Here is a 1,153,433-nt window from a genome sequence, read left to right on the forward strand (position 1 = left end):
AGTCCCTATCACTGGCATTTGCGAACCTTAACTAGTCACAATTTTATAATAAAGAGTATTATTCTGTAAACTGTTAGTGTGAGTCCTTCGCGGGGGACTAACAGTTGCTGGTAGCAGGTAACAAGTTTAAACAAAGTGGGAAGACCCACCATGGGACCCCCTGATGCTGTTGGCATGTTTCCCTGAACAAGGCAGTTGAATTGCCCTCCGATACAGTGGGACTGTTCAGTGAAGGATCCCTGTAATGGGACATTCTGGTTGGGCACAAGGGTCTCACTTTTTCTGGGGCACTAGTAGACAGCTCAAACACCTGGGGTTGGGAGGATTCACCCCCCCACCCCCCACCCCCCTTCCTTTTCATGTGACAAAGAGATTAGAAACATGGAGCCATCTCCACAGCCAAACTGCCGAACCACAAACGTCACAGCTGGGAAGCCTCACCAAACTCCTGGGGCAAAGACTCTTGAACCCCAACGCAGAGCTGTGCAATTGTAGCTGCACTGTCCTCAGGCTGTAGTCTGGTTCGTGCTCCAGTCCACATGTTTTAACCATTGCTGATACGGGCAAGCCATGGTTCCTATGGGGCGGGAGGGGCAGAAATCTCACCATTTTTACTGTCTCAGTTTATTGGTGGTCATTTTCCCAATTGTCTCAACTATGGTCTACTCATTGAAGGTTGAAGATTATGTGCAGTTGTATTTTAAACAGCCACATTGATGAACATACGTGATTTTGGTGCAGCTGAAGTCCTACCTTGAATGACTACAGCAACTATTTAGCTTCTTGCATATGTCAGAGTGTAACCGACAGAGTGTGTAAAAAGACTAGTTAAGTATTGCAAAAAGCTCATTAGGAATAAATACAATGCTGAATGATTCATTTTTCTAGCCTAATTTTAAGAAACACTGCATTTTTACATTCAGAAGAGTTATATATACTTAGCGGGATACAAGACTCTTACAGGTAAACCCTTGTCCTCCACTTTTGTACGTACAGAAAAACATATCACAGACACTGGAACAAAGTTTATATTCTTTATTTTCCAAAATGTATAACAATCAGCATATGATTTTGCAATATTTCAGGCTAATGAGTAAAATCATGCAATTCAAGTAATTTTTTTAAAGTTTCCAGGTAAATTTAAAGAGAGAAAGCTTGCCACTTTGAGTGGACCTGTTTCTCCTGTTCTTTGAGGCAGTGACTGAGATTAGGAAACAACAATAAATGACTGATTTTATATCACTTATTTAATGATATTGTTTATATTTCCAAAGCTTTCAGATATATAATTGAAACATTATGAAAATGAGATCCAGAACATATTCTTGTCATCTCTCAACTCAGATGGGAAGAAAGAATCAAGGTTAAATGTAATGAAAAATAATAGTTTTGCCAAATGAAGCTGAAAAAAATAAAACATTATAGTATATTAAAACTTTGTCCTGATTATTGGAATTAGATAAAGTCTTGAATTAAATTAACTAATTTTCAGAAAATTATAATCTCATTTTAAGACAGCTTTCACAGTAAAAACCTAGGGCAATAACATACATAATATTATATACAAAATCACAAATTGGGAAGGAAAAAAAGTCAGTGGAAATATAAAAACACCCCCGAAAGAAAATGGAAGATTGCCATTTTACGATAAAATATTCTCTGTTGGCAGCTCTGTATCCAGAGCAGATATCATAGGTGACTGTGAAGGCATTCACCATGAAGCCTTTTATTTGCAGTGTGATCCCATGTGGGAAGAGCTACTTCTAGGGCAGGACCTGTTTCTACCTCTTTCCAGAAACCATTGCCTGTTGCAATGACAGTGTTTGCAGCCAGGTCCTGTGCAGTATGAGAGCATGCTAAGACCAAGAACCCAGTTCATATAAGGCCATTACCAGTAATCAGAAAACACCAACCTGACCCAGCAGTGTAACAGCAAATCTTTCTGAATTGCATCAACCTGTCAAAGACTCAGTTGTCCAAAACTCATGTGAGTCAACTATTTGATTAAAGTAAAAATGGGTCGGCAGGGAGAGCAGATGGGAGAAAGGGCTGATGTTATCTTGAACTATGCTAAAAATGAAAAAGCAGTATATAGTTACTGGTGTGATCAGACTCTACAAGTAGTCAGGTTGTACAAAGAGCATCATGCTGCTTCACCAGGTAAATATATAACTGAAAGGTACTGCTGCACATTTCACAGATTAAACACAAAAATATAGTAAGGAAATGCAAACAAATAGCAGCTGGCAAAAATGCATGATTATTTACATTGCCAGAGTACAGACAACTGAGATGCCTGTTTTCAGTCATGTGCCTTCACATGGATCAAAATGCTACCCCATCTCTTTCTTAAGGTAATAAATGCATTATTTCTACAGAAACGCACAAAAGAAGGTTGAGGATTGGTATATCTACTTCCATTTCTCCTCTATAAATTATTATCAGTAGTGTGCTGTGAGGAAGTCCTTTCATTTCATCTAGTAAATTCAGCTACCCAGATTATTTCATTTTTTTCTTTTTTTTCTTTTCTTTCTTTTTTTTTGTTTTGTTTTGTTTTTGTTGTTGTTTGCTGATCTGAGATTACATTAAATTGACATGTTTACATATTGGAAATTTGCATTGTTTTAGTTTCATGAGTGCCATCTCACATCATAGCTTTTCATCTGATTTATGCTAATAGCAAATGGTTGGCTAGTATATTCTCCATTTGCATGGTCTTCACTCCCAGTCAATCTGATTTACCCACAGAAGAAAAGCAGAAGTACTAAAATTATTTCATTTGTTTCTTGGGACCTTCATGTTGGCAAAATACTAGTTTTCCACACCTTTGCCATGTTGTTTCGCTTTCTCTGCTCACTTTGGGCTTTAGAAAGCGAAGAGTTCATATTTCAGCAACAGGCAGGCAAGGAGGTTATGCTTTTACTGCTTCAAGTTAAATAGAAATATTCATCATTAACATGATTTGCAGAGTCAACTTACTGATAGCATATAGAGCTGCTCCAAGTAAGTGTGAGCTTCAGGCTGCACTGGTCAATGAGACATAAAAATAGCACCAGTCACAGAGCACATTTTCATGACTTAGTGAGGCTTTTTCCTGTCAGCAATGTGATTGAACGTTAAGTAGAAATGATTTAGGATTGCAGGTAGTCTTGCAATCTTGCTGATACAAGGGCTATATTCAACCTTTCACTCTTTAGATAAGATTAAATGGAAAACAGACTCACTTCAATTCTGAGCAGGTAGGTAAAGAAAAACAAGAAGAGCAAAAGAGGCAGGAAAACACACACACCTCACACACACATCAATACTTTGTTAACAATGCAGCCTTTCCATGACAAATGGGGCACTTCTGTATTTCTGTCTTGTCAAATACAGTTCATTACTGCTTGTTTTGCCTCTGCCCCATAGAAACTTTTTCCAGGTACATGTGGCCAGGTGTATCACATTCTTGCAATGACATGTACTACTGTAACTACTGTGGACCTCAGCAGAAAAGATAAAGTGCAAAACGTGAGCGATCACAGGACTCAGTCTCTCTAGTGTCCTGGTTTCCTTGCCTTTCTCTTGGAAGTCTTTGAGTGAGTCTTTTCTTCCTTGTTTGAAGGGGCATTAGTGGGAAATTGCAGTCCAAATCCATTAAGTCCATTTAAGAAGACACATTGAAAGTAGCGGACAGGAGCTAGGAAAACAAGGAAGAGATGGTTAATGTTTATAGTTTCCAAACTGGGACCATGAGTCTATTCCATCTTCTTTCAGAAAACATCTGTATAATTTCATTCCCATATAAGTAAATCATAACAACACAAATCTCTATCGTGTGATCACAAGCCAGGTTCCACATATCAGCAAGATTTTAGCTAAAGCACTCAGTGAGACATCTTTGTAACACAAGATGAGAAATAATTATTCACAATTTCACATTTAAACCCATTATTCCTCTCAGTGTTATAGTCCTACTTCTCCCTGAGTATGTGCATTTTGGGATAGCTGAACAGAAACCCTTAAAATTCGCACATATATTTTTCCTATTGTATATTTCACAGCCACTTTCATATATATTGAAGGGCTCCAGAAGAACTTACATTTAATAGTAACAATGACATATTTTATTAGGCTTCAAATGAATTTTCTTTTATTCTGAATAAAGGGATCATAAATGACAGTATCTCCTTCCTAGTCCTTCACAATCATGGAGGTTTTATCCCTTTTGATTTTTGAGCACTAGCCTGTGTAGTCACACTTCTCACCATTATTTTAAAAGCTTTCAAGAACACATACTGTAGCACAGATGGAATTGACCTAATTTGTTCCAAAAGCTGAGATTTTCACTCTGAAATTGATGTTGACAAGATTATACAAGATAACTATTACTCAGTTATGTGTTTGGGAAAATGACTGGAGGGATGTTGTCATCTGAAACAAGTTAGTTTTCATGCAATTCATGCAATTGATTTTCTTATGACTTTTTCTTTCCTCTGCAATTCATTCCATATATTAAAAAAAAAAAAAGAAAAAAAAGAAAAAAAAGAGCTGTTCCCTGTGACAGTTCTAAACTGAAATGGACACAAGGGCTCCCTGTGTTGTAGACTGAGGTGCACAATTTATTTATTGACTGCCAGGTCACAGTAAATGGTGGACCAGAGAGTGGTGTTTTAGAAATGCCAGTATATTCAGTTCAGTTATATTATCCTCTGTGGTCTTCTTGCCTGACTCATGCAAAGGTTAAGTCTTTGTTATCTAAAAAGCACACTTGAAAATGGAGTTGGACATCAGATCCTTATGAAAATGACTTACTGCTTTTCCACTAAGTCTAAGAATGGAAAAAATATTTTCCCCAAATTTTCAGTATTACTGATGTTCCTCTGTGAGATGAATGCAATTTCTTCAGAAAACAGACAAAGCAATTCCCATGACCAGAACTTACAGCCAGAATGTGACAGACCAAGGTTTCCCGGCGAGGCCTGACAAGCCATGGACTAGGTTCAAGGTGTGGATGTGCCGTGTACTCCACCATCGGTCATTTTACAGAGGCATTTGGAAAAGACCAGATAGTTTCAACAAACAAACTTATTAGATCCTTGAACTAAGGTAACTTTTGTAAGTAAAACTAACTAAAAGCAGTATATTGCCACAAAACCTGGTGTGATTAAAACCAATGTCCTCCTACCAAAGTACTCTGTCAGAGATTTCTCAATCAGACCTTTTTTAAAAAAAACCCTATCAAATACACAAGTACCTAAAATTTAATCCCATTGGGTGCCAGTTTGATAAAGAAAAATGCCTTACAGGAAGAATTAAAAACTCATATTTCACTGTTTTAATGGAAATTATTTCTGCATATTCTTCTTATGGATATAGAAATGAAAATTAGAATGTCAATAACTTTTTCTTCTTTATGAAGGCAAGCAGGGCATCATGTACTTTCTAGCCCTAATAAATACCAATAACTAATTTACTGAAGGTTAAAAAATTATTGTATTTTACATGCAATCAGAATGCAAAAATTTTGCTCTTGTTCTTCACCCACATTTACATAAAGTCCTGATACATACTAGGTTATATAACTACACACTTAAAAGCATTTTAAATATGGATATATATTGTAATTATAGCATGCCTGAAACCACAGTGTTTTCCAGAGGTATTATCTGATCATCATTCTAAAATCACTACTAGTACTGGCCATTGCAACTATTTAATTTGAAAATCTGACTTACAGTCTATTGTTAAAAGCCACTAAATGCATGAAGGGAAAGGGAAAGGGAAAACTTTCAGATTTTTGCAAATTGGCCAACAGCCACAAACTAATTTCAAGGGCCTTAATACTAAATTTGAAAAATAGGCACAGAAAATAATGATTAAAAAGAAATCCAAAATTAATGTGTATTTAAAATGTGTAATGCAAAAGATCATCCTTGATTGTGTTATTTCTGAGATACCTGTAGTGTTTGTGAAGTGAGCCCTGTTTGGTTAACATGTACTTTTGTTGAGTGCAACATTTTGAAGTGACATTCTAATAGTTATATAGCCTGTTACTTATTATCTGTCATACCAGATGATATAATATACATATCAGAAATATATATACTTATACATAACAGAAAATATCAGTTAAGTGTAAGATAAAGAAGAAACTCAGGAGAGATAGGGCTGGTAGTGATGACTTTTGTTCTGCTTACTTTCATAAGACTCTAATTCCAATAACTTAATTTGTTATCATGTTAACTACTTGCGGTGAAACTTTCAATGCTGAAATCAGCTGCAGGCTGAGCCTGTTTTTTGGCAACAAACCCTAAAAGAACAATGTAGGGATATTTTTTGTGGGAAAAAAAAAATCCAGCTAAGAAAAAGAAAAAGTTTTTTTTTTTTTTTTTTTTTTTTTGTGTAAAAAAATCTTTCCTTTTAAAAGTGTCAGTATCCTAGGAGGCTAGAGGGGCAATGTGGAAGGCACAAGACATCTGACTTGTGTGTCAAGGATGATGAGACTGAGATGGGACGCTGTGGTGGAGACTGCCTGCTAAAGCCAAAAATGTGGTCTGCCATGGTAGGAGGTTGATCTAGCAAAGTACCCAGGGCAGGTGATTCTTAGAGCAACTGGAAGACAAAAATAAGTGGTATACAATTTGACCAAAGAGCTTGAGGAGAAAAATAGACATAGCTGTGTCAAGAGATTGTGACCAAGGAACTGGAAAGTGGTAGGGGAACCTTATGTTAAGAAGCGAGCCCTTGCTGGAGATTCTGACAGAAAAAAACCAGAGTAAGAGTTATTTTGTGGACAAAGTGAGAGTGGAAAAGCCTGAAGAGTGGAAGTAAGATAGGATAAACACTGCAAATGGGATGGGAATAAGAACAAGGGGACTAGAAAAGGCAGGATATGTACAAGAATTTTTAAGATAAGGTGGAAAAAAACTATCATACCTCTTCCATGAGAAATGTGTAAGGGCTATGAGGCTAAACAACTATGAATGTTCCAGCATACTGTATTCCATGGACAATTGCTCTGCTGTCAGCCAGCAGCCAACACCACTGGTAAACCACTTTGTCCCTCTTCAGTGCTCATATATTTTGAGGATGACAATGTAATGCTGTTGGGAAATTTTCCTTTTGTGCAAATGACAGGAGCTCTTGCTAAGGGGCCGGGGTCTGCATGGGCTGTAATGTCAGGGTCTGAGCTGGTACGTATCAGTGTGCAGAGCCAAAGGCCCTTTCCATGCTGCCAGTCACAGAGGCCTCCTCTATGGTATGAGTGAAGCACCACGACGAATTCACCTGTAGGAAGTGTCTCCTAGCCTCTCAGGCATAGGCAAGGCTACAGCCAATGAGAAATTTAGCTATAGCAGCTCTTCACTGGAGAAAAGTTTTCTGACAAAAGGGAAAAACGTAGATTCTGCTTTTAAAAAATAATCAAAATACACAAAATAATTAATTAAAACTCTTTGTTGACTGTTTCATCTTGCAGAAGGATATAGTAAAAAAAGCAAATTTTTTTTCATCAATACTAAACAGTCTATAGTGGAGGATTTAAAATATCCAATTATCCAAAAGCAACTTTATAAATAACAAGTGATACCTGAAACAAAAATTTGGAAACTCTACCTTTTGATTTTCAAAACTTTTCAATGAAACTTTTCTGATTTTTTTTTTTTTTTTTAAATCTACAAATATTTCTGAAAAAAAAAAATAATTTCTAACCGGAATGTCATTGGAATGAATCTGAAATATTTCACTCTCAAAGGAAAAGCCCCAATTACAAAAAAATGTTTGGGGTTAAATCAAGCACAATGCTTTGTGGATTTATTCTAATATTAAAGCATTGTTTATATATGAGTAAATTAAGAGATTCACTTGTTGAAAGATTGAACTATTTTGATACATCATATTGTATGTGAGATCTAGTAGTTACTTTTATCAGAGTACAACATTTAGTAAGCAAGATGTTATTTTTCCAAATGTAGGTACAGAAAGGGTGCGTGATCAGGTTTTGGATGACAGCCAAACTATTTTAAAAGGCTTTTTTTTTTTTCCATAGTCTCTTTGTAGATCGCTTCTTATTAATTCTCCCAGTACAAAGCTACTCATTTACAACAGAAAATTTCATCAGCATGCCTTGCTGGGACAGATCTTTTGTATTTTAGCTAATCAAGCAACTAGAACTCTGAAAACTGAAGTAAACATACATTGCAAGTGTCTGTTGTATTTATTTATTTAATATTTTCTGGTATCTCATCTGTTGTCCTTCTTTATGGCTGATGACATTCATACTTTTTGTAAACTGATTGGTCTGCCTTAGCATATTCTAACTTCTTAAGCAAAATGAAGTCAGCTGCCCATATGGTAAGTCTATGGAGGAGGAAATGGTTTCAGAATTATGTTTCTCCCTGTGTGCTTTTTCATTATTTCCTTTTCATGTTGTCCTTCTCAGGTTACTTTAGCAAATCTCAGCTGCAAAACATGTAGGTAAGAACTTAATTCAAAAAATACCAACAGCTTTGGAGCTGTGTCTATAGCAGATTTGGCAACACTGTTATGATACAAGCCATAGTTGGGAGAACAATTTGAATTTTGGCATGCAATCCCATTCTGCCTTGGTAATTCCTGCATTCAATGTGAATATGGTAGGTATCTTTTAAACTGAAGAGGGTTCTCACTTTGAATGCATTGTCTCATACCTTCAGGGCAAATGTTACTGGGAAAAGATGAATAGTAGAAGCAAAACATGTGGTTTAACACCAGACATTTTGTCCTGATGCTTTTCTTTAGGATGCAGTTTATGAGAATTTATATAATTACTTAAATTTCCCTTATGAGTATTACTGAAGAAACAGAAAAACTCAATGCTGGAAAACTGTAGAAATGTTTTTATGTTTTTTGTTTGGGTGTTTTGTTTTGTTTTTTAACAAATTATAACTAATGCTGTTATATAAGGACATCTGATACCTAAGACAAATTAATTTCTGAAAGGCTGGAGAAGGGGGTATTTCCTTCTTTGTTTTTCACTTTGTGAAAGGAACAGGCACTTTTTTTTCCTCACAAAAAGAGAAAAATCTTTTAAGATATTTTTTATCTTTTAAAATGACTTTTGCCTGGATGGAAATTAGTTTGAAGTGAAAACAGCCAAGACGAGTTCCAGAAAGCAGAGAAACAAACCAACCCCCCCTGGAATCAAGGTTTATGTGAAACTATTTAGAGCTGGTCAAGAGGAAATGCTAAGTGCTTTCCATAGATAGCCAGTAAATAATACAAGTATTCCATGGAGTTTATGTGTGCTCTTGATTTCCAAATGACATGCATCTCACACAGAGGGCTGGTTTCAAGAAATGTGAGGAATATTGCAAGAGGACGCTCCTGGTACTTTCAGTTCTTCAGCAGAAAGGATGAAACCAGCCTATTCAGGTCCCTCTGGAAGGCAACACGGCCCTCTGCACATCAGCCATTCTTCCCACTGTTATGTCCTCTGCGGTGCTGGGGGTACACTTTGCTCCACCATTCAGATCATTAATGAAGATGATAAATGGAATCAGTATTGACCCGTGAATTACCCGGTTAGTTACTGGCTTCCAACTGGACTTCCTGCCTCTGATCGCCACCTTCTAGGCCTGGCAGTTTAGCCAGTTTTCAGTTCACCTCACTGCTCATCTAGACCATACTTAAACTTTTTGTCTATGAGTTTCCTGTGTGAGACAGTGCCAAAAGCTTTCCTGATGTCAAGGTACACAATATCCACTGCCCTCCCCTGGTCTACAAAGTCAGTCATTTCATCATAGAAGTTTATCAGGTTGGTCAAGTGTGACTTTCCCTTTGTGAATCCATGCTGACTATTCCTGATCACCTTCTTGTCTTTCATGTGTCTGGCAATGGTTTCCAGGTTTAGCTGCTTTATTATTATTATGATCCCAGGTTTTGGGGTGAGCCTGACCAGCCTGTAGCTTCCTGGGCCCTTGCCCTTTTTGAAGACAGGAGGAACATTTGCTTATGACAGTCCTCAGGCACCTTTCCCAATTGCCATGATTGTTCAAAGATTATTTTGTTTTGAGAATCTATTTTAACATTGAAACAGCTAGAATGCAAATTACATACTATTCTTCGTTAATTGCTCTCATTAAGCCTATTGAATGGAAAAGGTAATAGGTAAAAGGCAACTAGCTGACATGAGTTCTAGTAAGGGATGAGGCATTAGAGAACAAATACAATCCCAAAGCTGTAAGAGTGTTGAAATAGTTAAACAGTGTTCTTAGATACTGTTCCATTTCCACATATTCACATAAGGCAAATAAATATACCAGCAGAACTGACTTGGCTGAGAACCAGCTGACAGGCTCACAGGACTCCAAATACATCCCAGAATCATATCTAAGTTTCAAAGCATGCACATCTGTCATACCCCGTACAGATACTGTTATGGTGTCATCCACAAGTCCTTTACCATCCCAAACAGATTACTCATTGTCTCATGCCTGGCTAAGGCAGTGAAGAGTTAAATCCACTTGTACATGGCATAAATCATCAGTTTATGTGAATCCGTGTAGAATATTGGAATCAATGTATGAGAAGCTTCACACTCAGGTTTCAATACTGCTTAATAGGTGGTTACAGGTTTTTTTCCTTATGGTGGCTTATATTGGTTAACAGTCTTTATTTACTGTCTGAGCAGTAAGATTCACACTCAGCCATTTACATTTCCAAAGCATGAGAATGCAGGCACTGATGAAGTAACGATAAGATCCCAAATCCTTTTTCTGCTGAGAGAAGGATTAAGGAATTGCTAGTAAAGAGTGTATTTTTAAATCTGAATAGATCACCAGAACTTTCCATACAAAAGGAATAAAGCGGTCCTCAACCAGAGGTCCCTTTCTCTGACAAACCTTGATGAGGAAAGATTTTCATGAGAAGCCCATTCACCAGGACTATTAAGCATCTGTCAGCTAACTAAAAGAACCCTGCAGTGCAAGAGACATTATAAAAGCTCAATGCTAGGTAAGTACTGATTTGTTTACTTTCATTCTGCATATTTATGTCTTTGTAGATCCTTATATCCTGAGAAGTTTATTGTGGAATTCTTTCTGTGCTGATTTAGCTGAAGTAGTTCTTTAAGAAAATTGATGAATATGAGGGCATTCCATTGTTAGAGACATGATGTATCTTAAAAGTCAAGGTGCTAGGAAACTGTAAAAGAATTTGACTTCCAATAGATTGATCTACAGTTTCCAAGGGATGAGAGCTCTAGCTTCACTTAAGCAGCATGTCTGATTTAGAAATTGGTAATTCAGGGGCTAAAGAAGGAAAACCAGTTTTCATTTCCGTTAGCTACACACTGTCTAGTTGGGAACATATTTAAACTCTAAGGATGACCAAGGAACTTGTACTAATTTTCATGAAAACTTCTCCTGAGTTAATATAATTTGATACCATTTTTAGTTTGATAGTTGGACTTGATGATCTTAAAGGTCTTCTCCAATCTACACGATTCTGTGATTCTGAAGAGTACTCCTTTAGCATAGCTTTCTATCATTCAAAGTGCCAAACTATCACTCAAGTGCCTATTCAAGTAATTACTGGGAGTTTTGTGTAAGAAATTATGGTGACCCAAAGAAGCAAACGAATGTACTTTTTAAAGATAGTGTCCTTAAAATTAATCTTATAAGGAAAAGGGGCAGAAAATTCAGAAAGGAATAAAATTTACTAGTCATAAAGAATATAAAGGTGTTCCTCTTCACATGTTACAACAGTTAAAGTCCCCTTTCTAGGGTCAGATAGCTGTTTTTAATGCAAGTCATCAGAAAAAAGATGTTAATTAAAAAGCAATAGCTTTTAGCAATAACAGTTTGGTTATTAGGGAAAAATTACAGAGCATGTGTGAGAAAACAATTTTTATTACTACTGGTTTTTAGTTTGAATCAAATTTCTTCACTTAAAGACTTCCCTAATAGAATTAAAGGATTCAGCAAAGCACAAAAATTCAGGCAGTCATAGCATTGGAAACAACTAATCAGTAAACAATTATAAGTAAGAGGAAAGTATTAACAATTGCACTCATTTCTTTGTGATTGCTTCTCAGGAATGTACATACTGTGTTTTGGTTCAGCAATCAAAACAGAACCACACAAGAACAAAGAAGACTTGTTTCAGTGACTGGGGAGCTGAAGTTTTTTTTCACTTACTAAAGGGCAAGGATGAGAAGCAGGTGTTTTCTCCCTTGCTCTGCTTCTTCTGTCAAACAATTTGGGTTCTTTCCCTTAACATTTCATGAAAATTACAGTATGATAAACTGACCAGAGAAAGCGCAGGGGCAGATGGTGAATAGAAGTGGTGTGGAATCCTTGCTAAGTATCACAAACTTTTGCCTTCACACTTTCTAAAACAAGTACATAAGTCTTTGTGCTTACCGGCACAGCACAACTGACATTTAATTTAGATCCCATTTCTCTGAATAGCAAAGTTGAATGCAGGAGACCAAATACTGTTTTCTTAAATTCACACCATGGTTCATGTTTAGATACTAGCTATTCAAAACAACATGGTTTGCTTCAAAAATTAGATTATTTCTGTTAAATCAATTTCAATTCCTTTCTTATTATTGAGCATGCTGTGCACCCACACTACTGCTGCTCTCAGGAAGTGCAATGCTTAATGGGAAGGAAGAGGCGAAAGAGAAGAGAGAAAACTTATACTTCTATTACACATAAGAAATATTACTACAGCTTTAAATCAATTCTGTGTATTTAAAAACATCCCCTTAAAATGACATTTTCTAGCACTGTATAGACAATGTGTACACAGGGAAAAATGTTGCCACTTGAGGATACTTCTTTTGCATCTTATTTGGAAAGAAAATGAAGAAATGGCTAGAAAGTAGCTCTCAAAACTACTTTCAAAGTAGTCTGTGATACAATGCAATTGATTGCTTGTCTTTGCAAAGACCATTCAAGTTTTTATATCCATTTAAATAGGGGGTCTGTCAGATAAAAAATATTTAATAAAAAAGTACTAAAAATGTGTGAGTAGCAGAGCTAAATAATAACAATAACATTGTTATTACAGCCATTAGAACTCTGAATGCATGTTCTCCTTACTGGCTCTTTTTCAAATGTTGTTACCACTGCAAGGTCCGGAGAAGGTAAAATAGATAAACTTTAAAAGAATAAATACACCTCCTCCCAAAAATAGTGCTCAAGAGTAAGCAAAAAACATCCAGAAGTTTTTTCCATTTCTGATGAGTGTCTAAGGTCCCATCTCACTCAGGAAATTTGCTAAATGCACAAAAGAAACCAGCCTTTATTTGTGTTTCAATCAGTGGAACAAAAATAGTAAGTACAAATTTAGTAGTATGTGTCTCTACGAACACTTTCTTGGTATAAAACGTGTGGTAAATGTATAAAATCAATAGCACTAGAAGATCACTCTGGTCATATTTAACACCATTAGAGGGGAAAAATATCACTACAGTAAAATATATCTATGAGATCAGAAGACCAGAACTGGTTAAAACCAGTTATGATTTGTTACTTATCAAAGCCAGTGCTCTTTTTGAAACATAGCAACAAAGCTCAATGAATGGGATCCTTATCCTAACAAAAACTGATTTTTGCAATAAAAGGTGAAGTTTATTATTTATATCTTTTACCTTTAATGTTATAGATAACACCTAACAACCACTAAAGGTAGAAAAAAAAATCTGAATTTTGCTAACTGGCTCTTGCATTGTCTAGTAAGAAGGCTTAATGGATAAATAATCTGTATGTTTAGAGAAAAATATTTTATTCTGTGTGATGGTCACTGCACACAAACCACGTAAATGTCTGAATATCCCTGAAGTGGCTTTACCCCAAAATTAGTTTAGAAATTCTTTTTGTTAGGTAGTTAAACCATGCAAGATGTAACAGTGCAACACATATGTGGTAATACAGACACTTCCAACAAAGCATAGCAATGATCAGAGTGCACACTCTTTACAATTTTGATAGCACTGTGCTTTCGAAGGACTCTGGTACTGGCGTTATGTGCTTTATTACTGAAACACAGGAGAAAATGAATGAATCATTCAAGAAGTGATACTTAAGAGGGATCAACAATTTAATGCAGACCTGATCCAAGGTCTATTAAATTTGTCGGATTTTTTCAGTCTGCAGTGGTAATTATATGAGATGACAGTGGTATTTGGTGAGCAACAATATAGAATTGGATTTTATTGCTACTGCTCAATAAACAATGACAGTGTCTTGCGAGGATTCATTATGTCCTGGTCATGTACCTTAGGGATGTTGACATGACATGGTCTCTGTTGATTTATTCCTATGGCCAGCATGTTAGATTAATGTAATTACAACGTATTGCATTAAAATCATTGTTTCAAATGAACTGTCAGACCCTTAAAGATTGGCTTAAACTTTACATACAAACACATATATGCATAAAAAATATATAAAACCAAAGAAGAAGGTAAAAACAATCAGGGATCTTATTATCTTAACAAGATTGGATAGCAAATAACTGGAAGTTGATACCAGATCCTTATTCACCTGTTGTCCTAGTTTCAGCTGGGAGAGAGTTAACTTTCTCAATAGTAGCTGGTACAGTGTTGTATTTTGGATTTAGTATAATAATAATGTTGATAACACACTGATGGTTTAGTGATTGCTAAGTAGCACTTACTCTAAATAAAAGACTTTTCAGTTTCCCGTGCTCTCCAGTGAGCAGGTGCAGTAGAAGCTGGGAGGGAGCAGAGCCAGGACAGCTGACCACAAACTAATTACAGGGATATTCCATACCACAGAAGGTCATGCTCAGTATAGAAATGGGGGAGAGTTGTCTGGGAGCCACTGATCACTGCTTGAGGACTGCCTAGGCATCAGTCACTGAATGGTGAGTGGGTGGTATTATGCATCACTTTTTTTTTTTTTCCCTTGTGTTTAATTCCTCTCTCTTTCTTTTTCCTTTCCATTACAATTGTTTTTGTTGTTATTGTTATTATTATAATTATTTTAATTATATTTAACTTTTTTTTAGTTATTAAATTGTTCTTCTTTCAACCCACAAGTTTTACCTTTTTCCATTTCTTTTCCCCATCCCACCGGGGGCACGGTGTGGGGAGTGAGTATGGTACATAGCTGCTAGCTGGAGTTAAACCACAACAGCTGTGAAGGCAGGGGATGGAGAGGGGAGGGGAGAGGAATGGTGTGTGATAAGGCAGTGAAGCAACTAATGAAAGTGAAGCTGGTGTTTGAATGACACAAGTGCGTTCTTCATTTCAGCTATCATTCTAACAGAACTCTTCATTAGATAAAGGGTTTTTCTGGATGTGTGTTACATTATATCCTAGTGGGAGTCTGTTACAGACCACCCAACCAGGATGAAGAGACAGATGAAACATTCTATAACAACTGGAAGTCTCAAGATCACTGGCTCTTGTTCTCTTGGGGGACTTCAGCCTACCAGATGTCTGCTGGAAATACTACAGAGTGGGTAGGAAACAGTCTAGGAGATTCCTGGAGTGTGTGGAAGATGACTTCTTGACACAGCTGGTCAGTGAGCCAGACAGAGGAGATGTCCCACTGCACCTGCTGTTTACAAACAGGGAAGGACTGGTGGGTGGTGTGGTCAGAAGACATCCTGGGCATAGCAATCATAAGATGATAGAGTTTTTGATTCTCAGAGAAGTAGGGAAGGGGGTCAGCAGAGCTGCTACCTTGGACTTCCATAGTGCAGACTTTGGCCTGTTTAAAAGCCTGGTTGAGAGAGTCCCTTGGGAGATAGTTCTGAAGGGCCAAGGGGTGTAGGAAGGCTGAACATTCTTCAAGAAGGTAGTCTTAAAGGTGCAGGACCAGGCTGTTCCCATATGCCAAAAAACAAGCCATCAGGGAAGAAGACCGGCCGGGCTGAACAGAGAGCTTTGGCTGGAGCTCAGGAGAAAACAGGACAGTTTACCACCTTTGGAAGAAGGGGCAGGCTACTCAGGAGGACCATAAGAATGTGACTAGGTTATGCAGGTAGAAAATTGGAAAGGCAAGTGTCCAGCTAGAACTCAGGCTGGCCACTGCCATAAAAGATAACAAAAAATATTTTTACAAATACATTAGAAACGAAAGGAGAGCCAAGAATAATCTTCATCCTTTATTGGATGTGGAGGGGAACATTGCCACAAAGGATGAGGAAAAGGCTGAGGTACTTAATGCTTTCTCTGCTGCAGTCTTTAACAGTAAGACCAGCTTCCCTCTGGGTACTTAGCCCCCTGAGCTGGAAGACAGGGACAAGGAGCAGAATGAATTCACCACAGTCCAAGAGGAAACGGTTAGTGACCTGCTGCTTTACTTAGACATGTACAAGTCTATGGGGCCAGGTAGGATCCACCTGAGGGTACTGGAGGAGCTGGTGGAAGAGCTTGCCAAGCCACTCTGCATCATTTATCAACAGTCCTGGCAAACTGGAGAGGTCCCAGAAGACTGGAGGCTAGCCAATGTGACCCCCATATACAAGAAGGACAGGGAGGAGGAAACTACTGGCCTGTCAGCATGACCTTGGTGCCAGGGAAGGCCATGGAGCAGCTCATCCTGAGCACTATCACACGGCACAAGCAGAAGAACCAGGGGATCAGGTCCAGCCAGCATGGGTTTATGAAAAGCATGTCCTGTATGACTAACCTGATCTTCTATGACAAGGTGACCTGACAACATGGATGAGGGAAAGGCTGTGGATGTTGCCTACCTGGACCTTAGTAAAGCCTTTGACACTGTCTGCTACAGCGTTCTCCTGAAAAAACTGGCTATTCACAGCTTGGATGGGTGTACTCTGTGCTGGGTTAAAAGCTATCTGGATGGCCAAGCACAGAGTGGTAGTAAATGGAGATGGCAGCTGGTCCAAGTGGAGTTGCCCAGGGCTTGGTATTTGGGCCAGTTCTGTTTAGTATTTTTATTGACAATCTGGACAAGGGGATCGAGTGCACCTTCAGCAAGTTTGCAGATGACACCAAGCTGGTGGGTAGGGGGAGTGTTGATGTTCTTGAGGGCAGGAAGGCTCTGCAGAGGGATCTGGGCAGGCTGGATCGATGGGCCAAGGCCAGTTGTGTGAGGTTCAACAAGGAGAAGTGCTGGGTCCTGCACTTGGGTCACAACAACCCAACGCAACACTACAGGCTTGGGGAAGAGTGGCTGGAAAGCTGCCTGGTGGGAAAGGCCCTGGGGCTGCTGGTTGATGGCTGGCTGAACGTGAGCCCACAGTGTACCCAAGTGTCCAAGCAGGCCAACAGCATCCTGGCTTGTATCCAGAACAGTGTGGCCAGCAGAACTCAGAAGTGGTCGTCCTCCTGTACTCAGCCTGGTGAGGCCACACCTCAAATACTGTGGTCAGTCTTGGGCCCCTCACTGCAAGAAAGACATTGAGATGCCAGAGCATGTTCAGAGAACATGGTCAACATGCTTCACACAGCAACGAAGCTGGTGAAGGGTCTGGAGCACAAGTCTTATGAAGAGCAGCTGAGGGAACTGGGGCTGTTTCATCTAGAGAGGAGGAGGCTCAGGGGAGACCTTATTGCTTTCTACAATGACCTGAAAGGAGGTTGTAGACAGGTAGGGGTAGGTGTCTTCTCCCAGTTAACAAGTGGCAGGACAAGAGGAAATGCCCTCAGTTTGCACCAGGGGAGGTTTAGATTGGATATTAGGAAAAACTTTTTCACTGAAAGGATTGTCAAGCACTAGAACAGGCTGCTCAGGGAGGTGGTGGAATCACCATCCCTGGAGGTATTTAAAAAATATGTAGATGTGGTGCTTAGCAATATGGTTTAGTGGTGGCCTTGGCAGTCCTGGTTTAATGGTTGGACTTGATTATCTCAAAGGTCTCTTCCAACCTAAATGATTCTGTGATTCTATGATTATGTGTACACATTTATCTTCCTCAGTGAGAACTTTTCTGCTTGGGAGCAGCAGCACTTCTTCATAGCAATAAAAATTCAGGAACGACAGAGTGCTTGAACTATGCTACTGACAAACCCTGATAAGCTCAAATTCATCCTGCTTAACACCAGACACTAGAGGTACTACCTTCTGGATTTAGCTCTAGCCACATGACATAATGCTGAGGCAATTCAGATGCTGAAGGGATGAGTAACCCACTGGAGAAGTTCCTTTCTCATTGACTATGGAACTTGTGCAAATATGCTTTTATTTAAGCGCTTATGATAAGGATGATTGGATCTGTGCCTGTGTGCTACTTACGATGAAAGATGAAGCTAAATTAGAATGTGTTCCTCACCTTGAATTTGCACAGTTCTAGGAACAAGGGAAAACATAAAGAAACCATAGAAGTTCAGTAGACTGGCTTCTTTAAAATGTTTCACAGCATCTGCTGTCAGTTCTGGTCTCACTAACAGAATTGCATCACATAATTATGATTTGTCCACTGGATTTGACTATATCCATAATAACCTGGAAACATGAACTTACTCCAACATCAAGATGACTGTTTTTCAGCTGATAAATCTAAAAAACCAAAATCTATGTTGATAAAACAGTAAGACAGAGTCTCGGTCCTCTAAGCAATGTGCCTATTAGAAGAGAAGGGATGACATTAGAGGAATTGCTTCCTAAAGTTAAGAGGAATTTGAAGAAATGCCCATTTATCTGAAACAAAGATAAATAATCTTTGACTCAGAAAACTGTTGAAGAATTTCATTTTGTATAAAACTTTGCTTCCATGAGGTATGTCATGGAAACATATACTATGTACTTTTTTACCCTTTTCTTGCAGTGTCATTTAAGAAGATTATAGCAGTCAAACTAAAGGGTAAAACCAACTTAATAATAAGTGTTAAGATACTAGATATTGATATTTATAGCAAAATCATTCAGAGGCTGATGCTGAATTTTGATTTTGGTTTGTTTTTTTCATTTGATTTGGCACAGATTTTATATAAATTTATAAATGCTTGGAGCCACTTAGTTTAATTTTAGCAAAAGGTTTTGACCTAGTTAAGAGGAAGGGAATGAAATCATTGTCCGACAGGCATAAATAACATTACTAATTGGATTCATTTTGCAAAGTTAATCAAATCAGGTTCTCATTATTGGATCTAACCCAGTATGTTAAATAATATATTTTTTCATATTCTTTTTTTCCATAGGCTATGACCCTTGTATGTTGTTTAGTTAGACCAATTTATCCCTACATTTACAGAAAATATAGATGTTTCTTTAATAATTCACTAGGCAAATAATTTTTAGGCTTAACATGAGAATTAATCAATTCATGAATTAATTGCAACCCCCTCAACTTTTGATAATCTTGTCCTTTGCTGATTTTTGCTCATCCTCCAACTGATTTTTTTTGCCAAAGATCCTTCTTTTGAGTTTTTCTTTACTGTATTCCCTGGGATAATTTTGCTCATTCCTTTTGATGTAAACAACCATTCCAAGCTCCGAAGGCATGTTAACAAGTGTAAAGGGAGATGTCTAGTAATGTTTGTGGACCAAGATTTAGAGTGGACTTGAGACACCTTGAACAAGATTTAGTTTGAATCACAGCACCTATATGTGAAGTCACATTCACAAATCAGATCTTCAGTGACAACAGGAAATATCCCTCCATTATGAATTGCAAAGCTTTCCAGATACTAAACTTAGTGCTGTATGTCTGGATGAGCCACAGAAGCTAGCTAGCTACATACATTAGTAGATGTGCCTGATGGTATAAGAATTAGACCAGAATTATTTCTAAGTTTTACCCAGTAACCATTTTGAAGTATTTTATGTAAAGAAGTCTCTGAAGTAGAAACTGACCTTTATATCAAATAGATAAATCTTGCCTATTAACCTCCAGTACCAATGACTCATGTATTAATTGATCTGGAACTATGCAAATTCAATAGAAACAGGCAGTTGTTCCAGCCACACTATTTGGTAACTCAGCCACCCTAGTGCCCTCCTGGGAAGTGGAAGGTATAAAGCTGACTCTTTCCAGGTGAAGAGGGCTCTGAAAGAGTGTGAGCTAAATCTCTTGGAGAGTACACAGTAACTACACAGGTATAAAGAAAATAACACCTTCACCACTTTTTTAAAAGCAAAGTAATTATAACTGCATTTTGTCAAGAGCCTGATGTTACCGATGGGTTAGTCGTGCTCAAAGTATATCTGGCAGGTAGGAATTGTTAATGAAGTTTTTGGATCCTAATGAAGTTTTTGTAGGAACTGAGCACTAGGCTAGCAGTTTTGCCTATTTCAAAAACATGGGTGTAGGGGCCAAAACATTCTCTGTTTGCATGGGAAGGTGCCTTATGGATGCAGAAAACTTAAGCTTTATGGAATCTCTTTAACAGACTGTTTGGGACATTAAAATCTTGAAAAATAATGTTTTGGGTCTTACCTTGTATTTTTAGCAGTGGTATTTTTTGTTAATTGGCAAGGACTGCTCATTATCTTCAGGATTCATCTCTTACAGATTTTAAGTGAAAGTCTAGCAGTGGGGTCTGTAAAGCATTCATGGTTGTGACACAGCTAAGGTTTGCACAATTATTAAGAAAAGGTTCTCAGTAATTTGAAGACTGAGCTAGTAAAGATCAAGTACTATTAACATGTAGCTAATATTTAGATGCTACATGGAAATTGAACTGAATCAACCCTTCTTTTGTCACTGTGTTGGTAACTGAAAACTTACGATTGTTTACAGGGGAGGTGGACTTTAAACTGAGTTCAAGTAACTCTTGACATAATGCAAAGTTGATTGAGAATCAGTCTCAGTGATTCCAAATTGTAAATTAATCTTGACAACAAATAAACTCAAGGTGAGATAAAGGAATTACCATATATAGCCGAAGATATATGTTTGGGATTAGTTTACATCTAGGGATAGAAGACACAACAGGAACCCAAAGTGCTTCTACATTCTCCCCATGAAATTCTTCCCAAAGAAAAAACTTAACCTTTGGGCATTTAAATGGAATATCTGTAATTCATAAATTAGATTACAATGCTACTATGCTGAGAGACTATCTATAAGCTTATAATTAACATAAACCTGATATTTTGGTCTCATTCCTGGTGTGTGTTTACAGATTTTAAGTTTCAAAACTTACTGCAATCTATAAGTTTTCCAGTGACATATAATCAGCTTCAGACCAGATGATAAAGCTTCCATTTTACCTAGCTATGTCAATGTGGCTGATATTGCCTCCTTATATGGCTTTTCTATGTAGGAACAATCAGGAAGATTAATTCAAGATAACTTTAAGGATGGATTAATTAGGCCGTATAAAAATGTTGTGTGGGCACTCATTCAGAATTCAAGCAGTCTTGTGAAATTTTCATCAATTCAATTTCAAAATAGATTAAACTAAATTAAATCAAGGTCACCTTAGTTCTTAGCAAGCGACCACTCAAGCATTTAGCACTATTTAACTGAGCTCTTTAGACATACACCTCTTGTTAATGCACAGTATTCCTCCATGTCTCTGCTCAGACAAACCTACCAAGTTTTAGTCTCCAAATATTTCTTTAAAAGTCAATTTCAGAACAGTGGAATGACTAACACCAACAACCAAGTTGTTAAAAAGCCTGCATATGCACCCTTGGTCCTCACAATTCTACAAACATAAAGTGTTGAGACATTCATGTGTATCCACAGAATGGAGGCTGTTCTACATGGACTTTTGCAAGCAGCCTTAGTGCGCAGGTCATCCTGCTCTGGTGCTGAGTACCTGTACTGCAGAGTGATGAGCGCCCTTGGAAAATCTTACTGAACGAAAATATCCTGCATAGACACAGGTCTTGTAAATAAGCGAGCACAGATCTTATACAAAAGATGCTGAAACTTCTGAGAATGCCAGTTCTTTCTGTTATTTTACAGCCAATGGCACACCTTCTTATGTCCAGAAAATACAACATTGATATTAGTGATTTATTGCTGAATTCTGGTGAGGAAAAAATGATGAAACTCTTAACACAAATTATTTCAAGGATGCTATTACTGTTTTCATTATTACTTGCAGAGACACAGCTGTTACAGTTAATGGTCCCTTACTTGATCTATCTTTCTATTTTGAGAAAGGGCATCCCATCTTTTCTCCTCAATATTTTTGTTCACCTTCTTTGATCTAGCTGCATTCAAATGGCCAGCTTCAGGAGTATGAGTTTATGCAGCTGAAGTTCTGGCAGAAACTGCTGACAGAATAGCAGAACCACCATACATTTAAGATAAACAGACTGGGGGGAAAGGAGAGTAGAAAATACAGTATCTGCAGTTCATCACTTATCTATAGATGAGAACTACCTGTCCTGCAGTGATGAAGTTCTTGCCTTGCCTTTTGAATATTCTGCATTATTTTTAAAGTAGTTCAATGCTTCTATTTTATAGAATAGTAGTGATTGTGCTTAATGAAATTGACAAAACCTGCAACTTAGAATAATGGAAAATACCATATTTTTCTCCAAAGTCTTCAAATGCTTCAGAAGCAAGGAAAAAATAATATTCCATGGAAAAGATCTTACACATTGCACTTTGGACAAATTTATGTTCCCTTAACAATGAGAATACATCTTAGAATCATACAATCTTAGAATCATAGAATGGTTTGGGCCGGAAGGGACCATAAAGTTCATCTAGGTCCAACCCCCTGCCATGGACAGGGACACCTTCCACCAGACCAGGTTGCTCAAAGCCCCATCGAAGCCAGTTTTGAACACTTCCAGGGATGGGGCATCCACAGCTTCTCTGGGCAGCCTGTGCCAGTGCCTCACCACCCTCCCAGGAAAGAATTTCTGCTTAATATCTAGTCTAAATCTACCCTCTTTTAGTTTTAAGCTGTTCCCCCTTGTTCTATCACTACATGCCCTTGTAAAAAGTCCCTCCAGCATCATTGATGGTGTCTCAAATGGCTGTCATATCAAATGTCACATTAAACAGAACTTTCTTCATTTGCAGATTTGGAAATCATCTTTGCATTGGAAAATATATTACAGGAAGGCAGAAAGTGTGAAACAAAAAAACAGCCTTACAGTAATAAACCAGTCACCACATGCTAATACAGACATGATGATTTCATCCACTGGAGCTGCTGTTTTTCATGTGGTGATCACTATGTGCCATTGAATATCTTTTGCTGATAATATGATGAAATGATTCCTCTTTATGCTAGAAGATAGCTGAGAAACTGTATTACTCTCTATAGCTGCAGAAGCAGAAGAAAAATCGAGTTGAGAAATGCTTCCTCCTCCCTCCTCTCCCCCCTCCCCCACCAAAAAAAAGTGCTAGCATAGTATGTTCATATAAACAGTGTTCTGACCTTGCTTAATGATAATTTTAGTTTTCCCAGAGGTACAGCTTCTTTGATTGGACAGTAAGTATAGGTGTTGTCATGTCCAAGAAAGTTTTAAACCTCTAATAATTTATGAGGGTAAATGCAGGAGTTATGTAAGTCTATTTATGACATATCTATTTACATGGAAGTTAGAATTACTGGTTTGATTTTTCAACTTTGAGAATAATTCACACATTTCTCTAATTTAACAAAGAAATTTATATGGTATTAATATAAATCTCATTATTTCTCACTCTTCGTGCTCTTTCATCACAGCCTGTCTTTATTTCTGTCACATTTGCACATCTGTGGTCTTAGATAACAGCATATTAAAACCATCAACCTCTTCAACTAGCTGTATGACAAATGCAACACATTGTTTCTCTAGCTTTCAGCCATGAGGACAGTTACAAGGTAATTACAATAAACATAATCAACTTTTGATTAATTTTGATTTTCACAGTCTTGTATAAGTAGACAGGTGTTCATACAAAGGGTATGGTAGATAGTCCTCACCACAGAACTGAATTTGTACACTCTTCAAATTTTACTCTTCAAAAAGAGTACAAAAACCTGCTTCTGTGTACTTGCAAATATATTTGTTGTAAGAAGAAAAAGAAATGGAGTTCCAAGAATTCCCATTTGTTTTTTTTTTTTTGCTGTGTGGGTAAATTTCAGTCTGGGTACAGGTGTCAGTTTTGACATTTAGGACAGGAGAAAGAAATGAAAGGGATTTTGGGTAATTGCTAACAGCTCTACAGGGGAGTGAAATTTAGTGTCTACTGCACTTATCACCATTGTTTACAAAAGATATAGTACTGCCTAAAAATCTGTTTAAATGTGGAGCATTCTAAAAAATTGAAGAGATATACAGCTTTTAAAATTGCTTATTTTTCTCTATCTGATTAAGTTTTAATATCAGGGAAATGCTGAAGGACTGATAAAAATCTAAGAACACATGATTCTACACTTTTCAGCTTTTGAAAGCTGAAAGAAAATTTAGTATTTAAATTTTTAGATTAGCTTAGAATGTGCAAATCCTTTTATATTCCCGTTTATCAGCAAAAAGTGTTAGTATTCAGTGCACTGGGGAAAACACACTGGCTTCATTGCAAACAGAACAAGCAAAAGCTATCAAGTTCCAACTCAAGTGTACATGACGTAGGATTTGGTTTCAATTTTTAAATTCTCAGTTTGGGCAAATACCAAAGAAAAAAATTCATAAAGAGAGACCACTTTGATGTTCTTATGGAAGCCTTTCATCCATTTTCTGAAAAATAATGACTTTTCAGTGGACAAAGAATAAATTGAAAATACTTATGTAGTAAGTATTTTTTGCAAAGCCAGTTATGAAGAACTATATGCACAGAGCTGCTTATGGTTTGGGAAACATCCATTGTGCAATGATAATGTACAATTAAATTAAGCAATCATAACAGTTACTGTAAAGTGAAAGCCACAATAACACAGTTTTTGGATGATGTAAACTTTGCGGGAGTGTGGTGTGCAGGAGAAAGTCCAGTGGCAGACAAGTTTTAGTCCATTCCAGTTTTACACTGAATTTAGCATTTTTCTCCATAAGATAATTATTTTCTCTCCTGATAAAAACTTTGGTTTAACTTACTGGTTATTTATTGATTGGCACTACTTCGGATGCTTATCTTAGAAGTTAATTTGCATTTCTCTTCCTTGATATCAGATTGTTTTGTCCTTGTTTTATTCTTAGCTACTTTTTTAATATATTCTAATATTTAAGTTTATACATACGGACAAATAGGTATTTAAAAATAAATAGATACATATAACTGCACATACATTACACATTTTATATCACGTGTGTAAGACCCTAAAGCATTCTACTTATAGTAAGTGGTAAAAAAATCATATGCAATGAAATAGCCTGGATGGTTAGAGGTGAAATTATTTCCTCAGTAGTTTAAGACAACAAAGTTGCACTGGGAGGATCCATAGTAATACTTGGTTCATATTTTCTGTGCAAACCAGTTAAACCTCACAGATGAGGTTAAGGACTTTGATTCTTGTCTGTCATGACTCAGTGCAGTTCCACTGAAGTCTCAGGGATTAATTTATACTAGTAAAGAATCTGGAATATATTTTTATTTTTACTGTAAACTAGGAAAAACATGGAGCTAACCAATAAGACAATGCAGGGAGATTTCTTTCTGAGATGCCCTACCCTTATTCATCTTTTTTTCAAGGAGGATTGGGCCAGGGGGCACGCTGTGATGGGAGACAATATTTATTAATGTGAGAGAAAATAAATTGAATGTGCTTCTCTTTATGAGGTTTTGTTATAGAATAGATTTTCTGTGAGGAGCATATGTTTTGTTTAAATAATGCACTTCCAAATTAATTACAGGACAATTGGTTCATCAAATAATTAGCTGACTATATGTTTAAAAGTTTAGGAAGTGGTAAAGCAATACCATTTAAGCAATCATTCTCCACAGGAACAACATTTATGGATTTAGTTTACCTGGCTTGCCTCACATCTCATCCTCTAGACTTGAATGAGAGATGTGAAAAGAGAGCAAGTGTGATCTTTGAAAAAAAACAACAAACCCACAACCAAAACCTGAAAAACAAAAAGGAAAAACATGGAAGGAAAAAGGAATTTCCTTTACAGTAAAGTAATATCATGTACCTGATGTCAGATTGTGATGTTGTGGAACTTCTTTAACTGGTGGGACAAAAAGAAAAAAACCATAGATGTTAAATTAACCTACAGTTTCAGGCCAAAATATTGAAATAAATAAACCCCACGCTAATTTCTTGGAATGAACTCACAGACAGAAATCTCTATAAACCAGTTTTTTTCTTTAAGCATGACTTTCTTAGTAAAATATTTAAACATAGAAATATTATGTCTGGTAATACCACTGAAGCAAATGGCTTCTAGATACTGGTTTAGCAAACTTGTACCTGTACACCTAACTGTTATTCTTTGAAGGTGCAGGACCTCAATATACAATGTTTATATGTTAGTCACTTTAACCAGTATAGAGAAGACATTTATGTCTTAGACCACTAAATAAATTAGTGTCACTTATAAATAAATTAATGTCACTTATTACTATTAATTATCTTTGGAGGTGTATCAGAAACCATTTCTCTGTCTGCATAATCAAGGCAGTGCGGCGTCCAACAGGTTAGGATATAGGTGACCATGAAGTCTATCTTATGTGTGAAAACCACTTCTTGTTATCGATGTAGTTATTCTACAATATAAAGCTGGTGGTCTGAAGCATCACACAGGCTATAGAGATGAGCTTTGCACTACCGCCCTAGGGAGCATAACCGTTAGATATGTGGGGATGCCTCATCCTGCTAGTCTGTGGGTTTAGTGCTGCAGGGCTCTGTAGACAGGCTAATGCTGTACCGGCCAGGAAGGGTCACACACCGGGCACCACCGCAGCCAGATTTGATGTGCTGGAGTAATCCTTGATACTCAAATGCAAAGGAGACATTGTGCATTAAATTACTGGGGATTTCTGTACAATTTCATCATTTTTGCTTACTTGCACGTATCTAGAAATACTAACAAAGCTTCTTTTTCCAATCCCATGGAAAAAACCCCTAATGTTTGCATTTTCATTGCTGTTTGCAGAGTTTTAAATCCCTTTATTACCTTTGGTTTTTTCATCTTTCAGGTGTTTTTTCTCAACTTGTTTTTCTAGGAAGGAAAAAGTAGCACAGGTCAAGGTTTGTAAATCGACTGCTGAATAGATTATTACCTAGACTTTTCAAGTAAAATTCTTTGAAAATTAACACAGATCTTTTATGGGTTGTTTCAAAGAGCAATACATGCAGATTGTAATCTTATAGTATCTTAATTGTGATCTTCTACATATATATCCACACAGAGAATAAATTCCTACCTTCTTTTTCCTTAGCTGTCTTTGTTTTTTTCATGGCTAGAAAGATTTGCAAGGAAACAACATTAAGTGACAGGCATCAGAAACATGGAGCTCTTACAGTAAGTGCATTACAAAAAGCTGATCTCCCTAGTAATTTTCCTGGAATAATAACTGTGGTAAATGTGTCTCGTGGCATGTATACAATGTATCTAATATTCCCACCATGGCTGCTACCCTTAGTGGCAGTAGCAGTTCTGGGCTTTCTGAACAGCCATTCTGAGTATTGCTGGTTGCAGAGTAGTTTGGAAACTCATGATACAGGCTTTAGGCACTAGAATTCTGTAATTCCTTAAGTACTGTCAGAATTACCTAATTCGGGTGGCCAAAATGCATCAGGAAGTACCCCTCTGCCTATTGCCTGCTTTCTACGTTCTTTCCCAGAGCAATCTCAATTGCCTGAAACAAACAAGAAAACCGCCCCAGGATATGGAGCTAGATGGACCTTTAGAACCAGCAGATGTGACCATTCTGAAGTTCTGCAGCAGTAGATTCTGGTTTATTTTGTGTAGTTTATTTTTCTCTAATTTTACATTCACTTAGAATATGTGCTTTTTTCCTTTCAGCATCCTTTTCCCCAGCCCGCAAATACAGAGGTTTGGTCTGTGACTCCATTCAACAAGGCAGATTGAAATTAAGTAAGGTGTATTGCTTCCGGCATCTGAGCCCATTTCAGTATTCCCTGTTGGTTACAGCAGAAAACTGGCAGGCTGCCTTCTATTTGTTCATTTGCACTTCAAATTATCCAACCAGTTGTGATAAAGCTTTGTTCGAAGTCTTCTGGTGCATGTGGTACCTGATTAACACTAGCTTGTTCAGTGGTGATCACCTGTGTCTGGCTCAGCAAAACATGCTGCCAAAGATGAACGGTGGAAATAACATCATCAGCTGTTCAGAACTGTCTTTGGTAGAGAACTGTGTCGCTACAAAGCTGTCAGTTTGCCAATGCTAGTTTACATTAGCATTGTTCATTGTTGATGAACAATATGTATTAATCAACACTGGTATGTTTTCATTAATTCTTTCCATAAGACATATCAGAGAGATGTAATACTTACCTGCTGTTGGGATTTCACCTGTTGGCTCTCCAGGAAAACGATAAATGAAGAGGAAGGGGGGGGAGGAAAAGAGCATGAGGTTCAGTACCATGTTTTTTCAAGGCAAGTAACCATTTAAATAGATCTCTTTCATCTGCAACTTCACTGCAGGATATTAAATTGCAAAGAAATATGCCTTAACAATGGGTGCGTACATGGAATTTCACACTGGAAGGTGAAAGTCTCACTCTTTGAAGTGCTATAATCCAGCATGCAATGTTTCTTGCAAATGCAAACACTGTGCCAATCAAAGCTTTCCAGCAAGCAAATATTTAAATAGAGTTATTTTTAAATGTGCATTCAAGGTTATAGCTGACTATGCTATTTTGAAAAAAATGTATTCAGTTTAATTTCTGCCTCTCTTTCCTTATCATCCACACATCCCAACCAAAGACTGACACTGACCTTGAGTAGCAGGCATTCACCCCTGTATACCTGTTTCTTGTGCATTATCAGTTTGCCTTGCCTTTAAAGAGTAAAAGCTCTTGAGAGCTGGAAAAAAAATTGACTACATCTTTGCACAGCACCTAAAACAAAAGAAGCATATATTCCTGTGCTATAATAGTACCTGTAATAGTTAATGAAAATTCATCAATTCAATGGGATAGAAATTCCCTGGTGTAAACCATCATGACTCTTTTCAAATCAAAGGAATGAATTAAATTTTGTTTTGGAATCCAAGAGTTTTTTACCCATTGCTACTGCATTAGTCCCAGTTTTATTTCAGAACACAATTTTAAGTAAACAGAATAACCTCACTAGCCAAGCAAAGCCTTTATTCCTTGAACCCAGAAGGGGATAAAAAAGGAATAAGCTCACAAAACATTTCAGGGACTCCTTTGATTGAATTATCTCTGTATTTTCCTCACGCTGAGTTTTGGCTTCAGATGAACATGAGGGTCTTCAGCTCACACCAAGGTGAAAATGTTTCAGTCTATGCTTTTTCAACAGGAAGACCGAGCAATTAAGCATGATTTTCACTAACACATCCCAGTAAACTTTCATCCAGGTCTTTGTTTATAGGGAGACTCACAAAAGTTAGGGCTCAATACTTAGGCATCACAGGCATTCAGCAAAGACCAGTTTTGCTGCTATTAAATGATGACATGTTCAAGCCATTTAATATTTGCATTTCTGCTTGACATCATGCTCATAGCTGCTGAAAGCTGATGCATTACTGCATCCTGACCCATTGATTAATACCTTTTCTCATTTTCAAAAGGAAAAAAAAAAAAAAGCAAAAAGAGTTTTGTCTGAGACACTACCTCTAGGAATGGGGTTCAGGGTCATGCTCTCACTCCTTAACTGAGAGGTTGTCTGACTGAGGGTTCTGGACTGGTCCAGTTATATGCATATATCCTAATTTAGGATTAATGATTGCACCTTAGACAAGAAGGTGCTGAAAGACTGTTAACCTGAAGGGTAGTTAGTTTGACCCTCTGGTATGTAATATAAAGGCCTTTTTGTCCTCTCAATGCATCAACAAACTTTCACTTACTCTGAGGGCTTGGGCAACATTTTACCCTTATCATGCAACTTTCATTATAGAACTAGATGGGAAGAGAGTTTGGCCAATGCTTTTCTTAAAGTATCAGCCTACATGTTCTTCCTCTTGATTGCAAAATGTGGTTTGGTATTACTTCTTGTATGAGGAACACCTGCCACCACTTTGGTCCGCTGTTAAAAGTAACCTCTCACAATTTGAGAGTCTTTAGTCAGTATGCAGGGAGTAAATTCCGAGTTTCATTACACGTCCAAATTTGAAACAGCATCAATTGCTGTCAAAGACCCTCTTGCATGTTGAAACAGAAATAGTGAAAAATGGGACAGTTTACTAATTGCTTTTATAACTGGGTGAGCAGTTATGTGATGTTTAGAAGCCTGCTACGTTAAACCACGACAGCAGGTTACTATAAAAGTGTATTTGTTGTCAATTTCAGAACTTTTCAAACTCAGCCTTGTATTTCTGTTATAACCTGTCATTCACTTCATGACACAATCTCTCTACTGGTTTAAACCCTGTTTACTTTTACAGTAAGACTGCACAGGGTACGATGTATGAAGAAATTTGGCCTAGGATAAATGTACGGATTTATTTTACATTTCTGCTAGACCTGAACTCCAAAATCAGTGAATGTTTTGTGTCCATGGCTACATCTCATACCGAATTACATGATATCTATGTTCATATTTTAGCAAGTATACTGAACACCTGGCTGAGAATTACATGAAGCAAAGCTACGTAGAGCTCTAGAAATAAAGAAAGCAGTGATCCAACTAAGTATTCTTCTTTGAGCGGAAAAAGTAATTTAAAATAGATAGCTCTGGCGTTTGAAATCATGAACTAGATCTGTTCAAGGATGGTTAGGTCAAAATAAGCAGTGTAAACAGAATTACTTTTGTATATGATCATAGGTCTGCTTACTATTTTAACCTTTTATTTTTTTTTCTTCTCTTTTTCTAAAGGCATTGTTAACCTTTGTAATAATTTCAAGCAGCGGGTTATAAGCTCAAGAATGTGGTACAAACATCCGTCTGCAAAGGTCAAAGGAAGGCTCTTCTTTATATTAACAATATGCCAGGGTAATATTGCTTTTGACAAAAAAAGCATTACAGGCAGTGATTTGGGGTTAAAATGATCCTTATTGCAGAAAGCATGAGGAATTAGTTACTTAAATCTTTGATAGTTCTCTAATAGTAGACAGTGCCATCAGTGGGTCTCTCAGATAAAGCAGTGCAGAACACATAAAAAGTCAGTGAACAGATCCAGTGAATACAAGACCGAACAAATCTGAACAATGGAATCAAACAGAGGGACATTTACTTAAAATACTGGCAAAAATGGAAACAGACCCACCAATAGCTTCAGAGGCAGTAATAGTTTTGCAATGATAACTTGAAAACTGAACACAGCAATTCAGCATTGCAGGAGATCCTTCAGTCTTAGCACATTTCAGATGCTTTGTGTTCCCCTTTTCCCTTTGGAGCTGGGGTTCAGAATAGCACTGTGTCCTCTGGCAGGTGTTTAAGAGCAGGTATTCATCTTGTCTAACTTCAAGCACCTAACATAAGAGACTAATTACAAAGCTTAATGGATCAGTTTGCCTTGCCTGTTGTCTGTTTCTGACCTGGAGCAGGAAGAGGTCTATGTCTCATGGGGCTTAGCCTTGGTTTTGGATACTCTTTGTAAATTACTTTGCATCAGAGTAACACATGGTTTAGTCTTGATGTGCCAGGTACAGTACAAAAAAGAAAACAGAGATCCTGTGCTAGGGAGGCTACAACGAATTTATCTGTGAAGGTCCATACTTCAACATTTTCACAATTCGAAGCAGGCAGTGTAAACGCTGCCCTTCTGGTTGTTGTCTGAATGTGATTTGCAGTGTGTAATGTGTAATGACTCGCCACAATGAAGAAATCCCAGTCTCTCTTACTGACAGAAGTCTTACTGTCCTTAACAAGGACATTATCCAATGACTTCAGTGGAAGTCTTTGTTATGCAAGAAATTCCCTTTGAATCCTCCTTAAAACTAATCTAAACTGGAAATATTCCTTTCTCTTCTTTAATTTAATTTAGTTTTGTATTAAAGTAGGAAAAAGAAGTGTATTGAAACAAAATCAAGCACATGGTTAGTGAATTAATCAAATAAGTAATTTCCAAATGGTAGAAGTAATGAAAATGTTGTCTAATTCAGTTATGCTACATGCTATTTTGTTATTTTTAATAAATAATATTTTTGCATAAAGATAAATCATGTGTCTACACTCATCTAAAATCACCAGAGCATCAATTATGCTACTAACATAATTTACTTTTATAAAAAGTAAAAAATGCAAAGAGTTTGAATGCTGCAGCTTCACAATATTAAATTATAAATGTACTTAGTTTTGGTGTGTTCAGCTGTTACTAAGCAGACGGAGTACAAGATTCCCTTTAGTATAAGCAAGAAAATAGCATTATCTAACAAGACAAAATTGCACAAATGCAAACTGAGACAACATGCATCTGAAAAGAAGGTTTATATTCCATAGGAAACAAGACATGACATGTACTTGCAGTGTTTTTCAGTTTGACTGGGAGGTAAAAAGAGGAAAGAAAAATGGTCAGAACAGTGAGGTGCAGCTTAAATACTGTTATGGTGGAGAATGGCTTTATTTGTTCTATGTATTTACTGCATATCAAAACATATTTTTTACTAATATCAGAGTAAATAATAACAATCTAATGATGGATAATAATAGTAGGGCTATTCTCATCCACACATGATTGCTGTGCTAGAGTTAAGGATGTATACCTATGAATAAGAATTTTAATTCTTCACTTATTTCCTTTCAAGGAGAAGCATGGAGGAGGCATTTTTCAAACCCATGATGATTGCTTCACAGGAAAACTGCACAGTGCTGCTTCCTATACCTGCAGTAATTTTGCTCTATCTTGTACAAGTGAGGCTGCATAGAAGCTATGATATGCAGAGACATTTATCATAGATGATGGATAGTGCCAGTGTCATGATCTGAATAGTATTTGTATAATACCTCTTATGGATAAAATTAAACTATTGATGGTCTTGAGAAGTTGATTCATACAGGAAGACTCTGAAGTTCAGATGGTAGATACCCACAAATAATTAGCAAAATGAAGCCAGTTAAAGCAAGCAGTTTCAGAAAATGGTTCACATTCTTTGCTGGCATATCTTCTTTGACATTGGTGGAATTACAGAAGCAGAAATTTGACCTTTGATATACATATAATCTTAAAATGACATCTGGCATTGCAAATACATACCGTGCTACCTTAGCTATGGTGTGACACACCAAGGCCATTCTATACTGTAAAATAGATCACAGGACCATGATTTTGACATATTTTGCAATTTTTTTAAATGACAGTTCCAAAAGTAATGAATGTATAAAATGCAGGAGTGCTTACCTGGTTTTGTAGGTGGAACATTTTTTTCATGTCTGACTGCTTCATGCTCTAGATAAAAAGAAACAGCATAATAAAATTGCTGTAATGCTCTAAGTTACATTGTTTATGTCCTTTTTTTTTTTCTTTTTTTTTAAACTAAGGATTGCATGTTTATTTTTCAGGAATAAACATTCATTTTATTTCCCTTCATGCTGTTATTTTGGAAAAAAGACACAGGACTAGTTATTAACAGATTATCCCCTGAGGGATCTGCCACCAAATAGCCAAATTCAGTAGTACTGCACATAGCTCCACACATATAGCTACTATTAATGTTACTAAGAGTTATGCATGTACCTTGAGGAAGGAGTCAGTTAATAGGGGCTCCCTTCAATTTCTGAAATGTAATTTGTACCTAGACTCTATTCTTGCTATTTGAAAGGAGAGTACAGAGCAAACTCAAAAACCGTTCACTCGACTTTTATGTTGCTGATTCAGACATACATGAGCTGAATTCCCAAACATCCTATTCCATATGAATAAATTATATTTAACTGTGGAAAGTGAGAGAGAACTAGCACTGCTTGGTAGGCGATGTATCTTCCCCCCACCCCGGCTGTTCTATTTCATAATTATTACTGGGAAAAAAAGGAGAATTTATGTTAGCTTACTGGAAATGGAAAGGCTGAAGAAGCTTTGTTTTAAAAACAAGTTCTAGCACTACATAATTTACACAAAAGTCACACCTACTTAAAAGTAATTGAAGGAAACCTACTCCACAGATTTCATAGCACAGTAGCGGCTATGCCAAATGGATGCAAATAGGGGCCACAAAATATTTTAGAGCTGAGGAATCAATGGACAACTATGTTGGCCTTGTTTTCAGGTGGTTTCCAACAGTTAAAAACCTGCATCAGTTGCTTTTTGAGCAACAAGGACACAAAGGTGGGCTGTAAAGTGGAAAATGCTGAAAATGAGAGTAGACCCTGAAAAAAGGGCAATGTGCCTCAGCCCTTCTGCTACTGAGATGAATAACTGAACTCCTAGAAACTGTGATCTCAGTTGAGATACATGCCTGGCAATGCCAAGATGAAGACATTATAGGGAATTTCAAATAGGAAACAGTTTCATGAGGGTATGAATTAAAACTTATATCCATGAAGAATGATATTTTTCTCGGATCTAGGCTTTTTTCAAGCTTGGCAATATTTGGGGACTTAATTGAATTCTTATTTTTTTTACTTTTGCGGTTTATCTTGCATGCTGAAGGTAGAAAAGATACAGAAAATTAACAAACAGGCTGCACGGGAAGTTAATGTATGGACTCTATTCACTTGTTTTTGACTGAGATAAAATCTAGACGTAGTTGTACTAAAATACATGGATAAGAAGAAAACGTGATGATGTCTTTTTCTCTTTTTAATTCAGCAGGACTATTTATCCACCCCAACTAATTGTTAACAGTGGTTTCTAAGAAGCTTGTCACTCCTGTATTAATTTTTTGTTTTAAGATTTGTGATATGAGAAACATAGAATGAACTGACTTCTGGACTGAAGCAACTGGTTATGCCACACGGACTTTTAAATAGCAATGACAAGACAATGTGTTACATGAAAGTAAAGGAAGGCATGGTGATAAAGACACTATAATTTTAAGCAAAACTAGAAATTGCTAGGGGAGAGTTTCCATATGTTAAAGTCAAAAAAGCCACACATATCCAGCTATTTTACAGGTTTTTTTCTGATCAAGGTAGGTACCACGTACTTGCTGGCTTTGCCTGGACTACAGAAGACAAAAGAAGGTAAATTGTGATATTTAGATATAAAGAGAAAAGAGATTCTACTTTTTTTCCTTTTGACATTCAAATATTTTTATGGCAGTCAGTTCTCACTTGTTCTTAGCTTCCCCCACTGAATGCAGCACAGCATTCAGGTTCCTAAAATGAAGGTTGGTTCTAACATTTTTCTAACTGCATTTTCAGTTTTATTCCAATAGGAAAAAGACTTGGCAAGGGCATGACTCTAACAAATCCTTCAAAAAGTAGTAGTCATGATACTTCTGGCAGTTTTGTTTCCAACCAGTGCTAAACCACAGTTTGAGCCTTCCAATTTTGCTCAGAAACTTAAAATGAAACATAACTGACCCTAAAAACAAAACTGTGAATTTTGGTGTGAAAATCCTGTAAACTGAAAGATATAATTTCTTCCTTCTCCAGACTTGTGTTTGCATATCAGTAAGTCATTAAACATTCAGGTTAGAAATATATTGAAGTATTGTGCAGTAATTTCTCCAATTGTATTAACAGATATATAATTTATATGATTTTGAACAAGCTAAAGCAGTTTATGATCCAATAAAAACTATTAAAACAGTGTTTTTATTGGATAGAGTACTGTAAAACATCACTTCATAGTAAAATGTTAGATTATCGTGAAAATTCTTATAGAAAGCAATATAAACCCAGAAGTTACATGAATGTTCACACTTAGAGACAGAACCATACTATTCTCTATAACATCTATTCTACTACTTCAGAGAAGGTATGTATAAAATAAGAATAGAAATGAGGTAGCAACCAGCACCATTCAGCTTAAAACAGAACAGCATTTTATTTTGTTGAAAATATTAATCATTACCATCATTACCATCATCATCAAATCAAATGAAAATCCGTAGTTGACATGATTGTCCAAGATTTGGCAATCTTTCATTTTATGTTTGGATCAAGGCTAGCCCTGGTAGAAATCAAGAGGTTGATACCTAGAAAAATCCTTCAAAACAGCTTTGTGTGGACTATCAGTGATGATGAGAATGTTTTAATTCTTTGGGTGACCCTTCAGGGCTTCTATAGCAGTCAATTTTACTTGAATTTTTCCTGTCAGCGTTATTGCTACAAAACCTACAAGATCTAAATCATAGAAAAGACCCAAAGACTTAGAGGTTAGTTCCAAAAATATTTTCCCCAAAAGAAAGCCAGTTTAAAACCAGTCCAAGTTCCTAATCCAACTGATGATTCATCCTCCTGCATCACTCCTTACTTGGACACTGGTGTCTTTGCTGTAAATTCAGTCACTTGAAATATCTGAGGTTGAAAAAAACAAACAGCAAATGCCTACAAGGATACATACAAGGGATAATTTGAGAGATTTGATTTACAGCTACACCTCATTTCATTAGTCCAGCTCTGACAGAAAGGCTGCAACAAGCAGATGAAGAGCTGCAATCCGTCGACCTGTCTTTGTCACTGGAAAGACTGTTCTTAGAATGGTGTCTGCAATTGTCACTCTGCTGGATTTGCTCTAAGAAAGTGTTACCAGTCACATAATTTAAAAAAAAAAATTTGCAATGTGAATGTACCACATTAGATGAGTACTGGATAGTGTTTAAAAACCCCTCTTCCCCCCTCCATCCCCAAAATCAGGAGAGAATGACTTGGTCCTACCTGACTTCTCAGTGGGAGCTGTCTTTTGTTGTTTAATTTTCTCCTCTGTATTGTGAAAGCAGCATTAAAATTAAAAATTCACCCTGTTAGCATAGGTACATATAACTAGAAAAATATTTCCACACATGATATTATACATATGGTTCATGATGACAAAATAAATGCACATCTTTAGCATCACTATCCCATTACACCAGTGTAAAACAGCACACATGCATTATGACTTGTGACTGCATGGCAAGATCATACTCCATGGAAAAAATCAACTAGGCCTAACATATCAGCCACTGGAAAACAGACAGGTAGCTGGTGGTGTCTTTCAGGCAGGCACTCAGATGGAAAATATATTCTAATAATACAACTATTCTAACTTTGTGAACATCACCTTCCTAAATGTCTAATTCAAAGGTTTGGTATCACACAACGCTGAGAACATCTGCTTAGATACTGCCTAACTGCAAATATGAATGGATGTATCCACACGTGTCTACACGCTGAAGATGAGAAAGGTACAAAAACCCCCAAGCACATGCTAACTTGCAGAGGTATATCCACATGGGACAGTTCCAGTCTGAATGCCCATTCATACCACCTGCTACTGGACAAGCTTACACCCACCTGCGTATCTGCCATAAAATCTTAGAGCTGCCCTGGGTTTCTGCTAATCTCATGAGAAAAGCTGTCCAAGTTCACATGCTCTTGAGCTGCCTGTGGCTTTGCTCAGCACAGTTCTCAGGTGACATGGACCCATTTCAACATCAGCCACCAGACCTGAGCTGCCTGCCCCTCCTCCAAGTAAGCTGCTGGTTGAAACTTCAGGCAGAGGCACAGGCAGGACTGCACGTACCGATCAGGTGGTGTTTGACTTAACTGCCCAATGGCCCTGTCAGGTGGGAATTGGGATGTTTCTTTTCAGACCTTTACTTTGCCCAATTTGGTTGACTTGACCTTTCCCCTTCCCGATCCTTTCATACCTCTACTCCAATTTTCACTCTTTTCCCACAGCTGAATTCAAATCTCTGTCCTAATCCTTGCCTTTCAACATTCACATACACCACTACATTTTTTTGACAATATGTTTAAGGCACGTTCAGAATGTATTTCTCCTTCTTTTTGCTGACGGACACAGTTGGCAGCCATGTGCCTCTGGCCCCTTACTTTTCCCCCAAGACCACTGTGAGGCATAAGATTGAAGCTGAGAATGGCTGGGTGGAGGTCAGGTCTGGCAGGGATGTCTTGTCCCCTGAAGCCATTCAACTCGTCTGAGTACTAGTTATCTAGAAACCCTCCTGGGTGGTCTGTGCGTGCTCAAAGCTGCTTGGTTCCTGAATATCAGCAATGACTCCAGCCTGACTGTCAAACTTGTTCTTAAACGAGATGGTGGAGTGGAGGGAGTTACTGGGAAGGGGATGGGTGGCTAGAGCCACCTGTGAATTATCAGATCCCTTGTTTACCCACCACTATGCCTATGTACCCTCAAACAGTCAGCCTCAGGAACTGCAGCTCTTTTGTGAGGACTATTTCTCTGGAACCCAAACGTTCAAGTTTGAATGCTCAATCCTGATCTGCACTCTGACTAAATACGTAGACAACACAGTATTTAGAAGAGCAGACTGTTAAGTGGTCTCAACCTACTTGACATTTGCTTTGAATTTAGCATGTTAATTGCCAGAGGATTTTTTTTTTTCCTGAGGGCAGAGAGAAGGTTTATCTTCTCTGTACTGATTTCTTTTTAACTTGGCTCTCAGAGATTCCCAGAGGTGTACACTTGCCAAAGAGGCCTAAAAAGACATATATCAGTATGTCAATAGATGGAAAGACAGCCTCATTGCTGCACAGTCCATATTCCTCATCCATAACACAGCAGCATCCAGCAAAGCTACAGTGCAAGTACGGTCATGAAATGTACAGCAGTTGTGGTTTGGGTTTTGTCTAGCTTTTTTGGGTTTGTTTCTAAAAGAAAATCAGTACTGGTGGGAGAAAATACAGGGAAGGGTAAAGCTCCATGGTTACTGATCTTTCCTATTCTTTGGAAATAAAACATAGCCCTGCATTGCTATGCTTTTCAGTTGTCATCTGGTAGGTGGTGATTTAATTTCTCTTCACTTGTATTACGTTTAGGGCTTTTCCCCCCCCTTAATCAGCTATTGTTATTGTCAGCTTCTTATGAAAGCAGTGTATTAAAAAGATCTCATCTCCATTTCATGGCTGTCTGAAGTTAGAAATGTTTTCAGCAGTTTGAAGATGCAACTTGTTGAGATAAAGTATCCTCTTTCTGCTGTTAGGTAAACTTCAGCATATAACAGTGAATGTCACTAATTTAGATTGGGATATTAAGTTTTCCATGTACCGATACACACACACCCCCACCCCCACCCCCAGCATGCTGGCTTTAAACATAGCACCTATACCATCAAATGTCAAGCAAAGTTTGAAAGGTTTGGAGCTTCTCTTTCTTTAGATATTATCCCTGCTCTTTTGAACACTAAGATATCCTTGCTTTTTCTAATTCTGTTGAGATTTTAGAGCAATATTTGCTCTGTAACTCCAGGAGTTGATGAAATAAGTCTGTGAGTGGGTGGCATGTCTGATCCATCTAAAGTATGGGAGAGATTACTTATCAAAATGAATTTGCTCTTGAAAACAGAGTGTCTTGGACAGGCCTGTGGATTTACATTCATCTGGGAATAAATACAGTAATTCTGTGCTATTCATTCACCTACCTATTCTGCAACTTAAGCACAGAGCAAGTACTGATCTGCTGATTCCAAAGGAGGACACCCTGATGCATTTACTGGCAGATCTCCAGGAGGTGACTGTATGGCTTTTTCCTATTATTTTCTAGCCATTGGTTGTTAGAAGAAGGAAAACTGAAGGAGTAGATTATCAAAATTTAAGGACAACACTCTCTACAAGGGAACATGCTTTAAGACATCAGAAAGCTTCACAAAATCCCCAGATCCAGTATAAAGAAAAGCAATGAAAAAAATATCTGATGAAGATAATACATAGTATTTTGGCAAGAAGAGAAGTAACATTTCCAATTTTCATGCATTTTTTGTTGACTATATCATGAGTAGTCAGGAAAAAAATTAAATTTTAATATCCTCATAAAGGTACAAAAAGTCCAAAATACTTCTTTGTGAATATTTCAGAAAAATTCAGATTTTGTTCTGATTTTGAATAAGCCCACAACTGAAAGTTCTGAAATCTTTCATTGCAGAGAATTTCTTTCCTCTGCAGAGCTCTAGTTTTGCAGCACTACAAGCATTAATATTCATTTTTTTCCTGATGTATCTAATTTAAATGGAAAAATATAAAGCTCTGAGCATTTCTTTATGTATTGCAGGCATTTTCAGAAGAATACTTCAGGGATGAATTCTCTTACTTTACTTGCTTTCACACACATACAAAACCGACTCTCTAATTTAAACATTTCCCTACAGAATAAATATATGTTCTGAAATTCTCTAGTTTCTCAGTCACATGATACTTCTAAGTCTGATGACAAGAGGCATAGGAATAATAGTTTGAAGTTGTCTGAATGAACGTGAAAAGGGAGGCCACTGCTCTGTACAGTCTGAGGCTTTTATAGTTTAGTCTGCTAACTCAAGAGCACTCATTGGCACATGGCAGACAGAAGTTGGGGAAAAAATACTAGTGATTGCAAGTTAGTACTTCCGGTCATCAACAGAAACTCAAAACAGCCACTACTCTCCAAAGGAACCATTAATCACTGCGAATAGATTTTTTATTCTAAAGGAAATTTAGCCCAACTTTTTTTTTTTTTTTTCTTCCCTTCAAGAATTTAAATTCCAAGGGCTTTAGTCTGGAATATACTGGAGTATAGTAGAGTAAGCTCCTAATCAGTCCAATGTACTGGTTTGTGACATGATGCTCTGATGTTTGCAAATGCCTCATCAAGGAAATTTATTTTTATGCTGCTATCTGGATGAAATCAGGCTGATTGTGCAGCATGACTGATTTCATTTTGCAGGAAAGGTGAGTGGTTGTGCCACCTGCCCAGGCAACCCACTGTTTGGCTACCACTGACCCCTCCCAGGATACACAGAGCTGGTTAAGGTGGCTTCCTTCCTAGGACATTCATGGCTTGGCTGAGCCCACCTGCATCCATCTGCTGGCTGAAGCACTCTGCTAGCTGTTAATACACAAAAAGTGATCAGCAAAGTAAAAATAAACACCCGCCCCCCCCCCCCCCAAAAAAAAAACAAACCCACAACAACCCAATAAACACTTTGGCCTCTGCCTCTTTGAAGGCTAGAGTGAGAAACATAGCTTTTTTATTCTGTTATTCTCTGTTGACTCAAACCCAGTAATGCAGCTTCACTAAGTCAGCTACTCAAGGCTTGCAGGAAACCTCAAAATGTGTATGGAAATACTTAACTTACAAGCAGAATATTGTATTATAAAAACAAATGAGAAAAATAGTAAATGCATAGGAGAAATTGTTTTCTTTCAAAAAAGAATTTGGGGAAAAAAAAGCATAATGGAAAAATGTGGCCTGCCTATCGTTGAACACATGTGGGTTTAAGTAGTTAATCCAATCACTTATTCATGAGCACTTCATTTTTACATGAAGCTCAAACAGCAGCACTGCCAGTAAAGGTTGGTGGGATGCTGATACGTGCTTTTCAGTGTCCACCCCATCTGGTAAGACCACTCAGGAGAGATGTAAGCAGAGCACCAGTAGCTGAGTTTTCCGTGAGGTTGTCCTCTCAGTCTTGTTTCTTCACACCAGACCCAGCTGCGGATCCCTGAATGCCTTCCTCCTCAAAAAGCATGAGCTGCAGAGCCCTGGTTTGAAAGAGGGACCCCTGCCCTGCTCACCTCAGCCTGTTGTCACTCATTAGTTACAGTTTACCCGAATGCACAGTCAGCCTGGGATTATTATTAGTTTTTTTAAATTGTTCATCTCCCGTTCTGAGATTCAGAAACTGGAGGCTCCCTCTGTGCAGGCTATCATGTACCTGGTGAGACTGCAGCTCTTCCTTTTTGGGGACCAGACTCAGTTCATGTAACGACTGGTTTACTGAAAAGGCTGAGATGGAGTAATTCCCAGCATTTTTCTTTGATGTACTGAAGGGCAGTAAAGAACTCCTTCCCCAAACTCTGGAATATGGGTTTCGCTAATGCTTTATAAGCCATACTGCACCAGTGAGAGTCATAGAAACTAAAAAAAAAACTGTGAAAGCTGAACCCTTTTAGGTAAATTTCACCCCCATTTTTCTTCCTCTCCCAGACTCTGGGAAAGTCAATGACACAAAGCAAAAAACCAGTACCTAGATCAAGAAAGTCTCCCAGTTTTGCAAACCACACATATCCTTATTGAGTGGAGCCTGGAGTAATTGGAAATGAAATTACCAAACCTACCTGGCTTAGTCTGAGAAAGCACTTTTTCATGTTTAATGCGTTCATGCTCTGCAAGTAAGAAGAACCCCTACATTAAAAGGCTTTTTTAATTTTTAGAAGATTTTAAAAATATAAGGTTCTCATTATGATTTGTCTTTCATATTCACACTAGAATTGAGAATTTTTTGAAAATATTTTTTGAGAAAAGCATTTAATTATTTTTCCCTAAAATATAAAAATAATGCCTAAGATTTTTTTTTAAATATTGTTTAAGGAAGCACAAAATTAAATTCTTTGGTTTTTAGAAATATCATAGAATCTCTAAAATTGTGAAATGCTTTCACTACTAATTTTGATTGTTATCATCTATCTTCTATATAGAAAATTTCTCCTTGATGTTTAATATAGAAAACATAAAAGTATTTTATTACAACAGAAGTGAGGTTGCCTCATATAGGATGGCAAATAAAAGTCAGTGTACTGCATAAAGAAAAAATAACTTTCCATATTTCTCTGTTAGCCTGGATCCCATAGATATATTGTGAAGTAGTAACAATAATAAATAATATACTGTATTAAATTATAAGCTGTATGCAATTTTCTGCTATTTAAAAACAGTGTGATATCCAAACCTCAACATTATGAGACAGAAAAAAGGAAGCTATGGCCTTTCAGAGGAATGTTAAAAATATGTTTCATTATGATTTATAACAGCTATGTCTAAATTGTGTAGCAGGTGAGGGCTGCAACATACCAAGTGATAAATCTCTCTATTGCTTGGATCAGAGACATAGCCAGAGAAATGCACAGACCCTTCCTCGTCTGTGCGTCCCTTGATTTTTTTCCCAGTGTGAAGCTGCTACAGAGGCACAGGGCACAGGTGGGTCTTATCTCAGCCATAATTGGAAAATGTTTTCCACTCAGACTGGGACCTGTGAATCACATCTGGTTCTGCATTTACAGAGTCACTGAAAACTGGTCTCATAAGTCAAAATTGTGTTGATGAATCCTATCTAAAGCTGCCAAAACTGACAACATAAAGAAATATCTTCCTCCTACAAGCTAAAGTAACAATATTCTTCATCAATTTGATACTTACTGTGTTCATGAGGTTTCTCTGAGGTAGCTAGAAGTAAACAAAAAAGGCGTATTTTAATATTTTTCTGACTGTAACACAGGATTTAATGCATTTATTCATGATATTTTTAGACATGTAAAATAAACATTCAGTAAAATCTATATTAATATATGCAACAGTTAGAATTGTCTTATGTTATCCACCCCAAACATCTAACTGGGACACTTAGTTAAGCAACACAGGTAATGTAAATTCCTCATTTAGCCAATATTTGATACAATACCCCTGGAAGGCTCTGTGCCTCCTCAGTAGGCTGAGTTGCCCTCACTAAGTGGTGACCATATATCAAACATAGGGCAACTACCTTGCTGAGGTGCTCAGTTCAGGGCCCACTAAGAGACGGGACAAGTTCAGACCATAAGTTATCCAATACTGGACAAAAGCAGACAAATAAGTTTAGGTCGAGTAAGGAAATGACACCTAGGGCAGTCTAAATGCAAGACCTAATGAGGTCAATGAATTTCAGATGGATTCAATGATTCTCCAAGGAGCAGACTTATTTGAAAATGTAATTAACATAATTAGGGCACGTGTAAGCAAAAGGACTCAGCACTTCAGTGCCACAGCTCCTAAACTTCATGCCATTTAATTTTCCACTGTTTTCCAGAAAAAAACCAGACAAATCTGAAAACAGAGCTAATACTTTCCATGGACCTTAGAACATTTCTCAGATAAAGCAAGACCTCAGGGAGCTGTACCCAATGCCATTATTGGTTCTACAGAAGGAAGTGAAATGTCAAGACCTAGCCCACCAGCTGGATTTTTCTCCTTGACTTTTGCAAGGCAGCTGTTGTTTTTAAGATAACGAAGGCTCTACCACCTGCATGTAGCAGTCTGCTGTGTGTGAAAGAGTGTAGTCCCACGGAGACATGTAGCAGTGCAGGGGATGAGCTACTTTTGCAGGCCCAGCAACGCAAGCAATAATTCTGTTGCTGTGAGCTCCCAGGCTGTGATTCACTGAGCTCCCAAGTTCCCACTCCGGGCAAAAAGTAACTGCTGTGCAAATGGGTTTTTGTTTTGCTTGTCTTCCCTGCAGTATAAAACTGCTCCCATTTTATATCCAGCTTCTATTTAATCCAAGTTGTTGCTGTGCATTTATGGAGACAGCAAGTGGAGATGACATGCAGAGCAAAGCAAAAATAATGGAGCACTTTTGGGGGTAATAGAGAATAAGGATACAAATTAAGTGTATATACTGCTCCTAAGTGAGGAACCAGAAATAAGAAACAGCAGAAAAACATGGAACATATGACAAAGCCACATTTTTTATCTCTATGTGCATAAGAAAACTGGTAAATTTAAGCTCAACTGTTTTGCCTAAACACCCCAAAACCCACAGAAAATAGTACCTTAGACTCTGCAAGCTTAAGTAAATTCTAGTGTAATTGTGTATCCACAAAATATGTCTGAAATTTTTAGAGGGAATTGATTTTGTATTGTGTCCAAAGACGCAGTGAGATATGCTCATCTAGCTATGAATTACAATTAGCAAATCAATTTTTAAAAAAATAATATACCTGAACTTCAGAGGCTGGAATAATGGCTAACATATATCACAGAATATTGCGTCACATCACACTTTCAGTGACCTCTAAAAAATGATCAGAGCTAGGCCACATATGAACGTTATTAAAGACTCTTTACTGACACTGCTTAATGAATTCTACAATCTTTTGTTATAGCATCCTTATCTCAAATCTGCAATTTGTTTTAAAACACTAAAATCAAAACAAAACCATTGTGCCTTAATTTCTAGTGAAGCCAGTGCAGTTATTTCCCTTTTTCTGCTGATGAATGAGTCACGGAGAATGTTTAAAGCAATAGGAACTCAGCCCAGGTCCGGTCCCTCAGGTTTAGGAAGGTATCTGTGTTGCCCTTGTCCATGTTTTCTGTGGAGGTATTATTTAGCCAAACTCGTACAGTGTTGGTATCCAGTCAGAGCTTTAACATTGAGATTGTTGCTATCAAAGTTTTGCCTAAAAGCCCAGCCTTCTTTTTCTGCTGTAACAGAGATATTTCTACCACATATTTTGATGAAATAATGAAGACCATTCTAAAGCTAAAGGCTTTCACAGGATGTGTTGGCTACTCTAAAACATATCCATCAAAAAAAATACTGAATTTTTGAGATTGTCTTTAGGCCATAAACATTTATGTTTTGCCAAATCTGCTAACTATAATTTCAGTCCATTCAATATCAATTCTATCCTTCTTATGTGTTATATTATCTCATCAAAGATGTAATTCAAATGATGTGTACAGTGAGCAGAAAGTCAAAAACTGAAATCCCAAGACCCTTAGTTTCATTTTTACAGCATCATGTGTCTATAACACAAATACCTTGATTTTTAGTCAGCGAAACAGGAAGAAGTTAAAAGCTAATTGTCAATTACCTAGTCAGAATTTCCAGAATATTTAATGATATATTGTATGGTATTTAAGCTTAAGGGTGAGAAGTGAAAGACTGTGCTCTGCTGCCGTCACTCATTTCATGTAGTATCTTGCACTGAAAGTAAAGCAGGTCTGTTTAAATTTTGTGTTTAAAAAAATATTTCTTTATACAGTGCCTAAATAATCTGTGAAACTCCATGCTGCAAAACGTGCAGATGTTGAAAATTTTCATGATTTAAAAAAATGATTGGGCAAATTAGAGAAAAATTTACCAAGTGCTCTTAAACATGAAGATACGGTTTCTGGCCTAGGAAGTTCCTGAGCTGAGATCGCGGGAGGTCACAAGGCAACCTCTGTGTGCCTGTTCTATTCCTGTACTCTTTCCTGGGTGTTTGCTGGCTTGACCATTGGTGTAGAGGGTGTTGGGTAGGTGAATTCTTGATCTCACTTCCAACAGCTGTTCAGATGTTATTAACTAACAGGAAAACCTGTTGGGTAAATAACTGCTTATTGTTCACAATGTTGGAAAAATGCCAGTCTTAAGTAAGTGCTTCTTTTTCATTTGTTTTGCACTTAAACTATATTGGGGGAGGATAAGGGTCAGATATAGATCTAATGAAAACAGATGGATCTTTGATGAAATACTTAAAGCTATATAAGATCTGAACTGGATCAATGGAATTATCTGGTTCTACCCTCTGCAAAAACATTTTTGAAATGTCTTTTGTTGTCATTCTAAATTAAACTTGGTAACCAGGCTTGGTAGTTAACTTGCTGTTTTTCACACTCACTTCAATTTTTTTACACTCTTGCCTGCTTTTCTGGATGCCAGAATGGTATTAATTATATACGGCATATTTTTGTAAATTAGCTTCTTATATGGGTTCAGAAAAGAAGTTATCTGTTTTATGAACCATAAATTGGTGAGGCTAAAAGCAGAACGTGCTTTTTTGTTGTAAGATGTTGATATAAGTTGTAAGATGTCTATTTTCCATCTGGATAACAGTCATTTGCTGTTCAGACAGCAAACACATTTGTGAGCATGCACACTCATAAGAAAAGACTATGTTGTGCAGGAAATGAAAGCAATGTCAGAACTATTGGTGTTAGTGAAGAGTACCAAAATAATAATACATGCTGTAGCTGAGAAAATTATACCTAATTGGATAGTTACATGTGTATCACAAATAAGAAAGTTACTTTCCATTAGGCTAAGTAAAAGCCTGGTTCATCTTTCATTAAGGAGAGCACAAATACTTTTTAATAGATTTTCGAAGGGACATTAGACAAACACATCCATGACATTACTCTGTAACAACATCACAGGCCAAAAGAGGAATCAAGATCAACAGGAGTCTTTTAATGGAATTTTCAAGATTTGTGCCTTAACCTTCCAGTTTCTACATCATGATGAAGGATAAATCTTTGATTTCCTTATGCATGCTAACTAAGTCTATTCTCCCTGAAAATGAACTCCAGGCAGACTAACTATTTGGCCCTTCGTCATAAATGGACATTCCTCCTTCAAAATTCAATGGGAATACTGTAGTCTGCATGAATTTAAGATGACACATCATTCTACCTAATCACCAATGTGCTGTTAATTAAGGTTGAATAAAATGGTTTTGTTCTAGTCATTGTAAGGTTTTTCAGACTGTGGAGCAACTGTGTTATTAAAAATTCAACCAGGAAAGAATGTATTCCTTATTTTAGGCCAGTTCAGAACGTCTTATGTGATAATAAATTTGGGGGGGGGGGGGGGGGGGGAAGGATTATTAGGATTTACAATTCTGTTAAAGAGCAGCTCTCCACCTTTCTGAAGTTATTGTCTGTACTCTTTGCCACTCAAAGGAGAAGTCAAATGTTCCCACAAGCTTTCTAGATCAGCAGACCTGATCCTTCATATCTGCCCATGTCATACTCAAGTCCTGCTGGCTGGCTGAGCAGCTGGCAGACTGGCTGTGCAGAAAAAGAGCCTAATGACCATGTGTCTAAAAAAATGACTCCTCACAAAACAGATTTGCTGCAGCAAGCTTTCTGTAAAAAGAATGGCTTGTGCTCGCCCTGACCCTGCTCTACATTAGAAAATTGCCTTGACAGTGTATGGCCAATAGTTACCCTATGGATATATCGAAGCAAAGAAAGCAAGAATGTAGTGGTGGCATAAATAGGGGAAGCTGGTGTATGATTACATTGAAGTGTGTGTTGTGCAGATCCTTACAGGATCTCTTCATTGCTTACAGCATTCATTTTACATTTCTGGTTTACTTTAAATCTGGCATTTTCCAGGATATTTGGCCAGGTTTCTACACATTAAGAAAGTGTTATCCAACATTAACATGACAGGTATGAAATACTAAGTGATTTATCTAAGGCTATCTGGAAGGTTTGCAGGGAAGCAGACAGAGAACTTGAACTTACAGCTAGTACTCTCGCTCCTATTCATTTGTGGGGAGTGCTTGTCTGGGTCTGTGCAGCACCATAGACTTCCTCGGAACACTGTTTCAGCAGGACTCGTGTGACTAATGAAGATGATACGGTAAATGGTTAAGGCAAACCCTCCTAAAATGCTGTGGTTTGCCATTATAATTAATAACTAACCACTGATATTAGACCCTGTAGGGTATTCATTTGCAACTTTCTATTGCTGCTTTCCACCAAAAAAAAGTGTCAGGCTGCTCTCAGAGTTCCTTCTGCCTTATTTCTATTACCAGAGCAGCCTGGTCCAAGGTATCTGCCTTCATACAGTTAGCATGTTTGTGTCCTCTCTTTGGTTTGCCTTATACTTTGGGACTGCATAGTGAAGAAGTAGCTGATTCTTGGTTTGGGGAGATTTTGCTGTTGTTGTCTAGAAAAATTTGTTTTTTAAGACTTATTTTTAACTGGCAATTCAAGAGTACTTTATGTAACTGGGAAAAACAAAAAGCAGGTCGGAAAGAGGAGGGAAGGGAGAAACTTTAGCATGGCATAAATGTAGTAGAAATAGCAAAGAAGTACAGACATTTCCAACATTTTAAAATGATTTTTAATGAGAGGAATTGCTTCAACTTGAATCTGAGATGCATGCCTGTAGGGAGCATTAGTAATGATCCCAATCTTTCTCTGTTTCCCAGTTTGTGAGTTAAACAATAGAAATGCACTGGGAGATGTAAGTCTTGTTGAAACAGCAATCTTGCATGATAGCACTGAAAGCTAATGTCTTTAAAGTACTATAAGTCTTAAAATCCCAGGAGGACAAATCTTCCATCGACGGAGCTGGAAAGCATAAAATTTCAGTCAAGTGTAGATGAGGTACATATACTGCATTAATGCATTTCATCTTTAGGCCCGTGTGGCGAAAGACCTGATGAGCTTCTCTCAATATCATCCTCAGCTTCTGATGTTTTCATGTGCTCTTCCCTGAAATTGCGGGATGGGAACATACAGATGAGGGACAATATGCTTAACAAGCTTTCACTTTTAGAAATATCAAGTTTACGTTTGCATATAGCTAAGGCAAAACATAGCCAAGCTCAGCCCGTGCTTTATTGCAACACAAATTACTGACTCATAAAGGGTAACTGAGTGAAATCGGGCAGCCTGAGGTATGTAAGACGTTAGAGTGATGACATATTTTTCTGAATATTGACTTTAGTTCATGCAAAAATAGTGTTGTTCATTCTAGATAAAAAATTGGAGCCAAAAGGAGCACCTTTTGCAGATGTTAATATTCACTAATAGATTAATCTTCAGTTTACTTCATAATGCCTGTTATTTGTGAAAGGTGTCAAACTAACCCCCGGGATCCAGCTTCCATGAAAATACTTCAGATATGAACTTGGTTGAGGTCCTTAGCTATGACTGGATTTCTAAAAGAGTAATCATGGTTGAATATATATTTGCATATTTTATTAAATAAATGTAAAATAATAATCATTAAGACAAGAATAAGATGGCCTCACAAAAATCTAGAAAAGAAGAATTTTGGAGGAAAGATTAGTTGATATTAGGAGTGGAAAACAATAAAAAATAATTAGCTTTTGAAAAAAATGGACTTTTCCCAACATGCCACCCAAATTAAATGGTGATTAAAGCAGAGGGCTAATGACTAGCTTCCAGAGGCAGAACATCCTGAGCCATCTTCGTTCCTCATGAAATGCTGCTGATCACTGTTTTTGCTTTAATTACAACTTTGTAAGAGCACATTTCTGAAAATGATGTCTGCACAGATAAAAAAGGAAATGTAGATTACCACTAGAAGAACTGTTCATTCTGGAATTGCATCTGAATAGAATACCTCTGAGCATTCATTTGCAGACATCTTTGTGAAGAGCATTAAAGTAATAGTTTATCCCCTGTGGAAATTTTTAGCTGATTAACCATGTGTTAAATGGGTATCCAGATGTTTAAGCATATTATGCTGATTGGCAGGTGAAAGTGTTGCTGACATAATGCCAATATACATGTATTACACCTAACTTATAGCAACAATATAGGCCACCAATTACATAGATCAGTTTCCTCAGAAATCACAGCTGTTTCATAATCATTAAAATACTAGTTTAACTGTCTCCATTTTTTGGTAGCAGGGGCTGAATAAATTACTGTTGTATTTTGAAGCAAGTAAGAATGATTAACAAAAGGGGTAATCATAACTGCAGTCAAAATGCTATGCTAGGTCTACCAATATGAATTGTTTTGCAGGTTTGTTGTTACATGAGATATACAAAAAAGTCTAATCTCAATTTTACCTTGAATGGACTACAAAGGTATAACCAATGACAAGGTTTAGATTAAATTGTAGGTATTTTTTAAATAAACATTGATGCAAGTTAGCATCATTAGTTTTATGTGCCTTGATTATGAGTACACTGAAAATGAGGTGCTAGGGAGCTAAACATGGTTTGCAGCTTAATATTAAGAATTTTAGGTTAAATATTTGCATTAGCCCCTCCATGTAAGTACACTGAGAGTGGATATTCAATCAGCCATTAAGATCTACAAATGACTTGCTGTTTTTTCTCATGTTTCTTCTCTTTTAATGTCAGATTCTTAAGAGAGGGAAGGTTGTTAAAATAATGAACAGTAAACTATCCCGATGTTCATTGCAGTTTGTTTTCTATTTTTGTTACTAAACCTAAACTATGTTCCTTGTTATAGTCAAGTCAGAAATACAGGTATCTCCAGGGGAAAACTCTTTTCATTCTGACAGATATATGACAGATGAAACACTCTCTGCAGATGCTTATTTCTCTCCATTAACTCTAAAGTGAGACTACGGTGAATAGCTTCAACATAGATGACTAACTTTAGACATCCAAATTTATATGAGTTAAAGTTTCTTAATGATTAAATTCATCTGAGGATCTAAAAAAGTCCTTTAATTTTATTAATTCAGTGAAAAGTCTTGAGCCCACTGCACTCATCATTCCTCTGCCTACTTTCTGCTTATATTGAGTGGGTGCTTGGGAGAGATGTTTTCTGCTCAGTTCATATCCTAACTGAAATATCTGCAACACGGAAAGTACATGAGCCTTGTCCTTCAAGATCTGGCCATCACTTAACAGAGGTTGTACAGATCATTACATCTCACATAACCCTGCAAAATGGACATAAATTATTTATGCTCCCCAAGACAGTTGAGACAAGGTAAACAGAGGTCAAGCAAACTTCAGATAACTCATGTAGACTTTTCAAAGCATTGTCCATATGTCATGCAAATTCTCCATTAATTAATATTCTTTGAATATGGCAGGCTTTTGTTGCTTCAGCATTGGAAGTCAGAGCTCACCAATCTATGGCTAGTCATCTATTAAATGAAAAATGTCTTTAGGCAGGAATGGATTTACACTGAAGAATACCTTGTCTGTAGTTTAAGACTCCTGTAAAGTGTTCTTAGTAAAACCACGTAATTTAGTTCTTAATCTGATTCAGAAAGGCAGTTAACCACGGGCTCGAAGATCCTCAGGGCTCCATCGTGTGGCTAATTCAATGACTGTTACCTCTTGAGAGATGCCTGCCTTCATTCAACTACCGTGAAAATAGCATAGTAGGATGTGACTTTTTATTATTTTCTCACATGCAATACTGAAATTTTTAAACTATTTCAATAAAATGCTTTAGAAAGTATTTCTCCTTCCCCCCTCCTCTGTTTTGGAACACACATTCTGCTAGGAGGCTATGTAATACACTTTGCAGTTATAGAGTTAGGTAGTCTGTTTTCTTATCCTTTGACCCATGTTAAAAAACTGCATAATGAAGGTGTGACCAGTGGCATTTGCAGCCGAGCAGAAACCCCATGCTGCCATGACCATTTGTTTTATGTACAAGAAGGCTGCCTTCCAGTTTTTCTGGTCAACTTCAAAGATAAGGAGTTCTGAAATGCATTTTTTGGTTTGGAAAACTTCTTGATTTTTACATGCATTGGAAAGAGACACTGCTGTGCCTTGGCCAGTTTATACCACGCTCTGTATGTAAAGCAGCAGGTTCCAAGCAATGGATAGGGTACCATTACCAGGAGTAATTGAAAGAAATTGTTCTTTACTGGATTGGGAAAATTATGTAGTTTGGAGGCGGAATGTACGTCTTGCCCATTTCCTTCATTTGTTTGATATTGACTGCACTAAGACTATATGCAGTTTTTTATACCATGATGCATTTATTGAGAAAAGGTCAAAATGTGATTGTTCATACTCTCCTGTCAATTTATTATTGATGAAACTTGTCAGATGAATGTGGGTTTTGGCTTTCTAAAAACGATTAAATGAATTTAAGAGCAAGCTGCCAGAGCGATAATGCTGAAAATCAGAACAGGAGTCATGTAATCGACAGGCAACTAAGCTTTTACATCTCACTAGCTTACAAGTACTCAAAACACCTAACTGTAGGCAGTCTACATAGGAGATGAGACTCCCAGAAGACAACTACCCTGAATTAGGAGTGCACTGTAACTTGCTCTCAGAAGCAAGACTGCTCCCTCTCTCTCTCGTTCATCAGCTGTAAGGAGCCTGGAGAAACCAGCTTCCTGGCAACTCAGGTTCATGATTCACGTTAAACAGTTAGACTGTTCTTACACACCTGCATGTGGATGCCTAACCCACAGGGATTATGCAATGGTTAAATCCTGATTGAGTTGACTAGAATCACAGAAGTAATGATTCTTCAGGCAAGTTTTCCTGAGACTGACCCAGAGAGAGAACTTACTAAGCTTGTTGAGGTTGGTTGCTTGGCATCCCCACCTTGGTCCATGCCCTCTTTAGTGAGAAATAAGGTATGGGAGCTATGAACTGAAAGGAGAAATTCCATTTTATCTAGAACCAGGAAACTTTGAATTGGCTTTAATCTGGCTCTATTTCATACAAAAAAAACCCCAAAACAAAACAAAACAAAAAAAACAACCAAAAAACCCAACCCCAAAAAAACCCCAAACCCAACAAAAAAAACCCAATACTGTTTTGATTAAAAAAAATAGCAGAATTTCTTTCCTTTAAAAAGGGCACTTAAAACTGAAATATTTTGGTGTTAGAGCTTTGTTTGTTGTTTCCTGGACGTGCACTGAAACTGATGGGCTTTGTCTCATATCATCAGTAACTGGGTCTATTGTAATTCTCTTGAATCCCTGCTTGCAGTGCATTCTGAGCAAGAGTTAAAAATTTTCATGTACTGGCAGCCAGATTTGTTCTTGGGGATTTTAGAAAGTGCCTTCCCCATGCAAAGGGTTGCTACTTCTTGCCCTTTAGGAACTGACAATTTTTTACACATTCCTGTGACAGCTCCTCTATCCCACACACATTGAAAGAAGGCATAACATGATGCTGGAAGCTGAAGCTATTTTCTAGGACTTTGGTCACGAAGTCTTAAAGAGCTAACCTTTCAAACAGAAATGGTTAAAGCATAAGTTTCAAGCATAGATTGTGCCTTAAGGTTCCTGTTAGTATCATTCATTTTTTGAGAAATCAGTGAAATATATAAGCTTTGGCCATCTTAATGGTGTTCTTTTCTGTCTCTTTCAAACTCCATGTCTGATTTATACTATGCACAGAATGTACTGTCAATAGAAAGTGTCATTCCATCTTCTCTTCTCTTTTTATGATGGCTTGTCACTCTGTATTGCTCATTATTCTTGTTTTTCTAGATGAGGGGTGTGTATTTGAGTAAGACAGAAAAATTGGAGAACGCTTTGTATACAGTACAATGCTTATGTGCTGCATGATTTGCATGAGAAATAGTAAAGAAGTACTTGAACTGTGCATGCTACTACCACAATATATTTTGGATGATGAGCCAGTCAATTTAGAGTACTGCCTGGCTACTTCTATTATTTTTGCAGCTGGGTAAAACCCATTGTATCCTTAAGCAAAACCAGCAGACATTGCCCCTTTTTATTGCCAGTCAGAGGAATACACATGCAACTTGAAGCATTTTTTTATGATAACAGAATAAGCAGAAATAAATAAAACCTGATCATATTAGGAGTTAGCTAGTAACGTGCATATTTTCCTTGTGGGGTCTGCAGCAAGTGTGAAGTTAGATGAGAAAGCTAAAGCATGGCATGTTTGTTTTTTGGAAGAAGCTTTGTTACTTCTCTCCAGTAGTCCAGGTCAGTGCATATCTACTGAAGACAGAAACATTGCTGAAGCAATTTTCCTTAGTTACTGGAAAATTGAATTGGACTAGCCTGTTTTTCAGGAGAATAGCTACCTTCCTTGCTGACAATGTTGATTATGATCTCAGAAACCAGGAGATTTAGTCCAAAAATAAATAAAATTATGATATCAGAAGAATGACCAAAGCTGACTTTGTGCTTGCACCTCCATGTTTCTGTGAAATAGGTTGGTGGTAACCAGCAGAATGAGGTACACCGTGTCCTGAGCCAGGTGTGTGAAAGTATCTTACCTATACTTGTTGATAAAATCCTTTCAACAAATTAAGAAATCAGAGAATATAATTTTTTAGCAGAAAAAAATATAAAAAAGAAAATGAAATGGAAGAATTGAGCCAACTTCAAAGAATGTTAACCAACAATGCATTTCAAAATCAGTTTTGTTGGGGAAGATTATGCTTAAGGAGGAAAAGTCCTAACCCAAGAAAAATTAACTAAGGGCAAGCAGTACATATGTCAAACAAATTCCCTTAATCTTCTGTAAATGAGTGGACCCATAACCTGTGGCAAGGCTGACAGAAGTAGCACCCTTAACAGTTACCTCACTCCTTTCCTTCCATTAAGGATGTTAACAGTCCATGTGATCAATTCAAGGCTGTGAACACAGCAAGCATCTTGATGTCTGAAACCCAATGGCTGTAAGTGTAGCTGCCAGTTTTCTGATCCTCCCTGCTTCGTGTGCTACCTTTCGTGCCTCAGTTGTTGCAAATTAATCTTTGGACAGAATATCCTGCTTGATACCTATTAAGCATGGTTGGTTTTGATAACCAAAATTAATTTTATTATTCTGTTAATTTTCATGAGGTGAAAGTTTGGCTCCAGTGAAGTGAATGGGAATTTTGCCACTAACATCAACATAGCCAAGATTTCATTCATGAGCTGTTAAAACAGTTGAGACTATCATTTTTTTTTCAGTTCAGTTAACAACTCTGCATAGGAATAATAAGAATAAAAAAAAATATCAGGATTGAAATGTCTTCATGTACAGTCAGCAAAGTTGGCTCCATTGTCCAACTACGTGAACCACAGATTGTCCAAACTATTGTGAGATGGCAAAAGACATTTGCCCACAAAAAAAAATTAACCTCTATCTGTAAACTTCAGAAATAAAAAGCCTCCTTTTTTTTTTCCTCACTTACTCAATAGTAAATATCAAATAACCTCCTGAAACTGGAAAAGTTATGGAAATGTTCCCAGTTTGGTGAGCAAGATATGGCTTATAAAGCAAATTATCAATGAAGTTGAATAGATTAAAGAAAAATATCACCTTAGTGCTTATATTTCATTATTTTTGCTGTTGAAATAAAATCAACAAATTACAAAAAAATATTTCAACTCAGCAAATCTCATTCTGGGAAAGAACACTGTAAATAGGTATTTTGGGTCTGCTAAATACGGTGTCTTTATTTTTAAACATTTTAAATAATGTTTTAGGTTCTGATTCAGGGCAAATTTTTCCACTAATCTGTTAAAATACCAAAGAATGACTTCAGCAAAGGTTACATGCATGCTCCATACACATCTGAAAAGAGGAAATTAAATGTGCCTGGGAAAGCGCCTTCTGCAAAGAACAAACAGCAGGTCAGCATGCACAGTGCGCTCCAACTTTTGTTCTCTTTGACAAATCCTATCATGGCAACAAAGGCCTTTCATTTTCTTCCCGGTCAGAATGATGAAGTGTCTGATACTGGGCTGTGTCGGCCTGTGGTAAAAAGGAGCTAACAATGCTGGAAATGACAACTGTGTTATCACAGTAGGAGTAGATAAAGCCAGCTGATGGTAGCACATGAGGTGGTGTATGTCATCACAATTGTATCACTGAATGAAAGAAACATATCTCACAGCGGTCGCAGCCTGAAAGACACTTCAGTCAAGGGAAAATAATAGATTTACCTTTCTTCTCCCCCTCCTTTTTCATTGCAACTGAAATGGAAACAAAAATATGTATTTTAACAACTGCAGTTAATAACACGTAATATCAGTAAAAATAATTCAAACACCTATAGATGAGCCTTTTGTGTACATATCTCAAACTATACATATTTCATGCATGCAATATAGAAATAGATTTCTTTGCCAGATGAAGAAATTGATGATCAGAAAGATGAAGTGCTTCCTCACAGACACCCAGCTCTGCTATTGATGAGAGAAAATTGCAGTTTTCTAGATTCTCACACTTAACTTCAGTCACAAAGTCATCATTCCTCCCAGACTCTAATACTGGGAGATAAAGGCACAGACCGAATATTTAAAAAATCTACAATGAAGAAGGAGAACAGGCTGGAGTGGGAAGGCATGAAAGTGTAGTGGAGGTCTAGAGGAAGGTTATGAAGCATCATCTGTTTAAGAGAAATATGTGCTTTTGTGCTGTTAAAGCTTGTAGTGGTAAAAAAATGCATAAAATAAGAAGTAAAAAACCACCTGAAGTCATGTTCAGGTTTCTAAACCTTTGCCTAACATGGGGAATTACAAGACCTGATCATGTAGCCATCCCACCTCCAGCTACAGTGAGTTTTATGGGAAGGAAGATTGGAAAACACTGGAAGGAAACTGCTGCTTTAAACTTTAAACCCAGTTTAAAACAAGCTGGAATCAGCTCCCCAGAGCAAGCTGGGGACCATTGCTGTATGACCAGTATTCAAACTCTGGAGAAAGAATAAAAGTCCCCCAAAAGCTCAGCCTGGGATTCCAATAAAACATTGCATGTATCTGTAATGGGTACTGTCGAAACATACCAACATTTTACTCAAAGTACTAAAAAAATTGTCTAAAATGGGAGAGCTACCTGCATTTACAGATGACTGCTGCAATCCTGATGAATCTGAGCCAAACTCATACTTACGTTCATTTGAAATCCATGCACTAGCCATTCCCCAGCTTACGTTTATAAGACTGAACCTTCTAAAAATGTAGTAATGATGGCACTTTATTTTGAAACATGCCTGTTAGAAGTGGCAGTGGTTAACCTCTGCCTTAGGTTCGCACTTGTGGGCAAAAGAAGACAGAGGAATTAAAATTCAGAGCTCTTATTCCCCAGAAAAGAGTGCTCAGCACCAGGCTGCTGGTATGAACAGACCGGACGCGGCACTGGAACTGGAAAAGAAACAAGCAGAAGTGGAGCTCTGGAGAATGTGCTCTGGCCCAGGACAGAAATTAAGGGTCGTGAGGTCAAAGGAGGGAGCAGGCACAGTCTCAAGTGTTTGCATTTTGCTGACCTCTGCCTCTTCAGTGTTCTTAAAATGAAAAAGTAATTTTATTTCAAACTGTTAGTACATTTGGATAAAGCAGATCAAAAAGGAAAAGTTAAACCTGAAATTAGTGAAATGTTATCTATCAATGGCCTGTGGCAAAAAAAAAAAAATAAAATTCTGTTTTCAAAGATTTTGAAGTTTTCTACCACTTAGTCTCCTTTGAGAATGAAATACAGTTTTGCATCTCAGGAATGTGCCCAGCAGTAGCAAAAAGGTTTCATGTCTAGAATTAGTGAAAAACAGGCAGAAGGTTTCCAGAATCTGGTCCTCTTTGCAATCACTTTGCCTTCCTAGATGAGGTGCATATCAGAGCTGTGAAGTGCACCTTTCACAAAACTGTCATTACAGCAGATATGCTGTTCCCCGCCCCCCTCCCCCCCCCCCCCCCAGAAGCTGCTATAGAAGCCTCACTGACTTTTGAAAGGCATACTTACATTGCCACTCAAAGTGTTTTGGAGGGACTTTCAAATCAGTAGAAACCCCCAAAATATTAAGACCTGGGTAGGGCTTATAAGCAAACGTGCAGTGCACCTCTGGGCTTCTGACTTCTGTCCTGCCAGTTTATGGGATGTGGCTTACCACGTCTGGTCCCAAGGCAAGCAAAGGCAGGGCAAGGTCCATCTGTGCCTGCCACTGCACTTACGGCTAGCTAATTTCTGTCATTATGCTATTATATCCTGTTGTGACATCTGTTTAAATTTTCAATTTGGCCACAGTTTTGCTGATGGAATGTACTGTAAATACTCAACAAAAGAGGTGGAAGAGACCTCATTCTGGCTACTGTTGCCAATAGCATTGCTCTGATCAAATCCTGTTATTCATACTTAAAATGACAAGGAATAAATGAAAAAGAGCATAGACACATCCTTTACATTGCCCTTTCAGAAGCTGAACAATGTGTTTGTATGTGAAATGCAGCAAAAAGATGGATAGATTACCCAAGGAATTTGGTTTACAATTGATAAAAAGCCAGATTACTTGCTGAGAACGAATGTGAGCAATATATTGTAGCTGGGCAGGGAAAGACATGAAATAAAGTAGAATGATGAGCTAGAAAATGTGATGGTCAGATATGAGAGATGCCTTTGGTTGTGTTCTTTTTTACCTTGAATATTTGGAGAAAGAACAAATATTTAAGCCTACATTTTCTGCGCTGTACTGATGAAAGGTATCATCTAGTTCTTGAATTAGGAATTTGTACCTACAAACCTGTTCAAAGAGGACTATATAAACAGCCTTAAATCACAATCTTCCTTTTCTAGACCTGTCCAAATCCAACCATACATTTCCAGTTAATGATCAAAAGCAAAATAAATTTATAGGATACACATCCCATTTTCAGGGATCATGAATCCAGATTGACAGCTCCTCTGGATATTGGAAGTAAGCACCATCATCTTTTATGTGTTGGTAATGGGGAAATAAATCATTATGAAGCATGGCAGACCTTGTTCAAAAATTTTTCAGTGGGGTGGGAAAATAAAGGAAAATTTCCAATGGCGTAAAGGTCACAAAAGTATCTCAATGTCATAAGAATATTTCATTGAGAAAAAAAGAATAATTCAAGTTCAGGATGGTTCTATTGTTTTTCACTTTCATCAGAAAAACTTGAATCTGGATCACCAGCAGTCCTTTAATCCCATAGACAGTGATGGTTCTGAGGGACATTTTTCTGAGCTGGTCAGCAAACAGAAACATTTCTGATATCTTGAAAACTTGTTGAAAATGTCTTGGAAACACCAAAACCTTGAAAACACTGTTTCTTACTCAACAATAGTCTGTTCCATGTAGGTTAATGACCCAGCAGTAGCCAGGAGCAGATATTTAGTCTGAATACTGTCAAAGAAGTGATTTCTTCCACAAACACTCCTGTTATTTTCATACAACAAGCAATTGGTTTTCATCCCGACACATGAAATTTAACTTCCTCTCTAAATTTGCAATATTTAATTATGAAAATTTGGGCAATGAAAACTGCATTTTGATACAGATATACAGTTCCTCTGTGATGTTTTTGAAGAGCCCTTGACTTTGATTTGTGATTTTCAATCTTACCATGATCATACTAATTAATCTCAAAAGTAATCTGAATCTTTCCTTTCTCCTTCTATGAGACCTTTGCTGTTCTTTCTTAGCCCACTTCAGTGCAACATTACCATGTGAGAGTTTTGTATATAGCACTACAAACGAGATGCATCTTTGATTTATGCAATGGCTTTAAAACACGGTATGTATTTTTCCTAATGCATCTGCATATGGAAGAAATTTTTTCACCTGACTTGTCTGCAGTAATACTTAGGTGCTTTCTTGACTTTACATAGTTAATTTAGAGATAATTTATTTTTTAATATTTTCCCTCCAGTATATATTACATTCTATTAATTGACACTAAATTTTCTTTGACATCATGCTATCCATTCACTTTGTAAATTCAGTGTATCACAGCCCCTTCTGATCCTGAATTCTTTAACTAATTTTATGTCATCTGAAAATTTCATTACATTACTATTTCTATCTTTTCCTGTTAATTAAGGAACATAACATGAGTCCAGACATGGAATTGTAAGTAATTATTCTGTAAACGGGTTGCAAGATGGAAATGAATCAATTGCTCTCTGCTTCCTAATCAAATATTTATTTCCTTCACTACTCTTAGGCAGCAGCTATTTAGTTTCTGCAGTAATTCCTATACTGGAACTTTCCAAAGGCCTATTTAAACCATTCCATAAATGCTGTGGTTATTACTTTATTAAGATATTCAAAACATTTATTACTAAGACATAATTTCCTTTTGCAGAAACCATGCAGGCTAGATCTCTGTGATGTGATTTAAAAGTATTTGCTTTTGTTCTGATTTTAATTATGATATCACTAATTTTCTGACTGATTTTTAAATATCTGGATAACCCTAGCATAATTTAAAATATTATATATTTACCCTGACACACTTTGAGACAGACAGTAGTGATTTGGCTGAAGTTGGTAGAAGTTTTGTTTTAGTTCTTTCTTACATTTGTTTTGGTTATAGATATGTAAGTTATAGTAAAATAAGACCAATCACAGGCTCATCCCATGTCAGGCATTCTGTGATAATTATTCATAGTATATGGTTATCCTGAAGTAGAAAACCACCTCGTGTAGGCAGCTACAGCAAAGCCCACCTCACCATAAATTGTCCATCTGTTCATAGCTCGAGAAGAAGGTACTGTTTTAGAATATTTAAGAACCTTATAAAGTGATATTACTCTCTCGGGTCTTCTTAACAGATATTTTATCTCTCTCTTCCAGTCTTTTTGAATTCAGAATTTCTCTTATCCATGTCAAGAGAAATTTTCATCATGTTAAGAAACTATAGTTAAAAGAACCAGTATAGTGAGCAACAGAGAGGAGAATTTAGCCTTTAAATTGCTTGGAGCATCTGTGTTTAAAATGATTCTCATTCAGGAGCAGGAAACACCTTTCCTGCCCCTCTCCTCCTCTGTTGAGGTTTTAATGAACAGGTTTGGAGAAATAACTTCTTATTCAATTATCTTTATGCATTTTACTATTAATGGGCAAGGAAGATGTTGAGGTTGAACTTCCTTGCATAACCTGACTATTCCTTTTGTCCTAATTTGTAAGACATAGCTGTCAGATCTAATAAGAAAAATGTAATTCGCTAGATAACTTCCCCAAAAATTTACAGTTTTTCTCTTTATTGCCAGCAATGCCTTAAAGAGAATATACACACACATTGTCTAAAATGAAAGCAACACAGGTGTGCAAGGTCTGTTTCAGATTATCAGGATTCACACTGTAATTCACACTGGAGTATCAGGCCCCCAGTAAAATCCCTGTGTAGAGGCGGTGAGTGAGTGGTTACGTTCCTGGGTTAAGTTGCCTTTGACTGTGTGTGGAGACTGGTCCAGCCTCTCATTGACAACTAAGGAAAAGGCAATCCTGACTAACAGCAGAAGCCTGACTTCTATCCCTGTCTGAATCTTTGAAACTTGATGCCTAAAACATATGAAGATGAACTCAAGCACACTCTCAAAGACAGGCTCAAATTTCTGTTTGAAAATATTACAAAAGGCCAAAGAGCAGGGCAGAGCTACCCAGGGATTTGATCTCTCTCCTGCATCAGAGAGTGCAAATCTCTTTTTGCCAATATAATTTTTCAGGGAGATTGCCCAAAGTACAAAGAGTTTTTGGAGAGGGACAGTTTTTTCCTGCATCCGTATAGAAAAGAGTTCAATTGAGCCATAAAATGGCAAAAATCCAGAGGGAGCCTGGTTCTGTCAGCTGTTGAGAAGCACATCATCCCAGTCAGAGAGAATGCTGGGTTTTGATCTCAAATATTATGTGAAACAATACTATTATGCAACAAGAATTTTGTTTTATTGCATAGACGTGTATAAATAAAAAGTTAAAGTTATGCATTCAGAAGACTTTTCAGAGTGCTATTACAGAGACCTGGGTGTCCCAGCATGTAGCAGTCCCTACCTCCAGGAAATACCTTAAGTATCAGTAGACAGACTTTCATTTACAAATCTGTTTTAACTACTGAATGTATATTTCTAGTTATATGTGCAGATGCTACTTAATCAGCTTGAATATATTCCTTAAAAAAAAAAAGTAATAATCAAGTATGAAACCTTAAGGACAATGTTACACTTCATATTTTGCCAGAAAACATACCTCATCTTTAATTTATATATACTGTTTTTTGGAATTAAAATTTTATCTCCTTCTTTTTATAAAATTATATTCATTCACATTATGTAGGGTATTTCTGTTCTTTTTCTCTTATTTTCTAATTTCTTCTAGTGTCTATTGAAGACTTTCTACAGAGAAGTGCTGACTCACAATGGGAATTTTATACCTCCCACTACGACTCAGTCTTGGTATTTATATATCTGTCATTATCTTGGTGTTGATTTTTAAAGCTCTGATCTTTTCTTGAAATGTTTATTATCAGCAATGTTCAGCAATAATGTTCTGTAATGGATGGACCATTTCAACAGGCTGATATTGCAGTTTTTATACACCTGATATATTTACCTTATGTTTAGGTCTTCTTTTATTCAGAGTTTTCTATTGCAATTCTATATTGAGCTTGTGTGAATTTGACTCACATTTCAAAAATGCATTTATCTTAACAAAGGGGTTACACTGTGGCCGCTTCTATTAATACAATTTACAGATTTGACAGATCTCTGCAAAGCAGCAAGTGCTAATCAAACCACTGCTGTTTCTCATGGTGTTTTTGGTTGGCAAGTTTAAACTGAAATGCCCACTGAAGAAGCTCCCTGTGTATTCTCAGTCAGATAAAAAAAATACCAGTGTTTGCAAAGGTGACCTCCTGCTTACACTTCTTTACAGGGCAATGACCACAAGATTTCTGGGACACTTTTCCCTACAGAGGCTTTTCACAAAGCCTGATATATGTGACATGTCACTTATCACTGTGAAGAAAGAGAGGTCTGGTGAAGCACAGCATCCCACATGGATGCTTAAAGCCACTTTATGCATTGGGGTTACACTCTTCTGACAGAATGTCAATGTCTTGTCATACATATTCAGTGTCAGTTAGTTGTATTTGCTTTTGGAAGTGCTGCATTCTTATGAATCCCAGCAGCTGAGAAAGGGCTTATGAAGACCTGCCACAGGGAACAGAAAAGATAGAAACAACTTTTAAAAACCTGCAGCCACTAAGCTGAACTGCCTTCAGAGTGAGCGTGTATAGATTTGCTGCGTCATGAAGTTTGGTGACTGGAAAATGACTGAGATCTATTGTAGACACTAAAGTGCTATCACTATGCATGTACATACACCCTGAGATCTTCCCACTCAAGTTGCACTTTCCTGTTGCAGTCTTGCTCCAAGGTCCTTGAAGGATCTGCAGTTGTGCTTAGAACAGCTACTTTACTGACCTGAGATACACAGAACTTAAAAAGAGGGCAGTTGGCCTGACCATGTGTTTGGCAGCAGCTCATCCAAGTTCTTACAGAGCTAGCTGGACTCAAAAAGAAACGCTGTCACTGCTGTGAGGTATCACTTGCTCTCAGTGAGCTGTGCAAGGCATCAAGTACATCCACAGGTGACATGCAAGGCTGTATGCAAGCCGGTAGGAAAAACTAAAATGAGTAGTGCTCATTTCACTGGTAAAGGCTGTACAGTCTCCGCACCATTAGTTCCCAATAAATTACAGCATTGCTCATCCAAATATCCTACTGTTACTATAAAAAAACCAATTGATTCGAGTTCAAACTTCATCCAAGCCATTGCTCTTTATCAGAAAAATCACAGTTGTTTTTTATGTGACCTTGTACTGCAGTGGACTTAAACTCAGCATAAACGTTCAGATCTTGGTTCTGGTCTCTTGACAAGTAGCAAACTGTAAGACTGTAAGATGACACAACAGCACAGAATCTTTTACATCTCTTGCAGTGTTTTAATCTATAGGTTAAAAAGTTAGCCCATCTGGAAAAATCATGTGTGATATAAAAGTTCACTGGGAACATAGCTCATATTTTCTACTGCTGTATCATAAGGAAAATCTTGCATGTGTCCTATAAACTACTATGGGAAGAAGACTTAATTTTATAAAAATCCCCAAGATAGTGAGGTTAATCACTTCTGGGTACTGAGGTTCATTCTCAAATATACTGAGCACAAAACACATCATGTGCAGTCAGTGGAATTCTACAATGTTTAAATAAACATGTCCTTTCTTGAAAGAACTCAGTTTGGAACTTGTTATTCAACAGATGTTTCACTGGCTGATCCAACTGAGTTAATTAAGTCCTTTTTAAATACTTGTTTTTTGTATGGTTGAGTGAGTGTTTGACACTTCACTGAAGCTAATTTATTAGCAGTGCAGCTAAAAAACTCTTACAGACATGTCTTACTTTTTCTAATATTTGATCTTTTCTAATAATTAGTATTTTACTTTTATTATCACTCCAATTTAAAAATATTTATGGTGATCTGAAGACAAAAATTAGATAAGGACTGCAATGGGAAGCTCAATAGTCAAATACTTAAGGGTCTAATAAATGTTTAACTCATCATTAACCTACCTATGTTTTACAGGTATGTTTACAAGAACCTACCAGGGAGACCATAGACCTTGCTTGCCTGAAGCTCAAAATAAAAAAAACCAGGTTGTATTAAACAAATAATCAATGTACAAAAAAGACCCCTGCACTTCGGTACTCCCTGTTGAATAAAATAAAAAGTACAATAATGCATCCCGATTTTGCTAATGTCATTCACCTTGGACTGAAAATCCACGTTCATCTACTTTGACTGTTTCAAAGAGTTCCAGACTATTTAAGCCGTAGTTCTTTTCATTGCACTTAAGCCTTCATTTTGCTTCAGAATGATACAACTGTGCAAAGTAATAGATTTCTACTGTACTGCTATATACTACCTATATACACTGTGTAAAACAGCTGCACTTACAAACCTGCAAATGTTATCTTTCATAGCTTTGTCAGAGAAAATATTGCTTCATTATTTCTAGTGATCCTTAGGGAAAATGTAAAGATAGAAAGTAATATTATTCAATTACCTGAAGTACTTTTCAAAACTGAGTGGAAGTTTTAAAAATCGACTGCTGTATTCCCATGGCTCAAATGACTGTTAGTATCTAGCAAGTTGTTATGTATTCTTATCCGTGTCAAATTATTTGCACATTTAACCTGACAGACTGCTTTCTAATGAGCTAGTGGTATTTAATCAATATGCAAGTCGTGTCAAAGTAAAACTAAGTTTTGTTTGAATTTAGTTGATAGGAATAAATAAACATGAAAGTAGTTGGTTATATTATAATAACAGTTTTATCACTGCCTAAAAGTGCCTAATATTTGAGAGGTACTATAAATTGTATTTGATTTTTATTTGATGGCTAATGCTGATATTTCAATATAAGAAGAGAGAGAGAAAAGCAGAATCAAGTAACGTGTTATGGAAGAAAAGTAAAAACCAATCTGAAATGACAAATATAAATTGAAAAAATGAGACAAAATTAAGAAAGAAGAAAATAAGTCCTCGTAACTTTAGAGTCTATAAAGTATCACTGCTACAACTTGCTTGTATAACCCTATATATACCTCTTATTTATCAGCCAGGTTAAATGAATGTCCAGCAGAAAAAGATGCCATTCAAGGATATTTATGGATGGCTAAGTGAAGAAACTAGGATTTAATTTAGGAATACTTGCACAATGGATATATTCTCTCAACTGAATCTTATGTTAAGTCTCAGCTCAGCTTGGGGTTGTTACCTTTTTCTTTAGTCATAGTTGAAGCCTTCATTTCTTTTCCTTTTGAATGGTCTGGAAAAGATAACAAACACAATAATTGAAGGAGAAAGTTAGTAATATAAGTATACACTGTGCCCATCAGTACTGTAACAAACATGCATAACACCATATCAAACAAATATGCAAAAGAGGTAAGTGTTAAGAATTAGAATTTTTGTTCACTTCAATAAAAGGCTCAACTTAAGATTTGAAAGCAAACAAAAACTAATTCCCACTAAATTAGCTGGTAAAGTTTCTGCGGTTCAAACCATGCACTCATTCCTGTGCAGCTTATCATTTCAGCCTGCCATGTGAATTCAGTAACAGCTCTGCTACTAATTCACTCAGAATAGACGAGCATTCCTGCTGCAGCATTGGCTGTGAAGATCAGGCAGTGGTTAAAGAATACCACAGTAAGGGTTAAGATCTTATTATCTCTGAATTGTATCAGACACTGCTCTTTCAATACATCAGATCTATTAAGTGAGAGGAAGCTACGTTTAGCTGCATGTCACCAAAAGCTTGTAATTCAAAATATATCAAAACTGCACTGAGATACCAGCAGACCCTTTCATGAGGTTGACTGGTTATTTCCCAACCACATAATGATAAGACATTACCCTTTTCCTTTAAAGCTGCTGGAGGCTTCACATCTTTTCTTTTAATAGTGTCTAAAAAGAAACATTTAATATTTTTCGCAAGTCAGTTTAGAGAAATAAGATGACACTTGAAAAGAAAGCAAGTCAAACAATTTGTTATGAAGAGAGCAAAAAAGACATGATAATTAAATGGATTTAACAGCACAGAAATAAAGAACAGGACAAAACAACGAGGTCATTCATTCATCTTTTAAACTTGAATATACAAAATAATAAGTTTTCAGTATGTCATTAGTTTTTTCACATTTTGAGGAAACAGTTAAACTGTCTTTCAAGTAGGCAATGAAGAATAATAACTTACAACGAGGAAATAAATTCTATAGAGCGGTTGACATCAATGGACTTTTCTTTTGCAAAACCCAAATAAAAAATTAATCCACACTGACAGAATTAAAATATTAGGAATACTGGTCTTGAAAGCCAGAGGCTGCTGATAAAGGTAAGTGGGAGTTTTCTTTATTCAGGAGTGACAAAAGGACCGGTTACTCATTCAGGACTCCATTATCCTTTTAATATCAAAGAGGCCATATGGGTATTGCCTGTTAACAGGATTTCACTTCCTGCATATATATAGCCTTTTAAAATCACAGGCAGGCTGAGTATAAAATAAGAGCAGTGCTCATCCTTTGAATGTGTGCTTATATATCTTATGTCACAATGAATAGTCCAAGAATGTAATTGTATCTTTAATTTTTCTGCTGTATATGATAAAGTATTAAAGGAGATGACAAAAACCACTGATATTCTAGTTCTCTCTTTCTTTATCTGACAAGGCAGAACAAAGGACAAAAAAAAAATCCAGTTGGCTAAGCACAAATGAAGGAAAACTAGGATCTTGTTGTGGTGCCCAGGTGAGACGCATGGACTGACAACAGCAACAGAGGAGAATCCTGAGCCCCAAGTTATACCCTGGCTTCATTCCATGGAGTTTTCACAAGGAATAACGCATTCCTCCCAGAACTACCTCACTTTGCTGTATGACTACTCAGTACTCTACACTATGCCAGCCATGATCTGGACTGCATTGAATATCACCTTCTTCCAAAAAAAGTGGGAATTTGTCACAATTTGGACATCAGATGTGCCTTTATAGCTCAGGAAGCATGCATAGTTCTGCTAGCCTTTGCTTTTCCCCTTAAGTTTTTGAGCTGTTTCAGTACTCTTCAGAAAGTCATCAGTGGCTGTGAATCCTTTAATTCTTTGTATCAGTGTTCTGTACATGTCACATTGCAACAAATAGGGTTTTCTCCAAATAGACACTATCAAACAGTCCATGATCTCTGTGTGCACAGCTATCAGGCCAAGCTCCTGCAACTGAAAAGATTGGAGACATATATGTCTATGTTGACAGTAAATTAGGAAAAAATCCTGACTTCTTTCAGTCATCCTCAAACAGCTGGATCTGTCAGTAGTCTCAGACAGTCTCATTCTTAGTCAACCACATTCTTGAACCATAGCCACATGAACCAGTTTTAGTCTAGGTTCCCTGCAAGAAAGTCGCCACTGTAGGATTTAGACAACTTGTTTTTGGCAGACTAACATCCAAAAGTGGTATAAAAATCCATTTTGGTGTTTCCCCCAGGATGCAATTTCAAATATCTGAATTTAAAAGAAGCCTAGGTAGTTACTAGTGACCCTACAGGGGATCTGTAAAGCACAAATCTTGTTAAAAACAGTATCATGGGTGAAATGATCTAAACATGAACCAGGATGGGTCTGGTTTTCCATCTTGGTATATTCCTACTGAAGATCTGTTTCTAGCATTGAATAGATGTTCTGATATTCAGCTTTGAACTTCTTAATTTCTGCACTTACCTTTTTCCTTTGACCCCTCTGGATTCTTGGGATTTTTTCCTTTCAGGGAATCTGTAGGGAGATAATTATGGTTTTGAAACTTAGAAGATAGGACTGCCCTTCTATATTTAAAAGAAAAAAAAAACCCCAACAAATACTTAAAGAGTAAGACTAAAATTATGAACATAAATGGATGCAACCTTGACCTGTCTTTACATTCTGTCTAGTGACCACCTTGTATTTTTTGAGGTGCAATGTTAGTAGCAAATTCAAGAGCAGAAGTTACTATAGATCACTCTGTCTTTAGAGATCTCACAGAAGGAAGAAATTGGAAAGGAGAGGGGGAAATGCAAGTAATGACATAGGATTAGAAATTCTTAGGGCTGTATCCAAAACTTCATGCAGACAGAAAGGATTATTCTGTTTTCTCTGATGGTCTGAAGCCAAATTTTTTCCTCAGCCTCTCAGGAAGCATGCATTCAGAGTCAGCAAGCACAAGAAAAACACACAGTATGTTGTAAATAACTATTTTTTTAAAAAAACCAATAGCCTCTTGACCTCTTAAGTGTATGTACCAGGGAAGATTAGGAGGATAGTTTTTTCCAAACTGAGGAAGTAATTTCATAGCCTTATGAAAGTATGTGGTTTGAGTGACATAATATCATAGTTTTCAGGGTGCTGAGTAAACCCAATTGCACTACATCTGACAGGATATAGCACCTAAGGATCTAGAAAAAACATGCACTTTATTCCAAATGAAAGTTAACCAAATCTTCAGTAAAACAGATAAAGCTAAGAGAAGATCCTTTCCAAAATAAGTTTAACTCTGATCATCCTCCTGGCTGCCATGGTACCAGGAAGCAATCCCACTTATCCATCTGGCTTTAAGTGCGAGTTGTAACAGAAAAAGTACACTTCCAGAGTGGCTGAAGCTGTTAGGGAAATCACACCATTCAGGGACAGGTACTTAAATTAGGAGCTTGGTCTTCACAATAGCAGGTGGACTTCTTCAGGGGATTGAGAGAAAATTTGCAGTGTGAAGACTGAAACCTTTTGAAGGAGCTTTTATGTTGACTGTATAGGAAGCCTTGAAACAACAGCTACCCAACCTGACCATTTTACTCTGTGTAAATTTATGATCTCAAAGACCAGCAGTCATTGTTACAGCCACAGGCACAAGCCATTGCCTTTGCCCTTGTAGACTTGCTGGCATGTGCCCATGAGGGGCTTTTTTTTGTCACCTCTGTAGCAGGTGTCCCTGAGATCTCCTGTGATTTGTAGCTCCTAAAGCAGCTTCAGTAGTTTTGACCGTTAAAACTTTTGGATAGCGCTATCAGTGCAGGACACTTTCTGTGGTATACTGACTTCCCTACCGAGCCAAGGCTACTGAGATCACCAGTCCTGTTCCCCTTCCAGGGAGCAGGCTTTCATCTTCAGGTGTTTAAACAGGGACTCACTAAAGACTTTTCAAATTTCTGCTCTCAATGGACCACTTTCCTTCTGGTCCCAGAAGAGGTAAAACATAAAGTTGGCTTAAAGCCAACATTCACTTTGCTGCTTTCTTCCTGCATCCTACTCCAGGGGTGAAGATGAGTCAGGTTAGGAAGATGGTATGGAAAGATGGAGCATCAGCAGTGTGTGAACTCTTCAGGATAAAGATGTAGTTCTTATGCAAATGACAACAACAAATCAGTACATAGAAATAGGAGGAAGTATTAACAGAACACACACTGCATTTCTGTAGGTGAGTCTCACAACATAACTTTCTACTTTTAAAGAAAAAAAGGAGTATTATAAGTTAAGGTAAAAAATGCTACAGGCAAGATGTTACTTCCTTTTATTCTACCTCAAATGAAGCACAAGCACTGCATGGCAAGTGCAAATCAGCACATTTGTTTCTTAAATGACAATGTGCTATTATGTATATGGCAAGAAAGAAATACACACTACTGACTTATTTCCCCTACCAATCTGTGTATAAAAATAAATAGGGTTATTATCCACACATAACTGACATAAGGAAAGATGCAAAGATATCCCAAAACATGACAGAAGCAAACAAGAGGGAAAAAAGGAATATTTGTTTGGAAAACAAATCATGGAACACCGGGTAAGAGTGGATTTAGATTACCTATAGAGCACAAATACTGTCACTTAATAACTCAGCATAGTGCACTTGTAGCAAATTTCTTAGAAAAATTAAGTGAGGAGTTATATATGATGTATCATGAGCTTTTAGTGTCACTGTAAAAGACTCTGGATGAATGAGCTTCTGCTCTGATTAGCTGGGTAAGACATTTACCAAAAAAACACATGGCAAATTATACCTGAGGGTTTAATTGACCTCACATTATTTGAATATACTTATGTTAACAGAAAATCAGCTTTTATATTCATTATTGTAAGTGGGTTTCTTCAGGAAAAAGCTGAAAAGCTAGTTATAAATTCAGAAGGATTCTTGAGATGTCCTTTATCACAAGACAATGGAAATTATATTCTTCCAGCGTTCTTCTTAATTACTGCCAATAAAATTAAACTCTAAGATTGAGGGCATTTATTCAGGTCATAAAATAGATAAGGTAACATTGTGAGGTTGTGATCTATAGAGTATCCCAGCAGCAATTCCCATGTTTCAGGGTTTTATTTTTCCTGTCCCTGCTTTAAGTAAAAACACTTGTTTTTACTTAAGGACATCATCCTTGTTCATTCAGACTTAGCCTATCCTTCAAAAAGAATGAGGTCTCTTTTATTGCATAAGGTTCCAGGCAAACATTAATCATCACAAGTATTTAACACCTCATCTAAAAACGCTCTTTTATTTGGTTTTACATGAATAGTAACAAACTCCCAAGCTACCTAATTAGCATGCATATGCAGTCTTAAATATCCTTACTTTCCTGTGTCCTTCAATATATTTTTATTTGCCAGAAACATCCACTTCAGGAAACAGTTTGTAAGACACCAAGTTGCAAACACTGAAAAGAAGCCCCCAGTAACTTGGTCAAACTTTACAGAGGCCCACTGAAGAGGCTTGAAGAGGTCATGGAGAGGGGAAAGACTGGCATGCAAGAAAGGCTTTGATTAATTTGTGCGTTACAGTTTGGGCAAATATGGTGACTGAAGTAGGGGATTTATAGTGCTAAATATATGTTTATGCAGCAGAGTAATTCAGAATGCAATAGGGAAAGCACATAGCCCAGAAAGGCACCAAGATTTCTAAGGGTTTCTCCCACACAGCATTATAAATTCTTCCTATGGAGTCTTTCTTTGCTGCCAATATATTTTGGACCGAGCTATTCAGCTTGCTAATCGGTACCTGCATTTTTAGACACAGACACTTGAATTGTGCAAGTTTGATGCCTCTTATGGGAAAGCCTCTTATGGCTGCGTCAGCCAGTGCTCTCGGGATCTGAGGGGCCAGGCTCATCTGGGCTGGACATCTGTCTGCTGCAGGGGCTCAGGAGCCTGAGGTACATTTACAGCTGTATTCAGCATCGAGTAGTAGGTTGAGATCTTGCTTTTAGCAGCAGTAATGCATTGGGCATACATGACAGTATTACATGGGGTAAAGAAAGTGTTGTGAAGCTCTAAATGGTAAGACTTTTGAGTAATATCCTGGAATTTTAACAGATGTTTTTGCTTTGTTTTCCTAAAATGTAGGAAAGCGGATATAACAGAGCCTGTACTTGATGTTTAAATTCAATTCCTGCCTACCTCTTTCTGAAGGCTGGGTGGAGGAGGTCTAACCTGCTCTTTCATGTTAGAAGGACTTGCTAATAACTTAGTAAGTTGCTGATCTATTGAGCATGAGCCCAGGAGATCAAAAGCGGTGCTGTGGGAGCACCCATCGAAGGATGCGCTACAGAAGCTTGTTCAGGGATGGCAAACCCCTTTCCACTGGTTCTAAAGAAACTCTTGCCAAAGAAGAAAAATGTTTTGGGTCTTTTCTCCCTTCTTCTTTGCCCCCGCCCCTTCTCACTGCCATCAATAATCCTTTGAAAGGAGCAGGCTGAGCATACCTGCTCCATTTAAAGGAAGAGGGGGCAGAGCTGTTACTCAAGTGGCTCCTTTAATTTTTCAGCACAACTCCATTAGGGAACAACAGATTATAGACAATCTGTGAAGAGGGCCATGGGACCCCAGGACAGTTTGGATATACACTTCTGATTCAGATAAGTAAGCTTATGCAAATGGGGCATGTGTACATTGGGAGTAAACTACACAGGATTTGCAGATTATTATATGCAGATTATTATAATTTAATTTTAATTTGTGTATAAAGAAGTGATTAATTAGTGATTACCCAGTTAAACAAGAGCGAATGAACAGCTTCCAGGGTTTTGAAAATGTGTCTAGCAATAAGATTATTCCTTCTTCTCTTTTAGATTTTTGTTGCATCTTTCCATAGTGCTTGAACTAAACTCTTCATGCAGTTCTTCATTTGAAATAGCATATAGTGACTATAGTTTAGAATAAATATTAAAATGTCTGTGTATATGGTAGATTTTTTTATTCTGAAGAACCCAAAGAACATGTCAAATAAGACTTATCCATAAACCACTCCTCCTTTCAAATACAGCTATCTCTAGAAAGGAGGAAACCAGTAAGATGGGTAAAAAGCACCCAGCAAAATAATGGGTGAAAGGAAATTCAGATGAGCTAATCATCTACTCTGATCAAGTTTAAGAGAAACATGGGAACTGTTTGATAAAATATAAGAAATAAAAGAAAGATTCAGACCAATTCTCATGTTGCAGGTAGGTGGCTGAGTGGATGAAGCCATGGGTTTTTAACTATAGCTTTTACAGAGTCCAGAAAGCACATTACCCACTCATATGCTCATAAATTCTACTCTTTTCCTATTATATCCACAGATTTACACAAGCATTCAGTTCAAACTTTGTTAAGTGGCTCCTATTAAACAATTTGTATTGTTCGGAAGAGTAATTTGTTAGGAAAATTCTTAACTATTACTCATAGTGGTTTTATGATATTTATTTAATTGATTTTGAGACTTCTGAATGTTAACTGGATCACAATATTTTATGTATGTCCTTTCCCCCCTTTTTTTCATGCTATAAATCTTGTAGAATATTCTAACCAATTAAATGTTGATTGGTTAAAATCTACAATGGGAAAGATTTATAATAGATTATTTTAAAATGAAAACCCTCATTCTACTTTGTGTGGTTTTCAAGACATTTTATGTTTTGTTGTGTATTCTTACCTTTATCTTTTAAAGCTGTAGGATTCTTTTCTTCCTTCTCTTTAGCAGGTTCTGTAAAAATAATTTATTAATCTTCAAGCTAGAGTAGTAAAAGGTTAACATCTAATACCTCTGGGCTAATGATTGATTGAAAAATCGGTGGTTTCTAGCTAAGCCCCTGATACCAATTAAATGTGCAGCACAATGGTTTTTCATCAGTTTTAGCATGCTCACACAGTGAAACCATGAACTTTTCTTTAAGTGTGATGAAAGAACAAAGATCACTCACAACTTATTTCACTTTGCAGCTTGTAATAACAAACATTAACTACTGTTCCTAAATTCTGCATCTGGACTTCTAAATTTTCATACAGATGCTTCATATTACCAAGGCTCTATTTGCACTTCTGATCCAGGTAATTCCAATTAAGTTTTATGATAAATTTACTGAAATAATATTATGCTTATAAATTCCTGACTAAACTGTACCATAAAACCAAAATGGCCAATGCAATGAAAGATCTTTTCCTTGATGCGCATAATCTTGGGGTTTTATACAATTTTGTCCTGCCATGTTACCTTTATCTTTTGTAGCAGCTGGAGATTTCAACTCTTTCTGTTTTCCAGGATCTGTAAAAGAAGTATTCACATTGATAAAGTGACAATCAGAAGCCATAACTGAGTGAAACTATGAGGTTTAATCATAAGAGAGAATGAGGCATCTAGATCGTATGAGAGACTGTGACTGTATATTGGAAGAAACAGTGAAAACTGGAGTGATTGGGAGAGTTGTATGTAACACAACAGTTTCTGTTCGAAGAGTTCAGTCCACAAAATGTGTTTTATCAATTTAACTATGAAACCTATAAAATTTGCAAGCTTCAGCTTAATATGAGAGAAGGATAGTTTTTCAACTTTTTTAACCAGAAAGGATAAAAGTGACCCTTTGCCAATTTTGCCTCACCAGACCTGGCTGCGGCCTACTTCCCTCATCTCGGATTGTCCATTATTGCTTAGTCAGTCCAAGGGCCTTCTTATTGAAGCTATTCTTTTCTAGGGGTCAGATGTGTATTAAATTGAGGGAGCAACTCAATAGTGACAAATAGGAGGATGAAGAAGAGTTCTTTTTATTCTGCCTACAGCCAAGTAGTGAAGAGGGCTAGGCCACACCATCCTTGACAGATACTCTATGAGGAAGAGCGGTCCCCTGTGAAAGGCACAAGAAAGTATTTGAACCAGACAGAAAACAAGAATTCTGTTTCAGGCAAAATGTGAGATCATCATTCCAGGTTGATGAAATTGAATTCTTCAAATCTTTTGCTACTAAAATTAAAAAAATAGATAAACCTGTCTCAAAACAGCCTAGTCACAAAGAACAGAGACATGGATTTTGAATTCTTGCATGTTAAGTGAGTGTTTTAACCATCTGAATACTGGTTACATTAATTTATACATGTCATCTGACAAATACTAATTAACAGGTGTTTTCTGCAAAAAATTAATACAATGTTCTCCATCAGATATGAAGCAAATATTCTTTACATTGAGAAATCCTAGCAATTCAGTGCCAGAAGATCTTAAAAAGCTCTTTCAGAAGACCCTCTTGGTTTCCACATATAGGATAAGAGGTCAAGACTCCTAATGAGGAGGAGGTTGTGTTTAGCATAGATATGAAAATTGCATTAGCTACAGTGGGTAGCTGGAGTGATAATTGTTTACTGCCTTAAGCACACGCAATGCACAAATTGTTGCTTTTGTTATAAAAGCATGGAAAATATTCAGTAGTAATTTATCATGGTATCAATAAAGCTTGTTCAGGATTTAGTATTTGACTCTGTAAGTCAAACTGAGTTCATGGTGAATCTGAATTGAAGGAATCAAGAAATAATAAAATTTTATTCATGGTAGAAGTAACCATCAAGTGGAAAACCTTAATTTACTGTTGACATTGAAACTCCTGCTCTGTTGGGGCTGACGTCAAAGGATGAATGTATCATTATTTTTCTTCTTCTACATTGTGCTTCTAAAAAGGCAATACTTCCAGATGATATAATTTTTGAAGTAGAAGACTTGGCAAAGGAGTTTGTTGAACAAGGTCAAGAGTGTAATTTTATTGTAATAAAACTGCCTCTTTCCATCCTCACCACATCCCAGATATCTGCTTCAGAAGCTACTTCTGCTCTCCTGCTTCTGCCTTCAGGTTTTGTACTCACCAGTTTATGATTCAGTCACTAACTTTCCAAATGAGAAAAAAACCCAGTGTACTGCAGATGTCTGTGAAGCATATACAGTGGAATTAAGTATCTCTAATAGTCCTAATAAAAAGTCAACACCAATTTTTAAATACTAAGTTAATGACAGAGATCTGTGCTAACACAAAACTCAGTGAGAAGACTGAAAAACTCGTCTTTCTGTGCTCATGAATTACAAAAATTTCTCAAGAGAATTTCCATGTTCAGTGCAATGGTCTCTACAACCAAAAAAGAGAATGGAAGACATACAACTTTTTTTTTTTTTTTTTTTTTGTGTGATTCACAATTCAAATAAAGATTTTTGATTAATACAAGAATACAAGTAACACAGCTAAATACTACACTTTTACGCCTTTACCAAAATAAATAATTTAATGCACAATAGAAACCCTTTACTTTCAGGTTCCTGCCTGTAGGAACATAAATGGAGTTGTGTTGTGCACCTCCATTATTAAGAACATAGTTACCCAATGTTACTCCAATGATGCATTTGGAAAAAAAAAAATTAAATAGTTCTGAACTGAAAGCTTAAGTCATTAGTGACAAAGCTTGAAGTCCTACCTGGCTCCCAAACACAGAAACCTTTAGCAAGGTGTTTCAGAGATAGTTGTCACCTCCAGGAGAAAAAATGGCTTTTAAGATGGTATGGCATGTGACACACATGCTGCTGCTGAATTTAAAAAACAACCCAGGACTGACCTGGAAGGGGAAAATTAAAGTCCAAATAAACACCAGCCGTATTCTGTAGGACTGAACTTGCTGAGGTCTGTTAGACAGTCTGCTGTAACCGCAAAATGACTTGTAGCACAGGTCTCATGACAAGAGCCTAGTGTTACTTGCTCTGTACTGATTTGCAGTGTTAAGCTCATACTGACATCAGAATACATAACTGAGACCTGTAGCAGGTGTGGAGAGAAGAATTTTGTGTGTAAAATAATAAATATAAGCTTTATAAATAGCTTTTTTGTGATGACATTACACAAGTGTCTTCCTTTTTTCAAGGAAGAATACACAGTACTGGGGTGAAACTGGCTTAAACAGACTAGAATATCTCAACATATCCATTACTACTATTAACTTCTTTGTTCTATTAGTTCTAGTCTGTCTAAGCAACCATAACCTGTAATTCTGACTAGCAGCAGGAGCTTTTATAAAGTTTGGGGTTTATTTTCATTGACATTGCTTTATCAGTTATGGGGAGAAGCAATATGTAAAACTGTACTTACTTCCTTGTTTCATCTTTGGTTTATCTGAGGAAAAACAAGAGAAGGAAAGCAAAAGTGAAAAGAGGAAAGAGAAAGGAAATATTAGAATATATGTTCATATAGGAAATTATTTTTAATACAATCAGCTAATGCAAATATATCTAAATATATATTGTCTTTAAGTGCTTAAATATATCTTGAAAGTGATTTCCTCTCCATTGTTGCATGATTTCTGTGTATATGAAAAAAGTTTATCGTTCCCACCTAATACCTTGGAGACATGCAACAAGACCATTAAAAAACCCAGTCTCATATGACCTCCTTATCTGATGGTAATTAACTCCTTTTGTAGTACTATTGGATATCACAAGAAATTTTTTTTTTCCTCATTTAAATAATAATTCTCCATTGCCTTAATAATAGGGAGTAACTCCTTGGCAACCATCTGACATATGTTCGTGTCTTTTTTTTTTTTTTTTAATAGGACAAAGAGTTAAATTACTGTCTTCTTCTAGATATTTCTGGCAGTTCTTTGCCTTCTTGCTCTCCTTTTAACAGTTTAAAAGGTTACTTGCGACTTTGCTTTACTACTAATAAAAGATAAGTGAACTGACATGTTGCTACAACCTTTTAGCCCATTTCCAGACCATAGGGATTTGAGGTCAAAGCTGCAATAGCATGTTTGATCACTAAAACCTTTAGGTTTGAAACAATGAAGCTATGTCTTGTTTGCTATAGAAATAAAGCCACCAACACTCCAGATTTTCTGCAAATTTCCTTATATTTAGTTTTTTTCTTAAATTGCAAATCCTAATTTTGACAAGGTCTGAATCCCTCTACTTTTTGACATGTATTCCGATGTACAACAGCTAGCAGAGCAAATGATTTCATCTCTCAGTCTAAAAGGCTCAAACATCCTTCTCAGTTCAAAAACTACTTCCAGGTCATTTCATACTCACACTCATTCAGAGAGTTGTCACCTCTCCTCAGATTTTCCAGATACCTGGAATCGGTGAATTAGGTACAGGTTTCACTCAAAACATAACTCAGAGCTGCTTTCATCACCTTGTATTTTACTCTTCCATGAGAAATATAAACACAGGCTAATACTGAACAAACTTCCTGAAATTTTTTTTTGGCTCATTTGTCTTTGAGTAATCAATGTGTTGGGAGTAACTCTATACATATAGCGTACAGAAATGAGAAGCAGAGGCAATTGCTGTCTGAAAGTGTTTATGTTTGCTTCTGTGCAGCAGAGGAATGGAGGTGCTGCCGGTGCCTGGAAGGAGCTGCAGAAATAGTCGCAACAGACATTACACATTGCTCTATTCCTTTAACTTGCAGAAACTAGATGGCTGCTGGCATGGGGAGATAGTGCATGCTGCTGCTGACTGCTGTCTTGGGAAACACTTTGTCCCTGTTTCGAGCCCCCTGGGTATCACAACCAATAGTTTAGAAATCCCTGCTCAATGCCAGCCATGTGAAACTATGGTGTGTACTGCTCAGTCTGTGCTCTTTAGGGCACAGTTAAAATATTTTGCAGATGAAGGCTCATCTAATGGTGGCACATTGTGGAAGGGACAAATCTTACAGCAAACAGAACTTCATTGCTGCATGAGATAGCCAAACAGAAAGGAAGCAGGGCAGATGGCTGGGAAAACACTTGTGTGGCAATGGGAAATGGTGTTGAGATACCCAGACTAACAATGACTGAAATCTAGGCCAAGGCCCACCTAATTATAACATTTTCCATGACAACTAACAAGCAGCTGACAGCTGCTGCAGGGTGCCTGTGCTGGCTTGGGTAATGCTGAGTAAAGCAGGAGCTGAGAAACTGGAGAAAAGAAAGAGATAATATCCCAACTGACCAAAGCTACATTAATAAATGTCTTACACCTTATTCTAAAGTTTACTGGCAAGTTTGGAAAAACTCCAGTGTAATAGGACTGAAAATGCCAAATTCATCATCCCAGCTCTAATTGTCAATCTGAGCATGAGTAAACATAAAAATCACCTTGGTAGAGAGTTAGTAACAAAACACAAGAGATTAAGATATGTATTGTACAAAGGAAGTCAGGGCTGAGAAGCTTTAGGAATTTATGCCAGCATTTTACTACTTTGCTCCTTACAGCACTAGCCTAAAAAAGCATGGATCACTTTTAACAAATGTGCAAGAAGCAAGTATGCAGGATATAATGCGGAAAGTAAAAGTAATAATAAATACAAGTGTATCCAATGGGAAAAGGCACATCTTTGTCTAGATGCTTTAAGGCTCCAATCCTTTTCATGTTCACCATCATCACTCAATGCCTTGAGTTCTGTTTTAGCCTGGGTGTACACTGTCCCTTGATATTCTTGCTTGGGAAACTGAATGTAGACTTTGTCACCTTCTGAACTATGTGCCCAACACATGCAGTTCTCGTATCCTTTCTTCTGGTGTTCCCACTTCCAGACATTCCTATTCATGCCTCATTCATACCAATTCTAAGCTTTTTGCAAAAAACATCTTCATGTTCTGATCTCAAGAGCTTTTGAGTTTCTCTGCAGTAGACCTTCGTGGCTCTTCATGGGGCTAATGTTTCATTTGGGATAAGAAAGGCAGCTCAGCTACCTTGAGGGAGCCTCCACTCCTTTACCTCGTTGCAAGTCACTCTCTAAGACTGAATAGTAAAGGCTGATCCCTGCCCAGGCTACAGGGGCAGGAAGCCTCTTGCAAGATTTGTGGGATCCAAAGTCCCAGCACAGGACCTTTAAGCTGAAGTGGGCAGCTTATTCACCTGAAGCTTTTTGTGGGGTTGCAGTTTTGTGGAAGTGGAACAAAGCTAGATTCCCAGTGGAAATTCCCTGTTGCTCTGATAAAAACAGCAGAGCCTTGACAAACACTAGCAGTGCAATGGATTTAAATGTTGTTGTCATCCAGCTGTCTGGATCTGAGGTTTTTGTTTTTATGCCATTGTCTTTTAAAAGAGAGAATGCCAACATTGTTTTTTTACCTTGCTCTGCTGCCTTTTCTTGTTGCCTTGCTCTTGTTGCTTTTTCTTCCTTCTTTTCAAGTACAGCTGCAAAAGAAAGATAAGGTTTAAGTAAGATTTCTAGTCAGAAGTGTTGCTTCAACAGAAAAAGCTTTTCTTGAATCCCTACAGATGACTTTGAGGCAAGTGATTTGCAACCATGAGATGCCTACCCTGCACACACACACCTCACACACCCCCTAATACATGACTACATAGTAAGTATTTCTTACCTATCTTAAAAAGAAAAGAGGAAAAGCAAACAGGAACTATTTTCTTTCTGAAAATAAATGGCAGCATTGTCTTCTAGATCTCAGGTGGAACAGAGACTAAACTGCAGTGCATATCACATAACTTAGGAGAGAGCAAAGCAAGCAGGTCTCTACTTCGCCCAGTCATGTGAGGGTTCCCCACACAAGTGTTGTTTTTTGTTTGCACCAGAAGAAACCTCCACTGCATCCCTGACACAGCAAAATACTTCCCCATATTCTTAATTTTAAGCATGTAGCTAGTCTCAGTAAGGATAGTGGGCCACAGCCAGACTGTATGCTATAGACACCTGACTTGGTCCTTGTGAACACTGTGATTTCTGCATGCAAGAGAGAAGAGTGAACCAGACCGTCTATGCAGCAGGGCTACTAGACCTTTACGGATGCCACGCAAAACAGTTGTAACAACCCAGGTCAGGATATCTGGACATTATTGCGAGCTTCATTTTGCACAGTTCCTAAATTCATTTGCACAGCTTGAGAGAAAAGAGACAGAGATTATTTGTTCATGGCTCCACACCAAGGATTAAATGATCTAAGAGGAGGATGCACAGGAAGGAATCCATCAGACTGGTCTCTTTGGAAACGTATATAAATATGGGGATTTTTTTATATTTTCTGACAATTTACATGACAGGTTTGGCAATGTACAAGATTTCCTGTAGATTACTGAATATACTTAGAACAACATATATATTTTTTCATCTAATTGAATTATTCAGTGTTAAGTCTTGCAAATATGTAAGCATATTTGTTTAGCTGTAAATAGCACTGCCAACACTTTGCTTTTGTAAAACCAAGCTTTTGTAGCCATAATTTATAACTTTTATGCTGAATAAGAAGTGTTGCTTTAACTTAAAAAGGTATCATCTTACAGTGTTTGAGACAAAAAATATGACATTAAGAAACTAAGGTTCACTGTCATTGCCTTGTTTAAAAGTAGTGCAAAGACTAAACAATCAGCATAAATGGTAGGATGTAAAGCAGGTGGTGAAAATTAATTTACATCTGATAAGTATAGAAATGTCTTTGCAGCTGCAGTGTTATCAGCACATAACATACCCTCAGCTTCCTTTTTCAACTGTCAAGCACAGAAATGTTTTCAACACAATGTTTTATTACAGCAAATCACAGTTGTAAATTAAAAGCCTGGCTTCTAGAGCCAAGGTAAATACTGAAGATCATATTCTGTTATCATTATTTATGCTGAGAAATTCAGGGAATTCAAAGGACCTCCAAAGTGCCTCCAGGTGTGCTTGCTGCTCTTGGAGGGCTGTCCTGGTGGTCCCTCTGGGGCTAGGCTTGCAGTGCAGGGAGCAGGGAAGCCTCCTGAATGCATGATGGCCCAAGAAGGCCACCTAAGTCAGAAAGCTATAGCCTGTCTGCAACGTTTGTGAGTGGGCTGGAGGCCAAAAGAAGGATCTTCTGTTCCCAGCGGGAAACCTTTCCTGACATTCAGTGAAATGTCAGGTATGGACAGGTGAACTGCTTCACGCTGAGTGTGGTAGTCCAGCTCATTCGCATCAATCTCCCCCTTGCTGCTTGCCCTTTTTTATCCCAGGATGCTGTGGGGTGAGCATGTGTTTGTGAGCAAGCTCCATGAAAACAGTAAAATATTGCACCTCCGTACTTCAGTTACCTCAGGTAACTTTATTAAAGATAATCAGTTTGCCTGAAAATCAAGTTTAGGCTGAAACAATGACTGACTGGATCCACAGAAAAATCATATGTGAGTACTCCATTTCTATCCAAGTATCTAATTTTGTATTGATGTTATTGGGCAGAAAGAAAGCTAAAGAGGAGCAAAGTCCCTTAATATTTATCACAAATCTTTGTTATTAACATCCATGTTAATTAGGCCTAGATCAGCAGGGCTACTTAAATCAGCAATAAACTAGACACCTATATGCCTGGATGAATCTGGGCATTGAGCCCTGCCACTGAGCAAACCAATACCACAGTGCCTCTAAAAATCTTACTGAAGTGGTCAACATCTTGAATAATAAGCTTATTTTAATACGGAAAAAAGGATATGAAAAGGGGCACCAGAAACCAGTCCCATATGCATTCCAAAATGTATTTTTAACATTTAAAGCTGCAAAAGCAACTATGATAAGAGTAAAATGAACTGTTGAGAACTGTTGTTTTCTCTAAAGCATGTTTATCATTTTTAGCTAGAACAAGAAATTTTGGTTTATTTAATTTCTGAAAACAAGAATACTGATGGAATAAAAGATAAAAATATTTTCTGGATACCGAACCACAGGCTAGAAGAGCAACACAGCTTTTTGAGAAGATTGGGTATTCAGTCATCAAATTCATGTGGTGACAGTAGGCGATGAGTGCAGTTATGATGAAGGAACAAGCCATCCTTGAGGAGCATTGAGGTTGCTATTTAAAAATAACAACTAGTACTATTAATAGTATTGTGGTTATCAGTGCATTCACTAATGCTACGATGCTTCTGTGAGTGAGTGTTTGTAAAGAAGAACTTGCTGAGACAGATCAGAGCTTTAGCAACTTTTGGGAACTGTTAAGTAGCATCATCTGGACGTGGCAGGGTAGTATCTGGAAGGACAAACAGGACATTACATTATTCCCTTTGCTTTTTGAGAAGGGCAGTGCGAGCTACTTTGGTAAGGCTGAGAGGTCTTTTATCGTCAAGGTAACAGGTGTCACTTTAACAGTCTATAAATAAGAAACCTACATGCACAGACTCTCTGTTTGGAATAAGACTCCAAGAAATGTTTTGGTTTATTTCTATTAGAACAGGGATAATTTTTCTGAGTAGCTAAAGATTTCACCCCTTCCACTGAGCATTTTCAAAGTTCTTGCCACTTCTGAATGGCAGCCTGAAAAATGATCTGTTTCTAAAAATTGGTCCCATTGCAGGTATTTCCAATTTGAAAAGCTGATCCTTTAGCCATATGACTTAAATAACATGGATGTATCATAATGTCTTATAATTTTCTCCTCAGCAGAACATCAAGTATTAAAAAAACCAAAACCAACAACATCCACCCAGAAAACAAAACCAAAACCACCAAAAAACCCTGCCTGAAATAACACAAAATCAAACGAATGCACATAAACGTAACAGCTGAAATTTGTCAGGCATCTATATTTTCAGTAAATTATAATTTAAAAAATAGATTAAGTAAATGGAGTATGGACTGCCATTTATATTTTGTCATTTGACAACAAAATTCTTGACAACTTGGCATAATATAGATCAAATGGATGATTTTATGAATTTTTTTTCTCTGGTTCCATCATAAGCTCTTTGGAATCAAATGAGAGCAAGCTATGCAGATACTGTTTTGTGCTGAAAGTAGCCACGAGAGCAATTCATCGGTCAAATATTTCTGCAGTCTCAATAGTTGTAGGCTACAATCAAATTTGTCAGAATATTTTTATCCCAAAAGAGTCAGAAATATGCATTACAAAATATCAGTGATTTTAAAGCTGTCTTGAGATGTTTGCTCAGTGTGAAGGAAAGCTGAAAGAAATCACGCTGATGGGAGACAACAAACACTCACTGAACCCTGAGGTCAGGGGCAAGAGCTCTGGATTGTGACATCACTAATATAAAGAAATCATGAACCTAGAGAACTGTCTATTAGGGTTTAGGAACTGTTCTGTTACATAGACAAACCAAAGAATTCCCTGCCATAGTGGCATCCCAGAATCTGTCGTGAGAAAATGCAACAAAACTTCATATGACCTTGATAGTTTGTCAGAAGTACAAGCTAGCGGGAATGGCTCAGATCTCCTTCTATGCTAGCTGAGTAAATTTTTTAATTACCAAAGAAGAGAATTCCATCAAAAGCCTCACTTGTTTTCAGAACATGACTGTTTGCCTTGAATATATTTAAAAGTTTTAAAATTAGCCAATGGCTACTGAATGTTGGAAACCACACAGCACCCAGAGAGCTGATAAGCCTAAATGGATTAATAGCAGAAAAATGGAAAACAAGTAAATAAAGAGCAGCAATAAAGAACAAACAAATGCAGACAGAAAAGCAATGATTTTGTTCAGACTTAGTAAAAGGTACAGCTATTAAACACCACTACAATTTGTCCGTCACCTTAAAAAAATAGAATTAGAAGAAAATAATAGCATCCCTTTGTGATTATTACTAAGAGGCAAAAGGAATAGCTGTAATATTTTGATGTAAATATAATTTTCCTTCTGGAGTACAGACTATGTTTGAGTTTTAAAATTATCAACATAAAGTTACATTTAGATCACTTGTTAATTTCTGAAAATTTACTTGATAACAATTACTCTAGCAATAACATCAGCTCTTTCTGCTTAATGGAGATTGGTGACTGATTAAAACAAAGTTGCTATTTAAACACAGGTTTAACATTAGGCTGACCCTATGGTAAAACTAAAATGGCTGAGACCAGCATTTTCAGCTGTGAGACTCTTTTGATAACAGAAATAACAAAATTATTCTTGCTTTATATAAGAGTAACCTACAATTTCTATTTATCCTTAATGGCCTGTGAACTTCCTATAAATTGATTTCAAGTGCCCTTTAATTCAATAGCTCATAAGGAAGAGTTTGCTTCCATCCTGCAAAGTGCTGGAGGTATGATGAAGACCTATTACATATATAAATGTTTGCTTCTTATCTAAATAAATATGAAATACGGTATTCACTAGAAAAAAATGAAGTTATTCACAGCAATAAAGCTTAGAAGTAAAATCTCTGTAGTCTCAAAATCCCAGCTAATTCTGTTTGTAAATTTGACAAGTGACCCAAACAAAATAACTTTTAATAAAAGCATAAATCAGTGGGATTAAGAATTTCAAAAAGTATACGGTAACATTTCCCAGCAGTGGCCAAAGAAAACTTAAAGTTTGCAGAAAGTGACTTATCTCTGCAAGAAACAACTGCTTCAGTCCTTTTCAGACCCTGATGGACACAGGCTTGGCAGAAGTGTATTCACAGATGTTGAAATGTTGACTTCATATGCATACTACAGCATCATAGAAGAAATTATAATACATCAAAGAGATTTCCACAGAGGCTTCAAGCAATACGGGAAAGCTTTATTCAATCACCCATAGCAGCAAGACTACCTTTATTTTCAGTTTTGGCAGTCTACAATTTGCTAAAAATGCAAAAGCTTAACTCAACATACATTTTTTCCCCTTTTAGTTTCTGTGTTTTGTCTGGTGGGAGTATAAAAAGAACAAATGCCTAAATTACTCTGGCTTCTGTTTTGCTCAATACAATTAGCTGCAGAGCAATGACAGTGTTATGAATTTAGCCCATGGAGCAGGGAACTTAAAAGCATCCAATAAAGGGAATAATGTATCAGCTTTAATTTCCTTACATTAATCTCCAGAGCTGTGATTCTGCAACCTGTCCTCATGCTCCAGAAAAGCACTCTGCTGCCTTGCAATTCAGCCTGACTACTTGTGTCAATATTTACTGGTCAATGTGAATGAGGCTTCAGAGATGAACTCTAAGGTAAAGGAAGATGCTTGAATGGTAACAGGGTATTTAAACCCGGATATTCTCACTTCCCTGCCTTTGTCTTGTGGTGAACAGCTTGGAGACCACAACCAACAAGCCTGAGCAGTTGATACATGCAGTCACATTTGTTTGAAAAGGAATGTTTATAAAGCAAGGTGATCATTGATATGAATAAATAAGGACTCAGAGTGAAGTGCACTTTGTAACTTGCCTTTCCATTTTCCATTTGTGTCTAAGGCACAACTGACATCTATAGTGTTCTTGAAGGCAATTCAGAGCTAGCATCTTGCATTGTATATATTTAAAAAGTCAGACACTGACATGAACAATCAAATATTTGCCCAGTTCAAACTTGAGCTCTTAATATTTCCCACCAGTCCCAGTTCCCTGTGCCTTCTGGAAAGGAGTAAGCTTTGGAGCAAGCACTGATGCTCCCACACTTCCCCCTTTCTGCCAACAGCAGTTCTTGTGTTAAAGGAAGGCAAAACCTGTTCCACTGTACTTCCCTGTAAAATTTGCTGGACTCAGTAAAGAACACAACTGTTCAGTCATTGGGTTTGTGCTGCAGTGAGGCTGGCAAAAAAAACCCTATCACTCTGTGTCAGGTCTCTATAAAGGATTGGTTATTTCTCCTTTCTGCCTTTCACAAAAAGCTTAAGGGCTGAGTTAGGGTTAGAAACTGAATTTGATGCAGTTGGAGAATTACAGTTTGTTAGTGTGTGGAGAACTTAGACTAAGACACCTGTTTTCTAGAAATGCTTTGAGGTGCTGCAAGGAAGGAGTCATTATAATTTAATAGCTCCACTTTTTTTTCTTTTTTTCTTTTTTTTTTTTTTTTACGTGTTAGACCTGTTAGCAGTTTTGTCACAAGAAGCTTTTTCATTAACAGTAGAATTAACAGCATTCTCCCACTTCAATGTTAAAACCAGTTACCCACCTTTTGATTTCTGAGTTTCCACAGAAGCTGTAAAATAAAAGAAAACATTCCAGGAAACAAATTTTGCAAATGCGTAAAGAAGTTAAGATTGATTCTAACACCTCTTCCTTGGTCAATATGCTACCTATCTACGCAAAGCAGGCGTTCATTTTTTTATGCAGAGAACTGACAAACACATATGTTGCTTGTTTGGACAGTCTCATCACAGATGACTAATTAACCTGCAGATTAAAAGCAATGGAAAACAAGGTCAAGAGGTAACTCATATGGAGCTTCAATAGCTCCACTGTTTTCAGTAATGAGTATGAGTAACGAAGAAGAGAGGAGGAGTAAAACCAGGTTTCAGAATAGGCGCATATCAAACATAGGTGGAGTATATGTGATAGAAATCTCCTTGCGACAACTACAGAAATTTGGGGAAGTATAGGATTTATTTTTGATTTGAGTTTAATGAAAACTCAAAGCACAGAGCTCTTCTAGTGTTGATACAGAGGAAGATCCAGCTTCAATTCTCCCTTGAACATATACTTTTTTTCAGTTTGTTTATTATTCTTCATAATTGCATTAACTAAATCCAAATGAATTGCACTACCACATTTCTCTTTCTTCATTATTCACACCTTCATTCTGAAGCACTGTGACAGGTTTCATGCTATAGAAAAGGACAGATTCATTTTTCTATAAATTGACTGTCTACCGTAGGTAGTTTTTGCTCAGAATTTAAATCTGAGAAAATAGAGTCATCTGACGAATGAGTCATCAAGCTTGGCTGGAAATCTTTATGCTCTCCCAAACTTGGAAAATTGGAGAAATAGATTCCAGTCAGGGATAAGAAGAGCTCCCAGCTACGACAATAAAATGCATGGGTGCTTGGAATAAAACCAAACCAAACTGCACAGCCTACAGTTTTCCTTCCCTCCACACTCTGAAGCTCCTGTTTTGTGTTTTGTTCTCCATTCATTTACTGTAACCTCCAAGCAGTCCCCCCTTCCTTGAAAAGATAAAGCTTTTAAAAGCTGAAATAAAAACATTCTCACCCTCATTGTTCTTAGCAACTTTTGATCAGATCTCAGTTTCAGAAGACCAAATGGCTGTGTGCCTGCCCCACAGCCACTGATTTGCTCAAGTAACTTTAATTAAACCAGCAAACCTTTATCTCTGCCCTCACTTTTTTTGTTCCTTTACCTAATCCTGTCTCAATTTAAAATCAAACCAGATAAATGGGACTCTAAAACTTACTGTCTTTCACAGGTCTTACCATGTACTTTTCCTTCTTTCTTTGCTGTTTTGGCTGTAAAAACAAAAATCAAATATTGATTTTGTGACATGAATTAATTTAAAGCATTAGGAAAGTTGAAAAGTAAGACAAAAAGGGGAAGAATATTCACCAGTTTCTGTTCTTTTTTCTTTCTTGTGTGGTTCTGAAAAGAGAAAAAAATCAAGTATACTTCTTTCTTCTTGCAATGTTGTTTTTTTTTTGTTGTTGTTGTTGTTGTTGTTGCTTTGGAAAATCATTTTTGTGTGTTTCTAGCAGTGGTTGGATGTGACATATTCCTTTGGACTCACTTCAGGCGAGCCCTTCGCTACTTCCCTGCAGGTCAAAATAAAACCTTTATAGTTGTCCTCAGTGGTTTTCACACAGCTCAAAGAGGGTCAGATTAGCTGTTATTAATGGACATCAAAGGATTTAACTCTAATAAAAAGGTGCTAAAAGGAAAGTCTAGAAACAGCGTGCATCAAAATATCTGCAGTTTTACTTCAGGGTAGTCTAAATGGAGGCCTCTCAACCACCTGTATGTGCCTTAGGACACCTGTGGTATGGTCCTTGCCTTTCTTCAGTGGAAAGACTGGAAAAGCAGCTGAGCATGTATTCCAGCCACAGGAGAAGGGGAGGGGGTCCTGGCCTCTTTTACAGAAATACACAGAGAGGGGGGAATCCGTAGCTCACAGGAGCTAATCACCAAAACAGGATCTGGAACCTGAAGCTGAAAAACTTCATCCACCTAAACTCTGTACCCTTTGGTAAACTATGACTGGGATTTACGAATTTGTAATGGTACTTTCTCTAACAGCTCTTTCTATCTTGCCAAGATCTGCTCTCAAGCCCCCTCAGGGAAGGAGTAGGTGGCCTACCAGGGGGAAGAGGCAGAGACTGAATGTGGCTTGGAAACTAAGTGTGATCTGCCAGCAAGGGCTGACGTTCACAGCAGCAAAAAATAGATAAGTTTTTGCTGTCTGCAGATGATGTCTGCAGATGCTTTTAAACCGCATGAGGAAAGGCTCTGCTGTGCAGGTTTGGATCCACACAGGAACATTACTTCAAGAGTATTTGGGTTGACTGATGACAACATAAAGGCAGTTTCTATTAAATACATGCTTGTGGCTTACCAGTATCTGATGATTATATTTTCTCCATGTTTGGTTTATAGAATATATATTTTTATTAATGCTGTGGTATAGGGTTGAGGAATATTAATGTTTAAACAGTTTTCACTCTAAAATCAAGATGTAAAGTTCCATGTTCAAAGTGAATCTGAACGTTGTAACCTCACTAAAAGCAAGCCTATCCTTACATTTGAGCTATCCTGGAACTGAATAAGCAAAAAGGAACAAGAACTTTCAATATAAAATTAAATATGTTGATTAATAACATCAGTATGGGTATTATTCACATGAAATATTAACTCATAATCAATATTAATACTGAATGCACAGTGGACACTAAAAAAGGTATACTCCATGCAGAGCTATGAAAAAATAATGTATATTAAAAAAGGCAGGCTGATTTGAAATATGAAAAAAAAACCCACAACTGCTAAGTTTTAAACAAAAGATGTCATTGCTCCATACTCCCACGGCCACTAAATCTGTATCAAGCAATACATGTAGTTCTATCTGAAATAAAAGAATAATTTTTCTCTGAGTTTTTTTAATCTATCCGAGGACCCAGCTTATATATAATTTAAAGGAAAATGTAGTTTCTAAAATGTAGTCTTACTCTGAGTTCTTAAAAAAAATACTAAAAATTAGATTTTGATTTTTCTGGTTTTACCAAATGTATTGATGGAATTTCATCACAATTTCATAAGCAAAATCTTTTAGCAAATCCGGACACATTAAAGCATCAAGACTAGCTGACTGAAATCAGGGACCTAGCTTTAATAGAGTTATATAAAGCACACTTTAATGTATTTATCATAGAACATATACACATTTAAAACATTATATGTGCTTTATAGTCACATTGTATATGAAAGGTGACATTCTGTGGAAATGGTCATGGAGCAGGTCAAAGCAATGAGCCAGGGATATGAGTTTCCTAGCAATATGGAAAAGTGATGGAGCTAGAGACTGAGCTGGCATTAAAGAGTTTATGGCCTGAATAAAACCTGTATTTTCTTAATGGCATCCTACCTTGGATGGCATCCCTAGCACAAGTCAAGGAGGAGAAATACAGCAAGAAGTGAAATGAGAAATTTGGGACTCAGTAGTTTGGCTGTCTGTATGAGCTTAATCATAACAGCTGCAGCTTTGGTTCTGTGCAGCCCAAGTGCTCTTCAGAGTATCCAATTTCATATAGATATTTTAGGACTCATTCTGTGAAATGAATATTTTGATTGGTTTCGTGGGGTTTTCTGTTTTGCTATTGCTCAGGACAGCTTCCTGGAAACTGAAGAAAATGTAATTATGACTTTAGTGGTTCTGAGGCAATTATTTTTCCCTCTCATTCTATGATCTGTCAGCTCTCATGAGATCAGGGAACAGCATGACATTAACAACACTCAGCAAGTGTTTTTGCAAAGTATAAAATTTTCCATTTGTTTAACTTTATTTCCTGTTTTTCAAAACTGTAAACATTAAGGAAGTTCTATAGGGGTTCTTTTGTAACAGCTTTACTTCCAGAGCATATGAAATAAGATCCTTTCCTGTGAGATAAATTTAAAAAATGAATAACATAGGATATGACATCAAGGAATTCTGGGGAAATCTGGCAGGGTATGAAATTCCAGGTGATTCCTGCTCTGATATTTTAATGGAATGAACTGAAATTTTGTTACATGAGACATAAACTTCAGGAAAGGTCAGACCTAGATCTTTCCTTTTTGCTACAAGTTATCATTGCTTGAGCTCAATGTCTTTATTTTTTTTGTTTGTTTTTACTAGAAGTACTTAGCATGACACTGAAAGGATATTGTCAACCATAGACATGTTAGGCATTTGCCATGACATTTGTTATTCTTTATATATTTAAACATTTTTGGGTTTATTGTGTTTTTATTTTATTTTTATTTTATACAATTGTGTTTTTATTCAGACAAATTTTGCTGGCAATATATTATTTTTCCACCATGCATAGCACTGAGATTTGATTTAGTTTGACATTTCACCATCTTTATAAGCTCTGATGCTGCAAACAAATGGCTTTTCTTTTCTATGAAAATTGACAAAGTTATGTATAACATGCCCATAAAACCATAGAAATGTATTTTTTGTTTCATTACTAGTCACTTACTTCTAGACACTCCTGGGGTAGGTGGAAGACAAAAGAGAACTGGAACTTGCCTCTGCAGCTCTTCCCTAAGCCACAGTCTTCCCTAAAGCACAAGTGCTAAGAAGCATCTAGGCTGGCACATTTGCTGTGGTGCATTTTAATCTTTACTACCAGGATGGACAGTCACAAACTGTGACCCTCCACCATCTGTCAGGAAAGAACAATCGATATCCTCTCCTAATTTGTACAGCTATGTGTGCACGTGTATGTGTGTTATCTCCTAATCCAGATAAAGCATTTATGCCTAAGAAGTGTTCAGAAAAATAAAAATTGTATATGGAATCACACAGATTGGGAAAACTTTAAATAAATGGTATTTGAAGTGGATCTGCTGTTCTGCAGTATACATATGTCAAATAACCAACACCATTCTGTTTGCACTCAGCAGCTGCATAAAAATGGTATTTTCTGTATTGTTTAATTTTTAACACAAGTATTTCAGTGAAGCGTGCTGTTGTCATACACCATGCAGTGTCTTGAATACTTAAATCCTTAAAGAGCAGAAAGTTAACCTGGTCTTACAATCTTCTAATCTTCGTTTTATAGGCTATATGCCTGTCATTTCCTTTCTCAGACCTTCATATCATGTTAGTGAATTAAACTGAATGAGACAGGGTGGTAAAGCCCTCCAAGATATCCTTTAATTAAGAATATTGTGAACACAAGCAGCTAGATACAGAAAGGATCCTGTTAGTGCCTTGTGTTGAAAAGAAAAGTTGCAATATGAGCTCGGTCACATAGTTAGACCTGAGATAATCCACATGAGAAAGTTTTGCATCAAACTAGATTTTTCCAGTTCTCCTGCTCCTAAGAAGTACTTGTTCTGTTATATTTGACTGCCATTCTACTTACTGGATCAAAGAAAGTCACTGTCATCATACATTTTGATGTATAAAGATAATGAACTGCACAAATACAGTTCTTTCCAGAATAAGAACACACCAAGGAAACCCCTTACTTGGTGAGATCATGCCACACGTATACCTGCTCCCCTATAAATGAACATCTTTTGAGAAGGGTATCAAACAGTTGTTCTGATGGATTTTTGTGAAGAAAAGGAAAGCAGGTGATGGTTCTCTGCATCGATAACTTTGTTTTGGAAATCTGCTACCATGTTGGGAAATATTTGGGAAAAGCATTGTACAAAGAAAAGAAAGAAAAGAGGCCTGGATGAAATGCAAATGCATTCAGTCCAATCTATTGAGTCTGTAGATTTTCTTCACAGGCAGAAAACAATGGCATCAAAACTAAGGATGAGAGTTTTCACCATTGAGAAATATCTCAGGATCCCTGAATAAGGTAGAAGCCACCAAAATGGTTTAAAGACTTTTCTGCAGAGGATTAGGGTTATACTGTCCCCTTTAGTGATTTCACATAACAAAACAAACAAACAAACAAATAAATACTTGAGAGGCAGGAGATAGAGGTGCTGCCTCATATCCAAGCACCTGCTTAAACTAATTACCTTAGCTTCACTTTAAGTCAGCTCATTCCTTGTTTAATACAGCTCTTGAATCATTTTGGATGTATGACTGATGCTCAGAGAGGAAGCTGGTATTAGGATAGACACCGTTAAATTGTCCAGGGTCCCTAAATTTGAGGTGATGTGGTTGGGCCTCAAAGGCAAGCTAGATACTTGTGTTTTCAAAATCCTCCCATATAAGCATATATCAGTTTTGCTATCAAAGTCATTATGGGGAGGAGGCTAAAGTAGTCATACCTTGGGAAATACCTCTTTATCTTTTAAAGGAGACAACAGGATCTGCCTTTTCCTTAGAAGGTGTACACACTAAAAAAAACCATCTTGATGTTAAAATAACTGTAATAGTACGTGATCTTCTGTGTTACGTGGACATACTTGAATAAAGATTGCTGGAAACCTTCATTCAAGCCTAGTACACCTTTTCTTACTCATCAGCAAGCTAAATGGGGGGAGTAAAAAAGAAAAAAGAAAAGATGCGATCAAAATTGTCCCTAGGATGTTGATTTTAGAAGGTGAGGTCATTCTTAGATTTCAGATCCTTCTTTGAAGTTGATAGGATCTGTCCTTCCATACTTGAGTAGGCAGAAAGTCTATCATCTCTTTTTAGAATAACTCAGAGGGAAAGCAAGCACCTTCTTTTCACAAGGCTCCAGTACAATTGTAGTGAAGCCTAAAGAAAAAGCTGTCTCTCAGAAAACAGATAGATACTTTTTCCTCTCCAGAGCCTGAAATGCTCTGTTAGTTTTGCAAAAATTGGGATAATCAAGAGAAAAGGAACCAGCATAAGGAGGAAATGGAAAGAATGCAGATGTCTGATGTCTGCCCAGCCAGCCTTGCAAAGCTCCTCTGAGTTAGAGGAAAAACATTCTCCAAGGACTCAAATCACATGCAAATACATCAGTTGCTCAAGTCAACACTTTTGAAGCACATACTTATGTAAATGTAGAATATATTTGATCACTCCTAGGAAAACGCATTCATCACTTTTGCCATGTGAGAAGGGGAAGGTTTGGGTCTTCTGGTTTCCCATCAGAAGAAGCAGACCCGGTGCACAGTGTGGGTGTATTCATAGACACACAGATCCCTAATTTCCCATTGGAATAATTTTTTTTTTATTTAGAATCCTCAAAAAGAAAATTAGTTTAATCTTACAGTTCTGACTAGGGCACTGCCTGTGTTCAAAACTGGTGTACCGCCCTTGAAAAGGACACTTTCCAAAATCCTTATATGCTATGAACAGAGCCCTTGTGGAAAGATTCATTCTTAATGCCTATCATTAGCACTAATTTATTTTAAGAACAAATTAACTTCACTAATCATAGGATTTCTGACACAGGCATTCAGGTTAAGGCTTAGGTGGCAAAAAATGTAATTTATAAACATGTTATAGTTCTTTAATGCAGAGAACTAGAACCTGCTAGTTGATCCTTAGCTGTGATAAAGCTTAACCTGTATTTCTTTTTAAATATAGGTTTGAGGAGTACCTCCAGCCTTTTGAGAACTAAGATGAGTAAGCTGCTCAGGTGCAAGTATTTCCAGTCAATCCATATGAGTAGAAGGACACTCTATTGGATTTAGAAAAATCCTGGGTGAAATCACATCCATTTGAATCAACAGCAGCTCTATGGAGATATTTCCTACATCACTCCTAGTGGAACTTCTCAAAGGAGGGCAACAAGCAACATGACAAATTACTGAGCACAAGATCAGGTGCAGCAATTGTATGCATACTCATAGACAACAGCAAAGTGAAAGTAATTCAGTTTTCTTGATAGTGTCTCACTTTGAGGTAGGATGAGTCATATTATATTGTAATTGATTTATGGCAAATGCATGCCCACTGAGAGTGGTCATAGCTTGGATGCCATTACTACTTGCTCACACTTTAACTTGTTCATACTCCACCTTCTTTTGACAAGGGAAGGACTTCTGCTTCAAGCTTGGAACCCATTGAGAATATTAGTCTGGAACAGATGTTTCGGAAGAGAAAAAATACCTTTGAAGTAAATACCAGTTCTAGCTTTTGCCTATCGTAAGGCAAACGTGATGTGCAGATTAAATTAGCTAATTCAGAAACAAAAGCGTTAGACCCTAAAAATTAATGCAATGAGATGCTAAAGGAAAGAATTTAATTCAGTGTTAATGAAAGAACAGGAGCTCTAACTGTAGCACCTGACTTAGAGGTGGGTACTGATGTCAGTTAGCCCAAAGGGGTAGAGTAGAATGAGACAATGAGCAAAAGCTTTGGTATACTTGCTGTCAGAGAACAAATCAAAGGAACATGTGGTTAAGTATTTTGAAAGGCTTCTTTGACTGCCTTAACCAGGACAAGAAACTTCAGGAGGTATTTGCAGAGGCAGCATTGTGAAGGAGGACATTGACAAAAGGCTTGGACAGTCACTAAAATGTTGAGAGGAGTCTCCTGTAAGCATGAAATAAACCCAGCAACCCCTATTTCTGAAATATGTAAGGCTCCAAACTTGTGCACTCCAAGCAGGTGTTATAGAAGAAAAAAACCCCATCAAATTATCTGCGGCACTCTGCAGACTGAAGTGGTGCTGTGCATTGCTATGATTTGTTTTATACTTATGACACTTGATTGTAATTTCTTAATACAGAAACTTTCAAATCTGTAGTTGATGTAGATCTGTACGATGATGTGAGACAACTTATATTTAAGAAACATCATAGTGAAGCATACTGTATTTCCACTTGCTCTTTCTCTAAAACATACCACTGCCATATTCAAGGACATCATAAATAGTAGAAGTAATATAACCATATATGGTATAGAAAAGTCTAGTCCTCACCATTGCTTCCCTGAAAATCAAGTGTGATTTTCATAATGGACTCAATGATCAGAATGAGCCCCTTCTATTCCCTTTCTAGCAAAGCAAAGGTGGTACAACTTCCAAGAGACTAATGCCTGGGAAGGTAATCATACACATAGTGCATGTGATAGTCTGGATTCAACAAAGCTTAAAAGCTTTGCTGCTTCAAGATAGAGTTAAAGATATGTTAAGTGCTTTGCTGAAACTGGGCCCAATTCTTGCCAAAAGTGCACTTGAATCATGAAACAACTTCAGGGGTATGAAAGATTGCCAGCCTCAAAACAGAACACCTTAAAATTCCTCTTCTTTAAAAAGTGAATACTTAAATAATCCTTTTAGCTCTAATTCGTATTTAAATAGCATTTAATTTTGACCCCCTTTTGTTCTCATTATTGTTACTTTCATGTATTAAATAATTTCTTTTTTTATTGTTAACTTGCTCCCCCTGCCTTGCTCTTAAAGTAGTGCCATTTCTGTGTTAGTACAATAGTACTTTGCTGCATTGCATAGGCTGGACTGCAGCATTTAATAATATCTGGTGATAAAAAAAGGAACAAGGCTGTGTTCTTAGTACAAGTGTCTTCACAGTTCACTATGATGTGAAAGGAAGGATAGGAAATTATTTTAACTCTATATTGTCCTGAAGCAGATAATACTCGAAGGAATCTATAAATGTAACAGTAGCATGCCAGGCTACGAGACTGGGCATTTCATCATCCTAGCAAAAGTAGCAAAAATATCCTGAATTCTAGACCATTCACTCAAAAATATTTTAAAAATCGGTGAATAAAAACTGGATTTCAGACTAGAAAGCTGAGTGTAAAATAAGCTATTTCATGCTCCATTTAAATAAATCCTGTATGTAAAAAATTCAAGGTTGTAAAGAAAAGTCTTCTAACATTGAAAAATTCTCCCTCTTTGAGGGTGTATATTGTGACATAACTCAATAATTCTTTTTACCTCTCCCATTCAGAGTTAGGTAATGATCCAGGTTACAAAATCCTGCCGACAGTTTAAGACCTCTTAGCCTGTAATATTTTCTCAGATTTGATCTGGGATGAAAATGTCAGTGGGTTGGAATGATTTGTGGAATTAGTCTCCATCCACATAATAGATTCCTGCAGATATTAAGAAGTGGCTGAGTGATGGACTACGCAACAGCAGCCAGGTTTTAGCTGCTGAGGGTACAGTGCATTCCTGGCAGACAGGAGCAGAGTCAGCTGTGAGGCTTCACTAAGCCCAGAGGAAGCTGTCTGGGACAAACAGGTGAGGACCAGGACCGGTTTCTCCGATCCCTCTGTAGGTTGCTGAGGACCGAGATCACATAATTTCCACCTACTGTGCAAAACCAGACAACTCTGTAACTCTCCCTTTAAAACCAGAAAGAAACTGAATAAATCAGAGAAGATATGATGTTTAATTTCCCAAAGAGTTAAGGTGGGAGAGATGAAGAATTATGCTAGCCTGGACCAAAAAAAAAAAAAAAGCCTTTATGAATCAAAAGGACTACAGAGCAATCCTGGATCTAAACCCAAGGACCCTGAGCAGCAGGATTAATACAGGTAGGGTTGCATTATTTTGGTTACTGCTGCATAAACATCTGCTACCTGAGTGAAGATTTATTTCATCCTGAAATAAACTGCAAAGCCTATCCTTACGCATGCAGTAAGTTACCCCTATCATTTGTCCTTGAAGAGTTAAACTGTAAAAAACCCAGAAAACAAACCCTGAGAATGGCTGTGCTTATGTTATGGAAAAGTGTGAGAGGATTAACTTCAGGGACTAAAAAGCTGAACAGACTGTTCCAGTTACCAGAAGAATTTTCTTGCTAACACCTGTACTGCAGAAATACATGCAGAAATGCTAACCAGAGGCAGTGGCTGCTTATAAAGAGAAATATGAGGGCACATAAAGGCACTCAGACATAAGATCTTGAGACTGCAGGATGGCAAACTCTACTAGGGCCACGTCCACATATGGTGAGAGAGAAAGAGAAAGAAACACTGTTTCTCTCCTTTTTCTCTTTCCAAAAGTACTTACACAGTGGTGTGTAACATACAACTTACACTGGGGTTTTTATGTCTCTTCTCTTGGGCAATACGCCTACAGATGAATACAATAAGTAGGTGGATGGATGATGTAGGGGGTGTGCTGTTGTGAGTAAAATACATCCCTGATGTGTGACTCAAGAGAGCTACCTGACTGAGAAACCTGAAAAAGAATTTATGATAATTTTGCCTGTTCCACCACATTGGTAAATTATTCAGTAATGTGCTGAATTTTATTAATCTTTTGTAACATTTACATGGTTTTAGCATTCTTTATGTGTACTTGTGTCCTATAGGTGATTGTTAAAAGACAACCAACGAACCCAGCTCCTTAATAAACGTTTCCTCCGTTTCAAAGCATACCTGCTGTCCCATAACGTTTGTGTTATTTCTTCCTTTTTTTAAGTAGAATAGCACTATAAATGTGTTATTTGTATTATATTAATTAATTAGTTAATATGTATTATACCATATGGCAAATACAAAGATTCTTCCCTCCTGCTATTTTTGTTGCTCTTGTTCACCTTTAACCAAGAATTAAAATTATTTGTCTGTTAAGTAAACGCTGCCCTTTACCACCGGAACCAGCAGTTCTTCCTGCGTTAGGCAGAGTGATCTGAACCTCTTCAACTGATCCTCTGATCAGATTTTTCAGTATAGTCTGTGTTCTAATAATCTGTACTTATCTTGTGAACTAATTTCCTATGTAAGGTCCTTTTTTTTCCTTTCTGCTTCTTACCACCAGTGGAAAAATCAGAGGCATAATAAGATAACAATAAATCTGGCACAACTGACAGAGCCAGTTTGAGAAATTGGATGAAGCTGACATCTGAGCACTTAAAATTGGTTATTTGTCTGTCATACTTATTTTATTCTTTCTGGGTCCAAACAAAATTTCATTGATTTTCAAGGGGGAAAAAGTGCTGAAAAAGTGTTTCTGTTATGAATCCAAAGGGAACAATGAATAAGATTGTTTTTGCATATGTGTGGAGAGGAATACGGGAAAAATTAGGCATTAAAAATCAGTAATTAGGCAGTTAGGTGACAGTACAAAATCTGTTAAACATATTGTAAAATTAAATTAAAAATTGCAATACTATTCCAGGGAAATCCTAAAATGCAATTAGGATTTAATTTTTTCAGTGTTGAAAACAGATCTTATTTTTAAATCAGGCAAATCAAGGGAAAGCACTATCACTGGTGCTTAAAAAAGGTGCGGGTGTGTTACCTATAAGGTGAGGTTGTCCCACGAGAGGGACCCACAGCCAAGCTGTTCCCATCCCTGACCCTATCTGAGGGAGCGCGTGGGCTCAGCGGCACGGAGTTGCAAGGGTTCCTTGAGCGATTTGAGCCTGTTCCCTGCCCTGCACCACCATGTGTTTGCTTTCCTCACGGTACCAAAACAGACCCAGCAAACTTACCAAGCTGAGGTGTGATGTGCCTGTGCCTCACCGCTGGCACCTGGGCTGCTGCCCTGGCAGTTAGTGATAGCTGTGGGGTGCGATACGTGGTGTGGTGTGGGAGCTCCTCCCAGGTGAGGGGCTCTGCAGGGACAGAGGTGAGGGGCAGGTTTCCCTTCCAGCCCACTGTCCTGCCAGAGGGTGGTAGGATGAGGCAGGTGCCTAGCACCTCTCCCGCTGCTCTGAGAAACCCTCTGGAGAACATGCTGGCCCCAACACACATGGAGCACGTGAGGAAATTCTGTGAAAGGAGCCTGCACCCCTCCTCAGGGAAGAATGATAGATATTTTGTAAGGCTAGGTCACTCTCAGACCTGTCCTGCTGGGACAGCTGGGCAATTGACATACCGTGGTGAAAAAAGAGCAAATAGCAAATGGTGGCAGGGTTTGGGATGGGGGCATCACAAGATGGTGTAACTAAGGAAGACCAGTGTCATGAAATATCTTCAGCTCTGGTTTCTCCCTTCAGAATATCATCACTTGCATATTTATATGAAACTATTCTACTTTAAAGCCAAGTACTATGCTCTACAGCCCAGTTTCAGAGATTTTGGTTTTGTTTGGTTTTTTTTTCCTTTTTTCTTTTTTTTTTTTTTTTCCCAGTTAGAGAAAACACTACATTTGAAAATATCCATTTTGAAAATCAAGTAACAGATATTCATCGAGGCTCTTTTCCTAGAGCAGCCATCAGTTTCCAGACACAGAAACTCCTATGCTTCCAAATTCCACATTCACTTTCTTTGCTTTCTCTGTATAAATATATAGAGTTAAAAATAGTGCACAGTGTATTAGGCAGGGTTTTCTTCACCAGTGACATTAAGACCAGGAACATATGTCATGTAGAAACACTGGAAGATGACCAGCTGTGCTCTCAGCCTGTTCAGTCTGTTAACAGGACTAAGCCTTCAGCTTTAGGCATTCTAGGGTATAGGTTGTGATGTAATAAAGTATGTGGAAAAAAATGAAATATGAAATCGGATAATGTATTTAATTTACTGTGCTAATAGGTAACAGTCTAGTTAATGATGTTGCCAAACAAGCATATTTAATATTTTGCTATGGTGAGTTATTCTGGGAGTAAATTAATTATGAGACAAAGGTGCCATTTGGGGAGGGGAAACAAAAATGTAGAAGTTGAAGCCTACTGCTCTTTACTACTTTCAAGGCAAATGGGATATTTAGAAATATGTCAGAACAGACAAACTAATTTTATTTTTCCATAAGAACCTATGTCAGTTTTCCCCCTTTTCTTTATCTTAAGCAGATTACTGTCACCACCATTCTTGCCAACAAGCAGAGGCATTGGAATATTTTTTCAAAACTGAACACAAATATTGGATGCACTCAGGTGGAATGAATTAATTATGAGCATATGGTTCTAACATAATGGTTTCTGCAGTGTACTGTTGAGACATCTAAGGGTCTAGCTGTGCAACACATTTTGGCAACAAAGCTGGTTTAAGAAATTACCAGTTACACGAATATAAATGTTTGTGGAGCCAGACTTACTGAAATGATTCAGACTGAACACCCGGCCACACACACGTTTCTAGGACAGTTTTTAGCTCTAAGTCATGGCAGTGGTGGAGTCTACACTGTTCTCCCAGTTGTGTTAACACAACTGAACATGGTGTCAAACACATACAGCAGACAAGGACTAAGAGCATCAGTGGGGAAATGGTGCTTTTTAGGCCAGCTTCATCATACAGCTGTACAATATGCCCCATGATAGCCTGTATCGGCTGCAATTCCAGACTGCAAGTCCTTTTGTTGTAGAGGCAACTGAAGATGTTCCTTGCACTGATCCTTGACCAACTCCTAATCTCCTCTGCTGATGCAGGTTACTATTCTCTTATTTGGTGTACATCTCTGAAACAGACCACCAAAAAGGTCTGAATTGGAGAAATACAGCCAGAATACATTAAAGAAAAAAAATAATCTCAGATCCACATTGACCCTTATAGACACATACAGTGGCATCAGCTGGAGGCAAGAAGCATCAGAGGGAATGGGCTGGCCACTCCTGCAGTGCCAGCACTGGGCACAGGTCAGCAGCACAGAGCCTAGTACAGCATTTGACACCCTGCTTTAGAGCAGAGTAGTATTATAGTTTTATATTGATCACATTTGCACATGGGATTTCCCCCCTTTTTTTGTGTGTGTGTATTAGTTAATTTAAAATGTAGTAAACCTACAAATAACCTATGTAGATTGTTATTCATTATATTAGGTTTTATTAAAATGTGACGTGGCATTTTTGGAGATTACTGTGAAGCAGAAGAGATCAGAAATCAATAAAAAGTAGTAGATTTCTGCAACCCAATCTAAATTGTATATATTTGTGCCATTTTCTTGTTTTAAAAAAAGTTTGCTTGTCTTGTCAGTGCATATTTCTGATTGTGAGATCTGCCCTGAGAAATCAAATCCCCTTCCCAAAGGGCTCAAATACAGCTTCACATGGAAACTCATTCCTGTAAATATTGCTTTTAAAATCAGTCTTTACATTCAGATTCATTTTTTGATCTCAAGTTCTGCAGAATGGCCCAATATGGCGCCTCATAGCTACCATGGGAGGACAAGAAGCAACCACAATGTCAGAGATCAATACAAAGCGCTTTTGTTCTCAGCAAAGATTTCAAGTACAAATTATGACAATTTAAACAGGAACCCAGAACAGTGGCGTTTGTATAAACCAGCAGATGGTGCTATGATGCAAGAAACTGGTTCAAGAATACAAGAAACACTGAATGTTAGCATTTTACTCCTTTACCTGGTGCTGCTGGTTTTTTGCTGGCTGCTTTGGCTGCAGGAGCTTTTGCTGGGTCTTAAAAAAAGAGAACAAATTAAACCAATTATTATAAAGCATTATACTTTACAAAAACAGAAATGAGGAAAGGCTTCCAATGAGGTACAGCCTGTAGCAATTTTTTCACTGAAGAGTTAGACAAAGAGATTACCCAAAGAGAAAACAGCTGAATTGCCTTCAGTAAACTCAAAGGCACCAACAAATATAGCCAGCCAAAGGGTTAGTAAACTCATGCTGTTAGGCACTGAATCACTTATTTTAGCTTTTTCTCTCTAGTAATTCAATATCTATTGGCAAAGCAGAGCAAAACAGGTATCTAGGGGTTTGGGCATGGCCTTGCCGCTCAGGCAACAGCTACTGCCTGGAAGCCTCCACATTAGATCTTGCAGCTCTGAGAGCAGAGGTCCTGAACCAGCCTATGGCAGCTGGCAAGGATTCTCTGTTGTGAATGCATCAGTGATGCTTCTGATGGTTCCACAGCTATTCAGAATGGCATCCTTTCCCCCGTCTGAATCTCTCCCTGACGAGAAAAGGTGAAATTAGGCTACTTCTCAAAGTATGGAAATGGAGGAGCATTAGAAGAACAACTTCATGTTTGATCCTGCACTTGAAACAGCACCTGCTGGTTTCTCCCAGCAGAGAAGCAAGCCCTCTCAGGCCACTTAACTGTAGTTCTTCTGCTCTTGGTCATTTGATGAAACATTTGCCCTACGCTTTCTTTACTGAGGTAGGATATTTCCTTGCAGAATGAAGGTCCAAATGATGAAGGGTATGTGCACCCCCAAGCAGACTTGGAGAATCTCAGCTCTGGATAGAAGAACTAGCTAACTGAATTTCTTTACTCTTTACTACTTTTTAGTTAATTGCTTTTATCTTGGGAACTGCTAAGACAGACTGTACTTAAGCTGCAATAATTTAACAAATATCTTTGAGCTAAATTTTGCAGACTTTCATAATGGATTTTTTTTTATATCAACTTGAAGATCCTCTAACTTAAAATTTACATTTCCATATTTTGAGAGGAAGTAATTAATCATTTTAATCACAATCTGAATTACAGAATGCCAAAAAAATGTTAGTTAATCCTTCACATCTGTCACTGTGTTATTACAAAGAAAAAGGATATGGCTAAATCAGGAATGTAATTTTGAGTTCTTTCCCTCCAGTCTTTTGAGAAGTTCATAAAAGATGCATCAGATTGTCTTGTGAAACAAAATGAAAACAAAATATAGTTTGCATGTGTGGGATTGTTTTGCTTCCATCCATTTAAAAGCCTGCAGCAGATAATTATATCCTAACTTAGTTATTATCACAACATTGTAATTACTTGGGGTGCTCACCCCTCCTTCTGGGAAATATGTAGAAGACTTTGAAGAAGAATTTACTTAGTGTCACTTTCCTGGTGCCTGTTCTTGCAGAAGTAACAAGAGATCCAACAAACATATTCTACAAGTGACGAGATGGACAATACAAAACTGCAGGACTCCTGCATTTATTCCCTTCTGAGCTTTCAGCTAGAGACTGCTGGCCACTGAGACTTTTTTTTTTTCTCTGTGAAATCAAAGTAAACTAGGATACTTTTTATTCTACCAAGATTTTAATTTTCATTTGAAATATTTAACTTTTGAGGAACTAAAATAATTTTGAGAGAAAACATTAAATGAAGAATATGTTCAACCAAAAACTTCTGTAATTTATTTATTTTTAAACTTTTCAGTAGTATTGAAAGAAAAGTGCCAAATGTCTAAAACTTTCTTTTGTAAGCATATGCTTTTTAGTTTGCAATTCACAAATTATCTCAGTGTTAATGACTCTGCATCTTTATATGACCAAGTTTCAGCTGAAAGTTTCACCCTGCAACTTTCATTCATGTGATGGAACTGGAAAGTTTTGCTGTGACAGCTGCTGGCGAGTTCTCCCATGAGAAGAATCATGTGCCCAGATCAATAGATCCTTTAAGTCTGGCTTGCAAACAAGCATTTATTTCACTAACAGAACATTACTTTTAGAGTAAGTCCATTCAATCTTTTTTCAATGTTTCTGCAAAATTTGAGTACAAAACCAATATATAAGCTTTTCTTGATTACCAAAAGAAATCTTTTAATAAATTCCTGCAAAACTGAGGATGGCAGGGGATTACTCTGCCATACAGGTAAGGAAAGATCATACGTGGAGATGGGAGTCAGTGTATTCTTTAATCATGATTTTTTTAAAAATGAGATTTCAAAGCCCCATAGTTTTCCCAATTTTTCTTATATACTGTACTTTCAGAAGAGAAATCTGAGCAGATGGTTTTACCAGTGAAACTGTCTTACGATCCTTACTGTGTTGAGGCATTGATGCTTGCAGATTTGTAGAAAAGAAAGGCATTAAGAGTTCCCTTGTTAACAATCCCACATTCTCAGAGCATTTTTTGGTTATTTATGCAGAAAAGCCCAGCCTCTAGCTCTCTTTTGTGTCATAAGTCTCTGTCTGAATCTGAAATAACGAGATAGTCAGGGGCCTTTTTTTGCATTTGTGAAGATAAATTTGGTGGTCCTCAGCCTGTTGGACTCCCAGTCTTCTCAGCCCATTTACCAGCATTGCTGTCACTGAGAGCATATTCAGCTGAGATCTCATTTGACATTTCCTTCCCCATGAAACCTTTGTGTTTGAAGACAGTGCTAGAATTGAGGGGAAGGCAAAGCTGTCAGTCACAAAGAAGAGTGTGGAATTAGAGGTAGGATAAGAATGGATTTAAAAAGTTGGAGGCAGCTGAAATCTAAACATGTAATTTTTCAATTATAATTGGTGTAGCTACTTTTTCTTTGTATTTTCAACAATTCAATAACTATTATTTTAGGTTATTGAAACGTGCTGTTTGACACTACATGACATATGAAAGAGATCATAACCTATGGCACAGTAGTTTCTTACTTTTGAGTTCTTTGGACACAGCAGCTTCTTTTTTATCTGTAAGATAAAATAAACCACATATGCATGAAAACACAGGAAGGAAGGATATAGGAGATTGAAAACTGCTATTTGTGCTTTAGAGGTGAAACAGCTTCTTTGCTGCAAAGTGCATATGATTGATGCAGTGAATCAGTTAACTTCTGTTGTTTCATGGTACAGTTGCACAAATTTAACCTTAAATGTAAATGCAGCAAAACCTTTGTGAACAAGAACTTTTTTGATTCATTTCAGTATAGTAATCTGTGATATTTGACATGTAATTGAGTTACCATGGCTTATGTATATTAGCTGAGCCACAGTTGCTCACCATGTGCACATTGCCAGGTCGCAGAAATGCAAGGGAAGATGCACTACAAGCTTAAGTATAAAGACATGCAATGAAAGGCTCTATCTTCCTACAGTTGTTGACAACCATGCAACTGAGGTCTAGTTTGGAAGGCTTCACGTAATGGCTAGCCAAAACTCCAGCTGCCACGTATTTGCCACATGCCAAAACAAAGTCAAGATTTACAGCTAAAAAGAAGACACAGACAATCCGAGCCATCCCCCCAGTCCAGCCTGGAGGAAAGATCCTTGCTTCTCCAAACTTTTCCTAACTTTCAATCAAAGTTGAAGCTAATTCATTTCTTTCATGTTTGTGAAAAAGAACACACATATGACTCTTAACAAAATGGAGCCAAAGTGGAATAGCTTATGAACCTGAAGAAACTCAGTCGGTCCTACATATGGACCGTGTAGGAGTAGGCAAAATCTGCCCCTGGTTGATTTTTCAATAAACTTAAAATAACTTGGCTATATCAAAATACAGCATGGCCAGGCAGCCTACCAGAGAGACTTAACTAAGCTGGTCAGTCTCATCTTCAGTTAAGGTGGCATTTTTATGCCACTTTTTTGTAGGACTTTTTTCTGATGGATGAGAGAAGATTTGGAATCTTTACTAAGCAGATGTAAGTGGGCAGAAATACTCAGTGATAGCTTCTCTCTCTGTTATTAATTCTTGGTGCTATTCTACCTTAGGGCTTTTAGCTGGGTACAAAAGTAATCCATTTTTATAACCATACTTGGGGCCTTATGTACATTTTTCACTAGTCTCACCTGAAAATGAAGAAATGGATCACGGAAGTCCTGTGAGACAGTAAGCAAAGGTACGCATAAAGTAGTGGTGCAAGTTACTCCCCTGGGTGCCCATGAGGAAATGAACATCCTTTCTAATAATCTACAGTGTGCCTAGAATATAGGCAGGATAATGCTTATGTCCACAACCTGTATGAATGATAAATTAATTTGCTCTTAAACACTAATATAAGAAATACTTCAGGGCAGAAGCTGCCAGGATAAGTGGCTTGCAAAACCAAGACTGTCCCATTAATGATAATAATACAAAGTTGTTCAGTTTCTGTTGCTTTCTAAATTGCTGTGAAGAAGTTGATATGAGATAAGGTAATGCAAATGACTGCCAAGTGGTGTAATAAAAAGTCCTGAAAAATTCAGAGGAAAATACATTTCTATTTGGGTGATACGCTGCTCTGAACTAAAATGTTTCTAGGTTAATCCTCTCCTTCCACTAACTCTCTGTGAAAGCATGTTTTGCAGGCATTACTTCAAAGTACGATAATTACCACATTTAGATGAAATTAATCATGAGGCAGCTTTCAGCCACGTTATCTGGCTAAGGAGCCTACTGAAGCCTTCAAGAAGTGCCTATTAGTTGCCAGATATGGAAATTTTAAAAGGTGTATATTGCAGCAATATGAATCATTTATCACAATAATCTTCTGTTGCTGGAGGTTATAAAAAAAAATAAATTGACAGCATTACTTACAATAACACACTGGATATAAATAAAGCCCTCAAGTTCTTTCTTTCCCTTTTTTCATATAAGTCACCATTTATTAGGACAACATACTTTAATGTATTTTAGAGCCATAATTTATGTTAAAAGAATCCCTGTGTTTTTACATCACCTGAAATACATAGCATAGTAAATTTTGAGTAAACATCTGGACAATTTTTCCAGTAAGAAAATCTTCTAATGTTTTTTTGGGGCACAGTTTTGTTTTGTTTTTTTTAAGAGCAGAAAAATTGCCAATAGCTGATTCCAATAGCACATGTTGATATGAAAATGTAGACAATTTTATGCTCAGGCTACTCTTTTCAAGCCAAGGTACTTAAGTTTGATTTCTAAAGCCATAGTTATGCAACTGAGCTGGAATGATTTATAGGAAATTGTCCAGAGGAGGTTTTGTAGGACATTGAACCCTGGAGGTTCCTTTGAAGGTGTATAATATTTACATCTAGGCACCTCACACTTGAATGAAATAAAGGATCTAATTGCAAAGAACTGAACAGTTGGCAGATCTCACAGAAGGGAAAACTGATTAGGACTTCTGAAGTCCCTAAATGCAGTTACCTGCTATAAGGCACAAATGGCACATAGCTACGGAACTCAGAGGAAAATACAACAAATGAGTGGAATATTGAGTTATATTAGTATAATTTAAGTCAATGAGCATTTTGCCTCATTAATTTTTGTTTTGCATAGGTCTAGAGTTTAACTCTTAAATTACTGGAGTGTGGTTGGGGCACACAGCTTATATTACATCAGGTTTTTAGAGTCATGATATCTCTTTCTAAAAGCAACAACAAGCTCTCTGGCCTCTCAGTGGGTCTAGTTTTTCTGGTTAGTTAAGAAGAGGAATTTCTAGAAGAAATTAACTTTTTTAAAAGCATCAATGTAATGCAAAATATGAACATTATACTAAACACATCTTTGCCAATCAGTCTAGGAAATATAACCGCCAGAGCCTTAGGCTATTTTCTCTTTAAAACTTTACATCTGAAGTCTGGCAACAGGACAGGCAAGTGTATGACTCGAGAATAACGCCTACACTTCTTGGAAGCCATGTAATTTCATTAGGACCCATATAACACATAAATATCAGTCTGGGCACCCCAGCAGCCTTGACCAGTAGTACAGGCAAAAGCGCTGTGACTGTTCTTGGTATTGGTGACAGGACTATTTGATATCCAGCAACAGGGAATGCATTTTATTTTCAAGAAAAGCCCCACTTCTAACACAATATAAAGCAATTAAAAAAAACCCTTTAGTAGACCTACTATAGGAGATAAAACTTCAAAGTCTGATGCTTTAGGTAATTTGGTGCCCAATCTGAAGCAGTCAATTTTTCAGAAGTTGTTGAGGACACATTTGGTATTTAGGTATTCTTAAAAGGCTTAGGTGAACCACTCAAATACTGAGTAATACAAGGTTTTTGGATACCTCTGACAACCCTAGCCATAGGCTTTTTTTGGAAAAAAAGCCCTGCAGCAGGTTTAAAGAGGCTAAGCACTGTAGTTAACAAAACCATGTCTCATCTGTGGAAGACTGTGAAGAACACTTTTCTTTTTACAGTTATTCTCAGGAGATGTTTGAAGATGGCTGTATTCTGGTCTGTATTCTCAGAAAGCAAGCGTGGTTGTACAAGCTCCCCGCTTCCCAGGTGAATGAACAAGTTTTTCTTTTACTGACTCTTGAAAAAGATTAAAGTACAGTAAATTTTTTTCAAATTATTTTATTAAAACTCACCAAATATTTAAACAAACATGATCTGACTTTGTTCTTATCTGTACAGGCTAAAAGGATCAATTTTGAATTCAAACTAGGAATGAGCATTTGGCAGCCAGCACAGATGTATCTCAGTAGAAAAGCAAAGCAGTACTTTATTCTTTTGCCTCTTTTTAGCACATAGCTCGATCTTTTCCTCAGGCCTCGATCAGCATTCTTTTGAAGTAAACTAGCAGTACACAGTAACTGCAAATGACATCTAAACTACACATGGGGCAAGAAAAAAAAAATCCCTCTAAGCTTGTATAGTACCTTTCATGCCAGTGAGTCCCTAGGAGGTTGGTAATAAGCCATTAGGCAAGGATGCCCCAGTGCTCTAGTACAGACTGTGGTTGGTTGAGTTTAAACAAACTTCTAACATGGAATATTTCAAACACTGCTCTGAAGTGAATTCGAGATCTAGGGTTCACAAAACTTTTACACCTTTTTAAGCAATGGATTTATAATACAGTGTACATTGTATGTTTGAGAACAACAGATCTTCAGCAGCACCATACAACCTGTAATTTTTATATATAAAAAGGAGTTCAGGGAAATAAATGGATTTTGAATTGTACTGTCTTGAAAGGTTTCTCTGTGCTTTTTCTCCCTAGAAATCTCTCACTCAAATATATATACGTACTTTAAAAATATCTTAAATTAAAAGTGTTATTCAGATAAATGAATATTTCAGAGACATTATATTGATAGATCTGCTAATGATGCTCTGTTGAGAATAGTTGCCTAAACCTGCTTTTACTACTGGAAGCATTATTTTATATGTTGTATCTAAACCAGCCTTTTTCTTTGGAAGCTTACCAAAGAACACCGTGGTAATAGTAAATGTACAAACAGAAACTAATTTCAGCATTAGTTGGCAACCATAGTGTCCAAATCGAACAGTAGCTAATAACCTAATCAAACATGGTGTAACCCAATAGCTGAGGTTAAGGATGCTAAAGATACAAGGATTCCTCTGTACTGGCTGATCTGGACTAAGCACCAACACTCTGGCAAATTACTAGATGCTTCTGAAAGACACAATTCACTGAATCAAATACTAAAGAGAAATTTAGAATGTTAAGCAGTTACTAAAGGAGGAATTCTTATCCTGAACTTCAGCTAGCACTGACCTTCTCTATCTCATCTACCTTCTCTATCTTTAGCTGAGGATTGCATACTAAAATGGACTTATCAAACTCCACTGATTGGATAATGATCTACATAGACCCACAGAAAATAAGTTGTGTCATGAAGCTGCCTTATGCAGCATGACCATAGCTCCACTAGCTGACTCAAAGAAGAATGTTTCTAATAAAACTTACACAAATCTTGCATCACCGCTTGGCACCTACCATTTATTTTGACTTAAGTATTCAATTCATTTTGTAATTAAAAGTGGGAGAAGAAAAAGAGAAAAGATCAGAAAAATGAACAGAGACTTAAAAAATCAGAGAGGATTGTGTTGAAAATTGAAATTGTATTTGCCATTGTTGTGAAGTCAAAATTGTGCTGGATCTCCAGAAAAAAAACCCCAACAAAACAACACAAAAACCAAAACACAAAAAACAACACAAAAATTTCTGGCTGTTAATTGCTGACCAAAGCAAAATCAAGAACATGCTCTGGGAGCTTGGTTCTGGCTTTGCAAATGCGATGCAACAGCAGAGCTTTTAAGACAACGCACCATACAAGTATGACAGCTAATGGTCCCTTTGCTGTCCTGATCAAGAGTTCACAAGAGTGGAGATAAAAAAGGTAGCAGGTGGCATCTGATGGCTGAGAACTTCCATTTTTTGAATGAAAAACATAATTAAAGTTGCCTAGAGACCAGTCTCAGTACAGTCTGCTCCCAAGCTAGCAGATGTACCAGAGTTTAAAAACATTTTTTTAAGTAGCAAGATTTGCACTTAACGTGATTTACAGTAGTGAAAGAGCAAGTGTCCTGGTTTCAGCTAGAATAGAGTTAATTTTATTCCTAGTAGCTGGTACAGTGATGTGGTTTTGGATGTAGTATGAGAATAATGTTAATAACACACTGATGTTTTGTTGTTGGTAAGTAGTGCTTGCTCTAAGTGAAGGACTTTTCAGCTTCTAATCCTCTGCCAACAAGAAGGTGCACAGGAAGCCAGGAGGGAGCAGAGCCAGGACAGCTGACTCAAACTAACCAAAGGGATATTCCATACCATAGAACATCATGCACAGTATGTAAACTGGGGGAAGCTGGCTGGGAGTGGCCAGTCACTGCTTGGGGACTGGCTGGGCATCGGTCAGCAGGTGGCAAACAATTGTATTATGCATCATTTACTTGTCTTTCTTGGGTTTTATTTTTTTCTCTCTTGTTGTTGCCTTCCTTTTCATTACTACCACTACTAGTAATTTCTGTTATTCATTATTATTTATTCCTTATTTAATAATAATGATAATAACAAAAATAACAATAACAATAATTTATGTCAATTATTAAACTATTCTTATCTCAACCCGTAAGTTTTACTTTTTTCCGATTCTCCTCCACATCCCACCAGGTGAGGGTGCAGTGAGCCAACAGCTGTGCGGTACTTAGTTGCTTGCTGAGGTTAAACCACCACAGCAAGACACCCCAGACAGCTAAGTATTATAAGAAATGAAGTGCTATTGAACACATAATAATAAACAGGCATTTTCAAACCTCTTATTGGAATATACTGTGATGTAGCATTTCTTTATTCATTTATTTGGAGTCCTTAAAACTTATTTGCACAAACCAGTATTGATTTCAACTAATATTCCAACATTCCAAGAAGTGTTCAATTCTGAACTGTCTTTAAAAATTTGTCACTCAGTTGCTTTTTAATTTATATTCTTTTTGATAATGTTACATTAATTGTATGGCATTAATTAAGTAATTGTCATCTCACCACACCTCAAAGCCTTTGAGAGTGTTTTTTTTATTTTGATTTCAATCACTTCTGAAACAGCAGATGCCCATGTATAGGGGCATTTTATGAAAGCGCCTACATTTTCTACCATAATGTCTCTATTTTACAATTAAGATTTTTAAAAAAAGAAATCATATTACAGGGAATGTAAACTGTATTGTTTCTTCTCTTCAGTGAGCTTAACATTCATGAAGACTCTATCAAAACTGCTCATACCAATGTAAGATTCATTTTTTAACCTACTCTCCTAAAACCCTAAAATTTGACATTGACATAAAAGAGTTATTCAGAAATACCAACATTTCATCCACATGGAATATTCTGTGTTTAGACTAACACTTGATTTTTTTCTCCATCTTAATCACTGAGCATGATATTGCCATATGCTTTGTGACAACTGCCGGAAAAACTCCTCTTGCCTGTCCAAAATACCATTTCTCGGTGAGCATAAGAAAGGCATGTCACTGTACCAGCGAGGCTGAAGAGGTGCACAAGTAAAAGCATGGTACTACACCACTGCTGCTTCATTGCTGTCCCTGACCTATTGGGTAACAAAATAAATTCCCTGATCAGAGTTTAACTAGCTTCCTTTGAGAATCACTTGGGAATAACAGGGAAATTTGTTGGCAGAGGCCAGTAAACCTTGAATACCAGATTGCAGGCTTTGCACTTAAATCTCTCCAGCCTGTAGGACACAAAGTGAGGGGAAACTGCAGATGATATTGCTATTACTGTGTGAAAACGGGAGGAAGTGGAGCTTCTGGAAAGCAAAATCAAGGTCCCTCAAGCAACATGAGAGTGGACTGTAAGAAAGAATTCACAAAATTTACTGATAACCAATGTGGGATATAAAGGAGTTTGAAGAATTTAGGTCTATGAAAAACCAGCTATCATTCTTCTGTTGTTGATTACAATAGAAAATTGGTGATGGTACTCTAAAACTTCAATAAACCATTTTCCATTGAAGCAGCAAAATTATTCAAGCCCTTCCTTCCACTCTCTGTGAAGGATGCCCTTTCTCTTTACCATCATCTCTATTTCCTCCCCACTCACAGTAGCAGGCTTTTTGATAATTTCTTAATTTCTTTGGTGTCTCCAAGTCCCTTCTGATCACCAGCCCTTGTGTGTGTTGCTTCCCTACTGCACTGTCTTCTTGCACCGCTATGTCTGTCACTATTTTCAAAGGAGCTTTATGTTCTGTGCAGCCACCAAGTGCCTGCACACCCTGAGCAACACAGCATTAAAGGCAAGTAGTAGACTAAATCCTACAGAGCTTTCCAGAAAGTTGCATGGCGATAAGCATGGCTGAAATACTAAATGTTACCACAAACAGATTTCCCAGGATGATTAAAAAAGTTCAGTCAGTAGACTAAAAAATAAAGCAAGTAGAGAGGGATACGAGCAAACAAATGATTCAGCTACACTTGTAGTGAGAAACAGCCTGCACTTTGGGAATGGCCAATTTCAATTGTACCAGTGATTCATGGTTCCAGTAATTAGTGATTTCTCCTTTTTTTACTTTGTAATTGCTGAAATAGATTCATCTCCCCCACCACAGAGCAGGTGGGAACATATTCCATTGCCTTCTGCATTCGTCAGGAGTGGTTCAAAAAATAAAAAAAATTTGGAGCACGATGTGATATCAGTCATTCACACACAGGAAGCTGTAAGTGCAGTTAATTACACAAACCTCAGTCACTTAGGGAAAAGGTATTTTTTTTGTGTAGCAAATGCAGGTAACAATATTAATTCCTGAAATTTAAGTATCAGATCTTTTCCTGGAATAAACTGTCTTCTGAATTAGTGTAAATATTATAACAGCTGAAAATTTTCTTCAACATTTTTTACTTGTTCTTGAAACAGCATGGCGGGTACAGTGTCTACGTTTTTTTTAAGAAAGCTCAGCACCAATACTTTCTGAATGATTCACAAGAGAATAGACTTTGTTAATTGTAAGCATGCTACGCATCCTTGTGATATCTCTTTCTGTAGTTCTCGACACGTTTAAATTTCTTTCTTTCTGTTGGATAGATGGATATACAGATGGCATCAGTAGACATTATCACTATGATGAAGATATTTTTCATACTTCTGAATGTAGATGCAGTCAGCATTCTCACTCTGTGAAAAGGGGGATCTTGAATAATGTAATGTCCATCCATTCATGTTTATAGGTGACATACTACTCTAATTACACTCTTGTAAGTGAAGCAAAATCTGTGAGAAAGCACCTCATGCAGAACCTACTGCAACCAAGCTAAAAATCAATGTTCTTATAAACCCAGCTATGTATGGCTCTTCTGCTTAAGAACGTCTGCCCATTCTGTTATCCTAATCATTGAATAATACTTCATCTGACTTAATCTCTGAGACTTACATACAGCAAAGCCACAAAGTTAGCTCTGCTTCTTGAAAAACAGATCAAGAGAACAAGCAGAGCTATTGGGAACATTTGCTGAAAGGTCAAACAATTGTAACTAAGAGTGAAGTATAAAGGATGCCCTATTATAAGTCAGGAATTCCTCTGGTATATGAACCTTTCCAGGGGAGAGGCATCCAAGAGACTGAAGTATATTTTCAAACAAGTGACATTAAAGTCTTTATCAAATCTGTGCTCATTAAAAATTAGTAAAATATTTCAAAACTTCTTTTCAAGGTCAAGGGAAAATTTACTTTTTCTTTGTAAGTGTAAAGCAAAAGAAAAGAAAGAAAATCAGCCTCATCCCAAACTCTGAAGATTCCTACTGACTTTATTTAGCTGTGAGTCAAGCCTTCAAATTGTCCATTGAGCGACAGCAGAAAAGAGATAGCGTTGCGTATGTATGTCATTGCAACCTGGCTGATGTGTCTGTGCATGGATGTTTCACACAGAATAATTATCCTAAATATCAGGCCTGCTGACTCAGATGTACATCTTACTTTGAGGGCATAGAGCTGTTTTCCTTCATTAAAAAGATTAACTTTGCATTGTTCGAGGCATAGGCATATTCTAATCCTGTTATTTCTGTATGTGACTGGAAAAATAAAACATTACATTAATCCCTAGACCAACATAAACAGGGTTGATGCAATAAATTAGATCCTTTAATTAAAGCTATGCCACCCAGCTGCTTACACGGCACAGGTACTTTATTCTACATATCTGAAACTCCAAAGACAAACTGATTATTTGGTTACTTGTACGGACTTTAGATTGACTATGTATCACCTTCAAGCTTGATTATTTCTAGTATCACGTTTCTCAAGAAGTTCTTCACAAGACTGACAATGCAGTGTCAGAAGAGATTGCCTGTTAGACACTAAAATGACTCCTGTGCTTTGCTGAAGGAAGATGCTCTTGCCAACTCATCAAAAATTGAGTTTATAGTACAAACCCAAGCCTCCTCCCTTTTCTCTGTATCTTTTAAAGGGCTGACATTTCTAACTCTTTGCCAGCCAGGTCTTACCACCATCATTCACCATTTGCTTTTACTACATTACTCCCTGCTTTGTGCAGTCAAAGATGGAAAACAAAGTACACAAAGAAACGGGTCTGGGCTGAGCAATACTCATCATAGCCTTGAAGTACTCAACCCAACAACAGTTAGCAAAGAGGCTGCTGAAAGGTGCTTAAAGCTGATTCATCTGCTGCTAACATTTCATGGACAGAGCAGGCACCACAGACAGTGAATATTCACCTTCATTTCTAGAGCTTTCTTCACACAACATGTGGAGATGGGCAAGTATGGGAAGGGAGACAGAGTTTCCTCTAAAGCTGATTCATGCTAAAGGAAAGAGGAGATCCATCTTCCACCTCAGAAGTGCCACATCAGTCACAATGGAGAGTCAGTCTTATGTCAAACCAGTTATTACTGTGAGGTGAGGGAGAGAAAAGAGGAAGGCAGGAAAACCTTGTTTCTAACTCTTTACTTCTTTGCATTTCATCTCATTGCTAGCTCTTGGACACTGAACTCTAACAATGTCTTGGAAGGGCCTAAGTGTTTGTTTTGGTCTCGGTATAAATAATATTACCATTCCCAGCTGAAAAATTCTTTCATCAAGCAGTAAGGGACAATATTTTGGAAAACATCGCAGTGGCCATGCAACCTCTGAGCTTTTTTCAAAAGTGGTAGAGGTGTCTAGGAGCTCAGTTCTCTCAGAAAATTAATGAGAGCTATGTGCCTGGCCTACTTTGACATGCTTGTAAATCCCACCAGGTGCTATGCTACATCTTTAGGCACCTAGATATCTTTGAAATCAAGCTGTCAGTCACTGCTGATGATGGAGCATAGAACTCAAAGTCCACTGAGTGCTTTGAAACTTTCAGTGTAGGACACATTTGAGCTGCCTTTTGTCTTGTTTCAAGAGCAGACTCCCTTAACAGCCAGTTACATAGAAACCATGGGAATTGTTTTTCTGCCATGTTTGCATCTCTGCTCTGCTGGATTTTTTGCCTTGTCCCTCACTGTGACCCTGGTTTAATTCTTCTGTTTTTATCTGTTTGGGGAAATACAATTGGCTTTTTACTAAATAGACATATCTGTCTCTTGATGATTTCTGGAAACCTCAATTAGAAAAGCAGACTTTCCTATTTTCCATGGAAGACTGAATACTTAGAGGATGACTACCAGTCGTGTTCAGCTTACAAAGGCTTATAAAAATAATGCAGAAAGGAATTGCCATTTGTTCAAGGAACCTGCAAGACAGTTGTCTCCAGCTGCATTCTTACACTGGCTCTCCACTGCATTCTTTTACCTTGTCATGTGTATCAGAGGATATACCTCCATAACGTTCAAGGCTAGAACACGCCATTGGGTTATCTACTCTGACACTCTGTTGCTAGAGACTCCTATATTTCAACTAGGCACCTTTTCAGCTGATGTGTATCTTCCATTAGGTAAACAATCATCTTCTGCAGACATCAGGGAAAGCAATATCCACTCTATGCTGTGGTAGTTTATCACTCTTAGTGTTAAGAACATGTGCCTCATTTTCAGTTTGGATTCAGTTAGCTTCAGCTCCCAGTCATTCATTCTTGTTAAACGCTTCCTACTAGGTTGAAGGGAGCTATAGTAGCCTGATTCTGACTTTTTTTTTCTTTTTCTGTGAAGGTACTTAGTATCCACAATAACAAAGTCACCTCTTTCTGAAGAGATGAATAGAATAATTTATGCTTTTCTGTGAAGAATATCCTTAATTTGTAAGTAACTCGAGTGACTTTTTCCTGTTCTTTCTCCAATTTGGACACCCTATTGACATGTAAGTTCCAGTCTCTCCAGTGCCTTGTACACAGGTGATATGTGGTCATGGTCTGTGTTCCCTATTGCAAGGTTTATAATTTCATGACGTATGAAAAAATATTAGCCTCAACTTGCCATTCACCTTGTCAGTTTTAAAGCTACTTTCTTGATGTAAATGTAAGTGGCAACGTAACACATGAGGCAGCAGGGAATTGGGCCCTGAGGTTAGAAAGACTATATTTGGGTGTCACAAGAGAATATAACTCTGAGTAATGGGATAAAATTAAGCAAGGGAAAATTTAGGCAGACTGGAATGAAATACTTCTTAACTGTGAGATCTATTAGGTTGTAGAATAATCTTCTGTGGGAATTGATGGAGGTCTGGTTACTTGAGACATTTAAAACTAAACTGGGTAAAGCACTTGAAGATATCCTGTAAGGAATTATCCTGCATTGCCAGAAGGAAGGATTAGATGACCTACTAGGTCATTTCCATCTCCACTTTCTGTGATATTGTTGTACAAAGCCCCACAAACAGGGAATTGTTATTTAAGTCAAGAGATGCCACCAAACCCTGTCTGTGTCAGAGAAAGAAGAGTGAATAATATCACCTGCTGGTAGGTGTTCAGGAATCATACAGCATTTCTGTGGGTTAGTAAATACAGCAGTGCTGAGGGCTGGGTGCATATCTTGTGTCTGAAAGCAGAAGCCTCTACTAATGCAAAAATGTCAAGAAACAGCAGGTGAGTTATGAATAGGATTCCAGGAGAGGAGGAGTAGGAAAGAGAAAATCAGGATGAGCTTGACATGCATAATAGTGTCATGAGCAAGTTATTAGTCAGCAATGAATCAGCCTGTAGTGCAGATGAAACCTAAAGCTCCAGTCAGCCAGCTGGGAAAACTAGATGTTTTTTATAGGCTTTGGTGGATGTGCATTGATTCGTTTAATGATATTACCAGTTGAAATTATAGTTAAGGTGAGACCAGAGCCAGGGTCTTTGCTAAGGGTTGTACAAACACACAGCAAGCCAAGCCATGACTCTTGCAGAAATGTACAAGCATATGAACAGTCTATCAGAGAAAGCTATCAAAAGAATGTTGACAAGCAATACTCTAGAGAAGGATCACACAGTTCTAAGGTCCATAACTTGATCTTCCTTTTTTTTTGGTGTGTGCTTTAACAAGATTTATTCCTGAATTTGATCTCAGCTCATAACACACTGGGGTCCCTTAATTATGGCTCTTGTACATTCATTTTTCTGCATGAAGAATCATCAGGCAACTCATTGCTTATTATTTCTGTTACTTTTGCATTTGACTCTCTTCCTAATCTCTCTAATCCTAGCTGCAAATAAACATGAATTACAAGGTCCTGCACTGGGTCTGGGGGGGATGGAGTTAATTTTCTTCAGAGCAGCCTGTATGGTGTTGTGTTTTGGATTGGTAGTTTGGACATCGTTCACACACTCTTATTTTGGCTATTGCTGGACAGTGCTTGCGCAGCATCAAGGCTTTCTCTTTCTCCCATTCTACCTGCCATCACCAAGCTGGGAAAAGGTTGGGATAGGACACAGCTGGGACAGCTGACCCAAATTCACCAAAGGGATATTCCCTACCACATAATGTCACTCACAGCAATAAAAACTGAGGGTAGAGGAAGATCAGGGGTAAGGGTGGCAGCTGCTTAGACTAGCTGGGCATTGGTCTGGTTGTGGGAGGTAGTGAGCTGTTGCATTGCTTGTTTTTTTCCTCCTTTTTCCACTTACTAAGCTGTCTTTGTCTCAACCCAGGAGTTTGCTCACTTTTGCTGTTCCTATTCTCTCCCCTGCCTGTTGGTTGTTGGGGGGTGAGTGAACAGTTGTTTGGGTGTTTAGCTACTGGCCAGGGTCAACCCACTACAGTGTCTTTTTTTCATTAAAAAAAAAAATAATCGAAGAAACAGTCAGTCAGGGTTCTACTGCTCAAAACTCCTGCTTTCTACATGTTGTAGCAGCTACTCTGAAAACAGGTCTGGACAATCCAAAAGGCAGAATATCACTTATACTGCACTCTAGTCCCTCACCACTGCAGTTTATAACTTTTCGTCATAGTTCATCTAATAAGCCACAAGGAAATTAATGAATAAATGTGTTTTGTTCTCTGTATGTGATCAGCCACTTTCAAAATACCTTAGACTTTCTTGGTCTGGCTTCACAACTCTATTTTGCCCTTGTAAACAGCCTAAATTGAGACAGCTTCTACAACCCATTGGCCTTTGCAGATCTGATACTGGGGTTCTTCTGAAAGCACCCATGACCCTCCCGTCTGCTGACATCTATCGTGTGACATCTATCACATTAGGGAACATGAGACACATGGCAGTGCCCAAGCTGGGCTGCTGAAAGCTGTCAGCACTTCAGTTATTTCCTAGCTGGAAATACACTCCTGGGAGTGGGCAGGGCAGAACGAGGAGTTTCAAACACTGCTCTTGAGAGACAACAGAAATTTCTTCCTACAAATGTGTGCAAGCACAACCCATTTGCTCATCTGAAAAAATCTGGGATCAACATTTGGATCCCAGATGAAGCATTCAATCCATTGCAGATGGATCAGCCCAAAACATTTCAGGCAGTGTGGTGTGCATCTACTTCTCTAGATCAGTTAATATGCCAAGCATGTTTTTTTCCTAAGTATAAACTTATGTCATAAGGTATATTTTAGTTCATTTTCACTTTATTGGAAGTGCTGAAAATACTGTCGTTCCAAAATGTTTCTTCTGAGAACGGTGTTACATTTGGATGACATTCTAACATCTTTCTAGCCATGAAAGCAGTAGGATAAGGAGCACAGGGAAATAAGTTCATAATTTCATCAGCAAACTCTTTAAATAGCCACATTTGAAAGCAAGTAACAAGCCCCAGCATATAGAATGAAATAAAAAGATAATTTGCCACCAGGTGTCAGTAGTTGTTCTCTTACTATAATGGAAGGATCGCTATCAAGACTGCAAGGGTAATAATGGTTGAGCCAAGGAAGTCACAAAATTAAATGTATTTTTTGTTGTTCAGACTAGGAATTTAAAAATGATCAGAGTAATTTTTCTTCCTGTCTGTATAGAGCAAAATAACAGAGAACACATTGTTGGTGTATAAAGTGGTCTTTCCCCTCCATTTCTATTAAATCATTGCTTTTTTTACAAATTGCCAAGACTGGCCTTTAAAGCAAATAAAGTACATTTGATTAAAATGCATCTGTGGTTAACACATGCAAAAAATCACTGGGACGTGGTAGGTCTGCTCTTGCCTGATCACCTCCACTCTGCTCTGCACACCTAGTACTATAATATCACTACTCCGAAGTGTGATTAAACAGAGACTTTCCCCCCAGATACATGGTCTCACCAGATGCAGGGCAGCAAGAATAACCTGGGTAACCTGGTTCTGTGACAGTCATAAGGTAATGTTTTCAATTTTTACATCGAAAAGTAACTTTTAGATTATTTTTTCATGACTGCAGAGTGAGTTTGCTTGATTGTTACAGTGACATCATTAAAATGTACCTCAGTGTTTGTAACTTTAAACCCCCAGAGACTTTTCCTGTTCAGGATCCAAAGATGTACTTTGGTAGCTGAAAAGACATCATGACTCCCCTCCTCTGCAAACGCTGCCTGGTGCAAAACATGACACTTTATCATAAATCATAGATATATCTTTATCATAGTCATATCTTTATCAGTGATCTGGTTGAGGGGACTGGGTGCACCCTCAGTAAGATTGCAGGTGACACCAAGCTGGGGCGGGGGGGGGGGGCGCGGAAGTGTTGATCTGCTTGAGGGCAGGAAGGCTCTGCAGAGGGATCTGGACAGGCTGGACCGATGGGCTGAGGCCAGTTGTATGAGGTTCAACAAGGAGAAGAGCCGGGTCCTGCACTTGGGTCACAATAACCCCAAGGACCGCTACAGGCTTGGGGAAGAGTGGCTGGAAAGCTGCCTGGGGGAAAAGGACCTGGGCGTGTTGGTCTACAGCCAGCTGAGTATGAGCCAGCAGTGTGCTCAGGTGGACAACATCACCAAAAGCACCCTGGTTTGTGTCAGAAACAGTGTGGCCAGAAGTACTAGGCAAGTGATCGTCCCCCTGTACTCAGCGCTGGTGAGGTCGCACCTCAGATACTGTGTTCAGTTCTGGGCCCCTCATTGCAAGAGGAATGTAGATGTGCTAAAGCGTGTCCAGAGAAGGGCAATGAAGCTGCAAGAAGTGTCTAGAGCACAAGTCTTACAAGGAGTAGCTGAGGGAACTGGGGTTGTTTAGCCTGAGGAGGAGGAGGCTCAGGGGAGGCCTCATCATTCTCTACAACTACCTGAAAGGAGGTTGTAATCAGGTGGGTGTCAGTCTCTTCTCCCAGTTAACAAGTGCCAGGGCAAGAGGAAATGGTCTCGGGTTGTACCAGGGGAGGTTTAGATTGGATATTAGCAAAAATTTCTTTACTGAAAGGGTTATCAAGCACTGGAAGAGGGTGGCCAGGGAAGTGGTTGATTCACCATTCCTGGAAGTATTTAAAAGATGTGTAGATGTGGTGCTTAGGGACATGGTTTAGTGGGACTTGGCAGTATCAGGTTTGTGGTTGGACTTGACGATCTCGGTCTTTTCCAACCTAGATGATTCTATGATTCATGCATCCACAACACTGGGTGTGCAATCACTGCAAACCTAGCTTCCTGATTTAGGTAGGAACTGCAAGGTAAGGACTTGGATGCTCTGCTGGGAGCATGCATGTACCAACACAACAAAATACCAGTCGGATATTGCTCCCTGATCTGGGGTGAGTAGATCTGCACACCAAGACCTTGACTCATTTTACCTCTGCTAAGCAGAACTACTCAGGGAGGTACCTGGATTTGACACCCTTAAAACATTTGTCACTGAGGGTCAGAGCCTAGGCATCCTTGAACACTTGTTCAGTTGATGAGACCTTATGTTTTTAAGCAATTTGCATTGGTTGCTGCCCCTGTTTTTTCATTAGGGAAATAATGAAAATGTATAAAAGTTTGGGATCTTTAATCCAGCCATCATTAGTTTGGCATTCAGAAGATATATGTTATAAGCCCCATGGACAACTGGCCTGGGTGACATGTCTATACCTGAATTTCCCTGTGTGGAAATTGAAGGGAAAGGCATTGACTTTCCTTCTAAAGTGGTTCTAAGATTTACTACCAAAAAATGCTTCACAAGACCTAGGTATTTTTATTACTGTTATTATTTGAAATTATGCAGCAATAACAGGAAGGCAAGATCATCAATGACAGCTGAGCAGAGCTTTAGTTAGGAAATGGTGTGATGATCCAGGCTGACATTTTCATTGCTTTAAGCTCATTTATTACCTATGTTATTTGTTGTGAGAACCAAAACAAAGTGGGAAAGGAGTTTGCAGCAATCAAACCTAAGGAAAAAGCCTGCATGTGAATACCATGAATTTTTAGGAAAGCTGATAGGAGGAGACAAGCTCCAGACTGTTGAGACTCCGAGAAAGAGACCATCAGGAAACACTCTGCAAGCAAACTACGAGTACCTGAAAACACCAGTCTCTGCATATTCCCTTTCATGTAGGGCTGAGCACCAAAGATTTAACAGAGAGGGTCCCCTTTCTCAGTCAGATTGCAGGCTGGAGCCCTCCAAGCTGACGCATCCCAACCACCATGAGAATTCACAGGGATTTGGAGATGCAGCTCCTTTGTTAGCCAGAGTAGCGCTGGATAGATTTTTGTAAATTGTTTTGAAGTATGACTGTGCCAGACCCTTGTGTCTGACAATTATGTTTGTTTAAGCAAGACCTCTGAGTTTGTAACAATGGAATTATCTATTTTTCAGGACAATTAACACAATGTTTTTGTATGAGCTGAAGGTCAGAGGATTAATGTGGTTTTATCTACAATGCATTTTTAAAAGCTAATTAAGAATCATTTAGTTCACTCTGTACTAAAGACTGAGAACATTTCACATTAGGTGACTCTTGCTCCTCTGCAGCAGCGGACACACACACACACACACACACACACACAGGAAGAGAGACCGGAGAAAGAGTGAGCTGGCATGCAAATAAACGAATACATCACAGGGCTGCAGTTAATGCAGGACAATAAAAATCTCCATTCTGGTAACATTAGAGATAAAATTGTCTCCTGGACAAAAGAGCTAATATAAAATATTAATCAGCAAAAATATTCAGTATTTGTAATCACAAGCATTCCTTGTTAGAGGAAGAGAGATGGAGAGGAATAGAAGGAAGTGCTGCTCTCAGATTGTTTTAGAGATGTTTTTATCACCTTGCACTCCTGGAGCATCTCCTCCTCCCTCCCTTTCTCTTGTGCCTGACAGCTTGTACACACCACTGTTCCTCTGTGGGGACAGGCTGATTAACGGGCCTCCTGTCAGAGGTGAGTCTTCTGGAAGGAGGTACGTGAGGGTGAGGAGCAGAGGTGTGGATCAGAAGGAGCTGCCTGCTGACACAGGGATGGGTGCAGGTGGTGGGGAGGAGGCAACATGCCCCACATGCACCTTGGCTTCAGGGACTGCAAAGGTTGGGGGAAGCAAAATGAGACACAAAATCAGAGGCATCCAGTGGTAATGAGAGGATTTGAAAAGCAGGGTGAGGAGTTTATTTTTAATGGAGTGGCCTCTGCCAAGCCTTTTGATGGGAAAAGGTAAGAAAATTGGAAGCTGTTCTTACACTCTTGCTTTCGGATGCTTATCTGTACTGCTGATTCAAGCACTCTAAGCTTCATTTGCTGTGTCTGCCCAGCGCATGTAAATACTATCAGACATTGAGGTGCCTCATTTCAAAACTAGGCTATGCACTACTATTCTGTTGATCAAATGTGGCAATTATTTCAGGCTTAAAACCTTTTAGGGATAACAATAGGTGCTGCCAATCAAAGCTAGAAAGTACACATGCATTCAAAGAGCAAGCTGAATGAGGAATAACAGCAACATGTGTAGCTAGAATATATTATGGATTACCATCCTCTTACACAAAGGCTAGTAAACTCTTCAAAATGCAGCAACCTACGGAGCTAATAAAAAGGACAGAAATGTGTGGATGTCTCGGTTTGTCTAATTTGTGTCTTTCTAGCATTGGTAAGATGACTCACTGGATTTAGCAACAGCTTGTAAAGATGAACATATTAATAACTTTATGCTGCAGCTCTGCCATAAAGTGTAATCTTTTACAATTCTGTATTCTCAAGTGAAATACACGCTTAGAACTGAATAAAATTAGAAAAGATATTTGGATTGTCAGTTTATTTTCTTTTTAAGTCTGTGTTTATACATTTAAATATGCAACATAACTTGGAAAAGAATATTCTCTTTCATCCCCATCGCTTTCCCAATATGCCACTCCCCACTACAAAAGACTGGAGCGTATTTAAATACAGGGCTATCAGATAGTACTGCAAGGTATTCCGTGTCATTCTGTATATTTTTATATCGTAGCAAACATAAACGTTTTGCTTCCCATCCATAAACACTTGAATATGAAAGCTTATGACCATGTATGACTCAACGGAAAAGAAGCCAGTTGCATATTGAAATTTGCACATGTAACCCACAATGTTAGTAAACAACGGGATATATATCCTTTCAGCTTTTGATAAAATTCCACGGAGTTGAATAATTGGTTAAGAGAGCACAAGGATTACCTTGAGGACATAGTAACTACGGCCCTGAATCTTTCAATCCTGTTTTAAACCTTTCTCCATGGTTTTGGGCAGTACTCTTGTCTACAGAAAGGTTCATCTGACTACTTGATGGCTTGTGGAAGGTTATATAGAAGTGACTGATGAAGCAGTAAGTAAACCAGTGTTTCTAGATATTAAGATGAAGACCAAACCACTAGACTGATAATTTTGTTTCTCCTCAATTTTAATGAGACTTGATTTTAATTGGACAGTTTCACAAACTGTCACTGACTGGTGATATGTTTGCACTTGTGCATTAAACATATTTTAAAAAATTATTTTTTGGGCGTGGTTAAAGCCTCAGAAATAGAAATATATTCTATTTTCTATCATATTAGGTGGTTTGATGTGTTGATGTTTTCTATTTATTACTTAAACTGAACAGAATTTGTGAAATAATGCAAAAATCTATGCACTCCATTCAGTCTTCTATGCCATGCATCCTTTTAAACTACTTAGGCTCTTGATTGATTTAGTGTATAAGGGAAAACAGTGTTTCTAATGTTTTTGTAAAAATCCCTAACTCACAGAACTGAAAATCACTTGTATTACATATACATATGTATACGTGTATACATAATATGTTAAAGTACTACATATAAAAAATATAATGGAAACATTACACATATACATATACTCACACATACTCTGTGATACATACATACATACATACATACATACATACATACATACATACATACATATATATATATGTCCAACTTGGATTCTTAAATGATGAGGAATTACATACAACCCATATCTCAAATGCTTACAGCCTGAAAGTGCTTATACTAAACAGTCGTGTATCTACTGCAGAGAAAGACAGACTTCAATTTCTTACCTGCTTTTTTAATTTCAGGGACAGCTGTCTTCTCATGAGCTTTCTCTCTTTTTCCTTCTTTTTCTAAGATTTAATTAAAGAAAGTAATTTTGATATGCTAGAACTCTGAATCATAGACTCAAATATACAGTCAGCCAGTCCTGGTGGGCACATGCTGAAAAAAATGTGACTTATTTGGGAATTTAGTTCAGATTATTCCCTTATAGCACTTGCACCCAACTAGCCACAGAGCAATCAGCTGAAAATGAAAATTAATCAGTATGCATCAACTATGGATGATTTGGACTTTTAATAATTCATCAAAGGCTAGGCAAGAACCATCAGTGCATGAATGTGGTACCTTTTAGCTTAAGCTCCAGTAGCACTGAGATCATTAAAAACTAATGAATGACATAAATATTTTCCTATAAAAGCAAGACCTTAGTGGATTTTAGATGCTTCCTGGGAATGAATGATCCGAAATGTTATTCATATGGATATCAAGGCAGTTTGGTCACTGCAAGTTTTGGTTGTACTTTTATAAAATAAATAATCTACCCACCTTCAGGAAGTGATGTACCATGAACCCAGCGATACTTCCCATGAGTATTGGTGTATGTAAGTTGTTTAATAAGCTCATAGATGGCCACCAAACAGGACTTTTTATTTTTTGGAAAATAAGTATAGAAAATAGATGGCCACCAAACAGGAATTTTTATTTGTTGGAAAATAAGTATAGAAAATATGAGACATTGAACACATCAGATAACAGATACTGAAGAAGCGGTAACATGCAAAGAGTGACTAAGCAACTAAGAGAAGGACAATACAGAGCCAGAAACATAGGGTTAACATAAGAAAAAACAATGGGATTTGAGCCAGAAGTGAAAGTAAAAGATGAATGAGGCCAATAACAAATATTCCCAAACCATACCTTTCCTCCTAGTTTCAGTCGTAGCCCTCTTTACATCAGCCTTTTTCTTTTCCTCTTTTATTTCTAAGAAAAGAAATAGAAGTTCAGCTGACTGTTACTACAGATTATATACATATATACACACACAGAGACATGTATGTATCTATATATATTTGGGATGGGAATCCTTGACTAACTGCAATAGGTTCTAGATTTGATAAGCTGATCACCTATTTAGAGTTTATCAGCAGGTCAGAAATACAGCTTAATACTCAGAGAGTGAATGTGGTGCTAAGGACAGAACTGGAACCAGTATGTACACCAGATAATTGCTTAAGCAGGTACTAATTCAAGAAAGTATGCCCATTAACCTGGTGTGACTAAGAGTTTATTATGGTGATTCAGTAGCCATGCACCTTTTCTGTTGCTTTTGTAAAACCTGACTGAATGGCAGCAAAACTTGCAAGTGGCACTTGGGAATAAGTGCAGAAAGCCATGAAAAGCCTGCATATATAATATATCTTTATAACAATTTTTATGAATTGAACCTTTGAAACTGTCATTACAGGACTTCTGTTATTCATGGAGAATTACATTTAAAGCATCATCTACAAAAGAACATGAGTTGTTCTTCTAAAAGCATCTACCCCTATTTTGTTAATTAATTGGACAACAGTAGAAATAAGGATAACGTTTTTGCTTTTTTTACAAAAAGCTACAACAATTTAATTACTTATTGCATGAATGTTATTAATTAGAAAATTGAGTGTTCAGTAGAGGAAATGAGGAAGCTATAATTCTTATTTTTCCTTTGGGAAATGAATCCTCATTTTGATGGGGAAGAAGACAAGAGTGCAAGAATAGCTAATCTAAATGTTTTTTTTTTGACTGGCTATCCACAAAAAGCCAAATGTGTTACCTTCAGTTTGTGCTGCATGGCTTGGGTGCTGATGTAGTTAGTGAAATTATGGTTTTCTTTTTGTGATGTTTTACTGTTATGAATGTGGATAAGAAATCAAGTTTTATTACTGTACAAAACAACATAAACACAGGACCATAAGCCTTTAAGTGATAGTCTTTTCTTTACTTGAAGATAGTTAAGGTTTAAGAATATTTACTGAAGCCAGCAGATCCAAGAAACAAATATGCTATTATCCCTTGCATAAATTAACATGAAGATAAAGGAAAAATGAAGAAACTTAGTTTTTAGTTCTCTAGCTACCACAGTAGACTTTTCTTCTGCATGAAAACATCTATACAAACAGGGACTGAAAAAGAATATTTGAAATACTGCACAACATTCTTCCTAAACCAAAACAAAACATGTGTATGTTTGATAGAAAAAATGCTATTTTCATAGAGTACATGGATTCTGCAGTTTGTCCATGGTGGTTTCATAAATAAATTTATTTTGCCTATCATGGGGGCAATATATTTACCAATATTCAGGGTCTTGCCAAACCATGCTTCTGATATTCTGACAACAGTGTTTAACATTAAGCATCATCTTGATATGTTCCATTTCTTTCTTGTTTTAAACAGATTTGTTCAATGCATTTCCCTTGTAATTCTCTTGACAAAATGAAGCAGAAAATCCTTGCATGTGTTTCACAGAATGTTTCTCCTAGTGTTTTGTGTGCTTAATTCTCCCTGCTGAAACCCAGTGCATACTGGACTTCAAGCCACAAATTCCTTTCTGTTGTGAGGGTGCTTCATGATACTCAGGTTTCTTAAGCATCAGTGGCGCTCATCTTCCACAAGCTTGTTTGGATCTTCAGTTTCTTGATATTTTAATATTCTTGTTATTGTCTATCTCTAGGGTTCCCAGGGGTCTCTCTCTCTTTCTCTCTGACTTGACATGCTGTTCCAGAGGCTGATGCTGGGACTGTGGCTGCCTCCTTGAAATGGAAGACTCCTCAACCTCAGATTACACAAAAGCTCTTCCACAGCTCCATTTTCTTATGCCACTTACGAGTTTTTCTAGAATGTGGTTTAAGTGTTTGCTTACTGTGCCTGATTTAACCAAAACTGTCAAACATACCAAGTCTGTCAGTTACTGTTGGGAAAAAGCTTCCTTCTAACTGTCTTCCTTCCACTAGCCTTTACTCCTAGGAACTAGAGACTGAAGTGCTGCTGGTATTTCTGTGATCTCCATTGTTTTTTCAAGTGCCTCAGTTTTGGTTAGTTAGTTAGTTCCAATTATATTAATTTTTTTTTTCTTCCTTATAATTCTGATGCTAGGTGATGCACAGGAATAACTTGTAAGCCTGAGGTCCTTACAACCAGCAAGAGTCTCTTTAATTTGGGACCATTTCTGCCTTTGAATTTGTAGCATTTTACATGCTTCTGGGGCCCAGCTGAGCCACATGAAATCTACTCCAAGTTTCATAGCAAGGCTCAGGACCTTATGTGTGTTGAGAGCCTTGAGCTGAGACACAGAGCTTTGAGAAGTAGAGCTTTGTATGGAGGATGTGTAGGAAGCAGCAGGAATTTTTACTGCAAATAACCTAAAGCACAAGGGCACTGCATTTCTGGGTGCAGAGTGTTTGTTGCTATGTCATTGCACCAATTAATTCCACTGACATGATTTTCTTTCATCAGGCTCTCAAGTTGCAATATTCAGGGTGGCCAGGGAGCCTAGAGACATCTATATGCCCTATGAATTTTCTAGATGATCACATAGTAGAGGTAGCAAAGGACTGTGGCCCCTATTTCCCATTAGCACTGCCCAGTGCAAGATATGCACTCTTGTCAGGTCAGAAAAACCGTCACAGGGTTTCCATTCATATCTCAGCTGCATCTAGCCCTATTGATGGCTCTTACAGCTACTACTGACAAAAGTTTATGTAAGTGAGAACGATGGGCTTTGTAAATGGATAGTATGGAAAAAGCTATTTTTGATTTAAGGAAGCAGTCCCAATTTCTTGAATTAATTTATTTCCCCTCAATTTGAGTAGTTCACATTTAGGTTGTTGCATATTAGGTGTATATTTAACAGCAGCAAAAACTGTCATTTCTGAAGCAGTAAATGCAGTGGGTTTTCTCCAGATATGTACACAGCTAAATTGAGAGGCAGAGCAAATAATTCAATAGGACCTGACACAGGTCTTTTGCACTGTAAAATATGAACACCATCTGTTAATTGAAAGTACTTATTTTTTTAGCTAGGAACAGTAACAGGACTACAAATGTCCATGGATCAGCTGCATAAAAAGGGATCATAATATGCATGAAGAGTGGGTTACACAAGGAAACACAAGGTGGTTTTGACGATTCAGGGTTTATTACAATATGGAATTCAAGTGCAATTGACTATTGAAAAATCTATTGTTATTGTTACTGTTTCTTGACCTCACCTTCAAAAGTCTGCAATGCCTTTACAAGAATGAAATAGGGATGTATGCAGATGACAGAGTACAAGGTGACAGAATCAATCAGCAAGACAAGCAATGGGCTTTGCATTTAGTCAATTTTTTTCTGTAGGCTCTATGCAGAAGTGGAGCTTTATGTAGTACAAGGAAGAATCCCGTGAGCAAAAGCGTGAATTAAAGCAGTATATTGAATGGGAAATTCAGATATTTTTTTTCCTGGAAGAAAAAGAAAGAAGCAGCATAGAATAGTTTTCTTGAGAAGTGACTGGAGCCAAGAGAACAGCCTTAAAGCAAACAAACATCTGGGATGGAATTATTTATTTCTGAATAAGAGGTGAGGGACTGAGGACACTGGTAGAAATCCAGGTACAATTCAACAGAGACCAAGAAAGAGGTGTTTCAATCTGAATTGCCTTTACCAGCTTTGACAATGCCTTTGCATTGTTCTCACGGGACATCAGCTAACTCTTGGACAACAGAGGGGAGATAGCAAAAACATGTTAACAATGCAGCACTTGAAAACAGGCCTGGTAAGACCAGTGCGCTGCTGTGCCAGCACTGAGTGGAATCTAAATTTAGGTACGCATGTGAGTTTCTGGGCATAGTGTCATGGGAATGCTGCTTGGGAACTGGAAGAAGGTGCTCTAAGAGTTTCTTCTCCGTACTGCTCCAGATGCTCCATGTGCTTATGGAAACATTGACTCTGGAAGGACTTGTCAGCTCATCCCATCCCTTCTGAGAAACTGAGGTAAGGAGGGCAGTGAGATACAGTCACCAGTACATTCTTGTGGAAAGATATGTGTATAACAAACACAAAGTAGTGGGACTGAATGCCTGAAGTTTGGAGATGTTTTGGTTCAGATAAGCTTTCTAAAGTTCAGATAGTTATATGAGGCTTATCTGCATTTATCTAAAACCCTGTTGTCAGTTAATCTCAGAAGGAAAGCTCTTGGAGAGACTTTGGATATTGTCTGGCTTTGTGAAACACTACAACAGCTTTTCTGCTTTTCTTGCCTACTGATTTTGGTCTTGGCAGAAATGAAGGGCAGCAGAAATATGGGTACACTTACTTACAAAAAACAGAACAGAACAAACATTAACTTTTCCTGAGAAACTATAAGGAAGACTGCATGCAATGGCTTCATTCCAAGTAAAATTTCATTCCATTTTTCTGCAAGTATGTCTGTACACCTTAAGCTGTCACTGGCATAATTTTAAAAGAGCATTCCAAAAACCCTCGAGTTGTATTTTAAAATTTGTATTTCCTTATTAATTTTGAAGAGATTATGGATGTTCCTCCTCTGTTTCAATTGCTGCCTGCAATCCTTTCCCTGCTGAATGCAATGGAAGTTTTGCTGTTGATTTCAATGGTACTTGGATATATTTTTAAATATTAAAATAACACATTATCTTTCAGGTTTTGGTGACTTTTCTTTCCTTTTTGCACTTTGCTTAGGTGAAGACTGACAATAACTGATCAGTTGCACTTTTGATTCTAAATAATTTCAAACACATTCACACAGTAAGGTTCTTTTAGAATTACAAACATTTTGTAGGAATTAAAATGAAAGACAAGGAAATATTTCTGCTTAGTTTAGGATGTCATGGCAATTTATACTTTTAAAATAAAATCTAAATTTAAAGAAAAAAATTGACCTCAGCTGTCTCTTTGAAAAAAATCCCTTTCTGGAGAAAGTGTGTCCTAGTTGGTCCAGTCATTTTCTCTATGAGAAATAATTTGGTCTTGTCTCAACCAACCTACTGAAAAGTCAAGAAAGATCATAGGAACCTAAATAGTATTAATCTAAAGTTCTTAGAATTGCTTCTTTTCACACACAGACACATATATGCGTGTGTGTGTGCGCACACACACACTCATGTGCTCTCTCTAACTTACCCATGAGTGCTTAGGCCAAAATTAAGTGCATTTTTTCAAAATTCTATTTAAACTGCACCATTTCTTTTCAGCAGAGTAATGTAACACACTTTGCTCTCATATTGAGCAAGTAAAAGTCTAATGGAGCACACAGATCATTGCAGATATAGTACATCCTGAAGTCCTAGGCAATCTCTCCAGCCTGATTTTGTTTTTTAAAAATGCTTCATGTTTTAAAACCCCATTCTGAAACACTATTTGGCAGCTTTGAAGATTGTTTATGGAGATAAATTTGATGTCTGCAGGAAGCATGTAACAGCAATATCATGCTTGAAATTCCTAGTGCTTTCATGTGACCCACATAAGTGTTCCTCATTTCTTCCTGTAGTGACTGTAGCTCCTTTTTCATGGCTCTGTTGAATTAACCACCAAAACTGTTTGTTAATAGCATATGACCATATGTTGCTCTTACTAAACAACACAGTGGGGAGCAAAGGTGTCCAAATACCAGTCTAATGAAGCCAGAGTATGCACGCCAAGGGAAAAAGAGGGCATGCTAACTTCCATGACAAGACCAGCAATAGAAATTCCTCTGGACAATGGTCAATGGCAAATATGATGCAAATTTCTTTATGATGAAGAATTAAATTTCCAGGGGAACACTGACTTCTCATGGTATAACCTTCCCTAACAAAGGCCAAACAAACACAGCTAAGGCAGCAGGGTTAGCCTTCTCCCTCCTTGTGACTGACATTCTACTAGGCAACATGAATCAACAGCAGCATCAGTTGTGTTACTAGTGCTGGGAAGGGTTTTGATGATGCTTTTTATGGGGCATGCTTTTGAGTAAGAATGTGTGAGGTTTAGGAAAATGAGATGACCAGGCCATGCAGGACCTCTTCTGCAAGAATTTCCCTTTTCTTTCCAAAGAAACATGGAATTTCTGCCTTTGGAAGCCCAGAGAATCATAATCCAAGTAAGTGTTTTCCGTTTGAAGATGCCACATATGCAAAAGATTATTTGTTTTCTATAACAGTTAACATTTTAAAAAATTGTAATAATCTTCAGAGTTGTTTGGTTTTGGTTTATTGGGTAGATTTTGATGAATATTTGTTTTTCAGTGCATAATCTAATATTGAAAATTGCATATTATTTTTATTAATAATGAAAAAACATAGTAATATGTCTAATAAAAATTATATATTTTTATACATAACTTTTCTACATTCTAGTAAGTTTATTTTCCCAATGCCTGTTTAATTTTTTCTGTCTTATGCTAGAATAAAAGTAGCACAGAAGAGCCTCATGTCATTAAGTAAAATGTCAAGGGCTTTCTGAAACAGTGAAGATTTAGGCTTTTTTCATCATAGATAAATCGTTAGAGTTTACTGCTGAAATTTCTAATCTAGATCATTAAATAACTCACTTTGAAACCTTGTGCATATTACTTCAAAGATTTTACCATCTTCAGTATAGAGTCATGGAGATGTAGGGCCCATATTTCTCAAAAAAACTTTTTTTATATATATATATACAGTACCCTATTAAAGCTACCTAAACTGTTTCGTTTAATAAACTAGATTAAAACCTAGCCCGTTTTATTATAATATTTCTAACAGAAATAATTTCTCTTTTCATTCTTCCTTGGATTAAAATTTATCAGAAAATGGATCTTCATCTCCAAATCATGTCAGTATTATTAAAAATGTTCTAAATTTGGAGAAAAAAATCAAACTTCTGTATTTTTGAAAGGTTTTTGTTTTGTCTTGATTCACTGTCTTCCACTAGAAGGATTTTTTTAAAGGGTAATTGAGTTTATAGTACAAAAGAAAAAAAAATGTTTTTGTAGAAAAATCTGTGTACAAAAGAGAAAACCATTGATAGACTGTACAGAAACAGATTGATTTGTACAAGATTTATATACTTCTGCACATCAAGGGAGCTTTGTCAAAATTTATATTGGATTTAGTAATTTAGATACTCTTGGTTAAATCTCCTGATGTTATATTAATTGAGGTATAGACGAAATTCTTCTTAAGATACTCGGATAGAGTACATTCTATATAGCAACAAAGGTAAATGCAGATTTCTATTTCGATGCCAATTTAGCCTCCACAGGAATTTTGGAGAAAGGTAAATATATTTCACAGCAATTCACTACTGCATTCTGCAAAACCTGTATTAGAGGATTCAAACATGGACTAGAGGAAATAGTTTTTTTCCCTCAGAGATCCTCCAAAGACATCACAGAGATTTTAAATTTTTCTTTTTTACCTCATTTCATATCACAAATACTAGCAGATGGCAAAGAACAGCCAGTGTACTTCAGTCAAAGGGGAGGGATATTTCAGACCACATCATGATACATTAACAGAGGTCATGTTGATGACTCTTCCATGATAAATGCTCTCCCACTCAGAGATATACACAGATTTCTAGGACAATATAACCTGGAAAATCATACTCAGATGCAATGCTGTTCAAACCTTTTTGTGATACAATGCTGTTCAAAGTGGTACAAAGCATAGTGTCTGTTTGAGACCATATATAAGATGCATTTAGATGCCTTCCACCGAGAGAAGGATTTTGATACAGGCTTCTCACAAAGGTTCTGTGAACTTGTGAGAACGCAAAGACATACCATTCTGGAACAATTAATATGAAGCCTTACTAATAACTAACTAAGCCTCTGAGCTTAGTTTTGGCATTTCTTGTCTAACTGCAGCATCTTCCTGAGAGATTACCCTGCAATGTCAGAGATCATAACATGGGAGGACTATCAGAAAGGGGCATCCTTCTCAAGCGAATGAGGAGATGGAGGAAGCTAAAAGCTATGTGAGCTGAGGAAAAAGTTAAGACCTGAAAGAGACCTTCACAGAGAATCGATGTACACTGCAGAGAAGTTTTAGGATGTCAGTGGATAAGAAAATACAAGCAAGCTAGAGTTAAAAGAGGTGGAGAAGACTATAGTCAAGGAAGAAGCATATTAAAGTCAAAGTTTAGATAGTCATGGAGAACAGATCTGTTCCTGTTACAGCCAGCACCAGCATTCTCCCTAGATGGCAGCATCAGTGTCAGCCAAGCTGAGAGCGCTGCTTCCAAGTCCTTGTGAAAGCTCCAGAAAAAGGTAAGATAAGAATTTTAAACGAGTTGTTTTACTTCATAGTTTGCCAAACAAGGTTTCCAAGCTTGAAACACAAGTAGAAGTTATGCATTAATGTATTTCTCTTCACAAATTCCCTTTCCCTCTTTATCTTGTTTACTGTAACAGGATCTTTTGTTTTGTTTTGTTATTCTCTTCTGTTGGTGACATGAAACTTCAAACTCTTCATTGAGTGTAAGAAGTCAAGACAGCAGTGCTTTTTGAAAAGAGCCAAACCCCCTCGAAACAAGAAAGCAGTGATTTGTTCTTTTCCTTTATGACCAGATGAGTACAAAGCATTTTGCTTTCTGACCAGGAAAATCTGAAAAAGTCCAATCCACATACACATACTTCGATGCAATTTGTTGCATATTGCTAGAAGGTAGTGTACAAATTGGGATTGTCTTACATATTGACACCTTTTTCAAAAGATTTACTGTGGAGGTAAAGGAAAGGAAAATGGCAATAAAAGAAGAGAAAGGTTGAGATCTAATGCATAATCAAAATATGCAGTTTTTCTAAGACCTCACAGATTCAGCAGAGCATAGTTTCTACTGGGCATTGGATACCATCCAGGATATTTTTTTTCTATTTGAAAGTATCAAAACATCTAAAAATGTTAGAGACATCAGCCATGTGCTGCCACTATTTTAACCTCATCAGAAATCAAGAATTGTCCAAGATTACCTAAGAAGGCAGTGACAAAACAAGGTAATAGTGAAAACATCTCAATTCAGAAAAAAAGTAAAATCTTTTCAGCCTTTACCATTTGTATGGTTTTGTATCTTGTCTCTGAACATAACTGGGCCTGAACTGAGTTGGAAAGCCTAGGGTCCAAATAGATTGGTTTCGTAAATTTTCTGTGTGACAACCATTTGGTTACTTCCTATGGTTTTACTTTTTTTCAAAGCTGGTTATTTCTGTCAAAGGCTGGGCCAGTCCTTTTATGTTATATAAAGTACATTTATCAATTAACAAATGTTTGTTCTTGTTCTCTATTCTGAGAACTTATTATACTATCTTCAATTATATTTATGATAAGAATATTTTGTTTCATTCTGTCCCCTTCACCTGATCAGTGATATTTAGTGATGTACTAGTTATAAAGGTATGTAAGTATTAAGAAGTCACAGACATGTCTCTTCACCTATTTCCGAGATTTAAATTTCTCTGCCTACTTCTCTTTTCCCCTTCTGATATTGTGCCAAATATTCCCATATATTACTTAATTATTTTCCCCAGGGCTGAAACAAATTTTCAGTGTTCCTAAAGGCACTGCGGCATGTTTTCTCATCTATGGAAACCACACAATAGTGCAATAGAACAGCTTTTTGCAGCAGTATTTTGCAAGTAATTCTTCCTTCTTCATTTCCTCCAAAACTCTTGCATAAACAGTACTGTATCCTAGTGACTAGCCATAAGCCTTAAAGGGAATTTGGTTGTATGATTCTGAGCAGATAATCTGCCCCCCATTTTTTCTGCCAAATGGGTGTCTAATTTACAGTCACAATTGCCTCAATTGCATGCATAAATGAGCTAATGAAACACACAAATGTGTAACTGGTCATAAATTGCCATTTCCATGTGCAATTGCAGTAATTGCATGCTCCTCATGATTTTGAAAATCAAGAACTTAATTTGATGCTAGGTCATGTTGTATAACAGTTATATTTAAAGATCAAGTTTATCACTCGGCAAATGCAGTAGTCTTTTTCTATTATGGTTAATTGGTGGATAACAGTGTTTAATATTGCAGGGGCTTCTCTTTGCTGATAAGCAGGCTTCAAACATTTCCTTCAAATAAGCAGGACTGCAAATCTATTTATATACCATATTGTGTCACAATAACCACAGTTTTATACTTCTTTAAACAGTGTGTTTATAAAGCAATATTCATTTGAGATAAAAAAAGATTTTGTGGAAAGAGATAATAAATCATATAACTATTTTTATCCAAATGTTCTGGTTCAAAATCATCACATTACAGAAATATCTAATTAATTTAACTCTTTGTTTTAGTCATAGATTCTGCCAAAATCTAACTCTTATTTTCTCTTTCCAGATGCAGGCAAATCTTGCATCTCTTGTTACCTATTCTGCTGCTTTTCTCTTCTTTTTTTCTCTCAGATTGCAATTGCTTTCTGGAGAACATAAGAACTATAAGAGAGATTAGCAAGTGCCATGGTGTGACTGAATGACTCCCAAATATTATATGAAAACTGCTATATAAATACATGAATAAATACTCATGTGTTTTGTAGTATTAAATTGTATGACGTAGAGATCAAGAATGTATATTGCAGTAGTATTTCTAAGTCATTGGGCATAGGCCATTTTAAAATTAAAATGCCTATTTCAACCATTTTACTGATATGATTAGATTGTAAACAATACAATTCAATTGCATGGGTCATTTTTTAATCTTCTTAAGATAAGTTCTAACTCTGTATTTTTATTTCAGTGGTTTTAACAATAGGCATAGGGTTGATAAATGCAGAGCCAGAAATATTGTTCGTTATTGCAGATAATACACAGAAACATTACTGAATAACAATATCTGAAAGAGTAATCCAAAGTATATTAAGAGGATAATGTTGATTATGTTTACAGTTAGATGGCAGCTTATGGTTGAACACCATCCAAAGCATTTTACAGATTAGGCCTCGATCCTGTAATCTATTTCACTCAGGAAATCTCCTGAGCCATCTGTGGCACTACTACAAGGAATATTAAGGTCTCGTCATGCAAATATGATTGTGCCATTCACATCCCAGGCCTAATCATTTGATCAGTTCTGTAATATAGATTATATTTATAAACAAAATCAGAACAGTGGCTCAAGTTAATGCGTAGAAGCCAGTAAAGGAGGAAAAACCTCAAACTTGCCTTCAATAGCTTCAGGCTTCTTTCTTGGACTGTGTTCTAGAAGAAGACGAGGTGGTACCATCTCCTTATGTCCTGCACATGAGTACACAGGTTAAGAAGCACAGAAAATGTATTTGCTAGCAGGCTGAGCAGATTCACTGGGAGGCTGAGCTCCCTTCAGAATTGTTCATGTTTAAAAGATTACACTGTGCATAAAAGCTATTTTCTTCCAGACACCATAAGAAAGAAATGTATTTCTCAAGAAAGAATTTATTTTTAAGAAGCATATTTTAAATCCATGTAGTCCAAGTGATTCAAGCATATACTGAAATGCTTACAGTTCTATTTTTCTTCATTAGACTAAAAAACTCTAAAGGGTAATACTTTGATAATAAGGTTACATATTCATGATGCCTCTTCTACAATAAAAGCTTATTTTCTTCTGTCAAACAAATAATCTTCCACTGTTCCCTCAAGTCCACTTATTATGAACTTCTTAAAACACCAGTAAAAATTATTATGTTTCTCATCCTTAAGGATTATTCTTAATTAGCCAATACCAACCAGGTCGTGTACTGTAAACACTGATGAGGTTCTGATTCCAGCTGCTGACTGAAACACCTCTACCCTCTCAGTGTTGAACTGTACTCATAGTATTGAACTGGGAATTTCTGTACTGTCTTAGCCTATGTGCAGATACCATGCTCTATCCAATATATTTTTCCCTTCATTTCCCCAAAGATTCACAAACAGATCTATTGTGCTCATATTATTTATGCTTCTTTACTGCTTTATAACACCTGTTTGCAGTCTCCTTATTTCCTTTTAATTTCTTTCTCTGGCATTTATGCTCAGTAGCTATCATGTCATTGTCACTTGGAAAGCACAGTTTATTGTGACCTGTGAAATAAAATTAAGTAGTTAAATATAATACTGATTCAGTCACATGCACCAGCATACATTCACTGCACCAATCTACATGCAATCAAGCTGTTAAATCTCAGCTCCAGCTCCACATCAGAAAATCAAAGCCATGCCTCATGCTTGGTGATAGACTCAGAAGAGAAATTAAGATCTTAATGAGCCTTGGAAACTGCAGTATCACACTTATCCCTCTCATCTTACAAAGGTATGTATACTCATGGGGAATGCATGAGAAAAACATCATCTTGAAGACAGCAGTGGGATTTGAGCACCATGGTCTTAATGTTATTGCATCTCATCAGCATATGTACAGTTGCAGGCAAATAATTTGCAAACATGTAGTTTAGTTCATCTGATAATTTATATAAAATATCACACACAGAGCTGCTCAGACTTGACTCACATGCCTGAACCACTGACAAAATGTTGACACATTGACAAAATCAATGCACTGAAGGCACTGTGCAACTAACGGTAGAAATCTTGTGTTTTACACATATTTCCTGTCTTGGCAATAATCACAACTGGATAATAACCAATCTCATGACAGAATGACTCCAGCCTTAAAATGAACAGTAGGCAAACTTCAGGAATCCAGATGTCTCACCGTGATTTTCCAAACACTTTATGTCTTAAAAAAAAATCACCTTTGGAATTGCAAACTGAGCTAAAGAGATGCTGGATAACATTTGTTGCCAACCAGAATAGAAATGTTACATCCATAACCTCTGTCAACATACAGAAACTTCGTTAATTGAATTCCTAGTTCAGAATGAAAACAAAAACAGTATAAAAAATAATGAAGAATGGGTAAATAATCTTATTCTTTCTGCCAGTTTTGATTAAAATCCTAGACTAGGGTTTAGTTCTTTTTTTTCCCTTTGTTTTTGCCTAAATTATCCCTGGATGGAAAAAGTGATAAATTTTATAACTTGGACTAATTGTTTTGTGTGAAAGATGATAAAGGGCAGTGGCTGAGAATGTTGAGTACATCAGTAATGAAGAAGGATAGTCAATAATTTGGACTGCAGAGTGGTATCTACTGTGTGGGGCAATGATCTAACACCTCTAGGTCAAAGCATAGGCTGGCCCCATTATCTTCCTGTTCTTTGCTGTAGCAGCAGTTTTCTAATGATTGCACCAGTGTTAGTATAATGCCAGTACAATCCCACTTATTGCTAATGACTTGTCAAGTTCTATTTTATAGTTTTACAAGTTTTAAGCAAATCATTTATTTAATGCAAATTGACCACATGATCCAATATGAGAGTGTTTTAAACACCAAAAGCTTAAGCTTCGTAGATCAAAAACTTTCCCTTAGGCCAGAATGTTTGTTCTAAGCAGGTTCCCATCCACTCTGATAAAAGGCTTCTTTAATGTTCCCATGTGTTATTAAATGTCTCTCTATTCACTTTGATGGGAATGCAAAGGACAGTAGCTGAATAAATATTTTATCCATTCTTTTGATGAAATATGTGAAAGGGGATATCCTAAGTCAAATTTCTTTTCTCTTCCTTTTTCTCTCCTCTGTAAGTTACAAAGCAGAAGTGGTTTTCTGCAGTACAGAGAACTCATAAATAGAAATGAGGAACTGGCCTCAGCAGATCAGACCATTAGGATTAATGGTGTCTACTATCTTGATTCCAGCAGTGGCCAGTTGGACACATATCCATGATGTAAATGAGAAGAAGGCAAGATGTTTTAAATGATCCCAGTGGACAATCAGTTTAGCCCACGAATCATGCGAAGTCATTATCCATATTGGCACTACTATTATTGGACATACAGTTTTCTTGCTGCTTTAAAAATGCAGCCACAGAAGAGCACTGAAATGTAGTGTCTGTGTATTTATTTGCTTTTCATTTCAAAAGTAGACTTTATTTTTCTACTATGAGATAAGCTGAAAAAGTTAATTTGACTTGATTTTGGGGTTCTTTTTTGTGGGTTTTTTTGTTTGTTTGGTTGTTTTTTTAATTAGGGTTTGCGTGTTCCAAAAGATGTAGTTGCAAACACGAAAATGTGTATACATTTCTATGCCTAATCTTTCCATGCAGTTGTGCTACAGAGACCTACTTCATATATGATACAGTAAACAGCTATCTGACAACACGTTACAGCTGATGGAAACTGAAATGATGAAATGTTTTGACTTTAAGCTCATGGGAATATGCTCATCAGGAGAGAATGTGTCATGTTAAGGCATGAGTACCTTCTCCACTGCCTGAAAGGAAAGAAATATGCTGCAAAGATGAGTAGAAGGTTTAAGACACTAGATGGTAACATGAATACTTCATTGAAAATAAGCTACAGTCCTCAAGCTCTGTGAAATTTCTGTCATCAGTGTTTATTAAATCACTTGAGATGTCATGAAGAAATTCATTCTGACTTGCTTTATGAATATTTTAGATTTTATATTACATGATAAGGAATACAAGACAATCTTTAATTACCTTACTTTTCTCAGTCTAGGAAGTCTCTTTCTACATGTGTCAAAAATGTCATGTCTAAGCATTGAGGATAAATTGATTTCTTGTGATAACAGCAAATCATGTGGGCTTTCTTTCTTCCCTGATGTGCCCAGTTCAATTTGTCTGCAATGACCCTAACTGACATAGATAAAGTCTCTAAATTTATCTTTCTAAATCAGTTAATGGGATAAAAGAAAATACTTCTGAAATTATTCTAAAATTATATTTATTATTACACGACTAAAGGCATTGTAGACAGCTGAATATTCCAGTTGGATATGGGGAGAAATAATGCCACCACAGAAAACAATGTGTGGAAACACCATTCCTGTGAGTGTGTACTTCCTCATATCCATATCCCAGTTAACAGTGGGAATCCTACAGTCCAACAGCACCAACATTTTTTTTACGGTGTCTCTCAAATAGCACAGCAAAATGTCTTCAGAAAAATCTCATTCTGCCCAGATGTGACATCTTTCCTTAATAACAGCGATTATTGAAATAAAGAAAGTGTGCTCTTCGTGGAGTCATTCGTTATGAAGCATAAAATCAAATAAAAACTTACATGAAGCTTGGAACAAGACATGGATCAACAGAAGGAGGTAAGGCTGCCAAATATGCTTTTAGAAGATTGAAATCTTAATGGAGTCCCACCATCTGTCCAGGCTTCCAGTTTTGACATGTAAGTTACTTGAAGTTAAAGATGAGCCTCTCCCTTATCAGTTGTTACTCTTCAGATATTAGACTGTTCCTGTTCTAAGCGTTTCTCTGCTTAGAATGTGTGCATGAAAAACTAAGAGCAAACTATTTTTCATGGACAATTGCTGAGCATCAAGAGGTGAAATTGTGTAACTATTTTGAACAATGTAAATGCTCATTTTTGGGAAAGGAATGAATTGAAATACAGGTGTCCCAAACAGCCAATCTTTCTAAGGAACACATCATAGCACAATGGTTTTAGGTAGGCTAGTAATAAACTAAATGGTGCCTGGGGATGTTACTGGGCTCTGGAATTCAGACATACATATCCTGCAACATTTTTTTGAATAGCCTCTGACAATTTTGACCTTGTACAAAGTAGTAATGTCTCAAAAAATTAATTGGCTTAGTTCAGGAGTTAGGCAGCCCATATTGACATTGAGGAACTATAACGGATGTGGTTCACTGTGACAAAAGGAATCACATTCAAAAATGGTTGAGTTGATCTTGATGTACTAATCCAAATGTAGCCCACACATCTTAAAAGTGATAACAAAAACGTGTTACATGGAAATAAATATTTTAAACAGGGTCTTACTGACCTATTTTGAAAACAATTTTTGGCAGTGGCCATTGGAATTAATGGATAATAAAATGAGTCTTTTAAGGATGTCTGTTCTAGTAGCCAACATGTATTTCCATTTTTAAATTACGTTCAGATTCTGGTTCCCTATTAAATGGATAAATGCTCAGCATACAGTGAAACTCTCATTTTGCATGAGGTTGATATTACCTAAGGAAAAACACTGCTATAGTATATGCAGTGATTCCCAGTAGCAATACAATCCTTTAAATTTTCATATTCTGTCACACTGGCTATCAACTAGTCACTATTACGATGCATAAGAAAAGAAGAAAAGGAGACATTACTTGGATAATGCCCAATCTATTTATATGTTCCACTTGGGCTTAAAATAGACTAAAAAATCACAAATAATACTGGTTTTCTATATAGTGCTTAACTTATGTATACAGCATGTTATTGAGAGATTCTCCTCCCTCAACGCACAGACAACAAAACAAACCAACAAATAACCCAGCCACCTTGGGAGGCCATCCATCTATCAAGCTAAAAACAAGTAGGTTAATAGTGAAGGTGTAGGAAGGATGGATTCAGACTGATAATCTAAACACTCTTTTGAATGGAGTAGGGGAAATGGTTAACTTTTCCTTCTCAAGACACTGAGGAAAAGTAGCAGTAACTTGATAGTCTTCTATTTTTAATACATATAGATTTCAGTGCATCCTTTCTTTTTGATGATGCATTCTTACATGTATTTATATATTTATACCTATATAATATACACTATACATATGTGCATGCAGGAACATATATCTACATATGCGTGCACATATATACACAAATACACATAGATATTTATGTAATGAAGTTTCTGAACAGAAAGTGCTTTTTCTAGCCCTGCTTTATTTGGTAACTGAACAGGTGCGAGATTCTATTGCAACAGATTCCTGGAGGTTGTGTGAACATCAGTTTGTTGGTACGTTTGCACTCAACCACCAAACCCAATTAAAGTCACAGCTGGGAATTTGTTTGATATTGTTTTCTTCTCCTGTGGGTTTGTATCTCACACAATGCAAGTGTGCATAAGAAGTGTACAAATTAGGCAGACAAGAAAGGCAGGAGAACATCTACGAGTAGGATTTTTTTTTTTGTTTTAACCTACAGCTGATGCTATTGGTCCCAACCAGAAATATATGCAATGTATCTTATCTACATGACAGAGCTGCACAGTGAAATCCATTTAAAACAATGTATCTGTCAATAATTATTTTCCAGACATTTTTACCATATTGAGGCTCCAAACCCCCTCTTTAGCTCAACCCATATCTTGTGAAAGCTGTTTTGATTTTTGTGTTCAGAAGATTGAAGTCATTAAGGCGTTAAAAGTTAAGATTTAACAGTTTTGTCATTTCACATTAAGTAAGAAGTCACACAGCCTTTCCTGACATTAAAAGAAAACCAAATTGGAAACAATTGAAAATTTAATTGAGTTGTCTCCACTTCCTCCCATTATTTATCACATGTGTTCAGCAGGTAAAAACATTCCTGCATGTTATGTTTAGAAGTATTGAAAGACATCTCAAAGAAGCAGGTCCTAGGACAGTGAAAATGATGGCTTATTGCATGGAATTTATTGGTTATTATAGTTATTGTTACATACTGGAGTGCAAAAGGCCTGTAAAAGCAGATTATAAAATGAAGACATATTCAGCCTTCCTTTGTCTCCCCAAATAACCTTTAATAAATCGGTATCATATACAATAGTCCCTAGCATAATTAACATGAATATCAGGAGTCAGTATAGATGTATACTTTTCACAATATGAGGTATCCATAGGAAAATAATTCAAACAGAGAAAAGAAAACACTGCAATTAAGTACTTGCTGCTAACAATTAAACAGAATGGAAGGGACTGATAAGCTTTATGATGAAAGGTAATAGATGCTGCCTATGCCATGGGAACACTCCTCAGTAATTTTTGAGTTATTTGTATCTCATTTATCTGTACTTTGCATCACTTCAACTGTCATTAGTTCAACTAAATCTCAGAAATGTTCAGTGCTGTAAGTCAGAAAAGCTATCTAGATACTGCTTCAACAATGCTAAAACTCTATGTTGTTTTCCAGAAAGGGTGCATATGCCAGGTCTTGCTAAGCAAAAATGGCTTAACATTGATAAAAGCAAATTACAGGCACTATAATCTCTCACAATTAGAGATATTTGTAGATAGTGAATATGTTTAATACAGAAATCACTAGAAGTCCAGCTGAATCCAAATAGCTGTGACTACAAGCCATGAAGATTTTCACCTCCTAATCTTCTTGCCAGAATGAAACAAGAAGTTAATGTTACCTGTCTTGCATATACTTGACAATCAACCATTTTTATGAAGTTAGAATTTCAGTAATGCAGTTTGAAGTTAGAGGGAAAAGAACTGAGAGATTTTATTAGATCAAATATCAGGAATAGGGCCCAAAAGTACGGAGGTGTTGGCTACTAACCCCTGTTCCTCACTCCCACTGAAATCAATAACAGCTATGTATTAGGTTGGCATTAAGTCTTTAATACCTTTGAAGGTTAGGTTCTGTGTAATTAAGAAATTCCGATAGTCTTCTCTTTCTTCTAAAAGTGTCATGGCTGTAATATTTTTGGGAATTGCAAAATTATGACACAGTGATAGTAAAAAAATACTGATATTTGAGGCTAAAATTTACACCTCTTAAAACATATGGTGATGTTAGGTTTGATGCAAAACTCCTCACCATCTGTGGTTTCTACAGCAAGACAGAATATATGGCCTGAACTGTTTCAGTTTGAAACAATTTCAGCTAAAGCTCCTGGTTTTGCATAAAGGGTAAGAAGAATTATGAGAAATATTGATACAAAAAACCTAATATTGAAGGTAAGAATTACATTAAACCAACCACATTTTGGTAACTTCTGATTCTTTCTTCCCTTTCCCTTTCCCAGGAAATATCCCCTTTCTTATAAAGAAGTTATTTTTAGGACAGAGCCTTGTGATTCACTGTCATGAGTTCCAACGCTTGTGCTCAAGGCCTCCTCTATGATTTTTGGGAAACTGACTTAACTTACCATGCTTTTCTATTCCACTATAAATAGATAGAACAGTAATTTTCTGAAAAATAAATAAATAATTAAATGTTGCAAGCATATAGCAACTAAAAATCCAAAGCTTAAATTCTATGAAAGTGGAATCTGTACAGACCGGGCCTTTGTTCTGATGCTAAAATTATTTAGGTTTCTTTTGTTTGGCACATTGGGACAGGGAATGCCCTCCTCCCTATTTATTCAAGAAAATATTTCTCCCTACATTTCTTCCTTTTCCCCTTCCCTCACTCCCCAAACACTATAGCAATACTGTTATTGCCATTCCTACTTTTCAGAGTGGCACTGCTGGTTTCTTGGCTGAGCCAACAGCTTCTCCTCATAATACTATTTGTAAATACATGTCATTTCAAGTCTTCATTTGAGTGAAATCCTTGCTTGCACTTTCCTGAATGTATATAGGCTCTTTCACAACCAGACATTTAAAAGTTAACTTTTAGACTGTTAAATCTAGGTAAGTCACCCGAGGGATCCATTTATAGTCAATGGAGAGAAATTGGAACCTTCAAAGGGTGATTTATCTTTTCTATCTTAGGCATCTTTTTTGGGATGAAATTGTCCTCTGGAGACCTCCATTTCATACCATTGGCTATAAAGACAGCTAAAGGTTACAGTTTGGAAATTAACTTTTGGGTATCTAAGTGAGGCAAACATCTCATTTTGCAGTTCTACATCAAAATGATACTACATGCCACCAAAATATTCCAGGACTAAAATCAAAACCCATGCATTATTTTTCACACTGTAACTGCTGCCTAGTAACACAGTGCTCCCCAAACCCCAAGCAATTATATGAATGAATATCACACACAGAGAAAGGATTTTGCTGTCAAGCTTAACTAAAAAAGAAAAAAAAAGATAAAAGCGTTGTTTAAGTTTAATGTGTGTGGGCATTCAATGCCTTTTAAACACTACGTGCTATTTACTCTGTCAGATAATACTGATTGTATTGAAGGGCAAAGTGAAAGAAGAGGAAGGAAAGTGAAGTATCAGAGGGAAGAAGAGTGTTTCCTGATGAAGAAAAAATAAATTAGTTTTGACTCATTCTATGTATATGTCAGCAAGTTACCATGTCTTTTTTGACAAAGCAGATATATGCAGAAAGAAAACTGACAGCAAAAGTGCCTGACCAGAGAATGGAGAAAGGCATGGACCTGCCACAGCTGACTGTCACAGTGGCTGTGGACTAGATGCAGAAAAAAGTGGATGTAAGCAAGGCAGGGAGAGCTCATGCTCCCTAGGTCACAGCTGAACATTCCTCTGCCCTCTGCATTGTGTGCTTTCACAGCAGAAGTGAAGAATTACTGCTAAGCTGGAAATGCTTCATGATGGAATATATCTTGTCAAAGCATTTGTAGATCTTGTCTACGCTCTAATTATCTGTGTGATATGGTGACCAGGTACTGTTTCTGTCATTAAATCTCAGCTTCATAATTTTTTCCAGCGGTAACAACAGATAATCTGTATTTGGATGAGGAGAATAAATTCTCTAGTCCCACAATGGAACTATAGGTTTTGCCTTGTTAATGAAAAATTTGGAAGAAAACGGGAAGCCCTTCAGTACATGTTTTTCCTCCTTCATTATGTTTCAGTATATTCAGCATCAGGAGGTGTTAAAAGGCACATTTGCATAGATCACAGCTATTTTTCTTTCTATTAAAGTTGAGAGAGATTCATTGTATGGTAGTTAACTTCCCTAAGACTGTTTCAGGAGTATATTCTAAAGGCAATGTATTCATTAGCTCACTTACATATATTCATTTAGAAATACATATATTTTAGATATACAACCTGTGCTTATGCACCTAACTGAAGGAAAAGACTGGGGATCGTCATGTCTCGTCAAAGACAGATGTTTGCTTGCAACCCATGTAAGGTTCCTAGTTTCCTGAAATGATTGGCATGTAAAATGCAGTTGGCTGGCTGGTTTAAGCAACTCCATGGTGGCCTTTATGTTTTCCCAGCTTTTGTGTAAGGAGATTAGTCAGTTGATTAAGGTCTCCAAGACTATTAGGTTGATAAGGGCTTAAAATAAAGATTCTGTACTGCTCAGTGTTACACCACCAAAATCTTTCTGTGGTCAAGCTTGCTTTCCAACAGTAGAAAATGACAAAACCAAGAGGTACATACATGTGAACCCATGCAGAAAATCCTACTCTTTTTGATGATACTATTTGCTAACAGGACTTTGCTGAGCAGGTTTTCAAACCTGTGAAACAAATAAGTCAAGCCTTTTAATGAGTCCCACTTTCAGCTAGTTTAGGAACACAGAGTATTTGAAAGGGAAGGACTGAAGGGGACAAATTTTAAATGACCAACACAGAATATCTTTCTAAGTGTTGGAAATGGCTGAAACATGTTGTCTAAACCAATAGTCCTTACTACAAGAATAATCTGTCATGGCAAGTTTTGAACTCTACCAGCTGAACTTTGGCAGAGCTATATGTAGCTGACTCCAGTGATAGTCTTTTCTACCAACACTGCTTATAGTCTGCTCTTAGTTCTATTGACAATTGTATGCCATCCCTTTAAATAAGTAATCCTATGTGTGTTCGAAATAGAAATACTGTCAGCAAAATCTGCAACATACATAATCATTGTCTAGGTTCTTTTGCAATATACTGATGTTTAAAAGGTAATAAATCTAGGCTTTGAAAAGAGGCTCTTTCTTTTGAGAATTGTTTTTCCCTGTACTTGAAGCCATCCAAGCTCTAAGAAAGAAACATATGCTTTTATAGGCTGACATTTGAAACTTGTTTTTTAGGTTTCTGAGTTGTTTCCTTCCTAACTATGCCTCAAAAATATGGATAAAACTACTTTTGGCTTAAATAATTTTCTGCAAATATTTTTCATATTGAATTCACTTCTGACAGTGATATGGTATGAAGAAGGGTTGTGTAGCTCTATAATGCTTCAATTTTTTAACCTACTTGAAATAATATCAGTATTTGTTGCAATAATTCTAACTGGAAATCACTTCTGACAATAAGCCATTAAATGTAATAACTATTTTACAAGGTCACTGCTTAAACTTATTTAAGCCTTTTGAATATGAAACTCAGTTTGTTTATTATTAGCTCTTTTTTTTCCATTTAACTTTTGCCTTTATTTTCTAAATAGCTTACTTTTCAAAACTAAAGCAGTTGAGTCTTTTGATGATCCTCCACAACACACCTAGCATTTTTCAGACATTGTTAATGAATCTTTTGAAATAACCCTTCATTTTGAAACTTGATTATTGAACTATATGATATGGTCATAATACGAAATAGCAGTAATAAAATATAATACAAGTGTGAGAACACTTTTGTTAGTCTAGTCTCTCTGCATTTACAGATTAGATATTAGTTTATTTCAATTATAATCAAGGATTTAGATTCATTTAACCAGAACAGGTTTTTGCTTTCTTTGGTATCACATAAGTCTGACTCTTCAGAGTGGCTTGTAGTGAACTATCGAAGAAAGAGATCCATTCTCCTCTACAGAAGCAGAATACCACACATTCCCTGGGTCCTGAGAGAGTGAAAGTAGTTTTAATTTTTTTTTGGCAAAGTAACAATAAAGTGCCGTAAGAGTGTTGACAGATGCAGCTTTGTGTGCCAGCATCTGGCTCTGATTCATGGTGGGATGATATAAACAGGGAATAATGGTTAGTTGTTTTGCCTCTGTGGGATGGTGTCAGGATTGTGTGCTGATAACATCCCCATTAAGAGATCAATGCCATTTCAGAGTTTGACCAAACAGACCCAGCTTGTGGAGTCATAGACAAGAACCTAATTAAAATAACATCAGTGGATGTCTTCTTATGGTTTATATAGCTGAATAGAAATGTAAAGAAACAACATTTAAACTCCAAATGACAGCCAAAACTATTGCAACAATTGCACATTAATAAATTAGTTAGAAATTTTTCTATAATTAAAACGTATTTTTCAGTTTCTCATACATATATTTAAAATTGCTTTTCATTACTTCTTTCCTATCAGACTGTTTGAAAAGCATTTGGAACTCTCCCAGGAGATTACTAGAGGAATAAAAGCTTCTGTCATTCAATCATTTCCATTTATGTCATCAGCAGAAACAAATGCGTAGACAAGTGTTTCATCATATGAAAAAGTCTTTTTATGAACCGATGAACAATTAACTGCCAACTCCAAAGACGAATCCAGACGAGCCTCTGCAAATTTTGGGGTACAATACTGCCCTCAGAGGGAGAAGACTTGTTAGGTACATTTTCTGTTTAAAAACTAAACCTAGAAAAGTTTCACAGCTCCCAAACTCTCCATTTAGTATTTCACTATAACAAATATCTAGTTTGCTTGTTTTCTGTTATAGGGGAGAGGGCTATTGAGCAGGTAGGATCAGAAAGCAAGTCTCCATAGAAAAAAGTAATATTCTCTAGTGTTCTTTCTCAAATGGGAAAGCTTGTAACTTGGTCCACAGTTTTTCATGCTGAATTTCTCCAAACATTTTATATATATTTATATATATATAATGTTATTTCTTTATTCATTATGACTGATTTTTTTTTTTTTTTATTGCACCGCATCAAATATATCCCCAGAGAAACTACACTGGTATCAAAGTTGTCCCCATATTGTAACAAAGTAAGTTACACCCTGTCATTGGCATATCCAAGACACATCCTAGTCTTTAATCAAGTAGGAGTGACACTTAAAAATAGTTCAAGAGCCTAAAGCATTTTGTTATCTGAACAGCAGAGGGCAAGTATTTAAGTCCAGTGCTGCAGCCCACCCACAGCAAATACAGGCATATTTAATTTCTTAATGCTTATTTATCTAATATGCTAATATCACTTAATGCTCTCAGGCTTTTTGCACTAATATACTCCATGATCTTGCAGTATTGATGCACTTTTATACCAGTATCTCTATAAATCTCTTTGGATGTTAAATGGCAAGTATCATACTGACAATGTCTTGGAATTCTCTTACCACACTGAGTAATAATAATCCCTGTTCTTTGACGGAATACTTCTTGACAATGGAACAGAAGAGACAAGCCTTGGAAGAACATTGTAGAGATGAAGGACATTCAGTCTGCCACTTCTTTGCAGGCCCAAGTAGACTGTAGGCTTCCCTGTGTACTCTCACCGCAATTTGCCTGAATTTCTTGTCTATGTTTGTCACAGTTTGTTTTCTTTTTTCATGAGCATATGTGCAAAGGGTGAGGCATCAATGATGTCTTAATGAGAAAGTGGGATGACTGTTTTACCGTATAGGTTACACTCTTGCCATGTAAATGTGCCAGAAATCCTGATGGATTTCTCCAAGGCAAATATTTTTTTCAACAGTATAAGATTATAAAAATAACCTACATCACTTTGTAGACACTTGGACCCTGGCATGGAAATATACAATAAACATATGAGGGTAAATTGATGAAAGGAAATGGTATGGCCACATTTGTTTGCAGTCTAGATATTATTTGAAACAGTCATGTAGGGGTATAAGCTTCACAGGGTAATTGGGTGCTTCAGTGCAAAGTTTTTACAGCGGCTAAATTGACAGTAATATCACATCTGGGCTTCCACTGTCTTTGTTGTCAGGTAACTGTAAAGATCATCCAGTAGAAAGTCCAGTGTACTGTGAAATATGAGACATTATCTAAAAATAGAACACACTAAAACTATGCATGTAAAATAATCTTCCGATCGATGAAAATAAAAGCAAAACCTGACCATGAATATGCAGTATGCCTGTGAGAAACAAGGGTGCCATGTTATGACCAAATGCCCAAGAGATGCTTATCATTCTTAATTCAGCATTATGTAGCAACCACAACCACATGCTGAGGTGGGCGTACAAAAAGACAGGCATGCAAGAATTCACTTTAGGTAGCTGCAAATAAAAAAAGGCATTCTGTTTGAAGAATTCCTTGATCTGCCAAAGTAGTTTGGGAAACGTAAAGCAAGCTGGCAAACACTGCAGGGAAATCAGGGGAGGAGTGTTAAAACAGGAGTATGCACAGGGGGAATAAAGCACAGTAGATCCAGTTATCTTAGAGAAACATGTGCTACAGGCTTCAAAGAGTGACCGAACAGTGTCCCTGAAATCCAACCACATGGGTGAGGATTTCAAACTCTCTAAGGGCAAAAAAATAGTTATGAAAATCAGGTTAAAGGTTTTTACTAAAATAGAACCTTTTCTCCTACCAATAAAATATATAAAAAAATTATGAGTAATAACACTAGAAATATTACTCAGAAAAAAAATCAGGAATATCAAATAAGTTATCAAATACACGGCACAGACTATATCCATGAAACTAGACAAATGAAAGTTAGTTGCCTTCTGTATCAGAAAGGCTATCTTGGAACTCAGAAATAGCAGTGCCAGTAGAAGAATCGAGGTGCCAGTCAGAATCAATGTGTCTCAGCATCTCTTAAAAAGAGAACTGTCCTCTTCTGGTCTTAAAGTTCTAGAAGTAAAAGTTGGAAAATAAAGCCTGGAAGAAATGCATATTAATTCTTCTTTTACAGGGGGCCAAAAGGAGTACAAAGCAATTTGGGCAAGAGTGATTTGTTAATGCTGAGCTGTACTGCCCATACTTGGCTGAGAAACTATAGGCTGGAGATAAATAAGTTCAGAAAATCTATCCTTTGGAGGAAAAGTAGTTCAGCAGTCCCTCTTGAGAAACTGTTGCTTATCACATGCATGTTAGACAGAAAGTAAAAAATATTCTCAACCTCCATACTTCATCAGATAAGGTCAGAAAGCCATTTTTTATACTGTATACAGTAGATCTCAAGAGGGTTATCTATAAATGTCTCAGTAGAATTCAGGGTAGGTCTCTGTTGCAGTCATGATACTAATGAGATGGATTTCTGGTTTAGCAAAACCTACTTGAGTTTATGGCTAGAACTCCACTGGCATCTGTAGTAGAGAGCTGAGAACCTCAGATACCTTTCTTTTATAAAAAGTATTAGAAGTCTTAGAAGGAATGGATATTGATATAATTAATGTGATTTACAGGAGAATTTGCATTAAATCAGTCAGTATCAGGGACAAATGCTGGCCAGAGAAACAAGAAAACCAGTTAATGCTTCATGAAGCAGCTTAGCAAGAATTCTCCCTTCTCTGGCTTTCTATGAATTCTCTGTATAGTTTACATACCCAGTGACACAACAAAACCTTTAGTGAATGAGGTTGAATATTTCAGCCTCATTTGTTAAAACCAACACAAAGGCATTAAGTGAACTCCAATAGACTGTTCAGGTGTCTGTCAAAATGTATTAGTACATATTTTGAAAAGTTTATCTAATTAATAAAACCCAAGGATGAGAGTTTAACTTTTATATTATTTGATCACTATAAAATGCCGTCTTAAATAGTCTACTTTGTTATAAATTCTTGCATAAAATGTATATAAACCTAAAAAAATCCAATGTTACAGTAATTAATATGAATTTTTAAATAATACAAATATTCCAAAAAATACAATCAAAGATTAAATACTTAATGGTATTGTTATTACTAAGATATTGTGCCTAAGGAATCTAATGAACGGGACAGTGCTCTTATAAACTCAAGAAAACAGAAATTAATATATGGTGTAAACAACCCTATAGAAAGCAAATACACCCATATAAAGGAATTTTCTATGAGAAAAATGTGGGGTTTCTCCTTCATAAATGGCAATATTGGGACTCATAGAAATGATTCCTGGTTTGAAAATATTGTGGTGTCAGGGTGACTGTAATTAATTTCCTTAGCTGAATTGCACTCAGATCTCTTTGGACAATGTAATTTACCATAAAATATATAAACTGATAAAAGGATAAAATATAGCGGATTTTAAAGCTAATTTGTTATTAAGGTTATTAAAGGGACTTGGTGTGCTGGTGTCTCCCCCACATTTATCTATTCAAGAAAATGAATTACAGTAATATTTCAGTTCACAAAAGGCATTGTGAAATGAACAAGTTGCCTGAGAAAGGCAGGAACAAGCACTAACTGAGCAGTGTTTCTGGCACTCTGCTCAACGATGGCTACAAAGAGCACTGAGCTGGGCATACCTAGCGTTTACCTTCCTTCTCAGAGACACGGGCTGGATGTTTCAGCATTGCCTTCCACAGCTTGTGGGTTGACTAAGGCATGTTTTGAAGGCAATGTTGTATTTTACCTCCCACAAAAAGGTATCAGGCTCCATAACAACAATCATTCACCACATTTAACTTCAGGTGTTGACAAATGACTTAGCAGGTCAAAAAGCAGTTGCTTTACAGGTGAAGCCACAGGTGGGCTTTAGGAGACTAACTTAAGGGGCTGTCCGCTTCCTTTTCACCTACAAATCAGATGATTTAAGCTGCTTTATGATATATTTCCAAGTTCTGCGGTCTCAGGTTCTCACCCTAGCTGTTCACCTGGAAGGCCAGCTGACCACTAAAAATTTTTCAGCTGTTTAACCTGTGATTTGTTAGCACAACTGTGTTGTAGCACACTGAAATGACACAAGGCAAACATTGGGAGGCAGAAGCAGACATGTCTTTTGTATTCTGAAATTTGAGTCACTACAGACTCCCTTTCCATCTCCCTGCTCCCCTTCATGGCCTTCCCAGTTTCCTCGTAGCTGGAAAGGTCAAAACAGAAAAGCAATTCTCTCCAAAACTTCCTTCCCACAGCATATCTGCTCTGCCTTACAAGTGTCAAACAGCCCAGGGAGCCATCTGGAAAAAAGGGCTCTGACATGCGTCAAAGCTGTTTGCAAATGTCAGGAGAACTATAAGAGAGATCTTGACGATCTCCATGGAAGTTTTTGCGTTGTGATTTATTAATGGTACAGCTCTGTAAAGCCAGAAACTGGGTGAATCACATCTGGTGCAGGGGGTTATTTTTTAAATCAAAGTGTAACTAAAGGTCTCTGGAAGGATTTGCTAACCTTTCGCCCACGCTGAGCCTAGACCACTCCCTCTGTTTATAACTGGCTGTCTTTAAAAGTCCTAGAGGTGATACCATACTTTGCTCTTTCTTAGTGGAATCTCCTGTCTCTCTGTGTCACTCTTCAAGAGTAAGCCACATAAACCCTCTTCCTCTAAAATCCCAGGCTCATTTTCCCCTCCACAAAAATCTGTGCCCTCCTCCCCATTTTGAGTCTCTGTTTCTCAGCTACATCCTTAGGACTTCCCAGCTACTGACTGGCCCTGACATGTCACGAGAGGACCTAAGCCACAAGGCAGAGATAAGAAAACACATTCAATTCATAGGAGTACCGGTGGAAAGCTTCTTGAGCACGTAACTGACTAAAAGATTCTAAGGCTTAGTGCATCCTTAAATATTCTACCCTTGACTCTTTTCGTAAATATAATTGCTTATTCCTAGGATTATGTCCTCTCTATAGTATTTCCTCTCTATAGTATGTCCTCTTGCACCAGATTTCAGAAGTTCAAAAGGAAGAGTTCTATTAAAAAAGGTCAGGGTAGATTGACTTAATATTATGAGATGATGCTTAGTCATCATCAGTAGCTCTAGCTACTCTTTTTGGCTAAGAATTAAGTGTCTGTGTTAGAACAGATGAGCATGGAGATGTGGGAAGACAGAAGGTAAAGCACAGAAGTGATGGATCAGCTAAGATAGCTTATATACTAAAAGCAACAGAGGCAGTTCTAGTTTTGAAGCATTCTGGCATTAAGGCTTGTTATTTGTGGGGAAAAAACCCAATAGGCTATTCACAATACGATCCTTTCTCTTGCATCTCAGCCGAAAAAAGCATAGACAATTTTAGCAATTTCTATAGCCTTACATTGACCCTACTTTTAACATAACCTTAATTTTATTTCATGCATTGTAGACAGAAAATTAAAAGCTTTAATAATACAGCCATTAGCTTTTATGCTTTATTAAAACTATTTGCACACTCTTAGTTGCACTTGTGAGACTTTTCAACAATACAAAACACACTTTCAATACACGAAGAAGCAGAAACTCTCAGGGGAACAGAAGAATATTAGAACAGAGTTCAATGATGTAGGAAAGTACCTGGATAAAAATCCCCTTGCGCAAACATGTCAATCACATAGCGACAGAATGCATATTGATCTAACAGAGCAAAAAGGGGAAAAAAAAAAGAGTAATGAAGAAAGCAAATTTAAAATGTTTCTACTTAACAGTGAAGATAAAGCTTAGCAGTGCAAAGACACATTTCAGGGACAGTCTTATTTATGTTTGGGAATTTTTTCCTGGCCTTCAGGTAATTCACATGTTCTTAAAGAGACAGCTTATGGTCCAGATCTAATTCAAGCCTTCCAGCCAAGAACGTCAGAGCTACCAGCACTCCAGAGGTACCAACCCACCCCTTGGGTGGGCAGGGCGCAGCATGCCCTGGGGCAGCAGTGTGCAGCCTTGGCTTTGGCACATGTCCTGACCCCAGCCAGGAGTACTGTGCAAACTGCGGCTTGGCCACAGGTTGCAAAGACTTTTTCTCATCCTTGGAGATCCATTTCAAATAGTCGCAGTGAGGTGATAGAAAAATTCAATAAAGATTTATATCACAGCATTTTGTTAATATTGTTTTAACGGTTTAATCAATATGCACATTTAGTGAATGGGAATATAAAGACAATTCTGTGTACTTACACTTCTGTAGCAATGAGATTTTCCATATAATTTTATCATTTCACCATAGAATTGTTTTCCAGACACTAATCTTTACATATATATATATAATATATTAAATCTGTGTGTGTATATATATTAAAACTATTATATTCAGAAATTAAGGCTTCTGAATCTAAATGAAACTGATTTCAGAAACGTTGATTGTCTATTGATTTCTCTTATACCTAAGCAGAGTTGAAGACCTTAAAAAAAATTCTAACATTAAGAATGGTGAAGAAAAGTTACTAGTTGCAACTGAGTGCAAAAGAATTGCAATATTATTGCTGGATTCTCCAGCTGGCCAGAAAAAAAGCACATTGACCCACTGTACTCTGAGGGCCATTAGCTTTGAAAGTTAACGTTGATGACTAAGTGCCAGCTCTGTTTAGCTGTTAGCTCCCAACTGTTCTTGAGTCAAGCATATTCATCTGTCCATCCTAGACTGTTCTAACACAGTTCCAAGACTACAGAAGTTACACCTCTTCCCATCTCCACCTCCTTTTTCATTTCTTTCCTACTCACCTACAAAGCCACTTACTTTCTTTTTGACAACTTCAAAACAAAGTTATGCAGACTTTGGAATACTTAAGATTGTTAAAATGGCATCACATATTTAAATGCAAAATGCTGTTTCCAAGTATATAACTCTCATTGTATTGTTTGTTTTCTTACATATTGCATGGACCATCAGTATTAGTCGGTGCTGAGGCATTTATGTGATTGCTGCTCTGTTATGGTGACTGCCATAGAAGTTCTGGGTGGACAACGGCAGCTTTCAAGTCGTGTTTTCCTATGCAGTTATAGAAATTAGGAAAGGATTTACAAGCTCAGCAAATATCTAGTTGTTTTTACTACTTGATAAGATAGTGTCATGGTTTAACCCTGGCTGGCAACCAATTTGAAACCAGGAGAGTCCATGCATCTAGTTGCTGTTACAGGGGTGGTGAGGGTAGTACTAGTCAGCATTGTAGAACCTGGGGTAAACCTTTCAGGATAGACACAGGGCTGTGGCTATGAACACTGCTTTTAAAACCTTTAATGACTATTCATGATAGTATCTACTTTCATATTTAGGAATTCAAATTTATCATTATGACTGGCTCCAGCTTTGGATTCCATTCTTCAGGAATCTAAAGACTTTCACTGCAATCTGCCCTAAGTCTATGTGCTAATTTTCTGAAAAAAAGTAGCAGCATATCTGTGAAAAAACAAGTATGTACAAATCTGTATTCTCAGTAAGCCCATCTAAAGCCACTGAGGTCAGCAAAGTGTTTGCACTAACTTCAATGCAGTTGCAAAAAGGGCCTGAGTCAGTATTAAAAAATAAAATGGACCGATGTCAATTCTTCAGCCCAGAAAGTGAATGTCAGGACACAGCTTTTGCCCACAAGGCCAAGTTTTCCTTACCCTTCTTCTGCCAAAACAAGCTGCCTTCATCCATGCTGCCCTCTGGAAAGAACCCCTGGACCATTTTGGGGCACTGTACAAAAGACTGCTAGATGGCTAGGGCCAAAACTATGTCAGGAGACATAAGCTGTATGGACAGTCACAGGACACAGTGCAAACCTGTGCTGGTTCTACTTAGGTTATGACAGACATAGCCTAAGGCTTAGCAGCTCACACGATCTCATTGATATTAAAATAATTCATTCTTCAAACACAGTAGTATAGACCAGGATTAAAATTGAAAATTGACTGTGTGTCTTTGAGTTGTTGATTGTTGTGGTTCTTTTTGTTTGTTTATGTGGTATAATATTTTGTATTTTTGTTTGTTTGAGGATATTTTTTTTAAAGTACTTTGAATGAACTTAATAAAAAAAAGCCTTAATCTTCATTTTACCTGAGAACAAAACCTTTGTATTAATTTTCTCCTCAGAGGATTTCTTTAGTAACTCAACCCCTGAAAACAGGGATTTATATATACAAAAATTGAAGGCAGAATGTTAAAATCCGAATTAAAAAAATAACATTTTACTGTATATGAAATAGTAAGGTGCACTGTAACATCCCATTGAAGTCCATGGGAATTCTGCCAATCATCAAAGATTGGTACCTAGGAATTTTAAATTAATATGATTTTCCAAATGTCTCTTCATGGCTAAAAATTCATTTTAATTTAAACTCTATTGTTAAAAATAGAATTTTACACTATAGTTTTCACCTTCTAACTCTGTAATAGTGGCACAAACATTTATCTGAGTAGTAATAAATCCTGTCAAAGTCTGGGACTAAATTCTTACTGAGAAAAACAGTCATAGATATTTCTATCATTGGACCTCATGTGATTTACCCTGGGAGATGACCTATCTTTCTTGATTTTAATTTGAGTAAGGAGTAATGCAACAGCAGGGAAATCATAACAACTCTGCTGTGATTACTGTTATATTTTCCACATTGTGGCTGAAAAGCTGTCAGAATTACTCCCTTGAGCAAGGAAAAGTAAGGACTGCAGGATCAGGAAATCTTGGTAAAACTGCAATGACTTCAAAATTATGTTCACCTTGGGTCACAGTGGGACTGAAATATAGCACTGAATTTTCTGAGAGTATCCAGCTGGGCAGCAGCAGCTTACGGTGGAAAAAGGAAGGATGAAAGTAGAAAAGGCAGTTTTCACTGGACATGTGTAACCCTATCTGCAGTGATAAGGGCAGTTGAAGAGGCTCCTTCCTTCCTCCACTCCAGCTGCTCATTCCCACTTTCACCTGCCAGGGTTCAGTGCACAGTCACTGGAGTCATACACTAAAGCAAACTTACAAAGTGATTTGTTAATGTTTGATGTTGAGATGGATCATTTTGCTAATATTTATCAGCTAAAGGGGGAAAAATCCCACAAAAACCAAACCAAGAAAGAAATACCCAACACCACTCTCTTGTTCTTTACAATCTTTGGCCCCTACTTACTTAAAATACTTTGCTATCAGGGAGTAAAGTGCCTCATCTGCACACCATTGCATTTTGAGAGCCTTATCCTGAACAGTATGGAGTGGATCCCACTGTGCACTGAAACTCTGTCAGAGCAAACAAAAACTGAAAAAAATCTGCACCTCCTAAGAGGAGCTCAAAAATTTGTTGAACTTTCCCCTTGGTCACAGAAATCAGCATGAAAAACACTACTTTGATTTTATGCTTCAAAGGCTCCAGTATTTCAAGTAAAAACCAGTATTAACTAGAATACAAATAAATGTTAAAAAAATACTAGTTCAGCACACTATGCATGTCAGAAAGGGGTCTATATCTCAGAATCTCCCAGATTTCCAGAAACATATAATTTAGGCAACTCCTAAGGAGTCCAAAGCTAATGGTTATGAAATTCTGAGAGAATCTGCTCAGGCAGATTCAGGTATGCAGGCAGGGATGGCTGCTTTGATGCTCAGGCATAACAATTTGTCGGTGGTTATCAGCTGAAAGGATCAAATAGGGGCACCACGCAACACTGAACTGCCTCTATTAATGTCAGAATCATCCTGTGCCTGCAGTGTGGCAGTTTGTACAGAGATCCAGGTCCTGTTGCCTTCACTCATACAAAATTGTACCTAACACCATGGAAGAGCCACAGGGAAATGAGGGAACTGGTCAGAGCAATTTGGGAGTGGAAGAACCTAGGCTGGCTCTGTCAAAGAGGAGCATATAGCTAATACCTCTGTTTGGTGTTGATGCATGTTGATTCTTTGTTTTATTATTTAATTTCTTTCTTCCACCAGGGCAAATGCCATTATGGCATTTCATTCCTTCTTAGGAGAAATTTGGAGGGTGTTCCAATCAAATTACGTCAGGTGGGCTTATCACTGTGTCATGCAATACCTGACAACATGACAATGCCTCATATAATCTCATGCAAGACAAATTACTACATTCCCTTTCCTCTGCTCCTACTTTCCTTATTGTTATAGAGGACATATGCAGATGTGGAAATAAAACAAAATTCCCAACAAGTCATTGGACAGTGTATTTTCCAAAATACAGTGCACTACATCAGATGCTACTGTGCAAATCTATGAAGACTCAGGCATATCTGAAGAGAAATTGGTCCTTGGTAAAAAAGGATTTAAACCAAAATGAATCTTTAGCCATGACAGTTAGAATATTCTATAGATTAAACGTCTTTTATTCTTGATAGTCTCTTCCTAGCAGTGTGAGATTCATCTGGGATTTATTTGTACTGCACTTTTGCTTTTCATGGGTGAACTTTGGTCCTTGCCATCTTTAACTCCATTCTCTCTGCTTTTTCCCTGCTACGTTTTTAAGATCTTCATCTGTTTCCTCCTGGATTTGTTTACCTTTCTTTTCCGATTTAGTTACAGTCTGAAGAGCTTTTTCCTCCTTAACTTTCGGTTTGGCCTTTATTAGCCCAACTTCTGTTGTTTTAGTCTCCATCTGCTTGACCTTCTCAGCTGTCTTTGTGTCTCCTTTTCCATCCTTCACTTCCTTTTTAACTTTTGCTTCCACTTTAGTGCTCTTTACTTTCTTCTCCTCTGCAGGTAATAAAGAAAAAGCTTTCAGTGTCATTCTTCCCCTGCCCAGCAATACTTAATACCATTTATTTTACTTTGTGCTAATACTAATGAGTATTTCTTCGTTATTAACTCTTTGCTCAGATCTGATGAAAACTGTAATCCCCCAAAACCAGACTGATTTAGACAGAATTATGAGATGCAAGCATGTTTTGTCTTCAGTCCTGCACCAAATGTTTGACGGATATTTAATATAGTGGGCTATGGCAAATAATACTAAATATTTCTAATGACAATATGATAGCTTTTATGGTATAAACTAGGGAGACAAATGTTGGTCATTAAGCAAACAAATATGGAACATACTTCCAGGATAAATCTGAGTAACTTTAGACTTCAGAGGTGAGAACTAAACTGTCGCAAGCTATAAAAGTAGTTGATTTAAAGTGTGGCTATTTATGAAGGTTGCTTTTATTTGCTGATTCTAGGTCTCTGTCCAAGAAGTCTTGAGTTCTTGAGTCTCTCTCTACACCAGTTCCCCAGGTTGAAAGACTGGTCTGAGACAGGCCAACTCATGATGTGCCCTGCGGCAGAGTGAAAAGGTTTCCAAGGAGAATTACCAAATTGTACATACCAGTGGCTGAAGCTACACAGAGTTTGGTGAGACCAGGAGTATTCCTTCTGCTCATATGTATGAGCAGCTTTTTCTCATCTGAGACACAGATGCTGGTGATATGGGCGTTTCTCATTCACTTCACTGGAAAGTCCAACAGTAGTTTAAAATGCCACTGAATATGGTTTAAAGTAAATCTGTTTAGTGTGATGTTCATACTACTGTGTTCTTCATAGCTCTGTTTCCATCCTTGAGGCAAAACTTGTATGCTACAAAATCTATGTTTTCTGTAAAACTCTAGACTTGTATTTCCATTAACCCACTGGGTGACTAGACTGATTTTATCAATACGTAAACTGAATAGTTCTACCTATTCTAAAACAGAATACAGATATTTATATAAGGGCATTCCTACTTCCCAACAAAGCCACAACATGACCAAGTATAGGGGGCTAGTGAAGAAAGAATTTCCTTAACCAGTTGTAGTGAAAGCATGTATGTCAGATCATTTACAGATCAGCCTATTTCTTTTTCAGGGAAATGGTGGTTCATACCTTTAATTCTCATCTTTGAATTTTCAACAGGATTTAAAAGGGATCATGCATAGATCTAAACCCTGAAAGTTCTAAAGACAATTTAATTCAAATTATATTTTAATTTCATTATAGTGTCATGTATCTGATTTTTCATACACATTATATTACCTGCTCCAATAAAATAAAGTTTATGAATTTTAATGTGAATTCTGGTAAAAAATGTAGTATAAATAAATAAATAAATAAATACCTTTGGGAGGAGGTTTCTTTTCAGCTTTTTCATGTCTTTCAGGTTTGTCCTTTTGAATTACTAGAAATGAGTACAATTGTATATTAGGGGAAAAAAAGAGAAACTCACAAAGAATGAAAAAATATTGTTAAAAACATAACAACATCCCTGGAGGTTTCACATTTCTTCATGATTCATGTTTTTCAGTTTGCAAAATTCTTGCTTCTTTTCTTAGGTTCACACACTGGGGTAAAAAGCTTCAAAACTGCTGCTGAGACTCACCTAACCAGAAGACAAGCCAGTCACACAGATCTGAAGCTTTGTAGGGAATGTTTATACTGTGTATTTCAGATGACATAAAATTGCTCAGCTCAAGCTCCGAGAGACACGAGCTTGATCTTCCTGTGCTCCAGCCAACAGGAAGCCATGCAGCTACATTTGTCTTACAAAAAAGCGTTTTTCTTAGCTTGGGCTCACTGTCACACAAACACAGCCACAAGCCTGGTACTCACTTCAGAGCCTAGCTCAAGTGAGTGCATGTCTGCACAGTATACACTGTGTAAACACATGCTGCCTTGTCCCAGAAAGGCTGTCAGAATTTTATGCAGAGACTTCTATCTTGCCTGTCTTGGTTGCTGTCCAGACACATTGCTGGAACAAAACAGCTTTGAGAGTTAATTACACTTCTTTCAAGTGATAACTACATAATAGTAACATTTCTCTAACTGCATTCCAGGCTGGAATTGCTGCCTGTATGAGCCATGATTGAAATTTAGACTTGTTTTGCTTTTTTTAAGATAGCCGTTTCTTAGATGATACGTTTAAATAGCATTAATATCACTGAAGTTTTCTGGAGCCTTTAACAGGGAGAGAAGAAGAAACCTAAGACTTTTTATTCAGCATAGAGAAAACCTGCTGACTGTGAGGGGAAGTAGCTGCCTGATTTTCAGCACAACTGGACCTGAGCATCTTCATTTCCTAGGGACTGCAAGTGGTTGACACAGCACTGCTGGCAGCCGATCCATTTTAGATCAAACCCCAGACAGGGGGGAGGTGAGCCTGGCAATGGAGAGCTCAGCAGCACACTGCTGGCAGATAGATACGTGCCTTTGGGAGCGCTGAGGGCAAGACGTGCCCTGTAGTGCACTGAGTCCACCCACAGGGACTTGCATGGCATGGGAACTATTTAAGAGAGGGTGGTATGTCTATATGTCACACTGCAGCAGCAAATCTCCCTAGCTACGCAGTGGTCAAATTTTTCATAGAATTTTCCAGCCAGTGAGTGGAGTCATGGCTGCTATTAAATACATTAAAGCTCTAAGTGATTATTTGGTTAGCTACCAGAAGATAAATGTGTAAACAGGCTGGCTTCTCATTAGGAATTTTTCAGTGATACTTGGAAGTTATTTGCTTTTCAAATTACACAGACTTTGCGGCCATTTATTTTCTCTGGATTACTTCAGTGTGATTTCAGTTTAATAAAAAAAAAATCCTACACTTTCAAGTTATACAATGACAGTAGAAAAAAATGACATAATATCACTTTAAAAGAGAGACTCAACAATGGTTACCTTTCAAAATATTTTAAGGCTTTAAGTTTTCATTCCACTTTTTCTCTTTCTTCACTCCTACTTTCTGCTTTACGTTTTTTCTTAGAGTAAAACTGAGCTCAATAAAGACTGATTTGTACGTTTGAATCTATATTGTCTAAACAGATTCAAATTAAACCTGGTTAATTCATGTGTTCCATCATCATGGGATTAATCCGAATGTGATAACAGACTGATACTAAGATAAATTAAAAAATATCTTTTTTTCAAGATTTAACTGAATAAAAGTAAAAAGAGGCAAAGACTGAAGCCTAACTTCATTATAGAAATAATGCATGTAAAAAAACCCCAAACACAACAAAACCAAACCAAAAAAAATCCTCAGAGAAAAAACATTCAAATGCCAAGCAATAATAAATGTCAGTCTTAAAAAAGTACATAACAAGTCAAGCTAACTGGATTTTTAAATCCCCCTGTCCAAATCATGGCTAAAGATGGGATTATCAGTCAAAAGAATACTGAAAATCACCTCTCCTACATGATATTTCTTCAGAATATACATGCCAATTAGTAGATATGCAAACCTTAACCAAAGCCACTTCTGCCATGAGGACAGTACAAATCATGTATCGAGATGAAAATGTTATTGCAAAAAAAAAAAAAAATAAAAAGGCAAGAAAATGAAAATCTATTTTTGGATGTGATAGAAGAGCCAGATTGAGACAGTAAACACTCTTGCATTAGGTCTGCATCAGACTGAAAACTAATACACAAGAGAAAGTCTTCTTTGCAGACAAATTACTGAATCCCATTGTGGAGGAAAAGACATCATGGAATGCAAATATAATAGTCATAGGCTTATTTCTTTAACTGCATGAGAATGATTCATAATGACCTCTGTGCATCAGAACAAGAGAACCGAGCAAGAAATATATGCTGAGCAAGACCTCAGTCAGGGGCTGATAAAGATCTTCTCAAGCAAAAGTGAGAGCACCCAAAAAATGTACAGAGTGGATTTTAAAAGTTTTATACTTAAATACTCCTCTACACAATCTTCCAAACTATATATGCACTGAAAATGTAAAAGTGTACAACATCTAATAATAAATCTGTATTACCTTTAGATGGTGTTTTCTTTTCATGTTTTTGTGGCTTTTCAGGTTTCTCTTTGTGAATAGCTAGAAATAAAAACCAACAGTAATGGTTATTAAAAAAAGAAATGTTTCATTTTATGTAACAAAAAGGAGAAAAAAAATCAAGAAACACAACTAGGCACCATGACTACCCATGCAAAGAACCAGAAAGATTAATTAATCTGCTGCTTTCTGCTGTTGATGCCAAAACATATGATTCGAACTTTCAAAAACTCCTTTAACATCCTTGAGGTCTTTGCCATCAGCTGGGGAAGGATTTGCCTTTCTGGCACAACTGTAATCCCATGAAAGAAGTTTGTCAAGAAGAGTCATGCTTATTTATGTTGTTTACTTGTCCATTTTGTTTTTTTTGTTTATACTGTCGTTTACTGGTTTATTATGGTTTATGTTTATTACTTTGGTTCATTTCTGAAGGATTTTCTGAACTCCACATAACAACTAACTGTTTCCAGCTATGAATGATTAAACACTATAATTAATTACAAATCTAATTGCAATGGCATTATAAGTAATGCTCTTTGGGGCTTCATGTTTGCTTTTAATTTCCACTTTACAAATTGAAATAAAGTACACTGTAGTGACTACATTTCTGGCTCAGGCTGCAGAATTCACCTGAGTTGTGCAAGAGTCACTGAGTGATGGGTAGTCTGGAATATCTTCCTGTGTGGGCTCTGATATACTAGTTTTTTGTGATTAATGTTTACACAGTAGCTTGTCCATGGGTGTACAGAACTGATTTTTACATGTGTTCGTACCTCCTGAGATACCCTACAGGGACTAGCTGCCTATTTGACTCCAGCATATGACTTTATACTAAGAACACAAAAAAGTATGCATGAGCATTGCTATGGAGTCTCCTGCCTTGTGTTGGTGTTTCAAAAGAAAGTAAGAATTGTGGAAGATTAAGTAGTGCTACATACCTATTTATGGCAAGTAATTAAAGAATCAGTCCTACTATGCAATACCTATGCAACATCCCTACTCAGTATTGTATTTAAAACATTTTTTTTTTACATGGCCTGCCTTATTACAAGGTTGTCAGATGTTTTTCCTGGATGACCATATTCTCTTAGCAACCATACTTAACTGTGAGTGTCAGAAATACTGGGAGATTATGCTAGTCCAGAGTATAAAATAAATTATCCCCCTTCCTCAGGAAAAAAAACCCAAGCATGCAGAAGGAATACAAAATGCTACTCAGTCTGTATGTCTGCAAACCTTTATATGATCTCATGATTTTAATTTGTAAAGTTCTATAACATTTTTTCTAATCAAGGGGATACATAAATGGAAGTTGAGTAGACAGTTCTGGGGTACCTCAACATGTAAAATAAATTCTGACATTAAATCATTACCTGCATGCCTTTCCTTTTTTTCAGGTTTTTCTTGTCTTTCCAGTTTGTCTTTATGTGTCACTAAGAAAGAAGAAATGTGTTCATATGTATTAAAAAACGAACAAACAAACTGTGGAAAAACTTTAAGAATAAAAAATAATTCTACCATGATAAACCTTAGGAGGCTAAACGGCCAGCTGCGTTACTCCTGAGCTATCCCGTGCATATGTGCACAGCACACACCATACATACTACACGAGTGTGAGCAGACTACTCTGGCTAACAAGTCACACCTTACCATCCAAGCCATAGTAACATGCCTTAGCTGTTTACTACAGTAACATCACCACTTAAAATTGTCTGTCCATTCCTGAAGAGACGTTTTCAGAAAACTGTCAAGGACTAAGGCAGAGCTCTCACAGTGACTGCTGCTGCCTGCACTAGAAAAAGGACATCACCTGGGCCACCCCATATTCTATCAGGCAGAGGCTCATAAAAGCCCTGGAATCAATCCTGGAGCATAAGAGCATCACATACAGAAATGACACGCCTGTCACTTGCCAGCTGGCTTGAAATGGGTAACCAGTAATGGATACGGATAGCTGGTAATGGATACAGATAGACTGTAATGGACACTAGCTGAGATCAGTCCCTGGCAATGATGATCTCAGGGCCATAATTAGATTCCTAGTATGTGCAAAGTAAAAACTAATATTATGTCAGTGGAAACTGTATTATGCTATCCACTAATGCACATAACTTTTTTCATTCGCTTTTCTTAGGATTTTACATGACAGTTTTCCAGACAATGGGAAATAAGCATGTAGATTTTAGACCATTTCAGAAAAATCAGTTGTGAAAATGCAAGCTAGCTTCAACCCTAACTCCTGTGGAGATTTTGTCCAAGTTTAGTAAAACTACCTTTGACAAACATGAGAAAATAAGGAGAAGTTATTCTACAGTACCATAAATTCCATATCTAACTGGAAGCAAAAGAAGAAAGGTAGAGAACGTTCAGGCTCTCACATTTTTTTAGCACTATAGTGGTGAAATACATGCAAATGAACTCCTGACATAACTGAGTTATTTTTAAGTGACCGAGACACTGCTAGGCATCCCCCGTTTCATTAGGTAACTTTCCTAAAATTCATCACAGAAGTTGATTAGAAATTAGACTAGGATGTTCCTTCATCTCTCTGTTATCTAAATCTTGAAAAGAGAATGTATTTAAAGTAGAAAATAAGTGGCTAAAATACAGGGACGTGGTGAAACTTTGGAGTCTCCCAGTCATGCTATAGTGAAATGGGCCTCAGGAAGAAATGATTCCATAGTCATAGGTTTAAAATATAATGCACAGCCTGAAAAAAATGTTTATTAATATTGTGAATACAAACAATCTCTATACACAGTAGTGTTTTAGTAGCAATTGTAGCAATAATTCGCTAAACTAAACTAAGCAATACATTTAGGTAGACTTAGTAGGAGTTACGGCAAGTTAAGGCAGTATAATCATTACTCTTCATTGACTATCTGAGATTGGTTGGGATCATTTTTTCATGTTCTAAAAAACTTTTTAAACCATTAAATATTAGAATCATAGAATCACAGAATCATTTATGTTAGAAAAGAACTCTGAGATCAAGTCCAAACGATGTTCTATCAAACCAAATCAGAGTTTCTCAAGCTTTCCACAACATAACAGGAGAAGCCTTAATGACACATTCATGTTTTAAGATGGGACATTAGTCTTTGCTCTGTCATTTTTCCAGGTTTCAGAAGAAAGTTTCTCCTGTTACCACCATTCCATTTTCTAGTAATAAATATCCATTCTAACAGAAACCTGAACTTAATGTGCCTGCCATTAACCTCTAGAGTCAGTCTTGTTAACTCTGTATTTTGAATTATTTATATAAAATGGTAAAGCTCCAATCAGAGACCATTAGAAAGGCCTAGTCAAGCAGAGATTTCAGGCAGGTGCATGTTCACCTGGGTTGTGAGACTTGTGTTCTTGGTCTGAAATAAATCAGCTGTGGCTGGATATTGGGTCTTCTGCTTTTTGGGTGATTTATTATTTCCATTGACCTATTTACCCTTCCAGAATGGGTTTCTTCCTCAAGCCTGAGACTTCATTAATCACATTTTTATGTAAATGACATGTTCTCAGAAAGCTTAAAGTGTTCTGACAAGTAGGTATGTTCCAACAGAATTCCATTTTGCCAAAAAATCCCTCACAAGAGGCACACTAGATGGTGGCTCTTGGAGCCCAGCGTTAACCCATGAGTTGTGGGTGGAAAGGAAGCAGTATCCTGATTCTGACTCCTTCAACCAGTCAATCTGTAAGTTTTTGTTGGCATACACCACCAGCAACTTATTAAATCCTCTCTCACACCCTCTCCCTACTGTATCTGAAAGGAGTCTGGGGAAAACTGTTTTCTAAGGCAGGACTCTGAAGCAGAATGCCTCCAGGGACTGTGCTTGTATGTTATAATATACTCATAACATTTTGCTCCGAAATATTCCCAAAGAAAAATATTATGCTTGGATTTATTCAAGAAGAATACCCCCCACCACCACCTATTTATGCTCTGGGAATCATTTATGCAAGTTAATAGTACAGTAAAAACTTATTAATTAATATCTGAATATAATTTTAGCCTTTCTGCAGAGTGATGAATTCAAAGTGCTTTTAAAATACTCATTCTCCTTCCAGCTGGGTTTCACAACTCCTCCATCCTTAAACATAATTGGGATTTGCAGGAAGGGTCTAAGAGTCAATAGGTTAGACTGTTTTGAACCACGAGTAAAAAGACAAAGAATATAAAATGCTGAATACATACCTTTAAGGGGTTCCTTCCTCTCAGTTTTTTCTTGTTTTTCAGGTTTCTCTCTATGTATTACTAGAAATAATTAAACAAACAAACAATAAATCTGTAATCTGGAGGTATTATGTACACTTATTATTTCACCAAAGTGATCGAGGGAAAATATTTGTAAATTCACATAATGGATTTTATCTCTGAGACACAGGTACTAGATGATGTACAGACCTTCTAATGTCGATATTTAATTCCAGACCCAAGCGAAATATTTTTCCTTGAATAAACCGTCAGTTATTAGACCATATTTTTGCAAAATAAATGATTATTCAGCAACCTTAATCTAATCTGTGGGATGTGTTTTGGTCCCATTATGCAAGCACCCTGACTAAGATTTCTGACAGAGGAAATTATTTTCAGACCTTGACAGCATTGCTTTCTATTCTTAACAAAAAATGGCTAGCATATTACTTTCCATGTTCTTTTTTCTTTATTTTTAGCTGTTACTTCAGCCACAGGATGGATTAACAAGAGAACCTCTCCTTTAATCAGAGTGTAACTTCAGGAAGAGCAGCTGTTCAAAACACAACCGATGGCACATCCAGCTTAGAAGCAGGAAAATATGAATCCTTATGTACTCTATTGCCACCATAACCTTCAGACTGTGTTTTTCTGCATGGTTGTATTCCACATCCTAATGATTTAAATAGACAAAAATGTTCCTTGTCAACCTGTACTACTAAAAGACTAGAGTTTTTCAACTTCAGGGAAAAAAATATTTTGTTTGCAATACCCCCATTTCTGTCAACGAGGAAACCGCAGAAAATACAGCTCTAACTAGAAGACAACTGTGAGCTTTATACACAAGCATAGTAATATTTTTGTATACATTCATTTTACCAGCTTTGGAGTAAATGTCATTTCACAGAGGTGCAAGCATTTTTTTTTTTTTCTTTGTTAAATATTTCCTTATTAAAAAATAGGCCCATGTCTTAAAGAAAAATCATTCCAATCATTCAGTAATTTCATTATGTCTTGCATGTGTTTGCATTATCCAAATACATTTCCAGTCATAACAGGTAAATTATTTTTGATAACAATTAGCAATACAGTGGAAAGAGACTGAAGGGAGATTTTTCAAAGCCTTTAAGGAATGTGGACAGCCAATTTACACTAAAAAAACAGGCTGTGAAGAACGAAGCAGCACCAGAAATGTATTATTGAATGAATTACAGACTGTGACTCACTCAGTTGCTTTAGGGCATCTATAGCATACCAAGGAAAAGCAGTCTCCTCTCTCCCTATACCTGTAGAACTTAGATTAACTATTTTTGCAGAAACTGTAGCATGCTTTTACATCTTGCATTTCTATTAGCAGTTGCTGGCTCTGTGCAAAACACTTTGAGCCAGCATGTTGTCAGTTTTGGATGGGGCAATAGCACAGTTTTGCACACAACAGCTCTGTAATGGTCAACAGCAGTGAAACACGAGCTTCTGCACATTGAACAAACCCCCTTGTCATCTTTATGCCAAAAAATATAGCTGAACTATGAGGATCAGACTGGCAATCAGAAGGCTTGTTTTTAGCCACAGAACATTGTACTTGTTTAAGGGAAACAGTTGTGTTTCTTAAAATTATTTTATTCTAGTTTCTCCATAGCATTTCCCTATTTCATGCTTCAGAAAAAACCCAAGATGAACCTTGAATGATACTAACTGTACTGAGTGTGAGCAGAGCTTAAAGTGGAGAGAAAAATCTAAGACAAATCTAATCACAGCGCCAAAATTGTATAAAGCACTAAAATGCAAGGAAATATTTGTGTGGACTCCAAGCTACAAACATAGAGAAAAGATCAGTTGGCTCCTTCTTGAGAAATAAAAGTAACTTGATGTATCTGGGCAGGGGGCCTGGAATGTGGATAAGCAGAGATCAGGCTGGCATAAGCATAAGCTATTTTTCTTTTCTTAGGGATAGGCTGAAGGCGACCTCTGGTTAGTTCAAGAACCCTGTCCTGTGTATTGATATCCCCACAGCCTCAGTGCTTGCTAAACTCAGATTGTAACATTTAATATTACCTCTTACGGAACCTTACCCGGGAAGGTCAGATGTTGCCAAAAATTAAAGGGTTTATGTTTCAGGGCTGTGGGCTGTGGTGACTGACCATTTTTGACATTTCAATCACAGTGCAGCAGGACCACCAAAGTCCACTGAAGCTTTTGATGTGACAAACTTAAATATTATTTTTCTTTTGCATATTAACTGTTCTATGTTCAGCTTCCTATGCAGTCCTAAAAGCCCTGTCATAGAAAATACTTCACTGGCTACAGATCTTTTCCAGATTTAGTCACTTGGATATCTATTTCTTTGTAAAGAGCTTAATAAGTGCCCTTTTTCAAGCCCACAGTGCTTAGGTGAAAGCCTTAGGTTTTAGAAATAAGCCAGGCTGACCATACTGCCATGTTTCTGTGAAACAAATTAAAGTTAATAAGATTTTATTTCACACATAAAAAAACAAAGAGAAAGCACATAAAAATGTTTTTAAAGTCGCTAAATAAAGCACTCTTCAGCTGAAAAATGCTGGAACTAAAACTGCTCATTCAGTTTTAATTCAACCATTTTATTTGCTCTATGACACACTTTGTAATTAAAAGATCACCTGTTTTCTGTTTTTAGCAACACGCTGGATTCATCCAGAAAAAATAAGAAGAATAACATAAAACTAGTTTTATGACAATTGTGTAAGCTAAAATTTTGCCAAAACTTAAAGAAATTTTCTTGGACTTCCTTGCAAATGCCAGAAAAGCATAAGCTCAGAATGAACTGTTATTAGCACTGGAAAAAATACAACACCCCAACCTAATTTTCACTAACCTAGATTTTGGAAATTGCTGAAACATTTTTATATGACTTTGAATGAAAATTCAGCCTGAGGCAAAAAGATGAGCATGAAAAATTTCATCCTCAGTGACTAGAGTGCGGTAAATTTATAAATAATCTGAAATAGGAGCTTATAATAGAAAATTTTAAGGTAATTTAACAATGTATTCTGAACTTAATCATATAAGGATATTGCTATCTACTTCACATAAAATCGAAAACAAGAAACATAGCATATATGAGAGAGATTTTTCCAAATTTCAATATCTAATGGTATATTTGATTTGTATCAAGTGGAAGGCATAGTGAAGGGGGATGTCATTTAGTTTTCTTCATAAAAGTGTTTGAGACAGACACAATCCCCACCCCAAAAAAGCAAGTGCAAAAAGATGTAATAAGGAGGCACTAATTCCATACCCAAGGGAAGTAAAAATAGTTTCCAGACGAGTAAGTTTGCTGCTTAGTATAAAGCTAGGTGATGAGTGCAGCAAGCATGAAGCAGAGATTGTTTGCTCCAGCTAACTGACTAAGTGCTTGTCTACAGAGCAACACTCAGGAAAGTTAAGATAAATGAACTAATACAATGAAGTTAGAGTGCATTAGTCAGAGAACATTAAATCTTTCTGTGTAGATGATTTTATTCAGAAGTAAAATAACCTTGAATGGCTATAACTTAATTCTTCTTGAAGGAACACTAAAGAAAAAAAAAAAAAAAAAGGGAGGGTGGAAGGCTTGATCTGGAGAGTAGTACAGGTTTCCAGGTGCAAAACAATAACTTAAGGAAATGCCAGCAATTAATGAACTCTGGAGGCACCTGCACTCATTATAAACCACCTCAATTACCTGTGCAGGGGAAGAGGCTTGACTGAGTTTGCCCAGTCTTTCCCAGCTGGCACCAGCCATGCACATGCTGCTCGCTGCAGCACCTAACCCTGTGCTGGATGTAACCCTTCCAACACTGAATGGAAATGCCTACATAGCAGCGAGACAATGTTTCATGAGTTACATGTTGTACAATTTTAAATTAGATTTAGTTGCAGTAGCCAGACAGTGTCTCATCCACCTGAACTGAGATTTAGGTTTGACAGCTGCTGGTGGCAGTCAGACTGCCCACAGTACTGGTTTCACCCTGGGCTGCTGTAAGCCCATACAGCAAAGTAGATACTTGACAGCTGTATTGGAGACTCCTAGTTTAAAGTTAACTCAGGTATATCTGTAACCATACCTCCAGAAATCAGGGTAGACAGCCCCTGTGTCGAACATAAATATGCCATTTAACTTGCTAATTTTTTCAGCCTGTGTGGGTTTCCAGTATACCCTGGATTTGTATGGTCCAGCACTATTTGCCTATTTAGCTGTCTCAAATACCTTGTCTTCCAGCTACAGCGAATTAAATTATGGGGGGACATTACATTTGTCTTTATAATCTCATGATTTATCCATATGCTAAAATAGAGATGGCTTTATTCTGTGGTGTTTAATATTTGCATTATCAGTACGGCCCTATTAACAAGTCAATAGGGGTAAGAGGGACTGATATGAGCTATGAATAGTGAATGAAATAGTTTTGAAGGGCCTGGAACCTATTGGGCAAAATGGGCTGAATTCAGAGGCACTTTCTGCAAAAGACCAGAGAGGCTAGTGTTAATTCAGAGGCACACAAGTAGCTGTCAAAATCACTGTGATTTAACGCATGACCTAGCATTTTGTCATCTCATTGTCTTCTGTCCCTCACTCCAACGATCCAGCGACAACGTATTAGTGAAGAGCACTTGGGAAAAGCCATATGGTAGATCAACCTTTTCCCATTCCTTCACAATGCCTGTTGTAATACAAGACATTTCCCAAAAAGGCAAGGCAATCCATTTCACTGCTAATATGAGTTTGCCATAAAAATCAGAAATTATTAGCCCAATTGAATTATCATTGGACCTTCCATTAGACAGAAATTGTATACTTGTATATACTTCTATCGATATATTTTATTATTGTTCTTCCCTGTTGCCATAGTATTGCATAGTTACCTCTTATTCATTGATGCTAATAGTAATAATAATTAGAACACCTACTTCATAAACAGCCTTCAGCAGCAGCTCAGTCTTGCAAGGTCTGTGTATGTCACAAAATGACCAACTCATAGGACAGCTGTCCCGGGCTGAGACAGCCCCATCCCTCAGCCTCTCCCACTGGGACAACTGCCTCAGCTGTGACCATTGCAGCGGCCCCACACTGAACTTGCCACAGTTTATGGATGTCTTTCCTTAACTGGGAGGCCCAGAACTGGAGGCATAGACGTGGTCTAATGAGAGCTGAGTACAGGGTGATAATCCCTTACCTCCACTGACTAGCCAGGCTCCAGCTCACACAGTCCAGTGTGTCATCGACCCTTGTGAAAGCACTGATGCATCAAATATCAAATTGGAAAAACATATCAAATTGGAAAAAAACTATTTTGTTGTGTATTTGTGCTTGTGTGTACACATAATCATGAAATAATTTAATTTCAGTGCTCTTAAGCATTAGCAAATGCTTTGTTGAATCATTTCTCAGAGTATTTCTTTTTTTCAGATTAATTTGAGTAAGTACAACAATTGAAATTATGTTTATTACTTGTATTTTGTAAAAATATTTAATTAAAGGCAAATTTTGGGACACAGGTTTGCCTGGCTCTTAATAATGTAAGAATCTTTCTTGTAATTTCAGCCACTTCCGTCTGGGATTTCCATTCGTTATAGCTATTTCCCATATTTCGGTACAATCTTTTCAAAATGAGGCTTATGGATGGAACTCCCATGTAAATCTTGGGACTTGGATTCAGGGGGTTTGACTATTCAAAAATATAATTTAAATTATTTTTAAAGCTCTAGTGTCCCCATATTTTGGGGTGGAGGACTGAAATTTGTTTGGAATGTTTCCTTCTATTAAAAGCATTCATTTTACCTCTAGATTTTTTTCTATTGCAAACAATAAAAGATTGTATTTGCACATGCTTCCTGGAGGTGCTTTAGAAGATAACAGTAAAGGTCCCTAAAGATTCATGCCTTTACCACACTATAGCTTGAGGGCAGACAGAATATTTTCTTGTAATTTTTCCTCCTATGTACAAGATGCATTTTTGGATCTAAATATGAAAACAAAAAATAGAAAAAAAATATTTGTCCCGTGCTTCAGTAAATGGTTGTGTAATTAAAGACTGCATTATCAGGCATATGCATAAAGGGACTTAACTAATGACACCTGAATGCTTTTTTTCTGTCATCTTATGACTTCTTAGTAATCATTTCTGTAACATTAAAGTTCTATGTACTTCTGTATAGACGAAATGTTACACAAGAGGCTGTTTTGGTCAAGGCTGCAACTTCATTTGTGTTTTTATAACACTGTGCTTGAAAAGACCTTAACTGGAATCCCTTGCTAATGGATCCAAGTTCATTATTGCCTGGCTCACCCACTGATACCCTAAAAAATTCATCTTCATACAACATGATTTATTAAGTATTTGGGAACCAGTTCTTAGGCACTCCAGATGACCCTGATTAGCGCAGAACTGGAAAGCTAGCACTAGACCTGTAAAATACTATAAGAACATATAGAGAATATATACAGAAAAGAATATAATTGTGTGAGGGAGGGTGTATATATATCCACACTATTTTAAATAAGTTTCCTCCTTGCTTCCTCTTGCCATTACTAAGCACAGCACTGGTGCATCAGAGAGACACTCATCAGATTTTATGTGGTCTAACCTTTACAGAGGAGGCTTTCTTAGGCAAAAATTCTGTGCATTTCTAAGGAAACTTCTTTGTTTACATCACCTCCGAAAACCAGTCCAGACCAGTTCCTGTGTGGATTTTTGGAAAGTGCCAGTTAGAGGAGATTAAACCATCTAAAAAAGAGTAGGTTCTTAAAACGGAGGCTTTTCTTATCTCTGATACACACCTGGCTCACTGTTAACTAAGACTTCCTAACTTGGATGGCACCCACTAGCCTATAAATTTGCTTTTTTCCTTGCCCAACACTTCATGCCTTCTGCACCAGAGGAAGTTCATCAGCACTCTACTTTCTTGCACCTTTGCTACAGAAAGATTTCTGGATAAGTTTGGGCAGGACAAGCTTATTATGAATGTGCATTTACAATATAGCCACACAAGCACTATTTGTTAATGTTAAGACATAAAAGAATTTCTCATCATTTGTAGTCTATGTCAACTGATCTTTGAATGCTTCTATAACACAACAGTGATAACATACATAGTTAGCAAATACATTGTATGTCACATACATATATGTAGGTAAACAGACAAAAAGATGTTACCCTTCAATAGTGTTTGTTTTTCACATCTTTCCAGTTTCTGTTTATGAATTTCTTAAAATAATGCAATGTAGTTATCAATATTAAAATAATTTTCACACACAAAAATACCAGACGCAATAAAAAATATATTTTTTGTTATAATACAAAATAACAATACAAATACAAAACCCCAATAAAAAATAACTAAGTTATTCTTATAGCTTAGTTAATAAGCACTTACATATTAAGTGCTTCAAATATACCAGAGCCGTTGTTTTACCATCTGCATGTTCAGAATTATATACAATAAAGTTTGATTTTACATATATACACAGAAAACATATACATAGATGAAACCCATAACAGAAGTGACTTCAATAATTATTCTGGTTTTAATTTAGCAATACAGCTACTTTTAAAATCAGGAGTAGATTTTGCCGATCTTTAACACCTATACAGTAACATGTGTTGGTTATGAATCAGAAAAAACACGTTCTTAATAAACATTTTTCTGTATGTATCTTGAGTTGTTTACGAGGATTAGTATTTTATGTTTTCCAAATTACCTTTGGAAAGAAAAAATGTTCTTTTTACTACATTTTCTAAAATTTTTAAAGCTCACATACTGAATTGGTAGCTCTAACACATAATAAAAGGGAGTCAATGCTGTATACAAATTACAGACATAAAAGTTCCCAGGCCTCATTGTCTTGGAGAATGACTCATTTTAATCATGCTGTATACCAAAGCACTGAGAAGTGCTTGTTAGAAGAGGAAGTGGTACAGTGTTTATTTGCCCTTGCTATGCCATCTCTTTTGAACAAAATTCCTCACCTGTGACATTGTTATTAAATTACTGTTACATAGTTCTGCAACCAATTTTTTCCAACTGTCCTTATAGTTCCAAAAGCTGGATAATATTGAAAATGCAGTATGTTGAATGTGAGAAAAAGTAAACCAGAATTAAATCAAGCTTGCATAGCACTGTTTGCATATAGCACTAGACATTTAAGAGCCATTTATTATAGGTGTGCATTAAAGTCATTAAGACTGCAGAGTGCCAGGTTTATGGTATTGTGCATATGTTTACTGCAGTAGGAAACTGGTATCAAATACTGGATTCAATTAATCTTTGCCAAAAGCATATGTAAATCTCACTAGATGCTATGGAAGATGCCTTTTTGTATTTTAGGGTTAGATTTGGTCTGCAGGGTCTAAACAACAAGAACACTGACCCCAAAATTATCCCAACAGAGAAAAAGTTATTGCATATTACATTGCACCTCTAAGAAGATACTTTAAAGCCCATTGAAGACAATTGAAATCTTCCCCTTCTACCCTTAGTTATTTGCTCAGGCTGTAACAGGATGCATATTGCCAAAGTGGCAAGGTATTTTCCCTTCCAAGGACTCTGGTCTTTGCACAGGTCCTTGAAAATAAGTACAGAATATTTTTATTGGATAGTATTTGCTGTCGGAAATGATTGTGTCTGGTTTGCAAGAACACAACTATTCTATGGCTTAAACCTACATTGTCTTCAATAGAGAATGTTATTTCACTGAGATAAAGGGTAACGAAGGCTAAAATACGTATCACTGCTAGCCACTAATGTGTGGCAGCATAACTAAGCTAATTATACAATGTCATTAAACTAAAAGGACTTTTTATTCAGTTTTCATCTTGTTCTTTCCAGCATGGGTGGATAGTTTAGTTTGTTTATTGTTCTATAAACGTCAAAGGTTGTGATTAGGAACAAATCATGCCATATTGAGTTACTGCATTTCAGCTGAGTCTGGATTATTTTTCTATCTGCAACTATGTAAAGATCTTTTTTCTATCAACTGAGAGAATCTAGTTGATGGATTTTCAAACTTTCCCCACTTATTCTGCTTAAAAGGATGCATAAACTAGTTTAGGTAGCATAAGTGGTAGGAATAGTGCAAGACAAGAACAGTCAGAGGATTGCACATCTGAGCAGTTCTCCATGCTGCTGCTCCAGACTCTCTCCAAACCCTGACTTCGTGCATTTAAAGAAAGCTGAGTCACTTCCTCTGCATTGCAACATACAGCAGGGACACATCTCGCCCAGCTTGAGAGGTCATCCTACACACAGAAATTAATATGGCCCACTAAGTGATAAATCACATTCTTCAGGCAGAGTCATCTATATGGGCATAATATTCCTTGTTCGCCTTAAGATGCCTCAGCATTGCTGGGTTCCCACCATTTGTTATGTGTCTCACTACAGAAAATAGGCCTCTTTTTCTTGAAAAAATAAATACAAATCTCTGTCATTAAAAAAAAAAGAAAGAAAAAGGGCTTTTAAAATTACTCTGGTTTTAGGGTTTTTCTTGTTGTATGTATGGAACAATGACTGCAGAGCTGGCCATCTAAATCAGCCTCACGTAAAAATCAGCAGTGAAGCTTGACACAAATACTTCAGTAAGGTAAACACAAAGGTACTTTCTAGATAGCTGCACTGAGAATCTCATCTGACTGCTGGTACAATTATGACACCCCACATCACAAAAAACCTACACAAATTCCTTGAAGTGAAATACACCTTCATAATACATAACTGTGTGTGTATATATGTTTTTATATATCGCAGTGTGCCATCATTAAGATCTCTTCACAAGATCCTCCTTATAGTTTGAACCATTATAAAAAATTGCAGCCTGAAACAGATCGATTCTGATACATTACAACCTACATTTTCCCAGCACAAATAAATCTAGTCTCAATATATGCTGATCTTGATCAATTTACAAGACAGAAAATGGTGACTCTTTGTTAACTGCAAAATATTTAAAATAAGGAAACACATTAGTTTATTGGAGTTTTTTTCTGTTCTGAGAATTTTGATACTCTTTGCTTCATCTTTTATGACAAATAGCTTTAATTTTCTAGTAATCACATCATATCTTATTGCTGAGTTGACAAAGCAGTTATAATATCGTAGAAGACTTACATGGCCAGTTTAAAGCATGCAATTTATCTCTATCAATGTGACACATTGTTAATAAATCCTAAATATTATGAATTCATGTTTAGAAAAATGACAGAATCAAGCAGCAGCAAGGATAATCTTTGTCACCACGGCAACCATCCTGATTCTTTATGAGATGACAGCACAGTTTATTAAATTATTGTAAGGGAGTATGTATTTTAAAAGCTGTCTTTCATTGTTTTCTTCGGTAATCAAGCAGACATGAAAAATTATCTTTCCTCTTGCATTTTGAATGGATAAGTACTTTAGTTCCTTAAATGTGGGTGCTGCTTGTCACTGACTGCTCTGGACCTCAGGTCTTGTGCAGATATGCAGAACATGCAGGGTGATTCTTTTAAATAACTGCAAGAAAGGAAGCTAGTAGTCTCCTCACTGACCATTTCAAGATGCTGAAAGGAGATATATTCAACTATATTGTCAGCAGGCTGATATATCAGGTACTGTTGACCCAAAGCAAGCCCTCACATTCAGTTGATGATCAGTATCACTTTGGCTGTACATGCAGTCTGGGGACGAGCTTCCCCCCTGCCCCTCACCCAGCCAATTTTCATTAATAGGGGTTACCAGTGTTTAACGACAGCCCAGCACTTGCTGTGCACTACAAAATCTCAGTTCTAGGAAGATCAGGGTGGGAGAAAGAGAAAAAAATAAAGTCCCTTGAATCCATGGCAGCTAGTGGTACAGCACTGTGCAGGTTTGCATCAGTGCAAACCCTGATGGTATGGCACGAGCAGATTCTCCTGGTTCCTGAAACAGAGTTCCCTTCTTTGTCTGCTCCCATGTTTCTGATTTCGATTTTTTGTTATCTCCTTTTTTTAACATAATAAAATATGTAACATTATTCTCAGCTATTTTAATCGCATTGTATTATGACAGCACCTACGGGCCTCAGCCCACATGAATGGCTTTAGGTACCACATGGAGTTATAACACAATATAATATCCCATCTCTGTAACACAGGAGTTCAAACTCTAAGAGGGCTACATTTCCTCTGTTAGCGGGAAAGCATAGCCATGCATCTTGCTTCAGTAGAGAATGAAGTGGTGAGTAGCAATCTGACATTGCTAAAACAGCTCATAGACCTCAACCTCTGCTGAGTTTCTATCTTATGGATGAAATACACCTTAATAAAACCAACAAACCAAACAAAAAATGTCAATTATATGAGAGACAAATTGAGGAAAAAAAGGGATTATTGTCCCCATCTGAAACACAAGAATGCTTTACTCAAGATAGCCCAGAAAGTAACATAAGAATGGGGAACTGGAACTCTGATCCCTGACATTCAATATTATCCCCATATTCTTAAAGCCATCCTGTTTCTACTTATAACTTTTTACTTACTTACTTACTATAACTACTTACTACTATAGTAAGGATGGAACTTTAGGCTTCATGTATTTACTGTTTTAAAGGTATAATTGAACAGATGGAATTTTACTTGAAATGTTAATAGATTGTTCTTTCTAAGCAAATTTTACCAGTTGGTCATCTTTTCCATGATCTCTCACAGGTAACACAACAGGTAACAGCGATATACACCTTCAGTGCTTTGACATTCTTTCCCTTTATAAATATCTAAGTGTGAAAAGGAAAATGAGTCCCATTCAGAGTCCTAGTGAACCAGAGGTTAATAATTTGCTTTTGAGAAGGTAAAACCCTTACAGGTATTGCCAGCAATTTAATAGGGCTGTATTCTTGCTAGTTTATCAAGACTAATTGGTAGCAGGCAGCTGATTATCCTGAAGAGTTGGTGGAAATAGATACTGAGGGCAAGGCAAGAGTGAGCTTTAGAAGATGAGAGGGTTATAATTTCTAATGTGTTTCTAGATGCTGTCTGTATGAAGAATTGCAGTCAACCCTCTTGCTGCTGGTATCCTCAGGAGAAATTTGCAATTGTGCAGCTGATGTCTATTTTTAATCTAGATAGGACCAGCTGGTGAGGGTGACAGTTCTCCTTGTGGGGCTAGGAGGAGAATAAAGGAAGTTGTGCATTAGAGTAACTTCCAGCTAACTAGTAATACATCATCTAGCTGTAGTTTAGAGGAAAAAAAACCCACAAATTTTGCAACAGGAAAAAGATGGGGGGGGGGGGGGGGGGGAAGAGCAGGAAATATTTAATTGGGGAGTGAACCTGGTGCATTATAACAAAAGGCTTTAAGTACCAGCATTCAGCATTGGAAAGTTTTAGTGACACATAGGACTAATTTAGATGACTTCACAACTAGCTTGCTAGTAGTATAGTCTTATCCCCAGTGCTTTCTTAGATCTTGTCCTGTTCTGAGAATTCAGGTTAAGGTACAGAAAAACTTTTCCTGAAGTCATATGTCACAAGATCTGTCCTGAAAATGTGACAGGAGGTGAATTGCCTCTTACCGATGAAAATGCTGAATGGTTTATGTGCTCATCCACTGCATAACATGCCAAGCCACAGTGCCTCTTAAGTATGATTTCAAAATTGTTTATCCATTTCTTTGGAAAACACAGGTACATTTTAGAATGAGAATGAAGATTTCTTTTTTCTGTTATTTTTTTATTTCATATTTTGAAGAATTATACAACATCTCTTTCATCTGCTGTGTAAGACTACTTTTGGCAGAGGTCACAGAAGACCATTTCTCCTTCTTGGTGCAAACCCTCTGCTCTGGTGTATATTTACTAAAAAAGAACATGTTGTTCTAAACTGTAAACGTTGCAATGAAGCAATGTTGATTGGTTCTAAACCTGTTCAGCAAATCTCAGCTACTTCCCCTGAGTTGACTTTATTCCTTCCACTTGATGCTTTGTTTGGCATCACTAAGCATGCAGAAATAGAGAACATGACCCTCTCTATGTTTCTGGACAATTTGTATCTTGAGTAGCATACAGCAAACAAGAAGGCTTTATGTTCCCCCAAGAATACAGGGGTTTAACATGGCCTTCCAGATGTATGTTAAGCCTTCTTTGTAAAGCCAGAACAGGACAAAAATAAATAGATTAGATTCCAGTTCAACAGATATTGAATTGTTTCCACACTATTGCAGTTTCACTGGTCTATAATAGAAATTCACCGTATATGACCTGCTGACACCTGCATCATCATGCTGAGGAGTACTTTGATTCCAGAGTGATGTTTTGTCTTATTTTTATTTTTACAAGGCTATGCAGCAAAGGAGATACATTGTGAGGAAGGCATTTTCAGAACACGGTGCATGTTATTTTCATAACAGCAAAACATCCCAGATCATGTAAAGATTTTACTATAAGCCACTCTTTCATAATCTCCAACATATTAAACTGAACTTATTCCATTCCTCCTTTCCTCATTAAAGACAATTAAATATGTACATACTTTTCCATATTACTATGTTTGAAATAGCATTCCTTTTGCTATCGCATAAGATAGCTTTAGCAATTAATGGTGAATAGGAGTGTATCATTATATTACTGTGTAGTTATTAAAACAGTGTTATCACAAAATCACTTATTAGTGTCATTGACCTTTCCTCCTTGTTTTTATATATTTGGGTGTTTTCATATATCTACCAGGGCTGCTTAAAACTTAATCCCACAAACTCTTTCAATACAAAATTGTCATTTAGCAAAATAAGAAAACATCTATTTTTCCTGAAAAGCTAAATGAGAGGGGAAGTTTGATATAAGTCCCCAAGGCTGGAGTATTAGGTGTAAATGTGGGAGCTGTTACATAGCTCTCATTTGTTTCTTTGAGACAAATCCAAAAAGTGTACTACATCCTCCACTAAAAAAAAAAAAAAAAAAAAAAAAAAAAAGCTAAAGAAATGGTTGTAGCTAAATCCAGCTTGAAAGCCTCAATTTACCAAGGCAAATGGAACCTGACATAGAGCACAACCCTCTCCTCTCCTCCCTTCCCTTCCCTTCCCCTCCCCTCCCCTCCCTTCCCCTCCCCTCCCCTCCCCTCCCCTCCCCTCCCCTCCCCTCTCCTCTCCTCTCCTCTCCTCTCCTCTCCTCTCCTCTCCTCTCCTCTCCTCTCCTCTCCTCTCCTCTCCTCTCCTCTCCTCTCCTCTCCTCTCCTCTCCTCTCCTCTCCTCTCCTCTCCTCTCCTCTCCTCTCCTCTCCTCTCCTCTCCTCTCCTCTCCTCTCCTCTCCTCTCCTCTCCTCTCCTCTCCTCTCCTCTCCTCTCCTCTCCTCTCCTCTCCTCTCCTCTTTCTAAAGCCTAAGATTTTATGGTTTAGGTTTTCTTTTCCCTCTGGTAAGGTTTCCATTTGCAGCAGAAGCCAATATCTTGACAGAAAGGTTTTTAAGGGGAAGAGGGTGCTTGCAATTAACTTTGACTAATTATCCTGTAAAGCAGCACTGACATCCTTCAGGAAGACCATATGCAGACTGGTTTACATGGAGGAATTATAATGACTGGGCTTTTGAAAGAATTAAAAATGAAAGATATTAAAAGGTCTTCAACCCTAAACAACTTTTACATAAAAGTAATTTTTATTCTTAGTATAGAAATATGCTGACTGTTTTTTTTTCATTCCCAGACTGCAGTTCTGTACCTTTGTTCTGAAATGCAAAAGGAACATTAATTGCACTTTGATTAAAAAAAAATCAAACCAACCAAAACCAAAAAAAAACCCCACAAAACCCCCTAACTCAAAACAATCAGAGGTAGAGCCATGTGATCAAAACCAATTTTTCCTTCTGTGGAAAGTAAAATTGTCTTGACATGTTTCTTTTTATGGATTCCAGCCTGCAAAGATGTTGTTGGACCAGTTTCAAATGATGTTTTTAATAATCAATTTTATCAAAGTCTGCATTTAATTGAATGTAATTTTATGCAGAAAAAATGCAGATGAAACTTGTAGACCTCTAAGTAGAGCGAAATGATATATACAAGAATACATAAAATTGTTAATCTTGATTAGCATCAAAGGAATCTTTTCCCATATAAATCTATTCAATTGTTTGGATTTTTTTTTATAAAGGAGAAAAAAATAGAAAAAAGAAATCACAAGACTAACCACAGTTGTTCTACTCAGCTTTAAAAAAACTCAGTTCTGCAGATTCTACCTTAATGTATTAGTCTGCAAATATATATTCCTAGAAATCCAGTCACTTCTACGTCAAATTGATTTTTCTTAGGGGTCTGGCATGCAAAAGAGAGATACTGTTTCTGGGGGTCATGAGCATGGAGTTCCTTTCTGCTACGTCCTCTCCCTGGCCGGCAGTAGCTTTGATGGGATCTGAGCTCTCTCAGAAACATGCAGGACCCCTAGTTTTAGTGTTGTGGGTTTAATGGGGTTTCAGAAGAGCAGCCCACTCCCCAGGTCAGGCATTTACTCTGCCTCAGGCACAGCAGGTTCCTAGCCAGGGGGGGCATCTGCCCAGCACTCCCCTCTTCCTTTAGAGTTAGAACCTCCCCAGTGCTCCATTGCAGGGGCACAAATGAAAATTTCCAGGAAGGCAATATGGACAGCTTCATTTAAAGTTTCCCCTGATTTAAAAGAATACCTTAAACAGCTGTAAACCTCTGTGCTGCTGTACTTCTGCTGAGGATTCCTACCAGCCTTGTGGCTCAAAAAGTTCTCTCTGTATCTTTTAAAAAATAGCTGGCAAGTTTGGATTAAAATGTTTGAACTCAAGCTGAAACCCAATCACTAGTCTTCAATATACTATAATTGAACATCTCTGTTGCCTAGTAGTATACAGTTTTGTTTCATCTGTTTCATCTGTTTCATATAGAAAATATTTTCTTTCCATTATAAAATGCTATTTTATAGTGGATATGCTATCACTGCATTGATCAGACTAAGTAAAACAAGATGAGATTGTTAAAAGAACATTAATAACAGAAATGGATACCACAAAAATGCAAAATGCAAAAAATACATATCTGGAAAAGCAGTTTAACATCTGAGAATTGAACCAATCAATGTTTTTCATCTTTAACACAGGGTGTATTTTACACAAAGATATGCAAAATGCTTTGTAGTAAAGTGTAGCCTAGGGAGACAGTGAAAGCCTTTTAGAGAGATCCGTAATAGCAACTCATACACAGAAAAGTGAACATTACCATATGGAACATAAAAGAAACTGAATTTGGAAGGTATTACCAGTACAAATAGATATATACTTCAGGGATGGATGGAACTGCATAATTAATTTCTAAGACACACATATACCAACCACACCAGCAACTGAGTTTTCAGGTTGCATCTATGGTATTCTGAATTTATTTTCTCAAGACCATTTCCAATTTTTTGGTTGAACATCATTTTCTGAACATGAATATTACCTCCAGAAAACCTACTTTATTTTTCCAGGTTTGTTACTGTATAACAAAAGAACTTCTAAATGATAAAAAGATGATGTTCTAATTTCAGTATTCTGCCCAGAAATAAAGTTAGTTGTCATGTTAGCTAGCAATGTAGTTTTTTTCAGGTATTTATGTGGCATAAACTCTAGTAATAACAAATGATTATTTATATATAACTTACAGTTATTTTAAACTTTAGAAGACTTTTTAACTAAAGAACTTTAAGTCTAAGAATCTTAATAAATTACCTGCTGGCATTTTAAACATCCTAATGTACTGTGGTAGTCATCAGCTACCCTATAAGGGTGCACTTGTCTCTTAGGTTCTGTGTTGTTTCTGCCAGTCCCATGCTACATCTGAGATACCTTGTGGTATCTCAAATGGCACTAATCAGCTAAGTTAATTAATCTGAATCCTGCTCAATATGTTTCTAGTGTGGGAAAAGGTTGTTGCTTGAAGATAATTAGTTAAAAGTAAAACTTCCTAACATATACACTACTTCTTCAAGATAACATATGAGTGGGACTAATTGCTATTTAACTAATCACGTGGGAATTTGGGGAAAAAAAGTCTCTTTGTCAAAACCTTGCTAAAAAACTGACCTGGTTCCAGCAATTTACTGCCATGGTGGTTTTGCTTGCTAACATTAATGTACATACTCCGTAGCCTTGGGCTCCTAGAAAGCAGTAGGTGGATTAGAGCCATGCAAGAAATGTGTCCCTGTTCAGTTCATTGACACCATGACTCGGGAAGTCCCTGACTGGGCCAAATGTCTGGAGTGTGGAGAAATGTTTTGGGAAATTATCGCTATATTTTCAAAAGTTCTGGCACCCTTCCTCAGGCATTTGCACGGGTCATTCTTGGGCAGCAATAAGGACTTCTGTCCCACCCACTGGGTTGTCTGGACTTTTAGTCTGATCATACATAACTATTGTTACGTACTTAACAGATAAACACAGTCAGACACATATTATAAATTGCAGATCTAAAACCTTATGTTTTTCCCTACCCTGTCTGAATACCCAAAAGAGTTCTTTTTAGGCTTATATACACCATAATATCAAAACCACTTTAAATCCAAATTAGCAAATCCCCTACCAGTCTTCTCCAAGCTGGTTGTTCCTACCTCTCCCCTTTCCCAGGCAAAACTGTTGTAGTCATTTGCTTGATCACTATTATAAAGAGATGTAGGAAATTATCTGGTCTGAGAAACTTTCCTTTTGCAAGTATTTTGTTTGTTGTTAGCACAGGTTAATACCCAAGTCTGAACAAACAAATAGTTTGTGCTGTATAAATTTTCTTAACCTTGGTGTGGAGAGGGTGTCAATGGGAGTGTCTGGGGGAACTGCACCTTGGCCAGAGCTACTGAGAGTCAGTCAGTGTAACTGACTGTACCCTTAAAAGTTGCCATATCTTTTAAGAAGGCCATGACGTGTATGTCTTCAGCATATTAATAACCAGCCTAATACTCAGATGGCAATATTCTCATTTGAACCAAAGACAGAAAGATAAGGTGCTTTGCTGAAAAGTTAACATGTAATTAATAACGTTTTTTGCAACCTTTAACAGAAATTTCTGTTGTTTGTGGCTTTGTGTTTTAATCTACGATTTTTAATGTGATTTTTCTAAAAAAAATTTTTTAGCAAAGTAAGGAGAATAGGATTATTTCATATATTATATACATATCTCTAGCTCATACATAGGCTAACTCACAGAAGTTTAGATCACAGAGATAGATCTCTACTTCAAGGAAATTAAATTCTTTTGATTGTTGATACAGGATAATCCTATGCCAATAAAAACCTACTTGGTAATACAGACATGGTTAACAGTGACATGACTGTTCTTTATTTCTTACTCTGCTTTCTAAGTTAATTGTATTTATTGAAATGAAAATTACTTATGTAGCGACTGACTTGTGTGTGTGTCTGTGTGTGAGAGTGTAAGAGAGAGCAAGCAAAAGAGAAAGAAAGAGAGGATTTAATCTAAGCCCAGATATAAAACCAAGGAAGGATATCTTACAAAAAAAATTCCTAAGCTTCACTTTATAAAGTAAAAAAAAAAAACAAAACCCCAAATAATTTTGACCTTGGAATCTTTTTCAAAGGTTTCCAACAACTTACTCCTAACACCACATATCAGATTCATGTTTCCCAGCCAGCATGCATCAGTTGTTTTGAAGCAGAAGGTGTTACTTTTAACATACAAAAACCACTGCTACATGTGCACAGCTTGTCAGGTGCACCTTGGCTAGCTAAATGTGTAATCCATGTTCAGATCTTAAATTTTTAGTTACCCATATATAAACTGAAGTTCCTGAACAGTTTAGTAACAACATTTTTAACCATGGGTGACAATGCTGATGTGTCTGCACTTGCTTGTATTATTCAGATCATTATTTACAATTTTGTGAACCAGGTTTCTCAGCTCTTTTCCAGACTCACAAATGATGCCAGTAATGTCCACCAAAAAAACCGACACCAAACCCTACGAAAAAGCTTTTTTTTCTACAACAATAATTTCTAGTAAAAAGGACCAGAATATGAGAAAACATACGGATGTCAAATAATTGAATTTATCTCTAAAGTTTAAACTAACCCTGAAAAAATGAACATGATTATCAGTCATAACCATTGTTCTAGCAAGAAATGAAGCCAAACCCATATTAAATCTGCTTGAAACAGTTATTAGGCTTCTCAATACCTTTTGTGAAAATGGTGTTTTAATGTGTTGAGAACATGCATTGTTAAAGACTGCAAAGTCCTCTACAGAATAATCTTTCACTTCCTCCACTGAAGAACACTTTTTTTCTAGACAATGTCAAATTTTCACTCTTTTCCAATTATTAAAGATAAATATTAGTGATAAGACTTGGACTGGAAAAAAATAATTGCAATAAAAAAGGCACTGAAGGGGCATTTTCATCATTTCTAAAGGATTCTGAAACTGATATTAGTCCTGTTGCATGTGCAAGTCCACTGTCATTACTTATACTTTTATTATCTTTGCTTTCAATTTACATCTCTAAGAAAGTGATCTTTGCTTTCTTTTCTTTGGATTCATAATTGTCATTACACTTTTCTCTTCTTCCTTCATCACTATACAGTGTCCTCGCCACTGCCCTTGAATTTTTTCCCATATGTAGTTGTATTGTGGTACCGGCTATCTTCTTATTTTGTCAGTTACTACATTACATCTTAAAGTAACCTTTGTGCTAACGTTTTAGCATTCATAAAATCTGCTAGTCAACAAAGCAAAGGAGTGAAGGCTTATCCATACACCCAAAAAAAGTTATGGAGGCTTTTCAAAACTCTCAAGACAATTTGTGAATACCACAATAACGGTGGGTTAGATGCAATACAAATACTTAAAAATCAGGCACAGCAACCATACTGCACGTTTCCAGAGTGAAATTTGAGAGAGTTTTCTTGTAAATATGTGCAAAAAGTCAAACTGTTTGCATCCTGGAGACAGCAGTAGTGTTCTGTACAATTTCACTGGGTCATTTTTTCATGTAGGATGTTCAAATGCCACAAGCATAAAAGCCATCTAAGGAAAGATCATTCACAAAGCTGTAGATAACAATGCTGCACAGAGCGGAAGGGACTTTGATGCAGAAATTGTCTTTTATATGAAAACAGAGAATAATCCATAACTTATAACTTTGGTTCTCATTTTGTGGATCTAACTACTGATACTCTGTGTAATAATACTGATATTAATTTGTATAGCTGGTCCTGCTTTGGGTCCAGCCCTAACAGCAGCCACATGGGAAAAATCATGGATGCAATGTCTTGTTTCATTTTAGAAAGCTTTTCTTCTGGAGCTCTTATTTCAAGATGACAGACAGGACAGCACACATTAGTTAGGAAAAGCTGCTTCAAAGAGATCTGCACCGTGTGCTCAGAGGAACATGTTGTTTGCGAGAGTGCTACCTGCACAAGCTCGCCTGAGCCCTTGCCTCACCTCCCAGGGCTTTGCCTTCTGTGCTTATGAGCTTTAGCCCTGGAAGTGAATTTCAGTGTGCCTAAGCAGAGGAGCTGTTGACTAGACTTTGCTCTCAGCAAACTTCTATATAGGCTTAGACCCCGGCAATTCAGCTCCTTGCTGCTTAAACAATTTTAAGTCTACAAAGAGAGACACTAACAGCCCTGAGGAGCTCAGGGCTGCCTGTCACTGAGCAGACATGCACAATGATCTGCATTGGCATTACTAAGAGACTGGTGGCTTCAGACCACATATGTTTTATTTCTGTAGCCCAGAAAAAGAGGTGATAAAATCCGGTTGAATCAAGGCCACATCCTAGCTGCCAGGATGAAATGAAGACCTCCAGTCATCTGGAGATGATAACAAGTTATATGAGGATGTTGCTATGTGAAAGCTTATGGCTATATGCAGAAAGGGCCTTAGACCGTTTTCTTCATCAGTTCTAGTCAAGAAAGAGCTTTTTGCAGAGGAACAAGTATGGGACTCCTTAACCTCTGAAAGGTGGAGGGAAAGATCTTGAGCACACATTGCAGAAGTGCAAAAGCCCGCTCAAAATCTATTTTACTGACCAGGCAGTTGAAGCATGTTTGAATTTGGGCTTTTTCACATCTGTGTGGCTGAGTTATCCTATAAGATACCAGCTCCAGAGGAATCACCAGGTCGTTGTCCATTTCCTTCGCACCAAAGATAGAAGACTTTCTCAGACATACATCTCCAGAGGGTTGTGAGTTTTGAATAGTGAGGAAAACACTTTAAGCTGGCAGTTAGATACTCCGCTCCTTGGACTTTTAGGTCCCAACAATCACCTCCTCACTTCCAACTCAGTAATTTAAGCAGCTTCCAGCCTATTTTGATGGCCTCCCTGAATTCTATTTCTACAGCCTAGTGTCCCAATGCAAAGTGTAAGGCATGAGGATGTCACTGATTTCCAAAGAAGTAGGCATTGCAGTGCTGAGCATGACATTCATAAAGTTCTTATGGATTAAGCCTTCCCAGCAGTGAAGTATCCCCCCAGTACTCCCATCCCAGTCAGCTACACTGGCCCATGGAGACTAGCCACCTTCCACCCACGTACCTGGCATCTCTGCCAATAATGCACTACGGTTTCATACTCTTTGCACCCACTGTAAAATTAACAATGTATTACTCTTTTTGGAAGAAGAGACAGAGCAATGCTGAACCTTTTGCGATGTTTCCTGATGGAATAAAGAGATGGAATATTTTCCTACACTGTCTGTAAGTTTTCTTCAGTCCTTATGTGAAGGATCATCCCTTCAAGCCTATTAATCCCTTTGATACCCTATTAAGACTGACAAAATGTGTCATAAAATAGAAGCCTGATCCAGTTCCAATTAAATTCAGAGAAAACTGGATTGTAATCTCAGCACCAACTGGGGTGACATATTCTTCAGTATAGGTGTTTACTTATTGAGACTTTGATGGATACAAAATTTAGATCACACAGGGATGGTTACACATCTTGTTACTATCAAGCTTTGCTCAATTTGGAGAAAAAAACACACCTTAGTTTTGAAAGGTTTATAGCCTATCACCAATACATCAAGACTTCTAATACTTTTCATTTTGATTTAACAGAAGTTGAACTTAAGTTTTATGTTTTGGCATAACAGTTTTAGTGTCTGAAAAGATTTATATTATACATCCTACTTGCTTCTCTTGTCTGCTTTAAAAATTCAATGATAACTAATTTTTTTCAGAAGATTCAGAAGTAGTCTTTCTTTTAGGGTTCTGTGTTGGTACAAAGTAAAATATTTTTACAACACCTCACCATTATTTCTCACTAAATGTTCTTTTCCTATTATTATTTCTAAAGATTATTTCTATCCAGACATACACATAACTCACATTGACATTAATAGGAGTCCCACATGTAGGGAAAGGGTACAGATAATATTTCTGTAATTCTATTTGTTTTTTATGAACATTTTCCAGGTTTTCTGCATAATAATGAAACAGTCAAGGATTCTTACAGACCAGCAAACTACTGCAAGTATTATTAATTGAGTTTCTTATTTGACGAGTTTGTTAAAGTGCAGCTTACAAGGTTAGTAGACTGACATGTAGCTAATGACAGAACCTATATCACAGATATACTAGTTATTTCTTAAAATGATTGAAATGTATTTGCCCTTTATAATATGGCAACTGACCAACCTTTTTTCCGGGAAGGTTCCACTTCACCTAAACCAAGAGAAAAGGACAAATATCAGAGAAGAGGTATCATCATTAAAAAAAATAAATTTTTTTGTGTTGGCTCATTTTAGTTCAAAAAAAAAGAAAGATATACTTTATATGCTAAATGGCAAGCACTCTATTCTGAGATCTTGGATTTTTCATAAACTATCTCTCGTACCTCAGAGGTTTTGCTGGGTCTAGGGTAGATAAATTCAATGTGCAGTAGTAACCAAGGAAACATCCAAACCTAGCTTTGTCCTTCTGGATGTTAACTTGTCACTACAATTCACAATTTGCTTGATTTTATACATGTTCACATGTTCTAAGGAAAGGCCCAGTGGTTCTGGTTCAGCTCCAAATGATAAAATGCAAATGCAGATTGCCAAGATTGTAAATCTAACAATGCTTCCAGTGAAATCCAAGGCAAAAAATACTCGGTGGAACTATAAGCACTTAGCTGCAGTGTGTTATTCCACCTCCATGTTGGACACGGAATTTAAGGGAGTTATCCTGGATGACTGTGGTGAGTGCAGAGCCTCAGCTGCACTGACTGCAGTGCACGCTGGGAAGGGAGTTCACACACGCTTACTTTTTATGATACAGTGCAGTAAGTTGCCTACTGCCTTTTCACACTCCTGGGAGATATTGATGAAATTCTACTTGGGCCAAAGGCTGGTAGGACTGAGGTTTTCAAACACTTAGTGAGCATTCAGATCTTGAATTTTTGTATGTCAGGTATTTTACGAGCTTTCCTACTTGCATTAACACTTATCAAGTTGAGTATTTGAAAGCTTGCAGGTGCTTTGGAAGCTACGAAATGACAAGAATGAATGCTGTTCAAATTTTAGCAAGCTCTCCATATTTCACCTTTTCTGTTTCTCAGCCATGTGAGAGACTGGCTTTCTTCTAGTTGTAAATGATATCTCTGAATAGCATGCCCAGTTCACAGGCTTATATGTAGCAGTCTATCTATTAATATTCATATATGCTGCTAATATAAAAAGCTCATGCACACATTTAAAAGGTAGATATTTAATATCTCAAGTTTATGAACAAACAGGTAGAAGTTAGATCCAGTACATATTGCTTTTTAATTATATTCTGGTATAGCCAAATAGAACATGAAATAAACAACTGTGAAATGAAGATGTCACTCCTACACTTATCACTTGTCAAAATGACCAATAGGAAGTGACATGATGATCTACTACTGCTCTGCTCACACCAGGGAACTACTTATTCTACAACAGAACCAAACTTGAAATGTTAGCAACTTGCTTTCATTTATCAAATTATGTCAGGTGAAGAATTTTACTATGATGGCAGAACCATGACTTTTAGTAAACGGAATTATTTGCAATATGCCATCCAAAATCCCCTTAGTTCAGCCAAAATGCTACTTTTTTGTTGTTGCTGTTGTTTCAATATATTGTCCTGTCATCATGCTATCAAATAAAAAACTTCTAAGTTTCTTGATCTACCCTGTATATTTACCAGAGTTCTTTAGATTCTGGCTGATTAAAAGAAAAGAACTATTGCTGTTCTCTGAAGCAATATTCTGATGCATATTTTGGTTGTGGCTTTGAAGTCTTGTATAATTAGTGCTCTTTACTTCAAGATGTACTAATGGTAATATTTAATTCCGACAGCTTTTCTATAATGGTACATTAAACATGAGATGAAAGCTAACAAAGAGACCAATTTACTGATTGGAATAGCCAGTAGATGCTTTATTAGCAACAATGTTCACTTTTCATTTTGTTTGACCTTCTTGTCTGTGAGGTTAAAAGCTGAGTAAGCCAATGTAATGCACGTAAAACAGCAGTTAGAGCAGTTACAGAAGTCTTTACATTGCAAATACCTTCATCACTGTCATCATCATCACTCCATACGATGTCAGACAGTAAAGAAATAAAGCCATAAAGCCAATCAGTGGATTCTTCCAATGTCTCATGAATGATTCTCAGTGGTTCTGTGCTGAGCTTGTTAACAGATCTTCCTGAGTGCAGAGTTTAAAACAAAAGCAGTTTGAAATTAGAAAAAACAAACAACCCCAAACAAAAACAACACAACAAAAACCAACTCCTTCAGTGATTAAAGTTAATCTTCATTTTATACAGGGCTAATTATACTACCTCCTTTAACAGAAAAAAGACTGTGAATGTTAATTTTTATTATTAAAGTGTTTGAGGACAACTCTCCTTCCTGTGCAAGACTGGTATCAATTGAATCCTACTGTACTTAATGTTCGCAGAGTGATTAAGGACCCATTGGATAATTTGGTCTGAGACTGTGCTCACAGGTTCTGGCTCTTATTCTGAGGCTTGGTTGGGCAAAGGATAAACATAGATTTGATTCTACCTAATATTAATCCTTTTAGATATCTTCCCTTCAGCCCAGGTTTTTTTTCTTTCCTCTGGCTTAGGTCCTCTGCCTCTTAATGCAAGTTTAGAATTCACTGCCACTTGTGTCCCACTGCTCATGTCACATGTCCCCTTGAGCTCCTTCTTCTACACAAGTCCTGGCTGAGGAAATTGCTGAGCCCTGGTTTAACCACAGAGACAGGTCATACTGCTGTCATAGAGTACATGTAAAGGATGGTAAGAAGAAAGCTGTGCATACTTGGGCCAAAATAAACCTAAGTCCTAAGTCCAGAAATAAATCTAAGTCCAGAATGAAGGGAAATGCACATCCAAATTGTGGCACAGAGACAGCTACGTTCAAACATGTACACCTTTGTACCTAGTTCTTCTCTTATTTCAAGTTTCTTTCACATACACTTGTGCACATCTCCATATTTAACTAGTTCTGGTCTTACTGCTTTTACCGTAGGCAAGTAAGGTGGCAAACGAGGAAGTTGTGCGCTCTAATGTGCTCCACCTTCCTGGGACCTGTAATGGAAATGTGGCCCCTGCTCCCCACTGTATCTGCACCCAGGAAGAGCAACCATCAGTGGGTAACAGAAGTATTCCCTTAAAGGCTTTTCCAATTGTGATTTCACCAAGTTTCTCCCTACCCTGTTTATGCTGACATAGTATTTCAGAGGAAATATCCAGCCTCTGACAGGGTATTTCTTTTGACCTTTCTGTCCAGCAGACTTGTATTTTCTTGAAATCTGTGCCAAACACTGCTTAGGAACAGTGACAACTCTTTCAGGCTGTGTTACTGTCCACTGTGCTTGAAACAGCACACACCTTATCCGTGTGAAGGTTTCCCACAAATGTAGACGACTGAAGGTAAATCACAAATACGATTTGAGTCATTGGCCTAGTCTTGTTCTTAGGAGATTCAATAAAAATATATGTACTGAATTTAACAGTATGAAGATGGGAACCATATCTCTGTTTACCACTATCTTTCTGTTTGCAAATATTTTAGTAGAAAATTAAACACAAGTCTCTTCAGAACTACTTCTGGTTGCAGTGTTCTGACTCACAAGCCAAATCTCAGCAGTAATCAGCAGTAGTCTCACATGGACTTGCAGGTTACACAGACAGGCAAAGTGCAGGCTTGAAGCAACTTCTTTGACAGCAGCAGTATGAACAGTTATTTTCTAAAAGTGCTGTAATGAAATATACAAGTAACTTTATTTGAAATATAAATGTATCACTGAATAATCCCTTTTATTTTTAACTAATCAATCTGAAACAAAAAAGACTGGGCTGATTTTCTATTATTTTGATGTCCTTATTGATAATGTAGACCAGAGAAATATTTCGAAGATTGCATTATATAGAGATATGCTACTGAACAATCAGGCACATCAAATAAATTAATTATGTGCCATGATGAAATGACATCATTGCAAAGATATATGCATGATCTCTTCATTTAGTGTACTATTCTGTGCACTATTGTATTCAGAAAGATCGAGTAGTGTAACAGGGAATATTTGCTTTGCTTATCATAAGGCCCTTATTTATTTGCATTGGCCTCATGCACCAAGATGTAGAGATTTTATTTTTTCAACTGATTTGCCGCAAATGCTCAAGTGATTACCAGGAGAATGAATACCTATATTTAGGTTATTAAAAATTAAATCTGCAATCTGACCCCTGATTGCATTTGTACTTTATTCTAATCTAGAAGTGCTAAGGAGTCTGAGTGGGCTAATGGAATGGACATGGCCAGAGGGGTCTTAGCATAACTGAGGTTTTGGTTCTCAAGCAGGGACGGTTTCACTTTGTACAGCTGCCCTGACTTCCACTCCGGCTGTCCACCTACCCTTTACCCACTGGCTGCTTAGGGATGGCTCAGTTGCTTTTACAGCCACAGGCTTTTACAGCCCCAGGGACTACAGCTGTAAACTAAACAATAACTGGTATAAATTGATTTTAATATACTGGTCTATCAAATAGCAGTTCAAGAACAGCTTCACAGGTAGCAGAGCCATCCCCACCAGGCAGGCAGTGGAAATGCTCAGAGAAGAGCAAGATCAAGAGCAGAGGAAATTATTCCAACCACCCCAAGGTAAGCCATCTTTGCTGGTGACTCAGAGCCCCCAACATCGTATCTTGGTCTTTAATTCATAACATCTTCATCGCAAACTATGAAAAGGGATTAGAAATTCTAAGTGTCCAGAGGCAAAATTCTCCAGTCATGCCTACACTAACAGGCCCAAGCTGCAAATCCTGTTTAACATAGAAAATTTAGAAAAGTCAGTTTAGGGCTGTGTAGAGAACACTTCAGTGGTATTTGCAAAATTAAATTTTGTATACAAACAGATACCATGAGTTCCACTTGCGGTCTGATGCAAGTGACACAGGCCTGGAAAGTTGTCTCCTTGTGCATAGATTTTCTGTTTAACTTCAGTAGTATTTCCTGCATTTTTAAAAAGTAGTGCTAACAGTAATGATGTGACTCAAAACACTTAAGAACACCGCACCAAGTCATACTGAAGCAAAAATTACTGATCAAATCCATGCTTTTAGCTCTCCCCACAACATTGACAATAGCAGCTTCTTCCCCTAGTAGAACAACACACACAAGAAACAAAGGAAATAAAGCGATTCAGGGGGTAACAAGCAGAGAAAGATGTCATTTACCTCACACACATGCAAAGAAAGATAACCATTTCCAGAGGATTTGCATACTCTTGCTTCAAGGGTGAAGCTGAGAGAATGCAAATTTTCATAAGAAACTTTGACCTTGATATTTTGATGTAATTTAGAATACTTTTAAAAATTATTTTCAGATGTCCAGCAAGGGTACAGTATGTTGATTTTTTTTAAATAGTCTTGGATTCAACACATCAAGTCTGTATTAGGTGTCCTCTGTCCGAGTTTTCATTTCTTGGCAGACCTTAGAACACAAATTTTAAAACCAAGTTCACACTGTACTTATCTTGCTAGCATATATTATATATTATGCAACGTATATTTTTAAACTAATCTATAATTATGAACTATAATTAATATATATATATAATATATTGTGCTGGTTGTAGAAGGGGCAGGATCTTGAATTAAATTGTAAAGAGCCTTCATGAATACAGAGTGTTTCTCAGATAGATACAGGCTATGAAATTCTGACTTTCACTGAACTTGTAAACAGGGACTGAGCCAATTGTTCCTCTTAGATAATGTAGTAGAAAAATACGTCTGTCGAAGGAGGAAGGAGAGGAAAGGAAATGAATGCTTACTCATCAGATTAAGCTCAGGGATTAAACATGCAATTAATATTGAAGAATTTTTAATTACATTTAATCACATCTTAAATTCAGATTATCCTATCTAACCAAAGGTACCTGAAAACCAGGTGTTGAATACCTAGTGGTTTCTAGACTCCCTCAAAAGCCAATGCAGAAAGACATACTGTGCAAGGCAAGTCTCTTGCTTTCCTCTGACATCTTTTTAGGGTTATATTAATTAATTTCCAAATATGACCACTCCTTTCCATTGATTAGGAAGGAAAGGAAGCCTGAAAAATTAGCATGGACATGACACCTTATTTTCATATGACTGAGGTATGTAACATGAATCCTATTAGTGGTGTTGTTTCATATTTAAATCCTTATTGTCATTGTACACTTTGGCTAAGCATTTAGATTTGTAACTTTACATTCATAATTAATTCCAGGTCAATATGACTATTCACCTCAATAAATTACTTGCATTCCAAAATAGCACTTATACTACCAGCAATGCTTTGCTATAATATTCTGTTTTGTCATGGTCTGTTATTCCTTGGTAGCATATGAGAGATGTTTTTCAATTCAGTAAAACTTCAGCTCTACTCATGCTGGCACTTTCACTGCCAAAAGAAAAGAGAATTAACAGTTTTTCTTTTTTTTTTTTTTTTTTTTTAATTTTTCCCTAGTAGGAAGTTCAAAATTTTAATTCCAAAACTCTGGCAAATGCTGAATTTTTAGAGTTAAATCTGACAGAGAAAGAATACCAGTCAAATTGAAGGAATTTTTTATACTGCCTTTCAACAAAAGCTTATTGTAGGAAAACTCAGCTGAATTTGGTTGGAGAATATTTAATGCCTGTTGTAGACATCTGCAAGAAAATTTGAAAGCCTGTTTGGATTTTTTTTTACTAAACATATGAAAATTTGGTTAAAATAATCCTTTAGGAAGTAGTATCAGACGTGTTGTAGGTATTAAATACTTCTGAAAACTCTGTATTTTAAAACTGGCTTTCATGATCATTACATCAAAATAAAACTGCTATAATTCTTTAGAGCTCACCAGCATTATTGGTACAAAAACAGAAATTTGATTCAAAATGTGACAAGAATTCTGACCAATTAATTTCTTCAGTTTTGAACTCTCTTTGGCTCACAATTTTAACTCCAATTGATTTGAAAATAGAATTAATATAATAAATATTATTATATTTAAATAATATATTAATATATAAATGTATAAATATAATAAATATAAAGATAAATATTAAATAATAACACACATTTAACACAGCTCTTTGAAATCAACCAATGATGGGCTTCCAAAGTCCTTCAATCAGCACTGGATATGTTCTTGGGACAGAAGATAATTTTCATAAAGTGACAAAGTCACTTCAACTTCAGTAAAACTACAGTTTTTTTGCGAAGAGAAGAAACCTTCTATTCTTCAGGACTGATAATGAGTCCTTTAACAGTGCCTATTGGAAACAGGAATTGAATAATTGCATGGTATGATTTTTTGTAGTGCCTCAAGCAAATTTGCTTATGTTTCATGGTCTGTGTCATTTATTCCTGTGAAGTGCACAACAAAAAGTGACTAATTGATTTATCTGTGCAAATCACTTCAGTCATTATTCCAGTCTTAATAACTCTGCCAGGAATGTAGACTCCTATCAATCTTTTTTGCTTGTCAAATAGTTAAATATATACTCAAAATTCGACCTATTTTAATATTTTTTTGTTTTCTTTTTTTAATGAATTGCAGTGAATTACTTAATAGGTGTTGAATTTTCATCAATTACATATTTTGACTCCAGTGAATTGAATGCAATTAAATTACAAACTATGGTAATTATGGTGTAAAGATTGATCTATGAGATAAAATCTAATTCTTGATACTGACAAGGTACGGCTGATGAAGACAGAATTTCTGTCATGTTTGATAAAATACAAAACTGTAACACTAGTTTGTGATAATAAAACATATCCTGGTTTTAGTAAAATATTGCCTTACTAATATAGAAACCTGTATTTTCAAACAAAATTTTATATATTTTTAAAGTTTGTTAGTAGTAGTAGTAGTTTGTTTAACTCTGTGGTCTTCTGAAGAGTACTATCTAACGTATAAATTTCAATAAACACATAAAGTCTTCTGTTATTAATATTCCAGTTTATCAGCATAGGTGTCCTTAGATCTTGTCTTCCTATTTCATAATCTAACATTTTTGTCATACTTACAGCACTAAGCTTCAGGACAAATTGTGGTGTGTATCACTGGATTATAAGTATAAAAACAATAATTTAATTTTGAATTATAAGTATATTGAATTATAAGTATAAAAACAATGCTAAAAAACCCTCAGACTCAACATTACCCAGTAATTTCCATTTTATAGGTACGTAAACTGTAAACGTGAAGACTACAGTCTGCAGTACAAATCTATTTCTAGTATCAGCCTTAGATAATTATACTGAGGTCAAGTCCATAGAGAAATCCTTGCCTGAAAGTGAACAAAAGGCTTTTTACCCAAATTGAGGACAAAGTAGTTACAACTAGAATCTACTTGCCAAAATTTAAAAATAAATTCACTGAACGTCACAAAATATCAAGTAATTTCAGGTACTTTTGATACAGCCATACACATGGACATGAACGCAGTGTTAAGATGGGCTTTACATGTAATTTGTATGACTTGATTAGATACCAGCTGAAAGCTTCTGATTTGATGGGACAGACCCTAATTAGGCAGTGTTTTCTGCAACAGCCAGACATTTTACCTAAAATAATTTGAAGACTTACTTTTTTCTTATTCTAAGGATTCAGTTCTCTGACTGAGAACACAGATATTAACTTCACATTAAAAAGGCAGCGCTGTTAAATATTTGTACAATGGCATTTTTAAAGGGCATTTGCAAGGGCATAATGAGTATCTCTCAGCTTGCCACCATTTCCTGGGAACCTCCTGACAGGGTGCCTCTTGGCTGACAGATCTCTTTCAAGCACGATGTGAAACTCAGTGGGAGGCTCTTGCAACGCTCTTTGCAGTCCTAGCCAGGCAGCCAGGGTTGGGGTTAGCAGGGAAGCAGTGCTGCTGCACCCGAGCACTCCGCTTGTGCCCATGCATTGTTATAGCTGTCCCGCAGACCGCACGCGCACGCGTGTTCAGAACACTGCAGGCAGAACATCTTTACCAGGCGGTAAACAGGGATCATCGCAATGTTGTGCATAGGTGGCTATAGTGGATGGCAACAGGATGAACCCCAGAAAGGCCAATAAAAGAGAGGAAGAAACACCGTTAGCGATAATGAACATCCTCAGCTGTTGCTTGACTAAAGGAAGCAGTTAAGGAGTGAAGTGAGGAGTTACTAAATCTCTGTGGGGCTGCTGTTATGAAGCAGAAATTGGAGCTCATTAAAAAGAAAAACAATATGCTGTAGGTGTGAGATAATACAGTACGAATCAGAGCAATGTAAAAACACGGTTAAATAAGGCACAGGTATTTTCACAAGTTACAGACATATCCTATTGCTGAAAAGAATATATTACATATAGGTCATTATAGCTGAATTACTTTGATTTCTTCAACAGAAAATAACCAAAGAATTACATTACTGCAGTTGTTACTGAAGTGAATTTCCAGGTTTGTTTGTTTGTTTAAAATGAGAAATTTCACAGATCCCATTATGGGCCAGAAATTTGGTTTGTGTTTTGTATTCCATGAAGCACATTTAAGCATGCAAGACTTACTCCTCTTCTCAGACCCTTCCCTATTCATTGAGTCAGTTTCTGAAATTTCAGGTTTTCAACTTCATGACCTCATGAAGTTTGATCTATCACAATTTGTAATCTTGCATATGCTAGACCATTTGGGATGAGCACAGTACTTGTAGTACTACAGTACTTGTTAGATTGTCATTCTTTCCAGTATAAACTAATTTTCTGGGGGTCTGTAACTCAGCTGTGAAATTTTCTGCAGTGTGAAACATGGGAAATCAGATGTTATCTGGGCAGCTCTTCTTTAAACTGCAGTTGGGTTTAAATCCCTTTTATTGTTTTTATCATTATGGAAGAAAGTGAAAAAACTGTTTTGCAGGTTTTGGGTGTATTAGTGTAAGTCTGATATAATTCAATTAAGAATTTAATTAACTTTGAAATGGGGTAACTGTTTCTCATGCTCTGGATTACACCTGTAAATACAGTAAAAATTGTATTTCAAAAGAGTATAGCACTGTTTTGATAAGTTTCAAGGTGAGCATAGTGACAGCCAACATCTTTTTTTTACATCCTACTCCTTTTTTTCTGTGGGAATTTTGCCTCAGTCTTCCGAGGTATGGACAAGTTTTTACCAGGTATTTTGATTTGGTGACACCGTGAAAATCCTCTTGCACTAAAAGACAAAATGATTTGTTCTATGAAGTTTGCTGGTGCTTTGAACTAAGCCAGAAGTTCATTCCTTTTCCTGAAGAAGTTCAAAGGTGTTAACAGTTTTAATACTGTCGGATCTATTGTCTTAAAATACAAGAGTATACACAGGTACACTCTTTTTGCAGTTCTTAAAAATTTCCAGTGAATATAAGCCCAACAGAATGACTACAGTGTGATGACATCCCAGAACAAAAAAGAAAATAAACCTAGTGGAATAGCCTTATTTTGCTGACTTCCACATCTCCTAATGATGAAACAAACTCTGTGCACTTAACAGGTTACAGTTTCATCATGCAGAAGACTGGGAGAAAAAATATCCATGTGTCAGTTAGACAGTATAAGTTGTTTGGAGTCTGTTCTTTGCCTCTGTGTGCCTTTTTTCTCCAAAATACAGATATTCATATCAATATATGGTTCCTAATTTTTTTGTGTGTGTTTGGTTTTTTTTATTTTTCTCTGCTGGAGAATATGAATAGTCATCCTGACTACCCAGGGCCGGCCAAAAGCTTTCTGTGGCTACAAGATAGCAATAGGAGTGACTACAAGCTGAGGCTTGGAAACCGTGACTTCAGACTGTGTTAGTCAGAAGCTGATGCAGGAGACCCCACAACAGTTTGGGGAGACATTTTGGCATTAACTTAAAAAGAAAAAAGAAAAAAAAAAAAGAAAAAAGCCTTAAAGAAATCATCTGACTGAAATTCCTCCTGCTTCCTGTGGAGCTGAGAGCTCTGCGCCTCCATGCCCTGTTAGCTCCCCGTTCCTGTCACTGACAGGCGTTACCTCCATAGAGAGCTGCCTTTGTTGCAGGTCTCTAAAAAGCCTCTTTATGGTTGAGCAAAATTAATCATCCACAACAAAGAACCTCCTCTTTTTTTCTCTTGTGAAAGCAGTTATGATAGAATGGCAAGCTCATTGTGTTCTGTGTATGTTCTGTATTTTCACTTAGATTATTTTGTGGATAGTTTTGGGTTTCATAGACTTGGTGAGGTTTCATTAGATTTGATTTAGTCTGGCCTTTAGGTGACTATCTAAATCATTATCAATTTACTCTGAAAACTGAACACTCTGGATCTGAATTTAGGGTGGCGTTAATTAGCTGTAATTGGTCACAGAGATGGCAGGGAATTCTGAACACTTTATTAGCCCATTAGCAAACTTGGATTCCTGGGCAATCAATCTTCAGTATTAAAATAATCTTAAATTATTTAGTTACATTTACCAATTAAAATATATAATCCAGTTATGTGTACAAGAAATACATGAAATACATTCATGAATTATGAAGCCAATTAGCAAGGTATATTTTCTAACACAAAGAATGGTAGTAAAACTTTCTAAGCACACATCAAACCAAAATTAATCTTCTGCATTTCTGAAAATACCGAGAATGTATAAGAGATCTTCCAATGCAGTATGCTACTGATTGCATATTCATAGATGCTATGAGATTTGTAGTTTCTTATCTCAGGCTTTTGTAGTCCATGTCACCTTCATACCACATTAGAAATATTTCAGTCGTGTTCATAGTTGTACAATACAACATGATAGGAATGCAAGCTTTCATTTCTTTCCTCAAAGGAATGAACATAACACACTGAAGTGAAACACTGCAAATTTAATTTCCTTCTTCCGGGTATGTAGAACAGGACTGAATCTTTCAGCACTGATCTAAATCTTGTCTCATGCTTTCCTCAAAATCCACTGCCAAAGCTAACTAGCAGATGCCATCTCTGTTCTAACCTCTGAACAAACACACATAACCACCAAGGATGCACAGTTTTACACATGCAACCCATAACACAGTGTCCTTCTGCAACATTTTATGCTATAACCAGCACTTTCTCAGTACTAAAGAGTACTGTAGAATTTACAGTCATCATGTTCTGGCCGCGTAAATTTACAAAAAATATATCTTAAATCTTTCCATGAGTGGAGCTTGAATTCATGTAATCTAACTTCAGCTATCCAAGTGTTATCCTCCCTCAGTTCAAATATGTTATAGAGAAGGTCCCCCAAAAAGTAATTTACCACATCTATTTTTGGATGAAACCAAACACCTCTTTTTAATATAGTTACTTCTAGGACATATTTCATCTTACGTAAATTGTCAAAATTCCCAAACTTGATAGTTTACTTCTAAAAGAACATGAAACCATAGTAGTCAAGAAGCAAAATCTATGGGTCGGCAATCTAATCATAGAGGTAACATCAAGTTTATACAGATAAATTGAAGGAATACAGTTCCCAGCCTGGTTTCCTGTGTCAGCCTGCTCCTGTTTTATGCTGCAGTCAGTCCTGTGCAACACAATCACTGCTAGCAGCTCTGCCACAGAGACAGTAATTTCTGGCACAGAAACATAGTGGTAGTGTTTGGTGGGAGGCTGTAGGTCAGAGTCCTCTGTCATCTTGGTATCTGCCCTTCAAAAAGTTGCAGGCTGCTCCTAGGTTACCCCTCAGTTTCCTGCTCTCTAGACTAAGCAAGTTCAGCTCTTAGCTTGCCTTACTCGTATGCTATGCATACTTTCTAAACTTGAACTTCATGAAACTTGAGGTAAAGAAATGGGAAAGGAATTGAATGACTTATGAAGGACAAGTGTTATTTAAGGAAAAATACACAATATCCTGTGTTTTATAAATTTAAAAATATACATATTTATAAGAATATAATTTTTTGGCATCTTTCATATACATTTGAAAACTGGGAAATTAATTTTAATCATGCTTGCAAAACTAAACTCACAGTTCTGAAGATAACAAATCACTTTTTTTATGCATGTCTGGTTGTCTAAAGAACAGTATCAAAGCCAGAGAAAATATCACTGGATTTTAGATTTAAGGAGTCACTTAAAAATATGCTCCAAATTCTACTTTCTCTATGAAAAGATGGCATTACCTCCACTGGAGGCAAAGGGCCAAACTGTCAGAGGGTGAAAATCATGCTAGTATCAATAAAGCCAGCCAGGTGGTCCTATGTGAAATCTTCAGCTATTTCCATGGAATTTTTATAAATCAGTGAGTTTAACCTGGAAAAACCAGACTGGGTAGGAACTCAGGAGCTGAAACCCAAGGGTCATGATAAGAGCTATGTAGCCATTGTTATATTTATTTAAATACAGAGAACAGTCTAATAAATCCTAGTCTGAAAGAGCACAGCAGTTCCTTCTCTTAACCCTTTATCATTGAGACCCAATTTAGATGTTGGCTTAATCCTTAGGAACAGAAATATCTTAGGGAAGTAAAAGAAATGAACTCATGAACTCAAAATACTGAACTGTCATTTCTCAGAGATCTCCACAAAATATGAACTCACCCTGCAGATTAAATTTTATATTATTTTATTTCTACAGCCTGGTCTGAAAATGTCAGTTTCCATCAATGCTTGTGGGATTTAAGCTTATTTAACCAATACAACATGAGCATCATATTTCCATCTGCTTAGAAATTTTCCTTCAGTCTCCAGGACAAACACAGTTTCTCATTGCTCAGCATTACCGTGACTAGTATATAAAGTGTGAGCTGACAGCCAGCTCAGGAATTGCTTAGTTTTAAGAGGTTAGTGTCAGTTATGCCCTGGTTCTTGACTGTTCATTGAAAATATATTCAGAAGTTGACTGATTGATCAAGTTAGTACTGAAAATTAAAAGCAGAATATGGTGATTTCTTTCTCTGGGTTTATATCTGTGTTGTAGCATTAAGTGTGTGGTGCCCAAATTAAAATCTGATATCTGTTTTGGGAGGATCGCTCAAAAGTAACTTTATGTTACTCATGTGACTTCCTTCTGAAAACAAAACAGATGAGAAGCTCAAAATTTAGGAGAGGTTTGTGATAAGTTTTCTCCACATGTGAAGCTTCTGTGTTATCCATTGGCACAGGATTGGCTCGTTTCTTTCAAGATCTGTCTATGTCACAAAATATTTAAAGTAAATCTTGAGGTCAATATTGATAAATAGCAGGACAAGACTCTATGGATTTATCAGTGAACTAGTAAAGTCCAGGAAATTAACTTTGAAACATCAACTCAATTTGTTTTGAATGAAAGAGCTGAACTCTGAATTTCAATTCCTAGTGAATTATTGACACAGATGTGATAGCTTTAGAGCTGGAGTTCTTACTTCAGAAAGAAAAGAACCCTAAACATGCATTTTCTGTTTCACATACATGCTTCCTAGTTATTGCAGGCTGTTTACTTCACAATTTTTTTCTGCCAAAATGGCTTGCTGAAGGCTATGCACCCTTTACAAACATAGGTAATTTATTAATTTTCTTTTTCATTATGTATCATTGCCAGATACAATTCATAAAAATCAAGCAGCAGTGAGGTAATTTCTATTCCCAATTCCTCTCTTCCTATTGCTCAACTATAATCACAGTCCTTGTACCACCCACTTAATTTTCATCTTTGTCCTCATTAACCAAGATGCACCCCAGAACTTGGTCTTATTCAGTCAGTTTGCCAAGTCTTCAATTAGGCTAGAATTATTGCCGTATTGAAGGCAATGGTGTGACTTAGCTAATATTAAGAAACTGTTCCTCTGTGCTTATGTTTTTTGAAGCTGAATTTAGGGTTAGAATGTTTAGAAATGATGTTTTACATTTGTTTTTTGTCATTGAACTGTCTTAGCAGATGTCAGAATACTCAAGGAAGCTATGAAAGACTTTAAAATATGTTTCAGAAAATGTGCATTAGTAATTAATTTCATTGTTCTTGAAATCATTTTATACAGAAATTGCAAAACAGAAATCTGACCATACATGCTCATATACATATTATATCACTATAAACAAAGGCATTTTCCAGGATGAGGATGGGCTGCAAAATGGAGAGATTTAATTATAAAGATATACTAAGTGTAAACTAATATGTTCTGACATTTCTCACAATATCTCCTCTCTTGGTAAACTCAAAAGAGACACTGTGCTGTCTCCAAGAAGGTGAGACACATGCATATTTACATAATACACACTCCTTAATAAATTTTTAAATTTTAATATAAAAGGTGTCAAACAGAATATGTTGAATTTTACCTGCAAAGGCTTTGTAATCCACCAAGTCAAACATTACAATAGCTACTGCTGACCAGGTAACAATCAGAGCAACAACAAGAAGCCATGCTGCTGGTGAGCTGAACGTCGTCACGAGGTCTTCTGTAATTGATTTCTTGCCCACTTTCATGGATGATGAGGGAACAGATCCGTTCTTACCATCTATTATTGTCGTAGTTGTAGACATATGCCCTAGGCAAACAGTCAAAGCAGAGGAAATAGAATGTTACACTTGGAGCCTAAAGTTCAAGAATATGAATGTTTTGAAATTGCTCTGTAATCAGAATATTTAAACTCAATGTAAATATTGCAGCATTAAAGTCAGGCTTTTGTCCTTCCTTGGAGGATATTTTCCTGAACCGGGGTCACTTTTAGTAAAGTTAATTTGGCAACAAACATGGTGAAATAACCATGACCAGCCTTTTGATTATAATATGACATTTTTTAGTCTGCCATGAATAGCTACAGACCTAGGAGAGTGATTGATGAAAGCATAAAATATTATTACTCTCCAAAGGACTGTCTTGTTATGGGCTGTAGGCCAGATTCTCAGGTGATGTGATTAAGTGTACTGTACTTCCATTGACCGTAATGGAGCCAATGTGTCTATGCCACTCAAGGTTTGGCTGGAATTCTGCTGTCAAGGACACGTATCGATGGCAATAGGAACATATATACTCCATTTCATCTAACAGAAACACAAATTATTTACATGTCCAGTATCGTTACAAGTTGCGAAGAGGCTTGTAACTGATTTTTAAATATCTTTGTGACATTTTTCGCTTAATAAAATAATCTAAGAAACAAGAGTTACAGTGCCAAAACACACTTAATTCCAGAAAGCATAGGTTTGGTACTAGAAAGATGGTAGCAAGGTAAGCATGTACATTAGCTAAGTAAACAGCTGACACATGTTAACTGTTTAACAGACAGTTAACAGTAGTGACTTCATCTACTTCTTCCTGGGGTATTAAAAAATGTTAATTCTGGACACAAACCAAACCTATAGTAGCTGAAGCCTGACCACATTTGAAAGTTCTCAAATTACTCTTCTTCACAAAAGAAAGTGATAACCTAAACAATCTTGGTTGATATTTGGTTTCCAGTATATACAATAACAATAGTAAAAACATTCATAACTCCACAGTAAAAAAAAACATAGAAGAGCATAGTATGTCCACTTAGCTCAATTAACAATATTTGCTTGTATGATACTGTTAAAACATTCAAAGATATGTTACATATGGTCCTGGTTTGGTCGATGATACTAATTCTCCTAAATTAATGTCAGTGATGTCAGGGATCCTTGCCCACACAGAAGTCTGAAATTTCAAGGAATCAGGTGATGCCTGGTTTGCTCATGCCTTGGCTTCTCACCCTGAGATCACTTATCTTCAGTCATAGCTTATAATATCTATAAAGCTGATAATTTTCTAGGATGATGAAGGTAAGGAAAGTTACAGAGCTGCTTTATAGAAAGATAAACAGATTCAGTTTCACTTTTCACATAGAAAATGGCAAATGTGCATTTGGAAACTATCACTAGAGCTGAAGTACCAGGCTGTTGAAGACTTTCAGATATTTGCTATCACAAATATGCGGCCTGTGTTCGAGAATCACTATACTGATATTCTTAAGGAAATAAATGAAGAAAGGATTAGATCCTTAATATTACCCATAGATAAATATATTTATCCCTCTAAAAAGAGATAGCATAATGTCTTCTAATCCTTATGCTAATGAATGCTGAGTTTGTTCCTTTTTCTGTAGGAAGCGAGAGCAATACTCTAATGTGATACTGAAATGACCTTTACGTATCTCACATGTACCAGTAGAACTGGGAAGGGACAGTTTCAGTATCAGAGCTTCCCTAACTTTTAATCTGTCAGATCTGTAGAGTGTTGAAATTTGTACCCCTGAACTATTCTACCTTTCTTTTGTTTATTATGTAGTGCATTGCATTTGTGTGTACTTCCCATAGCTCTATCTTTTAAGCTTGCTTCTGCACAAGCACCCTGACACAGATCAGTGCCTTGCTTCTAGCTTGGAAAGCTGCTGTGCTACAGAGCAGAGTTGTATAAGCAGAACAAGATTGGCATATTACATGGGTTTGTTACTTATTTGAAATTTAGTCTTATTTATAGAATGTTTGTTCTGCTTAAGAATAACGTCTATCTACTAGGATAGAATTTATACACTTTTTTTTTATAAAACCATCGCTGCTTCAATTTCTCTAAATATAAATTTTAGATAAAACATTTCACAGCATGAGGAAATATCTGCCAAGTGACAAATAACAATAAAGATGAGGTTCCTAAAGTCAAATTCAAAATCAATAGCATTTTGTTATCCTACAGCATACAAAATGCAAGTAATTTGCGCATGCAACAGGTCATAAATGACACTTTATGCATTTTTTCCCCTCAGGGATATCAGTCAGAGTTTATGATGTGTAAGAGAGAATAGAAAGGTACTGTCTCATCTTGACAAATCTGATTAGTACCACAGCATATCTCCAAGGGCATACTAATGACAGATATTTGCACAGTTATAATACAAGCAATTAAAACTATGTGTGTGTATATATCAAGAGTGACATACATATTGCCATCCAAAGGATCATTCCTCTAGGTCTGTTGCTATGTAGAAATAGTTCCTTCCTATTTAGTATGCCTATCTTTTCAATTTCAGACTGCTATGTGCCGCCTTGGGTGAAGAATAGGTTCCAACAACTTGTCAATCTGAGCACTGCTGCAGAGATAAAGCTCAAGTATAGTGGAAGGTTATATATCACATACTTTTGGCTGCTGATGTAGCCAGGTCAGATTTCCCCTTCAAAACTTGGTATGTTATATAATAAAATCACCACTGTTACATTCATTTAAGTGGGAGAGAACACCTATTGATTCAAATCTGACTGGAAGTCATGCTAAGAAAAATGCTGTTATACTGCTAGAGGTTGCCCATGCAGGTCCTTGCAGTATCACTGAGATGCCTAAGAAAGGTCTCCCATGTTGGGGTAGATGCTTTATGATATCAGAGACATCCTCACAGGACTGGCAGGCATCATCTACAGAACAATAACTTCTGAACCACTAGGAAGAACCCAGACAGGATATCATAAACCACTGAAAATAGAAATTAGGTTTTTATGTCCATAGATACCAATATAAACAAAACTGGCTGGAGGAGTTTATCTGAGGATTCATGAGAAAGACATCGTTTGCTACTACATAATCTCACATGGAGTGGATTGTATATTGATACATTGTGATGTCATGAATCCAGAAAGAAGAGACAACAACATCAAGACAATTGCCCTCCCCCTTACATCTGTTCTGTTATTGCAGTACCCATGGTGTTATCCTGATGCTTTTCTCTGCTTGTTCCTTGCTTTGCAGTGCCCAGGTATTGTGTGCATTTTAGTCCACTCCTCCCAGTGTTAACCTCCTCCCCAAACCTTCAGTGATGCTATTTACACAGCTAGACCAGTAGAGAAAGAGAGGACCTACACATGAGCAGTGTTTCCATCAGTTCAGCCAGCAACAAATCTCCTTTTTCTCAGAAAAGTGCCAGACTTAAGCAGAGTTCTTGTCCAAGAGGTCAGGGGCTTCAGGTGCCCAGTGGGGGAATGAGAGAGAGGCATTTCTGGTGCTTTGAAATCACCTGATGGACCCTATTGATTTGTACTTTTACAATTGACAGGGGTCATTCAGCAACAGGTTAAAATCAGATTGCTGAACTTCTCCAGACATCCTTGTCACCCATATAATACACATTTTCTCTCCCAAGACAAATTTCACTGTCTGTATTACAGCCATCCAGAATCCAAGTCAGTTTACTTTAGATGAACACTGCAACATATCAGGACATTTATGAGCAGATCTGTTGTCCCTGCTTTGGGGGAGGCAACATACATCACAAGAGTGGAAGGTGCAGCTGAAGGCCGTTACAATTTCAGCCATCCAATTTTAATCCACCACCACGTCTGCTAGAGCCTCCTGGCACTTCGGGTTGTGATTGCTATTGATTTTCAATGAGGATAGGAACTTAAAAAAAATTATATATACATTTCTATAAAAAGATCACTGCAGGGATATATATCTCTGACTCTATATCACAATTTCTCACACACACAGAACTACCCCATCAGGTCACAAATGTCAGCTTTACATCAACAGATTGATTTGCTAAATTCCAAACAGCTAAAACTTTGAGATTCTAACTATTCCTCTGGTTTCAGAGTTGTCATTTAGGATACAATCTGAAGACCCATAAACTCTCATAAGTATAAATAAACCTTGACATTTGGTGACAACTTTGAGGAGAACACCATGTGACTTTTGGAGTCCAGAGTGAGCTTGTAGTCCTGGCAGCTTAGATAAAATACCCTTTGTATTTGTGAGTTGAGCTCTCCTTAAGGCATGATAAACATAAGAGTCCATGGTTAAGGACAGGCATTTGATTTTACAGTTCAGCAGCTATACCTTCCACTGCCCCAGAACAAAAACAGAACAAAAAAACATAAACAGAAACAAAAAATACCCCTAATCCATTCAGACTCATTAAAAATGTAAAAAAAATTTCTGTATTTATGCTATTTCAGTTATTTTATTTGTAAGTCCTCATTCTGGCAATAGCATACAAAGAAATATCAAGCAAAATATTTTGTGTGCAATGCCTTTTTAAGGATGGGTATATTAAAAACAGGGGGCTAGTCATGCTACTAAAAAAAGTGGTTCCCTTTTAAATAATAATATTGCTAGGGCAATTCAGTTGGGATGTGAGAAGGTTCAGTGCAGTCTGGTCTAAATAAGAGAGCTGGTAGATTTTGACTTGCCCGTTTGACTCCCCAGATGAACACTCCAATAAATAGGCTATAGAGTATTCTGGATTCAGGTCATTAATGGCTCCTGTTTGACCTATTCCACTTCACTTGGAATATTTAAATACTAATTAAGGGAGCAGAAAAGAGAAAGAATGACTGCATAAATCCACACTGTGCATTAAGCACTGGCTCGAGCCTTGGGCTTTAACCTGATGACCTTATCAATCCACCACCGTTGTGATTAGGCAGGCAGGAGTCAGCCTATGGTAAGGAGGGTACCACAGGGAGGAGAGGAAAAGGGATTAGAATTCTTCAGCGAAGGACTGGGCAATGGTTATACGATTATCTGCTGATTTTTTTCAAACTGAACACATTGCCCTTAGTGAGTCCACAGACTTCTGCAGCTCTCACAAAATCACCCCTTTCCCATGCAAGGAAAATTATTTCTACCTCAAGAGAAGACTACACCTGTTGTTGTTCAAGTAATACTTATGCCTGGCTGTGATGCCCTCCTGTAGAGGAATGAAGCTGGGTTAATATAGCATTGATAATATACAAATGTGGGTTGTCTTCAGGGGTGGTGGGTTGGCTGATGTAGATGGGGTGCAGGTGTGGCTGGTTAAGTGGTTGAGAGCCAATGAAGAGAGAGCAGCTGAGGAAAAGAAGGGGAGAGGATGAATAAACAGAGAGAAGGGAGGGAACATATGTCCTGGCTGAGGAGAAGGCAGCAGAGGGACTGGCATGAAAAGTTTGTTGGTATGAGGTGGTAAAAGACCTTGTTGCAGTTGGCTAGTTTGTTTGTGCTGTGACACCCTCCTGTTTTTATCTCTCCCTTATGGTTTTTGTGCTGTTTGCTTATACAAATTGAAAGGAAAAGATGGAATTTCTGCTGTGGTTAATAGCTCTTCACTGGACTCATGCTTTCTGGCTCCTTTGTACATCTATGTAGGAACAAAATGCTGAACAGAGAAGAGAGACCCTCAGAACTCACTGTGTGCACCTGAACAGAAAGCCTCCGCTGTCTTATTTGGCCAGTACCAGAGGCCAAGAGATGCAGATGCTGGACAATATGTAGCAGAGTGCAGAACAGCTCTGAGGAGGAAGAGCAAGAGGAGTACAGCTGGGCAAAACCTTTTGCTCTCCTCCAAATGCTTTTAAGGCATGGGACTACAGTGGATTTAAAACCACTTACTATGGAGGATTTGTAGCTCTGGTAAACTCAATAGGTTAGAAACCTAGTTAGATGCACAAATATAGATCATGCTTTCTATTGGATGTGCATGGTAACGTAAAGTCAAGACTATTCCTAACACTGATGGCAGATGGAAACAGGGGAAGACAGCTAAACTAGGCAAATTCAGCTTATCTTTGAAAGCTCCTTTCTTCCAACATTATCTGCAGCAGTCTCTGTGAGTAGGACAGTGATCTATTGAGCCCAGAAATGGGCAGCAGGCACCTAGTGTAGGTCATCTGAGTATGAAGCAGCTTCTGCAAACTGTTGAGCAGAAATGTGACAATTTTTAAAAAGGCCAATTTATTTAGAGCTGCAGCATAAATCTTCTCTTGAGGTGGTTGACACTCAGCTATTTCTTTTCTATCATATTACATCCCTGTACATATGAAAGAATGCAACTGGAATAACTAAAAGAGAGTAATATATAAAAGAAGTTTCACAACTGATATCAGAATTTACAGACTTCTAAATTCACAGCACAGAGTACTGAAGTGTTGCTCTACAGTTTATGTAATTAAAGTGCAAAGAGAAAAACTTTTCAACATGCATCACGTGTATATTGGCAATTCTCAAAATTGAAAGGTGGTCTTTCTGCAGACTGAAGTCTTAGAAAGCTGGGATGAGCTGTCTGTGAGGGAACATTTGCAGCTTTCTTGGTGACTGATAGCTATAAAAATGTAATATTCTTTATGAAATGTGGAAAATAGGGTTGGAGATTATGCAGGAACCAATTCTACATCACAAAAGAAAAAGAAGAGAGATTATGGAATATAGAGAGGATGGTGCATAAAAATTAACTGAATGATTGAATTTAGAAAAGACACTTATAATTACATATGGTGCTGCGTACCTTTTTAATTTCCTTCTCTGTTATTATATCTGTATTGGTTTTATTTTTGATCAATAGAGAACATCTGATAATTTAAAGAAGTAAATTGTGTTAATCTTTTTCATTCATTTTCCAAGAAATTCTTTACACCAATCTCCTGATCTCATTGATTTCAATAAGAAGTTTATAGAATGAGATACAGCCTATCAAGCCATTTCATTATCTAGTTCAAAGAAAATGTGTACTTCGTAGTGTCAGTAAATAATACTAATAGCAGTACTACTACTAATAAATACTATGAGGTGAAAACTAGGAGTTATTAATGCTGTATTCTAACTTGGTATATACATGATTGCAATAATGGCTGTTTCTCTAGGACATTGTGGTGGGTTGACCCTGGCTGGACCCAAGGTGCCCACCAGAGCCACTCTATTGCTCCCCTCCTCAGCTGGACAGAGGAGAGAAAACATAAAAAAAGGCTTGTGGGTTGAGTCAAGGATGGGGAGAGATCACTCACCAGCTACTGTCACAGGCAAAACAGACTCAGGGAAATTAGTTTCATTTGTTACCAATCAAATCAGAGCAGAATAATGAGAAATAAAACCTAATCTTAAGAGCACCCTTCATCCACCCCTCTCTTCTTCCTGGGTGTAACTTCACTCCTGAATTCTCTCCCTTCTACCCTCCAACAGCACAGCTGGAATGGAGAGGAGAACTGGGGAATGGGTGTTGCGGTCAGTTCATCACCCATTGTTCCTGCTGTTCCTTCCTCTATAGGGGAGGGCTCCTCACACTCTTCCCCTGCTCCAGTGTGGGGTCCCTCCCATTTTAGACAGTCCTCCATTAACTTCTCCAACATCCTTCCCATGGGCTACAGTTCTTCATGAACTGATCCTTTCCGTGGGGCGCAGTCCTTCAGGCACAGGCTGCTCCAGTGTGGGTGCCCCATGGGGTCTCAAATCCTGCCAGCAAACCTGCTCCAGCCTGGGCTCCTCTTTCCGTAGGTCCACAGGTCCTGCCAGGAGCCTGCTCCAGTGTGGGCTTCCCACAGGATCACAGCCTCTTTAGAGCATCCATCTGCCACTGGTGTAGGGTCCTCTATGCACTGCAGGTGGCTATCTGCTCCAGCGTTACCCTCCATGGGCTGCAGAGGCACAGCCTGTCTCACCATGGGCTTCACCAGGGGCTGCAGGGGCATCTCTGCTCTGGCACCTGGAGCACCTCCTGCCCCTGCTTCTGCACTGACCCGGGTGTCTGAAGAGCTGTTGCTGTCGCATATTCTCACTCCTGCCTTCTGCTGCAATTGCTGCTGCACAGGTGTCTGCCCCACCTCCCCTTCTTAAGCACACTATCCCAGAGGTGTCACTGACAGGCTCGGCCTTGGCCAGTGGTGGGTCCGTCTTGGAGCTGGCTGGCATTGGCTCCATTGGGCATATGGGAAGCTTCCAGCAGCTTCTCAGGGAAGCTACTCCTGTAGCCCCCCTGCTACCAAAACCTTGCCACAGAAACCCAATAGAGATACAGTACACTAGGATGTGCTATGTGAAATAAAAGTAAAGGATCTCTAAAGAAAACAGATTAATACTAATTAGAAAACCTCCATAACTATGAATAAAAAAATACTTTCCAATGGCATATGGCCACATTATGATAGGGACTAGGCAACTGCATGAAAAGAAAAAGGGTTTCTGAAAACAAATACATAATCTCTGACTCAAGAATTTCCTTTATTTCATATCCCTAAATGCTGAGCAAGTATTCTGGCAGGTCAGGGGTTAAGCATTTAATGCCTGAACTTATACTTTTTCCTCAGCTGGTGGCTGCTGCTGAAGACAAGATAATGCACCAGCTGGACCAATCATCTAACATGTTGGCTGTTCTCATGTTCTTGCTGACCTTATTTTGATCAAATAATACCAAATAAACATAAAAGTCAAAGAAAGATCCCTTTCAAATAATATTTCATTTCTGTGATTCCTTCTCCTTTGCTCTTTATTTTCAATGCTGCTTGTATGGAAACAGGATCTTTTCACTTTAAGAACTTGCTGCTTATACCTTACTTGCAGTCATAATTCTTCCGTTGTGATATAACAATGATTTCCATGTCAATCTATTATGAGGATTATGATGGTTCTAAATGGGAAGGAGCAACAAGAGAAAATAAAATTTGAAAAGACAAACCTACTATTTTTATGTAAATAAAATTTCTAATTAGGAGAAATATTAAATGTATGGAAGTATTTTTCTTCCACATGGAACAGTTTTTCAAAACCTGCTGTGAATTGCTAGTGACTCTAAACAAAAGAAATATAGAAAACTCAGAAACTAATCTCCAATGTTTTTAAATAAGTTTCTTACTATATTTTTCAATTTCTTACATAATGTATCAGAAACCTGGCATAAATCACTTTTTGAAATAATTAATCAGCTGAAGCACAGCAATTTTTCATTGTACTCCTAAATACCAAATCAAAATACTTCCAAACCCCACATTTTCCATCTAGCTACAATTGTTTGAATGCATGTATCTGATTTTATTTTTTCTGTGGAAAGCTGCAAAGATTGCTTTAAAGATACTTTTGTGTGTATAAAAGATTGGTTGTATCTCATGTAACAAATTCACATATGTGATTAACTCCTTGTCATGTAGATTTAAATGATGGATTTGGACCACTGCTGTATGCAAGGAGTCAGAATCCCCTCAGGGCAACTGGGACTTCACCCCATGGAAGCCCTCCTAATCAAGGGGGGAAATCCAAGCTGTAGAAATTAAAGGTGGTTTGTCTAGAAAAGCTCAGAGCTTGGAATGGGATAGTAGGGAAAAAGTCTTCTATGATCAGGAAATTCAACTTCCTCTAGCAACAACTGTAACTGGGAAAAAAAAATCTTCAGATTCTGAAAAGGAATAAAGATATATAAATGAAAAAAAAAAGCTCTCTCTTCTCCAGACAGTTTTCCCCTGTAGAGAAAAGTGGGAACGAAAACCTAACCAAACACCTCCCCAAAACAACCACAACGCCTTCATGCTTGTGAAACCAATAGCAACAGTTGCATTTTGGGGAATACATCACTAGATCTTTTTGAAGAAACAGTAATACTAGCTATCACTTCTTTTTCTGGAATAGGCCAAAGTATGAACTGCAGTATTAGATAAACTATATACAAAGAAGAGGAATTTTACCTATTTGCACAGATGTCTTGAAGCAATCTGGGAACTTCAAGGAGGGAAAGTGGAAACCAGTTTCAGTCAGAGCCCAATCACACTGTGTTTTAAAAGACGATCAGCAGTAAAAGAAATTAACTCTCTCTCAGGTGACACATCTAACCTTTAACTTCAGAGGCCCCAGTTAGGTCAGCAGACATCTGCAGTATTTAGTTAAAATTGAAGTATTTAATTGAAAACTCATATGAGTCCTGAATCACTGAAAAGTTGAACTTCAGTGATTTGGAGCCAATTTTCCATCTTTCTTTATATGTTTGAATTTCATAGTCTAGTAGAACATTGGTCTATACTACAAATTAGGCAGAAGAATTTTTTTCTTATATACCTTTGCAAGGAAGTGTAAAAAAAGCCTTTCCTTCATGCAAAAATTCTTGCAAAGAACGTTATGTCAACAACCTTTAACCCTCTGTCTCTGTGTGGTTGTTTCTTTAGTGTCTACGTATTTCAAAGAGCTTTCACATTATTCTGATTGTTCAAGTAAAACATACAGAGAAGGGATTAGTGGTTAGTTAGAAGTTAAAAGATCCTCTGTGTTGCTGAGCCTGCTGAAATAGTCTTATATGACTGATTGCAGTATGAACCTCCCCACAATAATTCATACCCAAAATTACTTTAGAAAGAAAAGTAAGGGAAGCTCTAAGGACCAGGTTTACAAGATAGCAGGTTTTATTGGGAAATTTATAGATCATTTTATGTACAGCTATATAATTTTGTATAGTAATTTCTTGAGAACTTAGCAGACCACAGGGGTTAACAATAATCAACACAGAATAAATTGCTTCTATAAAATAAAAATTGCAGTAGGTACAGTTGATGAGAACAAGAAAAGTGTCATTTTCTGCAGTTTAAACCAGTGACAAAGCATGGCAAAGGGACATTGAGCTTCTCCCTTTCTAAAAGGCAGAAGACTTTACCTTTCTGTCATCTGGAAGACTGACATTTAAATTTTTCTCTTTGAAATAACTCTTCAGTTTAATACATTTTTTACATTTTCTTTCAGAAATGTTGAGATTTGTTCAAAAATCAAATGTTTCATTTCCAGCTTTTCAGTATGCAGATGAGGTAATAATGTAACTGAATTGCAAACACTCAATCCTAAACTATCAGCACCCTGAAAAATCCATCATTTGTTTGGTTCCACACATGGATATTTTTATTCATGGGTAGTAATACCTTCCCTTTTTTGGAAACAAGTTGGTGCTTTAAAACAGTAAAATGTTTTACCTTCCTGTTCATCTTAGAAATCTGACATTTCAGAAAGAGATGCCAAAGGGATATTTAGACATACCTTGTGAGTGGATATAAGCAGAGAGGTACATCTTATGTTTTAAAATGTCAAAATGAAGGTTGGAGGAAAATGATTGTCATTTGTCTTTAAATAGCATGAAACCTTCTGAAGCAAGAGCACTGTATGCATTCTCCTTGTTATTTGTTTTTGGAAACTCAACTCTACACATCCCTGAAAGGGGATTAGAGAAAAACAGTGACTATTTTTTTGTTATGGAAAAAGATAAAAAAATGTAATCTGTTCCTATCTAAGATAATGATAGTCATAATAAATATTGAAAGTCACTAGGATAAAATAAATAGGTTACAAATACCTCTGTCTTCACTCTGGAAAAGTGTGCCAGTATAAAGAAACTCTGTGAAGGTAATTCGAGATCTGTGCTTTCTCTGGTGGAACCATTATCTCTCAAATAAATATATCTAGGAATGATTAACAAGATGATTTGCTTGATTTCATTTATTCTAAGTTAACCTTACAGGGAGGTAGAATCTACTCTATATGTCTTAATGGGTTGATATCTCTAGACTCTGTAAATGGAAGTAGTTCTAACAATAATTCAATACACTCTCCATAATTTATGGTGCAAGCACTGTCTCACATTGCAATGCTGCCAAGTCTTCCATATGGAGCTACTCAGTCACTACAGCACTCAAATACAGTCATCAGTACATGCACAGTTTGAATGTATATATGCATAAGTGATATTGAAGAGACTTGGTCCCAAAAAGGACATTTTTAGCCAACGAGAATACAGAACTTGCTATAGTAAGAGTTATGCAGTATATATAAATATGTGTATATATATATATATATATATACATAAGACTGCTAAGAAGTGGAGACACAAAATTCCTCATACAACAAAAGGGGAAAAATAAAATGAGGGCTCACGGCAAGTCAGTCATCTACGTCACTGATATATCTCATCTGTAAATAACAATTTACTATGACGCTGTACTACAGTCATGCTGTCTGGGAGAAAGAAAACCAAAAGAGATCTCCTGAAGAAAACTGTTTTGTGGCTTGCTAAATAGTACAACCAATTTCATGAGAGACAGTAGTTAGCTATAGTAAACAGGAACAAATGAACCAAGGTCTATTTTCTGTCAGGGAGTTATTTTCTAATAAATATGAAAGTACTCCATCTGTATACATAGCAGAAAAAGGCAAGTCCATTTCACAGGCACCTGAAATACTTAAGGAAACAAAGTTTTCTGAAGCATGCTTTGAAACTTATGGAGAGATCCAAATATACCCCCCAAATTCTTTCTGATTGTCCTGGTTTCAGCTGGGATAGAGTTAATTTTCTTCTCAGTAGCTGGTGCAGCGCTGTGCCTTGGATTTGGTGTGAGAATAATGTTGATAGAACACCGATGGTTTTAGTTGTTGTAAGGTAACTTTTATACCAAGTCAAGGACTTTTTAGTTTTTCAGGCCCTGCGAGTGAGAAGGCTGGAGGGGCACAAGAAACTGGGAGGGGGACACAGCCAGGACAGCTGACCCAAACTAGCCAAAGAGGTATTCCATACCATGGGATGTCATGTTTGGTATATAAACTGGGGAGGGTTGGCCGGGGCCTGCTAATCACTGCTTGGGGTCTGGCTGGGCATCGTTCACCAGGTGGTGAGCAATTGTATTGTGCATCCCTTGTTTTCTCTCCTCCGTTCCCTTTGGATTTTGTTGCTCTCCCCCTCTCCTTCCTCTTCATTATAACTGTTATTGTTATTATTGCTCTTTCATTTTTATTTCAATTATTAAATTGCTCTTATCTCAAACCTGGAGGTTTACATTCCTTTCGATTCTCCTCCCCATCCCTCTGGGTGAGGGGGAGTAAGCAAGCGGCTGCGTGGCACTTAACTATCAGCAGAGGTTAAACCATGACACTGATATATTATTTGTATTCTGTGTGTGTTCCCATTAGAAAAGAATTCTAGGAAGCAGTGGCAGTCATGACAGAGATGGTTCCTCTGAAGGCTTTGGACTCTTTTTCTTTTCTTCTTTTTTGGTCTCAGAGAATACTTTGGAAAATATCCCTTCAGTTTTAGGGCAGGAGAGAGCTCTTGAATTGACACAGAGGAATAGAATTCATTGATTAGGTAAAAATTAATAGTGTGTTTTATCATCTTGTTTTTGCAGCCCTGAGTCCAAAAATAGTAATCTGAAGTTGAAGTTTAACCTTGATAGACTGAATTAATATTATCATTAATCTTTGATCTTTATTTGGTGATAGGCATGATCTCTACAGGCAGCTGAGACACACAGAATATGCTGTCACAGAGAAAACAGTTGATCTTTGTTGAAGATACGTATTCACAATACATCTGTTATCTAAAATTTGTTCTGAGATTCTCAAGAGCTGAGAAATCTTTATGCTATCTTACAAAGGTTTCTTTAATAGAAGCTTACACCAGATACTCACATCTTAGATGAAAATTGTTATTCAAATGAGTATTAAGTAATCTGGAGAAAACGGGATGCTTTTGAGACTATTGAGACCCGTTCTAAGTAGCAAAATCCTTGACAAAGTAGGAAAAAGTCACTGTGCCCTCCCTTACTCACAGTCATTCCTGAACTAGCTACTGTTACTTTGCCATGTCTTAAGCAATTTTATTTCGGATTATTCCCTGGCCGAGTCCTGGAATGTGTGAAAGACTGGTCAATTCAAGTTTGATGAGAAAAGGTTGCTACATAGTATTCGTGTACAGGCACGGAGTCTTAGGTATCTTGTTTTCTTTTCTCTTTTTCTCCTTATGCAGGTATTTTTATGGCACCTTAACTACAAACTGAAAAGACGGAAAAAAAAAAAAAGAAGGAAAACCAAGCAGATTTAGGATCCCTTGAAGGTTACCTGAGGAAAAAACAAAATCACTTCAGTAATTGTGTCTAGTCACTGCATCCTTCCTCCTGCCAGCCCACATTAATCAACACCTGTCAGCAGAACAAGGTCGTGACCAGGTTTTAGAAATTGTTAGCAATACCTGACTTTTATCCAAAAGTAAATTAACAACAAATGAGACAGTGAGTCTGTCTTGTACCCATGCCTAAGTCTGGAGGACTTCTAATATTGCTCATTTTCACACTATCACATTCTGCACAAACAAACCCAGAGGAGCTGCTCAACAACACAATGGATAGCCTACAGACTGGTATAGGGACTCTTGATTCTGTGATCAGGCCCCAAACTCTCCTCATCTGTTATCTAGGACTGGAGATTAACCTATACTTTAAAACTTCCTATCACACTTCAGATCTCTGCAGAATAGGTGGGTTAAAATAATAAAGATCTCAACTGACCACACAGATAAGAGGTTCAGAGTGGCCTCTAATTTATCCTGGTGATAAATGCCAAGTGGTTACCTGGCTACATTATTTAGCTCCAGAAATTTAGTTCCAGAAAAGGGAGCCATTCTCCATAATAATTCCTAGAAATATCCGTCACTAGGCAGTGAGATATCCAGGTGGCATATAAAATAAAACTTGAAATTATGGGCAAGTTTGGATTAAAATCTATGCACAAGTAAGTACAGTTTTGTATCTCTCCACTACTACTTGTCTGAAGAAACTATGGAATACAAATTCAGCTTTTGGAGGTCAGTTATGACTTTTTCTTCCAAAAATGAGTGCATGAAAAGCAGTACTTTGATGTATGCACTTGAAAATTCTATTTATTTTATTTCCAAACCATAAGTGAAGTTCAATTTCTACATCAACTCTAACTTGAATGTCATGTAAGTTGTATGACAGCCATGAAAATATGCATGGAAGACAACAAGAAGTGCAAGGTTATTAAAGAAAATATTTTTTTGTGGGTATTATATTAGTGTTATTGTATGGGCAGGATATTTTCTTTGCTTAGTCTTTTCTGGTGTATAATAATGGTATTATAAATTTTTTGTAACTTACAGAAAAATAATTGGCAGAATTGTCAGCTGATGAATGTAGTTCAAGATTTTCCTTTCATACAAAAGATGCTAACTTGCTTTCCCACCTGACAAAGTAAACCCAAATGCCAAATGAATGTTTTTTTAAGTATATATGCCACAACATTCTGTATTACTGGTTTCCACATAAAGCCGTAATGACATAATTGTAAAAAAAAAAAAAATTTCACTAAGCACAAAATTGCCAACACTAGCACAGAACAAGTTCCTAATGTTGTAAATAATTTTTTCATTATTAATCATAAAAGTAAAAATGGCTTTTTACCTACCTCCTTGAAAATGTAAATATGTATCCATATAAAAGCTATAATACCCAAGAAGGATGTTTTTGGTATAGGATTCAGGCCTTAGAGAGGAAAAAAGAATTTTTATCCATGGTTTAATTGTTGAATGTCTCAGAGAACTGACATCTTAATCTTGAAAATGATGCATATGAAAGGTTTACTTGTAGGCTAACAGTTCTTTAAACTTATTCAGTGACAGATAAGATAAAAATCTCTGAATTCAAAGATATCTAAATCAGAAGATTATTTGTTTTTATTACCGATCTCTATATAGAGTATGTCTAAAATATCTCTTTATCCTACTTACATTAAACTTCTAAGCATATAACCCAAAACAGGAAGAATACATTAATGATAAACCTATGTATTTGTAATATACCTGAAATAAAAATAAGCTCTACTGAAACACATATATGTGGAAGTATTTTAACAATATAAGATTTCAAATTCTAGAAAACAAATTCAAACCACATGCTTGTGCAGAGCACAGAATGTTGCAAAATTGTCATTGATTTTAATTCACTCTGCATTTTTTCTAATCAGCACTAGCATAGAAATGGAACAAAACTGTTGAAACATCTCTGAGTTGCCCTTTCTATGACCCTTTCTGCCCTATGCATGGATGGGTCATCCATTTACTTACATTTTTGGAATGTGAATCTTTCTGAAGCTCATAGCCCTTCTCAGTTCCTTTGTCTGCATTAAAACAGACACTGAGGCAAGATAGCATTGCATCTTATTTGGTCATGGAAGACTAATTAACACCTAGGTAGACTTCAACAGAGGAGTCCTCAAATCTCGATGGTATATTTTGGAACAGAAGAAAACTTTTCCACTTTTTTAATGGCATAATCAGTCCAAAAAGCATTCGTAACATTGAAGTATGGTCTCAGTGCAGTTGAAAAGATTTTATTCTGAGTTTAAAAAAGCATCCATTTCAAGGTGGCCCCTCCATGTTTTTATTGCTAACTGGAACAGTGAGCGAGCTGCACCAGAGATAAATTTTTACCTCGTTGGAATAATAGTTTTCTTATTTCCTCCCATGTACTCTAAATCAAATGATCTTTAGCATCTGCTGTAAACAAGCACAAAGTCATTGCAAAACCATTCAGCTCTCATTCACAAGCTGTAACACCTCCACACATTCTCTGTAATAGCAGATCCATATAGTAGGAGCTCCAGTATTCCTAGCCCACAGTAACAGCAGGTGCTGCAAAGTTTCCACCCAGCCTGTGCCTTGCATGCATGGCAGACACTTGCAGGACTTCTATAATTTTCCTGGCATTTTGCCCCAACCTTAGTTCTTTTGTGCTTCACTCCCTGACTTTCATGGTGGTAGGAAAAGAGTAGAACAAAGTTGCATACCTATGCCTGAAGATCAACCTCAATGCCTGAAAATTATATTTATGCATATTAGTCCTGATTTCATCTCACACACTTTCATCCAACAGAAAAACCCTTTTGTTGCATATCAATGAAACAGAGACAGCAGCTGAAAAGACATTCTTCAACCTGGCATTTCTTCCCAAACTGCCTGTGTTGTGTTCACAAATCTTCTAGTGATGCTCAAACATGTCCATATAAACCTGATGTTTTCCTATTTACTAAACCTTCACATAGTCTCAGCTCACATTAAAAATGTTTCGTTCTGTTCTGGGTATTTTTATGGATCTTCAAATCTGGATTTATTTGTCCCTAGTCTTTTAACATCTATCTTCCCTCCAGCTCACACTCTGATGCAAAGCCATGCTATTTTCATTCAAAAGAAAGGAAGTGATGGAGCAACTAAGTGAAGAGCGAAGGCCGTACTGCAAGTCTGGCAGGAGACAGAGCTGAGCCCGTCTCCTGTTCTGACTTCTGGCTCATTGCTTCTCTACATTGTGTAATGTATCACAGGCTTCCTCTGAGTGTAGCTGTTTGTCTTATTTGCCCATCTTCTCAAGTCATTTATACACATTCAGGATGGGTATAAAGCTTCTTGAAATCTTTCCATCTTGGATTTTAGGAACACCAAAGCTACTGCTACTTTCTCATTTCAGAAAACTTTCAAGCAATCCTCAGAAGTTTCTTTAATATTAATACAGCCATCTAAACTCATAACTTAGTCAGTATAATGAAAAGAGAGATGTCCTCTGCAGATGTAGCAGCTGATAGTCCTTTCTAAATTTTTAAGAAAGCTTTTGAGAGCTACTTAGTTATTCTGTATATATCTTTGCAAGATTTTGCTGGCTGTTACATTCTGGTCAAAGGCCTATTCATCATCTAAACTTTCTTTATTAATTTCCTTTTCTATTATATCAATAGATTGCAGCTTCAGCTGTAATTAGATAAGTGCTAATAAATAAAAAACGCATACTTTCACATTTATTGAAAATGAACATTTACATTACAGTCAATATTTCAGCCTTACAACTTACATTGACTACATTCTTATGGTTGTGTAACTGATAATCTTTCACTCACTAACACAATTCATCCCCCAAAAGGTACAATACATTCAGAATGTTATTAAAGTATTATGCTGGAATGCAAGAATAGACACAAAATGCATCTAAAAAAATTGAATTACTAATAATATAATTCACAATATGAAATAGAAGTAGGCCATAAGACATTGTACTACACTTGATACAACTTTGCTTGGCTTTTTATTTTGGGTAGTGCTTTATTTAGACCTTAAGTCAGATGCCACATAGGAAATGGGAAAATAAACTGTATAGGATGATGTTCTTAAAGAAGTCTGTCTGCATACTGCACAACATCCCATTCACTCCTCAGTTCCTGTGCAGGCAGGAAACTTTTGACAGATAAGTGGAAAAAAGCTAAGTGTCTTCAGGGTTCTTCCACCCCTGGGAATGGTGACAAAAGATTCTCACCACCTAACCAAATAAGACTTAAATAAGCCATCAGTCTTATTTACAGCGGAGCCTGATTCCAAGTTCAGATTAACAGTCCCTTCCTGCTCATCCTGGTGATCAGAGCAGGAGTGGTATTGTTAGCTTTCAAGGGACATTAATGAGATATGTGTTGTGAGAGAGCACTGTAATGTTTTCCTTGTCACCAAATGGGCAAGCGCAGGTTAGATTTTCTTCCCTCCATTTCCAGAAACACTCAGACCTGGTGGACTATAACCTGACAGAGTACCTTCGGTAGTCATCCCTCAGAGGGTGCTATTCCCTAGCAAACCACTACACAAACAGATTTGGAAGACCAGTAAACATCAGGGGCTCATTAAAGTTAACATTCTGGTCATCAAGTGCTGAAAATGTTGATAACAAGTGTGCCTGTATAAGAAAGTATAAGAACTACTTGTTATGGACAAATAGTCAGGATTTGTATTATGTGCAGTAAGTTCTGTCCCAGCTGATACTTAACTCACATCACCTTTAGTCAGGAGCTACTTCTCTGGAGAAAGAAGTATAGATTAAAAAGACTTAGAGTGCTGAAGCACTTGCAGATTCCTATAATGGAGATTAGAGCAGGTAACTTTTACACAGAAAAAATTCAGATGATACTATTGGAAGTGCACAAGCCATGAAAATGGTATTTGTACAAGAGATGCATGGAAAATTAATAGTCTGTGTGTTGGGAAGATCACATTATTCATATCTATGTTGAAAAAAAATGTTCATGACATTCTGGTTGTAAAATCAATGAAGAATAAAATAATTTATGATTTCCTTATCTTCCCACATCATTGCCCTAGCATTTAAGCAAGTTGGAAACACAGAACAACTTCTGGTTTCTGCAACCAGGAGTAAATAAGCAATTTACTAACTGATAATAAAGAACTAAAAATATACGTCCTTTCACATAGAACATGTGCTGTTCTTTTTTCAGCTGATGAGACACTACTGTAGTTCTAGTTTTATTCAAAACCATTGAAAATATTCTCTCTAATCACTGTAGAGAAGAAAAGGTAATATTTCTCTATTTAATGTAGCAGAAAAGTTCGATCCTTCTAATTGAAAGAATGAAAGGCATAAAAGAAGAGGAAAGATTGAAAGCAAACATAACTTTTTGGCTGGTTGATTGGTTGGGTTTTTTTCATATTAGAGATTGATCTCCATGTTACATAGTGAAATACAGGCTATTCACCAGGTGTCTGAGAAAATAAGTAGTGCAACGTGGAAAGAAGATCTAGGAAATTTTCTAGGGAGATACTAATACAAGCCATTCTTTCACCATTCTTTTCTAAATTCTTAACGCAAGTACCTGATATTAATCTTAACCATTTGTTATGTCCTGTGTGCCTACATGACCAGGAATTCAGACTTTTGCATAATTTTTTACAGACATTCTACAGGACAAGGGGAAAGGTCTTACTTCCTGCTTATTCACATAGACAAAGAAAAACATGGAGAGATGGAATTGGTTGAAAATGAGATTGCTGGGTTAGAAAACAGGCACATAATAGCATTATGAGGTGTGGTTTGTTGCTAATTAAATACTCACACCTGGAAAACATCTGCCTCCTTCAGTGGGCTATAGTTGACACCAGAATTGCTCCAGTGCAACTGATGTACATCAGTTTTCAAGAAAAGATGCAATCCATATCTGTCTACCTGGACATTGTCAGGGAAAGAAGGAACATCTGGAAGTTAAAATTGTGTTCACATTTGAGAAATGCCAAGAAAATATAAACAGCTTAATGAAAGAATGAAGGGGAAAGTGGCTGAGTCTGCAGGTACAGGGAATCAATAGTTATAACTTGGTAGTGTTTGTAAATAAACATTATGTTGCATTCAACATCTCTTAGAGTGGTTCAGGGCCACAGAGAGAAAATGGGCATGGCTTAGTTGAAATTTTACATAATATTTGCAATATTTAAGGAAAGGTCACATTACAAAAGAAATCTTTAAGGCACCTATATTGCAGGGTCTGAAGCCTTATTGTTAACGCTCATTAAAGTGGAATGTTTCTTTAAAAGACCAATTTCTGCTATGGTGAAAAAGTATTTTGGAACATGAAGATTTCTGAGACTTAAGTACAAGAACTGAGAGGTACTATTGCTGCCTGTCCTACTTGGAGTAGCACTGATTTGAGGCAGCAGAATGAAGAATTTAGTAGATGGGATGATTAGGGGAAGGACCAAAGGTGGGGAAAAGGGAGGAATGCAGGTGGGTTGGAGAGGTGTGTGACTATGGGGAGCACTGCCTCAGCCACCCTCCCTGCACCTGGGGATGTGAAACCACTACAGCCACTGAGCACTGGGAGGAGAGGCATCCCACTGCCAATAGCTCTGGCGGGGGCAGTGAGGAAGCTTGTGGGTCCTGAAGCCTACCAGATCTGGCCATCTCTAGCAGAGTGGAGAGCAGTGATCTCTTTTCTTCTTGTTTGGGTTACTCGTGTAAAACAAACCTAGTGAAGAAGCAGAAGACTACACATGATTTATATACTGAAATAGCACAGGTAAGCACTAAAAATATTCTCAAGAATTTCACTGTTAACTTTTGGAGAGCTGCATAGTTTAATATTTACTTGACTAGAACATTAAAGCTTAAAATTATTACCAAGAGGACCTTATTCTCTAAAATATTAAGGAAATCAAAGAATCTTTACAAGTTGAAATTATTGTAAGATTCTAGTGTGGTGACCGTCTCGGTACATGAAGTGATTAGTCCAGTGCAGTCCTGACCTCTAGGCACCACCACAGTAAACAAACCAAACCAAAACAAAAAACCCAGAACCAGTGCCACTTTATTGTTCTGGCAGCCTCTGCAGATGCGGTATTATTTCTTGTTTTCTATGCTTAGCATGACACACTGAAGGGTGGATAGCAACCATTTTGTAATTTAGTCATTTGCATCTCTTTTGTGAAACTGCCTTTAGCACTTCACAGTGTGAAATGCATCAGCCTATACTGGGCAACAAATGAAATGATGGCAAATATATTCTTAAAAGAAACTTCCTGCTAATTATTTTTTAAGACAAAAACCTAACCCTCATCATTGTTTTGCCTGTATAGTTGAAATTATCTTAATTCATTAACTCAGGCAAAATTGCATGTTTCCCACCCACCCTGATGCACTGATATCTGCATGTGCACATTTAATTCACATTTAATTTTAATTGTGTGTGCTGAAGCCTCATCAACATCTGTAGCTAACCTTGCAAAGCAAAAAGGCTTTCCTCAAATTGCATTCTCACATATTTGTAGCTGTTTTCTCCATAATTTCCAAAGTTACTAAGTTCCCTTCTCTCCAGAATAACAGCCACCTAGTGAAGTTTCCCTGATGATCTTTCTTACATGACCTCTTTGTAAATCAGTAAAAGAAAATAACAAATCACTGAAAACCTTTGGCTCAATACCAACTTGCAGGCAAAATATAATAAAGTTGTATTACAAAACCTATGGATTTCTCACGTATGATAAATGAAGGGAATGGGCGAGGAGGTGAGTCTCTGGGCTGAGGGCCCTGCTGCACTTATTTCTGCAAGGGGAGGGAAGGCAGAGAGTAGGTTGGAAAAGAAGAATTTTGGCCTTTACCAATCTGGAAATTCATCATGTCATCTGGTTTACTAACAGCAGAGCACAGCATCACATTCTCCAGAGCCTTTCAGGTGGCTTTTATGTAATCAATACAAAATTACAATGTCTAGAACAAGAGATGCATTTTAGGATAAATGTATCTCCCATAGATTAATTCTGCTTGGGCAGCTGATAACAGGGCTATGCTTCCTGTGAAAAAAATGCTTGTATTTAGTTCTGAGTTGGCACGCCTCTTACTAAAGTGGTAACTTTATCAAATATATTTTCAAATTTAAAAAAAATGAAAAGACAAAAATAGCTTTTTGAGCCCTTCCTCTTTTGAAGGAGGAAAAACCTTGTATGCTTGGAATTACTCTCTACTACCAAAATAACATCTTTATCGACTTTACTGCTTGTGATACAAATTCAGAGCAGAATATGTGGTGGCTCTGCTTCAAGTGATAGAATGTAGTCAGCCATCTAGTAGCTGTCCCAGGCAGACAGGATCAACTTCTGTCATGGATCTTTTGCTATAACTGGTGTTATAAATATCTTCCTGGTAAAAAAAAAAACAACCCTAACCAAAATAACAGTAAATATTTAAAAGGGTGAGTTTAACTTTGGATATCTCCTTATGAAACGCTCACGTTTTTTTAACCCTATCATGAGTGGTGATACAACAAAATCTGTAGGAAGAAGGGGGTTTGAAGCTTTCCCTTAAAATAAAGAAAAGCAATTGAGTTATACTAAATTCATGTTACACTTTAATTATTGAGATTGTAAAACTATGAAATATATGTAGCCTGAACTGTATCACATACATGTGATATTGCCTTTTTGGGATGTTAAATTGTATCCTGTAACATATATGCTCATGATTCAGTTGACTTTAGCAGGAGTTACACAGAAAGACCTGAAGCCAAAATTAAGGTTCTACCTATTATAGGAGGAAAAGGTCAAAGCAAAATGAGGATCTTAACGTTTGAATGGATGTATTAAATTATGCCTCTAAAAACAGTCAAATAGTTACCAGAAAACTATATTTATGGTAATTGTGTCAATTGTGAATAACCTCTTAGCGAAGATTGAAACAAGATTTAGCCTTCCTGACATGCATAGAGAACCACAACTTAAATCTACATAATGGAATATAGGAAAAAAATTGAGTTAATTTACATACCAAAGGAGGCTACAAAGGATTAGACTCATTGTGCCTTTGACAATTTGACTCCAGGCAAAGGTACAGAGATACTTTTGAAGTTGTGAGAACATAAGCATGTACAGGGAGTAGCAGGTCTTTACTCATTACATATTTGTAAAGGATTTTTTAAAACTATTTTAGAAGATAGAAAGAGGAGACTTCTCCAGTGGAAAGGTTTTCTGTGCCTGGCATTTTATATTTTCCTTTCTTATGATAAATGCCTTTGCATAGTACCAAGCAGAACTTTTAGGCCAGAGACAAGCTCACACTGTGCTGTAGAACTAATTCTAAAAAAAGCCCAAATCAGCCACAAGACTCAAGTGAGGCTTATTCAGGAGTTAAAGCCACAGGTTTTTTTTCATTCTGATTTCTAAGGGCAAATCCAGCACTGACCACGGTTTTGAGCAACTGAATTGATTTGACTGAACATAGATAAGTTTTAGCATATGAGGGTGTTTGGGAAGAAAACCAAAAAGTCAGTATTTTCTACAACTTTTTTGTTTAGCCTCCTGTGCATCACATGATCTTTGTTAGCTCAGGTCTTTTCCTCAAAATCTAATGAGTCTGAAGAATAATGTAGCTGCTTACTGTGTGCTTTAGCATGTTCTGATTATGTTTTGCATTTATAGAAGGGACCAGCATTACACCTCCTGCATATTACCTGCAGTATTATCTATCAGATTTGGAAGAGAAAGGAAAAAGAGAAAGGTAAAAAAGAAAGCTATTACAGAGGAAAAAAAAGTATCAGAGGTTATGAAGAAAAGGACAGAACGTGGGACAGGACAAGATGCACTGGCAGTGTCGTCTGGTATCTCTGCTACCTATTGCTGTCACTACCTCCACCCTTAGTCAAATATTTGATAGCCAGGTACTTGCTTCTTAATTCCTGAAATAGACTTATTTACATAAATCAGCTGTGCTGTGTTTTATTGGGAAAAAAACTAGAAGCTAAATCTTCCTGGTCCCTTCTGACCACATATTGTTTAAACACATTTCCACTCAGGAATATAAAGTCTGAGTGGTCATGTTCCAATGCACCAGAGCAAGGTTTGTATAAAGACACAGGGCTAAGACTAAAATATGAAATAAAATAATCATAGTTTCCAATAAAAATGTTTAAAGCTGACAAGAGAACATGACAGTGGGATCATATGGATAAGAAGTATAGCTAGCTGTCCAGAGCTTCAAGTTAAGTCTTTACATGCAGTGACTTTAAAGTTCAGATCTGCTTATCTACTTTATGTTCCCTGTTACCAGTCTGATCTGCCAACGTTAAGCATTAAGGGTGCTAAGCCTGCATGTCTCTGTAAAGTTCTTTTTGACCATAACTTTGAACTGGTTCTAAATTGGTGTGAAAGCACTGCATAAAAAAACATTGTTACATTTAAAGCTACTGAAGACATTTCAATATTAATCTTTAATAATTCTCCTTTTTAAGCCCCACTCAAATGATGCTGCAGTGGGGGAAGGCAGGGACTGTAATTGTTGATGTTTTTTGAATAACAAACTGAAGTTTTCTTTAAATACGTTTAAAAATACACCTTTTAAAAATTAAATACGAAATTATGAAAACCTGTGCTAAGGACTACATTTTTACATTACTATGTACTTCTACACTTCTATCTATAGAAATCACTTACATTTAAACATGAAGCTATGATCAAGTCACTACATTTGTGAAGAAAGGTGGAGAAATCACCAAGGTATTAGAAATCACTGGCTAGGCAGAGTTAAATTAAGCTAGCCCTTTTCTGAGAGTATAGTCTGTTTGCAGCTACAAAGAATATGTTCTTGATTTCAATTTTTTTTTTTCTATTGGAACTCGATGAAATCTTATGCTATGTCAACAAGTAATTAGGATTTGTTTAAAAGAGGTAGAAAACATGTTTCCTTTCTCTAACCTTTGAAAAAACATTACATGAAAGAAAGTGAGCTCTATCACTTATATATTCTTGTAGAATGCAGTGGCCAGAAACTAAATTACAAATAGTATTATATTTGTTTAATAAATGACTTAGATTACTTGTTCTATTTAAAATTGACTTTTCCTGTATATCCAGTACATATACAGTACACAAATAAACAATTTAAAAAATGCTGGGCTTGTACCATTTTAATTGAATTCCAATTTCCATCCTAATGAAGCTTGACATAAATCACACGTGAAAATGAAAACATTATTTAGTAAAAAAGAAATGCACCATTTACCATTCTCTATCATAAAAATGCCAATGTAAAGACTAAGAATCTCAATAAATGGCTCCAGAACTATGGAATTGTTTAATAGATATTTAGATTATTTTCTAAGAGTAAAAGGCAGAGATTTAGTGAGAAAGGCTGTATTCAGTCACTATATTAGTAATCAGCCAACAGGAAGGCATATGCAAAAATTATTAAAGTTGCTGTTTGAAATCCAAATTTCTTTTTTTTCTATTTAAATCGTGATTAAAATTGGTGATGTAAAAGTTTTTATCAATCATTTTAATTTAAAGTAATCCACCCTCTACTAATTTAAATATGGTTTAAGCTGGTAAAATGAGCACAGTCCGCTAGTTCAATCTGCTTAAACAGAGCAGAAGCCAGGGAATATTAGCAACAGAATGAAGAGAAAAGCTTCTCCACTTCTGTAAACAGTTGACCTGCCTCAAAACAGGCAAGTCTGGTTTCTCTGTCCTTAGTGTGCCCTGGACTGAAGCCAGACCTATATTATGAAACGTATTTTAAACCAAACCATTTTCTGCTTTCCAGAGCAGTAAAAGCAGCATGAATCCACCTCTTACTTGGTGTTCACATTGTAGGCAATGGGTAGAAGTACTCAAAATATTTATAGACCAGAATTTTTTCAAGGATGAGGTACCTGGAGGCGTAGATTGGGACTTTTGACTAAGTGGTTGCACAGATTTTCTTTTTAAATTGTGGTGATCAGTTCCCACTGATAACTTGAAAATGCTACCAGGCTTTTAAACATATTTCGCATTATATAAGTAACCTTAAAATATGTTCCAAACACTTATGCATACAAGGCTCTTTAAAAAAAAAGTGAATAAGTGATCAGCCCTACAGTCCGGCTGTTTGCACACAAGAAAACATGAGTTAACTGCACACACACACTTTTAGCCTGTCTTGGGCTAGCAACACCGTGCATTAGCTTAAACATCTGGTTTAGCTGCAGAGCTAGCTGACTTTCTAGGGGGCTACACAGGGTGACAATATGTTACAGTTTCTCTGTAACAACTGAACATGCATAGATACTGTACCAGCTGTGAATAACTGTCCACAAATCCTTAAACCTAAAAAGTAAGCTAACAAATTTGGCCTCATGTTTGCTTGCCTCAATAGGCTATGGGAGAGCACCCAGCCTGCAGCCAGACTAACCAGCTCAGTTGTCCAGACCCAAAGACACAGCAGAATCTAAGCTTTAAGAAATTTCAGTGAGAATTTGGAGCTTCTTTTTCCCCCAAAGACTTACTATTTTACAGGCAGTCCTGGGTTTTCTGATTTTTTTTGTCTCTGAGTAATTAAACTGTTGACTTACCTGGTACTTTTGAACAAGAGCAGACTGATTCTTTCAAAAAATAATTGCCAAAATTGTTGTATTTCCCTTACTCTGCTGCAAAAGGTATACTATCTCCTTCCTCATCAACATCAGAAAGCAAAGACATCTTTTAATTTTGCACGTTTGCCAATTACAAATAAATTTTGTAGAAACCTCCTATCTCAATGCTTAAACAGCAGTCCGGCTGAGGGCTAGGAAACACCTCACACACCTTTAGCCATCACAATGAATCATCTAATCTAGTTTATTTATCTTGGCCCCTTTTGCAGTCAGTACAACTAGCACCTCTAGCAGCAACTCATGAATTACCATGGGAAGTAGCTACGTCCCCCTTGCTGTAGTGTGATGTTGCTAAACTTTATGCCAACTGGAGACTGCTGTTAGCTTCTGGCCATCACTCTCGTGCAGTCGTCATGATTTTACCCTCTGGCTCTTGTCTGTTATTTCTCATACCTTATCAGTTTCATGTCTATTAATCTTCAAACATACAGATCTTGTTAAATCTGCCTTTTGAAATGGTTTACATCTTAAAACTTTTCGTAGTTATCAAATAGCCTGCGAAAAGGACTGAAATCCAGAAGCTAATTTTGATTTTGTCACTGACGAGCTGTGTGTGGCCTCAGGGCTAGCCTGTCTCCTTGCAGCCCGCCTCAAGACAGAGGGAACGTGTCGTTGCACAGCTCTCAGCAGCAAAATAAGGACCAAACTGCAACTCATTGTCACATTTCTGTTTGACTCCTGCTTATCTCTTGCTCCCCCGGGGAAACAAGTTGTGGCAGACAAACAGCTGGCATAGAATCCTTGACTTTCTCCTCTCCTCATGTCCCCGGATTAGATCAGTGCATAGTCTCCAGGGCACTGCAGCAGGCAGAGCTGGGTCTCTGTTCATTCTTCGCTACGTGGGAGGATAAAGTGCCAGGGGACAGCCATCAGCCTTGCACTGTGACCTGCAGTAGATTGGACTAGAAAGGACCAACTATAGGGCTGCTGCTGGAGCTATTGTGCACATACAGAATAAGCTGTACGTTGGTAGAAGCCATTTCTCAGAGGTGCCAGGTGTTTTGTACTTGTATTTCAGCAGTGGCCTCTCTAACTACATCTGCCATTGATTCCAGTCCAATCCTCGTATTCATAAACACAGCAGAGTAGCATAGTTAGATAACAGTGGCTTTCCAGGCAAGCTCTTAAACAGATCACAGTAAAGTCCCTGGACATTACAGAATACGCAGTAACAGCTGAAATGTAATAACAACAACAACAATAGATCCTGAGAGTATTGCAAAGACAGAGTACCTAGTCTTTGTACTGAGATTTTTTTTTTTTATACATTCTTAAGTACTTCCACTATTTAACAGTATGTTTCTGTGATTGCAATTACATGTAATATGAGGATGCTGAAGATAATCCTTTGGAACCTTCTTCTAAATATTTGCCAGCAGGAGATCTAGGTTCTGCCAACTTTCTAAGGACATTTACAAATTGCTGTCTTTTTGTCTTCCCCTGGGTACACTTCACCAGTATTTCCACAACTAACAATTTGTACCTGTGGAAATGAACAGGCAGCGCATGTGCCTTGCAATGCAAGTAGACAAGCCAGTGTCATTGCTTGGTGGCTACATTTTTAAGCTGCTTAGTTTCATTGCCATTACTGTGATGTCAACCTGAAAGAGTACCCCATCGGTCCCAGGCACCTGTGTCTGGATTTGACATGGTATTGACATGGGTTGTCAGGAGAAGATACCTTGGAATATGTACAAACAGCATCACTCTGCCAGGGCTGGACAATCTCTACACACCAGCAGCCATACTGGCTATGGCAGCATTGAAGCCAGCATCTCTGTTGTGCTGTGCTCCCTGACGTGCCACCATGGTACCACAAAAGGCAAGGAGTTTGACAGTCTAGTTGATGTGTGGCTGATAGTGTAAAACAGAGTTAAGAATACCTGCCACAAGGAGCAAGTACTTTAATTCTAATATAGTCATGAAGACCCCAGTAAATCATGGGCTGAGACGTAATACGAAACAAACAAAAAAAAAAAATCAAAAAGGAATTGTGTGTAGCAAGAGGCATTTTAATTGCTTTCTGTTTATCCGAAATATATGTTGCTGAAGTTTAGATCTGAACTTTCAGACTGCCTTGTGAGTGCCAGCAGTAGCCCAGAGGAAAACGAACTGCAGTGAGACATTAGCCCCAGGCTGAATTTTTAGTTTGCTGCCATAAGTAAAATTTCCATCTCATGGACCCAGAATTTAAAAATCAGCCAATCGACACGAGTCTATTCCAAATATAAAAAAACTAAACAAAACAAAACTGAACTACTTATATGGCTTATTTACCTGTCATGCTGAAGGTCAGCTTATTGTAGAGCTGATGGCCCTTATCACCTGAAGTCTATTGCTTTGCACAGAAAAAACACTGAAGAAAGGCACACAATATTACAGCTAAGGAACACTTGTAAAACCACTACAAAAGCTCTATAAAAACATTTTCAGATTTCTTGTTTTATTTGTATTTTATTTTAGGGACTTTTATTTTCTTTCTTTAATAAGCTAAATGTCTGAAAAGTCATTTCCAGACTGATTGAAAAGTCTTCTATTTTTGCTGTTAATTTTGAAGTAAAAATCTCGCTAATTTGGGAGATTTTTTTGTTTGGAGAACCTTGCAAGAGGTATTTCCATACTGCTCCTGTTACATTGATGGTATTAATGCATTCATTCTGGAAGACTAATATAATTTCACACACTTCCCTGGCAGCAGCTGCAAAATAACCAATGCTTCCAACATACCTGGTCAAGAATATCCAGATAAAGTAGTGCTAGCATTTGGGTTATGGCTGTCAGGCTGAGCCGCCTGGTTTGGCAGTATTTGCTGCCAGAAGCAAATTGTACATCCTTCCAATTCCTGATTAAAAATCATATACACATTGCCTCCTTGCTGTGGCTAATCAGGCATCAGGCAAGGATTGTACTATTTGACATAGTACTAACATCAGTCCTTTTGAAAACAATGGGCTCACTCTCTAATAATGCTTAACACAGATCCTCTTACAAATATTAACAATGAAAAATGGAAGATGCAAAGTACAACTGTCATACACTGAAACTCCACATAACCTTGATGTTTACATAAAAATATCTTTCAGAAGACTATTTAAAAACACTTTGTTTTGTAGTGTCATTATTAAATTTGGATAAACAGTGGAGTGATCCACACTGGGGAAAAAAAAAAAGGTTAGAATGAAATTCAACTAAAATATTCAGTATTAAATTTAAGAAGGTTGCATTTTAAATATATCCCCTGTCTGACTGTGGTTGATAAAATATTGTTATGCATCTAAAATGTTATTTAAATATGAATGGTCAGGAAATATTAAAGTACATGAAATATTCATAGTTTAGAATATGTATTTATTGGTTAATACAATTGCCTTTCATTCTTGCAGGCCTGGCTATGGTGTACTTATTTCAGCACAACTTTCACTGACTCCTTTAGAAATTTACCTGAATAAGGATTGCAGAGTTGATAGCTTTTACCCTTCGGTAACTTTGTGTACAGGTCACAAATACTCTGTCCCCCTTATGGAAAAATCAGGGCCACCAAACTAAGCTATTCGGACTCTGGCAAACCTCCTATTATACGGCACAACCAAAGCTTTACCTGAGCAAAGGCTTGAGGCTAGAACCACCTGACATTCAAACGTTCCCCTTGTATCACTCTAATGGAGCTGCCTAAGGAGTGTCATTCTGCAAATGAAACTAATGCTATTTTTAGAGGTGTACAGAGATCTAGGTTCAGTAACTGGTAGAAACTCAGGCTACAGGAGTGAAAAAGAAAGAAAAAACAGGAAAGAAAAGTAGAAAGCAATCCAACAAACAGGGTTCATTGATCCTGGAGTGAAAGCATTATTTGCCGAAAGCAACAAATTATATTGACATGTTAGCTCAATTACACTGTCAAAGTACATATCATTTTTGGTTAATTATACTTGAAAATAGTTACCGTACCTTCTGCTGTGATCTCGGCCATGATGACGATGGTAAGAGATACTCTGTTATAAAGGTCAAGATCTACCGTGGCAGCTTAGATAATACTTTTAGGTTGCTGGCTCTTGCAGGAGCTGCAGAATGAGAAGGAGGGACGACCTCTGCTTTTTCTAATTCTGTTCCTTCTTCTTTTGCACCCCTCTGAACTTTCTGTTTCCTCTGAGACTCCTACCCTCCCAAAGCAACGTAAGACCTTCCAAAGAAAACACAAAGCTCAATCTAAAGTATCAGTCTCTAACAAAAATAGACATGCCTCACAGTGAATCTTCAGCGTGGTTTTTTTTAATATCCTAAGAACCACGCGTACTGCAAATAAAAAGTAATAAGGCCCAGTTCTAAACAGGACAGGGACACATGGAAAGGCAGCAAAAAGCAAAAGAACTGGGAAAGACCGCTTTAACGCTCCTGCAGCCTTGCTAGCATAATTGCAGTTCTTTGGGGGGTATGTCAGGAAACATGAAATATAGAGTTCAGAGTAACCTTATCCATCCCAGCTCAACTTTATTCTTAGCACACTTAGTGCTTAGCACATTCTTCCTGTCCTTATTTGGTTTGGGGAGGGTCCTAGGAAGCTTACCGCTGACTAAGGGGGAGGGTAAATTTAGGTGATTTTCTCCACTTTGATTCTTAGTCACAGTTCAGAGTCAATTAAGACACCACTTCAAACCTATGAAATCGATAACTTCTTCAGTTTAGATCTTTTGGGTACTCTTCTGACCTGCTGCGATTATCGCACACACCTGTGAAGTTAACCTAAGTATTAAAGATCATTGTTTAAAATTTCAATATTAATAGTTTATATAGTCTAAATGCATGAAGGTAATATACAGAAATATTAAGCAGATCAGATTTTTTTCTAGGGTCTGATTCATGAAAATAATTGAACAGCTCAAAAAGTCTGTGATTTTAAACAAGATTTTAGAAAACTGAAAACAAGTAGAGTTTTAAAACAATTTAGAGGAACACAGATATTAACAATTTAAATAAGAATAAGGATTTAAAAACCTGAGAAATCTTTTCATTGCATTGCCTGCAATTTCACAGCTGTGGAATTATGTATGGGGCAAGAGCCTGAAAATTAAATTAGCAAAAAAAGTACCCTTGAGCCAGCATACCTCTACATAAATGTCATCGTCACATGAAATCAGAAACCATCTTAAACAGTTCTTACTAGGAAACTTATAGTCAGCTCTTCCCCACTACACAGGCTGGCATTTGCACTTCTCAACTTCTCCCCAGGAGATACAAGCACCTGGCTCTGTGGCAAAGTGTATTGAAAGAAATCTATTTATCCAGTGCACAAGATGGAGAAGTGAAGGTTCAGTGAACAGTTTACAGTCACGGCCAGGATATTTCTCTTCCCTCTGCTCTAACACACTTCAAACCTGCCACGTGTCATGTAGCTGTTTGTAGCCAAAGCTTACAGTCAATGCTCCATCCCTTTTCTTCTTCAGCTCTACTGACCAAATCTTTTGCACTGTTTTGATCACCCGATGCTCAGTAGTCAATGCTCTTCTCATTCTCCTCCTAGCCCTCTATTTGCTCCTTTAGCCTGTCCTTCAGAAGATCCTCCTCACTAAGGCTGATGAAAAGATTTTAGACAAAACCCTATTCCTTAAAAAATACTCTTTCACAAATACTGAAATATTCTGTGGAATCACACTCACATCAACAAAACGGGTGCCCACAACAGCTCAGTAGTTAGTAAAGGGTGCTAGGCTGTGCGATACTAAGGCAAAGCCCTTGTCCTTCTGAATAACTTCTTTTCTGCTGGAGCAGTTCCATATTACATGAACAGTTAATTCTGGGTCATCTGTATTTTGACAGCTATGCTACTGCTGTTGCCTGAGATGTGAGAGGTACCATCTCAGCTGAATACCTGAAGCACAGAGCTAATCAATATTGCGAAGACAGGATTGCTTTCACTTGTATTACTATTCAAATTGAAATAAAATAGTAAAGGCTCAGTTTGGGTATATAAGAAGAGGGAACTGGGGAAAATATTCATATCTGAATTTTGTTCTAGTTTCATGTAGCAAGATAGTGAGATTGTGGACTATGCCCAGACATATCTGTTTATATAACTGTAAGTGTATGGCTGGCTGTCCCTCGCTGTTTCCATTTCAGTTCCTACCACCTGCCCTCTTGCCTCCATGCCTTACTTCATTTGCTGCTATTTATGCTCACCCTCATTTATGGGCTGATATTCTGAAATGAAAATATAAGAGTAGAGGAAGTGAGAGAATCCAGCTGGAAATCAATTTTTCACAACATCAGCCCAAGTGGCCAGAAAGAGAACTGCTTGGTGGTCTCTGCATCCCTTATATATGGAAAACATTAATCCTGGGAAGCAGGCTAAAGCTGTCATATGCACAAATATCTTACAAGTATAACTCTAGGCAATTGTATTGGAAGTTACATAGTTGCTCCCTTTAAAGGGGGCAAAGTCAAGGGACCTGCTTGCCATATTTACTGGAGATAATCACAGCTTTTGTAAAAATACACAGCACTACTGTAAACCAAGTTCTGCCTCTGTGTATCTGCATGTACATATATTTTGAAAATCAAACATTACGATCTGAAAATTACACAGAATATCATATTTCTTCTTTAGGAGTCTAAGCAAGGGAAATTCTTAAAATTCTGTTTAGGGCTGGTTAGAAGTTTTGTTAAAATCTGAAGTTTAGTACCTGGCTCAAGTTTAGGAGTATCTTCTACAATAATCTGTAAAATTCACATTGTGCAGAAGGCCAGCACAAAATCTATATGCCTCTTCATCTGACAAAGTAAACATATAGTTCCTGACCTAGCTTATACATTGAACCTACCCCAGAATGCATTTTGGTGCGAGCCTTCTCTGTCTAACCTCATAGGAAATCTTTTGTAAAAAGTCCTTTCTCTCTCCTTGCTCATATTTCAAACAATAACAACACTGGAAAATGTAAAACTACTTTGGTCCTTACAAGTGGTATCCATGCTTGGACACGCACAGTTTCTCCTCATTTGATTCCCATCAGCTCTCAGGCACAATGTGAAAATTCTCTTGGCTGGAGTTAGCAATATTTACTCCCTTCCCACACACAGGGGCTACATGGTAAATGAACTGTCCCAGGATCAGATCTCACACTCAGTAGTGACAAAGGGAGTTGTAGCAGCAGGTTAAGTGTCCCCCCTCAGACCAGATTTCAATGATATACAAGTCTGTGTTAAATCAAGTGAAATTAAGGTTTTCTTTGCTCCATAGTTGCCTGGATAAGGATAAAGTAATCTTATGAAGAGGGGAGAAGGACATACTGTGTGCTGCTACAGCTGTCTGCATGTAACCATGTGCCTTGATCTTAGATTATGTGTATTTCAGTGAGAGTCCTAACTGATGAATCAAAGAAAAGCAATTATTTGAACACTTTATTTTAGGAAAATGTCAATGGCCTACTATTTGACAAACTCTAATACAAACTCCTGCTTTTAGATGAAAAGTTGTGTTGTTCATATAATTGAAGTAAGAGTATACAAATACTTCATGAACTGATTTCTGGGTTGCATTGATGATATTATTAAAAAGGGAATAGGGAGAGAGAATAGATCACATTGAATCACTAGGTAATGAGAGGAGAGACTTTCATAATGATACAAGGAAACATTTGAGGAATTGAGTAAAACCATCAGTCAACAAGAAAATGCAGAACAATATTTGAGCCTGTCTGCTAACACATTACCAAGGAATTCTCAGAGTTCAGTCCTACAAAATCAAACTAAGCAAAAGAAAAGGGCTTTGTATCTCAGTGCATGCTCAGCAGCCAAGCAGGGTCAAGGAAAAGAAACTTAATCTTAACTCTGATATATCTGATGAATCCTGGGAGTATGTTGTTATCAGAAACAGCCAGTAATCAACTGATAAGAACTAAATATAGGATAGAAGTATAATGTTAGGGAGAGGGTGGATGGTACTGAACCCAGTGAATAGTAAAGACACACGCAGAAGCAAATACAAGATTAAAGTGATGTCTGTCACTGAGCTTTGATGTGCATATGAAGAAAAATACTAATATTTGTTTGAGGCATCAGCTTTTTTTTCTACTGAAACAGACATTTCCACTCCTTTTTTTTTTTCTTTTTTGTCTGATTTTTGTTTAGGAATACTGTTACTTATAGATGAGATTCATTCAGTCCCAGTGGTAACACTCTGTGTTCTCCAGTATGACTAGGAGCACATATTCATATCTTGATGATCTTGAAGTCCTGATCAGCCAAAGATGTAGTTAAGACCTTCTATGGATCATTACACAACTCTAAAGCAAATGTTTTTTTGTTTGTGAATGATATTTCAGGAATAACAGTTGCAAGATTTTGGAATCAACATCACCAAAGTAGGGACTTATTTTTGATATACCAAAGTACATCCAAAGAAGAGATCTAAGCTAGATCTAGGTATCGTATCTGACCTAGGTTAAATCATGGTATATGTTTAAACATTCTCATTAAATCAGTCTGCATCATTTTTCACTTAAAGTGTTGCATACATAGTACCTTTAAACAATTTCTTCCTTAATATGTAGGAGACAGTTAGATGAACTCTGTAGTAGATCTGTCCTACATTTAATGCAAACAACTGTCAGACAGTCAAGAAGCCCTGTCCCTGCAGGCAGACTGGTCTGAATGCAAATCAGCCTCTGCCTGGGGACAGCTGACAAGCACATCAGGGTCACATCACCTTGGCACTCTGAGCTCATTATGGGGCATTTACTAGGTCAGGTTTTGCAAAATGAAACTGTTCCAAAGCTACCTGATAGAAACTCAGCAGGTACAGAAGAAAATATCTGTGATACTGAGTATTCCACTTTACCATAGACAATGCTCCCGATCAGACATCATACTGCAAAACCACTTGCGTAACCTCCGTCTGGCTGTGCGACTGAATAATGACCCATATCTAACATCCCAAAAGGTCCACTGATTATAAAACTACTTCCAGAAAACAATGATGTTACAAGATATCCTACCTGGTCCTCTTGCCAACAGACTGAGTAGATGGTTGGTGGAGAGAAATCAGGCTAAAGCAGGCCTCTTTTTTAGGAAAGCAGGTTTTTTTGAGTTCTTTGTTCTAACTGTACCAAAGTAGTACTATGAGCTAGGTTCAGGGAGGGCATCTTTTGCAGCATGTTAAGGCATCCTGCATTTGCATGAGCTTTAGCAGTTTGATATTATATGCTTTTTCTTTTCTTTGATCTACTTTATTCTTGCTGTTCTTAATGAGTATTGTTTTATTAGCACCCTTGTAACTTTAGTTTCACATCGGGGAAATGTCTCAGAAGCTGTCTCAGATAAGACAGCCTCCATGATAAAGAAGGGATACCTCAAACTGAGCCTTTTTTAAGAAGCAATGAGGAAAAGTCCACTTTAATTGTCCTTTTCTTCAGGGCAAGCTGCATCCAAGGTTGATGGAGTACAGAACATAAAAAGTAGCCAACCAATTATTAGTGATGGGGGTTGGCTCTGACATAACATGAATTGTCCCCATCAGAAATACTGGTCGAGAACTGTTCTATTATCCTAATGAGCTTGGTGTGCTGGGTGGTCAAAACCATTCTTTCAAAGCAAGATGACTTCACTTCTGATAACTTTTTCCTTGACAACAGGAAATTATTTTTCAAAAATGACTGCTTTTTCAAAATTTTATTTTAAATCAAGTTTCTATGCTGAAAAAATAAGACACAGAAATATATCACACAAACATAGGCAGCAGCAGAACTAAATTGTTCCTGAACTTCAAAATTCAGATTTCCACTGATACATTTCAAGTTTGTCTTCAGACCTTACTCTTAAAAAAAGTTTCAATAGAAATCAGCATATATATATATATTTCTTTATTCAGATATGCTCATAGTTAAGCACACTGCCAAAAACAGATGAAAAGAAAGACAATTTTGGACAAAAGTCTGGAATGAAAAGACAGAAACAAATATGTTTTCATGCCTAGTACTTGGGAAAAAGTAAGGGGTGAAAGTAACACTCAAGTATCTTCACTAATGTGAACCCTTTTTGGGATACTCGAAATGTCTCAGCCTGACCTTCACAACCAAGGGGAAACCTCACCTTTTCCATTTAATGGCTTAATCTTTTGCTTGGTATGTTACCTTATACGCCACATGTTCTTAGACCCTCAGACTTGACTAGACTTCCCATGGTCACATTAGCAAAGGATTTCCCTTGTAAATAACTCCATTCAAAACCTCAGGAGGCCCATCCAGATTTTGACGCTTTTCTGAGAGCTGGCCCTCAGCATCTAGGCACAGTGAATTAAAAGCCAAGCTAAGCACTGTTTGTTTGGAAATGCAACATCAGTGTGGAAATAGGTTTGGGCAATAGAAAAATATATATCCTAGTACTTTCTTACAAGTTTAAGCAGACCTTTTTGTCCTGGACATCCCCATGCATATGACACAGATGGAACTCTAAGAGTGGTCCTGCCGACAATGTGTGTCTCCTGTTGTTTTTTTTTAACAGCAGGTTTTTCAGTTATTCCCAGGTCCCTGTTTGCCCTGGGATATTAGGACTTGCTTGAGTTAGGTACTTCCACAGATGGGGTAGATACCAGCTCCTGGCAGCGGATAAATCATTCTTTGACTCCTGAAATGCAAAAGTCTGCAGCGGGAATTAACCCTTTTTGTGCCACAAAGTCAGTCACCGACCCAGCAATGCACAAACCTATGATGCAAAATACTCAGGAAAAACTGGGGTCTGTTATTTGTTGCAAGTATGCAGAGAGACAGATAGAAAAGAAAGGAGAAAAAAACCTAAAGCAGGCAAAATATTTCAGCAATTATCAGCTATATGAAAGACATTACATGTCAGAAGCCAGATTTATAAAAAACTATTTTTGTTTCAACAACAGTTATCTTTTTTCTTTGTGTTTCCTCTTTCTCCCTCATTCTAGCCACAGTCTTGGACAGATCAAAGTTAGAATTGCAGATGAAGAACCCACTTTATTATTATTATTACCTTTTAAAAAGAAAATCTAAATGGGGAGCTTTTTATTAGGCAATTTAACTTCTTTACAGAGTGCAAGTGGAAGGTATGAATTAGTAAATTCAACCTTGTCAGGGATGACAGCTGCAACTGCACTGAACAAAGTATGTCTAAAAAATAAAGGATCTTTTAAAAGGAGAAATAAGTTTGAGCATTAATGTCTTTACCACTCATGCTAGAGGATATATACCAATTTTCCTTGAATAGTACATCACCATTTGTCACTGTCAATCACACAGGATTCCTGTCCAAGCTGCCACATATGTCCAAAGTCAGCTTCCTAATGAAAACCATAAAGAATATTTGTCCGCAAAGCATTTACTGAAAAAAATTGCTACGTCTTCCTTACTCCTCCCCAGTCTCCCCAAAAGAGCAGAACACAGACAGACCAAATGCAGAAGACTGCAATGATCCTTAAGAGACAGTTAAACCATTTCTTTTTCCATATTCACAGTTTAAATGAAAATGAAAGTATTACCCTGGAGACACAGAGTAGAAGATCCTCAGCTGCGTCCCTGGAGCTCGGAAGGCAAGACAAGGACATTGGGGACTTTTGGAAGCTCCCAGCTGCATTCCCAGGGCCTGAGGGAAGCGTGCAGCTCTGGTACAAGTGGCACAAACCACAGCTGCCAAGGAGCTGTTGGCAGCCGTTCCCTGTGGGGTGAAGGGGCTGTGCAGCCAGACCCAACAGTGCAGCACATCGAGCCGTTGTGCTACCGTAAAACAATCCAGACTGAGACACAAGTATTTTCTGCATCAGAGGGATTTGGCCTCCAATATAAAGGGTTGTGCTTGGGATCATTTTGTGGGCGTTGGAAATAATTATAACTGTACTTGCATGTTTTAAATTCATAGACACTTTCTGAAGTGGGTATTTGGCTGTAAAATCCCATTTTATACCCCTGGTGCCTTAAAGATTTTCCTCTCTGATCGCTTGTGGTTCTTCCCCTTTCCTGAGCTACCTGGACAGCTCAGGCTTTTGCTCAAATTCATGCCCAGTGAAAGGTTTTGTGAAGTAAACATAACCTGGATATTTGGATTCTCCTTCACTTAACAATGCTACCTTATGAAGAACAAGGAAAAGCCATGTTTCTTGTTACTTAGGTAACAGACAATTGAGAGGAGAGGTTGGGGTTTTTTTGTTGATTTTTTTTTTTCTTGAGAGAGGGAAGGTAGCTAGGGTTTTACTTAATCTCTGTGGAAGACAGATATAACAATATTCTCATTCCCCACATTTTTCAGAGCAGCAACAAAAAATGTTATCTGTTCTACAAATACGAAGCAGAGCTTGACAATTGGGTACAGCAGCCCTTTAGCTTAGCTGCAGTAATAACAAAGGCCAGACAGCATCGAAACAGCAAAAACGCAGGACTGGAAGTACAACCAACCAGAATATGCATTTTACAAACATCACCAATTTTGAGCTAATGTTCATGATTGTGTTTATGTGCCATATACTGCAAAGAGGTGCTTAAACAGAAATCTGGGTGCTGTGCAGTCCTGGTGAAGTTTATGCACAGAGGAAGATAGACTGAAAGCAGTGAGAGGTGTGTTCTACAAGTAGGGTTATGGTCCAATCTCCCTCCTTTGCTACCTGACTTGACAGACCTGCTCTGAAAACGGCACCATCCCATTTCCTTTACAATATTTGTAAAATGAGCCCTTCTAACTCCACTCTCCCCATCAGTACATTTCTTTTCTTAGTTAAAAACAACTCTTCATTTGTCACAGTAGTGCCCTGCCAGTGACCAGCAAATGCTACTGAGAGACTAAATCCTAATGGTCTTTTTAAACCACTCAGAGTAACGTTACCAGTTCTTCCACTCCATACTAACACAGGTGGGCTCCTTGTGTATGATCCTGCTCTTTTCCTCCTAAAAGACTGCTATCAATGCATATTAGGACGAGAACAAAAGCTCTTTTCCCTTGTCCAGGCATGCAGGGTCTGTCAACCCTTTCACTGGAGTCAAAATGAGTGGAGGATCAGGCACTTGAAGCTGGTGGTCTCGGAGTAAATTCATGTCTTGAATAGTCTGGATGTTTTTTGAGAGGAATTTTAACACACCTGTCACTCTTAAGCACAAGGCAGTTGAAAGATATTAATATTCTCTTGAATTATTTAAAAGATATGACTAATGCTTCATGTACCATGAGACTTTTATCTGTGAAAATCATGTCTGTGTCAGTCATTGCTGGGCAGTTAGGATTTCGTCACTAGCATTTATCAGCATTTATGAGCCTTGAGTGAGAAAGATGCTGCCAGGTTACCAGCTCTCCTTCACCTTGAGGTGTAAAGCCCAACCTGCAGACTCCTTCACATTGTTCCTTTTGATCAGGGATGAATCAGACAAAGGTATGGAGTCTCCTTCCTAAGCAGAATCTCATATGAAAAGATCAAAAATATTTCAGAAAGATTTCTGATAAACTATTTATTTTAACCACCAAAGACTGTGGCGTAGATTGATTAGACAGTCCTGTGTGATAGAAGTCTTCTTTCAAGAAAGTAGAAATTGATCCTACAAATTTTTTGCCTGAGTCCTGAAGAAGAGCAGTAGTATCTAATGCAATAGTTCAGGGAACTGAACTGAATACAGCCTACTAACTAAAAAGAAGTTCTCACAGTTTATGCTAATAAATCCCTTCTGTGGCAGTGGTAATGTGGCCGGATTATGTATAAAACACAGTCTTTGCCTGCACACCAGCAATGAAGCATCACTGGGAGGAAAAATGAAAGGGCATTAAAAAGTATGAAAAGAAAATTTTAGTTCCTTTATTTATGGCACAGCGTACCTGTCTTCCATGATATGTGTCTGATGCGAGATGAAGGACATTTGGCTATGGAAGGGGTTTTTTTATAATTATCTGATTCTGTTTGAAGGAGTTCACAAAGGACACTGTATCTGCATTCTGCCACTTCTAAATGGAACAGCACCAACCACAGCAAACTGTGCACCCCTTTAAAAGTGTAGTTGTATCAGTAGTTCATCAGACAGAAGTCACGCATGAAGTACAAGAACAGAAGAAAGTTCCTTTCCTGCTACAGCATGGATGGAAGGAGCTTTTGATCACCTGCTACTCATGCATTACAGCAGAGGTCCTGGCACTAAAGAACCTCTTCCTCACCCAGCTCTACCTGTTAGAGCCCAATTTTCAGTGTCAAAGATGTCAGTTAAAGAAAGTGAGAACTATAGGAAATTTCAAAACCAAAATGTGGGATATGTACTTGCATTGCTTGTATATTTTCACTGCATATGCAATCAATAATTGTAAACCTAGGTATTTCACTAAAGTATGTATATGCAATGATCATACTGAAAGACAAACATTTTATTAAGTTATTCAGAATTTTGCAGTCACTTCACCAAATGTATGTCGCATTAAATGTACAACATAGCAGAGCATTTGAGTCAGGTTATGGAAGGAATGTGTAAATGAATGAATGAATAAATAGTAGCCACATGTTTTAAAGGTCTAGTCTATTATTTGGTATTATCAGTGTAAAAGGACATGTAATATCTGTTACATTTCTTCGCAAACCTTGTGGTCTTCTTTTATTTACTTCTAAAATAATCTTGTAGTACACTTCACAGAATTGAAACTATTTCTGTAAATGAGAGTATCAAAGACATTGGCTCTCAAATTTCAGTTTAATTTTGTAAACTTTGTAGGTAGTTTGTTTTGCACTTCCTTGGACAGTTACAGATATACTGTACAAAATCCTATAGTTCATCAATATAGCTAGGAGCCTCACACAGTGGCAGCAGCTTACCTCATCACACTCATTGATAGGAAAAAAATTAACTGCAGTGTGGAAAATATATTTCCCACACATACACATCAAATAAATTTCTGGAGAATTTCTAAGGATTCAATTTTCACAATAATATTACACTAATAATTTTCACTAAGGTCTTGGCTATATCCTGATGTGCTGCATGTAGCCAATGCATAAGCCTTGTGTTACTGTGGGGATAGGAATTGTTACGTTGCTCCAAATCTGCCTAAACGTGTCTCTAGTCAGGGCTTTTCATTGGGCCTGCTGTTAAAGTCTGGGATGAGAGGATGCCTAAAAGTTTCTGCTGGCAGTTTCTGGATGTGTTCTGGGAGAGTCTGTGATGGCTGGATAGTTGTGTTGGATTCTGGTTATGTAAATCCCAAGTCAAAATGCTGGAAAATTTTGGGACGTGGGTTCAAGCAGGGGCCCAGATGTAGAAGTATACCTGGCTCCAGCTTGAACAATAGCAGTGTTGTAGTTCCTAGCTTTAGAAGGGCTTGAAAGCACAGGGTCTACTGCTGCAGCAGAGCTGGAGGAAGCACAGCGGGGATCAGGAGCTGGTATCTCACTTTCTAGATTTGTGCTAACCTTCACCAGAAAAGGTATTTGAAATCACTACCCTTTTAGGACAGTAAACATATATGGTTATATTTAATAATTTATGTACGAAAAGTCCTGATGCAAATGTGTTCCCATGCCCTGGTCTGGAGAACTTTCTTCTACCATATTTTCAGATTAGACAGCAATTTATGTCCACAAGTCTAAGCAAGAGGTCAAGTGCCTTGTCTGAATGTGTCTCACTTAGTTGATATACATTTTACATTTCCATGATTTCTCTTGTGCTATAGGCATCTAAAATAAAACTTTAAGATGTAAAACCTAAATGATTATTTTACAAACCTTTGCAAGAATCTGGAACCCTGTGTAAGAAGGTTATACCTGTGATCACCTACTGTGTCTGTTGCTCAACACCAAAATAACATATGGAGTATTCATCTGTCACTATTAAAAAGAAATAAAACAGAACTATTAAAATGTAAGCTCACCATGAGAATTTTAAATACTTTGACATATTTTTATATTAAAAAAAAACACTTAAAAGCTATTTTTCAAGTGATTAACATTGATTAATTCACCACTAAAAAGATTATTTGCATAATTTTTAGGATATATAATTAACGCAGTGATTTGTATGAACACTTTAGTCTTGAAAGAGTTTTTAAAGGTTCTTTCAAATGAAGCTGCTATTTTTGCATTCACAACCAGTAGGGCAAAATTAAATACATATGTCTTGCTCTTTATACTGTTCATATTCATGTTACACAGAGAATAAAAGAGTGTATTTTGAGGCTGTTCAGAAGGAGCTGCTGGTGATGGAAACACTGTGCCTGGGTCTTCCTGACAGCCTCAAAAATATAGTGTCATCAAGGTAGAGGAATTCCAGTGGCAATTGCACTTTTACTGGTTGCTGCAGCAGGTGACTGCAGCTCACACCTGAGCACTGCTGAGAAAAAGCCCAACATTTTGTACTGGTTAGATACAGAATGAAAGAACCAGACCTGGTTGTATGAGAAAGTATGTTTAGAAAGCATGAATGCCAAATGCAAAACCAAAAGGACATGATATACCAGTATATGCAAGGTGAGGGTGGAGCACTTACTTTTTCCTATTCTTTCTGACTTGGAAACAAATAACATACCAACTTTGAAATTTCCTGTGTTATCCACCCACCCTTTTAAGATAATCTATCATTAGAGTCTTTGCAATCCCAATGGGCCAAGGCAAGCTGGTAACATAAAAACACATCTCGTTTGCTTACTGAGTCTTTGTCTGCTGTGAAGCTCATACACTAATTGTGCAAAGACAATATATTCTCTAGAATAGCCTAAAAAAAGAGAAGCAAATTTACCACATGAATTCAGCACAGTATATAAACAAATTGGCCATATCCACGAAGGAAATACTAAAATAATGGCACAAAGAAGATTCTTGATGTGAGCAGACTGGTGTTTTTCTACTAATGCTAGAAAAATCCTTCTGTAGCCAAAATGTCAGTTCATTGGTCGGATTGCATCAATAAACCCCAGCTAATTCAAAAATCAATCCCTAATCGACATTTCTTTCCTGGCAAATTTTAAAGCCTTCACCATATTTTGAGGATCAGAAAGTCTACTATCACTACACTTGATAACTTGTCAGCAAAAGGATTTTCCTTCTTATTGCAAAAACAAGCACGCACATACTTGATCGCAAAGATTTCCTTTAAAAGTTATTTATAAAATGACAGCCCCTTTTCTCTCTCATTTCCCTCTGGAAAACCTAGCATTCACAAATTTGATCTTTTGTCTTCGAGATTTTCACACATCTCCTGAATCTTTACAATGTCAGATTGATTCTGTCATTGAGTTTGAGATGAATTTAGTCTCTTCTTGATATCCTTATTTCACTATTCTATCTCAAGGTCTTTATTAAAAATCCCTTGAACTTATCACTTATTTCTTTAGCTTTAGAAATCATCCAACTCAAAAGAAATACTGGAACAAAATATTCCCCTGGTATTTCTACACTGCTACCCCTGTCCTCTGGCAGCTTGAGTATGCAGCAAGGACATACAGACCAGAAGAGACTGGCTAGTCATTCTGCCTGATTCTATAGACCTGCTTAGTTTGGTCCTGCCACAATTTGCCCTTACTTACTTGGAAGCACCAGTACTGATGGCAGTTGATACCTGTGAAGACTGCTACCATTTTGAGCCCTGTTGCTCCAGTGAAAGCCCTCCACTACCCAAACAAATCTCTTCCTTAGCTGTATGGAAATGTGGTGTGTTCCCATATACACAGACCGGTGAATAGCAATGGATTGCTTTGTCTTGCAAGGGCCATCAGAAATAAGATGTGCAATTACCCTTGGCACAGTTGCTTAGACAGAAGATGATCAGCACAACACAAAATATCTCCATGCCCATGAATAGTTAGACTAAGCTAATTTTTTCTTGGTGGCATAAGAAATGAATTAATTTCATGCAGTTCTTTCAGTCTCTATCAGCAAAATTCCTGCTACAGACGTTCACCAGATACAGGCAGCACTAGCCACAGGCCTTTTCTCCCCTTGTGCATCTCCAGGTACTGTTTCTTACCACATAGAGCTTCCACCCATCACCTGAGGCAGGCCTTTTTCGTTACCTGCACACATGGTATCAGGGAATATAGAGCCAATTACCAACAAACAGTGTCTCTCTGGATGACCACAGCACCAGTACACTGACTGCACTGCAATGTCTTTATGGTTACAGTGTTCTCATTTAAAGCCCAGAGTTTCTTTAGTGACTGCAGAATCTCCAGTAGCAGTTGGAGATGTAAGGCTGAATATAAGCAACAGCCAAAATCAGAGGTCACAAAATACCAGTTCCCCCAATTTCCAGGTTTATTTCTTTTTGAAAAAGAAAATTATGGAGCTAGAAATCCCATCCATCCTTTGAGACCTTTGCTATCTTTTCACACCTACCTGATTGCAGCTGATTTGACAGCTTGCCTAATTTATGAGACAGTTGCATCAGTGTTTCTACTTTTTCCATTTTAACAATTCAGCGTGCTCACCTCAGTGCTCCCCGTCAGATCTCCTTAAGGATCAAAACCCAGAATGCAAGATATGGACATCTCTATATTTCAAATCTGAACCTAAAGTGGAGACTAAAAATTAAATAAAAGACAAAGTAAAAAATAAAATTAAAATTTACATCAGAAGGAAAGATTTATCATTCTGAACCAAGTGTTGGGGCACTGATGGTCAGTGGTGGGGACTAGCAAAAAATTCCATGGAAAACTTTTGCTACACACCAAGAGTTGGCTGTAAAAAGCTATGCTGGTTTTTCATTGCAAAGACTTAAATAGAGTCTAGTAACAAAACATATAATGCTGCATATCAGGACCAAAGGGACCACAAATCTATCCCTGCTATTACTATAAGGAGCTGAAATGTACCAGGTTTTAACTTCAAGATGGATGAGTAATGCTATTAATGTACCCATGTCACACTTCATTCCAACATAACAGTTGTTTGGAAAGAGACAAAAAAGCTTTAATGACAATTGTGATAAATAGAAATACTCCCCTCAAAAACAGTCCTGTGCCTTTGTCCTTTGTTAAGGCTTCTCTCAGGACTCCAGATTCTTACATGTAGCTTACCCTTGACTCAAATTATCATTACAACTCAGAGCATACTGAAGACGCCTCTGGTATTGATAAGGTTTCTTTTTTAATTTTTATTCATTATTTTGGTAGTTTTCCTATTGCTGAAATCACTGAAGATTTCAACTTGACAAGCATTTCCTTGCACCAAGATAGAACAATTTCATGAGTTGATTCACTTCTGCTGTATTTCTTGCTAAAATAAAAATATGTAAGCTGTCTCTCTTTCTCTGCTTTTAATACATGCAGACCACTTGGCTGAAACTGTCTTGAGATATCTGAGAACTGAATATAAATAATTCTATTAATTTTCACTGACTAAAGACTAAATCATAGGGTTCTTCTCCTATCCACTATCTACATTAGTCTTCGGTGGTTTCACCACCCTGCAATAGAGCCCTCATTTCTGTACCTGACTTCTTAGAGAATACGAAGGAAGCACAGAGGGAACAGACAGTGGAAGCTTTTATCCCCAGCAAAGAAGAAAATAGAGAAAATAATATACACCTGCAAAATGTACTCAGAAAAAAAACCAAACAAAAAAAAGAAAAGTAACTTTAAGATGTGTTTCATTGAAGCAATATCCAGGGTTAGATTTCTGTTTTAGGGGGGAATTTCTAAACTTGCCTAAGGACATGGATAGTGTAAAAGAAGTAAGCTGAAAGATCTGAGCAAGGAGGCATTGCAAGGTACTAGGCTAGAGCTAAAGCACTGTCCTTCCACATGCCCACATTTTCTTGAAGAGTCTGATATTCTTGTATTTGAAGGCTAGTTTTCATGATCATTCACTAGTGAAAGAAAACACATTTGTATTCATATTCAAATGGCTTACCAGAAACTGTGAATCCCAACTGTTTCTCCCTAGTAAGGGATGATGTGGCTCTGTTAACTAGTGGCTGATCAATTAATTTTAAATGGCACACACCAGTTTTCACTTTACCTTAAAAGAATTTAGTTACAGATCAAGAATAGGCTTTCTCTGACCTCATTAAAATTGTACAGCACATCATCCTGCTCCACAACTAGACTTCCGTGGGTTTAAAGAAAGACTTCAAAGAGGTTAGAAACCATTTACTCCAATGTGTCTGGACTGGCATCATACTTTCTAATTATTACAGAAAATAAAGCAACAGCACCATCACACATACTTCATGGCATTTTTTGTTGGGAAATGCCCCAAGAAAGGAGCAAATAAATACAATTTTTTTTAGAAGTTATTAAAGTCATATTGTAGTAAAGTGCAGTTTTAGAAAACAGTAGCAGTTATCAACAGGAAATGTGATAACAGGGAGCCATGGGAATTCATTTTGGAGGTAAGTTGCTCTATCTTCCATCTGCACTGCCATTAGAGAAAACCAACTTAAAAGTTTTCTACTACAGGCACCCCACACCCAGAACTTCAGTGAACACTGTCTAGGAAAGATGGGTTAGAACTTGTTAGGGTTGGTAAGGGGTGAAGGGTTTACAGTGCCTGAAATACAGTAAGAGTATCCAAATGTTGTTTCTAAAGTCAAACCTTTTGCAACCTGAATTAGACTGTAATTTCTTTTTTCCATTGGGCATTTCTTATGATACTTTTCAGCTTTTCTAGTAACAGAAGATAACAGCTTGAGTAATAAGAAATTCATTTCTCATGTGTGACAACCAGATGTTCAGTTCAAGGCAGCTAGAAGAAAGAAAAGCAATGGCAGACATGAAAAAAACATCTTCTTAGAACTTCAAGCACCCTGATTCCTCTTGTTCTGCATGAGTGTCACTATTCCATGTAGAGACTTTTATGATATATTACTTAGACAGCAAAGAATAGGAAATACCTTATGTCACATTCACTGAAATATATTAGAAATTTATTTGAGCCTGGCAACTTTGAAAGAGTAATTGCTTTTTGAGTGTGCAAGCACAACAGATATAAAATAAAGAATTTTTGTTATCTCCCCCCCCCAGTATTAAATAACCATATCAGAAGTACATTCTTTTGCTATTTATTGCACAGATCATGGTTGATCTATCATTTTTCATTAATAACTATGGCTTCAAGTCTATAAGAACCTTGTCCTTACATCCCAAAGGAACAGAATCAGTCTAAAGACAAGGTAAAACATGAAAAAGGATGAAAATTTTGCCATGGGTAAGGCAAATATCTCTACTAGGTGTTTTCAGGGTTTCAAACTCATATTTCATATGAGAATATTTCAGTATTGAACATTTCTTCCATGTTAGATCAAAGTTGTACGCATTTTCCATTTGCTGCTTAAGACAAGAGTACTTAAGATACATTAACCTTAAGTAAGTGACTGTATTTATTCACCCACACTGGATCACAGGTTATATCACTCACTATGTCTTCTCCCTGCCAACTCATTTTAAAGTGTGCTGGTATGAGTTTGTTGGTGGAGATGGGGTTTTGCCAAAATGGTCATTACTGGCCATCAGTATCTGCTCACTGTCCTGTACACAGGCTAGAGAAAACAAGGGAGGGATTTCCAACTCCCTATCACAGATGTGCAGTACAACTTGTGACTGAGCACTTCTCAAAAGATCAGCCTATATTAGACATGTTAAACCATCCTTGCTGAATGGGAAATCTATGAAAAAACAGGCTTAGGTCACCTTATTTCTCTGTTTTGAGCCAAGGGTAGGACAAAGTGTACCTTAAAGTGGTAATTCTCAAGCAGAAGGGTCGGTACTCTGGAACTATTTCCTGTATATTCATGTATTAACCATTCTCATGATCAATTAACATTAACGCAAACCTAGTAAAATACAAGATAAAATAGATATAAATCTCAAAAAAGTATACAGAAATGTCTGAATAAGAATGCAAGAAAAGAAAATGAAAAATAACTTCTAGACTTCCTTATATTTAAATATCAAAAAAGGAAAAAAAAAATTAATCAATGACACACAACAGGAAGTTTGATTATCCCATGATAATTCTCCCAGGCCCTCCCAGCAGTTTTCAATCCAAGATAGAAATAGCATCACAGTAAATGCTAGCGGCTGAGTTTAGCATTCATTTTCCATGATATCATTGTGCAGATCTTAAGGGACGAATTCCTGACAGTGTCCATCACAACCTCCTGCAAAATGAGCAGAATCTCAGACGGGGATGTGAACAATAGGTTTTAAAGAGAAAAACAGTCAGATTTGTATTTATTTTATTTTTTAACAGAACTTGAAATAGAAGGGGTTGCTATTATGGAAAATCTCACACCTTCTTTCATATGCAAAGCGTAAAAATGTAGTTCCACCTCTGAATCATATTTATGAGACTACCAGAACTCTAATAATAATCATCATACTTCCATTATTGTTTATATTTTGTACCCAGATTACAAAAGAACATTGTGTGGCAGCTGGAGAGAATATAGATTAAAGATTTATAAAACAGTAACTCACCAGGCTTTCTATATGCTTTGGGAATTCTTGAAACAAGAAATTCAGTGAGTTTTCGATCAATTTATAAAATCTTCTAGGAAGAGTTAAAGGTTTTTAATAGCTGGGAGGAAAAGGAAACATTTGCCATTAGATAAGCAGATTTCAGAGAAGGTTTTATATACAAACTTTGTTTTAGTACTTTTCACCAGTGTCTATTTCTACCCTTAAATTCAGAGCTTTCCATTTAAATAACAAGGTAAGGCAGACATAAAAATAAATGCTGGGAAGGCATCATGACAAACTGGAACTCCTTAGAGGCACAGATCACCACGTGTGACCAGCTTGATGTATCCTAATTAATATACAGTCTCAGTAGCTCTCAGAGACAATGTTTGACAGGGTCCAGTGGTACTGTTATCATTTTTCAACTTGCATGTCATGCATGGAGGTGTGAAAAGTAGCCACATTAACTTGCTTGAAGTTTCTTCTTTCACCCAAAATGCCTGCTTCTTCCTATTCTAAAATCATAATGTTGCACCAGAAGTCCACCCAGAAAAAACGTTCCTACAGAGCTGTATATAACTTACGATGACATTTTTCATATTCTGAGCCAACACATAACACTGAACATTCACGAATAACAAAAAACAAAGCATAGAAAACATGCAAATGTTGGTCATAACTTATATGTCTCTTACAGTTTGCTTTTCACTGGTGGGTCCAAAAGCTTGGTATCATGAGATAATATCACTGACTGCCAATTTCAGGCAAAAGAAACCAAACTACAGAGGGGATTATATATTTACCAAGATCATCAATTACTAAACAACAGAATTTGCAATCCAAACCAGATTTCTTTGGTCTCAAACCATCACACTGTTTCTAGTTATTTCTCTTCAATAAAAATTTAATAGCAATACTTTATCATCTATGGTTCAGATTATCCAATAAGAGCTAGGTGTATTTGATACTTCATTGTAGTGCTAAGCTTGTCACCGGATCAGATCCACTTACAAATTATTTCCATTTCTGTTTTTTCCTCAAAACACATCCTCAATTTCCTTTGCAAGTTTTAAAGAAAAACAGTTCAAAAATGTTCAGAAAATAAATTTAAATAATCACAGGAGGAACAATTTCCTGTTGCAAAGACATGCACTTACCTTCAGTTATTCTTTTTCTATTCTTATAACGTGCCAGATGCTAATTTGGCTCACAATCCCTTGCATACAGCCCTATTGCAACGTTAATCAAGTGATTAAGAGAGCTGTTAATTCATTAGTGCATCCTTTTACTGATCATTGTGACACATTAGTCATAGACAAAATGGGTACCAGAGGTTTACTTCAAAAATTGTGCATTGTGGTTTCAACTGCAACACTTTTGTTGCCTTTCAACCTGCAAAAATGTCATTGTTTTAAACAATCTGGTCCAGAAACTCCTCCATCTCTGAATAAAAGGCTTTTCATTCTAAAGCAATAACTATTCCTTTTATCTTGTTAAAAAATATTTTTCTATTTATCTTATTATATAAATTATAATTTTTTAGTTTTTTATATATAATATTAAAAAAAAAAAGAGAGAAGAAAGAAAAAGAAATGATAAAGCAATGCAGATGGGTATTTTATTTTGTTATTTTCAAAAGCCTCTACATGAGGGAAAGACTTGTTAATAATAATCAGCCAGGTACCTTCTCCATCACTTGTGGTAAAATTGACCTAACTACTTAAAAAAGCATTGTGCTACAGTTTTCAATTTCCTGCATTTGCTGGCCCATGTATGCAAATCACCCAGGGGAATAGATATGAGGAGCTGAGTATTTTTTTTAATGGATTCTAATCAGAAATGGACTCCATAGTGCAATCAAAAGTTTATAGGGACTGAAGCAATGCTATTAATAGTCAGTATTAAAGTATTTGTATTACCAACTGCCCATTTTTTTGAGCTATATGTGAAAAATATCAGAAGTTCCCACACAGATAACACAAAGACAAATTATACAAAACTTAATCCTTTAGTGAATGACATATACCTCGTATTTTAAAAATTCAGAGGTCTGTGTAATCCATCCTATCTTCCCAGACACCTTCAGCTTCATACTATACCAACATAATTCAGCATATAACGACAAAACCCATTTAGGTATCCACATGCAGTCATGATTTGCCATTTTGGAGCATACTGACTGAGAATGTGGGGCTCAGCAGCCCTGCAGTTGGCTCTGGTGTCCTTCCCAAGGGCCACCCCACAGCCACTGCCACTTGCTTCCCCAGGGTGGGTCTGTGGCTCTTCCAATGCATTCATCTACAGAAATTGGATTCGGCATGACAACAAATGAGTCACTGAAGAATTCCCTGATATTAACTCTGAAAAGATGTGTTCAAGGAAGAATTTTTAGTAGTTGAAAGAAATACCTTTTTTCTTCCTGTATGATCAGCTATATAGCTCAGAGACCAGTGGAAAAAGTAACTGACTTTTTTTGTCCAGAATTGGATATAATCTAATCTAAGGAATATGTCAACTTCCTTCAGCAGCGAAGCAGGCCTTTTAATTTTGAATCAGCAGGAGGGCCTAATTGAGCAGGTCAACCTTTCTCTTCAATTTCAACCAGAATTTGTAAGATAACGGATTTGTAAACAGTCATTCATTCCACCAAGAAAAGATGCCTTTCAGAATTGCTATTAAAGAAGCATTTGACATCTATTATTACAGCCTAATTGCTGCACACATTCACAATGCCATAAAATTGTGAAAGGGTATGCTGTTACTTTTTGCTGGCAAGTGTATTGTGATGTAAAATGTGCGGAAGTATAGGCTATGAAAGAGCTATAGTGAAATTCAATTACTGTAGCATACATATAAGCTTTGAGAAAAATGTAGCAGGAACATGCAGCTCTGTGTTAGTGACAGATAATCAAAGTACTGGCCGCTTTTCACAAGTGTTGTAAGAAGGGATTTTCTATTAAAGTTTCTTTTTTTCCCCCTTTTTAGTAGAATATGTACTGCTTCTTTAAAGATTACACAAACAACCCAACAAAAGCCAAAAGAATGAAACACGTTATCAAAAATCACATTCAGTCTCCTGTAAACCCTCCTGCCTCCAAAACAAATGCGGGATAGACCTGCATTTTATTATAGGTTTCATCAGTAGATTCAGCTCCAGAGCTGTGATTAGGGCCTGAAAATCTTAGGCTGAAACTGAAAGATGCACTTCAGCTGCAAATATGTAGCAATTATCATGAAATGAAGTTCATTCCACATTTTAGCTAATCACCATGGAAACCTATATTCATTGGCTCCTAATTGGAAAAGTTCCAGACCTGGAAAATGTTGTAGGCTTAAGACTGCATAATTTCTTACTTAAACAATTGTACTATTATTCTGTGTTCATGATAGTACACCATGGCAATTTTGGCAATAACCCTAGAGAATTTATTTTTTTTTTTAGAAGCCTGTCTTTGCAAGTATTTTTGTATTCTGGTGGGACTCCTGACCCTATGAGATTGTTTCATCAAGCCACTTCTGCCTTTTGTGACATTGATACCTGCATACTCAGACACAAATATTATGGAAGGCTGCTGTTCCAGTAACTCCAAATTAAAAGTCCTTATCATATACTTTTACTGATCTTTTGTGATAGATTTAAGGCAAAATTTTCAAATTTTCATGTCAAGTGTTAGCTATATTTAATGTAGTTTTTTAAAAAATGCTTGGATTGACTTAAGTAGAGATAGCACACTGATTTTCGTCAATGCATACCTAAATCCATCCTCCAAATTTGAAAATGTTCTAATAATCCAAAGTGATGAACACTTGTAGGATTCATTTATATTATTAGGACCCATGCAGACCTTCTCCAAATATCAGTTTTCTCATTTATTTTCCTTCACCCTTTTATCTTTACTTTCCTAAATATTTACATCAAACCCACCAATTTTATATGCATATCTTTTGTGTGTGTGTATATGTATGATCTCAGTTACCTAATTTTTATTTAAGATAGCCATGAATTCCAGTTGCATGGATCATCGCAAAAAGCAGACTTCTAACTACAAGTTCCTAGATGATTGCTATCTCTTTTGAACTATGCAATTACAGTCTCTGGCTTTCATTAGGACTGCAGCAAGTAATTTTCCCTACCTTTGAAAATGAAGGGACCAAGCAAGAGTTGTTTTTCTGAAGAGAAACATTCACTGAATTTCTAGGTTAGCTTCTTTGTGAAATTTCCATCTTTTTCTTTCCCAGCAATATGTATGTAACAACTCACATATTTCTTTTCAATTCCAGCTGTATAATTATACTTTCTTTGGGTGATATAGAGTTAATCTTCTTTGTAGTACCTTGTATGCTGATGAGTTTTGATAACACAGGGATGTTTTAGCTGTTGCTGGGCAGCGCTTACGCAGGGCCAAGGGCTTTTCTGTTCCTCACCCCACCCCACCAGTGAGGAGGCTGGGGATGGACAAGAGGTGGGGAAGGGACACAGCTGGGACAGCTGACCCCAACTGCCAAAGGGATATTCCATACTGTATGACGTGCTCAGAAATAAAAGCTGTGGGAAGAAGGAGTTCAGAGTGATGATATTTTGTCTTCCCAGACAACTGTTACACGTCATGGAGCCCTGCTTTCCTGGAGGTGCCTGCTGGAGGAAGTGGTGAATGAATTCCTCGTTTTGCTTTGCTTGTGCATGCAGCTTTTGCTTTACCTATTAAACTGACTTTATCTCAGTTCATTGATCTTCTCACTTTTACTCTTCCAGTTCCTACTGCGGGGGGTGGTGGTGGTGGGGGGTGGTGTGGGGACTGAGCAAGTGACTGAGTTGGGCTGAGCTGCCCACCAGGGCTGTCGGTTACCTGAATGATAATAAATCTTTGTGTTTGAAAGAAAACTGTTGTCTAGTTAGGAAAACACATATTAAAAAATGTTCTCCAAGGATTATTCAGTTTGCCATAACAAAGTACACCATTAGACAGGAAGGAGTAAGTACAGGCTGTAAAAAAACCTCACCTATATAAAATAAGTTCTAACTTGGAGTCACGCCGCTAGACCAAACTTAAGAGTATTGTTACATTACAAAGGTATTGGTGTCTGAGCCAGCTGTTTTAAAATCAGTTCTGGTTCATCTGCAACCACATTGTTAGATTACAATGTAAATACTTCTCAGACTGCTATCAGAAGCACTCTGCAAATGTGTTTCTTTCATCCATTACTATCTTCAAGAAGTAAAAATTAGTCTTTGTTAAGCAGTTACAAAAAAGGCACAAAATGCTTCAAATTACTGGAAATTGTTCTGTTTATTTTTCCTTTCTGTGACTAGATAGATTTACTACACCTGTTCCTCTTCCTCCCTGAAACACACAAAATACACAAAGAGCAAAGGAATATCCAGATGCTTACACCCTTATATGCGTATATGCAGTTGTCATACAGTGGTCATTACAGAGAGCATTTACATGTAAGTTCCATGGAGTCTGTTATAACATTGGGTGGCATTAGTCTGTAAACATTGACAGCACCAGTTTGTTGGCATAGCATTAAGTTGTACAGCCTAATTTTTCTCAGTGGAGTGCTACTTCTTTCTAATCCCTGTTTCCCGCTAGAAAATTAATTAAATAGTGAATCAAAAGAACATATTCCTCAAATTCACAAAGCTAAAAAGAAATGTGATTGTGTATGAAAGCCACGATCTTCAGGTGGAGTAGAGTATGTTTATTTGAGTTTCATGTATGTCTTCAGATCATTAAACTAAGAAAATCATAATTCTTTTTGACTTCCAAAGGGCTAAGATTTGATCTTGCATGTTGACAGAGCAGTGTGTGACAGTGTCATTGGTCTGGGTTTTCTTTGTGTCAAATCAGCTTTCTGGGTTCAAACCTCCCCTGACAGTGGGAGGCATGGAGAAGTAATCCAATCACTTCTATGTGTAGTGAAAGCTTTTTTGGATGAGCTACAATGAAGGTGTGGAAGCATATGAAAACACACCTTTACTCTTCCTACACTTCAGGTCTCAGTTTGGGCATAGCCTTTAGCTCTCGGTCCACACACAGTCAGTGTTGCCTGCCTCGTGTATTTCACTCTCATGAGCTGCTGAGAATATTCACCTATCTTTACTATGCAAACTGTTCGCACATGGACTGTCAGCATTATCAGGTCATTTGCAGTACATGTTTAATTCTCTCTTTTTCTTACAATGGAAATTGCTTCAAGCTCATAGAATCACAGAATCATTTAGGTTTGAAAAGACCTTTAAGATCATCAAGTCCAACTGTTAACCCAGGACTGCCAAGGCCACCACTAAACCATGTCCCTAAGCACCACATCTACACATCCTTTAAATGCTTTCAAGGATGGGGATTTCCACCACTTCCCTGGACAGCCTGTTCCAATGCTTGACCATTGTCTCAGTGAAGAAATTTTTCCTAATATCTGATCTAAACCTCCCCTGATGTAACTTGAGGCCATTTCGTCTTGTCTTATCACTTGTTACCTGGGAGAAGAGACTGACACTCACCTGCCTACAACCTCTTTTCAAGTCATTGTAGAGAGCAATAAGGACCGCCCTGAGCCTCCTCCTCTGCAGGCTAAACAACCTCAGTTCCCTCAGCTGCTGCTCAGAACACATGGGCTTTAGACCCTTCACCATCTTCATTGCCCTTCTCTGGACACGCCCCAGCACATCTACATCCCTCTTGCGGTGAGGGCTCCAGAACTGAACACAGTATCTGAGGTGCAGCCTCACCAGTGCCAAGTACAGGGGGACAATCACTGCCTTAGTCCTTCTAGCCACACTGTTTCTGACACAAGCCAGGATGCTGTTGGCCTTCTTGGCCACCTGGGCACACTGCTGGCTCATGTTAAGCCGGCTGTCAACCAAGACTCCGGGTCCTTTTCAACGAGGCGCATTTCCAGCCATTCTTCCCCAAGCCTGTAGCGTTGTATGGGGTTGGCATTTTGCCTTGTTGAACCCTGTACAGTTGGCTTCAGCCAGCCTTGGGTGATTTTGCCTACTGATGTTGCCACTGTCTCAGCATATCTGGGGCAAGTCCAGGGTTTTAGGGTCCCTGCCAAGCAGCAGAGACTCTCCAGCACAAAAAGCTGCTCCCATCCCTTCTTCCTCCACTAATGACGGCTGCCTCCTGCTGTCACTCTTGCAAAAGCAGCTTCTCTCCCTTTCTTCCCAAGCCTTTCTCTTTTCCCTAACCCTTCCTTTTTCCCAAGGGAGAATCACCAAATAATCCTGCCTGCATTTACTCCAGTGATTCTGTGGGCATGAGAAGATAAAGGAGTGGGGCACCTATTTTCCTATTAGGACAGGGAAGGATGGTGCGTTTAGGCACCAGCACAGTGTTGTTGTGTGAGAAGCTGATATTCTTTTGCCACAAACTGGCCATTGTGATACTGCTTTAGCTTATTTGCTAAATTTGAGTTTTAACCAGGGTTTTGCTGCCTCAGTAGCAGAGGTGAAAAATATTTCTAATTTGTTCTTTCAGAGAAGCAACTTTCTGTGGGCTGTTAAAATCTTAAATGGGTGTTTTATGTATCTATTATATCGACTTTAAAACCTTCCAAGCTTTAGGAACCATTCTTATTAAATGTAATGGCCCAGCATACTAATTTGTCTGGCATTGAGAAACCCTTTCAATTTGTTCTAACATTCTTTCAAGTTTCAGATCTTGGTATCTCTGAGACCTGAAGGTTGGATACATAATGTTTCTCCTGCTACATCTCCTGAGAACCTTAGGAATAACCAGCCTTAAGAAGACTAAATGTATTCATTCATGTTGTTAATGCTTCCTACCTCTGAGTAATGTTCCTTCTTTCATGCAAATGTTTGGCAGACTTTGAAGTTTTCTGTTATTCTAGCACTTAAGTGCATTCAGGGGGTGTTGATAAGCTTTTGCTGTGGTGTTCTCTCCAAGTCTTCTTATTGCCCTCAAAACAGCCACTTACTCCTGTTAATATTTACGTGATGAATGAATGCATGTTCACTGCTAGTTACATTACAAAGTGAGCATTTTTTGAGTTCATGCTTTGAATTCTTATTCTCAAAAATCCATTCCCATAAATGGAACTCCAGAAGGATGATGGTGTTAAAGTAGAGCATACCTATTTTAAATCTGATTTCTCTCCTAATTATTACATTCCCGTCAGTATCTTCATTTCCACATGCTTACCAGGTTGCCCTGTTAGGATTGAAGGCAAAGGGAAGGCTGGGATGACAAAGTGAGACCTGGGAAATAAGAGCTTTTTTCCACTTCAGCTGTGCAGAAAACGAATGCAGGATATTAACATTAGATTTCATTAAATAATAAAAATACCTAAAACAAAACAAAACAAAAGAAGTTCACTACAAGTAAAAAAAAATAGTAAATATTTATTATTAATTATGTTCATTGTTAACAGCAGGGTAATAGATATTGCTTTCTTAATTTATATAGAAGTAAATAAAGGTCTGGTTTATAAAAAGTGGCTGTGGTTGCCATCTCTTTCCCAGAAGTACAATGCTTGAAAGACTTTCCTGGGATGTATGAAGTAAAGTTTTATTTTAAATCCCAGCCTTAATCAAGCTCAGACTTGGATAACCCCGTTCAGGGATAGTATGTGAAGTTTTCAGCTTTTTGCCATATATCACACACTGTTTTGCACCAAATATTTTAATATTCATCTAACTACAGACAAAATGGCCAAATCTTGTCTTTCTCATTTAAAATCCATCAAAAATATGCAGTTTACATCATTCCCCATCTTGGGATCTTCTTCCTTTTCAGTCTAGTTGGGCAAGAACTTTTTTTGGAGCCACTGTTGTCTTGCTGGGAGCAGCTGCTGGAGGTCATCTTCAGCGGGGAATGTTTTTCATTAGAATTTAACTTTTTGAGACCAAATACATCATAACAAACAACAACAACAACAACAAAAACCCAAACCCAACCAACAAAGCAGTGAACAGTTAACAACCAAAATAATGTTTACGAAAGGAAACGGCTCCGTGCTTTCCAGAATATATCCTTCTTTATACATTCTTCTGGTTGTTAATCTTTCTGAGCATAACTGAGTTTGATTTATGTTAGGTACATGCCTTCAAATAATGACACATTCCTAAAATCAGCATTTCACTTTCTGAAAATCAGTTTTGGAGGCAAAAAGTTCATGTGTGAACAAGATAAATGTGCACCTAACTAAGCTAAAACCTTTCTCCTATGGTGGACGAAGAGATGCAGACAAGGGGATTGAAATCAATGGTTTCTTTTTAAGATAGTAATTAATTTTAAATCTTACAAGGAAGAGATAAGGGAAGACATATATTAGTTGGATTCTGAAAACAGAGAGGGCACTACAATTTGAAAACCTTAAAATACCCATTTTATAAGGTTAATTTATCTCCAGCATGTTATTAAAGTCATTTAATGGCATTCTCTTTCTAAAAAGACTGTTTAGGAGCTTGGATAGTACAATGACAGGTGCTAATAGAAGATCTAGAAAAAATGTAGTAGTACTGCATTAATTCAGATGGAATAAGTTGGCTGGGCTTTACAAAGTTGTTGTCCTAACCTTGTTACTTTTTAATACCATGAACAGCTAAGTAAAGTTTAGAATTTAGTACCATGATAATAAATGCTATCCAAAATCTTTTTAACTTCTATTGAAGACACAGAAATGACAAGAGAAAACAGTTAAACTTTATGACATACAAGGAAGTAAACAAGGCTAATTTTAAACAGCATTTCTTTCTATTACTCTGCTTTTGCTCTAAAGCTTTTGGAATAGACTTCTTATATCACAGCTTTTAGATGGTAATAGCTGTCCATTTGGGATAGAGGAGAAAAAAATAAAAGTGGTTTAGGGAGATGCTGTTGTTGCAGTCTTCAGAACAAAAGAAGATAGACAGAAAGAAGATGAAAAGAGCAGGGTGTGGGGGGTGTGGGGTGTGGGGTGTGGGGTGTGGAAAGGAAAATGCAGCTTTTAATTTTGAACTTCACTTTTGAATTATGGTCGAGAGTTTCATGACTTATTAAACATGATGAAGTCCATGCTTTCCCTGTGGCTAACCTAGAGAGGGCACATTCCTCCTTTGGGTATGCAGGAGCCAGTGGAAGACTCAAGGCCTGGGTTGGGGTTTCCCTTCCCTAATTGGTTTTTGGATTTTTTGGTTTTGTTTGTTTTGGGTTTTTTTTTCAAGGTGTTTGAAAATGGTACATTTATTTACTCATAATGAGAAGAGGATCACGCATTCTGGACTGAGGTCATGCTATTCTAACCTGCCCTTCGGAAAGGTGATGTGAACCTTCTAAAATCTGAAGGTTCCTCAAAATCGTTAGCATACTTGGATACAGAGAGAGCTGAGAGGCTGCCTTAGCTAATCCATGATGTTCAGTCACCCCATCAGAGACACACGTCCTTTTCTGCTCACGCCTGTGTTGCCTGAAGAGGTTACTTCTAAGTATTTCCTCACCAGACAGTCTCTATGTGAGACTGGGGAAACCTCTACCAGCAGCAAGTTATTTCAGAACATTCCTTTAGCAACCTTTACGAGATTAAGCTGTGGCTGGCAAAAGCAGGCTCTTTTTTGTACATAAGACCAAAAGAGAGAAAAAAAAAATCAGAAAAAGAGAAAGGAGATAAAAAGACATGAGGGAAAGCATGGTGGTATTAGGGCTTTAGCTCATACTGTGAAGCTAGCATTTGCATTTAGTTGTCTCCATCTGGCGCAGTATGTTCAGGCCATTTCTCACAATTGGCTGTGAAAGCTTTGGGTGTTACAATGGAACCCCAAAGATCTTGGGTGCAGGACCCTGGGGGGTGGATCTCAGTTCTTTCAGTAAAGAAACTGGTTATGAAATAGGAGTATCCTATTCTCTTAGATTTTTTTTATTCATCAGGTAAAGCACAGTAATTTTTGGTCCCATACCCTTGTCTGTCAGACATGATCTTAGCACAGTCCTCTGTGGCTAATTTTGTGATAATTCTTTTTTTGGAGGAAAAGAACAGCTTGGCACAGTCAGTATAATACTGGCTTAACAATCTCTGTATGAGATGAATTCAGAAAGTTGCAGAATTTGCATAGTAAACCAATTGCAATAATTACATTGACAAACCAAAATCATTAATTGAAGAACCTGTGTTTGAAGATAATGCCTTTAACTATAATAAGGTTAAATATTTCTGACAAAGCAAATCCTTCCAATGACATGCAAGTTGGGAAAAGAACAGTAATCCACATTAAAGTTCCATGGCTGTAATTTACTGTTCTTCATAAACTCAAACATGCAAGCAAGCTTTATCAGTAGTTGCATAGTACTGATCTTTTTACCCTTGAGACTGTTGCAAATGTCTATCATTAAGGCAGCTACACCTAGCCAGTCAGTTAGTGTCAATCAAAGCCTGCAAGGCATTTTACAAATTAGTCCCTATTGATACATAGTGATATATGAATTAAAAGCAAGATTTGGAGCCATTTGTCATTGTAATAGCTAAGTTTCCAATTAGTCTATTTAGCTATTCGTTGTATATGCCATGTGTATTCCATGCATTTTCTATTGCTCAATGGATTTTAATTGAATAACACAAATGCTTGAAGAAGCTGACATAAAATTAGAAATCTCGGATTATTTTTTTTTTTTATCTACTGTGCGCATGGAGGAAGGGGAGAATAAAATTTCTTATTTTATTCTGAAGTTTATTTTGCCCATATTATTTACTTCACACTTAACACACAGAGAGACTTAAGCTACAACTAAAACCTTTCTAACAATATTTTAGGGCCAGATTTGGCAATAGCAAAAGGTAATAGAGCATTCTTAGACAGAAAAAATCCAGAGTAGAGATATCTGTCTCAGTTACATAGGCTAGCTTAAACCTGATGATGATAATGGAGTTGCTTTCACATTTTACCAGTGAATCTGAGATAAGAAGCCAATCCATGTTTTTCAAACAGTTCTTTGGGGTTACCTCTGCACACCTGTAGTGAACCTAGCCAGAACTATATTCCATAGTGAGTGTGTTGATGTACCCCAAAATGCACGGTCAATTTGCACCCCAGGGTATTTGACAGGGAATGAGGGAGCAGAGGAGGAGGCAGAACGACATTCTTGCATCTGTACTGCAGCATTTCTGTATTCCCTGGCTAGGCATCAGCCAAAGCATAAAGAATCAATTCAGCAGCTGGCTGATAAGCTGCAAGAATGGAAAATTGATGCTGTGTCAGGAGCTGCTTTTCTCTAGTTAGAGTAGGAAACTACTATTATAATTACTTTGTATTGCTCTAGATTTTAAGTGGTGAAGTATCTTTCTTTATCTTAACCTCTAAAATGTAGGTCTTTCACTTACAACATTCTTTATCAGAACAGTGATCCTACCGAGATTATTCCTGAGTTATTTACATTCTACATGTTGGTTTTTGCATATCAGATCTTAAGTATTTTAGACATTGACTTGCCATTTGTTTGGCCTCTTGTACTCAAAGACTATGATAGCTCCATTTAATGACTCTTGGATGATTCTGAATTTTAAAGTAACATAATATCATAAAGAATAAGCTGTTTTTCAAGAACAAGCGTAAAGAAAACTTCAAAAACAATGAAACAAAATAAAAGGAAATTATGCACTTCACATAATGGTATCAAGTATTTATACAAATCTGCTAAAGTATGGAAGAATAATCACAAGTAAAAGAGGGAATTGTTAGAAACTGCCTCTTCTAGAAGATTTCTACTCCAAGCTTCTTGCCAGATACTCTGTTTTGAATTTTCAAAAGCAGTTAAGGGATTTAGATGTTAAAGTCCCACTGGAAGTGCCTTTGAAAGTCCTCCCTAGGAGAACAGCCTGGAAGGAATTTTGTGCAAGAAGTAATTAGGAGCTAGTGTGTACCTGCAAGCTGACTAGCTGCAGGATAACACCATCTGTATAGCAACTCCAAATCTACAGAGTTTAGGCCCATAATGTCACCTTTCTTTACTTATTAATCCGATTGTCCTCATTCACCACTGTACTTTCCCCCCTGTATACTCCATCTACAGTAAGAATACCCAGAGTCAACTGATTGCATTGTGGGTTTTGTTTTTTTTTTTTAATTCTTAAAAAAACTTCCGCTATGAGTGTTAGGCTATTTACTGAACTAATAACAGTGCTTTTTTCACTGTGACATCCTGCTACCGCTTCTTGAGAGGAGGCTGAATATTATATGAATGTGGTGGAGCGCAGCTGCTGCAGGGTAGACTGACCAGAAAAGGTAGAAATAAAGCCAGGTAGGAAGGGATCGCAGGGAATGTTAAAACCACAGAAGACTGCAGAGAAATATGTGAGACAAAAAGAGGCAAAAGAATCAATATGAGTCAAATTTATTTGATGAAGGTGGTTTAAAAAGTTTTACAGGTATGATCTACCTTCACGCTACAGAAGTCTCTACTCCTGTTAAAATAATGGCAAAATTCCTGAAACAGTTTACAGGAGGTCTTTATTTTCCAGATATAAATTAAGAATAAATGCCATTAAAATCATGAGGTGGAGAATAGAGTTGATTGTTCTCTCACAGGGTAAACTTGACAAAGAAGTAAGCAACTTACAGTGAAGGACAGAACTGGCATAAAACAGATCAATGTACTTTGGCGAGGGATTAATTCAGACTGGAAAATAGAAGCTATCTAACCATCTTGAGAACAGGGTTCCAAAAGGCTCAGCACGTGGCCTAGAAAAATAATCCATTTTATGCTGTAACATAAGAAATTTATGAGGGAAGTTGCATGATAGTTTTATATCCTGGGAAGTGATTTGAAAGTGAAAAAAACCACAAAAAAATCAACCCAACCAAAACCCCTCCTGTTAACTGTTTAGTTGGCCTGCTGTTTATCATTACATACTTAAACTTTTAGCAGCAATTATTTTTTCATATTATATTTGGTCACAGCAAAGCAGAACCTGAATCAAATACAGCTAGCATGGTAGAAAAAAATAACAAACATAAAGGTTTAAAGTGAACTATTCGGGGAAAAGATTAAATTATGATAATGTGTCCCATAGAAAAATTCAATAAATGTGCCAGGGTCAGGTAAGTTCAGAACCAGTGAGATGAGGCTATGACTACATTTATTAGATAGAAATGACCCAAGTGAATAATTTCTGTGAGTGGGGAAAATTAAGGAAAAAATGGGAAATAGCTTTCTGGCAAAATAAGAACTTGGAATTCACTCAAGACAAATATTCTCTGTTTTCTTTCTAAGCAAAATAGTAGGGTTCAACTCCTTAATTTGCAAGCACCAAATTATCCTAGATGTAGATCAAACTTCAGATTTACATAAAAATATTGGTGCAGTAGAAATGGTTGTAGCCAAGTAATGAGAACCACATACTGAGAAGCATCTCTTCTTTGAAAATAAATGTTTCAGTGTGCCTTTACAATTTATTCCAATGTTTTAGGATTCATGTAGAAGCAAGGGACTACTATCCTGTGACAATGTTCTGTTTGATTCATATTATTTCTTAATAATGTATGCTGTATCACCGACACCTATTTAAGTAATTATTTGTATAAAGCTGGGCTATCATAGATATAAACATTCCTGTCATCTTGATATGATACAGAGACCTTTACTAATGACTCACCTGACTAAAAATCTGGATTTGGCTTGCCCTCTATGACAGTAACTTACTAGAAACCGGGCTAAAATGTTATGCAAACTTTACTAGGCTTACCACCCCAGCTGAAATTATGAAAGGAGGAGTAAAAGAAATATTCTGCAACTGTCAGGGTTTGTTGACCCTGCTTCCAGACTTGATTATGTAGGCAAAGTTTCAATTTATGCAAAGTAAATGTAAGTCAATAGGAGCACTGTCCCCCGTCTCAGAATGGGAAATAATATGGGATATAATAGATGGTCAAGGACAATTTCTCCTCTGGAGTCATGAACCTGCGTCTTCACAGCGGGCGTTTGACTCAAGTTCTTCAATAGCTTTGAGATTTTCAGCACCACTGTCTCTGAGATACATTAACCTGATTAAGAGTAATAATAATGTACATTTCTCTTTAACATGACACTTTGCAAAACAACAACATGGAGAGTCACCTCTTTTCTTTTTTCCTTCTTCTTTTTTTTTTTTTTCTGTGTATCTCCAAGGCATATCTGAGGTTTCTGAAGATTAGTGAAAAAACTGTTTAGTTACACCAAGAACTGAAGGGAAAACAAGTGATTTTCTCCACATGTAGAGGTTTCCCCCAAGAGCTATTAACTTGGTAATGTAATACTAAATGAAGAATTGTTGTGACACATGTTCTTTGACTAGTACTATTTAACAAAACAATGATACTAATGTCTTGAACTGAGACATCTACTATAGAGAGTGCTTAGGAATCAAAATTAGCCTTTGATTGAAGACTTCATTTTCACTGAAGTGGACATTAATTGCACAGATTCCTCAACCAAACTTGTCATTTATTAGCTTTACTGAGGTCTTCTATGCAGCCTCGATAATAAGCTTAACCAGATCCCATCTTCAAACTTTTGCAAGACTGAACCTTGAAATACACCAGAAGACTATCACTACAAAATTATACAATGGATACCCTTGTAATGAGAAAAAAAAAAAATACAGTTTTCTCATATACAGGTATTGCAACTTTAGTCATGCTGAAGATACAGAGTTTCCTTTTCATATCAACTGCCTTAACACAGCCAAATGTATGTTCCTGAAGTTTAAGATTCTGCTGAATGTCTCAACTGGCTTCATAATACATGAGAAAAACCCATGGAATTACTTACAAATTGTGGAATTGGCTCCCAACCCAGGAAGAGATTGGTTGCTATGGCTGCTGCTTGTGAAAGCAGCTGGCTTCCTCAGCATCTGATTATTGCAATATATTAAGTGGCAAGCTCCAAGTACCAGGATTAATGTGCATATATATATATATATATATATATATATATATATATAAGTAAAATAAAACCTGCATAGACGGCATTAAGGAAAACATTATGTATTTGAATTTTCCATCTTTATATTCCTCTTTCTGTAATATTTCAGTTACCAGGCTCAGTCAGAGATACTTTATAGGGCTTGTTGGACAAATTGTCTCTTCAAGTATTGTAAATTCTGTGCTCCTATTTCTGATAAATTCAGGTTGATGCTATGACAGTTACTTTCACATGTAAGGAGAGGTAGGATAATTCATTCATATCTATTCCTTTCAACTGGTTGTTTGGGGTTTGTTTTTGGTTTGTTTTTGGTTTGTTTTTTTACCATGAAACTGGGGAAAAAACAGGAAATTGAGGGATTATCTGGATTTAGGCTTACAATATTCTTAATTTTGAAACTAATTATTAATTGCTAGCATCAATGTCTTTTGAGTAGCTTTTGCATACTTTTCTAAAACAGTGTGGTCAATTTTTCTTCAGGTAATTTTATGGATCAAAGAAACTATTGCAAAAAAATAATGAAGTAAGCATATCAAAACAAACTTTAATTCATGATTCACCTAGACCAGGCTGATTGTCCTCTTTTTTTTTTTTTTCTCCTATTCTAGAACTAAAACCCAGAAGATGATTCATTTCTTTGCTGCACAAGTCATTACCTATGCTTGCATGGTGTCAGCTTGCTGTACTGTTAACAAGAATTTTCATGTTCAGCTACAACGACTTTCAGAGAGAATCAGTTGTTTTCAAAGCTTAAGCTGCGATTGGAGAAGTTCCAAATCGTTACCTAAATTTACATTCTATTCTGCCTGGAAATGTACCTTTATAACTTGCAGACCTTGCCCTATTCCTTTCGACATCAATAGGAATTTTGCAATTGACTTCAGTGTGAAAAAAGCATCCCTGTAGTTTTTAAGGGGTAACTGGAAGTCACAGAGTCACAGAATTGCCTAGGTTGGAAGGGACCTCAAAAGACCATCTGGTGCAGCCTTCCATGGGAAAGGGAAAGGAAGCCTAGATGTGAACTATTCCATTCTCCTGTTAGCCTGCTTAGATACGACTCATTGTCTATATTTTATTTTTTATTTTATTTAAAAATTGTACATGTCACAACATCTAGAAAAGACCTGTAGTCTTGCAGAGGATGGATAGTTATGGACATAAGAATAATGTTCTCTCAAAGAAATATCTTTTATGCACAGGTACTGCTGAGACTTATTTCTTACATTTGAAGTGCAATATAGCAGCCCATAAATGTACGTAGGAGCTCTTTTGTAGGACAGGGGATGAAATCTTGCTTCCCTTAATCATCAGGTAGAATCCTTCAGGAGTAAAGGACCTGAGCATTAATTCTGCTTTGAAATGGAAAACTTGTAGGGCAGAAGATTTCACTGCTTAAAAGAACAAGGTATATTGGTATCAGTCATCTTAGAATTCAGATGGCTCCCTTGTTGCAAAGGTTGTGCTAAATATAGGAATGGTTTTGAGCTGAGGAGGAAAACCTACAAAAATCTGCAGAAAACCGTGATGTAGAAAAAGACTTCTCTCATATTTGAAATTAAACAAATGCTTAATTAAGGCCAAATCCCACTAGTTTGCAAGAATCCTTGTAAGGCAAAAAATCTCATGATTTAGGAGAATATTAGAATAATAGTTGCCAGATTGGGTTGATTTGTACTGTGAGTAAGAAAGAAAAAAAAGTGGAATGTTATTCCTTTTTTTCTGCAGTCAGTTTCATGCTATCTTTCCTTCCCAGCTTAAAAGCACTAGCTCAAAAAGCAGAGAGAGAAAGGGAAAGCAAGCATTCATCTAAAACAAATTTAATTTTTTTTTTTTTTTGGTCATAAAGACAGGTTAATATTTTTGGCAACATACATTTTTCCCTCTGCAGCTGGAATTCAACAACTCATAGCTGTCTGCCAAAGTAGACGCATAATCTAGGCTGTTGTTTTTGTGAGTGTTGTTATAAGAAACACACTCTAGATAAATACTGGGAGAATCTTAAAATTAGAGAGTTTGAATAAAAATGGCAGGATTTGCTTGTCCAAGTTGGATCAGAGGAAACAGCTGGTTGCACAGTTTAGATAAGGAGATACTTTTTCTCAGTTCTAATATATACACATTAATATTTCCTCCGTAACTACCAAAAAAATAAAGATCTAGCTGATAATTCTAATTCAGAGGATGCTGTATTGATGAAATCAAGCATTTTTCATGATATCCTATTAATGTGAATGCAACCATCATGTTATCTTATATATGGAAAGAATTAAACCACCAGAAAGTTTATTTGTTCACAGTCCCAAGGCTTTTTCAGCTAGTGTCCTGACTGTACAGCTTTCTTTTCAAGTACAGTTACAATGCTGGGATGATTCCACCCCCACCCACCCTACCCCCTTTTTTAATGTTACTACTTTCTTCTCCAATCGTTCTGTTATTCCCTCTTTTTCTCCCCTCCCCTGCCCACACATATGGACCTATTCAAGCAAAGAGCTGTCAATGTGCTCTTTTTTGACATGGGTAGAAATGGGTGCTTTGTGTTGGAGATTTGGAGACTGCCATTTACTCAGCTGTCTCCTGTGAAGGCACTAGCACTATTATTCCTGGTAAAACAAACGCATTAACTCATTAGTTTTAATAATGTTCAATAATGAAATATTTTTATGGTGTTGATGGAGACGTCCTTCAAATCAGGGTAATTTGGATGAGCTGTCATCTGCTACATATAATTAAAGCATTTCTGTATTTGGTTCTCTGCCTCTGGAGGTCATCTTTGCTCAGAGTGGAAGCAGCTTAGAGCAGGTTGTTCGGGGGAAGGTTTCACAGCCTTTGTGGGAAAACTGCTCCAGTGTTTGATTGAACTTCCTCTTCTTTCTAGTATATACTCAGAATTTCCCCTTTTATAACTTGGGTGTGTTGTCTCTTGTCCTTTCATTGTTGACCTCCAAGAACAGCCCGGCTCATTTTTTTTTTTCACACGCCCTCATGAGGTGGTTGAAGACAGCAATAAGATATCCCCTTAAAACTCAGTTCTCTCATCCCCCTCTCACATGTCCTGTGTTCCAGCCTTTAACTGCCATGGTGGTCCTCAGCTGAATTTGCTCCAATTAGTCAATGTCTTTTTTTTTTGCAGCAATGGAGCGTTGGAAAACCCAGCATGGTAGAAAGCCCCTGGCAGTGGAAGTCACAAGCTTGCTGCTTCTGGCACTTCCACAAGCTCTATACCATCCTTCTGTCTGTTCCAGCTTATGGGATGGCTTTTTATCTAGGGATATTTTAGGTGCAGAAGCACTCTGCCCTCTGCATAGCACAGTTTCCAAGTTGATATTCCTTCCCAGCTAAACCAGCCGAAGACAGCTAAGGACTGTGATACAGACAGGTCCAGACTGTTCCATATTGGTCTGGGAGGACCTGCAAAAACATGAAGTTGGTTAGAGCTTTCTAATTAAAGCTGGTTTCTTATGGAGTGGCCAAGTTTTTCCTTTGCCATCAATTCCCAGGCTTCTGAGGAAGTGGTTGCAGAAGCTGTATGGGCTGATCAGTCATGCCAAACTTCACCCACTCTCCATGAGGTCAGTTCTGGTGCATCTAGACCACAGATGGAGAATCTCGGATTTCTGCACAGCCCAATAGTAATTTTCTGTAGATATGGCATGTATCTGTCCCATGGTTTATAGAATTAGAGAATTAATCTGGGGGGGGGGGGGGGGGAAGACAACCCAAAACAATGAATTATTTCTTTGTGGCTGTTAATAGTGAAATAAGCAGGACATTAGGGGTGAATTAAACATCACCTCTGTACCAACTGATGCAAGGAAGACCATGACATCTACTTTGTTGTGCTTTTCATGTTAAAATATTCATTCTGTGTAGACACAGACCTTTTATTCTAAAAGACTTGGTCAGTATTCTCTAAAAGCTTCCCTAACTAAAAACTGCTGATATCAATTGTGGAAAAGAATATGTGGAATATCCTCTCTGAAAAAAAAAAAAAAATAGTTAAATGCACATACTCCTACATCATGAGTAAAAGTATTATAATAAGACAAAGGAGGAGAGGGAAAGGAGAAGGAGAGAAGAAGGAAAGGAGAGGGAGTAAATTTTTAAAAATTCAGGATATCAAGTTTAAAACCTTTTCATCTCTAACTGATAATCACCAGGGTTATCAGGGAAGAAGTAAAACTCTTGAGAATGGTATTTAGTAACTCTTAACTACTTAGAACTTGTCGGCCAATTTCATGGATGTATTCATCAAGCTCCTTTCTCAAGCAGTATTGTAGTGAACATATCATAGTTAACATTGTCTTAAGAAAAATAAAAGAACTATAATGAATCACAGTGAGCATCGGTTAAGGTTTTTATATTCCTGCCATGAAGACAGATGTGTTCCTTTTGTAATGCCTGATACATCTATCCCTGAAGCAATAGCCACATGAGGTCACTGTTGTTCATACACGAGTCATAAGCTTGAATCACAATATTTTCAGTTGACTGAAGCCAAAATGTGTGACTGGAAAATAAAATTGTTTGTATTATACATTAACAAACCTCTACAAAAATAATTTATTAACATGGAATATATGAAATACAAATATTAATTGCATAAAATACAAAATAGAAGCTAATAGTTCCTTTTTATTTGAAAAATGGTTAAAAATTATCCTATAGTGGCTGAAAAGAAGCAAGGGTATATCTACTATATTTACTGGAACTTTTTCTCTAGGAGTTACTCTGCTCCGTACCTAGTCATAGAACATTTGACGGGCTGTGCTGGCGTAAGAAAAAGAGTTTCAGGAAAGACTCAGAAGTTTGAAATTGTTTAATTGCTTAACTTTCATGAGAGGGATTTTTTTTCCTTTTGTTTTTACATGTGAAGTCTAGTGTCTTCAGAGATATCAAACTGTAAAAGACAAGTATTATGAGCAGTGTGATATGCTCTGACATTAGAGAAGCAAGCAATTAAAGAAGCACTGCTACAGCAAACCTGTGTACTGAGTTGTGGTGTGCAGGCATTCTGACTGCAAAGTTGCTTGCAATATTTTGTTGGTATTCATAATATATTGTACCTATTATGCTCATAAAGTTTCTCTGAATGATTCATCAATTCATGTGATTATATCAACACATATTATATAACATCTTCTCTTAAAAGATTAAAAAGTATATGTGATGAATTCAGTGGTTTGAGATTTCATAGAAGGTATATTATTTTTTACTAAATCCTTCCCATTAAAAAATAAGGTGTCTTACCCCAAATGCTATATAGTCATGAAATTAAAAACCTTATCACAATCAAAATCATCAAGAGAATACAACTGAAATAGGAATCCAAAACGTCAGCTGAATTTGTAGAAATGCATAATTAAAATCTTACTCCCCAAACTGAACCAAATTCACATTCATATGCTGAGATTGTTTCAGGAAGGCATTTTTGTAGTGGTGTATTTAGCAGCATGCATTTAGAAGCAAAACCATCACTTGTTCTACTAAAAAAAAATAACTTAAAAGTTGATTAGTTTTTGCAGCATTTTTTATCCAAGTACCATGCATATTAACTTGTACATTTGAGCATAAAAAACTCTTTATGTAATGTACAGAAAGACTGCTTTAATAGGACATCAACATAGTGAAAAACCCAGTCATCTGCTCAACAGCTCTTGCATCTATTTCTTCATCTTTAAGCAGGTGAGTAAAGAATTCCTCATATTACATAATTATTTCATAACTTTGAATTCCCATATAGGATTTAAGAGGCCATGGAGAAAACTTAAAAATTGAACATATTAAACTTTGCTGAAAGAACACAATAAGGAATCTTAAAGACAGAGCCTGTTTCAAAAATGGGTGGAAAATTGGGTCAATACAGGATGATACCCCCAATTTCTATTGACAGTATATTGCCTTAAAACTGAAAGATTACATTGTTCTCTGAACTAACCATTAGCTTCAATTTCACAGTAGATCTGACTACACATAATGCAAACTCAATGTTTATAGAAACAAAACATAGTATAATTACAAAATATAATTAACTGCACTAATTAAGCTATAAAATAGCAATAACTCTCAGTAAGCATCTCACTACAGTTCGCTGCTTAGCTGAATTTATGACTGTAAAGGAAGGCTAAAGGGACTAGATGTGGGAGTGAGCGCAAGAGTTCATCCTGCCCCAGAAGTCACCTATATTTAGAAAATTTGTCAGAATAGTTGGTGAAAAATCAGTAGCAATAGCAGGTGAAGCAGGTGGCTATTCAATAGTGGAAATGAATTTGAGTGTGCAAGACTGCAACTGCTCTTCTGGCCCTCCTGTGATCTGAAACGACAAGAAGAGGTTTACCTCCAGATTTGTTAGCTGTGTCCACAAAAGAGCAGTTCAGCCAGCACTGCTCTCAAAGAGGAGCCAAACTGTTACCCAGGGAAATGTTCTGTCGCTGGGGAAACAATAATGGCGTGTTTTCACTTGCAGAACGCAATATATAAAATTACTTGGTAGTGCCATCGTGCAGGAAGAGAGAAACCTGTTGCACCCTCAGACTCAGATCACCGTTGTTGAACAACTAAATACTTTTGTTTTGGCTCTTATGACCAAACAGATCTTGATGTATTGTACTGACAGTTGTCCTAACATATCTGACCTTTTAAACCATACCAAATGACAATTTTTTTACAAGATTAATATATATGAGGTATTTTCAGGAACAAGCCATATGGCAAACTATTTAAACTTAATGTTGTGTAGGTGTTTACCAAATAGTGAGTTCTTTCCTTCTTTTGTTATTTTTTCCAGTAAATCATTCCTGCCTAAGCAAGCAAATAAGGTAACATACCTCACGCTACCTTGTCTTTACTCTCTGTAATAAAATCCTTATCAAGAGAATTTATCATAGGGTAAGGAGCATATTTTTTGAGTGGAATCCCTTCAACATATTGGCAACATACCACTGGATTCCCCAGGAAAGGAGAAAAAAAAAATCTTTACTAGAAATACATGTTTTAGTGCCAGCTACTATTCCACCTAAAAGATCAACAACCCAGGAGACTACTTTTGATCACTGAGTGTTATTACCCAATGTGTCACTCCAGCACATGGTGATGGGGCAGGTGGAGGGCTCTTCCCATTCATTTCTTTCAAGTGAGTTGTAATTTATTCTTCACCTTTTCTTTCACTGAGAACTTCTCTCCCTTGCCTCAGTAACCTGCTTCATTCAGTGTGTCTGCCAAACCAGTGAAGAGTAGATAAAATAACATATTTTTCTGTGAGTCACATGCTGGTGATGGTCTGAGCTATTTTACTGTCTGAAGCAGCATAGCTTTTTTATCTCACAGATAGTTTTACCACTACTGGTTAAAGGTTTAAAGGAATGCATGGCCAGCCTATCTCAGGGGCAGCTGACACACAGTCAAAAAATGCATTGGGGAAATTTTAGATCAGTGAGGTTCAAATATCATTTAGGAAACAAAAAAAAAAAAAAAAAAAAGTCTTTCATCACAGCCCTGTGATCTCGAATGTAGCTTTTGTATTGTATCTCTATATCTTGTAACTTAGAAGAATCAATTTTGTAGCATCCTTCAGAGAAATTTTTGAAATTGTATCATTTTAATTGTTCTAGATTACATTTATAAGAGAAAAATTAGCACAGTTGGTGTCAAAGCACTCATAACTTTTATAAGAATCCAGATAATTTAAACAAATCTATTACAAATTTTGCCTTTTTTGACAAATTCATCATCCATCCATATAGATGTAAAGAATCCTGCTGACATAGGCAAATCAGGACTTGAAGTCATTCAGAAGTCTAACAGGATTTAATAGCAATGATAATACTGCCATAATTATCATCATAATTAAATTTGTATATAACATTCGTATGAATCAAAACAATTTGTTCCAGCTGTTGTGTGGATTTTTGGAACACTTTACTCTCTGTACAAAAGTATCTTTTTCCAAACCATGGAAGCCAAGGTTCAGAGTCACCAAAGGCACCATCTCTCCAGTCACCAGAAAGTTTGACTCTAGTCCTGGGGTACATATATCACTTGTATATACCTTCCCTTTAAGAGAGATTGTTTTTTAAACCACCTTACCAAGACACCTGGGACATGTAAATATACAATTAGTTATCATCAAGGCATTTTTGTAAGCCATTTTTGCTTGGGAAAAGTGTGTGTGCATGTGTGCACATTTTTGTATGTGTAAATGGGGTCACAGAATAATTTAGACTGGAAGAGACCTCTGGAGGCCATCTTGCCCAGCCCCCCCGCTCAAGACAGACATACATTCACTAATTAGGCTAGAAACAGCAAATTATTTTTTTATATTAGCATCAGGACAGCTACAAAAAGGGCACACTCGTGATAAAATAATCTAGTAGCTTGCAATTATGTACATTAAACAACACCATTTTACAGTTATCTTTCTAACATACATACATTTCTCTTTACATGTGTATATATGTATATACTCACACCATATATAAAGATACAAACACATAAGTTGGAAAGACATATGAAAGGATGTGTAAATATACACATATAGCAGAAATTGCATTTGTACAGAGGAATATACTTATGTGAAATGCTCTAAAATAATATTATTTTCCTCCTGAAATAAAAGCAAAGCCACAGAGACTACTAAGAGCTCTGAAAGAGGTCAGGAGACCACTTGTCTTTTACTTAGACCAACCTTTTTAAACAGAAGTATCATATAATGGAGCCTGGATGTGGATGTGACATTTTGAGAGCACATCGGTTGCCCTTCAGTGCATTCCATATGAGCTTAACAAGTCAATGCTAACCTGGATGACAACTAATTAAGACACTACTAATGAGGCTGTAAAAATCGGAGTCCTTAGAGATTTCTTATTACTGACATCTATTGCTTTTTGGTCATTATATGGGGAGAAATGTCCCTGAGTGAAAATTTGAATGTTTCAAATAGGTTTTCCAGAGCAGAGCTTTCTGTGGTAAATAGAAAACAAATGTAGTTAATCATGCAGATATCAGCAAAACATGGAACATTATGGCTTTGTGTTCATGCAGAAAGAAAATATGTCTGATGTAGATGTTTAGCTTTATAATAGCTTAATAGAACCAATATTTGGCATATTCAAATACGGAACTGCAAACAAATGTGCTGTCACTCTGAAAGCTTTCATATGGTTGCAATTTTCAAATTAGCAAACTGAAAGTTATCTAAAAGGCAACATATTGTTATACTCTAATGGGCCATTATGACATAACTTATTTACTTATTTAGTTATCTGTTCCAGCTTAAATTCAATTTCTCCAGATTTTGGGCTCAGAAACCCCACAGGGGTTTTAAAATTTGGCTTCTACAAAGCCTACTCCTTTTTCAAGAAGTAGACATTTTCTCCTGGACTATATTACAGGAGCATGAATACTACAGGGCTTGGCAATACATCTGAGTAAATGTGACCTGTATAGGCATTTTTTTCCTATACTTACCACCCCTATTACAAGAACAGCGTAATGCAAAGACTCCCTTATCATAGTATATCCTTGCATACAGTAAAGCAACAAGACTGACCTGAGCCTATTCAGAGAGAAAATATCTGTTCTCAGCACACAGGGAGAAGCTGAGTGAAGCCAGATTGGAGCCAATTGACCTGAAAAGAAAACATCCAAGCTCCTATATTAGTTCCATTGATGCTCTACTGACTAAAAGGCATTTATATTCATGATAATTTCCCTGTGATTTCTCTCCTGACATTTTATTTTACTAGTTTTAAAGCAGAGAACATGAAAAAGGTTGCCTTCTTTATCCCATATACATAACCCTAACTCTGTAATGCTGTTTTCTTAGTTTCAGCGTCTTTCCCTGACCTAAACTTTAATTGTCTGCGATGTAGAAGTCTAAATATGAAACAGTGGCTCTAAACAAACTGGCATAATAGTCAATGGAAAGCTATTGTGTGTAGTCAACATGGAGCCTACTTGAGGAGGAAATGCATCTGTACCTTCTTTTCATTGTAATTACCAGGTCTCTGATGACTAAAGAGGTACCACATGATGATTTTTCAGAGATCCTTTTTTTGTCAGATGACTCCCAGGATTGCCTCAATTTGTTGAAAAATAACCTATTGCTCAGTGTAGTTACATGTAGAAAAAAACATTGAAAACATTATCTTGTTCCTTTGACTTTCATCTGAAGGGCTGTTTCTTTAAAGCATCAGATCTTTCACTCTTCCATATCAAAATGATTTTCTGAATTCACTTTAATCTTCATTTACAAATTCAGAGTATACACAAGTGAGGAGGCGAAGTACTCATCCATGAAACTCAGAGATAACCACAGCTGGAATATTAGACTCAAGTTGAATTTAACATTTTTCTTTTCTCTACAAGCATCTAAAACATTCAATTCCATTTGGGAGTTTGGCGCAGAATCTACTGCAGTCCTTTGTAAGATTCGCATCAATGTCTACACCTACTGGATTAGGTTCCAGATACTTAGATTCTTTAAGAATTTTTTGGAGAAAAATCCTGAATGGAGTTTAATTTGATATTTATACTGGTCAGATTCTCAGTGCTGCTGAATGACCTGTATGTTCTAATTTCTTCGTGCATACTGTATATGATCTTTTACTTCCTCTTGGTGACTTTTCTTTCAAAGTTGTCTAAAAACTTTTTAAGATTATTCTCAGAGCTGCCTTCCATTTTTTTTCAATATATTCCTAATATAAGGATGCCCAGAGCTGGTCACAGTATTTCAGGTGTAGGCAGGACATGAGTAATTACGTCCCTGCTAATGCATGCTCTTGATATATGTCAAGCAAATATTTGTTTACCTTTGTAGATGCAATATGAAAATTGTATATCTGCCTTGCTACCTGCTGACATCCTTCCTCCTTAGAAGAGTAGTGAAAATCAGGCTATTACCTTCTATGGATTATATTGTTTTATACTGTTATCCAAATAAAACTGTATGTCCTCTGTAGTATATGTAAAATGTAGTGTATTGTCTCCTGTCTCATGAATATGCCATTCATTCTACTGCTTCTGAGCTTTTTAGAAAGAAAAGACTGAGTTACCACTGATTCAGTAGGAGTCATGTTACTAACTTTAGCTTTTGACAATGTAGATAACCTTTTCCATTCACAGTTACATGATTGTTCTCTTAGAAAAGCATTATATGATGGTATTTATCTTTCTTTGGTTTAGAAGTAATTATATAATATGTATTAAGAAAAAACCCACTGTGATTATGTTCAAGCTATTTTCAAATTATTTAGGTAGGGTTTGCAGTGCCCAGTGCAAAACTGTAGCTGAAATCCAGCATAGTCCTTAGGATAGATTTGGAGATTTAGACCTCCCTGCTCACAAGACTGTGTCTTTAATAATAATAGGATCAAATACACCAACAGTATTTGGAGCACGAACCAGAAGTTCAAAATATTGTCCCTCCCAGATGAAGACTCTTGTCAATGGTTTGGTACAACTGGTTTTCCCCTTTCTTTCATCTCTTTGCAGAATGGCCCATTTTTACCATGAACATAAGAAACATCTTACTGTGACTGTTTCCTTGACAACAGAGTAGTACATAGCTGTTTTTCCAAATTAGTCACACAAAATCTAGTAGCTACAAGCTATAGTATGAATTATGTGATTAACAGGGGGAAAAAATTTATTCATCCATATTATGTACAAAAGACATTCAATCACATTTCCCTCATTGGCTCACACTTTATAAGACAATGATGACCCATGAAATTCATAGAAGACTAAGTACAGAAGAACATTTTTTGTTTCTTTGTTTCCATCTTCTTATGCACGCCAACTGAAGACTGCAGGGAAGTAGCTATTAGCAAGATTTCAGATAATCTACTCTTTGTAGTATTTCCTGTTGTTTTTTATTCACGTAAAAGACCTAAGAGACTATTGCTTATGACTATATCATATGATCTGTACACAGACCACCTTTTTCAGAACTTTTACCAAGGCTCTTTATGAAGCTGTCAGTGCTCTCAGTACTCTTGGAGGTAGGACTCTGTCAATCAAAACTCTTGATTAGCAGCCTGTTGTCATCCATGTCAGCCCCCACCCCCCCAGTTACCAACACTAACACAAAACACACCTGTAAAATCTTCAGACAGGAACAGTAAAGCAAGTCTTTCCAGTATGCTGTCTCACCTACACTTGCAACTCCCTAAAACCCTCTACACAGGCTTGACTTAATGACTTCTCTGGGGTGCATCTCTGCTGCCTTCTGCTACACAGCATGCTGAGCCCTGAGGCCTGCAGCGTGCTGGCTGGTATTGCTTGGAGTGCATCAGAGAATCCATCTGGAAAGTGCAATCAAATTTCTTTTGCAGGGAAACTGAAGCCCATGCAGAAGTGTGGGAAGAAGAAAAGCTTCTGGAAGAGCTGGTGCATATCCTTCTCTAGCCCCACCAGGATAACCTGATGCATCCATGCTTGGGCTTTGCTTTCTGTAAATCAGGGCTCCAAGCCCAAGTCATGATGCAGCACTCATGACTTCTACCTCATCATTCATGACTTTCTGCAAATGGAAAACTTTAAGCTTTTTAATATGTGTATGTTAAGATTTGTAATATTTTAAGATTGACTTGAGAATTAAAATGCTGGAGAAAGCCCCAGAGGCATCCTTTGTTATGTTGGTGTTTCGTATTGTATCATGAAAGGTTTGCTGCTGTTTTCCTTTCCTACATTAAATCTTTTGATCTCACCCAACTGTAAGTAATTTATCACACAAAATGCACTGTTATTCACTATGCCAACAAATAGAATGCAAATATTTCCCAGTTTGGCACACAGAGCATGTGTCGCAGCTTGTGACCAAATAACAGCAGCACACTACATATAAATATGAAGATAAAACTCTGTGACAATATATCCGTCATCAGTTACCACCTCTCTCAAGACTGTGTAATATAAAATTGCTTAATAATCACCTGCTGCTATTTTTTTAGATGAATTTAAATGAATTTAAATGAATAAGTCACGCTTAAAAGTCATCTCAATTAAGATAAAATGTAATAAAATGTAATCCTCCACTGTTTTCTCATCATGCCTTTTCCTCAAGGAAACATCTGAGAATCTTTTGAAAAGAAGTTTGGGCCTATTTGGACATGAGTATGTTTAACTACTGTATCTCTAAGCATCCCACTGATGAGGGAACTTTACAGAACTAATCAAAAGAAGTGTTCACAGCCTACTTTTTTTCTGTGAATTTGACCCAATCTGTTGGAAGATTAAAAATCCCTGTTCAGGACTACAGTTTTTGGAAAAAAACAGGGAATCAGGTATACTCTAGGATACTTCTCTGAGATGTTGTAAATCTTCACATAGCTTGTATTAGGATATGAATAGAAGGAACACTCTTAAAGATAAATATAATGTTTATAGACATTTATATGGCAGGTCAAATGGAAAAATATTCTGTTTTATTGAGAGATAATGATTATTTCTTATCACTAAATTTTATAGTGCTGCATTATTTACAAAGCTTTGGGCAGACATTAAAATAGCCATTACCAAGGGAAGGATTCTCCTTTCATTCTGTCTCTGTTCTTTCACATAAAAGAACATATTGCAAATGTAAACACACTTTGAGCTGAATATATATGGTATTTTTAACACTCTTTCTGGCATCTTTCTGGCAGATGACTAGCTGAGATATAAAAAAAATATTTTTTGACAATTGTTTTATGCACTTTTTAGTGAAACTTTCTTCTGATATATGTGTTGTCAGAATGCACATGCACAACATATTTATGCTCTGTTGACCATCCATATTTAAAGTATACCAGCTGGATATAGGACAATGAATGCAGTCAATCTCGAATGTCTATGCATCTCAGCTCTGCACAATGAAGAAATCCAGGTAGCTTTTTAATACTTGCATACCTCAACCCCTCTGTGTCTCTGTTTTCTCGTGTACTTATTTACTCAATTCGTGTGAACACGAAATAAAAAAAGAAACATGCACAGGTTATTATTACAGGCACGATTAGGATTTTCAATATAGACAACAGCAGAGATACTTCCTTTTAAACCCAGACATCCCATGAATAACCTTCAAAGACAGTGTGTTTCTCTGACACCCAGTTTTTCACTCATTTCTCTGTGCCGCCTTAGAATCCATATGTGGTAAAGGCTAACAGGAAATGTTTGCCTAAACCACCAAGTCACTTTTCCCCTCTGCTGGTTGTTCACTTGAGCTAATCTAAAAGCCCGTGACCCAAGGCAGAGGAGATGCTGACAGCTATCTGTGTGCGGCTGCAGAGGTGTTGGCTCAGAAACCAAAGCTGCACCCATTGCAAGTGCCGACCCCCGCTCTGCTTCCCAGCACAAGAAGGCGTAACTCTTACCCAGAAGTTTCAGTTGGCTGCAGTGTTGTTAAAAATTGTGTGGGCATGCATAGAAGGAATAATCACGACAGAAAGGGGTGGGAGGCTGAGCTCCATTTACATCTGTAAAATGTTAAAAGAAGGTCTTACTCCTTTGTGAAAGCCACAGCACACAGGGGAGCGGATTATTGCTGTGCAATTGATGTATCCATAAGCTGACTGTGTGGTGTGTGGGGTGGATGTGCAGAGATATGAGGGAAAGAATGGAAGCCTGTGGTCCTATAGACTGAATACACTATTGGTTAGGTAACGGTGCTTAAAAGAGTCCCACAATGTTGACCAAGATGGTGCCTGCCATATATATGCTGCAAAAAGATCACCTTGAGTGAATCATGCAAAATAAGCACATAAAGGAGAGATAAAGCAGGCAAATTTGGAGAGAAATGAATTCAACTCATACAAGCTGGTGTTAAAAAAAAAGTAACACTGATCATATTCCTTTATGCACAATGACTTGCATTATCTCAGTCAGCTCTATCCACTCCTACAATCTTATTTGATGAAATGAAAGTTTCTTTAGTAATATACTTTGCAGAGAGCATGGAGAACAAGATTGTTTATTCTTATGTTATAACTTTATTACTCTGCATACTTGCAGGAGAAGTTGCTTACTATAAGGAGAAAAATGGAGGCTTATGGCTTGGGTATTCACTTCTGTTATTTGTTTTTTTCACTTACATTTAATTTCCCATCTGATTTTTAGATAATTAAAAAGAAAGCTGCAAATAGAATCAAGTTGAAGACTCACTTATAATAAGAAACTTTGGCAATGTCAAAACCTGCATGACTTAAGTATCTTTATTTCTGGGTTGTATTTTCAATACTTTTTGATCAAACTGATATAATGGGGAAATAGAAGTGGGAAGAATTTCCAGTATACCTGAGCCATCTTCTCTTTTACCCTGTAGCCACATGTTGAATGTACCGCTGTAGTGATTTTTTTTTCCACCTAGTGTTGTTCAAGCAGTGATAAGAATGCTCCAACCAATGTTTTGAGAGTCAAGGAACAAGTGAAAGAAAGCCCCAGGAATAGCAAAAAGATCACCTTGAGTGTTTCCTGCAGAAATTATCTGAAAATGAACCACAGAGCTCTTAAGAAAGTTTGGGGTATGGAAGGGATTTAGATAGTGAAGAAGGAACTCCAGTAAAGTGAAGAAAGCTCATTGACAGAAGCAACACCTACAGGCAGTGAGAGCAAAAAGAAAGTGAGTCAATATGTGTGAAAAGAACACTGTCAGAGGGTAAAACAGCTGAAGAAAAAGTGATAAAGAAAAAAAGAACAGGAACAGCAATAAAATGTGATTGGAGAATATAGTTTTACTATGGATGATTTATTTATGTGAAATCTTTCTAACGAGTAGTGAAAGATTACTCCAGGCTAGTTAAACCTTCTTAGACAAAATAATCCTGAGAAACAGACTGAAGAGGAGATTAATTTCGGATTTATACTGAATGCAATGGTAGAAATAGTACTGTATTCTTTTTCTCAGAAATAAATGGCCTTTTCTTTTACATTATTTATCATCGTATTCACTATCATCTACCACACTGTTTCTTGAGGGTCAGTCAACAAGAGAAAGTTTTTTCATTCTTTCCAGGGAACTGTAGGAAAATGCTGGTAAAATTCATATTTGTTGAGAAGTCTTCAAATCAAAGTTAGTCTGCCTTGTTTGGTGGTGCTTCTAGCCCAGGTGCATGGGATAGTAATACTTAGTAGCTGGCTGGAGGGATGGATGGGGAACACATGGGAGGTACATATGTATCTTTAGGTGAGGGCACGAGGAATTGAAATGTAGCTCAGGAACTTAAATACTGAACAAGACGCAACATGCATAATTTCCTAAACACAAAAATAGAGATAGGTCATTTGCATCCACAAAGAGAATAAACCAGGTCTCTCAAGAAGGATGGTTCTTCCCAGGGAGGAGTGTAAAGAAATATCCAAGACCATCAGTAAAAGGCAAAGGGAGAAGGGAACAACAACAAATCTTAAAAATTACAACAAAAAGGAACAACTACAATAAAGCCCAAGATATGCTGGCTGCAGGAATTGACAAGCATTTCTTGTTCAAATCTAACCTCAAGGCGGAACATGAAATATTGGGAAAATCATTAATTGAAAGAATACTGAGAGAGCTGACATCTGCCACAACTAAAGAAAAAAATGAAACTAAATCCCTTTGAAATACTCAGAGAATTTAAGAGCAACTGAAAAAATCTGCAATAAATCTTAACAGGATATACAAAATAGGAGCTTAAAGAACACAGTTCTTTAATGTTCTAGCCTTTTTAACGTTCATTTTTTAAATGCCCAAATGTATTAAACATTTTATGATACAGTTAAAGACCCAATCTCTGTCCTGAAGAATCCAATTTAGATTTAAAGCACAGCTTAGAACAAAAGTATTTCATTAAAAAAACTGGAATTGGTAATATCAGGCTAGACCATTCAGGTAGTTGCTTGTTAAGCTTCCATGTGTCTCAGTGGTTTATTAAATTCATGTTTCATGTTGGAAAAAACATGTCAGAGATTAATTTTAAAGAAAAGTTTAAAGAAGGAGAAGCTAATGGGATGAGTGAGAGAACAAAATAGACTTTAAATGTCTAAAAATAATTGGAGACTTTTCTAAATAATCAGCTTGGTGGAAACTTCAGGAGCCCATTACTATAAAGAAAAAAGAATAATAATTGAAAATCAAGGCTTAATCTACCTTCACAGCTCTCTGGTGGGTTGGTGATAGCAGGGAAGATGTTTACCTCACAGTTTTTATGACGAGATGTTTTTTTTACAGCTTTGTTACAGCTACCTTCCACCAAAAGATCTCATTCCTGTCCTGAGGAATTGTCTGACTTAAATTTTACCTATTTCACTCTGACAGAAAAAGAAAATAAATCTGAAAAAAAAACCCAACCCCAAACAACCACCAACCACCACTTTGGGAGTTGTTATAACTAAACTAATATACATTTACTGGTCTGGAAAGTTAATATTTTTCTAACATGTATCTTGTTTTATCACAGTAACAACTTGCTAGTATCATCTCCACATATTAAATCTATCTCAAAACTCTGTGTCAGCAATATAGTTGAAGAAAATCACCATTCACAGAAAATAAATGGAAAGGATCTTCTTCACGTAGTGCATATAAACCACAGCATAGTCTGCTATTATCTGAATGCTGAGACACAAAATGTGACACTTCTGTTTGATAAACTTTTAAGCCAGTGAGCAAAAGCTGATCCATTAAAGCCCTTCCCCTACTCTCTACGAACTCAGTTAATCACACAGCTGGAAGCTGTTCCTGTGCTCTTCATACCTGCTTCCCAGGCACTGGAGTGGAGCATCACCATAACAGTGACCTCTTTGACTACATCTTCCCCATCACAGAGTGCTGAGGGCTCCTGCCTAAGAGACAGGAGGACCCACTAATTCAGATGGAGACCTCAAGTGCTACTTTCCCCCAGCCCAGAAGGCCCCCATGGTCACTGTGCAGAAGGGAAGGCTCCTGCCTTTGCCACTCTGACCAGGGCACCTTTGGCAGCCAGTCCTGTGGTGGCAGGGCCGGGGTAAGGACTGCCAGGGGCCCCGCTCCCACCTGTGTGCTCCCTGTCCTGCTCTCCTGCAGACATTCATACCCTCCCAGCCTGCCCCAGAAGAGGGGTTTTGGAAAGCTGGATCTGTTCACAGCTCTGATTTACAGCCTGATTCCTTGTGGAATCAGTACATACACAGTAGACATACAGTGTCTATGGGAAGATGGTCAGTCATGGGTGAGGCTTTGGTGAGAGGGGAAAGCAGGAACTTCAACTGGTATCACTACCGGCCGAAACAGAGTAGGAAATCATATCCTAAAGAATGTTTTATGAATGCAAATCGTGGCGCAAGAAGATGCCTGTTTCCGTAGAAATTCCTGCTGCCTATCTTTGGCAGCACTCTGCTCTTGCCGCTGTGAATTCACTTTCAGCTTGTTGCCATGAGTTGCATTGGGAACAGCTAACAGTAAAAACACTGCATGTTTTACCAGGCAGCAAGGCACCTTTCACAAATGTTGCCTGAGGATGATAAACTAAGAAAAAAGGGGATGATGAAGGGGGGAGGGGAACAGAGCAGTCATTTAGCACAAAACCTAGACACTAAGAACAAAATTAATCAAATCTCCAAGGGATGCAAAGAAGAAAAAAAAAAAAAAAAACCAAACCAACTTAATTACCTATATTCCAAGGCTAGGAGCCCAGTTAGTAAACAAGAACTGGGATGGCTCATTTATGAGCGTGTATTTGTCCTCATTGGCATTACTGAGACTTTATCAGGTGATCTGCAATACTGGAATGTTGAAATCACTGGTTGCAATCTATTTAGGAAAGATGAAGCAAGGAGAAAGAGTGGAAAATGACACTTCATGTCAAAAATGGCACTACCTCTTTCCAAGTGCTGACAGTGTAAAAGTGATCAATACTGAAGGTTTATGGGTGAATATTTAACTGGTAAAATGCAAAGCACTAGCTGGGATTTGCTGCAAGTTACCATATCACAGGAGGAAGCCAAGTGCTCACATGAGGATCTGTCTGTAATACAGGAGGAATAAGTGGCTGTGTTATCAGAGGGACTTCAGCCTGAGTGACATATGCTGAAGAAGTTCTGATGCCAGTATCAAAACTTTTCAAGAGTTTCAAAGTTATAGGTGAAAGTTTCTATCATATTACTAGACAAAAAAATCATGGTTACAGTTATGCAAATTGATAGATTTGCTGTTTGCACAGAAAACAAAGCCCAGCCACCACTATTTATGCATTGTTTTAAATGGGTTGATTTCAGAGGGTTGATAGCAATTAAGAATCAAATTAAATGTAAGGGGGGAAAAAAAAGAGTGCCTCAATATAACGAGCATACATTGAACTGGAGAAAATAGGTAAAGGAAACAAAAGTAAAAGAACAGACAATAATTTTGTAATAGACCTCACCAGATCCAAGTAAATCACGATGAATCAATTACAGAAGTGAAAAGGCAATAAGACCTGCCATGTCTGTTAAGGTCAATAGGAAAAGAGACTATTTGGGCTCTTTAAAAAGATATTAAAAGCAGAAAAAAGAGAAGAACAATATTGGCTTTGTACTAGCAGATGGGAATCACAGAATAAAGAATAATAACGCAGGCAAAACACATGTGCTCAGTTCATAGCTCCTTTCTGAGTTTAGGAGTGGAAAAAGCAGAAATTTTATCATAAGGTAACATTGAAGTACTTTCCATTCCGGTGGTCACTTCAGAGAATTAAAAGACAGTTACTAACAGCACACATTTCCAAATAAAAAGGTCCAGATGATTTTCATTGAGGAGTTTTAGAAAAACCTGGCAATAAAATCCCCTGGACCATTAATGTTGATTTTCAATAAGAGTTGGATCACCAGAAAACCCCTGAGAAAAGGAGGAAAGCTAATGTTGTGCCAATATTTTAAGGGGGTAAATGAGATGACCTGGACAATTATATACCTGTCAGTCAAACATTGATCCAAAGCAAAATGATGAAACAGCTGATATAAGACTCAATTAATAAAGAATTAAAGGAGGATAATATAATTAATGCTGATCAACATGAGTTTATGGAAAACAGATCTTGTCAAGCTAACGCGATGGCTTTTATTGATGAGATTACAACTTTAGATGATGATGGTAACTATGCTGGTTTAAAAAGTTTAGACTTTTGTGAGCTCATTCCGATGGCCATTCAATTAAGAAATCTACAATGATGAAAAGTCAACATAGAGCATTTTAAGTTAGTAAAAATGTTAGCTAACTATCTGAAATTGTAATTTTTAATGGAAAACAACCACTGAATATGTCAGTAGCACCTTGTACTCTACCATCTTAATTACTTCTACATAAAAGGGAAAAAAAATAGCTATGAATATAGTTTGAAGATGACAACAAGCTTCAGTGCCATGTTGTGAAGAGGACTGGCTATTTTCTATGCAGCTTGGACAACTTGGCAAGTTGAACGCAAAAAAATGTATTTGTTTGAGCAGGATGGAATGCAAAGTCCCATAGCTAAGAACAGGAAAAGTAATTTGGAGAGAACCCATGAATGAGCCTGTCCCAGGAAACACAACCAGAGAAGGGGCCCAAGAGGTCATGGGAGATGCACAAGATGGACAGGACCTCCTATGAGGATGATGTAAGCAAAAATGCTGTGACTTTTTGCATTTGATAATGCCACGTTCCCTACTAATATACAGTATTCACTTCTGTGGTTTGAATTGTCTAGAAAATATTGAGCAGTTACAGAGGATTTCAAGAAATGCTGTGAGAACAATTGAAGGGCTGGAAAACCTGCCTGCTAGGATATTAGGCAGGGAGACCAAGGTCTTTAGCTTATCAAGGAAGACTGTATATTGAAATGGTAACAGTCTAGACAAGCTCATAGAAGAAAACTTAAGTTTTCTAATTTCTGAAGGGAACTCTTCAGTGTTGCAGACAGGAGTTGAGCAAGAACCAGTTCATGAAAAATAAGCTTTAGACTAGAATTAAAATGCAATTTTTAGACTTTATACCTTGTATTGAATCCCTAGGATATGTTACATAATGCTTTGTGCATTCCTCATTTTAAGAAATTTTAAATCATGTCTGGATCAGCATTCTCCCAAAGTTTAGTTTAATCAGAAATCACTCCAAAGGAAGACTTAAGGCCTCTTGCAGGAGGCCAACGTGGGTAAACAAAGGGACTCAGGACATGGAAGTGCCATAAGCAAACATAATTAGGGTTATTTTTCTCCCTGATCTGTCGCCTGAGTTGCAAGTCCACTCGTGCCCTCAGGAAAACCGCAGGCTCCCCCGGGATCAGAGCCAGCAGAGACCATGACACCAGCTGCGTTCAGCGCCTCTTTCTTACAGTGGCTCCGTGACTCAGCCTGGGTGACCAGGTGAGACCGCGTTAGGCACCAGCCACCTCCTGCAGCGCCGTACCTCAGCGCCGGCCTCTTGGGCTCTCCGGCGGCCGGGGCCGGGGCCGGCAGGGCTGTGCGGGGCAGGGCTGTGCGGGCAGGGCTGTGCGGGGCCGGGCAGGGCTGTGCCGGGCAGGGCTGTGCCGGGCAGGGGCAGGGCAGGGCAGGGCTGGGTAGGGCTGTGCGGGACAGGGCAGGGCTGTGCCGGGCTGGGCAGGGCTGTGCGGGGCTGGGCTGTGCCGGGCTGGGCAGGGCTGTGCGGGGCTGGGCTGTGCCGGGCAGGGCAGGGCTTTGCCGGGCTGAGCAGGGCTATGCCGGGCAGGGCTGTGCCGGGCAGGGGCAGGGCAGGGCAGGGCTGGGTAGGGCTGTGCGGGACAGGGCAGGGCTGTGCCGGGCTGGGCAGGGGAGCGGCCACCGCACGCATCCGCGCATCCACGAGCCCCGCCGCTGCAGTCGCCGCCGGTGCCTGAGCATGAAGGCAGCGCCCTCTTTCGACGGGTTGCGGTATCTAAAGCGTCTCCAGGTTCGACCGCGGCTGCGACCTAGCAGAGCTCCTGCAGCTGCTCGGATGGTGACGAGATCTTCCCACAACGGCGGCACGAGGGTTCGTTCTTTCCCATTTACCCGTCAGGTTTCCTCTTTGAACATGAGCCTTTTTTCCCCCTTTTCCCATAGGACTTTTCCCCTCCATTTCTAAGACTGTAAGCACGCCTCTGTCACAGCTTCATTACGGAAGAAAATATCCTTGTGCTTTTCAAACGTCAAGATTTTAGTTTCACCAGTAATCAAAATATTTGCTGAAAATGGAGCCCGTTTATTTCAGGATTAAAATACATTAAAATATTTTGATAAACAGCTTATATTAAATTAAAATGTAATATATGGAAATCAGATTTGACAACGGTTTATGGAAAAGGCAACTTTCAAGCATATTAAGAGCAGAAGACTTAAAAAAATATATTGTTAATGGAAATGCATCCATGATTCCTTGACAATGAAACAAGTAGAAAATCAAATGCTCACAAAGAGTAATTTCACGTCCACATTGGCCAATTCTAAAAGCGAAAGGAAATTCCAGTGCTAAGAAAATGATTTCTCCCTTGTGTTACCTTGCCCTAGGCAAAATGAGAACACATTTATTTTCCAGATGAGGTATATAAGAAGTAGAATGCTTAAGTGACCTGCTAAAGGTTGCACAAGTTTATGGGAGACAGATAACAAAAACAATTTAAAAATATCTACAATATGAATGTCCAAAGAACCTAACATGAAATGTTTCAAATCTCTGTGCTCAGATCCACTGAAACATGGGATCAATAATATTCATTTACCTATACAATGCTTTAACATCCACAAGACAGAAAACATTGACTAAAAATAAAGTAGTGATAGCATCATTAGACTGTTTTTTCCTCCAGAAAGGCTCATAAGAGCACAGAAAATTACAGTGTTAGTTAAGAAAAACATTGTACAAATGATGTCCACACAGAGCAGTGGTAAACCTCCAGGTTGACAATTTTGTAACCCTGCCCCTATGTGTAGCAAGACAACACGGTGAGGACCCCCTCCTCCCCTCCGATTCCTCCTTTTCCCCATTCACCCACAGACAGTGGAGCTGCCTGAGAATTGTCAGAGCTGTTGAATCCTTACTGTCTTTCCAGCCTGGGTGGAGAACAAACTCTGCAGCGAGGATACAGTGACAGCACTTGGCTGCTATTGTTCTGTGGCCCCAGAGCAGGTTTTTGCCACTTGTGGTGTGCTGCAGTTGGTAGCCCAGGAAGGTCAAAGATGCCCTTGGGCACTGCTCTGCTGAGCTCTGCTCATACTTAACTGGAGCCCTGTGCTGCATCCCACTGCAGGAGGTCAGTGGAGCACCTGGCTGCAGCACCCCTCAAAGCAGGTTCAGCATTCAGCCTCATGTATAATTTACTATTATTTTCTACTAACATTCATAATGGCAGGTATGTGATGGCTACATTGTCTACAAAGTCAGTGTATGACAGAGTGCCAGGGACACATCATTTTCTTCAGTCTAACAGCTTGCTGAGCTTCCCCATCCTATTCCCTTCACATTTTGAAAACTGTCTTGTCCTTTGCCCACGCAAGAGAAGTTAGAATGCTACTACTGCTGCTTCATCCACTCATTAACAACAATAAATTGTCCAGAAAATTCCCTTACCGGTTAGCATTGCTAGGTAGAAATGATACATCACATTATTTACAAAATTGAGTCACTTAGAATCAGTGGAGAAACTGAATACCTTAAATGAATGGCTTATCCTTATTAGTTTTACCACTCATACTTCATCTAAGGTATGGATATTATTGTGTAAGGAAGGTAAATCTTATTCTTCCTTTCATACCAGTTCTACTGACACAATTTTTCTATGCAGAGGGGGAAAGGAGCCTGGTTTTCTATCCAGTAGCCAGAGTGCATGACATGGCCTCAGTCTCTAGTGTAGGTTGGTAGGAATAATGGGTTTTCCAAATAAGAGCCAAGCACTTGTTCATCTTTGCAGCAGCTGGGATGTATCACTAGGCTTTCAATTTCTGTCCCTCGTTTCAGTCATGAAACTACGTCCCTCCTAATTCACCTCACCCTCTGGCTAGTTGTTGTCTGATGACTTTTACAAGTCTTAAATTTGTGCCTGAAAGGGATAATACTGGTCTTCTCATTCAGTTAAAACAAAGAGTTGCTTAGAAAATGTACACATTTAAACCTATCTTAATGTTTCAAATATCATTATTTTCAGTAGAAACTGCTTCTTAGTTAAATGGCTTTCAGGCATCAGACTACTATATGACAGATGATTTTGTCACTATGCAAAATGTGAAACCTGTAATCAACTTGTTATGGCATTTCACAAAAGTATGTGACAGTAAAATAAGTAAACTGTCATTTGGGCAATCAAGTCTTGAAATCCTGCAGGAGGAAAAAAAAAGTACCTGACACTCAATCTTTGTGGTAGGGATGAGGTTCAAAAAATAATTTAATACTGCTACAGTCTTACAGGATTGAATAGAATTCTTACTGCAGTGTGCTTAAGCCTGCAATAATTTTTTATTATGTTTTAATCACATATTTTCCCCCTTAATTGACTTTTTCCCCAGATAATATATACGCATGTCACACAGCAAGGTCTGCTCTGTTAACAGGGTGTTGGTTAAACTGAAACAATATTTTCCCTTTACTATTGATGACAACATAACCAATTACTAAGAACTCTCAGACTGGTTAGCTATGGGAATGGATACAGTAGGCAGGAACCTACGCTGGTTTACCAGTGCCTGCAGCAGCCTGGGTAGACAGGGTGCTGGCTGCAGGGAAAAGCAAGATCCTGCATGGCTGGAATGCTTGGGATGAAGTGCCACCAAACCCATGCTGTGCTGGCTTTAATGGACTTCACATAGACGTTTTATTAAAGGAAAGGGATATACAAGCTACAGTTCATGACTCACTTATGGCCCTTCATGCCAGTTCGTTTGGCCTGCAGCTCGTTCTCAGAAGTCCTTGTTCTCCCCTGTGGCTGCCGATTTGATGCAGTGGGCTGGTAGCTGCAGCCCTCTCTGGGCTCTCCTCTCCCCAGGTGCTCCCCCAGGCTCAGGGAAGGAACAGGCTGGGGACAGGCTTATGACCGATTAGTAAGTCCTGTCAAATCACAGGAAAGGCACGGGGGGACACACAGACCTTCGCCATTATGCCAATGAAAGCTGTGCTCCCCACAACCCCCAAAAGAGCAGAGACCATTGGTGTACCGGCACTAGCAACGAGCTTTTATAGCTGGGACTATAAAATGATTCTGTAGCCTGTTTCCAGTCATTAGTGATGGACACAAATTTCAGAACTGATCTCTTCCCAGAGATGAGTTATAGAAATAAGAATAAAATCTAACTTGATTATGAGAAGAGTGACGGGAAACAGGGAAACCTATTTTTATCCTATTTTGTTTTTTCCTTGTGGCCTCTTCACAGTTACAAACCAACCGATGAAACAACTGAAATCTGCAAGTTAATATTTTGCATGAAATAACCTTCAGTGAAGAGCACTGCACAGCCTGGCTTCACAGAAAATTGGTTTTGTTTTGACAAAGTTATGAACGTTTGGAAATTACTCACTGAGCACACACAACAGGCCTTTGTTAAGTCTAACTGGGAACCTACAAAACAATATTACTGTATGTACACAGCTGATCTCACACAGCTGAAGCGGTGGGGCCCCAAGAACAGGCTTGGACTGGTCTGGGAAAGGCCCTGAGCATTTGACCTAATGAGAACTGAATCCTGCAGCTCACCTCGAGTGCTCAGGGAGCAGTGTAATAAGGATTCGGGGGTAGTGCTTCACTCATCCTTCCCTGCCTGGTCTACATAGTCATACCATACCTTTTTTTCACCTCCCAATGTATAATTTGTAGCTTCTCTAATTGCACAGAGCAAGTGAAGGCAAGCCTGCAGTAAGTCTAACTGTGGTGAGCCTCTTGGCTACAGGGAGGGGGAATCCTGTTTGACACCTCAATGGAGGGTTTTGGCTGGAGATTCTCGCAGAGAACCTAAACTTCACTGTTGTCAACAAGCTTAGCAGAGATGGAGGAATACCTTTCTCTTTAAATCTCAGCTTTTGGAAAGGTAGGAAGACTGGAACTGCAGCAAAGGGAAACAGCGACAAAAGGAGCACCAGAGCTCAGACAAAGGTCAGGGAACGGAGCAGTACACACAACTGACTTCTTTGACTTCCATCTACCTCTGCTGAGGCCTTATTCTGCTCCTAGGAGGGGCCTTACCAAACAACTCTGGCCAAAAGCAGAGACAAGACCAAATGCGGTCCATACCCACACATCTGATATTGTATGACAGAGTGAAAAACGCTACCCAACTCCTGCTGAAAAATGGGGCACAGACAAACCAGAGAAGCCCAAAGGAAGGAGGGGCTGAATGGATAAGAATGACATCGAGAAAGGCAGCTTGTATGGAAAGGTAAGCCAGAGCCAGGGGAACTGGAGAACAGAAAAAGACACAATTACTTTGAAGCTCAGGACAAGGCAAAGAAGTAGAGATTCTTACTACAAAGCAAAGCTATAGGACAAGGTGCTGAGAAAAGAAAAGGATCGGGTAGCTCTGGGAAGCTACAGAAATCCATGGAGATCATCTTTTTGGACTCTGGTCACTACTGCCCGCATTTTCCTTGGGAAACCTCACACTGTAATAAACCACCAGATTTATTAACAAATAAAACACAGAGTGCACTGGTGCCAGCTGCCTCTCCGGAGTCTAAATGAGTACAAGTTGCCCCTTCTCCTGTTAGCTTCCCAGCTCCTAGCCTCAGGTAATCAGATAAACCCTTCTTGCAACTCTGCCAGTTTTACCAGGAGGCAATCGCTGTGGGTAAATAAAAAGTGTTTTCCATTGTTTTTTGACCACCCTGACTCTTCATTCAAGCAGTATTCACTGTACTAGAAGAGATCAGTACACAAAGGCTAACATGCCTGAGACGAGACCGAATTACACAGCAGCTGCAGAGTCTACTGCTTGTCTAGTTCAAATCTAAAGTTCAAACAACCATTATACCAGCTAATACCTGCATACCAATGTCACTTCTGTAAAATGCATGAATGGCATGCTGAAGAAGTCAAGAAAAACTGTCTGAGTCTGGAGGTACCTGAGCTATTCTCTGCCACCTGCTTGACATCTCTGATCTCTGAGCCCCAGCAGCTTCACAGCTTTATTTGTTCTCAGATACAGCTTTCCCTAGCTGTTGCCTCCTTAGCTCCTAAAGCGAGCGCGTTCACTGTGTTTGGTACTCTGTATGACCAGTGATTTGACAGGTCAGTCTGTTTCTCATAGCACAGGATCCGACAATCCGAAGGATGTCCTCACAGAGTAGAGGACAACCAGTGCCACCTTTGTGTGTGTTTTGCTCCCCTGTGGAGTGGTCATTATGTCATAAGGCGTTGTAGGAACCATAACTGTTCATTTGACAGCCTGCCAACCATTTTGACAAACCCGTTCGGAAAGTGATGACAACCTACATGGGGTTCTAAGCTTCCAGAGAGCTTCCAGTTTCGCAAGAGATTTGTGCTGCAAGCAAACATCCACACGTGCTCGGAAAACCTAGTGATGTTCCTCCAGTTTGTAACTGTTGATGTCGCTGCTAAAACTACCTCTGTTAATGAGCAGCTCAGCAAAAAAGTGACCTGGTCCGAATGCAATGTCAAGACTGCTGCTGATGACACAGCAAGTAAAAGTCAGTGGAGGCTGATTGACACACCGAGACTTGACACATCATTTCCCACCAACTTTATGTATTCTGGATCCTTTTGACAGCAGAGAAAGGCCGCACCATGCCACCAAGTGCAAAGGCTCCTCGTCAGGATGGTGAGCAGAACCCGTTCCCTGAAACCAATTAATATTTTTTTTCTAAATTTGCCCGGTCTTGACCTTCTTTTCCTGTCCTCGCCCTGCAGCTCCAAGCCTCTGCTCCGGCTCCCTCTCGGTCCTCCGAGTCAGCCTCTTCCGATCTGCCTCCGCCTCCGTCCTTTGCCTTGGCTGGGAGGGACGCCGGCGGGCGGGCTGGGAGGGGGCCGGCGGGTCCCGGCAGGTCTCGGGGAGCTCTCCCCGGTGCCGGCCGCAGCGCCCGGGTGGCTTCCCCCTGCACCACCGGCGGCGGCCCGGCAGGCGGCAGCAGCGCGCCCCACCGCGGGGCTGTGGCCGCGCCGGCCCCGCTCCGCGCCCGCGGGCCGCGCTCTGCCCCGCTGCCCTGCCGTGACTCGGGCCGCGCCGCGCTCCACCGCCCCCTGCCCTGCCGTGACTCGGGCCGCGCCGAGGGGCTGCGCTTGGGCGGCAGCGGGGCTGCGGCGGGCACCGGCTGGGCGCGGCGCGGTGCGGGGGAGCCCGCGGAGGCTGGGCGCGGCGAGGCGTCCCGCCGAGACAAAAGGCGCCCGGGACGGCGACGCCGCCCGCGCCGCGCCCTCGCAGGCAAAGCGGCAGCCGCCCGCCCCGGCGCGGGGGAGCCCCCAGGCACGGGGTTTCCACTGCCGAGGCTCCCGAGCCCAACCGGGAGGAAGAGGAGGAGGAAGGAGGGCGGGGGAGCGGCTGTGCCGTGGGCAGGAGGGAAGCCGCTCTCCGAGCGTGAACTGAGCTCAGCACCGCCGCCTGCCTCGCCTCGCCTCCCCGTCCCTCCTCCTCCCCTCCTCCCCCCGCCTCCCCCCGCCGCAGACGGCCGCGAGCCCGGATGGTTTGCGAGCGGAGTTGAGGGGGCAAACTTTGAAGCCTAGATGCCTCTGGGGCTGCGCGGCAAAGCGCGGCTGCTCCTGCAGGCACCTGCCGCCGCGCTCCCCCCGGCACCGCCGCCCTCTGCGGGGGCGGCCGGCCCCGTTACCGGCGGCCGCCGAGGCGGCGGGCGCTGCGGCCGCGGCTAGGGCGGGCGGGCAGGCGGGCGCGCCCCCATGCGGGTCCCGGGCTGGGGCGCGCCGGCGGCGGCAGGCGGGAGCCGGGCGGCGGCCGGGCGGTGCTCTCCCGCCGCCTGAGTGGGCGCGGCGCGGGACGGCGGCGCGGGGTGCCGGGAGCCATGGGCTATTGCAGCGGCCGGTGCACGCTGGTGGCGGTGTGCGGCGCGCAGCTGGTGAGTGGCGGCGGGGGCGGCCCGCGGAGGAGGGGGGGCGGCGGGAGGGAGGGGGCGGCGGGGCGGCTACCCCGGTGCCGGAGGGGGAGCCGGGGGGGCAGCGCCCGTGCTTTGCGGGAGGAGGGGGCGCGGGGGCCGGGATGGGGAACCGCGGCTGCGTTACAGGTAGTTTCGCGGCGGCTCCGCCGGGGAGGCGGCGGGGCGACTGAACTCGGGCAGTTTCCCAGGCGTTGGCTCAACTTGGCGCGGGGTTTCCGCCGCGGCCGCTGCCGGGCCGGCCCTGCGCAGCGCGGGGCCGCGGCGGGAGGGTGCGCAGCCGGCGACCAGTTTGCGTACAGGTGTGTGTGTGCGAAGTTGTTACGCCTGAGCTCTTCTGCAGATGTGTTTGTTTGGGTTCTTGTTTGTTTGTTGTTGGGTTTTTTTTTTTTTCTTTTTCCTTTTCAGACTGAGTGGCCGGTGTATGTTAACAATGTATCGTTACATTGTTACAGAACTGAAACAATTATACATATATATATACACACACTTGCCTTTTTTAGAGGAGGTATGTGGCAGCAGTTGTAAGCTCAGCTACCAGCCAAACTAGACTGAGTTTAAAAAGTAGCCGCTGAGATACAATAACAAAGAAACTGACTAAAAATAGATCTGCTGGGCAAGACGGTTACACCGTGCAGTTGTATTGTGCCACCTTTCAAGTGACTGGGTTTAAAGTTAAGAAACTGAAGACACGTCCCTTTTGGTAGTACAGACATGGATTATTTTATTGTTGTGACACGAGATACACGATGCATAGAATTTGTATGGGTTTGGATGCAGTGACACCAACTGAAGAGCTGTCAGTGGAATATGCCCCATTTCTTTTTTTCATTAGACCAAGTGTTCGTGTATTGGCAGAACAGGTGCTGGAAGCACCTTTGTTAAGCAGTTAACCTCATAGCAGGGAGGAAATAATTCATGTTGCTCCAGCCCTCCACCTCTTACTGAATAGTTTTGCTGAGAAAGTGTTAGTCGGTATCAATAGCAACCAGCGTTGTCGCCAATTCCTCTCCTGCAGACAGGTACTAAGAGAACTACAAAAGAAAAAAACCTGGTAGATTTCAGGGATCAGAATCAGTAAAACAGTACACAGGGAAAGGAAGGTGTATGAGCACATCAGATATTCAAAATGCCCGTGGTTGTTCTATCGGTTATAGCCAATCCTTAATCCTTTTGTATTCTGGAAAATATTTTTTATTTGGATGTGCTGTTCTGCACCTAAGTTATCTGATTCTTTGTAACTGGATGTATCTTATCAGATGTGATTTATTCATGCACATTGTCTAAAAAAAGAATCTTGAATAGAAGTAGTGAATCTTGAGTGGAATGGTAGGAATGTAACCTTTTCCAGCTATTTGGAAACATAAAATTAATCACCAAAGTTCTTCAGATCCATTTAAGTTTCAGAGGCATACTTTTCATTTATTTTTTCTTTGCTGGAAAGGGAACAAAAATGGTTTAAAATGTACTACTTGCAGATAAAAGGTTGATTTTTTTTTTTTTCTTAAATGCATTCAACAACCAGAAGGTTATGATGACTACGGAATGTGCTAAGATATTAAATGATTATTGTTTTGAAAGTCTGTGAAGAAAAACATTTGCTAACTCACTGTGACAAAAATACATGCAAAACTAATAGTAAAAAACATCAACAAAAATGCCCCATAGGAATGTATGAGCAGGTGGATGGGCAGGTAAGCTAATGGAGAATTGTAGCATTACTGTAAGCTTTCTGAAAGTGGTTGTAAACTATAGGGTCGCACGTATATGCACATAAGAAAATATTGTTTTCATGAGTAGCTTAAGTGAACTTTAACATATTTTCATAACCTAAAAATACACTCGGAATTTTTTACTGAGCAAGAAAGGGATGCACTAGCAGTAACACAAACCTCTGATTCACACTTGGCCTATGTTATGACGTTTAGATAGGTTCAAGGCAGGAATAATCATTTACATGAGAAAAAGGAGTCAGGAATGGAAAAAAATATGCACTCTCTTAAAATCACTTGTCATATTCCTTCATATGCCATGCCATAGACAACCAGATGGAGACAGGTCACGAGTTTTTAAATCGAGGAGACTTAACTGTCCTATGTAGGCCTATCCGTGATTGGTCAGTTACCTCTACTTTTTTGGTAAAGGCTACTTAAAGGAGTGGAGCAAATGCTGTCAAAATTCATCCTAGAGTTAGCACGTTAATGCAGATGCAAAAACAAAGAATGAAGAAGTTATTTGGGCTGAGGAGATGGGTGTGGGAAGCATTTCTACTGTGATAATCACACGTTAAAAAAAAAAAAAAAGGCAGAATACTTTTAATGTGAAGATATTTTATTACTTTGGGTAATTAAACCTGGGTTTAATTTTTAAAATGGTCATATTTGAACTAGAAAATATACTTTTGTTTAAGGAAAAAATGTTTATAAAAAGAAAAGTTTCTTCCATTTTTTTAAATGAAAATGTTTTCTTCCATCTCTGTATAGCTAGGATGTGGTGATCTAATTGGTCTTTGTAGGCACTGTACCATAAAAAATACTGAGGAATACTGCAATTCGTTAGAGAAGCTGTTACATATTGTACATAAATAAATGACGTAGATGTTGCAAATGGACAAAAAAGGTGGTCGTTTCAACACTGGTGTAGTGGTAGAGCTACATCAGCTTGAGAGACCCTGCACTAGCAGGTTTTTTTCATAAACGCATTTTAAATGCTTATAGCTGAGGAAACATACTGTACCATCAGATTATCAGAAAGCTCAAGGAATGTTTCTGTTCTCAAGGGCGTGCTGATCATTGCTGCCCTGCTTATTAACATACCTATACCTTCCTGTTTGTGCTCTCATTTGTACAATGGAAAACAACCCTTGACAGCTCATTTTCCTCTGTGTTTGTAGCCAATGAGAAGAATTAACAGCAAGTAAGAGCTAATTTTGCTGATGTTAGGAACAAGGCATTGCCTTTGTATACAAATCTAATTATCTCAAAATATAGTTTCATTTTTTTAAGATACTAATTTTGGTCACTCTTGTCCTTTGCCCTGAAGAGAACCCAGGGCATAGGGGCTCTGGTGGTTTTTGTCATATGCCAACTACTCTGGTTGCATTGAAAGAATTGTCTGCTATTGCATTTTGTCCTTCAAACATCTTTATTTTTGGGTGTCTCCTTGTCTATTAATAGCTTACAACAGTGACACTAATATCTTGTTGCTTAGTCTTTTTAGTAGCAAGAGCAGCAAAGGTGAGACTGCCAAGATTATTGTGCTTTCTAGAAGGCTTTAAGAGCCCCATGGAAACTAGTTTGAAACTTTCTACATGTTCACTGTTGCTGCTTGGGAAAACTTGGAGCAGTGGCAAAACAGTAGAAAGTACTGCATGTTTTCAGCTTAGAAACTCTCATCCCAATGCAGTGATGAGAAGGGACATCATTTCATAAGGAAACTTTAAATCTCCAGATCATTGCCTTATTGTTTCTATCCATCAGACAAAGATTGCCGTATTCCCAAGTCTAATTAGATGACCGATAATTCAGCCTTTGCACTGCCTTCTCTCAGTTTCCATCTGAAATTATTTACATCATTCTTTTTTTACATTTTGCCTGTTCTTTTTCTTTTCTTTTTTCTTTTTTTTTCTTTTTTTTAAAAGTAAATTGTAGTGCAATTCAGATATTCCAGCTAAAGTATTAAAAATATGTTAACAAGCTGCATATATCCAAAGGCTTAGTTAGTGATTCTGGGGTATCCAGTCTGATGTTCTAAAGAAGCATGTATTATAATGGGCACAAAGTCCCCAGTTTCTAAAATTTGGTGTCTTTAAAAACTGTATCAGCTGAGGTAATTTCTGAACTTATTTGTGATACCCACGTCCATAAACACATACTTGGTTACCTTGTTGCACGTGATGACACATATTTGATCGCAGCAAATAAAGTGGTGGAACCACTCAAACCCAGGAAATTAATTACATACAAACCGGGAAGTAGTATCCACTGTATGTCTTCTATGACTTCTGACATCATGAGGGGTGCCCATAATCTGTATTGCACGCATGGAATAAGACTGAAGAGTGTCCTGTTCTCTTCCAATTCTCACACGCATTATAGAGCAATGGTACATGTAACTACAGAGGACAGAGCGTGGCTCTTAGAGGAAAAAGCCTACATTAGTGATTGGTCCTGTAAAGTTTTGGGTTGCCTTTTTAAAACGTGAACAGCAAGCATCCTATGCTCATTCAAACACTTCAGGAATCATGATAATTGGAAGTTATAGTCTGTATCACAAATCTACCTACAAGATTCAGCACAATTCAATACAGTGAATATCCTTGCTTGGGGAAATCCTTGTTTTAACAGTTTGCAGGTTGAATTGATTCTGGACCTTCAGGGAGTAAGGCTTGCCAGATTAGAGCTGAGGTCTCTCTGAGAGCAAGGTGAGGGCATTCACAACAGATACTCCCTAGGATTAGCTACTCTGCAGTTACATGTAATAAAGAACGTCTTTTTGTTGATATAGGCTCTTACGTCCTGCATATCATCAGGGTACTTTCTGATGACACACTAAACCACATAACTGGTATACATAGCATGTTTAATTTTTTTCATTTTTGCTATAGGAACGTGGTAGTGAATTTTTTTGGTGTTTGCTTTTAACTGCTGGAGTTTGGGGAGGGTTGGTTTTTCTTTGTGCATGTGTGTTTTAATTGTGTTTCATTGTCACTGTTGCCAATGGTTTTCAATAGCAGCTTTATGAGAGAGATGTCTGCAGTGGAAAATTCTGATGACATATACATGTTCCTACATTTTCTGCTACCAAAAGGGAAATTAAAGACATGGGCTTTCCATGTGGACTGGCAAGTGATGTTGTTGCTGCTCTTAGCCTGTGGATATGTTGATTTATCAATTTACAAAGAGAGTAGAAAGAATTGGTTTCTGTGTTTTGGATAGTACTTAAGTACTGTCTTTGAAATTGTGACTGTGCCAACAACTTGTGTCTGTGCCTTCTTTAAAGTTCTGCTTCTTGCTTTGTTTCAATTTTGATAAGAAAGAAAGTGAAAATTTTAGTTTCACTGTATCCAAAAACATTGCTGTCTTACTAGGAATGAAAGGGAAACAGTCCTGTGAATAGCAGACTTCCAGCAGATGTATGTTTGAAAGCTCTTGTATAACACTAAGGAGTAGATTTTGAGGTGTTGCTGGGAATATATAAACCAAGGAATTGATCATGAATTCAGAGCTAACATCCTTTGCTGCTATGAAAGGAGTACGTAGCAACCTTTTTAGGTTTTGATGGAAAAGTAAACATACCTTTTCCGTTCTGTTTTTGAGATAAAATACTGAGGATTCATAACCAAACTGTTTTTTTCTGATAACTTGAGGTAAAAAATGGTGATGCATGCAAAAAATACAGGGCATGTGTAATGGTCCATTATGTCATTTAATTTTAGTGGCTTGACATTCACTATGAATGGTTCAGTATTATTTTTCATAGAATAAGAGAATAATATTGTGAATAACCAATCATGCACTTAAAGAAAAGCAGAGTATGTTGTTTTAAGTTACAGGGGTAAAAGGTTTCAGACCAGCTGAATAGCAAGTTTAATTCACTGCTTTTTGATGCTGAACTTCTGAGTTCAGTGAGCAGACTCAACATTCAGATACTGTGATGATGAGTAGGAGGGAAAGTTGAAGAGACTGACAAAAGAGGGAGTTAAATAAACTACCTGAATATAGGGACCTAGAATATCTAGTGAACTTGCACTTCTTGTATAGCCATGAGGTAAATCTTTGACACTAGATATTAATTTCATATTGTCAGATATTTGAGATAGCATCTTGAATGATGAGCAGCAGGGTGGGTTTAGTTTGATTTTTTTTTTTTCCCCCATGTCTTTACAAAAAACTCTAAGTATTTTTAAAAGACACTAAAAAATCTCTGTAATCAGACTGTAGTCAGTGGAGAGAAATCTCTCATTCTGTAGCCAACAGAAGGACAGAAGGGAACAGGTTTAATTGCAGAACGGTTTTTGAGTTGGTAGTGACTTTGATGTCTCAGGCTGAGCTGTGGGGACATATGCGATGCAAGCACAGCAGATAAGGTTTGTAAACAAGTACTTGGTGACTTGTTCCAGGAAAGAAACTAAATCCATTTGAGGTCTTCTCAATGGCCTGGTGCATGTGATGACATGGGTCTTAACCTCTAGTTTCAGTTAGCATGAAGTTTTGAGAAGCTTCCCTGGGCTTAGGGACTGGTGAGATTTGACCAGCATCTGCTCTGGAGGCTCATGTCAGTGCCCAGCGAATTACCCAGGTATCCCCATACACTTCAAACCGCCTTTTTGGTCCCATGGTTCCACTGAGCTCAAGAGATTATCCCAGGTGTACAATGCCAAAAGACACAGCTATGTCCAATGACATTTTATAAAATCAGAAAGTCAGAAATCTTAAATTCCTATAGGATTTATGGTTCTGAGTCTGAGTGACATTTAGTGGACAATAGTGAGCATATTCATATTTGGGTAGGGACAAGGGTATTGATGGTCTGACTAAATCGGAATAATATCTGTAGGCTCCTCTGTGGTCAGAAGAGGAACTCCTTCAGGGGGCAGGTCAGAAGGTGCCTAACATTGTTTTGTGCCCTAAACTGCCCTTGAAAGTTGTGTCTTAAGAAAAGCGGTCCTTCAGCTTAAGTAGGCTTTTTGGGAGGGGCAGGGAGAGAGGAAATCACAGACCCATTGTATGCGGTGTTGCCACCCACAGTACTTATTATTTAAATTTTCCTCTCTCTCTTGCATTTTCACTAGTTGTTTTACTGAGGACATTTTGATTTTCAGGATGACTATGATCTACAGATTAAGAAATGCTGTTTTGGAAAGGCATTTGTCTCATTTTTGACTCATTTGACTGAAGAAGGAAACTAAGGAGCTTGGTTTCACCAAAGCAATGTCAGCTTTTGTGCATGTGTCCCTTAAGATCTCTTAAAAAAATTAATGCTAAAATCAAATGGATAAAGCCAATTTATGCTCACTGTGGGTTTGAGGGGATTTTCTGTAGCTTCTGACAGGACTGAGGAAGACAGGGACCACTGTAAATAATGTGTGATCATAAAGAGTACACTGAAAACACAATATTTTTGAAGCATCAAATAGTTTATTGTCATCTAGACTAATCTTTATTTATTTGTTTTATTATGGTGAGTGAAAGAGAAGGGGCTGTTGAGCGCTACCTGACTTGTGAAGTAGAATGGACGCAATAGTTGAAATGACATTTTCTTGCCCCTGTGGCAAATAAACATTTCACAGTTTGTTGTTTTATACCCTCTCCCCAGATGTACGTGTACCAGCTGGATAGCATCTGAGAATTGTTTCAGCATTTTATCATTTTATAACCCTCTGATAGAAATGACATCTAGAAGAAAAATTACTGATTTCTGTGTTCACTAAAAAGTAAACATGCATAGCTAATAGTTCTATTCACCACAGATCATACTTATGCATTTTTAATAAAAACTTGATTTTAATTCATACATAACTTATGAGAAATGTTTATCAGTTTAGGGCTCTGCTGATTCCCACTTAAATGTTTACATATATCTGGATACTTTGAAAAAGTCTTTCATTTGAGGCTCAGATTTATCTTTTATACACAAACTTGCTTCTCTGCTGCCTATGTAATGATGTAATGTATATAAGAAATGTGGATTATTATACTGATTGCTAAAATCAGTAAAAGTACCATTTATATGGCATAAATGAATCTCAGATTTTCCTATGCTGTTTTGAAGTAACAGTTTTCTAGCATTGGGGTTTGGGGGCTTTTTTCTGTTGTGTTTGTTTTTTGTTTTTTTTTCTTAGTTGGGGTGTTAGGCTGCATCTCTAGTGGCAAGTCACCAGTTACCTGTAACCAGAAAGTTACCAGTTACGTGAATGGAATAGGAAAAGTCTGTTGTATCCTATATTCATACCATAACAAATTGAGGTCTGGTTTCCTCACCCTTCTTTTCTTAGGAAGGAATTCTCATTAGCAGAGTTTTGTGCAGAAGGCAGCATATGAGGTTAATTCTATTATTCCTGATGCATGTTGAAATGATGATGCCTATCATGTTTATATGTCACGTCACCTTTCAGAAGGCAAAAATGCAGGAACCACCTTCTGGAGGTGGCTGCCTCTTTCTTGTTGACTGTGTAAGGATCTTTGAGTTGCTGCCCAGTTGGGAATGAAACTCCAACCTCTCCTACATTTGCATGCATCTTTATTTATTATATAGTTGTGTCTGCTTATCTTTGGTGGTATCTTTGTATTAAAGAAAAGAAGATAGACTGTGAAGCTCATTGTTTAGAATTTAGGCAGAATATAATTGAGCAATGCGTAGCATTTCATCTGGATTAATAGAAGTTATGCTACAGGCCTAGAACAGGGGTCACAGGGCTGCCCCTGTTCACCTTGAACAGCATTTACTGTCTTTCTAAGTGATCCCACAATAGTCAGTAAGATTGGTCTACAAGAACAAGGTAGTATTAAGAGACAGAGGGTCTTGAGTCTAAGGTAGTGACTAATATTTGTGGGAGAAAGTTTAGCTGTCTTAGGAAATGATGTAATTCCTTTCCAGGTGACTCACACTATGGGTCATTATACTAATTAAAAATTCCTTTAAACTTCTTCATAGACAGACTACTAATTGGCCCTCAACAAATATATTCTTCTTGTTTGAAGATAAAAGCTTTTGTGAGGAAGGGAAGATAGATGCTGTGATGTCTCTTTAGAACAATGCATAGATGTTTGAAAAGCCATTCTTCAATAATTAAACAAAATGTGAAGTTCGCAAATTTTTGCTATGACCAACAATGGCCTAGCATTTTTCATTATCCTCTGGTCACAGTCTCTGTGGCAGGCTGTTCTATTACAGATCACAGAAACAAAAGGAGGAAAAAGCCTGTTGTGTGTCATTGCTGCCTTCACAAAGCCACAAATACATTAAACTCAAGATATTGTTCATTGTGCACTTGAGCCACCATTGACAAAGGTGCTGTGAGTACCACTGAATATCAGGCAGTCATATGTCATTACATCACTGTTCAAACTGGCAGAGCAAATGGCAGTAAAACAAATGAAAACATTAGCAGCTAAAGGAATGCAGAAGAGTAAGAGGCTTGTCTGGAGAGGGGAAAAAAAAAAAAAGGAAAGTACGAATGTTATTTTTGCCACTAGCTATAAACTTGATTTTCCCTTTTTTCCTTCTTTTTATTTAAGTTCTTAGCCACGCCCATCTCATGCCCTTGAGGCCAGTTAGATTTTATTGTCTTTGACACTAGTAGCAGTCACAGGCAGTGACAGCAGCTGGTAACAAGCCAGATGATGGCACTGGTAGTGTTAACATGAGACATGGGCTTCAGTGTATGCTGAAAACAGAGTTCATTGTCTTGGATTTTATCAGACCTCTTTCCTGAGTGTGGAGCTGACAGTAAAATTGATACTTGCAGAGGGGACACCACAACAAACTGGAGCTGAATGCAATATTCACCAATATACCTAGTAATGACTTTTTCTGGTCCTGGCAGCCTCTCAGAATATTTAGAGGGACTGCTGTCTGGTACAATCTTCTTCTTTGGGTTTTTTTTGTTGTTTTTTTTTTGTTTGTTTGTTTGGGTTTTTTTGGGTTTTTTTGTTTTGTTTTGCTTTAATGAAAGCCATCACCCAGGGGGAGGGTCATAATGGCAGGTACAGAAGAAAGTTTTTGGCCTCAGCCACTGGAAGAGGTGATGTCTGTTCTGTGTTGTGCTAAACTGCTTTTTCAGATGCATAATAAAAGTTATTTATGGACACCAGTAAAGTGGTATCTGTTGTATAATATCACAGATAGGCATAAGGACAATAACAAAAGGCAGCTGGTTTAGTAAGCTCTATTTGCTGCAGAAATGTGCTGTTCTTTGCGAATTGAAATAAAAAAACTGGGGAGAGAATGTTGTGGGTTTTTTCTGGTTCCTGGCATTTGCAATTGTTCTTGCTTTGCAGTGTGCTTATAAAGACAATTATGCGGGTCCCATGTCAGTATTATATTTGTCATGACTAGCACCTTATTAGAGGACAGCTGCTCCTCTCTGCCAGGCACATATATGAAACTACCATTGACAACAGAAGTTACGAGTGTAACCCTCCTTGGTGTTACACTGATGCGGGATGCTGGAGGTCTCATGATTTCAGTTAATTAACCAGGGTGTAAAACCAGGAATGAAGCAGTGATGGATCTGGGACTATTCACGTGCTTGTTCAGAGTGCAGTGCTTATAAGGAGGCTCTGATCTCCGAGCAGTTATTACTTGGCCCTTGTAACAGGTGAGTAAGAAAGGCACTGTCCACACGCACAACATTTGAGTCTATCAGATCATACTTAGCGCTTTCCCCAGAAGGTCAGATATTAAGGTCCCCATCAGCCTGCAGCAGCCACAGGGAATACTGGTGTGCAAGGGATATTTCCAAGTTGTAAGCATATTATGGTAACTCCTCAGTCTTTCTCTGTTTCCATCAGGATTAAAAAAAGGGGTGACCAGCAGGTTTCTCCAGAGCTCCTTAGATGCTGCAGTGGTGCTTTGTCTGCTGTCACTTCTGCTGAGAACTGGACCAATTTGGAACAAAGAAAAATATAGTAGTGGCACAGTGCCATCGTAATACTGTTAAGAGCTAATGTAAACTCAGCTGGAGAAAACCATCTGCAATGAAGAACAATGTTTGTCGGCAATGCCAAATGCAAGAAAATATTCTCAAGAACCACCTTTTGGCATTTTAGCTATTGTAATGAGTTGTGTGTATACATTCTCAAGCATTTGCTTCTCTCAGCTCAGATCTGCATAGCGGGCAGCTCAGCCTCGCTTAAGGGATGTAGACCCATGTGTCTATGTTCATGTAGGTTTTTCTTTTGTTGCTGTTTTTCCACTTGCTTTTCAAAATCTGAGTAAATTAGAAGTTCTGCAGTATTTGAGGTGACTAATTGGATTTCTGAGTGAGCACAAGCCCTGACTTTTTTGGAGGATGAAAACTATTAGTCTTAAAACTGCAGCATCCATTCCAGACAGCTTTCATACTAATTTAAGACAAGACAGTTATACAAACTACAGTGATGAATGGATTGAACAGTTAATATTTGACATTTCATTTTATGATTATACCATTTAAAAATATCTGGATTTTGACACACAGCTAGTATGTTTTTATATAAATTAGAAAATCTAGATTTATATTAAGTTCCCTGTCACCTTTGAGTTTGAGGTCTCTGGAGAATGACCATACTGAAGATTCTATCTGCTGTGATGTTCGGCAAAAGTACAGATGTGTTCGGTAAAGATGGCTTGGGGAGGTGGGGGCATCCATTTGCCCTCACAGCTGGATGGGTCAAGCGACTGAGAGAGGAATGCATAGTAGCATCCCTGTCAGTGATAAATTTATTAAAAAAAAAAAAAAAAACAACAAACCCAAACAAACAATTCTTTGAGATAGGTATTTATATCTCTGTAAAAGTGAAAACTGGTGATACCAAGTGCTAGAACAATACTTTAAAACAGCCTTCTCTGAGGCAGTTTGGAAGGTATATCTGTCATAACTGGAATATATGGGAGATGCAAACCCTGTATTTAAACTTTCCAGATTTCAGGAGAACTTGATTCTAATTTCTGTACCCCAGACCCACCTACACCATCTAGGACAATATTTTTTTCTGGTTTCATAGATGTCTCCCAGTGCTGGTAGTGCCCAGCTGTGGCTGCGACCTGGGGGAGACTGATGAGCACATACTCGGTGTCCTCTGTCTAAGCTGTGAGTGGTGGCATCCAGGGGAGCGAGCCATTCTGGCACTGTTCTTACCCTAGTGCAGTGGTGGCCACTGAGCTGGCCACGTTGTTGCAGTGTTAAATAATTCCACAGTGAATTGCATCAATTTCTCACCCACATAACCCAGCTTGAAGGTAGAAAAGGTTTGTGCTTATGCAGAGACCAGAGGCTCTGGCACTAAGTTGTCTCTAGTCTTCTTTAGTGGAGCATTGCAGCTTAGAGCTTTTATCCCATTTATTTTGAAGATGTGAAATTTGTTGAAAGGAGTATGCTGAGGCATGCTTGCTGAGGGAAGGGATGGGTAATTTTCCAGGAGCTTTTCCATGTTAAGTGTCAACTTGTGTTTCTGAGGAACTTGTCTTGATGAATAATGTAGTTCCTGCCAATTCTGTCTTCCTGATTGTGCAGAACTTTCCTAGATTGGTGAGGGTTTGTGCTGCCCCTTACGTAAGGTTCAACCCAGACACAAATGATCAGTGTGTGATGGTGGGTAACTATGCAGTTCTACTAAAAGTATCGTGCCCTACCTCATAGCTGTCCTAGAACTTGTATAAGGCCAGTATGTTAACAGAGCCACCTGAATCCCTTTAGAACATCAGATTTGATAGAGATAAAATGTGCTTAGCGAATATTTTTTTTAAAAGGTCAGGAAGTAAAGATTTATTTACTTCAATTGAAATTCAGCAAGTCTTAGGTTAAGGTGAGGGATAAAGAAAATAAATCTCTAGAATTATGTTATACTTGACAGAATATTGATCAATAATTGTCTCAGCAGGAGCTGATGGTGAGCTGAAAAGTAGTTTTACAAATTTACATAAATATTTCTGATTGGCACTTCCTTTTGTTACATTGCTTTGCCTAGATTTTCATTCCATGCTCTATCTCCACATTAATGTTTCAGGAATGTTTAACTATCCTCATTTTTTATTAGAAATAGGTTAGAAAATTCTGTCTTTCAGTTACTGTTCCTACAGTGTAAGAAAATAAATACTTGCTTGAGCATTCATAGCTTCTGATTTCATGAAGAGGAATGTCTTACACTGTGGTGGTTTTACTGGATACCCCGCACTATGATAGTGCTACCATAAAGAAATTGGCCTTTGAAAGGGAAAGCATGTTCCATAGGCATTTAATAATAACTTAGGGAAGACGTGTCTATGAAGTTCTTCTAACAAGACTACCTGTATTTTCAAAATATCGTCCAGTTATTTCCCTCTTGTGTCTTCTTTACAGTCTCCCTATGATTGCAGAAGTAATAAAAGGTTTCACTATCCAACTAGCATAATCTTAAAATAGGTGTTTCTGGTACATGTTAGCAGAGATCTGTGCCATTTTCTGTACCTCTTTTTTTTATTTGCTGCCTACTTTCCCATCCATGCAAGCACCTGAGAGGAATTCCCACAGGCACTTGAGCGCCTCTGCTACCTATCTGGCTGATGGAGGCAGGCAGATGCCTCTAGCGGGTTGAATTCACTGCTGTTTGTTAGCATTTAGCAAACTTAACTTCAGTACTCTAAAATTTGACGCCCTGGAAGAACCTGTATCTCTACTAACTTGGTAACAGAATATCAAGTCCTAAATTAGGTGCCTAGAGTACACAGAATACCTACACTCTTTCTGGCCCTGTGCACATCTGGTGTATACTTCTTTGTGCTAAGTGTAGAGTAGGTTTAAAATATGAACAAAACTTTTTTTTTTCTTTTCCCTTCCCTTGCCCCCCCCCCCCCCCCCCCCCCCCGCCTTTGCTTTCAATGCCTTTGTTTTTGTAATCACCTGTGCAATAGCACAGGCAAACTCTCATCATTAGGCAGCCCATGACTAGCCTGGACCAGTGTAGGGCTCTAGTCTCTTTTGGTGGCATGCTGACCAAGGATCTGGAGAACAAAAGACTCCTTTGCAGGGGCTGCTATCACTTGCCATGGCAGACAGACTGCATGATGGAGTGTGCTGCTCCTGCAGCAGTCCAGGTTTAAAGCAAAGTAGAATTGAAAGGTAAATACACAGTTTAGTTTTCCCCTGCCCCCTCGATACAGACATGCACATGTACATGCACACACTCTGCTGTAACCAGATTTGTGAAATTATAGCATCTCCTTATGGATCTGCACAATACATCCAGAAAAAAACAAACAAAAAGAGGCTCTTTCTTCAAGCTTGCTTATGTAATAAGATGGATATAATTGTAAACAGGAAAGCTGTAAAATGGAGTTACTAAAATTCATCCTTAGAAGGACTATTTACTTTCATAATGGTGACTGAGTCTCTGCTTTTCAAGAGCTGACAGGCACTAATGGAGTATGTGAGAGTGGTTTTCTTTCATATGCTCCTTTTGTCACTGTTCATATCTTTTCACTACTTGGGTCCTACTTATGTTACTTCCTTGAAATGCCTTGGTAGCAAGAAAAGGTAGACAGAGCCACTGCTTAGTTAGTATTTCTTGTATTAGCTTTCCTTCTGCTGCTGCTGTGAGGAATATTGCTTATATGGTTATAAGCTAAGCTATATAAACAGCAAGAGTTTCCTACTACGTAGCCGCTAATAAACATGAAATATTTCTGGGTAGAATCACTATTTCTGGTTCTTTCATATGTCACTGAGACTTCATGAATCTTCTTGGTTGTAGTTAGCGATCTGTTTGGTGACAACACAATGTCTGGTCAAACAAATTCACCTACATTTCACTGGACTAGCATCTTTATTCCCATAGGTAACTGTGGTTAGAAATGTGAGGGAATATCAGTTCTGTTGCAGCAAGACAGGAGAAAAAAAGGCAGAAAGTTTACCCCAAAATACTGTGCATCTTGGGGAAATGTATTTTTATTGAAAGAAAATCCATTGACAATAGGTGAGTGGAATGACAGTAAGGCTTATTGAATTCAAGGAGTGCAGTTAGGAAAAAAAGAACCAGCCTCTGACATAGTAATAGAGCCACCACAAGATGTGTGGATGAAGAAATGGGGAAAAGAGATGGAGGGAAAAGAAAGAAAATACTTCACAGGTGGGACTGATTTTGAATTTTGGGCATTTAATTTCACAGGGATGTCTTTCCCCTACACCGACCTCTTTTTATACCGCTCTGAAATCCAAAAGGCCAAACTGAATAACGGTTTTTCAGGGATACATGGTTCGATGAGATAAAGAGGTTGAAAGAAGCATGGCATTTTGAAACATTTATTTGATATAGGTATACATATACAGGAAACGTATGTGTGTTTATCTAACAGGAAAAAAAATTGGTATGTGTCAGTGATGTGTAAAGATGTCATATTTGACATCAAATTCATATTCAAAGCAGTGATGTGTCAGGTACTGCAGGTGTACTGCAGTGCATACATGATGACACTCAATATATCATAGAACTGGGGACTTGCAAAGGAAAACTCACGTGCTCTGCAGCTTGAGTTGGAAAACTGGGCTTCTTGGGGAAAAGATTAGTATATATAGCTTAGGCACAGGCAGAGTCTTAAACAACAAGTTGAATAAAGGGTATGTATAAGCAATGGATTACATATCCATTTTCAGCTCAGTGTTGCAACAAAGGAGACAGCAGCTTAAGCAAATATGCCTGAATGAAGTCATAGCTCTGAATGTGTGTGCTGTGAGTTTTTAAAATAGAATCCTGTTGAATTGAATAGAGTCATCTTCTCCTACGCTGCATGGGTGGTACTCAAGACTTTAGGAGAATGGATGATAAATCTGATACTAATGGAAGTATATTAGAAAGAGATATAAATTTTATCTTGATGCATGTGTCACAGGTGAATTTGTCTTTAGCAGACCTACAAGCTGAGTAAATGATAAATGTTTCATATTTATGTCATTTAATTAAATGGGAAAGGTCATTTATTCTGCCAGTTCCTATTATTATTGCTAGTGCTAGACTACTGAGAAAAAGGAAGGAGAGTAAAAGAAAAAGTAACCTGGGTAATAAGTAGAGGTGACAAGACCCAGGACCTTGCTGGGAACACAGAAATACAGAACTCCTCTTCAGAGCTGATCTAAACTCCAGAAGCAGCATCTGCTGCTGAATCTTGCTGACCAGGGATCTTGTTGGTTCTGGCCATTCTTTAGAGGCAGGACAGCGCTCCAGGGAAGGAAGAGATCTGTAGAGACAAGGTGGATGGACAAACTGTCACATGTACACAGGGATGTCTTTGTTATGCCAGTAACCGGTATTGCTGACCATCAGAGCTAATGTCTCCTTTGGTGGAGAAATACCTTGCATTTCTGTTCATTCCAGTCACCCATGGCTTGCTCACCTAAGAGAGAAAACAACTTAACCATTTGAGTGGTGTGGGTGGAAAACCCCCATACTTTTAGCTTATGTACTCTAGCAGCAAGCACATGCAGTTCAAGTTCATTTTGTAGAAAAACTTTAAAATATGCCTAGCTCAGTAATATGAAAGTTGCAACACAGTCTGTAGTTTATATTGAATATATTTAGAAAGTCTACTAAAATCCAAGCTTCAGCTCAGATTTTACGATAATCAACATAAACTGAGGACCCTGTGTAATATCAGTAAGACAAGCTTTTATTCATAAATTGTACAAACATTGATTTTTAAAGCAAAACTAAGCCCACACTAACAAGACGCTCAATAAAGGAAAGAATGCATTGCAATTGGGCAACTGTAGCATTTTTAAGACTACCCACAGTGAGAGAGACCTTTTGGCTAAGACAAGGTGGTAGTTTGCAGGTTTTTCCTACTTCTGAAACCAGTTCTTTTTGCCTTTTCACTCACTTAGACTACAAAAACATCAAATCATTTTCCTTTTCCATTTTTCTTTTCATTTTTTTTTGTCAAGTAGTACAAGCGTTGCAGTTGCTGAATGTATAAAAATTTGTGTTATTTTGATTTTTTGGTGGGGTTAATTCTTGCTGCTGTGAGCTTTAAATTTTGCTTCTTCCTAACTGGATTTTAGTATTCCTTTAAAAATACCTGTGTTTGTTTCCTGGAGTTTATCAATCACCACAAAAAATTATGTTGAAAATTTAAGTATTTACTAAATTCCTCTGAAGCTTTACTGGTACGATATTGATTTGTCTAGGCTAATTTTCCCTTAGTTTGCTCTTCTGTACTTACTTATCCAGCTTACCTTAGCTGCTAGTCAGGCCTGAAGAGTAGATACTTTTACTGCTTTAGCTATTTGGTAAGCTAAGAAATAGTCAATACAGTGAAAGCTATTTAAATTAATTCTGTGGACTTACCTTAGGCTCTAACATAGGCTAGTTGCTTGGTTTCTCTGCAGTGAACAGGGTGAGCAGGACAGGCAGAAGCACTCCTGGAGTCATGCTGAGGGTGGGAAAGTGTCTTATCCCCCTTGCTGGCTGGGTTTATGTGTCCACTCACTGTCCATGTTACGTGCCTGCATGGGGTTAGGATCCACACTTGCAACCTTTGTCAGACACTGAGATTGCTCTTCTGGTACCAAGGGAAGGCTCTGTCCTTTTTGTCATGATGTATCTGGAGAATGAGTGATGGTAGCTGTAGGGCTGCGCATTTTTCATATAGGAAGTGACTTGCTGGTTTGTGTACACAAGAACAAACATCCATTCATTGCCCTCTTGAGCAAACTGGGGCTGAAGCCTTCATTTCTTAGATGTCTTGAGAGAGTACCCTTGCCAGCAGCCCAGGAGCAATGGAAACACCTATCCATCTCTTATTCAGTTTGGGCTAAGAATAGGAAAGAGAAAGGAAAAAGAGGCCTAAGCTCCATAAAATAGAAGAGTTCCCTAAAGAAATGTACCTGGACTCAGCTCCTTGGATCACTCTACTAATTTTCTGTGATAGAGTTATAAGATGCATAAACAGTTTTAAGAGCAGATCTATACCGGGAATTTCTTTAGCATTGTGTTGAGCCAGGTAGAAATAATCTCAGTCGCTTGACCATAATCGTAACGTCAATCAGTGGAACTGGATCTAAAGCCTTAACCCTTCATGTTTTCCTTTTCAGGAGGGATCTTATTTAATTCCCTCTTTAGTAAAGAGGTTCAAGGATTATTTACACTAATCATTGCTGTTACCAAAAAAATAGATTCAGGCCCAAAGACAAAAGCCTCTTTAGGAAACAAAAGGTCTTCTTAAAAGCATAACTAAACTCTTAAGAAGGTTCCTTTTATAAAACCTACTTTTATTACACCACCAAGTTGCTTTGTCAGGAAAAGCAGAATTAAGGTAGAAGGTTCAAACATAACTTTTTTTCTTACACTCTAAGGTATGGTTGGTTATGTCATCAGTAGTTATCTAAAGAAGCCTCACAAAGGGAAATTTCTTAAGCTTGCTTTCTTCTGCTGCGTTACTGGTCATGGTCTGATTTTATTCAGCAAGACTTTAAAGCCAGTTTCAACAGTAACAAAAAATGAGTATACTTGGAGTTCTCTGTGCCTAGCAGAAATACTGAGTAAGTCTAAATCTGGGCAGTCTGGTAATTGTCATAACATTGCTCTCTTCTGTTCATTCTTTGAGCTCTGCACCCTCTCTGCAGAGCAGGGCTGTGCGTCTGTAGCCTTCCTCAGGCTGGTTTTAGAGTCCCCTTCAGACATGGGATGTCAAGCGTGAGGGCTGGGGGGCAGTGCACAGGGTGCTGGCACTCCTCACTGGATTGTGGTCTTTTGCCTTTGAGTAGCCCTCTATGGCTCTTTTATTTCTCTGAATAGCTCCTTACAGCAGTTTCCAGAACAGCTGAAGATACTCTGATGTTTAAATTAATAATTTTTTTTTTTTTTTTTAAGTCATCTTTCCTGGTTGCTCTTTTCAATGTGCCTGGACTATGTTTTGCACAGAATGGAGTTTTTACTCACCGTTGTCCTGTGGTTTACATACCTGGTATCCTACAGGCAGAACCGAGCTGTTCTTTTCCTAATCTGTCCTTCTCTTTGGCTGCATTGTCCTTTGAATCTGGGGGAAAAAAAATGACCTTGTGGTTTATTTGTTGCATATCCATCTGATTACTGTTGCTATCAACTTACTGCCATCTGCCAGACAAGAAAAATCCCCACCACCACCACAGAATAACCCCTTATGGTTAAAACATATTTCTTTGTGACCTACAGTCTTCATAAGTACAGTTCTGGTACTGTCAGATAGATGGTGTGCTTTCTGGGCTTATAAAAGACCAGTGATGTTTCTTCATGTTTCTAGCGTATTTCAGTTCAAGTAACTTGCTTTCACAACAGAACAATTCAGAGTTTGTGAAAGTAAGACTCAGGTTTTTGAAAGCTGCCCCTGTTTTCAGTCACCCAATCTGTTACATATAAAATGGACATCCACATGCCTTTCTGTCAGCTTTCAAAGTCTTAGATTATGGAAGCTCTGCTGCAATTGCCAGAGTAGCAGTCCATGAAACCTGTATATCAGCCAAGTAATTCAAAGAAATTATTGGTTGCCACCATGATGGTTTTGTTTTCATTGGCAAAAAAATTCATGTAGTAGCTTTGCCATCTTGCCTCATTTTTTTATCCAGACTTCCAGTGATAAAAAGTATGATTACTTCATTGGAAATGTGCTGCGTCCTATAATTCCTGGAATCTTCTCTGCTGTGTTTTCTTTTCTCTGTCTTACTTTTGTTTCTCTTATTCTATGCATAAAAAGTAATCAGATTATGAAGTTTGGCATTATAAAGCTTAGACTGCTCTTTATATTTGTCAATACAAAGCTTAAATCAGGTATCTTTTACAGTTTTGATTACTTTTGAACATAATGCCTTCTAGCTTTCACCTCCCTGTACAGTCACCCATATTTGCAATTGTAAATATTGTCAAAAAAGACAAAATAGAGTAGAAAACAATTTCCTGACTACTTTTTCACTTCTCCTTTTTTTCTTCCATAGAATCTCCCAATACAGTTTTAAAGCATATGTATCTGAACTGACTTCCTTTTCTATAGGAAGTAGTTAAATGTTATGTTAAAAGTAATTTATAGAAACAGATGGGCAATTATATGCATGATATCAGATGGTATCTCAGTATCTTTAAAATATATCGTTATGTGAATATTTACTCATGTACCAGTTATTCTCTCTATTAGGAACACTGATAAGTAATACGGTGTGGTGGGTTGACCCTGGCTGGATGCCAGGTGCCCACCGAAGCCACTCTATTACGCCTCTCCTCAGCTGGACAGGGGAGAAAAAGTATAATGATGAAAGGTTCATGGGTCAAGATAAGGACAGGGAGAGATCACTTACCAGTTACCATCAGGGGCAAAACAGACTCTACTTGATTGGTAATAAATTATATTATTTTTTCCCCAAGTCAGAGTAGGATAATGAGAAATAAACACAAATCTTAAGAACACCCTCCGCCCACCCTTCTCTTCTTCCTGGGTGTAACTTCACTCCCAAGTTCTCTCCCTCCTCCCCTCCAGCAGCACAGGGGGACGGGGAATGGGGGTTGCAGTCAGTTCATCACAAGTCTCCTTCCCCCTCAGGGGAGGGCCTCTCACACTCTTTCCCTGCTCCAGTGGGGGGTCCCTCCCATTGGAGACAGTCCTCCATTAACTTCTCCAACATCCTTCCCATGGGCTACAGTTCTTCATGAACTGATCCTTTCCGTGGGGCGCAGTCCTTCAGGCACAGGCTGCTCCAGTGTGGGTGCCCCATGGGGTCTCAAGTCCTGCCAGCAAACCTGCTCCAGCCTGGGCTCCTCTTTCCGTAGGTCCACAGGTCCTGCCAGGAGCCTGCTCCAGTGTGGGCTTCCCACAGGATCACAGCCTCTTTAGAGCATCCATCTGCCACTGGTGTAGGGTCCTCTATGCACTGCAGGTGGGTATCTGCTCCAGCGTTACCCTCCATGGGCTGAGGGGCACAGCCTGCCTCACCATGGGCTTCACCAGGGGCTGCAAGGGCATCTCTGCTCTGGTGCCTGGGGCACCTCCTGCCTCCTTCTGCACTGACCCGGGTGTCTGCAGAGCTGCTGCTGTCACGTGTTCTCACTCACTCCTGCTCTCTGCTGCAATTGCTGCTGCACAGGTGTCACGTGGGGTTTGTGTGTGTGCCTGTCCTCTTAAACATGCCACCCCAGAGGTGCTACTACCGTTGCTGACACCTCAGCCTTGGCAAGCGGTGGGTCTGTCTTGGAGCCGGCTGGCATTGGCTCCATCGGATGCACGGGAAGCTTCTAGCAGCTTCTAGTGGAAGCCACTCCTGTAGCCCCTCTACTACCAAAACCTGGCCATGCAAACCCAATGTATAGTAGTAGCTGTAATTGGTATGTGGGGAAAGATTAATTTAAGAAAAACTCAAAGCCTAATTTTTGTAATATTCAAAGCATATTTTCCTTCTGTTTATCTAGTACAGGCACAAGACTAGTTAAACTGGGTTTATGCATAGTTGCATTTCATGTTATGGAAAAAAATGTAGGCAGTGATTATCATTGGGTCTAAAGAAAAGAAAAATATTTGTGGTGAAAAAAACCATGGAATATCTTTGGTATTTGGTGACATCTGTCCTCTTAATTCGTATGGCAGTACTGAAGTTACACTACAGCTGCATTCTTATAGTCAGTTTATACAATATCAGATAACATAGACCCAGTCTTACAAATCTATCAGAGTGGTTATGATAGTAAGCAGGTTTGGGTAAATTATCCCAGGTTACAAACTTTCCTGCATTCCTAGTCACCCAAAGAAATATAAATACAGGCTGGAAGTCATTACCACTGGTGCTGTCTCCTTGGGTGCCATTGAGAATCTCTTCCTCAATTCTGAAAGCTCTTTCAAGAACTGGTTGGAAAGCAAAAGAATCCTGTCATGTTGCCATTCACGTTGCCTCATCTTTTGCAGTCCAGAATATGAAAGATTTATGGCAAGCAATAAAGTATTAAACTTCTGCTTTTATGTATTTGAAAATTTTCTTAAGGGTCATAGTTTGCTACCAGTGATAATGCCTGCTAAGATGGAAGTTCAGATGTTAAGAGGTATTGAAAACAGAGTTGCGAATAGTGACTTGGCTTCAAAGGGGTGATCGTTTAAGGGAAGGTCAAGTCAACAAGTCATCATGCCTGTTCATTTTAGAAATCTGTTGAAGGGTCCCAGCTTGTTATTGTTAAGCTCTATGATAGTGTAAGATGACCTTGTTTTACCACCATCTGCGTAATGTTTTTACTGACCTGTAGAGTTTAACCTTTCAGGGCCAATCCAGAAAAGTATAGATTCCTGTTGTTCACAAACACTTTGGCTCTTGTTATATGTGTATACTTTTACAGGGCATTGCATCTTCAGACTCTTTTACAATGCTGAGCTAACTCACAGCAATATTTCAAGGATGACATTCTTTCTACATCTCACTCAAACAGAAAAGCTGAGGTTGCAACATTGTCATTGATTAAGCAGTAATAAATAATTGTACCAAAGTATGGTGTCAGCTTCATATTCAGCTCAACTGATTTCACAATATAAACCTTCCTTCAGAGAAGTCTTTTTCCTCGGTGTTAATATAATTTCATTTTCCATGCAGCTTCAGAAATAAATATTGTTAGAATGGTCAAAGTGAATCACCCATGTTTTCCAATTCAAATATTTGGAAATGCTCATCATTAAGCTATGCGTGAGTTAGGTCTAGTGTATTAACTTTAAAAAATACTTTATACAGGCATGTTTCATCAAGAGCAATAGCGATCAAAACAGTAGCTATAATGGCAGTGAAACTCAGTCTGGGTTAACAGCTTTATTTTGGGCTTTATTCAGTCCATCTTTTTCAATGTATCTCTTTGAGGATAGTTTTCAGGTTTTAATTAAACATAAAAATTGCAGTTGGTAGAATGAATTGTGTTAAGTACTTCATTTTGCTTCGCCTAATACCATGTATATTTAGCTTCAAATATTTTCTATTTTTCATCGATCCCTTGATTTTTCCTAGAAAATGTAGTACATACTGTAAAAGTTATAATTGATTAATATTGTATTATTTCCAATTACAGTATATTTTAAAAACTACTTAGATATTCTTACCAAGTTATTGCATACAGTTCTTAAAATATTTACTTTTTTCAATGGTTGAAGTAGTATTCAGCAAAAATTTACATATAAATTACATCTCGGGCTTGGAAAATAGCAGAACACACAGGACAAAAGGAGGAAAAAAGTGATTCCTCAGGTTTGTTTTTCTATCAAAGGTGGCTTTCAAATTTGTCATTGGCAACTGCTCAGCTTTGCCAAAAAAATTTAGACTTTGGAACTGAAAAGTAGATGTTTATTCTACAAGCTGACTTAGTTTCTGAAGAAAGAATTTTGTAAACATGGAAAATACTGATTTTTTTTCTGACAGTTGTTTTGGATAGATTCTGATTATTTATATGGTTTGGAATCAGTCATGCCCTAATAAATGTGGGTTTTATCCTCCTGCCTATGCTGTAGAAAATCCTAGTTCTTTACCCCTAGAAAGGAGAAGCAGGATTTCAGGCCTGGTTCCTACACAGGTTTATACCCCTGGACAGATGTCTAGTTTAGCTCTCCTTCCTTCTTTTGTGGCTCCTTATTCTGTGCAGGTCCTTGCACTTCACTGCTGTGTGAGTGTTGGTGAGGGTTTGAGCGCTGTTGGTTTGCTGTAAAGGCTAATAGAGGGTTCCACTGTCTTCCTCTAAAGATGCATCCTCTAAAGATGCAAAGATTTTATTTTTTTTCCTCTAACAAGATTCTGACTTGAAAAAGTAGCCAGAGGTTTTGATACATGAGGATACAAGAATAACAGACTTCTGAAGAAACAATCCAGATTTCTGTCTGATTATTTCTGCTCTTAGATTTTTTAAACATTTTTTTCCACTTACCTTTAGTCTTTATCAGTTTTTAAGTAAGTGCTGAGAAAGTTGTGTGATCATATAATTAAAGACAATATCGTAAAGCATTTTAATGGTGTATCGTAAGGTCAGAAGATTAAATCTGCAGACCCTGCCTCTTGACATTTTTCTAAAATTTGCATGTGCCTTTTCTCCAAACTTTCTTATCAAAATTTTTGCAATTTTTCTTATTAAGAAGCACATGTAGCGTGCACATTAAAAAAAGACACGAAATTCCTCCATTTCAAACCCTATTAGCTGCTAGTTGAGTCAGCAGAGTCACTGACAACTATTGTAGGCTGCTTGTCCTCCCTCGTGTCAGTCATTACAAATGTCTAGTGTCTGCAGAGTGTTGTCTGCTGACAACAGAGGAGCACTGAGATGTGCAAGATGTACAGGTTCCTTTGGATCATGCAGACATGTCCATCCAAAGCCAAAGGATGCTTCTGGCTGAACCTGGAGCTTGACTCTAGAGTTGTAAGTCTTCAGCGTTACCTGCTCTCAGCAAGCAGCTAAGAAGGGTTTTGTCAAAGTGTCTCATCTCCAGAAATAGTTCTTCAAAATAGCAAGACCTTGCCACCAATTACACGCTATGTTCATTCTTCTGACTGTCATATGATCTGCTGTTAGCAACCCTGTAACCTCTCTTATGAACCTAGGGGTTGAGTGAAAGCTTGGGACGGGAAAGAAAGCTTCCATCTCCTGGGTAGTCTTTCTTATTAATTATGATTCCAGTTTCCCGAGTCTTCAGTATCTTCAGGGTCTGGAGTAATGCTCGGTGTATTGCCAACACTCTGGAGGACAGCTGGCCTTCAAGCCCAGCATCTCCTGTGACATCATGAGACCTACAGTATCCAAACCACGGATCCTGCCTGGTACTGTACCAAATGTCTCCCTCCTTCATCTCTCTGTGCTGCACAGTGTGTCATTTTTCCCTTCCCACTTCTGTACTAGGTTTGTCCACGTCCCATCTGTTGTATCCTTGCAACCCACCTACTCTTTGCTCACTTTCCTAATTTGGCCCTCTTAAAATAAAAAGGCAAAGAACTCTGCTCCAGTATATGGTTCACTATTAGAAGAGATGAACTATGATGTCCCTCTCTCCCAACATCAGATTACCTGAACCACATCATCTGAACCCCCTTTCATGCCTCTATATACCTGTTCTGTTTTTCTTGCTTTTCCTACTTTTCCCATTCCCTCCCACCACAATCCTTCCCATTCCCCTGGGCCTCCTCCTTTTTTCCATTCTCCCCCTTTTTTCATCTTACAACCTGTTTCCTTCCCTGTTCCTTGTTCTGCTTTGTGGGAGTCAGGCTGCCTCTTCCTTCGTTTGGTATCATTTGGCATGACTGGAAGCAAGTAAAACCATTTTATCCCATTGTCACAGAAAAAAACACAAGTGGATGGAAGTCAGGTGGTGCTCTCATCTGTCAATCTCTTCTGGATATTGCCTTTCCACCTCAGAGACATGTCTGAAGAAGTTGCTGAACTTCAGTGTATATAGGCTCATCAGATGGGCTCTATGTTGTAAATCCTGGTACTGTTTCAAGTGATGTCTGACATCCTTGCTAGGTCACCAGTGAATGGATGGAAGAAAGATGTGGCTAGTGGAGCAGAAACCACATCAGCAGTCCAACTTTTCATTGTAAATCAACACCTTTAGAATGGAAAATGCATAGTGTTATAGGAAATGAAGAAGGCTTGACAGGTGAGAGAAATGATGAATTGGAAGTAAGAGAAGTGATTTCTGATGTGTACTTGTAGTCTCTCATGTAGGCATGTGATTTTCTTCAGTATATGAGTTGTGTTCCTTTAAAATAAGAAACAAGGATGTGAACTTAAGCTGTGAAACTTTTAATTGCATGATTAACGTGTGGACAAAAATGTAAGTGCTGGCATGTATTTTCCTCTGACAAAAAACTGTTAGGCAACCTTCCTGTCCCACATTTTGAAATTAAGATTCCTTTGCCACTTTCCAAATAATTGAAATGTAAAATTGGAAAAAGCTTGTAATGTATTCTGGTAGTTTGTCTGCTGATTATCCTGACAGCATGATTAATAAAATCACTATGTGATTTTAACATGATATAGTCTTGGATAACAACTTTTGAAAGAATGCTTCATTCCCACTCAGCTTGAAAATACCTCTCTGTGACTTATTGTACACATTGTCAGAGAACTTCACATAGTTTCTTCTGTCCATTCTTGACTGCAAAAACAATTGGTTGTACTAAAGAAACAGGAAGAACAGTGGATTTTGTAGAATACTGACAGTCAGGCCAACAAGCTCTCGTGACGGACCAGAGTGACAGACGTGGCAAATATTTGTTATTCTCCCTGGCAGTTTCTGAGTCAGAGCAGGGAAGCGCTTTAATGCTGCTGAGGTGAGGGGAAGTCACAGTGCATGTATCCATGGTGGTGGTGAGGCACATGCTGTGGGGTCCTCACATGTCTGGCTCTTCACTGGTACAGACAGGATTTAGGTCAGGTGAAGAAGCAGTTACCTGGTTTCTGGGGGTGCTATTTTCAGAAGAGCCCTGACATTGCACGATGTACCTGCCCGGCAATGTAGTAGCCACACACAGAGAGTTGAGCCTCACCGTTGAAGTGGTTGGTCTGGATTCTCTGGGCACAGAAGATCTAGAGTCCAAATTTCATCAACAGGCACAAGGTCTGTAGTCATAGTCTGCTCCATGAATCATACAGGGGTTTAAGCAGTGCTGGAATTACAGAGCAATGGCCCCAGGCAATACTGCAGCTGTCACACTATCTGAATATCATGAATTTTAATCAAAAAGTTTCTCATAATGTGATTGTCCCTGATCTGGGGATCTGTTGTTGCTAGCAAGACTGTCAGGACTGCACTTTGACTCCCCATAGAAATAGTCTTTATTTACTGTATAATTAATTGGTAAGTTAAATTGCTGAATAAAACAAGGCCTGGCATTAAGGTTGATGCTGGTTTTCTGGCAGCCCCTCAGGGCAGTGCTCTCCCTCTCAGTGTTCCCAACATAATTAAATATCATTCATCCTTTGAAGGTCTTCCCAGGTAGGAAGGAAAGAACAGGGGGAGCAGGGAGGATGTAAGGAAAATAGAGCAGAATGAGGGACCTTAGCATGGGGGAAAGAGGGAAGTGGGGACAGGATGGGGACAGCATTTGGGGCAGGTGGAGGTGGTTAACACAGGTCCTTCACTCGTAGCTCAGAGCATCTGAGGATCTCAAGTGGTTCACAGACACAAGCAGCGAGTTACAGTATCAGCTGATACACGGTAACATATTCTGCACATTTAAAAACACTTGCCTCCTTGGCTTCCTGGTACCTTTTTTTTTTTTTTTTTTTTTTTTTTTTGTATATGTACTTGTAAGAGCTAGGAAAACATTTTAGAAGGTTGGGGGACCATGTTTCAGAGGTGGCCACTCTTTTCAGAAAGCAAAGTTTTAAATGTATAACCTGAAACACATCAGGACAATTTCACAGGGCTTTGCAGCCACAGCTCTGTTCACTGTACTTTGAATTTTGGATACAACGTTTGTGGAATTTAAACCCCAAGTTTACATTGGAGGGGATCTGTGAAATTGTTGTTCCCCTGCAAAAATACTGGCCCAAAGTGATTTTTCAGTCTCCACATGATGGCATTAGGAAAAACCTACTTACCAGATTCTGGGTGCAATATGTGCACTTTATTCAACTCTGAAAGAAAGTAACATAAATATTATACTGCAAGAAGAGCATATGACAATGATTTGCAACATCGGAAGTTTGTTACAGTGGAGTTTACAAGTTCTGATTATGGGACTGTAGGTTATAGAATTTAAGAAGCGTATCGTAGCTTATGAAATAAGTTAAGGACTTACAGATTTGCAGTTTTCATGGAGAATTGTTAGTGATAAATAGGATAGAAATTTACTTTTAACTGAAGGCCCATGACTGATTCAGGCTTTTTTCTTTCTCAGCAGGGATAAAAGGGAAGGCAAAGGGTGGGACAGGATGTATTGAATTAAAAAGTTAAAAATGCAGAAGTAAATGTAGACTAGGCCTTAGGGAAACAATGAGAAAGCATTCAAAGAACAAGTCTGTTGATGAGTTTCTATCTGAAAGGTAGGTACATTGTAGACAGATAGATGAGATAAGAGATCACATACTGGATTTAAACTAGTTGAGTTTCTAGCCCAGGGGGATTGCCTTTCCTTTCGGGGACTCTTTTGCTGCTGTTCTTCAAATACTACCTCTCATCAATTACACTGAGTATTAATGGCAGCGAGTGGCAATCCTGGCAAGGAACTGACAATAATTTTATGGTAACTTCTATTATCTGCAGCTTTGCTGTTGTCAGCCTTCATATCTGTTTAAAGTACCTGATTTTTGCTGCAAGCAAAGTGCTCAGAGCTAAATTGGGGCTGACTGCTGCTGCGGGAGGGCCATAGAGCAGAACGTTGCTGCTTTTGACCTGAACATTTTCCAAACACAATCTCCACAGGGAGCCACGGCCGACGGTCTGTGGTGCCCCAGGCCCAGTGGTGCCACAGCTCTGGCATATCTGCCTTCCTGCCTTGCTGAGCATGATCCAGAGCAGGAGGCAGAGGGACCCGTTATTGGATCTTGCTTCTCTTAGTTACTTTCATTTCAGTGCTCTGACAGAGCATCAGCAAAATGTTGTACAATTTATTTACAATGCTGTATGTATTCAATAGATGTGCAGAATTAAGTAGATGTACAGGGAGTCCTTAGGGAGAAAAAACAAAAAAACCCAAACACAACCCAAATCTGTGAATCAGTAGCTGGAGAAACACTGCTATTAGGCTGTCAGCTGTTCCCAGCAGAAACTTTCAGATACGTGGCACAGCGGACTTCAGCCAAGTGACCTAGAAAGGCGCATGCTTCATCTAGAAGTCAGCCTGCTTCTCAGGCAAGCGAGTATTGCAAGTTAAGGGTTATGGCTGTGTGCTGAGCTCTGATGGGCCTGCCCTGCTGCAGACAGATTTCTGCTCTACCCCGCCTCTGCTAATAAACAACACAAGCTCTTAGAGCTCACCTGCACAAGGAAGGAGTTATTTCACTGGGACAATTTTTGTATAATTCAGCCTCTTTTGTATCTTTCCATAAAACTGTTGAGGCTGGTTTACCAGCAGGTAGGCTGAGTTCCCTGTGCTGACCAGGGTTATAGCTGTCTGATTCACTGAGGTCTCTTGACTGTCTGTACCCTTCTGCTATCTTCCATACATGCCATATGCTCTTTGGCTCCTTTACTATCATATTCTGTGTTTCTATTATGTGAAGTCTTGAGATCTGACTTCGATTTTACACACTACAAGAACACTACTGTTACTATACTTTTCCTTGCATAGGAGCTGTTGTAATAATCTCTTTGTTTAAGACTTCATTTCCAAAGCAACACTGTAATATTTAATGTGTTGAAATTAGGCTAATTGGAATGTGGATACCACCAGCTCCTACCTCATGCAATCAGTTATCCTGAAGCACTGCTAGCAACAAAAATGGGGAGGAAAATATTCCAAGTATCTTTGGTAGGATATGGGTTCTCACAGCTCACCACTTCTGTTGGTTTCTAAGCACAATAGCAATTCTTAGATCCTTCAGAAATTCAGACATGGCTCACGCTTTCCAGAAATGTAAGACATTACTAGTTAAAGTACCTTGATGATGTAGGAATTGGGGCCTGCTTTGCCCCTAGCCTGCTGTCTGGTGCTCTCAGGCTCTCAGTGGGACCCACAGTCTTCTGAACACATACATTTTTTTCAAAAAAACATTATTCTGTTTAAAGATGCATGAGTGCTCTGGCACACTTTTCGACTGACCTGCTTTGAGAAGTAGGCATGGTTTATCTTGAGCACTCCAGAGGCCTCCTGGAAGGATTATAATGCAATTAATGAACTAAAAGGAATATCGTGATGAGTAAAGAACAAGATGTTGAATTTTCTTTACACGTGCATCTCCTAGCTTCATAATGTGTGTAATCAGAGTATTCATTTAATGTAATTTTTCTGTGTAGCTCATCTTCTAGATTTCTTCACCTGCCTCCAGAAAGTTCATAATTAAGAAAAATAATGAGGTACACATGTTCATCAGTACTATTGAAAGCACTCATAATTAATAACAGGAGAACGGTGTTACTGTAAGTGCAGATCAACCACTTGGTGATACATGGGGCATAAGTGTTGCCAGCAGGGTTTTGGAAATACAGTATCAATGGTATAGAGTGAATCAGAATTCCCTCTGATAGCTTTGAGAGGCATACATGGTAGCACTTGTACACTAAGAGCACCAGCTGGTGAAACCCACTTTGCTCTGTAAAGAAAGTGTGATCAGTAGTGTGATGCATACATGTAGATGTATAGGTGCGTAGAAACACAGGCGTACCTGTGGACACATGTGGAGCTGGGAAGTTCCATTATCAGACACACCAAGAGGGACAGAATAAACCTTAAACATGAATCTATCGCGTACTTCTTTTGTTGGTTTTGCAGAACCTGGCTCATAATTTCTGCTCTGACTCGTTAGTGATACCTCAGTGCTGGATCACCTATGTCAGACCTTCAACCCAAGCTCTTTGATCAGTGTATGATTTTTCCTCCCTCCCCACCCACCCTTATCCGTCTGGATATCAGCAAGGCTGTAATATTTTTTCTTTTAAATTTGACATTTGAGTACTTCCACATTGACAGTTTGTGCTACAAGAATGGATGTTTTTGCCCCCTTTTTGGCTTTATGTTTTTTTTAATTACCTCCCCTGACTAGCCTAACCAGCTTGTTCCTAGCAGATTGGTTCCTTATGTGCCAAGAAAGAGGCAATCAAAATTATGCAGAACTTCTCTGTACAAGCTAGATTAACATTACACCAAGCTCAAGCTTTCTGTTTTAGAAAAGATTCACTTCCATAACCTTTTGCTTCCATCCCTCCCTCTCTACCACCTTCCCAGTCTGTTTGTGGGCTGGGAAAAAAAAATAATAAAAATCCTGTCCTTTGTTGCCCTTTTAATTTCTGTTGTCTATGAGCGACTGAGGCAATAGTATTTATATTAAAATAAACCCCCCTGTGGCTTCTGATGATTTCAGAAATCTGTTCAATGCACAATCCTGGGAAACCATCATATCATCCTCCTGGGCATCAACCTTTTGCAGATTTGTTTACTGTTCTTTTTAGAATAAAAACTTAAATGAAGATCAGATGACTTAGAAAATTGGTGATCTCTTTATTAATACACTTATAGGCTTTGGGCTGGCCTGTACAGTTCCATAAAAATATCTATTTTACTCAGGTGTTTACCATTTTGGGGACATTTTGTGAAATTTCTAAACCAAGAAGCTGATACTGCTGATCTGTTCTTTCTTGTTCAGTTGGGTTTGTTTATTTGTTTTTCCTGGAAACTTTTAGCTATGTGGAGTGTCACCTGGCTTATTTCTTTCACATAAATGAACTGCAAAGGTTTCTGCTTTTTCAGTCTCTTTTATTCTTTAATACTTTCTTCCTTTGTTTCCTGATCCTTGTGTGCTAATGTTTGATTTTCATGTATTTTTCAGGCTCAGATCTTCTGTGCTTGTCCTTTCAAATTATTTTAAAACTGTTCTTCCACATTTTCTTTTCTGGACAGTTACTTAAACATACTTTCCAGTAGAAGTTCACCTTTTCATACCTGAAGCCAAATAGGTGATTGGTTTTTTGTTTGTTTGTTTGTTTTTCTGATCATTGGCTCTTGTGTTCTTACCAGTGTTTGTGGTGATTTTCTTATTACTGAACTAAAATAAATACTAATATAAAACCTTTGAGAAGGCTTACAATGGAAGCATTTTTGTGGTTCTCTCTTCTCACATACTACAGACAAGAAGAGATATTATGATTTGCTCTTTCTGGCAGTAACATGCAAAAAGACACTGGAACAAAGGATTACGTTCAGGGTAATATCAATGTTCTGGTTGTTTCGTAACAAGATTAAGGGAAGGGATTGGGGGAGGCCAGTCTACCTGCTTCAACTAATGACTATGTCATACCTGCCATTACTGGGAAAGAACGGAGAGTGGCGGCTGAGTGAAAGAACAGCAAACTCCAGTGACTGGTATTGTTAGGAAGCTGTTCAGTTTTTGGAGAGCTTCCCCATGAAGAAGACCAAAGACAAATGATTTTTCTTCTAATGTGAACCTTGTGGTTTAAGAAGTTGCTCTGTAACTCAGTGTTTCACTAATAGAGTGTTTCACTTTTATCTTGATTGTACGTCCCTTCAGTGCCGTGGCACAGGAGCATGCAAATTCCATGACTCGTGATCTGCAGGGGCTTCTGAGCTGCTCAGACACCATCTCCTCATTTAGACCCCTCTGTGTGACCTGGTCACCCAAAAGCATAGCTGCACAAAAAGCTGGCTTGCCCCAGGGTGCGATTCATATCTCACAATGGAGCAGAGATGTGGCAGGGACTATATGGGTTATCTCCGTCTTATAAACTATTTCCTTTGGCTCCCTGAGGTATGAGGTCTGAGTCTTCTGCCTTGCCTGGATAACTATTTTGGTATGACTCTTGAAGGCAGGTGGCTTGGTTGCCACTTCTCAGGTGTGTATCATAGCTAGTGACATGCAATCCCATCACAGTTTCATAACTGCATCTTCTCAAAGGCACGGCTTTTCCATCAAACCAACCATTTGCCAGAAATGGACCAGGTTAGCACCTTAGTTATCTACCCTTAATTAAAATAAAGTCTCCAAACCTTGAATGATTTGGAGCATTAAGAACAAATGAGCCAGACAATTAATTACCAAGAAGGGCATGCTTAGAATAAGATGGAAGACTGAGTGTGTGTGTGTGTATGTGTTGGGTTTGGCATTTTTTTTCTGTCCTAATGGAGGTGATAAAGAGATTAAGATGGAGTTTAGGAGCAGATAGGATGAGAGAGGAAAAAGGGCAAGTGTGGATTTTCTCACTGACATTTTAAAATCAAGGTCTAGGAGAAAGGTAACTCTGACAAGTTATGAAATGGCAACTTCTCAATTTAATGTGGTTGATATATTGATTAAAATATATACATTTATATGTTTTGATCTGTAATAAAGTTGGAACATGAAAATGCAAAGTTTGGGGCTTTTTCAGTGTTAGATTTTCCATTTGAGGCATTTGTATTTTAGAAAGCAACTATAAAGTGTGATTATAACATCAAGTATATTCTCATGCTAGTTTCTATACTCAACTTATTTGTACATTTCAAAGTAAATGGCTATCACAGGGAATTCTGTATCAAACTCTTATGTTTTCAGTTTAGTGAGGCTTTTGTTATGTTTTGCTTTCAACTTTTAATTGTGGCCATTTATAATTCATCCTTTGTATGATAATGTGTGAGGATAATCCACTAAGAAGAATATTCTTCCTCAATTAAATTTGTATGGATGGATGGATGGTGTTTTCTTGCTTCTCTGTAGAATCACCTATAGGATATGCATGAAAAGCAAATTAGTTTATCTAAAATACAGCTAAACCTAATTTAACTAATGTGTTTAGTAGCTGCTCCTAACATCTGTGAAAATAATTTCACTCCAGGCTATTTTAATGTCAGCTTGCTCTTTGGGGCTAATTGTAAACACGCAATAATCGTCACACATTATTTAGAATAAGAAAGCAAGGATGAGGTAAACAAGGTTAGGTTGGCCTGATATCCTGAAATTACTTACTCTTCAGTTTTGCTTTGTCACTTTCTCTGTTCTTATATTTACAGTTTTATAAATAATCTGTGTCTGTGTTTTCTTTGTCTTGGTGTTCCAGGGAGAAAAAGGAAACATAAAATCTTTACGTGAGACGAATAATTTTCTTTTTAAGAGGAAAGGAAGTCTGCTAAGGTGGATAACAGTGAAAAGCCAATTTTCTGAAAAGACCATAGTCTCTTGCAAGCAGCCCACAGGAATTCTATCTAGTTCAATTTAGTATGAAGAGCATAAATACCTGCAGCCGAAGTAGAGCAATGGCCTGTTTGTAGGTGTGTACACACTTGTCAAATAGAATGTTTGAGTCTTCACTGCACTTTGGGTCCAGCACACAGTGATGGAAACAGGCTGTGTTGGCCATCTAAAAGCATGGCTCTTCAGCTAATAAGTGTGTAAATGCGTCCATGTGCTCATTTCATGTAAGTAATCTAGACATATGACGTAACTGATGGTGGAAGAGGGTCCATAGAACTCACTGTTTATTAACATGAATTGATCAAGAGTGCCACTTTTTTGACAGTCAAACCACCTTCTGAAATAACTGTAATAAATGAAAGTATAAAACCTCTCCTAAGTGTTACTTCTAGCCTTCCTGTGCTGAGAGTGTTGAATTTTGTGCGGTTCTGATTTGAAAAGCAATTCTCTGAAAATGACATAACAAGGTTCCATTTCAAATCATAGTTTTGCCTCTTGTAAGTGCACAATTTAAAAATAAAGCAGTATTATTATTATTTTTTAATATTTTTTTTTAACCAGCTACCAGTATACCTGGGACCGAGGATCGAGATTCTCACCATGGACTGTTAATAATGCTAAAAGGTCTTAAAGATTAATCATTTGTTCAGTGCCTCCATATTTCTGTGTTTATAACAGATCGGAATTAGTAAGCAGTTCTGTTGACTCAGGAATGAAAAACTCCAGTTTATGCTGTCTGTGTTAGCTCAGGAGGTTTCATAAGACTTAAGTGTGGTTCTCATTTTGATCTTGCTTGATTACATATTGCTCTAGTGCACGTGAAATGTAATACGAAGCTGCACCCTAGTTCTGCAGTGGTCTTTCTTTAACATTTCCCCATGGAAAGCTCTAGCCTGCCTAGTGGCCAGTTAGCTGCCTGGAGTGGGGATGGGCTGGTGGCAGGTGATTCCTACCTGAAAAAGGCACCAGGTGGCATGAAGCTACTGGTAGAACAAGTGTGCTGGAGGAGTATAGTAAACTGCCTACAGAAAATGGTAGGACTGTGAAAAAGACAGAGTAAAGACAAGTGTTTTTCCAGGATTCATGGGGCTGAACTGTGGTGCAGAGTGCAGTTTGTTGCTAGAGAGATGCTAAATACTTATGCAGAATGGACCTGTTGAGTAAGAACTTCCCCACAGACAATCAGTTTCTAAAGGTATTTAGGTGCCTAAGACTGATTTCACAAAGAGTTAAATGCTTAAATAACACATCTGACACACATTGACGTCTTTGCTGTCTTGTGTGCTACTGTTACCTGCCTAGGCATCTAAATGATAGGAAGTGCTGGCCAAATAAAGATACAATGAAAGAGAATATCCTCATTCATTATAAAAATGACCTTTGGAAAATACAAGATGTATGAAAAAAAATGCTGTCAAGGTAATATGACCTACTACACCCATGCTAGACACCAATTTACACAGAAATCCTGGTTAAATTGCATTTTAATACCAATGTCATTTTATTCTTCCTTCTCCTGTGTATTTATCTAGCAGTGATGTACAACTGACAGTACCACTCAATGGTAGATAATTTTGTTGTTAAGCATCAGTGTCCTGGCTAGAATTCTACGTTTTCCATTAATCTGTGTTGTCAGGCTATTATAGATTATCCATGGTTATTACACTGTTTCTGTTAGTTAATGGCATGTGGTAGATATGACATAGTATCTGATATGATGTAGATACGTGCATTTGTGTTGTGCGTTAAACATCACTACTGTCTGACAGTTTAGTGTGCTCAGCATCTGGCATGCAAATGTTAATGGTCAATGTCTTAAATTAATGTGAAGCTATCCTAAGTAGGTATTTATTTGAATATCATTACGTTAATTGGTCTGCATAGACTTGCGGCAAAATTATTTAAGCTATTGTAATGTTGCAGAGAGCAGCAGGTTGAACACACTGCTCGTAACCTGTGACTGTAAACCTATTCCTAAGCAATTACAAAAGATATATAGTTCTGGGAGCATAAGTAGAAGTATACTATGATCCCTTAAAATACCTGAATTATAGTAATGCCAAATGACCCATAATCTGACAGTTTGAAGGAAAAAAATTGGGGAAATCTTTTTACTCATCATATGAAGATTAAGCTGAATTCTTCAATAAAATGCATTCTCCCCACTCTGATGGTAGCACTCGCAAAGGACATCTTGGATCCCAAACCACAGTTGTTCTAGTAGCGTTTCCTTGATGTTTTCTTAAGGATTTTTCTGAGATCCTGGAAATTATGAAGTGTTCACTTCAGGCAGTAAACAGGCTTTCGTTGTTATTTTAAGAATATGAAGAATGATATGGTTTAATTAGAATACAAAATCTGAAGAAGGGAACAGAAATGCTACTTTGAATTATTCTTAATTCTGAATATTCTGTCACTTTTACAGTGAACAGGATAAAAGCATGTAGAAGAAGCATTTTGTCTGATGAATTCTTTCCAAATGGTTCTTTGAAGGCATGTGAGTGGTGGCAATCAGCTCAGAACTGATGATCTGCCCTACATGGCTTTCACATATGAAAAATTCAGGTCGGTCCCATCCTTAATGGACACTGTTTTTTGCTGCATGTTTTACCCATGGACCACTATGTCAAGCTAATACAAATTCAGCTTCAGGGCAAGTTCCATCTATACGATGCAGTGTCTTAAAACTTGAGATTTAAACTTCTACATAAGGCAGGGGTTACGCAGACTTTTTTTTTGCAGCCAACTCTTGTGATTGACGAGAGTAGAGCAGCTGTAACTCTGGGCATAGGAATGTACTTCACAGACAAGGAAATGAGTCCAAGACACAGAGTCTCTAAGGATACAACCGTTGGGGTTCCCTGTTGACTTAGCTAAAAGCACTGAGCTATTCAATTCTTTACCAAATGTGGACCTAAAACCTCAGTATTTGACACACATGCATTCTGGAGTGGTAGATGCAAGTATTCATCTTACCTTTCCTGATTGCTTATGGCAGAGAATTTCAGAATGACCCTTTTCTGTGTTTGTATTTTTTAAAAAATTAAATATATTTAATTTAAAATATTAGCCTTGAATATCTAAAATGTTCAGCTGGTATCCTATTTTATCATCACTGCATATAAATACAGCCTGTAACTGTGAGCTTTTCAGCCTATATATTCTGTAGCTGGTAGTCCTTAGTGGCTATAAAGGAGTTGTAATCATGTAAAAAATGTAATTAAGGATTTTTTTTAGAAAAATACATGTACTTTTTTTTAGAACACCCATAATGGCTCCAGTGTGTAAACACGTAATTATAGAGTTTTCTTAAATGCTTACTATTTACTCAATAGGCCGTGAGGGCTACAGAAGGAGCTCTTTATTGCTTTGCAGATCATTGAACTTATAGAATGCATAATAGCTCCTTTGAAGCAAACATGCGCTGTTTTAATATGGGTGCTGTGTGGAGTCCACATGCCCATATCCCATTTAGAAGAGAGAATAGTAAAATGATCTTCTCCTAATAGAAAAAACAGTTGTTCCACACTATGGGAGACTTCAAATGTTGTTTTGAAGAACAGAAACCTTTATGGATTTAGGCAGATAGGGTTTAAGCGTTTGTTAGGTATTTCATTACTTTTATTTTTAGGCTGTATGACCCACATCAATATTTTCGCAGCTAAATAGTGACTTAACTGAATATACAGCTTCATAAAGGAAAATGTTGACATGATTTAATATTTTAGACATGAACAAACCAATTTTAATCTTTAGGAATCTGATGATGTTAGGCTTTCAAGTGCTGATATGGGAAAGTTCCCAAGCTGGTGATCAGGAAGGGCAGGAATGGTTTTGAGAGTATATCTCTTCTGCCTGTTGTTACTGGTAGTAGTCAACAGTGTATTCCCTCTGTTCAGCTTCTCAGTTTCAGTCTTGGACCTGGTGACTGTGGTAACTGACATGTAGACCACTGAGCCATTGGGGCCTGCCCATCACAGGCCTAGATAAGTCTGTTTTCAGGCCAGAGGTGAACAGGGAGAAGGCAGGAGGAATTTTCTGCATTAATGGGGGACAGAAATGCTGCAGAGATTTGCAAAAGACAGGGCATTAAGGAGAAGGACCATGTTTAAAGCACTTGCCAAAATGGAGCGTGAATCTAGCCGGCAGTCTGTGACAGAGAAGAATAACATCCTGCAGGTGGCATGGAGACAAGGGTGAGCACCTTGTTAGTTCTTCAGAATTCGTAGTATGGTTGTTTCTGTGTTCTAAGAGCTGGCAGTAAATATAAGTTAGTTTAGAGAAGCTATTTCTGCAGTAAAAAGGGAAAAAAATGCACAGTATTATGAAGACCTCAGTAGTGATCCTGAGCAATGCAGGAACAGAAGATCAAAGCTTCCATTTTCATAATTTCATTGAACTTCTCTGATATGTAATTAGCTACCTCGAGATGCCCAAGAAATTATGTCTGAAGAGTAAAAGTGATACGAATTCTGAATCTGAAAAGACTAATGGGCTAAAAAGCAGCACGTATTCTGATGACTGAGAAGAGGGTATTGTTCTTTTCTTCTTTCATAAAAGCTTATGTCTACCAAGTGCCTCAAAGAGTCTTTGATTCTTGAAGGAGGGGGTCAGCAGAACTACTGCCATAGACTTCTGGAGGTCAGACTTTGGTCTGTTTAGACTTGTTGACAGACTGTCTTGGAAGGCAGTCCTGAAGGACCAAGTGGTCTAGGAAGGCTGGACATTCTTCAAGAAGGAAATCTTAAAGGTGCAGGAGCAGGCTATTGCCATGTGCCGAAAGACGAGCCGGCCGGGAAGAAGACCAGCCTGGCTGAACAGAGAGCTTTGGCTGGAGCTCAGGAGAAAACAGGACAGTTTACCACCTTTGGAAGAAGGGGCAGGCTACTCAGGAGGACCATAAGAATGTGACGAGATTATGCAGGTAGAAAATTGGAAAGGCAAGTGTCCAGCTAGAACTCAGGCTGGCCACTGCCGTTGAAAGATAACAAAAGACCATTTTTACAAATACATTAGAAACAAAAGGAGGGCCAAGAATAATCTTCATCCTTTACTGGATGCAAAGGGGAACATTACCACAAAGGATGAGGAAAAGGTAGAGGTACTTATTGCCTTGTTTGTCTCAGTCTTTAATAGAAGACCAGTAACTCTCTGGGTACTCAGCCCCTGAGTTGGAAGACAAGGAAGAGACAAGGAATGGAATGAAGCCCCCATAATCCAGGAGGAAATGGTCAGCTGCCTGCCAGGCTACTTAGACACACATAAGTCTGTGGGGCCAGATGGGATCCACCCGAGGATAATGAGGGAGCTGCCAGAAGTGCTCACTAAGACACTTTTGATCATTTATCAGCAGTCCTGGCTAACAGGGGAGGTCCCAGTTGTTTGGAAGTTTGCAAATGTGGCACCCATCTACAAGAAGGGCAGGAAGGAGGATCCAGGAAACTACAGGCCTGTCAGCCTGACCTCGGTGTGGGGAAAGGTCATGGAGCAGATCATCCTGAAAGCCATCAAGTGGCACATGCAGGACACCCAGGTGACGAGGCCCAGCCGACAGGGGTTTATGAAAGGCAGATCCAGCTTGACGAACCTGATCTCCTTCTATGATAAGGTGACCTGACTAGTAAATGAGGGAAAGGCTGTGGATGTTGTCTACCTAGACTTTAGCAGAGCCTTTGACATGGTTTCCCACAGTGTTCTCATGGAGAAACTGGCTGCTTATGGCTTGGACAGGTATACTTTATGCCAAGTAAAAAGCTAGCTCTACAGCCGAGCCCAAAGAGTGGTGATAAATTGAGTTACATCCAGCTGGTGACTGGTCACAAGTGGTGTTCCCCAGGGCTCCATATTTGGGCCTGTTCTGTTTAACATCTTTATTGACAATTTGGATGAGGGGACTGAATGCACTCTCAGTAAATTTGCAGACAACACCAAGTTGCGGGGGAGTGTTGATCTGCTTGAGAGTAGAAAGGCTTTACAGAGGGATCTGGATGGGTTGGCTCAATGGGCCAAGGCCAGTTGTATGAGGTTCAACAAGGCTAAGTGTCAGGTCCTGCACTTGGGTCACAACAACCCCACGCAGGGCTACAGGCTAGGGGAAGGGTGGCTGGAAAGCTGTGTGGAAGAAAAGGACCTGGGGGTGCTGGTTAACGGCTGGCTGAGTATGACCCAGCAGTGTACCCAGATGGCCAAGAAGGCCAAAAGCATTCTGGCTTGTGTCCAAAACATTGTGGCCAGCAGGACAAGGGAAGTGATCGTCCCCCTGTACTCAGGACTGGTGAGGCCACACCTCAAATCCTGTGTTCAGTTCTGGGCCCCTCACTTCAAGAAAGACACTGAGGTGCTGGAGCATGCCCAAAGAAGGGCAACAAAGCTGGTGAAAGGTCTGGAGCACAAGTGTTATGAGGAGCCGCTGAGGGAACTGGGGTTGTTTAGCCTGGAGAGGAGGAGGCTCAGGGGAAACTTATGGCTTTCTGCAACTACCTGTAGGTGGGTGAGGGTAGGTCTCTTCTCACAGATAACAAGTGACAGGACAAGAGGAGGTGGACTCAAGTTGTGCCAGGGGAAGTTTAGATTGGATATTAGGGAAAACTTCTTCACTGTGACGGTGGTCAAGCATTAGAACAGGCTGCCCAGGGAAGAGGTGGAAATTACCATCCCTGGCAGTGTTTAAAAAAAATGTAGATGTGGTGCTTAGGGACATGGTTTAGTGGTGAACTGAGATGAATAGTCCATAGGACAAACCTGTTTCTTTACACTCACCACAAGCACCATAAAGTTTCTACTGTAGATATAACCAAATTATTTATACAGGTTGGAAATCAGATGATACACATTTTACCATGACTGTATTACCTATGAAAGACCTTGTGTGTCACTTTCAGTGCATTGTTTATTGAATGTGTTACTCAGAAATCTCTGTAATCTTGAGTACAGCAACTTTTTAGAAATGGATACTGTTACCGTTTGTAAGGCAAAGAAATGGTCTGTTCAGTATAAAGCTTACTATGTCAATGTAAGCAATATTTCAAAATGCCTCTCGGTAGAACACACACCTGTAGAAAGCATATGGAAAGCCTTTCATCCTAGCAACTAACATTTTGCTAATCTATTGTTTATTCCCACACTGATTGTTCCTTCAACTACATGGATAAAATCATACTCGGTTCCCCATCTCCCAGCTCTGTTAATCCCCTTTTGTTTTGTAAGCAGCTCCAATAAAAGAGATAAAGTTGTATTTCCAATATCACTTAAATCAATCAGTGTTTAGAAATGTGGTTTGGGGATTGCGTGTGAAAAAGACAAGGAAAAATAACATGTACAGGAAGATCACATTCAAAGTCCTTAGGCTGTGCTTAGTTTCAAAATATTTTTGTGCGTAGGATCTATAAACACCAAAACCATCTCTGAGTTCTTCAGCTATGAAGTTTTGTGCCATTTTACTAAGCAGTATTTTTTCAGAGAGGGAGAAGACTTTTCTTAGACATAAAATCTTTATCCTCCAGATAAAGAGTTCAACCTCTAGATGTAGACAGGTGAAGCATCCTTTGCAGTGCACTTTAATATAATAGTGTCATGGGAAAGGTACACCCGGCTGGAGCTGGAGCTCTCCTCGGCAAGGATGGTCATCCCCAGACGCAGGGAACCACAGGAAAACACTGAAGGTCTGTGTGTGGAGCTGCACATGTTGAGAGCGATTCAGTCAGCCTGACGTGGTGGGGAGACAGGCTGTCATTAAGCATGCCAAATGGTCAGTGTCATGTAAGGTGGGAGCATGTATTGAGGTTCCTTCTTCCTGTTCGTACTCCCTCCTGCCTCCACCCTGTTTTCCCTCATTCCTTCCTCTCCTACTAGAGAGGATTGGAGGATGGATTGGAGAAACTAGTTGGGGAGGGTCCGTCCGTTCACAGTGAGGTGACATTCAGCACCTCAATGCAGTCACTACGTTTTAGTCAGCTGAAGTCTGGAGAACTTTTCCTCCCTGGGCTGTGTGCAAAAAGATTCACTGTGGTGATTCTGTTTCCATTTCTGCCACATGTGCAGACTTGTGGACTTCCTTATACAAAGTTATTTGTGTTTATTCTTGTTTTACTTTAAGCAGTACTAAGCGTGACTTTGTTTTTTCTGTGATTCATGCTAGGCCTACTGATTTTGAAAATGGCAGCATGCTACTGAGGTCCAGCCATACATCAGTCATGTTTCTTTCTGTTCATGACTTACAAGCCTGTAACTTGCCCAGGGTTTCCAAGAAGCTAATTATGTCAAGTCATCTTTTCCTACTGGGGTGTAATTCTCATCAGCGCACACTGACATTTTTATGAACTTGCTGAAAACCCAAGACAAAGAAATCTGAACTGGTTCACAGAATTGTGGAATTAGACCCAGTCCCCGTCAAATAATCACAAACTATAATTAGCCTCTTCAGGTACTTTAAAAGTCTTGAGGGAAAGGACATACAGTATGGATTGGTTGAAAAAGAGAAAGAACTGGGCAGTCACATTTTGAAGGCCTTTTGGAACTGCCATTAATGATATCAAGGTGTCCCATGATCAGCTGTGAAACTAACAATGCAGTTTATTGCACTGGGGAAAAAAGTAGTGATTAAGACATTGCAGAAAGAGTTAGTGCCTTGCCTGAGTACTCTGCTATGAATGAAAAAGAGACCTGTTTGGAAAATGTTTTTTTTTATAAACTAGGCTATCTGAATGATCATCCAGACTGAGAGTTATGTGTCTCAGTTTATTTAAATGGTAGATTGGCTGCCAGTGGGTTCTTATGGCACTTTTATCATTCTGAGTTTAATTTAGTGGTCTGGATCTTCTGAGACATTTTAGCTCTGATGACAGAAAGGTCTAGGATACAGTATCATCCAAGCCAGTAGTGAACTTCCTGCGATGTGCCCAGCAGCACTGACTAGGCAATAAGTTGTGGTTTGGGAGAACCAAAATAAATTTGCACAGACATTTTCTGTCAGAATGTTTTTTCAGAGGAGACAGTGCTTCATAAGTATTCCAGTTTGGGTGAAAACCGGAAAGTGAACCGTATACAAGCACTCACACTGTCTTACCCAGATTTGTCTTCCTGGGATAGCTGGTGTTGAAACACCTCCATAGGAGATGAAACTCAGGTTAGTGTCTCTGCTATGCTTAATTTAAAGTGTGGTCCCCCAGGTCTCAAGGAGGTGTTTAGATCTCAAGACTATTTGGTGTTCAGTATTGTTGCCTTTGTTTTAGTTCCAGTGCTGAATGTAGAAAGGTTTTGAAACCTTAAATATTTTTGTGGGATTAAAGCTTTGCTTCTCTTCTCATTCTGTATTTGCCTGCTGGTATACAGCAGAGTGGTCCCAACAGCTGTACATGCAACTTGCCAGTTGAAGAGCCAGTACAGATTTCAGCAGTCCTTCCCTTCTCCTGTGCCACCTGGAGCCTAGGGACAGCACAGGATCTCCGCCAGTGTTGTTGTTTATGCTGTTGAAAAGGCACACACTTTGTAACTGTGTTCTGAGATTGCATGGGACTGGAAGGAGTTGTAAATATTACTGAGGGAAAGAAAATGCTTTAAAAAAAAAGAAGAAAAAAAAAAGTGGTGGTGTCATCATTCAATTTGACAGGGGACAGCAGTTTGGTTTTGACCAATGTACCTAGAATGATTGTCACATCCTGGCTCAGGAAGGTGACAGTTCAGTTCTACATATGTAGTATTTGGTCATGGGAATATCTGAAAAAGTTGCTTAATTTTTTGGTGCATTTTAACAAGCTTGTCAGGGAATGCTGAAGCTTGGAGTGGGGAGGGGTTGCAAGTTAGAGAACTTTTGACATAAAAACTTGTTCAATATTGCTGAGCAGCACACAGAAGTCTATCTTCAGGTTTAGACACCTAAGAAATTTGTAAATGTTCTAATGTGACATTAGTGTTTTGTTGGGTTTTTTTGTTGTGTTTTTTTTTTTTTTTAATTTTTTGAAGTGATTTGTGAAAACAGAATAGAAAATTTAAATGTAATGGGCTTGATCTTTCACTAGCAGTGTGTAGAAGTGGAACCATTAAAATTAATAAGCCACATAAATTTATGACTAATGTACATTCTGCTCTGTATTTTCTTACCAAAATTCCAGTCATTAAACTGGAATGAGTTTTGTCCTTACGCTGTTTCAAGTAGGACTTCCGTGACTCATAGGCTTTGTAGCGATTCTATGCATGACTTGGTTTCACCTCCAGCAGGGAACAGAGCCTAAATTAGATGATAGCTAGATGACCTAAACAGGAGCAGACGGAAACGCTATTCTGTAAGTTTTAAGTGTGGTTCTTAGTTTCCAGGTTGGCAGAGGTGCAGATTGTCATATGTGCAACACAGCTCGGGAAGGAATTGGGTAGCTCCTGTGAGAACATATAGTTAATCAAGCCAGAATGTATTTCTTTAAGACCCTTTATTGTTTCATCTCTTCTCTTTTCTTTATAACTTTTTCAAAATAGCTACAAAAGAATCTATGAAGTCAACAGCTTTCTTCCCCCCCCCCCCCCCATTTTTCTTGTATTCCTGTCACATCAATCACGAATCTCAGTAATCTAACTAAAATAAAAATAAGGCATCACATGGTTCCAATGGAAGATGAAAATTTCTATTCTATTCTGTGATTTTAAAGTTGATGTTCCTTTCAATTCATAGATCTCTGATCCTTTCCAATGTTTCAGAATTTGACAATAAAACATTCAGTTAACCTGACCCAGGCTCTTCTTTAGTAGGCTGCAGTTGATCCACCCTATCCAAAAGACATTAGCATGCCCAGTGTCTGGAAACACCATCTTCTGCTTTAAGGAAGGTTATTGTACCAGTCATTAGGTATTTTCTGTTGAAAGAAAAGTATTACATTTTAAAATCTTTTTGTATAAACAAGCTGCCAGTAGTCATAGAAGGGTTTTGCCCTCTGCCTCAACACTCCATCTCTGTAATTAGGATGGGGTTTGAAAACTAAATGACTGGCTTTGGCATTTGTGTCAAATCACAGGAGGAATAAGGTAAAATAATTTTATCCTGCCAAGAAAGATTGTCTCCAAAACAGTAGACAGCCAACAAAATGCTGGTTAAACTACTCATATGGGGAGTTGGGTGAAATTCTTGAGCTACATAAAATCACATTTGGTGATCGCTGAGCTTTATGCTGCTGTGGGAATTATGGCATGTATCTCAGCAAGGACAGTTGAACACTACTTTGGCAGTCTCTGGGTCAGGAGGTGAAGGGATCTGTAAGCAAAGGATCTCTTTAGAACAAAGAAAGACTTCTGAAGAAATCATGGGATTATATCTCTGAACAGCTAACAACTATTATAGAAGACACAGCTGGGACAAAGCCTTTACCTTATTACTGATACTGAGTATCCTGTAAGAAACTGCTGCTCTGTTAAAAGTGGGAGCAAATGCATTAAATTGCTGTATTACTCAGAGCTAAAATGAGCTAATGAGCTATCACCCATATTATGCAAGGAGTTTAATAAAAATCTCATAACAATTTATGTAACTTGGCAAGAGAATTTTTCCCAAATGGAAAGAAAGATTATCCTCTAATCATTATAAAAAAAATATAATATTGAAATAAATGCAGGATATGTCCAGGAACTGTGCAGTGTCTCTTAATAGACTATTGCAGGGAAAAGATTATATGGCATTTACTTAGAACAGTTGTACCTAAGTGAACATGGGCATGCCTTTCTAGCTCATAATCCAGATATTTTTGTCTGTTCTGGATAAACCTTAGCTAGTATTTGTGCATTGCTCTAAGCATGGAAGGGACTAAATGTCATTTCTGAGAAATACTACAACTAGAATGAGACATTAAATGAAAAACAGGTTATGAAGGCATTTGCAGTAGGAAAATAAGACAGTGAAATGTCTCACCTTTTGAAGACAAGAAAAGTGTATTTGACAAGTACAGTGAGTTTCTTCTCATTGCAAAAAAAAGAGTGGTCCTTCTGTTAAGATATAGTACCCCACTGCATTTGCAGAGTGATTTTATACTACAAGAGATTAAAAAGGGGTCAAATCCATGGTCCATACAGAGAACACTAAAGCAGCAATGTTATTGATTAAGACTACATTTCCTTTTCACATATTTGAAGTCATTGCTTGGAATAGATTTTTTTGAGAGCTCAGTAGATGAAATATAACCCCCCTACAACTTAACAACATAAAAACTATGACACAAATGGTAAAATAACGGAAATCTCATCTTTTTAATGTCTCTCATTGTATTGTCTAAAAAGCAGTGAAGTGAGAGATAAAGTTAAGATGTGTTTAACATGGAATGGTTCAAAGGATATTGCATGTATGTGCTAAAGAACACATGCTCTTCACAGTTTGTAATGTATGTATTTTAAGACATGCTGTAGAATCAGCTGGAAATGTTCCAACACACCTTTGCCAGACTGCAAGCTTTACTGTGTGGACTTTTCACTGGGAATTTTGTTTATAAATAAGTAATGGATTTCCAGTTGGTATTTCAGTAGTAGCTAACTAAATGGGCATAAGGTATTAAGCATACAAGTGTTAAAGGGCTTCTATGTAGTTAAGAACTGTGCCTACTAATTTCCTGTCAGGAAAAATTGGTGCAGAAATGCTCATTATTTTTTCCATTTTTGGAGTAAAACTTGTTTTTAAGGTAGCTTAGGATTTTTGTTAAATTATTCTACCAATTACATTAGCACAGGGTCTCAATTATGTTTCTTGTTTAATTACTGCTTCAAAATGGGCAAACGATGACCATAAACCCCCTTGTTCTTAACCCAGAGAGATGGTTCTGCAATCAGTGTAATATCTGAGTGAGAGAGCAATAGGTATCTTTTAAAATCTACTGTGATAAGTACTTTCTGTGGCCTTTCCATAAATGTTCCTTCTTTTAATTTCTGGCAATCTTTTCCAGCAGTGATTTAAACAGGACTTTAACTACCAAGTGGAACTGGTTAAAATGAAATCTCCCTGAGCTGTCTGTGAGTTCATATTTCCTCTGCAAAATACTGTGCTTGAATCCCTACAGATTCTTTAGCTTTCATCCTACTGTAGTGAAGCAAACAGGAACCGTATATTCTGGCTTCCAAGACAAATCAGCAGAGTATCTCTGTAGCTCCATGCAGACACCTGAGATCTTCCCACAATTTTCTAATACTTACAACAGCATATAACTGATTTTTCAGTCAGCATTACACTCAAAGTAGATAAATGCCGATTTAGAAGGGGAAGCCACTCCACAGCAGTGCACCATTATAAATGTGTAACAAAGCTCCATTTTTGCCATGCTCTGTTGGACTGTTTTCATAGCTGTCAGTGCCTCTTCCTTTTCTTCCCCATATATAACTGCAGTAACTTCATTTCGATTCATGCACAGAAATCAATCTCTACTGTTAATGTTCTTTCTACATCTGCTTCCACGTGTTTGTGGATATGTGAATTTGAGAGTTTGAGTTTGGTAAAATTTTGCTCTGTAATGTGCATTAGCAATCCATTAGCCTTAATCACTTGTTTAGCCCCAAATGGGTTTCCATTAGCACCTTTGCGTAAACTAAAAGCTCATGAAAGACAGAAAAAGAGAAATTGAGAGACATGAGTGCTTTCCTGATCTGTGTGTCTTTCTGATCAGCCAGCTGGAAAACAGGACTAAAATAAGCATGGCCATTGAAAAAAGCAGGATCACAGACTATTTATGCTGTTTTCCCTCAGGACTGTGTAGAGGTTTCATTCTTTCGTTCCAAAATGACTTCTCATAGAATCGTAGACATTTATGACATGAAAGATGTTATTTGGTAACTAGTTTGCCACTCTAGTTTAACTCTCTAGCAACACAGTTATTTTTTCACAGTCAATTGCCAAGTGAATTACGATGGTTGAAGGTGAATCAAGAATTTCCTTTAAGACAAGGATTTACCAGTCTTTTAAAGGGTTTGGATTTTTTTTCCCTTTTGATTCTCAGATATCTTTTTTTTTTTTTTTTTTTAAATTTATTTTGTCATGTTATGTTAAATGCTCCAGTCTCAAGGAGTTCACAGACAAGGAATGGAAAACATCTACCCGCAGAATGGTTTTCCCTTCTAAGGTTGATTATATCTTGGTATCTAACGTTTTCCTTTGCCTAATTTCATGTTCTTATTCCTTATTAAGCATCCTTTTTCAAGAACTAGTCAGTGTGCTTAGCCTGTGTATCCATTTTTCTCTGCAAGGTGAATGCATTTGTAATGGTGTTTAAGATTGCATCAGGAGTGTGCTTTTGAAGTTAACCTCCTGTTCATTCCCAACTTCAAGTCTATGGTTCAGAATGAGGATTGCAACTGGATCCCATTTGGATCAAACTAAACCAGGATTGCTAGGGACAAACCTCAGGTGCTCTTGTTACAAAAGAAGACTCGGGCCTTGGGGCAGGATTAGGGCTAGTTTGAAAGTAAAAACCTCTCAATTGTGTGGGCATCAGGTCCTCAGCACTAAGTGTTTTGCTCAGCAAATCTGCTCCTCTTAGTCTTCACTGCTGCTACTGTACATGGAGGCATTTAATCCTGAATCCAGTCACATTATGCCTAATGATGTCTTATGCAGAGGCATTCTTTCTTAGAGGCTACACTTCTCACAATTATATCTAGATTTCTGAATAGTCCAAGTTAAAAATATAACGTTTTCTTTTAATTTTCTTGTGTATTTCGTAGATATTCTTCTCTTCATTCTTACTACTAATATATTTTTCTGTGTATAACTCCCCATGGCATTATAGATGCGTTATTCGTAAGGAGAAAAATTGCAGGGCTGTATCGTGACATTGTCGAGGATCTACAACACTATTGCTTTCCCCTCCTTTAAGTCATTATAAACTCTTTTTTTTCCCCACTTGTCTTTCAATAATATTCTGAACATCTCTACTGTAGGCTAGAACTGAGATTCAGGAAAATTGCACTCTAGGTCAGGCTGTACCATCGACCTCGTGAATGGGCTTGGCCATATCATTTACTGCTCTGTATGGCTGTTTCTGAAACTGACAGAAAGAAATAAAATTTTGCCCAAATTTATTAAGTTTTATCATGTATAAATTAAAGTGCAGACAAAACCTCGATGTCTTAATTAATGATTTTCATCCACCTTGGTGAATATATTATTCTCTTAATGTGAAAAGATGATGTTTTATAGTATCCTAAGGTAACATAATATTAAAAACAAAACCCCAGGAAATGTAAGCAACTTACTAAATTGTTGTATTTATCTCACTAGTAAATTTTTTTTTTCCTCTTCTGTGAGGATGAATTAGAGATATTATGTAGTCAGCAGTTCTGATAAGACATCAAAAAATAATATCAAATATTAGCATCATAGTAAAGTTGTCTGAAAGAGGATTGCTACTTTGCTGAAAGAAACAGAAGTGGGTGCTTCTTGATCAGTAAGCTTTCCTTTTACCTGTTGACTCCAAGGGACAGAGAGAAGTGTGTGGGTAGAAATGGTAGAAACATGGTAGGAACATTGTCATCTATGTATTTCTGGTGGGTTGTTTTGAGTGGGTTTATTTGGGGTTTTTTAATGTTTTGTTTGCAGTTTTTTTGTAATGAATGCTTTGTGAAGGTAACGGCAAACTTTAACATAAACCCTTGCCTTTATCTCTGTGGAAGGTGGGGCTGGCTGAAAATGTTAAATAGCTTAGGCAGCGCTGAAATAAAGCAGCTGACACTTGCAGAAAAAAAAGCACTCCTTTTTTCCAGGCAAAATTAGTGGTACTGAAATAATATTTCAGTAATAAAACATTAAAGTGATACGCAGTGGGATATCATTAAAAAGTATCCTATCACTTGAGTCAGACCATGTATTGTAATGCAGTTTATATTGATTTGCTGCAAGTTTTCAGATTAAAACTAGAGTTTCCCCCAAGTGAGCACAGGTACTAAAACTCTTGGAACTATGGTGGCAAGCAGCAGGGTAGTTGGTACGTCTCTCTTACCAAAACTTGAGATCAGAATGTTATTAGCAGGAGGTTTTCAGACTTCTTTCTGAAAGCTCAATAAATTATTAACCACCTGTATTCATCCTATTTGCAGTACTGGCAATGGATAGTTTTTTTAAAAAAGAGCAGTACTGTGCTGTGCCTTTGTGTTGTAAAACAGAATATTATTCATGCTTTTTTTTTAAAAGATTAAGAGACATTATCTCAGGTAGAGGCAAGATACTGTTTCCCAAGCTCTAAATTAAAATCTTACATGTTACGCTTCCCTCCAGTTACTGAGGCTGTAAGAACATTTGTTACTGCTTTTTGAAAATGTCCTAACTTTATCACATTTACCTTTGGTAGATACTGTATCCCACATCCTTAAAGGGCTTAGAGAGCAGGAGTAGGAAAAGTCATAACAGAAAGGCATGTCAAGACTAAAGATGAGGCTACCAGAATTATCCTTTCAAATGATCTGCTGTGACATTTGAAAGTATCATATGTGATAGCAAACTTCTCACAGTAAATTTGATTGGTCTGCATCATGCAAAATAGAGGTTTCCTCCTATTTAGGTGCTGTGATGTCTTATTCATGTCCTGCCAGCTGAAGCCCACAGCAGTACAGCCTGTCCCAGTTTCCATGACGAGTCACAAAAAGTTAACTGGGAACGTGTACAGTGGCTAATGTCCTGCTATGGAGACCTGAGGGACACATGACTGAGTAAATTTACTTTTGCTGAAGGCCAGTAGCAAGCGGCCTGATTCAGCTATGTCAAAGTCTCTTTAGGTTGCCCTACTAGTAGGAAGCAACCTGACTGTCACAGCAACAACTCCTGTGTGCAAGGAGCAGGCTACAGCTAGAGCAGGGAGCATAGTACGGTGTGAGTCTACTTACAGCCTAAAGGGTGAGACTGATCAAAGGCATCAACCTGATCTGAACTTGGGGAAGGGTAGGCAGTTAAAGAGAGAATGGATCTAGGGCTGTACTGGGCACCACTTTCGCAGCCTCTGACGGGGAGAGGTCAGTTGTTGAGGAGGACCACAGGAAGCACAGCTTCAGGCAGAGCAGCCCAAACCCTCATCGACTTTTGCTGCTGAGGACGCGTTTGCAGCCTGTGTCAGAGTGCTGGAGTACAAAGTAATGGTGATTCAACACTCATCTTGTCTCCTTGGCTCTTTTCTCTGTTGCAAAAATCGCACAGCTGAGAGCTGGGACTAGGGAGTGGAATAAGATCAGAATTGCTCAGTACCTGGTGGTGATACCTTTGAGGATCACACCGCCAGTACTAAAAGCTATTGTAGATTTTCGTCACATTTCAAAGAAACTGCATTCAGTTTCTGCTTTGCCTTGATGTATCATATCAGATCTGTCAGATTCTGTTTCACATTAGATCTGGCTTTGAAAATATTATTTCACCATTTCTTTTCCTGAAAGACTTTCCAACTAAAGTGAAGGAGTGTGTTGTGATTTTATTTTTTAGCTTGATTTAGCACTCTGGAGCAAGATCTCTCTGTATTTGTATATTCTTGCTGTTACTGAATTTAGCCCTTGTAGAATAGCCTTTCAGGCTATGTGCTCCTGTTGCAGAAGAGATACGACGTGAGCACCTGCTTTCCTCCCCTAGCATTCCATACCATGCACACCTTCTGTCTCAAGAAACCTTCCTTAATCATGAAGAACAGTTCTTTCTCAGAGATGTGTTTCACCTTGGGCATTTTTGCTGTACCTGTTGCGATGGTATGAAGTTATAGAGGTAGGATTTTTCTTGTGGCATTTTCTTAATTGGGTTTTGGACTGAGTCTCCTATCTTGTGTCAAATAAACTAATGAATATGGAACATGGTGCAGGCAGTTCAATTTGTCCTACAATCTTAAGTACCAGTTTCTATCAGTTCCCGTCAGGGTCATACTTTTTATAATTTCAGAAGGATTTCTTGTACTAAAAACGTAGCTGAGTTGTACCCCTGTATTGTGCCAGAACTTCAGCTGACTGTGTGTTGCTTTGTACTAATACAGAGATTTTGCATAATTTGTGGATTTCTAAAGGGAGGGAGGGGAGATGTCTGACCAGGTGCAAGTCTGAAAGCCTTTCAATATTGTTAAATTACTGGTATTTCAGTACAGGTTACTGAATATTGATTGAAAGAAAGTTCCAAAGGACTAAAGGAAGAATGAAATATAAATTGCAGACCTTAAGATAATGGGTTTATACTTAACAAGTGCAGATTTTTGTGGCTATAATGACATCCATGAGGTTACATCTTTATAAAGCTTTTCATCTGAAAAACTTTTCCTCTTCGATTATAGTTTCCTGCAAACACAAAAAGAGAATTAATACTATTTGAAAATGAGCATTTATGACTTTGACTTGCCTTCTCATATGTGATATACTGTGTCCCCGTTTCTTTCTCATTGTTTTAATTTTCCTCAATGTTTGAAATTTGCTAGAGAAATATTCCAGCTTTTCCCCTTTTTTCAGCAGATTGGTGTCTTTACCAAATAGATTTTCAGCACAGAATCAGATCGTGCCAAAAGCAATCATTGCCTTTTTCAGTGTTTGGATCCCGGATTTCAATGAATCGCTGTTGTGTTATTTATTACTGTCTTTTAGAAGACTTAGTAATACACTTCTACCATGCTGTAGCACTTCTGCAGTAGAGCTAAATTAATGGCAAATTCATGGAAGAGAGCTAAATGGCAAGAGAAACCACTGAATTTATCAGTCTCAATTACAATTTAGGAAGGATTGTTCAACGTGGAGTTCATACATAGTAGACTTAGACGTGCCAGTAGAACAAATGGCATTAGAGGTTTTTCTTCAGTAATTCTTTGATGTTTAAAAAGGTCAACTTGATCTGCACAGTTAAAAGATATAAATTAATTTCTGTAATCAACATATTTTTTGTTTCAAGCTCTCACCCCTGATAGCATAGAGCTGCACTGAGAAAGAAGCTGATATTTTAGATTCAGGTTTTCCTGGAATATGTTTCTATCAGCTGGGGTCACATTTGTCTCCTTTTCAGACATCTAAACTGAAATGCTTTTCACCCAGTAAATGGTAAAAGCTAAAAACCTCACCCCAAGTGACTCACTCACTCTTGTTACCCAATGGAGAGAAACAGCTACCTCAGGCAAGGGCAAGTATCTCACGGCCCTACAATGAAATGAAGCACACTTCAGAGATGCCTGTTTCCATTGATTGTAGAAGGTCCTAGACTAGAGCACAGCTAGTCTTAGCTAATGTGTCAGTGCCTAACTTAGGCAGAATGATTGTACTCATCATCCTTTCTTCCAAGTTCATAATTTGTCGCTAAACCTTCTCAGAAGAGCTGAACCATGCAACCAAATTGCAGTACTGTTTGTTAAAAAATAGTAAAACCCATTCAACCAGCAATTGAAAAGCACTTCTTTAGCTGGAGGTTAGGCATGTCCCCCATTTGAACTCTTCCTGAAGAACATATGATTAAGCTCTTGGAAGCAGTCTTTGACAATGTTCTTGAATCGGAAGAGCGCTGCACCATATTACTGTAACAACATGTTACTAAAATGAGCGAACTGAAAGGAAGACCTGAAAACTTAATGTGAGTTAGCTCTTGGGTCAGTTATTTAGGTTCAAAAGAGATGTAGGGAGCCTTTGTAAACTGCAAACCCACCCAATAAAAAGGAAAGACAAAACCAGTCAGTGCAGTGACAATGGCATATCTCACTTATTAATGACCCTTTAATAAAAGATTCTGGAAGAGAGGTTATCTGTAGCTCTCTTATTCATTCAGTTTAGAGTGTTAACCGGCAAAGCATGTGAAGATGGGGACCTTTATGAATGATTCTGCACTCGACAGAAGTTTTGTTCATGTCATGGCCTCCAGAATATTTTTAATTAATAAAGTGAAGGATAAAATTTATCAGCTAAGGGTAGAGGTACTGAAGTTGCTTTCTAAAGTTGAAGTAGATATTGAGGAAGAAATTAAGCAGCTTGATGTAGACTTGTACGTAATTTAGAAAAGGTAGAAGTATAGGAAGTATGAAAGCCACAGTAACCTTCCTAATAAATTTTGACAGTTAAAACTGATAAACCCTAAGAAATCCAGGCTTATGTTTTTGTTCACTTGACTAAGCTTAGGATGTTCTTTTGCTCAGGACTCATAAAAAAATTCAGCATATTGATAAATGGGTAGTACATTTTCACAGTTGCTTTCTATAAATAAGCAAGCAAAGTAGCATTAAAATATAGTAATAGGAGCACCAAAGTTTAACAATTACTTATTTTCCCACTTTCCATACCTCTTTTCTTGCAGTAATTGTATATTACATTGCTTAATTATATACACAGTGAAATCTTTGTTTCTGTATGTTTTCAGAAGTCCTCATTGTGTTTGATATCCCACTTATACTGGAAGGTTGTCCTTATGGCATTAACCGAAGGAAGTTTTCCCACTTTCACAGCGGAGTTAGTTCTTCACCTTTTCCCATGCAGCATATACTTTTAATACTGCCAGAAAACAACTGGAAGAATGCTCTCGCCTTCAATTCCCCAAAAAGTAAGAACCTCACTAACATCCACCTGCCCAACCCCCCCAAAAAACATATCCTCCCCCCCCCCCCCCCCCCCCCCCCCATCAAACCCCAATAATTGAGCAAAACCATAGAAAGCCATAGTGTTTTACAAGATTTTCATATTTTAACTTCTGGATTGCTTGTCAAGAGACTGGCATGTTCTAAAGGAGATTTCAGTAGACAGTCACCACAACTAAAAATTTAATCAACAACCAAAGACTCAGCCTTGACAACTTCATTTGTATTAAAAGGAGTTGGTACAGAAGATCTCTGTGCAAGCTTAGGGAATTCTACAACTTCCCTTGCTGTTTGTTGTCTGCTGTACAAATACTTTGCAGTTCATCTTTGCTGTCTTGCTAGTGTTGTAATATTGGTGTCAGTAGCAAGGTCAACCAGAACTGGGAGTTCAACAGAAAAAATTGTGAAAAAAACCCTAAGAATTTCTGCATAGCAAAGCAATCCAGCAGAAGCATATTGGCAAGCTCTGCATGATATGAGTTGGGATGAAGCTTCATGCGATGCTGAAGTATTTCTTGTTTGGTGAGTGGAAGCAGTGTCAATGCTGCTGTGCTTTATCATCTCAGTTACTAAGAGTTTTGAAGTGCAACCCTAATCATAAAAGCAATGTTAACGCTTTGTGACAAATTTGAAGTTGATTAAATATTTATTTACTTTACAGAACACATGAAGAAGCTGTGTAAATGGCTATCATTTATCCCAAAGGGCTCAAAAAGGTGTCACAGGTTGTTGCAGGAAAGCTAGCAAAAGGAGAATGTTAGATTAAGAAGGCAGAAGGCAGTGTCAGCCTTCCTCCAGTATTTTCTAGTCTTCCTTACAGTTCCCTATCGCTTTTTTAACCTCTTTTCAGCTTTCCAGTGATATCTTCATATCTATGTAATTTCTAGCAATATGTCCTTATTCCTTTGCTTTTAATGTGCGCCATTGCACTACAGACAGTACAGATTGCTCAGTTTGGGGAGAGAACTTCAGGCATGAGAGCAGGCCTTCTTTAGAAAATGCATCACCTATAAAAAAGCTAAAGGATATAACAACTGCTTTATTCAGAGGGAATATAACTGGTTCATAGGCACTCTTCTGTGCCATTCAGAAAGCAGCTGTCAGACTAAATAAAATACATGATAAAACAAACTCATCTTTTTAATTGATTTTAATCTAGCTGCATCCAGCCATAAAATGCTCCCCATTGATGACATGGCAAATAGTGTGACTGTAATTAGTTAGCAATTCAATGTGCCTTCCAGAAAACAGTCTCCAAACCTTCCTGGAAATACCTTTCTTCTGTCATAATGAACAGAAGGTTTTTTTGAGATGTATGAAACCACTAGGTTTTAGAATCTCTTCAGATCTTTAATCTGACAATTTGTATGCTCTTTCTGAAATTAATATGAAAGCTTTGGTGGGTGAGGCAATGGATGCTGGTTTTAAAGGGAAATAAATAACTATGGCATATACTAGCATATAGAAACTCTTCTGAAAACATTACTGAAGGGAACATTTATACAGTTTCTATCTTTTGCCAGTCCTGGCAAATGAATGATCCTGGAGAGTGCTCTGAAGAACTGCAATAACTCGTTTCACGTTATCTTAAAGGTAGTGTTACCATGATTTAGAGATAGCTTTCTGTTAGTATTTCTAATTTTGTAGTATTTTGTGATCAAAAGGAACAATATTTTACAATTATTCACTTAAAATATCAAACCATAAGTGGTTAGAAGTCCATTAGTGTACCACATGCCATACCTAAGTGATTCTGGATCATCCTCTGGTAAGAGGGAAAGTCTTTAGTTAACTTTTCTGCTTCTGATACTGCTTTTTACCTTAAATAGATTACACAGGTTATTCTTTCAGCACTGAATCCATTACAGGCTGGTTTTAGGCATCCTCAGCCATATGAAGTCCCTGCCCTCAGCCACTGTGCAACCTTACTCTGGGTTTGTTCTGGATAATCCACAGATTGTTTGCTGTACGTATTGCTACATTCAGGAGAGCAAACAAACGCTTTCTAATATACAGCAATGAAAATAAGTCAAAAGACTAAAAGCTACAACTAAGAAGAGCACTGAGGTAAACTGAGAGTGACTGCCTCTAGTTAGCTCCCTTCTGCCTACCCACCAACCCACCACCTTTGTTTCTGTGATGCATATAGTCTTGCCATTGCTGATCACATGGTAAGCAACAGCTTTTAATTTCCAAGCTGGTGCATCTGGATTTAGATTTTTGGATGACTTTATTACCTTTGTTCCTTTTTTTTTCACCCAAGTCACTTTGGCTAATGGGAGTTATATCGAAGCACGAAGGCAAAACTGTCATTCACCTGTTCTCAGTAGGAGATAGGCTCCTCCCAAGCTCTTACTGAAAGGTTGCCAAAGGAAATTGTTTCCTTTGGAGTTTTACTGTGATTGAGGTACTACTGGCTAATTAGATGGCTCCACAAAATAACCAGAAATAATAAAAAATCAGACACCCAGTTCTTCTGAGTGTGTGTAAAGATTATGCCCAGTTTTATAGCTGGTTCCTCAGCCCCCATCAGTTTCTAACACACCTGCACCAGGATGCAGCTGATTTCCCTGGTAGGTAAGAGCCTGATACATTTTGGGTTGGTACAAGACCTTGACTTCTGGTTACCTCACTACTTTTGTATGGGTTTGAGGTACCTGCCTTGCTGTTTGGTGTGCTTCAGAGGTAGCCTGGCCCTTGAGGCCAGCTCACTGGTGACATTTTGTTGCTCACTCTTTGGTGTACTTGAAAGTCTGCTCAGTTACTAAGCCTGTCTTGTCTGCAGACCATTTCTCCCCTGCTCTCATCGGGGGAGATACCTCTTGGTTATTGCTTAATGTCAGTTGATGTGCACTGTGGCATTTGATTCTCTGCTGCAACAAGGTTTGAAATTTTTACTGGGAAACTTGAGACTTTTTTCAATCAGCTTTCCCAGCACCTCCTAAGATTTCTTGAGCTCATTGATTCTGGTACTTTTAAAATCATGTGATGTTCTGTTGAATAAACTAAAGACAGTTAGTTTAGTCTAGGTATTTCTCCATAGTCGTCATTAATTCCACTTGTGGTTGTACATGTGAGGGAAGGTAAGACTTCCTTTGGTTCATAAATGTATCTTCATGGAGGAGAAGTGAATGACCTTTATTAATGTGGTAATATTGCACATTTTTCCTTTTCAAGAAGTTTCTTTGAAAGTAGAGTTACAGGCATAATATATTACTGTGACTAGGCATAATGAAATATCACTTTACGAAAAAATTATTTTTAGTTGTCACCTAATGATCCCTACCTTTAGTTTAAGTGCTCTCTATGGAATAACATGAGATTATTTTTGCCTGAAGGTTATTTCTATTAGATATATGAAAAATACCTGTAATTTATATAAGCTACCTTCTCTCTTTATTAATGATTTTTGCATATAGAACTTTCAGCACTTTTACATACGTCTTAAATGTATTGATTCATTTGATAGCCTCCGAAAGTCAGATATAATTTCAAAAAATTTTGAAAGTCTTGGTTTACTGGAATAATTTTCTGAACTGTAGAAAGAATACATTCCTCATGCAAGAAAAAATTCTGATTATGCATCTAATGAGGATTATGTTGCTAAGTGCTTCTGTCTACTAAAAGACAAGAAATGGATAGCCACAATGTGACATCTTAACACTGATGGATGAGTGTAACCGACAGCTTTGTTTCTCTGAGTTTTGAACTGTTGCTAAAAGCAGTGAGACAATTTACATGTTCTGTATAATGCAGCATCCTTGGATGGAAAAATGAAAATATGGAAATGGAAGATATTTTGAGTCTAAAAGCATAGATTTTTCACCAGGTCAGCAAAACTGTAGTACAAAATTGACCATAGCAACTACATTACAGTTTGCATTTAAGGGCTCAAAAGAGCCAATTTTTTTTTCCTTTGGAGATGGAAATAAAATCCCTTCACTAATTCATTTGGGTGTTTCATGGTGGCATTTGTGTGTGTGTGTGTGTGTGTTTTGTTTGTTTGTTTGTTTTGGGTTTGTTTTGAGGAGGTTTTGAATTTTTTTTCTCCCTTGTAGCAATAGGAAATAGATGAAAAAGAGTACTAATTATTTTGTGAAGCAGAGCTCCTCCCCTGTCTTGCAGGGCACTTAGTTCCTATTTAATGATGCAATTTGTGTTACCTGTGTGGACTGTGAGGAAAGAAGATACACTATAAGCTATGATTTACCTGAGAACTGTTCCTATTCTGCTAATTTTGTAAGTTTGCACAGATTAAAAACTTCACTTTCTGAGGACAAGCAAGAGGACTGGAATGTTGATTTTATGGGAGTAACTGCTCTAGTTGAAGACAAATGTATTTGATTTTTAGTAGTTTCTAGTAGTGTGTATTTATTTTAGGTTTATTTGACACATTAAAAAGCACCCATCCAGGATTGGAAGTGCCTTTGACATTTATTGAAAATACAGCCGTACTCTAAGCAATTGTTGATTCTTTCCATAATTATACAGCCTAAGACTCAGCAAAGCATCTATATAACTTAAATGCTCTGATGGATAGGACAGCTCAGCTACAACATGGCAGTGAGGAAGAATGAAATGGAAAGGTCATGTTCTCTTCACTGAGTCAATCTGCCAGAGCAAAGAAACCAGAAATTGGACACATTTTATTATGTGGATGTGGGACCAGCAAAGCCAGATTTTATTTCACTCTCTCTCAGAACAGTGCCAAAGAAATGTGAAGAGACACGTGCCAGGAACTCATCAGCCTGCACTGCACTCTATGGCTGTTAGAGTATCTGGTGAAAATGAGGTCAGGGAAAGGAGATGTAAAGACCGAATGTGATCTATGAGAGCTTAGGAGCTGATCCCAATCAGGGAGTTGCAAAGAATGTCCTTACCCTTGCCTCAAGCATAGCTCGAACAAATGCAGTGTTACAGTATTCAAAGTTAAGAAAATGTGGATCACTTAAAGATTTTTTAATGTTTGATTCATTAGGAAGACTGTGCGTTCTGGTTAAATTGATGGATTCTTGAGACCAGTTACTGCTTCCACAGCCTCTGTTCAAGTAGTCCTACTTAGATGAATGGCCCATTTAGGAGAGGGTGGGAAATTCCCGATATGATTCTCTGTAGATCATGCATATTCTCAGTGACCTACATACTTTTTCTACTACTTTATGTCTTTATTATATATATATATATTTTTATATATTTATATATATATATTTATATAAATATATATATAAACACTGGGATTTAAGCCTCTTTCTGAAAAGAGAATGCTGCAAAAAGAGTAAATGTGCTGCTTCTGTTACAAGTATCTTGTTGCAGCCACCTAAGGGAACAAAGTGAACTATAGGATCTCCTTAATTATGATTTTTAAGGAGAAAAATGTAGGTAGCATTGTTTTAAGTCACAAATTAAAACAGTGACTATGAAGAGCAGAAAACTAGCAGCCACATATTCACTTCATGCTTTAGATCGCGATAAACAAATGCCTGAATTCTCAGTAGTTTCCTAGTGGTCACTAAATAAAATTTAGTGGGCAGAGAAACTGAGTAAGTTTTATTAAAAACTCTTTTGTTGGGAAAGTAATTGTCCTGCTGTGCATTGAGGACAAAAAGATTGGTGTCACCAGGACTACCTATAGGGGCTTGTAATCTGAAAAGTGAGGAATCCGTAGGTGAATCTCACTGCTAAGGTAATGGAACCTTCTGCCATGTGCTGTCCACATGGGTGTTGGATCCAGGCTCTGACCACTTTTAGTCTAGAACAGGTCGAGGCTGAAGCAGATGGGTTCTACTGAATAACCGAGCTAAGCGCATCATGTGTCACAGTGACCCCAAAAGTACAAATAAATGTGCATCCATATGGGAGGCTGACATCTGGTTGGGTTGCCCTAACCAGTCTGTATAGAAAAACAAATATCCTTGAAGAAGGAAAAAGCAAAACGGGCTCTAGGATTATGCTGTTGTTTTATTGAGAAGTGTTTAGGTCACGGGATCTTACAGCATAACCATAGTCCTCCTTAACAGAAAGGAACACCTTTGTTTTAGGTTCCTTTTTTGAAAATGCGTTTTTAATACAAAGTTGTACAGGCTTTCAAGAATATATTCACCTTTAGCCCTTTAAAGGAGGAAATAGTGCAGACTATGCTCAGTTTATAACCTCTTGTAAGCAAGCTGTGACCAAAAGAAAGAAGTGTCTGTCAGAGACCCTTAATTTTTTTTATTATTTCTTTTCCTGTTGGGATTTCCAGAGTGCAGGCTGCATTGCATTTGATCAGTTCCTATTGTATAATTCTACCTACCCTACAGGCATGCACAAACACAAAAGGATACTGAAATTCCAGCATGATACCTAGAAGTTCATTGAAATGGAGGTAATTGATACCCCTAAAATGATAGTGCTAGCAGTTCACATTGGACTGTCATGTTGACAGGAATGTTTTCTTAGGAATGAACACAGAGGCAAGAACTCAAACAATATGTAACTTGTCCAATATTACTCTATCACATTTATACTAAGCTTCTTTAAAGCTTATGCTGACATATCTACATACTGCCCTGCTTTTTAATGACATTCAAGCCTTGTATCTAACCCCACTTTCTTCCTAGGATTGTTTTGACAATTTTCTGTAAAACTCCTCAACGTTGCTGCTCATATATTCTTTTGCTTTTGTGGTGGTGTTTTTGTTTTGTTTTGTTTGTTTATTTGTTTTTTTTCTTAGAAGTTGTATGCCACTATGGGCTGAAGTAGACTGAAAGGGTGTGTCTTCATGATGGGAAAGAAAGATATAATATTAAGTATTGGAAATGAAAAAATCCATTAAACTAAAATAAATTATCTTGCCTTTCTGTCCTCTCAGAACAGAGTAGTTTGATAAGGGACAGTCATGGGTAATTTTGAGGATTGGTCATGATCTACTCATCCAAAAAAATAATATGCAAAAGCATTCAGGAAACGAGGCTGGGAGCCCTTTAAGGATTCTATCATTGCAGAAAGGTCAGAGTAAGAAAGAATTATTTGATTTCCTATAAAACAAAGGTACATTAGAAATAATACTGTCCCCGATCGGGATGAAAAGTCAAAATTTTTACTCTTTTTCACAAAATTACACTGTTTTAAATAAAATGAAATAATTCTGTAATCTTGTTTCAGTTTTGTGTACTTTTGCATTGCTTTAGATTGATAATTCCCCTACCCCCAAGATTAGAAATAAAATTCTAGCTTGTTTTCTGGAGTTTTGAACGTCAAAACTGGCTTTAAAAAATGGCTTTTTCTTTAAGAGAAAGTGTTATACAAAGATACTCTGTAGCACCCTAGCTAGATTTATAAACACTGGTGTTCTGGAATGAAGCTTTCCTGCCTTCATCTTAAATGACACATTAGACTGACTTTATCAGAAAACTCTGCCTCAGGTATGGGTACAATACTTTCATTTGTTAGAAAGGTTAAGGGAACAGCTAACAATGCAAGCAGAGAATCGGAGATGCAGAGCAGTAAATTCTGGACACCAAGAAACAAATTCAGAAAACAAATAATAGAGAGGAATTCTTGTACTAGAAATTTTATATCTCTAGGCTTTTTCAGTTTAATAAATATAGACAGGTATCACTTCAATACTGTTGATATTAATAAATGGAGGCAATTGTATTCCAGTACGTTGACAGCCTGAAAGTCATTCTCCTCCCCACCCCAAATAAGATATTGACAAGAAAGAAGTGGAAAAAAAAAAAAAAAAAAGTGGGTTTTGAAATATCTTGAAATTTTGAGGAGACTCGAGGTACTGGACTTCCATTATTAATATAATGAAGTAAGTGATTGCCTACAACATCCATTAAAACACAAACTAGAAATAACAGCTTAATCGTTATGCAGGATAAGGAGTGAATCACAGTATCACAGAACGGTCAGGGTTGGAAGGCAGCTCTGGAAATCATCTAGTCCAACCCCCTGCCAAAGCAGCTTCACCTGCAGCAGGTTGCACAGGGCCACGTCCAGGTGGGTTTTGAATGTCTCCAGAGCAGGAGGCTCCACAGCCTCTCTGGGCAGCCTGTGCCAGGGCTCTGTCACCCTCAGAGTAAAGGAGTCTTTCCTCCTGTTCAGAAGGAACTTCCTGTGCTGCAGTTTGTGCCCAGTGCCCCTTGTCCTGTCGCTGGGCACCACTGAAAAGAGCCGGGCCTCATCCTCTTGACACCCACCCTTAAGATATTTTTTAGACATTGATGAAACCTCCTCTCAGTCTTTTCTCCTCCAGGCTAAACAGGCCCAGCTCTCCCAGCCTTTCCTCTCAAGGGAGAGGTTCCCATCCCCTCACTCTCTTTGTAGCCCTCCACAGGACCCTCTCCAGCAGTTCCCTGTCTCTCTTGAGCTGGGGAGCCCAGAACTAGACACAGCACTCCAGATGTGGCCTCAGCAGGGCAGAGTGGTGGGGAGGGATCATTTCCCTTGACCTGCTTGGCCACGTTCTTCCTGATGTACCCCAGGGTCCCACTGGCCTTCTTGGCCATGAGGGCACACTGCTGGCTCATGGGCAACTTGCTGCCCACCAAAACTCCCAGGTCCTTCTCTGCAGAGCTGCCTTCTAGCAGGTGGACTCCCAGCCTGTACTAGTGCGTGAGGTTATTCCTCCCCAGGTGCAGGACCTTACAGTTGCCTTTGCTGAACTTCATGAGGCTCCTCTCTGCCCAGCTCTCCAGCCTGTCCAGGTCTCACTGGATGGCAGCCCAACCTTTTGGAGTACCAACCACTCCTCCCAGTTTTGTATTATCAGCAACCTTGCTGTTATCAGTCCCTTCATCCAGGTCATGGATGAATCAGTTGAACAGGACTGGACCCAGTACTGACATCTGGGGAACACTGTGTGCTACAGGCTTCTAACAAGACTGGACCATTGATCACAACCCTCTGAGCTCTGCCATTCAGCCAGTTCTCACCTCACTGTTCCCTCATCTAACCCATACTTCCAGAGTTTATGTATGAGGATGTTATGGGAGAGAGTGTCAAAAGCTTCACTGAGGTCAATGTAGACAATATCCATGACTCTCCCCTCATCTACCTGTAGAGGAATTATAGAGGAATGAAGCTGGGTTAATTAACACTGATAATATACAGCTGTGGGCTTGCTTCAGGGACGGTGGGTTGGCTGAAGTGGATAATGCACAGCTGTGGCTGGTTCCTGCTAAGTAGTTAAATATCTCTAAGGACCGTATGAAGATGAGCTGTGGATGAAGAGCGATCTGGAAGAAGCAGAGGGAAGAGCAGAAGTGCCCTGGATGTAGGAGAGGCCCCCAGGAGAAAGAGGGGGCTTGGATGAGGAGAGGCTGGCTGGAAGAGCAACCTGGAGAAGGAAGACTGGATGTAGCAAAGGCAAGAAGCAGGGTGGACTGGCCTGAAGACAAAGAAACAAGTAGATAAACTTTTGAAACTCTGTGGGGGATTGGTGGCTGTGTCAGGGCAGGGTGTGATAATTACTTATTGAAGTTAACCTGGTATGTGATGGTAAAAGCCTTGTTGCAGCCAGCTAGTTTTGAGAATGCTGTGACATCTACCCAGCCAGTCATTCCATCATAGAAGGCTGTCAGGTTGGTCAGGTGTGTGGATCCATACTGACTGCTGCTCATAACCTTCTTTTCCTCCACATGTTTTGAGATGAGTTCCAGGATGAGCTGTTCCACCACCTTTCCAGGGGTGAAGGTGAGGCTGACTGGCTTGTGGTTTCCTTGGTCTTCCTTGCCCTTTTTGAAGACTGGAGTGACATTGGCTTTCCTCCAGTTCTCAGGCACCTCTCCTGTCCTTCATCACCTATCAAAGATGGTGGAGAGTGGCTTGGCCATAACATCTGCCAGCTTCCTCAGCACTTGGGGGTGCATTCCATTGGAGCCCATGGATTTATTGGTGCCAAGTTTGCTTAAGTGATCTGTAATGTGGTTGTCCTCAAGAAAGGGAAGGTTTCCTTTCTCTTGCCTCTGGGGTCTGGGTACCAAAGGGCTGGCATTGGCAGTAAAGACCGAAGCAAAGAAGGCATTCAACAACTTTGCCATCTCTGTGTCCCTTGTTATCTTTGTCACTTAACTCATTCAGCAGTGGGCCCACATCTTCCCTAGTCAACCTTTTCCTGATGCTGTACTTGAAGAAGCCCTTCTTGTCATTGGCCTCCCTCACCAGATTTATTTCCTAATGGACCTTAGCCTTCCTTGTTGCTTCCCTGCATGTTCTGACCTCATCCTTATATTCCTCCCAAGCGGCCTGTCCCTTTTTCCATGTTCCATAGACTTCCTTCTTCTGTTTATGTTTTGTCAGAAACCCCTTCCTCATCCATACAAGCCTCATACCCTCTTTGCTCAATTTCCTACTCATGGGGATGCGCCTATCTTGAGCTTGGAGGAAGTGATACTTGAATATTAGCCGGTTCTTCTGGATTCCCCTACCTTCCAGGGCCCTAACCCATGAGACTTTTTTTCTAGTAGGCTTTGAAGAGGCCAAAGTTATCTCTCCTGAAGTCCAGGGTCGCAGTCCTACTTCTTGCCCTACTTTGTCCATGAAAGATCCTGAACTCCACCTTGTGGTCACCGCAGCCAAGGCTGCCCCCAGCCTTCACATCCCAAACCAGCCCTTCTTTGTTTGTAAGTAAAAGGTCCAGGAGCACACCTTGCCTCATTAGTTCCTCCATCACCTACATCAAAAAGTTATCATCAGTGCTCTGCAGGAACCTCCTGGCCTGTGTGAGCCTAGATGTGTGGTCTTTCTAGCAGATGCCAGGGAGGTTTAAGTCCCCCATGATAACCAGGGCCTGAGATCATAAGACTAACTCCAATTGCCTATAGAAGGCCTCATCTACTTCCTCTTCCTGATCAGGTGACCTGTAGCAAACACTTACAACAGTATCCCCCGTGTTGTCCTGCCCCTTAATCTTTACACATAAACTCTTGACTCATTCTGCATCCACCCCAAGGGAGAGCTCAATATATTCCAGTTGCTCTCTCACAACTCCACTACCTCTCCTTGCTGGCCTGTCTTTCCTGAAAAGTATGTAGCCATCCATGACAGCATTACCAGTTATGCAAGCTATCCCTCTGTAACTGCAATGAGATCATGGCCCTGCAACCACACAGAGATCTCTAATTCCTCTAGTTTATTCCCCAATAGCATAGTAGGAGCTAAAACAAAATGAGAGGTTGACTCAGAAGTCTCAAACTAGTGTCAATGCTTATTGCCACATGGGGCAAATTAAGACAAAACTATTTCTAAGCAGTGTTTCTGCTTGCTTTATTTTACCCTTTTCCTTCATTAGTTTGTTTTTTTTTTTCTTCCAGTGGTGTGAAGTACTCTTGTAAAGCTGTATCACTTTCCTCTTGATGTTATCTGCTGTTGCTGGAAGTTCTTATGAGTGGGAAGTATATGTGTTTTCATGGAGTCTCATTGTATAGTGTTTACGTGTAGAAGATGTATGCTATTCCCCCTCCTGCAAACTCTGCTCTTTAGATCCTTAAAATAATGTGTATAAAACAGCAGATGCAAATACTCAGGACAGGTGCCTATGTGGAAAGAGAAGACTAGAATTATGCCACTCCATTTTATAGATTTGGCAGTGGCTATATAGCTGCTACCAAATTTTTCACAGGTCTTTGTGAAAGTTGCAAAATAGGAAAGTAGCTGAGATCAAGTAGAGGAAGAAGTTCTATAATGAACACTATGAAAATGGTAAACATTTCCCTTATTGTCTGACACCTTAGTCTCAGTTGATTCTGATATAAGTACTGGGGGAAAGCTGAGGTAGCCAGAGCTTTCATGGAGATCTGGCCACATCTACTCCTTCAAATGACAAATCCAAAACCGCTAAAGGTGTTTTTGAAACAGAGAAAACCCAAGGTTTATTGGTCAAAATGGCTTAAAATAAAGGGTTTGGAAGCAGATCTCTCTTACCTCTCCCAGCCCTCTGTTTTTGTTGAATGGGTCCTGTCCTACTGTCATTCCAGTAACTTTCATCAGCTTTCTGAGCTGCAAGAAATTCTGCATTGCCTCTTCTAAACCTTTACAAAGGTATCTTTTTTTATCACCATCTCTGACATCTGGCTTTGAGCCTGTTCCCTGCTTGTCTTAAGAGTCTCTTAATCTCTGCTTTGCTGGAGGCTCCTAGTTTGCTGTGTTTCTGGATCATTCTGTCTGCTCCATCCTGCACTCAAACACATCCACTCCAAGATATGCATCCGCTCCCATACAGGAGGCTCCACACCCGTTCTTAGTAAAGCATATGCAGTATACTTGCTGCAACTAGCAAATGCATAAACCAGAATGGGTGCCTTTCATCAGCCTGCCATCAGCAATGGGTCAACATGGCAGCACTGCAGGGACGTAGCTGCACTGCCATGAATTTGAGAAGCCTGGTGGTACCAGGAGTCAGAGCGGTTATGGGAAGAAGTGTAAGTGGAGTTATAGCCTGCTGTTGAGCCCAACATTTAGGAAGAGGTGGAGAGACAGCGATAATAACAAGAAATTAGGGCGACAGATCTGATCTGTTTCCCTTCATAATATATGAATATAGTATAAATTGTTTGTGTTAAAGCGTTGTGGCTGTCATTCCCTGCAGATTTATTAAGTGTGGAAGGCCAAGCCTCCTGTTCCAAATAATGGTAAACAATGAATGGCTACTTCCAGGTAAATTCTTCCTCCCTTAGATGACAACAGAAAGGACTGGAATTAGGTGCAGAGTCTGTCACTTGGGGATATGATTTTATTAAATAAACAGAATAGTTCACCTGTCTTTCAAAATGTAGCATATAATAAAACAACTGAAAATAATAAAAATAAAATGTTTCTGAGTTTGCTTGCTGATTAGCTAGCTCATTCACATAGATAAAAGCTTGGGAGAAGAAGAAAAAACACTGAAAAAGTCAGCCATCATAGAATAAAGTATAGCATGATGAAAACGAAATTTTGAGTGAACAAATTTACAATTGACCAAAGCATAGCTGCCATCTGTCCTTCAAATAAATGATAATGCAGCTGTTCAATGATGTTACATTAGACTAATGTACCAAGGACTACAAGATTAAATGATGACATCTGAGTCATTTGGCATATATGAAACAGACATTGAAATAAGTCACTGTCCTGGAGCAAATATCTCTTTGAAAACAAATGATCCTGGCTCAGCATTTATTCTTGATCGGTTCTTTGTTCCCCACCTCTGTTCTGTAGTTGTGATACCAGTTGTGTAGCCGCACGCTATAAAAAGGCATGAGTGTGTGTGCCCCACACAGGCTGTGTAGATTAAGTGGAGGCACATGGTTTGCTAAAGGGCAAAGGGACTTGGTGACTCAGTCAAAAACAATATGAAAGTGAATGGGTCAGTTTTAGCCATTTGACAGTTCTGGCTTTGTAAGTAGGTCACAGCATTGCAATGTTAACGTATTGAAGTGAATTAATCACATGCAACAGCAAGATTGTAAAGAGAGGGTTTTAACTGTAACTTCTGGATCTGCATTGAGTTCTATAAGCAGAAAAAAGCAGGCAATTGATTTCCTTTCTTGTTTTCTTTTGTATAGGAGGGAAAATTGTTTTATCCAAAGCCCTGTTTATTTGGATGTATATATTGCAGATACAATTTTATAACGCTTAATGGTTAAGTGGAGGGTGTCTTGTTAAGCATATACCTGTATAGTTGCTTTTGCTGCTACATTGCTTTCTGGAAAGCAAATTGAAGTAATTTGAGAGAAGAAAGATGTCACAGAGAGAACCTGACCTGGACTTCACTCAAAAACACAAACCTTGTGGAGAAGATAAAATCTGTGCTTTGAAAGACCTTGCTTTAAAATGCAAAGCTTTCTCCCACATTGATGTCACCAATGAAGAACATATTTCTCAGTGGGTTCTGCTTTTAATTGTAGGGCACTACATCAAATTCCAGAAGATAAATGAACATAAGAATACATTTGTACTGGCTCTGTCAATAACCAATCCAATGTCAGCATTTTAACTCTTGGACAAAAGGAGCTTTAAGATCCAGAGAAGATGAAAAAAGGGCCTTTTCTTTGTGTCTATTTCAAATGTTAGATTTCTATCAGGTCAAGCACTATGTTATTAATTAATTTAAAAAAAAAAAAAAAAAAAGCTGACGTTTGCTTCTTTTCCAGAATGTGCACACATGCTGTTTTACTGAGACCTTTACAAGCTGCTGTTGGCTAGCCATACACTCCTGAGGCTGTTTTATTATTGTTCCCCCCCTCTGCAGAAAACAAAATACAGCAACTTATGCCATGACATTTTGTGACATTTCCAGATATGAACATCTGGGAAGTTTAGTGTGACAGTGACAGCAAAGCTGACAATGATTTTTCCACTGCCACATACAGCCTGGGCATCTGCAGTCATTGCCTTTTCATTTTCCTCTCCCTCCCTCCCTCCTTCTCCCACCCAAGTGCTTAATACAGCCCTTCTCTATTTTGGCCTTGAAGACAGAATAATCTCCCACATTCATTTCAAAGCTCTGCGTGGAGTATTTACATCAAGTGCATCACAAAGCAGTACAGAGCAAAAGGGAAGTGCATTCCAGCTAGCAAGAGGAAGTGCAGCTGCACAAGTTGGTCTAATTGCAGACATTGGGTGGATTTGATCATCAGATGTCTACTCTGCATAAAATGGAAGTTAAACAGCTAAACATTAATTACTTCTATTATTGCATTTATATATTGAGATGAAAGGGAAAAAAACCCCAACAACCCACAGATCTTGGGTAGTAAGCCAAAGGAAGAGAAGGGAAAAAACCAACAAAAATTTGCCAAACCGTCATTGCAATTGGAATGTAAAATGCCTGGCTTGTGTGATGAAATGTGCACTGGAGGAAGGTAATTTTATAAATGACTCAAACTGCAATACTTATAGGGTTAGTTAATAAAATATTGTAAACCAAATCAAAGTATACGGACACTTGAGAGATGTTATCAGGATCATCTGGTATTAAAATTATATTGATAAACATTGGTATGGGTGACTGTAGGGATAGCAACAGACAGATTTGTGTGCCAGCAAAGTACGTTCACGCTGGATTTAAGTGCTGCATCTCACAACCTGTCTAAAGGAGGAAATTTTGATGTTGTGAAATTATGGTTTGCTGTGACCTAACAGTGTGAGGCACAAAAACTTAGTCAACATGTTTTTATGTCAACTTTGTTTTCAACTCAAACTATTTATTTGCCTTTTCTGGTCTCTTAGACATCTACAGAAATTGTGTTTTGTAAGGAACACTCTCTATTGCTTTGAGAGTGAATATGGAATGGCATTAATGAAGGCAAAAATTGCATAATCTATCTAGTGTGTTCTGTTTGCAGCCACAAGACCGTGTGATAGCCTCCAAAGAATTGTAGTAAACAAGTAAACATCCCTTAAAATTACATAGTATTTTTTAAAGATAAGTTTGAAGACTAATGACTCAAATACATACTTCCCTATCTTAAAAAATATTCAAGTGGAAGATTCAGTATATACCTTAAGTTTTATGCTGTGAGAACCTCTACTTCAGCACAGGGTGAGAGCAAAATAGTCTGTACATAATTAATTTTTATTTATTTATTTATTTACTGCGGTCAAGTCTGTACCCTGTTTGGCTGTGTTTACAGAATTACAGAACGGTCAGGATTGGAAGACACCTTTGGAGATCATCTAGTCCAGGAGTCCTCAAACTACGGCCAGCAGGCTGGATACGGCCCCCCAGGGTCCTCAATCTGGCCCCCGGTACTTACAGACCCCCCCACACCGCCGGGAGTTGGGGAGAAACCAAGCAGCTGCAGATGACTGCCTGCTACTGCATCCGTGCGCCGGCCCCTTGTTAAAAAGCTTGAGGATGCCTGATCTAGTCCAACCCCCTGCCAAAGCAGCTTCACCTGCAGCAGGTTGCGCAGGGCCACGTCCAGGTGGGTTTTGAATGTCTCCAGAGCAGGAGGCTCCACAGCCTCTCTGGGCAGCCTGTGCCAGGGCTCTGTCACCCTCAGAGTAAAGGAGTCTTTCCTCCTGTTCAGAAGGAACTTCCTGTGCTGCAGTTTGTGCCCAGTGCCCCTTCTCCTGTCGCTGGGCACCACTGAAAAGAGCCGGGCCCCATTCTCTTGACACCCACCCTTAAGATATTTGTAGACATTGATGAAACCTCCTCTCAGTCTTTTCTCCTCCAGGCTAAACAGGCCCAGCTCTCCCAGCCTTTCCTCTCAAGGGAGAGGTTCCCATCCCCTCACTCTCTTTGTAGCCCTCCACAGGACCCTCTCCAGCAGTTCCCTGTCTCTCTTGAGCTGGGGAGCCCAGAACTAGACACAGCACTCCAGATGTGGCCTCAGCAGGGCAGAGTGGTGGGGAGGGATCATTTCCCTTGACCTGCTTGGCCACATTCTTCCTGATGTACCCCAGGGTCCCACTGGCCTTCTTGGCCATGAGGGCACACTGCTGGCTCATGGGCAACTTGCTGCCCACCAAAACTCCCAGGTCCTTCTCTGCAGAGCTGCCTTCCAGCACGTCAGCCTGTGTGTGTTTAGACACAACACTGTCCTTACAGCATTTTTCCTGCAATGAGTAGCCTTGAAATATTCATAGTGTTGCTTAAAGAAAAGTGCTAAGATGAAGAAAAAGGTAAGGTACAAGAGGAAAGAAGTAATGTCTGTTAGGTGAGCATTTTGTTATTATACTCTAGAAAAATTTATATGAATTTCTTCAGAATTGCTTTATTGGGAAAATAGAAACAACCATATCAAACCTAGTCCATTTTTCTGTGGATGTCCCAGAATAGACAGTATTCCCAGAAACAGTTTCAGCTTTCCCAGATGGAAAATTATTTTCTTAATCTTTAGTATCAGAGGTCCCCCAACACAGGATTTTCTCTTTCTTTGAAAAATACTGCATTTCCCCTGCTGCTCTTGTGAGAACCTTGCTAATAAACTCATTTATTAGAATATTCCCTGAAGACAAATGCTAAAGTTGTGTGGTAGCAGAGTGCAAAGGCCATAACTTGTCAATTGAAAACAGAGAATTGGCAGATTGGTCCCACAGAGCAATTCCTCACTCAGACCAGAGACGCTGGTGCTCCTGGAGGACAAGCAGAGCTGGAGGGTGTTTCTGTGTTGTTTTCTGGTGAGTGTCTGCCTGGCCAAGAGGCAGCAATGACTTCCAGTAAGTAGATGATTTTCTACCTTCCCCTGGAAATATATATAATGAGTCAGAGAGAATACCTGAGTTTTTAGACGGCCATCAGCCAGTAGCCATTTCAGTTTGAGACAATTCTGATTGAAATAAAGTAATTTCCTTACCCAGCTGAATATATTAAAACAAAGGAGATTATTATGCTGTTAACTGTAAAGCGGAGCAATGAATCGGATTCCACAAAAGGTTTCTTTTTTGCCTCTTCTCCCTTTCCATCGTCCTCCTCCCCCAACTTTCTCTTCATTTGAAACTCTCACACATCTTCCTTTTACTTGTCAGGACTTTTGCCTTATTTCTCTTTGCCCCTTTTTATCCTGCTGAAAACCTAAGCAAATTGATAAAGCAAAGCCCCATACAGTGTCAACAGCCTACAGAGAGGTTTCCTTAGAAGACAGCAGGCAGTAGACTTGTATTTTCTGCTTCACAGCATGGGGATGCAGCAAATACGACCAGCTGTTCCATGGAGAGTTTTGGCACTGTGAAACCATTTTGTACAATAATACTCTGGCCTGGCCCCAAAATTTCTTTCTCCTAAGCTCCCTTACACAGCATACTGGAGAGCTTAGCTAGCCGGGGAATGCAGCATCCCCCTTTCTGCCACCCCAGGACCTATGCATCTTCTCTGCAGTTTGAGCCACCTGTGAAGAAGAAATATTCTTTCTATTGCTTTCTGTTGCTTTTGGCCCTGGCATATCAGTATCAGCAAACACAAGGTTCTTGTGTCCCCTTCGTTGTCCTGTGGCTGGTTCACAACTTTGCATCATCCAAAACATCTACTCTGTGGTTTTGGCTTGGCTAAGTGACCCCGCATTCACCCCAGCCTTTGCTTCCTGCTCTTGTTTAGTTTAGTCCTGTTCACTGCAGCTCTTTTTCTTCCATTCCTAGGCATTTCTCCTGATTTTTTCACCTTTGTGAACTGGCAAGTACTTTACAACATATCTAGAGATGTTCCTGCTCTTACAGTGTGTATTTGCTCATCTGTGTTGATGGTTGGAATCTGTTCATAGAGGCATTTTGTTAGTTAAATTGGGTTTTTGTGTGAATGTTACTACAGAAACTCAGCTGACTTCCATGTGACTCCTGTGTTGTAGTCTCACTGTGGACTAGCCTGTGCATGTACCTCAGTGGAAGTTTAAAAAATCCTAATAAATGAATCTTGCATATGTTACAGTCCCTGAATACTACCATATCAACGTGTGGGTATTGTGGGTACCCATGGGTGAAAAGGTTGTAACGCCACTGGCACAGGCACTGTTTGAAATCACTTTAGCTGCCATGTAAGAAGTTGACATCCTAGGAAACACCAGTGTTGACAATATACCAGAACTGAATCTGAAAATGGGAAATTGAATGAAGTAGGAAATACCTCAAGCATTCTGGTGATGGGATCTCAGCTAATCTCTCTCAAATGGACCGTGGAAATTTATGGAGTTAACCAAAATATACAGTGATGTTAGAGGATATTTTAGCATCTGGTGGATCGTGAAACCAAGCAGGTTCACTTGGCTTGTGACTCTTTTGCTACACCTTCACACAGTATTTTACATGACACCAACTCTGTAGCTAGTTGCTTGTGAATCACTTGTAAGAGAGACTCTATCCATAGACTTTTTGGTTGACATTGGTTCTCAAATAATTAAACCTGCATAGAACAGCACTAAAAGTAGGAATTGCATCACGTTGCTTATAAAACTACATAGACTGTGAAGTATGTATTAAACTAGTTTTGTTAAGTAGCTTGAATGTGAGTTTTGGAAACAATTTAGCAAAATATATAATATGGAAGAGCAGAGGAATGTTACGAAAGTCAAGGGAAGTGATCAACTTTGTGGTTTTTCAGACCACAGCATGTGTCAACTGTTAGTTTTGGTTTATGTGCTAGTTCTGCCAATCCATCTATTAGGCATCTGAGCTGTCTTCCTGAGCCCCTGCCTGGGACAGCACACACACTGTTACACTCTTCGATTTTCCCCCTGACATGACACTAGCTTTCACCCTGAAGCTCAGTATTATTTTACGCCATGTGTTAATTTCTTGCATGAATGCCTTATTTACCTTCATTTAGAGTATGCTGCAGGTGGAAACAGAACAGTACTTACTGGCGATATTTTTGGTGGCAAAAACCTGAAGGACAGCTCAGGGTCTTGCATAGCTCCAGGGTATCACCACTGTGAAAGCAATTTGGAGGTGTGATTTGTCATTAAAGAGGACTGCTTTCTTAAATACTGGTGCTTCATAGGACTAGCCATGAGTATGAAGATTTGCAGTCTCTTCAAAGCAAGCAGATCTAACAATTTCTGGGCTCCATCCAAAAACCACTCAAGTCAATGGGAGCCTTTCCTGGAATTTCAGCCAGTGTTTGATCAGGGTCTCAGAAACACTTTTTTTTTGAGTGTCTGGTAAGAACAGCTGAACTCTTGGTGCTAAAATTACACATTTATGTAATAATTGAATAGAATTCTGTTACTAAACTGTTTTTAGGTATCAGTAGCTGTCCTAACTACTTTTTTTTTTTTCTTTTCTTGTAAGATACAGTATTTACTGCACATTATTCTGTTTTATAAGTATTATGGAAGTTGTATCTATATGATTTATATGTTTTCCTATAACTCAGGTGCACTGACTTCTGTAGTTATAGAGTGTATTCAACAAAGGTGGCTAGATATGCATATACATTAAGACACTTTCAACCAGTGCAACAGGCTTTGTTGAAGATTTGTTCAGTACTGTAACATATAAAGGGATCATTCCTTTTCAGAATTTCTCATTATTTCCGTTTGTTACTCAGATAGGTTTTGATTTTCAAAGTGGTCTTTTAGACACTTTCTCTGCATATATGACTTTTTGATTGTCTCAAAGGTTTTGTATCTGTTTTCCTCTGCAATCATTTTATCCTCTATGAATGATTTTCCAAACAATGGAGCTGGTATTTTCATAGTAGGGTCCACATTTCTTCAGTTAGTTTTAATAGCTATAGCTAAATTTCCTGTTGGGGAAATGTACATTTAATGTTTATATTTTTTCTTTTTGTCCTCACTGTTCTCTTCAAAGGCTAATAAAACTGCTTTTCCAGTGTTTAAAAATGTATTTAGCAAAGAGACATTTTAATGGTTATGTCTGTGTGTGTTTAAGTGTATTTGTGGTGTTGGATGGTTATCAGATATTTGCATGTATATAAATGCATGTATGCACATATATATATATACACACATATATATATATATTTAAACCATAATTGTGATAGTGCAGAAAAGGAATGTAGCTAGGTGTAAAGTGTTTGGTTTTAAGCTTCTATTTTATGTGCTTTTATTTGCTTCTTCTGGGAGTACAGAGACATGGTTTGCATTTTGCCTTGAGGATGAATGCAGGGGCTGCTTAAATTGCAGCTACAAAAATTTCTTATTACCTTTGCATTTCAAGAGAAAAAGTCCAGCAAAAGTAAAACCACAAGGAAATACCTTTAAAATTAAGCTTATACAATAATAGTACAGTAATACATCTGAGCAGTATAGAATTTGCTGCAGTAAGATACCATATGAGTCAAAAATTCAGTACACTTTCTGTGAACACTCAAGCTTCAGGGCATAAACTAACAGATTTAAGAAGCAACTTTACTTATGGAAAGGTTATTCCATAATTGCCAATTCCATGGTTTCTTGCCCTTTCCTCTGATGCTCGTCACTGTTGGAGAGAGGATATTGGACTAGATGAATTGGTCTGAATCACTGTGAAAATGGCTGTATTTGTTATTGTCAGGACATGATCATTTCTGCTGGTATCTTACCATTAAGAGCACTTCTAACATGTAGACACTAGACTGAGAAACAAGCACAGATATATAGTGTGATGGTTTTAGAATGCACAACTTTAAAACGCAAAATTGCAAACTGATCAGCCTTTCGTTATTGGAGAGAAATTAATTAATGCCATGTATGTTTTTTTTTTTTAAAAAGAAACATGATACAGTATTCTGTTCAAGCTAATGAAAACTCTGAGTTAGCAAAAAATGCACAGTACAGGATGGGTGATGTATTACAGATGAGCAGCTTCTGACCTTTTCAGGAAAAACAAACATGAATCTTCTCCCAACCTCCAGATGTTTATCACAATGATTTTTGCTCTATAGCTTGGGCTTCTAGATGATATAGTAATACAAATAATAAACTGTAATAACATCACTGGTAAATATGATTTTTTTTCCTGTTGTTTACTCTTTTCCTAGTTTCAGTAGTAGCAGCAAAACTAACAGTCCTTTCAAAGTAATGAGTGACGCATCAGAGAGAAGCAGATATGCTTCATGGAAGACTTCTCTGCGGTAGGTTACACAGAGGGCTTTGGCAATTTATTTTGTATTTCTTTTTCTGCAAAAACACTCTCCACTAGGTGTCCCAAGTACAAGGAAGGTAAGATTCATGTCTTCTAGTTTTAAACGTTGACCTTTTCTCCCCAAGTCAAGCATTCCTGTTAGAATATATTCAACGCTCATTTTGCTTACAGTTACAGGATTTATTGTATTGCAGTCTAAGTACTTTTATTAAAAGGATATCAAAAGCTAAAAAAGACTCAGAATACTTTTAGTAATCATTTTATTGATTCCTGCATCACATCCATTTAGAACTGACCTCCAGGACATCACCGGGGCCTCTGTAAACACTTAGCTGCAGGACTCCGCAGACCTGAAGCAAATAGCTTTGAAGAATTCTGGTAGGACTGTCCTTAAGACTTAGGAAAAAGAAAGATTCAATCCTTGTCTTAGAGCACAAGCTGATCCTTCTTGTACCTTTGTATCAGATAATTCTTAACATTTCCAGATATTTGTGAGAAAGAGAACCAAATTGCTCCAAATTCTATGCAAGAATGTGCATGGAACCTGTGGATTGGTGTACATGCTGCATACCTCTGTGCTGTGGAAAAAACACTTCCATTAATGAAGCCTCATTGGAACCTGCAAAAATATTTGGCAAGGACTTTGAATTGTCATTGCAGGTTCAAAAGCAGCAGTCAAAATATACATATACTATGTACTATTTGTAAGGACAGAACAGACTGATGCAAACTCCTGCTGAGAGGGAGCCAAGATGATCAGATCTGCTTGATCGTAAAAGTTACTCATTGGCAAGCTTGCAGTTTAGAATGTCAAATTATTAGGTCCTTCTGGCATGTTATGATTTTCTTAATTATAATAAGTTTACAGATTTTGTTGATGAGGTCACCACAGGAGCATAGAAAAGAATTTAAATCCCTAATTGCTGAGGGACAGTTAGCAGCAAGAGCACCTTTACTAACAGCTCTAGATGCTGCAGTTATGATGTTATAGTCAATGGAAATATGTGTTGTAATGAGCTGCTCTCTTCTTGGCTCTGGAGTTCTGAGGTCCCAGAGGCGGTGTATCATCAGAGGAGGATCTTCTATTTGGATGATGGGAATTAGTTCTGCATGAAAAAGGGCAATGCCCTTCACACTTCAGATGATTCCTTTGCTGCGTTTTTTCTTTCAATGTGTATATGACTGCAGAAAAAGAAAATGGAATTTTCTGATAGCTGGTTCATGTACAAGGTAGGAAACAGAAAAATTTCTTCTTTGAGATGGCAGAAGACCCTAGTGCCGGCTCAAGATACTACAGAATACTCTGTTTCTTACTGATTTTATCAAGTAACAACTCTGACAAGACTGTTTTGCGTTACCATTTTGCCATGCTTATGGATTTTAGTCACTTTTCCTCACATTGTAAACTACCTTTTCTCATTCTTGGTATTGAGATACTCAAAACATGCAAGGCCAGAGAACATTATAGGTTGCCTCAACTGTCCCCAGCTATTTTATCTTCCCCTTAGGATTCACTTTTGCCAGAATCTGTTGCCAGAAGAGGTGAATCTTCTGTCTTTAGCAACAGGGGAAGAAGTTCTTAGTAAGAAGGAAGAATTTCTATTCACACTGCTTCATGATTTTCTCCCACAAGGGGCTTGAGAGCCCTCCTTACCTTCATTCCCCTGATGAAATCCAGAGACCCCCAACACTTTGTTATATTCTCAGGTGATAGTCAGAACGTGACAACACCTACAGATCAACTTGCATTTTTTTTTTAATATAGCTGTCCTCTCTAACTGTGTCTACATTAGATAACAACATCATCTGAAAACATCATACAGACACATTTTAGTCATGTATCTAACAGTTCTGTCCTTATTTACTTCTGATACAAAGATCCTGGCAAAGTGAAAATAAAGTAAGATATTTTTTACTATGACCATGATGACCTGTATGGTTTAGGAGATAGAAGCTCTCATGACATCTCCTCTTTATATAATTTATTTAAGAACATGGCCATACAAGGACAGCCCTAAACTCTAAGTAGTCTAGCATGCTGTTTCCAACACCTTCCCAGCACATATCTTGGGAATAATACAATTACAGACCAACCATGTAGTGATACTTCCCTAGAATATTCTCAGCCTCCAGAATTTAGTAGTGAGAGATGGCCTTTTTATAGTTAATATGCCAAAATGGGTTTCTTGAACTGGTACAGGCTTTCCTAGGACTCCTGTAACTTTTGTAATTCACCATGGTTTTCTTAACCATTCACTGAGTCCTTGCTAAAAATGCATCCCTATAGATCTCATTTGTCTGAATTTCAAGAGTCATCATCTGATTATGGAGACCCTAATCTCAGTGTTTAGATGTTCTGGTCTTTTTAGGTAAAGCAAATTAAACCTTTCTAGAGTTCACCAGCAGACTTCTTGTTTGTTTCTTATCATAAGGCCTGTTTTTGTCTAAAGAGTTTTCAGATATTATAAAGCTATGTTATTAAGGTAACTGGACTAGAATCTCTGGGTGATACAGTTCCATCAAGCTAGTTATAGACAGTTTTTCCTACCTCTTTGAGAAACACCCCACTCACTGGCACACTTATTTAAAGTTGCATGGACTTTAAATTACAGGAGTCTTCCACAATATATACTCATTTTGTAAGACAGTATTTTGCAGTCTTTTTTTAGGGTAGCTCCAAATCCCCACAGTGTTTAGATCGAGTCACTGCATTTAAGTTATTAAGAAGCATTGCAAACTCTGAACAAGAAAGAAAAGCTACTTGCTTATACAGCACCAGAAGTTCTTAGGCATTTGTTGTTGACCCTAAATTTATAATAGTACATGCTATTGTGCAGCTGTCTCTTCTTTCCCTATATTACAAAACATGACACAGATTGTATTCTGCAGTGGAGAAAGACCTGACTGTAACTTCACCTCTCCTCTTCCTGACACAGAGATCACAATGCAACCTCTGCCAGGTACTGCAGCATATTCTCTTACTGACACTTTGAAGCCTGAGAATATGTATGGAGATACATCGTTCTCGGAGTGAAGAGCAGGCATGTCAAGAATATGTATTCAGCTTTTCTATTAGTCACTAAAGTCTATTTACTTCTCAGCTCTAGGCATTTGTGTAGTGCTTACCAGCTCAGTTACTTTTCTTATTCTTTTAAATGTGTTTACACTTTGCTTGACTTTTCTCCAAGTGTGATTGTTTTCTCAGCCCTGGGATTCATTCATAGTTTCACATACAGAGGAGTAAGCGTAACCAATGATATGTAAATTAACTGCTTCTTCTACCCCAAAGAAACCATCTTTAGATGAACTATAATCCTAAGTATTTTAATTCTGCTTAGTGCTCAGCTGCACTAGTTGGGAGAGTTAGATGGCATAATCTTCAGTACTTATCAGAAGCTCTGGGCAAGGAATGAACCTTTTATGGCTTATCAATCAGTGGCTGCCAAAGACTTTGTAAAGAAAAAGGAATTTTGATTGGTTAATGTATCTTCATCTGGAAAACTCTGGTCCTCTGAACATAATTTATCGTACTGCCTGAACAGGTGAGCAAAATACAAGCTACCTCATTAATAGAAATCCAAAACTGCACCATTTACAGCTTTTCTTGTTAAATAGGCTATATAGAACATATGTATGAAGAATGGTTCTAAAATATGTCTGTGCAAATATGTGGCTGTGAATGGCCAGATCCTGCTTTCAAAATGACTGGGGTATGTAACACTAGCTTTCCATTCATTAATAGCAAAGTTTACATGTCTCCTTAAAGCCTGTTGATCCATAAAGCTAGCTTGCCAAACCATTTTCAGCAGCCAGTGCCACACATGCCCAGATGTCAGTGCTTTGGGGGTGGGTTCACTGAGGCTGCCTTCAGCCTTGCAGCAAAGCAGGATCTGGTTTCTTCGCATCTAAACAGATCTGCCCTAACAGCTTTGCCACTATCATTTAAAACACTGGAACTAGCAAAATGACAATGTGTGGACCAGCTGCACCAAGTATCTGTGCATGAAGAAGGTACACTGCTCTTTAAAAGCACCAACATCAGCTGAAGTTAGAGCAGTTAAGTAGATTGCACCTATAACTGAAGGTATTGGACCTTTACTAAGAGGAGCTACTGGCTCTTTCTACACTGCTTGATGGGTAAGCCAAGTTCTACATGTATGAGATTATCTTTCTGCTTGCAGTTCATTTATATGAGAGAGATTTTCAACTGGTCAGATTTACATAGTGTCCAACATCTTCATGCCACTGAACTGACAAAAAGTAGTGAGGTTGCAAAAGAGTATTTGGTCCTATAGATCAAATTCAATGCATCCAATATCTGAACTTCTTAAAAACACATTTCTTAATAAAATGTATTTCTAAAGAAATGGCCATTTCAGGAGTGTTCTTCAACACAAAGTGGTTTAGAAGGTGAGCCTGGTGATTATAGCAGTCATTATCAAGGTGTAAGGAACTCTAACTTATGTGTCAATACACTAGCCACAATTGTTAAGAAATTAAACAAATGTATTAAATTTCAGAATAAAATACCTTGCAATAATCAGAGTAAAAGCTATTATTTTCAACTGATAGGTGATTTACTCTATGCAAATTAAATATCACAGTGGAAAACCATTCAGACACTTAAGCAAACTGAATGAAAAGTTATGCCTCCATAAATCATGTTACTGGTTCATTTCATCATTTCCCTATCTTATTCTGATGCATTTCAGACCTTATAGGCACATCAGAAAAAGCAAACCGGAGAGGTCATCTGGAGACTGAAAACTGTCTAAGTGTGGATACAGCCAATCAGGAACTCCAGCCCCCAAGCCCAGGACAGCTCATTCCAAGGTTTTCCTTAGGAGGGAAGGGTGGTACAGCTTGGTATCACATTCAGATATTATTCTGGAACTGACCATGCAAGAGAAGTGGGATAAAATACTTGCTTCTACAGGGATGTAAAGATAAGATCATTTGGAACACGGTCAGAAATGTATCAGCTTTCAAGAGAGCTTCGTATTTCAAAAAGAAGGGGGGGCAAAAAGCTCTGTGGAGCACTGTAACCTTGTTAAAAAGCTTTTTTTGTAGCAATGCAGTTGTGTTAAAGGCAAGGGTCTGATGTCTTAAGAAATGTAAAGCCAGATGTATGCGCATCTCCGCTTTCACGGTTCTGTTGCCTTAGATTGCAGCTATCACTTTCAGCAATTGAAAATGGATGTTGGCAATTGTAAATCCGTGTGTGACACTCTAGTAAGGAAAGACAAAGCTGTAAAAACATAGTGCCATAAATGCACTGACTTGCCTCCAGTGTCCCATTTTCAGCAACAAAAGGAAATAAGTCTTAAAACTGTACATAAAACTCTCCTGCAATATATTGCTATTATTCCTGATTCATTAAACACTTTCTTGCTATAATCAAACTTGTGGGAAAATGGCCAGAGAACAAATGTGGAAAAATAAAAGCACAATTGCTTGTGCATTATTATTGCTATTAATCAGCACTGTGGGACTTGTACAGTAGTATGATGTTTCCATAGTATATCTTACATGTTCATAAGCAGTACTTCCTCTATGGAAAGTATTACAGACAGGATAGCAATGAGAGAAACAAAAAAAACCCCAACAAACCCACCCTGAATAAATGTATATTTCAGCTGGGCCTCAGTTTAGTGCAAAAGCATGTTCAATATTTGCTGCAACAAACCCCATGTTATGCAAACAAATGGGTATGCTTACTTGGATGGTCACCCAGAAGACGTCTACACTGTAATGGGACGATAGGCCAGAATTTTTGGTAGCCTAGCAACAACACTATTCTGAACCAGAACCACCAAGGCATCGCCAGGCCTCTGTGGTACCAAGCTTAGGAACCCCTAAGCTAGTTACACTAGAAGCCCCAGCAGCAGCCGTGGACTAGGGAGTCCCCTAGTCTGGGAGCTGGCAGGTCTCTGTAATCTTAGCTCATTTGCATGAAAAGCAAAGGGGTGAAGTCAAATATTTTAAGTACTTCTGTCCTACCCAGCTTGGGAAGTTGTACTTTGGAAACTGAAGACTGTAAGTTTGCTAAAATTACAGAAACAACTCAGGTTAAATGGTACTGCTGAGTAAACACCTGTCTTGCATATGCTAGGGCTTTCCATAAACTTCAGAAGGAGACGTGGCTTTATGGCATTAGCAGGAGCAGGAACCAGGAGAAACATAGGATTGGTCAGGAGCACAAATCGTTTTCGGCAGAAGTAATTTGTGCAATGGTTGCTGTGGTATCAGGAGATTAAGGGCCTGAAGACAGCTGTTATTCTTTTGAGTCAGTAAATCCATAAATATAAATTGTAACCTCATGGCTCTTCACTTTGTCTGTATAGCAGGAAGGCCATCTGATTACAACAGGTGAAGAAAGCAAGTGATTAAAAAGCTCTCTTGTACTTTGATTTAAGATTAATTTGCCTTGATTAGTTTTTGTGTGCTTCACCCCATATTAACCGAAGTAATTTGAGGTTGAGAGTGAAGGTGTTAATTGACCTTTGTTCAGTGCCAGCAGAGGTTATAACAGAGTTAATGTGTTGTGGCTGTGTGGTAGGTGGAACTGCTTGTGTGGAGGGTCCTGGCTTGGGATATTTGGTACAGCTGTTAGGTCACATGTTTTGAGTGTCTCCTGATAGATTGCAGAAAAGCTAGTTTATTCTCCTGAGCTTGGAGAAAAAAGGTATTGTGAAGAGGTATTCAAATGCTTTCAATCCCTTAGTGATTTAGTTTCATACTCAGAGAAACTAGATCGGTTACCAGTCAGAATGAAAACAGGACCTAAAGCCTATGCCATACTTCCAAATGGACATGACTAAAAGCTCCAGCAAACTCAGGTTAGTGAGTTTTCTGTAGGAATGAGAAGGGTGAGATTCTGCATGTGTGTAAGGCTAGCTTTGAAGTGGTGATAATGTTATGATATTATAAAGGATGTCTCAGTGGCCAAAGGTTTAAAAAAGTTGCAGGTATTTATTCACCTCTGCTAAGGGCGAGTGGTTTGCTTGGATGGGCGGATTAAATTAAATTCCATTATGAGTTATTCTTCTATCCCCCTTCTGGAGCTTTCTCCTATTGTCTCAGGTCTGTCACTCAGAGTGTGTGGGAAGATGGCTGGAGTAAGACTGCTTTTTTCATATGGGTGTAGGAGGTTTACCACTGGATGTGGTTATTCTATTAGTTTTCTTTTGTGGTAGAAGGTTGAAGAATGGGAAGAAAGAGAAGCCTGTTGAACCTTAAAGTAAATAGAGGGTTAAGGACATCAGTAGGTGTTATTTTCCAGTGCCATCTTCCCTATCACTTTGTAGGGTTGATTTGCCACAGGGAGATTATGTTAAAATAAATGCTATCCTGGGGTGAGAAAACCAGGATGTGGGTGAAGATCTTGAAGAACTAGTGCTACTGAGGTTTTAGCTTGTAGTGGAAGTTGTTATTTCATTTGTATTATTTCTTACTGACAAAGACTGTAGGCTAGTACTCTGATCTCTTGAGGTATGGAGACAGCAACACGTAGCCTCACTTCTATTGGGAAACCCTGAAATAGCTGTAATGGTTCACATAGTGGTAGGTAATGGATGAATATATAGCAATAAGAAGTATCAATGAAGTATTATGTCCTAATTATGTCTCTATGCCATTAGACAATATAGACAATTATAAATAATCTGTGCAAATATCCAAGCTTAAAGATCTGTTCCTCCTAAATTGCACTGTATATATGTGTCTATGTGTGTATACGCACATGTATAGCATAAGGGTGGCTTTGCTTGCATAGACTTGAAAACTCTCCTCTGAAGCCAGGGGAAGAAGTTTCCCTGACTAATAGAATTAAATTTTTGTCATATTGTATGGTCTGTGAATTTTAAATATTTAAGCACTTTTACATGAAGATTTCTGTGTGATTTTTAACTTGGGGCTGACACATTTTGAGGGGAAGATTTGCTTTCAAATAATTTGTCGCATATCTAAAATAATACTACATAGGTGAATTAAGTGGTCAACTTTGTTCTCAAAAGCAGCTTGACTGTTATGGTCAGTTACCCATTGTGAGAAGTCAGACTAGGCTTTGGATAAGTGTAGACTAAGTATGATTGGTGACCCAAACAATTTCTGCATATAGAAAAACACGTAAGAAATATTTCAACTGTGCGTTAACATATGCCAGTTTGAGTGTGCTTTAACAATAAGGTATGCTTTGTTGATGCTTCTACTGTAAAATATTTTCTTTTAATGTGAATTTGTAAATATCCTTTTCATGATTTTTATTTTCTGCAAGTGAACTGAGAAAGGGCACAAGACTTGGGTTTAATCAGAAACAATTTTTTTTTCAAGGTTATTAGTTGGTCATATCTTCAAGGCTGAGTGAATCACAGGTTAGGTTTAAGTGGCAGGGAAGAGGAGAAACAAATATAGATGGACCTAAGATTTCACATGGGAGCAAGAAGAGATCAATACAGCATTCCAGCTAGGGAATTCTAGTCTGTGAAAGATATGAACATGATGTCAGTTATTTGATGTAAGGTGGTAAGATTTTTCATTTTTTAAGCAGTTGCCCAAAGGCTATTGTAATAAAAGCTCTTCCTTTAATAAGGAATCACTGGATGAAATTCTTTGGCCAGTGTTCTGCAGTAGGTAACTCTAGTTAATCACGCTTAAAGTGTGCAAAGCCAAAGACATTCTTTCTTCCTTGGATTCAAGCTAGTAAAAATATCCTTGCTGAGGATTTAACGAGTGCTTACTTGCTAAATCCAGAATTGTTGAAGCTATGGTAGTTTTTACATTGAGCGGAGAAATGGGACCACTTTGCATTACTGTACTCTATTGACCTAATAGCTGCATTGCCGGTGGTCTAGAAGATGATCTGAAGAAGTCTTCAGATGGAAAGCTAGTGAGATTAAGCCAAAATTTCCAGCATTATGACAAAACTAGAATGTACGGGAGGGAAAAGAAATTCTTCTGATCAAAAACAATGTAATGTATTTGACAGCAGAAAAGATCAATAGAAAATTGTTGATTCTGTATGCATAGTCCCAGTGTTACTGCTCTCCATTAAGTAAAGTGGGTAATTGCTTTGCAAAACTAGCTCATTGATAAAGGAAATATGATGAACTCTCTGAAGTACAAGATAGTGTTAGAATAAGTAGTGGTCATCCACTGAGAAGAAGCTGTGGAACAAAGGAAATGTGGTCAGGCATGGTTGGAAAGATGGTTTTGGTTAAGAAGTTTTGCTTTTTCTATCTTGCTTAGCTTTGTAAAATAAAAGCAGGTCTGCAAAACAGAAATTTACAGTTTGATCTATGGTAAAATGGAGAGTGTTGTACTTGGAGAGCTTATTTGTGTACGTGAGAACACAAAATGAAAATGCTAAAAGTCTTCAATATAAGATGGCTCGTTTGCTAGTCAGTTACTCTAATGTAGCTCAGCTAAAATCAACTAGTGTAAATCAGTCTCCTGTGTTTACTTGTCAGTTTGGGAGATGACTGCTTTTTATGTTTTCCTTTATGTATAATTGAAATGTTGCTTTTTCTTTAATATTCTGGTTACAGCTGGGTAAAGTTTTGCATGACTCTAGAGTCCGTGTTCAGTTTAAAAGAAGTATTACACCTAAGAAGCATTGAAGACTAAAAGGCTGTGTTTTGGTGAAGGAATTTACTACAGTGCCATGTAAATCTGCAAGGGTGTTTACAATACAAAAGAAAAATCTCTGGGTTTTTGTACTACTGGAGACCAAAGCTTTGGAAGACTTTGTAGCAATACACCCTCTGAGATAAAGCTGTATTTTTAATAGCTAAATTCCCAAAGCGGGAGATGCCAAACTCTCCAAATTAATAGTGTAGCTAAAGAACTGTAGGAAACGGGAAAAGGAAAGTGCTTGGAAAATGAAAATGATTAACAGAGCTACACTTCTTTGTGTATGCATAGTCTTTAATCAGCCTTAGGATACACTTTACAGTATTATTCAGCCCATAATCATATACATTAGTATTTATAATCTGAAAATAATGAAAGATTAGGTGTAACTGAGAGCCATCCATTTTAGTGGTGATTCCATTCAAATGAAGGGAAAAGCATCTACTTTTCTGTACTGGGTCGTGCTTGATAGCTGTGCAGATAGTTTCTGTAACACTGTGGGTGTTGCAGCTTTCTGTTTTCTACCTGATTGCTTAATCATGCTCTTACTCCAATTATTGTACTTCTCCATAGTGATAAAGTGATTACACACATAAAGAGGAAAACAGGTAACATATTTTTACTTATTTTTCTTTCTTTTTTTTTTAACCCTTTGCTTACAGAGTAGGACCAGCTGAAGGTTTGACTGTTGCCAGCGCTCTGGTGCCGAGTGGGCTTGATGCACTTTCTGTTGGCTGAAATGAGAAAATACTTGTTCCTTCTCAGACTAATTGGAGGTGCCAGAAATACCAAAGAACAGATACTCAAATATATTTAGGAAGCCACTTCCTAGTTGATGTAGTTACAAACACTTAAGCCCTCTGTGGAAATCTTAGCCCTGTGATTTGAGACATGTTCTTTCTCTGCTCGCAAACACTGTGTGTGTGTGATGGAATGCGAGGATAAAACATCCTCCTTGAGATGAATAGGAGTCTCTCCGATCACAACATAGTGAATTGAAGAGGCTATCCTTCAACAGATGGACATAGCATTAGGGAGATGGCAGCTGGCAGGAGAAGAGAGGAAGTAAGCAAACCTGTGGGTTCCAATGCTTAATATTTGACACTTGAATTCCAGCGTCAGCTGGAATTCTCTGCATCATCTTGCTCCAACTCCCTTCCCTAGTTAATTGCTGCAGGAGAAGGTACCCAAAAGCAGATTAGCTCTCAGGATGAAAAAAATTAGACCAGTGTTGATTATTTCATTCAAATCAATGAAAGTGCAAAACAAAACATTCTGAACATTCAGTGCTGCTGTATTTCCCAAATTATCTAAAGTTCCATCCTGTCTCTGGAGTTCCTACCTTTCCTGCCTTTTCAGAGAGAGTTGAAACCAGGAGGCAATCAAGAAGATAAATGGGAACATCAGTGCTTGTATGATTAAGGTTTTGTGGAACTAGAATTGTTTTCAGCCATAGTGTTTGCATTTGCTTGAACTATTTCTATTTACTAAACAATTAATTTTGTGCTGTTCTTGCTGTTTCTTCTTGGAGAGATGCTTGCAGAAGAATGCCTGAATGAGATCTCTTGTAATCCAGCTCTGCCAAACCCTGCCTCTATAGTCAGGATAAAGGTTGCCTACTTTAAGAGCCTAGATTAAGCACTGAAAGATCCAGAGGTCTGACTCATTATCTTCTTAGGTTCATATTAGCTGGACACTGTGCCAACGTGTCTGGTGGTCATAAAGGCAGCCAAGAGGTTGAAGGAGGTCTGAAGTGCCATAGGAAAGGTATGTAGAATAGTGCCAGTGCATGGCAAAACAGGCCAGGATCTTGACCCTGATTTGATTCACGTGGTCCTGAAAGTGTTTTTGGGGGAATGCGATTCAGGAAACTTACAGCTGCCAGGAAGTTGATCCTTGCTCTGAAACAACAAAACCACACCCTGCATTTGTATGCTAATTGTCAGATGGATGCTGGTAGTTAAATTATCTACTGAATATAGGGGCTTTACTGAATTATTTGATTAAAACCCAGAATAACTGGCCATCTTCTAGTTCTGTCAGTGTTTACTGAGATGCTAGCTCTAACGCTGAGACAGAAGGGAATTCACTACCAGGACAGTAACAGAGGAGGCTGTGCTTTGTCTTGATTCAGCCAAGCTTATTGTATGACTTCCAGCCTGTGAAAGTTGTCTTATCCATACACTGATCTCTTGTGTATTTAAATGCTTTACAGGTTTTCTAGAAAATTTTTGTCCTGGTTCCTACTTGGTAATTAAAGCCACAAAGTTCCCTTTATGTCTTTTGCTGGTGTTACACTATAGTCAGCCCATTGCCTGGCTATACAGGAATTCTCTGTCACAGTTTAGAGGAAGTTATTGCCATTAGTGGGCACCAACCACACCAGATAAACAGTTTGAAGAAACTGTGGAAAAGCTCTGAAGTTTCCTCAACAGGCCTAACATCTGCTTTAATTTCTCATATTTGCTGCTTGTAAGCCTCTTGCTGGCTGAGAAAGAGGGTATTGTCTCTTGTCAGCAGCGGGACAGTTTGCCAGCCCTTTAACTCAATAGGAGAATTTTGAGCTTTTGCAAAATTTGCACTTGAGCAGATGGTCAGCACGCAGGAGGCCAAAATGACACAAAGGGAGCCCTTAGTTTGTAGAGCACAGTCTGGTTCTGTCTAGATTATCAGCTTTGCGTTCCCTGCAAACAGGGCAGGTACAGAGAAAAGAGTACAGGACTGAGGCTGAAAGAAAATCCTCTGATGAGTAAGAGTACAAAATGTGGGTCGAGACTTTAGAGCCTCCTCCCTAGTTCAAGCTGGATCCAGAATGTGAAAATTGGGAGACTGATACACAAGAAGCTTTGCAGTCCTGTCTTACTCAGCACATGCCTTACAGTTAGCAGACATGCAGAGAGTTTTTGAATTGTTCCCATCAAAAATGTTGAGGCACATCATTGTGACCTTGCAAGACATAGAGTTCCTTTCTAGTACAGCTTCACTTAGGATTTTCGGAGCAGAAAGAGCTTAATGTACTAGCAGTGCAGGATCTGGCTCAAACTTCACAAAGTGACCCTGAAGAAGTGATTAATGCAAGAGGATAGCCTATCCTCTGCAGAACTAGAAACAGAAAAAACTGAAGTCAAATGGAAGGAAAAGGGGGGAAAAAATATTAAGAAACACATAAAGGCTTAAGATATAATCTACTCCTCTTCCCTCCTCAAAGACATCTTCCTTTGTTGGAGGCTGAGGCATTGGCACTTGATCCACAAGACTTTAAAGAAGAAACTCAGGACAGATTGTTCCCAAAGGATTTCTTTGATACTGTGGTCAAATAGTCATAAAAATTCCAGAGCTGCAGCTGGCAAAGGGGGGTGGGGGGGAAAAGGTAAACTGGAAAAAGGAGACATACTAATAGTAAAAAGGAATCTGATTCTTTCCCCTTAGGACAAACAGTGTAGATAAATTCAGAGGTCCTTGAAGAAAAACTCTGGAAAATCAACAATGTCATATTAAAAAACCAACACCCAACCGCCCACTGATTTTACTAAAGCACTGTTCTTCTGGTGTAATGTATTTTAAAAAATAAAGCCTTAATTGACACCATATTAGATCTTTTCCTCGTAGTAACTCCCTGCTTGTCATAGTTCCTGAAGAATATCATCAGCAGTGACCTTGGCAGTGGGATATTAACCCTGCTGTCAGTGGTGTGGTTCCTGTAGCTCTAGAAAATTAAGGTCTGTGGGGGAAAATATATCTGTCAAAGGGAAAACAAAGTTCAATATAAGAGTACAAGAATATCTAAAACATGATTTTTTCTTTCTTTCAGCTTAATCGTACAATGAATGATTATTGATATACCAGGCCAATATTAACCCCTAGGGGACAGACTGGGAAATTCAGTCATCTTTTTTCCCCCTTTCTGTTTCATGGACAGTCTCCCCAGGAGGAGAAACTGTCCTGCTTTAAGTCAACTTGGAGTGTCATTTGCACTCAGTAAAAGGAAAGTATGCCCAAAATGGAATGAGATGGCCTATACAGAAATTTATGAGATTTCTTATATCTTAGAAGACACGCAAAGGACACTTCTATCAGTGAAATTACTGCTTTCAATGTGATCACTGTTTTACCTCATGTCTTTCAAGATATTAGGAACACTTGTGTATTTCTGGAAAATGTGACTATTTAACGAAGAGGAAATACTAGGGCCAGGTGGAGGCTTTCTGGGATGCAGCTGCTATTCTGGTATCAGTCCTAACATGAATCGTAATGCAGTGTTGGCATCTTGAGGTGTTCAAGAACTTATTTGGGACAAATGCACTTGTGCAGGCAGACCCACTGCGGTAATCCGTAATCAACTGACTCAGCTTTTGAATGTAGCAGATATGGAAAAAGGTCTGACAAATGCTTCTGAAATAAATGCCATGTTGAACAGTGAAAGAAGGCTAGAAAATTAAATTCTTTGCTGTAGGCCTTCAACAGATATCAAAAGAGGTTGGAGATGTGAGGCAAAAAGTAAGTGTGAGAGGAGAGCTAACGAAGGGTGGTGTTTCAGAGATTGTTGCCAAACTGCTGTGTATATACACAGCTGGTATTTGGTTGGTACTTGGGCCAAGCTAGGTGCATGAGCACTGTCCACTTCTCCCCCCCACCCCCCCACCCCTATTTTCTGATCACTTTGTCAGAGTTTTTTGGGGGGACTCAGTCATTCCTTCATTTTCTCAGGAAAACTACCCTTGCATTGGCTAATCTTGATAGCATGCACTTTCAAGTTAAGGACTTGAGCTCAGATATTTTCCCTGCTGCCCAGATGCATGGTATGGAGTTTACCAGCTAATGCAAGGTGGTATGGATTTTTGCCTTACTAGTTCCTGGATAGTGCCTGCAGTTCAAGGGGGGACATTCTGTAAAACTGACTTATGTGGTGTACTGGTCTCATGTGCCTGCACTCCTCATTGTCAGGTATCGCTATACACAATGTTTTCCTGCTTGTCATACTAAAACAACTTTATCACTTGTAAAGATTTAGGAATAAAAATGGCATGCTTAGGTGATCTTGTTAAACAGATTTGTTAATGGAACAGAAGATTTTAAGGGGGCAAAAAAGGCAAAATACACTACTAAGATTGTGTTCAATGATAAAACCTTCCTTAGTGACCCCAGTGTCATGGATAGTTTAAGAAGCTGAGTTATTCACTGCTACAACTTTTCTCAAAGATTATGTCCTTTGAAGACTCGTTGCAACTGTAGTTTCTCTATTCATGCTGGGAATGCTATTTGGACCACCCAAGGCAATGAATCTGAGTAGAAGTTTCCTTAACGTAAACTAGAATAACCTCCTTTGTCTCCCTGTGTGTTTGCCCCTGGTTGTTTAGAGTTGGGTTGTAGTGAAGTTGCGCTAAGTTGTTATATAGTCATGACGATAGCCAAAGGGCATGAAACTACATCCTTCCTCAAGGCCAATAGAGATGTGCTAGTTAAGAAACTTGCATGCTTTAATAATAGCAAGTCAATGTGGATGTTCAAAAGTTTTGTTTATGAGGTTTCAAATATTAAGACATTCTACCCACTTTTTTCTGTCAGATGAGATTTTTATGTACGCAGTCGTTGACTGCTTCTAGATCCTTCTGAACTGCACAGAACCCATTACAATTCTCAAGTGACAAATCCTGACTGTGGGGGAACACTGAACATGCAATAATAGGATTTTTGAGATGTTATTTTGCCATATCGTTCATATTTTCATCTTCTACACAAGTTAAGGGTTTTTTCTTCAGTTTTAGGAATTACTTTCCATTCAAACCCCAAAGACCTGTTATACTTCATGTAGAATATGCACTTTTCTATGCACAGAAGCTTGTGGTTTGATTCTCTTGATTATTACCTCATAGAGCTTGATAAATTCAATATATCTTCCTTTAATTACAAGTTCATGAGTCTCTTGCTGATTTGACTTTTATAACGGTTTCACCATGGTGGAACAGAAGAGAGATGAAAAATGAGAGAGACTTTGTTAAAGGAACTGAATTAGATTAGAACTTGGTACTGAGCTGCAAGTTTGTGTATTGTGATTAGGCACCAGATTAAGAAGTAGTTATGCAGTGACACAGCATTATTCCTGTTGTTTTCATGTAGTGCGAACTACAGGTAAGTAATGCTAGCTTAGGAAGAAATTTATAATTTTCCTACGTCACATTGGCATGCACTGAAAAATACTCTTCTGTTATGCCTATGCTCTTTCTGAAGCTGGAAGAATGCCTGCAGGCAGCCTTGCTTTGAGGAGTAATAATATTTGTATATCTGAAGTTATAAAATGATGAGTATTGTTATTAAACTTTCAACATATGCTGCTCAAGATCAGTTTCACACATTGGTGTGAGATGTAGTTGTGCATTTAAAAACATGAAACTCTGAAGATGCAGTGGTACTACCTTTGTATTAACTATCTAAAAGCCTGGATGTCCTCATTCTGGTTATCACAGAATGGTCAGGGTTGGAAGGCACCTCTGGAGATCATCTAGTCCAACTCCTGCCAAAGCAGCTTCACCTGCAGCAGGTTGCGCAGGGCCACGTCCAGGTGGGTTTTTAACACCTCCAGAGCAGGAGGCTCCACAGCCTCTCTGGGCAGCCTGTGCCAGGGCTCTGTCACCCTCAGAGTAAAGGAGTCTTTCCTCCTATTCAGGTGGAGCTTCCTGTGCTGCAGTTTGTGCCCAATGCCCCTTCTCCTGTCGCTGGGCACCACTGAAAATAGCCCGGTCTCATCCTCTTGACACCCACCCTTAAGATATTTGTAGACATTGATGAAACCTCCTCTCAGTCTTTTCTCCTCCAGGCTAAACAGGCCCAGCTCTCCCAGCCTTTCCTTGCTCCAGTCCCCTCATCATCTCTGTAGCCCTCCACAGGACCCTCTCCAGCAGTTCCCTGTCTCTCTTGAGCTGGGGAGCCCAGAACTGGAGACAGCACTCCAGATGTGGCCTCAGCAGGGCCGAGTGGTGGGGGAGGGTCACCTCCCTCGACCTGCTGGCCACGTTCCTCCTGATGCCCCCAGGGTCCCGCTGACTTTCTTGGCCACACAGGCATGCTGCTGGCTCACAGGCAACTTATTACTTCTGTTGAGGCTTCAGATTCTGGTAAAGAACAAGTCATTGGGCAGCACTTCAAACCCCTGAATTATCACATGGTTTCTGTGCAGTTTTAAAACAAGGGTAAATGCCTGTAGGTGGGTTCTATAAAAGCAAGGCCCCTGCTTACTGCCCATGACATTTTTCTCCTTCTCTGTCTAAATTGGTTAGGTATAACCTAAATGAAAAGCAAGGTTTTTTTGACTGTTGGAGACCTTAGTTATATATATTTTGGGACCTGAGCAAGAGTTCAAGGTAAGATTTACTTATCTTGGGAAACAGCTGTCAGTAATTCTAAAGCTGGTCATTAGGGATATTTACAGTAGTGTTTTAGTTAGGTGAACAGAGTGCTTTTTGAAGTTAACTTTTTTATTATATCCACTTATGTTCTTTTGTTAATATGGTACAAACTGGTTTCCGTTTGGATGAAGCAGATCTAGGAGATGGGGACTGCCACAATAACTAATGTACTACAGCAGCTAATGGGCATCCAGTCCATGGGACCACACTGTAGCTACTTTGAAATAGGTCCATGTATCATCCTTTGTTTTACTATATAAGTTTGCCTTTATTGGACTGCAGTATTTGTTAAATATAGTTGTAGTAAATGAAGCTGTTGCTGTCACTGGAATTCAGGACTCCAGCCCTTGGAAAACCCTAAACTGGGGCAATTTACCTAGATCCTAAGGAGAATTTTACTACCACTTTCTCTTATGACAGCATCTCTCAAATCAGATCTGGCAGTGAAATTTCTGGATCATGCGTAGAGGCACCCATGTTCGTGCCCAGTAGACTCAAAATAGGATTAATCTCTACTAATTCTAGATATCTACAATGTGAAGGTTTGTCTGCAACAGCTAATCTATTGAAAGTTTGGGCAGTGAAAATAAATCAAATCATTGGGATGCAATTTGGTCTATTTTAGATGTTTACTCTAGAATGAAATTAATTGTTCCCAAATAGTACCTGTTTCTCTCCCTGACTACAAAACAAAAACACACCCCAAACCAAAGCCAAAACCTGAAGTGATCAGCTTAGTTGGCTACAATGACCTATGAAATAGGTTTCTTAAATTAACTGTTTCTGAGATGAAGTCAGTTATGTTCCATAATGATGCACAGTAAAAGTTAGCTGCTTCTAAGTTTGTTTTGGGGGATATAAACTTTTGATTTGGACACTAGAAGGACAGACATTCAAGATCCACCACAGGTGGAATTCAAAATCTGTGCCCTGAAGTACTTGCAATGAAAGGCAGCAGTCTTATAAATGCAGACCCAGCTTGGTATTTATTTTGTTGGGATTAAATAGATGTTTCACTCTGGTCAGCAAAACATCTCTTAAGAGCTCACTTACCCACTTTGAGCTGAATCTCCATAAATGTTATGTTTCTGTTACAGAATGTACTGTTGCGTTGTTCTGAGAAACATGTGGTAACAAACTTTTGCTGGCCTCTGGATATTATGGCCGCGTGTTTCTCAACAGGGTTTGTATGTTGGAAATACTCATTTAAAACTGATTATCAAATCACTTCTCCATTGCAGAACATTGGGTGCAAGTACGTTACTGCAGAAGAAAATAAGTCAAGATTTACAAAGATACTGGAATACTTTTACAACATATTGTACTACATCCTCAGCAACAGCAATACTGCATTTCTTGGCATCTGAAGTCTTTGGGTCTATACAATATATTCTACATTCTAGAAGTTACAGGAAACAAAGTCATTGCATCACTTAGAATTCTTCCTAAGAGTAATTGTGAAAGCTTAGTAAAGTGCTATGGCAATTAAAATAGCCTTTAGGTTCACTAGTTGTAGTTAAGGTTGTGTGAACTATGGTTTCATTCCAAACTTCTGGTTTGTTGCTCATAAACTTCTGTAACATTTAGCTCTTTGTGCTTGCTTTTTCCAGTTATCTTTCCTGCCTGAAGGTGGTTCTGGTGGTGTTTTATTGCGGACTTTTAGCAACAATAACAGTTTTGCCATTTTTAAGTGTATGAAAGCTAAGGAAAAAGCCTTTCCCCTTCAGTGACTCTTTGGATCTGTGCTTAAATCGCTCTACTAACCAACAAGGTGGGAGATTGAAATCTGCTTTTCCACAGCAGGGGCTATTTCAGCTTTCTGTGTTCTGCTGAAAACTGGTTTTAGTTTGAGCAAATAAGGAGGAAACTGCAAAAATACACACATGCAGCTTTTTTGTATTTTAAATAACCTTTTAAATGTGATTTTTATCACAAAATATGCTCAAATAACTGTGGGTATTAACTAAGGACTTTACAGTGGAAAAGCTGTCAGTTTTATATCCCAAATAGCATGCTCAAATACTGAGAAATAGATTTTTGCTTACAGCATTTCCATAATTCTTATTTTATTAGTTTCAAATAATCAATACATTTTCAATATTTAGATGTTCCACATTAACCCTGAATGTAGTCAGGCAAATAAACTTTGTACAAGTAGAAAAACTAATATTCATTACATCATACCTAATTTTCATGTAAGTTTGCACATCTGTAGTCCTTTCTGAGCCAGAAAACAAAGCTCTCTAAAATTTTGTAGGCTTCAAATGCAATCTTTTGTTAGAATTTTCACTGTAAAAATACTGCAGCCTTGCATTGGTTGTACAGTATCTCTAAATCTTCCTGAATGGTATATAAAGCTGATGGAAACAAGGTTGTAGAAATTCACTTCATGTGACTGATACGAATTCAATCCCTGTGGAAATGATCTTAAACTTCTAGATCTTTGGTATCAAGGGAATTGTAGTGGAAATGTTAGTCAATTGTTGGAACACGTATAGTGATTTTAGAAGATACACACCAATGTTCTGAAAGCTGATATTTTTTTTATTTTGTGGAGTGCATCAGTGAAAGATTTATTATTTACGTACTTAAAAATCCATGTTAGATATTCAAAATAAGCCTCGTACAGGCACAGTTAATGTACTGTATTTGGGATTCCTGGTCTGTAATCAATGGTCTGTTTTGGTGTTTTTGAAAGAGAGATGTGAGAACTGAATTAGTAAACGAAGCATTGTTAATCATCTCTGTCCTGGGCTTCTGATTCTGTCCTGGATTTTCGGATAACACCTATGACAGTAACATGATCATTTATTTTTAAAAGACAGTATCTTTCCATGTTTCACATTAATATGTGTGTTCAATTAAAACATACCTTTTTATGTGTTATCTAGGTCTTTTGATAGCAAGCTTTTTTTGAAAGGGTGGTAGGAGGAGGCAGGGTTGATGAGACTAGAACTGGCCCAAAATGTTCTGTAGAAATAAATGGGTGTGTTACTTATAAGGCAACATCAATCATTGCTGACCTACAATTGAATACTCATTGTCTCTCATTAACTTCAAGAGAAAATGGAGACATTTCCAAATACCACCAGAAATAAAGAATATTAATTGACTGATACAGTATTTTGAAGAATGGAGTGCAAAGCTGTTAGATATGTAGTGGCTGCTTTCTCCAAGAAAGACAAGTTGCTTTAATCAGAAAGGTCATGCATGTCAGCATTATTGTTTTCTGTGTTAGCTTGACTCTAGCTCAGTTCTGAGGGAATTAAGATTTCAATAAACATTACTAATAGTTAAGACGTGTCTGAGGATGTGGATGCTTCTGCATTCAACTCTACTGAAATTTCGTTTGTGATTTATTGGTGTTGATGTTAAGCTGGTTGTATTTAACCAGTATTTGTATGTGTCACTGAAGACCCTAGAGCCATGCAAGTGTTAAAACTTCTAGCACAGGAAATAGCTCAGGGATCAGTGAAGCACAGATAGTTCCAGCTTGAATGCTAAGAACACCTTCGTGATTCCCAAGGTTCAAGTGATTTAGTCATATTTCTTAGATGTTCTGGAAAGACAGGGGAAGGGTTGTCAGTTAGGCTGAGACCCAATTCACTTGGGTGTTATTTGTAGATAACAATTCTCTGCAGGTGATCAGGCCTTCCTAGAAGTTTGCTACTTATTTGGTGATCCAAGGGGTTAGAGAGGCACCTTTTTGGAGGGAATGTCCCAAAGACAGTGTAAATACAGACTTTGCTTCCCCCGCCTCCCCCATTATATTCCTTATTTTTGTGGGTGTGTAAGCTGTATTATGGCTAGTATCTATTAGTCCCTACTAAAAAAAATCAGTACAAATATGGGCAAACACCTTCAGCTCTACCTTTAATTGGTATAAACCACCCATTCCTCCAAATACATTAAGCCTTCTTGACACACTTTTGTAGTATATGGTCAAAACCTCCATCAAACAAGTTTACACCTTTCAGTGTGAGTTTTCCTTTTCACAAAGTAGTGGTTATCTGGATGAATTCCATCCTCCAGGGTTGTCAGCATGTGGTTGAGGCTTGTTACTCTCTTTGCTATCCAAGCAGTGAGATTTGTCATTAAAGTCATGCACTGGGATTGAATTTCCCTGACTTAGGTGGTTGTTGCTCCAACCTGTGATTTCTTAGGCCACCTGAAGGACTTTTCTGGAATAGAGACTGTAGTTTTTCACAGTCCTAGTATTTATCACATTGTTTCTTGATTCCTGAGCATCCTGACCAGTCACAACATCGCTGAAAGTACTGTCAAGTGATTTGTGTTCTTTAGTAGTGACTGTGAGACGCTAGTCCTATCAGTAAAATAGTCAAAATGAAAAAAAAGTTTTCTAAATAGCATTTCTTAATAGAATCTCCTAAATAACAGAAGGTGCATGCAGGGTGATCCAAGACATCATCTTTATTTTTTTGTCATATTTGGGAGTTTTCTATGATCATTTTATTATGTATGTGTATGCAAAAAATGATAAGTTTATATGTTAGGAGGTGACAAAACTGATTTTATCCCCAAACCCAGAAATGAAAAAATAAAATGGGGAACCCCTTCCCCTCCCCCTGCAATCAATCCTGAAAGTGCTTGGGGAAGTTGACCATGATGAGTATTTCACCAGTGCTGGCCAGACCATCTTCCTGCAAACTCCTCTAGCCAGAGCAGCAAGAAATCTGTGAGATTCCACAGTAATTCCCATCCTAGGAGAAACAGTAGTGTTGCTGTCTCAGTGCTGTCTACCTGCAGTGATGCTAGACTGTATAGAAAGTCCTTTATCTCAGCTTGACTGGAAAGGAAGGATAGTAGTCTTGTAGTGATATAACAGACACATACGGTTCACTGGGAGGCAAAAAAAGGACAGAAAAATGAAGCAAAAATACATTTAGCTCGTTGTTACTGCTATAAGCCTTTTTACTGGACTGAGGTCAAGATTCTGCTCTATGGCTACAGGAAAGGCTGATAAAGGATAACATGGGAAATGATTGCTTTCAGAAATTGCACGGCAAACTTGCCTTGTTGATTCTTCTTATTGCCTGGCAAAGACTGTACTTTTTTTTTTTTATATACTTGGTGATATTTTCTCCACTCTGATTCACTTGAGCAAAAACTGGATGCTTCCCTTGATTATTTTTTTCTTTCTTTTTTTAATCTTCAGGTTTATTCTGCTCCCCTACCTAAGCTGTTTTTTCAAGTGCAGTAAAAGTTGGATATTTTTAACTCAACTCTTGAAACCTAGGTTATTAAATCCAGTTTGGTGGTATGGGAAATGAGAAGCATGTCCAGATACCTGGAAAAAAAACACCTTAAAGCTTAGAACAGAGTCAGTGCAACCATGTAGGAGTGTATGTTTGCACACCAAGTACTTGTTAGAAATCATACAAATTGATACACCATTTACCTGTGGGAGCTATTATGCTTAAGTGAGGTGTGCATCTAAGAATTACTGAACTTGCATTCGGCATCCCTTTTTAAATAGAAAAGCATCAGTCAACACTTTTTGCCATAACTTCTGCCCGCGCAAAGGCTGTGGAGAATGGTTGTCAGCGACAGGACTGTGCTCAGCAAGGTAAGTGTAAGCCAGCCAGGAGTGCAACATCTTTCCCCTCAAGAACGATGGTGTCATACTGGAAGGCCAGTGCGCTCTTCCTGCTGTGATCTGTCTCTTCCACTCCCATTTAAAGGTATTCTCAGCTGTTTGGATAAACAGCCAAGATGATTCTCTTCCATCTATTTTTCATCTTCCCAAAGAAAGATGGGGAAGTACCTGTGTAACCACTATTTACAGAGTGATTAAAGTAGACTTCTCAATAAAAAAGGAAGTTCAGCACTACTTTGCCAAGACAAAACAGTTAAAGAAGCTGACAACATTAGGAATTACAGGCCAACTGAAAACAGCAGCAACAACAAAAAAGCAGGGCTGGCAGAAATTGCATAACGGTGGCAAAGACATGAAACAAACACTCCTTTTTGGATGGCCGAGAGGTAACACCATCTTTGAATGTGCTACTGTCTCAGTGCAAGGGTGGCTATAGGTTGTGACAACTTGATTACATTGAAACACCAACAGTGTTTTAGCATCTGTCAGATCGTTGCTGTGTTTGATATGACAGAGCTCTTCACCGAAAGAAAGGTAGGAAATATATACTTTAACACTGCCCAAGTCTATCCCTCCCTAATTGATTTCTGATTCTGAAATGCTCTAGATCATGAAATAAAAAGAAGAAATAAACCTCTTCCTTATGATGTCTTATCTAAGAATAGCCTGGCTCAAATGCTTAAATGAAGACTGAAGATTAGAAATAGAAAATACTTTCTTCATTTTTTTTCTTTCTTCTTTTTTCTGTTGTCTTTACTTGTGCTGTATTTTACAAGGGCCTGGTGATTAAATAGGGCATGCTATTCAATAGCACTTCAAACTCAGTCTGATTCTCACCTTTGCAAGGGAGGTGCCAAAACATCACAAATTTCTGAAGCCCCATATCATGGTAAGACAGAGCAGAGCAAAAGTAGTATTTTACAAGTTGCCTTGAGAACTTCCCTCAGGACACCCGAGGTGCTACAAGTCAAATTAGACTTGTTCCAGAAATCAAACCCCTGAACCTGATACTTGCGCTAACACCTGCTCAATCTCGTACCTGTGTAACAGAAGTGATTAGGACTGTGATTTATTTAAAATGGAATTGTCCCCTCATGTTCTTTGTCTTCAGTGCAGCTGTTATCAATAATGTATAGGTGCTTGTTCCAGTGGGCTATGATCCCTTTTTTCAAAGCTTAAACAGTTACTTTTTTAGATTTCCTAGTAAGTCTGTAATTGTCCACACTGTATGGATTTTATTTTGTTATGGTTAAAAAGTAATAATTCTTCTGTAAGCAAAAGCACTACTAATCTACATTCCCACTCAAGCAGTGTTAAAGTATGCTAAACTAGATTTGCATCCCTCTTGATACTCCTCCTATCCCACAGAGATGTCCTGAGCAGCCTTGGCACAAATGTGGTACCAAGGTTGCTGCTGGAGACCTGGGCATGCGGAGCTCAGTGCTTTGCTTGCCCTCTAGTGGCGTTGTAATGGCAGGGGACGCTCTTGGGTCACACGGCTGGCGTCCCTCGTCATGGGTGCGTTTAGTCCATGAAGATGCCAACCCAAGAGGTTTTGTTAGCAGAACATCTTTGTTCTACTTTGCCTTTGGAATCTATAAGGTAAAAGATATAGTACAAATACAAAGAGCTTTCTGGTCGTGCAAGCTTTGGCTGCAAGAATAGCTACTGCTCTTCCAAATAAAGTAAGTTACTCTGTTTACAGGAATGCTCAACGTATTAGAGGCAGAAAATTGCTATTGAAAGTGATATGAACATTGTCTCATTCTTGTGTCGTTAGAAGACTTTAATTTTATGTAACTGACATATTTTTTTTTACATTTTCACTTTAGCAATTTCTGTAGAACAATTTTAATTACAATTCATTAGCTGTCTTTAAATTAAAGACATAATGAAATGCTAATTTACTTACAACTTAGAAAATTCCCTTAGCTTAGTCACAAAAGAAATAAATATTTGTTGATTTGCCTTAACATTGTGTCCTTTTTTTCTAAATAGTGTGTTGGTATTTTGATAGCTAAAACTATCTTCTGCCACCCACACTTAAAACTTTCTGTCTGCAGTGAGGTGGTTATACCCTGTTTTCTGGAACAATGATAAAAATACCAATTCAGATTGCAATCATGCAGCTGAATATTGTTCATTGCTCTTATGCAGGAAAGTTAGCTGCAGAATAATGCTTTCCATTCATTGCTCTTTGGCACTAGATACCTTTTGCCACTGCTACATATAGTATTAACTGTTGTAATCCTTCAATTACTCCTTTATGAGCTGTGATGTTTATTGTGCAAGTCTGAAGAAGTATTTTTTTTTTTTTTTAAGTTCAGTTAGATTTATCAAACTTCCCTGTAAAATCAACTGTATGGAGTTTGTCCTGCTTCCTTTTCTCATCAGCACAGATGGAGGTCTCTGCATGTGCAAGACATACTCTTAAGTATCTCTTTATTTTTTTCAAATAAGTATTTCTCAAACAAAATAGTCAATTTCAAGATGTTTTCAGCCTGTTGTGTCTCTGCAAGTTCTTGTATTTTTACAGTTAAGTATGTGATCAGATGCTTGGTGTGTTTTTGAATCATTTTTGCAATAACAATTTAGTATATTTTCTTCTGATACGGTGATTTTTAGATTTTATAATGGACATAGCAGCATTTTCAGTCTTGATCTTTTGAGCTGATAGAGTATCATTAAGAACCATATAATTCAAATTGACACTAAAATTATCTACATTTACCAAGCATTAGCATAAAGTAAAAAGAATTGAATGCTTTTATACTAGTTAATTACATTAAAAATATCAAATACACAAAACCAACCTACAAACACTTGCACGCTGAAGTAAATTCATTAATTTAGCTTTATTAGATGTTTGCAGAAAGCACAGGTGAAGGTTAGAGTGTATATATACAGCAGGAAACCCATCACCCATGAACAAGAGTGGAAGTGCAGGTGGCTGTCATCACGCTGTATTCGGGAGTTTGTACCTATCACATAAGACCTCTATGTTGTTCTCTTGCATAGGCTTTCTCCTCTGCCTGGTGGAACAGTTTTGCTAAAACACAGTAGTGAACTGAAATGCTGGTAAATCTGTGACTTAGTATGACTCATAGATGCTCCAAAGATAGAAAACACTAACTTGGTAAGAACCTTAAAGCTGTACTAAGCTTGCTTGTGGTCACTGAATTTATGTTTTTTAGGATGGGTGCCATGATTGTGTCTGTATTAAAAATAATTTCCCAGTGTTTGGAATGAGAACATGTATCTCATTAAAATGTTTATACATTTCAGGTGCTGCTTTTGCCTGTAAGAGCTATCATGCTCAAGTATTTGTGTGCATGCATATTTCAGGAGGTAGGATGCTTGGATGAACATTCCCAATGTGCAGTTTGAGTGCAGTCACCCAGTCCAAGTAAGCAGGGACTTTGATGGGTAGGTTGCTTTGTGCCTGCAGGCCTTGGTGTCCAGGAACAAGTGGCATGTTGCATTTACTAACACGGGTGTAGCCAATTAGAATCTAATATTTTCTGTGATATAAATTAGTAGCTCATTATTTTGAGGTTGGTAATGATGAAACCAAAGCCTAGTGGTGTTATAGGAGCTCAAGGAAAAATATCCACCTGAGGTGTGTTTGATTCCCCTGTCTGCACTGGGGAAGAGGGTGGTATTTCTACATCGTCTCGGAAGAAATACATATTTTCTTCAGGAAATAATGGGAGAAGCATAGCAGAACATAAATATCTCTTTCATCGCTGATGTATTTTGATTTATGCCCTTGAAACACAAGCTTTAATTTCAATTCCAAAATCTTGGTTACTGTCAGGTAGCTACCATACTAACTAGGGACGTCTTTTAATACATGAATAACAAAATGTTCACTTTCTTTTTGAGTCTGCTCAAAAGTTCTTAAATACTTGTAACCAGGATGAGAGGTGGCAGCAGTCTAAGTTTACCAATCAAGTTAGTGCACCTTTGTTAGTCACCAGCAACAGGCTATCAGACTCTCCTGAATCTTGAAATCTTCGTTCACTTGTCAGTTTTTCTGTTACCAGGGGACTACAAAGCAGTAGATCTTTCAGATAAGCTTTCTCATTGCTTTCTAAAAGTGACTAGATAACTTTTTGTGATGATGAAGATTTAATGTTTATCCTGTGTAATCCTGAATTTTCCTAGTGAATATGGATGTACAGTAGTGCTCAATGCTTTCTTTTCTGTTCTGTTTTCATCAAGTCACCTGTCTTTCTGAGTAGTAGGTGATGTTCACCTGTGAAATCAAATGTTTCTACAAACCCAGCTTCTCCTGTAATTTGGGAAACTAATATGAAAACTCAATGGATTTGCATTTTTGCTTTGTTTTCTAAGGCCATTGTACACTTGATTCATAAACAAAAAAATAATCTACATTCTATATTGTTAAATTAATCTTGAAAAGAACAGAATAAGTGGTGGAAAATGTTTTATGGTATTGCATATCTTGAAGCTATTTTGCCTGAACAATATACTACTCTCATATGTTTGTATTTTTCAGGTAGCTTGCCTTTCGTTGCACAAGGCATAACACTGACTAAGACTTAATGCTGAGCAGAGCAAAGACTATGTAGGAACTGAAGATCCAGCTAGAATGATTTATAATGACTTTTTTACCATTCCTCAGATGATGATATGAATTAGCTTTTTTTTCAGTTTAGTTAAAGGGAGATGCCTTTTGGAAAGCTTTACTGTCCCTCACTTTAACTAAGCGAAAAGAAAGTTGAAGCCAAAGGTAATGGATGAACCCTATCTGTTAAAAGGAGGAGGCTTCTACTTAAATTTATGAAGGTTGATTAATAGGCAGGGTATGGATATTTCTCAGTTCTTCAGAACCAATGAGAACTTTTGTTCAGTTAGTCATTTGTCAATCAAGTCTAGAATTGCAAATAGTTTTAGGTATGTGCACAGGAAGGTTATACATTTGAAAGGCAATTTCAAGGTGTTGGTTTAAAAAATGGCTTGATGTTGCATTGACTATGTTCTCCCTCGTCCATGTTGTGTGCCTTCTGCTGAAGTACATTCGTGTTTCAGCCCTCTTCATAGGCATAGCGAGGATGGCAGTAATGATGCAGTTAGGGTAGGTAGGTGTTACGGTCCTTACTGAAGACCTTTGTTAAATGCGATGGCCAGCCCAAGGCAGCCCTGTTAAATGCTGCAGTTGCACCATTGTCAGAATCTGCTTGGCTGGATAAGAGTTAACATGTCTGCATGAGCTGTAACTGCATGTAAATGCAGTTAGAGCATTTTAGTTACTGTGTTGAAGTATTCTTTAACAGTTGGGTCATTGGAAAAATCCCTCTTCTACTTGTTTTCAAAGCTCCCAGTAGAAGGACTTCTTTGTAATAGGCAGGCTTATGGAAAAGCACATATTTACTAATAATAGAAAGTATATAGCAGAGCTCCTAACCTGAATTACTAGCTTCAAGCAAGTAGTTTCCATCAAATGTTGCACATAAACCTACTTTACCAGGGGCTTTAAAGTTGGCATGTGATTCATTGATATTCATGTGTAACTTGCGTGGGTTTTTTATATGGTACAAATGTCAATCTGTTAAATTCTTTCTTCTGCTTATGAGTTGACCTGTTTAACGTCAGTAGTAGATGTATGAACAGAATCACGTGATCCTAGGGCATGTATGCCTGTTTATGGCAAATCAATTCCAGTCAGATAGCAACGGAAGCTCAGATCATAATGACAGGAGAAGGGCGAAGACATACTAAGACTAGCCGAAAGTCTGCCTGGAATAGACACCACAGCCACAAAAATGTGCACAAGATTCCAGAAACTAATGATGCTGTTTCAAAGAAGGGGATGGGTGAGGGTGGAGAGGCTGCTCAGAATCAAACAGTGGCTTATGGGGAAGGTCAAACTGCTTAGCTGTCAGAGCTCATCACTTCATCATGCCATGCACAGTGCTAATAGAGTTTGCACTTGCAGGGGTAACAATTGCAGTGTGTCTTTTAAAGAGACATAGGAAAGCATCAGATCTAGTGAAAATGAGCCTGACAGGATGCATATGACTTACCCTGATTATAAATAAAATACAACTAGAAGAAGATAATCTGTTGCAATCCAAAGATCAGGAAATATTGTGCTGGAGACATTGAGGGATGGTCACAAAGAGTAAGTTTAGCCTGTTGACTTTCCTGAGATTGCCTATTTGACTGATGCAAATAGGGGAAAGAGAAAGTTTGGAAAGACTTGTTTCGGTAGGCAAAAGTTAGCCTTCTGTAACTAATATCTACTTCTGTTTCCTCCGAGAAGCCTCTAACAAGTAACGCACCCAAACCAAGGAAGGAGATGACTAGTAAACTGCCTTAATGTGGACAATCCCCAATACTGCTACTTGGTCATCAAAACTCGTAAAGGATTTTTAGGGCCTCTGGCAGACAATGGATAACAAATGCCTTTCCTTCAGAAACAGCTATTTCTTCATGATGCCCTGGAGCTACCTTTCTTACCTTGCTAGCATTAACATTGTACATTGCCACTGCAGAGCAACAGCTTTGAAGGTAAATGGGCAAGAAGCCCAGTTAAGTCAGGAAAAAAAACCACCAAAAAACCCCACCCCAAAACCAAAAACAAACACAAAAAAACCCCAAACAAAAAACCAAAACCAAAACTGTCACTGTAATAATACATACCGAATAGCCTGATTTGGAGAGGCGGAGGTCCTATTTGCTTTGTGTCCAGTAGTCTAGGTACAGAAACAAAATCTCCAATGTATCAAGAACATTTTGCTATAATGAATATAAATCAATGCATGTATTGATAGTTGGAGATTTTCCTGAGAAGAAAAAAAATTATTTAAAACTTTGAAGCAAACCATGAAATGAAATACAGCATATGGCCAGCTCTGTGGGAATTTCTCTTGACCATTTAGGTAAAACTTAGTGTCCCTGTTATTTCTATGCCAATTTATACAACATGGCATCAGCATTTTACTTTTGAAATAAATTTAAATATTTCTCGGAACAGGTTTCTTTTTTTTTTATAGCTTTGCTCACAGTGTGTTCTGATACAATAATGATAGAGAAGTGGAGACAAGTCTGTTTTCATGAGTGGTCTCCAGAAACCGTTATTAAAAATGCTTAACAGTATTGCTTTAAATAAAAAACAAAAGATTAAAAAAAAGATTAAAAGGGGAAAAAAAGACTTACTTTAGGGTTATATATTTATATCACATCTTAAAATAAAATCTGCATAGTAAGACAGGTTTCTTGTGTATGTCTTACTGCTGAGGATTGAGAGTTTAGTCACTTTTAAGACTTGAAAGCATTTCAGTTTCTGAGATGTAAATAATGTTAGTGTTTTCACACCCACTTTAAATAGGTTTAACAACTATGCCATCAAAACTGCAGGTACTATGGCATTTAATATTGAGGCTTCACATAAGATGAGATTTTTATTTTCAGTTCTCATGAATTAGCTTTTATCTGTCATCTGATTCTGCATCTCCAGGGAGGTCTGTACAGAGCTTGGTTCCCTCAAGAAAGAAAACATGTGTTTTTAGGTTTTTCGAGTGTAAAACTAGATTCTCTAGTCATTAGATTTAGTGCAGAACCTCACAGATCATGGCACCTCACAGGACTTATTAACGTTAACCAAAGAGGAGAGGTGATGATGATGATGGCTCTTGTTTCTTTTTTTTTTTTTAATATCACAAATGAAGCAAATCTTCAAAGAAGTGGAAACCCCCCAACATTTAATTAACATGAGGCTGGAACGTTCATAGCAATTGCTAGCTATTAGTCTGAGTCACTATAACAGTTAACCAGATCTAAAATTTGCATCATGTAGAAATCCAGTTTGAAATACATGAAAAAATTTGAAGCAGTCACAAAGTTCGAAAGCACACAAACCAAGAGTAACATATTCTTAATGGTGGTGTAATCCATTAGCAAAATGCTACTGCATCTGCATTTCCTTTATGTTTATTTAGGAGATATCAGCTTGCTAGTTTGTTTTTTATCCTTCTACCCAGGGCTGGGTAGAATTTGAAGTGTAATTCAATATGTTTAAAAAAGCAAAACAATTGTATATAGCTATACTCCTCTGCAAAATCAACAACAAAGACTTCCTAGAAAACAATAGAATTGATGCTGGCATTTGTTTTCCTCTCCAAATGTCATGAAGTTCAACAATATACACCCTGGGAAATCAAATAGGAATGTGTATTGGAGGAAAATAGCAGAATAAACAGTTTCTAAGAGGCATTAAGGGCAGACCCACAAAAAAGGCCTAATTGAGATAGGAACATAAGTGTCCTCTGAATACAATAGCTGCAACAGCTTTTGAGGGCCAGCAAGTATGGCCAAATTCTAGCAAGCCATTATCTGAAAGAACAAACACATGCATTTTTAATGTCCCTCATTTGGATCCTTCACATGCTGGCCAGCATTTGTGCCTCCCTGAAAACAGTTTGTGAAGCTATTATGGCATTTTGTTTAAGAACATCATTTCTGCTTGGAGAGAAGCCTCTGGATAGAAAAACATTGTTCAGGCCTTTTTAAGATGTTGCAGATAATGGAAGGAGTCCAACGCGGGAATTTCAAAAGTATGTGGATAACTCTGCATGAGTCTTGCCTTGAAAATAAGTCTTTCATGACTCAGCTTGCAGCTGTGTGTGTAATTGTGTCTATTTTTGCTGAATGTCTTTGTCATTGGCATAATGTTATTTTAGTATACTTTGCAATGGTGAAGCTGGGGGGGGGGGGAAGAAGCGCAACCCTCTTTTTACCACTTCTGAGCATCTTTAGAAATGAGAAAATAGCGATATCTGAACATATTTATAGTGGTATGACAAAATCCTGACCCAGCTGAAGTAAATAGAAATTTATAAAGATTACAGTAGTATCAGGATTTGACTTTTATTTATCACTACTTACAGTATGTTCACACACTGTTCTCCCGGTATAGATTAGTAATTGCTTGTTGCCTCAAAATTTTTTGTTCAATTATATCTAGGAGAGAGGAGTTCCCTAGAGCAGCTGTTATACAATGATCTCATTTATAGAAGCTAACCAGTGTTGCCAAGGATTTCACTTATACTGTCAGGTCAGATTTTTAAAAGGGATCAAACCCCATTGTGATAATCATGTTAATAGTTGGTGTTGAAATGGAGCTGAACGTATCAGAGAATCTTGGCCAGGGATTAAGCTGTGGACTGTCTTGTGAATTCTATAGGTGAAAAACTACTAAGTGAGATGAATGATCTTTGGAAGCTAATGAAACAAACATTTAGTAAGCAGCAAAAATATCTTTACTGCCCAATTAAAATTTTTTGCTTCATTTGAAAAAGATTACTTTTAATCTTGAGAACATTGAAAGATTATCCACAAGTAAGGGAATATTGTTTATGCCATTCAGTTTAATATTCTTGTTTTTATAAAGGCAAGAAACATGAAATCCCACCCTGATAATGTGAAAGGATATCTATGTTTTGTAGGAAAACGGGATTTTTTTTTTCCTTTCAGTCTTCAGCTTGGGCTCTTTGAAAAGTAGAGGGAAGGGAATGTTTCTTCTTTTAATGCTGTTATTTACTAGAATGTAGAAGGAGAAATCAAACTTTTCTGAAAGACAAAATATAAAATTGCTTTTGATCTATTCCAATAACAGCTTTCTTTTCCAGAAAAATGAACACTGACTTCAAAAAACATGGAATCAATGAGACTTAGACGTATGTGGATACCTGTATGTTCACTTAAATGAGTCATGTCTACTCAGGCGCTAAATGAAAAGGAGAACATAAAATATTCCAGGCTGGAAGGTTAAAATTTAATGAATCGTGATTTTCAACATCATGAGAGTTCTAAAAATATCTAAATGTTTTATTCAGGTTCTGTTAAAAAGATTTGAGGTGGAAAGTCACTTTCTTGCCTTTGCTTTCGAAGTAATTATGGATATATATGTAATCATATACATTCTTCATAATTGCATACCATCTTCACAAAGCAACAACATACTGAAACCAATAAAGTGGCTCTGCTTGAAGTTCTTGTTCCAACTAGTCTTCCATTTTGGAGACATGACTAACTGTGGATACTTCCACAGAATAAAGTGTATTTGGATACGATGAATTGGACATCTAGTGCTGAAACTTTTGTTATTACTTCGGGTTTTATTTTTGCAAGAAGCACAGTAGTTGTGAGGGAACAGAGGTATAGCATTAAGGATCTCTTTTGGAAAGAGTTGACAGCCCCTGCAGTTTTATACTTAATATGAATTCACAAGCCCACTGCAGATGAGAAGGTGCATTCAGTTGGATTATAAATAGACTGTCGTTAGCTTTGAAATGCATCCATTTTATTCTGAGCTTCCAGCAAAGTCCTACAGATATGCAGCTCCAGTGAGAGCGCTAAAGTTGGTAATAAAGAGAAAATGACAGGAGTTTTATTTGGAGTCTTCTGACAGCTGTGGAAAAAAAAGAAATCCATACATTTTTGCGGCTGGGGTTGTCTTGGTGTTTTCTTCCCCCCCCCCCCCCCCCCCCCCCCCCCCCCCAGCACAATGGAGTGGATAAAATCTTTTTCTGTTCTCAGGAAACAAGTACTTGTTCCTAGAGAAATGTGCTCTGTGTGACTAGCAATGTATATGGTTCTTGTACCCTTTTCTTCACTTTGTCCGTATGCTCAGATGCAGTAATCTCATGTGTGCTCTAGAAGAAGCCAGGTGCTGTTCTTTTCTTGTGGTCTAATGGAGGTGGGACAGCAAGACCTATGCTTTTGCAGCAGAGTACAAGATACAGACCCACAAGCTGGTACTCGCCTGAGCGCACTGTTCAGTACAGTGCTTTTTGTGATGCCATCAGTAAAGGCAGTGCTATGTGCTGCGCAGCCTGAATTAATAAACTTTGTCTTGTGGAGGGTGACTAGGGTGACTTGGATCAAAGGGCTAGTAGGGTCCATGTTTGACTAGAGTATCTGCAGAGTAGACTATTGCACAGTGTAGCCCTGTCCTAGGTGGAGCAGAAGCAGTGTACCATCCTAAAGGCTATACAACAACAAGCATGTTACTAATTGTATATTGAAGAATAATTCTTTGTAGATGTCCCCTGGTTACCACCTGAGACAGAACTAGATTTCATCAGCCTCTTTTTTTAAGCATATATTTTAAGTGACTGAATGGACAATATGTTATTCTAATACACATCTCAAACATGGGAAGTTTTTAATTCAGATGGTAATTTTCAGCTTTTTAGAATGTGACCGAAATAGGCAATTTCTGCCCCATCACCAAACATAAGAAAGGGTGATGTGCATGTGTTTTGCTGCTAAACAACATCAGAGCACAGCCCTGTAGATTCTCCAAGTTATTTGATGCATCAGGAGACAGATGGCAATAATAAACCAGTGGAGAGCCTAGAGTCTTCAGTTTGCAACAGGAGCATGTTGGTCTCTTAATTGTCACCAGTTTTGGACCTCTAACCATAAGCTATTCTTAGAGGGGACATAAGGGTGGAAGGCAATGCAATTACTGCCTTTACATGGAGTGCGGAGGTCTTCAGCATACCCCATTGCACAATTTATTTTCTGCACAGGAGCTGTGATGGGTTTCCTTAACAGCCGTATATGAGTGCTTGCACAGTCTGGGATTTGCTTTGCACAGATAAGAGATAAAATGGGCACAATATATGGTTTGGTATTGCGGATGGTCTGCCAATGGACTAGAGAAAGGACAAGTCTGTGCAAATCTAGTGACCAGCCTAGGTCCTTCAGCTACTGTGGAGACTTTGAGGCAGTAGGTGAGTTGATGTGTTCCTAGGTTGGCACTGTCTGGCAAACTCTGTTTTTGTAGGCTTTCTACAATGCTGATGTAGTCACTTAGGCATAAAATAAACCAGACACGTTTTTAATCTGTAAAAAAGAGAGACTAGTGCTGTTCCTTTTCACAAACTCACATACTATGTAACTGAGGCCAGGAGAGCTGTTCACCCCTTGATATGATCCTTTATTATTGCTTCTGTGTTGCTACTAGATATCCATCATAAAATAACTAGATAAACTATTTAATTTGCTGTACAAATCTTATATTTTGCAGTTATCTTAGCAATTTTTGATGGAATTCTCAAGCATAGAGCTGCATTGATGTTGGGGTTTGGGTTTAAAGGCACTTTTGTTATTCACAATTCCTAAGAGCCCAATTAAGAGCTTGTCTTGGCAGCTTTCACTTGCAACCCTACTTTTAAGACGTTCTAGGACTGAGCCTGCCAGTCTTTGGATGGCCTGTATTTTTCATGGCAAGGGACTGTCCTCTATCTTCTCTTGAGCTGGGTGTGTGCATCTCTTTGCCAGAAAGTAAACTGGGACCTGCAAAAGCCAGTGCTGCATGTGGTGATGGTGGACATGTTATGAGACATGTTAGGTCACTTGGCACTTCCAGACAGGATAGAATCTTTAAGCAGAGCCAGAATGTAGCAGTGCCTGTTATGTTTCCTTAATCAAGGAACTACCATCATGTGCATAGCCATCATTCCAGCAGAAATATTGGGATTGCTTCCACAGTTTGAGCTACATCCAACAGATTATTTTTGTTGTTGTTATTGTTCACAGTAAATTTTGCAGTAAGTGTCTGAAAGATGTGATAGCAAATAAATAAATAAAACCAGCATTGTAATTGGAAAGGAATTTTTAAGTATCGGATTGCTTTTAGCACTGTTATAAATTACTTGGTGTTCGTTTGTTCTTTTTTGTTTATCCAAAACAAACTGCAAAGTTTGCAATTCTCTGGGTCATAAAATCTTACAACTCTATATGAATCCAATTATTAGACTTGTTAGAAGCAAACTAACATGAAACATTACCGATCTAATGCTGAACAACCTGGCGATAATCATCTCTTTTCTTTCGCATCTTGCTGCATTCTGAGCATTTTTCTTACTGTTTCTCAAGCTTCCAGACACTGCTTTGTTTCAAGAAGTTGGATCTCCATTCTCTCTGGGTGTTTATCAGTCTTTCTTCTGGTGCTTGTGTCTCTGCCTGTCTCATTCATAACGGATACCAGTTCTGTTTTTAAGGCAACTGCAGTCATTGTAGTTGATGAAATGTTTTGGGGCAATATCAACTTTTATGCTAAAGCAAGAATATGGTCTTCAGTTTTCTTATTGCAAAACACTGAGAACAAAAACATACTATTGTTGCAAAACATTCTGCTAGTCCATACACATTAGCTTGAGACCATGCTTTTTGTGATTATTCTCCAAAATGATTAACCATTTTCTTTTACATACTCATCTTTCCAGTGTGACTGTTTAAATGTCATTGTGCCACTGCTGAGTGTAGTGCACATTTACATAACAGCCTCCCTTGTTGAGTTTACTTTGCTGGAAGTTAGACAAAAACCCCTACTTTTTTAAATGTAAATTGAGCATATTTGGTCGTTGAGATACAATAAGCATAGAGCTTAATGGTATCACTTTTATATCCACACTTCAAAGTAGAAGTATACTTCATCTTTTTGACCCCTTTGTTCTAATGCTGGAAATAGATGTTAGCTGCTGAGTGAGCTTCAATGTCACATGCAAAGTTTTTCTAATTGAGGACCTAAGAATCTTATTCCCTTGAACAAAAATAATAACAATTCTGCAGGAGGACTGAAGCTTTAAGATTTTTTTTTCAGCTTTTAAGGAGCTCTCGGCTGTCACTCAAAGCCAATGCTGAATCTATATCGCTACATTGCAAAAGCTAACTTGTAATGATGACAGTTACCTTCTCTCTCAAAATGTTTCCTGAGCTTTAGAAAGCCTTTCCTCCTCCTCGTTAAAAATCCTTCCATTTTGGGGACCTTTCTTTGGTAGCATGCACAGTAATACATTTGAAAGGAAGCAGAGGTCCTGGGTGGGATGAAAAATTAACCATTCTGGCAGCAAGACTTCTTGCTAGGATCTTGGGGCTCATACTCATGAACCTTAGACACCTTCCGTATCATCCAAATACTGGATGGTGCAAAATCCAATTGCTCTGATTACTACTGGTATTTATCTTCCCAGTGTGTGGCTTATGAGCACTACTTTGCATTTCCCATAATTTCCTCACCCATGCATGCATTTCCTTCTTGCTTGTACAATTGAAGACAATAGTTGGCTCAGTCTAGTAATGTTTTTTGCCTTTTCTAACAAACAATCTCTTGTGTAAAGAAAATTCAGGAAGGAGTCTGTTTAAAAAAAAAAAAAAAAAAAAAAAGCAAAAAAAAAAAGCACCAAACCACGTAATCTGAAATGGTGAGCACTGAGTAACTTGTTCTAAGATGCTACATAGAAAATAGAATTTAAGACTGGCTTATAGATACTGTGACTCTACTTACAATCTATCATGTGTTATTTGACTGTTATATGTATGTATATGCATATTTCTTAGGTATGTACTCTACAGATTTTTATTTTAGTGATGTTAATTCTCAAACTTCTGTATTTAAAACTGAAAGACCAATCTCTGAGGAAGTTTTTATCTTTATTTTCTGCCTTTTCTCACAAGAAAACTTCTCCACCTGGTCAAACCCCCACCCATGTTAAGTGAAATACATAAGGCTTATATGCATTTTCCTCTTAGGTTATAGATCCTCTTCCATCCTGTTTTCCCTCTTTTAAAAATGCCAAACTGAGATGCAGAGAAAGGTTAAACCATTGGTCAACAAGGAAAAATATGAAGCTATACATCACTGAATTTTGCATGGTAATGTTGCATAATTTGACCAAGTGGTTATCCATTGGGTAGTCCAGGTATCAACAACAGCATTTGAGACAAGGGCTTTAATCTGTGGGGTTTTTTCTTTTCTCTCTGGACCTGGGCAAAGTGTAACAGCTTCAGTGGGAAGCTGAAGCCCTTCTGAAGTACCTAATGATAGCAACTCTTAACTTCTCATATGCTTATATACAAATGGGCATGCTTATCTTTAAACGTGTAAGTTGCTTAAATTGAGATTTTCTTTCAAGAAGGCATTTCTATAGTTTATTTTATACTGTTTCTTGTTAATTTTCATCATCTCTTCTCTGCCTTTGCCTTATAACATATTGTGATTCCTACTGTGACTTTGACTAGCCCAGGAAGGTGTATCTTCCATGATTTCTTCTATATGGTTGATAAGTTTGTAAAGACTGAGGGAGTTAACTTTCCTTGCTTGTTTTGTACTTTATCTGATAGGACTCATGTGAGGAAAAAGCCAGGTGGTCCAATCTGTTCACCAGCTCTTGCTTGTACGCCGGTATCAGAGGATAATTTTATTGCCCATTGTATTAATGTACAATTAACCTGACTTTATTAAAAAAAACATTTTTCATATTTTTAACCTATAATGGTTTTACATCATAACAATTCAGTTACCCAAGGCTATAACAGGAATGCCTACCAAAGCATTAAGGATGTGTTCAGGATTGTTCTTTATATTTTAAAATAATAGACACAAAAAGAAAAGATGAGGAACAGTATAAATAAGTGTTAAGTATAATTATAAAATTATGTAGCTAGATAATTATTAATTCAACACTGGTTCTTGGAAAATAAACTTTGTGGTCTAAGGAACTTGTCTGTAAAATTTATGAAGTGGCTCATTATGTCTTGTGTGGTTAGAACATGACACATGTTTCACTTCAAAATGACTGAAATATCCTGAAAGCCATTTGTCAATTTTAGCAAAATGGAGATTTTGACCTAAGGGGATGGCATGTAAGCACCTCAGTCTGAGGTGTCTAAAGTATTTACTACTAAACCTAAGAAATTCTGTGGCAAAAAGCATCCAGAACAGGTTTTCAGCTGCCCTCTTGGTAGTTGCTATTGAGTCTTCATTTCCAGAAGACAGTCTATGCTCCTGTCCCTGTGAGGTGGCCTGTACAGCATCAATCTCCTTTGTGCTCTGCCACAGACTTGAGAAATATGCCCACCTGTGGACTAATTTGGGCACAAGCACTAAATCAGGGTTCTTACTGGTTTAATGTCCAGGACTCAGGGCTCAGGTCACTCTTTCAACCTATGTGTCATTGCAATTAGCCCAGAAATATGGATGCTGCTGCCAGAAAGAGCCCAGCTGGACTCAACGTCTCAGCCAGAAGAGGCTGGTAGTTAGAAGGAGAATCTGATTTATGCTGGGAACCAAATTTTGTGTGGAGTCGCTAAAGAAGAGTAATGCAAAACCTTTCCCTTCCTCTACCCCCAGCTGTGGTTTCTGTGAAGTTAAGAGCAATAAAACATTTTAAATCTGTCCTCAGACACCCTCATTTGCCTCACAAAGCTTTTATTGTTAAGTATCTGCTGGCTGATACTGTAGTTTTGCAGGCTGAGTTCACTGTACCACAGTAGACTGAACAGCTTCTTGCATATATGATATATCATCTTGACACTAGTCAGTCTGTCTCATAAGCTGGAGTGTTTTACTGGTTGATTTCATAGTTCATTAAAAGACTTGCATTTTCCTCCAACATCTGAGTGTCAAATGAAAATACCACTGGGTTGCAGAGACTATGCTACTAAGTAATTCCAGCCTAACTGGCCATGCCTCTAGTAAGTGGTAAAATCAATAACTGTGACAGCATCATTATAAATAATGTCTCATTCATCTCATATCCATGTTCCTTGACTTCAGCTGCTTTTTCTTATGCGTATTACTTAATGCTATTTTAAATTATTCCCTAAAAAAGAAAAGGGAATGGATTTAATTCACCTCTTCATAAAAAGCTGTGATGCTCTGTCTTCAAACAATTATGCCCTCACAATTCAGACAGAAAAAAAAGCTTGAATTATTCACTTATTTCCAAAAGGCATTCTTATGCAAGGCTTGATTTACCTTGATTAACATAGCAATTTACCACACATTCCAAAAGGTGTTGCTAGTATTTTTAGCTCAAAATAGATTTAGATACCTTAGAATTTCCTACTGTATTCCATCAACCGTTCAGACTTCAAATGTTATTTAATTTTTCCAGGTACAATAAGACTTCATTTTAAATAGGCTTTGATAATAAATAACTTAATCAAGTGATAAGCGTTAAAGCCATGTTTATTCTCTTTGGGTTTTGTTTGTTTGTTTGTTTTTTTATCAACTCATTTTCATTTGAGTACTGTAATTCTTATGAGGTAAATATACTTTGCTCCTTTTCCTTGGAAGCGTTTAGGGGAAAACTCAAATGGTGTAGGCAAAATGTTAGCTTGATGATGTTAACTAAAAGCAGTCAATGCAAGAAACTGAAAATACAAGTAACAATCTGAAGCAGCCCTTTAGCTTTGTTTTTGAATAAGAATAAGGGTGTTTTGTTTTTGGTTTGGTTTTTTTTGCTTTCTTCCTTTAAAAAAAGAAGTCTACTAAAATTGCTTCCAGAGATCATAAAAATAAGTGGTGCTGGTATAAAATTATGGAATTAAATAGCAGAGATGTTTTTTTATTTTTTTTTAACCAATTCTGCTTCTGTATATCGTGCTTATAAAAGATTAAATGGGAGCATCGTTACAGTGTTTGCCAGGGACCATGGCTGTAGTAAGTGCTGTTGCAGGGTAAGTGTACACCATGCTAACAGTTTGGGACATTTGTCCCGCAGATATGTATGTTTTTGAAAATGGGCACAGAGATTAAGTCTTTGGCTGTCCCTGGAGGTTGTACAAGGCATGCAAGTTATAATATGGCTCAGAGTCCAGCAAGGTGGTTGATTTTTTTTGTTACATGTTCTTGGGGAAGTAGTTTGTTGTATCCTAGGGTTACCATCCTTTTTGAAGTTTTCCCTTTTACACTAAACAAACAAAAAGTTTGCTGAAAGCAGGTAGACATGAACTAAAGAAATGGTGCCAGTATGTTTGAACATAACAACAGAAAAAGCAGCAGCAATTCCCCTGCCACTTTCCCCCCTGGCCCCTCTCCCCCACCTCAAAAACAAAATAAAAAGGAAAAACAGAAATCCAACCTGCCAACCAAGCAAATTATGCTCAAGAGATAAAAGCTAGGGCAAGTCAAACTTTTGTTATGATGTTTAAAAAGAACAAAAGAAAGAAGCAGGCAAACCTGAAGTCTTATTTCCTAGTATTTCCCTTTTTTGTTTTGTTTTTGAGAGGCTATAAAAACTTGTATTATAAATACAAACACAAGCTATCATAACTTTGTATGCTGGCTGGTCTGAATTGGCCACTAATTTTCAGATACCACCCCTTCCAATGTGTATAAGATTACCATATTAAATGACTACCCCACCAATCTGGCAGGTAGGTAGATTTGGCACAATATGGGCTGGGTGTTTTTTAGGACTGTGTATAGTAGTGCTTCACTTGTAATTGAGTCATATCTGTGCAAGGATGGGCAGCAGTAATGATTAGGAGCTAAAACAAGCCACTTGATCTCTTTGCTTGCTCCCTTAGCATTGGTTTGTTTAATAATTTCCACTCTACAAATTTCTATAGGGGCAAAAAGGCGAGAATGACACAACAGCCCTGACTATTTCTGGATACTACGTTTTGAAACTGAGCTCGTTAGAAAGCTGGAAATCAGTAAAGAAACAACAGATATAAATTATCACAGTAATTTATCTTCTTTTTAGGGAAACATTTGACAGTATGCTATCCAGCACATTAATCTCTGAATAGTGTAAATAGAGGAAAATACAGTGACAATCAATGAAAAAAAATTCTGCAGGGATTAAAAGTTTAAGGTAGGAGTTGAAGCACATCTCCTAAATGGTTAGGAGATGTAAAAGTAGGGATAAGGCCCTGTAACATGTAGATTGCTGTAAGAGAGTTGTTATATTAGCAGTAGGGTAACTTCAACCTTTTGGGTTTTTTTAGTGGTGTTTACAGTGTTATGGACAGGTTTTGTGAAGCAAAGCTCCACAAAGCATGTTAAGGCTGGATACAGAAGTGTCCATTTACTTCCTGTAGTGCTTTTAAGATTAAACGATCCTTTATGAAGTGCAACAACCACCCTGGCAGGGAGGGCATCCAGGGTGCTTGTGATACTAGCAAGACCATGGTGCTCTGGGGAGATCTGAAAGCGAAGCCAGAAGGAAGCCAGCCCAGCATCCAACCAGGACATCATAGGAGAAAAATAAAACAGTGAGCTGCAATTTACTTTTATTGCGGGGGGGGGGGGATGATGGGGAAAGCAAATGGAGATTCTGTAAGTAACTGAGCAACGTGCACAGCCACAATGGTTATAATGGTCAAATACTTGAAAATTACGGGTAATGCACTGTTTCTTGGACATTCTTGGGGTGTTTTTTGTTTCTTCCAACTGCTGCATATGTTGAACTTGATTTTTTTCAGATTAGACATGAAAATGTGTTCTAAAAGTAACCTGAAAAGGGTACTGTCACTGATTGGCATATTAAAAAATTTAGGTAGAATGAGAAATTGTGTTCATGTTTATTTTTAAATGATCCATATTGAAATATGTAGATTTTGTGATAGAGTATGAAACATCTTCTAATGGCAGCTTTTCACAAACTGCAAGTGTCTTATGTTGCAGTTCCCAGTGGCTTCGGTGTACGCTGGATCAAGCTTACAGTGAATAAACTTGCAAAAAAGATGTATAAAATCAAACACATCTTTATGCTTTTTAAAAAGGCAAAGTATTTTTAAAAAATATTTTTCTATGTATTTCTTAATTAATTGTCTTGTTTAAGCCTCAGGTTTTTGTTGTGTTTTTTTTATTCCAGTATTAAGCAGGCTTTAGCACGTATTTTTTTTTTTTAGCAAACAAACAAAAAAATCCCTCCAGGAATTGCTCCTTTGACCTATTTTTATTATGGTGTGGTACTCCCTCTTTAATTTGTATGATTTTTATTACTAAATTGAATGCTAAAAAAAGTAGGTTTTTATGGTGCCATCCTGATTCATGAAACTGCATATCATAGTTCACTGTCAATACATAAAACTTAAAGCTGTTCCTGGGGTTATTCTGTATTTTCACATGCTCTTAAAATAGTCTATTGGCACTTAAGAGGTTTTCTTCTAGAGCTCAGTTGAGCCACCTGCCTAGGAGATAAAGTACATTTCCTTGGGCTCAAAGTCAGTTCCTGATAGACCGTAGCCAGACCTCATTTCTTACAATTTTTTCAACTTAATTTTTCCTGATGTTTCTCCACATCATGATTTTTCTCATTAACTCCTCTCCTAATGTTACCACACCACCTGAGGTGCTTCAACACTTCATTTCTACTTGGGCTGTATATTCTGGTTCAGTGATGCACGTTGATTTCCATTCATCACTAGCATAGCATTATGCCTTCCTGAATAAATCCCCTACTTTCCTAATGTACCAAATTACTGAAACTAATATTGGCCGCCTCTTCAAATTTCTTAGACTGATCAATGACTCTTGAAACCTCTCCTTAGCTTTACAGAGCAGCAGACATTGCTGTCTATATATTATTTTTATATATATATACAGGAAAACTAGATTGAAAGGGACCAACTCAGATGCCTAAAGAGGGGCAGCAGAGGAATACGCAACATATCTAAGACATCAGCAAAGGCTGGGCAGGTAGGATATGTGATTAAAGGGAGGCACTTCTGGAGTAGCAACTGGAGAACACATAGAATACTCTGAAGTACTAGATGCCTGTTTTTAGGTTCCTTTTTCACTCCCCAGAATTGCTTCTCTGAAATAAATTGTTATTGCAGTTAAAACAAAATTATTCAGTTCAAAATATGTACTCGATTTTATTTTTTTATTTGGTGATTTTCATGGTCATATTTGCGATGTCTTTTTTAACTGCAATGTATAAATTTGCCAAAATGTATCTGTACATGGTCAGGTCCCTTGTGAAAAATCACAAGAAATATTTGAAATATGGTTGAAGAAAAGAAACTGCAGAGACCTTGTGCCTTAAAGAGCCCATTAGTTCTAGCAAATGTGTAAAAAAAACTTAATGAAAGTAATTGTTTCTGAATATGCTGTGGTTCTGCACTGAAGGGGGTGGGGGAAATGGTTACTAAAATACATATGCATACACTTTAAGCCTTACTTCTTTTTCTGTTTACGCTTCCTTCATCCTGAGGAGTAAACTAGCACTGACTCATTCATAGATGAACTAACTTTCTGGTCTTTGTACTGCTGGACTATTTTAATTTCCCAATAGTACCAGAATATAGCCATTTTGAATTTTCAGGTTTAGTTTTCGTGGAATTGCATAAGCATTTTTGGTTGAAACCAGGCTTCAGGAGGATGGTGTTGGTTTTTTGTTTTGTTTTTTTTTCCCTTACAGAAGATCCTCATCTTGAAGGTGTGGGGTGGGGCAATGACTATCCACTTGTATTGATGTTAGAATTAAAGTAAGGCTGAAGTATAGTTTTCTTTCTGCGAAGCAATGAAAGTGAGAAGGGATGCTTAAAAAGTGCTAATGGACTCAATTATGAAGAAACTGCAAAACTCAAAAAGCACCCAGGAATCTGCCACTTATCCATATGGTGGTGAAACACATTTGGTCCTGTTGAGTAAAATTTTTTTCAAGATTCAAAGATGATAATATTTCAACTATTGCATAGCCTTGGCTTCCACACACAGATACACTGGTATTTGTTTGGATGTGCAGGGATAAGCATCACTGTGGCAAATATCTCTTCTTTGGTTAAATGGTTGAAAAGGGGAAGGGCAAAACCTGGTGTATCTCAGGAGTACAAGGAAAATAAATAGGAAAAGATTCCTTGAAAAGCCTCATGCACAGTGCCTTCTTTGCTCAAGGCTTTGTTTAAGAGCACTATCTATCCTTGTATGTTGTTTCATCTGCTCTGCTTAATGGAGAGATTACACAAAAAAGTGAAGCATTATGCTGCTTTTAATAAGTTCTGTGTCAGTGATGTGATATTTCTGTGCTGGAAAAAGCCCAGTAACAATAGCAATTAGTTGATACCTCTATACGTTTTTCCACATCCTAGTTTGAAATAGAACAGCACTTGGAAAGAATAGAGCAACTAATGTTAACTCTAGGTATGTTCAAGGCATAGTCTTGATGAAAGCAGAGCTCTTGTGCTTTGTTTTTACTATGGTTCCAGGCAAAGACATCTGAAGAGGTTTGGCTCATTTAATAAATGATGTGTTACCTCATACTTGTCCCAGTTTGCTGGTGGCTCTATCATTAATGACAAACACCAGCTCACAAAAGTAAGAAATATGTAAATTATTAACTGCCTGATAAGTGAATCAGTTGGGAATTTCATTGGGTCACAAATGCTGGAAGATTGTCAGGGAAGCAGAAATAACCAACTGCTTATGTTTGTTGAAAATTTAAACCTTTTTACATATTTTTGGTGGGTAATAGCTGAACTGGATTTGCAAATGGTTGCTGAAATGGAAAACACAGTAGTGCTTTTGATTCAATCAGACAACATAGACAATTTATGTTTTAATTTAGTCTTGATATATGGCTTTCCATTTTGATTCATGAGAAACTCCTTGGGTTTTTGTCGTTCTCCCCCCTTCCTCACCTTTTCTCAGCTCTAACCATTAATTAATACCATGCATGAAGATTTCTTGATGCCTCGGCAATTTGCAAGCAATTAAATTGTGTTCTGAAGCTCACTTCAGATTAGTTGCCTGAATATGAGCTAAAATTCCAAGTGGTTCAGGTGCCATCATTTCTGCATGGCATTTTCCTTGAGGCTGGCTCCTTTGTCAACCACAAGCCCTTCAGGACCAGCGATAGGTATTTGCAATAGCTGAGGCCATTTCCCTTTGTTCTGGATCATAAAGCAACCACCTGCAAAGGCAAGTTGAGACTCATAGACAGGAGAAGAGCAGTGTTCAACTAGGGGTTAAAGCAAGATTCTGGCTATGATTTGGGGAGATGGGGTGCTGTTGTGGTTAACGGGAGGAGTTTCCTTCCTGCATTGCCTGCAGTTAGGCTGTAATAAGCTGTGAAACAGAGTCTGGTGCTGAAACTCTCACAATTGTCTGTGACAAGCTCATTAGAATTGATAGCTAGTCCATAGGGCTTGCCTGTACTCCTGAGCATTTGCTCATCTGGAAAGCATCCTGCTGGGAGGGGGGAAAACAACTTTACAACAAGAATCTCTTTATTCCAAAACTTTGTCTGCTAGAACTGGTCCCTCTTTATTCATTTCTTGGTTCTTAGTGGGTATGCTAACACTGGTCAGCAAAAGTAAGCAAAGGGGTTTCAGCCACTGAACCATAAAGTAAGGGTACCTAGTTATCGTAGGTAGCATCATTTGTTTCAACCCTGCTTAGACACTTCATAGACTAGACAGTATATGATAATCAGTATTCCTCAAATATTAAAGGATCTGTTATTCAGCAACTGATCTCTTGACCTTTTTGTGCTAAATAGGAGCAATCACGAGCAATCATGCCACTGAGCATTTACTGAGAAGACAGATACAATTCTCAAGTCTCAGAGTGTTCTAGATTTTCTGGGACAGTCTGCAAGAATAAGAACTGATGGGAAGCCTGGAATCAAAAGGCATGCAATACTCTTTGACCAGCAAAATATCAAAGGTGATGCTTTAAAGTATTAGCTGTCTTTATGATTTCAGATTAAACCGTGCTACTGTTCCACAGCATTTGTATGGTATCTGAAGCCAGGTTTTCCTGAATTGTCATTGTTATAGTTAAAATAGCTATCAAAGTAATTTTTCTCTTCCTAATTGTTTTATGAATTAAAACAATCTAATATTTTCTGGGTGGATAGATGAAAGTATGAGGGGAATATATGTACATAGTGCTGATCTTTACCATTCAAATATGTGATAGAGAAAATGATATATTACTGTTTTGTCTATTCCAAATCACCACTTCTTTTCTCACTCCTTTACAGGCTCCTATCCCTTTACAGTGCTTGAAACAGCATAGCTTGCCATCAGCGTAATTCTGCTGAATTCCTAGGTCTGAATGCTGCTTTAACAATGGAGAACAATTCATCCAGTTTAACTCAGCTAGTTGTCAAGACTCACTTTATACTTAGTGGAGAGAAACAAGTGCTCCAAGGAAGCAGTTTGCTCCATTTGACAGTGTAAATACCTGCTTTTGGTGTGAGTCCACTGACTTCATGGAAATGCATGTTTCCTTCTATTGACAAGAAGTGGAGTCTGGACAATCAGCTCAGATACCTAAAGTGTTTAAATACATATCCAGGCAGACAAAATGCACCAAACTGACAAAGTGTAAGTAAAATTGTAATTTGTATTTGGATATGAAAATGAACTATTCCTCAATCAGACTTTCTCAGATCCTAAAGCATTTCCCTGCTGGTTAGGAGGTTTAAATAAAAATTATACTCCAACCTAGTATTTTGCATGACAGAAATTTGCTTTGGTGTGTTTTGTGATCTGTACATTACTGGATCAAGTTTCAGCTGGCTTGGAGGTTTGGTTTTTTTTTGTTTGTTTATGCTACAAACAAAGGTTATACTGCCCACAATCACAACAGAAATTTTCACTTTCTTGCCCAGACTATCAGAATTCTCATTTCTAGGAAAAAACCAAAACAAACCAAATTTAATCTCTTTTTTTTTTTTTTTTGCTTAAATGTAGGAACAACTCTCCTTTTGCCTGGGCTAGCAAGATAAAAAATTTCAAGCTTCTCATGCTTGTATTTTTGTTTGGTTCTTTTACAAGCAAACCTTTTACAAGTGTAATAACAGTAAAACAAACCCTTTACATTGCCCGTTAGTAAAACAGGGAAGCAAAACTATACCCCATAGTATTCAGCATCATCAAATCCATTTCTTCTGTATTTCAAAGTAGTGGTTTTTGGTTGGTTTTTTTTTGGGTTTTTTTTTTTTTTAACTGCTAATGAAAGCATTATAAAGACTGGTTTCTGAAGTGGAAAAAGGCTTTCATTTTTTTTCCTTCTCGTAGTCTATCTGCCATCCGGTTATGGTTCAGAAACACAACCATTTTGCTCTTCAGGACTAAATTCATTTGATGCACTATCAAAGTGCATTCAAATTATCAAAGCCTCATTCTTGCCCTAGAATATTGTATTGAAGTGAGAACACTGATCTGCTGGCGTTTCATGGATAGCTTGAAAATGCCAAGCTAAGAAAGTGCACATGAAATTACTCATAGTTTCTGCTTGTAGGCAATTACCTATTTTCCCATCCTACCATGTATTAGAGTACTATTTCCCTGTAGGTTGATTGGTTTTGCTCTTACTGACTAGTCAAAAACTTCAATTTGTGATTCTTTATAGTGATCACTTAAACTGGGGGCTTGAAGCTTTCACACCTGAGGAGCTACTTTAATATCAAATATAGTTAAAGCAAGCTGCAAAAGCCTCACATGCAACAGGGACTAAAAAAAATATGCAGATATATTTATTAGTGTACTTTGAGAACTGCTACGATAAATGAAGACCAGGTTCTCAAATGAGATTTGAATTTTTTTCTAAATTGTACTGTCACTGAAATGTATATGCCACTCATGCTGGCCCATGACTCTGCTGACCTCTATGACAAAGTCCGGATTAAAGGGGAAAGGAGCTAAACTATATATGTATGTGAGAGCGGTGAGGTCAACTTTTGATGTACCAAAACCTTCATGATCATCTATCCCCTTAAGTCTTCCATGTACTGTAGAGGTATTCCCTACAAGTAGTGTACTACTCCTTGCTATTGTAATACCCCCACAATCACAGAATAATCAGGGTTGGAAAGCACCTCTGGAGATCATCTAGTCCAACCTTCTGGTAAAACAGCTTCACCTGCAGCAGGTTGCACAGGATCATGTCCAGGTGGGTTTTGAATGTCTCCAGAGCAGGAGACCCCACAACCTCTCTGGGCAGCCTGTGCCAAGTCTTTGTCACTCAGAGTAAAGAAATTTTTCCTCCTATTCAGGTGGAGCTTCCTGTGCTGCAGTTTGTGCCCATTGCCCCTTCTCCTGTCGCTGGGCACCACTGAAAAGAGCCTGTTCCCATCCTCTTGACACCCACCCTTAAGATATTTGTAGACATTGATGGGACCCCCTCAGTCTTTTCTCCTCCAGGCTAAACAGGCCCAGCTCTCCCAGCCTTTCCTCTCAAGGGAGATGCTCCAGTCCCCTCATCATCTTTGTAGCCCTCCACAGGACCCTCTCCAGCAGTTCCCTGTCTCTCTTGAGCTGGGGAGCCCAGAACTGGACACCCCAGATGTGGCCTCAGCAGGGCAGAGTGGTGGGGGGAGGATCACCTCCCTCGACCTGCTGGCCACAGTCTTCATGCCCCCCAGGGTCCCACTGGCCGCCTTAGCCATGAGGGCACACGGCCAGCTCATGGGCAACTTGCTGTCCACCAGGACTCCCAGGGCCTTCTCCACAGACCTGCCTTCCAGCAGGTGGACTCCCAGCCTATACTGGTGCGTGAGGTTATTCCTCCACAGGTGCAGGACCTTACAGTTGCCTTTGCTGAACTTCATGAGGTTCCTCTCTGCCCAGCTCTCCAGCCTGTCCAGGTCTCACTGGATGGCAGCCCAGCCTTCTGGAATGTCAGCCACTCCTCCCAGTTCTGTATCGTCAGCAATATCATATCATACTTTAGCTAGTCTCCAGTGGTGTCTGAATGGTAAAATGCTTTTGTTCTGTGTACATTGACTTGCATGACTTCAGTGTCCTTCGTGTTTTGTTTCTAATAATCAATCTTTGTTCTGAAGAAGGCAGATTATTTAAAAAAGCAATAAGTAAAAGAAAGAAATGGTAGAAGTCGGTAAATAATAGGAATTTTTTTCTAAAGCAGATAAACACCTACCAAAGACTGGGAGCTCCAGAGATATCTAGGCAACTAACGCTATTCATATAGTCACTTGTAAGTCAAGTATTAATGTTCTTGTATCAAGTTTTAATGTGTCTGAGCATATTTCTCTGAACCTCTTGGTGGTATTGGTTCATTGGGACATGGGTACGTAACCAATGATATTTTCTACCTTTTTTTGACAAAATGACTTACTGTATAGCAATGGTGGTTTGTATCCCTTAGCAAAAAGGTTATTGTCATGTCAAGTGATAGCAGCTATTCAAGAACAACTGGTAATAGAAAGAAATAAGGTCTTCAAATAAAGACAATCTTTAAATAGTAATTTAAATAATCTTTTTATATGTTATATTGGGCTTTACTGGATGATGCTTCTATAGGATTTTCCATATTTCTTTCCATCTAGATCAAAGAAAAGAGACTATGAAGCATAAATTGGTGGTTGGAGGTCTTGCGATATCAACGTGAAAAGCGTGAGGTGTAATTAGCACAAGGATGCTTTGCGTGAAGCATAGAGATCAAACACTAAGTCTGAATTTTTGTAGCTAAGATCAAGACTGCACAGCTGAAGAGAGATAACAACAGAAAAGCAATATTTTACATTCTAGCATTTAATAAATGGTTACAAGTGCTTACAATCCACCAAACTTTCTTAGAATGGGCAGTATCACTTTTCTAATTCTGAAAAAGGGAATGGTGCTATTAGTTCACAACTCAAAAGCTGAGTCATCAATAGCTGGAAGATTTCAAAGGAAAGCAATGTAGTCTGGCAAATATTTGGATTTGAGGGACCATTGGTGCCTTGATCTGTGTGTGCTTACTGTAGAACAGGCTCCCAAGAGCTTTTGTGCATGTAAAACTGCTGAAAATACTTTTATTTCTATTTCATACTGCTTAGGCAAAATAGAGAAATAGGAGTTTTACCAGTTTGTTGAGTTAGAATTTCCATATTTATAGATTAAGCTCAATAATTAGGTATTTATATCATCTACAGTAATTAATTTTGCCTAGCATTGTAAAATATTCACATTTGACATGTTTAACATCTTTTTCTTATGACTAATTAGCAAAGCGACAATATTCATTTATTTCAGTTTTATGCAGGGAAGTGGCATTATGGTAAAATGGTCATTTATCATTAATGCGTGTAGCTGAGGAGGCTGTTTCTTCACTTTATAATCCTTCCAAATTATGTATTACATTATATTAATAACATGTTACACTGGATTTCTTGCAGCTCTTCTTGTGTGGTTAGAAGGCATCCCAGCTTGCTGTTCATATTCACTTGATCCTTGGCACTCAATGAATGACTGGTGCCCTTGCTGGAACTAATTTGGAGGGTTGAAGGGATCAGGATCTCTGCCATAATTTGTTTCATTATGTTCGAGGATACATAAGTGAATAAAGTTGTGCTCTGATGGTTTTCAGTGCAGACCCCTATGAAAGTGACTTGTTCCTTGCTTCTATCAAAATTCAGAAGTCTTTATCTACTAGAGTTCTTTAGCTGCAATGTACATCTAGGCCAATAGTAGGAAATTTTGGGGCTGTGGCCTGTGATTTAATTTGTTGCTGATTTTACTGCTTTGGTTGGGGTTTTTCTCACTTTCTTGTATAGGAAATACTATAGTTTGTGTATATATATATGTGTGTATATATATATATATACACACACACACACTATTTATTAAAGGCTTGGAGAAAGCTTTTTAACTTCCAGTGTGAAAAAGGATTTCTACTTCGGACTTTAGTGACTTGTTTTCTGGTGCTTCATGTGCTTCCTTTTTTCAATATTTTTTCTTTTTCAAATTCTGAGAGAGCTTAGCAACCTTCAGAAACTGAGGGTGTATCCTATTGACCATTTGTATTTGCTTTTGAACTGAAATAATTTGATTTATTTTTTCCCCCATTGTGTGGCATTCATATTTACATTCTGCTGTCTTTAGAAAAAGCTTCTGTTGGCTTTCAGTTTGGCCCCAGTGCATATAGTCAACTGCTTTAGCGTGTGAGTGGGACAGCCTTAAGATATCTGAGACCACCTCTGTAGGTCCTCCATATCTGCCTTTTCCTTCATAAATGCCCCTTCAGGAAGCTTCTTATATCTGTAATTACCTAAATAATGACAAAGTGGGGTCAAAAAACTTTTTTTTTTTTTTATGCCATACAAAATAAAAATACTCTTCTGAAGCTTAGGGCCAGATTTCATGGTCACACACATTAGATGAAAAGACAATGGCCTGTGGGCTTTCTCCGTTCAACAGAAAGCCAGGGTCGGTTCTGTTGGTGCTTGGTAGCAGTGAGATATGGACTCACAGGAAATATACTACTGTGCTAATGGTTTATTGCAAGCTTGTCAGAAAGGTTAAATAATATTGGCAACAAAATTCATTCTTTGGGTTGTGATGTTTGAACACTTGGGAAATGAATCAGTTTCCACTTTTTCTTACCATACATGTTTGCCCTTGTCTGAACAATTGCTGCAAACCTCAGGCACAAGAGCTTAATTCGTTACTGATAGAAAGCAGGGATGGTAACCTAGTAACCTTTGTCTTGTTCAGAGGCTTAAAAATGAGGCTAAGTGGTTCTTTCATGGTGGTAGTGATTATAGTGTTTCATCTTACTCTTTTTGAATTACATTTAACTCACTTTTAAAAAATCAGAATTGATATAATGCGGTTTTCAAAAGGGCTAAACCAAGATCAGGATTACTACAGCTAAATCGTTCCCCTTTTTGCCTGCTCCCCCACCTCCAATATGTAAGTAGTATATAAAATTAACACGTTGGCATCATCATGAAAATACAGTGTGTGCCTATGCTTTGTCTGTCCATCTCACCGCAAATGTGATAGATGACAAAATCCAGCCAGCGAGTGCTCTCATTTCTATAAATATCTAGATACAGACAGAGAACATGGAATAATGTTGTTGCTACTTTCTCAGATTTTTAATCCTTTTACTTGTACAAGTAATTCGTGGTTTTCTTGGAACGCTTTTGCAGAGCTTGGAGACTTAGCCAAATCTCATTCAAACAACAGGGTGGCTTTAATGGATTTTAATAGCTACACAATCTTTCATCAGTACTACATTTTGGAAGCAGCATCTAGCTTTTATTGCTAGCAAAATTTTCAATACAAAAACTCAAACTACAAATTCTGGCTGTTCCTGGTCGACCAAAACTGTTCTGCCAAAGACTGAGTCCTATAGTAAGGCAACGCTTTCATGAAACATAATTAGAGAAAAGCATCTTAACATGCTGTTCTGAGAAAACATCTGTTTCTAGGGGAAGAGATTAAAATCTTCCAACAATCACCTACCCATTTTGCTGTGTCTTGTTGGAAGAGCTGCTGAGAGACATGAAGGGAGCAGGAGAGTAAAGAAACTCATTTGAATACTTGAGTTTGAGGTTTTTTCCTACTTGGCCCATTGTTAAGATTTTCCTTTTAAAGATTAAATGTTTTTTCTTATTTACGTTACTAAATTACTGAGCATCATCTAGTGATGACCTAATAGTAAAAATAGAAGTACTCATCTGCTGAGGTATAGCAACTCATTATTTTCACTTTGGATTGGCGCCTGCTTTATTTGTAAGTGAAGACCTACAAGCAGAGATCATGAGTTACTTCCTAACAAACAGAAGAATCACTTCATAAATTTAAGCGAATATTTTTTTTCTTTAAGGCACATTTTGGCCACTCAAGCATTATCCATCTTATTTAGAAATGCTGAAATGTTACCTCTCCTCTCCTTCCTGCCCTGATATATTAGTTACGTTAGATATGTTACTTTTGCAGTGTAGCAAGTACTGTGAGATTAATAGATTTTCATTACCATATAGTTCTAAAAGTGATTAGAGAATTCTAAGGAAACTTTATAACAGTCAAAATAATAATTCTAATTTATGTGTGTGCTTATAAACTTCCTGCTAAAAGTCTCTGCTCGTAGGTAAATAACTTGCTTTTTTAGGCTTGAATGAATAATAGAAGCTGCTGTGAGAGTGAATAAAATTAAACAGACATTCACTAATGCATTGAGGATAGGGAACAAAAGTAATTCACTTACTGTAGGTCATGAAGAGAATAACCGTATGTAGAGAGTAGTAACCTGATTTTACTTGTGAGACAAGTAGTGTCATAAAACCTAGCAGAGCATAAGTGCATGGTCATCAGAAGTATTCAGTTTTAAGCAGTGTGATGTTTCATTTATTGAGAGTACAAACCCTTAAGAATCTACTTGCCCTTTTTTCCTGCTAGACCAAGACTATGAAATCTTGATGAAACAGTATTTTTGTAAAATAATCCAACACTGAAGAATGGTAATGTAAATTACTACAAGAGTGACCTCGTGATTTAACAGTAGCTCTACAAGATAGACACTCAAATTAGTCTTGTATATATTGTACAAGGCTAGTAAAATTTCCAGTAACTTTAGATTTTACTGATCTTATCCCCATTTTGCTTATTTTTTTGATGATAGCCCAGTCAATAGTAAAGGAAAATAGATGACATCTCTTGGCAGCCTGTGTTTCCTTAAAAAACAAAACAAACATAAAAATAAACTCCCCAAAACAAACAAGAAAGCCCACAACAAAATCACCATACCAAACAAAAATATATATAAACCCCTCTAAAAATTGTAAGTTTCATTTTTTACTAGAAATTATTATCTTAGGATTCTTCAATACAAATTAGACCTCTCACTTCACTGTAGATTTTATATCATATTGGGCATTAAAAATACTTTTGGAATGGAGTAAGACCAACTATAAAATTTGAATAAGAACTGAATCATAAGCCTTACTTTCTGGACCCTGCAGAGCTTAGAGTCCAAAACAAATTCTGGCAAATAGCTGGGAAACGCACACTTGAAGGTGTTTTGGAGGGGGTTGAGTTTTTCATTAATATATGTTTAATGATTACATGGTACTGGGTAAGTACTTGTGAATTTACCAGTTCTTAGGAAACAGGGATGGTGGCAGCCATTAATATACTTTGCATAATTGTAATTTCTGTTTAGATCTAAGAAAAGCAAATATAAAGTGGTTCTTTATGGGAGGTACTTTTTGTGAGTCTTTGAGATTATTTTTTAAAAAGGAATTATTTAAACGTTTATTAATTCATCAGAAGGAGAAAATAAACATAGGAAGTTAATTCTGTCGAAGGAATTGAAGATGTGGTGTTGGGTTTCTCCCTCATGTCTGAATTGTGTTCAGAAGGGATGATGCTGGTTAAATTTATGGAAGCTCTGAAACAGAGATTTTATTTCCACATGTATATGTAGTGGAATTACTTAATATGTAGTGTATTACTTTTTACTGATACATTGAATCTACTGGACTAAATGGAAATACAGCAATGACTTCCAGGCCATTAACTAAAGAATACTGAACGTATAGCAAATAAATGCTATTCTGTCCTCACTTTCCTAGCAGATCATTTTTGAGAGGCATGACCTTGACTGTCCCACAAACATAGTTGCTGTCAGCCTTTGGACTCTCTACATTCCTAACATTCAGGTGACAATGAACAACAAAACATTTTTTAATGACCTATTTAAAGTTAATTGTATCCTCTACTGGATAGGGTGCAGAGGTCTGCGTACTGTATTAAGTGACAGGGCTGCTGTGATCGAAACAGGAACAGGTAATTTCAGAGATATTAAAATCTGAAATAAAGAACATTTAATTTCACTTGCAAACTTCTATAAACTGCTCTGTTGAAAGAATCTTTGTTAAGGTGTAGATATCGATAACAGCAATACCAGCAACAGAGGTGGAACTCTGTGCCTGTAGGGGAATTCTCTGTGAAATAGTGAGCTAATATTTGACTGTACTTCAGTCAATGGCAGTATTTCTGCTGGCTTCAGTGGTTTCTGAATGTAGCCCTCTACATCTGCCTTAAACTCTCCATTGGAATAACTTCCAATTTTTGTAATTATCTTAACTTTCTTCGGTTCAGAAGGGCTGTTCACCTTGGACCTCATGAACTGATGTTTTGGGTTTTTTGTTTTTTTGGTTTTTTTTTTTTGATCAAATTAACATTTCTTGTCACATAGCTCACCTCCTGAGAAAGGAAAATATCTTTTTGGATGAGTAAAATCAGCTGGCCGTCTAACCTACTTTACAGGCAGAAATCACTTATCTTCTGGCACATGCAGATCTTACCATGTTTCCAAACCTTAATTGCTTCCATTTGAGTGTGGTATATTGTCGCTTTAGTATTTCTCAGTTTACAGATGTAGGTGTCACATAGAAATTACATTTAAATATTGAAAACTTTACATAGCCTCTCTCCTTTGAAGTTCAACTGTGTAGTCAGCAGATCCATATGGATTCTTACAAAGAGCACTGACAGTACTTCTTCATACAGAGTAAGTTGTTTGCTGTGCATTCAGAAAGCGTACTGGGATGAAAAGGCAGAGGTACTGTAAATGTAGAACAAGCCATTTGTACATGTTAGCATTTAATACAGAAAAAAAATTGTGGTCCCTTTCTCAGACAGCTTTTGTTCCCAGGGTCCCTTGGGTTATTACATTGCATGAGCCTGGTTCCCCATCGTGGTCAGGGCTTGGTGATGGCATTGTTGACACCCCAGCAAGCACATTGGTAGTCCTCTTGGCTTCATCTGGGGGAACCTGCCTTCTCCAGGTGTTGTACTATTACATTTAGGATCTGTCCCTGTGTGTGTTGCAGTGAAAGAAAGCTCAGAAAGATCCTGCTGCTTGCAACATCTTAATCTATTAAAGACAAAATACAGACTGCAGGGGTGATTTTTCCGTTTTTCTTTCTGCTCAGAATGTGCTATGTCTAAAATAAGCAAATAATAACTGTGTATTATTAATCATTAATAGGCTAGTAGCAAAACACAGGATCAACTTAATCCTTTTGGACATTGACGAGTGCACACTGCCACTTTAAATAATGGCATAAAAGGCATCATTGCTACCCAGTATGGATTTAGGATAGTAAATGAGTTTGAGTTACTGTATATATTTTGCACTTCATACCCTGTTATCAATAACAGTCCTCAGGCCTCACAAAGGGCAACACAAGCAGGAAAAGAATAATTGCCATTCTGCATGGAGCCAGTTTATTGATGGGGTGGACAGAAGTAATATTTTTAGCCTGCTGGGTGTCCATCTGTAAGCAGTTTCCTGGAGCTGCCACTTCTCCTTTCTCTGGAAACTGTTATGGCTTTGTCTGCCCAAGGAAAATAATGAGATCCATCTATCAAACAGAGAACAAACAATAAACTCTATACCTTCCAATTAATTTGTTTTTCACCTCTGTTTACCAATGTGCGTGCAGTTAACTATCCATCATATTATATGCATGTAAAGAAGTACATTTTTCAAAAGGTTGAATCTATTAACCCTTTTGCTAGAAAATATGTCTGCATGTCCTCCAGCTAAACAGAAGACTTGGAAAAAATCGATCCTTTTGAAGTGCCAGAACTTAACAACATAAAGTGTGCTGTAAAACCATACTGTCCAGTCTTAAGCCTGTATCCTCTCTTATGTTAATAACTCATAGTCCATAAAAAATCTTTTAATGGAAAATTTCTGTTTTGCCCAAAATCTGTAGTAATGAGTCATTTCAGGATGTTGTATGTCTACATTAAATGTGGAGATCCCTCAGAAAATGCGTTGGGCTGGTACTTGAAGCTGGAGTGGCTTCTTGCCCCGTCATGATAATTTACTTCTTTATCCCAGCTGTACTTCCTTCTCTTAGGTGGTTTTCCACTGCTCTTGCACAGGGGTTTTCAAAGAATGTGGGAATGGCCATACCCGATGCTGACCAAGCTATATAGCACTTTTGGCTGTCGGTATGGTAAGATGAGGGCTTGGGATTGGGTTTTGTTTTTTGTTTTGGGTTCCCCTTCCCCCCCCCCCCCCCAACACTGGTCTGTTACAGAATTTGATTTTGTATCTACAGTCTTTCCATTTGCATAATTAAGAAGCACTTGAATCCAGGTGTTACTCATCTACTTAAACAGGTTTGTGTGCTATTTCCATGTGTAAAACATGCAAGTTCAATTTTTCAGGACACAGATGGTGTATGAAAAAACCTAAGAAGCCAACTAGACAGAAACATTAAAAATCTGGCTGTCTACCACCACACACACACACGAGCGCACACACAAAACCAATTGAGGAAACTGGCTCTTAGGAATCAACTTGTTCCTAATATTTCATTAGCTTTTAGTGCCTAAAAGGCTTGAACACTGAAGATGATTCAAAACAGTGTAGTCAGCCTTTTCAGAATATGTCAGGGGAAATGCCTAGTGCTAGAAAAGGAGTGATGCTTTAGATCTTGGGAATCTGGCTGGCTGACTATAAATAATGTTGTACAAATGGCTCAAGCACTGTATCATTGTCATTAGCCCCTCTGAAATACAGTGAAATTCCCCTGGGAAGGAGCTTGCTTGCTTTTTAAAGAGGAGAGGAATCTGTTGTGGAGGAAAATTTTAAAAGGCTTCAGAACTGGAGTGTGACAAAAGGAAAACAAGATGAGAAAGAGATAAAGCCAATAAGAAAATGTCTTCCTGTGTATTTCTCTCTAAATCAAATCAATTTGTAGCTGCCCTAAGTTAAACAATTGGTAGATGACATTTTATGCAGATGAATCAACATGTTCCCAATTATAGTTATATATACAATATCCAACACGCAGTCAGCATTTTAACTAGTATTTTTTAGCAAGCTGCTCTGAGCTCACCCACAAATATGTCACAGAGAAAAGTCTGTACTTTCTGAGTAAGTGTGAATTAGAGAGGCAGATGTATAACCTGGGAAGACTTCCAGATTCATCTTTCCTAAAAATGGATGTGTTCAGCATTGGCTACACTGATCAGGATTATTCTTTGTGCCACAAGCCATCATCAGCATGGTAATAATTCAGAAATAAGCCCAGGCTCACTAACAGATCATGTGTTTGATTGGTCCTGGCCTCAGCCATAGGAATTGTTAAGTCTTAAAGGAAGGAATGTCTGATCTGATGCTCTTCTGTTATTTCTGTCTTTGTATCTGGTGGCCAAATACTCAGCTAGTATTAATTGGCACAGATCCATTCAATTTAATGCTTAGCTAATGATCTACATAAAAAAAACAAAAACCAAAACAAAACAAAAAACCCAGCACAGCACATTTATTAGTCATGAATTTCTTATTAAACATCTGCAATTATGAAAAGTTCTCCTGCACTTCCCTGCATTTTTTACTTTTGTCCTTCTATTTGGTTGTACAACTGTGGTTTTAACTTCTTTACTACCTATGCATTGTTCATTGCTGCTACTCTGCATTTTGCTCTGAAGCAGTTGGGTTTTTTTTGTATAAAGCTGCTACACAGTCCTGGACCCCAGCATAGTTCATATAGTCTGAATTTCAACACAATTCCTTTAAAAGCCATCCATGAATGCTTTCGAGGAGGCTCACGCTTATTTCAGTAGGGCTGGAACTATTTGATAACTTTGACATGGACGTACCGCTTCACCACAATATCTCACATACATTGCAATGTCCCCGTACCACAGGGGATTTTAACATTCATTGCTATATTGTTGTAGTAATATCTCCCTCGATAAAGGTTGCTAATAAAACAATGTGCATGATTACGCTAGATTGGCAAAAGGCTATTAAACTCAACGACTGCTGTGGAAGGGTGTCTTTTCAAGCAATATGTTTCAAAGTTCCAAGTACTCCAGTCCTAATGTTTCAGTATCAAATGGGGAGATATAATTTACTGAATTTACTTGTATAAATTTGATTTAAAGTGTAATTTTTCATAAAATGAAAATTAGAAAGTAAGTCTTGATGAGACTCTTTTGCCCATATAGGAGACTAGAGCTGAATTAGGTAAATCTTACTCAAAATCCTGTTCAAAAGAAAAGGATTTTAGTGATTGTCAGCTGAAGTTACTCTGCAGAACTTCTCTGAAGTCTACAAAAGATACATGAATTTAGACTTTCCCAGAGTATGGCCTACATTTTATAAAGGCTTGGAATATGACATGGGGAAATGAGAAGACTTTGGCGTAAGATGTTTCTGTAAGATCAATCTGTTTCATACGGTCAGACTCCTTAAAGCCAAAGTGTTTAACAATCTGATTCTCTCACTATTTATAGTTCACTTCAGACCATAGGCCATCAAGTAATGACAAGCAGTTTTTCTGGAGTTACTCTGAATGGGCTTTGGTTGCCAAGATATTAAAGGGGTTTTGGCACTTGATGAAATTTTACTTATGATGTTTTATATCTATTCCTCAAGAGGATGACTAAATTTGCATGCATCTACTGTAGAGAAGCAAGACTGATAACACTAGGTATACGTTGCTACAAAGAAAAAAATATTTAGTGTGTGGTGTTTTCTTTAACTCAAAATAATTTAAAGAAATAGTGCTAAGTGGGGCAGAAGTGCAGCATCGCTGCCTAGAGACAGGATGTAAAAAGCTTAGTATTTGTGTAAGAATTATCTGAGGGGAGAAAAGCATTACTCTGAGTAATGTAGGCTTGTTTCTGCAAGTTTATTACAGTCAAGGTTTTGCAGAAATTGTTAATACATGTCACATACTTTGCAAAAGAGAGCCTACTATGATAGATTGAAATAGCTTGGTGTCTCCAGGTAATATGTGCTGTTTTTTCAAGTACTTCAAATATTTCATAATTGAATAATATAATATGTTATATAAAAACATTATATTATATAAAAATAATAACTGATAAACTTCTGCAAGTAAACATGTAAAAGGCAAGTTTCCAAGAGAACACAGACCGTTCAAGCTCAGCAGGAGATAAGCTGACAGACTTCAATCTACTAAAACACTTAAGTATATATGCAGCTTTAAACACCTAGCAGTCCTGTCATCTCACGTTTTAGGTATCAAATCTTTTGCATTAAGGATGCTACTTGGGTACTTAAGTTTATTAACATGCTTGAGGTGTTTGCTAGATTGGGATAGGTTTAAGGAATAAGCCCCAAAAGTGCTTTCTTTAGGGAGAGTTCTGCACTGTGAAAAGGAGATGTGATCACGTCTTAAATCACTTTGTCTCCAGAATGAGATAAAAACTTTCTGTGGATGCTACAAGAAGTTCTGTAGGAAAAAGAGATCAAAAATTGAAAAAATGGATGCGTCTGCTGTTCTAATAGTTTGATCCTTGTGTGAATTTCAGCAAAGAAGAAAATAATCACATGAAAAGTTTTGGTCAGTGGAGAAAAGCTTCCAACATTTTGCAAAAAGTTGTAGATCTGGAGAAAGCACGACTGTTAGAAGAGGGGAACTAGGAGTTCAGACATAAGATGGCACAAGGCCGGCATTGCAAGATGGAAGGAAAAACCCATCAAATGCATAGGACGAAATGCCATGTCTTTGTATTCTTTTGCAGCAGTTTGATTTTCCGTGTAGATTGATAAAAATATTTCTGGGAAACAAGATCCAAAGTAGTGAGTACAGTAAAGATGAAAAATAACTTTATCAGTAAAGATGATTACTTCATCAGTAAAGATGAAAAATAACTTTAAGCTTATTAACCTAGCGCTATGTATATGACTTAATTCCATTACTGACCTGATTTATTAAGTGTTGTTACAAGCCTGCATATGTATGCTTCGGTTTTTACATCTTAAATCTTTTTTTCAATCCAAAAATAAGACCACAATGTGCAAGTGTTCACAAAAGAAACGGCATAGATACGCTACAGAACCTGAAATTCCCACCTTGCTAATACAACTTTGTTATGCAGATAAGCCCTAGTTAACTTTATAGTAGATGCTAAAATGACATTATGGGACAGGTTTTGTAGCTGTCATTTCATCACCATTTAAGCAGTAGAGGTTATTTTCAGATCAGTCCAGACTGATACAGAATGGTTAGCTCACTCTAAGTAAAAGTCACTGGAGAAATCGTGACTGTTAGCAGACAAACGGAAAGGAAGAGGGCACAAGCACACAGACAAAAGACCACATGTTTCTTCAAGGATGTCAGAAGTGGGAAGGCAAGAAGTGCTGGCTAACAGCTCTGCAGTGTCCTTACTTTTCTTACTTGCCGATTATACTTTGGAGTAACCACATGGTTGATCTGGCTCAGTCTTCACCACAGGGGATGAATCTGATCTTCACCATTCTCCGTGGTAAAGACAGACATGCTTGCTGTTAGGTGTTTCAGCTAGCAGAAGTGAAGTACAGGCACTGAAGTCTTGAAAAGAGACATTATGCAGTTCAGTTTAAGGTTGTGGCTTACTGGTGATAATTCACCAGTGTTTTAAAGGAATTGGTCACAAGGAATGAAGTAGGTAAGGTACTATAAAAAGCCCCTGATGACAGTCTTCTGCCTTGCTTAAATGGTCAGATGTCATCATATATTGCATGTATTTTTTTAAAAAAGAAAGATAATAACAATTAATCCAGGAGTTAGACTATATGAAACTTCAGTATTTCTGAAAGTGTTAGGGGAAAAAAACCCAAACCAAAACAAAAACCCCATGTGATTTTGATAGGAGGAGAGCTAAGCTCTTTACTAATGGAACTATGATATATAAAAGATGCTGTTCAGATTAATTTAAGGCAAGTATATTTATGAGACCTGCAAAAAAAAAAATTATGAAGTGGGTATGATCAATACTTGCTACAATAATTTCTGGCAAGGAAAGCAGAAGTAAGACAATTCTGTACTTCTTTGCAAACACAAGTTAATAACTTCCCATGAAGGAGATCAGGTCTGGTTTCTGCAGATGTTAAAATAAACGGTTCTTGGTTTACGTGTGTAATATTTTTGTTCTTGAAGGAATTTAGAAGTAATTTCTTTTTTTCCTTTGGAGGTGTTAGGCTTGCCTGCTTGGTTAACAGAAGCCAACACCCCAGCTATTCACACCCGGACTCAGCTCCTGCTATTTACCTCTTAAGGTAATTGGAGTTTCTCATGTTTACATCTGAGACCTCAGACACATAAATGAATTTATCCTTGCAACAACCCTGTTGAGATCTGGTGATCCAGACCTGAGCTTACCCCCAGATCTTTGTACATTTTGATCTGCAGGGGCCCTGGGAGACTAATCCTCCCTTCCTGCACAGAGGAACCATACTGCTTCTCTAGCCTGTCAGGTTTTATGCGTGAGAAATAGAGCGAATTTTACCCATAGGGTTTGCCTTTTTACTCTTTAGAAAATAAGATGAAAACTTGTTACTGAGCATATTTTAAAGTCATCCCTGTATCCTTTTTCTGAGGTATATTTTTCCCATACAAAGCAAGTGGTAATAAAAATTTCACTTTGAAAGAATGCTATCGATGTGAAATGGTGCCAATAGTTTCAATGTTGTGTTACAGGGTTTTGAAAAATGAAATAAGATACTCAAAGCAATTAACAAACGTCAGATTTCCATTCTAGATGCTGAATGTGATTAGAAACTGTAAATGAATAATGCTTCATTACAGCTGTTCTGGGAGCAGGTTTTCATGCACCATAGCCATACTAAGCATAGCTGTACTTTTATTTATTTGCACAGCCCATCAAAATACCATTTTGATTAACGGGCTATACTCTGTTAGAGAACTGCAAAGTTATAAACTGTGGATGTCTCTATTATAACAGAGACTAAACCTGTGATCTATGGTAAAAGTTATAAAGATTCTGTTTGAATCAAAAAGTCTTTGAAAAAAAAATCACATTAAGGTTCTATTTAGCAATAACTTTCCAAGGTGCATTTTGTTTCTGTGTTTCATGGAACAGGCAGGTTTTAGTGTATCGTCTGCAGTAGTAATTGCAACAGGAGCTAAAGGTTATTGCTTTCCAATTCTCCAGCATAGTGTGTTTTCACTCATTTAAAAGTTGGTGGGTTTTTTATATCAGTTCCAAACCCTAGTAAAGGAAAAAAAGAAAATCCCCTAGCAATTTTTTTCACGGTGGAGACTCTCGGGCTTTGCTAGCAATACACTGAAGAAGCTGGTTTTATTAGGCAAGTGAGGAAAGTAGCAGTCTTACCAAAAAAAAAAAAAAAATCACGGACAATTTCTTGGCATTGCCTGAGATCTCAGATTTTAGTGCTAATCTTATGGGGAACCCTTTTCAGTTAATCACTAGTCACACCCTAGTGATAAAGTCGTTGTAATACTTTCGTGGTGTTTTCTTTCCTGTTGATTAAGCGATAAACTATCAAAAACTATATTCCTATTTTAAATATTGCTGTCAATTTGAAGACAGGAATTAAAGGTCTTCCAAATAATTGTTCCCCGTGTAAGTTTTCTTCATGTTAACTGTGTAAAAGAGGTTTTTGTCTGAACGTGCTTCTAGGGCTTTAATCATTCATATGCTTGCTTGAAAGCAGCAGTCTCTCACTTGATCGTGTATTATCCAAGTGACATTAAGTAATTTCCATATTAACTTTTCCATTTGCTTACAGTAGTTTTATGAATGGCTGTGGTGTTGATTCTCCCCCACCCCCTTCTTTTCATTCCCCAGATTCTCCCTTTCTTTATGCCCAGGGATTAGCTGAAAGCCTGCCTCCTAACACTCTGTGCTGCTCCAGAAATAAAGCTAGGGCTTTCCTTGTCACCTAAGCTAAAGTTTTATGTCATCAACTGCTGCTGCTCCCTGGTAGGTGCAGTGAGCAGAGAATTGCAAACTGCTTGGAATATCTGCATCCCTTTATGCTTTGTACTAGATCTTGATTATCCGCTCTATTGCTCCCTTTGTCATCTGTTGCATCACTGCAAATGGGAAAGCTGTCTTTTAGTTGTGTAAAGTCATAGAAAAAGGGGAGTAAAGCTCATCTACTCAGTCATTCTAACCCTGGAAAGAATCACATCTTCATACATTTTACTTGCAAGATCTTAAAAAGCTTCTGGTGATGGAGACTATATCACATTTGCAGGCAATCTGTTACAGTACTTCACTGTGTTCATCCGTAGGATATACACACATGCATGTATACATATGTGTACGATCCTATGTTCGGGCAACTTAAAACTCCCTCAGAGCAATTAAAGGTCCCCTTGCTACTTGTGCTGTCTATGGTGGACTCAGGGAACAATTAATCCTCTTGCTTGCAGCAGCCTTTTACATGTTTTAATCTGTTTTTACATATCTCCAACTCATCCAGCTGATCAGCCCCTCTTCTTTGTATCGTTTCATCAGAAAGATAGATGCACCAGAGTATAAAAGAGTTTTACGTTTCAAATTCTGTGTTTGGGGTTTTATTTACTATTTTGCCTCTTTACAAAAAACCCCACAACAGTCTCTAAAAGAGTGCTTATTTTTTTCTCATTTCTTTTTGTCTGCATTTTGCTAGTTACCAACATTACTCTGTGCAGATTTGGGGACTGTTTTTAAATAACTACTGCTTCATCACAGATAAAAGCCCACATACATTGTGATTTTGTGGACAGACATGAAAATGGTGGCTTGTATTTAATACTTTGCAATAACACAGCTTTGCTAGGAAACAAGGTGATTAGGTGTTGATTATATAATCTCAGATACATCTTCATATTCTGGATTATTTTAGTACTGTTTTTCTAAAAACAGTGCTACATTATAATAATTCGGTATGAAACATTGACAAGCTAATTGTAAAATTTTACTTTAGAAATAATATACAGGTTAATCTGATCAAAGCTCTTGGTTTTGTGTTTTTGGTTGTTTTTTTTTTTAAAGAGATCCTATTTGGCTATTGCAATTATATTTGCAAAATTTAGAATTTTAGCACAGAGAATAATTATATGTTTCTTGCCATTTATTTATAATACATATGTACAATATGGTGTATATTGCTTCATTTACATATTGAGTTGGACATGTAGTGAGTTTCAAGTGAGAGGAGCATAACCTAGTTGCTCCTTTCTCCAAAAGTTATTTATAATATTAAATGCGCAGGCACCTTGTTCCAGAAGCCTCTTGAGCTAGGGTGGCTGACAAGGCACCAGGTACCTTCTGGACACAGGGTTTCTGAGCGCTTTTGCAGCACCCTGTTTGCTTGCAGACCCCTGTTCCTCCTGGGCTGCATTGGCTCCCCTGTGCATAGGAGCTCTGGGCAAAGGGAGGGGGATCAGTGGTGCTGGGGAGTTGAGCTGGTGAGGTGGAGGACCAGAGCACACACAAATCACTGCTGTGTTCATACACCTCAGCACCCAGCTCCTCCCATATGATATCCTTTCACTGCATGAAGAATTATTCTTCAGAGGCTTTTCTTTCTTCTGCTAATCAACAGAGCTGACATTATAGTCTCCCCTTTTTGCTTTTATCATTATCCACTTAGCTTCTTTTCCTCTAGCATCAAACTCTCTCTAGCTTTAATTCATCTCTCACACAGATAAGTCAAAAGCTGCAATTATTTACAGGTGTGAGGAGGAGGGAGGGAGCACATTAATTTATAAATAATTTTAAATTTATTATTCATAAAAGGTGGCGTATGGTGAATTCTGGCCTCCATCCACTCAGCTGAGCCAGAAAAGAAGAGACCTGTTTAGTCAGAAGTAGTGCCAGCAGTTCCTGCCTCCTACAGTAGCCTGGTTCTGCAGGGACCACCTGAAAGAAGAGAGGTCTGCCTTTCCCTGACCCTGCACACTTCATGGCTTTGCTGCTGGAAAAGTCAATATCGCTTCTAGTACTAATGCTGAGACTTTTTTCCTGCTAGGGGACTGGGTTGTGACTGTTGGCTTGTTTTGCCTAGATCATAGAACTGCTTCAGCATCACTTTCAGAGTGGTAGGGTGGGGAGCGGTGGCTGTGGGACAGACACTGGAATATTCTTTACAGGGTATTAAGGTTGCTGGAGGTCATTCAGTTGGAATTGTGGAGAGGAAAAAGAAATTATCTTGGCACATGCTCTTAGACTGTATGCCATTAAATTACAGAGGACTGAATGAGCAATCTTCTGAGATAAAGAACATGTGTGGAAAGAAGAATATGTGAAGTACTACCAAAGCTCTTCTCCAGATATGAACCAAGCAGCACAGTGGTAGGAATGGCTACCAAAAATATTTGCTAATGGCAGGTGAGAGAAATGCTTCAGTTTCAACTGGGCAACTATCCATGTATTAGGTTTGCGTGGCCAGGTTTTGTTAGCGGGGGCGGGCTACAGGGGTGGCTTCTGTAAGAAACTGCTAGAAGTTTCACCTGTGTCTGATGGAGCCAATGCTAGCCAGCTCTAAGATGGAACCACCGCTGGCCAAGGCTGAGCCCATCAGTGGTGGTGGTAGCACCTCTAGGATAGTGTATTTTAAATGGGTGGGGTGGGGTCGGTAGGGGGAAGGAAACACCTGTGCAACAGCAATTGCAGCAGAAGACAGGAGTGAGAATATGTGAGAGCAGCAACTGCAGACACCCAGGTCAGTGCAGAAGGAGGCAGGAGGTGCCCCAGGTGCTGGAGCAGAGATGCCCCTACAGCCTGTGGTGAAGACCATGATGAGGCAGGCTGTGCCCTCCAGTCCATGGAGGGTAACACTGGAGCAGATAGCCACCTGCAGCCTGTGGAGAACTCCATGCTGGAGCAGCTGGATGCCCCAAGGAGGCTGTGATCTTGTGGGAAGCCCATGCTGGAGCAGGCTCCTGGCAGGACCTGTGGACCTACGGAAAGAGGAGCCCGGGCTTAGGCAGGTTTGCTGGCAGGACTTGAGACCCCATGGGGGACCCATGCCGGAGCAGCCTGTGCCTGAAGGACTGCGCCCCACGGAAGAGACCCACACTGGATCAGTTCATGAAGAACTGCAGCTCATGGGAAGGATTCATGTTGGAGAATGTGGTGGGTGGACCCTGGCTAGATGCCAGGTGCCCACCACAACTACTCTATCACTCCCCTCCTCAACTGTACAGGGGAAAGAAAATATAACAAAAGGCGCATGGGTCATGATAAGGACAGCGAGAGATCACTCATTGATTACCATGATGGGCAAAACAGACTCGAACTGAGTAAATTAGTTTATTACCATTAAAATGAGAAAAACACCTTCCCCCCACCCTCCCTTCATCCCAGGCATAACTTAATTCCCGATTTCTCTACCTCTCCTCCCAGGCAGCACAGGGGGACAGGGAATAGGGGTTATGGTCAGTTCACCACACGTCGTTTCTGCTGCTCCTTGCTTCTCACACTCTTCCCCTGCTCCAGCACAGGTCCATTCCACGGAGCACAGTCCTTCAGGCATAGGCTGCTCCGGCGTGGGTCCCCCATTGGGGTCACAAGTCCTGCCAGCAAACCTGCTCCCGGCTGGGCTTCTCTCCACGGGGCCACAGGTCCTGCCAGGAGCCTGCTCCAGTGTGGGCTTCCCACGGGGTCACAGCCTCCTTGGGGCATCCAGCTGCTCCAGCATGGAGTTCTCCACAGGCTGCAGGTGGGTACCTGCTCCAGCGTTACCCTCCATGGGCTGAGGGGCACAGCCTGCCTCACCATGGGCTTCACCAGGGGCTGCAGGGGCATCTCTGCTCTGGCGCCTGGAGCACCTCCTGCCTCCTCCTGCACTGATCTGGGTGTCTGCAGAGCTGCTGCTCTTACATATTCTCATTCTTTTTTTCCACTGGCACAGATTCCCAAACCCCCACCCCAACCCCTACCCCTTCTTAAATATGTTATTCCAGAGGCGCTACCGCCATTGCTGTTGGGCTCAACCTTTGCCAGCAGCAGGTCTGTTTTGGAGCCTCTGTTGGACATGGGGGAAGCTTCTGGCATCTTCTCACAGATGCCATCCCTGTATCTACTACCAAAACCTTGCCATGCAAATCCACTACAGAGAACTTCAGGAGGACTGTCTCCCGTGGGAGGGACCCCACGCTGGAGCAGGGGAAGAGTGTGAGGAGCCCTCCCCTGAGGGGGAAGAAGCAGCAGTGACAAAGTGTGATGAACTGACTCCAACCCCCATTCCCCATCCCTCTGCACTACTGGAGGGGAGGAGGGAGGGAACTCAGGAGTGAGATTGAGCCTGGAAAGAAGGGAGGGCTGGTGGGGGAGGTGTTTTTAAGATTTGGTTTCATCCCTTATTATCCAACTCTCATTTGATTGGTAAATTTAAACGAATTTCCCTAACTCCAGTCTGTTTTGTCTGTGACTGTAAGCGGTGAATGATTTCCCCCTGTCTTTATCTCAATGAACGAGCCTTTCGTTATGTTTTTTTTCCACTGTCCAGTTGAGGAGGGGGAGTGATAGAGTGGCTTTGATGAGCACCTGGTGGCCAGCCAGGGTCGACCCACCACAGTCCTGTAGCTTAGAAAAAAAATATTAAAGAGTATATAGCTTAAAAATTATACTCTGTGTACGGAGCAAAGGTAGATTGAGGTGGATAGTTGCTATCCAGCTGGGCTTCACACAAACCCCAAAAGACAAGAGCAAATATATATATGTTCTTGGCATCTGCAGTATACTTATATCTATATACTCATGTGGGCTTGTTCAAAAGATTAAGGATTCATATGACACATCCAGAGAAAATGCCAGGAACTGGGTGTTGTTATACCCCATAAAGGCCCGTGCCCTGTTGGCAGCTTTCTTAGACTGGTTCCCAGTTCTGGCAGCAGCTGGTGGCAGGGAGTTGTCTGCCAGCCCCACATGCATGACAACAGTACGAGCAGTGCCAGAGCTGGCAATCGCTGTGACAGTTTTGGTCCTCCTTCCTACCTCTAGGTCCATGCCGAAAGAAATCTGAACTATTGTATTTGCCTTGGGGTAGTCGCCATTGGCACAATGCCTAAATCTAGGCTGCCAATAGCTACTTGTTTTTTAAAGGAGATAGTTTCTTCTTTAAATTTAGCCTTATTTTTAATGAGTTTTTTCTGTCCCAGCCTTTCATATGAGGGATGACCAGGGCCATGCTCTGTATCAGTTAGAGCTAACTTTTAAATTACCCAGATTTGCCACATTTCACATCTAAAAAGCTTTTGAAATTAATACAGGGAGAGGTGCAGTCTTCCAAATTCATCTGAATTCACTGCAGGCAATACTACCCAACTGCCAGGTGATGCCGAATGCCTAACTGTTACCACCCTTACAGCTCTACAATTTAGAATTAGCCGAGCTGGTTCATCTGGGTCAGCTGATGAAGTAAATGAGATGTGCTGGTAAACTTCTCCCTGCAGTGTTCTGAGCTCTGTGAAGGACCTCTGGACAGAAGAAGGTAAACATGCACGAACACCCTCTGCACCTTCAGTTCATGTGCACTTATGACGTCCCACTCGGACGTGTCGCCCTATAAGCAGGGAATTCTCCTTGTGGCGTAACTGAGGGATTATACACATTTGTGCCATATGGTTCTGAAATTGGTCATTCTTTACTGCCTCGAACGCATGTGGAAGCCCTTAGGAAAAGCAGTGGAAGCCAGGATCGCAAACCAGCGGATCGCAAACAAGCGATGTGGAAAGTTAGTGGTACTGCTCTCACTGAATCAGTTCTATGAGAAAAAATTTCTGTGGTACGTTCATTACAGGACCCTCCTTGCAGCTGCACTTCAATAACTCCTCTCTTCCTATCAGTGAGAGCAGAATTTGTAAATAATGCTCTTTAACATAGAGCAGTGGATTCTGTCAGAGTGTTAAGCCTAGATATCTGATGCAGAAAGGGAGTTTTGCAGCTTTAAGCAGCCCACCATGCTTTTGTAAATGGGTCCCCATAGTGTTGTAGTAGGAAATGAATGACCTGCAGTGGACAGCAGGGGTTTTGCATGAGGTTTAAGTACTGCAGCCTGTAACTAGCAGTATTTTTAGAATGCTATTAACCTCAGTGAGAGCACTTGCATGCTTTAAGTGCAGCATACTCTTAAATATTTTGCTGGAGTAAAGGGATAGTATGCTTAGCATCTAGTAATTTCAAATATTGGATTAGCACTAAGGTTATACGAATCTTTTTGTTTGGTTTGAGTATTCTGATTTCCAGACTATTTTTTTGCAAGGATATGCACAGGAAGTCATTTCAGATCTGTGTTTTGGGAATTGTGCATCTGTTTTAATAATGTGAATGCTGAGGTGCAGAAGAACTCATTTGGAAATGAGTAAATAAATGGTGGGGGAGACAGAGTATTTTATTTTCTTAATTAAAGTGAGAGTTTATGGTGCAAATGTGTAGTTAGAAAACAGCTAATTCTCAGCTGACAGGATTAGAATTTCCATAGAGAAATGTGCATTACAAGGTATATTCGACTGTACTCTTGCAGCATCTGATTTTGCAAATTGTGCTAAATTGCTATTGCTGGTCATCTTATAAATGCAGTTAGAGAATTGGTGTAGTACTATTATTACTACTATTTTATTTCTGTTAGATTGTAATCATTGAATATAACTAAACAGCAGCTATAGTACCTATCAGACACAGTGGAAGAAGGGGAGATTAGTCTTTTGATGCACACAGAGGGCTTAAAAGGGGTTTAAAAAGTAAGTTACTGTACTACTTTGCATTTTAGCTAGTTCATTGAGATCTGAAAGTCATTTATGCCAACACATAATTGGTCTTAGAAGTATGTAGGGATGCTCCCTGGTGGGGACCCGAGGAGCAAAGCAGGAACACACCTTTAAATTGTATGCACTGCCTATGGTTTTATATAATATTTCAAAATCTGAGAAGATGAAAAATGTTAATATGAATATTGTGTTTTATAACTAATTTTACTGGAAACGTCAGTTGTGCAGAAGTGAAATGATGGGAATCTTTAATTGTCCGTGCTAACACAAAGCATGTTATAAAATTTTAAGTCATCAAATTCAGAGCAAGAAGCTAATAGTGAGCCAACAGTGGAAGCTGCAGTTTTAAAATACTGGACCATCAATTCTGAAGAAAAAATTATACATACAGAAATTAAATTTCTTACTATAGGGAGTAATGCAGACAGTGTGTCTTACCACTGTTGCCCATTAATGCTAGTTTCTTATCAGTTTTAAATTCAGCCTCCACAAACTAACCATAAATAAGTGAAAATAGTAAATTTTCATTTTCCAAAACTACCCATGTTTTAAAAGAAATTATTACAAAGAAATTTCATTTTTAAAGGGTGTGTTTTTAATCATATATACAAGTCAAATAAATGCATGCTGTTTAAAGGTCTTGCTAAATTAGGACTGTAATTGTGTTGCTTATGGAAGTAGTTAATCCCAATGAATCTATTCCAGAATGGATGTTACCCATCAAGACTGATTTAATCTAACAATTCAAAACTACCTGAGGAGATAGGTGATGCTTCTCTGTCCCACTACCTCAATCTTACACCTGGTGGTCCTTCCCCCTTGTTTGTTCTGGAACCTACCAGCTTTACTGGGTCCAATTCAACTCACTAACACCATAGAAAATCCATACACTTGAGTTTTCCAGATTACTATTATTACTTTTAATTTAGCAACATAAATCAGACTGGGACACAAAGTGGCATGGAATGATGAGAGAAGGAAGTATAAAAATGGTATGGGCAAGGCCACTTCTTTTCAGAATCTCACAGTGGTTCAATTTAAGATGTGCCATCTTGAGCAGAATGGGTGCTCAAACTGCATTATATGGTCTTTAAACTCTAGGTCTTTGCAATTTTCATTTTAGAAGCTCCTTAAAGATAGTACAAAACAATATATAAATAGCCTTTCAATACATAATAGGGGGCTCATAAGAAAGGCAAAGATAGAGTTTATATGAAGGTCTGTTGTGACAACACAAGGGACAACAGGTTTAAACTGAAAGAGGGTAAATTGAGATTGGACACAAGGAAGAACTGTTTTACAACACAGAAAAAGGTTTCCCAGAGAAGTTGTGGATGCTCCATCACTGGAAGTGTTCAAGGTTACGTTGGATGGGGCTTTGAACAACCTGATCTTAGTGGAAGGTGTCCTTGCCCATGGCAGGGGATTTGTATTAGATGATCTTTAAAGTTTTCATCCAATTGAAACCATTCTGTGATTCTGTAAAATTCTGAACTTGGAAACTGGGGTTTTGGGGTTTGGGTTCTTTGGGTTTTTTCCTTTCCTCTAGCATTTTTGACTCTTCTACCATTTCTCTGCTAAGTATTTCTTACTGTATAAGTGTATAACTGTAAGTGTTGCTGTCTGCCCTACAATTTATTGGTGATCTAAAGCATCCCTGAATTCGAGGTACCAACCTATATTGCTTGCATTGGCTTTCTTGACTACTGTTGCTGGTTTGCCCCTTGAGCTTCTGTGTCTTCATTTGTTGAGCATAAATAACATTTGGAAGAGCATCTCTGAGTTTTGAGACTCGTTCCTGAGTAACATAACTTCTGTGTAATACCCCTTGTCATGGAAGGGTTTCATGAGACACTGATCTTTCACCAGCTGACACATTCCTCAGCTGACTGAATGGCTGGCTGCCACCAGAAGGAAGAAGTCTTTCTTCCCACTCATGGTTGAGCTACCTTACCCTTTGGGCTGTACTGGTCCCAAAGGAAAACCAGTGCAAATTTACCTGAGGAAACATAGCAAAAATTAAGGGTGGATGGATATATAGAGTACAAGCACTTTATTAAAAAATAGTAAATAAAAAGAAGCCTCAGCAAACCACAAAATTTGTTGAGGTTTAAGAAAGAGAGTGGGGACAAAAAAGCAGGTGGAAACCAGGCATGGCAGTTTTCCATGACATAGAACCATTACCTCAGCTGCAGAGGACACTACAGCTAAAGAGATGGTCCAGTGCACTTGCATCTCCAAAGCAGCACTTTGCTAGGTAGCCTGCTCACTATTCAGGAGGCAAAGAGAGGCTTAGGGATCCAAGAAATAGCAAAACATCTTGTAAGTTAAATCTTTCCTGCACGTTTACCACTCTGAGACATCCAGAATATTTCTTTTTGGTGGTGTTTACAGATACTTGGACTCTCCAGTTTCCCTATTAATGCTTCACTTGCCCTGTTTTTACAGTGGTGTGTACCTCAAGCAGTAAAAACACTCCCTTGGACTATTATCTTCTCTGATTATTGCAGTAGCTATGAGGACTTATTCTGGGAAAAGTGTGAGAAAAGAACTGGGAGTATTTGTGTGCTCATTTTCCATCCCTTTTAACTCTCTTTCCCCCTACTTTTCAAAAAAAATATCATGATTATCTATTGTTTTAAGCTTGCTCATGCAGCCAAGTTTTCTATGGGTTATGCTATCCCATTGGGTTTTTTTCTTACTTGAAAAAGTGACAAATCTGGTGAATTGTTCCATCTTGGGAGACAATGAAGCACACGATCTCTTGAAATCTGTGGACTGAAATATTGGCAACAGAGACCCTTGAAACTGAGACAATTTTCAGAAACAAAAATAGAGTTTGCAATTTTATTTTATCTATGTGCACATACGTATGTTTGTGTGTGCATGTATATGTGTATTTATATATATAGAGAGACAAATTTTAAAAAATGTGCACATGAACACTATACATGTACACAAAGAGCTGCTAAATGTAACATACCTTAATGACCTGACATGGTCAGTAACTCTAAATATAACCTCCAAATCACTATTGCTTACTTCATGATCTTGCTCTCCAAGTAAAACAAGGAAAAGCATATTTTTAATAGAAGGCTACTGTTCTCACAGGAGCTCTGGATGAGCAGCACCTCTGAAACTTAGAGACTGGAATACCTTATTCTTGCCTAATGATAGATTGAATTAGTTTTGTTTAGGTATTTGAACTGGAATATTTGTCTTGGTCTTCCTTTATCTCTCCAAGATATATACTTCAGCACATTTTTCAATTAAAAAGAAAGGCTCTTGGGCTGAGTTGCTAAATTTCAGCATATTTTTTTATTCTGCAGTTATAAGCCCCTGAAAATAGCAAGGGGGAAGATTATAACTATCTGATGCTACCTTATCTATATAGCTGAGAACTGCATCACTACAATAAAAAAAGATAGCAGTGTCTCCCATTGATTGTTGTTTGATGAATGTAAAGCAATTTACTGAAATGCAATTAGCATTCGCAATCACATTACCATGGGGAATTTTTTTTATGCTGGCTTTGAATTGAAAATCTATACATTTTCTGTCTATGAGTCACTTCTAGGGAAGCTTTCTTGTGTTTTTTGGTGTGTTTTGGTTTTGTGGTTTTTTAGGTTTTTTTGTTTTTTTTGTTTTTTTTTTAGGTTTCAGAACTATAATTTGTAGAATGCTGGAAGGAAGTAAACTTAGAATTTTTATGTTTAAAATATGCTGAAGGACAAATTGTACAGTGTATCTACTGCAGTAGATGACTTGGATTTAAATGTGTAGTACTGTGCATTGCTGGGGAATTAGTTTTTCCGGGTTTTTATAGAAAGAAATACATCTCTTGAAAAACAAATGGCTTCTAGATATGCATATCTTAGCAACCTTGAAACAATTTTATAAATGTATGAATTAAGAAGCTTGAAGCACACAGATTAAATAAACAAAGCAATGTGCTAAAATAGTAAGATCTGTGTATGATGGTGGGGTAACAATAGTGCAAGAAGTAACGATGCTACCTACCTTTTCACAAGCATCCAGATTTCCAACAAGAAATGTACATGCGTGCAACTGCTTGGTTAGACATACTGTTCTGTCTGCACTTTATATAGGTATAAATTTAATTTTGGTAAATTTGTTATGTCCTATTTATGATTATTTCTGCATTACACAGAAACTGTATAGAGAATTCAGAACAAAATACATACAGATGGGTTGATTCCCAATTCAAATTTTCTGTGGACATATATGTGAACGATTGTCAATGCTACTCAATGAATTGCAGACATGCAGAGGGTATCAGTGAAAAATGTGTTTATGTTGTAGTGAGCTGTCAACATCCTCCTGATGGTGACGCATGCAGACAATAGCAAAAATAATCTGTATGGTTCTTTTTAATGGTTTCTGTATGTTACGGAACAAGTGCTGGTATCCTAGCTCAAAGATGACTGTAGAGAATTATTTCCATACAGAACTAGCTGTGAATCAAAATACAGTTATTTTTAACACTATCAGTTAAAGTTGTCTTGCTCTAATGGTATATAGTGTACCTTAACCACTTTAGAAGAAGCTTCTCTTATGTGTTTGACCTTAGAGATTTTACAAAATCCCACAGTCTATTGCACCTTGTGTACCTTAATCTCTGTAAGGTCTAGAAAGAATTGCTACTGAATTCCTGGATACTATATTAATTTGCCCACTGAGACTTTATCTTCTGAGCTTTCAAAAGATATATATTTTTTTTTTTAAGAAAACCTTTAAAGAAAGCATAACAGACAGGAACAAGAACAAAGGAGTTTCTGTGTTTCTTAATGTAATATGGTGCTAGATCCTGTCAGTTCTTTTTTTTCCACTGAAAACTTCCTTCAGGTTTAATAGTAAGCTTTTTAACTGGGGTTGCCATTAATATTTGAGTGGAGTTAGAATTGTCTGTATGCCTCATTGCTGCCTTCCTTAGGAAAAAGAATGCTATCCCTGTTTATCTCCACTCACTGCTGCTATCAGGCTGTGCAGTGGCGTGTCTGCCATCTTACAGAGAGGCTCAAGGCTCTGGGACACATCTTGCACCTGTAATAAGCAAACGCAATTTAGGAAGACTCACTAGGGTAGCAATGCAGTCCTGACTCCCTTCAGAATGAACTCTTTGCAGCCTTTTTCTTTAACATTAAGTAATTTAACATTAAGTAATTAATAATCAGTTAATTGCTTAATATTTTCCATGCTTTCTCCTTGAGGAGAAAGGCTGCCGCATTAACACAGCCTCAAATTCTCTGTCACCTAACTTCTATGAAGACCTAAATCAACAAATATGAGATGTGAGATGCAAGGGATGAGGTAAAATTTTGACTGTATGAACAGAAGCCTTAATAATTTTCTAAAAATAAATAAAATAATAGAATTTCTATTTCAATGGCTAAAATATCAGAGACTTTATACTGCTGATTTTCGAAGTTGGATGTGTTCCAAATATAGTTATTGCAAACAGTTTTCTTGAGGAGGGAGATTAGTATTCTTTAATATATTAAACTTTCAAGGTTAACCTCTTTATCTTCCCTATCGCTCCCTTCCTTAGACCACAAATTACGTTGCTATGCCCTGAGTATCCTCACCAAACAGTGCTAAGGCTAAAAGCAGATAGTGGCTTTGTCCTGCATGGGACAAAATATTTTCTATTCTAAGTCTATACTGTCACTTTGTGAGGCTGGTTTGGCACTTCCAAATGTATTCATCCAAAATCTGTCAGCTGTTATTCTTCTGGAACATGAGTATTTCCTGGGCTTCAGTGGAGTTCAGTGTTTCATCCAGAAACTGTTGAGACTAAACTGTGTGTAATACTTGTAAATGAGTGTTGCATGGTATCTACCCAGTGTCCAGACTGAGGAAGATGCTATGCCACTGCTTTTTCTATTCTACAAGCAGTGGCACATTGTGGCTGAGCGGCAGGCTGGCTCGTGAGCCATCCCCTGACATATAAAGGCAAGGGTGTGCCAGCCAGCTGTTTTAAGTCACTCTGCTTCTGTGTGATTAATGACTCCTGGCTCCTGACAGCTTTAACTTAACAGCAACCAGTGCGTAGCAGGGGATTAGGAGCCACTGTTTGTTGTGTTATTGATTATCTGATTAATGTTGTCTTGTCTCTGTGAAGGCAACAGCTCCTGTTTCTTGAAAGAACAGGACTTGTGGCTTCACACTGAGCCTTCTCACAGAGGCAAAGGCTGGTCTCTGGTCCCATGCAAGCTCGCTGGGACGAGCCTCTGCCTGTCTTGAAGGCAGTATCAGTGGAAGCCCAGAACCACCATTTCACATGGGGGGAGGCAAGAATATAAAGATCATACAGGAGGGAATATGAGAGGCAATTGCACCTGGACGTACGGGAGATAAGCAGGAAACGGGAGATACTTCATGCTAGAATCTGAATGACTCCAGGAGTTCATAAAATATCTTTCCACTTCCATATGAGACAGGCATCCTAGCTTAAAAGGCTTAGTGCCACTTTCCCTCCGCCCACCCCATGTCCTTCAAGCATTACATACAAAGATCCTTCTGACCTTATTTCATCTTTTTAAGGATCTTCACTAGAGGTAAAGGGTCACGGCTGTTAAGCAGAAACTTTGTCATGCCATTGCAAGAAGAGTCATCTGTGCTGAGCCTATGCAAGCTCTGTGCAGTGTTCTGATTTCCTCTTGACCCTGGTTTTAAAATCTTTGGTAATTACTCAGGGAATGGAATGGATTTTGGAGGTGTTACCTCTCTCTACCAGATATTGTATCCTGTCCAAGCCAGGGAAAGCTGTTTTATGAGTACAGTTACTGCAAGGGAGGTAGACCAGAGGCATTTCATATGGAAACTGGAGGACTTTCATTCAGGCTAAGTGATGAGTGCTTAAGACATGCTAGTGAATCTGCGTGTTTTGAGAACATGTTGCAGCAGACACAGTTGGCTTTGATTAAATATGCAAGCAACCCACTCTAAATTATAAAGATCGGTAGAAGCTGGAAGATTAGGAATTGTTTACCTGTCTGGGGTCTAAAGACCAAATTGTGTATGTTATTTTTCACTAGTGTGAAGACAAGTAGATGAGAGGAAGAATTGTAGTATGTTGGAGCTACTTAGAAATGGTAAACTGAAAATGTTTAAACCTGCTTTTAATTCAGCTTCTGAAACAAAGGAGGTAGCCCAGCCCCTCTGAAAACATATCATTACCACTGTGGAAAGTGAGATTCATTTATCAAATATAAATAAATGAATAATCAGTCTGCTGCCCAGGTTGGTGTTACTGATCAAGATGACAAAGCAAAAATTATCAGTTCAGCTCATCAAATCAAATATGGGATTTGAAAAAGGTGCACTGAGGAAGATATCATGGAAGCTTCAATCACAGTGTTTTGCTCAGAGGTGTCTTGGGAGTAACTTGGAAGAGAAAACTAAGCTCCCTTTGTCAAAAGTGATGTGTATCTTGAGGTCTCATTTGCATTTTTTCCTGATGATGAACTTCACAGGCAGCTATCAAGAACCGAACAAAAGCCAAAAGAACCACTTCAGGATTTATGAGTTAAAAGATCTGAATGGGAACAGTAAGTGCAATTCATTCCAGAAGTATATTCTCATCTCATGGCGTTCCTCTTTCTGACAGCTATGTTTTGGTTGGTGCTGTTGGGATTACAAAACTATAGTATTAATTGGTAGATGTAAAATTATTTTAGCAACTTGGTCTTAACACTTTTGAAAGACGCAAAACAGAATAACAGAAGATGGAGAACAAAGTGGAGGCAGGAATGTGTTGTCCTTTGAAACCACTGTGTGCCAAAGTCATATTAGTAACTGAAGCAGCAGGAGTTTTTCTCAAGGGAAAGAGTATCTCACAATGCATTTTCTTTTATGAATGACAAATGAACTAATGGCCAAAGTTGATTAAATTAGGCCATAAATGCAGAAATTAACATATTAAGGTTAGTTGTCTAAAACCATAAGAGGAGCACATCTGGGAAGAAGAATATGGCCAAGGATCGTGGTATATATCTTTTATGGAGACGCTTATGAAACCCTTTCAGAGTAGCAGAAAAAAAGACGTGGCCATCAGGTGCTGTACAGAGGATCTTCAAAGAACTGCTCTGAAGGGAAATGCTAGTGCCTGATCTGAAAGTCAGGTTCAGTGCCTTGCAAAGAAGATTGCTAGGTAGAGAGACAAATCTGAGAATGCATTTAACTTTTAAGGATTAATATGTACTTGGCTGTTGGATAAGAAGTAAATTACAGATAGGCAAGGTCTCAAGTGATTGATAAAATGGTAATTTCCTGAGAATTTTTTGACAATTCTTGTTAGAGCATACATTCTTCATAAAGGATGGACTGAAGTCATCTTTCATTTAGAAAAAATGATAGCTTGACCATTTCTGTGGTACACAGTACCTGTCATAGGATGATAGATGGCCAAATATTCAAAGCTGTCTTAGGAACAGGGATGTTAGAAGTGGCCCTCTGCAAAGGCTGGTCTTCCTAATCTGCTTTGTGTTCCCCAAATTCACATCTCCATTCATTGTTTTATATGCTATCTACAGAGCCTGCTACAGTCTGAACAAGAGCAAAACCAACTGCTCACTTGGTACTAACTGTTGCAGTCTCCCCTGTAGTGGTTTATCTCTGCGCCTCCTTTCTGTTACCTTTAGGAAGGCAGACCAAGACTATCTGACTATGTCTCTAAATGCTAACTGCAGCTAAAAGGCATTACTAACTTCATTTAGGAAAGCTGAAGTTTCACAGGTGTGGGTTCTGTGAGAAGCTGCTAGAAGCTTCCCCTGTGTCCAACAGAGCCAATGCCAGCCGGCTCCAAGATGGACCTGTTACTGGCCAAGTCAGAGCCCATCAGCAACGGTGGTAGCACATCTGGGATAAGGTATTTGGGGGGTGGGGGGGGAGAAACCCTGGCAATTGCAGCCAGAGAGAAGAGCAAGAATACGTGACAGCAGCAGCTCTGCAGACACCCAGATCAGTGCAGGAGGAGGCAGGAGGTGCTCCAGGCACTGCAGCAGAGATTCCCCTGCAGTCCACAGTGAAGCCCATGGTGAGGCAGGCTGTGCCCCTCAGCCCATGGAGGGTAACGCCGGAGCAGGTACCCACCTGCAGCCTGTGGAGAACTCCATGCTGGAGCAGCTGGATGCCCCAAGGAGGCTGTGACCCCGTGGGAAGCCCACACTGGAGCAGGCTCCTGGCAGGACCTGTGGCCCCGTGGAGAGAGGAGCCCAGCCAGGAGCAGGTTTGCTGGCAGGACTTGTGACCCCAATGGGGGACCCACGCCGGAGCAGCCTATGCCTGAAGGACTGTGCTCCGTGGAATGGACCTGTGCTGGAGCAGGGGAAGAGTGTGAGAAGCAAGGAGCAGCAGAAACGACGTGTGGTGAACTGACCATAACCCCTATTCCCTGTCCCCCTGTGCTGCCTGGGAGGAGAGGTAGAGAAATCGGGAATTAAGTTATGCCTGGGATGAAGGGAGGATGGGGGGAAGGTGTTTTTAAGATCTGGTTTTATTTCTCATTATGCAACTCTTATTTGATTGGTAAAAATTAAAATAATTTCCCCAAGTCAAAGTCTGTTTTGCTCATGATGGTAACTGGTGAGTGATCTCTCCCTGTCCCGATCTCGACCCACGAGCCTTTTGCTATAGTTTTCTTCTGCTGTCCAGTTAAGGAGGGGGAGTGATAGGGTGGCTTTGCTGCGCACCTCGTGTCCACCATGGTCAACCCACCACAGACAGCACAGGGAAATCAAATAGTGTGCTTTATTCATGATTCTCCTCTTGATATGAAAGAAATTATACACGACAGCTAAATGAATAATGGATCTTTTAACGTTGCGTAACATCCTTGGGCACAGTATAAAGCGGCAAGATATCTTGGCTAATTGCCATTGCTACCAACTATCAGCAGTAAAAAGCTTCTCCATGGACGTTAAAGCTGCCATCAAGCCTATTACACAAGAAGATATCTGAATAATAACAACAAGAAAGTCAACCTGTTGTAAAAATGTTTCACTGTAAATCACATACCGCAATAGATAATTGTAGATACTTCTCTAGATAATCAAGAGAACACAAGAGACTGATAAAAGCCCCTCATGATACAGGAATCGGAAGGACTGTTTAGGAAAAGATGATCCTCTTTTCTGTGACATCAAGAAATGAAATCAGCTGTTACTGACTAAAAGGTACAAATTTAGTTAAGTCCTTCAAAATAAGTCACATGTCTAATTTAAGAGGAAATAATCATTATGGAACCGGTTACGACATCTGAGCTGTGATGTCCAGAGGCTTGGACACATGCAAAGTGAAATAGCTTTACAGTGACACTAGAAGTGGTATGTTTGCAATATATTCGCTAGACACCTGTTTCTATCTTACCCATTAATTAACAGCTCTTAAAAAGAGCTGGAGGAATGAACAAATGAATAAACTTTCTAGGGAAAAATAATATTCATACAGTAGTCAAGTGAAAAAAAACCACAACTTTTTTCTCATTTTAGAAAATTCAGTTATTGAAATGGAAGTATCAAGCATACTTTGCTTTAGTCTGTTTTTGTTTTTTGTTTTTCTCCCTTGAAATAAAAACATCCTACATAGGCAAAAATAAAAAAGAATAAAAAAAATAATGAAGAGAGAGAGAGAGAGGAAAAGCTACTACAAAAACAGGGGAAATTAGTAAAGAAAGTGTTCCAGAACACAGAAGGGACTTCTGGCAGCTGAAATATGTGGTAATATGAAAACCTCACATAGCACAGGAACTATGAGCTGAGAGACAGAAGTATTTCATCTGCCTCTGGGAAATGAAACTTCAACAGATAGCTTACAGAAGTTAGCCAAATGGGAAGTATGGCAGGGCAAGTGGAGGTTTTCTGATCACTGAAAAAAGAACCACAAAACTTCTGTTATTTGAAACTTGTGACATTTAGTTATCAGCATTTTAGTGCTTTTGAGGATGGTAGGTCATGGAATTGTACTTGTGTTTTGAGGCACATTTGTATTCATCCTTTGTATCACCATGCATCTTATTCAATACTGATTTGGTACTGGTAAATGGTATGACACTGATTTGTTATAAATGTTTTTTGAAATCAAAGGTCTGATAATTCTGAGTAATTTATCAGAGTTATTTGGTCATTTTTTTGTAAAACGTAGTTTCCTTTATACCCATCAACTTTTAGAAAATATACATGAAATGGAGTATTATTTTATTGTTAATACACGGCGAGATTAAAATGTTTGGGACAGATTATCCTTTTAAAAGGTGGAATTACAACTGCCATCATGCTTAATATGGACTAAAATGAAGAAAGATGCACATACATTCGTATCGTCATTAGCAGAACTTATAAGGGCCAAAAGAGAAGGATACACACCTGAACTGTCATCTCTTAAAGGATTGTGGAACTTGTGGAAATCTCCTAATGAATGTTCATGTAAGTAGTGATGCTAGAATGATGTCACACCATGTGTTATGGGGAGGCAGTGGCACAGCAGAATGCTGGAACTGTATTTAGCCTTCACACATTAAGTGCACCCATATCTGCAGAGGACTTGGAAGGAGACTCAAGGTGTGCTCCCAGAAAATAATGAATTTTTTTAGAAACTGAGTTACAGTGAGGCTTCCTTGGATTTTTGTGTTTGGATATTAAAACAGTGAAAGCTCAGTAGTAACCACCTGTTCTCTGAGAAAACTACAAGTTGGCTAGATTTTTATAATGAAATATCTGTAAACATGGGGAGATGCACTAATATGACAGTAAAAAAAGGCCCTTGAAAGGGCTATAGCTTCAGAAATTTTAGGAATAAGGATTGTTAAGAATTAAGAATTATTGAGATAATCCTTAATGTTGTACTGGTTTGGTCATGGTTCTCACGGTGAAAGTTCCCAGTAAGAATAAAATAATGAGCTTTTTCCTTGTACCAATATAATCAGTCTGTCATATTTGAACTTCAAAACATGCCTAATCCTCAGTTTGTGTTGGCTTTGGTTTGGAAATGGGGGTGGTTTGAGTATTAAAAGCTCTTCACAACTTCAAAAATTTTAGGGCTTAATTTTGATGGTTACAAGGGTTTCTGCTTTTAAAATCCCATTTGAACTGTATTTCATAACTTAATGACTCAAAAACCATGTGCCTTAGTTGTTCTTGATCTGAGGAGTATGAAACAGAAATATATATATATCATATTCTAATATTTAGTGAGATTAATCACTGTGTAACAAAGAAAAAAGTTATTTTAAAGTATGGGAACTTGTACTTCTGCAAAGCTAAAAAAAAAAAAAAAAGTATCTCTTTCTTGATTACAAACCAGAATATTCTGGTTCCTTTTTGTTTTTATACTTCATTCAATGTAATCTAATTCTACAAGACCGTAAGGTCACACCACTTAAATTGTGTTTGGTTTTGGGTTCCTTTTTTGTTAATATTTAAAAAAAATCTTGCTGTGTTCCCAGGAGAAAGGGTATGTGTTTTTATTTTGTGTACTCTCTTGAAGAAAATGTTTGACATGTGGAAACTTTTCTGGATGCAAAGGTGCTATGAAGCTGTTCAGTGATTTGAAATGTTAAAGCATCTCTCATGGGAATGGATGAATGAGCAGTTGATTTGATCAGGCAGGTAGGAGACAAAAATTGTACAGATGTGGTTAATTTGTTCAAAATGCACCCATGTCCTCAAGCATCTACTACCTAGTTAGTGCCTCTTCTTGTGAATTTGCACTATATTATGTGAGAATATCTGCATATTTTACTGAAAGTTCCTTCTTTTGCAAGAGTAGTATGAGCTCTAATAAGCATTCAGTCTGTCAGTATACAGGAAACAGCTCTTAAGGATTCCAATTTTCATTCTCTTCCTTTTGGAAAAAGAGTAGGAAGTGATCATATTTTTCAGCAAGCTGCTTTGTATTAAACATCAAATTCAGTAGTTCCCATGGGTGCTATTAGATGTACTCTCATAATGGCTGCTGTACTATTTGAAATAGCAGCTGGTGAAGCTACAGTGTGTACGCAGTAATATGAATGTTCCTGTTTGTGTGAGCTTGTGCACATTTATACCCACGCATGAACATTTTTCAAATCTCTGTTCATACCTTGATTATATTACTTTCATGGGTGGTTTATGAACCAGACAAGGTCATTCATAGGAGCTAGAAAGGCTTGGCTGGGAAAACACAAGAGAAAAAGACATCAACCCCTGCTCCACCAACCCCTGCTCCACTCCCCGCCCCCCCCCCCCCCCCAAAAAAAAAAAAAACAAACCACCAACCCAACAAAACCCCTAAAAATAAACCCAAACCCTCAACATGAAACAAGTAAGCATTTATCTAATGAAGTACATAGCAATGTTTGCATGAATAAGTCCTTGCTCTGTCTGTTAAACTGATTGACAGGGGAAATGAAAGTGATATGCTAGAGTTGCAGCATTCCCCCTGCCTCTAATGTTTTACAGTATTCTGCCTTGCATTAGATCGTGGTGGCTTGTAGTGTTGTCTTTGCAAACTCTGCACTCTTTTCAAAGTTGTCAAGTTGATAATTATACAAATTAGGATACAGAAAGTGATAAACAGCTTTGTAGCCACACCTGCCTGTTTATTCGATTTTTTAAAAAAATTCTGATGACTAGGGAAACAGCTCATGTTACCCTACATTCACAGCCATTTCTTTAAATGGAAACATGCTTTATGCTAATTGTCTTTGTTTAAGAGAGGTCAAGCTAGTTGTCTGTTTTACTGTAGAACATGGTGTATCTTGTTCTATGAATTTATGTGTATGTTTTGTTTGACAATTCTGAAGTAGAACACTGAATTATGAAGAATGTCCTACCAATGATACTTTTGCTTGATATTTTTTCTGAGTTTTTAAACTGTAGCAGAAATAGCGTGTGCTTAAGATCCACAAAAACACTTTTCCTAAGCAGTATGTATAGATATTCTCTGACACAGACAGAGATTGTTTACCTCTGATACTTCCTTAAAGGAGAAAGTATAGCTGTAAACCATAGCTCCATTGTCCTGGGCTAAGGATGGTTTTCCTTTCCAGCTTCCAAAGTATAGGTATTTTTTGCAGTTATATAAATCCTTTCAATGAATGAAAAAAGTATGACCTTTGAATGAGTGCATACTGAGCAGCAGTGTGTGAAGTGTATCATAAGGCTTGTATTGCAACTAAACATGAATTTCCATACTTTGTAAGTATAAAATGAAAGAGCATCAATCTATTTACATCTTCAAGATGAGTGTGTGAATGTACTCTGAATGTTTAGAAAGACAAAGTTGCTCCTAGACAACTTTACCACATATGTCAAGGCAGCTTTCCCTAGGTATAAAGAATTCTTTTGGATTTTGCAAAGGAGTCCTGAGTTGGCTGCTGCCTGGGAATGGAAGTGCCTGCCTTAGCTTTACAGAGAGCAAGTCAAAAGATACCAAAAGGCTCTCGAGACTTCAAAACTATTCTGTAAGGGAGAAACCAATGTGTAGCTACGTCATAAGGTGTTCAACACAACTGCCTTCCCATCTGCTGATTAAGACTTATTGAAAACAAAGCCTTCCAGATCCTTTCTGCTTCCATGTCATTTTCCAGCTGACCCGGGCCCCCTTCCTTTCGGCCCGTTCCCAGGGCCAGCTCACTGCTGCAGGAAACCTCTGGCTTCTTGGAGCAGCATCCCAGCTGCCCCAACAGTAGGTTACCTGCCTGCCTGCCTTTCTCCTCAACAGCCCCATCTGCTCTCTGGAAGTTTCTCCCAGCTGGACATGCTCAGTTGCTCTCAAAAAAGAGGTACTTCCTCTCTCCCATCAGGAATGTCTGCATAACCAAGAGATGAGAACAAGCTGAAAAGATGGCTGCCACTGCCTTACTGCCTTGTTCTAAACAATATGTAGCTTATCAAGCACTTGTAAATTGTGAACTGAAAGTCAAACAAATTTACGTTACACCAAATTTTTGTTAGATGCAGTGAACAGGTTATCGTTTCCAACCTGGAGCTATAAACTCTGTACCTGGCCATCTTTATCATGCATCTACTTGGTGGTGGTGGTCAAAAACTAGTGACGCCTTCCTTGGCCTCCTGTGTTCTGAGAACAGGACATTTTACACTGGTGATATGATCTCATTGCCTTTTTCTATGTCATGCATATCTTCAAATATATTGCCCAGTATGTTCATAGACACTTTCACAATCATTAGAGTGTACTATGTGGTGCAGGGTTTCTGGAAACAGTCCATGGTTTTGGCCTTCTTTTCTATTTAATGACCATTTAATATTTAACATGCTACCTAATTTCTCATTTTACTTTTCCCATCTGCACTTGAAACTGTTTACTTCTGAGTGCTTTACAAACATGTCGTTATCTTATTGTAATCATTACCTGAAAAGTTAAATGATAATTGATTTGTTCTTCAAAGTATGTCAAGTTTTCATACTCATTTTTTCTTGATATAATTCATAATGTCCATAGCTGAAAAAGAAAATTAATGTATTTCTTTAAAAACAAAATAAACATGGTGTTTCTTGTCTTAAACGATCCGTACAAGCTGCAGATGAGGTATGGTATGGTATCAGTTCATAATCTACCCTCTCAGTTGTGCTGATTTGGCATTATCTTGCATCGCATTGGAATTGTGCTAGCAGGGGCTGGATCGTAAGGCGTACAGCCACCGGGCAAACCAATTCTTTGTGCTGATAACTCCAGTTCTGGCATACATGTTCTGTGCTGCCCATCTTCGTCTCTCTCTTGTTTTATTCGTACGACAACTGTCTGATTAGTATAATTAGTGAGTTGAATTTAAAATGGTAAACTTTTATCATTTAGGGGACTTTTTTGTTTTCTAGTAACAGAGTAATCTTTGAGGTGCTTTTGGTGGTTGAGATGGCTGTAACAGCCCCTGACAGCCTGTCTTGCTCAGTTCTTTCCCTGGAGCAGCAAATATGCTATTGCTGTCATCCTCTATGAGGCGGCAGGTTTTTGTGCTGATTGAAGGCCTGTTTTTGCAAAGAAAATACACTAAAAATCTGAAAGCTGTTTGTCTCGCTTCTGCACCTGGTGTTTTAGATTTCCACTGAGTAAATTGCAACCTTTTTTTGCTGTGCTTTTTACTACCTTTTTTCCCCCAAAGGCTTAGCCTTTTGAATTTAAATAATAAAAATCATAGAACCAATTTGCCAGTGTCAGAAAAAGAATTGTAGAGTCTACAAAATATCTACATTCACTACAAACCACCTGTAATTGCATAAATTAAAATGAGTCTTACTACTGGTAGTTGTTCTAGTAAAACAGTCATTTTACTATAGTTAAATAACTATGCTGAATATTTGAGAGTTGTGTTGTTTTTCATGATAATTCTTTGGTAGACATTAATACTTCAATATTAATCTATATTTAAAGAGTAATATCTGCAAGTAATAACATAGATTTATATCTAACTTCTCTGGGGCTTCAGAGATTTGGCTAGAAGAAGGCATTACTGTACTTTAATCCATGTTCCTTCTGTTTTGACAAGCAAAAAAAAACCAAAGCCAAAAACCAAAAACCCAAATACAAAACAATAAAACAATCTAAGGAACTCCAAACCCATACTTAATGTTTACATTATCCTTGGAGATTACAGTAAAAGCCTAATTTTCAGCTGACCTACACAATTTTTCTCAGATGTCCTACATCCTTCCTATGTACCACATGTACAGCCTCTGATTTCTGTGTAGAGTTGCTCCCTGCCTGTGATAATTGTAGTTTAGGTTTGTTTTTTTCCTAGCACAAACCTACGATCCTAGGAAGTAACTGAGATGAAGTGAAACCTGTGAACAACTGGCAGTTCTGAGATCTTTTGTATCTTTCAGCAACTACTTTCTCCACTAGGCTGCTGCTTTTGTCACTTATTTAAATTATATTTCATAGCTTACTTTGAGGAATTTCAGTGTTTTAGTGCTCAGAAAGCTTTTGCACCTGATCCAGAGATGGCACTGCACTAGTGTGTGATTCCATGGAATCTCCAATTGGACAAAGAAAATGAATCATGTACTTAGAGTAACAGAATTCCAGCTGCGATGATGTTTTGAGAAAAGGGAGAAAAAGGCTATCTCACCCAAACCATCCAAGTGGCCTAAAATGGTAGTGTATGTAAGTGCCAGAGTATGAAAAGCATGATATACTAGAGCCATCAAAGAATGGACATCTGAACAGACGAGGAGAAAGAGTAAATGTCACTGAAATAGAACAGATAATGGCTTTTTGCTGCCACATAAATGCTGAGGCCACAAGGTGAGTCAGAAGACATTTCGAAACAGGCAGCATTGATCCTGTGATAACAGTCCCATTGCCATGAATTTTTATTCCTGTGACACCACTTGATTGATACAGATGTAATAATTTAATTTCCCAGTTGCTGGTGCAGTGGAAGGGCGTTTCTTTAGTGTGTGCACAATGCCTCTTTCCTTGTACAGTCAGAGCTCCCACTCTTGTCTCTGCACTAACATAGCAGGACATAGCCTGATGACAGAGTAAATCTGTATTTTGCTTTGAGGCAATCATGTGTAATTGTGTGTGGTGGTTCTATTACATATTTTTGTGGACAATCTAGATGCTTCCTGAAGTTTCATAACCCCTAAGTTGCACTGTTAGTAAATTATGGATGTGCATTTAGCATTATTAGAAGTCATAAATACTGAAACTGATAACAAATATAAAGCAGTCATTTTGAAAAGCCAAAACCAAAGAGAAATGAAGGACCAGTTTTCAAATGCAGGAAGCTGATTAAAACCAGAGAACTCACACCGAGCTATATCAATCATACTTACGCCAGATGTAGTCCTAAAAATTCTATGTGTGGGGGATATTTTCTCTTTATATTTTATCTTAAGAAGTCAAAAAGTAAGTATTTTCTTTCTAAGAAATCTTATTGTTAATTAGGAAAACAATAATTAAACATTTAACAAACATTTAAAACAAAAATGTGCATTGCCTGTTTTTTATGGAGTGATTAATGACTGTATAGCTGTGATTGTTTAGGGATGTCAGTGAGGAAATGCCTGTAAGGAATATACATTTTATTAGAGCAACTCACAACGTTGGAGGAGGGAGACAGACAAAATTTCTGGCACACAAACCCTGTTTCCTGCGTATGTTAGTTCTGTCATTCAGGGGCGCAGTTCAGAGACTACAAAATATGCCATACATCTTTGCCAAAGTGTTTATAGTTTATGGCTTTAAAAATAGTTTCTTTAACTTGTGCAAACATGATTTCAAGTCTTGAAGAATTTAGGAGTATAAAAGACCTTCCCAATGTTACAAGAATTTAGTTCATACTTTGCCTTATCCAATCCAAATGACCAGTGCCTGTTAGGGGAAAAAAACCCCAAAAAACAAAAACCAAAAAACAAAAACACACAAAACAAAAACAAACAAACAAGAAAATCACTTGTGCAATTATTCTGGAGTTCCTGTTACTGTGGTGGTATTTCTTTAATGTATTATTACAGTACCAGCTAGGTACCTTCTCTTCTGTTTAACAGTAATAAAGATCAATGTGCACTGGAACAGGACTAATAGAGAGATCTGATTTTCATTCTTTTTTGCATCAGTGTAACTCAGATAGAATTCTGACCTATCCGGATAGCTTCTTAGTCCCAGTGAAGCCACTACCCAAGTGACTCCCAAGTAGCTTGATAGGTACAAAATCAAAATAATAAAAGAATATGGACCACTAACTTACAGGTGATGTAAGTGTACCTTGTTTGTCCACACCTCCATTATTATAAGTAAATGAAGATATGGGACAATTAGACCTCTATATTTTTTCCTCTTTTTTTCCTGTGCAGTGGCTTAACTGCTGCATCTAGGGTATTGTCAAGATTAATTAGTTAGTGTTTGTTCAGTACTATAAAAGGGTATTATTGACATTAACTAAGCATGAGGTGATGGAAATTATTTAGGGCTGCTGGTCACTAGGACATTTACAGAGGGAACTTACTGTGAACATATACGTTCACTTAAGTTTAGTTTTCATTCATTCCAGACAAAATAATGAATGATTAGAAGATTTAGCTGTTTGACATGTCAGAGATTTTGACACTTTCACACAGAGAAGTTGAAGTTAAATCAGAGTCTGGATTTTGATGCCCATCTGTTCTGAAAGTTTGGAATCTGAAAGACTATCTACAACTTAAATTATTACTCAAATTCAGATAATAAAGAAGGCAAAAAAAGATTATCAGAGACAATATTCTCACTCTTCAGGAAATTCTTACATCATGGTTTCCATTTTGTATGAGGCCTCACTTGCTGTTGGCTTTTTGCACATCCTTTCTGATAACGAAACCTGAATTCTTTTTTACGCAAATGCCAATGTGACCACAAAAATAAATGTGACATCTTGAAGATATCCTGCATTATTTTGTCAAGGACTGGGTCATCTCTTTTTGCTATAACCATATGGATATAAATCGTTGACCAAATACTGAATTACAACCTCTTTGGATATAACCCTTTGTTCTGGATACAGGCCACCCCTTCCCCTCTACCCGCCCCCCCCCCCCCCCCCCCCCTGCCCTTGGTTGTGTTGTGTTGGGTTTTTTTTTCTTCTTCTCCACTACATTTCCATAGCTTGTTAGAAAGAATATTTCCATTTATTCTGCCTTCCAGAGCAAATATTTTTCTTCCTTGAATAAGATTCCCTCCATCACTATATTCCCCCTAATAATTAGAAAGCATTGTCCAGACACTCTGAACAAAGAGCATCAATAGGGACTGGGGGTTTTCTCCACAGGTTGCGTTGACTGCCTCAGTTCTTTCAACTTTTTTCTTTCCCTTGCATCTATGTCCAGTGCCATAATCCCACTCAAGACTGTGTATGGTCAGATATGTTGCTCCCATTTAGTTATTACATCCCACAGTCTCATTAGCAACAGTGTGAGGGAGGGAGGACAAATCTTGCAGCCTTGCAGCTATGCCCATTGCTTGTGGTCACTTGCAGGGAAATGCCTTTGAGGTTTGGCCCTATCTGAGATAACTAAGTTATCTATACCTGCTGAAATGTATCACTTCTAAACATTTTTTTCCTCCCTATTCAATGGCAAGTTTTACTCAAAAGCTGGTTAAGATTTCCCATGTAATTACTACACATTAAAGAAAGACAGTAACCAGAAAATTAATTTAAAACAAAGCATCTATTTTTGCCTCCTATCATAACAAAAAAATCTTTTGTTCTTCTAGTTGAGCTAAAGATTATTATGGCCTTCTACAGTAAACGTACATATGTAACATATGTAAGCATGTACATAAACATATAAAAAAAATGCTCCACATTCACTTTTCATTGAAGCTGAATTCTTAGTGAATCGATGTGGTTACACCTTTGGAATTCAATTCAGTAACAACCTTAAAACTAACTCACTGTAGATTGTGCAATGAGAGGGAAGAATTTGAAATACTTTACCTGAATCTACCGTAACAAATCAATTAAAAAGTCATGTGGTATCCATTTTTTCTTCAGTTTACATCTTTTAAAACTTTTACAGTGTTTGATGTAGTCAGATTTTAAGTTAAACTCAAGTTCTTAATTTTTCTGTTGGCAGAATCCTGAATTTATCCTTCATCTAATTCAGATTTTAACTAGGTTCTGTGGCTTGTTTCCCAAGACCATCATGTCCTAAAATGCTCTTTGATTCATTGTTGCCATGACATTTCAGGGGCTGACATCAAGTCTTTCTGCAGAAGTAACTAGAGTGCATTTTATAAAAGGGGCTTTCTACAGTTAAGAACAGTGTACAAAGCATTGAATTGTGTATATTTTTTCAAAATGATTGTTCCTGTTTTGTAGAAATAACAGCTAATATTACAGTTATTTGCAGCATTCTTTTAAGAGAATCGTTGAATTCCCAGACACTGTTCTAAACTATTCCTGTTACCATTTTCATAGAAACACAGAAATGGCCTGCCTGCTGTTTTGAGGTTTATGTAAAATGTGTGTAAAAATAATTTTTACTAATACTAATGGGGATTACACAGAGCAAACATCTAAATCATTTGAAGATCAGCCTCTAAACACAAAGCAAGACCTACAGGCTTGGAATTCATGAAATACGTAAATCAGTATGTTGCATCACAGACCCTGAATGTGATGAAGAACTTTCTGAGGTTTCATCTAATCAATAGAAGAATTTTTTGAAGGAGACAGAGCTTTGAACTAATATCAGGGTGTGCTCTGCATGGATTTGTCAAAAAGAGTTAAAAACACATAAAAAAAAAAAAAGTTTAAAAATTTCTGAGTATAGCATAGCAAAAGTATTTCTGGTTTTAATACCTTTCAGAATGTTTTCTGCCTGATGTTTAAAATAGATATTGCATTTTAGAAGATAACAAGCTGTCATGGTTTAACTGCCGCTGCCAACTAAGTACCACACCACTGCTTGCTCATTCCCCACCCCTCAACCCTGATGGGATGGCGAGGAGAATTGGCAAAAGGTAAAACTCATGGGTTTGAGATAAGAACAATTTAATTATCAAAATAAAGTAAAATATAGCAATACTAATCACAGCAACAGTTGTAATGAAAAGGAGGGAGAGTGAGGAATAAAAGCCAAGGGAAAAAAACAAGGGATGCACAACGTAATTGCTCACCCCTTGCTGACCGATGCCCAGCCAGTCCCCAAGCAGCAATCGGCAGGCCCCCACCAACTCCCCCCCCATTTATATACTGACCATGTTGTTCTGTGGTGTGGAATGTCCCTTTGGTTATTTCAGGTCAGCTGTCCTGGCTCTGCTCCATCCTGGCTTCTCATGCACCTCACTGGCAGAGCATGGTTGCCTACAGAGCAAAGAATGAAAAATATGTTGCCAGGACTGATTATTTGAGATACTCTCCTAGTATGAGCTTTAAATTTTTTCCCCTGACCCTGAGCTCATATGCTGCTCAACTCCATAATAAATAGCATTAAGAAAAGTCTCCAAATTCATGGTATCTCACTGGGAGAGCTGTCTGCGCTTCTAGGCCATTGTTTTACAGAAAAAATAAAAGTGGGGAAATAAGCAATAATTTTCTCATAGCTGAAATATTTCAGAGAACTGGTAATGCCTATTTTGTTTTGCTTGTTTATGACACTGTCTGAGGACAAAGAGGTCACAGGCAAACCAGTAGAGCAAATCTGTCTCAAGACTGCTGTAGTGGTGAGTCTGCAAATGGGTGGGTAGGGTGAAATTCAGTGGAGTAAAACCTACATCTCCTTGAGCTTGCTGTGTTTTGGTTTTATTTGTAGTAGCCTCTGAAAAAGATGTGTAATTCTGTTTGGTAGTTCTATTAGTGTTAATAAATAATATAAAGAATGAACTCGTTTAAGTACAGGAGTAAATTTTTCAACAGTGCAAGAAATTATCCCCACCAGTAATCATAGTACTGTATTTAACCAGGATATATTAAATTATTTTTATGGTGAGTGTGTCTTATTGGACTGCATTTAGTATATGATAAAGTATCTCAGTTCCGTGGCTACTCTTTATAATGTGGCCTGTTGCACTGGTTAAGTGCTCAGGTAGACAGGTTCCTTCTTTTGATGATACTAGGGTTTTAAGTTGGTGTCTGTAAGGGTTGTGCCAAATGGGTGTATATGTAAATCCAAAAAAGTAATGAAGCATGCATGTATTCTTCTTTATAATCTATATTTACGATCTCCTTTACTTCATGAAGTCAGGGTGCTGGATTGCTATTTATAGTGGGATTGAAAACTTATGAATATTCATGACATTTAATATGTCTTATATCTGATTATCATGGAAGAAGTACAGTTCCCATAAATAAATATTTGAATAAGCAAATGAACTGCAATAGAAGTATAATGCATATCAGTGTTATCCAAAGAGCAGTGAAGCAGGGATTTCTACGGAAAGCTAAACCTCTGAATAAACCAACTTTTTTTTTACATATCTATTATTTTCTGAATGGGACAGGAATACATCATATGGAGGTGAATGTGACTTGTCTAATTAATAGATGAATATAGAAAAGTAGTTTAAGATCACATAAATAGAAAGAACACAGATATTCCCTGAAAAGTCCTGAACGTTTTTAAAAAAATCTGTATTCACCATGATCTCTATTAAACTTCGAGCTGTATCGTAGTTTATGTCATAAAGAAGAGTTTCATGAATTTTGCTTTCCTTAATATGCACTAAATGCAAATATTCAAGACTGAGTGGGAGATTATCTCTGGAAGCATAAATTGAAAGTAGATGAATGTTTCAAAGCGTAGTTACAAATAAAATTAAAAGAAAGTAAATACATGGTTCTCCCATTCTAAAGTAGTGTGGAAAGCCATTTAGGAACAATTTAAACTGTCAGCTTGTAAAAGATTTTTCAAAACTTAAAAAAAATGGATCTGGAAAAGCTGAGAAAAGCAATTATGTTCTTGTGTTCTTTCAACTTAGGGTTCTAGCAGTACACTGCAAATTCAACTTATGTAGTCCCTAGAAATGCTTTCAGATCAAACAAACCTGGCCTAATGGGAACTGCAAGTAATTTTTATAATACTTTCAGCGATAACCATGCACACCACACTTAAAAGATAAAATTTCTCTTCTTCTCAGTACTTAAGAGAGGTGTTTGGAAAAGACTCATGAGTTGATTTCTGCTTCTATCTAGGGAACTAAACAGTATGTTCCTTATTTTTTTATTATTTTTTGTTTGTTTGTTTATGACTGCAAAATGAAGCAACTGCGGCAGCTTTGAAGAGTTTCCTGGTGTGGTGGTGTGGTTGTTTTTTTTTCTTTCTTTCTTTTCTTTTCAGTGGGGGGACACGGACATCTTTTTTGCTTTGTTTCATGTCCATTATATCTTGTGAATGAGATTAGCACCAGGGATGCCCATGGCTGAATTCTCAACCTTCAGAACAGTTTTTTGAGGAGAAGCAATTTTATTGCTATTTGTATTGAGTTCATGCTGTAGTACTCCTTAGCAATCTGTTGCACCTTTCTCTTTAAGATGCTCCCAACTGCGAAAAGGAAATTAGGGATGTTGGGGGCAGGTGCCCACCAAACATCTAGTTTGGCAGCTCCTGGCTGTGCTGTTCTCAGGGAGGTACTGGGGGTGGGGAAATCCCAGATGTGGCCGCTGAACCTTCCAATATTACTCTGGGAAACAAAGTGCTTCCTTCTCAATGTGGGAAGTTAGAGTAGCAGTAGGACATTTGGCCAGGAGTCCTCCCATCTCTGTATCATTTGACCCACCACTTTTTGAGGATCAAGCAGACACCGTCTTCACGGCAATCTCTCTTGTATCCCTGGTGCAGGTTGTATCTTCAAAGCCACAATACAGACTGTTGTGCACGTGTGTTAACAGCTGGGTTGCTCCGACCACAGCATTGCCAATGAGGTACCACAGTTTAAATGTGCCCAGGTTATTCTATGGGTTAAAGTGCCTATAGATGAACAAAACACACCAGGGACAATGCAGTAAGATTGAACAGGGATTACTCATAATTAGGATGGGGAAAATGAGTGAACATCATACCAACTACAGAAGCCCAAAATACCAGCCTTAGTATCCCTTTGCAGTGATTGGCAGCTATTGGTTCAGGATGCTCAGTGAACAGCCTGGTCAAAAGCCATGGATGTGTACAAAATTAAATTTGTTAGTTTTTGGAAAATCCCTACTAATGCTGGCCAGATCTGTTTGTGCTATTGCCCAATATGAAGTCTACTTGAATCTTTTACTGTTAGCATAACAAAATTTACCTATTATTAATTAAAACACTTTTGCCAAGTATAATATTCAGAAAATGAGCAACCAATACAGTGGGACCCTATTTTAATAAAACGATAATTTCTTCCTCTTCAAAATAGCAAAAGAACTTGTTTGTTAATATGGGAGAGAAATGACCCTTGAGAGAGAATAGTTTTCCCTACAAGTTTCAGGAAGGTTTTATGAGAAAGTATTATGCAACACAAGGAGTGATCACTGAATTTCTGATGCCAATAAAAGGACCTGTTTCTTAGTTTGTATCTTCTGTTATATTGCTGTTCTCTGCATCATATTAACTTGTTTTGCCTCTTTCTGTTCAGTTAATTCTAGGATTACGATAGTTTACGATGCCTTTTACAGATTATCCCTGCCCTATTGTCTCTCATTTGATACTGAAATGTCGACTGACTCCTCTGATTAGCCCTGTTGGCAATGTCCACTTTTTTCCAGATGATCGTCTCAGAAGTACCTCCTTTTAATCTTTTTTTTTTTTTTTTCCATGCATCCATTCATATTTGTGCAAGAGTTTTGTGTTTTAAGTTTACCTTCGTTTATGAAAGAAGTGGAAATTTGGAAACAATATGAAAAATAATGTTTTTTAACTTTTATAACTGCTTTTGTTTTGTTTTGTTAATGTTTGAACTTAGTTCTTTGACCTTGGTTCCTTCAAGATGATTCAGCAAACAGGCTTATACAGAACCACTGTCACTACCTTGGGCCTTGCCAGAGAACCTTCCAGACAGGATTCACTCATCTGACTTTTGCCAAGTACTGCAACCTAGTCCTCTAGGCAGCACCTTATTATCAAGAAGACCAGAGCTTCCACAGGGCAATGCAACTCCCATATTTTAGACATCAGTTTTTGGGATTGGATGAATGTTCCCATAGAGGTCCCTGTTGCTTTCTTTTGGCTATGGAGGGAGCCCAGGGGTCTAGGTCAGAAGAACTGCCACTCTCTAGGAGAGCTGAATTTACAATCCAGCTGCCTTTTTTCTTCAGTCATCTCAAAATACTGACATGGGGGTTAAGGGCGCTTATTTTTATTCTTAGAAATGGGTCTAGGAATTAGGCTTCTCTCCTATATTTGATTTCTCTTAGGAAGGCAGTTGTTTGAAAAAGGCAAAAAAGTTGGGTAGGGTTGGCAGGGACTAGTGTCAGTGCTGGCTCAGTGACCACTGGAACTTCAGGGAGACACAGCACCTTATTCTTCCCTGTAGGCTGTTTTTGACACTTATCTGTATTTGTATTGTTAACAGCAGAAATCTATTGTTCTTTTAGCCACAGTCCCCAAGTACCACTACTGCTGCCACATCACTCAAGTTCCTTTTTAACATTTAGTTGTTAGTGACTCATCTCTCTTATTTGTAAAAAGAGGCTCTCTTTTCTTGTCACAACTCACTTTTCCATTTCCTGGTTGCTTCCATCTCTTTTGAAACATATTCACAGTGTCTCTTCTTTTCTTTGTTTTGGTTTGGTTTTGATTTTCTTTTTTTTTTTTTTTTTTTAAATGCATTTGCACGTAATTCCCAGTAATGGTGAAGAGTTTTAAGCATTAATGTTAAAAAAAAAAAAAACAAAAAAAAAAAAGAGTGAGAAAAAATTGGAATATCTTTCTTCTCTTGCTTAGGCTTTGGTTTGCTTTTTTTTTTTTTGCTTTTTTTTTTTTCCTCTCTCAATTGATTCAGTGGTTCTTTTAAGGTATTATTTTCCTCTTGCTTTTTAAAGCTGAATGCAGCTGTCTAATAGACTATGTTGCCTTCCCTTAGTACTTTAATTGGTATTATACCTCCTTGACCTAGAAGAACAAGGGCGCTTTTTCTAAAGCAAGCAAATTATATACTTCAGGTTGTGTAGCAACATGGTGCTGATGAGCAACTCCTTTAAAGGAGTTCTGTACAAAGCACTTTCAAATTACAATATACTGAACTAATAACATCCACAGTTTTTAGTATGGTATTCTTATGCTGCTGTTAACAATGTAAATCTAATCCCATCATTAAAGTCAATGTAGTACAATTTTCTGTACCTAAATTTAGATCTAAACCATTTCAAATAATTTCCAAAATAATTTAATAAAAGTAATTATTATTCATCTATTATTTTCATTAGTTAAAATCCAACTTTGGATATAGTAAGAAAGTGAGAGATAAAACAAAATAAAAACCAGACTTCATTAAAAATAGCGACAAATGTAAGTCAAGCTAAAGAGTCAGTTTCTAGAAATTACCAAGCAAAAGCAATCTTCTTGTGCAGTTGGGAGTGGAAATACACATAAACCTATGCTTCTCATTTAAAGTTTTCAGCTGCATGTATGGAACTAAAGCAATGCTGGTTCATCTCAAAACTTTGATGTGGCTGAATGTCAGAATCATGCAGCAGTGTTAGAATTCAGACCATCTCTTAAACTCCATAGGGACTGGGGTGGTAATTAAAATCCCCTTCCATCCTCCCGAGGCCTAACCATTAATTCCTCTTTCTTTCCATAGAGGGCTAAGATTCTTCTTCATTCTGTTCATTGCCACAGATCATCAGAGCTTATGGTTTCTGTAACCAGGGACTGGATGTAGGAAAATAAGGACTTTGGCAACTGGAATAAATTGGCTGCCAGCATGGAACTGTAATTGAAGCACAAAGCTAGTCAATGCTCACCTTCCCTCTGCCCAGCAGAGAGTCATTTGCAATGTTCTGTGTCACTCGCAAAGGCATGGAAGAAGATGTCAGCCTCACCTTTTTTAATTAGGTGCTGAAGGCTAAAAATATTCACCTTGTATGAGATAGAAAGACAAGATAAAGTACACGTGCTGACTCCCATGTGCTGCAAAACTAGTAAGGTTGCATTTGCTGAATGGCAACTGAGTTAAAACTAGGAAAATGTAGCTTAAATGCAAGCATCAGAAGGGAAAGCCAGAAAGAACCATGCATTTTACTTGCATACAGAAAACTTCACCTCCCACACAGTGAGCTCTAATAGCGACAGCATGTCCCAGTCCAAACCTGCAGACATGCACGGGGTCATACAGTTCTCTTGAGCTCTCTCCAACTGCAAACCATTGAGAGAGCTGAATAATACCACAAAGGAAAGAGAGCTATGGTTCTGGTAGCAAAGACAGTCTGTCACCTTTTGAAACTATCTTCCTGTAGCAATTCAGAGGCACTTTAAGCTGGGAAATGGTATATGTATTTTGGCAGGAATTAAACTTTCTAAGGAAGATTTAGAGCATTAGTCAGCTAGCAAAAAAAAAAAAAAAAAAAGAAGAAGATATTTCAGACTTAAATAAAAAGATCAAAATAATTGTGCCTAAAAAGTCCCTTGGCAAAAAGCTGTTAGCCTTTTCTATTTGTTGTCTCTAGTTTAAAACCATCTCAGCTACTCTGTATTGAAAAGTGCTACCACAATTAAGCTTGAATGTTACTTTATTTGCATTCCACTCAAAGAGGCCCTAAATCAAAAACAGTGAGCAAAACGCTGGACTGAGCAAAATATTTTAAAACAAAACAAAACAAAACAAAACAGGAACAGGCTCTCTTCTCCTCAGATATATTAATTCCTGTGGGAGACTTAAGTAAAGCTATGAAAAATTAAATGTGTTGGTGATGATCTTTTCCCTTTTCTGACACCAGCTGTCTGGTTACATAAGTGTCGCTATTCTGTCAAAAGGATGCTGAAGTATGTGATCTTTCAGGTCAGCTTTCCAGTAGAGAAGTGATGACATTAGCTTCACAGGGTTCTCATTTTTAATGTAACATACTTTATTTGCACACAAAATCAGTTTTACCAGAGGTGGCCCATTAAGATGGAAGGCAATAGTTTCTTCTATCAGACCCACATTATGTTACGTAGTCATGGAGGCTAAAACTGAGAATAAGTTCTTGTTTTAGTCTGTCTCTCCCATGGAGGACAGTGTATAACCCAGCCAAAACCCACCACATGCTGTCCCTCCAAAGATGAAATCACTAAGCAATCAAGCAAATCTTACTATAGTTATCTTCATCTGGTGTCACTTCCCAGATCAAAAGTTACAGTCCATTGTCTACAGTTTGTCTTTTTCATAGGGATGGTGGGTATCTTCAATCCCTGATATATTTTCTACCTTTAACATTGGGAAAAGAAAAATCTCCTGCAAGGAATGTGCTGTTGAAATATAGGAGGAAAAGAGTTACATTAAACTGGATTTATGCTGATGCTAATCCTGGTTTTTGTTTTCTTTTTGAAGTTTTGTTTTGGTGGTAGTGTCCAGAGTTGGGTGGATCGGCACAGAAGGCCCATTCAAAGTTTACAGATGAGTAAGAAATGAAAAGTAATTATAATCAGATGTCAAAGGTTTCAAATTAGACGAAAATTCATCTCTAAGGATTCAGCACTGGTTTATTTGTGTGAATTGACGTTTCTCTCTGTTTTCATGAACAACTTTAGTGACTTTAAAAGAATCTCTATCTTTTCCATGTACTCAACTAAATAGATTGGGGTTTTTTCCCACATGATTGCAAGCACAATCTGTAAGGTACCTGAATCTACCTATTTTTACAAGTTTTAAATACATTTATAAACCTTCTTTTCCATCATTGGTAGTTCCATCCACCCTTCAGAAAGGGACTGTTGCCTTTTTTTTTTTTTTTTTTAATTTAATTATCTTTAACAAAGCTGAACAAATTTAATATCATCCACAGATATTCAGTCTGCAGGTTAGGAGATCTTCTGCGTAAGGGATGGCATTTAAAAGTTTCTGAAGTCAGTGACGGTCATCCATATATATATGATGGTAGGATCAAGCCCTTCAAAGTGCCTGTGCAAGGTTTTCTTATTGCTTATAACTCTCAGCATCCTTTAGAGTTATAACCAGTTGCACAGTCAACATTTTTTGCTACATCACCTATATGTCTTTGTGTTATGGAGTTCTTCATCCATAATAATCAAATCATTTTCTTCCTGGTAATCTAAATACTTGTGCTCTTTCCACTCAGCCTTTCTTTGACTAAGTGATTTTTTTTTACAGCAAAAATAATAATGTGTTTAAAATTTTAAGACAAATCCATAGTTATGAGAAAAGACATTTCTTTCCATAGAGATTAATAAAAGTACTTAGGGCTTAAAATGAGTCCTTCAAAATCAAAGAAACCTTAGTTTAAGTCATTTTAAAAGTGAAAGCAATGTTATCCAAGAGCTTGTAGTCAGTAAGAGGGTAAAGCGAGGTGCACAATACCACCTCATTTTATTCAACACAGAGACAGCAATGAGAAAGGTGGTTGAAGGATTTAAAGAAGCTGTCAAGATGAACAGTCGATTTTCCAGTAATTTCAGGTACATGAATGATAAAAGATTCATTAGTTCATAAGATGATGAATGAAAGATTGTAGTTAATGAAAGGGATGGCTATCACAGGAAAATAGCATAGATTTGCAGTTAATACCCAAGACAAAGCAGATAAGCTAAAGAGGAGCAAGAATGTTCTGATGGAGAGGAATAGTGTTTTATTTAGGTTGAAAGTTTTGTATATAGGCTTGGTTATTACCCAAGACAATAATCATCATGATGGCAAGTCCGTCAAGGAGAGTTCAACTTTAATACAAAAAATATTTTGGAGGCAGTCTGCAACACCACAACATTTTTTTATTTAAATTTTTGTTTTATTTTTTAAAAAGGTACTTAAATCTAGGCCTTACAGAGAATTGTTTAGAGTTGTATGGCCGATAAAGAAGTGTAATGGCTGGGTCAGTTTCATAAGGAGAATTATGTGACAGAAAATCTTATTAACTAGAAACTGAATAAATAGAGATTTGTGATGAGATGAGAGAGACAATCATTCAAGGATGCCTGGACAAAGAAGAGTACAAGTGAAAATTAAGAGGAGTGAATGAAATTGATCACCCATCACTCAGAAAGATTAGTGATAATTAAACTACTGATTTATCACAGCACCAAATCTCAGAGCAGTTATGGTTAGTGGTGAAAATAATGCTTAATAAAAGTAATGTTTTCTTTAGAAAATCGTTGACATAAATTATGTCATGTGTCTTTTGCTAGTCAATAGAGCCCTGTACACTCTATATCCCATCATGCCAAGGTCTATAAGTTGTGTCTACAGTAGTGACTAGTGCAGGATGAAGAAGGAAGGACAACGCGTTGATTTGCCATGTTCTGTAAGAGGTCTAGGAGTATATATATACACATTTTGTGTTTTCTGGCAATAAATTTCATGCTGGCTGCTACTTGTAGGTGCATAAGATGGATCTATATCCAACAGATAACACGAAGTAGATTTCTGTAGAGTCATCCCAGTTGACCATCCAAATTACACGTACTTTACTAATAAAAATTCATGCATCTGTAGCAAGTACATTGCTGGAGGACTTCTGAGAGGATGTTTTTTCCTCCTGAGGAAGGCGTCCTGTGCCCACATAACTTGTAGTGGGGCACTCTTCCCCAGCATATTACTTGTGCCTTGGTTCCACCTGAGGAGGAAACATTTCAAGTCAATTTCAAGGTGCAGTTGAGTTCATACCACATGACTCAAATGCACATGCAATGCAATGCCTTTCTATCTCTTTGCAAGTGAACAGGATGGTTCCAGTTGCTAAGTGGGTTATGTAGATGCACCCCATGCAGCATGCATTCCTCCTGCACTACCACTTTCTTTGTCTCTCCACTAGTCCTTCCAGATAGGTAATTGGGAACCACTCTGATTCATTTCTGGCCTTAGAAAATATTATGATTGCCTGCAAAATGGAAGTTTTCTTATTCTTCTGGCTGACCATTTCCCTTTTTCACATGGTCTATCTGTAATATGCTGCATTCCATTTTTTTCTACATGTTACCATAAAAGTCTACTCAGTGATGTGTCAGCACAAGATGAAGGACAGGTTTCTTCTTGGTATGCTAAACCAGATTGTATCTACAGCGATATGTGGATAAGGGGCTGGTTCTCTCTGGCATATACAGTATTATAGATTGGTATAGCTACAAATGGCAACTTGATTATTATAAGCATTTTATCTGTGATTGCTTCCATCTATGACATGGCATACTTTAAAAAAAAAAAGAAAAGAAAAAAAAAAGGCAGTATGGTATTACTAAAGATCTAAGTATGTATCTATGAAGTATGTAACTGTCCTCTTTCATTTTGTGGATGAAGTCTTTTAAAGTATGTATTTATGGTGTCTGTTGCACGTAAACCTTTTCCAGGGTGTAATTCACATTTTGAAAGTAGCACTGGGCAGAGGGAGAATCCCATAGGCACATACATATTTAATCTGAGGAGCAAGTTCATTTGTATCAAGTTTATTTTTCCCCAGGGTGTCTATCCACCATCAGTGATTTGTTTAATGAATGTATTTTAGCTATTGCTTTAAATCTCACAGGATTAGAGTTCTTAAATATTTTAATGTCATTAGCTACCACTGGAAATCTCAGTGTAATTCTGAACAAGGTAGTTGTACCAAGGTGTTCAGTGCTCTTTTCAGTCATGTATATTTATCCTGAATGTAAATTTTAAAGGGGGTTCTGCTTCTCCTACATACACATCAGAAGTTTGACGGCTTTCTTCTCAACAAACAGTAACCTTCCTTAAGACAAAAGACAGCAAATGTTGGTTGCAGTTACTCTGTACGGATTATGTTTAATTCATGTGTCCTTCCTATCAGAGTTTTTGTTTTGTTTTGCTGTGAGGATTGATTAGAATTTATTCTTGATCTAATCTTTAACAGTTTTTCTTCTTATGTAAGCCTTTGTAATATTTCTCTTGAACAATACAGCATAATGCTGCCCGTGATATTTCCTGCTGCTAGTTCCTGTTTGGCAGCACATAGCATCACAAGATGATTAATTTGATTGAGGGATACCAGTCAGTCACCGGTGAAGTCTATGAAGGCAGTGTCTTTGAGGATTCATGGTTAAGTAGTACCCACACCAAGGAGATGTCTCTGACAGAAGAGATATCTGCACTGACACCTATGCAAGTTGATATTGTTGATCATCTTCACAGTGCCATTATTTTCAAATTCTACTAGGTCTGAAGATGCTAATGGTCTTTCTTCAAATAAGTAGAATAAGAAGCTGAAAACAGCTGTACTTGCACGAAGCAGGGAAAATGTCTCTGTTAATAAAGCTTTAACCACAGAGATAACCTTTTTAATCTTTACATGAGGGGCTGTACCTGTGCAGGGGATGATTGCTGGAGTTTCACAGGTGCCCTGATAAGAATCATTGGGTTTTCTGTCGCTTTTTAAAAAAATGTTTCATCAAAAGATTTGTGGAAAACCTGGGTTTGCTTTCCTTGACCTCTAAATACCCCATAAATTTATATAGCAAGCTGCGTACTTTGACTCAAGGCACTAGATATCCCAGTGGAAATATTCTGGAAGTATTCTTAATTATTATTTCTGTATCATGGTGTAAGTTCTTCAGAGCTGTAAGACTAGAAAACCCTCTTCTAACTTCAAGAAAATGTTTAAGTTGTGGGAGGTATACTTTTCTGAGCTAGCACTGGAAAGCATTCATCTACAGGTGTTCAGGTAGGTGGTTCCTTGTCTGCCTGATTCTACCTATGACAAAGCACTTGAACTATATAAGAGTGCTGAGTGACGCTATAATTCAGGAACCTTTCTTTAAACTTTTTTTACACTATTGTGCAGCTGTGATTTTGATGTACCTTATTAGTCCAGTATAAGTACACAACAGTTATATCTTCAGGTTCTGTCTACAGCTTTCTGTTAGAACAGGTTTTCTTGATAGAGCATTCTTTTTTTTTCCTCTAGACAGAAGATCATATAGGTCCTCAAAATTATGAAACCATGATGAGCTGAGGCAATTCATGGAAGGAAGTAGAACAGGGAGAGAAAAACTAACTATTAATTCCACAAAGTGTTAGCTACATACAAGTCTTTTAAAAGCATTGTAAGGATGTCTGTAAACATACTATTTCACCATATTAATCTTTCTTTTTCTTTCTTTTCTTTCTTTCTTTCTTGCTTGCTTTCTTGCTTTCTTGCTTTCTTGCTTTCTTGCTTTCTATCCGTCTATCTATCTGTCTATCTGTCTATTTATCTGTCTGTCTATCTATCTGTCGTCTATCTATCTGTCTATATTTATTACGTGTATAACAAAAGTAGGCTTCACTTTTTATTTTGACTTTTGTGAACGTGATTGACTAGAACTGTATGCAGTATTCAGGGTTGAGCCCAGCCAACGCCTTGTAAGCTGTCTTCTGTATTTCCTTTACCAGAGCTAGAGTAGGGTTTCATTTCCATTTTTTGTGCCCACATTACAGTGATCACTTTTACTTTATTAATCCATTTTTTTTCATCTTCTGTTATTCTTAAATTTTGAATTTGTGGCAGAAATTATGTTAGTTATGAGTTGATCTTGCACTCATTCCCATTTCTGTTACTTCTGCTTTTGTGATCAAATAATTTTTCTGTGATACTCCAACTCTCCTCTGAATGTTATTCTACTTGAGTAGAAGACTTTCTGTGTTGTAATTTTTACCAAAATTGAGGTTCTGGGAGGAGGAAGGCAAAATAAGAAAATCATAGAATCAGAGTCATTTAGGTTGGAAAAGATCTTTGAGATCATCAAGTCAAACCATATTCTTGGTCCTTTCTTTTCTGGTGTCTTTATTTCGGTGAGGGATGGATTCTGCCATTTGGAGATCTCTTTTGAAGGTGCGTAATCTAATATGGGGAAGTTGCTTAAAGCAATAAATATTTTTATTTTTTTTTGGCATAAGGCAAAAACAAATTAAGAGTGTAGAGAAAGCTCTGGTTTTAGTCTTCTGGATTCTAATTTTAAAATCTTAGTTGCAAACTGATAAGATTTTTGAATCTGATCATGTTCTTGATGAAAATCATTCAACATCTGGCAAAGTCGATCCACTTGTATGCACTTAATGTTTCATTTATGGATTCATTTGTTTTATTTAATTAGCTGGGCTCTTTTACTCATTCCCCTGAAACACTGCAATGTAATGTTTATGGAAGTGCATGTGACCTTGGAGATACATGTCTAGCCATTCCCTTGTCTTCTGAGAATACAAAATCCATATGGTGCTCTCCAAAAAGGAAAGTGTTTATGCTGCCTTGATGCCAAATTAGTTGCAATACATTTGAATAAAAGGTGAACAGTTTGAGGCAAAATCTAATTATCATCTATTGCTGTTTTTATTCTTTGTGCAAATTAAACATTTACTTTTTTTAATAACAATGCAGAAGATCAAAGTACATCTTTCTCAATTTTGCTTGTTATTGCCATCTATGCTAGTGTCATAAACTGTAGTACTGACAGACTGACTGACGGAATAGCTTGGGAGCTGATTACTTGAAAAAGGTTTCATGAAAGCTATTAATAAAGTGTTGTCGCAATTACCACATATGAAAACATGGAAAGAGTGCTGTATTGGAGCACTGTGTTTCTATTGAAAATCCTGTTTCTGTTGAAAAATGAACACAACTTGACTGAAACTATCTGCAAACTTGTAATGAAATTTTCATTCCAAGTAATTCATTAAGAAAGTGGATAGCTTACATTTAATGAAGGAAACATTTCAACACTTCAGCTCAAGATCTTTAATTTCAAAATACACTTTTTAAAAATTATCAACATTATTCACAAAAATCTACTCCTAAACTAAATAAAGTGTTCGCTTCCTAAGGAGTCAAGTTTTGTTTTATATGAACTGGCTGCTTGAACAAGCACAACTGTTTCAAATTGATGTAAAAAAAAGTCCTCTTTTTAAACCTACTAATTAAACCAATATCACTAGAATATAATAGTATTTCGAAGTCTAAGAAACTTCTTGGAAAAATGTTGACATTTAAGAATACAGTGGATTAATAGTAATAAAATTAATATAAAAACTGGTAGGAAAAGAAGGCCATTGGAGACCGTTTAGGTCTTTAAGTTCAGTACTCTAGAACAGCAGATAGACATCATGCAATTACACAGTTCATGATGGTTCGCAAAACACCTGCCCCATACAAACCAGGCCACAAAGCATTTTCCAGTACCTTATATCAGTTCAAACACTTAAATGATGGAAGAAAAAAATAAATAAATCAGTGTGCCACAGAAAGAAAGGAGACATCAAAGGCATTGCCAGTTTCCTAACTGTCTCCCGGTGTGCCTGCAAGAGTACTGTCCCCACCATGCTATTGGAATTTTGACCTTGGAGACGGCCCCTGACATGACTGAGGCTGAAATTCCATTGATCTGCAGATCAAAGACCCTAATCATATGATCTATACATTGACCAGATAACTGTGAAAGCTCAAATCATATGCTCTTTATTTTGTATATCTGGTGGACTTCTGGTTTCTGGAGTGTTTGATGCAACTACTCAGTCACATGTTCTATGGATTGAAACAAAAAATTCTCAGATTAGGAGGACGCTTCCTGGTCTTGCTGATACCTTTAAATATTTGGGAGAAGCAAAAGGACACAATGAAGTTCAATGCACTGCCACATTTAAACAAATATTTGTGGAAATATTTTCTGTTCTTGATTCAGCTCTGTCCAAAAGACAATAATTTTAATTGCCATTTGAAATAATGCATTCAAAACAGTTCAGGGCCAGATTTTTAAGCTCTCAGTATTCATTTGCAGGTCACAGAGCTTGAGAAAGTTAAACTCTTGTTTTTGGTTTATCAAAAGCATGTCCCATGGTGACACTGACAACCAAACTTTTCAGACGTCAGCAGCTGACATGCTGATTTTCCCTTGAAAATTCTCTCTTGACTGTGGGAGTCTGAAAACGTTGGTGACTGTGTGTTCCCCAAAGGATGCACCTGCTGAAGCTTCCAAGCAGAATTCAGTTTGAGAGATTTTCAATTGTATAGCTTTGTAACTAGGCTGCATTGAAAGATTTCTAGAGTGTGTTATATTTACAGATGGTTTCATCAACAGCTACATTAGTGATGAGTAGACTTGATATCCTGTTTGGGTGTGCTTTCACATTAGGACAACTTATTTCTTGAGAAGAGTACTGCTGGACCTCTCTGTTCTTGAGTAGCTAAGAGAATTTTCAAGCTGAGCTTATTTTATGTGAACATCAAATAGTCAGCTGCCAAGTAATGACACTCCTGAAATTCCTCAAGCTTATAACACATAAATAAGTTTGCAGGTAAAAACAGAATTTTCTTGCTAATGTTAGATAAATACTATTTGCTTGAGCTCCTGAAAGCCACATTAATATCTTTTACATGTAAAATACATATTGGATTAATTCTTCACAACTCAAATACAACTCTGAAATTTAAATGGATTTTTTAATGTTGTATTAATTTTAATGAATGACTGGGACATTTATTGGAGGCAGGGAGGTAAAGTGGTTGTCTCAAAGCCTCACTGGTTAATCAAATTGCTATAAATAACCTTTGATAGTCTAAGCCCCTACCCCTAGATGATATCTTGCATCATTACCCAAGATGTTAAATAACTGACACTTGCAAAGGTTTGCTTTCAGCTGTTGGGAATGGTCCTGACCATAAATCCTCCCCCCACCAACACCCACTTTTCAGTAGATGTTGTAAGTAGCATGTAGTGTGCCAAATCTTTGCTCTGTGTAATGAAAACTCATTTCATTTAAACTGGCGTAAACCTGCATTCATGCTCATGCTTAAGTATTGGACATGGAAGGAGGAGTGGGGAAAAAAGTGTGTGCCCTTGCTCAGAGGCCTGATTTATGCTTGCTTCATGCAGCCCATACAGCAAAAATAGCAAAACTTTCATACAACTATCATAGAGGTTTCAAAGGGAATGCAACAAAAGGTGGGACAATGCAAAAGTGAATCAGAGGTATGTGGGCTGGGAGACTTCTTTCTGCAACTGAATGTTGCTGAGAATGGCTATCAGTTCCCATACATCAACTACAAACTTTCCTTCTTCTGTAAAAGGGATCAGTACTATCGTTTGGTTTTCCAGCAAAACCTAGATAAATGTTAATGCAAACAACTGTAGTCACAGTTTCCATTTTAAAGTTTGAGTTTGACATCAAGAAGCTGATTCAGTTGTCCAAATTAATGACAAAAAAGACAGTGTGAAAGCTGACCGTGAGCAGGTGTCATTCAATCCTAGGTCCTACACAGTTTAAACAACCAACTGATTTCACTCCTACCTTCTATATTCTCTATCTTGGATCATTTTGACAGCCTGCAGTCTGGTCCTTTTTAGTTTATGCATTTGTTCTTATTGTATTCGTAGCAGTCTGATTTACATCTCCTTGCTGTTATATATATGTTCATACTTTCTTGAAAATGTAACTAAGTATAATAAATCTATGTGCATGTGTGTACATTCACATTTCTGTTCAAATACAAAAAACTGGGGACTTTGGAGAGATAGCAGCACGTTCAAAGTAAGTAAAATTAGGTTAAATCTGTTCTACTATTATGACATCAAAGTGTCTGATCTTTGGAATTTTACTAGTATAGGCCCAGAGCCACAAAGCTCAGTCTCTTTTTTCTAGCTTTTTTTGCTTACAGTCTCAGCTGAGAAATTAGGTATTGAGTGGGCTACAGAACAGGAATCACCGGTGCTCACTGGAGATACCAATTTAAAATTGGAGATGTTTTGTACTGGTGAACAAACATGAGCTGATTAACAGTGACAGGGCATGCAAAGACTGTTCTGTAGTTTAGACACCATTGTCGGATTAATTGAGGGCTTAGCGGTCCAGACTTAAAGTTAGAAAACAGAGTCTTTATATTCACATAGTTATATCTGTCTGAATGAGAGAGGGAAGACACGAGCCTGTTTTGCAGTCGTCTTTGTGACAGCCTTGGGGTTGAAATGTTGAAATGCACAGTTCCCTCTGGTCAGTATGGACACTTCATTTCCAAAGAAAGATTTCAAGAGTTCGTTTTCCCTGATGTACCTAGTTAAATACCTTCTTTCTCTTCTTTGTTGTGTATTGGGCTGCACACCAAATTGGCTGTATTTCAGTGCTGCCACATGTGTACAGTTTGATAAGCATGTTGTAGCAAATCTTCAGAATGAAAGGCACTGTATAAACGTCAAATTATTTACCCATTTTAAAGCATTTTATCCTCTAGAGCTGTAAATCCAGCACCATTTGCTAACACAAAATTAGCTTTTTAATTCCGTAGGACCCTCCAACACTAACACATACAGGAACATCCACATCCTTGCTGGTGGGGAGGCTGAAGGCTGATGTGCCTAGAAGGTGAAGCTTCAGCAATTCAAGTGCTTTATTCACACTGGATTTAGAATCACATTAATAGATCATACCAGGTCTCAGTTCAGCAGTTCTGTCACCCTGCCTTCCCTTACAAGCAGTATGGAGCAAATATGCTCATGTACATATAGTCACCACCCACAGAAATCAGGAGGAGCAGTAAGTATACAAGCAAGGGCAGAATAGACTCCAAGTTTCTTACTGATAAGGTCAGCATAGGATAGTGTGTTGTTTCTGTCTATTAGTATATTTGTTTCATAGAAGATTTAAGACTTCTTTTTTGTCAATTAGTTGTGGTCATCTGAAAACTTGAAAAAATGGCAGAAAGCCTCCTGGTTTATTTCCAGGCTGGTGATATATTACACACCTTATGTTTTATCTTTGTTGGTGTTCCATAGTGAATTACTTTTTTTGTCAGACTATTTCCTTCAGCTTGCTGTTACCTAAATTTGTCTTACTACTCTCACGTCGTTTTCTTAGAAGAAACAATCAATAGAAAGTGCTTTTAGCCATGGCACAGCACAGTGGTTTACTGCAGTGTAGGTGCTGGGTGGTGTCAACACTACTGACCTTCTATATATTGGGATTCTGGTTAAGTAGTAGATATCATGTGGTGCTCTTTTAATGTGTCTTTATGGTGCATGTGCATGTCTGGAGCTGAGCTTTGTTAATACGTTTCTTTAGATTCTGAAAGACCTAAGACAGAATCTTATTTACTGTTTCTCTAAATGTTTCTCAAATAATATTTTTTTCCCCATACAAAGCACTTCTATTAACAATATAGTGCTGAGAAAAGAGAACACAAAAATACCAAGTATGAAAATACTATCTTCCCTGGATTTTCACTGTTATTGACAGTGGGGCAGGAGGTTACTGCTTGCTCCTCATTTTAGACCTGTAGATATACCTTATATGTTAAAAAGGGACCTTTGGGATAAGGTCCATTTCCCATTCAAACCAGTATGCATGAGATTTAAACTCCTGAGACCTAAGCTCCAAAGAGAACTTAGTATGAATTCAGAACTACTTACAAGTCATAGTCAAGAAATACTTCCTTGCTTGTCGATAGCTCTAGCACTCATACCCCCAAAGAAGTGCAGTTTGGCAAAGAATGGGAGCCCCACAATCACATCCAGTGAGATAATGAAGGTTTCTGTCTCGAATGGAAGACCTCAGTTCTGGGCTTTCTTCAGCTCTCATGGGCTTGAATCCGTAGTGTATCCAGTTGCCCCAGCCCTCCCTGGGGCCATGCAGTTGTGTGCAGGGGGGGAGCATGGCCCACCCCTGGCTGGAACTGGGCACCGTGCAGCTGAGACTGTAGGAAGCAAAGGGTGAGGAAGAAAGGAGCGGTAGGGAGCCTGGCTTCAGCAGTCTGCAAAGGATCCAGAAGGAATGTGATCCTAGACCAGCTCCTGAGGACAAGCATACACTTTGCACAGCACTCACTTTGAATGAAGAAGCAAACTACTGTCCCTGCATGCTACTAGTTGCTCCTCCACAGCACAGTCAGGCAGATTCTTGGCTTTCTTAGAGACACCCACGAGGACTTCAGAGTTGAGGAAAAAAGCTTGAACTAAGGTAATGCTTAATAAGATATCTGATTTCAATCTGGTTCATTTGTTTAACTCTTGAGTTAGATCATGGCTTTCATTACCTGCCTCAGGAAATATTTGGGCATGTGGGCAGCAGAAGGAAGGGGAAGGCAGCCTGTCACAGCACCTGCAGTGCTTACATGGGGTCTTTTCCAGGAACTGTTCAGTGTTGAAACTCAAGGATTCAGGCTGGGTTCTTCTGCCGTGGTGAGAATGTCCTCTTTCCTCTGCTCAGTTCATTCTCTGCTATTATGTTTATTTTTCTTTTTTTTTTTTAATTTTTATTTTTCTTTTCTATAACTATATCAGCTAAGTATCTGTTGTCTTCCTTTGGGATTGTATTGTCTGACTGAAATTAGGAGAGATCAGTCTCCAGATGGTTTGAGATTTTCACATGTCTAAATTAAGTTGGAAGAGAGAGAAATTTTTAAAAATACTGTCTTAGAAACACAAAACAGGATGTAGTGTTACTACACCAGATAGAATTTTTGTTTTGTAAGGAAGATGTAGCTTGTCATAAAGCTGTGAGATAAAGCCTCACAAATTCTAGAGCCTTTATGCTTGATCTTTTTCGTTGCTGAGGTTACCTAGGATTGATGTCTGCAGAGGCAAACAGTAGAAACAAAAAACCTGAATGGTAACTGGGGGACTTCAGGGAGGTTCCATGGTGAAAGCTCTAGTCTATTTCTGGAACAAAATCAGTGACTGTAATGCAAATAAAAATGACTACCTGAAGCCATCTCTTAAATACCTTGGAGAATCTGTGTGAAGTCATTTGAGATTTAATTACTTATCTTTTTGCTTCTTTACTTCCTGCCTAATGAAGATAGCTTGGCTTCAGAAACTGTAGAAAGTGCATTCTCTACAGATATGTGGGAATACAAGGAATTTGAAGACATAAGAAAAAGCTACACTAATGAAATGCCTAATACAGATAAACACAGAGCGTGCTGTTTAGCATTGTGCCTGCTTATTTGTTGTTCACAGAGACATGCAAAGGTCATCTTTTGCTAATGGCATTATAACCTTAGCCTCCTTGGTATCAAAATGTTAAATATTGTAAAGAAATGTTTCTGTGAGTAGAGGATTTTAATTATAAGAAATCTTTATGTTTTCTTTTTAGCACCAGTCCATTTTCTTTCCATACTGAAGTTCTCAGTAATTTATTCATGACCTTTAACTGCTTTTAAGAAATGTAGATTGGGAATTATTGCTCTCCTCGCCGTTGGAAGTGCCAAGGCAGGAATGCCTTGAGAAGCTTCAAGGGATTTTATTAATGAGATCCAGTTCTCACATTAGAATAAAACAGCTGAAGCTGCTGGTTTTGCTCATCCTGGTGTATATGTGGAGGATCAATATTTAAAATCACATGGAGATTTTTGATCTAAGATAAACAAGTGGTCAGACCCCATAAGGGTATGCAATTTATGGTTAATAATCTGGTTTATTTAGGATTAATTTTCAGCCTTGTGGTTCTGACTTCACTCTCCCTAAAATCTGAGATAGTAAAAAAACCCAACAAGCCAGCTGAGTTCAAAGTCTGAGTAAGAAAGGAAAAAAATTCTCCATAGGTATGAATGTATGGGTAGGAATATATAGCATATCTATGCATGTATATGTAACGTGTTCAGAAAAACAGATGTAAAATGCAATTATTTCAAAAATACCTTCATCACAATGAAATAGCACTGTAGACATAAATTTCAAAGAAATATTTAAAAAGTAGACACCTGGGAACTGTTAACATTTCTACATAGCTTTCTTTGTCACTAAGCAAAGACTGAAAACCTGGCAGGCTGACAAGGGTCGAAAGCTCAGGAACCCTGTCTCTGTTATGTTTTTTTTACTTCCCATATCATGATCTAATCCGAGTAACGCTTCCATCTTCTGAAGGGACTAGGCTTGGAGACAAGGGGGAAAAAAGGCGCAGAAAGAAAGAGATTGATGCCAACTGGCTATGTGAAGACAGAGGCCATGAGAGAAAAAAGGCAGACTGAGAAACACATACTCAGTTTATGAGCCAAGACTAGAAGGGCAAGCAGTCAAGACTTCAGAAATTTGAATATGCATGTGGTTAATTCTTCAGGATTTTCAGATGCTGAAAGCACCTCCACCAAGGTCTGCAACAGCTGTGCACTCCCTACAACTGCAGCTCTAACCACATGTAGGAGTGCTAGGGACACAGTAATGGAAGCACTGGGATTCATGTCCCTCAGCATTCTCTGCAAGCTTTCAGACAGCATGCATCAAGAAACAACTTTAGTAAGGTATTAGTGGATATACCAGATTGGGTTTATAAGCCTTTTTTGAAATAATGCATACAGAATAGGGAGACTAAAACAGCATCTGTGACTGCAGGAGAGAGAATGGCAGTGGGAGCCTGACTGAAATTTGGAAGTGAAGATGTCAGAGAAGGATGCAGGAATTCAAAAGAGAGAAAGAGGTCAGGCAGGGCTAAACAAAGCACATACTGTCTCAGACCCTATATGTTAGCAAATAATTGTGGAATATTGACAAAATGTGCATGTTTCTCAAAAAGAATGAAAGAGGATGGAAACCTCTTGGTTTACTTGTTTCCATCAGGATATTCTGTCATGGATCTGTGCTATCTAACCTCTGATAACTGATACCTCACATGGATTATTTTGAGTTTGTGAATTTAGTATTTTATCTTTGAAGATGAATGGAATGATTCTAACTATTACCAAATACGGGTTCAGATCTCTAGTGTTTAACACATTCTAGAACTGGGAATCCTTTTTAGTGCACTTAATTTAATGATTAATGTTTTTTGATGTAGTCTGTTCTGTGCATTATACTCAATATAGATAAATGTAATTAACCTGCATTTTTAACTTATTTTATTTACTCTTATTCTCTACCTACTTACTACTCTGCAATAAAGTAATATGTTTCAGAAATTTCTTCTTCAGATCACTTCAAATTCTGTAGAAGAACTTACTTTGATCCCTGTCCTGGTTTTGGATGGAATGGAGTTAATTTTCTTCCTAGTAACTGGTACAGTGTAATGGTTTTGGATTTAATATGAGAATAATGTTGATAACAAATTGATGTTTCAGTTGTTGCTAATAGTGCTTATCCTAAATCAAGGACTTTTCAGTTTCCCATGCTCTGCCAGTGAGCAGGAGCAAAGGAAGATGGGAGGGAGCAGATCCAGGACAGCTGACCCCAACTAGCCAAAGGGGTATTCCATACCACAGAATGTCATGCTCAGTATATAAACAGGGGGGAGTTGGCCAGGGCCTGTCAGTCACTTCTCAGGGACTGGTTGGGCATCGGTCAGCAGGTAGTGAGCAACTGTGATGGGCATCATTTGTTTTTCCTGGGGTTTATTCCTCTCTCTCTTTTTATCTTCCTTTTTATTGTTGTAATTGTTATTATTAATTACTATTATTACTACTACTATTATTATTATTATTATTATTATTTTTTACTCTATTTCAGTTCTTAAACTGTTCTTATCTCATCCCATGTGGTTTACTTTTTTCCGATTCTCCTCCCCATCCCACTGAGGGTAGAGGGGAGTGAGCGAGCGGCTGTGTGGTACTTAGTTGCCAGTTGGGATTAAACCACGACGGTCCCTGGTGTAATTTACCATTGAAAAAATAATGCATGTTTAAAAAAGATTAATCTAAACGTAAGATAAACTCAGTTGTAACCGTTATTAGGGGAATTACTGTTATTGTCATGTTTTGTTAGAGGTCATGACAAAATCATGTCGTATTTCTTTTCTAATGACTTAGTGATATGCCTCTTGCAAACAGTAGACATTTTTTCCACTATATGTCTCATTGATAAAGTAGAGTTTTATTATTTTATTGTTGTAAGGTGTGATACAATGGAACTGAAGCATAAGATTTTGATCTCAGCAGTATAAATTAATAGATGTATTGTATCAAGATATTTATTGTGATGTGCTTTCTGCCCTAAATATGTGTATGGGTCTTCTCCATTTTTGAAAGACTTTCACAACATGATTACCTATGTATCTTTGCTATTGATAAGACACATTTCAGGTCTTCTGAGGAAATCCTTAATATTGTAACAAGTTCTTGAACATTAGGCCCATATGATGATGATTATATCACTAAATTTTAGATCTAGTTGCAAAATTTGGTTTGAGCTTCCAGACTGTAATTCTTGTCAGGTGTGCTCAACTCTGTGTACAACTCGGAGTCATTTTTACACAATCAGTTTTCACTGTAATATATGCATGACCAGTAAGCATTTACCATTAGATGCCTGGCATTTAGCATTAGAAGATCTGATGACTAGTTTTTTTGGCAAACATGTCTGCTTAGGTTTAAATTTTACATATTTGGTGCTCCCTGAAAGAAAATCTTTTCAGAAGTTAATCATATGAAGATCAGATTCTACCAAGTGAATGGAGAAAGAGGACACAGAGGAATCTGCAGTTGAGAGGGAGGAAATTAGGACAAAGGGTAAAAATGGAAATGAAGAAGGGAACTAAGACATTTATAGGAGAAAGACAGGGATGAAATTAGGAAACGAGGAGCACAGGGCTGTCAGGGCAGGGCTAGTTCTGGCAAGGGATGGGTTTGAGTGTTTTGGATGATGAATTATTAAGGGCAGAGATTGAAAAGTATCTGGGCGCAGGAAGGAAAAAATGAGAAAATAGGGATGGGTAAAGTGGTAAATATTCAACATGTGTCAGAGAAAATGAAGGGAGTTAGTTATTAAAAATACCACCTCTGTGGTAAAAGGCTTCTCAGTAGAGAAAAATACCCTCTGCAAAGCACTCAGTATGCTTCCTCTATTAAGTTGGCTGTTCAACTCACTCTGTTCCTCAGTACATTATGTGGTTCAGATAGCCTAGAATTCAATGTCTGAAGGAACTAGCTAAGGCTGGCTGAGTAAAGAAACTTGACACTGAGTCGGTCAGCTCATACAGGTCCAGTGAGTCAAAAAGCAGGACTGAGAAAATGTCATGGTTTAACCCTGGCTAGCAACTAAGCACCACACAGCTGCTCACTCCCTCCCCACCCTCCGGTTGGGAGAGAATTGCAAAAGTAAAACTGAGGAAACTCGTGGGTTGAGATGAACATAGTTTAATAGGTAAAGCAAAAGCTGTACATGCAAGCAAAGCAAAACAAGGAATTCATCACTGCTTCCTGTCAGCAGGCAGGTGTTCAGCCATCCCCAAGAAAGCAGGGCTCCATCACACATAACAGTTACTTGATAAGACAAACGCCATCACTCTGAATGTACTGCCATTCCTTCTTCCCCCAGCTTTTATATACTGAATGTAATGTTCCATGGTATGGAATATCCCTTTGGCTAGGTCAGGTCAGTTCCTGGCTCTGCTCCCTCCTGGCTTCTTGCGCACCTGCTCACTGGCAGAGCGTGGGAAACTGAAAAGTCCTTGACTTAGGGTAAGCACTACTTAGCAACAACTGAAACATCAGTTTGTTATTAACATTATTCTCATATTAAATCCAAGGCACAGCACTGTACCAGCTACTAGGAAGAAAATTAACTCTATCCCAGCTGAAACCAGGACAGAAAATGAGCAAAGATTAGAAAGAAATAGAAGTGCGTGAAGAACAGATTGGAAGAAGAGAGGAAATGTCAGGTTTGTGAAGATCAGGCAGAAAAGTCTGTTCCCCAGATGGTCAGTGCCTTGGAAAGGCCTCCAGGGTTTCTGAACACAGTTGTTCTGCTAGCGGTAAATGTTTCTAGAAACCTTCAGCAGATTCTGGACTGATGTTTCAAGTGGTAGTGATCCAACAGTGACCTCTTTGCTACTGCTGCTGCTTTCCTTCCTCAAGTTGAAAAACCATGTGGTGGATCTGAAAGTTCTCCAAATAGCTGATGTTGGAACACTGATATAAAATGTCAAATAATGGAGTTTGTTTTTTCTCCCTGCTTTTAAAATCAACCTAGACAACTAAGAAATGAATTGCAGAAGTAGCTTAAAAGGACACAACTGAAGTGATGAAAGCAGAGTTTAACATTTGGAAATGACATTGCTCTGGATGCTTCTGCAACTTCAACTCCTTCCCCTTCTTTCATACTTGTAAGTTTTTTCTTTTTTACATATGTCAAACAAAGAGCAGGATGGCCCTACTCTGGGAATTCATCAATACTGAGTAATGAAAGTATTTTTTTTAATCTGACATCTGCCTCACTTGTTGCAAAAATTGGAAAGCATACTCTTTAAGTAGGCAAAGGACTGCAGAAAAAAAAGGGATCATTTCAGGACAGAAGTAGTTGCCACTTGCTCTGAGAAATTGTATTCTAACCTGCCATTAACATTAAGTTCCTATTTTATGCCTGAGAGGTGATTAAAGCAGACTTTTCCTACGTGTGATTATATGTTCCTCTTCTTTAAGATTTCTAACCTAAGATCCTGATTTGCAAATGTGAAGTTTGTCCTCTTTCTTGGAAGACAGGATTCAATGTATGAATTGCTGAATCTGCTTAGAACCTTGAATATCAGGTCTTAAGTGTCTCATTCTGATCCTCAGGAAATAATGGATGCCTTGACCTTAATCTCTCTGTGCTACAGTTGTAGTAGCCAGTAGTGTAAAAGCTGTAGTGAAAATAAATTCGTCAACTTTTCAGAAAATCATGTGAAGCATGGAAAGAAGCACCAGCAAAGTAGCTTGAGAAAATCAATAACTCTGGGAAGAAATTAATAACGCTGTCTTTAAGAGCAGGATGTGAATAGTACGTTGTATGTAATGCATGGAGCCACATGTTGAACAACAAAGAGAAAACAAAATATTGACTCATTACCTAATTAAGTAGGTACTATCCATCAGGAGCCCTGAATAAGGTAAAGGTTATGCATAAAAAAACAGAATGCAGTCAAAGGCATAATCATACCATGTATGCAAAAGGGGCTACGTAAGAGTTGCAGAGTCAGCCTCTGAAATTCTCTTACATTTGACTACTCAACCTTGCAACCATTTTAATGTTCTGTGATTAGAATTTTGTTTCATAAAAACTCATGTGCACATAAATCTGTGTATATTTCTGCACAAATGTTTATTACAGATTCTAACTGGGTGATTACATTCTGTTTCTGTAACAAACTAGATTTTTCCTATTCAAGCTCTAGTTTTAGTAGACCCTAGAGGCCTAATCCAGGCTTGAATTTTACTATTCAAGCATGATTATAACTGTCTTTTCACCACAAGTGTTAATACTGTTATAAATTATTTGGGGTTAGTGCCCAATATGTTTTGTATGGAGTTTCTTAATGAAATAAGTTGGGTTTCTTAGTGTTTTGACTGTTAAGGTCTTGTCCTGCAACTGGTGGTAACTTGGTGTATATGAGATGACCTTTCCTGGACATTTTGAAGTTACTAGTTTATAGGTTCTTATTATTATTCCTTGCCCACCCCACCCCACCCCACCCCCCAACTTGTACAAGTTTAAAAAAAATGAGCTGTGAGATGCCAAGGTAAACCTATATTCAGTCTTATTACCATGTTTGTCTGTGGATTCTGCCAGAAAAGTGATTCATGTGAAGTACAGGATGATTCTAAAGGATACACTAAAAGCTCATACAGGATTTGAATGTATTATTGGCCTGCAGCAGAACAGCAGCTGTCTTCAGTTTGAAACGGTGTCAACCAGAGGAAACAGAAAGTCGTTCTGTGTGTGTGTCTGGGGGTGTCAGTCTGCCTTTTACTTTTCTAAGTAGAACTTGATTTGTGCAGGTGATGCAGAAGAAAGTGTGGACACCACTGTTGCAAAAAAGCAATTTTAAACTGAAAAAAAAAAAAAAGCAATCTTCAAATTGCTGCTGCTGGGGGAGGACTTAGTTAGAGAAAGGAGCATCCTGGCCTTATTTTGAAAACATCTCAATCCCATCTTTTGCCAACTAGTCACAACTGCCAGTTATTGCACAGCCTGCCAGAAATGCATGTAGGTTTTCCATCTATGTCAGTGAAAGGTTAGCAGTCAGTGTTTCTATACATTTTCATTCCCATTGTAAGAGGACTCCCACCAGTACATCTTATAAACATGTATAATAGCAGCACGATGTTTTGATTGTTAGAAATCCATTGCAGTGACTGCAATCTCCTCTTGATGCAAGTTCTGAAGAACCTGGAAAGCTACTCTGTCTAGAACTGTAACAAAATGAAATTGCTGTTTTGCAGAGTATTCTCTGCAAGCTTCGAAGTCTGAAAATTGCAATTAAAATTGCAACAAAATTTTAAAAAACATAATTAACTTTAAAAAAAAGATACTGTGCTGTAAAATAGAAATATGCTTCTGAAAAAAGAAGCCTATTCTGAGATTAAAAATAAGTGTTCCATTCCTAAAATGAAAATTGATCAAGAAGTGTACACTGCTGTAATGAATTTTAGTATTGACAACGTGCCTTTCTATGCAGTTTGTCCAAAATCAGAGATACTTCCTGATGGAAAATTGTTCTGTCAAAAATTTTCTAATCTGTTTGAGTTTCACTACCCTTTTATCTAAGCCATAAGAGTAAATGTATTTCTTTTATATGGAAATTCATTTCTAATTAAGAATAGGAAGCCTCTTTCTGAGCATATAATGCTTTCATTGAAAGTTATGCAAGTTTGGCAGTTGTGCATGTTGATGTACTTAAGCAGTTTTCTCAGTCCTATCAAATTGTGTGATGATTATAAAATGAAAATATGTATGAAATCCTGTTTTTATTACAAACTTTCAATTTTCTTATAAAATTAATGAACTGTAATGAACAGAAAGGAGTTGTAGTTTGGGTGTTGGCTTTTTTTTTTTAAGTTAAAGGTCATTCTGATTTGGAATAAAAGCTAAAAAAAAAAAAAAAAAAGGAAAAAAAATAGAAGATATAAATTGTGGTTGCCTGAGAGCAGATGTATCATTCCCCATTTTACAAGACAGGGACAATCTGAAAGTGGTGGGCTCCACCCAGCCATGAAGTTCTGAGTTTGTTTGAAAGCGTGCACTCCAGGGCCTCTGCATTCCTCAGATCTCCTCCTTGGCTTCTTAGATAGACTACAGCATAAGTCACAGCTTTTGAGATGGCTCTTTGCATCTCAGCTCATCTTCTTTTCTACCTGCTACAACGTAAGGCCTGGAAGTTCAAGATATTCAGATGAATATCTGAAGCTGGCAGGTGGAGTTGGAAAACATGGGTTCTTTTAAATTGACAGGAATTTAATAACCTCCAAGAAACACTGTTCCAGTGAATCAGTATTCTCCTACAGAAGAATATAGATCATAGGGCCTCTGGTGACATCTTTCTTCCATGGCACAGCTGTTTTGGCAAAGCTGTCTGCTGAAGCCCTTTTTTACAACAGGAGAGCTACAACTTGCCAAATGTCTCAGTCCACCAACTTTATCTCCTTGGCTCTGTCAGATGTGGCTGAGGAGAAAAAAATAGGACCATTTTCAGAATTCATAATACTGAAAACCAACAGTGATTGGAAAGCCCTGTGTAGAGGCATGGCAGTGCCAGACGAGTGATGAGCTCAGTGACTGACATACATCATAGCTGACAAGTCAAAGTTAGGGCTCATTGGGAGGTGTATTTTGAGCTAACCATACACACTGCCAGGTTCTGACTGAGCAGTAAAGACCTGATATTGTCCCAGGTTGCTCAATGACTGCAGCAGGAATTGGAAAAGCAAACAGGGTGTTAGGATGTTTAGACAGATAGGAAGTCGTGTTATGTTACGCATAAGCCAATTGTAACCACTCAGCTGGCATACAACATTCAGTTCTGGTAAAAAAAAAATAATTCAGAAAATAGAGTAGGCATATGAAGGGAGGCTGAATAAAAAGACTTCCATATGAGACTCAACATATTACTTTAATTTAGAAAGGATTAAAGAGAAGAAATGATAAAATGTGTAAGAAGATACGCACAAGAGAGATAAAGCATACTCTTATAGTTACATTTTGTTATTGTATAAGAAAGAATGGAGAACAAAAAAAAAAAGAACAAAAATGTACTTTTGTAAAATACAAATTTTGTAAACACACACTATGTGTGAATCTCATTTTCACAGGCAGGATAGAAATGAGGCCAAAATCTTAATACAGTTTTTAAATGAATCAGACATTTGCATGCTTTTTTTGACTTTGTGTTATATCAAACAAAGATTTTGTAAGCAATATGCCTTTCAGGCTTAAGAATTAAGAAGAAACATCCCCAATAGGCAGATTATCCCGTAACTGTTCATTACTTTCCCCAAGGCATCTTGTCATGCTCTCTGTTTGAGACAGGCTACTGGAATAAACCAGTGTTACAACTTGTTAATAAAAGTACACTCTGCATTATTTTTAATGCGCTGTTTTTGATGACATTAGGCCTGGCTATGTTTAACCACTTTTCAGGCTTTGTGACTTAAGCTTTGAGAAACACCTAGGCTTTCCTATAACTTCCTGCCATGCCTCCTACCAGACAACTTTCTGTTCCTGCTCATTCTCTGTATATCTGTGATACAGTTAACAGAGAATACAGACAAGAAGTGATACAGAAAACAAGAAAAAGGTTATCAACCAAAGCAAATATAACTCAATTTACAGTATAATGCCTGGCTTGACTTTATAGTCCTTCCCATTTATGAATCTTCTGCAACTCAAAATTAATTTTGAGCTCTAACAAAGGCTCTTAAATGTTTTGTAAATGAAAAGGTCATTTTAAAAAAGTTGTTGTTTTAGCACCTCTTTTTCTTTAAAATTAGGCTGGGAAAATAAAAATATTATTCACTTGAAACTTCAAGGCAACCAAAACATTCAAAAACATCATGAAGCATTTAAGATAATTATGATTAATTAGCCAATCTATTAATGAGAGTCTGAGGAGCAGTCAGACATATTTGAAGTGTGCTTAATTAATAGTTTTATGATCCCTTGTTTTTTCAGTGTTGTTTGCCATTTCATACTGCAAAATCAAAGATTTACAAGCTTGTTACACTTTGCACATTGCATTCTGCAGTGTGCACTGCTACACAAGAGCATAAACTGCTATGGTCTGAGGCCCTTCATAGCAATAACCTCTCATGTAACATGTCTGTAGTCAGTAAAATAAGGTCTCTACCTTGTTCATATTTCAATACTAGATATAATGAATTTAGAATGATGTCCTGCCTTCCTGAAATCAGTTGAGTGACATTTTGTTGGTGACTTCAGTGGGATCAGGATCAGAACGGAGGTACTCCAACCTCTTGTTTCTAGTGATAACCAGACTTCAAATGGACACAAAGTCACAATAGACCTGTCATAACAGTTCTTAAGAACATTATCAGCCACTAAGTTTAAAGTGTTACCTTCATATTTACTAGCTCTGATAGTCCTTTCTCCTTTAACTTGCCCAGTCTCCATTTATAATCATCTAAATTTTCATTTAACTATTTAAAAAGAGTATTTCTCATATGTATTGTGAAAAGATTAATATTTTCACAGAATTAAATATACTCTAAAAGGTCCAAAAAGAAGCATGTTTCAAAACCAAAACACTTATGAATAATACATAACCCAGTCCTTACAACCACAAAAACATAGATGCTGTTTTTTATGTCAGTTTGGTTTGAATTGATAAGAAATGTCAGAAAATATACGCTTTGTAAAAAGTTAGCACAGGTGGGTGGGTATTGTTTAGCACCTGTTTTTATGCTGTCTATATTATTTTCTGTTGTAACTAAACAATGGAATACAATATCTGTAATTATTCAAATAGGCACATTTGCAGTTCTAATGCATTCTTTTACATGCAAAACTATTATTTAAAAATAAAAGGGAAGAAATAAGCTATGTATAGCTTTAAATTAAAAATACCAGTTAATATGATAGAGCAATTTATAATTGTCAAAAAAATTAAAGGTTTTCCTCTTGATTTTGCTGGTCTTAAGTTGACTTAAATTACAGCCAACCAGTAGCAACTAAATTTAAGACAGTAAGGGTAATTCTGTTATTCAGTATTTTTTTATTAAGAGTTTTTTAAAATTATAAATACTTACGCTAGTTGATTTAAAATCTTTGGGAAAGAGGTCTTTCTCTTAACCTATTCAACTCCTACTGGCCAGAGCTTTTAGACATTTCATCATAGCTGGGAAGACTTCAGCTAGCAGGAGTCAACAATTTCTATTCCACCTCTTTTTCTGTCTGTCAGGGCATGCTGGTGTATCAGTTCAAATGTTCTGGTTGTGCTTGTACCTGATCCTGTATTAAAGTAGCTCTGAAGCTGCCCTAAAATGCATAAAATCATTGTATTTGTTACATAAATTCAAATGCTAGAAGCTAAATAGTTTCTAGTTTTACAACAGTGTAATTTTATGAAGTGACAGCCGCATAAAACTTGAAGAACACAGCAGTGCTGTAATCTCTCCTCATAAATGAGTTTGTAATAAATAGATGCTGAGTAAGGGGAGCTTTGTCCATCGCTTATTCAGCTTAAAGCAAAAATTTCCATTGACTAACTTTCCATAGGTAGTTATTAACTGTAGGTGGTGCCAATTTCTGAGAGTTATTTTACAAAAGGCCTTGAATTAACATGTTTATTGTAATGTCCTGTTTAATAACAGTTTTATATTGTTTAGTAACCATCTGGGCATCTGATTAGACACTGTAACAATCATTTGGTTTGAGCTTCCTTACTCGTGCTAACTGCTAGTTATAAAAGATAATGACTTGGAAGTGAAAATATACAGCTCGCATGGGTAGCACAAGCAATTGTTTTAGCTAGCCATGCTGTTCATTGTATTCTGAATTTTGTGTTCAGAAGAGGAATAAATGCTCAAAGTCTTGTATTCTACAAAGAGCCTGATGTGTGGTGTGTGAGGGTTTGCTCAGCTCTCTGTGCTCTGCATGACCAAATCTGCAAAACCAAAACAAAGATAAAAGCTTTTTTCTCCTGAGCATTTTGTGTTCATAGAGACTAATAGCCAATTAAGAAAAAAGGAAATATTTGATGGCTACAATCCAGTAATATTATCTGTCCCAGGTCAATTTGACATTTAATATGTTGTTTCCTCTTCAGCAGTTTTACAACGGGAAACCTAAGCATTTAAAAGAGGGGCTGAACTGTTTCCATCTTGCATAGCTGTTTGGTTTTTTTTACATAGGTGGTGTTTAATCATTACAGCAGTGACATTTATTTATGTACAGAGGTGCTCCATAAAGGAGATTCATTTGTATAGTAAAGGCTTTATTAAGACTGATAATGACCTTCTGAAGAATTATTATTATTTTAAATAAGTTAAGGCTATCCAATTGTTGGATTCTTCTTTCCAGAACTATGAGTAAAAAAAGGGAGAAAGCAGTTATACCTTTTTGTATGTGCAAATATTTTGGTAGATTAATGCAGGGTTATTGAATAGCTTTTGAAATTCAATAATACCTAAACTGTCAGAAACATATCCAAGATGTCAGTAACAATAATGGTATAGACTCACGAACAATCAATAACTACTGAAAGTTTTGATTTTTAGTTAGATAGTTGCCCTGAATCATTGCAAATCCTTGTGTGGCCAGTAGTCACAATAAGTATTTTTTTTCTGGACCAGTGTGCTGAAAGAGAAAAATAAAAGGCAGTAATTAATGATTTTTTGTAGCAGTTAAATAATTACTTTAGACTGTTCCTGAGATTTATTTTTTTTAAGTGCTATGTATAAATACAAATCACTTTTCAAAGTAAAAGCAGAAAATGGTAACCATTGGCTGAGAATTAATAGCTGTAGTTGATGTCAACCAAAACCTGCGCATTTTGAAGTCTAGGCAGGCATCTTCACTGTTTCTGGTATTACTGTTCCATCCCATCTTTCACAGCTAATGACTGGCAGAGAGAAGCCATCTTTTTATTGAATCCCCCTCCCTTTCAACTGGTAAATACACAGTAAATACAAAACTGGGCTGAGCTATTTATCGTGGACTTTTTCCAACTGGAACAGTGAATGCACCTATTTAAGTACCTCCATAGAACACGTCACTGTCCTTTAAGGCATTCATTAGCTCGTGATAAATAACTGGTCTTATCTGTTAGGTATGGAAAATTACTGCTTTTTAGATCTTTTCAATAGCTTGCCAAAAACTTGTTTGTCGCATGTAGTCTTCCTTTGGTTTTGTAATAATCCAGAGAAGGCCATAACATGGGTGTTTTTTGCTAGCAGGTTTTTATTGGTTTCAAAAAGCAATTGCAAGTTATCAAGATGAATAAGAGTTACAATCACTAGCAGAGTAGAAATGCCAGCAGACACAAAATGTGTAGACCCTGACCTGTAGTCTTTTGAAAGCAGGGACTGTATATGAGAGGAAGGGTCACGGCACACTGCTTCTGTTAAGAGTGTTCTCTCAGCATCAGCTACAGGCCACTGTCCAAGCAAGGATAACAAGACAGGCAGACCTTGGTCTAGATATATTATAATTGTGTCTAGTTATGCCTTATTCAAGATGGTCTTGAAGAAAATCTCAGGGAAATTATCAGAAAGATCATTGGGGAAAAAAAGAAAATGACACCTTCTCCACTTTAATGCTCTACAGAGGTCATAATAGTCTTTGGCAGAAATTTGTTTTACAGGTTAATGCCTCTAAACAGGAGACTTCCTTGAAATCCCTCCCTGAAATATGCATCATCTCCATCAACTTTTGTGGACTCTGCAAATATTCTTCAGCTACTCTTGTTAGGCTATAATTACTAAGTAGAAATTATGAAAATTAAAACATATCTTTTGCCCTGCACATAGCTGGCATGCTGTTTAGTTATGGAACCGGAGTTCACTGGCCACCTTCTTCCATCCAGACAAGGCTGTGACATACCCTCTTCCAGTATTCGGCATTCTCAGTCACCCCTAAATATGTTCTCTGCCTTAAAGCAGGTTCCTAGTCCTGCTCCTCCTCAGTCTTTCTTATATAGTCAAAATTTTTTTAAATGGTTAAAAACCTCTTGGCTCCTGTGCTTTGCATTGCAAATATTGTTGCCTGTGGAGTTTCCTGGTTTAATAGTTCAGGTCCGGTTTACAAAAGCACCTCTGATGTTTCCCATTAAAGACTGAAAAAGAAAATTTAGTCAGGTAAATGTCTGAAAATATAATGAAGTAATTCATACATATAATCAATGGGATGGAAACACAGACTTCCATCCTGCAAATACAGATGTCTTTTCAGATGGGTGCCTTTTGTTTGTTATGCTTCAATGACTACAGTCCTATTGCAAGATATTTCTTCATTCTGGGACAGTGAAAAAGACAGTACTTCTGTCTGATTTTCTATCCAGTATAAATGAATTATTTTGAGCATCTTCTTTTGACTCTACCAGTTGTGTTTATTAATACTGAGCTATGAGAGCAGAGCCAGACATTTGCAGCCTTCCCGCCTTTCCTACCTGTTACAATGGGATTTACATGTTTCCTTCTAAATCATTTCTCCTGATAAAGTGAGACTGACAAATTTTGTTTCTCCTTGGGTTTTGAAGGACAGATCCTCATGCACACTCAGCATTACTCGATGGCTTTGTGAGATACAGAATGGCCGTGGTACTCTTTCCCTCCCCTACTAATGCAAATTCTCACCACAGGAGCAATGGAGAGAACACATTAAGTTCAGTTCAGGGCTCTTACAGGTCCTGGTTAGCATGTCTTAAGGAAAGGAAAGAGTGTAAACACACTAGTAGTTAAGTCCCCTGCAGTTTTTGTGGGCCTGCTGATAATGAGTAGTGTAAGCCTTACCTGAAAAAAATTCCCCTCTTTTACCAAGGTTTATACACAGGTTAAGCACAGCTTTGTGCCAAGCCCCAGCCCCCAGAGGACAGGGATGTTTTACTGGCAGATTTGCTTTCATTTCCTCTGCGGCGCTGAATATTTTGCTTTAATTAGGGAACAGAACCTTAACTCAAAACAGCAATACTTTTAGTTATATATATATATTTTTATATATGTTTGGTCAGTATTTGATCAAAAGTTACATTCTCAGTCATGCATCAGAATCCTATTGTACCAGGCAGTGTATAAATACAGCATGAAAATATTGCCTTTGCTTAAAGAGGTTATAAGAAAAGAGATGGCGGGTTCCTACAGACAGATGGGGAAGTGAGTTGGAACAATGAGACAGAGCTGGTCATCTGAAGAGGCAGCATCACCAGCCTACCAGGGACTTCATCACTGTCAGGCAGCAAAAAGTTTCAAGGCTGGATTTAAAAGAGGTTAAAGAGGAGCCTTTGTGGAACTCCTAGTAGAGATTAGAGGCAACTCTGAAGACTTTATATGTTTGAAAATACAGCTATCACCAATCCAAGTGCCATAATTTAATCAGAGACAGAAACTGTGACAAATGGGTAAAAAAAAAAAGAAAAAAAAATAAAGAAGAATGGAATAGTATATATAGTGCTTTGAAAATGGAATGAAGGCAAGTCTTAAAGTTTATGCTTAAATGGGCTGCATAGTGGTGGTATGATCAATGCAGTGCCCGGGGAAAGTGATCCTTGCAAAAACAATAGATATTTGAAGGATGCAATTGGCTTTGTTAACACAAGACTTTAGTGCCTTGCTCAATAGCTCTTCATTCTTGTAAAAAGGGTCTCTGCTAAATCAAGTGTGAAATGTAGGAAAAATTCTGCATAGTTTATTTTTGTACAAGTGCAGTTCAAATAACATTGGTTATTTTCCTGTGTTTCTTAAAACCATCAAATTCATGTATTTAAATTTTTCCCTCATATTTATACTCCATTATGACTGAGGCTATAATAGAGACTCTCTTATAATTTAGCTATTCCTACAAAATCATCGTGAATACCTTCATAGAGTATTTTGTACATAGTTTATAGGAATAGTAGTTTTCTGGCATACCACTACCCACTGAGGCATGACACTCTGATTGAGGTAAACAATTTGTATTTGATTTAGCAAACTGTTTTGACTAGAAGGATTTGAAAAGTGAAAACATCAAAATAAAAACTTCTCTATGTGTCTAGAACAGAGCATTCCCATTTCTTATCTCAAAATATGTTTTTCTGCTTAGTCTTTATTTCTCAAGTGTTTAATAAAAAGTGAGTTTCAGATTAAATCAAATGAAAAATTTTCTTGACCTGAAGCACCTTTGCTGTATTGTATTTTTAATTCTAACAAATTTTTGGCCAGTTTGTTCATCAGATCTAATAGTGAGGCCTTTTATTCTTTTCAAAATTTATTATAAAATAGAGTATTGGTCTGTCAAACATTATAGTGTGATTGTAGTTCAAATTTACATTGCATGCAGGACTCCTATGTATATTGTTTAAATTAATATTGTGTCAAATACCTTTGGATACAACACTGTAGGGAAGATGAGTATAATAGTTCTGCAATTTTCATATGCTCCTTTAGCTTAAGCTTTACATACTTTCTGGATTTTGGGTGACCTAGAAGTTGTGTAAAGCAGTGTAAAGCACTTGTGTGTCGGCTACATATTTTTACCTGATTGTCTGTCTATCCAGAGAACTCTTATGCTACTCATAATAATGAGTGCTTCATAATTTTTAATCTTTAATTCACCATCATATGGGATATATATAAGACAAAACTGTCAATGGAAGAAGTGCAAATTTATTACAGGACTTCTTTTGTAAGCATTACATGCATTTAAGAAAACCTAGTAAGGATCCACAAATCTATTTTTATAGAACTAAGGGATTTTGTAAATGGGATGAAGCAGTGTAGACCCAAGTACTATTTCTCATGTGTAGCCCACACGCTACTAACTATGCAAAAAACATTTCATTCATGATGCAAGTCCACCTCACAGCTCTGCAACCAGAATATCAGGACTGCTCCCTTCCTTTGTTTTTGAAGCATCTACAGTAATTCCAACTTATTCTCTTGTGCTGAATGCTGAATTGCTGCAAAAGCTCTTTGGAATAGCGGCGTCACCTCTTTGCTATTTTTTGCTATCTGTGAAGATGGTTCTGCTTCTTCTAAGCAGTGCACATGTGTAGAGCTGATGTAGTGGGAATAAGGAATGCCATGTCTGATTCATTAGTTGCAATTACTTATCATTATTCATTATTTATTTTGATTTATAATGGATAAAAAGAACCTACCCAGGGCCATTTTAGCATGAATGATAAATGGAGTCTCATAAAACGATTAAACTGGCAACTACTGCTTGTCTCTTAAGTGGACAATAATTAATGTAAGATTGAGAAAATTCCAACCAATGCTTGTCTCAGTCTTTTTTATACAACTGTAATTACAAAATCTGGCCAATCTTCCCCAAAGCTAGGAAACTTCTGGAAAATTTTTAGCAAATTATGAAGAAACAAATTAAGGCCTTGTGTAAAATCAGGCACTTTTCTCATCAGTCAACAAAACTTATTCTTCAATGTCAATTCAGTCCAGAGTCTGCAGGGGACTAAAAACCTGTCAGAGAAAGAATTGAGTAAAAAATGCCTTTGTTCTTGCTCAAGGTAACTGTCAGGAGATCTAGAACCTCTTCTACAAGTTGGAAATGGTCTTTCATGATATTAATGTAGTACAGCTACACTTTGAATAATTAAAATTCCCCACCAAGAACAGGAAAGGACATCAGCTGTTAGCATGTCAGGACATTGTTAAATACAGCAAGACAGTGTACAAATTAATCCAATGTTTCCTAAAGCAGTTATATTGACAAGTACAATATATATACACATAGTATATACACCAGTATTTTTCAATAACTTATATCAGAAATATACTGGAAAGAGAAAGTATGTGCATAGTTCACATACTTCGCCTGACTCTATTTGTTGGTGAGCATTTAGGTGTTACAGTATTTCGATTTCTGACTGCCTAGTAATGCTGCTAACTTGCTGTCCTTTTACAAAGGAAATCGCGGTGCCTGGGAAAACCCTTGCAAATATAAACATAAGCAAACAGAATTGGGCCTGCAGTCACTAAGAAAGCAATTCTAAGTATCTTCAGTTCAAAGCTAAAAAGTTTAATTTGCCTATCGTTATGCAAGTATTCTTTCTCTCTTAGGGGGAAGAAGAATTTCTTGAAAAGGGCTGCCTGTCTGTCCTGTTGCAGGCATATCCTTATGATATGCTTAAAGGAAATTAGCTGTCTGTTGCTGGCTGCAGTGATTTCTGAGCACAGCAGTTCTCTGTATCGTGACTCTCAGTACATATAAATGTGAAGCAGGATTTATCCATCACAGACAGTCTCCAATGAAGCCAGGCCTCAGTATTTTGTGAAATTGTAAGAGCTGGAGGTCTTCATGTTTGTGCTTTGAAGAGAAATAAAATTTAGTGACCATTACCTGTAGGACATTCCTTTAGTACTGTCTGCATCATGGAGTTAGTATAGTTGCAGGTAACCAGAGTATTGGTATTTTTGTTCAGTAAATCTTGCAAAGGACAACATGGCCCCTGGTGCCTCCGAGTCTATTGCCCAATGTGTTCTTCAAATGAGAACTGTAGAAGCACCCCACAGTTTGGGGGAACACACAGGCGTCCTTCTTCTCTGACAGTCACACAACAAAAGAAACAGTGTTTTGCTAATCAAGATTATCTATTAATGTATGCACATCACCCATATAATGAATGGTTTCTTCTACTCAGCCACTTAGGAAGGCAGTATGTTTTAAGCATGCTAGTGAATATATGTAAGTATAGTACTAGTTGTTCTATCAGCTGTAGAGCTAATGAGAGTGCTGGTTTCCTACAGACTTTTGTCCTTTAATCTCTCAGATCTGTCTTCCATGGCAATAACATCTGTTCCTTCCTGGGTCTGTCTGTGACACCCCTGCAGATAAAGCATTTTGTCGTTAGTCTGCAACTAGATATGTGCAGATTGCCTGGCCCAGCTGCCTTCAGATGGGGTAGGTAGCTGTTATATTCTGCCTACCTTCCTCTCAGGAAATTGTATCTCAGGATGTATCCACAGTTATCTGTTTATGTCCCCTTTTTCTAGTGTCAAATCTTATAACATCTTTTAGAAAGTCAAATTCTGTTTGAGCCTTCTACCCCTTTGCTAAACCTACTTGAAATTGGCCCACTGGCTCAAAAGTTAGTTGGGGAATGACAGGGAAAGACAAGAAGATAGCGTAAAACTTATGTCTTGAGACATTTTAAAATTAAACCTGTTTCTTAAAAGTCTAACTTTAAATATATATCTGAAATATCTTAAAGTTATTTGATAAAATGTGGTAATACTTGTTTCTATAATGGATAAAAGGAAAATATTCAGTATTCAGTACATGCACAAATACATCTTGGATCCCTTGTATACTACTTAGTCTTCAGTCTTCCTTATATTAATCCTGTAAGTAAATTTATGAAGCTCACTTTCCCAGCAGGAGTAGACCAGTATTTGAACATTCTTTTAAGCAGTGTCTTGGAAGTTTTTATTACCATTTATTGACTAATAAACAGGATTTTAATTAACATACACAATGCCAGGATTTGCACAGAGTTTATGTAAAAGTGAGAGCAAGTGTGGTGACTTGTGTTCTCAAATCATTTTAGAGTGGACACTCAGACCTCTGCTTTTTTATAGCTTCTTGCAATTTTTTCACACCTTCTGTATGCTAGGACTCCTCTGTGCAAAGGCTGATGTAGACTTCTCAGGCACAGATTTTGCTGTATAAAGAGTATAAATTGGAAAGTTGCTAGATTTCTATTACACATACCTAAAAGCACAGATTGCAGAGGAGGTAAAGAAAACACTAATGCACATGAGGATAGTTGGCTTTATTTAATACTAGATACATTTTTTTCCCCTTCTGAATTAAGAGTTAAATTATGCATAGACAACATAACAGATTACTCCCCTCTGTGCCCTGACACTTCATTACTTAATGGATAGATAGGTGGAACTTCAGAAATAAATTATTACCATTAAAAAAAAAAATGAAGTGTAAGAACTTGATTACCACTGCAAGACTTGTCCTAATATTAAGTCTGCAGCATGTGCTGCATATAAATGCCTGGTTTGCATGGTAAAGGGCAAGATGGACAGCTCTGCTACCATGTGCTTGCTAATTAACCAGTATTGAAGACAGCCTTGTCATGAGAGAATACTTATCTCCAGTACAACTAGGAAGTAAATGATTTTGCTGCTTAGACCAAAAGATGAATACAGAAGGAAGCTGGATGCCAGTGGAACAAAAGGAAAGCAGCTCACAGAAGACTATTTGTTGCCAAAAACATTTTTTTATTTTATATCGAGAGTTTGGGCACTATAACATTACTAGGCTTACATTTTTTTAGTAGTAGCCCTAAACTGAATGGACAATGAAAAAGTGAAGCAGAAATGAAGACCTTAAGCAGACAGTGCTGACAAGGTCCAGTTGTTTTATTCTATATAATCAATTTTCTGCTATTCTTCCAACATCTTATTTCATGCTTCCAATGCTTGTAATAACTTTTGCCTCTGCCTTCTCTTAAAATGCGTAAATGTATATGTAACATATACAGTTAGAGTATGTAACAGTAACATGTAACAGTTAGAGAACTGTTAGAAAATGAGTGTTTTATGATCAGTTGTGATAATTCTGTTATGTTTTATTTTATTAGAACAGCCTTTGCTGAAAGTCAGACAAATGTAATACAGTTCTCCCAGACAGTCTCATTTTCCTTTCTGAGGCTAACAACACATTTGTGTGTGAACACCTGTTTTTAATAAATAATTGAAGCTGCTGATATTATGCTTTTTGGAAGTGTCACACACACTAAGATAATTGTTATTGGAACGGTACTATGAAGTAAGCTTTAGATTTTAAGAAGCTAGCTGTTATAATAACTTTTAATAGGAATCATAGAAGTTAAAGGAAATTAGCTATATCTTTTGGTGGCAGTAATTTCGGAGAGCTGCAGTTCTCTGTATTATGGCTCTCACTACATATAACTGTATTTCACACCATTTCTATCCCAACCAGCTGATAAGACTAAGTAATTGAAAATGAAATAATACAATACATTTCTACTTGTGGGAAATATAAATAATTATTCTGTTTTGAATATCACATATATTAGAAAGGATAACATTTTAATCCTGTGAAGATGCAGATTGCAATGATAATTCCTAGAATAACTGTTATTTCTCTTGTAAGGAGTACGAATACCTCAAGCAAAGAAATATATACATGTTTTTTATTTTATTTTATTGAAGGACAAAACCAGTCTTTTTAGCCAACAAATGTAATTCTGTTATTGACACTGTAATGCCTGGGCCACCCAGTCAGGGTGCCTTACAGAGCAGTTATACCACATGAAGCTCTGCTCACATCAGGGAAGATCTCCCCTGACAACAGGGGTGTACTGCCAGGCAACCCTTTCCAGCCTAGTGGGTTTTATTCAGTTGAATTTGTGCAGTTTTCACCGAACACTTTAAAAGAGTCTTCAGTAAATGTGTAATATTCACACTTAATAAGGAAAGGATAAATGTCTTTATGCCCAAGATGCTAGTTATTTTTATTTGTGCAGTAGTACGTGGAAAATTTTCGGCAGTATGAAAATTACTCATTAACCCGGCCTACAGTATGAAGCAGAGGTACATGGTCTTCCTATGAACTCTCTCCCTTTGAGATATCACAATTTTTTTTCACTTACAATGCATTCTAATGCTTCTTGTATTGATATTTATTTCTGAGTTATTCCTCTGCTTCACCCTGCCCTGGCTTTGTACAGTTGGTATAAGAGGTTAGTAAAGCTGTGTGCTCTGCCAAAGGGTCTATGTATGTGTCCTGCCTGTATCTTGACTTCCAACTAAGCTAGGATCAACATGAATACCTGTCACTCATTTCCAAAGACAGAAAACGGGTTCATCAGCCATAAGGAAGCTATGTAGCAGTAAAGGATGTATGCTATCCAGATCCCCAGTTTCTACAGTTAGGGGTCCAAAAGAGGGGACTAGTTCCAAGGCATACAACTGCATCTTAGTCTACGTAAAGTCTTGGAAAATTTTGGCTTAGCCCTGTTAGTGTTGTTGTTGTTATTTGTTGCCTTTTAAAACACTTTTCCTACTCTAAAAAAACATGATAGAATGGCTGTAGAAATTAATTTTAATCAGTGATAAAAAATCTCCTGCAATATTTACAGTGGAAGCATGATCACTTCATTACTATCTTTGACTAAAGTTTGTTATGTGATTTCTAGATAACTAAGCTATAAAATGGCAAGCACAGAAGTCTTGCAGTTGCAGGTTGCACATCATATAAATATTGTTTCTGAGAAGCAGCAAAGAGAAGGGAGAAAAATAACTACTTAAAAGCCTTAAGAGTTGAATGAAAAAAGGCTTCCACTCCTGAAGACATGCCATTCATGAAATTCAGGCAACAAGATGAGGCAGTCCAGCCTTTTTAAGTCAGTTATCTAGCTCACCACTACAGATGTAGAGAGCTAGTAGTCAGTGTTTGGGGCACATCTCCTTAAGCTTCATTTTGCATAGCTATCTACTGTGGATGTGCACCTAATGAGGTGCGGGTTGTACCCACACTTACTACTTTGTTACTGCTACTTCTGACCTGCTTCACTGTCTGGCAGAGAGAAGCCCCATGTGTGAGGACTGGCAACCTGGGCTCTTGGCCCTATTCATTCCAAGAAAGATTGAACTCATCATTTTATGTACTAATCCCTACCCTGAGAGGAGCATGTGCTCCTCTCTCCACATTCAACTTAATGCCACAGTGAGTTAGAAGCACAGAAGTCATGTTAGATAGCTCATTGGAGGGAAGCAAACCTCTCCTTATGTCCAGGGAACTTAGGACAGGCACTACTGGATTCCATGTTAATCCCACGAACAGGAACATATTCCACTTAGGACTGCTTTAGATAAAGAAATCTACAGCAGCAGCCAGGAGCCAGCTCAGTGCCAAACACTTTGCTGGAATTATGTTTCCTCATGTTCCTTCTGGTCTTCTGGCTCTTGACTGCTCTGTGCCTGGCTACCTGCAGTCTAGCTGAAAAGGGAAGGTGGAAAACACATTCATCCTTAGAAAGTGGACTATATTTGTGTGGACCTAGATGAATTTAAGGTATTTAAACAGTGATTTAAATAGGCACATCTGGTTTGTTAAATGAGCATGGAATGATGACTTCTCTCCCACACCTGGAAATGCATCTACCTGAACAGGATTATGGCAAGGAGCTGCTGTCCACAATCTCTCCCTTCTTTGTCAATGATAAGGAATTCTTGGGTCCTAAGCAGATGGTCTAATACCTTAATGGATTGCTGAATTAATATTTACCTGAATATTTGATCTGCTTTTCTAACTTCACCAAATTTTTATATAATGTCCTGTATTAGAAACAAAATAAACATACTGGCAGGTTAATATTAGATTAGTATAATTTATTAGTAGAAGGACTGGATTATAGGAAATAATCAGGAATTTATAGTAGCTGTATGACATGATAACCAGTTTGAGTCATAAGACTGAGGGAAAAAGAAAATAATATTGATATGAAGGAAACCATAAAACACAACAATTAGGGGATATTTTAACGAAGGGTAAAATTTTACATATTTTTTTAAGTTATTTGATTACATGAAATAGCCTTTGTGTCATGATACACATACTAAGTCTTGTAAATCTCATGCAGACTTTTGTGTATGTTCCCTCATATTAAAGCATTCCAGATAACTCTTGAACAAGTTTTTGGTTCTTATTTCCTTATACACTTGCCAGGATAGCATATTATAGAATAAAACATGTGACTACATTAGTAATATTAGTGAAGTAAACAAAAAAATGAAATAACCAGGTTTTTAAAGCTATTTAGATACTCCTTGATTGCAGTGTGTGCCAGAAAAAGCCATTGGTAGCTTAAACCTGCTCAGTCTGTTTTACATTTGTAAAGTTGAAGCTGATAATATGGGCAGTAGACTTCCATCATTTTGCTAAAAATGCCACCAAATATTAGTTTTGGCGTAGGCATTAATCTTTATTATTGTAGTCATTCCAAACCATTGTTCTAGAAATTTGAAAATTGTGTCCCCCTCAGCATATGTCTAATGATTACAACTGAAAGGAAAATTTTGGGGAACTGAGAATTCTGTGAGTGTATCTCGGTATTGTAGGTGAAGTTTCAAAGGGATAATTGAAAAAAATCCTTTTGTTGCATTATTCTGTGTGATAATCTTGAAAAGAAAATGCATATGAACAACTTTCCCTTTAAATTAGTTGGAGTTTTTTAATTGCAAATTGTACTCAATTCCTTTCCTTTAAGCCTCTATGAGAGCTCCAGAAGAGAAGCAAACCGTACAGAATGATCCCATGTAACACATAGGTCAAATTGCTTAGTACGCAGCTGTGAGTGAGTAAAGGTGCTTACTAATTACGGTGAAAATGATTACAGAAGAACTATAGAGATTAGTGCAAAATAGAACAGAGGCACCTGACAGAAATGATAGCATGAGAGGCAGCCACTGTGTTCGATTCTTATTCATAGGTTAGTCATATAGCTAAGTAAATATTTTTCATATTTGTCAAAGTAAAATGCTGTGGAGTTTATTTTTAGATTATTCATGGTTTATTTAGAATTAAGACCTATAATTTCCAGCAGCTGTCGTTCTCAGTATAAGGATGCCAGTGCTTGTGCCCAAGTTGCAGTCTTATTAACAAAAGCTCTGCTCATTTGCATATCAGCATAAATGTACTATAAATTGTCTTTTGCTGTATTCTAGATAACACTTTTAAAAGACTGTTGCTATCTTGGGTGGGGGAGAAAATTCTTAAAGAATGGTCTGTTGGGACTTGTTGCCATGGTAACTAGAAAGCCATCTTGCTATAATTTGTTGCAATTTAAAAAATCTAATACTGATTTCCTTTTTACTTCAAAAAGTATAATGGAATCCCTAATAAAGAATCCATACTAAAAAGTGTTGTGCTTCGACCTAGTGTTGAAATTCACTAAAATTGTATTTGGGGAAAGTAATGTGGTTTATCTATCGTATTTAAAGAAGTTTTTGTTTTCAATTGTAAGTCACAAGATTTTATCACAATGATACAACCTATGAAATTAAGTTAGAGTATATAATGCTTTAATGACATCTTTGGCTATATGTGCTTCCATGTTCTTCTTCCACTATTGACAGTACCGTATCCTTCCATGCTGTTGTCATATTCCCACTTTGAGCAGTTGTTTTGCACCAGTACATAAAACGGCATCCAAGACAGCTAGAAAAGGTAAAAACTAAAAGCTAATGCTCCGAGTATCCCTACCTTTCCAAGCACTGTTCAAGGAGCTGAATGGGAGGGAGGGATTCCTGCAAATCAAGACTCTTTTGGAAATGGAAAGAAAGGAAACAGAAACGTTAAATCAACTCTTCCCAGACTGGAAGAAAGTGTTGCTCTCTTTAATTACATTTTAGAATTGGAGAACTTTGAAGTCAAGGATTAGCAACCTTCCTACTTTGGGATTTAAATAAAATAGCTAATTAGCCCCTAAGAGAGAAAAGGAGTCCCATGAAGTTGAGCTTTTGGCTTTGGTTTTATGTTTCCATGACCTCTGAGGATTATGAAGGTTTTGTTTTGGAAGTAATGGACCGTTTTATGGGAAACTGTAACTCAAGGGGATTCCTGCACGAGCTGATTAGAACCTGTGGTGTATTTGTGCAGAGATCGACCAAGTACAGATTTCTAAGAATTAAGGCGCAGATATTGAAAGAAAATTACTTCTGCCAAATGCTTTGACTCTTAGTGCTTGCTGAACAAAACATATATTCTCCATATACCTTTCAATTACAGTAATTACCTTATTCAAGTAAAGACATTTTTATATTTTGCTCATACTCCCAAGGCAGGGATGACATTTACTGTTAATTCTTCAGGGAAAGATAAATAAGTCTCTTTTTAGACTATCCTTTTCTCTGACATTCTTTGCAAGATCTCTCTTCTACTTCAGTTGTGAAATACTAGCCTGTTTTAGTGTCTGAAGTTCACAGGTGGGTTCAGACAGCATATACACACCCCTTAATCCTAATATTTCCGAATTCAATGGTAAAAGCTTTTGAATACACTGAGTTAAAAAAAAGGGTGAATTTCGTATCACTATTTGTCACGTCCACATCCGTAATTGATGGCAGTTTCAGAAACCACCATTAACTTACAATATCACAAATGAAATGGAGAGTTTTCAATATCAATCAAAATTTCAATATAGGAATAGATGAAATAGTTTCTATGTTAAAGTCTATCCGTTTGAAGAATCACCCAAAAGGCAAGCTGTCTTTTTATAGAATTTATATGCTTTGAAGCATCTTTCTTTCTATCAAGAGTGAATATATGATATAAACTCAGGAAGATCGGTTTCTATAAAATGCATCTAGATTTTATGAAAGAGTTATAATGGAAGAAAACAAAGTTATGCAATTAGTGCAAATCAATCAGCCTGAAGCTAGAGGAACTAAGAATATCTTCTACTCATATTTCTACTCTTCAAAATTTAGCACTTTCTCCAACACATTTTCATTTGGGATCTCCTTACAAATGAACTTTGAAGCGTAGTTCAATCTCATATATGACATTTTGTCAATAAATATTTTTTACATCGGTGTGTCTGTGAGAGAAAAATGTCATCAGGATTTTCCTCCAGATGCATATCTGCCATTCTGTTAAGTTCTAGCTCTTCTTAGAGTTCCTCTTGGAGTTCCTGTTTCATTATTTTATTTCTAGGGAAAAGTCATTCTTCTCTGTTGTAATCTTAAGACATCTCAAAATATTGAACTGGTTTAAATATAACACTCCCTTAATAAAGAGAGACCTGAGTCAAAGGGTAGTATATCATTATGTAATTAAAAGGTACATAAAAAATTCATATGCACAAGAGATAAGACTTCAAAAGTTCAAATTTAACTTTTGAATCTCTTGTTTTTGATGAGGGAAAATTAATTTTGCATGAATGTAGACTCTTACATGGAACTTAACTTAAAAAAGAGGAAAAATAATCTCCATTGTTCTTTTTACAATAATAGCTGGAGTTCCAGGTTTAGGTTTTTGTTTTGGTTGTTTTGTTTCTTTTAAAAAACAATCTTAGTCTTTTTTTATGCTATTCATATTTTCTTTCTGGTTGGATAGTTAAAGTGAAATTGTTCTAATTTAAAGTCAAATTGCCCTTCTTTTCTTTGTCATGATAAAGTCTCTCTGTCTTACACAACCTTTCTCCAGAAGAAAGCTTTTACATTATTGTGTTTCAACGGTGGGTCTGGCTTCATACAAACACCTCATTTGAAACAGCAACAAACAGAAGCTTCATAAACTACTGAAAGTACAGAATTTTCTACAATTAGAGAGGAAAAACATATTTTCTATAAATAGTCTCCAAATAATTTATTTTTTCTGCTGCTTTTAGCTGAAATATGTCTTAGTCCTGACAGTATTGCACCTGAAACAAAATGCACTTAGATAATATTCTATACCAGGTTTTACCACAATTAGTTTCATGAATGATAACCAATTTAAAGTTCTGTCAACCTGTCCTGGTCCATGTGGGATAGAGTTAATTTTCTTCCTAGTAGCTGGTACAGTGCTGAGTTAATATGAGAATAATGTTGATAACACACTGATGTTCTAGTGGCACTTAGTTCTAGCTAAGTAGTGCTTACCCTAAATCAAGGACTTTTCAGTTTCCCTCCCATGCTCTGCCAGTGAACAAGTGCACAAGAAGCCAGGAGGGAGCAGAGCCAGGACAGCTGACCCCAACTAGCCAAAGGGATATTCCATAACATGGAATGCCATGCTCAGTATACATAAACTGGGGGGAGTTGGCCAGGAGCTACCGATCAGTGCTTCAGGGACTGGCTGGGCATTGGTCAGCGGGTGGTGAGCAATTGTATTGGGCATCACTTCTTTTTCTTGTGTTTTATTCTTCTCTCTCTTTTTGTAATCTCTCTTTTCAGTAGTAGTAGCAGTATTTTATTTATTTATTTATTATATAAAAGTATATTTATATTGTACTTTATTTCAATTATTAAACTGTTCTTATCTCAGCCCATGGGTTTTTTGGTTTTTAGATTCTCCTCCCCATTCCACCAGGGGTGGGGGAGAAGTGAGTGAACGGCTGTGTGGTATTTAGTTGCTGGCTCAATCAGCTCAATGGTACAATCAATTATTGCTTTTTCTCAAATCTTGGGAGAGTGCATCCTGTTTGAAACAGCTGCAAGTATCTCCACAGGGTGCTGTCTTTGCTGCTATGTGTTTGGACTGAACCACCATTCTGCCTCCCTCCCTCCCTCCCTCCCTCCCCAGTTTTCAGCTGTCAAATACCCACTCAAAATCTATGATGTATTATCATAAGATAAATATCAGAAACCAATTCAGGTAAGATAGATATGAACAGTAGTAAACGAAGGTCTTATGGCAGCACTGGTTTTTGTAGTTGTAGACAAAGTATATGGGAAAGGAAAGGTCAGACAGGGTTGGGGAATGTTGAACACAGCAAGAGAAGTGGTGTCAGGAGCTAGAAATGTATATTAGGAGAACAAAGGAAGAAGGGCATCAGGCATAAGGTAAAAAACCAGTCAGCAACAGCAGGAATGATTGGATGGCATGGATGCTCAGCATGTCTACAGATGACTTTGCATTGGGGAAAATAGTTGAACTGATGGAGGGAAGGGCTGCCATACAGAAGGACCTGAACAAATTAGAAGAGCGGCTTGACAAATCTCATTCAAGTTAAACAAAAACAAATGTAAAGACTTGCTTCTGAGATGGAATAACCCATGCAGCAACAGCAGTCTGGGGACTGATTGGGTAGGAGCAGCCCTTCACAAAAGGAGCTGGGAATCCTGGTCAGCCAAATTGAGCATGCTTCAGCAGTGTGATTTTGTGGTAACGAAAACTAACACCATATTTGTAGCCTTGTCAAATAACGGTATATATTAACAAGAGTGGAGTCAGCAGGTCAAGGAAAGAGATTATTCTTTTCAACAAAGGACTGAAGAAATTATATCTTGAGTACTGGTTCCAGTTTTGGGACTGTCAGTACAGTAGAAACTTTGAGAATCCAAAGGAGAATCACTGAGACTGTTAGGTGACTGCTGCATAGCACACACAAAAAAACCCCGAAGGAACTGTGCTTGTTTAGCCTGAAGAGGAGAAGAGATGGGGATGAGGAATACAACTCCACCTTTCTACTCCCAAATGCAGATTACAGACAGGAACAGACTTTGTCACTGTGAAAAAGAACAGTTGCAGGTTGTACCAATGGAAATTGTGATGAATTACAAGAAAAAATGTGTCTTACTGAGAGTGGTGTAACAGTGGAGCAAATGTTCAGAGAAGCTGTGGAATCTCCACCCTTGGGGATTTTCAAAACTCATCTGAGGACTGCTCTATGCAACCTGATCTAACTTTGAAGCTAGCACTGCCTTGAGCAGGAATTTGGACTAGATGACTTTCAGAGGTCCTTAATTCACCCCATGTTTATATGATTCTGTCTTCCTACATAAAAAAAAAATAATTTAAGTTTATCAATTGTGATTACAATCTGTAACTCCATACATATAAGAATTCCACATCTGTCAGGTCAGGGGTGAAGACTTCAGCCTGTGTGTCTTTGTATTTTTACATGCTACAGAACAGTAATTGGAAAATCTGCTTCAGAAAAACTGAAACACCTTCATATCTATGATGGTACATTTTAATACTCCTTGCCTGTAGTGTTTAGCTGTTGTAAGCAAATAATACTCTGGCAAGGGAATGACTGCATACATAATAAATGTTTTGCCCGTATATGTAGTAAATGTTTTGCTGGCCTGTTATCTGGCTATAGCTGGCAATCCGGTATTCTGACACTGCACAGTGTCAGCTGCACAGCTGGCATTGCATTTCAGGGAGGTATATCATGGAGAGCTCAATTTTTTGACCTACCAGAAATTTTCTTTAAAAGGTATTAACTTATGTATCTACTTTATAACCTACCACACAAAAATATCTATAGACATGAACTTTTACCAACTAAGTATAAATGGGCATCTGATTCTCAGGTTGCAGTATGACACAAACATTGCCGGCATTGGCAATTAGTCAAGCTGATATCCATGAGTCCATGCACACTGTGAACTATTCTGCTGTAAAATTGTGACTATAATGACAGCAAACTAGTTCACAACTACTTCTTTTTGTCAAAAAAACCTGCTAAGATGTTGTTCCTTCAGAACTGTACAAGTACTTCTGACTCATTTACATCCTTAGTACCATGTATGTACTTTTCACCAAACCAAGCCATTATTCTTGGTGGAGGGAGATAATTAGTGGTTACGAGTAGATATTCTTCAGGGAAATGAATATGGTTCTTCAGGGAGAAAAATGGTTCCTGTAGTATTGTACGTTAGTTTCTAGAGGACTGCTGTATGATAATAACTTAGTGCTGTGTTTTGCTTCTGGTGAAATTCTACTGCTTCAAGCTCCATTCCTGCCCTGACTTGGTTTAAAAATTTTCCTTAGTTTTCATCAGTCTGTTGTCCTAAAATGAGGCCATTCAGATGGCATTTATCAAGGTTTTATTATTCCTGGACTAGGAGACCCCTGGCATGGCCTTGATACCATATACTCTGAGACATTTAATGATGCAGCAACTTCATACCCTCATTTAGAATCCCACTTACAAATAGAGAGACTCCCTGAGTTGTCATATCCTCAAACCACATCTCCTCTGTCATGTAAATGAAGTGTAAAAATGGCTTACAGTTCCTGCAAGATGCACTGCTGTACAAAGAGCTGCTCATAAAATTACTGAGTAGAATGAATGGGTTAAGAACATTCACACTGTTACTTTCAGTGGATTAAATCTCCATGCTTTTTATTTCAAGTTAATCAGCACTTTGTACTGCAAGACGAAAAACCAACAACTCTGTTCACTAAGCCTCAATAGTAGGAATCATTATTATGCCAAAGAACTTTCATTGCCATGAATAAACTGCTGAACTTTTAGAGATGCCAAATTGCACTTACTAAGTATGTACTATTTCTGTTCTTTTTAAAGTGAACATAGAGGAGGTTTATTAAATGATGTATTCAAAAGTTTAGAGTTGAAAAAGTTTCACAAATAATCTAAGCTGTATTATTCATTCTGTCTAAATTGTAGTATGCACTCCGTATAATACACCTTGATATACTCCCACACATGATATTAATTTTTGCTGAAGGTGGCTGGCTGACATAGTGTGAGTTTTTTTCAAATTGCACGTCTTAACAAAGAAAGAGATTTTGGTTTTGACTTACTGAATGCACAAAAGTCCCATAATACTTGTGTTTTACCCTACAACACTTAAGCAAGTAAAGAATATTTTTCAAAAAGTTAGAAGACGCACAACTGTGAAGCCATAATAAAAGCCCTTGAGAGAGATTAACTCTGACACACTACATAAAGTGCCTTTTGTAACTATTTTATCTTATGCATATTGTAACTTTTCAATTGGAATGTGTGTATACAAACTGTAGGCAGTCTTGTGAAAAATATGTACCTGCTAGTTCTTCCTAGCAGAAGGAAGTATAACATTGACTATGCCCTTATTAAGAAAAACCATAATAAACTTCAATTATTTTCTCTAATAAACCCTCAGAGATATGCCACATCAGTATCAAAACCTGAAGAATGATGAATAGATATTTCTAGACAAGTAGCATGTGTCTAATACCAATTGTATCAAAGCTTGTCAGATCTTTTCAGGGTATTTCTTATTTTATCAGACTAATTTTAAAAAGAGAGCTGAGGGGGTTAGGGGTTTTAGGCCAGGTTATGTTTACGTTATTCTGGAAGGCATTCTGGAAATACTGTGAGAGCTGATATCATTTCTACTTCACCCATGTGCTGTATCCCCTTTCTCACCCCTCTTTTCTACAGGTAAATGTTTCCTTTGTCAAACACCTTGAGACTAAATCCCTGTTTGGGCACCCAAACAGGTGATGTTTCTGCTGTCACTCTGTCCCTTAAGCCAAAACATGGAAGAGAGCAGGCAAAATCTACACCTGTTTCTCCTCACCATGCATAAGTACTTATTTCAAATTGCCTTGGGTAAAATTTGGGGCACATTCTACCACCCCAAAACTCTCATTCAGCTAGTACTAGCTGCCCTCCCTGGATAAGTCTTTCCCCCTTGCTCCCTAAAGCGATATGTTGTTTGTAAGAATGACCAAAGTTACTGTAATAACTTCTGTAGGGACAAAACTAATTTTTATTTTTATTTTTTATGTAGAATATTTCTTTAACTTGAAAACAAACCTAGGGTGTAAAAAAAAATTAATTAAAACAACTATATTATGTATAATATGAAGAAAGCTCTATGTAGGTCCATTATTTCAATGCTAGAATTGCAAATGTCTGTCAGTCAAACTAAGAGGTACTATAGTCTCATAATAATGGTGTAACTCCTAGCCAAGTAAAGTGTTATCAAATGGTCCAAGAAGAAACCCCATACACCTAACACGTTTGCTGTGTGAGGCACTACATGAGGCTACTGGATGTTTGAGAACACTTGGCAGAGCTGAGAACAGATCTCTAAATTCTCTGTTCAGATTGGGTATTAGTTTGCTAGTGTGACACAACTAGCTAGTACTAATGTGGGGCAATGGTGATCTTTTTAACACCACCTTATCCTCAAATAAACAGCTGCTGGGAAAGATAAGAACAGAACACATTCTTCTGACGTACAGCTCAATGTGTTTCCCCTAGGTTACAGGGAATTTATTTCTTGGAAATATGTAGCTGAAGGATACAAATTTTGTCCTGACTAGCCAGACAACAGACAGTGGGATTTGACAGAAGACCTGATACTTCAAATTGTGAAAGCCTTGATGTACCTTTTCTTCCTAATCATTAAGTGCCCGTGTTGTATTAAGCACAACTAAGCACTTGAGATTTTTGTCTTCATCTGTGTTTTGATGTAGTCTACTGCTAAACATTTCCATTTTTTACGGCAAATAAAGATCAAAAGTGGGAGGACCTCATAACTTGTTTCTTCTATCTTCCCAGACAGTGGAAATGCTTACTTCACCCCCCACCCCCTCTTTATTTTATTCAAATTACTGTTCCTTTAATGTTCTTTCCCTAGTGCATTTTGAAGGTTACAAATATAACAAATGTTACAGAGTGGATTTTTATACTGATTTTATCTTGTCTTTCTGTCATATCTCTGTGCATTTGTAGTTAAAGTCATGACAGAAGGGATTCATTATATTCCCAAATCTGTGGAAGGTCAAAACTGCCCTGGAATTCTTTATCACCCTGTGTTGTGGTTTAACCTGAGCTGGCGAGTAAGCACGACACAGCCACTCGTTCACTCCCCAGCCCCAGCGGGACAGGGGAGAGAATTGCAAGAATAAAAGTGAGGAAACTAGTGGGTTAGAGATAAAGACAGTTTAATAGGTAAAGCCAAAGCCGTGCACACAAGCAAAACAAAACACAGCATTCATTCACCAGTTCTCATGGGCAGCCAGATGTGCGGCCATCCCCAGGGGGCAGGGCTCCATCACATGTCATGGTTACTTGGGAGGACAAACACCATCACGTGAGTGTCCCCCCTTCTTCTTCCCCCAGATTTATATGCTGAGCATGACATCATAGGGTACGGAATATCCCTTTGGCCAGTTGGGGTCAGCTGTCCCGGCTGTGTCCCCTCCTCACCTCTTGTTGCACCCTCAGCCTCCTTGCTGGTGGGGTGGCGTGAGGAGCAGAAAAAGCCTTGGCTCTGTGTAAGCGCTGCCCAGCAATAGCTAAAACACCCCATAATTATCAATGCTGTTTTCAGCACAGACCCAAAACATAGCCCCATGCTAGCTACTATGAAGAAAATTAACTCTAGCCCAGCTAAACCCAGCACATTCTCGACCCCTTATTCCAGGGGTCCTCAAACGTTTTAAACAGGGGTCTGGCGCACGGATGCAGTGGCAGGCAGCCATCTGCGGCTGCTTGGTTTGCCCCCCAACCCTCAGCCGGGGGGGGCGGGGGGGTCTGTAAATACTGGGGGCCAGATTGAGGACCCTGGGGGCCATATCCGGCCCGTGGGCCGTAGTTTGAGGACCCCTGCCTTATTCCATACCATTTACATCATGCTCAGGTCCCACACTATCCAACACAACCTCATTAACCACCGCCCCCTTCCCATCTGGAATTCTTTATCACCCTATTACAAGTCATAGTGTCATCCTCACTGAAAGGTGTTGAGTTAAAAACTTAGCCCTGTTTCCCCTGATTTTAGCAGCTGTATCTGGATGCAGGTAATTTTTGACCCTGCTCCTTGCCATTTCCCAGAGGCTTGTATGCTTTTAGATCTACCACCATAACACCATAGACTGTTGCTCTTTGACCCATTTCTCTCGAAGTGAGACAGCATTACCACTAAAGGCTGCATCAAACTAGGCCACGCTGGCCAGCTTAAAACCAGCACCTCACATACATCTGCCGCTCCATGCTGGGCTGTGTTTGTGATGAAGGACAGTGGGGCCCGTACCCCTCTAACCTAGTTCAGCTCTAGGCAGCGTATAACACCCTGTCACAGACTGAATGATCATAGCTTTTGTAACTTTCTGTTTGCATGTGCACTTAAAAAGTGCCCCTGGACTTATGATATGGTTATAATAGGTTAAGAAATGCTTAACTGTATCATTTCTGCATCAATTCATCAGTCACTGCATAGATCTGATGGTTCTTTACCAAACACCAAAGCACCTAAGTATTTGAGAACAGGAGCTCTGGGACATCATCCAAAAGCCAATGGGTCCTGGAAGGTCCTGTTTACTTCGAGCTTGAATAGGTCCCTAATAGGACATGCCATTTTGGTGTCATGGTGTTGATGAGGCAGGGGAAGAGGCTGAGCTCTTGCGGATTAGTCAGGGCAGCTTATGGTCTTTAAGCTTCAAAGCATGTATGCTGTTGCCAAACCAACAGAAGAGGTCAACTGTTTCTATTTTTTTCCTAAGGGACAAGCTTCCAGAAAGAAATAGTGATGTAACTTAAGTATGAGAAAGTCCTTACAAGAAATTTCTCAAAAACTCTATCCAAAAATATTGCAAATACTTTGTGGAATAAGCTAATATCCATCTTTAAAAAAATATTAACATTCTTAAAAGAACTTTTTCTGACACAAAATGTCAAGAACAGAGCTTGGCCAATGTTTGCAGTAAATCATTTTTAGTGCTGTTTAGCTGAGTGACTCTAATAAGCACTGGATGAACAGCAACACAAGTAACCACAAGCAGATACCATTAAAACTGCAACCTTATTTATAGGAGTGTCAATACTTTCTTCTTGTCCCAGGACCTCTCCATACTGCTTATGGCTGCATGGACAATTTATTTAAATTATTTGGTCAAAAATACTTCCTAGATGATAAGGAAATGCCATGAAATATATTGTCTTCAACACAATTACTTCCTTTTAAAGTGTTCTTATGCATGCCACCCAACAGAATTAAGTGCCCTGCATCCATCCAGAGCGCTTCCCATGCTTTGCTGTTACAGTTGCTTGTGTAGCAAGAGCTGAGCAACCCATGTGCTCCTTCCCCACTGCTGAACTCAGCAAATGGTCTGTACAGAACTCCAGCAGATGAGCCTATTCTCTTTCGATGACACATGTTATCTTATGGACCATTTTATAGCTTGTGCTTGTTCAGTTTGTACCTTGATAGATACACTAATATATAGACTATCCATGTAGTTCATATCTTCACTTCAAAAAGGTGAAAGGTGTCATAAAAATAAATAACTAAAAAGATGAAGCCAAATGCCTTGATTTGAGCAAGACCATGGGAGATTTATGCCTGCTGATGTATACCTTTTTTCTACAGCAACCCCAAATAAAGAATGGTATATATTCTTTCAAAAATAAAGAATACTATTTTATATTGTATTCAAACATGGTTCTTGGTATGACTTACAACCCTGACCTGCAGTGAGATCCTGTTGCTTAATGTACTGAATTCCATTCTGCCTCCCCTTTCTGGGGGGAGTGTCTGAGATGTGGATAAAGCTTATTGTGACAAAAGAATCTTAATAATTTATAAAAGCAATTAAATGTTACTTAAAAGCACTAAGTTTGAGATTTATTCAGGCTGGGTTATAAACTGCAGTCAGCGTGCTTGCCTCTGTGGTCAAATGTAAGTGTACTTTGCAAGGCAAAGATAACAATGCTAGGGAAAATTGTACAGTAGGTATAAACCAAAGACATTTGGAAGACAGTAGCAGCTCATAAAGAATAGAACAGGAAAATAAGAGGAAAAAAATGCAGGCATCAGTTTTAGAGAATCTCACCTTAGATATTCCAAGCAAAAAACAAGATTATTCAAATTTGCAAATATCTCTGACACTCAGAACATTTCAGAGGATTTAAAGCAATCTCCTCCTGTTTGAAAACTGAATAAAACAATGTGAATAAGTTCCTGCACATTCCAAACAGTATTGTTTGAAATAATGTCTTCAATAATACAGCAAAAATGGATTAGGCATCTCTTAATTAAAGCAAACTTTGAGTGAAATTATGTTTTGACTCTGGGATTTGTGATAGCAGGGCTGTGGGCCAGGATAGAGGTTTGGGGGCTTAGTAGTTCTGACAGCTCTCTAGTAGCTACTGTAAGCTCTGATTCATTCTGCTTTGCTAGTAGGGTTGTACTTCCATCACTTGATGTTAAAAGAAATAGTCCCATTATTGGCAGCATCAATTGTCTGGGGACCGAGAGGGAGGAATTTTAAATACATCTCTTCAGGCTAAAAGGATACTCAATGTTTATTCAGTTTTAGCAGAGATATATTTACAGGAGCCTTTATTCTAATGTTATGGAAGATTAATTTATTTTTTTTAAATAAACTTATTTTGAGGGGGTTAGAATGTATTCAAGGTATCAGCTAAAAGCCTACAGCTTTGGTCGCCATCACATATTCTGTGTCTGTGGGGTGAGGGAAGATACTGGGAGGCTGGGGTGAATGCTCTCTAGATTGCTGTAGACCTCCTTAATATTTGAATCTGTACAGGTAAGTCTCTTGATTTCAAAAAGGGAAATAATTTTGTTCATATTTAACCTTTAGAGTCATCTAGTCTGGTGTCTTAATGTCAGGGAGCACAAGGACACACACTGGGAAAAGTCTTTGGGCCTTTCAGAGAAGCCCCATCTATACGGCATGGTTGAGAGAAACACCATTTATTGTGAAACAGCTTCTTGGGTGCTCCTCGCTGATCTGTGTGGTTGCAGCAGGAGTAGGAGAGAGTTGCTGGCATACTCTTCCTTTCTCCCAACTGTCAAAATCCTCCTACATTCTTGTGTTTTCACCAGAACTTTCTACCACATACTCACCCATCACTCGGCCTCTGCAGCATATGTCCTTCTGTGCATTACGGAGTTTTCTTGGCTTACTAAGTCTTCTCATGTTTGAAGCAGAAGTACCAGCTTTTCTACCTTGCTAGAACAATTTTGACAGCTGTAAAATTCTATTAACTGCATATATACAAAATATACTCCGACCTGAATCAGTGACAATCCCTCTGTGCATAGAGAGAGAAAAAATAAGGCTGATTATATGCCAATTTTTTTTGTAAAAAAAAGTCAAGTAGTGTAAAGGCTTTTCAACTTTTAAACCTATAACTGTATCTCTGTAAATCAATAATTATGGGGTTTGGTCAGAAAAGCAATAACTGATCTGTGATTTCTTTATTTCAACTTCTTCTTTATGCTCTGAAGAAAAATAAAGAAATGAGGGAATCTGATTAAATAAGTTTTAATATTAAGGTTGCACATTTTATTGTTACATTGGTTTTTTACTCTCTCATGATGAATATATTTCTACATTTCTTCTTAACTCAGAGTTATAGCTAGAAAAATTTGAATAAAGTACATCTACACATATCAGTTATGAAAAAGATAAGAAGCGATTAGGAGACTGTTCATATGTAGAAGGCTTTCAAGTCCTTCTTTTTAACAGGTTAAAAAGCTAGGGGCCCTGTTTTCTTCTTTTCCCAGAGTTTGCAACAGACATTACACTGAAACACTGTATTGATCAAATAGGGAAGATAATAAGAGAAGAAGAAATGTCAGAAATTATGATTGTTAGATTACTAGATTCCCTTGTACACCCATGTAGAAAGGATGCTCTACATTATGCCAGTCAGCCCACAAATAAGCAGTAACTGGTAAGGAGTCCGTCTTCTTTATAATAGCTTATTGACTAAGCTACGGCATCCCCATAATGGAAGGGGGAAGAAATGACCCAAAGGCAAATAAGTTGGCAGAATGACTCAGAAGATCTTGCTTTTGTTTCATCAGTCCTAGAAAATTATCTCTGTCCCTGAAAATGGTCAGTGTTAGTTTAGGACCATTATTTTCTCTGAATTTGAACCAAGAGTAATTTGAATGGGTTATTCAGTAGTAAATAACAACCTTCTGGACCCAACCTTGCCAGTTATTTTCCTGGAGTTGCACAAGTATGTAAGTTTTCAAAATACTCAATTTTGAAATATCAGCTGCATTAACATTTATCTTGCTTATCTGTCACTCAGTTAACTAAATGCACCATGCAAACCTTAAGTTTTTAATTACTGCGTGTTTGATATGACAGTTGTATAACCAGTTTTTCCAACAATTTCCTGGTGAAATCATGGCAGTCAATGTCATGAAACTTAAAATCTGTCACGTTTCATCAGGGTACCGAATTCTTTCATTATTTCACCTCAGACTTGCACACTCTAAAGGAAAACAGTGATGTTCACAGAAATGCCATGAAAAAAACATTTTCAGTGAGAAGGTTCACATGGTGAGGGTAAAGTTTTTTCTTGCTGGTAAATTATCTACAGAAGATTTCACTGTTTATCAGTTTCTGAGGGATTCCAAATTCAACTTGTCTGTTCTGTACTTGTATTTTGCTGCCAATCATTCTGGCACTTGTTATATGCTACAGAATATCAGCCTGCAGATCACTTGTACGATCTTCTCCTGTGAGCAGTGCCTCCAGTATTTGTTATTTGCAGTCTATGATGAGTGTGCTAAGTCATATGATAATTTTCTGTGATTTAAATTTATACAAAAGTGAAACATTGGACACAATGTCTCTTCCCTAGAAAAATATATATCAGTGCTTCTTACTGGCTTAGATAGGAATAAAATTAGGTTGATTAACTCCTAGCTATATCCCTGAAATAATACAATGGCAATAAACTTATTTGGGGTGAGCTCTACTTTTATCTGTAGTACTATAGAGAATTACTGTGCATGTGCCTCATATGAAATTGGGATGAATGGAACTCTTAGGGTTTCTATTTTCTTGTCTAGTTTTGCTGGTTTTATTCATTTATTGGTTTTAATATTTTGTAGAAGACTCAATCATGGCTTAGGACTCTGTGTGAACATCAAACAAAATGATGGTCCATGTCCTTAAAGTCTGACTGCATGTCAGGAAACTGTCCCATCAGAGATGAAAGAAGAGGTAAAGCTGATGAGTATGATAGGTAGTACGTTAACAATCTGTTACCAAGTTTTGTGATGGTTTCAGAACAAAGAAAGACTTTATGAAAGAACATGAAGGAGAACAATAAGGTAGTTCTGCATGCATATACAAGGAAATTTGCCAAAATCTGAAAAGTAAAACAGGGAGAAAAGAAAAAGATTGTTGGGGTTTTTTAACAGAGTAAATGAATGGAGGCTTGGATCATGAGCCAATCAGTGACAGAAGTCAGTCTGCATCTGCAGAAATGGTCTTGATATTTGAGGGTGATATTTGAGTCAATAGTGAAGAAAAGGCAACAAGTGGGATGGAGTGAAATGTATGCCCCTGAGCAACTCATTGGAAACAAAAAGATCCTTGCAACAGTGTTATGCACAAGATGACAGAGCAAGATCACATGCATCCTGGCCTGATAAAAGGATGGTACTGTGATTGAACATTCAGATGACAAAGACTTTTATATTTTTTATATGCATGTGCAGGTGGAAAGCCAAAAAAATATGTGAGATATTATGTGGTGAGAATCTGCAAGGTTAAAGTTAAGTGAGTACTTAGGTATTTGCAGGAAACTCTCTGATTTAATATCTCAATTAATGATTTCAAGGAATTAAGTGACATGTTAATGAAATTCAGAGATAACGGAAGTTGACAGGAGATGCAAATATATTTAGGAGAGAGAAGATATCCAAAAACTGGAAGAACTGGTTAGTGTGAAAATATGTAAATGCAAATGTAGTAAAGCAGGATTGTTTACAAAGTGCTGGGGAATTAAAAAAAAAGGCCCATAATCACTAAAGATTGAGTATCTCTAGGCCAAGATATGTGACAGAAGTGTGGAAAAGATTCAAAGGTCTAATTTGAGAGTTTGTTACAGATTTCCAGTGTTAGGTTATAAAGTTTGGTGTAATATTGTTAGTAGTACAGGAAGAAGTTGCATGCTTAAAGAACAACTGCTGTAAATTATAATGGGTTTTACATATTTTTACACCCCATAATCAGTCTACTAACAAAAGAGTACTTTATATAGTACATTGGCAAGTCATTGTATAAGACCTGTTGCTTAAAAACAACCCTGCATGTAAGTGTTCCTAAAATGGATCAGTTTAGTAGATTGTATAAAAAATACTTAAAATCTATATAAGGTTCTTAATTGTAGCAGAGAAAATGTAAATAATTGTGTAGACTGTCTAGTGACAGTAAATGGACTAAACAGTTCCAGAATTTAAAAATCATGAGGACTTACACCAGGGGTCCTCAAACTACGGCCCGCGGGCCGGATACGGCCCCCAGGGTCCTCAATCCAGCCCCCGGTATTTACAGACCCCCCCGCCCCCCCCGCCGGGGGTTGGGGGGGGAAACCAAGCAGCCGCAGATGGCTGCCTGCCACTGCATCCGCGCGCCGGCCCCTGGTTAAAAAGTTTGAGGACCCCTGACTTAGAACTTCCCTAAGCATGAATACAAAAGATACTTGAGCTAAGGGAAAATATTTAATAAGGAATAGTTAAAGCTCACAATAGATAAATAAATAGTTCTTTTTATTTTTTTTAAAGGAATTGAGTGTAAGCAAATAACTTTTTGTGTTTGTTGGATTTGTTTTTTTTTTTAAACTAGTCAATATATAAGCTACATATTAGAATTCAGCACAATAGGCGTGTGAGAATTGCTGAATATCAAGCCAAGCTACATCATACAAAAAGTAATCAAAACAAGAGGTCTTTAGCTATGCAAAACTGAGAATGAAAAAGGAAGAAAGGCTCTTTATTCTAGTAACAGGCAGATGTTAAAAATGGCTTTTTTGCCCCCAGTTCTAAAAGAAAATTTTGTCAAAACCCAGTAAAGGCAATGGTGTGGAATATGGAGAAAATCATGAAAATGAGGCCATGAACATGTGATTTACTGCTTCACAGGAGAACAAAAGCTTAAAAAATTCTATATGATCCGGATGCCGGAGATTAGATATTCTTCATTCCAGAATTTTGAAAGAACCATATCTGAAACCATATGCCTATTCAGTCAACATATCCCTAGTCAACATTTCCCAGCTGATACCATATACTTAAAGAAGAATGGTAAAGCTTGCACTCTAAATTTAGAGGGAGACATTGATTTGAGATAGTGGGTTCATCTGGCCTTCACAGCACACAAAATTTTCGAACAAATTTCCAATTGAAATTACAATGAAACATTTGAAAGCATTTAGAAATGGGACAAAACACATTTTCAACTGCAATTTTTCTTTGATAAATAATTTTCTAGGCAAATGCATGCAGTAAAGCTCATCTAGTTGGACTTCAGTTAAATATTTGATTCAGTGCCAAACAGTAAATTAAAAATAGGATTACTACAAGAATTTTAATGTGCTGCAAGGAAATGAGTAAACTGGAGAAAATCACGTATGATATTGAAATAGATAAGTTATACTGCAAGCGAAGGGAGTCATTGCAGCAGATTTTTAGCATAGGTTTGTACATGTTCTCATTTAATATTTTCCTTAATGACCTTCGTCCAAAAGGTAGGAGGATCTCATTATTATGTGTCTATAGTACATGCTTAGAAGGATTCTGTCAATTCAAAGAAAAACTGCCATAGGAAAAGAAAAGAATTAAAAAAGTTGACAACTTAATAAGAATGGCAACATGGAATTAAATTAGTAAGTACAGTGGATAGTCATAGATTTAGGGAGTGTTACAAATTTGTACAATATTGAGGAGATATTCAGTAGGTGCAGAGTAAAAAAGAGTTGGGTGTACCAGACGACATTCATGAAAATCATTCAGACATGAAGAAAAAAAACTCAGTTGATGGGTTGGCTTTGAAAATGAAAAAGTGCTAATATCATTGTGTAAGGAAGAATTCAGGCCTCCTCTGAAAAGCTTTGTAAAATTGAGGTTACTAAGTCTAAGAAAAAATAAACTCACTGCAACTGGTGAATGAAAGCATCCCAAAAGAATCAAGCAAGGGAAAACATAACGTAGTACAACATACCAAGAGGCTGAAGAAGACTAAAGCTGAAAGCAGATATGATTTTTTCATATAAGTCCACCACAATGATAAATACAGGAAGGGAGAAAATCACCAAGTTAGAAAGTAGTTATACCAAGAGAATTAGTTGGATATAAACTGCCAGTTAATTATTTTAAGCTTGAAAACAGATTTCTAACCACAACAGCTTTGCATTTAAAGCTTTCCATCAGAAGCAGAAAAATAAGAAACTAACTCTTTTAAGATAGTACGTATTTACTTCACAAAATAAATTACAAGGAGTAGCACTACATTAAAGTCACTGAGCCATAAATTCTTTTTCAGTCCAGTGTTCCTTTCATAGGCAAAGGGACACACGATATAAGTATCTGAAAGATATTTCATTTCTCCTTTCCATTATTGTTTTTAATCTGGTACATAGTGATATCATTACTGTAAGAGTGCTGGAATATAATATCAAAAAGAATAAAATTCCTCTCTTCCTTTTGGCTCTGTGATAGCTCTTTAAGAAAAGTGATGGTAGCTTCATCTCTTGGGACTTTTAAAACTGGAGTCAACACACTACTGAAGAAAAATACTGTAGGGAACCAGCTGACAGTGAAAAGGAGAGGCTTAATAAGCAATTTTTTCCTCTCCCTGCTTCCTGGAGTGCCAGCCCCTCTGCTGTTCTTTGCTCTGGTGTGGCATCTCCAGGTCTGCGCACAACACTACTGCCCTTCTGAATGCAGATATTAGCAAAGAAGCTAGCGCAAATGCTCAGTAGCTATTTTCAGATTTAAGTAATTTTCTATTTCACTTTTTTCTTTTAATTACAGCAACCACTCGCCTGTAAATTGTGCATACCCTCTGATATTGTTAATGGGAGATTTAATTTTCTGGTTGAATATTCTGTTGAATATTCATTCTGATTGAATATTTGACTCAAAGAAAATAGCATTTTCTGGAAACTAATAACATATATCCAAGAACTATTGAGAAAAATATAGAACCGTGGAAGTCTTGTCTTTTCTTTTTTTACTATGAAACCAGAAGATGGACAAGCATGTCTGAGAAAAATAAGTACATTCAGTTTTCTGTGAGAAACTTTGCTTGAAAATAAAACCAAAGCATCTTGTAAGACTTTTCTGAACTTAATGATGTTGCTTTGGGAGTAGAGCAGAAAAAATCCCCAGACTGTCACATCAGAAATATCTGCTTTTACTCTCACAGAGAAAACAGCATTTAAATGGCAAAATATACCATGACTGTAGACTTCTGGGATCATTGTCCTTTAGATAAAGCTAAAGTTTCACAAGTTGCAACCTGCCAACAGACCACTAAAATTCATGGAACCTTTTAGACTTAGCAGTGTTTCATTGGAAGCTAAGCAGTCCGTATGTACATTTTAGCTTTCAGAAACGTTTATAATGTGGGGAGCAATTCTGCACTGGGATGGAAAAGGAAGTAAATTGTAACCTAACAATATTTTTTAATCTAAGCTTCTTTTCCCAAATCCGTACAAAACTTTTATCCCATTGGCTCAAGATTCTACAATACATCTTTTTAACATTTGAATAGAATAAACAAGTTAAAAATTTACAATAGGATGACTGAATTCTCATTTTGAATCTCCAATTTTGAAAGAGAAAATAAAATTTGTTGTGAACTTTTGTTATCACTGGTGGAGGGAAGAAGAAAATTTCTCTTCCTGGGTCTGGCACTGAACCACTGAAATTGCCCAGTTTAATTTTCCAGATGTCTTTTTGAATTGCTAATCTAGCATAAAATGGAAGCAAAACTTAACTCTTGCTCTTACTGCACCTGTTACAAAGGCAATATTCCTTCCTAGCTTGAAGAGAATGTTAGAGTTTTAAGAAAATGCTTATTCTGGCTTTGTGTTTAAGATCTACATTTTTCTTTAGAGGTGTAATATCACAATGCTAATTTTTATGTTGTTTACAGAGCACTGAGGTATTCATTGAGATCAACAGGAAATAGTAGAGTTGCTATTATTTAATGGCACCATTTTCATTAAGACTGAGTTGCTAGGCAAAGTACTGTTAGGTGTACTATAAATTTAACAATAACATATTATTACATGTGTAAATGGCCTAGAAATACTCTGTTTAATAAGTACATCTTGCTAGCTGGCACACAATTATGTTAATGCAATAGAATTGGAGAGTAATTTAAATGTAATTATCATTTTAGGGCTTAAAAGATAAATCATACAGAACATGGAACTTGTTCCCATAGAGTATGTCTGAAATGCCATGTCACCTTTGAAATTGATTTTCTACAAATGGAATAGCATGAGTAATTTGTAAATCAAAATACAATTGTGCTGCTCTGTGCTTCAGTTCAGTTCCAAGTTTAGACTTGCACAATTCAGACAATCAAAAAACAAATCCATAATGGAGGTTCAGAATAACCATATGTGTATGATGGCTTCAGTTTTTCTGTTTTACTAATGCATAACCTCATAATAAATAATAAAATAATTATCTACATTTGTAATTAAAAATTAAATTTCTTATCAAGCTTATCCAGTATTTATCTATCTGTGTATATTAATGTCTTTCATTTTTACAAAGATAACTTAAGATTCATCAATATTGTGATAACAATAACAGAAGTTTTCGGGGAAAAAAATAAAACTTGTGGATTATTCATTGATTTCACTAGATCCTTATATTCTTATGTTACTATTTAGAAATTTTATTTTTTATGGATTTAATTATTACATAATATATATTTATTTTTTAAATTTCATGTCTTTTTTTAAATTTTATTTAAAACTCCTTTCTTCCCTCTCAGTATACCTTACTTATTTTTTTTCCCCACATGCATTTTTATCACATACAGTGTGGATAAGTTTAAGATGCTGTAATCATTAATATTATTATTTTTTGATGAATTAATGCATAAATTTTCAACCCTAGCACCATAAAATTATTAGTTCTATTATCACAGAAATAGATCATCAATTATGGCAGTCTTCAAAGACCATTTTTAATTACATTGATCTTTTTGCTAATAGTTCACTAGTGAATGCTTTCACTAATAGTTGTTAAATGTGTACAATGTTTTTTTCATGCTTGTTTTTCTTGAGGAATTAATTTCTTTTCCACAGTATCCTTGTTATTGCGGATACATGCTTTAATACTCTACTTAAATGTTTCCTTTCATACCCATAGGCTATTACTGCTCCTTCATATGTTCATACATCCTTTTTCTTATATTGTTAGCTTGAACGTATTTATAGGCTGCAATTACGATTTTTCTTTTTGTAGATTATATTCAAATTTTTCACACTTCTTTCATTTTTCTTGTTCTCACTCAATAACTTTTTCCTTTTCTGCTCCTCTTCATATTTTTTCATGTTTTTCTATGTCCTTCTTATACTGAAGAGCCAAGAATACAAGATTTATGAAGCAAGAGTGAACAAGAAAAAATACACACATAGTTACAGTCATGAAGATATACCCCCTGTCAGTTGGAAATTTATTCTTTTTATGAAATCATATGATTATGTACCTGCTCTATATTAGAAATAAAATCGCCTGCATGCCTGGGATAGAGATACGTTCTCCCTCCATTTCCTGCCGCTTGTCAGGATACCATTTCCTAGGCTAGTGGCTAGGCTGTTGTGTCATGAGGTGAAGGCTGCCACCAAATTAACAGTTATTTTATCCTTCCTGCCATGCTTTTGACTAGAAGTGTCTGAACTACTGTAGTTCATGCTGAACTCTTGGGTATTTATGCCCTGAACACTTCTATAGGACCCAAGCACCTGGTTTGCAAGTCTGAAATAGACTTAGCCAAGAGAGGAATGGGTTTGCTAACCTCTGCAAAGATTATTACTACATATCACAGCAAGATATTCAGCTGTCTGAGTAACTTTATTCAAAGATGTGTAGGCACTTTCAACCTTTCAGACTCACTTTTTTGTATTATGCTTTTATACTTAGGGCAAAACCTAACCTAGTCTTTTAGATACTTATTATTAACTTCCACCACTAATCAATACTTTAGGTGTCTATCTCAGGTGTCAGTATAGTCAAAAGCTGACTAGCGTCTCCAGCTGCCGGAATGGCTATCTAAATTCCTTATGAAATAGGTGGCAACAGGTGGATGCCTCTGGAGACCTGCAGTGTTGGTGTGGATGGTTTAGCCTGCCTATGTGAGAATTTTCTCTGTTTTGGTCATACAACTGACATAGCCAGCTGCAGAAGGTAGCAAATGTTGCTTAAGCTAACTGTCTGCCTCTTATGCACGGTATTTATGAACTCAGTAAAAAACACTAATTTACCTCCTGGCTACCCTCCTTGCATTTCCAACTTTTCTTTGCCATATAGCTTCAGCAGGAGACAGAGTGTTCTTATGTTCAGGATATCACCAAATGCCCCTGCTCCACATAGCACACTTTTGCAGAATGCTAAAGGCTGTACTCAGCTTATAATGAACATTGGCTCTTTTCTGGATCAGTGCTTAACCACTAAGCTGTTAAACAAGTGCTAAGCTCCAAATCCAAGTTTTTAAATGTAATTTAAACAAAATTAATGTCTTGTCTGCCTGATTCTGGATTGTAACAGAGCCCTTGGTAAGAAATGTCATCTCCCCTTCCTTTGGAGGCAATTTTGTGTGTGCACAGATGAGTAAACAGTAAGACAACCTGGTTACTTTAACCACCTTCAGAACTATCTGCTGGAAAGCAGATTTGTTGGAACTTGGTTTGGGAACCACATTTGGTTTTCAGCAAAAAAATCTAACCTTTGCTGCCAAGGCAGCAAAATGGCATTCTAAGTATTTTTCCTGGAAACTCCTCAAACATCTCTGAATCCAGATTTTGCTTTCTCCCACTACACACTGAGTAAATAAGCAGTGCAAGGGCCCACCCTACAGTATTGAGAAAGCTGCATTGGCTCCTACAGTCTTCAGAAAACTGACTATAAACACAGTGAAAGGATACCAATTTTATTGTTCTGCAATCCTTAGAATGCTAAGCAAGGTCTTCTTAATTCAGAAAACAGAAAATTATTACAATTTTCTAAAGATGTACTATGACAAAATGTTTCGAAAATCTAGAAAGTTTGGTCAAAATCTTCAAGCCTGATGTTAAGGCTGCTCTGCTCTATTCTGTTTTAAAAAGTCATCTGCAACACACCTTGTCTGGCAAATGGAGACTTCATCTTGTGTGTCACACTGTTGTACACTTTTTAAAGCAGCAGGGATCTCTGGCTGTCAGAATGGTCTATAGGCGTAAGTGTTCTTCAGTAAGGGCACTGGCATTATTCCAGCCATCTGTTCCAGAATAAATTCCATCCAGTATGACTTGTTAAAATTGGTATGCTTTCTGCTGTTTTGGTTATGTTTGAGTGAATATTTTGTTGAAAAGTGTCCATCACTAAGTATTAGCCAATCAGCACGAGCTACCATTCTCCTCAGGAAAGCCTGGTCAGATTCAGGTTTCGCGCTGGAGCAGATGTAAAAATGAAGTTTAATAATGAACTTTTACAGAATCAGAATTGTATTCAGAATGTATTGTTATGGAAGAGGTAAGAAGAGGGAAACTGCAAGACAAGCAATCCAAAACCAATTTAATAATCCCAATGGCTTAGTACAAGATCATTCAGATGACAGAACATCTTTTAAAGGATATAAATTAACATTATACATGAAATTTTCAATTCTGTCTGAGATGCAAACTTGTCTTGATCTGCTAAGTATGACTTTCTGACACATAAAGTTGTCTCTATAAAGCGTCCTTGAAAAAGTCACTCAGAAAAATTTACCATCTTAACAGAACACACAGAGAAAAAAAAAAAGAAAGAAACCAAGGAACTTCTTAATGGAAACTAAGGCTGATGGAGGGAAAATAGTTTGGCACAGGGATAGTTTTTATGGGGTGGCAAGGGGAGGAAGAAGAAAATTGAAATTATATAGTTTGGCAAGCACCTGTGCCTCCTGGACTCTGAACAATAGACATTTCCCTCTAGAACACAGGTTTTAAAAGCCTGCTGACATTCTTTAATATTTGTTAAAGTGTTATCATCCTCCCTCACGCAACAGTTACAGTCTCAAAACCAGAAGAAAACTTGCACATAAGGTGCTTTTAGCTCTCTGATGGAACTACTAACACATGTATATGACATAATGTGATGTATTAGATCTGGTCAATGCTACCTAAAACTCACATACATTTACTTCATACATGCATTTCCCGTATTCCTTAATTGCTTACATTATCTTTCCTGATGGACTATTTTCCCTAAAATAATACTGTAAATTTTAAAATGACATGGCTACACAAAAAGGAAAGACAGTGAATTCATGGCGTCGTTGAGGGCAAGTCTGCAAGAATGCAAGGGAATTTAATAACTATCATTTTCTCTCCGATCTTGTTGATGGCCACAGTTTACGTGCACACACCCCCAGTGCATATATGACTCAGAGCCACCGCAGCATAATCTCATCTTTTCCTCAGGTCATTGCTGGAGAGGTGACATACAGAGTGTATATAAAGATTGGGGGTTGTCATTAGTATGTGGACATACTGCTGGACAATCAGAAGGTCATATAGTACAGGACAAGGAGCAAGGCTATTGTGTCAGTGGTGGTTTAAGGACAGTGGTTTAGGTGACCTGCCTGTCATCACAGTTGGTCAGATTTAATGTCTACATATCAATCCTTTTGCTCCAGGTCAGAGAAGTCATATTGAAATGCTTGGGTTTCACTGGGGTAGCAGTGTGTCACAAAGAAACTGGGCTGTGACTGTCAACGCAGCAATGGGCTCAAGGATGTATCAATTTGTCTTCTGTGCTTGCTACAGCAATGGGTTAGGCCTGCTTTAGAAAACTCCAAGGTAGGGATGCTTTGGTTACCCTTTTTCAAACCTATGCAGTAAAACAGAGTATATTTTATGGATTAGGAGACTATTTCTGAAATGCTTGGCTGAGGGTTTACCAAAGGTTCAATGACATTGAAGTACAATTACACAGTAACCTTATTTCAACAAAGATTATTTAAAAGTTGACATTTTTACTTTAGCCAAATTATATACCAGAGGAAAAAAAAAAAAAAAAAAGCCTTACTTCTTTTTCCTGAGTCCTATATCTGTTGATCACAAGAAGAATTCAGAATTGAAAGTATTTTCATGATGGTCATTCCAAACCATTAATGCTATTTTTCACTGTGAGATATTTTATTCATCAGTGAAAGGAAAAAAAATATATTTTAAAATCTGTTTTCTTTACAAGAAGGGCAAGACAACAGGCTTTTTTCTGTTCCCTTTTCAAATGTTAAGTTAATTTTGTTGCTCTATTTTCAGGAAGAGCAGAGACAATAGCATCCACAATATGAGAATTACAATTATCCTCATTCTTACAGTTCTGCAAGTTCTTAGGAGTGATCTGTATCCAGAGAAATAAACTATAAAACTTAGTCAGAAAATCTTTTTCCAAAGGAGCTGTTTCAAGTTCAGAAACTTCAGTCTGTAAAGAAAAGCACCACAAAATTATCTAATTGTTATGCCACAGATTTCTTTTTCTCAGCTCTTTCATCAGTTTGTGTGTTTGCTTTTTTGTTTTGTTTTGTAAGAGTACCATTTTCAATCTCTTCTTGTCTTTTCTCCTTGAAGAGTAATACTCATCCACAGCTTGACCTTTTGCCAAAGAGTTTTGTAGTCTATAAACCTATTTCTTTCTCTCCTACTTTCTTCAGAGTGATAGCTCTCTGGGAAATGTATTGCTTCCTTCCTAGGCTATCAAGACTAATCCAGTTGGGGACCTTCACTCCTTACTAAGACATAGAGAAGGTGCTGCAGGCATTTAAAATGGAATGTGCTTCACTCTATTGACAGTTTCTTGGTTTGGCCTGTGGGAATGATCATTGATTTATCTTATTCAATGTTCTGCCTCTGGCAGTGGCTTATTAACACAGGATGCCAAAAAAGGAGATCATACATATGGCACCTGAACAATTGGCTTATTCTCAGTGAAGTAGGATGAATTGAGTCTTTCAACCTGAATTGGAATATTTTTTTAAATTTTTTTTCTTAACTGATGTATCTATGACTGCAGCATGCCTGAGAGTCCCTTGTCTGGAGTTCCTTTGTCTGAAATAGAAAATACGAAGAGCTGGCCTTGTTTGGTGACAGGGTATTCTGGAGAAAGCCAGATGTGATATATATGGTGATTCAAACAGAGTCTATTCTCCATGCAAGGCACAGGGAGTGGGGTGTCTTTGTCAGAGTCCTTTGAGATCACGGCATTGGTGTGAAAAGCACTTTTGGCCAATTGCTTTTGAAAGATTACCAATTTCTAGTATCGTGTTGAAATTCATCATAGTAGGAGAGATTATAGAAAGGGTGGGTCCAGATCTGTCTTTCTTTGGGATATCCTTAAAGATACAAGGCTTTATCTGTAATAAAATATCTGACCAGAACAAAAATGCTGTTAGATGTTTGCATGCCTGTATTTGAAAACTATTTATTTCAGCTGCACTCAAAAAGATATCCAAAACTAGACTAATAATTTGTGAGCACTACACAAAGTAATCACATAAGGATTTTTCTGATTGCAAATTGAAGGTTGATTTATGTTTACATACCAGATTTTGATTTTGGCTTTTTTTCTGTTATTTAATCTTGTCATTTGGGGCCTTTAGGAGATAACATGGCATTGTTTTTTCAAATGCCAGAGCCAGAGGTATTTTTTTTTTTAGCTGGAGGTTTGCTGTTTGGCTTTTTTTCAGGGGCAAGGAGAGATGGGCTTAGGACTTGACTAATTAAAAGTGATTTGTTTTCATGATCTGGATGTAGCGTTTGTGCCAGATGCCGAAGATACCTCTGAGATTCAGGCAGAATTTTGTCGCATCATCCAGGAAATCCTTATCAAAACACAGCTTGGATCTCTGGTGGCACTGGGTGTATGGTTTGATAAGTGAGTCCTATTTTCTTGTTCACACACCAGTCCTTTGTAGCAGAGGGCATTTATTAAGGAAACAGATGGGGAAACATCAGTTATCTTTTCTGCCTTCTGTTTTCTATAAAGGCCTGCAAGACAAGGCAAGCTCAACCAAAACAACTGAAGGCTTCATAGAATAAGTCAGGTAAATCAGGGGAGAATACATTCACTACAGCTCCAGTAGCAGTATAGTTCCTGATAAAATAGTTTTTCATGCAGGTTAGTAAAACACCTCAAATTTTGAAAAGGCATAGACTTTTCTTTTCAAAGAAATTTTGATCCATGAAATTATATGAATATAAGCTGCTGTTCTAAGTATACATGCAACTGGTATAAACCAATTCTGAACAAAGTTTATTTAAAAATTGAGAGCCTCAGAGGCGGTGAACCACGGCCTGCAGTTTTTATGGATTTCCACAGAAATGAGCAATAATTACAAAAAATCCTAAGAAAATTATCTTTATTCAGAATAACAGAGCAGTACTTTTGGTCCATTAAATATCTTCTGTAGTAGTAGCTCAGGTCTAAGGTGGTTTTGTTTCTCCTGGTTTTATGGTGGGTTGACCTGCGCTTGTTGCCACTTGCCCTGCTGCTCTCACTCCCCTACCTCAACCGGCCTGGGGCAGAAAGTAAGATGAAAAAGGCTCGTGGGTCAAGATAAAGGCAGGGAGATCACTCACCATTTATCATCAAGGAGAAACAGATGCAACTTGGGTGAAAAAATAACTTATTGCCAACTAAAATTTATTTGGATGGTAAGAAAAACTAAACACCCACCACCGCCACCACCCTTTTTCTCAGGCTCAATTTCACTCCTACATTCCCAGCCCCTCTGCCTCCCCATCCCAAGTGGCCCAAAGGGGTGGGCAGTGGGGGGCTGGGGTCAGGCCGCCATAGCTTCTCTCAGCCGCGCCTTCCTCCGCACACGGTGCCCCTGCTCCAGCCTGGCCTTTCCAGGGACTGCATGGGAATGTCTGTTCAGGCACCCCGAGCTCTTCCTCCTGGCCTCACCCTGGGGCTCACAGGACTGCTTCTCACACTTCCCCCCCTGTTCCTTACACACACCTTCTCTAAGCGTCTTGGTGGTGGGGCCGTTGGAGCTGGCAAGAACTGTCTGTGCCTGGCGCAGGGCAGCCCCGGCCGCCCCTCACAGAGGCCACCGGTGCAGGCACCTGGGCACCCAGCACTGGTTTACAAGTAAAATGTGAGTGAATTAACAAAACTGAAATGAAAACAACATGACTTAGAGACAATTTCTTTCATCTGGGCTTTGTTCATGGTTGAGCTTCACACTTCTAATAACTATGAGTTTTTTACTTTTGCTCACTAATTATAAATTTCTTAATTTATAGTGTTGAACTAAATAAATAAAAAGGTGATTACCAAAAGCTGAGGTAATTTCTCATAAAAATCCTGAGAAAAGTTATTACGGAAAGTGAATAGTACAGTTTAATATGACTTCTATTTTTTGAGACAGTCTCCTCTGTGTACATGGGTGGAATTAAAATAATTTAATTGGACTCAGTAATCAAATGCTGCCCTAGCAGGTGTTGTGCATTCACACAAACTTGTCTTAGGCAATAGACCACAAAGCAGGCTATGCAAGGACAACATGGAGTTCCTCAGCTGTGCCTAGTGCCACCAGTGAAGGACATAGCGAGGAGTGCAGTGACATGGGGAAACAGCACAAGTTAAGAAACACAATAAGAAAAACATAATGTCAACATAAACCATAACACCGTAACTCTTTCTTTTTAATAATTTCTCAACACTACCTCAAATGTTTGTGCAAAAAAAAATAATTATGTTTTTGTACAGTGTGTGTATATTGGTTTGTATTATTTTTACTATGTTGAGATATCTGATGATGTTATCCCTCAGACAATATTGCTAGGTTGCCTGCTACGGTACTCATGATATCTAGATACAAGTACAGCTATTTTTGATGTTGCTTATCTTAATGACTCAAATCGTTGAAAACCACAGAGATGATAGGCTCAGATTTATAAATCCGTATTAGACATGTACATAAGTAAAGTTTTTTTGCAAATATTAAGTGTTAACCTAGTTCATCTTACATCTGTGTTCACTGGCTTTAACAGGAAAAAAAGGTTGATTCCCTACCTTATTACTTCTTGTGTCCAGATCTCTGTCTTTTTTAATCACTATCTGTTTGCCATTGGTATCACTGTTGCTTTCCAAGGCAATGAAATTATCCTGTCATAGCTACAATAATGCAGTTTATCTGTAGACTTCTGATACCAACTGGATACATACTGCTTTCATCCCTAGTCATTTCCTTTTGTGAATTCACAAAAAGAAGAAAATGCTGTAATCATGGTTTGGAAATCTATTTAAAATAATCTTTTTTATTTTTATTTTTTTTGCTTCAAAGAAGATACATCTTGTGTATCATTATGTAATTGTAGAAGGTCAAGGAGCCTAGAACTCATAGCTACCCGTATCTCAGGGAAATTGTACAGAGTCCTAGATAGTTGATACAGGGAGGAAACTCCCATATCCAACCTGTTTGCCACCATCGCTGTCATAAAAACAAATGGCTCATTCATGTTCTGTGGCCCACAGCAGATTTACTGCTAGTTTAGGTATGGAAAGCTTCAATAGGTGTATAGGAAGATTTACAAGGCTAGTTATCAACAGTCTTGTGTGCCCTGTCCAATACTCATTATTTCAAAGCAGAACACGAATTTCTTAAGCTTAGCATAAACTAATTATAAGCTAATCATCACCTGAAATTGCTACGCTTTACTACTAGTACCAACTTCACCTTCAGTTTTATAGCTTAATAAGGTGTAGCATTTTTACTGGCCACCATTTGGTGGTTGGCAGGTGGCTGATGAAGCACGGAGTGGAGTTTTCCATCTGCTGTTCTATTCTTCCTATCCAGGCTTCATAGGGTATGTATTTTCTCCTCAAACATTAGACTTTAAGCTTGCAAAAGACTTTTTCTGTCTTGTGCTCCAGCTTGCATGATATTGCACTAATCTGCCATATCTGAATATTTTTTCATTTGAAAATACACTGATTTTTTCTTATTACAGTGACAGTTTTGAGTGGGGTTGTACCCTTTAGCAGTTACCAGATGCATCACTTCTTGGTGTCGTGCCAGCTAGTGTTCACCCCATTAAAGGGCTAATTAAAATAAGGAGGTCTTCATATTTTGGATGCTTTTAAAGGATCAGGAACACCATCACTTTAGTAATGTACCTTACAGACTTACATTTTTTCATGGCATACCTTATTAGAGCCTGGTAATAATACAGGTAACCGATGTTTTTTAGAAACAGATAGATGGCTCATTTCTGGTTCTTGATAATGGAAGTGCCACCTAACAGTCGTTTTGGTGCAAGCAAAAGCTATGGTTAGGGCTCTTAGAAGAACTGAGGATGTCAGCTGGAGTATTCAGCTGTTACTTGGGTGGATTTTGGTGGGTCTCTGTCCTCATTCTTCAGGTCCTTATTTTTACAATGAAGACAGTGGTGTTGCATGTCTTTTTGCAAGAGTCTTTGGATAAAAGGCACAGTAACAGGCTTCCAAATTCATTCATTCATTTATTTATTTAATTAGGCTTACTAATGACCACAGAGGAGCAGAACAATTGAAGAGGAATAGCTGAGTAGGATCAGCACAGCAATTCTTGTCTCAGGATAGATAGAAGTTAGCAGTCCCAAGGGACAGATAAATCCAAACTAGGGCCAAGGTTTCTGTTAGTCTCATTTTACCCACAAATATTCGATTTGTGCCTCAACTTTACCCATCCCCTTTGACCCCCTGTATCTTGATGTGTAAGCAAGTGGAACCTTTTACAGTATTTTTAAAAATATTTGAACTAGTGTTGTTCAACATCAAGACTATATAACATGTGCAATGAGATTAAAATGGAATAATATAAAGAGTTGTAAATAAAGGAAGTGATTTCATTTTATGCTCTCCTAATTCCTGGTCTTTCCCATTAGCCACTAGAGAGCAGCTTTTTACAGGACCTGAGAAGAGATTACTGTCCTGCAGTGTTACTGAAACATAAAGGGGGGCCATCTCAGAAATAATCACATTTAAAAGTCATTTTCTAAATAAGTTTAGGCAATATGGTTTTAGATTCTGTTGGGTTTGTTCCTGACCCAATTTAAATCTGAACACTTTCGAAAGTCTGAAGGCATAATATTCTGTGACTGAAGCATAAGTATATGTATTCTTGCATGCTGTCAATGGGCATAATTTTTGTATGATTTGTGATTTTGTAGTAATATCATCTCAGTTTAAATACAAAAAAACCCTGTAAGCTGCTTCAAATGGAAGATAAAAAGCCATATTAGATGAGAACAAAAGATCAGCTAAGCACAGAAACTTGCATCTAGCGGCAGCCAGTAGCGGTTGCCTAGTGAACAGAGCAGGACCCTGTAGAGCATAGCCATTCCTTCAGTTTACCCTCTCAGGTTTCAGCAATTGGTAATGATGAGACTTCTTAAACCAAAGGCTATGACCAAACCATCATTCTTAACTGCTGTCAATGGACTAATTTTCTATAAAGTTATCTGAATTATTTATTTATTTTTGTCTAAAACACAAAATCCTGTGGCAGTATTTTTCCCAGTTTCATTATTCACCCTGTGAAAAAATATTTCCTTTTTTTTGTTTTCAGTTTTTCTCATATCATTGCAGATGGCTGCCTATATGGCTAGTACTAGGAGAAATAATAAAACTTGTTTCCTACTTATTCACTTTATATTATCTTTGATTTTATTTTTTTTTTATATATCCCTGTACAGCTCTCTCTTTTCTGACTTAAAAGTCTGTCCTCAGTAGAAATTTTCCACCATTCTGATCATCCCTGTTACATTTCTTTGTATTTTTCCAGTTCTACTGTGTCTGCTACTGCAAGTGTGTTACTCTCTCCAATAGTGCAGGTCTCTGTTTCATTGCCCACTCTTTTCTAATGATTTCTAAACTTTGGGTTTTGTTTATCATGAAACTGACATTTTATGCTAGCCACCTAGAATAATTTTATAATTTCCTGAGGAGTCATGATTAATTTAGAACCATTCATTACATATGTTAATATTCTTTCCCAGGGAGGTACATAATCTTGCATTTATCAGGAATTTATTTCATCTGCCATTTTGATGCCTAGTCATTCAATGTTGTGATATTCTTTGCAACAAATTGCTGTCAATTTTAATGATGTCTTGCAAATTTGGGTAATTAGAAAACTTCAGCACTTTTACACATAACCTCCTCTTACAGCCTGCTTTCTTCAGGTTTTCAGTATTGCCAAAGCTTTATGAAAGAACAGGTATACTAGGGAGGTTTGGTCACTGATTTGTAACGTCCTTCATCAAAAGTAGTGTTGATTCTCCCACAACAAATTATATGCACCAAAATGCTTTCCCAATCTAACCTAATTGTAGTCCGAAGTACAGGAAGAGAAGAAACTGGTTGAATAGCATTTGACCAAATTTACACTCCATCACACTGACTCATAGGACATTAGCTGGTGTCACCTCTGGTTCCTGATCTCCTTTTACAAGGGTGGAAGAGAAAGTCCAATGTATAAAAATGCTGAAAACTAATATTAACTTTTAAACGCTTTTCACCTTACAGATTAAACTGATACAAAAAATAATCAGAAACATTTAAATAAGATAAGAAATTAATAATTAGAGCAAGTCAATGAAATCTACAGCTCCAAGTGACTTTGTCTTGAAATTAGGATTGAAATACTGCCTAGGTGTGTTACCCTGAGGTTAAAAGATTTTGTCTGTATCCCATGGGGAATCTGTGGCAGTTTATTCATGGACTGTCAGTTGTATCAATTAATTTAGTAATAATTATAACCTCTTAGATGAAATGGATAGATTGGATTCAGTTTGTCTCACTTGGGCACCTGCACTTTGTCAGATCAGATCCCCCTCTGGAGGCCCTCAGAGACACATTCTTTCATTGAGTACATGAGAAATTTGGTGGAGGTTCTTAAACTTAGAGAGCAGTTAAGCTCCTGAATTATGGAGATTGGAACTCAGTTCTGCTTTCTAAATAGAAGCTATGACTAGGATCAGCCAGTGTCTTCTTTCCTAGCAAAGTAGTGTCATTACTTGGGGAAGGTTTATTTGCTTAGTTGTAAGGGTTTTATGTCCATGTGTGTGCTGAAATCTACTTCTAGGAAGGGGATGAAGGAATGAACTTGATCACAGTTCATCAACATTTGCCACAGCAGGAAAGGCAGTTTCACCTAGGGGAGGGCATTATGCAGGAAGCAGTTGTTCCTACCTGAGTTTCTCACAAAGCAAGAACATGAACATCACTTCAAAAATATCAGACATTGACAAGCACTGGCAGCCCTCAGCAGAAAGCTGCTGGTGCTTTGGTTAGTTACCCACAATACAAAGGTGGCTTTACCCTGGAGTTTTACTTTTTGGCATGATTTTCTTTGTATAGTGAGATAAATTAAGGGAAAATTTGATGACTCCTGTTTTTTCTTTGTATTTTCCCAAATGTGCACAAGCTTTATCCATTCCTTCTTCTCTCCAGTGTAGAAGTACTTGTCAATATCAGAACATTTTGAATGGGTGTTGATCCTTTCCTTTGCTTGGCTGCAATAACAGAGCCGCAGGGGTGAAAGAGGTTGACTCTGCCTTGGTTATTTTTTACTGCTCAGAGAGAAGGCAGTTATTAACATAAGGTCCTTTTCCACCTAACTATACTGTTTGCCAGGGAGGTCAGTTGCCTGCATCTTCCTTGTAAATGCAGTTCTAATCAGTATGTCATCAGGCTAGAGATAAACCACAGAGTAAACCATTACCCCAGCCAAAACAGTGCCATGCAAAACAAAGCAGGAACCAGCAGATGCAGCAGTCATCTAGTAAAGATATGCTCTTGCTTTAGCAGAGAAGCAGCACACACAATATTATCAGATTATCTTACCTTGAATTAAAAATACCTTCTCTAGAGAGGTCACCTATGTCAGGAAGAAATGGGCAAGCATTTGGTGTTATGTAAACGCTGGGGTTTTTTACCTGTTGTTTCATTAATAATAGGAGTCCACTTAAAAAAAGACATTGTCGTTACCCTCAAATAATTGTATTAAAAGCTACTGTCTAGCAAAGGTTAGAAAGTCAGTAGACATGCATCATTTAAAACACTGACTAATATGGTTATAGAAAAAAAGTTCTGCTTTTGATTTTTCACAATCTTATGTAAAATAGCATATAGTTTGAAATTGAACTGAGCACTGTTAGCCTTCCTCTGCTAGTCTAATCCACACAAAATTGGTCAAAAATAATTATAAACTCCTCTTTTTTGACAAGTCATGATTGGATAGATGATTGGGTTTTGTATAGTTCGAGCAGGTCATTTATTAACAAGAAAGGGCATTAATATGGCTAGATTTAAGCTGCTAACTTAAAATTGTCAGTTTGGGTTGGTAGGTTGGGGTTTTTTTGTTGGTTTTTGGTGTTTTTGTTTTTTTTTTTTTGCTAGGCACTGTAGAAGAGTCTGGCTCAGGCAATGTAATTTGCCTTTCATAGTCTACCACAAGGCTCATGATTATTTCTTACAACAAAATATTCAGTGCAACAAATTAGTAGATTTTGCTATGTTGGTTGGGCTGCATTCCAATTCCTGCCTTAGTGATGCTGGCTGCCTTCAGTACTGCCAGCACAATAATTATTGCTGAGTTTTCTAGACCTCATCAAACCAGCAAGGTGATCACCCCCTTGGAACAGCTGGGGATATGAGGTATGGAAAAGTGGAAAGAAATTGCTGCAACTCTGTGCTATCATGCCAGCAAGTGCCACTTGAATGATGGCAGCTATTGGCAGGGGTAGGGCTCTGCTGAAGGAGAGCTTGCAGCATTTCCAGATTATAGCTTTTGCTGCTTCCAAGGAGAATTGCTGTGGGCACTGAATTAAAGAAAGCAAATTGGAAGGTGGGGAAAATGAAGATCTGAAGGTAAATGCAGAAGGGGAGATGATGATTTCTGTCAATAAAGTCATTTTTGTTTTACTGTATGTGATTGCCTCTTTTAAAAAGAAAAAAAAAAATCCACAAACTCTATCATGTCAGCTATGCAGGTTTGTTTGGCAGCCCTCTCCAGCATTTGTCACATAATAAAGGTACCAACCAAAACTCGATGTTATTCTTGTTCCAGCACAGAGAAGTATACTACTATTTATTAGTATTTTACCATATGAAGTACAGAAGCAAAGTTAAGTCTTATTATAGATATTTATCAATATTGTCATCATCAAAATACCTGCTGAGAGACTGCTACTGTACTTGAGTGTATATTTAGGATGAAAAATGGGTTTAATCCAGGACACTCAATATTAACCTTTAAACAAAATAAACACCCAGTAAAAATAAGAGTGTAGCCACAAAATTGTTGATGTAAATTACCACTGTGTAAATAAAAGAAAAACATTATTGACTTCAGTAAACATTTATGCAAATAAGAGAGCCCATTATATCCCTCTTTAGAATCTCTGTTTTCTTTCCTGTTTCTCCCTTTTGTTTGAACATTTTAATTTGATCCAACTACATTTTCTTTTATAGAAAATCTGCTCACATAGAAGTGGAATATTTTGACACAATTCTCATCACTGGGATAAAGTGGCATCTATTAGTGCTATGGAATATGGCAAGCATTCATCATGTGTGTTTAGTCTTCTGCCAGAGCTTTGCAGCTATCCTTTTCCTTGTCCCTCACATTTTAAACTTCTCGGTCTTAACAGTCTGGGAGTAGGTCTTTGTGATTCACTATCTTCTAAGCCGGGACTTTATTATAGTACTCCATTTTTCATTATTTTTTACCTTGTAGGTTGATAAAGCCTGGCTGCAAATAGATAATATTTCGGAAACAATGTACTTAAGATAAGGAGATATTTGTATGTGTACATGAATTGGCATACTAAAAAGATGCATACAGTCAGCATACAGTATTAGTACATTACTCATTACAGACTAGCTTTTTATTCATTACTTTTGTCATCAGGGCTAGGGAAAAGGTATAGCTAGTCTGCCTGTTAATTTTATTATAGCTTTAATGTTGGAAGAGGCAAGAGAATGAGACTGGAATCTGTACTGCTTACTTATATCACAGTTCTTTCCAGGGGCAGGTGATGGGTTTTATATTTCTTTATATTTATATATGTATATATAAAAATATATATATTTCTTTAAAACGGAAAGCTATGGGCCCCACTTATTTAAACATATTATTTCAGAAAACCAGAAGAGCTTTGTGTTTTCCTTGACATGTTTAATGGGATCTTTTTGAGGGCAGTGTCTGACTGACTCAATCTAGCTGTCCACAGGGATTGGAAGAGGGACCCCTACCCCAATTGCCCAATGGCCTAGGGTTTTCCTGTAATGACTATGACAGCGTAGCGTTTCATGTGCCACCTTTTTTTTTTTATATATATATATAAAATCATGTTGCAAAGCAGATTGAATAAAAATGGTGAAATATTGCGAATTGCTGCAAATTGGCTGGCTCTGATCAACAGTTCTTTAATTGAATCAACAGTCTTGAACTAGCTTATGACAATACTCCATTTTCTTCACAAAATAAGTTTTTGCCCTTAGGACAGAAATTTCTGTTTGTGAAACTGGGGTGTAGAACACAATTGTTGTTCCCCAGATGTGGTTATATTTAAAGGTGCTGGACCTGGGTCACTGGGCATCTGGAAGATGTGATCTGAGACCTTGTGCTTGTACCTGCGACTCTGGTGCAGACAACAGATAACAAGTTTGACTTTTAAGGATGTCATGTTGCAGAGAACATGCTTGCTGCCTTCAGCAGCACTACTTGGAGTTCCCTAAGGACTAATGCCTTTATACACAGGTAATAGGCAAAGTTTAGCAGCTAGAAACTTTTCTGGCTATAACCAATGTAAATGATCTCTCTTCCATAAAGCAGTCTACATAGTTGAAATGTTTTTTTTTTCAGGTTATGCCAAGACATGAAAATATAATAGGTACTTCACATATTTTATATAAAAATAATGACTATTCTAGCAGGAGCATCTTAAGACAGAGATTTCTTTAAGGTCAGAGTCAGCATCCTGCTTAGCCAGGTTTAGTTGTGGAATGAGTGACTACAAAGCAAGGAGCCCTCTGTGCCTTACAGTTCTGACATGGATTAGTTCTCTTTCTTGCTTTATGGACACTCTTACATGGCTGAATGCAAATAAAACCATATTCATCATAGTGGCTAGATTAGCTATTTTCATTTGATATAATCCTGTGATACCAAATGCCCAGCTGATGTGATAGTGAGTGATCCTGCCAATACCTCTCTAAATTATATAGCTAATGAGGCTTCTTAAAGGTGTGACTTTCCTGCTGAGGAGTAGAGACTAATTTTTTGTTGTTAGAAGGTATTTTTTTCAGGTATTAGGCCATATCCTATTTTTGGCTGAAGAAACATATGCAGAAGATAGTTTCATTACCTCAAGTTTAGATACCCTAGATACATCCTCTTGTCAACTCCATAACAACATTATCATATCTTTGTTGAGTTTACAAAAGTAATATATTGTAATCTGAATCACTGTGTAGAAACTAGTTGTATCTTTGTGAATGAAAGTGTGACCTGTTTTATTGTCAAATATTTCCATAAAGACAGAAACAGTTTGAAAGTATTAGATAAGGCTAATCTTTCTGAATGCTCTCTGAATGCATGATTTTGCCTTCAGGTTTCTTTACTGCAGGGAAATTATAAAATATTGTGCAATTATAAAATATTATTGAAGCTTAATTCAAAAGTATTTTTATATTCAGAACTGGCTCAAGGCTTCTCAACAGCATCAGTGAAATTGAATTTTGCCACCTTAAAAATGAGGTGTGGGAGCCAGGGCTTTGATGCTTTTACCAGAAGAAGGGTGCAAAGGAAGAAGAGAGACAGGAATAGAGGTAGGGCAGAAAGGTGGAAGGGAACCCCTGAGAGATTGGTCTTGATCTTCCCATTGTCAACAGCAGAATGAGAAAAGGGAGTCAAGCATGGTGGTAGTGTTTAAAATTATTCCCACCAGTGGTCACTAACCCATCTATCATGATCCCTCCTTTGGCCACAGTCACAGCTAGCCTGTCTTTGCAGACCTTTGACATAAAGTAAAAAGAGTTTTTAAAAAAGTAAAATAGGCATCAAGCCCAAGACCATCCTCATGACCTATCTGACTTTGTACCAGGTGGTCATATGAAGCTAACAATGCAGAGCGCTGCCTCCGGTAAGCACTAGGTTCCCAATGTGTTTAAGTGCTTTTGTTAATCCTTGATCCTATCTTAAGCTTGCACCAGTAAATTGGCACAGCTTTCACAGCAGGGTCCTGTAGCTGGGACAGGCTCTGTGTTGCTGTACTGCTTCCACACCTGAGCTGGCATGCAAAGAGATGTCTGACCTGCACTCTAGATTCAGAAGCACTTTGGGAAGAGACAGCCCTTATATTTCTACCCCTGTGATACAGGCCTGCATTCTCTAAATCTGGCCTTCTAAAAGTAAAAATCACATCTAAGCAGATATATTAAACTGTTCTTGTATATTCTATCTTCTGTGACAAATGCTTTATTAATAGAGGTGGTTGTTTTGGGGGTGAGTTGGATTTTGGGTTTGTGGGTTTTTTTTGGTGTGTGTGGTGCAGCTCATCTGATTTTGAATGTTCCTTAAAAACACATAAGCAGTTTTTAGTAAATGCTTATTACGCTCCTAGCTGGGACCTAACAGCTGAGTATTTTGTGTTATGACATCTCAGTTTTAAGGTAAAAATGAACCTCATAACTTGACCCAATTTATTAGTCTGAGTCTGAACCACTTTTGTGCACACTCAATCCTTATCTTCTTCATTTTGGTCAAGTGCAACTATATCATTAGAATAATGCAAAAATTGTATTAATTGTTCATGAACAGGAAATAAAATACTTTTCAGGGATTAAAAATCTTAGTACCTCTAAGTTTTTATTACTTAAGTTCATCACATAGCTGAAATACTAATTTCATGATATTTAGCCTTGTGGGTAGAACAGTTTACGTGAGACTGATTTTACAAATTTTCTTTCAGGCATGTGAAAGAATGTGGTTCTGATACATATCTATGTCTTGTTATTGTTGGCCAGCCAGAAACAAGAAACTCTGTGGTCTTAAAACATACACACACAAAAAATTTGCTGTTAACATGATGTTAAGATTTGTGATCTAAGTTGTAATATGAACTTAAGACCCTAACCCATTCAAGCTAGTCATTGGGATCAAGTGTGCAGTTGTATAGAACCTTGCTCTGAAGCCAAATGAATGAACTGAAATACTATTCTGGTATCAAGAGTATTGAAATCTACTACACCTCACAAATTCTCATTTTTTGTTGTTTAGTTATTAGCAAAGGTGAATTTGGTCTTGTACAATACAAAACCCTTAGACATCTGAGGTACAATTATCTCTACAGCTTTGTGTAGCTATATAAAATTTTGCCATGAATTCATGTCTTTGCTCTAGGTTTCAAAATTTTACATACCTTAAGTGCAGGGCTTATTTAATCAGTTTTTTATTATTATTCTAGCAATATGGTTCCTATAAGGTTATTCTAAAAATAGTTTTAGGAAGCAATATTAAAAATACCAAATAATTCACTTTAAAATTAGGGACTTCATTTTTTTCCCTATCATTTATCTCTTTCATCAATATTGGTGTTTCATAATATTTGTGGAGAAAGTATGTTGCAAGAACAGAACTTGTTGATCAAGCATTTTGCCAGCAATTTCCTCATTTTTTCTGCTTGCTCACGCAGGAGCTGATTCTTTCAGGGAAGTACTTGGAAATCAGGGTTTTGATTTTGTTATTGTTTGAGTCACATGTATGTATGGTGGAGTATAAATGTTTATAAATTGGGAATATAATACCCTGAAGATATATTCAGTGCACAGTAAATCATTTTTATTTAAACCAACTGTCAGCTTCACCAGTTCAGCTTTGGCTAGAATCTTTCTTATTTTCATGTCATGAGTAATAATAACTGAAGTGTCATTTAGATAACAGTTCTGCTTCTCTTTACTAAATAACAGAAAACCTACTGTGGAAAGATTGTATTTACCATTTTTTATTATTACTATTTTCAGTTAGAAAAGGCATCAGCTGAGACTTAGAATACACTCTGTACCCACGGAGAGTCCTGATGTCCTCAGTAGGTCACAGCAGAAATCTACTTGTACACGATATGATGCAGGGATGTGGTCCTACACAGGATTTGTAAAAACTATGATTACCTTCTTATCAATTGCAGAGAAGGCCTATTCCTTCTCTCAGCAGCATCCAACGGATTAAGGACAGGGGCTTAGTATTATATATGTGATACCTTTAAGGAACCAATGGACAAGTGTAAACTAATTCCCTCTTGATTTTAACTTGAATTACCTGTGCTTGTGATGGTTTTTATTAGCTGTGCTGAGAACGTTGTATCTACAGTATTTTACAGAACTTCATTTTAGTTTGGCCTTTCTTCTTACAAAAAGAATTCAAACCTTTTTTTCTTTCCCTGCTGTTTTGCAGTAAAGGACTTGACTCATATGTGCATGCACCCTTGCAGATTCTTAGGTGTATTTTGTATGTATTTGACTTTCAAAGGATTGGGCTTTCTGCTGGGTAACTGTGGAGAAGTTGTTGAGTAACTGGGCCCTCTATCTCAAGATAGTATCTGAAATGTTAATGAAAAATTAAATTAATCTAAGTAGTAGCATAAATATATGATTCCTGCCTCAAAATTACTGAAGTGCTGGGGGAGGGTTTGCTGGAGGTATTGTTGTGATGCAGGTAGGCTTTAGCATTAGAATTCTTTTATAAGCCACAGGCCCCAAATACTTGCATTTATTGGTTTCTTTAACTTTCTATTCCATGGAACCAAGTACTGAACATAATTTAAAAACTATATATCTAACTTTAAAACACAAGCAAATTATTAGAAGCTTTGGGAATTTGATGCAACACAATTGAGCTGAGGGGACTTAATGAGTTACTGGTTAGAGCTTAATTTCTATAGCTCATTCTTAGCCTGTACCAGCCATGAAATAAACCATGGTTGCTTAATTCTCCTTCACTGTGATTTAAGCTAATGCTCTTCCTTTGGAGTGAACTGAGAGCCTGCTGCTGTGACTGAGCTGGTGAGTCCCTCAGTTGATGTGACCCTGCCCCAGGCTCCAGTGTACTGAGTGCCTCTGTGTCCTGCGGGGTGTCCAAGGGCCCTGGCTGGCAGGGGTTGTGCATGGTTGTGTGTGCGCACGCCTGTGTGCACTTTATTTTATAAAAATGCAAATTTTGATTCCATGTCATTGTGAAATAGTCGTGGTTGAGTTTCTTCTCAAGGAGCTTTCTGAGGAAAGGCACTTTGTCATTTTCCATTTTGGAGTATGCGTTATAAATCATCTTTTGACTGGTTTCTCCTTTGTGGTTCCTGTCTGAAATTTTAGTCCAATCATATACTTTAAGAATCATCTCAAAATGGTTTTCTTTATCCTCTGGAAATTCAATTCTTAGATCCCTCAAGGTCAGTAACACTGTTAACCTATTAACAACCAACATCTGACAAGAATCTGGAAATAGCTTGAGCTATTCCAACTTGATAGTATACAGGCTGTTTTTATTTTGTATTTATTTTTAAAACAGCAGAAGTCTGGAAAAATATGCATTAGTAGAAATGGTTCACTGTAATTACACTTAACTCATCTATAATTTTACAGTGTTTACATAAAACAATCTTTCTATGATATTTTACTTATTTGGAAGCCTAGGACAGTTATGTGGTAGTCATCTATTTTCTAACATTAAGAACTGATGCCACATAACCTTACATTTTAGGTTCACCACATTATTAAAATAGAGTTGAACTAAGACATATTTTCTCTTTTCTTAACTTCGTGTACTTTTTCTTCCAAAGCATCCATTTTTTTTCTATTCTCATTTTAAACTTTTTTCCAGAAGAAGAAGAAAGAACACAGACAGTTCTTTATCTGTTTCTAGACTTTGAAGATTAATAATTCTTTGTCAGCCCTTTCGTTTCTCTCTGTAATGTCCTTGAAACATCATTAAACATTTGATGCTGGTGGATATGATTTGGAGAAATAAGTGCAGTTGTTTAATCAAAAAAAATTAAGTTTTTGAAGTAAAGGGGAAAGAAAATCTTTCAAAAACAGGTATATATTTTTCTCCTGTTATGTAAAGAAATCCCTTATGACTCTGGCATCTGTGGAAGAGGAGGAGCTACATAATACTGTTTTTAATAGATTTTGTCAGCACTTTGTCCTATTTTTTGTTTTTCCCCTTTTTAGAAACACAGACCCAATGAGATGTTTTTATTTTTTTATTTTTTTCTTAGTGACTGCATGAAAAAAGTCCATATTATTTTTACGGGGGATTGTGGATTGTTTTTATTTTCTCTTCACTTTCATCTCTTCAGGAAGTGGGAATGAAGTTCAAGTTCTGTCCTATATTTTCCATTTGATAAATCTGTGATGCACCTTGCTGTGGTAGTCTGATCTAAGGAATAGCAGCTGTATTTCCACAGCATTTTATCTCTGCACAGCCTACCAGAATGCTGCTATTTCATATATCCAGCAGTTCCCACTCACAGCTGATTCCTTGGAGTGACAGGAGAAAGTCTAATAGCAAGTCTGCCTGTGGCAAAGGTGAGGTAGATACACAGGGACAGAGCTGGTGCAGACTTGTTTCCTTGTGCTGCACAGCCAATATTTTACCCACTGCTTTGTGTGCCGTGTTATCTGGTAGGTCCCCCTGCCAGAGGTTTCAACTTGGCCACAAAAAATGAGGGAGTGGTTACTTGGTACTGAAGAAATTGCTAGTCATTAAAAAGAAAAAAAAAAAAAAAAAAGTACATTGGTCTGTGGGAAGTGAAGATTTGGACAGAAGTAACCGTTTATCCAGCACAGCCCCATAAGTAAGTTTTGGTGCAACTACTGCATCTTTCACCAAAACAAAAATAAAACAAAACAAAATGAAATGTTCTTGCTGCATGATACGCTGTTTCCTTTTAACCTTAAGCTGTAGCAGGAATATTAGGTTTTCTACTTTTTAATGTAATTAACTACCGTGCTGCAATTTCCCTCTAAAATTGGCATACTTAACTGTATGATTTCTTACTGGTTGAATGATTTGTGTCATCCCATGTATTTTTTTGCACACTGAATCCCTACTGTTAGTATACTAGAAGCTTGTACAGTCTAGACTCCTTTTGCTACGGCTTTGCTATTTGTATTTACTCCTTGTCCAGCTGATGAAAGTCAGAGCTCTGTGCTCAGAGTAAGCATTTTCCCTTTGTTACCTGTTTAACAGCACTTAAGGTGTAGCAGGTCTTTTGCTGGTACCTCTAATAGACTTCACACAGACCTACATAATACTGCTTTATGTCACATGTTGGTCTTTTTTTATGTACATGACTATGTCAGTAATAAAGGAAATATTTCTTAATGGTAAACTTGGAAGCACAGGCAGTCTGAGTTCCTAATGAAGTTCCTAATACAGCTTGGCTTTCCTTTTCTTTCTTCAGCACATTGTCACCATTACAATGTAATGTCTTGGGATTCTGGGAGCTCTTCTATGATGTTGCTTTGCTAGGGAGAATTGTAGGATAGCTCAGATAAATTCATTAAGATCTTGGGTGATTTAGGACCAGAATCTCTTTCTATCAATAAATATATAAAATAAAATAGTAGGCAAAATACCAAGACTGGTTATAAGATGGATGCATTGTGTGAAAGGAATCTTTGTAGCAGAGAGGAAATCAGTGGTTGACATAAACCCCTGAACTTTCAAATTCAAAACAATCCCAACTTAAATTTCAACAAATACCAGTTAGTTCTACATAATTAACACTCTTTACGTTCACAGTGCTGGTGTAAGTGTAGGCTGTCTTTTTAATGGCAAATTTTCTTACTTAATTTAAAAATGAAAGTGTTGCTGTGGCCGTGGACTGTGGCATGAAAATTGAAAAAAATCTCCCATAGCTATATGATGCAAAAACAGTCATGAACAGTAGTTAATTACTCATTTAGTACTTGATCTCAAAATGTATTATTTTTTAAATTAATGAAGTGTGTGGCAGGTACACCTAATTCAATTAATCCACAGTGTAGTATAAACTGAGTAAATAGTCACCTGTCATTTAATGAAAATTTACAAAGAAACAGCCTGTTTCTTCTTTCTCTGTTTTGTGTGTGTGATGTTGGCATTGCTGTTGTCATAACTATTATTATTATTGTCTTTTTATTATATTTTTATTATTCACATTTCCATGAAACTCATCTATTCACCGTTTCAGTTAGTGAAATCGTTGATGTCAAAGAAATTCCTTACCCTTTCTGTCTAAATTCACTTCACCATTACATTGCCTTCTATCATTCACATCAATATTATTTTCATCAAAACGTGCCATTCTGCCTGTGGGTTGGGGTGCAGTGCTGTATTTTGACACAATATCCTAACACCAGTTAAGAGACACCTACTATCTAAATTCTGAAACTATTTCTAATGATACTGTTAGAAATGCAAGTTTTCTGCTTTCTGATCTATCTGCTTGGTATGGTATTGCTTGAAAACAGTCATCAACAAATGAGATTGTTCCTTAATTCACTTTTTTAAATTAAGTATCTGGAGAGTTGGGTTTATACTTCAGTGCTTATACTTCAGCTGATGTTTGTGACAGTGGGAGGAGGTAAACCTCCCGGTATTATTAGAATCTGTCATTATTAGTAGAACTAGGTCAAAAAGTTGCATGCATTTGGTTACAGATAGAAGCCCACTGACAGGATAGCTGGGGATAGGAGGAGAAAAAACCAAAAGGTAGGGAAATAATGGAAGCAAAGAGACAGAATTAGGTTGGGGGATGCTATTGTGATGGAAGCAAAGTAGATGAGAAGGTGTCATAAGCCTGCCACTTATTTTCAGCACCTATACTCTAGAACATTATAACATTTGCTGGTCTATACAACAAAATGATTTGTGTTTCTTCTCCTGAAAACATACCATCCTAGTGAACAGTTTAGTATCTCCATAGAATTGCTCACATGAATATTTTAGCTAACGGAATATAACTCAATAAACTGTCAGTGAGAAATGCAGCTTTCATTAAAACAAGAAGGTGAAACATTGCAAACTCATTTCATTTTACTGCTGACTGAAGTATTTTTTTTAACTCGGGACAATTATCTTGGGTATGGGAAGGGGAAATGCCCTAGTAGATGTTTTCTGTTCTGTTCTAATCTATTTATGCTTTTCCTTTCTAATTATAGGTTTCTGTGCTCGAGAGACAGATATTTGACTTCCTTGGTTATCAGTGGGCACCCATCCTGGCAAATTTTATACACATTATAATAGTCATACTTGGCTTATTTGGAACCATCCAGTACAGACCTCGTTACATTACGGGAGTGAGTATTTAATTTTATTATTTTGCTTACTTATTTTGATGTGCATGTAAAAAAAACCCTCAAAAATATCAAAAACAAAAAAAGTATTCCAAACTATATTGCTTATAATCAAATAATAATCTTAGCTTCGTTTAACTTTCTTCTGTAATATTTTACATTTACTTATTATGATTTTGAGACACCTGCAATAATTAAGTGGTAACAACCTATAAAAGTTGAAAGTCAATGTGATCACAAACGACATGACAATATGAACTTTCAAGAAGTGAAGTCAGTTTAAGGAGTTACATCATCCTCAGAATTACAGGGATTTAGAGCTGGAATAAATGCTAGCCATAACTTTCCTAGATACACTGGACCTCCCCAAGAGATCCAAGATTTATTATAGTTATTCATTATTGTTATTAACCATCATTGCTAGAGTGCCTATCTGTTTTATATAACCCTCCTAGAAATTATAGTCCAAGTAAAAATTAAGTATGAGAAAATGGTAAGAAATGCAGGTTATGGACTGAGGGCTCCAGCATAACAGTAAGACTTACAATTTTTATCCATTTCTTTTCCTTATTCAGCTGCCCCTTATACACAGACTCAGCATTGCTGTACTCACTGGTACAATATAATATTAATGAAATTCTCGGTTTATACTCTGGGTTTGTTTTTTCCCCATTTGTAGGTCTATAAAGACAGAATAACTCTGAAAGCCATTGTTCAGAACACCTTTTAGAAGTAGATTTGCATAACTATTTCTATCAAAATTAACTGCTAATTCAGTTAAAGCTTGTATTATATTTTTCAAAGACAGGCAGCAGTCAAAAAAATTTGCCTGTACACAAATATATTTTCATGTCAAATGAACATAACTCCACTGACCCTGTACCCACTTCTGCAAAGTCTGTTTCCTCTTATGCTGTTCCCTCATATACCAGTAATCACTCAGGAGACAGAAAGGTTTTGCTTGTACCTCTGTGCCATGGTGTGATGCTAGTAGTAATACATTAACATTAGTGCCTGTGTTTCTATCTCTGTGATTTCCTATATGCAGAAAATGTGTCCACGTATATAGTGTCTTTATGCATGCACAATTTAATATATTCCAAAGCATATATTATCAACATTGAAAAATATATTGCAAGCCTTAAATATTTACAGTGTTTCCTTCAAGTCACAACTCTGGGGGTCAGGTGAATATGGAGTTTTCTTCTACCACTTCTGGTGCATTGACCAGTACAAAAGGCTGGGTGGGGGTGGGGAATAAAATGCAAGCAAGTGTCAGTTCAATAAAAAGAGTTAAATGTTCCATCCTAAGACTATTCCAAGGCATAAAAATGAGCACGAGCATAAAATGCTTAGCTGAGCTAAACAAAAAAGCTAGATTTAAATGGCATTTTCAAGAGGAGTACAGAAAATTACCTGCTACAATGATGAGTGCATTGTGAATGGGGAGGAATACCACCCTTATAAATATATACCATTCACATGAGTTTCTTGATGATATGGTTTGTGCCACACCATCCTACTCATTTTCACACATATCTTTTCTTAGAGCTCCCCCTCAGTCTCACTGTGTAGTCCATCTGGCTTTATGATTTTGCCTCCCTGCATCCTCTCACTGAATTGGATCAAACCAATCTAAAATCAAATTATATTGCTCAAGTTTTATAATGGACACCTGAATCTGCCATCTATCACAGACTGCTTAGATATGGAAATGATGAAACATTCATCCTTCTTTAGTTGGATCAGCAAAGGAGTGCTGTGATTTTTTAATTTCTGTTTGGAGAGTATCTGAAATCAGGATGAGCAAAATGGTACTGGTCGCTGGAGGGAGAGATAAGGGAACTACATCCTTTTATTCAATTTTACTGGGCCCAGAATAGGCACCTTGTTGAAGCTGGGTAAAACTTTGTGTTGTCAAGTTCAAAGGCAAGAAGAAAGACAACAGCCTATAAGCCTGCAAGGGTGTAGCTATGAGGTTTTCAGGTAAGTGGATGTAAATACTCAGACTTCAATAGATTCTGCAAGGGTCAATCTGTCTTGAGTGGACTGTATAGGACCCTTAATCCACAATCACATTAGTACCTCAAGTATAGCTTGCTTCAACAAGACTACAATAAATTTCCTTTTTACTGTTGCATACTTCATAAAGGGTATCACAAAAATGTTTTCCAGAGGTTGTGAATCATAGGTTAAAGAGAGCAGGGAGGTTTTAATGTGAGATTTAAAGAAATGATTCAGTGCTTTAGAGAGAAGAGGAAATAAGTTTTAGACAGATGGGACACCACAAGTGAAAGTATGTCCCTGAACTCACAAGAGTCACAGTGAAGTTTAGAAGTGGGTGAGGGGAAAGGGTGGCTATGTGGATTCAGGTCTTGAAAACAGTTCAGATTACATGGAATACAGAAGTTGTGGTGGACAAAGAGGACAGAAAATTGAAGTTTAATATCAGCAGAGGGTTTAATCTCAATATTGGTTTGGCAAGAATACATTCATTTTTGCCTGTAAACCTAAACCATTAACCAATAAATGAGCAATTGATGCAGGAGGTGAAACATCTTCTCTGAGGGTGGAAATGAGTGTCCTTTTAAAGATGTCTTTTAAAAAGATAATGATTAAGCAAGACATATTTTAGTGAAAACAATAACGATAAAAGGACTGCTTAACAGCAATATGCTGGAACAGAGAATAAGGATTTCAGTAGGAACAAAGGTTAGCCAGTGTAATGACAGATGTAAATATGTTTTTTAGCACTGTTGTCATATAATTCTTGAATGCAAATGCCTGAGAGGTAATACCAATGCATAATTATTAAGGGTTCTGGAAAGAAACAGTCTTATTCACTTGGCTGGGGCTCTGCCTGGAGGCTCAGTTTCTCCCCATTACTTCTACAGAGGGATTCCAGCTGTGCTGATATGCCCATCGTATATTCCTCACTGCTATGCATTATTAGTCACCTGACTAATTTAGTGACCTTCTGCAATGGAGTAACTGCATCACTAGACAAGGGAAGACCTATGGATGTAATCTATCTAGACTTCTGTAAGGCTTTTGATATGGTCCCCCACAACATTCTGGCTGCTAAATTGGAGAGATATGGGTTTGACAGGTGGATTGTTAGATGGATAAGGGAGTGGCTGGATGGACACATCCCAAATTATACTCAGTGGCTCAATGTACAAGTGGAAGCCAGCAATGAGTGGTGTCCCCTAGGGGTCTGTACTGGGACCAATAGTATTTAATACCTTCATCAACAACATAGACAATGAGATTGAGTGCACCTTCAGCAAGTTTGTAGATGACACTCAGCTGAGTAGTGCAGGTGATTCACTGGAGGGAAGAAATGCCATCCAGAAGGACCTGAAGAGTCTTGAGGAGTGGGGCCATATGAACCTCGTGAAGTTCAATAAGGTGAAATGTAAAAACCTGCACCTCGGTCAGGGCAACCCCTGATATCAATACAGACTGAGGGATGAATGGTTTGAGAGCAGCCCTGCAAAGAAGCACTTGGGGGTACTGGTGGATGAAAAGTTGGACATGAGCCAGCAATGGACATGAGCCTGCAACCCAAAAAGCCAACCATATCCTGGGCTGCATAAAAGTATGACCAGCAGGTTGAGGTGGGTGATTCTTCCCCAGTAGTCAACTCTTCTGAGACCCCACCTGGAGTACTCTGTCCAGCTCTAGGTCCCACAGTACAAGGATGTCGTGGACCTGTTAAAGCAGGTCCAGAGGAGGGCCATGAAAACAGTTAGAGGGATGGAACACCTCTTCTATAAAGGCTGAGAGAGTTAGGGTTGTTGAGCCTAGAGAACTGAAGGCTCTAGGAAGACCTTGTTGCAGCCTTTCAATATATAAAGGATTTACAAGAAAGATGGAGAAAGACTTTTTACCAGAGCCTGTAGTGACAGGACAATAGACAACAGGTTTAAACTGAGTTGGTAAGTTTAAATTGAACATAAGGAAGAAAACTCTTACAATGAGGATGGCAAGACACTGGAACAGGTTGCCCAGAGAAGTTGTGGATTCCCCATCCTTGGAAGTATTCAAGGTCAGGTTGGATGAGGCTTTGTGAAACCTGATCTAGTAAAAGATATCCCTGCACATGGCAGAGGGGTTGGACTAGATGATCTTTAAAGGTGCCTTCTGACCAAACCATTCTGTGATTCTATGATTCTATGAAATAAAAAGAGTAAGGAAATGGCACTGATGACTTCATGGGTTTTGGTTCCTGCATTAAGAAGAACCTTGGCAATCTCATTGTAATATTGTCTTAAAATTTTTAGAAAGCATTCTCAGAATATACAAGGACAAAAAGTCCCATTTGTACTGAATGTTATTCTTTCCTCCAAACAGAGGAATCCACCTGAAAAATCAAGCCCACCTTATGGTTTTTCACTGCCACAGAGGTAGCACTACAAAATTAAGTACTTTGTTTCTTTACTGCCACGGAAAAAATATAAAGGAATGTCTAGTGGAACTTAACAGTGACATGAACAGATAGAGAAAAACTGTGAATTATGAAATATAAGAATTTGACGAAAATCATGTCTGTGAGGTAGATTCAATTGTAATTTTCAATGCCTATTTGCACCTTCCAGACCTGTTATATGTACTTCTTCTAGAATTAGTCCCAACAAACACAAAAATTTTGTACTGTCTGTTTTATTGTTCAGTCTTATAGACAATGCAAGAGTGATAAGAACATGAAAAAGCATTTGTACTGAAGAATAAACTCTCCTGCCTTAAGTATAAAGTGAAGATCCAATACCAATAAAATAAAACCTTTAATCCTGAAGGAATTACCTTGTTTCAGAACTGTGATAGTAGGAGATTGTACAAATTGTTTTCTTGTAATGACCTATTCATTGTACAGTTCATGTAGACTTTGGTTGTGTGTGAAGCAAAATTCTGCAGCTATCAATGTTACTTGCATTTTTCCAGGGATTAATTTATTCTGTTCTAGTATTTCCTCCTTTTCAACATAATAGTAACACCCCCTAGTTATAGTGAACATAATAGAATCATAGAATTATAAAATCACTTAGGTTTAAAAGGATGTTTAAGATCATCAAGTCCAACTGTTAACCCAGGACTGCCAAGGCCACCACTAAACTATGTCCCTAAGCACAACATCTACACATCTTTTAAATACCTTCAGGGGTGATGACTCAACCACTTCCCTGGGCAGCCTGTTCCAATGTTTGGCAACCTTTGAAGTGAAGATACTTTTCCTAATATCCAAGCTAAACATCCCCTGGTGCAACTTGAGGCCATTTCCTTTTGTCCTATTGCTTTTTACTTGGGAGAAGAGACCAACACCCACCTGTCTACAACCTCTTTTCAGGCAGCTGTAGAGAGCGATAAGGTCTCCCTGAGTATCCTTTTTTCCAGGCTAAACAACCCCAGTTCCTCAGCCACTCCTCATAATGCTTGTGCTCCTGACCCTTCACCAGCTTCTTTGCCCTTCTCTGGACACACTCCAGCACTTCTACATCCCTCTTGCAGTGAGGGGACCAAGACTGAACAAAGTATCTGAGAAGCAACCTCACCAGTGCCAAGTACAGGGGGACAATCACTGCCTTAGTCCTTCTAGCCACACTGTTTCTGACACAAGCCAGGATGCTGTTGGCCTTCTTGGCCACCTGGGCACACTGCTGGCTTAGGTTCAGCCAGCTGTTGACCAAGACTCCAGGTCCTTTTCCACCAGGCAGCTTTCCAGCCACTCTTCCCCAAGCCTGCAGCGTTGTATGGGGTTGTTGCAACCCAGGTGTAGGACCTGACATTCAACCTTGTTGAAACTCATACAGCTAGCCTCGGCCCATCGGTCCAGCCTGTCCAGATCCCTCTGCAGAGCCTTCCTGCTTTCAAGCAGATGAACTCTTCCCCCCACCTTGCTGTCATCTGCATATTTATTGAGGGTGCGCTTAATCCCCTGATCTGAATGATTGATAAAGACACTAAACAGAACTGGCCCCAGTACTGAGCCCTGGGGAACACCACTTGTGACTGGTTGCCAGCTGGATATAACTCCATTCACCACCACTCTTTGGGGTCATCTGTCCAGACAGTTTTTTACTCAGCATAAAGTATATCTGCCCAAGCCATGAGCAGCCAGTTTCTCCATGAGAACACTGTGGGAAACCACATCAAAGTCTTTACTAAAGTCTAGGTAGACAACATCCACAGCCTTTCCCTCCTCCACTAGTCAGGTCAACTTGTCACAGAAGGAGATCAGGTTCGTCAAGCCTTTCATAAACCCCTGTCGGCTGGGCCTCGTCACCTGGGTGTCTTGCATGTGCCACCTGATGGCTCTCAGGATGATCTGCTCCACAACCTTTCCCCACAGTGAGGTCAGGCTGACAGGCCTGTAGTTTCCTGGATCTTCCTTCTTGCCCTTCTTGTAGATGGGTGCCACATTTGCTAACTTCCAATCAACTGGAATGTCCCCTGTTAGCCAGGACTGCTGATGAATGATCAAAGTGTCTTAGTGAGCACTTCTGCCAGCTCCCTCATTACCCTTGGGTGGATCCCATCTAGCCCCATAGACAAGTGTGTGTCTAATGGTGTAGCAGGTCACTGACCATTTCCTCTTGGATTATGGGGGCTTCAGTCTGCTTCCTGTCCCTGTCTTCCAGCTCAGGAAGCTGGGTACCCCAGAGAACAACTGGGTTTACTACTAAAGGCTGAGACAAAGAAGGCATTAAGTATCTCAGCCTTTTCCTCATCCTTTGTCATTATGTTTCCCCCTGCATCTAATAAAGGATGGGAATTATCCTTAGCCCTCCTTTTGTTGCTAATGTATTCAGAGAAACATTTTATATTCTTTTTTATGGCAGTAGCCAGTTTCAGTTCTAGCTGAGCTTTGCCCCTTCTAAATTTCTCCCTGCATAACCTCAGAAAATCCTTGTAGTCCTCCTAGAGTTGCCTGTCCCTTCTTTCAGTGGTCATAAACTCTTCCTTTTTCCCTGATTTCCTGAGTTCCAGCCAAATCTCTCTGTTCAGCCAGGTCAGCCTTCTTACCTAACAGCTCACCTTTTGGCACATGGGGAAAGCCTGCTCCTGCACCTTTAAGATTTCCTTCTTGAAGAGTGTCCAGCCTTCCTGGACCCCTTTGCTCTTCAGGACTGTCTCCCAAGGGACTCTGTCAACCAGTCTCCTAAACAGGCCAAAGTCTGCCCTCCAGAAGTTCAAGGCAGCAGTGCTGTTGACCCCAATCCAAGAACTGAAAACTGTATCGCATTCCCCCTGATCCTTACCCATAAGCAAACACTAAACCCTGTTGTCACCATCATTAAGCTCGAATCAAAACACTCCTTAACATACAGGTCTACCCTACTGTCTCTCCTTCCTTGCCTGTCTCTTCTGAAGAGTTTATAGCCATCCGTAGCAGCACTCCCAGTTGTGCAAGTTGTGCAAGAGCCCTGCTAACTCCTGTGCAAAGATCCTTTTCCTGCCTTGAGTCAGGCGTACCCTGTCTGTTGCCAGCAGGCCATGATCAAAAATCCCAAAATTCTGCTGGTGACACTAGGCTGAGCTAGGTATTGATGGAGCCTTGTACAGACCACAATATATTAGCAGAAAAGAACAAGGATCTCAGTTTGACACCAAGCAAATTTGCAACCTTTAAGAGCAAAAAGAATCTTGTACAGCATAATACCTGGTCACATGAAGTCTGGTAGAAAAGGATAGATTATTACTGGTACATTACTTAACACATAATTGCTGATATATATTAAAAAAGAAAAGGAAACAATTACCTTATGTCTGAGCTTTTTGCAGCATCATCAGTCTGCCAAACTATTAGGCCCCAGAGAGTATAACTGAGTTAATCTATGTCTTTTTAAAGACCAGACATTGTCAATCGTTCAGCACCCCTAGTGGGATCTACTTAATGCCTTATAGGACATCTAGCCCTGAGTTTACCAGACCTGTTTTGGAGTATTTCAGTGTATATTGCAATTTAGTATCTTCCGTGGTTTTTTAAATGTGTTAAGCAGTACATGAAAGTGTGCAGCAGTTCATCTGTCATATGTGCATACCAGGATACTATTAAACAACATTCCCCATGCCATAGAAAACTATAAAGTAAATAACAACAGGGAGTCTGCAGTTCTAGAGCCATGCTCCCTGAGCTACTTTTTTGAATTTTAAAGACAGGTTCCATATACTCTTGGGCAGATTTTTTGGTGAGAAAACATTTCAGGAGATTGTTTTGCTGAATCTTTTAAGAGGAATTGTTTTCAGTTCTTTTCCCTGATGAAACAGTTATTTTAAGTAAAAGAAAAGGATTCCTTTGCTTAACATTTCTTAATAACTGAGTTCTTCTGAGATTAATTTATCTTATTGACCTAACCCAGTTAATTTTCCAGATACTTTTTGTTATTTAAAATAAGAAAGTGCATTATTAATTATGAAATTAATGAATTGTTAAATATATATTTTACTTCTGCTTTCATTATAGCTGCTGGGGAAAAATGTATAAACCCATTTAATATATAGGAGGATGAAATGAAATGGAATGGTCAATGTACGTTATGGTCAGCCTGCAAGGCACAGATTTCTTGAAGTCTGTGAAGGCAGACTCCTACCTGAACTGCTCTCTATAAAGGGGTTTCTTAGGAAGTACTTTTGTCTCCATTCTGAGACAAACTATTCAGTGCTTCACCTTAATTGTACTTATGTGATGACTGACTGAGTTGTAACTAAAATGTAGTTATTTATTTATAGAAGGAGGCACATAGTCACACAAACTACTTCCATACACAATTTATCAGAGCAGATGATAATTTGGGGACATAAGCAGTAATCTTCTGCATAGTCATTTGAGCTAATGCCCAATAATACTATAAGTACAATTAAGTAAATAAAGACCTTGAACGTTTCAGTGGCAGCTTTGTCTGCTAGCTGTCACAGGAGACTGAATCAGGATACTGATTCTGTTTCAAAATGTGCCATTGGCAAGATGTTTTGTTTGCAAACATGTCGTTCAAGCACACATAATGATATTCCTCAGTTTGTTCCTTGGTTCAGTAGTTTGCCATGGATAATAATGAATGTGAATGCTTATTCTGTAGTTCGTATCTATGCATTCAGTTCTGTATTTCAATGTATTCAGTTACTGAATAGAATATTGCTAATATTCAACATAGATTTCTGGTAATTTTAATTGTAAATTAAGCAAAAAAATAGTTATCTATATAAATAAATAAATATTATATCTACTTATCTTTTGAAGAAGACCAGCCTCTTAAACTTGCATTTCTGGCATATACGTGTTTGGAAAAACAGAATTTCTTTTCTGCAAATATCACTAATATCGGCAACAGAATGATTCTTTTTTTAGGATATTCTGTCACTATATTTACTAAAATTTTTGCTGAATGTGAACCAGAAGGCAAGCTGAACAAGACTGAAGTAAATCCACTTAAAGTTGGAAATGGTACTTGTAGGAAACATTTTTCATTATCCATGCTGTTCTCAGTGTAAAATTTCCAGGATTTATTGGTTTCAGTCAGGTTGGAAATACCATGATGCAGGTTGATTTGTATTTTAGTACTTACAGGCCGAATCAAAAGCAAGAAATGTGTGACCACAGAGGTTGTATTTCCATGTTAGTAGAAAAATCTGTGTCAGTAAAAACTTAAGTAATGGCTAAAATGTCAGACGTAATACAAATGTATGTATACCCACTGGAAAAATTAAAACAGAACAAAGAAGAAAGATATCTCAATGACAAGCAATAAAAAAGAATGCTGACAGAATAGTAATTTTCCCAAATAGTAGGATTCCAGAAATTAAGCATTATATAGTGGGTGTGTGTCTTAAACAGGGAGAACAGAATAGCAATTTTATTTGGGAAATGTATGTTTATGAAGAAGTTCTTACACTTGGGAAAGGAATAGGTGGAGGTACTCATCTAGTAGTTTCAAGTCACAGTAATATAATCACGCCACCATTACATTTTCAGTCAGAAAGATCAAAAAGATTCGGCAAGCAGAAACTATACAAGATCAAGGAGATAATAGCATCCTACAAAGTGATCATTATGGAAAGCTCTGTCTACAGCTAAATAAAGCATATGCTCAGTCAGACCAAACTTTAACAGAATAGTTCCTCAACGCTTACTCATTTCATTCTTGGGGTTGTCGATTAAAAGTTAGTCACATCAAAAGTTTGCCTTAAGTTGAAAGTAAATCAGATGAGTTTGTTAAAAAATAATAATATCTGAATAATTAAATAATAGTGACTACAATATTAGTGGTCACTGTGCCTCAGGAAATGTCAAGAAACGAACATTTATCACTAATCCTCATCTTGGTGAAAAATGGGGAATAAAGTCTTGATCATAGTTTAGGATCCCCAGAGACTCCCAAATTAAAAAGGAGACAAAGCAAAGGAGAAACAGCACACTCATATGGCTATTTAGTAGATGGTTAACTAAAATAAACATCTCTGTGAGAGTGTGTTTCTGATTAACTAAACTAAAAAATAAAATCACTAAAATTATAATACAGCATAAGAGTGTATAGAAGTAAAAAAAGCTTTGAGGAGCAAAGTGCATGAACAAGACCATGAGGATAAACAAAAAAGTACAGAATAAAAGTAGAAAACTTTACAGAACACTAGTAAAGCTTCAAAATGAGTATTGCAGAACCATTTTTGGCAACACCCCAGTAAAGATATAAATCATAACATGAATTAAGACTGTTACAGTGCTGTAGAATCCATCTCAACCCTGAATTAACTCCAGGTTTCAGTCATGATTTCATTTTCATTATGCCAGAGAAATCAATGCTAAATGAGGCACTAGTATTTTATGGTATAGTAATTACTGCATTGGGGCACTTTCATTAAATGCTTTCTGTGCCATGAATAGCAATGTGAATTCTCCTTAGCACTTTCCGTGGTAAGTATTCAGTATCATTACCATTATTTTCATTACAGAATTTTACTAAATAGTTCGGTTAAGGGATGCTTGCTGTTTGTCAAAGCACACCTTCCTAAAAAGATCCTTTGTTATGGTCACTTTTTCAGTAATCCTCTTTCAGATCTTGTCAGCATTTTCTGAAATATCTCCATGGTCAGAAATACCAAGAGCAAGAGCATGTTTGTACAATTTTTTCTTTTAAAAATTCTTATAAAAGATTACCGATAACAATTTGGATGCCACAGAAGAGTAGAGTTCAGGATTCTTTTTACAGTCTGTCCTTTCACTACTGGATGCTATCTCCATAAGAATGACCTTTGTAAACTTTGCTAACTGCTATTTTATTGGAAACTTTTGCTCACTTCTGGCAGATGCTGTGAAAAATTGGTAGTGATGTAAGTGGAAGACTGCCCTTTGGACTTTAAACAACATTTGCTGAAAGGGATTTCAATTCACTGGGAGGTGTGCTGTTTAATAGTGTGCTTTTGCTGCTGTTGTGTTAAAAGATTAGATTTTAGTATGTTGTGGATTTAAATGTGCTTTCATTTATATTTAAAAGGACAGGCTCAGCAGTTTAGTTTTGAAACTGAATCTAGCTTACTTTATAGTAGGAGTGGGAATGTGAAGGGAGTAGAAATTAGTGAATAGCTAGCTGGTCAGTGTCATAGCTGTAGGGGTTCAACTAATCCAAATTTTGAGTCTAATGCCTGGCACATATACAGAATTTGAACAAAGAAAAAATTAAGTATTCAACGGTCAAAAAGTCATTATTTCTTTATACTCAGTGGTTAGTTTGTAATGAGGTATTAAATACCAGTTTAATACAGATAATCTGCTCCTCTACCTAATGATCAGTCTAGAAAATTAGTCTAGGCTTTGATTATAGTGGGCTTTTGATTTTGACTTCTCCTTTTAGAAATATTTTGATAACTTGCAAGAGCTATCAACAGATCTCAGATTCTCCTGCCCTTGAAATTGAGCTGAGCCTTGGGCAAATATGCTGGAGAATCACTTCCAGTATATACTTCCATATATACAGAGGGCATCTGTCTTGACTGTATGGAAGTAGATGAAGTAAGGTAGCCAACAGTAAATTTCTCTGTAATTTTCTGTCTTTTTTAGCTCTTGATTTTAAAATTTTCATACTCTTTAGAATAAAGACCACACAAAGGTTATTTTTGTGTTTTGGTGGGGTTCCCCCCCAAAAAAAAATTTTTCAAGTTTGTCTACCTTCACCTGCTTTCTTCCCTGGAACATATTTAGATGTGAGGTATTGAGATACTAAAGGAAATTATGAAAAGGCAATTTCTTCTGTGTTCAGAAAACCTGACCCAATTTCTTCTTAAGAAAGTGTAAAATATTCTTTCATGATTAAAGAGTACCTAGACAGTTAATCTGCCAGCTCTAAGGAAGCACAATAGAAAAAAAAAAACAACAAAACAAAAACAAAAACAAACAAAAAAACCCCCACCCAAACAACAATCCTGTTGATCACAGGACCAGCAAAATATAAAAGGTAACAATCCCAGTTAAGAGATCCTAAGTCTCTGATTCCTCTAAGTTTTGTATAGGACATTACTTTTTGGGGAATCCTCTACTGCCAGAAAACAGAGTTCTACAGAGAAAAAGTTTACCAGCCCTATGGAGTTTCATTGCAGATAATTGAGCGAGAAGCTATCAGAATCCAAAAGGCCTTTAAAATAGTAAACATTTTGAAAACACAATAAACTCTTCTCACTTATTTAAGCATGAAAACTATTAGGTTCTTAGAGCCACTGAACCCTGAAAACTAATTTGGGATATTTTCAGAAAATATGGTGAGAGACATCATGGACAAGACTCCAGGACAGAGTTTACTTTAGCAACAGTTCTGCTTGGAATTTTGGTTTTTTTTAGATTGAGATGTATTTTCATTAATTTTCAGAGTGTTTTTTAAGTTTTCCATTATAACAAAACCTTTTAAAGATACTTAGCTGATATTATTTTTAAAGCATTATTTATGTTGAGTATTAGAAGACAAAAAATTATAATTCACACCATATAATTAAGCACAGCATTGATTTCCAGGAATTTTTATGCAAAACCTGTTTACTGCATGAAACTGACTGATATTTTAAATGTAAATCCTTAATTATTAGTTTCATGGCAGGTTTAACTGGTGTAGAACTCAGCTACATTCATCCTTTCCTAATACTTCTATCCCCATGCAATGAATTGCATTCACATTTTAAAAGTAGCGATTCAAAATGTCTTTTCCTCATCCATTCCACAGAAAAGGAAGACTGTTTTCCGGGGAGTCTCCACTAAGGAGTACAGTTCTGTGAAGAAGTGCTAATAATATATAATAAATACAGTATATTCTTTTCATTCAATCCAGAGAGCTCACTAACAGATTCCCCAGAAAGTGCCAAAACATGAAGTACCTCTACATTTCATTTTCCCTTACTTCAGAATAGATACTCTAGTTTGTCACTGTAATGACAACTGGGTTTTATTCTACATGTTTTTTATGTTGGTTTTGCTTTTTTTTTTTTTAAGAAGTAGCAATCCCTTCTGTTAAAATAATGTCTAATTGGCACTTTGTAGTTGAAATACTATAAAAAGCATGGAGAATGAATGGCTTAGCTGATGATGTCTTTAACAGATACTCAGAGGAAGAGATCAGAGAGAAAATCCATGGGTTTTTCTACTGCTACCTAAAATGCCGTTGAAAGCATTAAAATTCCCTCAAACACCTAATCGCTCTGGCCAGCTAGAGATAATTAAAAATCAAGCAAGGATAAGATAGCATTTCCACTGCTCTGAGATGACCTCTGCAGTGCCAAATACTTGTCTTTATGTACAGTAATCAGATTTCCTTGCATTTCCCACAGTTTCTCCTATACCTCCTATAGAGATTTCCACATATTGTTTATTTAGTATTTTTTCTAGCTGTCAATATCAATTACTGCTGACATTTGCTTGTCCGAGAGGTTATAGCTCTATCTTTTTATCCTGTACGTGGCTATAGCATGCATTCATTAAGTTATCTGTCCAGCTCAGAGATCTTGATGTCTCTGTCCTAGTCACCCTACTGAAGCAGGGAAGTACTCCTCTCTGCTTTACAAAGTTGGAACTGAAACACTAAAAGAGACTGAGATATTTTCTCAGTACCAGAGGAAAGTCTGTGACAGTTCAATATGTGAATCCGTTTTTCTCAAGTTACAAGCCAGTGCTTTATCCGCTGCATCCTGCAAACATAGAGATGCTCCAAACTCTCTGTAAAGTCTAGGAATAAAGGCTGGGATCACAGCTACATAACAGTGTGGAATACTTCTATAAGAAAAAAGAATAATAAAACAGTCTTTGGACAGAAAATATCTTTCTCACCAAGAGAAAAAGTCTGCTGATGCCTCAAGCTGTCTTTGTGATAACTCTTTTGTCAGAGTAAGTGGCTGTTATGATGGCAGCTGGGACACATAGTTGCACTCCTTCCAGGAAAAGATTAATATATTTTAATTAAAAACTTATACCACAATGAGATATGCATTAGAAAATAACACGAAACATTGTCTCTGGTTCAAACTACCTACCCCAGACTCACATTCCTCTGCTCTGCTTCCTCTCCTTACAACAGCCTACAGGTTCAGAGCTTGTTCTGGAGTACAGTCGCATAACAACAGCTCTGCTGCTGCTTCTTTTTCTATTCCAGCTCCTTCTGTACTGCTGGCTATGTCTTTCTCTATTCTCTTCACCTTAATTCAGCCACTAATCCCTACAGTTACATTTAAAATGGCATTGTACCGCAAGTAGCTAAAATGAAGATGTCTGTTGGAAATTAAATGAAGTCTGAATAACAAAACTTACCAATACATTGCACTGAAACCCAGTTCTTGTTTTTGCCAACTGATTAAGATTTATACAGTCTCAGTCAGTCAACTGAAGCTGATTTTAGTCATATCTCTCATATATCATTGTGTCTCTTTACAAGATGACCTGCCAGTATCTGGAATCAGTACTTAACATTTTTTCCAAGAGTTTTTTTCTAGGCAATGTGACTGATTCTCTTCTTTTGTAAGTTTCATTGTCACCCTGAGGTTATGTTTCAGGAAAGGTTTGAGGATTGAGAAGCACACAGAGCTACACTACCCTATTCATTTACAAATCACCATTTCCAGTTTTGAGAAGGTGGAGGTGATTTTCTTCAGTCATATTCCAAATGTGGCTTTTCTCTTTTTTTGCCTTCTGAGCAAGAACCTACATAAAAATAATTCTGTAAATCTTCTTGTCACAAATCCCAACTTCAGAGCTTCAGAGATGTTTCTCTCTTCAAGTCTGTACTTACCTTTTCCAATTTTTAATGTTTTCATTATGATTTTCAGCTCTTGAAGCTCCACAAGAAAAAGGGTACGCTATTTTTTTTCAAGCTTTGCCCATTGCTATGAGTACCATTACCAATGATGATACGTTTTCTGAATGACACTGGAAGGCAAGATAAACAATTAATAGAGATGTAAAATGCACTGCTAAACATGTTCCAAAATTTCCATTGCTCCCTGTTTCTATAATTTAGCCATCAAGGGCATTACTTATTTGCAGTTTGGTTTTATGGGTTATTGTGTATATTTTAGGCATAGATTTTAATGCTACATTCATTCATGGTGGATAGACTTAAGTATAAATAATAAATAAATTTAAAATAATAAAGATCATAGTGAAGCAGCTTTTTATGTGCTGTGAACTCAGCAGGTATGATTTGAATTATAAATGCCTCTAAGGACAGAATTTTGCATATCAATATAAATTTTACTTCTAAACAAGTCTAGTAAAGTAACATTGTGGTTTTACAAGTGAATACTATGATTCCCTCTGTACCAGTTTGAGCTATCAATGGTGCTGCTGCTCAGTTTGGTTCCTAGCTGCAGTTCCTTAACTATTTCTAATCATACTGTTTGTGTAGATTATTAATTTAATTATTTATTTATTTATTTGATGAAGCTCTACAGTTGTTTTAATTGATTTTAACATCAATTTTGAGTGAGTGAAGACAACCAATTTTGGGGTTTGTGCTGCTTTATGCAGCCAATAAGGCACTTAAAGATTCTGTGGTACTTCTGCTCTGAGACAAATGAGTGGGTTTGCTTTTCTTTACTTTATGGGTCAAAAAAATCCCACATTTAGCTGTGGTGGGTTTACTGTTCAACCAGAAAAAAACAGCACTTTTTAGAAATAGCTACAGAGGTTTCCAAGTTAACTAAACCACCTCTTTTGGAAGAGCCTAGGTAAAATTAGACTCTTCTCTAGGAAGAGTCCTTGGGTAAAAAATTTTGTTACAGGATAGCATTCTGTAACTAATGCATAAACAAGCACAATTATCACTGCCACATTTTCTTTCTTAAATGTTTTGAATTGATGAAAAAACTAAAAGTAACATTGTAAATTTTAAGGTGGCATCATTTACTTTAACTGTTTGCTTTAAGTAGTTTAGCATTTCTAATCTAGATTTAAAGTAATCTTATTCAAAACTTTTATGTATAAGAACCATGGCACTGGGCACTCTTCATATTCCACCTTAATTATGCATCTGCCTGAAGAGCAAATACCTGTTTGAATTTTAATGTTAAAACAATTGTGTCACTGGTTTTACTTATGAGTTTCGTTTTACCTACTCATTACTACTAGTTTCTGTGAAACAAGAAGCAATCTTCTGACTTTAGTCTTGTTGCAATACCTATTCATAGATTTAAAATGTTTTTGGTGACATAAATGGCACAATGTTCTGTGTTTTCATCTTGATATGCTGTATTCTGCAAAAAAACTAGATCGAATTTCTGTCTTGAGAGACTTACCCATGTGATAAGTGTAATTATTAGCAATATTAGTGGATTTTCCTGCATGTCTTATGTTGACTGTCAGTGCTTTGCCCTCATAAAGATGTCACTGTTAAATTCACAGAAGTATAGACACAGTGTTAAGTAGCTTTTTGTGCTGTCTGTTTTTAAGATATATCACTGTTTCTGTCTCAGAAGTCTCTTTGAGATTCCGTTATTGACACTGACTTTTTAACATTTGATAATTGTATTCTAGCGTAATTGATTCTGAAAATGTACAGTTTTAGCTATAGTCACAGAAAGTCTGAAAATGGGCACTGGTCAACAATCTACATTTCAGCTCAGATGAATATAAGACCACAAATAAACAAAGCCTGTGTATATTTTTGAGAGACATAAAACTGATATTTAGATTTATTCAAGGTACTACACAGGAGTTAGATTTACCACAGAAATTCAGGAATCAACATTTTATTTTAGTAGATGCAGTCTTTTAAAGTGCAAAAGTGTATAACGTCAAATAACGCAAAATGGAAACAAAATCCTGTCCACTCTGAACTCGCAGAAAGTCACAGAATAATAAAAAAAAATCATATGTGGTTGAATAAAAAGCCTTAAAAGGGCTGATCTAATAAAGGCATACACTGTACACAACTGTAAATGAACAATTCCACTCTGGAGAATTTACCCATAATAATGCAGTAGCCATGCTACTGCTTAAGAAAAATTGTAGACACATGAACATTTAATATTTAATTTTCATGTGTTAAGCCTGATGTGAAAAACAGTAATTGATGTACACTGGAAGTTATGATAAATTAAATAATAAGACTACAATGTCTGGAGCACGGCCACTGACACCCTTACCGGACTTGAAGATAAAGTCTGTATGTTAGATGGCATAAAATCTAGAAAAATGGTCAAGAAATGAGATAAATAATTCTAAATCCTTATATGCTGTTATTTGGACTCCATTGCACTTTCAAAGATGTTAGTGCACATTAGGAGAATTCCTGTACAAACCATATCGCTGAGAATCTATAGGAACTACAAATGTCTGATTAAGTCAGAGTAGTATTGCGTATGTTCATGCATGACAACGATTAGAGATTTTAAACACAATATTGGCTTCCCCATAAGACTAGTCTTCATTCCACTGGTGGGAGAGAATATGGGACACTCAGATTTATCCCTTTCTGCCACCTGGGAAAGAGAGGTGCAAAGTGTTGGCAACACTGAAATCAACGAGGAATTTGTTATTGTCTTGAGAGGAGTTGTTTTTTTCTCTCTGTGTGTCACCAGAGTGATCCTGAGCTCCAGCTGGTGCTAACACTCCTACTCTGCTGGTGCCAGGTATCCATATTCTGGCCATTGATCAGGGGCTGTGTAGGCCTCCTGGCCATCCAGTTGCTGCTCTGCACACTCAGACAAGGGTACCTGCAATCTTGCCTTTTAAAAAGGAAAATCCTTTTGTAAAGCACATAGACTTTCAAGCAAGAAACATGCTTAGAAACAATGCAAACATGCTATGGAGTTACTCAAGCAGAATTTGGACTTTTCTTAAAATTTTCATTTGTATTAGCATGCCTTGTGAAAATGTCATATAGACAGGATATTTTTTAAATTATTTGAATGTTCAATAGACCTGTATAAATAAGTCAACCAACCTGACTAGGGTATTTTAAAAAACTATAAATGCCCTGTCTTCAAAACTATTAATTTTCAAAAGTTACCCACTGGAAATATATTTGTATAATTGCTTTAAGAAATTATTCCTATCCTACTTGATTTTTTTATACTGAGTTAAAATACTCCATTGTCATGGGTTTTTCCAGTATTCCTGCTTTATCTGGATACAATGGGATGGCTATTTCATACCTCATTTTATCGTCTATAAGAGGACACAGGCAAAACATTGCAGTAACTTATAGCACAAACAAACTGAAAGATGGTTGTGAAGACAATAATTGTGGGAACAGTGAATAGTTCATAAGTTCTTAAAAAATCAATAACTTTTCAGAAAAAGAAGCTAATCTTGTACAAGATAATTACACTGTAGGCAAATTAAAATGTTAAAAATATCAGTAGGGCTAGCATAGATTTTGCAACAGGTTTTATATTTAAGCAGTACCTTGTCAAGTAGGAGAGAAAAGAATAAAATCGTAAAGAGCAAATTATAAAAATCTTGGTAGACATGAAGAAGTACAAGCTCAGCAACTTATATGTTATTTGCTGTAAAGTATATGAATGTTTTCCTCAATTATTTAATGTTATCAACAGTTATTTCTATCTCTGTAGGAAGTCTGTCCATATTTGTGCATCATGATTTCAACATAGGAATTGTTCCTAAAAGAAAAAGAGACTTACAGAAATGTTAAGAGTAAAATTTTCTTGTCTTCAAAGCAAACAAAATATGGACTTAATCACATTGTATTATTCTTGGTTTTGCTTCTCTGTAGATAACCTTCATTTAGTAGTCACACACCTTGCTGAATGCTCTTTCCTCACCATTCATATAACTTAGGTCACTACACTAGATCTTGCGTTCTTAATATATGCAATATTTGGGCAATAATTAGATACTCTGCCATCTCTGGGCTCCTGGGCTTAGCTGTGGTGCATATTCTTTGCTCAATTCCCCTGCTCAAAAATGGAGTCTGCACAGTTCTGCTGCTAATGGACTCGTGGTCTAATTAACTTATTTGTAGAACTTATCCCTCCAAGGTTCAAGAGCTTTTTGTGTTTGGTTGGGGTTTTTTGTTTGTTTGTTTGTTTTTTTAAGTTTTTCTAACTTCCTTTTAATCCTCTTATCAACCTTCATATCTCGTGACTCACTTTCTTATTAGATCTACTAGGCAAAACAAGTCCCTAGCTTAAAGGACAGTAGTTTTTCAGCATCTTTATGCATCTCCTCTTGTTGTATTTTGGAAATTCAATTTTTTGTTCCTAGCTCTTACAAACAAAACAGGATAGCAAACGTATTTTTTGTGCACATGTTGAACTTGACTGATTCCAGTTCCACATCTGAATATAGTCTTATATGTTCCTTAAGAACCACTAGACTCCCTAGGTTTCACATATACAACATATTCCTCAGACCATTAATACTCTGCTGATGAGATGAGCTGCAATATTGGCTAAGTGATGAGAAATCTGGAGTGTTCCAGTCACAGACTCCCAGGGAATTAAGAGTACATTAAAGAACAGTACGTTGGACTGACTATTTTTTAATGAGATGCCTAATAGTACATACATATTTTCCCATTACTGGAATGAGAAAATATTTCAGTATGTTTCCGAGCTTGCAAAAATCTAACTCAGATGTCCAGTATCAAATTTAATATCTAACAACTATCCAGGTTTAGCCCAATCCATGTGACAATTTGCTTTCCCTACTAGTAATGTACGTTTTCACAGAGACTGGCATTTATTAACATTAGTGGTTAGCATTTGCTCACATTAGTTCCTCTGTGAAATCCAAATAGAGAGGAATGCTTCAAGCTGTGGTTGTCTTTACCAAGTGAACCATGAGTTTGCCTCATGATAAAAACAAAGTAGCTCCCATTCACTGGCATGTCTCAATTGGTTTGTTGGTGTTGCTATTTCTAGAACCTTCATTTTATTACAATTGAAATTTTTTATGGAAACATATTTGTTTTGGCATTGAATTACTTTCTACCAAGATATTTCAAATCTAGCTATATGGGGAGGGTGCTAGGTGAAAGTAGAGTAACTTGGTACATTAGTGACTGCTCATCTGAGATTCAAGGGAATAAGATTTAAGGTTGTATAGGCTCTGAATTGCTCCTGTACATCTTGTGCTGGTGCTGTATTATAAGGCCATTGCTTGCTGTCAACTACTTCTGTTTAGTTGTTTTAAGAGTTTTGTATTTTTTTCTCCACTACACTTAGAAAACAAATCTGAAATGTCAAATCTAATTTTGCATAATAAGAAAGGTTTTCTGGGGGCGCAACTTTGTTAAGTACCGTGTTGGGGACTTTTTGCTCTTTTGGGTTTGATTTTTTCTCAGTAAGGTCTTACACTAGGTAACCATAACATTTGATGCTTCCCATCTCATTTAAATCTATCTAAGTATTCACAGTCAGACCTTGCTATTACTTGAATGGGAGGACAGTTTGCATTTCTTTACAGTGTAACCTTTATCATGAGGGAGTACAAAAATCAGAGAAATGTAAGCCCTCTCCCTGTAGGAGTTGACTCTCAATGAATAATCTATCATCTGTCTCTCCATCTATTTTGTGTAATCTATTTGAAGCTCCATAGTGAGTGGTGTGTGCGGAATGTCGATGACAGCTGTGTTAACCCAGCCAGGAATATTCTTGTCCATAGTTTTCTGTTTCATTTCTCTGGCATTTGGAACTACTTCTACTCACTTATTAGGAAACATTTACACTTAGGAATGTTTACTTAAGAAGTTAAAAATGAAAAGCAAAGGGATCCTCAAGAATTAGTATTTGAGTAGAATGCTATCTGTTTATGCCAGTCTTCAAAGGTCCAGTGCCCATTAGGACTAGTTAGCTTATCAGCCTAACATAGACAAGGCATGCTATTTTTTTAATCAACAGCACATCAAGTAATAATGCCATACTATCATTATATCTCTGTTTTAATTCCTCTGGGCCAAAGGAGCAAATGTTTCCTTAAAACTGTGTGAAGGCAGAAGGTCCTTCAATGCAACTTAGGAGTGAGGCATGGTTTCACCCCTTTTTGTTGTTAGCAGAATGCTAATCATTATGGCTCAAAGCCTGATAAAATTTTGCAAACAAGCAAAATGAAAAGGTACATTTCATGCTTAGTACCAATTTAGCAGGTAAGTGCCACTTTATACAGAGTCACAGAATTAGTTCACGGTCAACACTTCTTTTGAATGTCCAGATTCTTCTAGGACTGTCATATGAAGTTTCCTACTTATAAGGGGTGTGTTAAAGGCTTTTATTGTATTGAAGAGATGAGAGAAACCTACCACTTCCTGTAGAAAACATCTAAAACACAAAACAGCCTCTGGAAGGAGATAAGAACATGGGCATGTGAACTGCAACATACAGATGGCATCACAATGTCATAAGGCCAGTATAGTACAGAATTATACAGGCATTATGGTTTGAAGGGACCTCAGGAGGTCTGTAGTGCAACTTCTTGCTCAAAGTATGGTCAACATTGAATGTATATCAAGTTGCTCCAGCTGGGTCTTTGAAAACCTCCAAGGATTCACATTACTTTTTTAAAAATCTTTTACACCAAAGCTGAGATTTGCACCAAGTCTTGTGAAAAGAGGGTTTACTCCCATAGCTTTAAGGTCAGGATTGTAGCAGGATGGGTAAAGATCTGGATAATGCTGAATCTATCTCAGTACACCTCCCTTTGAAGCTAGACTGCACTGCTTTCAGTTATACTTCTAATTACATGCACCAAGAACAAGGAGACCATATGAAAAGAGGGCATTTAGAAAGTCAGGGTGTATAATGAATGCGCTATACTGCAGTGAAAACTGATTTCTACCCTTGTAAGGCTTTCCTGCTGTAAAACTTATGGGAGGAGTAGCATGGTAGGAGAATGGAGAATGATATCATTAATAGCTTAACTATTTGAAGTTTTCCTGAGCTATAAATGAAATATTTATAACTACCAGAGGGAGAAGTGCTATTAATCCATTCCTCATGAAAGGCTTCTAGTCAATAGTTGTGTGCATGCTGTGATTGTCACCAGTGGAAATGGAGAGCTTTTAATATACATAACAGATGACAGTTGTAATTGAAATTTTCTTTCTCTCCTTTCACTAATCCAGGGTATGAACTGTATCTTAAACAAAAAATAGCTGCATTTTGGCTAGTTACTTATTTTAAAATGCTTCTCCAATCGTAAGTTTTCTCTCACCATTTATGTAATTCTGTATGTACCGCCAGAATAATCACTTGTCCAAAAATTTGCCTCGGTTTTACAAAACAAGGAGAGGTTTGCCGTAACTAAATTACGTATGACCTCAGTTTGATTCTAATACAAATTCCAACCCGCAAAATGCAAGGCATAAGTAAATATTCATTCCTAATGTTTTCTTTAAAAGTTTAAAGACTCTTTTGAAAGCAAAAAAGGTAACAGAATATGACTCTTTCATTACATTATACAGTATTTAGCAAGTATTGCAAATATTGTGAAAAGGTACTAAGAATATTAATAGTAAAAAATGTTAATGTTAACGCTCATGAAAGATCTAATTAGAAGTTTTTCATTTCACTTACTCATTAAAGTGGTTGAACTACCTATTCTTTGATTTTCTGTGAATAGACAGCTGTGTGGAGTCATGAGAGGCTTGCTGACGTGAACAAAGAGATTCTGACAACTGAGGAATCAATCCTACATACACCTACATGCATGTTTTAACTTTTTACATATCAGTAAACCACTGAACTCAGCAGGACTACTTAGGCATAAAGATAACTACGAACACTCTTCGGGAATAGTGGCTATAAATTCAGATCCACAATATGATTGATTGGAAAGAGGATTTCCACTGGAATTTGACATAGACCTAAAACAAGACAGAAAAAACAGCTTCTCTTTTTAAATTAAATAAAATTTAAATGCAAATCTACAATGTGAAAGAATTTTTGCCTACTGAGCTTCCTAAAGCTCTTAAACAGATGATGACTTTGCATTTCAGATCTATGAGAGATGTGCAATTGCAACAGGAATATTGAAGGCATCTTTCCAAACAAATATATCTGGTCAACCTTGTAAAAACACTTTGAAAAATATTTATACAACATATCAAAAGAATTTACTTTGCTTCCTATGTCTTCTCTTCCTGGCAGTATTCCAATAAATGACCTTCAGAAGCATGAAACTTCAAGGCTGAGAGACAAAAATACCCCATGATTATAATCATGTACATTTGAATATTTGTTGAAGTTGAATGCAATTCCTACATTCATGTATAATATTCTTAGTTCATGGTATTGATTATTCAGGTAAGTAAAGCAGCCACGCACGCATATAATTTCATATGATTTATGAAACAGCCTAAACAACAGAAATAGGTACTATCTTCACCAAACTAAACAGAAGATCAAAGTATTACTGCTAAGCTTGGTATCTAGTAGCCAATGCATCAAGAAGCTGTCTTGTATGATGTTGGACTCAAACTTTTGAGTAATAATGTATTTACAATAAATAACTTTTGATTAATCATGAAGCAAAAAGGTCCAGTTTACAAAATCTTATTTCTATGCATTTGCAGTTTTGAAAATGCATTTATGAGCATTATCACCTGTTTATGCAAGTAATAAATTATACGTTCTCTGGAAAATTGCAGACTAATTTCACACCTTTTAGTTTAAATAAGCTTTCTTGGCAGAATGCTGGGATTTGAATTATCACCCAGTAAAATGCATGGTCTGAAAGGTTGCTGCCGTTAATATCATCATTAATCACTTTTGTTACAGTAATTTCTAGGAGCCAACCAAGAATGTGCTCTGTTGTGCTAAACATTGTACAAATAGAGCAATGATGGGATAAGATAGCAACTTGGAGAGAAAAGTTAAAAAGTAAGGAGAAATGAAGGTAGCAATCACAGTGATATAGGCAAGAGTAAAGCTGTACTGAGGAGAGACTACTTGTGTTTTATGGCAAAGACATACAGTGACCATACACCAGGCTCTATTTTGAAAGAGTTCCCCCATTTGTATCTTAGCACCTAATGACCATGTGCTAAATCAGAGTGGGCATTTGTTATGGTTTCCTGGGGGTGTCAGACTCCTTGAAGGGGCTGCGAAGGGAAGCATCACCCCATGCACACCCTCAGCATGCTGAAAGACACCACTGGAACAGAAGAGAAAAGCATGGCCATGCAGAGGCTTAGCACAGGGAAGTCCATTCGTAACTGCAGAAAGGTCTCAGAGGCTGATGCTCCCCATCTGCCTTCTTTCTGTGATTGTTAAGGCAGTAAAGTCCCTCTGAAGTTTTCCCTCATTTGCCTGGGGAACAGAGAGATATCACTGCAGCTCTGTTTGTCCAGTGTCTGCTCTTTGAATGCTGCCAGGATACAATTATTGTGGAAGAGTTTATTGATTATCTTAAAATAAGAGCTTGCAGATAAGCGTCTTTTCAGCTTTGTCTCCTTTTCTAACAAGATGACACATTAGATGACATACAAGTTATTATATGTCTAGGCTGTATCAGATAACAGGACATCACAAAAAGATCACACAGTTATCACAGGGCAGCAGACATGAGGATTTAAAATCCTTGTCTGGATTATAGCCCTGGTATAAATATGTGGGAAGCTATTGCTTTCAGAGGAGCTTCACTGAATGTACCAACTAAGAATTTGGTCTTAAGGGCTGAAAGTAACACTGATAGGATGATTTTTTCATCATGGTAAGTGAAAATGAATAAAAACAACAAATCAGAAGCATAACTAAGAGTAATTGTAGTAGACCCTGAAAGTAATCAGTATCTATTTTGTGAATGCCTTCCTCCCTTTCAAAAATCTCACGATATTGCAGATGCAGAACTTAGTTGAGGTTTTGTGTTTTGTTTTTATTACATGGATTTAATTCTCATGAAAACAGGCAACTTGATAGCATTAGAAAATTAAATGATGTTTTTTATTCACTGAACAGACACAAGCATACTGTAGTTGACATCTGTGGTACCACCTGCATTATAACCTGCTGGGTACCTCATCCTAGGCCAACAGGTGAAAGAGCAGTTTAGTTCCAATATTAATGTATCTAAATTCCCATGACCAAATATTTCAGTCATTGGCCTATCTGCCACATATAATCTAATCAAAATAAGTAGCTTTACAGCACTCACTACTGTAATTTCTGAGTGCCTTGCAAATATTTAACCTTATTAACAGTTTAAAACAGAAAATTAGGTTATATTTCTATAAAGAAATGTATAGATATAAAGATGACATTTTTCTTCCACCATAATCTGCTTTAGGAAGTTTTTTTGAACCTCTTTGTTTATGCTTTTCTTTTTTCCTCCCTCCCCCTTTTGTTGTTCTTTTCTTTTTCTTCTTTGTTTTTTTTAAAGGGAAGAATTTGAAACACTGCTAAGGGAAGTCAGTTTACTGTCCGTTAGGTACCACTACATTTAATAACACCAAAGCCCATTCTTCAATAGGATTCATTTAACATTGCATTTTGTTCAGCCGGGTATCTCATGCTTAGCAAGTATTTAAGTTCCATTGACTCCAATGGACTTTGTTTGAAGTAATCATATATATTTACATGTGTTTTTGAATGAGGATTATATTCATCATGCTAGATTTGATCATTAGATATGAAATACATGTAGGAGATTTCTGCCCATGCAATACATATTACCTGATGACAACTTCAGGATTCCTTCATTTATTGCTGTTAACTGAAGTTGAATGATCTTGTCACAGAAAAGAAATGGTGAAGAAGTCTTTGATTTATCCTCCTGAAATCTTCAGGTGCTGGATTTAGAATCCAATGTGAAATTCCTGAGTGTGCTGGGTAAATGTTTTCAACACCAGCTTAATATTTTTCCACTTATCACATAGCAAATGTACTGTCAAATTTTGCAGTGTGGTGCTAAAGGAGAAACACAAAGGGACATGCAGGAGTAAGGTATGGCATGCATACAGAGAGAGTGTAAACATTAGTAAACAGGTTCTGCAACTACTCCAGTATAGGTCATTAAGAAATGAGAACTTCCCAGGGAAGTTGTGCTAAATTGTAGCACTGTGTCTCTAATTTTTGCCCTTGAAATCAGTGAACTGTGAGTCAGGTTTAATTATTAACACATTTGGGTGGCAAAGGGGAAAATACTGAGGGATAAAAAACAAAAGAAGTGACTGCTTGTGTAGGTGGTGAGGAACAGCAATGTTTTTATTAAGAAGGTAGAAACAGTCAACATCGATACAGAGAGCTGGTTCTGGAGCCAGTTAAAATTTCCATGGAAAATCAGCTAATATGTGACAATATTGCTAAAAGTGAAAGGAAAAGGATAAATATGTGGGGGAAAACCCAGCATGGTGGAGTCTGCAACCTACAGCTATCCAGTTTTACTTTCAAGGGTAAATATAGCAGAATTATTGCATCTCTGATTCCCAGGAATCTGTGAACTCATGACTTTCCTTACACTTGTATACTTTAGGAGTAGAACAGACACCATGAACTGAAGTTCTTGAGGCCTGAGCTAACACTAGAGCAACAAAAGTTGCAGTTGAAATAACTGCAAATGTTTTAATGCTCTTCAAATATTCTTTCAGATCAATAACCTTTGCTGGCTTTAGAAAAGGTTTAAAAATTTCTGCCAGGAAATACGATAAGATGATGCTGAGGTTGTTGTTTGTTTGGTGTTTTTTATTATTATTTTTGAATCTGTTGGAAAATATAGCAACATTTTTTTCTGATTTCTGTGCTTAAAAATGAGTCAATAAAGCGATCAAAGCTTCTCAAACACTTGGCCACAATACAACAGGAGTTTAAAGATAAGGCTATATTTTTTTGTTGTTTTGTTAGGAAATAACAAGAAAAAAACCCAGATACCATTTATGGAAAAAAGAAAAGTAAAAAAAAAAAAAAAAGAAAGAAAAAAAAATTAGTTATTATGCCAGGGAAATCACTGCAGACTGCTTACCTGATCTTTCTTAGGACAGCGGCACAAGGCAGGAAATCTCACACTACTGGGAAATCTCTAAATAAGCCGGAAGCAACTGACAAGTGTAAAGGTGTTCTTGGAGTACAGCAAAGCTTCAAACAAGCTAAAAAAATACTTCAAGAGTATGTCAGACAACAGAATCAAAAAATTAAAGACACGAGTTCAATAGTAAAATCAGCCTTGGACAGAAATGGTGTTAGGCTGATATTTGAATTTTACTGCCTGCTCAGGTGATATTTGGATTACTTGCTGGGTATATTTCAGCAGTTTTAATCTCTTGATTCAAAATTAATTTAATTTAAAACAAATTTATCCTTATAAATAACTTGGAATAAGAACTTCATAGTGGTATCTATAATGATTATTTTTTTAAAAAATTATGTTAACTGGGAAGGAAGATAACATAGTGACAAAGTAGCATTTATACTGATGATCTAATAGCAGTTACGTCAATGCAGTTAGATATATTTTCCCCTCCCAGGTCTCAAGCATTTACATTAAAAACAAAAATGAACCCTTATTTCAGCAGTGGAGCTAAAATTCTTCTTTGTTATTTCTAGAAAGACAGAACTCTTTTTTTTTTCCCTTTTATTCACGCAGTGCCGTATGCACATTTAGAATTTATTAATATTTTGTAGTTTGTTTTTCTGGCTAGAAAACACTGATCAGAGCTTAAAATGTCATCATAAGAGGTGTCTGAGTAAAACTGCATCCCTTTTTCTCTGGAGGTATCTCAATTGGTTGTGCAGCTCTCCCACTTGAGGATAATATGTAACAAGCAGGAATAGAAACATATTTTTTTACACTGAGATCAAACCTCCAACATGTTCTTTTGTGCTATTCATTACTTTTCTATCTGCAAGACATTTTTTTCTCTGTTTCACCTTAGGATTTTAAGCCCTGATTTGAAGTCTTCAGAATTAGAGGCTACTGCATCAGACTCTTGTCCATCCATACTGTCTTTCTTAATATTTATCCAGCAATAAGAGTCATCTTATCCAGATAGAGGGTAGTTAACCTTAAACAAGTACATTTTAAACACTTAGAAATGATGTTCTTTTACATACATCTTTCACAACTGATCTGTAGTTCAAGAATCAAAAAGAAGTGTTATTTATATCACAGAATACATTCCTGTTAGGTATCTATTACTGAAAGGGTTAGACCAAGTCTACTCTGCATGGTCTGGGAGAGTTTCACCTCTCCCTGAGCAACCTTCTGCCTGGCAAACTATCATTTAGAAGTACAATGGATATCATAGCTATTTGCAAATCAAGACTGTTTTTCATAGAACTGTTCTTTAATAAATATTTGTCTGGAGACACAACAACCCTTGTGACATATCAGTCATACAACAGTCTTGCTGTCTTCCAGTTGTGAAACTAAATGAGCCCAAGCCTTCTTTTCTGCTTTCTAATTCCTAAGAATTAAGATAAAATGAGAAAATTAACCATAATGTGAACTCTTACAGCAGTCTGTTAATTACATCTCTGTGTCCCAGATCCTTTGGATACTGTGGATACTTTACAGATCCTGGCTAAGGTCCATTTCTTACTTGCTTTCTAACATGTAGAGAGTGAAGGAAGCAAACTAATCATATACAAGTTTTTGAATTTGCTGGACAGCACATGGTCTTTTCCCAGTGACTTCCTTTGATTTCTTTATTACTATGCTAAATCCACAAGATTTGTAATAGGGTGGGTATCAAAAAGCGTATGCGAAGGAGCTGCAGACTTGCCATATCGAACAGATATTCTCACCCAATCTGTCACAGCAGTGATTTATACATGCTGGCTACAGATCATTTTGAGACAGGATTCTGAACAGTGCAATTCATGCCAGAGTCAAGAAACTAGGGAACATGTTTCTTAAAACAAAGATCCAGGACTTCCCTGTAGTTAGGCAGATGTTCCCTTATCTTTCTTTCATCAATAAAAATGTTGAACTGCAGGCTTTTTAAGGCTTAATTTCAGCAGGTTTGTACATAGTGGTCTTTCAGTTTCCACAACAAAATAAAGTATTAAGCCAGAAATCCCTGCTGAATCAAAACAGTTGTACAGTCCAGCCTCTGGCTTCTTTCCAGTGAAAGTGAGGGGATCTGCAATCTGCACTTGAGACCTTCTGTAAGACTTGCCATTTATTAGTTTAAATGTTCTGCAAGAATTTCCCATGGGATATCTAAAGAAAAAGATCCACTTCATTGCTTCCTAATACACCTTCAGCAGGCAAAAGCATTAGCACACTTAGAAGAACTGCTCTGGGGTAAATAGGGAATGCGTGTTAGAGATCCCAGCCACACAGCAGCCTCTTATGATACTACATCTAGCATTTTATTCCAAAATGAATACCACAGGGATGTCATCATGACAATAGGTTCTCAAACTGGGAGCATGCAAAGTTTCTACAGAATTAATTCAGCCAAAGGCGCTGCAAATGATGCAGCTGGACAAAGGACTAGGTTTCACTACCCTGTTCTCCCCATCCCTTCACCCCCAGGCAAATGTGGTCACAGGCTGGGTGAGACAAGTGAGTGTTCAGTAATGAGAAAGGACAGAGATTTCTAAGGATTCCTCTCTACCCAGGTCTGCCTTCTGCTGCTCTGCCCTGTTAACCCAATGAACATTTGCATAAGCCCTGAGATGAATTCATGATGATACCACTAAGCCAAGACTTTCTGATTCCTTTGGACCGGTTCTGTCTGGTGTGGGAGAGTTGGTTTTCTAATTTTATAGCTAGATCTATGTGACAAGTCTATGGGTGTTCTAGATTCCCATCTTGTCATTTTAATGCCAAACTGCTTTGCAGTTTCTTCCATTGCTTTTCTACAGAAAGTGGTCCTGCAGCTAAGAGATTGCAAACATAAGCTAATTGTTCTTTTATCGTGTTGCCATTTCATTAGTGTTCTGGGACAGAATCCAACTGCCATGGAAGTTTTCTTAATCCTCCAACTCTAATTTTTTGCTGGCCACTACTGAACTGACAATGATACTTTGACATTTTTCTTCTTACCCACCACGATCACCATCATCACCACCCCCTGCTCCCTTGGAGTTTTATCTTTCTGGCTTTTGTTCCCAAGTGCTTATGTGAGGCACAGATCCTGTCTGTGTTTTAGATTTATCTTTTTCTTCTGTCAGTGATATTGTATTTTTTATGCCTTCAAGATGGAACCATATTCTCCAATGACCTCTCATGGCTTATGTATTTGAACAATATCTTATTTACTTAACCTTTAACTCACTCTTTTCTGTTTTGAGACTTTTTCTTTAACTCTCTGCAATATTAATATTCTTATCTTCCTTACCCTCCTTGCTTTGAAAATTCTCATGTTTGTTCTCTGTATTACTACTGCTATGGGATGTCTGTAATGAAGAAGTGAGGGCAAAAAAATTCCTAACCATGAGGAGAGGTGACCAGCAAAAAAGCAGTGAGATTTGGGTAATCCACTGAAATTTCTTGTAGGCAAAAGGACAGCAGAGCTTTTCTGTGAGACTCTGTTTCTTTTGAAGTATTATCAAAGAATTAGGACATATCTGCCAAACATTACTTGAAGTCCCAGCAGTGTGTTCACTCACCATCTGAAGTTCTAAAGGAGGATGGGGAGAAATAAATGACTGGATCTGTTTAATGATTTACATAATGATAGTCAGGTTTGGCAATAAGTGCTTACACAAAAAGTTGTCTAACATTTTCCATTACAGGTTTTTGATATTTAACCACTTTTACGAGTGGGCTACAGTTAAGTCCTTCAACCTAAAGTTTTGCCTAAGTCTATTTATTATTTTACAGTTAAAGTGACTCAACCTTTCTGATCATCTAGAGCAAAGGAATTAAAAACAATGGGGTTTTATATATATATATATATATATATATATATATATATATCTCCATTACACTAATGAGTTCTAATAATTCTTTTTTGTAATGTCAGTGTGACATTTGACATGGAAAGAAAGACAGAAGAAATGCCACAGGGCATTGTTTCAGGCTGTCATTTGTCCCCATCACAAATTCATCTAGCTTTGTTTGAATAGGCAGGGATTTCAAATTAGGGGATGGCAGCAAACTCTAGGCAAGAGAGCCAGCGTGCAGCCATCCGTCCCACAACTGAGCAGCAGTGCTGAGGGAGCAGACTCTGCTCCTGCTGAACAGACGGATGAACCCTGGGGGCTGCACAGGCTCTCCCTCTGCCCATCCTCTCCTGGCTCAAGCAACTGGCACCTGTGCAGGATGGAGAACAAAAGAGACCATCCTTTCTTTGCACCATCCATGTGGAGGAAAGAAAGCAAGCTATCGTTCACTGTAGGGAAAGGGAGGAGGGAAAACTGCAGAAGCCTCTAGCCTATTTGATTGTAACTGCTGGGGTGTTCCCCTCTTTGATTTTGTTGCCTGGATTGGCTCAGGTCTGTTCTGAGAGGCTGAGGGTCTCTAATGACTCATGTGTAGATGAGCATCTCTCTGTAATATTGTTTAGGGGGTTCTTTTTGTTTTCAATCTTTCAATGTTTTCTTTAAACAAGATAGAAATTATTTATACCTACGTATTAACAGAAGACTTATCTGGGAGCTACAAGAGCCTTATCCTCCTGCTATCATCAGCACATGTGGAGGACACTGATCATCACATGTTATTAACTGTGGCTACCTGACTGTGTAACACCCTCTACCTACAGTACAAGCGCAGTTGTGAAAATGCCTATGCACACATACTTTTACATGCACCAGAATAAGAGTCTATTAAAGCTGCAAATGCAGCACCTGAGACCAGGAAAGTTCCAGAATTGAAGCTGCCTCTGTGACCTTTATTTAGCCACCTGTGTTGCTGAATTATGTTACAGTCTTTAATTGCGTGATCAAAGTGAGCATCTCCTTATTAGTGCACAACATGGGTTTCTTTCACTGATAATGAGTAACGTGGTTGCCTTCAGTGCCCCAGACTCATTTGTGGCAGAAATTTCTCATCTCTAACATGGGACTAATAACTATTACCCTGCCCAGCCAGGGTCTTAGGAAGGCAATTCATGCTTAAGATGTACTTGTAAACTGCAGTAAGTCAGCTGGCCTAAGAAAACCTGACAAACCTCAGTAAATAAAGCACAAAGCTGAAATGGGTGATGAAGGTTAAAAGAAATACTGAACAGTATCATCCAGTGAACCTCTGCTGTGATAGATGAAAAACAATTGGATGTTGATGTAAATTAACATGGGTAACTTCTCATTCTCACATTTCTTAATTTTCCAGTATTTTAATTAAATTTCCTTTGGATACTTGGAAGCATCTTTTTTTGGTTTGTGGTTTTGTTTTTTTTTTTTTTTTTTTCTTTGCATGAAATAAACTATTGTGCTTGGACAGGAAATTATTTTTGAAACTTCTAAGCAATCAGGCCAGCAGCATATTCTGATTTAATCCAAGCATGAAATATAACCATGAACTTTAGCTTGTATAGTTACAAATTCTTTCAATGGTCACAAAATTATCCTGTTGATCTTAAGGCAAAAGCAATTAAAAAATGGCAGTGTTTTCCTACTGGGTGTTTCAGTACTTATTTCCACAGACTGGGAGGAGTATGCACTTGGAATTGGAGAGCAGAAGAAACCTGTTCAATTTTCATTATACCTTACAGAATTTGGAATAATTCAGTCTGGTCTCTTAAAAAACCCATTGCTTTTCCAAGCAAAGTTATCAGTCTGTCATGCTGTTGTCTCCTGTCATAAAACTGTCATCACAGTCTCTCTGATGTGGCAATGCTGGGGGCACTGGCGAAGATTCTTTGCTCAGTGGTGCTCAGATTTTGCATGGCAAACTAGGTTGCTGCAATGAAAGTCACATGGCTCTTCTGCCACAATATGGGAGCTTCCATGCCTTTCATTACTAATGTCATCAAATACCATCTTGACATCTAGATATATTTCTACCCCATTTGAAAGATCAGTGGTTTATTCCCTTTCTGTTGACCTTTCTTACCTCCTTATAATTTGTTGAGCTATCATCCTTTCAACAACTTGCTATGTGTTTCTTTTCCTAAAAAGTGCTGAGGCAGGGTCTGTGTAACATTGTTTATCAAAATAATGGGTATGCCTTTTCCATCTGAGCTGTACATACAGTCATAATGCCAAGGAAGATCTGTAAGAATCTAAGAACTGGAAGAAAATCTGAGTTGGGAGGAACCCCTGAAAATCTTCTTGCCCAACACCCCTCTCAAAGCAAAGCAAAGCTGTGTAATCTTATGTTTCAAGGCAGCTTTTGGACCCTATAGTCATACTGTTGAGTTTCTTGACTGCATTTGCTATATCTCCTAATGTTGTTATATCACAAATTATGCTGTAATTGATTGTATTAATGACAAATTCATATGCATCTTGTACCTTGCAAGTTAGTTTAATTCCCTCATCATGTAATTCTCAAGATTTTTTTTAACAACTTGTTTAATTTAAAGGTTAAATAATTTACTTAGTTTCCAATTTGCTGAATTAGAATTGCTATAAAAAGAACATGTAGTCTAGACTTAGCGTGGTATAATATCTATACTGAACAATGGTTGTTTTCAGGTTATACATCCAAACAGAACTGTAGTTATAATTTGATTTTCTATACCATCCACATATTTCAATGATGAATTTTCAAGAACTCTAGAACACTATACTCCAGAGGAGGTTTTTTTACCTAAATATTTTCCAACAAGTTCCCAGCCTTTGAGTCTTTCATTAATCACTACTTTGTTGTAGAAAATAGTCTTCTGAAATTGTAAATGTTTCTTGCCAGAACTATTTTAACTAGCACATAATCAGTACTTTGTATATATTTTTTTTTATCATGAGCAATACATAATTTTTTCATGAAGCATTTTACCTCTTGAGAATGTGAAAAATGACAGACTTTTTTTAATGCCTAAAGAAATAATGTGATGTTTTTAATAAGAACTGCTCTGTGATTAAGGGTTCACATTCCAAATAGCTGTGACTTCTTGTTGTACCTTTATATGAAGATCTAATTTTATTCTATTTTATTTGTTAGTTCTGATGCAGTTATGGTCTCCATGGAAGTTTGTGACCCTGACTCATGTAATGCGAGGAAAACATTTTTAAAATAGTATGTTTCTTAGTTAAAAGATTGGTTAAACTACAGATACAAACTGGAAAAAAAAAAAAAAGCTCATTAAATTTTTGTGGGAATGTTGTGTCATCTCTGTAGGACAAACTAGGGCTATTTAGAACATCTCAGCAATGTGTTGTCATATAATAATCTGTCCTAATTCCTGTCAGAGAGATCCAGTTCCTTCATTTGCAAAGCTTTTCTTGTTTCAAAATGTTTTAAATGAGGTAAGGTTGTATTTTTGCATGGTTTTTTGGTTCTTTAAATTAGTGGCATATAGCGCACAGTTTCCTTACCTACCATACTCTGTGAATTTTATCCCATAATGGCTTTGTTCATCAGTGTCTTATCTGTAGATGCTGCTTCCTTTCCCTTTGACTACCAGTACCATATGTTTCTTTGTAAAACAGATGTAAAAATCATTTTGGCAAAACCCATCTGCAGTGAGTATATAAAAAAATAAAATAAAATGCACAAAGACATAGTCTATTAGTATCTCAGCACTAGCAGTTCTTCCTACAAAAGAAATGGCATTTTCAGGGTTATACAGGCTACCCATGTAAAACCTGTATTTGGCACCTCTGCATACTGAAACTGTCCAACTAGCTGATAAGCGGGCACCATGCCACTGAAGCAGATGGGCATAGCTGTAGAGAGCCAAAAGACAATGTATGTGCATCAAGTGTGGATGTTGGTGGCAGGCTTCCCAGTCAGTGATGTCTTAACGATTAAATGTCCTGAGTTTTTTGCATCTGTAGTTACAGAGATGCCAGACTTACTCCTGGATGGTGTTTGAAAATCTCTCCTGTTTTATTTTTAAATTATAAAGAACTTTTTGAGAATGCTCAATCTAGAAGGTAGTTGTGACAAGGTTAACAGTAAAGGAAATAGTAACAATAACCTGTTCCAATCCAAAATAGGCACATGCGCTCACCCAAAACTGAGATGCAACTCAGAGCTCCAGAGGAAGGAGGCTGAAAGCATTATTTAGTGTATTTGAGATATGTGGTTGAGAGAAGCAACAGGTACTTTCAAAGAAAGAAAGTCAGATACAGTCAGAGAAATGCAATTACCGTAATTTTACCAAAAAAGAAGGATTTGGAAGTTACATCATGATTGAAAGAGGCTCAAAGGCATGGATAAGGAACATTATGCTAATCTTTGATTGTATCACGTTTAGGGAAACAGAATTTGGCTAGTCTATGTATATTAAGAGGACTGTACCACAGAATTATCTGGTTACATCACTGGTTTCTCAGAACTGGAAGAGCCTAATGCTTACAATATTTTTAGCTAATATTTTTGTGATGCAGGTTGAAAGTGAAGGAAAAGACAGTTTCCGTAAGATGCTCTGAGAAGGTTTCTTATTGTTTCTTGAATAACACGCAGCCAAACACACATGCAGAGACAGGTATAAACCTTCCTGAGAAAGGCCGTAATTCATCTAATAAACAAAGTGTGCTGGTGATTTGAGTAAAGTCAGATATTGATTGATTGACAAATGAAGAAGGTATTTTTAGATTAGTACTTCCTTTGAATATGTGCAGTCTGGTTTTAGTGTGAAATAAATGTTTTTTAGACACACACAGTCTTAAATTTCCCTGAAGAAATTAGAAAAAGAGGTCCACTTTGCATTTTATGCTCTTTCAGAAAGAGTGATATTTGAGTATCTACTTTTATTTTATTGTTATAACTTCGATTCTTTTTTATCTCATTGAATACATTTGAGATTGAAAAAGACTGGGAAAAAAAAAAAAGAAAAAGCCCCATATTACATTAAAACATGCTGATCTTGCCAAAACAGGCAGTCTCAACAATCAGATGTACCAGAAGGGTAGTATGTTCTTTGTCTTCCTCTCTCCCCTACCTGTGGCTCATTAGCATCACTCAGTGAGTCAGTCACATTCATCTGGGCAGGGTGACAATCTCACAGGCATGCACTCCCTACACAAGGAAGTTGCATCTAACCCTGTGCTCACCATGAAGCTAGTTTTTGTGCTTCTAGAATTTGGCTCTGTCCACTCCAGCTGTCATAGCCTCCTAAAGAAAATTTGGCTCCATAGTACAGTTGGCTCTAAACAGCTGTGCTAGTTTTGGTCGCCTTAGAGGTGAACACTCTGCAGGTCCAATTTATGTATGTTTGTTATTTCAAAAGATTGGGGAGTAACATTTGCAGTTGACTGGTACTTTCAAAACAGCCACTAACGTCCCAAAACAGAGCTGCCAGCCAGTGACTTCGAAACTCTGTGCTCTGTTCTTCAATCTTGAAACATAAATTCTGTTAGTATATTAGCCATGCGCCTTTTTTTTTTCCAAAATTCTGGAGTGGTGTCAGGAATTTTTGAAAAGTTGTGCTTTAGGAAACAGTTTACAGAGAAGTAAGAAAGCACCTGAAGTTCCTGATTTATTTTTCCTATGACAAATATATCTTCAGCTTCAATTGAATCTCCTTTGGAATATGAACAACAAAGACTAAACTGAAAGCCCTGTGAACTCAGTGGCCAAGCTCCTCATGGCTTTGACTGTTAAGGTGTTAAGTCAGAGAAAATGGAAGGAAGAAAAAAATACCTGGGAAGTTGAATACAAACCTCCCAATTTATCAAAAAGATCTTATTGTAAATGGCTTAGTTTTAGCAAGAATTTTGATGTAGTCACTGAGGAAGATAGATTCCCTTTATAAATAGTTGCAGTTGGCACTCAAATACTGAAGCATCAATAAAAGAATCTAGATAAATGTCAGTAGATTTCTGTTCCTAGCAGCATTATCTATTGATTTTATTTTTTGCATTCTGTTAAAAATGAGCACTGAAAGAATTCTGAGTGCCTTGATTTGTATTTTTAATAGGGAATTTAAATGGGCACAGCTGCTAAAAACTCCATTAAAATAAACTGTTCAATGACTTAATTATAATCAAGATTTTTCTTTTCAGATATTTCTGAAAAGGCCAGAGACACCAAGGAAACAGTCAATACATGTGTAGCTCCACCAACATGCTGATGTCTGAAGCAAATTATGGTTTCCCTCCTTTCCAGTGAGAAGCTCTTCTTGTTAGATTACAACAAGAATATACTTCTGTTTATTTTATCTGGACAAAACCACCTTGCCTTCCTGGCTGCACATTGTCCAGCTCAAGCAGAGGGAGAGACAATGTTCCTACTCATGTCTGGTCACTCAGCAGAATAGATAGGTTCCTCATAGGGCTGCCTGAAGTTGAAAAGGACCTAGAGAAGTGGTCCTCAGCTGGGCAGGCTGGTTTACCCTGTGTGAAATACCAGTGTATGGCAGTGTGAGCATGGTACAGAGTCCACATGGAGAAGCACTGCCACCCCACAGAGGGGTTGGGCAATCAGTGAGGCTTGTTGGACCACCCTGAAGAACTGGTAGTGTCAGTGGAGCCTCTCGTGGTGGTCGCCAGAGTGGACAAAACAGCGAGGGAGCAACTCCACTTCTTGCTAGGGGGCTATTCACATATTATGAAGAAAAGTTATTACACAATGTATTCTTGAGCATTTTTCCAAATCTTTCTTAACAATTGAGGCAGACTTGTACATGCAAGACCGTTCTTCCACCTATCACATTTCTGTTAAATGTATGGGATTTTTTTGCATTGGGTTCATACCATAACAAGAGTCATTCTTAGATAAAGCCTTGAATAAAGCAGTAGGAGTTTATACTAGCCAGTGATCTTGTTCATGTTTCTTTTAATTGGTAAATCACTAGTAAAATATTCTGTGGTTACAGTGAAATTTTACAGCAACAATTCCTGCAATTTCCCCCTGAGATTTAATAATAAAAAATAACCATAGAAGTTCGTTTGAATTCTTGTGAATGCAATTTCTACACTGACCACTATATACAAACTCTTAAGGAAATCCAGGGCTTGAAATGTTTAGTGTCTTAAAAATGGTGTAGAAGGCAGGATTTCGAAAATTTCTTTTTAAATACTTCTAGGTTTTGCATTGAAGAACCAAATGACCTCCAAAATCACATCATTTTAATTTCTATCTTTTTTTCTATGCCAACAATAATATGAATTTAACAGCTGATAAGAACGGCTCAAAAAATAGTGCCATTTTAAAGCCATTATTTCAGGTTTTTAGATCTTGTATAGCATTGATTTCTAGCGCTCACAGCATTTGAGGTATAACCTGGTAGATTCACGTTGGAATTGAAGCAGAGACATAGAAGATCAAAACAGCACTATTTTAAGCTTTACTATTACCTGACCATCTCCAGTTATGTCTTGAAAAATAGATGTATGACTAGACTTCTAATATAAAGAAAGCATTTTGAGCTCTATTTGAGAATGATCTGTTTATAATTTTCCCATTACATTTAATTAGTCATTTCTATTTTGAGAGACTTTACAATCTCTCCCACAAACAAAAGAAAGAATGCTGAAAAAACTAGGAAAGTAGTGTAAGAGGAAAAATATTAATCCATTTGTGAATATATGCATGTATATGTATGTGTCAGCAGCTGGGTGGATATGTGCTGTGTTATAGTAAATTGACTGTTCAGATATTTGAAGTTGCTTCCTGCTGGCAAATGTTTCATAACAAAGGTGTGATCAAAAGAAATACAGGAATTGAATGATGAGTGAAGCCAAACCAATTAAATCTCTACTCCTAAGTCAAAAAGATTGAATAGTTATGTCCTGTTAAAATTTCTGCCTTACATTACGTTCTCGAGTATATAAAATGCACTTTTGTTATAAAGGTCATGAGCTTTAACATACAGATGCAAGAGAAACCTAAAAAAATCCCAAAACTAACCAACAAAAAAAAAAAAAAAAAGAAAAAAGAAAAGAATTTGAGATTACAAGAAAAAAATTCTCTGATCCCCATTTGTAAGGAAAATGGCAGAAATACTGCCTTTTTAAAGAAAAGATGTTTTAAAGTAAGCCCTTAGTTACAGAATACTTTCTGTATACTATCTAGATCTTTGGGGATCTAGAATATTTGTAACAACCTAGTGTAATGTAGTAGATTGACTGAACAATGCTAAAATATAAGTTATGTATTTCTGTGTTCTTTTACATTTTGGCCATTCACCCTTATAGCATCATATGAAAATAAATCGTTATTTATTAAGAATAAAGTCACTACACTGAGGAAATATTATGTATCTTTCTTATAAATGCTGTATGTATGGGCTGATATGTCTCCTGATTTGTTCATGGGTTTTGGAATGGAGGTTTGTCATTTAGTGTTTAGGGTAATATTTTAAGAAGGTACAGTTGGACACTGAAGCAGAAGCTGAAAAGCAAACTAAAGTGATGCAGTACCCAAAAGCAGCTGCCATGTTAGCACTTCTCTCAGTCTTTTCCACTGAAACCTAAAAAGCTGTGAAGCCAAGAAGCAGAAAATGAACAAATGAATGACTCAAGCTTAAGCATTAAAGGACTATCAGTGTGTGCAGGATACAAGAGACATTTGTTCTCAGAAGATATCTCTTCAGCAGTCCTTTGGGAATAGTTTGCACTGGTGACATTTAAATCGCTTACTTCTTTTTGTTTATGTGTAAAAAAAGGAGGTGCGTATCTGAACAGTGTAGTACAGAGTTTCTATCTCATTTTTGATGTCACGAGTGCAAGATTTTTAATGGGCTCTGTGACACTGGGAATTTTGCCTTGAAGGAGTTTAGCTTTCCAGACAGCAAGGGTGGAGTGACCTGTGTCAGACACTGAGAAATTAACTGATCCCTGGAAGTGCCTTTTGTTTGCAAATGACCGTAACAGAAATCTAGACACTGCTCAGAGGAGGACATCTGCATTGCAGACATCAAAATGTGGGCAGATGGATACCACTCCAGCAAGTAATGTGCTCTGTAGAAATCCAGATTCTTTTATGCAGAAGGAGTTGGAGCTATGTCTTCAGAAAAAAATACATCTATGCTGCGTGTTCTGAGCCCAGCATAAATCTGGCACACACGAAAATGGAAACAAACCAGAAGCAGCTAAATTAATAAAGGAGCCCAGTGAGTACATCCCAAGCTGTAAACTCCTGGCTGTGAGTAGACTGAGCAGTGACTGCACATCACAGCAATGTGCTGGGCTGTGGGCTGTCCCTCCATCCGTTTGTGACCCGACCAGAATGTGCCTCAGCTTTCTTCCTGCCTTTGATGCTTATGAATCCTTCCCACACAAATTAAGGGGAAAATTGAGTTACTATACTCCTATACAAAATCGGAGCTTATAACTGAGCCCAAGGAGCTCGAAAGTTTATACATAGCCACTGGGTGTACAGAAGCATCTGGGAAGAAATTTTAAGCAGTACTTCCTCTAGATCTGCAAGAAGTATTGCTCAGGAGTGAAAACCCAAACCAACAGTAACTTTCTGTTTGGTAGTGACCAGTTTTCATGTAGTTGACAGTTTTGCAGCTTTCAGTCAGTTTTGCAGAGGACGCTAATTATTGAGGTGTAATGTAAATGAAGTAAAATATCAGAGAATTTTTTTTACCTGAGGGAGCAAAGTGAAGGAGAACATATGTATACTTTGTGACTGAGGAAAGGCTGAAGAGCCAAGGACTCACAATGCAAAAGTGTTAAAATTTCGCTGATAACCACAAGCAGAAAAACTAGACCATCATTGCAATTTGAGACAGAAAAATCCAACTCTAAAATGGATCATACAAAATCAATTCACATTCACTTAGAAACAGAAACTCACAAAGATGGACAGTGCTCTGACACTATAACTATGTTTGATTAAAAATATTTTTTTAAAAAAGAGGCAAGAAAAGGTGCAAGTCCTGACAATATGAAGAATTCAGCCAAGCAAAACTACTTCAAGGTACACGCTGCGGCAACCTACAAGCAATGAAAAACATCCAGAGTATTATGTTATTCTGCAAGAGCTTCCCAGTACATTCAAGGAAGTGAATGAACATTTATCGAAGTTTAACTGGTTGCACAAAGCCCTCTGCTGCCAAGAAAGTTATTGTTTGTTGTCAATGCTACTGGTTTTGGCCCTGAGCTGTCTACCATTGAGACCTGTAGGTAAATGCTGGGCAAGGAAACTTTCACTGGATCATTAACAGCAGAGCACGGTTGCTCTTTGTGTTAGGTTGCTGAGAGCAGTAGTTCTGCTTAAAACAGCTGGTCCTCATGCATTCAATAACTGAATCTCTCCTGGGCATGAATTTAGCTCCTGATTCCTCTTTGGAGTCAGATGTGGTTTCTGATCCTGCTCTGCTCTGAAGGCTTCCTGCTGAGGTGTGGCTACTGCTGGCTTCTAGAGCTGGACCTTCCACCACAGTGTGCTGCCCACACCCTCATCAGCTCTCAGGGGAATGCCTCAGGAAATGGGAATAGGAAGGAAAGAGAAAAATGTGCAGAGATGATTAAATTAGAGGATGGCTACTAAGTGGCTACATGAACTCACCCTGCAGACTGCTGACATTGCCAGTTCAAATTGACGTCTCCCCAGAGCAGTTCAGGTGAGGTTCCAGGAAGACGGAAACAAGAGGCAGAACTTTTGCTGTTTGGTGCTGAAGAGGTTTGAACGGGCAATACCACAGGTTATGACAGTTAAATCATGGACTTTGCTGTTCAGGAACAGCTGACTCCACCAAATAGTTGTTTCTATTTCAGAGGGGCTTTTCGAAGGTAACAAGAGCTGTAGGCATCTCAAAAATTAGCTGAATGTTATCGTTAAGTTTACATAGTATGTTGGTGCCAAGTATTCAGAATTTCATTTGTTATCAGATTTGATGGGGAAAAGATAAGTTTGAAAATTGTATTTCAAAGTGATGTATCTTCACAGACAGGAAATCATGGGAAAATAAATTTAGAAGCAAAGGTAGTGATAACTGTGGACAGTTGTTACCATGTTACTGGAAAGTGGTGCTCTTCCCAGACATACTGGGCTCAAGGTAATCTTTGAACAACTCAAGTATTGCTGCCCAAATAGCATAAGCAATCACATTTTTAATTGCTATGGCAAATGTAGTAACTATCATTTTAGAAACACTCAGCTTCTTTTTCCTGAATGGAGCATGATATTAGGGCATAATATTTAGAAGAATCTGAAACTAAAATTGTGTACAATTCTAAAAAGAAGTCGCAAGTCACTAATCGCAGCAACAATTAAATTTCTTTGAATTGCACGAGGTAATATCTTGTAGATCTGGAGCCCTTGTATCCCTCAGTCAAATGTGATTGCAATTGACTCACATATCCAGAAAGAATTTGGGAGCAAGAGAAATATCATGTAAAGTTCGGGGGGGGTGGGGGGGTGGGGGGGGGAGTTGGGGGAAGGCTTAAATTTCAAATGCTCATAGCTGTCAGAGTCACTCACTATTTATGCTCAAAAGGTATGGGACATATTTCTCTTTCAGGTAAAGTGACAACAAAAATATTAAATTTGAGTTCTGGTGACTAGGTTTATATCAAGGACACTAGTAGGTTACCTGGACCATTGGTTCCTGTGCCCTTGTGATCATTTTTCTATTGGGCTGTGGAATTAATTTGATTTCTTTGACCTTCAGTTTCCCTATTAGTAAAATGGAGATAATGCGACTTAACCAACTTTGAGAGAACTGTGAAGAGAGATGTATGGATTCTTAGTACTGTTACAAGAACTTTAATATTTCAGTTCCCATTCCCTAAAAAAAAAGACATCCTTTATGAATTTGTGATGATTCATAGCAAATTTTCAAACCTGTAACTATACAGTATCAATAAATCATAAAGCAGGTAATTCTTCTCATAATTCTTTGTAGAGTGTTATAAATTCATGTTTACTTGAAGAATGGTTAGTCTATTCTAGATATGAGCTGTGTTTATATAATTTATTTTACCAAATAATAACTTCTACCGATTGCTACAACCTTGCAAAATAGTAAGTATTTAAATCTTCAGTCTTAACCTTCCAGTTATTCCCCTTTCCAGTGCAGATTTCCATAAAAATAATAAGCTGTGTTGTCATTGCTATGCCTCCTGATGGTATCTCCTGCTTGGTCAAACATGTGTTCATCAAGGTTCTTGTCTTGTTGATATGTGACTGCTACAGCATTGTGGTGGCTTCTGTCAGATAACGCAGCTGTCTTGAACTCCCACACATAGGACCAAAAAATACAGTTATAGACCTTTGAAGAACTCTTATTAAATGTATTTCTAATTAGATACATATAAAAGAGAGTACCAGAGGGATTTGTTCATTGTCATAGACCCTCAGAGCTGAATTCCGCAACAATTTGCTGAAGCACATAGGCAACAAGAGGCATTTATGACGGCATGCGATCTGGAGATAAAAGATGTGCTAGATCTGAAGCATCTTAAATAAGCAGTGGGAAGCAAAAGCATCCTTGTATTTCAAGACAATTATACTCAGTGTTTATTCACAGAATTCAGACAGCAATCACTTAATATAACAGTTCAAAAGGAATCAATTTAAAACATACTTTTAAGACATTTTTAAACCGTATCTTGTAGTTCATCTGCAGATGCTTGTTAAAAGAGTGTATCTAAAAGTCAGATAAATCTGTCATTTTTTTGGTGATAGCCTAAACAGTGGAAAAGATTCACTTCTCTGTGTTAAGCATAAAGGTCTCTGCTGGGACAAGCAGCTCCCAAGTGCCTTGGAGTGCCTTCCAGTGTTTTGCTGGATGTGTGTGCAAGGGAGTCTTTTTAATCAGCTGTTGCTTACATGCAATGTAACAAGCTGTGCCATGAACAACAGATCTAATGAAACCTAGTTTCCAGTGGCTCTTTCCCACATATTTTTCCCCTTTGTGTTGATGAATAAAAGATGGTCTTGTAACTTAATAGAGTGTATCTTCCCATTTGTAGGCCTATTTTCCTGAAACTTTTGTGAAATATTATCTTTGAGTCTTCTAGTCTTTTGTCCAGTTCATTTAAAATTCTTTAGGATCACAGAAGTTATTTCAAGGGAACAGATTTGCTGCTTAAGTCTTATTTTGTTTAAAGGATATTGCTGCTTAAGTCTTATTTCTTTGGGAAAACAATCTAATGTATTATTTAGAATTTTCACTGTAAGAAATCCAATTACCTTTGTTTGTCAGATGGAATACTTGTATTAACTACATCAGAGTATACGTATATTCGTATATAACATTAAGTTATTAAAATAATGTGCTAAAAGCAGCAAGCTAAAATGCTGCAAAGTTAGAAAAAAGGCCAAATTAAATTTATTGAATCTTGAATAATGTTTACTGTTCTTGTTCTGGTAGTTATAATGCTCCATGTTACATGCAAAGCTAGGTGTACCATGAGCAAACTCCAGGAAAATAAAATGCTGAATATACTTAATATCTCAGAGCTGGGTTAAAAAAAAAAAAAAAAAAAAAAAAAAAAAAAAAAAGGAAAAGAAAGAGAGTGTTATTACCATGTTAAGTTCCTGTTTTCCAAAGCTTTATGAGCAGCCTGTGCTTAAAGAGTAGATATGCATTAGAGAGGCCATGAAATCTCCATTCCTGGAGTTATTCAGACCTCAACTGGATAAATATCTGCACAACTTGATCTACGCTGGTCATGCTTTGAGCAGAGATTGGACCAAGTGACCTCAGAGCATCCCTTCTGACCCAAACAAATCTATGATCTGTGACCATATCTATGGGCCAGAAAGACCTGTCCTATAAAATATATGTAACCTACATGCTTTACCTAAAATTACTTCTGTGTAAAGCAGTTTGAACCTTTAAAACTGTGTTAGCTTCCATTAGTCCAAAACAATATTTATCATAATTCTTTAAAATCTGTACATGGCCTACCTAATAGCTAAGTTGGTTGGTAATTATTTGGCTATCTATAAAAATAAGAAATTGAAAGAGGCCTAAATCTTACTCATGTTGGATATAGTCTCAGTTTAGATCTCCCAAGAAAGGACAGAGTTGTATTGTTTTCACAGGATCTAGAAGACTGAATAGAAAAAGGCATGTTGAATGATAGACAATCTGATGCAAAACAGCACTTTTAAAAGAAATGCAAGAAGCATTCTACATAAGTTGTCACTCAATTTAGAGAATGAGATTGTCGTTCATGACAAACAATGGTTTGTCCTATATTTTTGTAAGAGGCGGTTAGTGTTAAGTCAAAAATATTGTTTGCTTATTCGGAAGGTGATATAATACAGATGTGTGCAGAAAACAGTGTTTCCTGATTTGGAAAGTAATTTAATAAAATTTAATCAGTACAGTTTGGAGGAAAGACAACAAAACAAGAGTAAGTTAAATACTTGAGAGAAACGGGTTGGTGATATGAAAGAAAGGAAATACCCCTCAGCTAAAACAGGTAGGGAATAGTGTTGTGTCTCTGTTGTGTTTCACACATGTGCAGTGCTGTAGGTGTGTGGAATGAAATTATCAAGCATGCAGAATTGAATTGTGAACAACTAGAGGATAGCTACAATAGCCATTAGAAAAACATTTGTAGATCCTAAGGTTTATTAGATGATGGAATAATTTGTCAAGGGAAGCTCTCAAGCACATTAGATAAGAGTAGCACAGCAGGTCAAACTTTATTATACAAGATGCTCCAGCGTTACAGCAGGGAAATGTAGTTTCCCATCCTAACACATAAGGTCTTATGAATACAAAAAAGAAACAAAGTAGTGGACAGGAGAGAAAACATGTACTGCATTACTCACATCAAATATGTGACTAAGTTTGGCAACCACCAATGAACTGTTATTGCTTAAGCATGAATACTTCTGCTATACACTGTAAAACAAAACAAAACCAAAAATGAACCCAAAGAAACTGGCAATTTAAAATATAGTCTACTCCTGAGAGTGTTGAATAATTATGAACCATGTTTTGGAGATGTCATGAGCAAATCCCTCCATATTTTGCAGAAATGCTGCAAAATAACCTATATATATATGTTTATTTTCTTAAGGTTGTATATATAGTTTTAGTTTCTTGAGACTAAATCCAAAATGTTGCAGAATCTAGTGCCTAAATCAATTAGATTTTGTTATTTAGTAAATTATGTTTCAATAACTATTTGAATAAACAGCTCTGCACTTCTCACACGTAATTCATGTTACATGCCTCTCTTGATATTGCATGTTCCCCATTTGAACAGAAATAAGAGATCCAGATTAGTCTTAAATTCAAATATCAGGCCTCTCAACTGTTTTCTCAGAAACAGATATTCTGCTATGACTGAGTACTCACTAGTTCACTCTAGATTGTGTCTGTGAAACGGAAGAATTTATTCTTAATTCTCTTTTATATGTAACATTTTTATTCATATGCTCCATATTTATAATCTGGTTTTGTTTTGGATTGAATTACTGGTCTAATGAACTAAATTTAACTTAGTTGATAGTGAAATCATTAACGCACTGTTTCTCTCTTCCTTTCTGCAGTATGCTGTCTGGCTGGTCCTTTGGGTTACATGGAACGTGTTTGTTATCTGCTTCTATTTGGAGGCTGGGGACCTTTCAAAGGTAATTTACCACTGGATACATTTAAGCCATCAGCACTTTGTTAACAGGCCCCAGTTGAAAGGCTTGTTGTGTTTCACTCATCCTCTTAGTGTTATTAGAATGAGGGTAATATGATCAAAATTTGGACTATTCTGGTTATGTTAGAAATTTTTAACCTAGACAGTAATGAGCATATAGCTTCTAATGCCCACAACAATAATGGCATATATGTTTTTGAAGAAAATGATGTCTTTTTCCCGCTCAGTAATTCCGCAATGCAAATTTCACCTCTGTGATTTCATGAATACAAAAGATTACTATCTCAAGGGTAAAAAATATTTATTGTACCATTTAGCTTGCTGTTACTTAGCTGGATTCCTTTCAGGGATCCATGGCATACTAATTGTAAAACAAGGTGTCTTTCATTACATTAAAATGTAAACTTAGGTGCCAGAATAGATTGCCATTTGGCTACAGCAGGTTTTTTTAACTGTGCTTCTTGTAGGAATGTTATGATTGAACACTTATACACCATCAAAATGCATAGGAAAAATACATTTTCCTAAGAATTAGAATTTATGGGGTTTTATTGACACTGTAAGTGGTAACAATAAAGTTACAGTTGGTAATGGACTCAAACCAACATCGCGGAGCAAAACTCCTACTAAGGTGTTCCCAGAAGGCTGGCAATTTGCAGGATAAAAGATTAGCAGTGGTAACAAATTGTTAAAGTAATAAGCTTCAGCTGAGTCTAAATATTGCTGCCCATGCTGAGTTATGCTTACAGTGGTGCGAACTGACCATCAAGGAGAATCTCATGTGTGAAAGAGATCACATTCTCTTCTTGATGCAGATATTTAATTACTGTTCCTGATTAAAGGGAGTTTAGCGAACTGTAAATTACAGATGTAATGCTCAGATCCTTTGTGAGTTGCTGGTATGTTACCATGCAGCAAGTTAAACACAATTATAGTCAGAATAAATGAGGCAAGGATACTTCCTTACCTGTATTTTCTTTCATATTGCCCCCAAAGTAAAAAACCAAAAACCCTGGAGACAGGGATATTTCATCCCCATGTATACTATTTCTTCAAAAGGATAAGAATCTCATTTCCTGATAGTGTGAAGTAATTTTCTGCAGATAAAACATTGCACTTCCTGGATTTTAAAATTTCAGATAGGCCCAATGTCATTAAAAGCTTGGCAAACACATAGTAAATAAAAGAACTTGCATATATTATCTTTTATTTGGTTAAAATTCTTTTGTATTACTAAGTTAACTAATGTGTATAACAAACCCGGTACCTCTTGTACAATTATACTCAACCCAATCCCCCCTCTTTCCACCTGCTTGTTTCAGCCACCTGCATTCCCAAACTTGTAAATTTTGGGACGATTAATGTGTCTGGGGAGGTGAAACAGGGTGGGAAAGAAAGCAGAAAGGAGAAGCAGCTGTTTGAGCACTGTTTTACTAAGTGTAAAAACAGCTTAAGAACACTAGTAAGAGGTAGTTGGAATAAAGATAGACCAAAAGCAGTATCTAAACCTGGAACTGATTTTTTCTGAAGTCTAGGGCTGTGTCATCTAGAGTGTTTCCCAACCAGCCATATGGTTTCAGGCTTATATTTGGATGCAGTTAAAAATTTTATTCAGCCTTTAGAGGTATTATTTGTTCCACTGATATGATCTACGTTGACGTACCCAGTGGAGTATATTCTTTCCACTTCAGCTGGTTTTTCAGACCAACAGCACTGATAAAGAGGGAGAAAAGGAAAAGATAGATTTAAGAAATAGGTACAGATTGACTCATTGACAAAAGATTTCATTCACACATGGGACATCACTCTCCCTTTCAAGTACAAAGGGTATGTCAAAACTTCCCTAAATGATCAAATCTTCTGCAAGACCTAGGACCCAGAAATATGTGTCTAATGGAAAGATACCCAACTGTCTGGGTGGATAAAACTTATCTTCCTGTTCTACACCTTCAGAGGCTCCAACCATTTTATAGATGTAGGTATCTCACAAAATAGATCATTTTAAGTTTTATGCCTCTCAGTCACATTCATATGTCTTGCACTGAATCTTCTTTATTATTTATATTTTTATCTTGGAGTAACTGTAACTTCAAATCTGTTATGATACTCCTGTGTATTTTTTTGTGTTTGGATTGGCACATAGAACGTTGAGAAAAGCTCTGGGTCTAAACTGGTTCTAAATAGAGAATAAAAAATAACCTTTGGGTAAGTACCAGAGAGATGCCTCTGAGGTTGTAAACCATGAGAGAGGATCCTGCACAGCATGGCTTTAGGAATTGATAAGTTAAAATTACAGCCTAATAATAGTTCAGCTGGGTATAGTTTATTTTTATATATATAATTTCTAGCTTTCTACCGAATAAAAGAAAGAAAGTTTTTTTTAAAAGTTTTGAGAACAGCTTTTATTCTACCTGTACATGCATCAATTTTTCCATTTTCACCTGCTAATACAATGGAGAGGATGTATTTCAGTTGTTAATATACCTTATTACAAAAGGCTTCCTAGCTTCATCCTTTTTTATTTTAGTTGTGGGGGTGGAGGTCATGACATTTTTATAACTTCTCCTTATTACACTGAAACAGGCCTGCAAAGACTCAGAAATTCTTAGAATGATGAGGTAATCATCTCTGAAGAGACTGAGGAGGCTCAAGGATTATTAGTGAATGGCCATGCAAATCTGTTTGCATTATACACCATTAAAATCATATATATCTTGTGGAAATGGCATCATACTAAGTATTTTCTGTCCTTGAGGCATGGTTGTCTTTGCTGAAACTTTTTCACAGCAAGCTGGAATATTTATGTCTTTGTGACAAGGAGGAAGTGCAATCACTTGTTCTTAACCTTGATTGTTGCTTGGATTTGTGAATGAATGTCTAGAAGACCCACTTCTCAGATTTACTTTTCAGTATTACTCCTCAATAATATTTAATTAATCTGTGTTTTTTGCATGCTGGTGAGTGCCATAATCAGTAAAAGTAGGCCTTTCAGGAGTAGTTTTATTTTGGCCTGCAGCTAAGCAAATGGAACATACAAAAAGCATGACCTCTTGTCTTGAATGAGGTACATCTGAAGTACACTAGTGAAACAAAAAGGAAAACATAATAGCATCTCTGAGAAAATTTAATATTTCAATTCGTTGTTTAAATATATCAAGTAAATACACAAGGAACTAGATTCAACTATCTTGGAACTAAAAAAAAAAAAAAAATTAAAAAAAATGCCCCAAACCCCAAACAAAGTTAACAGTCTGTTTAGCATTTTTTACTATTTTCTTCAGCCAAAATTTCCATTTACTTCTATGGAATTCAGCTGCACCCTCTGAATAAAAAGCCTTAGTAAAAATAGTGCTGAAAATGTCCATGTAATGGAGACGGCACTTTTGCTTCAGGGCATTTAAAAGCTTCCCCTAATGATGTCTGAGGCTCCTACAAGCAGAATAGAAGCAGAATAAGAACTACCAAACTCCCAATTTTAGTTTAAAATTAATAGATATTTTTTCATTAAAAAAATGCATGGCTGAGTTTGTGCTGGTGCCTTGACAAGTATGGGAGTGTAGAGAAACTGCTGTCAGCTACTGGAAATCAAGACAGAGGCTGGACCTGGGGGACTGGACAAGGGGGACCAGCTGGGGTTCAGGAACCGAAGCAGCCCTTGCTGCACATGGTTCCAGCTTTGTGCCGGTACTTTTCATTCTCCTTGTATGCAGCCCCATATCTTGTGTGACCAGATAGAGGAGTTCTCTCACCGCTGCCTGGCTGAGCTCCAGTATAGCTTTGCTGTAGTCCCTACAGTACTATGTTAATGTGACCAAGAACATACTTTTTAAAAACTTGCTTTAACTGTCAAAATTGACTTCATTTCTATTTGTGTGGCATTCTTGACATCTTCGTTATCTATACCTAATAACATACAAAGGTTACATTTAATATATTAAATCATAAGGTTGTACTTATGTATCTTTTGACACAAAAATTAGGTGTTTGAAAGTCAGATGCTCCAGTATCAAGAAGTGCCAGAATTAAGATTGCTTGTATAAGCATAATTTAAATCTCTCTGTAAAATAATTTTTATATAGCTTTTAATTATGCAGTTGCAACTGTATTTTTTTCTTTTTCATGATACTTTCCTTGATCTCTGTACAGCATTGCCTATCTTAGAGATGAACCAGGTTTGGGAATTGAGTGAGGCTGCCATACTGGGTCTTACTCCATGTATTGCAGCAGTCAGAAAAAACTTATTAAAGAGGCAAGGAAAAAAATAATAATTGTGCTTTTCTTACTGTGTGTGGCCATTACATATTTTGTTTTCTCCTTATTGGCCATTACGTAATTAATTTCCATACTTCATACAAATAAATCCTGTACTTCAACTCTGCTCTGAAGACAGGTAGAACTATGAAAGCTTATGTACAGAACTGTGGCACCTAAGAACCCTAAGCACAGTGGCAATAGCTCACCATGTGTAAAGTGCAGTTCCTCATTATTTTAGCACTCATTCTACAGATCTGAGTTAGAAGCTACTGTTCTTTAAAAGAATTGTTGCTACTTGCATTCAAATGAGGTTACTTCCTTTCCTATATTGTCCTGAGCTGCAACAGGAGGAACAGGAAAGAATAGGAAAGATTAAAAAAAATACACATTTAAAATTGAAATTATTAAATATGATAAAAAGAACTGAATATATTGTACCTATTAAAATGTAAACTAAAGGAAAATATGGATTCAGATTGTTTTCTGCCAGAAGTTTTAAGGAAAATCAAATGTTTCTGAACACATTTTCTCCTACTCACCCCAAATATCTGCAAATATAAGATAACTTGGACCCACAAAATCACAGACTAATTTGTGTTGGAAGAGACCTCTCAAGGTCTCTTAATCCAGTCCTCTGCTCAGAGCAGCACCAGCTTCAAAGTTAGATCAGGTTGCTCGGTTTTAGCCAGTCGAGTTTTAAAAGTCTTTAAGGATGGAAATTTCACAACCTCTCTAGTTCTTAACCATTCTCATTGTGAAAAATTTTCTCCTGATATGCAGTTGAAATTTCTAGTGCTAAAACCTGTGACATTGCCTCTTAATCTTTCACTACGTACCTCTGAGAAGAGTCATGCTACATCTTTTCTAACACCCCCTATATGCTTTTAACTGATGTTGAGTGCTTCAGCTTTCTTTTTGTCATTTCTGTAGTTGAATTTGTATTTCCAACCACACATCTTGTTGCTCCTCACAATAAAAAAGCCAATTATCATGTAATTAAATAATCAGTTCACTTTTCACAATTTTACATGCTTTACTATGGAAGAAAAATGCATAATCCTCACATATATGTAAAGCTATATAGTATCTTAAGGAAAATGTAGAAAGATGAAAGTTATCCTTGTTATCTGTAAGAAGTAGTAATACAATTCAAAAAGAATTACTATTCTTTAGTTCAAAGACATTATGATTTATATCAACATTTAATTTGCCTGATATTGTCTTTAAGGAAATGCTGAAAACCTTGCATAAAAAACTTGCAGTCAAATGAAATGATGAAAATATGTAATTCTTCCCCTTTCCTGCTGAGGTAAGTATGAATGAGAAGGTTTAACCAAAACTTGGTGAAGTCTCCCCAGTAACTAATAGGGAACTGATAGACAGCTCTGGGAGTGCAGTGGAACTACTGGGGAAATGAAAAGAAGGTTTAGGGAGAGAGTTTGCTGCTGGTTTATTATCCGCAAGTATTACCCACTGTGTAGCTGAACTGGAAGTTTGACTGTTTTCCACATCAGGAAAGCAGAATAAATAAAGACAAATGTAAGAAATTATGTTAGCAGGATTACCCAACTGTCAGTGTGTGCTGTAATTAAAATCAGTGTCTTCAGACTCATAGTTTTGGTTCATAGTTAAGGCCAGAAGGGACTTCAGGATATGGCTAATCCATTCTCCTGCCTCCAGCTGGGCTCAGCAACCAGCCTGGACTATGGGAGAGCATCTGATGCAGAAGATCTTAAGGAGGAAATGAGCAGTTTAGAAATACACCCACAGGTCACATTAATGTATTAACAATTTTTCACCACTGGTAAGTCCACCTTTCCCTTGTTGACCTGAGGTGTTGGTCCAGGATTAGCCAGATATGGCTGACTTCTAGTGGCTGTAGTGCAGTCCATCCTCTCTCTTTTCCTTCTCCATTGGATGACACTAATGCAGCAATGGTCATAGCACCTCCTGCCAACAGACACATTAATGTCAGCCCTGCATATGGAGGTTTCCTTCTACCATTCTCATCTATCCCCACCATCTTATCCAGCAAAGTTATAAGGATCAACTAGAAACAGCCACCTCGTAGTATTTTTCCACTTGAATATCCCATCATTGGCAAGCAATGCATCCACCTATATATCTGACTTTCACATACCACTGCTTGGATTGATACCTACTTGCTCTGAAGTGCAGTTTTTATCCATATGCAAATTAACTACAATAATGCAAATTACCTCCGGATATTATTTGCATAGCTTGTCACTCATGATGCTTAAAAAACATGCTGGCTATGAGTGCTGAAGACTTTATGCAGCTAATATACTCTAATTTTAAAGGGACAGTTTGATACTTAGATGAAGCTGCTGAAAGAAAGAAACAGAAGAAACGGTTCATTCCATTCATCTCCAGTATAACTCAGTTGTAACATAACAAAGAACTTGGCAACAAGACTGAACTTACACCAGTTACACAATCATTCTACATTACTTAGTGTCCATTAGGTAATTGTTACACTGCTTTAATTCCACATCTACTAATTATTTTTGTGAGGCAGTGGTTGTTAACAGTTAAATGTCAATGTTGCACATACTCTAATAAAACAACCTGCAGGATGTTTAATTTTGAACATATTACCTTCCTTGGATGTTGTTTTAACAGATGTCCTGTTAAGATAACAGAGAAATTAAATTAGTTTTCAACTCAAAGCATCTGGTTAACTTTGTAGGTAAATGCCTTTGAGCGGTAAATCTGACCAGGGTTTTCAGATAAATAGCTATCAGAATGTTTTAAGTAAATGACTTTATTTTTTCCCTTCTATTACTCAGGGCAGATTTGACATGCTTGATCATATATCTAACAGATGAAAATTGAAAATAGTGCTGGCAACCAGCAGTGTTAGGTTATTCTGAGAGTAGTTTCATGGGTAGATACTATTAAGCATGCTTATGGTTTCAGATAATTTAGTTTTGCAGCAATTTTTAAAACTCAAGATCTTTACCAGCTAGAAGATAACTGATTATAAAATTTAAACTGTTTATTACTGTAGACATAGCATATGATGGAAAACATTTATATAAAAGTGGAAATTTTCAACTCCTTAATGGTGAAACAAACTGTGATAGGAAATCAAAATATAGGAAAATGTGGAATATGGTGGTATAGATTTTGCTTATTTAACAAAGTTTATCTTTTAAATTCTGAAATATATTTCATGTTGAGTTCATGCATAAACATACATCTGCTTATTGATTTACATCATAGAATGGTTTGGGTTGGAAGGGACCTTAAAGATCATCTAGTTCCAACCCCCCTGCCATGGACAGGGACACCTTCCACAGACCAGGTTGCTCACAGCCCCATCCAGCCTGGCCTGGAACACTTCCAGGGATGGGGCATCCACAGCTTCTCTGAGCAACTTGTGCCAGTGTCTCACCACCCTCCCAGTAAATAATTTATTCTTAATATCTAATCTAAATCTACCCTCTTTCAGTTTAAAGCCATTGTCCCTTGCCCTATCACTATGGGCCTTTGTAAAAAGTCCCTCTCCGGCTTTCTTGTAGGCCCCCTTTAGGTGCTGGAAGGCTGCTATAAGGTCTCCCCAGAGCCTTCTCTCCTTCCGGTCTCCAGGCTGAACAACCTCAACTCTTACAATCTGTCTTCATAGGGGAGGTGCTCCAGCCCTCTGATCATCTTCATGGTCCTCCTCTGGACTCGTTGCAGCAGGCCCATGTCTATGTTGGGGGCCCCAGAGCTGGATGCAATACTCCAGGTGGGAGTATACTCATGAGAGCAGAGTAGGAGAGTCACGTCCCTCCACCTGCTGGTCATGCTTCTTTTGATACACATTTCTCCCATAATCTAATTGTCATGCACTGAATACAGGACCACATGAAAATGAGTAAGTGTAGTGACTGATCAGGTGCTAGTTTACATATGTGTGTAAATATTGTATAAGTAGCATGTATATGTGTATATATGTATTAAGTACCTTAGTTATATTGTTAAGATCAGTAAGCACATATTTTAACATATGCCTTACAACTGCATATGTTACAGTTACATGGAAGGTTTAGTGTATATCTAAAGGCAGTGCCATGGATATTTCTGTGTCTATCAAATGCTACAGACAAGACATTGCATAAAAACCAAATATATTTTTATAATAATACTTTTTAATATTTATTAATTATATTGCAGTACCATCTAGTGGCCCCAATTTGATATCAGGGTGCCATATACTAAACACACATGATATAAATAAAGCCTGTCTTAAATGGTGCATAGGCTTAGTATATGATGAAGCAGAATAAGAAGGGGAAATCAATAAATAGGAAACGGCATGGAGAATAAAAACTAGTGTTATGTCTTTGAAATTCTTCATGAAGCCTGGATTTTCTCAACTTTCTTATCAGATTTTCCCCATGTTTCTCATCCCTATGAGGGTGGATAAGCAAGTGACACAAACCCCTACTTTTGATTGGGCAACATTTCCTGGTCCTGCTCTGTAAGGAAATCACTTCTGAATGCTATAGTGCACTATTACATTTCACCAATTGTTTAAGGCACTGGTGTAAAAAATGTTGCTTTTTCTTAAAATGAAAAATTCAGAAGACAAAAGTTATTTCCAATGAAGCAGATGCTCAGAATACCACAGCTGCAGACAGTACCTTTCCTATGGGTGTGTAAATGAGGCTCTGGATCAGCTATGGACAAGGGCTGAAGGGTTATTTACCATAGTTGAAAGCTGGGGAGTCTATCAAAGCACCTGTTCATCTTTTGTGAATGTAGGAAAACATATGAAAATGTGTTCTCTTTTTTAAGGCTGAGTTACATTTCAGTGTCTCATGGTATCAGTTTTTTGTTTTAGTATTTATTCTTTCTGAGTACATATGCAATACTTTAAGAAAGTCCTTAACAGTTTGTTCTTCTAAGTGTATGTGTGATGGCTAGTATATACTTTCTCCACATTTGCTTTTCCTCTAAAAATAAATAAATAATTGACCTTCTATTTATAATCTATCAGATAAGCTCCATCTTGTGAACCAGGGGGTCTAACAGAAATTTCAAGGCAGCACTAGGCCCATACAGTTTCCAAGGAGGTTTATATTACTTGGAATTTCTGAAGGAAATCATTCTGATCCTTATGTAACTGAAAATTATGCCAGTGTTAATCCAGTAGGAAATAAAAATTCTGTATTGCCTTCAGCATCTTTTCACACGTGAATAAGCATTTAGTGAACCTAGGAAAGCAACATGAGCTGTGAAGCACTCTCCTTTTTTGAGCCTGTTTAATATTGTGCCCATCCCATAGAGCAGTGTGAGTGCAGCCAACAAGCGGTGCACTGTCATTATTGCTATACTCCTTTCTCACCACTGCAGTGGTAGTAGGGAGCTGACAGGCCATCAGGCCATGCTCTGAAAATGGTCGCATTGGCTAATCCTCTCTTCTAGTGGTTCATCATCTTATAATGTGCTGTATTTGCATTTGCCCTTCTGCTGGAGGGTCCCACTTCCACAGCCCTGCCAAGGCATTGAAGCACTTAAACGTTCGTGATCTATTTCTGGGCTAAAATACACAGGTGTATCTTAAGCTGCTCCAAGCAGCCACATAAAATAAATTCTTACACACACACACAACTTTGCACTGAAGCAGGTGAGTAGCTCCTGGAGAAGACATGAATAAAAGGTAAGGAGACAGTAGTATGTTTAAACTGTCACATATATTTCAGAGCAAATGTCTACTGTAGTCACAGAGCCCTGCTATACTTTCTGCGCCCTAAGAGAATTTGAGCTCACTAGATAAATTTCCTTAAACATTTAAACAGATATTTCCAGAAACATAATACAATGTAGTTTTATGAGATACAACAGAAATTAGTATTTCCTCCTGTAAAATTGCTACCTCAAAAATGTATAATTACTTTTAAATATTAGTAATTTTTTATTTTCATTTTCTTCCTTTCTTGTTCCAATGAAAGGAATATTTCCAAAACTGCTACTGAGAGGCAGCAATCTGTGATATATGGATAAGTGAATTAACTAATGTAAACTTTGATAACTCTGTAGAATTTGATGATGAATTTTTCTTAATTGTCCTTAATAAACCAGAAAAATTATTCTCTGGCAAAACCTCTTTGACTTCAGTGCTGTCACACTGCAGCTGACAGCACACTTTCAACTTGTTTTGTTTTTTTGATTCCATACGCTCATAATGAAGGACTAGCTATGAAAAAAAATCAATGACCTTTTCTAATAACCCATTAAACTCGATGATCACCTTTGTGAATTTATCCCCAGAGTATACGTTAACTCTAGCATCAATGTTTTCAAAAACTTGCTGGTGCTATTTCAGTGATACTAATTTTAAGGGGCATCGTATCTACTCAGGAGTAGACTGCTGTACTGTGGCATTATATCCCACTTACCAGACTACCACAAACACCTGTTTGTGTAGAAATTGGATTCTGTGTTTTAAGGGTAGGATTTGATTGTTTAAATAACCTTATGAATTGAATAACAGTGTGGTTTAATGTGGGTTTCATTCTAAAAGCCTGTTTTTCAGCAGGTCACAGTGCAACTCAGGCTATTTTTCTTCCACCCTACAATAGTTGGCTAATTCAGCAATAAGGAGGTGATCAGTAATGTGCTGTGTCTGAGTATCTCACCGATGTCTCTAAACTGCCAATAAAGCCTTCCATAGAAAAACTGCTGTTTGCAATGTAGATGGAAACCAAGATCAGAGTACTCAAAACTATGCGGAATAAACCAAAACAGAACAGTTCCTCCTCTACAGATAACAGACAAACCTTACTACTTAGACTGAAAAAAAAATGAAAAAAGGTGTTGGATTTGTCAGGTTTTTGACCATATCTTAAAAGTGAAGGACTCTTCCTACATATATAAGGGTCGCATCTATGACTTCCAATCAAAGATGCACAAAGCGATCTCTGTCTTGCTCTTTCTTTCTTTTCTTGGCAATTTTATATTTGTCACTCCTCTCTTTTCCTCATTCAGACTATTAAAACTGAACAGTTTTTAATCTTGACTTGCTCACCACTGGCACATTCCTTTGACACAGCACATTCAAATGCATTCTAGCTGGTTTGTGCTAAACTGTCAAGTTTTATTTTGCTTTGGAAGTATGGGGAAACACTGTGTTAGAGTGCATTTTCATTTAGGGTTGTTTGGGGTTTTTTTATCTACCACTTACAGAATACACTAAATGTCGTTCTGTACTTCACTGCCCATTGTAACCACATGCAAGTAATTGACTCTGTTCCCACAGATGTTCTTAAAACCTAAGTACAAGACATCTGTCCTGCAGCAGCAATGATGGGGAATGATTTGCACTGGGTGGAGAAGTTAAGCAGTTGGAAAATATTTGTTTATCTTAAAGTTTGACTCAAGGAAATTTTTTTTAAACTTGTTTCTTCTCCTTAGAATATTTGGTATCATGTTCATGTAGGTGTTTGTTCTTTCTTATGTTGCATCTGACATCATAATATAAATTTTAATGAAACATTGTTAAATGTATTGCAGATACAATCTAGAAAATATACAGTATGAAACCTATTTGCATAACTATTTGCATAAGAATAATGTCAAAATTGATACCATGGGTTTTGCAAAGGTAATCTCTGAACTTCCGCATCTACCCGACTGCAGTTTATATGACGTGTTCAAATGGCCCTGTAAGAAATACTGCCATAGGTAATATTGAATGATATTCCACCATTGGATAAGCTTCTCCTTAAGCCTAGGGAACTAACCACACCACTAACTACTGGGAAACAAACATACACATACATAGATACATGCATTTGATCAATTTTTCCATTTCATTTCACAGCACATATATGCTGTTCTCTGTCTGATTCTTTTTATTTAGTACTATTTTTTTTTTTAATTTCCTTATCCTTACAGGCATGAATTCTACAAAAAAACTGAACAACCCACACACCCCACGCACACACCCCCAAAAAAAAAGCAACGCAAATGCTGTTCTTATTTCTTGTTTATTTTATTTTTGTTTATTTGTTTCATTGAATGTTTTCTTGTGTTATGAGTACCTTGGTTTACAATGTGCAAAAATATCCTATCTTCTTTTAGTTGTTCTGAATAGTTCCTACTCTACTTGCCAAATACTATCAGCACCTTTGTGAATAGTTTCAAGTATTTCAATCACATAACTAGTTTCAGCTTAGCACGAGGATATAAAATATAGCATAATTTGTGTAGAATCAGAAAGCTTTTGAGCTTCTAGCCATGCATTTTTCATAGTTGACAAACAATGATGGAGTTCAAAGCACAAGATGCTTCCTAAAATTACAACTTCTGACCATTGTGTTTGCCTTCCTGAATTTTGTGGTTTTAATTTTTAATAGATAAAAAGGTTAGGAGCTCAGACAGCTGTTTGGAAGAAGAGGTTACAGGAGTGTTTAGTAACAACAGACTATGATACTATGCAATTAGTTTTTTTCTCTTCATTAGCATATACAACCTGCAACAGGAATGAGAATATAATGATAATTGCCAGACTCTTGGGTTTTCGCACTTGGAAATAGTGTAATGTATGGATCTAAAGTAATTGGGATTCTTTCAAGAAACATCTCTGCATAGTGAAAGCAGGAGCTTGTAACAGACTACAGGGACTTAATTTTGATGTTACATTTCTAGCAAAATATCTCCAGGAGATAATGGTACTTACCCTGATTCAGGTTTCAAAGTGAAAATGAGTGTAGCAGTCTTTAACTTATCATTAAAGGATGTTTGTCTGAGTCACAGTATGTAGCATTAATGATAGATTCTGCAGAGGGGAGTTGCCTGTACATGAAAAGTCACTGAAGGCTAAAGGTTATTGAGAAATCTTAACATGGGAAATTTGTTTGATCCCTGTGCCCATTCTGTTTAGCTTTAGGCAATGTTTTCAGCTGTTTTTCACAAGCACAAAAATGTGTCCATTAAAAAGAATATATAAAAATTAATACATTTTTTACACTGATGTCATTGTGTGCTGTGTAAGAAAGTACTGCTTTGTTTCCTATCATAAAGAAGCATGCTTTCAAAGTTAGTAAGTATCAAGTACCATCTTTGCCATGCCTGATACAAAGGTAGTGCAAAATATTACAAGCATAAGTGGCAAATTGCATATGATTAGAGTGTTATTTCACATATAAGTTAGGTCTTTGATAACCCAAACTAAAAATTATTTTCAAATAATATTCAGATTTTCTGCTATTTATTTAAGATGGTGGGTTGTAGGCATGAAAACATGGACTCAAGGAAACCAGCAAGCCACTGTGAGTCCAGAGGCTGATGATGTCTCCTCCGATCCTTCTCAGCAGAACATGCTGCCATCCTCCCCTGCCCATGTGACATGCTGCTTCCCATGTGTAGTTCTTCAGTCTTTCTCACTCCTCCTTTTTACACTTCCCTGTTTTCCTAGATACCTGACTGATACAGGTGGTGATTGGCTGAAACACTCTTTGGAGATCTCTGCTTCTCTGCATAGATTGTCAGCATAGCTCAGAGTAGACACCTGACTTCTAGATAGTGAAAGTTAAATGAGCTGAATCCAACCCTAAGTGTTCATCACCCATTGAATTCATGGTAGTTAAGCACAACGGGATGCTTTCCTTTAACATCAGTCTCCTAATATGTTTAAAAATCTGGTGCCATGGAGCCTAAATTACATTCAAATTGGAATTTGAGTGTTTAGTTTGTTAGTAATTCTACAGAGTTTGAGTTCTAGGAAGAAATTTGTTATGTGTTTTTGAAAATCCTGCATTTATTGATTTGCCTTCAATAAAAGGAGAAAGAATGGCAATGGTACAGTTTTCATTTATAAACATACTGGAAAACTGCTTCATGTTTTCAGTTGGAGTTACATAGTTTATTTGAGTCTCCTTCTTCATTGATTATCATTTTGTTTCAGAGTAAGCCAGTGATGCTGCACATGAAATAAATTGAAAACCTCCCTGTCATGTCCATGAAACCATGGGAGTCAGTTTTAAAAATCTTATGCAAAAAGTCATACCAACATGCAAATGAATAATAAGCTTTTGGCGTTTCAGTTCAGAGCATGGAATAGTTGAATTTCAAAATCTGAGATCCTTAAAAAAGCATATGAAGTAAGTGCACACTTCAAAGCAAAGAGCAATGTCAAGAATTTGTGGCTCTATATTGATTGGTACTATAGAAGACACTCATAACAAGAAAAATGGAAAGACTGTATGAAAAATTCAAACCAAGAGATCTGATCTGAAAAACTCCAATACTGAGCAAGGGATATATATTCAGCCTACTTAAAAATTTAAAGGTATATTTTTATTAATGTCTGTTTCATTTCTGTAGTATTTTCTTTGTGATGGGCTTCATGGTACATGTCAGATAAGGTAAAAAGGGGGAAAAGGCAAACTGTTGAATATGTAAGTCCTGGAGCAAATAAATATTTTATTTTACATTTTTAGAATTAAATATTAAGCTGTAGAAATATGGAACTCCTGTATTTTATACATAGAAAGTCATGTAGCACATGTTAACTATACAGTCTGTTGGGATGATGATTTACTCTAACATTAGAATGAAAAAGAAGAAAAAAATATAAGCAAATTACGTATTCATATGTTGCTGATGTATTTTACAAGATACAACCATGAGTCCAGAATGTCCTGTCCCTTTTAGACCTCTACTTAGGTGATGCTAAATTACCTGTAGTAAAATTATGGAAACATGAAGATGGAGGAGATCTCTGTATAGTATTTCTTGCACATAGAAATTAATAATAATATTTCATCTGTCTTTAGCACTTGGTTAGCTAAGTGAATCTTTATAAACTAATAAAATGAATTGAGTATCACTATCAAATAGCCTGGGTTTGCATGCAGGGAGTTTCTCCTCTTATCCAACCAAAATGATTTTACTAAATATCTTTGAATTTCCTGAACAGGCAGGACAAATGTTCTTTTTATTATACTATCTGCATGTTGAAAGACATTTATTAAGCTGATTGTTCATTTTTTCCCTCTTCTCTAGGCAAAGTAGATACGTTTCTTTCATGTTTCCTTATTGCTTATATTTTCTAGGTCTCTTATTCTTACTGTTCTCCTCTAGATTCTTCCTATATTCTCGGTAGCTTTTTTAGCATGAAGTATTAAAAGAAAAAAAGAAAAAAAATTCCAGCTGAGACCTCACCAGCACCAAGTAAAGCAGACCTGTAGGACCCCTAGTATTTTATCTATAAAGCTGCCATTAAGCTTTACTGAATCAGATCTGGGTTTTGCAGAGTGCTACAGTGTTGATTCTTATTTCTGAGTCACTATTACAGACTCCTGCAGTTCTCCTTGCCATATTTTGCTACCTTGGTAAATGTTACTTACTTTCAATCTGCCTGATTTCTCCTGCCTACAGGAGAAAATAAATTTTCTTTATTTAATTCACCTTGTTTTTCCTGGGTCACCTCTTCAATCTGCTGAGATCATTTGGATTGCAGTCCTGCCCTCTGCAGTGTTTGGCATTCTTCTGCATGATATAGACAGTATTCAGTTCTATCACCCAGATCATTCATTAAAATATTGAGTTGACTTTGGAGTGAACACCTACCTTCCACTTCAAACTCTTTCTCATCTTAAGAGCCAAACACTGATAAATACTTTTTGTGAACAGGTTTTAAACCAGCTGTGCAGGTGGTGCATGGTGACTTACATCCGTTATGCAGTTTCTTAGTTTGCATGTGACATCGCACAGCCCAGTGTCAGAAGCCCAAATAAAGTCAAGTATATCCAATGTACTGCTCCGCCTCCCCTGAAACTGCCACAGCCAATTCACCCATGACAGCTGAAGAAAGTTATTTTAGTACGAACTGCTCTACAAAATATATGTATCATTTTATCTTAAAATTTTGTAAGAATACAGGGATTGATGGATTAGCAATTTTGTTACAGAATCTCAGGATGGAATACACTCAGTATTCTGAAACCATAAAAAAAAAAAAACCAAAAAAAAACCAGAAAAGTCTATCTCTTCCTGATTCTCTGTGATTGCTCCTTCAGCTTTTTAATTAGTTTTGCCTTTTTTTTTTTTTTAGGCAGAAACTTCAGGTGAAATTGTGTCCCTGTTGAAGTCAATGCATGTTTTTTTCTTTATTCCATTGACTAAAATGAGGCCAGGAGCTGACATAGACTCTTCAAGGGCTTCTCAAAGTGTCATGTCTTATCCCTAAAAGCATGATGATGTCTTGAGAATTCTGCACATCAAAAACAATTCCATAATAGAAGAGAAGATTTTAGTTTCATTGATATGGAAATCATGTTATGGAGCATGCATTGTGCAAGCATTTGGTGTTTAAACCGACACCGTGTAAGGCATGCATAGATGATTTCCATACTCATCAAAATGTTGTTAAATTAGATTTAAGAAAAAAGTCATACTGGTATTTATCATTACAAAATACAGATAAACATATGAGTAATGTTATGAGTTCAGGGGTTTTTTTGGCTTTCATATTTCAGTGAATTTGAAATATAAAAGATGCGCAAATGTTAAGGGATCTGAATTTGTACATGAAGTAAACATTTATTAATCTATTAAATATCATCTGCTCACTGAATAAGCCAGTTATTTAGCTGCAAAAAGGAACATTACTTTGTAGTTCAAATCACTTGACTAAACCCTGGGAGATTTGGGTCCCTTTTTCAGCTCTGACCCAGATTTCCTATAAATCAGAACGTCTGTCTCAACTTCTGCTCTCTGTTTTTGCCACTGTAAAACAAAGATGACTGCAGCTGCCTGCATGAAAAGGACAGCACCACAGTGAGGTTAAACGCAGTATTCTTCAAGTGCCTCGCAGTACTAGTGGAGACACTATTCTGATGGTTAGTCCTGCTCACATTGCAGAATTACTTGAAGCTTTTCCTTAGAAATGTGTCCTATCAAGTTTTCTCATGTACGGATTGTTCCCTTCCTCTAGGAAATTACAGCCTACTGCTAACAAAACTAATCATAAATACATTTAACTTTTCTTCTGCTAACTTTTGTGATGCATATGTTTATCATCATTGTGTATTCAAGTTCTTTATAGTTTTCTTTTAGGAAAAAAATAATCCCTTTGTTAGAAACTGTCACTTCACCATGTAAAGGCTGACAGTCAGTTTGGTCTAAAGATAGTTTTCTTTTTACAAATTTGGTAAGTATAATTGAATTAGATGAGTCTATTTGGCATATCAAGTTTCCAAGCTATAGGACATTTGGTTTTTTTTTAAGAAGCTGGTGAGAGTAATCTAAAAGATAAGGAAAATCAAGAGCAAGATTAGCTACTTTTACTTCTTTCCTGAAAAATCACTGATAGAAAACTAAAGAATTTCAGGGTTCCTGAAAGTTGCATACCTACATATTTTAAAATTATATTTTCTTGGGTTTCGCTCACTAATTTGCAACAGTCAGTGAAAAAATAATGGTAGGAAATGCGTGGCAGAATCCTTCTAATGATTCATTTTGTCTGGGTTTTGGGTGAACAGATCTGGAAAACAAGACCTGGAGAACAGATCAACAAACAATTCAATCTGTTTTACATTAACTAAATGCAGTTGTAACTATACCATCTTCTGTCAGTTATCATTGGGTTTGATGTTATGGAAGCCATATGAACAATATTTTTCTGGAAACGGTATACTCACCCACTTAAAGATAAAAACTGCTCATGATGCAGTCTGCCAGTTTAAATTAATCTTTACATCTATGTTTCATTTTTTGTAGCACAGAGAAAATGGGGAAAAGGATGATAAACTGGACAAGTTTCTTCTAGAGTTCCAGTGAGAATTGCTTAAAAATTATTCATATTTCCCTTAAATAATATTTACTTTGAGGTCTATGCAGGATAAACACTTGTACAATATTCTAGGTTCCTAAAATAAGTATTATGAGTTAAATCATGAGGATTATCTACAATGCATTTAAATGAATACTGATGCACTGAAAGTTACTGTTTGTCATAATTTAAGATGTCCTATTTTGCTGTAGACAAGGTGTTGTGTCTGAAAAAAGCTATGGGAAACCACTTTGAGTAAAGAAACTTTAACAGTCATTCCTATGGCATGAAATTAAGTACAGCTGACTTTTGTAATAACAATCTCAGGAGGAAAAAAAAGAGTCTGATTTATGTTTAGGTATCACATTACATTTCAAAATATCCTAAATAAATTTATAAACAATAGATACAAGAATCACATCATCAGTAGCTGAACCACAGCAGTAATTGCAGGTGGGGGTATAAGCAACATTTTTGAGATCAGAGAATAAGAAGAGAGGGATATCCTACCCAACAAAGAGGAATTTAGATATGCAGAATGTGATTAAATCCTTCTGGTCATCTACCTTAACACAGAGACCAACACCTCTCTACTTTATCAAAAATATGATGGAACCTTCAGCAATCACAAACACCTAAGCATTAAACTATTCATCAGAGCTATCTGTAAAGGGAAGTCTATCAGAAAAATGATCATTTTTCAGCCCAGTTTTGCCTCCACCTGCAGCTACCCCTCCAGGAGACCTTAGGGCTTTCTGTAGGAAGAACAACATACTGAGAGTAATGTATTTTCCAGCGGTGCATATGTAATTGGATAGAAAGCCAGGGTTTTTGCTATAATATTCTGTCAGTAAAATGCTGGTAAATTTTCTTTCTCTTTTTTTATAGTAAAATATTACTTGATAATCAGTAAGCATATATGAAACAAAAGATAGAAAACAGATATTTTTCATAAGAGAAGAACTAACCAATGGATCCTAGCAGGTTTTGCACTAGAACCTTTGCTCCAGCAGAATATTCAGTGTTGGACAAACAAAAGTGATGAATAAAGTGGGGTGGCAGAAATAGCTGAGTTTACAGAGAGCTTTGGGTTAGTCAAAGTTAAGAGGCTGGGTAGGATTGCAGAAAGATCTCATAATCTTTGTATTTTGCAAATTAGTGCTGATAGCACAATTTGGCCCTAATGGTAAATATACAGTAACAGGCTCTATAAGCTGTTACCACTTAGGGAAAAGTTCTATCATGTGACTATTTCTCTGAAAGCATGAGCTCAACACTGAAAAAACAATGTCAAGATCTGCTAGGACAGGAACAGACCACCAGACAAGGAATGTCATATTATTGTTAAAAACCAAGATGAACCCCAGTATTAACTACTGTGTTCAGTTCTGTTCATCTGTATATAAAAAAAATTAAATAAACTTATAGAAGAAGGAAAGGGAATGCCAGAATGGCTGTATGAGGGATGAATGACTGTCACAGCTTCTTGGAGTAAAGAATATTTTCCTCTAGTATCTGTTTTACACTTACTCTGTCAGGGCTGTAGTTTCAGCTTAGGCTATGGTTCCCTTGATTTTTTGTTTTCCTGAAATATAACATGTTTTGATTTGTTGCTTATAAATATTTCCGTCCTAAAAAACAACAATAAAAAAAAAATCCTCAAAAAAACCTGAGGAACAAAGACAACTGACCAAATTAATTTAGGATTTTTATTGTAATGACTTTTTTTTTTCTTTTGTAGCTGGTAAATCACCCTGTCTACCTTCCCTCCATCTCCTCTTCTGCTCCACTAAAGCACACATACAGTGGTGGTAATCTTCTTGGACTGCAATATTTTACACTTGTTTGGTAGGTGATAAATGCTGCATTCCAAGGGGATTAACACAGTGAAACTTTGCTAAAGGACTGAGAGTTTCTGCATGCACACTGAACGATTCAGAACCTTCTTGGATCAAGAGTAATATCCATACTTTTTCTGTGGGAAAAGCTTACAGAGCAGCAATAGCCACATGAAGTTAACGAGAAATCATTTTTTTAATAAATGATATTATTCTACTGCAGCTACTGTGCTATGAACACACTTCTTGTGGGGCTGTTTTTTGGGGTTTTTTTTTTCCTACTAGTCTATACTAGTTTGGAACTGAGTTAGTAACACGCATTGTGTCTTTTTGGGGAAGGAACGCAATTTCAGGCAACTTAACGTTCTAACTCAGATGAAACATTTGTAATGATCAGCCTTACAACCACCATAAAATGTTAATAAACATAAATCCTAATAAATGTAAAGGGTATAATCTTTCAAGTGAAACATTTCGACTTTGAGTGAATTCCTATAATTTCTTTAACCATTTCAGCTTCATTAAAACCAGTTCTTGAAAAGACACGCTTAATTTTCAAGAAAGGCAAATGTAAGAGCATTCTCTATTTCCTCTCCAAAATTACAAGCATTTAAAAGTACTGTTGAGAGCATTCAGATTTGTTTCTTACTTTAGTGAAAATAATGTAGTAAGTACAGCAAGCTTAAAACAAGAAATCAATTTGATGATTACAAGCTCTTTTAAGTCTCTTCTTCCAGATACATCAAATGTATTGTTTAAAAATGCTGTTTCTTGGAATTTCTTCAGTCTATATAGAATAACAAGGCAAATAACCTAACATCAAACCCAAACAATATGAGATGTAAAGGAACGTGCGGAAACAGCAAAGTGAAATTTTCGAGTTTCTTGATGTTTAAACAGAATGTAATCAAAAGCCTTAAGGAAGATGTTAATCTACAGACATTTTATATTTTGCTTCATTTTTCCTATTCTGCCATGCACTATTCATAGTCATGTCCTAATGTCCAGGCAGAAGGCTGCAATGGAACACCAGGGAAAAAAAAACCAAAACACACTAACCTATCTAATATAGATATTTCTGCTACCAGATGGTGTCATACAGATGACTTGAAATTGTGAGCTGTATGCTAGAGCTGAGTGCTCCGTCTGTGACAGAACTCTAGCTATCCAAGATGGAAATACTGCTTTTCATCCATTTCCCTGGTGGAGACTGAATGCATTATTTTTTTAAAAAACTATGCTTTGAGCAAATTATATTTACTTTGAGGAACCATCGCAAGATAATGTCCAGTGAAATGATGCCAACAGATTGAGGCATGCTTGCTTCCACTGGAAGATTATTTGTCTTTGAAGTCATTATATAAACTATTGCCATACTTGATCTCAATATTGAAAGTGTTGGGGGGAGAGGGGTTTTGTATAATTATCTTTTATTTCCCTTTTAAATGTAGTTTATGCAGTTCTTCTTTCAACAACACAGGATTACAGACTAAGGAAATGTAGCCATAGTGCATGAACCTCTTGATATATGATGTAGTGGAGAACATGAAGGAATGGTGGGCCAGTGTCATAGAGATCATTCAGCCTGGATGTGAAATGGTTGCTGAAAATATTGATATACCTTCTCTTGAATATTGATATACCTTCCCTGCACTAGTCCCTTTTGCAGGTTTCGAGTGTAATGATTCACTATTGTACAAAGTGCTCATACCATACATAATGTAGGCTGTTTTAGGAGAAATATTTTTTTATTATTTATTTTTATTTTTTTTTAATAATTCCAGTGAAATGTTGAAAAAAGATCTAGTGAAGGCAGAATTCAGAAAACATTGAATGTAAGAGTATTTTCTGTCTTCAGTGCCTTGACATGAATTGCACTGCTTAAATGGCAGGCAATGCATTTAAAATAAATTTTAAGCTAGGAGAGGAAAATCCTAATAAGTCACACTACTGCATTTTTCTGAAGAAAATTTCATTTTTCCTATTTGAAAAAAGGTACCATTGATGCCTAATTAGACCTCAAATTTAATGCTAAAATATTGAAAATTTTTTAAGCCATCATATATAAAAAGCCATCAAAACCTGCATTTACAGTGCTTGGCTTAGAATAGGTTATTTCATGGCTTTGTTCCGGCTTTCCAATATGAAATGCACTCATGATGGCAGAAGATAAAACAATGCCTCCTCTGCTGATTTAAATTAAAATATTTAAATGCTGCAGTATCTGTAAAAACTGTCTGCATCTTAGTGGTAATTGTTAGTAATTTGTTGGACTGCTAGAAATCTTCTCGACATATGCAAAATAGAGGAAAATATTTCTACACAAGTGCTGTAACACTAAAAATATCTAAATATTGTCAGAGAACTGATTTGATGGTTAACACCAAAATTTTTCCTTTTCACGGAACGTTAGTTTTTAGCACTTTAGACAAAAATAATACTTATGGCAATAAAAATGCACAGTATTGGAAAGTCCATTGAATATATATCCATGTAGATGAAATATTACATGACTTTTTACTTTCAGATTTGTATTCTTAAAAGTATATTTATTTTTTTTAACAGAGGATGGTATCTCATAGCCAAAGTTACACCTTAATCACCAACCTCAAAAGCTGGGGAGTATTTAATGGAATTAGTCAAAGTTTTCTTAAACAAATACTAATAAAGAGTTTACGTTTTTCATCTCTTTGCTTAACATACATTTTTAAGCAGTTCAATTAACAGATATAGGACTTTGGAGGTGGCTTTTTTGTTGTTGTTCTGTTTTTCACAGCTGACTATAAAATCCTCTGAAGATTGCCTGAGAACTGTATCTGTGTATGAGAATGCTGGGGGGTTGTACATGGGGTGACTTTTGTGTAGTACACACATCAGCAGAAGTGGTATTTAGGTGGCTCGCTCAAGATAATAGAAACTGGTACAAAAATGATTCTACACAGAAAAGTGTAAATATAAAAAATATTTTTCCTCAACAGATCTGATATTTTGGTTCATTCCTGTTTTATTGCCAAAATCAGTGTTCCTTTTTATTGTATTGGTATAAATGTGAACAGTTAGACAGGTTTTTAAGCCTTTCCCTTGTCTAATTATTGGCATTATTTAGTGAGTGACAGTTTTAAACTCCGTTGAAAGTTATTAGACACCATTTTTGAGACATATTTACTGACAACTGAAAGCTATAAAGAACATAAATCATCTCACCAAATCTTTTCTGGGTAGTGGCATTATACAAGAAGGCACTGTTTGTCCTCAGATTCTATACTGAATTTGGTGTTCCTTTATTCTTTCATCTAGAAAAGAATTAGAAAAAATAAAATTGCAGCCCTGTATTTAAAGCCTTTTGTAGTTCTAGGATCACATCTTAAGTGTTGTGGTTGTAGTAGATACATACATATCTGTTGTAGCAAACAAATTTCCTTTTACCTTGAGTATCACAGAAAGCAATGTAGTTTTCCCCAGAATAAGAGGTAAAGTTTTGGCTTCTGAGATGAAAAATATAAGTATTAAATGTGGTCATTAAATAATAGCTTTTTATTTTGCTCATACATTTCAAAGGTTGCAGGAGTAATTTAAATTGAGAATATTCTCAGTAATTATAATATGATGATGCTAATAAGGGATGTGGTAATATCTTTTGATATATATAAAAAGTGTGACAATACTGTGAGCATTCACCTGCCTGTGAAAATTTTAACATGTGAAAAGGAAGGAAGATAAGGAAAAAAAGGAGTCTGAAGTGTTACAAGAGAGGTTGGTTGCTGTATAGCTATAAGAGCTATAAAATATTTTTAAATGAGAAGGATGTAGTTTTTGTTACTGTAAAGATAACATGTTTAAGTAACCCAGTTTAAAAAATAATGTGACTTGTCTTACCAGAAATATGATATTCATGAATTTCTGCTGCTATTTAATGGGAAAATCTTTTAATTCAGTCCAACTTTGCATCATCAGATACATTGTCTGTTGGAAGAAGTCATTAAAATGGTAACTCCTGCTGAGGGAGAAAATAGACCCATACTTTGTTGGGGGATAGTAAAAAGGTCAAAGGTATTTCTTGAAATGTTATGGCAATTTCTCCTTTATACTTGTTACATACTTTTCTATTGAAAATTACATACTTGTGATCTGAGATGTAAGTAATCCATTTTAAGACTGTGAGAGCCTGTTATGATCCTCTAGTTTGATCTTTTGAATAACATATTCCTTTGAATTTCACTGAGTAATTTTTCAAATTCTGATGGAGCCTCATCTTACAGAAAGAAACTCCTCATTCTAGTCTAAAAGATTTAAAGTAATGGAAAATCCATTGTGAAGTTGTTCTCTGTGTAGGTATCTATAGTCTTAAAAACTGCTCCTATGTCATCTGAATTTGTTTAGTTCTACTTACAGCCTGTACATTTTGTTATACCTTTTTCTAGTATATTTAGCATCTTGCATCATCTGAAATTTTCTGTTTGTATTTATATTGTCTTCCTTCTTGCACCACTCATACTGTATCATCTTTACCGAGCTTAAACTATAAAGATTACTACCATTAAACTGCTAGGTTAAATTAAAAAAACTGCAATGCTTAAATCTCTCACTGTAATTCAGTCTATAATTTTTCAAGAGTTCAAGAATAACTTTTTGACCTATTCCCAGAACTCTTAACTTTTTAGTACCCATCTGAAAGCAAAGCCATGAGAGCTGTTTCCCAGTAATGGTCTCAAGAGTGTCAAGAACAGGGTAAATAAAAAGTCTGGCTCAAACTTGCGTATCCTACATATATGTTCAGGGATTGCATCTGTTCTCTTCTCCATGATTTTACACTAGGAATTCTAGTTCATTAACCACTATGGATCTCAAAATCCTGTCTGAGAATGATTTTCCAAAACATGAGCATTCGTCAGAAAATCTATGTCCTGCATTCCCAGTTCCTCATTGTAAGGTATTAAAATGTATTATTTTGAAAAGTGCATCTTACTCTAATTCAGGTATATGTGTAGTGCTGTCTGCTCCTTATTACGGTTCATCATTCCACCATTTTTGTATCAACTGCATGTTTTTGTTAACATGAATGTTCAGTTTCTTCTGGATAAATGAATAGGAATTGGGCAAGATCTCTGCGCTAGCCCACTAGAAATTCCTCTTCGCACAATTGTTTGCAATTAACAGCTGTTTTCTGAGATTTGCCAGTGAACTAGTTTTTCAAGTGATTAGTATGTGCTACAAGGAATTTTGTACAGTGCTAATTTTTAATCTGAATGTTGTGCAGATAACTACCCTTACAGAAGCTGTATTATGTCAACACACTTTCCTCTGTGAACTGAACTTGTCACCTCATCAGAAGTTTTGACAAGATCTGCTTTCCATAAAACTGTGCTGATTGGCACTAATTATGCTAGCATCCTTTAATTCTTTAGTACTTTTATGTTGCATCAGCTTTTCCGTGACTTTGCTCAGAACGGAAGTGCAGCTAACCAGGCTATAATTGTTTGGGTCATCAAGTCTACCCTTTACAAAATACACTAACATAGACTATTACAAGGTGGGTTTTTTTCCTTTGCATTATGTTTTATAAACATGGACTTGGATCTCTACACAGAATGGAAAGTACAGTTGGGTGTATTATGTCCTTGAAAAGGACTCAGATTTGCAGGCCACAGAACAGACTGTCCCACAGAGGACAGAGTACCTGCAGTACACATAGAGAGGCTGAATGCCACTTTTCACATGACATAGAGTGCATACTGATGATGCTACTGGAATGTTTTACAACCTCCTTAAACTCTTCTTTGCTTCATTAAGTCACCCCATATCTCAGATAATCTCTTTCAATGGCACATTTTTAACGCCTTTGTCATAGTTCAGTATTGTTATCCCTGTCCTGCCTTTTATGGCAGGACATCACAGAACATATGCCCCAGAGAGACCATGGAAATGGATGAAGACTATTCAAAAGAATGTGTTGTTTTCAGTGAAGAAGGCTCAGACAGACCTAAATGTATTTAGAAAAGGCACCATAGAATATTTATTGATGCTGGGTCTTTAGTTCTCAATCTCTCTATCCTTATGTAGCTATAATCTCAGGGCCAGATCCTCAACTAGGGTAAAGCAGCATCAACAAGCAATGCTCTGTTGAATGCCACAAATGCCACGATGAGTTCTACAGCAGCTAGTAGCCATCTCCATTCTGAAATGGCATTAACACAGTGTTTTGGTTTTTACTCCTGTAGAACAGTTACAAGAGTTTCATAGCACTACCAGAAACAGGGCTGATGTCTTTAAGTCTCTACTATGCATTGGGATTGTTTCCATTTTTTTTTCAAATTAATACATCAAGAGGTGCCCTGTGTAGTCAGCCATACTGAAGAACAAAAAACAGAAAAATGGCACAACCAGAAAAAAAACACTTTTAAAAAAAATATCTAATATTTTCATGCCTGCTTTTGCCCTTTCAGTGCTGCACTTTCAGGAAACAAAGCTTAATTCCTCCATTTTACAAACACAGACTTGTCTTAAGCAGTAAATGAGGTTGGCATATATAAAGGTTTGTAATGTCATAGCTATGGGTTGTAATGTTATTTTATCAGCTAATCAGATATCTATTTTGTTGCCATCTTGATCTTAGAAAATAATTGGAGGACAAAATGTTCTTGAAATATGTCAGCAGAAATATTATATTGGAAGTCCTTTTATTTTGAGGTTTCACTGCAATCCATTAAAAATCAGCAGAATTCTATGTGTACAGGGATTGAAAATACAATACAATAACCCTGGATTCTGTGTGGAAGAAGAAAAGTGTAAACAAAATATATTCGATTATCCAGATTTGTAAAAAATGTATTAAAATGTATAAGAGGCATAAATCAATTTGGAAGAAGGTAAAATGTGATCTGCATATTATGCCTCAATTGAAGATTCATAACAGATGTCACCTTGAACAACTGCTAACCCATGTTCATGCACATGTATATGTACAAAGCTTAATCAAGTTATTTTTACAGATAGAAATACTGCCAAATAAAACTTTTTATTGGAAATATATGGAATAGCTTATATTTTTTATTATGTAGTTTGCATTGCGCTGCAAGGAATCTATGAATTGTGTGGTCCATAATTCTCCTAAGGAGGTTTTGTATTAGGAAATTTCTAATGCTTATTGCTATTAGGAATTGAAGAGGTCACTTTCATCTTTTTTGCTAAAATTTGCTAAAATCAAGAAGGAAAAAAAAATGTACAAACTTCCACCTATTCCAGAAGCAATATATTTGTGTTTGATTCCATGTGCTGGGAAAGGCTCAGATGTTGTGCTTTTCAAAACGTTATTGCAGTTGATTTGCAAATTCCTTGAAATTGGTTGAAGGCATTTTCTTTTTAAGTGAATTCAGTAAATAATAATTTAGTAGGGTTTTTTATTTTATTGGTCATATTTGTTGGTATAAGTAATCTTCTGGTGTTCAACAGCATAGAATTATCTGTGATCCGTGAATAGCATACATATTGTCTGTGACCTGGCCCAAAATAACTCAAAGATTAATTAAAATTGGTAAGTTTGAAGAATATTGATTCCCCTCCCAAGCTATGGGCATTTGTGATTATCAGCTGAAGAATCCAGTTCAGCTTTCTGAAGCTGATACACAATTTCTCTTTAGCTTATTCATTATAAAACACTGTACACATGTGGTGGAGAAATTTAATTTCTAAATTATAAAATGTCTCAAAGTCCTTGCATTTTGACTCTTTAAAGTAAGCATATCATACTGGTCAGTCATTAGAGATGTTCTAAAGAATTCACAATTTTAGCTGAGACCTGCTTGCCAGTTACTTTATAGGTTATGTTTCCTTCCACACAGAATTAGTCTGCACTTAGTAATCCTTATTTGTGGTCTGAGGCTGTTGTGAACCCCTAGTAGTCAACCTCAATGTGATGTCTGACTTTGTATAAATGTGCTTTGCATTTCAATGGATGGTTTCATGTTTGGAAGACAACTATTTAACTTGGAAAGCCAAAGAGTCATCCTGGGCAACACCAAACAACTTCACCCAGACTGTATCACCTGAAACTGTACTGCTCTGTTCTCCATGGAAACTGTCTAAATATTATTACTGTATGCCATAACAATCTGCTTTTTATATAATTACTATTATGTTTTAGCCTTTCATTGTGATCTAATGAAGATGATAAAGTTTTGTCTGCAAACAGCATCAGTGAGCCATGTGTTCTTATGGTGATGAAGTGATACATGAATTTTGAGAGGCTTTTATTTTTGTTCTTTAGTTTTACTTAGCTTCCTTTTACTATTTCACCATTTGATTGTGCTGCAAACTTCAGGGTTATGTAATTAGAAAAAAGCTGTCCTGGTTTAAATGGAGTTCTGAGTATGACTACGGTTCATAAAGCCACCTCACTCTCTAAAACTAGGTTCTCAATATTGGAGGTAACTCAGAAAAATGCTAATGTGTTGCTTGTGTTTGGAATATCTTTTAAGTCCAGTATTCTTGATGATAAATTTTAAAGCATCTGCTACAGTATTGGACTCTGTTGGTACAGAGCCAGTTAGTCTCTTTAAATTAAGGAAGGGAAAATAGGACAAAAAAAAATAAAAAGGGTTGTAACTGTCCCCAGTGCGTTGCCGATGAAAATCTGAGGAGGGACGAGGAATCATGAGCCTATAATAATTTGCTTATTGAATAACTAGATATAGTATCTGAGAAACATGCTCCTCTATTTAGGTAACGCAAATATGCTAATCTGTAGTTCAATAAAAGATTTTTTTTTTACATTCTTTGAAAAAAGACAAGCATTTCCTGACCCTGATAATAGGTTAAATTTAATCCAGATACTCCACAGGATATCATACCTCTATAATGCATGTGTTAAAGCGATTTCTCAGGGACTCACAGAGAATATAAGCTGTCTTGCTTATTAGATACTGATATCATCCTGGTTCTGAGGAAACCTGAACTCCTTGAGAGCTCTGTTGTCAAAGTCTAGTTACAGTAACCCTGTTATAGTTATCATATTTGCATACAATTATTTAGGAAATGTTTATCCAGAGCTAGGTTAAGCAAGGATACTGCCTGTACTTATGTTTAAATCTGCTCACAATATATGTGGTTTCAGGCAGGTAGCTATAGTGGAAAAAAATACATTTTTTTATTTGAAATTGCTTTTTAGACTGACTAAAGAAAGAGGTTTTGCGTCGCAGTGCTGTCACTCAGTCCTCATTCCTTTATTTATTTTAATTGTTTCTCAATTCCAAATGAAGGTATAAACAAAGCATTCTTTATCAGTATTTTTATTCCCTTCCTTTTTTATCTCCAAAAGTTAAGCAAACAGAATTATTAGCAATGTAGCAGAAATAAACACATATTGAGTTTCTAACTTTAAAGGTTTTGGTACTGTAATAAAAAGTATGTGAAAGTTGGGGTTTAGAGCTAGTGCAATCAACAGAAAATTCACCATAGATAAGGTGTTGTGTGTCAACGCAGAAAAGAGACAGAACATTTGTGGATGTTTTAGATTCTTGTATGTGAAACTAGTTTGTCTTAACTAGACTTGTTTTTCTGAAGTCTATTCTCTTTTCATTAACATTGGTTGGAAAAACCAATGAAAAGCTGCATTAACAAAATGAATACTATAAAAAATGCCAAAATAGGGTTAAAAAGGAAGACTGTAAGTGGAGCAATTTCCATAAGCTACTCCACTCATATTTTAAAACAAGTGTAGTTTTTATAGTTAGATTTGTATCGTGCCTTAAAGACCTGAAGAGTAAAAAGCCTTGTGCATGTTTGCATTTTTCTTGGTAAAAATTAGGAGCTCTTTTCCTCCCTGTCTTCCTTTCTGTAGGAATTCAGTGTTTAGAAGATATTTCAGAGACTTGTCAGCACTATGAAATAATAGGTGTGAAGGAACTGAAACCTAACCAATTCAGATAGCGCATTTTTTTCTTACTCTGATTTCAGTAATATCTGTTTAACCACTCCAGAGGAAAGATGAAGGCTAATCGTGTCCCTTGGCTCCATATTTAAGGACAGGAAAACAGATCAGACAGTTTTGAGGGAAGAAGAGAGTAAAAACACTGAGAAATCAAAAACAAAGGACAGATTGAAAATAGTTGGGGAAAATGGTATATCAACTGGCAGTTTTTTCACTAGTAAAAAGCTAAGGAATTTTTTCCTTACTTTTCTTCCTTTCTACATTTTTATTGTGCTTGGGATCACACAAATTCTAGCCCTTGGAATGAGTTTTAGCATATTTTGCTATATTTTTGTCATAGACTGAATTATATTTTTCTTTTTAGCGGTGGAAAGGGGAAGTACAAGGAAAGCAGGAGAAAGTGAAACACCCTCAGTGCCCATTTTCAGTAAGAGGTCTTTATTCCTGATTTTACCTGTCATCTAATTTCTGAAGGCAATTTACAGGGATGGAGACTTGCTGCTTTTACTGGGTCTTGGGTAGAATGGAGGAAGGAATTCAGCTGCCTTTAATTTCATTTTTTATGTTCAGTGGAAAGCAAGGGCAAAGAGAAAGAATAGCCATGTCAGGGCAGGGTTGCTTTTTTACAGGGTGACATCTCATTTTTTGCTTTTGAGATGCAATTGCTTGAATATGAAATTCCATGATGCATATGCAACTTAATGACTTGAAACTGTTACAGTTCTAGACAGTTTTGCTATCAAGGAAAGTAATTTTTCTCATCCATTTTTTTCTTTTTTTTTTTTAACAATTCAACAAACCTATTTAATGATAATCTTTTTTTTTCTGACAACACCAAGAATATTACCGTTTTTAGCAAACAAGAAAATGGAAGGTACTAGAATAAACTTCTGAAGGAACCATCACAAGCCTAGCATTTTTTTCTACAGAGATTGTATGTTTTTGACTTTGTTCTTTCTTAATATAAATACAGAGCAACATGCATTTTGAGGAAATGCACATACAACAATCCTTTCCATACATAACAGCAATAATACTGCCAAAACATGATACTCCACTGCACGTTTATCTCTCATTTTCCTATTTCTTAGGTCAAGGTGATTAGAGAAGTGCTCAGGGTAGCTGTTAGTTACATTGCTTAGAGTATGCTCAATATAAGAATCAAAAAGTATGGAAAGGCTAAAATTATGTTTCATTTGCTTCTCCCTGAAGAATTATTTCTATAATATATACACATAATTTTCTCTTCACAAAAGGAAATCTAAAGAAGTGATGGATTCATGAGGCTAATGATAATTCATGTCTTAAATACCTGTCTTTATCTATGTGTTACCTTTTCATAGATAGTTTCTTGTAGCACATGTATATAGAAAATGTGTGTACTTTTTATGCTTCCTTTCCAGTCTGTCCCTAAGATTTGTGCTCACTGTGCTGCTATCAAATAAATGATCTACTAAATGTTAAATACAGGATAAATTATAATCAATGTTTATATTCAAAATTTTCAGTTCCATATAGATCTACATATATCTCCAGAAAAAAACCATGGACAACCTAACCATATTTGTAGAGATGTTATTGAATTTTTAAGACTAGCATCAGGCATTTGGAAAGAGAAATCTGAATTTTTGTCCTTTTGTGAAGATAGCATTACACAGAATGTGAATAGATAGTTAAACACAACTTTTACATCTGGCCCACTGCCACGTTAAGTGTGCAGAGTGCTGGTTACAGTCTAAAACAGTAGCACAGTGTTTCTCTTTGTGACATAACTTCTTTTGCTACACATTTTCCAGTCTCTGCAGAGAGTAAGCAGTGTTCTTTTGAAGGCTGCCTTTATAACTATAAACATTCCTTCAGAACAGTCAGCCCTTGGATAAAAAAGAGAATATATAGTTCTTAGCCTTAATAAGCACTTTTTTCTTCCCTGATGAACTTTTATTTGCAAGCTATATAGTAATTATGGATTAACACTCGTTATATATTAGAAACTAATGCATGCCAAGGTACTCTGCTGAAACATTATGTGAATAGATTAGAAATGGTTGTACAAACTGCATCCTGATAAGGCAGTCCAGTTTTCTTTGCAAATGGTTTGCCACAGGCACAGTATTAACAGGACAGGAAAACAAATCAGGGATTTCAACTCCCTGGCTATTCCTTGATCTGATGGGAGCTGTTCCTTTTATCTAAATTACATATTTTAAGGGTGTCTAATAATCCAATTACATTCTATCTAAAAGCTCTGGCCTATCCTTTTAGGAAGAATGCCAACAGTAGTAACTAGGAAGTAATTCCAACAATAGTCCAAAGTTGTTTTCAAGAACCATCCCAACACACTTCAAGCAAGCTTGTGTGCTCATGTTGTTCATTCAGTGCTCTAAAATAGTCTTCACAATGGCACATACCAAATCCTCGCAGCCAGGTCAGCAGTTTACTGCACAAGCAAAATCTGGGGTTTATAACCCAAAATGCTGTTTTGCCTTCTCACATTGCAAGACATCCCCCAGATATTTCATAACTGCAAGTCTTGTCTGCACTGATTGTGTCTCCCCTGGAAGCTGGCACATTGAGTTACCAAATGATTTCTCACTATTATGCTGAGACCTTGGTCTGCTGCTGAACAGAGGGAAAAATGCCAAATACTGAATCACCAGTGCTACTTTCCTTAGCACCTGGGATTTTCTTTGGAAAGTTGCCAACCAATTATTATGCAGGCCAGAATCTGTTTACCTTATGAGATCTGACAAGATCACAACCTGAAGAGACACAGATGGTAAGGCATTCCCATCATCACCAGTATCCACAGGCAAATGAACTATTTTCTGTTCAGATCTGCTTCCAAGAAGACTTAATATTTGATGGATATAATTATTTAAAGCAAGCCTGAATCCAGGACTAGATATGGAACTATATTTGCAGTGCATAGACAATATATCTCAGTTATGGATATACAACAGTGCTAATATCTAAAATATGTGTACACAGCAAAGGGGTGCCAAAAAAGATGTATAAGAACTCTGTAACTCATTATTTTGCTGGCCATCAATTATAGGGCAAAAAAATCCCAAAACTAAACAGTCCTATGAAAGGTAAAAAAAAAAAAAAAAGATTTTGTTTGCAGCAGGTTTTTCGTACCTTTCAGAGAATCTGGAAAGAGGCCTGTATCTATCTACATATATATATATATATATATGTAAAATAATACTATAAAAATATAGATATAGATATGAATTTAAAGGCTATATACCTGAAAGAGTCATGGGAGTGATACAGATCTCACTATCCAAAACCAAAACTTTTGGTCAAACCTCCCCTCTCAGACAACTGAAGTAACAGTGGAGCCCATGGAAGTGGTTCCACACAGAAGGCAGAGGAGAAATGAAAACAGAGACAACCTATGATAATATGGGAAACCTAATCACAGGGTGATGGAAGTCATTCCCACTTTCTGACTCAGTGAATACCTTACAATTTTACAAATTGAAATAGCTTCCTGTTACAGACGTACAAGGAGGTACTTCTAGATCCACATGAAATTTCAGCAGGCAAGGCTGGAAGACTAGTTTTTCAGAACAATTTATAGCCAACAAAAGATTATATTTATCTGAGTGATGGGGGAGTCTAAATCAAGCCAAGGTTATTTAAACCCTTCACATTAATTTTAAATTGTTTAATCACTATACTATCAAATACAGAAGCAAAAAAAGAATCTCTTCAATTTTGTAAGTGATGTATCATAACAGAATGTTTTGTTAGGGAATGCTGGAATCAGTTGTTTAAACGTGCTGCTTATTTGGTGTCCTGCAAGGATGGGTTCTGCAGCAAAGATGAAATGCTAGAAATGAAAGAAATTAACAAGACTGAAGAAATAAAATATACAACAAGTGAAATGTTACCGTCCAGATTATGTATACATCAAGTCAAGGATTTGTACCATCTGCCTCCTCTCTTTTTGAACTCTAGATATTTTTGAATCCCATTTTTTCTGACAGTTGTTGCTTTGCAGTCTCTTAATCTTTCCAAAATCTCTGTGGATTTTCCTTTTTTTAAAAGATCTGTTTTCTCTTTCACAGAAGTAATTTTGCAATTCTTATCTCTCTCCATATCAAGATGCCTTTCTCACATAGTTGAATTGCAGTGCTTTGGCTCAGAAATTTTACAGTCCTTTTCATTGATCACAGCCTGTGACCCTCATGGAGCACCTACAACTCATCTACAGCAACAAAGATGAGTCTGCCCTGATACCATTTGCCTGCCTCTTTTTTCTGGTAGCTTTATTGTCCTTCAGGGCTATCATTTCACCAGCCATGAAACTGTGCTTAGATATACATATTTCTATCTGGAATGTAGATGAAAGGAAAATCAGTCTGATTAATATGCTAAGAAATGTTATTCTTCTAACACACTTTACGGTGGGAGCAGATGAGTGTCTGAAGAAAGATGCTTTTTGCTTCTCCTGCGTGTTCTCCAATCCATGAATAAATACAGGGAAGAATATCAGCTACTCAAAGAAAAGCCTCCCATAAAATGCTAAGACAGACTTGCCTGCATAGCATTGTGTGATAGGCATTGTCTCAATCCTCTCTGCAATTATGATACCATTTTGCTTTACAAAACTGCTGCAATTAGCATCTTTAAACATAACCCTTTCAAACTATGCTGTTTAGCCCAAATTTATCAGCATTTTGATTGTATAAAATTCCATCTTAATAATCCATGAAGGTCATTGGCAAGACACACACAAGCTCCCAAAAAGCATGCCTGAGGCACAGTGGAAAATTCATGACACTTAAGTGACTTGGCTATAATTCCTTTTCATCTCAACAGCCCTTAGAACACTCCACATGAAAACAGCAATAACCTTATGACAGTAGCAGGGCAGTGTGTCTTCTGGACATTTGCTCACTTGACTTTTTTTTTTAACCTAAGGGTAATGTACAACGTCAGCATATTTGAAAAAAGTTAAAGGCAGAAACAGACTTCAAAACTAATTATTTTTCATAAGACCCATACAATTTTTCCAAAAGATAGACAGCTATGTAGATGCACTAAATTTGCATATGCAGAGTATTTTCTGTGAATAGCCTGGATTTTTATGAACAGAAAATAAAATCCATTTCAGTTTGTATGTCCTTTTTTACACCCCACAATATTATTTCTCACAAATATCTGTTCAGCTGCCTTTCTGAAATTGTTTCTTCCAACAGCTCTGACGTCTGAATGAGGCTATGAAATTTATATATTAATTTATATAAGGGGAGAAATTCCACCAGGATTATTTTAACAATTTGTCTTTCAATAGTAAGATCTGAAAACAAAAGCATTTGACCACAAGTGTCCCCTGCTTTTTAATTTTTACTATGTAAAACAAACAAAACCCCCCAAACCCTAGACACTTTTATACATACTCTTCCTACAAATACCACCATTAAGGATCAAAATGCATTCAAATTTAATCCATTCTTGGTTTAGGTTAGTGGATGTAGTAGCCTCCTCAATACCTTTAGTGTTGGATTTAATAAGAAGTTTTTGAAACACTTGATGAAGTCCTATTTATGGCCATAATCTTGATCTCCTAGGGTTCTACATATTTTATTTTTAGTTTACATTTGATTCATATTTGTCTTAGATTTTTTTCTGCATACTGTGTGCACATTCTTCTAGTTTACTGATCCATCAGCTGTGCAAAATTCCATGTCATTAGTAGAGTTAATGGGGCAAGCAAGCATCCATTGTCTAATGCATGCACCCTGATAGAAAAGCGGATGAAATTATATGTAATGGAATTTAATAAGGGAAGGTGGGGGATGTTTCTCATGCCCAGGTCAGTGTTAAGAATGACAGTAGTCAGTGTTAAGGGAGTAGAAAACAAGCAGCTGATGTCAGTATTCAACCATTTAAAATAATTGAGTAAGACACGTGTTCATTACCTTCTGTGTTACAAGAATAAGCTTTGAAAGCCTTTTCATCTACAGCTTACTGGTATTAACATGCCTTCTAACAGGAACAGGATGGTGGCTTGTCACATGAATTTTTGCTCTTGGAGAGCCACTTTCAAGCTAGGCTTAGACATACATTACATTGCAGCCTAAATGGTAACGACTACGTGGCTTCAGTTTTGAGCCATGTTATCTACTGCAGTGCTTTAGTTTATGATTTGTTATAGCATGTTTTCTACTGTGAATTTTGCCGTGGTCAGTGTGGCTGGTAAGTAGGGAGATCTGTGTGGGCCACCTCCATAAAGTTGCATGTTGCCAAAATGAATTCAGTGAACAGGGGGCGTGTTAGATTATACCACTTTGTTATGTCATCTACCTACAGAAATTATTACCTCCTGTTCTGTCACTTATATAGAAAAGTTTACATGCTTGACTATCTACCCACAGGGATCAAGAAAACAATTTTTTATGTAATAACTTCCAAAGCTAAAAATAATCAGTTGAAGAAATTAATTCATACTAGAGCACAAAAGAAACCAAAATCCAATCATTTTGGCTTAGGTCATCTTTCGTGGTCCATCTCCAGGGGCACAAGGAGGCATGTTTCAGTTCAGTGTAATCAAACCAAAACCTGACTCCTAATTGTGATTTGTATTCCTAGACAGTGGTCATCAAATCCCTAAGTGTCCTTCAAGTTATAATGAGTAAATTCAGAAGTGTAAGTCATTTTATTTTACACACTTACACATGTTTCTAAGTGTCTCTGACTTTTGTTGCTTCATATAGAGACTTTGTGGGCCTACCTTGATATTTTTTTACATTTTTAACAGAAATGGCTATTTACTTAAGAACAGCAAGTTCTTCAGTGCTGGAATTAATAATATTTACAGAGTACATATCAATTCATAGAGGATTTTGAAAGAAGATGAATCAGTAACTTAACTGGCTGTCCTGTAATAACTAAATAGCTTTGATATTATATAATTCTGATTGTCTTTCATTTTTCTAAATAACAAAGCCCTTAGTTTGAAGGATAGAGTAGTGATCTGCATAAATACTTTCAGTATATTCACCCTATTTTTTGGTTTTGCACTTTATTAAGAGTGGAACAAAGTGGAACAAAGGAGAACAAAGGGTTTCTTCTCTACTGCAGTAGTATTTTGTAGTGAATTTTATTGTTTTTTTGATCAGAGTATATACTAGGGAACTTAAAAGTCAAAATGAGAAATTAACTTACCAAGAAATGAAAATAATGGTAAATTATAAGTTCACAGGAGTCATAAGCTTAGGTTATTTGCCCAGTAGAAGTAAGCCTGATTAGCTTTCCCTTTCTGTCACCATGTCAAGTGTATGTGTGTGTGTGTTTGTGTGTGTATACATGTCTGGTTAATAGAAGTCAAATTGAAATTTTTTATGGGAAGGTTAAACCTTGCAAGATGCAGTGCTCTCCAGCAAGATCAACTGTGAGTCTTATTTCTACCACAGGCCTCCATGACTTCATATAAAATTCCAGAATTCTGATAAACTGTCATGGAGAAAAGTGATAAAGTGATTTGCACTCAATTTTGCTGGAAGGGAGAAATGCAGAGGCTGTCAGTCTGGGTCTTCAAAACAAATGAGTTACAGTTCATGAGGCAGCTCAATAAGGTTATCATTTCCCATCAGCTCCTGTCACTGACAGCCACAGATTTACTGGATGGGGAAAGTGAAAATGGCTGAATTTTGGTGCCAAGTGAGTTGACACTATTACTCCATCAACCAGACTTGTGTAGACAAGAGGCTACCATGAATATTTGATAGAAGCTTCTTCCCAGAAGTGCCTGAAGAAAGCAGTAAAACTGTCCTCTCATTTATGTAAAAAAAAAAAGTTCTCTGTCTCTCTGTTTGGATCCTGTTGAAAATGTCCATTTGTAAACTGCTAAGGTCTCTTTGATTTATTTTGTGTGTGTGCATTTGTTTCATTCAGCAGTCTCTTTTGTGCCACATGGCTTATTTATAGCCCTCACAGAATGAAACAAAAGAATCCTCAGTCTGCTGGGATTTCATATACAATGCATTTGTCACTATCCGTCTCACAAAATGGCAATATGAACACAGCCTCAGAGCCACCTGTGCACACCCAAGGAAAGAGGCCTTTGATCTGCCACAATTAGAAATATGTACGTTCCACTTCCAGGCAGAAAAAGATTCAGGTTAGAGCTGAAGAACTTACTCCGTATGTATTCATGTTAAAACAGATAACATAAATGACTTCTATATTACCCCAGATTTCTGTTGCACAAAACTTTCCTGGCAATTGGCGTCTCTTCAAAGAGCTACTGTATATGCTACCTGAGTTTTGTTGAGGATGGCTGCACAGCAGGATTTCTGTTAAGAAATCCAGATTTGCCTCACTGATACTCAGATACTAAAACATTTAGGTTTTTTTAGTCTTAGTGATCAGTAATGGATTTGATCCCTAGATGTCAGCATTAAACATTCTCTTAGTCTGGATTGTTGTGCTACAAGGGTGGGATAATACTTGCAGGTGCTATTGCCCGTTTGATTTTTAAGCCTTTTATATACTTCCAAAGGAGAATTTAATATGACAGTTAGAAACAAGGCTGTGATGTTCTCCCTCACACTGATATACCTAATTCTGTGTGCAAGTCTAAGTTGTGAATCAAACACCAGTATATCTGAATCAGTCATCAGAACTCTCTATCCCATAATTACCTACAGAAATGAGATATCCTCCAATCTTTTGCTTCTGTCCTAGCTTAGAAAAAATATTTTTTAAATATCTATTGTTACAGAAAGTCCTTCCATCACACAGCCACTCAGAAAAAAGAGTTGAAGACTTAATAAAAAAATACTTTAAATTAGTACCAAATATGGCTTCCATTAAAAAAAAAAAAAAAAAAAAAAAGACAAAACCAAAATGAAAAAAAAAAAACCAATCAAACAAAAATCCCATACAGGAAATATAATGTATACAGTTTCTCAGAATCCTCTAGGCTATCTGTTTGAGAGAATCTTTCCTCCAAGATCTGCAGTTCTTTTCCTAGATAATAAATAAATATATAAATGAAATCATTATATCTCCAGAACAGCCATGGACTGTCTTCATTTCTGATTGTATTCCTGAGTTTCCACAGGAAGCTTAATTTATTATTTTCATTTTAGAATCTGAGAGGGCCATGGCAAGGATATGCAGGTATTGCAGCTATGGCTAACCTAGTGCCAAAACAGCTAATGATGTCAGGTTTTGAGACAGATGTTTTTTATCTTGCTCTGAGGATTTAGAATAACCTTAAACCTTTCCACAATGATGGAAAAGTACAGCTAACACATATATGGCTAATGTTAAAATGATGGGTTTTAACCTGAATTTTTAAGCCAGTGCTGTTTTGTTTTGCCTAGAAACCAAGTATGTTTCCAAAATATTCTTTGGGTGGTTTCTTTTCCATGTGCTTAAGCCTTTCCCATCATTGCTAATAGGTACCATTCTTTTTTTTCAAATAGTGCTCTGCTTTCGTTTGCTTTAATGATTGAAAGCTGTGTACCAGCTCTATCTTTAATCTTTTTCTCTTAAGCTTCAAGAATCTCAATAAATACATTTTCTAAAATAAAATTAAAAAAAAAAAATCAAAGCCAGATCAGATTAACAAGTTTGTAATTTCATGGAGCATTTTTCATTTAGGAAGAATAAATACAAAAAAGTATTTTCTGATTTGTATTTCTCTCTCCTGGAGCTAGAGATGCAGACTGATGAAAAGCAAAAGGATGTCATAAATCGATCAGATTCTGTGTAGACAGAGCAAGGAAAGTGCAGGATGACTGCAGTCATAGAGTCCTCATATTGTTGTATTTTCATCTGTCATGTTAATCTCTCAGAGTAGATAGCAAAATAGACACTAATTTAGTCTGAGAAATCCTAACATATCTATTGCCACATGATTTTCCACTCCTTTTTTCTTGATTTATCTAAATGCAGGAGACAGTGATGTTATGGCAAACCCTCAAAATTCTCTATGTAGGGAGGAGGAACTCATAGGAATCTGCATCACTTCAGTTTTTGTCTTCTGTATGTTCACGTAGCTGACCATAAAAAGGAATAGCACACTGGGATACCAGGGCTCCATGATCCTTATCACTGCAACAGTTCCCTGCTCTCTCCAGTGACTTAAGCATTCAGTATGAGCTGGAAGAACTGCATTATTTTCAGAATCTCAGATGATCATCCTGTATCTCTGTGAGTGAATATTATGGCAGAAAGGCAAGGCAAGGAATAGAAAGGAAAAGGAAAAGGGCTTGAGGAATGAAGATTAAAATGGAAAAAGCAGGAGGAAAATGGGAAATGGAAAGAGAAAGGGAAAGGGGAACAGGAAAGAAAAGGGAAAACCATCCATTTCAGGTTTCTCAATTATAGACAGTCCTGGAAGAATCTTGCATTTCCTGACCCTTTAATTCTAACTTGAGTTGGGATTACAGTCAGAAGTGAGTTATCTTTGAATTTCATTCAATTTTTAAATTGACATTTGTTTCTTGTAGTCTCAGCTATTAAGCATGAGCTACAAATCATAGACTTTTTTGTTTTCCAAACTCTGAGGTGGCTTAAATTTCTCGTTTGAGTCAAGATCTTGCCTAATTTTATCCTGTTTTCCACTTCCCCAAATAGGTGCCCACCTTGATTGAGAGTGCTAGGAAGGTATCTTTCTCATAGTTTCCCCTCCTGTCTTACCTGACTGTAGCTGTCTATCAGACAAATCAGAAGTTTATAGACATACCTAACCTTCCTTTAACATTCTTCAAAAAGCTCTGATGACACCTGGTATGCCTTCAATTTGTCATAGTTCCTAAATGAACTGCATCCTTTCTGGGCTTCTGCTTTCAAACTAAGACCTCCAATCCAAGAGCAAATGAATTTTCAGGTTTAGTCCGTAACTCACCTTTGAAATCTATCTGTATCACAAAACCACTATGAAAGCTGGAAAGAGTAACAGCAGAAGAAAACCAGAACTGAGATAACCAGGCGTGATGAGCATATAGCTGAAGACTATCACAGGGGCAGTTTCCACATTGTCTGCCTGTCTGCCTTCTCACAATTTCTTGCACCCGTTCTTATTTGAATATCCTCTTGTATGCGAGTTTTATTCTCTGCCTTTAATTTTGCTCTCCCAAGGACAAAACGGCCTGATATATGGGGGTTTAACCAAAGTCTGTGGAGAGCCAAAGCATTTGGAGTCAGTGCAACAATACCCTGTCTTCTGTACTTGCAGCAGTCCTGTACAAATATTGCACATTAAAGTTATCTTCAGGCAGAAGAAAGTGTCTTGTGAATCCCTCAGTTACAGTTTTGTAGGTGAATATGTGCATGATTATATGACATTATCTCAATTTTATTTTCAATAAAACTGTAAGAGCTGTTAAAGGTAGAGAGCCTGTGAAAAAAAGATAAGAACTTACTAGAAGGTATTAATTGCTGTCACAATTATTCATGGATTAATTTTATAAATTCTGCTGTAAAACTGAGCTTGTAAGAATGCAGTGGCTGAGCCATTTTCAGACTATATGCAGTTGTACAGCTAGTGATAGGCAAAGCTGGCGGTTCACCAAATTGTATCACTCTACTTTTCTCACATAGGTTAACATGGATGCTATTTTTTTACAGGATGAGAAAGTGTATATCTTGCTCAGGAATCAAATAATTTACTTTCTAGTAGTCGAATCACCCATCACAGTTCCTTATTATATTCTCCATTTTCTAGTGATAGAATGCTGTTTCTCTATAGCAATTCAAGGTGTAACATGTCAACTTTTCAATTTCTTGAACTAAAATCATAATGGGTTGTGTATAAAGAACATAAAATGGTCCTAATCTGTGGTCCGGCTAAATAAGAACTACAGACCACATGATGCTTTATTTCTTTTAGCCTTAATATTCTGAATTTTCCAGTCCTGTTCAAGAATGAGAATAGAATCAACAGTGAGGAAAGACTTAAGTGTTAATAAAGTTAATTCAGGAAGTCCTTTGATCATACTAAATGATCACTGGTCCCAGCAGAAGCCTTGGATGTTAACTGTTTGATGATACTGTTTAATCTGATAACTCAGAAGGAGACTATAAAAATTACTTTCCTTTAATCCATAAGAAAAACATAAAATTAGGCGAAAATTAACAACAGACAGACATTGAAAGCAAAGACACATCTTGACATGGCTGATTTTTGTAAGGATGCCTTTGCTTTTATGGCAGAGAAAGGATAATTTTTGTTTGTCTTTTCCCCATCACCAGCTAAACAAACTGTAAGGATATTACACAGGACTACATTCATTGAATTTATGTTATATGAAATCTAGCTATACATATACACCACTGCTCAGATAGAGTTCTAGCAATAACTAGAAGGTGCAAAGCTTTATGAAATTCCTGTTTGTGAGGCGTAATTCACTTGAACATTGCAATGCCATACACATTACAACATCTAGTGAGTAAGAGTCAGGGTCCAAAGTGCAGCCCATGTCCCTCAGTTACACTTACTGCTTAGGCTGACGTATTTCCAGAGATAATATAAAAGATGCTGATCATCACCAGGAGGCAAGGGACAATTCTGTTTGTCTGTTTCAGCTAGTTTCAGAGATGCGGATGTAACAGGTGCTGGTGTTACAGGAATGCCTCCATTCCTTCCTGTCTCCATACTCCTTGTATCTTACAAGACCCAGCCTCCACTGCCCCAAACTTGTTGCAAGACCCAGTCAATCACCACTACATTGTAAAGATCTCGGTCCTTAGTTTCTGCTTTCTGTAGTCCCCAGTCCAGCCCAGCCCTTCCGTCCCAACACTCATCCATCACTCTCTCACTTGTACAGCCCCTGTCCTCCTACCTGTTCAGTATACCCAAACTACCCAGGCATTTTCCTCTTCAGTCTCAGTTCCATGCTGTAAAAGTCCAACCACTTCAACATGTGTTCCAGCAAGTGTTGCTCATGCATCATACCCTGTGGATGCCTCAGGGCTAACCCCCTGCTACATTTCTGCTGATACCTTCCAGGTTGCTGTTGGAGTTGGCTTATCCTGTCTATTGCATGGCTTCACCATTTCCTGCTCTCTTATGCTCAAGAACTTCTGCTCATTCAAACATTTGGGGTGACTCAATGCACCTTGATAGACAGCTCAGAGGAAAAATGTGGAACGTCTGGCAGTCCTATATAGTGCCTAGCAGCAGGGTCCTCGGAGCATGATTCAGACACCATCAAGAGGAGAAATGAGGAGGATAACTGCTACAATATCAATGGTGGGCTAGAGGGGAGGCTACATGTCACTACAGCCCTGCTGTCATCTGCTGATGCAAAGCATGTGCCACCCTGGGTAGTTCTCGCAGGGTCAGGCAAAGACCCAGCCGACAGGAGCATTGGCTCTTTATCTTGCACACTAGCACTAGGGTTACATGGATAACATGGCAGTCACCTCCCGTGGGGAATATTTCAAGGTTTTTTTCTGTCCTAGGAAAGTCAGCCCTAAACCTCCAATCGTACTAGAAAGTGATTTGGCAGCAATATTCTCTTTAGATCTAGTAATACTCTTAGTCCATCAAGGACAGCACAGAATTCAAGCATATTTAGACTTGAGAGAGTGGACGCAGGGCCCTGTAAATGAACATGCGGGCCAAGGGTCTCAGATGTCCACAGGAATATCAGGGGATCTAAGAAGCTTCGTCTCTCTCCTTATCTTTAAAAATCTCAGTGGAAATTGGCAGGTTTGTATGAAATGTCTTGATTTCTTCAAACTGATGCTTGCCAGTGGCAAACATTTCATTTGGTGAATTTGCAAGTAGCTCTCCTTCTCTGAGAAATGTTGAGAAAAATCTGACAAGAGATCAAATTCATGTCAAATTCCTTTTTTAAATGGAAATCTGTCAGTTTTGCTGGCAACAGGGACTAATGATTTGATTGTCACATAGAATTTTCAACAATCCAGTTCCAACAAGCTGGAAAAATCACTAACATGCAACACTTCTTCATCTGCATAAACATACAGGTATATACAGAAAGCGTTGATGCACACTAAATTCCATTATTTCATTTTCTCTAAAAGATGCATTTAAAAATAGAGATTTAAGATCTTCCTTTTTCCACAAAATGACAGTTACCACATCTAGTTCCTCACTGACTTATGGATATTTAGCATGACTTATTTCCTTCCCACTTGCATCTAGAAATAATTCTTTAACCCTAATCAAACTACTCTTTGGGGAAACATTTTTAGACTGTCAAATTGCTTTCAGCAATACCGTAGTGCCTCTGCAGCTTGCACACATTCATACATACTATCAAGTCTACTGAAGATCTTACCTGAAACACTTATAATTATTTTTGCTTGTAGCTCTTATCTATTAAAAAAATCTTTTTACCTTTATCAATGGAGTCATGGGTTCTTTAGAATTTTTGTCTATTCGTTCTTAGAGAGCTTGCTATGCCTAATATATATTACCAGAGCTGTGAAGGGCATAGAACTTCAGTGGTTTCATAAATACTATATTATTAATATTTTGTTTCACTGGAAATAGAATAAAAACATTAAAAATCTCTTCCAGCTGAGCATTTTGCTTTCTGTTTCAACTTTTAAATTTTGTGTTAATAATTTACAATAAAAACTTCAATTGCATTTCAAAACAAATAAAAATAAAAATATTTTTATTAGCATCTAAAATAATTTTCCCTGAATCTGCCAATGTTATTGTGGAACATTTTTATCATAGGGAGTGAGTAGTTTGAAAAAGGAAATATTTTAAAGATCCTGGTATGTTTTTAATTGCCTTTGAGCTTTTCCGTCTGTGTTATGATATTTTGTGAAATTCCTCCACCTCACTCTGAGCTTTTGATGATCCCTTCATGTTCTGTTTAGACTTTGTTTCTCCACACTTTGAAGAAATAAGTAAGATAGAATAACACTCCTATTTCCACTGACTTAATTCTGTGCAATTTCTGCTGATATTTTCCATCTGTCTTTGTGGCAGATGATGGGGGTCTTTATACTAAAATGTAGTTTCTTTATGATGAGTCTTTTGCTTTTCTATTTGCGTTTTCATCCTGACTTTACTATGCTTTCGTACCTTTATCACTTTCTGCTTTAGCTTTGCTTTTCTCTCTCAAATTATCACACTTTTAAAAAATGGTACATATCTTTTACTGTCATTCATTCATTTTCTTTAACTTTATGATTACTATTCTAGACATTTCACTTTTCTTAATTCATGACACTTTCCTCCTTAAAGGACGAAATTTGACTACTAATACTTGACAGGGCAATTAATGCAGTGCTTTTTGGGAATATAAACTGTGCTTGTTTAATATGCTTCGCTTGTAGTAGTTAGAATTTTACTTTCCTGATTACAATGGCAGTAGAAAAAAACCAGTATTAAATTCACTGTAATGTCAGATTTTACTTTTTTTTTTTTTTTTATGGCCTATATCTTGCTCTGTCTCTTACATAATAATAATAGAAAAAACAACACCAAAGTGCACTTTATTGGGCTATGTTAGAGCTTGAGGGTTTGGGGGTTTTCCTCTTACTGTGATTTACACTATTAAAGTAGGTGGCCTAGTTCTCAGCATACCGTTCTTTGACTCACACAGCAGCTGATTGAGTGAAATGTTATGAATTCTCACCCCAGTACTATAAGACTATTTCAGAAGTGGTATGAAATGGTCATATGTGTTCAGAGGAGTCCCAGGAGTTAATTTTTGCCACATAGGAATCAAACAGAAGCTCAAATAAAGCTTGTCCTTTTTCCTTTCCTTAATTCATGCTACTTTATTCCCAGTGGGATGGAATGATTTTGTTCAGTTCTTTAAGGGAGAAAATTGTTTTGTTTTCCCCGTTGGAAATGAGGGTCTCCATCAATGCTTAAGATTGTATGGGGCTATGAATCATGTCCTGAGAAACCTATTAACCTGTTTTGGTCTGACTTCAGGAAAAGGCAACTAATTTCCAAGATATACTTCAGTGCCCCTGAAATCAGAATCTGGATCACACTGGTTTTTAGAGTTGGGGGACCTCAACTCATAGAACCACAGAATCAAAAAATGGGTGAGGTTGGAAGGGACCTCTGGAAATCATCTAGTTCAACCTCTTGCTCAAGCAGGGTCATCTAAAGCAGGAAGTCCAGGACCACATCTGGTTGAGGAACGAGGACTCTTAAGCCTCTCTGGGCAATTTGCACCAGTGTTTGACCACCCTCCCCACACTATGAAAGTGCTTCTTGTGTTCAGATGGAATTTCATGCATTTTAGTTCATGTCTATTGCCTCTTGTTCTTTCACTGGGCCTTATAGAAGAATCTGGTGCTCTCATCTTCATTCATTGCCATCAGGCTTGGTTGCCTCCCCCACCATTTCTCAGAACTGCTGTAGGAAAGATGAGTCTCCACAAATTCCTCAGCTCATTTGGCATGGTGAACTAGACATTAGACAATAGTTAATGCATTGTGAGTAACTAAGCACCAGTCTCGTAATCTCATAATATAGGTAGTCTTTTTTTTTTGTTGGTTTTTTTTTTTTTGGGGGGGGGGGGGGGTGGGCAGGGAAGACTAGAAGGAAAAAAGTAACATCTAGATCCTTTTATCTGAAATATGAGCAGGTTATAAATATTCTTAGTGTGTCATTGGTCTGTAACTCAGAAATTAGAAACAAAATAGGAAATAGATTTAAAGAATAGGTGATAACATCTGCTTGTACTTGGTTCATTCTGAACCACTTGTAGTAAGTTCCTGTTCATTTGGTTCCAAATTGCAAACTCAAAAACATGCCCTGAGCTTAAGAGAGAGGAATTTCCCTTAAAATTAGGTCACAGAAAAAGGGAACTGACTCATTAAATGATGTTATCCGTAACAGAAGAAAAAAATCAGAATTGTACTGTGTACTGTTCCAGACCTTTGAGAACCGAAAACTGAAGGTTAATTTTAGTTAACTGAAAATATCTTTTTAATTTGGAGTAAATAAAAAAACAACTATGAGCACAAATATATGAATCTTTGATAAACTCATCTTTCAATACCTGTGACATTCTGCACTCAGTGCATGCAGACTTCTAGGACTTTCACACAAATGTCAAGTGATTATTCATTCCAAAGGCTGCATAGATATATCAATTTATTTCACATTGAAATGAGTCCAATAGTTTAAATGCTGAATATTCTGATGTATATTTAAGATAAAAAATACTATCAGAAAATATCCATCTAGATGGTGAAAACAACTGAGAGAAATATTACTGATAGAACAAGATTTTTGTGGTGCAAAATGTTTTGAAGAAAACATTAGGGGTTTGTTAACAGAAATAAAAAGTGAATGGAGAAAGTATAGTGAGATGAAGACATAATTGTTCAAAGATGGTAAAAGATATTTTTATAGGAGAGATAGTGAAAATAAAATATTGCTGCTATTTGATTAGTGATTTGCTATTTCCCAGAGTTTCATTTCACCTTTTGCATAATGTAAAGGTATTTACACAAAAAATATTTTATTTTCATCTACGTGTACTTCTTAAATTTACAGTTAAATAACTGTACTTCTTAAATGGCCTCATGGTGTTTGAGAACTTAAGGTGTATATGTTTCAAATTGCTTAAGGGTTGGAAATGTGCTGCTTAGGAGCACAATGTAGGAGTCCATAGTGATACATAAAAAATAGATGTAGCCCAGCTGTGAAGCAATACAGGAGACAGCTGCAATACATGTCAGCAAAACTGGAAGTGGAAAAGCCAGGTAAAATGATGATACCCCTCAATGGAACCTCAATTTCTCCATGTAGAAGTTTTCTTGGGATTTTGCAAATTCCTTCTGTGTGTGTATTCATTGAAATAAGATCCGGTTATGTCCAAAAGTAGAACTCTTATGTTTAAAGTTGTCCACAAATTATAATATATATCTTCCTTTATGCTGACATACCCTTTTTAGTAGTGCATATGCAACCTTAAGATGTTGGGAAACAAAGCCCTTTATTCTTTCTACAATTTTGCTGCTGCTGGGCTTTGGGAAAGACATTTAATATTTTGGATAAAATTTTGAAGAAAGGGTCTCTAAAGTTTGGCTCCTACATGTGTCAGTGTTGGTGACATGCTTTAGAGCTGTTGAGTACAGCTGACTGTTGTGTTATCATTTTTATCTCTATGGAAAATTTTGACATAAACAATCTGTTTACTGAAATTCATAGAGAAGTGTTTTGCCTTCCCAGTAAAGGACTAGAAATATAACTTTTAGAAACACTAATTTTGGTGAAAAATTTGGAGATATTTCCAAGAAATACACTTAAGGATACATTTAATCAATATGTTTGCCTAACAGAAATAATTTTTCTAATTTGAAGAATTTGGGGCATTTTTTTACCATGTCTGTGCTATGATCAGTCCGACGGCAATGATTACTCTCTTTTGGCTGGGTTTTTCTCTCATATGGAAGGAAGCATGCAAATAATATCAATATTATGACTGTGCACTTTATACTTGGATGATTTGAAAATTCTTGCATATTTCAGAGTGCTGTCTGCTACAGGGCTGGTGGAAGGCAAGAACAGGAGGACCCAATGCAAAATGCAAAAACATTCCCTGTCTCTCTGTCTTTCCTAAAACAGATTCAGAACAGCTATAATCCAATGAAAACTAACAATGCAGTAGAAAGTCTAGTTAGCCATACTTATGCAAATAATGTTTTACACTGTGCCAAAATTAATTGTGTATGTAAATGTGAATACTGTAATAATGGTAGAGTAGATGGAGCACTGGAATGTCACATCTACGGTCATTTAAATCTAACCTGAGATTTTAACCACAATTAGAAGAGTGTTTTAGGGTTATTACCTGTTAGACGGTAGTCTCCCATTATCTTTAATAAAGGGAATGTAATTTATCACAATTAGGCTTAACTGGCAATTCTCAGTCTGTGTTCAGTAGAGTATCAGGACTGAGACAGCACGGACAATCACTTCATTCCTTCCACCCCCAAAGGTGATTTTCCTCAGGTCATTTCCAAGCTCAGTGACAAACAGTATGAGGATCTAATTTTTAAAATATCAAAATTATGAATTCTGCATCAGTAACTATCACACATTTCATTCTTCCCCAAGTCAGGCATTCGAGGCAATTCAGTTAGCAGAAGGGATACTTCAGGCAGAAGTTATCTCAAAGTATATGACATTAGATATGCAGAAATTGGAAAAATATGGTTCACGATACTTATATTCATGAATAAGATTATATTGGCGAGTGCTGCTGAATAATATGACAGGAAATCTTTGTATCTTTAGAGAGAATAAATAAAAACCAACGCAATCTTGATTTTTGTGGGCTTGTCTGTCTACCACTCAGACTGTATTTCTGGAAAAGCTGTAACCCCATTCAAGCCTTTTCCTCTGTTCTGGAATGTTTGAAATCCTATTCCACCAGTACTGAAAGTGTTACAAACATGCAGTTTATACATGAATGGCTCAACTGACTTCAGTGGATTTGTTTGTCTCGGAGGACACCCTTCCTTATCAGCTGCATTTAACTTTCACTGATTATCTGCTATGGTGAAAATACAGGGGGGTTTGAAGCAATCTCTGTGACCCAGCACTGACAAATGCAAAATGTTTTCAGGCAAAGAAAAAGCACTGGTACATGTCTGCCTGTCATTTGTGCGGTTGTTTCATGGTAACAAGGGAAAATGTGGGAAAAAGAACAAATCCAGTTTTTATTCCTTTTATGTATGTAATTTCTGTGTTTCAAAATGCCAAATGTTCTATTTCAGTGTTAGTGTGAAACATGGAAGTATGGCTCTGATTCAAAAATAAAAAAATAGTAAACTCCTGACCTAGCCTGTGATATGTTCAGATTGGACTAATCTAAAGGACAATCATATTCCTGGGAATATGACACTAGTTGTAGAAAACAATTAGCTTTGTATTACCTGAAATACAGTAACGACTCTTTTCCGGAAAAAAATATTGTGAAGTAACTTCACAGTATACAGGTATACTGAATTTGGTATTAAAGATACCTATGGATAGTGATAACATGGTATGAGTAACAATAAAATCTGGCACTCATTCCTCAGAGTGAATGCTTAAGCAAGAGCAGTATTACATCTCAGGATAAGTTTTGTGTTTAAACCATAAAAATCTTTTTGTTTTCTTTCAAATACAAAGAGTGACTACAACAAAACTGAACTGTTTGCATTTGTGGAGCTTTTTGTTCTTAAAGGAAACACTGAGAAATTATAATTTTTTATTGGAGTTTAAACATAGTATTTACTTCCAGTTGCTGTTCTCTCTAGCAATCCATTTCCATTACACCAGCACCATCTCTTTCAGCCTCTGTAGGTACACTTGTTCAGCATCAGAAACGCACACTCGATCCTTAAGAAAAGTAAAAGTAAATGCAGATGTGAGGAATGTAACCATATATTTTGATATCAATAAAATATTATACACCAGAATTTATTGTTTTGTAAACTGGTGGAATGTGAAGAGAATAATCTGCCTCAAAACACATGAATACAAAGTAGTGTACTATCTGAAGAAATTTAGATAATGAAGAATCAATATTTTACTCTTTCACTTGATATGTAAGATCTGTGTCTTGAAATGTGCTGGTTTTGACCTATGAGCAATGGAGAATTTAAACAGTCTCTTCAGTGCAGTAACAACACAATACATTTATATAGCATCTTCCCTAAAAGAGTCACAGGGGGACTATCTGTGATCTTTCAGCATGTCAGGCATACTGGCTCTGACTAATTTCTAGTGTGGTGAAAGGAAAAATGAAAGTTTAGGTCTCCTAGACAACAGTCAATGCTTCAAAAGTAAACTGCAATAGGTATATATTTGATTCAAATCTAGGATTCATTTTGGGAGTGAAAGAACATGAGTATCTGCCATTGTTTTCCTGGGCTGCTTCAGATGGACAAATAAAACTCAGCCAGGATTCAGTATTATTCAGTTCTGATAATATTTTTTTATAGTTATTTAGACAGAAATATTTCTCCTCTCTTTTCCTTATAGAAAAATTAATTCCATATATTTTAGTGTATTGATTTTTCTTATAACATGTGATGTTCACTATGCATAAATTCTATTTTCCAAATGGGTAAATGCATACTATAAACCAAAAAATAGTAGTGCATTTCTTTGAGGCTCTTTAGGTATAATATTTAAGAAAACTTTTTTTTTCATCTTTTTAGACCTATATTTCTCCTTATGCATAGTTTAACTTTCCTGATAGATGTTTACTATCCTCAATTGCCAACCCAGGTACCATAGTAATATGAATTAGACTGAGACTTCTGTAATAGGCTACAGAAAGGGGAGTATTCTCCACAGAAAGTAATAAAGAAGTAATTAATCTAGCAGTGCTTTTCCATATACTGATGTAACATCTTTGAAACCACAATTATGAAACAACCAAAATGTGTTTTCTATCATATATGTTATCATACATCATCATTGTTTTACAGGGTTGATTTTTACTCCACTACATGGATTAACTAACTAAATTAACTGATTTTCAGTTGCATCAGATTTCAGGTGAAATTCCAATTAGCTGAGCCAAATTTAGTTAAATCTTTTTTCCAGAGCTAATCCTTGGGGAAAGAGGGAAGCAATCAATGAAAATACTCTAAATAATAAAGATATAGGCAATTCTTCAATGACATTTTATTCTGAAGAAAAAAACCTTTCTACATAAATTATTGAATTTTGGCAGTGGAAATTGATTCAGAGACTCTACTCTGCCTATTAAATAGTGTTTAAGTAACATAAGAGAAAAAATTGCTTTCTATGAAAATTAATGTTTGAGGATCCCCAAATTAAGAAAAGCATTTTATGATAATTTGTCTCCAAACTAATATTGCTTTTTTCTAGCAGGCAAAATAATTAGTTTGCTTCTTTCTTCATTCACTGTTCTTTAAAATTTGTCATAACCACAACCACCAAAGTTTGAAAATATTAATTCAAGAATCCATAATATTTAAATAATAAAAAAATATAAAATCAGATGGGCTTCCCAAGTTATTTTTCATTTAAAATACTATATATGAAAATACAAGTGGATATGCTGGGTTGTAAATTAAAATGTGACACAGGTAGACATTTTAGCAAGTAGTCTGAGTAGAAAACACACCTCTTTGGGTTGCTAGTTTGAATTCTGTCATTTACTTTCAGAAACAAGAATTTGCCATATTTACAAGTCTGTGACAATTCTGATGCAAAATAATTAGATAATTGTAATTAACGAGTGGGGTTTTTTCCTCTCATTAAAAGACTTGATATATCTTTCTAGAGCAGCTGGTTTGCTGTCAAAATTGACCAAGTAGCTTTTTTTGTATTGAGGAATGTTTGCAGGAACCATTTCACTGTTGAAAATAGTTTGAAAGTTCTTTCAGCTGTTTCGTCTCAATGTTAACTGCAGCGTAGTTATCCATAGGAAAGAAATTTAAATTATTAGCTTTATGACATTTTAACTGGAAAGTATGTACACTTTAAGATGAGAAATAAAAAGGTAAATTCAGAATAAGAGAGAAGATTTGAGCCAAGTAAAGCAGCTGATGATAGTAAATTGCTAGTAATTTTTTTGATGATTTTAAAACATAGGTATAAGAATGGACTCTATCCTTCCTTCATATCAGCTTTCATAGTAGTGTAATTCTATGGTATTTGGATGATTTTTGTAAAACCACATCTCAAGCCTCTATGCCATAAATTCCTGACATGAAGAGAAACCTTGTAACTCCTGGTATTCTGATATTGGACTGTATTCATATGGGGAAGGGGTAGGGAAGGGTAGGATATGGGGTCAGTGCCTATATAAGAAAAGCATCTAGCCCAGTGAATTAGGGAAAACAAAGGATGACAGACTGCCAAGTCACTGACAGTTTTCTTGTTGCCCCTACCCCATGGGAGAACCGTTGCCTGACCTAGAATGTGTGAAAGCCATGAATTCTTCTACAGTTCCCCAGTTTCACAGCAGTGTGTCAGAGGCTGGTGCATGGGAGCAAATCACTCTGTAAGCTGCTGACTGCAGAGAGCTGGAAGCATGCACCACTGAGGGATAACTGGATACATGTGTGCACATATTCTCCTCTGAAGCTTCCAAAACCAGTCTATGTCATAAAAAAAGATACCGGATGCTATTACGGTTAAGCATTGCGTGGATGGAGAGGGTTTGTTTTCCCTCTCTGGGAGCTGAAAGCTGAAAGCAACACTGTATGTTCAGCCACCAAAATGCTGTTCAGGGCTTTTTTAAGGTAGAAGGCTTTGCAGTAGCACAGTCTTCATGTCATATTGGCACGACTTAACTTGCGTCAGGTTATATTTGATGACAGAGTGTTAGAAGAACTTCAGGGTACCTACACTTAGTTTAAGCACTGACATTTGGCTACAGATGCCACTGTGACATCCCAATTTACCATTGCAAATAGCTAAAGTATTAATAGGGAATTAAATCTCTTCCCAGTAAAAGATGGGGAAAGCATCTTCTTTTATGCTTCCCTGCCCTGTCTGAACTACTTCCCTTTTATAACGGCTGCATTTCTGCCAACTGCTTCATCTTTCCAGCCAGGAACCATAAAAGCAAAGTGTCCTTGCCATTTGGGAAAGATGTTGACAGGAGGTAGATGTAATGATCCCCTGCATACTTATGGCATCAATTCTTTCCCAGTAGTATGGCATATGAGTAAGTGACTAACTGCCAAATGCCATTCTCTGGAATGGAGACATTTAGACAGTACTGGAGAGTCTAGTCTGGATCCCTAAACCAACAAAACTCAAGTTCTCATCTCTGCATTAGAATGAGCTTAATTAGTATTAAATCTGAGTTTATTACTAAACAAAGTAAGTGGGCATTGAAATGAGTGTTCACACTTTACAGATAAACTTCTGTGATATGTATGGTGCACAGGAATGATGTACATTAAAGCATTATATTCAGCAGCAAGATGGGCATTGCATTTAATGAGAATGTAATTTATTTTCCAAGGCTAAGAGGACAGCATGGATCAATCTCTGATCCTGAAGGTTAAGCAATGCATTTCAGTTTCATGATGACTGCAGGAATTCTATTAAAATTTGGGTAAGATTTCCAAGTCTTCCTGTGCCTAAGTAAAACAGATCAAAATATCAGACTATCCCCTATCCTAATATATGGTGAGGATAAATGCACTGAAGTGATTTGGGTTTTCAACCGTTATGGCGTAGACCTGGAAAGTACCATCTATAAAGTGAAAGCTGTGTTTTCTCAATGCTAAATTTGGGCATGCAATGTGTATGTAGCTGCAATGCTCAGCATGCCAAGCAGATGGTAAAATAGAGCTCTGAAGGTGCCAGTATATGGAATACACAAGGATGGTTGATCTAACAGCTGAGAGATGTTGCAACATATGGTCAGTGAAGCAGCGCATGAGTTCTTTGGGTTATTGTACTTTACAAATTTTAGTATGTCTTTATATTAGTAATAACCTATATTGCATGGATGAGAGTAATGTGAATTATAACATTTGGAAAGTTATGTTGTAATGTAGGTACAGTTTCCATGGAAGTCCTTGAAGCTTGTATGTTATTTAATAGGAATTTTTGGACAGCACGTGCCAAACAGTTCCTGCTAGCTATTAGGCAATTCAAATGTCACTGCAGTGTCAGTTATTTCAGAAAAACAAAATTACAGTATCCTTAGGGCCCTCAAACTGAACTGATGACTGTCCACTGGGAGCAAGTTCACTGTCCTTACAGGATTTTTTATAGTTTCTCTTTTTAGTTATAGTGTCATAAGGTGTCAAAGCTAAAACTCCTCCCTGTTCTCGCTTTCCATATAGCCTGTGTTGCCTCTAAAATGACTGTAACTTTTTAGTGAAGAAAGAAACACATACTTAGAAGACAGGTTTTAGAAATAAAAATGGCAAGCATTTCACACTGTGTAGAGGTGTGATATGTTACAAGTAATGTTGGAAGAAATAGAGTAGTAGGCAGAGTGCAGGTGGAGTGTTCGGAGTTGCATGTATAATTTACACTTAGTGTGGTGGGTGCTATAGAAAAAATCAATACATAAATTCAAAGGCAGATGGAATTTATCACATATCTCTGCTGTTTGTCACCTGAATATCACCAGTATGTATAAATGCATCTGTATAATTTAATCCTATTTTCCTTCTAAGAACACATACTAAATGCATATTAACTCCTGTACACAGAACTAGAAGTATTTAGTGTAAAATATGACTAGGATGTTGTGAGGTTTTAGCTGGAGATAACTTGCATAGTGCCAGAGCACAATGCAGCTTTTCCGAATATCATGTTCACTCCTCAGTGGGAGATCTATCACATCAGTGCTTCATTTTGGGTAGCTCATTCTGTTGAAATGTACAATAATTGCTTAACCTGTAATAAAAAATGACAAGACAACAAAACCTATTAATAGTAGCAAACATTATAGCACCCTAATTAAATACATTATGCTTCATTTCCATAGCTAGGCCAAACACTGATTTCTGACAAGTAGAGCATTCTGGTTTTGCCAATAGACTGAGATCTGAAGTGTAGTCCTAAAAGAATGAGGAATGATTGAGATATCTACGTATGTTCTAGCTATAGTAAATAAAAAATGGCCTTTGGGACTGTGATATGATATTGAAGAATGACCTATTAAAGTGGAACAGTAGGAATTTGAATTACAGTATACAATTTTCTGTTTTCTGAGAGGGACCTTCCTGCTAGTTTAAATTGTAAACACCTGAAAATCCAGTGTAAATTGATGTTATATTTACTGTGTAGCAGTCACTTTAATATGCTTGCCTTGAAGCCTCAAAAGCGAAATCCTGTGTATTAATGCTATGACTTCAGAAAAACAGGGAGAAAAATAACCACTGATGCTTATAAATATGAAACCTGCAGAGTATAAGCAAAATAAATTTATAGAGAAAACCTTGAACAATTGCTACAGCAACATCAGCCCAGCTTCATTCTGAACTGTTGAGCCAGAAATGTGAGAAAATGAAGTGACTGAAGCCTGTCAGAAAAGAAAAACAGCTAGTGGAGTGATGATGTGAATCCACAGACTGCAGCATTGAATCCACTATCTTCACTGCATTGATTAAAAACTGTTACTATTCAAGTGAATTGAAACCTTCACTGAAGTCATGGTGGAGATGAGCACGATAAAAAGTTGTTTGTCATTTGTAATGCAGTAAGACTCGGAAGTAAGGAACTGATTTCTTCCTTTTTTTTCTTCAACTGAGTTATATTAGATGTCTCACAGAAAGAAATATATATTACGTATGTTTCTTCCCATAAATACCTTGGTTTATAGTACATGTTAGCAGTCTGATTAGGTAAGATCTACAGCAAAGCTAAACTTTCCAAATATAGCACTACCTTATTACTATAGCTTATAGTTTGAGTTCATCCAGTTTGCATTAAACAGTGTATCACATTTAGCCTCATTTGAAGATGAAACTGAACCTTGCAGACACCAAAGGTTTCAACACGCTCTGCTCCCTCCCGATCCAAGTTGTGATCAGTATTTCATGCCAATTGTAACAGAAAACGGTTTTTCTTGACAGAGAAGATTTCAAAATTTGTTCAGTGGTTGAAACTTAAGAGTGTTTGGGTTTTTGTGAGAAGACAGCAAATTTTATTAAACTTTCATCTTTTTAGCATTTAACAGCTTGAGGACAGATTAACTGATCAAAGTCAGAAACATCACCCTCAGGATATTCCTGTGGCCCAGATGACTGACAGGGAGGAGGCATTTACATGGAGCTTTTTTTCTGACTCAGAACTGAGTACCTAAGCTGGGTCTCCCACATTTCAGTCACACCTCCTACGTACACAGTCGCTTTAGTGCTGAGTAAGTCTTCCCAGCAACTTGTGTAGGAACTGCTCCATTTTGAATAGATAGTTCAGGGAAGTTATTTCAAAAGTTAAGTTTGACCTGTTCTGCCTTCATTTCAATGAAGATAGTCTCCTTGCTGTAAAAAAAATCTTATTTTTATGAAATATTTTATTCATGACAGGTCAGGACCTGTAAACGTGAGGTATATGGGAAATACCCAAACAGCCTAAAAGATTTATCCAATACTGGAGGCTTGTAAGGAGTTTGACACTGGTTTAAGTGAGATTCAGCAAAACATTATAATAAATCTTTCTACTGCCTTAACACAAATAAGTCCTGTAGTTTACAGCATACCACAAAGAATGACTTGGCTATATCATCAGGAACACACCAGAGCAAACTTCTGCTCTGTCATTCATGTATGCATAGTAGCAGAAATTAGATAAAGAGCATTCACTGAAGTTTAAGGGTAAAATAACAATTTCTTCCAACAGTTCTTAAGTTGGCACTATTTTAAATCCATGAAGTTAAATTAATTCAGTATCCTTTCTTTCTCTTGGTCACTTATAAAACAGAATATAGATTTTGTTCCTTATCCCTCAAAAAAATGTGAAAGTGAATGAAAAAAACTAATTTATGTAAACTGCTTTGAAATATAACTTATAAGAGTACTGTTTGACAAAGCATCCTCAGCCTGACAAAAATCAACAAAACCAAAATAATCTGCTATGTTGCTGTATCACTTCTACTGAAAAGCTTTCAAAAATCAGTGAAGAAATCCCTAGTGATTTTACAAGACAACCTCCTTTTTGCAGACAAAATCTAAGCTTTTTCTATATGTTTTACCCTCTCTCAGTATTTTTTAGGCATCACTGTGGAAGAGATCTGAAACTTCCAGGAGGTATTTGTTGAACTGTTAAAATAAGAAGACGTGTTTTGTGTTTACAGTGTGAAGTTATAAAAGTCACTAACTGTTTAGGGGTTTGGATGGAAAGAGCTTCTGTTTCAAATGATATAAGCTAACAGTACATATGATTGCAGTAAGATCTCACTCTTCATGGAGTAAAATTGTGACTAACAGCATTCTCTGATGTAAGTTTATTTAATTAAATATGATTATTTAGAATTTATTACTATGATTTAAAAAGCAGTCTAGCATTTTGTAGGTTGTTGAGAAATTTTTCTCTTTTACTGTTTAAAGTGATTTGTGTCATTACAGTTGACTTTATCCACCCTTACACAAAGCTTTTTAAGTATAGCAGAAAAATGTCAGTCCTACTAATGCAAATTCATATATCAGGCATAAAGCCAAAGCAAACTGGCTGTTGTATATTCCAAGTTTATATCAGGTGCACCTGAATGTAATTAAATGCAAATTGTTAGTTAAAAACTAAATACTGATGAAAGAATATCCCTTCAAAGTAGTTTCCCTAGTCACAAAATCTTGCAGGTTTTTGCAAGGTCTTCAAGATAAAAAATGGCCTAAAATAAAGCCTGATCAGACACTTGGGTCTTCTTCATTCCTTCCACATGAGCTGTCCTTGCTTTGTCAATTTAAGAAACTCATTACTGCAATGAGTTATTCACATGGTAGCAACAGATAACACAAACTAGATTGCTAGCCTTCTCAGTCAGCTGGAATGTCAAAGCATATATTTTGGTGGTGCTGTGTATTTTCAGCAACTACCAATTAACCTTAAGGTGAAATTCAGGGTGTTGGTACATAGCCCTAACTGATTAACATCCCATTTCCTGCAAGACAGCTTTTCAGTCTTTGCATAGCTGTGTTTCCTAAGCTTAGTTATCGGTCCCATGGGTAGCGAGGTTATAAGTCACAAGCTAGTTGTAGTCCTGGGCTTGCATTTCTGGGATTAATACTTGCTGGATAAGTGTATGTGTGACTACTTTTAGAATATGGCATAAACTTCCAGGGACTTAGATCACTTGCTGCAAGGGAACACACACTAAGGTTATTTCCTATCATACAGAAAAAAGCCCCTTGTAATTTTGTTCATGTTTAAATCCTGTAAGGATCCCAAATCATGGCATGCAAGTTTTACAAATGTGCATCTTAATAATTGCAACTAAAAGTCATTAGGATCTGTGCTGCTGTATAAGTTTAGGAGGAAAATTCTTTTTGCATAGTAAGCAAGGAGAAAGAACAATGTGTCAGTCACAGTACAGGTAGTGAGAAAAAATGGACATTTCTTTCACAGAAATGTGAATATTTCATACGACCTGAAGCAGTTACTACCAGTTTTTGAGAGGAATACTAATTAGTAGTAAGCCCACCCCAACTACTCATACCAGTGCATGTGATACCTTGCAATAGCTTGAGTGGGAGAGAATTGAGAGATGAAAGCATTCTGTATCTTCAAGATTTGGACTTCTTATCATCTTTATTTGGTGATTATATTAATTTTTACTCCTTGAATTTATTTACTTCATACAGGATATAAGAATGAACAAAAATCTCATCAAATTTACATTTTGTCTGATACTATGTCAGTGGTCAGGCACTGAATATTACAGCAGAACAAGTAGGCCGATTTCTCCTTGTGTATCCTCCCAGCTTCAGTTAATCAATATTTTAAGGACTTTCTGAACAATAATTCGCATCCAGTTTATTTTATTCAGTAGGCTGTAATGAATTTTTCTTCAATGAATTTCTGTGGTAAATTTTCTAATCCGTTTTAAATTCTGGCCTTCAAAGAACCTGAAAGCAATGAATTCCACAACCCAAATGTGTGGAGCATAAAGGAAGTCTTTCAATTTTTTTAGTTCTCAATTTCATTTAGCATCCCTAGTAGGAGAAATAATGAAAAAAATAATTGCCTATTCACTCTTTCATCATATCTTTCATTACAAATAAGTTTATAGCCCTGTCTTCTCCAGACTGTAGAGTCACAGTCTGTCAGCTTCTCCCCTCTGCAGTTATAGCTTCTTCTGTTACGGAAGCCATTCCACCTGTTTGATCAGCCTTATCCCATTTGCTGCATCTTTTCAGGTTCTTCCTTCAGCTCCATATACTTGAGGATCAGGTAAGCAGAACTGTGCATATTATCTATAGGAAGGCTGCACCATAGTTTTAAAGTGGTATAGTGACATTTTGGGTTGTTTTCTATTCCCTTCTAATACTTTCTAGCCTTTTATTTGTCTTTTAAGGACCTCTGACTATTGAGATGATATTTTCAAAACTATCCCCCAAGTTCTCTTTCTAGACTAGAAGGACTAGAAATACCCGGATTAGAAGCTACCTTCAGGTTTTATGGACACTGAATTTCATCTGTTACTTCGTTGCTCAGTTATTTGGCATTGCAGTATCTTGCAACTCTGTAGCACACCTCCGTTGCTTACCTCTGTTACATTTCTGGCTATATTGAAAATTTTTTCACTGTAGAAATTAGGAAAAGTTTTGAAGTGTCAGGTGTTCGCACATACTTCATGTAGTCATCCCTCAGCGAGTGTAATTCAGTTCAGGTGATTTGTTTCTATTCAGTTTATCAGGTATTGATTTACTTTATCTTTGTTCTAAAACCTATTTTACTGGCTTTCTATATAGTCTATATAGACTATTCTAGTCTATAACATTTTAGAATCATGCCTAAAGTGAAGAAAAAGAAAAAGAAAAAAAAATACTTGTAGTGAGCACCATTAGAAAGAAATAATTAGCGTAGCTTTTCTGCTCTGATCTTGTCTTCTGTGAGTATTCACACAACACATTGATCATCTATAAGCACTGAAGACTTTTTTAGCTGATTGAACCCTTCTAATGAGTCTAGGAAAAAAAGATTCCTTTCTGAGTTTAATATGTTTACAAAGTACTTCCTCGCACTCTCTTTAGTCTGTCTTGTCATGCTTTTGCATTTAACTTCCCAGGTATTACATTCTTTCTGTTCTTCTATTCTGGACACAGATTACAATTTCTGAAGGATAACGTCTACTGTTGATAGCTTTTACATCTTTTGGTTTGCTTAAAACCTTGCTAATGAGTCTTTGTTGTTCTGACCAGCATACTCTTTTTGGGATACACAAAGTCACTAGAATTTATATAGACTTGGACAAGACACAGGAAGCCAAGAATAAGTCACACCACAGGCCCTGGGTCGATGCACCACATCTCTAGCTAATGTAGACACACCCATTGTTTGCAATGAATCTTCTTGCTGTGTTTTGGACACTACCCATAATAGCAACAACAATTTTATCTTTTAAGCTTTTACTTTTCATTTAACAAACAACCTTGCTTTCTCTTTTAGAAATTAAGTATTACTCCGTGGATTTTAATTTTTGAATGTGTTTCCTTCAAGGACACAGATAATGAAAATTTTGCTGCAACTGTTATAAAATGGCTTTTATAGCCCTTATGGCTTAAACCAGATTCTGCACAGCTATCCCATTTAACACAAAATGCTAAAGTAATGTATATATATATATATATATATACATAAAATGTATACATATAAATATATATATATATATAATAAGAATATAAATAATTGGAAAAAATATTTTAACTACCAATGGGATATATCAAAGAATGAAGATTCCGCATTGAAAATTAGGTGTAAAGTCTGCTAAGATGATAGAAGAACCCCAAAGAAAAGCATTTTTAATAAAAGCAGTTACACATTCCTCTACCACAGGCAAAATCCTAAATCAATCATAAATATAGCTGCTATTATTATGACAGAACAGTGAAAAGCAGATGGACCTTATTTGCAATAATGTAGCTGGGCTGAAGGTATTTTTCTGCCTCTCTTCCTGCATTAATAATGACAGGTGGTGTTGGAGATAATTTTAACCAGATTATGATGAGCTGTAGTTCAGATTCAAAGACTTTTTTTTCCAGCTTCTCATGCTTGGTGTATGGCTGAACATACTTTTTATATGCAATTCTTCAAAAACAGCATTTGAAGATTTGTGTGCATGAGAGCTGATGAGGTGCTTGCCTTTTCTGAAAAGAATTCTTTGAAAAACTTAAAAAGGACATATTTCAAAAAAAGGTTCCACTGACTTTCATGTGAAGATACCTATTTTGATAAGAAAATGCTTGTAAATGGAATTTCCAAATAGCAGATTCCTCCCTTCCAAAAAAAAAAAAAAAAAAGGATCACAAACTAGATGAAGAACAAAAAAGAATCCTGTGATTATTTTAGACCTTGCAGACTAACAAGGTAGTATATTAATTGCAAACATTGCAAGGTAGAGTTTCTTCTTTTTAAGAAGGAAATAAGTGTATAAATTTATGTGTTGCTTGGTTTACCTCTCAGCTCAATGAGTTACCTTCAAAGGCTAGCTCAGCCCTTGAAGAGAATTTCAGTTTAAGTCACATTCTTTGAGTTTCATCTTCTGTGCTGTACGTATTTATGCATATGAATGTATGCAGATATATGCAAATGACTGCATATGTTCACATTTTCTATAGCTGTTTAACTGTATGTAGTGGGAAAATAAAGTAAAATAGTGCTTGGACTATGGTTTATAACTTAAGTGGTGGAAGGAATGATTTGTGAAAGGGTTAATACCCGTAACAGCCTTATTCAGCTAAGTGAAGATACATGTTAATGAAATACTAGAGAGCTTGTGCTTTCTGTCATTTGTTTGTGATGAAAAGTTTCATTTTATGAAAAGCAAGGTCTGTTTTCAAACATGTGAAACTGAAGATACAAACAAAACAGAAAAATGTATTGAGTCCATCCACAAATTTATTTTGAATGACATCTGAATTACCAGGCTGGAATCGTTGAAAAAACGGTAACTAGAGGTATTTGATCATTTCAAAAGACTTTATTTGCTTGGGAAAAACAATATAAAGAGCAGTGTTAATTGGACATGTACCAGCTCAGTGGGTATGGACAATTAAAACTTCTGTGAATGTTTGTATATTCTGCCTGTTGAGACTAAAATTTGATGCACCTTGACTCTGCCATCTGAAGTCCCTCTGCAAAAGTTTGTATCATTGCAAATACATTAGATTAATAATATGGTGTTGTCTAAGTATGTGTTCAAATTCTGTTCTGTAATTAAGGAACTATTCCTGTCCTGAGGGAGAGCTGGTGGCAGATTCCTGGGAGCCCAACGCTGAGGCCAAGGTCATAGGCTCCTCCTTTCTTCTGTTTTTACATCAAGTGACTTTCTTTGCTAACTTTTTTGCCTAGCTGAATCCTCACCCATACTTGCAGCAAGCTTGCAATCTCTTTAAAAATGCAGTTTAAGCAAGAACAGGTTACTTGAGTACTGAGTTCTCTTCACCTGGACTAGGGTTATACATGGCCATGACTTCAGAAAATCCTTAGTCATAGTAATATTTGCCCTCAATGTGAGCTCACTGAGACCACTGGAAAATGAATCAGAAAAGATGTTTCTCGCAAACAATTCCCAGTCATAAAGAGGATTTGCATAAGGCTCAATTTTCCTTTAAAACACCTTGATACATTTGAGGATTGTTCTTGGTATGAAGTGTTTGGTAGAACCTTGTAACATGCTGTTAAGTCTCACTCACACCCTTTTCAAACATGGGCTTTGTTAGATACTGCCCAAAGGAGTAAGATATTAGCAATACTAGCAGATACCTGCTGCTAAAATTTATAAACTTGCCAGGCTACGTGTTAGTTTAAAATTTCAGTCTTGAATCTGTGATACTGTTATCTTGGTTCAACCAAATGTAATAAATCTAACTAATTTAACTAAACCAGTAAATGAAGTTGTGCAGCTACTTTTATTGCAGTTTAAACGAGGCATTTTTCAATTTAGCATAAATTGGAATCTGTTTAAGCTAAACTGAAATAAACTGCTTTTAAACTGAGTTATACATCCACAATGGAGTTTAACTAATTCCCTTGATAAAAAAAAGCTTAAGTTAATAAACAACAAATCTCTTGTGTGAACAAAGCGTTATTCTTCCTGTAAAACAAAAACAAAAACAAAACTGATAAAAAACTGTTAAATAAGGTTCTCTTGCCTTAATAGAAAAGTATAAAGGGAGTTGTATTTGACACATGGTAATCTGATGGTATCTGTACTTTGCTGAAATATGGTCAAATAGGTAAAGGTATGAAATAAAAATTTGGCTTCTTTAGAATACAACAGTAAGTATAAACACTAAAAAATATTGTATAAGAAAATACAGATAAATGAATTACCACTCTTTGAAAGCAAGTGCTTGTATCATTAGGGAGAAGTAAGAACAAAATGAACAATATATCTTGATTCTGGTGGTGGACTCTTTGCTGTAATGAAGACAGTGGAACTGTGGTGATTTATGATATCATCTAATGTTCTACCTTCTTCTAATATAATAATAAAATATTATTTCCTTCATACACAAACCTGAATACATGTCAACAACGTTTTTAATAAAAATATTTAAGATAAACATGTTATTAATCTTCAAGCATGTGCTTCAGCTTTATCAAACTCCTCAGTAAATATAGACTTAAGCACATACTTACAAACTTCTTCCAGCTGGGACTCTGCATCATTATTAGCTCTAAGTACATAAGTACAGATTCTCCTGTGTTATAGTGGAGTATAACTGAAAAGAGAAATTGCTTTTGACTTCAGGATAATAGATTACCTCAGAAATATTTTTATTATAGCATCCTGAGGCCTCTCTGTGTACAAGAGAGGTTTAAAGTAGTATAGTTCTGCTGAAAAAAAAAAAAAAAAAAGAAAAAAAAACCCCACCATGTTCTGCTTTGTATAGATATCATGCATGATACTTATAGGGAAATTGTATTGAAGATCACTTGCATCAGGCTTTGATATTTTTTCCTAGATCTGACTTCACTGAACTCTTCCCCAGCAAAGAACAGCCACATTTATGGTAGGCTGCTCAACATCACTCTCACTTGTGCCAAATGCAGTGAGGTGGACCTCCTCACTGTAACACTGAAAAGGAAAAAAGAATGAAACTCTTCACGAAAAATCACAAACACATGTCTAGAACCATGGAGTGGTTCAGGCACTATATCTTCATGATTTAGATCTGTCTTGAACCCTTTGCTTGAGAGGTCCTGCCTTTGATATTGTCTTTCTGAGCAATCCAGATCTTCTGGACGTAAAGCACACTGTTTACAAAAGCAAATTATGGAGGAGGAAGTGATAGACACCTTCTCACCAAGATGAGAGTGTCCACTTTAAGAGAGAAGCATGCCCTTCAAGAGGCATGGAGCTGAAGACTGCAGGGAGAACTGTGGCTCTGTGATATGATTGTCCTATAAGATTGCATCAGACAATAGGGAGAAAAATGTTTGAGGCCATAGGTAAGATCACAAAGCAGTTTTGGTTGATTACTCATGGGGAAAAAGAAAAAAGGTCAAGATCCATCTTAAGTAGGTACTGTGTTTCCATAGCAGAAGGATGACATGGAACATCTAACTATTTTATACTGTGTGTTTCATTCAGGATAAAATGTTGGCAGAATTCATTTATTCAAAAATAAATAAGCAGCAGTTTGAATGCAGATAAAGGTACCCAACTCAATTAGGAAGGATTTTTTTTTCCAAATCTGAAAGCAGGCATTATCCTCCTTCGATAGAAAAACACAGCTGTGCAGCGCTGAGATACTAATGCATTCTGCATTCAGCAGATTGTAGAGAAAACAGACATTCTCATTTTGGATACAGTTCAAACTTTTGGCAGTGTCTTCCAGACTCTGAGGTCATTTACATCACTTCATTACAATGCACACACATTGTTCATACCTTGTTATGTGCCGATTGACTATAAGTAAGAATTTGCATATTATTGCTCCACAGCTTATTGAGAGGCATTTCTTTTCAGAATTTTAAATATTTAGTGACCAGGTGTTTAACTGCCAAATACAAATTATCATGTCTGTTCCGTATGAGGAAAAAATCTAACCAATTCAGTAAGACATTCTCAGTACCCAGCCAGTGAAGTATGTAAAAAATGCAGTAAGCTATATTCTGCTTTCACTTAAACTAGCATAAATGTGTAATTATTCCTCTGAAGCAAAAAATACAGGACCAGATACACTTGATTTTAAATAAAATTAGAATGTGGACTTAAATGTATCAGTATGTTAATGATATTTTATGTTTAAACGCAAATACAATGGATGGAACCACTAGCCATGGGAGGAATAAAGAAAACAAGAGAAAACATACTGTAAGCTTTTTATCCATTGTTATTTTCATCTTTTTCCAGTTATTTACATTTCATATTTGTTCTGATTTGTTTTAAGTGGGGGATTTTGTTTGTTTGTTTTGTTGGGTGGTGTTTTTTTTTTTTAATTTATGGCTGACAGACTCTTTAACATGTACTTGATTTTAACAATAGCTTGATTTTCAAAGTCATAAAGCATCTTCTGCTCTCCTTGATTCAGTAGCTTTCATTATTTGACCATGGAATGACTATTAAGATGAATGTAATGGGTTTGTAAAAAAGACAGATGCAGCCCTAGGTTATGTCAGGTAACTTATTTCAACTAGAAACAGGGAGGTACTGAAGCTATTTTAGAAGGCACGGCTTAATCTTCATACAAAATGCAGGGTATAATCCCAGTGTTTTCGTTGAAGAAACAAGTATTCAAAAGCAACAGGTGTAAATAGAAGCTATTGGGATGATCAAAGGTTTGTAAAGCTTGCAAGAACAAAGTAAGAGTCCAACTTACTCAACCGAATAAAGAAAAAAATGTAAGAAAGAGGGCAAGAGGAGGGTGTTCTTTACCTGTTATCTCTTCCTCTGTCTATGAAATAATGTATTAGACACCTCTTGAGCGGGAGAAAGCTGTTCCATACTACCAGCCATCCTTGACACTTTATGTGTACTGTGAATAGTAACATAACCTCATGCCTGAGATAAGTGGCCTGAAGTGTGTACACAGTATTTGAGATTCCCATGCATTATGTATTTGTACAGTGCCATAATTATGTTTTCCATTTTGTCCTCTTTTATTTAGCTTCCTACTTCATTTATTAGAAAATAATTCAAATTTTCTATTTGCCTTTTTATTGTTATTCATGCTTTCATGTCTGTAATCATCCCAAAATCTCTTTCCTGACTGCTAGTATCTAATCCAGAATCCATTGATGAATTTATAGAATTGGAGATTTCTTTTCCTTGTGTCCTTTACTTTGCAGTACTTGGCATTGAATTTCATTCACTTATTATTTATCCAGAGAGCTAACTGCTTCTGGTCCTGGTATGCAGGCTAGATCTGTATTAGTAGACCTAAAAGAATTCGGACAAGGACTGGATCACTGGTTCAAGTGCATACCCCTGCACTGTTTAGCCAGGTCCCTGACTACTTTTTTGTCCTGTACCAACCAATCATTGCCTAGACAATTGACAAGCACCATTTGGAAGAGGGCTGTCAAGAGGCTTTTTAAATGCAGCTGTAGGGTAGGAAATACATAGTAAGCAAGTTTAGGAATGTGTGTATAGTCTACACACTTTCAGCTGTCCTCTGGGCCAGAGAGCAAGCCCTGATCTTTTCTGTTTACTACTATACTCGTTGTATCAAACAGGACTGGAAGAGACACAGAAAATTGAGATGAATTTTACACATGAAACTCCTGACAAATACTTGTGTTACATAGTCTTAAAAGTCCAATGTTTTTACAGTAATTTGAATGGAGCTTCCAGACCATGACTGCATAGCTTAGCTTTACAGTTAATATTTATGGTATTGAAGGAAAATCTTCTAACTAAACCTGCTGCCTTTGTCCTACTCTCATATAGAGATAATACACCAGTTGCTCAGCAGCAATTTTTGTCGTGTTCCTGCTCAGATTTGCCTTTATGTTGCTGAAAATCTTGAACTGTTTCCTCAGATTTTCATGACTGCAGCTCTTCATCTCTGCTCTGCTACAGGCATCTCTGCCAGCCCACATTTTTGGGGACTGGTGCCCAGAACAACTGTTTGAAATGCTCCAGTTGCATTATTGCCAGTGCTAGGGTAAGAAAATGATTGCTTAACATGTCTAGCAGAAGACAATGCTCTTTTGCTTCTTAATATGTCATTTGTTACTTCTACAGCTGTGTGAGAAAAAAATTCTTTCTATTGGCCTTATGGTTCTGAGACCTCCAGCAAAAGTAACTTCTGGGATTTTTTGCTTCCTTTAAATCACCCAGCCATTTTAAACAGAAGCATCTTGCCAAATTCTACACGTCAAAACAGCTGTTAGACATAATTAACATACAAGTCAATGCTTCCTCTAGTTTTGTCTACTTGTCCTTCCTGAGTTAGCTATAACTGTTGGCATTAGTTAGTCCAGTCAGTGTCCTGCTGATTCTCAGTTACCATATGTTTGACCATATGATAGGATTTCCAGTTCACCTGGATGCTTCCAGTATCCCTGGCCTCACTGTAAAGATATCCATCAGTGAGTTCCTCCCTATCCAGTCCTATGAAGAATCATGTAATCTCACCACCACCACCACCACAAACACCAGCCGTGACTTCAGCCTTCGGAACAGCCTGTGTTTATACTTAACTGCAGGCTTTTGTCACTGGCCACCACTACTACTTTTCATTAGAAGCTGCAAGGTAGTGTGATATTCTCAAGGTGAAAATATTCTTCCTCTTTTTCATTACAAGACTTCTCTCCCTTCTTAAAAGTTCATTTAACTCTATCCCAGCATCCAAGCAGCCAAAGTATTCTTGTCAACATCTTCACACAATTAGGTATTCATCTCCACGTTTCACTTGCTCCGCACCATGCATGTCTTCTCTTCTTATTCTTTCCCAGCAAGTAAGGATAGACCAAAATCTCAGAAAGTGAAGCCTGTGATGTGAATTAAATCATCAGAGCTTCAGGCCTCCGTTTTTTAATCTTGGTATAGCCATTTGTAAAACATAATGTACGGAGAATAATTGTAACCTTTATGAAGTCAAATAAATGCACAGGGCTGACAGGTAGCCCACCCAGTCCTCCCCAATATAAGAGAGATATACCAGTGGTACTTAGGAAACTGGTGCACTTTCTCTAACCTGAAACTGTTTTTCTTCAGGGATATTTCATTACAAAAGCCCTTCAGAAGATGTGCAGAGACAAAACACTTATCCAGTGTATTTCTTATGGTTGCAGTGTAGCTGATTCCTACAAATCATCTCCAAGATTTCTGGCTGCCAAGAATATAATTTATTTTAAGCAATGTGGACTATCTTAATCAGATGTCGATATTTCATTACAGTGTGTAGGTATGCCTTCTTTATTCACGGACTTTGAAAGAGAATGATTGATGAATGGAGCTTCTTAATCAGAAGCTTTTAATACTCTACGTTATGGACTCGTTTCTTTTACTATTTTAACTTAAAGTAGTGCAGTCATAAATGTTACATCAGACAAGTTTAGAGAGTCTTCAAACTACAAAAATATTCTGTTAGGTCAGGTGACAGCTAAAAGTTTGACAGATCTCTGGTGAAGTGCTGAGGGCTGTTTTATGTTTCTTTTGCATCACAGTGACTTGTTTTGCACATTTTAGTCTGAAAGACTTCCAGACATTTTCTTTTCTTTTGTCTGATTCATTCATTAAGGCAGAGACAAGAGTATGTGCATATAGGAGGAATGAGTTCTTTGTAAAATAAGCTACCCCTCTATGAATTGGCAGACTAATAACTGTGACCATTAATGTTCCACTATATCAGGGGTCCTCAAACGTTTTAAACAGGGGCCAACGCGCGGATGCAGTGGCAGGCAGCCATCTGCGGCTGCTTGGTTTCCCCCCCCAACCCCCGGCGGGGGGGGGGGGGGGGGGGCGGGGGCAGGGGGGTCTGTAAATACCGGGGGCCGGATTGAGGACCCTGGGGGGCCGTATCTGGCCTGCAGGCCATAGTTTGAGGACCCCTGCACTATATCTTCTAAATATAAGTGAGTAGATATTTTGTTATTATGAAGATAATTTTTATGAGTGTTTTAGTCTTTCTTTTCTTCATGGATGTTCCATTTCTTGAAAAATATATACATTTAAATCTTTATGTGCTGACAAACAGGGATCTGGTTTGATATGCAAGCTCTAGCAATGACCATTTCTTTAAGACAGGAATGTCGGTTGTTTCTTGTTGGTTTATTTATATCTGGGAGGGTTTATTATCGGTATTGCATTTAGAATTTTAAGTGTTCCATTTTTTTACATACCTGCAGAGCCAAAACAGAGGATTTTAACACACTAAATACTTTTTTTAATATTTCTTAAGGGCTAATATCTTATGCTTTGTTTAACAGCAAAACAAATCTAAAACAGTCAAACTATAAGCAATTAGGAAATAGATTTTAAATTATCTTCATAAAGGATCCATAAGAAAAGCTATAAAGCCGTTGAGCACTAAGCTACTACAACTTAATATATATTGAGAATTAGTATTTTCAACATTCTGAGTTTCCTGTAGAAAATAATTGCCTTTGTAAATTCTACTTGTCTAATTTTCTTTATTTTTCAAATGCACAGTAATACAATCTAAAAATAGATGCAGCTAGATTCATCTTCATGTCTCCTGTTTTCCTTACATTTAGAAATTCGTCATGTGTGTATTGTCACACACCACACACAGAAAGATAGAGCAGCTGTGCCTCACTGCAGTTTATTAGAATTTCCATAAGGTCTTCTGCCTGTTCTATGACAAATCATTCAGAATTGTCTTTATTAAAAGCTGCCTCTTCCTGAGAAAGCTTAAAGTAAGTCCTGTGTATAGTTTCACTAAGACTTACATCTCACCTTTTAAACTTTAAACTCTAGGATCCCAGCATTTATTGGCCTCACAGGGGGAAAGTAGGTGCCTTCCTTTTAAACTAAAACTGTTAGGATGCAGTATTGTAAATATGAGACCATTAAAAACGTGATTCTTTCCCCATTAACCCTATAACTGACCTCGATTAAAATGATAACTGTTTCTGAGGTTTGAAGTATCTTAAACAATGTAAAGCATCCCGTGAAACCATCTCCAAGCACAGTCAACATAAATGGACCTAGAAAGTTTTCCTGTGGCAATAGATATTGTTCTTACATGTTGTGCTTACAAAAGTACTGCTTTGAGATGTTTACGTTTTGAATGCCAGCAACCACTCTTGCATAGAATATTAGAATATTGCCTTGAAAACCAGAAATAGATGTTCACATTTGCTGTTTTTCTACTGCCCTCTCTACAAGACTTATAAATATGTCAGCAGCTATGCCTGGGCCTCGGTTTAGCTTCTGGTAATTAATTTGCCTTGTTGTGCTGTTATTTATGTCTACTTGATTGCCAAAATAAAGAGGATGCCCAAGTTAGGTTATGTTTTATTTTTATTTTATTAACTCCAGCCTTGGTCTCTTGTTGCCTTTTTCTTGCTTAGTGCCATTACAGACATTTCATTTATGAGTACTATCAGCAGTTATGAAAGGGCAATAAAAATGATTGAGGGTCTGGAAGGGACTGATTTATGAGGAAAAGGAGAAGAGCTAAATATGGAGTGCCTGTCTAAATAATGATTCATGAATGACGTGCTAAATATCTGTAAGTGTTCTAAGAGGGTAAATGAGAGAGGAATGGGGTAGGGTGGTTCAAAGAGAAGTAGCCAGGAGTGACTGAATGGAAGTAAATAAAGGAAGGATTTAAGCATACTTTTCTTTATAGATATATTTTTCTTACAGTAAAACTGCATACAATAAGAAGCAGTCTCCCAGGGGTGCTTAAAGCAGTGCTGCAACTTGACTGGATCAAACACATCATCAAGATTCTTTAAGAAACCACTCTTTGAATCAGTAATAGCTGTAAGAGTTGCTTTTGTGTATGTATCTGTGTTCTGCAGCCAATAATTAACACCTTATGACACCTTTTGTGTCAGGTGAGGGAAGAGTGTTAGTGAGCAAAATCAGTCTAGACACAGATGTTTACAAATTTTGACATAAATCACTCACAGCTTTAATCTTAAATGCTTTAGTTTGAATCAAAAAATTGAAAAGAAAGAAATGTTTTGCCTAGCAGCTTATAGTGCTTAGAAAATCTTTGTCCCTAGTTCTGTCCTCTCTATTTACAGATACTTGACATTATGTCTATTATCTCCTAGAGGAAGGCCCAGTCACCCTCATATAGAACTAATGACTACAAATCTTTTGAGGTGTGTTATTCCTATTTTCAGCTAGTAAAGATATCATGCTTCACAGAAAATTCTTCTGCATGAACTGCAGAAAGGCACTGAGAGTGACTCTGTAGCATGCCAACCCTGGCAATCCTGTGGAAGCTGGACAATATGTGTCAAATTTCTCTGAGCAGAAGAGAGAAGGTAACTTCCAAAACTTGGTGAGTATTCTGATACTGGTCATTTTGGTCATATCACATGGATATTTTGAGACCGTGTAAAAGGAGCCTAGAGAACTATAATGTTTCATTCATCCCCAGTAACACTTTATTTTCTGTTTTACACGTAATATTGTATTCACGTTGATCTGCATTTTTTTCTGTTTGTCAGTTCAGCTTCCAAACAAACAAACAAAAAAATCTGACTGACAGCTGCCAATCTTCTGCAAAAATGCTGCTATTCCCTTCTAACTCCCAAATATCCTTCTACCTGCAAAGCTGGATGACCTAGAAACATTCACAACACTATGATTAGTGAGAGTAAGTCAACCACCAAATATCTCACAAGAATACCAGTGAGACAAGCAGGAGAGGGGAACTTTGAATTCTGGGAAGTTGCTCTCCTTTTTTAGAAGATCCAGCATTCTCTTATTTTTGCAGTATGAAATTAGAAAAACAAAGAATAGTGGTTGTGTTTCCCCTACTCTGATATTTTATATACCTTATTTCCCTATTAGAACATCCTGCTGGGTTGATAATGTTCAAAAAAATTTAGTCAGAACTAAGGCTTGTGTTTTAGCCTCTTTATAAGATGCACTTCTCAGGAGATGAGGAAACAGTATAAGATGTCATCTCTGGAAGAGGACATGGAACAGGATTGGAGAATCAGCAGTTTAGGTTGAAAAGGTTCTCTGAAGGTCATCTGGTCTATCCCCACTGCTCAAACAAGTCTACCTACAGCCAGTTGTCCAGGACCACATCTAGAGAGCTTATCTCTTTAGGAATGGAGACTCTACAACCTCCCCCGGCAACCTCTGCCAGGGCCCAGTCACCCTTGCAGTGAAGTGTTCCCTGATGTTCAGAGCGAACCCCCGGTGTTTCAGCTTGTGCCAGTTGCCTCTGGTCCTGTCACTGCATGCCACTGAAAAGACTCTGGCTCTGTCCTCTTTGCCCTCTCCATTCAGTCATTTATATACACTGACTATCTGTAGGCAGGTGGGGGTACGTGTCTTCTCCCAGATAACAAGTGACAGGACAAGAGGAAAGGGCCTCAAGGTCTGCCAGGGGAGGTTTAGATTGGATATTAGAAAAACTTTCTTCACTGACAGTGTAGTCAAGCATTGGAACAGGCTGCCCAGGGTAGTGGTGGAATCACTATCCCTGGAGGTGTTTAAAAAAACATGTAGGTGCAGTGCTTAGTGATATGGCTTAGTTCTGTGTTAACAGTTGGACTTGATGATCTCAAAGGTCTTTTCAACCTAAATGATTCTATGATTCTGTAAGGTCCCCCTGAGCCTTCTCTTCCCTAGGCTGACCAGACACAGCTCACTCAGCCTCCCCTTGTATGAGAGATGCTCCAGTCCCTTAATCATCTTTGTGGCCCTTCACTGGACTCTCTCCAGTATCTCCATGCATACCTGGTACAGAGAGGTCCAGAACTGGATGCAGCACTCCAGGATTGGCCTCACCAGTGGCGAAGGCAAAGGATCACCTTCCTCAACCTGCTGGCAGCACTCTTCCTAATGCAGCCCAGGATACCACTAGGCATCTTTGCTATAAGAGCGTACTGCTGTCTCATATTCAAGTTGATGTCCACCATGATCCCCAGGTCCTTTTCTGCACAGATGCTTTCCAGATGGTCATCCTTCAGCATGTATTCTGGTGCCTGGAGTTATCCTTCTCCAGGTGCAGGATTTCACACTTACTTCACTGGACCATGAGGAGGCCAGGGTAATGATGCTCGATTTTTAAAGGAAAGATACATTTTTTCATATCATTCCTTTTTACAGGCAGCCTTCTCTCAATTTGCACTTTAAGTTTAGTCCTGCACCATTAACAAGGATATTGTTTTTTCACAATTGTCCTGCTAGCATAGACTTATGCAAGTCTTGCCATGAATCCTGCCAATTTGAACTGGACAAGACCCAGTCAAGTTCTGTGAGCTGTCTGGAATCAGTATGTTTGATGTGACTTTTAGTTTCTTCAGGGAAAGCTGGTATCTGAAGGTCTTTTGATTCTTAGCGTGTAAGAACTATTAACTTTCTCTATGGCTGCTAATTTCAAGTCTTGCAGAAAAGACTCTCCATTAGCTGTCATATTTTTCTTCTTTTACATCATACTTCTTGCAAGAACTAGACGAATTGTTATTGCCATAATAAATTATCTCTAACAGTATCAATGAAACAACTTTGAGAAGAAGAATGATTTTTTTATCATCCAATCATGAATCCTAAAAGCTATTTTGCACTTGCATTGGTTTATGTACCAGTGTTAATTACAGAACCAAGTAATATATTAATATTTTCTTTCTAGAGTACAGCAGTAGGTGTAGAGGTTGCACCATATATCATCTGTGTTCATAGATAAGGATGACTAATGCAGCGTACATCAAAAAGAAATCTATCCTGAGGCACTATGCATGAGTCACAGAAGCCATAGTATTATATTTAGAATAATAATCAGACAAGAAATAACAGGCTCTTAAAATTTAATGAGGTCATTTAGTTAAAAAGTGTATTCCCAGTTTGTGTCAAGCTACAGGTCAGTGTTATATGTGCTTGGTTCTTTTTATTTCTTTCTTTTAAATTCTTTTAAACAACCATGTGCAACGGAGATATAAATTAGGGTAACATTAGTCCATAACCTTAATAAGGTAATATGAGGTGTCTGCCCTTTTTTTTCATAATCATATTGCCTGCATATTATAGGAATCATTGTGGTGAAAATAAACACCTCTAATGTAGGCTGCCTTATAGGTGAGTAATCCTTATTGCATCACTGTATTTGATAGAGGCAACCTAATAAAAAAAAAGAAAAAAATCGTCAAAGATGGCCAAGCCCAGATATAGAAATAGATAGGAGATTTACCTTTAAAAACTGTCAGGAGTCAGCAAAGGTGCATTGCTTCTTCCTTCTGCTTGGAAGAGAAGTAATGATGGTTAAACACCACAGGAGCTGCTGTCCTGGATTCCTCTCAAATGATAGTCTTGTCCAATTTCTTAGCTACTCCTGGAAAAGGGAATACAAGCTGTAGTAACTTAAGTGAAAGAGCAGGTTACCAATAAGGTTCCTGTTCTTTGGGGGTTTAGGGTGTATTTTTTTTCCTTTATTTACTGGAGGAGTATAGCTTCTGAAGAAGGGGTGTTTCAAATTAGTTGTTTCTCCTGTGCCCTACGTATATCTCTAAAAAAAAAAAAACCTCTCTTTCTTTCCTTTTTTTTTTTTTCTTTTTTTTTTTTAACCCAAAAATGTCTAAGAAAAGTTGTGGGCTGCAAAGAACTGAATATAATTTGTTACTATAAACTTCAGTGATATGTTCTTTCAGCTTGGTTCGTACCCATCTCTAATGTGCAGGGAAAGCAAATACTGCAAAATCCTGGTATTTTGAACTGTTACTGAAATTTTATGTGGAGAGGAGATCTAGGTTTATTCAAGAACATGCTTGCTGAACCACAGATAATCCACTATAAAAGAAAAGGCTCTCTAAATGTTAATGTCATTATACTTTTATACATTCCATAAACTTGAGGACTGTCAGGCTACAGGGGACCAGGTAGGATTACTCAAGAGATCGTCTCTTGTCGTAGAAAGATAAGAGATATTTCAGCACAGGATTTGAAATAGTAGTGGGGAATCTTTTTTCACTTGTCTGTGTCTGTCAGCTTTTTGTTTTTCTGAGATCTCTTTTATCTGTTAATAGCTTAAACAAACACACAGGGCAACATAAATTAATCATCTTAATATTTCAGTTGCAAATTATATTTTTTACTGCTCCAGTCCTGGAGCTATCTCCTAGTCTTGAGTTAGTTGACATTATTGGCTATTATGTAGCACTGCAGAATTGGACAAATTGCTTTAAAAACAAACAAGCAAGCTAAGCAAAACAAATAACCCACCCACAGGAAAAAGGAGGCTTTTTTTTTTTTTTTTTCTAGAAAGGTTTTCTATTTCTGCCATTAATTACTTCCTAAAATAAATCTTAAAAAGACACCTTCATGATGTGGTGTTTGATATCCTTGACATTGGACATGGAAAAACAAAAGGTTAATTTGAAGATTTTTGTTTAGGATGCTCTGCACTTTGCACAGTATACTAGATACACAGAACCTGATTTTATCATGTAGCAGAAATGAAATTCATTAGCATTAAATGAAGTACTTTGTTGATACTTATCTTATTGAAGAAGAGGACTTTGGATTGATGCCAGCATGTTTGGTAATTAATTGTGGTGGTCAAAGACCATGATGCTGTCAAAGACTCTCAACTTCTATATAATGCTGGTGTGTTTTTATCCCCCACAGAGATAAGGGCTGGGTTGCTAGGAAACTTACTTGAGTTTAACAAAGAGTAACATAGGCATCTCATCTATGGGAATGATGCATGAGCCAAAAGCTGTGTTACTTAAGGAGCTACTTACACTTAAAAGCCTTTATTTTTGGTTTACAATGGGTGGATAGGTGCACCTCTCTCTTCAAAGAGGTATTTTAATGTATTCTAATCTGTTAGAGTGTATAAATGTACCTTAATCTAACTCCAAAGTGCAGACTTCCCTGACACTTGATGGGGTTACTTCATCACCAGAAACACACAAGTGTTCAAACTGTACAGTGAAAGAACCAAGGGACCCTGCCTGTTTTGCCTGAGTCTGTCTCTAACAAAATAACTCTGCAAATCTAAGACCATGTAAGCAGAAATGGGGAGGGGGTAAGAGCTATTCTTTGGTTTTGTCCTTTAAGAAAGAGACCCTTAGTTCTGATTCCCTTTGCATTAGCCCTGAAGACTAGGCTGTCTCCATGTGCTGTTTGGTGCTGTCCCTTCACCTGTGTGGTCTTTCCCCTACGGCTAAAGATAAGGCAGCTTCAAAAATGTTCTTGTGGCTTCCCCACTCTGAAACTATAATAATCCCCAAGATCATTCAAACAACTCCAGGGGCAGAACCTCACCTAGATGATGGGATTTCTTATATGCTGCCCCTGACTCAGCACCATCCCTATACAGAGTTTAGAAAAGGTTTCTATCCAAGGATTAATCTGCAGAAGGCAGTGAAGACACTGATATACCTCTCTCCTTATCCTAGGGATTTTTCTCACCAGACCACAGCTTTACTCTGACTCATTCCTGTTATCCACAACTCTAGACAAACACAGTCAAAGTGATAATCTGATTCCATAAATTTTTCTGTAAAAAAATCTATAGCAACATTCTGTGTCTTGGTTGAATGTTATTGGTTTTATCCTTTTTGAATTGTATTAAAATTTCCTGTGAGCTTTCTCTTCTCAGAGTAACCATGGCAGCATAATTGCCTTACCTGTTATTTCTTTCTTTCCCTTGTTATCAATAATTTTTTCTAAGGGGTTGTAAGTATATATAAAAATAAAGCTCTGCTTTAAAATAACATTATGATGCTTTGCTGACATTTCTACCCTTCCAGTTTTATAATCACCAAGAGTAAATTTGCTTTTCGCAATGGGAGTATGACAGCTACCACTTGCACTGTGCAGGCCGCTTTAGAATTGTTGAGATCATAAAAATAACATCAAAACCTGATGTCTGATGCTCTTCAGTATAACAATTTATTTCTCTTTCTTGCTGTCAAAATAATAATTCTCTAAGTTTATAATAACAAATCAAAGAACAAATGAAAACAGACCTTATGGGCTTCAGCCTATTTACCAGATTCCTCACAGTCAGCATCTGAAATCATAGATATTCGGGATATTGAATATGGATTTCAAGTATGCTGGTGTAGATGACTTTTTAGTTTTAAATATCATTATAGAAGAAAAATTATTTCTTTCAACTTCGGTCAAAAATACTTGCTTCACTTATCAAACAGATTTTCCTAAAGACTTTGGAAATGCCTTTGTGGAACCAGAATCACAAGCTTCTTTCTGTGTTGGGTTTTTTTTCTGGCATGTGTTGGCATTAAATGTATGTTTTGGTCAGGAATATCTCCATAGAAAAAATATTTATATAGCCAAGATTAATCTGAAACAGAGTGGTAAGGGACCAGTATCCCAGACAAGTCTTGAGGCATCCCAGAAGAGGTAAATATAAGATTCAGAGAGATTGTAATCTATATTAAAACAAACAAACAAACAAAACCCCAAAAAACACGACTTTCAGAAGTCAAGACTATAAAAGTAATTAAAACAGCATTTCTTTGTTTATGAAAGTAGTTTCAGAACTGAGATTTGATTAAGGAAATGAATGTAAGAGAAGAATCTGAAAAGATGAGAGGGGAGACTTGTGAAATACTGGGAGATTAACTCTGGTAAACTCAGAAAAATCAGTCTGCTGAAAGGTAAGCGTTTTGTATCACACCACCTGTTTGTATAAAATGTAGGCTATGCTATTTAGATGTTATGGTCTAGGAATGTAACTGTTCTAAATTTAAAATCAATAATCAATATTGTAAATGTGATTATTGTTCACCAATTATCATAAAATGGATTTGCGAATTTTTCCAATTCATGACTGAGTTTGAAAGAAGGAGAAAGAACCAAAGGATTATTTTTTTTTTTTTTTAAGAGATCTGACCTTAAGAACCGCTGGTCCTTCATGAGGCTGAATGATTTTTTATTGAACTCAGAAAGCTCAGATTTCTTTGAATTCTTCAAGATCAAATGTGCCACTGGCTGAAATTTTGTTTAGTGATGAACAGAAAATTGATGAGTCTGATGATCCTGCAAAAGAGACGTTTTTATTTCATCATCTTCATTGCAACATAGTCACAATGTTAATTGATGTTTCTTCTCCAGAGCTTTCAGCCACATTTTAACATCTGCTATATACAGGAGTAGTTTTTATTCATTTCCAGCATCAAGAACACGGCAAAGATCAATCTGTGCTGTATGACATAAAAGCAATTGAAAGGCAAAAGCTTCAACTTCATCAAAAAGTTAAAGTTTCCTTTTATATTAATAAAATTGCCTCAACTGAACAAAATCAGCATTAAAAATAGTGAATGGAAAGTTTACATTCACAGATTTGTTAAAAAGTTGGCAAGCTGAAAAAATATAGATAGTGGTAAAGGAAGAGTTAAGGCTTAGTCTTATGAAAGTTGTGACTATCTAAAACACACAATGAGCAGCAGAAGTACAAACTGTGACTTAAAAAATATTCAGGTTTGTCTGACACCAAAGGCATCATCAGACACATCACTGACCTCAAAATTCTTCAGTGCCCAGTGACCCTGCACATGCCCAGAACTGCCATCATGGGAGGTTCCTGTTCCTCGGCTAAAATCTATGATTGTATGCCTGTATTCTCTAAAGGGCCCAATCTCTAACTTAACATAAACTGAATTTTTTGGCAGTCTAGTGGCTAGATTTCTTGTATAGGAAGTAGGTCATCTGGATTCAGTCCTTTCCTTCCCACAGCAGCATTCAAAAACAAAAACAAAGGTGTCCCAGCTCCTAGAAAGATACCTTAGGCAACAACCTGTGCAGGAATGCTTCAAAGTAAAAATCTCTCCACCATTTTGAAGCAGAGACTCTGCAGCAAAGAACTCAAGAGAGGGAGTTTATAGAGGAGGGAGCATGAGTCTACTGCTTTGTGATCAGCACATTCATTCCATAAGAAAAATATACTAGTTTGTGCATTTTGTGTTTCAAAGTCACTGGCTAAAATATTGAATAACATCCTTAGAGAACAGATCCAAACCCTGATCTCTTCTCTCCTGATGAGCATCTTATTGCTGTACTGCCTAAAGCCCTATGGATCTGAATTCTTCCCTGCAGTGATACAACTTCAGAAAGATAGCATGAATGTGTCTCTAGCCTGAATAGCAAATAGCATAAGACCTGGTGCTTTTTCTGGAAATGCAAATTTTAGGTTGGGCTCTCTCTCACATTTATGTTCAAGACCTGACAGAGAGGGTGGGATGCCAAATAGAAAGAAATTACTTAACATACAAGTGAATATAAGACTGATAAAAGGCATTTTTTATATAAGGCGCTTTTTTATATGGCCTAACATTTCTTGTTAGCTTGTTCATTGTGTGAGATTTTAGGTTACAGTTCTAGCCCAGTAAGTCCATACTTCATGGGGGATAAACATGCTTAAAATTTAGATGGTTTAACACCCAACTTGTAGCCACCTCAGTTCATTAGAGCTATCACTACATAACTCAGCAACTATAATAATGACAGATGGCTAACCAGGCATGGCTCCTGATCTAAAAATCCATACTGTCATCCATACAGTCAACTATTCTTACTACTAAAATACCCCGTGCAGAACTCTGTGTTCAGTTTGCTAAGGATGCAGTTTGTAAACCCAGGGGCTGCAAAACAAGTTCAATGCTATTTTGGCATTACCACTCCATTAGCCACAAGTGCAGCCCAGTGGGAGAGATTTTCAGTGCAAAGCTGTTGGTGCTGAGGACCTGATTTGCATACTATGGAGGTTTCAGGGTCAGATCCTGTGGATTTAGTGCCTGCAGCAGTGGGAAGCCACTGGGAGATTCCTAGAGTACATCTGGTTTATTTTGCCCAAAAGGGCTCCTGTGCACAGTTTCTGGGACTGCTCTGCAGTGTGAACTGAGGCACAACTATTAAGGTAGTCTGCAGTCCTGTCCCAGCCTGAGCCCCTAAACTACTCACCCTTGTGATGGTGAAAAACCTGGGGATTTCAAATTGAAGTCTAAAAGGTTTCTTGGATCTTAAGCCAGTGACATGAAACCACGTGGCCTTAGGTCTGCACTGGGGCGCAGGTAGCCGCAGGGCCAGGCAGCAATGACGGGGCCCCAGCGAGGAGCACCCATCTCTGCAGCAGCAGTTGCACACCAGGTGGCACAGCTCAGGCTTGATCAGCACCTACATTAGAGAAACCCTAGCATCCCTTTGGCAAGGTCTTTAGTTCAATATTAAGGCACCGGAATTCAGACACCTTTTATACATAGGTGCCTTGTGTGTCGCGCTATGCCACTGTGCTGTGAGCATTGTGAATGGACACACAATGCTGCAGAGCACACAGTGGAGCTGGAGCAAGTCTTTTCATCCAAAATAGATACCTATCATCTGGTCATCTGAATCACCCCTTAGGCTCCATTGACTACCTCTCCACTGACTACAGCAGAGCATTGTAGGCTCATCTAATGGGAATGTAGATGCTCATCACACAAGCAGACACCTATGTGAGACACAAAGTTAGGTGTCTTAATCTTGCACTGGATTTGTGTTTTGAAATCAGAACCTGGTTACGCTGAAGTTCCCAAAGAGCTTTATAACCATCAGCAGAATATTCTTGTTCAAATTATTCATATTAGGATAATTCAGATCAATATGAACCTTTTGAAATGTTGAGCCTTCATGAAGGAGTAGATTTTGAAAAGGCAAATAACTTCAGCAAGAGAATGTCAGTGTTTCAGAATAGACTCAAAAAGTTGTCTTCCCTTTGCACTGAAACTAGATTACTTAATGCTGTGTATTGTTTACAGAATAATGATTTTTTTTCGTTTACAACATTAATTTATTTTTGTTTTTAAATAAATATGTTTATGAAGTAAATTTAGGATTTTCAGTCCTACACAATTTCAGTAAGATAGTAATTTTTAGAAATAATTTATTTGCAGGGAGATCTTGCAGCCAATGAAAGATTCTCCCTCTGTTTGATTGCCATTATTAATTCCTCTCTTGCAGAAGAGCAGTAACTCATTCCTCCATGTGCTTAGGGGCAGATTGTTTTTCTTCACATGCAATAGTCACAGACAGTGTCTCACAGATGAGGAACTGGGGTCATCTTGCTATACTTAAATCACTTCTATTAGCTTTACAGAACTTGTTTTACTCCATCCACTTCCTTTTACTTCCTTCTTCTAAATCATTTATCCTGAAAAGTGAAGAAGATTACTCTGCTTTACAGATGCAAGATTCCCTCTGTAAGAAGCAATGAAAATATTTTAGAGCTGTAGATGGGAAAAGGGGGAAAGGCTGGAAGAAGGTAAACAGGGACATCTGTGTTACAAGAATCAGCTTAACTGTGGAAGAATTGAACTTCAGCATGATTGTACCCAACCCCTTGAGCTGGAAGATGGGGAGCAGAATGAAGCCCCCATAATCCAAGGGGAAATGGTCAGCGACCTGCCACACCACTTAGACACACACAAGTCTGTGGGGCCAGATGGGATCCACCCAAGGATAATGAGGGAGCTGGCAGAAGTGCTCACTAAGACATTTTGATCGTTTATCAGCAGTCCTGGCTAACTGGGGACATTCCAGTTGATTGGAAGTTAGCAAATGTGGCACCCATCTACAAGAAGGGCAGGAAGGAAGATCCAGGAAACTAGAGGCCTGTCAGCCTGACCTCACTGTGGGGAAAGGTCATGGAGCAGATCATCCTGAAAGCCATCAAGTAGCACTTGCAGGACACCCAAGTGATGAGGCCCAGCCAACAGAGGTTTATGAAAGGCAGATCCAGCTTGACGAACCTGATCTCCTTCTATGACAAGGTGACCTGACTAGTGAATGAGGAAAAGGCTGTGGATGTTGTCTACCTAGACTTTAGTAAAGACTTTGATGTGGTTTCCCACAGTGTTCTCCTGGAGAAACTGGCTGCTCATGGCTTGGGCAGGTATACATTATGCTGAGTAAAAAACTGTCTGGACAGACAACCCCAAAGAGTGGTGGTGAATAGAGTTACATCCAGCTGGCGACCAGTCACAAGTGGTGTTCCCCAGGGCTCAGCATTTGGGTCTGTTCTGTTTAACATCATTGTCAATGATCAGGATGAAGGGATCAAGTGCACCCTCAATAAGTTTGCAGATGACACAAAGTTGTTGTCGTTGTTGGGGTGTGTGTGGGGGAACGGAGTATTGATTTGCCTGAGGGCAGGAAGGGTCCGCAGAGGGATCTGAATGGGCTGAACCAATGGGCCAAGGCCAGTTGTATGAGGTTCAACAAGGACAAGTGTCAGGTTCTGCACATGGGTCACAACAACCTCACACAACGCTACAGGCTAGGGGCAGAGTGGCGGAAAGCTGCCTGGTGGGAAGGGCCTTGGGGGTGCTGGTCAACAGCTGGCTGAACATGAGCCCACAGTGTGCCCAGGTGGCCAAGAAGGTCAAAAGCATCCTGGCCTGTATCAGAAACAGTGTGGCCAGCAGTACTAGAGAAGAGATCATCCCCCTGTACCCAGCAATGGTGAGGCTGCTCCTCAAATAATGTGTTCAGTTTTGGGCCCCTCACTGCAAGAGGGTCATAGAGATGCTGGAGCGTGTCCAGAGAAGGGCAGCAAAGCTGGTGAAAGGTCTGGAGCACAAGTGTTATGAGGAGCAGCTGAGGGAACTGGAGTTGTTTAGCCTGGAGAGGAGGAGGCTCCAGGGAGACCTTATCGCTCTCTACAGCTGCCTGAAAGGAGGTTGTACACAAGTGGGTGTTGGTCTCTTCTCCCAAGTAACAAGTGACAGGAAAAGAGGAAATGGACTCAAGTTGCACCAGGGGATGTTTAGCTTGGATATTAGGAAAATTTCTTCACTGAGAGGGTGGTCAAGCACTGGAACAGGCTGCCCAGGGAGGTCGTTGAGTCACCATCCCTGGAGGTATCTAAAAGACGTGGAGATGTGGTGCTTAGGGACATGGTTTAGTAGTGACCTTGGCAGCCCTGGGTTAACAGTTGGACTCGATGATCTTAAGGGCCTTTGCCAACCTAAACAGTTCTATGATTTTATGATTATTGAAAGGCAGAATGAAAGTGTTTCTTAAAATGTAGCTGATATGGAAGTGCAGCATTTTAAAAGGAAAGCTGTTTCAGAAACAGAGAAAGGAAATGCTTTGGAGGAGATGGAAGGGATAAAGAAGGTAAAATGCTGAAAGTTTTTTGGAAAGAGGTAGACGAGACAAAATGCAGGTGGTAGTATCTGAACAGGAGAAAATCAAATCCACAACACCCTTACATCTTTTTTGAGGAAAAGTTCATTAGTAACTCCCTGGCAGTAACATTCATAAAGGGTGTACCATGTATTCATGGGAGAGGGAAGAAAGACGAGAACATGGTTTTGTGTATGTGTGTGCATGTGCCTGTATTTGGGATATTTTTACATGGCTAAAAGTACATTTTCTTTGTTCTTCAGGTTTGTCCTTTATACTGGAAAAAAAAACCACAAAAACAAACAAACAAACAAAAAAAAGCTTTTAGAAATTCAAATCCCTAAATCAGGAAATAACAAACTGTGAAGGATAAATTTTGCCTGAACTACTACCTTAAAACTGGAAAAAAGGCTGAATGTCTTTGAAAAGCTTTGGGTGCCCTCAAGCCTTGATATAGCACTGTGGCCTGATAACTCAGAAATCACTTGCAATTTTTATGGAAAATCTATATTGATAGAAGAAGAAGCACTGATTGCAGTCCCATCAGGGTGTTTGCAATTTTAACACAAAGAATAATGTTGTAACTGAAAAATGGACTCATTTTTTTATCTGCTGAGTTTTTTTACATTATGTAATCCATAACATACAGCAGATGACTGCATAGGATTCAGAGAGAAAGGGCCTTCCCTGTTTTCTTTTCCTGACAGTCCAGACTTAGATACCTAACAAATTAAGAACTAGAAATATTTGAGACAACTTTATGCTAAAATTGTTTTCAGAATGAAATTAAATTAGTTTTAGTATTGAGACTATAGCCAAACAATTTGTTTCTTCTCATTAATTCATATAAATTTGTTGAAAACTGCAGTTTCGTGGTCCAGACATATTCTAAGAGTTGGGTCAAAATTAGCAAGTGGTTTTCATCAAGAAAGGGGAAAATATCATTTTATAGTAACAATATTTAGATCACTGGTTTTTCTTTTTGAAAAAAAAAAAAGATTTTTTCTTTATGCAATTCTAGAGTATCTTTTCAGAAGTTTTGATCAACCTTTTAATATGAAACAAATGTTTTTCATTTAAATCATAGTAAAAAGTATAATAATAATAATTAGGGTTTGATTGTTAATACCATTTTGGTTAACAAAATTCAAGAAATTACTTTTGTACATTTTGTACATTACTATGTACAATTTTGTAACCAACTTTGCGGATGTTATTGTTTGGCCACTGATCGGAGAAGTACTTTTCAATTCATTTTTGCAACTGAAATCCATACATGAAATACACCTCTATTTTAATTATTTCTGTCACCAAATAAGAGATAGAATGGTTTCATTGGGAAAAAAAAAATATTTTTCCAAGTGAAATTACTTCAAGTTATCATTTTTGAACTTTGCATATATAATAGGAATGACAAATACAATTCCTTGCTTTCAAACACTTCATCTGTGCTTGACATGGAGAAAATGCCATTCATTGCGTGGCTGCTAACAGTTTCTGTTCATTGACCCCAATTATACAAGCTATCACTGCTCAGGCTTAAGAAAGCACTTAGGCACACACTTGAGTTCCATTAATGGGACTTGCTGAATGGGGAAAGGCAGACACAGCCTTGAGTGCTTTGCTGAATAGCGCCCATCGTAGGCACTAGCCCTGCTGACATTAACATCTCGTGGTACAAGTGTACTCTCATCGATGCCAGCAGTGCAGCTCATGCAAATAAAAGGTCAAAATTAAGCACACATCTGAATATTGGAAGAATCAGAAACTTGAAGACCGTCTGTGTAGTTAACCGCAGATAACTGCAAGCTAGCCTCGTCCACGTTGCAAATTGGCTGCATACATAGTAGCTCCAATGCTATGGCTGTTGTGGCAAGTCTGAGAGGATACTGTTAGACTGCTTCTTTAGCAGCCACTGTGTCTGCTACTTTGGGCCATCGTACACCATTGCACAACCGTGATGCACATCAGTTCTGGGATACAAGAGGGGGAGAAGCCCTGGCAACAGAGTTGTCCATACCTCCGCATTAAGCACCTATGTCCCAGTCATGGTCCATGAAGAAAACAGAATGGCTAAAATCATCATTCACAATTCCACAGTTCACATAAAGCTGTCAGAAGCAGGACATTGGAAGCATCTCCCCAGCTCTCATATTGGACAGCATTTTCCCGGTAGAGAATTCCTCATGAACCACTCACTGACATTAGGGGACAGGGCTAGATAGGTGCTTTCTCATGAAGAAGAGAAATGGTGATAGCGGCCAGGGGAAAACAAGGAAATTAAACTAATTTTACTGAAATATTTTTTCTCTGATTTACAGACATTCCAGAGAAAAGGGGGGTGAAGAGTACACACCTATGGTTAAAAAAAATCTAAACTTGAGTCTGGACAGAGCACATAGTTTTCAGATGAGCAAGGAATTTATAGGGAGACGATATCTATGATTCTGCATCAAACCATAAGCCAGATTTACAGTTTATCATTCACATTACTTTGATTACCTTATATTCTCATTGCTGAAGTGTTTTTTACTTTCACATGACAGTCCATTTAATTTAACATTAATGTCTAACTCCCGTTGTTCTTTATAGACTCCCCCATCATTGTAGATGGGATTATGCAAAACAGCTTTTCTTTCTCTTCTCTTATGTCACTACAAAAGCAATGCACGGATGGGATGCTTCAGGTGCAGAACTTGTTGCTAAAAATGTAACCTGCCAACAATGAAATAAATGTATAAATTGCCTTTGGCCAGCCATCATATTTAATTGTTCTCCTAAACTGTATTACCTCCTAGGCACATGCTGCAACACTCTTGTATCAGAACAGATAATACAGCATCATGATTTTTCAGGGGCAAGAAAGGGATTTTAATGAAAATGCCACATTTAATAAGAAAACTCAATAATATTCAGTCTTGGTTGTTCCAGGTGAGATATTAATGTCTTGCACTTCTTTCTGGAATTCAATAACTGAGAGGGAAAAAGGTAGAGATGGAGAGTTAAAAAATACTTGGCTGTGCTAAACATATAAGGTCACTGGAAATGTTGGCAGAACTGATTTAACAGCACTTGCTCTTTAAAGATTTTTGTACTATTTTGCAAGCTAGCTAGAAGGGAACTGCTCTTCTGCCTAAAGGCTAAAAATGATAACATCGTTTAACTGTAGGGCAGAAGCTGTATCACATGGAGACTAAGGAAATTGTGAAACAATTTGGAGTGCAATATCTTTGTACTACCACCACCTTGTATGCGGAGATAATGACTGAATGCAACTGCTCTTCAAAGCCACAGAATGGAACTGGGGAAGACCTCGTAGTCAGATCTTGAAACAAGCAGGTTTTGCATTCACCAGCTGTTTTCTGCTTTAAGATGTTCTATTTGAGCTAAAAAGCCCTTTAGAGATACCTGCTGACTAGGGACCCATTCTGTGGAGTTATGTGCCTAATGGAACATGAGCAGACCCATTCACTTTCAGAACATTTCAGAACAATGGAACATTCACAGACTGTTCTGTGCATAAAATTAAGAATGAGTGCTTGGAGACCCTAGGACAGGAAGTCCATTATTGTCATATGTAATTGTGATCAATACAGGTATTTCAATTAGAGACCCAGGTGTGAATTAGGAGAGCCTCTGCTGAGGAGGTATTTGAAAGGAACTCACTCCTTTTACACTACTTGTCCCTCACTCCACAATTGCTGAGGTAAGATTGCTGCATATGCAGCAAATCCACACACATCAGAAAGAAACTGTGGGCATCAGCTGGAAAGTATTTTGATAGAAATTTTAGCATGTAGGGCTTCCTAAATTTCCTTCTTTTTCCACTGAAGCCGTGCTATTTTTGGTGTCTGCATTTTTTTAAATGACAGTTTCATAATACTTCTGAAGACCAATGTTTTGATTATTCTTTTTTCCCCTTTTAATTATTATTGTGAGATATATTTTAATACTTAAATGAATAAAACAAAAAAGAATAAACAAAAAAGAAATGTTGACTGAAACTGAGTAAACTCTTCGATCCCAATGCTTCTTTTCTTTTTGAGCGAGAGACAAAATTTACAACACTACTATTTTCCATATATCAATTTGTTTACAAAAGTGTGTCAGTTTAAAAACAAGAATTCTGAACATTTTACAGCAGCCAGTTTTATACTGTCAAAAGGAAGTTATCTAGCTTTTTTTGAAATATTTTTTATATTATACCTCTTGAGTCTAATAGTAAAAATTAAGCAAATAATATAAAAGCCTGGATATTTTGTTATTTCATAATCCAAAGTAATGTGTTTCTTCTAATCCAGGCAAGAAAAAGCTTTTTAAAAACCAATATAGTAGCAAGTAAAAACCAAGAATTCTGTGGGAATGTAGGTTTCTGATTCAGGGCTCAACATTATTATAAGTTTACTCAAGCTGAAGTGTACAGAATTTAGTAAATGCCCAATGGGCCATGCTTCATTCATTTTAAAAAGTCAGCTGCTGGAAGAGGATATTTGGGTAATGATGACAGTCCTCCTTTTTTACAAATAATGCAATAATTAAAGCATTTTCCCAGTTGATGTAAAATCTGAGTTATATATCTCTACATCAGATTTCGGGGTTTCAAATCCTGATCACCTCTTTCTTTGGAAAATTTCTCTAGTGAGAGGGGTACAGAACAGCTCAGGAAAAAATGGGAAAACCAAAGATGGGGGCCACAGTGAAGCAAAGTATACAAGATTTATGAGGCCAAAAAGACAACACAAAAGCATCTAACTCTTTAGTCAAAAGGTTAGCTTTCTTCCCTTGAGGGGGGAAGACTGAGTTCAAGTCCTTGTCCCCAGGCTGTTTTATTCACTAGAGATTTAGTGCATTGAAAACACAAATAAAGTACCTAAATCACTACAAGGTAGATAAGCTACTTCATAAAAAAATATATTATTTTCAGTATTTTAAATTTTTTCTTAATAAGAAAGAATATCTGATTTTTCATTAGATCGGCATGGCAGGATGGGATGACATCGACGCTGATGCTGCACTTGATCTCCAGTCATACTGTATTTCAAAGATAGTTATCCTTTGTATAATTACACTTTGGGGTTATCTAAAATGTACATACATAGAAACAGTTTGAATGACCTAATAGCAGAATAACTCAGTTTGGAAGGGACCTCTGGAGGTCACCTAGTCTACCCCTGCACAAATTAGGATAAGCTATAATAAGTTACCCAGGATCATGCCTAGATGGATTTTTAATATCTCCAGGGATGGGGACTCTGCAGACTCTCTGCGCAACCTATGCCAGTGATTGGTGACCCTCACAGTAAAAAGTGTCTCTTGATGTTCAGAGGGAACCTCCTGTGTTTCAGTTTTTGGTCATTGCCTCTGCTCCTGTAATTGGGCACCACTGAAAAAAAGCCTGGTTCCATCCTCTTAACACCTTCCTTTCAGGTATTTGTGCACACTGAGAAGTTTCCCCTGAGCCTTCTCTTCTCCAGGCTTACCAGTCCCAGCTCTCTCAGTCTCTCCTCATGCGACACATGCTCCAATCCCTTCACCATCATATTGGCAGTATGTCCATGTCTGCCTTGTACAGAGGAGTCCAGAACAGGACCCAGCACTCTGGGTTTGGCTCCACCAGTGCTGAGCAGATGGGAGGGATTGCCTCCCACAACCTGCTGGCAGCGGTCTGCCTGATGCAGCCCAGGATACCACTGGCTGCCTTTGCCATGAGAGGGCATTGATGGCAGGACCCCAGATCCTTTTCTGCAAAGGTGCCTTCCAGATGTCATCCTCCAGCCTGTACTTGTACTTCAGGTTGTTCTTCTGCAGGTGCTGGACTTTGCCTTTCCCCTTGTTGAACTACATCAGGTTTCTGTTCATCTTTTTTCTAACCATATATACAAAATATAATTATCCTCAAATTACAGCACTTAATCTTATGTGATTGCAACTTTCCAAGTGTTTGAAGGAACAAGTCCTCAGGTAGCAGTGAACCGTCGCTGCAAAGTAACAACTGATGTTTATTTTTTTATTCAGATCTCAGTTGTTTTAAAATAGAGGCAATGAAAGATTTTGAGCTTTTCAAGTACAGTATAGTGTTATGGATGTTTCCTCTTGGCTGATTTAGAAATCATATAAGCAGAGAATATCTGCTTCTTTTTTTGACTTAACTGTCAGTTGTATCAAATGCAATAAATAAATTGACTTGTCTGTAACAGGGAAAATCAAGGATCAAGCTGCAATTCTTGTAACAATGACAACTAGAGTAGTCACTGAAGCAGAAAGGCTCCCCTGCCCCTGTTGAATTGTTTGTACCTAAGTAGTGCTGTCACCCTCCTTGGGATTTCATATTCTAGTGCACATAGTGATTCAGCTATGGTGGTTTAATCAATCCCATCTTGACATCAGTCTAGTTTTATGTCAATAAATATATTTCAAAAACAGATGTAAGAGTGCTCCTTTTGTTATTCCCAACATCTAGACCAGTGTCCAAACTGTATGCACAAGCATCTTGTTCATGTTGGACATGAGCAGCATGCTTGAATTTTGGCTGAAGAAACACCAACTGCAAGAAAGAAAGAGGTTTGAAGGAAGAAGCAGGGCACCAGTCTGTGTGTGCAGGGCTAGAATTCTTCCTTTAATTTTAAGGCTTTTGTAAACAGTCCTTATCAATAAACAATTCAGACTTATAAAACACAAGTCCTCTAACATAACTAGGTAGTGCACAATGCATGAAACAAAGTAGAGGCGATCTGTCTAGTAGCACTCACAGCAAGGAAGAGAGGGTGATTAATAAGAAAAGAAAGCAACGTATTGGAAGCAAGCAGCAGGAGGCATGGAAAGACTCAGACTACCTGTAATCCTCATTTCCAGGAAAGCAAAGCAGCCTTGCATAAACAGGAAAGTGGTGGTAACAAGAATTAAATCTCTGTTTGTAGCTGGTTTGGGGGATGAGGTATAAAAATGAGAATATGAAGATAAAGGTCATTTTTAGGCCTTTTAAGGGACAGATTAGGAAGTCAGTCAGACGATGTGGCTAGACATAGCTTTCTAAATATCAAATGGCTGGCAAACACATGAGTTCTGCCACACAGGAGAGAATAGCTTGGATGTAACCTGTCTTTTAGGGAAAATTGATCTACATCTGATGCTGGGTGCCCAGTCTAAATATAAATCACTTCAGACTCCCTCTGTAGTGAATAGAAACAAGACTTCTCTCCAAAAGCAATTCATCTAATCCTAAAAAAAAAAAAAAAAGTCAAAGATTATTTACCTCTACTTTTCTTAGGTCAGATTTAAATGTGAAGCTAAAAGGTTGGGTGAAATAGATTTCATCAATAAAAGCTGGAGAGATACCATCTTTTTTATTTACTTTGGAACCAGAAATGAGTGTCAGCAAATTATTTATCCCTACAGCTCCTGCAAGGCTGCACCTAGGAAATTTCTAACATGTTCGTCAAATCTGTTAGAATTTTTCTGGGTTTGTCAAATCTATTAGTTTTTTCAAGTACCACCACAGCTCTAGGTAATTTCTCCCAATTTTGATTCCCTTTAACATGAAAAGCTTGTTATCATGGAAAGGAAATTCTTTCAGGATTATTAAACACATGTAATCCACTGTGCTGCAAGGATATTTCAGGAACTAAAGGCAGTATATTTGGCCCTTCTTGCCTGCCTCCCAAGGCACCTGCTTCTGGCTATTGAGAGAGACAGGACACAAGGTAGCATGCATTTTTGGTCTGACTCATTACAGCTGTTCTATCTTTCTAATATTGCACCTTAGTTTTCTCTTCTTAGTAAGGCTTCACAGCATCAGTCACTTCGGAAGAATAAAAAGTTAGTTTTTGGCAAGTACAAGCATCAAGATCAGTTGTGAGATTTGTAACACCAGTTTCTGGGAGGGATTATTTCAAAGAAACAAATTTAACCACACTGAAGAAACTTCAAAGCAAAGGTGACTAAGCTACCTAGGATAAAAAAAGGTGATAACCCTTGCTGGAGAACAAGAGTGCCTGGCTAAGCTTCAAGACCTCAAGCAGCAGGACAAAAACACTGTGTTTAGGCATGCAATGTTCAACACAGATATCATGAAGATCAGCATGACTAGACAGAAAATATTCACTCTCTATCCAGTGATGGAAAGAGGGTGAGAAAAAGTACTAGCCATCCCTTCAAGGCTTCTTGTATACTGATTATCCTGGCAGGCCTGTGTGAGCCCAGCATCAACAGCTGCAATTCTTTTCAGGCAGTGTCAAAGTTGCCCAGGTATGTCCAGGCTTTTAGAGCACAGTACAGTTCATTCAGAATAAAACAGGAAATAGGTCACAGAGCAATAAGGGGTTTACGGTCATTACTTGCTTTCCTAAAACTGCCTGTTGCACCTGTAGCAACTAATTCTCTTTAGTTTGTGGGGGTTTTTTGTTCTGGTTCGATGTTCGCTGTCCTACCAAAGCAATATGATATTAATTTTTACTAGAGTTATGGATAAATTATAGGAACTGATAATACCCACGTACTGTAACACAGGTATATGCACAGAAACACAAATACTTGTAGCACACCAACGCAATAGTTTTTGAATATTCCATGTACCCATAGCATCTGTTATATATCAATAGAATATTTATTATTACATGCTTCCAAAGTATCTCATCTTTTACAAGAGGTGACATCCTTCCTACTGCTACATTTTGCAACTATGCTATTAGATCAGTGAAAAATTTTATCCCAGCTGATTTGTGGAGATAGCTGCAATGTAACCCCTGCCACACTGAAAAGCAGAAGTATTATACTGAAGGAGTATTACCAAGAGCTAGTGTTTTAGAAAAAGAAAATATTCTGAGTTCAGTGGCCAAATGCAGTAATTTGATAAGAAATTCTTGAGAAAGAGAAGTTTTATACATGTTTGCAAACATCAGAGACACCAAGTATTAGGAAGCTGGACAGGGAAATCCATATATTTATTTTCAGTGCAGCACCAAAATATTCTCAGACTGAAAGAGAAGAATTCTAAGGGGCTTGTACAGCTTTGCTAATAGACATCAAAGGCACAGCGCTAGGAAATAACCACTAAGTAAGAAAAATGTGAAGTAGATCCTTAAGTGTAACACAAGATACTACAGTATGCAGCACCTTACTGGTTTTGATGAAGCTCAGAAGAAAATGGAAAATTAGTAAAGAAAAGGCAACACTGGCCATGCTGAAACTTGCACCACTTTCTAGGAAACAATGAGAAACTCACATAAAGTGCCGTTCTGCACTGCACCTAAACAATTTCTCAAAACGTGTAGAAGATGTCACCATGAGTCCAGTGATCATGTTCACACCTGCCGGTCCATACAGGAAAAAATGTTTTCTGTATGTGAACAAACAAGGTTACCTGGGTTGGTAGGGTGCTCCAAGAGGGAGGATAATGCCTTACAAACACAGAAGGGATATTGGAAAAACTCAACAAAGTCTGTCAGGAATGACCAAAAAGGCAAAACATTTTTTCATGCTAAAGAGTATTGTGCAGTGTCCATCAGCTGAATTGCACAGTACAAAGCAGCTGTTAAGATAAGTCAGGCTAAGCAGGCACTCTTTAATAGCAAAGGAGCTGAGGAGCTGAGACTGAGGAATCCTGTTTAGTTCAGCCACACTTCAGAGAAAACAAGTGGAAGGCATCAGGCTGAGCCTCAAGGGCTTCTTCTTGTGTGATACCACCACATATTAAAGCATTAAAATAGGGAAAATGGTCCTATATTGGGAGCAGTCCCTCCTTGCAGCAATAACACAGCAGACAAGAAAATGGATATGGTTTTGATCAGCGTAGCTAAATAATGGTCTTTATTAAGAAAAAAAAAAATGAGAGTGAAGATAATTTTGTTAAATTAGCTGTATACTTGTATATCTGGTCCCAGCAATTTAGCTAAGAAATTTCAGGACAGAACACATTTTCAAGGGCGAAGAGAAGCAGAGGGTATGAAAAAGGATTGACAGAGGTGCCTGGAAAACACTCTGCACCTTGTAAACAGCTTTAATGGTAGGCCATTGCAATGTCCTTGTAAACAGGTTTTGTTGTATGGAACTTGTACTTTAGTCTTACATGTTCTTGTACAGTGCAAGCAACAGACATCAAGACAAAGCTGAACACCTTCAAAACATGAGAGTAGAAAAGATTCAGGTCTTCTATCAACCTCTTTCCTATAAACAAGCTGTGACCTGTCCAAACTGTCGTCTGGTACAGGCTGGATGAGGAGTAGTAAAAGCATGGCTGCTCTTGTATGGGTTGATGAGCTGAGGGGGTGAGGGTGACCACAGTACAGGCAGTGCCCTCAAGGACCAGGCTGCAGTCCTACACCTCCAAGCAAGGTCCACATGGTCTCAGTGACAGGGCTTGTTGGCAGACTTAGACAACAAGAGGTGACGGGTCAGGTCTAAGGCTCCATGGCTGAAGTCAGGGCTGGAGACAAGGCTATCCAGTTCATAATACAGCAAGCCCAAGGTTTAGGTGTGGGCTGCCCTGCTCCTGGTGTGGATTTAGTCTCTTGGAACTTAAGGTATTTTGCAATAGGACTATTTTCATTACTCCAGAAATGTTTAATTCAATACTAGCAGTGCTCTGTTCTCTAAATGTACAGGACCACACACTTAGGTTTTGAACTAGTGGCAGATGGTTCTACCATGCTTTACTGATTTTTTTGAACTGATGAGGATACATTATTTAGAAAAATGTAGTCAATAATTTATCACAAGTCATATGGTATTAAAAGACCAATGCCGCAATAGTGCATCAGAAATCTTTGCTTTCCCTGGTTTAAAGTAGGAGAAAAGTGTGTTTCATTAATATTTAAGCACTGTTGTGTAACTGGCCAGACCAGATTCTTATTGATAAAGTGTAACAATATCAGTCATATGGGTTAAGAGTCCTCGATGTACTCCACAGTTGGTGATGTTAAAACTATGGGGTTTCAGTTCTGTGAGACTGTAATACAACAGAGTGACCTCTGATCCTTTGAAAACTGTGAAACTGTTTTTATAGTTTTAGATAGGTTTATGGTTGGTACAGATAAGTGCAGTGAAAATCAGAGAGGTTCCACTTCATAAATGCATTCATCTGTATAGGCAGAAAACGCAGCCAAAGAGACTTCATGGGGGTGTGTGGAGCTTGTGCTGAGTCAGTGGAAGCCTCTGACTTTGAGTCATTTGAGTAATTGGGGCATTGAGTAAAATATTTGGTTGGAAAGTAAATGTTTCTTTCATCCTGCACGCTGGAGCAGCATGTTTCCTTACCACAGTTTACACAGAAGTTGATAGTATCTTAATGTTTTCTCTTTCTTGTTTCTAAAGCACACTCCGAATTATATGTGAAGGCTGGATTAAACACCTGGTTGGAAATTAAGAACACCTAGCAGCAATTTCTTACTTTGAAAGCAAGTTTCTCTGTGTGGACTAAATTCTTTTCAATAGAAATTATCATTGATTGTATAAATTACTCTGGATGAAGCATACCTGCAGATACTAATATAACAATGGGTTCCACTAATGCACCTTAGCACTGAATCTCAAAAAGCACCCCAATGGGACTTAAACAAAGGAATACAAAATTAGCTGAAGCACCAAGCTGGTCGCTTGTTAAAAAATCATTTGCTTTCTTATCTGACTGAGCCTCAGTAACTTGCCTTTCACCACTAGACATGTTTGCTCTCTTTCTCTTACCTCCCTTCCCAGCTGAAATAAAAATTATACTTATGTGCTTAGAAGCTGAAACCACCATGTGCTGCAGCACTAGGGAGACCATCTATGATGTTGTTAAAATATTTATACAGCTGGATTCAGTGAGATGCAGCATCTCCTTTTAAGTTAACAAGCTTCTGTCAAGCTGCTAGTTAGAAAAAAAATAAAAGACACCTTTAGAGCCAAACCCTCCTCAGACAATTTCTGTGGTAATCTTATGAACCATGTAATTCACAACATCTTTTAAAATATTGTGCAGTTCCATATCCCAAATAAAGACCAGAATATGCACATAAGTGCACATAGATTACACATATACTATCCTGAAGACTCTATGCTTGGAAAGATTTTGCTTTAGTTCTAACTCTGGGAAGAGAAAACATTTCCAAGAGAGCAAGAAAATAATTTGGTCATTGTCAAGGTGAAACCAAAGTCACCCATTTGTTCCTCTGTATATACATTCTAGCTGGTAAGATTGGAGGAAGCATTTTCCTCATAGCAGCAGTCAGAGCTGGATTGCTTTTATGTGCCTTAGCCAAAGCTATTATGCCAGGAGTAAATTAAAGGTTAATATACATTATTTATTCCAGTCAGTTATGTCATTATTTTTGCACTGACAATAACATCTGAAGTTACTGGTTTGAAATCGCTAATCTAGAAAACAGAGAGAACTCTATAGGCACAACAAGTCCTTGTTACTGCGTAATATTGTTGACATATTTCAGCACACACACACAGACTGGCTGCTTACATAATAAAACCTAGAAAATATGAGCAGTAGAGGCTAGAAAGCCCCAGGGTGAATCAAACCCTGTTATGGTGTGTGCCTGTCTGTGAGACAGGTGCATATACATATATCTCATGGTTTGGGAAGCTTAATTTTCTGTGTGAGCAGTTGGGAGGAGACTGTCTTTCTGCACAGACCCTAGACAAGCCACTGTCCTGCTCTGGTCCAACAGCAGGCAGCATGTGCGGTCCCTTCCCTCTCTTCCCTCCCCAGTGCGAAGTCTGAGCATCACAGGCTGTGCCTGACCACCCCTGCAAGCCCCTGGAAACACCTCACCCCCCAAGGCAGTTTCCTAACAACTGCTCAAGATTAGCTTTTCATTTGTAAGTCCCTTATGTAGTTCTGGCAATAGGGTCTGGACAGTGTTAGTGCCCAGTGCTGCCCAGAATTTGTTTGCAGGAAAGGTCACCTATTCCACAGAAGGGATAATACAGAAAGACAAAGGCAGGTATTTGTGCAAGCTTTCTTCTTCTTGGTTTTCGACAATGCTTCCTATTTTACATGCGGAAAGGTTGTACAAATTTTGACTTTGGTATTTAGATAATGATTTCACAAAAAATATAATTGTGTTAGCCCCACTATGAAGTTAATAAAACAACTACATCTGCTTTCTACAATTGTAAGGTTAACAAACAGGTTAACGCTCAAGAAAATGATGCTCCTGACACTTTTACTGCAAACACTTGTATGACAAAAATGTCAATTTTATCTAAAAGCCATAAAGGGTCACTTGTGGGGTCAGTGCCCTGGAGCAGACCTGCCAGTTCTATGCCTAATTTGGACACGAGTTGAGATCTGATTAGGACTGAAAGTAAATCACAAGCAAACAAATAAAGTTCCCAGGCTTAAGTCAACTTTATGGATTAATTTGGATTGCTTGGTGAAGGAGGCTCATTTGAAAAATGCAAACAAACCAAATCCAAGGTCATGCTTCTAGAAGAAAAGATATTCCAGTAAAATGAGAGAAAATCTTGGATTGGACTGATGTTGGAAAGACTTTGGAGGCACGAGAGCTTAAGGAAGGTCTCAGTTAGATACTGCAGCACTGAATACAAACATGACTTATAGAATACTGTGTTTTTAAACTGCTGTTAGTCTCCTGAATGCAGTTTTGCTGTTGACTTTTTTTAAAGGGTGACAAACATGAGCATAGTGGGCTAAGAGTGATTAATAAAACATAGCAAGAAATATAAGAAACTCAGTCTATACAGTTTGTTGACATAAAATAAAAGCAATCTGTATAATGCCCAGAGAAATTCTAGCAGATATATTTTTTTCTAGGAGAAAGTAAAGTAATAGTAAAAACTAATGACTGAAAATTCTAGGTAGATAAATTCAAAGTATTTATTTGCAAAACAGAAGTAATTAACCTTCCCTAAAGAACTGGAAGAGCCTTCATCACTCAAAGCAGTTAAATCAAGATTATATACTATTTTGAATTCTTTACAGAATGCCACTGGGCAGTATCTTTGTACTTGGTGAAAATGCCTGAAATTCTCTGTCCTGTTCTACAGAAAATGAAAAATCACATGAACACTCCCTTCTGACATTAGAAACTGTATCACTGGTAATACAGAGCTTCTTCTCCAAGGACCTCAACACACTGCAACTTCCTGAAATCCTGGTGTCATTTAGCATCTCCTACTTCCCCTTACATTCTGTTCGCTGGTGAACAAAATAGTAAACAAATTGCACAAGAGAAGCCTTGACCGTACGCACATTTATAGGGTCATTTTTCTTTGGATGTCTATGACAGATTAGGATATACAGCTATTTTGAAATCTTACCCAAACCCCTGAATCATTGCTCACTCTGCATATTGAGGTCTGGTCTGCAGCTATCTGCATTCAGACAGGAAATAATTACATTTACATATGCAAACGAAATCATCTCCACTAACCTATGTCCTGGAAGCAAGGTCATTGTATTAAAATGATTACTTTGATCAAACTATCCCTAGGGGGCAAAAAAGAAAGGGGGGGGGGGGGGGGGGGTGCAGAGGAAAAAAAAAGAAGAAAAAAAAGAAGGGGAAAAAAAAAAAAAAGAAGGAAAAAAGAAAGAGAGAACAGATTTTCCTGGGCTTCCATAGCCCTTCAGTCAGTGCTACATTTAGAAACAGGGATCACAAAGTTTGAGTGTGTTTTGCATGCTTCATTGTGGAGTCTGATTCTAATTGCTTCTATTATCTTTGGGGATGATTTTCATGAAATAAGGTATCACTCGTTACAAGGAATAGTGCCACAATTAAGTCTTTCAAGAGCAGAGTCAGCAAGGAGGATTACCCATAATACAGTGAATAAAACAGCCTTTTTTAGACAAATATATTGACAAAAAGCTGAATTTGAGGCAAGAATTTAAATCATAAAAAGGCTTTTTTGCCAGATTTTACCATGACTTTGGGAGAAGCAAGAAAAAGAACAAAAAAACCTCTATTTTAAAATACTCCACAGATTAACAAACATTATTTATTTTTTATTAATAAAAAAAATATACAGGTTTGCTTTGATATTACTGAGCACAGAGCACGGACACCCTTGACTTTCTATTCTTAACTGACATTGAGCACAACAGTGGTCTCAAGGCGTGTGAGGCTTTAACTTGTGTTCATTTGATAGAAGTATCAGACCTCAAAAATTTATTTCTTCAGAAATATTAGTAAATGATTTAATGTTAATGAAATGTTAGAGTTTTCATGTTATCTTTATAAAGTTATAACATCCTGTCATGCTGTCCTTTATGCATTAGAATTTCAGAACTGAAAGCTACCCATACATTAAGCAGTCTGGCTCACAGCAAGGTGTTCAACTTGACATTTTGAAGAGCATGGATATTTCTATCCCTGTTTTTTCAGCTTAATGCATGATAATTATGCATTTTAAAGTATTTTTACTCTAATTTATTGCTCTCCTTCCAAGCAGTATTGCTCTTGAGTCTTATACAGTATATATTTCATGACAAGTATAATTAATAGCTTTTTCAAAGCGACTCCTTTGTGTATACTCTGTTGCATCCAATGTTGTTTCTCAGAATTTAATATAAGTAATTTTTATTTTTGCGGGGGGGGAGAGGTGGAGAATAACCCTCAAGCTCTTGTTTATCTCTTGCTTTATACATACAATAGGAACAGAAATACCTGTTATGTGGAAATTAGTATCATACATACCATACATTTTTCAAAAGCACTGTGTACTATGAGAGACTTACACTGTGTACTTATGAACAATGCAGACCTGGGCTTCCTGTGTAACTTAGGCTGTGAAAAATTATGATTCTCTCTGTTTGTGGATTGTATAGGGGTCCTGTCTTCCTAATTTTAGGAACCTGATTTAGTCTAAAATAGCCAGAAGAATTAAACTCCCACTCTATTTGAACTGGAGATGCACAACTGTGTTCTGTGACTATATCTGCTGATTTATTTCAGTCACACTCACAGTGATTTTATTCACAAACGTTTGTACAAGGAAGACTTTATTCATCAGAACAGTCAAGGAAAGGGAATGAATCATGAATAGTAGAAAGAGTAGATTTATAGAGTATTCACAGCTAGTAGAAGGCATCGTGGCCCTTTATTAAAGCCTCTTTTTCGCTTTTATCACAAGAAGCATCAAAAACTGTGGCTATTCATGTATAATTCATTAACAAACAAGGTATTTTTCCTGTTCATAATACATAGGTCATCCATTCTTGTAGCAGAAATAATACCACCTGATTTTGGTCATTAATCAAAGTGCACAGAGTAAATAGGAAATAATCATACTGACCAGTTATGAATAAATTCTGCAGGAGGTTAAAAACTGTGCACACAAACTACTACAAATAAGCAAATACAAAGATTTAATGAACAGCCTGCTCAGGGATAATTTGCCAAATGACTGTATTCATCAAAAATGTTTTCTCCATAGCTAGTAAAAGCAATAAATATTCATTTTTTAGTGTTCTATTGCAGTGCTTGGACAAGCAAAATATCTTCATATACTCAGCCCCCCATGAAGTTGGGAAAGTTTTGTTTTACACTGGTAGTTAAAATGGGAAGGTTGGGTAGTTCCAATATTTTGAACATAATCTTAGACACTGAAAAACAATGTGTGAAGTGCAGAACCCAAAAAGGATGGAATATAAATGAGCAAATACAGAACAAGTTGTTACATAAGCAGAGTAACTCATAAAACCAGATTTCCTGTGATTGTGCATCTTTTAGAGTCATTATTGCTGTGGCTGCAATATTCTTCACAATACTCTCATTTACCCCTTCGTTGGCCTCCACAAATAACCCTCAGGTCTTCCCCACACCATCCCTACCCTCACTGCTTGGGCAAGAAATGCCGGCAGTGCTGAGTTGCAAGCTGTGTTTGTGCTGGATGCCTGGTCCAGGTCCATGTGCTATTCCGTAAGCCACCAGGCCATCCCACATCACAAACTGTAAACATCGTTTAAACTTTCCCTCCATGGATCTAGTAATAGGTTGTTTCTCCTTTTCCCTGTTTTTTCTCTTCGTGTAATTTGTCTGATTTTAATATCTAGATGTCTCTGTTAGATTTGGTTAGAATCTGCCAGTGGGCTCAAAAATTACATAGAAGAACGAAAGGACTTATGCAGAAAGGGAGAAAAATAACAGACAGGCAGTAGAATACTGGAAGCTTTTTATTTTTCTTAGAAAACTATTCTGAAAACGTTCCTGTAATAAATAGTTAAGTACAAAGCTTTAAATATTTATTTACTGGCTAATTGATACACAAGATATGAGATTCAGGACACACTCAGTTTATGTGAAACACTAGCTGTAAATTGGAAATACCAGTTTTCCAAAGACAGATGATGTTGTGTAGGATCTGTGGCAGATCTCAGCAGGCAGGTGGTTAGTATGAAGTATGAAAAGCCTGCAGAAATGTTTGTAGTAGTTGACAAAGAAACTCTTATTTAATCTTTGGACTGGTGGGAACTTAAAGTGGATGGCACATTTAGCTTTGGTGGTTTTTCACTGCTTGGCAGCCAGGAAGCCCAGGAGAGACATGAGCAGCCCCGATTATTGAGAGCAAACGTGGACATAACTAATCTGTCAGGATCTCCATCTCTGTGCTAAGGTATCCTTTGACACAGTCAGTGAGATGCCTGCCTGCCTCTCCATTACAAATGACTGGGCATTTTCTGAAGGAAAAGAACAGTACCAAAACAAAACAAACAAACAAAAGAACCCCAAACAACCAATATGCTCTATTACAGTAACTGTAAGTAAACTTTTATGTTTCCTACCAGAAATCACCTTCTGACTCAGGAAAGTGCCTACCAGTGTTCACATATAGCATGAGGGTTTTTCTGCACCTGTGATAATACTTTTCAAGTTTCTTACTGTTAGAAGAATAAAAATACCAAACAGGATATGCTTCTCTTCTGTTCCTCCCAAAATACCAAAAAAATCCACTTTTTATGAATAATGTTAGCCAGATGCTTTTTTATTAATTACACTAGCTGCTTTTTTATTAATGGCACCTCTTCTTTGTGTAAGCATATCGCCTGGGAGTATAAGTCATCAGCCAAGACTTTCTCTGCCAAGTGCTGTACAAACACAGGACAAAAAGATAGTCCCATGCAAAAGTGCTCACTATTTAAAGTATAAGACAAAACCAAAAAACAAACCAAAGCATAGGGAAGGTAAGATAGCATAGACGTTACAGGTGGGTAGAGTTAACTTTAGTTAGGATGCTTTAGAACTGTGCAACTCTATGATTTTCTATTTTTCCTATATTTCAGTTTGGCTTTGGTTGGCTGGTTGCTTTTGTATAGTTTCTCTAATATTTATGGGGTTCAGACTGAAGTATTCTTTTATTTGTTTCCATTTGTTTGATAAATACATATTTACAATCCCACAAAATTTTAATGAAGAGCGGGGACATGGAGGTTGTCCAAAAATAGAATATCCTTGTGATCTATGACTTGTAATTCTTATCCACTCCCAGACAAGGACCATTTTCTCCTCAGGCAGCAATCCTTAATATCTTCCATGCAAAAATACTGCACACTTGCAAGAGAACAGCATATCTAGGAATTAATTTCCTGCATGCAGGATTTAGTGTAAACCTCTTTACCTTCTCACACTGTGTCTTGAAAGTACAGAAGCCCATTAACTTCAGAGTGTAGTTCTGTTGCACCACCTGCCTCCTTTGCTCCTGCAAGGATTACAATAAACACAGCACTAATGAAGGTAGTAGATTTTTTTTTGTGCACCCCAACTACAGATTTCCATACTTGTGTTTTTGTAACTAGTTTCTCTCCAGCATACAAGGTGTTAATAATTCTTTCTGTGTTCCAATTTTTCCACAGAGCTGGATGCAGTGTAGGTATCATGGAATACAGTATATTCCAGTGTTGGTTCCCGGTGCAAGCAGTCACATTTGCTGATAACAAAATGCATTTATCTTCAGTGGCATTTTAGATACCTCCACAACCTGCTGCGTACTCTAATGAAACCTGTATCACTACCAATTAGACACCTGCAGAAGTGGGCTATGCAAATGCCTTGCCCCCCAAATGCTATTTTCTGTCTCTCATTAAGCTTTCAAACTAAATTATATCACAGTTAATGGTTAAAGACTTTCCCCTCAATTTTCAGCATTGCATGGAATTTAGCCAAACATCTCCCACTGGTTTTAAGGAATTGTGTGACTGCAAGTCTTTGAAAATGGATTTGCATTGCTTTCCACATACCTAACCTAACCCTGCACCTGACCACCTTCCATTCCTTGCACAGGAGCACAAACAGAAATGCACTCCTTCCTTCACTCCATCCGTCCCTCCTCCCACCCTCCATCACTGTGACAAAGTACGCTGGTGGGCTTTGCAAACTGTAGGTTATTGTTACGCTTTTCCTCTCTGGAGGTCCTTGAGTTCAAATGTGACTAGATGTAAGTCATGCTTGCTGTAAACAAATATGTGTTGGTTATATACACAAGGTAGAGGATAAATAACAAATATTTCGCTTATAAGGTTATATTTCCATCAAGGATTTCCAATGATACCATAAACCATGAGAGAAAAGAAAATGTGATTTATGAAGTTGCCACAAGTCTCAGGATAGAACTATATCTTGGTAATTCATGCTTCGCAGTTTGTTTCATGTGAATCTCAGGAACCTGTTCTAAGCCCTGCCTGGGATACAGTCCCTGTCTTGCCCTCACGAATGCTGCATTAACCTTTTATCTGCTCCTGGTTCCTGTTGTTGCTGCCCCATGTTCCAATTTGTCTGGCCCATGTTCTGGTGGTTTTCATGTTCTTCTCTAGGGTGCTCTCTGCTGAATGCCTTGGCAGGAACTGTAACCATTACCCCATATCTTTTAATTACACATGCAAACATATTTCTGAAAGCAAGCATTCTTATTTCAGAATTGGATGATGAGATGCCTAAACTGTTTGTTCTCAAAAGTGAGTATAAATGCATGATTGTCTTTGAAAAAGTGGACCGCAAAGATTCGATAGCAGGCTTTAGATTCCACCTTTGCAATTTTGGCCATATCACTTTAAGTATTTCTAGAAGAAAAATGGCTTAAGAACAGCTGAACAGAAACTGAAAATCCAGTTTACAAAGCTAAAAGGAGGGTAGTGATCTAGTTAAGTACTTTAAACAAGATCCTTTTCACATGTCAATATCTGACCCATGCCACAGAAAAGCCATCGGGGCTCTGCAGAAAGTGTAGTCTTCCCAAGTTGAACTACCCACAGACACAAAAGTGAGGGTTACTTAATTCTGCCTACCTGGAGTTGACATAAAGACTGAACATGCCTGTGACTTACACCTTTTTCTTGGACAATTTCAGTGAGACCAGTTGTAAGAGTACCCTTGGTTTGTGTAAATGACAATGTAAATTAATATCACACTGTCTTCATACATCTTCACATACTCTAAAAGTTAATCCAGAAAGAGAAGGACAGGCTGAATCTGGTATTGAGCTTCATTTCCTACGTATAACTTTATGGTTAAAGTCATAGCCAAAGCTAGGATGAATTTAAGTCATTATACCACACCTTAGCTGACGCTAAAACAAGTATGTTGTGGGTTAACCCCGATGGGCAGCTCAGCCCCAGCCAACTGCTCACTCGCTCCCCCGTTGTTGTTCCCCCCCCCCCCCCCCCCCCCAGGTGGGAAGGCAGAGAGGAAAAGAAGGGTAAAAGTGAGAAAACTTGTGGGCTCAGTTACAGGCAATTTATAGGTAAAGCAAAAACTGAGCATGGAAGCAAAGCAAAATAGGCAAAATATGAAGGAAATTAACTCAATCCCAGTGAAACCCAGCAAAAACATGGATCTAAAATGTAAGAAAGTGGACTATAGATATATATATATACACACACATATATATATCAGGATTACTTTTACATTAAGTTACATAACCTGTTGACAGTATGCATTATTTACTTATTTAATTATAAAACATACAATCTATGAAAACACAGGTGTCTCTAACAGTTATTATTTTTCTAGAAAAGAGGAACAAATTCTTTTTCAAATACTTTCTGTCTTTGCATTCAAGCTCTTAAAAAAAAAAAAAAAGCCAGTTCTACTAGATTTGAAAAATATGGCAAGAAGGTTGGAGAGAAGTATTACTCTGATAGAAACATCAGCAGCATAGTCTTTCTAGCTATCCCAAAAATGGCAAGAAATTTGCACAGTAATGTTAACTACAAATATTGCCTTTAGCACAGTTCACTGTAGCTGGCTATAAAGTAAGCATTTACAATATGAGCTTATCTTTATCACAAAGACCCTTGCTCAAGGGGCCAACTCTGTGAAAAGGAATGTCAAATGCCTATTTAGTGAGCAAGGCTTGCGTTTATTCTCTGGATGGTTTTTTTTGGTATTCCTTTTGTTAGCTTGCAATGACACCTGTTTAGGTGACAGAAAACATTTGAGGTTCCTTTATTTGCTATTGCTCACAAAACCTCAGAGAATAGAAGTGTGCAATTATTCTGGCTTTTAAGAAAATGAAAATTTAGATGCTATTGCTAACCTGCTTACCTGAAATATTTTCCTAACAGCACACAAGATTTTCCTGAATCACAAACAGGCACTGTTGTCTGTCTTGGAATGAAATATTAAATGTTATTGATTAAAATATATTTCTGTTGTTAATTCAGTGTTGAGGAAGATGTATTCCTTTTAGGCTTGTCTTCTGTGTAGCCTGAATAAGAAGATGAGATAAGTTTATGACATTAGTCTAGGCAAGACTGCTTTGTTATATAGTCCTGACTAAAAACTCAGGTCAGTGAATGGAAAGATTCTGTGGGTGAGTGTAAGGGAGTTCAGCACCCAGAACCCACTGAACCAAGTAAACTGTGCTGCTTCATAACAACAGCTTCAGCTTCTTTCAGCTATCAGTGTAGGGTGGCTTAAATTCCTGGAAACTGCAAAAAGAGGCAGTTTTAGCAATTATCTCTGTAAGATTTCGTGTTTTGCTTGAATTCCCATTTTCAGAGTCATAATTCACTGTGCAGATACCCTTCTGTCACATGAATATCTTAATGAAAGAGCTCAACAATATTAATCAAAAATATTTTAATTAAAATCTTCATTAAAAAAAAAACCCACACTTGAAGATGTGACACACCTGTATCCAAAAAAGGTTCAGAAACTAACAAAGGGAAACAATTCTGTTTTTAAGAAAAAGTCCTAATGTTTTTTAATTTAATCTCAGGATTCTGAGAGACAGATTCAAAATTTTTTTGTGTTTGAAATCTGGTTGAAAACCAACTCAGATATATGGGGAGAAAATTGGGTTGGAACTTTTCTCACAGTTATTCTATCTTTCTTAAGCCAATACATCTTTCTTCCTGAGAATGTTTAGAGCACATCAGTGGAAGGGGAGAGCAACATGAGAGAGATGATCATCCTGCTACAGGAACTTGTCAGCAAATAATTTTTTGGGGCTCTTAATAAGTCTTTCCAACCTCCTCCCCAAAATACATAGTTATACACAGGTCAATAGTTCTATCAGGGTCCTTTTGGGTTATCTGGGGTTCTATGACCTGCTAGCAGCCATCAAAACACTAAGACTTCTCTAGTCATTAAAGAGAGATTGGCATCTTCAGAAGGTTATTCATTTCTTCTTCTTTGGAAGCCTATCCATCACCCTCTGTATGTCAGCTGGCTAAGAAGAGAGCTTAGATGACAGACTAAAACCTGTCCTTTGGATGATAAAAATTAGGTGAGCGACACCCCAATCTTTATTGGTAACACTATATGATGACTGCATATTAAGAAGTGTTTGGTGCTGTTCCTGTACAGCCAATACTACTTTATCAATTTTTGTTTTGTTTTGTGGAACAGCTGAAGGATTGTTTTGACAATATGGTATTAATTGGGAAGGATCACAATCAATAAGTATTATAGCTACTCAGTGACTAGATTATTAGAAAAATAAATCAGGAACTATCCTGCTTGCAAATAACCATTATTTCACATGAAGGGAAAAAAAAAATGTATACATGTCATGGCATATTGCTCATTTGCAAACACAGAGAGACCTTTTCTAATGTTATAAATTTCATATATTGATCAGAGATCATGATAAAGTGGTTTCTTTTCGAGTGTTCTTTGTCTAAGCCCTCTCTTTTAAATTAAGAATCTATTTTACACTACTATAACCCAGCAGAAAAACTATGTGCCTGTATGTGACAAGTCACTTCTCTCTCTTCTGTTTCAAAATAACTGACTTGGCAGTCCTTCTATGATTAACAAAAAAGAAAAAAAATAATTTGTTTTTGTCTTTCTCCAGCTGATCTTTTTGTTCGGGTATAGCAAACATACTGTTTCCTATTGTGGCTTATGCTACAGGAAATTCTGACATTTGCATTTGTACATCACGTGCATTTTGAAATAAAGAAGTGACAGTTTAGCTCCATGTTGAAAGCAGACTTTTGAATTGGTATTGCTCCATAGTTTGTTGTGTTGCTTTGCTTTGTTTCCTCTGTAAGATCTCACAATCTGCTGTGAAGAATTTTTGTGTTAAAGAAAAAAGGTATAAATCCCACAGAAAGTAGCTGATGCAAAGCAAAATTGTCACAAAATACCAGGCACTGATATTCAAATCTTTGGGTCCGAGGTACACCAAGGTAGCCACAGATTCCCTATAGGGGAATTTGCCCTTTCCAAACACACCTTGCATGTTGTACTGATCGAGGAATGACAAGGTCTGAAAATACAGCTCTCGTCCTTAAACAAAGTAGAAAGAGGTTATGATGGGGAAATACACAGAACTTAGTATACAGAAAGAGGTTTCCAAACTGACATGCACAGCTCTGGTCTCCCTTGTAAATAGCAATAATCAAAAGCATCTGGCAGCCTGTGTATATGCATTTGCCTTACTTGGTACTCAGCAAATGCCAACTCACAGATAATCACATGCGAACAGCTGATAGAATTATAAGTGGATAGAGGCAGAGGCATGAGGATGGGTTTGTGGAAAGTGGAGAAAGTATGGTGGCTGACACTGGTATAAAAGAGAGAAGTGTCAGGAAAAAGGCTTTAAGGGCAAATTAATCCATACACTTATTTTCATGAGATTATTTTTAATGCACAACTGTCTAAAAATTCAATATCTACAATGTAAAAGTTCGGAAGCCAAATCAATACAAATCATTGCAGCTAAGGTCTGTCTCAGATTCCCACTGAATGACAAAACGAGTAGCATACTGAACCCGAAGCAGGGCATATCAACTGCCTTAGCATAGTTACCGGGAAATACCAGGGCAGAGAATTAATTATTAAATGACTACAAGGTTTGAGAGAAAAAGATTTTAAAATATTAGGCTAACCAGTTCCAAATCTTATAATAATGCAGCCTTAACAGTAAAATTATGCAACTGTGGTACAGAAAGGGGTTGATGACAAAACCCAAGTACAGGGAAGGACAGGGCCTGTCCTGTGTCAGCCCAGATGGCTCAAGCCCTTCAGCCTGTGTCAAGCACAGGAGTACAGTGCTGGCAGTGTGTCCAGAATTGGCCAGTGCTTTCAGTAAGTGGAGCAGATGGACCGCAAGTGCTGTAATGTGCTGAGAGGAGACCCTTTTATTTCCATTCCCTCACAGGGGGTACAGCTGACCCCTGAAATTACAAGTCCCACCAATTAAAAAGCATGACGTCTCAAAACTGATCTGGAAATGTTGCCTTCCCTCTGTTCTCCCACCCCTTCTGCATCTGGGAGTAGAAGAGTTTTGTCAGAGACGTCATGCTCTTGACCTTCTTGAGTGAATAAGACAAACCTTTAGCTTTGAAAGACACACTAGACTTCTAGTTCCCCTTTTCAACTTGCTCATGTCTAGCCGGATGTGTGAACAGCTATCCCACCAGTTCCTGCACTCCCAGTAGGAAAACCGGGGACAAAAGAGAAACTATTCTGCATCCAGCAGCAAATGTTCCCCAGTACACACTCTGTGTATGCTCACCCAACTTATGACTTGTTGCTACTGTTATGTTAATCATTTTTTGGTGACATGGGAGGAATTTCCTTCTCATTTCCAAATAAGCGTTTCTTTTCTCTCAGAACCCAGTAACCTGACAGGCAGGTTCAGTTACACAGCTTTTTTTTTCTTCCAGTTAAGGAAGTGTCACGGCCAGTGCCCAGAGGGAGTCTCTGAAGCGCTAGATTCACTATTGCCATCAACAGACATTTGCAGGCACCCTTTGAAGTAACCGAGATGTGAGCTTGAGGCACTAGCAAAACCGCACCTTTGCTATGGTCTCAGTGACCATCCAAGGGTGAGCCAGGGGAGCTACGTTCTCAGAGGCCCTGAGGACAGTGTTCATACAGGGTGAGAGCAAGACTACCGCAGTGTTAAATTACAGCCAAAGTGTCATAACACCATGCTCACAGAAACGTCACAGTGTACGTACAGCACAGAAGCTTTTCTTTTTCTTTAGGTAGTTTGCATTGCATAAATGTAGGGTTTTCTATTTTTCTCCCCTTGTTAACATAAATCTTAATGTATTAGTCTGTGGCACTAATGTATGCTGCAAAATATGCAATATGGCTGACAATACTGCCAAGTCTTCGCTTTTGATAGATGATTTTTGAGTCTTTAACTTCAGAAATTTAACACTTCATTAGTTCTAATTTTTGCATTTAAAAGATAAGACCTAGTTACTCAATATTTTGCTTGAAAATAATTGAATGTTTGGTTCTTTATCTGGATCAATGCCGCTGTAATTTTTTGGAGGAGTTGCTTATTATATCATTCTTTTTGAATTAAAGTGAGTCTAACACTCAGAAAATATTCTATGTTTCTAATCTGCAGAATAATGCAGGTAGTGTCTTCTCTCCAGTCCACAAATTTCCTCCTCCAGGTTTTATGAAGTTAGAGATTCTGGAGAACAAGGAAGTAATTCATTCTCTGTACTGACCCAGTCCCTGGCCTTGCGTCAAATGTTAAAAGCAGCTTTCACAAAATATTTATTCCTTCCTCTTTTCTCTGATAGATTCCATAAAATAAATCTGTAGCTACTCGTAGAAAACATCCATAAGGGACTAAAGTGAAAAGTCATCTTCTTTCCTGTGTTGTAAAAAATGTAAGCAAGGAGTGAAGCAGCATAATAGGAAAACATAAGGACACTTTGAGAAATGCTGTTCTCTGCTGCAGAGAAGTAGATGGTGTCTTGTTCTTAAACAGTACTTTGAGGTGCTCAACATATGTGTCTAAACACCATGTTTGTGCCAAGATTAAGAAGTGATAAAAAGGTGAACCTGGGGCCTTTTTTATGAAAATCTGTATTTTACAATGTAACAATATAAATGGCAGATGCTAATGACTAGATGTGTGAAATCCCCACCTTCCCATCACACCCTGACCAATATTCATATCTTTAAAAAAAATAATAAAACCCAGACCTTCCAAGAAGATAGCATCTGCCTCTTACAATTATGCTTTCTTTAGAAATAAGATTTGCAGACGCACTATATCAGCACAAAATGAATGTCTCCTCTGTTCCTGTGCTTATTCTTCCATTTCCCACTACTCCCTGCAGGGGAGGAGAGGTCGGGAAGCGATTCCTGCTATCTACCTGCAGTCTCCCCTCTGGAACACTCTATCCTTACAGACTTTATCTTTCCTGTGTTGCTGTGAAATAAGAAAGTACGATCTCCTGATTAGAAAGTGACAAGTGTAAGAAAGAACTGGGGTGGGTGGGGGTTTTTCCCAGTTATTAATATACTTTTACCAAATCTTGGAAATCTGTGCAGATCTTTCACATCTTGGGCCAGTGCTCCTATTAAGCATGTCTAGGTCCAAAATCTGGGTAGCATCATGTTTGTTTGTTTAGTTCTTACCTCCTTGTACTCTGGTAAAGGTGAATGTACTCTGAGAAAAACTAAAACGGGAATACTCTTTTATAATGACTGAGTACTACAGAGACCATCAAAGTGAGAGTCTGTATGCTGAGAACAAAAATAAAGACAGATCCAAAACTGTATTGGATAAAGCTAGTTTTGTAAATTTAAATACACCTCCAAAATAATTAAACCAAGTCACCTTTTGTCTTATGAGATGGTCTTCTTGGGAATCCTGTGAAAATTTCTTTGTTTCCCTGAAAAGCAGATCTTGCCTTTAAATACATGGGTTACAGCTTTGCAATATTTATTTAAGCAGCAGAATTCAGTCTATAAAGAAGCACTACACACCATGTTGTCATTTGTTACGTTATCTATATTTTACTGTGATTAGGACAAACAGCCAGATCAGTCCTACTTCTTGTATTTACAAAGTAGCCCAACAGACAGTCAATAGAGCACTTTTCTGTAAGGGATAAGGACAAACTGTGCAAAGCAGGGTTTTCCCACCCCCTTTTCTCTCTTTGATCATTACTGCTTTCTTTAAATTTTTTTCAGAAAAAAAAAAGCACCACATGACCTTTGAGAAATGCCAGGAAAACATTATTTTCTCTGCATTGCTCCAGTTTGTGGGTATCACGCACATCCTTACTCCAAGCCCTGCTCAATGTAGCAGCTCTGAGAAAGGTTGTGCTAAAGTGCTTCTTGCTGCACTCTCGGGGAATGCTGTACATCCCTCCTGACCTTCTACAACTGCTAAATGTGGTCGTTGGAGTTTCACTAATGAACAACATTGCACCATCCATTTGGCTCCCACCATTGCACCTCCTTATGATAAGGGAGGAGCAGCAAGCAAATGGCAGTCCAGTACCTCAGTCTGACTCACAAAGTAATACAGCTGCTGCTGCTGCTGTGTTTTCTGCCTTTTTTCTTTCTTTCCATACTGACTCAGATGCATTATTTTTCAGAAATATCCCCAAAGTGTAGAAATTTTAAATGCAGGTAATAGAAACAAAATCATCAAAGCATATATGATAGGAATAAATAAAGGAAAAATCAACCCATTAAAAATTGTAGATTTTCTGCATGCATGACTATGTGTGCAGGTGTCTGTGTCTTTAGAATGTGAATTTCAAATTGGATAAACATTATCTGTGAATAGTTACAGAAGTACAGGTTTCAAGTTTTTATGACCCCACAACTTTTGATAGCTGATTCTTTAAAAAAATATATCTTAGGCACAAATGTATCAGGGCTTTTACATTGCACTCATTAAGTCAAAAAAACCCCCCAACAATAACGAAAAAAACTACAAGCCAACAACAACAACAAAAAAACCCCACCAAAACCAGAGGAATTCCATTATTGTGATTGCACTTCCTTTCAAGTTCCTTGGGACAAATACTCTCTTCTTTTTTTCTGTACAGTTCCTAGCACATTTTACACCAATGTAATACAGCATTTGACATTTTGAAGTTCCCTGTGCCAGAAATACACATTTTATCTTGCAGTCTACCATAGACGGAAAGATAATGGTTTAATATGATGTGTTGACTAGCATACTCCATCTTTATCTGTAATAAGTAAGGTACTGTCATTCTGTAACTATTTTAATTGGCCCTTAGGCAAGTGAAGGAAAATATTTCTTTATCGGGACTTTCAAAGGGAAAAAGTCTAATAGAGGGCTTGACTGGGTGCCCTGTACTTGCAGGGCTGTGCAGCTATTAAAACCCTGTCCAATGGACATATCATTGCATAATATACTTCAAAGTGTTGCTGTGCTCCCCGTTGAGCAGACTGGAGGGGTCTGGTGGCATGAAGCGTGCGCACATTTACCTGTGCTAGTCAAGCCATCCGCGCTCAAAATAGACGTGATCACCTGATACAAGGCCCAAATTAGTTTAGCCACACAAGGTGTGGCCACAGCAGATTTTTACGTTTGGGTTAAGGCGGTCTTTTGAAAATCCTGCCTCTCCTATACACGGTTTCCTTGTTTACTGTCAGCAATGCCTTTGCTGGCTCCATGTCATACTTGCACAAAACGGCACTGGGCTCAGGTTGCTGAAGACTCACGTTGATGTCAGCCCCGAAGCCACAACAGGCAAAACACCCTCGCTTCTCCACTTGGCAGGGCATCTCCTAGACCAGCCCTCTGCTGACATCCAGGTCCTTCATCCAGCTGCCCCTCACCTGGCTTTGCCTAGGGACCCCCTGCACTGTCCTGTTGCAGGGTGTAGCTGCGCCCTGGCAATCTGGATGCTCCTCCTGCGTTCCCACAGCCTCTGAAAAAGAAAGAGCTGGGTTTGGGCCCTTCACAAAGCAGCGTGACTCCTTTTGCAGGGCAGCATGGTGCAGAGACATGAGGAAGAGCGGGCAGAAATAAAAGTCTTCCTTACCCCAGCCTCTTCATGTCCCTTCTGGTCATGGTGTACAGACAAAAGCAAAATGGCAGCTCTGCAGAGTGTATTTCCCTGCTTTCCAGGGAAAAGTAGGATGTTAATAGTCACGGGGAAGCAATTTTTTTGCCTTTCTAGTAGGACCAGAGCCTCAACTGTATTAGGTAGTATAGGATTTTTTTTCCTTCCTTTCTGCAGGTATGTGTAGATAGTTAAAAACAGGCAGAGCCATGACTCCAGAAGAATAAAATACAAAATGGAAACAAACTACAACACTAACAAATAAATATTGCATTGTGATTGTGCCAGATACAGTCAGAGACACAAAAGAGATGTTATTTAGTTATGTGTTCCTTACTTTCTGATAATATGTTTGCTTCCTGCTCTGCATTTTGCAGCTCTTTGTAGGGCTGGGCGTTGTGCAACAGAGTGGGAGCGGATGCCCTGCTTCCTTTGTAAGCAACAATGCCAGTGACAGGATTTGAGCATATCAGGCAGAGGTATTATTCACTAAGGCTAAAAAGCCATTTTCTGTAAAGTTGAATATTGAGTGATAGGATTGGTATCTTGTGGGGGTTTTTTATTATTATTTGGGGTGTGTGTCTCTCAATAAAAAAATCAAATCTGTTTGGCACATGAGATGTAAGAACAGCTGCATTTTTAGAATAGTGCAGGGGAAGAGATGGCTATATTAAAACATACCTCCCCAAATCTTCCAAAGCGAGAAGCACAATCACATTAGAACACTGTGGAAACTCAGTAGATTTTCTTGGATTTTTACTCAGACATGTGCTGTCCAACTATTAAAACCCTGTCCAATGGACATGACATTGCATGATATACTTCAAAGTCAGAGCCTAGGCTTTAGGTGCTATCATAAAATGATTTATTTGGGAAAACAGTAATGGTAAAACACTCTCCGCAGACTGTCCACATGAAAATTCCTACACACATCTCTTTGGGATTGATTCAAGTTCCATGAAAAACCTGTTTTATTGCTCAGGTCTTGTGTGAAGAGCTTTGACTATCAGAGAGAATAAAACGGGAAGAACAGGGAATATAAAAATGAAAAGAAAGGATTGACTCACTGCTGTTAGATCTAGCCTGCATTTCATGTAACAAGACAGAAAGGTTTCATTTGTAACTGATAACTGACACTTTGCATATTTTGGCAGTTTAAGTTTTTAATTTAATTAAAAACTGTGTGGTATTACTTGGACTTACAGATTTCCCAGAAAGAAAATGTATATGGACTTTGCACTTACTGCAGACAAGACAGATAATTTAATCATTCCCCCATCACCTGCATTTGTCTGTCTACTGGGAAAAACACAGTGATACCATCAGTAAATAATTGTCATTTAAGTGTGAAATGGATGAAATTTCATTTTATTGATGAGAGGTGCCTAGTGCTCTTACTGCACTGACAGCAGCCTTAAATATTTTTTTGTTGTTGTTGCTTGGGTTTAAAGAAGGAGCAGGAGCAGGTGTTAAAAAAAACAGATCACAGGACACAGGACTCCCTCCTCCCCTCTGCTTACCTCCTTTTGCTTCCCCAGGATATGAATCAATGGCCTCAGCCAGAAGAAAGCAGTGCATCTTTCTTTTCTGTCTGTGACACCAAAAGGACCTGATCTATGTAGCACTTTTATAGGCTGCTGTGGTGAGGTCCTATTTACGATTTCCAGCTATGATAAAAAATCAGACCTCCAGGAGCTTTGGGCTTGCAGTGAGGAGCTGAGCAGCACCCGAGATGAAACACGGGCTTTCTTACTGGGGTGGGATCTAGTGCGTTAGCAGTCACTCAACAGTAAGCTTTTTAAACACCACCTTTAGCTCAAACATGGTTCCTGAGCCTGCCGTGGAATAATGTTAATAGAAAAGGAGACTAGCAAAGTTATTTAAATAGATATATCAAATTGTTGGTTTTTAATGCCAGCTGGCAACAATACCACGCAGCCGCTCGCTCCTTCCCCTCCCATCCCCCAGCAGGATGGCGAGAATCGGGAAAAAAGTAACACTTGTGGGCTGAGATATGAACAACTTAATAATTGCAATAAAATACATTGTAATAAAAAAACCAGCAACAATTGTAATGTAAAAGAGAGAGAGGGAGAGATTAATAAAACCCAAGGGAAAAAACCAAGTGATGCGCAATACAATTGCTCACCCTGCACCGACTGATGCCCAGCCAGTCCCCGAGCAGCAATCAGCAGGCCCCGGCCAACTCCCCCCAGTTTATATACTGAGCATGACATTCCATGTTATGCAACACCCCTTTGGCTAGTCCAGGTCAGCTGCCCTGGCTCTGCTCCCTCCTGGCTTCTTGTGCACCTCACTGGCAGAGCATGGGAAACTGAATAGCCCTTGACTCAGGGTAAACACTACTTAACAACAACTAAAAAATCAGTATGTTATCAACATTATTTTCATACTAAATCCTACAAAAAACAGCTACTGAGAAGAAAATTAACTCTATCCCAGATGAAACCAGGACAGAGATTTATGTAGCAAACAAAATGTACTAAATTCTGCTAGCTAAGTAAAGATCTTTTTAAAAAAATTCTTTGTGTAGCAAATAAGATACTGAGCCAAAAAATACATTAAATCTATATAAATTTTCGAGTCCTGCTCAAATAAAAGGATTTATGCAGGTGATTCTATTAGTGGTATTGATAGCTATCTGCATAAATCCCAGCTTTTTCAACATGAAAAAATGTTTCTTCATTTAGAAAGCATCTGGACATCAAATGATGTACTACTGTGATCCTTACTTTCATTTAGGAAGAGAAGGATGGTATTCTGCATGAATTATCATATTCATATACATTTTCAAATAATGCAGCAAGATTTTTTTAAGGGATTTTTTAATAGAGTGAAAAATAAGACCTTTGGTTATCTTTCAGAAAGCCAGAGCAAATCTAGCATATCAAGTCTCTTTTTCTTCTGCCCAAATTATCTGTAACACTTGGAAATTTAAAAATTTCTTATTGAGATAAGTTAATTCATTTTTATCAAACAGTAAGGAGTTTATGTAGAAGGGGTATTGAAGAATTCCTAGATACATTTCTTAAAGAACCCTATGAATTCTACACCCAACAGCTTAAAAATCTGTGTGGGTTTTGATTATTGCTTGTGAGTATTCACAGTACTAGAGCTTTGGCCAGGTATTCAGTAGGGAGGCTCTTATGATCAAGTGCTAACATTTGCTTAAGTTTGTCTAGAAGTTTTCCTTTGTATTAGTTCAGAATCCTACCCCATTAAGCTTGGAAGAGGGATGTGTTTTCAGAAAATGGGGAGGGGCAGGGGGAGAATGTTAATTATTTTGTCCAAATATCCTACCAAAAGAAAAATGGTTTGTAATCTGCAAGTTGCGGATCTGAAATCAAAATTGGAAAGAGCACCTGGGTCTTCATCAAGACTTATTATGACTCTGGTAATTTAACAAATGTTTGTGTTTCCAGAAAAAGGTGAATGTGTCCCTAGCAATGTAGCTGTACTGGAAGGGTGTACACCTCTCCCAGTCAGAGTTTGGCTGAGCGACCCACACTGAGTGCTATAGTGCTGCAGCTCAATGGTTAACCAAGCTAGCTGAGACCTGCTCAGATCTGTGCGTGCACTGCAGCTGCACCTCTGATGTAGCCTTGAAGGGTCTAAAAGTCCATCTAATAACACTGCATCCAGTAGCAAATCTCCAGCTGACTTCCATGCAGAGTCTTATGCCCAGGTTGCTTCTGTCTTGGTGTCACATGCTTGTCTCCTGCGCAGCTTGTGTTTTGCCTTTTAGACTGTAAATAGTAAAAAGGTTATGCTTAATGGTAATTTGTTATGGGGAGGCCTAGAGACATGCTCCTCAGCATGATATATTTCACAGTGGTGCACGGCAGGTCCACGCCAGCCAGCAGAGCGGAAAGCAGTAGCAGCAGGTCCTGCCACTGAGGTGCTGAGCACTGTTAACACAGTGGGTTCCACTGTCCCAGGTGATGCAACATGGGCTTCTCGCTGTATGGATGTACCTGCTCAGGTGGGCATTAACACCTATATTGTTGTGTAGGTTTTTTTGCCTGGAGAAAAACTACCTTTTCCTAGAGAAAAACATCCTTCTTCCACTCACCCAGATAAGGTCTCCAGTACTCCTACATAAGTATAGCTAGAGATTTGCAGCATTATTTCAATGGACTTTTGAATCCTATTGCTGCTAAGTTTCTTAATTGAATACCTTGTGTTATGTCTTCAAATAAAATTTATTAAATTTAGTATGACCAGAACAATTTTGTTGGTCTCTTTTGTATGTTAACCTGGAAATAGTAATAAACCAGGTGTTCAAAATTAATCTTTGCTGACAGATTAGAAACATAGTGACACCCAGAAACTCTGCCTGACTGCTGGTAGAGGTGGGCAAAAGAAGCCTGTAGGCACAATGTTCAGGACAAAATATTCAGGGAAGCCTTATAGGCACACCAAACATCTTCTGCAAAGCCTGAAAGGATGGAGATGAAAAGGAGCAAGCAGAAGGGTAAAAACAGATGATGCTCTTTATGTTTGTCTCTTACAACTGACAGGAAAGATCTTTAAAAAATGTTCTTTTAAGGGGGTTATTTGTTTCTGATTATTTTATCACAAGTCCATGCCACTGATGTGTGTTTTGATATCTGTTCCTTCTCTTAAATGGTTCATCTTGTTCCAAAGTCAGAAATGCATCTGTTTCTGCATTCCTTATGCTTATACACAGTGTACAATCATTAGTGAAGTCTGTGGCTGATATTTTGCACTCCTCCACACAAAAAAGTAACGTGAAACTATTTCATATCCACACATATCTTCTGATTATTTACAAAAAGAAAATGTTCATAGAAGCTGACAGAATCAGAAAAAGTACTGAAATTATTGGTAAGAATTATATTTATTCCTCTAGGGTTTAGGACACTATCTTTTATAACTTTTATTTTATAAAAAGCTTTGATAGCAGTAAAATATACTATCAATTATTTTGCAGTGTTCATTTATCTCTAAGGAAATTTTCAAAGCCAACTCTAATATGAAGTATCTAAACAGCAAAGTGTTTTCAAGACTTACTGTAAGTTGTCTGTTTTATTTTGCACTGGGGAGATTGTTCACTACTTTTGAAGAAATGTTGTGCCTTCTCCAGTAAGACAAATCTGTAGACCTGTAACAGGAAAAAAGAAGGTACTGCATTCCAGATGTTGAATTTTCAGGGTTCACTCCTGACAGGAGTGATTCCTTGGTTTCAGAATGGATGAAAATCACTCTTTCAGGCAGTCTGTAAACAAGAGTCACTTACTGCATTGAAATCTACCTTAAGCTCCCAAGTGTGGGTTGTTACTGATATTTCTGCAAGTAACATGCAGGGAGCTATTTTGTTTTGTTTATATGTAACTGTCTGTCTTCCCAGAACTCCAAAGAAGACTTTTGGAAAGGTTAAATATGAGGCACAAAATTCAGAGGAAGACAACAAACATGGTACCCTACCTCCCATGAAGACCACTTTCAGAATAACAGTTGTGCTGAACTGTACCCACTGCTAAGCAAACAGATACCAAAGCCTCCCCTTGTTCACTCAGCATTGCTTTGGGGTTGTTTGCTTGGGTTTTTTTCAATTATTTTGCACTACAAAATTGGAGCAGGATACATGGAAGCCAATCCCAGCCAAGTCTTGGTGTCAAATGTCACATCAGGGTTTAATCTTATGTTGCAACAAAGGGAAAAATGTATAATGTACTTTAATATATACTGCTGTATCTGCTCAGAAAATGTGGCAGCCTTATGAAATTTTGGGGGGAAAATATATTTAATTATCTTACCTCTGCTAGGGAATGTACTAGGCTGAAGAGTTGTAAAGTGTATTTAATGCTATTTTAAAAGATAAAAACAGTGCAAGGAGAAAGATTTACATTTAAATCATATTTCAATCAATTTTAAAGGTGCTGTTTACACACTAAGGGTATAAAATATTAGCTCATTAAATATGCACAATGTTTTGCATTGCAGAAAGGATGTGGATTGTACTTTAGATTTCCAAGCAAATTAAACCTGCTGTCAGAAAGCACACTGTAGCAGGATGCAGTGGGCTCTGTGGAAACCAATTTAAACCATTTATTCTAGTGCTTAAAAGTTGGTGAATTGGTTTTCAGATAAATTCTCAGTGACAAGCTTAGGTTCTTCTTACAAGAGTAGAAAGAATCCTCATCTTATGTAGGTATGGGATATTTCCTCTTTTTCTGATCACAGATTAAGGGCTATACTTCTACCGTCCATGCAGAGTTTCAACCATGAGTTGGAGTGAGAGATCCTACACAAAAGGGAAAAAAAAAAAAAAAAGAAAAGAAAAAAGGTCTTGCAGTGAGACAGCCTTTAAGACTCAGAGGCTGGCTACGTCTTGCCACGTACACATCAGGGGTTGATCAATTAATGTACATAACTTGCAGACCAGCCCACTCATCCCTAGTAAATGCAGCCAACCCAGTCAGTGAGTAGATGTTATCCTACTTTCCTTTCTCATTTCAGTTCACAGCCACATATAAAAGGGTTTTCAGGTCTTTGAAAGCTGCATAAGGGGCCAGAATGGGCATCTTCAAAATTAACTCTTTGCAGGCAATCTGCATTGTATGGTTTCCCTTAATTCCTACTCTAGGAAAAAGAGGAGGGCAAACCCTGCCTATCCTGTACCTTGTTGTTTGTTTTGTAAGGTGCAGTTAGTACACTACAACAGAAATCTTCACATGTGATTTTTTATGGTATTCATTGTGCTTAAAAAAGATACACTAAGAACTTTCCAGACACTGATTTATCATCCAGCTGAGAATGCTGAGAATTCATATGTTGGGAAAAACATTTATGGTAAAGATGAGGCCACGGAGTAACTGCCAGCATTTAATTGAAAAGCATCTCAAATAACTGTATGTGTAACATAAACCAGAGCAAAACAATTTTGAAGATAACCAAATGCCTAAGGTAAGATAATGTTATTGAACAACTATAATTCCTTAGTGGTAACACATATATGTCTTTAGGTTAGAGGATTCTAAAGCCCTTTACAGACTGCATGCACTGTCTTCACTATATTCATAAAAATAGGCAAAATGTTCTAAATGGTACTCTTAAAAATTAAATGACTAAGAGAAGTTCTTTTATGATTCTTTCTCAAAAAGAGTCTGGGAGGCTTTTTATTGCCATCATATCCTCCCAGTCAACATATTGTTAAATTGCTGCCACTACTGAAGAAATTGTGTTCTGTTTGTACAACACCCAACCATATTTTCAGCCATCTTATCTCTGGACAACAATCACAGCGAGTCCAATTTCTAGCCATAAAATCTATTTTTCCAGAAGTGGCATCCGTCTCCCAAAAGACTCCCATCAGACACTTCTGTTAGTATCCTTCAAGTTTCCTCTGGACGAATCTGTCATGCAATTAGGTTACTGATGGGCTGCCGTGACAAATAGGTTGCCGTTTGCCTTTTGATGTACTTTTGATTTTCATGCTTTAAGAATTTTTTGCTTCTAAATGCTGTCTTCTGGGAGCTGTACCCACTCTATTTTATGTTTTGAATAAAATACTTGCAGCAGCATCTTTTCTTTGTGAAGCCAAAGAACAGACTATACTGTGTCATATTTTTCCCAAGAGTGAATTTTATTTTGAACAATACTTATTGTACTGTGGAATAGTTGTAGACTAAAGAGCGTATTTAGTTACTGCTTTTCTCTGGCCTGAGAGAGTTAGCCAGTAATTCTCAGTCCATTACTAATAATGTACAACTGATTAAATAGGCAGTGAAATCTTTCAGTTCTCATTTTTCCAAAATATCTAAATAATAATGTTTTCTGTGCAGCCTTCATTTAGCGCTGCTGCCTGTGACTTACGATACCATCTTTAATTATTTTATGGTTTACTATTTCTCCTCAAAATCTCTGCCTTTTTCACTGCACAGCGGAATGGATCTGCAGATAAAACACATCTAAGCAATGAAAGAGACTAATGTCTGAAGGACCTCCTTTGCTGAAGTTGGAATAGTTGTTGCAGAAGCCTGCAAGAGAGGAAAAACTAAGACAGCTATTGCTGCCCTGGAGGACTAGGTCCTACTCCTGTCTTTACTGCCTGAGTTTCTAAACGATGCTGCTGTCCACTTTCTAACATAACTGTGGCATTTTTCTAAAAGAAACACAAACAGAATGCTATTGTAAAAATTTGAAAAATGGAAAGATGGAAGGTCAAATTTACCTTTTTATTATTTGAGTAATTCCATAGTTAGATTGAGCAGCTAGTTCTGCCCGCTCTAAGCTATGTTTGAAGAGCACTAATTAAGCAAAGCATGATGGCCTTTAAATTGAGTTATAGAACTGCTTTATTGCACAAGATCAATGCCAAACAATTATAGAACACACCCCCAATTTCTCACTGATGCCATTTTCCAGTTTGTTCCCATCTTGTTTTTGCCTGGCTTTCCCTACACCAGTATGGAATAATTTAGGTCAAAGAGAATTAATTCATTGTTAAAATTACTTATTTAAATTCCAATCAGTATGAGCTTTTATAAAACTAACTTCAAAACCTTGTGCATTGTTGCTTTTAATTCTCATGTTTAATGAATAAATTATGAAGGCAGATTTTAATGACATAAATGTGAGGCTATTGTTTTTGAATTTTGCAACACATCTAGAGGAAAAGAAATAAAATGGCCCTTTAAAAGAAATGTTTGGCACTGCAGGTGGCTAGGCAACTCCTTAACTCTTTTGCACATGAGCAGTAACTACTCCTATGTTTCCTTTATGCAAATGCATAACACAATTCAGGATCTGCCCTTAAACAAGGCAACTGATCTGCAAATAAATTTGAGTTGAGTACTTCAGAATATTATTGTCTGAGGGGTCCAATTCTAATGTCATTGTCTTCTTTTCTTTTTAGTTGTTTAACATCCTTGTAACTTAAAAAGCAAATCGCCTTCATGTTAATGTGGCATAAATACTTCCACTTTCTAAACACTGACCATTTTTATTTTTTTTTTAAGTTCCTAGGTAGAAATACTAACACTTAAGAGTAGTTTGCATTCACAGTCTTCATGTAGGCAATTAAAGGATGGGTTTTCCCAAAGCCATTAAGTGATTTAGGAATCCAGGTCCTACTAGTTTTAAATGAAAAGCCCTGTTCACTATAAGGTAGCATAAATGGTTTAGAGCTCTTGATGCACTGAAAGTCAAATGTATCAGAAGATCTCTATGAGCTAAAAACAATTTGTCGACATCCAGGTTATAAAAGAAGAGAGAAAGAACTAGAAGTAAAACCCATAAAATAACAGAAATTGAAATTACAAACTTCATCCAGGTTGGCCCATATTCCAAATTACTCCCATCAGTCTACCTTAAGTATGCATGTATCCTACTTTATTTTTATGCTATCATATTTCTATTGTAAGTAAGTAGTTAACTCTCCAAAGAGTTTAAGTTAGAAGAGTAAATACTGAATCCGTGAGCTTGCCTTTAACACTGAAGCTGCTGCCTATTTCATCAATATGTTTATCAATGTGTTCAATGTCTTCTGCACACTTTATGTTATCAAAATACTATTACTTTTATGAGATAAGGAGGCATAGGTAATTATGGCATATAATCCCTAGATTTTTTTTTTCAACCAGAAGTTGCAGGCTTTATGTATTAAGTATGTTGCCTTTGTACTCCAGAGCAAGGAAAAGTATTAGAAATGATACTAACTAGCAAAAATAACTGCTTGTTCAAATATTAATATACTCCCCATATAGTCATTATAACTAAAAGGAAAAAAATGCTTTTGAGCTTTTCATATTCATCAATAGTTCATGAAAATACATAACAAGTTATGACACATCTAATAAAGATGAAAGGGATGAAAATCCTTGTGAATTTTTAATGCGGATAATAAAAGGCATTAATACAGCTTAATTATATTGATAAATAATTAAAATTGCTATGTTTTATTTTTATTTGAAATACCTTTATCTGGTACTCTTGGAGGAATCATATACATTGCATTACAATGCCAGCAGCGATGTGAGGGGAAGTAAAAGTTGCTCTATTGATTATCTGAGTAAATATGGCCATTTAAAACATGCTTAGGACGCTTCGGCCAAGACACTGTATCTTGTAAAATTATCCTTTTAAATACAAAGTTTAGACAAATATTAAATTAAATTAAATTAAATTAAATTTAAAAACTCAATGGTCTGTCCTGAGGTTAGCTGGCTGATTAGGCTGCCCCTCTTCAGTCAAATCAATTTCTGTACACATCATCATACCAAGGAATAATGTGTCTGGCTTTGCAGGGGACACATTTGGTTTTCAGCCAGCACAGATAGAGTTGTGTTAAAGGAAAGGTAGGTATTTGATTTAAAACCAGAGGCTTAAACCAAATTTCAGTACTAAGTCCCTGACTACCCGATGACTTATCGTAACTTTGTTCCCACAGCAAAATAAGCTAATATCTCACAGAAGCATGAACTACTTAGCAATTCAGGGTTGACACATTTTTAGCAAGATCCATATCAAATGCCCAGGCTGAAATTTGTCTTTTTCACCTTTACTGCATTTTCACAGGGCAGTACACCAGCATACCTCCCTGTTTCCTCATCTCTGTCCACATTCCCTGGCTGGAGCCTGCTGGTGCTCACCTAGAATCGTAGAATATCTCAAGTTGGAAAGGACCCATAAGGATCATCAACTCGAATTCTTGTCTTCTCTAAGGACTACCTAAAACTAAACCATATAACTAAAAGTGTTGTCCAGACACTCACTGAACTCTGACAGGCTTGGTGCCATGACCACTTCCCTGGGGAGCCTGTTCCATTGACTGACCACCCTCCAAAGTGAAGAACCTTTTCCTAATGTCCAATCTGAACTTCCCCTGTTGCAGCTTCATTCCATTTCCTCATATTCCTATTGCTGGTTCACTAGTGAGAGATCAGCACCTCCCCCTCTGCCACCCCTTTGTCATAGATTGCAATGTCACCCCTTAGTCTTCTGTTCTCCAAGATGAACAAACCAAGTCATCTCAGATGCTCCTCATAAGTCTTGACCTTGATCTCAGATCATTCACCATCATAGTTGCCCTCCTTTGGACACACTCCAATAGTCTGATGTCCTTATACTGAGAAGCCCAAAACTGCACACAGTACTTGAGGTGAGGTTGCACCAGTGTGGTGCAGGGTGGGACAATCACGTTCCTCAACAGGCTAGCTATGCTGTGCTAGATGTACCCTAGGACAGTTAGCAATTTTGCTTGCTAGGGCACACTGTTGAATCATATTCAACTCTTCATCAACCCAAACCCCCAGACCCCTTTCTGCAGGGCAGCTCTCCAGCTTCTCATCCCTCAGTTTGTATGTGTAACTGTAAAACTTACTATCATAACTGGCTTGAGCTTACCAGCTACCTGAGTTTCTCCCCTTCTGGCACTGAGAGCCAGGGAAACAGTTATTACAATCACCTGAGTCAGCCAGTGCAGCAAACTTTTACAGGGAAATATTTATTTTTTAGAAAATAGAGACAGATGTATTGCAGTACTGCCACGTGATGACAGCTTCAACATACCTAAGTGCCTCCAAATGTCCAAAGGGTTTTTGTGTCCAAGACTCAACTGAGGCTGATTTCTGTCTTCTCCAAGTTCCCTGGAAATCTGGGAGGCTTGTTTCTTAACAGCTCTAGAGACCTTTAGTCTTTCTCTTCAAAGTACTCTGCTGGTCTCAGCAGTGATCAAACCAAAGCTTCAGTTATTAGTTGTGTCCTGTCCTATGCACAAAGGAATCACAAGGGCTCACTGACAGTTGACTGTCTTGAACTATCCCCATCCTCCTGTTTGACAGATCCCTGCAGAGAAATACTTAAGCTGCAACACAGAAAACAGTATGCCAATAAGCAAGCCAACATCTACATTAATAAAACATTGAAATCCCTGAATGTTTCCTACAACCTCCACATAGTTAACTTTTGCAATATTTATTAAGTGCAAAATACTTTGTGGACTTGTCTGTATTCTTATATTTTTAAAAAATAAATAAATCTATGTCCAGAGCAGTGGATGCTGACAGGAATTCTGAGCTTCTGGTAGGAGCCAGACTGCATCTTTGTAACAGCTCAGCAACTCCTGCTTTCCAGAGATAGAGTTTGACTGGTGCACTTCTTGCCCACAAGGAAACATCCCCTCCATAGCCTCCCAGCAGAGTAAAATTAAGATTATTTTTTTTTCCCTGTCTGTTTACAGCTGAGGGTAATTGAATGGGTCACAAAGATGAGAGAGGTAGAATCTCTCACTGCCAATGATCTTCCAAGCCATGAAAAACTTAAAGAAAGAAAGAAAGAAAGAAAAAAAGAAAAAAAAAAACACCACCACAGTTGCCTGGAGAATAATAGCTTCACAGACATCTACAAAAAAATAAATCAGTCATGTATCAGAATAAAATAAGTCACTACAACTGAGGTGAAAGATTTAGGATCAAGGTTTAGTGATTTTATTTCACAAAAGATTTATAAGCTCAAAAAAATACTTGCATTTAAATTAAGAGACAAAGCATACCAAAAAAGAATTACCTAGGAAGCATATAAGTAGAGGGGGAGAGGAGTAATAGCTGTCTTTACTTTTAGAAAATTGAAATCTTTAATCTAGAAATGCTCAAATTTGAATAAGAGAAAGGTGGCAGAGTATGTCCTCTTTAGTGAAAGTGGATCATGCCACCTCAGACTCTCAGCTGGCTCCCTTTGCAGCAGATGACCTCCAGAGGTCCCTTCCAACCTCAGCTGAAAGGACATGCCTCTTCACACAAGGACATCTCTTGCCAGCCTGAGGGAGACAGAAGTGCCCCATGGGCCAGACCACCTGCTGAGCTGGCTCTGAGAACATGGCTCAGAAACCTTCTGTAAAACAATGTGCATGTCCATGGTGTAGTTCATTAGCTCCTGGCTTGTACCATGTTTGCATTGAGAGAAAGCCCAGGGCCACACATGTGTTAAGTGTGCAAGGTTATAGTCTGTCATCCAACTCCATCTCAGTCTCCTGTACTTCTCCCTTCATCCTTTTGAATTAGACCCTCCACATCTAGGATCTTCTGTAACACCTGTAAATTACTACATGGTCTTCTGTAAACATTTGAGTAATTGATGTTTTATCCTTTTAGAAAGACCTTTGAAAAAGCTCTTAAGATTTTGTAAGGATAGGGTAATTTTAATGGAAGCAAGCAATAGTAACAACAGGCAGCACTAAATACTCTGAATTTACAGTAAGGATAGGACACGTGTCTTTTGGTGTTTCTTCAGAAGTCCCTCCTAGCCCACCACTGACTGCTGCTTATGGAAGTCCTCAGGTATTTGTCAGGCCTGTGCATTTTTCCATTAACTTGTACATTTTCCTTTTAAGCCTACATAACCTAGCCCCAGAGGTCAATATCCCACAGCAATGAGTTCCAAAGTACAGTTTGTGTTACAACAGTTTATGTTTGAACCTTAAACTACCTTTTTTTTAGCAAATGTTTCAAGACAAAGTGTCCAGGGGTCCATGCAAAGCTACAAGATAAGGAGGTCACATCTATTGATTGATTTCCTTTCCTTGCTACTCAGAAAATTTTCATGGCTTCAAGCCAAATAATAAAACTGCCTCCTTTGGAATCATATGCTTTCAACTTTGTACTGATACAAAAATTGAGGTTACAAGAAAGAAACTTGATTTCTTATTATTTCATTGCCTGGACCCACAAACAGAACTTCTAAGTACCATTCGATATTCAATGCCTTAAAGACAAAAATATATTTTAAAATTAGGTGAAGGTTATAAAACCTTCTTTTGAAACATTTTTATTTTTTGTATTACTAAAGCTCCATCTTAACATGACATTTATCTAAGATTCAAAAGACCTAATGATTTTCCCACTTCAGTCTTTAATTAAAAAATTAAATTCTCTCCTTTGATGAATTCTCTCACAACATAACTCCATAGTCATCACAAAAGGGAATCTCCATCTAAAGCATGATTGGGGTTTGCTCATGCACTTACCCGCCTTTAAAACAATTCTGCAATACTACTGGTTATTGGAGAAATTCAAAATGACAACAGAATATAAAGGGATACTGTCAAAGCAATAAAGGAGTGAAATGTCAGTAAAAGTTACATAAATCCAGGACTGAAATTCAGTTTTGGTTCTTTACTAATAATATTCAGCGTTACCACACCTTAAAGAACATATTTCTCAGTGCACTAAAATTGAATCCTATTCTTTAACAAAAAATATTTGAACATATAAGCAGCTACATAGAATAGTATTAAAATACCTCTGTTAACATAGTGGTGTTTGTAATCTCTCCTTTCTTTTTCTATTTTACTTTGCTTCTTTGATCCTGTCTGTAAGAACTGCATATCAGACCATAGCTAAAAAAAAAGCATTGCTTGGGATGTTCTCAAACATTTAGTGCATTACAAAGGTCCAGATTTGACGGAGTTTTCATTTCTTTACCTCTTTTTGCCAGATTTTGGGGTGAACTATGGGTACCTAGAACTCTGGAAGAAGAATGTCTTTACAAAATATAATCTCGTAGGGATCTGTTAGGAGACTTTTTCGGAGTATTCGGGCATGCTTGTGATTAGATGTCTCTCAGCTAAAATCCATGCTTCTGAAAACAATTAACAACTAGAGGTTTGATGTAGATTTGAAACATCTAATAATAAACATCCATCATAAAATATAAAAACCTTGCCTTTCTCTTCTCAAGATTGCTAAAGCTATGTTAACATTGCTATGTGACCCAAGGTCAGAGACTCAGGCTCTCACCTGCCAAGTCAGCTGTCATGGCCAATTTATGTCCTTAGCTTCATTCCCAGCTTGGTCTTTCTGTTCAAGCAGCTCAGTTTAGGGCCAATTCTGCTCAGCAACCAGTTGCTGTTAAGAGGCAGTGATTGAGCTGTTGCTCACAAGGATTTTCTGGAGCACAGGCACAGCTGTTCCAAGAAGGGAGCTTTGTTTTTCAAAAGCAAAAGAGGAGTTCAAGATGAAGGCTTAGCTGTTTAAGTTGCAACTGGGTGCTGCTTGGTCATGTAAGAACTTTGCGGGAGGATCAAAGTCACTAATCGTTTTCAGTATTCCTGGTAGTAGGCTAAAATTTTACTTCATTGTGTTCTTATTGCAGTCTACTATTTTGGTTTACCTGTTTTAAGTAATATTTGTGAAATAATGCTTTGTTTGGGTTTGAACTCTTGATTTATTTTTTGTGTAACAATTTTTTTGTATGTGTAATTTAACATCCTGGGATCTGAGGGATTTCCCAGCTTTTATGTTGCATAGTTTAAAGAAAAGTGAGAATAGTCCAATGGAGAGTACTCCTTAAACTCAGGGGCTAACAAATTCAAATTAAGTTAGTAAGCTCCAACTCACCCACTTCTGTTGCCTCTAGGTGTAACACATGCTTAAGAAAACAAACCTAGGATTTCATATCCAACCTAAACAGTTGCAACTTTCCCACCATGCGAAAAAAGCAAGCGTAATTAGTGTGGCCTTGTTGAATGTGAGGGTCTTGACGGGACAAACCACTTTGAGTAGTATGGTATGTAATGCACTGAATAATATCCCAATTACACTCCCTAAGAGCAATTTTGAGGAATTCTGCTGTGGATTCCGGTGAAAGTGAAGCATTGCATCACTGGCTGACATATGTAGGCATAGCTCTGACCAGAACATATGGTTATGATTCAAAGCCTTTGTAATATTGTTTTACACATCTAGGAATATATGACTTATTCTTTCATCTCTTTTCTGTTTGTTCATTAAATGTAGGTAAAAAGAATTTTAAAACTGCCTTTTGGGCAATTTGTGGCAAAAGGCTTCTAGGTAAACTAGGATAGAGGACATGAAAGAGAGTTGCTGAGCAGTTAGATGCACCGTTTGTGCCGTTTTGTTGGTATATAGAAGATAAAAAGCACATGAGATCTGAAAGTGAGAAAAGCTGTAGGAATCAGGGAACCAGTGATTAAAAACTCTAAAGAAAAATGGAGGGAAATTCTCAGCCAAAAAAAATTAAAAGACCTGGAATGAGCTGCAACTAGAAATTAACCTAAATGAAAATCATAAATTTTAAATAATTCTCACCTTTGGAGGCAGATTGTTTCTTCTCAGTAAAATATTAAATCTCTGTTCAAGCCTTTCAAATTCCTTCCATGACCAGGGGAAAAAAATTTATTCATGAACCTCCATTGAATCTAGGAGCTTTTAAACTGTGATTTCAGTTCCAAACTTAACACTGCCAACTATTTTCCAAATTAGAATTGGGTTCATGGGCTTGACCTAAACTTTCCTTGAAGTTCTTTGTCTACTGCAGCTGTGTGTAGCTTTGTGTCTGTGGGTGGGTGGGTATGTTTTACATAAGTGACTAAAACCTACAAGGGAGGGAGTGTATCTTACAGTAAGATATCTTAACCTGGAATGCTTATCTCTGTTTAGTGCTGTTACCTGCTGCTTCAGTCTTGAATATTCCTTTTTTGTGAAAAATAAAATTCTATTTAAAATTTTAAATTGTTTTATTCCTTGAATATATTTGTTTCCATTTACCATCATGTTTTCTCCTTTATGAGCCTTAACCTGAGAGAAACGAGTTACAATATTCTATTTTTGTACTTTTACTGAAGATAGCAAAGCAAAAGTTGCAGGTAATTTGGGCCTTTATCATATGAAATGGAAAAGGTGTTGTCAGGATTAAAGCAGTAAAATAAGCATAAATGCTTGCTTCTCTTTTTCTCTGCCTTCATCTGTTTAGGAGTTCTTCTAAGTCATATAGCCTTAGTAAAAAGTATTATCAGGTCCTTTTCTTTTGAGGACTCTGTAATCACTTTTCAAATACTGCACTCTTGAATCCTTTTCTGAGACAGGCACACCTTCTCCTCTGTAGTTCTTAAGAGAGCTGAGCTTCCTTCCTCTCTTCACATGTATTATTTATGTGAGTACGCAAGAAAGCTGAGAAGAATAAATTGCCAGATCCACCATTGCACACCACTGAGCAGAAAGGTTAGGGTGCACAGCACCTCCAAAAAGTGTGCCATAACTTCCCAGATTTTGTTGGACACTTCGGAATACTTTACCTCTTTATGGGCAAGATGTCTGGTTTCTGCCAAAATACCTGGAAATTAACCACAACAACAAATATTTAAGATTTGCACACTGCAATAAATGAAACCAAACAATAGCAATAATTCAGAGCACACAAGATTTTCCTTCACTACTTTTAAATAAGAAAAAAAATAGTAAAGAAAATGCAAAGGTAATATATTTCAAGTAAAATATATTGTGCCGGTTATCCATGTCTTATATCTTCCCTAGGCAGAGTTTTCTCTCAGTCTGGCCACTATGTAAAAAGAAGAGGGAAACAGCTATTTTGGGAGTTTTGCCTACACCTGTTAACTAGGTGACAGGATGGTGGGAACAGTAAACTTCTGTGAATGTAGGTCAGCAGTAAGTTGGTAGCTTTCCGCAGAGAGAGATTTCTTCCCTGGGATGCTCCTGGAGTGGAAGACCACTGCACCGTAACATCTGCTGGAATAGGCACTCCCACATGACTAAAGAGCTGCTTAAGAAACACATTCAGTCATAGCAGTCCCCAAAAAACTCTTTGACCTAGTCTAGGCAGTTGCAATTCAAGCCTACAACCCAGTCTGATATGCAGCAAGGCAGAAGGAAATGAGTATCTGAGCTGAACTACCAATCTGAAGGTGCAGTACGTTGGTACATGCAACTGTGAAATCCCTGTGTCAAGGCACAGAGTGGCGATCTGAAAGAAGCATCCTAAAAATACACGTCATTGAAAATATAAAATTCAAATGAAGGTGTAATAGCATAAGAAGTTCTGAATGGTGTTTCTGAAAGGAATAATGCACACAGGGGCATGCTGCAGAACCCATAGTTCTTCACAACTGTTTATAGTCTCTTTCACTGTGTTTTCATTCTTAACTATCACCAATAAGAGAATAATGTTACAGCAACATTTTATGAGGGAGAGAGAAAGCTTTATTTACCACAGATGAACATTTAAAACCAGAAAGTTAGAAGATAGATGAGGAAACCTCTCCTATGAACATCTCCATTAAAGTTTCTCATCTTTAATGATTGCCTTCTATATTCATAGTCTCCTTCAGAGCTTTCCATGCCATTTAATTCAAGACCAGTTCTGCTAGACTGTTGTTTGCTGATAATCATATACTACTATTCATATCCCAAGTGTTGTAGTAATATCCTATCCATCTCTATCGACATGAAGGCTGCATTTTTCTTATGTGTTTTACAAACACATATAAAATGCAAATAGACACAAATAAAACATGACTTTATCTCTTTGTTTTAAAGAAAACAACCACTGAAAAATTGTTTTATTTTTAATTATAGTTTTTGCCACTGTGTGGTTCCCATATTTTTCTTCAGAGTTTATTCAAATGTTTTCAAGTCATAAATCAGACAGGATAAAACCCTAGAATGTAGTTTCTGCACAGAAAACAGAGCTCTAGAGTATATTTTAGCCAAGTTTTTCTTCTATGGGCTGCATTTCTTCCTGAATCTGAGCACAAAGTAAAACTAGGGAATGGAAATTCATGGTTTTACCCTCTACTACTTTCTCTAAAAGAGCAATTTTTCTAGATTACTGAAAGCAGACAACTAAGATGGAGAAAAGATTAAATTATGATATGTTTTACTGCTGTGTCTAAAGCTATTTGTGATGGAGCAAACTAAAAAGTCAAGTTACAACTCAAATTCCCTGTTTACAATACACAGTTCTTGTTTACTGATTTCATGAGTCTATAAAGCTTGAATTTGAAGAGTTATCATTAATTTAAAATTAAGTGTTGGTCTTGGATTTCTTTGCAAACTACTGATGTAAGGAATGGAAGATGGTACACTATTTTTTGTATTGATTTTGGACTTTTGCTGCTTGCAACATCTTTTTTCTTCTGCACGTCTATTATTCAGTTGACTTTGTCTGTTATCAGTTTGCTATTACGTTTCCTATAAATTCTAGCTAGATGTAGGAGAAAGGTTTGTTAACCGGGGCAAGCACCTCACAGGATTTAGCAGGGCATCATGTTAGGAGCCATATTCTGATCACTACAATTACAATTTTCCTGACTGAAAAAACTTTTCTACCTGCATGTATTTTCTCTATTTTACATTGGATGAGAAAACCTTATGGTCCTCCATTATACCTGTGGAGAGAGAAAAATCTGCATGAGAGGAAAAAAGGCAGAGAAAGGACAAATAAAGACAAATAAAGATGAAAGTTTCATCTTCCCTAGTGTCTCCATCTGACCTGATTATCCGTATTACCATTTCAAGTCAATGTAGAAAAAGGTACCTCTGGAGTATGATTTCTCTGTCCTACGTTATGTAGGGCAGAGACCTCTACAAAGGACTGTTTCCTTTGATTGTAAAGGGATTTCAGACATCTTGCTTAGCTTGGCTTTGCTAATCCAAAAATGATTACATTTCAGATGTATAAAAATAGGTGAGACAAATCCCACCCTAAGTACCCAGAAAAAAAGATAGATCAAAGCAAACCTGCACCTTACTTCAGTCCCAATATCTAGTTTAAGTAAATAAAGCCTGCTTATATGACTCTCAGGTGGGATTCAACTGGTGGCAATACATAACTCTGTGTTAAAGTCAGTCGGCTTTCTCTCCTCTTACAGTTACTAGAATTATATTTAACAGAGTTAATGGGCTCTAGGACACAATTCATCTCCTCTATGAGTAATACAGGTCATGTAAATCACAGCTTAAAAGTGAACGTTTGCCTCCACTGGCTGTAAAATGGGAGTCTTATAACATTGCAGTGAAGGAGGAGCCTGGTGTCGGGTGAGAGCTCCAGGCTTGTAAATGGATCCCGGAATGCAGTCCACAGCTTTGGTTACGGAGCAAAGTTACACTGTATGGTCAAGCATTAAATAGCCTGGAAAAGTTATTTATTCTGATGTCTTCTGTTGTCTTCACCCTCATTCATTCATTTAAGCTAAGTTATACTCTCTCATAATTAATTGGGCTAAAAGCAAGCTCGCGGACCCTTGTAGCTGCTCAGCTGACAGGAGGCAGCTTGTTAAGTCCCTGCAATTCAATTGTCTTTGATCGCACTGCTATAACCTGAAGCTTTGGCTTTCCTCTGCTGTGGGTTTAAATCACAAGTAACTTCCCTGAAGACATTAGATTTATTTTACAGAATAAAACCAACATGAGAAGAAAACCAGGGCCTCAGGTCACCCAGCTTATACAACAATAAAACGGAGAAGGGGAATTTATGGATGACATCAGCAAAGAGGGTCATAAAACCAAACTTACAGCTTGAAATAGCTATACTAATTAAAAAAGTGGATTGCAGTTGGAGATTGTAATGTAGATAACAACACAGTACAAAACCATAAAGAATGAATTTTTCTTTTACTAGAAATCCAACTGCTGAACAATAGCTAAAAACCATGAGTCTCGAATCATGAGTGATTTAACTGAATCAGAGGCATATGCAGATATATCCTGCAAAATGGAAACATACAGCTTAGACAAATCACTTTAAAGAATATGAAGCCTTTAGATACCTGAAGTATTTCCTATCACATTGCAGGTATCTGAGGCATGAACATGAATTGATTATTCAGTTAAATACATTAAAAAGCGGAAGCAAAACCAGCACACCATACTGCTCACCATTACAAAACAATTATTTTATTCAGTCAGTGCTTTAAAAACAAGCACATTTCAGAACAGCTGGAAGCCTGCAAGTGACATTTATAACAATTGCAAATGGTAGTTAACATAATGTAGTAAAAGAAAAGATTGACTCTTTTGGTCTTTTTTTCCACATATTTTACTTTTAGATTTATATTTGGTTTATGATTTTCATGTAATACCTTGCCTATAGTATTGTCTCCCCTGAAAAGTTCTAATTAGCAATTCTCACTGGCTTTGGTACACCTTTCACTAGAATTCCTCCTAATGCATTTTAACATCCTCAAAGTCTGGCCCAGAGTGCTTTAACACCAGTGTGTGTATTTGGCTTGTTTATTGTTTCAAATTCAAACACATCCCTGTAAGTGTACATTTCTCTACCTAAATGAGTTGTGCCAGGTATGTTGGTATAATGGTGCTAACAGCTGATCATTATTTCTAAATGTACCTGTAAATAAAGGAGTTCTACTTTTCTCTTTTTTTTTTTCTTTTCTTTTTTTTTTTAATCTTAACAAGTGACCTCTTGTGGGTTTGTGCCATTTAGGACAGATGTGAGTAAAAAGCCACACCAAAGAGATACCCCATAATCACTCATACCTGAAGAAAAAGAAAAGCATCTGGGAGCAGAATGTAAATACTTGGTTTGAAAGGCTCTATCTAGCCTGTTCTTGTGATCTCAGTGAAGATGAATCATTAGACTGACTAATACCAAAGCAGATCAGTTCAGACTCAGATTCCCAAAACCAGAAATAACCCACTGAACTGGATTTATTGTGTTAATACATCAAGACATGGTGCTTACTATGAATGTTCTCATTAGCATTGCAGTAGTATGAATGAATATTTCACTTAAATGACTAGCCAGAAGCTGTAAAGTCATACCAATAAATTAAAATAATTCATTGATAAAAGGCCAAAACTCATCCTAGTGGGTTGTCGGTCACCTCATGTGTCTTTAGGCAACAAAATTAGTGGGTGAAGAGTTAGAAGCTGTATTTACTTAGGTGTCCAATGGACTTCAGAAACAGAGAAGAGAGGCTGAAGCTACTCTGCTGCACAGAAACAGCTCCCAAGCCATGTTTGTGGCCATGTTCAGCAATTGCAGAACCAGTCCTGGAAATTCCTTGCCAGATCTGGGGAAAATCATCATAATGCAACATACCTTACAATACACCTCGGGTTATATTTACCTGCCATGTGGGTAAGATCCAGACCTCATCCGTCTCATCTGCTATTACCAGGGCTTTTATGCAACTGATACCAGATGGTCATAAGGTCCTAGAGAAGCCCTGTGCTGCTTATTGCTGAAACATGGGCTTCTCTAAGGCTGCCTGAACAAACAATGTAGGGGCAAGCTATCAGGTCTTGGGGGTGCCCAGGACTTCAGGCACTCAAACCAGCTGACTTGGTTACCCTGTACACATCTCCATAAGCTTTTCCATCCGTAGTGTAGTTGTATCACCTTAATCTCCTGCTCTGAGTGTCCCTTTAGAGGTTTCAGTCATATTCAATGACTGTGGAAACATGGTGAGAGCAGACATCTAAATTTGGTGCTTCAACATGACTCCCTAGGGCTGGGCAATGAGAATCTCCCCCACCATGCCCATGCTGTCTGATTCCCAGCACCACAAGACCCTGGCAATAAACTCGTGCAATAATTACAGACATTCATTTGTTGGTTGGGTTTCTTTAAGCCTCATATTTGAGAGGGGAGGTAGGGGGGGGGGGGGGGGGGGGGGCTGTTCATTTTCCACTCATTCCATCGAGACCTTCAAAGAGGCATACCAGACTTCTGATTTCAAGACAGCAGGAGAATGATATGGGCAGCCCTAAAGCACCATGTAGTAGTACTTTTATTCCTCCCAGAACCACTTAGATTTCTGCATGCAATTCAGCTCATATGAGCAAGAATCAATTAGAGTTTATAGTGCTCCATCCACATTCTACATGCAGGAATTTTCAAAGGAAAAGACAGCCAATGACAGCTTGTGGGAGAGATCAATAAGATGTTTTTAGAAATCTTTGTCCTTAAATAGATTAATGCAAGCCAAATGTACTATTAAAGGATATTCTGAAATCTTAGTGGATTCTTACCTATCATGTTGCAAAACCAAGAGGTTTTAGTTGTTGTGACTTACCTGTTGTACTAATTTTATTTTGCTGCTGGATCTGGTCCAATTCTCCTAGCACTCAGGAGAAATCCAGCCACTAGCAGTGGTTGAACAGTTCTCATGCTGAAAAGAGCAGAGCCATTATTATAGTTGTTATTGTGGCATAGCCTATATTTTAACATATAATTTTCTATCATGTAACACTAATTAATGCCATCCAAAGCTCTTCAATATATAGGAAGTTACCAGTGAATTATACAGATTTGTATCAATGCAAAATATGGTACTTCATTGATGAGATAATTCCAGTTATTTAACAGTAAGGATAGGCATGTCCATATCTTTGTATTTGCTTTTGTGGGATGGAAAGGTCCAGCGATGTTTTCTAATAGTGGTTAAACAAAAAGAGCGTGAATCCACTATTTGATTTTCTGACTTTGTTTTTATTCTTATGGCTTGTGCTAGGAAGAGTGAGACACTACAGCTTTTAATAAACCTTTGGTGGTCAGTTAGCCATAGAAATAACTCAGATTTTCTGTCCTTGTATTTTCATTTTCAAAGAAATTAATATTAGAATGAGAAGAAAAAAAAAAAAAAAACTATGTCTGAACTTTGTCCCATGGATTTCAGGATGGTGCCCTTCAAAATTCTTTTTTTTTTTCCTCAACTTAATAATTATGGTTGGGAACTTGTTTCTCCCCTCCTTTCCTATACCTGACTGAGCAAACTGCAGAAACTGTTACCAGTTCAGTTCTACCACTACTGTTACTGTAGTCTAAGCCTTGTCTGAGATTGTTCACCCAAAGCACAGCTTCAGCTTGTGACAGCTTATGGATCTGTGTAGTCTGGTTTTTATTTCAGGCATTTTGGGCCTGTAAATCTTTCACATGTCACTGAACCTTATCAAATTAGTGTTGATGTCTGTAGTACTCAGAAAATGAAGGAAAGGTCAATATCATCAATTCAACTTCAACTGAGGTCATGCCAACATCCAAGACAGATCGTCATATAAGATATGATGACTCATCTCCTTGAAGAAACTTGAAGTGTGGTTCATTTCTCGGTTATTATGGAAAGATGTATTTACTCATCAAGGTCTGCTGCTGCCAAAGAAAAGAAAGAGTTGTCTAGCTTTCAACTTTGGGGACAAAGCTGGTTTAGTTCTCCATCAGCAGGCATCTGTATACCTGTCTGGTTACGAAGCAGGTGTTGTTTATTCAGGGGTGTGATAGGTCTTACTAAACGCAGAAGCATTATGCATTTTATCAATATAGTCATGTCCAGAGGCACATAGTGCTGTATACGATAAAATCAGGGAGGAGCACATAATCCCTCACCAATACAGTCTACAATCTAGATAACCAACATCAAGAAAGTGAAAAAGTAAAAAAAAAAAAAAAAAAAAAAAAAGGGAAATATTCAATACACCTCTGGCATTTGGCACAATGCCTTCTTTTCCATTATATCTTTCTCTATTTTAGTAAAAGCTTTTGGGCAAAACTTGCTGGCCCCAGAATTTATGACCCAGAGCATACAAAGCCCATCTTCCCAGAGAATAACCTGTACAGGGGTCCCTTCCACAGAATGACAAGCCTGAAGGTTGTGGAAGAGGAAGGAGGCCTCTGAAGAAAGCTTCAAACTCTAGGAATTAAAACAGCTGCTCTCAAAAATGCCACTCTTCTCTGTTTCAGAGTTGCTGATGGTTATCTGGTTCAGTACGTTGCTTTATTTTATGTGTCTGTACAGATGTGAAGAAAAATCTTTTCTTTTTGTCTGAAATTGCAGACAAGCTCAGATATTTAATAGGAAGGACATATTTAATATAACAATGCAATGTGTAAGAGTACTAACTATTGTGTGAGTTCTAGTCACAGTGAATTAACTATATTTAAGACTATGAAGGGAAACAAAATATTTCCTACCAATAAAAATAAACTTCATTATACTCACCTGGAAAGCAGATACAGAAAAGGAATGCAATGAAAAAGATTGAAAATGTTTGGGATTTGTTTTCAGATGTGTATCCAATCCCAATATTTTTCCTAGGGATCATTTGAGAAAAGTCTGTTTGAAATTTAAAACTATCCACTAACCTAGGACATCTACACTGGTTCATTTATTCACCTGCACTTCCAAGACAAATGATGCAAACAGAATTTAGTCTTATCAACATAAATTAATGGCAGAGCTCATTTTTTTCCTACAGATTTTGCCAGATGATGCAGACCATAGAACAGGACAGGCAGCAGGATAAAGGTTCACTTAATTATGCTGGTAGTTGTCCAGTGGGGTGTGGAACATACCTGAGGGAAAATTCCAGAGCAATACAGTAAGGCAGAGCTGGTGTCAAAGGCTGATGATAGATAAAAAAACAACCTAGCACATATCTTTTTTTTTTTTTTTTTCATTGCTGGAGGGATATTATCTACAATTTTGAGCAAAGAAATCACTACTATATGTCCTCATTTTAAGATCATTGTTCAAAAGAAATAAAATTTATGGACTTAAAAACATTGTCTGGGCTCCCTGGCTCAATCTGCCCGAAGATTTTACCCCTTAAGTGGGAGAACAAAAGCAGCTGAAAGGTTGTGACTGTTAAGAGACTAGCTTATAACTCTTTTGGGGCTGATCACTGATAATACTATTTAAAGACTGTAAAAATGATCAGCTAACAAGACCCCGAGCTTTTCTTGCTGGCCTTCAACAGCAAAATGGCAATCCCACGAAAAGTTCATGACTGCAGATGGATAGGATAGGATAGGTCAGAATAAAAATAGAATAGAATAGAATAAACTATTTCAGTTGGAAGGGACCTACAATGATCATCTAGTACAACTGTCTGAGCAATTCAGGGCTGACCAAAAGTTAAAGCATGTTGTTAAGGACATTGTCCAAATGCCTTTTAAATGCCTTGTCCAAATGCCTTGGGGCATCGACCACCTCTCCAGGAAGCCTGTTCCAGTGTTTGACCGACCTCTTGGTAAATAAATGCTTCTCTCTGTCTAGTCTGAACACCCCCTGGTGCAGCTTTGAACCACTCTTGCTTTGAAATACTCTTGCACCTACATCAGCAAAAGGTACTGGCTGCCATCTATCGTCTTAAGGCACTTTTGTCTTAAGGACAGCCTCATATTAGGTGGGAGCAAATTTTCTGTGCAGAGGTTAATGTTCATCTCACCTACCTTTGGCTGACTAATCGCTACATTTCTAGACTAAGCTAGCTGTTTAGGCTCCTTTGGCAGGACTGAGGAGTGACTGCCACCTCCAGTGGATGAATCATCCCACCTACCCAAATGATTACCTCAAGCTGATTACCTTCAACTTAGACAACTCACTGTCAGACAGCTGCAGCTGGTGACTCCTACTTAAAGTGATGCCAGACTTTCATAGCATTAGACTGCAATGAAAGAGATGATGATAGTGATTTTAAGGCAATGTTTACCCATTTTGAAAAGCCCCCAGGCAGACGTTACAAGGAAACGGGAAGTTTCTTTCTCTGCCACCTGTGTACACAGGCACATTTCCATGTCCCTGTACCACAAGTGATGAGGTTTAGCACCGGGATCCCACTGCTAGTGTTGCGGCTGGCTCTCCTGTCCCTGCTGCCCCATCCTCAGCTCTCTAGCATGATCAGAAACCACAGTAAAAAGGCCATTTAGGAGCACCCTTTTAAGACTGTGAAGAAAAGACAGTTGGAAAGTGTTACAGTACCAACTACCAAATGACCAATGCAGTTTCCTCAAGACATGCTGCTTGTTCACCAATTTTATTATCTATATGCCTTGCCTTACTTTCCAGGGTTCTAATGTCTTATTGTGTCATTTAAACACAATCCAAATATATTAAATGGTTAGACCTTACTTTTGCCAGGGCAAAAAGGCAGTGAGCACATGAAGCAAATTACACGCCTAATGCTGTAATTTGTTCTGAAAAAACAAATTTTATTTTAAACAGGTGCAGAAAAATGGCATGTTTAAATGAAATGAAAAATAACTGGGAATAAAAAGCATATTTTTTCATTGTGACGTTGTTTGCTGGTTTTGTTTTTTTTAATTACTGACTTCTTGCTGCTTTGATAAAACAGCCAAATTGTAAGAACTGGTGATGGTGAAAATTGCAGGTGAAGGGGTGCATACTCCATTAGCAATACAGGCTGGTGTTCTTTTTATTGGTAGCTGATAAATTTTTCAGCGAGAATCTGTTAATGTGATTTCTTCTCCATATACTTAAAAGTCTGTCATGCATGTGGGTGAGAAGAACGGTGTCTTTCATTTTTTCTGTTATCATATAGATTGCACGATTCACCTGTGTTTTTATATTTGTGGTGCTCTCACTCTAAGGTTAAGGTTAAAGAGCTGATTTTAGAACAAAGAGAAGCATTGTTACACATGTCCAGAAAGTATTAATTTCTGGTGGGATATTGGGCAACAGCTAGAAGAAAAGAAAGGTATTATGAGTGTCCCTTTATAGAGGATTTTGTCTTTTATGGTTGTGTGCATCTACATGTACTGAAAAGTTTCTGTGAATGCTGAAAGTGCCTGTGTGGGAAAGGACAAGAATGAGCAGTGGAGTGGAGTCAAACTGTCTGCTTAAAGAAACCTATTATGTCTTTCTACATTCATTTAGGGAGCTACATAACACTACTTAGCTTCCACTGAGATAGCCAGAAACAGCTTTTTTATTACAGCTTAAGGTAATTTAATGCTATTCAGGGTGTTTTATTTTAGAGTGTTTTGCAACTGCCTCCTGCACTTCAAAGTTGTGGAAAAATAGTAGGAATAGTCAGATCTGCTTATATGTTAAGAAGCTTTACGTAAGATATTTCATTTCCATTGGTTTCCTAAAGTAAAATACTAGCCATATTAGCTACCAGATAGAGCTACAGGTAAAACTTATTTTCAAAGATCAGCTCCATGGTCTTTTATAAGTTACCAAGGTCATTAAATCTAGACCTGATGTTAGAAAAAGCAAGCTTGAAGATAAACAGAGATCCTAGCACTCTGGAATTGTACCGGGGAGCTCGTTGGTTCTATTACATGCATCACAGACTCCCTGGTGTAGCCCTGCAGAAATGTGTTCTGAAATGAACCTCAAGGACCATGAAGAGATTGATCATTTATATAAAATAATGTTCTTTTTCTAGTTTATTCTGTTTGTGCAACCACCGGAAAAACATTTCCTTTCTTGACAAAAGCATTGCTCACCATCCAACAGGTCTTATGAAGCTAAGAGAAATATTGAAATATTTTATTTTGTATCAGTAGATAGAATTCATATTAAATACTTTGCTTTTATGTTAAATAATATTCTGTGTGCCTCTTGGTTTCTATTTTTTTTCCTTGCAAAGGCATATTAATTGTACCTCTTTTTCTGTACCTTGGATAAAGACTTATATGAGGATTTATAAAAACATTTATTCAGTTCAAGTGTATTAAAATTAGTTTGACCAGTTAGGTTTACCAGAAGAAAAAAGAATAGGAAAAAAAAAAAAAGGAAAAAAAAAGGAGATGATTTCAGATGGATTAACTTCTGATATATGTAAATCCTTTAGGAAAACCCTAACAACAAACTCTGTAAGTGTAAGAAAAATTGTGGAGTCCCCTCTGCAGCTTGTATCTCTTCTTCCTCCCAGTTGTTTTGAGTTTTACCTGCAATTCCAACAATATTGATATCACACTGCAAAGAAGATAGCAATGTGTTTGGGAAAAAAACAAAACAAAACAAAACAAAACAAAAACCCAACAACTAAAAACCCAACAAAATGGGGAATGTCATTCTTCTCATTCTTCTGATGTTAATTCAGTAGGATGTTTAGGCTTATGCCTAACTTTTGAGATTTAAAAGAATTACACTACGGGCCAGACTGAGGTTTCTTGGAGTCCCAAGTGCCTTGTTTATCTGAACCTCTGAACAGAAAACTTTTTTATAACATAATAATTTGTATAACAGTATTCAAGCTTAAGGATGCCGAGTCCTCATGTATGGTTGTGATCATTTCTGTGGGAGTCACCACAGGCCATCTGCAGTAGTTAAGGATGATAGAGAAAGTTGCCAGAGAGTTTCTTAAAGAGGCTGACATTTTAGCAAAATTGCAAACAAATTAGTATTGTTTTTCTGATGCAGCTAATCCTCTTTTCTCCAGCAACACTGTTCTTTTTGATATTTAGGTGAAACATTTACACATTTGTAAACAAAATCTAATGGGGTGAATGTCTGCCTGAGGTAGCAGATGTGATATGCACTGTAATTTATTTCATAGGTGATATTATTCTCAGAAAAATAATCTCTCTTTAATAATTTCTCTTTAAAAAATATTTCTTTCATATTAAACAAGCAAAACTATAATTGACCGCAAGACCAACAGAGTAATGTAGTAATTTTTTACTGTCATAAATATGATGCTATCATGAGAAAGGATATCTTGACTCTTAAAAGACTATTTCTCTTAAGCTGCAGGAGGACTAACAAGTTAATTATAAATCTAGCTGAAGGGAAGACTTACAGACTCGGTGCATAATTATGCCCAGAATTCATTGTTTTTATTCTGAAAGGATGGTGAACTCAGTGGAATCTGCTGGGATTTCAAGCACTGTACTGAGACCATTAAAATAAATCCTTAACACTGTTACCTTGGATTTTATTATTTTTTTCTGCATAGATCAAGTTATTCCCCATGTAGAGATTTTGGTTTAATTATTTAATTGTATCAAACACTTAATGATGCAGTTTTGTAATAAAGTATATTCTGAGTGTTATATGAATTTCAAGATATAAAGGTATACAAAATTTGACCTAGATTCAAGGGACATGCTGATATTTTGAACCCCATAGGAAAAAGGATGTGTTCAGCTATTTCCTGGACTAGGGCTTAAGTTGCGGCATAGATGAAGAATAATGGGATTTGCAAAAGGGAATATTTCTCCCCTACTGCAAAGTGACTAGGAAAATAAAAGGAGAAAAAATGGAACCACAGAGGTTTTGATAATAAACCTTAGAAGCAACATAGGGGATGAATGGATGGAATTGAAAGACTGTGCTTTTAAAATTATGTTTGAAGTTCAAAAAAATATCTTTTTTTTTCTCCATTCAATTTAAAGGTAATTTTAAAATCAAATGGATGACCTTTTCCTGTACAATCAATAGTCCCTGAATATGTAAATGATACTTCCTAATCAATATATAGGAATAAGCACTAAGGCAGAAATATTATCATTGACAAAAACATCCCCATATGGCTGAGAAAAAGTGCAGATAAAAATTTATTTTTCTAAACATAACCTCATAGTAATTTTTTTCCCCTCAGTGTGAATTAGTGATTGGTACTGAAGGACAAGTTAAAAATTGGATTTGAGACATATAGGTACAATAACTGTACTAAAATTAATATCAATATCAATGTGAAAGATACTAAAATATACTGAAATAAAAACTCTTCTTATGAAGCCTTAAACTGCAATCAAGAAACCTGCTATATTTATTGATTCGTTTAGGATGACTACAGCAAAAGCTCTGAAGTATGAAAACTTTTTTGAGGAATAACATGCAATTGTCAGTAAACTGTGTTTAATGTCCTTTCTTCATCCTGAACAATGCTTCCTTTTGAAAGAAATCAGTGTAATTTTATCCATTTGCCAGGCTGATCAAGGCTGAGATTTCCCTTAATATATGAAGAAAGAAAAAAGGGGGGGGGGGGGGAAAGAACTACAAAGAATTGGACATGTTGACAAAAGTGGATGGAAATGTGGGAAATGTGTATTACAACTTTATTGAATGTGTAGAAATACCAAACCAAAAAAAAAAGGAATTTAAGATAACTTTATATTGTCCCCAAATGCTTTAGTAAATGCAAAGAGAGAAAGCTTTGATATATTGAAATACACGTCCCTGGTTATGTCCCTGGTTATTTTACAAAGTCTAAAATCCTCATTCAAAAGTATGGCTTTTGTCCAAAGGCAATTTCCCTAGACAATCAAGGAAAAGCTTTGCCTTTGCTAACACAACTGTGTAATGCACTTTCTGTATGTAGACTGACAAATGCGTTGAAAAGAACAGTAAATTTGCTCTGTTTTCCCTGATCCAGCAGAAAAGTTCAGAGGTTTTTATTAAAATGCATGTTTGACCTTGGATTATTAAGTAGGAAAAAAACTGAGTATATATATAAAAAAACTTTTATTTTGATAGTCTTTCTGTTCTTCAGCCTGTCATCCAATAAAACAGAACATTTAAGTCTTACTATCAAACAGGTATAACTACTCTGTCAAGCGTGACTTTTTAAACCTGTCAGGCAGTCATTCCTTTTCCATTGCAAAACATCTAACTTCAAGCTGCCTAGCCTTCTTCCCAAACAAAATTTCAGGAAAATATGCAGTAAAATCCCCCTTTATAAAAGCCTTTTTACAAACTTTTACTCAAAGGCAAATCCTGAAAGATGCTCCAATTAACATTTCTGATCAGACACTCAGTTAACAAATGTTTCTTCACTAAGGTCAAAACAACTTCTATAAACAATAGTTCAGTAGGGTGCTGTGTGAAACAGCTGATTTTGGCCCACTGATTACCACCTGTCAAGAATTAGAGTGCTGCAGTATTTTCTTATTAAACTATCATCAACATTTGATTAAAAATTGCATTCTGTAGTTATAGCACAGGTTGTGTAATTCAAGTGTCTTTCTGTACTGCCACTTCAGCAGGAAATTCTAACTTAAAATTTGTATCATTAATATGCTACTAAAATTAAATGAAAGTGACTTTCTCTAGCATTGGATAGCATTAGAAATTTATATATGAAGCTGCCTAATATATTCCACTAAGAAATCCCAGTTTTCAGCAGCTTATAACTTTGCCTTAGGTCAACTTTTCATGCTGAAATTTTCCATACTTGCTCTCAGCTTCAGGATTTTCTTCTGGGGACATGGGTGTTAAATTTCGGTAGAGGTTCAGGTACTTCAAAGAATAAGAGTAGATAGTAGTTTTATCAAAATGAATTCTGAGGTATTTGTCTGACATGTTCTGAACTGTTCATACTTTACAACAGCACTTTGTCAAGAGAAATGAAGACTGGTGTTGGACATATGCATCTCTTCTCCATTTGAAAGTCAGATTTGGCCAAATTAGTGGAGTCTTAAATTCCCCACCCACCTGTTCAGTGGGTGCTGCCAGGATTTGACATGGCTGCCTTGCAGGTCGTCCAGGCACCTTGCTTCTGCTCTGTTCTCACAGTGTGTCAACTGCACTGAGCCCACCAGAGGCATATCAGGAACAGAGCACATGTCCCAGAAAAAAAGAGGCTTAGGATCAGCAGATCCATCCCATGTGGCCAGAGACAACAGTGAGTTGTGTGCCAGAATTCCAATTTGCATACTAGTCCAGCTTTTCCAGGAATAATAGATTAACAAATCTATACCTTCAACTGTCTTCAGGATTTTATGGAAGCTCCTGTCAACTACTATGTTGTAGGCGGACAGCAAATATTGCTTTTATATCTTACAAAAAAAAAACCCAAGATATTGCACAAACTCTCTTCTGAAAGATCTGAGGCTGTCATTCCATCATCCCATGGCAAATTTTCTCTACTTAGCCAGGGAACTAAGAAAAAGTGAACCATTTCAAGAAGATCCTTTCAAGAAATAAACCTATAATTCTTAACTGAGAATGTTCTGCTTTTTGAAGATTAAATGGCTAGGTGAAGATTAGCAAAGATTTTTTATATACATTTGGGTTTAACTGTCATAAGAAGTTGGGACCCTCCAGATGTGTCCCTAGCTGGGGTCAGTTCCAGGTTGAGATGTTGGAGGGAGTGCCCACAGTGGTCCTTCAGGGGCAGAGAATACCAAACCACTGAAGCTTCTTTCCACAGGTACACAGGGAATAGGAGATAAGCAGTTCTGGAGGTTCTTTGTTGCCCTGAAGCCATATTCCAGTGCTTCTGACCCTATCCTTTCTTATCTCCAACAAAAAAACACCACGAACAAGAATTAGGTATAGAGCTATTTTTTACGTAGGGTATGTGGTTATACTAACAACCTTGGCAAAGCATAAAGAAATTGATATTTTTTAAAGACTTACAAAATCATATGACAGAGGCTGGATCCTGGGCTTTGTTCTAGTTGTCCTCTGAGTAGAAGATGCTAGGAACACCAGGTAAGAAACAATAACTCAAGCCCAAGATCATTTGTCTCTCAATTCAGCCTCTCTGAGCAACATTGCTGACCCCTAAATCACCTTCAAAAGCCCAAAACCCTCTACCCTAGAACTGTACTGTCATAAGCTTTGTCTCAGGACCCTGTGATAACTGAGAGACCATAGTGAATGTGAAACTGAACCAAAATTATGCAACCATTTTTTTACCAACTTAAGTACAACAGTTATGGTCTTAGAAAAGATGGGCAACGAACTCTCTTAAAAATCCTGCTCACCTTCACACTTTATATCCTTCAAGATCTTGCCTTTGGGGCTTGACAAAGTATAGCTGTATATAGAAAGACATACTTGGTTTTAGTTGAGGATTTCTGATTTGTGGCCAGCTTCATATGCAATGTAGAATGAGGCACTCTATTCCTCGTACCAATTGAACACTCAAAAACCCCCAAAGTTTCTCATAATATAGTTTTTCTATTTTACCAGTATAGGCAGTTAACTATTCCCATCATCTTTTACAAAAAGGAGACATGACATCAACTAGCACTGTGTTTTCTGAATACCACAGTGAGCTCTCAGCTGAGTTTGTGTCCCATCTTTGCACAGGTAATAGAAGAGGACAGATAATGACTAGTGACTGATATTTGGAATCAGCTGGACACCCTCATTTTTGAAGTTTCCCCCTCTATTTCATTGTGATAAAATATTTTGAGATGCAAAAGGCCCCAGGAGACTTCAGCCCTCAAAGGAGAGACTTAAACTTGCTTATTGAAACAAGTTCACACCATCTCCCTGTAATTTTCCAAAATGTTTTTACTTTTCTTTGAAAAGCATACTGTATATGGCAGAAGCAATATTAACATTTTTCTAAAGCATAATGAAGTCTTCTAAAAAGCTCAGTAACATACTCCATTTTAAATGTATTCTGTATGGGCTTGAATTATTGCAAAACTTCCCAAGATTTTAGTAAAAGCATCATACTCAGGGAAACAAGCAGAATAACAGAAATAACATGTAGAAAAGTTCAAGTGTGTTTTAGGAAGTATCTGCCTGCAATTTCAGAACTGCTGACAGTGAATCAGAGCAGGGAGGCAGGTTTCTGCATCCACTGTAAAACTGAGCAAAGCCTTCTGCTTTGTTCTGCTTGGCAATAACATTTTTCAAGGGCTAGTTTTAACAGAGTTGTTATAAGTAATTAGTGAAGCAGGATTTTCATCATTGCACAGAGTGGCACCTAGGAAAAAAGATTGCAGATCATTTCAAAATGTGTCAAAGCGGGAATGTTTTCCCCTGGAAAAAGGAGTACAGTGTATTGTAAATGCCAAGTTCAAAGCAATTTTACAGCTTCGGTCACACATCCTAAGACCAGTAAATACACAGCATGTCATAGAATATGCAATTAAAATGATTCATATGCACAAATAGGGAAAAAAATCTTACTTTGCACCCACTCGTTTTTCCTCAAAACAATAGGAAAGGAAAGAAACTGCATATCACAGATATGAGTCATGCTGTTGCAGTCACTACTGGAGAACAGCAAGAGATTTCAATGATGAGATCAGTATAAAGCTCTATATTGAATGAAATGGTATTGCCTAGCGACAGCAGAGGCTGGATTTGTGACAGCAGTTCTGGAGACTTATACTGAGCACAGAGCAAGGTGGAACAAAATGGTCATAAAAGCATCCACAGCCATGTTTCAGTTCCATGGCTGGTATCAGCGCCAAGTTGCCTTGCTTTGTTTTAGGTTAAACACACAGTATATCTCCCATCATGATTCTTAAAAACTTTGCAAAGCTGGCTGAAAGCATCAACTTATAAATGGAGGACGTAGCAGAAACACGGAAAAGCAAAGCTCCTGAATTTAGAAAATTAAAACACATCTTTACTCTTTCTACTGAAATGCAAGGCACACACAGATTTCATAATCTTATAGAACATGTTACAGAGAGCAGAAAGAAGCTGTTAAAACACCAGGACATTCTCACCAAGTCTCTGGGGCTAGTATGAAATGATTTGCCGGCTTTATAGTGCTTTGTAGATTTTCATTCACAGTGAATGTCTGCATTTGCATAAAATGGTTAACTCTTTGAGTTCCCCTTGCAACATTATTATTTTCTAACCCTTTACTTTTCCAAGAAATTAAGGTGGTCTTTGGTAAACCATCTGCACGAAAGAGTTGCCTTTGCAGATATCTAGGTTTTGCAGATTGGTACATATTTACCAGACTCATACAGAAACAAGAACCTCCAAAATGATAAAAAGACAATACCAAACCATGTGTCTAGAGTATATTCCTGCTGGGTTTCAAATCAACTCTGTCTAGGATAGTATTAAGACCTTTCTGAAAAATCCATATTATTCACTAAGCAGAACACACAGTGCCACTGAAATTTATGTGGTTCGTTCTTTAGCTTCTGCATTGGGTAAAGAATATGACTGTATTATATTCAGACATGAGTTATGGAGCAAATCAGTTGCTGAGAAACAAGGTCCAATTCATTATTTGTAGTGTCACTGAAGACATCTTTTTAACATCACTTCTGGATTTCTCTGAGTTCAAATGATAAAATTTCTTTCTTGGGTAGAAGAAAGGATACCCAGGAATGGAATAACACCTTGTAAATGCAAGATCTTGTAAAAATACAGAACCAATTTTAGCTCTGAAAATTTTAAAGCAAAAGATAATATTTGAATTATTTTAAGGGGGTTTATGCTATAATGAAAAATGTTAACATTGCATTCAGATTAATTTAGCGGCACGTAGCATTATAAAGGATTAGCCTAAATAAGTTTGGAATTTACACTAATAGGCTGAAGCTGTAAAAAGTATTTATAATTCTGTGGTGCAACATGATTTAGGCAATACTTGGTTCATTAATAGTTTTGGTGCAGGCTCTGTATTACTATATCTTATGCATACATTGATGTTCTTAATGTAGACCCATGGTGTCTGGGATTTGGAAATATTACTCTTTTTTGAGATCTAAAAAAGGTTACAGAACTTTTGGATTCTTTGTTAGGTGTTGGTAAACTCAAAAAAATTACACTGATTTGATTTTTTTTTTTTTTCTAAATGCTTTGTCTACAAAGTAAAATAGGATTAAATTCTAGCTATTTCCTTAGATGTAATCAACAGTGTGCGAGAAGTTTTCCAGTTACAAGCATTGGGGGATAATATTTTTATCCTGTCATTATTTGACCCTACCAGGCAGATCAACAACCAAAATGCAGAAAAAATCATGTGCATTTTGAGTGGTGAGAAACATATCAGGTAATTCCATGTATATAAAGCACACTGCATTAAAGCATTGACCATTTCCTTGCTGGCAGTAAGAGCTTTGCTCTCTCTGTATAAGTTTGAATTCTTATGTCCAAGACATAAGACATAGCTGCCATAAGAATATGAAAGTATGTACAGTGTGAGTTCTACAAAGGAAGAAGTGAACTTACATGGGAGTGCTCTGTGCTAAACCATGGGTGTATTGCTAATTAATTTTAAAACATAAAAGACAGTAATCAGTGGTCATGACCCTTTCCCTTGATTTCCGAACTTTTCATAAAGTTTAAGTATTATCATTCTCATTAACATTTTGAGTTGTCTCATGATGGGAACCTTTCACACGGAAACCCAATACAACAGTCTGAGGAACCTGCGTATGTGTAAGAATTCTGAAGTTGATTTCACTTTATACAGTGCCTGTAGCCTAACTTACCTCTTAACATAATATTTCACTATGAAACTTCAAAGCTTTTCAGCATGTGACCAGCTGCAAACAGAATGTCTGTGAGGGGCTGGGGCTATTCAGGCAACAGGACTGACCTGACAAGAGGATGTGTCCCAGGCACCTGACCCTGTCTCCCCATGCCCCTCAGATCTGCAACAAATCTTGCAGTAGTGGTTCTTAAACACTTATAAAAAAAAAAAAATCCAAAGTAATGGGCATCCACAGCATCTTTTCTACAGCAATGGCAGTATCTAAGCCACAGAGCCCATCGAACGGCATGTTCAATGAGCATGTCTAACCCAGCCCAGGGTCACATACAGGGAATTTGCTTTAGAAGCAGGGGTAGGTACTCCCCAGTCCCACAGCATGCCATAGATGCAGAGGATTAAGCAAATGGTCAAATGCTTGTCCTTTATATGACTCAGAAATTTAATTTTTTTCCAGTCCCTCAGAGCCTACAATATTTATGGTATAGGGGCTGTGGGAGGACCTTTGGCAAGAAAACATTGACCCATCTTTGTGTTCTTTCACCCAGTAACTATTAAGGTCTTTTAGCAAAAGTCTCTTAATTGCATATTGTAAAACTATATGAGAAAATAAGGACCATCCCCTCATTTGTGGATGTTTTCTCCTTAGCATTAAGTAACAATTGATAGGCTTTGGAAAAATTTCTGTAGTATTCATAGCCTTAACTTCATTCTTATTCTATTGCTACTATTAAATCTCTGCAAATCTCTCTAAGTAAAGAAAGATGCTTCTTAAGCCAGGCAGTAGTTCTACTTCCTTTTTCACAGAAGGATGATATGGGGGGGGGGGGGGGGGGGGGGGGGGTAATTTCATTACTACAGGCTTTTTTGCTTTTATTCCTATAGTAGGCATACAATTAAGATTGATATAATAGCAAAGTTTTGTTCCTTATTAAAGTATTGTCATCAAATGAGTTATGTAGTTGGAATAAAATTACAAAGTTATCTCCAGTAAAAAAGTTAAGAATATGACTCAGTAACTGTTGTGGGTTTTTTTCGAGGAGTGATATGGTAGAAAAGCAATACATTTCTGTTCTATGAAGAATAAGCCAAAAAGTATGTTAATGAGCACAGTAATCTATCTCTGGTTTTACTGTGCTTGTGCCAACATACTGTTCATCCTTGTAGTGACAATAAGGTTGGTTTTAACCATGACCTCTTGTGGAAATCGGGTACAGAGGACCCTCAATTTAGAAGGAGAGTTTGGGATCTTGACCCTCTTACTAAATACACTGGAAGGGTTCGTCTTATTCTCAGGACCCTCAATTTAGAAGGAGAGTTTGGGATCTTGACCCTCTTACTAAATATACTGGAAGGGTTCGTCTTATTCTCTGAATGCACTCAACTGTATTAAAAAAAAAAAAATGAGCAAGAGAAAAACAAAACTAAAGGAATACCGGATCACATAAACATAATTGCTACATCACACTTCAGCTACAAATGTGCCATGAAGCATTTTATTGTGCCTTGCATCCTAGTTCTGCCTGTGAGGTTTGTGCAGAAAGTACCATTCCAGCAGGTTTTGTCATGCAAGTGCGCTTTTGTGTCAGTAATTTGCAAAGATGTCACCTTACAGAATGCAGCAGCATTAATCTTAGGAGTAGCACGTTAACGTTCCCCAAATGATCACAGTAGTTAGAGCACCTGCATCTGGCCTCTGCCTGCTGCTAGTGCTAAATCCTCATCTCACAAAGATGATCAGCCTTTCCGTCTTGGGTTTGGTCTGAGAAAGGGAGAATTTCTCATTACTAGGATAACTTCAGCACGAGCCTTCTGGCTCCAACAGATTAAAAACACCAAACTGATCAACAAAATTATAAAAATTGAAAATACCAGTGTTACTGTGGGCTTTTCAAATGCACTTATGCACCTTATTTTATAATATATGTTGACAGATTATAAAACCTAAGCAGTGGCACTTTTACTGAACAGGAGGGAATGTCATTAACCCCAGCTGACCTTGTGCATATTTCCATCAATGGCAAAGCCTTTGTTCCCACCCACATCCTGGCTACATACAGAGCTTGTAAACACTTTTTAAAGTCTGGCCCTTAAAAAGCGTCAATCACTTGTCAAAAAGTGACGGAAAGATTCAAATTTCCAAAGAAAATGGAACTTATACTCCCTTTCATATAGAGGTGAAGAACATGACTCCATTTCTAATCATATTTTTATTCTTTAGGCAGAGTTGCCAGATGTTCTTCTTTGGTAGGTAGAAAGGTAATTAGAACATAAAGAACCATTTTTAGAAAAAGCTAAACAATCATCTCTTAGTAAATATATTTCTAAAGCTTGCAACAGTGACATCATACGCTTTATATGTGTTATATAACTGATGACACATCTAGCTGCCATACATCCAAAAAAACGTACTTCACAGTGATGTTATAGAGTGAGCTGGGACCAGCAAGGTGATCAGCATTCATGCTAGCAGCATAGAAGTAAACAAACACTGTGCCTAGGTGGGAAACAGCTTCCTGGATTGGGCATCCAGCTCTAATTTCACAGGTACTCATCACTTTCTATAAATTCTAGGAAAGACAACATTCAGCAATGACTCCATGGATCCACACATACATTTGGATTTCTACAACAAAAATCTGCAGAACAGAAAAAATATACCAGAGCAAAACCAGATTTCGGGCCCATCATGGAACACATGCAGTAACTACTGAGACAAACCTAGCCAGCTTTATGAGTTTAGAACTTTTCTCTTAGATTTCATGGTTACACCACTGCAACTTGGAGAAACTATGAAAGTTGTCAGAAGCTGTATTTCATTTGATTTTTTTATCTTCTTTACATTTGTCACCAATATTTATATCATTCTGAAAAAAATATAGATTTTTTAGCAGATGAAGACTCAGCAGCAGATGTCTGGCAATATCTATGCAGGCAGTACTTGAGGTGTATTTCCATCCAAAAAATCCATGTCTTTGTAAAGAATGCTCTAATAAAGAGATAGATTAAAAAAACCCAAAATCATCATAATAATAATTAAAAAAATCAAACTTGGAATTCCTTTTTAACATTATTTATGGATTTTTTTCACAGCTTCACATAAAGTTTTCACTGCTGTTACCTAAATAATTTCTAGGCTGCTGTGGTGGTATGCAATTGAGAAAACTGTGTGCCACATGGAGGTTACAATAATAGTTTATATCCTCATAGGTTTGTTAAATTTGCCTTGTAAATATAGCTAGTAATTGATCTGGAATAGTAAAACATTGATTATTATTCTCATTTCCTTCATAGCGAGAGTTTTCATACACTCAGTCAGGACCAGATACAAACACTATTCATTTGGTGTTCAGCACTATTGATGGAACAGTTCCTAAAAACTGGGAACTGCTTATGGTGGTGATGCTACCACCAGAAGAGGAAGTTTTTATAAGATCTGAGTATCTATACTTTGCAGTAATTATTGTTGTGGTTAACGTGGAGTAAGATATATTTGGGGCTAGAAGCCTGTGGGCTGACTACTCACACTCATAGCCACACATTGATATTACATTGAGATGTTGTCTGTTACTTGCAATGTGGAATATAAAATACTTTTGATGTAGCAAACTTCCCTTTTTCTGAACTATAAATGAAGTGCTACTGAAGTAACATCTTACTGCATACTGTAGAGAATACAGCAATTATGTATACATGCAATAATATATATTTTTCAAGTCATTTGACTTCAAATGCAGTGTGATTTTCTGGCATGGATCTAAATGGGTTAACTCACAAACATACAAAACATAGTACAGTGGGCAGTGGTTTGGGTTTGTTTGGTTTTTTGTTTGTTTTTTTGAAGGAGGGCTTCTCTCTAGAAAAAATTTGTCAGAAAATTTTGGAATAAATTTAGATAGTATATCCCCCTTTGGAGCAAAGATAATTCCTCTAACATTAGCAGAAATACTACAAAGGGCAATTTAGTTACTCTTACGGCTATCTAGCCATTAGTGATAATAGTCTAGAAATGTACAATATTGAATACATACATATTCCCCAACATACTCAGAGGTGAAGATTTAAGAAGTCAAAGTTTCCTGTGCCGAATGTACTTTTCTAAAAGCATTTAATTTAGAGCATCATAAAAGGTGATAGAAATTGCATTAAGACTTTAATTCCCAAACCTATCATGCTCATGGAAAAAATGGCTTCTAATTGCCTAAAATACATTTTGGATCTACTCCTTGTTCACGTGTATCCATTGATAATATATGAAACAGATAAAATGTTCTTATCTTTGTCTTCTGAAGGGAACTTCTAGACTACCGCTAACTAAAGAAAATTCTAATCTTATATCTTCATTAAGGAAAAGAAGGCAGACAATTTGGTCTAATGGCCCAAAAACGAAGTTGGAAAAGAATAACTCTTAGGTCCTAATTTGGCAAAATCAAGTAACCTTCCTGTCTCAGTTTCTCTACCTGTAATGATTTTACTACTGCCATTATATACCTCATGCTATTCATTAATTCTAAAGTGCTTTGAAAATATAAGGAGTCAAATGTTGTTATTAAATCACTAAACAAAATAATTAAATGGTCTAAACAGAATTACAAAGAATAATTAGCAATGAAACGGGATGCTATTATCTGTGCAGTGTGATGATGACAGCAAAATTAGGAGAATGCAGAAGCCATCTGAATACAGAAGAAATAAGCAATAGTAAAAACTTATGTATGTTTCAATTAATTAAAATACACCTAAATGACTTCTAAATTCATTTTTGTCTCATTGTAAATGATCAGATTTAAGACTTTGAAAATAATTTTCCCTTCTATTTACAAATGAATTTTGTTGTTCAGAATCTCCTCTACATGACCAAGAAGAAACTCCTTCCTGAAAGTATCAATGAAATGGAATCCTTCAGCAATTTCATCAGTGTCAATCATAGCCAGTTAGATTATATACAGAATACCAGCTCTGTAGCATATCCTTAACCTGTATGTTCATAAAACCAAATATCCCCTTTGGCTACATGTATTCTGATCTCAGTGGAAGTCACTGGGAATTGTATCTGGCATCTCTGGGCAGTATATGACATTTATTTTAGAAATATGTTGGTTTTACAGCTTATAAGTAGGCAGGTCAATTGTTAAACACCATGTCATTGAAATAGTTGTATTGACAGAAAAAAAAAAAAAAAAAAGAAAAAAAGATATGACCTACGACTATGAAAGAAAACCCAGCAACTATATCAGTTATTATTCTCCTAAAATGAAAAGACTAATTCCCTTTAGATAAACAATGGGTATGATTTTCTGCATGGCTGTGGTGACTTTTGAATCATCCTATTGAAGGTAGTAGCAAAATTTAACATACATATTTACAGAATGAGAGATTATTCCTAGGAAGTCCAGTTTGAGAGTAAAACCCATCAAAATCTTAAATCAGCAAACTGAGATCTGGGAGGCTTATTCAGAGCCATGCTTTGCCACAAACTTCATCAGTCAAAGTCTTTTAGATGCAGATTTTTCAATGGATTTAAATGCCCATCAAAATGAGCCTAGGCTTTTAAATGCCATGGAAATCCTGGGTAATTCTCACTTCTCCACAAGGAAAAATGTGATAAGATTATTCTTCTACAGAGACCAGTGTTCTAGTTTTGGCTAGGAAAGAGTTAATTTTTTTCTTACTAGCTAGTACAGTGCAGTGTTTTGGATTTAGTATGAAAATAATGTTGATAACATACTGATGTTTTAGTGGTTGCTAAGTAGCGCTTACTCTACAAGGACTTTTCAGTTTCCCATGCTCTGCCAGTGAGGTGCACAAGAAGCCGGGAGGAAGCAGAACCAGGACAGCTGACCTGGACTAGCCAAAGTGATATCCATACCATAGAATATCATGCTCAGTGTATAAAGTGTGGGGAGTTGGCCGGGAGGGGCTGATCACTGCTCGGGACTGGCTGGGCATCAGTCAGCAGGTGGTGAGCAATTACATTGCGCATCACTTGCTTTTTTCCCCTTGGGTTTTATTTCTCTCTTCTCCTCTTCATTATTGTTGTTGTTGTTGTTGTGGGTGGTTTTTTTTTACTGTATTTGTATTATTAAACTGTTTTTATCTCAGCCCACGGGGTTTTACTTTCTTCTGATTGTCCTCCCTATCCCACCAGGGACAGGGTGGAAGTGGACGAAGTGGGTGGCTGCATGGTACTTAGCTGCTGGCCGGGGTTAAACCACAACGGGCAACTGTGAACATAAGTAAATTATCTTGATTTATTCAGACATAACAACACTACCTAAAATATCTGAAGTTACAAAATCACATGCTCTTCTCTGCAGTAAATGTGAAAATATCAATATTTCTGTGCTGTCTCAAATGATAGATATATCAGGGAGCTGCAATGTCAGTAAAGACATGCAAATACTACATAGTTTGCATATAGAATCAGGCTGCAGGAAATTCAAATGAGCTGCTTTATATGGGCACCAGTCTGCTGACTTCTCACCAAAAATTAGGAATGTGGAGGAGGCATTCAATTCACAATGCATTTTCTCTTTTAAAAGCTTTTCCAGATTGTTGTGTCCTCATTAAACATATAAAAACAAACAACAGAAAGAAAGTTTCTTCCTTTAGATACAGTGGAGAGTGGAAGCAATACAACAAGACTTATCTAGACCATATTTTCATATAGGCTTCAAAAATATTGAAAAGTAAATTGTTTAGTGAATAGACCTGACCACCAACCTGAGATAAATTTACTGTACAAAACAAAACTTCATGTCATTTCTTAAAATGAAACATTAAAATCTATTTTAGTTGCCTGCCATAAGAATAACCAGGTGAAGGTCCGTTAAAAAAGGGGGAGTTTCACAAAAACACTTGTGTGACCTGCTGATAAAAGTCTCATTTTCACAAGTGATGTAAACACTCTAAAGACTTTCTCTAACATGCTCTTATAGAAGTGTGTCTGATCATTTAATTAAATATCCCAGGGAATCTCGGGAAAGATTTAAAGAATATTTAGATGTTAGCACAAATGTGCGATTACCTATGAATCCCAAGAAACAAAGAAATATTAGTACTTTTAAATCAGAAAAGCACATGATTTAATAAGAACTCTTAGATGAATAACTATCATATGAAGCATCAATTTTGAGCAATTCACCCTAATATCATCTAGTTGCACTAGGATGAAGTGCATTACAGCTTCAAGAAGCAAAGTATCAAGAAACAGTTGTGCTGTACGAATTAATGATCAAACACACTTACTAAGAGCATAAAGAAGTCATAGTAACCCATGGCAGCTCAGCCCTCTTGCACTGCATCATCCTGTCTAGAACATGCACACTCTGTGAATACAAAAGGATGGATAGAAATTAAAAAAAAATAATTTTGTCCCACGTATTAGTCACCTCCTGGTTTTCTGGATACTGCTCAATAGTAAGGGAATATTCTTCTCTATTTCTGTTGTGAGTTACATTATCTCAGATTAATTTCACATGTTTCATAGAATTGTGCCCAAAGAAAGAACTATTACATGAAGTTCTGAACTGAATACTGATGTGGCACTAGCAGCCTTTACAAATAAAGCTTAGGGGTTTAGATGACAGAGTAAGCTAGGTCAAATCACAGCAAACTAAGCCTTTTAGCATTGTGTATGTTCAAGTCAAATTTATTAGTTTCTAATGAAAAAAAGGCTCAAAAGCTTGGAGGGTTTTCTAGTGAGTAAAAATAAATGAGCACAGCCTTTCGAAGCCAGAAAGATCTAGTTTAAATCCCATAAAAGAACACTAGAAACAACCTGCCAGTGGGATCAAAAAATGTTTAAAAATAGTAGCGACAATAGCAATGCACTTTATGATCTTATGTGCCGGAGGAGACAAGTTTGGCATCAGTAACTTAAACAAATAAAAAACAAAAAATAAACCGGCCTATGTGAAAATGTGCAAGAATTTTTCTGCAACAGCATCTGTAGTATAGCTTTTATCCCTGTAGTCAATGAACAACCAAGAAAGTTTTATAAATATTTGCAGAAGTTTGTACGGGAAACACATAACAACCTCTATCCATTGCAAAAATATGTGAGAAGCTGTAGGTTTGCATATTTGGAAACCCTAGAATTAAGTTTGTTACACAGCTGCAATTCATTCCTTGTTGTTCATAAGCATTATAATATGGTTCTCACGTAATGTTCGCATCCTACTATTTTCTCAAAAGGTATGTCTCACACCTATGTTCACACAAGGTACAAAGTTCTAGCTTATTGCTCACTTGTTCTTTTTTTTTTTTTCCCACTCTTGTGATGTCAATTTTATGCTATTCAAAATCTGCTACTTCTGCCTCAATGGATGGCTGTCAAAAAAGGGAGAGAGTGAAAGAGAGATGGCATGATATTAGGCCTTTTGCTTCCTCCATACTAACCATTTTCACTCATTTATTCAAATTGTTTCAGCCACTCTTTCTAGCAGGAAAAGGGTCATATTATACTACATGCCAGAGCAAAGAAAGTAGAAACTGAAAAATGACCCTAAAATATCATTTTAATTGCAAGGAAGATATAAAATGTCATTTTATGTAGTCAGAACCGTGACAGCTTTATTTTGTTTAGGTTAAATACTGAGAGCCATATAACCACAGCAATGTGGATCTTACTGTACAAGCCAATCCCACCCAGGGCCTCTAAGCGAGTGGCTGAATAATTCTGTGCACCTTCTTAGTTAATATCATCATGCACATCAGTTACATTAAAGCTAAAAAGGCACATACATCTAAGCCGAAAACTCACACTGAATTTCAGTGTCACAAGACAAATTTTTCCTCTTTGGGTGGTTCACTTGGCATGAGCCCTCACACAAAGCCCATATTGAAATAACTCATATGTCAGTTTGTAACATCATTATCATAATGACTAGAAGATAGATGGGGTTCCAGCACAGACTATAAAACTAAGTATTCGTTATCTAAAAAGAACTCAGGGTCTGTATCAGTCAAAATAGAATTAGAATTTACTTATTTTTTAATATACAATTTCCTGATTACAGAGGAATCTACAGCATGTACTCAAGATTTCTGAAAATATATATAGCAGCATGGTGCTGACGGTAACGAAAGGAGGGTGGAATGGTAAAGATTCTGCACTGAATTTTTCAGATGTGTTGAAGCAAATATTATCTACCAATGTTATTTTTCCTTCTCCATAGTTATTTTATACAGAGGTGACTAGTCCTTCTATTCTTTGTTTTCAGTGTACATATTGCATGTATAACACATGTATAAGTACGATAAGTTACCTTCCTCTTCTTGGTCAGATTGCAATGCCATTTTACCAGACTTGTAGTTTTCCAGGCCAATGTGTATTCCTATACTTAAATGTTACTAAAGTGAATGAAACAAAAATGGAAGCCTTTTTTTAAAGAGAATTCCCATTAAATTAGACAGTTTTGTTTTTACTGATCCAATTGTGATGATTTGAACAACACATTAACATCAGGGAGTTTGCTAATAAGAATTTTCAATAAACTTTATACTCTTTCTGCATACTAAACTAAGGAAAGAAGTTCATTATCTTGATATATTAATTTTAAATAGATTTCTAACTCAGATATCAGATAAATAAAGATAGCTTTGACTATGATTTGTTGACAATAATACAGTAACACATTAAAGGATTCAACTTTTCACAGATTCCATGTTATTCATCCTTTTCTATCCATTTATTAAAAACCTTGACACAATGAATGAAAATGTTTAAGATATGCTCTCGACCAAAGGAAATACTGTTCACTTTTATCTGAGGCAAATGAATATGTACTTGTCTTTTCCTTCTATGAGTAGATTAAGACTAGTGCGTAGAGACTTTAGGGCTGGTGTTCACTGGTGAATAGCTTCAATGGGGCTTTAAAGGAAAGTACCTAACTTACGCAAGTTTAGATAAAGCCATCTCTTTTGCAGTCAAAAAATCATAAGCAAATGAAAACAGAATTTTAATGTTTGTCCCAATATAACCTTGATGTATAAGCACATGCAACAGAACAGTAGTGGTTGTTACTTTTACAAGGTATTGTACCTTTACATGAATATTGAACACACAACGTGCACACATGGATACAAAAAATATCCTTATATTAATAGAATTTGTATATGTCACCAGGCACTCAGACACATGTAATCATATACGTATCTGTTAGGATATGTGTCATTTATTTTGGTTCAATTTCAGGAAATCAGTCAAAAGTATGCAATTTGGAGGACAAGGAAGAGATTTCAATATTGGAATGCATGGCGTTTAATTCAAGTACATTTACATTAATATTGAAATTTTTCCCTCTTATCAGTAGACCTGGAATCAGGATCTCTTCTAGCTTCAGGAATGTTAAGAAAAACAGTAAATAAGCCAAATCACCTTGTACCAATTTGAAGTTCAGGCATTTAGGTTATAGCAGCCATCTAGGCCAGTGGAAAATAGTTATTTCCTTACAAGACACTTTATCACAAGTATCTTTCACACCTGTAAAAACAGGAGGGTTAGCAGTTGCCTTCTAGTGCTCCCTGCTCCTCTCCCATGACTATAACTCAAGCAGGGAGGTAGCTTTGTCTAGATACCTAACTTTTAGAATGTAAAAGTTAAGTGAGTTTTATCCTGCCCTAACTTCTACTACTATAAATTTTAGGGGAGCTTACTGTATTTGCTATGCTCATTGGTAGCCTTGTATGTAAGTTATAAAAAAAGGTATTGTATCTATAAAAGATGTAATTAAGATACAAGTAAGAGAAGCCCCAACAAGAGACAGCAATCTATTCCCTGATGTAGGTTATGGTACCAAGAGGTCAATGTTTGATGTCATCATCAGGAGGGTCATTGTCCACTGATTTCACTTACTGCGCTTCCTTACATATAAAGAGAAAGTGAGTGTAAGTATATGTATACATGCTCACATACGTATACAGGCAGTGATACATATCCGGATGCATGTATCGCTGCATCGGTTCAGTTCTGAGCATTTCTCCTAAAGAGGTTCAGTTCTGAGCATTTCTCCTAAAGATGTTCATTTCTAATGGTGTAAAAACATACCCAGGCAGATATTCAGTTACATTATGCAATGTATAGATGGTAGCTTAAAGAACTTGATGCCATTTTCTAGCATTGGGCAGAGGCCGCCTTCTGTCTTATTTCTGCTTGATAAATAAATGAAGGTCTCACTCTATAAAATATATCTAATAAGTATTCCATTACTGATAGGATTTTCCACCGCACCTGATCAAGGAGTTTACAATCTTCCGTTTGGATTTTATCAAAGATTTAGTTCTACCTTGTCATAGATCTTTTCCATATTTAGTCAAACTGTCTGCCTTGTATCAGAGGAATAATATATCTCTAAGAAAGTAATAACTGGATTTTAATAGGAAATGTATAGTATGATTGTTCGCTTTGATTCATCATTCGGTCATAATATCAGAAACTTGATTTCATATAATTATATCCAGAGATCCAGCGAAAATTTTTATCACTACCAAGCAAACACTGCCACTAACGAATGATTTAGAGTTGCAATATTGCACAGAGCACGGCCCTTGCATGTAGAACAGGAATTATAAACTTTGATCCGTTTGTTATCAGGATGACATATTGTACATTACACCAATGATTAATATCTAGTTTGAAGCTAGAAATAGGAGCCTTATCTACTGATATTTCAAAAGCATATGAACTCTGTGAAGGGATCGAGAGCCAGTGGATCCATAGGCATGTTACATAAATATCGGCTGATAATTACAGTTAGTAACAAAATACATCAATTAGAGACTGGAATTATTCGGAATAAAGATCACAAGTATGATGACAGCTAAGAAGTGGAATAACACTGAGTAGGAAATTAGGACTTAACAGATATGAAAATCATCATCTGAAAATGAAAACTAAGAAAATTCTTTCAGGTTCATACATAGAAAGCAAAACTTATACACATGGTTACCTGTCTCACTAATCACAGACTGAATTAATTATAGGTTGGCTCTCCTTTGCAAAACCTAGACGATATCAAGGGCCACTTTGCAAGCAGATTTAAATTTAAAATCAAGTGATATCATATATTAATCTTTTGAAACAAACATGCTCACTGCTACTACAAGCTTTTTCTGATTCCAAATGTTTTCATTTATGTTACTATATTTTAACAAATCATTTCAAGATTACAGTGAACATAAAGAGAAGCTAAACTTCAGGAAATTCCACTGACTTCAGGTGGGGAAAAAAGATTTCTGGAACGTGTAGATGTGATGTTTAGAGGCATGATTTAGTAGTGGACTTAGCAGTCCTCGGTTAATGGTTGGACTTGATGATTTTAAAGATCTTTTCTGACCTAAATGATTCTGTGATTCTACTTCATCCCTATTCTGCCTGTTTAATAAAATAACTTATCAATTTATTGCACTTTATTTTTTAAAGTCTGTCTCTCAAATAAAAATTGTCCTTTTCATCTCTCTGAATTATTGAATACTTGTTTATACTGCCTACCATTAATATATTAAATGTCTTCTTTTTTTAATATCTAAGACTTTTTATAACTCAGCATTCATGACTTCCTCTTGGTGGCAATTTAACATTTGTATTCAAGCTAATGCTGCCAAAAAAGAATCCCAGGTGCATTAGATTTCCATATTGTCTCCTTTTACTCAGTCTGTTTTCAGCTTGCAAACTAATTCCTCTTCACAGAATTAGGTTAAAGTTAGCTGCCTGCAAAATGTATTTTTTTATTTATTTTTTTTTAAATTTTTGTTGTGGCTACTTAAATCAACTTCAACATGTCAAATATGATTTCTATAGAAAGTTTTTATTTATTATAAATACAGTATCGCTCTTGTTTTCTTTCTAGTTTTGGGGGGAGATATCAGACATTTGTCAGAGAAGCTGGTGATTAGTTCCAATGAGAAAGTTTGGGAGGTTTAGTTTCAATCCAGAGCAGTACAGCCATGGCAAAATGTCATCTGAAGGCTGGGAACTGACTACAGCACTGCTGCAGTTCCCAGAGGTCACAGGCACCCATCAATTAACCATTTAGTCGATTAACGCAGCAATCAGTTTTCCAGTATCACAGACCACCAGGAACCTTGTTTCAGAGTCCTTAAATTCCTCAAGCTACATGAGTTTATAGCTGGTTAATCCCAAGTTTCCAAAAAGCTCAAGGAGGTCTGGAATCATACATACATGTCAAAGCAAATAATTTTCTTAATTTTCAAGCAGAATTTCAGTGTTCTTCTAAAGGAAATTCCACATTATATATATAATGCATGAGGGAATTTTCAACTTATCAAATAGTTGTTCTCATACCAGGTATTTCTAGTTGCAGTGTCTTCTTAGCACATCTAACTATAGAAAGCATGCAGTTGGCTCACAGGTTATACATATACATATATGTATATGTAAATAAATATGAATTTTTATTTTTTCATCTGATCTATATGTATTCCAGGGTATCTATACTTCTGATTTTGTTTCTTAAGTATACGGAGTACCATTGAATGCAGGTATCTACCTTAAGATTAGTATCCAGATCTGCTCTAAAGACAAAGGACTTGTAAACAAAAAACATTTTATGGTGTGATTCACCTCATACTGAAGGAGACTTCTACACCTGGTGAGGTGATTCATACCCTGAAAGTGCCGTTTCAGCTTCATTTACCATATAGGTGGCTAGCTCAGAAGTAGACCACCAAAGCTAGAGATATGCATTCCAGACATTACAAGTCATACTCTGTTTCAAGAGTTCCACATAGTGGGCTGTGTGGTACTATAGGAATCATCCTGTCAAAAGTTTGGAACCTAAGAAAGAGGAAAAAATTTATAGAGAGCAATTCACATAAAATTAGTTCTATAAACAAGGCTTCCTTTTCTTGCATTAAAATTGCTCATATCTGTTAGAAAACTCCATGGAAAAGTGTTATATTTAAATTCAGTTATGTTAATGCTTTACATGTGGGGTAATTCCAATTATTATATTAAATATATCAAATCTCAGTGGAATGACTGGTGATGTGTTGCAGATTTATAAATATTATGCATTCCCAGAACCATGCTTTCAGTTATTAGAATCATAGATCCACACTGCTGAATGACTCAGTAGGTCAATTAGTCCATGTCCCCATCCTAAATATGCATGAAAACGTGACAGGAGTTTGTCTACCTTGTTCTCAAATACCAGCAACAATATATCACAGATTCCCCATGCAGTCCATTTCAGTGATTGCTTCTCCCTTGGCTTCAGAAACTCTTTTCCCCAAGGCCTAATTTTTAGCCTCTCTACAATGTAGTCTGATTCCTGGGCCAATAATGGGCATCTCTCCATTACAGACAGAGAAACAGGCCACTCCATTCCTCTCAACAGCCAGTTATGCTCTCAGCCTTCTCTCTTCAAGCTAGGAAACTGTAGAGGAATGAAGGCAGTGGGTTGATTGACTGGACAATGTGCAGGTGTAGCTCGTTCCTGCTAAGTAGTTAAATAGCCCTGAGGATTAGGAGAGAGGGGTTAGATGGAGGAGGAACAGTGTGGTCTGACCTCTGGAGGAAGGAGATTGGCATGGACAGTAGAACCTGACCAACGGTAAAGCCTTGTTGCAGTCTCCTAGTTTGTTTGTGCTGCAACAGGAAAGCCCAGTTCTTTCTACTTTTCTTCATAGGTCTTCTTTTCAGATATCTGCTCATTCTGATTGCTCCTTTCTGGCTCCTCTCCACTCAGTCCGCGTGCCTTGGCAATACTAAGCTAATATGAGCTGCATCAGTGCTGCAGAATGCCCTCCTGTTTATTCAGCCCAGAAGGATGATTCCTTTTCTGCTACAATGTGACAGTGTTGACTTCTACTCTGGTTGTGAACCATGATGACATTCCACTCCCTTGTGAGAGAGCAATACCCTGACTATGGTTACCTATACTGTGTTTGCATATTTAGTGATTTCAACCTAAATGTCATAATTTCTAAATGTCCTTGCTGAACAGCACTTTCCAGGACAAATCTCAGGTTTATCAAGATGATTTTGAATGCTACTTCTTTCCTCAAATGTACTTGCAATCTCTCAGTATGCACTTAAGTCTTTTCTCTTTTCAAAAGAATCACGGTATATTTACCAAAAGCAGCAAGAAAAACATACTCAGAATGTAAAAGACACCTATGTCACCATCAATATGGAAAGATACATCAATGGAGTCAGTTTATGTCTTGGAAAGTGTTTATCTGAATGACTTGTCTCAGTGCAATAGATTTAATCTCACATGCTGTGAGAGTCCCATTAATTTAATGAAATTATTGACTACAAAAAATTTAAATAAATTCTGAAGTTATCTTGGATTAAGCTGTAAGTCTCTATAGGTTAAAGGACTGAGAAATGTGTGAAAGTAACTTAATGATGAAGTTTTACAGGATGCTGTGCTCTCAGCTCAGGTGAAAAAATAGTGTGTAATTAATACCATATAGTTTTGAGGTGCACTAGGGCAGAACTGAGTTTACAATTTCCAAACCTTTGAGGACTAAACTATGTGGTCTTTATTTTCAGGCTTAACTCTGCCATTCTTTTTTGAGATTAGATTTTTTTTTTCTATTTATGATATGTATGCCTTAAGTGTAATAATATTTTATAGATGACACAGATTAAACCATTTATATTAGGTTGGACGCATACAGGGATTGCTTTACTACTACTTTCTCTGGGCAAAGTCAACTCCCAGTGAAGTCAGAATTGCTCTAATGCGCATCATAGAAAACTGTTCTGGTACTAAAAAGTCAGGGAATCTTTAATACTACAAATCAAGAAAGAAAAGAATGTCAGTGATGGTGTAAAAGCGATGTGCCTTTGTGTAAACAAAGGATCCCTCTTAAAAGTATTTTATGAGAGTTTTACTCCAAAGAAAGAGACAGAAGACATGCGGTATATTACTGGCACTTCATAGCAAAGTGATTATATAGATACTGCAAAAATGAATTATTTACTGAAGATTATGTATTTTCCCATTGGGCAGATATACGTTTCCTTGAAAATATTTTTACCCGGTCTATATTTAATAAACCAGATATACTATGTTTATTCCTCGATGAAAAAAAATGAACTCTACTTCCTTGAGTTCACAGTGTTTTGCAATATTCTTAAGCACCAGGAAATCAAAGAAGAGCTCTTTGTATCATTCTTCCCCCTGTGACTGTTGTATTGTGTATACCAGCTTTCCAATTCAAAGTAATAAAAGCATCGATCTTCTAACATCTTGACAGTAGAGTTCCTCTAATTCTGCATTAGCACTAAACACAAACAAAAAATTTAGTATAAGCAGCCCCAAGAGATGCTTCAACCAGATTTCTGCATTTCCCTGGGCTAAATCAGCTCCTGAAAACTTAATTTAAGAAACTGACATAGACACTACAGTCAGAATGGTAAATCTACTCCCAGTCAGTTTCTTAAATAAAGTTTTCAATCACTGATTCAGTCTACAGAGATAGAGCTCTGTTCTAGTTACTCCTCTAAAGCTACGCTCATTAAAGATCATTGCTCCTAGTGTTTCATCTTAATCCTGGCTGGAAACTGGAGGGTCTTTGGATACAGAGCTGGATCCTGAAGAGATTTTCTTAAGTTAAATTTTAGCTAGCCAGCACGAATTGCTTGGAAATAAAATATGCACACCTAAGTACAGTGATGATATGATTCAAATGGGTCGAATTCAAAAGACAGAAAATATTTTGAAATAAATTTCCTAAATTTTGGAACACCTTGTTTTTTATTCCTGATTACTTGTGATATTTCATTGGCAAGATAGAGGAGAGCCCTAACTGTAGCTGCATCATTAATTATCTCTACAAAATCTTTGGGGCCAATATTTATCACACTCTAATGCACCTTTTTCCTTCCCCATTACGCTGTAGGAGACATGCCCACATTATATTAAGGTAGAAAGCATGTAAGCTAAAAATCTATTCTTTCTTCCTGGAAGTATGTTTTCCCTGTAAAGCGTACAAGCCAGATTTGAGTAGCTGTGCTTTTACTACTAATATGCTCCCCAGTATATCTTAGTAGGATTTTGAGGAATACTCCATAGATATTCATGCTGCAGGAAAACAGTCTATGCTACAACTTGGGGGAGGGGGAGTTGTTTGGTTGTTTGGCTGTTTTTCTGTTTGTTTCTTGAAGAGCAGCAACACTTCCAAGTCTTCAAGGAAAGACACTTTGAATCACAGAACAGTCAGGGTCAGAAGGCACCTCTGGAGATCATCTAGTCCAGGCCTCTGCCAAAGCAGCTTCACCTGCAGCAGGTTGCACAGGGCCACGTCCAGGTGGTTTTGAATGTCTCCAGAGCAGGAGGTTCCACAGCCTCTCTGGGCAGCCTGTGCCAGGGCTCTGTCACCCTCAGAGAAAAGAAGTTTTTCCTCCTGTTCAGAAGGAACTTCCTGTGCTGCAGTTTGTGCCCATTGCCCCTTGTCCTGTCGCTGGGCACCACTGAAAAGAGCTGGGCCCCGTCCTCTTGACAACTGCCCTTGAGAAATTTATATGCTTTGATAAGATCCCCTCTGTGTTCTGCAGGCTAAACAGGCCCAGCTCTCCCAGCCTTTCCTCCTAAGAGAGATGCTCCAGTCCCCTCATCATCTCTGTAGCCCTCCACTGGACCCTCTCCAGCAGTTCCCCATCTCTCTTGAACTGGGGAGCCCAGAACTGGACACAGCACTCCAGATGTGGTGGCAGCAGGGCAGAGTAGCTGGGGAGGATCACCTCCCTGGACCTGCTGGCCACAGTCCTCCTGATGCACCCCAGGATCTCACTGGCCTTCTTGGACACGGGAGCATGCTGCTGACTCACGGGCAACTTGCTGTCCACCAGAACTCCCAGGGCCTTCTCCACAGAGCTGCCTTTCAGCAGGTGGACCCTCAGCCTGTACTGGTGCATGGGGTTATTCCTCCACAGGTGCAGAACCCTACACTTGCATTTGTTGAACTTCATGAAGTTCCTCTCTGCCCAACTCTCCAGCCTGGCCAGGTCTCACTGGATGGCAGCCCAGCCTTCTAGGGTGTCAGCTACTCCTCCCAGTTTTGTATCATCAGTTAACTTGCTGAGGTTACACTCAGTCCTTTCATCCAGGTTATAAATGAATAAATTGAACAGGACTGGATCCAGCACTGACCCCTGGGGAACACCGCTGGCTACAGGACTCCAGTGAGACTCCACACCACTGATCAGAACCCCCTGGGCTCTGCCATTCAGCCAGTTCTCAATCCACCTCAATGTCCACTCATCTAACTTGCTTTTCCTGAGATTACCTATGAGGGTGTTATGGGAGACAGGGTCAAAAGCCTTGCTGAGATCAAGGTAGACAACATCCACCACTCTTCCCTTGTTTACCCAGCCAGGCATTCCATCACAGAAGGCTATCAGGTTGGTCAGGCATGATTAGTGAATCCATATTGACTGTTTCTCATAACCTTCTTTTCCTCCAAGTGCATAGAAATGGGTATTACAAAATGATTTAGATTTGAAGGTCACCTTGTGCAACTCCCTTCTCAAAGGAGGGCCCATTAAATGACATTGATCAGGTGCTTTTTTGGTCAAATATTTAATAACTCCAAGGATGGAGTTCTACCTCATCTCTGGGCACCTGTTCTAGTGTTAGGCCATTCTCGTAGTTAAAAAAAAATAAAATTACAAAAATCCTTACATGTGGTCAGAGTTTACTGTGTTCCAGCTTGTCTTTGTTGCTTCTTGTCCTTCTGCTGTGGACCTCTGAGAGGACCCTGGCTCTGCCTTCCCTAGGCCCTCCCATTAGATATTTATGGGCAGTAGTAGCATCCCCACAGGCCTCCTGCTATGCACACTGAACTGGCCCTGCTCCCTCAGCTGCTCCTCAGACACCCAGTGCTCCAGTCGGTAATCAGCTTTGTGGCCTTTGTTAGACTGGCTCCAGGATGTCCATGTCTCTCTTGACTTAGGGAGCCTAGAACTGGACCCAGTCCTCCAGGTGTGCTCTTGCCAGTGCTGAGCAGGCATGAAGGATCACCTTCCTTGGCCTGCTGGTGACACTTAACGCAGCCCAGAAGTCTGTTGGCCACCAGGACCCCTAGGTCTTTTCCAGCAGAGCTGCTCAGTCAGTCAGCGCTCAGTCACAGAGAGGGCTCTATTCTTGTTGAAAAGTGAGCAAACTGCCGAGTCCTGTGTAAGAGCGGAGCCAGAGATCCCCCCCCATTCAAACTGTCTTGGGGCCAATCAATGTAAATTTGAACTGAAGGGCAATCTTCCTTTTGGTATGACCCTGTGAGATGGAGCAAAGCATCCAGACATAAGGCTTCAGCAAAAGTGGAGCTGACACCTGACATGAACCATCATTGAGCTATCATTAATACATAGCTGATCTAGGAATTAATTTTTAAGGGTGCCCACCAGATACTAGATCCTACTCTTCAATTAATAGGGGTTTCTGTGTTGTCCTTTATAAAATATCTCTTATCTATATTTGCACCTTAATACCTGAATTACAAAACAGCGACAAAAACTGTTTAAAAAATGAAATATTTGAATCAGTCTGTACTATATTTCTTTATACTAATTTTAATCTAACTGTTAAAAAGGGAATAAATCTTTTGCAAGACTACACTGGAAAATCCAATACCAAACAGCATTTGGTACATCATTAACTAATATGGTTTGTTTGTTAATTATACCTTCCCACAAAAGACCAGATGACAATATTTGTATCTAACAGGAAAGAGAACTAAATCACAGGAAACACGAGTTGATGTAGAGTTTTAGGAAGAAATAGGGTGATATCCGGAAAATTACTTGTTACCACCTAATAGCGCCATCGGTTCAAAACTGTAAAGCTGCACACTGAATCTGCATAATATTTTTTGTACAGCTTGTGTATATTATGCAGGCTGGTATATATGTGGTACAAACTGGTGCTAAGTGTAAGATTAACAAAATAATGGATCTTTTTATTGAGGTAATTTTGCCATCTTAATTTTGGTGTTCTTGTATTATACGTAAGAATATGCATATATTCTTATGTGCAGGTAGTCGTTTATGCTTTTGCAGCATTGCACGCCACATAGTCAACATGTAAAAGAGCAATAGGGTATTCATCTATGGATTAGTACTTTAACTGATTTAAACTGCTACAGTTTCTTTTGCAGTACATGAGGTACTTTCTTCATACTAGCTAAAAAATCTAGCATGGCATCATAATATTATTCCTTAGGGTCTGCTTTTTAAAACTTAATAAAAGCCATACATTCACCCAAAGTTATGCGCTAAATCTTTTTAAATGGCTTTGAATTGTTCTTAGGAGGCTGCAGTTTGCTAAAGGAGTGGGCATTGCCACATCTTTGCAATAGCTCACAAGAGGAAAGGACACTCGCTTGAAATGTTTGCTAGCATCAGCTTGTTTGATATTTAGTTTGTTTATTAATGTAGGTGACAAAGTTTCTTTTTAGTTTGTTTACATGGGACTTGTCAGAATAGAATTTGTGAATAGTTTATTTTTCATTTCTGAATCAAGTATTTGCACCCATATCACCTACACTGGATATAGTGGACTGATAACATTTTCCAGTTTGCAAATGCAGCCTCAGCACCCTAATAAGTCAAGTTTGGAAAGTTTAATATTTTCTCCTGAAAATGTTGAAACACGTTTTTTGCAGTGTTATTCACATTCTTGATGTTTTCATTTTGCAGGCTAAAACTAGCTAAAACTGGAATTCCTGAGTAGTCTCATTAATCAAAATTATTTCTGAGGCACAATGTAGAGGGGGAAAAAAAAAAAAAAGAAAGAAAGGAATTATCAGTTCTAGAACAGGAGAAACTGTGCACCTTGTTTCTTAGAAAGAATTCAAATAATTCTCAATGCAGGAAGCAGACGATATACAAAACGTTTGTAATTCACTCTGTGCTCAATATAAGTTAGATCTTATTATTTCTGTACTTAGATGACAGTAGTGGATAATTGAATTTGTTTTAATAAAACTAATCTGTGGACCAAGCTGAGTGACATACTATCACACCACAAAAAAAGAGAGCGATTTCACCTACAGTTAAATTAATTCCTGCATGTAAAGTGAAAAGATTTGATTTATCAAATCTGAATATAGCCTTAGGTATTCTAATAACCATCATCACCTGCAAGGACACAAATGAACTCTTTATGAACTAAAGTTTATCAGAGTCATATAACATGTTCCCATGACAAATGTCTTTTTCATGTAAAAAATAAATACAACCTTTCAGACAGGAACTAAAGCTGTTTTCCAAAGTCTGTGGTGTAAGTATAGCTGAGGCAAAAGGATCTTTTTTCACACATGAGCACTGAAACCTGTGACACTGGTTTTCCTATGTTAACCAGTGGAGACGGAGCTGCGTAATCCCTTTAGAATTGCTAAAAGTCACTCCTAGGTGTAAAATGTGCCAAACTAATGGTCAAAAATGTCCTTGCTATAAATATATATTTATTTTATATTTATATTATAACACTATAAACAGTGTTACTATGGACTGCTACACACACATTTTGTGCATGTCATGCTGGGTGTGTATTGGTGTGGCTTCACTGATTTGACTTTTGTTTTACTGGCCCTAATTTGCAAGCTAGGTGAATGCTGTACAGCTTCAGATCTGAATCTAATTCTGCAGATGATGACATCTATCAGCCTGGTCAATAGTGGAAGAAGTTATAGTGAAAGAGCCTGAAGTAGTCGATGAAGGATAATTATTCCACACCATTTCTTGAACAGGGGGAATAAGGCCCTATAGAGGTGGCCCATGCTTCCACTTCTGTCTCTGTGCTTCCTTGCCATCAGTCTGTGGCTGGCTTCCTGCTCAACATCTTATCTAGTTTCCCTGAGTAGCTTTTCAGAGTCCTTTAGGAATACTTAGCACTCTCTTTCAACTGTGTCCTTTCTATTGACTGCAGAGGAATACAAACCATTTTAATCTGGATATTTTATTTCATACGGAGAATGCAAGTGGGTTGTCAGGACTAGCTATGCATTTTAAATTGATGCTTTAATTCATTGCAACCTCCCCACAGAAGTAAAACCTTTTGAAAATATTCACCTGGGCTAGATTTGAATCAAACTGAGTAAGATGACTCCATGTGTTTTGTAATAATTTCCCGACTCATCCAGGCTTCTTTTTAATTATTCTGAAATCTTTATGTGTATAAAATCACTGGTTGCTGGAAGTGCTTAGACTATAGAGCACTATGTACAACATATATTTATCTTCAGCCTGATATTTCATGAAACCCTTCTGCATGAAAATGATCTCATGTTTCTTAACACCACTTTAGTCCTAACAACAGTTTCTGTGTTCTGAGAACTTTGTTGAAGTGTACTTACTGTTTCCTGTACATGCTGCAGGTGGCAGATTTTTCTAGATTTAGCAGCAGAGGCTGATTCAAACAGTTTCTTCACTGTAGGCATGAGCTCCACCTTAGGGTCATGAATGCATTGAGTTGTGTAAAGAAAAAAAAAAGTTAGACAAGATAATTATTTACATTTTAAATGAGAATAAAAAGTCAGGAAACAAAACAAAGGTTTGTCACTGTACACATGCATTTTGTTTTACAGCACCTAAAACTATGTAATAACCAAGGGACACTGAACAAATGACATCAGCTGGAATTTCCTTCTGTATATACTCTATAAAGCAGCTGATGTGTAAGTTCTACACCACAGACTTCTGCATCCTTCCTTACTAAATGTTGGACCATGCTAAAATTTTGCCTTGCACAGAAATGATCAAGCAAAATCTTGAGGTGTTTCGGCAACTCAGTAAACCATTTATCCTAGAAAAGGATTTTAAGGATATACATTTCAGGCTGTTATTTTACTCAAGGCCTAGACCTTTCCTGTTTACAGCCTGCAGAACTGTGTTCCCAGCTCACAGGAAGGTCTGCATATTTGGATATTATCCAAATATAAGATGTCCTTGTGCTTATAAGGGTTTTATTTAGAATTAAGAGGTTATTTATATTTGTGTCTTTGAATTCTAAGCACTATTGATCTGTGTATTTGCCTGGGTAAACCAAGAGACACACCTCCTTTACCATTTAAAAAGGAGGGGACGGGACGGGATGGGACAGTCCTGAGAAGCTAAAGAACTTAAATTTCTTTAAAAGCATTATGCCATACTCATAACAATGCAGTGCTGATGCATTGTGAAAACAGTGAAATCATGTGTTTTCAGCTCAAAATGAATAACCAGGGTTTGGGAACCATTCATAACATTCACATCACTTCAGAAAGAGATCCAGAACCACATTGAGTTTAGTATAATCATAAAATCCTTTGCTAGTTTTGTTTCATGGAACACCACTTTGATGTGGGAAAAGAGAGCATGTTCCACCACCTTGTTTCCAGCTCTGGACCCCTGCCAGGCTGCTCAGTTCACCCTGAAGCAGAAGCTGGACTCTCTAATAAGATATCTGTGGGATCATCATCTTTTGGTACACCAGTAAATACCTAAATTGCATCTTTGTACCTTCAGGTTTAATCTAAACTTTAGAATAGGATTCTCTTTTGGAATGAAAGAAGTTAGTTTTTGTCGGATGTAATAAGTTCCGGTAATAACCCCATGCCCACCAGTAAGGATAAAGCTACATAACATCACCTGAGGCTGGAAAACTGCTCACTGTAAACCCACATTAACAGTCTGGAGACAAGCTGGTTTTCCCAGAGAATAGCAATTTGGCAAACCACTAATTTTTCAAAACATTTAACTTAATTTCCTTCAATAAATTTTCTCACTTCCAGAATGATATCCCTGATTACTCCACAGTGAGTAATATGTAAGATTCCACAGTTAGATACTACTCTGGGATGTGAGTGCCTCTGGTCAGTTGCCTATTTCAATGTATTTTATCATTGCACAAGCTGAAGTCCTCCAGAAATCATTTCCCAAGAAATTAAAAAAATCTAGTGCTCAGGATGTTTATCAAATATGTACATGAGCTAAATTAAAATTTCTGTATGATAGCACAGGGACTGCAATCTTTCAGTCCCTGTGATAAGTAACATTCATCTACTAGAATTGGCTTAATTCTCTTGTTCTGCACAAAAGAAAATTCAACGGATCTTAACCCAGAACATTCTTAGTCTAAATACATAGTGTTTAAATATGAAAAATATTCTGGGAAATCATTTTAACCTTGCAATACAAACTGAAAGTTTCTACTTCCTTTTGATATTTTTAATTTAAGAACTATATAGATAGAAACTTTTTTAACAAAATTGTTAATAAAAAATGTTGATGTCACTGAACTGATTAAATTAATATTCTGGAGTTTAGCAGTTTGGTTTTTTTTTTAATGAGTTGAAACAGAGCAGATTAAAATTATTAGGTTTGCCAGTCTACATATTACAATACTAGAAAAATATGAGGATCTTAATTAAGATAACATTGCAGCTCTAACAATTTCGTAAGATTATTGATAGGTATCTTATAACAGAATAGTAAGTGACAATGTCAATCCCTGTATGCTTTTTGAGGTCTATTTTACAGTATTTCATTAATATAAGACTCCAGTTTCATTTTGGAGAAGAAAATCAGAACACCTGAGTCATCTCTTTCTTTCATGCTGGTATCTCTATAACTAATTCATCAACGTCTTTGGAAGTGCATTGGAAATCACTTAAGATACATTTGGAACATTTTTAACAGACAACTGAGAAAAGCTAACAGTAAGGCAATTTTTGCTGGTTTTCATGGAGAAACTTCAGAAGTAAATCTCTTGGGTGGATTCGGACTGGTTAAATCATATTTAATTAATGACACATATGTAAATCAAATTCCATATTAAATTTGAAATTATAATGGTGCAAAATCGTTTTGTAAGATGAAATTAAAGAACAGGATTCTAGGTTACTGAAAAAAATTCATATGAAAGGGAAAGCATCACACATACAAAAAGTGGACAAGGTAAAAATCAGGTCAGATACAACAAGATAAAAAAGATCAGAAACCTTAAATATCCATGATCTCTACACAATTATACAGCAATTATTTCCTGTATATCAACTGTGGATTAAAAAAAAATGAAAACAAAAAGGAAAAATGAAAAGAAACACATCTGCCAAGCTCTATTTTGGCCCATCAGTGAGGGCAGTTTTTTCTTTAGACAGGAAAAAGTCTGCTTGCATGAGAAAATGGTACTGCCTGAAGGGAGATAGTTTTAGTGGGAAAGTGAGATAACAGAAGAAAAAAAATGACTGTAGAGGCCTCTGTGCATCTGAGGCATCCAGAACTACAAATGCTTTCAGACCCTGTTCTTTTATCACTGAAACCTTGTGTGATCATTCAGTCTCCAAGCAACTTGTTCTTGCTAGTTTGAGTTTGAAAAATGAAACAAGTGGTTACATGGTTGTATTTGACAAAACCTGTACAGAAGCTTGGCAGGGTTGCACAGATTTCAGCAATTCCTAATTAGAAAAATGGGAGAAACTTATTTCCCATGACACAGCAAGCCTCAACCATTGAAGTCAGTACAATTTAATTTCCCTGAGTCTGCGAGATCTCCGGGACTTTCAAGGAGAATCAGCCTGAATGACTACTGCCTCTTTTTTCTTTTGGCACTGTGTTTGGAATCAGCTTCTCTAAGCCGCACCAGACAGAAATAGTTGAAACAGTAATATATTGCTATTACTACACAGAGATGGTATACTTACTAATACGTACTAATAGCAATACAATAAACACAGAGCTATATTCGTTATGAGCACTGCTGTACTGTTGCTTCTTAATGCAGAGGAGGTTGTATTTCTTTCTGGAAGCTCTTTCAAAGCTTTCTGCTGCCATGTTCTGTCATCAGCTGTCCTCAGCCAGGAAAAGTTATGTACTGTGCAGATAACCCTAGCAAAAGTTGTTATCTAGCATATTAAGCACAGCCACAAAACCATCAGAGCTCAGCGGTTTTTACAAACTAAGCTGAAATGAAATTACAGATTTAGTCTGCAGATGTCTCAGGTTCTAATCTCTGAAATCTGGGTCTCTGAGACCTCCAAACTGTATCCTTTGTCTAATCCAGCAGTACTTCTGACCATTACAAATATCAGTGCATTTTAAGAATGTCAGCAAAGAGGTCCTACTAAATATTTTCTTGGGTTTTTTCCTCCTTGATGAATATCAACATCTACTCTAATGCACCAATTTTCATTAACAGGCTTTACAAAATACCAGCAGGATTTCCAAAAACAGCACAGTGATCATCAATAAAGCTCATACAGATGTATTTCTGTGTCCATGAAGGAAGCAGCTGTTTGTTGAATTTAGGATAATAAAATCTTCCTTGACATACAGACTGTGAACCACACCATATCGGCATGCCCAATGTGTATCAACAATTCTTGTTAAGTTTCATAGATTCAAGGCTTATCAGACTATTTCTCTGCATTTCCCTGAACAATGTTTGAGCCACAGATGTTGGAAAGAAAACAGACGGCAAATACACTGGAGAGTACAACAAATCCCCAGCTTCCAGTGTAGACTTTGTCTGTGTCCACTAAAACTGTATTCAAACAGTGAACAAAGTAAATAGCAAGCAGAGTCTGTCCAAAAATAGCTCTAAATGTTTTCAGTATAAAAGATGTTAATGATGGATACATCATCCCCTCCTCAGCTTACACAGTTCTACAAGGAGATCCAAGTCCTCAACAGTTTTCTCACTTAAAACTAAAACTTTTTCGCAAGCTGGGTGACCTTCACTATTGAGCAACAGGAGCTGCTCTGCTGATATGATTGCATATGGGGGGACATGGTTTGAAGGTTATGAACAAGTTCAAAGCCCATAACAATTTATACCTGAGATTTTACTGTGCTGCAGCTGACTTTAAAGTGAATAGGCTCCTTCTGTATTTCTTCCTACTCCATTTATTTTGGGGATATGAATTTACAGGGTCTAACGTACATGTTGGCTGGTCAAAATCTGGTTTCATTATCATTCTCATGCCAGCTAAGTTTGACCCTGAGCCACGGATGATGTCTAATCTTACCAGAATCAGATTTCACGTCTGTTTATTGTTTTGCTTTCTGAGGTTGACCTTGTTTGTTAATTGGTTCAATCTGTAACAGCTATGCTTCTTGAAAGCCTTCTTAACCACTTTATTCCAAGTTCTTTAAGATTTGAAGTTGAGGCTTTCAGTAAGATTTGTTTGGTCTAACTGCTATAAAGAATTAAGGAATATAACACTTCTGTGACAAGTATCAGGTCTATTTTATGAGCAGAGGAAACAACACAGCATTTTACTGATTACTTAGAGATAGAAATAGAATATAGATCTGATAAAGGTCTGCAATTTTTTCCTGTTAAGCACTAAAAGACTATTCTTGAACAAAACAAGATTATTTAGTCCTAATCATAGCATTAAAATTAACTGCAAAAAGTTGATTTGGGAGCAAGGGAGTTGCCTAAATATAACAAATTATTTCAGAAAATTATCTGGGAATAAATTCAGCAATGGAAGAAAGCTGGACTTTGTGATGTTTTATTTACATATGCAATTAATAATATTTTAATGTGTGAATAATTTCCTGTGTAACTTGGAAATCTACTTGTGCTTTTCATGTGTAAAGTTTTTGATTACTGCACCCTTTTTAGGTAAACATAACTGTCTCTAGAGCAATGATGTTCTAGCCACACAGGCCAGTTTTGACTTCTCTGTCTAGCTCCTCTTCATCCATTTTAACTTAATCTGGCAGATGCATAACAAATACTCAGTTCCTGCAAGCCAGTTTATCCCTTTCTTTTTCAAGAAATACCTTCTTCTTCCCTTGTCTGCACTTTGTAAAATATTTTTAGTCCATCACAATTCTTCTGAAGGTATTGCAAATGACAAAATAGAGCCAGACAATGAGTCCTATTCATTCATGCTGCATCTCTGATAAGATACTAGAGGTTAAGAATTTTCCATGGTAACGAGAATGGCTTAAAGGTCTTCTGACAATAACATGATGGATTCCAATCTTAGTCATTCAGGAATAAATCTATAAGTAATGTTACTCCAAAGATACCCATTCTTCAACTTCTTACACCAGGTGAGAAGGCCAATGTGCTACTAAGGGGTGGTAACAGCCCTGACTCCAGAAAGAAAAATAGTCTTCTGGTTTAGATGTAAGGGAAAAGTGGCCATTTCCAAAAAACTTCTCTCAGACACTTTCCGGTGCCTGCAGCTTTGGTAGGGAGGGGTCCAGAGAAAGGAGAGATTTGTTTGGGGTGAAGATTTATAGCCATAGGTAAGTACATCCATTTGGGGGAAATTTGCATAGTTTATACAAATGTTCACTGCTGCTTTGATCACCTTTAAATGCTTCAAGTTAGTTGCACAACTAAATTCATGTGAAACATCACATGTTTTCTCCTATTGCTTGTTATTAGCCAGATTGGGCTATTATGAGAATGCAGGGTAATTATTCATCACAAAAATATCTATGGTCCTTCCTGCCATCTGATAGCTGGGTGTGCTTATGGAGGATAGTAACTGATTTTTTTTACCTGAACAAAGTTTCTGCACTTTTAGACAAGAACTGCAACTTTATTTAAGGAAAAAACATTCAGCTACACTACAGTGTCCAGTGTAATCACAGATCGATTGACATGTCATTCATGACATCATCCAAAACCTTCCTCGGTGGTTACCTTTGCATGAGTTAGTGCAAAAAAGGGAAAATAAGTGGACTGAAAAATGACTAGTTTTAAAGGAAGGGAAATGTGAACACAACATATAGTCTACAGAATGGCATTCTATTCCTTTTGGCATGGTAAACCTAATTAAATAGTTGCATTTTAAAATCCTTATGAGAATCTTAATTATTAATGTAATCAACAGGCTGAAGAAAATGTAGGTTAGGTGTGGGGAGAGTCTGGCTTTGCAGATTACTTAAAAGCAATTTTTTTTTGCATGACTGAACACATGTGCGCACAGACTAGTCACACTTTGCAATGAGGTTATACTTCTAAATTATTTATAAAGGGTTGGTAAACACTGTAGACTATTACAGAACCCACAAAGTCCATAGTGTTGTTATGACTATGTATAACACCCTCAAGTAATGTGCAACCAAGTATAATTTATGACAGTCATATCCATAGTATTGTTTATGATTTATATTAATCATTTATTAATCCTTTATGAACTATTTATGAATTCAATCTTAATGTAAAGCATGGCTGACTAGTTACCCCATTGCAGTAGCTGCATAGGAGTTAAACGTTGCAGGCCTCTGCCCCTTCTTTTTAACAAGGCAACACTTACTAGCCGTTTCCTTACTAGGACTCCTAGGAAGTTAGAAATATGACAGAGGCATTACAAAGAGGTTTTGCTTGTAAGCAAACAGAATCCTTTTTTGACATCTTCAATAGTTCAGTAGAGCTACCACAGGTGTGCTTCACAGGGCACATGAGACAAAACCCCTTGCAGATCACCCACACATATTAAAGTCTATGAAGTACTGGTTCCTGAGGACTCTTGTATAGTTTGATACCTCAGACAGCCAAAATATGGGCTGTATTTCTAGGGACTGAGCAGAGGAGGGTTGCTATGTTCATCAGTGCTTATGGTTTCCGCAGGAAAATGCGCACTGTAACAGAAATTACTGCTATAGTCTAGGCTACCATAATGTCTAGGGACAGATCCTGGCTTGCAGGATTATTCTTCTGCTCCAAAGCAGTTCTGCCTGCCAAGGTACAGCTACTTGTGCTTGCTGCTGGCAAGCTCCTCTACCTTTCATGTGACAATGCAGTTTTACCACTGCTCTTTGCTTCTTTATGCATCCTGTGAAATCTCATTTGATACTGGAGTACCCTCCCAGCACATTAATACTTCACTTGTGTTTTTGCAGGAAACAGATCTCATTCTGACCTTTAATATCTCAATGCATCGTTCTTGGTGGATGGAGAATGGGCCAGGCTGCACCGTGACCTCAGTAACACCAGCACCAGACTGGGCACCAGAGGATCATCGCTATATCACTGTCTCGGGGTGTTTTCTTGAATATCAGTACATAGAAGTGGCTCACAGTTCTCTTCAGATCTTCCTTGCAGTAAGTCTTTGCAGATAGCTTCACTTTTACCGTCTTTTCTAGATTTCCTCTAGCAGAACATCCAGAATAGCAGACTGTTGTGGCATTCATTCACAGACCCTGGCTCTGTTAGTTTTGTTATGAAACTGTTGTCATGCAGCTAGTTCAAGACACCTGTATACAAAAAGCTCCACTATACATGTTTATTGCTGTAAGAACTGCTGACATGGCAGAGTCTGTTTTCCTAATCTCCATTTTGAACCACTGGCCAACTGACCATGCCACAAATCATTTACAGCTAGGTACATCCAAATTGCACTATAGGATAAAAGTTGTGACATAATAACAAATTACAGCTATATTTGTGAAAACCAGATTGAATATGAAAGAAAAGCCAAAATGAAGGAGTATTTTTCAACAGTAAAAATAGGTTCACTGATCGGTTCACAGGACTCAAAAGTGATCAGTCTGTCTTTAACCATATTAATCAATGTGCACTGGAGGAGAATGGGGGAGGCTCTTCCCAAAAAATCAAAATGTTGAATGAAAATCAAAAACAGAAACCTTAAATCTTTGTAGGAGGATAAGAATCCACTGATACACTGCAGAAAGTTTGTAAGGAATGAAAACAATTTGTTTTGGGGAGAAATGGTAGGTTTTTCAATTGTATTTACCTGTACTAATCATTTTGCCTTGTGTTGTCTCTGACCTAGGTGAAAAGATGACATAAACACTGACTTAATTACACTCAATGACAATCTGCACTTTTATATTTATTCTGGTGATACGTACATGTTTATACCCAGATGGAGATATACATGACTGCAAATAAAACTGTTTCTATACACATAAATTTGGACTAGTATCTACGTGCATGGCTCCCTCCATATAAATCTTTTGTTCAAAAGATTCCAATATGTTGTCCCAAGACTGATCATACTGGTAAATGAGAGGAAATTTAGTTAACTAGATCAAGAAGTAAATGTAAGGTGGTTGGACAGTCCATAATATACTATATGGTCCTCAGTTACCCAAAACTGAGCAGCTTTTCTACCTGTCTATTCCTCAGCCTAGCTGTAAATGGCCAAGTGTAGAGGAATGAATCTGGGTTACTTAGCATTGATAATATACAACTGTGGGTTGGCTTCAGGGGCAGTGGGTTGGCTGATGTAGATAAGGTGCAGGTGTAGCTCGTTCCTGCTAAGTGGTTAAATAGCCCTGAGGATTGTGGGAGAGGGGTAGAGGAGGAGCAGTGTGGTTTGGCCTCTGGAGGAAGGAGATACCGCACAGACAGTAGAATCTAGCCAAGGGAAAAGCCTTGTTGCAGCCTACTAGTTTGATTGTGCTGCAACACACCACCACCCTCTTTCCTGCCCTATAGATGCTGCCTGTGCTGTAGGATACAGTCTTCTATAATTCCTTTACAGCCAAGGACTAGGTGAGTTCAAGACAATAAATCTCTGTGTCAAGACATCTCTGGGAGCTCTGCATGGAAGAGATTGGTGACTGATTCACCTGGAAACCCAGTTGCCTCCCTTCAGTGGAGCTAACCCAGGTGTCCTCCATGCTCCTCAACTTGCTGCACTGCAGCAGAGCAAAGGGACCTTAACAAAGTAGGTAGTAAGGCAGGCACTAGACAGGTCTGGAATACAAAAACAACCCTTTCTCCAGATAGTTCACACCTGCAATTTTGACTAGCTACAGCTGATGCAAAAGAGACAAAGTGATCAGTACAATAAAATTAGTGTGAATAATTAAATAAGATAAAAATAAATATACAAATTTATTTAGAAACAATTGTTATCACTCAAACAATTGTTATTAACTCATAAAATCGTAGATTCATTTAGGTTCGAAAAGACCTCTAAGATCATCAAGTCCAACTGTTAACCTAACACTGCTAAGTCTACCATGAAACCACATCCCTAAGAGCCCCATCTACACATATTTTAAATACCTCCAGGGATGGTGACTCCACCACTTAACTGGGCAGCCTGTTCAGTGTTTGATAACCCTCTCAGTGAAGAATTTTTTCCTAATACCCAACACAAACCTCCCCTGGCACAGCCTGGGGATGTTTCCTCTTGCCCAGTCACTTCTCATCTGGGAGAAGAGAACAACACCCACCTGTCTACAGCCTCCTTTCAGGCAGCTGTAGAGAGCGATAAGGTCTCCCCTGAGCCTCCTCCTCTCCAGGCTAAACAACCCCAGTTCCCTCAGCTGCTCCTCATAACACTTGTGCTCCAAACCCTTCCCCAGCTTCGTTGCCCTTCTCCAGACATGCTCCAGCACCTCTGCAACCGTCTTGCAGTGAGGGGCCCAAGACTGAACACAATATCTGAGGAGCAGCCTCATCAGTGCCAAGGACAGGGTGACAATCAATGCCATAGTCTTGCTGGCCACACTGTTTTGGATACAAGCCAGGATGCTGTTGGCCTTCTTGGCCACCTGTGCACACTGCTGGCTCATATTCAGCCAGTCGTCAACTAGCACCCCAGGTCCTTTTCTTCTGGGCAGCGTTCCAGCCACTCTTTCTCAAGCCTGTACTGCTGCGTGTGGTTGTTGTGACCCAAGTGCAGGACCCGGCACTGAGCCTTGTTGAACCTAACACAATTGGCCTCAGCCCTTTGATCCAGCCTGTCCAGATCCCTCTGCAGACTTTTCTGTCCTCAAGCCCTTCAAATGAGATATCCAGGTTATTTTTCTGCCTTAGTCTTTTGTATGTAATGAATGATGAACAAGAAACTCAAGGAATATATAGTTCAATACTAATTCTGTTCCTGATGCAACAAGGGGTTTTGTGTGTCTGTGCCTAAACAGATCTGTGTTTCTAACTTTCTTTACAAGCCAGGGGAATGGTTCAGGATAACAAACTGTTGGTAATCCACTAGCTGTAGGCAACTATGGCTGAGTTTATATTTCCACTCATGTTACTGTAAATATGATTATCATAGGTAAAGAGCTACACAGTGTAAGTATGGGTCAGTTTTCCAGACCTGCTACTTGCAACTTTACCATTTACATCATTTTCACATTTTCAGTTGTGTGTATGGGGTTCTTTTTCTAATAGAAATACTAGCATAAATTCACTGTCTTATTAAAGGTGGTGAGAAACAGAGGAATTACTTGGTACTGCTCAGTGACATATAACAGAAGAGTAGACATTGCTTGGTTTTCAGCAAACTAGCTTTCAACAAACCTGAGCTTTAGATCACTTTTGTCTCCAGCTAGTAGAAAGAAATCTTTCCTTTCAGTTTTCTTTTATGGGCACTTAAATGGATCTTGCACTTTAACTGTAAAACTATAAATTGTAATCTACAAATTGGTTACTTGCTTTCTATCTGTATTTCTGTACATTCGTGACAATGGTCAAGCTAATGTTGATCTTGGCTTTTTTATGGACTGGTGGTACTGCATCATGTTTTTAAGGCTGTTTTCTACTGCCTACAGATAAAATGTTACAAAGGAATTTAGCATCATTGAGGACCACTTATATCAGTCTTTGAAAACATTACACTGAGTGTATTTTGTACAGCTTGCCAGTAAGCTCACAAGGAATCCAACTACAGAAGGTTAGGCTTCACATCGATGTGATATTTGCTGTGGATTACTTAGTGGAAAGAATATGACAGCTAAGATAAAAGCTATAAAGCCCCCATAGTTCATACTTTCTAAAAAGCAAGTCTCAGGGTGGGCTATGGAATATTGCAGTGATTGCAGACAGATGCTCTGCTGAGGAGGTGCAGAATACTCATAGTCTCCAAGAGGCCTTCTCTCTCCCAAGGAACATGTCCTAGAAGCAAACGGCATCAGATTGTGAACCATACAAATGCCACTGCTAATTTTGTGCAGGTCAACACAGATTTTATTTTTTTAAGAGTGAAATGTTGAGGAATTTTCATTTCTCCTGCTGCTTAAACAAAGTATTAGTTACAGCACTGGAATGTTAAAAGACCCCAAAGGTCAGGAGAGTCCCCATTGTAATCCCATTTAACAGCGTGGTATTGTTCATTGTGTGACACTGACCTTGGAGACTAAATGTGATGATGCACAGATATTTTGCCAGCTTTCCCAAGGAGTGGATTTTGCTCAGGATAAACAAACAACTGGACAAAATTGCTAGTTTAGCTTACCCTGAAGAAGTAACAGAAAATTTAGTTTGGTGGCCTCTATACTTAGACCAGCTAAATGGTCATGATTTAGAAAATCTTCAGAATGGGGAAAAATTGAGAACTAATGTGTGTAAGAAAATGCTCTTATAAAACAAAGATTGTCCCAATTTGGGTATTTAGCATTTATGTATGCAAAGAAGGGCTGGAATAGTCCACAGTGATAATAGGGGTTGCAAAGCAGCCACAACTATTCTGTTGTCCTGCGACACAGAGCGTTTAGTGCATTGGGTGATGCTGGTGGAAGTTGACAGACACTGTTAAAAAGAGGGGTTCAGAGTGAAGAAGGGAGAATGCAATGAAGGAGAATCTATTTCACTGAATGCAGCTTTGCAGCCTGCAGTGCTGCAAAATAAACATTTTTTAGGGCACCACCTGCAGCACACAGCTGTATGGAACTGAACAGAACTACTAAGGGTGTGCTTTGTTCTGCTTTGTGTGAAACCCTGCAGTCTGGGAAAATATGTGGGGAAGGTATTTCTATGAAGCAGCTCTCTCCTTTCCTGCCATCCCCAATACCTGGTGAATATCATAGCTGAATCTGTAGAGGTGAGATCTTAGCTTCATTGCACTTTGACAGCAACAGTAATTTATTTAATGCTGTGCTTATACCTGGAGAAAAAAATGCATCATTTCAGCCACATCCAATTAATTTGTTTTGTTGCAGAAAGCTAACCCTCAGTGCAGCCTGTGCTCACATGCTGGGCAAAACTCTCCACTCAACGCTTCTCTTCCAGGGAAGTCCCATTTACAGAGCTATGACATCTTGAGCACCTGGACCATCCAATGTGCTCTGCAAGGACCACAACTCTGCATGTCCTTGGTGCCTACATATTACCAAAGTGAACGGGTCTAGTGATGACATGACTTGGATACCCATACACTTCATACATTAAAGTGTCCTTATGTACTTAATGGTTATTGATTCTTGCTGCTTACATCAGAGATGTTATTTCATTTTCAGGATTACTGGGTTATCAAGGATAGATATACTTAAATCACTGATCTCTGGAGAGAATTGTTCCAGGTAAAGAATGAGGTCAGTGATTGTAATGGAGATTTGATTTGCTAGTGGTTTGTGAAATTTGAGTTGCATTCTGTATAATATTTACAGAGTAAAGGCTGAAGAAAATTTCCCACCTACCCCTAAACGATAGCAGGTATAGCTTCCACTTCACCATGGAAGGGCAATGCCTGGGAGGGACACAGTGCAGGGTATGCACCCCTGCCAACCTTGGCATGAAATGTCAGTGCTTAAGGCAGTCATTATCTCTGTGTATAAATAGTATATGCACCCCAGCTTTTTGGTCACACAGCTAAAGAAGACTCACAAGCTTACAGTTTCACAGGCATCCGCACCCATCTATGTCTAATTCTAGCTATGGATCCTAGGTACAATTTTCCTCATTTGTGCTTTTTATTGAACTCTTACCTTGTAACAGGAGGTGACAATCTTTTTAGTTCAGGCCCTGAGCTGTGGTTCAGGTCAGTGGCTTTGAATTCCAGGCCTACAACGATGTCCTTGGGAAAGTCATTTCATTTCTCTGTGCCTCTTCCCAAGTGCTGCGGAGAGGAAAGCGTGCCTAAATTTTTCATGTTCAGTTTATAAGACAGTGTACCATTAGCATAGATAGGGATCTCTTGGATCTCTCAAAAAGCCTCTAAATGTGGATGGCATCCAGTACAGCAAGGCCTTTGTGTGGTACAAGAAAATTATAATAATAGTAATTGCATTTCATACAGAAATGGAGCTCAGATCCTCTACATCTTCCTTCTGTCTGTGTTTTACTCTGATTATGCATGACCTGCCCCAACTCCCACAAGGCTGTTCTTGCAAAAATCAACAAATTAAAATCCATTTGTAGATCAAAACTCTGAAAATATGCAAATAAAAGATCAGCCTTGGAGATAAGTGTGACAGAATTACATATCTATTTCCCAGCACAGGATTAAAAGTATTTATTATGCTTGTCTTTTACTCCTCACTTACACCCTCACTTACAGGAACTAAGTGCCCGAGTTATGGGAATAAGACTAAAGCAAAGGCACCACCTTAGCCAATTCAGTTTTCAGTTATATAGCCCTCAAAAAGATTAATTGTATAATATTATTCCAGTAAAAATGAGTGGGGAAAAAGTATTTCCTATGTCCTGTATCTACATTATTGATGGTCACTTACATAACAAATAAATAAAACCATAAGTAAACTGTTACATAAAAGTATTGACCATTTTCATTCTGATCCTGTCCACTGACTTTTATGTGCTGTATATTAGTCTTAATTCCTTTTTCTTCCTTCCTGTATTTATACATGAGTATATGCTTCATGCAATCATTAAAATTATTTCATGCTTTAAAATTTGTAATATGTAATTATCCATCCATACTAGTTACAGTAAATGTATACTGTTTGAGATTCTGCAAAGTCTGTGTCATGTGTAATACCTTTCAAGCTCTGATGCTGTCAGATTGATTTAAAACATCATGAACCATAACTGTGTTATTAAGATGCAATAATACAGCTATGCAGTTAGGATGCCAGCTTCAAAATCTCAGCTCTGTTGCAGACTTACAGTATGACCTTTGCCAGGGTGCTTAATTCATGCCAATTATTGTCTGTACTATACAAACAATGGGTCTTAAATATTTCAGAAAGATGTTGCCAGGATAATTCCATTAAACATTGCAAGGTAATCAAATATTACAGAAAGGTGGTCCATGTATGTATTTAAGCACTTAGAACAGTAGAATAGCATTAATGTTCCCTGCTTCTGTCAAGGATTTATAATAATTAGAATAGGGTACTCTTAAAACCCTTAATGTTAGCACAGCACAGGTGACATTAAATAGTCTCATGCCTTTGTGGAGAGATGAGAGTAGTCCAGAATAGTGTACTCTCACAGGAATTTCTTTACTGGAGCATCTATTTGTGCTTTAGATTCACATGCTCAGATATGTTTCTGACAGTATATCACTTAAAAGCCCCCAACAGCACTGCAGACAATATGAGTGCAAAGCAAAGCAGCAGTTCCTGTCCAAAAGAACTAACATTCAAAGTACAAAACAAGCCAGCCAACCCATACAAATGGAAAAGAGAGGAAAGACAGGAAAACAGAGAGGGAATATTAGTTTGCAGTGTCATTGCACTTCCTCTTCGACCATCATCAGCTTTTTTGTAGGCATGATACAAAAGCCTTAAAAAGGGCTATGAAGCAGAATAATGAGTAAACCTTGCGTTATCTGGTGGAAAATTCTCCTAAAAGGTAGTAAAAGAAGAAAGTGTGTGAAAGTGTGAAATTTGTAAAATGGCTGACAACAAGCTGGTGGCTCACCACCATTGCACTCCCATACAGACGGGAAGGGACAAGCCATGTGGGACAAGCCACAGAGAGCTTTGCAGGTTGAGTAGTTGAATTTCACTGGGAGAAACTAAGGAGACGAAGTGGAGGGATAAAGCAAGCTGTGGAAAATCATATCTGCAGTAACCTTTCAGATGGGCTCAGTCTAGACATGCATTTGTCAGGAGCAAGGAAAGTATGTGGCACACGTAAAGGGAGGATGCTCCTCTGGAGCTGGGACTCACTGACTGAGAAATCAGCAGAGCAGCAGCAGGGCAGCAGAAGTTAAAGGAACAGAGAGCTTATAAACTCCTGCACTTAGAACAGGAAAGGGAAACAAGCCTTCTGCAAGGGAAAAGTACATTCTAGCTCTTTTTTCTTTTTCCTTTTATTATTTATATATATATATATATATATGGGAAGACATTGGTGAGATCTGAACAGAGAAAAATACTCACAGTTCCTCCAGAGACACCAGCAAATGACAGAGCAGGACTAAATGAAGAGAACAGTGGGAGTAAAGTGTGTGGGTATATCAGCAGGACAGACTGCATGATAGGAGGGGCAAAAGAAGTTGAGGCAGGAAGATGAGGGAGGGAGTCATTGGAAAGCATGAAAAAGAGAAGCTGCCTATCTAATGATGCTGTTAGGAATGAGGCAAACAGCAAAAGGAAGTTTCTGTAGGTCCCAAAATATGCATGAGTAGAATCAAAGAAAGCATAAGTCTGCCCTGGTTTGTCCAGGTTTCTAAAAGTAGACAGGCATGTCCTTTTGTCAGAGCTACAAAGACTCAGGGCAAGGAGCGATCTAAGAACTTGTATTATGTTAAAGGTCTTCACTGAGTTCAGGTGGGTAATACTGATCTTTTAGGAAGTGTCACTGGTTGATGCAGGCTTTGGGTTCTGCTAATAAACCAGCATATCCCATTCCTGTGCCCAAAATACATACAATGTGATATGCTGGGAAAGAAGAAAGAAGATACAGATCAGATCTACTTGCTGCTAATGCAAAAAGCCAAAGCTCTTGCAAAACATCTGACCCATAAATGTAGCAGTAAACTAACACTGGATTCTTAATTTTCCAGTCATCAGTTCCTTTGTGCTGACCAAAAGTAGTATATAGTATATCTATTTGCAGTAACAAGCCTGACGCCATTTTCCTTTCCAGCCAACATAAAGGTCTTCATTTGTGCAAGAAGCACATCTTGCACATGAAAGTGCACACTCAGATTTACCTTTGCTAATGTTGTTTCCCCACCTCCCTCCCCCTCCACAGCAGGCTTCACCTCTTCCACTTGCACACTCACACACATACCTTGCACATCAGCTGCCTTTTTCTGTGCATGTAGAGTGGTGAGAATATTTATACGTGAGAAAGGAGACAAGAACTTGTGTAATCAAGTTTTCACTCTTTGAACTTAATGGCGAAAATAACATTATTTAATTAAGGTGAAGTTCCTTTCTAGGGCAACACAGTGATTGAAAGAAAATTGATTCTTAATGATATAGATTGGTACTTTAGAAAGACTGTTTTTTCACTGCAGGACTGGGCAAAATCAGCACAATGGGAAGAGGGTATGAATCATTGTGAAGTGCTAATTTAATAACACTGTCGTGCCATGTTAGCAGAGGAGCAACATCAGGCTCAGGCATCTTTGACATTGCCTCAGAGCACAGTATATTGCTGTTTCTCTGACAATAATGTTAGAGCATATGTCATTAGTGTTTTGAAGGATTACTATAAGAGCTTTCCTTATGCCTACATGTGTTATCTGTTGCTGCTTCTATCAAATTTTACCTGCATTTCTTCACTACTCTTGCAGAAAACTGAATTGTACACATCAAATCATAAACGTTTTTTTAATGAGAGGGGATCTTTGTCAGTAGAATTGTACTCCTTCATTTGCCTAAAAGCTTCCCTTCTTAATGAACTGGGCTCGTACAAAGCTGTTATATGATAATTGTCTGAAAACAAGTTTGCTCTGACTCAGTGGAGAGAAGTCAGCTTTAAATAGTTACCTGACCAATAAACCAACCAGGTTTATTTCCCTGACAGAATGAAAGGCAACAGCACCAGCATGAGCTGAGTGAGCTGAGACTGGAAGAAGCAGTTCTTCCTCTCATAGATCCTCTTGCACTAGCAAAGGAAAATAGTGCATGTGATTGGGGGTAGGGGGAAGGGATCAGAATTGTAGCAACCAAGAGCTGAGCATTAGACCCATTACTTTTGAGGACTGAGGGAAGTTTCTTGAGAATTTGTTTTGATCATCTCATATGTATTCCTTCACACAGGGGACTGATTCTGGCTGACTCTGTAGGGTAGATAGTTATATGCTAAAGCAATAAGATCATGGTTCTCCTACGTTCAGTGCCTCATGGTTGTCCTGGGGCTGGGCGATGCTGGTGGTGCTATGCTGATTGGTGATGCTGGCTTGCTGGCTTACTTCCTCCCACAGCTGGGATTTAAATTATTCCTCAGTTCTGGTGCTACCGCAGTCCTGTTACCATTTCTGTGACGTGGTCATAGCATAAGAGTTTATGTGAACACTTTCCAGGTATATGCAGGTCAGGTGCCTTGGACTGGGGTCTTTTTAGCCAGTTTTGGTGAGCCTCTACACCAGGGGTGCTCAAACTACGGCCCGCGGGCCGGATACGGCCCCCCAGGGTCTTCAATCCGGCCCCCGGTATTTACAGAAACCCCCTGCTCCCCCCCACTGGGGGCTGGGGGGGGAAACCAAGCAGCCGCAGATGGCTGCCTGCCACTGCATCCGCGCGCCAGCCCCTGTTTAAAACGTTTGAGAACCCCTGCTCTACAGGAGTTTTTATGTTTTGAAAAGTTTCTGGACAAAAGGCCTAGTCCATTTGATTTTCTTTTGTGATTTTACATGATAGGGAAACCAAATTACACGTGTTTTAGATGTAAGAACAATATTAAGAAGAGTAACAATAAATAGCACAAGTTTCTGAAATCAAAAGTATTTGGTTACAACATGTAATTAAACAAAAAGGAACCCCACTTCATACTGAAAGCTCATAGTCAAGGTCAAGGTTCACCAACCCCATTCCTGAGCTGGTTCTGAAGGTACAACAAACACATGAATGCTGCTCCTTAGAAATATTAAAAAAGCATTCACAGTACAGATATACTTCAGTTTCACTATGCTCAGTATTCTTGCTGTTATTACAGTACTGCCTTGTTCTGCTGTATACCAATTTGACAGCTATTATTTTGCTACACGCCCATAAAGAATCTCCAAATCTGGAAGCAAGAGGCTTCAGTTCATGAGTCAAGGTAATTTTTTCCTGAATAGAAGAGAGGGAGTGATAAAACACACAGCCAACTTCCTCACTTGGTTACGGAGAACATTTTCTCAAAAAATGCAGAAAAGGCCAGTACTATAGCTGGCTTTCAGGTAAGGCTTTCAAATTTGTCAAAACTTTTGTAGTACACTTTATGTAGTATACTTCATATTTCATTTTTGTGTGCTGTTAGCACAGCTTCCTGTGCAAAAGCTGAACATGTAAAAGTATATTATTATCTATGAAAACATGGAATTACCTGTTTTGTAGCTTTAGTCGTAACAATTCTGGTCCCAATCCCATGGTTCACAAAATCCGGTCTGTTATATTCACCAAAAACAGTGTCAGCAACTGCAACTGGTCTTGTATTGAAGGTACTGCTCAGTGACAGATTCCTAAATTTCTGTAATACAAGTTTGATAGAGCTAACTGTGCCCCTAAAAATACTAACTGTGCCTAGGGAAAATTGAAATCTAGGAAGCATTTAGATGTCCCTTATCTTTAGAATGTGTAAAAAAAATCCCAATAATTTACATTATGAATTCTGTAACTTTTTTCTTCATTTTCTAGCACAGACATCATAACAAGGCTTTTGCCTTCCTGAAAAAAAAGTAGTTACTTTCTGTGGCAACTGTGTACCCTAAGACCATTGGAATAAGTGTCTGAGGCAGTTGATGAAAATGGTGTCAAAAATCTCCTCATATTATTTTTGATGTTGATGACTGAAGTTTCTCATGCAACTTTAGAAGCAGAGCTGACCCGGAATTTTCTGAAGAAACATGATTCTTTTGGAAAATGGATCAGCCCTGAAATATTTTGTCTTAACAGTGTCAATGAACTTAATTTAAAGTATAGGCAAGTGACATTTAACATAGTACCTGTTTTCCTGCTGGATTTCTTGGCTGGCTGCTTGGACTCTGGACTTTCGTGGTACATTAATACTTGGACAGGGCACATCCTAAAAATTGCAACATGACTATCCGTGTTTTACTTTGGCTACAGTACCTGTCATGCACTGCCCCACCTGAGCTATCACTGTCCCAGACATCATCAGAGCATGAGTGCAGGGGTACCACAAAGCAGGGAGTATCTGTGATAGCCGGTTTGGATCAGCTCATCTTCTTCTGGAGGATAAAAAGAGCTTATTTGTGTGAACACAAGCTGTGCCATACCACTTGGCCTCTAGGCCAAAAGACATTCTCCAAGTTATTTCAGTTGCTACTGTGTCTATATACACTTCCATACATCCACAGTGCCGTGGCAATTACACACTTGGTCTGTGTATTGTAGAGATGTAGTAATACCAACACTAACCAGATCTCAAGCTAGTGTTTGTGTCGTGCTGTGGCCCCACAGCTCGGAGTCCAGGAAAGGAACATGAACTGTAATCTAGTAGCATGGGAGGAACGTTCATTATTTGTAGGGAAAATCCTAGGGTTTTAGTTCTTATGTAGCATGCAAAACAATGTGTACAATAAAGATCCTCTGTAGACACGTCTTAAGGATTCTTAGCTCTCTGACATCTGCAGTGCTGCAGCTCTAAGGAGAGTGGAATCTGAGATAACTTTTTGACATAAATTTGCTGAAGCTTCCACCTGAAGCCCAGATTTTAAGTTACAGATAATATTAGTTAGTGATAAATGTCATTGTTTCATCCAGCTTAAGAAAATTACTCTCCCTTGAAATCAGAGGTAATCTGTTCTTTGCGCATACTCTCAGTAGACTTCAACCAGTCCTCACCATTTATTTAATAGATGTGATCTTCAGCACTTGTTGGACAGGTAGAAAGCACATTTGTGGACTGCTGATGTGTTTGGGGGGCTTTCCAGACATGCTCCTCTTAACAGCACCATTCACCTAAACTGCAGCACTATTGCGATATCAATTTTTCAGCACCCAACTGCTTGAAACTGATTGGCATAAAGTGATTCATGTTTTCAAAACCAATAGAGCAGATTTTTTTCCCAGAAGGCAGGGGTTTTTTAACTCTGCCCTTGAGCTCTGCCAACTTAACCTCCATTCTTCTCCGAACACGGTAAAGGAAATAGCTATTTCTTAATGTATACAAATTAATAATGAAATGTTGGGACTTTTCCTTTGCTTTATTTTATTTTTGGATGTCTGGGTTTGCTGCAAACAGATCAGTCATGTGTGCATAGTCACAACCTGAGGAAAAAAAGCATCTGCAAAACCACGGGAGTGTTTGTCTGCTGGTAACAATTGTTGCCATAGATGGGAATTCAACATTGACATGACAGAATTTATTTTTCCTTATATGTAGACAATGATCAAGTAATGACATCTGGAATCTACCCTAGAGGTTCAAGTCAATGGAATATTAATAGCTGCCATTTCCAGCAAGGAGGATGTAACAAGAGCACAGCAGAGGAATCTCCGACATTTTTGCACCTATTGTTCTTCCTAATTAGTTAACCATTTCTCCTTCCACATGCTCTTCTCCTAAAGATCAGGGAAATAAATCTGGGAGTGAGATGCAACTCCCTGTCTCCAATTTAGGTAAACTGCTGTTCAAACAGCCCTATTTTCTGTGAGAGCTCTGTCTGGGGCTGCATCCTCTCGTCCTCCTTGCTCCCACTGAAGCTGGGAGGGGTGCAGACTGACTACACACAGCTGATTCACAATGAAAACCAGGCACAGAAAGCCTTGCCTCAGATAATCCTGTTCTTCCCATTCCTCTCATTCAGAAAGTAAGTATTAATAGTCACTTATACATAAGAAGAAATAACGAGGCTTAACGAATCTCCAAAGATCAGCTACTTCATAAAAGCAAATGCCACACTTTCATCAGTTAAAGGCCTCCACGTCTGACACCAGCAGCAGAGGGAATTTTTATTTTAAAGCAAATTGCACCCAGTTTTGGTAAATCATCATAGAATGATTACTCGACTTTTATCCAGTCAATGTTATACCTCCCCAGTGAACTCGTTTATTGTCAGTATGTCTGCTTCAAAACATGTCTTCCCTAGAAAGCACTCCTTCATTCAGCTTCCCGCCAGAAGCAGGGAACAGCTTGAAGCCAGCAGCTGCTCTTGAACAAAGCAGGTAGAGATGCAGAAAGGCTGTCGAATCCATAACAATAGGCACATCATGACATAATTACAGCAAATCTCCAGAGTGGTCTGTACACACAAAATGCCATATGTTTTGGGTAGAGGAAGTGTGCATCAGTAAAACCGTAGTATAACATAAGCATTTCCCATAGTAGTCCTGTTAGCACGAAATTGATTTTTTATCTCAAAAACTAGCATTGACAGAACAGAGGACAGTATTTGAATGGTCAGCTAGTTAGACTGGGGGGATATAATTAATATCCTGAAGGGCAAGAGCGGGTGACAGAAAGGTTTGGGGGGATTTTCTAGTTGTAACTGTGCAAAATCTAATATCTGGTGCATCCATTTAACCTTTCTTTGATACGGCTTTCTTTCACCACTGCATGTAATATCTGTTCTGTTTTCTAAGTGTCTTCATTTGACTTTGAACAGGTTAATAGGATTTAGTGCTTCTGCAGCCTGCCTATACAAAACAGATTGTCAATACGGACAATACTTTGTGGTCTGTCAGGGAATAATAGACTGCTTTCTCCATCCCTGCTTTTAGGAAGTGATTTAGTTTCCTGAAGATTTACATACAAATGGGAGAAGGAGGAGGAAAGTATTTTTCCTATGTGAGTCTACGATGAGCTAGCATAGCTAAACAGCCACTTGGCATTTGCTCTATCAGCTGGTGGTGCTTACCTCATTTTCGGAAGGCAGGCTCCTGATCCTCCACTAGAGATGTCTGCAGAAATTGTGCTGTGGCTAGGTACCAGCTGTACAAAATACATAACCCAGATACATTTTAAAGATTGCAGTGGACTCTTACAAACATTTTCTGTTACAAACTGCATGACTTGATCTCACCTTCAAAAGCATTAATCTCCTAAATCATTGTTTTGTGCTCTCTCTGAACCTACATTTTAGGTGTCAGTGGCTTTGTGTTTTGTAAAGATGTTTCTAAAATCACTACGTATCATAAGAAAAGGATTTTTCCCCCGGCTGTTAGCTCTTTCTTGCTATGATTATTGCTTCTTGCTGCAATGATCAGAATATAACAATGCAGCAAATTTTACAGGAATGTAAACTGCATTAACTAAACAAACTGTCATTTTCTTGAGTATCAGGTCCTTTCCAAATGTCATCAGCACATTTACACCTTCATGAGTTGTGAAGCTTTGACTGGCTGAAAGAGGCTAATGTCATTAAAAATCATGATACTGACTATATGTAAAACATAGGTAAGCAATATGCGTTACGTTTTTAGTCTCTTTTTGATCTTGGAAATAGTACTGCCAATGGGAGGTTCACTGTGATTATAAAAGTCTAAAAATTACCAGAAGTAGTCATAATTTAATCCCACAATTTTTAAATATCATGAACGAACAAAACCCCACCACAGTATGTTGCTTTCTCTATCCTGAAATGCTCCTTTTGTGTGGTTGTTCAGCTTGGTTAAACTTGCTGATTCATTTTAATTAAAACAATCTAGAAGAACGTGAACAAGAAAAAGGAATGAGTTTTTTGTTTCCTTGTTGTGTAATAGTTTGTACACAAACAAAAAAACCAACAGAATTGTTTACAAAGTCATATGAAGATATTAGCCTTTTGCATACTTACTGGGAATCAACTCAGATGGTGGGAGACCTATAATCTCAATTTGGACACTAACAAGAATTAAAGTATTTCCAGAATAACAAAAGTAATCACTCCTGTTTCCAGACAAGGGACAACCACAGATGACAGTTGCCATCAGCAGACTGAACTAGCACCCTGCATTTCAGCAATGTTTAATCTGGGGAGTTTGATCTCAGACCAGCTCTGAGCTTTGGCTGAATTTTGCAAGGGTGCCTTCCTCAGTTCTAATGTGTTTAAGACCAACATACTCTGTTTGATCATCAGCTCCTCAAAGAGCTCAGCTGAGCGCAGGAAGCTCTGACAAAGTCTTGGGAATTTCAGAGAGGCTATGAAAAGTGTTTAGGCCATGAACCACCTCACAGAGGGATTCAGTGGCACTTTTGAGTTGGCTTATGCAGCTGCAGAGATCATTCAGGAGCTTTTTAATTCTTCCTCTTAACTTCAGATGTTTCAACAAAACTTCACTGAAATTAAAAAGCAGAACTTTTCCAAAAGACTGATAGAAGGGTGGTTTTGTCCCAAACAGACTGCCAGCTGGAAAAGTAGAAGCAGTGCTTGGAGCTTCTAAAAAGACAGTAGGACCTAGAAGGACATAGCTGTCCTATCAGAACCTTTAACATCTAATACACACTAACTTAATGTTTCGTGTCTTCTAAATACTGGGCCTAAAGCTAAACCTCTGTAAGATTACAGAATCTGAACTCCTGGTTTGTGCACATGAACACAGAGGTTAATTTATCATCCCATCTGGAAACCTAACTTTTTAAAATTTTATTTTTAATGTATTAGAGAGGTGTAAAAGAACCTACCATTGTTTTCCACTATCTACAATTACTTTCAAACGTTCATTCTCCACATAATTTTCAAAATGTTTTTTCAGAACCTCTGTGGTTCATATGTGATTACATATGAAGAATTTTTTATACAAATCCTGGAATCTAATATTTTTCTATACACAACAGTTAACAAGCCAAAGACTCAAATGGTGAAATTCATATTCAGATTTTTTTCAAAGAATGTCTGAATTGTTAAACCATTCAACAATCCTCTCTATAGCTTGTCTACTGAAATTTGAAAACAATACCTTTGGTCATTTAGTATTTTCTTATGCTAAATTAAAAGTTATTACTGGTGTTGTTTGTTGCAGGTGTTATTGCTTGGGTGTTGATGCTGCTGTTGTGATTTGATTTTCCCGTGTATAATTGTTGTCTCTTAATTTGGTCACTTAGAATATCAAATATCATTTAGGGTGAAATCAGAAACTAAGTATCATATACTGCCAGATTTTCTTTGTAGAACTACCATTGTATACTATAAATTTATGTTTGTTTACCAAAGCTACCTTAGTGTTCCAGCTACATGACATAGTGTCTATTGAACATTACCAAGCTTTATATGAGCTAGCAGAATACAGTACGTTTGTTTGATTATTTTCTTACCCTCATTTAACACAAATGACACCTCAAAATTGCAACCTGTTAACATAAACTTGGGCATCATTCATCCAGCCTCCACACGCAAAGGCATTTTGGCTATATTTCATGCAATATGGGATCTTTGCTCTCCTTATTGACAAATGACTGTGCTAAAGCTATGGAGACAGACAGACTGCCATGGAAGAGCATACAGCAATTTGGAACATGCACAGCATTGGATTTTTTTGAATGCCATCTCAATAATAGTACACCTGTGACTAAAGCAGGTGATTGGAAGTGGAGTGGATGCATACAGACAGATGGATTAAGACAGTAGTAATTGTGCTTTCACTTGATTATAACATCAACAGGCTCCAGGTGATTTCTATTTTTTTACGGCGTCACTCATCTCGACAAATCCCAGCAGGCTTGGAAGCAGAGTAGAGATGCATCCTGCTTTTCGCATGAACCTGTTTCCAGCGTGAGCACTTAAGAGAGTTCTTCTGTCAAAAAGCAATTAGCTTCTGCAGTCTAGGGTGCCATTTAGAATATCCAGGCTCATGTATTTCATCATAAAGTTGACCTTTTTAATTTTTTATGCCTGAGATTCCCCGCTAAAAGAGTAAGCATTAAAAAAATACAACCCTAGAGAAAATACTGAAGGCACATGTAGAATTTATTAAAGGATGTCTGGCCCTGAAGTGCTGTGGATAGCAACTCCATCTGAATATAATAAATATGAAGTATGCAGTATTGTGTGCTTAATTTTTAAATAATTGGTGTCATTAGGTAGCATAATGATACTGATTACACAAAAAGCATAGGAAAGGAGTATGTGCTACATTTACAGTGTCACATTTTTTCTGTAATAATTACTTTTCCATACAAATTGTGTCTGTTTGTTGATTCCTTTGAATAACTCTGTATGAATTATCCTAACATGTCAGAGTTTGTTTTGCATTTTAGTAACATTACCTATCTTGGGAGTATACTTTTTGACAAAATTTTGCATCATTTTGATGTAACAGAGACTTTCAAAAGACATTGACATTCAGGATAGGCAAAGAAATACCTCTTCTGCCCAGACAACTTGAGTAAAAATATTGCCAGCAATAGTAACATCTTCCCTCTATCTCTGGGAACTATCAAGTTTCCATGGAAACATTAGAGGGTTTCAACAGTGCAAGAGTACTCAACATTTAAAATACAAATAGATGGTAAGCATTAGGAATGTCTGACAGAAGCTGACATAGTTTTAGACCAGTCCTTTGGTACTTTTGCTGTAAAATTTAGTAGCAAGTTTCACTTGCATCTGTACTCCTTAGACAGAAAGAGGACATGACAGCACCTTTATCTCTACTTGGAAGTGGTTTGAGGTCAGCTAAGATTCTGGATACTGACATCTATTCCAACTTATGACCTATTTATTATTCAATATCCCTACAAAAGGATCCTCTGTTGTAGCAGGGTAGAGACACAATGCAGAGAAGTGAAAATTTAAATAAGGAAGAATATATAATTTAAGAAGAAATTCTTTACTACAAGACTGGTAAGGCACTGAAACAGGTTGTCCGGCAAAGTTGTGGGTGCCCCATCCCTGGAAGTGTTCACAGCCAGGCTTGATGGGGCTTTGAGCAACCTGGTCTGGTGGAAGGTGTCCCTGTCTACGCAGCGTGTTGGAACTAGATGATCTTTAAGGTCCCTTCCCACCCAAACCATTCTATTATTCTATGATACTATGAAATTTAGAAGGAAGCCAAGAATACACATAAATACAACATAAATGCACACATGTATATATGTGTGCGTGTATATATATAATGATTTTGTAATGTTTAACTTGGCTGACTGCCTCACAGTCACAGTATTTCTTAGAAATGAATGAAGCAGAGCTCACTGTATAGAAGAGATCTTCAGCTGATGTACTGTAGAATGAATATGATGTGTAAAGAAGTTGTCAAGATTTATGGCTTGTGTCACTCATTTGACTGTATTCAGCTTCAGACCCAGCTTGTGCTGTCTGGATAACAAGTTGTAGAAATTCAGCAAAGACATTGTTATATAGACATTATATAAACATCAGAATAACTCAGTGGTCTATCAACATCAAAACTCTTTATCTCTGACACTGCCAACGAAAAATGTTTCAGAAGAAGCCATAAGGTAACTCAACTCCCATAATGACTTAACATACCATACTCTGGTCTGAATGATGACATGTGATAAATAGCTTTTGCTTGAGGATGAGCCATCCTTTAAGAAAATACCAAACTGCTTAATTTTCCAACAGGAAAAAAGCAAAACAAAGCAAAAGAACCAAAAACCACAAGAAAAACCATCTATCCTCTTGAAAGTTCCCTCGTCACCTCTGCAACTTTTCCATGCAGCATACTAGGTCACTTTTCTTTCTTCTTCTGCTCACTGGGGACACTCTGGCTCTTTAAACTGTACGGCCTCTTTCTCTTGTTTTCATTTCCCAAGAGCCCAGTTTTGCACTTCTAAAACTGGTTTGTACTTATGCCTTTATTTCTGTAGCATTTCTTTCATCATCCTTGCACTTCCTGCCAAATGGTGCTGGTTTTCTTGCACCCTCGTTTTTGATGTTTGCTGAATCACCCTGAAGCCTTCTGTTTTGCCTTAAAGCTTTTCAAACATTTGAATATATGTAAATGACTCTGTGATCAACTTAACCTTTTCTTAGTCATGCAACTTATATTTTGTGTTCTAACATTTCCTCCCCAATTAGCAACTTTTCTCTGTTCCAAAATCCTCTTTGAATCTCTCTGTTGCCTTGCTCTCATGGCAAATACTTCTCAGCTTTTGCCCCATGCTGTCTTTACTGTGTATGTTTGTCTTGTGTTATTTAGACACCAAATCCTTTAGAGCACAGGATGTCAGTTTATGTTTATGATACACAGTGCAAAATTACTGCCCTGTGTAAAGCAATAGTGAAGGCACAATGATTTGACTGATAAATCAATTTGAAGGAAAGCTTCCAATGATTAATTAATCTGTCACATCAACTGGGACACCTGCTAATTTTTTTCGAGGTACTGACAAACACAACAGTTGTTAATTATGCCAGCTGTAGCTTGCTTAGTGCTCAGGCAAAGTTTTACTATCATTGCAATGGCAAGGAGTCGCTGAAAGTTATTTTGTCATCATTTCTTTCCCTTTAAAATGCCTGCTGTACTAAGAAATTTTGTGTTCTGGACTTTGCTTGTTAATGGGATATTTAAGCTTAAGCTCCCACAGGCTGCACTGTGAGGAGAAGGCACACAGGCAGACATGGAGGACTGAAGCAGCCAGCAGAAGAAAGCACTGTACTTAGAAAACTGATTTTCCTCTACGTATGGTAGATTGCAGCTCCCTGAAGCAGAGTCCCTGCTTTCAGAAAACCAATTTCTGGCAGATTGCAAAGGTTATTCCCCTTTGGTTTTCCACCATCAGACAGGAGATAGGAATGGCGGACCCTCTCTCAGGGGACTGGCAGCTTCACAAAAAAACAGATGGGACCTGACAGGCTATTTCCAGGAGATGGAGTCTCTGAAGCAGGAAGCAGGGATGCCTGAACAGCTATGGGGAAAGCTCCTGCTTTAAAACTGGGTGAATCAAGGACTCTTTTGACAGGAGGCAGCATCCTTTCACAGGCTACCAACTGTCCTGTTTGTTATATGACAGTCTTATCTGTTGAAGGTTGTGCCATGAACTGTGAAATATTTGGCTAGAGTAACGTTTGACCTGTGCAACACAAGCTGTTTCTGCTTGGGTTTGCCAAGAACCATTTGTTTTGCTTTGTCAGTTTGTGCCCCTCTTTTAATCTCCAGCCTCCATCATGTAAAAGACCCACCTTAAAGATAACATCCTACCTCCTCGCCCTGTGCCATCAATAAAGTTTCACCAACAAGGGACTTGAAGCATCCCAGTTTTTCTTATTTTTTTTACAAATCCTTCAAAACTAAAAAGAAATTATATCCTGAAAATACTTGAAATTTAAACATGAACACCTTTGAAATTCTAATTTCTCATCTTGAAAATGTAATTGAGTGTTTGCAGAAGCTACACACTGCATCTGTCAGAAAAAGGTCGTCCCTGAGGAGTTAGCTCTGTGCTTCACAGGCGTGCAAACAGGTACTCTTCACCAGCTGCAGGAAAGCATGCCAACTTTTTATCAATTGATGAGAATAAGCTTCTGCAGGGGAAAAAAAAAATAAAAAATAAAAAGCTGGATGAGAAGGACCAATGCATAGATCCTGATCTAGGTCCAAAGGTTGTAGTTAGTGTAAAAGATAGAATTATAGGTACTGCAAAGGGCTGTTAAGCTCTTAGATACTCATTCTGATTAAAACAGAGATGTACTGAAAATGCAGATATAGCTTTGGGACATGGCTTATGTGCAAGACAATGTGTATGGGCTCTTTCTCAGTACAGGAAAGGACCTGTGAACAGAGACTGAGGTCTCATACACAAGGGGTGTGTGAAAATCCGCATCAGACTCAGTACCCATTCAAACAATTGTCTTGGAGCAGGTGCTTCTCAACCTCGGAAAAAGGGAGATCATAGACTCACCGAATCATTTAGGTTGGAAAAGACCTTTAAGATCATCAAGTCCAACTGTTAACCTAACACTGCCAAGTCCACCACAAAGCCACATCCCTAAGTACCACATCTATGTATTTTTTTAAATGTGGCCAGGGATGGTGATTCCATCACTTCCCTAGGCAGCCTGCTCAGTGTTTGATAACCCTCTCAGTGAAGAATTTTTTCCTAATACCCAACACAAACCTCCCCTGGCACAGCTTGGGGATGTTTCCTCTTGTCCAGTCTCTTCTTATCTGGGAGAAGAGAACAACACCCACCTGTCTACAGCCTCCTTTCAGGCAGCTGTAGAGAGCGATAAGGTCTCCCCTGAGCCTCCTCCTCTCCAGGCTAAACAACCCCAGTTCCCTCAGCTGCTCCTCATAACACTTGTGCTCCAAACCCTTCACCAGCTTTGTTGCTCTTCTCCAGACACACTCCAACAACTCAATGTCCCTTTTGCAGTGAGGAGCCTAAAACTGAACACAATATCTGAGGAGCAGCCTCATCAGTGCCAAGGACAGGGTGACAATCACTGCACTAGTCCTGCTGGCCACACTGTATCTGATACAGGCCAGGATGCTTTTGACCTTCTTGGTCACCTGGGCACACTGCTGGCTCATGTTCAGCTGGCCATCAACCAGCAGCCCCAGGGCCCTTCCCACCAGGCAGCTTTCCAGCAACTCTTCCCCAAGCCTGTAGTACTGCGTGTAGTTGTTGTGCCCCAAGTGCAAGGCCTGGCACTTCTCCTTGTTGAACCTCATACAACTGGCCTTGGCCCATCGGTCCATCCTGTCCAGACCCCTCTGCAGAGTTTTCCTACCCTCGAGCAGATCAGCACTCCCCCCCAGCTTGGTGTTGTCTGCAAACTTACTGAGGGTGCACTCAATCCCTTCATCCTGATCGTCGATAAAAGATGTTAAACAGAACTGGCCCAAATACTGAGCCCTGGGGAACACCTCTTGTGATCGGTCACCAGCTGGATGTAACTCCATTCACCACCACTCTTTGGGCTTGGCCAGCCAGGCAGCTTTATACCCAGCATAGAGTGCACCCATCCAAGCCACGAGCAGCCAGTTTCTCCAGGAGAACGCTGTAGGAGACAGTGTCAAAGGCTTTGCTGAGTTCCAGGTAGGCAACATCCACAGCCTTTCCCTCATCCATCTTGTCAGAGAAGGAGGTCAGGTTAGTCAAGCAGGACCTGCCTTTCATAAACCCACACCGGCTGGACCTGATCCGCCAGCTGTCCTGCATGTGCATGATGGCTCTCAGGATGATCTGCTCCATGACCTTCCCCAGCACCAAGGTCAGGCTGACAGGCCTCTAGTTTCCCAGATCCTTCTTTCTGCCCTTCTTGTAGATGAGCATCACATTGGCTAGCCTCCAGTCTTCTGGGACCTCCCCAGTTAGTCAGGATGGTTGATAAATAGTGGGGAGTGGCTTGGCAAGATGGCAGTAAAACCTCACCCATGCAAGAGGCAAGAATCTAATACAGCCTGAGATCAGGTGGTGAAATTTATAGCAGAGGATTAATTGTCATGAGTCCACACAGTGATTCTGCAGCTTTAAGTATCCTCCTGTCTTCCTGTTCCTGGGCTGTGGCAGGGTCTGGTGGGACTCCCCTTGAACCACTGCTGAGGCTATAGATGCTTGTGAGAGCTAGTCTATGGGTCCAGCACTTGCAGCTCTGTGCCCCATGCTCTCATTTACAGCTAGGGGATACTTAGAAAACAACTTTATCGTTGCACCTTGCAGAGGATCCTGGGGATCCATTCCTCACCTTGGTCTTTGACCCAACCGAAAGATGTCAGTGTTATGGTCAGGCTTCATTATGTCTTGCACAGACATTCAACAAGTTTTTAAGTAGCTCTCAGTCTTCCATGAAAGGCACTATGTCCTAACATGGTTAATACAGTTATTGCTTGTTGCAGTATTAGGAACAGATTCCTAATACCTTCTGTCATCAGAAACATATATTTCAGTGCATTTCAAATATGTAAGAAATTAAATGTGGTGTAATGTAAACATTATGTAAAGTGGGATTTTTAACGTACACCAATGTGTTTGTAGCTGCACACCCGTTCACATAACAAAGATATGCATGTTTGTTGAGTTTTGATTAAGTCCTTGCCAAATCCTCTTTAGACCTTTATTAACCCTTTCTTTTAATGCACTTCATTCATCACTTTTAAAAATTAGACCAATTTAGTAACATAATTTGAATCCATAATTGAATTTGCTAGCTACTCTCAGACTTGACAAGTTAATCAAATGGCATAGTTTTAAAAGCTTTTTCAGCACATGGGAAAAACTGTTGGTGACTAATCAGCCCATTTAAAATGGGAAACTCTTATATCTCATTCTCAGCCAGGTTCTGTGCTGATTAAACTTTCTCTCTTCACAAATAATAGACTAGACTTCTTCTGTTCCCTGATAAAAATTAATAACATAAGGCTATGCAGAAGGATGAATAAAGTATAATTCTAGTTAAAAATGGGAAATGACAAATAAATGAAAAATGCTAAGTGAGGTGGAAGAGAGATGTGTAATTGAGCAGCACTAGAACCATATGTCAAATGCCTTCACAGGAAGAGGTAGGAAAAGAAAATCCCAAGAGCAGCTCTGTGAAAACACCAGAGCAACTGCTTCTCTTTCTTACCAGAGTGCTGTGGACTCACCAGGGATATTTTACCTGGTCTAGCATTTGACAAGTTAGCATCTCTGTTTATGCGTACTGTCACCCAGACAATATTTTTTTTCCATTCTTTCTCTCTCTCAGGCTAAAAAAAAAAAGCTATTCAAATTAAGCTACTAGAAAGTAACTCAGATAAATCAGGCTGGACTAACTTCCCTCGGAATGAGTAACTCTATTAGAAAACTGCCTTGTGATAACCCCTGATAAGTTTGAATCATTGCTTCTATCAGATTTGCATGAATTTGTGTTAGACATTATTTGAAAAGTCTGGCAAACAAATAATGTTTATATACCTATGTAACGTTTCTGAAGATGTGTGTGTATCTGGAATAGGAGAAAAGGAAATGTTGGATCTTCATTGAAAATATGGATTTGAAAATTCATGTAATGCCATTATCAATGTCTTTAGAATCAATTTTCCTGCCCCCAGCTGTATAACTTTACCAGCAAAAGCACAGATGTTCATGCTGTTATACTTTTTACAAAAGAAATCTGAAATCTCTTCATGAAAACGGCTTAAGCTGGCAGTGGAAAACTGATTTTGTCAACATATTCTACATCTTTTTTAGAAACCTTTGCATGTGTGGCTGTATTGATGCTCAGTGCAGATATATGCCTTAATTTTAATATTCTACCTCTGCTTTTTCCTTACTTTGTTGGCTTGTGGGCAAAAATGGCAAGCAAATGATTCAGTGCAAATAACATAATCCTTTGCCCTTCCTCTCAACAAAAGAACCATTGTTTGTAGAGTCTAAAATATGCAACTTTTAGCAGCACCAGAAAGTCTTGTAAATGACATATTACGGCTTCACAACATAATTACTATTAACTCTCCGAACTCTTCTCTTAACAGCTTTTCTAGGCAGCCAATAAAGCCACCCCAGCTAATGACATGTATGCAGCACGGTTTCACTGGAGAGGACAGGCAGTGAGGCTCAGATGGCAGGAAAAAGAAACTGGAAAAGGAGAAGCCAAGTGCTGGCAGTGAAATGAGAGCTAGTCTATTACTTTTCTTTCTTTGTTTTTTTCCTTTGCTGTTAGCATCAACCAAATCTTTTCATGCCGCTTCCTCTTCCCATTTCTCCTATTGCCAATTTAACAGAACAAATTAACAACACAGCAGCTGCCTAACACACGTGCAGTCAGATCTTCACCCCATTTATTTGAGAAAACATTCAACTTTTCATCAGCTTCAGAGCTGTAAGACTACTACCTCTCAGAGCACGAACTTCTTTCCGGTCTTCAGTGCACATATGATACTGGGATGCAACAACAGTAAATGCATTGCTAAACAATTGCAGGTCGAGACTCCTTCCTCTGTGCATGCAGCCCTTTGTCATTTGTCAGCTACCTCACCCAACTCACTGCTGTCATGACCTCAGGAATTGTGCTGCTGCTTCTTCAGCAGAAATTAGTAAAAACATTAGTAAAGAATCATTGCACAGTGACGTTTCACCACATTTCAGTATTTCTTTTAATTGGTAAAAGCCTAGAACAGTTCCAAATCACCGTACTATTAATTTAAATGTACCTGTATATTTTTATCCTAAATATACTATATTAGTTATAATGAAAAATACTGTAATTCTTTGTTGCCCTTAATTTCCATTAAGTAATTAAAATGACAGAAAAATTACATTTCAATTCCCTTTTATTATTTAGTAGTTATTTAAAGCCTTACAGAAAAAACTAGTGTTCCTGGCATTATTGCTTCTGTGTAGCCCACAATAGAAAGAGGCAAACTAGTAAACTGAGTTAGTTATAATTTTCTAGTTTATTTTCTGTTCTCATTTAGGATTTTCAATAAAGTACTCAGATATATTGTACTAATTTTATCTTTAAATAGCAAGAAGAAAAAAGTCTGAAAGCATTGGTTGTTATAAAAAAAGACCATTTCATTCTCTGTGGGTGTCAAAGTAAGTGAAACAGTACTTAAAGCTTCAATTAATATTTGGCTAAAGACCAAAGAAAAATTACCAAAGATCTAGAATATACTTCTCAGACTGATTTTCTTCCTGATAGAATTATACTTTTAAAAGTAAGTTCTAACAGACTCTAACTCCCCAAAACCTGGGCTCATTTCCAAATTTAAGCTTGAAGATTTATTGTATTTCCACCCTCTCTTCTGCTTCCCAGACACTATCTGCTTTCAGCAATTAATACAAACGTTGTGGGGTTTGATTTGCTTCACTGCAGCATGTGAACTCAATTTCTTTTCATTTGTAGCTTTGAAATAGCATAAGCCTCTTTGTGACAGACTTTCACATTGCACTGGTACTGCTTACTGAGCCATGGGCTCACACCAGCAGAACCAGCCATACTGACTGCACCCCTTTTTATTTTAGTCTAGATACATTCACTTTGTGCCATGTCAAGGCAGGAATTCAGACAGACAAGTGTTATAACATGGTTGGAAATGGCTTTTTCAGCCATCTGACTAATGGCACACATAGCTCTACATGGGTTAGGATGGAAGTGGGGGAAGCCCCACAGCTAAGATCACATGACCACTCCAGGGATAAGAGCTTCATTTATTTCTATCGTGCAGAATGATATTCTTGCAAGGACCCTGACATGTCGCATATCTCAGGTTGCTCCCACATACATTTGCTCACACCCTCACCTACAGACTAGCAAATATGTCCAAACAAATCAAACGTTTTAACAATCAGCTCTGACCAAACTTCCACCAGTGTACACCAGCAGCCATTACCTTTGCAAATTCTCTTGGAAATAGCTGGTGCCTTTGAGTGTGGCTGGAGCAGATATCAACATCACATTTGATCTGGTATGAGAAAATCCTCTAGAGGCACATCTTAAACTTATTCCCTTCTCAGAATGTCTATTCAAGAATAAAACTGTCCATTGGACACAGAAAGGAAAACTGACTGATAAATGCAGCTGAGAGTACAGTCATCCCACGTATGCAGATGTATACAAAACTTCTAGGGGGTCTAGAGACAGCCTGTTCCCAGCCACAACCGAGATCAGGCTGGAGAGCTTGTCCACCAACACAGCTATCAACAGCTCTCAGGGCTGCAGCTGCAACCAAGTACAGGGACAATTGGCCATCCCACAACAAAGGAAGCGTCCTCCTGGGATAGGCTGATAGGGTTTGACAGACACTCCATTCTGGCCCACCAGTCCTAATACATGCATCAGGTATGACAAAACGAAAATTACACCAGTTGTCTTTAAAATCAGTCTCTCATTCCTCTCTCCTGCACTTTTGAATGGGTTGCAGAAGTTGACTCCTGTTGTGTTGCAACATCTGTTAAGAATTTTGAAGATGATGACCATTCCTCCTTCAGCATCAGAGTGTTTATCTGTATTGATCCTCACAAGTCTTTTTAACAGAGTGAATAAAAAGTAACTGATGGTGCTTAAATTAATGTAGCTGCATCCCTTTGTTCTCTCCTTTATAACAAAGTAATCATCAGCCCAGTGTTAAGGGATCTGTAAGAAGGAAATGAGGAACATTAGAGGAAAAGTGCATCTGCCTCAGAACAGAAACCATGCAGAAATACCCAAGCTAGCCCTGAGCAGCCTGGCTAGAAACACTGTGCCCTGCCTAGGATTACAACATGTGAGACAAGCATTTCTTTAGCCCAGTTGCAGTGTATTTTAAATTGCACAGTTACGCTCAAAGTCCTACATGATTGGTATATGCAGCTAAGAATTTATTGAGACCAATCAAAGATTTAACAGTCTTATCAAAACACAACAGTAATTATTAGTCCGGTTGCAGTGATACTAATAGTCATAGTCTAGATAATCCAATTATTAGAGGAAAATCTGATTAACAATGCAGTTAAAAATTTTATGCAAAAACTTCCCAGTACCTACCCCTTTCTCTGGTGTTGTACTCATCCTTCCAATGTTCTTCCGGGTCTTAGGACCCTGATATTACTTCTACTTGTACTGTATCACGGTCTAAAAGAACGGTAGCTGAAATGTAGCATCCTTCCCCCTAGACCATCCTGCTGTTGAAAAGAGAAACTTTATAATTAAATACACTGGAAATACGGAAAGATGATAGAAGAATTTATGCCTATTCCCAAGACAACTTTTTTTCAGAAGTAACCACATTTCACAGCTTTTTTCACAGCCTGCTAGGGGAAAAAAATCTCCTTTTATCCTATTTTCTTCTGATGAATGAAAAGGTAGAAAAGGCAAGAGTGCAGAAAGCTGAGGGAAAAATATTAAAATATAGTATTCATGTGATAATATATATGTAAAGAAAACTAGACATTTTTAAAAATTAAACAAAGATGTTTAATCTTCCATTCATCTCTGCTTTAACAAATACAGGTCTAGTGGTGGGAAAGACATCTGAAAATGTAAACTTTATCAAAACACAATAACCCAAATACCATGGAGGGTTATCAAAGATGTAGGTTATTCTCATAGCTAATCTCCTCTTAGATTTGCTTACACTAAATCATCTGAGTTACAAGCTTCCTCTTAGTACCGTACTCGGGCTGCCCTCATTGATACCACCTGAGAGTTAACAGGTGCATGCCTTTATGCTAAAAGATTTCTGTACTTATTGAGTGGTGTTGTTTACAAGATTTGCCTTTATACTGAGGGACTGTGGAGCTCTTTTGGCCATACCATTTATAAGTTCTCCTAATCAGAAAATATACAACCTGGTTTGCTTTTTAAGTAAGTAAGCACCTGCATTCTCAAAACCCATGAGCATCACTGCAGATATGGGTGTGAGGTGAAGAGCCAGAAAACTGGTCCTGTCCAGTGAAAAGCCGGAACTGGAATGTGAGTTTCAAGATATTTACATAGTAAACTCACCAAAATTCAAGTATTTATGTTGATTGAGTTGTATGGGGAACAGCTAAATGCAATTTCTATAAAAGCAATCTAAATGTCCGCTTTTCAGGACTGCAAGATAGACCTCAGCTCCGGTCTAAATGGTCAGTATAACCAGCTTGGTGAAACCTACTGAGAAAGAACTCAGACTCTTTCAACTCTGTACATATTTTAGAATAACCAGGCTGCTAGGAAAATGAGTCTTAATGTCCAAAGAAGTGTGAGTAGGAGCCCTGCTGTGAAAATTTTTTTCACCGTAGGTTGGAGCTGACATTTATAACAGCAGTGAAGCAGTTGTTGGAGCTTAATCTCATGATGCATTCTCAATTATAGCTATGTACACATATCAGCCAAGATAGCCTCCGCTATCAGCTGGTATTATCTAATCTAGGTTAGCAGTCAAGAGACAATGATGTGTCATCTTGTCACAGTTAAAAATAATTCTGTGAAACTTAGAGTATTGCACAGTTTGTCAAGTGTACTTAATTGAGTTAAAGCAGCTCAGCCACTGATCAAATCCCCGTGGTATCATAGTGACATAATAGGCAACAACACATGACAGTACGAATTACGGATAGTCTTAAATGATAGGTAAATAATTTGAATTAGAAGAGTGGAAGTGCATCAGGGGATGCTGGGAGTGCTATAATAAACCCTAAATGCAATGCTCTGATAGTATCTCATCCACTTGCATCCTTGATCTTGTTCACAGTTCCTTTTATGTACTGATGAGATATACGTGAAATTACAAGTTCCAAATGAGCCAGTTTGTTTTGTTCTTTTAAAATCTGAATTCACACTGGTGTGATTTCTGTGAGATGCCCATTTTCAACTTACCACAGGTATTTTAATGTGTCTCATTTCTGTGTTTTCTATTTAATGAGACATATGCCACACAGTGGAAAACTGTGAGCTGGCATTGTTTTTCAGGTTTTATTCAGCTTTAAAAGAAAAATCCTGGTCTGATTCTCCCCTCGCTTTTGTATCGCCACTCTTTGCTGATTCTCCACAGAGCTTGCTGGAATATCAAGACTTGTCACATTCAGCAGTACAGGGGGTTCTTCCTGGATTGCTGAAAGGTACTTACAAGACCAGAAAACAACTGCCATCCTTGTGAGTTGTTTTTCTTTAAGTTGGGAAGGAAAAGAGTCTGAAAAATAATAATGAAATCCATATGAGTCCAAAGGATGCCAGGTGCACATCTGGTGGGAAGAAACAGTTCCTAAGATAATTTTATCATTAGTTTATGTAATTTGTGTTAAGTTACTATTCATTTATTTCAAGTCAAAACGTCTTTCATTCTTTGACAACTTAGTCCAGCCCATGCATGGAGAAGTATTACCTGTTGTCTGGAGTAGGCTGTTGGTATCTGCATATGCATATCATGCATATGACCTGAATATTTAAATCATCAAAGAAGCTACAGAGGCTTTTCTTGGTGTGCTAAATCAAGGCCATTGGCATAGCAGGGTAGAGAGACTGCCATTTGTACTTTTTCCTCACTGGGTTAAAAATGTTTTTCTAACCGTGGGTAATAGAATCTCAGAAAATTATACTATTTCAGGGGGACTGTCTTTTGGAGCACAGATAAATAATATGGGAAATCCCCCTATTGCCAATGCCTGCTCTCATTTCAAGAAAACAAATGGTGCCTAATGAGCTCTGTAAATATGCCAGTTTTCGGTGATTTTAAAGACAGTTATATCTACTTTCCAGTTGTTAGTAAAGCACTGTTAGTTGCTCCCATTTCATCCACAATGTAAAAAAAAATACAGAATGAGAAATTTCTATGTCACATCAGAGGGTTTCTCACCTTCTAACTCAATAAGCTAGTAAATCATCTGGACACTCTGTAAGAGCCTTCAGTTGGAGGTCTTGTAATTCCTCCTCATCTTCAAAAATGTGGGGTTTTTTTTCTTTAGTTTACTCTTAGTTTACTAAGTACAAAACTGAAATCTTATTTTCTGGTATAAGAAAAGGTTTTTAGAAGCATCCACACCCCATAGGTTCTGTTTCTCTCTACTTCTGTAGCTGGGCTCAGGTTGAAGAAGTAGTTCTTTTGATCTTTGAACAAACTATTCTCATGGAACAGCTGTAATTTTCTCTTTCTAGACTATCAAGTAGAAGCAAGCAGGATGTACATCAATTGCACTTATTCCCAGGTTAGCTGTCCTCTAGCATAAGTTAAAAACAAAAAAAAAAAAAAAAAAGGGGGTCGTGGGGGGTGGGGGGGGAAGCAGAGTAAGTGGCTTAAAGGCAAGAGGATTTTTCTACTAAGTTTTATCTTGAGTTTCCATATAATCTCCTCTTGCCATCACTGAAAAGCACAAGAAATATTTGTCTGGTCCAACATCTGGCCTCATGACATCATAGTTTAGATCTAGATTTTTCATTTGTTTTCCTCTAAGAAAGTATTTTCTGACATAAATAAATTGTTTGGCATAGAAGTTCAACAGCTTTGCAAGCTATTATGTATTGTTCCTCTATCATTTGGAATTTGCATTTGATCTTCATTAACTCATAAGGAAATTTACCTGCAAAATGAATAATTGCATGCAAGTTTGACCAGTATCGCTGATTTTATCCTAGCTCTTGTGCTTTTAAATATGGTGTGCTTATCATAGCTAAAAACATTCCTTCTCCCACATTTTCTAATAGGCTTTCGATTGTGGTGTCTACCACAACTTTTCATTTACAGTCTGCTAATACAACACTGAGGAAAATCACTGTCAGATTTTACTCCTCTTTTTTCAGTGTGTTAGAATGGTGCAGTCTCAGAGATAAATGAATATGAATCATGTTGATAAATTACTATTTTTATCATTCCAAGCAAAAAAGGTCTAAAGCACTCGAGACCCTCTCTCAATAGAAGTCTGAGAGGAAATAATCTGTGGTAACAGACTGTGAACAGCTGTTGAACAAGGAAGCAAATCATGTAATCATATCAGCACTTAAACCAGTGATAGCTGGTCTGTAATGGAGGAAAACAGAAGACATTCCAAATACCAGGGACAGAAAGACATAGAGTGCCTTCATAAAATCTTGTGTTCACAAGCGTGTTTAAGTACTCTTTAAATGTAATTCATCATCTTAGACAATACTGTAGGTTGATATCAATACCTGCTACATTTTTCTATGTACTTTCAGTTTCTTCCCTTTAAAATTAACTCCATTGTTTAACATTTTCATTCTTATCTGTTTATCAGGTATAGCTAAAACAGTAAAAGTGTATGACCACAGTGTAACTACTGATGTAACAAAAAGAAATAATGGAGGATTATTTGCCAAGAAATGTAAGAAAAAATATACAAGTAGCAATCAGAATTACTTTTTTCTTGCCAAAGCAGTAGGATTTGAATTTTTCTCTGATATGAAAATAAATTAAGGAAGAACAATGTTCTTGTTTGAAGACAGATTATCTGTCTTCAGATAATAAAGACAGAATAAGATGTATCCTTATCAAATTCAAACTACCACAGTGCCAAAAAAACAACTTTGTATGAGCTGTTTTATCAGTTCTTGAATAATAATTTTGCCAAATCCAGTGTAAGTATACAAATACTGCTTTATTTTCAAATACATTTGTAATCACTGCTATTCTTTATTATTATTTATCATACTTGTTTTTGAAGCAAAGGCAAGGTGCTGTAGAACTTCCAGTAAAACAAAGATTTGCTCTAGGATACTCACAGTGTACAAAAAGATAATTTTCAGGGACAGGTCAAGATTTTGTTTGCTGCAGCACATTCAGAATTACATAGGTATTTGATTTTCAGGTTCCCTTCAAAGCCAGGGGAAAGGAAAGGAAAATATTTTGTTTCATTTATAATCTTGTTTTATTGCTAACATCAAAATACCATCTTTAGAAAATAACATGAAACATTTTTAGGAAATAATTAGCTGAAACAAAATCAATGAGCTTCACACAAATTGGCCGATAGTTTAAATTAGTTTGAATTTGTATTCTTTAGCAAATATAACATAAGAATGAAAATGCTGCTGAGCTCTACCACTCATGCCAACACAACTAACAATTTTTGCTAGTTCTACTGGAACAACTACACCATCTGTTGATGGAAGGTCACAAGATCATTTTAGTACTGAAGTACCTGAAATCATTTCATAGAAATAATAAACCTAGCATAAAGCCAAAGCATCACTGATGTCTCCTAGGTTTGCACAAGTGACATGGGAACACAGTCATGGGTACAGAGTAACATTCAAATGACAGTCAGTCTCATGCCGAGCCTTTAATTTTACAGCAGCCTCTGTTTAAATGTGACCCATTTAAAAGCATAAAGTTGAAGTATTTTCTATTAAGCATCCAAAAGATAGTTAATTCAATTGGGCCTAGTACCATTCAAGGCTAAAAGAAGTCTTTTGCTTACTTCCCAGTAAAGGACAACTGTCTCTCACAATTAAACTAGATTTTCAACACATACAAGAAATGTTGAGGACCAGAACATTGATTTGAGCCTTAAGCAATTTACAACTGCTGAAGTGTATCGGGATGATTGCAGGCTCACTCGTCTACAATGTAATTGGCATCAGTTCTCTAGCACTGGTGGCAAGCAAAAGAAAAGGAAGACTTGCATGTTTTCAAGCTGCATGTTATAGAATATTGTTTATCAGTAAACAGATTAAAATTCTGCCTGTGCCAGGCTCAAATCCTGGACAGTGCCCTGTTGTAAAGGTAATACATACTTTGATGTGCTGGGTAACAGTATGCATTAGAGATGGAGCAGTTCAATAAGTCTATAAAAACCTCTAAAACAATTGGTTTTCTTTTTGCCTAATAGAGTAGATGTGTAGTTGCCATCAGTGAGTCTACTAAACTACAGAAATCAGTGACTCCGTGAATTGCTATGCAATTTATACCATGGAACCATTTTGAAGTACAAGTATGATTTCTGCACTCAACAACAACAACAAAAAAAAAAAAAAAAGACATTAATTTCTGTTATTGCTGCTTTTACTCTTGCTGCTGTTTTCATAGGACCATCCCTGGCATTTAGATCTACAAAGAGACTAATTATCTAAAGGGGGGCTTTGGCAGAGTAAGGCTATTCATGTTTGATTAGGGAGATTCAGACTATGTCAAGCAAAATGTCAGATCTCTTTACTGACAGTGTACAGAAAGCTCAGGTGATTCTGAGCATCAGTCAGATGCCTATTGTCATACAGCATGATTAACTATTTGCTGCCTTTGCTCTGCTGGTGTCCCACCCTATAAGTGTCTAGAGCCTGCACTTGCCCAAGCTTTCACCAGTAGATTTCCCTTAATCTAATATTTTGGATCTGTTCAGAAGTATCAGGTTTTCTGCCATTGAGCAATTAGGTAACCGTATTTAGTCTATGCCCTCCTGGCCTCTGGTTTTACAGTTAACTACAGGTGATGTCTGGCTATGAAACATGGTTCTGATCATCTGCTGACCCCAAGTGCCCATCCCAGGCACTTGAGAGCCATGTAGCTGAGCAACAAATATAAGGGCTGAAAACTGACCCTGCAAAGAGAATATTATGGTGTGTTTGCCTCTGACTTTACAATTCAAGTGCTTACTAAAGGTGGAGACAAGAAGGCAGCAATGAGCTTGATGGCAGCCATGCCAGATTCACAGGGTGTGAGCCCAGACCCAGTTGGAGTCCAGGATCAGACCCTGCACAAGGCACAGCAGCTGCTTTCAGGTCAAGGACCAGAACACAGGATTCTTCCCTCTCCCACCTGCTTAGAAAATTCATGTTTCAGAAGTGAACATTAAAGAAAATGGTAATAAACTTTTCAATGTCTAGTTTTACCAGGGCATCAAATCTTGGGTTAAAATTGCAATGAGAGAGAGAGAGAGAGAAGAAGCACAGTTCTGTGCTGAACGTAGAAGTAGGGAGTTACTGGCATGAATCAACTAAGCTAATCAAAAATTGCTACCAGGGGAAGTTTCTATGACACTTTTCACTTCTCCAGCAAAAGATCTGTCAGGAGCAATATAGGTAGAGCTAACTCTGTTGAAGTTGGAAGAGGCACTAGATGGGTTTCCCACCGTTTTTCATGATCCCGGGTTTTCTTTAAAAATTGATTATATTTTTTTATATTTTTTAACCTGAGAGGTGGGATCCAGGAAGCAATTCTGCACGTTACACCCATGTGACAGAGAAGGAAATTTATGTGATTATCAGACAAAAACCTTACATCACCCCATGAGAGGGGTCAGAGCTGGGTTTAGTACAGTGGTTGCCATCCTTTTTCTTAGCCTCGCCCTAAGTTCCTACTATTGCTTCACTAGGAACTTTCTCCAGGCTCCTGCTGCTGGTTTTCCCTTCCACAGCATTTTTGGACACAGCATGTTACCTTCAAGACAGTCAGCACTGGGACCTGGACAGTGGATAGGTGAAGACCCATGGGGCGTAATCAGTCTGAGCCTCTCTCTGCCTACCTTCTGCCCCCCATTAGCTCACTATTAGTGTGGGGCTGCGGGGGGCATTGCAGACCAAGGCCGACAAAGACAACTGAGGGGATCTGTAGGGTGGATGCGGGGAGAGGATGCCTGCAAGACAGATTGCAGACCATGGCTGTACTCATTCCTTGAACACAATCTTACTCAGGTTGAAGAGACAGAAGTAGCAGTGAAGGGCTAGGGAAGATCACGGAAAGAGATGATGAATGGAGCATAATCCAATTTGCAGGACTGCCTCTTCCTCCCCTTACTCCCCTTTGACCCGCAGTGCTGCCTTGCATTAAAGAAAACATAAAGCACTGGCAATCACAAAAGGGACAGACCTGTTACTACCACCCCTCCATACTTTCATGTTGTCAGACCTCACTAGTTGACACACCTGGTCTAGAAGAAAATGTTGCGTTTCTGTTGATGACAATGTGGAGTAAGGAGCAGAAAAGTTTAGAGCTGCTAAGGGAAAATGAGACAAGTATGTGGGCTGGAACTAATGGAGGGAGGAGGAGTTCTCACCTTTCAAAGTAATATGTTGTCACTCACCAGGATCTATACAGAGCAGCCTGCCCATCATCACAGGGAGGAGCAAATCCTACATGACCTAGTGCCTGTGGTGCAAAGCCTAGGGTCCCAGGCTCTTGGTGCATGCCACAGCCACCTGCTCCAGTCCTGACAACTCTGAAAGCACAACCAGCTAACAGGGAGCAAGGCACCATGACATCTTTCTGTCCTTTCTCGCCTCATGGCTAGTCAACTCCCACCTGAGCTACAAGACATATGGAGAACAACTGCAAAGTTATACTCTGGCCTAAATTAGTCATTACTGTGTTGGGGTTAATCTCTGAAGTGAAAAATTTCATCTTCCTCGGTATTCAAAATGAGGGGGCTTGAAAGGAAAGAATTGCTTGCTGTGATACCTTTGAGGGTGGTTCTAGGAAAAAGCTTTCAAGAGTACAGGCGTGGGACACATGTCCCATGCTGAAGAGAAGAAATTATGGCGGTGCAGCGTAGCTAGAAAAGGAAATGGCATTTTGGCAATTGGATTCAGTGTATACCATATGCACTTAAAGACGTCATGGCCTTCTTCTCTAGTATTCACACATACATACAAAAAATTCAACATGGCCCATTTATTTTAAAGCTCTGCTGCAGTTTAACACTGATTCCAACTCCAGTGGAGCAGTGTTAAGTAACAGAATGTTGGTTTTAAATGTACTACACAGAAAAATATGTCGAAGGGATTTATGTATATAACTCCTTTGTACTGCTTTAAACACTTGGTCCCTAAGGGCTCTTATTCACTAAGCTGTTCGGGTGTTGGGCAGCACAGACATCCAAGAAACCCCAGCACTGCTAGCATGTTTATCAAGTGGGGTGGCCAGATGTTTAGAAACACCAGCAAAGACTGAGGTTAAGTGTGTCCTTCAGGGTGTTCTTTTCTGAAAATATTTTATGACTCTGGATTATTCTGAGTATTGAGCTGCCTTTTTCTGTTGCCTTCCTGCAGCATTACACAGAGCACAGGGAAACAGAGGCAGAATGACAAACGTGGAAACAGAAAGATCAATAAAGGGCAGTTCTTTACATTTCAGAAGCACCCTTCATTTCTATTAATATGAAAGACTAGAACTCAAAACAGAAGATAAAGTTGACACATACAGTGTCATGTTATAATTTAAATAATATGACACATACTATAATATAAATAATATGACACATAGAGTGTCATATTATAATGTAAACTCTCTCTTAAACTCCATGTTTAACTGAGTTATGAGGTTTAGCTTAATGAGGTTTAGCCTATATTAAAAAATATTAAGAAAGCTAATGTGAATAAACATAAATTATGTCAGATATCCCATTACAAAATGAAGAAAAAAATACAGTAGGTCTTTCCCAAATTGGAAATTTTATTTTGTTTTGGGGGGTTTTGTAGTTTGGTGGCTAGTTATCTATTTTCTGTCTTCACATATATCATTCATATACATCTATACCCTCTCCTACTCTCTGAATATTTAAATTTTCATGATCAAGCATAGGTTGATCATTCTGGTGTGGCATAAACTTTGTTGCTGAGAGCAGTTTCAGCCATGGTGAGACAGACATCTACTAGGAAACTTCCTTCCTGGTGTTTTATCTGTAAAATATTTCTAACATTATTTTACTAGAAAATAAATTTGCCTCCTTTTTTTTTTTTCTTTTACTCCTGGGCTTTGGGGTTTCTTCCAAGAATGTATTTGCAGTCATAATTAAGAGATGTGTTAAACCTTCTGTCAATTAGCCTAATTGATGTAAAAACCTGATTGGGTCCTGAGAGAAATTAATTTCCCTAGATGAACCTTATCAAAGAACAGCTTAGTGCAAAATAAGGAAGAAACCAAAACATACAAGACTGCCAGGAAAAAACTTGTGATGCTTTGAGGCAAAGTAAAAGAAAAATTCATGGGTGAAGACTGCTATGTAGGTGTTTTAAAAATAAGTCAAATGGTTTTCCAATGCTTTCCTTTTAGTACATAGACCTATTATAAAGCCTTTAAAAGAAAAGTAGGAATGAGGAAGGGATGCCTGTGAGATAAAAGATTAATCAGGATATTATATCAGAATGTGGGAAGAATGGGGAGTGTAAAAAGGCAGTTGTTAACAGCCAGAAAAAGGACTTGCTTTTTTGTTTCTCTTTTCTTCTGAAAATGTCTGTTACAGAATACAGTTAATACAGAGTACAAGGGGATGTGATGACAGAGGTGTCAGCCATATGATGCTATCAGCAGAACCATGTGCTAACTGGTAAAACCACAGGTAATGGTGAGCGCATGAAGCTCAAACCTGAATGAGAAAATGCTGCTGCAAACTCAGGCGTGCATATGTGTGGTGGAAAACTCTTAGTCAAATAGTGGGCTCAGCTGCCAAAGTATTTCTAAAATACTCCGAGTTCTCCCTAAGAAGACCTTCTTTTTTCTTCAAGTCTGATGAATTAAATGTTGGCTGAGAGCCAGGTATTAATGAGTTCCAATTTTGCTGATAGAGAAGCTTTATTTGTACCTGGAATTACACAGAAATTCAGTCTCTGAGTCAGGATTAAAACGTGTTCTTAAATTCTGTTCAGATTATGAGGACACAGTGACCTGGTAAACCACTTTATCTCACCATATCTCCCATTCCCCATTGAAAAGGGAGGTAATAAGTTACCTGCTACTCTGCTATAACCTTGTTATAAATTCCTTGACTTATGTGAAGGGGAAAAAAAGAAATTCAGTGGAATTACTTATTTTGGTTGGCTTGAAGTTTTATGTGGAAAAGATGGCTCAGATTCATCAATTCTGATGAAGAGCTGGACAAGTGGTGCTCTATGTAGACTATACAGGGTTTACTGTATTTAATCTAGGTCTCAAAAATGGCTTAAGAAGTTGCTGTATTATTCTGTGTGTTCTGACTTCTGCTGGTGCACTGTTTCACTGCCATAAAATGCCTATGTCACATCCATTTACATTTTTCTCATAGTGAGGACAGAAGGTTAAGCAGAAACAGCAGGAAATATTCTTTTCCATGCTAGTGTCTACACTGAGCTTTCCTTGACCCTGTGTTTTAATATTTACTTAACTAGGAACTAAACTAAAGCTGGACGTAAAGCCTACATTACATTAACTCTCAATCTTGGTGTGCCATGATATCAGAGCCTTTAAAAAGTGATGACTGGATGATGTCAGGCTGTGTTTCCCAGAAAATCTTTTTCACCATGGTTAGTCTGAAAAGGAAAATACATTCCCTGTATATAGAAACTCATACAAGAAACAGCAAGAATGAAGCAACAAGTATGGCCATTCTCTTTGCACCAAAATCTCTCCTCACACAGGTGCACATACACATGTGCACGCACACACACACACACACACACACACATATCTTTTGCAGATAAATATTTTAAAACAGCAAATATCTAGCAAGTGTTTTCACCACTTTTTAATCCTCTATTGAAAGGTAGCAGGGGGGAGGAAGGGAAGGGATGTCTGAAAGGAAATCTTAGCATCCCTGAAAAAAAGAAGTGAAGGAAACACTGTGATTTATAAGGAACACCATCTATTTTGTGCACCATAGAAATGAGTTAACAGCTCACAGAGTAAGGTGAATGCAAACACTGGAGACATAACTTCCAACCAAAAGAGGGAGTACGTCCCCACACAGATGCAAGGAAGATCTTAAATGTGGCCAGTGGAAAAACGTGAAGGGAAATTAGGTTCTTCATCTGCCTGACTGGTTCCTGTTGTGCAGCAATTACTTGCATAAGTTTGTATTAATATTCAGGAGACCATTAATCTCAGCAAGGCTGTCTGTGGGAAGTGAATACTACTCTAAGTGTGGAGATTTGCAGAACAACAACAACAACAACAATATAATAATAATAATAATAACAATAGTAATAATAATAATAATAATAACGACACTAAAATGTGTTTCAAGCATGCTGGCAACCCTTTGGATCATAGATGTTGAAAGGCTTAAAAAATGAGTGTCCTCAAAGGGTACATCTGCATTCATAAGAGAGGGCCAGAGAGAGAGCTCAGGCACTGTACTCCTGATAAATAACATTACTTTTTTTTTTAGCTTACACCCTGCCTCTGTTTGGAGTACTCCCACAGGCATTTTCTACGACAGTACGTCCACACATTTCTGGAGATAGGTCCTTTCAGAGACCTCTCCCAAAAGACAGGATGGATAAGACAGCACCATGTTTAGCTTCTTCAAGCTTACAGTTTCACAGTGTTATCCCTAGATGTTTCAAACCCCCAAGCACCCCCTCATACCCTCCTGCTACAACCAAAAACATGACACAATCCTCAGGTTTTGTGCCCAGGAGCAGTTTGCAGAGTCAAAGACAAGGCAAAATCAAAGGAATATCTCAACATGGGCATCAATATCAAACATGAATGTTTTCTGCTGTCTTTCCTCTGCCTTGCCACCTTCAGTACTGAAGAATCTTGGGCAGGTATGATAAGACACAGGCATTTTATAATACAGCAACAGTGTACTAGAAGGCAGAACCTCACTCTTTTGGTCTGCAACACAGCCCTCTGTTCCTCTGTTGCAGACACTCTGAACTGGAAAAAAAAAAAAAAAAACCCCAAAAAAAACCCAGAGAACTTGGCATTGCCTCCAAGCTGTATATCTCACCATGCAGGACTCATAGGAGTCTCAGTTGTATGCTACGCAGCCTGTGCAGAGCCCCTGTGCTCTAGCTGGAGCTGCACCAAAGCAGTGCAGACAGGAGCCAGCCTACGTTTGGCCTTGAAGTCAGAGACAGGCCCTTGGCCCTTTCCTATTTAGCAACATAACTAGAGCCAGAGCATCTTTCACTGCATCATTAATTACCCAAGTCCCAAGAATGTACTCCATTTTATGAAGAAAAAATATTTCCAGTTCTTCAGGCAGCACGATGCCTCTGCCTCATTAGTGTGGCCCTATTCCATAAGACACTTGATTTATGTCACTGTATAACCTCCTGTCATTGCTGTCTCTACAGTTCATTTCTTTTAATACATTTCATGAAGGCCACTTGCTGATGTGGTAGAGTGATGACACACCACCACCAGTGGTGCACTGCCCTGGTGTACTCATAGCCTTCAGTCCCTGCGCCTGATCATTTCATAAGAGCAAATGTCTGGCACTGTGGTTATATGGTGATCGGTGGAGAGGAGCTGTGTTTGCCTCAGGCAACCTCCTGCCAGTGGTACAATGTTTATTTTGAAATGTCCCTCTGCACATTTCATACTAGTCCACAGCTGTCTGTAGAATAGAGAAGTCAGTAATATTATGCTCCGTAAAAATGAAAAATTAAAAAAAAGGAATAAGTGTAAGAAGAGTCAAGGTGACATGTTTCCTCACTCTCTTTTTTTCTGCCCTACTGCCAACTGCTTTTCACCTTCTTTAAATCCTCTGCATTTTGTTTCAGAGGTATATTTTAAGTTATTACTTTCTTCCTTTCTGGAGATTCAGATGCAATTCTTGACATAAGGGTTAAAGCTTTTGAGATGCACCTTGTTTCCCCATATTTCTACACTAAATATTAAACTGAGGTCTAGAATAAGCTGGTTACTACTCTCCTGGGATTATTTGGATTTAATTCAGCACTTACATAAATAGCAATGTAAATTATGCATCTATTGAATTAGGTGTAGTACTAATGGTTGTAATATGCAATGTGCTACTTATTACTGAATGTGCAAATTGAAGTTAATTTACTCAAGAAGAAAATAGTAAAAGAATTCATAATACAGTTGAAGGTAATTGTACCCTGCCATATCTGAGTGAGCTAGATACTAATTGCAAATACTTTACTATCACTACAAGTTTCTCTGCTGCTCTTCCACTAAAGCAAAGTGTTCATTTTTCCCCATTTGTGGAATTAATTTCTTTCACAGATACTACTATACGCTAAAATTGTTGCATACCAATATTGCATGCACCATATTAGAGTCAAAAGTCATGAAGCCAGAAGAAAATTCTGCAGTTACCTAGTTTGACTTCCTAAATAACACAGGGCATAGATTTCCCTGAATTAATTTATGGGTGAAGTATAGTTAAAAATACATTTAATCTTGATCTTAAAGTGTCCCATGATGGAAAGCTCACTATAATTCTTACTAAAATTTGCCTTTAACTTGTCTAAATTTCTAACTTTCAGTCTAGATGCTTACAATTTGTCTGGAAAACTGCATCATCTTGTCATTAGCAACATTTCTCTGGAAAACTGCATCATCTTGTCATTAGCAACATTTCTCTGGAAAACTGCATCATCTTGTCATTAGCAACATTTTACTTCCTGTTCTTATGATTTGTGGTGAAATTTAATCTCCTTTGCTTAGCTAACCTGCTTAATCTCCTCCTCCTTGTCCTCTAAGCATTCTCACAGTTCTCTGAACCTTCTCCATTTTTTTCAAAATGCTTTCCGGGGTGTGGACATAGAAAAATATTTTGAAAACATGTGAGTGCTACCACTGTTAATTACAGACAAAATGTAACATCTTTGTTTAGACTCAGATTTTTCATTTAAATAACCATAGAATGTACTATCTGTTTAACCACTGTTAAACTGGGAATCCTCATTGAGCTAATTATGTACTATGAACCACAGGTCTGAAGTCACTGCTCCACGGGTAACCTATCTGTGAGCCAGGCTTTCCTGCCTCTCTGTGTTCAAACACTTTATTTGCCTGTACTTGGAATAACAAGAGGTAGAGGTTGCTCTGAAGGAGTGTCATTCCTCTAGGCTTTGCATATTCTAAATTCAGTTGATTTTTAAGATTGTTGTAAGCATACAGAAATTCTGAACCTCCTTTGTTCTGCTAGAGCAGGATTAACCTCAAATCACCAGGCTTCAGTCATCTAAAAATTAGTATCTAGCTGAAGCTAGACAGCAATGGAGCTTCTTTCCCAGCCATGGAAAAAAGACACTTCTAGGGAGATTAATTCCAAACTAATTTAGATAATTTAGATACCTGAAATAGGTGGGAACAGATTTTTTTGTTCTGTAAGTGCCTGTCTTTCACCAGTGACTACACAGGAAAGCTTGACAGCATTTGTTTTTGCATTCATGGGGAAAAAAGGAAGGTAATTATAATTGTCATCAATTATGTTCACGATTCCAGGCGTGAAACTTTCAGAAGCTCTTAAAACAATGCTAAGCAAGTGAAAATTGAGGGCAAAACTGTGGTCTGACATTTCTGTCATGACCATTCCCCTGTGTCATAAAGACTGAAGCAACAAGCAAGAATAGTTGGCTCTTGAAACATCAGTACATCGGTATTCCATTAATCCCTCACTAAGCACAAGGCTTGCATTGATATTACCCTAATGGTTTTGGAAAAGTGCATAATTCACAACAAAGATGGTGTAACTGGAAATTATTTCAAAGTTACCATGCATACTACAGTCACCACGTTCAAACAACAAGCTATGTTAAGGTTAGCTGTAAATGCTGCCACTAATTCAACATTACAGTATACCTGTTACCAGATTACTTCTTTCTACATGTGACACAGTGGTTGACTGGGGGGGGAAATGGAATTGAGGGAAACAGCACAAGAATTCAACAGATAAATGGTTAATAGAAACTGTATGACCACAAATTGTTGTTGCTTGATAGCAGGAAACAGAGTAGTTGACACAGGGAAGACAAAAGATATTATATTAGAATATAGAACCTGCCCATGACAATATCTGTTCAGAAACAATAACAATGTGAAGAAGCCATAGATATTGAAAGCATGCAAAAGGCTGCATGTGAAAGATGAAAATGATGACCCTAAACTGATCAAAAAAAATATCGTTATCAGAGAAAAATCTCAGTAGTGAAAGACTGCTGCTGAGGCAGCAGCAAGGACAACGAAGACAACTGCACTACTTAGTGAGCTCAATAAGACCTCAAGATCAACTAAATTGATATAAGAATGAAGAAAAAAAATATGCCATCATCAGGACCTTCATATTTGGTACAGAAATGTAATAACCTAAAAAGAAGACTAAAGGGGATTTGGAAAGATGTCTCCAAAAGAACAAAGAGTCTTAGGATGACTCTGTCAGATTCAGATCAGATGGATGGGGAATCATTCAGATTCTGTGTTGAAGTTGAATGAGATGGCTTAACTGAATGATCAAAACAAAAGGATCCCAAAGCAGGCTTTTGTGCTAGATGACATTCTCTAGGTAAAATAGATGTCTTCATGAGCCAGGCAATTAACATGTCTCAGAATACCAGTAGAATTTCACATCTGTTTGCTGCCCAGTTGTATAAGGTCTTCCTTCTTGGATAAATTGCTGCATACTGAAGGTCAGAGTGAAATTCAGAGGCAACCAACAGCTAATCAGGCACATAGTAAGCATGAAGTCTAACACCTCGTCATGGAGTTATGTCTTTGGTGTCAACTTTGCTAACTTTTCATGAGAAACTTGTGAGCACCCAGGCTTCCTGGGCACATGAACAGCCACCTGCCTTTGCAAATTTGTTGCTTTCATTGCAGAGGAACAGTGGGCATCTGAAAATGTGAACAAAGGACTGTGAAGGCTGTGAAAGAAAGATCTCCACTCTCACATGCCCAGACCACTTATCTCCTGCTTTCTGATGTCCTGGTTTCCACAAAAAAAAATCTAGGCATACATGTTAAGCAGGATCTGTGTTTGTCCCAACCAGGTCCCCAGTCATTTGAGTGAAAGGACCAAGACCAAGACCAAGACCACCAGATCACATAAGCTTAGCTAAACTGGTCATTTAGTCACAACCTGTAGCACTTTTGGAAATGGGATGTTTCTGCCCTGAAGAATTTTGGGTATGATGTCTGCTGGCATTTTCAACTTAAATTTTAACCCGTATCTTCACATTATTACTTCACTGCTTCAGTTCTTTGGGAAACAAAGACCTGCTTATTGGACCTGTGTCAACTTCAATTTGTAGACATCCAGGCAAAGGATCTATTTTATTTTGGTAGCCCATTCATATGTCAAACCTTGCAAATTGTACCTTTTATCTCTAATAGGGCCTGCTGCCACTCCAGTCCCCATTTACTGAATGTTTGGCTGCTGGTTGATTTGTCATGGCATAAAATATTGGGGTTTTCAGACTCTTTTTGGGTTTCCTCCATCTTCTATAACTCTAAATCTATTTTTCAATGTCTCTGGCCTCCCACTGGATTTGCATACCTAATGTTTTCTACCTTGTACGTTTCCATGTTCAGGCTGCAGACTTCTGTTACTGCAGATTGATGATTTATTACCTGCTGATGAAACTTGGAAAACTGTTACACGTTTTCCAAGATCTGTCTATCTTTTCAAGCATTCAAAAGATAGTATTAGTGGTTTACTGCACTGGATGTGAAAAAACCCAAACAAATCTGAGTTTATGAAAGCGTAGATCGTTTGTAACAAGAAGAACCATCATAAAGATAAGATGGTTTATTTTAATCTTAGATCAAACAATACATTAATTAATATCTTCAGAATTACAATAACTTTCCCAGTGATGTGCACAGTATTTAACAAAGTAATAACACATAATAGGGATGGACTTATTAAAAGACAATTTTTTTCATCCATACTGAAGGGTTCCAGGATCTATTTATCTGATTAGCTAGGATTATCAGGAGATGTTATGGTTTAATTGATGTTATGATTTAAGTTTGTGTAGACAAACTACCACTATCTCTTTGCATTCACTGTTACCATATAGAATAAAATGGATACCTAACTTGATATGATCTGTATAAAAGATAAAATTTTGTAAAAAGCTCTCAAATCCCACTTTCAAAATTCATTCACACAGTTCTCCAACTGAAGGTCATCAGTGAGCTCCTAAGTCCCTTGGTTAATTTAAAATTGGGGCTTCTATGTCAGGTTTACTTTATATAAAATATTTGCCCACTCCGTCCAATATTTTTCTCTTTTATAGGTATAAGTATAGAAGAACTTGCTAAACTTTTTGTCTCAATCACAGAGCAGAAATTGGTAAAATGGATTGTTACCTTCCTGCAAATACGTGGCCTATAGAAGTAATCACTTTTCACAGTGATTCGTAACACCAGGTCATACATATTTTTGCTTCAATTATCATCTCTGGCACTTTGTCACTGGGGGAGGCAGAAGTCCAAAGTAGCTGGTAAGGGATGCTTGCTAGCTCAAAGTAAAGTTTTTCCACACCGTGTCATCAGCTGTTTGTCAGATTCTGTCTTCACTTCTCCTAACAGAGAATATTTTTCATATTTACCTGCCAATGCCAAGGGATTTACGAACGGTATTCGTTGGATGTATTTCAGATAATTAAAGTAAGGTTCAGGTTGGGGGTTTTTATACTATTTATTTATTAAACTGCACAAATTATGCAAAAAGGCATGATCCATGGTGCTTCAGATGTGACATACACAATGGCACAAGGAAAGATGAGGATGCTGAGAATAACTAGTTGGTGAAGGCACCTGGTTTATTCTATTCTGTAAAGCAGGATGGTTTCAGAAATAAATATCCCAGCTCAATAATGTTATAATTCCCTAGCTATTGACCTGATAATCACATAATCATTCTAAATAAGTAACTTAACTTCCTAACCCATAAGTTTTGATGAAGCAGGATGTCTTCATACTCTACTAAACTACATATCTAGCGATGGAGCCAAACTGTAGTGTCTCTTGATTGTCAGTAGATGATTTAAGGTGTCCATGATTAAAGAAGCTGTAACAGACAGCTGTGAGACAGTATGGACAGCATTGCCAGTTCCAGCAATAGATGCCTAAAGCCTGAAGAGAGATCACAGGTCAGCAGGAGAGCACCTGAAGAGCAGCACAAAGGAATTCCAACCACTCCAGCCAGTACATCAGCTTCATCGGGGTCCAACTTGAATGCCTCTATGCAAACACACGTAGCATGTGGAATAAACAAGAGGAGTTAAAACATGCGCACATGCCTGCAGGGCTGTGATCTTATTGGCATCACAGAGATGTGGTAGGATGGCTCCTATGGCTGGAGTGTTGGAATGTAAGGATACTCTTTAAGTAGGACAAGCCAGGGAGATAAGAAGGGGGTGTCACCCCTTATGTCAAGGACCAGCTGGAGTGCATGGATCTTTGCCTGGGGATGGATGAAGAGCTGACAGAGAGCTTATGGGTCAGGAGGGCAAGGACAGGGGACACTATAGTGGGGGTCTGTTACAGGCTGCATGACCATGAAGACTGAATGGATGAGACTCTCTGTAGACAGATAGGAGCGGCCTCATGTTTACAGCAGGGCATAAGCAATCCAGGATGTTCCTGGAATGCGTTGATGACAGCTTCCTTCTCCAAGTGATAAAGGAGTCAATGAGAAGAGATGCTGTGCTGGACCTTGTTCTCAACAACAAAATGGGACTGGAGGGGGAATATGAAGCTCAAGGGCAGCCCTGAAATGGTGGACTTAAAAATCCTTAGGGCAGGAAGGAGGGTGCCCAGCAAGCTCATAACCCTGGACATCAGGAGAGCAGACTTTGGTCTCTTCAGGGATCTGCTTGGTAGAGTACCATGGGATAAAGCCCTGGAGGGAAGAGGGGCCCAAGAAAGCTGACTAATATTCAAGGATCACCTTCTCCAAGCTCAGGAGCAATGCATCCCAACAAAGAGAAAGGCAGGCAAAAACACTAGGAGGCCTGCAGGGATGAACAAGATGCTGCTGGACAAACTCAAACACAAAAAGGAAGCCTACAGAGGGTGGAGATGAGGAAAGATAGCCTGGGAAGAATACAGAGAAATTGTCCAAGCAGCCAGGGATCAGGTTAGGAAATCTAAAGCCCTGAGAGAATTAAATCTGGTCAGGAATGTCAAGGGCAACAAGAAAGCTTCTATAGCTACAGTGATGATAAAAGAAAGAGTAGGAAAAATGTGGGCCCTCAGTGGAAGGAGATGGGAGACCCGGTTACTCGGGATATAACTGAGGTATCCAATGACTTTTTTGCCTCAGTCTTCACCAGCAAGTGCTCCAGGCACACAGCCCAATTTGCAGAAGGCAAAGACAAGGACTGGGAGATTAAGAACTATGCACTGTAGGAGAAGATCAGGTTTGAGACCATCTAAGGAAGCTGAAGGTGCACAAATCCATGGGACCTGATGAGATGCATCTGGAGACCCTGAAGGAACTGGTGGATGGAGTGACTAAGCCACTATCCATCACATTTGAGAAGTGACCCCACCTGGAGTACTGCATCCAGCTCTGGGGCCCCCAACATAAGAATGACATGGACCTGCTGGAGCAAGTCCAGAGGAGGGCCACAAAGATGATCAGGGGGCTGGAGCACCTCTCCTGTGGAGACAGCCTGAGAGAGTTGCGGTTGTTCAGCCTGGAGAAGAGAAGGCACTAGGAAGACCTTATAGCAGCCTTCCAATACCTAAGGGGGCCTCCAAGAAAGCTGGAGAGGGACTTTTTACAAGGGCACATAGTGATAGGACAAGGGGCAGTGGCTTTAAACTGAAAGAAGGTAGATTTATAGATATTAAGAATAAATTTTTTACTGGGAGGGTGGTGAGACACTGGAACTGGTTGCCCAGAGAAGCTGTGGATGCCCCATCCCTGGAAGTGTTCCAGGCCAGGCTGGATGGGGCTTTGAGCAACCTGGTCTAGTGGAAGGTGTCCCTGTCCATGGAAGGGGCTTCAAACTACATGATCTTTAAGGTCCCTTCCAACCCAAACCATCCTATGATACTATACATATCTCCTAATTCCCAACATTCTCCTATTCACATTAGATTATATATTCTACCATTAGGGCACCAGTAAAAAATGAAGGGCAGATTGGCATTCCTGTGTGCACCTAAGCAAGCACCTGATCTCTTTTTTCCACCTGTCCTGGCAACTATTCCTTCACCTCTGACAGCGTATTTTATACCTTCAGGTACTTTTAATTTTTCTCCAAGCAATACTACAGTACATTATATTGCAATTGTATTTCATCTTCTTTTGGAACATTCTCCTGATGCCTCCTTAGAAGGTACAATTTGTTTGCTGCTGATTAGCATCATGTATCTGGATATTTGAAAATAGGCTACATCTTAGAAAATATTACAGGTGAGAAAGCTCTTGAACTGGAAACATGATTAGAACTGACCTGCGACAACAGAAATTTTTGTTCCTTCTTCTGAGAGGTTTAACTCAATACTATGCACACTTTCCCTAAAACTCTTATACCTCTTTCATTAACTTTTGAAGATATCAATAGAACTTTGTCCATTTACTGTGAATATATAAGAAACCAGGGGAAAAAAACTGTTGTTAAATATGACATGCTTTGGCTTTATGCTATGTTTATTGGTGCTATGCAGCTGCACAGCTTGGCTGTATTCAAAGATGATTGTGCAAGTTGGACATCATTGCACAGTGTTTTATTGCATTCTCTTATGTCTCGCCAATTAAACTATCCTCCCTGCCTTTTATTCTGCCAAGACAATACAACCAGATGAAATAAGGTCATACTTCTCAATTCTGGCAATGAATCGGTGATGTAGGAGACCCAGACATCTAAGAATCATTTCTCCTCTGACCTCAGTGGGATATAACATTGTACTTCATTTTTCAAAGACTTGGTGCATCTGTTCAAGTCAATATCACCAAATCTCTACCTACCAAAAATTAATTCTTTGCCGGAGCTAAGTCTGAGAATTAAAAAAAAAAAAATTACCCTATAAAAAATTGGAATAGAAAAGTTAAATATAAAAAATATTTAAAATAAAGCATTAATACATTGCTGTTATACATTGCAGAGCACTCTAATATAGTGCATTAATAACAAATAAAATAGAATATATAGCTGTAGCACTTTTCATGCTTTCCATCCAAAATTTCAACCCAAAAGTCATAACAATGACTGGAATCTCACAATGCCCTGGTGAAACAGGCACTATTATCTCCATTTTACAGATTTGCTAAGAAAAAAAAAATAAATGCCAACTTGATTGTGCTGTTTTGAAGCTTCAGTTAGGGAATACTGTGGCTTTGCACCACAGAAGTGGGAGCTTCTGGAGGCAAGGAGAAAGGCAGAGCATTTTCAGGCACAAAGAAGGAACACAGCTGCTGTACCAGCATGGTGGCTACTGTGTGTGTTGCTGCCAGAGCAGAAGGAGAAGGGCTATGGCCTTTTCTCTCACTTCATGCAGTTTATTGCCAGTGTGGAGGCTGGATGGAGACTGTCCTCCTCTGCTGGTGCATCAGCTTTCCCTCACCTCTCCTGCAGGGGCCAAGGCATCCCAATCTGCCACTGGATGGGTTGTCCTGAATGACCTGTGCCTGGAAAAGGTGACAGAGCTGCAGTCTTCACCACACATGGGTTAAAAAGCCCACAAACCTCACATTTTTCATGAAAACTAACATGTTAAAGTGCTGTTGTCGTTTGTGGCCTTTCTTACCAGAACAGCTTCTGCAACAGCATGTTAAAAAGCATCTTACTGAGACCTAGGGGAGAGGTGTGTGCTGGCTACTGAGAGCCACACAGAGTTTCAGAGCTTCAAGCTGATGATCACTACTTTAAAGGATAGCAAGAGACATGCCCGGTTCAGATGAAACATTTAGTTTTAAATGGGCATCTGATGTCTGTCAGTGGCAGAGGTCTAATTTAGACTTCCTTGATCACTATGGCTGGCACGCTCCCAGGTACTGCATTATATTAACAAGGTTCATAAACTGTAAGATATAACTCATCCACTTAACTCTCTGCAATGAGGCACGCACTCTGAGGACACGGCCTTTCCGAGAATGTTCTCTCTCTGTAATTCATCATTCTCCCCAAATACCTTGCAATATGATATTACTGGAATCTTCAGCTAAAAGAACCAGGGTTTTTTTGGTCACACACAGTGCAGAATTTTTTCATATGTATTTTGTCACCCCGGGCAGTGACTGGGACCTTTGCCATCAAGCTATTTCCATTCGTGGCAAGGAGATCACTATTTCTTATGCTGAATAAACAAGGGAGTGATCCCCTGCCTTTCAGCACAAGGGTTGTAAGGGGAAAGGTGCCTTTGGCCATGGAATCTAAACCGTCCTTCCGCTTGGAGGCTCTAGAGGGTAATCTCTCTTCATACCAGCCTAGGCTGCATGGTGTGATATTCCTTTAAACTCTCCAGCAGTTCTCCTTTTGCAGGAAGGGTTTCAAAAAGAGCTTTGGCATTTGCTTTTTGAAGCCTGCTTAGCTGATTTTGCTGAATGGGAAAGGTAGCACTGAAACATATCTTTTATTATAGATTACAAAGGTGGAAAAAGCCTGCGGTAGGCTAATGCTGAGAGGAAAAATAGCATTGAAACATGAGCTGAGTTCAGTTACTCTAAACATTAGATGCCACAGGAAGAGGTTTTATTGACCTTGAAACCTCCCCCTGACACTTGGTGCTGTTATATTGTGCATCTAGAGCAAAATGTTTGTGCTAAGCAATGAATTTGCTAGATGTATGGAACCTAGGGAGATGCAATCATGTGAAGCACCCCATGCAGACTGCTTTGTATTTTCACTAATACCTTTCTTTCATTATTCCAGGGCATGAGGCCTGAGGGAGCTATTTAGTTAAGATAAGTTCATTCTTCCTCACCTTCCTTGCACGCATTGCCAGAGAGAGGGGCTACCCTGTCCGATATCCTGCCTTCCCATCTTGTGCATGGGCACAGACAGCCAAAGAACACAGGCAAAGCTTCCCCCTGACTTTTAGTCACCTTCCTGGCAGCTCTGTTGTTGATGGCACTGTCCAAGAAATCTGTCTATTCCTCTGCTGTTAGTCCACAACTCCCACTGGGCTTCTGAATTACTATTACTGTATTTGAACAATCAATCAATGCTCAGGTTTTATCATTTCAAGCCATATTCATCTAGATCACACCATCTAAAGCTTTTCCTGCGAATGCCTTATTTGGTTGTAAGTTAAAGTAATGAACTTGACTTTTCTGGCTGCTGAAGATGAAAAGCTGCTTCAGCCGAGCTGGCAGACCATCCATCATTCTGCCTTGTCAACACCACCGTCACCAGCCATCATAGGAGCACTTTGATCAGAGCATTATTCAGCTGTTGCACCATGACCACCACCATGAAGCCAGCGTAGAGCCAAAGCTGTCATGTACCAGCTTCCTGACCCTATGGCCACCATCAGAGCCTTCAAATAAACAGCAATTCATCACAGGGAAAATAAATAGCATCACAGGGAAAGAGTCAGTTGTTATTGGAAAGTCTTTCTTGCCTCCGATTAAATGTTCTGGCTCTTACCGCTTATGTGACAGCATTGCTCTAGCTTAATTTCACATGTAATAATGGAGAAGAGCAAATTACCTGTGATACCTGTCTGAACAAATTTTACTCTGCTCAGTTTTCATGGTTGGTCACAATTCTGAGAAACTGGCAGACATACAACACCTCAGTCCCTTTCTCACCCTCTACTCACTTTCTGAATACTTGCTTCCCAGATCTGAGAGCCCAGTGCTCACACTCACATCACCAAGGTTCATTTGCCATATGGATGCCTCAACATGGAAGGATGGGTTTTCACTGAACAGAAGCACTCATATGTGTTTGTTTGTCACGAATTCAGAGTTCTCTTGTACTATCAAAATATTTCTCCCTATACAATCTGCACAAACTTCAAATATGCATTTTTTTCCTACTGCCCCTTAAAACAGTAAGTAGCATTTATAATCAACTGTTTCTTCTAATGCAGTTCAATTTAAAATGCTAGGCATTCATTTGGTGGGCTGTGAGCAGTCCATGGCTTTGTTAGATCTGCAGCGCAAAGAACCAATTTTTCTTATCCTAATCCTATGGCTGTCTGGAAATGGTGACACACGGTTAGACATAATGATAAGAAAAGCTACTGCTGCCAAAGGCAGTCAGATACCAAAGCCAGATGATTAAACCATTCCAAGTATTCCCTGAAGACAAGAGGGGAAAAAGGTCCAAAGTGTTTTCTCCATAGAAGTTTTCTTGCTATAAAACCTTCAGAGCAAAGCACACATACAGACACATATATACTTTTGCTTTAATAACCGATTCTTATTATTAACAGAATCACCACGGTGATATGTATTTTAAAGCCTTTTACTTTAGGGTTTTTTTTGTTTCAGCCTCATTCTTTGTTTTGTTGTTTTGCTGTTGCCGAGTAGATAGAGGCAGCTGGCCTTGTTTGAAAAATAAATGGGATGATTTCTCCCAATCTACACAGCTCTAATGGCTAAATCCTTTTGATGTGAACAGCAGTCACCACACACTGTTGACCCCTGTACAGCCAGAGCTCTGTTCTAACAGTGACAAGTTGAGTTTCAGAGCTACACCATGAGAGAAAACAGAGCGACAGACTTTTCCATTTTCAGGACATCTCATAGACTCAGTATGGATGGAATTAATGAAAATATGTAACCAAAAATATCCTTTAACCCTAATCAAGTGAGAAAAGATAGAGTAGAGACAATTTTACAAAGGCAGAAAAGAGAAAATTAAAAGCTCTCTAGTTTTTGGCAGGTTTTTTCGCAGCTCTAATGCCTTCAGCCTGCACTGAGCAATGCACACTTGAGCTGTACCCAGTACCTGCTGAATGCAGCTGGTGGAGAAGTTGCTCCTGGCTTCCCAGCTCTAAGCTGGGATCTGGGGATCAACACAGGTCAGCCTGCTGTGACCTCCCCTCAGACCCTTGATATACGCCTGCTTCATCTTCCTGAGGAAATCCAGCAAAGTCCCAGCTGGGGCACTTCACCTGTGGGAGCAGTAATGTACAGTTCAGCACTGAGCCTGAATCTACAAGATGCTCCGCAGTTCAGTTAACACAGAGGTCAGCCATAAGCAGGCCCTAGTTCCATCTCATATAGACTGGTAGCCCCTGAATTTTGGATTATCTTTGATGCCTGAAGCAGAAAAAAAGCATGTCCTATTCTTTAGCTGTTAGATGAAATCATGGAAAAAGCATCAAATAACATGTGGTTATCAAAAGCATAAATCATTCAGAAATACCTAGGAAGAGGGAAGATTTTTAGAAAGTTTTAGGTCATATTTGCAGAAAAGTCTCACTAAACTTTCAGGAAATTTGGGTCAAGCCAAGTGTCTGTAATACAGCTTCGAAACAGGTAAGTATCTCTTGCTTTCTACCATTGTTAAAGGTTTGCACAGCTCTTATCTGACAAGCCACAGTGCTGTGATTTTCAGTGCCCCTGTGGTCTCTTCAATTCATCAGGTGAAAAAGCTTGCCAGGGAAGTCGCTAAGGGAACGGCTGCCCTGAACAAGACAGAGCCATTCTCAAGCACCCAGCAGCATTTCAAACAAGCATTCTAGCAGGTCTTCACGGTGATCTTCAAATGCTTATACGAAAATGAAATCTCCAGAAAATTGAATTGTCCACTGAGAAATAAAAAAAGACTTTATGCTAAGCACCTTCTAGACAGCTGATATAAAAAAGATTATGATGCACTATTGAAATAAATGCATTTTTTATCACTCTTCTATTTTCCAATGTGTCTAGATTTATCTGTATTTATGATTCATGTTTTTACCATGCCTGCTGAAAAAAAAAAGAAAAAAAGAAAAAAAAAAAAAAAAAAAGAAAACCTCTGGGTCATCTTTCAGCTTAAAAAAAGAAAGAAAAATAATTTGACAACTACATAGGCTAGAAATTATGGTTTCTTTGGTTTCTTTTGATCTGATTTTAAATTTCATTATTGTCCACTAGATGTTATTGTGGACATGACAATTTAACATTGTATTTCTTTCATAATTATTTTATTGCACAGAATAAAGCTACTTGGACATAATAATGAATTATTCTTTCCAGATAGCACAGAGATAGTTAATTCTCTATAATAATGACTGCAGGACCACATATTCTACATTCCCCATCAGGAATCTGGCTCGATATCAATAGTTTTCCAATGCTCTTTTTATGATGAAAGATAGTTAAACTTGGAGGAATGACAGAGTTCTCATAATGTTAAATGTAAGCACAAATAAAAGCATACCTCAACAGAGTAGTTTCCACAGAACATAGCAGTTTTATATTAAACTCTAGCAATGATGTTCACTCACTGATGCAGCACTGCTGCAGGCAGTGAAATCATGCTTGAAAGGGTTTATGCGGGGGGCAGCTTTAGAACCCCCATGACACTGACTTAATTCTACAGATACTGAGAGAAAGGTCTTTGTATCACCTTTTCTGCTAAATAATGAGTATGATTTTTCTGAGAATCAATGCACTGGAAGCTTCCTAGAAAGTAATTCTCCATTTCCTCAGATGCTCATAATGTGTGTGTGTGTGTGTGTCTCCAGCCTCCAAAAACCCATTTTAAAGAAACATTGTTCCTTAAATGCACAGCGTTACAAAGGCTTTGTATGTGCAGCCCCCTGAAAGCTTAAGAAATATGAGTAAATTGCACATTGGTAGACATATAGCATCACAGCTTTGTAATACAGTTTCCAGGGCCAAAATTAACATCCCTGTAATTCTGCATTACTATTGCTTGAAATAGCCCATTTTTTGCTAAGTTCTTAAAACCACAGGGTTTCTAGAATCCTGCAAAAACTTAATAACGAAAAGTAAATACACAAGCCTCTGCTGTTTCAGAAGATACATCTTTCCATAGCAACGCACAATGGGTTTGTGGGGTTTAAGTCTACTGTCCATTTCTCCTGAAAATGTCCAGTTGTAGAATAAAATATGCTTATTCAGCGAAGCCAAGACCACGTGCTATTTCCAGAACCCTTAACTCATTCATCTTCATCATGATCCTTGTCGTCATCACCTTATCCCACTCAGATCTTACCCACTTTTAGGTTTTGTTTCTTCCTTGCTGCCATTGTTTTGTTTAAGGTGTTGTCTGGCTTGATAAAGATAACTCTTAATAATTATCTATACAGATATTGCTTTAAAAGAGGGAAAGGTGGGGTCCTTGACCAGGAATGATGGGGTTTCATATAACAGCCTTTTTCCCAAATCTGGTGCTATTTGCAGTGTATGAAAACATTCATCTCCATAAAAGAAGTGAGAAAAAATAGCAAGACAGGCTTTTGATCAATACCGATTCTGATTAAGTTTGATCACAGCACTTGACATTTTAAGCAAGTGTGGAAGTACACTCACAGGAAACTCAGGATATGCTAAGAGTCTCTAGCAGTGTAACAGGACACTGCCGACTTGGGTAGGGAATGTTCTGTCTATTTTTTTGTTTGCCTTATATGGCTAGAATAAGTCACTAAGATGCATTGACTTAATTCTGTAATTAATCTCATTTCCAAACCTTCAGTAGTGCTGTTATATTATTGATTTATTTTAGGCTTTTGTTTCTCTTCATTTTTGACTTGGCAGAAGGAATGCTGGTTTTATCCAGGTGTTTTAGATGGAAAACAAAATAAAATAAAAGCCATTTTAGAAGTGTTTGAGATCATCACAAACAAAAATGGTCATCAGATGCCATCAAAGTAACACCCAGGGAGATGGTGCAGGGATGGCCACTGTGGGACTTTTAGAAAGAGCAGTGTTCATTTATACTCTCATATGGATGTATCAAGGAAAGATGTAAAAAGCAGATATTTTCAAGCTGCAGAAAATGAGGTTCATAAAAACATGCACTCACTAATCACTATAAGTATAAGTGAACAGGAGTGCTGTTAACAGTTCCTTCTCCTCTGGAGGCCGTACTGCAGTATTAAAATGTGAATGGGACAGATGTAGACAGCTAATCTGGATGTGTCTGGGATCCAGAACTGGTCTTCTGTTCATTGCACTTATTTCTTTTTATCACTACATGGTTTATAAAAGAAAGCTCAGTTAATTAAACAAAACAAACAAACAAAAAAAAAAAAAAAAACAAAAAAACAAAAAAAAAGAGAGAGATGCAAAGCAACAAGAGTTTTAAACCTGGCATTCCTAGTATTAAACTGATTTTCTGAGACAGTCAGGCTCCATCTCTTCTTTATCTCTGAGGACTTATTCCCTTCCTTCTCACATAAGACAAAAATATTTCTGAGATACTGAATCAGGAATACTCTGCTCCATGCAATTCTCACACTAGACTCAGCACTGCTGTATTCAGGGGCTTCCCAGGAATATATTAAGTGATGTGACTAACCTTTATCATTTGGGTTTGGGTTTTTTTAACTCATCTTCCTCTCCAGGGGGGGGGGACTGTGTTCAGCAAAGTGTTTTGTTTGGAATTTATTTTATGTATTTTGTGCTGTACATAGGTACGTTGCAGTGTGTTTTTCTTAGAGAAACAAAGCCAAAAGAATACATCTTGCACTATAAAAAAGGTGGTAAATTTTGTGAGAGTCCTTCCCCCATGTGGGAATTCATTATCAAATTTTGCTAACTGGTCCCCAAGAGACCTCTGCTACATGCATAGATGAGCTGTACCCTTCCTACAGGAAGTCCTAGTCCACTGTGGAAGAGGCATATCCCTGGTCTCCATCCCAGAGGCCTCTGTAGTCACGATAGGCTCAGGCCATTGAGCATCCTCATAGTAAAAACTACCACAACTACCACATTTGGCTCTGAACTTCAGCTCCGAGTGCATGCCCTTTGCTGCTGATGCAATTAGAAGACAAATTTTGAATGGCTATCACTGAATCAGAACGGATACGGGCAACCCCTCAGGAATCCCAGACCCTGGAGACGAGACAAAGTCTGGAAAAAAGAATACTTTCTCTTGGTTGATGAGCATTGAGTTAGAGATCATTTAGGCAAACTTGACACCCACAAATCCATGGGCCTTGACGGGATGCACCCCCCAAGTGCTGACGGAGCTGGAAGATGTTATTGTCAAACCATTCTCCCATCTTTAATAGGTGATGGAGGGAAGTAGAGGTGCCTGAGGACTGGAGGGAAGCCAATGTCACTCCAGTCTTCAAAAAGGGCAAGAAGGAGGACCCAGGAAACTACAAACCAGTCAGTTTCACCTCCATCCCTGGAAAGGTGGTGGAACAGATCATCCTGGAGGTCATCTCTAAGCACGTGGAGGAAAAGAAGGTTATGAAAAAGTCAATATGGATTTACAAAGGAGAAATCATTCCTGACCAATCTGATAGCCTTCTATGATGGAATGACTGGCTGGGTAGATGAGGGGAGAGCGGTGAATGTTGTCTACCTTAATCTCAGCAAGGCTTTTGACCCTGTCTCCCATAACACCCTCATAGATAATCTCAGGAAAAGCAAGTTAGGTGAGTGGACAGTGAGGTGGCTGAATGGTAGAGCTCAGAGGGTTCTGATCAGTGGTGCAGAGTCTCAATGAAGTCCTGTAGCCAGCGGTGTTCCCCAGGGGTCAGTGCTGGGTCCAGTCCTGTTCAATTTATTCATCCACGACCTGGATGAAGGGACTGAGCCTCAGCAAGTTAACTGATGATACAAAACTGGGATGAGTGGCTGACAGCCCAGAAGGCTGCACTGCCATCCAGTGAGACCTGGACAGGTTAGAGAGTTGGGTGGAGAGGAACCTCATGAAGTTCAGCAAAGGCAAGTGTAAGGTCCTGCACATAGGGAGGAATAACTCCACACACCAGTACAAGGTAGGGGCTGCGTGCTGGAAGGCAGCTCTGCAGAGACGGAAAAGGGAGTCCTGGTGGGCAGCAAGTTGCCCATGAGCCAGCAATGTGTCCTCGTGTCCAAGAAGGCCAGTGAGATCCTGGGGTGTATCAGGAGGACTGTGGCCAGCAGGTCCAGGGAGGTGATCCTCCCCTGCTACTCTGCCCTGCTGACACCGCATCTGGAGTGCTGTGTCCAGTTCTGGGCTCCCCAGTTCAAGAGAGATGGGGAACTGCTGGAGAGGGTCCTGTGGAGGGCTACAGAGATGATGAGGGGACTGGAGCATCTCTCTTAGGAGGAAAGGCTGGGAGAGCTGGACCTGTTTAGCCTGCAGAACACAGAGGGGATCTTATCAAAGCATATAAATTTCTCAAGGGCAGTTGTCAAGAGGACGGGGCCCGGCTCTTTTCAGTGGTGCCCAGCGACAGGACAAGGGGCACTGGGCACAAACTGCAGCACAGAAAGTTCCTTCTGAACAGGAGGAAAAACTACTTTTCTCTGAGGGTGACAGAGCCCTGGCACAGGCTGCCCAGAGAGGCTGTGGAGCCTCCTGCTCTGGAGACATTCAAAACCCACCTGGACGTGGCCCTGTGCAACCTGCTGCAGGTGAAGCTGCTTTGGCAGAGGCCTGGACTAGATGATCTCCAGAGGTGCCTTCCGACCCTGACCATTCTGTGATCCTGTGATTGTGTGAAATTGCTTGGTTAAAAAAGGGAAAAAAAAACCCAAAAAACTAATGTGATGTTCAAATTAAAACAAAGTTATTATGTGTACCAAGCAAAGGGTTGGATAAATGTGGGAGAAAAGGAGGTTTATGTTATGAACTCTGATTATCTCATGGGAAAGAAACTTCTATTTGTATTTAGGACAGAACAATTTCTAGCTTTAAGGCACTCTTTTAATCAGCATGCTCATCTGATGAAATGCTGTAGGATTTACTTGTATATCAAAGGAGTCCCCTAGACATTTAGAGGATGCAACTGAATACAATTAAAAGATCAGTTGCAAGCACAGTTTGTAATACAGTTTTTTTCTGCATGTTGTGAGAAAAGTTTAATTATTAACATGTGGATTTGTGGTGTTTTAGCAGATAGTATTGAAATTTATTGCAAGAAAAGCTTTACCATTGTGGCCTACTAGAGATGCAACTATTCAGCTATCTTAGATCTGATGGTCTGTAAAAAGAGAACAGAGAAACTATTAAGCCAAGGTTCACATCCAAGAATGGAATCATTTATGAACAACCTTTCCAGGCCTCATTCATTGCTGAATTAAACCTCATGTAATGTCATTGAAGTCAATGGGGTTATGCAGGGCATAAGTCAGTGGAGCAAATTAGCCCCCTGTCTGTAAGCCAAGAAACCAAAGGAAAGAGTGGTCCAATAAAACAGAGATGAAATGCTGATATTAGCTGAATGCCACTGTTCTTGGTACAGTGTGTTCTTTGTGTCCAGCAGTGAATATTTCATCCTTCCCAGGTGTAAAATCTTCCCAGCAGCACTATAAGGCAGATTTATAATAAATGACAAAATTAATGATTTAGTTCTGTTGTAATGCAGCTTCTGGGCTCCCAACAGGAACTTAAGCATTTAGCAGACAACATCTATGCTGGCTGCAGTGTGATCTTCAAATCAAGTCCTGGTCAGAAAAGTCTTGGGGCTGGCCTATTTTTTTTTTTTATTTATTTAACCATCTCTCACCCATACAGATGTTAGAAGCTAGCATTCATAGGTATAGAGAGCTTTCTACATAGAAAACTGACAGAAATACTAGGAATATCTGTGTAAGAGCGGGAGTAAATTAGGCGCAGTCACTGCCTCAGAACTAGGAAACAGAATGGATTTGTTTGCATTTCATGTATATGGGCAATATTAAGGCATCTAAGAACCCACAATACTGCAGTGAATGTAGGTGTCCCTTGGATTAATGAGGAAAAAAAAATCCATTTGCACTAACCAGCATTCATAGTCTTCTCTTGGATTTCACCCCTTTTACTGTCTGATTACTTTGTCTGAAATTAAGATCATCATCTCCCTCAGCCGGACATGATGGGTTTTGCACCACGCACACAGAGAGCTCAGTCCTGGCCGCACCCTTTAGGCATTTTTATTATCTGTATAAGGAACTAATTCCAAAAGTCTACAGTATTTGGGTTTGCAGCTCATGAAAAGACCTCTGTGAGGTGACCTGTACAGAATAAAACATTTTGACACTACGGCTCACTTTTCACTACAAAGAGATCAAATAACCTGAATTCCTTTGAGATCCTACCATGCAAACTTCAGTGATGAGCTGCAGGATAAAAAACGGTTTGCTGGCAATCAGTAGAGAAAACTCTCCAGACCTACATGTAAGGGAAGCTGTGCAAAGCAGGCAACACATGGCACATATTGCTGCTCCAGTATCTGTTCTGTTGCTTCTGGTGTAACTTCTCAGCAATGACAGAACTTTGTGGAGAGACTGGCAGAGGACTCAGATGATACTTGGCCCGTGGCATGTGTGATATTGACCATTTATTCCCTTTTGTTATTTTTTCAGGTGATAGTGTCAGATAAGCAGTCTGCCATAGTACTTGAGAACGACTCCAGATCCTCATTTTCATTAAATCCTGTTGCTTCTGTTTATAATCCACTTCTGGGCATGCTCTGAGGAGAGGAATGAAGTGAACAAGATACAAATTTGCCAGCTAAAGCATGAGACACTGCTGTAAACACATCCAGACCTATCCAAAGTGCTAGATATGTCTTGAGGCTTCAGGGCTATTGCAGATATGGGAACAAGTCCCACTAACCCGCAGCCCTAATTTCAGTTGATAAAATATCACTATAAAGACAGTTTACAAGTGCACGGAACTAATCCTCAGTTTAGCTAGCAAGGTTCTGCTAAAAACCAGAGTTCATCTAGAGGGTCAGGTTTTGTTGGGTAACAAATCTGATTTTGACAGAAATATTTACATTTTCAGTGGCTAAAAATCCATCCATCTAATCAGCCATTTGTTTTCCTGGTTTTGAATAATTAAAAGGAAGCCAATTCAGTAATGAAAAATTTTTGATCAGTTTTTGGAAGATTTATTGAAGGGTGTGTTTTTCAAGAAAGATGCAAAACTCCCCTCACTATTTCCAATTAAAATTACCAAAATGTTGTGAAAAATTATTACCTCATCAGAATCTGCTGAATTTTGTTATTTCTGTTTCTGTTGTTGCTTTTCTAAAACCAACTCTTGTTTTTCTATTCTATTTGCTTTATATCTAACGCTATTACATTTTGTTTCAGCTGGCGGGCTTCATCTATGCCTGTTATGTTGTGAAATGTATTACTGAAGAAGAGGACAGCTGTAAGTACTAAAGCTTTATTACATACAAAATGGATTTATTTTTTTTTTTAAATCACCCCTCTGCTATGCTGGCTTTTGCTGATTTCAACCAAAATGCCTTATTATACTGTAGCCAGAACATGCTTTCTGTCCATCCTTCTTGATCTAAAATTTGCAAATGCCTGAAAGACAAAGGACTCATGAAATGCAGCTTTAAAAATCCCTTCTTCTGAAAATATCACTGTGAACTTTTTTCCTCACAGTTTAGCTTAAGGCATTAAAAAAGCAAAACTCCCAATTGGTAAATAAACCTTTTTTTTTTTTCTTATTGCAGATTGTTATTAGCTATCCTCAGAGCAATTGGTTACCACTGAGGGTATAGCTCTTCTCCGTTGACTTGTGTGTTGGCTTGTAAAAGCACTTCTGTCAAAAAAATAGCTTTAGACCATTGCAGGACATGCATTTATGAGAGGTGAAACTGTGGAGCTCCTCTTTGTTCCTGCTGCTCCCAGGATACAATTACAAGGAGCAAAATGATTTCTTGTAGATGTATGTTTGTGTTTCTTCTGCTTATCTATATCAATAGAAGCCTGTTGAGCAGACTTTGCTCCTATTACATGCTATGGAGTCAAACAATTTCATTTTTTCTCTAACCTTGATTTTTTAAAAAGGGCCACTGCAGCATTTTGGTACATCTTGGGATTCATACTAAAGCACTTTAAAAACAAGTTTCAGAACTGCATGTAACTTTGATAAAATATACATGAATTCTAGAGAGAGCTCTGCAACAGGAAGCTGAAGGGGTTTTATTTGATTGAGAGCACTGCTAGGGCTGCTGGGGGTTTCTTTGTCTGTTCTCCTGCGTAGAAAATAGCTGCAACCCTATAATCTATTGGCAATACAGTGCCATGTGAGCCATCAAGGGGAGATTTAGTGCTGAAATCAAACCACATTTTGGAGGTCTTTCTGACTATCCTCATTTCAGTTGTCTTTGTGTTTCTGTGGAGGTGAGGAAGGCAGAAGAGTAAAAAGGGTTTGGGACAGGTATGTGGAGCAGAGGGATGTTGCAAATAAGTCTTGTCTTTTTAGGGAGAAGGACCCAGTTCATATGTACTTCCCCCTAATTTTCCGTTAAGTGTATTCACTATCCACAGAGCTGGAGGAGAGTGATTCTTTGCTCCCCAAAATGAAATCCCATTTAATACTATTCTGCCCTCTCTTCCAAAGGCTTAAATCTTTTTTTTCATTCTTCTGTAATGCTTTAGGGCACGATTTAGTAAAAAGCATGGAAGGGACGTGTGACTTGGCTCACCAAACAAGCGCAGAAGTCGGCGCACGTTTGAGAGATGTCTCCTGTGGTCTGTAAAGCGGCATTCCTGGCAGCAAAGTGCCACAGCCAATATGGTATTGTTTTCTACTCACTGTGGCAAGAGCTCCCTGTTGTTCAGAAGCCACAGATCGTCATGTTTATTTGAACCTTTTCTTGCCGTCATCTTGCCTGTTTTGAGGCTTTTATTAGTACACCTCAGCCAGGCCTCTTCTTCCAGCCAAAGAATCGTCTTACCCATCTGTGATCATCTCTCTGAAGTAGCAGAGCAAATCCCCACCCAGCTCAACGAAGCCAGCACAAGCTCAGGCTCCACAGCTTCATCTCTGTGAGATTTGGAAGCATGGCTGGAAAAAAAGAGAAAAAGGGGACTTCTGTGGCTGAGTTGTCCTAACACTGTAATAAAGTTCAGATCAGGTTTGGCCCCTCAAGGTTTTGCAATATTAAAGCAGCTTTAATTTCTACTGAGAGCTGCATGGAGTAGAGAGTAAGAATGATTCTAGTGTTCTCTGTGTTCAGACACCCACCCTGACACGTGCTGAGCACTCACTGTGGCAGCCAGGGGCTGCAGTCTGTACAGACAATCACTGCTCAGGTTTAATTTTAGATTATTTCCATTTAGATATGTTTTCTCCCCTTTTCCTTCCCTTTTGGCAACACACCCATCTATCGTGCTTCTCTGAGAAGCAATATGTCCTTTATGGATGCCATGCTATTTAGTAGTTATACTCCAGGCGGTGCCTAAGTGTAATTTCCTCAGTACACTCACAAATCACAGAATCACAGAATGGTCAGGGTCGGAAGGCACCTCTGGAGATCATCTAGTCCAGGCCTCTGCCAAAGCAGCTTCACCTGCAGCAGGTTGCACAGGGCCACGTCCAGGTGGGTTTTGAATGTCTCCAGAGCAGGAGGCTCCACAGCCTCTCTGGGCAGCCTGTGCCAGGGCTCTGTCACCCTCAGAGAAAAGTAGTTTTTCCTCCTGTTCAGAAGGAACTTCCTGTGCTGCAGTTTGTGCCCAGTGCCCCTTGTCCTGTCGCTGGGCACCACTGAAAAGAGCCGGGCCCCGTCCTCTTGACAACTGCCCTTGAGAAATTTATATGCTTTGATAAGATCCCCTCTGTGTTCTGCAGGCTAAACAGGTCCAGCTCTCCCAGCCTTTCCTCCTAAGAGAGATGCTCCAGTCCCCTCATCATCTCTGTAGCCCTCCACTGGACCCTCTCCAGCAGTTCCCCATCTCTCTTGAACTGGGGAGCCCAGAACTGGACACAGCACTCCAGATGTGGTGGCAGCAGGGCAGAGTAGCAGGGGAGGATCACCTCCCTGGACCTGCTGGCCACAGTCCTCCTGATGCACCCCAGGATCTCACTGGCCTTCTTGGCCACCAGGACACACTGCTGGCTCATGGGCAACTTGTCATGGGGTCACCTCAGGCAGACTGAGAGGATGTGAAGGAGAAAAGCTTCAGCTGTAGAAGCACAATCAAGTTGCTCTTAAGCTGCTTGGGCTGAATTAGCTTTGCTCTCAGAGTAACTGGAACAAGCCAAAAAAAAAATATTTTTCCATTCTTTATGCAGTTTTTATTAAGACAACAAATGAGCAAGAGTAGAATTAAGCAAACATTTCACTAAGATTAACCTACTCTAAGCTCACTAAAGGATTAGGAATGGAACAATACAGTGATCAAATCAGGATCATAACTAGGGCTTAATCAGCAAGTCTAGAGGGTTTAATTACTCACACACCAAATAAATCCAGCAACAGGCTCCCTAAATCAAAGCAGAAGTTTGCACTACCTTTCACGAGAACAATATTTTTGGGGTTAATTCTGCACCAAGGATTAAAGAGGAAGTTGCTTTCCCTCTTGGTACAGTCCCAAGCACCAGAGGTGAACTGCAGCACCCATCCTCAAGGGTCAGACAAGGATGGCTTTTCCCCAGCTCCTTCCCTTGGTGGTAGTTTGTCATTCCCAGAGTTCCCTTCTGCATCATGTTCCTCATGGCTGCATAGGGAGGAGGAACCCTGAGCACCTCAGGTCTCCATCTGGCAAAGATGGGGAAGGATGGGTTCCCAGCAGGGCTGCTGCTGACTCAATGCTCTCCTCGTCGCTGTTGCCACTGGTAGACCTAAGCCATTGTCATTCTTACCTCACTGTCATTATTAGCTGCAGTAATTAAAAATAAAGCATGAAAATGTCAGCAACAGTCATTACTTGGAGGCATTCAGTGGCTGTAAACTTATCAGAGTTCCTCATTTGTTTTCCAAAATCATATTATGCCTGCATTTTTCAAAGGCTGCACGTTATTATTAATAACATTAAGATGTGCATTTAATGTGCATTTCCTCCCTAGCAGTTTGGCTCCCTGTTATAAGATATTACTGCCTTACTAAAAGAATATTCAATGTATTTTTGAAAATTTTATTAAATATACAGATATTTTGTGAAAAACTCTGGAATGTAAGCAATAAAGCAGCATCCCCCTGGGGCTTTTTTGTCTGTAAGCGATTGAAAAAGAAACCTGGGTTACTGAAGTGGGAATTCTGCACTCACCTTGCAGATTCTGTTCAGGGAAAGGGGACTGGGTTGTTATTAGAGGGACAGCTTTGACTGGAAGAGAATCCCAGCCTAGAGAAAATCACCAAATCAGTCTGTATCCCACAGTGAAATCCTAATCCAGAAGTCTCCCTTGCAGACCCAGACAGGGAGAAGAAACAGCGTTTACCTACCATAACGCAATGGCAAGGCAATTAGAGAACAAATATGGCCTGTCTGACTGTTCCCTGACTACCCTGAGGTACAACCTTTGCAGTCACACTAGCTGGGATCCAACTTGCACATACACTATCTTCTTTTCTCTTGGCACTGTTTCCAGGTAAACTGCAAAGCAAAATAAATTGCAACTAGATTAAGTAGATTGCTGCTGCATATTCTTCAAGCCTAGTTTTTGGGGATGTCTGGCACAGAAGCTCTAGATAACTCTTTAAAATTATTTCACACACACACTCTCAAACATGTAAAACCTTGAATTCAAGATTTATTTGAATTACTTAAGACATTCAGGAAGACAATACCACAGACAGGGGATAACTACTGGTGAGCAATACAGTATAGTGATAATGTGCCAATAAACTCAGTGGCCAACCACAATCCACCCTGGGATACCAGGCCTGACCTGGGAAGTAAGAAGGTGATGACCAGTATGAAGGTGATGACAAAGATTTTCTTATAAAAGATAATATTAAATTCATTGGATGTGAAAGATGTGACATTTTGACAAACATCTAGGATAGGTAGAAAAGCCTGTTAATTTTATTTCTGATAAATGCTGCCTTCCACCTTTGGGCAGGTTTTTTAAGCCCACATACTTCTGTTTCCCATATTTAAAATTAAAATAATGACAGGGACAAACTCACAGGCATGTTGCTTCGTAACTTTGAGCTTCTGGCATGAAAGGCACTACTGAAGTGTGGAATATGCTCAGGTACCACTTTATTTCTGTGCCAAATGCTTTTCACAATCTGCTTAGCAAGACATTACAGAGAAATAATACCTCAGCTTCCATCTCTGCTTAAAAATCTCTAAAACAAAGACAAAGAGAAACCAGTGGCAAACGTTCAGCTATGAATTCTGCTTCTTTGCTTCCCTTCCCATTCTCTGATGAATATGGCTGTAAATCCTGAGACTCCCAGGACAGGAGAAAGATTGGAAGCAAGCAAAAACTAAGGCTGAGGGTGATGGCTGAAGATGACTGCAACCACCTTTCTGCAGTGAAGACTGGACTTGAATGCATCTCTGGAAGTTGTTGTCCTGGGCAGCCTGACAGGGCTCTTCCCCACAGCTGCAAGGTGATGCAACAGCCACAGTGTAAGCTCAGCCCTACTAGTGCAGGGTTACCTGTGACATTTGTGTAACACAACACAAGATAGGAGCTACTACATCTATCCAGCCCCATATCCAATACCCAGTAGTGAAGAACAACTGATGCCTTCCTCCATATCTACTTGCCATATAGGCATATAAGAGCACAGCAAGTTTGTGGTTCCCAGAAAGTCCTGACAGCGATTTGCAATTCAGGGACTTCCTTAGCCAGAAGTGGTCTCATTGTACTTAGTTTCCCACAATGGTCTTTTCTCCTGAAATTGTCCACCTATGTTTGAACCAAGGAGGTTTTTATCAAACACAGCCTCCCAAGAGAAGGAGTTCCAGTACCTCAGCTGTATGTTTTGTAAGTTTTGCACTTAGCATTTGAGTAATGTGTCCTCAGTCTTTGTCTGGAAAACACCATCTTCCATCTTCTCCTTTTCCATGCTGCCGCAGGTGACTTTAGTCCCACACACCCATGGCCACAAGTAATTAAGCCTGCAGTTTAAACTAACAATTGAGATTTCTAGCACAGTCAGTGGAGACAGGGGTATAACTCCAAAGAGCAATTTGCCCTATCTGTGGTAGACATCTCTCTCCCAAAAGGGTGAATCGCTGGTCTGGCTTGTTTGGTTAATGCTGAGGACAGCCTAGGCAGTCTGCAGAGGCAACATAGGAGCAAATAAGAACAGGAATAAATACAAGCCAATATTTATAACCCAGTTGTTCTCCAGCTGTTGAATGGGTCATTCATGAATGAGAACTCAATGAGCACGCTGCAAAAGCTGAAGCCGAAGCTTGGTTTTGCTCAGCTGCACTCTCCAATTTACAGCCTGTGGCTAAATTAGGAATTTACTTGTTTCATTTAGTGTGGTGACTGTTATGTGAACTGAGCAAACCAAAGGGAGGGAAATGGGATGCCTTCAGCTGTCAGGATGCTGATGGAAGTGTGGAGCAAGAGAAGCCTTTGAAATCCCATGGTACCACCTCATGCTTGTCATCCTAGACAGCTGCCTTGGAGAGCCACAGTGCCACCAGGAACATTTAGGAAATTCCCTGAAGTGCATCAACCTTCTGCACATACCAATAGCTGGTTCCTGTGTCATTATTTCCAGCCATGTCCTGTCTTGGAGGGGACCTTTCGCCGAGCAGAAGGCTGGTGTTGATCATCTCGTTCTCACCAGTGCAGAGCACAGGCACTCCACGTCCCACAAGGCATGCTCACTGATTTGAAAGCACAGGCTGAAAATGTCTGAGCTGCAGAGTGGAAGGCTGAAGCACAGGGGAGAAAGCCTATGGCGGGAAGATACAACAAGTGAAACCAGCTGCATTTGAGATGCAAATGGACCTCAGCAGTCCAAGGTGTCATAGGGCTTGGCAGATGTTACACAGACTGGTCTGTGATCATTTGGCACTGCACTGCGGAGAGAGAAACAAACGTAAAGCTCAGAGGAGGCGCAGTTTGTTTAAATAATAGCAAGTAATTAGTCTGAAGACAAAATCAGTGATGGCATTTTATAATTACAATTAATTTAAAGGTTAATTTCCTTTGGTGCTAAAATCTTATTTAAAACATTTACCAGGAAAGAAAATTAGGATGTTACTATCTAGATGTATAGAATGCTTCTGGGAATCCATGCCTATTATCACTAGAAAATTAGGTTAGACTCAAAGTGGGAATTTCAATTCATTTTAGTGTATAATAGATGGTGGTCAGGGCCTTAAGTCAGAAGGGTTGCTTAGGGTAGACTGTGCAATTTGCATTTTCTTTGTTTGTGGGATTAATTGCAAATGTTTCCAACAAAAGGGCTGAGTTTATACATGAACAAGCTTGACATGAAAAGAAAATTGGTTATGGATTGCTGCCTTCGTAACTAATGAAGTTGATGTTCAAGGAATCCTTAGGAGACAGGGTTGTGGTATGAGTCAAATATATAAATAAAATCACAAAGGGGGAAATGGTGGTGTTGCTGGCTCCATCTATTGTAACTTCTCTGCTCCCTCATTGTCTTCCCTGCCACTCCCCTTGCATCCATCACTGCCTCCTGCAGGGATTGTCAACCTCAAGTTTAAAAAATGTCTAAATAACATAATGTAAGGCTTGGAGGAAGTAACATTTCCATTCCAGCAGCTCATCACAATGGGATACTGCTTAATAAAGTCAATGCATTATAACAGCCAGGGAGATACACTTAACTTGCATCTTTTTTTTTTTAACTATTCACCACACATTTTATCTTTTCAAGAAAGACACATTGCAGGAGTGTTGGAAAAGATCCACATGTGTTAAAAGGGAATGAACAGTTAACATCTTTTTTGTGAAGAAAGATACATTTCCTGCCAAAACGTTTTGAAAATATTATTTTTCTGTCATTGTTAATTGTTTCAGGGGAGGAACACAAAGAAGTCCAAATGATAAAATTATGTCCCACACAGTTGTGTCAAACCAGCAGCAGAAATGAGGTAGTAACTAGTGACAGTTCTGACAACAACAGCCACAGATGATTTGAAGAGGCACTCAGGTTGTTGCCACCACTAATAGGACGTGGTCTTCCTGGCTATGGAAATGTTTTGTCATTTAAAATTAAACTCATATTCAAAACCAGGAAAACTTAGCAAAATCCAAGACTCTCCACAAGCTGAAAATCGCATGAAAAATGGTTTCAGGTGGACCGTTGTGGGGTTTATTGATGCTGGTGGAAGGCTCCATTTCAGTGTCAGTCATTTATTCCTCCTTTGCACTGGATGTGGAGGGCAGGCTTTGGAGGCAGACTCTCCTGCACTGCACCTAGGGGAGCATCTCCTCCTTCGTCCCGATGGAGGGAGGGCAGCTCAGACCATGCAGAGCACAGGTGGGGGAGCAACCCACAGGCCTCCTTCCTCACCCTGGCTTCCCAGCCTCCAAGGGCGGCTGGCTGCCTCCTCAGGGGCTCAGCCAAAACGAGCAGGTTGTAACACCACAGGTCCTGGCCAGCCAGGCTGGGTCGGGACTGAAGGACTGCAACGTCTCAGAGAGGAGCAGATATGAGCTGCTGCGGGTGGACCAGACTCAGTAACCGTTTCCAGCAGCCTTGAAAAGGCCACCTGCCCACAGCCTTAGTGTCTTCCCCACTGAGACAGTCAACGTGAGCTCCTCACGGTTTCCTACATGCCTGGGATACCTTTGTACTAAATTATTTTTATCAGCATGCCTTCTGTTAAAGTTTTCCTTACTACTTTTCCTTTTAAATATCTAGATAGGTCTTCATTAGCGTTGGATTGTTAACTTCCATAGGTTTGGTCCTTAATTCTCCACTTTGCTGCACCTACTAATGACTCTTTCTAATTTATTAGTGTGGTGGTCACACTTGGAGGCCACTGCCCCAGGCATTTTCTTTTTTCTCTTTGTTTCTTTTTTCCTCTCTTTATTGCTTGCCCCCAGCAATGATCTGGCTAAGAACAATTTTTCGTAACGATTCATTTGATAACTTCTATGATAATTCAGTCTACCTCACATTTTCTTTAATTCTTAGAATGAATTGTCAGTCAAAAACTATGGCAGGGCTATATTTTTTTTCGCTTTGTACTCAAGCATGAAAATTTGAAAGCAAATAGTTATTATTCAGCAGTGTCCAGGTCTGTCCAGTTTAGAAAAATAGTACATTCTTCAGACTATTAATGTTCTTATAGCTGAGTGGAGGTCTTTTACAGACTCTTTACTGAGCACTGGTCAAGCCCCACTGCAAGCTTGGACAAGCCTTGCAAAGCCTTGCAGGGGTCAACTGGCAGCCTACCTGACTGCAACCCTATTTCCAGGCCTATAAGCTTGACAGGTGGCTTGCTGCGTTTATCAGATATAAAAGGCAGCACTGAACATTTCGGTCCACTATTTCTCACTGCTGCAGCTATCCTCCAGACATTTCCTCCTAGCCTCTGGCTCTTATTCTTGCCTGCCCTATCCCTGGTCCCTGTTTCATCCTTCAGCTGCTGCAGCCTCACTCGTGCCTCCCAGCCCTTGCTTGGCTACTCCTGGTTGCTTTCATCCCGGCTCCTTTCTGCTCAGCCATGACCCAGCTTCCCACCTCCTCAACATGGTTCCCATTGTTGGCCAGCCCTGCCTCCTCACCTCCAAAGCATCATCTTCATTGCTTCCTGACCTGAGGTTCTGACACTGACCAGACCTCTTCTCCACCTAGGAGTCTGAGATGCATTTTGGTTTCTCTAATTTCTAGACCCCCCAGCACCATTCAAGTTGATATTTTCTGCTGGGTACAACCATGATCTGAGCTCGCCTTGAATGCAATATCTTTGTCCCTGCCTGGTCCTAATTATAGGAAGTGATAGGCTGAGATCCCTGTCAGTATGTCTGTAAGGGTAGCAACACCAGATGGTGCTTATCAGGTTTCACAAACCTGTGTACCTCCCCAGTCCTACAGCTTGCCTCAGAAGGGCTGACCAGAGAATTAGCCAGGGGATCAGCAGTAACAGAGACAGGAGAAGGTGCTGCAGGCCTTTATCCAACCAGAAACTTGATAAGAGGAGAAGCAGCTGAAGGAAAAGTCCCTGTGAAGCAAAAAAATTACAGAATAATAGTGACTAAAAGTAAACAGCACAGGAATAGTGGCAGTGGGGCAGAATCTGAGCTGAGAAACTCCACCAAAAATTGTGTGGGGGTTTCCCTTTGCCATGATGTGGCCATCATAGGGCTTAGAAATGCCATGAGATTACAGTTTAAATATCTGAGGGTTTAGTTTCACCTTGCAAATGGGTGAGCTAAGATGACTTACAGGCCACTCCTGGCTGCTTGGCAGAAATGCAATTCATTGCACGGCAAGAACCAGACCGAGTGTCCAAGTCCTTACACTGTTCCTGAACCGTCCTGTGCCAGCAGGCAGGGCACAGCCTCACATACTGGCAGATCCCCTCCTTCCCCCTGCTTTCTCGGTGCTTGGCTCTATCCCATTTTGCAAGTCTAAATCACTGTGCACGCAGCACAAAGACCAATAATGTTTGATTATCATTGTAAACAAACTTTATTGAGATTGTATTCAAGCAAACCTCCTCCTGTGTGCTATATTGTTGAACAGCCACCAGCCCATGCTCACAGCATAAAAAGGTAGCAGCACTAAAGTGTTTGGAAGTGTCTTCACCAGTGAGGCGGGTAGCAGGATACTGGCAAAGCTGTAGGAGCAAGGGTGTCCCCATATGTTCTTTTGTATTTTTTTTTCCTCGTGTCATTTCCAAAGTTATTAAAACCAAGCCTAATTTTATTCCCCTCCATTTTTTCTCAGTTTGGCCAGATTTTAGCTACCAGCATTTGTGCACAGCTCTCTCTTGCCTCACGCACTCACTTCTGCACCAGCAGTGCCTCCAGTGACGTTATTAGCCACAGTTTGTTTTGCCTTCTCCTCTCTCACAGCCATGCATGCAGTGGAATGCCTCACTGTGGCAGTGAAGCTTAATCACAGCACTTCTGAGGCCTGAGTCCAGTGGGCCAAGTCTTCAGCCTGCAGAACCACTGTACATAAATTTAAGACCTCACAGGTCAGATGCAGCACAAGTACACCACACATTCTTTCTCAGCTATACCAGGCAGGAAATATGTTCAGCCATGACATGCATGTGCAAGAAGGATCCTTGTGCACATGCACATACACTTCCCTGGTCATTAAAACCATCTTTATCATGGATAATTTGTAAAATTTTAATATTATTTTAGTGGGTTTGATTCATGAATATATTTAAGAGCTACCATGATGCCAAGCACTGAACAAACATGAATGCCGGCACTGTTTCTTGCACTCTCTATATTAGAAAACAGACGAGCGGTGGATACAGGCAGAAAGTGAGCACAAAGAAACTATGAGCAAATATTGTTCACTGTGGTAGACAGGAATATAAGGGCATCGGCAATCTAATTATTGCAAACAGAGCAAAAAGGAGTTTGCGGGAAAATAATGAGAACTGTGAAGACATTCTCACAAGGAGAGAAAATGTTTGGAAATTTTACAAGTATGGAGGTCAAGCTGGCAGCATGGGGACAGAATTTAGCTTTTAGAACTGGAAGGAGGAGAGATTGATGTGGCGTCTCTACAAAAGGCTTTAAGTATAAGAAGATTTAGCTTCCACTTTATGTAATGTAGAAGGTTAAATCAGTAGCAGAATGCAGAGAAGAGTAACCTAACCAAAAGATGAGTCCTGCAGCTTTTGTCTCCTTAACTCCACATTTGCTGAGTTCAAAAAAAAAAAGGAACAATTGTGGTCTTTGACACTGACAGCCCTGGGTAAATGTTATAGCTGTGTCAACAGGTAGAAAAGTCTCCCTCTTCAATATGCAAAAATAATCTTTGGAAATTAAATACTGCACAGCCCAAACCAAAGTTGACATCTAACTTACATCCTCAAGTGACAGGCAGACTTGAGGGTACAACTGCCCTTGTTCACTATGGGAGGTAGCAAAGAAGGTTAGGGAGGGGCAACTGAGTTCTGGTTTTAGCCACGCTGAACTGGAATTGATGTTTAATTATCCATGGGTAAATATCGCAGTGAGAAGCTGAGATTTCAGTTTGTATAGAAGGAGCAGAGTGAGCACAAGCCAGGTAATCCGTGATACCTCAGAGAGCCATGACAGCAGAATTTGCATTTGCAAGTGCAATTACCCAGTTTACAGGATGTGGAGAAAAATAAAAGGCAGAGGTTACTGCTCATGGGACTCCAGCAGCATGCTGGTGGGAGAACCATCAGGAAAGGAGATGAATGATGAGGAGGATGAAAACCTGCAGAGGAGACAGTGGAGGCCACTGAGGCAAACATTTCAGGAAGACAAGAGCAGGGGCTGTGTGGAAGGTGGCTGGGTAACCATGAAGAGGACTCCATGTGCATGGCATTACCAGTTTCCAAATTTGGATACGAAGAGGTGATCTGACTGTGGTTTTAGCTGCGTGCAAGGGACAGAAACACAAGATGGAAGCAAATCTACAGAAATGAAGGAGAGTAGCTCTAGAAAGTGTTTGAAACCATTGGGGGGGGCAGGGAAGGTAGAATGGGACAAGCAGTGATAAGGGTAGGGTTGATTTTTTTATGACAGGAATTTACATCTATTTGTATTGGAAGGGAAATGCAAAAAAAAAAAAAATGGATCAGGAGTCTGTAACTGAGACAAGCAGAAGTTAGAACAACATTCCCATGCCTGCAGTAAGACAGAAGGGGAAATGAATGGTAAAAGGACTGGAAAAAGGCTGGCACAGTGAAGGACTACTTTATCAGTTTGCTCATACAAGAAATGGAAGAGATGGTGTGCAGAGAAACAAGTGGAGATGAGAGAAGGAAAGCAGATGAGGAGGTGATGCAGGTGTCTGGGGTGGAACTAATAAAGCTGGAGGAGCTAAGCTACTTCATCAAGGAGATGGACAATGTGAAGGGAAAAGAATCAATGACAGAAGTCACTCTCATTACAGAGAGTAACTGCTGAAGACATTTGCACTTTTAAAGAAGGAGCCCCAGGCAGGAAGCAGCTGTGGTGGCGAAGGCAGGGTTGAGTGCTGCCGGTAGATTCACAGATGTGAGAGGCAGGGCCTCATGCATCAAGGGAAGGGATGAGATAATCAGCAAAACAAGCGATAATAGGAAAGGAACAAAGTAAGGAGAAGGTCTGAGAGTGTGAAAGCAGTAAAGAAGTCATCCATACTGCAGGTCACATGCTGCCCAAGTACATGGCTGTTTCCCAACTTTTCCTTTTCTTTGCACATAAAGCTACTCATCCTCCTCCACATGCCTAAACTCTATATCTTTTCATATCTAGTCTGCATTGATTTTTGCATGCCTACTAAAATGCAAGGAAAGCCGTAACATCAAGTCATGTTTCTATACACAATTGCCCTAAACAACTCTTTGGGTCAGACCTTAAGCCAATGTAAATCATCATTGCTTCAATGAAGTTACTGAAGCTATAAACATATAAATTAGCTGAGGACCTGGATCTCTGTGCTTCTGTATTCATATCTTACAGAAGAAAATTTCTTTTAAGTAGAGTAGTGTCTAGTCTTCTGGTTTCTATTCGGTATCTTTCCTTCTGCTTTCTACAGGAAGATGTTATTGCTTTTATTCCACACTGTTTCTTTTCTCTTTGTCCATCTGTTGATTTCATCAGCTTCAATGTTTCTTCCTGCAAACTTTCCAGAAAATCCCTTCTTCCATATGAACATCCATGGCAATGGGGTCTTTTTTATGCATTCTAGTTTAATGGTCCCTCTACACACCACAAACTTCCAGAAATGAAAAATGAGAAGCCCATTTCCACCTCTCATTCTGTCCTGATATACACCAGAGACAGTGGGGACTGTGACTGAGCAGAGGATGAAATTCACATCCCTGTGGGTGCTTAGGAATAGAAAATATGTCCCTATTTTAAGTCATATGTCCTGTCTGTGTTACAGTTGCAACCACAGCCATATGCCTGATAAGCCCCTTAACACCAGCAATGGAAGAAAATGCTCAGGTTGAATTTCTTAGCACATATTTTACACATAAATAGTACTGCTATTATCCTATTCAAGTCTAGCTAGGAAAATAAGCATCTCGGCACCCAATATTTCAAAGGAATGGAATTTCGTGTTTGTATATGCACATGTGCTTTTGCTAAGGCAAAACATGACAAAGGAGCCACTTCTGATAACAGTGACATGTAAGATGAATGTAAAATAGAAGAGTCAAAAATGTGTTTGATGGATGAGGGTAAGGATGGAAGCTTCTGTAGTGGTTCAGCTAATGAGCCTTGTTTTATTCATTTCATGTTACTGCTGCCAGGAATGTATCAATCGTATGACACTTTTAGTGACCTTTCAGGCTCAGCCAGGATAAAATGCCTGCAGAAAGGGCAGCATTTTGCACGCTTTAAGAAACTAGCTCAGAGTCCACAGGGAGCTTTTAGCATAGCCTGGACACCGCAGGCTTTGCAGTGCTGAGAAACTGCCACCACCAAGAAATCTTGCTACAAAGAAATTACTGAAATCCTTTTGTATTGGATTTCACTTTCTATTGCCTACCTTTACCTACCTTACAAAGTTTGCTGCTGCGTGTAAGAAGACATTGTATGCCTACAAGGTCACAATAGTGCTCTCTGCCCTACTATCATTTGGTTACACACATGGGAACTTCCACTGTCAGCTGAACACAGAAATGTCACTACAAGCTCGCTTTGTCACTTGACAATCTGGCTTGTTAACACTCTATGTTTACTCTCTGCAACAGGGCGAAGACACAATCCATGCAGAGATACTCAGCATGTATCTTTCTCTCATGCCCACACAAACTTGTTTTACTCGAAGAAATCTTTTTCTTAACGTGTTGGTTTAACTTTCTGAAAACAAGCTTGAAATCACCCTTAAGACGTTTTGCCCCACAACTGCAAAACAGACTGTCTATGCCTGCAGCCTTCTAATAATGGGTTACCAGTTGCTTGAAGAGTCTTGGGAAGTACACAAGAAATGCAAAGCCAGACAAATGTATATAAGCAGCATCTGTAAAGTGACATGGGTTGACAGCAGTGAGACACTTAGTCAGAGGTCAAGAGTGAGGAAAAAAAGGAAAACTGGGCAGGAGAACAATAAACCACAGCTACAGCAAAGACATGTCCATTCTTTTTGCTGCAATCTTCATATTTGAATAAGGGGGTTTATTTCCTCTCAGCCTAGCGCTTCACTCAACAATACTCCTGTAGTGAATTCTTCATTCTATGCCTATAAATTCATATGCTTCCAAAGATCTTGGTCACATTGTAATAAAGTTATTCCAGTGGTTACAGACAGTGGGTAAGTAGGAAGCAACAAACGGCATTTCACTTGATTGTAGCAAGATTTTGGCCCTGTTAAAGATTTGTAAGCAGGCCAGGGAAGCACTACCCAGATGCAGTCACCATAGGTTCTGTGCAGAATTGTTTAAAACTTTATTTGAAATGTAGTTGTCAACCAGCTGGGATGACATTTCAATTGGGTTCCTACTGGGATGTCGGCTAGGGAAATAATTCTCTTCATTTTTGTTAACAGCAAGGATGATAGAGTAGAGAACATTTGTAGAAATTTCAGATGAAACCAGATTGGGAGGGGTATGAGCACTTGTGAAGACAGGATTAGAAGTCAAGATGATCTTGAGAAGTGGCTTGAAATCAAGAAGATGGAATTCAATACAGACAAGTGCAAAAGAACTCCTGTGGGGAAGAATCAATCGTCTTCAGATAAAATATGGACTACTTGGCTAGATTACAGTTAGTGTCAAAACATAAAAATAAAGATCTGGTTATTAAGCATTTGTATGATGCTGTTGAAAAAAGAAATTTAAAATAAAATAAATAAATAATAAGAAAACAAACAGCAAAACTCCCACCATGTTATTCCTGGTAATGTACAGAATATCTACATGCAGTTGTTCAGTTACTCCTGATTTGTGCACCTCACTGTAAGAAAAACCTAAGTAGACTGAAGAAAGATTGTCAGGCTTGAAAATTTAGAGGCTTGGAAAACATGGGCCATGAGAAAAATTTGAAAGAACTAAGTATACTTAAATCTGGAAAAGATGGATAGCATGAAAATGCTTTTTGAAAATGCTTAGAAGTAGTTATAAAAAAAAAAAAAGAAGGGAGGGCTCATTTGTCTTCATATCCATAGGGAGAAAAGGCCAACATGTAGAAAAGTAGTTAATTTGCAGGAAATTACATTTAAATTAGACATTAGGAAGTTAGGGGCAGGGAAAGGCAACACGGAGAGACTATAGAACTTCCTTCATTAAAGATGTCAGGGATTAATTTAGTAAAACATCATTCTGGGATAGGAGTATACGTAATGCTGCTGCAGAGCACAGAACCAGCTAAATTATTTCTGCAGGGGCCATTCGTGCTAGGGAAGAAGGTAGATGACAGGTTCAAAGTGTCTGTGGTTCTAATGGAGACATACTGTACCAATCCTGTCTAGTGTTATGGTGGCTTCTTGCTTAAAAAGTAAATGGTGGACAGAGGGGTACAAGAATTTGACTTTGTAACATGTCTGGAATGCCTGGGCCTGCATTGGTAAGTGTGGCTAATTGTAGCAGACATCGAGGGGTATTTTAGTATAAGATAACCTATCAATGCAAGTTTTAAGGACTCCAAACACTATGAAAGTTCTCAAACCAAGGGTTATAAATTTACATTTTGTGATTTTGATGTGAATGTTTCTGCATTTAAGATCCACAAGAAGCTATCATCTAACAAAGAATGGGGTGGGGTTTTTTTGTTTTGTGGGTTTGTTTTGGGGTTGGGTTTTTTTGTTTTGTGGGTTTGTTTTGGGGTTGGGTTTTTTTTTTTCCTTTTAATGTACACAGAGCCAGTCTGTCAGTAGTAGCATCCAGATCTGTGAAAAATGTACTTCCATACCTGAATTCTTTGGCTTTTTTCTATCACAATAAAGTCAAATTCACATCTTCTATGTAAGACAATATTTCAGGGATGAGAGCTGCCCACAAATAACCCCCAAAGCCAATACTTAGTCTCCTGGTGCAAAGGAAGCAAAGGGTGTGCTTTTACCTGTGTAAAGACAGTGTTATAGCAGAGAAACAGGGGTCTCAGGCTCAGATGAGATTGAATTGCCCTGGAAATTGTTTAAAATAAACAGAAGACCATTGGGAACTGACAACTGTATGAATTAATAAATAATTCCCTCCCTACAACCTTCCTGCAGACCTCCAGTATCTTGGGAGAAATGTTGGCTCCTTTAGATCTGTGAAGCCTCATCTCTGAAGCTCAGATAAATTGTTCCAACCCTCTGTTCATGCATTTCAACCCAAATGTCAAAGCAGGGAATCGGGGAAACTTTTGTCTCGCAGAGTCGGATTAATGTGCTCTCTCCTCTACATCACTGAACCACAGTATGACAACAAGCCAGACACGGTAATCACAGTCAGGAGCAATGCATTCATACCAATAAATGAATGGGTTTCCGCATTTCTAATATCTGAATAGCATGTTGTTCTGTACTCCAGTGAGGTGGTCTACCTGAAAAACAGGGATGTGCATATGTGTGTGGCTATTTCTGATAGACAGATGGCTGTTATACATGGAGGGATACCTCATTGTGTTTCTGTGATTTTAAAATAAATTTGAATTTAAAATTAAAAAGGGGACTTGGGCTTTCTTTTTTTTTTACCCTTTTTCTGCATTTCCACAATTAGTTGGTCTAATTTCAACAGATTATTAGGGGGGCTATCAAAAATAATCTGTGTGCTGGGTGGTTCTTGAATGTTAGTGCCTATCACTTCTGAAAAGATGTTGCTAATGAAAGCAATTTTCCCCCTTTCAGTTGATTTCATAGGTGGATTTGACTCTTACGGCTATCAAGGTCCACAGAAGACATCTCATTTACAGCTACAGCCCATGTATATGTAAGTATTAACTTCTGAGATATTCTGCAGAGTGGCAGGCTGATATTAAAGGATCATTAAGCTGAAAGATGATGTGACTTGAAAATTCAGAATAGGCAGAAGCCTTTTTTGATAGACCAAATTCAAGCTACACTTAAGCACCAACATTACTCTTCTGTCGAATTATAATGATTTCTTAGGGCAGGATATAACATGTCACAGTTTAAATAAAACCCAGCTCTCACCTGATTTTCCCCCATTTTCATTCAAGCAGGTTCCGCTCAGAGGCAATGAGAATTTGGTGTAATAAAAACCAGCCAGATCTGACAAAACTTGGTTGCAAAAAAGTGTTTTTATTAAGATTTATCAAAAGTTCAACAACTTGCTAATTTAGCAGGTGCATTTAGTATTTGTCTTACCAGCACAACTGTTCACTGAGGCACCTCTGTACCTCATTTCCAGTCTCCACAATTAAAAATAACAAAAAAAATGTAACAACATATGGCTTTTAATACCAGCTTGATTAGAAGACAGTATTTTACCTAGCCAGTGAATGACAACTCCATCCACTGCCTAGAAGTGCAGCCTGATATATTTAGGGATTAAATGGGTAATCAAATCTTAGCACATACACACAACTGGATTACATTCACACTAGAGCTAACACCAACCATAGACCAGTCCAGGAATAACCGTCTCCAAATATTTCTTGCACTGATGCCAGCTGCAATTCAAGACAGTCCTGACTGCCCAGATAAATCTTACCTCACTGCTGTGGCCTTTTGAAGTGATTTTATTACCATCACTGGCCTACATGGTAAAAGCACAGCACAAAATAGCTCACAAAGGGGCAACACAAAATAGCTCACAAAGGGGCAACATTTACTTTTTTCCTTTATTTCTCTTCTGAACATCTCTTCTGAGGAAAAGAACTAAACAGAAGCAAACAGTATCCATCCCAACATACACTTCCATTCACCCCTGAATGTAACTTCATTTCTTCTGATTAGTGGAAGCAAGTCTACTAATGGATTAGTGGATTTTTGTATGGAACTGGCATATACTCCTTTATCAGTGGTACAATCAATTCTGTGGTAGTGCTTAGGATCGGGCCCTTTGGGAGCTTTGTTAGGAGCTTTTTAATAATCTCAAATTACAACAGTGCATATCTCCAATGCCATCTTAACTTCAGCTTCCCATCTGTCTGTGCTCAAGTAAAGATTTTTCACCTGCACTTTTGGCACAGTGTTGTGCATTTAGAAAATGTTATTTCCTTCCTAGTATTATGTGTGGCCCGTAGGTACTTAGAACAATTCTAATCCTATTTCTTTCTCAGTATACCATACCTTGCCATCAACATATGGAGCTCTCTAGCTGAGATATTATCCCATTCTCTTTATGCTTTCAGTGTTTCTTCCAGAACAGCAGATTGTATTTATTGAGCATCTTCATACCGACTAGAAAGCAAGCTAGACCTGTGGAAAATAAGAAGGCAGTATTTTTAAGCTTGTAGCCGAGATGAAGAGTTATGATTCGTCCACATAAACTGTGTTCTACCTTATTTCAATGCTGTGTTCTCACTGGAGTATAGGTGATTTCGCTGTCTTAACTGAGACAGAAATCAGTATGTGAGCTGACATTTTGTCCAGTTAACCCACAAAAGTATTGCCATGTCCCAGCTGCAGTCAAAGACAATTCATGCTTCCCTCTGACTGCATAGTATTTTACAAGGTTCTCTAGAATTGCTACGGTCTGTCCTTAAGGTTTTTACAGCATTTAGTAGTACCTTTCTGTTATTTACAGCTGAGGCACGCTAGGAACACATGCATATGTATTCACCCTGCAGTTTCTCTGTAAACGTAGGCAGACCATTAGGTAGTGGAGTGACAAATTCAAGTGTCAAATTAATCAAGCCGTGGTTTGATTGGTTCATAGGATTGTTTACAGCAATATTACATATTGGAAATCAAAACACACAAATATGATAACAGCAGGCCATACCTGATGTTTTAAAGCTTTATTTGTTGGGAGGGAGGGTCTGGTTCCCTAGGAATCTTGCTCACCAAGGAACATTGGTGTTAGCCTCCAGAGTATTCAAGAAGAAAAAAAAAAACAAAACCAGGACTTTACTCTCTGGCCAATGTCACTTTACAATGCTCAGCATCTCTAGGTGAGGAGTAAAAGGTAAGAATCATTTAACACAGAAAGGCATAGGATAGGATAGGATAGGATAGGATAGGATAGGATAGGATAGGATAGGATAGGATAGGATAGGATAGGATAGGATAGGATAGGATAGGATAGGATAGGACAGGACAGGACAGGACAGACCTTCTGCTTTATGGAGTCCATTGCCATACTCTTACCACTGTCCAAGGTGTAATATTATCCATCTAGGATATAACTCTACCCATACATATCCACATAGCTGTATTCAGAGAACTATTTCCACTACTTTATCAATTGCCACAAATTATCTTTGAATCCACAGGCAATGGAAGATATATTAAGCATCATCCTTTCTAATTCCTACAAAAGATCAGCTAAGATAGCTTGTTGCCACATCTACATCCTCTACTATTCAGGCTCACACTGGATGCAACTCATGGGGATCTCTGGGTTTATGAGAGAAATAGTAGATAGCTGCCTCTAAATCATTTGGTTACTAACCATATCCCAAGGCACAATAATGCCTCTTTTTATTGTTTGTGGTGTGGTGGTGCCTATAGGTGTGCTAGGCACACTACAAAAGTGAAGGAGAACATATGACCTTAGCTTTGAAGAGCTTAATAAAACACTATTAGTTTCTAACAGTTTTACAGATCTGTCAAAATGCAATTTTCAACGTGTATTCCAGAAATAAGCACAGAGAACCCCCATATATTTACCAGATCAATTAATACACAGAAATAGTAGAAATCTTAAAGACATATAGAATGGCATGGTAAGTCTCAGTCATCACCTACATACTGCTTGCTGACGTGAATTGATTTAGTGGATTGCAAAGACAGAATTCCATAAACACAAACTTTTATTTCAATTCAAGCCAGACAGATTTACATCCAAGTGTTTTAAATCAATTTTAACTGTTTTTTACACACACAGTTTAATTATTATCCCGAAGGAATGCTGGGTTTACTAATTGCTAACTGTTAAGACACACTTTCTTGTAACCAGCTTCCTCCTGTGTGCTAAAGTTAGCACTTCGTTTTATTAATTTGGAGGTTATACTGAACCTACACAAAATTACACAACCAATTAAATAATTATATTGATTTATTCAGGCTCCTCGTGTTTATGTTTCTATTGTGACAGGAGTTTTTTATCTAAAGACTTATTACCTTTGATTTGTGATATCAATCAAGCTCTACTTGTAAGAATATTCCAGTTTAGTTTAAACACAGTACACTTGTGTGGAATTTCATCAGTTATGCAAAACTACCAAAAACTAACAGGATACTTAAGGAAAAAAAATCTTGGTTTATGGAAAAGAAGTGTTATCTGTAGATAGTGCATTGAGGTGAATATCTCTGGCTACTGTTTCCTTAAATAGTCTAGAATTGTTAGATTCAGGCTCACTTTGTTTCTTTTTTCTATATTTTAGGCTTTGAATTCCAATCACAACTGTCTTTATCATCTCTCCCAATTTCACATTTAATCTAAATCAGCTTATTTTTTCAGAAGAAAAATATATTCTATTTAAAATTATGTTTTAAATAAAACACTGGTGTTTTGGGGGAGAATTCTTATCATTACATTTGTCTACCTGTTATAAATGGATTTTTTTATTATTTAAGTGCCAACAGTATGCTCTGTGCTGTACAAACCAAGAAGCCTAGACACTCCCTTCAAAATGAATACGCTTTTTAAACAGAATGGGACAGAACCGGTGCTCATGTACCTCCTTGCAGTGTGGCCACAGCTGATGTACTAAAAAGCAGCCTCCTGGCATTCCGTGTGGGAGATGTCAGTGCTCATTTCCAGACCATGGGACAAGAACATAGTAAGATGGTGGAAAACAATTGTCAAGAGAAAATTCTGCTCTTGGTTGGTGACCAAGGAAGGTGACTAAACGCTCCATGGCACTGATTCCACTGCACATGAAAAAACACAGTTATAGTTGTGGAACAAGACTGCACTGCATGATCACTGTTCTAAGAACGGTAGGATGGCAGGAGGATAGAGAGACTACATTTTCCACGGGAAACTTGTTTGCTCAAGAAAAGAGGTAGCGAAGCAAAAAAAAAGTATGCATGTCTGATGCTGATGCCTAATGCACTGGAGAAATTGCTCAAAAGCAGTTCAGCCCTGAAGTGAAGTTTGCTTTCCTCGTATTCTGTGAAGTATGAGGATCTTTGCATTATACATATATATATATATATACACACACACATATACTATATATGCATAGAAACACACACACCAATATGTACACACACCCCTTTATATATATGTGTGTGTATATATATATATGCCCACTTATGTGTATTCTGCTACACAAGACTGTTGGTAGGCATTGCTTTTCACAAGAAGGCATTTAATGATAGTTTCTATCTAACGGGATCCAATCTTTCACCAAACGCTAGAGGGATTTTGAATCAATAACTCAGGAGGAGAGGGGTGTAGGAGGTGTTAGTGTATCTGCCTCATACTACCCATCTTTTCTCTCTGTTGTGTTTGCACGTGCATTACACTGGTCATGGTCTCCTAGTCTAGGCTGCAGGTATTTGTCTAGATAATTGCACATACTGAAAGTACTACCTACTTGACCATTCACTTGTAGTATAAATGAAACAAGCAAGACACAAAAAACAGCACCTACCGTACAACCACCCTCACAGCAAGTTCATGCAGTACAAATCTGGTGCGTTATTTTCTCCTCGTGTTTGTGGGATTCAGACATTATGGGCAACATTTCGTTTAAGTAAACTATCAGCTAAGCCTTGTTTAGCAATGAACAACATTGCCCATTTCAGGCTGAAAGCTGGAGTTACAAAACACGGGTTTGGGACACGACGGTTCAGGTGTGCAGGACTGTGGCACTCGTGCATGCAGTCTGCTTTGGGAGTGCGCCTTGGGTGGCTTTCCCAGGCACCTACAATTCAGCCTTTCTGTCCTCACACTGCATCGTTTCTTGCTTTTACAAAGACAGCTACATTTCTGATGTATTTTATATATATAGATGAGCTCACCATCTATCAGTTGACCCACGGCTATATAGTTAAGACTAACTAAATATCACTCCTGCCTAGAATGGTTCAGAAAACCTGTGCTGACTTCTCTGTCAATGTTCCAGAGAAAGCCAAGCAATCACCTGAGCAAACACTTGTCTTTCTGTCCTCTTCATCCTGTGTGTAGCTGAACTGTTACTTGGTGGTCGTTTACACGTGCTTGCAAAAGGGCACCAGAGCAGCAGGGCAGTGATCAGATAGGTATATGGTGGATCATAAGTATCTTTTATTTTCTGTCTTCCTTCTAGGTCAAAGTAAACATGGGGACTACTCAACATGGGCTGGAGGACCTGTCAAAGAAACTGTTTCAGGATGGCCTTCTGGTTCTTCAAAGAGCAAAAATGATCCAGTTTTTGTGCTAAAATATATATATACATATATATAAAAAAGCTGATTGAACAGTGATACATAAAACAATGGACACTTTCAGCCCCTCTTTCTAACAGGTACTAAGGAAGATGCCCCAGACCCCCACCTTGGATCTCCTGCTTCCCAGCACCAGAGGGCCAGAGAAGAGGTGTTTGTGCCATCTTCTGGCTCTTCCCTACCCCGGCCACCGCCAGCGTGGCCCATCTGGATTAAGACATGAACCCAGCAAATTCGGTGCTTTCAGAGCCACCTCCGCACTCCTGGCCGTGTCAAGTCTCCTTAGTCAACACAACACTAAAAATGCCAGGATGACCTTGCAGCAGAAGTCAATAGACAGCACGTTGTTTGCCCTGAAGGCTGTACAGTTCATACTTGCCTTAACCCAACTGCGTTGCACATCAGAGAAACTCCGTGCAAGCTTTCTGAAGTAACATGCTGCTGTTAATTCTGAACGATTTCTAAGTCAGTGGTTTTCTTCTGTTTGGTTTTGTTTTGTTTTCATGTCAGGGAATAAGGCTCTGCTGCTCCATGGCTCCAGAGCAACCAAGTAGAAAACTGCCAGCTGTCTGAGAAGTGCTTTACTTTTGAGGCTCCACAGTGGTCAAGGAACAAAGTTTGTAATGGTTAAAAAAAAAAAAAAAAAAAAAAAAAAATGAGACCTTTTCGGGATCAGGATGGGGAAAGGGGTAACATAAACTAATAATTGAACCTACTGGAAATAAGCAGCAGAAACAGTGCTTCTTAATCCCGCTGTTTTTATTTATTGCACTGTAGGTGCTTTTATAGCTATCTCTAAAGGTCTTTTACTAACTACAGAGACATCTGCAGATTTCTATCAACAAAGGCCAACTGAATATGTACTAGCTACGTTTACTCTTTTATATCTAATTTCAACTGAAAATCCTCTGTAAGTGAGCTTTTTTTTCTAACTGCACCATAAGGGACTCATATTTTTTTGTTTGTTTGTTTCAGTTGGGGAGGGCAGGGAGGGACTAGTTGAGTTGAAGAAATATTGGAGACATTTTTGTGGTATATTTGGGGGATCTGTTGTGTGTTAGAACGTGTATTTTATCTTCCTGTATTGTTGTGGCTGAAAAAAAACCTGTGCTGTTACGTAGTTGGCAACAAGATGCCTTTGGAAATTTTGCTAGTAGGTCAATGTGTATATGAAATACTCTGAACTCCTAGGAACGTATGTTTTGCTCTACATCTGATCTGTATTTTCAAGCACTTAGGTGGCTTTCATTAGGAAAAACCCAATATTTTGCTCAGGCTTTTCAGAAACTTGGATTGTCATTGTTTCTTTGCTCAGACCTTGCATAGGCAAATACACGCACCTACCACACCTGAGGTGACCACGTAGCTTTTGAGGGTAAGAGGGAAGGTCAGTGCCTGAAAAGGCTCAAGAGTCCTCCGAGCAACTCCCTTTTCCTTGCTGGCCAAACCCCACACCTGCACAGCTCCCAGGCTCCCATGGCCTGTGCGCTCACACCACTCATCCATCCCTGTACAAACCAGTGTCCTTTACTGTGTCTGCATGGATGTACGGTGTCACAAGCAGCAACTCTGGACAATGACAGAGGAACAGGCATTCATCAGCAAAAACAACATACAGGACATGTTCAGGAACTATACTTACATTTATTCAGTGAGATTTTTATATATATATATATATACATATATATATATATGTAAGAGAGTGTGTGTGTGTGTGTGTGTGTGTGTGTGTGTGTGTGTGTATGTCTAGGTATATAAAATACACAGGAATAACCATTGACAGGGGCTGCATAACCCAGGGAGACTCTGATGCAGGGGGCCAAGGGCTCCAGCCATAGATCCTGCCAGGGATTTACTGCGTGAATTAGGCATGTCCTCTAGGCCTGATCCTGTAAAGCATTCCTTGCTGATTTGAATCTCAAATTTAAATTTTCACACTTGCGTACCTGAAATTCTGAGTTCGCTCTGGGTAGAGCTGCTTTTCACTCCCAGGAAAATCATGCAACTTTCAAGCACCAGGCTGAAATTTCCCGTAACTTGAAAGATTTCTAAAGTTTCTACTTTCATGTGGTATTCAATATAGCAGACATATAGTATTAAACACGATGTAGAGGTTTAAATGGTATTAAAATATAACAGGGTATTTTAGCTTTCCCTGTATACCAGTTAATCAAGATCATATTTCTATAAAAATCATTTTTTAACATGAAAAGAAACCAGTTTAGGCACCTAAGCAGCAATCCAATTTTCAGAAGATAATTTTTCATACGTTTCAGTGATTTCCCATGGAACAGCAGCTGCTGTAGTTAGCAATTTTAGAAGTCAGACGATTTAATGAAGTGTCTACATGTAGCTTTTAGGCCTGATTTTACTTTAGAAAATTTTGGCCTTAATTTCTCTGTGTCTTAGTCTTCCCACCTATAAAACGGGAATAATGTGTGCCTCACAGGCTTTTTTGTGAGGTCTGAATTGTTAATGTTTGTAAAGTGCTTAGGAAATAGGAAGCATATCTAACTCTTAAGGATTACAATATAAATGCGTGTTCATATATTACATATAGAGTAGATATACACACACTGACATACACACAGCATACATATATATACACATGCATACCTACATGAAGTCGGTATTCATAGCCCTGCTTAAGTTGCAGTTAGAGCACCACCATTGAAAAGAAATTAGAACTGTTGACTACTAAACTAAATAATTAGTGGACAGATCTCTTCAGGAAGCAGTTTAGAGCACAGTAATATGAGAATATCTGGATGACATTTTTGATTTGTACAGCTGTATCCTCCTCAAAATCCAGTAAAGAATGTTATTTTTCTAGGCTGGGCTTTTGTTATAAACTTAAATATTCAGAAGGCAAGAGATACAATCCAAATGTGTCTTTTTTTTTTTCCTTTTCTTTTTGGCATTTGTTAATTCTGAATGTATTTTTAACAAAAGTGATTTTTTTGACTTACTAGTGTAATTTGCATTAAAAAAAAATAAATGGAAAAAAATATAGGTTTCCAAGCTATTCATGGCCCCCTGCTGCTATTCAGAACTTAACAGAAAACTTAGAATTACTGTTCCCAACTGAGCAACAATGCAGAATAAAGAATCCTATTACATTTACATGATGATAATCCCGATCTGTGCAGTGCATGGATGTGACAGCACTGAATAGAAATTGCCAGGTCATGACACCATTTTAATTCTGTCATAGGTAGCAGGTTTTTTCATTATCACTGACGCTAAAAGGTTTCTTTTACAAGGCTGACTGCAACAGACTCTTCACTTAGAAAACAGGTCTTTTTTGCCCACTCATCAGGAATTTTAAGCCTATGATAGGTTTACAGTTGCCAACAGTGTTAAGTATTGCAAAAGTAATCCTTGTTAAGAAGGAGCTATATAACATGGATATTTCCACTGCATTAATATTCTTTTATATGCTGTTGATTGTCCCTACACTGAGATGATGAAATCCTGTCTTCAGTAACATCTTTATAGAGTTCACATGCATTGACAACTTGCCTGAGGTCATTTAATAAAAGTGGAGCAGAATGGTATACATTTCAAGATACTCGGTCATGCTCTCCTAAGACAATTCCTTACCGAGTTCATTAATTATTGTCATTAGGACTTCTTATGCCATAATTATAGTGCAAGTGATAATTTTCAGTCAGGTAAAGAGAAACGGTTCATGCTGTATTTGCTTAATTTAAGTACTGGTTGCAACATTCAACTGCCACACGGCATGCTGACAAAGGCTAGTGCAGTATGTATTGATCCCTGGATGTCTCCAGACAGGACCAGCTATTAACTTCGTGTCTGAAGGTTTTGATCACTTGCACTCCCACCCTCCATTTTAGCGCACTGATAGTAAGCAAAGCAAAACTCCATACACCATGAATCCTTCCAGACTGTAATATTTTCCGGTCCTCTGTTTTATATTTAAATGCAATTACTCAGAGGATGAGGATTTTTCTCACAAAGATGGAAAGCCCTATGAATAGCCTATGTGTATGTTTTGTTTGCTTGCTTTTTACTGATGAGTCTTTTCAACACAGCTGAGACAAAATTGATAGACTTTTTGAGTTTGTTTTCTAGCTAATCTTAATCTGGCTTCTTCCCAGTGCATGTGGATTGCTGACAGACACTAAAGGTAAGCCAGGTTTTACTGAAGAACCAATGCACAGAAATACTGCAGACAGCACTGTGTCCACTACTCCTTGGAGAAAGATCTAGGCAGTTGTTATGCTAATCAGTCTGCTCCAAGCTATGTGCAATATTAAATGTAATTACCATGTATAAAAGAAACTGCCCTTTAGACTGCAGTTATTCATTCACTTGGCAATGTTGGGTTAATGGTTGGACTTGATGATCTTAAAGTCTTTACCAACGTAAATGATTCTATGATTCTAGAGAAGTGACATGGCACAAAATGAGTCAGTAAAAGATATTTCCTTCCTGTAGTCACTAAAAAGCTTAATCCCCAGCCGTGGACTGAAGAAATTGGCTCTGTTCGGTCTTGTGCCCTGACAAGTCTGTCCAGACCGTCACCAAGAGGGGCAATTGCAGCTGGTTGGAGTTGTGACCTTTGCATAGCTGAGTGGGATAAAAAGAAAGATATTATACCAAATGTGGAGTTTTATGTAGCATCATACATGCATCTGTTGTGCATCCTTCTCCATATGTACAAAAGAAGGATCTTTTAAAATGCACTCTTCCTTTATCTCTCAGAAACCAAGTGAGATGGATAATCTCTTTTACAAGCATCTTCCAAATCCTTCCGAGGTTCCTAAAGAGGTTTTTTATCAGGTCCAATCAAAACACCATCTTTTCTGCTCTCTGTTGTGTAGAAGACTTAGCTCTTGAGACTTCCAAATGCCTTGGGATTATTATTTTCGATAGATAGGAGTACTGTGAAGCCTGAGAATTAAAAAAAAAAAAATTGCTTGTGGTCATCTCTGATTCAAAATTAAATCTCCTGTACAAAAGCCAGATTTTGCATTCACCAGTGCAAGAGTATCTTTGCTGCCATCTGTTACCTAACCACTTCTTTAGCTTTGCCTTGTCCTGCTGGGAAATAAGTTACATGGAGCTAAACATGAAGAAGCACGTTTGTATTCAGCTTGCACTCTTCAACAGTCTTCTGTTCTGCCACACAGAATGCTATTTCATATATATTTCATTTCTTTCTCCCTGTCAGCATCTTCTTGTCCCATTCTAACTCTTCCCCTCTGCCTGAACACAACCCCAAATACTCTCCCAAAATTGTGTACTGCTCTTTGTCTCGTCTAGTGTTCCAGACTGTTCACACAATGACAGCGATGGCAGTCATGGAGGACGGCGTCACTGTGGGTATATGCACCACTGGAAGAAGAGGAAGCACAAAGGTTGTGTATACCTTCCAAAGGCCCCAAACACAGGGAGACACTTAACAGAACAGTAAAGGCTGGCAGTGTTACAGAAGCCATGAGGTACAGCAAGCCCTGGTAGGAATCATTTTCAAATGTGCAATTACTTTTGCTAAAGCTATAGTTCAGTGAGTACACAGAGAGTCATAAATATCTGGAGCTACAAGAAGCACAGGTGAACTAGAAGAAAATTCATAGAAAATGTGTTTGTGAACACGTTGGCTGAAACAGATTCACATTTAAGTCTCTTCAAATTTGTCTCAGGTTTGGTTTTTTTTTTCCTCTGGCAAACATTTGGATGGTTGTTTTCTATGCAAGTGAACTTTTTGTTCCTAGAAGAACACGTAAGTATGTGCGATTGCATTAATTTACTTGTGATACTCAGTATTCATGCATCTATGTGCATTTGTGCTAAATGTTGGCTCATTTCTCTGTCCATACATACATACACACATACATAGTTTTTATGTGAGTGTATGGTGAGGATATAAAAACACGCACACGGCCTGTCCCCTTTTCTGCTTAGCTTTTCCCATCCCTCCTCTCAAGACACTCAAAGTCCCAAGTGTTTATTTTCTAGATGGGCATTCTGTATAAAAAACCTGCAATTTCTGATACTTACTGGATGCAGAAGCATGGTACAATCTAAACACAGTAATAAGACAGTCCTTTCTGCAAAGAGCTTATAGGAGTAAGTAGATGAGAATATTTCAAATTAGAAAAAGAAAAAGAAAAATACAATGTCACAGTTCCACTCTGCTGTTAAAATTTGATAATCAAAAAAGTGCACGGCAAAAAACTTCAGGAAAAGGAGAAGGGCAGGGAAAAGGGAACTTGGAGTACAATTATAAGGTGATACAGTTAGTTTAAGCATGTACCTATGAGAGCTGAGTAAAAGAATCAGCGAATTACATCTCACTAGAGTATCCAATTAATTTATGATAGCTCAATATAGATGTATTATATCACATGCTATATCTTAAAGGCATCTAAAACAGTAGCTATGGAAGAGGAACAACATCGAAGGGATTGCAAATTGATGCCATCACAAAAGGTTGATGAATTGATTCAATTAATCAGTAAGTCATTTCTAAGAGTTCTGCAGGGATTTATTTACTGAACACTTACATTGTTTATTTTGCTCTCTGGAGGGTATGTGTACTGTCGTTTTTCTTCATTATTCTTCCTGTTTCATTCATCAATTTCTTACAAATATTTTCATGCCAATATGTGGCATGTTACGCATGTAAAGGGACCACAGTTACTTGTTTAAAGCCATACACTCCAAGCTTCCAATAGCCAAGAACTTTTGTTTATTTCCCTCAGGCCTTGAGAAATACTAGCCATCTATAATTACTAGCCACCTCGTTTCCTATTTAATCTTTGCTTTCACTGTCTGCTCAACATGACAGGAATGTAAGGTTTTGTCTGGCATAACATAGAGATACCTGCTCAAACTTCAGACAGAAACTTGCTATGAAAAGCATTTTGAACACTGTTGATGCTATATAAAACAACTGTTCCATCTTTGGTTTGGCTTTATATTTTCTAGCTCAAATCCAGGAAAGCAATGCAAGAATGTTTGAAGAATGTCAGCAGTTTCACTATGTTTTCCATAGGATTAGATAACTTTTTTGTCTTAGTATTGTTATAGTATGCCCTTCAAAGCCAATACATAGAAATAGCCAAATTAGATCAAATCACAGATTACAAAATGACAGATGCTGGGCATGACAGAGGTCTGTGAAGGATGAAGAACTGAGACAGAGAGGAAACCATGCTTTGAAAGTATTGTCTCATTTGGACAAATATTTTTAACTATCAGGAACACTGAACCTCAAAATAAAAACAAAGATAAAAAAACATTTCCCATGTGTTCATTGCATACACATATGCAGTGTGGGTGTGATTTTCAGGCATCTTCAGCACTGGCCAAAATCTGACCGCACTTTTAGGTGGCTAGGAGCAACTTCTCAGGAAATGTAAAAGGTGACAGTCCCAGTGACAAGAGCCATGGCAGCCTGAAAGGTGCGGCAGCCGTTCCCAGTGGATTTAGAAAACCACCCAATCTGTTAAACTGGAGGGCATCAGAGGGCTGGAGGCAAAAAAAAATGAAAGTACATTTAAAGACTAATGAAGATGTTAGCAGAGTGAAACCATGGTACAAAGCTGACTACAGTCAAAAAGTTTGTGGTGCAAACCACAGTGGGGAGACTGCCAAAACCCAAGGTAAGGTGTCAGAGGAAACTATGTCAGCATGAACGAGGGCTGAGCCCTATACCACATACCCTAGCTGACCTAAAGGTGTAACGCTACCTGCACTACATGAGCAATGATACTGTGCCACTCCTTGTGTCTGCAAAGGTGATCTGGAATCAAGGAAGGCAGCACATGGTCACGTTGTAGGTGATGGTAACACGTAGGCAATGATTTCAGAGCACCATATAACATATGGTCAACACCTTTTGTCTCTATCTTCTCATTTTTCTCTGTCCATCAGTTTTATTCTCTTGGGTTTGTTTCCAATCATGCAAATAGCTGCTAGAATTCTTGTTATTAGCTTAGATTTATTTCATTTTCACATCAACAATCAAAAATCGTTTCCTTCTTCCTATCAAGTTTGAAAATTGTGCCCCCTAAAATAAAATGGGCTGTAGCCTTAGGCACAAATTTTTTTAGTTCTAACCCCAGGTTTGGTTTATGACAGAAGAATGGACAGACGGAGCCAGACATTTCTCAGTGGTACCCAGTAACAGGACCTGAGGCAGTGGGCACACGCTGAAACACAGTAGGTTCCCTCTGAACATCAGGAAACACTTTCTTACTGTGAGGGTGACTCAGCACTGACACAGGTTGCCCAGAGATGTTGTGGGGTCTTCATCCTTGGAGACAGCCAAACCCTGACTGGACATGGCCCTGGGCAACCTGCTGTAGGTGGCCCTGTTTGAGCAGGGTGGTTGTACTAAATGATCACCAGAGGCACCTTCCAGCCTCAGCCATTCTCTGATTCCGTGATTCACCTCTCATTTAAACCCCATTTGTTTCCCATTGGAAATATTCCTAGCATCTCAAGAGGATGCAAAAATATTGCTTGTTGTGCTGAGGGAGTCTCAGAATTAACCTTTGTAGTGAAAACAAGAGGTTGATGTATTAAAAAAAAAAAAGGGTTTCAGGGAAAACATCAGTTTCTAAAATGTTTTGTCTTTTAGTTTTCCTTTCTTTTGAGTCTCCTGCAGTTTGATACCTGGATGAAATCCCAGCTGTTTTAAGGTCAGTAGGAATTTTGCTGTTTGTTTCAGTGAGAATTGAGGATTTCATACTGCAATTAAGATGCCTGAATATTTGTTTTGCTTGAAAAACAAAACCCCACAGCAATCGGTCCCATTAATTTTTTAATGCTCTAGAAAATTTCTGGTTTCTTCCCCTTTCATGCTCAGCATTTGCAAAATGCATGGTCTGGTGATATAAAAATTTTACTTATACTCATTTGTGCTGACATACATAAATTGCTCATTGCCACATTTGTGCCAGTAAAATCTTTCTATCATTCCCACTCTTCTGTGTATTTCATTTCATGTGAATGAATATCACTCCAGGGGATTAGCACCCTGGGAGACTCTCTGCAAAACATAAGTATTAAGGAGGAATCAAAAGACATTTGCATAGCTATCTGGCCAATGTGATAGTGGGAATCTGCTACATGACCTCTTTTCCCTTTATAAATAAATTTTAAATATTAGTTGTAACCTACATTTCTCGGTGTAAGTATTTCACATCCTTCTAGCTTCTTGCTCAATTGCACAGGGCTCTTCAGACTTGATAAATTTTCCATTGAGCAAACTAATTCAGCAGCAGGGAAATTTTTGCACATAAACAGAAAGATAAAGCACAGCCTCAAAAGATGGACTAATAATATTCAGTGCTTCTGGAAATCCAATACTTTTGCCAAAAGCATCACTCAGTCTGCAGTGTCTTCCATGCAAAAATGCTTCTTGTTCACTAATTCACAGCCTGATTTGTAATTCCTGACAAAACTCTATCCAAGTGAGACCTCCACCCTGACAGTCACTGACATGTACAACCTCATATTCTACTCCATGGAAGGAAATATATGAGAAACCAGCACCGCTTCTTCAGGCTGTTACCCTGAGCTTGTCTTTCTCCCACCTGGATGCTTGAGACCACTGCCCCATGACAGTCTCAGTTCTCGTGGGCATGCTGGGTGGTTAAACTGAACCTCTGGTGAGTCCCACTTAAAATCAAGCAAGGTCTCTATGATCTTACTGACAAAGCATCCAGTGTGTCAAGTGGTGCTGTGCCACCTGAGCAAGGACAGCTCTAGGCACACATGAAGCAAAGAATTCCTTCAAGCAGGTGCAGCCAGGAACGGCAGCAAGATCTACCTCCCTGCTCTCTGCTTCTGCCACAGCCCCAAACACCCACACCATGCATCGGCTCCATCACCAGCACTACCCAGAGGTGACCAGCAGTACCATCCAAGAGGCCACATCCTCCTGGCACCAGCAGGAAAAACACATCTGGATCTGCTGAAATCTCTTACCAAGACCCTGATTTAACTCAGATCATCTCTTTCTTGTAGGAGAAGCAGTCAGACTTTTGTCTGGCTTCAGTTTTTTATATTTCAGGTGGCAAAGCCCTGCCTTGCTTCACTCCTCAGAGATTTTGCGCTTGCTAAAGAGTTAGTTCAATCACGGGAGTTATTTGCTTATTTGTACTATTTGCTATGCACTTATTTGCTTTACTTATTCATTATTTTATAATTCCCCATCAGTGGGGAATGTTTTACATTTAGAAGTACATTTTACATTTAGAAAAATCAAAGGAAGTAGCAGGAAATATTGACATGGAAGTGTCACACAGCACCAGAGGAGTGCCATGGTAACCATCAGGATCAATCTCAAAAGCCACTCCCAAGCTCAGACCTACAGACCGTTTACACTGAAAAAAATCTTCTCAGTCCTGGAAGCCATCCAAATTATGGCCAGAAGCTCTGTTATATTCTGTTTAAATAAGTTGACTGGTCTCTCCCCTAGGTTGTCTTCCAGTCCTATCGCCTCTGCTGTAGCTTGCTCTCTAAATAGCACCGGGCTTGTGAAATGGAAGTTCATAATTCAGTTTTGATTCCTGAGTTATTCCTTTTCTACACTTCACTTACCATCTGTATCGTCCGTAACAGAACCTGGAGAGAGAGACCAGAGAGGCACCTGTTGGCACGTAAAACTACAGGACTTTCTGGGGAAATACAGATGGGTATACATGGTCTCTCAGGCTGAGCCTTCTCAAACCTTACAGGGCTGTTTGCAGCTGTAAAGAATTGGACTCAGCAGCCCAAGCCATCCCTTCAAGCACCTTGTTTCTGTGGTGTCCGTGAGGAGAGTTAACTTCAAACCAGACCCCCAGTTCCACTGAAAGTCAGTGGATCTTAAACTCTTCTTGGGTATTTAGCTTCTTAGGCCTTTTTCAAAGCCCCACTACTGTTTATTTTCATTTTCAAATTCCTCTGAAATGGAACAGAAGGACCTTTGAAAATAAGCACTCTGTGATTAGTCCCTGTGGACAGGTACACTTTGCTCATCAGGCTAAATAAATGCAGTAATTTGATTCAGCCCTTGAGTTTCAGGACTCCACATGTATTACACCCTGCTAATTTCCCTGAGATTTTTCACAGCTTGTATGGAGACAGAAATAGAAACCTCATACACATCTGTGCTGAAATTTTCATTTTGCCACTGGTAATTTTTGTTTGAGCTCCCGATATAACGGATGTATTTCAGTAATAACAAAAATAGCTGATCTGCAACAGCCCACCCACTGCAACAGTTTGTACAATACTTTCTTACCCTCTAACTCCATCTCTCCAGAATCCCTTCCTCTCCCATCTGTCCTAAGCAAGTGGGAGAGGGTTGTTGTTAGAGAATGTATTGTTTTTTCAAAGTACCTCTCTGGAGGATAGCATGACAACTCTGCCTTAAGAAAAATGCTGTTAGCCCTTCCCATGTGCCAGAAGGGAAGCTGCTACTAATTATAACTAAGATCCTGTCAGTTATCTGAATTCACTGATAATTCTCGTAAGATCCTGAAGAAAGTGAGCAAACACATTAACAGGAATGTGCCAGCAGCAAGTCACTATAATTCCCTTCCCAGCTTTCTAAAACCTACTGTGGGCTTACAGCAGTCGCGGCTTTGTGCCGCAGCCCACGAAACACCTGAGGCCGGCGCGGGCAGCCTGATCCAGGCTAGCAGCTGTCTCGAAACAGGCACATCCATAGCAGGAGAGCAGTGTGATAGCTGGTGATTGTTTTGACGTATTTGGAGCATACTGGAGATTTGGACAACAGAAGGGAAAATCTGTCACTCAGGCTTCTTTACCTGAGGAGCTAAGTGGGGAAAAAAAGCTTAAGTAAAACATGGTGTGCATTAAAGTGTCACACTATCATCCCTGGGGGGTTTGGTATAGTCTGTTATACCATGCTCTTTGTAGGATCCAAAAGGACAGAAATCTTCCTGATGGGATGCCTAGATACAGTGAGTGTTTCTGCAGAGCCAAGTCTTCCCCAGGGATTATTCCTGCAAGCCTGGGCACACAGGATATGCTTGTAAATCAGAAAGGATGAAATAATAGCTGTCTTCATTACTGGGACCCTCTCGTACCTCTCTGGAAGTGTAAATGGCCCTTCATGGGAGCAAGAGTTTAAAACACACCCCTCTGAAGGCTCCGGCACTTGCTGAAGAAGCACAAAGGGAGCTTAGTGAAAATGAGCACCTGGCCCAATGCTCAGCAGGAGGGCACGTTAAGCACCCTCCTTCTTCAAAGCTTTTTATTACTATTTATTACTATTCTTAAATAATAACAGGTGCAGAAGGTTGCTTTTTTTAGCCAAAATACACACCAACACATAAATACAACTATCTGGAAAAGGTTTGAAAGATGGGATTTCTCAAGCCTAATGCGACTGTGGAACCTCCCTGCCAGGTGCCGGAGCACGGCAGCTCTCGTACCCTCACCAGAGTTTGATACGATTCACATTCCTGCACAGAGAATTAGGGGAGGCGGGGAAGACCAGCAAAGATTAACAAACAGTGAAGAGTGCAGTATATTCAGTAAAAGCCTAATGAGAGAATCCCATGGTAACCGTCAGGCTTTGGCTTTTGTGCACAGCTCTCTGCAGAACTGCCCCTGGCATGTGTGCCGTTTGCGGCTGACACTTTCTGTTAGAGAAAGATTTTGTGAGAAGATCTGAATCACTCACAGGTTTGGCAACAGGACATAAAGTTAGGGGCATGGCACATGTGTGTGGGCATGTGACAACTACTCTGGTCCTGGAGAAGATGATTTCAAGGTATCATGTAGTATGTACAAGAGCCATAGTATGGTATGGGCAGTTAAAATGGTAGATAGTGAGCTTAAACTCACTATGGAACTTCCAGCAGGCTTTGGAAGTGAGTACAAAGAGATTAAATGACAGCACACCTTAAAAGTGCTTCATGTGCTGGCTGAGTCTTGAGCTGTGTTGTCCAATTTGCTCAGCTGGCAAAGCTGACGTGACAGCTTCACACTCATCAGAATTAGGGCCTAATTCCTTAGACAGATCACCTCCCTTGGGTATTGTCTTTCCAAATAAGACCCTAAGCTGATGTAAAAAATCTGCTGCTATATCTTCTTATTCATAAAGAATCCCTTGGACTGGAAATGCATTCCTTCCTTCATCCCATCGCTTGTAATTTTGGTACTTAATTGAAAATTGTGACACCAGCTCTGAAGTTTCTTGTTAATGAAATGCTATCTGTCACAACGTAAACCTCTAATATGTAAAGGAAGTCCAGAAACTCAATGAGAAACAGCCCTGGGCTACCTGCTCTCCGTGTCCCTGCTCAGTTGGGGTTGGACTAGCCCATCTCCAGAGATGCCTTCCTACCTCAGCCCTTCCGTGATTCAGGAAAACATCTTCTTGCTGGGCAGCAGTAGGCATCCTTGTCAGCCAGTAAACAGAACTTTTCATGTAAGATTAGCATGGCCTTTATTACAAACTCAGGGTCTATATACTTCTTTTTACATAAATTTAGGCATACAAAATTGTAAAACGTGCTATGCTTGTAGAGGATTTAAATCAGAATGCAGCTCAGTACCTGCCTTGAATGCACAAATGGTGATCAGAAACCATTCAACCTTTAAGACAGTAAGGTGTCTGGAAGAGGCAGTACCCCAAATCCTGCCTGAGAGATTTGGAGGACCTGATCACAGTGAGTTGCTAGATCTTGAGCTCCTGTGTAAATTAAATTCTCCTAGAAACCCCAAGGAGGCAGCTAGTGCCATTCCAGTTCTTTCTTAAGTGTACCAGAAAGTCATCAACAGCTAAACGATGAAGGCAAGTGCTAGAAAGGAGATGTGTGCATGGCAGCAGAAGATCCTTAAAGAGTGAAAGACTCCTAGAGCAGATGGAAAAGCAGGTGAGCATATATCGAGAAAGAGCCTGGTCAGGTTTTACAAGATCAAAACATGAGTTGCCTCACTACTTATTCAGGTGCAGGTGGATACAACTTTTATCAGTGGATGGGACAGTGAAATTCACTCATTCAATGAGTAACACAAGTTCAGGCATGGGACATTGCATTTAGGAAGCTTGCTGTGTGGAGTAAATAACTCATGTTGTAAGTAAATGCATCTTTGGACTCTGAACAAAAGCTCTGTATACATGCTTTCATAGGGAAGATGAAGCTCAAGGAAACCTCAAGGTCTGAATCAGGGTTAGGATGCTAAGAATTAATGTGGTTGAGCCATGCAGGGGAGGCACTCAGCAGATGCTTGTTGTAGCCCCCCTGGCTTTTAAGTTTGGATTTCCTCCCATGTATGCATCAAGATCTGTTCTGCACATTCTTACATATTACTCCTAGATCAGCCATGGAGTGTGCAGGCTGTGAGCTGTGTTGCTCATTTTCTCCCAGAGGTAGCTGGGAATCACCTTCCACATGTAACAGGGCTTGTGTGGTCACCACCTACCACGCTCATACCGATACAAGCAGCTCCTAAGCAACTGCTATTTCACCCAAAGAGGAACCCCTTCTTTGGTTCACTAACACCCACCAAGGGGTGTTCAGTTATCTCACTTCAGTGGCACTGACCCTTATAAACGTCTTTTGGAAGGGGGTTTGTATACTGGCATTTTTATCGTTAATAGTATTTCCACTTTTTTTTCCCCACTCTGTTCATTCAGCTGTTTCATTTCAACTGTTCTAACCCCAGCCAGAAACTAAGTACCACACAGCCACTCAATAACTCCCCCCTGCTCCCAGTGGGATGAGGAGGGAGGAGAATCAGAAAAAAGGTAAAACCCATGGGCTGAGATAAGAACAGTTTAATAATTGAAATAAAATATTATTATAATAATAATAATGATAATAAAAGTAAAAAATAAAAATAAAGATAAAAATAAAAATAAAAATAAACATTATGGTGATGATGTAATTAAAAGGGAGGCACCAAAAAGAGAAATAAACTCCAAGACAAACAAGTGATGCCCAATACAATTGCTCACCACCTGCTGACTGATGCCCAGCCAGTCCCTAAGCAACGATTGGTCCCTCCTGGTCAACTCCCTCAGTTTACATACTGAGCATGACATTCTGTGGGGTGGAATACCCCTTTGGCTAGTCTGGGTCAGCTGTCCTGTCTCTGCTCCCTCCTGGCCTCTTGTGCTCCTCCTCATAGGAAGAGCATGGGAAACTTGAAAAGTTCTTGACTCAGAATAAGCACTACTTAGCAACAACTAAAATATCTGTGTTATTAATATTATTATCATACTAAATCCAGAACACAGCACCATACCAATTACTCAGAAGAAAATCAACCCTATTCCATCCAAAACCAGGACATACCCTGACGTGAGGTTTGGAAAGGAAAAGAGTTTTCACAGGGGTTACAGCTTTGCACTTTCTGCTTGCTAGAGCCTGTGAAGATGACATGTTGGACTCCAGAGATGCGTTTTAGCAGCTAAATAAACAAAGACGTAGTAGCACTCTTGATCACCTTCAACAGTATCAGAACCTGCTTGCTGATCTGCGTGTGCTTCAGCCAGCCCCTGGGACAGTGGGCAGTGCCAGTGGCTGGCTCTGCCTCTCCTCGTCTGTGTATGCCTGCGCATGAATGAAATGCCAGTGCTCTGAAATGTTTTAAATGCTTCTCGTGGTTCATTTTGTGAAGTGAGGTCATTATTGCTGCTTTAGCTGGTGAACGTCACCTTTGTGTCACCCAGTCCAGAGATTAGCAATGCATTGTCTATTGGAGCTACTTCAAAAATACTTTTGTAATAATAATCTAGCATTGGGTTAAGAGTATCCTCTGGATCAGTTGTCCATTGCTCCTGGGCTCTCTAAAGTACATCAGCTGTTAGCATAAGAGTCTTTGCTTCTGACTCTAGTAGTTTCCATAATGGAAATATCTATTAATTCATTAATGCAGATTAGCTTGTTTAAATGTTTCAGGTGTTTCTATACACATTTTATTGCCTTATGAAAGAAAAAGGTACAAATTGTCAACATGTCCTCCCCATGTCTAATCTTTCGCACACCTTTGGGACTGGTGAAGCATGTTTGATCCTCAGACTTACCATAACATCCTTGTCAGATCCATAAATCTTTTCAGATGTCTGGAACGAGTTTTCTTCAGTGTCACTGCTTTCTTTCTTATCAGTTTCCAGGTTAGCTTTAGGATTTTACACTCCAAAAGTCCTGATAGGCCAGGAGAACTTGGTTTTAGGCAACTCATCCTGACCTTTTGTTTTAAAAGATTCATCACATTAATGCTATTTTCCCTCAGAATTTCTGCTCCTGTGTTTTTGCAGACACCAGTACGTGTTGCTACAGGAATTTCTCTTCTGGGCTTTTATTTCACTTTGAAGCCATGTCTTTGTAGGTTTATGATCACGTGCGAAGTCTAGATGGTGCAGAAGCTTAAGATTTCTCAAGAATATCCCCTAAGGTTTGTGATCTATTTCAGCTATACTGCACAGTATGTACTGACACATCCAATGACAGTGGTAAATTCTTTTGTATTTGAGTATAATTTTCTTGTGATAGTTCTACATTCTCAATCCTTACGCCCCCAAAGTGTCTCCTGCAAAATACTGCTTCATCCACTGTTTACGGAGTATCTGCCTTTGCAGTGTTGTGACCTGAATTTCTGGGAAAATACCCTGGAACACATCCAGTGACTTTGTTGCTGCCATTTATTGTGGTTTTAAAATGATACAGCCCTTGTGTTCTCCAAGTTCCCGTCAAAGTTTCCCAGCAAGATGTACTTTTTGGTTTTTATTTTGGGCTTCACAGCAAGGATCTGTATTAATCTGTGCTAGGTAAGCTACTGTGATTATTACGGATTCTGATTTCCACCAAGAAGTTGGAGATTTGAAAATGTTTTGCTTTCACTTTGTTTGAACAGTTCCAGCAGTACTTTTTTCCAAGGTCTGATCAAAGTAATTCACACAATACCAATTTTGTTATGATTCAGTTTTAGATGGCACTCCATCTTATGAGAAGTGCTGTTAGGTTTTTGTTGAGTGTGTCTATATGCTAGATGATCAGCAGCGAGGACTCCTACTCCACCTAATATTTCACTGTACCCTTTCTGGACTTGTGCAGCTGCTATATGAGTATGCCAGAAAGCATATTCTGGAAGAGCCATCTTCTAGACAGACGAGCAAGTATACTTCAACTCCTTCATTGTTCAGTCTGGCACAGGGTGCAGAAGCAGACTAATTGCTGAAGAGGGCCTGTAAGTGATGTCCTGTGTGGTGGTTAGACTGCAGCTGGCTGTAGAGAGGAAGAAAATACAAGTGAGACACTTGCCCCAAGGGCCGTGCCTTGTGCTATCACATAGTCTAGCAGAAAAAGGGATGAGAGTGGGAGTTGCACAGTATCTCAGGCTCAGGAGAGACAGTCTCCTTAGTTTTGATGCTGATTTTGGTAGTTACAGAAGGCCCGTGCCCACTTATCTCATGCTAGTGTTGGTAATCTCAGCTTCTGGGTTTTCCCTCTCTTTCAGTTGCGCTCAGCCATGTGGTGCTGTCCCCTGTCACTAATGGCGGTCATTGTGGCACATGTGCTAGTCACACTGTATTTGGAAGTAGCTGAATCCTTGGAGTCTGGGAGGCATCAGTTACCCTTTAAACACACCAAGAAAAGCTTCCTCGATCTTTTCTGATGGAAGATCAGTTCATAGGCATCCCGTAGACTATAAGATTGATATCATGCTTCCTGATGTTAAGGTAGATGTTCCTAGGAGTGACTCTGTTGTCATAGCTATCACACAGGCATCAAGTTTTGTCCAGATACTTACATCTAAACCTGCTTTTCACCAGTATGCCTCATGACATTATCATCCTTGCTGATACAAACTATATGAATGTTGTACATTCTGAGCTGTTCTGCCTATTCTGGCAGGCCAGTTTAGGTAACATAACCATGTGGCATAAGTACATTCCCTCATACTGCATTGCAGCAAAAGTGAAACTGGCTATGCTGTTGCTAAATTCTCCATCCCTGCTCTGCAAGGACCTGGACTGTATTTTTCTCTGTGCCTATGTTGTGCAGAACACTTTGCTCTTACACACTTCATGAATACCCTTATCTGACAACACTGGCACAGCTTTCTTCCTTTATTGACTCTTCCACCTTCCAGAAAAGGATGCATTTGGGCTGGCAGATGTCCTGAAATCCTAGACAAATGGTCACTGTCCACACACAGCGTAGCTTTGTCTCCTCCTAAAGCAAGTCTAACATAACCAAAGTGCATAAAGCCACTGGGCATGTGCTGTCCGATTGATCTGCACATGCACTGCAAATCTGGGCAACCAGTGCATGCATAGCCATTGCACAACACATGCACAATGTGTCAGATGTTTGCTGTTGCTACACTGCATTTGTATGCTTCTTGACTGGGGACTTTTGATCAGAAAAATGCAAGGCCTCTAGCCAACAGCAAATTTATCTGGTCTTGGAACATCAACTGTTTGGCAAGAAGCCCTGCTTGGGACATTTTTCTTTGAATGATGTGGTCTGGCAGATACTACATGCTTACTGTGAGTGTGCTCTGCTACAACCTTTCCTTCAACTGTTTTTCATACCTTGATGTTACCTTCATAGTTTTGGTTTGTTTGTTTGTTTTGGGGGGGTGTCCATTTTTTACATCTGCTTTCTGGCTATATGGCTCTCCATCATATATTTTCCATTAATTATTCTCAAGACCCAGGAAGTCATCTTTGGCTCCTTCACTGTCTTTTTCCATTCATTCGTTCATTGTGTCCTACCCTGTCTGAAATTGCTCTTTTTTTTCTCTTAGAGATGTTTCATCTGACTGCTGCAGCAATTGTCGCTTTGCTTCCTCTATACATATTTTCCCATTTAAATTCATCTGGTGCCTGAGAACCACTATCTCTTTGACTATCTCTTAAATTGTTCCAAGAAGTCTCTTTGCATCACCTTCGGATTATTTCTTTTCTATTTCCTATAGAAAGTATCACCTTGCTTGTATCTGACAAACAACTGGTCTCTTTTCCCATGTTTCAGTTTTTTTGTGTCACCAACGCTCACCTTGGCGAACTCTGACTAGACTTTTATCAGCACCTTTGTACTTTCTTCTATCCTAACCCTTAAGTTTTTTATGGACATCTCCATACTTGGCATCAAGTAGTTTCTTCTACCAAACCCTGCCTCAAATACTTTTGTCCTAGTCCTAATGGTCTAGCCATGAATAGCTAATTAGATTCTTCTTTTTTTAAGGAAATAATTAAAATGTGTCTTTTGACTTATGTAGGTGTCACTTTATGTTATTGTCATTCTCCAGTTTTTCTTCCTTCTCCTTGACTGCACTGCCTTTCATTTGTGCCTGTTTTAGTCTCAGCTCTCTTTCAAAATATTTCTGTAAGAAAGCATTATTTTTTGTATTGGTGGAATTATAGAAAAATCAAAATTACCTACCTGCGTGCATATGCCTTTTCCAAAAGACCACAAGGTAGTGAAATGAAGAGGTAATTTGATGAGCATTATGCAAAGTCAGTTCTCTTTGAACAGTACTTTTGGTCCCTGACAAATCCCAGCTCTTAAATTCAGTGGAAGAGCAGCTCAGACTTCATCCCAAAAGCTCAAACTTCATCCTAAAACCATTCATCCTCAGTAAACTTTCCACAGCTACACTGACACTCTACCACCAGTGCAAACAGCGGCTCAGGAGCAGCCTTTGATCCACAAAGCTGTATGAAGAAAATTCCAAATTCTTTCAAAGCAACTTATTAGGAAACATGAAAGTGTGAGCTGAGCAACTCAACTCTGGAGTACGCTGGTTGCTGTTAAGATGATTTAATGGCAGGAAAATAGCTCAGATTTCCCTGTAACTGTGGTAATACAGTCTGTGCAGCTGATTACCAGGTTGTCATCTTTAATGAAGTTGAAAACATGCTGACAATTCAGTAACGTTTTCTTTTCAGCTCTACAAATGCTGTGGCAACAGATTACAGCTGGATTGTAAGCACTTAACAAGAGCATTACGAAAAGAAAAGAATAATTGGGATGAGACAGGAAAAGAGTGAAATCATGGAACTAAATTAATTTAATGAAAAATAAATACTTTTCATTGCTCTAAGATTAAGAACTTAGCAGAAAAACTAGTTCATGACTTATTCCCTTTACTGTTTTATTTACCAATTTTAAAGCTGTATTTCTGCTTTTTTTTTCTGCTAAGAAAAAAAAGTAGATAACTGCTTCAAACTGTAACTGTTAAATAGAATGGCACACCAAACATTTCACTGGATGAATGTTGGATAAATGTTGCTATTATTCTGAGTTCTAGCATGACCTATAGTACTCTAATTTTGTTACAGTGGTGTGTGCTTTGGAGATCTAAAAGTCTGTCTTGAGGTCAGAAATTCTCATGGGTACAAGCACAAACCCCAGTTCTGACTTGCTGTAGAAATTTAAAAGCAAAATTTAGTTAAATCCATTTCTGATTTTGTAATAGGGATATTTTCATCTCAGAAGACTGAATGAAGAAGTTCAGTGCAGGATTCAAAGTAATAACACACCTACACAAAAAGATTTTGAAAATATCTGCAGAAATTGAGTGAATGTCTGTGTTTGTGCATGCATGTGCATGTTTCAGGGGAGACAGTTAATTAATAAAAGTATTATAGATGATTTGTATATCAAGAGTACAATTCATCTCTCATCGCGGTGCTGATCAACATCCAGCCAAGTATACAGAACTTTTAGAAAGCTGGCAAAATGAAGAAGCTTATCCTGAGCATGGAACAAGATATAGATGCACAATCTCTATTCTAGCACCTGGTATAATATAGATTTTGTCTACAGGAAGGCTTAGGGTACCTACACCAGTTTCTCCACTCCTGCGTTCCTGGTCCCTTGATGATGCCACTGCCCAGAAAGCAATACAGATATCTTCTCCTAGACCTTCCTAGACCACCTCTACCATCGTTGATCTGAGTTGCGGATAGAAAGTGTTCTTGGAAGCAGCTAAGTAGCTCTACAATAGTATATGGCATGTTTGCACCAAACAGAAGGGATCTTTCATTCCAATAGGTAAGAAAAAATGGCCTATAAAAAAACAGTGTATGTCTCTTTTGTCTAAGCTGCTTGAAATAGCTGCCACGCTGTGCTTAAGCAGTTTCTATAAGGACACAAAAAAAAAAAAAATTCAAGCCACGTGTGCATCATGTTAGGAGGTTTAATCAGATTCTACATCAACAGTAACATAGCAAATACAGAGAATCCTCCATGCATTTCTGGGCAGTTACAGTACAATAAATAATGAAGTAACTAGTTGTACATATTTCAAAATGTCCTAGATATCTATCAAGGTCATTGAAATGGATATGAAACCATACACATCTAAAAACAAACAACAACAAAAAAAAAAAAAACACCACCACAACAAACAGGGTAGATGTTGTAACAGGAAATGTTTCCTAGGCTGAAAAGAATGGTCAATTTGGAACATAAATGCAAGGAGTACACAATACAGAAGGCACTTGATTAATGCTGTTTATATAAAAGTTAACAGAAGTTGCTATGCTGTATTTCCCATTTTCTGTTTTAAGAGTGCCAATTGTAAAATATATTTACAGCAGAAAGCTAAATATGCTCCTTCCGTCCAACCACACTAGCAGGCAAATTACCATGCAAGGAGAGTTTGAAGTTCTGGCATGCTGTGATTTGCTATGAATCATACACAGTCTTACTATCTGACACCCTGTAAACAACTGTTTTAAAAACATCATCATCAGTAAATACATTTAATTCCCAAAAGACCCACTACAATTGCTTTGCTTAGTGTCAAGGAGTTTGATTCGCAAAAGAAAAAGTTGGCGCTTAATCTGTAAATCTGTTTAGCAGGAGAAGGCAGGCCACCATTTCGAGACTTGTTTATCAATTTGATATCAGATTTATTCAACTTCTTTGAGTATTGTGGGAGGGAGAAGATGCATTCTTGGGCTTTTCTGAATCATCCATCTACACGGTAAGCACAGGTGACCACAGGACATGCTGGCTCAGTGCCACCCCCCACCAGTCGCTGGAGAGGAGCAGCTCCCATAAGCTGTGGCCAAAGGGACCAGGACCAGGAGCTCAGCGCCGGTGGGGAACAGCCACAGCTGCCTCTGTGCCCAGCGCCACCTTGCAACCAGTTTTCATCACCCCGTCACCTCTTTTCTCCTGGCTAAAGGGAGGACACATGGGGCATGAGTTCAGAGGCCAGTTCAGACTTAGGCTGCTGGGCTTACAGTGCAATGCCACATTTGGTCTGGCATGTGCATTTGCAAGTTTCAAAATAACTGGGACAAGAGTTTATTCTTTTAGGAGTAATCCAAGAGCCTGCCACATGTTCAGGTACTTTGCAATTAGTATCTCTTAATACTCTGTCCCATAATTTGAGCGATGGCTCGCTGCTATTTTATACAAGATTGTTCTATAGTTTAATACAGCCTTTGGAGAACTCCATGTTTAAAGGGCTATGGCACGTATCAGTTGGAAAGAATTGCTGTGTTATGTTGCGGCTCAGGTTAAGCAACGCCAATCAGTCAGATGTCAGACTCAACAGACCTTTGTCATAACCCTTGGCTTTGCATGATTTCTGAATTTTCAGGGCATTTTGCAGGTATCCATAAGCAAACTCTGTCGATGCTGCAAATTGAACAAAGGCTACATAGCTGTGATCTACTGGTAGTTCACCTAATTTGTCTCCCTCAGGCCCTGTTTGCCTGCAGAATCATCTGAGACACGTGCATAGTTAATTTTTGCAGCTTGTGATTATCTTTAACGTGCTTACCTCAGAAAACAAGATTTAAGCAATTCTACAGTCTATGTCTAAGTGAGAACTTCTGAATTTGTTTGAAATAAATTGGCCAGAGGGGCTAATTCAATTTGGCATCTCCAATGAAGATAAACACTAAAACCAGGTTTCATCAGTACTTAGAGAACAACTTCTTGGGCCTCTGTGACATTAGACATTATGCGATGCCTGAAAGATACAGCTGGAAACCTAGTGATACAAGGGTGGTAAGCACGTGTTGCAAAATATATTATGTAAGTTTTGCATATCGCTAATGTTTTAGTTTGTGTATTTGTTTCAGCAAAAAGTTGTTGAGGATACTGTTTCCCAAGGATGATTGGACTCTTCACAGCAGTAGTATGACAAGATGATCATAATATCAGGATGAACAACCTGTTCGTAAATAACGTCTAGTTATTTATACAATGCCCAAATGTTTTAAACATTTAAAAATATGAGTGTGTTGAACAATGGGATATTCTGCCTAGAATATGCCTTGGTCATTTTATGGAATTATTTGTTTCATAGCTGTACTGTCATATATGTAGCATGAGCTTGTGAGACTCTCAGAGCAGCACAGTTTTGCTGTTTGCCATCGCCCGTGGTTCTCTTTCAGTTGTGGTGCTTCCCACATTCCCACTGAATGTGCTTTTTTACACTGTGTCACGCTGAACGTGCTTTACATTGCACCCACCCCCTTCCCCAGTGTCTTACTCTGAATTGTATTTTGATGTTTTCATAGCCTGATCAAACCAAAGGAAGTTAAAAAGATTTAAACAAATGCATGCACACTCCCCATGATCTTCTTTATTTTTATGAATTTGGTTGTTATTACCATTTGCATTGTTTTCTTTATCTTCCTGGGTGTTTGCATTTATTCCCAGTATCTACATATGTCAGCAGTATGCATACTATCAACGTAACCCATTGTTGCATGGAAGATAAAAACTCCCCCGGTACTTCAACTTGCAGAGCGAGCAGATGAGTTGTTTCCAGCCCCCATTTGCAGTTCAGGTTGCATAGCGATCTCATGTTTTAACCCTAGAGTCTCTCTATTCCAGCCCTGAGTTTCAGCCAAGAGATGATTATAACCTTTGCTCCCCACTTGTTGAATTATATCACTCCCCAGGATCACCACGACCCTTTGGGTTTGAATGGGGTACATCTATCTTTGCTATCACCCTTTGTTTATGGTATTGCAGTCAGCTTTCAATCTGCATGACAAGTTTCCCTTTCCAACTCAATTTGAATTAATTTTGAGATTACAATTTTGTGCGACACCGTAATTAAAGGCGGGAGTGCAATCCAAACATAGAGCATCTACAGCTTTTCCTTCACTCATGAATGTTGCAATTCTATTTTTAACAGCAGTTAATGACTGTGGCAAAGTGTAATCCTTCCAAACTAAGGCTGCTTGTTGCTTGTAGCTCTTTTACACAAGAGGAGAAAAGCCAGACCCAGCACGTATAAGCAAAAGAAGGCACCTCCAGATGACTTTTTGATCTCCATCATTCAGATGACACCAGTCATTTAACAGTGTTAAATCATAATGCAGGAACAGTCCCTAGCACATGCTGTAGACCGCAGCAGCTGGAACAAGGAAGAGTTATCTCTCAGCCCAGCCCCGCATGCATTTAGACAGACCAAAATGCCTTGTCTTACTAAAATATTAGGCAAAACACAGAAATGTGAAACTTAGATCTTCCATTTTGAGCTGTTCATTATTTGATTCCAGGTCCTTTTGCACTCAGCATTGTGCTTGTGATCTGACACGCAGTCAGGCTCCAACACTCAGATTAGACTGCCCTAGAGAGCAAAGCATGTGGGACAGCCTCATCAGAAAATGCAATGCCAGCAGCAACTCCTAGTATTATGTGTTAATCTAGTTTGGGGGAAAGGCAAAATTAAATTTGCCTTAATATTTTTATACACAAAACAAGCCTGCATGGATAAAATAGCTTTGGATCATTAACAGAGTGCTGCATATGCAGTCTGCCGAGGCAGCAGCTGGGTCTAAACAAACAGATTAAACAGCGCTTTGTACCTGTGTATCAGACACAAATAGAAGCTTCTGCTCCCATTGGTCTTATTGCACCTTCTTTGGGGGTTTTGATACACTTTACCTTGATCACATCAAAAAATATTAATCCTGGTCCATACATGTTATTGCACAAGCTGAACGTACAGTATCGGCTCTCCCCTTGCTTTTCTTTTAACAGTCACATAGTAATAGAGTGAATGAGACGTGCTGCAGAGGCATTAGCTACTTTGACCTCATGGAAAAAGCTATGGAGTTACGGGTGAGATTTTATTATCTGTCTCTTTTCAGAAAACCAGTGATATCATGTCTGCCTCACCCTCCTGATTGCATGTGATAGATTCACATTATTCATCAGATCAGTAATTCATGTTATTCCCCTGCTGTTTCTTTTCGTTTCCCCTCTGCTTCTTCATAAGGTGTTTTCCAGTATACACCATTGAACTGGAAAATGTAGCCTGTCAACAGCCTCAAAGTGTTCTTTGCAGCTCAAAACAGTGCTAAGAGGCTTGATCCCTTATTATGGGTATAAAAAAAATACAGGCAAATCAAGATTGGATCAGAGTTTTCACAGTGAAAACTACCCTTGCAGGCCATGTTTCAATCTTAATTAAAGAATCTTCACGCCTACTGTCACTGAGGCTCTTTGTCAGAACTGCCAGCTTCTTGTTACATCTTTTGTCCTTTATAACTTCAGAGACTTTGAAAGAGTGGTAGAATTTGTGAAAATATGATTTTAAGCCATATAAAGTACACGGTAGTGAGTACAGAAACAGTCTACTTACCGATCAAAAATGTCATGAGCAGAGATGGCTCTTGCTAACTGCCTAGTGCCATCTATTGATGAAAGAGAAAAAGTTGAAGGCATTTGTTGCAAAATGTGTGCAATGCAACGACCTTCAGCTAGACAGCACAGGGAGGGGGAACTGGCTGCAAGTCCTCCACGGTACTTCTGCTGAGGTCAGGCTTTATGCCAGTTCCTCTTCCCAGACTTGGAAGATCTCCTGGGAGCTGCAAGAGGCAGGAGCTGTCCTTGTGCTCACCATATGCCTTTGTACAGGCTCGGTATCCAGCCAGTTCCTGGTAGTACTTCTCCCTGACGCTCAATGTCAGTAGGCAACGGAGGGGTCAGCACTCCCCCAGGATCCATGTTGGGTGGCAGGAGGCTGTTCCCATTCCACACAGGAGAGAACTGCAGCCGTACAGCTGTGCTTCATTTCTCACTGAGTATTCCCATCATCAGGAAAGAAACATTACAGGTATGAATCAGTTCCGGATTAGGAAAGCTCCTTAAGCCTCTGCATGAGCTACCTATCCATGGAATTCAAGGGTTCAGTACTTTTGCTGAAACATTTGTGCACAGAGTCAAGTAATACACCCAGGAGTGCCCCACTGGCCTCCAGCTGTTCTTCCAGAAAGGCATGGGTTTCTGCAGCTGGTGTGTCGTATCTAACAAACCACTGCAGAAATCTCAAGTGACATTAGACTCCTGTGCTCAGACCACTGAATCAAGGCACTAGACAATACCATCCATGGAGTTTTTTGGTTGATTCTTTGCCCCAGATGAGACACCTGTGTTTGCTCCATTAAGTGACACCCTAAAAGCCTTTGACAGTAGTGTAAGTCTACCTACAAAGCTCATGTGCAGACATTTGAATTCAGACACCTTCATCTGGAACTGAATCTGAGCTTATGGGTCCAAAAACCATCCAGCCACTCAATACAATGCCACTTGTTCGACACCTCCATATAATACTTTCCTTGGCACCTCAGTGTGATTGCTGCTCTGGCTCTGGTCAGAGACAGCAAATACCTCCACTGAACTGCTAAAGCTTCCCATCGGAAAGGTTTCATTTACCTATTAACAAGTGAGAAAAATAAAGTTTTGGAAAGATAAGCATAAAGCCTCTAAGATTTCTGGTGTACGTTTGTAAAACAACATTAGGAGCTATTCAATTCACAGCTCTTCCTGCCTCCATCACATCACAGGACTTGTTTACTGTGCTGGAGGTAGTCAGTGACAGCAGAAGGCTATAGATGGCTAAGCAGTGGCGGCTTTATCTACATGAAGAGATCAAAGGACCAGGCTAGATTTTAAATGACAAATTCCAGAGCAAAGAAACAATTTTTGCCATTACATAAGGCAGTATTCAGGGACTCAGGGCTTTGGGAAGTGAAAGTTGTAAACTAGGAGTGAATGTGCATGACTGCATTGCTTTAAGGTCTGTGATTTTGTGTAATAAATAATAATGCAATAACTTTTCTTTCTGAAGCAAAGTTATTGCTCCCAGAGTGTTGCAGGCATGACAAATAAGTTAGACCTCTTGGGTAACCACAGGGGCATAGGAGGCAGCAGTCCAGGGCATGATCTGAGAGCAGTACAAGTCTCCTGTGAGAGAAAGATATTGATAGACATTGTACCGGGAACGCGTTCGGAGTGGCCAAGAAAGATCATGGAGGCAGAGGAAACAAGGCAAGGGCACAGAGTCAGCTGAAACTCTTTCTGCAACAGCCACACCAAGCATCTGTAGAGCAGGAACAGAGCAGCAGATGAGCTCTCCTAGTCCTTCACTAACCCAAGTGATTGAGTAGTTATTAAACTTCTTCAAACTGGTCATATTGTTTTGCTGCCAAAACATGCTGTCTTCTGAACCTTTTCATTCATAGAGTTAGGTCCTTTCTACTAATTGAAAACCTTAATCTGTTCATGGCTAGCTTATTCCCACCAAATCTGATAGGGTGCAGTAATAAAATACAGTAGATATTTCTTTTCTGAGCTTTTGACTCTGCTTCTGTCTTTGAATTACACTAGAGACTCAGCAGGTATGAGAGTCCCATTGAGCTAGACACTCCACTGGGATCATACATAACAACACTGTCTCCAAGTTTCAGTGATGTGCTACACACATTATATATTTCCAGACCAGGGTCAAAATGTGCAGTTGCCAAGGCAGAATTAGTCTGGTTAATGAGGCTTTCATTCCAGGAAAATAAGAGAAAGCAATCCCTTATATCTCTATTTCCATATAATAGCTACTTTTGTATAATGATCAGAGTAGGGTAAAATATTTTTAGTGAATCAGAAGAACAAAGTAATAAAAGGGCTTGAGTAGCTTGGAGGGAAGAGAATGCACTGAACTTTAAAAGATACTTAATGTGCCCATAAATAAGCCAAGATAACATTATATACAGGTCAGGTAGACTCTCATAAGGAGCACTATGAAGTGAATAATAACTCATAAGAAAATAAAAACTAAGAAGGACAAAAATACACCTTTGTTCCCCTCCCCTAAATCTCAGTAAAGATCAGGAGGGTGTCCTAAAACTGTACCCTCCACAAAAACCCTGCAGTACTTATTTGGCAAATGAAGAAGTCTTTAAAATATTCCTAACATTACGTGTCATTGCTATGTGCTTTTTTTTTGTACTAATGAATACTATGATGTCCATAATGTATAATGTATAGAGACATTGTTTTCTTTATATGCATGAATTACTAGTCCAATTGGTTAAAATGTTTAAATGGCACAACAATTTTTGGTTTTGCAATGACATTTCTCTCAAGCAGTGATTTTTTAAAGCAATACTTGAACATCTCCAGCCTCCCAAAATCCAATGCGTTCACTAGAACTGAAATTTGTCCCCTATATATTTTTCCTTCAGTCATCACAGAGAAGAGAAGAAAACATTAGGGGAGGAGGGGAAGAAAAACCAGGAGAAATATGATAGGGATTGATGTTGACAGAGGAATTCCTGGGTTCCCATCTCTCCTCTAAGCACTCTCTATTCATGTCATTCATGCCTACATGCTCCACAGTACGAAGTCAGTGAGCAGTCCTTAGAGCCAAGAAAGGAAACCATGGAGTTATCCTAACTATTCAGCTACAACAATGCTCTCTTCGTCTTCTGTTTCCTGTGCAGCACTTGTTATTTCATGGGAAACAGGGTAACTTCAACAGGAGGGATTTAGGTTGTTACACTGGTACACTACCACTCCACAACCTAGGCCAGATGTTTCTGGAGGGAAGAGTTGTGTTGCTTCAGGCAGAAGAGGGTACTCTTCTGTGTCCCACGGCATCCTTTTAGTACTAGATAAATAAGGATACCCTCTTTTCATTTGTTTTTTAAGGTAAAAGGGGACTAGCCAGTGTACATCCTCTGCAGCCTCACTGGGGATCAGCTATCAGATTAGCTTCACTAGGACAGACCTATGAAGGAGCACCACGTTTGGGGTTTTCCTGAGGTCAGTGGATGAGATGGAAAATTAAAAACTCCATTCCAGAAAACTCAAGAGTTCATGTCTCATTTTTGCTTAAAAATTATTGACTTAAATCACATTCTCCAGAGTAGTTTTGACTCCAAATACTAACACAGAACATCTCTGATCTGCAGTCGGGATTCTCAGGGTGTGTGGTACAGGAGGGGGATGGGGCCTGGGAGGGAGCAGCAGGAGGACCCCCATTCCAGCAGCCTTGTGGCTAGCTGTCCTGCCAGCTACTTGGCAAAGCTGCCTTTGGGGACATGTGTGCTGTAGCTGTGACCAGCAGAAGTGACAAAGCCTCAGTGTCAGGTACCAGCACTGTGGCAGGAGCTCCCAGATCACAGCAGTTTCCTCCTGGCTGCCAACACTGGCTGTTAGCATCGAACCTCATCAGCCTTAGCACTGACCACGGTTTGTCCTCTTTGGCATTTAGGTCCATGCATGGATCAATAGCAGCGGTAATAAACCAGTTACCAACGACAGGCAGTAAATCAGAACTTTTTCATGGCCACAACACAGCTTTTATCTGCCCTGATGCTTTCTTAAAATTAAATGTCACTTTGCAGCTCTTCATATAGATCCACATGTACTGATGGTGCAGTCACTGCTGAGGTGTCCTACACCTAGGCTCAATGTAAGTCAAGACTTCCCTTGTTCAAAGCATGACAGTCTGTTCTTTGCAGTCACGTGTGATGCTGCAGCCCCAGCAGAATGGCACTGCCCTACTCTACCAACAGAAAACAACAAGGAAAATCATGACAGCATGGGCAGACTTAGGACTGTTCTGCTGGTTTTGGCTGGAGTAGAGTCAAAAGCTGCCAAATGGTATGCAACAACTGATATCACCAATGCAATTTTCTTGGTCCCTCTGGCAGCGGAGTGCAGACCACAGTTTGCTTTCACAAGGAGGGGTACCCAGTAGACGTGGAATCGACTGCCCTGGGGTGGAAACACAGCCCTACCATCTGCTGTGGATTGAGGCAGACTGCACTGGAACAAGGTGAAGCTCCCAAACACCTGCAGTATATTGATGACATCATTGTGTGAGGAAACAGTGGAGGAAGTGTTTGAGAAGGAGAGAAGAGTAATCCAGATTCTTTTGGTAGCTCGTTTTGCTATAAACCAAAGCAAGGTCAAAGGACCTGCACAGGAAATCCAGGTTTTAGGAATAAAATGGCAAGATGAGTGTTGTCATATCCCAATGGACACAATCCATAAAATAACAGCTATGTCTCCACCAACTAACAAAAAAGAAACACAAGCTTTCTTAGGTGTCGTGGGTTTTTGGAGAATGCATATTCCAGGTTAGTCTGACTGTAAGCCCTCTCTATCAAGTTACCTAGGAGAACGACTTTGAATGGAGCCCCAAGCAGCAGCAAGCCTTCAAACAAATTAAACGGGGGATAGTTCATGCAGTAGTCCTCGGGCCAGTCCAGAGAGAACAAGACATGAAAAATGTGCTTTACAGCACAGCCAGGGATAACGGCCCCACCTGGGGACTCTGGCAGAAAGTGCCTGGAGAGACTGGAGGTCGACCTCCAGGCTTTTGGAGCTGGGGATATAGGGGCTCTGAAGCCCCTTATGCTCCAACTGACAAAGAAACATTATCAGCATATGAAGGAATTCTTGCTGTTTCAGAAGCAGTTGGTACTGAAGCACAGATCCTTTTTGCACCTCTATTGCCTGTGCTCGGCTGGATGTCCAAAGGGAGGGTCCCCTCTATGCATCGCATCTGATGCTACACGGAGTAAGTGGGTCACACTGATAATGCAGTGGGCTGGAATGGGAAACCCCAACCACCCAGGAATCCTGGAAGTGATCACGGATCGGGCAGAGGGACGAGACTTCAGACAATTGCCAGAGGAGTTGACTCATGCTGAAGAGACCTCTCTGTATAATGAATTACCAGAAAATGAAAAGCAATATGCCCTGTTTACAGATGGATCCTGCCATATCATGGGAAAACATTGAAGGTGGAAAGCTGCTGTCTGGAGTCCTACATGACAAGTTGCAGAAACTGCTGAAGGACAAAGTGACTCAATTTAGTCTGCAGAGGTGAAAGCCACCCAGTTGGCTTCAGATGTTGCTGAACAAGAAAAATGACCAGTACTGTATCTCTACACTGACTTATGGGTGGTGGCAAATGCTCTGTGGGGGTGGCTACAGCAATGGAAGCAGAACAACTAGAAGTGCAGAGGCAGACCCATGGGGACTGCTGAATTATGGCAATATATTGCTGCTTGGGTAGAGAACCTGGTTGCAAAAGCACATCACATAGATACTCACATACCCAAGAGTCATGCCACCGAGAAACAGTGAAACAGTGAGAAGGTGCACCAGGCTAATAGAATGGAAGTGGCTCAGGCGCATCTGGGTTGAGCTATTTATAACCTGATGGGCCCATGACACATCAGAACATTTAGGAAAGGATGCAACATACAAATAGGCTCGTGATTGAGGGGTGGACTTGACTATTGGTGCCATTGTATAGGTTATCCATGAATGTCAAATGTGCACTATAACCAAATGAGCCAAGTGGCTAAAGGCTTTTTGGTCTAGAGGACAATGGCTGAAATATCAATATGGGGAAGCCTGGCAGACTAATTATATCACACTACCATGAACCCATCATGGCAAGTGCTACATGCTTAGAGTGGTGGAAGTGACTATTGGATGGTTGGAAATACACCCTATGAGCTACGCCACTGCCCGGAATACTAACTTGGGCCTTGAAAAGCAAGTTTTATGATGACATGGCATCCCAGAAAGAGTTGAGTCAGACGATGGGACTCATTTCTGAAGCAACCTCATAAACACCTGAGCCAAGGAGCATGGCTTTGACTGGGTCTATCACATGCCCTACCATGCACCAGCCTTCAGGAAAATTGAATGATACAATGGACTGCTCAGGACTACACGGAGAGTAACAGGTGCTGGGACATTACAGCACTGGAATATACATTTAGCGGAAGCCACCTGGCCAGTTAACACCAAAGGATCTGCCAGTCAACCTGGCCCTGCTCTATCAAAACCATAGTACGTATAAGGAACTTGTTGGGGAAAACAGTCTGGATTGTTCCTTCCTCAGGAAAGGGTAAACCTAATCATGGGATTGCTTTTGCTCAAGGACCTGGGTGCACTTGGTGTGTAATGCAGAACGATGGGAGAGTCCAACATGTACCTCAAGGTGATTTAATCCTGAGTGAAAATAATCCAAGATTTGAGTCGCATGATATAGGAATTACTATAGCAGGAACCCCTTGTTGCTAGCCAGACTAGGAGCAAGGGGAGGAGTTCACTGCAATATTAAACCCTATGACCTGGCTCAAACAGACCAGGGGTGGAGTTTGTAATGGATATGCCTTTAAATTGTTGTAACCTATGATCTGAGTTGTGTGATGCAGGATTTACTATAGCTGGAACCACCTGAACCAATGGAGGACAAGCCTTACAGGAGCAGTGCAAGTGCAGTGACCTGAGCTGAGCTGGCTTTGGTGCCCAATAACTCCACGCAACACACCACCTCTCCTGTCCTGAGTGACCACCATAACAGATGGAGCCTGAAGTCATGGATTGTTAACTCAATGGACATTTTTTGGACATTTATGGACATTTTACAGATGTTTCAGAGGGGTGGTCCATAGATTAAGGGAATGATATCTGTGTATTGTATCAAAGGATGAGAAGGGCAATGTTGGTTAATGAGGATATATTGGATAGTGTGGGACCTGAGCATGATGTAAATGGTGTGGAATAAGGGGTTGAGAATGTGCTGGGTTTAGATGGAGTAGAGTTAATTTTCTTCATAGTAGCTAGCATGGGGCTATGTTTTGGATTTGTGCTGAAAACTGTGTTGATAATACAAAGATGTTTTCATTATTGCTAAGCAGTGCTTACGCAGGGCCAAGGCCTTTTCTGCTCCTCACCCCACCCCACCAGCGAGGAGGCTGGGGGTGCACAAGAAGTTGTGAGGAGACACAGCTGGGACAGCTGACCCCAGCTGAACAAAAGGATATTCCGTACCGTATGACACCATGCTCAGCATATAAAGCTGGGGGAAGAAGAAGGAAGGGGGTGACATTCAGAGTGATGGCGTTTGTCTTCCCAAGTAACTGTCACACATGCTGGAGCCCTGCCTTCCTGGGGATGGCTGAACACCTGCCTGCCCATGGGAAGTGGTGAATGAATTCCTTGTTTTGCTTTCTTGCATGCATGGCTTTTGCTTTACCTATTAAAATGTATTTATCCCAACCCACCAGTTTTCTCACTTTTACTTTTCTGGTTCTCTCCCTCATCTCAGCTGGGGGCGGGGGGAGCAGTAACAGAGCAGCTGTGTTGTGCTCAGTTGCCGGCTGGGGGTAAAACTTTGCAAGGAAAAGCCATATTCCGGAGTGCAGCTGGCCCCTCTATTTTAAACTCTGATAGAGTTAGAACGCAAATCCCTTATGGACAAATGCTGAAACTTAATCTCCATTAGTGCTTCTACCATTAATGGTGAAGATAAATGCTTCTGTTTCCCTTTTTTCCTATCAGAGCAACTATTTTTCCAAAGGTGACTTCTTTTTTAACACCTGTGCTGTACAGATGTAGTGTTTTGCAGATGGGTAATTCAGAAAGGCAAGATTATTTGAATTGTGAAATGCAGAGCATTATGTCTAAGAGATAATCTTGTTTTAGACTAGAATAGATATACCTACGAAGTATGCTGTTCTGCAGAAAATGTGCAGTAAGACATGTCAGTCTGCTTGATCAATAGGTACAACATATACCCTCTTGGGCAGCAGGTGAGTACATGGGTGCAGCTCTGCTGATAACACTTGTTGGTTTGTGAAGCCAGTTAAGCAGAGCTGGTGGTATTGGTGTAGCCAGATGTTCCCAAATCTTCCTATCAGAGAGTTTATTTCAGCTGATTAAAGCATTAAGAAACTGTTTAAATTTTCGACCTAGACAATATCTTTTTTTTATGTGTCAAAAAAAATGAACTCAGGTGTCAATGTATTTGTTGGTATTAGAAATGTCTTTACAACTCTTTATTGAGACACTATAGTGATGCTGAGGTCTCAAGTAAAGACTGGTCTCAACATGCAGTCTTTGATAATTCATGTGAAAAATTCCTCCAAGCTTGGTCAAATTATAAGACCATCACAAACCCACAAGTACAGCAAAGACTGTTGAGGTTTTAACCAAATAATTTTAATATTCCACCTGCAGCCATTATGTTGTATCTCTTTGTGGCTTTTTCTTACTTACTTTTGATATGCCATGTCCTCAGAATGAAAAATCTTTTCCAGTTTTGGGCTACAGCAACTGTATTATATTTTCTCTGCAGTCCTTCTGCCAGGGTTTTGTAGGATGTAAGAACAGAGAAAAGACATTATTTCACCTCTGTTTTCCATATGTGTTCGTCCACTCCTTTTCCTTTCCACAGAGCTCAGTATAAGGCCAGACCTCTGAGGGCCAGTGCAGTGAAGGGCAGTGGTATCCTGACACACCTGCTGCTGCAGAACTGAAACAGCGTGCAGCGAATGCGGCTGGCGGCTGCAGGAAGGGACAGGGTGGTCTCACAGGAAAGGGAACTGAACATTGTCCCAGTTCTGCCAGCTTCAACGCTGGGAAATGGCTTCTGTGCCACGCTCCATCACAGAGTTTATCCTGACCAGGGCATTTAAACCCAGTTGCTCACTGCTGAACACCCAATGTGCACAGTGTCTTTCTCTTCTTGTTAGTCATGAGACAGCCAAGGCCAGGCTGGCAGAAACACCAAAAGCTAACCTATGATTCTTTCTTCTTCCAACAACACATCACCTCACCCACTGGCACTCTGTTTCTCACTCTCTTTTTTGAACTTTCCATCAACAAGACGGGCCTTTCTGCAGGAATCCTGGATTTAACTTTATTGTAAGGAGTGTATCTAACAGTGGGTTGGCAGTCTGTCAGTCTGGCTGGGGTCACTTTTAGGCTGAGTAATACTGAACAGTGCTAAGTAATGCTGATGCTACCAAGCTAAGAGTTAGGTTAGTGAGGTAGTGCTGTCGACCCAAGCAGTAGTTGCATATAGCATTACAGATATCACTTCTAGCAGTTGTTTGCAAATTGGGACAGCTCCAGACCTGAGAAGGCACATGGCACCAGCTCTGTTGCATGTATCTGCATGTCACACACATAAGCATCCCATGAAAACAATGGCAGAGTAAGTAACGCAGTGTATCGGGGTGAATTGAGGTATATATGAGGAGCTTGAGCCAGGGAACAAAAGGCTCCACTGGTTATCAGCCGGCCAGGCATTTGCCACCGTGGTGTTGCCTACTGGGCTGCTGGAGTGAAGGAAGCCACAGTGACAGTATTGGCCAAACTGTGTGTGACAGAGGGGTCAGAATCCCTGGCAAGGTGGCTTTTGAGGGCAAGCTATCAGTACAGCAAATACAAGTATACAATTACCTTTAGCTTCAACATAAGGAATGATAGGTTCCTGATTAAATTCCTGGTTTAATCTCTGATTCTACTAGGCCAGTTCTGATCGACTTTGGAGTGACGCTGAAAAAAGAAATCCCGCTGTCAACTAGTTTAATGCCTCCACCAGAGCCCAGACATTCAGCTCTTCTCCAGCAGACTTTCAAAGGTGTTTAGAAGCCCTAGGGTGAAGGCTGGCATTTAGTAGACAGAAAAATAAGCATAAACAGGCTGTAATAAACTCCCTTTGAAAATTAGATACTTAGCACGCTCATGTATTTCTGAATAACCCAGTAGGTGTTGATCCGTATCTTCATAAATTTTTGAAAAAGCGTACCTGCTTCTGTCTTATTTTTAGCTGCTCACTTTAATAGCGCTACCCTAATGCACTGAATTGCAATGGCTATTCATATATAAATAATATAATGGCTATTCAAATATAAAAACTCACTGCTAGCTACAAACTATACAAACCCGGAATAATGAGCAAACTTTTAAGTCCCTATGTACATATGAAAGAAACAAATGCAGAGCTGACCACTGCTGAATGTCTTGCACTGACGATAAATGCCCAGGAGAGGGGGCTATAGGACCAGATAGATTTTCATATAAGAGCCTGGCAAAGCTGAACACATGACGATGGCTAAAGAATGATAGAAAAAACGAGAAAACACCTTGAACTTTAATGTCAGCCATTTTTTAAAGTGTTTCTAAATAGTTATATGTAGCCAAGACATAAGGACTTTAACATCAATGAATTTTCTTAATCTTACCTGTGTGTTCCAATTGCAGAAATATGTCTTACAAAAGATTCTTAACTGCTTTGTGTGACATAAACACCTTCTAGGATTATGAGATCAGTGTGGCATAAGTGTTGGTGAGTGCAGAAGGGGCAGCCAAGTGGAAAACAGGCTTTTGCAACTGCTGAGATAAGTCACCTTGAAAGATGGAACTGGAGAGCCATCAGGATAATTTTACATTCATCCAGTAGAGACTGGGAGTTTAGAGATAAAAAAGAAAAATAAATTTCCTACCTTAATATGTCTGTTCTTGTCTCTTTGTTGGGTGCACAAGGTCTGTTACAGATTGCTTCTCTTTAGACTTTTTAAAACTTAATTTGCAAATAGTGTAGCAGTAACAGTTGCATCCCCCAAAATTTACAACTTTTGTAAGATTATCCCCAATCAGATTACAGTTGCTCAAACATTGCACCATGAGATAACTTTCTAGTTTTCTAAAAATTGAACCAAGGAGGTGGCTTCAGCAGATTTAAAGACAGCTATCCACCATAAATGCTCCCTCAAGTATGATAGAACTAGGAAAAGAAAGCTCCCAGCAACATTTACCAGGAGTACCTATCATGACTTTACAAATAATCTGAACTATTGCCCAAAACTGTAATATACATACTGATATTTTGTTTCCCATATGCAAGGTACTTTGTCTTGTTCAGACACAGCTTGGTTTCTTAAACTGAGCTTTTGGATGCTATGCCTTCTGTAGTGCCTGACTTACAGACACTGATGCAGCCTTGACATTGCATTTCAGTGCCTTTGATGGAATTATCAGAGTTAAACCATATATTACAGATCTATTTTGCTAATATTTATGATGTGCTTGGAATTACAGACATTCTGTCTTAAAAATCAGAGAAGACAGAAATTTAAATGTCTTTTTCCATAGAAAACCAATCCTGTGGAATTGTATTTTTTGCAGGTTTTATCACTTTATCTTCTGTGGTAACAACAAGCTGGTATTCTTGACCGAAGGGCTTGGCCAACAACTAATTCATGGAAGTGTTTTGGCTTTTTTTTTGTATCTCAGAGTGAATACTTCCGGATTTTTTGCATTTTTTCCTAAAGACATGTAATGATTCAGGGTTACTTTTTTCTACCACATTTTTCAGCCTGTGCATACTTCTAAGTTACAGTGCATAACTGTGAGACCATCTGAATAATAGATATTTAGTATCAGTGAAATTCTGCACATAGAAAGGTAGTCCTGGACCTGCTCTAGAGACTGGCAGAAGTGAAGAAAAGTGGGTTTCTCCTACCCCATACCTAAACAGGGACTTAGATGAGGGGATGACTTGCCTTCCTGTTGCAAGGTAGTTATTCCATTGCTTGGAGAATGGCAGGACTAGGAGTAGATTAGATGCTTCCCTTTTAGGTGACCAATGTTAGATGAAAACAGATGCCTGGTCAGGGCTAAATCAAACCTTGTTTGAACTGAAAAATTTCCTACACATTTTTTTGGTAACCTAGGTAAATTTTGGCTCTTATTTTCCTTCTAAGCCCTGTTATAAGATGAGACATGCTGTGTCCCTGAAGGCTTGACTAAAGCAGATGCCATGGTTATTTTCATTAAAAAATACAGTGGAAGGAGGAACTGTACCCAGATTTTACACAGTAGGTGACTTATTAGATAGCTTCCTCAAGAGGTGGGGGATCCACATCAAAGCAATTCAGAGGGAAACAGAAAAGCAGGCAGCCAAAGCTGCCACCCAGACAGCATGAAGGCTACAAATACAGCTCTGTTAAGCTGTGGTTTTGATGAGGCCAAGTGATGCTAGAGTATGACGAAGACAATCAAATATACCACAAGACAGTCAAAGACACAGATTTTTTTATTAGTGTTTGGTCTTGGACATGACTGAGAACGTTGAAACTGTTGTGAGCTGTGACTTGCCTTTCTATACCAGGGTGAATAAATCCCTTAATTCCTCCCTGTCTGCATTCCTGCATTTGTAACATGGCTTTGCAAATGTGGGACCATCCTGGCTATGCTTATACTGCTTGAACGAGTGAACTTCAGACAACTGAAGACAGGAGAAGCTGTGGCTCCTTGCCCACCTTTCACAGTCTCTGCACTGCCTGAGACAGCAGCAGCGCACATGAAGCCCACAGACTGCTCACCCCAGGGGGTTCTGGAAGACACACATGCTGGCTGCCCTGAGCCCGAGATGGCCACGACTCTGTCTGAAGGGGAGCCTTAATAATCTCTCTATGACTGACTACTGGATATACCACATTTTTTGCTGTCAGCTTCTCATCTTAGGTTCCCTATTCTTTATTTTTATGAAGTCCTTGTCATAAAGCCGCCATGAAAACTGTACACAGAAGATGTTTGCAGAAAAAAATTAAATAGTTTTGCAGCATCCAAAAACGGTGCTGAAATCTCTTTCATGCGGTCTCCTGGCTTCTCATCTATAAGATCCCAAACAGATACAAGAAAGTTAAGTGAGGCATCATCTCCTGCACTACACCAGCTGGTAGAGCTGCAGAAAACAACCAAGCTTTCGGGCACAGAAGCCTTTCTTCCCATCTCAGGGAAAAGCTCCTGATTCAGAGCAAAGAAAGGCCTATGTGTCCCAGACAGAGGCATTTGTCCAGGCCTGGAGGAAGGGTTGTGTGCCCAAAGCCACGGCACCTGTGCACCAGCGCTGCCCAGTAGGTTTTGCTGCTGTATCAGCCTAACAAAAGGTATTATTTCTTCTTCAAAAATTGCTGCATCTATACCCTCAGACTATCACAATTGCAACAGTGTTGCCATTTGTATAAAAGAAAACCCTAAACTATGCCACTAACAGGGAGTAATTTGTTCTCTGCCTCGGTCGCCTTTTGTCTTTCAGTGAATGTATCCCTGTCCGCTATTGCCTGTGCCTGCACTCCATGGTGCTAAGGGAGCATCACGCGAGACTGAGAATTCCCTTTTGGGAACACTTACCTTCAGTGATCCTGAAAGGTTTGTTTTCATCCCTCCTCCGAATAGCAGCTGTTGAAAATTTTAAAGGTCTGTTTAATTTTCAGCATTTTTACATAATTCTTGCACTAAGGAGGAGGAAAAAGGAAGGCAGGAAGACAGGAAGAATCAGTAAGCACTATGCTACCCATGCTCATGATTTATTTTGTATAATGCTTGCTGTGTAACAGTCTATCTAGCCCATTGTGCTCTTGCCGAAAGTAGTCATAAAAGATCGCTCAGGGAAGGGGAAGAGTAAGAACAGAACAAGTATGTGCAATGGATATCTCTAATGCTCTTCCAGCCATCAATTATGTCCAGCTTGGGGACTTTCAGGGCTAGATATAGCTCCTGTGCATTTAGTAGCTCCTCTATGAACTCATTCCATCTCCCCTTTTAACATCTACCTCTTTTGGTTGAGAAGTTAGATCCATAGCGCACAATGGAAAGAATCACCTCCTTCCTTCACATGTACATACACTGGATTTCATCTGCCATTTTGCTGTCAGCTCGCTCAGTCTTGTGAAGTCTTCCTGCATCCCACAGATTTCTGGATTGTTCTGAACTACATTGGTAAAGTCCTCTTGCCTTCAAGGATTGACTGTTTCTTCCAATCCTGTTTCCTATTCCTAAACAAGTTTTTATCTTTTCTATGGTAGCTATCTAGTTACTGTATATTAGACGTTTGGTCTGCTGCTAAACCAGAATATATATGGCACTCAAATGGCAAAGGGTATACAAGCAGGTATGCAAGCACAGGAGCAAGGTGAGATGACAAGGTTGATGTGATCTCCTAAACTGTCTCTCCCAGTGCTTTCAAGAATAACCTCTGCAACTTCTGACTGCATCTAGCCTCCTGGAGGCAGAAAAAGCATTCTAGCTTGATTAATGGGAAAGAAACCTTGAGGGTACAATAGTCCTCCACCTTCTGAGGTGGTCTGCACATCCTGTAGGCTTAAGGAGTGACAGAAGCCCACATCCACTGAAGCATTCATGAAGCAACCCAGCCTGGCCAGCCTGCATCTGCACCCCAGCACTGACACTGCTCACACACATGCTGAGCTGCTGAGCCTCTTTGTACACTCTGCGTGACAGTAGAGTCCCACTTCCCTGCCACATGCAGTGGCAGGAGAACAGCTGTGCAGAGATGTCCTGCTCACCAGGGCTGAGCCAACATGCTCTTCTCACCAGGGATGGGCTATGGATGGAGTCAGAAGACGCCTTCTCCACACCATCCCGGCAGAGACCTGGCTGGGTAGTGTGGTTGCAATGCCTGGACTTCCCCCTGCTCCTTGCCTTACACGCACAGCATCTCTCCTGCCCTCTCCATCCTAAGCTCTCCTCCACTACTGGTGATTGTCAGCTGACAAAATCTCCCAGTAGAGCTGGAAAAGCTCTAGACAATAACATCATTACCCCACTGGCTGGCATTCCACAAGTGTGTGCATCTAACCAATTTTGTCCCCAGGCAGCTCCTTGTTTTCCTTCCCACCCCCAGTCTGAAAGAAAATAAAAGTCATTGGAGCTTATTCTAGACAGCTGGCCACCTTAAAAAGACACCAGACCTGCTTGTAGCCCAGATGCATGAATACTAAAACAGGGACAAATCTAACATCCGTGGTTTTAATCTGGATACAAAATATTGTGTTGTACCCATGCTGCCCCACTCCACTGCCACCAGTGGTAAGTGCCACCTACTATCTATCCTCATCCTCACCACGCTCCTCTTCCTCTGCTGGCCTTTGGCAAGGATCCCAGTCATGGTAAAGTCCTCTTCTCCTGAGCATAACTAGTACACTAGCATTCCTGTGAGTGAGGGAGTCCTCTCAGGCAATCAGTCTTGTTCTGAATAGCAAGGAAGGACATATCAACAATATACAGAGAACTAAGGGATTGCAGGAGAGCAGGTTTTGGACCAGTATTTCTTTCTTTGTTCCATACGTGCTGCTGAAACAGAGACCAGAGCCCTTGCCCTGGGATGCCTTGAGGACAGCATCCCTCTAAACACTCCTTGTAACTGAGGGTATAAAGCTCCTACTGGACCAAAGGAGAAGACAGGGTGGGCCAAGGAGGTCCTTCAGGAGGGGCCACAGACCCTGTTTTCCCCAGGGGACCCTGTGGTGCTGCTGGAGGCAGCTGATGGGGTGGATGCCCAGGCAGAGCTCACCCATGGCTCCTGGGGGCTGACTGGGTGGGCTGGAGGCTGACTGGATGGGCTGGGGCAGAGGAGCATGGCTATCCCTGCAACTGAGGGAGGTTTCTTCAGAGGGCCAAACCTGAAAATGTGCTAAGCCTAAGACCTGCTCTGTTTTCTTGTTAAATGACCCACTTCAGGCTATTCTAGAGCTGCTCAGCAACTCTTTTGTCAAAATCAGCTAGCATGACTTCTGCACCGCCCTGAGGCATGGAGCCTGCAGGAGGTTTCTCTCTGAAGCATCAAGGACAACTTCTTCACCTCAGCCTCTGTGGGAGAAAAGAACAAAGTTATATTGGGAACTGAATAACAACAACAGGTTTTGTCTCTTGCCAGAAATAGTGTGCAGCACTTGTCCCCAAGCAGACTTGCTACCCTGAGGAGAGGAGCTGCACTCAGAGCCCCAACCATCCCACGTTTACCCTGCATGTAAACCCAAGGGAGGTATTCACAGCCACGTTTATTGCACTGGTCATCTCTGGCTGATATATAGGGTATACTGTTAAGTGTGGTACCAGGTAGGGTCCCCAATAACTAAGAGAGAGACCCCGCAGGTCTCTGGTCCTTCGGCTTTCAGGGGGACAGCTAGGTTCACAAAGTGAGCACTCACCACATGCAAGTACAGACAGATTCTGAGGAAAACTCCTGAGGAAGCAGAACGCCCTGTGCAAGATCCTGTTTCTTCTAACCGGTGCCACAGAAAGGCTGGTACTGGTAGAGGTCAAGCAGAGCCAGTTCTGTAGGTGGCACCTTAGGTTATGGGCTGACCTTGGTGCAGATAAGTGTTTCCCTGTGCTAATTGGACTTTCATGAACCGGGCTGAGAGGAGTATCTGGTAGCCATAACAGCACCGTGACTCCAGCTGGACATTTTAATGCAGCATAAAGGCTGTAGGACAGACATGGATGCTTGGGCCTGGATAGACACAGGCCATGCACAACAGTATTTACCTACACTTACAAAGCAATCTGAGATTTATCGAGAGCTCTTGCATTCAAAGTCTTGACAAAGCAATTACAAAATCACTTTCTTTTTATTTCTAAATAAAATAACAGCACTGCTTAGCAAAATTCTTTGGGGCAATGTACCTAGTGTCAGACTGATCTCTGTGTGACTGTTACAAAGTTAAACATGGCATAAGTCTGACTCTTGGACTCTTCTAGTAAGTTAAGATAAACCATAGCTAGGGTTCTTTCCAATGCTTAAGCAATATAACAATTAAAAATTGTTAGTATTATGTTCCTTCTTTTCCAAGTGTAAAGAAATCAAATTAGGACATTTCTACCTGCTTGCAAATTAAAATAAAATTCAACCATGTTCTTTCCTTCCACTGATGTAGTGATAATTTTTTTTTTTTTTTAAATGTTACATTAGTTGTTTGGTAAATAAAAACTTAGGCAAACATGCCTGTTTAATAGGTAGCAAGAAAGTCATAATTTCTTCATTGTTCTGCACTGAAGTAGATAAAAAACACTTATGCATGTTTCTCCTTGGCTACCCCATGGCTCTCCATCTTGGCCTTATATTCAAAACATATTCAGTTATTTTTACTACAGATTCATTTATTCTTATTCTGCGGCTAGCAGTACACCACATGTGAGTTTGGTACTACTACTGAATTTCACAGGGAACAGAAAAACAGACAGAAAACTCAGATTACTCACCTATAAATCTTTTCCAAACAATTTAGCAAAAGCATCCCACATTTTCTGCCACAAAACAAACAGAGAGGACAAATGTTTTGAAGTTTCAGTTACTAGGGACCCTCAGTGACCTGAATGTTCCTGGAATGTCATTTGACCGGTTATATCAAATTGAATGTTTTCTTCATCCCTGAATGGAGCTTCTCCTTTAAATAAAATAGTAAACAATAATCAATGTTACAATTCTTTATAAAATCTTCTAAAATGTAATATTAAGATTTTACTGTCTTGTGTGCTTTTGGGGATGTTTACCTGAATGTACGAAATGGAAAAACTCCTACAAAGCAGAAAACACACCAGGGCCAAAGGGATGCTGAGGACAAATGACTGAAAATCATCTCTCAGATCCTAACTGATAGTCCTTTGTAAAATGAACTTGGAGCAGAAAAATAACCATGGAAACCTCTCCGCTCTGATCAAATCTGTAGAAAAACAGGGAAAATACCCTTTAATTGTATCTGCAGCAGGAAAAACAAGTGCAGTACTTGTTGCCTGTGCCAACTGAGCAGTGATTCAGAAACTGATTTACCGGGAAGGCTCCAGACCATCTTTCATACACAGACACACTCTCCCCTGTGGTGCCTATATTGTCTCTTCCGTTACAGAGTGAAGGGTGGTGGTACAGCATCACTCTGCTCCCCATTCAGATCCTGGCTTGCTCTGCTCCCGTACCTGGGAGGCTGGTGCCTGCCATGGGGGAATGACCCAGAGGTTGATCCCGCAGAGCAGGAAGATGGAAAAGCCCCCAGTTAAAAAGAACATTTAAGGAAATTTACAGTTGAAGAAAATGTTAGACTTCTTCCATTGAAAGCAAAAGGACTGAAAGAACATTTTTAAACCCTATTAGCTTCAATGAGATTTAAATAAGTGATTGAAGGTAAGTGCATAATTTTGTGAATAAAAATTCTTTAATGATCCTTAAACCTACAGCTGTCTCATCAACGTTATCTAGAGTGGAACCAGAAATTACTTCCGGTAATCTGAGGCTAAACTACTTGAAAATTAGATTTTATGAGGAACAAGGGACAATGATTCATGTTAGAGATCTACAGTTCCCTCTCTTCCTGTCAGTCAAAAATGAACCTAAATCTTCACCTCGCACATACAAAATCCTTAAGGGTTTTTATTATTGCTAAACTACTTGAAAATTAAACTTTATGATGAGCAGGGGACAATGATTCATGTCAGAGATCTATAGTTCCCTCTCTTCCTGTCTCAGTCAAAAATGAACCGAAATCTTCACCTCATACTCACAAAATCCTTAAGGGTTTTTATTATTGCCCGTTTTTATTACTTTGTTTGTAATTTTTATTTTCTTCTTAAAACTAGACAGAAGTTACCTAATAACTATGTTTGCCCAGACCAAGACCTCATAAAACCCACTTAAAAATTGTTAGCCTCATAAAGTAGCAGTCAAACATGCAGGAATTGTATTTTTCATAGCTTAACTGAGCTAATCTATCCAGGAAAACCTATGTAGCTTTAAAACAGCAGCAGCATGCAGTGTTCAGTTTTAATCCCACTACATGTCGGTGTTGCACCCTGCAGTGTGCCCTCCACCAGAGCAGAGCCAGAGCAGACGCTGCTGTCTCACAGCACTGCTGAGCAAGCCGAGGGCCGCTCGTGGGGCAGGTGGGCACATAGGCAATGCCCAGAGGTGGCCAGGGGCAGAGCCCTCATCCTGTGTTCCAGCAGTATGTGGGAAACACCCCAAATCACAGACCCAATAGTCAAGGTCCTGTATTCATGAGCAGTGTTAGTCAACCTTGCCATAGTGCTGGCTTCTTATTCAAGCCAGGTGTTTTTGGGGTGTTCACTACTCCCTACATACTTGCTGAAAGTAAATAGTGAGGGGGAAAAACCCTAATCTTACAGTCTTTGACAACTTTTCATTCTATAACTATACTAGATTTTTTTTCCCCTTTAAAATTGTAAGGCAGGACTAGAACTGTAGCTCTTGTCTTTCTGGTCTCATCTCTAAGCTTCATTCACTTTCTGAGCTACAGAGATCTGTTAATAAAACAAAAAATTGCAACAAGAATTTTAAAGTTATTGAGTGTTTGGGGGTTTTTCAATACAATAAAGAAAACCTAAATGTTTATACCTTTAATATTTCTTGCCTTTGCCCTTGTACTCCACATCTACCTCTTTTCACATCACACTTTGAAGAAGAGAGGGGGAAAGAGCTGCAGTAAAGAATGAGAGTTCGTTAGTATTTTTGGCTCTTCCTAATCTGAAAACTGAAAAGTTTTTATTATTTTTAAGGAGAAAATTTGCTTTTTCTCCTGAAACATCGTATTCTACAGCATTTTGTTCGATAGAGTTGTACACGGTTATACTGAGGAAGTCTGACTTGGTTGTTTCCCAACAGTATCCTTCTAGTAGTTCTTACCTTAAACATGAGATGTCAGGTTTTCAGCCCAAACATCTTTAAGCAGGTAAAAAATGGTTTTGGCATTGGATAAATTCCAGTATTACTGGAAAGAAGAAAGGCACTAAAAAATTAAGCAAATAATGATTGCACAATCTCTTTGACTGCTATGACAAAGCTTTGACCGTTAGTTATTTGTTTCTAAATTACTGCCATGGTGGAGATGTCGGACTAGGAAATTGGATCTGACCTTTCATATCCTGAGACTGGCAAAAGGCAGAACATTGCACCATCATTCGATCTTGGGAAATTTTATTTAATCACTGGAGGCCTGCTGTGTCCTTTCTATGTCCTCCTGAAAGACCGTACAAATGGCAGAGAGAAGACCAAAAGATATATGTAGAATCGTGGGTTTCAAATAAAACATACAATCTTTCTGTTTAGATAAACTTCTCGCTGAGAGCGGAGATTTTTAAAAATAGTCTATGATCCGTTGTACAAAAGTAACAATAGTCCTGAGGCATGAAGTCCGATTTAGACCCAAATGTTCCCAAAGCTTAAAGCTCTTAATGTACAGTATTATGGACCGAAACCAATGCTACAAGGGAAAAGTGCTTTTGTTCTTAATCTTGTGGTCTCTGATCAGATCCAGCTCTAAACACGTGCAACCTGGCTGCCAGCTAGGAGCAGGTAGCCCCTAAAGGAGTGCATTCCTGGCTTGAAACCCCAGAATGACTCTCATGTGAATTGTGCTTTCTTAGCTACTGCTCTATAGCTTTTACTATCACATTCATTTAATAAAATTGCTTTTTTGCATAAACTCCACGTTGATTTTACACAGACTCCTGCATTGACTAAAGGTTTCCTTTCTAGACAACTGATGTGTTTCACTGATGATTTTGATGACAGATCTCAGAACCAGTAGGGGAGGAAATTCAGCCTTGCAGGTATTGACTTGGTAGGTGAAGGAAAGCTCTCACACTGGGTTTTCATATACTGTTCTAGAAAATATTAACCACAGTACTATATATGTACTAAATTTGCTTTAAAATAAACTCTTCTGCATTTGGTTTCCTCTAGGCTACAGACAAATCTATTTGAATGCTTTAGGATTTGAGGTTATAATACCCTTCTGTCTGCAATGGAAGCTTTTTCTCCCAACCCAGAAGGGAACAGAATTAAGGCACTCACAGTGATTCTTTACTTTGGTGCAGATCTTAAACGTGATCAGTGGAGGAACAAAAAGTATGAGTACTACAAGGAAAAGCTGCAAAGCAAAAATCTGTAGCAAGCCAACAACACAATCACCTAATATATGGCAAGATACCAGGAAGGGGAATAATGTTCTGGAAACCTCCATGTTAAAAATTGGAGGAAGAAAACTGAGAAACAAAGAGATCTGTACTGATAAAGTCACAGAAGTGGCGATTCAGGAAGCAAACCTGTAGTGGGGCGGAGGCAGGACTTCAAAAAAAGGGGCAGAACAGGCAACCTACTTGTTTTCCTCCTGAATTCTCTGCAGCAGGATTTCCTCATCACATCATGTGGAGCCATGTAAATATGCCCCCTCTGGCTACGTGACAGGAATCATTTCCTCCACCGTGCTTGCAGGGAAGGAAAGCAAAAAAGAGAGGTCAGGATCTTGGGGATTTGTATTAGCAGATAGCACTTAGTCAGGAAAGGGATAAAGATTACGGGGGAAGTGGTGCTATTGGTTTGTAATCCTTTTCTGTCACACATACTTTTTTTATTAATCACAAGGAATATGTGGAAAAAATTAAGCTTTACTATTCTTCACTTTCAATTTCTAATTGGTGCTTAATGCAGGGTATAAAGGTTTCAAAATGTACTTAGAACAAGCTTACAAGCTGAAATTTTGTTAGAATCCAGAAATGTGACAGAAAAAAATTTTCTGCCCAAGTTTTCAAATGTGTCTCTCCATATCTGCACCTAAAATAAAGAAACATGGGAAAACAGGTGTTTTAAAACATGGCAAGTTTATTAGCATATTCTTAGCTGTGTTCTCCCTGCTTCACATATTTAAATGTTGAATAATAGCTTAGATTAGACAGTCTAGTTTTAGTATTACACATTGTACCACTCAATGAAGCAGTGTTAAAATGTGTGCTAAGGCATCTTTTCAGTTTCTGAACTGAAAGTTCAAGACAACCATTTTCAGCAGCCTAAGAAGTGTGGACATTGCCTAAATGAAAGCAAAGGCAACAGCTGTGCTGGAATCCTTCAAGTGCTGCAACCCCATTCGCACGCACACATTTTTGCCAGTTGAAAAGCTTAAGCTTTCTAAATAGGAAAGAGAAAAGACTGCTCCCACATAAAAGCATCCAACATTATCTGCATCCACACTAGGAACCGCATCAGTATAATGCCCAGGCAAAAAAACTGCACTGCAAGCAAAGCGGTTAGCCTGGAAGAAGCACATCGGCTTCCTTAGTGGTCTGCTTGCAGGAGTTGTGTGATTCTTTCCAGTAACACCTCTCTGTGTATCTCAGTGCTCCGGCCAGAGCTGGGACTCTGATTCTAAGCACAGCCACGCAGGAAAAGCCCAGCCTGCTGCAGCAGCACCATGCCTTAGCACTCAGGTGACATGAACAACTGATTTCATCAGGTCTGGTCAATGTGCAGAAGTTTTGCTGGTTGCAAATGGATTCATAAAAACCAAAAGCAGACAGAAGTCTTCTAATAGATTTGAGTCTTATTTCCTACCGATGTAATGAGTACAGAGCACACAATGTACATTCAACAGAAAGATAACTTCCAGAAAAACATCCATCCTTGAAGCCTTTAAGCACTACAAAATCTATTACGTACTAGACATGTATGCTGAAACATACTAGTTTATTTTTTATTATATTAAGACATTTTATTGGAACAAGACTAACACACTCAGGTTAAACTCTTTTGTACAACTGCTCTGCCCTTATTCTTAGTTACTCACTAGCTTTTAGTCATTTTATTTATTTCCATCCTGCTCATGAAATTATTGAGCAATGCCAGGGATCGCACTAATCCCCATTGAACTCTGCTGGAAACAGCCCCACTTGATGATCCTTTCCTACTGATAGTTAGGCCTTGTCCCCCTGTACTCAGCACTGGTGAGGCTGCACCTCGAACAGTGTTCAGTTTTGGGCCCCTCACTGCAAGAGGGATGTAGGGGTGCTGGAGCGTGTCCAGAGGAGGGCAATGGAGCTGGTGAAGGGTCTGGAGCACAAGTGTTATGAGAAGCGTCTGCAGGAATGGGAGCTGTTTAGCCTGGAGATGAGGAGGCTCAGGGAGGACCTGGCTCAGGGAGGTTGTTTAGTTTGGAAAAGAGGAGAGTCCTGGGGGATCTTATTGCTCTCTACAGTTACCTGAAAGGAGGCTGTAGGCAGGTGGGTGTTGTTCTCTTCTCCCAGGTAACAAGCAACAGGAGAAGAGGAAGCAGTCTCAAGTTGCACCAGGTGAGGTTTAGATCGGATATTAGGAAAAATTTCTTCACTGAAGGGGTGGTCAAGCACTGGAACAGGATGCCGGGGATGGGTGTGGAATCAGCATCCCTGGACGGGTTCAAAAAATGCATAGATGTGGTGCTTAGGGACATGGTTTAGTGGGGACTTGGCAGTCCTGGGTTAATGGTAGGACTTGATGAACTCAAAGGTCTTTTCCAACCTAAATGAATCTATGATTCTTCAATTGTTGAATTCAGTTACCAGTTTTCTATCTATTTTACATGTGTACTACTTCTGTTGCAATGTGATGTGTTTTAAAACAAGAGTATCATGCAGCAGTAAGATAAACACTTCACACATTTTCATATGCAAGTATATTTTGTCAATTTTAGACATTTTAGACCGATTTCTTGCCCTGTTAATGTGACTAAGGAAGCTTGGAAGACACTGTGTAAAGGTATTTGATGTTAATATATGCTGCTAACTGATTTATTTAAATAAACGTGTCTTCTTTTGGGCATTGTCTCATTGGCATTGACACAGGTTATACCAGTTTGCCTCCACTCACTCTGAATTGCATCAACTTAATTTCATTGATTTGCAATCATGCTGCTAATGCTGTGTTAAGATCAATTCTTAGCTTACAAAGATTTACCACGTACCTTATAGTTGTGTCCTGAAGGAACCACAGATAAATGTTTTCACTGGAAAATAAAAAGCAGTCAATAAATGCACTTTATTAGTATCGGCAGCATAACAGAAAGCCTACAGCTGTTTCACATATGAATTGCTTAACCAATGATCTTCTACCATTAGACCTTTTCACAGGCAAAAAGTTCAGAGGTGATAAAAACTTAAAAGACAAATCTGACTGCAATTACACAGTTATATGTCAATCTCCCAGTTAATCTCTTCTCTTTATACTCTCTTATAACCAGGTTGAATCACTCCAAGTAGGAGGTGAGGTCATACTAATTCAAGCAATCTTAAGCACTCAGATATCTCCTGATCTAACTAATATAAGGAACTCCCTTTATTGCAGTTACATTTAATATTTTTTATAAAATTTGCCACTGTTCATGTAAAAATGACACTCCTGACTTGGCACTGAAGAATATGATGGTGAGAATTTTCACCATGAGTCTAATTCAAGTTTGTCTGAGGCTCGAAGTCACACCAGTGCTTTTCATACTGGTGCTCCTAAGCTACATCAAGTGAGCTAGTCTCAGTTCTCATGGACAGAGATTCATGTAGCAAGAGCCCACCACAACTGTTGGCTTCCCAGCAGACAGGCACATGAGTGGCTCCTTGGGAAGGCTCCTGTGATAGCCTGGAATTTCTGAGATATTTTTTTTGTTTCTGATAAGAACACCAGATCCACAAAACAAACTGCAGGGCTTTTGCCACAACCTTGGCTTGCCAGCAGTCTGAGATTCCACTCTGACAGACAAAGGATTTTGTTTTCTGTCCAGATCGTATCTTCAAATGTTACATTTTTTCCCTCAGTTATGCTTCCCTAGGATAAGAGGTTTACTGATGTCCTTTCATTACTCCAGGGATTGTTTCAACATACCTTTTTTTTTTTTTTTTTTTTTTTTTTTTTGTAATTCCATCCAGGACTTAATTTGCAAATTAAGCAACTAACCTTATTGTTCAGGCAAGACTTACTAATGCTGCTTCTAAAATGGCTACTAGAATCTGTTCTACTGCAGTCTCTGGGTTGCCCTAGCTGTCCTGCACTTTTTAATATTATTACTTTTGGCCTTTTTTAAAACAAGACAGGTTAGATAAGAGAATATAGGAAAAGGCTTTTAGGAACAGCTTATTCAAGATGGTTTTCAAAAAGACACGTGATGTTGTATGCAGACTTGTTACTGGCATATGTACAAATGTATGGCCATTTTCAGATGTATACAGTAATTCCTGAGGCAAAATGCATGCCATTCACCAATAGTTTTTTCAACATATGCAATGAAGTCTTTCAGAATCTGCTGTTAGCTTAACTATGAGAAAACAAAGAACACCTCACACAAACAAATAGTCCATAGTAAAAATAGTGAAATTACCTTTCAAGGAAATAATTTAACTGATTCCCTGTTAATTGCTGTGTCCTAGCAGCCCTTCAGAAAAGACGTGCCACCTGACACTGTTGTGCCACATATTGGATGTGCATTGCAGCGAGTTTGAACTCTACGATCTTGAAGGTCTTTTCCAACCTGAATGATTCTATGACTCTAAGTAAACTGTTCAGTTTTGTCAAGGCAATTTGCTGCCTGTTCCCATTTCTGATGCTTCTCAGTCCCCACTGCAGTCAAACCATCTATAGAACAATCAATACAACATATAGAATAATCAATACACCACTACTTTAATTTTACAGAATCATAATTTGGCCACCTTTTTTCCATCCAACTGTGAAGATTTTCTGAGCAGAGCACCTCTACAGTGAAGCTACCCTTACACGCTAGAAAACATAGGGAGTTTGCAAATTAGGGAGGGTCAAAGTTGTAAAATGAACCTTCATTTTGACCTATTATGGTATGAAACCGGCATTTATGCTGACTTTTCTTTCCTTGGTAGAAGTATCACACATGTTCTACCAAATATTTGCTTTGGTACGCTAGGTAAAATCCCACTGGAAATCTGGACACGTTATCTAAGCAAGGGAAAAGGCTTAAATTCCTGCCTTCTTACACAGAGTGTGAGGTTGAAGGTGGATGAAGTTCCTGGTGTTAGCTTATGCGTGTAAAACCCTGACAGCACACAGGTGCCATTCAGGAATGACTACAGCCCAGCAGAGAAATTCTTGTGAATGTGGTGTTCCCCAGTCAAACAAAGTAAAAATGGGAGAAGTATCTGAACATACATAAATTTACTTTTAACTATAAAACGTGTTATTAATTAGCTAATTTCACATGACGTGCCAGATGTTGAAATGACTGTGTTTTGCCTGTGGTATAGCAATACCTCAAGTATGAGCTCAGACCGACGGATTCACCGGGCCACACAGTGCCACGGCTGCAAACCCTGCTTGTCACACACCGCTTACAGTCTGAATAATTGAGACAGGCAAAGGGTAAAACGGGAAACAGAGATACAGCAGTATCTTGTCTGAGGTCACATGGCTGGTCAGTCACAGAGCTGAGATTAGAAAGGGGGCCGCCAGGCCCCCTCCAGCGCCCTCGCCGCAAGACCCTGCTGCCCGCCCCTGCTCAGCTGGTGAACGTAGCTCCATTTGTTACAGCAGCTCCTTGCAGAAGCGATAAGTCTCAACGGAGTCACAAAGCGTGTAATGAGAGCCTCTGCTGATAACAGCGGGTTTTGTTGAATTACAGAAACAAGCATACGGAAGCCTTCAAAATAATTCTGAAATTTGGCTTTAAGAAGTACAAAAGCATAATTAAAAAACATCTAATTTGAATAGCTCTATGTATCCCCACTGTCTGATCAGGTTAATTACTTAGTTTGATTATTTTCTGAAATCCTTTTAAATTATTAACATGTAAAAAAAATAACCCTCCAGTACAAAATGATAAAAGCATAATTTGATAATCCTGTAATAAGGGTAGACAATTGCTTTAAGAAATGTTCAACTGCTTTTCAGGCCTGAGGCTAAGTAGGAAAAGATAGCTATTTGCACATCAGAAAATTGTGATATTTTAAACGTAGCTGCTAAGCCTTTATTTTACAAAACATTCTATTTGTGCGTCATTCTGCAGAGCTAATTAGAACAATAATAGCTATAAAATTTATTATTAACTATAATATTTGCCCTTCGGCGGAATTTGCTCTCGCTCCACTGTTGTCAGGTAAACTTGTGGCCAGCTATTACTATAAAAATAACTTCAAAGGCATATTAATAAAAATAATGCAGTAATGAAGGATTATTTCTTTGGGAGAGTCTAAAAATGCTGATGTCGTTTGGAACAGTTTCATGCCTGTACTGCTGCTGATGGTGGTAAATAACTCCAGCCTCCTCAAAATGACTGCATCACATCCAGGCGGTGCATGAAGGCATTTCATTCCAGATTAATGCTGATCAATGAGTCAGGTATTGTCTGCTGTTAAGGAGAAAACCAGTGATTGTGGACCACATGGAGCTTAGCTTGATTCAGGTGTGGTTCTGGGACTAAGAGTAAATAAACCCACTTGGGGAAGCAATCTGCGGTCGCGATATTCCCAGCTCAGTCCCTGAGTTTTAACATCAAGAACTTAAAAATACATACCGCTGCTCTATGAAAAGTTTGACATTTAAAGTATCTTGCTTTACTCAAGTGGTTCTTTGGATTTGCTGAAGATGAAAGTGATTTCCAAGTTAGGAAACCGGGTGACATGAGGGATGGTAATGTGGTAAGAAAGTTGAGGAAGAATAAAAGGTTTGGGTGAGGGGGAGGAAGTTGCTCCCATCAGCTTAAGCTGCTGGTGAGTCTACCCCTCAATGAGAAACTGGATTCAGCAAGATCAGGAACAGAAACATGGTCATGAGTCTGTCTACAAAGCTGTAGGCTAAACACAAGAGCTTTGTTGTATTTTTAGGAAGAAAAGATGTGTTAGGAAAAAAAAAGAAAGATACTAAAAAATAGTGATGAAGGCAGAGAACTAAGAAAAAAAGTGTTGCAGATGTCAAGGAGGATTTTGAAGAAGTGTGTAGGATACATCATTCCAAAGCAAGAGAAGTGTTAAGGAAGATGCATCAAGATTGTAGGTGCCCTTTAAAAGATGACTTGAGACATTGATAAGATCTGTTCGGAAAGCCATAAATTTCAGAACAGTGTTTTCTCTCCTTAGCCCAGATGTTGATAGTAAGCACGTATGCGGTCCAAAAGGTTGATTTGTTTGTTGACAAAACTCAGATACCTAAATATATCTATCTTGTAATTCCAGTGATGGGCCAATGACTATGCTCTCCCAAAGCTTTCTAAGAAATGCATATGCAAAAGCTATTTATTGGAATTTCTGGGGATACTTTCAAGATACATAGTTATATTTTGATGGTTGTTTCCATCATGCTAGATAAAAATAATGGCACAGACTGTTTCCAAAATAAATACTGAAACAGTTAAACTAGACACACAGTCATTCTTCCTGATTTAATTAGGATAATCATAAGAAATTATGTTAGCACATGCCTTTTTCTAACCTACGCTTTCTGTAGAACATACATGCCCCTTTCAACTCACAAGATGAACAGAAGCCCAAGGAGTTAACCATACTTTCCTTCTAGCTGCAGAAACGTGCTGCAGAAACGTCCTGCATAACTATTAAAACCTAGTACATGTCAAGGATATTTTCTTTTGTGAACTGTAATTCAGAAATTAGGAGGATTTTTATAGATGAGATATACAACTACATCTTCTTTACCACCATGCATCCCAACTAGATTCAGAACTGCAGATGAAGGAGAAGCTCCAAGAGTTCTGTTCTCACTGGGCGGTCCCAGAAAACTGCTGTCATGACTGCTGTTTCACTGCCACAAGCTTTTGTCACAGAAGGTTATAGGTGCTTTTTGGTGAAAAATGTCAAGCCAGCATAGTCAGTTTATATATATTTTGAAGGCAGGACCATGTCCAGAGTGTAAGTGGTATATACAGGATATATTCTGAAGAATGGAAGACAATATATTATATGTGAACTGCACAGAATACTGAGAATTGCAAGTGTTGAGGGGCAAACATGAGAATCTGATTTTTTATTTCATTTTCAAAATAAACATTCGGATACAGACATTTCATAAAATAGAATACATCTGCAATGGTAGGCAAAACAGAAAATGAAAATTTTAAGTACTTTGAAAAAACACTTAATAGTAAGATTAAAAAGATTCTCTCCCGCCCACCCCCAATTAAGTTCTACACACAATGACCCAGTACCATGCTGCCAGTTACTTACTGCTTTACTAGGAAAGTAAGCCTTCAAATATCCTCAGAGGCCATCAGCATAAGCCCAGAAAAATGACTGTTAATTAATCATCTTAAAATATTAATTATTTTTAGTACAAGTAATTTTAATGAAGTCTTAAGAACTACAGCCTTGGGAAATTGACGACTCCTTTTATATATGTGCAGACACACACAGAGATTATATATAGGTATATATACAGAGCTAGTACAGACAGCACAGCCTGCTTTAGCTCTCCTGTATTTCTAAAAGTATCCAATCAGTTTATAAATTCACTATAGAAATGCTTCAGTGATTGTGCGTAGTAATGAATTCTGCAGTGTGCTTATATGCCGCATAGCCTAGTACTTTTTTTGCTGGAGTTTTATGTAAGCTTGTGCTCTTTGATTAAAGGAAAGAAAGGAAGGGAGGACAGAAGGAATTGAGGGAAAATAAGGAAGGATGGAAATTCTCAGGCAATACTTTGTAAAAATTTGGAAATTGGGTAAAACTGAATTAATTGATGCAATAGACACCATGACTTCCTTTTTTTCAGTGTGAGTTAAAAAAAAAAAAAAACAACACCACAAAAACCAAACAACAACCAACCCTAAATTCAGGCATTACCAAAACCATGGCAGTAAATTACATTTATTTTTTTGAATATACAAGTGTCTGCCCTGGATCTCAGCTGTGGAATTTAAAAATCAGGCATGAGTAAAAGGACCACCCAAAAACATACCTACTCAAACCAAACCCTCCAGTAGTTCTAATAAAGAAGAAAAAAATGTTGTTTGCTGCATTCCTGGAGGTAAGCTAATGCAAGTTCTAGTGGACAACGGTGGATAGAGCTTTCCAAAACTGAGGATCCCTCACAGAGAATGAACGCCCTGCCAGCTGCTTCCTCATACTTCATTTGCAGAGCTCACATGTGTGAATCTCTGTGGAGTTTGAGTTGATGGTATATCACAGGGAGAAAAGTAATCTTTCAAGCAACTAGACTCAGTTCCACACAACTGTGCTCAAACACGATAAAGTTCTCATAAACCAAACAGTTTGGTGAGAAAAAGATTTATCTCTGTAGGATAATTTATTTTAATCTGTTATGTAAATCAGTAGCACTGCTATCTTTTTAGTATCTTCCATAAGGTTTTATTTAAAGTCTAGACATGCTCTACAGAGAGTGTAAAATGTGTGCATCTGAAATCGCATTTTAAAACAAGGTTTTAGGCCACAGAGTCATTCTGGAAGCAGAACTGACTCATGGTTTCTCAAAGCCTGGGCAACAGCCAGCCTAAGGTACATCATGCAGGCTGTCAGTCAGCAGCAGAGCAGGAGCAGCCTGTTTGGGAGCCATGTGTTCAGCCCCGTACAGGCTGCTGCTACACGCAGCCTGGCACCTACCGGCAGTGCAGCCAGCAACGGAACCAGCATCCCTTGCTGACCGCTTGTTCCCCCACCGGCTCTCCTGGGGAACGAGCAGGTGCCATGCAGCACAGCATCCTATCGTGTCAGGTTGTTGGGGGCTTATGGGGGGCTAGGTGGTCTTTTTTTGAAAATTCTTCTTCCCTGAAGTCATTTGAATATGAATCTGTGTGAAGGTACAGTTGGAAAGGCAATCAGTTCGTACTAGCAGGTCGGGTTATGTTTACCTCAGCCCAATATTTCTTTCTGTCTACTACTATATAATTTCATACTTTTTTAATGTGCCTGAGAGAATATATACAGAATATGGCAAAGACTTGTTGCAAAGCATACATATGTCAAGGAGCCTGGTGGCAGGGAGTGGCAGGGCTCCCTCAGGGGCTGCCAGGCAGAACCACAGAAGCAGGGCTGGTCCCACCATCCCAGCCAGAAGCTGGGGCTGGCACATCTGCCAACTGTTCACAGCTGGGACCAGCAGGACCCATGGCTGGACACAGGCCACTGAACGATGCCCAGTCCATAGCCTGGTAGGGCATGGGCAGTTCTGTAACTCGTGTTTGCCTAATGCTTCCTCCCAGCCAAGGGCAATTCACATTGCCATCCTGGATTCCCCAGGACCATTTTCCCCCTGCTGTGCTTCAGCACAAGCACTTCTGAACTAACAGCTGAGCAATATTGCTTGCTCTTGCAATGACATTGTCTCTCTAGGCTTTTTCTTTAAACTCCAGCTTCCTGAGTGGCAGGAAATTCTGATGTTCACTCATTCATTAGAAGTTTTGCACTTTGTATTTTCAAAGTAAGCTTTGGGAGCGTAAACTCTAGAGACTCAAATAAGGGAAGCTAAATAAACATATTGTTTAAATGAAATAAATAATCCCTCTGTATGATCTTCCTGCAGGGACAACTACAGTCTGATATTACACAAATCCGGTCACAGACATTCAGGTCAGCTTGGGTCTGGAAGAAGTACAGCATTTTCCAGCCAAAGAGCCCCCTGGCCACCAGATGTTGCCAGCTGCCACCCAGAGCACCTGGGGTGCCCCATCACCAGCCTCCAGCAGGGCCGGGCAGGCTCCCCGTGCCGCGTGCTGGGGGCTTAGCTCCTCTCCAGAGCACGCACAGGCCCCGCCAGAGCTGGGCTGGCCCCATCCAGCATCCCCGACGTGACAGCCACGGCTCCGGGCGGCTGGGGGGCTGCTGGGCTCAAGCACAGCGCCACACCAACGCGTGGGGCTGCGCCAGGCCCCCCAGAACCTGTGTCAGCCTGAGCTAATGGGCTCACTGGGGCTGGGGTGACAGCACGCAGACACCCACTATGGCCTGCTGCCACCTTCCCGCTTGACGCCCCCCCCCTCCTCCTCCTCTCACTCCGGTTAGCCCAGCCCCTCGCCCTCTCCAGCACCGCAGCTGAGTAACTTCCGATTGACACGCCAGGCGGAGTTCGGGATGGAAACTGCCCGCCCGCCCGTCGCCGTTAAGCCGCTCAGCTGCCGCAGCACCGGCTGCACGACACCTGCCCCGTGTGACGGTGTAACTGGGGATGCCAAGGCCTGGAGGTGCCGTTCCCGAGCGCACCGGCGGGCTCGGAGCAGAACGCACAGCCGCTCCTCTAACGCCCTTCACTGCGAGCACCCGAGCAACCAGGCACCAGCTGGGACCTGCGGGGACCCACGTGTTTGTAGTTGTTCCGATTATGTTTGTGACCGCCACCGCATGGCCCGGCGTCACCGCGCTGCCCCTGCTCGCCACGATGTTTTCCCCCAGCCGGCCCGCAGCCTCTGCCCCCGCGCACAGAGGCGCCGCGACACTTCACACGGCGCCCGCCCCCCGGGCTCGCCCTCCCTGCCCGCGCGTTGCAGCGCAGCGCGGCCCCGGGGCGGGGGAGCGGGGCCCCGCCGGCGACGGGCGGGGGGCGGCGCGGGGCAGGCACGCGGTGTTTACGGGTGAATGAGGGGCGAGGCCGGTAGCGCTGCGTCAGAGCGGCGCGGGGGCGCGCGGGGGCGGGCGCACCCGGCGGAGCGGCCGCCGCGGGCGGGGGGCGGTGACGCGCATGGCGGGGCGGGGCGGGGCGGGGCGGCTGCGGAGCGCGGCCGGGCGCGCTGCCCCGCGGCACCGGGGGCGGCTGCCCGCGTCCTGCCCGGCCATGGGGGTCGGGCTCCGGCCGAAACCCCGCGGGCGGCGCTGACCGGAGCGGCACCCGCCGCTCGCTCCCCGCGCCCGCGGCCCCGCAGGCAGGAGGCCGGGCGGCGGCGGCCGGCGCCCGCGGGCGGGTGGCGCGGGGCTTGGCGCGGCGGGCCGCGGCGCGCGGGGCTCGGGACCCGGAAGCAGAAGCGGGGCCGAGAGGCGGCTGGATGGGAAGGCGCGGCGGCGGCGGCGGGCGGCGATGGGAGAGCAGCAGAGCTCGCTGAGCGCCCCGCGGGCGGCAGCCGCGCCGCCGAGCCCGGCCGGGGCCCCGCGGGAGCTCGGCCCGGACGAGCCGCCGCCGCCGGAGGCGGCCCCGGGCGGCGGGGCGGCCGGGTCGGAGCGAAGCGAGGAGCCGCCGCCGCCTGCCGCCGGCCGCGAGCGGCGAGGGGCCGAGGAGGCGGAGGCGGCGACCGAGCCGGAGCAGCCGCTGGCCGCAGGAGAGCCGGCGGCCCTGGCGGAAGAGGGGCCGGGGCCAGAGGAGAGCAGCGGCGGCCGCCGCCGCCCCCCCCGGCGGCACGTGTACTGCACCGTCTACTGCGTGGAGAACGACCGGCCGGCGGCAGCCCCCGTCTCCCCCGGCGGCGGCGGCGGCTCGGGCGTGGGACAGCCGCCGGCGCGGCGCGGGGTGGCGGCGGGCGACGACCCGCTGTCGGCGGGCGGCAGCATCGAGGTGGTGGACGTGTACCTGCTGCCCGAGCCCTTCTCCGGGCTGATCGCGGGCGAGTTCGGGCCGCTGCTGGTGCTGAGCTGCCGCGTGTGCCTGGAGGAGAAGCCTATCAAGCCGCTGTCCTGCTGCAAGAAGGCGGTGTGCGACGAGTGCCTCAAGCGGTACCTCAGCTCCCAGGTACGGCCCGGGCGGCGAGGCGAGGTTGTGCCGGGGAGGGGGCAGAGCGTTAAGCGGGGCGGCCGGTACCGGCAGCGCGGGCCTGAGCATCGCCCCGCGCCTCGGGGCGGCGGGGGGCGGAGGAGCCTTTCCCGCCCCACCGAACGCGGCTGGCAGCCGCACGCCCGAGAGCTGCGGATTTAATGACCATTTGTTCTCGAAGCGTTTGCGCGTTGGTACGCAGCCTGTCGGGTTGGTCACTTTAACGTTTTCAAGCTCCTTCCATCTTCTACAGGATGTTCTCTTTGGATTGTCAAACTCTTGCCGTTACGCGGCCGGCACCGGTCTCCTGTAAAGAGGAATGCAAAGGGCGATGGATGGAGTCCGGCGGCAGCGTTAGCAGCCGCCCCGGAGGCGACCCCAGAGGTCAGGTGCCGGGGATCCCGGCTGGCATCCCACAGCCCCGCGCACCCCACGGCGCTTGTACCCGCTGTCATTCGGCGTGTTCCTCTGAGAATAATGCGTTTGGTGTTAGGCCAGATACGTAGGCTTAAAACAGTGAGGGGGGGGTGTCTGTGTGACTGTTCGGTAGGAATCACAACAGTAAACAAGAACTTCCTTGGGGGAAAAAAAAAAAAAAGTAAGCCCAAAATGCGATACCTAGTCTGTGCTGGGCAGAGAGCTGCTCATCCTGGGTTGGTAGGTAGCTAATCACATAGAGGCTGCTTGTATCTTCATCACTGCTTTGTCAGTCAGAACTGCTTTTTCAAACCAAAATCAGCATCTTGAAAGCAAAGCTCCGTCTTAGTGTTTTTAGTAGCTGGAATCACAAAACACTTGTGTGTTGTTACTGACACTAGTGCAGATGTGCCCTAAACTGAAAGCAATGGGTGAAGTATGGGTATGTGGGAAAAACAAAGCCAAATAAACGCTTTTTGTACCACCTTTATGTTTTTATTCAACATAAACTTTTGGGACGTGCCCACTGGAGAAACGCTGGTGTGTGGTAGAATGAATTTTTACACCTGTTGGAGCTGAGAGTTGTGCTGGGGCAGCCTGTGCTTCAAGCCTGGTAACACTTGTTGTGGCTAATGGTAAACTCACTAGCATTTCTATGGATTGCCTCTGTTCTGTTTAGGTAACAAGGAAAGGCTTAATGTGGGGGCTGATGGATGGGAGAAGCATAATTTTGTTTTGTACATCTCCCGTAACACTTAAATTCAGGAACATTATCTCGAGGCTTTATGTACAGAGCCCAGAATGGTTTGGTTTGTAGTTAAGTGGTCGGCTGGAAACTCTCAGTCGTTTGGGTTTTTTTGTGTATATTGCCACTGCTCATTTGCATATTTGCTGCTGAGGTCCTGTGTCAGGACGTTGTCTTGCTTTGAAGCTGGAAACTGCAAAGTGGTGTGATGTTAGGGTGGTCTTCTCTAGCTTCTGTTGGTGCCTGCAGCTTACAGTGATCTAATGGAAGTTACATGATCTGGTAGCTAAAGCTACCCTGAAGAGCTCTTCTGCCTGGTTTAGGCTGGACTCTTAGAAGTCGATATGGGAGCTCGGTGGCTGAAACAACTGGTTGGCCTGGGAACCATGGGTACATGCCCCATGAAGTGGGTTTAGCATTAGCCAGCTGTTGGATGTGTATGCAGGGATGCCCTCTTAAAGGAAGCAGCTAGTATTGCTGAGCACTCTGCAAAGCTTATCCCAGCATTAAAAGGTGGTCTTGGCAGATAGCCATATGGGTACTTACTCCTGTACGTGTAAGGTGGGGCAGGGATACAGATGCAGAGGAGGGGATGTCTGCAGCAAGGATGCTGGTCTTCAGGAGGGAGATTCACAGAGCACTTCTGTTGGCATGTTGTTACAGAAACTGTTATGACCAGGCAGAATTTTAGTTGCTTGATAAATTTGTTCAGGGAAAAAGGAAACAAAATACCCTCAAATAACAGTCCAGTGTGTTCTTCCCCTGTCTTCCTTTTTTGTAAAGAACAAGAAAGTGATGTTTCTTTGAGAAGGACAAGAAGCGATGTCTCTTTCCTTTGTGCTGTGGAAGGACCCTGTGACTCATCCTGACGAGAGAGGAGAGGCTTCTACATGTCAGTTACATTAAAGGAATTTCTGGGAAGGATGAGTGGAAAGGCAGTATAGGATAGAAATAGTTGCCTTTCATCTTTGAGACTTAACACTGGGTGTAGCAAAGAAAAAAGGAAAATTTACCGAAAGTTCAAAAGGAGTAAATGTTGAAAAGCTGTTTCTGTTTGAAAATTTTAACAGATTTTCAGTTTGGATACAGTCAGCTTGATTTAGGAATGAACCTGACATTGAAAAAAAACCCACCCAAGAACAAAACCCCAGGCAGCAATATGCATTGTTCAGATCTGTTTTTCCTTGTCAGAGAAGTAGCAATCTGTGGCCTTGACTCTTAATTCTCTGGAGGGGTGGTCTTCCATGCTGCAAATGTGGAGCTGGCAGAAGTATAATGCTTAAAATAATTCATGTTACCTTTAATGTCTGTGTGTTTTCCTACTGAAGAAAGCTGAATTCTTGATGATGGTTTCATTGTGATTTCTGAAATGATGCTTAATAGAGTAGCAAAGTAAAAACCCTGTTAATGCATTCTGCCCTCTTCTATGCAAACATAGAACAGCATTGAAACTTCTGCCTTGGAGCCCTTTCATAGATCAGAAAATCAACTGAAGTTTTAGGCATTGTTGAAAAGAAGATTATCCAGATGAGACTATTCCAGCTGCAGAGTTTACTAGTAATGTTACCAGCATGCTGGAAAATGAGGGTAATTGATTTAGGACTGTTGCATCTGAAGGTCCTTAGAGGTCAAATCGTGGCTTTCTTATCACTGGCACAGCACCTTGCTGTATAATCCCTTTCAAAGATTTAACGGCTGGAGCAGAAGCTTAGCAGGGGAGCCTGGAGTGCCCAGGCTGATCTGGAGTCAGACTTTTGGTAAATTGCATAACTTCACCTCTGCCTCAATTTAGCTATTCTTTCTCCTGGCCTAATAGCTGCAGACCCTGAGGGCTTTTCAGGGTCTAAGACCAGTTTATCTACCATTCAAAAAAACTCTATGACTTCATTCTTTTGGTCCCAGAGAAATTGAGGGGTTAGCCTGAAAGAGGTGGTGGCTCTTGCACCTCAGGACCTGGTGAGTCCCACAGAGCCTGGGTCAGTTCACAAGAAGCCCCATCTCCAGGAATCAAGGCAGCCTCAAAGCTGCTCTTTGTTGTTACGCTTAAACACAATATAAAACAGATGAGCCCGAAGAATGTGAATATTTGAACTGTCAGTGCTCTTTCCGGACCATGGTGCTCACGGAGGCAATCTCCATGGGCTCTCAGGTATGTGCAGCGTGAGATCGGGGTCCGAAGGGTGGAAGAACAGTTTTCTCTTCAGCTGGGAGCTGTGGGCTTCTGCACTCATGCATCTAGTATACAGGTTAGGGACAGGGGTGGGAAGAACGAGGACGCTCAATCTCAGGTGCAATACTGCCTTCACATCCCCTTCGCTTCCCATCCTCCTCTCCATTTAACATGGCACCAAAGCCATGTTATTCCAGAGACTGTGTGCACAGTGCACACACATAGGTTTGCTAAATGAGTGATTGACTTCCTAACCTCTCCTGGCTGCTTCTACATCTGCGTCAGAGGGAGTATTTGTGCCTGGTTTTGCTTTTTGTCCATTTGTGTGTCCGGAGTGGGGATAGGGTTTCTTTGAAATTTTCTTTAAAAATTGTAGGCAAATAGATACAGGATGATTTTTGACTTAAGAAGAGAGGGAAAAGACCTAAAGTATAACTAGGTTTTTATATTTAACTTATTCTGGACTGGTAAAGAGGTTAAGATTTATATGTGTTTTCTCATCTCCCTAATCTGTGAACTTGGCGAGTGCTATTCAGAAGAACAGTATTACTCCTCACTTTTCAGCAAGTATTGACTAGACCAAAATAACATTTGCTGTTTCCTAACATCTATAAAGTACAATATGTTCTCTAATAAATATTTGAAGCTATATATATAAAATTGCATCTATACTTGTTTCACTTTTCCTATAAAGTGGCTGTAAAAGTTTTATAGAAACCTTGGTGATTTGACTGCCTGCTTTTTCTACATGCAAATTAGGAAACTTGATAATCCAGTTTTGATCCTATGGTTATTAGTGATGCTTTATATTGTAAATCTTGTAATTCTCTTGAAGCAGTTATTCTTACATTAAAGGACTTTGGGTAAGTTAATTTTAAACAGCATACTATATTCTCAATCAGATATTATGGTGCTTTAATTATAGGAACTGTAATGAGATTAGTGGCCGTGAGTAAATTGGAAGGGATTGTTGGGGGTGGGGAGGGACTGCATGCAACAGCGTTTTGTGCACAGCTGATTTTGGTGGGACTAAAATTCTGCTCACCTCTCCTGAGCATGGAATGTGGAGATTGTCCTCCCTCTGCCCAGGACCTGTTACTAGTCTTTCTTTCTCAGTGTCCTGACATCTGGGTTTTGACCCCTTTCCTTTTTTTGTGCATGATCTCTTTCTGAAAGACCTGGAGAAAAAAAAAGCAGCAGACTGTTAGAGTCAGGATTTTTGTGGGGAATGTGATTATATAGCCATGTAGTGAAGAGGAGAATTTAAGAGCAGGCTGTATTGCCTAAAACTAATACTGGCTTGGAGCCGGAGGGACTTGACACCTGCATGCCTCTTCAGGTGTCTGATGGTATCTTATAAATGATACATCTTCAAAGCCATAGTCTGGTTGCTGATGAAAACGAGCTAGCAGAAATGTAGGCACCAAGTGCTGAATCATCTGATGGTTAATGAGCTGCTAGTGCCCTGAGTCAAACCAGAGCTCAGAGGGCCACTGTCATTCCCTGTGGGAGCAGCTCGGTGTTTGCAAGGGTTATTAATCCAAAAGCATGCTCTGGCTGTAGTTAGTGAATTAGTTGCTAGGACGGCTGCAGGCTGCCTGCCAGGGGATGATGGTAGGGTGAGCGACCACTTGCCAGCTGATATTGCAAGAACACAGAAGTTTCTAGAGGAGGAAGAGAAGTGCAGGAGGGGAAAGGAATATATTACCTGCTAGATTACAGGCCTTCTAAACCAAACCAGCCACTTCAGCCACTATAAGGTGGCTATGTTCCTGAGTAGGAGGAGGAGGCAGCAGATAGACCTGGTCCATTAGCTGCAAGCAGCCTGTAAGCCGCAGGAGCACCTAAACTACTTCACTGTCATTTTCAGCAAACGGCTTCTGAAGGTCTGTCCTGTTCTCCTGACATGTTGTATGCAGTGCCAGTGCTGAAGTGCTGCTTGTGTAGCCGGCTGCCCAAAGGTTACTGTCACAGTTCAAGATGACACCCAAGTACCTTAAAGACTGTAAACATGAGCCTTTGAAGTTGGCTGGGCATATAGCTGGCTTTCAGTCCTTCTTGAATACTTGTTGCTGGATCCAGTTTGAGCCAGACTGAGGCTTGGAACAAAGTTTTACAAAATTAAGCATTGCAGGAAATACATTTAAATTCTTTTAAAAGAAAACTAGTTTTGAGTAATGTTCTTGAATACAGCCTAGTTGTCCTAGCGCATGTCAGGCTTGATACTATGTCAACATACCACCACTTTGTGTGGTGGTTTTGTTCCCTATGCAGGAGTAACTGCAAGCCTACTCTGCACGGATAGCTATGACTTCCTCTTGTTTAGACAAGTGTTTGCCAAAGGTAGACCTGGAATATGTGGCCATCATTTCTTAGCCATGCTGTTACGGAGTGAAGGGGGGAAAAGAGTGGCTGTTTTTTCAGCTAATAAGATTTCCATTAAAACTCTAATCTGTAGGATCAGAGATGTTAGGAATTGAAAAGATTGTGTCACCTTTGAACAGTGGTAGGAAGGGTTTGCTAATGGGGGAAAACCTGAATTTCTGGGGTGAAGATAAATGATAAAGATAAAATTGTTGATGTTGGTAGCAAGGGGTGAGGATAAATGGCGAGTCCTGCAGTGGTGAATTTTTTGATGTTGATAGTAAAGCTGGTTTTGAAAGGTGAAGGCTTCCTATGAATATGAAATTGCAGTGGGAGATGAAGGGGAACCAGTTTTGGTTTAGCTTGAGTTGAAATCTAATTTCAAAAATGTGAAATTTCTGTGAAGCAGAAGCCCTTCTTGTCAGCTGGCTCAAATAGCCAGCATGGTGCACCTTGCTGGTTTGTCAGGAGTGTTGGCATTGGGGACCACGCATAGGCTGAGCCACGGGGACATCGCCTGCTGTGTGCCTTCCCTTGTACTGCTCTCACCAGCTGTTCCAGGCACAGGTATGGACTCAGGCCAGGGGTTTTAAAGTGAAATGAGTTGAAAACTGAACTGAGTTTTAATTGCCCAGACAAAGAGAAATGAAGGAGTTAAAGGGGCGTTGGGAAGGCTTTTGGCTCACCTCTGTCCCTATTCCCCTGTTTTTCCAACCAGAACAACTGTTCCTCCAGTTGCTTTGGGGCCTCTTGGCCCTTCATTCCTCTCTTCTTGTACAAATATCTTGCTTCCTGCTGTCTAAACCAGCCAGGCTCAAGGAAGGTACGACTCTTACGTGACCAGGATGTGAGTACGTTGTCAAAATGATTTAAGAGTTGTAAGGGATGTAATTTCTTCAAAATTCTTCTGGTGAAGAAGGGCTTTACTTACCCACCCAGTTACCATGGTTTATCTGTCTAGTATGCTTTAGCTGCTTGCACTTCAGGTTTCTCTTGCCTTTTTTTGTATATTTTATAAATTCTATTAAAAAATCCTCATCTATTTGATTTTGTTAGTCAAATACCTATGACTTTTTCTAGTATAGAAGAAGTGACAAATTTGTGTAGTGATGAAGAGGCTATTAACTTATGAGCCCATTTTTAAGTACTTGAAAAAATTTTGATATGGTATTTGGAAGCTAACATGAACATAAAAATAACAGCATTCTTGTTGAATAGCCAGTTCTTAAATGTATGTTTTTCTGATATGGCGTGCACACATTTATTGTATAGGTAAATAAGCCTTGTGAGAGCAGGTGCTTAATGTAAGTGAAATAGGAAAAAAATAGGATGGAAAACAAATTCAAGACTTTACTTGTAGAGAAGAAAACTTCATGGTTGTAGGGTTTCTCCTATTTATTTACTTAATTGTGAGAAAGGCTGTGCACTCCCTAGATTAGAAATTTCTTTCATCTTTTTGTGAAATTGTAAAGCTGTCCCACTCCCTTTTCTTTATGAGCTTGCTGGTAGACCATAGTGCACTTTGAAAACTGCAGATGTTTTTTACAAGGAATGTCAGGTTGAAATAATAACAAAAGCACCTTTCCCCTTCTGTGGACTTTCTTCCCAAGTGGTGTTTTTATTAAGCACAGTACAGACTATACTGGATATTGTAGTGGAAGGTAGAAGGGACAAAGTTTAACTTTCCCAAGCCTAGTTATGCTGATGCCATTGTGTATTGTTTTCTACCATAGACATTGTACAAATGGCAGCAAAGGCAGGTACCTCTCTAGTTTAATTGGTTTGGCTCCCTCATCTCATAGGAGTGGTGGTGTATCAGCTTGGGGCCGCGTGTAGGATGGGGATCTGAATGACTGTCCCTTTAGCTTGTAGGAAAGGGAAGTCCTATCCAAACTGTTTCAGCTGTGATGTGGCTCTTTGGGGTTGTGCACACAATACAAGGAAGGAAGAAGAGCGAGAAGAAGGTTGCCAGGATGGGAAGGGCTTCGTGATGTGATAAGAATTGGTTTGCCCCAGAAGATGGGCCTGCTCAGGATGAGCTTTCATAAAACAAAAGGGAATCATGAAGACTGGTGTCCTTCATGTATGAGGTGCATCTTTAGCCTCTGTTTAAACCTGCAACTTAATACTGGCTAGTTATTCTGGTAAGTGGTGGCCAGAAAGTGAAATGGAACTAGCTCTATTTCTGGTTTCTTATTGGATGGGGGCGGGCAGGAAATCTAACCTTAAAAAGGAAAAAAAAAAAAAGTGTTTTAAACACAGTTTAAAATAAAGAACTTCCAAGAAAATGGTGGGTTAGTGTTTTACTGGACTGCTGGAAGACTTTTATACCCTATAGGCAGCAGAGAGGGGTGGAGTAGGTAGGTACAGCATACTATCTGTGACACCATTTTAGAGGTGCTGAGAGGTGGCCGCTTTCCTGAACAAGCAAAAAGAAGGGCTTTGCTATTGTCAGTGCCATTGCTGTTGTGTGGGGGTACAGAAATGGTGGAGGTGGGCTTCTTAAGATATTCAGCTATTTTAATGTTGCTCACTGTGTCAGTGCACTCTGGGGAGAGGACACCTTATGCCTTTCCATTCCAGTGCACCTCTGCAGTGCCAGGTATGATTTGTCTCCTTAGAAATACTCCTTTAGCAGCCTTATGGAAGCAAGTATGTAAACTGCTCGGTGCTTTTTCAAGTGCATGTGCAGCTCAGTTGTGCAATAGCTTGGAAACTCTGCTTAGTTAACTTCATGGTATTAGTGTGCAGCTTAAAAGAGGGAAAGAATGTGCAACTTAAAAGTTTTTTTTGGAATGGACAGATTCACAGAAGAGCAAACATGTCCCATAGTATTTAGATGCTAAGTTGCGTACCAACTACAAAATATTGATGTTAGGACTCCAGGCAGAGTTATGGTGGTGATAGTATATTTTATTGTGGTGAACTAATCCTACTGAGATTAAGGCAGAAATTTGGTTATAATACACTGGACTTCTGTCTAAATGTTGTTGCTGTTAGAGACTTATGGGTATTGACATATACATGGCCATGTAGACCTGAAAGTGGCTGAACTGTGCTATTAAAATCTGGATATTTTAAAGTATGTAGGTATCTGTGGTCACAGTTTTCCTTACGCAGGGGCAGTGGAAATTAAGCAGCCTCAGACATTTTCACCCATTTGTATAATGGAAAGTAGATTCAGCTTTGCTTCTGTATTTCTTTCTCAGTAACACTTAGAGTAACTTTCAAACTTCTGAAGATGCGCATTCTTTCAAGGCATGATCTGAAGTTGTAACTTTAAATGACTGGCATCTTCGCCATTTCTAAGATTTTAAACTTTCCTTGCAGTGAGTTGTGACTATTGCTAATGGACATTGCTGAGTGCTTTTGCCTCAGTAAAGTAGTTATTTCATGTGAAGACTTGATTTGTTGTTCTTTTTGTGAGAGTAACTTGGCAAACCCTGCCTAAGTGTCCCATAGTGTAATGCTTCATGAGGACCTCACCCAAGCCAAGACAACTAGTCAGACAAGGCCAAGCAATCACTTCTGGTAAATTAAGGATCTAAAATGAGTTCTGGATCTCCTTATCAAGAAGAGCAGACCTTGTCTAAAGCTGAAGGTCTACAGTCATTTTAGCTGGCAGTGCTGCTTACCCCAACCTGCAACTTGTTCCTTAGTGTTCATGCATCATCTGATCCACCAGCAGAAAAAAATGGTCTGGTTTGAAAGTAACCTTTCACAACCATATCTTACTGGGGTTGGTTTTGGGTGTTTGTTGGGGTTTTTTGTCTTATCCAGCACCTAATTGTCTCATGCATGGTGTGCAAATGTTTATTCCACCACAAGGCAATACTAAATAAAGTGTCTGTGGCTAAGCAGGGCCACTTATTTTGGCAGCTGTGACAGCCTGTCAGAACAAAGCAACTGAAAAGGCAGTGCAAGGGAAGGAGACAGAACATGTTCAAGATGACAGCACACGGGGTTTTTTATTGGAGCTCAATGAAATCAAACCTGCAATTTGGTCCTGTTCTTGCATCACTTCCTCTTTCACAATCCACACGGAAGCCACGGCTTGTCCAGTGCCCAAAGGTGCGTCTGCACCTGTAGCTCTTGGACAAGCGTGGTGGTGTGGTCCAGAGTGTTTATCTGAGCTCCTTGCAGCACTGAGGTTCCCAGTCCTGCCGAGGCTGGTACCCATTTATGGTACCTGTGGCATCATTAAATAAGCAGCTCTCAACCAGCTAGAATTTTAAAGGATCCCCAAGTGTTTTATAACATAAAATAGATTATTCCTAAGGCCGTTTTACAAGTGAAGGTTTTTCATGTGAATATTCTTGCAGACAAGGAACCTCTTCTTTTGATCTGGTTTATTTCAACAGCTTTAGTTCGCTGCAGCCAAGCAGTGCCAAGTATGATCGTTATTTTCTGGAGAGAAATATTTTTGAGAGCTCTTGTGCAGGAAATAAGTTCCTCATTGCCCCTTACCTCTTTGAATAACAAGTGAAAAGATGCAGAGCTCAAAACAGTAGAAGGGGGGTTGTTTTTTATTGTGTGGGTTGTGGTGGTTTATTCTGGGGGGTGGTGGTTTTTTGGTGTGCGTTCTTTTTTCCTTCAAAGACAAAATACCTGGACTGTTGTTAAATGGGATGTTATTTTAAAATGCACAGCGGAACAATGTACAGCACTGTCATGGAAGAAGTAGTATGCATAATTTTGAGATCTTTGTAGATGAAGGGTTTTTTTGAGCTTGGTTGTACAGTCTCTTGGTAAAAGTACAAAAAAATAAACTTATTTTGGAGACAACAACCAAAATAAATTCATTACTATTCCAATATATCATTTTCCACTGTGATTAACTTATGTTTCTGTAGGTGTACTGCTTTTGACCCATAAAAATTTTAAGCCTATTTTTACAATTAATATAGAAATTTTTAAAGTTGTATATAACCCATGCTTCTAGCATGTGCATTGGCATGAATGGGCTGTAACTACAGCTTTCACAATCTAGAAGCATGTTTCTTAGTGAGAAACATTGAGATATTAGTTTGGGGGAAGGAGAGAAGACCAGGAGGCAGTCCCCTCTCCTTGCCTCAGTAATTAACTGGGACCAGATGGCCAGTTTTGTGATGCTAGCTTACCATTTAGCTTCTGTATCGAGTTTTGATTTAGGAGAATTTTGTTTTATCAGTCCTTATGGTGAAAAGAAAGAGCAAGGAAGAGGTTTTTTGATTTTAATTTTTCAAGTAGGAGCTCACCTGACTGTTGGAACATTAGTATGAGGCAGCAGATCTGAGTTAATGACAACAGATGATGCAAGCAGCTAATAATGGTGGAACCACTTAAAAGGTGAATGCAACTTGAGGATGTAGCAGAGAGAGGAGAGCAGGGATGCTGTTGTATGTGACAAGGTTTTATTTGGAATCTTGGGCACCAGGGTTTAAGAAAAATGGCAGGAACCAGGAAGGACTGCAAGGAGAAGAGAGCTGTTGAACAGATGCAGAACTGCATAAGGAGATCTGGCAGGAGAAATGACCACTCTTCCTAATTGCAAGGAAGGGGGTAAATTAGGTAGACACTTGTAAAGAAGTTTTGGCACAATGCAAACTATAAAATTAGCAGTTAAGGGAGGATGGAAATTGGTGTGAGCCTGTGTGTTTGGGATGGAAGGGAGGGACCTTGGAGGGCCCTTCTAGTCTCTGAATTTGGGAAGAAGGGCGCAATATCTGAGCAGTTCTCAAAGCCAACACCTTCAATGCTGTCAAAAGGGACTCACTGTGTGGCACCATTATGTGCTGAATTTGGCCTGGTTGGATGAGAAGGCTGCCTGTGCTTCTCCGAGTGCGCTCTGTTGGGAAGCTTGAGGAAATGGTAGAAGAGTTCTATGGCCTGCTGTTACTGTTTTTTTAACTATTGCAAACAGCAAAATTTCCTAACGCCCGACGTGTATCTGCAAGCAGTGCATTTCAGACCATGCTTTGTGTCTGGCATTTCCTGGTCTGTAAAGAATCTGAAGTCAAATGTCTTGCACTGATTTTAAGAGAAATGGCTTTTAAATAAATCTCAAAACTGTGTTTTCAAGACTGTTTTTGATTAGACTGATCTGGCTTAATTGGAGCAATTTCCAAGTGGTTCCCTCCCTCCGCTGGCAGAGGACAGACTGCATTGCCGTTACCTTGGTTGACCTAAGTTATAGAGGATGCCTTTGTGAAATAGCTCTCCAAGGGAATAGCTCTCCAAGGGAATTCATGCAGGCTGTTGTATAAAGTTATGAGAGAAAGAACAATTAGCAAAGACCAGTGATTGTGTGTTTTCGTCTCCACAGATTGCTTTTATGTGAAAACAATGAACAAAACAGATGGTTAGGGTACCAGAGAAAAACAGTCTCTGAAATTGGGTGGTTTGGGTGTGGGGTTTGCTGTTGATTTATATTTTTTTTATGAAACTACTGTTAGTGGTTGGGTAAATGTGCTGTAAGTTACTGGAAGGTGGTAGCTGGTTGTTGTTGCACTTCATTGTTTTCCTCTTGGTCCTTAGTTTAGCTGTATGCTTCACTGGACAGGCTGCAGCATCATCATTCTGGGTTTATCTCCTGATGGAGATATTCTAGGGGGTTTTTTCCTTCCAGTTTTTGATACCAACATCTGACAAGTTGTGGAAGGATTTTAGCATCCTTAAAGTGCTTATGTTGGCTTCCAGGTAGTCTTTTGGTAGCTCTAGGTAGTTGCAGGGTGTTTTATTGGGGATTCTGGTGAAATCCATTCTGGTTCTGGCTGTGCCTGGCCTGGTGTGCATGGGGAGGGCTTTGCTACTGAGATGCAGTAAACATGAGTTTCTATATTTATCACAAAATATGCTTGCACGCTGCTTGAATGAACTCGTTAAAGCCATTGTGCTCTTTATATATGCAGGAGCTAGATCCACAGGGAAAATAATCAAGTTTTGCACAGAGATAGAGGCTGGGTAGCTGAGCACAATGTGTTAAGTCCATTCTTTAATATCCTGTATGTGTTTGTACCTTTGAAGACTGTGTAGCCTTTTATTCAATTCTTGTTAAGTTAGGTTTATACCTGTACAACTAAACTGGTCTCCTTCAGGGTTTTAGTTTCATGTAGTGTCTCTGAGTTCAGGGGTGAAGTCTGTCTGGGAAGACAAATTTCATGGAAGCACTAATTGATTCAATTTTTGGGTCCAAAATCAGTGTTGTGTACTAATCATGAAAAACCTGCTTCTGGATTTGGACAAACCTTACAGCATAAAGACTGATACATGCTGAACCAACGGGCATTGAAACATTAAAAGCACTCTGAAAGGTGTATGATTTTTAATAGATTCCTTCATGTATGTAAGCCATGGTAGAAAAACTGATGAGAACTAGATCTGGAATATGTCAAATTATCATATATCTTGTGTAATGGTCTATAGAGACACTTGAAAAATGCAGAAGTACTGCCCAAGGAGTAAGAAAAGGTAGATGAAATGAAGTTAAACAGCTGGCTGATAAGTTTTGAGTGGGTTATAAAACCTTTATTTATGTCAGGAACTTGAGCTTCTTCAAAAGGTGTATGCTTATCTAATGAGTGCTGTGAAGATCCTGGAGAGTGACCTGTATTCTTGCCAGCTTCCAACTTTTGCTGTTTTTCTTCTTGCCTTTCCTGGATGAGCTTCCTTTCCACTGTCAGGAGCTTTTTAAAATGGTATTTCCTTTCCATGGCGATCCCGTAGTTTACAGTATTTGCAGTTGTGTTCTGGAAAGGTAGAGGTTTATACAGTTTAAGACTAATTTGGTCACCTTGTGGATTATTCAGCAATGCCACTGAAAGTAAAGGATTTGTACTGGAAGAAATCTAACTTCTGTCATATGCCGTGTGACTTTGGGGGAAGGAGTTGTTACTCAGCCGTGGACTCTTATCTCTGTCATGTTGTTGGAGTGTTTGTCTTGTTTTTCTTCCTGACAGTGTATAATTGACCAGGAGAGAAAGACTTCCTTGCAGAAGAATCTTTGTAATCACCTATCATGTGCTTTTGTCAGTCCAGCTGCTTTTGAGCAAGTGTGATCCATGTAGCAGATGACTCAGAGAGCTGGCCGTGCTTTACACTGGTGGTATCTCTCTAGCACTGAACTGAGACACTTAAGCCGAGGCTGAACAACCTTCAGGACACATCAGTTAGAGCTGTCTTAAACTCTTCACTGTTCCTTGCTATCACTGTACACCTGTGGAGGGGGGGCTGAAGTATGTTCACGGCAGTGAAATTACAGCTTTTTTTGCTTTTCTTCCCCCTACTACTGCAGAGTCATACGAAGCGTTCTTGTAGCTTGGAGGAGTTCTGGACTAGCCTATGCTATCTGTTACTCAACTGTGATTTCAACACAGTGATTTTGAAGATCAAGCTCAGTAGCCTTGTGTTTCTGTTACACAGATACCTTTAGTGGTAAAGTGGAGCAGTTGTGAAATTTGGAAGTATAAAATCATAAAAGCCTGTAACAGATTATATTACTGTATTGCGCATTACAAAAAGTTTTTTGAAGGCACCCCCCCCTTCCATCAAGTAGCAGAGAGATACTGATTGTGTTCTCCCTTTTTTTACCTGTTTCTCAGGCCCTGGAAGTGGGAAGAGGGTAACCATGAGATTAAGACTATTAGTTTGTTTTTATTCCTCCTCTCTTTCTCTTTGAACATCATTTGTTGGGGGGGTCATGGGGGGTGTGGGCATTAGGAAAAGGACTTGGTGTTTCTCTGAACCAGTAGAGTTCCTGTGCTGAGCGTTTGGCACACGACACCCTTACGTGTGATGGCACAGGGAACAGGTTTGCTCAATTGCAGCTTTAATGTTTCAGTTAAACCTGTGTACTGTGTTGGATGTAGTAGGAGGTGTTTTGATTCCATGTAGGTGTTCCAAGTGCTCATCAGGAAGTGACTAATACAGCTGGGCAGGTAGGGCTGCACTAATGAGACCAGTAAGAAAATGGGCTTTATTTAAAAAAGAACAGCTGTCACTACTCAATGTAAAGCACACATCATATAGCAGTAGGAAATTTACTGTTGATCTAGCATACTATTGCTTTGATCAGTTACTTTTTAAAATTTTGGGGGGTTAGGATTTAGAGGAAATACATATTTCATGTCTTGGGTTGTACAATAGCTATATTAATTGTGCTAATACTGCATATTGCAAACCCAAGCAAACAAGAAATTGCTCACAGCTGTGTTTTTTCTTAAACTAGAAAAATTCAGAATTAGGATAGCTGATCAATCTTAGCTGTCTTATAGTGACCACAATGGAAAAACCTTGGAATCATGCTTCCTTGTAACTCCAGTGTAAACTATCTTAAATATCAGTTTTGCCTCAACTTTTGGGGGAAAAGATGGTGAGTTTTGATATGGTTTCATCTAAAACTAGTTGCAAACTTGTAAAATTCTAAAAATGCTTTTTTGCTCGAAAAGTAAATTCAGGGAAGCAGTACCTAATTGTTGAGATTTTTATTGAACCTGTAAATACTGTACTGAATGAACCCAACTACTGTAACAATACAAATACCTGTGACGATAATTAATAAGTTTCATACTGAAGTTAAGCTACAGATCACTCCATGAAAGGAGCAGTAAATACATTTTGCATAGCTTCCATTCTCTGTTCATGTTTCCTCTTAGATTTTTACGTTTTGGCCCTTCCTATTAGTTTCCTTCTGAATTTGCGCACCTCAATAAATGGAAATATTCTTGGAAAATAGGCGGAATGGTGATGCTCCAATCTTAGTGGCAGTTAAATAAAACAGTCAAAACAATCCTAGGCTGCTCTTCTGAGCTTTTCCCTCCACTTTTTTTTGTTGTTGTTCCACTTGCCTGGTTAGATCTCTTGAGCCCTTTCTGCTGGTTGGATAGGTTTTCTTTGCTGTACTGCTCTCAGATTTGCTGCTCAGTGGGTTTTACTTTCCAAACATCTCTTACAAGTACCTTTGTTGTGCCTTAGTGAATACTGCATGTATGCAGTTTGTCTAGTCTCGTGTAGGACATGAATCTACCACCTCCCATCATCATGTTTATTGGCTGTCATAGCTAAGGGGGACAAATCATTGAAATCTCATATGAATTCAGCAAGTGTATTTTTTTCTTGAGTGAAAGCATGTTCCGTGTATCACAGTTGCAAGTAATTGTCTGCTGTTAGAACAATCCTGACAGAGACTTCTAACTTTTTCTTGGTTTCTTCCAAATAAAATTGTTCCATCCCACTTGAATCTGTGGGGAAAATCCAAGGTGATCCTACCCAAGTACTCTAGAAATCCAGACTTCTCACAGATGACCACTTATTGCAGTGACTGTGAACTCACCTTTGGCATGCAAAGTCACTAGGAGCTATGCTTTGAGGTAAATCAGGATGACGTTAGGAAAAAGACATTCTTATTTGCAAGATGTTCATATGTTGTAATGAGAAATTAATAACTTTCTTTAGAGGTTTGGTGTGCAGAGGTGGTTGAGGATGCATATTAAAGAATACTTTTATGATCTCTATTTATTTTATTATTCTTCCTGCGTAGTGAAGGACTTGCTAACCTATTCTTTCTTACTGATTACGATTTTGCAAATGTGAGTCAAATGGAACTGTAGTTTGCCCTTAGTTTTAATCATAGCCATTTGTACTTTGGAGAGTTAGTGCACAAAATGTGCATAGTGTATGGTAATTATCAATGGTGCGGGGTTTCTCACTTTTCCCCTAAATTTAATAAATGTTTGCTGTTTTCCTGATGTATATAATGTTGTCAGACTTCTTCACATGTGATAATTTGTTCATTGTGCAATTGTTTTGCATGTGAAAGAATGAGATGTAAGTGATCATTTGGAGGAATCAATGATCGGTTGGAAGACTCAAGTACTTTTTTATTCCATGCAAACTATATACAACTCTTTGTTTCAGTCTTCTGTAATTCTTAGCATACTTAGGTTAAAATATTTGTACTAAATATACATTTCAGTAGAGGTTGAAAGTAGACTCCGGAGACCTCATTATTAAAAATTTGGCTTTATAATTAGAATACCCTATGCACCAGAATACAACAAAGGATTAATTTTGCCTTTAATAAGAGATGTTTTATTAAATCTAAACGACTTCATAAAATGTTCTTTAACTTTCCCTTGATACTGCCTTGTCACTGCTTGACAGCAAGTGGCTTGTAGATTTAAGTGTAAGCATCCTTTGGCTTTTTCAGATTTATCAGTTTTACCTGAATGACCCAGGTTTAAAGGATTGTATTTCACCAGATTTGTTTAGGGTTTTTTCCTTGCTGTTTGGGTAAATTACCGTGTTCCCAAATGAAGTTTGACAAAGAAGTTAGTCATTCATACAGTCGTTCAGCTGTTTCAGCTATGTCACCTTCAATTTATGTAGGGAATGCATAGGGTATGGGAAGGAGGGAAGTCAAAGAGTGGCTTTCATTCAGTTAACCACTGAATTTCAGAGGTACCATCTTAATGTTAGTATCATTAGTTACAGGCTTACTAAAATTTTAGTACCAAGTGTGTTGTAGGGAATGATGGAGTTGCATAGACATGTGGTGGGACATCAGCTGATTGTATTGGGCAGGGAGGAGAGCCAGGGACAGCTCTGGAGAGATGCCGCTGTCATCCTTCCTTATCAAGTTGGGATTAAGGGGGTGGGAATGTCACTGAGCCTGATCTTTTGCCACTAGGGAAGGTGCTGAGACATGTTTTAACAAGTACTCAAAGTCTTAACTATCAGAAAAAGTCCTTTCTTGGGCACTGTCAAGCTGTTTTTCTGTCCCTCTAGTGCTGCCAGAAAATCTCGGCTTTGATGATGGTTCAGAAACCTATACCGTATTGGGGGAGTGGGGGCAACAAAAGTAGGCGCATGTGGACAGAAATTCCCAAGGTTCTGAATTTACTGGGAAATTAACACAGCTATGTTTTGTTCTCATGAAGCCACGTTTTGGTTCTTTTAGGGAAATGTCAGTACAGTTCAGAATTTAGTTCTACAGAAGGATGCTTTGAGTTTCCGTTGCTGCAGGCAGCGTTTTGTTGAAAAGTGCGTAACAAGCGCCTCGCTTATGTTGGTGTTTGGGTGAGCTCCCAAAACCACAGAAGTCACAAATACAAATATTACTTTCTTTTGCACAGAGAATCAGTGTGGTTTGGGGCAGCAGTTTCCTGGGCAGCAGCAGCAACAGCAGTTCTTGGTGGTGGCTCCCACTGTTTGGAACAGGTGCAGGTTAAAAGGAGACTTTACAAGTGTAGAGCCTTCCCTGGATGAAGGTACAGGGCAGCAGGAGCAGTTCAGAGGGTAGCTAGCCTCTGTATGTGTGTTATTAAAGTGAGAGAAATTAGATGGATTTAGAAAATTTTGAAGAGTAGATTTTTTTTTTTTTTCCCCTTGCATTCAGTAAGAGGATGTTCTGTTCCAGGGAAGAACTGCAGAATAGGAAAGATGTGACTTGTGGAAAAGGCAGGGACTTCCTAGGAAAGGTTGAAGTGGGTGTCTCTTCTTTCTTTTTCCTGAATTTTCCTTTCTTCTCTTACTCCTCTCCTCAAACAAGCTCGAGCAGCCATGACTGCTTTCCCCTTTCCAAGTTAAATGACTGCAGCTAGCCAGGCCTCTACAGAAGCTTGTGTTGGTGGCAAATGGTTGTCAGGGATTGCTTAACCATAGAGGGCAATTGCAGTTTGCAACTACTAGTAAAAGTATTTGCTCTGGAAGGACTGGTGGGGTATTTTTCTAAAATACAAAGTAGTCCTTATCCCATTGAAAATCTGAAACATAACTAGTGTTGTGAGAGCTCGTATTTGGATAGAAAGGTCAGTGGTGTTTAATATATAATGTGCTGTGTTTCCATTTCAATGAAAATACCAATGAAATGCTAAGTCGGATACTTTCGAAAAGTTTTGTCTCCTTGTTAACAAGCATTCTCTTTATTTTCTTGTCTGTCATGAAAGCTGTCAATCCTTTCTTTTTGGTCTTGCAGAATCTGGAGTTGGGGAGATGTGTGTCCTTGTGTACAAGCCCTCTTGCTCTTGCGTTCTCTATTACTGTGCTTTGTAATGATTCCTTTATCCTCCTGTGCTGCTTCAGTTCCTACCTGTTAACCTGTCTGCCACTAAGCACTATATATATTCTTTGGAAACACTTAATGAAACCAGAATTTCCTCAATTAATATTGAATTCAATTACTACTGGAGTCTGTGGTTTCAGAAGTGGAGATGGATAGAGTTGACTTGGTACCTCCTTCACCTCACTTCACCTGCCCACCTCCTGGTCCCCAAGCTGCAGTCCTTAGTGGCTCTTATACCTACTGGTAGGAATGAAGCTGCATCTTTTAAATAGTCAGTGTGGCAACCCAGTTTCTGGAACCCTGGAAAAGTTTAATGCTGGCAGAGGTGGTGTTTCGACGCATCTTAACAACCTGTTCATCCCTTTACAAACCCTCATAGTCAATCCTTGGTATTTATTTTTGGAGGGAGATGGGGAGGGGTTGGGGAGTGTTAGACAAGTTTGAAATAGGCAGTATCTACAGAAATGATAAATAGTGGTTTTTCTCCAATTGTAAGCAATTTTTTCCTACCATAACCATTCTTAAGTTGGAGCCTCTGCTGGCTTTACTCATGGCACAGAACAGTGAACTTTATTTAATAAAAATTCTTCCCAGTGTATGGAAAGTTAATGAGGTGTGTCCTTTCATAGTGTATCTTCTACAATCATTGGTTTGTTCTTACAGTCAGCTGCTTCACAGTGTTTTGTAGCATGTGTGACAGTTGTTGGTAGAGTTCCTCCCTGCTTCTTGCTCTGAAGTTAACTTAGTGGTTTCGTTACAAGTAAATGCATTTCTTCATCTTAAAAAGCTTGCTTCGTAACTATTCCCGTTGCTTTAGCTTCACAGATAAGACTCTTGTATCCTTCAGGGAGACAGCTGAGAGAACAGAAATAGTGCCAACAGGGAAGTGGGAAGTGTGAAGACCACATGAAGGACTGTGGGGCAGGTGTCAGGGCAGATGCTGGGTCCAGACCTGAAGCTTGGTGAAGGATTTCCATGCCTGCCATTGAGCGTTTTAAGTACTTGTACAGAATGGGAAAATACACATTAGTACCCACAAACCTAATAATCACATGGCTACGCCAAAATATGGACCACTTTCTGAAGAACAGTAATTTTTAGGACGTGTGTGGAAGATGCTGGTGCTTAGACTCAGATGGAGGAGGGATTGGATGCAGTCCTCTGGCCCTGGTGCTGTAGTTGCCAGTAACTGTTTTTACTGAGGGGAGCTGCTGAGCATATTTCAGGCTTGTAGCTTTCTAAAGGTAAACAGAGTTAACATGAGACATACCTGGTACGTGATCTGAAGGTGTAGATTGACATGACAGGTAAGATGACTGGTGGCCAGCTACTTCTGCAAGTCTCTTTCCTTGGCTGTGTGTTTCCCACTTTTCTCTTGGGTAGCGAACTAGCGATCATATGTCGCAGGGAGAATTAATTCAGCTGCCTGATCAATTGGAAAACTAATTAAAACCACTCCGGTTGACTATATTAGCTAGCTGAATCTTCTCCCCTTGCAGCCTCACAATTGCTTTCTAAAGCAGAGAGGAAGAAGAGAAAGCTGTATTGACTTCTTCCGTAATTTTTTAGCCACTAGGCAGGGTGCAGTGTGAGATAATGGCAGTCTTGTCTGACTGTGACCTGATGGAATGGTTGAAGGGGTCTGAGACCTGGTGAGGGATACCTGGCCCGGTGGATATGTGACAGGTCTGGCTGGACCTGCTCCCCAAACATCTCAGGCCCACATAGGTATTTGGTCACATAACTGGAAATCTTGGACTAAACTCCCAGTGATACAGGGTAAGCCTTCCTCAGCATCCAGAAACAGGAGGCTGTGTGGGTAGAAGTAGCCCCTGATAAAGAGACTGTAGAACCAGTAGAAACTGGCCTTTCTATTTGAGGCCAGTCTCTAACCAGCCAGAAGGGGTGGTTGCTAAGAACTGAATTCAGGGATTACAAGGTACTTCTGTCTTCATATTCACACACTGGTTGGGACTGTTACACTCAAAGGAGCAAAAGTAGATAAAAACATGATGAGGAAGGGAAACCTTATTTCATCTTGTGGTTTTTCTTCTACATGCAAGTAGTTACACAGTCTTATCTGATCGTAACAGTATTTTTGCAAGAGTCAGTTCTCTTCCTTGCTATTAACTCTGAAATTTTAGACAGGCGTCTAACCTGGGGCATTTTGACTTTCTCTACCTCTGTTCTTCACTCGTGCCTCACAGAAAAAGTAGGCTCTTGGAGCATGGTACATGCTCCCAGGTTTGTCAAATCCTTGTCAACATTTTGAACTGGTAAAGGGTTTGTAGGGTTTGTAGTAAAGGGTCATGTTATATTTTCTTTTAAAACATAGATTTATATATATAAACAGCAGATGAATAAGTCATGGGGTTTTTTTTTGGTTTGGGTTTTTTTAAGATAATTTAGAACAAATGGGAAGTCATAATTTCTTCTCTTGTGGCAAAACTGATGTGAAAATGAATGTTCTAACAGCCCAATCAGCTGATAGAACTGCCTTTAGGAATTTAAATGAGCTTGCTTCATGTTTTCTTTGCTTTATGAAAAAGTGGTAAGCGGAATATATTGTTCTGAGCACAGTTATGGTTTGTTTTTCCTGGTGTACAACATCTACCTTGTCTGCTTCCCCCATTGTTTTGCTGTTTCTAATGGTTTTGTGATGCTGTAAAGATTCTAGCTGCTTGTGACAAGCAAGGTCTGAAGCAATCAATACACAAACACGCTCCATGAATCAAGGTGAAAGCTGGCTTCCAGCTTCAGTTAGGACCCAATTCTGGCAGACTGTCAGGGAAACTGACCTGACACAGTAACAATCTCCAGATTACAGCCAGAGTTTGATCAGCAGAACTAACTCTGCTAGTTTGGCTGTTAAATACACGCTGTGTACAAGTCACTATGTGCTAGATGAGTGCAGCTCTCTACTGGATTAGATCAGTTGTGGGGCAGAATTGTTCTTTCAACTTTCATAAGGGGATTTTTCATCCATGCTATAGTTTTCTGCTGAGGTATCTAAAGTAACAGTTTTAACTGTTTGATGTGTGATTTGCTTCTAATCGCGGCAAGACTTTTGCTTTGCTTTCACTTCTCCAAGTATGGGTCAGAACCACTGCATAAGCTTTTGGCTCAGCTCCCTGGAGAAGATTGTGCTGTTTGCACTTCTTGATCTTGTACGTTTGCTCCCTGTTGTGGCTGTATCTGTAATTGCATTAAATGTGCATTAAAATATGGTTTAAACCATGGTGGATTATGAGGAATAACTTCATGTGAAAGACATGTGAAATTGGAGTCTTGGCATAGTGTCTGGTCTTTGTCCAAATGATGGTATGTGGGGAGAAACATTGTCCCTTAACCTTTCCCAGGAAGTATTTATCCCTGAAAATAAGTCAGCATGCACACTTGCCCTCTTGTTGCTTAAGCTATGTAAAAATTATGAGTTTGCTTCACTTTACGGTAGCTTTGACAGCGTAACTTTTTACCAAAACCAGCTTTGTTTATTGTACATAGGTACTGGTAGGATGAAGTAGGTCTCTTTTCAGGAAGGCAGAGCAAAATAACTAGTCGTAATTAAAATCTTAGCTATTTTGTAACAACTTGATTGCATAAGAAGATTTTGGCTACCTTCTTTGTAAGGGAGGCCAAGTGATGGTATTTTAATAACATACATTTCACCTTGAATCTTAGAAATAAGATATATTACTATAATTCCTGTCAGTTAAAAAGGACTTTTCAGGCTTTCTTCTGCTTTTGTGTGTGCCTATGCAACTCTGCTGTTTCTATATTAAATTTATTAAGTAAAGAGGGCACAATTTGGTTTCATGTCTGATAATCAAGAATGAAACATGGATGATTAATACGTGCACAGGAAAACTCACCTACAACCTCAGACCTAGCAAAGACATGGAAACTAAATAGTTGTAGGTAGCTTGCTTAAGGAAGCAGGGTGTTTTAGGAATGGCTGTAAAATGCCTGTCCTTTTTTCTACAGGCCAGGGAATGCAGGTGATCAGGGTGGTCAAGAGAACAGTTGAAAGTTTTATATTAAAAGTTCTTGCTGTTTTTGAGTCATCACCCACATTCACAGCAACTCTCTGTTAGGCTTTGTAGCCATCTTCTGGGATGGAATATGAGACAAGTAGGAATGTACTTCTACCCCCTTCCCTTGGTGGAGAGCTTTTTCTTTGTTTTATGCTAAACACCAGGTTTCAGTTGGAAATTAAGCACCATGAAATATGTCTGTGGGTACAACAGCAATGGTTGCTGTTATGTTTTACTGGTGAAACCAAAGGTTTGCTAAACTGTTGCTGATGATGCCAGCTGGGCTTATCTGTGTTAAGAGGCTCAGTAGTACATTAGAGACTTGGATGTCCTTGTCTGTGGCAGGGGGATTGGAACTGAATGATCTTTAATGTCCCTTCCACCCCAAACTTTCCATGATTCTGTGAATGCAAGATTGCTGAATAGGTTGTGCAGACATACGGTAGTTTGGGCCCTGTTTTACTTGAAAAGGGAATGCTGTTTGGCAAATGTGAATTCAGGAGCCTTTTCCAGCTTTTGTGTCTGGTTGGGACCCTGCCTACTAAGTAGAATAATGAGCTAATTGATCTCTTCTTTTTCAGCATAAATAGTTGCATGATAAATTGTCGCTGTTGTTGATGGATTTTGCTTGGCTCCACCTGAAGATTGAAGCCATGTATTTTCACTCTTCTGTATCAGTTCATGGGTGCTAACTTTATGTCCGTCTTTAAGAAAAGCATGGGAAAGGATGTAGTTGTGATACTAATCATTGTTAATAGTTAACAGTATTATTCCGTTGGAATTTATCTCAATCTGGGTTAATCCAGTCTGAACCCAGTGAAGGTCAGAGTTTGTCTGTTGAGGACTTTATGTTGTAAGTGAGGCAAGAAAATGGCAGTGTACCTTTTTAAGCATTGCTCCTGTAAGAGAGCAGCACATGCATAAAAATTATCTGCTCAAGTAATGGAGCACACTTTGGTTTAATCGTCTTAATTAGAAAGGGGGAATAGGATTTGGGGTGTGTTGGTGGTTTTTTTCTTTCTAATTTATTGTTTTCTGAGGTAAGTATTTCAATGAATTAAACACTTGTGCCATGACTTTCCTGCTTTTGGGAGGTCAGGCATGCTGAAAGCAAGGGATGCTGCCCTTGGCAAGGGGGAAGGCTCTAGTGCGGCAAGGTTGGTGGCTGCATTGTGCCTGTGTGTCATCCCGTTCAACCTGTTAACTCCTTGCCTTCCCAGGGTGCTGGCCTGGGCTGTGGCAGTTTGTGCCTGACCAGAGCACTCACATGTGCAGGTCAGAGCAGGGTTAGGCTTGGCTGGTAACAAATTCAAACAGAGACGACAATTTCTACGATTCTTATGCTGGCTGTAGGAGAACAGGCTGTTTTGCTCTGAATTTAAGGTTGTCAATTAAAAAGAGTGAGCTGATAGATATTTTTTTTTTATCTTATTTTACAGGAATCGGCTGTTGGAGTTGGCTTGTTTTGGTTCTGTGTTATTTGGCTGTGATGTTTTTATTCCAATGCTGGAAGCCCAACAAACCATTACCTTCTGAAGGTCTTGTTTCTTTGCTACTTGTATTTCTTAATGGAAGAGCTCCTGCGAGCAGGGCTCACTCCTGAGACGGTCAGGTTATTAGAGCATATCATGGTATGCGGATGGTTTCCTGGCGCTTGCTTCCTTTCTGTAATCCCTTCCCATTCCTGCTGGTTTTTAATGTGGTTCTTTTGGTCCCACTCCTAGGCAGGAGCAACTGCCCCTTTTCCACCCCAAAAAGGGCAGGTATCCAGCTCAGTCTGCTCTCCTCAAAGTTCTTTCATGGACACCTTTGGGTCTTCTAGTAAAAGTGAACGTGTCTTCTAAGGAATAGAAAAATTAGCATACCTGTAGTTAGCTAGCATTGGTAATATGCATACCTGGACAAAATAAGAAAGCTCTTGTGCATTTCCTTGTTCCTTTTAATGAATGCTGAGATTCCTGTGGGTTTGGGTCAGATTCCTCCAAGGTTTGCAGTTTCTTCCATGCTTCCTCCCAGGTTACCTTCCTCTGCTGAGATTTCCCCCTGCCTCTGCCCCCACACATGCCTCGGGAGGAGAGATGAAAGATTGCTTTATCTTGCACGCTGAGGGCTCCAAGAGATTGTGAAAGCTTTCTGCCAGCTGATCTCTCTGGTGTGCCTCTTTTTCAGAGAGTGTCCTAGATCAGTGGGCAGCTGTCTGGGTGTACCAGCCCCGGTTTTGTCTTGCCATGGAACTAACCGTTGCCTCTGCTGTGGATTGCAGCTCAGCATGGATGACAAAGAAAGAGAATAGAAAGCCTGTAACCTCTGCCCATGCTAATGACATGCGCTAGGTTTAATGGGTAGTAGCAGACAGAGGCATGATTTAGTGCAGTGTAGTTTTTCTAAACACATTACTGAGGTAAGATAGTTTCCTTTTTTAATTTACTTGGTGCGAGAGAAAGTAGCAGGAGATGAAAGCGTGGAGGGGGAGCTCATGCAGACTGATAATTACTTGCTTATATCTTGTGAAGGAGGATTTCAGTATTAATTTTTCTACAAGTAATTTTCTGTAAATCCTATCCCTATGTGAATAGGACAAATTGATCTTGAATGTTCCTGTTGATATCAAATCTGTGTGAGCAGGTAGAACCTGGTCCTGTGGAAGGAAGGGAAAAGGAGTAGAGCTTCATACCAGCATGTCATCAAATGAGAAAGCAAATAAAGAGGCCTTTAAGAAAAAGGTTTTGGCTGACTTTAGGTGTATTCTGAAGAATATCTTGCTAGTTTATCCTCTCTCCACCTCTCTCTTGTCCTACATGTGAATGTGGAGGGAAAAAAGAGTTTGAATAGGAAACAGACACTGTGGTTTGGGGTTTTGCTCCAGGCTGCAGAGGCCAGTTTTGCCAGTTAAGGTTTTGGTTTGTTTCTGGGGGCTAAAGCTGCTCTGGTTGCCACCCACGCGGGTGGTGCCAGCTGTGGCCCTCACTGGTGTGTGCCTGCACCATCTTGCAGCACCCCTGGGGATGTGGGTTTGGGTAAGTGTGCTCCTGAAAGCTGAGACTGTGAAAACTAGATGAGCTTTGAGAATTTAAATTGATGCCACATTTAAATATGTGTTGTAAAGCATTCAGAAGACATGCTTTTGGAGCAGAAAGGTCAAACCTTTGATGTACAGGTGCTGGTTGGACTGCAGTTATGTATCCTGTGATTCCCTCCCAGCTTCTTGCCTTTGAGTGCCTTCCTCCTGAAGGATGAGATACTGGTATCTTCTTCAAAGGCCCTAAAACTTTGCTTTATGTCTCTTTTTTCTTTTTTTAATGTCGACAATGTGACAGTTAATGCAAATTTTGGTAAGTGTGACTAGAAGAGGTGGCGCCTCTTCATGCCTGCAACGTTTGGGCCCAAGTGACTTTCTCTTTCTGAATGTCACATGGGGCAGGACCTACCACATCATTCATAGCTTCATCCAGATGTGTGGTACTAAAGTAAAAGGAGTACAGAGACCGTGTCCTCACAGAACATGTGAAGGAGGGCATCCTGATGGACCCTTTCAGGGTTGGTCCACATGAGCATGTGACACAATAGAAATCTGATAGTTTATTTTAATCCAACTCTCTGGTTGTACTTTTAATAATAGAGCCATTTTAAATACAACTTAAAATGGACATCTGTCACAAATATGTATAGAAATTCTTTGGATTTTTTGTCTTTGAGTACCTGTCAGACATTGGTGCTGGGAGAAGTGAGGTTTCTTAGCCTACTTGTAGTCCCTGAGGTTGGGAAAAGTGGGGGTTTCATTTTTTTTTTTTCCTCCTAGACAATTTAAAGGTACGATTGACATTTGCCACCTTCTTTGAATCATCTCAATTACCTTCTTCATTCTCCACTGACTTTGAAGAAAGGCTGGTCATTCTAGTTGTTTTGGTGATTGCTTGGATATTTCCTGGTATAGCAGAAAATATGAATTAAAACTAAAAAATATAACAATAATTAATTCAGTGCCAGTGTGCAGAAGGTCCTCGCCACTTTGAACTCTTTCTGGATCTTTTTGTGGTCAGCAGTATACGTGCTTCTGAGGCTAGTGAGGTTACGGGTGGTGGTTGACAGAGGAGATGGTGGGGTGACAATGAGAGAGGGATTCAGAAAGTAATCTAAGTCCGCTATATCGAGAAGTGAATGAAAGGGGGAATAAAAGTGGAACATACCCTGTGGAGTATGGTTTGTGAAGTAATGAATGACAGGCAAGAACTTGTGTGTAGATGTCCAGTGGAGGAAGTGGCACAGAAGAAACCCAGTCTCTTTTCCTATTTCGTGGTGATACAACTTAAGTAAGCCCCTATGCTAATTACTGTTAGTTCTAGCGTTCTTTGTTGCTTCTCTTGAAGCACTGAGGATTTGTACCATCTGACAGTAAGGAGGGAGAACAGATGGACTGAAAAAGAGAATCTGTTTCATAGGAGGTTTGGGGGCTGGTTTTTTTGGTGGGATTTTTTTGGCGGGTTTTTTTTTTTTGGGGGGTGGTGGTGGTGGTGGTGTTTTTGTTTTGTGTTTTTTGTTTTTTTTATTAAAGAGGAGTTTGATGGAGAATGCCAGGGTATCACTGGCACAAATCAGAGGCAGGGAATCTGGACTGCTAAGTTAGAGCTCAAACCACAGAAACGTTCATAAAATCCAACCTTAAGGGCAGGTGCAAAATGCTTAGTAAAAGTTTGCAGTATCTTAGGTTTGCACTTGAGCCATGTCTATTTGGATTTCATTTGGTTAGCACCTACCTCTGTGGAGTCCTGAACCACGGTGAGCCTTTCAAGTATTTTCCATGATTAATTTTTTTAAAGAAAAATTCAAAATTACACTTTCTGCTTCCCAAACAAGACAAGTAATTCTTCACTGAATTGCAACTTACCAGCAAAAATGAAAGAGCAATGTTTCCAGTGAAGTAGAAAGCAATGGGTTTTTACTTATAAATAAAGGGAACTTTAATCCATTTGTTTCTTCCCCTGTAGAACATGAAGGTCCAGTGGACCCAGCTGTCCCCTCAATTGCATCTGTACATTTCCAAAAATTTTTTAATGCATAACATCCTTGGTAGTTTAGAGAGGAGAATTTAGTGCACTGGTAAAATTAAATTTCTCTGCAGAGCTGCAGATTAGACATGGCACTGTTAGCTTTCAGCATTAGTAGGTGAGAAGTAAGAACAGTGTACTGGTTTGTTTAGCGTGTGGATCTCTGAACAAAAAGTGAAGTTTCAGTTGGAAAATGCTCATTTGTATGTGTCTATTTTTAAAGTAGAATGGCCCCTTCTGTAAGAAATATAAGCGTAATGCAGCTGCCCAAGTACAGCCTGCACAGGTTATGTGATATCCAGCTTGGGCCAAGCTAAATGACAGGTATAAATCAGTGCTTCTGTGGGGTAGTTTGAACTTCGTTTACTGTGTAGCTAACAAAGATTTCCTTTAAAAGAAAGCCCAGGGGTTGGAAGTAATTTTCTGACTTAAAAGTACCACGCCATCTGCTTCTGTTTTCTGTTGCTAGTATCCTTGCATTTTGGGGGAAGCAAGTGGACTAATGTGGGTCTGGTTCGGCTGTCCTCCACATATACCCACCACCACAGGCTCTACCACCCCAGAAAATCTTTTCAAATAAGATGTCAAGAAGTGGAGGGGTGGAGGGAGAGGTTAGGTGTTGCTCTTCTAATAGTTTAAATGTTACCGTTTTGTAGGATGAAAGTCACAAGAGCCTGTTTTCTCCTCATGAGTTGTAAGCAGAGCTAGCCCCTCCTGAGATGCTATACAGAAGTGAAGCACAGCTGGGCATGAGAGCTGGATGCTGCCTGACATTTAATACTATACTGTAGCTCAGCTGCTTTTAGACATATCTGAGTCGTTCTTCATGCTGTGAAAATACACCATGCTGTTGTGCATACTGGGAGCTCTGAAGTTCTTAATACACAGTGGTATTTTAAAATTCAAAGACTTCTTAAAATTCAGGGGTTTGACGACATGATAAGCTGATATTGAAGGATTAGGCTCTTCAAATAAGAAAAATCAAGGAAAAGAATAAAACTTGTTATTTTCGCCGATGTTATAAGAGATTTTTTTCTTTCCCATTCTGTAGCACCTCCTGGGTCCGCAGCAGCAGGTAGCCTAGCAGCCTACCTCTAAAGCTGTACTTAGATCAATTGCTGATGCTAGTGCACAAACAAAGATAGGCTGTTTTGGTACGACAAGGCTCCATTGAAGTTACGCTAATAAGCAAGGCAGCTCTGTTCACTTCAGTCCCATTCAAAACACAGGAAAAGGATCAATCTTTGCCAAACTTGAAAGGCTGAATATTACAGAGGATAAAAATGATTTACTTCAGGTGGGTGTAAAACATATTTTCAAAATAAACACTGAAACCACACTTGATGTTTACCACATATTTTAATCATAGTCTGTGTGGCATGATATACAGCAAGTGTACAGCTTTGTATTCCTTATATTTTATAAATGCAGGTTTATTCTAACTAGCATTTAATATAAGCGCTTCTTAAGTACCAGCTTAGATGCTAGATACAATGTGCCTTGTGGCTGTGAAGTGTTACTCTGTTGTAGTTTAGTTTACTCTTAGCAAAAGGTCTTGCCTTAGTATTTCCCTAATGCTTGAACAAAAAAACCTGAAACCCTGAAGTAGTTGTAGATGGGATTAATTTGACGATTTGGTTTTAAATTGTTGTACCTGTACTTCTTTAAAGAGAAGCTTGTACTAATCTTTGCAGTAGTGCAATAGCTTTTTTATATTTCTGTAGCAATTTGGTTTCCTATTTTAGTGTGTTCGAGTGCTCTAGTGCTAGATTTATTATCTTCTGCCTTCTAAGCACAGCTCCATGATGTACTGGGTGATTCTTCTGAGAAGAGTCACTCTAGTGGTGTCATATGCTTGAGTTCTGTTTTGCATGCTGCTATAGGTGAATTGGTGTCCTACAGGTATAAAATGGTGGATGTACCCTGGCATGTAGCTTGTGGGGGTTTGGTTTTTTTGGTGGGTTTTGGTTTTGTTTGTTCTATTTTGGTGGGGTTTCTTTTTAATACCTTTGAGTCCATACCCCTCCTGTACTTACTGGGTCGTGAAAAAGCTAAACTGTTTGAGCCTAGCCTTGTTTGCAGGTGGTAGAGCTCTGCTCACCTTTTAGAGCTACAAAATTAAATTCAAGGAAGTTCCCTCCTAAGAATGAGTGTGTTGCTGGGGGAGCTGCCTCTCCTCTGCCTCTCTCCTGACCTGCCTGCACCCTGAGCTGAGGCTGCTCAGGGCACCATGGCAGCAATTGCTTGCCGAGGCGTTCTCTGCCATGCTGTAGTCTGGGACAGGCTGCCACCGTACTCACCCTGCTTTTCTCTCTCTAACATACATCTGACTTCTTTGCTCTGCTTAGGTTTAGCTACATTGCTGAAAGAACAAAAAGAAAAAAGAAAAGAAAAAAAGGGATTTTTTTTTGAAGTGAGTATGAACCTTGGGTTTTATACCACTTTGTTATGACTCCTGATCCTCTGGCTGCTGACTAAATTATCATTCAGGTAGAGCCCATACGGCTCCATGCTGAAGCAGCAATGACAGGGTTGTGTTGTGTTGGTTTCTGGGGTTTTTTCCTCCTTTCGTAGCTTAAATATTGCATTAGTGAAGTCTCTGAGGTCTCCTGGTACCACTATGCAGCAGCAATATCTGCATCCAAATCTGAGGTGTTCCTATCATATTTAGTATATATTGTTTGACAGATTCCCATCATCGAGCATGTTAAAGAATAAGCAGACTAGGGAAATCAAACTTGCCAACCTTGAAACAGTAATTCCTAGAAAGAGATGCTGGGTGCACTATTAAACCTCTTTCTCTGCATGCAGATAGTAAAGAGGGAATTAGGCTGGTGGTCAGCTCCACTTGTGCAGTCAACTTTCATTCATTCAAGATTACTGGAGGCAGACACAGACATGCTCAAGCTGCGTCCTTGCAGATTCTCAAGATCCAGCAGGGTTTATTAACTCAGGCTTAGTGCCAAGCAAATGCAACTCTGCTGCTCCCAGACCAAGTAGGATCTGCTATTTTGGCATGGAGTCTGAGCTGTTAAAGCCTGACAAGTGTGAAGGTGCAGAGCTGGGTCCAGTGATCTTCTCAGATCCGGGATCTCTGGAAATACATTGTGGATATATGACCATATGGATCAGCTTGGGACCATCAGGACTTACTAGCTCAACAACAGTTTCAGCCCTGTTAACCTTGAGCTTGCTTCTGTGCCTGTTTTTATTTTGGTCATCTTTTTAGTTTTTATAGTTATTTTTAAGGTGGTGGGAGGGGGCATTGTTTTTAAACTCCAACTTTGAGTTGTGGGAAAACTTATGACCTTGGTCACCCCCAGGCTCGGCTAACACTTACTGTGCATGCAGCGTGGCATGTAAGGAGCTTCTTGGACGCCGTCTGCAGAGGCACAGAGCTTGCTGAGCAGGAACCAGCTCAGGGCTAGCACTGAGTCAGAGCTGTTAGACTCTGATGATCCTAAATTGACTTGAATTTCTCTGTGCTGCGATTCCCAGCACTTTTTGCAGTGAAATAGTATATGAATGTTTCCATTGCCTGCTTTCTCGGCCTGTATGAGCTGTGATAGTGGAGTGGTGAGCATTACACCCAAAGCAGGGAGTGCTGTATGAGTGCTCCTAGTTAGGACTTGTGTTTTGGTTTCGTGGAGTACATTGTCATGGTACGTACACTGAGACTATATGTTTATAACTGCAGTTGTCTTACAGGTAATTAGCTTTTCTGTTTGGATTTGAAAATACTCTCTGGAAGAACTGCAGTGTGTTTGGACTAAGTCAAAATAATTTTAAGACTATATGATTGATAGTCTGTGGATTGTTACAGTCCTTGAAATTGAATTTCCTCACAAAATTCACAAATGCTTGCTTAATTTTTCCAAGCAAAAGGTCATACAGCTCTTCTGGTTTTTTCATACACAGGTGCAGCTGGGACAAGCGGATATAAAATGCCCGATCACAGAGTGCAGTGAACACCTGGATGAAACAACTATCCTCTATAACCTGCCCCATGACGACATCATCAAGTATAAATATTTCCTGGAACTCAGCCGCATTGACTCCAGCACCAAGCCATGCCCTCAGTGCAAGCACTTTACAACCTTCCGGAGGAGAGGCCACATTCCTACCCCTGCCAAATTGGAGAACAAATACAAAGTGAGCATGCTTGCCAGGGCCGTGGGTTAGATGACACTACAAAAGTAGGACAGCGTTTGGTGGGCATTAAATGAGCTTTCTTGCATCGCTGGTGCTATGTGCAAGTTGTAATTAGGAATATGAATCTGTAGTACGTAATTGATTAACTACTTAATTAGTTTCTAACAGTTCAAGCAGTTGAACTGCAACCCCTTTTTCTTTGGCAGGTGGCATAATTTTGTCCTGAGACACATTTTAATTTAAAGAATGTATTCTCTCTGGCATTCAAACAGTATGGTCACAATCAGAAGAGACTAGGGAAGGGGAGTTATCATTGTAACTGATAATTTTAGGTACACGACTAGCAGAGATATTTCTTCCTGAAACTCTGGGCAAATGAATTCTGGGCGTTTGTGGTGTTAGGCTGTTGGCTTGCTCCTTAGAAATAGAGCTGTTGTCTGTCCTGCTTCTTGGCTTTGTTTTCTTCAGTCCCTTACCAGAGGTTGTACATTCCTGTAGTCTCATCACTCATAATACGAGAAACTTGAGAAACTGGAAAAAAACACTTTCATAGAATTTCTTTCAGTAGAAGATTTGCTTATGCTGTAACTTCAATCAAAGATAAAAAGCAAGAGCTTACAATTAGAAGCTTTGAGCTGCTGAAGGTCCATCTCAGTTCCAGAAGATGAGGGTTCTGTCTGCAGCATCATGCTCTGTATTAGTTTTCCATCCAATTACTAGATTTCTTGTGGTTAACTTCATGATTGAGCTGGCCTTTTCTGGACAAACCAGTTCCTGTTAGTAGGAGTTTAGATGACTGTTTAGATAGCCCTAATTACACAGCATAAGATTCAGCCCAGCATGGAGATTAAAAGGTAGAAGGTTGTGCATTCAGTGGAGTTGAAACCTTGGTAAAGCTATCTTTGAGTTATGAGCTACTTATGTATACCTGTGCAGTGCATGAACATGCCACACAGCCTGTGGGACTCAACAATTCCAGATTTTTTGGCATCTTACATGCAGGTGGAGAAATTCGAAACTGCAAGTGAAATTCCTTCTGCCCACAGCCATTCTTTCACCCATCCGCTTCGCATTCCCTCAGATGCAGACAGGATGTAGAGTCCAAGGTAGATGAGAGGTTGTAATGCTTCTCCAGCAGCCTCTCAAGATGTCAGAAGCTGTTACTGTTCCACAGATGTGGGTCAGAGGTGGTGCAGCTGTTGTCATGGGCATGTTGTCTCTGAGACTGTTCCTCAAGGTGCAAAATTGGTTGTTCTGTCCACCAGTGCTTTTTTTATGCTATAGTTAAAACCTTCCCACTGCTTCCCTACAAATCATAATTGGAAGGAATGGAAGACTGTGTGATGCATGAAGTAATGCTAGCCAGAAGCAGGTCCCTGGTCCCTGGTAATGCATTGTGTGTAGCTCTGATCTGCAGGGGTCAAGGCTCCTGGGAGCAGGCACTGGCAAAATGTGCCCTTTGAGCTGTGCCCAGGTGTTGCCTGGAAGAATGTCTAGTTGATGCTGGGCAGAAATATAATTAGGAAAATACAAGCAACCTATGGACAATCATAGTTCAGGGCTTCAGCCTACTCTCTGAACCTGTGGCGTTTTCTGGCATAGGTACAATCCTAGTGACTGACTTTAAGCTTAGCACAAGGAAATGTTTTGCTGCAGGGCTAAGGTTTAAAAAGAAAACTGTATATGAGATTCTGCATATGTGAGTGATTACATACACATGTAGCTGTGAACCATTGTTATCTTAGTGTTCTTAGATTCTCGTGTGATTGCTTGCATCTTGTCTGTGCCTTGAATTACAGGCTCTTCAGAGGTAAAGACTCATTTTCTTCTGCATATAGCGTAGGAGACATCTGACTGGAGACTGGAAGGCTCACGTATTCACATGCAAGCAATAATAACAGCACTTGCACCAGATGAATTCTGTGCCAGCACTGGAAGTGCTGCCTTCAGAAGAACTGAGTCATGTGTGGGGAAAGTCTATGTGTAAGCCTACTAGATCATTGCGCACGGGGCCTCAGAGCCAGTGCTCTTGCTGTCCTATACACTGCAACAGGAAAACACTGTAAAACCCTTTTGAACAGATACTTTAAAAATGTTATTGATGGCATTCCTAAAATTTGATACGCTGCTTAAAATTATAAATAATACCTAATTTTAAAGAAGTAGTAAAGTTATTAGGTAAATTAGTTTTTCTTACTATAGCTGTTCTGTGTCAGCTAAACTGACCTAAGCCCAGCAGTTCAGTTTGCTGGTGCTGTTTTTCATTTTTGAGATGAAAGTCTTGGTGTGCTAAGCCTCAAAGGTTGGCTGGTACATGTATGTTGGAGGAGAAGGAGGGGAAGAAAGGGGAAATTTGCTACGCAAACCTTTCTTCTCCCATTAATGCCACTTATGACAGCATGGTACAGCAGTGTGACTAATTAATGTGACTATATCAAATATTTGTATCATAAATGGATCCAACTCTAAGAAAGGAAATATCCCTGCCCCCTCTCTTATGACCTAACTTGGGAGTGTTAAAACTTTTTTGTAGACAAGATCCTAATAAACCTTTGGTCAAAGCTGGTATACCAAAGTGCAAAGAATGTGGGCAAAAATTGAAAAATTGATAGTTCTTTTTTTATGCATGGAGCAGATATGGGTTGCGCAACAGTGAGTATGTTGGCTTGTTCTATGAGGGGCTGAGAGGGTTGTGTTCCCTTAAGGCCTGGATTTCATCTGTTGTTCTAATGTTAGTTCCTTGACCAGCCATCTGCCATGAAGAAGCAATTCTTGGACTGTATTTCTGCATTGTCAGCCTGTGAGGTTCGTAATGTAGTTTTCTTGTGCGCTTCTGTCAAGAGGTACACATCACATAAAAGAAGGGCTTGAGTGCTTGGCTTTGGAAATGTGTTTTTTCAGTGCAGTTGTTGCATGAACTATCTTTAGTTTGGACTGCTTGAGTTTCTGAAGCTGGTTGCTCTGGAATAGTAGGAATTTATACCTGCAAAGGTGCTGTGATAGAGCAGACCTGTGTAGTTCGTATCAATTAGTTCCCCCCTTTTGGGATCAGATTTTAACCTTGAGTAGCACGTACCTTCATGACTACATGTCACTTCAATCTGCCTTGAGCCTGAACTGCTGCAGATGTGATTTTGCCATGCTCTCCCTGTTTGCTCTCAGCTGTTCATTTCTGCCAGGTTGCTTTTGCACATGTTGATGTTTTGGTGTCAGACTGGGAGCTGGATCAAAGATCAGCTCCAGTGGGATACAAGATCTGTTTGTTTTGTTGTTGCTTATTTTCAGCTGGTACAAGTGAGGGGACAAGTTGGTGATGACAAGGAGGCAGCTGTTTTGGCAGGAGCCCATATTTATTTTGGAATAAAGTGACTGTGTAGCTGTAGCTAGAGATTGTAATTAATGTAATCAGTTAGTTGCATGATTAATTTGGCTATCTTGTTATATATCTGGCATTCCCGAGGAGCAGAAAAATCCCACAAAGCTTTCCGCAGATTCAGGGCTCTCAAGAAGATTTTTTAATGTGTAGTCAGTTTTGCTATCATGATGTCACATCAAGCAGTATTTTGTGTTGAAGTTACCTACCAATTTTGAAGGGTCTTTTCCTCGTAGGTGAGGAAAATGATAGAATAGTTTGTAGTAAAAGGGCTAGCTAAGAAAATGGAAAATGTTAGCCTCAAAGATCAATGTTTCAGAAAGCTGAGAACCAAAAAGGTTAGCATGAGAAGTTGTCATCTTTTCTATTGCAAGGGAGGCTGACCTCCAGATGGCATAGAAGTCTGCGTATATATCTGTCCTCTTCATTCTGATCAACTGAAATGGAAGGCATAAAATAAATGGAAAAATGTTTGTGTGAGGAAAAACATACTTGATAAAAACCTAGATTAATGTTCTGTGGTTGTTTTTTTTTCAGATATAGTTTGTCTGCTTTGCTGGACTATAATATATTTTACTGGTTTAAATTATATGTAGATAGCATTTCAGTGTCCTTGTTATGATAATTCATGCACTAATACTGAAGCATAAAGAAAATCATATTTGACTTCTTTCTTTCAGAAAAGCAGAGGAAGAATGGAATAAGAATCTTAAAGACTGATATAATTGCCCTGTTGTGTTCCTGTTTCTTAAGCACACTGGTGTCACGCTGCATCCAAGTTTGAATAGATTTAGGGTTGTGTTTTGCAACCACTAGTTCCAAGAAAAATAAGGTTCATAAGTACTTAAAAATACAGTTTTCTTTGCCTGTTTAATGTATGTTCAGACAGTATTGAACAACAGAGAAGTCAAGTGGCCCATTCAAAGTGTAAAAACTACTTAGCAGTTTGGTTTTGAGAAAGCATCTGTCAGGGGTGGCAAGCAGAAGAGGGAACTAGGAACTCCAACAACTGGTTCCCACTAGTTTACTTCAGTTAGTCAGGGCCATTCATAGGAACAAGTGTTATTCGGAGTTCATGTGGTTATAGCTTCATCTTGTATGTCAGTGCTTTCTAAGTAACATATTTGGAAGCATCTGATGCCATAGTGTGTGTAAGAGTAATTATATGTCCTGGTGGTTGCTGTATTTCTTGCAGTTATAGACATGCTGCAGTAGAAAGAGAGCCTGCAATGAGTTTGTGTCAGGTTTTCATCCCCTACCCCCTCTCTCTCTCAAAAAAAAACCAAAAACAAAACCAAAACCAAGAACAAGAACAAAACCTACCCACACCCCAAAAAAACAAACTCACAAAACTTACATCTTCTGTTGGAATTTTGTTTAAGAAAGAAACTTCAAATTGCAGCTTCCCAGATCTCTTGGTTTGGGTTTGTATTTTTTAACTTTCGTGTTCTATCTCAAATGTCTGGATTCTGCAACTGATACAAGGTTTCAGGTTGCAGAACACTTAATTATGGCTACAGACTCCCGACTTTGGCTGAGGCATAACAAATACTGAGTAATACAATGCAATGCTGGCTATAATCTGTCTTCCCAGCAGTAGGTCGCTGTGACATGTGTTACTGAAAAATGTAAATTCAAAGCTTAAAGGGGAAAAAAAAAGATACAGAGATATTGGGCAGAATAGCAGCTAGTAACCTAACCTATCTTGTTTGCATTGTTTTCTGAAGTATTGTGGAAACATAGATCAGTGCTCTGCATTAGTTTCGTTAGCAACGAATCTGCTATTCTTTAGGTTCTTCAGAGTGGGAATTTTCCTTTTACCTGTTTAAACTTTTTATTATAAGAATTCATTGGGGAAGCAGAGATGTAGGATAGCATGTTTTCTTTGGTTTAGCATCTGAGCCAGTAAACCAACAAATTGGAGAAGTGGCACTGGTTATAGTTTGTATTGCTTTTATTTTATACTTTATCTTGGCCTTAGATATTACTGTGTTTTCATGCAAAAAATAATAATGTTTCTAATCCACATGTTGCAGCTTTAATGTGGTGTTCCCCTGTAGCATGCTTTATTCTTTGTCCTTTCCTGGTTTTTTTGCTGCCTATCTGTGTCTTCAGTAACTTATCGCATGCTTCCTGTCAATAAAATAAGTGCAGTTTTCTTCTGTGTGAGGTGTCTTACTGCATGCTCTAGCAAAAAATACCATCTTGTAGCTATAGAACGCCGTAAGTCATACTTGCACCAGGTACAGTATTTCTGAATTTCATCCATTTTAATATTATGCTTTCCTTGAGTCTGCTTGATATGGAGGAAATGTATGTATTCTAACACTTAAATGCACATACTTTTTTTTTTTTTTTTACAAAGATAATGACTACTAGATGGTGACTGACTAAAATGTTAATGTGGTGTAATAAGAAGAAAATCTGTCAGTTTCTTGATGCTGCTTCCCTTCCTTGTGCTTTAGTCTTATGCCCAGGCAAAGGATCCTGGAGGGGGAAGTGCTGGTTTATGAGTAGTGAGAAAATTATTCTCTTCACCATTAACTCCCATTCTTGCACTTGCTGATCTGTAAATGTGGATTGACATAAAGAGGTAAGCTGAAGTGATACATTGACCAGCACATCATACAGGTAAACAGTGCTACACAGACAGAGACACAGACAGAGATGCATCACTTTATACAAATTAAGCTATGACTGTTACACACTGCTGCAGTGTAAAAAAAAAAAAAAAAGGCAAAAAACCTCTTGCGCTCTACAGCTGAAGTTAAAGACAAGCACTTTATGGGTCAGCTAGGGGCATAAAAATGCTCAGCTTGAGCCATTGTGTCGATTATGGTTTTAATGTGAAACATTAAAGGCAAAACCCTAAATGCTGTCTCTGTGTATAGAACTTGGGGAACAGCATTAAGGGTAGCAGACGGCTTCATTTCTCAGTCATGCATCAGAGATCAGATCAGCTTTGTATTAGCATGCTGGTAGTGACGGATGTAGGAATTGCACCTACAAATAATCATTTTGGCTGCCTCCCAGAAAAATACTTAAGGGAGTTCAGAGCACCTACTTTGGACTCTTGACTGGAGCCAAGGCAGCACACCACCAGCTGGCATGTGTGAGCAGAGGTCACAGCAACTGGTGGGGGTGAAGACTTTAGAAATGTGTTCTGGGGGCTTCACACATGACTACACCCTAGGATGTAGTTTCCTGAGCAGCACCCCTACACCATGCATGGCCAGTACACATCCGTGGTTTGGTGGTGAACCAGGTCTGGACACAGGTAAAACCAAAAAGCCCTTTTTTGGCTGGTTGGATTCCTCGGGCTTGTCCATTAACTGGTACAATGCCAGGGCAGTGCCAGGCATGGGCTGCAACTGGAGCTGGTGGACAGGGCACAGCAATCGCTTGGGAGATGTGCCTTCCAGTCTTTCAGGCTGAGGCATTTTGTTGCCAAACACAGTAGAAATGAAGATTTTGCAGGCGCCTAGAAATGCCAGTCTAATGTGGCGTCAAGTTTGTTCTTTCCCTACTCACGATCCAGGTAGGAGGCCTGTCTTTCATCATATAAGCACCTGCAACATGCTTCTGTTTATTTCTTCTACAAAGACGGCAGCTGCCATAGCTTTTTTAAAATAAATAAATAAATAAATTAATTAAAAAAGCCAGACTCGGGAGGAAGACATGATGATGATGGTACCTGTTTGATGCAATGATTTAAAACCCAGAGAATGGTATGGGAAAAATAGATCCTTTCTCAATTTAAGGAGTTTGGGTTGTGGGTTTTGCTGTTAGGTGTGGTCTGTAGGAAGCAGGCTGTGTGGCACAGCCTCAGCTCACCCTTACACAATCAAAAGGAAGTGCCCAACTTCCAGGTGGTAGTTGTGGCCCTTGGTTGAGAGCCTTGCTCTTGGCCCCTTTTCCCAGGACCATGTCTAATACAAGCTTCATAACCCATTCTGGGATCTGTGGAGCCCCTTGAGAAGATCAGCTACTCCCTGGTAATAGCCTTGGCAGTGAAGTTGAGAAGACTGAGATCCACTGCACTGAAAACCGGCTGCTGGTTCTTGGGTGATGGCACTCGTGCATTGGAGGCAACTGAATAAGCTTCCTGGATTTTGCCTTTTCACATTTGAGACGTGTTGAATTTAGGAAGCGGGTTCCTATGCTTAAACAGAGCTACTTGTGCTTAGTTTGATTGAGGCCTTTCCTGGCTTTAGCAATTAGTTCTGTATTTTCTGTCTTTTAAAAGAACAAATTAGCTTCCACAACTACTTGCATTTTTAAAACAGACCCTCAAAAAATGCTAAGTCTTTGCTGGCCAGCTATTACTCTCTTAATTGAAGAGCAGAGGTTTTAAAACAGGCTTTCCAGTTGGGTCAGCACCCAGCTTGCAAACCTGTGGTGTTTTCTCATTTGTACAGATCCAGTGTCCATCTTGCCAATTTGTCTGGTGTTTCAAGTGCCACTCTCCCTGGCATGAAGGCGTTAACTGCAAAGAATACAAGAAGGGAGACAAGCTGTTGCGTCACTGGGCCAATGAAATCGAACATGGACAGAGGAATGCCCAGAAGTGTCCAAAATGCAAGGTGAGCTGCTCTCCCTTGGCTTTTAGCTAGTGGAATCAAACCATTTAGATATGTATTTAAAGTAAATATTTGTAGCTTCTCGGTGTTGGAAATGAAATTCATGCTTGGTGTGTGGGTTCTTGTGAATGACCTGTCGGGGGGAAAACAGGTCTGATGTTTTACTTGCTTATTGCTGCACTGATTCTGCAGAATCTCTGCATGTAAAAGAAACATGGAAATCGTAAGAGGAGGGCCTTGATATATGCTTATAATGAATGTGTGTTATAGAATAAATTATTTCTAAAATAAAGCTTTAAAGAAATCGAAAGCTTTAGAGAAACATGGTGCCCTTCTGTCAGGCTTTCCAAAGGGCTTGGGTGAATTAAATTTTGAAGGCAGAAAGTACTCTGTCCACCAGTTACGTAAGGGAAACTTTAAAATTTCTCAAAACCCGTTTTTTAGGATTAAATATCAGTTCTTCACAAGCCTTTCTCATGAATTAGTTTATTTTTAAACACTAAAAAATGTCGTTAATCTCTAGTAGGATAGGAAATACTTCCCACTACTCAAATGAGATGCAACAGCCCCCTACACCCCTGCCCTGGCTGCCCTTAGTGAAAGTGACCATTATGTTTGTTCACTTTTTTTTTTCACAGCACTTATCTCCAGCTACTGACAGTATAGGAAGTCGAAACCTTGTGAGCACCATGGTGATTTTTTTTTCTTTTCTTTGTGATTTTTTGTTTGTGTGAAAGAGAGTACCTAATTTTAACCTAACTTGCTCTTCATGTACTTCATGGAGAGGACAAAGTAACGAAACTGGAACATTTGTTAGGAAATAAATACTGAATGGAAGGATTTACTTCTAAATGTCTGAATTACACTTTTGTCATACTTTGAGCCTTACCCTGTGCAAATCAGAGAATGTTTATCAGTTTACTAAGTATCTTATTTTGGTCTTGGGGAAAGAAATGCCTGTGATGCCATAGCTTGAAATATTTCAAAACACTTAAGAAAAATTTGGAAAGCTCTGAAATCAGCAATCAGTTGTTTACCTTCCTCCTGCACACATGACATTTTAGCAGAGTTTTAACAGCTTGCTGTTTGGTAAGAGTTGATAGGTTTGAGCCAGTTCTAAAAATGCTCACTTTCTGGAAAGTCTTACAGTAAAATACTTTTACAAACTTTGTTCCTTTCAGAGTAGGGGGTTCAGAAGTGTGTGTTTCCTTTTTAATTCTTTGACCTGTGTCTTTGATTCAGACTTTATGATAATACAAATGATGTAACAAATAAGTTGTCTGAAAAAAAGAAGAAAACTTACCAAGCAAAAAAGTATGAATATGGAAAGCAGGGGAAGAGGGCTGCTAGCTGGAAAAAGAAAGGAACTAAAACTGCTAACCCTAATGTGTTTATCATTGTATGACTTAAATCTAAAACGCCCAATGTACAACTGTTTTCACTGTCTTGAAAAGGAAAGCTGGACAGTTGAAACTTACACAGGTTAAGTCACTAATTTTGAAGCCTGAAGTCACATGACTTTGGCTATTCATTTAAAAAAAAAATTAGGTTTTTTAATCCAAAGCAAATAAACCCTCCTGTATGGTGGGAGGCAGTATGGAAAGTTATGAAACTAGCACAGAAAAAGAACCTTTCTTAGCAAGTCGTTTCTGATAATGTGGTATAAGTGAATATTGAAGAGGGAGTTCAACCTTTTCATAAACTGTATTGCTACCTCCACTCCTGATGTTTTTATTCGGGGGCAAAAAAAAATAATCTGTCCTGCCTACAACCTCCAAAATATTTATATCAACACATTGTTTGTTTTTAAATCAAATCTATAACTGGCAAGTATTCAAAAGAACCACTTACCCTGTGGTTAGTTGTACTGTTCTTTTTTTCTTCCTTAATCAGTTACTGAGTAGTTATGAAAAACACGTGTTATGCAGCATTCTTCATCAAACCATTAATAGATATCTGGGCACGTGGGGATAAACGTACCAACAGTTAACAGTTCGGAGTCAAGGACTGGAGCTAATACTTTGTTTTCTTCTCTCTCCAGCCACCCCCTCCAAAAGCTCTTTATGATATAACATTGAACTGGGTGACTATTCTATTTCCAAATAAAATCATGACAGGGAAAGCAGAGTCGGTAACATACCATTTGATTTATGCTTGTTATAGATCCACATAGGCAATGTTTCAGGTGTCGGCGTATTTTATATTGAGATGTGCATGTGTTCTACTTAACCAAAACATGAAAGAGGTTCTTCAAAAATTTGCAGCAGCCAAAACTGACAAACAGATTGACGAAAAGTCAAGATTAAATTGTAAGTGTCAAGATATTAGTATTCAATCTTTGTGCTGAAACTGAAGCTAATGGAAATTAAAGGTAGAAACTTCAGCAGTGGTAGAATTCCTTTACTGAGATACCTTGTAAAATTACTGGTAACTTCCAAAGTGTGATATTGATTACAGTGTAAACTGTGACGATATTTTAGAGAGATCATCTTCAGATAATTATTTAAACAGACAAACACATATATGCACAGACTCTCTCTTTTAAGAGGTTGTACCATGGAGAAGTGGAATGCACAATTATCTTGTCTGGACATGCAGATGATAAAATGGGTATGCTCTTACTGTGTGTGTATAGGGAGATCCTTAGGCAAGTATTCGCAAGTTTTTCAGTGGTTTTGGTAAGTGCTTTGAAAGAACATAATCCTTTGTGATGTGACTACTAGCGGGCACTGTTTAGTAAGCTTAAACTTGATTTTTTCCTGTAGGTGAACACAGCTTTAGTGTTTCTAATAGTAATAGCTTATATTTACCTGGTATCTCTAAGATACACTTACATAAGCAAATAAAAATGTTACGCTATCAAAATACTTAATTGTAGAGTCGTGTTGTGACTGTATGTCAGTATGGAAATACTACAAAATGCTACTTTTCTAAAACTATATCTTAAATTAATTTTGACATATTTTTTAATAGAGCCTTTTCCAAATTTATTTTATGCCATTTTGAGAAACTCAGTCTAAATAATTTTTCTCAACATGCCTTGTCCAAAAAATGCTGGTCTTGTTCAAGGAACTGGCTAATGGGTGCAAATTAGCTACATATTATTTGATGCCTTTTCATCAAATCTAAAGCCTGATTTGTCTTTCCCCACTACTGTTTTAGGGCTTTATTTTTTACAGTTTCTTTTGATAACATGTTTGCAGCAAAGTACCTTTTTTCCACAAGTATTTTTACAGACAGCAAACCAAGGAGGTGCTTCATGTTGGTGTTATCTTACCACAGATTTCAAAAACAACACTGTCTGAGGAATCACCAAACTGGCTCTAGCTTAGAAAGCTTCAAACAGCAGCAGAGTTTTAAGTAAACAAGGATGTCAATGCAAATCAAGGAGTATGTACATCTTGTCTGTGGATTCACTGTTCTGATTAATATGAGCATTATGAAATTACTCGGGGCATAGTTTTCGAAGGTGCTCTGCAAATTTTCTTATCCTTTGGAGGGAGGAGAGTCTTTGCTTGTATATGAAGGGATGAAGCTATACACCAGGTTTTCTTCAGAACAAGTGGAGAAGAAATGGCCGCTCTCATCCGCAGATCTCTTGGAAGCGATTTCCCTGGAAAATTTCTGTGAGAGGGCATTAACATGCAGAGGGGATAAAGTGAGGGTCTGAAAGAGCCACTGCGCTACTTCAGTTGTTTACTTAAGCTCAGAGCTCTGTGTGCTTTTGCCACTGATGTGTAATTTTCACCCCTCTTGTTCTGGGAGCCATTCTTGGGTTTCTGAACAACTAAACCTTTTCCCGCGAGGTGAGGGTACATCTTGGGGTTTGATCACGCTCTAGGTGCGGGATGGAGCCAGTATCACTTACTGAATGCTTGGAGGCAGGAACTGGGCTCGCCATCATGGTGCTCCCACCTTGCCTTCTCCACCCTCATGTGCTGTTGGGGAGCCTGCAGTTACAAGGCAGCCAACCCTGCGCAGACACAGCTAACTATAGCTGCATTCCCGGCCCCGTGCGTTCCCCTGGCTGCCTGCTGCGTGCCGCGGTATTGCCAGTGGGGCAGGAACACTTGTGTGATATCTGACCCATCAGTGACCGCTTTCCCAACCTATAGATTTGTAATCCATCTATGTCAGTGGATTATCCTGAGGGGAGAGAGGTATGTCCATGTGAACCAGAGCTGAAGTTGATCTCGTGAGTTGTCATGTTTTAGGCTTGAAAGCAGCCTGACCGAATCATACAAAGTTCCATCTGGCACTGTCAGTCTGTGTTTGTATGCTAGGGAGTCCAAGCCCAGCTTCTGCAGTGGTTGTTTTCTTTTTTTTTTTTTTAAATGGAGTCTCTCTCCTCACTAAAAGAAAGAAAGTTTTTTGTAACAAAAAATGTAGACGTGTACAGCCAGTTGTTCCAAATCTCCAACTTTTGAAGACGGTTATATATGTGCAGCTAAGTATTCAATGGAAGTTTTTTAATGCTTTACTTCTTCAAGAAGCAAAGATAATGTGATATATGTCCATAAGGAAATAAAACTCACATCAATTTCTTTATGCTTTAAGAGGACAGTGTGCCTGGAGGATTTAGTGCAGAAACAAGTAGATTCAGAAATTATTTATGAGTGGTGCCTGGCTAACAGGAGCTGGGGTGCTTTTAGGAAAGTCTGGGTGGAAGGGTGACAGGCAGTCTCAAGTCACAAGAGGTGGATATTTCTAAAAGGTCTTGATGGTAGAATGCATAAAGCTATTACCAGCAACTCCTTGAAGTTCTGGTTACCAAAGAAAATAAACTTACTTTTTAAATACTAAGTAGTTTTGGTTTGCATCTAGGGTTTTTATAGGCTCCAATATTGGCAGTTAGGATGGATGGTAACTTAATAGATTAGGTTGCTAAGTTGGAGAAGAGAAAGGAGAATTCAACAGTCTTGATTCAAAAAGAAAAGAAAACAACCAGTTAGGGAATTAGATCTTACGACAGTCATTTAGTTTTTTAAGATGGAGACAGGTCATTGAAGCAGCAGATAAGGAAAGGTACCTCTAAAAGTACAGTATTCTGTATAGTTGTTGTCTGAATTTCAGTCCCCTGAAACACTATTTGGAATTAAATTTTAAAGTTAATTTTATTAAGTCACTTCACTGTTGAAGTTCCTTAATTTCAATTAAGTTGATCTCATAAGAGTTGAATAAACTATGGCTCCATGAGTAGGGTCAACATTTTTTTCATATAGAACCTGAAAAGGAAAAGTCAAACTGACAATACGCCTTTTAGAAGAAAATAGTGTATAATTTCAGAAGTCATACTTAAGTTGGTACAGTATTGGATAGACTTTTCTTCTGACTGTGATTGCAGTCAGTGCTTAAATGTAAAAGTTTTGAGATCAAGTGGCTTATAAAGCTCATCAGCAATGGTGTTTTTTCAGGTACTTTTGGAAAACAGGGCACCTTTGATACAGCAGGCTTCCTCGAGGTAGAGGGGGGTAACTGCTTGATCAGTCTGTTTGCATCCCTTCTATGGGCTGAATGCAAGTCCACTGGAATACCTGTCTACTAAAAGTAATGTTTCATAGCCCTATAGCTGATCCTCTCTTTTGTGAATGTCTTCCCCCTCTTATGCGTAGAAGAAGCGTTTGAAAGCATAGAAATATGAGTTCTGAGATCACTATTGTAGGCACAGGGATGTCGGCACCCTGTGTACCTGAAACTATTTTTAACTTTATCAGCCCTAGAATCTTTTACCAGAAGTATTGCTGGTGGAAAACATAATTTTGTTGTGTGCCAGTTTCAGTAACTGTTTGGGTGAGCAAGATTTCTCAGATCCCAGATGAACCCTGATCAGCACCAGAGAACAAGCACACTTTGACCCTGTCAGGAATGTCAGATACCCCAGGAGTCACAAGCCTCTCTTAAGGTGAGAGGCTTCAGCTGTACCTGAGCTTTCAGCATCTCTGGTGCTTGCAGGGCCATTGAGTGGTGATGCCTTGTCTTTACCTGTACCTACCTGAAAAATAAATACATGTAGATATGGGTAAGAATTTCAGGAGGCATTCATTCATCTGTTGTAAGTTTCAACAGAAACAATTCTAATTGGACGTAAGGGAAAAAAAAATATTCCCAGGGAGGGTGGTGAAGCATGGGACATGTTGCTCAAAGAGACTGTGATATACCCGTACTTGGAAATTTTTAAAATCTGGTGGGATGAGACCTGGAGCAATCTGATCTGACTTTGAAGTTAGCCCAGCTTGGAGCTAGGGGTTAAAATAGATGACCTTCGTAGGTCACTTCCAACCTCAGTTATTAGGTAATTTTATCTACCATTTCACTGTGAAGCGTGGTGTCAGGACAGGGGGAGTGGTCTTCAGCAGTTCTTTGAGCTAGGAAAAATGTGTTTACCATCCCATTAGCTGTATTATTAGTTGGCAATATTTAGAAGTAGCTGTGTAAATGTAGTTGATCTAGTGAAATACTCAACCCCAGGACTACCCTCTCTCCTAAGACTTTAAGAACTATTAACTGAAAATGAAGCCTTACAAAATCTGTGCGAAGTAGGTAAATGTACTAGTTTTGCAGAAGAGTAAGTGCATGGAGGTACATGAATGGAGCTATTTATGCAGGCAATGGGCAGAAAGAGGGATGTACAACCTAGGCAGCCCAGCTTCATGCTGTATTACGGGCATGAAAGCTTGGTGTAATTCTTTTGTATGGTTTGTGGAATCTTTCTTTTTAAAAAAAAAACCAACAACCCATACTTTAAAAATCACTCACTCCAACAGCAGAGTCTTTCTGGTGTTTATTGCAAAATGCCAAATCAATTTGTGATGGTGATGGGATAGGGAGTGGGGCCACAGGTGGCATAAGAGGGAAAGCCATCTGTGAAGGGGTCAAACAGAGTTCATAACTATATTTACTGTGCGGCTTTTATTTTTAATAAAGTTTGGTGCTAATGTGTCTACTTCAGTAATAAAAACAAATCTTCAGTGAGGGCAGGGATCACTCAGATTTTCATCTGATACAAAGAGTGTTTAAATGAAGAAGAAAAGTATGTATGGAAATCTGGAAACAACTCATCATTGATGCTCTGAAACATCCCTTAGAAAACCATTATTGCCTTAGGACAGCTGCAGTATTAACTGATGCAAGTACTGAGTTAAACAGGGAGTTGCTTGTGGTGGCTTCTCATCCAGTGCGTGGACTGCACCAGGTAGTGTCTACTCTCTCCTGTGCTTAGGGAAGGGGAAAAAAATAGTATTTTCTTTTTTTTTTCCCACTCATACAGATCCACATCCAGAGAACAGAAGGGTGTGACCACATGACCTGTTCACAGTGTAACACTAATTTCTGTTACCGTTGTGGGGAAAGATACCGCCAGCTCCGGTTCTTCGGAGATCACACCTCAAACCTCAGTATCTTTGGATGCAAATACCGCTACCTCCCCGAGAGACCACATTTAAGGAGATTAGTGCGAGGCTCTGTCTGTGGTGAGTGCATACATGTTCCTTGTGGAGAGCTGCACAATGAGGTGATGGGGTGGTGTTCAATAACAGTTAAATTAAAACTAATAGTTTAAAGTATCGGATGGGCAGCCTGTTCAGTTATGTAAATGGTGGTGTATTAAATATATCTAAATATATAGCATTTTCACTCCCTTTTTCAGTGGACTGTGTATGAATAAGTATTGCATACTCTTCTGATAGATTGTTTCCTAACATTTTTAAATAATATGTAAACAAACTGGAAAAATACTGTCAATATGCATGTTGCTGGCAGTGATTTTACTCCGAAAGCGTATAGGGAGAAATAGATCAGAGCAGGAACCTTTTTTTAAATGAACCTCTGTGGCAAAGATCCATTTGGATAATACGTTGTTTGGATTTGAACCCGACCTGGGTTTGAAAAACCAGATTGTGCAGGTTTGCCTTTTTAAATAGGAAGACAATTGTCTTTTAACTCTTAGCTTTGGTTCAGATAAAATCCAGCTTAAACCAAAATACAACAATGTGTATTAATTCCTCTCACAGAAATATGATGCCAAAAGCTGGATTTTTTTTTTTTATTTAAAAAAACCCACCACTCTTAATTTGCTTTTGAACCAGATGAGTATCTGTCTCAACCTATAGAAGCACAGGAAAAATCAATAACACGTTAGATTATTACCATATGTGGTATCTTACATATACATTAAGTTCAATCATTGTAGTGAGTTTACACCATTTAAAGCTATCTGTAACATTATAGGAAACGGTTGTTTTAACTGTTAAAACCTGGGGACCTATTAAGGAAAATAGGACTTCTTGTGCTTTGTATTAAGGCATAGAATTGGAGGTGACTTGGAATTCACCTAGGATGAAGAAATAACTCTTGAGTTTATTAAATGGTGATGTTGAATGTAGAGGTGGAGGTAAAGAGATTGAACGTGTGAAAATAGAAGTCAGCAGACCTTTGGTGAAAACAATACTCCCGAGTCAAGTGTGTTCCAGTAAGAAAACTAGGTGATTTCCATTTTAGAGTAACACACAGGAGTTGGCACACAAACTCATAGGCCTGGTAATAAGAATGCTGATCTTGCTGCTCTGTAAAGTTGAGAGACTCACAAACCTGGAATGCTTGTTTAACAAGTGACAGTAAGTCGTTGAGGCTCATTAGTTTAATTTCAGGAACTTGCAAGGCTTTAGAAGAAAATTTGAGAGGTGAATTAAAGATACAGAAATAAATAGGAAACTGAATGAAAAGTCAAAATGACTGGATTTGCCTACTCTGATGTATTTTGTAGAAATAAATTCCATCGCACGGGGAGATCTAGTGTAGATTAGACAGTGCTGGTACTACAGCACGTGGGTATAAACAGTTCATGAATAAACTTAGGTTTGAAATTCAAGAACAGTTTCAAAGCACTTGGGTTTCAGAAGAGCTTTTCGTAAAAGCCATGATGGGAAACAATATAAGCTGTTTTAAAATGGATCTTGTTACCTATGATGGAATTTGCAATTACAGATACTAGAGTCTGTGCTGAGAGACATTGCCAAGCCTGTGCTGCTCACATGCAGAATCACGGGTGAACCGTATTCCAAGATTAAACCTTCTGTGTATGATGGAGATACAGATATAAAGTAAGAGGGTTTTATCACAAAACTCATATCAGTCTTTTCATAGATCTGCAAGATCTGAGATCTCACAGAACCTGATTGCAGATCTGCAAAAATGACATTATTATTATTATTGTCCTTTTTTTGGCAATAGTTTACATGTAAGGTAACTAAATATGCAGTTGGCATGTTTTAATGCCACATAAAATACAGGTGCATGTACATAATTACTATGAAAATTATTTTATATTTTCCCTCTTTGTTGTTTTAGGAAACAATAATACACAGCCTTTACCTTTTAAAAAGAAACAGCTTTTACTAGTAGGAAAGAAATTCAGTTTATTTGCAAACAGTGACTTGGAGGCAGTAAAGAAATGTGGAAGTGCATATGAGTTAAAGTTTAGTGGTGAAGATGTGGATGCTCGTATTTATAAAAACACAGATAGAGAAGGTATAAGACATTTTGCTTTCATTTCCTCGTGATTTGCATTGATTAGTAAACTAAGAAAGACTAGCAATGCTCAAAAGCTTATATTTCTCATAAGGTTTTCTGTTAAAAATTTCTTTCCAGGACTACCTCTGTCATATGGTGCTATTTCTCACAGGAATGGTCATCACTTGAATAGAGACAGAGGTAGCTGAACCTGCCAGCACATGTAACAGATGCCCTTGTTTTTACAATAGCTTGTTAACACTCAGGTTGACAACGATTCAAAGAATTCTGCGTTGTTACTCATGACCTTAAATACCTGTCATCTTTAGAGCTCTAAATTTTAATATTGATCCTAATACGCTTTATGAATAACTACCAAAACACTCCAGAGCTCTAACAGCATGAAAACCAAAAAATAAAAGTTTCAACAATTTACATCAGATTAGAATTCAGGAATTCAGCTCACTGCTCTTCCTCTATTGGATTAGATTTTGACTATGACTGGCATATGTGACCCAGTCTAGATTTTTGTACTTTTTGCCCCACAAGAGCACGTGTGTGTGAACAAGTGCTTTTTAAGAAGACATTGTGTTGTTATAGGATTATATCGCCTGACACTTTTCTTTCAAGATGATATAATCCCTGTGATACAGTGTCAGTCCGGTTTGTGGATTCTGCCATCTGCAATAGTGGAAATTTGGCAAGATCAGCTATCTTTGTAAAACTTCAGCAGAATTATCTGTGCCTGTTAATTTGGTGAGTGTAAAGGTCTGCCTCTAGTGAGTTCATCTCCAACAGTGGTCAATTAGAAATACAATCTCACTCCCTACTGCTAGTAAACATTCTTTTAGACACTTCCTTAGTTAAGGTTTGTATCTGAACCTTTGCTTAATAACTATCAATAGATGTATCTGTACTTCACCAATTCATACAGTTTTAGCTTCCACAACATCTCTGATAGGGACTGTAGGATTTCACTACGTGTTGTGTGGAGAAAGTACTTCCATTCCTCTGGTGCTTTTTTTTTATTGATTCCTGATAGTTTCATTGGTTACTTCTGTTATCATGAAATAGAGTAAGTAATAATAGCTTGCTTACCTTCGCATATCTTTTTTTTGACCCTCCATCACATTCTTCTTTGTCATGATATTTGATTTTAGTTGGTTGGGTTTTGTTCCTGTTTTGTTTGGAACTAAAGTTTCCTAGTCTTAATCATTTAAGACCAAACTGAAAACCCAGAAATGTTTAATTCTAGTTAGGGATCATACCTAGTATGTAGGACTGTAAATGTAAATATATTACAGCTTTATCAGGTAGAAGGGGAGCATTATCATCAGTAGGTGTTACTGTACAAGCCTAGAAAATAAAGTTCGTTCTGAGAGTCAGCAGAAGACATTAGAAAGAGGAGATGGCAGCAGAGACATAGACTGTTAAAAGCATAGTAAGCATAGCCTCTAAATTTTAGTAAAATGTAGCAAGAAATAAACGTTGGGTTTCCTGTAGTGAATTGCCTGTCCAGTTAGCTAAATCATGGAAATTAAGAGAACATTATCTTGGCTGTCAGTGGGAGCCTAGTGAGGTGATGCTAGGTACGTTTTCTTCTGTTACTTTACTTTCTTGCTATGGAGAAGAAATACATTTAAGTAAATGTGATTTTATAGTCTTGTGCAGTGAAAGTTTTCTTGGCTTGTTTCTACCAAATCTGGGTGGGTGTGGTGTGTAGAAAGGAACAAGCGCTTCATGGCAAGCTGGCATGCTGTCCTGGTTTCTGTTGAGAAGCAAGTGTTTGTGCCTATAATCACACGCTGTTCTGTAATAAATATAAGGGAAAAGCATTTATGGGAGCATAAATTTAAACACACTTCTTCATAAACCAGTGGTTTTGTAAAAGTAAGAAATCACAGGGAGGAGAAGATAACCTGGGAATAGAAGTGGTCTGTGAATTTGACAATTCTTTTCCTTCTTTAGCCAGCATATTTTTTAGAGAAACTTTGTACTGTGGCCAGTACAGTAAAGGTGAAATTGCTTTTATCCTTCAGTCCCAGCAGACTTAGAGATTTCATTCTCATAGTAATTTCATGCAATTTTACTTCCAAAGCCATTATACTAGTTGGCAGTTTACCAAACCGAAAGATACGTTTTAACCCCGTGAAGCCTGAGTATAAGTATAATAAACATGCAACAAAACTGCGCCTCAAGTATTTACAACACAACAGTTGAGAGGTGAATGTTTATACTATAGCCAGAGTGCTGTACTCATGTTCCTCTGTGTCCAGAGTGCCACATTCACGGCTATCTGAAAAATCAGAAAATCAGAATGAAGGAATTTAAGCCACAGAAACTCAGTTCCCATGTACTTGGTTTTAAGTCTCCATGAAGCTTGTTGTTGAATTGGCAATTGGCCAAGTTGTTGAAGGCAGAATGTTTGGTTATAACTGGAGTTAGTGATGAATTGTACAGAAAGGAAAAATGTGTTGAACTGTCTTAAATGTACTTAAGGTGCTGCTTAAGTACCACTTGAAGTCAGTTGGGTGAATTATATTCAAAATCAGTTGCTATGTACTTCATGGGTATGTAACAGAACACAACGTGTAATGATGCTATTAAAACAAATGAAATTTTTTGCATGGTCGACAGCATTTCAAATAGGATTCTGAAAGCAGCATGTTTCGGATCTGACTGACCTGTACTTCTGTCCCAAGACAGAGAGCAAGATTCACTCTGTGTGCATGGCTTTGAGCACCACAGGAGGAAGCTTGCATTTCTAGGATCCAGCCTTCATTAGCAACTTTATTAAGTCTGTTGTGACTTGTGAGAAGTCACCTACACGTACTTGATAAGACACTTGTAAAATGGATGCAAATTTATATTAGAACTTGACTCTGCATAGATATAACTGTTTTGATTTGTAAGTAGATACTTCTAGTGGCTCTGTTGTTTAAACATTAGAATGACATTTAGACTTAGAAGACAGAACTTTATTTCTCTCATGCTAGTGATCAAATTTGAAACTCATATGTTAATTTTTTACATGGCAAAGAATTCTCTAAGGATTTAAGCGGGTTTGTGTATATTACCCTAAAACCTGCAACAAACCCAGTTATGCAAGGGAAAAATATTCCCTTGTATTTCCCTAAATATTTTCTCATTTTGCAGGAAAAAATCATTCTGTGTGTCACAGGTAATGCAACCCCTCCGAGACACCTACAAATACAGTTATCGCATTACCACTTCATGTTGAGTAATCCAGTAGAGAAATTGTTTACCATTAATTTGAGTAGAACTGTGTGTGAAAAGGTTCCCTTTTGAGGCTTGTTCTATTTACAACCATTTCTTTTTAATTTGTCCTTAAAAGCTAGCTTTGAACATTATCAAACTGACCCTCAACCTACTGCTGAGTTCACCACATATACTAATGATCCAAGATTTTATTCAGCTCTGAGGCATGTTTTACATTTGCTCTCTCTGCTAGTAGTCTTGGAGTTAGCTGACATAGGATGGTGGGTTGGGAAGTTTAGTGCCTGCAATAAACATCCTTAATCTCAGCAGCATTTCTTGTTGTCACAGTTCCCTCTAGGATTAAGAGCCTCATAATCCTTCACACTATAACAAACTGTGTGTGTCAAACTGGAATCTGATAGAAAGTAATGTTCAATTCAGATGTGTAAAATGGAGCATTTTATAATTTGTTTCATACAATGCTGATAAAAATGATTGGAGTAAAAGGTACGTATCCGCTGCTTTGCAGTGATCGCTGCTGTTTGTACTCTTACTGATGGTAACTTGTGCAGCTCTTGTTCACCTTGTATTAACTTGTTCCTTAATTTCAGTTTACAGAGGTAAAAAAAAGATAAAGGATTTAAATATGGTAGATATATAAGGAGAAAAAGTATTTTGTTTTGTTTTTTAAAGTTTAATCTTTAGAAAGAATGCACTGATAACCAAAAGAAGATACCGTCCTATGACGATGAAAGGTCATGTTATCCTGTAAGATCTTGGAACTACACAATACTCATAACTGTATACTCAAAGGTGAAAGGAAAAAGACACTCAGGCTTTATTTCAGCTCTGAGTAGTTTGTCAAATGCAAGTAAACAAATTCTTGAACTGATTTAACTTAGGAACCATTCTTTGTGGCTGCAAAGAAACTATTCCAGTCAAAAGCTATCTTAGCCCTTTCTGCAGACTCTGTTTCTGTGTACTTAGTCACCAGTTCAGTGGTTTGTTTCTAATAATTTTGGTACAAAATGTCATAATTTTCTAGCATTTTAATTAGCTATTAATAAAGATAGTTCATACTTTAAAACAACCTGTTATAAGGTTTACTTTGAAATGGTTAAAGGCTCTGGTAATTTTTTTTACATGTTTTTAATTGCTCATTTTCAGAGTTTTCTTGAGGTTTTCCAATGCTACATTCCTTCTCCTGTCTACACTTGAATAATTTATTTGACAACGTCTGTGCCTATAGAATGCAGCACAGTGGAGTCGTAAGAAGGTCTGCCATTAGGATGCCTAACAACTACAGTAATACCAATAATTTTGCTAGTTTTTTTCTTCTAGGAATTAATGTTTCCTACCCACAACACTCCTATGAAATGTAAAAGCTATCAAAACAGCATGAAAAGGACCAATTCATTTAACTGCTGTAAATATTTCCAAAATATCTCATTTTTCCTTCACACTGCCCAAATTAGTGGCTCAGGTTATGGAGAGGTTTGCATCATTACTGAATGAAGTAATGCATTTACTGAAATCTGATGCAAGTGACTTGAGAGAGGGAAAAGCAGGGAAGAGAGAGGTAACAAACTCTCTTTTCTTCCCTTTCTAGAGGTGATCTTTCAAACACTTGCTTAGCTTAGGCAATTGCTTTATTTCAAATCCCTGATCAGACTACTGGTGTACCAGTAAAAATGCCTGCCCTGCTGCATTTTCAAACAGTTAAGACAAGTGACATCTCTGAGCCAACCACTGAGCCAACACAGCCAGGGAGATTCTGCTGTTCAGTTGAAAGCATGCAACACAAGAAAGATAACTTGGATTGAAAGTGCAGATTTCCACTTCAGTGTTTCAGAAGGAGCTCTGCCTTCCCTCCATGCATTTCCTCAGATCATGAACTCATCGCAAGTAAAGAATATGAGCACACTTCATTTGTTCTTAGTTTTATGCTCTAGCTGGTACCACCTCACTACTTTGCTCACATAAGAGTGGCAACATATCCTTTTAAATGTTGATCCAAAATAGACTTGGCTGTGGTTTGATTTAGACCTAAATCGCAGCTGTACATGAGGACTTCACCTTTGCCTTTTAAAGCAAGCAGAAGCATATTTAGAGGAGATGGTCTCATCACCTTGAGCTGACCTAAAACTCTTCAAGATGCTGGTTTGCCTGGCACCTTTCCAAGGTCGTTGCTGTGCAGTAGGATTCCAGAGAAGCCAAATGATAGTAGCTTTATAGCTATCGTGTTCCTGTCGATGCCTGATGGATTTCAGAATGGAAACAGAAGTAAATGCAGGCTAACTGTTAATGTATAAAATGAGCTGTGCTTGGAGATTTGTGGTGGGTGAAGAGGGCAGAGAGAAATGAGTGCAAGAGCTGGCTGAGTGGCGATAGCTCCTAGCTGGGTTTGTAGGATGAATGTACAAATAGGAATCCTGGTAAAGTTTAAAAAAAATGTACCAGTTTTTCGGAGTCTGGTATCGGGATATTTATAGATGGTTGGAAAGGGAAAAATAAAGTGCTCACTTTGATTTAATGAATTTTGCATTTCAGCTGGAAAACTACTCATTACACCCCTAATACTGGTTCTGGGACTGGCACTGGGAGCCATAGCTGTTGTAATAGGTAAGACTTACATATGTGGATGAGTCTTATACTGATGTTGCAGTGACTTTCTTTGTGACATCTCAGTATTTTCATTGCAGAGAAGTGGACACAGAGTGCAGTTTTCATAGATAGTGTTTTAGTATGAAGCATGTGACTTTTTTTAAAAAAAATTGTCTTTAGAATCTTTTTTTTTCTCCTACTTGCATTTTATGCTTATTAATTAGTTTTTCCCCCAATTATTTGGTTTTCTGAACCAAAAAACTTCAACTAACATAGTTAAACTAGTAAAAAGGCCCAAGTAATTTAAACATAGTCTTGGGGCCTGGCTGACTTGGGCCCACCCGTTAAGCACGGATCACAATTTTAAGATCTTGGCCCATGTGCATGGTAAGATTTTTGAGGCACTAGGCATAGTCCCAAAAGCCTTCCAGCTTGAAGATGCAACAGCAACAAAAAAGCAGCAAATTGTGATGAGTCAGTCTCAATCTTATTCAGTGCATAGGCTGCCAGATTGAATTACATCACAAAAAACAGTTCTGTGAACTCATTTCATATAGTATCAAAGCTCTGTTAACACAGTTGTGTTAACGGGGATGTCGTTATACTAGAAAATCTGCTCTTTGCCTGGCTCAGTTTAATTCTCCTGCAGAAATGAAATAAGCCATAATAAAGAAATGTATGATTTTGCTCATGTAAGTGCATATCCACTATTTATGTTGGCAGTAGTATGTCAGCTGGGGATCATGCTCTTCACAACTCTTCACCGATCTACTTAGTGGATTGAAAACTTGCAGTGTGTGCCCAGCCCTGAGGCTTGTTGGAATGTGGCACCTTTATTTTTATATAATAAAGCTGAAATATAACAGCACAGTTACATTAACAAGATCAGTATTCTGAGTTGGATTCACTGAAGATAGATGTCTATATTTAGTTATCCATCTTAAAAATTTATTCTTTTTAGTGGCATTTTTATGCCAAAAATATAGGCAGTAAAGATTCCTTAATGCCAGTAAAGTTTTATTTTGTTCAGCAATCTGGTGTAATCTATGCTGGGAAAAAACCCACTCTTTTGCTTATATTAAAAATAAAGAGGGCTTTGCAATAGTACAGTAGCAATAATTGCAGTAATACCCACTATTCCATTGATGTCCCATCCTAGGTATGGCCAGATAAGGGGACAAAAAAGAAAAACCAACAGTTTCAAAGTTTTGGTTTTGAGGTAATTACAGCAATTTACTGACAACACAAATTTTAAAGTAGTCTCAGGATTTTCGCTGAGAACCATTTTACACCTTTTAAAAGGCTATTGAGCAAAGCAGGGACCCTGGTGACCACTACTCTAGTAGTCTTTTGTTACATTTTGTTACTGTAGTGGTGTCTGAAAAGGAAATCTTTCACCATTTCAGCTAGTGGCAAGAGACAGGGGAGATGCTTCTCGCTTAGTTTTGAAAGAGTACCTTATGACAAACTGTTTGTCACTTGAATAAATCTGATTCATGTATTTTTCCTTTTACAGTTTCCTTTCTCTCAAAAGACTTTTAAGAATAAATAGTTCTCTACCCAGGCAAGGGTAAACATTTGGTATTACTTTGCAATGATTAGGATGTTTGTAAAAATAAATACTTTAAAAAAAAAAAAAAATAATAACATGCTGCTTCTGTTGCATGTGAAACTGGTTGAAAATGAGTTAAATCAGTCTTGGGTTTACACCTAAGGATTGCCCAAGTGGTTTTAGAAGTTTTAAGCTTGTTTCTTATACAAAACACCACGGTTCAGGGATTAATTTGTCAGAGATGGGAGTAGAGTTAGCAGGAACTTGTTGTAAATGGGAAACATAGCTTAACTCATTACTAAAGAAACTGTTGCAGGCTACTGTTTTTTCTGCTTGTGCAAATGCCTCTAAATTCTCTTGAAACATAGAAAGCTGCATCTGAATACTCTGCATACACTGAAAGAGCATAATGCATGCTCAAACGATTGGATTTAATTATGGTTTCATTCTTATTTTTCTTTTGGCAGGTTTATTTGTGTTTCCTATCTATTGCCTTTGTAAAAAGCAGAGGAAAAGGTCACGGACAGGTATGCCCTGGTAAGGATGGACCTTTACTCACGTGGACTGAGCTGGTCCTGCAAGGGCTATACCCACTTTGTGCAACAGAGCAATACAGTGCTGGTAACAGCATCAAAGCCACCGCCCTGGAAGAAAAATGGGGGATTGCCTGCCATCTTCCCTCAGCTGAAAACACTACTGCAGACCAGAAAGCCTCTTTGCTCTGGTGCACTCTGAACAAGATGGGCCCCCTGACTGCTGCTTTTTAAATGTTTTGGGGTTTGTTTTTTTTTTAATTATTACTTTGGAGGATTTTTTTTGAGTCTTGAGTTTCAGAACTAGACAATCAAAGTCTGTATTGTAGCCACAACTCTACTACCGATTTGGCCTGTGAAGAAAGCATTTAACTGCTAACATGTGCTCCATTTAACTTCAGTGTTGGCCTTTAAGGGGGAAATGCTTAGAAGTGTTTGGAGTCTTACTGTGTACTGAGCATACTACTTTTGGTATTAAAAACTACTTCTGTAAATAACTTCCATCACACAGCATTCTGTTCAGCATACCAAAACCCCATCATGAGCCAGAGCACGACAGCTGGTTATCTTCAGAGTCCTCCTGCGAGTGGGCAAGAGCGTAGATTGCCACTGCCAAACTGTAGTGCCTCAGAGGGAAATCTTAGTATTGAAGCTCCATGACACTTATAAATATACTGATTGGTTTCACTTCGCTATTTAATTTATGAGTGTATTAATATTGATTGGGGTGGGGTGTTTGACAGATTTGTTGGAAGAGTACTGCGTTTTTAAATTCTCCCAGTACAGAAGAAATTTAAAGGGTTTAGATAACAAAAAGTGTCAGTGGCCTGTTCTGTTCCAAGATACCCCTGAAGTATATTTACAGGGAAGCTGGAAACCTGCTCTTCTATTCTGACTTGGCCTATAATACACATGCTACACTCTAGTTGTGTGAAGATTGACTTGATAAAATTTTTCCAACCTAAATAGCACAGGTTTTTTTTAAGTAGGCTACATAAGGCTGAGAGCATCTACTGATGTCTCGGGAGGAAAATCTCTGAATTTTGGGTAAGGGGAGGGGTCATGAATTCTTAGGAGACCATTTCATTCTTACTCTCTGCTTCTAGTGTTTCTCTTCCTGCTGCATTACAGATCTGAAGAGAATAGCTATCCTTGCTCTTTTTTTCCTAACTTCAGAGTACCACTGTTTGCTACCGGACGTCTTTCTCAGCACGTTGCCACAAGAGCAATGTAATTCAGCATTAGGAATTGGCTACAGCGTGTTTTCATTTTCAGTTATAATCCAAATTTATTGTACAAATATAATTTAAAAGAAAAATATGAATAAAACAAATGTGTAAGTAGAACACTGAAACCATAAAGGAACTGAATAAGAGAAATATATATATACTTTAAAAATACAAGCTGATCTTAAGAAGATTGGATTTATACTGTGAAGGTACTTTTTTTTCAGTGTGTGTGTTTGAAGATAGATAGATATATATATATATGTTTGTATATATATGAGGAGACGGGAAAGCAGGGAGATGAGTAATGTCCTAAAGAGTCTACAGACTTCAAAATGTCGGCCCCCAGATATCATAGCATTTGAGAGTATGTACTTTGCACCGCTTTCTTTGAAAATTATTACATCTGAATTTAGTTGTAATTTTTAAGTAAATAGTATTCTGCCCCACCAACATAATACTGTTGTAAGATACTCACTTTGACTTCAAGACGACTGATTTCTTGTGGAAGAAACTGATGAATTTTCTTTACCTGGCAACACAGGTGTCAGCTTACCATAGCTGGCTAGCATGCTTGTTTTGTGTCAGCTTCTGGGTTTGGGTTTTTGTTGGTTTTTTTTTTCTCTTGTTGAAACTGTGTACAAGCACACCATAGTAGTCAACAAGTACTTAATATTTCCATTTAAATTCAAGGGCATGTTGACCCAGTTGTCCTAATGGTAGAAATAGTACCTTTCTACGATTTGCAAATTAAGTGGGGAAGCAGTGGCATGTAGAAGTAAAGTTCAAAGCCTATTGTCAATGCAAATCCACCTGTTAATTAGATTTCTTTTTCTGTGACACAGCAGTTTTCTATTTTGTTCTGTCTGAGGTTGGAAGCTGCCTTAAAATTGGGCTTGGTTTTGAGTGTGTTTTCTGAGGCTATACATATCAGTTGTCTTTGGCTTACTCAGGGATTTTTATTCCTCTCTTTAAATGTCAAATAATGAAGATATTTTTGTATTATTTAGAAAAACCTTCAGACCTCAGAGAGCGAGATATATATGGATAGATAGATTTGGGTTTGCAATGCAGTCTGTAATATGGTGTCAAACTATTCCACTTGAGAATATTTTAGTACTTGAGATTATCTGTAATTAACTCTACAGTGGATTAATTTCCTTTTTTCTCCTGGTTCTTTATAAATGTGTGAGGTATTCTTACAGTCTTTGTAGTTGTTTTCACTCTGCTGTTTGCCATTTTCAGTTTCTGATGGGAGTTCAGTAAGATGTGGAATTAAGATGGTAGATAAAGAGCATAAAAGGGAAGATAATATATCTGCACTTATTTATATTCAGAAAGCATGTCATTGTGGGTGGAGGAAAGGAACACATAGCTCCTACATTGTCACTTCATCTAGGCCATTTTGATTTTATCAGAACAGATTAAATCAAAGGGAAATGGTTCTTCGCTTTCTACACTTAGCAAAAAGAGGCATCTTTGAACTTGTAAAGATGAGAGACTCTAATCTTGCTTTCTCTGTTGGAAAAAAAGAATGACAGTAATGTTTGGTTTTGTTTTTCTGTAAAACAGGAGATTTCAGGAGCCAGGCAGAGTAGGGATATGGAAGTCTTTTTCCATCCATATAAAAATATTCTCCCTTTAATAGTACAAAAATACAATTTTTCATCAATATGCAATATAACCAACTGAAAAATTAAGTAGTTTAGTACCAAACTTAATTCAATAAAATGTTAGCTTTTAAACTACTCCTCTCATATCACAGGAAATCTTACATCAAAGTCATGTAATTTGTTTTACAAGCAGTAATTTATCAGTGTGAAAGAAATGGAATGAACTTTGTTAAGGAGATTCAGAGATGTTTTTACTATGTAAACGTGTTTTGGGTTTTGTAACTGTACTCTAAAGAAACTGTCAGACTGTCCTACTCCATCTTTATTAGCAGAAAACTTCATGAGGCAGCTGAATTAACCTGCTAAGGCAGATTTCACGCTATTATATGCTGATCATAGTTGATCATCAGGTTTGCTTTCACCATATTTAATATTTAAGAATATTTATCCTCGTGCAAAGTTGTTACTCACAGATACCTATATTCAGACTAGGAAATGCTTAAATCCATTCTACGCTAGCTGCCTTTTGCAGGCTTGCCTGGAAACAGATTTGCCCATGCCCTCGGGCCTCGGGGCAGGCGTGCAGCTGTCGCCCTCCCTGCGGTGCCCTGCTGTGTGTGCCCCATCCTGCTTCTGCTGGGGAGGGCTGGATGGATGGGCCAGTCCGGAGGGGGTGGCTTTTCCTTTCTCTACTTTATTCACAAAGAGTATTTTGTTGTGTTTCATTAATTGGGTCAAGTTTCAGGGCTGCTCAACCATGTCAGGGGCAGGATGATTCTGATTGCTGCGGCATCTCAGAGCATAGTTAGCTGTATTTGCAGAGCTTATCCAGGAGCTGGTGACTGGAGAATAATTGTGCTTTTCCTTGTGTCAGTCTGTTAGCCAGGGAGAACAAGAAGCTGAGTAGGAATAAAAGCAAGAGGCAGAAGTGCAGTTCAGAGTAGCCTTGTGCTGTTGCTGTGACCCATCAGTTTTAGTTCTGTACATCGAAGTCTGTTAGTTTTCAGTTCTCCCCACCTGTGTATATTTATATCTTTTAAATGTCGATTAAAATACAGTGCACTGAGTGATCTGTTATCTTTGGGGCAGCGCAGATGTGTAAGTAAGGGAGGATTTTGTGTTAGGTTTTGATGTAACTAATTCTGACTTCATAACTCTTAGTGGTATGTTAGGGATTTTTTAATTTATGTCTATTTATTGGTTCGGAAAGTTTGATCAACATGAAGTTTCATTTCATTAAAAATATTAATTTGCAGGGACTATTGCCAATTTAACTAGAAGGCATTTTGGATCACCGTCGGGTATTCTTTTCAGCCAAAGGGCTTTCTGCTCTTCCAAAGACTGCCTTTGCTTGTGTGGTGTTAAGTGGTGTGTAAGATAGGGCAGTAATTCTGTCAGAGGATACAAATTCGTCAGTGGTGGAATGGTTTCTCCTGCTAGTTAGATCTGAGAAGCTGCTTAATATTCAGTGGCCAAATAGTTTGCCATACAGACTGAGATTTTTTTTTTTTTAATTAGTTGTGGTGGTTTGTCTCTTAAGCAACCCTTGCACCGTTCATAATTCTTCATGTGAAAATTGTGTAGGTCCAAGCTGTGGATAAGAACCATGGATTACTGTTACAATCTACATTAGATCTCTGATTTTGCTGATGGAAAGAATCCTTCCTGAGGAAACTTACTAGAGAGATAATTTCTTAGTTTCTTGTAACGTTGCAGCCTTATAGTTGCGGTGGGTCAGTTTTATTCCTGATACCGGTCATAGCCCCATCAAATCAGAGAAGTTGTATGCATTTTGATGCCAGTATGGAATTTGGTCACAAATATTTAGATAAAAATATCTGGAAGTGTGTTGGTAGCCATTGGGTAGCAACTTGAAAATCTGGTTCACTTTGAAGAAGTGCAAAACACTATGGAGCCAGTCCTCTCACTTGCCCAGTGAAGCTAGTGCTGTTTAGTACATGCAGGAGAGGGCAGGGAGTAGGGGAGAATTTCAAAATGATGTTTTTATTAAAGCAAATTATCAGGGGAAGGAATACTAGTTTTTTAATATAATAAAGAGACTTCTTAATGCTTTGAGTCACTAATAAAGTTAGAAACAACATCCATAGACAGTGTTGACTAAAATCTCTTAGAATTCTGCTTTCTTCGTTGTAACAGATAGTAAGTAGCACAGTGTAAGATTTGGAATTACAGCTGTTCATTATTTTTCAGGCTTAACACATAAACTTGAAGAATAGGGCACACAACATTTAAAAAGTTATATTGCTGATATATTTGATAGCCTCCTGCTACTGTTACATGAAAAACGAGCTGAGCCTTGATTCAGCTGCAAGACTAGCAGTGTTTTCACTTAAGTACTGCTCAAGCTATAACACAACACCACACTCAAACTTCTGTCTTAATAAAACTAACAAATGCAACTTGTTGCAGTTGCATAGGACTGCAGCTTCCTGGCTGATTCTTATTTTTCTGTGCATATGGGCTCAGGATCTATATGTTCTCTGTCCACTAAGGAATGGCGTGCTCTTATTAGGCAATTAATCACTCTTAGCCTGACAGTGAAGTACCATAAGGTAGGAAAATGAAAATTGATCTTAGAGTGCATGCTCTGATTTCAAAGGTAAAAATGTCTTATAAGCTTTAATTACTTACTCCCTAGTAAAAAAAAAAATACATTTCTAAGCATAATTGCAGCTGTTTATTTCTAAATATATGGGTTTTTTAAAAAAGTCATTATAATAGCAATTAGTTTATTAAAAAATGCATATTGTGCAAAAGAAAAACTTTTGGAGCTTATTTGGTTTATCAAAACTTGAAAAATTAATCTGAGGTGTTCTGGATGGATAAAAGAAGAGGAGAAATTTATTGCGTAAAAATATTTGAATTGTTTATTTTTAGCATAAAGATGGATTTTGCACATACCTGCTTAAACACAGTTGCATGCTAACCCCATTCAGTGTTCACCTTGTTGAAAACTTGTCAGACTAAAACCAGTATTGTTGAAATTTTATACTGCTGTCACTGAGCATGATGTTACTAACAGGATGCCACGTTTACCTCATTTTTAGAAGGAAAATCTGCTTACAGAATCCTAACAAGCTGTTCAGATATTTTAAACCTGTCCTGTTAAAGTGCTGATGCAGTCAAGAAACATTTTCATGCGTTATGCAAGCTCTGGGTAAGCAGATGGTTTCAGTCTTTAGTCATGGACTATCTTTTTGCATTAAAAATGTGCTCTTAAGAGTTCTTCAGTCCAATTTACGGTCTGCTGTTGTATGTCCAGAAATTGCAAGGAAAGGGGTAGATTTACATTTCACTGTTTACCATCTCATAATAAAATGTTTACCATATTTCCATTTGTTATACATTTTTATTTATAAATGCTCTCCTTTTTCCTTCCAAATTTCATAATTTGAAACTTGAGTTGCAAAAATGACTGAAGGTGAATTTGGACTGGAAAATGTGATCTCATAAGAAGTTGTTTCAGTAATGCTTTGCTGAGCTATACCAGCAAAAATTAATTCTTTTGTATTTAAATTACTTAACACAGATTTCAGCATTTTATATTTTCTTCAGGGCTTTTAATTTTGCATATTTTTTTTTAAAATGCAGTTAAACAGCACAGCGGTCTTTGTTATGTAACTAACCATCTGAGTCCAAGTAACTTTTTAAGGTATTTGTTAATTCTTGTGACTGTGGTAGTGACAAGAATAATAGGTGCTGGAAAAAAGAAAACATGATCTCTGAGGAGGTTGTCCAAGCTGAACTTTTATCTTAATTCCATGACAATTCAATGAGAGATCTTCCCCTGCCCCCATCTTTTTTCTTTTATACATCTTAAGGTGAAGAATTCCCTTTAATATAGGGTTAATTTGAATGGCAGGAGGTAAGGGTAGTGAGATGACAGATCGCATCCTTTTTTAAGTGTACAGGCTTCTGGCACGACTAGAGCGCTGGCCAAAATGCTGTGGATTCATTAAGAAAGCAATTTCTCACTCCATGTTTGCGCTATATAAAAACTAGATGCACCAGTGATTAGAACTTTCTGTAGTATATTTATTTGATGACTAAGAAGTCGTAAGAACTGGAGGTAGGCAATACTCATATAATCGATGCTTGAATTTCAGTATTCGGTGTTTTGTATAATGAGGAATTTTAAACATGTAAGTGCCTTATTGCTTGTAACAAAGGAAAGTTGTTTGTTCCCCTCCATAGAGCAATATGGGAATTTCTGTTCCATGGACTCTACAGACAGGCATGTTAAGCCAAAGTAACCAACACTAGTTTGCTCATAAAGCTGAAAAATGTTATGTTAGTGAAGAAGTTATCTTTTTACAAATCCGGCATGCCTATTTTAACTCTGATCTCATTTCTGAGTTTTTTAACTTGCTGTTCACACACGCACACACACACACCCCATCTCCCTTCACACTTCTGCAGAAATGCATCTTACGTTGTTGTCAGCATGAGTTTGGTTTTCCAGCAAAACCAGCTAGGAGTTTTCGACCATTTAAAGAAATGCAACTTCCTGAAGAAGACAATTCATCTGAAGTTAAGTTAGACAACCTGTGGTATTTGTACCTTCAAAGTCCAGGGCTCAAATGGGCCCTGTTTGTAGCAATTCATGAAGATGGAAGCACTGAGTGTGGTACACAGAGGTGCATGGTGGCTAGGTTGGGACTTGAAGCGTTTTGACAGCATTTAGTGGTATCCAACTTGAACTAACATATCCTGTTAATGTAAGTTGGTAATTCCTCTGAGGTGGGTATCTTGATGGACTAAACCGTCAAACAACCTTGGTGGAGCAGCTCTGGGACCTCTGTTCAGCCCTTCAGTGTGTGGTGGGAGGTATGATATTTAAAAGTATTATTCATTTTACCATCTTCGGATCGCTTCAAAATGGATACTCTAGGCTTTATGCCTTCTTCTGGGATTACTTCCTTTCACAGAAGATAGTGGAATTTTACCTTTCATGATCTAGGTTTTCTAAAGGACTTGGTTTTTCTTACTAACATTGCTCCCACTTTTGTCCATCTGTTGGAAGTCAGATGCCAAGAATAAGCTACTTTTCTAAATTTGTCTTGAATTATATGAACTTATGGTAAAAATTATCTTTTAAAAAATACTGAAGTTATAAAAAGGTATTTATCAGAAGGAAATAGAGTTGTTGGGGGGAGGGGGCAATAAGAAGAAAAAATAATGCTTAGAAGGTCTGTTGTAGATTCATGATGATAAAATGGTTTTACTATGTTCCATTTCCTCCACTAAGAAGTTGGGAAGGAAGGAAGAAGAGGGAGAAATGAAGATGAGAAGAGTATCTCTTTGAACCTCCTCTTCTCTTGAAATTTCAGAGTTTTATCAGAACTGTAGGACAGGCACTTTTTTCCCCCCAGAGTTTTTAATTGGTAATAGAGCTGTCACTTGCAGTGTTATTTCTTCATGAAGCATCACACCCAAGTGTTTAATCAGAATTGAGCTTGCTTATCTGAAGGTTTTGATTATAGAGAATTTGATTTAGAGCCATACTGCAATAAAATTAGTAGGTGAATTACCACGCTTACAGATATCCTAACTTTTCTTTCAGTATTATCTCCAATTTTTAGGCATTAATTAATTCTATAATCTGCTGAATAGGAGGCACCAGGTATCAAAATACTTCTTCGGTCTTACGAGTTACTGTTTATTTTTAAAAGTTATTTCCTTAAACGAAATTATTCACTTTTACAACCAGCAGGCACGCAACCAAAACGCTGATAAGGTTTTTCCATTATCTTGCATTTAGCTGATAACTATATTTTTTGTTGCATAGTATTGCAACAATGGTCTTCATGCTGTAATAACTTGACAATACTAGTCTGTAGTCTTGGGCAATGTTTTACAAATAATCCATCTTCAAGTTGGTATTTGAAATGTATACCAGTTATCACTGTTGAGTGTGCTACCTTTGTGGCTGCTTTAGTTTGTGTCAATGTTTTGTAAGGATTATTTCTTGCTACCCTCTTCAGAGTGCCTTTTAATTTAGGAGGTCTAGAAATGATTTACGGAAGTCTTCTGTTTAATCTACCATAGTAATGTCTGATTTTTAAACTTGTTCTGATGAATGTATAACTAAAATCCTGTTCTTATAAAAGCTGTAGTAGACACAGGTTGTATATATGCACATGTACATGCATGGATACAAGGGAAGGTGTTCTGCCAATGTTGGTCCTGCTGGACAGGACCTTTTGAAAGTTAAGTGAATTTTTTAACAGTTTTATTTTCAAAATGTTACCTCACTAGTATTCAGTAGTAGATATGTCTCTGTACTGCTTCACTTTGCTAAATACAATCACGATCATGGTAGGCAATTTAATGTAAAAGACTCTGTGATGAATCAGGTGTCTGTATTGAGACTGAAGTTCGTAAGTCAAAATTTACAGTACTTCATTCCCTTTAAAGTCATTCCTTTCACTTATACTGATATCCCAAGTCCCTGTTAGCAACAAAATGAAAAAGTGCTTCCCCGTGATGAAATGGAAGAATGTAAAGTAGCATTTGAATGCACTCCACCTGTCTTAGAATCAATATTCAGAAATTGGGGGGTGGGGGTGACGGATTTAATGAATTGTGGGAAGATGTATATTGTAGAGTTCATTCACTTGCACACAAGGGATTTTGCAATGTCATCTAGTAACGTCTACCTAATAAAGTTTTGAAAAAGAAAACTTGTCTAACTCTTTTAATTATATGTTTGAATCATAGTTGACCAGCTCCAATGAGTCTTGCTTAAATCTGTATTTTTTATGATTCTTATATAATCCTAAAAAAATCCCACCAGATTATTTCAACTTCAGAATCTTTGTGTTCACAAACACTGTATTAGTCACTTCAGTCTTTGAACTGCTTTAACGCTGAAAATGAAACCAGAGGTATAAAGGCAGTGTACTATTACTATGATGAATATTTGAATGTAAAATACTTCCTACTATGTGGTGTCATTTCTAGGCTACTGCTTACTTTTAAAAGCATCTTAATATGCAACACAATTTTACCTTCTCATGAAATGTTAAAATTTTAGCTTAAAATAACCCAATATAAAATGTATTGGAATCCAGTTTTTCCATTCCCTTGTTAGGACTACATCTTAAAGCTGCATAAGGTAGTTCTTGGAGAAGGCAGTCTGCAGCTGTAAACTTGAAATACGTAATCCATTAATTGAACTGGGTGCCCTTTCTCTGGAGAGGAGCTCTTTTCAGTTTCCACACTTCATGAACTGACAGTATTGGTGGAATGTTTTGTCTGATGTGTTGGGGGGGTTTAACACTGCCTAATTATGAAATTGTGTTTGCATGTTCATGCACTGGCAGAGAAGGTAGCACACTTGCCTCTAGTTTTTCTGTAGGAAATAAAGCCAAAAAACAATTCACTGCAGCAAAAATCTTGAGGCCTATGCTAGGTGCCTCTGGCCAAGGACAGGCCTTTCTGCCCTCTCCCCAGCACCCTCCAAAACAGTCAAGATGTGCAACCAAATGTCAAGGGCATCATACCAGAGGTTGCTTATCTGCAGGAATTCTAGCATACAGTCTGCAGCAATGGAAGGATGGTCAGGTCAAAGAAATTGATATGCCTAGAGCTGAAACTGAAGTTAAGGGCTAACTTCTCACTACAATCTCAAACTATTTGACAGAAAAGTTGACTTTGTTTATAAACATGGTATTTCCCTAAGTAAATAGGACTAATGTGCTCCACAGTGATTACACTTATGCAACTGTAATTTTTAGATGCTTCCCTTCAGATGACTGATGCAGTTTTGTGGGTACCTGAAGTAGTGATTATAGGAAATATAGGTGTTTTCCCTAAATCATCAACAAACTTGTGCCTGCTTATAAGAAATTACATTTAACCATTAATAATTAAATTAACATTCAACAAAATTTGAATTAACATTTTAATTTCTCATGCATTTGCTTCGTAGTTTGGCTTCAGCAGGCAAATGAGGTACCAGTGTATTGGAATGTGGGATACCTGAAATACCAGCTAATGAGAACAGAACTAGAATTAGCAGCCATGTGGGTAAAATTGTCATACTGTGGAAAAGTCACATGGCTTTTATGAAGGAGTCATGCCTTGCCGATCACAAAGTTTATTTAGCAGGTCAGCAAGATCTAAAAAAGTTTGATGGAATTCCTTGCAATAGCATCAAGTGAAACCAAGTAGATATGGTCTAAGAAAGAGGGTCTCGCATGGACAATGTGGATATTGTATGGTCAGAAGATAGAAAACAGTTGGAGTAAATGGCTTTTTGTCATGAAGGGAGAATGCCAGTTGACCTCTGCAAAGGTCTGTGCTTGGACTTTGTTCTTGAACATATTTACAAATGATGTGAAGAAAATGTAAGTGATGGCATAACAAATGATGATGATGATGGAGGGTTACCCAGGACAGTAAAGTCAAGAGCTAGTAACAACGATTAATGGTTTTTGGACAACAAAATAGAGGCAGGCTCTTCAGCATGGGAATGACACAACTGATATGTAATAGTTACCACGTTTGTAACAAAGGTCTCAGTATTTGAGTGATGCAGGGAAGACAAAATAGTGACAGTGGGAGCTGTAACAAAATAGGGGAATCTTGAAGCAAACAGTAAAAGACTAGTGGACTCTCCTGGTGAAGGATATTGTAGAGGCCGAGGGTTGAAGTGGAAACTTGAAGCAGTCTATAGGAGAGAAATTTGTGGCAAGTTGCAAAGAGTATAGAATCTTTGTTTGCCTGGGGAAGTCCTTGTATCAAAGATGCCTGGAGACCTAGACGGTAGTAGATAGTAGTAGTTGTTTGCTGTATCTTGCATCTTCCCCAGACATCAGGTTTTGCTTACTGTCAGAGAGAAGATACTGGGCTCCCTGAAGCGTTCTTCTGTCCCAGTATTTCTAGGTCATCCTCTTTTAATTCTTATATTGAAGGTCCCTAGGTAGGGAGAATGTCATGGTAGATCCCAGCAGTGATCCACTGGGGGTGGTGGGGAGATGGCTTCTCCCATATTATTTGACTGGGAAAAACACTTCTCGGGTGGAGACGTTGATAGGTAAGATACTGATAGGCAAAGTTGAGAAGTGATGCAAATCCTGTTTGTTTTCTAGCGCATTATTCTTGCCATCACCTAATTTTGTGCCACCTCATCTGAGCAATGTTCTTGCCTCAACCTAATTTCCACCTAGCTTGTTCACTTACTCTCTTTCCAATGCACTCACAGTCACCTCGGCCTCTTCCAGGCTGTTTTCCCTCTTCCAGGCTGTTTTCCCTCTTCCAGGCTGTTTTCCCTCTTCCAGGCTGTTTTCCCTCTTCCAGGCTGTTTTCCCTCTTCCAGGCTGTTTGTTTTTCCTCTTACTTAACACTTACCCTACTGGAATACTGAAATGAGCTGAAGCTAAGCTTTGTTTTCATGACCCTATAAGAGTGATGGATGCATCCAAGTCCATGTCCTGTGCTGAGCCAGACTTCTCCTTGATCAACTTGGACATAAATAAATAATACTGTTCTTCTAGAAACATTTCTAAGTCAGACAGCTCCATTTTTAGATGCCTATTGCCCACTTCTGTCTGCCTTCCATCTCATCGATCCCATTTTATTTTGTAAATGATGGTTTATGTTTTGTTCTCTTTCATGCCAAAAGAAAAAGCTGGACAGTCTCCCAAATCTCCTAGCAGACAGGAGGAAAAGTGCAATAAATAAAAATAAAATTATAAAGCTGCAGTAAAACAAAATTATAAAGCTAGTTAAGCCTGAGAAGCAGACTTGTGTGAGTAAATAGGACTGTTACAGATCCCCCTGTTGCTAATTGTGCACTCCTCATTTTGTGTTTTTTACTTGTATTTTTTTAGCATGTGTATGATGCATGTAAAGAATTACCTGCATGCTTGTTTTGGGTGGGGTTTTTTGCTTTGGGTTTGTTTTTTGTGGCTTGGGTTGGCGGTGGTGGTGGTGGTGGTAGTAGTTGGTGGTTTAGGGGTGTTGTTTTTTTGAAGACTCCATATGAAGCTGTTGGTTAGTGAGGGGTGGCGTGGAGCGTGAAGCCCTGCTGCGGGTGGGCTTTAGCGATGGCAGTCGTGATGCGCAGCTTCCTGAGTTACGGTCCCAAAAGCTCAATCTAACGAAAAAAGAACCGTTTCAGCACCTACACCTGGCATCCAAGGCACCACGGCCTTTGCCTGCTGGGGCAGGAACGCGGCCCGTTCTAGCAGCAGCTGCAGAGGGCAGGATTGGCCTGGGACCTGCCAGCAGAGATGGCCACTGGGGCTGGCCAGTGGCACAGCGCAGTTCCCTGGGTCCCAGCCTGCCTGGCTCCCAGCAGGGGCCAAGCCCCACTTCTTCCTGGGGCAGGCATGGGGAGGCACTGCTGCCTGGCCCCCCCGCTTTGGCAGGGAGGGCAGGGGCCTGCTGCTGCCCACCTGTGTGCCAGGCTGCATACTGTGGCACCCAGTGGGCCGTACCATGAAATGGTCCCTCAGGGCGGTGGGGCCAGGTGGCCGCCTGCAGTGTTCCTGCTGCTGAGGGGGGCTTGGCCCGTCCTGCAGCTGAACAGCAGCACGTTGCCTCGGCATGATGGACACAGCATGGTCCCAGGCCAAGGCAGACCCCCACCGGCGCCTGGTGTTGCACAGTGGCCTTGGCCGCAGAGGAGCCAACCAGGCTGATGCCTTCTGTCCTGGGCTCCGCACATGATGGAGGTGATTGTCCTGGGCCACCCCGATGCAGGTTATCTTCTTTTAACTCAGATCTTGTCAAATAAAAGTAATGGTGGGGTCAAGTCTTTGGGGCATCTCACTAGAACACTTCGCGGAGCACACAGTGCTGAGCAGGGAGCGGGGACAGTGGGGTGGCCGTCCTGTGCTGGCAGTGTGGCAGCGCCCGCCCGCAGCGCCACGGGCTCCAGGTTCTCACAGGGGCTGTCCACAGGCCACCTTGATGGCAACCTTTCTGTTTTCAAATAATGCCTGTTTCAACCCTTGCTTTGACCATGTGTTTATTATGTATTAAAAATAACTTTCAAAAACATGGCTTAATTTTCATTTCATCTGACCTTTATGAAGTGATGGACAAGTCAAAGCTGATAGTAAAATGCTAGTGGCCAACCTTTGCCACATCAAACAAACATTAATTCAGCAGAGCTTTCCAATAACACCCTCAGTGTTTCAGACCTTCAGTGTCTGCTGTTGCCTATTTCTCAAATTCCTTTATGACAAGCACTCTATGTCATCGCTCTCCTTACAACGTTGTTTTTAAAAATCAAGTTACTTACGTTACAGGCAACATTCAGCCTCCATTTAACTATCATTCGTTCATGCATTCACTGTAATCTTAAGTTAGCTATTTTTCAGTTTTGGACCAAAGAAACAAACATAGTGAAGTTATCTTTCCTGTAGCAATAAAAGGAGACAAGCTAGAGAAAGGCTGGCTTTTCCTCTCCTACAAATGAGCATTCAAGGACTAAACACGATTGTCAGAATTGTACTTCAGAAAAAAACACCTTTGTGGGGACCCCTTGTCAGCCTGATTGGGGATAAAGGGAGCAGCTGTCCCTGCCAGAGCTGTTCATTCAGCTGGCAGCCTGGCAGATGGGGAGTGCTCCAAAAAAGGTAGCTGAGTGTGAGCTGCGGTAATTAATTGCTTTGGTTGTGGCAACCTGTCCTGAGCTGCCATTTTCCCCAGCTACCTGAGGGGTAAGTGTGGGGTATGTGCATGGGAACTCCAGCAGGTCCCAGCACCCTGGGCTCGCTGTGAGTAGGGTGCCTGCTTGCCCTGAGCGGTGGGTCCACTCAAGTCACCACAGAGCTTTGCGCGTCCCGGTCTTGCTGTTGGAAGAAGGTGTGGAACCCAGTCCTGTCAATGTGAGTAAAAAAGGTAACATTATTCAGTATCATATTTTGGACTGTTGTCTTCTCAGAGCACTATCTAGACAGGAAAAAAAGTGCATCCTTCAGCATAAAGTTTCTCCAGCTAACAAATATTTCCTAAGCTAAGACATATAGATTTTAGAAGAACGCGTTCATGTGATTCAGTTTATGGTGTATATGCAGTGTCATATTACTGTGGTGTGAAAACTTTTGCTCTCTCATGTTTTTTTAAAGATATGTGTGACAATATATGTCATAATGCAATAATATATATAATTATCTATGTATTCATATATAGATACATAACAACAGCAAACCAATAGCATTATTCATTTTTTGCTGGTTTGTCATGTTACAGAAAAAGAATTGCAGTGAAATAGTTTAACTCCTGCCTGTTTTCTTGTCCATCTACCCTTCTAGGGTTTTATTATTATTTAGCTCATTTGCTTATCTCGGTAGCATTCTTCGGCACTGAATTATCTACATTCCAATGTGGAAATGTATTTCTTTGCTTTGGTAATTGCCTTTTTATATAATTATTATCCACCGCCTTTAAGATAAGAACAAGGAACTGGAAGGTTGTTGTGAATGTGAATTTGTGTGTATTGAAAAGTGAAACAAGAAACAAGAAAAGGCTTTGACGTTGTAAAGATAATGTAACGTAGAATCACCAGGGAAGGAAAACGACTGTTGTGAAGGCATATAGGATGAGAATCGTACGTTGTTTAGGTTAGACACTGACCACATTAGACTGATGGACCTGAAAACTTTAATACAACTCACTGATGAAAAGCAGAGTCCAGTCATTGGGTTCCTGTGCTTGTTAGGCATACAATATGTAAAATTAGTTGTCCCATGAACACAAAAATTAACAAACTGTGGTTTCTTGTGGATTTATTTTCTGTGCCACTCCACCATAACCTGTCTGCACCTCATACACCCTATATGAACTCAATCCTCCCCATTAAATATTTCTAGTTCTGCCTTGTGTTCCCTAAATTCTCACCCGATGCCTTCTCCCCCTCTCTAGATGAGCAACAAGTAGAACATGTTCTACCTTTTTCTGAAGTATGTAGGTGTCAACTGAACATCTACTAGAGCTTTGGTGGTTGCCCGGCCAATTTTCAGGAGCTGGCAGGCAGGCTGGCTGGCCTTCCACCAGGGAACAGTGACCTGGTGCTTCACTCTTTTTCCCGAATGAAGCACTCCTACTTCAGTCACTCCTGCCCAGATACTGATTGTCAAAAATCATACAGGATTTTGACATCTCTGAGCTGACGCTTATTCTAGCCCACCACAGTGTGGTGTTCTAAGCTTCATTTCTTTAGAATCCCTGGATAAAGTGCAGATTTTCACATGTGCATATACAAGTTTCTCCTGTTAACTTCAGTTGAAATTTCATTTTTTGAACATTAGTGTTCAAGCACAGCAATGGTAATTAGACGATTGAAAGTGTGCCAGCTATATGCTGGATACCACTACTAGCAGAGTTATGAAAATGTATAAAGATGAGGGGAAGAGGTACATAGACAAACACAGAATAAATTCTGGAGCTAGGAATAGGAATTAGAAGGTACTGATAGTTTTGACCTGATCTTTGCTGGCTATGGAGAGTATTTCTTCAAGCATCGAGTCTGAATATATCAAGAATCTCCAGCAAAAATTTCCTGGAACTGGAATTTTTTAATCCCTTTGCAGTGCTGTGTGTGTCACCAGCCAAACAATTGCTACAGAAGGATAGAAAAGAAAAATGACTAGTACAAGTAAATTGGGTTGCTTTCCAATTTGTATTAAATGAACCTGATTTTCTTTAGCTTTAAAATTAAAAAAAAAATGTGACATTTATATAGCAAACAAGGAATTACTTAACAAACTTAACTTCCATTATCACTGTTGCACCGACTAAAAAACCATGGATCTTCAGCCATGGTTCATTGCTGAAACTGCACAAATGTTTCAAAATCTCCAGAAAACTTTTTCTCAGGCATTTGTATTTATTCCTTGAAAATAAATCTGTAGGTTAGGTTTATTCTGTAAATCTTCTAGCCTTATATAATTCAGAGTTGTGTTGGTTTTGTTTTTTTCTAGAAAACTGCTTTAAAAGGATGCTGTCAAATTCTAAGAACCTGTTAGAATAGTTTCAAGTTACGGCTTTTCTACTAAGCTTAATTGTGTGTTTTTATCATTCAGTGTATCATTTTATTTAGGTCAGAAGCAGGGATTTTTGGATTCATAAGGCTTTGGTCTGCAAAGATACCTAAGCAGCTGGGCTATCTGTGATGTTGTGCTGTGTAAACATCTGTGTACAGCTATTGTCTACATGTAATAAATATGCATGTAAAGACTATACAAAAAGTGATGTCAAATGCATTAAGGGGCCTGCCTTCACCATTTTTTCCACTGGAGTATTTCTGTGGTTGTAAACTTAAATGCTACAAATAATCTTATCAATATGTATTTTTCAATGTATGTTCTTAAAATTATTTTTCTACCATCATAACAGTTTCCCCTCCAAGATTTTCCTACACTGGGGAAAGAGACAGTTTTCAGCTATCTCACCTGACCATGTTCAGTTAAGGCCTTGCTCTAATTAAAAGAACTAGCCAGAGACAGTAACTAGGGACTTAAGATACTGAGAAAAAAGCAGTAGACCAGCACAGCGAAAACGGAAGTTATGCTGTGATAGCTATGCCAGTGTAAGTGCTTCTTACAACCATTCTGCTCTGGAGTAAAGTTGCTTTGCCTTGGAAAAACCCCTGTATTTGCTTTTTCGGAATACAAGTGTAGAAGCAAATGTTCACCCACACATTCTTTTCCTGCCTGGCAATAGTGGAATTACAGATTGACTATAACCTTGCCTGTCGTTTCGGCCTAGTAGAGAAGTATCCACAAAATTTTGGCTCAGCAGGGGCTACACAGTCCACCAGAGTCTGTCTCTTTACTCAGATGGAGGCTAAAACCAGTAAGCTAAAGAGTTCACTTTCAAAAGCCCTGGTATAGTGCAATGTAACTATGTGTGGGAAAAACTTTCTTATTCAGTCTGGTTATGTTGGCAAAGATGTGAAGCCTTAGGAGACAAAGCACTTCATTTTGTTAAATCTTGATGTCCATGCCCACTTATTTTGTTGACAGCCCACCATGCCAGAAAAAGGAAATGATCAAGTGGGTTAAGAGATGTGATATTAGATTTATTGTGTGTTAGTGGTTTACATCATGTTTAAGTAATATTGCACGACATGCTCTTCTGTAACCAGGCACTTAATGAATCTGTGCAGGAGTTAACAAAAGTTAAAAACAACCCAGTAGAAGAACAGCACATTGAGCATATTCATTATTATAAATCAAATTAAAGCATTTTTATGAGACATTCTGCATGCCATGAAAAGAAAAAAATGCAGCTATTTCACTGGATAAGAATACTGTACTCTTTGCTCATGAACAGAAAATTAAATTGGAGTAGACCTAACCAGTACTGTTCAGAAATGCATTGAAATGGGATAGGGTCACTATATGACCAACCTTAGTGGATCTGATGGATGCAAAGTATTTTTGAAGAGGTGCCATGTACTTGGGAGCCCACCGCAACATCATCTGTTGGAAGAATGCTGCCCAAATTCATATTAGAAAAGGGCAGGAACTGCTTGAAAAGTGGGTGGTAAAAGCATACATCTTTGAAAGATTTTTGCAAGATAATGGACTATAATTATGTTTTTGAAATAGATTTTAGCCTGATGCATACTCTGCATTTTATTGTGCATGAGTTCAAAGGCAGTTGAAGTTAGAATTACCTCCCTTTTTTGTGTGTAACTGCACAAGAAAGATTTATTCACCCACCACATGATCCTTCTGAGTTTTATCAGAGGCAACATACCGTGTCTCTCATGGTCCTTAATGCGTCACTGCCTCCATACACAGGTTCTGGGTCTCTGCAGACTTTACCTAGTGCATCACAAACAGAAATTTTTGCCTGCTTCACTTCTGGCCTCTGAACACATTTCTAAGCCAGAGACCCAGAGCACAAATACTGCATCTTGAGAAGCCTCGGGTATCCATTGATGTAGTTTGGTATGGTGTGTACGAACAAAAGCTACTCCACATGCAAGTTGTGATGAGCCACAGGCAGATGCGTTCAAGTGGTTTGAAATCTAAACGAGTCCCATTCCAACTCACCCTGAAGAATCAGGATCTTCCTAGAGCAACTCGTAGCAGCCAGGAAGGGCTCTTAGCTGTAAGCTGTGTAGCAGCAGCTGGGAATAAACGTGAGTTGAGGCCAGATGAAAATGGCCCAGCATTCTTTAAGTGTGAGGAAGAAAATGACTTATCACTCCATTATTTATTCTAGAAATTGCCTTGGTAGCCAGTATTTTTTAGACTGATGTGTTCAGATACTATGTCTAAAACTGTATTTTTAGATAACAGATACAACTCATAAATAGCAATCCTTGTGTGTCACTTAGAACTGCTTTAGTTGAAACATCACTGCAGGTAGTACAGAGGCTGAGAGCAATGTTATATATTCATAACTGAAAGTTTTAGCGTGTCTGAACATACAGCTTTCAGCAAGAAGGTGACAGCATCTTGATGTTGACTCTGGAATGCTAAGCATGCAAACTTCTATCTGAATGCATTTTTTTAATATGGTGTTGGGTTTTTTTTAAAGATTTATTCGTTTGACCTGAGAGGCAATATGGCAGATGACTGACTGTAGAGAGCTTTATGGTGCGGGCTGGGGCTTTTAAAGGACCTTGAAGGCTGAAGAAGAAGAAAGTAAGATAAGGTTGGCTGAATGCCCAGAAGAGAAAAAGGAATTTTGGCTTAAAAACAGTATCTTGAGCAAAACGTTCAGTGTGTTTTTAGCTTAGCAATTCACCAATGACATGTAGCTAAGAAGCACATGAACAGTATTGATTAATCAATGGTATGTTAGTGTGGTGCGCGTGAACAGCGAATGAGGATACATAAGCGCAGGTTTTGGACTAATAAAGGGTCTTCTGATCAGCACTCAGGAGTCCGTGTCGTCAGTCTCCTCAACTGACTGCTTGCATGGAAACATCAGTTAAAGAGATGAATGAAACTTCCCCATAAAATAGCCTAAATATTTTTTTCTGGGCATTACGATCTATGGTTGGTGACCTTTTCTTGGCAGTGACGCAAAAAGGAAGTGGTTTAAATATACTGCAGAAAGAAAGAGTAGGAGTTATTAATCAGATTGTAAATTATAATTATTTTTTTTCAATCTCAGCAAATGCATTTTTACATTACCTGTCCCCTGTCCCCTGCCCCCCCCCCCCCCCCTTCATTTGATGGACCACTTAAGATTTTTGTAAACTGATCTCTCCACTGATCATAAATAGCCTCTTCTTTGCTACCAGAAGGCAATGGATTTGCGTGCAGTCCTTGGTCACTCACTTGTCATTTTTCTAACAGATTTTCAGTCCCTTTCTAGCTCTCAGTTGGAAGTGACCAATATTTTACACCAGACTCTGGACATTAGAACAGCACAGGCGGAACAGAGTCGGAATGGCCACTCTGAGGCAGATTTCTGATCCTCCAGGGGCTGTTGTGTTCAGCTGAGGAATAGCTTGCTTGCTCACTCACAACAGTCTTCCTGAATCAGTAACTTCTGTACTTGGGAGCTTGTATGAACAGCTGTGCTGGAATAGACAGTCTGGTAACATATGACTGGAGTAGTGTAAGAACTTGTTAAGCGCTCTTGGAGTCTCTGCAGGGTCTTCTGGAGGAGAAGTGGTATTTTCTTATTTTGTTGGCCTTACAGGTATTTTAAAATGAAATTTCCCAACAATTTTGAACAATTTTCAAAATTTCAAAAGCAGATTTTCATTAATCACAAGATCCCAGATGCACAGCTTAGCACCACTAGAACCAGCGTGTCCTCATGATGGCTTGGAATTTTGAATTAACAGTAGATACCAATATGTGCTGTATGGGAACAGACAGTGAGCTGTCAGCCCCTGCTCACTGCCTCCATGTCACTCATGAGGCTTGTGTGTCCCTGCTGTCTATGTTGTATGTATATTCCCCCCATTCTCCCTTGCGCAGCATGTCTTTTCCAAACAGAGAAGCCCTAGCCTGCAAGGTGCTCACACAGCAGAAATTCTTCCAATACTTTGACCTTCCTTATTGCTATTCTCTGTTCCTTTTTTCAGTTCTGTCAGGTCTTTTTTGAGATGGGTGGTACAGTACAGAAGGTAGATGATACATGCACATGGTCCTGAATATATGGGAAAATATGGAATTGTATAATGGCTTTATGTATGATTGGCTTTTTTTTACTGCTAATGAGTAAGGAAGTGAAAGTTCTTTGACAACATCTGCTGTAACACCAAGGTCTCAGTCCTGAATCCTAGTTAATCTGTACTAGATTGAGATCTGGGCAGGTTGCTTAACACAGGGAAGAGACACCAGTGATAGAAGGTTGTTTTAATTTCCTTCTCGATAAACTTTTTTCTTCCTTATGGAAAAAAGAAAATTTGTTCTGACACCATTTTTTTAGATTATTTGTCACTCCATGTTTCCTCAAATGTAGATTTTTTTTTTCACCTTATAAGCTTATATATATGTCCTGTCTCCTCAATATTATGACCTGAAGAATAGCACTAGTGGATTATAGCAGTTACTCTTTCTATGTCAGAATTCCATTTCCAGCAGTGAAGACCCTTCTTGATTTTTTCTTCCAAAACAACTGCAAGAAACTATGTACTGGGCAGATGCTAACTAATCTGGCAAGAGAAAAAAAATCTTCCTTCTAAATACCAATAAGTAAAATACTGATATATGCCCTGATGGGAAAGGGCCTGGGTCCTTCCCAGTCTGTTTTCATAGTTCTGGTATTCTTGTATAGTCAACCAGTTTTCAAAACCAACTTGTATCTTACTTACAGAGATAACCAATGTTTTGTTAAATGATTCAAAATGTTCCCCTTTCACCTATCCACCAACTTCTTATGCAGCCTGAGAACTAAAGGACAGATTTTTTTCCAGAAGGAAAATTCCCTGCTTGTAATTTTCTCCACCCACAGTAGGAAGTTAACTCATCGGAAAAACTTTCAGCCTGCTTATTGACATTGTGGACATAAATGTATAGCCAGACTCTTAGACTGAGTGATTTGTTTTGCTTTGATGGTTATGTAAAATAGTAGAATAATGAAATAGTCTATTCTTATATGCAGATTATTTTTCCAACTAGTTTATATATATATGCATTATTACATGTTGCAGTATCCATTATTATATTAAAGTATATGTTACGGTGTACATATTATACATGTACATGTAATTTGAATCCTGTTAAGCGCTGAACTTTTTTTTAGTCCTTTTCATCTGATTGCACTAGGTTCATACGTTAATTCTTGCAGTCCATTACATTAATTTTCACACACTTCTAAGCAGCAGCACCGGCAGCAATGCTGTATTGAACTGTACGTGCAACTATGATGAGGCACGTATGCTAACAAATCCTTCTCATCATAGGTGACCTAAGATTAGGGCAGCTCTATTTATTAGCCGAGAACGGAAGAGCCCGCTGGAAGTGCTAGCCTGAAGCAAGGATCCCAACCCAGATAAGCAGGTGGGTGCTAAAAGGGAGAATTGGGTAGGAAAGCAGTAACTGCTGAGGTCTTCCACAGAACAAACAGCAAAGTTCTTTCAAAGGGCAGGGTAGCAAAGCCTCAGAAGTTGAGCTTTTCATTACTACGTGCTGTTTTCAGCACAGCAGATGAAAAATTGGAGCTAACTGAGCAGCTGGAAGCAAGAACTGTTCCAGGAAAAACCTGCCTTGAAAAGTGCTTTGTGTGCATGTTGGAACTGGGGAGGGAGCCGTGTGATTTTGAGGTTTGATTCTAATTGTGCTCTGACAGGCTTGTATCTTCAAGCCCTTGGGTAGGGGCAGTGGCTGAGGACAGGCACTGTTTAATATGAGTCAAGTAGACATCTGCGAAGCAGTTTAAAAATACAAAAGTAGCAGATAGACACTGTGCATAATAGTGGTGAGTTTATTGTGCCAACACAATACTTCGCAAATACTCCAAAAGTTATGTAAGTAATAGGCATTTTTTGAACATGGCTTCCGATCCAGACATTCCACCCTGATCAGAAATTAATCAGAACTAAAGATGATTGCAGACACATGGCTGAGATACTTCTACCGTAGCGCAGATGTCAGAAACCCTTTCCCAAATTGCAGGAAGTCACAAGGCATCATTCAGAGGACTGGTAGATAATTTCCCATGTGCACAGAATGGTGGATGCTCAACGCCTAGGCCTGCACCTCAGTGTAAGTCTTGCAGCTAGACAGCTTCCTAACATCTTCAAGGTATCCTCAAGACAGGTGCCTTCTGCACCTTCCCTCCTTACATTGTTTTCCTTCTGCACTTAGCATAACTTTCACAGTTTCCCTTTACGAATCTACTTTGATATGCATTTTTCTCCCTGCCTCCAAAGAGAAAGTACAGCCCATAAGGGCACATGTGCTGCTGTGCAAAGGACGAAATCGTTCTCCATTGGGTTGTTCCCTTGGTGCTGTGGCAGAAGGGTCATGACACTGCCTGATCCGAGAAGGCGTCAAGCTGCGTTCTCTTTTGCTTCTCCAGCTCTGGTGTTCCCATGCATCCTGTATGTCATCCCGCCTGGCTCTGTATTGGAGGCTGACAAAACAGTCATTCTGTGCATGCAGTTGCTCAACTTCTTTTGTTACAAATCAGGAGCGTGCAGGTCTCCTCCCTTGGCTAGAAACACCAAACACCAGCGATGCCTTGGGAGCCTCAGTGAAGGTTGGACACATGTTCCAGAGAGCAGGAATGGATTCCACTGGCAGGGCATGAACCCAGTGGTGTTTCTGAGGCGCAAGAGCCCCATGCATGCTGAAACAAAAAGATTAATGATAAAAATTCTTGCAGTTAGATTCACCAGGTCTGTGGGGAATTATTCCATGCTCTCAGAAGGTGTCTACAGACTTTGTTAAGTATATAGCCTACAGACTCTCTGTGGGCTTAAAAGAAGGTCTGCACAGGATGCCTACTGCAGCTGTCATAACAACTCTTAGGGAGATTGTGATGAGTATTCAGTAGGAGTTTGTAAAGGCACAGGATGTTGTTCATGTCCATCCCGAAGCAGAGCAAGCTGGTGGAGACCTTTTTTCTGAGGCCTAAAAAGCGCAATGTGCAAAGGGTTAGGAGTAGCAGCACCTGGGTGGGTCTCCTTCCTGTAACTTCTCCAGAGTAGCCACACTACAGCTTGCCTGCAGATTCTGCCTCCAGCCTCCTTAACACAAGTACGTACAAGCACCTTCTCTCACCTCCTCTTTGCTGTCTTTCACCACACCCAGGTGTCCTAAGAACCAAGCAGGGATCCCCACCCACATCCTTGCTAATTGCCAAGACTGTTCCTTTTCTAATGCTGAATCACCCCTAAGCCCCAGTATTGCTCACCGTCCGTATCGAATCGAACCTACCGATTGCACTGTGCTAACCTAAGCTAAGAGCCCCCTTGAAAAATCTTGCACTTGCTCTCACCCAGCTCTGCTCATGGTGATGCTCAGCCAAGGGCTAAGAGTCAGTCTTATTCCACTGCTGAGCCAACCTGATATGATCAGCTGATTTTATCCTGGGCTCAAATATAAATGAGTCTTGCAAATGGTGAGGCCATGACACTGATTTGGGGAAGGAGATGACTGTGGGGCACACATTCACACTGACAGGGATGTGCATGGGCAAAAGGAGCACATTTGAGACCTGTACATGCCTAGTTCTCCTTACCTACAGGGTGTAAACCCCAAGTGGGGGGGCATCTGAAAGGGGGAGGCCAGTTGAATCACTGGCAGATAAACATATTGAGAAGAGTTTTCAGTGCTGAAGTTACAGCACGTAACAGTAACGCCTAATCTTCAAATATCGATGATATCAAATAATAAATGCATGTTTCCTATGAAAATAAAGTAGGATTCAAGCTTCAACCTAAACCGTATTTCAAAAGGTGACCTAGTTTTAAAGTGGTTTTGGCTTTAGTTTAGTGTGTAAAACATTTGGCACCATCAAGCGGTAAAACGGTGTACTGCTTTTTGACAGCAGCCTCGATAATAAAGAAGGGGACAATTCTATAGTTGTACATTAGAAAGTAGCCTAAAGAAATTTTTGAACACATTTTACGGAGGTTATTTGAAAAAAGTCCCAAGATTTTCTCAGGAAAAGTACTGGATTTATACATTTGTCTTTCCAGAAAATCTAACTTAGATCAACAACTGTTTCAGCTTCAATATATCATAGTAATCAATGTTGGTATTCTACAGTCTAAAATAATGAGGTTGCATTTATTTACAGGTGATCAACATGGAAATAATATTCATTTTAGGATGAAAGCTGGTATCGAATTTTCTGTTACTGTCCTTTCTTTCTGATGCCTTAAAAATGTTAGTTCCATAGAATGGGAGCAGAACTAGTAACCTGCATTGTGTTACCAGGTTTGCTTAACTTTTCCTCGCTGGCCATTGAATGGGCTTGAATAGGCCCAGGCACTGGTAAAGGCAGTCTGTAAAGGAGACCACTGTAGGCAGACATAATGAGTAGAAATGAAATACAGAATTCAAAAGAGCACAATTAATTTGGCTCTAAAAGAATAATAACAACAAAGTCCTTCGCAGGCCAAACCCAATTCTGCAATCTGAAGAGATTTTAAATTATGCAGTAATCATGCGTCTTTGCAATTAGTATCAGCCTTGGTACAGATAACACAATATATGCATAACTTGATTAAAGAAATAATTGACCTACCTGTGGGGTAAAATGATCTGTAATTATAATTTAATAATGGTTGATTGTTACATAAATGTTTGTAACTTTGTCAGTGTATGCTTATCAAATAAGGATTAAAAAAAAGGCCTTTTTGTTCTACTAAAAAAAGAACACCCCCCCCCAACCCAACAAAACCTTGCTCCCATTAAAATAACCTTTTTTGTTATTTAAAAATTTATTTTAATGAGAAGCAGACTCTAGTGGATGAGATCATACAACTGAAGAGAAAGAAGAGAGACAGATGAGCTGATCTCTGAGGAGGAAATGGAGATAATTTGTGCCAAGCAGGAACTAAAAGAGCAGGAAACCAACCTGAATAACAGTGAACAGAAAATCGAAAATCTTTCTCTTACAGTCAAAGGTATTTTTCCTGATATCACTGAATAACTCAAAGCATTTATTTGGATTGACTCCTCATGTTCATCTGATGAGAAATGTCTGATGCAGAAAATATTTCTCCATTTTGCTGTGGATACAGAAGATAGAATTCAGCTTGTCAGAAAAGGAATTATTACTGTTACCATTTAAATGCTTTTCTTTGAATCTACTTTTCAGTCACATAAGCACAATATTTTAGTGACAGATGAAGACTTAATTCTCTACTGTTTGTTTGAAGTCAGTGTTAATTGAGTCTAGTATTCTGACAATGGGAAGTAGAGAGCATTTGCAGACTCTGGTAGGCTCCTTGAAAGTCGGGATGCTCAGCATCTTCCTGCATCCATAGCTTGTAACGTTATGCCTTTCATATATGTCCTGGACTTCCAGAAAGAGGCAGGGAAATTTGAAGGGCCTTTTGTGAGATCTCGACCAAATTTTAGGAAGTTACATGCAGAAAAAATCCTCCAAATTATCTTTTTAAGTACTGAATACACTTGACTGCAGTAGCTTGTCCAGCATCAGGGAAGGAGAATGCTCAGAGAGAAAAGGGCTGGTGATTCCAGCAACAGGCAGAAGTGCACAAAACCCCTCTCCCGGTTTGTCCTAGTGTTAGATGCTAGAATCCCAAATACAAATGCAAAGAAATGTGGTACTCAATAAAATGGCACTCCTTAACGATTAATCAACACCAAAATAGATATGGGTGCCTCTGTTAAAGCATCATAAAGAAAGAAAGACAGACACCTTTCAGAGAACATTGGGGGCAGAGACAAGGGAGCTGGGCTGAGTTTTATGAAGCCTACAATTCTTTTGTGTAATTCCCTTGTGTAGACCTCAGCCACTCATCACAAGAGCATGATTGATGGCAGCAGTCTGCTGTCATCCTCCGAAACGCAGCACTTAGCAGGGAAGAGGAGGGGTTGCTGCAGGCTTTGTTGTCAGCAGGGGAAGATGATCTGGGGAACGGCAGCACGGTGCTCTGCGGGCAGAGGTGTCGCAGCTCCACCCAAGGCCAGCTGTGAAATGGAAGCCATGTGTCCCCACGTTAACACAGCTCTGAATCCAAGCTAACACGCTTTGCCCTCAGCTCAGCCTTCTGGCTGGTGCTCTTGTGTCCCTCTGCGCTGGAGCGCAGGCGGACTGCTCTGAAAGGCAAACTGCTTTTCATGTCTGCCCCTGAAAGCTTTTGTGGGCATGCTCTGAGTAATGGACGGTTTCATTTCACACCTCTGAAAGGAGTCTGCTCTATAGATCACACTCCTTCAGCTTGATCCTCATCTCATCTTGACTCTCCCTGAATTTAGAAACTGCCACACCAAAGGAGTGTGCAGGGATGTCACTTTATCACATAGATAAAACCATGGCTTAACAAGTGGAACTTGCTTTAAAAAAAAGCCACAAAAGTACACAGACAGGTCAGAAAGGAATATATAGCCTGTGATTTAATTGTATTTAGAAATCAGGTGAAAAATGAGGAACCATTAGAGACTTGCTCTCTTTCTAACTGCTTATTATTAAGCAAAGGATTAAATAGAACATGTGGCAGGGTTTCAATAAGCAAGCTACCTCTTATCCCGGAGTACTGACATCCCAAATTAGTGGTACATTTTACAGGTAAGCTGTCAGTTAACCAAAAATTGAATTATCATGGTGATGTTATTTTGCCTCCTTGTATGTGTACCTGTCATGGTTTAACCCCAGCTGGTAACTAAGTGCCACGCAGCCGCTCGCTCACTCACCCCTCCCCCAGAGGGATGAGGAGGAGAATCGGAAAGGAATGTAAAACTCAATGGCTGAGATAAGAGCAATTTAATAATTGGAATCAAATAAAAATGAAAGCACAATAATAATAATAATAATAATAATAATAATAATAATAATAATAACAACAATAACAGTTGTAATGAAAAGGAGGGAGGGGAGGGAGGAATGAAACCCACAGGGAAGGGAGGAAAGAAAACAAGTGTGGCACAATACAGTTGCTCACAACCACTGACTGATGCCCAGCCAGCTACGCTATGCTAAAGCAATGTACAGCACAACAAACACCCATAGAGCAGCCACTTTCTAGAAAGAGAAGAGAGGCTCTGAAATTGCAAATAGCTGTCTGTGCCTGACATGGAAGAGGAAATACTTTTTTAAAATAGTGGTAGTACAAGAGTAGATAACCTGCGGTATCAAGCGATTTGGTTTATAGTAGTTGGGATTTTGAGGGCATGGGATTTAATTCTAGACCCATTCTATTTTCAGTCATAGGTCATGTCCTTAGGGAGGCTGGTCACTCTAACTGGGCATCCAGTTCTCTGAATGCACTCTGCTCATTGTGATGGATTGCTGACAGTTCTTCCTTAATCACTTTTCTTTAAAGAGAAAAAATAATGAAACTTTATTCTGATGTTTGGTGATTCTACAGTTGATTCTACAGAGGCATCCTTTCTGCTGTGAACCCCTTTAAAGAAATCTTAATTTTTCCATTTTTTAGAAGAATCAATCTCAAGTGTTTTGCATAAACTGGAAAATCTTAGAAAATCTAATCTTTCAGTGAAGTGTGATTTGTATCTCTGCATCATGATGCTAAATGAATGCACATGTAAGGACATAAAATAGTTTTTACATATATAAATCCATTTCTTGTTGGTCAAAGTTATTTTTTAAATAATTTCTTTTTTCTTTTGGCAATCTAGAAAAGAAATAGACAGGAATGTTAGGTTGTTTCAGTCACTCCAGCCACGTGGCAGGATGCACTTCTACTTCAGTCTGGATATGTAAGATTTGAGTCCCAGAAATGGGCATTACACCCAGCAGCACAGCAATAATTAAATGTGCCAGGCTTTACATCAGTGTCAAAAGCACTTCAAAGTAAAAACTCCTTTAAAGGCTGAATTAAATGCTCCTCAGTGATAGCCCGTGTACCACCTTCCCAGTGCAAACTTACATAGATAAATGCTTTCTAATCCAATGAAGAGTCTAAACTAGTCCCAGTCAAGAATTCCACTTCTAATCTACATGTGAAATATAAATTCTATCCTTCCTTTTAGGATAGCTTCTTACGTTTTGGATATAAAGATATCCAAAATATATAGATATTTTGATATATAAAGATCTTTGGATATAAAGATATGAAGAAAACACTATGAGAAGACACAAGTAACTGCATCACTTCTGCTGAGTTAAAATTAAAGTGCATTGGATCTGTCATGATTATTTTACCAGATTTTACCATTATATTTATCAGAGGTTGTTTTGACCCATTAAAATTTTAATTGTCATAATACAGATTCACCAAGTTGGCTTTCTTAATAAGGCATCATTTTGCAGTATTTGTCAAAATGGGAAGTTTATTGCACAGCAGGATTGGCACATAACTAGATAAATGGACAAAGAGGTGGACTGAAAACTGGCTGAACTACTGGGCCCAAGGAGCTGTGATGAGCAGCCCGAAGCCCAGCTGGAGGCCAGTTACTCGCGGTGCACGGGGCTGCACAAAGCAGAGTGGTGCCAGCAGGTCAAGGCGGGTGATCGTTCCCCTCTGCTCAACACTGGTGAGGAGGCCACACGTGGAGCGCTGGGTCCAGTTCTGGGTGAACATGGACATCCTGGAGCAAGCCCAGCAATGGGCCATGAAGGTGACTGAGGAATTGTTATTTGAGGAAAGTCTGAGAAGTCTGGGACTATTCAGCCCAGAGGCTAGGAAGGCTTTATCACTGGGTATAAATACCTGATGCTTGCAGTATTAGCGGGGCAACCTCTGGGCTTTGCATGGTGCTGTGGGCCACAGGCAATGCTGTCTGCAATAATGGAAAACCTGAACAAAATGCCAATGAAGAACATGTGCATGGGGACAATACAGAGGAGCTCCAAAGGGGTTCCAAAAACAGACCACGTGAACCACAAGAACCAGCTGATGGGCCTGTGAATCAGAAAATACACTTTTCAATTTCACAGAGGGTAGCTGGTGGGGGGACCTCCCCCTGCCCTGCTACGGGGTGCAGGCTGGGGTGATACGTGTTTCCTTAGCCTTGAGCCAATGTCCTTGTACAAAGTTTTTGTCTGCCCAAATTAAATTGATTGGCCAGTGTTTCACTTCTTATGTGTGTAGCAGCAATGTGTCAGTAGACATGTCTATGCCACTGCTTCTGAGGAAAGCTATTTGCTGTGCTCTTGGGGAAGTGGAAAGTTTTGGGGGTATAATGCAACTTTTTGAAGCTACTAAAAGGTTAATTGCTGGTCTGAACAACAGCCTAATGGCAATCTGACTTACCAACCAGGACACTTTCAGTTTACACAAGGTAGCAAGAATGCCCTTTAAAAGAAAGGAGGTGATTGTAGCAGAGATGGATGCACAATGGCATGCAGACTTGATAAACGTGCAACAGTTCTCCAAACACAACACAGCATTAAGTACATCTTAACAGCGACTCTATCTGCAGACATTTAGCTTACATCTAGCTACACAGAGCGGGATTCAGCTGTCTGAAAACAGACTCTATCATGTTAGTTCAGATATCACAAGGAGTCTTGGCCCAGAGCTGCTGCTCCAGAGCAGCACAGGCTTGACATCAGGGTGGTGCTACACCTCTCTGTTCTAGCAACATGTCTCAGACTCCACAGGAACTCCCAAATGACACTGGATATTTGTCTGTAGGTAACTGAATGTTCTCCATACAGAATAATTAAAGTGCTTAAAGTTAAATGTCTAGTAGTATTTTAGATATCCTATGGCATCCCGCCTGTCCCAACATGCCATTTCACAGATCTCCTACAGGCCCTGTATCATACTTGCCAGCTCATGTGGGTATCTCAGGTCTCCTGGAACACCTCAAATTGTTCTACATATGTATTTTTAGACATTTTAATTGCCTTCCTGTAGAGGAATGAAGGCAGTGGGTTGATTAGCATTGATAATATGCAGCTGTGGCCTTGCCTTGAAGGCAGTGCGTTGATTGACGTGGATGATGTGCAGCTGTAGCTCGTTCCTGCTAAGTAGTTAAATAGCCCCGAGTATTGGGGGAGAGGGAGTTGGATGGAGAAGGGGTAGTGTGGCCTGGCCTGGCCTCTGGAGGAAGGAGGAACAGCATGGACAGTAGAATCTGACTGATGGTAAAAGCCTTGTTGCAGCCTACTAGTTTGTTTGTGCTGCAACAATTGGTGCCCCATGTGAGACTGAGTTGGACTCAGACTACAGCAACTGGTGCCCAACATAGCTGAGGCAAGCAGGAGAACCTGTGACCCATAACAGACACTGTGAGAGGTGAGCTGTTGAGGACTAATTGATATGAGTGTATTGCAATATTTGTTGTTCATCTTAACTCAAATAGCAACTCCTTCCTATGTTTAGACAGCTAAGTTTAGTCGTATGCCATCTGGTGTTGAAAGATACCATGAGGGATTCAACTCTGAGCTCTTGCACTTGCAGGTCATCTGAACCACTCTAGAGCGCTGTGTGGGGATGGCATGAACCCATGCCTAGGAATGCTGGGTTTGTTTTGTACTTTAACATGAGAGATGACCCTTTATTTTGACAAATGGTATTTAATTGCATAAGTTATAATTATATAAATGAATGTTGAATTGCTTATTGTGGTATATATACTTTTAAGAAAGTCCTTAAAAGCATAATAACAGAATTGCCCTGTGGGAAATAGTCTCAATGCTGTAGCAACAACATAACAACACCTCACAGGAAGTAGACCAATTTCAGTCCATCGCACTCACACCATGATATCTCTAAATGCTGGGATGCGTGTAAGCAGTCTGCTGAGCATTTGGGTACTGAGGCATTATGTCCAGGCAGCCTGTCAGGATTGCTTGCAGTGGTATGGGGGATGGGGGGCAGCAGGCTTGGAGCCCCTCCCCACACTTCCTAGGTCCTTTGAGGAGCACGCCGATTTGGGGGGTGTCTTATCATACCCTTCAGGAAATGACTGTGACTTATCTGTCTATCTTGTCCAACTTCTGTGAGTCCCCAGGATGTAGTCGTGTTTTCCATGTCAGATCTGACACCTGTATGTGTCAGCAACACATGCCATTTTAATAGCCCTTCTCCTGCCGGTATTTTGCTCTCATGCGTTCACATTTGCTCTCCATTCATATCAGTATAAACATTTTTAATACAATTTTCCACAGCCCTAGAAGATTCCTGAGCATCTATTTTCTAATGCATCGTAGGTACTTTGGTACTTGCTGCTGAAAATGACAGTTAGCTTTTGTAAGTCCTAGGTCATCTTCCAAGCTTCTGGTGTAGCCCCCCAGTATTTCAGCAATATATCATAATAAACGTTTCAGTTTCCTGGCCCAAAATGACAAATGAAGATCACTATTTATTTACTTCTATGAAATCGCTTAATCTGTAAATTCTAGTATGATCCAGCCTTCGTATGCTTTATTTTATCTGGTTCTGGTGAACTGTGTGATATGCCTTCCCACTTGCTGAGCCTCCGTTGTTCACCTTACATTATCCCTTTTTATCGCAGCTAAACTGGGAAGTTTGTGAGGGAGGGGAAGAGACGCTTTCCATTGATAGAACAGTCAGAAATCTGATCAATGGGAAAAAGTATTTATTTCATGTCTCAATAATATTCTAAGTGCTGTCTGTGATTACAACATTGCGTTATGACAATACTGCACTGACTGTCACATTACATATTTATCAAAGGCTGCCACAGTGGCTAATGAGAATTGTATTGGTTATAACAGAGATGTGAGCTGGCACCAGACAAAGATCTTGATCTAGATTCCCTATGCAGCATTTACAGTTGTGAGCAGCTGCTAAATTTCTTTTGAGATTAGGAGCATAGCGATCAATGCTGGATAGCTGACATGAAGTTCAGTTCCACAGATCCCTATTACGAGAAAGTGAGGATGCTTGAAGGAAAACAGAGCTGTGGAAAAAATCAGGCAGACATTTTAAATTCATATTAATAAGAATAATTTAATGTACCTAATTCCATCACAAAGCATGTTTCATACAGTGCTAAGCATTGAAACATAACTTCAAAAACCACACAAGGTTTGTACCTCTGTTCTTACATTCTGTTACCACCGGAGAAAAAACGCTTCATGGGTGGAAAAAAAGAAACTAGTCAAATACATTATCATAGACCATTAAGATAATTTGGAAAGTAGTTTCAGAAGCATTAGAACAAACAAGAAAATGTGCTGATTGAAATGTTACATTTACATTTTTAAGTCAGATTAAATCACTGAAGAGCAACCTCTTCAGGCCTTTTTATTGGACAGAATTGTTGCCTTCTGCTGCAGGCCTGGCATGATATCTAGTTCCAGGTACTATGGCTTACATGAAGGTAAAATAAATACATACTTGGAATGCATTCCATATGATTTTGCATGTTCCCAGTACATCCTATGTATCCTCAGAGCCTATAAGAAACCTTAAGAACATCTGCTAGACCAGTAAGAAAATCCTGTTTTGCAAAATTTGGATCTTTTAATAGAACCTTATGAATTGGATACATGTGTAAAGGAAAATGTTGTCCCAAGATAGACACACCAGTGTGAGAAAATTGGTGTAATGCTTCCTATTTCTGCCACCTTCAGCCCAGCCCTGTCTTCTGGTACACAAGATTCCCCTCTTTGCTGAAGAAGGAACAGGAGAGAGGTTTCAGAATAGGTTTCCAGAGAGGTTTCATCTTGATATAAGAATATTTTTACAATGAGATCATCATGATAAATCACTGGAACAACCTCCCCAGGAATGCGGTAGAGTCCCCATAACCGAAGGTTTTCAAGACACAATTGGACAGGGTGCTAGATAATCTCATCTAGGCTCCCTTCCCCACAAAAGGTTGGATGAGATGATCTTTTGAAGTCCCTTCCAGCCTGGGCTGTTCTATGGTTCTATGAGTTAGTACTTAGTTACTATGCTGGGTTGGCACTGATGGAAACACCCCCACCACAAGCCAGAATATCAAGCTGTCAGAGGAGCCCATGGTGACTCTGTTCAATGGCATGTAAGGGTGGTAGTCATTAGGGGCAAGAGACTTGTGGAGGGGGCTTGTGGAAGGGAGCATTGCTAGAGCCACACTCTTGGAAGGAGATGCTCCATGCTGGAGGAGATAGGGCTCTAAGGGACTGCAGCCATGGGTGACCCATGCTGGGGCAGGGGTGCCCCTGAGGGACTGCAGCTGGTTTCATATTCTAGTACCTTTTGATCCATAGAACCAGAACCCCACTGTATGAAACAGCAGACTAAGCTGACGTCCTTGTCCATAAAACTTTTAAAATGCAAGTAACGTCTTCTCACTGTTGTATGCTGTAGTAACACTGACATTTCACACTTTGTAGCTTTAAATTGCAAGATTGCCTTAAACATTAAATACACATAGAATAAGAGATGAAAATCAAAAGAACTTATGAAAGGCTAAAGAAAACTACTCTGAAATGAGTGCATACTATTTTAATTTGCAATATTTCATTCAAAAATTGGAACCTGCAATATGCTGAGAATTGAACATTTAGCATAAAACTCAAGGACTTCTGAATGGAAGGAAATAAATTGGAATGTCTGGTCTGAACACATCAGTGTGGTTTTCCAACCTTTTAAAGAAACAAAAGAAACAGAGCATATCCTTAGCTTTTCCATCCATGGTGTATTACCAGAAAGCTTTAACCTGCCCATTGCTGGGGGATCTAACTTTTTATCGCAACTAGAATGCTGTGCTCACTAAGACCTGCTATTTTTCTTATGAAACCCATGTATGCACACGTTGCAGTTTATCTTTCTAAACAATCATTCAGCCTGAAGGACCAACAATTTCCACGGGTAATTCACAGTTCTGAGACTGTTTGCACTTACGTGAATTCTTCAGCACACTTTTTCCTCATTTTCCATGGAAATTTAAGACTAGGATACTCAGCATCATGCAGAATCCTGCTTTAATCTCTGTCTACAGAATGCATGTAGTTACTCCGTACATGCACGGAGAGATCCACTGAAGTCTGATGCTAGATTGAATGGTGTCACTCTTGTGTTGGAGAACAAAAAAGTTGGTGTAATGCCATAAACATAATCTGATGCCTTTTACTGTTGTATTGTGAAAATTGTGTAATAGGAAGTCTACAGTAACACAAGTATTTTAAAAATAGAATAATTTGGGTTTTGTTTTAGTCTGACCTCTTAAAAAAAAAAAACAAACCAAAAACAACAAACCAAAAAAACCCAATGTCTTTAATCTCAGCATGATGGGAGAGATAATGACCTTTCTCAGGCAACAGCTAAGCTGCAACAACTTCATCGAGACCTTCCAAGACAGAAACCGAAGTCTGAGTAATGTCAGCCTCTTCAGATAGAAAAGTGGAACAAAATCCCTCACAAGGCAAATGAGATAAGAAATCTCACCAAATCAGTGATATATGTGGAGCAATATGAAAATGGATCCTGCTGTACTGTAGGTAGAAAACCAATTGTCTACTTTAGAAAATTAATATCCCACTGAAATGATGTCATTTAATTGTAATCAATCACCTTTAAAATGCTGATTTCCTAACTATGTTACAGGAGGATATTAACTTGTAAAGGACTGACTTCTTTTCCTGTGTAACATGCCATGAGATGTGCATGTTACTATGGATCTCATAAAGATTATAGGTTTGTTTCCCTGAAGATATTTATGGGTCTTTTAAATGTAGAACTAGTTTTGTTGTTTGCTAATATTTGTTAGGTAAAACACTGCTTGGACTTCCTTTACAGAAGAGTACATTTCTGCTGTGGAAAAATATGTAATATATAGGAATGTAAAGAATAAATCAAATCATAGAATCGGTTAGGTTGGAAAAGACCTTTAAGATCATCAAGTCCAATTGTTAACCCAGGACCGCCAAGTCCCCACTAAACCATGTCCCTAAGCACCACATCCTTGTGTTTCTTTAAATGTTTCCAGATATGGTGACTCCAGCACCTCCATGGGCACCCTGTTCCAGTGCTTGACCACCCCTTCAGTGAAGAAATTTTTCCTAATATCTGATCTAAGCCTCCCCTGGTGTAACTTGAGGCCATTTCCTCTTCCCCTATTGCTTGTTACCTGGGAGATGAAACCTACTTCCACCTGTCTACAGCCTCCTTTCAGGTAGTTGTAGAGAGCAATAAGGTCCCACCTGAGCCTTCTTTTCTCCAGGCTAAACAACCCCAGTTCCCTCAGCTGCTCCTCATAAGACTTGTACTCCAGACCTTTCGCCAGCTTTGCTGCCCTTCTCTGGAGATGCTCCAGCACCTCAAAACAAAAAACACAGTATTTGAGAAGTGGCCTCAGCAGTGCTGAGTACAGGGCAATGATCACTGCCCTGGTCCTGCTGGCCACGCTGTTTTGGATACAAGCCAAAATGCTATTGGCCTTCTGGCTATGGGCACGCTGCTGGCTCACACTCAGCCAGATGTCAACCAGCATCCCCAGGTCCTTTTCCACAGGGCAGCTTTCTAGCCACTTTTCCCCAAGCCTGTAGCGTTACATGGGGTTGTGATGCAAGTGCAGGACCTGCCAGTCAGCCTTGTTGAACCTTGTACAATTGGCCTTGGCCCAGCCTGTCCAGATCCCTCTGCAGAGTTTTCCTGCACTCAGACAGATCAGCACTGCCTGCCCCCACCCCCCAACTTGGTGTTATCTGCAAATTTACTGAGGGTGCACTTGACCAATCCTCTCATCCAGATTGCCAGTAAAGATATTAAACAGAGCTGGTCCAGATACTGAGCCCTGGGGAACACCTCTTGTGATCAGTCACCAGCTGGATGTAACTCCATTCACCACCACTCTTTGGGCTTGGCCAGCCAGGCAGCTTCATACCCAGCATAGAGTGCACCCATCCAAGCCATGAGCAACCAGTTTTTCTAGGAGAATGCTGTGGGAGACGGTATCGAAGGCTTTACTGAAGTCTAGGTGGACAACATCCACAGCCTCTCCTTCATTCACTAGGCAAGCCATCTTGTCAGAGAAGGAGGTCAGGTTAGCCAAGCAGGGCCTGCCTTTCATAACCCCACGCTGGCTGGGCCTGATCCGCCAGCTGTCCTGCATGTGCATGATGGCTCTCAGGATGATCTGCTCTGTGACCTTCCCTGGCGCTGAGGTCAGGATGACAGGCCTGTAGCTCCTCAGAAATACAAATACAGCACCTAAAAATTTGGTAAAATTTTTATTGTTCAGTAATTTGAACAGCATATGCCTCTGTAAGATTTTTAATTATGCTTCTACATAAACAGTGTTGTTAATATTGTTATATCCCTGTAAGTAAATTGGATGCTCGGTCTTCATTAGACTTCATAGAAACTGCTTAGGCTGCTTTAAAAACCTCTGCATACATTTGCAGGAAAGTACATGTTCTAACAACACTGATGTGAGAAATTTCTCAGCTGTTTCATGCATTTTTGGCTGGACTTGGATTTGGGGTTTTTTTCCCTGTAGAAGTTGATAGCATTTCTGAGCTCAAATCTTGTCATGGTAGGATGTCTCTTTATTTGAAATGATATGAGTACAGGAATTCCTTATCCTGACAACCTCTCTTCTGCTTTTGTAAGTGGTAAATTCCAGCCCAAGGACATGTCAAATCACAATGAAGAGAGGCTTGCCTAGAAAAAATAATGATAATTCATGTTTTACAGTAATTCAAATTCAAAACCACCAGCATGTGCATATTAAAGCAAAATGTCATTAGATGTATACAAATCAAAGCTGCCTTGGCCTTAATTTTCTAATTTGTTAGAAAAATAAAGCTGAAAAATAAGTAAATTTGACACTTTTCTATGTCCTACAATATTTTAAGGAGAAGAATTTATTTTCTACCTATAACTGTTCTTTTTTTTCTTTAACCAAACTGCATAATCATTCTGTTTTGGATTTGGTTTTTTTCAGCTAAAGTATTACCTGTTTGTGTAACTTCACAAACAACACTGTCCAATACTTCCTTCACCTGCCTTTACTCTCTTGCTTTGTTATTTTTAATATTAACAGGCCTTGAGAACCTGCCCATCCTTACTGTGTCACAGAAGGCGTTCAGTAGTATATGCACAAATTAGGGTGTCTGACTGACAAATACATGGATAATCAGCCATGGTGAATGCAGCATTGCTAAAGCAAATACTCTGGACCCTTCCACAAGTTGAGCTAACACAGACTGGTAATGAAGTGTAGAAGTTGCGTTGGCATGAGCAAAACCTAGAGTAAATCCGCACGGCACTGTGAACTACGTATTGTCACCCCAGCTTCCAGTGAATAGTAGGATACAGGCTAATGTACTGGGAAAAAAAATAATTTTTACCTAAACTGCTAAATATACATGACAGCGTAGGCTCTGTCAGTATTCCTTTGAATGCATTCCCATGATTCTGACATAGGAGGTAGTACTTGAAACCCTCAGGTACTCAAGTAAGTCAAATATTCAGATCAGGCACCCGAGTACTTCAGGGTGCTGCTGTGCCCCCCGGTAAGCCAGGCCCTGAGCATCCATGCTTTCCCTGGCGAGAGGCCCCAGGCGCCCCCTCAGCGGGGACAAAGGGGAGCTGGTGAAGAACAACTGCGGCGAGGGAAAGCTGCGTGCTGGCCAGGGCAGCTTCGGAGCTGAGGGGTTGGCCCAGGCGCAGACACAAGGTTTGGTCCTTGGGACACCACAGGTTTCTGAAGGGAGGTGGTCTCTGGCCCTTGCTGCTTTTGATCCTTAAGCTGGCGGCTTTGCTTGTACGCTTGCCTCCGAGTCCCGTATTTAAGATCAGACTTTGATATTAAAAGAAGCAGGAAACCGTACGGTCAGCCAGCCGGCAGGGGAAGGGCGCTGAAGAGGGGCGCCCCTTGCCCGCACTCCCTGGGGGCACGTTCCTCCTGCTGCGTCGCTGAGGTGCGACCCCCACCCGGCGGGGCGCGCAGGCACCAAAGGGACCGCTCCCAGCCCGCCCGGGGGGACTGCCACCCCGAGGGTGGAAGCGCAGCAAGTCAGCCGGGGCTCTGCACCCCCAAGGGCTCTTCTCCGCGGTCACCCCCCCGCCCCGCCCCGCCAGAGCTCGTTACCGCGGGGGTCGCGCCGCCCGCTGCCCCTCAGCAGGGCCGGCTCCGCCGCTGAGGCAAGGGGCGGGGGCGGCCCTAGGTGAGCGGCGCTGCGCTGCCCGCGCCTGGCCGGCAGATGGCGCCGCCAGCTCCGCCCGGCCGCCGCGGGGGAGGGGAGCGGCAGCGGCCGCCTGGCGCCGGCTGTCAGCGCTGCAAGAGCCGTGGGTCCGGCCGCGCGGGGCGGCTTCGGCGGACGGCGGAGCCCCCTCGCCATGGAGCCGCAGGCGCAGGGTGAGTCGCGTCGGGGCAGAGCCCTCCGGGGCGGCGCGGTGCGGGGGTCCCGTCCCTTCCGCCGCCGGGGTTGCCGCTTGCCCCTGGGGGGGGGGGCGAGCCCGCGGGGGACAGCGCGGGAGGCGCCCCGCGGCCGGGAGAGCCGGAGGGCGACCTCGGGGCAGGGGCCGGTGAGGGGAGCGGAGCGAGAGACCCGCGGGAGGCTCCCGGCACCCCGCTGGCGGTCGCGGCCCCGGGCTCCGCCGGGGAGCTCGGCATGGCCCGGCCCGCGCAGCGTCTTGGCCGTGCGCCCCGTCCTCCATCCCGGCCCGGGCTCCCTTCGGCGTCCCTCGCTCACCGCGCGGTGGGCATGGTGACGGCCCTTCGCTCCTGCTGCCGGTTCCAAACGTTTCAAGGCCGAGTAGCCGGGCTACGACTTCGCGTGAAGTTAAGCGCGGTGAGGGGCTGGGGGTTCCGCGGGCTGTGCGAGCAGCTCCGGGTGCCTGCGTGCCCTGCCCGGCTGCCCGAGGGCGGCGTGGCTGCCGGCCCCCCCCGCCATCGCCCCGGCGCCGCCCGGGGAGCGCAGGGTGCGTGCACCGCCGGCATCGCAGCTCGAGCCCCGGGCGGCGGCCGGCCCGCGGGAACGGGGCCCTGCGGCTGCGCTTCCAGCGGAGCTCCGCACCGACACCAGCCTCAAACTGGACGTGCTAAAGCATTTCTACACTTTTGCAAACACGGCGTTCATTAAAGTGAGCATTTTCCTTTCCGATTGCAACCGTTATAATGAAGTTAGCCATTCATATCTTTCTCCGGGTCGAGTTAATTGGCCTTCAAAGAACAGAATAAACTTTTCATGCAAAGTTGAGGTGATGTCTGAGTCAACCTAAGGTATTTAGCATACACAGCTCTTGCTCACCTGTGTGGTCTTGCTTCTGTTTTCTGAAGAACCTTACTACTTCACCACGCATGTCTGTAAGTCAGCAGTACTAAGCAGGTGGTACAAATATTTCTGCAAAAGCAGAATGTTTAGAACCCATTTTATGTCATCTACAAAATAGGGAGATGAAATAAGGGGGAGACATGCTTATGGAAATTAACTGACAAAATAGCCTTCTGGAGTAGTTAAAAACCATCTTAAACAAATACATGTAAAAGAAGCAAATGTTCGTTGCATGTAAAGGAATACAATGGGAAATTTGAGGTCATGATACTTGCGAAGGAGAAAGCTTTTCGGGCAAAAGTGTAGTGTATGTGCTGTCCTAATGGATACATAGCTGAAATTGATTGGCAAAATAAATAGATCTGCGGTTCAGTTCCTGGAGTTTTCAAAAGTTAGTATTAAGATTATAGTATAAGACTTATTTAATTTTCTGAATACATCTGTACAGATACTACAGTGGGAGCTTGCATTCTTTAAACAGGAACTTCATATGGTAAAGTATTTGATAATTTCTTATTTTGTAGAACCAATGGAAAACAGTATCTGATTCCAGTTAGCCAGATATTAGTACATGTCCATGTGAATTTTTTAGCTTCCTTGACTAGTAAGATCAGTAAACATGTTCTTAGTGCATGCTAAAATTCAAGCCAATAAATGTTTTGCTAATGTATGTTTTTGTCAGCAACTCTGTTACTGCCATAGGTCTTTATTAAAGTTGTCTTTGGATGAATGTCTATTGGCTAGTGAGAGAATATAAAAGCATTTTGTATTGCTTAGTTTTATTTGGTAAGGAATTCTTAGCCCTTCAGTTTTCTGCATGCAGTGCAGGAGCTCAGCAGCTTTTTTTGGTAATCTTAGTTGACAGACAAATGTGAGACTTTTCAAGACTATACTCAGTTCTTAAGTCACTCTTCTATTTCTCACCTGTGTGTTTTATTTCTCCAGTTTTTCAGAACAGTCTTCCATTACCTAAAAACATCTTTCTTCGATATACTAGCAGTACAAGCTAAGATTTTTGTGCATGCCAGCGAACCTTTGTTCCAAAATGTCCCTCTTTCCTTCTAGACTTAATTCAGTGCGTGCTACTGCAGTTATGGAGCGTGGCTGGCAGAAAGAATTTAACTTGTGTGTGTCTACTGCAGTTGAATTCAGTTAAGTACATCTAAGTACTGGCTAGAAATCTGAATTTTTTTATCCCACTATGCAATTTGCAGAGCATGGTTATAGGAGGTTACTAAGAAAACAGTAGCAATTTGCCTGGAAAAACCCCTCACTTCAAGTATCCACTTAAGCAGCAGGAGAAACGTGTATATGTTTTAATGAGCTTATGCATTGCTTCTAAGGACCTTTGGATGCCCATGGAGAAATGAATCCTGAATGTTTTGTTCCAGTGTGCTCTGCTGGGGGATTGCATTCTAATTGAAAATACAAAGTAAAAACTATAAATTTGAAAGCACCGTCAAATTTCTTATATTCAACACTTTAAAAATTTTCTTCAAAAAGACTTCACATAATTGTGTTCTTTGTGCTATTTTATGTTGTCCTGAAGGGAGGCTATGCCTTAGTAGATCAATTTCATGTTCAAGAAATACACACGCGCAAGTATAAAATGTAGATTTCTTCAGGGCAGGAAAATAATTTTTGTCAGCTTTTTTTCATGTAGCAGCGTGCATCGACCTTACAAATAAATGCAACTGTGGACTAAAAACAAGTATTGTTATGTGTAACTCCATAGAGGTCACAGCTAACATCAGGAATTTGTGTAGTTCAAGGCACAGTATATGCCCCTGCCGCAAAGACTCTGAAAGTTAAATGCTCTGATATTTATCTTAAAGCAGTAGAGGGAGTTCATGGACTGAAACAGAATTACTATTATGCTTAAGTATATTGAACATGTCTTGCAGCATTCATGCTAACTAGATGAGACAGTCTACCAGACAGAGTAATAGTAATTAATGTTAAAATTATTTTCTAAAGAAATAAGCAGATGTTCCATGTAAACAAATTTGTATGTGTAGTTAAAATCATAAATTGTACTTTACAGAAATTGTATCTTTAAACCTCTGGGTGCTTTTTTCTTTCATCACTTCTTCCTCTTAGTGGTCCCAGAGCTAGCTGATTCTGGGAACATACCAGCTGTACTTAGGACTTTTTAGCACCTAGCATAAAAGCATATTTGTTTTTCTTCCTGTGGCTCTCAGTTATTTTTAAAGTTAAAAGTTTGGAAGTCTGAAGAACAATATTTCTCTCTGGAAGATGGGAAGATCAGAACTGTGTATTTGCCTCTCATCATACTCATTCTATTCCAGGTCCAGATTAACTGACTATCCTGCATAGTCCTGCTTTCTAGTTTAAAACTGTGAATGTCTTCTAATAATGCCAGTTCCACGGATGTCTTCATCTGTCTCACCTGAGAAGCTCACTTTTAAGACTGGAGCTTGGCTCTTAATACATCTCTCCCCTTTTAATTCTCCCTTTTTCTTGTATCCAGCTGTAATTGTACATCCTCCTTTCTCTGTTGTATCCTCTCTTGATTCTTACCCTGGTAAAGCTTTGGTGTGCAGCTTTCTGCTCTTTGCCCTTTTACCTACCCAAGCAGCTCAACCAGCTTCTTGCACTTCTAGCCTCTGAAAGGGTTTTTGAGGCATCTCCCTGTACTAGCAATTCTTCTCAGAGCTGTTCTTGACAAATGTTCTGCATCCTTTTCTACTTGTGCATTTTAGCCATAATACCTTGCTGTGGCTATGCGTGCACCTGTGAAGTATTGTGGTGGGAGCTGTGGTTAGCCCAGATGTTAGACGGTGTCTTCTGGAGGCCTGTGTCTCGCAGGCCTGCAGCACGGCGCTGCTTTCCTCTGCTGTGTGAGGCTGGCACATTCCATCTCTAATCCTCAGGCCAGTTGCATCTGGCATGTGAGGTTACAGAGCAGAGAGGCAACACCTGGGCATGTGCCATTTGGCTGGAGCCTTTGATCAGAAGAAAATTGTTAGAGGTCACAACATTAGCACAGTGGCCCTCTCCCTGCCGGAGTGGCACCTGTTACCTCGCAGTCAGATGGGCTGCGGTCTCCCATGGTGGGAGGCAGCAGGTCTTGTCTTGCCTGTGATACGGTGTACAAGACTGCCCAAAACATGGCATTGGCAGCTTGGTTGGCATTCTCTCTCCCTCTTTCTCCTCACTAGCAGCTCATGGGGTTACTCGTACCAGTATGAATCTGAATAAAGAGTCAGTCTCACAGTGGGAAGATGTGGATAAGGAACACACAGAGATGTTACTTTACTGCAAGCAGCAGTGCTGTGGTCGTCATAGAGAGGGCAGCATCTCCGCTAGCCTCGTGCTTGAGGTTTGTGGCTTTACCCAGGAGCGCTGACTGTTTCACCTTTCCCCTAAGGGCAGAGTAAAGCTAGTGGCTTGGAGCTGATTTAGTGAAATTGTATGAGGAGAAAATGGTTGTGGTTGAGTAAGTCCATTAGCACACAGTTTTGGTTGGTGTTGATACACATGAGAAAATGGGAAGGATGAGGCAAGGGGAACCTTAGTTTTCTTGCCTAGCAGCAGCTGCTGGTTCCTTCCATTGTGAGAAGTGCATTTACACTCCCCACCAGTCTTTGCAAGGAAAGTGCCTGGCCATACCTGCTTCTGAGGATTCAAGATTCACTCAGGTTAACCAGGGGTTTGTGCTGTCTCCTTGGTACCCCTTGGAGCTCACTATTGCCCTGCTGTGGAAAGCAGGAGAGAGAACTTCGCAAAGGGTCAGAGAGTATTGGGGTAATCAAAGCTGCCAGTGATAAACCTGCACATCTGGCTGTATGATGGAAGCCTCACCTGCCATGTTAATAAGATCACATGAAGATGAGGTCAAGTGAAAGTGGTAGGGTTGTAATTAATAATAGGATTCTTAAATATTTAACATGAGTGTGCAGAGCTTGACATAATTGCTCTTTCATCCCTTTTATACTAAAGGGAGGGAAAATACATGCATGGAATGAATTTGATATATCAGATTTTAAGCAAATAAATGTCTGAAATCAAATCCAGTGCTTCTGTTTTACCCTTTTGAGCCGGTACAGCTTTCAGCACAATTCAGTTTGCTGAGACTGAGAAAATTTGAGTGGTTTCATGTTATACATGAAAACTGAGAACAGAATACAGTGAGATTTGGAAAAGAGGTATAAAAGAAATACCACCTCTAAAATCTAGAGCCAGTCTTACAAGGTATTGTAACTTTGCCAGTTTTACAACTGTGAAGATATAAAATGCAGAACATGCAAAACCAAACACTTCGAATCCTAAAACATATTTTTAAATTCTTGCTCTATTTTTTCTCCTGTACTTTCTTATGTTCACAGGACTGCTAGTATGAGTCCTGCTGTGAGGCAGTGCAAGTACAGTCTGACCATGCTCTCTGTCAGTGTTCTCAAGTGCACTAGTGGAAAAATGAGTCGGCTGATGCTGATGGTGCCTTGCTGACTTGTGCAGTACAGTACAGAAATGTGTGGAACTTCTGAGCTGCTTTGCTTAGGGCATATGCTGCTTGAAGGTCCAGGATGTGGCACAAGCTTGGCAGAAGATTGCAGAGGGGTTAAAGGATGTTCTATGTGGCCATATTTAGAATTGTAGATATTGTTTATTAGCTAGTTTTAGCATAATCCTGGAGTTTGTCGTTTCAGAAAGTGTTTTAAGGGTAAAATCTTTCTTACTAGTCAGAAAGTACCTCTTGGGATAATATATAAATACAAGACCTGGACAGGCTGATGTTATCTGGTTTTATTTGTATCTCATAAAAATGCACAGTTGCAATGCCAAATTTTAGAAATGTAGTCTGCTGCTCTCTAAACTGGGCATTTTAACTGTTGCATTCTCTAAACCTGTCATGTGCGAGAAATTGTGAGAGGGGAATGACGAGTCTGGATTCCAGTATCAGATGTCACACTGATCTTCTCCAAAACCTTGGGCATACTAGCAGATTTTGTTTGATTCTGTAGGACAGATGTAATGCTGCTTAGCTGTCTTTGAGATCATGGATCAAAATCATGTTATAATAGTTAGCTAGGCTATCCTCATTACGTTTCTACATCTGTGGCATTTAAGTGTTGCAGGTGAGTAACTGTAAAAGACAGTCATTTAGCAAGTGTTTGTATTGCACTTTAGCACTAAATCTCCTTTTCTTTCTCTTATGCTGTCTGGCATTCCTGCTCTTTTTCACTGTGTAAAAGGAAGTAGAATATCAGCAGTAAAGATCCTTCTGCAGATTTTCTTATCTGAAAGTGCAAAATCAGTGCAAGAATGCAACACGCATGGAATGATACTGCCTCAAGTACCATCTTACTATGATGATAAAGGTCTTAATGCAGAGTATTCCATTTTTTCTCTCCTGCTTAGCACATTTTACCTTTTCTGTGCTTGTAGAACTTACAAACTCTCTGAATAATAAAAAGGGCTTCTAAAAGGCTGTTTTTATTAGTTACTTCTGTACAAGATTTCTTGAACTTTTTGATTCTTTTTCACTTATTCCAGTAAAAAGATATTGTGTTTATATTAATGACGGGGGTTAGTGGCATGGTTAAGTGAAGGATCCACTATTGGATCCCTTAGCAGACAAGAAAGTTCCCGCTGTGAGTAGTCACATAAAAATACTAGGAATCTCTGTATTCTCTCCACACTATCTGTCATGAAGTTTTCTTATATAAGGCTGATTGCTGAAAGGCATCTAATTTTAGTAGCTGAAAGCCAGGGCTTTTACAACAACCAGGTAAGGATAATACGGCAGTAAAATTTATAAAGACAGGTTTATGGAAATAAGGAAGAGTCATGGTTACATGTGTGTTTTTCATGTGGCCAGATGCATCAGCTTCTCTCACGTAGACTCTTGTCCAACTAACAGGCTTTCAGATGCTTAAGAACTATGTAGTCAGGGATCTAGTTCTTGGGCAGTTTTTACATCTTTGCATTTCTAGTCACTGAAGGGGAGTCCAGGGAGCTCAGAGAAACAACTAGTGGCTATAAAGCTCAGAAGGTCTAACACTCTGTGTCACTTCCAGAAGAAGGAAGGTAACACTATGCCTTGTGCAGTCGGTTCCTTCTGAAGCAAGGGGTCTGTCAGGAAAAATGCTTGCTTCTGGGTTCTTCTGTTGGTCTTCTGGGGTTTGGTTTTTGTAAAGATGTCATGCTATCACCACTAATTTACCTTAGCATGCAGTAATCCTTGCTGTTGACCAAGAACCTAGTCAGTGAAATGTTTTAAATGAAAGTACTTAAAATATGTAATGGAAAGCAGTCACTTTTCAGCTTTCCTGTTCTAAAGGCAAAGTTAGACTTGCAATGTTTTTGTAAGATAATAGAATTTAAAGTACTTTTAACAACAACAGATTCCTCAAAATGCAGACTCAAGGTTAGCATTTAATAAAACACAGAAACTAGGGCTCTAGTGGTGCTTTTGGCAGTGTGAGAGATAAAATTACACTCTGAAAACATTTTTATATTCATGCAAGCATAAAGTGCCTATAGATGTGGTGTTGGTTTCCCCCGTAAAAAGTAATTGCATAAAATGTTTTTGTAGCAGGCAGTGCAATTTATTTTCATGTGCTTTCTTGCTGAAAGGGCTACCTTTGTTTGCTGATCAGTGAAGTTGCTAGGACCAGATCCTGCCCAAACTATTTCTTTGTCTTTTAAGAACCATTCTTTCTGTTTTTTTCTTTCCATTTATACAGTCTGATTTCTGTCTGAGTTGTGCTTTAATTTGTGAAACACCCTCTTTAGCTATCCAGATACTTAAGTTGTCTCTCTTTAGTACCTGTGCCACATTTTAAAGTTGTATTTAAAAATTGCCTAATAATTAAAGTTACTAATTTATAAATTTTAAGTAAAATATGGGAACCATAATTAAAAACTGTATGGATTTGAAAGGCTGTATGATTTATATTCTGTAAATATTTATAAATGGTGGCTGAAGGGAGGTGATGCTTTCCATGTTTGCTTCTTCAGTAAGGAGTAGATTTTTCTGTGTTCACCTGTTGGTTCGTGTGTTTTTCTTTCACCAGTTTCCTCACCAGGATATCGCCTTGCCACCTGGCTGGAACTAAGGTGGTGTAGGTTTGTGGTTACAAAACGTTTACTCATAAACTTAAAGTTTTAAAATACTTTTGCATAGTTTCCATGGAATAATTGTTTTCATTGTGCTTTAGGTGGATTTAGTAATAACTTGTCATGCTGATGTTGGCTCAGGCATTTTACGTGCTTATCTAATGCCTCCTTCTAGGTTTCACACTTTAATTAAAATATTCTTAACTCCACTGAGTAGATCAAAAGTCACGCTACAAAATGCTGACGTATTTTTAGAGAATGATGTGGAGCGAATGTGTTTAGTTAGAATATCTTCTGAAGGCTTCAAGCTTTTTATTCTTTCTCTGCTGTGTTGTTGCGTGCTAAATTTTCATTAAAAAGTGATCAGAGATAGTTGTATTTAAACACAACCAGATTTTCCCTTAGACACAAGTAAAATGTACGTACATTACAGAGTCTGAGGGGCAATTATGCCAGGAACAGAAGATTATCTTCTGCTCAAAGTATTTTAATAGGCAGATGGCAGCTATTAACTTATTGTTGTGGGTGGAAGGAATTGAAGTCATAATCAGGGAGAATGATGTTTGCCTTGTAATTAATCTAACCAGTGCTGTACACTGTTATGTACATATGAGAATACTGAAGAACCAGTGAAGCCATGTGGTCTTGCAAGAGTAAATCCTTCAGTCATGTTGTGGGTCAGGTGGTGCAGAAGCTTTGATAGCAAAGAAAAGATGATGCTGAAGAAGGAATGATTACTTGAATAACCTGATGATTACAAAAAAAAGGGCTGTTGAATAATGCCATTCTTACAAACTGAATCACAATGCAATTCTGAAGATTTAAATAAGGTCTTTGCAGAGTTAAATAACAGATAATGTCAGGAAACTGGGTCAAATACTACAGGTGGAGGAAAAAATATGTCTTCCCTTGTGGTTTTAAATTGCTTCAAAAAATGGAGAAGCCTAGATAATAAGCAATATATATGAAGTCTGAATTAAGTACAAGGAATAAAGAAGAGTATGTAATGATAATAGTTCGTACCCATTTGAGAGAGGTTCAAAGATGGGAACTAGGTTTAGACCTAGCTCTGGAATTGGAAGGCTGATCAGTTGTGTCCAGGTCCGCACAGACCTATGGAGCATGAGGACATCCTGAAAGGGGAGCAGCAGTATTCTGGTCATGGTTACATGCAGCACACGGAAATCATAGTCTAACATAACAGGGGAAGGCTAAGAGAGAGTAAGATTTCAACAGTTATGCTGAGTAGGGATGAAGGTGTGAATGGAAGTTCTTGGCAGAGATGCAAGCATTGGCATACTGGTTTATTTTGGAAAAGTGCAGTGTGTCCATTCTGCAACAACATTCTCAGAAAAAACTTCGTACATACCATAGTAGAAGAGCAAAGAGAAGCCAAGGACTGTCTTGTGCTCTCTTGTAGACCCTCTTAAGGTACTGTAGTTACAGTAGGCGTGATAATGGGCTGAGTGATCTATATGGATTAGGGCAGAGGTTTGAGTGGTGTTCTTGCCACTGAGTGTGATCTGGTGCAACATCAAGGATGCACCAACTTGTGCCATGTGCTTAGCTAAACCCCTTCCTTCGCTTACCCATTTTCCTGCCATTATCCTGTGTCCAGAGCAGCTGTTAGAGAAGCTGACCCTCTTTGGTTCAGGGCTTATCCTCCCTGTTGATCATCAAGGAGGAAAAAACCACACTCTGTGACTGACTGCTGTTTTGGCTTGCAACTGAGGGACCTCAAAAGACTGAGACACTATAGTGTGGCTAAAGTGCCAGTCTCTGTCTCCTGGTCTGATAAATAGCCTCTCTTCCTGAAGTACGGTCATTTGTGTAACTCAGGCCAACTGCAGAGGCATGCCTCTTGTCTTCAGACCCTACCCAACAGTAGGAAAGGCCAAGAAACCTGTTTCTATGGGAACTTCACAGATACCCAGGGCCCTAAACCCCAGATGTCTCCACCCACAGCCTCACTAAGTAAGCACATTCCTTTGCAATGGCATGCTGCAAAACACTGAGTGGGCAAAGCCACAAAATTAATGATGCCAAAAACTCTGAAGGCCTTAACATGGAGTTTAACATTGACAGCAGAATAATAAATACCTAATTTCACAGTTCATGGTGCTGGCAAAGAAAACCTGGAGGAAAAACAAAGGCAACTTTTGAGCTGAGCGGGCCCAGCTAGATGGTGCTGTTCCGACTGAGCTGTACTTCATGTGGCCTGTGGCCAGGGAATTTGTGTCAGACCAACTCCACATTCCAGGTTTATCAGAGTAATCCAGCACCGCAGTGACTGCCTAGCCATGAGGTAGTGCATTTGCAAGAAGCAAGGTGGCACAGGTTAGAGTTGCTTTTCAATATATTTGGAGTATTTGTTTTAACAAATAATAATTTGTTTTGTCTTAAAGGGCTTGTGCAAGGGAGTACATGACCTTTGTCTCTGGTAAAAGGGGTTGTTTTCAAATAATGTTCATATAAATGAGCTCTATTTTGTTGGTTTTAAATGAGAATGCAATTGTGTTGCAGGTAGATGCATCCAAGAGTAGGTCAGGTTTGTTTAGCGAGGCCTGGAGGAAGCCTACACTGTCAGAGGACACCCAGCTCCTGCTTAGGAGTGCGCTGATGAAAAGTAACTAGTTCTTCATTACGAAGGGGTTAAGGGGTATTGGAAACTGAAGCAGATGGTACTTAAAAAATGGGGGGGGGGGGGGGAGGATGTAAGACATGCCTGCTTTGAGGAGCATGTTGATTCACTGCCTCTTGCAGACCGTGAGCTCTTACATAGTGTAACGTAATCTTAAGAAAAACTCTGGGGACAGGAACTGTGCCTGTATCTAAACTTATTGATTTATTGTTGTTAATTTATAATTATGATGCTGCCTATAAAACTTTGTGCCAAGCAGCATGCAAAAAGATAGTCCTGGTCCTTAAAAACTGTCATCTTTACTGTCCCAATATCAGAGATTGAGCAGGTAAAGGGGGAGGATAGTATGTCCCTTCTCTGTCAGCATTACTAAGTGTGTATTTTAGTATATGTAACAATACCAAGACACTTAATTTGTATTAAAGGAATGGGAATAATGAATTTGAGCCTGAAGCGAATAAAGAATCTGTCATGTACCCAGTTATGATTGTTTCCCGTGTATTTTCCCTAGAAAATTTGCAGTATCTAAGCTGGATGGGGGTGTGGGGAAAGCAAGCAACCTGCTGGCTGCAGCAAGATTTTGCTTGTTTTTAAATTAGACTTATAAAGATATTGTTAATTATGTTTTTTGTGATCTAAAGGATGCAAATTATAGCTACTTGAAGAATTCATTTTTTAATTAAAAAATTATAATTTTATCATTTCTTGCAGCACAGATACTTTGTTGGAATTTAATTGAAGAGGCTTGTGAGTTTAATTATACTGCAGTTAGATTGCTATCTAGTGATATTCTTTTGCACCTGGCTTTAGAAAGGTACAATAAACCAATCCTTTCTTAGGAGAGAAAGATTATTAAATCCTGCCATTAAGTTTCTGTGATTTTGATTCAGTGAAGCAGATGTGTGAGCTTAATTACAATTGATGGAATCACAGTCACTTCTACCAGCTGAGGATGAGACCCAAGGTGCCTGTCTATTCTGAGATTAGAAAAATGTACCTTTGTGTATTTTTAGTATGAAAGGGTGGGTTTAAGAAATGTGACTGACAACTTCCACCTCTGACTTCCAGCATTTCCATATCATAGCTCATATCTACCCCTACATTGCTTTTCTCTGGTCTGATTTTATATGCTTTATTCCTTCATTGTTTTATGCGGTCTGCTGCAGTTTCTAGAGTACCTTATTTGTAGAGAACAAGTCTCTTTTGTGACTCAGTGTCATCCACTTTCTCATTCCCTATTATTCCATCGTGACTTCATCTTTTTTCTTTTTTTCTGTTCTGCCTAAAGAAAGAAAAAGAAATGATAACCCTTTCCCTTGTGGCATCTTTTTCTTGACCTCACAGAAAGTTGTGCAGAATGATCAATAGAAAGCACAGTAAGTGGTACAATACTGTCATTACTTTCAGTATTGACATAATAGAAAGAAGCATCTGCTGTCTTTAAACTGTTACATTTCACAACAATTGCTTTGTATTTCCATAGCTACAGCTTAGAAAGCAATGTCGCCCTTGTCTTCCCTAGGCAGGCGGGATTATTATTTTATACAACTAGAACTAGCTATTGGATAAAATGCAAAATGTCATTTCTGGACATTTCAGATAGTTATTTCATATGGAAGATCAGTTCTCAGTTTGCAGCTTGGTACCTGTTTTTAGTAAGTGATTTTTTTTTTTAAATTATTTTTTTTTACCATGATTCCCGTTCTCACTTTTATCCATTGCACTTCTCTCTGTGGGATGATTATCAAACTACTTACCAATGTGCATGGCTTCTCAGTGCAGTGGGTCAGGCTGTGGAGTCAGTTTTATGCTAGTTATTCGAATGTAAATTGTCTCTTCACTGGCAGATTGGCAGCTGTGTCAATGGCTTCTGGGGGAAAAATAACCTAAGAGAGATTCTCAATGTATGATTAATTTCTTTATATTTTGCTAGAACAGAGAAAAGAATTGGCATACTACAACTGGCTGTTTATCCAGGAGCTTCAAATTAAAGTGTTCATTTGTTTGGAAACCTGCCAATCTATCTCATAGCTATGCATAGATTTATTAATGCCTGATTTTGCAGGGGTTAAGAGATGAAATGGAAAGCTGTAGTAAAGTCTGTAATGAGCTGCTCCAGGATGGCTGGGGACACTTACTCTGAGATGGTAGGCTATGCCTAGAGCTCTTGAACACCCGAAAGCTGTACTCCCTCCCGCTCCTTGACACCATGCCTGACTCAAAGCCCAGTGGAGAGAGGAAATAAAGACACTTGCCCATCCTTATCTCTCTTCCAAAGACTGTACTCAAAGAAGATTAAGCCCCCATGGCTGCAGGAAGTAGATTCTACGGTTTTGTTTAATGTTTACACTTTTGATCTACATGACCTGTGCATCTTAAGTTCTTCCTGCTCTGAACCAAGATGAACCCAGCCTCTGCCTTTATTTTTCCATCACAGCTTCAAAATCAACCTTCTTTCTGTTCTGAGTTCTAAGCCTTCTAGGAGAAAGGCAGGCTCTATGGTTATTGCTAGGCTCAAGCAGCTGAGTTGTCCAGTTAGAACCAAACACAGAAGGGAAGATCTTCCTTCAAGTAGTTTGTTTTCTAGGTGGATTAAATGAAAGCATACTTTCTTGTTTAGATCCTCCCATAATAACTTCGGAGCAGAAAAAATGGTACTGGAAATCCTTGCAATTTTTAATAGTTTTTTCTGATCCATTTAGTTATTTACTGTACATGCTTCTAGTCCTCTTTAATCTCTGTATCTGGCATCAGGACATTATAAAGAAGATCAAAGGCACTAATGCAGTGTCTGGACAGTTCCTTTGTTCTACTTACCATTTCATCCCTTTGAAGACTTAATTGCAATTTAAATTTGTAAACAAGTGTTTTCCAGTTTTAAATAAGAAACAGTTCTACATACCTTGCTATGGCTGTTAGCTACACTGCAATTACATGGCAAAAGAAGCTGTAATACCATTTTGCTTACTGGAAGGGTTATATAATTAGGAGATGTTTTCTCACTATTTGATATGAATACTAGATAACAAGGTAGGTACGCTATTTTTAGTTGGTTGAAAAACAAAAAAATAGAGCAGTAAAAGAGCTTCAATTCTTCAGTGTTTTGTTAGAATAAAGGATCATCATATTTTCCTGAAATGAATGTCAGAAAATGTACATGAGCAGAAATTTTGTGTTCTTGCCTTTAATTTTGCTGTCATTGTGGTTAATTCAACAGATATCACTACCAATAGTGTGGGCTTTTTTTTTTGTTAGGTTTTTTGTTTTGTGTTTTTTTTTTTTTCTTAACACGGTCAACATGGAAGAATTAACCTGATACAAGACTAGAACGTGGCTCTGAGATGAATATGGAGGAAATGCATAAAAAACATTAATTAGAACAACTTCATCCAGTTGATCTTCAGATACCTGAATGAGTCTGAAATTACAGCTTGAATTTTATCATTGTATTGTTTGGTTAATTTAGATTTTGTGGAACAGTTACAGATTCTGTAGTTTCTAAGTGGCTTATTTTATTTGTTGTCGCTACAATTCCAGTAACAAACATATGCACAGGTACAGATCAATGCTGAAACAGTTTCTTGCTTTAAATTAGATTTAACAACATAATGTAGAATTTGGGTTACTAGTCTTAGCCGCAGCCATGAACTTTGGGAAAAAAATCAAAAATGCCTGTGAAGTGTTTCAGCATACTGTAACTCTTTGTACAGTTGTTGTATTATCTTGTCATTTGACTGTTTCAGAAGATTGTGTTAAATGTGTTCCCCCAGCTATCCACCTCCTACTTTTTCTGTATAAGTATCCTAATACAAAGAATTGTCTGCTCAGTTGTTTTGCGTCAGATCCTTGTGTATGACTTGCAGTTCCAAATTACTGATAATCCCATACTTCTAAAGTTTCCTGCATATTTTATCTAATTATACTAAAACTTTCTTTAAAGTAAAAGCCAAACAGCTCTTTGCACTAATTTATACCTCCTATATGCTTTTCCATACTTTATGGGGGCTTTTGTTTTTTCTTTTGAAGTATTATGTGTCCAAACAATCACTATGCCTGTTTGTGGACGATAAATGAGTTACACATGAGTATATTCTTAGTGGAATACATTGTAGGAATATAAGGTTGTATAAAACCATACATGTTTCACGTTGAAATTTTATGCTCCCTATATTTTGTCAGAAGGAGCCTCAACTAAGAGTTAGTAAGTAATAAATATTTTCCCTAATTCTCTAAGTTAGGAGAAAGAATGGTTTAAATTAATTTTATAGCTTCCCTATATTTTCAGTAAGCTATTGGGAAAACAGAGCCTTGAAATGTTACTTGACCAGATTCGTGACCTCCCAACAAGCAGATTTTAATGAGCAGCTAATGGTTATTTGAATACTATTATTTAAGATAGCCTATATTTAAAGGAAAAGATGGGGTTTGCCTAGAGGTGAGCCAGTGGAAACTGAGGTGCTCTCATATTCCAATTGAAAGATTTGCCTTGGACATCTGATCAAAATGACATTTAGTTCCTGTCAGAAGTTACAGGTTATTTATATAATTATGGGTAGATTATGACCATGTGTAGATATATAGTTATCTATGTAGGTATATAGTATGTAGATACATTTCATTCCAGGTGAATGGGAAACCAGTTAAGTTCGTTCAGTCCTAAAGGAGAAAGTGTGCAACCAAGAGGAAGAGCTGTTGTTACATGCTCAGCTCCAGGAACTGCAGGTATAAACTGTGTGTCTGTACATGCACACAAATGAATGTCTGCATTGCTGAAGTCCAGGTTTCTTTTTTTCCTGGGTGAAGTACGTAGTTGTTGGAATTGAATGTACATGGTAAAGTATAAAAACGCAGTGTTACTGTAAAATTCTGCCTTTTAGGTGCCTGAATCTGGTGCTGTTCTGTGTAATATAGAGAAATACGTAGATTCTAGGTCTCGGGTCTAACCATTTAGCTGAGTCAACTTATCATTGTGTGTGTTTCCATGAATTATTACATTAAGTGTGTGTTGCCTTCACGGGCACGCTGTGACCTGGTTCAGGAGCGGCACGGCGGCCGACCCCTGGCCGCACGGTCCATTAGCTCACAGACACCAATGTGGTGGATGGCAAATGGTGTTTATTGCTGAACAACGCGACACTATATAGCCTAGGTTTACAATGTCACTTCCGTCTGCTCACATCATAAACTAAAAGCTGTTGGCTACCTGGAGGGGGGCCCTGTGTTTCCGTACAGCGCGAGATCTTCCGGCCGCCAGGCCCTAGCTAGCAACAAGTGTGTTTAACAAAATGTGTAGCTAGATTAAACACAGTAAATAGGATCCTACCTTGTTCCTTGATTCTTAAAGAATTACTCATGTGGTTAATTCAAGACATACCAACAATCCCACTGAGCTCTTGTATGCTATTATGCTTCTGTACTTTGTGCATATATAACCAATGTCTGAAAGGTACATTTCCCAGGCTGCCTAGTTGAAAGGACCTTACAGGGAAGGTTGGGAGGAGGCAGTGCTTCCTGCGTGGAGTAGAAGGTGGGAGAATATTTTGGGGTCAGCAATACTATCAACAGGAGATGTTTTGCTACCAAAATCGTTACCAATTCTTATGTATGTTGGAGTGAATTTTGCTGCAGGTTCCTGTTCTCCTTGGAGACTGCAAAACTAACAAGTTGTCTTAGGAGTAGGAAAATGCTGATAGCCTAATTTCTTATGGTTTTGTGTCTTGTGGTTGGCTGACTTCCTTGAATCAAGTTAATATTACAGTTCCTCCTGAGGTTGTGCTGAACTCTTCCTGGGTAAGGTGCTGTGGGAACCTCCCAGAAGGTGTGCTTTGGTACAATGGATGCGCTGGTACCCAGAAGGACGAACTTGAACTTTTTTTGCCTGTTGTAGAACAGATTTTCTGAATTATTCTTCTTCCCTATTTGGTTTCTTTCATACCTTGTACAAGGATGAGCTAGCTCATCTAGCATTCTGTCTATGAAATCACTTTAAATCTTCTCTAACAACTGACTGTTTTCATTAAACTTGTTTTAAGAGACCTTTTACTCTGTTTGAAATCTAATAGAGAACTCTGGTGGTTTGAAGGGAAATGGGGACAGACACATTAAAAAAAAAAAAAAGACTAAGAACAACAAAGTCTTGGGAACTTTGCCTGCATACTTTGCTGCACAGTTGCTTGAAATTGTGGATGGTAAATTATTTAGGGTATAGATCACAGGGACAGTTTTTTGTTTACATTTTCAATAGATGGAAAGAGTTGAGATCTCTTCTGCGTCAAAAAGCCTGTCTTCTTCCTAATGTATTCAGTTTTTTATTCCTCCCTTTTCTGAGCTGAAGACTAAAGCAAATTAGAGACGTGGTCTGTGAGGGTAGCCCCAGACACTGAGGGTAGCCCCAGACACTGGTTCAGGTCAGAATCAAGAAATTAGTTTCTGTTGTTTGCATGGGGAAGAGAGACTTGAGAAGTTCAGATGACTTAGCACTGGAACTGAAGCATCCTATCTATGCTGATAGACCTGGCCCAGGACTGAAGTGGTCAGTGGTGGTGAGAGGATACCGATGAAGCTATCTTCAACAGAGCAGAATGGCAGCAGAAGCTCAAGTCTAGGACAGAGAGCTACTAGGTGTGGCTGGAAAAAACAAGGGTTGTGGAAGAAAGACAGAGGCTGAGAACAGCAAGGGAAGCGTGAGAGAGGAGGTTGCTCGTGATAGGGCTCATGTGAGGAAGTTTCAGAACTGAGACTGACTGAAGGATGACTGCAGCCAGCAGTATGGTGGAGAGATGTTCAAACTGGAACTGTGATGTGACTGAAGTGAAGCCTTTGCAGAGGGACAGTGACCAGTGACTCTGGCTGTGGCTTGAGCAAGAAAGTGGAGACTGGAGGATCAGACTAGATTTTAGAGGACTTAGCCAAGAAGCAAAGATGAGAATTGGTACTGACACTGACTGAGGTTGCAGAGGATCATGCAGAAGATTGGCATGCATGTGCTATTTTGGAATGGTTTGTAATTACAGTTCAGTCCTGAAGTTTGAACTTGACCATTGGGTCTTTTAAGTGTTACTCAGTTGTCTTTGGTGATTTGGGCCCGTGTTGGCTTCCATTTTTATTTGACCATTGTCTAGCACTTCTGCCTAGCGAATAATCCTAAACTAATGTTCTGCCTTGAGCACAGGTCTGTCTTCTTTTTAGCTGAAGTACCAGTTGCTTCAAGATAGCCTTATCCCACATTACCCCAAGACTTTCTTTAAGACCTAACCCTGTTGCCCCTGAGATTCTTCGCAGTATTTCCATCTGCCTTGTACTTCTGCTCCTCCATCCATGAAAAAAGAAACTGTTTTCTAGACTGTGAGGACTAAGTTTAGCCTGATTCCCATAGCAACACTATTAATCCTCAAACAAATACCAAACAACAATTGTGTTTAGAGATGGAGGGGTGTTAATAAAGGTGATTTGGGAGTATTCCTACTGAATAAATGTGCTTTTCTTTTGTTGTGACTTCAGCAATCTAGGTTTTCCTGGCAAGCTGCTTCTTGGGTAATAGCTAAGGTATCAACTAATTCTGTAGGCTTTCAATTTTTATAAAAGGTTTTGTGCTTAAAGGTGGTGCTCTATTCTTGTGTGTGATGCCGGGCAGGGGTTCAGCACCTGTGCTGCTGCTCTTTATTTTCTCACTCAGGGAAGGTTGTAATTAACAAGGCTGAGTTCACCATGTTGTGCTCTGCAGTGAAGTTGATGGTATGAATCAAATCAGTTCTGTTCTGGGAAATGGAGAAAATCCAGGTACACTGGGGGGGCTCTAGGTAGAAGAAATGACAGAAAGTTTTGCTTTCTGCATGAAAATATATTCAATTTCAAGTTGTTGAATACTCCAGACATGCTGCTTGTAACCTCTATTCCCTACTACCAAAACTTAAATTCTAATCTATTTGTAATAGAGAATACAGGCCTCTCTGGACCTGGGAAAGACATTGTTCTCTTCTGTATTAATCGCTATGCAGATGTCAGGAGTCAGCTGAGATGGGTGGTTACCCTGCCTGAAATCCAGACAAAAGTGTTGTCCCAGATATAGCCTGGAGAAGTATTTTCTTCCCCAACAGAAACAGATTGAGAACTTTAAAACAAGTTCTAAAGGAGTGAGAATGTTTTCTGTTATTGATAGGATGTATTTTGTTGTCTCTGTATATATCATACCAGGAAGGCCCAGGTCTCACAAACATTTGTGTATGTGCTTATCTTGGTTATAATGCATACCGATCCTGATCTTGGACAAGCAGAAGAAGAAAGTAACTGGAGGTCCGGTATAATTGTGCACCCTTCACAGGTTTAGATTAAGTGATGAAGGTATGCTGCTCTCTAGCATTTAGAAAATTCAAATGGTAGGTATGGCATTTGTTTCTGCAAACTATGTACATCTGTAAGGTTCTCAAGTTGCTGCAGAGGTACTTTTAGAGCAAAGGAGCAGGGACATGTTTTGTCAGGGACTAATGAGGTCCAGGGTGATTGCTTTCTGGGAATGAGTGGTGCTTTCGCATACGAAATTGCTTCTGTGCAGACTTTACCAACTGATACTTTTAATAGCTTTTCAGAAGCAAAAAGGAGCGGAATCCAAATCGTCTTTAGCAGGAAAAAGTTTTGGTTTACTTTGTTTTTTTCATGGTGTGTGAATATTATATCTTTCTTAATTTTCGGGGAGGTCAATATTATAGCTGAAATAATTGATAATGATTGTCTTGACCTTTTACCTCTTTACTTTAAGGCCTGTTGGAAACCCAGTCTTTGCATGAAGCAGATGAAGATGTAGTCACTGATGTTGATTTCACCAATATGATTTCTGAAGAAGAAAAAGAAGAATTAAAGATTGAGCTAGCCAAGGTAATGAATTTGAATTTCTGTGTTACTGTTTCTGCTTCCTTAAACCGGAAAACATTAATTGTAGGATGAAGTACTACACATTTTAGTGAAACTATTCAAGACTACAGTAATGTGAAGCGGTTAATTTCCTTAGATATATTTTGAAGATTGTGTGTCTTCTACTTGACGATTGTAAAGAGGAAGTTAAATATACCTTACCATTTTAGTCAAGACATCTTTACTTATAAACCTTCCTTTATAAAGAATGAAAGGTGCTGTTCTTATGAGGTCTGTGGTGGTCTTGTTTCAGTGCTTGTGATGTGGAAAAGATTCTTTTTCTGGTGCTCAGGAAAAGCTGCTGCTGCTGGTTATAGAAGAGAGTGATGATGATGACCACAGTAATTTCACCAAATTTTTGTTTCCTTTGGCACTGATGTGTTTGGAAAGGGTTATATTTTTGGTTTACATTTATTTGCTTAATTAAAGAACTTCAGGAGATGTCATGATACTGTGAAGGTTTAAAAATACTACTTAATAACAAGGAGATGGGAGGAAAAAGGTGTGAACCATGCAATAGTTTTATTAAAAAGAATAAAGGCACTATCTAGATTGGTCTACAATGGGAGAGTGTATTCAGTTTTGATTACTGCTGCTGAATGCCACAGAAACAGAAGTGAAATTCCAAAATGGAAAATGAGAGAATGGGGAAGAGTGAGGATTTACCTATTTTAAATACAACACAGGTAACAGAAATCACAGCTGTACGAAGGTGGGGAATTGTTTTTGTCTTAATTGAAATAATGAATACAACAGAAATATTTAAATTAATATTAAGTTGTAATATTAAATACTGTAAGAAGTCACATTCTTAATGACAGTCAGGTCATTTGCCTTCCATGCCGATTTAGGATTTTCTAGTGAAACAAACCCCAAGATTATTTTTTTGCTTTAATGTTTTATCAAGCCTTGTGTTCCTGAGTTGCTAGTTAACTTTTACTACTTTGCTGATCCTGTCACATCTGTGAATAATAATAAGGAAGCTGAAACTTGACATGTTCCATTCATCACATAGCAATGAGGTAGGAGTTGGGATGTTCTTTACTGGATTTTTATCTGTACCAGAGACAGTGGGACACACACTGAAACACAGTAGGATCCTTCTGAACATTAGGACACACATTTTTACTGTGTGTGTGACTGATCACTGGTGCAGGTTGCCCAGAGAGGTTGTGGAGTGTCCATCCTTGGAAACAGTCAAAAGCTGTCTGGGCACAGTCCTCTGCAGCTGGCTCCACATGGCCCTGCTTGGGCAGGGTGGTTGAACCAGATGACCTCCAGAGGTCTGTTCCAACTTCAGCCATTCTGTGATTCTCTGCTGTTTTCTGGTGAAAGGGACTTGAGAGGTAGATGAAAACAAGGAAGGAAAAAAAGAATGTCCTGCAACGACCTGCTGATGATACGCCTTTGTCAAGAGAATTAATCTCAAGTGGTTCTGGGCATCCTTTCTGCTTGCTGATTCCTGTGGGAGCAGAGAGTTCTTTGGTTCATGGTAGAAGCCCTTTAATTCATGTACCAACACACAAGTGAGAGATTGCCTCTCAAATATTATGAGCTTGGCTGACCTAGAAATTATTTTTTTAATTGCTTGCAGCAGTTTACTGGAACACAGTTTATGCTTAAAAACAAAATAAAACTGGTAATCATGCTAAGAACAGTTTGGTAACTTGAATTTAGAGTGAACAAAGTCTAAACTTAATTGAGGCTTGTAATTCTTGGAAAAGAGTGTGAAAAATATATAAGACCCTGACTCCTTCAGAAAGAAACCTCTGTGGGAATTGGCTAATGTTTCCTTTTGAAAAGCTATTAGTCTTTACTTTCAATCCCTCTCTGCTCCACCGGTGGTAGTTTAGTTTTCTTTCATGTCCTTATGTGTTAGGTAATACCTGTTTGAGCCTGTAGGAACAAACACCTTTCTTATTATTCTGAAAGGTTCAGATCTTCCTTAATGCTGCAATCACTTAATAGTTCATATAATGGGGAGGTGTTACGAGCACCTGTTGTGCATGTATTTAAACAGAAAAAAATTATGTTCCATCTCTATTGTCTTCTTCCCCTTCCCTCCCTGACATTAGGAGGGGAACTAACATTGCTGTATTTCTGACACATTTTTTGTATCCTCTTTTCCTATTCTGCTGCTGGTAGTCTCGTACTGGAGACTTTTCAGAGCGTGGACTAAGTCTGTTCTTGTATTGGTAGTCTGGCTAACACGGCAGGGCTCTGACTAATCAGCCCTTGGAATTTCTACAGTGTGAGTAAAATGAGTAACCCTTACAAAAACTTCTAAGTCATTTGAATTAACAGAGGTCAGCCTGACATTTCAGAATAATAGCAGAAAATTGTAAAACTTTACATGAGGCCAGAAACTTGTGAGCAGAACGGATTTTTATTTCCTGCTCCCCCCAGCGTGAGGAGCATGATACAATGACTCTTGAATCATGATGGGGGCTGAGGTTTTGAGCTATCTCACTCATTGCTTCAGTTGTCCTTCCATTGCACCCATCACAGTAGTCTTTTACTCCTTGCTGTCTTCCACCTCGCATACCTTCACAGAAGCAGCTATCTGGTTTGATCTACAAGCTTTCTGGCTGATGCACAGGTTCTAAGTTCATCTGTGTATGTTACTGCATGTTTATTCTCAATTTGAGGAAAGATGCGAGTACCGTTTTCTGCAAAATATGGCTAATTTTATTTGAATGTCCCTGATTCCTCTGGGTGCTGTTCGCCCAAGGAAAAACTTATAAATCAACGGGTACTCAGCCTGGAGGTGTAAAATTTGAGCTATGTGATTTGGTACAGAGATTAAGCGCCTGTTATGTTTTGTGCAACTCTGTTATTCTGTTTACGATTACAACTACTTTTTTTTGAAGTCTACCATAGTAAGGTGCTCACATTTCCTTACAAATACTTTAAACATTTGAGTATACATGTTATAATACACAGCAATTTGGAAAAGAGGTAACAATTCAATGATAATCACTAGGTTACTAAATACAATAGCTAATCAAAATTTAGGAGTCCCATAGACTGGCTTCATTAAGAGACAGTTTTTCTGTGTGTTTGCTGTAACTGTGTCTTCTGACATAAAAAGGATTATGTGAAACAATAGTATAGAGGAGATGCAGTCTTGTGGTTTGGTTTTTTTTTTTTTGAAAGCCAGTGAAATGAAGGAAAACATTATTTTCTTCCTCACGAAGTGATCTTTCTGTTACCACTCACCCTCTCATAGTTGTTTTCCTACCACTGGTGTAGCTGGTGCTTCCTTATTACGTTTTTGGTCTGTCACTTGTTTTCCAGCTTTTCATACAGGATATAGCTGTGCAGAGAGTTGATGTTCGGTTCTAGCACACCCAGGCAGATGCATGCTGTACTCTGGCTGCTGCAGCAGTGCGTGTGGTGGTGAGGTGTGTGAGCTTGCCCTGAGAATCCAGGGTGTCTCCAAGCCGCGGCTCCATGATGTGAGAGTTTTTATGGCAGTGCTCTTTCAGAATTTCTAACCCAGCTGTTTTCATCAGCGTGCCTCCTGGCTGGTTTTGGCAGCGTGGCTAGGAGGTGCTGCAGTGTGAGCCAGAGTGACGTAGCCGTGCAGGTGTGAGTTGTGGTGGTGCATCCAAAGACGGGTGTGCCAGCTCGTGGGGGGCAGCGGGAGTTCCTTGGGAGAGCACTGGCTCCAAGACCTCCATGTCAGGGTACTGTGGCCTTGGTTTCTCTGCTGGCTTTGCTGTAGCTGCCAACTCCTTTTCAAGTTTTTGTCACCGTATTATCACACTGCTGTTTGCGTAACTCACTTTTTATTTCTTAAAACAGTACCTGACAAAGCCTGTCCCTCAGGTACATCTCACTCCTAAACAGTCACATTTGCCTTCCTTTCAGTAGTGATGTTATGTCTGTGGTACAATACAGGACCTCTATGGGTGTACTGCGTGTGCTGCTTTAATTGATCACTGCTGCCTTCTCCGTCTCCAGCCACTTGTTCTGCCCTCCATGCTGTACCCACACAGGTACTTGTGCATCTCTCTGCACTGGATCTAGGAACTGATCCAGCTTAAAAATAGCCCTTGATTTTTCTGTGATGGCCTTTACCTGTGTGAGGAGGGCTGTGCAAACAGCCAGGCTGGGACACTGCACTTTTGGGTGATGTAGTAGTAGGGAAACAGGATGCTTAATCTGACTTAGAAGTATACATTTAATTATGCTGGCTTCTGTTTTCTGTTGGGACACGTTAATATTTTAATCGTTTACTGCCTTGTCCTTAAAACTAGCATAATAAATGCTGAACCCACTGTTTAGCTTACCATTCAATCCATTCATCGGTATCATTCAAACCAACAGCTGAATCTTTTCACCTTCACATTTTACACAGTACTATGTGTATCTCAGAATATAGGTAATATCAACTGACATAATTTTTTTTGTTAATAATAGTTTACGCAAAATACTCAGTTTCACTGAATAAGTACTTTCTGGTTTGTTTTTTTATGAGCTGTTGTATGAGTGTCTACTGGAAAAAGTGGGAAAGGTTATATTTTGGAAATTACCGGGGTGGTTTTTTTCAGGCATGCCAGCATCTTAAAAGGATGTTCAACACTGTAAAATGTAGAATTTGCTCTAAAATAATCAAAAAAGACAAAACAAGGGAAAATACTCTTTTGTGTTTGTGTTCTGGACTTCACTGTCCTTCTTCCATATTATTAGTCAGTCCCAGGTTTCAGGGAGATATTTCTGTAATTGTGGACTTTTTTTCCTGGGGTCTCACCTTTCTGTGATTTACATGTTATTCATGTCAGCTAATCATGGGAATCATAATGTCTTAGGTGGTCAGCTCCTCTCCTTGCTTTTACATGTCCCACACAATAATGGAGGAAAGAAAAACCAGCTATTAACTCAGGTTCTTAAGCCTACAAATATGGAGAAGGGAATGTTGTCCCTCTGTGAAGCATCTATATTCTTCTGACTTTGTTGCACTTCGAAGGGAAACGTGAGGACTAGACTAGAATTTCTGTTGACTTAACCCTAGCTTCATAATGGAGTCTGCATTTAGAAGAGTGGACTTTTCAAAAATGCCTGAGCAGGTGATGCCTGACTTCCATGGGAGTTAGGTATATAACCTCCTTAAATGATTTCCAGGATCCTACTGTAAGTCCCTAATCCTTTCTACCTGCTTCAGTCTTCAATCTCTGATATCTGAGCTCTTGAAGGAGGCTTTGTGTCTGCCAATATATTAAAATGATGGAACTTGAGGAAGATTTTGTCAATTCAAAACTGATTTCTAAAGAAAAATAATTTATTATTTTTAATAGTGTCAGAAATGTTCATACGCCATTGAGCATGTGGTTAATGCTTGCTTAGGGCTTTACAGCTTTAGGTGTGTATTCAACAGAACAGATGGAAAGTAATTTTGATAGAAGCCATTGAATGTTCACATATCCAGGTACCTAATGATCAGCCTAGTGCTAGTCCATATGGAAAGCATTAATTCTTAAGTACATGTAAGCATACTGGTATTGGTTTAAGTTAAGTTCTTTAGCAGTGTTACTCAGGCAGACTTGTGCACTCAGGGGTTTGCTGCGGGTGGGAAACAACTGCAGGGTTCTCTCAACTGCTGCCTGAGGAATGCTGACATTTGTGATTTCTACTTTCTCTAAGCATCTAACCAGTTATCCTCTCAGAAGAGAAACTTATGCTGCCTCTTGACAGCATTTCATTTGCAGGTTAGGAATGCAATGGAGCATAAAGGACACGGGAAGGAATAAAGTCACTTTGGATTGTTATGTATTTTACTGCTGAAGTGTTGGCATCACAGGTGTTGGTGAATACTGATATCTGCTCCACAGAGGTCATGATTTTGCTTTGTGTTCATAGTCTTGCTGCTTAATTCCTGAGCTGCTTGAATAATTCAGATAGCAGGTAGTGACAAAAGAGAAATTGGTAGCTGGGGGATTCAAGGGCGAGACTTTTCCAAGAACAGTGAGCTTGCAACCAGTTTTACGGGGAAGAAGAATGTACAAGTGTGTAAAATAAAAATAATGGTGGTATTGACAGCCTAAATATAGCTCTGGAGGTCAGCAACTGATTCAGCTGGTGCTTGCCTCATTCCCTGTAGCCCATGGAGTTAAATCATAGGGAGAATGTGGTTCCAGGGAACTTAACATATGGCAATCAGATACATTACCATATGTTATCCTATCAACATATGGAGGAAGGAACACAGTTAGTAAGGGAATTTCTAAACCTGAAGTGGAAGGCAGCTGCTCTGGTGTCACTTGCCGTTGTTAGCTTCAATACCTCTGAGTGCTGCCTGGGATGCTTTGGGATGAAGGCAGCAAACCCCTGCTCGTGCTCACAGGAGTGCAGCCCAAGGAGGAGGATTGTGCACCTGTGGTGGGCTCGTTCAGCAGTCCCTCCTCTCAGTCAAGTGCTCTGGCCCATGCCTTGTTAGAACACTGGCTTGGTTTAAATGTTTCAAATAATGTGCACTGCCCAGAGAATTGTATCCCTCTGTTTGGGCTGAATGGCATCTTTACAACTTGAATTTGCAGTTTGGTTGATGACTAGGAGCTCTGAAAAGACTGATCAGCTGTGTCTTCTCAATGCTTCTTTGCTTTGGTTGGAACCTGTTCACTCATGTTAACAGTCCATCTGCTGCATATTTTTATGTTACTATTTTGAAATGTGTAGTTGCCTAAAATATATAGATAAAACTCGTGTGTCAAGGACATAGCTTTTATGATACTTTCAAGTCATATGTTAACATGTGATTATTTTTTTTATCTGCTCCTGAGAATTCACATCTTCTTTTTTTTTTTTTTTAATGAGAGAAAGACAAAAAGCTGCAAATACCAAAGTTAAAAGCCTGTGCATTCAAAGAGAGATGTTTGCCTGAATTATCCACTTCTCTTGTTTTGCCCATTCCCATTTTACTAGTGAATGAAAAGCTGATGTTTGAGACTTCTCATGCCCTGAGGCAGATAGATCTTGATCAAGTTGTTCAGTAGTCTCCCCCTTACTGGAGAATTCTCTGTCATGTGTATGCACATAGGTGACACAGTTTGAGACATTAGTTTAGTGTAGTGTCAGTTCTGTTCTGAACATGTCTTTGCGATCTCGACAAGCACTTGAATCTGTCTCTCTAGTCACCTAAAAAAAATGCAAGTTTATGTGAAATTCATTTAATCTCTTAACATTGTATGTGTTTACCATTCTGTGAGAACAGGCTAACACTTTTCTCCTTTCTCCTCCCTCTTTGTTTCTCTTAGCTAGAGGATGAAATTTCAACTTTGCGGCAAGTGCTAGCAGCCAAAGAAAAGCACCTGGTTGAAATTAAACAAAAACTTGGCATAAGTCTGATGAATGAACTGAAGCAGAACTTTAGCAAAAGCTGGCATGATATGCAGACAACCTCTGCGTGAGTACAGACCTTGCACAAATTTATCCCTATATGTTGTGTAGCGTGTTGGAGGTATTGTCTTGATGAGTGCTGCTATGAAATTTAGCAATTGAAACAGCTGCCAGGAGCAGTAGATAGTAGGGACAAACATGTCAAGCTTCTCAGAGCAAGGAGACCTGAAAAAAATTCTACAGCAGCAACATGCTTTGCTACAGTCTCTCACCTCACTCTTGCAAAATCACAGCAGCTAAAACTTCTGTTGCCTGAGAAGGTTATCTTCCTGTCCCATGAGACATTTTTATAGAGTCCTTACTGAGGAAAGAACTTTTTTTAATCTCAATATATTGTATTTTTCAACTTCAAAGAGAGACAATGAAAAAAAATAAAATTACCAAAACATTAACAACTATTCAAAAAACTAGTACCATCATCTAAATTATAAAGAATACTGGCAGAATCAGTTGGTGTTTGACTCTGCTTAATTCCTGCTTTTGGTTGTCCAAAAGAAAAAAAAATTGGAGTAACTGCACCATCTTTGAGGTTATCATAAGTCCTACGTATGTTGGGTTTTTTGTTATTTTCCAGAAGTGTGTTCTTAGGCAAGTCCCTGAAGCCTCTCACAGCCTTGGTTTACCACTGTGCAGAATGTGTAACTGATTCACAAGAGTTCAGTGAAACTCACCTTGTGTAATATATAAGCAGCTTTGGGTTCCTAGTGTGAAAGGTAATGCATAAATATGAAGAAACATTACTGCACTACTGTTGTTGAAATGGCTTTAACTTGTTGGGTTGTTTTTTTTTTTGAACCAAACCGGTTGTACTGTGGAAGTCTGTAGTCTAAGTCGGTTACTGCCTTCTAGGAGAGTGCCAGGTGTCATCAGTTCTTGGATGAGAAAGGAGGAGAGGGACGTTTTTTGGGCTGCAGCTTGCTGCCAAGAACTACTGGTGTAAGTCTTTTGTCTCACATAAGGAAGGAGTTAAAAATACACATACAGACATAGTGATAAGACCTATCCTGATTCTGCCACAAAAAATGTTCAGACCCAGGATAGGCAGCGTTACTTGCAAGTTTCAAACACTTTTTGCTCTGTATCTCTGATGGAGTGTCTCTGAGAGAGATGGTGAATAATACTGAATTCCAAAGCTCCAGGAAAGCCATGATAATTACTGAGGGGCTGGTCTCAACTTCGTACTGGTCTTTATACTTACATACATTAACATGCCACACTCCTCTAAAACTTGTTGGGCTGAATTAATAGCAACACTGGTAGAAAGAACCACCCACCTTTCGTCAAGCGCTGTCTGAGAAGTTATTTTATTATTTATTTTTTTTCTTTTCAATTGACAACTGAATTTAACACTTAGGGAGAAGCAGGAGTGAGTTGCTCCACAACAGACCTGAGCTGGGAGTCAACAGCAAGGCAGGCAGGGCAGGGGCAGCACCCGTGAAGGAGCAGTCCCACAGTACCTGAACAGAGAGCAGAGCAGGTCCAGTGACACTAAACAGGGTCAAGCCAAGAGTTCAGATCTGAGTCTGCAGTGATGAGCCAGGCCCAAGGTCAAGCCAGGAAGTCAAATCTGTAGGTCAAGTTCAGTGAGGTACTGGGCCAGATACAGACACACCAGTAACGTAACTCAGGCAAGGACCAAGGGCTTCAATGTAGTCTAAGCTTTAGTGTAGCTCCCCATGAAGGGGAGATGCGCCTAACAAGGCTTCTCCCAACCTTCTTGCACAGCACTGTCACTACAGTCTTTCCCAAGGTTACACAGTTGTGCAGTGTCAGAGCTAGCATTGAGCTCAGGTGGTCAAACTCATAGGAGTGGTGGGGGAAGAGTTTGCAGTGCCTCTTGTTGTACCCAAGGCCGTGACAGAGATTTGGAAAAAATAGCTAAACATTTTTACATTAGAATAATCATTCTTTGTATTTTAATGAGAAGTCAAATAAGGCATAAACCCTTTAATAGGAAATGTAATTTGTATGTCTCCTATCTCTTTTGGACAGTTTCTCAGCTGGGTCTTATTTCATGTGACATGTCATTAACAGGGGCATCCATGCTAGCGCTGTGTGGGTGTTTGGCATGTGCTAGGAGAGGATAGTCTAGAGACACTGAGCTTTAGAAGAGGGGAGGGGCACAAGACACCTGAACTAGAGTTACTAGGAGACACTAGCAAAATTTTGAAACAAAAACTTGCATTTTTACTTGAAATTTGGTAGCAAATTCCAAGAGAGCTTTTCATTTTCACTTCACAATGTTGGTATTTTCCACAAGGATAGAAAAACTTAGGAGACTTCATCAGTATTGTAGGCTGCTACTTTTTAAGATGAGTTTCAGAAACAACAAGGCATTAGGTGATGAGTTTCCACAAGTAGTTATGTGGAACTGAGCAGCAGAAGTCCATTTATGCCCTTGAAAATCCCAATATCCGTGGCCCAACTACTGGATAGTTCTGGCTGACACTCGTGCCAGTACGCTGATGGTAGTACAAATCACGGTAATCCAGCATCACCCAAATAGCAATGGGATAGCATTACTCACCAAGATTCTGCCATTTACTAAGGATGAAAAGCCTGTTTTAAAAAATAAAAGTTCAAAATATTTACATGTCTGTACTTCAGGCTTCTAAATCCACAATTAGTCATTTTAAATTTTAAAATCACCTGTTTTTAAGGAGGCAAATTTTGCTTTCACTCAGTTCTTACTGGGTTTTCACTTACTGTGCTTTTCTGGAAGTTAAAACCGCTTTTCTTTTAATGGGGAACTTTTCAAAGCCATGGAGAACAGCTAAGCGCCAAATTTTTGTCCTTTTGTTAGTAACTTTTTTAAAGCTTTCTGTTTAGGAATGCAGGGTTAAAATGGACTTAAGAGGCAGAGGGGTGGACTTGTCTCAGAAATGGTTCTGTAAAGTGTATCTGAACACTAGTTAAGACTAACTCACAGGATGGATGCCATCTGGAATGACTAAATTTAAGTTGAGATTCTGACTATTTTAAAGCATTTATATTTTAAATAGTTGACTATGGGTAACTTAGGAGTTAGCCTGAGCATGCTTGACGTGTACGTCAGAAATTGTCATTAAAGGATTGCTATGATTAAAAAGGAAAAAACCCCACACAAACCCAGTCATAGTTTTCATACTGAGGAAAGCTGGAGTTGGAGGTCAATGGGCTGGTGTCCTCTATAGATTGAAGATTATGTCAGGCTCAACATACAGATCTGTACAAAGTCTGTTTCCTTGTCATTAATTCAGGCTTTAAGGTATCAAAAGCAATTCTGACTGTCTCTAGTAAGAAGTGATATTTGCAACAGTAATATGCAGCCTTTTTTGTATCAAATCAGCTTTTTTTAAAATCAGCTTTGTTTTTCTCCAAAGAAAACCTGTAATGTTGTTTGTATTTTTCAACCTTGTATGAAATAAATTTGGAAGTCATTCACTTATTATGATGACCAGAATTGTAATACATTTTTCAAGTTCCTTGTTCATTTCCCAGGCTGTTCTTCAGTGCAATGATTTTTAGTATTATCTATGTGTTAGGTAAGGCAGGGGGTTCTACTACAGGGGATATCAGTAAACTAGAGAGCAAATGATTGCCTCAAGTTTAATTTGCTTTCTCGGTTGCAAGGCATTCAACTGGAATGACTTTCCCCCACACCTTTTTAAAGATCAGGTTTCAAGTGAATAGAGGGTGGGTGGATATTCAGATAGCTTCTAGCAATGCAAGTTTTTTATTTGTAATTTAAACATAGATAATTCATTCTTATGCAGATGCTAGAAGCAGGGTAATGTTGGTGCCTTTTGAGGTTATTTAGTTTAGCTTTAAAAAATCATTAAAAATCTCTTTACAGGGATATTTACAAAGACCATAATTGAGCTTTTCTAATTAACATTTTGCTACAAAGGAAAGGGTTTACGTAACCTGAATCCAGTGTGTTTACATAGTTAAAACTGTTTGGTTGTGTTTCAATAACATTCCCACAGCTCTCGCTAGCCTTCTGTACTTCAGATTTTCACTGCATAGTGCATTATGTCAATCTTTACTGAAGCTACCTTCTTACCATAGTTTTATACAAATTCACAGAATAGTTGAGGTTGATATCAATGTCAGGAGACTGTGTAGTCCAACTCCCCTGAGCAGAGTCAGCTAAAGCAAGGGTGCTCAGGACTATGTCCAGTCAGCTTTTAAATATCTCCAAGGATGGAGACTCTACAGCCTCTGTGGGCAGCCTGTTCCAATGTTTGATTACCCTTACTGTGAAAAAAAACTTTTGCTTTTGTTTAAATATTTCTTCCATTCAATTTGTGCTCATTACCTCTTGTACTTTCACTAGGTAGCACTGAGAACAGTTTGCCTCTATCTTCTCTACTACCTTTCATCAGGTTATTTATACACATTGATGAGATCCTCCCATGAGCCTTCTCTTCTCTAGGCTCACCAGTCCCAGCTTTCTCAGCCTTTCCTCATATGAGAAATGCTCCCAATCCCTTAGACATCTTTATGGCCCTTCACTGGACTTGCTCCAGCATTTCCATGTCTGCCTTGTACTGAGGAGTGCAGAACAGGACCCAGCACTCCATGTGTGGCTATAACCAGGGCTGAGTAGAAAGGAAGGGTCACCTCCCTCAAACTGAAATCACGCTTCCTAATGCAGTCCAGGACACTGTTAGCCACCTTTGCTGTGAGGGTACATTGTTGACTCATGTTCATCGTGTTGTGTACCAGGACCCCAGGTCTTTTTCTGCAAGACTGCTTTCCCTCTGGTTGATCCCCAGCCTCTACTGGTGCATGGGGTTATTAAACCCAAACTGCAGGGCTTTGCATTTCCCTTTGTTGAACTTCCCAAGAGTCCTGTTGCCTCATTATTTTCAGACAGTCAAAGTCCCAAGTAATAGTATTCTTCAGTGCAGTTACAGAATTGCATTGCATTGTATATGGAGAAGGTTACAAGGGTTAATTTATCCTTCTCACCAGTCCCTTACATGAAGCACTGACATAGATCCACAAAATACTTTGACCTTTGCTAAGCGTGTATGTTGGAACCATGTTCAGCTTTGTCTTTTGGTGCTTTTACCTCAGCTTTTAATTTGTTGCTCTTCCAGCGAGCTTCAAGGGAGATGAAAATGATTGGTTTTGCCACTAACCCTCCCCCCCCACAAAAAACCATACCCAAACACATTACTCCAGACGTTCAGACCAGCTGTGCCATGGCCAATACATTATTAGAAAGGTTAAAAACTTAAAGAGAACCCATTTTCTCCCTGAGGGCTGTAGTAGTGAAATGAAGTTAAATGTTTCAAACCCCATATACTTAGTGATTCCAGCCAGGGGCTTGGGAAGCTTTTGACGTGATGGAAGGTGGACACGTGCAGGACTGCCATCTAGGATAGGAGTCTCACAAAGCTGTGTTTCAAAATGACTTTTCATCTTTTCCCCTCACAGGCAAAAATTGTCAGTTGTTGTAGAAAGGGAAAATCCCGTGAACTAGAGGCCAGAATCAAGAGAACTGTAAGTGCTAGCTCCGAACAACATGTCTCTTAGGCAGTGCCTGGGGCTCTCTCAGGTGAATGGCTATCTTTTGAGGCCACCTTAGGAAGTTTTCAATATTGCTCTGCTTTTACATGTAATACTTGCCTGAGATGTAGGACAAGAACATTAAACATGGACTTGGCCTTTCCCTCCAGAGACAGAATAAAGTTGACTACTGGTTGAAAACTGTGTGAGCAAACTTAGTTCTGCTGATAGGGAACCTGAGGACAACTGTATGGGTTTCCAGAAACAGTGGGAACTTAATGTTTTGCAGTTCACATTTCTGCCAGGTGATGAGAAAATAGAAAGTAATAGTTGCACTGCATGTGTTTTAGACTTAAAATGTACAGTACCTGCAGTCTTCATTAGTATAACTTTAAATATATAGTAATGTGTTCTGGAGGTTCATAATTTTCTCAGGAAGTCAGATACAATTTGTGGACAACCACAGTCCTGCTGTGACTTTTAGGAACTCAGTGTACCATGTTCCCACACACATACTTATTATGAGTGGTAGTCGAAGAAATGTGGGTGTTTCTGTTCCTTGCAATGTGTAATCACCTTTTGACATTTTCTTCTCTGGATTTGCGAGTGTAGCAGCTAAGTAAAGAAATTGCAGTTTGGCTTTAGCAAGCACATTACCCATGTGTGAGCCTGTGCTATATGGGAGGAAAGGGAGCCTGTCACTTTCACTGACTTTGTAAGTCCTTTGGGTCAGATCAGGCAATGTTCATGCCTTCTTCAAAGGTAATTTTTTTGCTGCTTTCCCACATGAATCTCTGGCCTTGAATTTGGAGTAATAAGGTTGGAGAAAGGTTTGAGAAGTTGAGTCTATTCTGATTGTCCCTTTTCTAAAAGATGTATGTCCTCTTTTTTACACCAGAACCTTCAGCTAATTGGAATTCCCCAGCAAGGTCAGGTGATCTTCTCCAGATCAATGAATATAGTGTTAGTTTATCCAGGAGGAACCCACTGTAATTATCATTTGGTGCCAGAAAATATGTACACTTATATTCTAGTTACCTGTATGTATGTATATCTAACTCTAAGAAGCGGAGGGGAGGCCAGGTCTGAGTGTACATTGGAATCTCTGAAATGACCAGGATTAAAAATATCCAGGAAAGGGTCAGTGGAGAGGGAAGGAAAGGAAAGAAAGGAAAGGGAAAGAAAGGAAAGAGAAGGGAGAAATGTAAGGAGAAGGAAAACCAGAAATGAAGCAAAAGGAAAGAGAAGGAAAGGAGGAAGGGAGAGGAAGGAAATGGAGGAGGAAGAAAAAGGAAGGGGGAGAAAGGAAAAGGGAGACTGGGATATGTTTAATCTGCATAATTTTGTTGATCTAGTGTACGGTACAGAGCCCACAAACAGAGTCATAGGCGTAGTCTAAGGTCTGATGAACTGTGAAGTTTCACCCTGGAATCTCTTAAACTCATCTGTGCTTGAGCCAACATATTGTGCTTTTCTATCTGGAGATTAACTGTACCACAGCTGCTTGTTTTTCCCCAGTTCTGTGCTGCAATGCACAAATAGTGCCTTTTGCACAGTTGTATCCCTATGTTTTTGAAGATTACAGTGCAAGACAGCACAGAATATTTGTCACCTTTGTCTGGCACCTTTCCTGACCCATGACTCTCTCCAGCCTACTGAAGAGTCATCTTCTGTGTGCTGTGCACGGATTTCTGGCTGCAGGCAGGTCCCCTGCGACCAGCAGAGGTTCAGTTCCCTCGGCTCTGCCCTTCCTCTCTCTGCAGGAGAGGAACTACCTGGGGCATACTTCCTTTGACTGATTTAGGCATATGTACCCATCCCTGTGCCAGCACAGTTTCAATTAATTCTTAACATACCTGGCAAAGGGAAGAATATCTAAAAAAGTAAATCTGTCATTTGTTTTTGCAGTTGGAATAAATTTCAGATGAGCACTAAAAAAACCCAACCCAAACAGTGTAACACTTTAAAGTTCATTTGTGGGCAAAATGGCAATATGATTGCTCTTCGAGAGTGTTTTGTACATGTTTTCTGCCATTTATATATGCACTTATTTCATTTGAGCATTACTGTAATTTAATTAATGCTGAGCCCTATTTTTCCCAGAAAATCGACAGAAAAATAGTTTTCTAGCTAAGAGTTTCTCAGAGATCCAGATGCTTTACATTGATTCCAGAAATACCATTCTTAAGCTGACTAATGGTTTGAAAACTAAAAGCAAGCTCAATAGGGTATGGCTTGTGCTACCAGACTCTGCTCTGCTGTATGGTTTTGTTGTTAATTGTTTGCATTTTGTTGCATCTTATGTAAGCTTTATCACAGAAGAGGGTTTCTCAAATGGATTAATTTGCCAGCAAGCATTGATGAAGAGGCACAATGCTGAATGAAGATGTACTAATTAGTGGATGTACTAATTTTACAGATGCTGAATTTAAATTCTTTATAATTTACTGTAGTGAGTCAAATGTGCAGCTTGCCATGCAAAATATGGATATTAATTTTGTAGCCTACTTTTGTCAGCAACCCACGTATTGCACCTATAAAGGAAGGTTAGCTTCAGTTCTGCCATGTGAAGGGCAATTCTGTACTGAGTTGAGATGAGAGCAAATAGCATGCAGTATGATTATCCTGTCTTACCCTGCAGATGATGTTGGTCATTTAAATGTCTAGTTCTATGATCTCTCTACATGTCTGCTGCCTGGCTATACTCTATATGAAGCACTGTTTTCTTCACACACTGTGTTTTATGAAACAGTATTTTCTGTCATTTACTTTCACTGGCTGTAAAAGTCAGCTAGTGAGACCTGGTTGTCGTATGATAACACAACCTAAATGCAGTATATGAAACTGTCAGATGAAAACGTAGCCAAAATATGCTGCAAGTCTACTTTGCCTAATTAGTATGTTACAGTATTGGAGATGTGTTATCTTTAAAGATTCTTCTAAATGCATTGGGCATATTATCAGAATATAACTGCAATATCAGAATATTTTATGATAAACTTTAATAATCAGTTTTATAAGCAATTGCTTTTGTTAAAGAAATCCCTTATTTTAAAAACTAAATTATAATTGGAAGTTGGTGGATGAAATTCTTAGTATAATGTAATATGAAAAGGTAGTGTTCAAAATTACACAGGTAAGTGTTATTTACAAGTTTACAATTGTGACAGCAATTCCCATACCATATTTGTTTAATCCTTCTGTGAAATACATTATAAATATTTACTGTTAAATATAAAGCATGGAATACAATCCCTGTTGGCCACTACCAGCAATTCTGTGCTATAGAGGATGTTTAGATGCCACAAAAACAGAGAAGAGATTTCTACTCTAACTGCATGAATAATGTAGCCTGTTTCTACTTTTAATAATGCTTCTGGGCATCTGGCATAGTGCTGTTAAACTCAGGGGGGGTATGGTGACTTTGTATTAGTGTAAGAAAGACACAGAGCCTAATGGTGGATTTGTGTAAAAATACACACTGGGTTGGATGAAAGGTGGTATTTCTTGAATCTCTGTGTCCTAAATTCTCTGAGTTTGTTTCTGCTGGAGCATTTTGGCCTTAAGATTCAGGGTCACTGACCTTATTTCAGCCAATGACTGACTGACTGCTGAGATGCTGTCACCTGTCTTGATGAGCTGGGTTGTTCAGTACTTACCTAATGATTGCCAGTGATGGCTGCTCAGAGGATGAGTGCGTACAGATATTGTAGATGACTTAGCATGCCGGAGCAGGTGGTGTTAGGAGGAATTAAGCCCCATGTACAGCACTTTTTCCAATGAGTCGATGTTAGTAGAGCTTACCTGGAATATCCAACTTTATTTCTGCTCTTAAAGGTTTCTGAAAATTATGTAAGCTGAGTGCATTAAAACAAAACTGCAACTGGTGTTTTTTACACAAGAATATGAAAACTGCTAGCTCAGATTATTAAAGCTATGTACAACTGAGAAGATTGCCAGAGGTCAGAGAGAATATGTTGAAGAGATCATTGTTACTAGAGTGTTTGGCAAGGTATTAAACGAATACTGTAAATATGACATAACTATGAGGATAAAAATGCCCGAGCTAAAATATGGTGCTGTATATCAATATAGAGTGTAACTAACTACAGTAAGGCAGTGTGTTCTGTGGAAAGATTATTTATGAAGGAGGCATAGTGATGTACGTAATGGTGGAGAGGCAGGGATGGAGGCAGCTTGATTTTTAAGTTAGCTGTCAGTGAGCTCTACTAAGATGGAAATTACTGCTGCTTGTCTCTGTTGGCAAGTATTGCATGTTGCACTGCATTTTTACCCTTGTTATTTTGTTGGTCCTTAAAGCTTCTCTTCGTCATTGCTGAAGGGAGAAGGGGTTCATGTCACAGGTAATTTTTTTGAAGTTGGTGATGAAAAAAGACTAGTTGTGTAACAGTCTTAGCTGGATTTACACTGTTATGTAATGCCAAAAGTATTAGGCGCATAAATGCAGTCTCCATGTCTTCCTTGTTAGTGGAAATACTGGGGAGGATGTTGGGTTTATGAGTTTTACAGAGAAAGCAGTTTTAGCTGAAATGCCAAAAATAGGTGTTATTTCAGCCAGTTCCCAGAAGGTATCTTCTAACCCATGTAATGTTCAGAAACATGTAGGGGAATCTAACATTTCTCAATTAAATTTGAGTCCGTCTGCTCTATGGGGTATTTGGGACTATTGTCCTAACAGTTTTACACAGTTGTGAAGAACCTGGAGCAGAAAGGTAAGTCATGGAGATGTTTTATCACAAAGCTAAATATGTCTCTGAATAAAATTAACTCCAAGGTGTCTTTTTCAAACCATCAGTTCAGAAGGATATCTGCAAAGTATATTTACATGTACGGTCAACCTATGTATAAATAGATTCTGCTACCAATGATTTTTTTAGGCCTCGAAGTCCAGTCTTAGCCTCCATTTTGTCATCAGCAAAACACCACTTGTGCTGAATGGTTTAGGAAACTTCTCTTAAGAAAATGTCTGAAGGCTTGTATGCTGTAGGCTTTAGGATACTTGATTTTCATTTTTCTCATACGCAACGCTTATCAAAAAGCTACGTGCTTATAGCTTGACTGAAGCATCGTTAATGTCCATTTTAGGGTTTCATCCCATTCTAGTTTATATTGAGAGTATATCCGCTGACAGAAAGAGAACGACACAGCTATTGAACTAGTTAAGCTAGAGAGTGAAGCCTCGGTGATACAAGAGCATTTTTGGTCTTTTTGGTCTTCTCTGTATTCCACCAGAGTAAATAAAACAGGTATAACCAGTACTCTGCCTTTCTGTTTATAATTTTTCCTCCTTCTGCCACTGATGTAATGTTTTAGCCCTTGTTGTCATTAAACATTGTGCATGTCATTGATTCAGCTTAACTCTAGGTTTCTGGATATTTGGTACCTTAGTCTTAAGCTGCTTCCTCTACACTGCCTTGCTAGTTAGTCAGCGAAAACAGAGAGAAGCACCTTCATAGAAAGGGATATTTCACTTGGCAGTTTTAGAACTTTATGTTAGTAGTCTGTAAGATATTTTGTGGCTTAGGAACATAAAATCAAAATATCTGTGTTGGGGAAAAGTAATTGTTGATAGAATATTGTCTGAAAGGATAAAACATGTGGCATCTGTCTTGTAACTTGTGGTTTGTAAAACGGAGTCCTCAACAGAGGACTTTCAGCAGTAGATTTCCCCTCCTGCCCCCAAAAAATTATGTTGCTTTCATATACCTACAAGTAAGAAGGATATATTCTGTTTCAGGAATTAGGCGGTGGGATATTTTTATTAATCTCCAGCACATTTTGGTACACATTTGCAATTTTACAGATTTTGTTCAAAGGAGAAGTAGAATGAGTGGAATTGTATATCTGAATTTTGCATGATAGTTTCTTCAGTTCTCTTCTGACAACGCACACCACAGGGTACAAGTTAGCACGTGTTCTCCTTTTGTTACTAGGTCAGTATTTCCAATTCTGAGCTTGTCTGCGTCACTGGGAATAACAGATAATTTACTTGCAACGAAGCCTCTGACATGCTCATAATTTAGTCAGCAGAAAAGCAACTGTGCAGAAAAGCTTATTGATTACTCTGAGAATGCAACTTAACTGTATTGAAGGGTCTGTGTGGGTCAGAGCATATATTCTGGATCAGTAAATTAAGATGATTGTGTTTGAATGTACGCTGTATGTGAAATGAATGACTTGTAAAAGGATTCAGCCCTATTAAGAATATGTATTCATTGTCTAGATTTTTTCATCTTTGTCTCTCCTAAAACATTCTTCCTTTAAAGAAATTTAAAAAGAAGTAAAATTGTAGAATATGGAAACAGATTTGATCTATTTTGTCTAATTTAAAATATCAACAAGTCATTTTGAAGTGTATCTGTTAAATGTACCTAATATGTGTACGCAGGTAAGAGCAGAGTTGCATGTGTCCCATTTCTTTTTGGTGCTTTAGACAGCAGATTTTGCTACCAAGTCAGTGTCTGCTACAAGAATGCTTATTTCATGTAAATGTTATTTTCTGTAAACAGAAATTTTATCAAATAGGTATTCAACAAATCACTGCATTCCACTTTTAAACAGCTTGCACTGACCCACTCAGGGGATGTTATCTGCAAGGGAGAGAGACCTGATGAAGGATTGCTTTGGAGAGCATTTTGCTCACGTTAGGATTAAACTGCACCTAGGAAGCTTGTGCAGAAGTGGACAACTTTGTAATTTGTTTTGTGCTACAGTTACTATGATTCTTAACCTTCCAGTGGATGGGACTTGAAGATGTGGAAATAAAGGAAAAGGGAATTAATTGCAGGGGATTCTAGCTTCTCTTTTTTTAATACTTATCACTGTTTCTGTTCTATTTTTTTGTTTCCAGTTACAAGAAAACACACGAGACCCTGAGCCATGCAGGACAAAAAGCAACAGCAGCTATCAGCAATGTAGGAACTGCTATCAGCAAGAAGTTTGGAGATATGAGGTATAGGGATTTGCTGCTTGTGTGGTCTTATTTTGAGGACAAAAAGTCATCTTTCAGCTCTTATTTTCCTTCTACATTACTGTTTTAAAGGTTCAAGTAGTTTGTAGTCAGACTATTTTATAACATTCATGGTTTCAAACAAAAAGCAGGGATAATGATGAATGAAGATATAATTCTTACTTGAGTGCTGGCTTAACAGAAAACATGGCATTTGAAATCCAAGCTTAAGGAAATGTACGAGTAAAACAGAACAAAAAATTGCTGTTAGATCTTTATTCACCGAATTTTGTTCATACATGGATTCTGGAGACCAAGACCATCTGATGAAAACAAGCCTGCCTTGGAGCTGCTTATGGAAAAATAAATGAAAAAAATAATTCAGGCTGGTTTTTATCAGCTTTTTCAAGATCTACAAAGGCAAAGTTTTGTTCTGCAGTTGCATATATTAAAAAAAAAAAAGAAAAGGATGTGATGAAAGTAACAAATTGAGATCAGGAAAAGAACTGTCACTTAAATGCAACTTAAATGTCAAGCTTTATATGTTTTATCTTTAGAAATGTTGATGTTAAATTCCCTCAGATTGGGAGCATAAATGAAGAAATTGTACACTGTAAACCAACACTTCAGTTTTCAGCATGGTAGCAGGATTACAGAACTTCCTAGGTGGTTTAGGGAGTTGATCTTTTTGTGATGAAATAAATGGACATCGGTAACTCTACAATATATTGTTTGAGCTGCAGAATTAAGAGTCATTTATTAGAGGTATTGGCATATACTGGCTTTCTTGGTCATTTTGTAATGCATGAGGTAACCATATCTAAGATCTCTGAATCTTTTTTGCAGTATTTCAAATATGTATGGGGGTTTTTTTTGCTGCAAATGGTGGAAGCACAGATCTTGGCAGCTAAAACTCATGTTTTCCACTTTTTTTATTTTTTAATCTGAATCTTAAGAAATCTTCAGAGTCCCTCCTTTATACCTACCTTTTACATACAGTTTAATAAACCCTCTACAGAAGTACTACTGTTTTTATAGGTGAAACTAAAAAAGGAAAATCTTCATCGCAAAAGGAAAATACATCGTAAAGTATGATCTGTTTTACAGTGTCTTCTTCCACATCACAGTTTATAATGGAAATCTAGTGAGTGACTTGCAACCAGGGTATGAACATAAACTAAGGCTTGTTTGACTTGATACAGTTAAACATCCATAGGTAGTATATGCCTTTAAAAGGATATAAGAATAAGGAGGCATGCAGTTACATTTTCCTAGTACATTTTTTTAGCATTCAGCAATCTTAGAGCTTAAAACTTTCTAAAACAGAGGTTTGAGTTTTCATTTAAAACGCTTTGAAGGGTTTTTCTTCATTAGTTTAGCTTGTTGTAAAAAAAATATTTTAACTTGTGTAAGCTTTCGACATTCATACACCTCATGTCTCCCCAGATGAACAGTTATGTAGTAAAGAAGTGTGTGGCTTATTTGTTTGTTCATTCATTCCCTGTTCTGAGTCTCCCTGGTCTTTCCTTTGATGCTTTCTGGCTCTTCTATTATGAGAAACAGTGAGTGTAGTCCTGCTGCTGCCCTTCATGTCACTCATCATTTTCTGTGATTTTTACCGTATTTTACTTCCCTCTTCTCCAGGCTGAGGCTCCAGTTGCATGAGTTGCTTTCTCAAGCTTTTTTCCTACCTCTGTGTATTCTTACTGCCTTCCCTGCATTTGCAGTTGTATTCTGTGTTTCTGAGAAATGCATGTGCTGCATGGAACATATCCTCTGTTTAATTTTCTGTGCTTTCTTAACACTTCCTTCTGTAAAAAGACAAGCCCACTTCTCAGTGAATAGGTCCTGTTGCTGTTTCCATGCTTTAGATTACAGCAGTGACCAAAGAGTTGGTGCATGAATACCTTCAGCGCTGGCTCTTGATCATAGAGGGGAGGATGGTTTAACAATTCAGTACTTCTTGGGTCCTGTTGCTTGTGCTTTGCATAGGGTGTGAGATTAACTGCAAAGACAGAAATGTCTTCGCTGTAGTAGAGCATGTTTTTCCTCTAATATTTCCCTTAATTAATCATGGTTACCAAATTCCTTTGTCTTACCTGTCAGTATCAACCCCGACCCCCCATGGTGATCGTGCTTCTGACCAGCGCTTGGGAAGCAGATGGGGTGGTGTTTATCCCATTAGCCCTTTAGCCAAGGGCTCAAAGCAGAGGCTAAGCCCATAAGCATTTTGATTAATCAAGAAGCCTGTTTCTAGTAGGTTTCTCTCATTAAAACTATTATCTTGAACCTGGCTGGGAATTTTTCAGGAAAATGAAACTACCAGCACTGTCATTTTTTTGTGTACACTTACTGTTTTCAGTTAAGTTCTCAGTTAGGAGAGTTTTCTTGACACTTGATGATGAAGCAGCAAGAAGTAGAGCCAGTATGTTGAAGTTACATAAAACAGGGCATAACTTGGTCCTTTTGCATTAGCTGAACATCCTAAATCTAGAGAAATGGTCATTTCCCTCATCAGCAAAGCTGGCCTAAGATCTTGGCTCAGCTTAAGCATGTGCAGTTCAGAGTGGGGTCCCACTGTAAAACCTTGTCACTTAAATAACCCGCTTTTAAAAATCTTCCCCTCTCCCACTCCAACCCCAGCCATGTTTGGGGGAGTAAGCTGTAAGGAGGCCTGCATTTTTTGTTTCATCGTTTGCATGCTTTTTTGGTAATCCAAATCGTTTTATTTCAGTGATCTAGTATATGGATTATCACTGCCCCCTCCAATAATGCTGATTTAAACACACATCAGACTGGCTTAATTCTTTTGGTTAGGCATTAAGGCTGATAGTCACCAGTGGCATCCAGATGCAAATCCCTGTTCTGCTTTCATTCAGAGCAGACTCTTGAAACTGATTTCTAAAATCCAGATGATCATCATAATTCCCAGTATGTTCAGCAGTCTTAACCCCTGCCTGTGGTGATGGTGATTTTGAAAGGGTTTGTAGTCAGCCTGACTAAATATTGAAGCCTGCTGCCTTTGTGAAACAAAATTCTGTTTTCCAGGCTTCCTGCTATGTCAACTGTCCAGAGCACGACACAAAACACATATTCCTGTTCTGAAGACTCAGGGTCTAATTTTCACCTTCTTTTAGCTCTAAAATTATTACTAAAGTATCATATATCGGCAACAGGCCAGATAGACTCCCCCAAATGTGCTATTTTGCTGTGTAAGAATTCAAGAAGATGGAATCTACAAGAAAGAAAAAAGACAAAATTTGTGCCCCAAAGAACAGAGAAGCCACCCTTTGGGGACAAAGTGCTTTTCAGGCAAGCTGTTGTGCTTCTCTGTCATCCCCAGCCCAGCTTCCCAGTGTCACAACTTTCTAATTAATTCATGCATGAACTAGTGTTTTACATCTTCTAAATTTTGTATTAATTATTAGTGCTGTAAGGTCTCTTCACAGTTGTAATGCATTTTATTTAATATTATCGTGTTACTAGAATAACCAGAAATGCATATAAAACCAGTATGCAGATACTTTTGCTTTAGGATACAAACTAGGCAACTAGTAATATAGTTAATAGATTCTCCGTTAATAGCTCTTGTGATTAATGATATGCCATCAGGGTGTTTTGTTGCCCCTTCACCCGCAGCTCATATTGTTTCCTTTAACATATTCTGACATGGAGAAGGAAGGCAAAAGGGATGAAGGGAGTCCTGGGTCACTCATAGAGCAGTAGTGTAGGCTCAGATCTCTCAGAACTAGAGGTTACCCTAACATTTCAACATGGCTCTTGCCGTGTAGAGCACAGATGTGATACAGAGTTCAGGGTCTTTAACCCCTTGCTGCTTTGTATATTGATAAAGTTTGGATTTTTTCATGTGATACTACTGGACTACTCTGCAGCTGTCTATGTGGATCTGTTCCAGCCCTGTGGATGGCCGCCTTAGAAATAAGTTGTGATACCAAGTAGGAGACTTTCTGGTTTTTTGGTTTGCTTTAAAAATAAGAAAAGGGAAAAATACGTACACTACAGTACTACATGCACACTACCACATACATTACTACTACACAAGTAAATGTGTTTAAAGATCAAGCTAACAAAGACATACATGCAAATTAGGATGCCAGCAGTTATACTGCTTATACATCCTTCATTCAACTGTCTTGAATGTTTTCTTTAATTACACGATCACACAGACCCCTTTCAAATTCAGTGCCTGGTATGAGCCAGCTCTCGAGATCAATGAAGGTAATATAAATGCCTCATTCCTGCCAGGAGTTGGAAGGCACATGTGGAAACAGACAGCAGACTGTAGGGAGGGAGAGCTTGGAGGCATGACTGTGGCAGCTGAATGTGCCCCTCAGATGACAGGAATCAGCACAGAAAGTATATGGGGTACCAGAGGGGTGGAGGAAGGCAAAGTTCATCTCTCTAGAAAGGGGCAAGGGAAATGCTGGGAAATACAAAACAGATACTGGGGAAATGCATTAACCTGTTGTTTTCTAAGTATCTAGAAGATAGCATGATGACAGAAACATAAAAGGGTTTGTCAAGAACAGTTATTTTGAGCTGACAGTACCTGTCAGAGGACAGAGGGGAGGCAGGAGATGTGATAGCGCTTGACTTTGATGAGGCTGTCCATACTGGTTTTGCAGAACTGGAGAACAGTTTAGGTGTCACTGCTTTAACAGGTAGAGGGCATAGGGAGCTGAAAATGATATTCAAATAACAGGTTTTAGTATCTCGCCATAATGCAGGATTTCGCAGGCATCTGTCCTGAGTCTGTTGCTCTTCAGTATTTTCATTACTGGTTCAGATGATGGCATTATGTGTACACTTAATATCCCCAGATGACTGCAGTGGGAGGAAATGCAAGCACTTCAGACATCGGGATTAGACTTCAAAATTATTTTAAATGATAAAATTCAGTGTAGGAAAGTGTAAGGTGCTTTATTGACAGGTGGAAAAAAATCAAAAGCAGAGATGGGGACCGTCTTGCTTTGCAGCTGAGGGCCTTGAAAGTGCTAGGCTAGTGGTTCACAAATGTAGCTGAACAGGAGCACAAGTTACTTCTCCAGGCTGTGAAATGTCTCATTGGAAGTTTAAAGAAGCAGGTTAGGTCACTATCTGTTGGAGGTGGCTCAGGTTTAATTAATTCACTTTAGTGCTGTGGGAGTTGATTTTTGCTGTGCCTTTGTTGTGCTTTTTTGGTTTTTTTGTTGTGGTGGTGGTGGCATTTTTGCACGTGCATGTCCAGGATTTCTGTGATCTAGGTTCTGAGTGCTTAAAACTGTTGCTGAACTCATTGGTAGCTGAATTCTTTGAAATACTGTAGCTGTCATACCCAAAACTACCGTTCTTAAACCTCTGTGTCTCTGATATCACTTTAAAGGAAATATTAATACTATCTTGCTTCAGAATGTAATTTCATAAGCATTTCTTTTGCTGATGGCTGAAGCAGTTTGCTCTCATTTCTACTGATGCTCACCCCTTCATTTGTGCTGGTTTTTCGAGCTCTGCAGTAACACAGGTTTCCTTACATTACCAAGTGTCTGTGTTGGCACGGTGAAGAGAGTGGCCCTTACTGGGAGTCAGCAGGTAGTAAAAGGGGGGTACTTACAGCAACAGTATTACTTAAGCTGGTCTAAGAAATGTGTTGTGAAGATAAATCCATGGATGTTTGAGAAGCACCAATATGCATGATGATAAATCCTGTAAATAACCCTGAAGAAATCAATGCATTTCTTTGGAGCAAGGTATGAATATAGTACAGTAAATAATGCATAACACCACACATTGAAAAAGGATGTGAAAAATAAGTATTGAAGAGGTGTTCATTAAGTGTACACCATCTATCTGGCTTGCTGCATGAGGGCAGTGTTCCCTTGAAGTGGTCTGTAATTAAAGACTACATCAATAACACACAGATGAAGGACAGACTGTCTGCCTCATCATTTCTCGACTTCGGCAACCTTAATGACAGCCTTTTGAATATTGTGTATCAGTGTGCTTCTCCCAGTTCTGCTGCCTTAATTAGTTTCTTGTAAGCTAGAAGACAGTGTCAAAGTGTTTCAAGTATTTTCAACAAGGAACAAGTATTTTAGAAATGTCATTTTAGGAATTAAAATCCCCCCTTTTCTTCCATACCCTTCTCAAAAGAGATGATTAAGAAATCCAGAAGGGAAAAAAAGCCACATGCTGCTGATGTACATGTACAATTCCAGTTCGCCTATACTTTCTTTTCAATGAGATTAAGGTAGGATTTTGGGAAGAAAACCAGTTAGCATTGTTTAAATCTGAGCTAATGAAGAGAATGTGAAGTGTAGCAGACAAAACTTCTGTACTTCATTGCACACAGAAGAAGTAGCAAAGGAATGTGTGAAAATTTTTGCTCTAAAGGAATCTCAACTGATCCATGTTCTAGTATGAATTCTAGCATCAAGATTCAAATGCAAATGATTTTATTTTTCTCCTCAGGCGGTTTGACATGCTACAGATATGTATGTATATTTTTTTTTTACATTTTCATAATATTTTCAACTTCTGCTTTTCTTTCCTTGTGCATCTGCCACAGATCGCATTCAATTGGGTAAGATGCATTACTCTCATTGAATACTGTCTCTGTATTTGACAGGATTTGTTTTATGGAATGTAGTGTAGTAACCTCTTTCCTTTCAGCATCATTATATAGGAATAAAACATATGCTACTAAAACTGCAATTCCTCATTTTTACACCATGGTGAGTATGATGAGGAAAGGACTGGACTAAGTGTTTGCCTTGCTCTTGAGTAGCTTAGCCTCAAATTCAAATAAGGAACACATTCAAAAGATGTTGCTCTTGGAAAGACCTATTTATATGTAATCCCATTCTCTCAACTATCTTTTTCTGTCAGAGGTTGGGTCATAGATGACAAATAACTCAGAAAAAATCTATTCAGCCAGCAGAGTTTTATGAAGATTGGGGGGCTGGAACTAGATGTTCTTTAAGGTCCCTTCCAACCCAAACCATTCTGTGATTCTAATTACCTCTTCTTCAATAAAGCAGAAACATATTCATCATGAAGTGTGCCCAGTGACTCTTTAAAATTCTTCAGTCCTGGGGAAATTTCAAATAGTAGGCTTAAGTTCTTAATATGATTAAAGGGATTCTTTATGTTTAGAGCTTGAATTTATTGATGCTGTAAAGCACTTCAGTATATGATGAATTATAAAACAATTTTATGTGTGTTCAAAGAGTCTGTAATTGGTCTGGCTTTACATCAGTTTACCCAGCAGGAGGGTTGAACAGCCCTGAATCCTCTGCAGTCCTGCTGGCCTTGTAGCATCGTCAGTGCACAAGACAGCTCAAGAACAATTTTTCTGTTCCGCTAAGTGATCCCAATATGTACTCTTCCTTCATGGAGAAAACGTCAAAATGGGGTGTAGATTGACCTTCCTATCTCACTCTGACATGAAACCAAAATGGAATATTTAGTGACCTTTGTTATGAAGGGTCACTGTTCTCTGCCTCTGCACTGATCACCATCACAGACCTTTATGTCTTTAAAAAAGCTTAATGTTTTAGGCTTCTAGTAAGCGATGTTGTCACCATTCTTATAACTTGCATCCTTACCTCTGTAGAGAAATTAAAAGAAGAACTCAAAATATGCACTTAGTATTCAGATGCTCTCTCTCAGCTGTGCAAATTTAATATGGCACAATGTAGTCTTACCTAAACCTTTGTGTTTGGAATGTTTTGCTATTAGGAGTGGCCTATGCTGAAATACTTTCAAACTCTTATTTTTGCCTATTTGTCATGCTTTACAAGACTAAAATGGCAAGCGTGCTTGTTTAATGTTATTAGGATTGTTGAAGATTTGCTGCACTTGTGAAATGTTTGGGCTAATCTTTTGTATGTCTTCAAAATGATGTGAAAAACTGAACGTGAAATATTTGCATTGTCTGGTGTCAGTTCTTGTCTATCTGAGCATAGCAGAAGCCTTAAAATATACACAACAGCAAACAGTTTGTGTAAGATCTGTATGTCCCACCTGCTTGCCAAATAGCTCCTTTCTCCGTCTCTGCCCCCATTTCTGAATCTTTAATCTGGAAAAAAAAATTATTGTGTTTATACAGAGACAGTGCTGCTCTGAATTTGTAGAGTTTAGAACAAACACGTGCTGTTTATATGAGAGCTTTCATTTTTTTAATGCTATAATCATGCTTTGCTTGATTGCAGCCAAATGTTGGTGTCCCTTAAAGTAAAGCTCTTGCTGTTCTCAATCAGACCAGGCTGCAGCTGTCAGTCAACACTGAAAGTAGCCATGCATGAATTTTTGAAACAGTATGTACTCTTGCAGTGCACAATTTACTTAGAATGTTCAGATCTAAATGTACTTATGGACAGTTCCTACACTTCAGATAAAGATTCATATTCAGAACAGGCTTGGTGCTTCCCGGCCACAGGGAGCAGGTGATGCTATGATGGCAGAATTGGCTTTCAGGTGGGAGAATGTGGCTGGTCGAAGTCAGGTGGTGAGAGAGGGCAATCATCGGCAGGGCTGAAGGTGTGCAAGACGCTTTGGGGATCTTTGACTGATGCAGAGGCTCCATCCCCCACTTGCCAGCCTTCCAATATCTTGGAAGTCTGAGGAGGGAAGTGTTGCAAGGAGAGCTGGACGAGAGCTGTGGAAAACAGCTTTCTACCCTTGGTGGTGTTGAGGTGTGAAGGAGGAGATGAAACGTCCTAGAAAGATGGGGCCAGCAGCTGCTCTCTGGTTGAAGAAACCTCTTGTTTAGATAGCCTATTGTGCAGGAGCCTGTTCAAACTGGGGGTGGGCACTAGCTATTTGGATTGTATATGCTGTACATGCAACAAAGGCAATTGCCTGCTGCCTTGAACCAGCTGTTCATGTTCAAAACCCGAAGCATACTGCACTCGCCCAACACAGAGCTTATCGGCTGGCACTGCGGCATATGGAGGGGTAGCTCTCTGTTCCTCTGTCACATGTTGTGTGTGTCTGGAGTTAGCAGGAGTCTGTGTCATTTAAATGGATATTGCCAGGAACTGTTTTGCATCGCTTTTTTGAGCCCTATTAAATTGCTGATCAGTTGACATGAGAATGTGGTGGTAAGGTCTTCAGTGCTGAAAGTGAGCTGCAACTCACAGGTGAGTCTGACAAGCTGTTGCCATCAGGTGAGGAAGAGTACTAGCACTCTAGAAAATATGTGTGTATATTTTTAAAGTTCAGTTAAAAGAATTAAAATTATATGTTATAATCATGTGGCAAACTTGATTTTACACCTTTTTCCCCTTGTCTTTTGTTTTCATCCCACAGTTACTCTATTCGCCATTCCATAAGCATGCCTGCAATGAGGTAATATGCTACCATATTCTATTTGCTATGGTAATGTTCAACAGTGTAATGAGGGGTGATTTGTATACTTTGATCCTGATCCTGCAGTTTTTAGTTTGATGAATAGTCCCACTTTAATCAATTAAGGTTACTTATGTAGATAAGCGCTGCAGGATGGCCCATCTGGTTTTTTTTTTATTTCTTCTTTTAACTGTTTAATCTCTTGTACAAGCCTTTGGGTGAACAAAGCAGTTCTGAGATGTATTTAGGTAGCTGATATCAGGTTTGTATTACTGAATCTGAAATTCAGTTGTTTTGCTGTCTCTGGAACATCATCCAAAGCCCATTAACGTCAGAGATGCTTTCCACTCCAGCAGGCTTTGGATCATGCTCCTATGGAGGGATTTTATATGAGTGCTTTCATATTTTAATGGCTATAATCATGCTTTACTTGACTGCAGCCAAATATTGATGTCTGTTCAAGTAAAGCTCCAACTGTTTTCAATGAAATTGGGATCCAGCTTTCTTTTTACCCCTGTGTTCTCTAAATACATGAATATCACCACTCCCTGCCAAGCATGTGGAGAAAACAAATCTCCCAACTGTATGATGGATGCTAATTCATTCAGCTTCAGCAAGAGGCTAGTTTAAGGCAAGCATTCACCAGTGTGTCACCTGTGGGTTAAATGTAAGTCATAAAACTCAATTTCTCTCTCCTTTTGACCCTTCTTGCCCTATGTAAAGTTTGTCACCTATTTAATAGAAACCAAAAGTAATTCTGCATTATTTTTCCAATTGGCTTCTGTTTGCCCTTTCCTTAAATTAGGATCAGTTTAACTTAGCCTGATGAGGGATATGATATAAATGTGCTTGCGGAAATAGAGTCCATCATCATCTCCTGGTAAGTTCCCAGAATATGTAAAGAGGATGAACTAGAACGAACACTGAAGGTTTAGCAGCCATTGACTTCATCACTTTGCACAATGAAGCGCAGGCTCCTGCATGTGTTTGCCTTTCCCTGTGGGTGACACAGAGGTATGGACACCTGCCAGAGTAAAGTGGTTCTGCCTCATTTGTTCCACTGTGAGGGTACCTTCCGTTATGGTTAATCATCACTGTCGTTTTATTTCATGTAGGAACAAATGGATGTAGTGGGTTTAGTTCATCCTGTTGGCCATGTTGTTAGGAGTTACCACTGCACTTTCAGTGGTAGTAGTTTTTATAGTCTCTTTCTGGATATACCACAATAGGTGAAAAAAAAGCTGAAGAACTAAACACTCGATTAAGTAACTGCTTTATTTAACTGCACTGGGCTTACAGGGTTCCTGTCACCGCTTTGCTTCTTATGGTGAAGAAAGTACAAGAGGAACCCTGCTCCACAAGTTTCTGAGCTGCAGAGTCTTTGCTAGTAATGAAGTGGAAAGTATGCTAAAATTGATCTCTCAGTTGTCAAGCAAGGAACAGAAAACGGTCTCCTTTACCCACTGCAGATTTGCCCAAGTCCTTCACACCGGCTGAACTGTTGCAGGAGGAGACAAGCTTTTGTACGCACTCCAGCTTGCCTATTTCTAGCATGTCTTCCTACGTGGAACAGGGATTATCAGTAATGGGGAAGCTGCTGTGAAAATGGGAGAAGAGCCTTCCATCTAAGCAACTGAGGGGCAACTTGGGTACAGATCTCTGTGGGGAGCCATACTCTTTAAAAAACAGCATATGCGTTATATTCATAATACTACATGGCAGGTATTAGTTGTGGTCAGTATGTTCTGTTTGCAAGATGAAATGTAAAAAAAATGCAGTTAAAATTAGAGAGAAGCTATGTTTCAAATTTTGTAGAAAGAAAGAACGAACAAGGTTGTTAGGCAAGTCAGCAAACCAAGTATGTGATTTGCTTTAAGAAGGAAAAATCACAGCTCTTGCCTTTTTTTTTTAATTCTTTCAAGATGTGTTTGCCTCACAGTTTTCTCAAAAACAGTGTTGTGTTCTGCTCTACAGGGAGTGTAAGGCAGAGAAAAGCTTAGCTTTGTCAGAGGGGCACCCTAGGAACACGGTCTCTCCAATGCCTTTGGTTTTGAAAGCAGCAGGATACACCTGCAGTCACAAAATCATGGAGGTGGGGGGTGTCAGGATTCCTCAAAGACATTGGAACCCACTTTCTATGTAGTTCTAATCTCCTTCATCCTAGCTCAGAACATTAAAAGGTTATCTTTTTAATTAGGTAGATCATTAATTTGCTCATCAGTTGAAAAAAATTTCTTTACAGCAACAACAAAAATTGATAGGACCATAGAAATGCAGCACTACAGCCAGCATTCTGAGAGGACGGTAAATGTATCGGAGGGTAGGCAGGCCAGTCACTGTGTGGTTTGAGTTACTAGGCAGACAGGTTCTGCTTTTGCAAATTTGTAGCTAAAAAATACTCATCCTGTTACCCTAACTGCATTTCACTGGCAGAGCACAAGTCTAGCAGCCTATAGCCCTGTACTGCCAGCCAGCCTTCGTTCTGTCCTAGCACTGTTGTCTGGTAAGGTGATGGAATTGTGGAGTTACCCCATTATGTTTGCAACTGACTCTTCTTCCTTCCTTCAACTTTCTTTTTCTCCTAGGAATTCTCCAACTTTCAAATCGTTTGAGGAGAAGGTTGAGACCACTGTCACAACCCTTAAGGTAAAGTTTAGAGGCAGAGTTACGTGGCTGGGCGTGTTGAAATGTGAGTTTAGTTGCCCCTATCATTTGTACAGAAGACCAATTGAATTTTCTGTTCCATTGAAAATTTCAAGGAACTGCAAGAGCACTAATGGAAAATGAAGGCAATGTGCAATGAAATAGTCTTTCCGTACTTTGTTACTAAGAAATTATTTCTGTTGCCTGCCAAAGTAAAAGTGGTCTCAGAAATGCCAAAAATATGGCCATACTAAAACGGAAAGCAGAGACATCTCCTAAGGTGTGACCACGGTTGATCAAGCTGTGCAAGGCAGAGCCATGTGCAGATGCAAGGTTAGATTTTGAAAGCAGTGTGGCCTCAGGAGCTTTGTGCTGCGCCCTGCCAGGCAGGTGGAGCCGTGGGGCTGCAGAGTGACGTTTCCTCCCTGAGCTATGCTCCTTTCAACACTAGAGATGTACTTACCAAGTGCCCCTTGTTCAGCTGGTGGCAGCTGTCACGTAACTCTGGTGTGATTCACACTACCTGTGTGGTGCCTAGTGCTGAACTTAACTTTCTTTAGTGCAGGGGTGTTTCCTCTCAAATTTCAGTGTTTTGCCTGGATTTAAAATGTCAAAAAACTGTATTGACATTTTGCTGTGGGACCGGAATATCCAGTGGCAGTTACCAGTTACCACTGATAGCCCTTCTTAAGGCTCTTATTTAGCAGGACAGAGCATGGCAAATTCACAGCGAGCTTTGCTGCGTGGTAAGGCACATTCAAGGGGGCAACAAGAGGGTTTGTCTCCTACTGGTTTTTATTCATCAGATAGTCAAGTGTGCTCATAAAATGGTATTTTACTTTGCTGCAATAGAAAGATTCCAACATATTCCAAGTGCAGTCTGTCAGTAGATGAGGGCCAAACTGATCACCCCTCATTTTAGGGGGAACTGAAAACACTAGATTAATGTCAAAGGGCATTTCAACTTGTAAACCATTAAAAAGGCAAGAAAATGGCCTTCCCCCTGGGACAGAAGGACATTCCTTGTTACGGAAAATACAAATTACAGCTAGAACTGAAGCAGCAGGTGCACAGGGAATGTCTGTCTTTTCCACTGTGAAATTTTACAGCATGTAAGATTTTCCAGTCGGTCTGACAAAAGCAGCAGAGCCTGATGTATTTTTATGTTTCTAATTAAGCATGTCCATTAAAGAATGCAGAGTTACTCTCATTTTCCAATTTTTGAGTATCCACATTTATTTAGTGATAGGCTGTTCTGACAACTTTGTCGTGAATAGTGTAGGCTAATGTCAGCTCCATTACACTGTGTCAGGGAAGGAAACATCATCTCAGTTTCACAGGTGGGAGGCAGCATTCCAGGGAAGACTAGGAGCCTCTCAAGGAGCTAGAACAGAACACGGACCTCCAGAGCCCCAGCTCCGTGCCCGTATACACTTTCCTATTCGTTCTTTTCCCCTTAGCCACAAATGCTTTTTATATTCAGCCTCACTGTAGGAGAAATTGTTCATGCAATGAGGTGCATCAGCTTGGAAGGTCTGAATTCTTGTCTGCTGCATTCAGGTTTATCACTTGCTTATCTACCCACCTGGTTAAGGAATGCAGCTCATTGGAATACCCGAGGTCTGAAACTGATTTCCCCGCACACACACGCACACACCCCACCTTCACCAGCTGGAGAAGTCCAGTGCTTTTTGTACCCATTTAGTCACTAAGCCTACTCTCAGGACTTTCAGTAGTACTTCTAGCTCCCAAGTTTGCTTCTAGACAACTCTAGACTCTGCAAATCCATTCCTCTTGCACTTAGGCCAACCTGAGAGGGACAGCTTAAAGCCTTTTGCCTTGTTTTGAGGGGTAAAGGACAATTGCGAGTGATGTCCTTTATGCATCAAGGGAGGGGTGTCTGTTTCCAGTCGCCTCAGTGTGTCATTCAGAAACTGGAAAAGTCAATTTAAACTGCAGAGCTCTGAAGACCGTTTCTTCTCACAGTGAGCTGCTTGAGGAGCCTGATCTTATTTTGGTGATTAAGCAGAGGTGTTCTTTTAGAGGAGACTATTTGTCATGCCAGCTCTTAGCCTCTTTTATTCAGAATGCTCTTAGATCATCCTTTAAGGAATCTTTAAGAAAGCAGGACAAGACAAAGTCTTAAGTCTAAAGTGGTCTTCCACACCCTGTGAAACGTTCATTGTTGATTTTTATTGGCAAACCCACTGACGTTTTCTGAAATATTTTCTTTCTGTATTCTCTTTCTTGATTTCATTTCTTTGTGCAAATGGAGAAAGGAAGCTGGAGTCGTAGACCTAGGGTGTCAGCAGTGTAGGCTGTCGACAACTGGGAGTGTCTCAGCACTGTTCTCCCTTTTCCCTGCCTCTGTTCCAAGGTTTGCAAGATTAGGAAGACCAGGGGTGAGGGGAGAAATCATAGGTTGTCCCTTCAATTCTAGGATCCTGTTCTGGTCTGAAAAAATGGAGAACTTCCCAGAGGGCCTTCTGAAAAAGAACAGCAGTAGCCTTACCTCTTCCTCGTGCGCCTCTTACTAGCTACAGATCTTCAGTGGTCCCGCAATGCTCTGCAGTCAGCCAAAACTGATGTTCAGACTTCATGCATCTAGAAGTCAAATTTCAAGTTAGATTTTATTTGCCCTTGATGTTTGGACTTTTGGTTGCAGCTTTCTTAGGAGTATGTATTAGTTTAGCTTTCCCTGGAAATTGACAGGACCTGGGTGCCTCATTCTCTTCAACTTTTTTGAAAATTAGAAGTCTGATGAATCAAATGTTTGTGTAAGCACTGAGGTATTGGCCAGAGGCATTCAATAAAGTGACTTACATCATTCTTGTTTTCGGATGGAAAAGCAGGCAGAAAAGCAGATAGAAAATGAAACTGCATTAATGTTTCTGATGTTGAGGTGTCCATATTCAGATGTACCTTAAGCGAGTCATTTGAAAGGGTGCAGAAATATTCTACTTTCACAATCACTCTGATCAGTCTGAATCAATGTTCTTTTGAGAATTGTAATTGGCAAATAAAAGTAGAATTCTGCCCTGAAAACTTAATAGTAGCTTTACTAGGCAGTGCCTGCCTTTTCACTGCAGGTCTGGGCCTACCAGCATTTAAGTGTCTTTTTGTATCCATTTTGTATTGCTGTGTGCAAAACTCAGCGATGGACCCATACTTTCTGAAAGTCAGCACAGCCCACCAGATTGAATACAGCTTTTTACCTCTTGTGATGGGAACTTTTAGTAACAGTGACCCAAACTGTCAAAGCATGTATAAAGCCTACTACTACCTTATTCTAATAAGAACTTTCACGCTAGGCAAGCTCCTGTGCTAGCTGATGAAACAAAAGCTTACATAGGATTAACCCTTTGGAAACTTGGAACACAGAGCACATTTAATTAAAATAATCCTCCTAAGCATTCAGTGGCTGACAGGCTGGAAAAGCACCAGCTTGTCTTTAAGTCCTGCTGCAGTTCTAGGATGGAGTAAAAAAATTAGCCCTATTTTCAGGCTTAAATCAACTTTGAGTGGGTGTATCAGCAAGCCAAACTACAAAAGAACATTTTCTTACCAAGATGACCCAGTCTAAACAGCTTTGTCTGTTTGTTACTTAGTCTTGACCATTTCCAAATCTTTCGATAAAGCTCTGTCTTTGTTAGGGGAACTCTGTTTCAGAGACTTAGTCATATTGGGGTTTATTTTTAATACTTAGATTTACAAATTCACAAACTGAACCATTTTGAAAGTAGATGACCCGTCAGCATGTGTGTCTTATGTTTCATTTATGTAATTTGGTATCTCTTCCTCCCCCCTCCCCACATTAAAATGCTGTGGGCAGTTCTATGTACCAGTACCTGGGTAGCTACAAGTACCTAAAGGGAGACAAGCTGCTGGGTTTGTTCTTCGGTTTCTATACTCCTCCTACTGTCCAAACTCCCAGCCTGGTTTATGTATTTTGACAGCAGCTGTGTTACCATTGCTAGTGGGTGGGCCACTTTGCTTAGCAAATGAGCCAGTTTATTCCAATACCCATCTCCTATCCAGCCTGTGTAGAACTGGAAAAAAATGGTGGAACCAGTGTGAGCTACTCGTGTAAAGAACCACACTAAGTTTTCTGTTAGGATCTAGGATCCTGCCTGGAATCTGCTTAGGACTTGGTTCCTATAAGTGTATGATAAATGTCTCTGGCAGCCTGGAAGTTTAGAAACTGGGGGAGGAAAGGGGTTGCTTTATTTGAGTGATTTTATACTTTTGTTCTAAGAAAATCCCAGCCTCGTGTTCTCTGCCTGCTATGAGCAGTTCCCAGCCCTCCACAGCCACGGGGTGGAATGCAAATGGGACTTGCTACAGTGTGAGCAGAGGAACTTGCTGTTCTCTTTGTTTGCCATGTTTCAGACCAAGGTTGGTGGGACAAGCCACACAGGGGGCAGTTTTGAAGAAGTCCTCAGCTCTACAGCCCATGCCAGTGCTCAGAGCTCTCTTGCTGGTACCCGACTCCCTGAGAGCGAAGAAGAGCTTCAGTGTTAAACCGCAGGCCCTCCTGAGCCTCGCATGCCTCCCTTCAGAGACTTGCCTAGCCCGTGAGTTTTAGGCCTCCCTTGCCACCCAACTTGTGCAACAAGGTTTTGTCAGCTTTGGAAAATTGCCTCCCTGGCCTTGTGCTGGAGAAATGTTTCCTCTCTCTATTTGTATTTTCAATGGGCCATTTTATCATCAGGTACTTTGTACACCATAGAAACCAGACATAAGTCATTGACTTATCATTGTTAGGTGACCAAAATAGCTTTCATTTTCACGTAACTTTCCTCCAACAATCTCCCAGTCTCTGTTTCTTATTTCTTTTAGTTTACGGTTTTCCATCTGTTGGTTTCTAACTCCCCTTTCAGTGCCACATCAGACAGATGGACCTAGAGCTGGGCAAAGATTTCTACTGCCAGCACTAGTCCCATATACCAGCTGCCTGCCAGCCATACCAGGTGTCCTTTGCTCAGGAGTCTCTGTACACGATCCGCTTTCTAAAGGAAATAAAATCACTGTCACAGAAAGTTTTTTCTTCTTCACTGGTACAGTCTGGTATTGCCCTCCACCCATGGGTCAGCAGAGTAAAGGACAGGAAGAGACAGCCAGTGATTCATATAGAAACTGAACTGATTACAGCTGCCGTTTTAAGATGATCGTTGTAGCTGGAAAAGCTTCAGTTTAAAATATGTTCCATTGCTCGGTCTCTGTGGTTTGGTAAGACTTGACAGTGTAAGTAAGTTAATTACAGAAGAAGCGGAGGGAACCTCTAATATTTTTGCCTCCGCTATCTTTCCCTCAAAAATAAGGCAAGGTATATTTATGAGCATAAGTTAAGATACAGCCTTAAGTGAAAGAACACAAAACCAACAGCTGGCTTAAGATGTGCCATAGGTGAGCAAGCCCATGCCTTCAGTCTGCATTTCAGAGCTGCTAGCGCAAACCCTGTTATCTCACATGCAGGATGAGTAGGTGCTTCACTTTGTCAGATTTTGTCATGCTTCGCTCCAGGACCTAACTCCACCAACTGCATAATATCTGCTTAATCACTACGAGCCAGTCATCTCTCAGCTTTGATTCAGCATGTTTTCTTGCATCCTTTCAACATTTTTAAATGAGAAAAAGAAAAGAGCAGCACACTTGTGACACTGCCTTCTTGTCTAGTGAGCCGGCGTCAGTCTGCATGTTGCACTACTTGGTTAACCAGACTGACATGAGCACAGCTTTATCAATAAACAAGATGGAAAAGAATCTGGCTACTTTCAAAAAGGATGCATTTTTTGAGCATAAGCCAAAGCTTCAAATCAGTGTTAAGTGAGTTTGACATTACAGATTGCTTAAAATCTTGTGAGAAAACATGGCTTTCAGTGATTTTTTTCCTGTGTGGCTTTTGTTAGTTTTTACAAAGTTGGAAGTCCTTTTGTCATAGTCTACTGGACATGAATTAACTTTGGACATTTATATCAAATGCCTCTTTAGTGTGATTTTTAGCATGGAAGCAAATTAACTAGTTTGTTGGGGTTTTTAATACAGTTTTCTTGTGACAGTTGCTAGCTTATTTTACGTGGGTTTGTGCATAAATGTGAATTTATTTAAATAAAGAAAAGATTAATGGTCAACTTAGTTTGTGTAAATGAAGTTATTGATATTAAAAATAAATCTCTCTTACTCTTTTACACTTTGTGATTTTTTTTAATTCTGCGCATTTACTAGAATTACTGTGCATCTCTAAGCCTTGCTATATCACAGCAGAGTATCAAAGTAAATTGCAAGAACAGTCAGCCATTCCTAGTGTCTTTAAAATCTGTTCAGCTTCTTCTGAACCTGAAATTCCCCACAGAAATCTGCAACCCGAATTTTGAACATTTTGAGGTTCAAAGGAGAGAAATAATTGAACCAAGTTCAGTAGAAGTGAAATGCGTGGCAGAAAACATTTTCTAGGTCTAAACCATTGATCTCTTTTGAGCCAAACCAAGGTTAAAACATGGAGTTCAAGCACTGGCACCTGCTGCAGGACACAGATTTAGACCTCAATTTATTTATATATTTATGTATGTATATATGTACACAGAGAAAAATGCTTCTGGGAAAGCAGGCAATTGCTTTTAACAACATCATAAAAGAGTGCAATTTAAAGAGCTCGTGTATGACTGTTAGCAGAGGTAGGCTGGCCAGATAAGCTGCTCTTCCATATAAATCCTTACATGTTATTTTCATTACAGCAGCTGCCACTATGCACAGGGTCAAGGCTGGTTTGACTGTATTGGGAGAAAGACAAGGGAGGAGGCGGTTTCCTCCCATAGGGTGCGTGTCCTGGGCCTAGCACGTTTTTCCTACACATGAAGAGCGCACTTCAGTACTGCATGAGGAAGCCTGAAGCCCCACAGACTGTTTGCTAACCTTTCTAGGAACCTGTCATCATGCCTCACGCTTTCTGATCACGCTGCTCCAGTCTCTTTCCAACCACCCCCATTTCCATTCAAACGCAGTTCCCAAAACGGCCATTAGCCTGCAGTTGCCCCGAGTGGACAGGAACGTGATTTTAACAAAGTACTTGCTGGATGTCAAAACAAAACCAAACCCCGCACAATGCACACGCAAACCACGTCTCCATTTCCCAGGTCAGTTTTTACATTTCTTGCACCAGCGTGCTGCTGACCAGGGTTCGGTGCTCCGTCCCCTGGATCCCCCGCAGAACTGAGTGTCACCAGCCAGTAAAGCCGGCTGCTGCGCTGGAGAAACCGGTTGTTCCTGCTGGGGCAGCACTTGTGCTTTGTGTATTTCTGTCAAAGGGCTCTTTAAGGCCACTTTTCTTGTTTGTCAAGACAGAACTGAGAACTTTCTTTTAATGCATCCGTAGCTCCCCCATGCTTGGCATGGTATTCAATGCAAACCAATACAGACTACGATTTGCGCGCATCTCTGTGGAATAAAAACGCTGAAGCTCAGCAGGTCCCAGTCCATCACCCTTGCGCCACAACAATCAGCTGCCAGTAACCACTACCAGAGTCCCCCATTGCTCAGTAAAACACAGCTTACCTTCCAGGGTTTCCACAGGGCACAACTGCTTGTTGTGCCTTGTGGGGTACCCCGAGCAGAGCAAGCAGCCGAAATCTCACCCAGACCAATCTCTGCAGATTTTGTGCACTGTGCCAGCCACCAAGGCACGAGCTCCCAGCAGCTCCAACAGCACTCCGAGCCTCTGCCAAAGGGACTGGCCACAGGACGCAGCGCAAGCTTCTGTCAGGCCCGCGAAGTTTCCATAAAGGAGCCTTTTCCTGAGTCACGGTGCCCGAGGATGTGTGCTCAGCTAAACTACCTACCTTTAAAGTGGGCGACAACTGAACCTGGTTTTATGCTGCCTCATGAGGCTGAAGGCAGAGGAGCTAGCTCTCCCTCTACCACGTAATTTTTCCAGTGCAAACTCTCTTTATCTGGTAATTGTGACATCACCCGAGTCTGCAGCTGCACACATGACGCAACAGTTAGTAGCGCAGACACTGGCCCTGGTATGGCTTCTGCAACCACTACAGTTTACTCGACAACCATACTGTAATTTTACATGAGCATTATTACTTCCACTAAAAACTGTCTACGGCAGAAACAGTGCCAGAGTGTTACAGCCGGAACAAAGGACAGACAGCTTGTACTTGTACATGGGCATACAGGCTTTTGTGTTAGACTGTGCAAGCTCCAAACACCCCTCAGCTATTCTGTGATTATCAATTACCTGTGCAAGACTCTGTAAAATTGCCAGTCTGCGTGAGGGGGAGTCTGGAGTACTGGCCTTACAGAAATGTCAACATCATTCCCTGGTACAACGCATGAACAATGGAAAAAAAATGTATGAAACAATAAACTGAGAAACTGTAATTGATGAGATTGCCATTTTTATCCACCATCACTTCTTAAGGCTCATGCACTCCAAAGAAATTTCATCTCTAAGTCTGGCTCTGTCAGGAGAGAAATGTGCTCATTGATCTCACTTATGTGTAGCACGGTGAACAGACATTAACCCATTTGATATAGAAGGTATTTAAATCATACTTGGAAGTCACAGAACAAGACTGCCTGTCCCAGTCAGAGCATCACATGAACAGATCAGCTGACTGCAATCAGCTAATTTTTAAACTTACCTGAATTTCCCCAGTGGAGAATCTATTTGTAACTGAGGCTGCATCAATCAGAGGGTGATTAAAAAAAAGAAAAATCCCAAACAAGCTGATTCTAAATATTTGCTCCTTGACACAACCTCTGATCTGGGAGGTAACTATCCTACCTGCTCCTACCTAAGTGGTCCTGGGATTCTCACCAGTGAATGCACAGCAAAAAAAAATCTGCTGGCAGAATTAGTGATGTTATATGATAAAGAACGTACAGAATATAAAACAAAGTATTTATTATGGCAACAGCATTTAGGAACACCTCAAGAATGCGGATGAGATGTAGCAGCTATTTTTTTATTCCTTTCTGTGTTAATCAGAGATACAAGCTGGAGTATTCCTGGGTGAACAAACTTTCCTGCAAAACAAAAGAAAGGGAAAGTTAATTAAAAATGCTCTCGTTTTCCTATATGTGAAAGGTTGGCAGTGAAACATTAGCAGTGATGTCACTTCAGGTTCAGAATAAATGCCAAATTATTCTTTTAAGAAAAATAGTACTCCCAGTTTAATCCAACTATGAAATAACTTACTATAAGAGTAGTTACAGCCATCCTTCCCAAAAAAACTTACGAAAATACTTTGAGTTCTATTAAGACACTTAAGAGCTGAAAAAGGGATGGACCCTGACCAAGATGTATGTATCCTGCTACAGGAAACCACACCAATTACAGGTACACTTAGGGTATATGCTGTAGGCTCCACTGAGACACCAGCTCAGTTTAATTTACTGAATTCTGGTAGGAGGGCAAAGATGTCAACTGGAAAATGAAGTATGCCAGCTTTGTTGAATTTTGTCTTTTTTGTCTTCTTTCTTCCCTAATCAAATTATTGCATTTTTCAGAGTGCTTACTATTTCCCTGAGGAGTCACCAAAATATAAACAGGACCTGTCAGGGACTGTGCCTGGTCACTGCTGGTCCATTCCCCAAGTTTATCTGTCCCTAGTTTTTTCCCAGGACAGGATGACATTAAGTCACAGTCCTCTTCTGGTGTTCAACTCCCCTGCTAAAGTAGTAATTTTACCCATTTTTCCTTTCAACTATCAGTTTATTTCGGAAAGGATGAAAAGCAGTGGATAGAATAAAAAGGAATACAATCACACCTGAAACATTTCACTGAGCTGGCTCTCACGTGTACCTGGGGCAGGTCCCACAAGACCACAGCTCACACAGGGATAACAAATTCTACTTCACTGGTTCACGAAACACAAAGTAGAAACAAGCTGCTGTCAAGAGCATCAGTGAAGACTGAAGCCTCCTTTATACCCCCCTAATGTTACAGGGAGCTCCTTATACACATCCAAGTGTAATGAAAGCTGAGTCATTCTCTAGGTAAAAAGTCATGTAAAAGGAACACGCATAAATGCAATTCAGGTTCAATACCTACAGATAAATGTAAGGTATTTTCACACTGCATTGAGTTTTCCTCAAAATATTTAGGGTACTTGAGCAATGAGTGAAATAACTAGTTCTCACTTGCTCTGAATGTCTTATCAGAAAACAGGCAATTTGTGTATTTCATTGAATTTACAAAAGACAAAAAACAAGAAGGAAAAAAAAAAAAGCCCAACTGTCATACCAGCAGTTGAATCGTAAAAATCCTGCAGTCTGCCAGGTGTGTTTTCCATCTCTTCATACTCAAATGCTTGCAGTATCATCTCACAGTGATCCAACTGTTTTACAAACTTGGCTTCTGCAGTACACTGGTTTTCATATTCCTGAACAGATTTGCAGTTATAAGAAATTTTTTTTTTGTTCTGAAACAGCATATTAGAAGCTATTCATACATCTAGAATTTTCTTTATTAGTACAAGCCGCTCCATAAATATTCACAACAGTTGTCTTTCACTCTCTTTTTAAGACTGCTATTCAACAAAATGCTTGCAATAAGTACGTGCAAAATTTCTGTTAAATGTAATAGGACTTCAGAACATAATTCTTTTGCATGCTTTATCTCTAAATATACCAAGTGTTTTGGCTGAATCAAGGACGATATCGAGAAAACCCAATATACAAGTTAAATAATTGGTTCCATTTAACACCACTCAGCCCTGGCTAAGGCTGTGAATTACCACAGTGTGTGCCCATGGATTACCACTACCTATTTTTAAGGCCTATTGTGCACTCTTCTCCACCACTTGCTGCTTTTATAAGGAATTGTTCTTTACTTTTCTCCTGTCACTCCCTCTTAATCTCTTTGGTCTAATCTGTCTGAGCCGCTTATGTCCTTATGTCTCTCCTAAGAAATTGGGAAGGGAGTTGTTAAGGGGTTTCCTCCCCTCCCCTTCAGACTTTAAGTCCTTTAATCTCTCTATCTTTTCCCTCTCTGCAGTCATCACCAGTATATATTTGCAAGTCGTTCATATTTCTAGTCAAATTGAACAATTTTACTGTCATTTGCTTCCAGTGATGGCTGCAAACAGGTTTGCCACTTCATTTTCTCTTTTCTAAATCTACTGCATTGTATTTGACATCTCATCAGCTGGTCTTCTCCCTACTTCCAAAACCAATGACAGAAGGCGGCTTCTTTCAGGACAGGTTACCATCACCTTGATACCCTCTGCAGGCCTGACTACCTGCACTACCACTAATAATCAGACCAGAGGCTTCAGTGCACACCGGGCCCACCTGTGCTTTCAGATCCACACAGCCTGTGACACACAGCAGTTCTGCAGATGTGAGCAGCACAAGTGCAGGAAGAGTTTTTCCTACTGACTGAAGAACACGGCAACTCTTTCTGCACCTTATGACAGACAACTGTGGGTGTGGGTTTCGTTCACAATGGCAAGATCCTGGCTTGTAATTCCAGAACAGTGATGCTCAGATAAGTGTGATGGTCATTTCCTTGTCTGACACACTATTAGGAGCCTGTTTGTTCTCATGCTTACTGCTTTACCTTTCAAAGTCAGAAATCCAGGTTTTGATAGTCATGATTGATTCATATACTAATCTATTTGCATTTGAACGATGCTTTGAATTTTCAATTACACTTTGATCATTATTTTAGAAATCAATTTCATTTCAGTATTTTTACCTTATTTTCCTCCTTTCAGTCTGAGCTTTGCCTTATCTTTATACTGTAAATACTATCTTATTTTCTTAAATCTCTTTCTACTCCCTTTGGTTATTTTTGCCACCAAAGAGAACAAACTCTTGGCAGCAGTACAAAGGAGAACTTCAGGAGAAAGAGAACTATGGCTGTTTGCTTGTAAAGGTCTGTCCCACCTCCAGCAATTAATTGGGAGTATCAATCTGTTAGCAACCTCTTTATGCCATACAACCCACATCATCTTATTCATACCTCTGCTCACATTAACCTCAAGAAACATCAGCTATTATGTGTGCAACTGTGCACAGTGCTAAAATAAAAACCGTTTCCTCCCTGCAGGTGTTTAAGAGTGCAAAATAACTGTATACTTTGGAAAAACAGTAACTGGTCTCTCAAAAAAGGTCTGTCTTTTAAATTACTCCTGTGCTTTTGCTATTGCAAATAAAAAAGCAGGACAGAGCTGAAGGGTGCTGACTCATTCACTCCAATGTTTGTTCAAATGTATTCTCAATTAAGTTATAAAGTGAAAATACACTGGAGGTATCTTTCTGCTACCTTTCTCCCCTACGCTACACTTGCAGAGCGCCCACCAATACAGTCTAAAGCAACAGTCCTTGGAAGGCTGACAATGAAAGAGGCAGAGACAAGGGTTTTTTTCCTCAGATCTGGTTATGCTGGTTTACCCCCTTTACCTTGAATTATAGCACTGAAACCCCACCGCCATTGCCAGTTTCACCACAAAACTACAGAAACCCACACACACACACACACAAAAACCCAAGCCAAACAAACAAGCTGGTGTAATAAAAGGCAGAAATTGGCTGCAAATATCTGGACTTTAAATAAAGCCCAAGTGGAAAAGTAAGAGTATCAGCATAAAATACAGTTTCAGGTCACACAGTCCAAGAAACATCTAACACTTTCTTTGCAACAACATGGGAACAAGAGCTGTAGACACACTTGTCCTCAAGCAGCTGTATGCTAGAAGATAAAGCACAGTAATTATAAAGTCAAATTGTTTGGAAAAAATGTAATCATCCCTAGTTTGCAAGTATATAGGATCTTTTATCAATTAACAGCATGAGTTCACATCAAAACATTAAATCAAATACAGAAGACACTTTCCAATACAAACATTTAAGGCACACAAGACCAGCCAGCAATCTGTGTTGTTTGTAGAAAAGCGCTGTTCTGAGTCAGTACACCACATTTAAGTTTAAACCAGAAGTTACTACTAAATATTTTACCCTAACTGGCTGTATAAGAAAGAAATGGAAGCCACATATATTAATACTTGCAAAAAAACCCAGAAAATACTCCATGGCATCATCAGCTCCCGTTATTTTTTCCTGTATTAAAAGATAACGAGCTGCAAATGGCCAGATGTGAACAACAGAGAAAATGTATTAAAAAAACAGACAAATATCCAAGAGGGCTGGATGCAGACGACAAACTCTTCCTTCGGTTGTACAACCCAAGCCCTGGACAGGTTCATATGGAACTCTGAGAGTTCAGAGGCAGAAGCTTGTTATTTTACCAAAGTTTGAAGTTTCTGTATGGAAAGGATTCCAAAGTGACCTTGACCATCCCACTAGCTTTACCTCCCAAGCAAATGAATCTACCTTGCTTGAGGTCAAAATAAGGGATGACATAGTTTCATAGGTAAACAGGAAGAAGACAATGGGTTACCCTGAATTTTAGCAAAGGATTAAAAGAATTCAAGCTTACTTCCCAGAGTTCATAGATTTCTTTTCTGAGGTCCTCTGACAGAAGCTGGGTCAGCTGTTGCATAGCTGCCTGAAAAAAAGAAGCCATTTCTATTCATCCAGTTTTTGGGCAAGCACATTTTTATCACTTTTTTTGAAGAACTGACTACTTGGTAACAAGTACACAAAAAACATACACCACACAGTATAATAGTATATTGGGTATGTGTGGCAAGGTTTTGGTAGCAGGGGGGCTACAGGGGTGGCTTCTGTGAGAAGCTGCTAGAAGCTCCCCCTGTGTCCAACAGAGCCAATGCCACCCGGCTCCAAGACAGACCCACCACTGGCCAAGCCTGAGCCCATCAGCAATAGTGGTAGTGCCTCTAGGATAATGTATTTAAGAAGGGTTGGTTGGGGTGGTGGAACCCGAAAAAACACAGAGCAACAGCAGCCGGAGAGAGGAGTGAGAATACGTGAGAGCAACAGCTCTGCAGACACCCAGGGCAGTGACAAAGGAGAGGGGATGAGGTGCTCCAGGCGCCAGAGCAGAGATGCCCCTGCAGCCCCTGGTGAAGCCCATGGTGAGGCAGGCTGTGCCCCTCAGCCCATGGAGGGTAACGCTGGAGCAGGTACCTGCCTGCAGCCTGTGGAGCACCTCACGCCGGTACATGCAGATGCCCTAAGAAGGCTGTGATCCCATAGGAAGACTGCGCTGGAGCAGGCTCCTGGCAGGATCTGTGGACCCATGAAGAGATGAGCCCACAATGGAGCAGGCTTGCTGCAGGACTTGTGATCCTGCAGGGGACCCATGCTGGCCCGAAGGGCTCTACCCTGTGGAAGGGACCCGCTGGAGCAGTTCATAAAAAAAACGTAGCCCATGGTTAGGACACTGGAGAAGCTCATGAAGAACTGCCTCCAGTGGGAGGGAATCTATGCTGGAGCAGAGGAAGACTGAGGAGTCCTCCCCCTGCAGAGGAAGGAGAGGCAGAAACAACGTGTGATGAACTGACTGCAACCCCCATTCCCCGTCCCTCTGCGCTGGTGGGGCGGAAGAGGAAGAGAAAACCAGGAGTAAGGTTAAGCCCAGGAAGAATGGAGGGGGGCAAGGGAAGGTGTTTTTAAGATTAGGTTTTATTTCTCATTATCATACTTTGATTTGATTAGTAATTACTTTTTTTTCCCCTAAGTCAAGTCTGTTTTGCCCACGACAGTAATTGGTGAGTGATCTCTCCCTGTCCTTATCTCGACCCAGGAGCCTTTTGTTATACCTTCTCTTCTTCCCTGTCCACTTAGGGAGGGGAATGAGAGAGCGGCTTGGCTGGGCACCTGGCATTCAGCCAGAGTCAACCCACCACAATTATTCTGAAATGCACGTGCACGTAAATCTGCCAGAGAAACAGTAGGACCACTCAGTGAAGAAACTTTGCTGGAAGCTGCTTAAGTAAATTGTTAGAAAACTAGTCTAAAACACAACAACCTGGAAGTGCATCAAATACCTTCAAGAGTCCAAAACAAAGCCCAGAACAAAACATGCAAGTCAAAAGCCAGGGAACTGCTGTCAATTACCAGCTCTGCCTTCCAGGTTTAACTAGTGGAGGCACCATTTGAACTTAGCAGGTTACAGGTTCAATGTTGACAAGCAACTGCCCCCTCTGAAACACTCAACTAGCACATTTCCACTAGCAGGGCTCAGAACAGCTACTGACTGTCAGGCAGGCAACACAACATAAACCTTTAAAAATCTCCTATTTTGAAAAACAGAGAAAAAAATCCATTTAATACCCTGCACCAATAAAACAGTGCTCCCAGACCGAGGCACTATTTCTTCAACAACAAATCTTGGTACAAGGTTTAACACAGTACCAAACTAACGGTATCAACTCTCCCAGCTGATCAGTCTCATTTCTGTGTTATTTCTACTGTTTTCCTAGTAATACTAAGGGCTGTTCCAAAAAAAAACATCACAGGCCAGACAAACGTTTAGTGCCACAGTTGTTTCTCCACTTCAAATACAGGGTACAGTTTCACAATATGACTAAACTGAATCAGCTGCTCCCCAGCACTGAGGCATCAAGGTCTCATTCCATCTCCGGAGCACATCAGATTTCAAGGTTAGCAGGCCAAAATTACTTACCTGGCAAAAAAACCCCAAGCAAAACAACCCCAAAGAAAAAACCCAAACTTTTATTTATCAAGGTAAATTTCTGCTGCCTTAGCCTTGGTGGGAATATCTGGTTAAACTTTCTGCACAAGCAGCAAACTTCAGAACCAGCTCAATTTTGGCTGTAGATCAAAGGGGCAAAACAAGAAGTCTGCAGCAGAAGCAGCATATTGATCAGCTCAAGCCACATCATGAAGCCAGCACCCTTGATGTATTTTTACAACAAAGTATTTCAGAATCAGCCTAAATGTATAATGCTTGAACCTCCATCCCATGAAGTCAACAGCAAAATCCTCAGAGTGAAATGGGAGCAGAAGGAGCTGCGAATACTTAAGAAAACTTCTGAAACATACTTAAGCATCAAAATATCTTTTCCATCGCCTAAATACAAATGAGAGTTCCCTCTAGGCAAAGTTGAAGCCTGACCCTTGGTGACAAAACTTCCAGGAAAGAGGGGTTTTTTTGTTTTGTCTAAGAACACACTAGGAAGTACACCAAAAAAACACACATAACAAAATTACAATCAGTAAAGATAGTAGTTCAAGAATGCTGAATACCCCTTTGATCTTTAATTTCCACTTTCTTAGCGAAGAGCTTACTTCTGGAGTTATTCATAGCCCCCCTAACCCCAAGTTTTAAAAAGATAAGCATAAAAGGCAGGGGCAGGGTGGGGGAAGACGACAACCAATCACTACAACGGTTTTTTACACTCCTTGAAGAACTAACTCTAGCCTCTACAGAGTTTCCGAGGCATCACGTTGCCCTCTAGCCGTGGCTGGAGGAGATGTTTACATTTTCTTCAACTGCATAAAACCCAGAAATGACAAACCGACAGTTTGGATATGTACAAGGCAAAAAAATAAAACAACCTAGGCATGACACACTCAAAGACTCATGACAAAAATAAAAAAAAAAAAAAATCAACCCCCCAAAAACCCACCTATGTCAGGAGTCCTGTGCAAATGGTTTAAATAAAGTCTCTGTCATAACCACACGATCTGGCACCACAAAACTGATCTGCCACAAACTGTCACCCACCCTTCTCAGTGCACCTACTCCCTTCTCCCCACCTCTTTCTAAGACTGGTCAACATGACTAATTCAGGCTGCCAAAAATCCAGTCAGTGGAGGAAATGGCCAACATGAAGATTACTTCAAAGGTTCTTCCATAACTTTGTACTTGGTGAAATTACATCTACAAAAATCACGAGCTGAAAACTTTGGTTGTTTGTGGCATACCTGTCTAATGCCAATGACAGTATTACGTTGCTTAGAGGGCCCCTTCACTACCACCAAACATTAAAAACATGCAGAACGCTTTGTAAATGTGGCTTCACACCTTATGCCCATACCTCTTCTCTCCTGTGTTTCTCCTCTTTTGATACATTATCTGCAGGAGCGATATCTCCAACAATGCATTCAGCCATATCGTGAACCAAAGCTAATCGTATACATCTGACAAGAAGCAAAGACAGAATAATTAGGTTTTAAGTTACATCTTGTTATTCATAAAGCTAAAAGACTGCATAAATTTATCCCCTTCATATAGTTTACAGGTTGGTTGGTTGTTTTTTTTTAAAAACGTCACATAATATTTTTCACTTCTTTGCTAAAGGAAGTAGTTTTCACCTAGACATGATTTTAATTCCTACTGCTGCTTGTAAATGTAAATTCAAATACACTTTGAACAAGAGCGTTGCATTCAAAAGTAATGTACTTCGCTTTTGTGCACTTGGCTTTCAGAGATGCTGTGATAACTCACTACATTACACACTTCACGTTATTCCTGCAACAGGTAGAAGGTAATCTGATTGGAGCCATCGCAAATTCAGGATATAACCTGACACTCACAGTTCTGTAGCTATGCCAGTCTGCAGAATACTTAAAAAAGCCTTCAAATCAGCTCTTGAAGGGACAAAGCAAACATAATCCATTACTAGACTCAACAACTTGTTCAGCAGTGATGCTTTCTGCACTATGCTAGCTGATTCCTGAGGCTCCATATTGCTGCTCAGTGCTAACTCAATCTGGCCAAATCCACAGGGGCTGTGTCTCTCCTGTTTGCTGCTTCAAACTGTGCTTTAACTGAGTGTCTTCAGCTTGCTTACGGCTTGAGAGAATACCAGCTCAGAGCCTCTGCATTAAAGAGTTGCCTCAGCACTCACAGTTCAGCGGTAAGTTTTTAGCCCCTTTCAGCTCTCCAGGTAAACACCACCCTGTCCAAAGGACAGAGGGAAAAGCGGAGAAAGGACTTCAAACTCTTTCAGTGCGTTTTAAAAGCTCTTCCTCAGGATGACTATTGCAGCTATTTTCAGCATTTTGATTGCAGCTCTCCCACATCATTAACATACACGATAACCAGAGAGAGTCTCACCTGTCCTTATTAAGGCTTTTATCTTCGGTCACCAAAGCCATCATCGCCATCCTGTACATATGATCGGATACGCTTTCTGGCTTCGCCACGTTCCTGTACACCCATCCTGTCCGTGGTACTCTCTGCGTGAGGAGTGTCACAGCAACGTAAACAAATCCGCAGGTTTTGCAGGACCTCGCTTCGGCGACCCAGCAGAAATGCTGGCCCACCGTGACCTCCACGCTCCGCTGCGCTTCGATGCGCCCGGGAAACACCTGCCCCAGCGCCCGGGCTCCCCCGGGCTGAGACGGGCCGCCTTTACGCTGCTGTTCACAGGCAAGGAGGCCTCTCGCCAGCACTACCAGAGCGGCAGGCGCCCTCCTCAGCCTCACGGTGCTCACGTCGAAGCGCCCGGCCACCCCTGCGCTGCCCCGGCCGGCGCCCTCATCCCCCCGCGGCAGCCCCAGCACGGGGCCGCCGCTCTCCGCCCCGCTGGCGCCGCCAGTCACAGCCCGGAGGCCCCGGCTCGCCGCCGGCCGCGCCGCCGGGCCAGGCCCCGCTCCCACCCCGGTGACTGCCGGGGAAACCCGTCTGAGGGCCCGGGCCCCGGCCTCGGCCCGCCCCACGGAAGGGCCGCGGGCAGACAGCCCGACAGCCGCCCGCCCCCACAGCAGACCCGCCGCCGCGCCGAGGCCTTTCCCCGCTCCCGCCTCCCCGCGCTCACCTTGAGCTGCCCCAGCAGGCGCAAGAAGGGCAGCAGCCCGCCGCCGCTCACCCCCGCCGCCATTCACCGTCCGTCCGGCAGCCGCCGCCGACACCGCTCCGCCTCCTGCCGGCCCGTGCGGCGGCTCTGGGCGGTGCCGGGGGCGGGGAAGGGAGCGGCCGGGCGCGGCGCGGCGCCAGCGGGGCTCCAGGTGCGGGCGGGAGCGAGGCCCGGCGGCTCGGGGGCGGGCAGGGCGCGGGCCGCAGGCAAAGCCCACCGTGTCGTTGCCTTCAGGATACTTAGAGTAAAAACGGTAAACGCTGCAAACTCACGTTAATTATTCAGAGAGGAGAGTTGCTGCACTCAGAGTTTTAAATCATTTCGGGCGCTCCTGGAGTATGGCTGCAGGCACTTCCGTTGCTTTCACCGGCTGAATAAGTAACACGCTGAATTACTTTACAGTCGGTGAATTTTCAAAATACGTTGTGCTTCTTTGCTGTTGTTGTATTGCCGACAGCAATAGCAGGGAACGGGTTAAATGAGACAGTGAAAGACTCTGCTTTCAGGAAGGAACATCTACAGTTTGCCAGCTGTCAACAGATGGCACAGTATTTTTATTTGTGCTCATTGTATACTGAAACACACTCCTGAATTAATAGTAAAGCCCAGACAATATTTTGGTGACCATTTTAAAGCCATCTTCCCACAACAAACAAGAATCGTCGACCAGGAAAGCCACCAGCTCTATGTTTGTGCACAATCATAAACGGGCTGGTTGGAAAGGTCCTCTGGGTGTCACCTAGCCCAGCCTCCCCACCAAGAAGTAAATCGCATCTGCTGCAGTTTTGTCTTGACAGCTCCTGAAACCATCCAAAATAAAAATTTCTTAGTTTGTCTAGGTTAGCCGTCTTCCAAGTAAATAATTTGTTTCATAATGCCCTCTTCGGACTTCCCAGGCCGCTGCTGCCCATGGTTTCATTGCATTGCCTGCTGCTACCAAGGAGAGTTCAGCTCTGTCATATTTGTAAACCCCCTTCAGGTAGCTGTGGGCTGCTGTTATATGACCCCTTGCGCTCTTCAACAGGCAAGCCGAGCCCAGGATCCCTCAGCCTCTCCTTCAAGGCGATGTGATTTAGATCCCGATCATTGTGGTGGCCTTCACTGAAGGTAGGGCCCCCTTTTGCTCTGGAGAAGCACCAAACTGAGCCCTGCATCCATCCAGGGCCTCGCCAACGCCCAGCGGAGTGGGACAGAATGTCCTCAGGCTATGGGCCATGCTCAGATTTCTAATGTAGGCTGCTGTGGATTTACCCTCTTTGGGATGAGAGCACACTGTCTGCTCATATTGGACATGGCCCTCAGAACTGAAGTTCCACAGTTGAGTGTGCCAGCCAGCCCCATTAGCACATTTCGTCTTAAAATGTGGGTTGCAAAGGGTGCAACCTGTCCCGTGGTTTTTGATGAAGATAATGAACTACAAGGGCCCTACTATCAACCCCTAGAGTACTCAGCTTGCTGTGGGCCTCCAGGCAGATTGCCAAGCCACCAGCTGCCTCCCACTGAGCCCGTCAGCCTAGGCAGTTTTCAATGCACCCAACAGCCAGCTTATTCATGCTGTATTTCCTCAGTTTGTGAGTGAAAGCGCTGTGGGAAATTATTTCAAAAGCTGTACTGAAGTCAAGATCTATTGTGTACACTGCTCTCTCCTTGCCTGTGTAGCCAGTCATTTCATCACAGGATGCAATCAGGTTGGCCAAGGATGATTTGTCCTTCATAAATCCATGCCAGTTGTTCTTGATTGCCTCATTGTCCTTTACAGGTCTCTTTCTAAGAAGAACTTCATCAACTTACTTTCTGTATCTTGCTGTCTCTGTGGCTGCAAACTGAGTCTTTCTCGTTTTCTGAACAGTTGTCAAATACCTTCTGAGCTCAAACAATCATAAAAATAACACAGAGGAATTTAACAATTGGCATTTTAAATAAGGAGCTGTAGCTAGTCCAGGACTATCTGATAACAGGCGCTTTGTCTTTTAACCTTTCCTGACTCTGTTCAATGTACATGTTTAGTATTCATGGCCCTTTAAGTTCAGTAATCCATTTGCTTTTGCAGATTCTTAAATAATTCTTTAATATGGATGAGTCTTGTACAGCACACATGAGGAGGCATGAGTTTCAATTTATTTGTGTGACAACTTCTTTGTCACTAGTGTCCTTAAGATATGTTTCTAGAACGAACTCTCCTATGACATTAAGGAGGCTGGGCTTGCGGGCCCTGACCTCGGCTGCCCGTTTAGTTTAGAGAACGCTATCAAAAGCAGCATACCCGCATTCACAGACTGGCTTTCTAATGCACTTAATACCTCCGCTCCATGCGAACCCTTTGGAGCTGTGAATGCTCTGGAGACCTGAGGTTTCCTGTGGTGTTGGGAAGAACAGAAAAATGCTGGATAACAGGATAGCAACATCATCATTTAACATCACGGTGGAGAAAAAATATCTCAGGCATCAGCTCACAATCATGTCTTGGGTTATTTTTTAAAAAATATACACTAATATGGAGCATATGTGTGCAATAAAATACACTTCTACTTAACACAACCATTGTAATTCTTCTGTATTTGTGTTTATGTAATTTATGTAAATCTCATAATATTTGTGTTTATGTACTTAAATGTATTTATGTAATATTTGTGTAGTGTGATTTTTGTAATATTTGTAAATTTCGTAATATTTGAATGTATATAATTCTTCTGATGCACTTTGTATGCTTTTTTGGCATATTGCTTATTTACACTAGTTTTCTACCCAGTCATTCTGGGACTGGGTATCTAGTTAGAGGTACCATTTGTGAGCTTTTCCAAGTACTTATCAAACGTGTTATTAGATGCATAGACTCTCTGTAGGCTGGAAGACCATAATATAGTACGAATTCTAACTCTTATTAAAATCTGATGTGCATTTATTCTATGTTAAGTACCCTGAATACAGAAACAAATTTGGGATGCTCAGCTCCTTGCAATTTTAAGCAGCTTTTTTATTCAATTCAGAAACTTTATCAAGGATTTTCAGAATCTCCCTACAGGATATTAAGATAGTGTTAAGGCTTAAATCTCAATCTTTCATCACTCTCAGGTCGCTTTTTTTCTCTGTCTTTTGCCCGAACAGATGGCAATTCCAAAGGAGAAATACCAAATTTGTTGGTTACCGCAGAGTAATTATCAGTCGGTAGCTGAAGATGGCGCTCTCTGCTCACAGATTTCTGCTTCGACCACATTTGCTGCTGCCCGATGCCAGGTTGAAATCATGCTTTACTTTCTTGTAAGAAATAGCACTGGGGAAAAGGGGATGCTTTACACGCTTGGCACGGTAATATGAAAATCATCTCCACAAATGCCAGATGACTGGGGACAAACCCATTAACTACTCATGAGGTGGATCTTAATCAGCGTGTGATTTACGTAACGTAACGCCAACAGTAACATGTGGGATTTCAAAAACTCGTGTGTTCTGCCAGCATGGACACTGCAAAACTTGTGTTGGCAAAATATCTTCAGAAAAAGTAATTAATTGATTGGATTAATTTGTTACCATTTGGCAAGGGAAAAAAAAGGAAAAAAAGAAAGTCATGTAGTTCACTGGATGTAGCAAAATGACTGCATATCACAGAGCCAACAGGCAGGAATGACAGCCCTGATGTTCTCCTTAAGAGCAAATTACTGAAAAACACCTGCCAGACACTGTAAATGATCATTTTTTTAGTTCTCCAGAGTGTATTTCTTTACCTGAGGCAACCCTACTAAGGATTTAGAAGTAGCTATTGAAAATCTGTTGCAAGAATCCTCAGAAATGGTACAGAAAAAGAGACAACCACTGGAGTGAGGTGTATGTGTGTGCCATGGGGCTCTCTCCTCTCTGCCCCACACCTCGCAGATGCCGGGCTGTGTGTCCTTGTGCCCAAGGAGTCCTGCGCTGCCCTACGCAGGCTGTCAAAGCAGGCGAGAGGCACCACGCAGTGATGTCTGTGCCAAGGGCTGGACATCTGCTGAGACTTCCTCTGCAGCTCAAGCAGGAAAGGTCATAGGAAGTAGGTTAACATTGATAGTGTTAACTATGGGCTGGTTATTATGTGTATTTGTATATTGGCCAAATCCAGCCCAGAGATAAGTGAATGATACTGAACATGAATTCATGCTGGCCGTTAACACTCATTTGACCACAGAGCCTAGTGTTTCAGGAGGGTCTGGCCTTTGGGTCTGTGCAGGAACACAGGCACCTGTGTGTTGCCTGTTGCCTGTAGGAGTGACAGCCGTCTCCAGGCTTTGTAGGGTTTTGGTTCCAAATGTGTGCATGGGAAATGATTAATGCAGTTAAGTGCACATGGTCTATGAACTGGCTAGGCTTCCTTCCTATGGCCTTCGTTAGGGAATGCTGCTGTGAAGGCTGGTAGGCACAACCAGTGCTGATGGTCTATCTGTTGGTACTTGTAGAATACCAGCTCTTCTGCTGTGATAGCATCAGAAAAACTGCCAAGACCAACAGGCTGTGTTTGGGGGGCGACCCAGCTGTCCCCGTGCACAGCGGGGGGCAATCTCTGTGCGTAAGCTATCAGTCGTTTGTGGAGCATCCCAGCGGGCTGTTTTCTCTCCTGTGATCCTGCAGGTCAGGTGTGGCTGCAACCTGCCATCCACCCATCCACCCACGCACAGAGGGAGGGGAGAGGTGGCAAAGGAGCTCTGCTCCAGCTGCCCTTTACCGGCGATGGTGCACCAGCCCCATCACAAGGGCTAGTGCACCAGAGCCACCACATCAGGAAGAGTGAGGGAACAAAAAGGAAATGAGGACATTGTTTCAGTCTTTGGTGAAATGCGTATGAGCATCAGTGGAAGGTATATCAGAAGGCTGAGGAGAAAGTACGCTTAGGTAGCCTTCCTATAGTTGGCAATAGCTCACCTTAGTAGCCCCATTCAGTGTAGGTAACCTGTGGGATCACTACAAAAAAAAAAAAAAAAGAAAGTTCTTCCGTCTGCTGTTGCATAACATCTTCGGCTTTCTGTGATTAACAAGAGATTTTCTATCAGAACCCTTAGGATTAGACTATCTAAACCTACAAAATGAAGAAAAGGTGATTTTCCCTTATTTGTGTAGCACATCTGCGGAGCCAGGAGTAGAGCTTTAGCATAGCACATTTAACAAAACAAAAAAAAGGAAAAAAAAAAAGTCAATTTAAGAGCAAATCGATCTTACATGAGCAGAACATTTCTAATGTAAAAAGGCAGCTGAATTAGAGGATTAGGTCACACTGCCCGATTAACATCATTTGATCTTCTGCTATTGAAGAGCCACTGGGCTTCTCAGAGAATGAAAGCATTCAAACTTTAAATGAAACCACAAGCCAGGCTTAGAAAAAAACTGCTAAACTGAAAACAACTTGCCTTGCTTCAGTAATTGTTGGTTTCTCTCTGCTGCTGGGAGGTGCATCCAAATCAGGATTTAGAAATCCATCACATTTTGATACAACAAAGAAGGGCTGCGAAACTGAATGAGGGCACCTCAGGCACTACCTGGGAGAGGCGTGCAGTGTGTGAAGCTTGCCTTGCTTTGCCATATTGTATTTATTTCTTGTTTAAAGCTGGAAGAAAGATACTCAAAGAACTGTTTGATGTTTTCTTTATAACACTTTCACTGTCAGTTTTGCTATTTTAACTTTCGTGGGGGGAGGAGGCGACAAAAAAAAATGAAGCTCACCCTGGACTGCAAGGCCCACACAGGATCTGAGAGGTACTCACTGATGACATTTGATAAGAAAGCAGGAGAGGAAGGGAGTTCTAGTTACAGTTGTTATTTTTTTAGACGATATTTGTTTTAACTTGAATGACTAATGAACATTTTTAATGAAGGAAACTTTTGTTAAAGTTTTAACTCTTGCTTGGGACCCTCCAAGCAAAATCATAACAAATCAGCCTTGACCTTCTGGAATTTTCTAAGGTAAAGCAAGAAGGAAGGAACCTTTCTACGATACAATTAAGCCCTTTGTCATTGCAAACAACAAGAGCAACAGTAAACTGCATATAAAAAAAATCCTCTGGCTACCTCTCATATCTTTTCTGTTCACGAGTTTATACTGTTTTCACTTACTGTACTTCAATGAGTTTTGAAGGGATTTTAACAGTCCCCTGCCACTGTCAACACTTAGTAAAGTAAATAGCAAGCAGACAGAAATTAAAGAATTTATTTCCTATCTCTAATGACCTGATGATCAGTTTGCTCAAAGGGTTTTTCTGTGCTCTTTGGAAAGTACTAGCCAGTACTCACAAGCAATGTCCTTTTTTAATTATTATTTTTTTTTAAATGTTTATTTAAGATTCATGATTTTATTTTCAGTTATGGGGTAATTTCAGTTGCTATATATGGAGAAAAACAATATTTTAAAATTTGGAAAAGCTGTGAATATTCTTGTCATTCTCCCTTCCATCATTGTTTTAGGCACTGCACATTCATATAGTCAGCACACAGATCCTGCTCAGTCTACTGCACTTTCAGCAGCCTCCCAAATGCCAGCCAAGTCAGACCCTGCTCAGCTTCCAAAATCAGATGTGATTGGGCATGTAACAATGTAAAGAAAAATAAACCCTGAAAGGCACTCTGAATTATAATGTAGATTTTTTTTTCTGACATGCAAGAAAGAACAAAATGGAAGTTTTATCACAGCTCTGCTTCCTTTCGAGTGTCCCCACCCACCCTTATTACTCTAAGCAACGTTTTCTCAAAATAAAGGCACACTGATCTGTTTGTTATTTTAGGCTCTGAGAAGAAGGTCAGACTGAAACGCTGTCCAAATACATGCCTCTGGTCCCGTTAAGGACCTATAAGTGTACTTATCTCCATCCATTGCAAACCAGTTCATTGCCTTCCAGAGAGAGCTCATGATACTATACAACTCTGTGTATCACTTCACAGCCGTACGTGCTCGTGCATCTTTGCAGGATCTGAAGCTGCTTCATTCCTGTCGGTTCTCACACAGGGAGAGATGCACGTAATTAGCTGCATTAGCCCCATGCTCCCCCACTGCTCGGCTATTATTTTGCTGGCTGGTGACACAGCCCCGAAGCCTCCCTTCCCCTCTGTCACCCTGCGTGGCAGCTGCAGCTGGGCGGCTGGATTTGTGCTCTGCCAGCCCTGGGGGGCAGCGGGGGCTGCAAGGAGGCTGCCAACAGCAGGACCCATAGCCACAGCTGGGGGCTGTGCTCCCTCCTCCCTCATGTGACCGATGCAGCTCCTGCGCTAACAAAAAAAAATTGTGCTTGCTATTTTTGTCCAAATATTTGAGCTCCTCAGACATCGCTGGACAAAACACACCAGCTATTGGCACGCTCTTGCTAATCCAAGGGAACCTTTTGCACAGGCTGCTGCCTTCTAACCTGAGAATCACTTTAATTATCCATTATTTTGTCTTCCTCCCTGTGAGCCTCTTGCTGAATGCATTGTGCCACCCAGCATATTAGTCAATCATCACAGCTTAGGGAGCGCTATACTTTACATCTTGGCTTCAGTGTCATTCATGTGCAGCCAGCGGAGACAGCAAGCAGTTTTAAGACGCTGGGTAGATTTAAGCATGCTAGGGCCTGTCTGTCCCTATAGTAAATAGCTTCCCTGACATTTAAGCTGCACATGGCTTGATGTTAGGTCAAACAAAAATGTCACACTATAATCACTTTTTAAATAGCTGTTTCCGGCTCAGTTAGTACTGTATAGTTCCAGAAGAGAAAGCACTTACAAGCTGACAGACAGACAGAGGAACTGTCTGTATAGGATGTTTGCCTAATCCCATCCCTGCCCTTGCCTGTCAGGCTTGGAGGCTTTGTTTGTTTTAAAAAAAAAAAAAAATTGCGTATACAATTTGATGCCACTGTACTTTTCAGCTGGGCAGACTCTAAAGAAAACTCATGAATAAGTTCTGGGGAGAGTCCTTTGATGTAGCTGTGAGGGGTTTGGGTGGCCCGGGGGGGTACCCTGCCCTCAGCAGCATTTGGGGCTGACACTGTGTCTTGGGGCACTGCACTGCTGAGATGCCGTTGCTGGGAGGAGACATGTAGGTAAAATACTAATGAGCTTTGACAGCTGAAAATGTGTTTCCACATTCCCTGATACCACTCCTCAAATTAGTCTCCACCTCTGAACCAGCCTGTGGAGGACATGGACCCCACAGGGGAAGCCATGCAAGACCAGCCTCTTCTCTCAGCCACCTCAGTTCAGTGTGTGGCTGTCTCCATCCAGTGTCACTGAGGCTCTGGCATCCTGCCCTGCCCTGAGCGGGCACTAGCATGCCCACGGGGCACAGCCTTGGCTTGCCACAGGGCACAGCAGTACTCCCTGAGGGCCTGGTCCCCCAGCCACAGGGACAGGGCAGTGGGTCTGACCACCCTGTGGTGAGGCTGAGGTGTGCATGTGGCTTTCCACAGCCCAAAGATGGCTGGAGGGAATACCTGCACGCCAGCACCTGGAGGCATGTCCATGGTGGCTCCTTCTTACCATTCCCACTTTCCCAAAATTGGCTATGTGTGAAATGCTACCCACCTGCAGCTTTTATCTTTTGCCCACAAGCCCTCCTGCGGGTGATGAACTATTGGTTTTGTGGCAGTGGATGGCAGTAATCAGAAGGTGACAGGGGAATTTTTCCATTGTGGAGCAGTTGCAGAAGGCAAAGCATGAGAGATCTACAAAGACGAGTGACAGCGAGCAATCTTTTGTCCAGGAAGAACAGTGTTGGAGGAGCCACGGAAACCCGTGAGGGTCTAAAACAGTCTTGTCATCCGTGCTCTAGCAGAAGGGAGGAAACCAGCCTTTCTTGACTTCCACTGTAACCTTTTTCTTCTTAATTGGTGTCTGGCCCTATTGTTTCTAACAAGCTGGGAGGCTGGGAAGGTGCTGTAGGCATGACTGAATGCCACCATGAGAGTCGAGCCCCAGCCTCGAACACCCCTGGCTGCTGCCTCGCAGAGGCTGCTGACCCTGGCTTGTAAGTATGACTTGTAAGTCATTTCCTTTCCTGATTAGGTCAGAACGGTGGCACCAACTGGAGCGTGTCAACATGGGGGTTTCCTACTATGTTGATTTTCCTCAGTATTCTGAAACAAGGCACATGCTATTCTTTTTAAGTTGAAAAGCAAGTTTATTCCTGTAGGGATATGTTTCCAAGCTGCATTTAGACAGTAAGCAGTAAATCTTCACACATTCCTTGTTTCGCATTATACTTACAGTGGGTGGTGGCTACTGTCTAATCACATAATAATGGGCATGATAGATAAGCAAAACTCTTCTACATTCGGACTGTGGAAGATAAGCTTTTGCCAAATGCAGTTACAAACTATGGGGCACTATGAAGGGGGAGCTGGGAAAAATATTAGAGCCTCCAGGAGGTAGGGCAAGATAATCTTTGCTTTACAACTAACCAACATGTCTTAACCCAGAAGTAACTTTAATTACACCTCGAATTTGTATCAGCAAACCGTTCTCATTTTAGGCACCATTTAACCACTGGGAATGACTGCAGTCCTCCTCAGCCACTGATGTGAAGACAAGTGGTTGCAGTTGCATGCAAGTTGGTGGGAGCCACTTTGGGGCTGGTGGCGAGTTCATCCTGGCTAGGTAAGGAAGAAAGAGAGGGATGGAGTATATACTGTGCACAGTGAATTTATGAAAAATGACCATGCTTGCAAAGTCCAACCACTCCTCCCTATGTTAGGCCATCCACCAGTATGAAGAATGAAATGGGACTAGAGAAGCCAACTGTGGGCTTTCCTGAGAAAGCAGAAAAAATGGCATGCACTGAAAAACAAATGCTATGATTTGTGATCTTAGACAGATACACTGGCCAAGAGGACTCAGGCTGGGGAGAAGTACAGGCCCCACTGATGGTTCCCAAAGATGCTTTCTAAATATGAGTTTACACTTTGTGTTGTGGAGTTCTGTCTTCTAAGAAACAGTGCACAGCAGGAATGGACAATGGCAGTTTTGTTACATGTTGCGTGTAAAATCTTATGAAATCATCATATATGTCATGATGAACCATCAACGAAATGTAACGTTTAGAACTGTAAGCTATCCCCCTTTGTTTTGACTGCGATCATCAAACAAAGACTTAAGAGAAGTCAGGCAAGGGAAAATATTCTTCAGTCTTACAGCATTTATGCATTAAAACATTCAGCTGAAAGGTACTTCCTAGGAAATCAGAATTTAATAATTGAATATTAGTTAAACTATGACAGTTACCTGTGTTTTTCATGTTGAAAACACTTCATTTCTGTTGTACATACAGCACATACACACTATTCAGTAGTATGTGATTAGTAGACATGTTCTTGCAACATCACACATCATTCTTGTTAATGAAGATCATGGAAACACAGAATGGCTGAGGTCGGAAGCAACCTGTGGATCTCATCTGGTCCAACCTCCCTGCTCAAATCAGGGTCAGCTAGGGCAGGTTGCCCAGGACCATGTCCATAGAGCTTTTGACTGTCTCCAAGGATGAAGACTCTGCAACCTCTATTTGTCATCTTCGGTGACAAAATATCATCCCTTTGTGCGAACTTTAAAAAGAGAGGAACCTCCTATATGCAGCTGTTTAAGAGAAAAGCCAAAAAGACACACTAGAATGAGAATTAAAAAGATGTTAACATTTCCACTTTTTGCTTTGCTGACTCCACATTCTTTTAGTTATATGTAAAAATTTATGCAAGGATTTTATGAACTGCTTCTTTATACCCACAATTTTACTGTTTCTTTGCAAGTGGATCGTAAATCCTCAAATTTTTTTAAAGCTAAGACCTGCAGCCATGTACCATTGAAATTCCTAGGGCTTTTTCAGTATTATGAATTGTCTTCTGAGGCACCACTGTTTTTCATATCCTGTATTTTTCATATGGGAAATCTAATACGGTAGTATCAACCTGGATTTCTACTGTGCAGAAAAATACTGATTTTAACTTACCTGCCTTTTAAAGTAAGGTTCTTTAGTTGAAGCAAATATGCAGTTACTCCCTGCTCTGCACCCCCCTCCCCCCCAAAAAAAACCAACCACTCCACCTTAATTTGGACACTTGGTCTTGAAAATATTTTATATTTTAATGCAAATTTATAATGAATTTACAGATTGTATGGACATTTCTAAATAGAAGACATGCTTTTTTGTGAACTGTGTATTTCAGTTAGGCTTTTCGACCAAGTACATTGGCAGGTGTTGTATATGCCTTGCTAGGTGCAGTTGTGTTTCTGCTCTGTGAGAATATGTATTTTGGTTTTTATTGCTTTGGTAAGAGGAAAATCAGTGAACGTTTTCTTAAGCAGAGGATCAAGATCCCTGTCAGAGAGCTCTCTGAGTGTGAAAGTGCCATAGCATGCATGAAGAGACTCAAGAAAGCATTTCAAGACTTCTGGTAGTTGCAATATCCCAGTGCAAGGCACCCTGATAAACTGCTGTGCAAAAGTGTTCCTTTGTAGGGCACTGACAGGTCGGTGCGGTGACATTAGGAAGATGACAGCAACGCTTGAGCAATGATTCAACATGAAAAATATTCACTGCTTTTTGGCCATTTGGAGAGTCATTCCAAATAATGCTACAAGAGAGGCACATTATAAAGTCGTTGGGGTGAGATTTGTAACTGTCTTGGATAACATAGTTGGCTGACCTTTGTAAACTAGTTACTGCGCAATTCACAGTTCACAATAAAACCTACCCCAATAAAATGTTTGTATATTGGCTTCTTTGTCTAACTGCTTTTCTTTGGTTAATAGGTTTGATTTTTACAAAGCTTGTCAGTAAGATTCTTGCTGTCTCAAAGTTCTGGATTTTTTTTTTTTTATATATATATATATGAACATTTCAGTCAAACCAAATATGACAACTTAAAGAGGTGCAGATGGCTGTTGAGCTGGAGAGGACTGGCTGTCTAAATTAACTGGTAAAAAGGGGAGTCTTCTACTTGGCAGACTGAAGTTCAGCTCTGTGGATTTCATAATTACTTTTTCCTCGGCCTTGGTTCAAGGCTTCAAGTTTTGTATCTTCCCTGGTGTGGATTGTGACTCTACTAATGGTAAGCATTTTATTTTTTAAAAAAATATTCTAAGAGGCAACTGCAAATCCCCTCCCTCCATATCCCTGATTTCACAAGTATATTGGATATTATTATTTTTTGTACACTGGGGTGTCAGTTATTCATTGCTTTTATTTGCCTTTCTCTTGTGAATATTTTGGCATAAAATGAAAAAAAATAATAAGCATGTGCAGAAAAGTGAAAGATAAATCTTTATTTTCTCATGAAGCTTATTTTCCGTGATCTAAGATGTATTTTTTTTCAATTTCTTTTCCTCTTCCCCTCCCCCCAAATTTTTTTCCCCAATTTTTTTTCAGTTTCCTGTTTTCTCATAGCTTAGCTGTGTTGTAAGGTGAGTGTTTTAAGTAGATGCTATTCTGAGAGGAAAAACTGTTCTGCTCAAGAAAAACTGCAAAATCTAGTTTGTTGTCAGAGGAAAAAGTAGTGGTGTCACCCTTGTCTTTTCTTATATCAGAAATGTTTTAATGTCCTAACTAGAAGGCTAAAGTACTATAAAGCAATAATATTTCAGGTAATTGTATTTGGGTTTTTTATTTTTTTGTGGTCATTGACTAGTAATTAAGTAATTAAGGGCTGGTCTTGGATTTTAACTTTTCATGTTTGAAATATGAAACTGTTTCTTCTACAGATTAATCAGACATTTCTTTTATCGTGGCTGATGGCCAAGACAGTTGAATTCCACATTTAGATATAAAGTAACAGCTCCATTTCATGCAACTTTTTGCTTTGAATTTATGACTTGCCACATATAAAAAGGGAAAGCCTTCTACAGTAAGCGGCTGCCATACGATCCCGTATTTCATTGCCATGAAGTGCTTGCACGGCGCTGTGCGTCCGCCCTGCTGGAAGCCCACTCCTGTTCAGGGAGTCCTTAGACCCAGGGAAACATTTTCGGCACCTCTGAATGCAGCTGTGAGAAACAGACAGTACAGTACCAAACGCAGTTTGTTGGCATCGGTTTGAACTTTATTCTGCTCATTTTTTTCTGTTTTCTAGATGGAAACATTTCAGCAAACCTTTCTGTTGGCTTTTTGCATGCAATATTCCTGAAAAAAAGCAGATCTTTCGTGACTTGCAAAATGTGGAAATAGGAATTTCAATGAACGGTTGGAAGCAGCACCTCCAAAACCTTGTTTGCAGGGGTTTTCAGCCATCCAGCAAAGCACAGAAAATGCCACAGTCACTGCCTGTGATGGACACAGCTCAGATTTAGGCTGGGCAATACTCACAGCTTGTCTTAAACAATCTCCTGGCCAAAAAATATTCTGGAAAAGAGGTTATAATTGATTTCTAATAATAAATATTTTTTTTTAACTCAATACCTCATAATGAGGAAAGACAAATGTGTCATTTTCTATCAATCAACCTTGTGAAAAGTAGCCTATCAAAATAATTATGAAGAGCACTTTTATTTTGGGAATGGTATTCACTGCTCCAGTTTCAGATCTTTTCAAAAAGATGTTGTAAAGAAGGATCCCAAGCCAAAATCTTCAGGATGCTTCCACTCCCACTGGAGTTGTGCAAGTTTAGTTCAATGCCATTCTAGTATTATACCTGATGTATTTTTTTCACAAATTAAATAAAATATTTAAATGCTTTATCCAAAACATTGCCATGTATTTTTTCTTTGTGATAGGATGCCTCTATTTAAATTTATCCCTCATTCAGTGCTTAAAATCTTTTTATGTTCTGGGGAGGATGGACACTAGGAGCATGTGCTGAATTGCTGCTAAAACTGGGTGTGAGAACTGGAAAAATATTTCTCTTCAAATCAACAGAGTACTCTGGACAAATCAGGAATTTGTTTTCATTTTTTAATTAAAATGGGAATATTAGATCATGAGCTATTATTCCAAAATTTAAAAAAATCTTTCTGAAAATACCTTTTTCTCCATTTTATCTCTATTTTTTCATCCAAAACTATTTGCCAAATTTGACATAAATTCTTGCATAGTTTCAACATGTGTCTGCTTCTACTGACAGATAAACTGCATAGGTAAAAAAATACTCTTTCTAAAATGATCGTTTGCATATTAGAAATGTATCTGTTGCTTAAACAGCAACAAGTTAAAATTACAGTCGATTTATCACCTAGTTCTATGACACAGAACCATGTTATCTTTTTAAAGAATATATATGTATATGTTCTGCTGCTTGCTCTTGAATCACCCATCGCTGCTGCTTGATCACAAATTTTAATTACAGAGATAGTCTCCCAGACCCTGCTAGTAATTAATTGCTGTAACTTGTGTGTGCTTTTGTGAAGCCTGCAGTGTGCCTGCAGATAAACAACTAATTAACACTTCTATACAAGTGAAATGGAGTTCCAATTATTCCTATCTCCCCCCTGCCCCCTATTCTTCACATGCATTTTGCTTAGGCATTAGGGATGCCTCATGGCTTACCAAACGAGATAGCCTTGTCTTTCTCTCTCCACCATTCAGAAGGGGTTTAATCCAAGTCAGGCTGCTGAGCTGCTGCACCTGCCCTCATGCTGCAGTGCTGGTGGGAAAAGCCTTTTGAAGGACAGAATCAGCTTTTTCTATAAAACAAGGGAGTCATAAAGAGCATTTGGGCAAGAACAGCAGCAGTAGTAGTTTATAATCAGATGTAACGCTGCCAGAGTCTGTACTGATGTTAAGACTCTGTAGAAGTATCCCAGGTCACTAGATTAGCTCAGAGGACTAAAGCAGAAAAATGTGACCAGCAGTATCCAGTGTATATGGGCACAAACTAGGAAATCCAGAGGAATCTGTAACACAGTGTATTACAAGCAGCATAGAGGTGCAAACTAGTCCTGTGACCTGCTTATCTGCAGAAAGCTGGGACTGGGTCCAGCCACTTTGATCCTCCAAGAAAGGAGGGAATGCAGCATCATGTACAGCTAATTTGGTAGAGTTCACCTAGAGTACAGCTCCAGCCCTAATGTGTGGGCCGGCTGGCGTGACCCTGCTGCTGTGCGGGGAGAGCCGCCCGCCTGCCCGAAGCACGGCATTTCTCTTTGGCAGCTGAGTGCCTTCCACAGGGTGGGAATTTTGTCTTCAGAGTTGCTTTAAGAAAAAGATAAATGCCTTGCACTTCTTTTACTCCAAAGAGGGACCCACCTCTTGAGCACAGTAGTCCTCTGTTTCCACCAATGCGTTTGGAAATCTTTACAGCATTCCACCAGAGCTAGTGCAGCTTCGATGCTTTATTTCTCAGAGGCACAGCATGTATGGAACATATTACCTTTCTGGGAAAATCCTGACTTGGATTATTGCTTTGGCACTTTCCGAGTGGTCTTCTCACACTGTATCCCAAAGTGCCTCACAGGGTAATAAATTACATTACCCACAACCAGTATGACCTCAGTAAGATCCACCTATGCCAAGAACAGCTCCATGTTACTGTCAGTTAATTAGTGGTGGTATTGGTTAACTGAGGAAGCGAGAGCCAGGAAGCTATCCTTTACTCTTTGTGGCCAGTGGCATGGCATGGCATGAAAGTGACTGGCAGCTGGCTGAAGAGAGGGTAGGTATCTCCAGGAGTTTGTCCTCTAGCCCATGAGAGGGGCACAGCACGCACACACACCACATGCATGGTCACGCTTGGGATTGTTATCCCACCTGCCTGCAAAGCACGGTCTGAGCCACCCTCACCTTAAGCTGTGCACTGCTCTGGCCTTAAATGCGGATCCCCAAGTCTGCAGCCCTCAAAGTTCAGGCTAAAGCTTGTTCCTGGGGCATACAGAGACTGGTGTGTCTAAGCACACCCAGGGCATCGATATAGCATTAGGCAAACCCGATCGGGCTGTTTGCTGCCTCCCTGTGGGCCATCCAAGGAGTCTTTCTGGGAAGAGGAATCAAAGAGTCTGTATCCTGATGTGGAGTGAAAAAGGCATCTCTGCTTGTGCAGCCTGACATTGTTAGTGCCCAGCCTCAGTTCTTGCAAGCCTAAGTGACAAACCGAGATGCAGTCTGATGGAGAGCTGGAGAAGCAGCATGCAGCTTCTTGGCTCCAGAAGTAAAAGTCTGGCGTTGCCCCTCTAGCTGGAAATGCTGGGGTAGGTGCTGCCGGCAGCATGTGGAGGTGCTGATGCTGCTCATGGTCCCACACACAGCACAACCAGTGCTCAGCACTGACCTTCTAGCTGAAGGCATCCTTCCCCCGCAAACAGAACTGGAGCTGAGGCATTAGAAGGATTTTGATCCATGTGAAAGGCAGGCAGAGAGCATGGCAGGGACGTGTGTGAGCCTGAATGCAGCTGTCAGTCTCAAGATCTCATAGATATGCAGATGTGATCTGATGGACTTCCCCCTGAATGCTAGCATTCTTGGTCTTTCTGTTCCTTCCCAACTTTTGACACCTCTCTGACAGCTCTTTGGTATCACTCCTTGTTTCATTCAGAGTTCATCCACCTCTCTTAACACCCTTTACTCTGTCAGCAACCTTCCTCACCCTCCCACAGAGAGCAGGCACCCAGCTCCCTCCTAGAGCTTTTTATTTTTTTAACATATGAAAATTGCCTTCATGCTTTTCCCTCTCTTCCTCTGCTCTGCTCCACACCACATATTCTGGAAGTCACCTTCAGACCACGCTGGAGTGTTACCTCTATTGCCCAGGGCCAGGATCATGTTACAGCTTTCCTCTTCTAGCTGAAGATGTGTGCTTTGATTTGAACTTCTCCAAAGTTCAGGGATGTTTGGAATCTGGGCTTTTGGCTTGGACCCCTCTCGGTGCCTCGTGTTGGCATCTAGGAGTTGACAGAAGTTGTTTGCAGCTGGGGCAGCCAGGCCTGCAGGATGCAAATGACGAAGAACAAAAGAAACCCCCCCCTGCACTCTAACAAACGATTTAAAACTGGCCCCATGATGAATTGTGTGGCCTTTGGGGACTTACCAACACCTCTGTCTTTCCACCCATGCCACAGGTTAGGCAGTGCTCACCCGGCTGCTGGAAACCCCAACAAGCAAAGAGATTTCAGGAAACTAAGGTCACACACGCTGGCCTGATGGCACCTGCTTTCATACTCCGGCTTTTCCTGCGAGGGACTGGGCTAGGAGAAAGCGATGGAGAAGATTCTGGCAGAGAGACAACCCCATTCGTCACATGACTTCTCTCCTTTTGCAATGGCCCTCAGGGCAGCTGGGCTGTGGGAGGGGTGATGGGCAGAACAAGTGTTTTTTGCTTTCTCTTTATTTTACCAGAGTAGAGGTGGACAGCTTGTCTTCGCCTCCAGGTCAGGACTGCACACGCACAGGGTTGGGGGAGGAAGAGGAGACTAGTTTCAAAGCACAGGCTGCATTCCCATCCGGGCAGCGTGGCACCGCATTTTAGGGCAGCGTGGCACCACATCCCCCAGGGTCACACCTGCTGCTGCTGGGGGCTGTGTGTGAGGCCATCCAAGGCTGTGCTCTCCCTGCGTCCCCAGCCCACCCCCCAGGGAGGGGGTCCTGCAGCACCAGCCAGGTGTCTGTGCAAGCCTTGGTGAGCCTGCCTGGTGTCAAAACAAGCACGACTGTCATTTTCTCTCCTTCTACCTACAGGAACCAAACGCTTCCTTCCTCCCCGTTCTTCCTGGCAGAAAACAGGCAGCTGAGAGAGGGGCTAGTGAGGGCAGGGCAGGGAGAACCAGCAGCCCCCGCATCCCCTGCCAGGAGGGAGCTGTTGCAGCCCAGGCTATTTTTAACCTGTTTTGTTGCACGCTGGCAGTCGTGTCCTCTGTTACTTTCTTCCTTCTCTGTATCTCTGTATGTCTTTGCAGCTCCTTCCTGCTACCGTGAGATGTGTGAACTATATATGGCCTGGGAAATCTGCAGCAGGCAGTATTTTTAAACCACCCAGGCCCCCGGTTTGCAGGCTGCTGTGACGCAGTTTATCAGACTTTGCAAGTTTCTCATGGGAATGCAGGGTGCCCGGCGGCAGCCTGCGGTGCTTGGCTGTTTATTTTTTGCCCTCCACAATGCAACCCTTGGGGCCTGGGCAGACATCTCAAGACCTGGGAAGCAGCAGACCTTGTGTGTATGCAGAGGTGGGTTAAAGCCTGGCTGTCCTCACGGTGTGGCTTTCTGGATGTCAGCTGCGGGTCTGTGGGGTGAGGTGACTTTTCCAGATGGCCAAGTGTTGCCATCGAACCCCACAGGCTGGGCACAGAGAGGGCGTCCCTGAATGGCTGCCATCCTGCAAAGTGCAGGAGGTCCTCAGGTCAAGGTCCCTGCTCATACCCTCTGTGGAAACAGTATCACTTTGCAATATTTGGAAGTTAGCACTGCCAAATTTGTTTTGGTTTGGTACATCACTCAGTCCCTCAGGACCTGCCCTGTAACCTCCATGCCCGTGGTGCAGTGCTCCAGCTAGACAGAAGCGCTGGGTGGGGAAAACAAGCAAAGCAGAAGGTAAATGGCCATAGGCCACTGAGAAGGTCGATTTAAAGGAAAGCAGGGGGAGTAACATAAATCCTAAAATAAGCCAAAGACATCAAAATCAGATGGAAGGTTGACAGAATAGGTTTACAGCAATGCAACCCTGGTCAATAGACATCTGGTGTAGAAAAGACTGAATAAAAATACAGGAACAAATATTTGGGAGCAAAGCCTTTGACTAGCTGCACTTGCCCAATGGACCTTTGCTCTTGCCTCTTCTTCCACAGCTAAAATTCTCCACGAGTAAAAAGGTGTTGCTGAGGACAGAAGGTTTCCTTATGAGTTGGTTTTTTTTTCTCGTTGCCACCTTTTAATTTCTGGTTTATGTTCAATGGAGAGAAAGTAAAATGCCGTTTTGAGACTCTGCTGGAAAATCCTGTCAAAAAACGTTCTTTGAGGATTTTCAGTGTGAGAAAAGGCCGGGACCACTTGTATTGTCTACAGTATGAACTTCCATTTTTCTCATGGTGCTATTTTTTTGCTTAAGTTCTTTCAGGGGATAAATAATATGCTTTAGTCATTCACAACCATGTAAACTAAAAATCCTATTAATCAGATTTTGTTCTGTGAGAAAATTATGTTTCTCCCTGTGCTTCTTCTTTTAATACTTATGATGTATAGACTCAAATTAAATAAAGTGTCTCGTATATGACTTTACTCATGTAGAAGAATTAGCTAATGAACTTGCCTGCAAGTATATATTTGCAAATATATTTGTGTTCCTATATAAACACATGCTTTCATCTACTCTTGTTGTTTGTACTCTGTTTCCTCAGTAAGAATCCTAAGTCTGGCAGGGAGGAAGTTTACTTTACTGCATCTTTGGGATGCACCTGATTTTCATAGATTTCATTGTGCTTTGGATCAGGCCCTTCTAAAAGCTTCTTCTTTTTTTTTTGAGATGCTTGATTCCAGGGTCATGGAAGTAACTGTAATTTGTAAAGATTATCCCTTCAGGCTTTAAGGATTTACACAGTTTAAGGAATGCTAATCAGTGTTTATAAACGGTTATAATTTGACCTCTGCACTGCTCCATTCAATTTATTTAAATTGCTAATAAGGCACAATATTTCAGTTTGCCAAAAAGTGAAGGATCACAGGTATCAGAAACCCACTGGCTTTGGTACCATGACACTAGGCAGTGTTACGGAGAAGGCTAATTTCTCAGGGACAATTGGGCCAGTGTAGGAAAGCCTCTGTGTTCAGGAAACTGTTTTTCATGGATGATTAACTCCTTGGATTTATAAACATTTAGGTAAAACAACACCAAAGATGTGAGTTTAGCAGGATTAAAAGAAAGCCTGAGATGTGTTTATCATCAATAGGTAATACAAAGGAGACAGATAAACCCTCATGACTCCACTGGTGAGAACCACCTCCAGGAACAAGTTAGGAGCCCAATGATGTTTGTAAAGACGTGCTCCCACTTTGTAAAGAAAATTCAGGATAAAATTCTGTCAAAGGTGGAATATTAGATTAGCTAAAGCAAGGATTTTATGTTGCTTGGCAATTGTTATTTTCCAAGTAGATGTTTGCTCATAAAACCCAGGGTTTTTCTTAATCAAAACTTGGCTATAATTGTCTTCTTTCTATCAGAGAAGGCCTTAGTTTAAGCACACGCATTATTTTGAGATCAAAATCATTTTATCATTCCAGAGATACTTTCCAAAGTGTTCCCATGACATTCAGTGGTCAGTGGACTTTTAATTCTGCAGATGCCAATTAGAAAACAAGGCCTAAGAGGAAGTTCATTTCTGGGCAGTGAGAGCACATTGTGGGTGGCCATAGACGCCACAAAGCCTATGACTTCAGCCACCTGAGAAATTAAATAATGAACCCTGACTGAGGAAGCTTGTGGGCATTACATCATTTATACATAAAAACAAAAAAATAGATTTATAGGGCACATGGGTGGCTGTGACATCACCAGCAGCCAATCTGGAAGTCTCAGCTATATCCAACAGACTAAAGCCCTTTAATACCATTCTTTGTAGAAGAGGATCCCACAAACCTACCTCTCTGCTTTGGGTTTCTCTTTTGTGGTGGTTGGTACAGATTGACTGTGACATTGGCTCTGGGCTGAATTGCCTAAGCTGCAGCTGTACAGGGTGTACTTTGCGTTGGAGGTGTAGGATGTGTGCCAGGTGTTTTTCAAAATAAACAAGTGTAGCCCTGGAGAGATGAACTGCTGATGCAATTTTGGGAACCGACTCAAGGGGTTTGTAGAGATCTGATATGTTTGAAGTATTTTATTATGGTGGTACTGGCTGCTCAGAAGTTGGGATAAGGCTGTTCTATTTCAGAAATTATCCTACAGAGTTACTAACAGTCTGAAAAACAATTATCTGGAAAAAAGTATTGCCTAATACTAAAGTTTGAGAAGAATAGCTTACAGTAGTAGCTAAGCAGCAACAGAGCTACAGCCAGTGGTGGCAGACAGCCTCACTGCGGTGGTTCTCATTGGGAATGGTGAGAGGAGAACCCTAGGACTAGCTTTAAATGAGGGTGGAACCATAGGAAGAACCAGGTGATTTTACAAGGAGAAGGGCAGCAAGGCTGATCAGCCACAGGAATAGCTGCTGGCAAAAAGATGAAGCATACAGGAGGCAACGGGATCCTTGGGGACAGTTGTTATTCCCTGGGGTCTGGGCATCCATGTATGTATGCAAAGGCAGCTAGAGAATCCTTCTGAGTGTAATCTCTCTCTCTTGCTTTAGGCTCTGCAACTCTTCCCTTGCCTCAAAATGCACCCGTCACTTTAGGGAGTGGGGTCGGACCATGAACAGCTCATACCCCTGAAAAAGCACCCTCTGCATACTGACCCTGGGCAGTGTCACTGAAAGCATCTTTGAGCCTTCTTTAATTAAAACTTTGATTCGGGCTCAAGCAAGGGAAAACAAACATTGTCCGGTTCCAGCATTCAGATCCCTCAATGTAAGCCAGATGTCACAGCTGGTTCATAAGACTGCTCTCGGTGTGGCAGCCGTGACCTCCTGCTGCACACCACAGAAGGGCGGCAGTCAGGGACCAGCCCAGTAGCTGTCTCGATGCGTCTTGCTTTCATATTGAGTCTCAGAATATGTTTCCTGGTCTTGATATCCTCACTCCTCTCCTTTCTTTTTTCTCTCCTCTCTCTTCCCTCCCACCTTGAGACTTGGCACACAGCACATTACCCAAGGAGCAAAAAGGAGGAAAAGAAAAAAGAAAATGAAAAGAGGAAAGAAAAAAGCCTATGTCCCTTTGTTTGTTTCTAAGGCAACAGGTAGGAGATGCAGAGCACTGGCATCCTCCCAGCTGCACTCCCGCGGTGTCAGGGCTGCTCAGTGCCCCATGGGGACTGGTGGGAGGCTGTCTGTCTGTCAGCACGGGTGCTGGGGAAATGGTGTGAAACAAATAAGCCTCACTTGTGCTCTCATGTTAGCCCTTTGTGCGGGGCTCCTGCTGCAGCTGCCCAGTCCCCAGCTCTGCTTGCCGGGTGACTGGAGACAGACGAGAAGGCAGGCAGGTGAAAAACATGTCTCAGGTGACCTCAGATGCCAGCCTAAAGGCTGAGACGCATTTAAAAAAACAAGACTTGAAATAAATTACTTCCTCCTCCCAGAGTTACAGCTGGGTCATGCAGGAAGGGGGAGGGATTATCCCTTCAGGAAAGAGAACATGCATTTGATGGTTACAGATTTTACTGAAATAGATAAAAGAGAAGGCTTTTCCTTCCGTTTTTTTCCTTCGGTCTCTGAACTTCCTTCACCTGCCTCCATCCATCATAAGCAATCATCATGGGAGGACCTGTGAAGCTGTGGTCACAGTCCAGTAGCAGTGGCAGGAGGACACTCAGATTGGAATGAGTTGAAGACAGGCAATGCTGAACCTGGCTGAGCTGTGTAGGCACCATGGAAAGCCATCCTGGGGACCCTCCAGAGCCGTGAGGGTGAAGTTAGGGGCATGGGCTAAAGCAGAAAGAGGCTTGTGGATAGGTTGGATGACAGTATTCTGCAGGCTGAGTCCTGTCCCTGACTCAAGAGGAGGGAAACCTGGGCATAAAATCACTGTCGGAGTTGCTGGCCAGTAGTGCTTTTCCAGCCTTTTCACCAGGGCAGGGAAATGTTTTCATACAGGCAGGTCACTTTGAGCTAGGCTGCTGGAAAATACAGGAACATGGTGCTGATTATGACTTCAGTGCTCCAACCCTGACTTTGCCTGGGTGCTTTTAAGGCTACAGTTAAGTTACTTGGAAAAGTTTCATTGAGCTAACCTCTCTCCATTTGCTCAAAAATATGGAGCATCCAAGTTTCCGTTGTCTTCGAAACTAACAAGACTTGCAGAAAGCTCTTCAGAATTTATTTCTGAGGTTTTCTGAAGTACCAAGCAGCTGACCTGTCTTCCTAGCTGTTGCACTAAATTTCAGAAAAAGCCCAAGCAGTATCCTGAACACTTTTAAACAATAAATTTAGATTCATCTGACTTCAGTTGATGTCAGCAGAACCACTGGTGCCTGAAAGAAAACTAAGTTGCTTGCAGGATCTGTAGAGAATGCAGGAATACTATACCCAGCAATAAATAATTGCAATTGCTGGGTAACCTGTGACAACACAAATGATGCCGGAGTTGAAAGTGACAGCCTGTGTGCTTTAGGGAGCTACAATAGGAGTTCCCCTGCAGGCAGGTATCTTGCAAACCTGAAATTGTTAGGGAAATCCAGTGGAACTCCATTGCAAAGACTGACTATTTCTTTCCAAGATTATGAAGATTAAATTTAAATAGGGGGCTAATAAATCACCTCCTGCTCAGTCTAGTTGAGTCTTCCGTATGTAATAATGAGTTTTCCAGGCAGAGCGGGTTAGGTATTGGTAAGGAATAGCTGTAAATTCTCTGAGACTACATCTGCACGTATACACGTATATGTGTGGCTATGGCTGTGTGTCTGGAAGGTGGGAAGCATGTGTGTGAAGGCTGCAGGGGATGTTTCATGAAAGCAGTGGCAATAGCAGCAAGAAACAGAAATACCCTGTGTGATGGTTGCAGAGATCCACCAGCATAGCTGCACATACCTGCTGTTCTAAGAATTGCCTGACATGTACATCGTATCCAGAAGGGCTTTTTTACAAACACAGATGTATATAGATGGGTGTGCATCTATATACACAAATAACCTTACACGAATAGTCAAAACCAGCAGGTTTTCTTACTATGCTTACTTACCATTTTTGATACATATAGGATGGTCAATAAGTAATTCTTTGAGCAGTAAAACTGCTTGTTTTAGAAAAGTTTACTTGTCTTAGAGAAGTAATGCCTTCCATTTCTAAATTAACACTAAAGAGACATAGTTAGGCCAAGTTACTTGGCTTTACAGATTTGAAGTAAGTACACAACATGACTTCATTCAAGTTCCAGATAGGTTTTAGGAAGCATCTTGAAAATGACCATAGACTAGAACTTCCATTCATTGATATGATAACATAAAATATTATGAGTTGAGTTTTTTGTGGTTGTTCCGTTTTTACATTTGGAAGATAATGTGTCCCAGACCTGTTGTACGTCATCTTTATTTATATCCAAGCCTTTTGTTTCTGTGCATCTTTTATTTTTTAGTATGACTCCTTTTGAAACATGCATGATAAAGGAGAAAATTAAATCTTTCATACAAAAACAGTCCTTCAGCTTGTCAAAGGTAAAGAACTATAGCTTTTATTTTACTGTACGAAGCTCAATTACCTCAAAAAACAGTTTACTTTCCAGCGCCAAGCTTTTTTGTATTCTTTGTCTGTTTTTCACTTCCTGTCATGAGATTGCTTTAGGATTTCCCATTTTCTAAAAAAAACCCTGAATATTGCAGATGTGAAACCCTGCCTACACAAAAAACCTGAAGATTATGTTTTTCCTTTACAAGAAAAGTATAAATAGCTCTGGGACAAATTAGCATTGCAATACCAGGGAAATGTGATCTTTTACACTATAAGAGATAAATAGACAAGTGCTCTTTGCCCTAAACAATGCACATAGAAGACACATGGAGAAACTCTATGCTTACAACTTGCTCATGGATCAGGCAAAGAGGAATCCAGATCTGTGCCATCCCATTCTTGAAAGACTTCAGCATGATCTGAGCAACACTGAGTTTATGTTTTCCATGGCAGCAGGGGAGGTAGTAACTGACTGTATGATGCCGAACTCGGGAAAATGTCGAAGCCTGTCCCAGTTTAAGCACTTGAATAATCACATTACAAGTCAAATGTTCATACAGAGCCTCTTTACGCTATCTGGCTCATAATATTTGGTGTTTGTCCAAATGCATAAATTAAAAAGAACTTCTCCTGGCTCTCCTAAGGGCACCAGGACTTTTCTGTCAAAGGAAACATCATTTGTCTATCGCATATCCTTTGATTGCCCAAAAGGCCTGTACCAAGACATGCTGATTCAAAATGTGGCTTGTTTTTCACAAACAAGATCATACAGGGAAACTGCTTATGCACCCACTGCACAAGCACCATTGCATTTAGGTCACTGCCTTTACAAAGATTGTAATGGCAAAAGACTATTCCCCAAGGTTTGGGGAGAACAATTGCTTTCTAAGACAATTCGCCTGCAAAGGCAGCTGGAGTGCAGAATCTCTTTGATGGTCTCTTTAAACCAAGTAGGGGTGCTCAAAAGTCCGTGAGTGCTGCCAAGGAGAGGTTCTGCAGCATCTCTGCTACTTTGGGGGGATGGTGTCAGGCCTAGTGCTGAAGACCTTTTGGCAATGCACAGCAAAAGCACCATTAGTGACAGAGCTAGGCACAAGACCGTGGAGGCCAGCTTGGAAGTTAGCTCCCTAGAGATGCTTCAGCTAATGCTGGGAGCTCTGAGCAAACTTGCCCAGAGGACCAGCCTTTTTTTTTTCCTGGACAAGATAAGACTTCAGAGGCACAGCACAGAGTATCACTCAGGGTAGATCCAGCCCAAGAAGATAATTCCCTTGAGAACTGAATGGTCTTTTGGGCAAGACAAGGGCCTTTGACAGGAAACTCATTGGCAAGTACATGAACAAGCAGTCTGCTCCCACACTGGTGATGGGTGTGTTGCTAGCAGAATGACAGTCCCTTTCACCTGCCCCCTGCACATCCTGCTTTAGGTTTCATTAAAATAACAGTAACCTTTAAACTCTTGTAAGAGTTAAAAAAATTTCCAGATCTTGAAAGATGTGGCATTACCTGATGCTGAGACCAGAGACTTGCAACTATGGCTGATGCAGCAGCAGTATTTGTTTTTTATCTTTCCTTGCCCTTGTACTTCCACCTGAGCTGAAGGGACCATCTCTGTGAATGAAAGCCCGCTTCTGTTTCCATTGCTTTTTATTACCAGCTGAGCTTTCTCTGAAGAGACAGGAGGAAGGCAAAACAACTTCAGCTACAATTGTGCTTGTTACAGGGATTTTCAGAAACTTGAATGGGTGTTGCTTGCCTCTATAAACTACATCCCATTGCCAGCTTATAAATTACCAGCATTATTATACCTCTCCTTTCAACACTGACTATACTTTTTGCCTGCTGAAATGAGGATGGAAAAATAGGGGGAGGAACAAACACCATTTTCCAAGGCCAGTTCTCATGTTCTCAGGATTTTGTACCCAGTAGTTTTCTAGTCAGTGAGGCATTAAAATGCTGAGCTTTCAAGCCAGTAAATAGCAAAAATAATCTGATGGTCCCCTCAGCACAGAAAGAAATCTGTCCAGCTGGATTGCTTCTACATATGCTGTCAGGCAGAGAAAGATGTCCACCAATTGTCACCTCCTCCTTTGGCTTCTGAAGCAACCCCGCATAATTCACTGAGTGTGCACAGATCTTACTGGGACACACGGCAACGCAAGCAGCAGGGAGGAAGCAGGCACTACCAGAGGAAAGAGACCATAATGAGAATACAGCTTAGCACCCTCCCACATATGTGTATGCACACACACATATACACCCACGTCATGAAATATGAGAAAGAAGGGAGAACCTGGAGGGCAAAGAAACATAGCAGGTGTCCAGGGAGAAGGGGCTTGACTGTTGTGGCTTCTATTCAACCACAAGGATTTAATGCAACGTTAATCTCTGGTGCTCTCGACATCCCTGATCACAGTCTTCTGATTTTGTCTGAGCCTACATTTCCAGCACAAGCGCCTATTTTCTGTGGGAGAAGTGATTCTACGGGGGAAAAAAGACCCCATATCTCAGCTGGATACTGATTTTTATTCCCTAATTAATTAAAACAGAAATTTCTTTCCATGTCTGAATGACAGAAATGCAAAAAAGCTCAGGAATGGCTGAGGGTTTTAATTCACTTGATTTTTGTACAAGTAAATATATTTTTATAAATATATATAAGTATATTTGAGAAAAAAACATTATTTGAAATCAATTAAAAGATTTCAAGTGAATTAGCAGCCAGATGCCTGAGAATCAAATCCCTTGCTATTGATATCAGCAACAAAGCCAATTTGGCTCAACAGCAGCAGGCAGCAATCTTCATGTATGGCCACTACCTGATACCTGCTGCTGTGATTATATCACATTCCCCTAATTTACCCAAGACTGAATATAGCCAACACTTAACAAAACCCACCAGCAAACCCTGAGGCTCCTAGCTTGCCTTGCCTCGCAGCCTGACGCCGCTAGCAGTAAGCTTGTCCTGTCAGGGCTGTGTGTTGATGCAATTTGCACAAGGCATAAGTGCTTCTGCTTCAAAAGAGAAACTGACACTTCTATGCTTGAAAACATAGGGCAACTGTGGCAGCATCTGGAATTGCCAGGGCACTTACCCAAAGTGTGACCAAAAGAATATCTCAGGCTTTTTAATCGTTTTCCAGAGCGATACTGTAGTTCTCTAAGTTTGTCATTGCCATTGACATAAACAGAACACTGGGGTCTAATTTAAGAGTGTGCAATATGTGGATAAGCTGAGCTGTCAGAGGAAATGAGGGAGAATTGACTACTACGATTTTATCTACCTCAGATGTTTGTATCTCTCTACTTTTCAGAAGGCATACCTGTAAGGCAGTGAGGTTGGGTGTATGTCTAACTGTGACTCTGATCCCTGTTCTGGCAGAGAGCTTGTGGAAGTGATTTTGAAGCTAAGAAATCACAACTTTACCAAGCGATATACTGCTCTTCTCCCCCCCCCCCCCCCCTTTTTTTTTTATATGACATGGCTTCATGCTCTTAGTCAACAACAAATTTCTGCTGCATGTGAAAACCAATGAGCAAAGTGGCACTTCTTATCATCTCCGAAACATGACTGGGAGCTGTTTACGAAATCCCAATGAAAGGACCAAATTATTGGGAATATTGTGTGGTAATAACAAAATACTTGTGCTTCTCTAAGTTGTAACCTCCTTCTTTGGTGCAAAACCTTTTGAGTAAATACAGTCCATCTGTCAACATGGTTGCCACGCATGATGAACAGTAGGAGTCCAACTGCTGGAAGATGTGCTCTATGCATGCTAAGTGGCAGCTCTGTATATGGTAAAATTGTCATTAAAAAGTGTCATGGAAAAAATGCCCAAACATATATTTATTATCCAGAAAACTATATTTATTACAATGTATTTACTGTACAGTTTAATGTCATTTTAGCATGGCTATGTGAATAGGATTTAAAGCTACATGGAAAAAAGTACAAACAAGAAAAAAATAGTGACTTCAGAGAATATATTGGGAGTGTAAAGTTGTTATTTTTCCCTTCAAGGTGTGGTTTCCCATGACCTGCTGGAGCAGACTAGTAACCTGAAAAAAATATGCGTACTTGAAATGTCTATCTGAACACTCGGGGTAAGCTGTCCTTTGTGCCAAGTTTTCTTTCACATATGCTGTATGAGAATTGATTGCCTTTGTGATTTTTATCCTAGCTGAAACAAATGCACATGTTGTTCTTATTTGTATGAATGGCTAATCCATTTTAATATGCTGTTTTGACACATGTACATGACTTTTTCAAGTTAATAGAGGTGATTCACATCCCTCATGCCTTCCCTTCAGTACTTTTTCCTTTATACAAGCATAACAGGGAAATATATCCTTGTGTCAATGGTAATGATATGGAATTTTTTGAGGCCTGATATGCATCAACTTGGTACAGTACCAGTAACCCCAACATGCATCCCTTTTGGAATGATCCTCTACAATGTACGAAATTCCTTTAGGCATTTCATCTCACTTCCTCAGCTTGTCCTCAAAATGCCTTCTGCTGGAACTCTCTGCACAGAGGTTAGGATGAGGACAACCTTTTGGTACAAGGAATAGTAAGGGACATTGTGGACCCCTCGGTATTTTTTCTTGCCACAAAGCAAATGTCAACCAACTGCAAAGTGGCAGCTAGGAACATTTCTTTCCTGCTTTGTTTGTACATATCTAAACCATTTATCTGGATATTAGCTATTTTCTCTGAAAATAAACATATACCTTAGCAAATCTCCTGCAAGTTGGCCCATTAGTCATCAGAAAGAACCAAGGGAAAGAATTCACTTGGTCTCACTTTACACACCTAATTTTGGTGTCATTGCCAGATTCAGAGTAGGAGCCTGAAGTGGAAGCTGCGAATCATCAGTTGGAAGAGCATCTGTCATTCCATTGATTATGGTGGAAGTCTACAGAGAATCACCTAGAGCAAGACATGGGGTTCCTCTCTACAGAAGTCAACAGTTCTATTGAATTAAAACCCAAACTCCAAAACTTGTAATTAAGATGTTTTAGGAGAAGAGACTGAAGAACGTCAAAATAAGAGTAATCAAACACTAAGCTTTGGGGAAAAAAAGTCTCCTAATGGAAACTGAATATTTTCCTGATTGTTTCCATCTGCTCTACACCCTGGCTATTCCATGAGATTGTAGCCGATTAGCGGGGAGGAGGAAAACAATTTTCCAGAAATATTTTGCTGCACTCATGCAATAAGTACATTCCAGTTCACAATTACATTGTGTGTAAAAGCCAGGTCCTTCTACAGTATTTGTATGAAAAGAATTATCTAAACAGGGGCTGTGTACAATGCAGCTGCCAAGGTGCTGACCACATGAATACCCTGTGACATAGATTTGGCAAGAATGAGATTAGCCTTGTTATCTTGGCCAAATTCCAGAACAAGTAACTAAAGTTGGACAACTAATTTTCTCTCAGTTTCAGCAGGAGATACTGAGTGTGATGCTGCTGCTTTATATTTTAGGTAGCTGTTCTCATTATACAAGGGGGATATAGAATACTGCCCTCTTGACATCACATTTACTCTGGCTTTCCAGAAGTTGAAATGACAATTAATCATACAGGGCAATCACATCATCACACGGCTCTTTAACTCTTTTCCTGGTGCTGCTTAATAGCTTCTTCCTCCCAGTCAGACAAGGGGAATGTCCCTGTACCTTCAGCAGGCTTTAATCTGCAATCCTTTCTATTGAATTCAGCACATAATTGCTTGTCTTGCTGAAAGGGTCTAAGGAAAAGTTGGTCCTAGGACCATGAAGTCTTAGAAGTAGTATGGAGTGTACTAAAACTTGTAATGATATGATATACACTAACTAGACCAGAAATCTTCATTTAAATTTTTGCAGGTGCTGTTGGGAAGCACGTGGCATCCTGTCTTCTCATTGCAGGGTGAGTCCTGCAGCAAAGAACCAGGGTCAAAAAGAGCTAAGTAGCTGTGACTGACAATTAGAGACTGTTATTGTCATGGTAGAAGGCACTAGATGCCCACATGAGAGGTCTAGGATCCTTTAGGCAGAAGGTCTGTCCCGAAAGCACACCCTACACATGCCTTTGTGTAGGCCAAGACTTCACGCTAACAGCATACGCTATCAGCACTGTTGGTTCTTTTAAGAGAGCTGCTGGATAAATGGAGCTGGGCATGAACAAGGCAGACTCTGCGTTGGTCTCTGATTAGAATCAGTGCTTGAGACAATGCTGGTCTTGTGGAGCAGGCATTGGCATGGAGTTAGGATTCCTAGGAGATGGAAATGACTTTTTCTCCCAGGGCTACCACTCCCATTAACTGGAGACATGAGACCCCCTCCTTGCTACAAATTTTACTTGGTATCAGACTCATTACTCAAGTTTCCTTCATTCAGGCAGTGTGACAGGCAGCAGAATACTGGCTAAACATCAAGCAATGGGTACAGCACCCTGCAGCTAGGATCCAGAAGTCACTAGCCCATCTCCATATAAACAACATACTTATAAAATACAGTAGCATACATTTGCTAATTAGCTACATAGTTAACTGTACACATTTCGTACATATGCACAGTAACCACTACGCTGCAAAAACAGCTGACCACAAAAACACCCTCTTCACTGCTGTTGGAGCTCTTTCTGCTTGCAGGCATTTTCAGCTAAAGCTGCAGGTCTCTTTGGGCTAGCTAGGTTGTAGACCTCTTGCTTTCATTAACCTGTCAACAGCCACAGTACTTAGCATTATTCAGCATCTTTACTTAATGCAGAGTCAGTAGTAGCTGACAGGTTCCCTGCTGGTAGTCATGTACCATTTTCCTGAGCAGCAAAGCCCCAGTTTATGCCCCAGCTGGTCTTGTAATGAGTTGGGGGTTCGTGTGTAAATAAAACCTAGATCGACCCCCAAATTTGTACTATTCGAAAACCAAGCTGTCATTTCATGCAGTTACAGCACAGCACAGGACAGCCTCGGTGTGCCTGGCATTAGCAGCTGTTCCCTGTAGATCCCTCTGCCCTGGGGGATGAGCACTCATTTCAGGGAAGGTCAGCAATGGCTTTGCCACCTCCTCCCACCAAACACTCCCAAAGGGAAGCGCCGTGCTCCTGCCAAGCCTCCCATGTGAACCTCGCACCAGAGCCTGAGCAGGCTGCTGGAAATCATCCCACATCTGAGGTGAGCTCTGCAACACAACTGCTGTATACTGATGGGTAGTACCCTGAGGTCAGCAGCTAGAAAAGCTGGGGGAAACTGTGAACTGGAATCATGCAAGATTCACTGTCCTGTACAGTTCAGTTAAGCTGCACATTGACAGGGGGTTTGGTTGAATATAGTGCCTAAAAGGTACAGAGGTATGAGTTCACATGAACCAAAGTGAAAGAAAAAAGGGGGGTTCACTTTTAGCATTAATGACGATGTGCCCGCAATTCAGCATGAAACTTTCTTAAGCTCCCTTTGACATGAAACTAGGTATTAAAAAAGAAAAATCTGTTTAAATGCAGGTTTTAAAAACTTGGAAATGGCCCTAAAACAGAGTATGTTATAGGCTTGCAGTAAAAAAACCCTTCTGGCTTAACTGTAGGTATTTCTTAATATTAATTCAGTCTACACTCTGTCAAGGCTTTCATCAATATTGGTGGAGATTGTCCTGAAAAATGATTTTTCAAAGGCTATCAAGGCTGCTGGATTTGATTCATTTTTAATTACACTACCCGCACCCCCCCACTCCCCAAAAAATAAATAAATCTGTTAATTCCATCTTTTCTTCAGTAAACCCTTAGTACTTCTCAATGCTGCTTAAGCAGGGATTTAGATGAAAGTCCTTTGTGGAATATGGCTTTTGTTAGAGTTAGTAGAGCTGCTAAAATTCCATTCTTTCTGTTTTAAATCAGACATTTCTTTGCAGGCTAATACAAAATACCAATACATACATGCAAGTACATGCAAAAAAACCCACAACCAAACCTAAAACCCCAACCCCAACCCCAAACCCGAAAAGCATGCAGGGGAAAGAACTGGATTGTAGATTTGAAAAATGTCATAGAGCAGCCCCATCAGTTCATGTCCATTTAAGGGCCCACCCACTTTCATTCATATATTTTATTTGCTGTTTAGGCTCTATCCACTTTTTCTATTTAATTAAATAGAATACTTTCTTCCAAAATGTTCCATGTGCCAAAAACTAATGAAAGCCAAAGCCTTCTCAGCTATGAACAAGCAGACCCCATTTTCAGTGGGTCGAATTCATCTTCTGAGGGAAACCCATTGTATCAGCCTTCTTGTACTTAAAGGGTGCCTACAGGAAAGATGAGGAGGGACTTTTTGTCAGGGAGTGTAGTGATAGGACAAGGGGTAACAGTTTTAAACTGGAAGAGGGTAGATTTAGATGAGCTATTTGGAAGAAATTCTTTACTGTGAGGGCAGTTGCTCAGAGAAGCTGTGGGTGCCCCATCCTTGGAAGTGTTCCAGGCCAGGCTGGATGGGGCTCTGGGCAACCTGCTCTGGTGGAAGGTGTCCCTGCCCATGGCAGGGGGGTTGGAACTAAGTGATCTTTAAGGTCCCTTCCAACCCAAACCATGCTGTGATTCTATGAAATAACACTACACATAAATGTTATCCAATATGCACAGCAATGTTGCCTCAGTGTGATCAATTTTAAGTTGTTCCATGCCCCTTCTCCCCAAAAAACCCAACTGATGTAGAAAAGAGAATTTTCCAAAAGTCCTGAAAGTTTATGTTATCAATTTATTATCCAACAGGTAATAGAGAGCGTTTCCTCAGCTATATTATTTTGACTTCTGGGGGCACGTGTTGCATACTCAAATCCTTAACTTCCCTCAGTCAGAGACATGTCATGACTTAGAATAATGATGTTCAAAACAGTGAGCCAGCTTTTTCTCTGACATTATTGGTTTGGTATGCTACATTTATTGGTGAAACAAATAACACACTTTTCCAAGATTTAGATACCTCTGTACTGCATGCCTTATCACCTGCTTTGTTATTCTATGATTCATGCAATATTTCCTTGTAGCTGTTGGAAACCTCAGCAGACTGGTAAGACATATCTGCTGCCTTATTTTCCTTTTAACTATGAAATTATGTTCATTTTCAATGCAGAATTTCTTTATGAGAAAAGGCAATTCCAAATCCTGAAGATCCCACCAAGGATCCCATCAGGCCTTCTCCTCTTAACACTGAGCTGGCCCACATCCCACAGCCTCTCCTCAGAAATCACATGCTGCAGCTCACAACCAGTTTGGTGGCATTTGCTGGACTGGCTCCAGGATGTCCATGTCTTTCTTGCACTGGGGAGCCTGGAACTGGAGCCAGCGCCTCCAGGTGTGTTCTCATTAGTGATGAGCAGAGACAAAGGATCACCTCCCTTGACCTGCTGGTGACACTGCCTAATGCAGCTCTGTATAAGGGCAATACATATATGGGCAACTATAGAAGGCAAAGAATCTATTGTACTGTTCATTGCACAGGTAAAATAACTAAGGACAAAAAATGTAGAGATGAAAAATTACTTCAGCATTAAGACAGGGCAGGATTTCTGGAAATAGAAACAAAACCACTTTTTCAGAAAAATAAATTTGGAATACCTCTTAAGAGTCACTTCAGAAAAAGAGTAGTGATATGTAAGAGGGATGTTGTGACAAGACTGAGAGACACACTGATTTTATTCTGATTTCAACATAATAGTATCAGAAGATGGAGGAGCGATACTGTAATGAAACCAGGATCAGAATCACTGCAAGTACAAAATCTGCAGTTGTTTACATAGCAAATAAGCACCAGAATCTTACGGAGCAAATTCAAAGCAAAAATGTATAAAATAAACCTGACAACTCAAGTAAAACATGTTTTCTACGTGTAAATGAGAAATATACACATTTTTCCTCGTGAGTCTTACCTGGAAGTATCAGAATTTCATCTGCTTCTTTCTTGCATTCAGATAGAATCTTCTAGGTCATCTCGTTCAATGATTTATAGACTATTTGTACTAAACAGATGTTCACAACAAATAAATATACAATAAATTAAAATCATCTTTCCAAAACTGCTGAGACTTTACTTAGAGATACCTTACAATATTTGTTCTCTATTCATGGAGATAATTATTAGGAAGAAAAATATAGTCAACTTTGCATTTGTAATGTGAAAAATATGTGTGCACACATTCATGCACACACAAACATATTTAACAAGCATTTTGATATTGGTTTAACTATTATTTTTCCTCTTTGCCTCAGAGTAAATAGAAGAAAAGAAGATGACAAACCTTTTCATCGTGTTACACTGTGATCACTTCCACCACCACATCTCTGATGTCCTCCAAAAGAAGGCCAGTTCCTGTTCAGGCTTACATACCTGCAAATCGCTTAGAAATGTATGGGAGTTACTGAAACTGCCAGTGGTAGAATCATCACACAAACAAATTACAGAATCTAGGAGCCCTCCTAGAACGGCTTGCCTACTTCCATGATACTTTATGCTTTCACCAGCTGTCAATGTCAATTTGTACATGTCAGTCCTAACAGGCTGTAAGGCCACTGAGAGAAGCAAGGGCAGAAATTATAAAGAAGATGTCCCTTATATGGACAAAACTTCTGGAAAGTTTTCCAGAGTCAAGGGCAATCCAGATTCATTGCTGGCTGGGTCTGTGTGCATGCCTCAGTCACATATTTCTTGCAGAAGCTCCTCAGCTATGATCTAGAGACTCTTGCAGACTTTCTGATTCAACCAGTATGGTTACCCATAACAGTTTCATTAAACTACTTCTGTACAGCCTTTTGCTTGTTAGTCTTCTCCCTGGTAGAAGACTATGTTGAAAATAGTATGTTCTATGCTCCATTCCTAAAACAAACAACATGCAGATAAATATGGTGCAAAGTGCTTACCACAACTGAAAAATAAACTTCTAACCACAGTGAGGGAGGGGAAAAGAGCTGGGTATTTTGTGGTCCCTGAAGGAAATTGAAATCTGCTTTTTGGTGGAGACATGCTTCAAAAGATGAAACCAACCAAATGGGGAAAATGCCTTTTTTTTTCTTGGGTATGCGCACAACACATATTAATGGTTGCCATAAGTTAAATGGGAAGTACTATTGATATTATTGTCTGTTTGTTATTAAATAAAATCATTTAAGCTTTGTTCTCTTCTCCAGTGGATTAAAGAAAGACATCACCCTGAATCAAATCTGATCAAATTGCCTTTTAGCATATCATGCCTTCCTACAATACACCTCAGACAGTGGCTGCTGCAAAACATTTTGTTTAGTGCCTTGTTTATTATTGTTTTTCTAGAGGAAAAATGGCCCCAAACATAATTTATTTTTCTCCAAAATTCCAATGGTCTGCTATACTTTAAAAGAAAACAGATGATAAAGGCTTCTTATAAAGTTCTGTGTCTTCTTCAAGGGACTTCACAAGTCAGCTGAAATTATTTACAAAAGAAAGAAAAAGAGAAGGGGGAGGAAAGAAAGAAAGAGAAAGAGGAAGGAAGGAAGGAAGGAAGGAAGGAAGGGAGGAAGGGAGGAAGGAAGGAAGGAAGGAAGGAAGGGAGGAAGGAAGGAAGGATGGAAGGGAGGGAGGGAGGGAGGGAGGAAGGGAGGGAGGAAGGAAGGAAGGAAGGAAGGAAGGAAGGAAGGAAGGAAGGGAGGAAGGAAGGAAGGGAAGGAGAGAGGAGAGATTTTAAGTTAGTTGCTGTAGTTAGTGATTTTTCTAAAATTAAAATGACTAGTATTTTCTAGACTACTGTTTGTATAAACATTCAGAAAGATGTTTGTGTTTGTGTGTACTTCAGAAGTCCCCAGAAGGATTATAAGACAACAATTTATATATGTTATTGAACCAGACATTTTCATGTCTCCACAGTCCCTCAGATGATTCATGTCCTTTCCTAATGACAATAATACACTAGGCTTTTGGCCACTAGCGAGCAGAGCTGGCTTGGGCTGGTGACCTGGAGATGAAATGTTTACTGCCCATCTCCTGGGCAACCATCTCCCCCTACAGGCACCTTTAAATAAATCTTCTCTTCCTTATTTCCAAAAGACACTTTGGAACAATGCCATTTGAAGCTATTGAGAATACTTCCAAAAATCCTTTTGTTTAAGGCTTGTTTTCTTAAGTATTTTGTGTAAGACAGGCAAAGTTTTCTTTCCTTAAGTTTTAAGTAACTTTCAGATGTTAACATGGTTTTCTTCCTTTCGTTTCTCAATGTCTTATGCCGTAGCCTGTGGCATGGCACTTTGCCCGCGAGCATTCCCACATTAGAGGCTGCTTAGGCACACGAATCCCAGCTGTCATCTCTGCCCCAGGGAGGAACCAAAAATGCACTACATGCTCCCAGTCCAGCTTCCTCTTCCACATTGCCTCCCACACCCCAGGTACCCCTACATCTGCAAACCCCATATCAAAACCAAATTCTAAGAGGAAAAAGAAAGATGAAAATATAAACCCGGTCTTGATCTAAGCTACTAAACACAATTTTAAACGAGGAAGTATGAAAGCAAATTGCTCCACCCATACTGCCCATGCAGTATTTATGTGTAGAAACAGAGAAAATAGAACCTGACACAAAGCTGTGTTCTTGGAGATCCGCTAATAATCTCCATGTTTAATATTCCCAGAAGGCAATGTTTAATATTCTCATTGGTTTCATTCAAAGACATGCCCATCTGTTTGCGAAACTATCACACAAAAACAATGCTTCCAGTTCTCAATGCCTTACTCAGGCCTTTGTGAAACCAGTTACTGGAATTTTTATCTGGGTTAGAAATTCAAAACAGTGCACAATAAATAAGTTATAATTCAAATTTTAGTATGATGAAATGCTCAAAATGAAAGTTGAGTCTAGGTTTTTTTGTTATTTTTGTAACTTTCAGCGCTAAGAGGAGTTCCCTACCATACTGTTAAATGCTGTACTGTAACACTCATGACATGTAATTTCTCTCTTACATCTCTATATGTGCAGAGTAAGTTATGTTCACTCTACCTTCAGAGTTTCACCAGTTTGTATCTCTTAAAGACATAGATGAAATACTTAACTGAAGGCAGACTCAGGTATGACGTCTTTTGTATTTCAGCTACAATTTCAATGTTTGTATTCTGCTCATAAATGAACAAAGTGAAACAGCAAATTCATTTTATATGGGTGATCCACTCACAGCTTTGTCTTCTCTTTAATCTTCTGATCTACAGATGTGTAAAACAGACCACTGTAACTCAATGTGTCTATGATGAAGGCAGCAGCAATGTTCCTTATGCCATGTGCAGCAAGCTCATCCCTTGGTGGAGGGGCTGAGACACTTCCCCTATAGGCTCCAAACATTGAGTTGACTCCCATCGCGCTTCCCTTGTCAGTTTAGGACCTGTGATCTAGTCTTATCACATCATTGCATCAGGTCTACCTACAGCCACATCTCTATACTAGTCAAGCTTGTCTGGGCCGATGCAGTTCATCAGCCAGTCATGCACATGGCAGGTTCACACTTAAAGGTTTTGGGCTTGGCTGATGCCTGAAAATCCAAAGAATTTACATGACTTTCATTGCTAACAACCAGCAGAGCAGACTGCACACTCCTTGTCTCTGAGGAAGCCAGCATCTCATTTTCAGGGTATTTAAACTAGAGGGAAGGGGAAAGAAAAGCTCTCACTTTTCCCTCATTTTCCTGATGAGATGGATGCAGCATCCCATGTGGAGGGCAGAAAGTGCTCTGTTCTCCTAAGCATCTGGGTAACCTGGTGCCGCTTCCTTGCAACTGGAGGCAGAAATTGCTTCCCAAAGACGGCTGAACTCAATGATCATCAACCAAGGTTATGAACATTGTTGCTGTAACAGGGAAGGGTTTGTACCCTACAGACCAGGGACCAAGGGAGCAAGGAGGATTTAACTGAGGGGAGAAGATGGTCTATAGCAAACAGTGTTTACTGTGTTGCCTGTGAGCAGTCACCAGGGAGAGCCACTGGTAAATGGGAAGTGATTCTCATGGTCTGATCTTCCTGGGAAACACCATATCACCACTGGTGTCATTATATGCCAGAAACATGAACAAAATAGCTACTTCTGTGGCCTTTTTCTGCCCATATAGGGACCCATCAGCACTGTAGGGCTTCTATTCCAGTTCAGATGTTACAAGAGCCACTAGTGCTCTGGAGCAGACAGTTTTTAGAATCTGAATTGAATTTCTTGTTTTCATTCAAATCCCAGTACTAAAAAGACAGGAAAAGTGTGAGACCCAGAGCATGCAATCGTGTTGTAAGCAAACATCAGGGAAGGCAAACAGCATCTGAGGTAAGGGTCTTCCTTTGAGTTAAGTAGGAGATGCCACAAACAACTCTTGTGTAGGCTCAGGGTTATGGTCCTTTCAGCAGAAATGTTCTCAGGATGGTGTTTCTCAAATGCACACCTTCCACTACACAGGGACATGGACCCAAATCCCACCTGCTTTTTGTTGCTGTGACTCTGCTGAAATTATTAATAGTCTCTCTGGTACAAATGGAAACACAAAGAATTCAGTGCCCACTGTATCATTATTTTCTCTGGATCCAATTTCAACGATCATAAAACAACCATATCTTTAAATCACATTCCTTCACTTCTGACAAATTTTACAACAGTTCGTGGCAGATTTGGTTGTGGCATTGAGCTTTTCAATGACAACACAACACAGAGTTCTCCAATGAGTCCCTAAAGCATTTCTGTAACTGCTCCAGACAATACAAACCTGTTTAACCCATGGTTCTGCCGAGCATTGTCTGTGCTAGTGTTCTGGAATAAGAAAATTCACGTGTTGTGGACCTAATGCCTTTGATATAAAGAATATTGAAAAGGAATTGTGTGTGGAATACATGTGAAAAATAGATGATAATCTTTATCATTAACTGCATAAGGATCATTTCCATAGTTCAAGGTGACCAATTTCTGAGTAAACTGCAACCCTTGATCAAGGTCCCACTTTGAATAAGATCTGTTAAACTCAGAGGAAAGGACTTTGGTTGATACAATAGACTGTGAATGCTGCTGGAAGGAGAAAGTAGGGGACAGGGAGTGAAGATGCTATGGAGAATCCAAAACAGAGTTAACATGGAGAATATTGACAGCTTGTTGATCAAAATAAAAAAAAGAATTACATGGGAAGAAATTTTCACAGAGAAAGTGTATAGGAATCTCAAACGCTAAGGATGAATGGATGGATTACAGGCAATTTTTTAGCTTGACATGACCGTTTTCATATATGGCAGCATGTCTTGTGGTAAAAAGAAAGAAGGAAAATGTGGCTTATAGTTACTGTAACTAATTTTTTAGCTACAGTGAGATGGCAGCATTACAGCAACACAATTAGGATTTTGAAACAATGAAATTACTTGAATAAAGGATGCCATGGCAAAGGGTGACAGAAGGTGTTGGGATACCATCTTTATAGAAAAGCAATGGATTTTACATTTTAGAGAAGAATCAGGTATTTCATTAAACTGCCTATGTATATTGTGATCAGATGAGGAGTTGTGCAACCTACAGCTTGCTTCAAGCCAAATTTGAAGAGACTGGGGCAATGGCTGTTGGCTGGGGTTGTTAGAAATCACGTACTTGATTGCTCAACAATGCAGTTGTAATTAAAAGAGTAAAGACAACTTTGTGGAACAAGAAATAATTTAAGAGTTTTATTCTCCCCAATGGGATGGCGAGAACTGACGAAGCAGAGCTTGGTGGCCTCCCTGCATTCCTTCTCACAGGGCATTCTTGTATGCTCTGTTACAGGCCTGGTATGGGACTGCAGAGCCTTTGGAGACATCCTCACAGACCCATCATGGACAGGTGAGTCCATGGAAAGGGGGAAAAAAGGGTTTAGTTTTGAATAAGAGGGTTTGAATCAGTCACATTCACAAAGAATGTTAGGAACTCCTCTGATCAGGTAACTCAGCAGGGATCACTAAGGATAGAAGATAGCTGAAGAATATTAAGTGAGGTGCACTAGCAAGAAACCATCTTTTCTTTTCCTCAATTGCTTTTCCCTTCTTGGTCACCATTACAAGCATTTCACATTTTGGTAAGTAAAGAACAGATCTGATTTGGGAGGATACTAGAAGAAAGGAAGACCTAGCAAGAAAAAAACACAATTCTAAAGAAACGTCTTTTTTATCAAACCTCAGAACTTAATAGCCAAACAATTTCCTTGGTTCCCATTTTAGTTGTTTCTGGCTGTGCAGTGAGTAGAGACACATAAGGTTCCTCCTTTATACAGGGCACTTTTGATATTTATTGGCGAGACAGCAGAAAATGGAAGCTGTAAAATACATGGTTTTATTTTAGGCAGAAGAGTGGGAAAAACAGAAGAGAAATCTTTCTGTCATAATTGGACAAGTATGGTCAAGACCTCGACAGTAGCAGATGCTGAATGTAATTGCTAAGAATGTTTTGAAGATGGACAACAGGAAAAACAGACTTTGTTCTCACCTGCTGTCCATCCGTGGCATTTGTATATTAAAACTACAAGGTTCTGGCTGACTGCTTTGATCTTCCATCCTCATGCAATTTATTATGTGTCTGTGGATTTCTTGAATGTAGCCTTTTGTAGGTGGTTGAAAAGAAGATAATGCCTGACATTTCCAGGGTGAAATAGAATCATCTTGGGTATCTATCAGCACACACTCTCTCTGCATCCAGTAGGCATAGCAAGGTTCTGTGGGGTGGCCAAGGTGGAAAAGGGTCTATGATCCAGCTCTGCAGGTGCCATGGGTTTTCCAGGGAGGTGGGAAGGCTGCTGAGCAGCTTTGGAAAGAGCAGGGTACTGCCAGAGATCTTACACATCTCCAGAAATGAATCCTAGAATCATAGGAATACAGAGCTGCAAAGTACCACAGAGGATTATCTATGCCCTCCTTTTGCTTAGAGGTAAGATGACATTTACCAAGACAATCTGAATGGGAGGTTTATCTTACCTCCTTTCAAAAATCTCCAGTGGAGGAAACCTTCTACCTTCCCTAGCTGCGTGTGCTACTGTTTCAATATTTCTTTAATATTAATTAATCTTTTTGTAACTGCTTACGTATTAAAAAACTGCCATCATGACCTCTCTCATTTTTTACCATTCCAGACTAAACAAACTCCCTTCCTCTGACTCTTGTCATAGGTCAAATTTCCCTATCCTTAGCTCCTTCTTCCTTCTATTCTTCTTACTGCATGCTTCACATGAGGTGGTGTCCTGGGGTCCCAAGGTCACTTCGTTTCCCCAGGAGAGGTTTGCACTATGGACGTCTCACCAGAGGAAGAGGAGACAATAACCTCCTACATTTTATGAATAAAATTTCTGAATTTACACTTTAGAAGTCTTCCTTCTTTGCAGTAACAATGTTAATCTACAATAAATAGAAATAAAATGTAGGTGGGAATTCTGAGCTCCTCCTTTGTCTTGGTAGATGTGAGGATCTTGATGAACTCTCCTCAAATTGGAATGTAACTTTGTGATTTATATTGGTCACTTCAATATTTTACAACTGATCTTCAGTCATGGTTCAGGAACTGAATTGTACTGTAAAAATATTTTTGCCTCCAAAAGGGGCAAGATTGTAGAGTGACAGAGATAGACCTGTAGTACTTTCCCAAAGTCAGTCAATGTTTGTGTTACTTCTTTTTATTCTTAGAGTGTCCCATACACCACCACTGTATACATGCTGTCTGAATTTGCAGTGCTTTTGATATTTTTTTTCAGGTTCTTCCTGGCAGTACATGTAACAAAGTAGAGAGAAATACAATCTATCTGGCAGTTAAGGAGGGAATAGCATGTAGCTTGGACTTTGATTTTCAGAAAGTCCATGTGTCAAATAGTAAGAAATGGCCACTCATCTTTCAGAGTAACTAAGCAGTGCAATGAAAAAAGAAAAAGGTTTATTACCGAGAAAAGCCCACACAAAGGTTCTTGTCCTGCAGCTCACCAGGCTACTTTTATAGGGGGCTTTTTTTACTAGAGGTTTCTCTACTGGAAAAATTCAGGCAATTGTACTTTACCACAGGGAGCAAGTTCAAGAAATAGCTATACAGAAAGATCCTCAAGGAATATTTTTCAGAACATCATCAGGCAGTCTTGTATTGATTACATGGCTGTCTCAGTGGGGCATGTTGTGCATTCAAAATAATAGCATTCCCTGTAAGTGCAGGGATAATAGTGACAGACATTTTTAAGGCAAACTGTTTACCAGAAACAGCCTATGAGAAAAGCACATAATAGACAAGACTGCCCCTCAGGCAGTTGCTTTGGATTGAAAGAGACTCAGAAGTTTGTTGTCGGTTTGTTGGTTTTTTGGTTTTTTGGTTTTTTTACTCTTCTGCTCCTTTACTACACACGATGAAACTGAAATATGCAAGACCAAACTTGTAACTTCTGGACTTTTCAGGACCTCACAGGACACCTTGTCCTTGTCTTCTCATTCAATGAAAGATATTTCTGCAATGTATTTTGTTTCAGATCATCATAGTTATTATAGAAGTTATCTTACCGTGGCCATGCTGTCAATTTGGTTGTTCAGTTATTGACTAGCAAAGTCTGGCAAAATGACAGCTGTGGAGAGGCTGGTAGACTCAGGAGCAGAGGAAGAGAGAAGGAACTTTTTTCAGTCTCAATGTGAAAACAGGAAGTGTTTGACATACTGCCAGGGCATCTGTGTAGTGTCCACAGCTGTAGTCTCTTTTTTGGTATTTTGGTTCCATTAATAGGAAAAAGGGTGAGTGAGGAAAGGAGGGGGGAAAGACAAATTACTCTAAGCGGAGCATCCTACAGTAGGAAAGTACCCCAGAAATGCCAGAAAGGTATGTTTCAAAAGCAACGTATCGAAATCTGCAGGATGCTCCCCATTTACAGAAGTTGATGGTAGGGTCATGTCCTGAGCACACAGATACGGGGTATTACTTCATATGTGAATTAAAAAAATATCAAACACCATGAATTAACTAACTTTAGCAACACGCCACCAAGATGGAGGAAGAGAGTTTTTATCTTGTGTTCATGATAAGCTGTGTTGAGGTTGAGGACCTGAAGTAATTTTGGGTTTAAGTACAGCATTGAAACCAGTAACGGTTTAGTCATTGCCATTAGTAATAAGGGAGAGGAAGAATGATTCTTCCACAATTCTGAACTCGGGCAAACAGAGACATTAAACAGGATAGAAGAGGAAAGTCTGAAAGCTGTGAATTATTGAGTCCCATTTAAGACCCTACACAACTGCTTTTTATTAGAAGTGCTTTCTGGAAGCTCAGGCATTTGTGACCTAATACATAAAGGCCTTCATTTAAAAACATATGAAGGCTGAGAGGCTAAAGGCAAGGCACTGAAAAGAGGGATGTATAGTTTTGTCCTCTGTATAAGTTGCTCTGGAAAAGCAAAACTCATGCAGTGTCACAAGCTGAGTATTCATTTTGAAGATGAAGACCTTTCCCACATTTTTCTATGTTAGCCTTTCATATGTTTATCATGATGTTTCTCATAAACATTATTTATTACTAGACAAGTTGCCTCCTGATGTTCCCCTGAAGTGGTCAGCATACCTGGTAGGACCCTAGTAACAAAAACTCAGCTGCCTTTTGTGAGAACCCCACATGAACACCACCACTGTCTTATTGGACATACACAAATGCATGTAGGAGAGCAAAAATGTAAAACTGAGTTTCAATGCTACACCCAGATTTTCTTCTGCAGTCATGAAATTTGCACAAAGTGGTGTTCAGACTAGTTGCTTAGACAGTTTTGCCTTGGCCACAGACATATTACACTTACTAAGATTTAAGGTAATGTTATTGCTAGTCATTTAACATCAACTCATTTAAAATAGGGTATGAAGGGACTACTAAGCTTTCATGCATTTTTAAAATGTTCCTAGCCTTTTCTCTACAAAGAAACACAATGAAAATATAAATTGTTCCCCCAGGGAGTGGCATAAACAAAAAAATGGGAATAGAGTATTAATTACAATGGCAACATTAAAAGATAATTAGTGTTTATAAATCAAGGGTGAGGTTTCACGACTGGCTTAGTCCAGTCTATGAGCAAACTTGTGCCAAAGCTGTTGGTCCCTCTTTCACTATCTCCTGTTATACATCTCCCCAAGTCCCTTTACTGACAATAGAATCTTGGGATCACACACCACACACCAACTTAGATCAGCTAGGTAAGCAAAAGGAAAGTGAGAATAGAAAACATCACTATCAAACCTCCTCCCTACTTACAGTTATATGAGGGTGAAGGAAAAGCTGCAGGAGCTTAAAGGAAAGCAGGAAGATGGAGGAAAATATTGAATGCTTTGGACAAATAACTTCAAGTTATATAAATCTAACACCAATAGATTCAAGTATATTTGATTCAACGAAAGTTGGGAAAAATCAGCTGTTCTTGTCAAATTACTTCTGCAGCTAATCTCCAGTAACCACTGTCTTCATCAGAGCCTTTATTTCACATGCTTCTACCCAAGAAACAAAGCGATGTGTTTCTTACCTAACATTGGTGCTTTTCCAAGCTGACTGAGAAAGCAGCATCGGATTATTTGACACTGAAATTAAACTAACTATAGCACATTAACCATGAGTCATCTAGCCTCACATCTAAGTTGGTCACCCAGATCCCCCTGTAGTCAGCGATGAGACAAGATAGGCAGTTTCCAGTCTAGTTTTAAGATGGGGGAATAAATCCCCTTGGGGCTACCTGCCCTCTCCATGTACCATGACTCCAATGTGCTTAAATTTGGTGTCTTTCAGGACACCATAGGTAAAGAAATCCAAAACCTTGTGCTCAGCTTCCAGATGAGAACTGTATTTTGGTTTGTTTTGGTTTGTTTTGATTTTACAAGAATTTTGTTAAAAATAAGGTAGAAGATGCAGATAAAAATGTGATGGAGATAATAGTGCAGGACTCAGTGCTGAAATCTTGCTAGTGGTTCCTCATTTGTCATCTATTAGGTAAGCCTTGAAAAAGGTTAAAGGGAAGCTGATATGATCAAATAGCAAAATAGGGCACTTAATTAGACACAAGATACTCTTAAAAAAGATGGAAGTGGTATACATATATACATATACATATGCATATGCATATGCATATACATGTACGTATACGTATGCATATACGTATGCATATGCATATGCATATGCATACATGTACATATACGTATACGTATACGCATACGTATGCATATGCATATGCATATGCATATGCATATACATATGCATATACATATACATATACATATACATATACATATACATATACATATACATATACATATACATATACATATACATATACATATACATATACATATACATATACATATACATATACATATACATATACATATACATATACATATACATATGGTGGAACATATACAGTAATCTGCATTCTAGCATATCAAATATAAAAACATAAGGAAACCAAAAAAGAGCAAGAAGCAAATGCTGAAGGAGTCAAAAACAGGACTAAATTCTTCTAGCACATAGGAGCAAAATGCCCTCTAGAAAGTCCAGAAATGCTAAGTGATGATCACTCAGGGAAGTTAGATGCTGTATCAGTGTGTAATGTACTGGTCACCTTCTTTTGAAAACGACATATGAAAACTAGGAAAGAGCCATAAAGATGGGAAAGGCATGAAACATCTTCTACATAAGGAACAACTGAGTAGTAGTAGGAGTCCGCAGGCTGGAAAAGAGGCAACTTGAGTGAAATATGATGGATGTCTACAAAATCATGAGTGGCCTTAAGAAGATGCTTAGGAATTACCTTTTCCCTCTCTCTTCCAATATACGAACTAGGAACCATCACACAAAGGCAGTAAGATCCAGGTATGGAGCAAAAAATGGAGATGGTTCTTCATGCAACATAGATCTATAGCTGTTCTTGTCTAAGGAAAGAATTCACATGGGCCCAAAGACAGACTGGACAAGTATTTGGAGGAAGGAGCTGCCAAAGGCTGTTAAACAGACAAACTGCAGCAGGTCCCCCAAAATCCTCCTCAGCTAAAAAATGTTGGGTATGGCACAGGACTTAAAGAGGTAAGAATAATGCATACTTTTTCTGTCCTTATTTACTCCTAATCATGCATTTATGGACTCTGTTGGAAAAGGAAGACCAGGTAAGAGTGACGTTTGCTCTCAACTAGTACATACATTCCTGTGGCCACTCCTGCATCCCATGCTGACAAAGTGAGATGAAGGCACTACCCAAGACAGACACCTAATTTTTATACAACTAAACTAGGCAAATTTAAGCCCTCATCTTGTATATATAAGATGCAGAGATCTCCTCATCTTTTTTCTTGTGATTCTTTCTTGAAAAATGAGTTGATCCTTCTCCTATTTTCAAGCAGTTCACAGGGTCTTCAACAAGTACTAGTCCCCAGTTCTTCCCATCTACTTTCTTCATGTTTTCTTGTTAGGTTTTTGGAGGGGTTTGGTTGGGGTTTTTTTGCATTATTTTTGTGTTTCTCAGGAGAGTAATTTTCTGCTTCAAAATTTTGCACTTCCAATTGACAAGTATTATTTCATCCAGTATCATTTTTAACATATAAGCCAGTCTAGTGCTGCTGGCTTCTCTCTGCTATGATATATTTTGAAAATAATTCATACTCAAAATTCTGTGTATTAAAGAATTTTTTTTGACAGGTTGCCTGAACAGAAAGCACCAGCTACTTGAGAGCAGTGTTAGAGTCAGGACATGCATTTTTTAGGATAAATTTGTCAACAACTCATAAAATACAATTTCTAACCCTGATTGACTCTACCATGGAAGAGTACTGACTAGTTAACCTTATACACATGTGCAGGCAGAGGACTGTCAATGTACTTCTTGTACATTGGAACACTGCAGGTATATCATGAAGAATATGGCATGACTATAGAGGCAAACAAATGAAGAAGGCTTTTAAAACTATTAAAAAGTATTCTAACCTCACATAGTGGCTCAGGTGTTTTTCTTTCATTTGCTTTCATGTGTGTGCATGTGTGCATATATCATCAGTGATAGAGGATTTATTTTTGAAAACAGAAGACTGTAACTCCTCAACAAAAGAGTGTATACTCTCCCGAAAAAGTGAAAATGTGTAAGGTCGTAAGTCAAGACATCCTGCCTTTCTTTCCCCAGCCCTAAACCCCTCCATCTTGCTAGGAATATCAGAATTTTACCACAGAGGCAATGGCAATATAAAGTAACTAGGTACAGTCAATAAAAGCCTATGCATACAGTTAGCTGACATCAGCAAGAGGTGTCATGCTCAAAGTATGTGCAAATAACGTGTATAAGATTGCCCAGACATCTGGTAGAGAGAAATTTTTTACTTACATCCAGTAACTGAAACAGACAGTAAGATTGCTGTCTTCAGAGCTATAAAAAAGAACTCATATGGTTATGCTGAACATGTGGTTGTTCAAGGAAGATGTTTCTCAAAGACTGTCAGGAAAGGGAAAACAACAAGGACTGCTTTCGTATTTCCATGTTTAGTGGTTTACAATAGTGGAATTTGGGGCCTGCTATCTATTATAACAGAAAGACTATCTAAGTCATGGCATCATCTGGTTTAAAGGCCCATAGCTGTTGTTCTTTTCCATCTAGGATCAGACAAAGCAGCATGAGGCTCCACATAATTAAGAGCAACTATCCCACAGTGGCAAGGAAAGCAGAAGAGATTTCATTGGGAAGCAGGGCTGACTACAGTTCTTTAGAGACGTGATTGTAAACAGAAGATGCAAACCAAAGAACATTTAACAGGAAAATAGCACCCTGACCCTCTCTGGATTAAACGCTATCAATCAAGTTTAAATTTAGCTCCTACAGGGTCCCAGATGAAAAGAAGGCAGTAGGGGCAAGGAAAGCTTAACGCCTGAGAATATTTGTATTGCATGGCAAGGAAAACAAGCCTAAAGTCAACAAAGAGCAGCCTGTTAAAACAAATAGTCCTGATGAGAAGGGAACTGCCACCAGAAAGCTCATTAGCAGCCAGAAGCAGAAGAACTGCCTCTGCTGTTTCTTTGCTGACTGCCCCCAGCCCAGCGCTACCACAGTGCTTCTGACTCAGCTGCTGCCTCCCTCCTAGCGTAACCTCTGAGCACTTGCCAGTACCCACACAATGCGCGCCCTCAGCATGAAGAGTATTTCCCCGGGGTGGGGTGGGCTGGGCTGGGCTATAGTGGGAGGCAGGAATGGAAAAAGAGCAGGAAATATCTGAGTTTTTTTTCAAATAATAGTAATGTATACATACACACAGAGTAATTGTCTTTATCTGTTCTAAGATAAGCCAGCAGAGGGGAAATCAGGGTGTAAAATGATGAGAATAAATACTGCCATGCCCACCAGCAAGCACATGGGATTTCAGAAATCATGTGAATTCCAAAACCAATGTCCCGTCTGTCATCACCTATTCACTGTGGGGGGAGTCACAGCTGCAGGGCAATGAGACGCTCCATTTCCTCCCGGTGCATGGGAAAACACGGCCATGCATTTGGACACAGCTGAGATATTTGGTGATCAGTAAGGAACACAAACCACGTTTTTTAGCCTTGAGAGACAAGAAGTAATTTTTACAAATCTGCATTTAGATACCTGAAAATGAGCAGTTTGATGATGGTGGAGTCCATTTATTCAGCAGTTTGAGACTTTGCACCTGTAGGTTTTATACTGGTTACAAGAATCTGTTTTGGAGATCAAGTTCATCTTAACCTGTGGCAGAGTGTTAGGTCTCCAAGGTGCCAAAGTCATACCTGCAAGGGTTATAAAGGATGTTCAGCATTGCTTTTTTGTTTGCAAATACTGTTTTGTCCTTTTGTCTTCTCTGTTCAGACCACCAAACTGCTGGACAAGTGGACAAAAAGGTAAAAAATTTTGGGAAGTTCCTCAAATGTAGCAAGTTAAAAGGGAACTGCTGTTCTCTATACTAATCTGAATACTTTTCTGCATCATTGTACCACTTTCACCTTCCTAGCTCTGCTGCACTATTTGAATCCTTTCCTCCTCCAAATCCACTCATGCACATTAAACAGCTAACACCTGGGCACAGTAGCGCCTTGACTGCTGGTATACATTTATGTACAGAAATATATGACCACACACAGTCTGTTTATTTTTCATGAATGTTGTTGGTTTGCCTGTATTAGTGGAAACTGAGGTTGATAGATGACATTGCCTAGGTCAAATGCATTGACCTAGTCACTATCTATTGCCTCATGAAGAAAGCCACTGGATTGTGTATAATCTGGAATAAGTGGCAGACTTAAACTTTATGCAGCTGGCGTAAATGCTGGTTCAGACATGTCCCTTGTAAAATCGGTGGAAAAGTTCCAATCAATTCAGCAGAGAAAACCTTGCTCTAAATCTGACTCTTCATTTCCTTACCTGTTACCAGTTCTCTCAGGGTGCAATGGGAAGCTGAAGCTGAAGATAAAACTCCTGCATTTAAAGCACCTATATTTGTATAACACACTAATACACAACTTTGAGTTGGATTTATTTTTTTGATGTCTGTATCATTTATTTGTCTACTTAGGTGCATGCAAAGTAGAAAGGATATCCATCAAACCAGAGAACCCATCCATCATATACACAAATCTAGAAATAAATTTAAACATTCGGTATAAGAAAAAGGAAACTAAGGCTTGAATCCAACCTCTTGGAAAACATACTTAAAATGAAATAGTAAGAACATAGATCACTCTTCTATATGCAGTTTTCATTTTCCAAAAGACATGAGCTATAGCAGTATAATTACATTTATGCAGGTAAAGTATTTAGTATTTCTAACAATAAATAAGAATGAATAAGAATGTTTGTTTCAAGAATTTGCAAAGATACGTATAAATCTATCACTTTAGGGCTCTGTTTTCATGAATCTGTAATCTAAATCTGGATTTTCTTTGGGGTTACTTTTATTTTATAGATTTTACAGTTAAACAAGATTCATCCTGACTCCATCTGTGTTCTTTGGGGTTTTTAGTATTGCTCTCAACGGCAACAGGAGCTAAAGAAGAATTGTATTTTCTTTTGAAAACAGAATGAGGAAATTAAAAAACAGGGACAGGTACCAATTATGCTGTACATGTTGAGATGACTTGGAGTAAACAAGAAAGAAAAAAATTAAATCTACAGTATTAAATCATTAGCTAAAAAAACCCTGGTTCCTCAGTGCCTTACAATGTTTGCATGCTCTTGCTTGAGGTTTAGAACAACAGTTCTGTGTAAATGAATTTAAGGCTCTTCCCCTAAAAAATTTTCAAATAATAAACAGAAAATATGAAACTTAACAGGGAAGAAAGGTTGAAAGTTCCCTATGTTGCTGTGAAGAATGTGGGAAAATCATAGACAGTACTAGACTGACATATTATTTTCCAGAGGTATTTAAAATAAAGTCTCTTTCAAATCCCATGAGAAACACTCTTGCCCTGGTATGTCTAATGGAAAGAATGCTAGCAAAAGTCTTCAAAAAGTCACACAAGTGGTAAAATGTCTATAGGTAAAAAACATTAGGTGAGTCCATACTCTCCTTCCCAACTCTACGGTGCAATAGCGGACCAGTATTTACCTCCAAAAAAGGTGCTTTTCTGACTTGGCAAGTATGACAATGAGGAGGCAAGACAAAGAAAACTACAAGTTGAGGTTATTTCAGGTTCGACATGTGTTCATCGTTGATTACTCAACAGAGGCTGCGATCAAGCACACTGTGTTATCTCAGCGCTAGTGGCAAATGCAGTGACAAATGCAGAAAAGCACCTCCAGTTTTTAAGGGCTGTAACCAAACTCCTACTCTCCCGATTTAGTAGCAGGTACTGTATAATATTGTGTGGAGCAGTGGGAAGTACCTCCCGTGGCTCTGGCTGCATGGCATCACAGGGTGCCCCCCAGGCAGCTTTATGTGCCTCCCTAGAGGCACCTGAATAGGAAAGGCAGAAATAGTAGAAACTCGTGGCAGGCATTCGGGATCCCACACTGTTTTACTGATGTTAACTAGCCCTCAGACAGCCCTGCCAATAGATTTGTTAGGGTGGTGGTATGCCTCCATGGGGTCCCAAGGCCAGCCACAGCAGCAGAGCTGGTGGGTCTTGGCCTCCCTCTTCATCCTCCTCCCAAAGGGCCCGACTGCCATCTGAGGCCGCCTGACTGCCCTCAGGAGCTGGGCAGCTTCGGGAGCGTTTCTTGTATTAAACCCTTGTCACAGGTCAGTTACTTCCCCCAGTTGTACTTCCCCTAAAAATACCCACATCTTGTGGCTTCTGTAGTCACATAACTTCATGTCTCTGTTATTCCTTCCCCTGAGGAATGAAGTATGTCGAGCTGCTGGCAGTTAAACTGTATTTAAAGACATTTTTATTTTCTGAATCATATTCAGCATGATGCTTGTTTTAATTATATTTTATGCGGAGTGCTGTAAGATGCATGCATGAAAGCCAGTCCATAAATAAATATGTCTTTAAAAGTCCTTATTTATTTTCCTTGAGCCAATTCCCGCTCCTTTCCTGAGGTGCACAAAAGCCAGGATATATGGTCTCCAGAGCACAACTACAAAACCCAGACACCACACGATGTCAAACAGCCCCCTCGCAGCAGCGGCGCGAGGGCTCGCCCGTGCCATGGTGCTGAGGGGACGCCTGCTCTGCGGCCTCCGGAACAGGGCACGAGCAGCCAGGACTGCCCGTGGGGATCAACTGCTGTGTCATCGGGAAGGGCAGGCTCCCTCCAAAAGCTGCTCCTAGGGCAGCTGTGGGGGGAAAGAAAAATGCCTAGCCAGGGAAACATGCTATAAACACCCTGCAAGTGGCCACCTCCTGCTCCTGGAAGCCGCTGACAGCTGCAGGGGCTGTGTGTGCGGGGTGCAGGCCTTGGCCCTGAGCACAGGTCCCAGTGGAGATGCTGTGGTCTGGCCGTGCCCTGTGCCGGGGCTCGGACCCCCTCAGGGCACCCGTGGGTTGGGGGAAAGTCACCTGCTACCAGGCTGGGGCGAGGGCAGGGGCACCAGGGTCAGCCCAGCAGGAGGGGGATCAAACAGCAATGGCAGGCGTAGGCCTGCCCGTCAAAGGGCCTCTTTGAGGCTGATAAAAAAGCAATTCATTTTCTGTCCCCAGTTGGGCTCTATGGAAGAGGCGAGGCTGAGAACAGGCCTGTGAAGAGGCCCGGTTGGAGGGCAGCCAGGGGAGGCTGCCCCACCAGCTTTCACAGGACCTCTTGCTGCTGCCGGTCACCCACAGGCTGCCCCAAGCACAGCTCAGCTGCCCGGCCATGGCGGCCCTCCTGCCCCCGCCCCGCACCCGACAACCCCGGTGCTGTCTGCGGAGCCGCCCCACACTCAGCTCTGCCAAAGCAGCTGTCTCCTGACAGGAGAAAATAATCTGGGATCAAGGACAGGAAACTGGATCTGCACACGCAGGCAAGATGAGAAACTCATGTTTTGTGGCAACCCGCCTCCGTCGATGTGCTATCCCCCCCCAAGCAAAGAGAAATGAGAATAAAACAAATAGAATTAAAGCAGGTATGCCCCGCTAATTTTTTTTAACCTTTGTGTGAAAAAAAGAAGAGAAAGGAAAGCGTCCAAGTGCATTCTTTTCTGGCATCAGTGCACTCTCCTGCTCCCATTCCCACGACAGCTCCTGCGCCCTCATCACAAATGCATGTGGCTGTCCAAATACCCGGGGGTTTTGCAGAGAGTTGTGCCACACAGAAAGCCACTGGCAGAGGCCAGGGGGAAGGCAGCAGCCCTTTACGGCTGCGAGTCTCAGCAGCCATCTGCTTCTTGCTCCTGCCCCTTGTGCATCTGTGTTTCAACACCCCAGTGATCCTTCACACTGCTGCTGCAGCCCACACAGCCTGGAAATATTTTGAGTGGCCAAATGAGTTGCTTAGAAGAAGAAAATGGCCTTTGATATGTTTCTCAAAAAGAGGCAATTAAAGAAAAACAACCCACAAGCCGTCTGAGCCAGCTGAACGATTGGAAAGTGGCTACCAGTTGGACCTATGCAGAGCAATGGCCAGCTGCTGGGAATGAGTGGAACCACCTGGTCCTGTTGCCCTCCAGCCTTGTTGCCCTTGGGGGAGTGTTTAACAGGGATGTGCTCACGGCTCCAGTGCCATTGCTCTAGCAACACAACCGGAGTGTTGGTTAACATGTGAGTGATGTGAATGAAGGTGCCTTGCCTGAAGAGGTCTGGATTGCATGTGTGGTTCTTCTTCATAAAAGCTGGTTTCACCACTCACGTCACAAAGAACCTGAGCAGGAAACTCGGAGCTGGGAGGGAAACTTTCCTGGGAGCCAAAGCACACTTTTCTTCTAATTGCATAGGAACTGCCTTGGCCTTTTGGAATCAGTGGCATATCGACTAATAAATAGTACTGGTCAAAAACTGAGGAGAAAGCTACAATTTTAATAAGTGTTTTCTATTTTTAGGTAATCACAGATCTTCTACAGAAGCACTGGAAGCCTGCTATGCCCTGCCACCAGACTGTATCAGCCTTCTGAGGGCCTTTCTGCTTCCTTAAACCTTTACTGAATTAAGTCTAAGAAAGCTGCTTATATGTCCTCATTGTCTTGCTGTCACTAGGTTTAAATAAAAATCTATTCACTGAAATCCCTTTTTTCATCAGCCATTTACCCCCAGATTGGATCAGATGTCGATACTGCCTTTAATGGGAAGAAGCAGGGTCATGCCTGAACAATGTTGTGTTCTTTTAATGAACAACATAGGTTTCCTCAGCTTTTCACCCCTCACATTCCCACAAAAAAAGTAAAATTCCTTAGTGCTATCCTTTACGATGCTTTTTTCTTCTCTCCTTTTCCTGCTCTAGTTCGTGTCAAAGTGCATGCTTTCCCATGGCCAACATCTTGATCCACATCTGTCAATTAACAGTGCAGTTTATCTCCATTAAAAAAGTTGCAACAAAACTATTCATAAAAAAGGCACAAATATATAAAACTTTTCCATTACCTGGCAGAAAAATGACATAATGGATGAACTTTGCAAGAATTTGTTGCTTCTGCAAGACATAGCCCAGTCCTTCCCCATTCAGTGAACAAATCTAAAGCAGATGGATCTAGTGGAAGAAAATACAACTCCAGAGAAAACTGATTGACTAGATTGAAAGATAAAATCCTGGAAGTCTTTATGCAGTTTCAAGTAATCCAGGTTGCACCTAAATTTAAAGAAATTTTACAGCCTAAAACTGTACAGACACCCGAAAGGTCTACCGTGGGGAATGAGCGAAAGCACCTTGGCCATAACATAGTTGGACAGCCAAGTTCCAATTGACATCTAAGCCTGATCAAGGTCCAAAGATATGTCTTTCCTTAATCTAGATCCTTAGACCTGCACAGCCAAAAAGTGTTCTTGGAGTAGCCTCAAAAATGTACTTTGAACTGGTTACCTACAAAAAGCAGCATCAGAAAGCACATCACCAGCAATTGAGGAACTCAGCTGCTGGTTTTTGCTGCAAGGAAGTGTATTTTATGGAACAGCTCTTCCAAGTCAGAAAGCATGCCCTCCCTCCAGCCCAATTTAATTGTAGCTGTAGGTAAGGCTGGCATGTTAAATTTAGGCTGTTCCTTGCTTTGGGTGCCATAAAGTGGAGAAACCAAGGTACTACTCATAACTGTCCCACACCGTAGGCTATTGCTGTGTATGTACAGGGCAGGGAGTCTGAGATGCCCCACAGGGATTCTGAATTCCTCTGTGAAGTACAAAATCTAGGCATTGTGATGCTCAGATTTTTATGTATGTGAGGACAGGAACCAGGTGTCATGGCCTAAGCCCAGGGGCAGATTAACATTTCCTGTGAGGATGGGGGAGCCACCAGTGTCACCTGGTGTAGTATGTGGCTGTATCACTCCTCCATAGAGCCTTCTCCTCACCACCTTCCAGATTCATACAGACCTGTAGTCCCCACTGAAGTCACTGAGAGCCAAGATTTATATTCATAAACACATCCTTTTCTGCAAAGAGCCCAAAGTCTCTGAGGTACTTTAAGCACCCCTCCAGAAGTTTCTAGTGTCCCTGTAATTTATACTGTAAACTCCCTACAGTGGAGATGAGGGCTGAGCTGAATGCAGAGGGAGAGAAACAGAGAGCAGAGACTGTCAGTAGTATTTCTTGGTAGTCATCAGAGTGCAACATGAGATGTTCCCCATACTGTCCGCACTAACATCTGTATACAAGAAACAGAGAGTTGTAGCCACAGAGAGGGGCATGTTTTATGTGGTATACTTCTGTTTGGAGTATGCTGTTCTGGATGACTTCAGTGCGTTTTCACAAGTAAATGATGTTCTTGTATTAATTCATCTTTTTAAAGTTTTAAGCCACAGTTTTCAAGAAATATGAGAAAGATCTTGCCCCCTGCAGATGTGTATCAATCTACAAAAGATGTAATATGGCTTGCAATGCCAGTAGGGCTGGTATAGGTTCTTTGATGCTTAAGTACAGGAATTTATGAAGCGTATTCAGTGTTCTCCCATGTGGTCTAGTGGAAATAATGTCAGGAGAGTTGAAAATGAGTTTTGAATGTGATAAACATAAGTACAAAAGGAGAGTCAAGTCTTTAGGATCACTAAATTACATGAACAGATTTCAAAAACAGGGAGCTGCTACAGTCAGAAAATACTGTAAAAATGTTGAAAGGAACTGGAAGGAAGGAAGAGCTGCATATTGTGAAGTAGCTGGCATAGAATGAAACAGGAAGAAGAGCAACACAAAGTCTTTTGATGGGTCCGATTTATTTAAGCTGAAAAAAGAGAACAAAGTGCTGGCAAGACTTGGATAGAGAGCACAGTTTCAAAAATGCTTTGCCCTTCACATAAGTGGGCAATCTAGAAGTGATAGAGCAACTGAAAATTTTCCATAAGTATCTTTGAATTGAAAAATAAAATTTTAAGTACATAAGTACACCTTTTGTACAAGAATATTATCCTAAAACCATGAACATTCATTTTGTAAAACAAAAACAAAGAAGAAAAAAGCTGCAGACCTTATTATAGTTGGGACAAAAATACTTGCTAATCAAGAATTAAATACTTTAGGACAGAAGTTGCTATTTCAGAGCAAGAATATTTTCTTTAATTTTTAAAGCTTTAAAAATTGGTGGATGAACTGCAAAGTTGCAGCTAGTCTTTATTAGCTCTTATATTAAGCTCTAGGCTACGCAGAGGGAGGTGACAATGAAAAAGCCATTGTGTCCTATTTGTCTACCTTGCTCTTAGTGGTATTTGTCAGTGATGTCTATAAACTGTATGTTTGCATTTCATGTTTTGTACAAATGTTTCTCCATAGACAAAGTGCAACTATAAATCATACTTTTGGACTAGTTGGCAAGTGCTTCAGAAACTTTGCTTCTGTGAGTGAAGCATCCTAAGATGAAAAACAGATGATTAAAGGTTAATATAATTTTTTTTTAATGTGTGCAGAGGATGACCAGAGCTGACACTAGCTATGAATCACCCATGAGAAAGACAAAGTAAAGAAGCACCTTGCACACTCCCTCAAGGGAAAGACAGGGAGAAAATGTAAAGCCTTTACTAGGAATGAAAATGCTGCTAGAGAGATATGAAGCAAATGGAGAAAGAAACGTGCTCACTGCTTGCTCAATAAACTAATTTGTTACAAGTACCATAAATGACAGCTGCAGATCCCTGTCTGATCAGAGAAGTACCTCTCTGATATCTCCATACTCTCCTTTCCTGCCAGGATTTTCAGCTTCTCTGTGTACTATATTTTTCTGAATCAAGCTATTTTGTCAGTAAAAAGCTCCATCACTGTGACATTGTTTCCACTATCTGTATCTCAAGTCTGAACTTTACTTCTGAAACTCCAAATCTGTGATTATCCTTTGACAAAAATGTTTTGGGTTTTGTTTCCGTATCTGAATTTCTACTGCTTTCTCTGAAACATTACCAGGATCCACCCCTGTAACCATCCTTCTTAACCACACCATAATTATTCCCTGTGTCAGCTACTGTAATTCTCATTTTAATGGTCTCTCGAAGCCATACTCACTAGACTTTAAAGTGCCCAGTAAACTGCAGTCAGACCACATCATTTGCTAAGGGGCTTCATCTCTCTTCTCTTAACTTTACTCACTTACTATCCCACTGCCCACAGAATTAAAATCAAGTGCTAATTATTTTAATTCACTTCTGGCTCACTTTTCAGCCCTTGGCCTAAGTATAATTCAGTTTTACTAGCCCAAATTTTCCCTTCGTTATCATTCACATGGATCAACTTCCATGAAATACCTACTAGCTGAAGTTAAAAAGGTGAAACTTTTCCAGATCTTTCTATGAATTTTCCCAGCTGAAGAGGCAGGTGAAGGTACTTAGCATTTGAAGAAAGATTTCCATTTTGAAAAGGAGGCTACCAAAAAGTCTACCTTTTTCAGTTCTTTCCTGCATTTTCTGTAAGTGCCAGGAGTAGAAAAAAAATCAGATAAACGTATCAGAGTGACCTCAAGCAGGTCTATGCCTGTGCCTTTCCCTTCCTGTTATTGGCCCCTTACCTTCTAGAAACAAGGGAATTAGCTCTTTATTTCCATCTTCCTTTTACTTTTATACTCGCAAGGGTTTTAGACATCAATATCCATGGCTGTCCTCAAAAATGCTGTTTACCTTTCCTACTTCCAGGAGAAAATATTATCGTAGCAACTTTGTATTTCTGTTCATCCAGGCAGTAGCAAACCTGTATACAATAAAATTTGTCTTTTATTTTGCTATACATTAAGTCCCTCTTTTGCATCCTACCTTCTGTCTTTTTATATAATAATTGCCATCTCAACTTCTAACCCACAGCATAATGAAGGCTACTGTAATCAATTGAATCATATTCTTTTTAACTAGTAGTATATTCAAAAGATTGATTTTTAGGTCAATCAATACTTCTTAACAATGGGCCCTTATATCTCCTAATGTTCATGAAATTGTAGTGCTAAACTCTCATTCTTGGTTTCATTGCTTCAGCAATCCTAAGAACATCAACCATATGCAGTTGGAAAACTTTAAAATTAAACTTCAGAAGACTAGGGGGAGGAAAGTTTCCTTTTCCCTCTCAAGAAAACGCATTGTTTAATTCATTCAAATATAAAAAGAATTCTCATAGTAAACCACTAGGATGTTCCTAATTTCTTAAATATGTTTCTTCATATGACAAAGTATCATTTGACCCAATAAACCAACTCTAGCCTGAGCTTGTAGGTTCACAAAAAATAAGCATTGCCTGACAACCTTCCCACTTCCTTTCCCTTTGTTTTTCTGTATGAATGAATCCCTTTCAGGGGAAATGTTAGAATGATATTTTCAGGTCTCCAGATAATATAGGATCAGACCACTGAATTAAAATATTTTCTTTGTCTTAAGATACTTTTCTTCTCTATGTATGAAGAAACACTTGGATCAGATCAATTGTTCCTTTGAATTCAAGTAGAAAGAGAATTAAGTGGTTAAATATACAGTTTACTGGTATTTTAAAAGACATATATTTTCATCTGATCACTTTTAAAGTTTTACGTTGATTAAGACACATTCTAAAAATTACTATGTTTAGCTTATTAGGAAG

The 1,153,433-nt window shown here is 38.7% G+C and overlaps 5 protein-coding genes and 1 long non-coding RNA gene across 9 annotated transcripts; 4 read left to right on the forward strand and 2 right to left on the reverse strand.

The window, feature by feature from the left end:
* Positions 1-1,583: 1,583 nt before the first annotated feature.
* On the reverse strand, positions 1,584-237,240 carry TRDN (triadin). The gene is made up of 37 exons (XM_027793516.2): positions 236,834-237,240; positions 205,956-206,165; positions 192,737-192,874; positions 190,855-190,881; positions 168,260-168,319; positions 165,444-165,503; positions 164,053-164,112; positions 161,406-161,465; positions 159,833-160,027; positions 154,938-154,997; positions 137,160-137,231; positions 125,906-125,968; positions 124,993-125,055; positions 104,658-104,693; positions 101,706-101,759; positions 87,951-87,983; positions 87,821-87,853; positions 86,563-86,589; positions 79,847-79,912; positions 76,875-76,898; positions 73,976-74,026; positions 73,418-73,468; positions 68,212-68,262; positions 66,358-66,408; positions 65,720-65,770; positions 56,093-56,122; positions 43,129-43,155; positions 42,051-42,098; positions 36,660-36,704; positions 34,982-34,999; positions 33,238-33,285; positions 32,361-32,381; positions 28,269-28,295; positions 27,175-27,210; positions 26,925-26,969; positions 25,941-25,976; positions 1,584-3,679 (listed from the first exon to the last, which is right to left on the reverse strand). Exons 1-37 carry the CDS (start codon positions 236,853-236,855, stop codon positions 3,537-3,539), a joined length of 2,142 nt encoding a protein of 713 aa, XP_027649317.2. The 5' UTR covers positions 236,856-237,240; the 3' UTR covers positions 1,584-3,536.
* A 62,058-nt stretch (positions 237,241-299,298) lies between these two features.
* NKAIN2 (sodium/potassium transporting ATPase interacting 2) lies at positions 299,299-872,384 on the forward strand. Its single transcript, XM_055811170.1, has 7 exons — positions 299,299-300,076; positions 557,325-557,462; positions 604,288-604,368; positions 783,712-783,912; positions 845,642-845,702; positions 863,173-863,254; positions 868,713-872,384. The coding sequence occupies exons 1-7, from the start codon at positions 300,023-300,025 to the stop codon at positions 868,720-868,722; spliced, it is 627 nt and encodes a 208-aa protein (XP_055667145.1). The 5' UTR covers positions 299,299-300,022; the 3' UTR covers positions 868,723-872,384.
* Positions 872,385-927,168: 54,784 nt separating this feature from the next.
* On the forward strand, positions 927,169-991,668 carry RNF217 (ring finger protein 217). 2 transcript variants are annotated; one of them, XM_027786088.2, is made up of 7 exons: positions 927,169-928,125; positions 959,879-960,112; positions 967,904-968,068; positions 968,704-968,757; positions 975,333-975,534; positions 983,342-983,413; positions 985,415-991,668. In XM_027786088.2, exons 1-7 carry the CDS (start codon positions 927,481-927,483, stop codon positions 985,486-985,488), a joined length of 1,446 nt encoding a protein of 481 aa, XP_027641889.2. In that variant the 5' UTR covers positions 927,169-927,480; the 3' UTR covers positions 985,489-991,668. The 2 variants fall into 2 exon arrangements, with proteins under 2 accessions (XP_027641889.2, XP_055665438.1); XM_055809463.1 differs by lacking the exon at positions 968,704-968,757.
* A 32,854-nt stretch (positions 991,669-1,024,522) lies between these two features.
* TPD52L1 (TPD52 like 1) lies at positions 1,024,523-1,084,810 on the forward strand. Of its 2 annotated transcripts, XM_055809464.1 has the most exons (8): positions 1,024,523-1,024,645; positions 1,044,044-1,044,159; positions 1,051,452-1,051,600; positions 1,063,964-1,064,065; positions 1,070,628-1,070,642; positions 1,073,372-1,073,410; positions 1,075,996-1,076,056; positions 1,080,443-1,084,810. In XM_055809464.1, exons 1-8 carry the CDS (start codon positions 1,024,627-1,024,629, stop codon positions 1,080,572-1,080,574), a joined length of 633 nt encoding a protein of 210 aa, XP_055665439.1. In that variant the 5' UTR covers positions 1,024,523-1,024,626; the 3' UTR covers positions 1,080,575-1,084,810. The 2 variants fall into 2 exon arrangements, with proteins under 2 accessions (XP_055665439.1, XP_055665440.1); XM_055809465.1 differs by lacking the exon at positions 1,070,628-1,070,642.
* A 137-nt stretch (positions 1,084,811-1,084,947) lies between these two features.
* On the reverse strand, positions 1,084,948-1,094,879 carry HDDC2 (HD domain containing 2). 2 transcript variants are annotated; one of them, XM_055809466.1, is made up of 6 exons: positions 1,094,719-1,094,879; positions 1,094,016-1,094,137; positions 1,092,994-1,093,096; positions 1,089,504-1,089,572; positions 1,086,306-1,086,444; positions 1,084,948-1,085,086 (listed from the first exon to the last, which is right to left on the reverse strand). In XM_055809466.1, exons 1-6 carry the CDS (start codon positions 1,094,779-1,094,781, stop codon positions 1,084,992-1,084,994), a joined length of 591 nt encoding a protein of 196 aa, XP_055665441.1. In that variant the 5' UTR covers positions 1,094,782-1,094,879; the 3' UTR covers positions 1,084,948-1,084,991. The 2 variants fall into 2 exon arrangements, with proteins under 2 accessions (XP_055665441.1, XP_055665442.1); XM_055809467.1 differs by lacking the exon at positions 1,089,504-1,089,572.
* Positions 1,094,880-1,112,621: 17,742 nt separating this feature from the next.
* LOC129784928 (uncharacterized) lies at positions 1,112,622-1,130,038 on the forward strand. The gene is made up of 3 exons (XR_008748219.1): positions 1,112,622-1,112,820; positions 1,122,917-1,122,999; positions 1,129,138-1,130,038. It is a non-coding gene; the product is annotated as an uncharacterized LOC129784928 (long non-coding RNA).
* The last annotated feature ends 23,395 nt before the right edge of the window (positions 1,130,039-1,153,433 follow it).

The sequence above is a fragment of the Falco peregrinus genome, chromosome 7 (genome assembly GCF_023634155.1).
Source record: "Falco peregrinus isolate bFalPer1 chromosome 7, bFalPer1.pri, whole genome shotgun sequence".
Classification (NCBI taxonomy): domain Eukaryota; kingdom Metazoa; phylum Chordata; class Aves; order Falconiformes; family Falconidae; genus Falco; species Falco peregrinus.

Bases quoted from the DNA above. Each gene is read 5' to 3' on its own strand.
- NKAIN2 (XM_055811170.1), top strand. From the start codon at position 300,023: ATGGGCTATTGCAGCGGCCGGTGCACGCTGGTGGCGGTGTGCGGCGCG. The intron at 300,077-557,324 runs GTGAGTGGCGGC...TTCTAATTATAG, and splicing joins CGGTGTGCGGCGCGCAGCTG to GTTTCTGTGCTCGAGAGACA. The intron at 845,703-863,172 runs GTAAGTACTAAA...TCCCCCTTTCAG, and splicing joins TACTGAAGAAGAGGACAGCT to TTGATTTCATAGGTGGATTT.
- RNF217 (XM_027786088.2), top strand. From the start codon at position 927,481: ATGGGAGAGCAGCAGAGCTCGCTGAGCGCCCCGCGGGCGGCAGCCGCG. The intron at 975,535-983,341 runs GTGAGTGCATAC...TTTGCATTTCAG, and splicing joins AGTGCGAGGCTCTGTCTGTG to CTGGAAAACTACTCATTACA. The intron at 983,414-985,414 runs GTAAGACTTACA...TTCTTTTGGCAG, and splicing joins AGCCATAGCTGTTGTAATAG to GTTTATTTGTGTTTCCTATC.
- HDDC2 (XM_055809466.1), bottom strand. From the start codon at position 1,094,781: ATGGCGGCGGGGGTGAGCGGCGGCGGGCTGCTGCCCTTCTTGCGCCTG. The intron at 1,093,097-1,094,015 runs GTGAGACTCTCT...GCTTCTTGTCAG, and splicing joins AAAAGCCTTAATAAGGACAG to ATGTATACGATTAGCTTTGG. The intron at 1,085,087-1,086,305 runs GTATGACAGTTG...TTTGTTTTGCAG, and splicing joins TTTTTACGATTCAACTGCTG to GAAAGTTTGTTCACCCAGGA.
- TRDN (XM_027793516.2), bottom strand. From the start codon at position 236,855: ATGGCCGAGATCACAGCAGAAG. The intron at 66,409-68,211 runs GTAAGTGCAGAA...GTTTCTTTTTAG, and splicing joins AGAGGGGTCAAAGGAAAAAG to ACACTATTAAAAGAAAAGAT. The intron at 3,680-25,940 runs GTACATGATATT...TTGTTTTCCTAG, and splicing joins ACATCACAATCTGACATCAG to CTCCTGTCCGCTACTTTCAA.
- TPD52L1 (XM_055809464.1), top strand. The intron at 1,051,601-1,063,963 runs GTGAGTACAGAC...TTTTGTTTCCAG, and splicing joins GATATGCAGACAACCTCTGC to TTACAAGAAAACACACGAGA. The intron at 1,073,411-1,075,995 runs GTAATATGCTAC...TTTTTCTCCTAG, and splicing joins ATAAGCATGCCTGCAATGAG to GAATTCTCCAACTTTCAAAT.